Source organism: Penicillium nucicola (genome assembly GCF_028828085.1).
Source record: "Penicillium nucicola strain IBT 29836 chromosome Unknown utg000010l, whole genome shotgun sequence".
NCBI classification, from domain to species: Eukaryota; Fungi; Ascomycota; class Eurotiomycetes; order Eurotiales; family Aspergillaceae; genus Penicillium; species Penicillium nucicola.
Window position 1 is genome coordinate 817,840 of NW_026643134.1, and position 943,299 is coordinate 1,761,138.

The 943,299-nt window shown below is 49.3% G+C and overlaps 375 protein-coding genes across 375 annotated transcripts; 183 read left to right on the top strand and 192 right to left on the bottom strand.

Annotated features, from left to right (window-relative positions):
* Positions 1 to 5,733: 5,733 nt before the first annotated feature.
* Positions 5,734 to 7,479, top strand: N7511_008841 (GTP-binding protein Obg; the record flags this gene model as incomplete). Its single annotated transcript, XM_057131218.1, has 1 exon — positions 5,734 to 7,479. One exon carries the CDS (start codon positions 5,734 to 5,736, stop codon positions 7,477 to 7,479), a length of 1,746 nt encoding a protein of 581 aa, XP_056979206.1.
* Positions 7,480 to 7,676: 197 nt separating this feature from the next.
* Positions 7,677 to 9,313, bottom strand: N7511_008842 (uncharacterized protein; the record flags this gene model as incomplete). Its single annotated transcript, XM_057131219.1, has 5 exons — positions 7,677 to 8,093; positions 8,152 to 8,543; positions 8,601 to 8,792; positions 8,844 to 9,105; positions 9,158 to 9,313. 5 exons carry the CDS (start codon positions 9,311 to 9,313, stop codon positions 7,677 to 7,679), a joined length of 1,419 nt encoding a protein of 472 aa, XP_056979207.1.
* A 955-nt stretch (positions 9,314 to 10,268) lies between these two features.
* On the bottom strand, positions 10,269 to 12,042 carry N7511_008843 (NAD-dependent succinate-semialdehyde dehydrogenase; the record flags this gene model as incomplete). The annotated part of the gene is made up of 4 exons (XM_057131220.1): positions 10,269 to 10,392; positions 10,455 to 11,420; positions 11,494 to 11,863; positions 11,937 to 12,042. 4 exons carry the CDS (start codon positions 12,040 to 12,042, stop codon positions 10,269 to 10,271), a joined length of 1,566 nt encoding a protein of 521 aa, XP_056979208.1.
* A 443-nt stretch (positions 12,043 to 12,485) lies between these two features.
* N7511_008844 (putative flavin-containing amine oxidase) lies at positions 12,486 to 14,352 on the top strand (the record flags this gene model as incomplete). The annotated part of the gene is made up of 2 exons (XM_057131221.1): positions 12,486 to 13,226; positions 13,285 to 14,352. The coding sequence occupies 2 exons, from the start codon at positions 12,486 to 12,488 to the stop codon at positions 14,350 to 14,352; spliced, it is 1,809 nt and encodes a 602-aa protein (XP_056979209.1).
* A 504-nt stretch (positions 14,353 to 14,856) lies between these two features.
* On the top strand, positions 14,857 to 15,962 carry N7511_008845 (ketopantoate reductase family protein; the record flags this gene model as incomplete). Its single annotated transcript, XM_057131222.1, has 2 exons — positions 14,857 to 15,052; positions 15,121 to 15,962. 2 exons carry the CDS (start codon positions 14,857 to 14,859, stop codon positions 15,960 to 15,962), a joined length of 1,038 nt encoding a protein of 345 aa, XP_056979210.1.
* A 425-nt stretch (positions 15,963 to 16,387) lies between these two features.
* On the bottom strand, positions 16,388 to 17,919 carry N7511_008846 (alpha-hydroxy acid oxidase; the record flags this gene model as incomplete). The annotated part of the gene is made up of 7 exons (XM_057131223.1): positions 16,388 to 16,463; positions 16,524 to 16,600; positions 16,664 to 16,917; positions 16,991 to 17,065; positions 17,123 to 17,290; positions 17,344 to 17,681; positions 17,735 to 17,919. The coding sequence occupies 7 exons, from the start codon at positions 17,917 to 17,919 to the stop codon at positions 16,388 to 16,390; spliced, it is 1,173 nt and encodes a 390-aa protein (XP_056979211.1).
* Positions 17,920 to 18,640: 721 nt separating this feature from the next.
* On the bottom strand, positions 18,641 to 19,640 carry N7511_008847 (uncharacterized protein; the record flags this gene model as incomplete). The annotated part of the gene is made up of 3 exons (XM_057131224.1): positions 18,641 to 18,721; positions 18,789 to 19,305; positions 19,366 to 19,640. 3 exons carry the CDS (start codon positions 19,638 to 19,640, stop codon positions 18,641 to 18,643), a joined length of 873 nt encoding a protein of 290 aa, XP_056979212.1.
* A 452-nt stretch (positions 19,641 to 20,092) lies between these two features.
* On the top strand, positions 20,093 to 22,363 carry N7511_008848 (Zn(II)2Cys6 transcription factor; the record flags this gene model as incomplete). The annotated part of the gene is made up of 3 exons (XM_057131225.1): positions 20,093 to 20,348; positions 20,423 to 21,345; positions 21,398 to 22,363. The coding sequence occupies 3 exons, from the start codon at positions 20,093 to 20,095 to the stop codon at positions 22,361 to 22,363; spliced, it is 2,145 nt and encodes a 714-aa protein (XP_056979213.1).
* Positions 22,364 to 22,609: 246 nt separating this feature from the next.
* N7511_008849 (uncharacterized protein) lies at positions 22,610 to 23,159 on the bottom strand (the record flags this gene model as incomplete). Its single annotated transcript, XM_057131226.1, has 3 exons — positions 22,610 to 22,684; positions 22,772 to 22,924; positions 22,998 to 23,159. 3 exons carry the CDS (start codon positions 23,157 to 23,159, stop codon positions 22,610 to 22,612), a joined length of 390 nt encoding a protein of 129 aa, XP_056979214.1.
* Positions 23,160 to 24,869: 1,710 nt separating this feature from the next.
* On the top strand, positions 24,870 to 25,370 carry N7511_008850 (uncharacterized protein; the record flags this gene model as incomplete). The annotated part of the gene is made up of 2 exons (XM_057131227.1): positions 24,870 to 25,045; positions 25,103 to 25,370. The coding sequence occupies 2 exons, from the start codon at positions 24,870 to 24,872 to the stop codon at positions 25,368 to 25,370; spliced, it is 444 nt and encodes a 147-aa protein (XP_056979215.1).
* Positions 25,371 to 26,448: 1,078 nt separating this feature from the next.
* N7511_008851 (uncharacterized protein) lies at positions 26,449 to 27,440 on the bottom strand (the record flags this gene model as incomplete). Its single annotated transcript, XM_057131228.1, has 5 exons — positions 26,449 to 26,663; positions 26,722 to 26,979; positions 27,030 to 27,143; positions 27,193 to 27,329; positions 27,388 to 27,440. The coding sequence occupies 5 exons, from the start codon at positions 27,438 to 27,440 to the stop codon at positions 26,449 to 26,451; spliced, it is 777 nt and encodes a 258-aa protein (XP_056979216.1).
* Positions 27,441 to 27,831: 391 nt separating this feature from the next.
* Positions 27,832 to 31,845, top strand: N7511_008852 (uncharacterized protein; the record flags this gene model as incomplete). The annotated part of the gene is made up of 1 exon (XM_057131229.1): positions 27,832 to 31,845. The coding sequence occupies one exon, from the start codon at positions 27,832 to 27,834 to the stop codon at positions 31,843 to 31,845; it is 4,014 nt and encodes a 1,337-aa protein (XP_056979217.1).
* A 460-nt stretch (positions 31,846 to 32,305) lies between these two features.
* Positions 32,306 to 33,655, top strand: N7511_008853 (uncharacterized protein; the record flags this gene model as incomplete). Its single annotated transcript, XM_057131230.1, has 1 exon — positions 32,306 to 33,655. The coding sequence occupies one exon, from the start codon at positions 32,306 to 32,308 to the stop codon at positions 33,653 to 33,655; it is 1,350 nt and encodes a 449-aa protein (XP_056979218.1).
* Positions 33,656 to 35,473: 1,818 nt separating this feature from the next.
* Positions 35,474 to 37,072, top strand: N7511_008854 (putative JmjC domain protein; the record flags this gene model as incomplete). The annotated part of the gene is made up of 1 exon (XM_057131231.1): positions 35,474 to 37,072. The coding sequence occupies one exon, from the start codon at positions 35,474 to 35,476 to the stop codon at positions 37,070 to 37,072; it is 1,599 nt and encodes a 532-aa protein (XP_056979219.1).
* A 198-nt stretch (positions 37,073 to 37,270) lies between these two features.
* N7511_008855 (uncharacterized protein) lies at positions 37,271 to 38,853 on the bottom strand (the record flags this gene model as incomplete). The annotated part of the gene is made up of 3 exons (XM_057131232.1): positions 37,271 to 37,471; positions 37,546 to 38,009; positions 38,079 to 38,853. The coding sequence occupies 3 exons, from the start codon at positions 38,851 to 38,853 to the stop codon at positions 37,271 to 37,273; spliced, it is 1,440 nt and encodes a 479-aa protein (XP_056979220.1).
* A 285-nt stretch (positions 38,854 to 39,138) lies between these two features.
* N7511_008856 (cell division control 45 family protein) lies at positions 39,139 to 41,734 on the bottom strand (the record flags this gene model as incomplete). The annotated part of the gene is made up of 2 exons (XM_057131233.1): positions 39,139 to 40,938; positions 40,988 to 41,734. 2 exons carry the CDS (start codon positions 41,732 to 41,734, stop codon positions 39,139 to 39,141), a joined length of 2,547 nt encoding a protein of 848 aa, XP_056979221.1.
* A 1,049-nt stretch (positions 41,735 to 42,783) lies between these two features.
* Positions 42,784 to 43,983, bottom strand: N7511_008857 (GPI-anchored transamidase; the record flags this gene model as incomplete). The annotated part of the gene is made up of 1 exon (XM_057131234.1): positions 42,784 to 43,983. One exon carries the CDS (start codon positions 43,981 to 43,983, stop codon positions 42,784 to 42,786), a length of 1,200 nt encoding a protein of 399 aa, XP_056979222.1.
* Positions 43,984 to 44,386: 403 nt separating this feature from the next.
* Positions 44,387 to 45,218, top strand: N7511_008858 (DUF1014 domain protein; the record flags this gene model as incomplete). Its single annotated transcript, XM_057131235.1, has 3 exons — positions 44,387 to 44,443; positions 44,534 to 44,634; positions 44,705 to 45,218. The coding sequence occupies 3 exons, from the start codon at positions 44,387 to 44,389 to the stop codon at positions 45,216 to 45,218; spliced, it is 672 nt and encodes a 223-aa protein (XP_056979223.1).
* Positions 45,219 to 45,627: 409 nt separating this feature from the next.
* On the bottom strand, positions 45,628 to 46,780 carry pex7 (putative peroxisome biosynthesis protein (Peroxine-7); the record flags this gene model as incomplete). The annotated part of the gene is made up of 2 exons (XM_057131236.1): positions 45,628 to 46,528; positions 46,617 to 46,780. The coding sequence occupies 2 exons, from the start codon at positions 46,778 to 46,780 to the stop codon at positions 45,628 to 45,630; spliced, it is 1,065 nt and encodes a 354-aa protein (XP_056979224.1).
* Positions 46,781 to 47,357: 577 nt separating this feature from the next.
* Positions 47,358 to 48,831, bottom strand: N7511_008860 (uncharacterized protein; the record flags this gene model as incomplete). The annotated part of the gene is made up of 2 exons (XM_057131237.1): positions 47,358 to 48,651; positions 48,716 to 48,831. 2 exons carry the CDS (start codon positions 48,829 to 48,831, stop codon positions 47,358 to 47,360), a joined length of 1,410 nt encoding a protein of 469 aa, XP_056979225.1.
* A 534-nt stretch (positions 48,832 to 49,365) lies between these two features.
* N7511_008861 (GDP-Man:Man(1)GlcNAc(2)-PP-dolichol alpha-1,3-mannosyltransferase) lies at positions 49,366 to 50,852 on the top strand (the record flags this gene model as incomplete). The annotated part of the gene is made up of 2 exons (XM_057131238.1): positions 49,366 to 50,191; positions 50,245 to 50,852. 2 exons carry the CDS (start codon positions 49,366 to 49,368, stop codon positions 50,850 to 50,852), a joined length of 1,434 nt encoding a protein of 477 aa, XP_056979226.1.
* A 192-nt stretch (positions 50,853 to 51,044) lies between these two features.
* On the top strand, positions 51,045 to 53,058 carry N7511_008862 (uncharacterized protein; the record flags this gene model as incomplete). The annotated part of the gene is made up of 2 exons (XM_057131239.1): positions 51,045 to 52,844; positions 52,948 to 53,058. 2 exons carry the CDS (start codon positions 51,045 to 51,047, stop codon positions 53,056 to 53,058), a joined length of 1,911 nt encoding a protein of 636 aa, XP_056979227.1.
* A 535-nt stretch (positions 53,059 to 53,593) lies between these two features.
* Positions 53,594 to 55,625, bottom strand: N7511_008863 (MFS transporter; the record flags this gene model as incomplete). The annotated part of the gene is made up of 3 exons (XM_057131240.1): positions 53,594 to 54,268; positions 54,326 to 55,235; positions 55,345 to 55,625. 3 exons carry the CDS (start codon positions 55,623 to 55,625, stop codon positions 53,594 to 53,596), a joined length of 1,866 nt encoding a protein of 621 aa, XP_056979228.1.
* Positions 55,626 to 56,523: 898 nt separating this feature from the next.
* Positions 56,524 to 60,507, bottom strand: N7511_008864 (inositol polyphosphate kinase KCS1; the record flags this gene model as incomplete). The annotated part of the gene is made up of 3 exons (XM_057131241.1): positions 56,524 to 56,829; positions 56,886 to 58,413; positions 58,472 to 60,507. 3 exons carry the CDS (start codon positions 60,505 to 60,507, stop codon positions 56,524 to 56,526), a joined length of 3,870 nt encoding a protein of 1,289 aa, XP_056979229.1.
* Positions 60,508 to 62,235: 1,728 nt separating this feature from the next.
* N7511_008865 (DUF614 domain protein) lies at positions 62,236 to 63,616 on the top strand (the record flags this gene model as incomplete). The annotated part of the gene is made up of 2 exons (XM_057131242.1): positions 62,236 to 63,322; positions 63,381 to 63,616. 2 exons carry the CDS (start codon positions 62,236 to 62,238, stop codon positions 63,614 to 63,616), a joined length of 1,323 nt encoding a protein of 440 aa, XP_056979230.1.
* Positions 63,617 to 64,928: 1,312 nt separating this feature from the next.
* N7511_008866 (uncharacterized protein) lies at positions 64,929 to 66,271 on the top strand (the record flags this gene model as incomplete). Its single annotated transcript, XM_057131243.1, has 5 exons — positions 64,929 to 65,111; positions 65,161 to 65,197; positions 65,250 to 65,745; positions 65,804 to 65,874; positions 65,931 to 66,271. The coding sequence occupies 5 exons, from the start codon at positions 64,929 to 64,931 to the stop codon at positions 66,269 to 66,271; spliced, it is 1,128 nt and encodes a 375-aa protein (XP_056979231.1).
* A 687-nt stretch (positions 66,272 to 66,958) lies between these two features.
* On the top strand, positions 66,959 to 67,474 carry N7511_008867 (uncharacterized protein; the record flags this gene model as incomplete). The annotated part of the gene is made up of 1 exon (XM_057131244.1): positions 66,959 to 67,474. One exon carries the CDS (start codon positions 66,959 to 66,961, stop codon positions 67,472 to 67,474), a length of 516 nt encoding a protein of 171 aa, XP_056979232.1.
* Positions 67,475 to 67,911: 437 nt separating this feature from the next.
* On the top strand, positions 67,912 to 68,689 carry N7511_008868 (uncharacterized protein; the record flags this gene model as incomplete). The annotated part of the gene is made up of 4 exons (XM_057131245.1): positions 67,912 to 68,048; positions 68,130 to 68,330; positions 68,388 to 68,532; positions 68,585 to 68,689. The coding sequence occupies 4 exons, from the start codon at positions 67,912 to 67,914 to the stop codon at positions 68,687 to 68,689; spliced, it is 588 nt and encodes a 195-aa protein (XP_056979233.1).
* A 241-nt stretch (positions 68,690 to 68,930) lies between these two features.
* On the bottom strand, positions 68,931 to 69,828 carry N7511_008869 (RTA1 domain-containing protein; the record flags this gene model as incomplete). The annotated part of the gene is made up of 2 exons (XM_057131246.1): positions 68,931 to 69,601; positions 69,657 to 69,828. The coding sequence occupies 2 exons, from the start codon at positions 69,826 to 69,828 to the stop codon at positions 68,931 to 68,933; spliced, it is 843 nt and encodes a 280-aa protein (XP_056979234.1).
* A 536-nt stretch (positions 69,829 to 70,364) lies between these two features.
* Positions 70,365 to 72,605, bottom strand: N7511_008870 (putative ABC transporter; the record flags this gene model as incomplete). The annotated part of the gene is made up of 2 exons (XM_057131247.1): positions 70,365 to 71,839; positions 71,891 to 72,605. The coding sequence occupies 2 exons, from the start codon at positions 72,603 to 72,605 to the stop codon at positions 70,365 to 70,367; spliced, it is 2,190 nt and encodes a 729-aa protein (XP_056979235.1).
* A 796-nt stretch (positions 72,606 to 73,401) lies between these two features.
* Positions 73,402 to 75,288, top strand: N7511_008871 (CAIB/BAIF family enzyme; the record flags this gene model as incomplete). The annotated part of the gene is made up of 4 exons (XM_057131248.1): positions 73,402 to 73,768; positions 73,821 to 74,119; positions 74,172 to 74,672; positions 74,737 to 75,288. 4 exons carry the CDS (start codon positions 73,402 to 73,404, stop codon positions 75,286 to 75,288), a joined length of 1,719 nt encoding a protein of 572 aa, XP_056979236.1.
* A 1,017-nt stretch (positions 75,289 to 76,305) lies between these two features.
* On the top strand, positions 76,306 to 78,759 carry N7511_008872 (retropepsin-like aspartic protease; the record flags this gene model as incomplete). The annotated part of the gene is made up of 1 exon (XM_057131249.1): positions 76,306 to 78,759. One exon carries the CDS (start codon positions 76,306 to 76,308, stop codon positions 78,757 to 78,759), a length of 2,454 nt encoding a protein of 817 aa, XP_056979237.1.
* An 89-nt stretch (positions 78,760 to 78,848) lies between these two features.
* Positions 78,849 to 82,502, top strand: N7511_008873 (reverse transcriptase family protein; the record flags this gene model as incomplete). Its single annotated transcript, XM_057131250.1, has 1 exon — positions 78,849 to 82,502. The coding sequence occupies one exon, from the start codon at positions 78,849 to 78,851 to the stop codon at positions 82,500 to 82,502; it is 3,654 nt and encodes a 1,217-aa protein (XP_056979238.1).
* A 245-nt stretch (positions 82,503 to 82,747) lies between these two features.
* On the top strand, positions 82,748 to 85,222 carry N7511_008874 (uncharacterized protein; the record flags this gene model as incomplete). The annotated part of the gene is made up of 1 exon (XM_057131251.1): positions 82,748 to 85,222. The coding sequence occupies one exon, from the start codon at positions 82,748 to 82,750 to the stop codon at positions 85,220 to 85,222; it is 2,475 nt and encodes an 824-aa protein (XP_056979239.1).
* A 1,205-nt stretch (positions 85,223 to 86,427) lies between these two features.
* On the bottom strand, positions 86,428 to 87,547 carry N7511_008875 (uncharacterized protein; the record flags this gene model as incomplete). The annotated part of the gene is made up of 3 exons (XM_057131252.1): positions 86,428 to 86,883; positions 86,949 to 87,320; positions 87,341 to 87,547. The coding sequence occupies 3 exons, from the start codon at positions 87,545 to 87,547 to the stop codon at positions 86,428 to 86,430; spliced, it is 1,035 nt and encodes a 344-aa protein (XP_056979240.1).
* A 1,411-nt stretch (positions 87,548 to 88,958) lies between these two features.
* Positions 88,959 to 89,591, top strand: N7511_008876 (uncharacterized protein; the record flags this gene model as incomplete). The annotated part of the gene is made up of 1 exon (XM_057131253.1): positions 88,959 to 89,591. One exon carries the CDS (start codon positions 88,959 to 88,961, stop codon positions 89,589 to 89,591), a length of 633 nt encoding a protein of 210 aa, XP_056979241.1.
* Positions 89,592 to 91,333: 1,742 nt separating this feature from the next.
* N7511_008877 (non-ribosomal peptide synthetase) lies at positions 91,334 to 94,357 on the top strand (the record flags this gene model as incomplete). Its single annotated transcript, XM_057131254.1, has 1 exon — positions 91,334 to 94,357. One exon carries the CDS (start codon positions 91,334 to 91,336, stop codon positions 94,355 to 94,357), a length of 3,024 nt encoding a protein of 1,007 aa, XP_056979242.1.
* A 299-nt stretch (positions 94,358 to 94,656) lies between these two features.
* N7511_008878 (D-serine ammonia-lyase DSD1) lies at positions 94,657 to 96,116 on the bottom strand (the record flags this gene model as incomplete). Its single annotated transcript, XM_057131255.1, has 4 exons — positions 94,657 to 95,108; positions 95,193 to 95,682; positions 95,770 to 95,886; positions 95,946 to 96,116. The coding sequence occupies 4 exons, from the start codon at positions 96,114 to 96,116 to the stop codon at positions 94,657 to 94,659; spliced, it is 1,230 nt and encodes a 409-aa protein (XP_056979243.1).
* A 362-nt stretch (positions 96,117 to 96,478) lies between these two features.
* N7511_008879 (uncharacterized protein) lies at positions 96,479 to 97,498 on the bottom strand (the record flags this gene model as incomplete). The annotated part of the gene is made up of 3 exons (XM_057131256.1): positions 96,479 to 97,074; positions 97,130 to 97,373; positions 97,433 to 97,498. 3 exons carry the CDS (start codon positions 97,496 to 97,498, stop codon positions 96,479 to 96,481), a joined length of 906 nt encoding a protein of 301 aa, XP_056979244.1.
* An 869-nt stretch (positions 97,499 to 98,367) lies between these two features.
* Positions 98,368 to 100,156, top strand: N7511_008880 (T6SS phospholipase effector Tle1-like catalytic domain-containing protein; the record flags this gene model as incomplete). The annotated part of the gene is made up of 2 exons (XM_057131257.1): positions 98,368 to 98,466; positions 98,537 to 100,156. The coding sequence occupies 2 exons, from the start codon at positions 98,368 to 98,370 to the stop codon at positions 100,154 to 100,156; spliced, it is 1,719 nt and encodes a 572-aa protein (XP_056979245.1).
* A 278-nt stretch (positions 100,157 to 100,434) lies between these two features.
* Positions 100,435 to 102,453, bottom strand: N7511_008881 (AAA family ATPase CDC6; the record flags this gene model as incomplete). Its single annotated transcript, XM_057131258.1, has 3 exons — positions 100,435 to 102,059; positions 102,116 to 102,358; positions 102,408 to 102,453. The coding sequence occupies 3 exons, from the start codon at positions 102,451 to 102,453 to the stop codon at positions 100,435 to 100,437; spliced, it is 1,914 nt and encodes a 637-aa protein (XP_056979246.1).
* Positions 102,454 to 102,853: 400 nt separating this feature from the next.
* On the top strand, positions 102,854 to 104,458 carry N7511_008882 (DNA-protein crosslink repair co-factor UBX5; the record flags this gene model as incomplete). The annotated part of the gene is made up of 2 exons (XM_057131259.1): positions 102,854 to 103,328; positions 103,386 to 104,458. The coding sequence occupies 2 exons, from the start codon at positions 102,854 to 102,856 to the stop codon at positions 104,456 to 104,458; spliced, it is 1,548 nt and encodes a 515-aa protein (XP_056979247.1).
* A 1,199-nt stretch (positions 104,459 to 105,657) lies between these two features.
* On the top strand, positions 105,658 to 107,840 carry N7511_008883 (putative Ste20-like serine/threonine protein kinase; the record flags this gene model as incomplete). The annotated part of the gene is made up of 4 exons (XM_057131260.1): positions 105,658 to 105,709; positions 105,777 to 105,807; positions 105,876 to 106,192; positions 106,252 to 107,840. 4 exons carry the CDS (start codon positions 105,658 to 105,660, stop codon positions 107,838 to 107,840), a joined length of 1,989 nt encoding a protein of 662 aa, XP_056979248.1.
* A 1,693-nt stretch (positions 107,841 to 109,533) lies between these two features.
* Positions 109,534 to 112,255, bottom strand: N7511_008884 (putative C6 transcription factor; the record flags this gene model as incomplete). The annotated part of the gene is made up of 4 exons (XM_057131261.1): positions 109,534 to 110,335; positions 110,387 to 111,761; positions 111,810 to 111,868; positions 111,981 to 112,255. 4 exons carry the CDS (start codon positions 112,253 to 112,255, stop codon positions 109,534 to 109,536), a joined length of 2,511 nt encoding a protein of 836 aa, XP_056979249.1.
* A 685-nt stretch (positions 112,256 to 112,940) lies between these two features.
* N7511_008885 (L-rhamnonate dehydratase) lies at positions 112,941 to 114,332 on the top strand (the record flags this gene model as incomplete). The annotated part of the gene is made up of 3 exons (XM_057131262.1): positions 112,941 to 113,027; positions 113,088 to 113,310; positions 113,368 to 114,332. 3 exons carry the CDS (start codon positions 112,941 to 112,943, stop codon positions 114,330 to 114,332), a joined length of 1,275 nt encoding a protein of 424 aa, XP_056979250.1.
* A 454-nt stretch (positions 114,333 to 114,786) lies between these two features.
* On the top strand, positions 114,787 to 116,340 carry N7511_008886 (uncharacterized protein; the record flags this gene model as incomplete). The annotated part of the gene is made up of 2 exons (XM_057131263.1): positions 114,787 to 115,546; positions 115,634 to 116,340. The coding sequence occupies 2 exons, from the start codon at positions 114,787 to 114,789 to the stop codon at positions 116,338 to 116,340; spliced, it is 1,467 nt and encodes a 488-aa protein (XP_056979251.1).
* Positions 116,341 to 116,843: 503 nt separating this feature from the next.
* On the bottom strand, positions 116,844 to 117,236 carry N7511_008887 (uncharacterized protein; the record flags this gene model as incomplete). Its single annotated transcript, XM_057131264.1, has 1 exon — positions 116,844 to 117,236. One exon carries the CDS (start codon positions 117,234 to 117,236, stop codon positions 116,844 to 116,846), a length of 393 nt encoding a protein of 130 aa, XP_056979252.1.
* A 1,125-nt stretch (positions 117,237 to 118,361) lies between these two features.
* N7511_008888 (mercuric reductase) lies at positions 118,362 to 119,789 on the top strand (the record flags this gene model as incomplete). The annotated part of the gene is made up of 1 exon (XM_057131265.1): positions 118,362 to 119,789. One exon carries the CDS (start codon positions 118,362 to 118,364, stop codon positions 119,787 to 119,789), a length of 1,428 nt encoding a protein of 475 aa, XP_056979253.1.
* A 538-nt stretch (positions 119,790 to 120,327) lies between these two features.
* N7511_008889 (SDR family NAD(P)-dependent oxidoreductase) lies at positions 120,328 to 121,338 on the top strand (the record flags this gene model as incomplete). The annotated part of the gene is made up of 4 exons (XM_057131266.1): positions 120,328 to 120,396; positions 120,480 to 120,748; positions 120,814 to 121,231; positions 121,288 to 121,338. 4 exons carry the CDS (start codon positions 120,328 to 120,330, stop codon positions 121,336 to 121,338), a joined length of 807 nt encoding a protein of 268 aa, XP_056979254.1.
* Positions 121,339 to 121,414: 76 nt separating this feature from the next.
* N7511_008890 (uncharacterized protein) lies at positions 121,415 to 122,578 on the bottom strand (the record flags this gene model as incomplete). The annotated part of the gene is made up of 2 exons (XM_057131267.1): positions 121,415 to 121,851; positions 121,903 to 122,578. 2 exons carry the CDS (start codon positions 122,576 to 122,578, stop codon positions 121,415 to 121,417), a joined length of 1,113 nt encoding a protein of 370 aa, XP_056979255.1.
* A 1,125-nt stretch (positions 122,579 to 123,703) lies between these two features.
* Positions 123,704 to 126,484, bottom strand: N7511_008891 (GTPase-activating protein RGD2; the record flags this gene model as incomplete). Its single annotated transcript, XM_057131268.1, has 3 exons — positions 123,704 to 124,713; positions 124,762 to 126,196; positions 126,254 to 126,484. The coding sequence occupies 3 exons, from the start codon at positions 126,482 to 126,484 to the stop codon at positions 123,704 to 123,706; spliced, it is 2,676 nt and encodes an 891-aa protein (XP_056979256.1).
* A 918-nt stretch (positions 126,485 to 127,402) lies between these two features.
* N7511_008892 (amino acid permease GAP1) lies at positions 127,403 to 129,272 on the bottom strand (the record flags this gene model as incomplete). The annotated part of the gene is made up of 3 exons (XM_057131269.1): positions 127,403 to 128,465; positions 128,521 to 128,938; positions 128,999 to 129,272. The coding sequence occupies 3 exons, from the start codon at positions 129,270 to 129,272 to the stop codon at positions 127,403 to 127,405; spliced, it is 1,755 nt and encodes a 584-aa protein (XP_056979257.1).
* A 993-nt stretch (positions 129,273 to 130,265) lies between these two features.
* Positions 130,266 to 130,723, top strand: N7511_008893 (uncharacterized protein; the record flags this gene model as incomplete). Its single annotated transcript, XM_057131270.1, has 2 exons — positions 130,266 to 130,511; positions 130,553 to 130,723. The coding sequence occupies 2 exons, from the start codon at positions 130,266 to 130,268 to the stop codon at positions 130,721 to 130,723; spliced, it is 417 nt and encodes a 138-aa protein (XP_056979258.1).
* A 2,329-nt stretch (positions 130,724 to 133,052) lies between these two features.
* On the bottom strand, positions 133,053 to 133,718 carry N7511_008894 (RNA-binding protein LSM5; the record flags this gene model as incomplete). The annotated part of the gene is made up of 6 exons (XM_057131271.1): positions 133,053 to 133,091; positions 133,146 to 133,209; positions 133,407 to 133,434; positions 133,489 to 133,527; positions 133,585 to 133,641; positions 133,694 to 133,718. 6 exons carry the CDS (start codon positions 133,716 to 133,718, stop codon positions 133,053 to 133,055), a joined length of 252 nt encoding a protein of 83 aa, XP_056979259.1.
* An 895-nt stretch (positions 133,719 to 134,613) lies between these two features.
* N7511_008895 (3'-5' exonuclease) lies at positions 134,614 to 138,068 on the top strand (the record flags this gene model as incomplete). Its single annotated transcript, XM_057131272.1, has 2 exons — positions 134,614 to 137,815; positions 137,899 to 138,068. The coding sequence occupies 2 exons, from the start codon at positions 134,614 to 134,616 to the stop codon at positions 138,066 to 138,068; spliced, it is 3,372 nt and encodes a 1,123-aa protein (XP_056979260.1).
* A 479-nt stretch (positions 138,069 to 138,547) lies between these two features.
* Positions 138,548 to 139,675, bottom strand: pex10 (ubiquitin-protein ligase peroxin 10; the record flags this gene model as incomplete). Its single annotated transcript, XM_057131273.1, has 1 exon — positions 138,548 to 139,675. One exon carries the CDS (start codon positions 139,673 to 139,675, stop codon positions 138,548 to 138,550), a length of 1,128 nt encoding a protein of 375 aa, XP_056979261.1.
* A 718-nt stretch (positions 139,676 to 140,393) lies between these two features.
* N7511_008897 (EXS domain-containing protein) lies at positions 140,394 to 141,894 on the top strand (the record flags this gene model as incomplete). The annotated part of the gene is made up of 5 exons (XM_057131274.1): positions 140,394 to 140,478; positions 140,541 to 140,590; positions 140,668 to 141,353; positions 141,406 to 141,722; positions 141,821 to 141,894. 5 exons carry the CDS (start codon positions 140,394 to 140,396, stop codon positions 141,892 to 141,894), a joined length of 1,212 nt encoding a protein of 403 aa, XP_056979262.1.
* Positions 141,895 to 142,905: 1,011 nt separating this feature from the next.
* On the bottom strand, positions 142,906 to 145,074 carry N7511_008898 (aromatic amino acid ammonia-lyase; the record flags this gene model as incomplete). Its single annotated transcript, XM_057131275.1, has 2 exons — positions 142,906 to 144,850; positions 144,902 to 145,074. The coding sequence occupies 2 exons, from the start codon at positions 145,072 to 145,074 to the stop codon at positions 142,906 to 142,908; spliced, it is 2,118 nt and encodes a 705-aa protein (XP_056979263.1).
* Positions 145,075 to 146,555: 1,481 nt separating this feature from the next.
* Positions 146,556 to 148,231, bottom strand: N7511_008899 (putative cyclopropane-fatty-acyl-phospholipid synthase; the record flags this gene model as incomplete). The annotated part of the gene is made up of 3 exons (XM_057131276.1): positions 146,556 to 147,514; positions 147,578 to 148,064; positions 148,124 to 148,231. 3 exons carry the CDS (start codon positions 148,229 to 148,231, stop codon positions 146,556 to 146,558), a joined length of 1,554 nt encoding a protein of 517 aa, XP_056979264.1.
* Positions 148,232 to 148,895: 664 nt separating this feature from the next.
* Positions 148,896 to 150,213, bottom strand: N7511_008900 (uncharacterized protein; the record flags this gene model as incomplete). The annotated part of the gene is made up of 3 exons (XM_057131277.1): positions 148,896 to 149,659; positions 149,713 to 149,931; positions 149,994 to 150,213. The coding sequence occupies 3 exons, from the start codon at positions 150,211 to 150,213 to the stop codon at positions 148,896 to 148,898; spliced, it is 1,203 nt and encodes a 400-aa protein (XP_056979265.1).
* A 426-nt stretch (positions 150,214 to 150,639) lies between these two features.
* N7511_008901 (tropomyosin) lies at positions 150,640 to 151,328 on the top strand (the record flags this gene model as incomplete). Its single annotated transcript, XM_057131278.1, has 3 exons — positions 150,640 to 150,657; positions 150,809 to 151,113; positions 151,166 to 151,328. The coding sequence occupies 3 exons, from the start codon at positions 150,640 to 150,642 to the stop codon at positions 151,326 to 151,328; spliced, it is 486 nt and encodes a 161-aa protein (XP_056979266.1).
* Positions 151,329 to 151,617: 289 nt separating this feature from the next.
* Positions 151,618 to 152,319, bottom strand: N7511_008902 (rRNA-processing protein RRP17; the record flags this gene model as incomplete). Its single annotated transcript, XM_057131279.1, has 2 exons — positions 151,618 to 152,082; positions 152,134 to 152,319. The coding sequence occupies 2 exons, from the start codon at positions 152,317 to 152,319 to the stop codon at positions 151,618 to 151,620; spliced, it is 651 nt and encodes a 216-aa protein (XP_056979267.1).
* Positions 152,320 to 152,525: 206 nt separating this feature from the next.
* N7511_008903 (Ac45/VOA1 transmembrane domain-containing protein) lies at positions 152,526 to 153,621 on the top strand (the record flags this gene model as incomplete). Its single annotated transcript, XM_057131280.1, has 5 exons — positions 152,526 to 152,620; positions 152,675 to 152,973; positions 153,047 to 153,151; positions 153,200 to 153,430; positions 153,482 to 153,621. 5 exons carry the CDS (start codon positions 152,526 to 152,528, stop codon positions 153,619 to 153,621), a joined length of 870 nt encoding a protein of 289 aa, XP_056979268.1.
* A 586-nt stretch (positions 153,622 to 154,207) lies between these two features.
* N7511_008904 (uncharacterized protein) lies at positions 154,208 to 155,327 on the top strand (the record flags this gene model as incomplete). Its single annotated transcript, XM_057131281.1, is given in 2 exon segments — positions 154,208 to 154,943; positions 154,954 to 155,327. 2 exon segments carry the CDS (start codon positions 154,208 to 154,210, stop codon positions 155,325 to 155,327), a joined length of 1,110 nt encoding a protein of 369 aa, XP_056979269.1.
* Positions 155,328 to 156,009: 682 nt separating this feature from the next.
* On the bottom strand, positions 156,010 to 158,221 carry N7511_008905 (uncharacterized protein; the record flags this gene model as incomplete). Its single annotated transcript, XM_057131282.1, has 4 exons — positions 156,010 to 156,242; positions 156,303 to 157,211; positions 157,275 to 157,854; positions 157,910 to 158,221. 4 exons carry the CDS (start codon positions 158,219 to 158,221, stop codon positions 156,010 to 156,012), a joined length of 2,034 nt encoding a protein of 677 aa, XP_056979270.1.
* A 609-nt stretch (positions 158,222 to 158,830) lies between these two features.
* On the top strand, positions 158,831 to 160,774 carry N7511_008906 (Zn(II)2Cys6 transcription factor; the record flags this gene model as incomplete). Its single annotated transcript, XM_057131283.1, has 4 exons — positions 158,831 to 159,000; positions 159,048 to 159,851; positions 159,906 to 160,112; positions 160,165 to 160,774. The coding sequence occupies 4 exons, from the start codon at positions 158,831 to 158,833 to the stop codon at positions 160,772 to 160,774; spliced, it is 1,791 nt and encodes a 596-aa protein (XP_056979271.1).
* A 324-nt stretch (positions 160,775 to 161,098) lies between these two features.
* N7511_008907 (PEX28-32 family peroxisomal membrane protein) lies at positions 161,099 to 162,969 on the bottom strand (the record flags this gene model as incomplete). The annotated part of the gene is made up of 3 exons (XM_057131284.1): positions 161,099 to 161,653; positions 161,703 to 162,910; positions 162,957 to 162,969. 3 exons carry the CDS (start codon positions 162,967 to 162,969, stop codon positions 161,099 to 161,101), a joined length of 1,776 nt encoding a protein of 591 aa, XP_056979272.1.
* A 401-nt stretch (positions 162,970 to 163,370) lies between these two features.
* On the top strand, positions 163,371 to 163,834 carry N7511_008908 (import motor complex subunit PAM16; the record flags this gene model as incomplete). Its single annotated transcript, XM_057131285.1, has 2 exons — positions 163,371 to 163,373; positions 163,430 to 163,834. The coding sequence occupies 2 exons, from the start codon at positions 163,371 to 163,373 to the stop codon at positions 163,832 to 163,834; spliced, it is 408 nt and encodes a 135-aa protein (XP_056979273.1).
* Positions 163,835 to 164,586: 752 nt separating this feature from the next.
* On the top strand, positions 164,587 to 166,005 carry N7511_008909 (D-arabinose 1-dehydrogenase (NAD(P)(+)) ARA2; the record flags this gene model as incomplete). Its single annotated transcript, XM_057131286.1, has 1 exon — positions 164,587 to 166,005. The coding sequence occupies one exon, from the start codon at positions 164,587 to 164,589 to the stop codon at positions 166,003 to 166,005; it is 1,419 nt and encodes a 472-aa protein (XP_056979274.1).
* Positions 166,006 to 166,847: 842 nt separating this feature from the next.
* On the bottom strand, positions 166,848 to 169,068 carry N7511_008910 (putative topoisomerase family protein TRF4; the record flags this gene model as incomplete). The annotated part of the gene is made up of 2 exons (XM_057131287.1): positions 166,848 to 168,246; positions 168,299 to 169,068. The coding sequence occupies 2 exons, from the start codon at positions 169,066 to 169,068 to the stop codon at positions 166,848 to 166,850; spliced, it is 2,169 nt and encodes a 722-aa protein (XP_056979275.1).
* A 423-nt stretch (positions 169,069 to 169,491) lies between these two features.
* On the bottom strand, positions 169,492 to 170,559 carry N7511_008911 (uncharacterized protein; the record flags this gene model as incomplete). Its single annotated transcript, XM_057131288.1, has 1 exon — positions 169,492 to 170,559. The coding sequence occupies one exon, from the start codon at positions 170,557 to 170,559 to the stop codon at positions 169,492 to 169,494; it is 1,068 nt and encodes a 355-aa protein (XP_056979276.1).
* Positions 170,560 to 170,771: 212 nt separating this feature from the next.
* N7511_008912 (uncharacterized protein) lies at positions 170,772 to 171,075 on the top strand (the record flags this gene model as incomplete). Its single annotated transcript, XM_057131289.1, has 3 exons — positions 170,772 to 170,873; positions 170,909 to 170,970; positions 171,054 to 171,075. 3 exons carry the CDS (start codon positions 170,772 to 170,774, stop codon positions 171,073 to 171,075), a joined length of 186 nt encoding a protein of 61 aa, XP_056979277.1.
* Positions 171,076 to 174,351: 3,276 nt separating this feature from the next.
* Positions 174,352 to 176,236, bottom strand: N7511_008913 (uncharacterized protein; the record flags this gene model as incomplete). Its single annotated transcript, XM_057131290.1, has 3 exons — positions 174,352 to 175,004; positions 175,060 to 176,016; positions 176,140 to 176,236. 3 exons carry the CDS (start codon positions 176,234 to 176,236, stop codon positions 174,352 to 174,354), a joined length of 1,707 nt encoding a protein of 568 aa, XP_056979278.1.
* Positions 176,237 to 176,370: 134 nt separating this feature from the next.
* Positions 176,371 to 177,438, top strand: N7511_008914 (replication termination factor 2; the record flags this gene model as incomplete). The annotated part of the gene is made up of 3 exons (XM_057131291.1): positions 176,371 to 176,390; positions 176,448 to 176,934; positions 176,992 to 177,438. 3 exons carry the CDS (start codon positions 176,371 to 176,373, stop codon positions 177,436 to 177,438), a joined length of 954 nt encoding a protein of 317 aa, XP_056979279.1.
* A 264-nt stretch (positions 177,439 to 177,702) lies between these two features.
* N7511_008915 (mitochondrial 54S ribosomal mL50 protein) lies at positions 177,703 to 179,109 on the bottom strand (the record flags this gene model as incomplete). The annotated part of the gene is made up of 3 exons (XM_057131292.1): positions 177,703 to 178,164; positions 178,222 to 178,621; positions 178,715 to 179,109. The coding sequence occupies 3 exons, from the start codon at positions 179,107 to 179,109 to the stop codon at positions 177,703 to 177,705; spliced, it is 1,257 nt and encodes a 418-aa protein (XP_056979280.1).
* Positions 179,110 to 179,705: 596 nt separating this feature from the next.
* On the top strand, positions 179,706 to 180,899 carry N7511_008916 (uncharacterized protein; the record flags this gene model as incomplete). The annotated part of the gene is made up of 4 exons (XM_057131293.1): positions 179,706 to 180,245; positions 180,340 to 180,523; positions 180,587 to 180,700; positions 180,757 to 180,899. 4 exons carry the CDS (start codon positions 179,706 to 179,708, stop codon positions 180,897 to 180,899), a joined length of 981 nt encoding a protein of 326 aa, XP_056979281.1.
* Positions 180,900 to 181,063: 164 nt separating this feature from the next.
* Positions 181,064 to 182,305, bottom strand: N7511_008917 (uncharacterized protein; the record flags this gene model as incomplete). The annotated part of the gene is made up of 1 exon (XM_057131294.1): positions 181,064 to 182,305. The coding sequence occupies one exon, from the start codon at positions 182,303 to 182,305 to the stop codon at positions 181,064 to 181,066; it is 1,242 nt and encodes a 413-aa protein (XP_056979282.1).
* Positions 182,306 to 182,933: 628 nt separating this feature from the next.
* On the bottom strand, positions 182,934 to 183,870 carry N7511_008918 (uncharacterized protein; the record flags this gene model as incomplete). The annotated part of the gene is made up of 3 exons (XM_057131295.1): positions 182,934 to 183,434; positions 183,479 to 183,610; positions 183,763 to 183,870. 3 exons carry the CDS (start codon positions 183,868 to 183,870, stop codon positions 182,934 to 182,936), a joined length of 741 nt encoding a protein of 246 aa, XP_056979283.1.
* A 1,741-nt stretch (positions 183,871 to 185,611) lies between these two features.
* On the top strand, positions 185,612 to 185,849 carry N7511_008919 (uncharacterized protein; the record flags this gene model as incomplete). Its single annotated transcript, XM_057131296.1, has 2 exons — positions 185,612 to 185,807; positions 185,830 to 185,849. The coding sequence occupies 2 exons, from the start codon at positions 185,612 to 185,614 to the stop codon at positions 185,847 to 185,849; spliced, it is 216 nt and encodes a 71-aa protein (XP_056979284.1).
* A 6-nt stretch (positions 185,850 to 185,855) lies between these two features.
* Positions 185,856 to 187,115, top strand: N7511_008920 (3-deoxy-7-phosphoheptulonate synthase; the record flags this gene model as incomplete). Its single annotated transcript, XM_057131297.1, is given in 4 exon segments — positions 185,856 to 185,898; positions 185,968 to 186,023; positions 186,109 to 186,475; positions 186,487 to 187,115. 4 exon segments carry the CDS (start codon positions 185,856 to 185,858, stop codon positions 187,113 to 187,115), a joined length of 1,095 nt encoding a protein of 364 aa, XP_056979285.1.
* A 1,047-nt stretch (positions 187,116 to 188,162) lies between these two features.
* On the bottom strand, positions 188,163 to 189,072 carry N7511_008921 (cytochrome c oxidase assembly protein COX14; the record flags this gene model as incomplete). The annotated part of the gene is made up of 2 exons (XM_057131298.1): positions 188,163 to 188,635; positions 188,757 to 189,072. 2 exons carry the CDS (start codon positions 189,070 to 189,072, stop codon positions 188,163 to 188,165), a joined length of 789 nt encoding a protein of 262 aa, XP_056979286.1.
* Positions 189,073 to 189,437: 365 nt separating this feature from the next.
* Positions 189,438 to 190,380, top strand: N7511_008922 (DUF2458 domain-containing protein; the record flags this gene model as incomplete). Its single annotated transcript, XM_057131299.1, has 3 exons — positions 189,438 to 189,829; positions 189,959 to 190,001; positions 190,087 to 190,380. 3 exons carry the CDS (start codon positions 189,438 to 189,440, stop codon positions 190,378 to 190,380), a joined length of 729 nt encoding a protein of 242 aa, XP_056979287.1.
* Positions 190,381 to 192,190: 1,810 nt separating this feature from the next.
* N7511_008923 (C2H2 zinc finger protein) lies at positions 192,191 to 193,990 on the top strand (the record flags this gene model as incomplete). Its single annotated transcript, XM_057131300.1, has 1 exon — positions 192,191 to 193,990. The coding sequence occupies one exon, from the start codon at positions 192,191 to 192,193 to the stop codon at positions 193,988 to 193,990; it is 1,800 nt and encodes a 599-aa protein (XP_056979288.1).
* Positions 193,991 to 194,745: 755 nt separating this feature from the next.
* Positions 194,746 to 195,367, top strand: N7511_008924 (uncharacterized protein; the record flags this gene model as incomplete). The annotated part of the gene is made up of 4 exons (XM_057131301.1): positions 194,746 to 194,808; positions 194,872 to 194,961; positions 195,055 to 195,079; positions 195,171 to 195,367. 4 exons carry the CDS (start codon positions 194,746 to 194,748, stop codon positions 195,365 to 195,367), a joined length of 375 nt encoding a protein of 124 aa, XP_056979289.1.
* A 554-nt stretch (positions 195,368 to 195,921) lies between these two features.
* Positions 195,922 to 197,092, bottom strand: N7511_008925 (SRPBCC family protein; the record flags this gene model as incomplete). Its single annotated transcript, XM_057131302.1, has 2 exons — positions 195,922 to 196,514; positions 196,603 to 197,092. 2 exons carry the CDS (start codon positions 197,090 to 197,092, stop codon positions 195,922 to 195,924), a joined length of 1,083 nt encoding a protein of 360 aa, XP_056979290.1.
* Positions 197,093 to 197,908: 816 nt separating this feature from the next.
* On the bottom strand, positions 197,909 to 199,094 carry N7511_008926 (Stk19 family serine/threonine-protein kinase; the record flags this gene model as incomplete). Its single annotated transcript, XM_057131303.1, has 2 exons — positions 197,909 to 198,498; positions 198,548 to 199,094. 2 exons carry the CDS (start codon positions 199,092 to 199,094, stop codon positions 197,909 to 197,911), a joined length of 1,137 nt encoding a protein of 378 aa, XP_056979291.1.
* A 530-nt stretch (positions 199,095 to 199,624) lies between these two features.
* Positions 199,625 to 202,552, top strand: N7511_008927 (putative alpha,alpha-trehalose phosphate synthase subunit TPS3; the record flags this gene model as incomplete). The annotated part of the gene is made up of 3 exons (XM_057131304.1): positions 199,625 to 199,647; positions 199,701 to 202,420; positions 202,473 to 202,552. 3 exons carry the CDS (start codon positions 199,625 to 199,627, stop codon positions 202,550 to 202,552), a joined length of 2,823 nt encoding a protein of 940 aa, XP_056979292.1.
* Positions 202,553 to 204,663: 2,111 nt separating this feature from the next.
* N7511_008928 (uncharacterized protein) lies at positions 204,664 to 207,620 on the top strand (the record flags this gene model as incomplete). Its single annotated transcript, XM_057131305.1, has 5 exons — positions 204,664 to 204,886; positions 204,937 to 205,709; positions 205,772 to 206,781; positions 206,835 to 207,260; positions 207,329 to 207,620. The coding sequence occupies 5 exons, from the start codon at positions 204,664 to 204,666 to the stop codon at positions 207,618 to 207,620; spliced, it is 2,724 nt and encodes a 907-aa protein (XP_056979293.1).
* A 238-nt stretch (positions 207,621 to 207,858) lies between these two features.
* Positions 207,859 to 208,930, top strand: N7511_008929 (thioesterase family protein; the record flags this gene model as incomplete). Its single annotated transcript, XM_057131306.1, has 2 exons — positions 207,859 to 207,961; positions 208,032 to 208,930. The coding sequence occupies 2 exons, from the start codon at positions 207,859 to 207,861 to the stop codon at positions 208,928 to 208,930; spliced, it is 1,002 nt and encodes a 333-aa protein (XP_056979294.1).
* Positions 208,931 to 209,091: 161 nt separating this feature from the next.
* Positions 209,092 to 209,781, bottom strand: N7511_008930 (PaaI family thioesterase; the record flags this gene model as incomplete). Its single annotated transcript, XM_057131307.1, has 1 exon — positions 209,092 to 209,781. One exon carries the CDS (start codon positions 209,779 to 209,781, stop codon positions 209,092 to 209,094), a length of 690 nt encoding a protein of 229 aa, XP_056979295.1.
* A 768-nt stretch (positions 209,782 to 210,549) lies between these two features.
* On the top strand, positions 210,550 to 211,244 carry N7511_008931 (uncharacterized protein; the record flags this gene model as incomplete). Its single annotated transcript, XM_057131308.1, has 3 exons — positions 210,550 to 210,667; positions 210,719 to 210,795; positions 210,849 to 211,244. 3 exons carry the CDS (start codon positions 210,550 to 210,552, stop codon positions 211,242 to 211,244), a joined length of 591 nt encoding a protein of 196 aa, XP_056979296.1.
* A 425-nt stretch (positions 211,245 to 211,669) lies between these two features.
* Positions 211,670 to 213,125, top strand: N7511_008932 (PCI domain protein; the record flags this gene model as incomplete). The annotated part of the gene is made up of 2 exons (XM_057131309.1): positions 211,670 to 211,910; positions 212,017 to 213,125. 2 exons carry the CDS (start codon positions 211,670 to 211,672, stop codon positions 213,123 to 213,125), a joined length of 1,350 nt encoding a protein of 449 aa, XP_056979297.1.
* Positions 213,126 to 213,633: 508 nt separating this feature from the next.
* On the bottom strand, positions 213,634 to 214,268 carry ura6 (uridylate kinase ura6; the record flags this gene model as incomplete). The annotated part of the gene is made up of 2 exons (XM_057131310.1): positions 213,634 to 213,993; positions 214,041 to 214,268. 2 exons carry the CDS (start codon positions 214,266 to 214,268, stop codon positions 213,634 to 213,636), a joined length of 588 nt encoding a protein of 195 aa, XP_056979298.1.
* A 185-nt stretch (positions 214,269 to 214,453) lies between these two features.
* N7511_008934 (uncharacterized protein) lies at positions 214,454 to 214,702 on the bottom strand (the record flags this gene model as incomplete). The annotated part of the gene is made up of 1 exon (XM_057131311.1): positions 214,454 to 214,702. The coding sequence occupies one exon, from the start codon at positions 214,700 to 214,702 to the stop codon at positions 214,454 to 214,456; it is 249 nt and encodes an 82-aa protein (XP_056979299.1).
* Positions 214,703 to 215,746: 1,044 nt separating this feature from the next.
* N7511_008935 (uncharacterized protein) lies at positions 215,747 to 216,022 on the bottom strand (the record flags this gene model as incomplete). Its single annotated transcript, XM_057131312.1, has 1 exon — positions 215,747 to 216,022. The coding sequence occupies one exon, from the start codon at positions 216,020 to 216,022 to the stop codon at positions 215,747 to 215,749; it is 276 nt and encodes a 91-aa protein (XP_056979300.1).
* A 3,117-nt stretch (positions 216,023 to 219,139) lies between these two features.
* On the bottom strand, positions 219,140 to 220,046 carry N7511_008936 (uncharacterized protein; the record flags this gene model as incomplete). The annotated part of the gene is made up of 4 exons (XM_057131313.1): positions 219,140 to 219,334; positions 219,403 to 219,479; positions 219,536 to 219,626; positions 219,705 to 220,046. The coding sequence occupies 4 exons, from the start codon at positions 220,044 to 220,046 to the stop codon at positions 219,140 to 219,142; spliced, it is 705 nt and encodes a 234-aa protein (XP_056979301.1).
* An 839-nt stretch (positions 220,047 to 220,885) lies between these two features.
* On the bottom strand, positions 220,886 to 221,830 carry N7511_008937 (uncharacterized protein; the record flags this gene model as incomplete). The annotated part of the gene is made up of 5 exons (XM_057131314.1): positions 220,886 to 221,049; positions 221,100 to 221,534; positions 221,590 to 221,673; positions 221,723 to 221,741; positions 221,789 to 221,830. The coding sequence occupies 5 exons, from the start codon at positions 221,828 to 221,830 to the stop codon at positions 220,886 to 220,888; spliced, it is 744 nt and encodes a 247-aa protein (XP_056979302.1).
* Positions 221,831 to 222,372: 542 nt separating this feature from the next.
* On the top strand, positions 222,373 to 229,246 carry N7511_008938 (type I polyketide synthase; the record flags this gene model as incomplete). The annotated part of the gene is made up of 5 exons (XM_057131315.1): positions 222,373 to 223,073; positions 223,145 to 225,371; positions 225,424 to 227,991; positions 228,038 to 228,358; positions 228,419 to 229,246. 5 exons carry the CDS (start codon positions 222,373 to 222,375, stop codon positions 229,244 to 229,246), a joined length of 6,645 nt encoding a protein of 2,214 aa, XP_056979303.1.
* An 869-nt stretch (positions 229,247 to 230,115) lies between these two features.
* Positions 230,116 to 231,130, top strand: N7511_008939 (intradiol ring-cleavage dioxygenase; the record flags this gene model as incomplete). The annotated part of the gene is made up of 2 exons (XM_057131316.1): positions 230,116 to 230,734; positions 230,796 to 231,130. 2 exons carry the CDS (start codon positions 230,116 to 230,118, stop codon positions 231,128 to 231,130), a joined length of 954 nt encoding a protein of 317 aa, XP_056979304.1.
* Positions 231,131 to 232,459: 1,329 nt separating this feature from the next.
* On the bottom strand, positions 232,460 to 234,094 carry N7511_008940 (putative hexokinase; the record flags this gene model as incomplete). Its single annotated transcript, XM_057131317.1, has 1 exon — positions 232,460 to 234,094. One exon carries the CDS (start codon positions 234,092 to 234,094, stop codon positions 232,460 to 232,462), a length of 1,635 nt encoding a protein of 544 aa, XP_056979305.1.
* Positions 234,095 to 236,155: 2,061 nt separating this feature from the next.
* N7511_008941 (putative lipase) lies at positions 236,156 to 237,279 on the top strand (the record flags this gene model as incomplete). Its single annotated transcript, XM_057131318.1, has 4 exons — positions 236,156 to 236,356; positions 236,417 to 236,740; positions 236,857 to 237,028; positions 237,074 to 237,279. The coding sequence occupies 4 exons, from the start codon at positions 236,156 to 236,158 to the stop codon at positions 237,277 to 237,279; spliced, it is 903 nt and encodes a 300-aa protein (XP_056979306.1).
* Positions 237,280 to 238,142: 863 nt separating this feature from the next.
* N7511_008942 (uncharacterized protein) lies at positions 238,143 to 240,218 on the top strand (the record flags this gene model as incomplete). Its single annotated transcript, XM_057131319.1, has 3 exons — positions 238,143 to 238,226; positions 238,276 to 238,440; positions 238,494 to 240,218. The coding sequence occupies 3 exons, from the start codon at positions 238,143 to 238,145 to the stop codon at positions 240,216 to 240,218; spliced, it is 1,974 nt and encodes a 657-aa protein (XP_056979307.1).
* A 1,666-nt stretch (positions 240,219 to 241,884) lies between these two features.
* N7511_008943 (cytochrome b5 reductase family protein) lies at positions 241,885 to 242,918 on the bottom strand (the record flags this gene model as incomplete). Its single annotated transcript, XM_057131320.1, has 3 exons — positions 241,885 to 242,447; positions 242,509 to 242,586; positions 242,645 to 242,918. The coding sequence occupies 3 exons, from the start codon at positions 242,916 to 242,918 to the stop codon at positions 241,885 to 241,887; spliced, it is 915 nt and encodes a 304-aa protein (XP_056979308.1).
* Positions 242,919 to 243,403: 485 nt separating this feature from the next.
* N7511_008944 (uncharacterized protein) lies at positions 243,404 to 244,169 on the bottom strand (the record flags this gene model as incomplete). The annotated part of the gene is made up of 3 exons (XM_057131321.1): positions 243,404 to 243,510; positions 243,564 to 243,822; positions 243,885 to 244,169. The coding sequence occupies 3 exons, from the start codon at positions 244,167 to 244,169 to the stop codon at positions 243,404 to 243,406; spliced, it is 651 nt and encodes a 216-aa protein (XP_056979309.1).
* A 1,303-nt stretch (positions 244,170 to 245,472) lies between these two features.
* Positions 245,473 to 247,233, bottom strand: N7511_008945 (fungal specific transcription factor domain-containing protein; the record flags this gene model as incomplete). Its single annotated transcript, XM_057131322.1, has 2 exons — positions 245,473 to 247,080; positions 247,126 to 247,233. The coding sequence occupies 2 exons, from the start codon at positions 247,231 to 247,233 to the stop codon at positions 245,473 to 245,475; spliced, it is 1,716 nt and encodes a 571-aa protein (XP_056979310.1).
* A 3,471-nt stretch (positions 247,234 to 250,704) lies between these two features.
* Positions 250,705 to 252,274, top strand: N7511_008946 (uncharacterized protein; the record flags this gene model as incomplete). The annotated part of the gene is made up of 2 exons (XM_057131323.1): positions 250,705 to 251,190; positions 251,240 to 252,274. The coding sequence occupies 2 exons, from the start codon at positions 250,705 to 250,707 to the stop codon at positions 252,272 to 252,274; spliced, it is 1,521 nt and encodes a 506-aa protein (XP_056979311.1).
* Positions 252,275 to 253,007: 733 nt separating this feature from the next.
* N7511_008947 (condensin subunit BRN1) lies at positions 253,008 to 255,716 on the bottom strand (the record flags this gene model as incomplete). The annotated part of the gene is made up of 3 exons (XM_057131324.1): positions 253,008 to 254,975; positions 255,026 to 255,593; positions 255,643 to 255,716. 3 exons carry the CDS (start codon positions 255,714 to 255,716, stop codon positions 253,008 to 253,010), a joined length of 2,610 nt encoding a protein of 869 aa, XP_056979312.1.
* A 500-nt stretch (positions 255,717 to 256,216) lies between these two features.
* N7511_008948 (sodium/calcium exchanger protein) lies at positions 256,217 to 259,359 on the top strand (the record flags this gene model as incomplete). Its single annotated transcript, XM_057131325.1, has 2 exons — positions 256,217 to 256,420; positions 256,489 to 259,359. 2 exons carry the CDS (start codon positions 256,217 to 256,219, stop codon positions 259,357 to 259,359), a joined length of 3,075 nt encoding a protein of 1,024 aa, XP_056979313.1.
* Positions 259,360 to 259,903: 544 nt separating this feature from the next.
* pan1 (actin cytoskeleton-regulatory complex protein PAN1) lies at positions 259,904 to 264,482 on the bottom strand (the record flags this gene model as incomplete). Its single annotated transcript, XM_057131326.1, has 3 exons — positions 259,904 to 261,110; positions 261,163 to 263,800; positions 263,861 to 264,482. The coding sequence occupies 3 exons, from the start codon at positions 264,480 to 264,482 to the stop codon at positions 259,904 to 259,906; spliced, it is 4,467 nt and encodes a 1,488-aa protein (XP_056979314.1).
* A 437-nt stretch (positions 264,483 to 264,919) lies between these two features.
* On the bottom strand, positions 264,920 to 265,689 carry N7511_008950 (DNA-directed RNA polymerase II core subunit RPB11; the record flags this gene model as incomplete). The annotated part of the gene is made up of 4 exons (XM_057131327.1): positions 264,920 to 265,117; positions 265,175 to 265,284; positions 265,339 to 265,397; positions 265,538 to 265,689. The coding sequence occupies 4 exons, from the start codon at positions 265,687 to 265,689 to the stop codon at positions 264,920 to 264,922; spliced, it is 519 nt and encodes a 172-aa protein (XP_056979315.1).
* Positions 265,690 to 267,610: 1,921 nt separating this feature from the next.
* On the bottom strand, positions 267,611 to 270,600 carry N7511_008951 (uncharacterized protein; the record flags this gene model as incomplete). Its single annotated transcript, XM_057131328.1, has 2 exons — positions 267,611 to 269,857; positions 269,911 to 270,600. 2 exons carry the CDS (start codon positions 270,598 to 270,600, stop codon positions 267,611 to 267,613), a joined length of 2,937 nt encoding a protein of 978 aa, XP_056979316.1.
* Positions 270,601 to 271,908: 1,308 nt separating this feature from the next.
* On the bottom strand, positions 271,909 to 274,390 carry pmt4 (dolichyl-phosphate-mannose-protein mannosyltransferase; the record flags this gene model as incomplete). Its single annotated transcript, XM_057131329.1, has 3 exons — positions 271,909 to 272,369; positions 272,435 to 274,073; positions 274,163 to 274,390. 3 exons carry the CDS (start codon positions 274,388 to 274,390, stop codon positions 271,909 to 271,911), a joined length of 2,328 nt encoding a protein of 775 aa, XP_056979317.1.
* A 684-nt stretch (positions 274,391 to 275,074) lies between these two features.
* N7511_008953 (uncharacterized protein) lies at positions 275,075 to 276,016 on the bottom strand (the record flags this gene model as incomplete). The annotated part of the gene is made up of 1 exon (XM_057131330.1): positions 275,075 to 276,016. One exon carries the CDS (start codon positions 276,014 to 276,016, stop codon positions 275,075 to 275,077), a length of 942 nt encoding a protein of 313 aa, XP_056979318.1.
* Positions 276,017 to 276,451: 435 nt separating this feature from the next.
* N7511_008954 (uncharacterized protein) lies at positions 276,452 to 277,567 on the bottom strand (the record flags this gene model as incomplete). Its single annotated transcript, XM_057131331.1, has 1 exon — positions 276,452 to 277,567. One exon carries the CDS (start codon positions 277,565 to 277,567, stop codon positions 276,452 to 276,454), a length of 1,116 nt encoding a protein of 371 aa, XP_056979319.1.
* Positions 277,568 to 278,262: 695 nt separating this feature from the next.
* On the bottom strand, positions 278,263 to 279,660 carry N7511_008955 (uncharacterized protein; the record flags this gene model as incomplete). The annotated part of the gene is made up of 6 exons (XM_057131332.1): positions 278,263 to 278,630; positions 278,688 to 278,761; positions 278,822 to 279,201; positions 279,260 to 279,336; positions 279,398 to 279,434; positions 279,487 to 279,660. 6 exons carry the CDS (start codon positions 279,658 to 279,660, stop codon positions 278,263 to 278,265), a joined length of 1,110 nt encoding a protein of 369 aa, XP_056979320.1.
* Positions 279,661 to 280,974: 1,314 nt separating this feature from the next.
* N7511_008956 (uncharacterized protein) lies at positions 280,975 to 283,177 on the bottom strand (the record flags this gene model as incomplete). Its single annotated transcript, XM_057131333.1, has 3 exons — positions 280,975 to 282,099; positions 282,152 to 282,994; positions 283,052 to 283,177. The coding sequence occupies 3 exons, from the start codon at positions 283,175 to 283,177 to the stop codon at positions 280,975 to 280,977; spliced, it is 2,094 nt and encodes a 697-aa protein (XP_056979321.1).
* A 255-nt stretch (positions 283,178 to 283,432) lies between these two features.
* On the top strand, positions 283,433 to 283,887 carry N7511_008957 (ATP synthase subunit e; the record flags this gene model as incomplete). Its single annotated transcript, XM_057131334.1, has 3 exons — positions 283,433 to 283,456; positions 283,522 to 283,711; positions 283,814 to 283,887. 3 exons carry the CDS (start codon positions 283,433 to 283,435, stop codon positions 283,885 to 283,887), a joined length of 288 nt encoding a protein of 95 aa, XP_056979322.1.
* Positions 283,888 to 284,350: 463 nt separating this feature from the next.
* N7511_008958 (CSN8/PSMD8/EIF3K family protein) lies at positions 284,351 to 285,127 on the bottom strand (the record flags this gene model as incomplete). The annotated part of the gene is made up of 3 exons (XM_057131335.1): positions 284,351 to 284,619; positions 284,673 to 284,854; positions 284,913 to 285,127. The coding sequence occupies 3 exons, from the start codon at positions 285,125 to 285,127 to the stop codon at positions 284,351 to 284,353; spliced, it is 666 nt and encodes a 221-aa protein (XP_056979323.1).
* Positions 285,128 to 285,420: 293 nt separating this feature from the next.
* Positions 285,421 to 287,960, top strand: N7511_008959 (dolichyl-diphosphooligosaccharide--protein glycosyltransferase subunit STT3; the record flags this gene model as incomplete). Its single annotated transcript, XM_057131336.1, has 6 exons — positions 285,421 to 285,550; positions 285,601 to 285,624; positions 285,707 to 285,787; positions 285,863 to 286,456; positions 286,510 to 287,638; positions 287,690 to 287,960. 6 exons carry the CDS (start codon positions 285,421 to 285,423, stop codon positions 287,958 to 287,960), a joined length of 2,229 nt encoding a protein of 742 aa, XP_056979324.1.
* Positions 287,961 to 288,480: 520 nt separating this feature from the next.
* Positions 288,481 to 288,929, bottom strand: N7511_008960 (uncharacterized protein; the record flags this gene model as incomplete). The annotated part of the gene is made up of 3 exons (XM_057131337.1): positions 288,481 to 288,560; positions 288,740 to 288,864; positions 288,916 to 288,929. The coding sequence occupies 3 exons, from the start codon at positions 288,927 to 288,929 to the stop codon at positions 288,481 to 288,483; spliced, it is 219 nt and encodes a 72-aa protein (XP_056979325.1).
* Positions 288,930 to 289,418: 489 nt separating this feature from the next.
* Positions 289,419 to 292,076, top strand: N7511_008961 (RNA-processing protein PTA1; the record flags this gene model as incomplete). The annotated part of the gene is made up of 8 exons (XM_057131338.1): positions 289,419 to 289,750; positions 289,842 to 290,007; positions 290,062 to 290,192; positions 290,251 to 290,454; positions 290,504 to 290,852; positions 290,905 to 291,752; positions 291,804 to 291,874; positions 291,934 to 292,076. The coding sequence occupies 8 exons, from the start codon at positions 289,419 to 289,421 to the stop codon at positions 292,074 to 292,076; spliced, it is 2,244 nt and encodes a 747-aa protein (XP_056979326.1).
* A 1,100-nt stretch (positions 292,077 to 293,176) lies between these two features.
* N7511_008962 (uncharacterized protein) lies at positions 293,177 to 295,457 on the bottom strand (the record flags this gene model as incomplete). The annotated part of the gene is made up of 4 exons (XM_057131339.1): positions 293,177 to 293,884; positions 293,937 to 294,423; positions 294,471 to 294,540; positions 294,590 to 295,457. 4 exons carry the CDS (start codon positions 295,455 to 295,457, stop codon positions 293,177 to 293,179), a joined length of 2,133 nt encoding a protein of 710 aa, XP_056979327.1.
* A 1,367-nt stretch (positions 295,458 to 296,824) lies between these two features.
* nop12 (rRNA-processing protein NOP12) lies at positions 296,825 to 298,458 on the top strand (the record flags this gene model as incomplete). The annotated part of the gene is made up of 2 exons (XM_057131340.1): positions 296,825 to 296,941; positions 296,995 to 298,458. 2 exons carry the CDS (start codon positions 296,825 to 296,827, stop codon positions 298,456 to 298,458), a joined length of 1,581 nt encoding a protein of 526 aa, XP_056979328.1.
* Positions 298,459 to 299,031: 573 nt separating this feature from the next.
* Positions 299,032 to 299,990, top strand: N7511_008964 (uncharacterized protein; the record flags this gene model as incomplete). The annotated part of the gene is made up of 2 exons (XM_057131341.1): positions 299,032 to 299,382; positions 299,448 to 299,990. The coding sequence occupies 2 exons, from the start codon at positions 299,032 to 299,034 to the stop codon at positions 299,988 to 299,990; spliced, it is 894 nt and encodes a 297-aa protein (XP_056979329.1).
* A 765-nt stretch (positions 299,991 to 300,755) lies between these two features.
* On the top strand, positions 300,756 to 301,983 carry N7511_008965 (uncharacterized protein; the record flags this gene model as incomplete). Its single annotated transcript, XM_057131342.1, has 2 exons — positions 300,756 to 300,913; positions 300,966 to 301,983. 2 exons carry the CDS (start codon positions 300,756 to 300,758, stop codon positions 301,981 to 301,983), a joined length of 1,176 nt encoding a protein of 391 aa, XP_056979330.1.
* A 396-nt stretch (positions 301,984 to 302,379) lies between these two features.
* N7511_008966 (uncharacterized protein) lies at positions 302,380 to 303,557 on the bottom strand (the record flags this gene model as incomplete). The annotated part of the gene is made up of 3 exons (XM_057131343.1): positions 302,380 to 302,875; positions 302,936 to 303,234; positions 303,303 to 303,557. The coding sequence occupies 3 exons, from the start codon at positions 303,555 to 303,557 to the stop codon at positions 302,380 to 302,382; spliced, it is 1,050 nt and encodes a 349-aa protein (XP_056979331.1).
* A 1,845-nt stretch (positions 303,558 to 305,402) lies between these two features.
* N7511_008967 (GPI anchored serine-threonine rich family protein) lies at positions 305,403 to 306,110 on the bottom strand (the record flags this gene model as incomplete). Its single annotated transcript, XM_057131344.1, has 1 exon — positions 305,403 to 306,110. The coding sequence occupies one exon, from the start codon at positions 306,108 to 306,110 to the stop codon at positions 305,403 to 305,405; it is 708 nt and encodes a 235-aa protein (XP_056979332.1).
* Positions 306,111 to 306,843: 733 nt separating this feature from the next.
* Positions 306,844 to 308,782, bottom strand: N7511_008968 (CCCH zinc finger protein; the record flags this gene model as incomplete). The annotated part of the gene is made up of 2 exons (XM_057131345.1): positions 306,844 to 306,945; positions 307,034 to 308,782. The coding sequence occupies 2 exons, from the start codon at positions 308,780 to 308,782 to the stop codon at positions 306,844 to 306,846; spliced, it is 1,851 nt and encodes a 616-aa protein (XP_056979333.1).
* Positions 308,783 to 309,002: 220 nt separating this feature from the next.
* N7511_008969 (DNA-directed RNA polymerase III subunit RPC25) lies at positions 309,003 to 309,869 on the top strand (the record flags this gene model as incomplete). Its single annotated transcript, XM_057131346.1, has 7 exons — positions 309,003 to 309,014; positions 309,059 to 309,157; positions 309,210 to 309,306; positions 309,352 to 309,438; positions 309,487 to 309,550; positions 309,600 to 309,777; positions 309,825 to 309,869. 7 exons carry the CDS (start codon positions 309,003 to 309,005, stop codon positions 309,867 to 309,869), a joined length of 582 nt encoding a protein of 193 aa, XP_056979334.1.
* Positions 309,870 to 310,523: 654 nt separating this feature from the next.
* On the top strand, positions 310,524 to 311,892 carry N7511_008970 (cystathionine gamma-lyase CYS3; the record flags this gene model as incomplete). The annotated part of the gene is made up of 4 exons (XM_057131347.1): positions 310,524 to 310,628; positions 310,679 to 310,764; positions 310,816 to 311,260; positions 311,317 to 311,892. 4 exons carry the CDS (start codon positions 310,524 to 310,526, stop codon positions 311,890 to 311,892), a joined length of 1,212 nt encoding a protein of 403 aa, XP_056979335.1.
* A 498-nt stretch (positions 311,893 to 312,390) lies between these two features.
* N7511_008971 (protein-histidine N-methyltransferase) lies at positions 312,391 to 313,740 on the top strand (the record flags this gene model as incomplete). The annotated part of the gene is made up of 3 exons (XM_057131348.1): positions 312,391 to 312,540; positions 312,739 to 313,032; positions 313,102 to 313,740. 3 exons carry the CDS (start codon positions 312,391 to 312,393, stop codon positions 313,738 to 313,740), a joined length of 1,083 nt encoding a protein of 360 aa, XP_056979336.1.
* A 210-nt stretch (positions 313,741 to 313,950) lies between these two features.
* N7511_008972 (putative NADH-ubiquinone oxidoreductase 178 kDa subunit) lies at positions 313,951 to 314,613 on the bottom strand (the record flags this gene model as incomplete). The annotated part of the gene is made up of 3 exons (XM_057131349.1): positions 313,951 to 314,098; positions 314,158 to 314,402; positions 314,509 to 314,613. 3 exons carry the CDS (start codon positions 314,611 to 314,613, stop codon positions 313,951 to 313,953), a joined length of 498 nt encoding a protein of 165 aa, XP_056979337.1.
* A 1,250-nt stretch (positions 314,614 to 315,863) lies between these two features.
* Positions 315,864 to 319,690, top strand: N7511_008973 (uncharacterized protein; the record flags this gene model as incomplete). The annotated part of the gene is made up of 2 exons (XM_057131350.1): positions 315,864 to 318,511; positions 318,703 to 319,690. 2 exons carry the CDS (start codon positions 315,864 to 315,866, stop codon positions 319,688 to 319,690), a joined length of 3,636 nt encoding a protein of 1,211 aa, XP_056979338.1.
* A 1,295-nt stretch (positions 319,691 to 320,985) lies between these two features.
* N7511_008974 (lysophospholipid acyltransferase family protein) lies at positions 320,986 to 323,673 on the bottom strand (the record flags this gene model as incomplete). The annotated part of the gene is made up of 6 exons (XM_057131351.1): positions 320,986 to 321,145; positions 321,201 to 321,457; positions 321,503 to 322,490; positions 322,543 to 322,798; positions 322,849 to 323,067; positions 323,127 to 323,673. The coding sequence occupies 6 exons, from the start codon at positions 323,671 to 323,673 to the stop codon at positions 320,986 to 320,988; spliced, it is 2,427 nt and encodes an 808-aa protein (XP_056979339.1).
* A 272-nt stretch (positions 323,674 to 323,945) lies between these two features.
* Positions 323,946 to 325,127, top strand: N7511_008975 (pantoate--beta-alanine ligase PAN6; the record flags this gene model as incomplete). Its single annotated transcript, XM_057131352.1, has 2 exons — positions 323,946 to 323,982; positions 324,046 to 325,127. The coding sequence occupies 2 exons, from the start codon at positions 323,946 to 323,948 to the stop codon at positions 325,125 to 325,127; spliced, it is 1,119 nt and encodes a 372-aa protein (XP_056979340.1).
* Positions 325,128 to 325,561: 434 nt separating this feature from the next.
* dbp7 (putative ATP-dependent RNA helicase) lies at positions 325,562 to 327,817 on the top strand (the record flags this gene model as incomplete). The annotated part of the gene is made up of 1 exon (XM_057131353.1): positions 325,562 to 327,817. One exon carries the CDS (start codon positions 325,562 to 325,564, stop codon positions 327,815 to 327,817), a length of 2,256 nt encoding a protein of 751 aa, XP_056979341.1.
* Positions 327,818 to 327,889: 72 nt separating this feature from the next.
* On the bottom strand, positions 327,890 to 329,241 carry N7511_008977 (WD40 repeat domain-containing protein; the record flags this gene model as incomplete). Its single annotated transcript, XM_057131354.1, has 2 exons — positions 327,890 to 328,934; positions 328,991 to 329,241. The coding sequence occupies 2 exons, from the start codon at positions 329,239 to 329,241 to the stop codon at positions 327,890 to 327,892; spliced, it is 1,296 nt and encodes a 431-aa protein (XP_056979342.1).
* Positions 329,242 to 329,589: 348 nt separating this feature from the next.
* On the bottom strand, positions 329,590 to 331,766 carry N7511_008978 (Zn(II)2Cys6 transcription factor; the record flags this gene model as incomplete). Its single annotated transcript, XM_057131355.1, has 4 exons — positions 329,590 to 329,983; positions 330,042 to 330,206; positions 330,261 to 330,967; positions 331,017 to 331,766. The coding sequence occupies 4 exons, from the start codon at positions 331,764 to 331,766 to the stop codon at positions 329,590 to 329,592; spliced, it is 2,016 nt and encodes a 671-aa protein (XP_056979343.1).
* Positions 331,767 to 332,446: 680 nt separating this feature from the next.
* N7511_008979 (type 1 glutamine amidotransferase) lies at positions 332,447 to 333,407 on the top strand (the record flags this gene model as incomplete). Its single annotated transcript, XM_057131356.1, has 3 exons — positions 332,447 to 332,687; positions 332,763 to 332,989; positions 333,117 to 333,407. The coding sequence occupies 3 exons, from the start codon at positions 332,447 to 332,449 to the stop codon at positions 333,405 to 333,407; spliced, it is 759 nt and encodes a 252-aa protein (XP_056979344.1).
* A 506-nt stretch (positions 333,408 to 333,913) lies between these two features.
* N7511_008980 (uncharacterized protein) lies at positions 333,914 to 335,719 on the bottom strand (the record flags this gene model as incomplete). Its single annotated transcript, XM_057131357.1, has 5 exons — positions 333,914 to 334,054; positions 334,113 to 334,697; positions 334,750 to 335,162; positions 335,261 to 335,531; positions 335,558 to 335,719. Coding segments are annotated over 5 exons (1,572 nt in total), but the record flags the coding sequence as incomplete, so codon positions are not given.
* A 976-nt stretch (positions 335,720 to 336,695) lies between these two features.
* Positions 336,696 to 338,066, top strand: N7511_008981 (FAD-dependent oxidoreductase; the record flags this gene model as incomplete). Its single annotated transcript, XM_057131358.1, has 6 exons — positions 336,696 to 336,724; positions 336,775 to 336,912; positions 336,970 to 337,073; positions 337,125 to 337,228; positions 337,292 to 337,667; positions 337,723 to 338,066. The coding sequence occupies 6 exons, from the start codon at positions 336,696 to 336,698 to the stop codon at positions 338,064 to 338,066; spliced, it is 1,095 nt and encodes a 364-aa protein (XP_056979346.1).
* Positions 338,067 to 338,257: 191 nt separating this feature from the next.
* N7511_008982 (uncharacterized protein) lies at positions 338,258 to 338,996 on the top strand (the record flags this gene model as incomplete). Its single annotated transcript, XM_057131359.1, has 2 exons — positions 338,258 to 338,641; positions 338,775 to 338,996. The coding sequence occupies 2 exons, from the start codon at positions 338,258 to 338,260 to the stop codon at positions 338,994 to 338,996; spliced, it is 606 nt and encodes a 201-aa protein (XP_056979347.1).
* Positions 338,997 to 339,073: 77 nt separating this feature from the next.
* On the bottom strand, positions 339,074 to 340,981 carry N7511_008983 (putative MFS transporter; the record flags this gene model as incomplete). Its single annotated transcript, XM_057131360.1, has 8 exons — positions 339,074 to 339,118; positions 339,167 to 339,305; positions 339,378 to 339,808; positions 339,871 to 340,186; positions 340,245 to 340,446; positions 340,498 to 340,596; positions 340,647 to 340,734; positions 340,787 to 340,981. The coding sequence occupies 8 exons, from the start codon at positions 340,979 to 340,981 to the stop codon at positions 339,074 to 339,076; spliced, it is 1,515 nt and encodes a 504-aa protein (XP_056979348.1).
* A 1,220-nt stretch (positions 340,982 to 342,201) lies between these two features.
* On the bottom strand, positions 342,202 to 342,744 carry N7511_008984 (gamma-glutamylcyclotransferase family protein; the record flags this gene model as incomplete). Its single annotated transcript, XM_057131361.1, has 1 exon — positions 342,202 to 342,744. One exon carries the CDS (start codon positions 342,742 to 342,744, stop codon positions 342,202 to 342,204), a length of 543 nt encoding a protein of 180 aa, XP_056979349.1.
* Positions 342,745 to 343,562: 818 nt separating this feature from the next.
* Positions 343,563 to 344,734, bottom strand: N7511_008985 (TauD/TfdA dioxygenase family protein; the record flags this gene model as incomplete). The annotated part of the gene is made up of 2 exons (XM_057131362.1): positions 343,563 to 344,578; positions 344,632 to 344,734. The coding sequence occupies 2 exons, from the start codon at positions 344,732 to 344,734 to the stop codon at positions 343,563 to 343,565; spliced, it is 1,119 nt and encodes a 372-aa protein (XP_056979350.1).
* Positions 344,735 to 345,142: 408 nt separating this feature from the next.
* Positions 345,143 to 346,525, top strand: N7511_008986 (TauD/TfdA family dioxygenase; the record flags this gene model as incomplete). The annotated part of the gene is made up of 4 exons (XM_057131363.1): positions 345,143 to 345,550; positions 345,603 to 345,816; positions 345,872 to 346,080; positions 346,142 to 346,525. The coding sequence occupies 4 exons, from the start codon at positions 345,143 to 345,145 to the stop codon at positions 346,523 to 346,525; spliced, it is 1,215 nt and encodes a 404-aa protein (XP_056979351.1).
* A 78-nt stretch (positions 346,526 to 346,603) lies between these two features.
* On the bottom strand, positions 346,604 to 347,881 carry N7511_008987 (fungal specific transcription factor domain-containing protein; the record flags this gene model as incomplete). Its single annotated transcript, XM_057131364.1, has 1 exon — positions 346,604 to 347,881. One exon carries the CDS (start codon positions 347,879 to 347,881, stop codon positions 346,604 to 346,606), a length of 1,278 nt encoding a protein of 425 aa, XP_056979352.1.
* Positions 347,882 to 349,257: 1,376 nt separating this feature from the next.
* N7511_008988 (FAD-dependent oxidoreductase) lies at positions 349,258 to 350,476 on the bottom strand (the record flags this gene model as incomplete). Its single annotated transcript, XM_057131365.1, has 4 exons — positions 349,258 to 349,337; positions 349,402 to 349,701; positions 349,754 to 350,036; positions 350,105 to 350,476. 4 exons carry the CDS (start codon positions 350,474 to 350,476, stop codon positions 349,258 to 349,260), a joined length of 1,035 nt encoding a protein of 344 aa, XP_056979353.1.
* A 923-nt stretch (positions 350,477 to 351,399) lies between these two features.
* N7511_008989 (uncharacterized protein) lies at positions 351,400 to 352,763 on the bottom strand (the record flags this gene model as incomplete). The annotated part of the gene is made up of 6 exons (XM_057131366.1): positions 351,400 to 351,702; positions 351,756 to 352,055; positions 352,119 to 352,310; positions 352,378 to 352,445; positions 352,494 to 352,530; positions 352,587 to 352,763. The coding sequence occupies 6 exons, from the start codon at positions 352,761 to 352,763 to the stop codon at positions 351,400 to 351,402; spliced, it is 1,077 nt and encodes a 358-aa protein (XP_056979354.1).
* Positions 352,764 to 353,257: 494 nt separating this feature from the next.
* N7511_008990 (putative MFS transporter) lies at positions 353,258 to 354,950 on the top strand (the record flags this gene model as incomplete). Its single annotated transcript, XM_057131367.1, has 4 exons — positions 353,258 to 353,464; positions 353,542 to 353,650; positions 353,709 to 354,253; positions 354,324 to 354,950. The coding sequence occupies 4 exons, from the start codon at positions 353,258 to 353,260 to the stop codon at positions 354,948 to 354,950; spliced, it is 1,488 nt and encodes a 495-aa protein (XP_056979355.1).
* A 507-nt stretch (positions 354,951 to 355,457) lies between these two features.
* On the top strand, positions 355,458 to 356,621 carry N7511_008991 (alpha/beta hydrolase; the record flags this gene model as incomplete). Its single annotated transcript, XM_057131368.1, has 2 exons — positions 355,458 to 355,703; positions 355,755 to 356,621. The coding sequence occupies 2 exons, from the start codon at positions 355,458 to 355,460 to the stop codon at positions 356,619 to 356,621; spliced, it is 1,113 nt and encodes a 370-aa protein (XP_056979356.1).
* Positions 356,622 to 357,022: 401 nt separating this feature from the next.
* Positions 357,023 to 358,022, top strand: N7511_008992 (uncharacterized protein; the record flags this gene model as incomplete). Its single annotated transcript, XM_057131369.1, has 4 exons — positions 357,023 to 357,097; positions 357,145 to 357,210; positions 357,262 to 357,358; positions 357,412 to 358,022. The coding sequence occupies 4 exons, from the start codon at positions 357,023 to 357,025 to the stop codon at positions 358,020 to 358,022; spliced, it is 849 nt and encodes a 282-aa protein (XP_056979357.1).
* A 445-nt stretch (positions 358,023 to 358,467) lies between these two features.
* N7511_008993 (TauD/TfdA dioxygenase family protein) lies at positions 358,468 to 359,870 on the bottom strand (the record flags this gene model as incomplete). The annotated part of the gene is made up of 5 exons (XM_057131370.1): positions 358,468 to 358,818; positions 358,878 to 359,411; positions 359,471 to 359,652; positions 359,711 to 359,753; positions 359,808 to 359,870. 5 exons carry the CDS (start codon positions 359,868 to 359,870, stop codon positions 358,468 to 358,470), a joined length of 1,173 nt encoding a protein of 390 aa, XP_056979358.1.
* A 496-nt stretch (positions 359,871 to 360,366) lies between these two features.
* On the bottom strand, positions 360,367 to 361,212 carry N7511_008994 (alpha/beta fold hydrolase; the record flags this gene model as incomplete). Its single annotated transcript, XM_057131371.1, has 1 exon — positions 360,367 to 361,212. The coding sequence occupies one exon, from the start codon at positions 361,210 to 361,212 to the stop codon at positions 360,367 to 360,369; it is 846 nt and encodes a 281-aa protein (XP_056979359.1).
* A 296-nt stretch (positions 361,213 to 361,508) lies between these two features.
* Positions 361,509 to 362,913, top strand: N7511_008995 (TauD/TfdA dioxygenase family protein; the record flags this gene model as incomplete). The annotated part of the gene is made up of 4 exons (XM_057131372.1): positions 361,509 to 361,798; positions 361,859 to 362,629; positions 362,685 to 362,784; positions 362,836 to 362,913. 4 exons carry the CDS (start codon positions 361,509 to 361,511, stop codon positions 362,911 to 362,913), a joined length of 1,239 nt encoding a protein of 412 aa, XP_056979360.1.
* A 373-nt stretch (positions 362,914 to 363,286) lies between these two features.
* Positions 363,287 to 365,122, bottom strand: N7511_008996 (nucleobase cation symporter-1 family protein; the record flags this gene model as incomplete). Its single annotated transcript, XM_057131373.1, has 5 exons — positions 363,287 to 363,607; positions 363,670 to 363,920; positions 363,970 to 364,272; positions 364,322 to 364,634; positions 364,685 to 365,122. 5 exons carry the CDS (start codon positions 365,120 to 365,122, stop codon positions 363,287 to 363,289), a joined length of 1,626 nt encoding a protein of 541 aa, XP_056979361.1.
* A 1,540-nt stretch (positions 365,123 to 366,662) lies between these two features.
* N7511_008997 (fungal specific transcription factor domain-containing protein) lies at positions 366,663 to 367,635 on the top strand (the record flags this gene model as incomplete). The annotated part of the gene is made up of 3 exons (XM_057131374.1): positions 366,663 to 367,133; positions 367,189 to 367,360; positions 367,418 to 367,635. The coding sequence occupies 3 exons, from the start codon at positions 366,663 to 366,665 to the stop codon at positions 367,633 to 367,635; spliced, it is 861 nt and encodes a 286-aa protein (XP_056979362.1).
* Positions 367,636 to 368,040: 405 nt separating this feature from the next.
* Positions 368,041 to 368,802, top strand: N7511_008998 (uncharacterized protein; the record flags this gene model as incomplete). Its single annotated transcript, XM_057131375.1, has 3 exons — positions 368,041 to 368,361; positions 368,424 to 368,538; positions 368,594 to 368,802. 3 exons carry the CDS (start codon positions 368,041 to 368,043, stop codon positions 368,800 to 368,802), a joined length of 645 nt encoding a protein of 214 aa, XP_056979363.1.
* A 725-nt stretch (positions 368,803 to 369,527) lies between these two features.
* N7511_008999 (sulfurtransferase) lies at positions 369,528 to 370,472 on the top strand (the record flags this gene model as incomplete). The annotated part of the gene is made up of 2 exons (XM_057131376.1): positions 369,528 to 369,685; positions 369,737 to 370,472. The coding sequence occupies 2 exons, from the start codon at positions 369,528 to 369,530 to the stop codon at positions 370,470 to 370,472; spliced, it is 894 nt and encodes a 297-aa protein (XP_056979364.1).
* An 821-nt stretch (positions 370,473 to 371,293) lies between these two features.
* On the top strand, positions 371,294 to 373,117 carry N7511_009000 (uncharacterized protein; the record flags this gene model as incomplete). The annotated part of the gene is made up of 1 exon (XM_057131377.1): positions 371,294 to 373,117. The coding sequence occupies one exon, from the start codon at positions 371,294 to 371,296 to the stop codon at positions 373,115 to 373,117; it is 1,824 nt and encodes a 607-aa protein (XP_056979365.1).
* Positions 373,118 to 373,809: 692 nt separating this feature from the next.
* On the bottom strand, positions 373,810 to 375,186 carry N7511_009001 (PTH11-like integral membrane protein; the record flags this gene model as incomplete). The annotated part of the gene is made up of 5 exons (XM_057131378.1): positions 373,810 to 374,210; positions 374,264 to 374,331; positions 374,387 to 374,760; positions 374,839 to 374,906; positions 374,961 to 375,186. 5 exons carry the CDS (start codon positions 375,184 to 375,186, stop codon positions 373,810 to 373,812), a joined length of 1,137 nt encoding a protein of 378 aa, XP_056979366.1.
* Positions 375,187 to 378,923: 3,737 nt separating this feature from the next.
* sreA (siderophore transcription factor SreA) lies at positions 378,924 to 380,625 on the bottom strand (the record flags this gene model as incomplete). The annotated part of the gene is made up of 3 exons (XM_057131379.1): positions 378,924 to 379,729; positions 379,785 to 380,287; positions 380,345 to 380,625. 3 exons carry the CDS (start codon positions 380,623 to 380,625, stop codon positions 378,924 to 378,926), a joined length of 1,590 nt encoding a protein of 529 aa, XP_056979367.1.
* A 1,527-nt stretch (positions 380,626 to 382,152) lies between these two features.
* On the bottom strand, positions 382,153 to 382,726 carry N7511_009003 (TVP15 family protein; the record flags this gene model as incomplete). The annotated part of the gene is made up of 4 exons (XM_057131380.1): positions 382,153 to 382,325; positions 382,392 to 382,481; positions 382,532 to 382,647; positions 382,707 to 382,726. The coding sequence occupies 4 exons, from the start codon at positions 382,724 to 382,726 to the stop codon at positions 382,153 to 382,155; spliced, it is 399 nt and encodes a 132-aa protein (XP_056979368.1).
* Positions 382,727 to 384,375: 1,649 nt separating this feature from the next.
* On the top strand, positions 384,376 to 385,707 carry N7511_009004 (uncharacterized protein; the record flags this gene model as incomplete). Its single annotated transcript, XM_057131381.1, has 3 exons — positions 384,376 to 385,306; positions 385,364 to 385,617; positions 385,672 to 385,707. 3 exons carry the CDS (start codon positions 384,376 to 384,378, stop codon positions 385,705 to 385,707), a joined length of 1,221 nt encoding a protein of 406 aa, XP_056979369.1.
* A 446-nt stretch (positions 385,708 to 386,153) lies between these two features.
* Positions 386,154 to 387,776, bottom strand: N7511_009005 (uncharacterized protein; the record flags this gene model as incomplete). Its single annotated transcript, XM_057131382.1, has 2 exons — positions 386,154 to 387,320; positions 387,477 to 387,776. 2 exons carry the CDS (start codon positions 387,774 to 387,776, stop codon positions 386,154 to 386,156), a joined length of 1,467 nt encoding a protein of 488 aa, XP_056979370.1.
* A 680-nt stretch (positions 387,777 to 388,456) lies between these two features.
* Positions 388,457 to 389,620, top strand: N7511_009006 (SDR family oxidoreductase; the record flags this gene model as incomplete). The annotated part of the gene is made up of 5 exons (XM_057131383.1): positions 388,457 to 388,887; positions 388,952 to 389,261; positions 389,317 to 389,372; positions 389,422 to 389,530; positions 389,588 to 389,620. 5 exons carry the CDS (start codon positions 388,457 to 388,459, stop codon positions 389,618 to 389,620), a joined length of 939 nt encoding a protein of 312 aa, XP_056979371.1.
* A 257-nt stretch (positions 389,621 to 389,877) lies between these two features.
* Positions 389,878 to 390,696, bottom strand: N7511_009007 (uncharacterized protein; the record flags this gene model as incomplete). The annotated part of the gene is made up of 3 exons (XM_057131384.1): positions 389,878 to 390,295; positions 390,386 to 390,519; positions 390,580 to 390,696. The coding sequence occupies 3 exons, from the start codon at positions 390,694 to 390,696 to the stop codon at positions 389,878 to 389,880; spliced, it is 669 nt and encodes a 222-aa protein (XP_056979372.1).
* A 1,615-nt stretch (positions 390,697 to 392,311) lies between these two features.
* Positions 392,312 to 393,577, top strand: N7511_009008 (uncharacterized protein; the record flags this gene model as incomplete). The annotated part of the gene is made up of 2 exons (XM_057131385.1): positions 392,312 to 392,647; positions 392,720 to 393,577. The coding sequence occupies 2 exons, from the start codon at positions 392,312 to 392,314 to the stop codon at positions 393,575 to 393,577; spliced, it is 1,194 nt and encodes a 397-aa protein (XP_056979373.1).
* A 134-nt stretch (positions 393,578 to 393,711) lies between these two features.
* Positions 393,712 to 395,491, bottom strand: N7511_009009 (uncharacterized protein; the record flags this gene model as incomplete). Its single annotated transcript, XM_057131386.1, has 4 exons — positions 393,712 to 394,155; positions 394,211 to 394,985; positions 395,039 to 395,373; positions 395,432 to 395,491. The coding sequence occupies 4 exons, from the start codon at positions 395,489 to 395,491 to the stop codon at positions 393,712 to 393,714; spliced, it is 1,614 nt and encodes a 537-aa protein (XP_056979374.1).
* Positions 395,492 to 396,286: 795 nt separating this feature from the next.
* On the bottom strand, positions 396,287 to 397,985 carry N7511_009010 (fungal specific transcription factor domain-containing protein; the record flags this gene model as incomplete). Its single annotated transcript, XM_057131387.1, has 5 exons — positions 396,287 to 396,679; positions 396,743 to 397,037; positions 397,103 to 397,321; positions 397,391 to 397,526; positions 397,589 to 397,985. The coding sequence occupies 5 exons, from the start codon at positions 397,983 to 397,985 to the stop codon at positions 396,287 to 396,289; spliced, it is 1,440 nt and encodes a 479-aa protein (XP_056979375.1).
* A 1,130-nt stretch (positions 397,986 to 399,115) lies between these two features.
* On the bottom strand, positions 399,116 to 400,051 carry N7511_009011 (secondary metabolism biosynthetic enzyme; the record flags this gene model as incomplete). Its single annotated transcript, XM_057131388.1, has 1 exon — positions 399,116 to 400,051. The coding sequence occupies one exon, from the start codon at positions 400,049 to 400,051 to the stop codon at positions 399,116 to 399,118; it is 936 nt and encodes a 311-aa protein (XP_056979376.1).
* A 1,034-nt stretch (positions 400,052 to 401,085) lies between these two features.
* Positions 401,086 to 402,192, bottom strand: N7511_009012 (uncharacterized protein; the record flags this gene model as incomplete). The annotated part of the gene is made up of 1 exon (XM_057131389.1): positions 401,086 to 402,192. One exon carries the CDS (start codon positions 402,190 to 402,192, stop codon positions 401,086 to 401,088), a length of 1,107 nt encoding a protein of 368 aa, XP_056979377.1.
* Positions 402,193 to 403,670: 1,478 nt separating this feature from the next.
* N7511_009013 (uncharacterized protein) lies at positions 403,671 to 404,170 on the bottom strand (the record flags this gene model as incomplete). The annotated part of the gene is made up of 3 exons (XM_057131390.1): positions 403,671 to 403,737; positions 403,797 to 403,954; positions 404,009 to 404,170. The coding sequence occupies 3 exons, from the start codon at positions 404,168 to 404,170 to the stop codon at positions 403,671 to 403,673; spliced, it is 387 nt and encodes a 128-aa protein (XP_056979378.1).
* A 695-nt stretch (positions 404,171 to 404,865) lies between these two features.
* Positions 404,866 to 405,984, bottom strand: N7511_009014 (SMP-30/gluconolactonase/LRE family protein; the record flags this gene model as incomplete). Its single annotated transcript, XM_057131391.1, has 3 exons — positions 404,866 to 405,130; positions 405,201 to 405,333; positions 405,411 to 405,984. 3 exons carry the CDS (start codon positions 405,982 to 405,984, stop codon positions 404,866 to 404,868), a joined length of 972 nt encoding a protein of 323 aa, XP_056979379.1.
* Positions 405,985 to 406,384: 400 nt separating this feature from the next.
* Positions 406,385 to 407,545, top strand: N7511_009015 (SDR family NAD(P)-dependent oxidoreductase; the record flags this gene model as incomplete). The annotated part of the gene is made up of 4 exons (XM_057131392.1): positions 406,385 to 406,645; positions 406,845 to 407,314; positions 407,389 to 407,437; positions 407,495 to 407,545. 4 exons carry the CDS (start codon positions 406,385 to 406,387, stop codon positions 407,543 to 407,545), a joined length of 831 nt encoding a protein of 276 aa, XP_056979380.1.
* Positions 407,546 to 407,807: 262 nt separating this feature from the next.
* N7511_009016 (Gfo/Idh/MocA family protein) lies at positions 407,808 to 408,914 on the top strand (the record flags this gene model as incomplete). Its single annotated transcript, XM_057131393.1, has 1 exon — positions 407,808 to 408,914. The coding sequence occupies one exon, from the start codon at positions 407,808 to 407,810 to the stop codon at positions 408,912 to 408,914; it is 1,107 nt and encodes a 368-aa protein (XP_056979381.1).
* An 850-nt stretch (positions 408,915 to 409,764) lies between these two features.
* On the top strand, positions 409,765 to 411,861 carry N7511_009017 (uncharacterized protein; the record flags this gene model as incomplete). Its single annotated transcript, XM_057131394.1, has 3 exons — positions 409,765 to 410,403; positions 410,467 to 410,598; positions 410,662 to 411,861. The coding sequence occupies 3 exons, from the start codon at positions 409,765 to 409,767 to the stop codon at positions 411,859 to 411,861; spliced, it is 1,971 nt and encodes a 656-aa protein (XP_056979382.1).
* Positions 411,862 to 412,238: 377 nt separating this feature from the next.
* On the bottom strand, positions 412,239 to 413,323 carry N7511_009018 (uncharacterized protein; the record flags this gene model as incomplete). Its single annotated transcript, XM_057131395.1, has 4 exons — positions 412,239 to 412,517; positions 412,600 to 412,720; positions 412,771 to 413,190; positions 413,250 to 413,323. The coding sequence occupies 4 exons, from the start codon at positions 413,321 to 413,323 to the stop codon at positions 412,239 to 412,241; spliced, it is 894 nt and encodes a 297-aa protein (XP_056979383.1).
* A 585-nt stretch (positions 413,324 to 413,908) lies between these two features.
* On the top strand, positions 413,909 to 415,534 carry N7511_009019 (uncharacterized protein; the record flags this gene model as incomplete). The annotated part of the gene is made up of 4 exons (XM_057131396.1): positions 413,909 to 414,063; positions 414,123 to 414,491; positions 414,559 to 414,839; positions 414,897 to 415,534. The coding sequence occupies 4 exons, from the start codon at positions 413,909 to 413,911 to the stop codon at positions 415,532 to 415,534; spliced, it is 1,443 nt and encodes a 480-aa protein (XP_056979384.1).
* Positions 415,535 to 415,872: 338 nt separating this feature from the next.
* On the bottom strand, positions 415,873 to 417,284 carry N7511_009020 (glycoside hydrolase family 5 protein; the record flags this gene model as incomplete). Its single annotated transcript, XM_057131397.1, has 7 exons — positions 415,873 to 416,020; positions 416,091 to 416,165; positions 416,228 to 416,544; positions 416,607 to 416,658; positions 416,706 to 417,066; positions 417,142 to 417,156; positions 417,221 to 417,284. The coding sequence occupies 7 exons, from the start codon at positions 417,282 to 417,284 to the stop codon at positions 415,873 to 415,875; spliced, it is 1,032 nt and encodes a 343-aa protein (XP_056979385.1).
* Positions 417,285 to 419,525: 2,241 nt separating this feature from the next.
* N7511_009021 (alpha/beta hydrolase) lies at positions 419,526 to 420,601 on the bottom strand (the record flags this gene model as incomplete). The annotated part of the gene is made up of 2 exons (XM_057131398.1): positions 419,526 to 420,389; positions 420,437 to 420,601. Coding segments are annotated over 2 exons (1,029 nt in total), but the record flags the coding sequence as incomplete, so codon positions are not given.
* A 338-nt stretch (positions 420,602 to 420,939) lies between these two features.
* Positions 420,940 to 422,728, top strand: N7511_009022 (nucleobase cation symporter-1 family protein; the record flags this gene model as incomplete). The annotated part of the gene is made up of 2 exons (XM_057131399.1): positions 420,940 to 421,863; positions 421,934 to 422,728. 2 exons carry the CDS (start codon positions 420,940 to 420,942, stop codon positions 422,726 to 422,728), a joined length of 1,719 nt encoding a protein of 572 aa, XP_056979387.1.
* A 564-nt stretch (positions 422,729 to 423,292) lies between these two features.
* N7511_009023 (Heparinase II/III family protein) lies at positions 423,293 to 425,191 on the top strand (the record flags this gene model as incomplete). Its single annotated transcript, XM_057131400.1, has 1 exon — positions 423,293 to 425,191. The coding sequence occupies one exon, from the start codon at positions 423,293 to 423,295 to the stop codon at positions 425,189 to 425,191; it is 1,899 nt and encodes a 632-aa protein (XP_056979388.1).
* An 841-nt stretch (positions 425,192 to 426,032) lies between these two features.
* On the top strand, positions 426,033 to 427,728 carry N7511_009024 (purple acid phosphatase family protein; the record flags this gene model as incomplete). The annotated part of the gene is made up of 4 exons (XM_057131401.1): positions 426,033 to 426,585; positions 426,648 to 426,830; positions 426,893 to 427,234; positions 427,286 to 427,728. 4 exons carry the CDS (start codon positions 426,033 to 426,035, stop codon positions 427,726 to 427,728), a joined length of 1,521 nt encoding a protein of 506 aa, XP_056979389.1.
* Positions 427,729 to 428,500: 772 nt separating this feature from the next.
* Positions 428,501 to 428,854, bottom strand: N7511_009025 (NTF2-like protein; the record flags this gene model as incomplete). The annotated part of the gene is made up of 1 exon (XM_057131402.1): positions 428,501 to 428,854. The coding sequence occupies one exon, from the start codon at positions 428,852 to 428,854 to the stop codon at positions 428,501 to 428,503; it is 354 nt and encodes a 117-aa protein (XP_056979390.1).
* A 1,146-nt stretch (positions 428,855 to 430,000) lies between these two features.
* N7511_009026 (uncharacterized protein) lies at positions 430,001 to 430,363 on the bottom strand (the record flags this gene model as incomplete). Its single annotated transcript, XM_057131403.1, has 1 exon — positions 430,001 to 430,363. The coding sequence occupies one exon, from the start codon at positions 430,361 to 430,363 to the stop codon at positions 430,001 to 430,003; it is 363 nt and encodes a 120-aa protein (XP_056979391.1).
* A 1,460-nt stretch (positions 430,364 to 431,823) lies between these two features.
* N7511_009027 (DUF3431 domain-containing protein) lies at positions 431,824 to 432,871 on the bottom strand (the record flags this gene model as incomplete). The annotated part of the gene is made up of 3 exons (XM_057131404.1): positions 431,824 to 432,409; positions 432,461 to 432,698; positions 432,754 to 432,871. 3 exons carry the CDS (start codon positions 432,869 to 432,871, stop codon positions 431,824 to 431,826), a joined length of 942 nt encoding a protein of 313 aa, XP_056979392.1.
* A 2,797-nt stretch (positions 432,872 to 435,668) lies between these two features.
* Positions 435,669 to 436,653, bottom strand: N7511_009028 (C2H2-type zinc finger protein; the record flags this gene model as incomplete). The annotated part of the gene is made up of 2 exons (XM_057131405.1): positions 435,669 to 436,202; positions 436,264 to 436,653. 2 exons carry the CDS (start codon positions 436,651 to 436,653, stop codon positions 435,669 to 435,671), a joined length of 924 nt encoding a protein of 307 aa, XP_056979393.1.
* A 3,603-nt stretch (positions 436,654 to 440,256) lies between these two features.
* Positions 440,257 to 440,943, bottom strand: N7511_009029 (uncharacterized protein; the record flags this gene model as incomplete). The annotated part of the gene is made up of 1 exon (XM_057131406.1): positions 440,257 to 440,943. One exon carries the CDS (start codon positions 440,941 to 440,943, stop codon positions 440,257 to 440,259), a length of 687 nt encoding a protein of 228 aa, XP_056979394.1.
* A 908-nt stretch (positions 440,944 to 441,851) lies between these two features.
* Positions 441,852 to 443,714, bottom strand: N7511_009030 (uncharacterized protein; the record flags this gene model as incomplete). Its single annotated transcript, XM_057131407.1, has 2 exons — positions 441,852 to 442,400; positions 442,470 to 443,714. 2 exons carry the CDS (start codon positions 443,712 to 443,714, stop codon positions 441,852 to 441,854), a joined length of 1,794 nt encoding a protein of 597 aa, XP_056979395.1.
* A 3,465-nt stretch (positions 443,715 to 447,179) lies between these two features.
* Positions 447,180 to 448,093, bottom strand: N7511_009031 (uncharacterized protein; the record flags this gene model as incomplete). The annotated part of the gene is made up of 3 exons (XM_057131408.1): positions 447,180 to 447,351; positions 447,405 to 447,482; positions 447,534 to 448,093. The coding sequence occupies 3 exons, from the start codon at positions 448,091 to 448,093 to the stop codon at positions 447,180 to 447,182; spliced, it is 810 nt and encodes a 269-aa protein (XP_056979396.1).
* A 2,060-nt stretch (positions 448,094 to 450,153) lies between these two features.
* On the bottom strand, positions 450,154 to 450,598 carry N7511_009032 (uncharacterized protein; the record flags this gene model as incomplete). The annotated part of the gene is made up of 2 exons (XM_057131409.1): positions 450,154 to 450,247; positions 450,297 to 450,598. 2 exons carry the CDS (start codon positions 450,596 to 450,598, stop codon positions 450,154 to 450,156), a joined length of 396 nt encoding a protein of 131 aa, XP_056979397.1.
* A 451-nt stretch (positions 450,599 to 451,049) lies between these two features.
* N7511_009033 (fungal specific transcription factor domain-containing protein) lies at positions 451,050 to 451,863 on the bottom strand (the record flags this gene model as incomplete). The annotated part of the gene is made up of 2 exons (XM_057131410.1): positions 451,050 to 451,067; positions 451,090 to 451,863. 2 exons carry the CDS (start codon positions 451,861 to 451,863, stop codon positions 451,050 to 451,052), a joined length of 792 nt encoding a protein of 263 aa, XP_056979398.1.
* A 532-nt stretch (positions 451,864 to 452,395) lies between these two features.
* Positions 452,396 to 454,730, top strand: N7511_009034 (putative pentafunctional AROM polypeptide; the record flags this gene model as incomplete). Its single annotated transcript, XM_057131411.1, has 2 exons — positions 452,396 to 454,468; positions 454,524 to 454,730. 2 exons carry the CDS (start codon positions 452,396 to 452,398, stop codon positions 454,728 to 454,730), a joined length of 2,280 nt encoding a protein of 759 aa, XP_056979399.1.
* A 1,121-nt stretch (positions 454,731 to 455,851) lies between these two features.
* On the bottom strand, positions 455,852 to 456,100 carry N7511_009035 (uncharacterized protein; the record flags this gene model as incomplete). The annotated part of the gene is made up of 1 exon (XM_057131412.1): positions 455,852 to 456,100. The coding sequence occupies one exon, from the start codon at positions 456,098 to 456,100 to the stop codon at positions 455,852 to 455,854; it is 249 nt and encodes an 82-aa protein (XP_056979400.1).
* Positions 456,101 to 456,800: 700 nt separating this feature from the next.
* Positions 456,801 to 457,802, top strand: N7511_009036 (sugar phosphate isomerase/epimerase family protein; the record flags this gene model as incomplete). The annotated part of the gene is made up of 1 exon (XM_057131413.1): positions 456,801 to 457,802. The coding sequence occupies one exon, from the start codon at positions 456,801 to 456,803 to the stop codon at positions 457,800 to 457,802; it is 1,002 nt and encodes a 333-aa protein (XP_056979401.1).
* A 115-nt stretch (positions 457,803 to 457,917) lies between these two features.
* N7511_009037 (putative pathogenesis associated protein Pep2) lies at positions 457,918 to 458,673 on the bottom strand (the record flags this gene model as incomplete). Its single annotated transcript, XM_057131414.1, has 2 exons — positions 457,918 to 458,491; positions 458,546 to 458,673. 2 exons carry the CDS (start codon positions 458,671 to 458,673, stop codon positions 457,918 to 457,920), a joined length of 702 nt encoding a protein of 233 aa, XP_056979402.1.
* Positions 458,674 to 458,940: 267 nt separating this feature from the next.
* Positions 458,941 to 459,843, bottom strand: N7511_009038 (shikimate dehydrogenase family protein; the record flags this gene model as incomplete). The annotated part of the gene is made up of 1 exon (XM_057131415.1): positions 458,941 to 459,843. One exon carries the CDS (start codon positions 459,841 to 459,843, stop codon positions 458,941 to 458,943), a length of 903 nt encoding a protein of 300 aa, XP_056979403.1.
* A 239-nt stretch (positions 459,844 to 460,082) lies between these two features.
* On the top strand, positions 460,083 to 460,958 carry N7511_009039 (shikimate dehydrogenase family protein; the record flags this gene model as incomplete). The annotated part of the gene is made up of 1 exon (XM_057131416.1): positions 460,083 to 460,958. One exon carries the CDS (start codon positions 460,083 to 460,085, stop codon positions 460,956 to 460,958), a length of 876 nt encoding a protein of 291 aa, XP_056979404.1.
* Positions 460,959 to 462,835: 1,877 nt separating this feature from the next.
* On the top strand, positions 462,836 to 463,723 carry N7511_009040 (Ras family protein; the record flags this gene model as incomplete). The annotated part of the gene is made up of 4 exons (XM_057131417.1): positions 462,836 to 462,847; positions 462,900 to 463,014; positions 463,101 to 463,376; positions 463,485 to 463,723. The coding sequence occupies 4 exons, from the start codon at positions 462,836 to 462,838 to the stop codon at positions 463,721 to 463,723; spliced, it is 642 nt and encodes a 213-aa protein (XP_056979405.1).
* Positions 463,724 to 464,591: 868 nt separating this feature from the next.
* N7511_009041 (flavin adenine dinucleotide pyrophosphatase) lies at positions 464,592 to 465,778 on the bottom strand (the record flags this gene model as incomplete). Its single annotated transcript, XM_057131418.1, has 3 exons — positions 464,592 to 465,225; positions 465,363 to 465,529; positions 465,593 to 465,778. 3 exons carry the CDS (start codon positions 465,776 to 465,778, stop codon positions 464,592 to 464,594), a joined length of 987 nt encoding a protein of 328 aa, XP_056979406.1.
* A 224-nt stretch (positions 465,779 to 466,002) lies between these two features.
* On the top strand, positions 466,003 to 466,718 carry N7511_009042 (GMF family protein; the record flags this gene model as incomplete). Its single annotated transcript, XM_057131419.1, has 4 exons — positions 466,003 to 466,005; positions 466,084 to 466,183; positions 466,337 to 466,467; positions 466,527 to 466,718. 4 exons carry the CDS (start codon positions 466,003 to 466,005, stop codon positions 466,716 to 466,718), a joined length of 426 nt encoding a protein of 141 aa, XP_056979407.1.
* Positions 466,719 to 469,929: 3,211 nt separating this feature from the next.
* Positions 469,930 to 471,083, top strand: N7511_009043 (uncharacterized protein; the record flags this gene model as incomplete). Its single annotated transcript, XM_057131420.1, has 3 exons — positions 469,930 to 470,081; positions 470,146 to 470,928; positions 470,987 to 471,083. 3 exons carry the CDS (start codon positions 469,930 to 469,932, stop codon positions 471,081 to 471,083), a joined length of 1,032 nt encoding a protein of 343 aa, XP_056979408.1.
* A 1,801-nt stretch (positions 471,084 to 472,884) lies between these two features.
* Positions 472,885 to 473,076, bottom strand: N7511_009044 (uncharacterized protein; the record flags this gene model as incomplete). The annotated part of the gene is made up of 1 exon (XM_057131421.1): positions 472,885 to 473,076. The coding sequence occupies one exon, from the start codon at positions 473,074 to 473,076 to the stop codon at positions 472,885 to 472,887; it is 192 nt and encodes a 63-aa protein (XP_056979409.1).
* A 1,127-nt stretch (positions 473,077 to 474,203) lies between these two features.
* On the bottom strand, positions 474,204 to 475,347 carry N7511_009045 (putative oxidoreductase, 2OG-Fe(II) oxygenase family; the record flags this gene model as incomplete). The annotated part of the gene is made up of 2 exons (XM_057131422.1): positions 474,204 to 474,911; positions 474,964 to 475,347. The coding sequence occupies 2 exons, from the start codon at positions 475,345 to 475,347 to the stop codon at positions 474,204 to 474,206; spliced, it is 1,092 nt and encodes a 363-aa protein (XP_056979410.1).
* A 421-nt stretch (positions 475,348 to 475,768) lies between these two features.
* On the top strand, positions 475,769 to 476,537 carry N7511_009046 (RNase P/RNase MRP complex subunit; the record flags this gene model as incomplete). Its single annotated transcript, XM_057131423.1, has 2 exons — positions 475,769 to 476,300; positions 476,356 to 476,537. The coding sequence occupies 2 exons, from the start codon at positions 475,769 to 475,771 to the stop codon at positions 476,535 to 476,537; spliced, it is 714 nt and encodes a 237-aa protein (XP_056979411.1).
* A 478-nt stretch (positions 476,538 to 477,015) lies between these two features.
* N7511_009047 (tRNA splicing endonuclease subunit SEN34) lies at positions 477,016 to 477,972 on the bottom strand (the record flags this gene model as incomplete). The annotated part of the gene is made up of 1 exon (XM_057131424.1): positions 477,016 to 477,972. One exon carries the CDS (start codon positions 477,970 to 477,972, stop codon positions 477,016 to 477,018), a length of 957 nt encoding a protein of 318 aa, XP_056979412.1.
* A 487-nt stretch (positions 477,973 to 478,459) lies between these two features.
* N7511_009048 (uncharacterized protein) lies at positions 478,460 to 478,766 on the top strand (the record flags this gene model as incomplete). The annotated part of the gene is made up of 2 exons (XM_057131425.1): positions 478,460 to 478,517; positions 478,582 to 478,766. The coding sequence occupies 2 exons, from the start codon at positions 478,460 to 478,462 to the stop codon at positions 478,764 to 478,766; spliced, it is 243 nt and encodes an 80-aa protein (XP_056979413.1).
* Positions 478,767 to 478,787: 21 nt separating this feature from the next.
* Positions 478,788 to 480,004, bottom strand: N7511_009049 (elongator complex protein 4; the record flags this gene model as incomplete). Its single annotated transcript, XM_057131426.1, has 2 exons — positions 478,788 to 479,488; positions 479,542 to 480,004. The coding sequence occupies 2 exons, from the start codon at positions 480,002 to 480,004 to the stop codon at positions 478,788 to 478,790; spliced, it is 1,164 nt and encodes a 387-aa protein (XP_056979414.1).
* Positions 480,005 to 480,272: 268 nt separating this feature from the next.
* N7511_009050 (DNA-directed RNA polymerase core subunit RPB8) lies at positions 480,273 to 480,778 on the top strand (the record flags this gene model as incomplete). Its single annotated transcript, XM_057131427.1, has 2 exons — positions 480,273 to 480,598; positions 480,673 to 480,778. The coding sequence occupies 2 exons, from the start codon at positions 480,273 to 480,275 to the stop codon at positions 480,776 to 480,778; spliced, it is 432 nt and encodes a 143-aa protein (XP_056979415.1).
* Positions 480,779 to 481,379: 601 nt separating this feature from the next.
* N7511_009051 (thiamine pyrophosphokinase-related protein) lies at positions 481,380 to 482,392 on the bottom strand (the record flags this gene model as incomplete). Its single annotated transcript, XM_057131428.1, has 2 exons — positions 481,380 to 482,301; positions 482,352 to 482,392. The coding sequence occupies 2 exons, from the start codon at positions 482,390 to 482,392 to the stop codon at positions 481,380 to 481,382; spliced, it is 963 nt and encodes a 320-aa protein (XP_056979416.1).
* A 215-nt stretch (positions 482,393 to 482,607) lies between these two features.
* N7511_009052 (OPI10 family protein) lies at positions 482,608 to 483,309 on the top strand (the record flags this gene model as incomplete). Its single annotated transcript, XM_057131429.1, has 1 exon — positions 482,608 to 483,309. One exon carries the CDS (start codon positions 482,608 to 482,610, stop codon positions 483,307 to 483,309), a length of 702 nt encoding a protein of 233 aa, XP_056979417.1.
* A 413-nt stretch (positions 483,310 to 483,722) lies between these two features.
* Positions 483,723 to 486,242, bottom strand: N7511_009053 (MHYT domain-containing protein; the record flags this gene model as incomplete). The annotated part of the gene is made up of 3 exons (XM_057131430.1): positions 483,723 to 485,390; positions 485,443 to 486,007; positions 486,082 to 486,242. 3 exons carry the CDS (start codon positions 486,240 to 486,242, stop codon positions 483,723 to 483,725), a joined length of 2,394 nt encoding a protein of 797 aa, XP_056979418.1.
* A 3,161-nt stretch (positions 486,243 to 489,403) lies between these two features.
* On the bottom strand, positions 489,404 to 489,876 carry N7511_009054 (thioredoxin family protein; the record flags this gene model as incomplete). Its single annotated transcript, XM_057131431.1, has 2 exons — positions 489,404 to 489,701; positions 489,854 to 489,876. The coding sequence occupies 2 exons, from the start codon at positions 489,874 to 489,876 to the stop codon at positions 489,404 to 489,406; spliced, it is 321 nt and encodes a 106-aa protein (XP_056979419.1).
* A 981-nt stretch (positions 489,877 to 490,857) lies between these two features.
* On the bottom strand, positions 490,858 to 493,080 carry N7511_009055 (uncharacterized protein; the record flags this gene model as incomplete). The annotated part of the gene is made up of 1 exon (XM_057131432.1): positions 490,858 to 493,080. The coding sequence occupies one exon, from the start codon at positions 493,078 to 493,080 to the stop codon at positions 490,858 to 490,860; it is 2,223 nt and encodes a 740-aa protein (XP_056979420.1).
* Positions 493,081 to 499,984: 6,904 nt separating this feature from the next.
* On the bottom strand, positions 499,985 to 501,093 carry N7511_009056 (translation initiation factor eIF2B subunit alpha; the record flags this gene model as incomplete). Its single annotated transcript, XM_057131433.1, has 2 exons — positions 499,985 to 500,993; positions 501,044 to 501,093. 2 exons carry the CDS (start codon positions 501,091 to 501,093, stop codon positions 499,985 to 499,987), a joined length of 1,059 nt encoding a protein of 352 aa, XP_056979421.1.
* Positions 501,094 to 501,298: 205 nt separating this feature from the next.
* Positions 501,299 to 502,871, top strand: nuf2 (kinetochore-associated Ndc80 complex subunit NUF2; the record flags this gene model as incomplete). Its single annotated transcript, XM_057131434.1, has 4 exons — positions 501,299 to 501,418; positions 501,467 to 501,727; positions 501,789 to 502,703; positions 502,758 to 502,871. The coding sequence occupies 4 exons, from the start codon at positions 501,299 to 501,301 to the stop codon at positions 502,869 to 502,871; spliced, it is 1,410 nt and encodes a 469-aa protein (XP_056979422.1).
* A 133-nt stretch (positions 502,872 to 503,004) lies between these two features.
* On the bottom strand, positions 503,005 to 503,649 carry N7511_009058 (uncharacterized protein; the record flags this gene model as incomplete). Its single annotated transcript, XM_057131435.1, has 1 exon — positions 503,005 to 503,649. One exon carries the CDS (start codon positions 503,647 to 503,649, stop codon positions 503,005 to 503,007), a length of 645 nt encoding a protein of 214 aa, XP_056979423.1.
* A 281-nt stretch (positions 503,650 to 503,930) lies between these two features.
* N7511_009059 (AP-3 complex subunit beta) lies at positions 503,931 to 506,544 on the top strand (the record flags this gene model as incomplete). The annotated part of the gene is made up of 3 exons (XM_057131436.1): positions 503,931 to 503,943; positions 504,009 to 504,166; positions 504,226 to 506,544. The coding sequence occupies 3 exons, from the start codon at positions 503,931 to 503,933 to the stop codon at positions 506,542 to 506,544; spliced, it is 2,490 nt and encodes an 829-aa protein (XP_056979424.1).
* A 779-nt stretch (positions 506,545 to 507,323) lies between these two features.
* On the top strand, positions 507,324 to 508,664 carry N7511_009060 (uncharacterized protein; the record flags this gene model as incomplete). Its single annotated transcript, XM_057131437.1, has 1 exon — positions 507,324 to 508,664. The coding sequence occupies one exon, from the start codon at positions 507,324 to 507,326 to the stop codon at positions 508,662 to 508,664; it is 1,341 nt and encodes a 446-aa protein (XP_056979425.1).
* Positions 508,665 to 509,268: 604 nt separating this feature from the next.
* N7511_009061 (serine hydrolase domain-containing protein) lies at positions 509,269 to 510,414 on the top strand (the record flags this gene model as incomplete). The annotated part of the gene is made up of 1 exon (XM_057131438.1): positions 509,269 to 510,414. One exon carries the CDS (start codon positions 509,269 to 509,271, stop codon positions 510,412 to 510,414), a length of 1,146 nt encoding a protein of 381 aa, XP_056979426.1.
* Positions 510,415 to 511,189: 775 nt separating this feature from the next.
* N7511_009062 (uncharacterized protein) lies at positions 511,190 to 512,820 on the bottom strand (the record flags this gene model as incomplete). The annotated part of the gene is made up of 2 exons (XM_057131439.1): positions 511,190 to 511,580; positions 511,634 to 512,820. The coding sequence occupies 2 exons, from the start codon at positions 512,818 to 512,820 to the stop codon at positions 511,190 to 511,192; spliced, it is 1,578 nt and encodes a 525-aa protein (XP_056979427.1).
* A 554-nt stretch (positions 512,821 to 513,374) lies between these two features.
* On the top strand, positions 513,375 to 514,676 carry N7511_009063 (metal-dependent hydrolase family protein; the record flags this gene model as incomplete). Its single annotated transcript, XM_057131440.1, has 1 exon — positions 513,375 to 514,676. One exon carries the CDS (start codon positions 513,375 to 513,377, stop codon positions 514,674 to 514,676), a length of 1,302 nt encoding a protein of 433 aa, XP_056979428.1.
* A 667-nt stretch (positions 514,677 to 515,343) lies between these two features.
* N7511_009064 (serine/threonine-protein phosphatase) lies at positions 515,344 to 516,476 on the top strand (the record flags this gene model as incomplete). Its single annotated transcript, XM_057131441.1, has 3 exons — positions 515,344 to 515,359; positions 515,424 to 515,657; positions 515,764 to 516,476. The coding sequence occupies 3 exons, from the start codon at positions 515,344 to 515,346 to the stop codon at positions 516,474 to 516,476; spliced, it is 963 nt and encodes a 320-aa protein (XP_056979429.1).
* Positions 516,477 to 516,805: 329 nt separating this feature from the next.
* Positions 516,806 to 517,572, bottom strand: N7511_009065 (rho GDP-dissociation inhibitor; the record flags this gene model as incomplete). Its single annotated transcript, XM_057131442.1, has 3 exons — positions 516,806 to 516,936; positions 517,011 to 517,382; positions 517,479 to 517,572. The coding sequence occupies 3 exons, from the start codon at positions 517,570 to 517,572 to the stop codon at positions 516,806 to 516,808; spliced, it is 597 nt and encodes a 198-aa protein (XP_056979430.1).
* A 1,182-nt stretch (positions 517,573 to 518,754) lies between these two features.
* On the top strand, positions 518,755 to 520,391 carry N7511_009066 (KilA-N domain-containing protein; the record flags this gene model as incomplete). Its single annotated transcript, XM_057131443.1, has 5 exons — positions 518,755 to 518,815; positions 518,924 to 519,132; positions 519,186 to 519,348; positions 519,404 to 520,316; positions 520,367 to 520,391. 5 exons carry the CDS (start codon positions 518,755 to 518,757, stop codon positions 520,389 to 520,391), a joined length of 1,371 nt encoding a protein of 456 aa, XP_056979431.1.
* A 1,347-nt stretch (positions 520,392 to 521,738) lies between these two features.
* On the top strand, positions 521,739 to 523,483 carry N7511_009067 (cleavage polyadenylation factor subunit CLP1; the record flags this gene model as incomplete). Its single annotated transcript, XM_057131444.1, has 2 exons — positions 521,739 to 521,876; positions 521,936 to 523,483. 2 exons carry the CDS (start codon positions 521,739 to 521,741, stop codon positions 523,481 to 523,483), a joined length of 1,686 nt encoding a protein of 561 aa, XP_056979432.1.
* Positions 523,484 to 524,206: 723 nt separating this feature from the next.
* On the bottom strand, positions 524,207 to 526,513 carry N7511_009068 (uncharacterized protein; the record flags this gene model as incomplete). The annotated part of the gene is made up of 1 exon (XM_057131445.1): positions 524,207 to 526,513. The coding sequence occupies one exon, from the start codon at positions 526,511 to 526,513 to the stop codon at positions 524,207 to 524,209; it is 2,307 nt and encodes a 768-aa protein (XP_056979433.1).
* A 1,249-nt stretch (positions 526,514 to 527,762) lies between these two features.
* N7511_009069 (quinone oxidoreductase family protein) lies at positions 527,763 to 528,977 on the top strand (the record flags this gene model as incomplete). Its single annotated transcript, XM_057131446.1, has 3 exons — positions 527,763 to 528,637; positions 528,693 to 528,867; positions 528,930 to 528,977. The coding sequence occupies 3 exons, from the start codon at positions 527,763 to 527,765 to the stop codon at positions 528,975 to 528,977; spliced, it is 1,098 nt and encodes a 365-aa protein (XP_056979434.1).
* A 334-nt stretch (positions 528,978 to 529,311) lies between these two features.
* On the bottom strand, positions 529,312 to 531,842 carry N7511_009070 (uncharacterized protein; the record flags this gene model as incomplete). The annotated part of the gene is made up of 4 exons (XM_057131447.1): positions 529,312 to 530,893; positions 530,949 to 531,200; positions 531,324 to 531,409; positions 531,462 to 531,842. The coding sequence occupies 4 exons, from the start codon at positions 531,840 to 531,842 to the stop codon at positions 529,312 to 529,314; spliced, it is 2,301 nt and encodes a 766-aa protein (XP_056979435.1).
* A 752-nt stretch (positions 531,843 to 532,594) lies between these two features.
* N7511_009071 (inositol polyphosphate multikinase) lies at positions 532,595 to 534,078 on the top strand (the record flags this gene model as incomplete). The annotated part of the gene is made up of 2 exons (XM_057131448.1): positions 532,595 to 532,677; positions 532,854 to 534,078. 2 exons carry the CDS (start codon positions 532,595 to 532,597, stop codon positions 534,076 to 534,078), a joined length of 1,308 nt encoding a protein of 435 aa, XP_056979436.1.
* Positions 534,079 to 534,332: 254 nt separating this feature from the next.
* N7511_009072 (mitochondrial 37S ribosomal protein uS19m) lies at positions 534,333 to 534,913 on the top strand (the record flags this gene model as incomplete). The annotated part of the gene is made up of 4 exons (XM_057131449.1): positions 534,333 to 534,375; positions 534,452 to 534,467; positions 534,586 to 534,768; positions 534,871 to 534,913. The coding sequence occupies 4 exons, from the start codon at positions 534,333 to 534,335 to the stop codon at positions 534,911 to 534,913; spliced, it is 285 nt and encodes a 94-aa protein (XP_056979437.1).
* Positions 534,914 to 535,546: 633 nt separating this feature from the next.
* N7511_009073 (putative TFIID and and SAGA complex TAF10 subunit) lies at positions 535,547 to 536,507 on the bottom strand (the record flags this gene model as incomplete). Its single annotated transcript, XM_057131450.1, has 2 exons — positions 535,547 to 535,984; positions 536,244 to 536,507. The coding sequence occupies 2 exons, from the start codon at positions 536,505 to 536,507 to the stop codon at positions 535,547 to 535,549; spliced, it is 702 nt and encodes a 233-aa protein (XP_056979438.1).
* Positions 536,508 to 537,812: 1,305 nt separating this feature from the next.
* N7511_009074 (uncharacterized protein) lies at positions 537,813 to 540,554 on the bottom strand (the record flags this gene model as incomplete). The annotated part of the gene is made up of 4 exons (XM_057131451.1): positions 537,813 to 539,105; positions 539,156 to 539,809; positions 539,872 to 540,341; positions 540,467 to 540,554. 4 exons carry the CDS (start codon positions 540,552 to 540,554, stop codon positions 537,813 to 537,815), a joined length of 2,505 nt encoding a protein of 834 aa, XP_056979439.1.
* A 1,071-nt stretch (positions 540,555 to 541,625) lies between these two features.
* N7511_009075 (uncharacterized protein) lies at positions 541,626 to 543,344 on the top strand (the record flags this gene model as incomplete). Its single annotated transcript, XM_057131452.1, has 1 exon — positions 541,626 to 543,344. One exon carries the CDS (start codon positions 541,626 to 541,628, stop codon positions 543,342 to 543,344), a length of 1,719 nt encoding a protein of 572 aa, XP_056979440.1.
* Positions 543,345 to 543,549: 205 nt separating this feature from the next.
* On the top strand, positions 543,550 to 545,999 carry N7511_009076 (uncharacterized protein; the record flags this gene model as incomplete). Its single annotated transcript, XM_057131453.1, has 3 exons — positions 543,550 to 543,640; positions 543,787 to 545,452; positions 545,513 to 545,999. The coding sequence occupies 3 exons, from the start codon at positions 543,550 to 543,552 to the stop codon at positions 545,997 to 545,999; spliced, it is 2,244 nt and encodes a 747-aa protein (XP_056979441.1).
* Positions 546,000 to 546,774: 775 nt separating this feature from the next.
* Positions 546,775 to 548,829, top strand: N7511_009077 (putative serine/threonine protein kinase (Nrc-2); the record flags this gene model as incomplete). Its single annotated transcript, XM_057131454.1, has 4 exons — positions 546,775 to 547,636; positions 547,692 to 547,865; positions 547,918 to 548,043; positions 548,093 to 548,829. The coding sequence occupies 4 exons, from the start codon at positions 546,775 to 546,777 to the stop codon at positions 548,827 to 548,829; spliced, it is 1,899 nt and encodes a 632-aa protein (XP_056979442.1).
* A 751-nt stretch (positions 548,830 to 549,580) lies between these two features.
* N7511_009078 (fatty acid desaturase) lies at positions 549,581 to 551,340 on the bottom strand (the record flags this gene model as incomplete). Its single annotated transcript, XM_057131455.1, has 2 exons — positions 549,581 to 551,072; positions 551,147 to 551,340. The coding sequence occupies 2 exons, from the start codon at positions 551,338 to 551,340 to the stop codon at positions 549,581 to 549,583; spliced, it is 1,686 nt and encodes a 561-aa protein (XP_056979443.1).
* Positions 551,341 to 554,530: 3,190 nt separating this feature from the next.
* Positions 554,531 to 555,143, top strand: N7511_009079 (DASH complex subunit DAD3 family protein; the record flags this gene model as incomplete). Its single annotated transcript, XM_057131456.1, has 2 exons — positions 554,531 to 554,755; positions 554,892 to 555,143. The coding sequence occupies 2 exons, from the start codon at positions 554,531 to 554,533 to the stop codon at positions 555,141 to 555,143; spliced, it is 477 nt and encodes a 158-aa protein (XP_056979444.1).
* Positions 555,144 to 555,434: 291 nt separating this feature from the next.
* Positions 555,435 to 556,704, bottom strand: N7511_009080 (mitochondrial 37S ribosomal protein uS5m; the record flags this gene model as incomplete). Its single annotated transcript, XM_057131457.1, has 2 exons — positions 555,435 to 555,652; positions 555,705 to 556,704. The coding sequence occupies 2 exons, from the start codon at positions 556,702 to 556,704 to the stop codon at positions 555,435 to 555,437; spliced, it is 1,218 nt and encodes a 405-aa protein (XP_056979445.1).
* A 356-nt stretch (positions 556,705 to 557,060) lies between these two features.
* Positions 557,061 to 558,704, top strand: N7511_009081 (tRNA (uracil(54)-C(5))-methyltransferase; the record flags this gene model as incomplete). The annotated part of the gene is made up of 1 exon (XM_057131458.1): positions 557,061 to 558,704. One exon carries the CDS (start codon positions 557,061 to 557,063, stop codon positions 558,702 to 558,704), a length of 1,644 nt encoding a protein of 547 aa, XP_056979446.1.
* A 367-nt stretch (positions 558,705 to 559,071) lies between these two features.
* On the bottom strand, positions 559,072 to 560,587 carry N7511_009082 (actin-related protein 3; the record flags this gene model as incomplete). The annotated part of the gene is made up of 4 exons (XM_057131459.1): positions 559,072 to 559,971; positions 560,039 to 560,397; positions 560,468 to 560,490; positions 560,553 to 560,587. The coding sequence occupies 4 exons, from the start codon at positions 560,585 to 560,587 to the stop codon at positions 559,072 to 559,074; spliced, it is 1,317 nt and encodes a 438-aa protein (XP_056979447.1).
* An 849-nt stretch (positions 560,588 to 561,436) lies between these two features.
* N7511_009083 (threonine aspartase 1) lies at positions 561,437 to 563,045 on the top strand (the record flags this gene model as incomplete). Its single annotated transcript, XM_057131460.1, has 5 exons — positions 561,437 to 561,543; positions 561,602 to 561,801; positions 561,860 to 562,699; positions 562,780 to 562,889; positions 562,944 to 563,045. 5 exons carry the CDS (start codon positions 561,437 to 561,439, stop codon positions 563,043 to 563,045), a joined length of 1,359 nt encoding a protein of 452 aa, XP_056979448.1.
* A 1,028-nt stretch (positions 563,046 to 564,073) lies between these two features.
* Positions 564,074 to 565,277, bottom strand: N7511_009084 (TFIIH/NER complex subunit TFB4; the record flags this gene model as incomplete). Its single annotated transcript, XM_057131461.1, has 2 exons — positions 564,074 to 565,176; positions 565,232 to 565,277. The coding sequence occupies 2 exons, from the start codon at positions 565,275 to 565,277 to the stop codon at positions 564,074 to 564,076; spliced, it is 1,149 nt and encodes a 382-aa protein (XP_056979449.1).
* Positions 565,278 to 565,625: 348 nt separating this feature from the next.
* Positions 565,626 to 565,899, bottom strand: N7511_009085 (uncharacterized protein; the record flags this gene model as incomplete). The annotated part of the gene is made up of 2 exons (XM_057131462.1): positions 565,626 to 565,713; positions 565,775 to 565,899. 2 exons carry the CDS (start codon positions 565,897 to 565,899, stop codon positions 565,626 to 565,628), a joined length of 213 nt encoding a protein of 70 aa, XP_056979450.1.
* Positions 565,900 to 567,208: 1,309 nt separating this feature from the next.
* Positions 567,209 to 569,788, top strand: N7511_009086 (UNC45-central domain-containing protein; the record flags this gene model as incomplete). The annotated part of the gene is made up of 2 exons (XM_057131463.1): positions 567,209 to 567,289; positions 567,359 to 569,788. 2 exons carry the CDS (start codon positions 567,209 to 567,211, stop codon positions 569,786 to 569,788), a joined length of 2,511 nt encoding a protein of 836 aa, XP_056979451.1.
* Positions 569,789 to 571,239: 1,451 nt separating this feature from the next.
* N7511_009087 (glycerophosphocholine phosphodiesterase) lies at positions 571,240 to 574,998 on the top strand (the record flags this gene model as incomplete). The annotated part of the gene is made up of 5 exons (XM_057131464.1): positions 571,240 to 571,375; positions 571,468 to 572,487; positions 572,535 to 574,298; positions 574,358 to 574,758; positions 574,816 to 574,998. 5 exons carry the CDS (start codon positions 571,240 to 571,242, stop codon positions 574,996 to 574,998), a joined length of 3,504 nt encoding a protein of 1,167 aa, XP_056979452.1.
* Positions 574,999 to 575,470: 472 nt separating this feature from the next.
* Positions 575,471 to 576,743, bottom strand: N7511_009088 (TauD/TfdA dioxygenase family protein; the record flags this gene model as incomplete). Its single annotated transcript, XM_057131465.1, has 4 exons — positions 575,471 to 575,625; positions 575,693 to 576,067; positions 576,129 to 576,461; positions 576,515 to 576,743. The coding sequence occupies 4 exons, from the start codon at positions 576,741 to 576,743 to the stop codon at positions 575,471 to 575,473; spliced, it is 1,092 nt and encodes a 363-aa protein (XP_056979453.1).
* A 550-nt stretch (positions 576,744 to 577,293) lies between these two features.
* On the bottom strand, positions 577,294 to 579,307 carry N7511_009089 (putative MFS transporter; the record flags this gene model as incomplete). Its single annotated transcript, XM_057131466.1, has 7 exons — positions 577,294 to 577,508; positions 577,563 to 577,691; positions 577,745 to 578,181; positions 578,211 to 578,338; positions 578,389 to 578,562; positions 578,611 to 578,828; positions 578,890 to 579,307. 7 exons carry the CDS (start codon positions 579,305 to 579,307, stop codon positions 577,294 to 577,296), a joined length of 1,719 nt encoding a protein of 572 aa, XP_056979454.1.
* A 3,340-nt stretch (positions 579,308 to 582,647) lies between these two features.
* On the top strand, positions 582,648 to 583,727 carry N7511_009090 (uncharacterized protein; the record flags this gene model as incomplete). The annotated part of the gene is made up of 4 exons (XM_057131467.1): positions 582,648 to 582,866; positions 582,916 to 583,049; positions 583,106 to 583,580; positions 583,641 to 583,727. The coding sequence occupies 4 exons, from the start codon at positions 582,648 to 582,650 to the stop codon at positions 583,725 to 583,727; spliced, it is 915 nt and encodes a 304-aa protein (XP_056979455.1).
* A 1,290-nt stretch (positions 583,728 to 585,017) lies between these two features.
* Positions 585,018 to 587,015, bottom strand: N7511_009091 (putative GABA permease; the record flags this gene model as incomplete). The annotated part of the gene is made up of 8 exons (XM_057131468.1): positions 585,018 to 585,500; positions 585,564 to 585,893; positions 585,956 to 586,353; positions 586,409 to 586,491; positions 586,546 to 586,635; positions 586,688 to 586,711; positions 586,777 to 586,847; positions 586,896 to 587,015. The coding sequence occupies 8 exons, from the start codon at positions 587,013 to 587,015 to the stop codon at positions 585,018 to 585,020; spliced, it is 1,599 nt and encodes a 532-aa protein (XP_056979456.1).
* A 592-nt stretch (positions 587,016 to 587,607) lies between these two features.
* Positions 587,608 to 588,832, bottom strand: N7511_009092 (uncharacterized protein; the record flags this gene model as incomplete). The annotated part of the gene is made up of 4 exons (XM_057131469.1): positions 587,608 to 588,037; positions 588,098 to 588,240; positions 588,287 to 588,511; positions 588,569 to 588,832. The coding sequence occupies 4 exons, from the start codon at positions 588,830 to 588,832 to the stop codon at positions 587,608 to 587,610; spliced, it is 1,062 nt and encodes a 353-aa protein (XP_056979457.1).
* Positions 588,833 to 590,424: 1,592 nt separating this feature from the next.
* On the bottom strand, positions 590,425 to 591,452 carry N7511_009093 (lipase family protein; the record flags this gene model as incomplete). Its single annotated transcript, XM_057131470.1, has 2 exons — positions 590,425 to 591,314; positions 591,374 to 591,452. 2 exons carry the CDS (start codon positions 591,450 to 591,452, stop codon positions 590,425 to 590,427), a joined length of 969 nt encoding a protein of 322 aa, XP_056979458.1.
* A 1,057-nt stretch (positions 591,453 to 592,509) lies between these two features.
* N7511_009094 (protein arginine N-methyltransferase) lies at positions 592,510 to 595,237 on the bottom strand (the record flags this gene model as incomplete). The annotated part of the gene is made up of 4 exons (XM_057131471.1): positions 592,510 to 592,803; positions 592,865 to 594,390; positions 594,442 to 595,066; positions 595,121 to 595,237. The coding sequence occupies 4 exons, from the start codon at positions 595,235 to 595,237 to the stop codon at positions 592,510 to 592,512; spliced, it is 2,562 nt and encodes an 853-aa protein (XP_056979459.1).
* A 349-nt stretch (positions 595,238 to 595,586) lies between these two features.
* On the top strand, positions 595,587 to 597,976 carry N7511_009095 (DEAH-box ATP-dependent RNA helicase PRP43; the record flags this gene model as incomplete). The annotated part of the gene is made up of 3 exons (XM_057131472.1): positions 595,587 to 595,873; positions 595,930 to 597,796; positions 597,854 to 597,976. 3 exons carry the CDS (start codon positions 595,587 to 595,589, stop codon positions 597,974 to 597,976), a joined length of 2,277 nt encoding a protein of 758 aa, XP_056979460.1.
* A 641-nt stretch (positions 597,977 to 598,617) lies between these two features.
* On the bottom strand, positions 598,618 to 600,846 carry N7511_009096 (uncharacterized protein; the record flags this gene model as incomplete). Its single annotated transcript, XM_057131473.1, has 1 exon — positions 598,618 to 600,846. One exon carries the CDS (start codon positions 600,844 to 600,846, stop codon positions 598,618 to 598,620), a length of 2,229 nt encoding a protein of 742 aa, XP_056979461.1.
* Positions 600,847 to 601,138: 292 nt separating this feature from the next.
* N7511_009097 (nucleobindin SSP120) lies at positions 601,139 to 601,811 on the top strand (the record flags this gene model as incomplete). Its single annotated transcript, XM_057131474.1, has 2 exons — positions 601,139 to 601,262; positions 601,327 to 601,811. The coding sequence occupies 2 exons, from the start codon at positions 601,139 to 601,141 to the stop codon at positions 601,809 to 601,811; spliced, it is 609 nt and encodes a 202-aa protein (XP_056979462.1).
* A 1,087-nt stretch (positions 601,812 to 602,898) lies between these two features.
* N7511_009098 (phosphoinositide binding protein ATG18) lies at positions 602,899 to 604,353 on the bottom strand (the record flags this gene model as incomplete). The annotated part of the gene is made up of 4 exons (XM_057131475.1): positions 602,899 to 603,788; positions 603,842 to 604,001; positions 604,076 to 604,230; positions 604,302 to 604,353. The coding sequence occupies 4 exons, from the start codon at positions 604,351 to 604,353 to the stop codon at positions 602,899 to 602,901; spliced, it is 1,257 nt and encodes a 418-aa protein (XP_056979463.1).
* A 3,796-nt stretch (positions 604,354 to 608,149) lies between these two features.
* Positions 608,150 to 610,456, top strand: pps1 (tyrosine/serine/threonine protein phosphatase PPS1; the record flags this gene model as incomplete). Its single annotated transcript, XM_057131476.1, has 6 exons — positions 608,150 to 608,897; positions 608,945 to 609,031; positions 609,092 to 609,991; positions 610,046 to 610,166; positions 610,220 to 610,276; positions 610,330 to 610,456. The coding sequence occupies 6 exons, from the start codon at positions 608,150 to 608,152 to the stop codon at positions 610,454 to 610,456; spliced, it is 2,040 nt and encodes a 679-aa protein (XP_056979464.1).
* A 1,187-nt stretch (positions 610,457 to 611,643) lies between these two features.
* Positions 611,644 to 614,150, bottom strand: N7511_009100 (mismatch repair ATPase MLH1; the record flags this gene model as incomplete). The annotated part of the gene is made up of 4 exons (XM_057131477.1): positions 611,644 to 613,449; positions 613,499 to 613,765; positions 613,815 to 613,994; positions 614,049 to 614,150. The coding sequence occupies 4 exons, from the start codon at positions 614,148 to 614,150 to the stop codon at positions 611,644 to 611,646; spliced, it is 2,355 nt and encodes a 784-aa protein (XP_056979465.1).
* A 214-nt stretch (positions 614,151 to 614,364) lies between these two features.
* Positions 614,365 to 616,491, top strand: N7511_009101 (uncharacterized protein; the record flags this gene model as incomplete). The annotated part of the gene is made up of 3 exons (XM_057131478.1): positions 614,365 to 614,971; positions 615,036 to 615,287; positions 615,359 to 616,491. The coding sequence occupies 3 exons, from the start codon at positions 614,365 to 614,367 to the stop codon at positions 616,489 to 616,491; spliced, it is 1,992 nt and encodes a 663-aa protein (XP_056979466.1).
* A 398-nt stretch (positions 616,492 to 616,889) lies between these two features.
* Positions 616,890 to 619,882, top strand: N7511_009102 (proteasome regulatory particle base subunit RPN1; the record flags this gene model as incomplete). Its single annotated transcript, XM_057131479.1, has 5 exons — positions 616,890 to 617,034; positions 617,131 to 617,195; positions 617,262 to 617,426; positions 617,481 to 619,793; positions 619,856 to 619,882. The coding sequence occupies 5 exons, from the start codon at positions 616,890 to 616,892 to the stop codon at positions 619,880 to 619,882; spliced, it is 2,715 nt and encodes a 904-aa protein (XP_056979467.1).
* Positions 619,883 to 620,366: 484 nt separating this feature from the next.
* Positions 620,367 to 621,758, top strand: N7511_009103 (protein kinase RIO2; the record flags this gene model as incomplete). Its single annotated transcript, XM_057131480.1, has 3 exons — positions 620,367 to 620,429; positions 620,525 to 620,669; positions 620,731 to 621,758. 3 exons carry the CDS (start codon positions 620,367 to 620,369, stop codon positions 621,756 to 621,758), a joined length of 1,236 nt encoding a protein of 411 aa, XP_056979468.1.
* A 388-nt stretch (positions 621,759 to 622,146) lies between these two features.
* Positions 622,147 to 623,135, top strand: N7511_009104 (mitochondrial 54S ribosomal protein uL23m; the record flags this gene model as incomplete). Its single annotated transcript, XM_057131481.1, has 3 exons — positions 622,147 to 622,265; positions 622,407 to 622,694; positions 622,859 to 623,135. The coding sequence occupies 3 exons, from the start codon at positions 622,147 to 622,149 to the stop codon at positions 623,133 to 623,135; spliced, it is 684 nt and encodes a 227-aa protein (XP_056979469.1).
* A 413-nt stretch (positions 623,136 to 623,548) lies between these two features.
* On the bottom strand, positions 623,549 to 626,438 carry N7511_009105 (putative LON domain serine protease; the record flags this gene model as incomplete). Its single annotated transcript, XM_057131482.1, has 3 exons — positions 623,549 to 623,636; positions 623,688 to 625,923; positions 625,976 to 626,438. The coding sequence occupies 3 exons, from the start codon at positions 626,436 to 626,438 to the stop codon at positions 623,549 to 623,551; spliced, it is 2,787 nt and encodes a 928-aa protein (XP_056979470.1).
* A 556-nt stretch (positions 626,439 to 626,994) lies between these two features.
* Positions 626,995 to 628,076, top strand: N7511_009106 (uncharacterized protein; the record flags this gene model as incomplete). Its single annotated transcript, XM_057131483.1, has 2 exons — positions 626,995 to 627,253; positions 627,325 to 628,076. 2 exons carry the CDS (start codon positions 626,995 to 626,997, stop codon positions 628,074 to 628,076), a joined length of 1,011 nt encoding a protein of 336 aa, XP_056979471.1.
* A 185-nt stretch (positions 628,077 to 628,261) lies between these two features.
* N7511_009107 (IGBP1/TAP42 family protein) lies at positions 628,262 to 629,444 on the bottom strand (the record flags this gene model as incomplete). The annotated part of the gene is made up of 3 exons (XM_057131484.1): positions 628,262 to 628,837; positions 628,895 to 629,171; positions 629,233 to 629,444. 3 exons carry the CDS (start codon positions 629,442 to 629,444, stop codon positions 628,262 to 628,264), a joined length of 1,065 nt encoding a protein of 354 aa, XP_056979472.1.
* A 432-nt stretch (positions 629,445 to 629,876) lies between these two features.
* Positions 629,877 to 631,706, top strand: N7511_009108 (alkyl/aryl-sulfatase; the record flags this gene model as incomplete). The annotated part of the gene is made up of 1 exon (XM_057131485.1): positions 629,877 to 631,706. One exon carries the CDS (start codon positions 629,877 to 629,879, stop codon positions 631,704 to 631,706), a length of 1,830 nt encoding a protein of 609 aa, XP_056979473.1.
* A 1,495-nt stretch (positions 631,707 to 633,201) lies between these two features.
* Positions 633,202 to 633,798, top strand: N7511_009109 (Lignostilbene alpha-beta-dioxygenase; the record flags this gene model as incomplete). Its single annotated transcript, XM_057131486.1, is given in 3 exon segments — positions 633,202 to 633,309; positions 633,560 to 633,719; positions 633,734 to 633,798. Coding segments are annotated over 3 exon segments (333 nt in total), but the record flags the coding sequence as incomplete, so codon positions are not given.
* A 58-nt stretch (positions 633,799 to 633,856) lies between these two features.
* N7511_009110 (uncharacterized protein) lies at positions 633,857 to 634,056 on the top strand (the record flags this gene model as incomplete). Its single annotated transcript, XM_057131487.1, is given in 2 exon segments — positions 633,857 to 633,920; positions 633,938 to 634,056. The coding sequence occupies 2 exon segments, from the start codon at positions 633,857 to 633,859 to the stop codon at positions 634,054 to 634,056; spliced, it is 183 nt and encodes a 60-aa protein (XP_056979475.1).
* Positions 634,057 to 634,849: 793 nt separating this feature from the next.
* On the top strand, positions 634,850 to 640,083 carry N7511_009111 (uncharacterized protein; the record flags this gene model as incomplete). Its single annotated transcript, XM_057131488.1, has 15 exons — positions 634,850 to 634,956; positions 635,023 to 635,213; positions 635,269 to 635,638; positions 635,698 to 635,805; positions 635,854 to 636,529; positions 636,578 to 636,636; positions 636,687 to 636,756; positions 636,810 to 636,878; positions 636,928 to 637,110; positions 637,180 to 638,250; positions 638,313 to 638,713; positions 638,770 to 639,280; positions 639,331 to 639,519; positions 639,577 to 639,729; positions 639,787 to 640,083. The coding sequence occupies 15 exons, from the start codon at positions 634,850 to 634,852 to the stop codon at positions 640,081 to 640,083; spliced, it is 4,455 nt and encodes a 1,484-aa protein (XP_056979476.1).
* Positions 640,084 to 640,691: 608 nt separating this feature from the next.
* N7511_009112 (uncharacterized protein) lies at positions 640,692 to 653,839 on the top strand (the record flags this gene model as incomplete). The annotated part of the gene is made up of 3 exons (XM_057131489.1): positions 640,692 to 640,974; positions 641,025 to 653,320; positions 653,393 to 653,839. 3 exons carry the CDS (start codon positions 640,692 to 640,694, stop codon positions 653,837 to 653,839), a joined length of 13,026 nt encoding a protein of 4,341 aa, XP_056979477.1.
* A 488-nt stretch (positions 653,840 to 654,327) lies between these two features.
* N7511_009113 (survival factor 1 family protein) lies at positions 654,328 to 655,735 on the bottom strand (the record flags this gene model as incomplete). Its single annotated transcript, XM_057131490.1, has 5 exons — positions 654,328 to 654,426; positions 654,481 to 654,857; positions 654,922 to 655,346; positions 655,444 to 655,659; positions 655,716 to 655,735. 5 exons carry the CDS (start codon positions 655,733 to 655,735, stop codon positions 654,328 to 654,330), a joined length of 1,137 nt encoding a protein of 378 aa, XP_056979478.1.
* Positions 655,736 to 656,106: 371 nt separating this feature from the next.
* On the top strand, positions 656,107 to 656,619 carry N7511_009114 (mitochondrial 54S ribosomal protein uL11m; the record flags this gene model as incomplete). The annotated part of the gene is made up of 2 exons (XM_057131491.1): positions 656,107 to 656,235; positions 656,287 to 656,619. The coding sequence occupies 2 exons, from the start codon at positions 656,107 to 656,109 to the stop codon at positions 656,617 to 656,619; spliced, it is 462 nt and encodes a 153-aa protein (XP_056979479.1).
* A 465-nt stretch (positions 656,620 to 657,084) lies between these two features.
* On the top strand, positions 657,085 to 657,414 carry N7511_009115 (uncharacterized protein; the record flags this gene model as incomplete). Its single annotated transcript, XM_057131492.1, has 2 exons — positions 657,085 to 657,156; positions 657,226 to 657,414. 2 exons carry the CDS (start codon positions 657,085 to 657,087, stop codon positions 657,412 to 657,414), a joined length of 261 nt encoding a protein of 86 aa, XP_056979480.1.
* A 510-nt stretch (positions 657,415 to 657,924) lies between these two features.
* Positions 657,925 to 660,618, top strand: N7511_009116 (uncharacterized protein; the record flags this gene model as incomplete). Its single annotated transcript, XM_057131493.1, has 4 exons — positions 657,925 to 657,958; positions 658,024 to 658,334; positions 658,491 to 659,820; positions 659,876 to 660,618. The coding sequence occupies 4 exons, from the start codon at positions 657,925 to 657,927 to the stop codon at positions 660,616 to 660,618; spliced, it is 2,418 nt and encodes an 805-aa protein (XP_056979481.1).
* Positions 660,619 to 661,212: 594 nt separating this feature from the next.
* N7511_009117 (putative mitochondrial carrier protein (Pet8)) lies at positions 661,213 to 662,307 on the top strand (the record flags this gene model as incomplete). The annotated part of the gene is made up of 2 exons (XM_057131494.1): positions 661,213 to 661,272; positions 661,339 to 662,307. The coding sequence occupies 2 exons, from the start codon at positions 661,213 to 661,215 to the stop codon at positions 662,305 to 662,307; spliced, it is 1,029 nt and encodes a 342-aa protein (XP_056979482.1).
* Positions 662,308 to 663,153: 846 nt separating this feature from the next.
* On the top strand, positions 663,154 to 666,676 carry N7511_009118 (WD repeat protein; the record flags this gene model as incomplete). The annotated part of the gene is made up of 8 exons (XM_057131495.1): positions 663,154 to 663,190; positions 663,244 to 663,322; positions 663,438 to 664,668; positions 664,724 to 664,940; positions 665,016 to 665,971; positions 666,025 to 666,113; positions 666,180 to 666,378; positions 666,431 to 666,676. The coding sequence occupies 8 exons, from the start codon at positions 663,154 to 663,156 to the stop codon at positions 666,674 to 666,676; spliced, it is 3,054 nt and encodes a 1,017-aa protein (XP_056979483.1).
* A 653-nt stretch (positions 666,677 to 667,329) lies between these two features.
* N7511_009119 (tetratricopeptide repeat protein) lies at positions 667,330 to 669,180 on the bottom strand (the record flags this gene model as incomplete). Its single annotated transcript, XM_057131496.1, has 1 exon — positions 667,330 to 669,180. One exon carries the CDS (start codon positions 669,178 to 669,180, stop codon positions 667,330 to 667,332), a length of 1,851 nt encoding a protein of 616 aa, XP_056979484.1.
* Positions 669,181 to 670,532: 1,352 nt separating this feature from the next.
* N7511_009120 (uncharacterized protein) lies at positions 670,533 to 670,775 on the top strand (the record flags this gene model as incomplete). Its single annotated transcript, XM_057131497.1, has 1 exon — positions 670,533 to 670,775. The coding sequence occupies one exon, from the start codon at positions 670,533 to 670,535 to the stop codon at positions 670,773 to 670,775; it is 243 nt and encodes an 80-aa protein (XP_056979485.1).
* Positions 670,776 to 671,711: 936 nt separating this feature from the next.
* Positions 671,712 to 672,428, top strand: N7511_009121 (uncharacterized protein; the record flags this gene model as incomplete). Its single annotated transcript, XM_057131498.1, has 1 exon — positions 671,712 to 672,428. One exon carries the CDS (start codon positions 671,712 to 671,714, stop codon positions 672,426 to 672,428), a length of 717 nt encoding a protein of 238 aa, XP_056979486.1.
* Positions 672,429 to 673,062: 634 nt separating this feature from the next.
* On the top strand, positions 673,063 to 673,672 carry N7511_009122 (Zn(II)2Cys6 transcription factor domain-containing protein; the record flags this gene model as incomplete). The annotated part of the gene is made up of 4 exons (XM_057131499.1): positions 673,063 to 673,109; positions 673,168 to 673,213; positions 673,271 to 673,406; positions 673,455 to 673,672. The coding sequence occupies 4 exons, from the start codon at positions 673,063 to 673,065 to the stop codon at positions 673,670 to 673,672; spliced, it is 447 nt and encodes a 148-aa protein (XP_056979487.1).
* A 169-nt stretch (positions 673,673 to 673,841) lies between these two features.
* Positions 673,842 to 674,548, top strand: N7511_009123 (uncharacterized protein; the record flags this gene model as incomplete). The annotated part of the gene is made up of 2 exons (XM_057131500.1): positions 673,842 to 674,288; positions 674,525 to 674,548. The coding sequence occupies 2 exons, from the start codon at positions 673,842 to 673,844 to the stop codon at positions 674,546 to 674,548; spliced, it is 471 nt and encodes a 156-aa protein (XP_056979488.1).
* A 61-nt stretch (positions 674,549 to 674,609) lies between these two features.
* Positions 674,610 to 675,451, top strand: N7511_009124 (uncharacterized protein; the record flags this gene model as incomplete). The annotated part of the gene is made up of 2 exons (XM_057131501.1): positions 674,610 to 674,803; positions 674,854 to 675,451. The coding sequence occupies 2 exons, from the start codon at positions 674,610 to 674,612 to the stop codon at positions 675,449 to 675,451; spliced, it is 792 nt and encodes a 263-aa protein (XP_056979489.1).
* A 414-nt stretch (positions 675,452 to 675,865) lies between these two features.
* On the top strand, positions 675,866 to 678,029 carry N7511_009125 (tRNA lysidine(34) synthetase; the record flags this gene model as incomplete). Its single annotated transcript, XM_057131502.1, has 3 exons — positions 675,866 to 676,025; positions 676,085 to 676,261; positions 676,312 to 678,029. The coding sequence occupies 3 exons, from the start codon at positions 675,866 to 675,868 to the stop codon at positions 678,027 to 678,029; spliced, it is 2,055 nt and encodes a 684-aa protein (XP_056979490.1).
* A 330-nt stretch (positions 678,030 to 678,359) lies between these two features.
* On the bottom strand, positions 678,360 to 683,082 carry N7511_009126 (putative Rho guanyl nucleotide exchange factor; the record flags this gene model as incomplete). Its single annotated transcript, XM_057131503.1, has 2 exons — positions 678,360 to 678,920; positions 678,976 to 683,082. The coding sequence occupies 2 exons, from the start codon at positions 683,080 to 683,082 to the stop codon at positions 678,360 to 678,362; spliced, it is 4,668 nt and encodes a 1,555-aa protein (XP_056979491.1).
* Positions 683,083 to 684,241: 1,159 nt separating this feature from the next.
* Positions 684,242 to 689,290, top strand: N7511_009127 (uncharacterized protein; the record flags this gene model as incomplete). Its single annotated transcript, XM_057131504.1, has 6 exons — positions 684,242 to 687,435; positions 687,494 to 687,839; positions 687,896 to 688,281; positions 688,330 to 688,436; positions 688,493 to 688,875; positions 688,949 to 689,290. 6 exons carry the CDS (start codon positions 684,242 to 684,244, stop codon positions 689,288 to 689,290), a joined length of 4,758 nt encoding a protein of 1,585 aa, XP_056979492.1.
* Positions 689,291 to 690,143: 853 nt separating this feature from the next.
* On the bottom strand, positions 690,144 to 692,956 carry N7511_009128 (mRNA splicing protein SYF1; the record flags this gene model as incomplete). The annotated part of the gene is made up of 6 exons (XM_057131505.1): positions 692,806 to 692,956; positions 692,632 to 692,748; positions 692,516 to 692,569; positions 690,452 to 692,463; positions 690,232 to 690,398; positions 690,144 to 690,202 (listed from the first exon to the last, which is right to left on the bottom strand). Exons 1-6 carry the CDS (start codon positions 692,893 to 692,895, stop codon positions 690,144 to 690,146), a joined length of 2,499 nt encoding a protein of 832 aa, XP_056979493.1. The 5' UTR covers positions 692,896 to 692,956.
* A 193-nt stretch (positions 692,957 to 693,149) lies between these two features.
* On the top strand, positions 693,150 to 694,333 carry N7511_009129 (H(+)-transporting V1 sector ATPase subunit D; the record flags this gene model as incomplete). Its single annotated transcript, XM_057131506.1, has 8 exons — positions 693,150 to 693,164; positions 693,219 to 693,331; positions 693,394 to 693,404; positions 693,464 to 693,789; positions 693,842 to 693,890; positions 693,942 to 693,951; positions 694,010 to 694,050; positions 694,098 to 694,333. The coding sequence occupies 8 exons, from the start codon at positions 693,150 to 693,152 to the stop codon at positions 694,331 to 694,333; spliced, it is 801 nt and encodes a 266-aa protein (XP_056979494.1).
* A 293-nt stretch (positions 694,334 to 694,626) lies between these two features.
* Positions 694,627 to 695,574, bottom strand: N7511_009130 (U1A/U2B'/SNF family RNA-binding protein; the record flags this gene model as incomplete). Its single annotated transcript, XM_057131507.1, has 4 exons — positions 694,627 to 695,021; positions 695,090 to 695,396; positions 695,477 to 695,483; positions 695,534 to 695,574. The coding sequence occupies 4 exons, from the start codon at positions 695,572 to 695,574 to the stop codon at positions 694,627 to 694,629; spliced, it is 750 nt and encodes a 249-aa protein (XP_056979495.1).
* A 676-nt stretch (positions 695,575 to 696,250) lies between these two features.
* On the bottom strand, positions 696,251 to 697,137 carry N7511_009131 (uncharacterized protein; the record flags this gene model as incomplete). Its single annotated transcript, XM_057131508.1, has 3 exons — positions 696,251 to 696,727; positions 696,786 to 696,889; positions 696,951 to 697,137. 3 exons carry the CDS (start codon positions 697,135 to 697,137, stop codon positions 696,251 to 696,253), a joined length of 768 nt encoding a protein of 255 aa, XP_056979496.1.
* An 889-nt stretch (positions 697,138 to 698,026) lies between these two features.
* Positions 698,027 to 698,992, top strand: N7511_009132 (CE1 family esterase; the record flags this gene model as incomplete). Its single annotated transcript, XM_057131509.1, has 1 exon — positions 698,027 to 698,992. One exon carries the CDS (start codon positions 698,027 to 698,029, stop codon positions 698,990 to 698,992), a length of 966 nt encoding a protein of 321 aa, XP_056979497.1.
* A 585-nt stretch (positions 698,993 to 699,577) lies between these two features.
* Positions 699,578 to 703,487, bottom strand: N7511_009133 (tubulin-specific chaperone D; the record flags this gene model as incomplete). The annotated part of the gene is made up of 6 exons (XM_057131510.1): positions 699,578 to 699,715; positions 699,783 to 699,948; positions 700,012 to 700,356; positions 700,407 to 700,689; positions 700,745 to 703,247; positions 703,317 to 703,487. 6 exons carry the CDS (start codon positions 703,485 to 703,487, stop codon positions 699,578 to 699,580), a joined length of 3,606 nt encoding a protein of 1,201 aa, XP_056979498.1.
* Positions 703,488 to 703,721: 234 nt separating this feature from the next.
* N7511_009134 (MATE family efflux transporter) lies at positions 703,722 to 705,216 on the bottom strand (the record flags this gene model as incomplete). The annotated part of the gene is made up of 2 exons (XM_057131511.1): positions 703,722 to 704,531; positions 704,587 to 705,216. 2 exons carry the CDS (start codon positions 705,214 to 705,216, stop codon positions 703,722 to 703,724), a joined length of 1,440 nt encoding a protein of 479 aa, XP_056979499.1.
* A 394-nt stretch (positions 705,217 to 705,610) lies between these two features.
* On the bottom strand, positions 705,611 to 707,280 carry N7511_009135 (uncharacterized protein; the record flags this gene model as incomplete). The annotated part of the gene is made up of 2 exons (XM_057131512.1): positions 705,611 to 707,101; positions 707,206 to 707,280. 2 exons carry the CDS (start codon positions 707,278 to 707,280, stop codon positions 705,611 to 705,613), a joined length of 1,566 nt encoding a protein of 521 aa, XP_056979500.1.
* A 1,309-nt stretch (positions 707,281 to 708,589) lies between these two features.
* pkcA (protein kinase c) lies at positions 708,590 to 712,398 on the bottom strand (the record flags this gene model as incomplete). Its single annotated transcript, XM_057131513.1, has 10 exons — positions 708,590 to 708,651; positions 708,708 to 709,113; positions 709,168 to 709,369; positions 709,429 to 709,981; positions 710,040 to 710,166; positions 710,203 to 710,471; positions 710,530 to 710,925; positions 710,975 to 711,553; positions 711,616 to 711,885; positions 711,987 to 712,398. 10 exons carry the CDS (start codon positions 712,396 to 712,398, stop codon positions 708,590 to 708,592), a joined length of 3,276 nt encoding a protein of 1,091 aa, XP_056979501.1.
* Positions 712,399 to 714,475: 2,077 nt separating this feature from the next.
* On the top strand, positions 714,476 to 715,789 carry N7511_009137 (pyridoxal phosphate-dependent aminotransferase; the record flags this gene model as incomplete). Its single annotated transcript, XM_057131514.1, has 1 exon — positions 714,476 to 715,789. One exon carries the CDS (start codon positions 714,476 to 714,478, stop codon positions 715,787 to 715,789), a length of 1,314 nt encoding a protein of 437 aa, XP_056979502.1.
* A 258-nt stretch (positions 715,790 to 716,047) lies between these two features.
* Positions 716,048 to 717,448, bottom strand: N7511_009138 (serine/threonine-protein phosphatase; the record flags this gene model as incomplete). The annotated part of the gene is made up of 3 exons (XM_057131515.1): positions 716,048 to 716,050; positions 716,110 to 717,379; positions 717,432 to 717,448. 3 exons carry the CDS (start codon positions 717,446 to 717,448, stop codon positions 716,048 to 716,050), a joined length of 1,290 nt encoding a protein of 429 aa, XP_056979503.1.
* Positions 717,449 to 717,889: 441 nt separating this feature from the next.
* Positions 717,890 to 718,315, top strand: N7511_009139 (uncharacterized protein; the record flags this gene model as incomplete). Its single annotated transcript, XM_057131516.1, has 1 exon — positions 717,890 to 718,315. One exon carries the CDS (start codon positions 717,890 to 717,892, stop codon positions 718,313 to 718,315), a length of 426 nt encoding a protein of 141 aa, XP_056979504.1.
* An 879-nt stretch (positions 718,316 to 719,194) lies between these two features.
* On the top strand, positions 719,195 to 720,574 carry alg3 (dolichyl-P-Man:Man(5)GlcNAc(2)-PP-dolichol alpha-1,3-mannosyltransferase; the record flags this gene model as incomplete). Its single annotated transcript, XM_057131517.1, is given in 4 exon segments — positions 719,195 to 719,321; positions 719,390 to 719,751; positions 719,768 to 719,914; positions 719,978 to 720,574. 4 exon segments carry the CDS (start codon positions 719,195 to 719,197, stop codon positions 720,572 to 720,574), a joined length of 1,233 nt encoding a protein of 410 aa, XP_056979505.1.
* Positions 720,575 to 720,700: 126 nt separating this feature from the next.
* On the bottom strand, positions 720,701 to 721,181 carry N7511_009141 (putative eukaryotic translation initiation factor eIF1a-like protein; the record flags this gene model as incomplete). The annotated part of the gene is made up of 2 exons (XM_057131518.1): positions 720,701 to 720,806; positions 720,871 to 721,181. The coding sequence occupies 2 exons, from the start codon at positions 721,179 to 721,181 to the stop codon at positions 720,701 to 720,703; spliced, it is 417 nt and encodes a 138-aa protein (XP_056979506.1).
* Positions 721,182 to 721,584: 403 nt separating this feature from the next.
* On the top strand, positions 721,585 to 723,063 carry N7511_009142 (putative MFS efflux transporter; the record flags this gene model as incomplete). The annotated part of the gene is made up of 1 exon (XM_057131519.1): positions 721,585 to 723,063. One exon carries the CDS (start codon positions 721,585 to 721,587, stop codon positions 723,061 to 723,063), a length of 1,479 nt encoding a protein of 492 aa, XP_056979507.1.
* Positions 723,064 to 723,384: 321 nt separating this feature from the next.
* On the bottom strand, positions 723,385 to 726,249 carry N7511_009143 (putative C6 transcription factor (NirA); the record flags this gene model as incomplete). Its single annotated transcript, XM_057131520.1, has 5 exons — positions 723,385 to 724,588; positions 724,646 to 725,014; positions 725,061 to 726,009; positions 726,058 to 726,112; positions 726,172 to 726,249. The coding sequence occupies 5 exons, from the start codon at positions 726,247 to 726,249 to the stop codon at positions 723,385 to 723,387; spliced, it is 2,655 nt and encodes an 884-aa protein (XP_056979508.1).
* A 2,299-nt stretch (positions 726,250 to 728,548) lies between these two features.
* Positions 728,549 to 729,979, top strand: N7511_009144 (uncharacterized protein; the record flags this gene model as incomplete). Its single annotated transcript, XM_057131521.1, has 1 exon — positions 728,549 to 729,979. One exon carries the CDS (start codon positions 728,549 to 728,551, stop codon positions 729,977 to 729,979), a length of 1,431 nt encoding a protein of 476 aa, XP_056979509.1.
* Positions 729,980 to 732,096: 2,117 nt separating this feature from the next.
* Positions 732,097 to 733,663, bottom strand: N7511_009145 (aspartate aminotransferase; the record flags this gene model as incomplete). Its single annotated transcript, XM_057131522.1, has 6 exons — positions 732,097 to 732,253; positions 732,322 to 732,368; positions 732,424 to 732,505; positions 732,568 to 733,211; positions 733,272 to 733,334; positions 733,508 to 733,663. The coding sequence occupies 6 exons, from the start codon at positions 733,661 to 733,663 to the stop codon at positions 732,097 to 732,099; spliced, it is 1,149 nt and encodes a 382-aa protein (XP_056979510.1).
* Positions 733,664 to 735,587: 1,924 nt separating this feature from the next.
* Positions 735,588 to 738,867, bottom strand: N7511_009146 (DNA ligase (ATP) DNL4; the record flags this gene model as incomplete). The annotated part of the gene is made up of 5 exons (XM_057131523.1): positions 735,588 to 736,029; positions 736,259 to 736,391; positions 736,446 to 736,577; positions 736,631 to 738,741; positions 738,800 to 738,867. 5 exons carry the CDS (start codon positions 738,865 to 738,867, stop codon positions 735,588 to 735,590), a joined length of 2,886 nt encoding a protein of 961 aa, XP_056979511.1.
* A 290-nt stretch (positions 738,868 to 739,157) lies between these two features.
* On the bottom strand, positions 739,158 to 741,996 carry N7511_009147 (uncharacterized protein; the record flags this gene model as incomplete). The annotated part of the gene is made up of 2 exons (XM_057131524.1): positions 739,158 to 740,312; positions 740,674 to 741,996. 2 exons carry the CDS (start codon positions 741,994 to 741,996, stop codon positions 739,158 to 739,160), a joined length of 2,478 nt encoding a protein of 825 aa, XP_056979512.1.
* Positions 741,997 to 744,389: 2,393 nt separating this feature from the next.
* irs4 lies at positions 744,390 to 745,922 on the top strand (the record flags this gene model as incomplete). Its single annotated transcript, XM_057131525.1, has 1 exon — positions 744,390 to 745,922. One exon carries the CDS (start codon positions 744,390 to 744,392, stop codon positions 745,920 to 745,922), a length of 1,533 nt encoding a protein of 510 aa, XP_056979513.1.
* A 749-nt stretch (positions 745,923 to 746,671) lies between these two features.
* Positions 746,672 to 749,374, top strand: N7511_009149 (uncharacterized protein; the record flags this gene model as incomplete). Its single annotated transcript, XM_057131526.1, has 9 exons — positions 746,672 to 746,875; positions 746,968 to 747,121; positions 747,178 to 747,379; positions 747,432 to 747,999; positions 748,051 to 748,089; positions 748,139 to 748,207; positions 748,268 to 748,527; positions 748,584 to 749,260; positions 749,334 to 749,374. The coding sequence occupies 9 exons, from the start codon at positions 746,672 to 746,674 to the stop codon at positions 749,372 to 749,374; spliced, it is 2,214 nt and encodes a 737-aa protein (XP_056979514.1).
* Positions 749,375 to 749,906: 532 nt separating this feature from the next.
* Positions 749,907 to 752,616, bottom strand: N7511_009150 (uncharacterized protein; the record flags this gene model as incomplete). The annotated part of the gene is made up of 5 exons (XM_057131527.1): positions 749,907 to 750,165; positions 750,229 to 750,378; positions 750,439 to 750,518; positions 750,571 to 752,439; positions 752,500 to 752,616. The coding sequence occupies 5 exons, from the start codon at positions 752,614 to 752,616 to the stop codon at positions 749,907 to 749,909; spliced, it is 2,475 nt and encodes an 824-aa protein (XP_056979515.1).
* A 280-nt stretch (positions 752,617 to 752,896) lies between these two features.
* spb1 (rRNA methyltransferase spb1) lies at positions 752,897 to 755,509 on the top strand (the record flags this gene model as incomplete). The annotated part of the gene is made up of 5 exons (XM_057131528.1): positions 752,897 to 752,914; positions 752,967 to 753,116; positions 753,171 to 753,224; positions 753,274 to 754,900; positions 754,956 to 755,509. The coding sequence occupies 5 exons, from the start codon at positions 752,897 to 752,899 to the stop codon at positions 755,507 to 755,509; spliced, it is 2,403 nt and encodes an 800-aa protein (XP_056979516.1).
* Positions 755,510 to 755,844: 335 nt separating this feature from the next.
* On the top strand, positions 755,845 to 757,424 carry dot1 (histone methyltransferase DOT1; the record flags this gene model as incomplete). Its single annotated transcript, XM_057131529.1, has 2 exons — positions 755,845 to 756,398; positions 756,461 to 757,424. The coding sequence occupies 2 exons, from the start codon at positions 755,845 to 755,847 to the stop codon at positions 757,422 to 757,424; spliced, it is 1,518 nt and encodes a 505-aa protein (XP_056979517.1).
* A 307-nt stretch (positions 757,425 to 757,731) lies between these two features.
* Positions 757,732 to 758,494, bottom strand: N7511_009153 (ATG16 family protein; the record flags this gene model as incomplete). The annotated part of the gene is made up of 3 exons (XM_057131530.1): positions 757,732 to 757,890; positions 757,969 to 758,348; positions 758,410 to 758,494. 3 exons carry the CDS (start codon positions 758,492 to 758,494, stop codon positions 757,732 to 757,734), a joined length of 624 nt encoding a protein of 207 aa, XP_056979518.1.
* A 214-nt stretch (positions 758,495 to 758,708) lies between these two features.
* On the top strand, positions 758,709 to 759,700 carry rab7 (Rab family GTPase YPT7; the record flags this gene model as incomplete). Its single annotated transcript, XM_057131531.1, has 6 exons — positions 758,709 to 758,738; positions 758,827 to 758,880; positions 758,982 to 759,077; positions 759,137 to 759,316; positions 759,390 to 759,537; positions 759,591 to 759,700. The coding sequence occupies 6 exons, from the start codon at positions 758,709 to 758,711 to the stop codon at positions 759,698 to 759,700; spliced, it is 618 nt and encodes a 205-aa protein (XP_056979519.1).
* Positions 759,701 to 760,140: 440 nt separating this feature from the next.
* On the bottom strand, positions 760,141 to 760,389 carry N7511_009155 (uncharacterized protein; the record flags this gene model as incomplete). The annotated part of the gene is made up of 1 exon (XM_057131532.1): positions 760,141 to 760,389. The coding sequence occupies one exon, from the start codon at positions 760,387 to 760,389 to the stop codon at positions 760,141 to 760,143; it is 249 nt and encodes an 82-aa protein (XP_056979520.1).
* Positions 760,388 to 761,960, top strand: N7511_009156 (DMT family transporter; the record flags this gene model as incomplete). Its single annotated transcript, XM_057131533.1, has 6 exons — positions 760,388 to 760,510; positions 760,580 to 760,903; positions 760,959 to 760,964; positions 761,050 to 761,122; positions 761,184 to 761,599; positions 761,655 to 761,960. 6 exons carry the CDS (start codon positions 760,388 to 760,390, stop codon positions 761,958 to 761,960), a joined length of 1,248 nt encoding a protein of 415 aa, XP_056979521.1.
* A 1,854-nt stretch (positions 761,961 to 763,814) lies between these two features.
* On the bottom strand, positions 763,815 to 765,456 carry N7511_009157 (NAD(P)/FAD-dependent oxidoreductase; the record flags this gene model as incomplete). Its single annotated transcript, XM_057131534.1, has 7 exons — positions 763,815 to 764,001; positions 764,070 to 764,378; positions 764,431 to 764,537; positions 764,592 to 764,748; positions 764,799 to 764,908; positions 764,964 to 765,119; positions 765,175 to 765,456. 7 exons carry the CDS (start codon positions 765,454 to 765,456, stop codon positions 763,815 to 763,817), a joined length of 1,308 nt encoding a protein of 435 aa, XP_056979522.1.
* Positions 765,457 to 765,930: 474 nt separating this feature from the next.
* N7511_009158 (uncharacterized protein) lies at positions 765,931 to 767,889 on the top strand (the record flags this gene model as incomplete). Its single annotated transcript, XM_057131535.1, has 10 exons — positions 765,931 to 766,120; positions 766,177 to 766,254; positions 766,316 to 766,440; positions 766,496 to 766,659; positions 766,715 to 766,798; positions 766,851 to 767,027; positions 767,083 to 767,166; positions 767,228 to 767,511; positions 767,595 to 767,697; positions 767,754 to 767,889. The coding sequence occupies 10 exons, from the start codon at positions 765,931 to 765,933 to the stop codon at positions 767,887 to 767,889; spliced, it is 1,425 nt and encodes a 474-aa protein (XP_056979523.1).
* A 702-nt stretch (positions 767,890 to 768,591) lies between these two features.
* On the bottom strand, positions 768,592 to 769,788 carry N7511_009159 (PH domain-containing protein; the record flags this gene model as incomplete). The annotated part of the gene is made up of 1 exon (XM_057131536.1): positions 768,592 to 769,788. The coding sequence occupies one exon, from the start codon at positions 769,786 to 769,788 to the stop codon at positions 768,592 to 768,594; it is 1,197 nt and encodes a 398-aa protein (XP_056979524.1).
* Positions 769,789 to 771,321: 1,533 nt separating this feature from the next.
* N7511_009160 (glycosyltransferase family 15 protein) lies at positions 771,322 to 773,060 on the top strand (the record flags this gene model as incomplete). Its single annotated transcript, XM_057131537.1, has 5 exons — positions 771,322 to 771,596; positions 771,654 to 772,064; positions 772,117 to 772,203; positions 772,254 to 772,656; positions 772,719 to 773,060. The coding sequence occupies 5 exons, from the start codon at positions 771,322 to 771,324 to the stop codon at positions 773,058 to 773,060; spliced, it is 1,518 nt and encodes a 505-aa protein (XP_056979525.1).
* A 1,180-nt stretch (positions 773,061 to 774,240) lies between these two features.
* N7511_009161 (uncharacterized protein) lies at positions 774,241 to 777,663 on the top strand (the record flags this gene model as incomplete). The annotated part of the gene is made up of 3 exons (XM_057131538.1): positions 774,241 to 774,350; positions 774,423 to 775,523; positions 775,629 to 777,663. The coding sequence occupies 3 exons, from the start codon at positions 774,241 to 774,243 to the stop codon at positions 777,661 to 777,663; spliced, it is 3,246 nt and encodes a 1,081-aa protein (XP_056979526.1).
* A 667-nt stretch (positions 777,664 to 778,330) lies between these two features.
* N7511_009162 (uncharacterized protein) lies at positions 778,331 to 780,853 on the top strand (the record flags this gene model as incomplete). Its single annotated transcript, XM_057131539.1, has 1 exon — positions 778,331 to 780,853. The coding sequence occupies one exon, from the start codon at positions 778,331 to 778,333 to the stop codon at positions 780,851 to 780,853; it is 2,523 nt and encodes an 840-aa protein (XP_056979527.1).
* Positions 780,854 to 781,287: 434 nt separating this feature from the next.
* Positions 781,288 to 782,315, top strand: N7511_009163 (Ran GTPase-binding protein YRB1; the record flags this gene model as incomplete). The annotated part of the gene is made up of 4 exons (XM_057131540.1): positions 781,288 to 781,563; positions 781,748 to 782,009; positions 782,063 to 782,191; positions 782,242 to 782,315. 4 exons carry the CDS (start codon positions 781,288 to 781,290, stop codon positions 782,313 to 782,315), a joined length of 741 nt encoding a protein of 246 aa, XP_056979528.1.
* Positions 782,316 to 783,457: 1,142 nt separating this feature from the next.
* Positions 783,458 to 784,943, top strand: N7511_009164 (putative transcription initiation factor subunit (TAF30); the record flags this gene model as incomplete). Its single annotated transcript, XM_057131541.1, has 7 exons — positions 783,458 to 783,466; positions 783,621 to 783,661; positions 783,934 to 784,085; positions 784,216 to 784,358; positions 784,432 to 784,575; positions 784,638 to 784,758; positions 784,855 to 784,943. 7 exons carry the CDS (start codon positions 783,458 to 783,460, stop codon positions 784,941 to 784,943), a joined length of 699 nt encoding a protein of 232 aa, XP_056979529.1.
* Positions 784,944 to 786,059: 1,116 nt separating this feature from the next.
* N7511_009165 (phosducin family protein) lies at positions 786,060 to 787,077 on the bottom strand (the record flags this gene model as incomplete). The annotated part of the gene is made up of 3 exons (XM_057131542.1): positions 786,060 to 786,075; positions 786,129 to 786,358; positions 786,463 to 787,077. 3 exons carry the CDS (start codon positions 787,075 to 787,077, stop codon positions 786,060 to 786,062), a joined length of 861 nt encoding a protein of 286 aa, XP_056979530.1.
* A 437-nt stretch (positions 787,078 to 787,514) lies between these two features.
* Positions 787,515 to 788,065, bottom strand: N7511_009166 (uncharacterized protein; the record flags this gene model as incomplete). The annotated part of the gene is made up of 2 exons (XM_057131543.1): positions 787,515 to 787,895; positions 787,961 to 788,065. The coding sequence occupies 2 exons, from the start codon at positions 788,063 to 788,065 to the stop codon at positions 787,515 to 787,517; spliced, it is 486 nt and encodes a 161-aa protein (XP_056979531.1).
* Positions 788,066 to 789,370: 1,305 nt separating this feature from the next.
* On the bottom strand, positions 789,371 to 790,703 carry N7511_009167 (WD40 repeat domain-containing protein; the record flags this gene model as incomplete). Its single annotated transcript, XM_057131544.1, has 5 exons — positions 789,371 to 789,391; positions 789,449 to 789,568; positions 789,618 to 789,707; positions 789,776 to 790,488; positions 790,589 to 790,703. 5 exons carry the CDS (start codon positions 790,701 to 790,703, stop codon positions 789,371 to 789,373), a joined length of 1,059 nt encoding a protein of 352 aa, XP_056979532.1.
* A 4,159-nt stretch (positions 790,704 to 794,862) lies between these two features.
* Positions 794,863 to 796,740, top strand: samB (MYND-type zinc finger protein MUB1; the record flags this gene model as incomplete). The annotated part of the gene is made up of 1 exon (XM_057131545.1): positions 794,863 to 796,740. The coding sequence occupies one exon, from the start codon at positions 794,863 to 794,865 to the stop codon at positions 796,738 to 796,740; it is 1,878 nt and encodes a 625-aa protein (XP_056979533.1).
* A 705-nt stretch (positions 796,741 to 797,445) lies between these two features.
* Positions 797,446 to 798,816, bottom strand: N7511_009169 (uncharacterized protein; the record flags this gene model as incomplete). Its single annotated transcript, XM_057131546.1, has 6 exons — positions 797,446 to 798,078; positions 798,129 to 798,279; positions 798,336 to 798,352; positions 798,413 to 798,466; positions 798,540 to 798,599; positions 798,649 to 798,816. 6 exons carry the CDS (start codon positions 798,814 to 798,816, stop codon positions 797,446 to 797,448), a joined length of 1,083 nt encoding a protein of 360 aa, XP_056979534.1.
* A 1,024-nt stretch (positions 798,817 to 799,840) lies between these two features.
* On the bottom strand, positions 799,841 to 800,654 carry N7511_009170 (uncharacterized protein; the record flags this gene model as incomplete). The annotated part of the gene is made up of 2 exons (XM_057131547.1): positions 799,841 to 800,431; positions 800,502 to 800,654. 2 exons carry the CDS (start codon positions 800,652 to 800,654, stop codon positions 799,841 to 799,843), a joined length of 744 nt encoding a protein of 247 aa, XP_056979535.1.
* Positions 800,655 to 802,336: 1,682 nt separating this feature from the next.
* On the top strand, positions 802,337 to 804,872 carry N7511_009171 (MKT1 family protein; the record flags this gene model as incomplete). The annotated part of the gene is made up of 6 exons (XM_057131548.1): positions 802,337 to 802,343; positions 802,400 to 802,971; positions 803,027 to 803,956; positions 804,007 to 804,485; positions 804,538 to 804,730; positions 804,783 to 804,872. The coding sequence occupies 6 exons, from the start codon at positions 802,337 to 802,339 to the stop codon at positions 804,870 to 804,872; spliced, it is 2,271 nt and encodes a 756-aa protein (XP_056979536.1).
* A 404-nt stretch (positions 804,873 to 805,276) lies between these two features.
* Positions 805,277 to 806,464, top strand: N7511_009172 (protein disulfide isomerase family protein; the record flags this gene model as incomplete). Its single annotated transcript, XM_057131549.1, has 2 exons — positions 805,277 to 805,799; positions 805,890 to 806,464. The coding sequence occupies 2 exons, from the start codon at positions 805,277 to 805,279 to the stop codon at positions 806,462 to 806,464; spliced, it is 1,098 nt and encodes a 365-aa protein (XP_056979537.1).
* Positions 806,465 to 806,961: 497 nt separating this feature from the next.
* Positions 806,962 to 807,394, bottom strand: N7511_009173 (heat shock factor-binding 1 family protein; the record flags this gene model as incomplete). The annotated part of the gene is made up of 3 exons (XM_057131550.1): positions 806,962 to 807,047; positions 807,129 to 807,228; positions 807,287 to 807,394. Coding segments are annotated over 3 exons (294 nt in total), but the record flags the coding sequence as incomplete, so codon positions are not given.
* Positions 807,395 to 807,661: 267 nt separating this feature from the next.
* N7511_009174 (EBP2 family rRNA-processing protein) lies at positions 807,662 to 808,773 on the top strand (the record flags this gene model as incomplete). The annotated part of the gene is made up of 2 exons (XM_057131551.1): positions 807,662 to 808,421; positions 808,484 to 808,773. 2 exons carry the CDS (start codon positions 807,662 to 807,664, stop codon positions 808,771 to 808,773), a joined length of 1,050 nt encoding a protein of 349 aa, XP_056979539.1.
* A 316-nt stretch (positions 808,774 to 809,089) lies between these two features.
* On the bottom strand, positions 809,090 to 810,335 carry N7511_009175 (pseudouridine synthase PUS4; the record flags this gene model as incomplete). The annotated part of the gene is made up of 2 exons (XM_057131552.1): positions 809,090 to 810,240; positions 810,302 to 810,335. 2 exons carry the CDS (start codon positions 810,333 to 810,335, stop codon positions 809,090 to 809,092), a joined length of 1,185 nt encoding a protein of 394 aa, XP_056979540.1.
* Positions 810,336 to 811,131: 796 nt separating this feature from the next.
* On the top strand, positions 811,132 to 813,188 carry N7511_009176 (uncharacterized protein; the record flags this gene model as incomplete). The annotated part of the gene is made up of 4 exons (XM_057131553.1): positions 811,132 to 811,336; positions 811,412 to 811,671; positions 811,743 to 811,901; positions 811,953 to 813,188. The coding sequence occupies 4 exons, from the start codon at positions 811,132 to 811,134 to the stop codon at positions 813,186 to 813,188; spliced, it is 1,860 nt and encodes a 619-aa protein (XP_056979541.1).
* Positions 813,189 to 814,416: 1,228 nt separating this feature from the next.
* Positions 814,417 to 818,271, bottom strand: N7511_009177 (uncharacterized protein; the record flags this gene model as incomplete). Its single annotated transcript, XM_057131554.1, has 4 exons — positions 814,417 to 814,451; positions 814,504 to 817,896; positions 817,944 to 818,131; positions 818,198 to 818,271. The coding sequence occupies 4 exons, from the start codon at positions 818,269 to 818,271 to the stop codon at positions 814,417 to 814,419; spliced, it is 3,690 nt and encodes a 1,229-aa protein (XP_056979542.1).
* A 686-nt stretch (positions 818,272 to 818,957) lies between these two features.
* N7511_009178 (uncharacterized protein) lies at positions 818,958 to 822,918 on the top strand (the record flags this gene model as incomplete). Its single annotated transcript, XM_057131555.1, has 7 exons — positions 818,958 to 819,352; positions 819,407 to 819,506; positions 819,839 to 819,908; positions 819,998 to 820,131; positions 820,188 to 820,339; positions 820,516 to 821,074; positions 821,128 to 822,918. The coding sequence occupies 7 exons, from the start codon at positions 818,958 to 818,960 to the stop codon at positions 822,916 to 822,918; spliced, it is 3,201 nt and encodes a 1,066-aa protein (XP_056979543.1).
* Positions 822,919 to 823,694: 776 nt separating this feature from the next.
* Positions 823,695 to 824,894, top strand: N7511_009179 (uncharacterized protein; the record flags this gene model as incomplete). Its single annotated transcript, XM_057131556.1, has 1 exon — positions 823,695 to 824,894. The coding sequence occupies one exon, from the start codon at positions 823,695 to 823,697 to the stop codon at positions 824,892 to 824,894; it is 1,200 nt and encodes a 399-aa protein (XP_056979544.1).
* Positions 824,895 to 825,071: 177 nt separating this feature from the next.
* N7511_009180 (uncharacterized protein) lies at positions 825,072 to 825,530 on the bottom strand (the record flags this gene model as incomplete). Its single annotated transcript, XM_057131557.1, has 1 exon — positions 825,072 to 825,530. The coding sequence occupies one exon, from the start codon at positions 825,528 to 825,530 to the stop codon at positions 825,072 to 825,074; it is 459 nt and encodes a 152-aa protein (XP_056979545.1).
* A 1,128-nt stretch (positions 825,531 to 826,658) lies between these two features.
* Positions 826,659 to 827,829, bottom strand: N7511_009181 (uncharacterized protein; the record flags this gene model as incomplete). Its single annotated transcript, XM_057131558.1, has 2 exons — positions 826,659 to 827,179; positions 827,295 to 827,829. 2 exons carry the CDS (start codon positions 827,827 to 827,829, stop codon positions 826,659 to 826,661), a joined length of 1,056 nt encoding a protein of 351 aa, XP_056979546.1.
* Positions 827,830 to 828,369: 540 nt separating this feature from the next.
* Positions 828,370 to 830,726, top strand: N7511_009182 (Hsp70 family protein; the record flags this gene model as incomplete). The annotated part of the gene is made up of 8 exons (XM_057131559.1): positions 828,370 to 828,521; positions 828,583 to 829,195; positions 829,257 to 829,323; positions 829,379 to 829,649; positions 829,716 to 829,815; positions 829,872 to 829,981; positions 830,044 to 830,326; positions 830,388 to 830,726. 8 exons carry the CDS (start codon positions 828,370 to 828,372, stop codon positions 830,724 to 830,726), a joined length of 1,935 nt encoding a protein of 644 aa, XP_056979547.1.
* A 1,804-nt stretch (positions 830,727 to 832,530) lies between these two features.
* N7511_009183 (uncharacterized protein) lies at positions 832,531 to 833,945 on the bottom strand (the record flags this gene model as incomplete). Its single annotated transcript, XM_057131560.1, has 2 exons — positions 832,531 to 833,045; positions 833,105 to 833,945. Coding segments are annotated over 2 exons (1,356 nt in total), but the record flags the coding sequence as incomplete, so codon positions are not given.
* Positions 833,946 to 834,686: 741 nt separating this feature from the next.
* N7511_009184 (Hsp70 family protein) lies at positions 834,687 to 837,007 on the top strand (the record flags this gene model as incomplete). Its single annotated transcript, XM_057131561.1, has 8 exons — positions 834,687 to 834,832; positions 834,892 to 835,510; positions 835,587 to 835,653; positions 835,726 to 835,993; positions 836,046 to 836,148; positions 836,199 to 836,308; positions 836,372 to 836,600; positions 836,657 to 837,007. 8 exons carry the CDS (start codon positions 834,687 to 834,689, stop codon positions 837,005 to 837,007), a joined length of 1,893 nt encoding a protein of 630 aa, XP_056979549.1.
* A 336-nt stretch (positions 837,008 to 837,343) lies between these two features.
* On the bottom strand, positions 837,344 to 840,210 carry N7511_009185 (S8 family peptidase; the record flags this gene model as incomplete). The annotated part of the gene is made up of 3 exons (XM_057131562.1): positions 837,344 to 837,973; positions 838,034 to 838,352; positions 838,415 to 840,210. 3 exons carry the CDS (start codon positions 840,208 to 840,210, stop codon positions 837,344 to 837,346), a joined length of 2,745 nt encoding a protein of 914 aa, XP_056979550.1.
* Positions 840,211 to 840,537: 327 nt separating this feature from the next.
* On the top strand, positions 840,538 to 844,592 carry N7511_009186 (Peptidase S8/S53 subtilisin/kexin/sedolisin; the record flags this gene model as incomplete). The annotated part of the gene is made up of 4 exons (XM_057131563.1): positions 840,538 to 840,802; positions 840,991 to 841,198; positions 841,257 to 842,216; positions 842,270 to 844,592. The coding sequence occupies 4 exons, from the start codon at positions 840,538 to 840,540 to the stop codon at positions 844,590 to 844,592; spliced, it is 3,756 nt and encodes a 1,251-aa protein (XP_056979551.1).
* A 327-nt stretch (positions 844,593 to 844,919) lies between these two features.
* N7511_009187 (putative MFS alpha-glucoside transporter) lies at positions 844,920 to 846,712 on the bottom strand (the record flags this gene model as incomplete). The annotated part of the gene is made up of 2 exons (XM_057131564.1): positions 844,920 to 846,308; positions 846,386 to 846,712. The coding sequence occupies 2 exons, from the start codon at positions 846,710 to 846,712 to the stop codon at positions 844,920 to 844,922; spliced, it is 1,716 nt and encodes a 571-aa protein (XP_056979552.1).
* Positions 846,713 to 849,364: 2,652 nt separating this feature from the next.
* On the bottom strand, positions 849,365 to 851,037 carry fgaCat (catalase easC; the record flags this gene model as incomplete). Its single annotated transcript, XM_057131565.1, has 4 exons — positions 849,365 to 850,615; positions 850,674 to 850,853; positions 850,910 to 850,962; positions 851,016 to 851,037. 4 exons carry the CDS (start codon positions 851,035 to 851,037, stop codon positions 849,365 to 849,367), a joined length of 1,506 nt encoding a protein of 501 aa, XP_056979553.1.
* Positions 851,038 to 852,414: 1,377 nt separating this feature from the next.
* Positions 852,415 to 854,190, bottom strand: atg15 (triglyceride lipase ATG15; the record flags this gene model as incomplete). The annotated part of the gene is made up of 2 exons (XM_057131566.1): positions 852,415 to 853,965; positions 854,023 to 854,190. The coding sequence occupies 2 exons, from the start codon at positions 854,188 to 854,190 to the stop codon at positions 852,415 to 852,417; spliced, it is 1,719 nt and encodes a 572-aa protein (XP_056979554.1).
* A 301-nt stretch (positions 854,191 to 854,491) lies between these two features.
* N7511_009190 (VPS9 domain-containing protein) lies at positions 854,492 to 856,693 on the top strand (the record flags this gene model as incomplete). The annotated part of the gene is made up of 2 exons (XM_057131567.1): positions 854,492 to 854,778; positions 854,842 to 856,693. The coding sequence occupies 2 exons, from the start codon at positions 854,492 to 854,494 to the stop codon at positions 856,691 to 856,693; spliced, it is 2,139 nt and encodes a 712-aa protein (XP_056979555.1).
* Positions 856,694 to 857,145: 452 nt separating this feature from the next.
* Positions 857,146 to 858,792, bottom strand: N7511_009191 (uncharacterized protein; the record flags this gene model as incomplete). The annotated part of the gene is made up of 1 exon (XM_057131568.1): positions 857,146 to 858,792. The coding sequence occupies one exon, from the start codon at positions 858,790 to 858,792 to the stop codon at positions 857,146 to 857,148; it is 1,647 nt and encodes a 548-aa protein (XP_056979556.1).
* Positions 858,793 to 859,599: 807 nt separating this feature from the next.
* Positions 859,600 to 860,880, bottom strand: N7511_009192 (uncharacterized protein; the record flags this gene model as incomplete). The annotated part of the gene is made up of 1 exon (XM_057131569.1): positions 859,600 to 860,880. One exon carries the CDS (start codon positions 860,878 to 860,880, stop codon positions 859,600 to 859,602), a length of 1,281 nt encoding a protein of 426 aa, XP_056979557.1.
* Positions 860,881 to 861,548: 668 nt separating this feature from the next.
* On the top strand, positions 861,549 to 864,215 carry N7511_009193 (RING-H2 finger protein; the record flags this gene model as incomplete). The annotated part of the gene is made up of 3 exons (XM_057131570.1): positions 861,549 to 863,690; positions 863,750 to 864,025; positions 864,084 to 864,215. 3 exons carry the CDS (start codon positions 861,549 to 861,551, stop codon positions 864,213 to 864,215), a joined length of 2,550 nt encoding a protein of 849 aa, XP_056979558.1.
* Positions 864,216 to 864,981: 766 nt separating this feature from the next.
* On the top strand, positions 864,982 to 865,736 carry N7511_009194 (phosphoribosylglycinamide formyltransferase; the record flags this gene model as incomplete). Its single annotated transcript, XM_057131571.1, has 2 exons — positions 864,982 to 865,392; positions 865,479 to 865,736. 2 exons carry the CDS (start codon positions 864,982 to 864,984, stop codon positions 865,734 to 865,736), a joined length of 669 nt encoding a protein of 222 aa, XP_056979559.1.
* Positions 865,737 to 869,642: 3,906 nt separating this feature from the next.
* Positions 869,643 to 871,859, top strand: N7511_009195 (Zn(II)2Cys6 transcription factor; the record flags this gene model as incomplete). Its single annotated transcript, XM_057131572.1, has 4 exons — positions 869,643 to 870,552; positions 870,582 to 870,670; positions 870,737 to 871,533; positions 871,601 to 871,859. 4 exons carry the CDS (start codon positions 869,643 to 869,645, stop codon positions 871,857 to 871,859), a joined length of 2,055 nt encoding a protein of 684 aa, XP_056979560.1.
* A 911-nt stretch (positions 871,860 to 872,770) lies between these two features.
* Positions 872,771 to 876,307, bottom strand: N7511_009196 (ATP-dependent 3'-5' DNA helicase; the record flags this gene model as incomplete). Its single annotated transcript, XM_057131573.1, has 1 exon — positions 872,771 to 876,307. One exon carries the CDS (start codon positions 876,305 to 876,307, stop codon positions 872,771 to 872,773), a length of 3,537 nt encoding a protein of 1,178 aa, XP_056979561.1.
* Positions 876,308 to 876,543: 236 nt separating this feature from the next.
* N7511_009197 (DUF4246 domain-containing protein) lies at positions 876,544 to 878,480 on the bottom strand (the record flags this gene model as incomplete). Its single annotated transcript, XM_057131574.1, has 5 exons — positions 876,544 to 877,137; positions 877,193 to 878,128; positions 878,184 to 878,262; positions 878,317 to 878,372; positions 878,421 to 878,480. The coding sequence occupies 5 exons, from the start codon at positions 878,478 to 878,480 to the stop codon at positions 876,544 to 876,546; spliced, it is 1,725 nt and encodes a 574-aa protein (XP_056979562.1).
* A 761-nt stretch (positions 878,481 to 879,241) lies between these two features.
* Positions 879,242 to 883,117, bottom strand: N7511_009198 (uncharacterized protein; the record flags this gene model as incomplete). Its single annotated transcript, XM_057131575.1, has 5 exons — positions 879,242 to 879,570; positions 879,632 to 880,172; positions 880,233 to 882,299; positions 882,388 to 882,809; positions 883,078 to 883,117. The coding sequence occupies 5 exons, from the start codon at positions 883,115 to 883,117 to the stop codon at positions 879,242 to 879,244; spliced, it is 3,399 nt and encodes a 1,132-aa protein (XP_056979563.1).
* Positions 883,118 to 883,757: 640 nt separating this feature from the next.
* Positions 883,758 to 884,856, bottom strand: N7511_009199 (Yip1 domain protein; the record flags this gene model as incomplete). Its single annotated transcript, XM_057131576.1, has 4 exons — positions 883,758 to 884,007; positions 884,076 to 884,225; positions 884,291 to 884,699; positions 884,769 to 884,856. The coding sequence occupies 4 exons, from the start codon at positions 884,854 to 884,856 to the stop codon at positions 883,758 to 883,760; spliced, it is 897 nt and encodes a 298-aa protein (XP_056979564.1).
* A 303-nt stretch (positions 884,857 to 885,159) lies between these two features.
* On the bottom strand, positions 885,160 to 886,791 carry N7511_009200 (xenobiotic compound monooxygenase, DszA family; the record flags this gene model as incomplete). Its single annotated transcript, XM_057131577.1, has 4 exons — positions 885,160 to 886,087; positions 886,144 to 886,391; positions 886,444 to 886,632; positions 886,681 to 886,791. The coding sequence occupies 4 exons, from the start codon at positions 886,789 to 886,791 to the stop codon at positions 885,160 to 885,162; spliced, it is 1,476 nt and encodes a 491-aa protein (XP_056979565.1).
* A 1,773-nt stretch (positions 886,792 to 888,564) lies between these two features.
* On the top strand, positions 888,565 to 889,824 carry N7511_009201 (uncharacterized protein; the record flags this gene model as incomplete). Its single annotated transcript, XM_057131578.1, has 1 exon — positions 888,565 to 889,824. The coding sequence occupies one exon, from the start codon at positions 888,565 to 888,567 to the stop codon at positions 889,822 to 889,824; it is 1,260 nt and encodes a 419-aa protein (XP_056979566.1).
* Positions 889,825 to 889,928: 104 nt separating this feature from the next.
* N7511_009202 (uncharacterized protein) lies at positions 889,929 to 891,653 on the bottom strand (the record flags this gene model as incomplete). Its single annotated transcript, XM_057131579.1, has 5 exons — positions 889,929 to 890,046; positions 890,105 to 891,014; positions 891,069 to 891,102; positions 891,158 to 891,408; positions 891,467 to 891,653. Coding segments are annotated over 5 exons (1,500 nt in total), but the record flags the coding sequence as incomplete, so codon positions are not given.
* A 482-nt stretch (positions 891,654 to 892,135) lies between these two features.
* On the bottom strand, positions 892,136 to 894,803 carry N7511_009203 (pentatricopeptide repeat-containing protein; the record flags this gene model as incomplete). The annotated part of the gene is made up of 2 exons (XM_057131580.1): positions 892,136 to 893,926; positions 893,988 to 894,803. The coding sequence occupies 2 exons, from the start codon at positions 894,801 to 894,803 to the stop codon at positions 892,136 to 892,138; spliced, it is 2,607 nt and encodes an 868-aa protein (XP_056979568.1).
* A 2,990-nt stretch (positions 894,804 to 897,793) lies between these two features.
* On the bottom strand, positions 897,794 to 899,516 carry N7511_009204 (putative C2H2 transcription factor (Con7); the record flags this gene model as incomplete). The annotated part of the gene is made up of 4 exons (XM_057131581.1): positions 897,794 to 898,140; positions 898,432 to 898,612; positions 898,867 to 899,423; positions 899,480 to 899,516. 4 exons carry the CDS (start codon positions 899,514 to 899,516, stop codon positions 897,794 to 897,796), a joined length of 1,122 nt encoding a protein of 373 aa, XP_056979569.1.
* A 5,166-nt stretch (positions 899,517 to 904,682) lies between these two features.
* Positions 904,683 to 905,930, top strand: N7511_009205 (SGNH/GDSL hydrolase family protein; the record flags this gene model as incomplete). Its single annotated transcript, XM_057131582.1, has 4 exons — positions 904,683 to 904,795; positions 904,851 to 904,983; positions 905,049 to 905,188; positions 905,282 to 905,930. The coding sequence occupies 4 exons, from the start codon at positions 904,683 to 904,685 to the stop codon at positions 905,928 to 905,930; spliced, it is 1,035 nt and encodes a 344-aa protein (XP_056979570.1).
* Positions 905,931 to 906,257: 327 nt separating this feature from the next.
* Positions 906,258 to 908,864, bottom strand: N7511_009206 (DEAD-box ATP-dependent RNA helicase DBP2; the record flags this gene model as incomplete). The annotated part of the gene is made up of 6 exons (XM_057131583.1): positions 906,258 to 906,475; positions 906,534 to 906,662; positions 907,196 to 907,303; positions 907,357 to 908,325; positions 908,378 to 908,574; positions 908,821 to 908,864. The coding sequence occupies 6 exons, from the start codon at positions 908,862 to 908,864 to the stop codon at positions 906,258 to 906,260; spliced, it is 1,665 nt and encodes a 554-aa protein (XP_056979571.1).
* Positions 908,865 to 909,655: 791 nt separating this feature from the next.
* N7511_009207 (uncharacterized protein) lies at positions 909,656 to 911,719 on the bottom strand (the record flags this gene model as incomplete). Its single annotated transcript, XM_057131584.1, has 9 exons — positions 909,656 to 909,780; positions 909,839 to 910,054; positions 910,111 to 910,219; positions 910,268 to 910,333; positions 910,397 to 910,547; positions 910,605 to 911,149; positions 911,209 to 911,291; positions 911,344 to 911,525; positions 911,667 to 911,719. 9 exons carry the CDS (start codon positions 911,717 to 911,719, stop codon positions 909,656 to 909,658), a joined length of 1,530 nt encoding a protein of 509 aa, XP_056979572.1.
* A 1,047-nt stretch (positions 911,720 to 912,766) lies between these two features.
* N7511_009208 (uncharacterized protein) lies at positions 912,767 to 913,906 on the top strand (the record flags this gene model as incomplete). Its single annotated transcript, XM_057131585.1, has 1 exon — positions 912,767 to 913,906. The coding sequence occupies one exon, from the start codon at positions 912,767 to 912,769 to the stop codon at positions 913,904 to 913,906; it is 1,140 nt and encodes a 379-aa protein (XP_056979573.1).
* Positions 913,907 to 914,241: 335 nt separating this feature from the next.
* Positions 914,242 to 918,837, bottom strand: N7511_009209 (DNA-directed DNA polymerase alpha catalytic subunit POL1; the record flags this gene model as incomplete). The annotated part of the gene is made up of 5 exons (XM_057131586.1): positions 914,242 to 915,222; positions 915,276 to 916,016; positions 916,069 to 916,629; positions 916,678 to 918,396; positions 918,451 to 918,837. 5 exons carry the CDS (start codon positions 918,835 to 918,837, stop codon positions 914,242 to 914,244), a joined length of 4,389 nt encoding a protein of 1,462 aa, XP_056979574.1.
* Positions 918,838 to 924,256: 5,419 nt separating this feature from the next.
* Positions 924,257 to 925,273, bottom strand: N7511_009210 (40S ribosomal protein uS9). The gene is made up of 4 exons (XM_057131587.1): positions 925,175 to 925,273; positions 925,090 to 925,112; positions 924,815 to 924,886; positions 924,257 to 924,687 (listed from the first exon to the last, which is right to left on the bottom strand). Exons 1-4 carry the CDS (start codon positions 925,218 to 925,220, stop codon positions 924,397 to 924,399), a joined length of 432 nt encoding a protein of 143 aa, XP_056979575.1. The 5' UTR covers positions 925,221 to 925,273; the 3' UTR covers positions 924,257 to 924,396.
* A 321-nt stretch (positions 925,274 to 925,594) lies between these two features.
* Positions 925,595 to 926,324, top strand: N7511_009211 (mitochondrial 54S ribosomal protein uL13m; the record flags this gene model as incomplete). The annotated part of the gene is made up of 3 exons (XM_057131588.1): positions 925,595 to 925,615; positions 925,696 to 926,056; positions 926,194 to 926,324. 3 exons carry the CDS (start codon positions 925,595 to 925,597, stop codon positions 926,322 to 926,324), a joined length of 513 nt encoding a protein of 170 aa, XP_056979576.1.
* Positions 926,325 to 926,768: 444 nt separating this feature from the next.
* Positions 926,769 to 927,811, bottom strand: N7511_009212 (urate oxidase; the record flags this gene model as incomplete). Its single annotated transcript, XM_057131589.1, has 3 exons — positions 926,769 to 926,893; positions 926,967 to 927,613; positions 927,675 to 927,811. The coding sequence occupies 3 exons, from the start codon at positions 927,809 to 927,811 to the stop codon at positions 926,769 to 926,771; spliced, it is 909 nt and encodes a 302-aa protein (XP_056979577.1).
* A 3,277-nt stretch (positions 927,812 to 931,088) lies between these two features.
* Positions 931,089 to 932,330, top strand: N7511_009213 (agmatine deiminase family protein; the record flags this gene model as incomplete). Its single annotated transcript, XM_057131590.1, has 1 exon — positions 931,089 to 932,330. One exon carries the CDS (start codon positions 931,089 to 931,091, stop codon positions 932,328 to 932,330), a length of 1,242 nt encoding a protein of 413 aa, XP_056979578.1.
* Positions 932,331 to 932,846: 516 nt separating this feature from the next.
* Positions 932,847 to 933,452, bottom strand: N7511_009214 (uncharacterized protein; the record flags this gene model as incomplete). Its single annotated transcript, XM_057131591.1, has 1 exon — positions 932,847 to 933,452. The coding sequence occupies one exon, from the start codon at positions 933,450 to 933,452 to the stop codon at positions 932,847 to 932,849; it is 606 nt and encodes a 201-aa protein (XP_056979579.1).
* A 7,029-nt stretch (positions 933,453 to 940,481) lies between these two features.
* N7511_009215 (C2H2-type zinc finger protein) lies at positions 940,482 to 942,146 on the bottom strand (the record flags this gene model as incomplete). The annotated part of the gene is made up of 4 exons (XM_057131592.1): positions 940,482 to 940,507; positions 940,564 to 941,162; positions 941,207 to 941,330; positions 941,381 to 942,146. 4 exons carry the CDS (start codon positions 942,144 to 942,146, stop codon positions 940,482 to 940,484), a joined length of 1,515 nt encoding a protein of 504 aa, XP_056979580.1.
* Between the last annotated feature and the right edge of the window lie 1,153 nt (positions 942,147 to 943,299).

Sequence of the window (943,299 nt, forward strand, 5' to 3'; positions counted from 1 at the left end):
ACTGCAGCCAACCGAATTATCCATGTATGGTGTGTGTGGTGGGGGAATGGAATCCCTGCTTCTCCGATTTTCGCCAGTTTTGGGCGATGAGAGGAGGGGGCTTAGGGGGGAGGGTCAACAAAGAAAAGGTTATCCTGCCTGCATCAGTAGCCAGATAGAATGGTTTAATAGGGAGCGGTGTGTCTCTTGGCTGCATTATGTCCATTGTCTGCTGCTGCAGAGGCTTTGATATCTCGCCTCGATGACTCGGATCACGGGTTCCTGGCATCTCGTATACTACAAGTGCTGCAAGCCCTAGATATTTCTCAGGGCCTCCACAATTTATGCCTGCACCGTCGGTAGGTTGTCCGACCTCGATCGTCAAGGATTTTCGATGCCCCATTTCGATTCGGACTGGGGTTGCGTATGTAGCCCATATCGATATTCAAACCTCTGCGGTTTTTGTTGCCCAAGAACATCGCAAAAGACGGTGAAGCAATTTACAAGTCCACTCAAAACCTGGAACTTACAGCACCAAGTTGATGACTTCGTACTCGGGATCTTTCATCAACAAGAATGCTGTTGACTATTGGGCATCTGATTTTCCGAGGTTCGCCCGAGCCCTACAGCACAGCATCGTGGCATCATCCAAGAATGAAACTGGGGTTCCCTATGTCATGGTCGATCCAAGAGCGAGAGCGAGAAGCACATTCCTTGCGCTGCCCTTGATCTTTCCTTCATTCCGCAGTGAGCATAATATTGCATCACCCCCCAGATCATACACCTCAACACTTCCTAATCGAGAGCAGTACTGTATAGCAAGGGACGGCTCGGCTTCCTTGGATACCACCTTATTCGCATGTATCGTGGATGCAAATCCAGATCCCCCGCCCAGATCGCACATTTTCCCCACGATGACCGCCACAACAAAGATCGGGTTCAGCCACTCTACAGATCACTCATAGCGATACTTGGTAGGCCGATACACGATGATACACGGCTGAGGCCGTGTCTGGCGTTTGTCTAGAGCACTCGATCACCACTCTCCCATTTGGAATCACGCTAGCGGATCTTGTACCCTACAGCAGGCTCCATGATCGACGCAGGACAGCTGCCACACCACACTGTCGGGTTCACACGCCGCATGAATCCCCAATGGTTGGAAGTGTGGCGTTGCGGCTTCTTCCTCAAGCCGGAAGTCGAAAGAAAACAAGGCCGGATAATGATTCCTGGCTTATAGGATCTGTCCCTTTTAGGCCTATCCCCAATTCCAGACTAGAAGGTATCGGGCTAAGTTGCCAAAGGGGCTGAGCGCGCAGACTAGACCATTTGGGTCTGTGGACCGCCGTGATTGACGGGACGAAATCTCTGTCGTGATATATCATATTTCGGGGAGCTGACAATCTAGAGCGCGGGATTGAAAGAGACCGCGCGCCAGGAGACAAGAGTGAACAGGCATCAAGTGGGGGAGGAGAACAAGGGTTTGAAAAAAATACAAACCGCCCCTCGCCAGCTGACCCCATGTACGAAGCACAAAGGAGCTGTGATACAGTAGAAGCATGCAGATTGCAGATCATCCAGATTCCTTTGTTTTCAGGCGCAATGGATCACGATCTCGATTTGGATGGACATGCAGGTTCCCAATTCCCTCTTCAGCCATTTTCCAGCTGAAAGGTTCGGGTCCTTTCCCGCTATGCCAATAGGAAGCCACCATCGTCTCGTCCGTTTTGCGATGTGTACTTTTTTTGACTGGCGTAACTTCCCCTAGGCCTCCCCGATCGATCGAAATCAAAGAAGGTTGGAAGTTTATCGCACTGTCGAGCGTCACTGCAGTCCACTTTCCCCTCCTATTCCGATCTGGAACCTTGCGCTAAATTGGTGCGACAGTTTACAAGATACATGTACCTTGGTCTGTGTTGGTTCTGGATTGGGAACGATGGTATATCCACCCTGGCCTTTTGCCACCTTTCATCCGGAGGGCATTTGAAGGTGGGACCCGGTAGCTACATGGATGACATATTGTATACTGTACACCACGCACCAGCTCGGCCCCTGATGGGTCCAAGGCTGAGACTGGCCGTCTGCCTGTATGTCTATTGTAGAGTTCGGACTATCTGCATTGCTATCGAGTAGATTGCCGAGCTTGCCTCCTACTGTAAGTATTGTATTGGGTCCCGGGGAGATTCAAGTCCATGCATACCTAGATTTGACAGGTACTTTTGCTATGACAAGATCCTTTTTCTTGCATATCTTGTTTTCTCTCTAGTGTGTACCAGATAAACACGAATCCTGGGAGTCGGTCCGGCAGCTGTGCAGAATCTCCGCGGGCCAATCAGAAGACGGAATCGCCTCCCTCTTTGGCTCCCCCGCCAGGGGACCCGCGGAAACAGCAGCCCAGTTCCATGGTACTAAGTTAAGGATTACCACTACAGTAGGGAATTACCTAGTTCGGCTACCCAAAAAAAAAAAACACCGTAGGAATTACTGTACAGCAGTTACAGCCAACAGGAACGATCGCCCCAGTCCCCAGTGGCAAACGGAAAGTTATCCGGTGCCGCGGTGACGGGTGCAAAACAAAAGTTCCGCGAAGTGGACACGAATCAGATCTTGTCTTTGCAAGGATTTTCACACTATCGATTCCGCTTTTGGTCATGTGAGCCCCCCTGTCTCTCGGGGCTGTTCTTTGTTCCTGTGCCCTAGCCGACTTCCGACTTTGGGTCTCATAGACCTGTACGATTGCACAGGTACTTTTTTTTTCCCTTTTTTGCCTTGCTGATTCATTGATTCTGGGCTCTTCCGGCATGCTCAATGTGATTAACGGGAACTTCCCCTGCAGGGGTCTAGACAATGGTCTCGATCTGGTGGTCACGTGTGCAGTCTGGGTTTGGTCGAATCGCATACTTCCTTGCTATGGGCTAGATGTCTGTGCCTCCAGATGGGGAATTGACTTCAGCTTAGCAATGTCAATTGAAGCTTAGGAGCCTTTGACTTGTCAACTTATACTTTGCTTAGTCTTTACTTGGCCTACACCCGCTCGATTGGGTTCACTTGATGACCACCCTCCCTGCGAGTGGAATCTATGTCTGGACTTGAGGGAGTGACAGTAAACCAAAGTGGTCTTCAATGGCATTATGTAGATGGGAAGTATTGATAAAAGTAAATTCTAAGCTAGGCTGCTTCAGTTGTGCACAGCAGCTCAGCTCTACTGTACAGTACACCTCAGCCACCTCATCTAGAAAGACCATCGTATAGCGTAGCCACCTCAAGAAGCATGTCAGAACGCCACCCAGTAACCACTTAAGCACCAGGCTGAAAAGGCAGACAATATCCATTATGCAGTCTTGTCCATCCAGCGCAATGTTTCAGCTATCGATCGAAGACGAACGTCTAAAAAGTACCGCCACCGATTCTCGCCAGATACAACCTAGATGTTGAACATGCATGAACACCTCCAGTCGAACCAGCCAACAAAAGTACAGCAACGAGACCTCCCCTGGCATAGCACAGTACTTTTGCAAGCAGGGAAGCTAAAAAAATGATCGACCTCCTGACATGTGTGCACTAAATGTGACAGCGGATCACAGATTCCTGCCTGTGATGAGCCTGACATAAAAAGCAGGGGCAGCAAGCCAATCAACACAGTCAACAGAGCCTTGTATGATACATCCCCGATACGAGCTTCTACACGTCAATCACTGAGATGGAAAAACAAGGTTCGTTCAACAATCCCGTTCCTATCATGTTGTACAGGTTTAGCTTCCCTGTTCATATCTATTCCAAATCCTATCCCTGTATGACCCCCGGTCCAGGGTCATCATGCATTACAAAGCCTGGTTGTAGCTAGCTACGTGTCCTGTTCGTGTCGTACTCGATGCCACTTGAAGTACTCGTCGACTACGACTCTGGTGACAGGCTCTATGTCTGTGGCCTCCCTGTTCTATGTATCAGCTCGTCCTACGCGGGTGATCATTATCCTTTTGCTAGTTACCTCTTGCTCGAATTGAGATATGGTAGGCTTCGCTCAAGATACCGTGGCATCCTAGAATATGGGTCACCTCACTCTACTTGGAAGGAAGTAATAGATAGACATGGGTAGATACTCGACTGTGTCAAGTTACAGTTCAAAAGTGACATCTACTTGGTAGGTTGCTCGTCTTTATTCATATGCACTTACAACTGTTAGGGTAGGTAGTTCCATTGCTGCACGCTAATAAGCGAGTTGCCGTGTGTTAGATTCTTCAATCCAGTCCTTAAATATATTGGTGAATCCAGTCAAGTTGTAAATATTTCTGTTATATCCAATTAGATTGAAAGAATAATATCAGTTTGGACTGTACTTGCACTTTGATTGTGGAGATAGGGTGGAATTTGAAGATTAACTTGACTTAAGAAATCGCAAACATGTCCCAACTAAGGTTCTCGACACACATAAGTACCATTTTCACTCCTCGTTATCTGACGGGATAACTTTAGTGCAAATGAAATCAAGTGTATTATCTAGAAAACCCGCAAGCCGGCTTCCAAATTTTCTTGGTGTTGAGACAGGAGCAACGTAAAAATATATATTTGTGTATACATGTGTTTGCAGTTTGGTTATGAAGTTATGTAATTAGGCCCGCAGTGCTTTCATAACTGCTAAAATGGCTTTTATTTACAGTGTGAGTTTTTAGTCCCATTGAGGGAACAAGAGCTGCTGTTATCGATAGTTTGATGAAAATGGCATAGTCAAGACTGAGGAAATAAGATAGACAACGAAAGGCAATAAACCCGGAGGAGATAAGATTGTGAACGCATCTAATCTTTTAGTTTACGATAGCGTTAAATGCCTTGAAAGTGTCATCTTTGAGAACTTCATGTGGTACTGAGAATTCCAAGGTTGCAGCCGACCTCTCCATCTGATAGCATACACAATGAATCAAAAGAAAAATACCGGATAAATTGTTACCAAGCATTGTCATTCGAGCACCATATCTGAATAATGTAGCCGTTTGAGCAAACATCTACTGTACATCAAAGTCTAAACAGGCAAACGGAAGCACACCGTCTTTTTTATTGCTACGCGTGGACGACCCATAGCGCGCTTATAGCTAATGTATATCTAGTCCAGATCAAAACCAGCCAACTCCCTCGAAAAAGAGTCCGAGTTAGTTTATTGGTCCTTCTTTGACAGGGTAGCCCGGGAGTCACAACGGTGATGTGCAGACGGGACAAGGGTAGCTGTGGTAGCCCTACTGTACTGTACATTTATCATATGCTGATGCCCAACGGAGCTTGTACAGTGCATACTGTACTCAAAATTCCGAAAGTGAGTCATGGAGACGGTGACGAGAGCCGGGCAGGTGCAGTGACCGTATGCATTGGCCGTTTCTTTAGCAAACGTCGGCAGTATGAAACCGGTTTCTACCAAACGAAGATCATATGATTCTTGTTTGTATTTGCAGAAAGGGACATGCGGTCATATATAGAAAATTCAAAACCGGAAATGTAGATTGACCGCAACTTCACAAGTGTAAATCCGACGGGTGTCTATTATGCACCACATGTCACAGTATAACGGGCTTATCGCCATGTGACCTTATCGCTGAAGTCATAACTTCCAGCCAACTGAACTAATTTCCAAGGTTGGAACTCACTCCGACCTCAATTATCTGCAAATTGCTTTTCCTTGCTTGACCGGCATTAGATTGCGACAAATCTATTACAACCCGGCAGAGTTTCTCCGCAGAATGAGCGCGAGATAGCCAGTCTCACAACATGGCGCACTCACGAGCCTATTTTTCCCTGCCGGTGCGACCCTTCCTTTCACGCCAAGCACGTTGCAGTCGCATATTCCTACAATCTCCCAAAAATGCATTTACTGCACAATATCGCTTGCAAAGCACCAATACGGACACTGCCGAATCATCGCCTACCATTGATGTTGTGCCCGACGAACCATCATCAGACCTGTCGCATCTGAACCCCCCTCCGGAGGATTACTCGCGTTTCATTTTCCAGGACAAATGTCGAGTGACGATGCATGCCGGCTCTGGTGGTCATGGCTGTGTCGCATACCTCCGTGAGAAATATATTGAAGAAGGACCGCCTAATGGAGGCGACGGCGGTAGTGGAGGTGGTATCTATATACAGACTGTCGAGGGTTTAACCAGTTTGCACAAACTGGCTCGTCGAGGTGTCCTCAGAGCCAGCAGAGGTCGGAACGGACAAGGCAAAAGCAAAGGTGGAAAGCGAGGCGACGACATTCTCATTCAAGTACCCGTTGGAACGGTGGTTCGGGAAATCAGCCGACACGATCCAGTTGAGGACGCGTGGGCACGCATCAGAGAGGAAGAAGAGGCGGAACATATCGCCCAGGAGGAGCAGAAAATGTTTGGAAATCCCGATGAGCTTGAAGATCCAGAAGGTCCAGAATATGGTCTGCGAGAGACGGAGGACCCGGAATTCAACTCTATTCGGCATGACCGCTGGGTGCTTCATCCTTCCGCCAAACCCTCTGACTTTCTCATGGTGGAGTTTCCAAAATCATACCCGCGGAGACAGAATATAGCGGCGATGGAACCAAAGGCGCCGATCTGGCTAGACCTCTCGAAGCCCATGGATAAGCCTTTGCTTCTAGCCGCAGGGGGTGCTGGCGGATATGGTAACCCACACTTCTCGACGCGCACGATGGGACGACCCAAGTTTGCTTCTCGTGGTGAAGGTGGAATGACATTAGAACTCGACTTCGAACTCAAGTTGCTTGCAGATGTTGGACTAGTTGGAAAGCCCAACGCCGGCAAGAGTACACTACTCCGCTCACTGACCAACAGTCGGACGCGCATTGGAAATTGGGAGTTTACTACACTTTCTCCTCACATTGGAACCGTGATCACCGACGATATGAAGGGCCGTCCACTTGTCGCATCAAAGGAGCGTCGAACACACTTCACTATTGCGGACATTCCCGGCTTGGTTGAGGATGCCCATCTTGACAGAGGACTTGGTCTGGGATTCCTTCGTCATATTGACCGCGCTGGAATTCTGGCTTTTGTGGTTGATCTTAGCCATGGCGACCCTGTGGAAGAACTGAAAAAACTGTGGCACGAGCTTGGAGAGTACGAACGAGTGCGCGATATGGATCCGGATTCCGCTGGAGACAACAGCGTCATTGACTGGAACCCCTTCGGCAATGACGGTCCGGAGCCTCAAAAGAATCCTTTCCGGGAGCCCGGAAGTCAGCCGTTAAACACCAATCCTGATGGCACTCTGCCTCGCTTGATGATGACACCTCTTCACCTCAAGCCTTGGTTTGTCGTGGCCACCAAGGCGGACTTGGAAAATACCCAGGATCAATACCGAGCTCTTCAAGAATATCTGTCAGCCGTACAAGATGGATCGGTTGAGCACCCATCTGGTCATGAGAAGGCGTGGAAAGAAAAGCTTTGTGCTGTTCCTGTCAGTGCCAGACGAGGCGAGGGTGTCTCGCGCATTCCCAAGCTGGTGATGGAACTTCTGGAGTGAAGGCTCTGTATATCATATCCTGTAGTCATTCGTCTGCATGGAACCAATGTATTATAATAAGCATAAACATACTTCAATATCTGTAAAATATTACGATTTCTTAATTGATTTTTCCAAGCATATTGCTATTTCTCTGGTTTGAAATACCTGTAACCACCTAGTGCAGGATAGTTTTCAAATGAACATGATATTAACCATCAGGAATTAGAATTATCAGCACAAGTCCACGGCTTAGATCCCCCATCCTCCCTGAGGGAGTCAATAATACTCACAATGGAACCGTAAGTACCTGCCACGGTCATAAATGTTCCAATGATGATAATGAAGCCACTCCAACATGCCATGAAAGTCCACTTCCATGTACGGTCACCCCGAGGTCGCCAGTTATCATAAAACCACATACAGCCAGTAGGCTGATATGCCAGAAAAGCACCTAGAAGAGCGCCGATAAGTGAAACGAGACTATTGAAAAATGGAATACCGCTTGCAATGAGGTAGGCTATTATTGTTGAGGCAAAAGTGCAGGAGAGCCATGTAATCCAGTGAATAAAGGAGTTAGAGGCTAGATGGTCGGATCCTCGCAAGATGCGGACGAATACATATTTGCTCGGTAGCTGTAGGAGCGTATGTTAGTATCTAATGCGAAAGCCATAGGGTGTACCAAGAACTTACATGAATCACAATAGTCGTGGAAGCAATGAGACCAGGAAGGGCAATACCATATGAGATCCTCTTGATCAGTGGCCCAGCAGAGCCCAAAGCTGGTGAGGCAACATATGTTCCGCAGTAGTAGTATACCACGATACCAATAACCAAGTATATCACGGTAGAGCCAATTTGACTGACAATAAGGGACCGCGTGAATAGACGGGGGTCGCGCATCTCGGCGGCGATGGCAAAATAGGCTGGGGTGGCAGAGCATGCAAAAATAAGAGATGAGACTGCAGCAACACCCTCCGCAAAGGATGGGCTGTTGCTCAATTTGAAATCAGACGACCATGGGCCGTCTTGGGGTGCTGAGGCTGGTCGGTCTTGGATGCCAACACTGACTGTCACGACCAGGACTATGAGGTATCAGAATGAGTGGGAAGTATTGGGCAAGAATGACTGAAGAGACTGACTCGCGGCAAGAATGCAAACTAATCCAAGCCATGCTATCCAACTAATCTTGCCTAGCGTGCGTACACTAGCTAATAAAAATCCAATGACAGCCGCAATGGCAACGAATGCAGCAGTGCATGTTCCGTGGGCTGAAATTGCGTTCAGGCTGATTGAGATCCCGAGAATACCGGAACCCGCAACGAAGATCCAATCTTTAGGATGTTAGTACTTTGGGGATTGATCGGATATGTAGTATCACTCACAAAGACTGAATCCAATACCCAGGATTTCTCGCCCAACTCGACCAAACATTAGGCCACCTGCATCGTCAAGGCCGTAGACTTCCCGATGTTTCATCTTGAAAACGCCGACTATGTAGCTTGTCCAAGTAGCAATTCCTGCCACAATACAGAGCAAGATCGCACCGGGAATCATTCCCAAAGTGTTGAAGACGGAGGGTATAGAAAGGACACCCAGACCAATTTGGGTCTTCATCATCAGGGCAACGGTTCCCAGCCATCCCACCTAGAATACATGAGATGAACGACATAAAACGTCGTGGAAGAGCAAGACATACATTGCGATAATTAGGTCCCCCTTCAGTGACCTCCCCAAAAACGGCATCGTGAGTCGTATCTTGTCCTTTAATAACTTCTCCAATCTGCGACGAAGTATGAGTTATAGGGTCTGGTGCCTCGATATCGTCAGGGAATTTGTTTTGTTTTTCAGACATGGTAATGGATTGAAATAAAATTGAGCGTCTAGCAAAGTAGAACAGCACCAGGTCGTTCTAGCTTTCTATAACTATGATCGCCCCCACCCGGATGACACGAGGTCAAGTCTGAGTCTTTGATAGCAATCGGCATTAGGAATGAAAGCGTGCAAGATAAGAATGTACGCCCTTGTCAAAATATGACTTCACTATCGGCGATATTCCAAAAAGCCGGGGAAGAAACATAGTGGTAGCATTAGTTTGTCGCTATAGCCTGCCCCATAAGCTTCCAGTCATGACTGGAATACGGGTTATAGCCGAGATGCTTATCGGCAATCCAATTATGGGGTACGTATTATTATTTGGAATGGCAAAACATCCTATCTTAGTGGGGCTGGGTGAAGATCTGACATGGTCACCATTGTGGATCTTGGGATGTGTTGAGGCTTATCGTTTATAGTTCGGGCTAGAAGAGTAACAAGAGTAACCCAACGGGAAGGTCACCGCGTGGCCAATGGAAGATATATGTCCAAGGATCTGGAGACCCCGGAATTCTCTATACAGCGGAGTAATGGAATGTGGGGAGCATTGTTCTGTGCACAAATGTGTGATAGCTGCGATTTGAAATCCACACAAGCGCAGGTGTGCGGCAAAGTCGTGAATATACCACAAATTCTTCCTTGTAAAAAGAACGCTCGCCCTGGGACAATAACTAAACCTTATTCATAGTTTAGTACTCTACATATAAAACCTTATGTCTACTGGAGCTCTCTAGGTAATAGAAGACCCATCACAAGAAAATTCGACTCATTCTTCTTGATCTTGAAACAGATGAAAGCCATTTGGTCTATTATTGGAGTAGCAGATACAAGACACAATATTCAACTGCATTTAAATTGTGATCATTACATCACATTAGGGAAGAAGAATGAGACCAAATGAAGAAATTTATATTGAGTCTGTATGGTGCACAAGTCTATAATGAAGACTTGTGGACAACATGTACATTGCCAGTAACAACTGTCTTTGTCTGCAAGTAGTCATCGATTCCATATTTACTTCCTTCACGTCCCATACCAGAGTGCTTAATACCTCCGAAACTACACATGAAAGCAGGAAAATTAGTAACTGATCACAAAAGAGGAAGGCAAGTGGAACTTACGGACTGGCAGCGTCTGATACAGCGCCTGTGTTGATGGCTACCATTCCAAACTGCAACAGCTCTGATACGCGGTTCGCCCGAGTAACATCACGAGTAAAGATATAGGATGCTAATCCAACCTCACACTTATTGGAGTCCGAGATAACTTCGTCTTCAGTATCAAAAGAGAAGATGGGTGCCACTGGCCCAAAGATCTCCTCCTGAATAACCCGCATTTTAGTGTTCACATTTGTGATGATAGTTGGTTCGAAGAAGTTTGAGCCTATGAATGAATGTCCCGTTAGCTCATGAGCTTCAACGCCAATAGGCGTGGCATAGGAAACGAAAATACCTAGATCAGGTCTTCGACGACCTCCAATTGCAATCTGACCACCTTGCTGAACAGCATCCTCAACAAGACTGGCGACTCTGTCTGCAGCTGCAGGGGTCACCAGAGGACCATGTGTTGTCTTCTCATCAAACCCATCCCCCAGCCGGAATCGTCCGACAACATCCTTCAGTCGGCGGATGAACTCCGGATAAACGCTTTTCTGGACAAAGATCCGGTTGGAACAGACACAGGTCTGGCCTGAAGACTTGAACTTGCTGGCTACTGCCGCATTCACGGCCACCTCAAGGTCGGCATCTTCAAAGACAATGAACGGGGCGTTCCCGCCCAACTCTAAGCCTAGCTTCTTTAAGGTGCCACTAGACTGTTGCATAAGGAGTTTGCCGACTCTGGTAGAGCCGGTGAAGGATATCTTGCGAACAATGTTGGACGAGCATAGGGCTTGTCCGATCTCGGGCGTGTTTTCCAATGCACTCACGCTATTGATAACGCCGACAGGCACACCTGCCATCTCACCGAGGTGAATCAAGGCATTTGCAGTCAACGGGGTTTCACCGGCAGTCTTCACAACGACTGTGCATCCAGCCGCCAGGGCAGGACCGAGCTTTCTAGTAATCATAGCAGCAGGGAAGTTCCATCTGCATCGTGTAACATCAATGTTAGCAAGAGACGAATATCCTAGTCACAGCATTTTTACGGATCAATACGTACGGCGTAATAAGACCACAGACTCCAATAGGCTCTTTCAGCACCGAAACGCGGAACCCAGGCTGGCTGTGCGGAATCACATCACCATAAATTCGGGAAGCTTCTTCAGCAAACCATTCAAGAAAGCTTGCGGCAAAGAGAACCTCGCCTTCAGCATCGGCTTTAGCTTTGCCGTTTTCCAAGGTAATCAGGGTCGCTAGATCGTCCTTGTTCTCCATGACTAGCTCATACCACCGACGAAGAATACGACTTCGATTACGACCTGCGCGTGATCTCCACGCAGGAAGTGCTGCATTCGCAGCCCGAATTGCTTCCTCTGCATCTATCGTGGCGGACTCTGGGCATGAAGCGATGACATTTCCATTTGCTGGATCTAAAGGCGATTCTGTGCTTAGTTCTCGAAGCTCTGTTTGATCATTGAGGCCAAGGGGAATTCGAATACGTACCCGTCACCTTGAATTGTCTCCCAGATGCAGCATCTACCCATTGTCCATTGATATAGTTCTTATCAATGAACAAGGAAGGCTGCCTCAAGCGAGATGCGGTGGTCATTATCGGCGATGAGCTCAATGTCAATCGAATCGTAGATAAGACAGAAATCGTATGAATCTAGGACAGTTATAACGTATGGAAGGCATTTCCATATTTCATCTTTGGACTTTGACCTCGGTGATCATCCCGAGATTTAGGGCAACTCTCAGCGAACAAAGTAATTCACAGCGCAACATCCCCTCACTTCTCCACCCCACGATGGAAGCTCTTATTTTGTACAGAACGCGATAACAGCATTGCATGATCCAATAGCCTTGGTTGCTGCTATGGCAGGCCTTGGCGACTGTGCATAGTATGTACAATAGAGAAAGGAAGGCGGGGCCGCTCGAGATACAAAGGACTTGACTCAGTCCGAATATCTTTCCAACTTCCCTTCTTCAATCCCAAAGAGCCATCATCAATCGCGCTTTGAGCATTCTCTGTACAGCACCGTATCCTACAAGATGTCCAAGACTGTCACCACAGTCGATTTGTCAAACACCGCGAGCGCCTACTATGCCCCGGCGACTGTCGCACCAGCAGGCAAGCTTATTCATGTCGCCGGCCAACCAGGAAGTCTGAAGGATGGATCTATTCCGAGCGACTATGAGTCTCAGATTCATTTGGCTCTGCTCAACCTGCGAAAGATCATCGTTGCCGCAGGATCCTCTATCGAGAACATTGTCAAGCTGAATCTTTACATTGTGGACTATGATGCCGCGAACCGAAAGCATACACGCCATATTCAGCGCTTTTTAGGAGGTCATAGACCGGCAATTACCCTGATTCCAGTGCCACAGCTTGCGGTACCTTCGTGGCTCTTTGAAATCGATGCTGTGATTGCGCTCCCAGAACCCTCCCTCCCTCCCGTACTGTCCAATGTGAACCAGGCCGTGGACGTTGTCATCATTGGTGCCGGTCTGGCCGGTCTGACCGCCGCCCATGATATTCTGCGCAGCGGCCTGTCCTGCGTTATTCTCGAGGCGCGCGACCGTGTTGGTGGCAAGACGTGGAGTGCACCGCTCAATGGCGGCGGAACTATTGACCTTGGAGCTGCCTGGATCAACGATACAAATCAGAGCAAAGTGTACGCCCTTGCAAAGCGGTACGGGGTAGAGGTCATCGAGCAGAATACACAGGGAAACGCTGTTTTGGAAGATTTTGATGGCAAATGTACACCATTTGTCTATGGAGAACTTCCAAACGTAAGTACATCCCAGAGCTCAGTTTGTTGATGATCTAGTATCTGACCATGAGTGACAGTTCGATGAGACCACACGGCAACATCTGGCGCAAATTCGTGACATGTGTGAAGCTGATTGTCAGGCCCTTGATACATGGAGACCGGATGACAAGTCTCTCGATTCCCTCACCTTTGAGGCCTACTTGCGATCTCGGGGTGCCAGCGAAGTAGCGCTTGCAACCGCCATGGTCTGGACTCGGGCAATGCTGGGCCAGGACCCCCGCGACATCTCCGCTCTTTACTTCTTGAACTACTGCAAATCGGGAGGAGGTCTGTTGCAGATGAGATCTGACCGCAAGCATGGAGGTCAATACCTCCGTATTCGCCAAGGTACCCAGGCCTTTTCCCTCGGGTTGGCTTCTTCACTCCCCCAGGACATAGTGAAGCTGTCCGCCCCTGTGCATTCAGTAGTGCAGAGCGGCAACCAGTCAATCAAGGTGCAGGCAGGCGGTACAGTATATGCCGCCCGCAAGGTCATCACCACTGTTCCTAGCCCTGCTTTGAAGAATATTGCCTTCCACCCCAAATTGCCACCAGCGAAGCAGGTTTGGGCCGAGTCAACCACATATGGATACTATACCAAGGCCATGATGGAGTTCCGCTCTCCGTTCTGGGAAAAGAAGGGCTTCTGCGGTCTTGCGCAGTCATTCATTGGCCCTGCTAGCGTGGTCCGCGAGAGCTGTAGCCCCGAGGATCGGAAGTATGTCCTGACCTGCTTCATGTCTGGCGACCCCGGACGGGAATGGGCGGCACTCTCCACCCCTGAGCGCGAGCGCAGCCTTCTAGTGCAACTGGAGAAGCTTTTCGCAACAAGTGATCTGCAGCGGGAGTTTGTGCAAATGACAACCTACGAGTGGGTACATGATGAGTGGGCTGGCTTGGGCTGTCCCTGCACAGCACTGACTCCCGGCGTGATCGCTAACCTTGGTGGTGATGCTCTGCGTGAAAGCTGTGGAAACTTGCACTTTGCTGGCACGGAGACTGCGGGTGAGTGGAAGGGTTACATGGAGGGTGCTATTCGGAGTGGTGAGAGGGCTGCCGCTGAGGTTGTCAAGGGCTTGCAAGCTGGTATTACTGCACGTCTGTAAAATTCATCTAGCTCTACATATTTTGCTACCAAATTGTTTAATACAAGCATTGAAATGTTCATCCGACAGAAATGCCAGTTGCCAAATTTCCAAATGCCGAAACCTGGCGAATATATTCTAGTCTGGAACTTCATATCAGAGTGACATGATATATGATTCTTTCTTTATTTTGTAATTACTAACTTACATGTCATTCCAAGTGATCATCAAGCCTGAAAAGAGCGTAAGAAATTGACGATAATTGCCCCTCCATGTTTGACTGACCTACGGGGCATCTCATTGGCTCCGCTGTGGCTTTCCTTTCTCGAAATGCTCCATATTCTCGGCGGTTCGCCTTTCCCTCCGCTATCTACACTTCGCAATTTCAGGAATTCGATGCCGTAACTACGAGGGGAACCTTGCAGATAGCTTGGTCACCCTGCCTGTCCTTAAGTTAAAGGAGATACTCCATGTCAACTCTCGCCCAAGCTTTATTCTCACAACGGCATTTACTACATCGCAACGATGGCACAAAAGGCTCGCGTTTTGATCGTTGGCACTGGAGGTGTCGGCACCATGTCAGCCTATGCGTTGATGCAAGGTGGAAAGGCCGATGTCACCGCAGTGATGCGATCGAACTACGACGCTGCAGTGAAGAACGGAATCAGTATTGATTCCATCCAGTATGGACATGACATCAAAGGGTTCCGACCAACAAACAGTAAGTTCCTACTATTGTGCCTTCAGATTACATACCGAAGACCAAAAATATACTAATCAAATCTTTAGTCGTCAAGACTGTCCCCAACGTGGAAAAGGAAGGCATCCAACCCTTTGACTTCATCCTGGTCACAACCAAGAACGTCCCAGACGTGTCGCCAACAGTAGCAGACATAATCGAGCCAGCCGTGACACCAGGCAAGACAGTAATTGTGCTCTCACAAAATGGCCTCAACATCGAAAAGCCCATCATCCCGCGCTTCCCCGGCAACCCCATAATCAGCAGCGTATCCACCGTCGGCGCAACAGAGCGCGCACCCGCGGACATCTTCCACGACGACGATGACTCGCAAAAGATCGGCGCCTTCCAGAACCAACTGGTTCCCCAGAACATCGCCGAAGAAGCAGCGAAAAACTACATCAGCATCTACAACCCAGACGGAAAGCTAGACCTCGTCTACGACCCGGATGTCAAGCGCGCTCGCTGGCGTAAGCTTCTCTACAATGGCTCCTTCAATCCCATCGCCACAATCTTGCGCATGGATACTCGGCGCATGCGTATGAGCCAACATATTGTCGATGACCTGATTCTTCCAATTATGTTCGAGGTGCTTGCTGCTGCGCGTGCGTGTGGCGTGACCGAGCTGACGGATGATCTTCCTGGCAAGATTCTGCTCAATGATGATATGCAGTTTGAGTTTAAACCTTCAATGTGTCAGGATATTGAGAAGGGCAATCTGTTTGAGATGGAGAATATCGTTGGTGAGCCTTTGCGAGAGGGCGAGGCTCGGGGTGTTGCTATGCCTACTTTGAGGACTATCTATGGGCTTCTTAAGGGGTTGCAGCTTCAGGTCAAAGAGAGCAAAGGGCTGTGGGAGCCTAAGTTTAGGCCTGATAACCCTTACAAATAGAATTTTAGGCTTCGAAGCTGCAATAGACAATTGAAATATATTCCATGTCGGGTAAGAGGGTTCATCATTATGTTATCCGTAGAGTTTGATAAATTGGGATTCGTGGTGAACAATTGCGTCCTATATATAAATAAAAAAGCAGCATATAGGCATTGAGAGCGTATAGGTGATATTTGTCTATATTCTAAGAGTAGTTCTCCAAAAAGCTTGCTTGACGACACCTAAGACTTTCCTGCCTTCGTGTAAAACATTGTCTGCCTTGGTCAATTAAGTTGCGTCAAATCACACTAAGTACTAGTAAACACAATTGAAAAACAATGAGCTGAGTAGGGCACTCTTTTGGGGTAAATCATGTGTTCCAATTAAATGCATATGTTCCAACTAACGATCTATACAGCTAGCGACGCTAAGAAACAAGCACTATTTTACAATTTCAACAAGCGACCATCAGACTGCAAAAGAGAGATAGATTCTCTCTTGATCTCTGAGATGTTTCGGCAACTGCATCAATAATGTAAGTACAGAAAAAGCGAAGGCTTTAAGAGAAAAGTTCACACTTACCCAGCCAGCGCCATGCACGTTTTGAATTCATCATAAAGTAAGTTGAGAGCCAGCTCAACTCCCTTTTGGCCATCGTACTTCCAGATTAAATGTCAATAAAGAAAACTCGGTCATCACCATTTGAGAGGATATGAACTCACAGCCAAGCCCCAAATAGCCGGTCGTCCGGCAAGACAGAAATCGGCCCCGAGAGCCAAAGCTTTGAAGATATCAGTTCCGCGACGGATACCTCCATCAACGGCAATAGGAATCTTGCCCTTTGCGACAGGAACAACCTCGCGAAGAACATCAAGGGAAGAAGGCACGCTGTCCAGCTGGCGGCCACCGTGGTTTGAGATGATGATTCCATCAAAGCCGTGCTTGATTGCAAGTTCGGCATCGGCGGCTGTGTAGACTATAAGAAGAGAAAAGGAAAACAGTGTTAGCGTTTGAGACAGAAGTTGACTGGTTTACATGGGTTAACTCACTTCCCTTGCCCCAGATTTGCATCTTGGTGTGCTTGCGGAAGAATGGTATCATGTCGGGCCATTCAAGAGTGTCATCTATGAAACGTTAGTCAATGAAGTTTATTTGTTTCATCTCGCCAAAACAATACTTACCATAGGCCATCACATCATTACCATCCTCGAGGTTAGTGACATCAACCCCAGGGAAAAGATTAGGGTATTCCATGCCCTTGGGCACTGCAAAATTGTTGCGGAACTCATTCAGTCTGCGACCGAGATAGGGAACATCAAGAGTAACAAAGAGAGCCTTGAATCCAGCAGCTAAAAACATTGTTAGATGTATCGTCTCCGAGAAAAAGCGAAAGTGGGCTCACCTTCCGCGCGCTTGATCATCTGAATCATCGCAGCCTTATTCTTGAGCAGACTCATCTGCATCACATAGGGATTGCCAGAGCCATGCGCAATGACCTTTTCTAACTCGATGCAAGAATAGTTTGATAGTCCCATCAGAGTGTTGTGAGCAGCACACGCTTTGGAGGTGCCGACCTCGCCCTCGGGATGCGCCAATGTCTGCATGGCCGTTGGCGAGAATCCAAAGGGAAATTTAACCTTGGTGTCAAAGATGCGAGTGCTAGTATCAAGTCCTGAAATGTTTCGCAACACCCGAGGGCGGATCATGTATCGGTCGTATGCCGATTGGTTCAATCGCAATCTGTGATGAATCAGAAATATCGTAACGGTGATGGCCATGACGTGCAAGCATACGTGATCAGATCCATGGCGCCTTCATTGTAGTACTCTGGCACGTATATCAGTATAAATGCTCTGTGTGGGTTTTGAATCATGTTAAACTTACCGCGATAGGTCTTTTCTAATTTCTCGGAGCCTAGACGTTCAAGGTCCTTAATGCAGTAGACCTGCTGGTCAAGGGTTCTCTGGCGGTTAGCCATTGTGTATGGTCAAGTATCGATGTAGTAGAGAATGAGTCAAGGTCCGCAGAAGGGGAATCAACGGTTGTTGTATTATGGAGTTGTCGAAGTTGGGAATGGAATGTCCAAGTGGAGCCTGCGCTATAACCTTCCTATTCTCTCGGAACACTTGGCATTTCGTCTTTAGCTTCAGATTAGATTGTCATTACGAAATTCATGATTTGATGGCATTTTGAATCTCTATTTTCAACCCTGGAGGTGGGCTCAGACATTGTAAGCAGTCTTCTTATGAATTGGGTAGTGGCATTTTGAGATACGCGCTCGGGCGACTAATATTTACTTATCTTTTGCGACTGGGGCTAGGCTCTGGCTCAGAACCCCATACGAGAAGATCAAAAGGATGTAGAGGACGAGGCATTTTATTGAACATAATAGCAGGGTCTCCGATTGATATACAGCACTATATTTGACGAAGGAAAGTTCATGTAGAGAATAGCGAAACTGACACGAAGACAATTAGCTGAACGAGATGTTGAAAATATCCAAGAAGTCATCCCAGATGAAGGGACCTACATTTTAACTATTTTGCCGGACTTGAAATATTTGGTATTTCTTGTAAAGCAAAAATCATTCAATATACTATGGCTACGTCTTTAGCGAGTAAATACAACAAAAAGGAAACATAACAGCATAAACCCCGATTTCAAACCATCGATGGTCAATATGAAAAAAAAGAAATCTTTCAATTCCCCTTGCTCAACTCTCCATTTGACTTCCAGATCTCGTACTCGAAGTCAGGCTGGAATTCAGTATAGAGGGTTTCCTGCGCCACGCTGTTAGCAAGTCTTTCTCAATAAATATCAAGACCATCCCAGAGATCGATCACTTACAGGGTCAGCATTCACTCGTGCAGTAAACTCGGCTTCTTCTTCACCAACAAAATTCTTTGGGAGACCGGTGCTCTCCACCTTGATTTGAACTTCACACGAGCGTTCGGCAAGAGTGAACAAATAAGCAGCCTCGTCAACGGTTCCACCAGCAGTCAAAAGGCCATGGTTCTGGAGCATAATAACTCGCGCTTTGTCACCCATTGCCTGTGCAATTCGCTCTCCTTCTTCTGCCCCTAGGACAACACCGCCAAACGCCTTGTAAACGGCCTGCGTACCCCAAAAGTTGCACGTATCCTGGCTGATGATATCAAGCGGTCTGCCAAAGGTCGACCACGCCTTACCCGCTGGTGAATGGGTGTGACAGGCAGCATGAACATCCGGTCGTGCTCGATGTATCGCGCTATGAATCATAAATCCGGCGGCATTCACAGCCGTCTTGTTGCCGCCGATGACCTGGCCATCCTCATCAATGTGGACCATATCACTGGCCTTTAACATTCCGAAGTGTTTTCCCATTCTAAAATTTGGTCAGTCATTGAGCTAATATCAGCCTTAAGTATGAGGATCTGTAACGTACGGATTGATCCAAAATGTCGTTGGGTCAACTGGATCGCGCACGCTGATATGGCCACTCGTTCCCTCTGTAAAGCCTTTACGGGCAAACACACGGAAAGCGCCCGCCATATGCTCTAACTGCCATTGTCGCTTCTTGTAAGGGTCATCGATCTTTGGGATACCTGGGAACTCGTATCCACCTGTTGCGAGGGTGGCATGGGTGCCAGGTGTTTGTTCAGAGTTGGCTACAGTGGGCACAACAGACTGGACAACTTCAACGGTTTGAGTATTAGACATTCTGGGTGATTGATGATTCTCGAGTATCGGATGGTTTTTCTCGAATGTTGCTGGGCTCACTCAGTATCGATAATAACGGTTTGGAGTTATAACGAGTTAAAGCGACCGAGAAAACTCTCGAAGATGCTTTGCAGATACTTTGCGCGATATAATCAATTGAATCTTCCAATAACACCCTAAAACCGATGTTTGGCTCAGCTCAAGATGATTTCATCATCATCAACGAGTCAGTTGCCTACAGTTGTAAAACAGGCAAGTCTCCGCGCACTTGTATACTTCCGGCGCCACTTCACGATAACTGGGATCCACCGCCTCCGCTGAGAACTTCCCTCCCTGATTGCTGCTCTTTCCCTCATCACATTACAGTACTTTGAACTGCGATTCGCTACTTGTCTTTGCGCATCATATTTGGTCAACGTGCACAGTGGGAAGTGGGTAATGGTCGGAATCTCATGCCTCCGCAAAACCCAAGGCCAACGAGGAAGCGTACGAAGACATTTACGGGGTGTTGGACATGTCGGACGCGCAAGATCAAGTGCGATGAGTCCAAACCCTGCTGTCACCAGTGTTTTGAAAAGGGTCTGAGCTGTGAGGGCTATACTGCCCGCCTGCAATGGCTCACACCAGTCACCGGCAAGAACGTTCATCGTGCGGATGACGTACAGGCATTTTCGCATGGCCAAAACACAAGACGTCTCATGCCATTAGGTAAGTACTTCAATGTTTACGACAGAAGTGATTGCATTCGCAATGGAATTCCCCACTAATATCGAAGGAGTTAGAACCTATTCAATCAGTCTTGGGATGGAATCAGGTTGACGGGATCCTTCGCTACATTGATTCCTTGGAGTCTGTAGTTAATAACCGTAGCGAGGATGTTAGTGCCAACATCCAGAACTTTGGTGTCTTCAGTCTTCAACAAAACAGCTTATTGGACTCCGAACAAGTTCCCAGTCCTACGGCCAAGCCAACAAGGCGAACAGGTGAATATGAATTTGTGGGTGACCCAGAAGTGGTATCACTTGATTCTGCTGGTACAAACGATTATTCCGAAGCAGACATATCATGGAATCTATGCAACTCTACGAACCATGACCTCGCGCTGGAATTCCCCCAAGCTCACACTACGGTTGACCCGCTCCTGCAGGAGCTTCCAAAAGAGCTACCAAACCTTTCAAATCATACACTACAGCTACCACCTGTCGGCTTCGAGGAAATATATACACTGGCCGGGTTGAAATATGCAAACAATCCAATCAGACAGTTCACACCGCCAGCTCCATCGATACCCAACGGCTTGGATGATCTGGTAGTTCCCTCACAAGAGCGATTCTTGATGGGACACTACCGGAATAGGGTCGTGAATATATTTTGCGTAATCGACAATGTGAAGAGCCCGTGGAAGACCATTCACCTGCCCCGAGTTCTCCAGTGTGGTGGTGAGCTGAGCTTTGGAGGGACCACAACGCGAATTCGCAACGCATTGCGGAACTCTTTGCTGTCAATCAGTGCATTCTACTTCTCAAATGATCTTAGATCTAATCAACGCGTTGAAGAGGCAGAGAATTGGGGCACCATTGCTTCAAGATATCGTTGCGATGCGATCGGCCTTCTGAAATATGCCGTTGAGACCGATCTCTATGCCGATGAGAAGCCAAGATACAAGGAATTCCTCGCAACTATGCTCTCTATGATCACGATTAATGTATCTCATCACTTTCATATCAGACTTGACTGGGAACCACTTGCTAATTTAGTTCGTGCAGGTCATGTCAGGGGATACGAGAACCTGCAGTGTGCATTTGGATGGAGCAGAAAAGCTCATCACCCATATGGCCGCTCAAAAGTCTTCTTTTTCCAGAAAAGCCCAATCCCTTCATCGGATTTATCTTTATTTGCGAGTGATATACGAGAGCACGGCTATCAGGCGATATAACAGCTCAGGATCTCGCTTCGCCCCCTGGTTGGGATCAGCAAAGACCGTGGGGCCACAGCCAATACTCCCAAGCACCAATGCGTTTATCGAGGAGGAAGATACCCCCCTCTCAATGATGCCTATGGAATGCACCGCCCCAATCCAAACGCCGGTCTCCAAAATATCTGCTTATGAGTGTATATACGGTATCCCTGAGAACCTCCTGCTCTTACTCAAACAATCCATCGAAGTCATCGACGAAGTAAATCACCACCGTGAAAAAGGTGGAGGCTCCTTCATACCGGATTACTTGAACCAAATATGCGACGAGCTGGAGCAAGAGATCATGGATTGGCCCATTGAAGAGCGTCTACAACGATGCAAGGAGGCAAAAAACGGCATTAGCGCCAACATCATTTACCACCAAACTCGAGCCTTCCTCAATGCACTCATTATATACTTCTCCCAAAGTATAAGGCATCTAAGTCATCGCTACTTGAGACAATATGTGCAGAACATTCTCGAGAGCATCGAAGCAATTGAGCAGCTGAAGGCCGAGACAAAGATCCTAGCTGCACCACTCTTCTGGCCTGCCTTCATGGGTGCTACAGAGGCTTTCGAGGCACGACAGCAAGAGCGTTTCCGGCAGTGGTATGAGCGTGCTGAGATATATGGGATGGAGTGCGTGAGAACTGGGATTCAAGTCTTACACGAAGTTTGGAGACGTGGGCCCTCTAAAAGTCGGGATATACAGCCTAGTTGGTATAGGATCGTAGAACATACCGGGGATTGTCTGATGTTAACGTGAAAACGAATTGTATGAACCAAGATTAAGAATTGAATTTCTCGCCTTTTTCTGTCTTTCTAGATGACCTTCTTGTCTTTTGTCCGCGAGAAACACATGCCTGCTGTTCTTGTGTACTTAGTTTAACAGTATCATCGGATTTGGCCCAACTCCAAGCAGAAATGATTATTATCTTCTCTCGGTTTTTGACATGAGTATTTCAGTATTTCATTCAATTTGATAATCTAGGTCCTCGCAATCTAAGTATGTCTAAAGTGATGCAATAAGCTCGATCTCTACCTCGGCATCCAGAGGAAGCTTTGCAACAGAAACGCAGGTGCGGCACTATCAACCCGATTAGCAGATTCTCCAGAGGACCGCATTACGAGATGTCGCAGCACATCACCATGATAAAAATTGAAAATAACTTACAGGCTTGATATCATGGATAAAAACCTTCCCATAGCCCTTATTGACATTTGCGTAATGATCCATGCTCGAGAGAAAGATTGTAACCTTAACAACTTTGCTTAGATCACTACCGGCGGCTTTCAAGACCCCCTCGAGATTTTGAAGAGCCCGTACCTATTCGACGTTTTTGTCAGACTTCAAGGACGTACGTCTTGTTCGATCTCATCCGGAAGAATGACAAGCTTACAGTTCTGTCTGAGGCGTCACCAGAGACGAATGTACCGCTTTTGGGATCGATGCCCAGACTACCAGAGCAGTACACCATTCCATTGCTGATTATTCCTTGTGACATGAGAGGGCTTGGAGCTGGAGCATCCTGGCTCAGGACAACGACGTTGTTGGTGGCCATTATGGTGGAATTGACAAGAACGAAGATTGAAGAACGATGTTTAAGACTGCTTTTGGTATTTAGAAGGCTTAATGCTATCCTGTTGATTTAAGTTAGTCCATGCTGGAGTCTATCTGATGATGGTCGCCGTCTCTTCCGCTATGACGCTTCTCAGGCAAGAGACAGCGATGAAGAAGCAGAACTTGATAAGTGCAACATAATCTAACTTCGAGCCAATTTTACGTCTTTTGCTATCCCAGCATAATTATTTGTGATGATAGGAATTTGCGATCAGAGCCCCCCAGGAAATCGAAACTGATACATACTCCTCGGAATGAGTCTGGTCGAGAGATATGCCTGAACATTAGTAAATTTTGATAAGCATCTTTTGTATTTCAAAAAAAAAAATTGGTTTCTTCTATCATAGATTATCCATTCCTTATCCAAGTAATTTAGAAAATTGTGGTCATGAACTCCATCCTTAGCAGCGACTGATATTTCCCACGCAACGTAGCTTTTCACCAGATCAATCCACTAGGATCGTTACCACGCAACTAGGGAGAACTTCTAATAACAGAAGTAGTCATTTCTTTGGGAACGGTAAATCGAAAGAGGATCGCTACGTCTGGTCATCGGCGTATCATGATTCTGTACATGATCTTCGAACAGACGGATAGAAGACTCAAATTGGCCTCAACGGGAGTGAGACAAGAATTTGATTTTTTTGCCTGTTACAGTGAATGCTGGTATACTGTTCGGACGATTCATGTACTGGAAATGCGATTTTGAAGTCCGGTCAGATGGTCAAGTGGTGTGCCTGTGCTCGAATGATGCTGGAACCGAAAAGAGTCAACTGGTCAATTTGCCTGCGCAAAATGCTAAGATGCGAGCCCGCAAATCTTCTTGGCTATAGGGAATCTGCAAATGTCTCCACTACAGGACACTACTTTTTGAACCATTTCACAGTCGAAAGCGAGACTACGATCGGCAATACCCTCCAATCGTTCGTGTCTGAATGAAGGGCTTAGCTGCAGTGTGGCGCCCCTCCACCCAATTATTATTGCCAATGAACAGCTGGGGCTGATTGATTCACCTCGCTTGGGATTGCCAAAGCAAACTGCCAGTTCAGCCATGCAAGCTAGCAGACAAAAGATTGTTGGACTTCACATGTGTTGCGGACACTGTCATTAACGCGTTGATAGAAAAACCCAATTGAAATCATTGAAATTATCACCCCTTTTGGGACTTCATAGACAGTAGGTCTCTATATGTTGCTAACGTTAAGTATATAAGGGATATCATGCAATAAAGCTACATCCAGCACTTCCATTAAAGGTCCTTTCTTGCCATCCATTTATTACGCGCGAGCTCGGCCTTCCACTCCGGATTATCACAATTTTCTTTCGCTTCTTCCAACCAGCAATCCCAGTTCTTCGTCCCTGGGGCAATTTTGGCTCTTCTGAGCCATTCAATTTCCTTGGTTGCCTGGATCGCTTCCCACATCGCGAGGGTGAAGTTTTCGGTCATCTTGGGCTCGCCGACGATGTCGATATCATATCGATCCTCCATGTTCCAAGTATCACCCGGCTCAGTCAACAATGCCATAGCCCAGTAGGCAATGTTAAGAATGACATACGCAAGCCCGACAGCGATCTGCATCTTCCAGCCGCTGTTACTGAAGAAAATGATAGAGGCCATCAGAAGAATCGTACTGGTGCCCAAAAGAATCTGATGCACCACTCCCTTGAACACATAGTCGCAGACCTCGGTACCGCCGTAGATCTCGCGCGAGACAAATTCATCACACTCGACGAACACGAATGCGCCTGCCCGCGACCGGATGATGATATCTCCCCGAGGGATAACCGCAGCGTTGGATGTGCGAACGGCGAGTTTGGGCCTCCATTGTGAGGATAGACACGCAGTGCTGGTCGAGAGGGACATGGTTGCCAGGCCGATCAAAGCAACGGCATCGTGGTTGACGCCAGCCCAGACGAACAACGCAATTGTGATCAAGATCGAGGCCAGGGTCACAAGGTTCAATGGGCAAAACTTGTGCAATGGAATGCTGGCCATGATCGGTGCATTGGCCTTCTTCTTATTCTTTTCGCCATGCTCTTCTTCGTCTTTTTTCCCGGCATCCAGTTCGGCTTGCTTCTGATCGGCATCACGCTGGATCACGCCTTGTTTGTGTTTGATCTTAAAGTGTTGGAATTCGTAAGGTTGAAGTGAATCAATGCCATGGATTACTTCTGCGAAGAAGTTGAGCTCGTTGAAGTGAGTTCCTGAATGAACACCCAAGACGGTCACATCTTTCACGGCCGGTAATCGAACTGGTCGGTCGGTGTCGAGCATAGTCTCAGGGGCAGGCAGTAGACGAGGGAAGCCGCCAAATGGCGATGCTGTGATAGCTTGGGCATGCTTTTCGATTGAGGAGCCTCCGACCACGGCCAGCAAGCCAACAATATCGAAACTCCATGTGGGCTTGTCGGTGTCGACCGTGAGCGGAAACCAGCCCATGGTGTTTGTTTGTCCTTGAGAAATTTCGAAGGAGATATGAAAAGAAAATTCTACAACAACAGAGGAAAATTGACAATTCCTGCGCACCCCTACTAGTACTGTACTGCAGGCCCGACGGCCTGAGGGATTTCTACGTGCAGCGACCCACTTGGTGAAAGGAGATGATCCGCGGGGCGGGATTCAGAGAAGATTGTAGGCGAACTAATTGAAATTTGGCTGAAAAAGAACGCGAAATTCAGCCAGCCACTTTGACCGGGGAGAAAAAAAAGCAACATGGGACTTTGGCGACATGGACAACGGTAGCGTGCATACAGATGAGGAATAGCTCCCGTGATTGGCCCCGACTCGGTGTTAATGAAACACCATGGGTGTTCACTTTTTTTTTCTTTGAGTACGCCGCAGGGAGGGTCCATTCTGTTTGAGAACAGTCGTGAAGGAGCTGAAAACTAAGACCCATAAAACCCAAGTTGTCGGAAAGAAGGAAGATTTATACAATATGCACGTACGTACTGTACTCCATATCTATATGGATATCATAGGCATGGCTCGATCGGATAGGGCAAATCAAAGGTGGCTGGGAGATGATAAGCATCAAAATCTTTCCCCGAACACCCAGATTAAAAAGGTTTCAGTAATGTACTGTAGAAAGGCTGCCAATGAGTGTACATTTTCCCCACATTTCTTGCAAACACGTTGATCATGACGATTCTGAGATTTAGATACAGATGTAGTGTATCTTCACGGACCCACTGACACGGCAGAAGGTTCGCTATACTCCGAACCATCCGATCTAGATCTTTTCATTCGACAATGCCTGCCGCCCAGCGTCACTGCCGGAAGTCAAACCCTCAATATATCGCTTTGCCATATCGTCCATGCGGGACCCGGCGAGAAGAACTCCCAAGACATGGCCCACCAGCTGCCCCTGTGTGATGATGCCACAGCGGATCACATCGCTCATCAAGTCATAAATACTGTGCGGCTTTAATCCTCGCATAATGCGTTCTGTCAAGGTCAGACCTATTTTTTAAATGGGTCTGGTGGGTATCATGGGTGTACTAACTGCTCTGCGCCCAGCTGCAGGGCTTGGTGATTTCCACCTTGTAATAGCGAATCGAGGATTTGGGATAAGACACCTGCAATCCGACCGAGTGGCCTATACTGCGCACTGAAAAAACGCTCGTTTTGCGAAATTCAGCCACTGCGGGGTCATCTGTTGTGTTGGAGTCTGGAGCCTTTTCCTCTGGTTGGCTGCCTTGGCCGTTGGCGGTATTTGCTTCTTCGTTTGGAGGTTGAGAGTCATTCTCCAGGTCAGTGAGATCTGTTTTTCATGAGCACTTGCATCTTGCAGTCCCGTTGGGACACTCTCACTTTCTTCATTTTGGCCCAGTTTTCCCGATGGCTCCTGTGTGTTAGGGCTTGGCTCGGGTTGGCCCGCTTTCTTGGGCATATACTCCTTCAGTTCTTCAATGTCCAGTTTGTCCTCTGTATCAAAATTAGTTGTGAGCCAAGATTTGCGCGTCAGGAAACAAACTGTAGACAATGATTCCATGCTCAAATCGCGCATTGGCAGAGTAGGAAATCAGAAAGAATACGTCCACGAACCCGATCAGTCGGATTTTGCCGGCCCATTGCTCTCCATCGATGGAAATCTCCCATGGGTGAATATCACTGAGCTGTTAGAATGCCATAGATTGGATAGCTTGCGCCCATGGGATGGGAAGCGTACGTGTCACACTCCAAGGTGTTGTCGTGAATAGACCTGCCAAATGTCTCTAGCATTCGATGATAGGAAGCCATTGCGAAGAAAGGTGTTGTTGGACTGCTGAATATAGGGATCTTCAATAGTAATAAGTCAGGGACTATGAGAGTTTCAGCGAAAAAGCGAACGCAGTCGTCAGTCGGAAGAGGATCGTCATGCAGCTGAAATTACAGTGTCTTTGATCCGAGTTACCGGGCCCTCGAGGGCCTTTCAGCGGAGACCAAGCCTGCATAGTGATGGGTCGTGCATAGTGCACTGGACCCCCTTCAGCTGAAATAGTCAAGCCTTTTACGTGTACGTGCCGCGCACCCACTTTGCTCGGCTCACGTATACAACGTTGTGGTATCTTCCCCTCCGAGGCGGCTTCCTCTTTACAAGACCACGACTCGTCTTGTCCCCCGGACTTTGAAAATGAATGCTATCAAGTCCACCATTCTAGACAACCTCGCCACCAACCCGGTGGTGAAGGAGGTCATAGACATTGCCACATACTCCGGCGATCGCATGGAACGACTCAAAAACGTCGCATTGAATGACAATCAAAACCACAAGCTCCGCCACATTCTAAAGCATTTCCTCACCCCTAGCATTAAGCCGATTTTTGTCGATGATCATAATCCGACTTCACATCATGACGACAGGGTCCCCGATGACTGGTTGGCCATGGTCGAGCAAGACTTGAAGATGCCTTTCCGCATGTTCGATGTCGAGACCAGAAACATGGTCCCCACCTACAACCTCGGGATGAATGACCAGTACTGTATTGTTTCTCATAGCTGGAAAGGCTCTGAGATTGGCTATGGATACTTTGCCAATGCCCGAACATTGGATCCCAAGAAAGGGTCCCAGGCTGGTACCCAAGCCCAGGAGGGAAGGTCAAACTCGAACGATCTGAGCAATGTCATCAATAATTGCAGATCCGACATTGATCAGTTAGAAAAGAGTCTTGAGGCTGCGCTTGCAAATGTCATTCCCACAGATGATGGACAACGACCAGCAGATATTGAAATGCTTCTCCAATGGTTTATCGATGCTAGTGGTGCTGAGTATGCCCTTGGTGGAGCACAAAAGTCTCTCCATGATGCTACAGGAAACCTTTCGAGCGCCGAACGAGAGGCAGACTATTACAATGATCTATGGGCCAAACTCGATCAAGCCGATGATTTCGGGTCTCGTGCCCCGAAGACTGATGAAACGCCGGAAAAAGAATCCAAGTCATCGGAGGAGAATGAAGAGAGAAAGGAAAAGACAGAGGTCCACAAGGCAATTGATCTCCTGAGAAAAGACGCATCTGCCCAACACAAAAAGGCAGAAGAGAACTTCCAGGCCGCCTCAACAGCAAGAGAAAAAGCGAGCAGCACAATTAAGTTCTTTGACGACAACCGCGAACTATGCTACGGAATCGAGAAATTGATGACTTCTCTCCAACATATCCGATCCTCTCGCAAAATTGACAATTCAATCACCCAAGCCAAAAAGTTGTTTGATGAGCATTTCCCCAAAGGCGGAAAGCGATATGTCTGGCTCGATACTTGCTGTATCAACAAAGCAGATAGTTATGAATTGACCGAGTCCTTGGCTTTGATGGGTGACTGGTATGCCAATGCCGACTTTTGTCTGGTTCACCTGGACACCCCTCGGTCAGAGTCTTCGTGGATTGAAGAATGGAAACATTGGAAGACTGATTCTCACGAACCCATCGAAGTCAACATGAAGACTTTCGATACAATTGGCTCCGGGGCAGACGCGACCGAGAAAGCCAGGAACCAGGTGGAATGGGCAACGCGTGGATGGACGTTGCAAGAATTGGTTCTCAGCAAAGTCACCTACTATGTCAATTCGCACTGGGAGAATCTGGCCAGACCCATTGAGCACATTGGTCCCTTCTACCACCTTCGTCCCTTCATCCAACGCTATCGAAATCACCCATTTGTCCTCCAACTCAAATCTATTCCAGCTGAGCAAATTGAAACACTTGAGAAGCTGTTGGAGGGGGATGTCATTAAAGCGGAGATGCCTCAGGAGCAAAAGCTCTCTCTCATGCTTCAACTCCTATCATTCTCGCCGCCGAAACACCTAAAAGAGAAAATGGCGGAAGCCCAAATTGGAAAGGCAGTTCTGACAGCCAGTACCAAGCTGCCTACCCTACTGAAATCCTTGGCTGAAAGCAAGCAAGACGTTGATTTGTCCTGTCTTTCCAACCTCATGGATCAAGAACAAAATCTCAATGAAAGAATTGCCGTGTTCAATCATATGTTGACGAAGTTGGTTGATTTGACCGATGAGGCTATTCTTGAGGACCGGAAGGCTATTTCCAAGTTCAGCCAAGTCGAGAACATGACCAACTGGATCACTGGAGATGGCCTCTTGGATTCCTCTGCTAGTACATCCCTGGTAACGGCATCCTCACGACAAACCACGGTTCCGACTGATCAAGCGTACTCTTTGATGGGTATTCTTGGTGTGCGATTCCCTGCTTTTCCAGCAGAGGGTCTTCCCAAGGCCCTGTCCCGGCTGCTTGATGAGGTAGTTGTCTCATACAACGATGTTTCGGTCTTCAATTGGACTGGCAAGCACCACGGCAGTCCCCTGCACGGACGATCGCTGTATCCTGCAGCCATTGATGCGTTCCTGGATCCTGTGAAAAACGAAAAGCTGAAAGCCAAGGCAAAGACCAATCAGCAAATTATCAAGTTGTTCAGGGACCAGCGGGTGCGTCGGAGTGAAATTGCTACCAATGTCAACGCAATCGTTGCCGAGATTCTGAAAACTGTCAAGGAGATGCCGGATGGTCATCCGCTATTCAGTGATCTGGAGTACCTCGGGAGCAAGATCAAGCTCGCCGAGTTTGATAAACTTGAGCCCTGTATCGAGAACCTGAAAGAGGTTGCTGCGTACCTTCAGGAACAACTGGGAGATATCAAATCGGAAGATGAGACAGCGAAGAAGGCCAAAAATAGTGTGGATCAGACACCAGACAACAAGGTAAACCCAAGCAATGAGAAGCCCGGAAGATTTGGCTTTGGGCGAATGAATTCATTGCCCAAGTCAGTCAAGTCGTTTGAAATATCAAAGCTGCCCTTTGGGAAGAAAGCACCCGCTGTGCAGGAAATTGAAGCCGAAGCACCTTCCGAAGCCACCACGTCGGTAGACGATGACTCAATTTCAAAGGCAAAAAACCCATGCTCTGGATATAATCATGCCGAGGAACCTTTGGAAACATACATCCGACATGTACTTGATGTCCTTGATTATAATGCTGCATCATACGGAAAGCCAAGTCGTGCGTCTGAGGCACAAAAGAAGGGCAACTCCAACAACGATACAAAGCATCCAACCGGTCACATGGACGATTGGCAATCCTCAGACAAAAGAATGGTTTGCCCCAACCCAGTCACAGTGAGCACTGCCGGTATTCGAGGCATCTTTGATGTCCAAAGAATCATTGTCGATATGATTGAGCCACAGGTGCTTCGTTCACGAATCAAAAGTGCTGTCAGTGGCCAGTTCATCGATGGCTGGTGCACCATCAGCACTGGTTTTGCTGTGACCCTGGTTGCATTCTCCTGCGAACGTGACATGCTTAAGCAGCAACTTGATCTGGTGGAGGTCATCAAGCGGAACTTCGAAGAGAAGAAGAAGACCACTGATTCTGACCGCAAGGCTTCTGAAAATACGGACAGTGCAGCAACCACTAACAGTACGCAGAGTGCTGTACCAGTGGCCAATTCTGAAGGCAATTCTGAATCTCCATCGAAGTATACTTCTTTCCTGAGCCAAGTCAGCCCCGAAAAGAGCTACGAGCAAAGGAAGGTCTCCCGTATGATTTCATTTGTGCAGAAGCCCGATCTTCACAGTATTGCAGGTGAATGGGTTCTTGCGAGATTTACAGGTGTTCCCGGGGCCAGATGGTACCTCTGCCGGCTGGAACTTGGTGCTGGAAATGATTTCTATGGGCGGCGGATTCCCACAGATGCGTTCAGCTTTGAAGATGCCGCCCCGGAGCAAGGTCTAACCGAATACTGGCACCAGTTCACCCGTGAAAAGAAAGAACGCACCTGCGATACGCTTGAAATTGCTCTCTACGGAAAGAGGCAGATGACATCCGCCGGTGATGAAATGCAGAAGCTGGTGCATTCCTGGAAAAGCGAAAACCCCGATGCCGATAAGACTGCTCTTGAGCTGGCTATGGAGGTCACTCAAAATGCTTCTTGGGAAAAGATTGCCAACTTGGGCAAAGCGGCTGGATCGGTGGTGACTGGACTCGGCTCCGAGGCCTGGGCTGAATATCTTGACTCGCGCATCGAGAAGGGCGCTTTGAAGCGTGTCCCGGTGCCACTGCGTACTCCTGTGAAAGATCTCTCGCGGAACCGAAAGTTGTTACCTTCCATGTTCCACGCTGGGCGTGAGTTGCACATGTTCTGATTGCCAAGCAAGGACTTGGACGATGCCCATGAGTACACTAGTTAAATGAAGAGCTAATTGACATTCTTTCTGTAATATCTTATGGCCTAAGCGTTGCAGAACAATATATGAAGTGCGGGATGACCCACCCAAGGCACATGAATTCAGAGACAGCAATTAGGGCTAGAATTCTTGTCTTCGTAAAGCTCACGAATTCACATGTAAATCTCACTTGAGCACGGCGTGTATTTCTCAGCCAGCACATAAAGTCAAAGATCAGCTTTAGAAAACATCGGTCGCTTTTCGTTAGATCTCACGAAGATCGTGACCCACCAACGCGGGTATTTAACACCGCAGTGAGGCTGTTTACAGTTCTCTTCCATCTCTTTTCCATCTTTAGCTTGATTCATCGTCTGATCTTTCATACTCTCTGATACCAGCAAATAATTTAACATATTCAGTTGTCGCAAAACATCGCATAATGGACTCGCTCAATAATATGGGGCTGAGCGACTTCGCTCAAATGTCAGACCTGGATGCGACCGCTTTGTTTGGGGTAGCGTTTCAACCGGAGCTATCGCGTCTGCAAAATGCAAGTCCTACTGTGGAAACGACCAGTCAAACTCCGATCGGTCGTTTGGGACCGGGTGCAGATGAAACACCTTCGACAGTGCTCTATGGGGAAAACTTTGCAGAAGTGAATCGCACTCTGGTCAGTATGCTGGCGGTCAAATGGCTTCTCGCAGACGACTACTTAGTCTTCGCTGCCGGTCAAAAAGAGGCTATCAAGCTCAGCGAGAAATCATTCCGCCAGCTGCGAGACTTTTATATCCAGCGTTTGCCCACCAAGGACAGCCTCCATATGCTGTTGATTGCCATGGTGGTTGATGACATAGGAAAAGACCCCAATCTTGCCAAGGAGGTGGAACAAAAAACTGGCGAATCAGCTGGTGAAGACCATTCACAGCTGGTATTTCAGGCAGCCTCAGCCCGAATGGATCTTATTCCTGCGCTCAGCATGGTCTCAGCCCCTCTTCAGAGTGATATTCTCTGCTGTCTTCAGATTGGATCATCGCTGAACATCGCCCAAGTTGTACAAGGAGAGTGTCCTCCCGCCAGTCTTGATATTTTAAAACACCTACCTAGTGAAGGACGAGGTTTTACTTTGCGAGCTTTGGTCACTTTTCTTGATGTTGCTGGTGCGGGAGGTCATGCAGATACCCGGGGTTGTATTGTGATGACCGAACCCGTATTTCAAGGATACATCAAGGCAATGGAAGCTCTAGATGAATTTGCCAATGGCCAGACACCATCTGCACACGCATGCTACGAGCGCATCCTTCAATCCAGAGGGAGCAATCTCCAGAAACAAGGATTTACTCTCCCTTCTTTGGCTGATGAGGAGTGGGCACTCCTCCGACTGCTTTGCATGGGCCGAGTCACCACCAAAGACCAGGCTGAACAGTTCAAGCAGGCGTTGAACCAGCTTTCACCTTCAACCAAAGCTGACTTGGTGAATGGACTCAATGTGAATGGTATAGATGACGGAGTTGCAATCATCCCTTACTATGCACCTGGCCTCCTCATCAGTGCCCTCAAGAACGCTGCAGACCAGACTGATGACACAGTGATTCCGCTTCTACGTGCATTCATGCGTTTTCTTGCAAAGGTTTTCGACGGCTCTAGGCCGCAACCAGGAGCCACTGGCGGGATTGTTGAGCATGATCTTTCATTTGTGCAGAGTGTTATTAAGAGTGATGAATTTCAGAGAACCCCTGAGCTCTTGGATGAGGTCGTTCTCCCGTGGCTGGACCCGCAACGACACCAATGATCAGAATCAAGTGAAATTATTGCCTTCTTTCTAGAACAAGACATAAGACTACCTTGCTTGATATCAGCAACAGGAATGTAAGCAGGATTTCAGTGAACCCCTAGAAGTTATAGGACAAGTGTGTCTCAGCAGTCTCGTGGTGATGGATGACACGAGACAAGATAAGCCCTAAGCACCGCCCCATAACCGTGCAGCACAGCCTCCTTCTAATACAAGAGCATAGCCTTGCAAGATCCCTTTCCCTAGAATGAATATATCTTCATTCCTTCACATACAAAATTCTCATCATGTCGGTACCCCTTGGTTTCGATAATATAATCTTCATCCTGCGAAGCTGTCGTTCCGGGTTTCGATTCCTCGCCTCTCCGTTCAGACGAAGTGAGCAAAAGGAACCAGAGCAGAAGTGAAAATGCACTTGGGCTTTGTACCTCGATGTCAGATTACTTCAGCTTCCATTTCCAGGTCAGTCTCCTAAGTCAAATTGTTCTGAGATCACTCCCTAAAGAAATTGATAGATCGGTCAATAGATCATACCCAATTCCAAGCTTCGGGTAGATCACACGGAAATAGAGCACACGTGCGTTGAGAAAAAGGTCCGATTACTATACCTACGACCGTATTCGAATGGCTTCAATACCATCGAGGAATTTTGAGCTGAGCTGAAGGCAGCATAAATCCCCGTTGGTTGCTCACAAACTTGGAACTCTTACCCCCTCCTCCTTAAAGTCAGCGGTATGATCTCTTCACCCCATCTGGTGTTTGTGGTAGAATATCAGTCCCAAAGGCACCACTTCAAGGCTTCTGGGCGTGTTGCGGGCTCGACGTCCTCTGGAGTAAAGGAACGTGGTGTGTCACAAGAAGAATCGATTTCTTTTGAAAATCTTTGACTCTGACCGGACGACATCCGTCAGTTTATGAGGAACTTTTGACCAAAGCGTGTAGCCTAGAATAGAGACACCAGAGCCCGGGACATCAAATTGTTTCTAAGGACAGTCAATCGTCCATTGAAGGAAGTATCCCGTTCGCGTTGTCGAGCCTTTTCCAGTCCTGTAGCGACAGTCCCATTGTAGAATTCATGATTTCAGGGCATTCGAAATGCCAATTTGAATCGGTTGTCTGTTTTTGTATGAAATTGCGATGGTCATCATAGTTCGTTAAGCGCCCAATATCACCCGCAAGAATGAGATATTCTGTGCAAACTGGAATTTTGTAGGATGGATAATGCCGGTTAAACTCAAGGCTGAGGTCATAGAGGACCTGGCAGGACACAAAAGATCATACTTTCTGAAGCATTTTGTCGCTCTAAGATGCATTGAAGTGGTAGATGTATCAAAAGGAGGGAACGGAACATGCTGTAGTTCGGGAGTTCCTCAGTGAGCTATTGTTACCTGGACCATAGGCCTTCGCAAGTGGCTACAATTTGCAACAGAATACGCCTCGTGGTGCTCGATTTAAGATTTTACGCGTGTATATCACAATTGGAGTGGTCCATCGGAGGAGATATATATTTCAGAATCAACGGACTATGGATCGGGTATATATATTTATTTTTGGTCTTTGAGCCTTGATGCAGCGCTGTATGTCGACATATTCTAAAGATCCCAATTAATCATCAAATAGTATTCCCAGAGCGAAATCAATATTGGCGAAAATATGTAGTGAGTTGCAAAGCGAAAGGCCATGTTTGTGTCGGTGGCCCAAAAGGGGAGAAGTTGGGCAACTTTCATGCAAACACTTGCCAAATCCAAAGAAATGGAAGTGGACTCGACTTGATTTCGATGGCCATTGATTCCGAAACAGCTTTCCCATTTCTTCACAATGGGCCTTCTCTCCGTGCTCAGCGACGCGGTGTCCGCCATCGCCAAGCCAACCTCTGACGACCCCATTCTTGAATGTGGCGATGAGCTTCGCGAGCTCCTGCTCACGAACTTCGAAAAAGCAAAGCAGGCTGCCAACGCCAAACTACACGTTTTCCCATTCAAAAATGTGCAAGAGTGCTGGCGCCGGCTCTATACCGACGCGTCAATCATCCACGCCTGCGTCATCGCCGCCGGACTGACCTCCGCCAGCTCCGAGCCAAACTTCAACGTGGTGCTCCGGATACAGGAACTCGAAGATGCAGGCACAGAGCCCAGAGTCAGTCTCCATGCGCCATGGCTGTCTCAAGTCGTGGAAATCCTCGATAACGCGTTGATCATGACGGGGGCACCCCGCCGCGAACGGCTCATTGAGCTCCTACTGTCCACGCTGGAAGTCGCAACAGAAGCCCAAGATGCCGAAAATGACAGCGACGACAACATAGGACCTCAATCTAAGCGACGGAAGTTTTCGCCGCCTCTCTTCCCTCCAAATGCTCTCCCTAATCCCCACATCGAGTTCCCCATCCCGCGATTGTCGGCGCCCTCGTTTGACTCCATCGAACATCACATTGAGGATGTACGCACCCCGCTTATCATTACAAACGCGCTTGATCACTGGCCGGCATTGTCAACACGTCCTTGGGCTTCGCGTGACTACTGGTGGAAACGCACGCTCGCGGGTCGCAGACTTGTACCCGTTGAGGTGGGAAGGTCATACACAGACGAGGACTGGGGGCAGAAGATCATGCCGTTTAAGGAGTTTGTTGAAAATTACATCTGGCATGGGAAGATGACTCCGACAGGCGGGCAAGAAAACCAGGGCCATGGTGTAAACCAGAGCGGCGAAACGGGCTATATGGCGCAGCACGACTTGCTTGCTCAGATCCCTGCTCTGCGCAAAGACATCAGTATCCCTGACTATTGTTACATTACTCCCCCAGCCCCAACTCCTGGCACGCCGGTATATGAGAAGAGGGAGCTAAAGCGCAGGGAGGCCCAAGAATCGACATCGGAGAATCACGCTGAAAAATCGGGATCTCGACGAGGCTCACTAGCAAGCCAGCAAGAAAATGACCATTCAGATGGAGACTCATGCTCGGGTCTGCCCAGTGACCCGATCATCAACACATGGATTGGTCCCTCCTGGACTATCTCCCCTCTCCACCATGACCCCTACCACAATATCCTCACGCAGGTCGTGGGCACCAAATATATCCGCCTGTACTCGCCTCACACGCCTGCCTCTCAGATTCACCCACGCGGCGAAGAAACTGTCACTTCTGTCGATGAATCGGCGGACCCAGATCCGGAAACGGGGGCTCGTCCACTGACTACTAAGCTTATTGATATGTCAAATACCTCCAGGGTCGATCTGGCCTCTATTGAGCTTTCTCCCGCTGAATTCGAGCAGTGGGAAGAAATGTGGCCTGGGTTTATGGATGCGCCCTATGTCGAAACCGTCCTCCATGCAGGCGAGTGCCTCTACATTCCTGTTGGATGGTGGCATTATGTGCGTGGATTGAGGGCTGGAATTAGTGTTAGCTTCTGGTGGGGATGATCTCACCAAGAAATTACTTTGATATGCTATGGATGAACGAACGTATTGATTGAACGTCTTGAGCATGAACAGCATTTGTACCTTTTCCAATGATATCCCATATAATGAAACCTATGAAATAACACCACCTTCGGTATATTATGCAATAAGAATCATTCGTCGTTGGGTGTATGACATTGCTTCTAATTCATCAACCATCTAGCTCCATCCGGCTACCAAGTTACAGAGTGTCTCCTCGCCACCCACATTGCCAGGGAAGACAACATATGGCACACTGCGATGGCGACTGGTTTCCTCGTCACACCGCCATAGAGGTACGCCGGGTGCCGCTTGACCAACAATGGTAGCTCGCTTGATATTCAGCCCTTTAGTCGCAGCATCCGAAGATGTAATACCACCCTAAACAAAAGTCAGCACCCCATACATACCAAAGAAATTTCTTGAACCACAGTTAAAAGTAACCAAGAACATACCTTAGCAATGATAAACCTCGGCTGCACCTCGACACCTTGCAAAACACTAACAAGCGCCTCAGCAACAGCAGACCCAATCTTCAAAGAAGACAGCTCATCACCACCAGTAATAAGCTTCCGACTCGTCATAACGAGTGTATCCTTTCCAGCGCGCAAATTGGACTCCGTTTCTTGAATAACCCGCTGGACAGTCTGTGATGCAGTCGCAGGCGATGCAATCAGCTCGTCAACTTTCATCTCGATGGTTGCCAGCTCGCCCGTTACACCACGGCGGTCGATCAGTACTTTCAACTGGGCTGTGGTTTTAGGAACGTAGGATCCGGCAATGATCAATCCACCCGTTTGACGCGGTGAGGGGAGGTTCAGTTGCGCTGCGGTGATGGGCGCTTGCGAGCGGATTCCCAGTCTCGTAGAGACGAATGCCGCTCCGGTTCGATAGAGGAAGTGTTTGCCCTTGGACTCGGCTGCAAGATATTTCATCAGTTCTATTCCCTTTCTGTGATATGGAAGCGAAGCCACAATGTCAGACTTACCAAGCAGCAGCCCGGCAACAAAGACATGCATATCAGACTCAGCGGCAGCATTAACGATGATCACTCCACCACGAGGCGCATCGAGCAATTTCCCACAAACAGCCTGCGGGCCCCCTACTCGGATATCCTGAATCGTGATAGAACACAACTGCTCAGAACCAAACCTTCCGGGGGCTTTCTCCAGCACATAATCCCTCAAGTTGGAACTTTTATATCCAAACGTCGCATCCTTTGCAAACTGTGTCAACCCCGCCGGAACAAGATCTCCACCCTCCGCAACATAGTGCACATCATCAATGGTGTGTCTCCCACCCTGGAAAAAGAACGGCGCTAGGACGAGTGCATCGGCAGGCCCAAAGATCGACTGCGCTACGTCTGTCTCCAGTGGAAAATGACCTCGGAGAGTACTATCGCCGCGCAGCACGATATCGACCTTTTGGTTTGTAGCTTTGACGACTGAATTAACATTCGTGCAAATTGTTCGGATGAGGGTTTCTGCCTCGTTGGGTGGGAGAGCGCGTGAGTTTGTTAAAATGAAGAAGCCTGGTTTGGGGCTTTGGAATTCTTTTGTTAGCGTTTCGATGTCCCAGACTGTCAGAACTGAGATGTCGTGACAGGTTTGGGTTCCTGTCGGGTCGTCGTCGAGAACTACTAGTTTGTTTATTGGGGTAGTTGAGAGGATTTGGGTGATTTGGTCTTGTGTGTCAGTTGGATACTCGGCTGGGAGGTTGGCGAGGGTTGCTTCGCGGGGGAGGACTGGGTAATGGGGAGACATTATGATTGCGTGTTTTGGAATCGTGAAGTGTGGGATGTGAAGCAATTGAGGCTGTGGGAACAGTGTGGAGGAGAATTGGAGGAAGAATTAAGAATGCGGGGAGGGGAAGAAGTTCGGAGAGAATGCCGAATGCATAGATTGATGCGACTATGGAATATACCGTAGATCACAAACATTTCGTACACCATAAAACGCCGGAGACAGATGCAATGGCATACCGAGTTCACTGTCCCATATTTCCCCCCCAAAGACAGGTCGTAGACTGCGTAAATGATTGTTGGTGATTTAGCCCACCACACTGCGGAAACTCAGTGCCTCCAAGAAACCGCTGAGATCATCTTTTTGAACCTCGACAACGCAGTGTTCGAAGCTGTCAATGCGTACACGGGCATTGGTTTGCTGGACGACCTCTTGGAAGGCAATTCCGAATCGGTTGCGAAGGAGATGCTTCTTGCCACGCGGGTCTTCCTCATCCTCAGACTCAGACTCCGATGAGGATTCGGAATCTTCTGATTCTTCTTCTTCGGCATCGCTGCCGCCTTCTCTCTCGGCACGCTCAGCTGCGCGTTTAGCCCGTCGGTCTGCTTTCTCCTGCTGTTTCTTATCCCGTGCTTCCTTCTTCTTCTTTCGTTCGTCTTGACGTTTGGACAGAGCACCAAAGTCGACAACACCACCACCTCCTCCAGTGCCAACAACAACATAGAGATCGCGGTCTTCATCGAGGCCAGCGAGGACAAGAGGAGTCCCAGCTGCTCTCTTGCGACCGATCTTCACGGAATCACCACGTTCTTTCTCTTGGACCCGAATGGCCTCGGCAATCCACAAGGCTAGTTTCGTCAAGGCACCGGCATTGGTGAACAGCTTCACGTCAGGGCCATCTTTAACAACAGCAATACGGAATGCGTGAAGGTGGCGAATTTGATGTTTGGACAGCAGAGAGGTACCAGTACGAAGGATGGCACGGTGTAGGTGTTGGGCTAGGGGCAAAGACTCCAGGAGAAGTGTGGGCGACTCTGACGTTAATGAAAGAGCATCGTAAGCACCCCAGAATCGCGGAAGAAGGCTCTCCAAGTCCGATTCAGCTGCAGTGACGCCACCCTCCGAATTATTATTTCCACCCGCTCCAGGAAGGCGTCTGGAGTCCCAGGACGGTGAAACCTCGTGCGGTCCGACTTCTAGCATTGCACCCACAATGACGCCAACGTCTGTAGCTGAAAGGCAGGCCTTCCAGCCCCAGCAACGTACGAACCCCCAACCTTCTCTAGCACTGGCACTTCCGGTGCCCTCTGCGGGCACGAGACCATCTAAACCGTACATGGGAGCGTATTTGAGCAAACGTGATCGTAAGACACGCTTTAACTCCATATCCATGTGGGTATAATATTGGTGGCATTGGGTCAAACTGATGCCCATTTTAGCCAGGAGCTTGTGTAATCGCTTGCGACCATTCTCGGTCCAAACATGTAGTCGCGGAGCGAGATAAGGACTGTGTAGCATACTCTCATATAGTGACCAGTGCCGAACAAGCAGGAACCTAGGCTCCGGGGAAAGGCGAATTGATGTATCAGTTGGTGATCGGGCAGTTGTGGGGATGACGCCATTAATTTCTCCTCGAATATCGCGATCTCGTTCTAAAGGATCGGGAGGATTTAATCGATGCACTTCATCGCGAAGTATTTGGCGGATATGTTCACCACGCTGGCCACCCCAGCCCGCAGAACCTCCAGATTCTGATGTGTTGGAAATTCCCACTCCGGTCATTGTTCGACCGCTGAGTTCCAAGCTAGAAACACCGACAATTGCGAGCCATAGCAGGTCGTTATCATCTCGTCCGAGCTCGGATGCCAGCGAGTAAATCAGAGAGGAAATCGGTTCGGAATATGACGTTCCGGAAGAATAGTATTTTTGCAGAACCGAGTCATGTCTTCTCTTGAGATTAAGTAAACGTTTCTTCAAAGATCTTGCCGATGGTTGTTTTGTGTCTTCTGGTGACGGGGAATCGGTAGGAGTCGCAGATCGCGATGAGTTGGAAGAATTGAGACCAGTCTTTCTTCGACGGGACGGAGACGAAGTAATGGAAGATCCCTGTCGCAAGTTAGAAGATAATTGACCGATCGAGATCAATGTTGCATACCGAGTTGCTTCTCCTCCGTTGGTGGGGTGGTTCATCGCCATCGGAGTCTTCGTCGTCCTCACGACCAGACCACGATTTCCGCTTCTTGGACCCTTTGTGCGTATCGTCTTCAGCATCGTCGTCACTAGCGTCGTCGTCGTCCACATCGGGCATCTCTAACAACGCGTAATATGCCTCGCGTTCACTGCTGAGTTCCTCCTCGATGTCTCCATCGTCATACACGATAATGCCGCCATTTTTCGACGTGTAAGCAGGAGTGATGCAACCTTTGTCCACACCACGACCCCGCCGTCGCGCATTAGCATCGATTTCGGTCATTGCCTGGCCCATGCCAGCTTGTCCGCCGAACACGTTCCCCAGGTTCCACGGCCGTCGCGCGTCAAACACCCAGATCTCCACGCCGCCCATATCCTCCACTTCGTCATCGGGGTTGCTCAGCGCAAGGATCTCTCCTAAATCAACCAGACCCCCTACACCAAGACACACGACCACCCCTCCGCTACCACCATTGGTGGTTTGCATCGGCCGCACCAGCTCTTCCCCCGCGCGCGCCAAGTCGCCATAGCCAGCGACGGGTTGGATTTTGTGAGGGATATAGTCGCGTTTCAACAAAGCTGTAAGTATTCGACAGGCACAGAGCGCGTCTGGTTCCAGTGCCACGAGAATCAGGACCGGCGGAGAGAGTGGGTGGTGGGATCGGAGGAGTTGTAGGTAGAGGTGTGAGATGAGCTGCCGAGGGAGATACATGGCCAGCGTCAGGATATTCAGAGACTCATGCGACAGCTCATGAAGAAGAGCCTGTAAGAATAAACACGGCTTAGGGAGTTGTGGTGAATACTGGGAAGCCCTTGCAGCAAGACAATCTCATAGCGCCGGGGAAGCGGACAAGCGCGACGCGTCGGAGGCACGTGCCAGATTCCATACCTTCATCACCTCGACAAAGACGGAGTATTTGCTCCCTTTATGTCTGACTCCTTAACTCCTGAATTCTTGAATTCTGATTCTTGAGACTTGTCTGGGTATAGATCTACTGATTATCTGGGTGCCTGGTCGTGGAGGAAGCTCAACTTGACGCGTTTTGCACTCTATGCACGACATTGATCATATAGATCACTCTGACAACGATATGCACCTTGTATATTTCGAAGTTTGTTCTCAAGTAGTACTCAATTGTATGAGTATTGATACAGCTGTGACCTCTGAACCGGTGGGAACACCTGGCAAAGATTGAAGTTATTTGCAAGCCATCATCTCCCATTGGCTGTCGATTTCAAGGCTCATATATCCGTTTTGGGCACTAAAACCTACTTCATTAGGGTTCGACATCTTTCTTTACAAATATACTCCACCATAAGGTCTCATGAGCCTTCAAGGAAAATAATCACTCACACATACCTGCTCCCAAAGTAAAACAATCTTCCGCACAACCTCTACCGGCAAAGGCCCTTTCGAAACATCCTCCACATTCTGAACAATCTGTGTAATCTTACTCGCTCTCAAAATTCCACCATTCCCCTCTGTTTACATTCAATGATAGTAGATCCACCGAAGACAGGCCTGAGATCCTGAAGTTTCAAGCGGCTCGACCGTATCCTAAAGATCAGTGGTAGCAGCATGCATCTCCGGTTTGTCGTAGGCTGGTGTACTTGTCGATGCATGTGCATATTTTACTTTTACTTTTAAAGTTTGGATAATTGAAAAGACCACATTTGAAATTGAATAACCAAAAGAGAGTAACTCCTTGCGCCATTGATATGCTATACGCTCGAGGGCTATCTAAACCAAAGGATGATATATTAAACAGCGGAACGACCTAGAATGGAACCCGCTGCCCAGATTGCGGTGCATGCACCAAGGACAGAGAGACCAATCAGCTGTTTAGCCCAATTGCTGTCTTCGGCCATTTTGGTTGACCCAACAGTCTTCATGGGGGCCAAGTTCACGTGGGACAATGAAGGCATTTCTTCGGTGGTATTGTGAGCGGAATCGCCAACGATGGCAGAGTATTCCTCGTCACGCTTCTGCCATTTCTCGACCAGCCGCATAATCTCAGCTAGGTCCTCCTTGAGAGAGCCGGGCTCAGTAGCGTTGGCGTTCTCGACCTCGACATTCTGAACGTTGCCGAAGAAGTCAACCACAGTTCGGAGACGGCCCTCCTGTTCGCCACCTGGGAAAAGATCCCATCGGACGCCTGGCTGGGAGTGAATCTTCGATTCGTCATATGAATCGAATAGATCACCCAGGTTGAGCTTCGAGTTGGCGCTTGTGACTTGTGTCTCAAGGAATTCAAGGACGTAGTACGTCCAACGATCAATAACAGCAACACCCACGTCGTTGTCCGCATGATGGGAGTAGGAAGACTGATCAAGCTCGCTAGAGCCAGTGGCCACAATATTTGGCGAATAGAAATGGGTGTACATCGTGTTGGCCTGGCAAGTATCGATCATGAACAACAATTCGTGGTATCTCTTCTTCTCCCACATTTGTCCAAATGCGTCTGCCAGATCCCATGCACCGATCTCTTCAGCATCTTGGAATTTGAGGAATTGGTCGCCGCCGTGTCCGGTCATGTAAACTAGGACATTGCTACCAGCATCGGAGCCCAAACGCTTGCTACGTGAGACGTCCTCGTCAAGGCGATCGGTCAAGAGTCGAATGAAGTTCTCCACGGTCACTTCGTAGCCCCTGTAGTCCACCTCGATGTTATCTCCGTAGAGGTCGACTGCGCGGTCCGCGTTACTGTAGACGGTTCCCGGAAAGGCGTTTCGCGGGTTGCATGCCATGTCATCGGGCAGCATAAGAATTATTTGGGAGTCGGGAATGCCGAGGCGTTTGACAGTTCGGTATAATGAAAGGACGTTGGCGAGGTGGCGGTAATTGAACCAGAAGCGCGAGGTCGAAACTAGTACCGCCCAGTTGGAGGTGTGTTCAGCAACTGCCGAGCTGACCAGAAGGAGCAGAGCAAAGGTCTGCAAAAAGCGAAAGAGTAAAGCCATTGCGATAGATGGGCACTTAAATCATAGTAGGGAGAGGAGGAATAGAGCTCAAATCAATGGCTGAGTAGCGTAAGATCGGGAATGTAAGACGAATGATTAACGAAGGTCGCCCTTTATATCAGTCATAGGGCCTATGCGAAAGCCATAAGGATTTTGATGCTCAACTGAAAGTTGACAAGTTCGAGGTCCTGCATCTGAGATAGGAGATTACAAAGACGAACCCGGGGGTTTCTGCCTCAAGTTTCAGGCACCAGGAACATGTGCCTCTGCACGGACCAAGCATGTCGTCACCGCCTTCGCGGGCTCGGCATGGTGGGCTGGCGGATCGGATCATGTAGATGAGACCCATTCCATCTTTTTCTTTTCACATCTACGTCCATTCACTACTGTGAAAACTGCAAAAATGGGAGGCAAGAAAGCAGCTGGTGAAAACACCAAGAAGGCCGCCGGAAACGCTCGCGTATGTTTTTTTTTTTAAACCCCGCCCCCGCTATTATTGCCACAACCCTTGTGACAGCCCTGGAGGTGAAAAGATGCTGACGAGAAATAGAAAGCCGACGCGGCCGCATCTAAGAAGGCTGCTGAGGACCAGAAGCATTCCGCCGAGGAGGATAAGCAATGGTCCAAGGGATCTAAGAGCAACGCTAAGAAGTATGCGCAACCGAACTCCGGCGAAAATAACCCATTTGTGAGCAATTGGCTAACTTTGATATTTACACAGGGATGACGCCGATGCCAAGAAGGCCGAAGCTGCCCGCAAGAAGGCAGAGCGCGATGCTCTCTTGAAGGAGGAGGAAGCATCCCAGCCAGCGAAGGCCAAGGGAGCCAACGCTAAGACCGCAGTGAAGAAGAGCCGCGGCCTTGATCTCGCACAGTTTGATGACGCTCCTGCCGGCAGCAAGAGGGCATCTGACCTCAACGCAACCGGTATTGACAACGCCCTAGACGCCCTGTCTCTGTCCTCCAAGGATACCTCCAAGATCGACCGACACCCCGAGCGACGATTCAAGGCTGCGTATGCCGCATTTGAGGCTCGCCGCCTGCCAGAAATCGAAGAGGAAAACCCTGGTCTGCGTCGCAACCAGCGCATGGATCTTTGCCGGAAGGAATTCGAGAAGAGCGAGGAGAACCCCTTCAACCAGGTTCACGCTGCTGTCAATGCCTCCAAGGATGAGATTGCTCAGCTCAAGGAGAGCGAGCGCAAGAAGGTCGAGGGCAGACTTGGCTCGAAATAAACTGGTTTTTCATTGGACCACATGCATTCAGGCAACGAGCACCTGCGGCACTACTAGCAATAAAGCTTATTACTATGGATGCGGTCTGGCGGTTCAAGTCTTTTGCAACCAAATACCCATTATGGATGATGTCTTCAGAGCATCAACCTCAAAACTTTGACTGTATGATTTGGAAACGCAGCCGATTCGGGTCATGGTGTTTTGTTCCTACAAAAGGCTGGATCATTGAGCCTGACCACATATGAGCGCGATGCATCACTTCTGCGTCTTCATCTGAAGATGACTTTCACTCAGTTCTAGCATATAAACTTACGAAATCAGATGATTGATATGCACAGATTCTGCACCATCCTTAGACCTCAGTAAATAAACGTCTGGACCCTGCCAGATTGATATATTGGATATTCATCTATGACATCGCAGCCCGCACATCCCACACATAGAGACTTTCGTCCCAACCTACACTAGCACACCAGCCCTCATTTCCAAAGAGGCACCAATCAACACCCGTCACAAACTCAGTATGTCTACCCATGCGCCCCAATTCCACCCCAACCATAGGACCGCCCGGACCAGCGCGCATGAGATCCCCATCCCCAGCGGCACCAGTGTCAGATCTATCATTCCATACTCGACAAGTCATGTCATAACTAGCACTTAAAAGAACATTTGAAAGATGCGGCGACCAAGCCAGCTTCTTCACAGCATATTCATGCCCAAGCATAGTCGCCAGCGGGCCCTGTTGTGGGGCACGGATATCAAATGTCCGAATGGCGCGATCCACGCCAGCCGTAGCAAGCACTGTAGGCCGATACTTATTCCAGTCATGGGTAAGCGCCTCGGCAGGCGGGGCGGTACCACCAAGATGACCAGGGACTCCTGGTGCGGTAGGACCAGCGTGGATAGGGATTTGAGTGACGAGGTGGTTGGAGGCCGAGGCCGGGGTGCGGAGATCGAACACGCGCACGTAGGAGTCGGATGTCACGCATGAAATGAGGTCTGGGTTGTGGGGGCAGAAGGATGCAGAGTAGGTGCAGCTGTGGGTTGGGAGAGTGAGGAGGGACTGTGGACGATGCGGTGACCAAACTCGTACTGTGCCATCCCAACTACTTGAGCAAAATCGGTCTTTTGCGATAGGGTTCCAGTTTACACTGAATACTTCGCGCGCATGTTCTTTCCAGTTTGAGATTGGGAAGTCGTTCGCTGTGCAGTCGAATAGTTTGATGCTGCCGTCGCCTGATGCGGCAAGGACTTGGTTTTCATGTAGCTCGGACCAGGCGAGGTCGTAGAGGGAATCTTGTGTGGTAAACCTTTGAATCGCAATGAGTCAGTTCCGGTTCTCGTTGCCCGTGGAAAGATGCCCGGGTTGAGCGCAGGGTTTATGGGGATGTTCCGTACCATTTTAAAGGTTGAATTCCGTTAGCTGTGAGCTCTAAGATGTGAAGGCGGCCATTGCCAACAAGGCCGAAATTTGAGGAGCTTGCAACTGCCAGTCGATTGTCGAAGAACGGAGAGTACTTGACTGCGCAGCCGTTGTACCCTTGTGTGCGGTAGTGGAGCATGATGGCGCTGGTCCGACAATTCCGATCGCAGAGCAGATCAGAAAGAGCGGAGGGAAACAGGACCAGTCAGTCTAGTATGTCAAGACATGAAAGATGAAGTTGAGTTGAGCTCGCGGGATTGCGGGGATCGAAATGGACCGAGGTCCGTATTCAGGCATCTTCAGGCATACTTCACGTTCACGTCCACCTTTGTACTTTTATATGTTATTTGCTAGGGAACAATGGTGTCGATACTGATCAACTTCTGTTGTAGGCTGCCCCTCAAATGAATTCACATAGAGACAATTTTATGAGTATGTTGTGGCACTAAGTTGTCCAGTCGTCTGGATCTATCATCATAATTCGATTGAAGGAACTCGTGCTGACCCAGTCGAAGTCCAAGCCTAGCAAGCTCTCACTTAGCATGCCCGGCATTTTCTTTACTAAGTTATCACATATGAGCCACAGACTAGCAAAGACATCGGCTTGTCTCCCACTGAGATCTATGTTATAAGATAGCATTGTGCACTATCTGTAATGTAATAAACTGCGTATTAATACGGATATGTTGATTACATGAAGGGCCCAATGGGACATTTTATAGTTTCCACGTCCAATTCTTTCCTGCAGAGCCTTCAATCCTCACCCAAAATGTAGCAACACTCGCGCCAAACAAAAGTATGCCAGTAGTATAGGAAACTCTCAAGTAATTCGATGGATCCGAGAGAGCCGACTGCCCAGGCAGCAAAAGACTGGTTAGTGGTGTGCCCAACAAAGCACCTATACCTCGAATTAGGTACAATGCTCCATTGACCGACGTGAAGTTCTGCACGCCGAACAATTCAATCAAACTGGCAGGGAAAAGCGAAATATAGGCAGCTCCGAAGCTGCCGTATAGCACAGTAAACATAATAAACAATACCTCCGCTGCTGTAGTCGAGATGGCGCCACCAGCAAATGTCGAAGGCAACCAGAATGCAAATACAGCAATACTGCTGATGATAGTAGTCAGGAAGAGAACGTTAAGTCTTCCAAACTTGTCCGCGGCGTAACCGACAATAATGCGAGATACAAAGTTGGCCGCATTGCTGATTGTAATAAAGTTATCCGCCATGCTCACACTATATCCCAACGACCGGGCATACGCGGCATAGAAAAAAAGCGGCGTGGCGTATCCACTAGACTGCAGAAAACAGCCCAAGGCCTGTGAGACAAACTTCTTCGATCGAGCCACCTTCCAATCAACAAAGGGCGCATGAATCCAGCCAGTTTTCTTCGACAGGCCAGAAGTCTGCCCGGCAACCTTTTCCCCAAACCCGGGCTCCCAGCGCAAAGTACACCCTGCCAGCGGAACAAACAGCGCAACAAGACAGCCAGAGATACGCAAAGCATTCCGAAACCCAAGAGCAGACGTGATAGCCCTAAGAACAGGCGGCCAGATCATACCACCGCACGCAGACCCAGAAATGACCACCCCCATGGCCAATCCACGCCGTTTATCAAACCAAGTTGGCGCAACAGACATGGTGGGCACATATGCCATACACGTCCCTAGACCAACGAGCAGACCTTGCGTCAAGGCGAACTGCCACACATACTCGCTCAAACTAGCCAGAATGCAGCCAATGCCAAATACTAGACCACCGGCCATGATTACGGGCTGGGGGCCGTAGAGCTTCGCCCATGTCATAATGAAAGGCCCTCCCATGGACATCAAGGCCATTGATAATGTGCCGATTAGACTGATTATTGAGCTTGATGTTCCGCTGAATGGTGTGTTTGGCTCTTTGGCCATTTCTTCATAGATGGCTTGGTAGACGCCGTAAGAGAAGATTATTGCGCAGGTCATAAACATTGTTATGAATCCTGCAGCTACAACGAATACTTGGCGACTGAAAGGCATGTCAGCATATGTTTTGTTGATTCAAGAAATGTAGGTATACATCGGAGACCTACAGTTTCGCTGGTTTTGCATGGGTGCGAGTGTTGTTCTCTACTGGAGTTGCTTGCGCAGTGCCCTCGGGCTCAGCACTGACTTGGCTATTGCCATGAATCTTTTCGCCATCTGTCATTGCTGCAATATTTGGCAGCTTTGGGGGTAGAGAAAAGACGGCGTAGACTTTGCTTGGCGCAAGGGGGCGATCCAATTATCAAGCAGCAGGACGAATCACCGGCTTTCACGCCGATGCCGATGCAGCTTGTTTGACTCCACACTTGGTTATCTGATCAAAGGATCTCGAGGACGACTCATTGGCAATGTTGTAAGAGATACCAACAGGCCTTTTGAGATTTGTCGACTCCATGCTTGTCTGTCGGCATTTAGTATGCTCTCCGGCACAAGAAATATCCACCGGCAGTGGAGGTAGAAGTCGGATCCGACTGTACAGAGCTCACATCACTACAGCAGACGAGAACCTCATGCACAAGAGACCAGTCTGTTATTGAAAGATAGCAACAGCTGATAAATATAAGATTCAATGAAACATAAAAGATGAAGTAAATCCACCTGCCAGCTGCTGTTATTCGCATCACATGACGCGTACCCCACGTGTCTTTTTATCGCAACGCAAGCTCAAGCTCAAGCTTCAAGCTTCAAACAATTCACCATGGGCCTCCAGCGCGCCAATGTGACAATCATTCACCCAGACTTGGGTATCGGCGGCGCAGAACGGCTGATTATCGATGTTGCGCTAGCCCTCCAGAACCGAGGCCACCGAGTTACGATCTACACCTCCCACCGCGACAAAGCACACTGCTTCGACGAGGCACGCGATGGAACGCTGGATGTCCGCGTGCGGGGAAATACCGTCTTTCCCGCCCACATCTGCGGCCGACTTCACATCCTTATGGCTGCGTTACGCCAACTGCATCTTACTGTGTCGCTGTTAGGCGAGCTTGGAGTGAAGGGTGATCCGAAAGACGCAGAGGACGACCGAGACGACATCTTCATTGTGGACCAACTACCTGCCTGTGTACCTTTTCTGAAGTCATTCGGCCGTCCGCGCGCATCAAAACGCCAACGTATTTTATTCTACTGCCATTTCCCTGATCAATTGCTCGCGCGGCGGGATGAGGGCGGCTCGCTTCTTCGGCTGGCGAAGGTGCTTTACAGATTCCCATTCGATTGGTTTGAAGGATGGGCTATGAGCGCCTCTGATCGGGTCGTTGCAAACTCCAAGTTCTCTCGTGGGGTAGTACGGGATGTGTTTGGGTCTGATCGTCTGGGTGATGTTGAGGTGGTATACCCATGTGTCGATATGGACATGACGACCAAATTGTCAGAGAAGACAAAGGAAGATCCTTTATGGAATGGAAAGAAAATATTGCTCAGTATCAATCGCTTTGAGAGGAAGAAGGATATGGCATTAGCGATTCGTGCTTATAATGGACTTGGAGCCGAGAAGAGGAAAGGCACACGGTTGGTGATTGCTGGTGAGTTTCCTAGTACCTATATGGAGGTTTCTTTCTAACGTTCATCAACACAGGTGGTTACGACAATCGTGTTAATGAGAATGTTCAATATCACCAAGAGCTGGATAAGCTGGCAACCGGTCTCGGGTTGAAGACGGCTACTTCCAAGACAGTCGTCTCAGCTATTTCTATTCCAAACGAGATTGATGTCCTGTTCCTGCTTTCTGTTCCTGGTGCATTCAAAGATACCCTACTAGAACAGTCCAAGCTCCTTCTATACACTCCGATCAACGAGCACTTCGGCATTGTGCCTGTGGAAGCTATGAAGGTTGGTCTGCCAGTACTGGCATCTAACACTGGTGGTCCACTGGAGACGATTGTCGAGGGTGAAACGGGCTGGCTCCGTGATGCTCATGCAGATGATGAATGGACTGCTGTGATGGACAAGGTTCTCTATGGCTTGAGCCCCACAGATGTTGAGCGCATGGCTGCAGCAGGCAAGATCAGAGCTGAAAACCAGTTCTCTCTGAGTGCCATGGGTGACAGATTAGAAGAGGAGATTTCCATTATGCTTACTGGAGAGAGGCGGCCGTTTAATGGGTGGCAGCAGGTCTTTGCCATCCTGGCTCTGGTGGGCGCTCTCCTTGCAGTATTTGTTGCAATTGTTTTTCAGGCGATATAATATCTAGTTTGAAATATCTAGTTTCAAATCAATCATACCCCCTTTGCTTACAACATCTACTCTTTTATCCTTGGCGTTACCTATGCTTTCACATGTATAAGTGGTCACCTGACCTCGTGTTTCTTTCGCGGTGACGTCGCGTCCCCCTCATCTTCCTCTTTCTCACCGGCCCTGGTGGCATTAGGAGTCGCAATGCCTGAATATATTGACCTCTTATCATCCGATCCCCCTGCTCCTCCCGATCCGAAACAGCATGCGCAACCGCAACAGTCAGTCGAGCTCCCGTCGCGCCGTCCATCACACCAGCTCAACCCGATTTCCTCAGACCCATTCGACTCCTCACTGTTCAACTACGATATTACATTTGACAAGCCCGCCAAAAAGCGAAGAGTAAGCCAAGAGCCTGCATCATCTTTAGGTCAGAATACCAAAGGAAAAGAAGCGCGCGTTCCAACCTCTGTTGGAGACTCGTGGTTTGCCATCTCCGACGACGATTTCGACCTGCCGCCCTTGAACGCCGCGGGACAAAAGAAGCCAACAAAGTCACACATAGAGGAGTCAGATCCAATTGTTTTTACATCTCCTGCACCAGGCCCTTTGCCCAAGCCTTTGGCGTCACGCAAGCAAAATAAGTCAACTCACGATGTGTTTGACTTCGATAATGATGATGATTTTTTGAATTTGAACAAACCCCCTCCGTCGAGTTTAAGAGGGCGCAGTGATATCGAGGAATTCAGTGATCCGTTTGCTTTACCGGAATTTGTCGATCTATTGGATAAACCCGAACCGAAGAGTGCATCAAATTCTCTATTTTCTTCAACAACTGCTCGTCTTCTTGCTCAAATTGGCAATGATAAATCAAATGCAGCCCCTAGCACACGAGGGCTTAGGGGAAATGCTCAATCCCAGGCTACGGATATCTTCCTGGATGATATTGATGAGCCTATGGCTCCTCAAAAGCCAACGAAGAAGACCAGCAAGATTGATCCTGCGGATAAGGAAGCCAAGGCACGAGTACGGGAGGCGACCAAGTTACAGAAAGAGCGAGAAAAAGAGTTGGAGAAAGAGCGCAAACAGAAGCTCAAAGAGGACAAAGCAAAGGAGAAGCAACGGGCTGCTGATATCGCAAGTGTGAACAAACTCAAAGTAAACAAGAAGGACTCCACGCCGGAAATGATCATCGACATGGCAACTTCTCTTGAGGAGACCAGCGTTGGTACTCAAACTATCGAGTTCATGAAACGACTAGGCGTCCAGCAGACATTCTTTGCGAGTACAATTCCCAATGTTGTCAAATGGCGTCGCAAAATAAATGCCACATACAACCGAGTTGCACGACACTGGGAGCCTTGTCCGTCATTCATCCAAGAAGAAGACCATGTCCTGTGCCTCGTGCCGGCGCAAGATTTTATCAACATGATCACCTCAACATCAGAAGCTGAAGAAAGACAATCTTTAGAGCAACATGTGCTCCAAATCAAAGCAGCATACTCAACATGCAAACCAATTTATCTAATTGAAGGACTGACCGCGCTCATGCGCAAGAACCGTAACGCCCGAAACAGAGCCTTCCAGGCCGAAGTCTTACGCCAATACGCAGAAACAGCCGAGCCAGAGCCTGCTACGACTAATACTCGAGGCCGTTCACGAAAACAAAAGAAAACCACAGACATTGCAACCCTTGTCGACGACGAGACTATCGAAGACGCCCTCCTCCAATTACAAGTAACACACTCCTGCCTCATACACCACACAACAGCACCACCGGATTCAGCTGAATGGATCAAGAATTTTACCGAGCACATCTCGACCGTCCCGTACCGCCGAGAACGCCAGGAAGCAAATAATGCCGCATTCTGCATGGACGTCGGGCAGGTCAAGTCTGGTGTGGACAAGCATGACACATTCGTCAAGATGATGCAGGAGGTCAATCGTATTACTGCGCCGATGGCATATGGCATTGCGGGCCAGTATCCCTGCGTCACGGATTTGGTTCGTGGTATGCGTATGCATGGGAACATGACGTTGGAGGATATCAAGGCAGGTCCCCACAGTGTTTCATGTCTGGATTGGTATTCTAACTGTTCTTTTCTAGAAATCTGCCAACAAGAATGGCTCGTTGACCAATGCGCGCATTGGGCCCGCTGCTAGTAGACGTTTGTATAAAGTGTTCACAGGTTTGGACCCTACTTCGACAGATGTGTAGGGTTGGCTTTGGCTTTCAGACCTTTTGGGTTCATTTGGCTTTTCTTTTGTTGGGCTTGGCCTTTTCAGGAGATCTTTGGATATTGCATACCTTTGGCCCTGTAGCATTGTTTTGCCACTGACTTATACTCTTGTATCCATTGGACAAATCTCGAGAGTTTTGAAAAACATAAAACAGTTGCACTGCTTTGCGTCTCTCTGGGAAGATGAAATGCTCCTGACTTGATTAAGTGTCGTGGGTGGTCTAGTTCTTGTCATTTTCATTGGAACTTGGCGGATGCCGCGAAATTTCACAATACAGCAACTTACTCGATTTTTTGATTGGTCTATTGGGAGACAACTTGGTCACTGAAGAACAATGTAGGTGGTATAACCCGCTGAAGATCCAATGCATATAAAGACAACCATCAAGCGAAACAACCAAAGAACGACCTCTACCAAAAAATAGCCAACATCTAAAATAGATCGAACTAAAATCGAACCAAAATGCTCAGCCAACTCAAAATCAAATCTAGGAACCCAAACAATCAAATAGTCTAAACAACAACACCCCTCCTCTTCCAACCCCTCCAAGCAAGCAACCATGCCCCAAGCGCAATCCAAACACTGACCGTACACCCCACAGCCCAGAACCCATAACAGCGCCAGCCGTGGCACTGTCCATCCGGCAGACCACCACCAGCACCATGATCAACAGCACGCTGGTAAGCAGTCGAATAGACAACGCCCCAAAGCGCTGCGCCAGCAGCAGGCATCATGGCAACAATGCCCCAATTCGTAGCGAAGTTCTCGACGCCCCAGACAACGGATATGATGATTGGAGCTAGGGAGAAGGCACTGCCGTACCCGAAGCCTATTAGAGCCGTGGTTAGGTTGAAGAGGACTGGGTGGGAAAGGGGGAGGGGCGAGGCTAGGAGGAGGTAGCCTAGAGAGAGGAGGAGGGCAGAGGGGATGAGGAAGGTCATCCGGGAAAGAGTCAGGCCGTTTGTAGAAGAGGGCAAAGCCCCGTGTCTGTATCGGGCTTCTTCTGAGATTGGGGGGAAGAGATGGGTTGCTGGTGGTGCGAAGAGGTCTGACAGTGAGCCTGTGAGGAGTCGGGCAATTGTGGAGGTCAGGGCTATTGTTGTGACGTGTGTTGAAGGGGAGCCGGCCGGCGGGGAGGCGCCGGCTGGGTAGGATTGTGGTGTGAGAGTAGGGATAATTGTGCCCAACTATGTCATATCGCGTTAGTTGGTGGGTGGGCTTTCTGGTGACATCGGAAAACTTACATTGTTTATGTATGACTCTCCTGGTCCGGTAACCAGGAAGAAACCTGCAGCCAGCCACCACATCGTCTGGTCTTTGAGGAAGACTCTAGTCTCGTAATTAAGCAGCCAGTTCTTCTTCCGGCGCTCTTCCTCTTCGCGTTCCTTTTCCAGTCGTCTCTGCTCACGTTCTTCGTCGGAAAGAGCTTGGGAGTTCTCCTCGTCAAAGGCATCGGAGAATGTGCCATATTCAAGTGCAGTTCTGATGTCACCCCGAGGCTGGAAGAAATCACTTTCCTCCAACAATCCACTGCGCTCCAATTCCTCGACAGTCTCATCAATATACTGGTCGTCTTCTTCAACAATCTGCAAAGCAAAGGTACCGACAATACCAATACCAAGCAACAACAGCGCCAGGAAGACAAAGTATCGGAAGACATCCAGATCCCCATGTGTCCCATCGTCAAGCTTTTCATACAACAGATACGTCCCAACCTGACTCTGCCACATGCCACTCAGACCAAACGCAGCAATAGGAACAGCAAGCATAATGCCCTTGTGCTTTCCTCGGCCAAAGTTCTTAGCACAGGTCGCCACAGCAGCAAGATACATGCAGCTAGTCGCCATGCCAATGGCAATAAAGGCCACAATCATCACCCAGAACGGCAACCCAGACCCGCCGGCCTCAACAGGCGGACCACTCTTGTATGCATATCCAGCGAGGAGATATCCAAACCCGAAAACAACTCCAGAGAACAGAGATAAAGGCGAAGGACTGTATCGATCACATAGGTACCCGAACAACGGAACAGGCAGATACATGGCAACCTCAGCAGCGATGGAAACAGCATTGACCTGCAGCTGCGAGTAATGTAACCGAGTGAGCAGCAAATGGCCGTATAATGAGAAGGCAGTGATACTGCCAGCTCCGAGACTATACAATGCAACAATAGTCAAATGTCAGCGTTCAGCACTTGACCCAAAGGAATACGATGCACAGCGGAGAGAGAAAGAAAAAAAAAGACAGAGGGAGAGTCTCATACCAAGTAATAACCCCCCAAGCAAAACTAACAACCCTCACAACCTCGACATGCATCATTCTCCTATCACGCTCAACAATCCCGCCGACAACATCACTAAGAATCCCATCATCACTCCGCAGACCGATCCCATCATCGCCCGAACTCCGTGATCCAGCGCGTAATCGCACAGGACCAAGATCGGGACTTTGATGACCCGATTCTGGCTCGGCGTCTATGTCTTGTAGCAGGGGACGATTCGCGTCAAAGTCTCGCTTGTCGATGGCGTTGTTGGAACCTGGCATTGTTTTGTATCGGCGTTTTGTCTTCTTTCTCCGCACCTGGGCGCGGGGGCTGGGTGTGGTGCGGATTTGAGTCGGTTAGGGATCGATGAGGTTGTGATAAGGGGTGGGAGGTGGGAGATGTCAAATATTGGATGTATGCTATAGGCGGGGAGTACTGCAGGTGTACGACAGGGGTGGTCTCCCAGGGGTGACGGTTGAGAGCACGTATTAAGGCTGATGACTGGGATTTGAGCTTGAGCGGGGAGTCAGCTGGGTGGATCAGTGTGTTGTTCGTGCTACGTCATTGAGTGTCGGGTCCGATCATAGGATACTGTTCAGTCAGGGGGGTTTGGAATGTTGACTTGCTCGAACTGTAAGCTGTTGCAGCTTCGAGGTCTGAGTCAAGGCAGAGGAAGCTCCGACTCCGAGGTTCAGAGTCAAAGCGGAGAAAGTTGGAGTCATTCCACGTGACTACGCGGTTTATAGATCTATGCGGGGATAAAAGTAATCGGTTTCTAAAGGATGTACACCATGGCCTTGGATGCAAAGAAAGACGAAAAACAAAACACTTGGGACATTGGGGGTATTATCAATATCAATAAAACAAGACCGAGAAATGAAGTTGACAAAACTCAAGGGGAATAGCCACTGGGTATCCGAGAAGGGAAAACCGAAGCTCCAGGAAGAAAGGGCAAAAGATAAAATATCCCCAAGATCACGGGCATCCAAGTATTGACAGGTATCGTAGAAGCATCCGGGGGTCATTAGTCGTAGGTTTTGGCTGATCGGCGAGGTCAGGCACTGGTGCATAAATGTCGACGCTCCAAGTGTGGGAGCAAAAAATCGTCTCGTCCCCGAACGCCACGTGTCGGTAGTGGGCTGATATCACTGATGAGAGAGAAGAAAGAGGTTTCGAACGTTAGAAACTGACTTCGCCCGCGTCACTTTCCATCATCGTCTCGTCCCAATATTGGTCCGATGGAAGCTCGCGCACGGCTGGCTGAGATCCCAAAGCAATCGCTTCGCCTTCTCCTCGCTCGACGAATTCGTCTTGCGTGACCTCCTTCATGATTCGCTGGAAATACATTCGGAGAGTGCGAAGGCCACGCAGGTATCCACGATCAATATCGTGCGGGTTGTGAGGTGGACAAGGTGTATCTGATGGGAGTTTATCCTCGCCTGTGACGCAATTGGCGAAATCGACGATCTTCAGTTGAACGTCTGCCTTTTTGTGGCCGTCGTCAGACATACCGCGCTTCAGGAGCGATGGTTCTCCGTTACTACGCGGCGGCCCTTGCTGGGGGGTGATGGTTCTCCGTCATAAAGAATCAAGAGGCTGCTTGCGTAGAGACGGTAGGAGTCCAGCTGTCGGATCAAATGTTCCAGTAAAGCCAGCTTCTCCAGAATGACAGGGATCTTTTTGGCCACACTGGTATAACTGACGCCATCGTACAGGAAGCGGGTGAGTGCATCTTGAAATTCACGACCAGACTTCAAATCTCGTCCGAAGTACTTGTCTTCAAAGAGATATTCCTGCTTCTTGACATTCCACGCTTGCATGCCACAGAGTCGCACACCTAATTGTTGGGACGTGGTGGACTGGCATTTGCGTCTTTGGGACTTCTTTTTCTTCTCGTTTGCCTCGATACCATATTGTCGAGTACCCATTTTCAAGTCCAGCACACAAGGTTTGTTCATTCCCGCAGTCAGATCTTCGAGAAGAAGGAAGAACTGTACGCGGTCATCTTTTCTCATCTGTGCTTCTTTGGGGTTATTCGGTAACATGGTGGTAATATTGGTGATTGGCTGGGGATGCGACAGATCGGATGCTCTCGCTGCAGCTGCAGATTCGAGTGCCCGGCGTCCACTAGCCGAATCTCTTTTACGTTCTGGTGAAGCCAGACGTTTTGCAACCTGGGAGGGGTTGGAAGGCATGGAGGCATCGGCTTCCATGGAGAAAATATCGTCTTCTTTGTCACCACCATAACCATCGTCATCAAAAAAGACAAGTTCCCCGTCCTTACGAGAGTTGATGCTGCCACGCCTCTGAAGACCACTTCCGGAGTGCCGGCGTCTTACTTGATGATGAGTTCGGGACAATGAGCTTGCCCTGTTGGGCTCTTCTTCGGTTCGAACTTTCTCCAGACGATTTTTGTCAGCGTCCAGGGCCGTGGATGCGGAGGATGAGAGAGCAGGTCCCTCCATGGTGGGAGGAACAATGTCAATTGCTTCAGTCTTCAGCGCTTGGATAGCTCCCAGTATTGGTCGCTGAGTGCTAGGCATATGATCTTCAGACATATCTTCAAGTCGGTAGGGGAAGTCGCTACTGGCTCGAGGGAGGTGAAGATGACCACGAGCTTGGCGGCGATGGTGGTGGATAGCAGGAGGGCTGAACACCTCACGAAGAACCTGCTCTTGAAGCTTTCGGTTGACAGTGGTAGCGCCCCAAATCTTGGCTCTCTTGCTCAAAGATGATGGGTCAGACTCCACTGACATAGCCTCAAGACCGTCCATCGATCGAGCACGGCTCACTACTGAATCATCCGCCGTTCGTGGTCGTTGGGTTCGGGAGAACAAGTCGGCGGGAATGATGTGGCGATTGTTTTCGAGAATAACCTTGGGAATAACGCCTGTTACCTGTGACTGGCTGACAATTCGCTGTGGTTCCGCTGCCTCCTTGAGTTGAGAGCTTAGCACCGAAGACCCATTCGCTGGCATTGCATCCTGGAGTTTGTCTCCAGACGGGTTGACCAGATCCTTGGACTTCTTAGATGTCTTCGAGAACGTAACATTCAGTACGCCAATGTATCTATCGGGGATCAGTAAAAGCCATACAGACGGTGACTTGTGATGGAGATGTTACGTACTTTGGGAGAAACATCAACATATCAGGATGTCTCTGCTCAATGCGTTCATAAAACTCATTTTCTCGATTGTTAAGTTGCTTGCACACAGCGCGCCTGGAGAAGCGAAATACGGTTGTGTGCCCACCAACCTGATGCCGATAAGGCTTCAATTCCACGGCGCCTAGAGGCGCCTGAGGCTTGGTATTTTTCCGACGCAGAAGCCCAGAGCGTTGGGTTGGAGTCGCAGTGGGTGTATCCGCATCGTCGGTCAAACTTGATTCTTCTGGAACGGAAAGTGTACTGTCATCGGCTGATAATGCCTCTGATTCACTTATTGAATCATAGCTGCGCTCAGAGATCGTACTCAAGGGTTTCTCTGGCACATCATGGAGATCACCATGTAAGATCCTATTATCATGCTTAGATCGGAAGGCAATATCCACATGGCTGATTTCTTTTTCGGGGGAATCGCTACGGTCTGAGACTAACATCAGCTCATGGCCCTTTTCGGCCGATAGCTGAACCGGCTGTACATCATGACCCCGTTCCGGATATTGCTGCAGGTCATTAAGTTCTTCGGTCACTGTGCGCTCATGGGGGAAATAAACGGCAGACGAAATCTGCTCATTCTCTTCTTCCTCGGGCTCAAATCGCCCAGATTCACGCCCTTCCTCTTCGAAAGACGTTGAGGGAGACAATTCAACATGAGGCTGTTCTTGGAAATAGTCACGGCCGCGTTCTGAATATTGGGTTGGAATGCTTTTGGAGAAAGATGAGCCTCGGCCTCCACCAGGAGTAAGATGAAAGTTTCGGATTTCTTCTAAGAGGCTGCGCGGTAGCGCTGTTGGGCGACGCTTGTGTGGTTCATCGTCTTGGGCGCTCTGGGGGGTTGCGGAGGCAGAAGGAGGCTCGAACGCCGGACCATCGCCAAGCGCCGGAAGAGAAATACTTTTACGGAGCAAAGCTTCCTCTTCGCCTCGCGGATGTTCGTGTTCAATGTCCATCGCGTGATCTGCCACTTCTTCTGGCTCATCCTGCCGACCACGGTCCTCCCGTCGTTTCCGATCTGGCGATGTGGTGTTCTCTTTGAACAGACCCAAGTAGTGGCTGGACTTACGGCTGCGCACGTTAGAAGCCGGCTCCGCGTTCGTCAAATTGGCTTCAATTGAGTTATCAACTCGACCCCGGCGACCTCTGCTTGGACTCCGTTCAACACCCGCAGGAGAAGAAATCTCTTTTTGTGGGCTGTAGGATAAAAATTCCGGACTGACCTGGGAATTCTCGTTGTGAGGGGACAAGAGAGTCAACGAGTGAGAGGTATGAGATGCATCGTTAAGGGCAGATGGAAGCAAGATGCGTCCGGGGAACGTCCCCTGTGCACGACTGGTCTTCGTACCTGAATGATCCAAAGGCGCTTTGTCTCGCTCAGATCCACCCAAATGATCATGTGCGCCCGCCTCCGTCCCCGGTGTCTTCACCTGGTCGGTCGACGAGATGGACGAGCGAAGAAGAGATAACCGCGGGACATCGGAAGAGGAGAAGAGAGAGGAGGAGCGCAATGGGTATTGTCTGCGGACGTCAACTTCCATGTGGGAAGGGCCGGCGCTAGGACGGTGGGGAGAGACCTTGGAGAGTGTACTTGGCGACACGGAGGCATCATCGAGGCTGGGGATCAAATTGACCAGGCCATGATCCGCTTTTTGGGGAAGGAGTTGTGGGGTGTTTGCGCCGCTATCTGAGGGAAGGTAATGAGTAGCGAAGATACTGTCCCGTTCAGACAGTTGGGGACGGTACACAATATCGGGATGCGCAGTCGTCTCCACGGGTGTGGTCAGGGTCCTTTTTAGGGTGAAATGGGAGGGCTGCGACCACGAATGGGCCGCGGGAGATTCTGCCCGCGATGGCGACGGCGCCTCTTGAGACCCCTGGGACAAGTGCTGACCCTGCCGTGAGTGGTGACGTGGGCTGCGCTCTGAGCAATCATGTTGGGCAGGTGTAGCAGGTGTCACCAGGGGATAAGGCAAGGTATCATCGGGAACGGACGGCGAATTTGACATGGAGAGGACATTGGTCAAAGAATCGGGGATATGGAGAGCGGAGACCGGGGGGGGGGGGAGTAAAGTGGTTGGGCTTTTGGGGGGGAGAGAGGAGAAGATTGGGCTAGAAGGGACAATGCGCTGGGACAGCCGGAAGAGTTAGAACAGGAAATGTCAAATACCACAGGAGCACGTTCGGGGGGAGCGAGATCTTACAGGTTGGACCTTGACCGCAAATCGGAGAGGGTTGAGAGGAAGAGAGAGAGATAAAGAGAAGAAGCGGACTGATCGTCACCGCCCTGGATAGACTCAAAAAAAAGATGCGATGAAAGTGGATAAGTCAACGCCCTTTGGCCTTTTCTCTTTTCCAAGGTTTCACTCTCGAGTCATCGACTTGTTTTTATATTTCCCTCTGGTGCCTCTGGAATCCTGGTTGCATTGTTCTGCACGATGTCCGTAGGGAACTTGCATCTAATAGGCTTGGATTCATAGTTCCTGAGCTAACTTAGCTTAACTTACAGTGTAATAACCTAACTTGACTATCTCAAATCTCACTTCGCAATTGACTTCTCAAATCGACGATCTTGGATCCCGACAGAGTTCAAATCACATTGCTTGACCCCGTCGGATGATGTCTCCGTGGGGTCTGCCCATTCTCCTGTTACGGGGCAGAGCTTCCAAGGGAGGACAAGGTTTGATTGATACTTACACGGGTCTACCAATCACCGAGCTTGGATAGCTAGCGTGCAGTGTTGGTGGGTGTTGTTAGGATTCCCGATTTCTTCAAGGGGGAGAGGTAGATCCCTTCCAGCTGTTGGATCTACTGTCGTCTTGACAATTCCAGAGATCGGTGGAGTCTGGGGGCATTTTAAGCTAAACGCACTAAGAGTGAAACAGTTTCCTCTGCTCTAGCCTAGCCTTACGCCTCACGACCTATCTTAGCTTGGCTATTTAAGATCCCCCCTTAAGGACCTGTGGCTTGTGGCCTACCAAGTTGAGGCCCTCTCACGATACTCAATGTTGCTGCCTGCTTGGCTTGGTATCTAGATGTATCAAAGGTGTCCAATGTATCCAATGTGTCCTCTGTGATTCTTCCAATGTGTAACCAGAACAGGAGATGACAGGGATAACGTGACGGACAACAAAGGGAGTCAGGTGAGCCAGGGCATCAGGTGATTCCGGTCTGGCGATCAGAGATGGGAATCGCATCACAGCCTGGGACTTCTCGAGTTCTCCTGCCGCCAACTTCTAGTGTGATTGTGATGGGGGAAAAAAGGGATCGCCCAACGGGAGGCGCCGGGCGGGTCCCAGTCCAACCAGAGCGCCCTGTGATGTGAAGCTGATGCATTAGGGCCAACAGGTCCTGGTCTGAGAAACAGATGAGAGAGCTTGTAAGCCACTCAGATCACTGCATCCCCGCATAGCTCTGACTGGAGTACGCCCCATTCATCAGGCTCTTGTCACTTAAGCCACTTCAAGTTCTAGTGTACTGCCGGCTTCCTTCCACCATGCGCGTCTGTTCACATTCACAGACTTAAATGTCGCACTCGGTCGTTTAGCACCGCGCTTCCGCAAGGCCCGTTTCCCAAGCTTTTCTGTCGCATGTTCTCTATTCTTCTTCCACTGGATTTCTCTCACGTCTGTGAAGTATTTATTGAGCGACGTTGATAATCACAAATCCAACCAAATCGGGTGATATCCCATTTTCTCGGGCCATTCCACCATCGTACGAGTGTTCAAATCTACAGAATGAGTCGCTTAAACCTGGATACCTCGGCCGGGGGCAACTATAACCCACGATATTCGTTTATGGAAACACCAGTGGAGATGCACCTCTCTCCCGATCAACGGGATCTGAGATCTCCTCCCCAAATGCCAGAATTGAGAGAGTCCAATCCTGCTCAGCATATCGCGGAGGAGTCGAGACAGCGACAGCAATCCTATGCACCAAGTGAAAAGGAACAGCAACTACAAAACCAGGGAATCATGCCAGACTACGCCAACTGTCCACCACCAGAACAACACCCAGCACACTATGCGCCCTTCGCAAATGCATCTCAACAGCTATTACAAAGCTCTCCAGTGACATTGCCCTATACCAACCAAGCATATACATCCCAGCAGCATGTTATGCCTATGTCTCCAACGTACACCCATATGCACGAACAGCAGCCAAGCACCCAAATATCATCTCAGTCCTATGCAGGACAGCCATATAACAGCATACAGGAGTACCAACAAAATGCCACTCGTATGGCACCATATTCATACAACGCTCATGAACAGCAGCAACAAGGCACTCATACCCAACCCCAAACATATCAAACCGAACCGTACCAGATAAGTGAGCAACAAATTCGCGACCTCCAAATGTCACCCCAATATGCCTCATACACCAGCCCACCCAGCTCACCACCCCCCAACTCACCAGGCCCACTACCATTGAAAGTCAACCCAGACGCCCCCGTCCGAAGTGACACAATGATTGTTGGGCCAGACACCAATCCACTGCAATCACCAAAGCTGCCATCTTTCCCTCCTCCCACCAAGCAAGCCACAACCAATGCGCCCGTCGAAGATCTCAGCGAATACCACCAACCAGGCCAGATAACGCACCCAAACCAGGAGGTCCGCGGCGGAGGATGGAGTAACGGACTGTGCGAGTTCTCGAATTTCGGAATATGCTGTCTAGGACTGATCTGTCCCTGCATCCTCTACGGACGGACGCAGCATCGACTGACGATGAAATCGAGAAAGGAGGATCCGACCAACATGCTCGCTTATGAAACATGCAATGGATCGTGCACCGGCATGGGATTGCTGTGTGGGTGTCAATGTAAGTTCTATCGCCATTGGAAGGAAGAGATCGTCCGTGTTGCTGATATGTCTCGTAGGGTTAATGGCGACTGTCCAACACACCAGAATACGGAAGTCATATGGAATCCAGGGCGATATTGCGTCTGATTGTGTGCGCGCCACTTGCTGTACGTGTTGCACGTTGATCCAGGATGAGAAGGAGATCCTTAAGCGCGAAGGGCAGCGGGCTCGCGCTGCTAGGGAACGCGGGGCGACTTTGATGTCGCCTTACACTGCGCCCGGGCCGATGATGTATGGCACTCCTCCTAAGTAGCGATTGAATCTGTGTATATATTGCATGCATCGTGATATGATAGCGTCTACGGAGTGCTCCGTAGTCTGGAATTCGATTTGTCAAAATGTGGTATTTGCATTTGAAAGTTAAGGATTCTGTCATCGTTGTGTCTTAGAAGAGAGCTAGATATCAATCGGGAAGCCGGTATGTCATAGTAGTCTGATAGATCATTTGATTTTTTATTGGGGTTGCAGATTTATTGTGTGAGGCTAGTGAAATGTGATCTATCAGTTTGCCTGTAAAACTGGCAGGCTTCGGGACGATGTCGAGCTTGTTTAACCGAGGAACACGAGTTTAGACAGGGATACGGTAGGAGCATTGAGAGACAAACACTATCCTGTAGAGAGTTTCTTTCCGTCATGCCATTGTTCAGTTTGTAGTCCATACAATAGCACCCAGTACGCAGCAATTGAGTGGAGCGAGAGCGAGAACGACGGACCGGGGATATAAAGACGCAATAAAGCAACAACAGTGGGCCATTGAACCTTAGAATTTGGCATAGCATCAAACTTACCAGATTTGCCTCCTAACGTTAATTTGGAACACATCATATCAATGGCTTAGTCAAAACATTGAGATTCCAATCGCACGATCGCTTGATCGGACGAACCATACCATCGGGTCAATGCTGATCAGCTTCGATCTCACAACTAAACCCAAGACCAGGGTAATGGGTCTACAGCACGACAGTCCAGAAGTAACCTTTACCCTCCTCAAAGTTGATCGCTCTCCCCGCATGATTGCTGTCAAAATCGCCATGATATTATGCAAGGTTTGCATCCAGCGTGGGCGCAACATGTGTTTAGTACATGCACTGTAGGCAACTCCTGTTCCAAGTTTGTTATTGACGAGACGAGTCGTGTCACGACTGTGGCAAAGAGGGTGGAATCCGAGTGGCTGTTAGATGCGGAATTGTCATTTCCGAAAGTTTTGACGGTTTATTTCTCTGTTTATTATCCCGCTGAAGAGTTTGACTAGCTGGAGATCACAGACGTTGATCGTCCGCTAAGATGTAAGGATGGAATAGATCTATTACTTGCCTCGTTTGGGCCCCTGGCAACTAATCATGACAGCATCTCGTTGCAAGTAAAGTGGAATGCGTTACAATATTATCTCAAGCATTTAAGACGTGTCTTTTATCTCCTCTTTGCTTATTCATTTGCCTCCTGGGGCTTTCTGGCCATAAGTTATATATTGGATCGTGATTCTTTCCTTGCGCTATTACCAGCAGTTTCACAATTTCACAGTTTCAATTCCAAATTTGGGAACCGAGATTGACAGTATCGACAATATGGCAGATTCAGTGGCCCAGACAGAGCATGGCTATGACCATGATAATTTGCGCCATGTGGTGATTACTGCCACTTGTTTCGCCTTCATTTTGTCCACTACTGCTGTTGGGTTCCGCATAATTTCTCGGGGCCTCAATGGAAGTGGTCTCTTTGCTGATGATTGGCTGATCATCTTTGCATTGGTGAGTTGTTCTAGCTTTCCTTGTATGGCGATATCTGACCATTGTTTAGCTGTTCGAGTATGGATTAGCCGTAGCTGGCGTTGTGAGTAAGTTCACGCCTATAACGAAACAAAAAGAACATTTACTCATGAATTTCAGTGCTCTACAATGGACTCGGAACACATATTATCTATCTTAGTCCCGAACAAATTGTCACTTATCTCAAGGTGCGACAACATCCCATTCACAGCGAGATCAGTCATGGACTGACCAACCCAAAGACCCTATTTACAGGCTCTATCCTCTACACCGGCTGCATTGCATGCATCAAACTCTCCATTCTTATGCTATACCGACGTTTATTCCCTGTCAAGTCGATGAAATACGCTGTCAATATCGTGGGCATGGTTGTTATTCTATGGGCCGCCTGTGGTATTCTCGCCGGATGCTTCATTTGCATCCCAACCGAGAAGCTCTGGCATCCCATGATGCAAGGTGGCTGCATGAACCTGTCCAAGTTCTACTATGGACTTCAGATTCCCAACATCGCCACTGACGCTATCATCCTGATTATGCCCATGCACATTGTATGGAACCTTCCAATCTCCAAGGCACAGAAGGTCGGCCTGTCTGGTATTTTCGTCCTGGGATTTTTGTATGTCTTCCAGCCCTTTCCTGGCCTACTACTGTTCCACATATCCTAACCAACACAGAACCCTGATTTTCGACATCATCCGCCTAGTCGTCCTAGTCCAGCTATCCAAAAAAGGCACCGACGTCACATGTAGGCAACTGCCCTTCCAACATATATACATACGATCCCCTGCTGACCAAAGCCAGACGACCAAGTCCCAGCCAGCGTCTGGACATGCATTGAGCCGGCAGTCGGAATCGTTGCCGCCTGTCTCTCCAACATGCGACCCTTATTCAAGCTCATCCATACCAAGGTCTGGACCAAGCTATCTAGCCGATATGCCTCGAACACGAGCAGTACTAGCCAGTCTACGATGATGGACTCTGTCACTGGCCATGAGAAGAGTGGGTGGGCGCGTCAGACTCCTAGTCCTGATGCCAGGAAGCAGCTTTCTCCCAGTCCTAGCGGTGATTCGGTTGGCTCGCCTGTTCAGTCGCCAACTCGTTCACACGAGCAAGCGCCTGCTCGTGCTGAATCGGCTGTCTAGGTGATTTCGAATATTTAATTTCAAGCTGTCTAGCTTATTGTTCTTCTTTGTTCTTCGTTATACCAAATAGGGTGGTTTGTTGCTGCTGTTTTGGTTTGGGTTTTTACGTATTATATACTTTTCTCTTGTTATGCATGAGCTTGCGAGGAAGTTCTTTTTTCTCTTCTTTTGTCTATTGTTGATATCAGCTATCTTATCAAATACACAGTCGATACAACTGTAGCTCTGGCTGGTTCTTCAATGGCAGTCTTTGAAATATCTTTAGGATTGCATCAAATTTGAATATTCCATTTCACTATCTTAAGCTTGTCATACTCCTTTTATCCACTAGTCCTGGAGCCGGCAGGTCGAGATGGCTTAAGCTGACGCAGCTTTGTCGTGTCGCTGATCTAACGTTATATCTCGAACATGAGCAATTTTAGAAACCATCTAAAAGAAAAAGACATTGTGTTATTATTCAAAGGCACAAAGGATCAATAAGCACTCTTTATTGTGTTCTTTGTCCAACTCCTAAACCAAAGTCCCAAGTCAAGCCACAGTGGTTCTTGAGACGAAATATATATTTCGAAGAAGCCGGCCAGGTGAACTTTTGCTAGAAACCCCTCATTCTTCTACCGAACCAACCTCATACCGATAGTTCATGTATCCGGGAAAAAAAAAGAATTAGAACCCTCAAAACTGTCTACTATGATCACATACATCTGCAGCGTCACCAAACCTCAAGAAGAAATGCCCGCTCACCCGCAGAGTTCGCCTGTCAAGTATAAACTAGCCATGCCGTACATTGAACCAATCACCTGGATGACCTGGAAAGAGACCTACGAGGCCGAGTGTAAGCTTTTCAAACAAGAGCTGACCTTCTTGACGCGCATCTTGAGATATGACCCCAAACAGCTAGGAGTTGATCGCATCGAAGGCGTTTGCAGACGACTGGCGGCACCCTCCTTCCAGGTAGGTCGGGTTTTGGAAGCTACGATGGCTATGATTGAAGAGGACCAGGACTGCGAATATGTTCGACGGGCATCGTCTGGATGGTTCGTTGGCGCTGTTGAGGATTCGGAGATCGAGATTTACTGCTCTATTCTTGAGTACCGAATGGGTCAGATTGCAGAGAAACTTCGACGGGATTATTCTTTCGACTTAATTATAGCTGCGGAGTTGGAGGTGATGATTGTGGAATTTGAGGAGGACTTTGGTGTTTAATTCTTCACTGATAGATAGGTTGAACCAACTTTTGAACTAGTGATAAGTTGAAACTTATATTTAATAGTCCAGAGTGGTTGTTTCAATAAACATATTGGTTGCGTTCACGATCTCACTATATCACAGGCTGATCACCGATCTAGAGCGTGGCCGACAGATCTGCCAGGCTCAGATCCATGTGACTCACCTACACCACAAAGTCAACCAGGGTCTCCATGAGACTGTAGATCATCACAGGCGACGCACTTTGAAACCAAAATGAAATCCAATTGGACCCGACTGAGCGATCTCCTCCCCCTTTTGTAGCGCCAAGATAGTTAATCCGCGCCCTAAACTCACCACATGACGGGGATGTGCATTGACGATGGATTTGGAGCTTCTTTTAAGACTTTCTTCCCTCCATATTTATTTCTTCTCCCATTTCCGACTCTCTCAGAATGCGCGGTCTAGATGAAAGCACCGAAGTCCTCGTGCGCACTGGCCAGAAAGCCCAGGAGCAAGTGAAACATGCCTGGGATGGCTTTGTTAACTTTGCCGCGCGGGATAACGTCTTGGAGGTCGCGTTGGGTTTGATGTGAGTTAACGTACTCGATAAACCAACTGATTCAAAATGATGGTCTAGAAGGTCTTGCTAACATGCAGCTGTTACCCACAGCATCGCAAATGCATTCACCAAAGTGGTGACGTCGTTTGTATCCGATATGGTTTTACCGATCGTCTCTCTTCTTCCATTTCTGAACAGAAATATGGACCAGAAATTCGCGGTGCTTTCCAAAGGTCCTAATTTCAGCCATGAGATAGGGTACAATACCCTCCGCCAGGCGAGAGAGGATGGGGCGCTAGTTCTTGCCTATGGGTATGGCACCTTGAACCAGGGACAATCTTACCATTTAACTCTAACATTCTAATGTAGAGTGTTCATCGAGACACTTCTCAATTTCCTAGGTGTCAGTTTGACGCTGTATGCAGTGGGACATATATACATGTTCATCTTTCACAACAAGATCATTAAACCGACCGTTCGGTGTCCGTACTGCAAGCAATACATCAGTGAGCAGGTAAGTTTCTTAATTTGTACACCCTGCAATTCTATGATTGATATGTCATCAGGCAATTCGCTGCCGGCACTGTTCGACGTGGCAGGATGGAAGAGAAGATGAGCCCAAGAGCGACAGTAGTTCCGACCAATTATTGACCGTTCCATCAATATCATGATTGCCTTCTGTGGCACGATTTCTTGTGGAAAGTGAAGTAGACGATTGAGATAGAAAAGACTTTCATAAGTTCATGAATTTGAAAAGAAAACAAATGTATCCAACTCCCGTTCAGCAGAAGTCTAAACATGATGTAAGTTAAAACACGAACGCCATTGGTTGCACCAGTGAATTAAGCCAGGACGCAAAGAGAAATCAGAAAAGATAAGAATAAAACCCACGAACGCCAAACAACCACCAAATCAAGCTTTCAGGGGCACCGAATCAGAGGTAACCTCCTCCACATCGCCCCTGACCAAAAACGGCTGCAACTCACTGGGGTACCAAACCGCAAAACAAACCATAGCAATGAACATGGGCACAGCATCTAGGATATAAGTCGGCCACTCATGCCCAAGCAAATAGCCATCATTGCCAAGTCCATACTCAATGACCCTGAAAACCGAGCGAACCAGAATCATAGCACTGACGGCATAGAGACTGTACAAATGTTTCTTCCAAGGAACATGACCCTGCACAACAGCAGGCGTCGGACTCCGAGTGATGCGCCTCTCAAACACGATAGCAGTAACCAGGAACAGCACAAAAGTCGCAATCTGCAGGACCAATCCCGCCAGAATGATCCACTGGCCCATTTTGGCCAAGCCACTCTGAGCCATCATGCCGCCGCCACCGCCCTGGATGAAGAATGTGACTATGTCGCAGGTGACGAAGATCTTGGTCACGAGCGTGATCCGGATTGGGGAGTGCTTTTGGCCGTTCACGCTGTAGATGATACGCGCTAGGACCATGTAGACTGCGGCGGCGAAGAGGGTTGGCGCCAGGAGGACGAAGATGCTTTGGATGATGTAGGGCATTAGTTTGCCTGTTTTGTTGGTGCAGGCTGCCCGGGCGGCGTAGCCGATGAATTCGACTGTGGCAGTGGGTTAGTATAAGGTGGGATAGGATGGGATGGGGAGGGAACTCACATAGACCGCCAATTGCGAATGGAATCGTGAAGCGGACTTTGGTTTTGAACAGCTTCCAGAAATGGACTGCTGTGATGCCGAGGAAGAGGATCAGGAAGATCACGGAGGCTGCTATCGAGGGGACATAGTGCCAGACATAGTATCCGCTTCTCAACGGCTCCAGCTTGGCCATTTTTAGATGGGAGGATGGAAAAATGTGAGGGTGGAAAGATGTGAGGATGTGAGGATGAAAAGATCGAAGGATTGAAGGATCGAAGACTGAGAGTACTGAATAACCTTAGGCAAAGAAGGTAGTAGACTTGATATGCAGTTGGTCGTTTGCCAATGGATGGGTTGAAGTGAAGTTGAATTTAGAATCAAGAACTTCGAGGGTCCATACTTATAAATAAAGACAGGCTTCCAGGCACCTACAATTTAGCAGCACTGTACCTTGGTAAAACTCCGAAGGCGCAGTAGCTTCGGACTTTTAATAGTTTATACTGGATACGCGTATATCCAATGGGTACGGATACGGGTGGTCTGTGCATACGCGTATCAGTTCAAAATCTGCTTATCTGGAACGGGGATTTTAGTGCAATCGAAGCCTTGGCAATTGCAGACGGGGTAGATGAGATATGGAACCTGATCCAAATTTAGATATGTTGATTAGATGTACAAGAAATCTATAGCATAGCCATCTAGAGTACCAGACCGTATCCAAATGCCCTTCTAGACCGAAAAGTATTCATATTCAACCAAATCCTGTGCCGCGGGATCGTCAGTGGTGCGGCGGGCGACACGACGACTCGCATCCTTGAAGTCCATTCCGCCAGACCAAACAGTGTCCCATACGGATGGTTTCCTCAGCATACTGTTGGCACTGAGCATGCCGAAGCGGAAATCAAGGGGAGGTTGACCCGCACCAGGATCAGATGGCAACCGCAAGAAATGGCGAACACTATCGGGGATCTCTTCAGGCACATGGCTGATCACGAGCAAGGATTGCTCTTGCGTGAGACCGTTGAAACGGTAGATTGGCTTTGGGTTCCGTTGGACTGCTTGACGGGCCAGGCGAGGTCTCTCGCCATAGTCAAGGAAGCCGATGCACTTGTCACGCTGGGTAGACGACAGGCCTGAAAAGGCTTCGTCGAGAATGACAATGTCGGGTCTGTGGACAACGGCTCGGATGAAGAGCACGATACGTTGTTGTGCAGTGGTGAGTTCACCAAACCGAATGTCATCTGCATAGTCGCAATGATATTCAGGTGGGACATACTTTGCTTTCTTCAACCCCTGCTTAGAAGGTTTTGGGATGCTGGGAAACATCACGGTGCTGACATCTGGGATCTCACTTTTGGCAGCAGCAGGGTCAAGCTCAGCTTGGAAGTGTTTCAGGACTGCGTTAACATCTAGGTCGATTTCTGTGTTCAGCTTCGGTTTTGAGAGGAAGGTTTCAGCGAAAGCTGATTCCACCGCTTCGCGGACTGTCAATTGCCGAGGGAAAAGGGCATGAATTTCTGGGGATGAGTGACCAATGCGCGACTGCAATTCAAAGATTGAAATTCCAGGCTTGCCAGCCTCTGGAAGCCTAGATCGCCCGAAGAGCTTCACAGGCTGCGAATAAGTCTGCGGATGATCAGAGGTAATCATTGAGACCAATGTTGTCTTTCCGGATCCGTTGGCACCGAGAATGGCCCAGTGTTGTCCCCGACGCACTCGCCAGTGCAAGCCGTTGACTGTTTTGTTGTTCACTTCTTGCGACCAATTACCAAGTACTGATTTATCACCATACTGGACACGGACACCATCCATCTCTATGATGGGTTCTCCGCCGAGATAAGTCGCAGTCTCCCGTCCGTAAGGATGTTTTGTTCCACCTGTCAAGCTTTGAAGGAGATCTGTATCCAAGACACCACTTTCCATGTCGGTTTTCATTTTTTGAAAAGCAACATTTTGGTCGTGGGTGAACTTCATAGGCGCATGGGACTCTGAAAAGTGACTCCAAACATGAAGGGTTTTATCAACCTCCGACTTTGGACCTTGCAAGAGGGCTTGGTGGTGATTTCCTAGGATCACCGTATGCGTAATCCAGTCGGGAATCTTGTCTTGTGGGCGTAGAGCCAATATCAGGCGTGGCGACGATTTGTCTGCCAGGCTATGAAGCAGAACCGAAAGACTCCTAGCCGTTGCAGGATCCAATCCCACTGTTTCGTGTTAGAATACCCGAGAAATGAAGATTAATTATAGGTACTCACTAAATGGCTCGTCAAGGAGCAGCACCTCGGGTCTTCTCAGCAACGCTTTGGCAATTCGTGCTCGACGGGTTTGGCCATTGCTCAAATTCGCGACTGGCATGTCCATCAATTGGCTGAGATGTAGGCGGGAGCAGACCCTCTTGTAGATATCTTCCGAGGGAATCAGGCCAGCACTCTCACCCTCCATGGGGTTTGAAGAGGTCTCTCCCCGTAGGTACTGATCAACAGTCCAATCGGTGTCCTCCCGGTAGCTCTCATAGCGAGCACTGAGGTATGCACCACGGCTGCCGCCAAGGGATTCTTCGCCTTCCGCGTTGAAACCAATGTATCGGATCGCATTCGAAACGGATCGAAGGCGTGAGTCTTTGGCGGCGACCTTGCCTAGCAAAAGGTATGGATTTGAGCGCGCATTGGCCGGGAGACAGATGTGCTGACCACGGAGGATGTGCAGGAAGTCGGTCTTCTCGGAGGGTCCAATTACAGCCCAGTGCTGTAGGCTTTCGCCATCTTCTTTAGATGTGCGTTCGGAGGGCAATGTGAAGTTCAAGTTGGGGAAGAGAGGAGGATTAGACGACGGGTCTTCGACATCGGTCGGGTACCGCTTGTAGAAGGTACCATTGTCAATGCGAATGACTGGGTTCGCAGATGAAAATCGAATTGGGCGAAAAGCTGCTAGGCGCAGCACCCTTGGCCGCAGTGTTGTTCGTAGCACCATCGTCGGACGAACAATCAGAGATGACTCGGAGTTACGGCGATAACGTTGGACAGGCACGTGATCACTTCAGCTCTACTCCTGTACAGTGCTGACGTTGAAAGATATCCATGGAGTACACATAGGGTTGAAAGCAGAGAATACCTGGATAGAATTGTTTGCAAGAACATAGATGTCACCATAAGCTTGAGAGAGCTGAATGTACAACCAGCTACGATCTATACTTAGTCATGTGACCTGGTCTACTACTACCAGAGCCAGTATGACCTTGAAGATATCAATTGATTCCCTATTCTTGGATTATCAGACTACTTAGATCTGTACCTTTGTAACAGAACAGAACGCCGAATCTCATGAAAGCTCAACATATCCCAGGCGAAGTATTCCACGTGATCCATCGGATCTCAGCATCCGAAAATATGCTCCGAGCCGAGCGTCGTCGGATCTGCGTGGAGAAGTGTATGTTGCAAAATTGAGAATGAACTGATTGCTGTTGTGAATATTCTCACCACCGTGTACTTACAGTGCATTAAAATAAAATTCTCAGGCGTTGTGTCCTAGGTCAAATTTATACGTATCAAAATGAAGATATCAAACGCATTTCCGCCATAGTTGAGCCGACAGGCGGGTGTGGCGACCCGACGGCCAGGTCCCCGGAGACCCGAACATCGTCATATATAAAATACACTTCAGCATAACTTCCTCCTTCCGTTTGCTTCTACTAACTGACATCCTCTGAGCACGTTGATCACCAACCTCGGCTACAAAATCATACCTCATACATATCAGCATCAGAATCATGGCGGGCACCAGGTATTCCCCGGTCCTTGAGACCAGTCGCATCTTCTCCGATCTTTGTGACCAAGGCGAGCGCTTCGACTTGCCTCCAGAAGTGCTCGCGAACAAGGATCGCGTCTCTTTCTCTACCAGCCATAATGAAATCTACTTCCCAATTCCATTCAAAGAAACCGAGACGCTTGCCGCGCTGAAGGGTATCGAAGGTTCAGTGGCAGCTGCCATTGCGGATCTTCGCTTCGGTGCTGGATCGTCACCTCGCGGGGTTCAGGTCAGCCTTGAAGGTGCAACTGCCTTTGGCTGCCAAGCGTACATGGCCAAAGTGGCTGGTCTGTCCAAATTGGACCCCAATGTGAAGTCGAAGCTCAAGAGTGCGTATCAGACATTATTCTTCCGAAAAGGACTGTATTGACTGAAATGTAGACACCGATTTGCTCTCTGCGCAGTCTAATGGCTACCGCCGCATGTCAGCAAATCTCTACAAGACCAAGAACCCAGATGAGTTCTTCCATATTCATGGATCACTGGAGGCTACGACCACTTTGAACATGATTGGACTCGAGGGTGAGCGCCCAGATTTGACGGATTATGAAGAGATCATCAAGGTCATTGAGGAGAAGGTTACGAAATACACTGCCTCTGAGCTTGAGGTGATGAACAAGGAGAGACGCCAGGCTGGTGTAACTGCCTACAAACACGAAGACTTCATTAAGACACCCCATGTAAGCCAGACTTCATATGAAATCCGTTTTCAACGCATTAACGATCATACAGGGAAAACTCAATGTGCAAGAGCCCGCCTGGAAGGTCAGCCGTCTTCCCGGCAACCTGCCTCCGACTCCATTCCCAGCTGCCTCCAGCGAGAACAAGAAGATCCTCAAGGGCGTCAAAGTGCTGGAAATGTGCCGTATTATCGCAGGCCCCACTGTCACCCGCATCCTTGCTGAATACGGTGCGGATGTCTTGAAGATTACTAGCCCTAGTCTGTCAGATGTACCTTTCTTCCAGGTTGACGGCAACATGGGCAAGCATGCGGCAGACCTTGACCTGAAAACCGAGGCCGGACGCAAGGAGTTTGAGAAACTCTTAGACGATGTCGACGTCATCGTAGATGGTTACCGTCCCGGAGCTCTAGATAAGCTCGGATACGGTGCCGAAGCGATGGCAGCTTTGGCTGAGAAACGCGGCAAGGGCATCGTCTACGTGAACGAGAACTGCTTTGGATACGAAGGCGAGTGGGCAAACCGTGCTGGATGGCAGCAGATTGCCGACTGTGTAAGTGACCATAATCAATTCCTCCTCGCAGTACCAAACACAACAGTCTAACGCAACTTTACAGGTCACCGGTATCGCATGGGCACAGGGCAAGTTCATGGGTCTCTCCACCCCCGTCGTACCCCCCTTCCCAATCTCTGACTACGGCACTGGATGTATGGGCGCCATCGCCGCCCTAACGGGACTTTACCACCGCGCCAAGACTGGAGGTTCATACCACGGAAAGGCCTCCTTGATGCACTACGACCTTCTCCTCTTCGCCATGGGCCAGTATCCCGAAGACGTGCAAGAACAGTTGCGCTCAGTGCAGTCTGCTGATTTCTTCAAGTTGCGCCACTGTGATAGCGTTGACCGTATCTCGTCGACTGTGTTGAAAAGCATGCATGAGCGTTTCCCTTGGCTGTATCTGCCTGCTGGACCGGAGTCGGAGGGTCGCAAGCCTCTCACTGAGTTGTGGTCTTCTGCTGCTTATGGTGCTGATGTTGAGGTTGTGAAGCCTGTTGCTGTTATTAGAGGTGTGGACAATCAGTTTGTGCGATCTAGCCGTCCTAATGGCAGTGATAGTGTTGGTTGGGAGGAGTTTAATGTTGATGAGAGTGATGCTCGGAAGGCATAGTCGTCTTTCCATTCTGAGCTTTTCCCCCTGCTTCATTACGGTAATGCATTTTACCGTCACGGCTAGAATAAATATCAAACTTACGACCTCTACGTTCAACGCTATTCTCAGACAGTATCCCCAGCCTCTGATGATAGACACGTAAAGGTGTGGTGACATCCGGGGTATCATACTTGAATGAGAAGCCAGTTCGTGGGGTGGATATACTACTTACTGTAGTGGGGAAATCACGACACTTGTATGATTACTGCCTCAGGCAGTGATATCCTCGAGGACGGGTTATGGGCAACCTACGACTGTAGAGAAGGATAGACAGTTACAACAATGCCACTCATTTCCTGATTCAAGATTTATGATCATTATGCTCCTTGATATAGCATCTGATTATCCCTGATAGGCATCATCTGTCTAGAGCTCACAGACCTGACTTGTTGTTCGGTTTTCTTGCCACCATTTGTCGACCCGTCTGTTTTGACCAGACTGCCATCGAGCATCTCCCATTTCAAATTGGCGTCCCCGGGAAGGCTCACGATCGTAAGGTGTCTGACAACTGGCAGAGCCTACAGCAGCAGGAAAGTGGCGATAGCATTTGACCCTGAGAAGCAAGCGTGGAAGAGAGACAGGTCACATCTGTTCCTTGTGTTATCAGCTGAGTTGTTGGCAAAGGTAGCCTGAGTTGGGCTTGCTAACATGCAGGAAACACGGGAACTCACCCAGTTATATCGCGATCTGTTATCCAGCTCGTGCATTGGCAGTGCGGATTCGCTGCTGATGTTGCTACAGGCGAGACCGGCAGCGCTGCGTACGATGGCAGAGAAGAGATTTCCAGGCATTAGCTGGCTATGGCGTATGACCATGCAGCAAATGCTGACTCACGCTATCCTGAGTTATAAGTTAAAAGAAAGGAAGGAAGAATGCTCAAGAAGAGGAAGTGAAAAGGAAGCCCTTGACCAGCTCTATCGACAACCCCCGCTAGCATTGATTTCAGCCGAAAAACAGTCTCCGCTTTCACCAACAATGGACTTCGCCGAGGAGCGTGACCGCGGAAGGAGCCAAAATGAAGGACTAGCATCGTTCTCTGAGTATAGGGAGCCTGCTAGGGAGAGATCGGAGTCAGTTAGAACGACAGGCAGGCGTAGCGCTCTGCACCCTGAGCCGACAGCGCCAGTTCAGTCAGGTATAGCCGTTGCGCCAGTTGCGCAACTCGCGTCTATCCAGCAACAGCAGATGCCATATTTCTCCCCTCTGCCTACTCCAGGAACTCTGGGAGCGCCGTACTTTGACGGGTCTGACGCTACCCTGTTCCTGGAGAAGTTACAGGAGACATGTCGTCGCTGTGGGCTGCGCTCAGAGACTGAGATGCTAGAGATCTTGCCACAGTACTGTGACCGCATCACAAAGCTATGGGTTAAGAGACAAAGTCTGTGGGTCGCAAAGGATTGGGAAGGATTTAGAGAAGAGTTCTTAGAGCGATTCTATGAGACCGATGATGAACGCCTTCGATACACGAAGACGTATCTCCAATCTCTGGCCCAACAAACTCGGACAATGAAGGACGACATTCAGTCGTACTTGAGAGAGTTTGACGAAGTCTCGGACCGCGTTCTCCAGAATGGAGAGATTAGCGACAGCGAACGAGCGAACTTGTTGATCCAGGGACTGCCCCAGGTACTGAAAGAGAAGGTAGTACGACGCCACTCACGGCGACTACTACCGAGAGGAACGCTGATCAAGTATTCCGAAGCCTGGGGTTCGATCAGGCTCTGTGTCCGTGAGGAAGAAGATCTCCAGAGATACCTAGGCCAAGGAGGTGGTCGAGAAGGCAAAGAACGGTTAGATGGACACCAGCATCGTGTCACAGCTGAGAGTACACAGGGTCGAATTCACCATGATCAGAGCAAAGAAATCCGCGATATACGGTCGCAAATGGAAGCTCTCACTCTGAAACTGCAGGCTAGCCAAGACCTACGAAATGATTACCGGTATGAGCCTGATAGACGTACGCCGACAAACAACCTTGGAGTGAACCCGCCAATAAGCTGTTGGACGTGCGGAGGAGCTCATCTTTCGAGACCAGATAAATGCGAGGCACTCCGTGATATGCAAGGACGTGGCATCATGCATTATGACCAGATGAATCAAATGATACTAGGGACTGCGGACCAACCAGGGCCGCGCCTACGTGTTACGCCTGGAAGGTTGAATCGTGAGTATTTCCAAGAACAGTATGACCAGTGGAAGGGGTATACCACGGCAACGGCACCTTCTAGCAGGGTCACTGCTATAGCTTCGAATAGTGCTATCCCTATGTCATATTCAGCGCCGGTTCAATCTGTTGCGGCTACCCTCTTAGGTTCGGCGCCTGTGTGGGAAATTCTCGACGAGGACGATGAGGATCTAGCTGGACCAATAGGAAGTGTGAACGCGATTGAAGGACGCGCCGCGAAGCGGAGACGTGAACCTGATATCGCAAGGACTCGCAGTATTCACGCTGGAAGGTATCAGCCACAAGTTGAAGATGATGTTATGCAAGATGCTCAGCCTGAGGATTCCCAAACCCAGAGACAGGAAGATATATCTCAGGAACAAGTTGTTAGAAGAAGGGGGCCCGTGGACCCTGAAGTTGCAAGAAGAAAGTCACAATTATCCGACATCGTCATGCAAAAGATATGGAACACGGAAGTCACCCTCACCATTGGAGAACTTGCTGGCTCTGCCCCTAAGATCAGGATTGGCATGGGGAAAGGAGTTAGCATGGATGTTATCAATCAGCGGATCACAGACGTTCTCTCGCAAGCGCACACGCAGTCCAACTTTACAGGGGCATCTATGCCGGCAAAAGTCGAGAAACAGATCAATCAGCTTGCTAGCGATGTAGCAGACTATCACGCAGTCACTGGGAGCCCACTGCAATCCAGCACCCTGGCTTCTCACGTTAACTTCCAGGAAGTGCAGCTATCGGACTCGGCAGCCGGGCCCGTGTCCCGAGAATACTCCAGAGACTTGTTATTCGCCACGGTAGTGATCGGCAAAAGAGAGGTGCGAGCATGTATCGATACCGGGTCATCTGTTAACATTGTTCGACGAGAGATCGCGCAGTCCGTGCAGGCAAAGATGCGCCTGAGGCCAAGATTGAAGCTAGTGCCTGTTGATGGAGGAGAGTATGCGGTAGGCGCATGTGTGGAGAACCTGCCAATCAGCATCGGAGGAATCACGACAAGGACGCATACCATGGTTGGTGATGGATGCACGAATGATTTGCTGCTAGGGAGGATTTGGGCGAAGGACTCTCTACTGCAGACGTCCGAGAAAGGAGACGGCAGCGTCATCTGTACTATCTCTAGTCCAGACCGACGGACAAGCTATTCTTTCCTGGCGTACCATCCACGAGGGGGAGGCTCCTTTTATGAGGATCAGCTATGGCCGGGTGAAGCGAAGAGTGATGCTTTAAATGCTCAGGCAGATGTCTAAGTGGCATCGCAGCATCTGCCAAAGACCCGGATGCCAGACAGAGCTCATTTTCTGCACTGTCAGTAGCAGCAGGCGAGAAGCTGCTCAGGATGGTGGATAAGAAGAAGAGAGACGTCGCTGGTGGTTGTCAAGAAGAAGTTGTCCAGAGCGGACGAGCTGAGAGCGACGTTAGTTTAGAGAGGGGTGGTATTTCGGCCGAAAAACCGTCTCCCCAAAAACCTGAGGCACCTAACTGGGTTCCTACCCCGAACCATAAACATTACGCCGGCCATGCCTCACCTACCTACCCCGACATTGAATATAGGACGTCATTTGCAAGGACTGAGACGCGCCATGGACTGCCAAATAAGTGGCGAAGAAGATTACTGCCGCGACAAGGATCGCGCTGGGCAACCTTCAGACCAGATCTACGCGCGCTACACGCTGCACCTGTGAACACGCTATACAAACGAAAGGCAGATAAGGTTCAACCTGTGAGCTCGTCAGAGTCCGATGGCTCTATTCCTGCCGGGAACCCTGACTGGCAGAGGATTTGCCTGGAGAAATACCACACCCGGTACCGCGCAACTGACATCCAATCCGAGTTCGATGACCTACTGCATCCGCGAATTGCTACGATTGCGAGAGGTGCCCGACTGACCCCTGAGAGAGAAGCAACCATGCTTGTGGGAAACGGATTATTGCCGCGAGAGAAGCTGCTGCTACGCGAACTACTGTTTAAGAGGGAGGGAGTGCTGGCTTGGAGCTGGGACCATATGAGCCGGATTCGACCAGAGGTCATGCCTGCTCAGCGTATCAAGACCGTTCCCCATGAAGCATGGCAACATCCTGGGTTCAAGATTCCCCGCGCCCTAGGCCCTGTTATCATTGAGATGTTACGCGAGAGGCTAAAGAAGGGAGTCCTCGAACACTGCGACGGACCATACAGAAACCCCTGGTTCTTGGTCAAGAAGAAAGGTATCGGCAAATACCGACTGATCAATGCAGCAATGCTCATCAACAAGGTCACCAGAAGAGATGCAAACATGCCTCCGGACGTTGATGAATTTGCCGAGGAATTTGCCGGCATGGCGCTCTCTTCACTTGTTGACCTATACTCAGGGTATGACCAAATCACGCTAGCTGAGGAAGATAGAGATCTCACTGCCATTCAAACCCCGATTGGCCTCTTGCGGCAAACTACAATTCTACAAGGAGGCGCAAATTCTGTTGCGCAGTTTCAACGTGTGATATCATGGATCCTTCAATCTATCTTTGGCATAGTTGCTAAACCATTTCTTGATGATGTTGCTATCAATGGCCCACGAACAAAGTACGACGGTGAATTTGCCAGGCCAGGAATCCGCAAGTACGTCCTGGAGCACCTTCAAAATTTGGACAAAACGCTATATCTCCTAGAGCTTGCCGGAGCTGCTATTTCAGCCGAAAAGTCACAATTTGCTATGTCAGGCATTGAGGTCGTTGGGTGGGTCTGCGACTTCTCTGGCAGACACGCTGAAGAAAGCAAAGTTGCCAAGCTACTAGACTGGCCAACCCCTATTGACAAGGATGCACTACGATCATTCGTCGGACTAGCGGTCTACTTCCGTATTCTTATCGAAGAATTTCAGATCATCATGGAACCGCTCTACAGATGCCTCAGGAAGAACGTCACATTCGCATGGAAGGATGACCAGCAACAAGCGTTCGATAGAGTGAAAACTGAGCTATCCACGACTCCAACTATCCTGCCAATCGATTATACCAGCGATCCTCTTACAGTCATTGTCGCCGTTGATGCTTCTGGAAAGGGGTGGGGTGCTGTGCTGATGCAGGAAAGAAACGGTGTCCGAAAGCCGGCGAGATATGAGTCAGGAACGTGGTCTGAATCACAGCTTTCCTACGATTCGGGAAAACTGGAATGCCGCGCAGTCCTCATGGCACTGAAGAAGTTTCGCCACTGGCTATACGGCATCCACTTCATACTAGAAACCGACGCGAATACACTTGTGGCCCAATTGAATAGACCGGCTACTGATTTGCCTGGTGCATTGGTTACGAGGTGGATGGCTTGGATACGCCTGTTTGACTTTGATGTGAAGCACGTACCTGGACGGAGAAATAGCGCAGCAGACGGTTTATCGAGAAGGAGTCCCACGGCTAGCGAGCTAAGCGCCCAGCGGCGCGAGGTTGACGTTGATGACTTTATTGACGCGGAGATCTCTTACCTTAGGGCGAGCTGTCTACCAGCCCGAGCAGCTATGATATCCGATGACAACGCTGACGACGGAGAAGAAGACGATTTACCTGAGCAAGAAGCAACGTTGCTAAGACCTTTAGGAGATGGTTATTCAGCCGAATCACAGCAAATTGCGCGTTTCCTTATAACGCTACAACGGCCTCCTAAGATGTCAAGGTCTCAGTTTTACTACTTCCGAAGGAAATGCACAAAGTTCGTGGTCCAAGACAGTCATTTGTTCTATCGCTACAAAGGAAGAACAGAGATTCTCCGAAGAGTCCTTGACAACAAAGAAGACCAGCAACGAGCCCTAGAAGGGACGCATACTGAACTTGCCCACAAAGGACGCGAAGCCACTTACGCACTGCTCAAGCATCGGTACTACTGGCCACGTATGTATGAAGAAGCGGCTTCGTATGTTCGTACGTGTGTTGAGTGCCAGGCACGGGACCCTGTCAGACTTAGTGAGCCCGCGAATGTCACTACTCTTCTTCGCATGTTTGATAGATGGTACGTGGATACAACTCATATGCCAGCAGAAGATGGCGTCAAAATCGTCATTCAGGGAAGAGAGGCAGTCAGTGGATGGGTGGAAGCCAGGACCCTGGCTAGTGCAGATTCAGAGAGCGTTCAGTCATTTATCTTCGAAGATATCATTTGCCGGCATGGTTACCCGCGAGAGATTGTTATGGATGATGGTCCGGAGAACCGTGCCAAGACGCTAGCATTTCTCAAAGACAAAGGAGTCAAAAAGGTGACAATATCGGCCTACCACCCTGGCTCAAACGGACCCGTGGAGCGAGCGATGAGGACACTGAAAGATGCTCTCTCAAAAATGACGGGAGGTTACCCTTTTCAAAGACATGCACCTATCAACAGTTGGAGACCTCACTTTCATGCCGCGTTGATGGCGGATAGGGTTACAGTCAATGCCACAACAGGGCTCTCTCCATATTATTTCCTATACGGCATTCATGCAGTCCTACCAATAGAGCTGGAGATGCCCACGTGGAGCACACTGCCATGGGAAACTGTCCGTGACCGCTCTGACCTTATTGCCATGCGGACAAGACAGATCGAGCGCCGCGAGAAGGATATCGAAGAAGCCGTGCTACGCATGAATCGCCTTAAGGAGAACAATGCAAGTTACTTCGACGATCACCGCCGAACAAGACAAACCCCTCTGAAGAAGGATGACTACGTGCTCTTACATGATAGCCAGAGGTCTACGGACATGACATCTGTACAGAAACTCCGCTTCAGGTGGCTCGGACCTTATCTCATTGACTCAGTGAAAGGGAATGGGTCTTACTCGATTAGGGAACTCGATGGCACAGTGCTAAGCCATATCGGTGACAAAGGAGCAGATGCTATCAATGGTGATAGGCTGAAGAGGTTCTACCCTCGGGGAATCGGGGATCGTGATAATGATGATGGTGATGGCACAGCTCACGGAGAAGCTATACAGCAACCCCATCAGCTACGTACGCGTAGGCCTGTTGGAAGACCAAGGAAGAAGAGGTAGTGATATGGTAAATTTTCTTTACGTTTTGATGTCTTTTGATGCTATTTCGGGTTTTCTTTGTCTCCAAGTTGTAACCGCCGTACTCAGTTTCTCTCATGCGTTTGCGAGTCTTTCATTCGAAGTCCTTCATTCATTTCATTTCTACGAGTCATCTGTTTTTCAGCCGAAAAGTCATCTCTCCTTACCACCTATCTCCCTACCTCCCACTGTTCTTACCCTCTTCCCAAAACCCACGAGCCGCAACGATGAGCGAAGAACGGTTTCCCCAAGAACTGCAGCTGCAAGGACAGCAGATCGAGTCTATCGAGGACGCTCTCGAGATCCTACGCGGCTGTGACAAACCTGCAGCCTACCAGCTTGCTAGCCAGCTACTCGAGAAGCTAGAGAACTACCACGAACGCGTCGAGGACGCGATTAGCCGCCTTTACGGATATGTTGACGAGCAAGAGCTATGGAAAGGACAAGAGGACCACGCAGAGTTCAGGCGCAGATGGAAAGAAGCAAAGAGGGTCCAGGAACGACAGGCATCCACAGAGTCCTACACTGCAAGCATCAAGATGAAGGCCATCACTGCATGGGGAGAACAGAACGCGAATGCCTTCTTCGAACACCTTGGGTCCAGAACCATGGTCGAACTTGCCAGCAAGTTCGTGCGATCCTCTCTCAGCTACGAAGACCTCAGATTGTCTGTCAATAACGAGGTCGTGCTACGTCTGTCATCTTCAGGACGTGGCATTCGCACCACCAAAGAAGTGATCCAAGGAGACTTATCAAAGGCACTTACCCGCAAGAACACCCGGCCACTGATCATCGAGGATTTAAGAAGACTGGGACTGCAGCTTGACCAAGATGGATACTGCTGTGCCCATGGCATGGGAAACCCGTTGCCAGTTACAGACACGGGGGCAGCCGTACTACAAGAAGTCAGTGAGGAGATGGACATGGACGAAGAATCCGACTACCCTCAGGAAGATGTTGAGATAGAGCATGGGAGTGACGTCTCTTCAGCGCTCTCAGACGCACCCTCTTATCTTGAAGATCCCGATTTTGACGCCGACGCTGACACTGGTGATAATGATTCGCTGGCTACACGCCGTACCCGCGTTGTGGACTGCGGCTGCGCTATTGAGAGAGCTGCTATGAACAGAATACTAGCGCTGCCTAAGGACGCTACTGAGCGGCAAAAGCTGATAGCGCTAAGGAAGCTAGGCCGAGGCATCTTGTCCGAAACTGTCACTATTGTCACGGAGATTGAGATATGTGAGGACCATGCAAAGAGAGTGTTTGACCTCTTTGGAATGAGAAGCGCTAGCAAGAATCATGCGGCATTAGCATGGCGTGTTGACTTCATGATCAAGAACCTTAACGACTGGGATACTGTGATAGCAGAACACGGCGCCTGGTTTATTCAGCCGAAAAACCAGGTCCCTAGCACTGACACTTTGAGCTTTTACCGCTTTCATCATAAGACTAGACAGCCACTGATCGCGAACTTTGATAAGGATGTTCCTTGGCTATCATTTGAGAGTCTTTACCGACGTATGCAGCCGTCCCTTACCGACAATGGACAACTCCCTACCGACTTGTTTGACCGCATGAACCAACAAGGCACCGTCGTTATCCCGCAGCTCTTCGGATGGCTCAAAGAGGACTTCGACGGCCAGCACCCAGGTGGCATTCTTGCTATGGCAAATGAGGAGATAGACATGTATGACTACCACTATCAGCCACGCCCTCACCGACCACGCCTGGGGTGGTTACGCGATATGTGGTACAGTATCATTCAACAGGTCGTGAAACAAGACCCTGCCTACTACGCATGCTACGTTTTCCTACGACCTGATCACGCATGGCGTCTGATTTCTTACCCTTACTACGCCAAAAGCACTCTGCCAGGAGAACAGACCTTCTTTCGGCACATCGATGTGAACCTGAATGACTTGTCTCACTCTGGACGTGGGCGCGCCATTTTGCAAGGCAGCCTTTCGCTTACCGATGAAGATGAGAATAACTGCACCGAGTTACTCTGCGGCATGCACCCTCACGTACAAGAATGGTGGTCTGATGTTAGGCAGAGGCAGCAAACTGCTGATGGTCCTGTCAGCCGTATCGAACCATGGATGTGGACGCGTGACGATGTTGCCAAGTACCATACGGATTGGACGAAAGAGATCTGTCGCGCCGGAGATGTTAGGGTCAGCCTGCCTACGTTACCCCACGGTTCTACAGGACCTGCCACTAAGATACGCCGCACGATACTGCCATGGTTTGTCCGCATCAGAGAGGATCACTCAACTCTCGACGTTCCTGAGTCAAACACATGGGAAGAGCTTGCCGCCGCCCATAGAGACCTCATTCCTGCATCAAGAACTCCCTCGGGGTTTACTAGTCAGAAGTATGGGCGTATCCCGTACCCATTCCCTGCTGCAGTACGTTTCTGCCCAGGCAACCTGATCTCTCGCTGCTTGGTAGGAGGTTCTCGCTGGACCGAAGCTGGTGTTGCCGACGAGCTCGATACCTTGTTCGGAGAGAATGAGGATGCTGCCATTGAATACGTAAAGTCATGGAGATCCAAGGCACAGCACGAGTATGTCCGTCTATACCAGACAATGGTAGACAGTGAGAAACGCGCCTTCGGCAAAGACTCCTTCTTCAGGAGAAAAGAACTGGGTCTGTCAGTTGATCCTCCCCTACCGCTTGACCGCGAGGACATTGCTTGAGTTATCATGATGGCTTATTGACCAGGGGACGGTCAATTCATGAAGGGGGGTGGTATGTAGTGGGGAAATCACGACACTTGTATGATTACTGCCTCAGGCAGTGATATCCTCGAGGACGGGTTATGGGCAACCTACGACTGTAGAGAAGGATAGACAGTTACAACAATGCCACTCATTTCCTGATTCAAGATTTATGATCATTATGCTCCTTGATATAGCATCTGATTATCCCTGATAGGCATCATCTGTCTAGAGCTCACAGACCTGACTTGTTGTTCGGTTTTCTTGCCACCATTTGTCGACCCGTCTGTTTTGACCAGACTGCCATCGAGCATCTCCCATTTCATTACTTGTTTTCCTAATGCAGGAGATTCCTTAAATAGTACTACTCAATGCCGATCAGTGAGATGGATGGTGAGAAACTCTGAATGGAAGTCAAATCTCAACGCTAAGACTCTTTTTATTGAGGAAAAGGGTGCATCATGAGTGTAGAAAAAGCACATTGCCTTTGGAAGTCACATATTGAATGACGTCTAACTCTGTCGATCTACTTTTGTAGGATGGGAACTGTTTCCATGCACCGACCGATTGATAAACGCACATGATGACCGCATTGACCATGGTAACGCCGCTGTATCCAGATTTCAAGGCCACGGAACTTCCTTGTTTACTGGAGTAAGATAAATTTTTTATGGAACAGTTCCTTATCCTACTAACATAATGGCCTTGAGATTATTATAAGCCGTCATCACTATAATTTTCTACTTTATGGTCCGCTGAATACAAGCGGATCGGCCCGTGCGGGTACAGTGGTGTATCATTATTGTTGCTAAAACTGTATCCCTCGGGCGTTTCACGACCTTGGGTCGTATGCAGCCCCCTAGCTATTGTGCAATGTTCCCCGGGGTATGTACATTTGATAGATTCACGATCTCACAAAGTTTCGACAGTCAGTAATAATTCCTCAGAACCGTTCAGCAGCCGTACGGCTCGTCGCTCAGGCAAACACGATAACAGCTTTGACAATTTTCACCTCGGGTCTCCACGCTTTCCCATTCGGTTCACTGGTCCCATCTACACTCTCTGATTTATCTCTCAAAAAGGTAAACGTTGGTCGAAAAATGTATGAAACGCAGCCCATATTCTTGGTACTTAACAGATATTGTTGGAAACGTACTCAGCATTTGAAACCTAGCCGTCCGATATCACATAATAGGGTACTCGGCTGTATGCTTCCATGGGAACAGGAGCAGGTTCTGGGCATTGAGGAGGTTGATATATTGAGCCAATACACTCACCATGGCAAGTAAGTCCTCACGAGCCTCCGACTGATTGGTGTTTTTCTCAACATTGATTGTAATGAGATTGTTGATTTTGTGATGACTGTTACGGAGAAACTCAGTGCCCACATATCCCAGGAACTCGGCGGGCGCAGAGACGAGCTCTCTATAAAGGACAATCAGATGTTTGAGATCAAATTCAGGGTGCGTTGCTGCTATCTTGAGAAGGTTGTCAAAGACATAATAACCGAGAGTCCGAACCTCACTGTTAGCAAAGAGCATAGCAGCAAAGTAGGAGTCCTTCGATCCTGGTTTTGATGAAGCCCGGCCGCTATGTATGGCTTTGATATTGTCTGATATTCCGGACCAAGACTTCTCCATCTGACCAATGGTTTGAATGAGTTAGCCCTATTTATAGGATACCAAAGCAACGCATCAAGGCATACTTCTTCGTGAATCTCTTGAACGAGACTCTTTACCTCTTTTGTCGCCCCAGCGCGCTGAAGGCGAAGTGAAAGGCTTTCAGGACCAGGCTCAGGGCTTGAAGCATCCCAAAGTATGACTTCAATAGGTTCCTTTGTCTCAATCTGACTTTTCCAGACCTCTTCTCCAAGCCAGCGCAGTTTCGCTAGGTCCTCGGGGGCCACGTTCCCACAAGGAGCTGCAGGGTGATGCTCAGTCACGCGGCCATACTTGATAGCTAGATGCTGAAATTTCGAAAGAAACACGGTACCATCGGGCTCCTTGGCTCTATCAGGACACTTGAATTCAGGGTTTGTGTACTTTCCGAAATTAGGATCGAAGAAAGAATTAAATCGCTGAAGAAGGATGCACTCACAATCAAAGGCTCTGATGGAACAAGATGATATAGGTGATCGCCCGTAACCAAGGCATGCGTCTGGAGAGAGCGATAGGGAAGAGTATCCCAAAGAAGCTTCACTAATGCAGCATTCAATTCATTCATTCTGACTGTGACTGTCAGATTGAACTTGGGCCACTTGATTTTGAGTTCACGAAGTCGCTGGCTGTTATTGTGATGGTCCATTATGGGCGCATACGACGATGTTGAAAACTTTCAAGAGTAGATCTGGTATTATTCCTTGGCCTGAGCTTGTCCCAAACCGCGTCTTTTGTATTTTCCAGGTGGCAACCCCGTAGGCACATAGTGACGAAGGTTTCTGCAACGTCAATATCTGCTGATCTGGCACTTCTATGTGGCTGAACAGGCAACGAGCTTGATCTTGATCTAGCCATATAGGAAGTTTTCGTAGGCTGGCACCACGTCACCAAATCGTCAGAAATAGGTTTGCTTGCGTCGAAGATCGTTACACAGGGTTGGCAGTGGCGAAGGTGCAACCGAAATAGCTTAATGGAAGCGAGCGACACTCGGTAGGTCTGATGTTTTGCCAGCAACAATACAGGAAACTTTTGATCAAGTTTTGCCCTGATGAATAGACACATTACGTAGTGAAGGTTGCGGTCAACTCTTTAGGGACGAGCGGATGAGCGTAAGACTCAATCTGCGATCTTTAATTGCACCTTTACGAACCATAGTTGGGTTAGAGTAGAAGCATGTATATTTACGAACTTGGCGCTTTATTTTACGTAAATATGCTCTCACTGGTCTCCAGCAAATAATACATCCCTATATTGGCCGCGCAATATTGTAATGCAACAATACTAATCGTGTTCTGCAGGTTTTGAGGCCTGTCAAACAGGCCTTGACTTCGATTACGACACACACCAATCCATGAATAATGCAGTTGGCCTATTTGCCTCCGTCACATCGACCAAACCAAACGGCACCTCCCCCTCCATTGGTATGTCATGTCATATCATATATGCCTGACACGACATAACAAATATCTTTCAATCAACCATATTCCTACTTTCACGAACATTCAGTCAGTTGAATCAATCTACAAGTATCAGCTCCAGCATATTTTCTCTACCTCAAAGTAAACTGCTGTTACCTTTTTGAAATTCCAGCTATAGTATTGGGAACCTACTTGACCTATGAGTGAAAAGAAACCCGGTTAACATTCCATGCTACACACCATCGACATACTACCAATCGTAAAGCAAGCGCGGGCCTCTGTTGACCATGTTTAAGTGAAATGCGTCATGCAAATCCCTTCTTGTCGAACGTTCCTGGAGACCCCAGTTATCTGTAAAATACCATTTTGGGAGATTAATGACGTAAGATGAGATATGTGCTTCGCAAGCCATTACCTGGAAAAGTGCACAGACGAGAAATGCTGCGTAGTTGCCCAGGTGGGTGTATACGGCGTCCATGCGAAGGGTGTCTGCAGTTTCCGTTCTCCGGCCAGGTATATATTCGGTAGAACCCACACCAATTATGCCAGCTTCCTTTAAAGTCAAACTAAGAACATCAATCGAACTCATTTTTCGTTCTTCAATATATCTGCATTTCTACATATTGAGCACCAGTACTGATGGATACCAACTACGATGATCCATTCCGCAAAACTTGTCTGGTTCCGTATCCAAAACCCGACGACCTCCCACCGTTATTGCGCGAGAAACTAAGCATTCTGCCTTTCCGCCGCAATATCCTCCTGACCATTGCAAACTCGCATGGTCTCGCACCCCATTTGCTGAGTCTCATTGGTGCGTGCTTCGATGGCACCCAGCGCGGACTACCAACGCTTGACTGGCAACTGATCGTTTTACGCACTGCCACGGTCCTCAAAGCAAAATATGAATACGATGTGAACCTCCCAGTTGCTGAAGTCCACAATATGCCTCAAGAGAAAATCGACAATATAGATTGTTCTAGTGACTCTGTCCATCGCTCCGGCCAGGGCCCATGGACAGACCGCGACCGGATTTTGCTACGATTGGTTGATGAACAGTTAGCCACATATACCAACGAAGAGAACACAATTCAGGACGGTGTGAAGATACTTGGCGCCGATATGGTTGTCGAGGTGCTCATTGTCATCGGTGTTTATGGTCTATTAGCTCGGCTAATTAAAGGCCTGAGAGTGGATGATGACCCGGAGGTTCCAGATGTGAAAGAAAAGATCAAGAGCGCTATCACTGCTACGAGTAAGGCTGAGGTCTAACTTGCATTTCATCATATTTTGGTGACGGGCAACACTATCGTTGAGATATATAGAAAGCAGAAGAAACTAACGACATTCACTTGACATCAAAAGTTCATCATCAGAGTCCCATAATCAATACGTAAAGACTTAGGAAAATCTATTTTCGAGTATTGCTGTAGCTACTAAGGCCGTTTTGCCTATGCCCAAGGTTTTGCCTTTGCCTAAGGAGACTTGTTAAAAAAGTGAAATAGCACTGCCTCTAGCTGTATCAGAAGGTCTACTACTCTTCCTTGCGCAAGCTTCTACGGCAAGATTGGGGCGACGAAACACGTACACACAGCTATAGCCATATCCTTTTCTATGTTATTGTGGCAGTAGACCTAAGAGGTCGAGGCTATTGGGGACTACATATGATCATTCCTGGCGGGCGTAAGTCTGCTAATTCACTTTGAGCTCCACCCTAGTGTTGAATGGTAGCTTCTCGTTTAACTAAGCTCTATCGACCTTTCGAGAACTTGAATTCTGATATGATAAGATATTTACCTTCTTTTTCCATATGGGTTGCTTCAGCATTTTCTGGGCCTATTCTTTCCGGTTATCTTGCTTTCACCACCCCATTCACAATCAATTACACTATTCTTTCTTAGATTGGTCAGATATCTATCACGATTCAAAGATCTGAATAAAGCGTAGCGACACAAAGCATATTATAAATCTGCCAGGCCGACAGGTAACATGCAGTTTACAGAAATTTGAGGCAATTTGTCGGGCTGAACATACCGCTAGCACCGGTTATCCAGCCGGCACTCAATCCTAGTTACAGTATTTATGTGGTAATCAAATGGTTCTTTAAATTAATAACTGCCTCAAGGTTGGTTCCCTTAGTACTAGCGTATACCGGTATCCTGCATCCGGCATAATCCGTCAGCTTAAGGTATTCAGACCCGTTTCAAGTGTTCTTCGTTTTCTGATGTACCTTTGCAAGGTTATGATTCCCTTGTGGATTCTGACAGACTGGCTTGTTTATTCATCGTCCGCCCATTGCCCATTTTATTGTATTGCACGTCTGGACCGCATCATGAACATCAACCCTGGGGATCTCTTAACTGACACACTTCAACAAAAGCGGATTCAAGAAGACATGTCGAATAGTAGTCAATACGCCAATGCTCTCAGGTTGACGTTTCATTACAAATTGAAAAGTACCTTACGAAGTTTATAACGCAATACTGAGCATACATGTACCTACATGTACCTCCACGTGGTCATCACTCAACTCTTGTAGACACGTAGGATAGTTTAGAAACAAGAACCGAGGGGCATGTGCACAGATGAGCTTTCTTGAAAATCAAGGAACATGATGCTCATCGCACTTGAGAAACAAATCATGATGCAATGTATTTCTCTAAAATTCTGTCTGCATTTGCTTTGGGCCTCTGATTCGAAGGTATTGGATCAGATGTGATACTTATACTTGAGCCATGCAGCATAGTACACCAAAAGGAGTAAAAAGCTACGTAGGTATGACAGAAGGGACATGCGCTCGAGTCTGTTGCCCGTCTGCTATACCTCAGATAGTGTGTGTGAAATAATATTTAAAGAGGCCCAATCTCATTATACCGCAGACAAGTATCGCGACACCTTATCTACTATATCTTGAAGCTCCCTGCATTACACTTGCCATCTTGAGTTGTATCACTCCTCCATTTATCATACCAATCTCTTTCCAAATATTGTTGAAGATTGTCTCGCTAGCAAAGATGAACCGTTTGCTCACCGAAGTTGCTAGTCAGAATCCGAGTGCCCTGGCTATCGAAGATGGGCCACGTATCCTCACATACAATGATCTCTTGAAAAGAGCGGATGCCTTGGCACAAACAGTTCAGAAATATCCGCTTGAGCCCAATGAGGCAATTGCCGTGATCTTTGGTCCAAGTATCGAGATGGTCATTGCACAGGTTGCACTTCTTCGTCTAAATCTGACAAGTGTGCCTTTAAACCCCGGTTTGCCCAACCTTCGAATCAAGAAAATGCTTGGGGATATCAACGTCCGCTATGCAATCGGTTCGGCCGAAGTCGAGAATTTAGACCTGTCTATCATTCCGATGCCGACTGATGATTTGGAGTTCTGTCAAGAAGATTCATCATCATCTAAAATCATGCAGGACCCAAATCACAGCCATATCCTTTTCACCTCTGGATCAACTGGGAAGCCCAAGGCTGTCCATATTACCCCAGAAAGTCTGGTCAACCTTGCCACATCTACCAAAGTCACTCCCCTCAAAACAACCGACCGTGTTGCGTTGATCAACAATTCAGGGTTCGATATTTCTCTTTTCGAAGTCTGGGCATCCCTTCTTTCTGGTTCTACTATTGTCGTTGTACCAAGAGAGATTGTCATTGATCCTCTTGCCTTCCGTGATTTCATAGCCGAACGCCAATTGACCGTTATTTTCTTGACAACCTCGCTCTTTAACGCTACGGCTCTCGCTTGCCCTACGGCCTTTCAAGACGTACGTGAGGTACTGACGGCGGGTGAGGTCGCGAGTCCGTTGGCGATGCGTACGGCCTTGGAATCTGGAGGATCACCCGAGCGCCTATGGAATACTTATGGCCCCACCGAGACGACGAGCTTTTCAACACTTCAACTCGTAACTTTGAAAGAAGCGCAGCGCGAGAAGATTGGAATAGGTCAGCCTAGTGGAGACATTGTCTTTCTACTAGATGATAAGTTTGTCCCAATTACCACCAACAACACAGTTGGGGAAATATTCATCGGTGGACCAGGAACCTCGCCTGGTTATATCGGGCGGCCCGAGGAGACTGCTTCCCAGTTTCTAGATTTCACAGGGCATGATCTAGGCATCGATACTCCAGAGGCAGTGCGCCTCTACAAAACAGGCGATTTGGCACAGTGGCGAGACTATTCTACGAATACCTTGGATTTCATCGGACGAGTAGACCGACAGATCAAACAAGACGGATTTCGTGTCGAGTTGGAAGAGGTGGAAAAGATTCTGCTCACTAGCGGCTGGTTTACAAGATCTGTCGTGGAGCAACTACGAAGGAATGAGCAAACAGAGCCGTTCCTGGTTGCATATGTCACGAGTAGAGTGGCTGGAATTTCCAAGCAACGGGTTATGAGTTGGGCATCTGGTCGAATGCCACCCTATATGGTGCCGCGTGATATTGTGTTCTGTTCCAGCTTTCCTCTAACACAAAGCAACAAGGTGGACCTTAAAGCCCTTGAGAAGTCTTATTGGGAGTACTATGAAGATGCCCAAACAAAGACTGGGGCTGAAAATCAAGATTCAGAACTCATCGCCCTAGCTCGAGATCTTTGGTCATCTTTGCTGGGTGTACCGAGAATCAGCGATGAAGATGACTTTTTTACCCTCGGAGGTTCTTCGATCAAGTCAGCAACGTTGATCAGCAAATTGCGCTTGAACATGGGCAGAACTATTTCTATGCGGGCTCTCCACGAAAATCCTCGGTTTAGTGATTTCGTTGCCTACTTGAAAGAGTTCGCTGAAGGTACTGTGGCAACACACCAATCTGAGCGATGGAGAGAAGATTCGTACCTGGCAGACAATCTCACTATCATTCCCGGAGATGTCCCAGAATGGCTTTCGGAGAATGAAGGTCGCGTGTTTATGACTGGAGCTACTGGATTCGTCGGTATCAATTTTCTCACTCGACTTCTGGGTCATCCGGGCGTGAAAGAAGTTGTTTGCCTGGTGAGGGAAAGAAACAATATGACGCCCCGCCTTCGGATCGAACAAGTACTGAAGAAATATAATCTTTGGGACAGTACTTCTTCCAGCCTTTCAAAACTCACCGTGCTGAACGGGGACATCACCAAAGATAAACTTGGTCTGTTACAGGATGATTTCACCTGGCTTGTTGATTGGGCTAGCGTGGTCTTCCACCTTGGAGCGAAAGTCAATTTCTGTGAGCCCTACGAGGCCCATTTCGACGCCAACGTTCTGGGTACAAAGAATGTGCTCCAGGTTGCTACCAGTGGTCGACTGAAGTCGTTCCATTTCACTTCTAGTATCGACGCCTGGGGTCCCAATGGATTAATTCTTGGTACACGAAGATGCTTGGAAGACGATACACTTGAACCGAACCTGAAAGGTCTTCCATACGACATCGGGTATGCAGCGAGTAAATGGACATCCGAGCAAATGGTACGCCGTGCTCGAGACAGAGGCCTTCCCACAGCCATCTATCGGCCCGGTTTTACCACGGGGGATTCAAACACGGGCAGTGGAAACCCTGACGACTTTTTTGCTCGCTTGATGGTCGGATCGATCCAAATTGGTGCGTTTCCCCACTTGCCTAGACAGCGAATGGAATACGTGACTGTGGACTATGTCTGTAACGCAATGCTTCACATCGCTTCGGATAATACCAACCTGGGTCAATCATATAGCCTTGTTGCTCCTGACCCAGCTGACTCGGTCAACCTGGAGAAGACGGTCGATGTCATCAATGATGCTGGATATCCGGTCGAGAGAATCCCGTACTGGGACTGGGTTTGTCGACTCCAAGATCCCAAGAACCAGGACAACCCGCTCATGCCCTTGATGCCTCTTCTGCAAGAGAAGGTTTGGGGTGACTTGACCAGGTTTGAGACGAGTCGAGAAACACCTCACTATGATTCAACCAATGCGGTTGCCGCTCTGGCCGATGCTCCTGAGATTGTATACAGTCCCTTCAGCCCTGATCAACTGAACCGTTTCTTAGCATTCTGGGGAGCGAAGGGCTTCTACTCCGTTTGAACTTCAGTTATTGACCATGAAACTTGGTTGCTTTTTGATATTTGATTGCAAAAGGAAGTGAAAATGAAAGTACTCCGTGTGAGTGTTGGAGACTCGAGGTTGCGGGTACCCGATCAGGTACCCGAGGCGTGCTCAATATACTCTGAGATCAAAAAGCGGCAAGAGATGAGCACTAAAATGGAAATGGAAAAACGTCTCGAGTGCCAGGTATTATCCAGTATACTATATGAACCTTAGCCCACTGTCGAAGTTTTGTCAAAGTTCTATAAATCTATAAGATCCAGGAATCGCAAATGAAATCACCAGCCCTTCCACGGCACCCAAGTCTCCCTAACAATATCATCCTGATCAACAACGTAATACGCGAAATGCATAGCTGCAGTGATACAAGCATGCTGAATATAAAGCAAAACCTTATCACCAACCGTAAACGCGTTCTCGATCTTATCCTCTGCGGTCAATTTCAACCCAGCCTTTTCGACAAGTCTCCTCGTCTGCTCAGAGTCCGCCCAGCCAAGGATTCCATGCTCCTGTGCCATACGCACGACACTCCACTGGGGGCGATCCGTGACAACAGCAAACCCAGGGAACTCACTCGTCTCTTTCGACAGAGCGACTGTGCCGGCGTTGATAAGTGCTTCATTGCGTTCCGGGTACACGCTACAAACATCCGCTAGTATGCGGACTGCTTGTTGAGATGGCTCAACAAGAGAGGTTGCTACCTGCTGAAGATCATTCGTTGGATAGTTTCCTGTAAAACAGGGTTAGCTTGACTCTTCGTCGTCCACTTGCCCTGTCCTCTCAGGCGGTTCTACAAGAAACATGATTCACGTACCAGCATGCAGCTCCAAGTCCATCCCATCGGGCAAAGCCCCCTGCAGCCTGTGAACAACGTGCGCTGTAGGTGTTGATCCAACTGAAACGACAATTCTCCTTTGAGACTTCTCATCCAGTAAGAATCGAGCTGCGTTAACAACACCCTCCACTTCAGTCTGTAGCACAGCTGCGGCAGCATCCTCCGTGCGGCATGCATAGGAGTGACCGGCATGACAATAGAATCCATAAACAGAAGCCGCAGAAGAGGACTCGACACGCTGGATCAATTTCGGCAGAGACGGTGAATCATTCACCATTCCTGCGCGCTTAGAGCCAACATCGATCTTGATGAAGACCGGCCATACTACTGTGGACGAATATTTAGAGGCGAATGAGTCAAGGAGATCGATTTGCTGTTCGCTGTCGATCATCAGGATGATTTTGACAGTTTTGTTCAACTCTTCCAGATGGGGGAGGGCGCTGGCGGAAACTGGAAGGCCGTAGAGGCACTGGATAGTATTAGCATTTTGCCATTTTTGCGAGTCATATCAGATATATCAAATATCGGAAAGCTGGAAATGGTTTGTCTCAATCACCTCGTCTAGTTTGTCTTCCTTGACAAGATCCAATGCCCCCCGGATCTCGCTTAATGTCGAAGCGACTATCCGGCGGTGCTCGCCATCGCCGAGCATCATGCGCGTCACTTCAGTGCACTGTAAGCTCAATGGAATTAGCATACAGTGGTATCATTTCAATTAATATCTCAACGCACCTTGAGAGTCTTCACATGGGGCCGAAAGGAAATCCCGAGCCGTTTGACATCATCTAGTAGGATTCGAGTGTTCCGCTCTAGAACAGGCTTGCTGAGGATCAACGATGGAGTTGGAAGCTCCGAAACCGGGCGGCCAATGTATGAAGCGTGATTCTGTAGGGAATAGTCCATTGTGACAGGGATGTGTGGTGGAATGTACAGGGGTCGTCATTGCGCCTCGCGGGTTTATATCTGAAGCCGCTGTGGGGTTAACGTCGGGCGTGGGGGTATGGGGGTTTCTGCGGGGGCATGGGGGGATGGTTGCAATGGGATGTCAATGGGACGTCAATGGGATTGGCGTTTATGGCTCCAATTAGCAAATGCTGCTGGGAGTTGGGTTTGTTGCTTGGTTCATGTGCATAGCGTGGGATGGTGGTCTAAACTGGATGGACTCTGATGCAACTAGTTCGGGTTTCCGCGATAACTTGTAAGTTAAAATACAAAAGAAATATCAGACTAATTGCGTGTCTAGATGTCTAAATACCCTTTTTGAACTACACATTTTCTCCTCCTCCATACCAAAGACGACCTTTCCGAATGACAAGGCCTTGGCCCTTTCCAACAACCCATTCACCCTTTTCGGGTTGAGTGTCACCAGGCTGGGGCCAATACATGCTTTCTAATTTCTCGTTGATCTCGCCAATTTTATCGATTATCAGCTTCACGCGTGCATGATCAACTTGGCCAGCGACTTCGAATCCATCTTGAGTGATGAAACGCGCGATAGTCACATGCGCCGATGGAACAATATAGCGCGAAGCAACTGGAATCCCAGCGGCTCGAACCATGTCAAATACATCTCGACGAAGGTGATGATACGTATATTGATCATCATGTCCAGCCGATTGTTCTGCAGAAGGTTCGCCCGCAGCAGGTGCAAAGCTAAGCGCCATCGCGGAAGCATCGAAGCTCACCATCGGCTTCAAAAGACGTGACTGGTGCGCAAGTGGGTGTTCTGCAATCTGTGCCTGGGTAATTGTTGTGGAAGACTTGAGCGTTTTCACAAGATCATCAATCTGCGCCTCGGTTAAAGAATGGGCCACTTCCAGGACCGTTGTATGTAGATTTTCCCGGGGCATAAGCCAAAGCGCTGTCCAATCGCGTGAGTGAAATCCGGAGTATCGACAAATTTCGCTTCAACTTACTCGGAGCAACCTTCCTCAATTCCTCTTGAACGAACGAGATCATATCTTGGACGTGAGGAGGAGGCCGGGCCCAAATCACGAGGCAATTGCGCGGATCGAGGAATTCTTCCTCTTTCGCGGGTCCGTCGAGTTTCATGAGAATCTCATCCAGAGACCAGCCGGGGAAGTCTTCTGCTAGAATCTTCCCTCTCTGCTGTTCATTGCGATTTGTCCGGTGCTTTTCATACCGCGATTGCAATTGAGTCTTGGAAGGCAGAGATTAGATCTCGGCGCGCCTTCAATCCCTGAGATCAGGTCACTTACTGGATCATCATTTGACTCGGCAATCAAGACCTGAAAAGGGTTGTCTGCTGAAATGGGTAGAGACATTGTCAAATGTTGCAGTTGAAGATCTTTTCCGAGGGAGTTCCAAGTGTTCCTCATATAGTTTCTTTTGCCAAGGTACAACGTGACTCATGTTTCAAAACTTCCACCTTTCCCATGTTTTCCCCGGCTCTTTTCATTTCCTTTTGCGACTCTCGGGCAACTCTGGGGCTTCTCTCAATGTCTCCTTGCGCCTATTGGCTCGACCCGACCCTGAAGGGCGCGGTTCCTGTCCCGGGGCGCCACCATGATTTATAAGCCGAGGCACGGAAATGACAACCTTGGAAGACCACAGTGGTGCATGGGAAAAAGGTGAGGTTTTAAGCGAACAGCGTAGAAATCAAGTCTCGGAAGGTCAGTATTGCAAAACAAAAGCATCATGGCACTTTGCCTGGTTGACAAACCACTGTGGCGCGTATCATCTGCTGTGTCGTTTGTTCACTATTTTAGGTTAGAAGCGAAACTCAATAGTATAAAAAAGCAAAGCTCAAACAGTGGAACAAATCCTCAGATGGTAATTTTAACATGCTGACCGCAAAGAGAAACAAACAGCTACGACAAAGCTGCAGCACCTGCAGCATCCCTGAAAGTAGATGTAGACCAATGACATGCCATGATCAAGCCCATGTCTGCCGCGACAAATGCGAACTTGCAGCTTCTTGCAGCCACAGAGATCTGCAAGCCATAGACCTGTATAGACTCTGGCCCGTGTTGAACCGGTGAATTATGATTTGACCGCACCCTGTTATGGTTGTTACACCTCTATCGTTCGTCGTTATATCTAATGTTAAGTCGTTATTCTTTGCCTTCAGCCCTAGATCAACAACCCACGGCAATCTATTCTATCGTGATAAGATCCAATTAAAGTATTGAATATGAATATCCAGCCAAAACAATTCGTGCTGTGTTTCGATGGCACCGGTAACAAATTCGCTGGTGATGCATCCGACACGAATCTCGTCAAGATCTATCGCGTAAGTCCCCCCAATTGAATTCCACGGGCCATCTATCGCGATGAGCGATGTCTGATACTACTCAATCTAGATGCTGGACCGAAGCAAAAGCCACCAATACCACTACTACCAGCCTGGAATCGGGACCTACGTAACTAGCAACAACTTTGGTGGGAAAAGCAGGCTGGAACGCGTGAAATCCTCCTACAAAAAAGCGAAAGACGCAGCCTTAGGCTCCTCATTCGACGAACACGTGCTTGGGGGCTATAAATTTCTCATGCGATACTATGCGCCAGGCGACAAAATCTACTTCTTCGGGTTTAGTCGTGGGTCCTACACTGCACGGTTCCTCGCAGAAATGCTGGACTTTGTCGGTCTGCTACAACCAGGAAATGAAGAGATGATCCGATTTGCCTGGAAGACGTTTGCGAAGTGGCAGCAGCGGCGGGATACGACAGACCATGACCATGAAGAGCGACATCGATTGTTCATGTTTATGAAGGCATTTCGGGAGACGTTTAGTCGTCCTGTTGGACGGATCCAGTTTTTGGGTTTGTTTGATACGGTGAATAGTGTGCCTGTCTTTGAGAATGCTTGGATGGAGAGAAGTAAATTTCCTTATACGGCGCAAAGTTCGGCGAGGGTGATTCGGCATGCAGTTTCTATCGATGAGCGACGGGCCAAGTTCCGACAGGATCTTCTGTATGAAGTTCGGCCAAAGGGGTCTAAAGAGAAACATTCGCCTTCGCTTGGGTTGAGACGTCTTTTGTCTCGTCAGAATGAAGAGAGTGAGAAGGTCAATGTTCCTGAAATTGTGTTGGATAGGCCTGAAAATGAGAGGCAGACGGCGCAGATTCCAAGACGGGGGTCTTTAAGAGTTCTCAACGAAGGCCAGAGATATCGTGGACATAGCCATTCACCTAATAGGCGGGCTAGTGTCGAAGGGCCGAGGACTGGGAATTTACTCGGGGATGATGTTTCACAGAGAAGTGGTGTCTCCGGGCTGTCTCTTCGACCTTCACATCTCAATGTATCAAGCGACACAGGAGACGATGACGACGAACAAGATGTGGCAGAGGTATGGTTTCCAGGACAACATGGCGACGTTGGAGGTGGCTGGATCCTCAATCCAAAAGATCCCTGGCCACTCAGTCACATCCCACTTGTGTGGATGGTCAAGGAAGCCCAATTGGCAGGACTCGAGTTTGACCCCGAAAAGCTCGAACAATTCAACTGCCGCGACGAGGCAATCGAGTCACACCGATCTCTGGAAGATACCAAGCCGAATATATACCGCGATGCACTTCAGCAAACCATGGACCAGGGCATCGTACATGACACCCTCACATATGGCGGTGGTGTATCAGCATTATCAACCCTTTCATGGAGATTAATGGAATACTTGCCTTTCCGCAGAATGGACCTGCAGTCAGATGGATCCTGGAAGCCGATTCGTTGGCCTCTTCCTTGTGGCGAGGTGCGTGATATCCCGGAAGATGCTCAGATTCACATTTCTGCTATACATCGGATGGAAATTGATCCAAAATATCGACCTGGAAATCTTATTATCGGTGGAGGTGGAAGGGGTGTCAAGAGAGCCCCTCCAAGATATGGAATTGGAAACTGGCAAGTCTGCAAGAATGAGGGCGATTTGGTTAGACAAACCTATGTTCGAAAGATTGAGGATCTCTGTCAAGATGATCATCTATAGAAATTTGGCTGGGGAAAAGTGGAAATATATTATACAAGTCGTTTCTGATTCTTTTTATGTTTTCTAATCTGAGCCCAAGATCTTGACTTGGTTTTCGACAGGCTGAATGACAAAGGAAATCCGTGACCCAAAGACGCTAAGAATGAGATGAAATGCCGACTCCGCACATGCAAACTCCAAAAATGATAAAATAAGAACGAAATGCCAGCGTCGACTCCAAAGATGCAGTAGGGGGTAATAATAAATGGAACATGCATGCTGGAAAAAGGATGTGAAGATCAGATTCCCTCGCCGCGAAGCAGGCGTCGAAGGATTCCCTCGCCAGGTCCGACGATCTGACTCTCAATCTCCTGCTGAGAGACGAAGCAAACAAGACCTTGTTCGTCCAGAGCCTTGTGAGGTGTTGATGGCGCATGGCCAGACTTGGAAGGCGTCCGGCGAATATCTGTACCGCCAGCCACAGTTCCACCGCGGCCACGGCCCTGATACTCACCAACCAAACCCATCGTTTCCAAATTGCTTAGAACATCTTTGAACTCTGTGGCTGTCAAAGGGTGGAGAATATTATCATTGCGGCACAACGCGCAATATGTGTCGAAAGCTTGTTTCACCGTAGGTGCCGAAGATCGCGACTTGGAGGGCGTGCTTGGGACCTCAAATTGGCGGCGTTTCCGTTCAAGTGCAATCAAGGAACAGACTGCCGCTTTTTGCTGAAGATTTAGACTTTGAAGTCTTTGAACGGTACCTTGACCAAATGCCGCAGACGTAATTCGGGCAATGTGCGCAATACTGGCTCGGGGAGCCGTGATGACTGTGTAACTTGATATCGATGTTGGCTTCGAGCCAGCACCTCCTTTGACAGGCGAAGACAGATTGGAGTTCTCCGCCAGGATAGAAACATTCTCGGATTCCTTGGCTTGTTTCTCCAGCTTCTGCAAAGTCTCCTGTTCAATGACATCAATTGCTCGTTTGATAAGCTCAAAGGCTTTGCGCAAGTCACCCGTTTGCGAAGATACCTTCTTGGAGCAGAGCTGAATGGCGGCAGGCTGAACGAAAGGAACCAGCTTCGGGTCGGACTCTGTTCCCGGAGGAAGCAATGATCGAAGACGATTGGTCATGACATTAGCAATAGATGTTGCACTGTACGGCAAAAACGGTAGCAACCGGGGCTTCAGGTTCTTAGCCTTGAGTTGTGGGAGTGAGCGGTCGGTTAAATCCAGGGCGTTAGCGATGCCAATGAGCATCAGCTTGGAGTTTTTCAGTAGAGACCACTCGAATAGAGACTGCAACACTCCAGAATCGCCATTGAGTAGGTGATCAATCTCATCCAGAGTAACTAGGAACATATCATTGCCTTTCTTGGACGGAATGAACATGGACTTTAGACGATCCGCCTCGCTCTTCTTGAACACATCTGTATCCTCGCAGAAATCTTGGATGAGCTTACTATAGACATCCCGTGACATACGCATGCTTGCGCAGTTGACATGCGACACTCTGACTTCGGATAGGTCAAGGTCTGCGCATACTTCCTGAACCATAGCACTCTTTCCAGTCCCAGGAGGGCCACTGACGTAAAGACAGCCTCCATTGCGCGATAAGACCCCCTCTTTAATAAAGGTGACCAGTTTTTCTCTTTCTGTGTCTCGTCCAACTAAGCGGCCGGATGTAGCACCACGAGCGAATAGTTGTCGGGCTTGGGAGTACACGGTCTGCTGCGTGATCGTTGGAGTAGCGCTCTGTCGTGGAGTTGGAGGAAGATCCGCATGCCGGGGAGTACGTGGGGTTAAAGCCTTCGCGCCCACCTGAACCCGATGTCTGGGTGTGACTGGAGATTGTGGTAGGGCGTCCCTGAATCGGGACTTCGAGGGTGTCTTGAACTCGGCGGGCTTTGTAGGCTCTTCTGTTCATAAAAATCAGTCTCCAAAAATAATTACTATCCGAGAAGTATCAACGTACCGCCCACTGACTCTGGGACCTGCAGAAGTGTTTTAGCTTTGACCGGAGACCGCGGCTCGTCGTCGCGGAGGGTGTGCTTTGAAACATCCGAGACAATATTCTCCTTGCTGTCCTCTTGATTGGATTGATCAACGGTCTTCTTCACAGTCGACCTTGTCCGCCGTAACGATTGAGTAGGAGCCGGTTCTTGTCGGGATCGGGGGGCAATTGTCCGGCGCTTGCTTGCGGTACGCACTGGTAATCCTGTGGGGAGTTAGAGAGGGAAGGAAGGAGAGAAATGGAATGGTCTTACCTTCCGCATCGCCACGAGAGCGCTTTCCCAAGACAGTCCCAGCCATATCAATAAGCGAAGGAGCGATGAGGGAAGAAATGGCAGGATCCGAGATAGGAAGTGTAATTAATGTCTCGCGTCACGCGTCGCGCGTGCTACGGCGGGGCTTATCAACCACACGTGCACTCTTAGTCAGCCGCGTCACTGATTTCCCCGATTGACAGAGGTCAGCCTTACAATTTCTTTGATCTTGACTCCTTTCAGTCTTGCTTCTTTGTCTACTCTCGGGCTTGCAGGTTCTGCAAGTGGTGAATCTCAGGTTTGCATCATTTGCACTGCATCCACCATCCCCTCACACAATCTCTCGAAGTCTCCACAACACCCGCTAAGCTCTCTGATATCAGAGTCGCCTCATTCGACTTCTCTCTATCACCCTCTCTTTGGCAACATTTCTCTCGCAGCCAATAATGGATAACGACGTGGTAGCTCAGTTTACTGAGATCACCAGCTCCACGCCGGAGCTGGCCATACAGTATCTGCAGATCACTGAATTTCAAATCGAACAAGCGATGCAGCTCTATTTTGAGAACGGAGGTGCTCCTCTAACTGCTGAACCATCTCAACCTACCGCTCCAACCGGCTTCTCGAGTTCAGATCGGGAGGTGGTGAATATCGACTCCGACTCTGATGACGAAACCACATCCGCGAACCGAGTCCACCACCCCACTATGCCGGCCAGTGGAGGCACGTTTGACGATGACGAAGCGATGGCCCGACGCCTCCAACAAGAGATGTATGGTGGTGGTCAGGATAATGAAGAGGAAGTGAGGGCGCCGATGGCACGAACAACAGAGACATTGGTGGGGCCCGGTGCGGACTTTGACAGTGGTGAAGACATGCACACGGATATCCTTAGCCAACTACGAGCTCGTCAACGAGGTGGTAGGTAATTCTGGAGCCCTTGAACTATCACAAAGCTTTGACTGACAACTCTTTTAGGTCGCCCCGGTATCTTCAACCAGAGAGAATCCTCCTCAATATGGACCGGCGGGGAAGAAGCTCGTCGCGAAGAACTTTCTGTCGCCACCGGAGGTGCTTCGGAAGTCTCATCCAAGTCTAACATGCTTGCTGAAATGTATCGTCCTCCCTTTGAGATCATGTCGCGCCTTTCTTGGGACGTCGCGCGAGATGAAGGAAAGGAAAACCAGAAATGGTTAATCGTTAATGTTCAAGACGCCTCAGTCTTTGACTGCCAGGTTTTGAACCGCGATTTGTGGAAGGACAAAGGTGTGCAAGAGACCATCAAAGAGCATTTCATCTTCATTCAGTACTCGAAGGACGACCCTCGTGCATCTTCCTATCTCCAGTACTACTTCCAAGGAAGCGACGTCTCCGACAATTACCCCCACATTGCCATCGTGGACCCTCGAACCGGTGAACAGATGAAGGTCTGGTCTGGACCACCTCTGATGAAGCCCGCTGATTTTTTAATGCAACTTCACGAGTTCCTTGATCGGTACAGCTTGAACCACAATGTGCGCAACCCCGTGGCGAAGCGGAAGTCGGACAAGAAAGATAAGAATGTGGATGCAATGACCGAGGAGGAGATGATGGAGATGGCAATGAGAAACAGCCTGGGGGCAGCAGCTTCGGGTCAAACGGTCGAGGACCCTGATGATCTCACCCGAAGCACTGAAGATGTCAAGGGCAAGGCTCGAGCCACTGATGATGTGGATATGGATGATTCCGAGGAAGTTGCTGTTGGTGAAGCCTCTGCATTCTCAGCGATTCCTACCAACCAACCGCATGTTGAACCAGCCAATGACCCAGCTACCACTACACGTATTCAATTTCGCCATCCATCCGGCAGAGTCATTCGCCGGTTCGCAGTTTCAGACCCTGTCCAGCGCATTTACGAATGGCTCAAGGCGGAGCCACCTGTGGCGGACAAGGCCGGTGTGGAGTTTGAGCTGAACAACATGGGTAAAAACCTCATCGATCAGCTCAACATCAGCATTGCAGATGCAGGATTGAAGAACGGTACTGTTAATATCGGATATCTGGAAGAATAAACGTGATATCTTTGTCTTTCAGTCCCGTCATGCGTTGCCGCCTTTTCTTTGCTTCGGCCAGGCGTTGATGGGAATGATTTGGACCCCATGGGGTCTCAGTTTAGTTCCAAGGCTTCTTTCACATCACTGAGACGAACATACCGTCTGTGTGTCCTACTATTCTCAGCATGGGGCTTTTTTGAGAAAATAGAACTGCAAAGATGCATTGCAGTCAATGCCATGACTCATGATATTGAATTTGATTACTGTAAACTTCGCACGCTCGCAAACCTTGGCACCTTATCTCAATGCCGAAGAATGTCAATTTCTGCTAGGGTTTCCCCACGGCACGTGCCCTCGTCCTATGTAGACTGAGGGCAATTGCGTTAGGGCTCGACTACTAGTTTGACAAGACACACGTGCTCGTTTGGGGCTCGGTTTATGTACGGTTCTTAGGTGGAATATAGCAGCAAATTGTTTGTATGTCCATCGCAATAGGATCACAACAGATAGTCTTGTAATGTAGCCCAGTCCCGGGTTGAATAAGTTACCGCCAGGAGGCGGTCTGCCAACTTTCCTCCAATACCACTATACTGGGCTCGCTGTCTAGCTCTTTGTACATGAGTACGTTCAATATAAGGAAAGATCATGCCCATTTTGACGCTCAATTGGTAAGACATGAGCAAACGTCAGAACCTCCAAATATCAACAGAAGTGTGGAGTCGTAGTTCTCACCGCCTCGATAAGCGGCGGCAAAATGAACCCCCGCGTCGATAAACAAGGGCATCTTCAACGTCTGAGAACAGGTTAATCTCACGGTTGTCCTCCATAGTTCGATTTTCCTCAAATAAGTGAGATCGGCTAAAATTGCCTAAATTGAACGTATGCTAGGCACTTTCCCGACTCGTATTTGCCGCTGCCTGTCTTATCAACGCACCTGCGTCGCTTCACGTCCTCCAATCGCCATACTTCGGTTCCTCACCCTGCTCTCGCACCCTGCGACACTCTTTCGTCTTTTGAAATACTGCTGCTGGACTGGTAAAAGGTATGTATGTGAATATCAAAAGCTCATTCTGGATTCCACTTCATTTGTGGATCAACTGCTTGACTCCTCCCTTGACCACCCGGTGCCTGCTCACGAACTTGTCCTGCATGAACTGACTGCCCAGTGGAACGTATTCGGCATCTCACTCTCGTCTGTGACTGGGTCAACCGTCAAAATGCCGGGTCCCATTGATCCAGAGACGATTTACACCAAGCAGACATGCATCGGTATGTATCAGGCTCTCCGCGTTTCATATTGAAGCGGACGTATTCTAACCTCAACCGGCTCGCACAGGTGGCGGTAGCTTCGGAAAAGTCTACAAAGGGTCAGTTGCAACTCAGGATGTATCTTGCGGATTTGGGCAAATCATTGACTCAATTCCTCCACATGCAGTGTTGACCGGCGAACCGGAGAATCTGTTGCTATCAAGATCATCGATGTCGAAAATGCCGAGGATGAAGTTGATGATATCATCAAGGAAATCGCTATCCTATCGGAACTCAAGTCACCATATGTCACGAAATACCACGGCTCGTACCTGAAGGGTTCCAACTTGTGGATCATCATGGAGTTCTGCTCTGGTGGCAGCTGCTATGGCCTTCTGCGGCCCGGTGTCATTCATGAGGAGTATATCGCCATTATCTTGCGAGAACTTCTCCGTGGGCTGGACTATCTCCATACCGACCAAAAGCTGCACCGAGATATCAAAGGTATGAACCCTCAAACGGATTCAGTGAAGTCGTTCAATGGCTAACAGTCCTCGCTGCAGCCGCGAACGTTCTTCTGAGCGCAAGTGGCCAGGTCAAGCTGGCAGACTTCGGAGTTTCAGGCCAGCTTTCTGCCACTATGACCAAGAAGAACACCTTTGTAGGTACGCCTTTCTGGATGGCCCCCGAAGTCATCAAGCAGTCTGGGTATGACTACAAAGCCGATATCTGGTCATTGGGTATCACTGCAATCGAGCTTGCCTGTGGCGACCCTCCATATGCCGATATTCACCCTATGAAAGTGCTGTTCTTGATTCCCAAGAACCCACCTCCCACTTTGAATGGCAACTTCAGCAAGCCATTCAAGCAATTTGTTGAGCTGTGCCTACGACGGGATCCAAAAGAGAGACCCTCGGCGAAGGAGCTTCTTGAGCATCCGTTTGTAAAGCGTGCCAAGAGAACCACGTACTTGACAGAGTTGATTGAGCGCGCTGAGCGTTGGCAGGCCACTCGCCGTGGCCAGGGAGACGACGATGACGAGTATGAGTATGATGAGAGAGAACCAGACCACACTATGCAGGCTAGGTCTCAAGATGATGAAGATCTTTGGGACTTTGGAACTGTTCGTCCGGTAGGCAAAGCGAATGCTGTTCCTCTGCGGCCAATGAAAGACTCCGACCCGAACTTCCGGGCCAAAGAGACAGAGGACTGGGACCTGTGTGATGAATCGCCCAATCATGCGCCATCACCTCTTCAACCACGTCAACAAACCTCTCTAAATCCTCTTAACATCTCCCCTACCAAGACTCCTCTTCCTCCATCTGCGCCATCCTCTCCTCTGAAGCAATCTCCGACATATTCTCCGTTATCTCCTGTCAAGCCCAAGTCTCCGCTACCTCCAAAGCACAAAGACAGCTCTCCATTGAACGAGCAATACGCACAAGCCGTATTAAACTACGCAGGCAGTCGTGACACGACTGCATCTTCCAAGTCTACAATCCAAACTCAAGGCACTCCGACAAAACAATTGTCTAAGATTTCTCTGCAAGAATCTCGGACTCCATCCGCTCAACTCCCGCGCAAGCCAGCGCCTCTTTCACGTCCTGCCAACGATTCTTTTGCTCCTCAACCTCAATCTCCACGTACTCGTCAGTCCTCCGGTCTCCAGAGACAAGCGGAGCAACCACAAAACGTGAAGCAACCTTCAGCCCTCAAATCAAAACGAGCACCAACCAACATGAACGAGCGACCAATTCCTTCCACTCCTCCCACCCCAAATGACCGGCAGTCGACTCGTCCTCTCCCTGAGACCGAGGTCGATACCGCGTGCGGAGCAGTAGTTCTTCCAGCTCTCCGCGCCGCTATGGACCGCCGTCGTCGTCACCTCGTCGCACTTGAGCCAGGTCGCGAAGTGCCCGCCACACCAGCCGAGGAGAAAAACTTCGAACGAAGCGTCCGTATCCACCGAGGCATGGAATCAGTTGCTGAGGATATTGCGCGTGCTATCACCAACCTCCACCGCTGGGACATGGAGGACCCTATCGACATGGGTGGTGGCGTCAATGCTGTTCTTGATGCATTCCTTGAAGAGGTCCTGGTTCGCCTGCAGCCCACAGTATCTTCGTCCCCTTCGCCGGGATCCTCTTCCTAGTCCTGTTCAGTTTAAAACTTCAGCAGAGGGTACGGAGAATGATAGTGGGTTACTTATGATTCGATTTTGAGCATTATAATTGACCTTTCACCCACTATCATACTCTGTACCCTCTACTGTTGTTTCTGATGCATGTATTGATCACAATTTATTTTTATCCGCTGAAGTGAAGTTGCTACTTCTTATTGTTAGTTCTAACTATATCATTATCTTATTCTTATCTCTCCATTTCTTCATTTGCATCTTGCCTAGAGTAATGAACATCCTAGGAGACCTTTTCTCTGTGTTGTGTTCAATCATGTATGTGGTTGACACGACGCGTCTTAACATGTCATCTACGAGCCTACTGCATCTCAAAGGTTTGTTGCTGTAAACGATGCCATTTATCTTTGAGGCATAGACAGACAGAGACGCGTCTTATCGCGTAGCATGATGTTAGTGCAGATGTTTACTTTACACCTCATAGTTGCCACACTGCATGTCCATGCTCAAGACACCGGTAGCAGCTTGTTGTGGCATACACGTGTGGATTAATATAAAAAGTCCATGGTTAATTGCTTCTAGTACTGACACCTGGTAGCTACTGAGTCTCTGGGATCTATCTATCTCTTTTGCTACATGCGTATAACAAGCTTGACGTGCTTTAATCGAGGGAGCCAAATCAAATACAACCAAAGATAATCGAAAGGGCTTCCTCTTCACTGATACAGACCAGATTGCTATTTTCTGGCTTGCTGGTCTCAAAATACCGTTCTAACACATCGCTATGACTAGATCATGTAAAGTTGAGTTGACCACGAGATACCTTTTTGGTCATGTGAAACTGTGTTTTCATTTGCAATTGACTATCATGTTCCTCACAATAGACTGGCATACTCCTCTCTTCGTTCTCTACGCCTAAAAGTACGATAGAGCCACTCAGTCAGCCTAGAGTTAGTCTTCCAGTTGAGACAACTACTTAGCTAAACTAGGATTGGGGCGGAAGGAGGAGATGCCAGCTCGTCCCAATTAGGTTGTAATTGCGAAGGCCAAGCGAGGATTAACCTGCTTACGGGGCCGAAATGAACTTGGATCACACGATATGGTAATCGGAAGGTCGATCTATGCTGAAGTCAAAAGGATTGATTTGAATCTTGAGGAGGTATATATACATCTCCCGCCCAGTGGCGGGTATCCATAATGCGACCTGTAATTCCTTAGCTTATTCGGATATATTATAATCTTAATGACATTTTCTTGACACATAGGTTCTTTAAAATGGTAATGAAGGTCCCCAGTTAGGCTACAGACACCCACTTCCCGATCTGCGGATCTGTGGCGGTTGTGACGAGTATACCGAAGATCAGCCTTCATGTCAGTCCGGGAAGGACCTGCCACCGGAAGTCTCGATGGAGAGTGTCGAAGTCACATGGTTCCAGGCTCTTTTTTGCGCATGTATTCGGTACATCTTCGAGCTTCCTGCTTTGTTTGCTATATAAAGCCTAGCGAGATGACAGAGATGATGCGTAAAACATCTGAGCCTTCATTGACCAACGAGATTGAGTTTGGATAGCAGGATTCAGCATATAGAAACCATGGCTCTTACGTCGCTGAAGTTTGAACGATGGCGATTGATGCTCAAAAGACGAATCAACCAATCCTTCACATTGTTGTGGTGCATTGATCTCACGTAGACGGAGAACATAAAAGACTTTCAAGAAGGACGGAACAGCCAATCCGTCTCAGGTGTCGGAATAAGATAATTTGTGATATTGAATTCATTCATATTGCCATTCCCATCAACAACAGACCCATTCGGCTGTGCTGAACTGACATCCGTTAAACCGTGAATGGACATCGGATTCGAGACGTGATCCGAGATATCCAAGGCCGAAGCCTGCACCCCAGAATCAGGCACACGAGCAGGTGGAACCCGAGGAACATTGAAGAAGCCAAATACATCAAGGTATTCAAGTTCATTGGGTGCGAGATTGCGTGGCTGCATAGGCGGTTGATGAGACCGAGGTTGGCTTCCACTTTCGGCAGGTGATTCGCGCGGTTGGCGTGAGATCAGGAAGTCTAGATCGAAAGCACAGCGACGCATGTCTGCTAAAATCTTGACGGTTGATGGTGTTGAGCGTTCGCCGTCCAGGACGATCGACTGTTGGTATTCGTTGTATTCATCCAGCACGCGCTGGAGGATGTTGCTGTAGCGCTCTGCGACTTTCCAGTATTTACCCAGCTGGAAAAGGGTGTCAACGAAGAAAAGGATATCTGCGCTGACCGTATGAGCGATTGTTGAGCCGTGTACCAGGAGCAGACGGGCTGAGACCCAAAGGGTGAAGGCGAAAGGTGGGCCCATCTTATCTAGCATATTATGCTCCACGACAAAGCGTGTCACCGAGAGTATATTTTCGACCGCTAAAAGGCAGCGTTGGCTCGCACTATAGGAGGGTGTGAAAATTGGAGAGCGGGTTGTTGGGTAAGCTGCTGATGAGTGCAGACGAATTACAGCACTATGGTCCTGTTAGTGATTGTATTCACGGGATATAGCAGTCTTAACTCACGTTTGATATGTGGCATGCAGTTGCACCCAGTCACTGTGTAGAGCGCGCCCATTCTTGGGTCCGCTGAGAAGTCGAGATAAATTCTCATAGGTATATTCTGCCGGAAGGTTGAATTCCCATGAAGTAAGCTCGCTGTCAAGCTTGCGATAGGTTGCCTGCCATTCTTCAACATCTGATAGAGCTCCAATATCAACGGGACGTTTCAAAAACAGATGAATCCGTGACAGAATTCCCAAAATCTCCATATAAAGGCCGAAAGACCCAACATTTTCAGCATGGCTAAGATAGTCTGCTCTGTCACTGTTGTAATGAAACCACCGCGTCTCAACAGGCTGATTCTTCATAAAGAAATCATCTTTACAAGGGAGCTTCCGATCAATGTCTTTGTCATCGAGAGCAAAGTTGAATGCTGTTGCTAGGGTTGAATATCGGTCTAACAGATAGACCATCCAGAACAATCGACGTCTGCTCTCGTCTTCGATCCACGAATCTGGCTCTGACAAAGTGACAGCTCTGAGGGTATAAATAGAAGGGTACACAGGGTTGACGAGAGAAGATTTTGATTCCACGGCCAATCCCAATTGGACCACAGATCGGGTAATCAAGGCGAGCAGCTTCCACCCAGGTGGACCGTTGGAAGATCCAACCAGATCGAGGGCCAAGATAACAAGAGCTTGAAGGGCTCTGACAGATGAGTTCTCTAGGCCATATAGAAGGACCTTTTGCTTGGATGAGTCGTGGTAGCGCTTCCGATTCTGATCATTGAGTCTGGCATCTGAAGAGAACCGCAGTGTCGTGGCCACTATGGCATAGAGAACCATGCGGTCTGCCTCATCTAGTGGTGATGGTCCAAAGAAAGTATCCAATGTCGTCCGTCGGTGAAGAATGGGACACCATGAATTGATGTGCTCAAAGTAAAGATCCACCAAAGCATACAGCAAGTCATACGGCGGCAGATCAAGATCTGGATCAGCAAAAGATTGTTCCTGATTTGAGAATATATTGACTGGAACCTTCAGGGACGATTCATTCCCCGTGTAATCTTGCTGCGGATTAGAGCTTTGTAATAGTGCACTAACTGGTGCTGCATGGATGCCATTGTTCATGTGACTCTGCGCTGCATTCCTGACCGATGAATCAGACGGACTGGTGATAGACATATCTGCGCGTCGGGAAGGCAATGTCACTGCAGATCCAGGATCATTGAAGTATAAAGCGGTACGCGGACTGGGCACATGAGCCGCTGATGGCTCCGATGGAGAACTGTATGAAAGTGGACCGGTGTGGGGTAGCTCATGGCCCATTGGGTTCTGATTTTGCAGGATATGCATCTCAATGAGCCGAGCTTGCGATTGGATGATATTCTCCAACCGATCTGATGGACAAATTAGACATGAAGATGAATGTTTCTTGTCAGACCTACCCAGTCTTTGCTCCAACTCTTTTCCATATCCAGCCCGCAGGCCAGGCTTCTTTCGTTCTCTATATTCGCATAGCTGACCGTTGCGGGTACACCACCCACAGCTCGGCTGCACTCGATCTGCTCGTTCCATGTTAAATTCTGTCTACCTCATAAGGCCTAAGTCATTCCTACCGCATTTGACTTTTCGTTGCTTGCAAAGCTCGCATCTTCGTAGGGTTAGTCATATCAGACTGGGAATACAGAGGGCCATCCGGCCGAGGCGGGTCAGGAACGCACGAGACAGTTAGAGGACGTTTCCGTTTCAGAGCTCTAGCCCCAGATCCATTTCCGAGATGATCGTTATCGGAGTCGGCAGCAGAGGAATACTCAGCACTATCTCTGTCGGGATCACCGTAGTGCTGATTGGAGGACGGGGTCTCCTGAGCGGGAAGCGCAGGGTTCGGCATGTTGATTCAGCGAGAAGCGCCCGATCATGGACCGAGCATGATGCAACTGCGACGGTAAAATCTCCGAAACGGTCTAGGTGGACAAAGGGGGAGAATTGATAGACGCGGCAATCGTCCGACAGGAAGCCGAGGGAGAAAAGTGGGAGTTGCGCCTCAGGCAGAAACTGGGGCACCCCGCGTTTCTCCACTTCGGGGCTGTCTCGTGATTTCACGGGGTTTGGATATTCTTGACAGGCTTGGATAATGAGTTCAATACGGTGGTGAGTGTAGGTCCATATAGGGGAAGTGGTTCGGTATTGTAGTGGCTAGTCAATATGATGTCGAATGGGCTGTATCTAGTGAAGTCTAATTGGGGTTATGTCGCAGGTGAAGTATAAGTATAGACCGACTAACTATATCAAATCCTATAAACCACCTCAAAATCAGTCGCAGAATGAAACAATTTTCTCAGCCCTCCATTCACAGTGGCCCAAACAGTTGCCACATGTCAACATATGCAAATCCCCCGATGTCCACGCAGAAATTCTCCGTCTCGCCGCTCGGTACAATGCTCCCCGAGGTCTCGGGTGCCCCTCGGCGCGAGTCCGTTGAAATAGTCTGAGCTCCCCGCACATTATTTCTTCTTTTCTTTTCATCTTCAAGTTTACTCTGTTTTCTCGAGTCTTGCTTGTTCACATCTTATATCATGGCTTCAACAACGGAATTCCCCCGCATCAAAGAGGTTCGCACCTTCATCATCGATGGTGTCGGCTCCGGCGGTGACTACCATAATGTATGAACTGGCGGCTTTTCCCAATTAGATGGATGTGCACGATTCTAACTACCTGTTTAGGTCAAGGGAGGCCACTGGCTGGTCGACAGCAATATCTCCACTCCCATGACCAAGTGGGCACAGTTCCGAGGTTCGCGTACCTCGTGGGGTATCAATGTGCTGGGTTCCTTCTGTGTGGAAATTGAGGCCACTGATGGCACCAAGGGCTTCGCGACTGGTTTCGGTGGCCCTCCCGCCTGTTGGCTGACCCAGCAGCACTTCAACCGCTTCTTGATTGGTGCTGGTGCGTATCAAATGTTCAATCTCTAGATAACAAACGCTAATAGATTACATGCAACAGATCCCCGCGATACCAACGATCTCTTTGAGAAGATGTACCGTGCTTCCATGTTCTACGGCCGCAAGGGTCTGCCCGTCGCCGTGATTTCCGTCATCGACTTGGCCTTGTGGGATCTGCAGGGTAAGATCCGCAAGGAGCCCGTTTACAAGATGATTGGTGGTGCCACTCGCTCAAGACTGGACTTCTACTGCACCGGTCCCCAGCCTGGCTCAGCCAAGGCTGCTGGCTTCATTGGTGCCAAGGTTGCTTTGCCTCATGGTCCTGACGAAGGCACCGCTGGTTTACTCAAGAACGTCGAATACTTGAAGAAGCAGCGCGAAGCTGTTGGCCCTGATTTCCCTCTTCGTGTCGACTGCTACATGTCCTTGAATGTTCCTTACACAATCCAACTTGTTAAGCGCTGCGAGGCCATCGGCCTTGATATCGATTGGTGGGAAGAGTGTCTTTCCCCCGATGACTTCGACGGCCACGCTCTTCTCAAGCAGGCCCACCCTACTGTCAAGTTTACCACCGGCGAGCACGAGTACTCTCGCTATGGCTTCCGCAAGTTGGTCGAGGGTCGCAACCTTGACATCCTCCAGCCCGACGTCATGTGGGTTGGTGGTATGACCGAGCTGCTCAAGGTCTCCGCCATGGCTGCCGCTTACGATCTTCCCGTTGTGCCCCACGCCTCCGGCCCTTACTCCTACCACTTTGTTGTTTCTCAGTCCAACAGTCCTTTCCAGGAGTACCTGGCCAATTCTGCTGATGGTCACACTGTCGAGCCTGTCTTCGGTAATCTCTTCCTGAACGAGCCTATTCCCACCAAGGGCTACCTTGATGTCTCCATTCTGGATAAGCCTGGTTTCGGTCTGGAACTTAACCCGGCTGCTCCTTTGATTCCTGCGGCTGCTATTCTTACTCCTGCTCCTCAGAAGTCCCTGCGCGCTCCTGACAACGAGGAGGCCGCCAATGGCTCCGCTTAAATGTGTATGATGGCGTTTTGAACGAATCTTTTTCCTGTCACTGTTTATTTCATGTTTAAAGGCTATTTACCCAATACAAGAAAGTCATGTACATAAGACCAATTCATCCCTGATATCGAGATATTATGGATGCACCTTTTTACCTCTCCAAACATTAAACGGCATAGTGATCCAAGGTAATAGACAAATGTGCCTCGTGTTTAATTGTTTCGGTTTTGGCTTGATATCCTGAGAGCTCTTTCTGCCAATTTCGCCCACGAGAACGGGAATTTTCCAGTGGCAGAATTGTATTTTGCAGTAAAAGGAGTGTTGTGTCGCCAATACAGTATTACCCCATCAATACCGCATTGATCTCAGAAGCTGCCAGGTTAGGCTTAGCTCGTTAGCCTGCCCAGGTGATATCTTACTTCTTCAGACATCACCCGACGAAGACGAACTGTAAGCTTGCAGCACTATGGGCTTCTTGCTCCCATATGAATTGATAGATCATATAATAACATTTATCGATGAACCACAGGTGAGCAACAATTCTGGTGAACAAGATAAAGTTCGTCTGGCTCCATATGCCACTGTGAGCCGTCAGTGGCAAGCAGTCGTTGAAAGTCACACATTCTCAACAATCCGCCTTGAAACTCTCAAACGACTACATGATCTTGCTCAGGTGGCCCATAATGAGCGAAGAAGACATTATATCCAATTTATTGATCTGGTTGTCGATTTAGCGCCATACGATATTGAAGCGAGATACGAGTTTGAGACGGATGAAGACAAGCGGAATAACAATGCGAATTTTACGAAAACAATTCAGTTGTTGTTTAAGATTTTGTCGTCATGGTCACTCAATGAGTCTCAAGAAAGACCGGGAATCTTTCTCTCTATAGAGGCACACTCTCCCAGTGACCTCCGACGCAATAGCCCAGACAAGATCGAAAGAGTATCAGCAGCAAGTCTGATAAGGCGACCAGATCTCATAAATCGGAGGTTCCAGGAATCGTACCTGAAGCTCGACAAAGAAATTCTCAATGGTCCACAGATTACTGTCGTTGGTACCCTCGCTGTATACGGTCACTGCACTGCTGGGCCCTCGTACCGTCCCATAGAACCTGTTTCAACAGCAATGATTGCATCAAAGATATCACGGCTGCATGATGTGATCCTGAGGCTGAGTGACAATCACGAACAACATCCCTCTCTCAGGGAACGCAATCGGCTTGGTATGTCCCAGTACAGATCCCATTATGTTCACAATACGATCATTATATGGGAAGTGATTGACAGTCTAACAATATCTCAATTCTTAGACTTCGCTGCCGGATTTCATCACTGGCCTTCCACCATACGAGCACTCGATTTGAGCTTCGACTACGGAATTCCCGATAATCATGTTGCAATTCTCCCACAAGGAGGTCTAGAAGGAAACTTGGACCCCCTTCAAATCAACTCACGGGTCTTTTCCTCCCGGCTCACCCGGATTACTCTTAGCAAAATCACCATTGGAAAGGAGCTATTCTTGTCTCAGGTTGTGGATGCCGAAACTGAACCTTTGTGGCCGAACCTGATATCCTTTGAACTCAACTATGCAATTGCCTCACCATCTGGGGAATGGCTGTTTCAGCGCCACCCTGGAGACAGAAGACTTCTGGATAGTGATAATGAAGCGGACGAAGGTGGAGCGAGTCGCCCAGCCCATTTGGAGATCATCGAAGCTTGCGATTATGACACTCATTTCCGATACAAGCCAATACCGAAATTCTTCAATGAATTCTATATTGCCGCTGCTCGGGCGGCGATGCGAATGCCAAAATTGGGCCTTATGCATCTTGAGACTGGTGAATGGCCTGGTAGACACTACTTTAAATACGAAGTTCGAGACGTAGCCAAGGCCACTTGGGCTGATATCTTTTGCTTTCAGCCCAATGACAAAGTACTGGATCTTTGGCAACAAGTTGCTTTGCAGCATACGGGTAAGGCTCTGGAGACTGAGTTTTCAGAGTGCTCATCTGAGTAGTACTTTGACTTGACTATGAAGACACACTATTTCCTTATTCTTTTGTATAAAATGAACAAACCTAAAGGTCATATACTCCCTGTGCCGCGTTTCTAATCAATATCGATATCAGCTTCAGCCTTGGCGAAGCTAATATTTCTCCTTGACTTTAGAAATACCTCAAGATGAACTCAATTGCTAGAGGGACGAAAATGTGATGTTAAATAATATTCCTTTGCCGAAGAAGAGAAGAAAAACTAGCTCCAATTATAGCAGAAATAGACTTGACATAAAAATTCAAGTGACACATCCAATGTCAAACACGGCCAACCTAGACGATAGATTCGGTAATAATCTGCCGTTCATAATAGGCAAACCGATCATCCTAGGGTGGCCAGCAAAAACCAGGTCTATCGAGAGCGTTCAAGTTTCCCGGCTTAATGTATCCAGCACGACTTCCTGAAAAACAACAATATGCCTGTTTGACCTGAACCGGTCTCGCTTTTGCGAAATACACGGCCTGATCATGCCCGTTCAATATTTCTGCCAGGCATAGGCTCAGCAAGTGCTGCCCTCGACGGAGCCGCACCAAATTTACCAGCGAAATATTGCGTCTCGTGAGCCACCAGCTCCCCATCGAATTGCATAATGGAGATTGAATATGTTGGCTCTCCGTCGTAGGTTATGATGCATTCGCTCACCCATAGATGGCCGTCGCCTGAGATTCGTAGTACCGTAAAGTGTCGGTCAGCTGGGTGTCCCCCACGTTGCGCAGAGATGGTCGCACGGCCTTTGAAGCGCTCCCCTGATTGTGGGTAGTCGGGTATCGCATCTACGGCATAGATGGCGTGTTCGGCTTCAATGTTATTATCTTCCGATGCCTGCCAATGGTCTTCGATTGTTTTCTTTAGGTTCATTGTACTCTTGGTTTTGTTGAGAGGTATACACAATGGTTCGATTCATGTAGTCAGGTAAAAGGGAACTATTGTCGCTGGTTGAAGCAGATGATGGTCGGAATACGGTGAATGACATCACAACCCGAAAGTGAGTAAGGTGCATTACTTATAGACAGTCTTAGGCTTCCTTTTTAGATTTGATTTAAATAGATCGGACCCTCTGGTACAGAAATTTAAGCAACGTGTACAATGATGCGAAAATCCCCCACTGGACGAAAAAGCTGTCAGACTTGAGGATAGCATCCTTGATACAAAGAGTGAGCATCAAAGTCACACAGCTTATCATGGATACCTCGACAGAAGATCGCCATGAAGGGCCCTGGGCCCTGGGAGTATGAGTTGAAGAGGCGAATCTGACGTCTTCGGTCTTCATATTGCAGAACATGATCGTTTGACACAGTCAATAGAGACTAAATCTAGCACTAGAATGTTAATGAAGTTTAAATTGCTAATCTGATCAAATGACAACCTTGGAATTGTTAATGCTTACCAGTATCCGGTATTTCACTTGTCCGAGGTTGAAGATTGGTAGATAACGTGTGGGATGTCGTTCAAGGAAGAGTATAGAAGATGTTTACCAATACAAATCAATTCTAAGCCTAGTGGAGTCACATAAACTGGTTCTGGTATATTACATGTTGGGGGCCATTTGAGTGATCGCTTGGGGCCAGCACTAAATCGCGAGCTCAGATAAGTCAATTTGATGGGTAGAGCGACGAATGTCCTCGGAATAGGCAAATGGCAAAGTACATAAGTGCATATGGAGACTGCGTTTTAAATGGTCAGAACAGCGGATGGCTCGCTGAATATGAAACCGTGTTATTGCTGTCTCTAAAAAGCGTCATGACGTTTACCATACCCGAGTTCCACATTCCAGCCAATGACACCGGGACATTCATCATTGACTTGCCTTCTCGTTAAACAAATTTCTTTATTAATACCCAGCTCTTTCGTTGCAGAAATCACTTTGCCTCTATGGCTGATTCGTCCTGAGTTACTCGAATCTTACCGCCTCACATTTTTACCAGTTAGTCGTTGATGTTTCCTCGCAGGGCTGGGTTCAACCGGCTGAAGTACTATTGCAGCATGGCAACACTCTCAGAGTACGACGCCATAGTCATTGGCTCCGGTCAATCCGGGACGCCTCTGGCTGTCGCATTTGCGAAAGCGGGACAGAGAACAGCCCTGATTGAACGTAAAAACATCGGTGGAAGCTGTATCAATGAAGGCTGTACGCCTACAAAAACGTTAATTGCCTCAGGTCGCATCGCCTACCTAGTTCGCCGGGGACTCGATTATGGTATACAAACTGGTGAGCGCAGCGCCAGCGGGAATACAGCCTTGGTCGATATGATCAAGGTCCGCCAACGAAAACGCAATATCGTCGCTTCATTCCGCGGTGGCAGTGAGACTAAGATAGAAGATGCTGGTGTGGATCTTCTCAGAGGTGAAGCTACATTCGTGTGCGAGAAGACACTTGAGGTCAAAGATAGTGGCGGCAACGTAAGAACTATCCATGGTCAGAAGATATTCATCAATACGGGAGAACGACCAGCACCGCCACTCCTTGAAGGAATCCGCTCGGTTGATCAAAAACGAGTATTAGATTCCACATCAATTCAAGAGCTAGACGAGGTCCCTGGTCACCTTGTTGTGATTGGAGGAGGATACGTCGGGGTGGAATTCGCACAACTGTTTCGCAGACTTGGTGCACAGGTCACAGTAATCCAGCGTGGAACACAATTACTACCGCGCGAGGACAAAGAAATCTCTCATCTGCTCCAAGACATCTTTCGAGAGGACGGAGTTTCAGTACACTTGAACTCCGACAGTGTCAGAATTGTGCCATCGCATAACGGGTTCACTCTTGATCTACACACCAACAATGGTGATCAAACAGTCGAAGGAACGCACATTTTATTCGCTACTGGCCGCATTCCAAATACAGACCGGCTGAAGCCAGAAGCTGCCGGTATCGAAACTGACAAAAAAGGATATATTCAAACCGACGGGTACCTGCAGACTTCTTCCCCTTCGATCTTTGCCATGGGCGACGTGAAAGGACCTCCCGCGTTCACGCATATCTCATACGATGATTTCCGCATTCTTCGGTCTAACCTGCTTACATCGCCACCCACAAGGCTCTCTATCAAAGACCGCATTGTCCCCTACGTGGTCTTTACCGATCCTCAGCTAGCACACGTCGGTCTTCATGAGAAGGAAGCTCGGGTCAAATTCCCAAATAGGAAGATTCAAACTGCAAAAATGCCCATGGCATATGTGGCGCGTGCGTTAGAAACGGACGAGTCGAGAGGGATGATGAAGGCTGTCGTGGATGGTGACACGGGGTTGATTCTAGGATTTACTTGCTTGGGCGTCGAGGGTGGCGAAATCATGAGCACCGTGCAAATTGCGATGGTCGGAAATGTTCCTTATCAAAAGTTGCAAGATGCTGTCTTGGCCCATCCAACTCTAGCAGAGAGTCTGAACAACATTTGGGCATCTTTGGAGTGAATGGATTTGTGATTTTTACCAAATTAAGTCCTAGTCAGTATGAGATTGCCAGTCAACTTTTCGGCTATTCATCTACTGGTAGTATGTCACACTCTAGGGTGAACCTGACGTTGTTGAACGGACACACTGCATGGATTTGATCCCAAGTTGTTGCTGACAGTTGCTTGCTAACTTATTCTCAGGCGATGAGTAAGAAGTACTCTATGTGCAGTGTAGAGACAATTAGGGCTGATTGTATTGTCAACGCTATTTACTGTACGCAAACTAATACGGCGAAAAATACATAAAACACCTCCAAGTGCAAAATATCGATACGACAATGACCGACGTAGACCGCCCCAAGGCGGTAGCAACTCGGGGTCAGAAGCCCCTGGAAGACGTTGGCATGTGCCCCTCGTGGGGAACCCCACACTCGGGGTAACACCATCACGAATCCCCGAGATCTTATCGGAGAAATTCACATGGACACATCCCACCTTGGGTTTGAGAATTGAACTTCTTCAGTCTCACAATACCCAATACCAATCCCCCTTCCAAAATGCCTATTGCACAGTTACTAGTTGGCAAGGTCGCTGCCATCACCGGCGGTCTCACAGGAATCGGCAGAGTAAGAGTTCCCCGCATATCCAAATTGACAAAGAACACGTCTGTTCTTCGCAAACAGGCTTTACCTAACAAGCAACTCCGTAGGCAATCGCCCTTGATTATCTCCGCCACGGAGCCAATGTTTCAATCAGCCATCTCGGCGGTGCAAAGGAAGACACCCTCCTGGAAGCTCTCCGCAAGGATGTAAACGAGATCGAAGCCGGGGCCAGCGAGACCCGATTCCTCACAGTATCAGGTGATATTTCCCAGCCAGAGACGGGCCAGAATTTCGTCGCCAGGACAGTCGAGAAATTCGGCCGTCTCGACGTATTCGTGAGCAACGCCGGCGTGTGCCAATTTGCGGAATTCTTAGAGTAAGACCCATTGCAAATTCCGACCCTTATGCTTCTTTAACTTCTCTGTTCTAACGTGAATTCAGACTTGAGCCCTCCCTCCTGAACCACACAATCTCAACAAACCTCTCAGGTGCCTTCTACGCCACCCAAGCCGCGGCTCGCCAAATGGCACAAGTGCAGTCTCCATCGGGCGGCTCAATCATCGGTGTAAGCTCGATCTCCGCGCTGGTCGGCGGTGGCCAGCAGACTCACTACACGCCCACCAAGGCTGGTATATTGAGTCTGATGCAGTCATGTGCGGTGGCGCTAGGCAAGTATGGCATTCGTTGTAATGCGCTGTTGCCTGGTACAATTCGTACACAACTCAACGAGGAGGACATGAAGGATCCTGTTAAGCGGGCTTATATGGAAGGTCGGATTCCTCTTGGACGCCTTGGGCAGCCGCCTGATTTGGCTGGACCGGCTGTTTTCTTGGCTTGTGAGGAGTTGAGTAGCTATGTGGTGAGTTCCCCGTTTCCTCTAGTAGTGGCGGGATGGTTGCTGACTTTATATGATAGACTGGTGCGCAGTTATTAGTTGACGGTGGATTGTTCGTTAATCTGCAGTAAGATGAAGTTAGGTAGTTAGAGTCTATATATATTTCATTCGTACATACTTATTTCAACTAGCTCTTCCAAGATTGGGTTAAAAGGAAACACCTAAGCTTCCACACCCATAAGCATCCTCTGCAACCTTCATCCAAAGCCCTTGCTTTTCAACATCAGACAAACCCCTCCGCTCTATAATCTCTGCAACCACCCGCTTCCATCTCCCCCAAGAAACATCATTTCCACCACCACCAATATTACAAACCGGCCAGTCCGATCCAAACATCACACGCTCCACCCCAAAAGCATCAAACACAGCATCTGTCCAAGGCTGCACACGCTCAACAATAGCATCGAAATCAGGCTCCGACTCTCCGTCCAATGGTTCAATCTCAGAAAAAGCCCCTGACAGCTTCATATAAGTTTTCGGATGAGCCTGAGCCATCCTCAAAACAAGCTCATTCCACTCCAAAAACTCGGGATGAGAGCGGACCTCAGTAGACGACAAACGGAGGTTAGGCTTACACATATGGTCTAAACAAAAGTCAGCAAATGCACGAACGACCAAAGGGGCATAAAACATACTAATGATAATAGTCACAGCCTGCCCATCATCAACCCCATAAACCCTATCCATCATCTCAACCGCCTCCCTCAACTGCCCCAAGCCCCCAGACCTAGCATCAACCCCAAGATCAAACGTAAGCCCAACCCTACCGAGCCACCTCAAACTCGAGACAAACCCATCCTGAAGCATCGTACCCGCCGGCTTATCCTGCACAAGATACCTCACCCCCCGAATCTTCGCCCAAACCTCAGCCGTCCTCGTCCGTTCCTTGACCTGGGTCATGTACTTGGACAACACATCTTCCCCGCCAGGAATCGGTGCCCAGGGAATAATTCCCCAGACGAGATCCTTATCGGCTGGACTGTGTCCCTCGCCGGTGATTGGCTCGCCTAGCGCTATGCGCGTGAGGAGAGAGACTTCATCAAGGGCGTGGGTCCACCCGTGCGTTGGAGAGGAGGTCGGGGTTGATTCTGATGATTGGGTTTCTGTGATTGAGGAGAGACGGTCTGTTTCCAGGAATATGAATCCGCGCACTGCTGATTCATTGGCTTTTATGGCGGCTTTGTATTCGTCTATACTGTGCTGTGCGCCGAGGGGGTTGTTGTCGCTGTGCCAGGATAGGGTTTCCAAGTGTGTAGCTGGGAAGAGGTGGATGTGGGAGTCCAGGATGGGGAATTGGCTTGTTGGGCTCATTTTGAGCTTCTGGCTTTTGTTTTTGCTTTGGCGTGTGGCTTGGTGGTGGTTGGGTTGTCTGGCGTGGGGTATTAGTTCGTACTTTCTCGGGGTGATGTGCGGGGTCGAAGCTGACCGTAATAGAGCGTCGCTTTAGACGTCAAATATTTTGGAGAGTAATGAGCAGTGATTGTTAGTAGTGATCTTCGAACTGGAAGAGATGTTTCGTCGAGTGGAGGTTTGACATGATTGCTCGGTGGTTGTTGTCCCGAATCCGGGGATGGATAAACCCGTCCATTAATCCTCGCCCGGTTTGACATGGTGAATTGCCATTATCTTGAAGCAAATATGAATGATGTACAGCGATGTGTATATCTATTAAGTCTACCTCGGCTCTTCCAGATGAACAAATTCCACTATATATATTGTATTGTGTTCTGCGTCAAAGAGATACGATTATATACTTCAGCCTGATTAATTCAATCTCGACTCCAGGGTTTTCCTACGTTTCTCGAATATAAAAGGTGCCAAGGATTATCACTATAAAACACTTCCATCAACTATAAACTAAACCCAAAGCAATTCCATAGAAGAAAGAATTTCATATGCAGAGTCGAATCAGAGTATACATAAGTTACACCAAGTGCAGCCAAAGGCACAAGGGCAAGAAGAAGAAAGGAAATGCATAAGAACCATAAAGAAAAGAGATGTAGGCGAACAAAAAATCCAAATTCAGGCGGAAAACAATAAAAGAGACGTGAACAACCCCCCTAAACTGCGGGTAGTACAAGACAGATAGGGAGAAGGGTATGTAATGCATGCATGTCCTGAAAGAGACATAGAAGTAAAAGGTGAAGGGAAAGGTGAAAGAAAGCAGAAAGAAACAAACCAAGAAAAGAGAAAACAAGCAAAACAAGGTGGGATGAGATAAAGTCCCCCAAAGCAACTCCATGGGTCGTTTTGCCATCTCTCGGGTTCTGAGGAAGAGATCGGATTTATGTATGCAATGCAAATGTTGATCGTTCTCTTTCTCAGTCCGAGCCATGACAAATGGTCCCCGTTTTGATCTATACAAAAGAGTTTCCCAGCGTATTCCGTGATCCATCAGTCCTCCCCAGCAGATAACTAGAGGAAAGGCGTTACAATTTAATCATCCATAGGCTTATCCTCCAGAGTGACCCTGTTCGGCTCACTCTCGGCGATACTGCTGCGGTTGCTATCCGTTCCGCTAGCACCGACTGCCGAGCCGGTAGGGAAGCTGGATAAGCTTCCAAGACCAGGCTTGCGAGTGTAGCGACCACCAGCGGAGCGGGGAATGGAGTTGCGCTTATCGAATTCGGCGGATTGAGCAGCTGGAGTTGGGGTTGGGGTTGGGGAGCCGTCAGAGGCGGTGTCTAGGACTGGGGGCGGGCTTGGCGATTCTGACAAGCTACTCCTGCTGCCGGCAACTGAGTCTGGGGACTTGACCGAGGCTCCATTCGAGACTGGCTCTTCAATTTGGGTATTCACTGTTGGAATCGGGTGCTCCGAGGTTGTCGGGGATGCTGTCTTTGCAGGCACGTCCAGACCAGGACCGCGGGTGCTTCGGCGGTCTGAGGGGCTGTTGACGTTGATTGGGAATCGGCCTGTCTCTGATGCGCCGCTGGAACGGTCACGTCGGTGCCGTTGGCGGGCGGCGGGGCTAGTGGCTCGGCTGCGGTTGACAATAGCACGTTGGCGAGCCTCCATCGCTGCACGGCGGTTACTCTCGTCGGTGCTGATGGCGCGCGGACGGTTCGAGCTAGAGCTACCGAGGCCGAGGGCACTTGATTGGCGTTTCAGTTCGCCGAAAATGGCATCCTTGTGAGCGAACAGATCACGAATGAGGCGGTAGCTGTGGCGCTCATTCATAGTCAAAGCGTTCTCTACGCGAGGGCGCAGGATGCAAGAAGCAAAAGTCTGAGCCAGCGAAGTGATATATTCTTCGTCGGCAGAGGTCAAATCAATCAGGCGCGTGAAGTGAGTCATAATGGCATCAAGCGTAGCGATGTTGACGAGACGGAGTTGTCCAAGGGTGCTCTGCAGAACCTTAATTCGTCCGTCTTCCGTGGTCTCGTTAGCGGTAGTGGAGTAGATCGTTTTCACAATTTCGTAAACTTGAGAAGATACCAGGGAATCTACTGGGGTTAGTTGACGTTCAGCTCAAATATCAAGGGAAGACAAACCTGGCAATTCAAGCAGGTACAATCTCAGAACACTGGCAATGACGGGAATTTGGAATTGAGGTAGGACCTCCTTGTAGTCCGCCTTGCTGTTGTTCAATATAGCACGAAGCTTGTGGGTCTTGTCCAGGCCAACATCAGTCAGCCAGATCATCCGTCTGGCCTCGTCACCTTCTAGTTCGGGGTAACGGTTGTCGAGGTAGGTCAAAATGGTAGTGACGAGGATAGGGACACGCTTGCGATCAACGCGGGCTCTGGCCTCAAGATCGACACCGAAGTTTTGCTCCTCAACGGAACCATAGTAATTCTCGTATGCCTGGATCTTAGGCACAAATCCGCCAGTACGGTAATTCTCCAGCAGATATCTCAGGTCACCAAGGGGTTGAATGGTCTCCTGGTACAGCATCATATGGTCAACCGTGCTCTGCAGGTTGGGAATGACGTTGCTGATAGCGCCGGAGAAGTCCAGAACAACGGCCTTGATAGCCTTGAGACGGTCCAGCTCGCATTGCTCCATATACTTGAGTTGTTCGATGATCTCCTCCTCAAGTCGGCAGCGAATCTGGTCAAGTCTGCGCACGGCAACCTTGTACCGCTCATCAGCTTCGAGGGCTTCTCTGCGGAGCTTCTCCGAAGGTGTCTCGTTGGGATAAGGGTTGTTGAGGGGATTCCAGCCAGACAGCATCTCGGAAACAGACTGAATAGGCGATTCACTAACACTGCCATCTTCGCTGGATGCCATGGATGTAACACGCATAAGAGGCTTCTTCTTCTCGGGGATACCAGTAAGTTGGAAGACCTTGGGGCGCCATTGATAGTTCATCTTGGAACTGTTGGCAAAGACATTGCCCATGTTTCCAACCAGACGAAGCAGGCCATTATCCACCATATCCTGACCAATGCGCTCCACCTGAGCAAGGTTGTCGGCCTCCATATAGGTCTGGATGTATTGCGCGATATCGGCGCCAGTAGAAACATTCAAATAAGTTCCGATGATGGGAACCTTGGCCTCGCCAAGCTTGATATTATCGAGCATATGAGAGAGCAACTGCTTGATCTGGTCTGGCGAGAAAATGCGCTCGCCCAACTCAATAGGATCCTCATCGGGCTCATCTTCAGCCGGCAACACAATCTTGGGCGGAGGCTGGACCTTGGGACTTGTTTCGGGGTCCTGGAAGGCGAGTTTGTTCTCCTCCTCCAGATCCTCGACAACACGACACTTGTTGAAATAAGTACTGCGCAGTTTCCGCACCAAATCCGACTGTTTTGTGTGTTCCTTGATGCGCGACTGGAGAAGATCATGTGAATACTCAACACGCAAATCGTGCTGCTCGCTCCAACGTCGGAAAGGCGCAACAATCAGTTCGCGGATGTTGTTGGCGATCTTCTGGTGATTTTTTGAGGCCTCGACCATCTCGGTTCGGATTCCTTCGTATGCCTGAGGATCAAGTGAGGTCAGTCATAGTCTCCATCAAGTCCGCATATCCTAACCAACCTTTCTGACACTTGCACCGTCATCCTTGCCAAATCCCACAGCCGTGATTCGGTCCACGCTCGGGGCAATGTCTCCCATGCGGAGACCATACTGCTCCTCGGCATCAGCACGCATCGACGCAATGATCAAGATTTGCTTGTTCTCGATCACGCCCTGTTGCAGCTTCCCGTAGAGAACGCCCAGTCCCGACGCATAGTCGGGCGTCCAGAACGAGTCTCGGAAGCCTGGCATTGTGGTGGCTGGGTCGTTGCTTCAGTGTATCGATCGGAGACACTCAATCGGAGGAATCGGAGGGGCAGATATGAACAACGTGATGGCGAGTTCGTAGACGGGCGGCCGAGTGAGGACTATTGAAGGGCGGAATTGCGCGTCACTGCAGGCTGGTCGGGGAGATTACTGTTGGGCGGCCGCTGGAGCAGTCCCGATAATGCGATAGAACCGAGGCAGAAGCGAACCGGTCAAGAGGCAGACGAGGATAATCAGTGTGATTCTACGCTGAAGCGCGCATAGACTTGAGAAGGGAGACCGAGAAGCGAGACCGATGACGAAGCGAAGACAGATCACTCTGGAATGCACGGAGGGGAGGGGGAGCAGTTAAGCGCCTGGCGAAACAGGATCGGCACAAAAGAGAGACAAGCCGAGAGACGGCAACAGCGAAGCAAAGGAGAGACAAAAATGAAGATGGGAGATGATGGCGTATGGAGACGTTGAATGGTAATATTACCGTGAACCAGGCTGAGACCAACAAATTTCGATGCCTTGTCTCCACGTTTTTTATCCACATTGGACTATTTTTGGGTCTGCAAATTAGCACGTAAAAGGGGCACTCGGGGCGTATTCGGAATCTATTCTTATTCTTATTATGCTTCGTATTGGAGCATCTATATCGACATGGACGTCTACGGTATTTTACCTTCTCATCGACGGTGATATGCAGCTATTGGCATCTGTTGCCTGCTCTCCACATGCCAAGCCTCGACGCCTCAGGTTGCCAAGGTTTCCTACAGTCTACCATCGGCAAGAAAGAATGCTGAAATACAAAGTTGAAATGAATTATTTGGTATTCATAGATGGTATCATTATCCTCAAACAAGAATGAATGGTGAGGGTGCCACAAAACATGAGATGTACAGATCGGCCAAAAGCCGACTAGCAGAAGAACTTGTAAACCTTCTTCCACTTGGGCCATTGCTTCTGCTCAGCCCGCTCCTGCTCAACGAGATGCTGAAGATCCAGCTCCCGGCGACCAGTGACCAGATCAACCTCATGGGATCGGACAAACTTGGTCTTGTACCAGAACTTGTAAGGGAGGTAGCAAGCGATGACAACGGGAGCGGCTAGGTAGACCGAGAAGAAGTTGTAGACAAGTTCGCTGGTGGTCATCTCGGCGTAACCAACAGGGGCGAAGCCAACCCAGAACTGGGCGATCAACACCAAGACGTTGAAGCCGAGACCGATCCAGGAACCGATGACACCGGGCTGAGAGCGGAAGGCCAGCTCGTCCAGGCTGTGGCCCTGCTTCTTCCAGGCGCGACGGAAGAGAATGTGGGCACCGCAGACGGAGCCCCAGGTGAAGATGGAGGACAGACCGGAAATGGCCATCATCCAGCCAAAGGCGGTGGTCTGTTTGTCGGAAGCAGCGAGGAAGCAGAGCAGACCAATGGCTGAGGCAACGATAATGGCGGGGAGAGGACGACCCTGGCGGTCAATGTAGGCCAAGAACTTGGGGGCCTGGCCCTGCTCAGCGAGAGCAGCCAGAGTACGAGAAGATCCGTACACGGAGGAGTTACCGACGGACAACACAGCAATCATGATGACAACGTTCATAATGGATGGCAGAGCCTTGATACCGGCGTTCTCGATGGCGATGACGAAGGGAGAAGCGTGGGCATCGGCAGAGGAAGTTCCGCTGACAAGTCTGGGCTCATCATAGGGAACGAGCAGGCCGACAATGGTGAGGGAGACAACGTAGAACAAAGCAATACGCCAGAACACCTGTTTCACTGCGGTGGGGAGGGACTTGCGAGGGTTGGCAGTCTCAGCAGCGGCCAGACCGACCAACTCAGTACCAGCAAAGGCGAAGGCAGCGTTGACAAAGACACTGCAGAGACCCTTGAAACTGTTATGGAAAGCACCCGGGGTATACCAGTACTTGGCACCAATGTATCCACCCTCGGGGCCACCACCGCAGTTGATAATGATTCCGAGAATACTAAAAAAAGATCGTCAGTTTAAGTTTCCATGGGATGAAGCATTCAGGCACTCACATGAAGCCAAGCACAGCAACAACCTTGATGATAGAGAAGACAAATTCGGCTTCACCATATCCGCGGACTCCGAACATGTTGATCGAAACGATGAGTACCCAGAAGATGGCAACCCAAGCAGCGTTGGAAACACCAGGACTCCAGTAATCAACTGTAATAGAGGCAGCCACAATTTCCAACGGTAACACAATCAGCCATTGTAGCGCATAATTCCAACCCATAGCGAAACCCCACGCAGGGTCGACGAAACGAGTCGAGTAGGTGGCGAAAGAACCAGCAACAGGGAACAAGACGGCCATCTCACCAAGAGCATGAACCGTGCAGTAAAGCATCATTCCGATGAGAATGTAAGCAATCAAGACAGACGCAGGGCCACCGGCAGCCAAGACGGATCCGGAACCGACGAACAGACCAGTACCTGGAAAGAGTCAGTACCGTACACCAAATATGTTTGATCGATATCAAAAAAAAGGCTTACCAATCGAACCACCAATGGCAATCATCTGCAGATGACGACCCTTTAACCGACGCTGAAGAGGGGAGTGTGCTGTGTTCTGCGCGGCGGTCTCGATATCAAAGCCCGCACCATCGGAACCAGCATGGCCAGAGACGACATGGTTAGGGTCGCGCTTGAAACTATCCCACATGCGCTGTCCTAAACTAGCCTTGGTGGGTTCTGAGCTACCATAGGAAGGGGGAGCATCAGATCCAGTCTGTACTGTCTGAGGCTCCTCGAACTTCTTCTCGTCCATGGTGAAGGGGGTATAGACCGTTACTTCTCCGGGTGTAGGTGTAGGTGTGGGTGTGGGAGGTATATATAAGAGAGAGGCTTGCAAAGGGGATCGACAAGACCTCTTAGGCTTAGTTCAGACGAAGGTGAGGAGGCAGAGGCGCACGGGGAGGGGTGGAAATATATGGGGGAAGCGAGTATTTAAATGCAAACCAGACCTGATTAAGATCAACTGGTTACGTTCCTCTGAAAGTCATAGACAAATGGCTAATCTGCGCTTAGACTAAAGTAGACTTTTGCGCTAAATCCTCTTTCTTCTGTTCTGATGGCCTTGGCGTACTTGAACGGTGCCACCGACAATTAACGCTTATTTTATTGTTTTCTGGGATTTATTGGATTTACGGTTTGGGATTTATCTTATCATTTTGGCCTTTCTATAACAAATACCCGAACAGATAAGGAACACATGCCTTCGGTTTCAGAGTCCAGGCAAATCAGTACAGAAACAATCAAGGGAAGTGGGACCGCGCTACTTATCTCTGTGATTAAGACAGGGACGATCCTACTCTGGGGCTGGATTGCTGACTCGACCTACAGGATCATGTGCAAAGTGCCGTCGGACCAATGATCAAAGACGAATATGCCCTAATTTGACCAGTAATGCACCCTAATTACGGATTTCCAATCCTCGATTAGTCCAGAATCAGCAAAAAAGAAGACAAGAAAAAGAAAACAGAAATACAAGCTCAGATCTCGACTAACCCCATTCGTCCACCTCCGCACTTGATAGGTGATCATTACCCAATCTATTTTGCGGAGATAAGCCGTTGCCTCTTCGCCCTTTCTCTTGCTCTTCTCTCTTTCACTCTAGCTCTTCTCTCTTTCACTCTAGCTCAGTAAGACAGTGAGATGGGAGTCTTGGAGTAGTGGGCTGTTGTCCAGCAACACCCGGGGGGACATTCTAGAATCGTGGCTAATCTGACTGCGCCCAATGCTCATTCTTCAACACTTGTACATGTACGCCCAGGGCTTGCCCCCTTACCTATGGGAAGGCTTCCCGTCGGAATCCGTACCTGTGGCTCTCCATGCTGCGCTACGGGCACGAGATATGCGAGCCATGCCATATGGCTTGGGAGAAGGTTGCCCCACTGAGGCTGGTGTCGCCTGGATTGAGTTTCCCACGAGTCCCTCGGTTCAGCATCTTGGCCATGAGGCAAGGGGAGTCCACCTCGGTCGGCCTCGCCGTATGGACGGTGATAGTGTATGACTCGTTCTTATTCTGATCCTGATTCTATAGTACAGTATATGCCCTCTGCCTTTCGAGTCCTCGCTTCGGATGGCACCATCAATCCCTGCGCTTCGACATTCCCCCATGACCACATTCCATTCGCTGAGTTTCGGATGGCTCGTGGCGGTCTGCCACTAACATGCATGGAAGCACGGGAGAAGCACACCCTCCCGGCTCGCGACTAGCAGGTGTGTTGGCTTGTTGGCTTGCGGGGGAGAAGGGACCATCATGTGTTCAGGGCCGATGCGAGTGATGATTGGATGTGCGCGGGCGGTTTGAGCTACCTCCTCGTATCCCGGACACAGGGATTTCTCTTTTCCACTGCTGTGGTAGGTCCAAGATTATGCTCTCGCCTTGTTTGGGGTCCGCGAGTAGCCTTTAGACTCAGCCACGTCCAAGGGATCCCTGAGATGGGTCACATTCTGTGGCAAATCTCCAGATCGCAAGGCATGTACTGTACATGCTCCATGTACAGTATGAGAATGGAATGGGGCCAAAATCATGTTGTCCCCGTACAGTTCAGTTCAGCTGGGTCATGATCCCCACTTCCTTATCAGTAGCCATTCAATGAACCGTTGGATCTTTTCAGTCCTTCCTGTACATGTACCACTTATTCCCAGTTCAAAATTCCGATAGGAAGTTGACCGTATGAGACCCATATGGTCTATGCGCCGGAGAATATTGTATGCAAATAAGGGGGGGCGAAAATAAAACCACGCAATGTTCTCGGCCCTGAGATTCCCATTTAGGGTTGCGTGAGGGTGAACAGCCACCAAGGCGCTATTCCCCAGTTGATGGCGCGCAGCAGGGCCTGTCACTGGCGGAGCTTGCGCAACTGATAGCCACGGTAGCATCGGGTGCGGTGGGTTCGGCTGACCTTTGCCTCTGAAAGGGAACCAAGGCCGTCTTTGAAGCTTGGCCCGGGATGCCTAGTCCAGCTCTCTTCTCCCTATCACTCCCAGGGTCTAGCACCATCGATGGGAAGTGAAAGTTGAGTGGCTTCGATTACGTATTCTAGTTGTTGCAGATGTCAGGAGACTAGCGATCATGATCCTGATCCTGAATCATGATCGCGATCGAGACATTAGTTTTGGGGCTTTTCAAGCCGACACGATCCAACGCCCCTGGCACATGCTCATTTGTGCCTCGCGTCGCCACTTGCCGCGCCACGGACTCTGCCGCTCTTTTGCCCATTCTCGCTGGGCACTTTATTTCTGCAGTCTTAGCTTGGTCGGCTTGTTCGTAATTCCCGTTTAGAAGAGCCAAGTCGGAATCCCGTCTCACCCGGGCTGTTGGCATCTGTTACTCCCCTGAGCCTGAATTATACGAATGACTCTCTCTCTCTCCAGATGTCTCTCCTTCACTAGATGGAGTCGACCTTAACTCCATCAAAGTTCTATAAAATGCGGGGGTGACATTCTGTTAGGTAATGGTTTCCACTCCTCCCGTCCGGGGTAAAAGACGCTCATCTCTCTGAAAATCAGGGATCTTGGCCGTTAGACTGTCACTGGTCCCTTGATCGGCTTGGCGGCCTATCACACAGTAGTCTGTCTCAGGCCATTTGATTCGCAATACTTGGCATTGGTTGGAAGCTGTTGGCACCATTGTCACCGTCGGAGTCCCATATCCACCAAGAACGTTAACCGAGGTTTGCAGCAAAGAAATCAATGGGTGAGCTCTTGGTACAGAACGGATGCGGAGAATACTTTCACTAGCCTCCCCCGCGTTCGACTAACCATGCGAGATCGTGTGGCAACTTCGGAGGGTTCGTTACCCCAGTCCCGCAGACTCGGGTAGAAGCTCCGTTCTGGCGATCCACTGGGGTTGCGTTAGTTGCATTGGGGCTATCTACCTCCCTGTCTAGTCAATGACGGAACTACGGTGCTGTCAGTGGACTAGTGAGATATGAGATAAGGTTAGTGCAGATATCACAGCTATCATCCATCACTGCATGATAGCTCGATAGGATACACGACACGATAACAGAATACCAAGAACGAGCATTGACATCGTGTCAAGCCCTTCTCGTATAGTTGCTTGGAAGTGAGGGAATACTTGGAGAAATCCAAAATACCCGGCTCTAGACTGTCGATGGCGCGCATAGCCGTCGATAAGCTGGTTGTAGAGCGTGCTTACAGTTTCAGAGCTTATCTTGGCGTGGGAAGCTAGGCTGCAAAGTGCATGCATCGTTTCATTTCTCTCATTGGGTGGTCCCTGCATTTGAGCGAGGGATTTGCGCCTGTGGCGTATCATTTGTCAGAGGGGATGAAATGGTTCAATTGGAGATCTGGCGTTGTCATCGAGACTGGCCAGTCGATCTGTAGCCATAGGCATGATTGTTCGTAGCTGGGTCCCGTTGCTGGGGGCCAATGGCGGTCTACACAGGGTTGGAACAGGAAGAGCACATGTTTGCAGCAATTTATTCATTCAACAAAGTCTTCTTATCGTTGCTTTCGGTATCATTAATACGCAAGTGGTTTTCTGTTCATCATGGTGGGACGGGGTATCTTGGGCTTATGAGCTTGCCACGGGACCTTCACCGCCGGGAATCAACTGATAGATCTGTTAGTGACTCGTGTCTCTTACAAAGAGTGATGTCTGGCATACCATGCAGATGTTGTTGCCGTTCAGCAGGAGCTTGGGGAGCTTGATCTGGGCACCGGTGTAATCGCTGAGATAAGAGTTAGTATATAAAACAGAACGATACCCGCAAAATATCTGATCCATGTCTTTGTGGAGATCTTTGTCACAAGAATGAAAGGCTGCACAATTGATACGCCAGAGAGTGTCGACATTCCTGAGAGCTTGACCAGAACCACAGCTCGGGGAAGGGAAACGAAGTCGAAAGAACGCCAATAAAGAACTTACAATTCTGTCACATCTTCCATGACCATGTCTAGTTTCTGCTTAGCGTCTGATCATATATAACAATTCATGCAGGAATACTCACTGACGTAGTCATCGAATCCGAGAAGGGTTCCGGAGAATTCTTCATGGCGTTAGTATCACCCTCAACTGATGTTCGAGGGACCAGTTCGAGACTTACCCTTGTCGCCCTTCATGACAACCCATATCCGAGAGCCGACACACTTGTCAATGAGCTCTATCAAACGAGTTAGTGGGGTCGTGGATTTTCAGTATTATTGAGCACAAACCGAGAGGGAGGAGTTGAGAAGCCATAATTTTGAATAATTTGTGTAACTGATAGATTGTAAAGTGGTTCACAGTACTGATTGACTCCAAACTCCACGGTGTTGAAGTATTTCGCGTGGACAAGTTTGATATAGAAAAGGACGTGATCGTTTGCCGCTCGGCGGTGAGGTTGATCCGACACAACACTAGGCCAAATCTGGCTTAGTGAAAATCCCGAGGTTGATGCGCGGAGCTCCGACAACGAGCTGCTGAACTGCTTCACGACATTGGCTTCTTGTCGACTGCCTCTGTTCATCCACTACCACAGCTGCCAATTTTCCCCAACAGACCCTTCTTTGTCAATTCACTCTTGGGCTCTGGCCTGGTCCAGTATGCTTGTCAAGCAGCATGCCAACTCAGGCGAATCTTCTGGCAAGTCGGAACTCCCAGTCTGCAATCAAAAGTCTTAGTAGTCGGCTTGCCAGCTATATTTCTTGGGGTTCTCCGGGATGGAACCTTTGTACACTACGGTCAGTCCACTCAGCTATCTACTTTTCAGAGTCAAATGGCAATTCCTCTAACAGAACTACAGTAATGCCAGCTCGTGCACACGTTTGCTTTCGAACCCTCGATATGGAACCCCTCAAATTCTCCGCTTTCACAACCCCGGGCCGTTGAGATCATGCAAAGCACAGCAATTTTCTACAACCGTCCACCGACAGGGTGCGTGGGACGAAGAAGAGAAGGTCGATGTTAAGCCGCCTTCCAAAAAAAGCCTGTGCGCTTCGTTGGACTGAACAGGCAGCCGAATCGTGGACCCCCTACTCATCGCGATGTGGGTAGCGCGATTCGGGCGCAATACTATGCCAAACAAGAAGAAGTTGCGGCCAAGCAAAGACTACTTCATGCCAAAAGGATACGAGAAGCCTATCCATCGCTGAAGATGCGCTTTGAAAAACTTACTTCGATCGACTTCTACTATGATGTGCTTATAAAAGCGCAATATTCTGACTGGGATTTTGAACTTGAATGGAACGATCGCGAAACTGAACGGATGCAAGCTACGTTCAAGAGTGTTCAATCTGCCTTGACCTCTCCAATCGAAGAAGCAGTCCTTCGGGCCGAGGAACTCACCAATGAAATAGTCATTGAATGGCAAGCTTTGTCATTCTCAATGTCGACCCGCCTGGCCACCGAGGTCTCGCAGATCACAGGGGAACTTTTGCAAGCCGGAAATCTCACTCGAGCATATGCGGCTGCAATATATAGACTTAGACTCCGCGCGGTTCATCATGCTGTGAGTGAAGCAGAAAAAACAACTTCTTTTTTGGACCATGAGTTTTGTACCGTCGCCTTCGCTGAAACTCCTGATATGATCCGACAAATGGAAGAGCTTGGACGCGAACTTGAAAACTGGCAGCATGAGGTTCTAAAAATGGCTACTGTCCTTTTCACGCAACAATTAAACACGTCTGGATTATCGATCCTCGACATGAAAGACACAATTGAAAATGACTTTTTGCTTCCTCGGCAATCTGCAAGAAGACGAATCGATGAAATCACCTCTAGTATCAAAGAAACTCAGCAAAATTACGCACAGTTACAGGCGAAGGCCAGGACGATTTTGAATGACAGGTCTCACTTGATTTGTCAAGAGCTTTGTCGAGGGCCTAATCTTTCCCCCGAGACAATATCCAAGCTCAGCAAGCTTGGTCTTGCCATGCAACGTACTCGAACCTCCCTTTTAATCGCCATGCATCGACATCGTGCAGCCTGGCGAGCCATGGTCATGCAGCGTTACTCGGTTGGAAAGATTCGACTATGGGAGATGAGTGCCGTCGTATCGGGCTACGACGTGAGCAACGATGCCTTTAAAGAGCACATATTCGAAGCTTATGCTCTGGGTCCTCGGCATGGTGGAAAGCTTGGACAGAGCTTGGCAAAAAACTCACGCGGCATGGCTAAGGCTCTTCGTTCCAAATACAAGAACCTCCAAAAGAACAACACAGCTCGCAGCCCTCAGCACGATATTTACTTGCGACAGCTTGATGTAGTTTGGCCAATGGATCATCTTGAAGTCTTAGGCTGGCGGCTGATCACTGAAGCTTGGTACCTTTCACACACCCTGAACGGACTTTGCGGGTCATTGTGGGAATCTCTACCTAACAAAGGCCGGCGATTGTCGGCCAATGCAGTATATGAATGGTGTGTCAAGTTTCAATCTCATCGCGCAGATCTCAAAGCAGAGATGGACGAATTTTATCACATCAACTGGTTGCGCCTTCAATCAGAAAACAAATTGTACGCCCTGGGCGAAAATGTTTATTTGAGCGGTAGATTTGAAGCATTGAATCCAATAAGTCAAGACGAAAAACGTTTGACTGAATGGACTGAGCAATTCGCTCACATTTGCTCGGAGGCGTGGATTATGAGCTGTGGCCTGAATCAACCAGCCCAATTCTGGGAGGGTCTCTACGAGAAGCTAGAAGCTTGCAGGATAGCGGACAACGCTCTGAGGCAAGACCGCCTCCTGAATGCCCATGGTTCTGAAATTGCCCTCAAGAAACCAATTCTCAATACCCCACTACCTCGGACTGGCTCTTTCAAAACCACCATACGGGCCAACTTTGCTCCTCTGAAGGAAGTAAACAAGCTACACAAGAAACGAGGTGAAGGTGCCTCGGCCCCGGAGCCTCGTACACCTATGCTCAATGTGCAACCTGAAGCCAGGTCCAAACAAAACCAAACTCTTTCACGTCCACCTCAGCAGTTGCAGTTTAATACTCAAAGCGATGGCAAGCCCTGGTGGATGCGTTCGAGGAAATCAGAGTATGATTCAGCGGAGATGAAAGAAGCACGCACGATTGGGCCTGAACCCGTTGCGCTAGAATATGAGAATCCCCCAATTGCCTCGAGTAGAGACAAAGTCTCACGGCATTGGGGCATGGCTCAAAAGTTCCAAAAGATCTCCGGGTTGCAGAACGACGCAGATGTTCATCCACCCGAACAGACAAATCGTTTTACCAACCCAACCGGGAAAGCTCCCCTGGATGAAAAGAAATCTCAACCGCTCGCCGGACAGGATTTATGCCAGAATATATTCACTGGAAAAACTTATGCTTCGCCTTCAGTTGAGCCCAAAGGAGATGCCCCGTACCCTAGAGAGGTTCCTCTAGGCCAGGAAGGCACTCTAAGTGAAAAGGCATCAGCTGAGCCAAGCTCACCTGGTTCGATTCATGGACAGGAAACTCGCAAAGATGCAGTCTCTAAACACAGCACTTCGCGAAGCCGCATTCTCATGCAGGAAAGAGGACCACAATCCATTACAGATCGACGACTCCGAAGGCTAGAAAGAGCCATGTTTCGTAGAAGATATACCACCGACGCACGTTCTTACCAACCTGGTCTTCGGCACAATAGCAGCGACTGCAATGGCTCACTGCCTCAACAGCCACTTGAGCATGGCATTCCTGAACTTGTGCCCGCCGAGATCCATGAAACAGATTCAGTTGAGCAGGCGTCCATGGATGAAACTGTGTCAGAATCAGACATTGAGGTTGATGTCAATGACTCCGCGACGCCCAAATTCTGGAGCCACAGCTCAGAGTCAAGCCCGGTTGGCGAAAAGCTGATTGTGCATTACTGTCGTACTCTACAGAACACCGAGGAGACTGCCAAACATTTCCTCGGTAGCAAAGTTCTCGGTTTTGACATGGAGTGGAAATCTTCAGCGTCTGCATGGGACAGCATCCAGAACAATGTCTCCGTGATTCAAATTGCAAACGAGGAACGTATCGCTATTTTCCAGGTTGCGTCGTTCAAGCCCTCGCGTTCGTTGGAGGATCTTGTTTCCCCGACATTGAAACGCATCATTGAGTCTCCTGATATCACTAAAGTGGGTGTGTCGATCAAGGCAGACTGCACACGGCTACGAAAGTATCTCGGGGTTGATGCAAAGGCAACCTTTGAGCTGAGCCATCTCTTCAAGCTGGTCAAGTATAGCCAACAGAGCCCCAAACTGGTCAATAAGCGAGGCGTCAACCTCAGCGACCAGATGGAGGAGCATTTCGGTCTCCCTCTTGAAAAAAGCGAGGATGTTCGTTGTGGCGATTGGTCTCGGGCGTTGAGTTATCGCCAGGTTCAGTGTAAGTACTCCATTCCCTCAAACCCTACATGATCATTCTATTCCTAGCTTGACAAGTTCTAATTTGGACTTTTCTCGATTCAGATGCTGCAACTGATCCCTATGCTTGTGTTCGTCTCTACCACACCATGGAAAAGAAGAGGTTGGCTATGAACCCTATGCCACCTCGTCCTGCATTTGCTGAACTCAATAAACCCATCATTCTTCCTCTTGGGCAAGCTGTCAAGAGTCAGGAGGAGGAGGTTCAACTTTGAGTCTATTTCTAGATATATTTTTATCTTTTTTGTTATCTTCCCACTCTTTCGAAATGTTTCGAAGCACATACACTTCTTTCTGTTTATCCATCACTTTTTGTGCGTTGCCACTCTTGATAGCGTGCATCTGCTTCATTTGATATCCAATCTTGATATTTGGCTTTACCTGATTCCGCAACATCATTCAAATATCAGTAATTGGTATTAGAAAATGGCAATTGTGACAAGTACTGTGGGGATTTGTGGTTACTGTATGACTGTTGTTGAGGATGTGGCACTTCACGTTTATATCTCCCCGGAGTACTAGGCGAATGTGACACATCATAAGATATCAATTCATGAAACGGGTCAGAAGAAATGATTAAGAAGTGGGGTATATATTCATCAACGGTGTATAAACATCTATCGACTAAGCCGATATCTTCAAACTATGCATAAAAACCAAAAGAACGCTTCTTACCCATTCACTCAATACACAATTACCCTCTCAGAGGGAGAACCTTGGACAGCAAAACCTCCTGTCGACAGAGTGGACACTCGGGTTTCTCACGAACCCAGTCACGGACACAAATCCAGCAAAAGACGTGTCCACAGGTCGTCACACTAGGGTCCTTGAACTGTTCCAGACACAAAGTACACTTCCGCTGCTGGCCCTCTGGAATCCACGAGATAGCACTAGGATCTTCATCCAAATCATATAGGGGCACAGAGGCAGGAAGAAGAGGGATAGCCGATGGGTTCTGGATGGAAGAGATAAGCGCCCCGCCCTCTGGGCGAGACTCTTCACCCTCTGCGGATGCACCATCCTCTCCAGCCACACTAGCACCCAGCTTGCGAGCATGCAAGAATCCCTGCACTGCGATCTGAAGGACAAGCAGGACACCCAGGACTTCATACCCGATGCGCTGCTCGTTCTCATCGATCTTTTTTGTGAACACATAGCGCAACCTCCAGAGCCGTTTCGAGAGGTGATAATACGAGCCCGTAAAGTAGAAAGTCGCAATACTCAATGCGTAAATAGGTGACACAGATGTGATGGAGTCGAGATGTTCAAGAAGGTACTGCTGCATACGCAACTTGGTGAAAAACGGCTTTGGGGTGGGTGTAGTTGAGAAGGTAGGTTTATTCAGCAGGCCAGCCTGCTGCGCGGCCCGGAGCTGTGCCCGAGCAACATTGCGCTCGAGCTTGTTGCGAATCTTCTGTCGCAGAGCGGGTAAGATCCGCTGCAGTGTCCAGGGTACTAGGATGCTGCTGAGGATATATCCCACGCGTCTTCCGATAGATGGTAATTGGAGCGTGTCATCCTCTAGCTGGACCAGATCACAGTATTCCTCGCCAAGGGTTCGGTTGCCGATGGCGGTTGTTAGGGAGAAGTAGAGGAGCTCGGTGAGGTGCTTGATTGTGTCGGAGTAGGTGTGTGCGAAACGAGCGCCGCGTAGGGCTCGGACAATGCCTTGGGATTGATGGACTAGGCTGCTTGTGAGGAATGCATCCTTCTCGTGGGAGCGGATGACATCCGGGGATGTTGCGAACGGGTAGAAGTGGGAGGCCGAGGAGCTGAGGGCTGCGCTCGGGTTCAGAGCGATGTGCGAGTCGTCTTCGGCCATGATAGACGGTCAACGGATCGGTATTGGAATGTGACTGGGGATGCTATCTGTTTCGGGACATCTTCACCACGATGGACAATTCCCCGAGGGCCTGTCTGGGGTGGAGATGACTTTCCCCGGAGTCGGACATGCCTCGGCAGCCAGTCACCTGACAGGGCCGAAGAGGAAGGAGGTCACATGACATGACCTCACGTGGCTGTACGGTATTATTACGTGAGCCCCACCTGGACCTGGATTCTGCCGAATGCATCAAGTGGCTGATTTTATATTGGATCCCTCTCCCCTTTTCGTCTCCATACAAGGGTCTTCAGCTGGATAATTGTCCTCTGTCTTGTCTTAAATCTGTCTGATTGGTGACTGGTTGACAATTTCCGGGCTGCAAAGTGCTTACAATACAACTGGCACCCCTCCTGTGGATTATTCTGATTGGTACTGAATGTCGATCCAGCGCTAAAGATCTTCAAGTCTCCCCTGAGATGTGCTTCTAATTATACCGAATCCGACGCACTGTGGAGTTCCAGACCACCAGTGGACTCTTGTCTAGTCCACTCAGCGTGAATTGTTCTCGTTACCCTCTCCGCTTATTAAACTGCCCTGAAAGCGGCCTCACTGGCAAAAGTCTCAACCTCTGAACTCGCCCCTAGTCATTCGTTTATCCCCACGGGGTCTCTTCGTTGTTTCTTCCAGCTCTCGTCCTCTCTCTCTGATCAATGGAAATATGGGTCCTGATCAACACGCTCAACTGGATGCCTTTGGGTTGATTTTCCCATTGCCACTACGGATAGCTGCGCTTCTGGTTGCTGGTACGTTCTGGATCCTGCTTCTGGTTTGGAGAGTGGGAAGTCCGATACTAACAGAGGGGCAGGTTTCTGGGGATGGGGTCTCAACCTTCAGTATTTAGCAAAAGCGAATATTGTGAGTGACGTCGCTTGTTCTATCGGAATCCACCGGTGTTCCCAGATTTGTTCGAACTAACCACTCTCGATCTTCAGGATGTTCCTGCTCTCGTGAAGTATCCCGGCCGAACATCCTCCACCCAACGTCCACACCACACCGCGGTCTACCGCCTAGCGACATTCTTCACCATCCCCCTTGGCCTGTGGTGGGTTGTCTTCTGGCTCGCCACCCGCCGGTCCCCTGACCTGGTAGAGCGACTGGACTGGATCCCTCAGTCTGTTTTCATTATCCTCCTACTTATCCTTATCTGGCCCTTCAACCGCGTATCTCGCTCCGGCCGCATCCGATTCCTTCTTACTCTTAAGCGAGTCGCTATTGGTGGTCTGGCCGAGTCTCAAGATGGCAAGTTTGGTGATATTCTGCTGGCAGATGCCCTGACTAGCTACGCTCGCGTGCTGGGGGATCTCTACGTCAGCTTTTGCATGTTCTTCACCGACGGCCTCGCCGCAACCTCCAAACCCAACCGCGCCTGCGGCAGCGAAATCGTCGTGCCAATCATTATCGCCGTTCCCAGCTTGATTCGTCTCCGTCAGTGTTTGATCGAATATGTGCGTGCGCGCCGCACCACCAGCCGGAGGGAGACACAAAAGGGTAACCAGCACTTGGCCAACGCACTGAAGTACGCTACTGCGTTCCCTGTCATTTGGATGGCCTCGAAGATGCGCAACTATAACCCGTTGGACTTCCACGGATACAGCGAAATGAGCATGATGCGTCTTTTGTAAGAATCTTTCTCTCCTTCGTTTTATGTACTTCCTGCTGATGACCTGCAGGTTCATCGTGTCCTTTATCAATTCCGCATACTCCTTCTGGTGGGATGTTGTCAAGGATTGGGATATGACTCTCTTCTCCCCGGAGCGCCTGGACAACGACCACCCCTACGGACTCCGCCGATACCGTTACTTCTCATCCGACAAGTTATACCACTACGTCATTATTGCGGATCTCGCCCTTCGTTTCTCATGGCTCTGGCGCATCGTGCCAGGCTTCGGCTGGATCCCAGAAACTGAAGGTGGCCTATGGATCCTGATGTTCCTCGAAATTGCGCGCCGCTGGATGTGGGTGTTCTTCCGAACTGAAGCCGAATGGAGTATGTTTTCCCCCGTTGCTCCCTCCCTGCGCCGAACTTTTTCAGTCCAGCCACCCTTGTTTTTTTCTTCGAAGCATGACCACTGACATTTAGAACAGTTCGGAATACCCATGGCCCTGGTCCCGAAGACGTTCTCCTTGGCGAATACAACCACAAGTTCGACGCAGACTAAATTTGATATTCGCATTTGAACGCATCTTCAGGCGTTCGGGAACGAGAATGAGACACAGAACCCCCTTCCCCCTTTCTACCTACCACATCGGTTGATTTTCAAGACCATACGGAGCAGACGCTCTGTCTACCACCCGCATACCCCCACCCACCCAATGCTAGAGCAGCGATAGATGAGGCCTGGGTTTATCTTCTTTATTTTTTTGTGCGTGGAACTATTTCATCCAACGCCTTGTACGCCTATAGTTTTGATTTCATTTCAGAATCGTGTTCTTTTACACAACATGACTTTCAGTTTCTTTGGACTCTTTCGAGGTTGTGGTTTCACATTCAGCTCATGGATTCGGTGTTGAATTTTGGAATCCGCCTTTGTGGCAACCCCTATATGTTTCCTTTTTCTAGTCTGTCTACTGCCCTGATCGTTCTCCGTGTATCAAATATTTCTAGGATTGTTGAGTTTGACGTCTGCATCTACCCTTACCTGTTTTTGTCTCTTTTTTCTTACATATACCACATCTATCGGATCGAATTTCTTGTCTTACCCTTCTTTTCTTTGAATTTCTTCTTAATTTCTCCTTGAATTTCTTTTTGGGCCTTGACTGTCAGAAAGTCCGGTGGTGGCATGTACTATATAGACGTTTTGGGGTTGTAATGGTGACTGATCATTATGGTCAATCTTGAATAAGGCCTCTTATTTTGGGGCAGACGTGGTTCAAATCCGGAATATCATATTAATACATGACGATCGAGTTTATTCTCCAAAAACGAATAACTCTTCTTGGTAGTCGTTCCTTCACTGTGCGGTGGGCACTGGAAGTCTTAGATTTTGAGAATATGGTCTGGGGCGAGGATGAAAGGTATCAACAAAAACTCTGGATATGAACACCTTTGCCTTCGCTTAAAACCTGGAGTAAAAGGTCCCGAGGTGTTCACTCGATCCTACAGCTAATAAGCCTCCAGGTTTGATCAAAGTACGACACGACTCGAAACGCTCGTGCTATCTAACAACATTTTAGTTATGAACAACCCCATGGCATCTCAACAAAACTTCCATAAACCTCCCACTACGCAAAGCAGCATATATCTGAGCAATATTCGACCCAATAGTCTTCTTCCCAGAAGCCGGCTCGCCAGAGTCAAAGGTAGGGTGATCGATGACCCCACGGTGCATGGGGACAAGCAATGTCTCTCGAACAAACCCATAAAGGATCTTTGAAGAGGTACCAAGATATTCTTTCGTCGTGGTCTTGGTCAAGAATTGTTTCACTGTGGCTGTATAGGACTGAACCAGGACATCATCCATTTGCTTCATCCACTGGTGGGGACTGACCTTCAGGCCGTCCACACCACCGAGCTGCAGGATTTGTCCGAGTGATGAAGACACAGTGGTGGAGCTACGCTCGGGGAGATTCTGAGAACTCTTCTGTGCCCATTGGTCCATCAGGATATTCCACACACCCTTCTGCACGGGTTCAATCGATAGCTCCTGGTTCTCATGGCTGATCAACTCCTTTGTGATCCAGTCAACCTGTGGGCGGGCCGTATTGATGAATTCTAGATGCAATGCACGGAGATCAAGAGCTTGACAGACCACGTAGAGATATGTGGCAGTCATGAGAGAAAGTAGCTCGACGGTATCGCCCGCGTAGCGACTAGCGATGAAAGCCAGAGAGTTGAGACCCTGATTGTGCATCTCGGCACTTTGAACATAGTTGCTCACAGGGTGGGCGAGATATGCCAGCTCAGACATGTACGCAGCCATGTTTATGTCAATTCCCTTGAAGGCAAACGAGACGTCGGGGTCATCGAAACATAGGTTTGGCGGTAATCCATTGCTTAGCATGGGATTGATCAATTCAGAGCACTGAGCAAAGAGCATCTTTCCAAGCATCTGCATGGCAGACATGGTCTTTTCCATAGCTGATGTGACAGAGACAGCCTGGAAGTTTCCACCATGGTAGATTTCCTTGTTAGAGGGATCGACAATGGGGTTATCCGTTGTGGAATTGAGCTCGGTTTGCAATTGCTCAGTGGCCAATTTCATATCCTCTAGTTGGGGGCCAATCCACTGTGGTGCGGTGCGCCAGGCATACCGGTCTTGAGCGAGTTTGGCTTCTCCGCCAGGTCCTTCGTCAATTGCTAGCTTTGATCCTTCTAGATGGGCGAAGATGTTGGCAGCAGCCTCGCTCTGGCCGTTGTGAGGGCGAACTTCGGAAATAAAAGGATGGTAGTTGCGGCGGTTACCCATCATTGCTTCGGTTCCCATGGCTGTCAAGACTTGGGAAAGCAGGATCAGCTGGTTTGCCTCGAACATCACCAGACTGGCAGAGCCAGAGCTGAAGGCTGTTCCGTTTAGCAATCCTAGTCCTTCTTTAGGTCCAAAGGTGAAGCTTTTGAGTCCTGCTTCGTTCAATGCTTTGTTTGACGGAACTTTTTCATAACCGCTGGCCGTCGGACGCTGGATTAATATGTCAGGGTTTCCCTCTAGCGCACCAGCAATATATGCCAATGGCGTAAGGTCACCGGAAGCAGAGATGCTGCCACGAAGAGGGACAATTGGGGTCATATTCTTGGCCAAAAGGGCAATAATGGTCTCGATAACCTCAATCCGGACTGACGAGTGACCGCGCAAGAGGGAATTGCATCGAGTCAGCATTGCTGCGCGGACGGTAGATATTGGCATAATATGACTTTTCAAGTCATTTAGTGTTGTGTTTTCATGGCCAGACAATTGAATGCCCGGATAAGGGAATGCCACGGCGCTGTTGTGGTGCTGAATGAGGGCTTTTTGCAGAGTCTCATAGTCAGATGTGCGAGTGTTGGCACTGCCACCAAATCCCGTTGTGACCCCATAGACGGTATGGCCAGCCTTGAGCACTTGGGTCAAGAAGTCAATGCTCTGGTGGACGCGAGCTAGGACTTTCTGGTCATCTGTTAGAGACGGCTCGGCGTGGCACCTGTCGATGGTTGATTAACATGCTGACAGGGCGAGACATCCCATATATTACCTGGCGACTGCAAACACCGATTCAATGTCAAGAGACTGTCCATCAACGGTAATTTTCCCCTTTCCCTGGATTATCTTGTTGAAGTGCACCGAGCTGGAGAGAGTCATGTGTGTCAGCCCCCATGCCCGATCACTCAAGTACTTCTGCAGATCGTGTTCTGTCTTGTTGTACATTTCAATATCAAGATCGTCAAGATCAGACGAAAGTGAACATGTAATAATGAGCGGATGCTGATCTTTATGTCAGATCGATCGGACCAAAGGTGATGTAACGGCGGCCCGAACGTGGTCCCCGAGAGCATCTGAGCCCTAACTTCATAGATGTTGATATTCATCACGATCGCTACGCTCGACAGCTTCTAATCAACAAAGTCTCCATGCTTTCATGTAACTGGGTTTCCACTTATCTCGCTTCATGATTATACACTCCAACTTTGAAGGCATGTGATGCTGACAGCGAGATCCTGCAATTCGTGTGCCCAGGCCAAGGTTTCAACCCGGCATTCAGCCAATCAAATGCTGAAAGGAGGCTTGCCGACTTAGCTGGGCCTGCATAGAGTTCAACACTACTGTAATGATATGAAAGGAATCACAGTATTGACTAGCGGTGAGAAAATCCAGACTATGGATCCTTTGTTCGGACTGCTTGTCTCATGTCTCGTGTGATCGCACTACAACAAGGACGAACTCATGAAACTCTGCACGAAGGCTGTCCAGACATGACATATCCACGGTGCTGTTTTGGTTATCTTGAGAATAAGCGGCAATGGAAAGAAGGATCGAGATGGTGTGAAATGGAGTATCAAGACACTGAGAGATAGAGAGGCTCGGAGTACGATATCTTCTCTACGCGAGACATCAAAAGCGAGAGTGTCTGGTTCATGTATTGTTCTTTGCTTACATTGGCCTCTCTTTTTAGCCCGCTGTCTTGGTCTGTTTGTTGTTCTCTGCTCATTTTCAGCCTTCTTGGCTATAGATTGTGAAAGGGTATGGGGGCAATGGATCCCTTGTTTCATGCCACAATACGAGATACTAGCCCTGAATTGGTTGAACGAAAGTGCTAGCCCGTGTTAGTCGTTCTGGCGCCTGACATAAGAACCCGAACGAACATAATTACGGACTAGTGCCCGTCGTGATCTTCACACTTAAGCTTAATGGTCAGTTGTAGGATAGACTTGGAATACTAATAAGCACAACATGGATTTACAAAGCTCAATTATCCGAAATGAAAAAAAAAAAATTATATTCATTGACATCTAAAAAATAATAATCACCAAGACAGACCAGACTCGTTGACTTCGTGTAAATCTCTCGACTGGGCAAGATAGAAGAGAAAAAGACACATCCACAGATAAAGACCAAGGCGGACCAGCCAAATGGACTTGTAACATATCCGGGTCATGCTTTTCCTTCTACTTGCCTCGACAGCTTTTTGATTCTGACAATGACTCGCTCGCTTCTGCTTCTGCTTTCAACTTCGCATCCATATCGTCTCGCTCATAACATGCATGTCTTAGCTTTTTGCAATGTCCGCACATTCACTCATGAAGTACATCCATACATTACCACTGCTGTTTCAATAAAAGCATGCTAGATCAAAGTGATCTAGTAACTTTCAAAAAGCAGAACAGGGAATGTTGCAGAGTATCAGACCCTTACAGGTCCTTCTTGATGACGTGGGCCTTGGGGAGGGTACCAGCGCGGTCAATGGCAGTCTGGCGAGCGCCAGTGAGACCGAACTGGGTGGCAATTCCATCAACACGGTGGGTGGAGTTGATGTTCTTGACAAGGGTGAGCTGCCAGCAGGTGGCACCACCCTGGCGGGAGGTGATGGTGGAGGAAGCAAGGAAGTACTCCCAGATGCGGAACCAGCGCTTGCCGTACTTGGCCTCAACCTTGTCCTGGTTGCCCATCCAGTTCCGGTACCAGCGCCAGAGGGTGGCGGAGTAGTGCACACCAATGGTGTCGACGGCCTTGATCTCAAAGCCGGCACCCTCGAGACGGTCCACAACAAAACCGAGAGGAGTAGAAGCGTCGGCACCCGGGAAGACGTACTTGTTCATGAAGAGACCCCAGATGAGGTCCTCGTACTGCCAAGACTTGCGGAGACCGGCGATCTGGAGGAAGAAAGTACCGTTGTCATCGAGCATATCGTAGACCTGAGACAAGAAAGAAGAGAAGTGGCGGACACCGACGTGCTCGGCCATCTCGAGACAGGTGATCTGTTGGTATCCACCCTCAACACGGGGAGCATCACGGTAGTCGTTGCACAGAATGCGACTCTGGTCCTCCTCAATACCGGCCTTGCGGAGACCGTTGTTACCCCAAGCAGTTTGGTTACGACCAAGAGTGATACCAGTAACGTGAGCACCGTAGTGGACGGAAGCGTACTTGGCGAGGGTTCCCCAGCCACAGCCGAGATCGAGGACCTTGTCACCGGGCTTGACGCCAATCTTCTCACAGACAATAGCCAGCTTGTTATCCTGGAGCTCCTCAAGAGTCTCCTCCTTGTTGATATCGCTGATAACACCGGAGGTGTAGATCATGCGAGGACCGAGGAACCAAGCGTAGAAGTCATCGCCTCGGTCGTAGTGGTCACGGACCTGCTCCTCGTCTAAAAAAAAAAAAAAAAAGGGTCAGAATTGTTGCAATTAAACTCAAGCGGAAATAAGCTTACCCTGAGAACGAGTGTGCATAAGCATCTCGGGAATGAAGCCAAACAGGAAGTGCTTGAAGAGGCCGGTGGTGAACTTGAAGTTGGCCCAGTCGTGACGGTACTCGAGACACTCAAGGGCATCACCCTTAAAGTCAACCTCACCATTGAAGTACTTCTCGTAGAAGACCTCCATGGGGATCTTGCTCTTGCCGCGGTAAGTGGCACGGTCGTGCTCGCTGTGGAAGTTCAGGTAGTACTCGACAGGGCGGCCACAGTACTTGGCCTTCTCGGTCTTGCGGGGAGAAACGGAGGAAGAAACGGTCCAGAAGGCCATCAGAACGGGGATGGTGGTGAAGATAGCGAAGAAGATGGTGGTATAGAAACCTCCACCAACCTGACGGGCCAGCCACCAGGGCACCACGAGGACCAAGAAGATCATCAAGCCATTGGAGAAGCTGTCGCTACCGGGCGAATCGGCAGGAACGGGAGCATTCTTGATAGCTGGGTACTAAAGAGCAAACACAGCAAATTAGCTCCAGGTCATGCGGCATGGATAGCTGGACTTACCAAGGTGGTTGGCACACCGCAATCGAAGGCAGGCTTGGTCTGCTCGAGGGCAGCCGGAGTCTGAATAAACTCGAACTCCTCGGTGGAGTCCGGATGAATAGTCGTCATAGCTGGGCGTCAATTGAGAGGAGTGAGAAAAGAAAAGGAGAGGCCAGAGAGTAAATAAGAAGACGGGCAGTTCGGAGGGGGCGGTGTGGGCTAGACCAAGGTACCTGGAAGTACCTGATTGGTACCTGTTGTTCCGTGCGTGGATCTTTGAAGAGGTGGTACCGCTCAGGTACACAAAGTTAGTACGCTACTGCAGACACTGACGTACTGCTCAGCCTTTGTACTGTACATGCACTGTAGCTCTAAAGTCCAGCCAATTTGAGTTCTTTGGAATTGATCCTTCGATTTGTGCTATGGTGAAAGCTCTACCCTATGTCATTCCAGCCTATCTTCGGGCACGGGATTGGAGATCTGCAAGAGACTTTTGCTTTCCCTTCCCGAGCTCGACTTCCCCAATCAGATTCCACTTAATTCAGCCCCAATGATCAATTACATCATTTGACAGGAAAACGGCATTTACTTCTCAAGGTGGTACTGTCTACGTGGTCCCTGGGCTTTGGTGGATGATCAAGTGGATCTCGGGGGACTTCTGAAACAGAATGATCCGCGGTTCAAAACACATACAATGACATTCATTTCCAGACCCGTTGGCTGCACTCCAAGCTCCATACCGAAAGACGATAACATACAGTAGTAATATTGCATAATTTCTCCTCCAAAGTTCTTACAGAGTAAGCTGGAAGCTCTGGGCCTCCTCATCTTCCTCAAATGTGGGCAATAACTCGAGTTCCTGGGAAGCCTCCTCTGGGGTGTCAAAGCATCCAGCAGCTTTGCAGCGAGTCCACATATCCGAGTCCAGCGGAGGGGTACCGTACAGCTGCATATAGGTTTCAGGAGACAACGCCTCCGAGCTTGAGGTCTTTTGAGCTTCAGCATTCTTCTCTCGCAGGGTGGAGGAAACACTTCTGCCTTTGGAATATCCCAGAGTAGTGTTGGAATTGGCAGCAGCAGCAGTGTTGCGCATGGAAGAGGGATTGGTTGGGGTTCTGGTTTGTCTCTTAGGCATGAGCAGGGACGATCCCAGTCCTAACCGTGGCTTGGGAGTCGGGGCTAGCCGAGGAGTCGTAGCTAGCTGAGGTGCTGCAAGGGCTGCTGCTGCCTCGCGAGATCGAAGCGACGAGATATTCCGCGAGTGCCGGGTAGTCATGGGTGCCTTTGAGCGTGTGGATGGAGTTCGGGTTGTCTTTGTGGGCTCGTTATTGCCCGAGCTTTCGAAACCAACACTCTCAAGTTGCTTTAGGATCATCTCATCCACCATCTTGTCACACTTGGCTGAGTCCTCCTTGAATTTCCGTTGCTTCGCTGTCAGTCCATCACTGCCAATTTGCTGCTTTCCATACACACTCTCCAAGCCCAAGGCCCTGTTCTTGGGGCGAAATTGGGGGAAGTTTGTATCATATGTCACGTCATCTGGAAGATCCTGGAGATCTATATATTGTCAGAAGCGCCCTTCCATGCTCGAGGCTCTATTGGTGACCTACCTTTAGGCTTTGGGGGCATATATTCAATATCGGGGACATCGTTAATGGTAGAATCCTTGTGAACTTTAGGTTGAGCTTGGTGTACCACCGGAGACGCCTTCTTTTTCTGGGCGGTCGACTGTCGTCTGTTTGTCTTGATAGTACCAAACTGGCCCGGTGTTTGGTTATTTTTGGTTTTGAGATTGGTAGTTTTAGCACCTAGAGGAGCGCGGTTCTTCACTTTTACGTGCGCAATCAAGTCAGTCATAGTCCAATCCATGGCCGCAGTGAAAGTCTCGTACCCATCGGCGTAACGAACGCGTCCTTGCCCGGCTTTCCATTCTCTTTGGCCTTTCCCGTGCCTTTTCCAAATACGACGGTGTTGTTTTCATCGTTCAACGGTACCTTGAGGGTTCCTTTGCCTGGGGTCTTGGGTGCCAGCTGCTTCTGATTCAAGGGCTTGGCGGCCGCGGCGGTCTGGTGGGTGTTCACCAAGTTTTCTTGGTCTCGAAGGGCCAACATGGCGGCGAGCTGAAGCTGAAGAGGGTCATGCACTAGGCAGAGATAAGTCGCGTTCAGGTAGCGTGTAGAGTGGTCAAAACGCCTCCAGCAGTTCTAGATGCAAGTGTTGTCGAGTGGTTGCCCGTGGAGACGCGGCGATCCAGAGGCGGTGAGTGGCTGAACGTCGCAGTGGAGAAAACCAGAGCAGTTGGTACACAGTAAGTACCCAGTACTTGGGCAGTGGTGGAGCTTGGGCCTAACAGGGTGGTACTGTCTACTTGGCCAGTCAGCCATGATTCCTCCCCTTCTCTCCTCCCAAAACTCTCCCCAAGACAAGCATCACTCACCCCATCCTACACTCGCCCGGTTTCTCGCTGAGCGAAAGCCTGAACTGCTTTTACTTTCACAAATACATATTATCTCCCCCCTTTTTTCAATACCCTCAAAATGGACAAGATTAAGGAGGTATGTTGACACACCCCTGCTGGCGGGGTAGCTTGCAAATTGTCCGCCAAAACAACCCAACCCCTCACCGTGTGCATATCCGAAGATATTCATAGCCCGAAATTTCTGACACATTCTTGACTGGACATCCTGCTAATATGGTGGTATTCAGCGCATGGTCGCCCTCCGCGCCGAGGCCGATGAGGCTCACGAGCAGGTCGATGAGCTCAAGACCCGAGTGAAGACACTGGAGCAGGAGAACCTGTCCAAGGAACAAGAGATCACATCCCTCAACCACCGCAATCAGCTTCTCGAGGAAGAAGTTGAGAAGGCCGAGACTGCCCTGAAGGAGGCCAAGGATGCTGCCAGCCAGAGCCTCCAGCACGACACTCAGAACGAGGCCCTTCAGCGACGAGTGCAGCTCCTCGAGGAGGAGGCTGAGGAGAACGATAAGACTCTGCGTGAGACAAACGAGAAGTATGACCCCCCGTCGGCTCTATCACACATCGGTACTAACATGTGGGGTCAGGCTTCGCCAAACCGACATCAAGGCTGGTCACTACGAGCGGAAGGTGCAGGCACTCGAAGACCAACATGCCAAGCTCGAGGAAAGATACGAGGAGGCAATCAAGGAACACACCACTGTCAAGAAGGAGCTCGACGACCTCGCTGCTCAGATGGCCGACATCTAAGCTGGGTCAAGCTGAACATGTGTGCAGGGGCTTGGAAGACACTGGCTTGGATAAGACCTTCCTTTGCGTCCGGATTGTCTTCTTCATGTTGTAATTGTTTGTGTTACTCATTTCCTCGTGTTCGAGGGAAGTCTGTGCTTCGATAGCAATTCTTTTACCATGAATGGTGCATCGGTGTCTTTAACATTTCCTACAATTTCACTGCTGTTTGAACATAGCGATACCGGTGCTCCGTAAAATTCAGTAATAACCAATAGCTCCAAACCCATGAGTATATAGACATATGATATCATTTCTCCGATTCAGCTCCCCGGCGCGCCTTGGCCTTGGTCGACTTGACAGCGCGTTGCTTTCTTGCTGTTTGTCTGCGAATATCCTTGCTCTCGTAGCGGAAATTGCGCTTCTTCTTCCTGGCAATTCTTTCGCCTGCCTTTCGCTTTGGCTTCTTATCGTCCTCGGCTTCGGGAGCGGGATATTCTTTCTTCTCCTCAGTCTCCGAGTCCTCTCCCAACACGGCCTTCATCAAGCCTTCGCGGGACGCATCCATTTCCTCAACTGTGACTGTGGTGTATTTGTCTTCGTCAATATACTCGGCTTCGTAGTCGACCGCTGGCGGTTCTTCAATGCCGTCCCACGCCTCTTCGTCCTCATCTTCTGATTCGCTCTTTTCTCCAGCATTTTCTTTCATTTGCTTGAGCACTCTTGCGTGTTCCTCCATTGCCCTATTGAAGTCGGCTTTGCGATCCTCACGAAGCTAGAGACACATTAGTCGGGATTCAAGAGCAGATTCTGTAGACGAACGTACCTTTTTTCTGTCGTTCCTCTTCTCTTCTTTGTATCGCCTCTCGGCTGCCTGCTGTGCATTCTTTGCGCGCTGCAGCTTGCGCTTGTGAAATCCAGTCAACCATTCCTGGCGGTCTTCGGTGTTGAAATTGATCTCTTCCACTTTAGGTTGGGCGGGGAGCTTGCGTCGTTTTTGAGGAGGGCCCATTGTGAAGAGTGAATTAAGGTGGAAAAACTGAGCAAAAAAGTCCAGTCGTTCGTAGGTTGTTCAGTCAAAAATATTCGGCCAAGAAAAAAAAAGTTGCTGCGAAAGCTGAGGCGGGTCGGGGACTGTCGACCGCCTCCGAGGCCAAGTCGGACACCTCCCGTTGACGTTGGCAACATCACCGTCCACTCGACCCCATCCCCAGCACAATGCATCTGAGCAGGTTTGGGCTGGTTGCCCTCGGGGCTGCTGCTGTCAACGCTTTCCGTGATACCTCGCCTTTTTTCCTCGCCTCCACTTCGGAGTATGTTCCCAATGAACCTCTCCCGCTGCAACCAACTAATTGCTCGCCCTTTAGTGTCCTGGCGGACTCCGCATACATCCAGACTGGAGCTTCTCTCTTCGACTCCCTCTCATCCTCTCTCAGCACTTGCCCGTCGGATTACTATGTCGTTGTCTACCAACCGGGTGTGCATAGCACTGACTTCGCGTCGCGCAAGTCCGCGCCCCGCTTGGGTGCGAAGATGCTTGGCAAGGACAGCTCGATTCGGTCCATGATGAGCGTCAATGAGGTCGCTGGTCTGGTAGAACCTAAGCAGGTCAAGGGCCTTTTGGAGGAGAAGTGCAAGGCCCAGACTACCAGCATTGACGGTGCCTGTGAGTTACTTTGGTGGCCAACAATGGATAGGGCCAGTTCACTAAGAGCTTCAAAACTGACAATCACCTGTAGCTGGGTCATACCCCTCTTCTTTCAAGAGCGGACCTCGTATTATCGATGTCGAATTCCCCGTGCTCTCCCTCGGATCAGACCGTATGCAGCAGCTCTCTAGCTTCGGTATGTACTAGTTCCACTAAAGCCGTTGAGTGTTACTAACTTGCCCAGATGGTATTCTCTCCGACATTGTTGCTCAAATTCCCTCCTCGTCTAAGTATACTATTCTCTATCTTACCTCCCCGAGGGAGTTCCCCGAGACCGATTCCGTCATCTACGAGACCGAGGGAGACTCCTACCATGATGCCATCCACATGGACCTCAAGCGTGACTATTCATCACACGAGAGCTCGTCAGACAAGTCTACATCTCTCTTCGAGGAATATCAGTACTTCACTCCAGGTTCGTGCTTGCTGTCTGATCCAATTCATACACCTTACTAACCCTCGGTAGGCATCTTCATGGGTCTGATGGCTACCTTCATCTTCTTTGCGATCTTGTACATCGGTATCAATGCGCTCAGCGGTCTTCAGGTTCCCTATGCTGCATTCGAGAGGGATACCTCGGCTGCTGTGCAAAAGAAGGCGCAGTAATTGGTAGGAGTAGGTAACACATTTCCATTGCCATGTGCATTTGTGGTCAGGGGCAATTCTCTCGTATTTTCATGTATGATACATCATATTTCATTCCCAATCTGAAAGTTCGCTCGATGTAAATGCAGTCCTTGCTTGTTGGCGTCTGTAGTTCTTTTTTTGGCAACCGTCAGGTGACGGTCTCAGAGCCTGAGGCAGACTACTCCTTTAGCGTTGGCGTCGTTTGGTTTCTCCCCCAATTCTCGCTTACCAGTTCTCTCTCGACCAGCATTCCCAGACGCTCGTTGTCCTCACTAGAATAGCCGTCATTCGTTTGTGCTGGAAGCTTGTGAAGGGCTTTGTCTCATCTGGAAATCTTCTGACTGTGGGTCCTCACCCTGCAGATTGAGTACATTACAGCCTCAGCCAGGCCCAAGAGAGACGAATCGCAGTCGAGTTTGCAATCAGCTTCAGCAAGCCGAAATCCGCTCAGCATTCATTGATTCGATTCACGCAACACCTTCATCGCTGTCGAAGATCGACGGGCTACCCCGAGTGACCCGCACCCTGTGGAGAAACAGTTGATCAATTGTTTACGACCGTCACTATGCGAGTTCTACCGCGAGGGGCTGGGAGAGCCGAGCCGTCAATGCTCCTGCTGCTTCTCCTGATCTTTGCGATCGCCGCTCAAGTGGCTGCGGTGCCTGCAGACGATACATCGACGGATACTACCGATGCCGCTAGGACCACCGACGATCCCTCCACCACTGATAGCCAGACCACCGCTGCTACGACAACCAAGTCTTCATCTTCGTCCACTTCGACGTCAACCACGAAGGAAACCAGTACAACGACCTCTTCATCGTCGACTAGCACAACCATGGATACGACCACCACCTCCTCGTCTTCCTCCTCCACAACCTCTGACACAAGCACATCAACATCCTCCTCCTCCACAACAACAACATCATCATCATCATCAACAACAACAACATCGTCTTCCTCGACCACCACAGGTGCCGCGATCGTGACAGTGCCCCCAATAGCAAATGCGCCCTACATGCAAGAGAGTGCCGCGCCAGAGGGCACTGTATTCATCGCCGTCGGTGCCGCCCTAGGCCTAATCGGTCTGACCCTGCTCGCATGGCGCGCAATGATCGCATGGTCTGTGAACCGCTCAGTACGCCGCGCAGCCATAATCCACGCCTCTGAATCCAAGCGCCTTCTCCGCGGCAGCAGAAAGAAGCGCTCAGTCCCCTACACCGCTGCGCCAGCGGCAGACGTCTCCCTCGACAAACTCGGCGCTGCCACTCGGGCAAGCTACAAGTCCAACCGCGTTCCAAGTTCGAACAGCGGCCTCTTTTTTCTCCCCTACTGCTGGCGGTGGTGCCCATGGATCACATGCTAGTCTCAATGCGACAGGGAGCACAGGCAATCGCGGCTCGACTTACCTGCCCGCTGGGTACTATGCTGCTGCTGGTGGTTCCAACCCGGCTGTCGGCAGTGGCGAAGTGCCATACTCACCTACGGCTGGCCTGTCCTCGCCTTCATTGCCTCCTACCGGTGTCTACAATGATTCGCATGTCCAGCGTCACTCGCATGTGGGCGCTTCGACCAGTTCACTGAATCTCAACCAGGCGCCTCAGGGTCGTGCCCCTAGTGCGTACCTAGAGGACTTGTTCGAGAGCCATGTGCCCTCTCACAACTCGGGGTCTGATCGTCGGTGATAGCCTATCTAATATGCCGCTTTGATATGAAGGAATGAATCCGGCGAGTTCTGTTTTTCTTCGATCTATTTTTTGGGATCTTTTTTTTTCTTTGCCGATAAATATACTCATATGTCACTTTATTTTCCTTGTCTTTCTGTTGAAATTCTATTGGGCATCTTACATACAGTTGTATCATGACAAATTCCTATTAAAATAGCGAAACTTATACGATTTCATATAATCTTATGCGTATAGAATATCCTCGTTTCTTTCGTATGATCTTGCAGCATATAGAAGGTCTATGATACCTCGTTGGTCTTTCGATTTGATCTAAAAACGAAATGAGACTTCTGCATCACGATATATATTGAGGCCTGCTGAAGTCTATTTACCAAGTCAGAGTGATACCCAGTGAAATAAAATCTGTACTCGGCCTTCTTTTACACCCAACATGCTATAAGAAGCTCTATCAAACCTCAAAGGACTATTACTCTACGCTGGACAATAGATGCAGGGTTCAGATATACAAACCAGAAGACAGATCTCTTTACAGATTACATACGTGTGTAACTACCTTTCTCGAACTTGAACTAACAATATAGCATCAGATCACAAAAGAAGAAAATATATTGACTGATAGCATCACGCAAATGATAAAGTATAGGGTATCTACAAGAATCAGAAAGAAAACAAAAGCCCCCTACTCAATCCTCTTGTACAGCTTAGCTTTGCTAGATGTAGAAGGGCCAGAACAACAAGCAGCAGGCTTCTCTTCAGGGTGGAGGGAAGACTTGTTGAAGAGCTGAGAGGATTGCGGGACATCAAGGGCCGGGTTCTTCGTAAAGAATCCATCCGGCTTAAGCATGACGCTGATACGCTCCATTGGCATGACGGGGAAATCTTCAATGCGAGGATTATGGGTAAGACCGAAGGCTGGTTAATTTGTTAGTTATTGGTTATAATGGAGATCTTAGGTGATTGAGGGTTGCTTACTGTGCCATAAGACGACGTCCTCATTTTCGACATTATCCTTGCGCTGGACCCAGGTCTCGACGCCCTCTGCGCGACGACTCTGATTTGTGAACTCGCCTGCGGCATATAGTTCATCGTCCTGGTACTTTGTAACCCAGATCGGCTTGGTAGCGAACTCTGCGCGGCGGAAGCCGTGCGCGTTCTTGCTGACGAGCAGCATTTGGCTGGGGGCTGCCATGAGCTTGTACGCTACTGGCTTGTAGGTGATTGGGTTAGTGACGTTATCATTGCGGATCTTGAAGACACGGTGACGATCCACGCTTGTGTTTGCTGTGCCTGCGGTTTGCATCACGGTTTGCTCCGAGGTATAGCCTACAAGGTAGGGGTTCGTCTCATCCTCGGGCATAGGGACGCTGTCTTCATAGTAGATAGTGTTCTTGAATCCATCAATAGCAGGGTCGACGCGCAGCGAGAACATATGCTGATGGAATGGAGCCATAACTCCGGGGCCGACATTAGTTCCCCAAGGGACGGTCTGGCCGTTCTCGTTGTCGAAGGGAACGGTAGACAGGATGCCGGTGGCGCGGACTTCCAACTCCACATTAGCAGCCTGGTCGAAAATATAGTTGAAGATATATTCGTAGTTAGCCACGGTGCAGATCATCTGCAGGACCAACTGGCGATTGCGAACAACGGTAGCAGCACCAGATCGATAGTTGGTGTGCTTGTGCTGCAGACCGTTATCCTGTTCGTGCATGCAAACGACATTCTTCAACTGCAGCGGGTTACCCTTTGCGTCGTTACGATAACCATCGAAATACTTGATATGGCCTAGGCAATCGCAACCAAGAGCTAACTGGTTGGCGTTCATGCCGAAGCCAGTGTCACCGACATCAAATGCCTGCTTGCGATGGTACGGGGCACGGGGATCTATTTTCATGTTAGTCAAATTCGTTCAAAAGCCGGAACTAGGTTCTTTTTTCCACTACTTACCACCATAGGGAACTGTCATCTCTGAAACAGCCAAGCGATAGAACAAGTTCCGGTTGTCATATGTGACGTTATAGATAACCAAACCTTCACGGGCATTGAAACCAACTCTGAAGCGCCACTTCTGCCAGTAGACGGAATTGCCATCCACCGAGTATGAAGGTCCTTCAGGCTGTTGCACAATATAAGGCTTGAGATCTGTGCGAAGAGGCTCGTCCAATAAATCATGGGCGTATTGGACCGTCTTAACAGGCTTCCAAGGCTGGGTGGTGGTGATTTCGAAATCAGCTCCACCGGGGAGATAATCCATACGGATCAATTCATGAGTAAGTCCGTCGAATACGGGCGAGAACTTGCAAGGCAGAGAGTAGTGGTTGTTCTGGGGATGATCCGTTTCAACAATATACATGAAGCACTGGAATAGGCGTCGGTTCTCGGTATCGCTGTCCGTGCCATACATCCAAGGGTCGTTGCAGACGGTGACACCCGCAGGCAATTCTAGCTTCTCAATCTCGGCCAAAACGGCAGGGTGTCTCATGCACATTTCTTCAATGGCTGCAATTTCGTCGATATCAATTGGTCCCTGTAGAAGAAGATTGTCAGCCGGTCCCACCAGAATTGGAGTAGACTTCACTTACCTGAACCTCCTTTGGAAGTTCCTTGGCATAGACAATCGTGCGCTGATCGGCGTTCAGAATGGCCTTGTAGAATGCACCAGTGTCGAGACGGTGGAAGAGCACATAGAGGAGACGTGCTGGTGGTGTGGGCAGAGGCCGCCGTAGACGCTCGGCTTCAATGTATGCAATAACATCCTTCTTGATAGGTTCATTGACGTCGATACGTTTATAACGGAGTTCCACGCCCGGGAAGGTAGCCTCAAGAATGCGTACAGCAAGCTTGATCTCCTCGGGTGAGATAGGGTCGAATGGGTGAGGGCCGTGGGTCACCATGATGGGATTTGAAACAGAAGGTGAATGTGTCTCGGGGGGGGTCTTGGGGGACTAACACTTCACAGAGTAAGATAGAATATAGAAAGTGAATTTCCAGGAGGAGAAGTACAATGGGATTTTAAATATCTCGTCGCAAAGGGCCCCGGAGGCACCTTATCGCATTACCTAAGTCTCGCTCTGGCTGGACTTGCCTATTTGGGAAAGGATAAGAGTTGGAGAGGAGTGGGATGTCTTGGCCTGCGAGTATGGGGTAATTGTTCTGGTGGATATACAGTAATTGACGGTCAGTGATAGCCTCAGACCCTAGGCCAATCGCAACCGATATGAACAACACAAAGTTCAGCCTCGCCAATCTCGCAGCAAACAATCGTCAACAACGTGGGGAAACAATGGTCACATGACCCAGGGACCAAGACGATAGGGTCACGTGGCTATGGGGTATGGCGCAAAATTGGCCCGATGGGGTTTAGTGGCAGGTGTCTATCGATAACGATCAATGCTCCCCGAAGGTCCCGCGCATGCACTGACCGAATCTGTACAATATCTGCGATTCTAGAAGCATGCCGCTAACAGTCAGGGCTCCGTACTATCTGTGGAATCCTTGAGACGATGAGCGCACTCACCACTGATCTAGTGCAGCCTTCGTCCTCATTTGCCCCCAGTCAGCCGATATCTGCTCCGAAAAAGGGCAGAACACGGCAATCTGGCACGGCATGGACTCGTTCGGGATGTTTGACCTGCAAAAAACGACGCAAAGCTTGCGATAAGACGAAGCCGAGGTGCGTATCTAGTCTTTCTCTTGAATTTGGGTGACTAATTTGGTTAGTTGTAACAATTGTCTCAAGCAAGGCCGGACATGTGAGGGCTATGGCTCTATGTGGGTAGAGCCACTGGGCCCCTCGGCGAATGTATTCTCACAGAATGAATCACCAAAGCGTCGAAGGCTTAGTCCGTCATCGCCTCAATTGCCTTCGCCTGCACTGTCACCGTCATCAGATGTATGGCTTGAAACACATTCATCGCCTGGGACAGTAAATTCCTTGGCTTGGTCTACGCCATCATCAGCATCGCCGGGGTATCGGCTAACTGGAGTAAATGACCACTATATCCTGGATATAGAAGAGCAAAATCCGGACCAAGCTCCGAACGCCGTGGCAGTGATTCCTCGGCCTCAAGGAGTCATCAACCATCTCTCCACTCACGAAAGTCACTATCTCCAATATCATATGGAGCAAGCGTCTCGGCTATTAGCGAACCTAGAGAGTGGCGACAACCCTTTGCGTTCGTTGTTGATTCCAATGGCAATGTCATCTCCTCTGCTGATGAAAGCCGTTTGTGCCGTCTCCGCGCTGCACTTAGCAAACAGATCCCAAGGCTTTGGTGCACACACCGCTGCGGTAAACTATTATAGTGGAACTCTTAGTGGACTCCGATCAGTACTGGTCAAGTGTTCAACAGAGGTTTTCCCCGACGATGCCCTACTAGCAGTCGGTCTCCTCTGCAAATACGAGATCGTCCGCGGCAGCATCAAGCAGTGGGTTGTCCATCTTAATGCATTACAGCGCTTGATCGTCTCCCGTGGTGGCTTTGCTTCGATGGATCGAGCCGCAGCGGAATTTCTACGTGGACTGTATGTACTAGACGAACGTGCAAGCCAAACAGAGAAAATACTAAAAAGCTCTAGATTTGTCTACGCCTATAACATGGCCCAAATCAGTAATCAAAACTGCAATACGACTATTGACGTCACTGTAAATAGTGATATTGGCATCCCAAAATTGGATATCTACATCGGCTACACCGAGGAGATCCTCAAATTATGCGCACGCATCGCAGAGCTACCCTCTCTAAAAGATGACACCTTGGCTCTCCGCCTCAGTGTCGCAACTATGTAAGTTATGCTCTTTTAATCAACGCCAGAAAACATACTAACAGCATACCAGAAACGAGTCCCTCCTCACCTGGTCCCATACCTCAACCCCCTACATAATCCCCCAGGGCATATCGTCAGCAACCCTAACACGCCTCCAACTGGTAGCCGAATGTTTCCGTGATGCAGCTTTCGTTTACCTCCATTCAATAATGGAACGAATAGACAGAGACCATCTCAACACGCCTATCACCACACCCACCACCTCAGCCCCAAATAACCCCATTGATTCAGCATCCCTCGAATCCCTATCCCTCTCAGCACAGGACTGGCTCCCTCTGATCTCAACACCAAAATCCCTCGCCGTCCATCGCTGTCTCACCCGTGTGGAGGCCTTCCCATTAGATGACCACTGCGAGTATTCAGCTCTTACATTTCCGCTTTTCATTTCCGGCTGTGAGAGCGAGCACATCGAAGATCGAGAAGTCGTTCTTCGCTCATTGGGTAAATTGCAAGAAAATTTCGGTATCGGCAATGTCCGGCGTGCGAAGGATTTATTGGGGATTCTGTGGGCGAGACGAGATGCTGATCGTAATGTTGATGTTACCGGCACTGGAAACAGCTGGAAAGTGCATTGGTTGGATATTGTTGAGGAGCTAGGATGGGAGCTTATTCTTGCATAGATGGATTCTGGCCTTGCCATTCATCTTGCCCTTGTGTTTATACGATACTCTGATGTTTTGATATTGCATTCAAGTCGGGAGGATATATGTTTTTTATGTTTCATGTCTGATGTCTGCATAAGTGACACGAAATTCCAGATGTTATGGATAATTTCCAAGAACAATAAGGATATACAAATTCCGAAAGAAAGCAGGGAGGAGAGCAAAGTAAATGGAGTTGTTAAGGTTGACTAAGGGTTAGGTTGTATATGGCCCAAGACAGGGAGAAACGACAAGTGGATATTTCACGACAAAGAAAAGAAAAAACGCAAGCCAACGAAAAATTCAGCTCAATCCCATATTTAGGTCGTCACTGAGTCCCCATTCTCTCTCTGCTCGTTCTGTCCCATCCGCAGCCCGGGTTGACCACTTATCAAGATGGTCATGCGAATTGGCCATTTCCTTTTCACGGAGACTGGCACTGTCACTTGTTGCCACGCTTCCTTCGCGTTTATGATAATGAGAAGATTTGCGGGAGTTTTGGATGCTTATAGGGCGCGAGAGACCTGGGCCATCGCCACCGCCGGAGGGGTTTGAGCCTGAAGCTCGGCCGCTGTCAATGGAAGAAGCGGTTTGATCTTTCTCCTTTTCCTTGCCGCTACCAAACCAGCGCCGACGGGTCTTGGAGGCGGTAGATGGAGTAATGCTCTTGGTGTCAGCATCTTCGTCACACTCTTGTTGCTTCTCCTTTTCCAGAGCTTGAGTGAGTCCAGAAATTGTCTCCTCGGAGGTGTTTTCAGTGCCTGACGGTGATAACTCGGCTAATTCCGCGTCGCGGTACCACTTGCGTCGGCGAGTATAGCGGTCCCATCCATCTTGGCCGCGGCGACCATCGTTCCACTAGAGGAATTTTAGCATGCAAGTACAATACTGTGTAGGAAAAACGAACCTTGTTGTCATAGTAGATCCATCCCTCGCCGGTAGTACCCTTGGACTCGGACTTTGAATTGAAGAAGTCCGCCCCCTCGACACGCCAGTCACTACCCTCGACCCAACGCCATTTGGCGTCTCCTGTTTTCACATCCGGCAGTTCAAACGTATCTTTGGGAGGGACGGCGTTCATGTGCTCGTCCGTCCAAGGAGCGCGTTCCGATGGGAACAACGAGTAGGTCCATCCGATACCTAACCAGCGGCGCTGGTTCTCATAGACGACGAAAGTAAATCTTACAGTCGAATTATTTCCACGCCGCCGAGTAGAGATGTTCAAGCCTTGGCTTTGGCCTTCAGTCTGGACCTGGGCCTTTGGTGCACTGCTCGGGGTATCGGCCACTGAAAGCCCCGTGGCTGCGGCACAGATTCGACGGACGGCCCGTGACCGCCAGAGAACGACACGCGAGACTCTCGCGGGCCGAGAATGATAAGTTAAGACGATAGTGCCAACGGCCATGACGACGCGGCGGGTAGTAATTAAGTAAAACGGTGGGAGAGTCATGAGGATCCATATAGGAGTTACCAAGAGGATTCGAATGAAAAGGGCCGTCAGGGCAGGCTTAGTCGTCGCCGATGTAGGCGTACGCTGGGTTGATAGGAAATCAGTAAGGTCGAGCAGAGGCTCGAGGAGTATATTGCATCTGGTTGTGAAGATGCGGAGAGTTTCCACGATCTCATCCAAACTCTTTTGGTGTCGAGTTGAGTCTTGGGAAACCTTCCTCTGGTGCTTCTCGCCCGTTGAAATAGTTGACGACAAAGGCGAGTAGCGGCGGCCATACATGCCTAGGATCAGGGCAACCACAACCAGGATCGGTCCTGCCCAACGAATGATGGCATCACTGTAGAGCACTACCGTCCAGAAGGTGGCCACGAGCAGGAAGCTCTGCCAGGGATCTCCAGAGGTCCATGTCAACAGACCGGCGAGTTTATTGAGGGGAAGAAGGAATGGGTGGGAGTAGGCCAGAGCCCGAGTGATGGCCGGTGGTGTGGCCACCAGCAGGGGAGATTTGCGATGCACGATGACGCTAGAACGCTGTCGCGAGGTTAAGGCTGAGCCGGTGATAGTAGAAGGAGAGAAAGCAGCGACCGTCGGCGGTTGAGAATCCGACTGGCCTTGCTCCTGCGCATGCGATGGGGGTGCCATGGAATCTATCCACGGAAGATCGTCTATCTCGCATCAGAATCTGGAGAGGTTGAGAGCATGGAAACATACCTAGAGCTGCCATCCAATTATGGACACGTCATGGAGTGATAATCAGCTCATCCGGCGGACGAGAGGTTTTAAGGGAATGAGTTCATGGCTGTTCGGTCCAAGAAGATCTGCGGGGAGTAGTTGGACATGTGACTCTCGGTCAAAAGTTGAGTGTGAAAGTGTCGAAAATCAAATCGTAAAAAAAAAAAGGTTAGAAGATCAGTGTATTGCATGAGAATAAACAAATGTTCCTAACTCATATCCAAGTAAGATGTTTCCAATGTTTATGTGGTCTGTTGTGCCTGTCTACTCCCTCTGTATAGAGACGCCAAAAGCTCTCTTCCGACGCTAAAACCCGCAGCCGAAATTTTCCCCTTCTCTTCTCCCCTTCAACCTCCACATCCTGTCTACCACGGCATTTCATATCTTGTCGACATGGTGAGTCTTGCAATTCTCCAGTCGTGAATTTAGAAAACTAATCAAATTGTTCCTAGGCTCACCGTATCGTCTCCCAAGTCGTGGTAACCGGAGCCCGGGTCTTCGGCCGCGCCTTCGCCGAAGCCTACAAGCAAGCCCAGGCATCTGGCAAATACGCTGCTCAGAAAAAGGCATCTGGAGGCTCTCTCACCACCTCCAGCCTGACGATCGATGAAGCCTGCAAGATCCTGAACGTCAAGCCCCCCGCCGGTGGCGAACAAAGCCTCGAAGATATTATGTCCCGATTCAAGAAGCTCTTCGACCTGAACAACCCCGAAAAGGGCGGCAGCTTCTATCTGCAGAGCAAGATTCTGCGTGCACGCGAACGCTTGGAGATGGAGTTCCGTGAAGCCGAGCGCAAAGTCGCGCACGACAAGGAATTGAAGGAAGGCTGGAACCCCAAGGTCTACAAGGACAAATGAACAGGACATCGACTGCGTTTCATCCGCTTTATCAGCTCCGTCCACTCCCTACCCCCCTGGGAGTTTCCTCCCTTCTTGCGACAGAAGTCTTCGAATGACTTCGCTCTTTGATCTGCTCGTCTTTCTCGATTTGGCATAGCATGGCGTTTGGGTTACCGTTGGAGAAAGACGCTTGAGTTTCTAGACTGGGATCTTTCTCCTCCATCTTGAGGTCCAATCACCCGGGCATCATCTTTGGTCGGAAATGGAGTATACCTTCAGATCCGATCTCGACCTTGGGGTCTGTGTATATCAACTGTGTCTTCTATCCCCTTCTCCACTCTCCCCCGGAAAGGCTGTACAATAGCTATATACTTGCATTACATTGTTTAATGTCCTGAACTGTTGTGTTTTCGTACTTTTTATCGTCAGCACAGACTCGGCCTTTTTTTTTGCCACCGCCGTACAACACTTCCCGCCAATACAGAGAGGACTTCGTAGACAAAGAGACCATCAGAACCTCCACGAAAATAAGCTACTTATGCTCTCACTTTGGAGTCATCCAAGGCCACATCGGGTGGCCAACCCGATCTGGGAGGATCTCGATCCCCATGGCGCAATCCGGAGCGGAGACCGGGGCCCTGTTTTTTCCCACCTGAGAACGGCTTAGCCCCCAGATACCACTTAATCCCCGATTCCCCCGAGATATTTCAATTTCCAGTGCTAGATCTCAATCGACCTTGATCTCTCAGTAGCCGTCCGAGAAAACCGAAATGCGTCCCTCCACCCCGCTGTCGGCGGATCTACCGCCGCTGATAATGGGAACAGCAACTTTCAACTCCCAATACAACGCCGACCCGTACGCCCTCCCTACCACAGAACTAGTTCAGCGCGCATTGAGCAGCGGTGTCCGCGCCTTCGATACATCCCCATACTACGGCCCCGCCGAAGAACTGCTTGGCCGCGCACTCGCAACCGAAACCGTCCAACTCAACTTCCCCCGCCAGGCATACAAACTCCTCACAAAGGTCGGCCGCGTCGCAGGCGCATCGTTCGACTATTCCCCGCCATGGATCAGACACAGTGTGCGACGCAGTTTGCGCCGGCTTCACACAGACTATCTCGATGTTGTATACTGCCACGATGTGGAATTCGTCACCCCCGCCGAAGTCCTCATTGCGGTACAGGAGTTGCGCCGTCTCCGCGATGAAGAGAGTGTCCTCCGCTACGTTGGCATCTCCGGCTACCCGGTTGACACATTGAGCGACTTGGCCGAGATGATTCTACGAGAGACCGGCGAGCCATTGGACATCGTAATGTCGTATGCCAATTTCACATTGCAGAATACGAGATTGCAGTCGCGCGCATTGCCACGGCTGCTCGCTGCAGGAGTTGATGTCGTCCCCAATGCCTCGCCGCTGGGAATGGGTCTTCTCCGTCGTGACGGCGTGCCTATCGGTTCAATGGGCGATTTCCATCCTGCGCCAAATGGCCTGCGCGGTGCGATCCGCCATGCGGCGGAATGCGCCTCAACCCACAACGAGAAACTGGAGGTCGTTGCTATTCGATTCGCGCTGGAAGCGTGGCTTCGTGTTGGTGCGCGGGCTGGCGGTCTTGGGCCTCCACTTGCGCGCGCAGCAGATGCCGATCCTGGATTCTTATCTGTGGCTAATATCGGTACTGGGAAGAGGCTCGGTGTCAGTGTTATGGGCGTGAGCAATATTGCCGAGCTGGATGAGACCTTGCGTGTGTGGCATAGTATTGTTGATGGACTGGAGAATTGGACGGAGGATGATGATGGCTCGTATTTCAATGCTGAGTTGAAATCTACTGGCCCTTCGACCCCGAATTTGAATGTTCCCACCGGTGCTGTTTCTACCGCTGCGAATGCTAGCATTCTTACTCCGCAGGAGGGTCTCATTACTGACCGGGCTTGGTCTCATGCGCGTGGCGCTCACATCTTGCAACTCGCTCGGGACATTCGGGATGTCTTGGGTACTGAATGGGTTGATTATGTCTGGGATAGTCCGTCGCCGGACTTTGTGAACTCGGTGTCTGAGGAGCATGTTGCCCTTGTACAGAAGATTGTCGAGGAAGAAAGGGCAGGAAAGACGGATATATCCTCTTCTGATGGAGCTGGAAGGGATCCTATGCTGACCCCACCATTGGAAGCGGACAAGCAGCTTGCATAGCCTTGCTGTGCAGGAAAAGCTTCTTTTGTCCATATCGGAGATTGCACATAGACCGTATAATATAGCTTGACGTGAATGACACCCCTTATGCATGAGTCAATACTTTCACCTGGCCAGGTCGTCAGCCAAACCCCAACTCAGTCCCAGACCTGATACTCCAATCCTGGATCCTCTCTCAGAAACCGCATATAGCGCTCTCTGAATGAGAAGGAAGGCACGAAGCAGGGAAGGGGAAGGGGGTAAGCAAGAAAAGAGTAAACACCAACTCAGATGAACCTGCATGGCAGATCCATGATCGTATGGCGTGTTCCATTGAAGTTCACTAACAGCATCCCAAGCGGGGAATGCATTTTCTAGATGTTCGTGTAGGTCTTCTCCAAAAGTTGGCGACGAATCGGCTCGAAAGAACGGCACGCTTGTCTTGGGCGGGAAATGGTCATTGTCTGAAAGAATGATAGATCCAAAAACAACAGGGAAATCGATCGAGGAAACCGCGACCCAAAATGTTAGGGCTGGGGAGGAAAAGAAGTCGGAACCGAAGATAACCTAGAATGTAAGTGGATTTGTTGCTCTCTGGCACCATATGGGGCTCGAAGTAGAATCCCTATTTCCATTTGGCAGTTGTTTTCTCTGGAAGAGACAACATGCTGGTCGAAATCACAAAGAATATTTCCAATCCTCCCACAGCACCATTGCACCATTGCGCCACTACCATATGCTCGCTATTCATCCCCGGTCAATTCACCGAACCGATCGGAGCAAGGGGGTATCATGATACAGAAAAAGATAATCAAACAAAGCAGAAAAGCAAATGAAAGTCGTTGCCGGGGTCAGTCACAAGCTCACGCATCATCCCTCACCATCTTCCATGCCTCATCTGTCTCCTTTCGGCTTTTGAGTTCCCTGTCACGCTTCTCCAGGTCTGCCTCCATGTCCTCGTTGGTCTCGTACCCTGCAAGACGGCGAGCCTGTCGGGCACTTAGAGAGTTTGAAACCTTGCCCAAGTCTGGTCTCAACTTCTTCAACCGCGCAGCACGCTCCTTGCAGGCCGAACGCCTGGTGTCGTCCCTACGGGTCTTGCCCGGCTTTGTTTCTGCGGAGGCCTCATCTGAAGAGATATCTTCGGGCTCAGATCTGGTGCCCGCCGACTTTGCCTTTTCTTTCCGAGTTGACTGAGGAGGCAGAGGAGGGCCTGGTGGTGGACCGGGAGGCAGAGGAGGAGGAGAATAGGCTCGATCTTCCGGGTACGGGCCTGGTGGTGGTGGGGGAGGGGTCCTGTAGCGTGCGAATCTCGGCTCCATCATAAATACGTGGCGGAGCTGCTCACGCTGTTCAATGTATTCATCAAAGTTGGCTGCAATGATAGGTCCCAGGACGCTCGAGTTATGATCTTCATTAGATGCAAGCTGCTCCATGCGACGCTGCAGAGTGGTGTGGGCCTTGGAGAAAGTTCTGAGGATCAAGCCGATCTCCTTCGTACCCCCTGAGATATCGTTGTCTTGGTTGTTGGGATCCTCAATAGTAAGGCGATCGGGGTTTCCGAAGAAAGTCTTGTTGAAATATCCTGGAGGTTCCATGCGAATACCTTGAGTCTCATAGCGGAAGTGTTTTCCGTAAAAGTAAAAGAAATCCACAAGAAGACTTCCCAAGTTCGGTTGTGCGTGGCCCTGAGGGTAGTGTTGAAGAAGACTTGTAACTAAACAAGTGATAGAGAAACCTCCCAGTCCACCGGTCGGAACCTCATTCAAACCACGAATCAGCAAAAACTGCTTGATGACGGACAGAATGACCGGCATTGCAGGGAACTGGTCCTTCCACTTCTTGAAGGTCTCATTGGCAATCAAACCGCTGTCATTATCGAAAGACAAATCCACGCGGAGTCCAGTGAGCTTGTCGACCCATTTCAGAATTGGGACGCGAGCTCCAGCGATACATTCGATCGAGTTAGGAACTGCAAGATTGCTGCCTTTCACGAAAGCCGAAAATCCATAGATCTGTCCCTTTCTCTCTCCAAAGGTTCGAATTTTGTGGCGCGAGAAATTGCTGGAGAGGAGAACAAGATCGACATCTGCAGTGGGAAGGTAGAGCCCAGAAGCATAAGAGCCAAAGGCTTTCACCTGAACGTTGCTGTATCGCTGTCGGAAAGCAGTCTCAACTCGGTTGATAAGATCGGCCCTGACGATATTTTCAAAGTCCTGAGGCTTGGCCCAATGGTAAAAACTCATGATCTCGTTATGAAGTCTGGGCAAACGGTAAGCAATGCGAAAGAGAACAGAACAAGGATGATACTAACTGAGTGCCAATATGTAGTGACTGGGGATGATCGGCCATGTCAAGCCATGGGGTACCAGCCTCGTTTGGCAACGGTCGCCATTGATCGATGACAGAGCCATCGAAATTGAATCGGCTAGCAGGCTTGCCCGATTTTCTCGAGTAGCCTTTGATCTCATCGTCACGGGTTCGCTTGCGGCTGGTAATAGAAGAATCAAGACCTTCCATGGCCTTGGGTCCTCGTGGGGCATTCTCTGGCGCGTTGTCCTGTGTGTCCGGTTCGGTCTCATCCGCCATTCCGAAGGAGATAAAGTCCTGGTTGTCGGTGACGGCGTCGGACTTCTCGGACTTTGCCGAATTGTCAAGTCGCGCTTTGCGAATGAGCTTGACGAAGTCGATTTTGGGTGTTTTGCTTTCGTCTGGTGGGGGGAGCGCCGTGTAAGGATCAGGGTTGGACCACTTGGGGGCAGGTGGTAGGGACACAGGCAGCGTTGCGTCGCCGTTGGTGAGCCCATCAAAGCCCAGTGCTCGTTTCTTGCGCGGGCGTTCGTCGTCCTCGGAGTCGGATGTGTCCATGTCCACCTCCTCGCTATCGCTCAACGTTGCCAGAGATGCGAATTTCGGTTCTGATTTTGTTTCACCCTGCAACTGTTCCGGGGTGCTTTCCCTCTTGTTGGATAACAGCGGACGCTCCGCGGTAGGTGGCTTCGGCGCCCTGAAGGTGAACTCATGTCGCGGGTTTGGACGTGACCCACGGTAGTTAGAGCTTCCCCTAAACTGGAATGGAGGCATCTTAGACCCCTGCAGTACTCAAGAACAAAAAGGTGCGGAGTGAATGAAGCGAGCTTGCCCGCGCACTCGAAAAAAAATGGTTAACTACGATTCTGCCATATGTCGGTGAAGGCGGTGACGGGTCGTAGCTACTATACGCCTTGCGCTTCCTTGGTGGTTAGGCTGTGTACAGTCAAATCGAACTTGTATTTGTAAATAAGACCATCTGGTGTCTTTGCAATTGTCCAATCTATGTTCCTGTTGCCCTGTACTTCTACTTTTCATTGACATGTGTATAGATGATTGGTAATGACTATAACGCCCTGGGCGACATATCAGCATTGATGTTCAAAGTTTAGGGCATGCTTCAGCCGATTCGCTGTCTGGCTAACATGGTCACAGTGCCGGGTTCTTTCCCACTACCAGAGACCGCATCGTGTATGATCAATCGCTTCCTAATACCCTTTCGCTCCCGCCTGGATACAATCTGAGGCCTTCCTCTAGGAGATGCAACAAATCATGCTGCACTGCCAACTCCGCAAAACTGACCCGTCCTGTAGCCCACTCCAGCCAACCCTCAGCTCGTGCACCATTGGCTTGGAGCAAGCCAACACTCACATCGATCAATAAGGGACGCTCGTCACAATGCCAGAAGATCGTGGCACCGCAACAGCGGCAGAACTCCCTATATACACCAGGTGAGCTGTTATATTGTTGCATAGTACCTTGGTCAAATGCCAGTGGTGAACCATCAGTGTTGAAGATATTGGTCTTTGGTATAAACGACCACGTCTGTATAGGAAAGCCACTGCTAAGTCGGCAGGTGGTGCAGGTGCAAGTTCCGGCAAGATACTTGGTGTGTCCATCTTTCTCTCTGAGCCACCACTTGACATCATCTGGATTTGATGAAGAGCCAGAATGGTAGGGGACTAGGAGGTCTGCCCATGGTGAAGATGCTTGTGAAGATGATGCGTCTGGTGGAGTGATATAGAATTGAATTCCTCCGCAGAGACAGCGGGCTTGTAATATGGACTGCTCTGCTGGCTCAGTTGCCACGAGATCCTCTGTTTCCTGGCTTCTGTTTTGTGGGCTGTTTGATATGTCATATGCGCGAAGCCGACAGCTTGGGATATCAGACTGGGTTCCAGCAAGAAATGTACTCAGTCCGCCATCTCCAGTGTCACTTTCTTTCCAGTGCTCAATCCTCTGGACTTTAGGGCAGTCCTTTGCTGCTAATAGTCCCGAGGCAACGAAGAATTGATGATTGAGCTCGCTGTGCGCGAAGACATGAGCACCGCAGGTCTTACAGAAGAAGTAGCTCACGTCTTTGGAGTGGTATTTCTGCAGCCCATCTAGGGCAGGCTCATGTTGAAGGATGTAGTATGACGAAGAAAGCAGCCCAGTCACCGCCCGACAGCTGTTGCAATGACATAATTGGAGTTGAGTCTGATCTGTAGGATCCAGCTCAACTGCTACCGATATGCCTCCACACAAACAAGTGACAGGGGCCATTAGTAATTCACGAATCTTCGAGTCAGACGCTGAGAGTCATGTTTCAATCAGAAATATGTGCTCAAGCGGGGCTCAAGCTGTGAGCAGAGAAGGAGACTCCGGAAAGTCACGAGTATATAAGATCCCCCGTCCGACCCAACTTCTCTTCCCCTCTCCCACTCTCCACCACAACTACCACCACACTTTCGTCTACCTTTCCAACCACATTCAAAATGAGTAAGTTGCATTTTGGAGATGCTTCTCGTTCGCTGCGACTATGCGATCCTGGATCGGAGGAAATCACTCCGATTCCGAGATGGCGGGGTTATGGCGGGGTATTTTGAAGTGAAGTCACTAACCACAATAACAGGCGACCACGGATGCAGCTGCGGCTCCTCTTGCCAGTGCCCTGCCGGCGCTTGCAACTGCCCTGTACGTGACATCTTCACATCCCTTACTCTGATGGGAAACTGACCGAGTCGTGCTTTATAGAAGAAATAAGTCATCCCTCACAGGATGCAGCTTTCAGACACCTGAAATGCTCAAGAACCGGGACATGACCATGCGAGAAGGATATGATACCAGAGGATCGCCCGGATGGATTCGTGGGCAAGAAGTTTGGCATGTCACCACAAAGGATAGCTTTCGCCAGATCAATGATACGCGGTTGCTTGACCACTTTTATTCTTTGTATACAAGGACCTTGGGAGCATCAGGCCCAATAATCAGCCACTTAGGCTCAGTGGAGGTCAATCCTGGGAGCGCAACGGTTCCTCAGCAGCTTCGATATATGTCAATCGTAGATCTATCTCTCCCTCCATATCCTCACATCTTGTTCCAAGACCATCTCAAGCCCTGACAGGGGGGATGTCAGCCATATCCCGGAACAATGTCCGCATCTACTGTTCTGTAGCGTTACCGACATTCTCGATTCAAAACATTCAGGCATCAGTTTCAACCCAACCTCCCATCTCCACTCAAGGAATTCTTTCGGCTTTCGCGGCTGTCTTTTGCCGATGCGTCTTTTTTGTCCATCACCGAGATTATGGATCATCTCGAAGTCAAAACAAAACAAAAAGCGGGACCCGATGCTGCACGAGTCCGAGAAGAGTAGCATCGGATCGGAACCAACCTTGGAATGATGCAGGCGTCTGATATGCTCAGCTTCTACTAAGCTGCAGCCTCTCCACTTCTCGCTCTCTTTCAAATCCCTCTCAGCCGGAGGCCCGAACGTGCCAGGTTTCATGATTGTTATCTGATCTTGGATGACACTGCGGAATATACGGCCCCTTCTTGCTCAAGTGCGAGGGATACCGGACTGCATACTATGCTTTACAGTCTGCTCGATCAAGATACATATGATCCAATCTCTTCAACCGCCGATCTTCCTCACTTCAGCCTCTGGTACAACCCAATGCAGGTGCACAGCATTCCCGTACAGTACATCTCCGGAACCCGGACTCATCTTTCTCGTTTTGCAAATACACTTCGCAAGGAATCAAGGAAAAAAACATAAACAATTAACTCGCCTGGAAAGCGACCAAGGCTACCAATAAGGCCCGACAGCCCCCCTCCTCCAAGGTCCCCAGACCGCGCAAACAATCGCCTCCTCATAGGCTGCCACACCGAGAACACAACGCAGCACCGCTCCAGGCGCCGGAAAATACCTCTTGGCTCCTCCCCACCTGGTCTCTGATCTTTTCTTGTTTGGATGCTAGTCGTTATACCCGTTACAGAACCTCCGGTTATATGACCGTATACATAGTCCGAGGCCCGTCCCGAAACCGATGGAGCCAGCCAAGGAAGTGCAGATCTAAACGTGGTCGTGGTCATGGGCGTGCCATGATGCTAGATGATTTGTCCACGTACGAGAGAGCCTTGCACATATTGCGTGTGCTGTCTAGGACATGTATACAGTAGGGTATACTGTAGCACAATACACTGTAGCCTATGGTGTGGTGCTGCTCTGCGGTATACGAGCTCCATTATCATATGTTGCAACGTAAGGTTCCCACAACAGCTCTACAGCAAAGCAAACACTCTCTCCACTAGCCATGGCCACATCCAGCAAAGCGCACATGTACCTGGACCTGTTAACGCATGCAATGAAGGCCATCTCCACCGGTGAACCCTGCGGCGCGTCTCTTAGTCCCTGTCCATCCGGAAACAGACTGACCATGTATAATCATATCACGGCTATAGTGTTCAGTCGTTATAGGTCCAAGCACCAGTAAGTCCGGTCCACAGCCGAGAGAATTACTGTATACTGCTGTATACTGTAGCGTGGCATGTTCTAGTCCACGAATAAACAAGTTCTCCTATCAAGATCTACAACAGAAAAGGGTAATACTACGTCGCTCCGCAGACCAGAAAACAGATCGGAGAGCAAATCTCCGGTAACCTCCACCCCAAGATGAGCAAAGAGGGGGCAGCAAGCGTCTATTGGAAGTCCTGGTTGTCTGCATCATAAGCAAAGCCCGATAGGCTCTTTATTGGTGATCTTTGGGGTTGCCTGTAGTTCATTATCACGTTACTTGAAAGCAGTAGTAAGTACTGTAGTGAGTTGTAAGTAGTGAGTAGCAAGTAACAAGTAGCGGATAGCGCGTGAGAATGCAGTGGAGAGACTAGAGACTAGAGAGGGGCTTCAGAGTGGGATGCAGGACTTCATTTGACTCGACCACGCGATGGGGGGACGGGGCGCGTCGACTGCGTTACTGGTGTGCTCTGGTGTCTTCTGGTTGGTTTGGGACTGGATGGAGATGCATAATATGCCTCAATGTGGGCATACTGCTGGAGTGTTCCCTGGAGGACTATCTCCCCTGGTCATACAGGACTTGCAGGGAGGTATAAAGTCGGCTTTAGATCCGTTGCTTCTTGGGCTTTTTCCTTTTCTTTATCCAAGCGATCTGTTGATTCAACCCAAACTAAACAATATCTATCTATTCATCCTTTAAGGTCTATCCTTAATCATCTATCATCATGGGTCCCTGCTCCTGCAACTGCTGCTCCGGCGACTGCAACTCTTGCTCTTGCACTAGCTGCAAGGTATGACCCTCTCTCTCTCTTCTGGGATATACAATCATGGCTGCACCTGGTAGCACCGAAGACACTATAGGTGAAAGATATGCTAACTGCCCTTCCAGCACTAAGCCAGCCAACACGCCTTCATCACCGCCATCCTCCAATTCAACGACTCATACCAGACCCGGACTCCCACTGCTGTCGAACTAGCGGGCCGGTATCTTTCTTGACAAGCTGATAAGATGTCTCTTTTATGATCATGTTTGATTTGGTTGACTGTCAAGGCCTGGGGCCTTTTGGGTGGAGTGTTTGATTTAATAGGTTGATGTTCGACCTCGTGTTGTGTTTTTGTCGAGCCTAGTGCTTTATTGCTATATCTCTATACATATGCTGGTTATATCGTACCTTTGATCACTCGTATTCGAAGGCAGCTTTGTAAATTGTATTGCTGACGGGAATACGGATGGCTTCTGCTACCTTGTAACTATGATAGAAGCTTGGTTGCAGCCCCATCCGTTCTCTGTATTTGCTGACAGATGGTGAAAGCAGCCCTGGGAGGATGCTGAAATGCTTTATGAATTGGGGCTAATTTTATCTTGACGGGGTGCCTTGAGAATAATAAATGAATATCGCAAAATGTAGTGTACGTGCAACCTTGGTCAATACCCAAGTGGACTTTAGATGAATAGAGATGGGGAATCATGGATCGGCGCTTAAATTGCAATCGATTTCAACTGGTGAGATGCATATAGTAACAACCTCTCAGAGATAATGACGGATCTAGATCTGACTTCACAGCTCATCTTTCGACCGAGGTGCGCCGTTTGCTCCGTCTTCGCCGCCAACACAAACAGCCGGCGAGGTAACGCGCATGGAGTACACACATTTCTCATCCTCCGCCGTCTTCAAGATCTTGTTTTCCTCGCCACACTCCAAGATGACCTTGGTGGAGCGATTAGGTCCGTTCCAGCAGGACTGGCCACGGGTGTACTCGATCACGGTTTTCTCAACAGAGATCACCTCGCCGGCCTCGTTGATTTCCTCAACGCTGGTGGTTCCAACATGGGAGAATTTGCCCATGGCCACGGAGCTGCCTCCCTTTCTCTGGTTTTGCTTGGTCGATTGCAGGAAGCAGTGCTCGTATGTGTACTCGCCAGCATCCTGCGTGATGCAAACTCCCTTCAGTGCACGGAAGATAGAGGAAGGACCGTAGTCAGTCTCAAGGTCAGCACGCTGGTCGCGCAGCTTGTTTTTCAGAACGGTCACAGAGTCCTGTGCGGACTTGAGGGCATCGCGTGCTTGGGTAACGGCCTTGGATTCCGAAGAAGAGTCCTCATCGGTCTTGGCAACGATGCCGCTTTCTTCGAGGAAGCTCTTTGCTAAGATGACCTTGTCTTCAATGAAATTGACAAGCGAAGGTGGGAGATAAGCTGCCAACTTGTAAACTGTAGTTTTCCGTTAGCCAGAAGTGCTGCGTTGCAAAATACAAGAACAACTTACCAAGATCTGAGTTCTGGCAGCCATCTTCTTCATTCTCCCAGTGTTCCCAGTTAACACCGCTTTCCTCGCCATCCACCTTGGCAATCTCATCCAGGTCACGGTCCTGGGCACTGTTCACATCATTGATTACATCCTCCCGAGCAGCATAGTCCTCATAGCTGCGGACCGCACGTTTGACACCCTCGTCGTTGAAGTTTGGGTTGTATTCAACCTTGACCTTGGCCAGGATATCCTCGAGCTCCTTCACTCGCTCACGAGTCTCATCCCGCTGGCGACGCACATCCACGAGCGCATTACGCAGCTCGTCAACGCGGCCCTTGGCGAGATTAGCAAGGACATTGACCTTGCCCTTGCCTTTGCCACCTCCAGAACGGACGATCTTGCGCTCCTGTTCCTCGACGGTCTTCAAAGCAGCCTCAAGGCTCTCTTCCTTGACCTCGGCACCCTTGATCTCGGCTTCGAGCCCAACAATGTGATCCTGAATTTCCTGCTGCTGACGACCAGCATCGACGAGGAGGTCCTTCTTCTTTCGTAAAGCAGCAGTCATGGACTTTTGGCGCTGCTCTTCCTGCTTTCGCCATTGTTTGCCGATCTCTTTACAGCGGTCTTCGCACTTGGTTCCACCGACATGGGCCCATTCGTCGCTGCCATCGCAGCAGTTTTCATAGTCACAGATTCCATCATTGATTCGTTGGAAGGGAATGTAAGATGGCTTGTGGCCCTTGTTCTTGCAGTAGAATCCGGGAAGAGCGAGAGCGATATCCAGATCGCTGTTGCCAGGTCGGTCTGCAACTACCTGTGGAGAGTTGCGTGAAATATGTGCGCAGGCAGCTGTGCCAGGCTCATCACTTCCATCAGGGCAGTCACAAAAGTCATCATTGACGGCCGAGAAAGGGATTTGGATCGAAGGGTTCGAGATGCAAGTGAAGGTTGGCAAGTCCTGGTAGAATTTGGCAACTAAATTGCCCTCTGTCAGTACGATGCTTTAATAGAAAGAAGTGAAACAATTCGACATCATAGAACCCTCCGGCATCACCAGCTACTCGGAGGTGGAGATATAGTCAGGGTGCAAAAACCTACATTCCGGGCCTACACCACGAGGGCGGGCAGACTTATCACTAGCCTGGGCCGTTGAGGCAGTCGCAGCCAGCAACAAAAGCAACTCAGAGGACTTCATGCTTGAGGCATTGAGCTTTGTTTAGGGTGCGGAGAGAGCTTCTGGCCAGATGTTGATACCCGCCGATAATCGCTGAGTCAGCCCCGCTTTCTTTGCGCTTTATCGTGGCGAGACTCAACCTCAACTTGACCAAGATGGGTAACGACGGTGGAAGGTACGTTCTATATTCTTGGTCTACTGGATCATTGCATTTTATCTGACTCCTACACAGCATTCCAACCCGCCGCGAGCTCGTCCGCGAAGCAGCCCGTGCTCCGAGCACAGCGCAAGTAAAAGAAACCCAGCGCGAACAGCAAGAACACTCCTGGACAACCTGCCCACTGTCGCACAAGACCCTTTCTCGACCAATCGTTTCGGACTCGGTCGGAAACCTCTACAACAAAGACGCCATCCTTCAGTTTCTTCTGCCTGGTGATGATGGCGAGGGAATCAGCTCGAAGGCTGACTGCGAGGAGATCCTATGCGGGCGAGTAAAGTCACTCCGCGATGTTGTCGAGTTGAAGTTTGAAGTTGATACCGAGCGCACCGAGCACCCATCACACCGTGCCCATGCGCCTCGCGAGCGCGGCGAGGGCTGGATTTGCCCGATCACCGCGAAGCCATTGGGACCAGGTGTGAAATCCGTCTATCTAGTGCCGTGTGGGCATGTTTTTGCGGAGGAGGCTGTTCGACAGCTGAAGAGTGATAAGTGTTTGCAGGTAAGGAGTACTTTTGTTGTGCGGTACGAATATAACGACTGACATTTGCCTCTGCAGTGCAACGAATCCTATGCTGAAGAGAATATCATTCCCATTCTTACCACTAAAGAAGACGACAAGAAGCGTCTCATCGAGCGAGGCCACAAGCTAGCTGAACAATCTCTTACACATTCTCTTAAGAAAGCTCCCGGTTCGAAGAAGCGCAAGAAGAACACCACCGCCGAGGATACCTCGAACACCACTGGGGAAGCTTCGAAGCAGGCTTCTGACGTCAAAAGCCGGAGTAACACTTCAACACCAGTGCCTAGTGCCTCGGGAAATGGCATCAAGAATGCTGCTACTTCCTCTCTTACTGCACGTGTGCTGGCGGAGGAGAATGAGAGGAAGAAGCGCCGGAAGGGTAATGAGAATATCGACAGTCTCTTTTCCAAGAAGGACGGAGCCTCGAAAAATGGCGATTTTATGACCAGAGGGTTTTCAATTCCTTCTGCTGCGCCGAGGTAAACTCTCTTGGGAAAATGGAAGCTACTTTACGGAGTTTTGTCGGAGTATACAGGACAGGTCTTTCGATTTCTTTCATGGTTTACGGCCACTATGACCAAATTTGATATTCATCACATACCAGGATGAATTGTATATCTCTTAGCACAACTGGATTGATAAGATCAAGCAAAAACAAAATGCAAATTTAGTCAACAATTGTAATATACAGAAGGTTGTTAAGTAGAGACAAATGCCTCAAAACTACTTCAGGGTAAATGAACGCACTCAGTTCATCTGCAACTTCGCCTCCTGTGGCGCCTCTTCTGCGGCCGCCTTCGCAATCTCTATCTCCTGTGCCGCTTCTTCTGCGACCGCCTCTGCTGCTGCTGCTGCCTTGAGAGCCTTTATCTCCTGCTTCTTTTGCATCCTGATCCACTCCCGCCTCTTTCCAAGGGGGTGGGTGATCAGGCCATCCTCGTAAAGCGAAGCGATAATGAGCTTCTTACGACCAACATCTTCATCATTGTCATGGCGGGTCCGGCGCGAATCGTAGATCTTGACATTGCTCAGGCTTTCGGTGCCCGCCGCGGCAAGCTGCTCGTGGAGGCGCACGGGGGTCATCTTGATAGACTGCTTTGTCAATTCGTTGTAGGCGGAAATAACACTGCCGACAGTCGTAGTATTGCCAGAAGAGTAGATCGCGTCGGGGATACGCTGGCCGGTGAGTTGAGAAAGGCGATTGAGGAACTGCGAGATATAGTTAGTGATATTCAACGGCAAATGGAATCCAAGGGCCAAACGTACGGCAAACTTGAGCTTTGGGTCATTAAGAGGCAGAGATGACATGGTGTTCTCAATCTTCTTTCCGTTCTGCGGACGTTCCGAAATCTGATCATCTCTTATTTTGCCCCCATCCTGCGCTTGAATATAAGCGCTCGGTTCTTCGACATTTCGCTTGGCCAATCGCCCAAAATAGTTGATGAGGTCTTCTCGCACTAATTCCTTGGAGAATCGAACGCGATCACCCCATTCGGCAGACTCGCCCTCAATGCTGCAGTGTCTGCTAAGATCCTTGCCATGGCGGGTGGGATATTTGTGATAGCTCGTGGCGTACTTCATACCGATCAAGTTCATGACACTGAACTCAATGACAGCATGCTGAACAGCCTTTTCAAACGGTACTGGGGATTTTGTCTTATACCAACTATAGAAATCAAGAGCCAGGGTCAGTAAAGTTCGTCATAAGATTATACGGCGATGCGCGAGGCATGGCTTCCACAAGCGGTTTCAAACATACGGGCTAACTTTGTCGGCAACGGTCTGGCCATTGACACGCCATTCTTCATCCAAGGTGTAACCGACTCTAGGCATGCTCTTCCAGTCCATGCTCTCGATGTCTACTTCCTCGGCGATTTGTGGCTCCTCTTCTCTTTTGCCGGGAGAAAGCGTGGTAAGTTCAGCAGCGGAATCCTCCTGTGGCATAATCTGGCTTCCAGAATACGGGTCTTGGGGACCTGGGGGCTTGTCTGTGCCCCAAATCTGGCGCCGGGTGCGTTCAAGAAATCCGGGGGAGTCGGAGGCATTGCGGAGGAATTGCTGGTTGAGCGGCGAGATGCGTGGGTTGGCTCCAACTCTGCAGTTGGAGCAGACGTATTTTGCCTCCCGCAAAGGAAGGCGCATTGATTGCCTCATTGTGTGTGCGGGCGCAAACGATGTTTGATCAAACAGACTTGAGCTTGCACGGAGAAACAAATCTGAGAAAGTCAGGTCACGTGAAACTGGATTCCGATGCTTGGCATTTTCGGCTTCGACCTCCTAGGGGTTCAACCGGACATCACGTTAATACGTTCTGAGCTCTATTTGATCTTTCTTGTTCAGTTAATGATGCGGATTAATATTAAGTGGAAAGAATTTTCTTGATTGCCGAGCAGTTTAGCCTACATCATATTCTTACACCTACGGATATAACCCTCGAACTCAGCATCGAACCACTTTCTTCTAGTTCAATGTATATTCTAGACCGCGGAAACTACCAAGTTATACGACAGATGATAATTTCGTGCTAAGCAACTGGGCTGGTTCCAAGTTTGTTCGGGCATACCGGTAATAGGCGGACTTAGGAGTCATGTACCAGGACTGATGCATCTATATAAAGTTAACGACTTCCCGTGCCCGCTCGAACAAGATCTCTTGCAACTATCATCAAGCAAGCTTCACGACCAAACACTCATTGTGTATCTCCATCAACCTCAATATCAAGGCCCAGCTATCCAGCTATCTAGCCCACCATGCCAGCTCCGTACAACACAAACACAACAACAACCGAACTAGTCACCGACTACAAAGCCCTAATCAAAGACAAAGTCATCCTCACAACAGGCGTAACACCCGGTTCTCTAGGCGGAACATTCGTCCAATCTCTCGCAAACGCTGAACCAGCATATCTAATCCTAGCAGGCCGCAATACCGCCAAACTAGACCAATGCGTGAATGAGCTGCAAACCGCGAACCCAAACATGAAGACTCGCACTTTACAAATTGATCTGGGATCATTGAAAAGTGTTCGAGATGCGGCGGCACTGGTCAACAGTTGGACTGACATCCCTGCTATTGATGTCCTCGTCAACAACGCTGGCATCATGGCCACCGAGTATGGTCTTTCCGACGATGGAGTCGAGTCCCAGTTTGCGACTAATCATCTTGGTCCGTTCCTTTTCACAAACCTGATCATGCAGAAGATTTTGAAGTCGGAGACTCCGAGGGTTGTCATGGTTACTAGTGATGGACATCGGTTGAGTCCTATTCGGTTTGATGATCATAATTTTGATGTAAGTAGAGTTTTTGGTCCTTTTCCTTGTCGTTGAGAAAGACATATTGCTGCTAAGATCTGGACTAATATTTCTTCGTTCAATGTTCTTTTAGGGCGGCAGGACATACAACAAATGGGTAGCCTATGGCCAGGCTAAAACAGCCAACATGTTAATGGCACTTTCACTTTCCTTAAAGCTGGGCGTCAAGAAGAGTCTACTTGCGTTTAGTCTGCACCCTGGTGTCATCTTTACCAATCTAGGTAGCCATCTCGATTGGAGTGGTGATGTTGGACTGCGTTAGTATCTCTGGTTTCCATGACAGTTGTATAATGCTAACCATCTATACTTACATGGAGCAGAATCCATCGATAGACAGCTTGGTAATCGGGAGGGATGGGCTGACTTTAATCTCAAGACGCTGGAGCGTGGTGCTGCCACTCATGTCTATGCAGCCTTTGATCCTGTTCTCAAAGGTGTGTCTTGATAACGTGATGTTGGTCCCAAGGCTGTTGCTGACTTAAATCTGAAGCGAATAACGGCGCCTATCTTATTGACTGCCATGTCGCTGACCCGTTGGTTGATACCGTCAAGCCATGGGGTACTAACCATTTGGAGGCGGAGAGGTTATGGAAGCTGAGTGAAGAGTTGGTTGGTCAAGAGTTTGCTTACTAGTCACGGAAGCAACCTTCATGGGATATACAAAATGGAATGAGCCCGATTCAATTAAGAAGTAAAGCACTCCTTGTATCTGAACTGTAATTTATATACACATGCATCGCTGATATCATACGAAATAGAAACAAAAACAACTCATTTTATACGAAGCAAGCTTAAGCTTACTCGCGGACGAACATACCAGCCATACCCATACCGGTACCAATGCACATACTGATGACACCAACCTCCTGGCCACTGCGCTCCATCTCAGGCAGCAAAGTAGCCAGCTGGCGGGCACCGGTAGCACCAAGAGGGTGACCGATGGCGATAGCACCACCGTTGGGGTTGACCTTGGCCTGGTCAATGCCGAGCTTGCGGATGCTGTAGAGAGCCTGGGAAGCGAAAGCCTCGTTGATCTCCCAGACACCAACCTCGCCAACCTTGACATCAACAGACTGCAAGAGCTTGGGGATGGCAACGGCAGGGCCAACACCCATCTCATCGGGGGCACAGCCGGCAACGGCAGAGGCGACCCAGCGGGCCTTGATGGAGCCGGAGAGACCGAGCTCCTCGGCGGTGGAACGGCGCATCAGCAGCGCGGCGGCGGCACCGTCACTGACCTGGGAGCTGTTACCGGCGGTGGAAGCACCGTCGGCAGAGAAAGCGGGCTTGAGGGCGCTGACCTTCTCGAGAGTCAAGCCCTGGCGGATACCGTCGTCCTTGGAGATGGTGACCTCCTTGGCGGGGCCATCGGGGTGCTCGGCTTCGAAGGTCTTGGTGGTGACGGAGACGATCTCAGAGTCGAAGCGGCCGGCCTTCTGGGCGGCGGAAGCCTTGGCGTGGGACTCGACGGCGAAGGCGTCCTGGTCAGCGCGGGAGACGCCGTAGCGAGAGGCGACATTCTCGGAAGTGATGCCCATGGGCATGATGCAGTCGCGGGCGTCCTGGGAGTAGGACTCCTTCAGCTCGGGCCAGAGGACGGTGGGAATGGCGCGAGAGCCGTAGTTGCGTGTCATGGACTCCATACCACCACCGACACCGACGTTGATGGCGCCGGCGCGGATACCGTTGGCAATGTTTGTGATTGCGGCCAGACCGGAGGAGCACTGGCGGTTGATTGTGTTGAAGGGCACGGAGTGGGGGAATCCAGCGTGGATCTGGCCCATGCGGCCGGCTTTGGCGCCACCCAGCTCTTGCAGGACGGATCCGATCAGGACATCGTCGATCTGGGCAGGGTCGAGGTTGGGGTTGGCCTCCAAGGTGGCGCGGAGAACGCTGGCCAGGAGCTCCTCGGGGTAAGCGTCCTTGAAGCCACCCTTCTTAGCGCGGGTGACGGGTGTGCGCAGGGAAGAGAGTATGACAATGTCATTGGGCGACTTCTGGAGCACCTGGCGGAGACCTCTGGGAATTGGAGAAGCCATTGTGTATGTGCTCGGTAATAGCAGGTATTCCGGGATTTGGAGTGATTCTGGTCTCGGCGGTGTTAGTCGCAATGTCACTCCTAAGCGTCACGAAGACTTACCGATGATGTATATATGGGAAAGTGGAGAGAAAGACGAGCACTTGACCCCAGAAAGAATTCCGGGGCTCAAGAAATACTTATAGGAAAATGCCGGGCGGAATTCCGGGGTCGGAAGTGGTTTGCTCGTTCAGTCCCGTTCCAAAGGTCGCCCTGCATTGAAGATCGGCTAAGTGGTTTTCCGCTGTGGGGAGACCCCATTGGCCACCTTAGTTGCAATGTTATTTGCTCCAGGGCTCCGTTCATGGACATGTCAAGATGCTCGACAGTTGCAATCCTCTTGATCAGAGTTTACAAAGGGCAGAACTGCTTGAATACCCCAAGGTCCAAGGTCAATGTCCGATCACTACGTTTCTATCACCGTATTTCCGATCTTCCCGATCTTCCCGAAGTCGGATCGGCTGCCGAAAAACGAACAGCCGAACATTTGATCAATGGGTGTCATAGAGATATGGTTGAGATTTCCAACATATTCGACCTATTCAAACTATTGCAGAATGACAAACCCAGACTAGTCCATTTCCATCCCCTCAGTGCACAATAGCCCATTTGGCCAGACTCTCAGCCTCCTGGTTGTTCTCCTTGGGCACAAGCCAGAACTTGACCTCAACAACTCTCTCCAACACAACAATGCCAGCCTCCACCAGCTGAAACAAGTCAGCATTGGCAATAGTAACACCCTTGCAAGTCTTCCATCCAGCCTCCTTCCATTTAGGCAGCCATTCGGTGATGCCACGAACCAGGTATTCAGAATCAGTCTTGATAATGAAGGTCCGCAGAGGCGCCAGGTCTTTCCTACTGCTAGCCATCTTCAGTCGCTCATCCATAATGAAAGTCGCATTGCGCAGGGCCCGGAGGCAAGCAGTCAAGATGGCGGTCTGGTTTGTATGAGTTTTGCCGCTGATGGCATGAGAGACATTGTGCAAGTTATGGAGACCATAGTACAATCCGAAGGAGGAGCATGGCACGTTATTTGCCGTGATGCAGGCTCCATGGATTGAAAGTAGAAGGGTGTCCTCGCGGCCGGCGAACTGCTTGCAGGGGGGCATGCAGTTGTCGATGATGGGTAGGAAACACACATCCAGGTGCCGATCTCGACCTCAATATCTTTCAGACTGAATCGAGGTGGGTATTCTTTGTCGGTGACGAAGCGGCGGTCTGCCAGCTTCGACTGATCTGTCTGATCCTCCCCAGTCCTCGAGTTGGACTAGATGTCAGAATTAAAGATATGCACGGCGGAGTTGTGCCAGCAACCATCGCCCTGGGCAGTTTAGCTTGGTCAGCTTGAAGTACGAGAAACAGTCAAGCTTGTTTGGGATGAAAGATGCGGGGCACTGTAAGTCAGAGGTCAATATTTACCATCGAAGTATTAGTGGTCTGAGTGGCCTGAACAGCCTGAGCGGCTTGCGGCTTCTTTTTAGCCATCTTTCTCAGCTTTTGAGGACGGGGAATAATGTTCGTAGACATGATGAACCGGGACGCGGACGACGAGATGGGGGTGGGACGATGAAATTGAATTGTAGAGCCGAAGAAGATTATTGGGGTGATGATCATTCACGAAAATGAGAATCCCGTAGAGAGAATTGAGAGATCAGAAAGATTAGAGAGAATAAACCGAGTATAAGAAGAGAGTCGGACTGATGATCGAGGTTATTGGGGTGAGGATCACTCAAGAGAATGAGAAAAAGTTCGAGAGAACTAAGAGATCTGAGAAATCTGAGAGCCAGAGAGAATCAAATGAATATAAGAAGATCGTCCAATTGCTGATTCTCGAAGGAAACCTGAGCGAAAAATGCAGGCCCAAGTCTAAGAACGTCAAAGACAATGGGGTGAATATCAAACCCAAAAGCAAGAAAAAGATTCAGTGATCTACCATCTTATCTAGAGGTGATCCCATGGAAAGAGACCATAAGCTATCATGCATGTATTTTTATCTACGCAGCTGCATATTGGCTTAAAGCCATACTATCAGAGTTCTGTTCACTTCTATCATCGCTTTATATGTTTTACATTTAACGTTTGATGTTTGATATGTTTGAAAGTCGGATGCATGGGTGAAAGGCAAACAAAGAGCTATAGACTGCTTCCAATCAGAAAAACATAGGAAGCACTCCAGGCTATTGGTTCTTTTGAGTTTATTTTTATATTGAAAGGCTCTAGAAGACAACTTTGGGAGGCACTTCATTGGAAGAGCAACTTCCTTTTTGAAGGAGCTCGCATTTGTGGGTTGCGACAGCACAGGGGATTCATTAAGTTCGAATAATGTTGATGGAGAGGAAGTAGAATCTAGAGATGTCAGGTTCGATTAAGCAGAGCCCATGTCACTCTCCCTATCCGAATTACTATCACTGCCATCTTTATGGTTTCAGCTGTGAGCTGTCTGATTGAAGGAGCTTGACATTGGCTGGGCGCTGAAGCAACTGGTTCACGGGGGCCGGTGAAGCTGGGAAACGTTGAAAGACTTCCTTGGTTGGCATCGGTGAAGGAGTCTTTTGGTTTGTCGAAGATACAAGGCACATCTCGGAAACGGAACTGGTTGGGTATAAATGGCCGGTGGGCAGATCGCTGCATTGTAGATCATGCTCTCGCATCCCACCGTATCTTGGACAACCTGAAACCAACGTGACTTCTTTTTGATTCCAGACATTGTTGAGATGTAGAGCAGGGGTCATGATATGGAGCTGGTTCGGATCTTGTTCAAAGCGTACGCCAATCGGCAAACTCAGAGATCGATGACAAACCCCCACCATGCCTAATACGGGGGTGTTCACACTCATCACCATGAGATCTTTATTTCTCTTACGGTACAGGTCGACTCTGTTCTCTGTGGCGATAGTTTCTACCTCCTGTTTCCGGTCTCCGTGCCAATGACCCCAGAAGCGAAGTCACCTGTCCAGGGGATGTGACAGATGGATCCAGGGGCCCATTTCCAAGCGCCACTTTGAGTCATCGAACCTGTGTCAAGTCAGTTGACGTTACCAGGACCTCAAGAACACAGTCAACATGGAAAGTTTGTTGGGATCTCAACTCCGTGGACATACGATGCATGTGTGGTCATTTCAGATGCCCGGATTGGCTGTGCGACTAGATCTGACTCCAGACACAGCAGAGGACCATGTACATATTTGTCGGGAGAGAAAAGATGCCAGGCACTATTATTGGCTCAAAGATACAATGTAAAAAACCACTAGAATCACTATAGAGGTCAATGGAGCTGCAGGGGGCTACACAACACTACACAACACTACAAATAGGTCGATCGTCCAACCGGGAATCTTGGCCCACTTTTGCTTCTTATTTTTTGTTTCCTTCTCTTCTCCTCTCCCATCCTCGGCCCCAGTACTTTGTGAGTCACAGTTCTTGCATTGGTGCATTTAAAGACCGTGGATGCTTCCTGTTCAGCGGTACTGATCATTTATACCCCAGAATTGTTAGTCGTCACTTGAAACACAATGCCTCTCATCAACACCACAGAGGTCAACGAGGACACTCGTGGTATGTGGACACTCTCCTGGAACTTGCAATTGTCTGCAATTTCACTGTAATACTGATGCGTTCGGTTAGTCCTCGGATACGACCCATTGCTGTCGCCTCAATTCCTGCAGACTGAGATCCCCGCCGTGAGTCATTTTTTTTCCCGGCACCCCGCTCCCCGCGAAGTGGCCGCACTGTGAAGCGCAACGAACTGACAATTGCGTCAATTAGCCTGCCCGTGCGACCGAGGCTGTCCGCGCTGGTCGTAACCAGGCAGTGGAAATTATTGAGCAACGGGATGACCGTCTCTTGGTCGTCGTGGGACCCTGCTCCATCCACGACCCAGACACAGCCCTCGAGTATGCCCGCCGCTTGAAGGAACTTGCAACCAAGTTGGAGAAGGACATCTTCGTCATCATGCGCGCTTACCTGGAGAAGCCGCGCACAACAGTGGGCTGGAAGGGTCTGATCAACGACCCCGACATCGACGAGACCTTCAACATCAACAAAGGTCTCCGCGTGTCTCGTAAGCTGTACACCGACCTGACCAGCACCGGTCTCCCCATTGCCAGCGAGATGCTGGACACCATCTCCCCCAGTACCTGGCAGACTTGATCTCGCTGGGCGCGATCGGCGCCCGCACAACCGAGTCCCAGCTGCACCGCGAGCTGGCCTCCGGTCTGTCGTTCCCCATCGGATACAAGAACGGCACAGACGGCAACCTGACCGTGGCCGTGGATGCCATCGGCGCCGCCTCGCACCCCCACCGTTTCCTCGGTGTGACCAAGCAGGGTCTGGCCGCCATCACCAAGACCTCGGGCAACGAGCACGGCTTCGTGATCCTGCGTGGCGGCAACAAGGGCACCAACTATGACCGGGCCAGCATCAAGCTCGCCCGCGAGGCTCTCCGCTCCAAGAAGCAGCGCGAGGTCCTCATGGTCGACTGCTCCCACGGCAACTCCAACAAGAACCACCTCAACCAGCCCGTCGTGGCCAAGGAGGTCTCTGACCAGCTTCGCGAGGGCGAGACCGCTATCATCGGTGTCATGATCGAGTCCAACATCTACGAGGGTAACCAGAAGGTTCCCCCCGAGGGACCTTCCGGTCTCCACCGCGGTGTCAGCATCACCGATGCTTGCATCAACTGGGAGATGACCGTCGATGTTCTGGAGGATCTGGCCGATGGTGTGCGTGCCCGTCGTGCCGCCCGTAAAGCCGGTGCCAACGGCTCGCAATAAGCAAGTCGTCTCATGTCGTTTTCTTCCCCTGGACTAATTGCTTGTCTGGGGCTCCACCACGGTCCGTCGCTGCATTTCGTTGCATTGATGAGGCGGATCTGGCAAAAAAAAAATGTATGCCTCCGTTCGGTGCCTGTTGTTTTTCCCGGGATTTCAGCGGTTTCCTTTGTAATTTTCTTCTCCTGCCATGTGCTGTGATCATGTGTGAACGAGTCTTTGGTGCCCAGTCAAAATATGAGGGTTTTTGTTTCTGTGAACTTTTTTTTCCACCTTCATTAGTAGATGCATAAGGTCGACTGGCATAAGCCACTGTAAGATAGATAGGAAAAAGAATGAGTGATCAGAGGAAAAGAAAAATAACAGTTGAACGTCCAGGGCCGACAATATAAGAACGGGTTTTTCCCAGCTCCACTATGTGCATGGGCCAGGGGAAAGCGCTCTTCCGGCGCTTGGGGGGGGGTTTCCATTTGTGGGATTAGGGCGAATCTGAGTCAAAACGGAGTAATTTAGAGTATTGTATTATGTTATATAGTTCTTGGTGATTTCTGTAGCCTGTCTTGCCTTTACGGAGTCCATATACGGACAGTGGTTAGTTATACTGTATAGAAAGTTACTGACTTCGTGGATTGAATCTGGAGAGTAGAAATGAAAACGGATGGGAGCAGATCTATGTACTGTACACGATATACATTGAGGCCCGCCCATGCACTTCTTTCGAAGTATTAGGGAGGGTCATACTGACTAGGAACACAATCCAGAAGAGAAGCTGGGAAAGAAAATCAAACGCCGTAAACCCCCTGGGAAAGATGGAAGCAGGTCGCGAAGGTTGCGACTTGCCATGCAATAGAAAAGATTGTTGCGAATGGCGAGGAGTGAGGATAAGAGAAGGACAAGAACAGATGAATAGGGTGTGACAGTATGTGTTTGGCCGTTGATCGTGAGGTCAGATCAGATCAGCATCCGAGGACGGGCCATAGCTATCCACCCATCCAGTCTGCCCTCCCTCCCTTTCATATCGGTTGCTATAAGGCTGATGGTTACTCCCATCTACCGCCCTGTCAACCAGCTGATCCAGCCCTTTGTCTTGGCCTTCGCGGCTTCCTCCGCGTTCTCGGCCATCACATCCAACTGTCCGGGCAAGGGCACGCCAGTCTTCGCGGCGGCGGCATCAATAGCCTGCTTGGCCTGAACCGCCTCTGTGACACTGCTCTGAGACTGCTCAATTGATGCAGCGGCGGGAACAGCGCCGGAATCCTCCATGTTCAGCTTCTCGAAGAGGAAACGCTTAGCCTTGGCCCAGGGCTTCTGTGCCTTCTCCTCCGCTCGTTTCTGCTTCACAATCTCGCCAATGCTCTCCTTCTTCACAAGTTCCTGCTGCTCCTCGGTTGCGCTGCCGTTGGCGACGGCGAGTTGGGCCTGGTTGAGAGTCTCCAGTTCGCGCTCGATCCAGAGGGTGCGTTGACGACGGTTATACATTGTAAGTGAGATCATAGAGTAGACTGTAAGGACACCGCAGACACCTGTTCGAATCAATATCATCAGTATAAGGTCGGGGATCAATCGATGTTGTTGGTTGTCATCTCGGGTATGGCCTGATGCATTCGAGGCTTCAACGGAACAACTTCACAACAAGAAACATACCAGAAGCGACAATCAATGAGTAGACCATTCCCTTGTGAGCCTTGTTGGCAAATCTCCGGCCAGACTCAATCCACTGATCCGCACCAGTTCCGAGAGCCTGAGCCCTCTTCGCAGCCCGTGCCTGCGTGCGGAGTCGGTTCACCTTCTGCTTGGGTGTCTCCGGTTTTCCATCGGGGCCGAGATGTTGTGGTGATGGTGACTTGGAGTTAGCCTTGTTGTTCTCGCCGATATTCGCGGCCTGGAAACCGCCAGTCTTGGAGTTGGCGTAGGGCCCTGTGGCTGTGAACCGCGTTGCGTCGGCGGCGGATCGGGACATCGTTGCGCGTTTCCCGGGTTCGGTGGGAGGCCTGTTGATTGGAATGGAATCCAAAATCGTGCCTCTGACAACTTGGCCAGATGCAATTGATGGGTTTGTGGGGGTGGGCGTCTGGACGTTGGCGAAAACCGGGGATTTGCAGGTTGAAGGTAAATTTTCAGCACGGGAGATGCGCCAAGACATTCAACAGCCTTATCGACCTCCTTGGAGTTGTTTGGTTGTTCTCGACAAATCTTCGATATATTAGAGAAGACACGGATTGTTTACTTGCTGCTTGCTTTCCGCAGGTTTCTTCTCACCTTTAAATACTTTTACTCTGGGCCCTCTTCTCATCTTCAACCCTTGCCCAAGTGGCACCATACAATATGGCGGAGAATCTATACAATCCCGCCGACCTCAACTCGGTCCTCCGGACTCTGTCTAATCTAGCTCCTCAAGGCAGCTCTCAGGCTACATCACAGCCTCCTCACTCATCTAGCCCTGCTCCATTGCACCGCCCAGAACAGCCACGCCAGCCGCAACCTCGGCCTCCGCGGCCTTCCAATGGCCTTGCTGATCCGTCCAATATCACCACTTGGCCTGCTGCACTGCGACATGTCATGCGTACTGTGGGCCACAATGAAGAACTTCAACACCGCATCCGCGGAATGATTCGAAGCCAACATCACCATGAGCGCCAATGGTTCAGTGCTCGTGAGGCATTGATCAAACAGCAGCGAGGGCGCCCCGAGAAACAGAAAGAGCTAGATGCAGTTCTGTGAGTAACTTCCCTTCTCAATCTCTGGTCACTTCTCTGTCAGTCTTGGTCTGTTTTCATCATGTCTTACTTCTCTGCTGTCTGCTGTTTCTAACCATTTATGTCGGCTTGATTATTAATATGGAACAGTCGATCAATCGGTGCCCCAGTGGACACAAAAGAAGCAGCTACGGTACGTTTTACTTTCCCCTCTACTCGGCTTTTTCTCTCGTCATTTCTGTGCCATTCCATCCTTCGGGTGTTAATTAATAGATCAGGCCGAGCAAGACTTTGCTATTGAAATAGCAGCCTATGATGCCAAGGTCCACAGGGCTGCTTCCCAGATGAGCAATGCCCTTACGTCCGAACTGCGTGGTTTCGGAATACCTTTCTTCAAGATCCATCCGAATCTGATCCAGGACTCTTCGACTGAAGCAGGGACCTCTAACTCGGGTTCTACCAAAACCCAGGAATCAGATATCACGGGAGCTACGTCGCAGATCACGAAGTCCGAGCTTGAAGCGCTGCAACAGCGCATGTTAGATCTGCTGGAAGATCTGTGTAAGGAGTGATATCATCTCCTTGATTTCAGGCACGACAATTCATAAATTGTTTTCGACGCTCTGGTGTGCTTGCCCACGTCGATTTTCATAAGAGAAATTCTACCTGATGATCAGATACAGATTTCTCTTTCCTAGAAACACAGACCAATGCCCTTGAAACGAATCACGAAACTGGAAGAACCATTCATTGTATCGAAGCCCCCAGTGTTGAAAGATACCCATGCAATGATGCATACTTTATAGTCAAGTCATACCTGAATTTATCTAATAACCATTCAAGACTCGGATAACCTAATGTTGGATCATTGACTCCCGATGCTAAGATAGGCAGATGGAATGAACGGAGGATCATTCCGTTGTCGATGTGAACGGAGCATTTTGTCTTCTGGTAGACAAACCAACTCTGCAGTATAGTCCAATTCTGTGCTATCAAGTTCTAGCGTTTGTATACAGCCGACATATGTAAGACAAAAGGCCCTGCTGCTGGGTTCGTTCAAATTAAATTGAGCCACTCAAGAGAATTAAGATAAAGTTTCATGAAGAAATGGATGGATACAACCCCCGGGGCCCCGTCGTGAAGAGAATAGGCCCAAGCGCTGTGTATATATAGCCCCTAGGTGGCTGAAGGGCAAGAAAAGAGAGAATGGGTACATCTGCAAGCCCACTACCAGGGGCTAATCAGGGTACCAATCAAGCATCCGCATACTACTACTGTACTAGTAGATGGTACGCAGCATGGTAGGCAGTACTGTACAGTGGGTGATACATGGCATGCATACAGTAATCGTGGCTCAACAATATTGGCCAGGCAAGGAGGCGGAAATGAGAGCCGTCGACTGTAAGCTGAGCCATTCTGGTTGAACCAGTCAGATCTTCCCTATTTTTGGAGTGGAGGTGACAGAAAAGGAACCACTGGACACGGCGTGGCCCACCCTGGGTCGATCGCCCGTCAAGTGTACCTGAAACATGGCGCAGTCGAGAGGTTTCTGTATAACTTACTAGGCTGTATGTCTTCCATGTTCATGCGATGTGAGTACTGTATACTGTACTGTACTGTAGAGATATTCTGCACCGTTCTATCCCAGCAGGTGCCCCCTTGTCCCCACCTGATCTACTATTTACTGATCTACTGATTGATTGTACTCCTGCTCACTGTACTGGAGCCTATTCACAAGTGACATCACCTGAAGCTTCGGACATGTGGACATGTGGCAATGAAGAACCCCCAATACCGGTTTGGGCAATGACCTCATATTCCTTGTTTGGGCCTTTGTAGAATAGACAATCATGCAGACATAGAAAAGCGAGAAATGGCAGATGGGCCAGCAGAGAACAGAGACGAGGAAGAGGGAAAAGAAGAAGAAAAGTGTCAGCCGCACCTCGTGCCAGCCCCACAGCCACAGCGTTAGTCTACACAGCCTCAATCAGAAGTACCTGGTACTTGCCAATAGGTGGCAGTCACTGCCAAAAAGAAAGTCTCTGCTACTTGGATTCCTCAGGGTTCATTTTTCCCAGAGCCTCGACTTCCTCCTCTCTGGCCCAGTTCCCTCTGATCCTCTGGTTAGACAATCATTTCCCTCTTCCCCTTTCCTCTTCTCCTTTTGGCTTTTCCCATTCTATCCCTGTGATCTTTCCAAGTCCTGTGGATCTTCACTGTGAAGCTGAAACCACTCGTCAGCTTGCGCCACACTGAGAGACGCCCCACACGCCCTAGTCCTTCGTTGCCTTCCCCCCCCCCCAACCTCTGCTTTTACATCCTCAAATCCCCGATCTGGATGAACGTGAGTACCTCTGATCTTTTCTGCTCGACCTTCTTAACATGACTTTGGAAGTAGTTGCCCTAGCTCGTCCACCCTTCGAGGGCGCAAAACATTATTTCTCCATGGCGACGTTGATGTCGAATACCGAGCCTGTCGCCGTCTCCAATCTATCTGGAAACACCATCGCTAGAACTGAACCTCTTTCTTTATTCAAACCTCAAAAAACCGACAGTCTGAGCTCCATTGCCAGCGCTGGTCTTCACGTGTCGCGATCGAGAGACCAACTACCGCCAATGACAAGCCCATCAGCAGGACCGGCGGATCGGCCGGAGCATGACGAGGAAGCTGAACGGAACAGCTCACAAGTGGCGCGGGAGGCCTTGGGCGCCAGTGAAAAGTCGCCAGGCGCTCCAATTCACGAGTCCGCCGTTCATGCATCCCCAGAACAGATGCACGTCGACTCACACGCGACCGAATCACCATCTGACCCATACGGATCGAATGATCACCACCACAATTCTCTGATGCAATCCTCAACTGTCGCCAGCCCGGGTCCCATTGAAGAATCGACCTCGCAGGACGGAGATCGACGCCCGCGCGATGACACCGAGATCGACCACGATGGCAAAGCATTCTCTTATCCGATGCCTACAGGTAACATCAACGACCCGCGACGGGGATTGAGTCTGCCTAATGCTGGTTACAATCGCGGTAGTCCCCGCTCACCATCTGCGAAGAAACACCGCTGTCCGTATTGCTCGACAGAATTTACCCGGCAACATAATCTCAAGAGCCATTTGCTCACGCACAGTCAAGAAAAGCCATTCGTGTGTCAAACCTGCCAATCGCGATTCCGCAGATTACACGACTTGAAGCGCCATACCAAACTGCACACGGGCGAGCGACCCCACATCTGTCCCAAATGCGGGCGTCGGTTTGCTCGAGGCGACGCGCTGGCTCGACACAACAAAGGCCAGGGAGGATGCGCAGGCCGGCGCGCGAGTATGGGCAGTTTTGCAGATGATGAATACGGAGATGGCGGTGCTGGTCCGGATGATATGGACGGGCTGATGTATACAGCGGAGCCAGAGCGCATGGACGAGGAAGACGAGCGACGTCTGATGCCGAGTATTCGGAAGCACGAGGCAGAGAACGTAGCTCGATCTGATTCACTCCAGTCTCGTCAGTCGAACACATACCCGCCCATCGCAGCGAGCCGCCCCAGCCATCTCTTCCCACCCCCACCTAATCACGGTGGCTCAGGCGCGTCAACATCAACCTCGCAGGTTTCAAACATGACTTTCCCACCCGCAGGTCATTCTTCTAGCTCGACTATGTTCACTCCCAACAATATTAGTGACAGCCCCAAGCCACTGTCCCCGGGTGCGTTGTCATCGCAGCATGATCCTGCACCGCCACACCGCGCGCACTCGCCCAGTATGGGACAGTCCCTGCCACACCCGCAGTCTTCTTTTGGAAGAGGAAGCCAATCATCGAACCACGCGCCTTCACTTGGTCTACCATTACCCCAGCCTGGGGTGCCCCAGCTTCCCCCGCCGCCTGGCATGACCTCCCCCGATGCTAGATATGGCTTGCAAGCAGCAGCCAAGCACACACCCTCGCACAGCCACTCCAGTACCCACAGCATAACCGCGCTCAAGGGACCCGAGGGGCTTGAAGTCAATTCAACTGAGGCCACCCAGGTTGATAAACTCTGGTCGTACGTCCGAGGAATGCATGAAGAACTAAACGCCCTGCGTACTGAAGTTTCGACTCTGCGAGCACACATCGCCTCGTCCAACTTATCGGCACCTCCAGCCCCGATGGAAGTCAACCTGAACAACACCGGGCCGCGATAATTTGTCTACATGTGACTTTAATGTGTACGATATGGCCAGTCACCAGCGTGGTCTCTAGCCGCTATTTACTCTCCCTTTCTCTCCACTTTGTCGATATGTTCCACCCACCCAGGGGTGAACCTGATGCCTTCATGATCACCAAACCGACAGTTCCGGCTATGGGGTTATACATTCCCTTCTCCATTTTCTTTCCCCTATCATCTATCCCTTTTATATATTGGAGTCCACTCTGGAAGTCCTGCCGTTCTAGCCTACCTTTTTTTATACTCATTGGAGAGAGCCACGCAGTCTCCCCTTTCTTTTCTTTTCATCTTTTGATTTACCCCCGGAGTTCGGCGTGCCAAAATGGGCTGACTTCTCGATGGAATGGAGAATACTTTCCATTGGACCACCAAGAACCAGGACACCTTGTGTCTTGCGCGACTCTCTCCAAAATGGAGTTAAGTGGTTGCATTGAAATACTGTGCATGGATTACGCTGTGTTTGGAGTCTTATCTTTGCGCCATTTCCTAAGTAGTGATAATATATACCCTATATCCAAGACCAGTTACTAGTAATATTCCTCATGTCTTCTCAGAATGTCTTCAAGCTGCAAATTATGGTGGACCTCGGACATCTCCACCTCCACACGGCCCAAAATTCAGCCGAGGCAAGCCTTAATTAAGCTCTCCGCTTGTCCTACTACCACATTCCTCCATCCTATATTCCGGTATACCATATACCATATACCACATACCCCATACAGTCTCTTCACAATGGCCCCCTCCCTGCTCCAAGCATCCGCCGCATCCTTCGTTTTCCTTGCTCTCGGACATACGGTACTAACCCATCCAACCCCCTATCACTCACTCGCAGCAGCGTAATACTAACCCTATCACCAGATCAACGGCAAACAATGGACATCCGACCCCCGATTCAAGGCTATCGCAGGAACGAAGCCATGGGCTAGTGGAACCGTAGGATGGTATCAAGTGCGTTCATCTTCTAATGTTATAACGACGTCATCCGCGACAACTTATCCACTTCTGATAACGTGAAGTGAATCCACGCACTAACTTATACAGGGGAGTGCATTCTTCTTAGTAACTGGTACGTTCCATCCATCTCCTTTCTTATTTGAACCTCGTTGAATATAGATTGAACTCATCTCAAATCAAATTCCTGATCTGTCTTTGTTCAGGTTTGCTGCATTACCAATGGTCTCGCGACCCTACGGCCCTCCAAGACCCGATTAACAAGGCCATTGCTGGTATCGTTAATGTCTTGCTTTGGTCTAGCTCGGCTTGGTATGTTAAACATGGTATTAAGGATAATGCCTGGGCTGTGGGCTTGTCGGCTGTGTTGCAGGCTTGGGGGGTTGTTCAGGCTATTCTGTGATTGAATTGCGTGGGAACTTGTCTTGGACGTGATGATTCTGTTATGGAGGTCGGATCGCTTACGCTTACATCTTTTTGAACGTCGTGTTCACTAGATAGCATTTGTGATGATGAGACTCTCGGAATGGTAACAATAGCCTAGGCTGCCTAGTCAACAGACTGGATAATCGACGATATTTCAGATATTCGGCCGTGGGAACTGGTCGTCCTCACGAGTCACGTAAATGTCTCGACGAATCACGTAGCCAACTGGAGGGATCCCGGCCCATGTTGTCCCGAGCACGCTGGACGGTATATATGCGTATTTATTCTACGCTGAGGTCATTCTGACAGTGAGCTTCTCATGATTTTGGGCAATCGACTTGCACAGCCCTTACGATGCAGGAAATCAATGATAATGATTAAATTGGTATCGGCCTATCTGCCTGATACAAAGAATTCGGGGCTCATCCCCTGCATCGCCAAACCTGGCCGCATTCGCATGTTGATTCACAGTTAAGAATATGGTTTCGTCATGGTACAAAGCTTTCCGGGAGTATCATCTCAATCGGCACGCTAGGCCTCACCCTCCTCACGTCGGGAGACCAGCCGGCCTCGACGCTGGGCAACCCATCCGATGAACAGCCCAACATCGGCAACAACGGCCTTGGGCACGCCGCCGAGGATCCAGCTACGCTGCACCCAGCCAGGAATATCGCCCGCCGCATCCGAGGTTGTAGCCATCGTCCACTTAACGCGTCGGTCGGTCGAAACAGGAGCAGAGGTCGAAATCGAAGATAGAGTCTTCGTCTGACCAATATTATCACCTGCAGTAGAGGCCGAAGTAGACACGACAGAGCCAGATCGGTCACGAGGCAAAACGAGCAGCTCGACGCGCTCCACACTGGCGTAGTTGCCGAAAATCACGCCATGCGGGACGTTGCAATCGATCTTGGCGTAAAGAGTGATGAACTTATCACTGGGGAAATTATCGTTGAATTTCTGGTAGGGAACCTGAACGGTAACAAAGCCTTCAGTGGCCTGGCGTGTCTCTGGGTTCTGAGGGTCGCGCGCAGCGAGGCTCATAGTAGCTGCTGAGATGGTGAGCGACACGAATGCACGAGGCTGGATCAAGCCATCCGGCTTAAAGTGGTGAACAATCAGATTCACTAGTGCGAGCTGTGCAATTAGTTTCTGCCTGGATGTGTCAAGTCGAAGAGAGGAAGTGTAACACGAATCCGAACTTCATGCACTTACACTTAGCGTCAAAGTGGCTGTAGCGCGTGTCGCCAATCTCAAAGGGTTGGCCGAGATGCTCTTCCTCGCCATTGGTCCAGTCGAAGAGATTCACGACGCGAGTCACCGTAGGAGTATACTCCTGCTCATTGCGCGCATGGTCATGGTGCAAGCCATTCTGGAATTCCTGCCAGGTAGCGGAACCATTTCCGCAGTTGGAGTCAACATGTTCGCTCTCGCGGCAGACCCAGTACTCCTTCTGCGCGTTGGGCTCGCTGCGCAATGGAGTTCTCCAGCCCTGGCTCAGCTGGACCTTTGCATCAGAAGGAAAAGACTTGCGAAGTTTGGTTTCAGCCTTGAGCTCGGAGGGGAGACTGGCCAGGATCTCATGTGCCTCTTGAAGAACGTCACGGATTTGCTCCTGGATGGACGACACTGGGCGACATGGCACCAGATCGGGATGCCTAGGGAGACTAATGAGTGAATGAGGAGAAAGCTGAACCAGAGGCATGATTGGAAAGGATGAAGTTGGAGATGAGGTGGGGCGAAGGTGAGTGATGCAATGCTTGTATTTTATTTCGTCCGGGGCAAATCGCACGCGTTCAGACGCGTCTATTTCGAGGGCGCGTGTCTGTGGATGTTTGAAGGCAGGAATGATCTCAGGCCATCAGACAATTCCTAGAAGGGAAGGAGCCCTAAGAAGGAGCCTAGGTGAGCACCTTCACCCTGCACTATGAGTGATTACCAATCAAGATATTCAACACCACGGAGCACGAGGCTTTCTAGCCTTCAACGTTATAGTAGGACTGTATATCTTCATATGTCTAGTATCACACCTATTGTAGTGCATTGAACATATCTCCCTGTCTCCGTACCAGAACCCCCCAGCTTGGGTTGTAACGAATGGGATTTGACAGGACTTCTTATAATACTCTCACCATAATGCTTTGTGAGCTGGCAACCAATGTAGTCTTCATACTAGTCAGTGAAAGTTCATGTCGCCAATTCCCTCTTGTTTCTGACCTGGGTTGAGTTTGTGGTTGATTCTTGAATGCCTTGGAGGGGGCTATACCTCGACCTCCACAACGGCCAACTTGCATTCTCACACCTTCCCAGGCTTCAGTGGTGTCACTCCAAGCCGGTTCAATTTGCTTCAATATGAGCTTTGTTATTACTTCATAAGGTGGGATCCCGTTGGTTACCTGTGAAATCATGACTGCGTTCTCAACCGATTCATGTGAGGTCCAAAGTTTAAATAATGGGACCCATCTGGAAATGCCCATGGTAGATTACTGGCTCAATGGGTATCTTTAGTGGCTTCTCAATACTATAAACAGCGGATTCCAGGTCCTACACTGCCCGTCTCAAATAGCTCTACTAGCCCAGCACCGAGAGCTTCCTCTAAAGCCCATCGGAAGTGCATGCCATATAACTCCTTCCACTTCTTCGTCTTACCCGGCAGAATTCCAGCAAACTCACCACGAGCCCGCTTGGCAAGATGGAAGCTCTTTTCGGTTTCAACAGCTCCATCCCACCGGTCTTTCAGCAGACCCAGAGGAGCTTCCCCAGAAGCAGACCGCCGAAGCAAAGCGAGTAGGTGTGCGCGGCTCGACCCGAGTAAGCGAAGATAAGTGCCAGTATTAGGAAGAGATAGAAAAAGAGTTGCAGCACGCGCCTGTGCATCGGACTGGACAGGGCGCTCGGTCTTGTACTGAGTGGATTCTTTGCGACTTGCTGACGAAGCAGCTGAAGTTGGCAAATTGGGAAGAGAGGCAATACTCAGCGACCCCTGGGTGAATGAGGACGATGAAACAATGAAGCCAGCACGAAGCAAAGCCCTATATTCATCAGGTGTAAAGACCCCCTGCGAAATCGCTGAGGCGGTTCCCATGCGTTTAAGAATATCAAGGAATTTATCTGAAATCAGATTAATATGTGTTGTTCAGATTATTAGAATACAACTAACCTTTGATTGGGGCATCCAATAAAGGACTTCCCTGTACCAGCTTCTCCCAGTCCTCTGCTAACACCAGACAATCACCCAGTCCGGCTGCATCATTGCCACGACCGGGAATAATGAGTCGCCGAACTTGGCCTGACTGGACTAGTTCAACGATCTCTCTCTCCACTTGTGTTGGCGCATCCAGCAGAGTATGAACGTGGGCGACCGAGGCAAGCGGTGGTAATGATCGGCGCAAATTGAGTACCTCTGCAATCCGAGTACTATTCATGCCAGCTCGCTGTGGGAGCTCTTCGAATATACCATCGCGGATATATTGAATACCCTGTCGTACATTCTGCACCGGTGCAGTTTGTGAAATGTAATGCGACCCACCTAAGTCTGGAAGCGGATCATCCAAACTCAGATCGGCAGTTGACTTCAAGCTACTAGCTCCCCCGGATGAAGGTTTGCGGCGCGCATGAGCGGCAAAAGGCGAGGCACGAGGCCGAGGTGCAGAGGACTTTCGTTTCTTAACACCAGATACTGGAGCAGATGTGAGGCGTAAGGTCATGGCCGGGATGAACGAGGCAATTGGGGACTGATGGAAAGATATTACCTCATGTCAGGTGACTGTGTATGAGTTTCCGCCAATCACGGCCCAGCGGACATACTTCTGTACTGGTAATACCGTACGGGAATACCCGGCCCCGTATAAAGTGGGGGGAACTTGGTACGAGGCTGTAATCTGCAGTCATACTCCCATCGCTGAGGTGTTGAGATCTTCCTTGCTTCTGCAACTATTCCATAGAGTCCACTTCTCTCGTCGTTTTCTTGATATCAAATGTTCTGCCGTCTTGTGTGTGTGCTGTAAGGTAAGGGGAAACTTGCTTCTTCAGCCCACGCTATTCACATGACGTAGCCATGAGAAAACACATCGTGTAACTCTTTTTCACTCACTCTCTCGCTCGATTCCTCAATTGCTACACTCCTAAGCGGCCATTCGTTCTTTGCATTGCATTTGATTTCTCTATTCTTATCCAGAACCTTGCTCTTTGGTGTTCTAATCCCCGACCCTTCTCTCTGGGCTCGAGTCAAATCACCATGACCGTCTTCATTGCGTCTCTGTATGTGTCCCACCGCTAGTTCGCGACGTATGACTGACCTATCCATATTTTAGCTTCCTACCCTACACGGTGAACTTCCATGTCAATAATGGACGCCACCGATCACCCCCAATCGGCCCTCCATCCGCCAACCCCGCCATTGATGGAATCTCTCCCGTCCCTACTAATACCAATACCAATACCGCCGCGAGCTTGTTCGAAAAGAATGACCCCATAAAAAAGCCCGGGTTGACTCCTGGTGCCACCACGGATTATGAGCGCATCTTTGCTTCCAGCGTGGCTCAGGCGGAGGTAGCCAAGAGCGGGTATCCGTTTCCTGCGCCTGCTGAGTCTGAACCCCAGCTTCTGACAGAGAGCGAGGGGCATTCACCCGCATGGGGATCAACTACCTCCCTCATGCAGCCAAAGGCGAAGCCACTGGTGTCACCTTCGCCTTCTATCCTTAAACATCAAGATCCCCCTGTCGCCAAGGAACCTGTCTCGTCGCGCGCTCCAAATGCCCAGCCTACCCCTCCATCCGGACAGAGATGGACTCAGTTTGCGAACCGCAAAGTGTCATTTTCCAAGGCCGAATGGACAATCGAAACTGCTGAGCAGGGAAACGGTGGATTGCGAAATGCCGTACGTTCTGCAACAGATGCTGGATTTTTGGATCAGATGATGTGGGTAGGCACCCTGGGAATGCCAATCGATGCTTTGGCAAAGTACACTTGGAAGGATATTGTGGAAAAATTGGAGAATGAATATGGGTCCTTGACGGTTGGTGTGAGTGACGGTGACTTTGACGGCCACTACACACATTTCTGCAAAACTATTCTCTGGCCAGTGTTCCACTATCAGATTCCGGATAACCCAAAAAGCAAGGCTTATGAAGATCATTCTTGGATCTATTACGTCAAGCTCAACCAGGCGTTTGCGGATCGCATTGCGAAAGACTGGAAGCGCGGCGATTCAATCTGGGTTCAGGATTATCACTTACTACTCGTTCCAGCTATGCTTCGCAAGTTGTTGCCAGATGCACAGATCGGCTTCTTCTTGCACATTGCTTTCCCATCCTCAGAAGTTTTCAAGTGCTTGGCACCTCGCAAAGAACTTCTCGAGGGTATCCTGGGTGCCAACCTCATTGGTTTCCAGACGGATGAGTATTGCCGACACTTTTTGCAAACTTGCAGTCGAATCCTTTGCGTGGAAGCTACACCTGAAGGTATCCAGCTAGAAGACCGGTTTGTCAACGTGGGTACATTCCCTATTGGTATTGATCCAACCTCTTGGGACAAGCGTCGTCAAGCAACAGATGTTGAGCACTGGGTTGATGCAATCTCGGAACGCTATCAAGGAAAGCGTCTCATCGTTTCGCGTGATAAGATTGATTCTGTTCGAGGCATTCGCCAAAAGCTTCTCAGTTACGAACTTTTCCTGAATACATACCCGGAATGGGCAGATAAAGTTGTCTTGGTTCAAGTCGCAACTAGCACCACGGATCAACCTGACTTGGAGGCAACTCTCTCTGATATTGCCATGCGAATCAACTCCATGCACTCGACTCTCGCCCACCAACCCCTCGTTTTCCTCAAACAAGACCTGGCCTTCCCGCAATATCTTGCGTTGATCAGCGTGGCAGATGCTTTGATGATTACTAGTCTACGCGAGGGTATGAATTTGACCAGTCACGAATTTGTCTATTGCCAGGACGGTCGGTATGGCAACAAAGCGTATGGATCATTGATCCTTAGCGAGTTCACTGGAAGTGCATCTGTCTTTGGAAACCATGCTCTTTTGGTCAACCCTTGGGATTACCGCCAATGCTCTGAAGCAATTTACACAGCCTTGACTCGTGATGAACAAGAACGGAAGAAGGTCTGGGAGGGAATGTTCAGTGCAGTCTTGCAAAACTCCACTGCCAACTGGGTCAAGTCGTTCAATGAAACTCTTGCACGGGTCTGGCACGAGCAGTCGTCTCGGGAGATTATGGCTGTCCCTCGGCTATCTGTATCTCGACTTGCCGAACAGTATCGACAGTCGAAACGACGACTCATGGTCGTTGACTACGAAGGAACACTAGCTTCATGGGGATCCCCAGGGAGCATTATTCTGACCACGCCGCAGCGCGCCATCACCACTCTGACCGATTTGACCGAAGACCCTGCGAATGTGGTATACGTCATGAGTTCCCGCATGCCCGAAGAAATGGAACGTCTATTCCGACAGGTCAACAACCTGGGCCTCATCGCCGAGAATGGATGCTTTTTACGCGAGCCACAAGCTGATGTGTGGACGCATCTTGCAGACAAGGTGCACGTCAAAGCATGGAAGGAATCAGTATCCAACATTCTAGCTTACTTCCAGGCTCGTGTGGAAGGCAGCTGGATCGAAGAGCGCCACTGCTCTCTTGTCTTCCATCATGGATCCGCAGAAGACCGCCACATTGCTGCTCGCCTTGCTGCTGAGTGTGCAGGAAATATCAATGATGCATGTGCTAACCAAGGCGTGCATGCCATTTCCGTTGAGGGTGCTTTGATTGTGGAAACCACACATACCAACAAGGCATCTGCGGCAGCGTTAGTCTGGAAGTGGTTCCTTGAACACGATGAGAAAACCAAGCAAGCCGCAAAACCTGACTTCCTGCTGGTCATCGGTGACAACCGTGAGGACGAGCCTGTTTTCCGATGGGCCAACAAACTGCAGCGATCCAAGGCTGTCGAGTACGCTATGACAATTACATTGGGCTCGCGTAGCACTGAGGCAAAGGCGACTCTGACTCAAGGTGTGACTGGTAAGTTGTCACCTACATCTTCTGGTGTTATGATCTTTCTAACGATTCTTAGGTGTTCTTTCTTGTCTACAGCAATTGGCTGCCCCAGGCCCGGCAGATGGAACATCACTGCCCCTACGTCAAGTTACTTGATGACTCGCGCTGATCTTGAGGATGCTAAGACGCGAAGATGAATAAATGAAGATATCCAAAAGGACCGGAGTTTTGATTTTGTCTTTTGGAACCGTATATGCTGGCATCCCTCTTCGTTCGATACATTTCCTTTTATTTTTCCTTTTTTTTTTTTTTCTATCAATAACATGGTTCATAATTCAAGTTCAGGCTTTACACACATGCATCTCATGTATTCTTTATTTTGGCATCATCTGCACCGGTGCCAAGATATTAATTCCATCAGAATTAAATTATATGGTCAGCTTTCTCGCTGCCTTGCCATGATCTATCTGTTCCATTGGCCTCGGTATGCTAGACTTTCTGGATGAGGATTTCGGAGGATGTGATAGTGCGCTAGATTATATTCGCCCAATCATACAGAAGAACGTACTAAAAGATGAAAGAGAGGCGTCTGTACTGCTGCTGGCTGTCGAATCTTCCCGTGGGACGCTTCAAGAGCTTTGGGCTAGATATTTCATGAAAACAATGGCATTATTCTTCTCTTTCGAGTCTTTGTTTTCAAGAAAGGCCTTGGTAAGCTGAAATAGTGAGAAAAAGAACAAAGATATCTTTAACTCTATCAAGCCATAGTACCCGGTCAAGGAATTGGAGGCATGGCCCTGGTATAAGAGGAGCTGAACTTCAAGCCAAATCGAAATCACCATCAAAAACAAAGCATCTTCTGAGTATTTCATCTCAGAGCCACTCTCTATGATATTTCCTGCGTTTAATACATCAAAGTAGCAAAAATGGCATACACCCAATGCCCAATCCTTCCCCGTCACACTGTCACCAATCGATGCATTTCAAAGGGACACGTCGTTGAATGCCCATTGCACCCTGGAATGTATATCGCCCCCAGTTTAGCGAGCAGTAAATGCTCCAAGTGCCACTACAAGGCAAATATTGAAGAGAAGAAAAGCAAAGAGGAGAAAAAGAGGAATGAGAAGATGTGAAGGAGTGGAACAACTCAGTTTCTTCGATCCACATTCGTTTTGGATTCATCAATTTTTTTTACAGCACTTTCAAGTTTATTGCATACAGAATGTCAAAGCACTAACATAGTCCTATTTGATATCTTTGACGGACCTACTGTTTACCCTGGTCAGTTCATGGTCCTTATTTCCCTCTCCCCGAAATTACCAAAAAAAAAAAAAAATCGCCTTTCCATATGCATCTAGTTATTTCCTTATGAATGATATGTTTTCTTGAATGTCACTGCTTCTTATGTAACTTAAATACGGACCCTCCCGGTTGGTAACTCGGAGTTGACCTTGTAGCTTAGCGGCCTCCGTCTGCTGTAGCTCCCACTGAAAACGTAACTATAGAATGATGCTTTGTTATTGGATGTAATTTGAAGAGGTAAATAATGACAAACATCAGTAAGAGGACAATGAAAGAAAGTCATTTTAGTACAATCTTAGGTAAGGGGGAGGCAAATCTCAGAAAGTGCAGCAAAACAGCATCCAGGATGTGAAAACATACGCCCCGATTCAGCACCAAGAGATAATAGCCAATTCATACTCCGTTCATATCCACCTTATGTGCTCAAATGATCATTTCAAGAGACCCTCGTCAGCATTCAAGGGTTGTGGCACTCACCCACTTCCATAGTTCAGTCAAGCTAGCTGGTAACATGGTGCATAGGACCCAGAGTAAGGGTCTGGGACATACACTGCAGTCTCTCATTCGTCTCCTGTAGTGATCGGCCTGTATAGTACGTCACTAATGGGGATTGATCTTCACTGATGGACTTCGGAAACTTTATCCACATCGTATGAAGGAACGGTCCGTGTGGACTACCATGTTGTTTCAACAAATAGGAGAGGTAAAACACCAAAAACAAGGCCATTGGTAGGTTTATTGTGTGGCTGCAGACGATCGACGGGCACTATTAGCGATAGTCACAACCCCGATCTATACTCCACCCCGACTGACACCGAAAATCAAGGGACCGAGTCAGCATCAGACAGATAGACTATAAAACCCTCATGATATCCAAGTAATGTGCAGCAGTGCCACTCATTCACACTCATTAACACTCATTTTCTTTTCATCTAGTCATTTAGTCATTCATTCATTGAATCCTCATGCGGCTCAACGCCATCTTGGCCGTATCGGGCATAGCGGCAACCACATCTGCCATCGGCCTTCACAAGGCGGTGGACGGTCTGTTGCAAGTCACTCCTTCTTTTGCGGGCGATGATATATCGTTGCATCCTGGGTTAGATCCCTCCCACAACTCCAATGACTTGGATCATCTCGTTGCAGGCCTTGAAAAGGTCCTGTACTATAGCCAGGAAGGACATCGTCGTGAGTCACCCCAAACCCAATGATACTTCCGATTATTAACACTTTTCCAGCGGCTCTTCATGGTGCAAAGCATGCCTCCCTCGAGGCAAAGTTTGTCCGCAACACGGTCGTCTTAGATCAGTCCGATCATGTCAAGAGCATCACCTGTGATGAAAGCGACATGCACATCTGCTTCGACAACCCGCTTGCAATGGCGACAGTGGAAGCCTCCTGGCTGATCCAGGGTGGAATCAATCTGGTGACTTACCATGCAGGCTGCGGTGATGAAAGCTCGGGAAAGCGAAGCATCTTTCATGCTTCTCAGCCTTTGATCAATCTAGTGGACATGTGTATTGTGGTGTCTGTCACTGCTATCGAGGAGTCAGACGCCCTCGATTCAGGTGTCATGACATGGGGCACATACAGCGACCCAAAACAGAGAAAGAGATCACCAACCAAGGGTCATGTCCGTGTTACCAAGCCAACTCAGTCTTATAACAGAGGCCGGCCGGAATCTCCAGCAGAGCGCAATGTTACAGATCAATATGCTAGCAACGCCACTATGGATATTACACTGAACCCTTGGGCAATGGAGAACTTTTTCAACAACTCCAACCTCGATACAAGTCATATGGGTGAAGAGATTGACACTATGGACTTCATCGACATAGATGATCTTGAGGTCCCTGCCGCACGCACGAACATGACCCGGAGGTCCTCTACACGCCGCCGAGCAGAGCGAACCAAGAAAACCCAGACTGAGGTTTCAAGACGCACTTCATCTGAGCTCAGTCGACGAGACATATTCACTGATATTTGGAATGGACTTAAAGATCTAGGCCGGGTGAGTACCTTTCCATCTGAATGCTTATTCTAGAGCACATGCTAACAGCTTTGAATCTTAAGAGAATTGGAAATTTCTTCAAAAGTGCATTCGAATTCATCAAAAAGGTTGGCGACCAAATTATTGAACTTGCAGTCATCACCGCAAAGTTGATTCTGGTGCCGTTTGGTGTCCCATTCGATCACACATACCATAACGACATCAAAATTGACTCATACCTCAAGAGTGACTTTGGTCATACTCCACCTGAAATTTTTGGCATGAAGGACGGCTATACACTTGCTAGCTCTGACAACTATGACGATGATGATGCGTTCCATTGGACAGTTCAGTGCGCTAAATGTGGCATTCACGTCAATATTGACATTGATGGCCGGTTAGCATTTAGCATCAAAGACGGTATCACCGAAGGCAGTATCTCTTTTGTCAATAACGATCCTCTGACCCTGGATGCTCAGTTTGGAATCAGCGCCGACGGCACAAAGAGCAAGTCCAAGGAGAAGAAGAAGACCATCAAGCCAAAGAAGACCATTAAGCCAAAGAAGAGCAAGGACCTTAAGAGCATACCTTTTGGTGGTTTGGTCATTCCAGGTATTCTCACGCTTGGTCCTCAGGTGACCTTCGGCGTAGCAGTCAGTCTTGAGGCCGAGGGCAAAGTTGAAATCCTTGTTGGTGGAACCATTTCCGTTGGAGCAGGACACGCCATTGCCAGCTTGAAAGGTAAAAACGAAGTCAAAGGGTTTGAACCCGGGTTTGACCCAGTTTTCCGTGCCGAGGGTGAATTTTCGCTCACTGGTGACATTGGATTGCCTGTGGCGCTTGAGGTTGGGCTTACTGTTCTGGATGGGAAATTCAAGGAAACAGTTGGGCTCGTCAACACACCTTCTGTCTATGTCAAGGCAACTGCAAACTTGGAACTCGAGGCCCGCGATGACGATGAGGAGAGCACCTGTAAAAATGGTGTTCAATTACAGGTTGGTGCCAAAAACCGTATCCACGTTGCTGGATTCGACGTTTTCGAATATGAACTTGCAGACATACCAATCTTCGAAAAGGACCTAGGCTGTGTCAAGTAAGTTATATCCACTCTCGTTGGCTCCAAAATTCATCTAATGATCATTATAGTGTCGACGGCTTCAATGCCGGGACAGCGAAGTCAGCAGACGGACTTATCAAGAAGGTCACCAAGGAAACTGGCGACGCTGGGGCAGGAAAGCCTGGCATTACCGACGCTACTCGCACTTTCAAAAAGGTTGACGGCGCTCAAGGCTTCAGAATTCTCATGGCCGCCGACTCTGGCAGCATTGTGGTTTCTGGAACGAATGGTGGTCTCTACCTCGTTGACAAGAGCGCAGGTTATGATGTCAGCGCACCATGGGGCACTCTCGATACCAAAGCAAAGCCATTGACACTTGATGTCTTTGGGCGTGTTCTGGCATATAAGTTTCTCCCGGCTCCTAAAGATAGTGACTTTGTGAGCAGAAATGCTCCCCTTGTGGCCGACTTGATGGTCTCGGATCCACAGACCATTCCTGTGGGGTACAAAGCTACGTGAGTCACCGAAATCACTTACCTATGTTGAGTTCAGGAAATGAGATGGGCTGACAATTCAAAATCAGGGCGATGAAAGAGCTGGAATCATCCGATTCTAAGAAGACGTATGGCATACCCATGGTGTACGACAACGCTTTGCGCAAGATCACTAAGCCCATGTATTATCCCACGGCCTGCAAAACTCCTTTGGGAACAATGTTGATTGCGACTCGCGAGATTATCACTAAGGATGGACATGTCAAGTCGGTTTGGAGGCCAAGTCAAAATTTCGCAGAGCAGATGGACCGTGAGCTCATGAACCATTTCGGTCTTTACAGAAAAGAGTGTAGAACGATCCAGTTGATTGCTAGCAGCTAGATGGGACATTAATTCCAGCTCATATACCATCTATATTCTATCAAAATCACGTTAAGCCCTCCAAGCTCCAAGTCCTTTTATTCCGATTCACGCGAGGCCAATATAGTTGATGACTGATCCTCGGTCTGGGGAAAACCGAGCCGAGGTTCGATATATGGGGGGGACCTTAATAGCTTTCCTTCATTCTTCTTTCCCTTCACCCTTGAGATTTTAGAGATTTTAGACTTAGAACCTCAAAATGTCTACTCTCAACCGATCATTCGAAGAAGCCATTCAGGTAACACCCCAAGGCGCAAACAAATACAGCGCCAACCTCCGCCCAGAATGGTGCATAGGAACCGGTAAACCAACTCCCAATTCCCCATCCCACTCCCATACCTCATGAAATACACAGACTAACATAAAACCCAGTTCCCCACGGCGGCTACACAACAGCCGTAATTTACAATCTAGCAAAAACGCACTTTGCGCACGCCCATGCAAACAGATACAAAACAACACCCTCGCCAATCTCCCTGCAGCTTTCCTTCCTGCGCCGCACAGCAGCAGGACCAGCAACCTTTGAAGTGGAAGATGTCAAGCTAGGCCTACGCACCAGCACAATCCACATCAAACTCCTCCAAGAATCCGATAAGAAACCCGGCCAAATGGAGATCATGGTCGCGGGCTATATCACGCTCAGCCCGCCCGACACGGAAGTCGGAATCAGCGCTGGAACGGGGTGGAAGCCGTACCCTGTTCCGCCGGCTGGCTCGCGCGCCGATGGCTCTGTGGATTTGTCGGCGCTGGGATCTACCGGTCGTGACGGCGGGTGGATGAAGATGAATCCTCCTTTTGCGGAGTTCCGCAAAGCTGCTGCGCAGATTGAGTTGTTCGGGCCTGCTGAGAAACGGGTCGGTATGGGTGTTGATCAGTGGGCGCGGTTTAGGCCTGGTGGGGATGGGAATGGGCGTTGGACGGATGCTGCTGTTGCGTATCTCGTTGACATGTTTCCTATGGCGCTTGATGGGTTTGATCATATGTCTGCTGAGGCTGTGGCCCGTGAGGAGGGGGGAAAGGCTCCGGAAATGAAGGCGAAGTTTTGGTATCCCACTGTAACATTAAACGTGGACATGAAGAAGCATCTTCCTGCTGGGGGTGTGGAGTGGCTTTATAGTCGGGTTGTGACCAAGGTTGTTAGGGATGGACGGACGGATTTGGAGGTTACTGTTCTTGATGCTGATGGCGAGGTTGTTGCGTTGAGTACGCAGGTTGGCTTGGTGGTTAGTGCGAGTCGGAATGTTGGGACGAGGAAGTTCCAGAAGTTGTAGATATGTTCCATGTCGGAGGTTGATGTACATAGATTCTGTGAATAGTATAAAGAGTATATGGTAGTCTAACTTATATGTCCAAGTTGACGTATGTGCGGGCGGGCGATATCGTCGCTCATAAATGTACAACGACGAGAGATCCGAGTCCCAATTCTTCATTCTCATAGCTTCGAATCGGTCCTCACCCAAAAAGCCATGGCATCCGCCTTGACGAGCTTCCGCTTTGCCCACTCTAGGTGACCACCTGCACCCTCCTCATCCTCCTGCAAGGCCTGCGCTCGCACCCAGTACTTCTTTCCAACGCGCCCAACCACCCTCGCCTTGATCACCAACACCGCAGGTGTCACCACCCGTTTCTTATACCGCACATCCAACTGCGCGGTAAAGATCCGCCCCCGCGGATTCCCCTCAGGGCCCCCCTCGCTGGGCGCATTAGCATGAGCCGCAACCGCAAGGGACATCGCCTCGTCAATCAGGGTTGCGACGATCCCACCATGTACCGTTGACGGATGACCCGATAGCCCAGGGCTACTCAGGTCAAAGATCATGATGACATCGGCCGGGTTTACGCCGGGGGTGGGCTTTGCCGCGGCAGCGGCTTCTGCTTTGGTTGCGGGGAGCCACGCGGGGATGTCTGCTGGGACGGGTTCGATCTTGCGCCGTTGCAGGGTTAGACAGTGTGGGATTGTGGAATTTGTGTTGAGGGTTTGGGCAAAGTAGCCATCTTCACCGGTTGTCGGCTTTAAACGACGGGAATCGGTTTCTATTGGAGTGTAGTCGGTGGAGGAGATTAGGGAGTTGGCCCATGGGTGGGAGCGGAGATGAGCAATGGCCGGGCCAGGGTCAGCCATGGTTTTCTCTCTTTGTCTCTCTTTTGCTTTTCAATTCTTGGTGAGTTGTGTCGCGATTGGAAGAGCACCAAAAGCGAAGAGATCAGTTTAGTTCATCACAGTAGATGAACCTCGGCCCGGGGGTCCGAGAAGGGCAAGATAGTCAGTCACGTGCACGGTGCCTGGAAGCTTCAGCTGCATCTCTGATCATCGTCCTCCGTACTCCGCGTAGTTCATCTCTGCTGATCCCAGGGCAATTGCCGGTCCAATTACAGACCCGGGGACCCCTGGACCTGGATTTCCCCATGTATTGACCTCCTACTTCCAGATATGTCCCACGCAAGGGATTCCGGATCCGGAATTCGGCATGGGAATGCGAGATAAAACGGAATAAACAAGAGAAAGTGGTGTAAGCGACTTGTTTTGTACCACAGACTCTGCAGGTCTCCATTGGCAACGGCTTGATTCGCTCGGATAGGGGTCGGTAGGGGTCTGTTTAACCAGTTACGGCTTAGTTGGATGCAGCCAAGGACCCTGATTCATCTTGGACTGGTATCTGCTCCCTTTTGTTTCAATGATAACCAAGTTATACACTGTACCAAGGGCCCCGTGCTAGTTGGAAGGACGTTACCTTGGGTTCCTGCTATTTTAGCTGCTATTTTAGCAGGTCTTCCTTCTTCTTTCCCTTCCCCCCTCCCTTCCACCTGACTTTGCTTGACTCTGTTCTGTTCTACTCTGTTCTTCTTGACTCTCCTCTACTCTCTACTTAATTAATAATCCATATTCATCATGCGTTACTCCATCGCTTTCCTCTCCGCTCTGGCCACCTCGGTCTTGGCTGCCAACTCCACTGAATACACCTTCCCCGAGGGTTGGAACATTGGCCTGGTGGATGCCGACACTCGGAGTAAGTGGCATGACAATCATCATGGTGACCCAAGTTGCTAATACGTGACAGGCGGCTGGTGTACCGGACAGCGCAATGCCTGCCCTGAGATCTGCCAAACGGGCACTAAGCTCAACTCGTGCGACCCTGTATGTGAAACTGCCCGAGTATTGCGTGGGAACAGCAGACTGACTCTCAACAGACCACCCTGAAGTTCAGCTGTGTCTGCAGCGATGATTCGACACCCGATGTGTCTCCCTACATGCAGACCATCCCCTTCTACGTCTGCCAGAACAACTTCGGCCAGTGCATCACCACGCACGCCAATGACGCCGAAGGCCAGCGCGCCTGCAAGAAGGCCGCCTCCAGCTGTGGCTCCAAGAATGCTAGCGAGGTGTCCACCACTTCCTCTTCCTCAACCATGGCCGCGTCCACCACTCTGGCCACGGCCACAACCACTGACTCGTCGGCCTCGGAGACCTCATCCGTCGCAGCCGCGAGCACAACCACCAGCAACGCTGCTGCTGGTGACATGACCAAGATGTCCACTGGTGTCATGGCTGGTCTCATGTTCGTGGCCGCTCGCATGGTCCTGTAAGGATTGCAAATGCTCTCTTGATCCTGTGGTCGCATGTTGTCTTTGTTGTTGTTTTATGCTTTTATCTCATCGCGCTGCCATTTTGTCTTTTTCAAGACGCTCGATTCCCCTGTTCCAACTGCTCTTGACTCATGATGTTTCTCCGTCTATGAAACGTGGCGCCTGTCCTTCCTTTTGATATGTCGAGACGGAGTTTTGTGTGCGAAGATCTTTCGCCCCAGTATTTTTTATTTCAAAAGTAATAAACCCCATATTCTGCAGAGTGGTTAAGAAAAGTGAACAAAGAATCGTATTGTAGAAGTTGGTGTTCGTGTTTCGCCAAGACTTTTTGGCACACACTGAAATTTCTCAACTTATCGATTAGACTCCACCACCCAAGAACTTCACGTTCTCCCTCTCTCTCCTTACAACCACACATCCCCATCATGCCCGCCCCTACTACCACCCTCCTCATCGAGGGTTCCTTCACCGAGCTCGCCGACGAGTTCGCCCAGTACATCGACGCTCTCCGCAAAGAGGGTAGCCTTCAGTCCGAGATCGCCCCGCTCCTCGAGCCTCTCCGCCAGCAGGAACAGTCTGAGGCCGAAGCCGACCTCAAGCAGCGCGATGAGGTCCTCAAGAAGCTTGTTGCCTCTGCGACCGCTTTGAGCGCCGCCCCCGAAAAGGGTGAGTTGTGTTGAAGTCTGGACAAAGAAATCGATCTGCAATCGGACTTTCGCTCTTTTCTATGTCCATGGAGGGAGGGAGAAGAAAAAAAACTGACAACTAGCAGAGATCACCTCGTCTTACAACCTCCTGGTTCATCTTGTTCACCAGTCCTCCGATGCTGATGTGTTCCTCCCTCGCATTTGCACCTACCTCGCCAAGCCCATCACCACCTCGCCTCAGTTCGGTGCTTCGCTCGCCATCTCCATCCTCTCCACCATCTTCAACACTTTGTCCGCCACCGACGCCAGCCGTTACCACGTTCTTCTGGCCATTGTTGCCGTGATTCGCCAGTCCGGTTCGGGAATCGCCTTTGAGGCCCTCAAGCCCCAGCTCTCTTCGCAGCTCCCCACATGGCTCGCCTCGTGGGAGTTGGACTCCGACGACACCCGCAAGTTGCACATTGCTATCGCCGAGGCCTCGACCGCCGCCGGTGACGAGGAACTCTCCCAGTCCCACCTTATCCAGGCTCTGCAGACCATCGACGCTGCCAATGTGAGCAAGCCCGAGTCCCGCGACCTCGCTGTGCGCGCTCTCGCTACCGCTCTGCGTCGCCCCACTGTCTTCGACTTCGCTCCCCTCACTGCCACCGATGCCGTCCAGGCCCTGCGTTCCAGCGAGAGCAGCCTCTTCGAGCTGCTCGAGATCTTCACCTCGGACACCCTCGACGCCTACGAGACCTTCGTTTCTGCCACCCCGCTCTCCTCCATCTCTGGTGGTGTTCTTGCTGAGTACGCCGATGCTCTTCAGACCAAGATGCGTCTCCTCACTCTCACCACTCTGGCCGCCTCCGCCCCCTCGCGCTCGCTCCCCTACGCCTCCATCGCTTCCGCTCTGCGTGTTCCCGCTTCCGATGTCGAGATGTGGGTTATCGACACCATCCGTGCCGGTCTCGTTGAGGGCAAGCTCTCCCAGTTGAAGTCTGAGTTCCTCGTTCACCGTGCCACCTACCGTGTCTTTGGTGAGAAGCAATGGTCCGAGGTCCAGGGCCGCTTGATGGTGTGGCGCCGCTCCCTCGAGAACGTCCTCACTGTCATCCGCTCCGAGCGTGAGCGTTTCGCCCGTGAGGGTATCCAGTCCCCCGCCGACCAAGAAGCCGCCAAGGGTGACAAGAACCGCAACAGTGACCGCCGACGGAACCAGCCTACACGCGAGGTTGAGGTCTCTGCCGAGTAAATTTGATTCCCTGGATTCTGGATGCAACGGATGTTTTTTTTTTACGAATGAAAAAAGCTCACCGAACACAAAAATTCTCAGTTAATAGAGAGGAAATTTCGCGGCCTTTTTTTCCTCATGCATTTCCTTTTTGGCCAGTTTGGGGTTGGATATTCTGGCCTCCCTATTTTTGGGACCCTACGAGCCATGTCATGTCAGTCTTAAGTCTTGTTTATGTTTTCCGGAGGGATGACTTTTCTTTTGTTCTATTTTTTACTTTGGTATAAAGAATATCATACTTCTTTAGACTGTTCTGGTGTATGTATTCGACTATCAACCCATTGATATGTATCAATGCTATCAAATATCAAGGATTGTCCGCAGTCAAGTCCAAACACATGGTTCAATTCATCTATAATCTATTTCCAGCACGAACCCAAAATCAGACCACTCAGCAGATCAACATGAAACATCCCAGTCAACCCCTTCATCCTAACAAGACACAAATTATGTACAAGACACCAACCCCTTAACGAGGAGAGATACCACGAGCCTCAATTCCAGCCTTGACCTCCTGATAAACGGCGTCAACAGACTTATCCGCAGTAACAGTGACAACCTTATCCTTAGCCCGGAAATCGTCAACAACAGGCATAGAAGTCTCGACAAAAGTACGGAACCGCTTGCGAATAGACTCGGCATTATCGTCAGCCCGACCACTAGTCTCACCACGCTTCAGCAAGCGGGTCTCCATGACCGCCTCGGGACAATCAAGGAAAAGGACAAGCTCCGAGGGACAGACAGTCTCCTCGAAGAAAACGGCCTGGTCGAGCTTACGCGGGAAGCCATCGATCAGGAAACGGGCTTTCGTGCCGGGGGCGGGGGGTTGCTGGCGAGCGAAGCGGCCATTGCGTTGGAGAGCAATGCGACGGTTACTTCCATTGGCACGATCTTGCCTTCGCGGATGTATTCCTTGATCATCTCGCCATATTGGCTGCCTGAGCGGTCTTGTTCTTCGCGGAGGAGATCGCCGGCGGAGAGGTGGACGAAGCCGTAGGACTTGACTAGGTTGGCGGATTGGGTTCCTTTGCCGCTTCCTGGGCCGCCTAGGAAGAAGACGACTGTGACGTCGTTTGTGGAGAAGCGGGGGGTTGCGACGGTCATTTTGGCTGGTTGTGTTGGTGTGTTGGGTGGTGTACAGTATTAGGGGGAGGTGGAGTTGGAGAGGTCGAGGTGTTGTTTGTGGGGGGAGTTGTCGGTGTGGAGGGGCAGGATCTTGACACGGGTCGGAGTTTGGTGAGCTTTTTTGGATGAGGACCTCCGGTTTGGCTTGGAGGGTGCCTTACTGCTTAAAAGTCCTTGCGGCCTGGGGATTGGCCGGTGCGAGATTTGACGAGGAATACGTAGGCGCCGGAGCTAATTGCGAAGAGAGCAATGATTGGGATAACTGGGAAATTGGAGCGGGATTGAGGTGCGGGTGGTCGTGGCGATGGTCGGGGTGATGGTTTGGGGGCACTTGAGTAGAGGCGGTGGGATGTAGTTCGTACGCCTGAGATGATGGGCTTGGAGAATACTCCGGCGAGCTGACGGGAGAACATTGAGGCTGCGCTTGTGAGTGACGGTTTGGGAGAGGTGAAAAAGGGAGTTGGGTTGCCGAAACGGGATTAGCTGATATCTCTCGATGCGGCTGTTCGGCTTCGGTCATTTGGGGATTTCAAGGGCTTTGCTTCTGGATTTCTGCATAGATCAAGGAATCAGTTTCTCGTCACATTCTTTCTCTGCTGTTGTTTTGGGTAAATGCTGCGTGTGCATGATTCTGTGCCAGGTCCATCTGCATCAAGACTATGAAGATACCATTCTCGAACCGGGCTATAAGGCTTATGCCCGGAGTAGATATCGCTCATATGGTTACATAGTTGTTGTTTTTTTAATTTTTTTTATAGTAAGCATGAAAACTACTACTACTACTACTACTACTACTACTACTACTACTACCGATTACAATGAGCTTAGTTCCCCATTTGCGGCTATATAAGGGTTTGTCAATATCACCGTGCTAGGAAGATCAAAGCCACATGAAGCATCTGTGAACAGGTAATACTATGAATAACAGTCTCTCACTTGAAACATGTACTTACCAAGTCCGAAATACTTACTAAAAATGATGGCAAAAAGGGTACAGCGCTATAGAGAATCGCAATTGATATACCGACGATTTAATAATAGGACTCACATCCTGCAGTGATTCGACCTGTCTTGACTTGCCATTGCAAACTTTTGAAACCAGAAATTTTAGCGACCAAATTCTCACCAGGTCATATACCTTGTCAAGAATTTGCACCATAATGTCTTAATGATGAGCCGCTAGTAGATACCTATGAAGTGTGAAAGATAGATGACTATATCTCGCCGCCCTTATGTATCTAAGAGCTATACCGACGTACCTGAGTAGATCGACATTTCAACACATACAGAGGAGCCAGCATGCATACAGAGAGAAAGCTTTGTATGCCGAAGCCGTGAAACTAGTGTCAAATGTGGGTCGTCAAAGGCTTGTTACGACGTATTCAATATCAGAGTCCACGTATATAGTCGGGTAATGCTTCGAAACGTGGAATATCATGGATGAAGTAAGCGCTTATTTACTCACGAATAGTCTTGATCTTATCAAAGGCAAGGGCATAGGACGCTGGCAGCAGGAATGCCAGAGCTCCAGACATATGCAAAATGACCACAGCAATTGGCTTGACATAGGTTACAACAGGGACACCCAAGTGTTCAAGTACTATCATGCTAGCAAAAGCAATGACCAGTCTTTTGGTGGAGATCAAGACTTCTCTGCGTGCCCATTGGAAATCGTGTCGGCGCCGAAATACAGTAAGCAGGTGCAAATCGAGTAGCAGACGGCCCCCAAACATGATGGCAAGGAATTTCCATGGCTGTATCATGAGTTTTGGAGCGGTTACCACTTGTCGCAAGCCCCAATTGATGCAAGTTGCAGCTTGTACCACTGGTGAAGCAAACCAAACATACCGGGGGGTCCGCTTGGTCTCCATGAGGCCGAGAAGGTATACCTAACGATATTTCCAGTGAGCTTAGCCGCAAACATGCAACATCGGTTCTCTAGTAGGAGTAAGAGAAAGAGATACCCCACCTCCCCAGTGATATGAAGCAAGGGGCTCAACATCGACCATCGGATAGGGACTAGCTTTATAAGCCCAACACCAATAGCTCCACTGATAGCGGCGAGAAGCACATTTTGCGTCCAGGAAAGATCAAACAGACACAAGTTTGCACTGTAGTTCTTGAGGGAACTACGCGATGCCGCCATTCCCCGAGCGGGAATCTGCCTGTGAAGTCGATTGGTGAAGAAAATCGAGGATGTATAAATGACGCAACACAATAGACATGTAGCACATTGGGTCCAAAGCGTGCTATTCTGGAGGTCTTGCAGCAATAGTACTGCACCTGGAACGAGTGCAGCTAGTAGTGTCATACGCAGGCTAATGAAATAGTGAAATTGTTGGATCAGAGACCGGTTGAAGTTGATTACTATTGCAAAAGCATCGACACCAGCCATTAGTTGCAGAGCGAACCATATATCAAGACAAGTTAGAGCAGTGGGAGTTGGCTCATCGATGTTGCTGTTATTAGCAACGATGGCATGGGTCTCGTTGCCGAAAGTATTTGCAGAGTCGAGTTCTGGCCTCCATAGCTGGGTTTGTTTGAATAAGAGTGTTGTCCACATGAAAAAGGCAAGAAGACCTCCTAAGAGAAGAAGCCAAAACTTGAGCATGCAAGTATGGGTGACATTCCAGGACATTAACACGGTTGAAACAGCAAGATCAATAGCACCGCTATCCTTGGTCTCGCCCAATTTGTCTTCTTCTCTTTCTAGGCATTGTGGGTCACGAAAGTCTGCTAAATAAATGAAGAGTTAGATTCATTGTCTGTGTTGAGGAAGAATTGCAAGGTAAATAAAATCAGAAATACGTACTCGAGTGCCTGTTTTTCATTTCCACGACTTACTTAATACTTATCTTGAGATATACAAGCCTCTCAAACAGTATAACGATTTGAATCAGAAATACAGACAGTTCGCAGTCGAGTGGGTTTCGAATGGGGTCGATGTTACCCAGGTGTTTCTTAGATCAAGCAACTGTCACAGGGCTGACTGAATCTTGATTGAGAAACAACTCTTTCTGGAAGATAGCCCGCGGCAGAGACAAGAGCGATATATAGAGATCTTTTATATGTTCATGGGGCAAGATTTCGGGCAGAGGCAATATTTTGATAAATCGAGCCCCTTCAATATCCCGGTGCATCAGTATCACCATTGTGACTCGATTTTTGGAACGACTTGAGCCAGCTAGGTACTCGAAACTCCGAATAAAACTCCGATCGGACTTCGCCGAATATTCATACGCGAGTAAGTTGTTCTCAACTACAAGACTTGATTCATTGAGAATGTTGATCCGGTCTTGTCTGTAAGGCGTCATATACGTCACGAGGAGGATTGTTTGATATTCTCTATGCATATATCAAAATTAGAAACAATTTTTCTTTTGATATCAGCTTGGTATTGGTGACAAAAGCAGGTTTGGTTTCAATTTCAGTACAAATGAACTAGCTGGATTAGTCATTTTGAACATATCCTAGGATAAGACTGAAAATATCCGCAGGAGTAAGATAAATAGGTGGATTTCTCGTGTTATGGAGACAGTGCAGGGTAGAGTATTTGTCAAACTTGAATACTTGAGTCTGAACCTTACAATCCCGATAATCGTTTACAAATGAACTGTTCAACTGTATAAACCATGTTCGTGCATTCAAAAAATTGAGATTGGAGAGAAAATGGAACGCATTGGCCAGGAACTGGAAATTGAATGCTGAAGGCGTAAGTTTGTATTTTGAGCTTAGACGGAGTAGATTTGGTTCCGGTTGGATGAAACGGTCAAGGCTTGACTCATTTTTGGGGGTACTTCTCAGCCTTATTTACCAGGAGACAACGTAGATATTACAGGTTTAATTAGAACGCAAAAAAAGGTAATTGAATCATAGGTGATACAGATATCAGTACGTGGATTTCCGCATAATGGGGACCCCAGGTTCAAGTGGTTCGAATCGCGTATAATGTATGCCACAAATGAGAATTTAAAGATTTTGCACGAGGTTAGCGATCAGGAGAATGAATAATGATTACCCTGAAAGCCTTTGGGAAATAATTTTCAGGCCATTATTACAGTCCCCTAATTTACGGGTTGTAATCATCAAGAGCCACCATATCCCTCAGCCTAAGTGTGATTATTGATTTTATAGTAGTTTCTGATAATTGGGGTTCAAGATAAGTGATGCAGAGTAACGGCTCATGCAAATATGAGCCTCTTGGGGTTCATAACTGTGAGCTCGTGGATGGTTTTATTTCCAGGGATTTCATTGCCTTACGCATTCAATGTTGCAAATCAGCTGTTGGGCTCGGACGAGCGGCTGTACAACACCCTCAAGAGCGTATACCCACCATTAGTAATAATTTGTTGGAATTTCTTGGCCATTTGATATTAAAAAATGCATGTTTAGAGCTATTGTAGCTGATCATATCAATTATTTGCTATTCGTTTCATGATCAAAGCGACAAAGTTTTAACGGTTTATTCAACGTGAGAAGCCTGGGCGAAACGGTTCCTTAACACTGAACTGGGAAATATTTCCTTTTTCTCAGAATGATGAATACCTCAAAGAAAATCCGATTTAAAGAACTATAGGTCCACCAATTTCATTTCTCTACTCAAGCTTAATGATGGAAATCCGATAGCTGGGCGAGAAAACCGAATCCTGTAGCTTCCATCAACTTTTTAGCCTTGAATGAAGGGATTTCGAGCTTTCTAAATGCCAAAATGTACTGATGAGTATCTCTATCAATGTTGTTGGGGCAATCAGACTTATAGCATATTATTGTCAACTTTCTTAACGGTTCCATATGGCTTGCTTCTTGCTTCCTTGGCCTGCTGGGTGCCGTTTCCATCATCGAAAGAATCATCACGCTCTGAACGTTGCAAGTCGGTATTTGATGAAGTCCACCACATTTTGATTATATTTTTTGACATAGGTATGATGGGCGGCGTTTCCATCTGCTGGGTAGGGCGAGCAGCATTGTTCATCGCCATAATCGCAATAGCTATGTAGAGAGCTGCCGAATGGATCACACAATGCGGCATTCATACGAGGAGTCAGCTTTAAATATCCATGTTAGATTTGGCTTTTTTGTCGAGTTGAGAGAATTGTATCATGGCAATACTCACCCCTATACCGAGCGTACAATTCCCCGCATTCCAGGGCATTCCGGGCAGGTATGTTTCATCGCCATATGCAATGGCAGCTATGACTAAACCAACGATAAGCCTTTGCAAGTTCGAAACCGTCGTTATGTCTTACTTGACTCGTTGTAGCTTGGCTCAATGGGAGCGACGAAGAGAAACCCAACCTGGCTGGTTCCGCAAATGGCATCCATCATGACAATCGCGCCCTAGTTTAAGGTTAGTATACCGTGCGGTTGAGATTCCTTGAGAATGTCCATGTGTCATGGATTTGATTGTAAGCGCACCAGTGAATAGCCAACTACTACAAACTTAGTCTCAGGGCAGCTTTCGATATACTCCTCAATAAACTCTTGCATCAGAACTGCGCCATCGTGGACTGTGAGCCGCTTGGCATCATTGCTCAGCACATTCGCATGATCGTATGGTAAGCCAACAGTGGTTGAGCCCGGGATCTGCTGGAGAATCAGGTCTGAAAGTGTGCTCATCACGTTGAAATCGTCGCCGCCACCTTGGCCCCGCGCTATTATGGCGTGAACCCTCGCACATTCATCCGGCTGTTGCGCATAAGACTGTCTCAAGATCAGGCCAACAAATGCCCAGAATATTTGGGCAAGCACGCCTTGCATTTTGGGTCGAACGGCACAATTGAGATTGGAAGTGATTTGCGCAAACAAATGCCGCACCATTTGAGGTCCTTTGCTCGCCGGGTCTTATTCTTATTGCTTCCGCAGACTTGCAGTCGGTTGAAATATGTTGAGTTCTGATGAAGTTTGTTGAAGTCTGGGAAGAGTGTTTGCCTGCTGTCGCCCTTGGTCTATTAGCCGCTGTTCTCTACTAATGCCCCGATGTAACACCATCATCTCAGAAGCTGGCCAGGCCAGGCCACGGTCTCTTGAGTCGGAACATCATTGGGACCTGAGATCCTGGTGAGTCTTATCTAGAGGGCTGTTCTAGCAAGTAATGAAAGGTTTGGTGTTGGCATTTCGGGCAAAGTCACATGGGGTTGCCAGACCTAAATGAATGATCGGCGGTCTTGCAGATCCACTCAACTGCCACCCCATTGTTTTAGGCCTATCAGCTTGGATTCAATATTGGAGCTCTGTCTTGACGTAAAACGGCTGAGCTCTAGGCGCCGAAAGTTTCTGGACGGTAGTACACCCATGGGACCTACCAATGTGTTGGTAGGATCCACGATAGCAGGTTTCCCATTGCGACACGGGCATAGCCAGATTCTGCTGCTTGGGCCTGAAATCGCGACTTGTGAGTAACACACCATCGCAAAATTGAGCGAGACTCTGGAAATGGTATGATAACATTTGGATTGTTTATGAGTCGAAACCACACTATCTACCATATCGCCGTTGAAGAATCTGGAACCATCGGCTCCGACTTTTGTATATTCTACAGCGGTCTGTTCTGTCGCACACAGGGAGCTTGGTGCTTCCCGAGGTTTTCTCATTCTTTATCACGTTTCGTAGGCCCTATCAATCAAATCCCGGACCGCATTTCCCAACTCTGTGATCACTTTGCCAGACCGAGGGATGGTGTGGCCGCGTCCAGTATCAAACAGGGCCGCGCTATCTGGGTCACACACATTGAACAGTGCTAGCGCGCCGTATCGGTAAGGGTCTGTTTGAAGTTCAGCGGATAGTGTGCATGATAGCGAAGGGATAAATTACCATCGGCACCAACCACATGAAGTGTGGGCACATCCAGAATTAGGTCGCTCTCGTCTGCCAGGACCACCTCATCCTCAGGTGAAAGAGGAGGCCATCCAGTGATGAAGACTCCACACTTGATCTGACGGACACGGCCAGTTTCTTGTGCCTTTCTCTCTTCGTCCATGATGAGACTGGCAGCCATAGTAGCACCCTCACTATAGCCAATGACACCTGCAATATCAGGATTCTTCTCCAGAATATCGTAGAGATAGTCCATGACCTCCTGGTGGTTGTTCCATTGACCATCCCAGCCTTCACCCAAAGTTCTCATGGCATCTTCTGGGCTCTGACCATGCGGAGCCTTTCGAACGCGGGATATCATGGAATCCTCCGCGACTCCATTGTCTTCAAGCCACCTGAAATGCGGACCAATACCAAAATACTCCGCAAATCCTAGGAGTTTATAAGACTAGGGTGTTTCATTCCAAGCTGTGTTGTCAAAACGTACCTGCTGGGGGAATCACGGGGACGGGGCCCATGATGTAGTGGAATTCAGCAGAGCTGTCCATTGACATCTCCTTCTCAAGGGGAGCTAGCTTGACATGAGTCTTAATATTGTCGTCAATCTCGTGGGAATTTACCTAGCTGGATGCTAATGTTCTGCGAGAGTCAGTACAGGATATTTCACGATTCGATAGCCAACCTACATCAATATTGCCAATGGCACCATGGAAACAGAGGAACTTCATTGTGCAGAAATATTACAACAAGAATAATGTGACGGATAGAAAAGAAGGAAGAGGCCGAGCAATATAGGGTTGACCAAGAGTGCAGTTGGAAGATAAGTTACCGTCGGGCTGTACAGATGCCGTAAAGCCATGAAACCACGGGATTCCCACCGAACTTCATTTTGCGTCACCATCTTCTCCTGCAATCAGTTCAAGTCCCTTTTCTCTCCACAGGCGCATGTGAAAATGGCCTCGATTTTGGATGTGAGACACTCCAAACCACGGTCGAAGTTACGAATAACCACCGACCCAATGTTGACGGGGCGTCGTTATCAGTCTAGACGTGTGGGAAGGGCGATCCCTTCTTGTTCTCGCCAGCTCAAGGTCCTGAAATAAAGAGCTTCAGAGGAGCTGTACACCCCCATAAAACCACAAGACAATGAGACCGAGGCATTTATGCGCTATATAAGCCGGCATGACCAACCGGTTTCCCCGATGTCCATGCGACTTCAGGAGCTCATCTAGACTCATTTCAATTCTCACATTCTCTTATTATGACCAACATGAACGGTAATAATGGCTCTGAGTCTGCTCCTAACGGTGAAACGAGCACGCCGGAGCCCATTGCCATCATTGGGTATGCCTGCCGGCTTCCGGGGCAGGTCACGTCTCCCAGTGAACTGTGGGAATTATGTACCCGAGCTCGAAGTGGCTGGTCTCCCATCCCCAAAGATCGATTTTCTCTTGATGCATTTCATCATCCCAACCCGTCAAAAGTGGGCGCTTTCAACCCGGTGGGAGGCTACTTCCTAGATGAAGACATTGCGCGCTTCGATGCACCTTTCTTCAACGTCACCGTCCAAGAGGCGACGTCCATGGATCCTCAGCAGCGTCTACTGCTGGAGTGCTCATTTGAAGCTTTGGAAAGTGCTGGCATTCCCAAAGAACATCTTGCGCGCCGGAACGTGGGCGTCTTCGCGGGTGGAAATTTTGCCGATTACGAGCTTAACAACATGCGCGATATCGAAACCATTCCTATGCATCAAGCCACTGGCTGTGCTCCCTCCCTTCAATCTAATCGGATTTCATACTTCTTTGATCTATCAGGGCCCAGTATCACTGTGGACACAGCTTGTTCTTCATCCATTGTGGCGCTTCATTATGCAGTACAAAGTTTGCGAAGTGGAGAGTCAACGGAAGCCCTAGTTGCAGGATGCCGCCTGAATGTGGTTCCAGATCTTTTTGTTTCTATGTCCATGTCACAGTAAGTAGATCTATGCCCTCATGTTCTGCTTATTCTCTTGGTCGCATCTCTAATTTCTGGGTACTGCCTAGACTATTTAATGACGAGGGCAAAACTTACTCTTTCGATGAGAGAGCCACTTCTGGATTTGCACGTGGTGAAGGTGCTGGAGTCGTCATTCTCAAGCCTCTTGGAGCCGCAATGCGTGACCGCGACCCTATTCGAGCAGTCATTGCCAACTCTGGAATCAACCAAGATGGGCGAACAAAGGGTATCACATTGCCCAATGGTGAAGCCCAGGAAAATCTCATTCGACGCGTATACCAAGAGGCCAATTTGAATCCTGAAGAATGCGGCTTTGCGGAGATGCACGGTACCGGAACAAAGGCTGGCGATCCAATTGAAGCAGCAGCTATTCATGCAGCTCTCGGGAAGGGACGTACTCCGAGAAATCCTCTCTATATTGGATCTGTGAAATCCAATATTGGTCATTTGGAGGGAGCAAGTGGCATCGCTGCAATTATAAAGGGAGCCATGATGCTTGATCGAGGGCTAATACTTCCAAATGCCGAGTTTCGCAAGCCCAATCCTAACATTCCCATGGATGAATGGAACATGAAGGTCTTGACTACCACTCGACCTTGGCCTCCTCGGAAGAAGTATCTGAGTGTTTCTAATTATGGTTTTGGAGGTACAAATGCCCATGTTGTTCTTGAGAAAGCACCACTGGAATCTAAGGCACCAACCGAGGCAGTCGAGGATGTCGAGGTAGACCCTAAGCGCAAGCTCTTCCTGATATCTGCCAACGATAAAGAGTCTCTGCGGCATAGAATCAAAGACTTCGGGATTTACTTCGAACAGCATCCTGAAGTCTTTGAGAAAGCTCTCTTTGGCAATTTTGCTTACACTCTTGGCAATAAGATGTCCCATCTCTCCTACCGCGTGGCAGTCTCAGCGACCTCGCTGGATGAGCTTGGCATGCGCCTTGCTCAGCTGAAGATCAACCCATTCTTAGTCCTCGGTACTCCAATTCTGTCATTTGTATTCACTGGCCAAGGAGCTCAATGGGCACAGATGGGTATTCCTCTCATACATGAATATCCTGTCTTTGCATCTGCCATCGCAAGAGCCGATATATGTCTACGTGAACTCGGGGCGGAGTTCTCTCTATTCGAAGAGCTAGAGAAAGATACTGCCATATCCCAAATCAACTCTCCACATCTGAGCCAGCCGGCTTGCACAGTGCTTCAGATTGCACTTGTCAATCTCTTACAGTCTTGGGGTATCCGACCTTCTTCGGTGGTCGGCCACAGTTCTGGAGAAATCAGTGCTGCCTATGCCGCAGGAATATATGATTTGGAAGCGGCCGTGGCTCTTGCATATCGCCGAGGACAAATGACAACCCTGCTCAAGGCCAAATTCCCAACTTTGAAAGGTACCATGATTGCTATTGGTGCTAGTCGTGATGACATCCAGCCCATGTTGAAACCACTTCCTGGATACGCCACTATCGCTTGTGTCAATAGTCCCTCAAGCGTTACCGTCTCAGGAGATTTACCGGCAATTGAGAGCCTCGAGCAGATCTTGCAACACAAGCAGATCTTTAACCGACGACTGAAAATTGACGTCGCCTATCATTCTGATCATATGAAGAATGTAGCTGATGCATATCTTACTGCTATTCAAGATATCCAACCTTCTACATATGCTACAGCTGCATTCTACTCTTCGGTTTTCGGTCGTCTTGCAGAACCCTCAGAGCTCGGTCCAGCATACTGGGTCGCAAACCTGACATCGCCAGTGTTGTTCCCAGATGCTCTTTCCAAGATAGTGTCGGATGATGAGACACGGCCAAATCTTTTAGTCGAGATTGGTCCACACTCTGCCCTCAAGGGTCCTATAATGGATACCTTAAAGAGCCTGGGTCTCATCGCGTCAAAGATTGGATATACTTCCACAATTCTCCGTAACGTGGACGCAGCTGAGTCAATTCTCGATACCGCTTCGGATGCCTACGTGAGAGGTGTCAATCTCAATATGACTGAGCTCAACTTCCCCAAGACCGGTGCTGAGAATCGCTGGTTCTTGACCAATCTACCTCGCTACCCTTGGCAACATGGAACACGGTACTGGCATGATGCACGCATTCCCCAAAAGCATATTACGAGAGATCGTGCCAGAAACGATATTCTGGGTCTGTTGGCAAATTATTCCAATGACTTGGAGCCAACATGGCGCAACATCTTGCGTTTGGATGATATTCCTTGGCTACGGGATCACCGAATGCAGGGCATTCCCGTCTTCCCTCTGGCTGGCTATGTAAGTTGCTCGCTATCTATTGATAACGGCCATGCATACTAACAGAAAACAGCTGGTCATGGCCATTGAAGCTAGCCGTCGCGGTGCTGAGCAGCATGATATCCCATTTACTCACTTTGAACTTCGAGAAGTGATCGTTGGCGCTGCTCTTTGCCTCAGCGATGATACAGATGCAGAGCTTACTATTACACTTCGACCATACGCCGAAGGTACTCGTGGTTCATCTGATGTCTGGAGTGAATTCCGCGTGTGCTCCTGGAACTCAAAGAGAGCGTGGATCGAGCATTGCACTGGCCTTATTCGAACTTGTACCGCCCAGAAACCACATGCCGCAGCTATTGACAACTTTCCTCATGTCCAAACACGCTTTTTTGAGAATCAAATTTCTAAGGTGAAAGAATCAGCTGTGAACCACACTGATATACCTTACATGTACCAGGTTCTCAGTGATCTCGGTGCTGGCTACGGTCCCACCTTCCAGGATCTTGAAAATTGTTACGCCAGTTCTTGTTCTTCCTTCGCCGATTTGCTTGTGCCTGATACGCAAAGTGTCATGCCAAAGAATTATGAGTCTCCTCTGACTGTCCATCCGTCATTCCTAGATGGATTGCTCCATCTGGTTTGGCCTATCCTTGGACAGGGTCAGGATCGCATGGACTTGGACACTTTGTACATGCCAACAATGATCAAGCAGCTCAGTGTTAGTCGCAATCTTCCAACCACGGCTGGTGATTATGTCAAAGCCTACTGCAATGGAAGTCCCAGTTTGCCAAATCCTAAGCCGACTCATTTTGACTTGTTTGCAACCCATGAAGGCTCGTCAGAGCCTTTGATCACGATGGGAGGTCTCATCATGACTCCCCTCAGGGATGCCAACAATCATCGTGAAGAAGTTCGTAAAGTCTGCTACAGAATCGATTGGCATTCATTGGCTGAGATCGAAAATGTCAGAAATGAGACTCAAGAGTCTAATAGTGAGGCGGCTTCAAATGGCAGTAGTCATGTCAGTGGAGCAAAGGTCACCAACGGACACCTAGAGTCAACCCAGCCCCGGCATTTCAATGGCGATCCTATCAAGCGACGTGAGGTGTTTGTCAGTCATTTCGGGAAGTCCGATGGAACTGCCAATACACTGAGCAGTCTTCTGTCAGATAAACCTGGCTGGAAAGCTTCTGTGAAAACATTTGGCGAAACAAATTTCTCTGACAAACATCTTGTCCTACTTCAAATTGGAGCTAGCTCGCTCAGATACCTCACCGAAGATGTGTTCGAAGATCTGAAAAAGGCCCTGCTCAATGCTCGTTCCGTGCTTTGGGTCTACCGAGCGGATTTTCCAGATGCACAAATGACAGTTGGCTTGACTCGCACTCTACGCTCGGAGACTCTAGCCAATATAGCCACTCTTGGTATCGAGCCTGAAGACATCAAGAGCCCCGAATACCCTATTCTATCAGTTATTGATGCTCTGTGGCCCACTGACGGCACTAAGCCTGTCGCTGACTTTGAATTTAAGGCCAAGGGCTCAGAGCTGTTCGTTCAGCGTATTGTCGAAGACGATGCTGCCAATGCATTTGTCCACAATGAGACTCACGACATGCCAATCTCAACCCAGCTCTTCATCCAGCCTGGACGTCGATTCAAGATCCAAATTGGAAACCTGGGTGCACTCGACTCTCTCTACTTCGTGGACGATAACCTACCCCCCTTGGGGGAGAATCAGGTGGAGCTTGAAGTCAAAGCAACCGGTTTAAACTTCAAAGATATTGTCGTTACCATGGGCCAGCTTTCACAGCCTTACATGGGAATCGAATGCAGCGGCATCGTATCGAGCGTTGGCACAAATGTGAAGAATGTCAAGGTTGGCCAGAGAGTCATGGCGTTGCCTGAAGGTGCTTTCTCGACCTATGCACGATGCCCTGATACCAGCGTTGCAGAAATCCCGGACACTATGTCCTTTGAGGTCGCGGCTACAATTCCAGTCGTTTTTTGTACCGCATACTACTCGTTGTTTGACCTGGGTCAGCTGCAACCAGGCGAGCGTGTCCTGATCCATGCCGGCGCCGGTGGTGTTGGTCAAGCTTCAATCATGGTTGCTCAAATGATCGGTGCTGACATCTTCGTTACCGTCGGTAGTCTTGACAAGAAGCAATTCTTGATGACTCAATACGGAATCTCGGAGGACCGCATCTTTTACAGTCGAGACACATCCTTTGCTCGTGGTATTCGGAGAGCGACTGGCGAAGTAGGCGTGGACGTTGTCATTAACTCTCTCGCTGGTGATCTTCTTCGAGAAACTTGGGAATGTCTCGCGCCATTTGGTCGGTTTATCGAAATTGGCAAGGCCGACATCACAAAGAATACTCGGCTCGATATGCTTCCATTTGATAATAACGTCACGTTCGCCTCAGTTGATCTTACCAAGGTTGCCAAATTTAGGCCACAGCTGATAAAACGCCTCATGGATGACGCTTGTCGGCTGATGCGCGAGAACTCAGTCCATCCTATATTACCACTTTCCACCTATGCAATCTCAGATATTGAGAAGGCTTTCCGTACTCTGCAGACAGGTAAAAGTATGGGCAAGATTGTTGTTGTTCCTCGAGATGGCGATCTCGTCAAGGTAAGCAAATCGACCTTTCGGAGTATGATATGACTAACGAAGCTAGGCTATCGCACCAAAGACTAGTTCAACTCTTCTGCGCCCTGATGCATCGTATATCTTGATTGGTGGTACGGGTGGTCTAGGTAGAAGTATGGCCACGTGGATAGCCACTAAGGGCGCAAGGAATATTGTCCTTGTATCCCGCCGTGCAGCTATCAATGAGAGAGTGCAGGCTTTGATTGACAGTTTAGCTCCTTTGGGGGTGCAAATCATCGTCAAGGCTTGCGATGTCAGCAATCCAGAGTCTGTCGAGGCTCTCGTCAAGGAAGAGATGAAAGATCTTCCTCCGGTACGAGGTGTGATTCAGGGTGCGATGGTCTTGCGTGTAAGTTGACTATAACATTTAATAATCTCAGTCAATGTGCAGTCTCTGACACTACCCTAGGACATGCTTTTCGAGAACATGTCCCTGGACGACTTTACAGCCGTGACATCCAGCAAGGTCGAAGGATCATGGAATCTACACAACACCTTAATCGACACGCCCCTCGACTTTTTTATTGCTCTCTCATCCGTGGCTGGCATAGTCGGCAACCGTGGCCAGACAGCATACTCTGCAGCAAACGTCTTCCTAGACGGATTCATGGAGTATCGCCAATCCCTCGGTTTACCAGGAACATCAATTGACTTTGCCGCGGTCAGTGACGTCGGTTACCTAGCTGACAGTGACGTTCAGCGTCGCCAGGAAGTCCTGAAAAACATCGGCAGTCAGACCATCGACGAATCCGAGGTTCTGGCACTCGTTGCCGCCGCCTTGACAGGAGACTTGAACCAGTCCTGTGTCGGACAGTGCATTACCGGCCTGGCATTGGACTCCTTGGATAATAACTTTTGGATCCAGGACGCCAAGTTTAGCGTACTTTACGAAGCTGCTAAGGGCCAGCCCGGAAGCAGCTCTCAGCGAGATGGACCCTCTGTCCCGCTGCAAGTTACTTTACAGGCTACGTCGTCTAAGGAAGAGGCTTTGATTGTGTGCTATGAAGCGCTGGCCGCTAAATTAGCACAGGTCCTTGTCATCTCCTTGGAGGATATGGATCCTTCGATTACCGTGGCTTCATTGGGTCTTGATTCACTGGTAGCCATTGAGATTCGAAACTGGATTGCTCGGGAGGCCAATGCTAACATTCAAGTCCTGGAGCTCTTGTCCAGTGGGACTTTGATGGCCTTGGCAGAGATTATCCTGAACAAGTCTCAGGCTTATACCTCTTCTTAAGAGGTAGTTTTGGCGATATACGTGCCATCGAAGGGTAGATTTCCACGTGTTGTTTCTTTTCTCTAATCTTTAGTATACAGATTGTTTTTCAATAAACGGACTTTGCTATGTTGACCATTTTTGCTGTGCTTGAAAATGCCCTGCCATGATGCAATAATTCCGAACTCCACACGCGGAACCGGTTGGGGATCGATCCGGGGACTTCGGTAAACCACAGCGTGGACAAAGTAACATTACTGTAGACTGCACTGCCAAGAGGTGAGCCACGCAATAACTGATCTCAAAGATGTCTTCTCCCAATCACATTCGAAGTGAAACGCACCAACTCCATGCTTGAAGAGATCGGCGTCATCAGTCAGCGGCTGTAAAGTACCGAGACGGCCTCTGATTAGCCCTAACATGACCAGCCCAACACGCCGGTTAATCTTCGGATTGCCCCGGCATGCGTGTAAAGTACCTTTTCTAGGCGACAACTTGACTTCTCCTACTGCCAAGTCGGTCTATATCCGCCGCTATGGTATATCCGACCATCGCACCCAATGAGCTCGCCTCTGTTACGCTTCCAGGCTATATTATTTGATTATCTGGTTAATGATCGCCGCGGTGTTCACTAACGATCTTGAATTTGCTCCATAACCCCATAATTCTTGCAAGGTAAATCCTTCTTCACGATGAAACCATTGACTTGGAAGCACAGTCTAAAGCCTGCCAAGTCTCAATTCTCCAGTGGCTTACGCAAAAGAGGTACGACAAGATAGATATCTCAATCAAGAGGAGGATACACTCTCCAGGACTCTTTGTCACGTATAAAGTCCCCGTAAACCCCAAGCCAATCTAGTCCCAAGAAGCCCAAGGCCCTCCCAACAACAATGCACTTTACAAAGCTTCTCGCCGCAGCAGGCATTGCCACATTGGCAACAGCCCACCCAGGTCCTCACCACGAACCAAGCAAACGCGAAATCTCCCGCCGCAGCAACCTCTCAGCTCGCTGCGCAGATCACGTCGGCAACTACAACGCTAGACGCATCAAGCGCAACCTGCACAAGCGTTTCCCAGGCGCAACAACCAACACAACCTATCAAATTCAAACGGAGGGAAACTACTATAACGCCATCCAAAACGACACCTGCGTCCTGACACCCGAGGTCACAGAAGGACCATACATCTGGCCGCAGTCGCAGACCCTCCGTCAGGATATGACCGAGGACCAGCCCGGTGTCCCGCTCTGGCTTGATGTGGGCGTTCTGGACATGGAGACCTGTGAGCCACTGGAGGGTGTGCTGGTTGATTTCTGGCATTGCAATGCTACGGGTTCATACTCTAGTTTCACGGGACTGTCGCCCAACACTCCTTTTGAGGAGTTGCTGGACCAGCTGAATGTCACCGACATGGCGACTGCCGATTTGCATACTGACGACACGACTTTCTTGCGTGGAATGTGGCCTACTGATGAGCATGGCATGATGGAGATGAAGACTGTTTTCCCTGGTACGCTTTTCTTCCTTTTTGGGGTTCTATCTTGGGGTGGTTTCAATGTTAACAATCGCAGGTTTCTACATCCAACGCTCGATTCACATCCATGTGCAGGTTCACACGGACTGGACTATTCGCGGCAATGGTACTGTGGCTTATGGTAACACCGTCAGCACCGGTCAGGTCTACTTCGACGAGCCCTTGTCGGAGAAGATCATGGCTCTTGAGCCGTATGCCTCGCACACTCAGATCAACCGCACGACCAATGCTGCGGATAGTATCTTCGGTAGTAGTTTTGCCAATGGATATAACCCTGTTTTCTCTGTTGTTCCTGTCGATGGGAATGACGTTTCCAAGGGTATGATTGGGTATATCACTATTGGTGTTGACAAGACTGCTGTTGAGGAGTAGAATTGTGTTATTTGTTGAGACATACGCCTGGAATCAATGAGTAGGGTTTCTTTTTGATTGAGTGATTGAATTCCCAATTTTAGCATATATGAGTTGGTTAAACATATGTATCTGCGTTCCTAGAGGTAATATATATTCAGTTGAGAGATAGGCACCAAAATTGAGATGAGCGGATTTAACAAAATTGGGGAGTTTCTGCGTTTCATATAAATACTTAAGTCTATTGACAATGGAAAAATTGAAGTTTCAACCCGAAAATCATGACTTTGTAGTATAAAACAAAATCCTAGATACGGAAAATGAGCTAAACTGCTTGTTAATGTTGTTCTGGCTCATATTGCCATTGCTGTCCGCTTTCTTCAACAAATAGGCCGGCTGGCCCAATGGCAAGGCGCTTGACTACGAATCAAGAGATTGCAGGTTCGACCCCTGCGTCGGTCAATTTTTTTTACTTATAATTTTTTTAATTCTGTCTACCCTCGGGTTAATATCAGAACTCTTTTTTTGCCTGCCGTGTTGACTAGTTTAATTTATTTCCGCCGAATCCACTGGGTGTCAGACCGAGAAGAAGAAGAAGAAGAAGAAGAAGAAGAAGAAGAAGAAGAAGAAGAAGCAGGCAGCTACCTTGACTGGTTGTGCTGCCCTTTTATTACTAGACTCTGATCCCAGAGCTGGAAATACTATATGTCCAGGCTAGGGTGGGAGGACCTTACAGAACGTCGTGTGAGGAGCTAAGTTCGAAACAAGATGCAAAAGCTCGACCAAAAGTTTCCTAGTTCCGACGTTCTACAAAGAATCAATAGGTAGCCAGCTCTATCGATTATTCTATGGCTACACAATCTCAGCAAGGAAACAAATTAGCCGTAAAGATAGAGAGCCAATAGAAAAACCAGATATGCCACCATGAATTCACGAAACCAACGAGGCCGTCAAGAAGACAGGCCGAATAAACTAGATCAAACCGGACTCCGCCCAGCCGGACCCAAAAAGACAGGAGACAACATCGATGAACCCATATGAATTCCAAGAGCCAGAAAAACACCGCGCAAATGCTAGCGAGTCAAGTGCCGAGAAGAGCGCAAAAGTATAAGTTAAAATGAGGAACAAGTCAAATGCCCTCCAAAGACTCCCATCGGGATATGCCCATGCAGAGAAAGAGAAACGAAAGCCACCACGTATCATGCGCCGATGATTGAGAGCCATGGTTGAGAATAAGGAAAAAAAGGAGGAAAGGGAAATCACAACGAAAGGAAAAGCTCAAGATCTAGGCTTAAGATCTATGCTCAGCGTGCAAGTCATACATCAATCATATCAGTCTGATCAGCAGTCTTAGTGCTGAGATGACCTCTCAGCCACGGCCACAGCTACTGCAACCGCAGCGCCGATAATAGCACTCTCCGGCGCGGGGTTGAGGCGGATTGAGGCGCCGGTGCCCGGGTGAGATTCCTCGCTAAGCTGGTTGAGGTAGTCCTGGCAGGAGTCGCGGAAGCCGGGGTATTTGTTGATGACGGTGCCGTCGCACGCGATGGATAGGCTCTTGGGGTTATCCTCGCTTTCAATGACAGTGATTTCGGGTGTTTCCTTGTCCAGGGAGTCATGGATGGAGGTGGAGACGGGAAATTCGGCCTCGTTACGTAGACACCACATACTGTGGATGGCGGTTGCAAGATAGCCTGCTGCGCGGCGGGACACGGCTTGGCAGATGCGGCGGAGGAAGCGGAGGTCCTCGACAGAGGGGGTGTTGGGGAAGGTGTGTTGCTTTTGCAGGAGAACGGCGGAGGCGGAGAGAGAAGCGGAGGAGTCATCTTCGAGGAAGGCAACAATGCTGGTGTCGAAGGAGTACGGTTCGCGCATGGAGTGCGGTAGCTCGCCATTGAATAGCCGGGCAGTCTCGACAGCCTCGACGATGATCAGGCGAACAATCTCGCCCAGGTACCGGCCTGTGATCATGTATTCGAGTGGCTGGTAGTCGGGACGCAAGTGGGTGCGGTTCAACACGTCGTCCCACCGGGTCAAGGGCAACACACCTCCACCGAACATGCTCATCTCGGTGTTGATAATGACGTGTTTGGCATAGTCGAACCAGCCCTCTGGACGAGTTCCGAACTTGGACATGCCGATCTCGTGTACGGGGAAGTGGATCGCAACGTTGGTACCGGTACCCAGAATCAAAGACATGCGAGTCTTTGAATCGACGTAGGCACGTGAAAGAAGAGCCGCAGAGCCATCGTTCACAATAGCAGCGATCTCTACGTTCAGGTTGCGCTTGCGGCATGACTCGTTGATGAGACCACCTAGTTCCTGCCCTAGTGTGCCTTCGGAGCACTTGAAGCCCTTGCCCATGTGAATCACCAAACCACTGCTGTGGGACATCTGCTCGATAGGGAATGACCACGAGAGACCCATCGCCAATGGCACATCGCCACGACCGTACTGCGCACCCAGCTCCTTCAGAGTCGCATCAATTCTTTCGGCCATCCAGTCGAAAAATAGAGTGCCTTCGAGCATTTTCACCGCATTATCAATGTACGCCGAGGACTCTTTGAGAATGCGCACTTCCTCGTCCCGTCCATTCAGTTCGATCAACGCTACGCGGAATGTCGATCCGCCCACATCCAACGCCACAAAGAGACCTTTCTCCGAACCAGCGGGAAGCGCATGGTTGTACGATGGCAACATGCAACATGGACTTGTTTGTAGGCACTCGCGGAACTGCGCGCGGATTTTCTCTGACATGTCGAGCATATTGCGCGTGGACAGCGGTGTGGAGCAGAGGGATTCTACCTCTTCGGCGAAATGATCGAGCTCGCGGCGTCGCCAGTGGGCCCCGAGGAAGGGTCTCCGGCGTCTGTGGGACAAGCCGCGGAAGAGGGAGGGAAACAGCAGCATGCTTTCGAGGACGGAAACCACGTTATGGAAGAGCTCTTGCAACCGGTGCAGCACCTTCACCAGTGGAGCCGACATGATCGGGAGAGGAGGCGATGAGGCGGCGATTGGGAGGCGAAATCGAGGAGGAAAGATCGAGGACGTCCAGTATTACGTTCCTACCTGGAGAACATGGGGGGATAGGACCAAAGAGGAAATCACCACAGGTTATAAGGGTGGCGGGAGGGGAGTGTGTGTGTGTACGGCGGATGTGACACTCCCACTTGGAGTAGTGTTTGGGTGGGTTTGTTCGGGTGGGAGTGTAGCAGAGACAATAATCCCCACAGAGCGAAGAAGAGAAAGTGTCGAGGAAGTCAACCCAAGCATGGATCAACATTGGCCCATTCCAGTGCCCTTGCGGTGTCGCAATGTGTATGGTATTGTCATTTATTACATATCAACTCTCCCGATCCGCTGGATTTAACGGGATTAAGACCGCGTGAAGGATCAAAACAGATGAGTTGAATCTGAGTGTTGATATCTGACCTTTACTTTCCCTTTTTCCCATTCAAACCATCATCTCTGTAGTGGTGGTGGTCAATACATTCTGTATGGTACATACCCAATCACCCCCTTGAGTGCAACGGTGGTAGTCCAAGTTACCGTTACACTCGGAACTTCTCCTCTCTCTCTCTTCCCCTATAAGATCAATCTCTCTTGAAACTGCAGCACTGGATATTCTCCCCCTACTAACTTAATATTCTAACTTACATCGTTGACTTGGTCATGTACGGTGTGTTTGTGTGTGTGGACTGCATTGCGACCCTACTGCGGCAACCTCATTCCCATTCCAAGACCCTATGTCACTTCACATTCCATTCATGTTTCGCCTTTTTTGCCTCGCCTGTCCCAGACTAGCGTCATGGCACACCACGTGCCTATCTATAGATCTACACTGCCATGGAATCGGGGGAAATGTCAATTGCTGACTGCCTTGACCACACGGCCTCCGAGAGAATTATCCTCGAGAAAGACCAGGATCCCCCCCTCCCCGGCTAAATGACGGCTCCATGGGGACTGTCAATCTTCAATCCAAGTGGATCGATGAGACATCGACTCCCATCCCCTCCGGGGGGAACGTAACCCTTGATCCTACCGAGAGTCTGGGGCATTATGCAAGGATCGGAAGAAAATGATTTCACTTGAAATAGGAGGGATGCCCTGGAGACCTCGTAGTATGGAACTCAAAACATGCTCATATCTAAAAACTTGAACTTATCCCTTTGCACAGTGTGCAAGCTGTCCTTGCTTGGAGGTCAATCTAGGTTTGTCTGCGTTGGTTGAGGCTCTCTGCTCCACCAAGCGCCTTAACGATGTTCAGTTAGATCTTCTTGCTCTAGGGTTAGCATGGCGAAGATATCGTCACATCTCTGATGTCACTTCCAGGAATGAGACATTGGCCTTGGAAAATTTACGGTAGGACCCGAGTATAATAGGCATCATATGCGCTCTCCACCCGCGGGCTGAAGTGGGCACTGGGCAGATCTTGTACTTGTTGCATAAACTACTTAGACACGCTTCTGACCCGACAGGTTTATCTGCAACCTTCCAATGTTCCTTTCATGTTCGATGATACAAGTCGACTACAACGTAACGTGCTAGCATTCCTGTTTATCTTATCATCTCGCCCTGATCCTTCCCCCCACGCGACGATCTGCGGGGATGTTGCGGGGAGAAAGACCCTTGGATTAAAATACAGGTTGAGGCATGGACCTTGACGAGAGGACTCCTGGATCGGACGGGCCCAAATTCTCAATGTGCGTGTCAATTTACAAGGAATTGAGCCCATATTTGGGGCTAAGTCATGTAAATAATAGCTGTAACAATATCCCAGTAAGACAAGCAAATTAAAGATTGCACAGCTGCTTATTTGAGGTAAGAAGCACCAACAGGAGAGCTAGAATCAAGGTTGATATGATCTTGTTTGTAAGCCCCAAATGAGCAATATAGGAGGAATTGGGATATCCCCTGAAATGTTGATACCATAAAATTGACCCGGCATGACCCTCGCCAGGAAGAGTATACCTGTATACAGCTGCTACGCTTGGCTCTCCGCTCACCGCTGATCAATCCTCCGCCTTGGCAAAGACAAACCTCGACATGCTCTCCAGTGCCAACAACTCAGATCTACCGGAGAGTACAACAGCCGTCGAGAGTATCGCCTCGAACCCGGACCAGGTCGATAAACTCACCACCCCCGAATCTGCATTGTCAGCAACCCCAAGCATCATGTCGAATGTAGTTACAAGCATGAATGATGAAGCCAGGGGCATCACTGAAGCTGGTCTCGTGTCTTCGGATGTTATTTGATAGTTGGATCCCTCGACACCGGCTTACACTCACTTACCGACCAAAGATCAGCCCCAAACACCAAAATCTACCCAAAGGCTGCGGGCGATGATCCATGCACTATGCCAGAGGAGACATACACTCCACACAGCAATTCGCATCCCAGACTCATTCTTTTTCGGTCACGGGAGAACACCCGTGATCGTTGTGTCAGGCACGGGCATCCCAACCGGACTGACAGTTCACCTTAACTTCGCCAAGTTAGGCGACAGCATTTCCAACCACGCATTGTATATCAGACTCCCTCGGACATCACTGCCTGAGGTACAGGTCAACGACGATTATGTCGCTGATGCCATTGACTATCTCGCGACACTCTGCAGCGAACGCGTAACCGTACGATCAGGGTCATAAGACGCGCCTTAACATGAAATAGGCACGGAAATACTAGCCCTCAACGTGAGCAGCGGTGAGAGTCTTCATTGTTATAAGTACCCCCACACACCGCGCAGCGAGGACAGCGACCCAGCCTACGCTCCAGCGACGAAAGTGTCCTCAATTTTCAACAAGATCGACCCGTCAGGATCTGGATCGTATGCGTGTCTGCTATTCTGGGCGATGAGCACCGCGTCGACGTGACGAATGTTCATCTTCAGTTGGCCTGCGCCACGATCTCCGCTGGCGGTGTCTCTACCCACGAGGTTGTTTCGTGTAACCCCCTTGCGTGAGCCCTGGCCATTGACGCGATCTTGTATGACGAGCCTCCGGGGTTCTCCCGAATCAACCTGGCCCAGTTCGGTCAGCAGGTGCTGGCGACAGCGCTGGACCAGACAGATCTGTTTGAGACTCAGGTTTTGTTGTCGGTTGCCGTGGCGGAGCGCTTGACAAACCTCCTGCGCTTGGGGGAACCTCCTATCGTGGATTACGCGTCTTAGTGACATCCACTTTCTGGAACCGAAAAGGAAAAGTGGTTCGTGGGGTTAGACACATCATTGTCGAGCTTAAATCAGATCTGAGGCGAAGCCTCAGCTAACGTAGACTAATCCATGTTCCAAGCAAATAGGGCCTATTAAGTTGTTCTCTTACAAGACTTGTGAATATGTCGGCACGTCAAGGGTGGATCCGTTAAGACTTCAACTGCCGGCCTCGGAGTGGAATCACCGAAGTCAGATACACAAATTTCCCAAAATCACACAAATCACCAAAATCAACAAAAAAAAGAGAACCACAGAAAAGAACAGAAAAGCGGAAAAAGTTTTCCCTCAGCCGTGTCCATTGGATCTTTCATCTCCTGAAAATGATATTCTGTCCAGGTTCGGATAGAGTGCCAAGACTTCCCCCCTGGATGCTCCAGTTCTTTTCTCTGCTCATCACATCTGCATCGGCTGAAAGGCAAAGCCCAGGTCCCAACTGATTGGGGAAAATAAGCCCGACTCCGAGACGCGCAGGGGCAAAAGCCACGCCATCAGAGAGTCGTTCAGCCTTGAGCCCAAGCAGTGAATGGATCTCTCCAGACAGACTAGGGGATGTCAGATCCAACCAGAACCCAGACTGTGGAACCAATACTATACGGCAACAGAAGATACGAGAGGAGAGGAACTCTCCGCTGTGGACTCGTGTGCTTCTCCACTCGAAACGCCAAGAACTGTTACGTTGACGCTGGGCGCGGCCCTGTGTGTTTTCTTTCTATACCCTTTTTCTCTTAGCCGGTTCTTCTCCCCCCCCCCTTCATTCTTGCTTTTCTCGGTTTCTTCGCTTTTTGGAAGATCTTCCTTCCTATCCATTCCTTCAATTCAATATGCTTTGGGGTGCGCTATTACTCCTTCTCTCGAGTAATGTCGTTGCCGAGCGCCATGATGCGGACTTGATGTCCTTTGTGACGGTAGGGCTGAATACTGCCCTTTTTGACCGTGTTTCTGACATGTGTATAGCTCCCTGAGGTCCGAGCCTTAAAATGGGAGATCACTTACTATGACCGTGAGCGCATGGCCCCGGGCTACATTTTTGTTGCGCCATACGGTCAGATCTCTCCAGAACATCCCACACAAAAGTACCAACAGTACCAAGTCGGTCCTTATATCTACGATGACACCGGCGTATGTAGAGCCCAGGGCCCCAGTCAACATGCAACTGACGTTCCGCGCAACAGGTCTTGATCTGGGCTGGATCGCCCTTGTACGAGAACCAGAATACCTTTGATTTCAAGCCAGTACACAACATCGATAATGACCCGCACCTGTCGTTCATTGTGGGATGGGAATTCGACAATTCGAAGAAGGGCCATGGTGCGATCGTGAACAGCAAATATGAGGTGGAGAAGGAGGTCCAAGTCGTCAATGAGCTTCATGACTTCAACATGCACGAATTCAACATTTTAGACGGTGGAAAGACTGCCTTGGCCTGTACCTACCGCAACCAGGTGGTCAACATGGCTGATTTTGGTCGCCCCACGGAAGAGAGTTGGGTTGTAACTGGTGGATTTGTCGAGTTGGACGTGGAGACGAGTGAAGTGCTCGTCGAGTGGGACTCGTTCGACAAGATTGCCCTGCATGAGTCGAACATGTTCAATGCGTGGGATAACCCTGCCGGAGAGCCCGGTTGGGATTACGTGCATATCAACGCGGTTGACAAGAACGAGGCCGGTGACTATCTGATCTCCCTGCGCTTCACTAACACTATCTATTTGATTTCGGGTCAGGATGGAAACATCGTCTGGCGTCTGGGTGGATTGGAAAGTAACTTCGACCAAGACTTTACCTTCTCCAAGCAGCACGATGTCAAGTTCGTCTCATCGAACGGTACACACCACGTTATCTCACTCCTGAACAACGCCTCCGACGAACGGGGTCAGGATGAGAATGTTTCAGCCGCTTTGATTGTCGAGCTGGACACCACCGTCGTTCCCATGACTGCGAGGGTGGTCCGCCGTGTCAACCGCCCAGACAGCGGCCTCACCCGGCTCCGCGGCAGTGTGCGTATCCTCCCCAACGATAACATCTTTATTGGATGGAGTGAGCGTGGCTACTCCAGTGAGCACGCCCCGAATGGTGATCTCCTAATGACCGCCCGCTTCACTTCCGACCGGTACTCGACCTACCGCTCTTTCAAGGGCGAGTTCACCGGCCGTCCATCTGCTCCGCCCGATCTAGTGGGATCCGTCTACGGAACTGACGACGAGGACACAACAACCCTTCTCTACGTTAGCTGGAACGGTGCAACCGACGTCGTCAAATGGAATTTCTACGCGCAGGCCTACGACCGCGGCGAGCCCGTGTTCATCGGTTCTGTCAACAAGACCGACTTCGAGACCATGTTCATCGCCGACGGCTACATGGACTGGGTTTCTGCCCAGGCTATTGACGTCGATGGTAATGTCATGCACACATCCAAGACCATGCGCACCGAAATTCCCTCCAACTGGAAGAGTGCGGGCTGGGAAGGAAACGCTTCCGGACCTAGCCCCGACGACCCATCCATCATCGCCGCAGCAAACAAGGATCTGGACTCCGACAAAACTTCCGACAAAACCTCAGACAAAACCTCCGACGGCGATAGCACCATTGTCAGCGGTGATGAGTCCTCCGATCTAATCAACGACGGCACCTCGACCGACTCAAGCGGCTCCGGCAGCAAGAGCACGTCCCAATACGCCGATGCAAAAGAAGTTGCCAAAGCAGTATACACGGCCTACGACGTCATTCGCGGCGTCGGCAGCCTCCTAGTCTTCATCCTGGTATCTCTATCTCTCGGCGGTGTAGGCTACGCCATCTGGCGTGTCATTCGCGCTCGCCGCTCGCGCTCATACCAGCACGTCCCTTCCGAGGAGGGCCTTCCCACTGAATCGATTCACCTCACCTCCGCTCCCCGAGACTAAGCCGTTTCGCTGTTTCGTTTTCCATCCTGCATGACTAGCATTGCATATTGTGCCTGATTTCTGCATATAAATCTGCATGTACACCTGCATCTATATCTGCATGTGTATCATTTTGACCACCTTTCACTTTGCAACCTATATCCACTACGACATTGGGTTTACAATTTGGACATGAATTTACTATATACCACGTCTTTGGCCCGAGACAGAAAGAAAACCGATGACCGAAGAGTGAACAGAAGAAAAGAGAGGGATGGCTGAGCCCACTGGTATATATCAACCAGGTCATGATCGTTCCATGCATATCATACCCCCATTTGGCGTTTGTTTTTCTATTCTTGTTACTATCATATTTCCACATCGCCGGGCTGTGCTTGTGTGCGATCTTTGTTTGTTTCCTTTTTTTTTTTTGTCTATTTTGATGGGCTTTCAACTGGGGACTTGAACTACTTACACTCTGTTTCCGTTCTGTTCACATTTCTTGTGTAATATTATTTTTACGGGGTACCTGGACCCTGGGGGCTTATTTCGTTTACTTTCCGGAATCTATGTCTGCATATAATATGAATATATTTGCCACACTGTCGTTTCCGTTTTATGCTGGTATAAACTTCTGCTCAACGGTGTTCTACTGGATTTATCTGATTTCGGGACTGTGTTTCGTCTTTGCCTTACGCTTCCATCTCTGCAGATCTGTGGATAGACATGACGCACGAGGTATTGATTCTCGTTCGCGTTGTTGGATCCACTGCCCTTTCAAGCTTTGTGCTTTAGTTGACACGACGGTACTGTCTGAGGCTTGTTGTAGCTTGGCTTTCAAGCAAAGTAGATTCCTAATCACACATCTGGTATCAACGTTACATCAAACGTAGACCAGCTTTTACATGCCAGCGATTGTTTCGGTTCCTGTTCCCCTCTGGTTTTATGTCCTCTCCCACTCAAAAATGTCTCCTATCTGATCCTTCCGGTTATCCACATCGCTCACTATAGCATATGATCGTCACACCTCCCGTTTCGGAGCGGGGCCAATGGAGTCCGTAGCAGAATTGTGGAGTCGTGGTGGGAGCTAAGCATCAGACAGAGTGGGCGTTGTTCATTGCCATTAGGGATACATTCATGTGGATGGGTGTAATTCGTGTATAAGTGTGTTGATCTATCTCATGTTACTGTACAAGAGGGCCGAATCAAACAACATACAGGAATGGCTATTTTTGGAGTACGTGGCTCGGGTTGACGACTAGTTCGTCCTAACGGAAGGCCGCGTCATTATTGAAGCGGATACTTGGTGATCAATTTTGGAGTCTTGGCTGGTGGTTCCTAGAAGGCTTAGCATATTAAGTTAGGCTAACGTTAGTTTCTGTTTCTGATGTTAGACTGCGTGGGTCTCTGCTGGACAAGGTGAGAACACTGAGCTTGCTTCGGCTAAATTGTTAGGTCAAATGCCTGAGATGATTACCCTGTTCATTCTAAGATCCTACTAAGCATTGGTAATGATGAGAGTTTCATACTTTGACCTTAGACAATGTCTGTTGTCATGACCAGTCAAAACTTGAATTCGAAATCCTAAAAATAGAGCCTATGTATAGCAAATCAAACCACATACCTAGGGTACCGTATGAACGCACTGAACGCCTCCAATATACACGCCCGAACCAACACCAACACTCTAAAACCTAGAAACCTGATCCTTTCTCAACCCAAGCCTCACCAGAATCCCCTCCTTTCCCCACGACCCAGCCAAAGCCTCCTCCATCGCAGGAGGCCCACAAACAAAGACCCTGACATCCCCACCCGTAGTAATAACGTCTCTCAGAAGCTCCTCGGTAACATACCCCTTCCGAACCTCACCATTGCCATCCCCAGTGGAGATCCGCCCCGTAGGATGGCTAACCGTATACAGATACTCAAACCGATCCGGGAACCGCGTCCTAAACCCTTCCAACTCCTCCCGGAGAAGCAAATCCTGTTCGGTATTGACTCCAAACACAAGCTTGATCTTCGTCTTGTCTTCTGGGTTGTTGAGAATCCCCTGCACTAGCTGGTAGATGGGGGTTATCCCCGCTCCACCGGCTATAGCATAGATCTGGGGATATTTGTTCGGGGTCCAGGATTCGCCTTTGATCGCTGCTGCGAATGTAAGGGTATCACCTGGGACGAGAGAGTGGAGGTGGCTGCTTGCTTTGCCGTTTGGATATTTTTTAACCATCAGCTCGATATTGCCCTGTTGATCTGGTATTTCTGTTGTTAACCCTGTGTACTTGTTTGGGTGATGCGGTAGAACGAGACATACCCAGATCGCTGATGGGTGTGTATGGACGTAACACGGGGAACCATCGTCCGGCAGGGCGTGTGATTGTAAGGAGCGCCGCTACAGGGTGTTAGCAGATCCAACTTGGCCATGCGTATCTTTGCTGTGGTGTTCATACATGTCAGCGCCAATCCGCTTTGGGCGTTCTGGTCTGCAAACTCGAACACCAGCCGTTTCGTGTTATGGTTGACATCTTTTGCACTTTGGAGTCGGAGTGTCGTCAGACCAAATCCAGAGAAAACCTTTGGAGGTTCATTCGACTCTGCATGGCTGGTTGGTAGTATGAGCGATCGAGTGCAGTAGGCTCCTAAGCCGAGAACTACAAAAGCCGAGGCGGACTTGGTTGACAGGAATCTCGGAAGAAGGCGAGGTCTAGACATGACAGAAGACATGGAGTTGGAATTCAAGAAGGTCTTTTAAATCAAACTGCCATGCATTTAACTTATACGTGCAGGGCGATGAGGCGATGAAACTCCGCGAGGTAGACGCAAAACCCGTCGTCCAAAATCCGAGCGGATCGGCCAACAGATTCGGAGCTTCATTTTCAGCCGTTGACCGAATTGCCTGATGCTCGGTTTTTGTCAACGTCCGACCGGGTTTAGCGGTTTACTCTGGCACTTTGGGGTAAGTTTCTTTTATGTTGGTACTCAGGCTAATGGTAAGAATTGTCATTGTCTCGTTATGGGTATACCAGCAATATCGCGTTGGCCAAAATCGGTCGAAGTGAAAAATGAATCCATCCGACATGCTTGTGCTCATGGAAGTAAGGAAAAGAAGAGAAAAGAAAAAAAGGAGAGAAAAGAGAAGAGAAAACTCCGCGAAAAGCCCCTGCAGTGCGTCAATTCAGCCTTGACAAAGATCCCATCAAGCCCATTGTTCATTCTTTCTGCGGGATAGAATGAGCCTGCGGCACGAAACTCGCTTTGCCAGTCTTCTCGTTGTAGATGTTATATCCATAGTCGGCAGCATTGGGAGGAGTATACACTGAACAAGCATTTGTGAGCAACGAATACCAACCCGGGGAACCCAAAACTCACGATGAAGAGAAACAGCGACTTGATCACTGCTCGGGTTATAAACGCGATGCAAGCCGATGTCATCAGAGATATAGGCGACGTCGTTCATCACATGTCTCGAATCTGACTTGATTTCCAACGGTCCTGGGCAGTCGGACCCCTGATCAGGAATGTCATAGACGGTCTCTTGTAATGTACCCGCCAGGACCTTCATAATACAATGGGCATTGGCATGATCGTGGATGGGAGAGCCTTTCCCAGGGTTCCAGACGAGAAGGAGCTAGGATGAGATGTTAATTGCCGATGCGTGTGATGATCGTCTCTTCTGTTCTTCTCACTTACGATGTTCGCCTTGTGGTTGATGTTCTCGATTGCATTGCGGGTGTATGCTTTGCTAGGGTCGTTGTAAAAGTATCGAGCCCAGTCGTTCGGGTCTGAGATGTACTTCTTTGCTAGGGAGATGAGGTATTCGTTGTCCACGTCTGTGGAAGAAATACCACCACTCTCTCCGAGGTGGGATTTGATGTCTTGGACTAGATCTTCGAGATTATATTGCGGTGTGTAGTGCTTGTATCCCGGTGATAGACCCGTGCTTAAGGGTAGTGTAGGAATGACAGCGAATGACATGATGGTAGTAGATTGATTGAAGAAGAGTGGAGTGTGTGATGATGGCCGAAGACTGTGAGGTAAACAAGAGAAGTTATAAAGAGAACTACGGTCGAGACATGTTCTGAGACTGAGATCATGCTGCATATTCTCGCATTCCCCTGAATGCCCGTTTCAATCGCCGATTCATCCAACACCTTGCATTCCAGGGCCGCGGACCCATTTTCGTCTGGGCCAACGGTTCTCCAAAGCCTGACCGTTGGTCTTGTCGACGACGCTTTATTTGTGTATTTCTTTCAGGGTTGGCGTTGGCGTCTAGCGGTGGAGTTGGAGCTATGCATCCCCATGTTTACTGTGACGCTTGGCATGTCTCTTTTGGCCATCTTTGGACCATATTCTAGAGTTTTATTTTCAGAACGAGTGTGTTACTTGATTCTCAATTCGAGTTTATGGTTGAGACAGAGTTGCCAGACCAGACCAAACCACGTCTGAATCCAGGTGGTTTGCGCGTACGGGCCAATAACGCCATAGAAAGAATGATAACGCCATAAGTGTACCGCCAAAGTCCTCAAATCGAATTGCGAGGCGAATGTGCTGGTAATGCCATCACAGCTATCAAGGGCTTAGCTGGGGTTTGTATATGATATCTACACATCGGTCCAACTTAAACGGCAAACTATGAGGTAGACAACATGTGCTAAGATTCACCCTAACTCAACTCCGGTTACACCCGGATACTTAGCAAATTCAAAGTTCTACAGTACATGGAGGAATACTGGGTAACACCGCTCCCACATAGTGAAAGGGGTCTATCTCAAGTCCGAGGTGCACGAATGGTATAGATTGCTGATGGATTGGATGTATCCAATCAGAGTCTCGATATAACAAAACCCCAACCACACCGCAACAAAGACACATATCTGAACTGATAGATCGACGTGTCTGGACAATGCAAGTAGCGCCCAATGTCGTAGGACACAACAAAACATACGTACTACTGTACGTGTGCGCGTGAGGCTTCCGACTGGATCGCCGAGCGGGGAAGTTTATCTTGAGAGTGGCCAATCAGCGTCAATGATCGAATGCTCGGTCGGCGACTCAGACTCCCTCGTCGGCGACCGAACGAGTCTGCAAATCGGAGGTTCTGATAGATGTTTAGGCCCCTGCGATTACGTATTGGCAGCATTGATCCCGAGTCCCAAGATGCACTGGGTCGGCATGGCTACGTAGTCAGCTGCTGTTTACTTTGATTGTGAGGTCACTGATGTACATAGATCATATGAAGTGCAGGGACAGTGTCTAGCGCTGGTCCCAGGTATAACCGCTAATTGATATCAAAGTCAGGAATAGCACTGAAGAAGGAGGCATTGTAACAGGTAGGATCGATAAATGCGGAAGTGAACTCTGGCGGGGTGAAATCCTGTCCGTATGGGATGGCGGTGGCTGGGTTTGAGCTTGAGCTCGGTCGTTCCTGTACGTTAGGGGTTGAAACTGCGGGTGTGAATCGATGCAGAGGTTCGGCGTTCCATTTGGCCATGGAATCAGAGAGGATGTCAGATGCGGAGGATCGAAGGCCGTGGTAGACGGACTCGGCTAATTTCCAAGTTCGCTGGGTGCTTTTGAGGCACCCTAGGATGAGGGTGACTCGATTGCAATGGTGGTCAAAGCATTCCTCGGAATGGCTGGTCGAAGTGGCCAGCTGGATGAGTCCACAGAGGGCCAAGGCGGGAATGATGAAAGGAGTGTGTTTGGGGATATTTGGACAGACAGAGATGGAGTCGGAGATTCGTCTGGAGGCCTCGGTCGCTTTGATGCTGTGAACTAGGCGGGTAAATGTGGACGAGAGCTGACCTGAAAGCCCGGGCCAGAATCGCTCGTCAGGCTGGGATTGGGATAATACCGATGGAAAGTCACTGCGAGGGAGGTGTAGGAGCATGGCAGCATATGCGATTGTCAAGTGTGCTTGAAACATCATTTCATCGACGTTTCCATACGAATCAAGAATATCGAGCTTCTTGGGCGGAAGGTGGTTAATCCAGCTCACGAGTGCATTCTCGATGGCCTGAAGATGATCGCGGTGACTGTCTCGCAGTCGATTGAGGACAAGAACACGGCACAGAATGGTCGTGGCTTCAATCCGATAACTGAAAGATGAGAAGACTGGATCTTCTGCAGCAAGGATCCTCCGCTTGAACTCAATCATCATTCGTGGCTTCGTTACCTCACTTCCACTATTATATGCAGACTCCTCGCAGGGCAACCCCACCTCCGGCGAAACAGTGCTGCATCGAAGTGTCGTGGTCTTTAGAGAGACTGCCATGAAAATATCAGTCACATACAGTTCCCACCACGTCCTTCTCATGCTCTCTGCTTCGATGGATCTCTCCGAGATTGCCGATGAAGCGAATGACCATCGATTCATACCAAGCTCTAAAGCAATGTCAATAGCACTAGAGAAGGCTTCTTGTGCTTCCTGCCATTCATCACGAGCACAGAGAGCAATAGAATAGATCAGCCAAGCCTGGACCATGCAAGGTGATCGATCGGGGTTGATTTTCAGTTCGGCAATGACTTGGTCCTTGTGTTGCTGACTGGGGATAGATGCAACATAGTGAGAACCCACAAAGTTCACTGCCATCTGCAGAAAATGAGGGTAGTTCCGATCATTATACAACGAGCTGGGTACTAAGACTGGATGAGCGACATGGAAATTCTCGTAGTACAGTCGGGGTAGTCGCTCGTCGTAAAGAGGAGGTTTACTTGCAGGCTCGACCTGAGCGTGTACAGGAGAATTCCCCGTAATCATCACAGGCCATGGAGCTGGTTCGGTTGAAACATTCAGCACCGTTTGCCTGCCCGTCTGTGGCGTGTTCTCTGGGGTGGTCTGCACAGGGGTAATTGGCACAATGGAGACTGAAGGCTGATATCTGGCCTAAATCAAGATCAGAAAAAATATGCCAAGGATCGCCAAAAGCACTGACATTGGCTTGATTGTGTGGAATCGGAGGACGTTGATATGGTGTTTCATTTCGGGGTTTCTTGCGTCCGCCTCGACGAGACGGTAGATATTGACAGAGCAGCCCATTCTGGACACATCGCGAACACGATGGTTTGCTAGCATCACATTTTAGATGCTGCTTTCTACACTCGGTACAAGCAAGAGATGCAAGACCACTTAGCTTCGTTCTCGTTGTCATGTTCAAGATGATGCAAGGTAAAAGCTTCAAAGCCCGGGGTGGTTCGGCGTTTGCCGCCGGGCGGTCACTCAAGTCCCATTACATCACCTTTCTACCAAACATATCAACAGAAGTCACTGGTATGAATGAATTGCTTGATCTTGTTACATGAGATACCCGAAAGTATGATATGAAACTATTGTCATTAGTGTAATATAGGACATGGCGGACTAGGAAAGCAATCGGGCTACGGGCCAGGCGCCTCTGATAGGCGCCTAATGGCTCTCGATCGGGCGAAGAAACGGCCTGACCGTTGACCCCGTAACAGACAGGAGCTGGTTGCCTGGTACGTAGCAGATTGCTAGCAGACTCAGGTACACCCTGAGAGCATAGACCCTGCACCCGCAAAGATCGGGGTTTTGGTGAGTTACTAAGCGAGAACTGATGATTCATCCGATTCATTAGAAAGCCAAGAGTTTGATGCCATAGTAGAGGTTGAATTAGAGGTAAATTTTGATGTAAAAGTTGATGTAAATTCCAATACCCAAAAGCGCTTAAATCTAGATGCCGCTGGTGGATTAGTCAGATTTAAGTATGGCTTCAAGTTTCTAGATCAGCTTCCCTCATAATGGCTTCCACCGGTGACCGTCCTCGTCTGCCAGAAGTGAAAGCTACACTTGAAGCTGCCCGTGCGCGCGGAGCTGCATACCACTCTACGGAAGCGGTCATCTTTTGTTTTGAAAGTGACAACACCGGCGCGAAGGAAGATGCGCAAACGCTTGTCTGGTCCCTCAACGATGATGTCTTCGACATCCAGCCAACTACGGTGAAGCTGGAAGCAACCGATCAACTTCCTGGACTCACTCTCATGAAGACTATCAACGCCATTATCGAAAAAAATGAATCTACCCGGTCACCCACTACCGTCGCTTCTCATTCTTGCATACATCGGGCACGGTGTTCTTGATACCGCCAACGGCCTCTTGAAATTTGTTCATGGCTTCGGCCGGCAAAACATTCAATGACTGTATCTCCACAATAGTTACTTCAGCTCGAATTACCTCACCACCAATCTCGACATCCTGGGTATTCTGGACTGCTGCTACGCGGGAGCGACCCGCCAGAAGACCGAGCGGACATGCCAAGTCATTTCCGCATGTGGCCCAGACGAGACAACTTGGTCGCGATACGATGGTATTGCATCATTCACACGGCGGTTTTTCCGTGCAGCCAACAATCTCAGCAAGACTAAGAGGCCTTTTACTACGCAGTTACGCGTTGAAATAGTTGATACTTATGAATCAACCTCAGTGCTCTTTCTACTACGTATGCCTCATCCAACGTACTTACGGTTGTTCTCTACGGTGGAATTTTGCTTCATTGGAACGATTCGTGGTCCCTCCCTCGTTAACCTAGACAAGTACTTTTAAAGACTAATTTAGAATTGAATTCACTAAGACTAACGATCTATAGATGACCCTCCCCAGTCTATTCTTATTGCCAAAGAAACCCCTCGTCCTAGTTCTCAAAAGTGAGGATTCCTGTCATCCGTGGCTTAGGAGAGGCCAGAGAGTAAATAAGAAGACGGGCAGTCCGGAGTGGTGTGGGCTAGACCAATACCTTGCTAACCAACGCTTTACTTTCTAACAAACAACGGTTATACACTCACGTCTATGGTCCGCCAGTCTAGCAAAAAAACAAAAACAAAATAAAACTCTTTTTACCCACATTATCTTTTTCCTTATACCTCTCCACATTATCGGTCCTCTACGCATAGATCGTGTGACACGACGGGCTATTACCCTTGCCTAGCAGTTTCGGAATTATCGCAATGAATTAAGAAGAGTTCCCCTTACGGGGTCTCTAACACGATCGTAGTTAAACGAATTCGACTAAGGAGTCAGCAGTCGTATTACGGCCGTCCTTATAACTATTAAGACCACCACTAACTACGGCTGTTAAGGACCTAGTAACGGAGATATATCGAACCAAGATCTTTAGGCTCTGATTTGCCAACTCGATAGAAATGCTTCGTAGAATATAGCATACCTCAAGACCATGTGTACTGCAGAATTGCCTCGGTTAATTTACATGTCCGTAGAGGCAGCCACATCATTTCGCTTGGAAGAAGAGAAGGCACTTGGATCCCAATAGATCCCATGTAAGCCTATTTAGATATAATTAGGATACAGCTCGGCGAAGATGACATCCATTCCCTGCAGAGGTCACTATCAAATGATATACTTCCGGGACCAGGATAGCGCTGCAGAATGTGGCCAACCAGGACAAGCCCACTTGGCAAACCTAATTAGTTCCAAGGATAGATTGATTAATTCCAGGAGTTTCAGGTGGCTTGAAGGGGTTGTTTGGACTTCTTGTTGAGGATATTGGGGAGATATTGGGCCCTGTGGACTTAGATAATCACGAAGAGACCCCGACGGGCTACCCGTGGACTCTTATAACCGGGGCTACACGATTCCACATCACGCAGCATTCGATCATCGATTTCTTTCACCCATCGTCCAAATACTGGGATGAAGGTGAATATATGCGAGAGACTGCTTTATCACGGTGACCACCTCGCAGCGAACAGTTACGCACAGACCCCAGCCTCGCCTCTTTCTCGACCCGATTCAACGGTGCTTATTTAGGATGTGTGACTAGTTCAGTACTAGTAAGTCTCGCACTGGGGTTGGCAGGTATAATTATCCTTGACCTTTGACCCTGTCGCCTGCCGCTCCCAAACTCCAGCGGTTCTGCAGTTGGTCTGGTTGGCCAGACGATCGGCGGATTAGCGCCGGCCGGGGTGACGGAGGTGCATCGTGAGGAGCAAGCATGGCCATTGCAGCATCTCACTGGTCAGTCTCTCCACTGTGACAAGCTTGGCTGATCACCTTTGCCGGCCAGTCAGACTCTTCACTCAACGCCTCGAGGTACAGTGCACTTGCAGAGGCCTCGACTGGCTGTGCGTCTCCCAATCATGACCCTGGCCACTGCTGCTAATTCCCTCGCGGCGCTTACTCTGCGGAGTGACGAGAATCAATAGCCTGCATTTTCACCCCTCTCGGGCCATGCACTCAGCATTGATATTCAAGCCGCCCAGGGCTCTTGATTTCTGACCGTCTTCACTTTTTCCTTTCCTGACTCTCTGCTTTTGTATCGTGTACGCAGGCCTCGCACACGATATCGGTGATCTACTACAACTCTGATCTAGTTCAGCTGTTGTCCTACCCACTTGTGGCTTTGGAAATATTGGCTCGCCCACGAGTCTCTATATTCAAAGTAGTCAGCCTGTGAATTCCAACTAAAGAGCTGGTTCTCTTAGCCTAATTGTTCGAAGTTTGTTGATTGCCTCGGTTCGCCTGTTGATTATCGCTTCGATGTCAAACTTCGACAACAGTCACAACAATTCCCCCCAGACGTACGAGCCTGTCGTTCCTGTGGATCTCACCCGGGCTTCCTATCACAGCGCAATGGGTGCCCCGCCCCAACATACCGTCCAAGAGACTCGCAGCTCGTCTGAGACGAGTAATGCGTCGATCAAGAGTCCACGTACCGCTCGATTCGCCGAGGCCACATCTATCCACTCTCCCATCGAACGGACGGAAGCTGGTCGGTCACCCTTCGCTGATCCTCCCAAGTCCCAGGCGCAGGGTGGTGGTGTCGGTGATCTCGGCTTTGGCTATGTCGCGAACAACAACCTAGCTCAGCATGCAGATGACCAGGTTCCGATGTCGCCTTTCAGGCCTGATCTGAAGGTCCCCCAAACGGCCAAGTCACTGAACCCTCTCAGCCCAACCTTCCGCCAGGAGTATATGCTTGAGAAGCAAGAAAAGAAGGCTGAGGTTGAAAATGCCCGAGACCTGGTAAGAATGCCTTTGAAAGCAGTGACTACAATATACTCATCATTCCCAGAGAATCAAACTCCGCGTTCGTATCGCAAAGGTCTTCCTGCGATTCATCAATTTCGGCTGCAGTCTCATTGTACTGTCTCTATTAGCCGTGACATTGACCGTTTTCAACGCAACCAGGAGCCTGCCAACTCGTAACAGCCTCCCAGCCTGGGCAGAAGGGACGAACCCATGGGCTCAGTACCTCCTCTTGGGAATGTCCTGCGTTTCCCTCTTCGCCTGCTTAATTGTATTCTGGGCCTACCGCAAAGGTGGACACAAGCGCGCAGAGAAAGCAGCAATCTACTACACGAGTTTCTCGATCGCCTTCTTCGCCTTCAACTTGATCATGTGGGTTATCGGCGCTGCAATCTACCAACACTCAAAGGCAACAGGAAACAGCAAAGACATGTGGGGATGGTCCTGTGCACAGAACACCCGCGAAGAGCTCTACCACAACAGCGTCGACTACGCCCTCCTATGCCGTCTCCAGGACTGGGGCTTAGTCTGCGCCATCATCGAGGTCGTCATCGAACTCCTAGTGATAGTAATCTACGTCGTGGTCTTCTACCGCGTCTGGAGCAAGCGCAAGCTCATGAAATCCATGGACACTCGCGACAACGCCCGCTCAGATCTCTACCTCGCCCAATTGCGACTGCAATCAGCCCCGAACACCCCCGGCTTCGCAGGCTTCAGCTCTTACCCGCCCAAATCTCCCTTCTACGCCGCCGCCCCGGTTGATCCATACTCGGCCGCCGAGAAGGGCCAGGCTACCCAGACGCAGTACGCTTCGCCGGTCTCGCCTACACGCCCGACTGCGTCGTTCCAGCTGCAGGCACCGCCAATTCGTGTTCAGCAGGCCACACCCCAGACTGCACAGGGCGAGTTCTCGCCTCGTCTGTCGCATTCGCCGTCCCCGCCTCCTCCCCACCGGGCTCCTTCGCCGCCGCAGTCTCACTATGTCAATGCTCCTGGTGAGCAAACGTATGCTGCTGTGCCAATTCCTGGTGCTTATGGGAGTCCCATGGGCCCGACGTTCCCGGCTGCTGTACACAAATGAGTTTGAATGAATATACGCATATTTCTTTCCTTCATGCCATGCATTTTGCTGCTTGATTCAATCCTTTGAGATCGAGAAAAATATTCAAATCATGAAAAAAAAAAATTCGAAAAATCTGGAAAATACCTGTCATATGTGACCTGCTTCAAAATCAGATATATAGCTTCCTTGCTTTTTTCTTTTGTTCTCCTTATTGTGGAGTCTATAATGTACACCCTTGTGGCGTGTGGGAGTTTGGTGAAAGATACTGATACCTATTTGGACTTTCGTACAATTACACATACATATTTACATATTTTGCTATGCTTGATTTTCTATATAAAGTACAAGAATTCTTAAATAAATACTTGAGTGCACTGGGTTAGATATTATTTTTGCCCTAATTGACCTTCTTTGCCAACTCTTTCTCGTTCGTGTTCAGTGAACTTCACGTTGATCATAATCATTAAACAAAAGTGGACGTGCGTTAGAGAACTTATTACTATTGTTGTAGAAATTGAAGAACATTACATCTTAAATAGATTGAAAGAAGTGAATCATCAAATTGAAGGAATAGTAGACCCCGAAAAAAGACAAAGAGCGCCGCTCACTGCGAACAGGGAAAAGCAAACCAAAACGCCGCAAGGATCTACCATATCACACCGTTCTGTCCATCAATCGTGACCAACATGCATATCGTAGTGCTTCTATCCGAGCAAACTGTACATGACAACATGTGGGGAGGAGAGATACCTCACATTCCACCTTCTTCTAAAATAGCGTGTGTATCCCTAGAGACGAAGATCTCCTCTAGAGTAGCTGCATTGGCACCCATCTTGCTGAGATCACTCTCGAGAACGAGACCTTGTTCGTTGGCAAGATGAAGAAGGCAAATGAATCCGAATGAAGTACTAATATCCCGTAATGTCTCTGCGGGATAAACGGTCTTGAGAGAATTCATGATCTGCGTGAACCGTAAGCGCCCGGTATCTTTGCTTTCCACAGGCTCATCGGGGCTTTCAGCCTTTGGTGTTGCCGGCATAGGGACATCAGATTCGGTCTCAGCCTCGGTCTCGGGCTCGAGCGGGGCGTCGCTAGATACAGCGCCGGGTTGTGAAGCTGATGCGAAATCCACGGCGTCAACTAGACGTTCACCCATGCCCTTCCACATCTCCACCTTGAGACGGCGGACATCAACCTTCTTTGCAACACGTGCATACGCAACGTAATCCGGGCGTGCACGACGACCTCCCTGTGTGACGAGTTGTGAACCGTAGCCACCACCTGGTCGACCGGGGGTGGCGCCGACCATATTTAGTAGCGCACTAAGGCCAGTGGCACCACCTGCTTCGGCCGTTGCACCCGAGGTACCACCTGGTGGTGGTGAGAGCATCTCTCGAGCATCTGCGAACGGCAGGTTGTCATCGTCATCGTCGAGATCCATACCGTTAGGGAAAGCCAGTCCATCATCATCAGCAAAGAAGTTTGCATCATAGGCACCAGCAGCGCCATCTTCGCCAGCATTCTCCTCCGGCTTGTGATTTGCCCAGAATGCTTCGTCCATATCACCATTGCCTGATGTCAGGTCCTGGCGACGACGTTTTCCAAGAATCTTCTTCGAGCCCATCTTGGCCTTTGGCTTGAGGAACAATTGAAGTAGATTGCGTGAATTGAAGTGCTTGTCGTCTGGTAGCAGATTACGACCCTTTGTCTTCCATTGCGTCTTGGGTAATGAAATTGCGGAGTTGGAGCTAGCCGGGGTATAGATCAATTCAGCTATAGCAGGGTCGAGCGGTGCTGCGAAATCAATTTCGAAAGGTTCCTTTTCCTTGCGCTGTTTGGGTGCTGCGTTACTCGGCGCCGCGTGCTCTTTGATCCTGCGAATTTTCCAGTGCTCTGGGCCAGCCCAGTTCTTCTGTAGCGCATTGTCAAAGTAGCTCAAAATATTCTCGTGATCGCGATTATTAGGTTGGTGAGACATCGAGACGGCGTACGAATCCTCGTCACCCTCTTCACCCTCACCGTCGGCATTGTCTTGATCCATTCGGTGAAGTTTGAGCATGGGTTCTAGAGCAGCTTCACGAGCCCACACCTCTCCTCCGTCGCCGAATCCGGCGTCCTCGCTGAGATCAAAGCCAGCTAGAGTGCCATCGTCATCATCGAACCCGACGGCGTTGTCGTCGTCAAGCATGATTCCAGATGGATCATCAACCGGGACTCCGTCCTCATTGAGCTTGTCTTGTCGCCATTCTTCAGGAGCCTTGAGAAGAGGAAGATCCAGTGATCCACTGGGATCTCCCAAGTCTAGATTCTTGAGTGATGGACAAATATCTTGTTCTCCGAGGCGATCTAAGTCCGGGAAAAATTGGGTTGCTAGTGAGGCAAGGTCAATTTCTGTGTTGTTCTCAAAGGTCTCGCTTGCTGCTGGCTGCGGAGGTTTCGGCTGGTCCTCTGTCTCCTGCTCCTGCTCTGGGTCTGCAGACTCCTGGCGGTCATCATCGGCTGTCTTGGCATTGTCGTCCACAGCATCATCACTGCTGTCAAACACAATTCTCCCATGGCCATCAATGGCAAGGTGGTTCAAGAGCAGGCCCTTCGCACCTCCTTCATCGAAATCCGCTGATGCCTTCTTAAATAGCGGGTCCACGGCAAATTCGAGTTCAAACTTCTTCAGCTGCAGGGAGGCAAATGATGGTGCGAGGGTGGTCTCGTGAGAGCGTGTCTAAACCAAGTCAGCATAATATTATACTTCCAGTCTCATGATCAAAATACCTTCTTCCGGGACTTGCGAGGCTGACCGTCCTCGCCTTCTTCATCTTCTTCACCTTCTTCTCCCTCCTCCCCACGACTTCTCTTATCGCGGCTATCAGCCAATCCACTCAGAAGTTTTCCGGTCTCTGTCGCGACACTATCCACTCGGCTGGTATAGATCTTGACACACCCATCAAGAGTGCAACTGGCTTTTTGGAAGTTAACACCATCTCCTTCCTTAAGGAGGGACATGTCGTGAAAGTAGTCGATAAGCGCAAAGTTCCAGGAGTTGTTCGCATTAATCTTGTTGTCGGTGGCCATCTTCATCCACTCCTCAAAATTGGCCAAAATAGGCACTCGCTTCATCGGTGTCACTGCGCGACCATTGACATCACTCTCACGGGCCCGGTGACTAGACCCACGGGGCGTCGTGGGACTCTCGCTTCCCTCGCGGTTGTAGCTGGTGTATCGGCGGGGTGGCATAGGCGTCTTGACTGCTGCTTTGATCTGACTCATTTGGCGATCATGCAGCGCTTGGCGGGCCTCCTTGCGCGCGGCCTTCTCGCCCATGTCATCGTTGAGGGGTATCCTGATATGATCAGTTTACTGTCGGGATAAGCATCCGGGGGCTCACGTACTTGACTGGCGAGTTCTTGTGGGGGGTCGAGGTGCCGCCTGAGCGGCGATGTATCTTGTTCGCGACACGCGGCATGGTTGCGGTTGCCCCCTATAGGGGTATCGATAACGTCGAGGTGGAAAGATTGATGGAGAGGGGTTGAGGTCGACTCACAACAAATGGGGAAATCGGCAAAACAAACATACGGTTGGCCAGAGATACCAGTGGCGCATCTCATCACGTGTGTCTATCTATGCCTGATACTCAAGGCTAACTATGAAGCCTAATGTTCGATAGAAGGCAACTGGCTGTTCCTCTTGTACTCGTCATTCTTTCCCAATCCTGCTCTTGTACACCTAGACTCATCGCCATCCACTGCTGTATACAGTCATTCTGCATATATCTGTGGCTTGACGGTGCTGCGATAACGATCGGACTAAGCCGACTAAGCGCATTGGCCCACACCTGACATCACCGCGATCACCGTTCTCACCGTGCCTCAACTGTTCGGTTTTCTATAAGGTCTCCAATGTCGATAATTTTGATATAACTTGGTGTATACGTCCCTCCACGATGCTGCGGCGCTCCACGCCACAATGAATCAGCTGCCACCCTTTCTGCAGCTTGCCGTTCGCAAGAAACCTCGATACTCAACCCGACCATTCTACACCACGTTGCTTGTGTTCACAGTCCTAGGAACCGCAAGTCTGATATTTTCAGGAGCAAATAGACCAGGTCTTTTTGCTCAGTCGAGTTCCACAGCAGGGATAGATCTCCTCAGGCGAGGGGGCGAACCTGAGGTACTATTCCATCGAAACTACTTTCCTGTGTGATGGCGCCAAAGGCTAATGTTTTGTATGACTTATAGTGTCGCTCGGTTCGCAATGTGAAGGATCAATGTGCATTTGTCCGCGCCAACTGTCCCGATCACGAGGATGGATTGATCTCCTACCTCCAACTCTATTACTGCACACTGGCGGATGCGAAATCGGTGGCCTTCACTATTTTAATTCTCTGGCTCGCGCTTCTCTTCAGTACTATTGGAATCGCAGCAAGTGATTTCTTGTGTATCGATTTGAGCACATTGGCCAGTATTTTGGGATTGAGCGAGAGCCTGACGGGCGTGACCTTCCTCGCATTCGGCAACGGAAGTCCCGATGTGTTCTCTACGTTTGCCGCCATGCGGTCGAATAGCGGAAGCTTGGCAATTGGAGAGTTGATTGGGGCTGCGACGTTCATTACCTCGGTTGTCGCGGGCTCTATGGCTCTGGTTCGGCCGTTCAAAGTCGCGCGTAGAAGTTTTGTCCGCGATGTGGGCTACTTTGTGGTTGCCGTTACATTCAGCATGTTTTTGCTGGCTGATGGGAAACTTCATGTATGGGAGTCGGCTGCGATGGTATGCCTATACGTTTTCTACGTTTTCATGGTCGTGACCTGGCACTGGTATTTGGTTCGACAACGCCGAAAGAACGAGAGAGACATTGCAGCGCGAGCCCATTTCCACATACCCGAAAATCAAGAACTGGAAATTGAAGAGGCCGAGGAGGATGATCCCGGTGTGGCCTCTGAGTCACGGAGTCTACTTCGCGGGGCCTCGACGGAGGATTTTGATCTTTTGGAGCGTGCCGAGGCTGTTCCTCTTTGGAAGGAAGAGGATGACGAAGATGATGAAACTCGAAATCGGTATCTAGCTGAGATTCGCGACAACATGCACGTATATCGCCCCATGCGATCAAGACGCAACACGATCAATCCCATTCGCCCAAGTCTTGTCGGTGCATTGGAGTTTCAATCTGTGCTTAATGCACTCCAAAAATCAAGGAATACTCATCTCAACCCAACAATAAGTCTGAGCAGCTATTCAGATGATGGCGAGTCGGATTTCGATGCGCGCTCAGTAGCGTCCCATCCTCGTGTCAGTCGGCCATCCGCCAACGACCGCCTGTCACCTAATAGTGCTGCGGGTTCTTCTCGGGTTCGAGCCGTGTCCGCAAATGATGCCGACGGCTTGAAGCTGGATGCCAGTATCCTGGAGCATCGCCCAAAGCAAGGCCCTCTTCTAACCGTGAGTGGGCCCTCTTACGAAGATACTCCCGGGCAAAACGCGATGCAGGCTCGCCAGCTTCCTCGTATCGATACTGGGCTGGCATTGACAGAATCCCCTGTGAATTCTACACTTAACTCGCTGAGTCCAAGCCCGGTTGTTTCAGGTCCCGCGTCCCCAGATCTTCTCGCTCCCTCGGCTGCTTTTCAAGCTCCCAATTACCAAGCTACAGGAGCACATGAGCGTTCCCCAATGTCAGTATCCCCCGGTGGTGGCACCGCAAACAGTTATCACTCCGGCTATGGTTTAGAGAGCCCTTCAATGCCTTTCCCGTCCTTTACCGATTTCCCGACCACTACATCACGGCCCCCCAGCATTCGACTCCCCAATTCCGCAAGTCCTTTGGAACAGCTTCATGTCCAAGATGGGTATGATGAAATTGCTCATGTAGGCCTTTCTTTTCGAAAACTCTCAAGGAAATTTTGGCCTGACTCGATTCCCCCTCCCCAGCAGATTGGTTGTACACTCTTCCCGACCTTGGCAGGCTGGAAATCTAAGAATATCTGGGAGCGCCTTCTGGGCTTGATTGCAGCCCCCAGTGTTCTGCTACTTACCCTCACGGTCCCAGTGATTGAGCCTCAAGGTCCCGAGACTGTAGACCCAGACCCACTGCCCTCAGTGATCATTCAGGATGTTGGTGACGGGGAGAACCCTTCCCCGAGAGTGAGACTTCCTGCCGACAGTCCAATCCTTATTCCTATAGAACATCACCATGCAGGGTCTGTTTCGAATGCTCCAACACACCCTCACCGCAAATCCACACACGGACACATTGGCCGTCCACGGTGGGACTCGGAACTCCCAGCCGCACCACCGGCAGCCGCAGATTGTCCCGTCCAGGCAAAGGATTGGAATCGCTGGTTGATTGCAATCCAGCTCTACACCGGCCCCTTCTTCGCCGTCCTCATAGCTTGGACAACCGTGGACGAAGACCGCCGACTCCGAAACCTCATCCTCCCATCTCTAGTCTCCCTCCTCTTCTCCTCAGTCTGCCTAACAGCCCTGATCATAAGCACCCGTCGTCAAAATAACCCCCGACGCGCAAGTGGAGACGCCTCATTCCCCTTCCTCCAACAAGAAATCCAACCAAAACCCCACACCCTGCCAAACCAATGGCGTCCTTTCCTCTCCCTACTAGGCTTCCTAGTGGCAATCTCATGGATAGCAACAATAGCCACAGAAGTTGTCGCCCTCCTCAAAACAATCGGAGTCATCCTCAACATCTCAGACTCCCTCCTGGGTCTAACAATCTTCGCCGTCGGCAATTCCCTCGGCGACCTGGTCGCCGACATCACAGTCGCCAAACTCGGATACCCAGTCATGGCTCTGAGCGCTTGCTTCGGTGGACCAATGCTCAACATTCTCCTGGGCATCGGCCTGGGTGGTCTGTACATGACCATCAACAGCGGGAATGGCAGACATGACGAGACTGTCGGGTCCGTGAAGGTTCCTTATGATATTGCTATTTCCAAGGTTCTCGTGATCAGTGCCGCCTCGCTACTGGTCATACTTGTTGCTCTTTTGATTGTCGTTCCATTGAACAAGTGGAAGATGGATCGGAAGATTGGCTGGGGTCTTGTTGTTTTCTGGTGTGTCAGTACATTAGGCAATGTCATTGTAGAGCTTTTTGCTTGAGGTTGTTGTTCAAGATGGGTGGTTTTTGTCTGTTGTCTATACTGATGTTGATGCTGGTGGTTTCAGGTTTGGTGTTTTGTGATCACACACGGATTTCTGGCGTTTGGTTTTGCATTTTGAAACGCAATGTATAGTTCTTGCATGATGTTCATTACGGTGGTGATACGTTCGAGAAAGTACAGGGTAGTCTCTTTGTATGTAAGAAATCTACTATTGAGTAAATATGATATACGAAATGCTTTGTTTGTTGATCAATCTATATGATAGCTTATGGGAGCCTTGGAAATGTTATACACGACATAAGCAGGGATGAGACGCAATATGCGGTGCTGGTTACTACAAACTTTAAGCTGAAGCAGCTTCGGGAATATCACGATAGACAAAACTAATGATTATTCCAAGAAAAGTACAGAAAGACTAGCTACTCGCCATTATCAACGAACCTCATGTCAACCGTTTCCATCATTCAACGCATTGACATCCTTCTCCTCGTCGCTCATCTATACAGTATGTACTCTCAACGACCAACTCCCTCATCCCATCCTCACAGCACACGACCAGCCGACGAGCTTGTGCTGCGGTCGTTGACCTGGGTCTTCTTCAAGGACATACCCTGCTGAATGGAAGCGAGGAGGGCACCACGACCACCGTTACCGCCACCGCCAGCTGCAGAAGGGGCAGGGGGAGGGGGAATACCGGCTGCTGGAGGGGGTGGAGGGGGAGCAGCGGGGGCTGCTCCGCCAGGAGGCGGGGGAGGAGGGATCCCGGGGGCACCTGCGCCTGGGGGAGGGGGAGGAGGCGGAGGCGGGGGAGGAGCACCAGCTGACGGGGCAGGCGATGACGTATCATCGCTTGGGCTTGGGATGGCCGGGACAGGGGGCAAGGTTGCCGGAGGCGGGGGAGGGGGTGCGACAGGGCTGGCTTGCACCGGGGTGGCAGACTTGGAGGCAGACTTGTCTTCGTCCATGGCGCTCAGAGGACGCGGGGGTGCCATTGTGCCGAAGAGGATACTAGCAAGCTGTTTGGCACTGCCGCCGCCGGGACGGTCCTCGTCCTCATCATCAGAGGAATCGAACTCGGAACCGGCGTTGGACCAGTCGTCGTCATCCTCGGGGCGTGCGCGAGTCTTGCGTTCCAAGGGAGCTGCACCGTGGAAGGAAGGCTTGGTGGGCTCTTGCTGCTGTTGCATGGACATGCGGTGGAAGGGGTTCGTAGACTGAGCAGAGGCCGGCGGCGAGGTCACGGAGTCGGCGGAGGGCTGACCCATGTTCTTGAAGTAGGGGTTCTTTGACTCAGCATCGGGAGTAGCTGCAGGAAGAGCCCGGCTGCTTTCAGGGGAGCTGGCCTCGGGGGTGGCCACGTTCTCAGGTTCAAATGCCGCCGGGGGTTCGGGAATAGCGATAGTGGGCACTGGGGGAGGACCAGAGAGAACTTGGCTCTGCGCTGGGGTGCTGTGCTGGGGAGTGATATCGGCAGGGCCCTCATCGTCGGATGAGCTGTCGTCATCATCAAGACCTTCGAGCTCACGCTGCAACTGTCGCTCACGCTCCTTAGCTGCCTCGAGCTCCGCACGCTGGGCAGCAAGGCTGGCCTCCTGTTCCTTGGCCTGTCGGCTGGCTTCTTCCCTACGACGCTTCTCTTCCTGCTTCTTGATCTTGCCCTGGCGGACTTGTTCTTCAAGGGCCTGGAGGCGAGCAGCCTGGGCATCCTTTTCCTTCTGGAACTCCAATTCGCCTTGGTTGGCCTCGCTCCTGCAAAATTATTAGCTTCGTCTATGTTGATAATTCCTTAGATTGTACTCACTGGAGACGCTGAGTCTCAGCCTCCTGTGCCTCCTGTTCTTCCTTGATGGCCTGCTCACGAGCAGCCTGTTCCAGCTTAGCATCATCCGCCTTCTTAGCATCAGCCTGGCCGGCACTATCTGTGCGGGCCCGGCGAGTAGGGGGAGCTGGAGGTGGCTTCTTGCCTGCGGTCTTGGGAGCTGCGGCGCTGGAACCACCGCGTTCATCAGCAAGGCGACGCTGTCTCTCCTGCTCACGTTTTGCATCCTCTTCCTCGGCACGTCTGACACGGTCCTCGCGCTCCTTCTTCTCGCGCTCTTGACGTTGCACAAGAGTCTCACTGGAGTCATTCACCTTCAAGCCAGCGGCGGCCATGCGCTCAGCAATACGCTTCTGCGCACGCTCCCTGGCAGCGGCCACACGATCCTCGTGCGTGTTTCCTGGAAGGGAGCCCGAGGACTCAACAGACGTGGGCATAGAAGGTCGCACAGCAGGAGATTCAGCAGCTGGGGATGCGTGACTCTGCACTTCGGGGGAAGGCCTTGACCGCTCCTCCTTGCGAACATGAGCAGTGCGAGAGTTACGGCTCAAGTCATAGATGAAGTCGCGGGTAGTATCTTCAACACCCAATGCATCCTCCCAGCGACGCTTCTCGTGTTCACGGGTAGAGTTACTGCTCTGATCACGAAGGCTGTCTTCCAAGCTGCGGGCGAAGTCGCGCACACTCTCCTCTACATCACGAGTCATGGTGTCGTTGCGCTCCCGTTCGGCCTTCGCATTAGAGCTCTCAGCCTCGAGGCGACGAGCAGCCTGACCGTCGTCATCCTCCGAGGCAGGTGCAGGGCGTCCAGCAAGCTCGGCAGCCCGGGCTTGCATACGAGCGCGAGCACGAGCCTTGATTCGGTCCGCCTCAGTCACAGTACCACCAGGACCGGTTCCAATGATGGTCGAGGCACCACCGGGGTGGGCTTTGGCATCCTTGAGACGGAATAGCTCAAGCTTTGCGTCGGCAATCTCACGCTCAAGACGGCGCACATCAGATGCAACTTGAGGAACCTGATCCTCGTAGGACTGTAGCTGGCGACGGAGAGCCCTACGCTCGGCTCCACTGTCCAATTGTCGGAATGCGGCATTGGGGTGGGTGTCAAGGTCATCCTGCACGCGGCGAATACGGTCCATGAGGCTCTCTGCCTCACGACGATCCTGGCGGTCAAGGGCATCATCATCCTCGGCCCGGTTCTCGTCCTGGAAGTCAACAGCGTCAAGCATAATCTTGGTCTCGCGAATCTTCTTGTTCAACTGCTCCACGGAGTAATCCTCATCGGAAGTTCCTGAAGCGGCAGGTGATGGAGTACGAGCCTCATTAGCAACGCGACGGCGAGCACTGGAGCGGTAACCACCAGCGGCATCGTTATTTTTGAACATAGTAGCATCCTTACGAGAAGCGGGGGAGTTACTACCCCCACCGCGGAAGGAGTGATCCTTGAGATAGCTGACACCAGTCTTCTGCGGCTGGAGGAACGCCCCATTTGCCTTGCGGGCCTCGGCATCCTGGGAGAGAAGCGACTTTACTGTGCCAATAGACTCGTTCAAGTGTCTCGTAGAGGGGGGAACAAGTTCAGGAGGCAGGCGGCTGGGGACAGGGTATCCATTAAGAGCACGGTAGATCATGTGCATGGCCACAGCGAACTCATCCATGTTGAGGCGACCACGGTTATGCGGGTCAGCCAGAGTCCAGATACGCTCCAGGTCCTTGCGGTTCAGACCACTCTGGCCCATGATCTCAATGGCGGTCTCACCACTGACAAAGCCCTTGCGCAATCCATCCCATGCGCGGAAGAGATCATCGTAGATTTTCTTCTCTTCCTTAGTGATGGCCCAGGCGACCGTAGCATTACCTGAAAGAGCAGCTGCACTGAAGCCACCTTCACGGCCGGGCTGTGGCATCAGCTGCTGCTTCATGGCATCAATGTTCGGCAGACCCTGGGAAGGAGTGTTGATGAAGCCCCACTGGCCCGGCATACCAGTCGGTTGAGCGGTCAGCCCAGTAGGCTGGGCTGTCAGGCCCATTCCACCAGTCTGGGCCGGGCTCAGGTTGGAGCCGAAACCAGTAGGCATTGGTGGCATTGGAGGCCGCGGGCCAGTGTAACCAGTAGCCTGTGGATTGGCCATGAATCCGGTCTGTTGTGGCTGAAGGAATTGGGACTGATTCTGGCCAGGATATCCTGTAGGCTGGGGTTGCTGGATACCAGTCTGCTGGGGAAAGAAACCGGTGGGCTGCGCAGTCAGCTGCGACAAAAGCTGGGCATTATTCGGCTGTTGCGGCACGGGCTGTTGAACAATCGGGGGCGTCGAGTTGTTTTCCATAAGAGGAGCGTCGAAGTTGGGAACGTTCGTTCGCTGCTGGGGCCGCTCCGGCTGCGTATCCGGGACATCGAACGAGATGATATCCACCATACTAGAAACCTCATTCTTGACTACTTCGGGTAGGGAAGGAGGAAGTTCGCGTCCGGTGAGACGAATGTTGCACAGATACATCGCCAAAGCGAACTCGGGGAAAAACAACTGTCCGGACTTGGTGGAATCAGACAGGACCCAAATCTTAGAAAGGTCGGTACCAGTCAGCTTAGAGCGCATTAGAAGGTCTCTCGCCTTGTCGCCTGTTGTTACAAGTCAGTATAAGTCATCGCTATCCTATTTGGGATGCTTGATAAACCCACCATCCATTGTCTTGCTGTCACCAACGGCAGACTTGAAGAGCTGCTCAAACTTGGCCTGATCCTGGGCAGTAATAAAGGAGAGCCGAATACTAGGAATCTTAGATCCAGTCTTAGGCGGCACCTGGGGAGGCGCACCGGCACCAGCATCTTGGAAGGAGTTCGCGATCTCAGATGAGGTCTTAAAACGCTGCGGTATCTGGGGAACAGGAGGCGGCGCCTGCGCCTGGGTCTGAGGGGTGTATCCAGTGAATTGGGGCTGGAAGCTCTGGGGTTGCTGCTGTTGCGGTTGCTGTTGCTGCTGCGGCGCAGCACCAGGAAAGCCAGTATATTGGGGTTGAAGTTGGCCTCCAGGGAAGCCGGTCGCTTGAGGCTGGAGTTGTCCCGCGGGGAAGCCGGTGGCTTGGGGCTGTAGCTGCTGGTTACCGAATGGCGAGGGCTGTCCGGCGAATCCGGTGGGTTGAGGAGCAAAGCCAGTGGCTTGAGGCTGTTGAATTGAGGGCTGTTGTTGGCCTTGGGGGAATTGCGAGTAGGGTTGTTGTTGCTGCTGTTGTTGCATGAATGGTGCCTGGCCAGGACGGCCACTGGCACCACCCCCGAGGAAAGTATTCGACGAGGAAAACATTACCGGAACCACGCTTGCATTGAAAAAAACAGATGCAGAAGAACCAAGAAATTGATCAGAAGAAAGAACAAATGCAAAGATGGTACGGTGGAGTTGAATCTCAGGAGGATGCGAATGACGCTGTACTGGACGCGGAGGCACGCTAACCCAACCGGGTGATTAGTCAGAGGTCCCTGCAGGATATTTTTGGATCTACAACATTTGATGGAAGAAGCAATGAGCAGACATATTTCATTGGTATCATGGTAGACACATTGTGTCATTAAACGCATAGCCAGTCAAAGCGTGGCAAAAAAAAAAAGAACAGAAAAAGGGTCATCCATAGATCCCCAGATCGAAAACAAGAAATAAAAGGCCAAGCACTAATGATCGCTGCTCCATGCGCCGGATTTTCAGAACTCAGAAAAGAAAATGGATGAAGTGGGCTGAACGCCCACTTACTCGGCGGCGCCCTGCTGCTGCTGGTTGGCGGCGTTGGCCATCTTGCGAAGCTCAAACTCCTTGGTGAACTCGCGGGAGATAATGTTACAATCCTTGATCAGAGCATGGCAGGCATTGATAACAGCCTCGCGAGGAGTGATTTCCCCGTCGGTCTGAACACGCAACAAGAAGTTGGGGGTCAAAGGGTGAGGGACCTGTTATGTTAATGTTAGAGTTGCTCTTTTCAACGCTACATGGATCGGATTACGTACCTTGTAGGCGGCAAAGATGACATGGGGAGTCTTGAGCAGGCGAGTGCGCAGCATGTTGCCAAGGGTGTGATCCTCTTTGTGGAAAGTGAAAATCGCAGCCGAGGGAAGGCCTGGATAGAGTCAGTCGGGGTATCAAGTCTCAGTTCAATAAGACTCAGACTTACGGGTATCAACCTCGACATCGATCTTGTTCTCACCAGGAGCAAGCAAGATTGCCTCATAACTATGTTGTTTGTTAGTCATGGCCGTATGAGTGCAGAACCAGTGCGAAGCTGAAGTGCGTGGTGAAAGGGGGATCAGAAGGGAAGTGATGTAGAGAGACAATGGCCGTTAAAAGCATAATACAGAAAACATAAGACTGACACATCAGGGGCCTCATCGCCTGCCGACATAAGGGTACGCTGGTGACGCGGGGCAGGGGAGTTTCCGCGGCGACCATATCGCTCACGAGCAACTGCAAGTGTAGCATCAAATGAGGCAGGCTCCCCTTGGTCTTTTTTCTTCATGACCTTCATGGTTGCAATAAGGAAACGAGACGAGTTGGGGTACGGGTATGGAGAAGGGGAAATGTGAACATCAAGAGGCAGACATAGGAAAACAAATCCCCGGGGAAGACAGGCCCAGAAGGAAGGAACGATGCATTGTTGCATCCTTCCGAATCAGGAAGCTTCGAAGGTGACATATTTCAGGGCTGACCTGAAGTCATGCATCTTCGGGGGAAAGAAGTGAAGAAGACACCACACTCACCGATCTGGCGCGTTCATCTTGAATCTAAGAAGTCGTGTATATGCAAATTTGTGCAAGCTTGTCTCCAAAAGATGAAACAAATAAAGGCAATCAAAAGTCCAATTGGAAAAAGGCGTTCAATATACGTCTCCGGACCTCGCTGTCGTGAGAGGTAATTTGGAGGCTTTCGCTATTGATCAGCGAGCTTGAGCCGCTGTTTCGTGTACTTGCTAGTTTTGTGCAATATACCAAAAAAGCACTTCGTTGAGGCAGTTGTAGTGATGAACGGGATATTTCGTTGATATCCTCGGTTGCTTGCTTGATGAAAAGTAGCGGGAGCAGAACCAACGTGATATTGATCATGTGATTACTTGAATATCACGTGATGTGTGTCAACATTATGCCTGGTTGACAACATGTTCAATTTTCACTTTGTCTAATGGTATATGTACTCTGTATGGCAATCATTGTAGGTGTACATGCACATATAGACATATATTGGTAGTCATAATATATAATATATAATAAATCGTAACTATGTCGAGCTCAGTCATCTCCATACTGAGATTTATACCTCAGAGGAATAATAACCCCAACCGATTTTGGAACACTTTGAAATAACATTATGTGAGATACAAATACTAAACAACTGAGTTTTATTTGCCTTCTACATACGGACAGGTGAAACTTACTGGAACCAAGAGTGGCACCTCGTGTCTGGGTCCAATCTATAATTTACATCATCTGCCCATCAATGTAAACATGTCCTACAATATAAATATTGACCATGAAACAAAGCTGGAACTCGACAGGAACCCAAAACTAATTGAATCCAAACGAGAACATACAATACAACTTGCCCACTGATCGATGTACACAGTCTGTATATATTAAATGAGCATCCACCCACCAAAAACCAATTAATCTACACAACACAGACAAGCGTGGACCGTGGACCAAATCCCCAAAAAAGACAAAAAGCCGATATAACCGGCCCAAGGCCCGAAATGTATTAAAAGAGTCGAGCCAAGAAGACTCTACCCAGAGACGCTTGAAAAAAAGGCAAAATGGAGTAGACAGACATGAAAACAGAGGGCAAAATAAATACCCAGGAAGAAAAACACACAATATGGTAAGGAAGAAAATAAGAAGACAAGATCCTATAGAAAGGAATCAAAAGGAGAAAGGAACGCCTGGTCTCTTCCCACGCCGATGCCAGAAAGATGAAAATAGAGGAAAACAATCGATAGTCAAGTAAAACAGAAACGCAAAAAGAAACATATGTATCATGCTTGAGGATGCTGTATGCCGTATGTATATGCCGGATGCAGAGTGCCGACTTTTTCTTATTTGCAATGCAATGCACAGATCAATGATCAGGGAAATGATGCATGAAGGCAATATCAAACCAAGGCACTTTCAAACGGCAGAACAAGGACGTTAGGTTGATGATGTACCGTATGTGCGTGATGATTTCATGTCATGGAGGGAGAGTGAGAGTGAGAGAAGTAGGAGAGATTAAGAAAATAGGAAATGCAGAGGAGACATAGTATGAAAAGGGAGAGGAAGGGCAGCAAAAAAGGAAAGGCTATACAGCGTGATGTGGACAGGTATCTGTTCAGATGCAAATGTAGACAGGGTCTCGTGGTTGATAGGTTTTGAGGGGAGAGGAGGGAGGGGGTGATAGCAGGGTGGATAGAGAGCCTGGGTTTAGTGTACGGCACTCAATAGATCACCGAACCCAGAAGTCCCCCGCTTCAGCTTCCAGCTGCTCTTCTTCTTGTCGCGTTTCTTCATCATATCGGACCATGCCTCATCGTCATCCTCGTCGTCGGATCCAGCCTTGCCGTTACCAGATGGGCTGGTTCGTGAAACGGGCCGCACGGTAACCGTTGCGAGGGAAGATTTTGGCAGATTAGGCTGTGATTGCGATAGAGGCAGGGAGGGGTTTTGGTTTTCATCGCCCCAGGTTTTGCTCATGGAAGAGACAGCCGAGTTAGATTGTTCAGGCTGCATGACCGATACGGGACGGTAGCGAGATGCCATGCCGGCATTGCTACGCTCCGAAGGAGCAATGGAAGCTGCGTATCCAGTGTTAGGACGGAAGGGAGCACCAGATAGGTTTGGCATAGGGGAGCCAGTGCGGCGAGCAGAGACATTTGGGTCCAGCATGCTTAATGTGCGTTGATCGATGTGAGGAGGCACCGAGGGTGGCACGCCAAGAGCGGAGCCGGCGGGCATAGACATAGGTCTCATATTGGGGTTGATTCCGGTCATCGAAGGAGGACCCGTCATAGAAGGAGAACCCATGGGCATCCCAGGCATCCCAGGCATCCCAGGCATACCAGGCATCATCATTGGTGGCATAGGCATACCGCCCTGCATCATGGGTTGACCCTGTCCGCCTTGCATGTGCATCATTTGCTGCATCCATTGCATTTGCATGTGCATCATGTGGCCCATTTGCTGTGACAGCTGAATGGAGGCCTGTTCGCCGGCAGTGACGTTGTTTTGTTGCTGAGACATCATCGAGTATGGCCGCGGCACAGCACCCATCTCATGCATTGCCTGTGTGTTGGGACTTCCTCGGCGAATCGCCCGGGCCCGTTCCTCGTTTGCAATCACACCAACAAGACCTCCGGGAGGAGGCATTTGCATTTGATGAGAAGTAGACCCTCCATATACAGATCCCCCGCTGCCACCGCCTCCCATAGCCAATGATTCACGGTTGGGACCATTGTGAATGCCCGCACCAAAGTAGGGATCTTGCGGCAGGTTTCTAGCGAAAACAGGCAGACCCCGGTTGCCTTCACCTTGGGCTCCCGTCGTTGAGCTGGAACTCGAGATATACGGCGGCGCCATAGACGCACGAAGGTTGGGATTCGAGCTGGCATTGTTCAGACGAGTAGGCGGGCGATTGCGATGGGGGAATCCATGTGCTGCCAAGATTCCCAAGGGCACATCATCATCTTCCTCTTCGCTGCTCTTTCCGCTGGCAGACTTATCGCCCTGGGCGGAGAGACGACTCGGGAGCAAATTGGGCGTGCTGCTGCTACCTCCGCTCATCATTGGGTGCAGAGATTGCGCGGGTGCTTGTTGACCAGTAATCTTCATCATCTGCTGGCGGTAAACAGAGAGATGGGCCTCCTGCTTCCGTCGTTGTCGCTCCGTCTCACGTTGCTTCTCCACCTCGTCTTCCTCATCGTCGAAGTCGTCGTGATCGGACTCCTCGTCACTCTTAGTAGCATTGCTATTAGACCGTCGAAGCTCTTGCTGTTGGCGATAGTGCTCAAACTGAGACGGAGTCATCACCTTGTTACCAGGAGAAGTAGACTTGGGCATTCTTTCAGCAAATTGCACGGCCAATCGTGCATTATCCGCAATCGAGTTATCTATCCGGTCGTCATGTGCAGGTGTGCGATGGTACTGAAACATATTATCGGGTTCGGGACTCAAGTGCTGAGAATAAGCGACGCCCTTGCCCTTGTCCACAGCTGCGGTTCCACCGGAGCTGGGAGCATCGGCCCACTCTGCAGAGCCTTCCTTGCTCCACATGAGGGATTGCCGGACCATCTTGGCATCTTCATCATCAAAGGCACCAGATTCTCGCTGTGACGAGTAAAGACCACTCCTCCGCAACAACCCCCTGTCGGACTTTCCTCTACTCGGCCGATCCAGAGAACGATGGGCAGTGGTAGCCTCGGATGCGAAATTCGGCGATGGAGATGGTTTTCGCAAAGCGGTGACAGTGTCGAGGGTGGACTGGCTTTGGTTTTCTGAGTATGCATCCGAGTCGTGTAGCAGGCCCTGTTCAGATGGGCGGCTACGATGACCACGGTCCCAAGAGTAGGGAGGTGACTCGATAACCGGAGATCGGTCTGTATTAATTGTGTCGGGTGCGCCCGCTCTGCTGGAATGGAATCCGGGGAGGGTATGCGTCGGGGGTGACGTGGAGTACTGCGATACAATTAGAGATGCGCCTTGTCTCTGAGATGAATCATATGCTTTACCTTTCCCGGCTGCGGTGAGGGATCCCGCATGACACTCTTTCGAGAGCTCATATTGTCGAACATCTTATTGAAATCATCGCTGGAACCCAGAGTGAAGTTTGTGTCGGGCAGCTTAGGGGGCGTGGCCGTGCTGTCGGTGCTCCCAGTCACCGGGCGGGTTTTGGCGGCATCTGGGGTTCCCTGTCGAGGAACAACGGGCGCCGACGACTTTGAGAAGCGACCGCCAAAGGAAAAGGTCCTCCCAGCGGCACGCAGAGCACCCGAAAGCGGGGATGGATCGGGGATGTCATGGATCCTTGTATGCGGAGATTGGGTCTCGTCGGGCGGAGGGACCTCCGTAGAGGATGGCAGGGTGGACGATGAACTTAATCTGGTTGACGTCGAACTTTCGTAGTTGCCACTGTCACGTCTCCCAGTCAGTCGTTTCCTGAGGGAATCCATGGTCGAGGGGCGGTCATACCGATGTTTGTCCAGGGGTCGCTCCTCGGCAAACATGTTGTTCTCTTCCAGCATCCTGGGTACCGCATTGGCTTCGCTGAAGCGCTTGTTCAAGGACGCTCCGTCGGTCATGGCTCGTTGAGGACTGGGTCGCTCGAAAACTCGAAAGGAGGGTGGAGGGGTTTCCACGTCGTCCATAACATTCCCGGACGACTTTCGCCGGTTGAAGCTCTTGGGAAGTTTGATAGGCATGGCAGTGACCTAGAACGTCCCAGGTGTGTTATGATCCACCACTTATGGTTTCAAGGGTGCGCCGATCCTAGGGAGTGGCCTTTTTGGGGGGAAGAAGGGAAGTGGGAAGTCTGATGAGTCGGAAAACAAAGCAACCCGAATAAGCGATCAGTCAGGTACCTGAGGTAAACAGCCGCGAAGGGGGGAAAAACAGCAGAACACCCGAATTGACGATCAGGGGTGTGCTGAGGACAAGTCAGTCACAAGAGAGAAAGTTCTGGGAGAGTCACCTCACATTTGCTTAGCGGCTGATCTGACGCTCCGGAATCCACAGAGTGGATTTTGCTTTTTCGATCGGATCCCCAACTGGATAGGATTCCCGAATTCCAGGGCTGTGTAGTTGAAGACCTTGCAAAAACCAAAGACAAGAGCCACAATCCCCCAAGAGAGAGCAAAAAAAGCAACGAAAAGAAAAAAGCCCAGGTGAAACCAGCGGGATACAGTCGGTTTCACTTTCGCACTCTCAGATTTGCAAGTTCGAGAAAGAAAACTGGAGACCTGCGGGGAGTGGAGGTTCTACCCTTTGCCAAGAGGAATGTGATGGGAGAGAGGAATGAGAAGGGGCCAACGGTTGAGAAGAGAGAGTGATGATTTACTCCATTTTGGATCTTCAATGACTCTAGCCGGTTGTGGAATTGAATGTGAAACCTCTTTACTATACATAACTCATACACTCATACCCTCATACACTTAGGGGAGAGAGAGAAACCCTTTGTATAAGTTTAGTTACCTTACCTTACCTTTACTCTCTCTCTCGCCCTTCTATAAATAACCCATCTCCACCGAGGCGAATCGCTAAGAATGTCGACAGGAATTTTACAGTCGAGTCTAGACTACTGTATCCAATTAATCAATATATGTACGTGTGAGAAATAACTCAGCCATACAGCAATACCCATGTTGACACATGTCATTGGACATCACGTGAAAAGATGGGATCACCTGATCAATGGCCTGGTCTCGGAAAAGAGCGATAGAAGCACAGAGGGCTATTGTATGGAATTGGGCTCACAGACAATCGGAGGGGGTCCCGTACAACCGTCACACAACACTCGAAAGCTGATGGTGACGGAGGATGTACTACATGGGGAGAATCTGGAGATTTCAAACAGAGACATACATAGGAGTTGAAAAAAAGATAAGTTCACTTACACCGCCCGGGATCAATCCCAGGTCACATTGTCCCAACACCTTCCCACCTTCTATCTCGCGTTATAAGTGTATCTTACAAAGGGCCTGCAATGGCTTGCGTCACCAAACAGTGGAAGCTTATTTGGCAAAGTGCAGGTCGTAGTTCAGCCACTTGCGGGCGGTTACGCCAGCAACATCAAGGCCAGGGGTACCGTAGGTCAGCGGGGCGTAGAAGATGAAGCCCCAGATGGTGGCGGCCAGGATGACAAGGGTAGCGATCCAGCCCGCAACGAGCGACCGGCAGCCCATGCGCTCCTTGGCGGTGATGAAGCGGCGCAGGCTGCTGACCGATCGAGCCTTGGACTTGCCAGTGGGGTCATCGACCGGGGGAAGAGCAGTGCGGGGATCAAGCGGCTGCAGGTTGAAGATAAATTCAATCAGGGCACCACACACCATGGTGGAGGCCAAGTGGGAGGGCAGGTAGTGGTGCAAGAAGCGCTGACGGCCCATCAGCCAGAAGGGGAAGTAGTGGGCAGCCCAGCACAGGAACAAAAATCCGGTGCTGTTGTACAGACGCGAGCGAGTACCAGGACCCCAAACTAAAACACATGAGGTTAGTCAACGGTTACAAACGTCGATTTAGCTTTCTTTTGGTTGTACTTACTTTCTTCCAATGCATCCACACCCCGGCGGAGGGAGAGCTGGTCAGCACCGACAATACCGGCGAAAACTGCCAGAAGACTGCTAGCAATCCACCATCCGATGGGGTTACCCAGGAAGTAAATTTGACCACGGGTCTCATTCTTGGTCCAGAAGCTGACACCACGCAGCAGGAAGGGCCACTGGAATGGCTCGGTAGCATAGGGGTGGCTGCTGGTCAAGGCGTTGTTGTGGTGGAACATGGCACCCTGGAGCTCGAAGTACTTGCGAAGGAAGGGCAAAGTCTTCACCTTGCGCTCCTCTCGCACCAGACGGGGGCTATCCTCCTCCAGATTCTCGATGGTCTCGGCGTACCATGCGTTGCTGGACTGCAGGATGTTCTTGTTGCCGTTGATCTCGGCTTGCTTGTAACCCCATTCAGGCAACGGGGTGGTGTGTGTCCACAGGGCAACCCGAGTTGGGACGTGAACCAGCTTGAACAAGCTAGCAAGGGTACGGAACTCCTGGGCGGTCTTGCCGGACTCGATCTTAAGCTCGAACAAGGTGTCATTGTGACGGTCGCCATCAGCCTGTTCTTGAGGGACAGTGGTGAACTCCTGGTTGGTGGGGTAGAAAGGAGAGGCAACATCGTGGGTGAGGAGGTAGGACTCGGTGCCAACGTGACGGAGTTGGATAATATCGCCATTCCTGACACTGCGAGGCTCAGTCGACTCATAAGGCACAGCGGGGAGAATCTGCCACTGGTTGTTGGTATCGTTGTGGGGGTACCCAGTAACCTGCTGGCCCTGGCTGGAAATACGACCATCGTCATAGCGAAGAGGGTACTTATCCCAGTGGCTGTGGAGGAAGACCTTGGTGTCCTTGTGGCGCATGGTGATGGTGTCAAAGTACTGAATGCCAACGGACTGGGCAGTCATCTGATTGTCGCTGAGAGTCTCCTGGAACTCCGGGGTCATGAACTCGTCACCGGGACCGGAACGGTTGAGGATGGCGAAGTGGACCTGGAACCAAAACAGGTAGAACAAGAAGGGAATGACAACGAGACCAACAGCGCGAGCAACAAAGTGCTTGCCCCAGCTGATCATGTCGAGTGCGCCTTGCTGACGGTTGATATCCAAGAGGTTCCACAAGTCGATGAGGACAGCCGCACCAATAGTAACGAAAGTGAAGAAACCAACATATTTGGTAGAGATGACACAGCTCATGCAGAAGCCAGTCAACAAAAGCCACTTCCACCACTTACGACCAAAAGGCTGGTGACGCAGCTTGTAGAATCGAACGTAACAGAGGATGCTGAGAGCCATGGACAACACGAGAGTGGCATCCAAGAGAATCAGACGGTCTTCCGCAACGTGAGCATTGTCAAAGACCATCAAGCCAGCTGCCAGAACGCAAGCGGGCAAAGAGTATCCGGACTCCCACATAATGAGGAACACGACGGGAATGGTCAGGGCACCGAGGGTAGCAGGCATAGCACGCAGCCAGATATAAGGAACGTTGTTCTCGATGTACGAATCGCCAATGTTCTCGAAGAGGAAGTGTCCATCAAAGCCGATAAGCCAGCCCATGGCGGCAAAGAGCAGCTTTCCAAATGGCGGGTGGACATCGAAGAAGTAGGTGCGTTGCAGGTAGTATGAAGCGAACTAAAACAAAGATCAAAGTTAGATAAAATTGCCCCTAATTCGTGAAAACCCTGTTCGCGACAATCGCGTCGAAGCAATCGACTCCATACCTTTCCAAAGTGGACTTCATCGAAAACGACCTCGTTGGGGAAATCGATGCGGTAGAAGCGCGTAGCGAAAGCCAAAACAGTGAGAATAACTATGGCCAGCCAATAGTCCCATTCCGAACTTTTCTTGACCGGGGCCGCAGGAATCAAAGAGCCATCATCAGAGGGCAATGCCGTGTAAGCCTCCTTCTTTCCACCTCTCTTCCGCAGAGAGGGCGAAGGGGACGACATAGTTGGATGGATGAAAGAGAGCGACCGAGAAACTACCTATAGTCAAATAGACTTCGGGGGAGGAGTCAGTATGAGAAAGCAAGTAAAGCACAAAGAGAGAAGGAAGAAAAACATACTAGAATCACCAATAAAGCATGACCAACAATGACCTGTAAAGGAGGAAAAGGAGTAGAGGGGGCGAAGTTGTAGAACGTTGCGTGTCTTCTTTGCACAGGAGGGCGGTGGCCCATGCTCCACTTGTATACTTCATTGAAACACGCCCTACGTAAGCCTTGTTTGAGTATTTCATTGTCAGAGGATTTACCAATTACATATATTAGGGAATAACATAGAATTGGATCAGTTCGGTGAGTTTCGACCTAAATATTAGGTGCTGTTGATCTGCCGTAGATTTGTGGTGTCTCCTTTGACCACGGTTTCGGACTATTTGTCGGACTATTATTTGCATTCAATTGAACAAAAATGCAAGGTTCAAGACATGGATGTGTACCTTTGGGTCTACTATGCATAAATTTTTATTGTTGCATACTGTAGAACCCATTTCGGTCACACATCATAGACCCCAACGGGCAATAACAACATTGGAACACACATTGACTGCTGAATAGAGAGATACATTAAGGTCATATAGGAACCAGTCTAAACACACCAAGACACCACAGTAATACACCAAGGTCCCTGCTCCTAGACCTCCCGAATAACAAGCCACAGCCCCTTCCGAAAAGGCACCTCATCTTCAGTCTCCTTCTCTGTCGAACACTGATGCCTCGCATGCCTCCGCCTGCGCCCAAGATCTTCCTCTGGATCCTTGGCATCATTCCTTTTCTTCAATGCAGCATTAAACCTCGTCAACCGAGACTTTGAAGACCAAGGCAAGATATCAAACTCCAGCTCGGCAATCCAAGGACCCAATGTCTGGATACGTCGCTGGCTAACATCCACCTCCTGCTGTTGTTGCAGAGACCCATCATCGCCTGGGCTATTCGCACCAGCCACATTCTGAAGCTGCAGCAAAAGCGGCGCCTCACGATTAATCTTGCCCTGTGAATCCAGGATAGGGATACCAGCAAGATGGGCCAAAGCATCCAACTTGGCAATTTCAATCTTCAATCCTCGCGGACCGAAGATATCTCTATTGGCAGTCTTGATAGATGAATCTGTCCGGCTCTTTGAAACGCCTTGGCTACCCAGATTGGCGAGACCGCTGACTGCGGACCCGATCCAGTGCAGGGGAAATAGGATCGGGACGGAGTTTAGGATCCCGCCTGTTGCGTCTAGGACTTGCAGGGGTGGACTGCTTGAGATATCTTTGTTCAGTTGGTCGAGGAACGTGAGGAAGGAATCCTTGGGGAGGTTGTAGGACTTGAGGATTGGTGCGTAGGCGCGGATGAAGGGGGAGTCAAAGGAGGAGGTTATGGCGGGGATTGCGATTGGTCTTTTTGTTGATGCTGACCCTATGCTTGGTTGGGGAGTTGTAGTGACTGGGGTTGACGGTACATATTCTCGTTCTTGTTCTTGTTCTTGTTGAGTTGAGGGTCCTGGAGCTGTATATGCTGGCGGCATATCTGCTTCCTCTGAGGCCGGCCCCATGGCCTCAAATGGGTTCTGTTTCTTTTCGTCAGACATGGTGAGTTGGAGAGAAGTGAGAATGTATTTTGCGGACAATGTCCATCTTATATGGGGGCCAAATTTCTTCTATGGGGGCCAAATCAGCCTTCAGTTCTAAGGTGGGGGGACGGATAAGCTCAGCCTCAAATTTATCGGTGCCCTACGGTGGCTTAGAGATGAATTTGATTTCCTCACCAGAAAACAAGCATTGGCTTGCAAGGTTGTCAGAGTGGACACTATGCCTTATCGGGTATCCATTGCGAGATGTCGTCACCGCCCTACGGAGCTTGGAAGCATACAAATATCCAAAAACGTCTTGGTGGTTTCTCATGTTAAAAGCATCAAAAATTTCCCTGAAACTCCAAATGCACTCCAAATAATGCCAGCAAAATAGCTTCGCGAAATATGCATCTGAATCTCAAGATCATGGCTCATGGGTATCAAATCAACACCTCAATCATCATCCGAAACATTCAACAACTCCAGCTCGGTCGACACCAGGGCCTGGAATTCGGCACGGGGCATTCCCGTGGCCTTGGCCAGGCGAAACAAGCTCTTGATACTGGTGCCAATATGCTGCTTCACTCCAACCTCACACGTAGACCGGTTCTCGGCTTCTTGTTCCAGTCTGGCAACCGAGCTACCAGAGGAAATAGATGACGGGCGAGGGTGGTTCAGGGCTTGGGCAGCCTGATCAGTTGGAATATCAGCAGCAACGTACCCATTTGTACGTGGTGCATTCGAATCATCAGGCCCGTCAACCTGGCGACGAAGCAGGCTGGCCAGCATATCGCCATTGAGAGAAGACGGACCCACCTCGGTCTGTTCTTCCGTGGGGTCATGGCTATCCAAGGCGGGCTGCACGTCGCCGTATTGAGAGAAATACGTTTGTTCGGACAGACCTGACGGTCCCAATGATGAAGAGCCAGCCGCTGGTGCTGGGGTCTTGGATCCAGGCGTAGCATCATACTGAGCCCAATAATCGTCGTCGTCGTCTTCTTCCTCCTGGTGGCCATTATCCTTGAGATTTTCCTGTCCAGTAGCCCCATTCACACCATTTGTTTGAGTCAGAGAATCAGCCTCTCCAATGGATGAGGCCCAGGTATCCTCCTTATCAGCAGGTCCTTCCTGTGGCAGAAGCTCCGCAACCCGCCAGCCGGGGCCACCTCCCTCTTCGTCTGTTGGGCACCAAAGGTAGAACACAGTAATGCTGTATTCTGGCAAAGAGACCTGGGCCTGAAGAGTCTCATAATCGATCCGTTTGTATGTCACGGGCAACTCATCGGGCAGCTCGATCTCGCCCGATACGGGGTGCGGTTCAAAAGTAGCGCCGTCAATAATCATACGCAGGCGCTCCGCTTTGCCCACATCCCAGCAGAGAAGTTGCAGCCATGAGTCGGTGGAAGAAGTAGACAGTGAGCTCAGGACGTTGACTCGTTGGCGCAGAACCGGAGAGAGGAGCGGGAGAAGTGCTGGAGGCGCACGCGGGGACACGAAGGCTAGCGGGAGGCATGCGAGGAGAGGAGGGAGTAATGAGCGTGTCTCTGGGGGGGTAATTAGGTCGACCATGGTGACTATGAAGAAAGGAAATGCGGAGGTGGAGGAAACTGAGGGACAAGCTCCCAAAAATGACTAGGGCTCCATTCGCCCGAACGTGGGGCAAAACAGAGCAATCACCGGCACGCTTGAATTTCCATGGCTCTCAGGTCCCGTTTAGGGCTCGGTCTTTGGGTTTCGAGTCTTGGGTTTGGATGCAGTCAGCTTTGATCTAGATAATTTCACTCCAATTGGTCCTTTTTTCGTTCTGATTCGCGCTAGATGATCCAATCCCGAACACCTCAAACTTATTTTGAACGCTATGAAACACCTCTGGCGAAAATAGCTATCATTTCGGAGTTGAGAGAACGCCCAGTTGGTTTGGAAATATTTGAACATCGACTAGAAAGCGAAGAGAAAAATCCAAGCAAAAGAATGAACCGAAAAGAAGGAGCTGCGTAACTATCGCATGTGCCTGGATGCCAAGGCCCGGCCAACTCCAAATCATCAACGTTATCTTGCCTCAATCCCTGGCTTCCACTTGACAACATTGAGTCATAGTGGGATGGTGAATTGGGCTTTCTAGAATGTATCTATGAAGTATTCAAGCTTCAAATATCGAAATAAAACATAATTTTGAATTATATATTTTGGTCTCAGACTCGAAGAACACACTGCTAGACTATGCACTTACCATTATCCTTCTATAAACTTTTAACCTTAAACCGTTATGAAAACCGCACACCATTTTCAGCGATATCAATCTCCTTGTCGTCCACAAGAATTGACAACCGCAAATCCTCCAGGTCAGCCAACGAGGAAGGGGAAGACGAAGACCTAGTGGAATTTCCCTCCTCCCCATGAAGCTCCCTCCAATGAGCAATCTCCTGCCGACCTTGATCGTTCGGAAGATCCGAATAATACCAATACTCGTGATGGTCGCGCGGACCACGACACGGGCTATGGCGGGAAAGAGAGACCTGAACACGGCGCGGCATGAGTCTGGTAAACAGAGGCCAGATACTCATGAGACAAGCGGCAATGAGAGCGACCCCTCCTTCGATGACAGCCAAAACAGACCCTTTGATTGAGATCCCTATGTAGAAGATAATTAGTCCATCTGCTCTGCTTCTCATCCAGAAATGAGGCTTACATGTCGGGTCATGGATGGCTTCCGAGTAGTCGGCAAAGTATACAGTCATCCGGAGAATGCTGGCAATAGCACCGCTAAGAATAAGAGTCAGTATTACAGCGATTAGCCAAGTATCTTAATAGTGAGTAACTCACATTCCACTCAGCAGAAAAATACCCGTCAGTGCTATCTTCTGTCCTCGGGGCGCGTGTAGGTTCCAAACTGACGGGATAGGCAACACCAGAATCAGCACACCCGTCAAGGAATTTAACGGCGAGAGAACATGAAAGGCAAGTGGTCCATGAATACATGCCCCGTTGGTGATGCGCGTGGTTCCTAAAATGGTTGCGTACCGACATTCGAAGAAAGCGTTGATGAATGTTGTAAGTCCTACACTGAGGACCAAAGCACCGACTATATAGGCGCATACTTGAAATTTCCGAACCGTGAAAATGCGCACATAGAAGATGAGCAGGGCTAATTTGGCTGGGGTGGTGGTGAATGGGTAATCGAGAAGTTCAATAGCGAATATGCCCTTGATTTTAGATCAGCCATTTTTTCTATAGAACCTTGGCGTCTTGAAGCGTGCGTACTTTCAACGTGAACAGAGTTTTGTCGGGTAAGTGGGATACGAAAGCATAGTGATATCCCATTCCACCGATAGTCACCACTATGTGAAAGATGAGTTGTCTGTACCATCAGGCCTGTGATGGTAGATTGGCGGGACTCACACAGAATATAGATAGTTGATTTCGCTAGACTTGCAACCTGTTTACCACCCGATGAGCATTTGACTGGAATATAGGATGAATAAACTTACCAGAGAGAGTAAGACCAGATAGTCATCAATGCGAAGTTTCATCCGCTGCATACACCGAGTAACAAGCCGGGCTACAACGAAGAAGATTTGCAGGATAGCAATAGCAACAGCCGTGCCTATAATGGCATTACTGCCATACCTTTGCCGGTCCCCATCAACCCAGTCGTTGGCCATATTGCAACGATAACGGCCACATCAAACTCCCCATTGGCAAAAAAGACAAAGGAAAACGGTTGTAACGCTTTATAACCAGATAATATACACAGCGAAAGACAGAATATAAGACAGAAAATCCAACATTATAGGCAGGACTTGCAATATATCAAAGACCGATTCAAACATGTTCGGCCCAAAGCCCCAAAGCAGAGACAGAAGACGTATGTGGAACCCTACCACGAATGAGGGTATACACACCCTAACCTCTGAGAAGCGCAACCACAGATCGAAAGCCGAACAGCGCGTGGAGAGAAAGTCTATCAGCAATTGAGTTTCCATGCGCCATGGGTTGAAATCACAATCCCCCATTATATATGGCTCTCCTTTCAATATCCACCCGCCCCCAACGTGCCCAGAGGTAGCCCCCATTTCTTGACATCATGATCGTATTTTGTCTTCGGGGCCTTCGGGTTCGGGAAAGGTTCAACGAACTAGGTTACAATTGTCCACCTCGGGAACAAATACTCTGTTCGCTAAGGGTATGCTCGAATGCTATCCGAGGTAGCCCTTCCTCAGTCCTGGGTCCTGGGCTTGAGGCGAATCCGATCTCGCTACATCGGGAAGAATCATAATCCTCACAAGCCCCATTTCCATTTTCGGAACTCGGAGGCTTTTCATCGGGAAATCATGTGAAACCAACAGTCGATTGGAGGATCTTCGGCCAGACTCGTGCCTATCACCGCTACTCCAGGTCTTGACCATGAGTCTCGACCAACTTTAATTCGGTTTACGTAGTGGGTTTTTCCCATCGGGTTCGGATTCGGGAGATGACCGTTTCGATACACCGGATATCACATTGGTGGTGGATTTGGGAAAGGGCCAAAGTTTACAGTAGGTGGGATGAGGGTTCGTTGATTTATTGGCGACCTCGCGTGGTCGAGGCCTGTCGAGACCCTATTTCCTTGTATGATGTATGCTCTGATATTTGGAAATGCGATATCGATGAAAGCGACCAAAGCAAAGGAGATTCGCCTGAAGGATTTCATCTAGCCGTGCACTGGGAGCCGGGAGTTACTCATTGGGAACCACCATATACCACCCGCCACCAGTAACAAACCGAGTCTGAGTGGTTACAGCCAAAAGGCAAAGGGATCTTTCTTCATTGCTATTGGCGATGGAATTCATTACCGGTACATGCACAAAGTATATGGAAGAGAAGGGGGTATATGGCAAGACGGGGCACCCAAGAAAAAGGTGAACGGGGAAGGTCAGCCCGCGGAAGAAAACTACATCAACAATGGTTGGAAGACACAAGTCTTTGGCGTGGTAGAGTTAAGCCACCCGATCCTTGTTCTCCAATTTTCCTACCAACCGCTTCATATCTGTCCACTCCTCCGCGGGCACTTCTTCAGGCAGTCCACCCAGTCCCTTGCCAACCTCAAAGACCGTGATGACACCATCCAGGCCGCCAGTTGCAAGTCGGCGTCCTTCACGCTCTTCCCATGCGACCTTGTTCAGACTCTGGGATAGGATACCACCACGACCGCGGGATGGTGTAGTACGGACGGCGGGTACCTCAGTGTCCGAGGCAAGGTCCCATACTTCCACGTTGCCGGCGCCATCGACAAGGGAGAAGACGCCGGGTCGGTGTGGAGACCAGCGTGCATCGTAGACCACATCCTCGCGGTTGATCTCGAGGATGGGTGAGACCACCTGTGTTTGAGCGATACCGGATGTGACAGAGGCAGTGGTCGCTGGTGGCCGCACACGCCAGAGTCTGACACTCCAATCTAGACTGGAACTCAACATGAGATCTCCTAGATCGACTGGTCCACGGCCAGGGTGGAATGCGGTGGACATGATCGGCGCTGCATGTCCACGATAGGCCAGACGATGATCTGTGCCAGCCTTGGCTCCAGCTCGATCGTACCGGTGGCAGGGGTAGATACCTCCTTCTTCAGTGCCCACAATGAAGAATGTGGGATCGGAGTGAGGGAATGACATGGTGGTAGGGGCGAGATCCTCCGTCTTCGATGGGGGAGGTGTAGTCAGTTCCAGATATTCTTGCGGTTGGGAAAGCATATCGACAGTCCAACCACAGACCACACCGTCTGTTGAGGCAGTCATAATGTTGTGTGCATTCTGTGTACCAACAATTGAGATGCTGTAAACGGGATGGGTGTGTCCAGAGCCAGTCAGGGGGGTCTTTTGTACTGGTGCGCCTCCACCAGCGCGAGAGGAGCGAGTGTCCCACAGGAGGACCTGTCCAGAGTAAGAACCACCAACAATAAGGTTCGGATGGTAGGGAGAAAACTTTGCGGTGAGAATATCAGAGGTAGAATGGAACACGTATTCCGGGCGAGACTGTAGGTGCTGGTTCCAGACCTGGACAAGCCCATCTGGTTCGTGAGGAGCGGAAGGATTTTTGGTGTATGATGCAAGTAGTAATTCCGGGAACTTGAAACGGTCAGTACACAAAACATGTATCAATATCGAAGGCAGTGCTCACCTTAGGAGAGAAACTCAGATCACTGATCATACGCTTCTTACTCCAACGTTCGTCCCAGAACTGGCATACTTCTCGAATTCCTCTCCGTTTCTTGCCAGTCTCTTCGTCTTCTTGCAAATCTCCGTCAGTTCCGCCAAGCTCGTAATCTGCCAGTACATCGTAGTCCTCGTCTAAAGCTCGCTCGATGACCTTCGAAGAACGTTCCACAAAGTCCAAGAAGTCGTCCGACGATGTGACAGCCTTCAATTCGTCGTCGTCGAGTGTGCGCAGAGGGTATCTTAATTGTGAAGATTGCGCATCTGTCTTCTCATTATTCTCTGTCTGGCTAGTAGCCTGCAATTCTTCTTCGATTTCCTTGCGAAGCTTCTGTCGGATTTCTTCGTCACGTTCCCGGTCCCGTCGACTAAGACGCTTGCTCGACCGGCTGGTACCAGGGGCCTCTTCATTATCTGAAGCAACAGATTCGTCAGGAGTCTCAACTTGAAGATCCAATCCATCTGTTTGTACTGCTTTACTGTAGGTGACGACCTCTGGTTTGTGTTTGCGTTCGGGTTCGAGTTCAGGGGGTTGCGGGGCTTCTGTTGCGGAGGAAGTGTATGGCCCCTCGCCGATTGTTTGGACAGCAATGGACTGAGATTGTGGACGCGATGAAGAAGCATATGCGTCGGTGTTCTCTCCACTCAGTTGACTGGCGCTGAGCACGGAGGTTGGCCGACTTCCTCTGCGCGACTGGCTATCCGCGCCATGGCTCAGAGAGGCGGATGCTGGGCGATCCACCAGACGAGAAATCAAGTCATCAAGCTCGTGTCTGTTATCGGTGCGACTAAACGCTGGCGAGATAATCTGCTATTATGATTAGCTTCATTTGAGCTCCATAGGCAGTTCACATGCTGCATTTACCTCCGAAGCATCACCAACACTAGTTCGGGATGTGAACTCCTTCTGGCGAAGCTCACGCTGCCTCTTCAGCTCAGCAAGCTTCGCCTTTTTGGCAAGGATCTCATCCTTACGCTGCTGCATTGACATCTTGAACAACCATGAAGAAATTAGACCAGACGTGTCGTTCGTACAAGTGTAGTAGGCGCGGTTTATTTACCCGGGATGACTAAGGGTTGAACGGGCGGCTTCGGAAAAACCTCGCGCAGGGACTGAAGATTGAACCTCGCCCCAGACCATTACGGAGACACCTTGCCATTGTCGGTTGACACCTGTGAAACGGACCTTCGGTATCTTGCGATCTTAATTCCTTCTTTATTCCCGTCCTCCGAATTTATCACAAAAATGGCTAGCACTCAGGGTGTCAATGTGAGTATCAGCTAAGGGTGACCCTCTCCGCGAACCGGCTGTTGACCACGTCTTCGCATTCACAGGTCCTCCGTTACTCGGCTCTCGTTGCCGGTCTAGTTTATGGTGTCTACCACCAGTCCTCCCTCAACTCGATCACCAAGCGCACAGAGATTGAGCACGAGTACGCTCGCAAGGAGCGCCTGATTGAGCAGGCCAAGGCCGAGTACAAGAAGAAGACCCAGCCCCAGGAGACCAAGACACAGCCCACCGGACGTACGTTACAACTCCCTATTAACACGGCCTGACTCGATGCGAAACGATCCGAAGCAGCCGTCTACCCACCACCTCCCCAGCGCTAACCAACTCCTTCTCTAGTCATCACGAATTTCGAGGACCCCAAGTTCGACCTGGAGGCATTCTTGCAGGCCAAGGCTACGGGATCGCAGTAAATGCGATGGATAGGAGAGTGGAGGAATGATACGCAATGATCTATTTGCGGGAATCGCACTTCTCCCAGGGTATTAGACGCGATTTGCTCAAGTCCGCTCCATATTTCTGTACGATTGTTTGGGTTTAATCTGCCCCCGAGCTGTGGCATTGCGAGCGAAAGATGGAATGATTTTGTTTCTCATTTTTAGACGTTTTATCTGGGTCCTGTACATACCCTGGGCTGTCGTGCGCCTGTACACTACAGTTGGACCATAAGCAAGAGCAAAAGATCGTGTTATGCATTCCGGCGTTCATTCTTATATGCCCCAGACCGATTCAAGTTCTGGCGTTCCTTTCTCCTCGCACTTGTATTATCTGGACGGGATATGTAGCCATCTAGCCATGTAGCAATCCAGCCATGTAGTCTTCTCTGGACGGGGAATCGAAGATAACTAGCAATGTCTCGAGGGACCTTTGACAAATTCAACTTCCGCTCTTTCCAAGCATTTTCATTGCATCGTGAATGCTGTTCGAGGATTGCTTCTCCGTGGGCAATACAACGATAGCTTTGGGGTGTAGCAACTTTGTCTCCGGGTCCCACGTCCATCCACACTTCGTAAACTTGGCTATTATATTGGGATCCTCCTGCTTGGCAGACAGTTCATCGAGACCGAGATATTTTGCTGCTGTCGACAGCCTTATCGCTTCGTAGGATGTGCTCACGGAGATCAAGGTTTTGTCTTGGTAGAAGCCTAACAACAATTTCAGTGACTACTGACCAAGTTTGGTAGGCTTGAATACATACTTTCATATCTGAGTACTAGTGGCTGGAGCACCTCCGGCCATGGACATTGTCTGAGGATTTGATAGACCTGGTCAACTTGCGTTTGCCATACCGCTCGTAGTAAGGTCAAGCAGTTTTGCAGAGAAGGATCTTGGTGTAGGAGAGATACAGGAATTCGTTTTGTTAAGGCTCGAGCTTCCGGCCTGTGGTACAAGCCTTGTCAGTGGTTGATATTCAATAGGATAGCCCTTGACGACTTACACTTGATCGGTGAGGAGATGGACGAGAAAGAAGCTGGAATAAAACGTGCTCAATAGTGTTTGATCACCACCACCAGTTTCAGGACTGCCGTTGCCTGCAGACATAAGACATGCTTCATGTTCGTATTGCGATAAGGCTTCGAAGAGCTGTGACGGTGGAGCGTTGGAGCTTATGAGCCCTGCAAGCTGCTCCAGAGTCAGCGGAGGCAGCTCCATCTGTGACATGAAAGACAATGAAGTGTAGATGGTTCTATTTTCTGAGATCAGATACCGCGTTAATGTTGAGAGTCGTGAGAGAAGAGATCCAACAGTCATAGTATTGCGGGGAGCAATCGGAGGTGGCGCCTCTCGCCGGTGCCAAGACCCTCAGAAGTGACCACCTTGTCGTAGCTCTCGCTCTTCCCATCTACACCTACGGCCCTCACCATTGGCACTCCAGCCCAATCCACTCCTTGTTTTCATGTTTGAAGTTTGATTTCTGATTCTGGACTTTGCTCCTTTTGGCCATTATGGCCCAGTCTTCGCTTGATGTTCTGCTGAAAGGCAGCTCCGGCCGAAACACGCGCGGTCTATTGCGGGTTATCATTCTCTGTACTATTGCAGCCGCCGCGGTGGCTAGTCGATTGTTCAGTGTTATCAGTACGTGTCAATTGAGACCCTGGATAACTACTGTACTAACTTGTTTGCAGGATTTGAGAGTATCATCCACGAATGTACGATTCTACGTTGCATTAGGCACAATCACCTCGGCCTTCCCCAGACCCCTCGAACATGATATTAATACAATTCTTCTAGTCGATCCGTGGTTCAACTTCCGAGCAACAAAATATTTGATTGAAAATGGCTTCTATAGCTTCTGGGATTGGTTTGATGACCGTAAGCATCCCTTACCCGCGATTGCGCGTCCTCCGAAGGTGGTATACTCGAGGTGCTGATGGAATATTTGAATAGGAACATGGCATCCTCTGGGTCGTGTCACTGGTGGCACATTGTACCCTGGCTTGATGGTGACTAGCGGCGTGATCTACCACATCCTTCGTTTCCTCACTATCCCCGTCGACATTCGCAATGTCTGTGTCTTGCTTGCCCCAGGCTTCTCTGGGTTAACTGCTCTGGCCATGTACTTCCTGACCTGTGAGATGTCTACCTCGCCCTCCGCTGGTCTTCTTGCCGCGGCCTTCATGGGTATTACACCGGGTTACATTTCGCGATCCGTCGCAGGAAGTTATGACAACGAGGCTATTGCCATCTTCCTGCTGGTATTCACATTCTTCCTCTGGATCAAGGCTGTCAAGAATGGATCCATCATGTGGGGAGCTTTGACTGCCTTGTTCTATGGATACATGGTCTCCGCTTGGGGTGGATACGTTTTCATCACGAACTTGATTCCTCTCCATGTCTTCGTCCTTATCTGCATGGGACGATACAGCACCCGTGTGTATATCAGTTATACCACTTGGTATGCTCTGGGAACACTGGGCAGCATGCAGATTCCATTCGTTGGATTCTTGCCTATTCGCAACAGTGACCACATGTCTGCCCTTGGTAAGATCTTGGAGCTGCTTCCTTCCTCATACATTGTACTGACCATTCAATAGGCATATTTGGCCTGCTCCAATTGGTGGCGTTTGCTGAATTCGTTCGGGCATACCTGCCTGGCAAGCAGTTCCAGAAGCTTTTGACTGCTATGGTTCTCCTCACCATTGGCATCGCCTTCAGCGGTCTCATCTTGCTCTCGGTGACTGGGGTCATCGCCCCCTGGAGTGGCCGTTTCTATTCCCTCTGGGACACCGGCTACGCCAAGGTGCACATTCCCATCATTGCTTCCGTTTCTGAGCACCAGCCTACTGCCTGGCCAGCCTTCTTCTTTGACCTGAACTTCCTTATCTGGCTCTTCCCCGCCGGTGTGTTCATGTGTTTCCAGAAGCTCAAGGACGAGCATGTATTCGTGGTCATCTACTCCGTCCTCGCCAGTTACTTCGCTGGTGTTATGGTCCGTCTCATGCTGACTTTGACTCCCATTGTCTGTGTTGCGGCTGCCCTCGCCTTGTCGGCCATTCTTGACAACTTCCTGGTTGCCTCCTCTCCCACTCCAGAGTCCAAGGCTAAGGCCGCTGCTGAAGACTCCACGTCTCTTCGATCGACTCGCAACCCCGTTGTTGGCATCTACTCGTACTTCTCTAAGTCTGTCGTGACATGTTCGGTAACCCTCTACTTGCTTCTATTTGTCGCACACTGCACTTGGGTCACCTCTAACGCCTATTCTTCCCCCTCTGTGGTCCTGGCTAGCAAGCTTCCCGATGGAAGTCAATTCATCATTGACGACTACCGTGAGGCGTACTACTGGTTGCGCCAGAATACCCCTGACAATGCCAAGATCATGTCCTGGTGGGATTACGGATACCAGATTGGCGGTATGGCTGATCGTCCTACTCTTGTTGACAACAACACCTGGAACAACACCCACATCGCGACTGTTGGCAAGGCCATGAGCTCGCGTGAGGAGGTCAGCTACCCCATCTTGCGTCAACATGATGTCGACTACGTCTTGGTTGTGTTTGGTGGTTTGTTGGGTTACTCAGGCGATGATCTGAACAAGTTCCTTTGGATGGTTCGGATTGCTGAGGGTATCTGGCCCGATGAGGTGAAGGAGCGTGACTTCTTCACTGCCCGTGGCGAGTATCGTGTGGACGAGGAGGCCACTCCTGCCATGAAGAACAGCTTGATGTAAGTGGCCTACTCTCGTATGATTTGAAAACTTTACTGACCCAAGAACAGGTACAAGATGTCTTACCACAACTTCCAGAACCTCTTCCCTCCTGGTCAGGCAATGGACCGGGTTCGCGGCACTAAGCTGCCCAAGGAGACCCCTCAGCTCAACACGCTGGAGGAGGCCTTCACCAGTGAGAACTGGATTGTGCGTCTCTACAAGGTCAAGGACCTGGACAACCTTGGCCGTGACCACAGCAACGCTGTTGCCTTTGACAAGGGCCTCAAGCGTAAGCGTGCCACCAAGAAGAAGGGTCCTCGCGTTTTGCGAACCGAGTAGAGCATTATTTCTAGATTCATTTTGCATTTTTGCTGGCTGTTATAACTACATAGCAAGCCGTTGTACTGTGTTTCCAAAACTTACCAATACATACTCTTGGTCCAAATTCCTGCCAGTAGATCAGTACCTGCGCATATGCTTCTCGCTTTCATCTGAATATCTGGTCACAAAGTTACAGCGCTGAAGTATAGATCAAGTCTAAGATGGCAGTATAGCGGACCCAGTGGGGCTACACAAGATGGATAATCCGAGGCTCATCCTTCAATATTCCGCATATTCCAATACAATTCAATTCATTCTGTACATTGCAGCATAAATGCTGAGATAACCGCAACCGCTAAACTTGCAGATCTGAAAAACAAGGTCTTCCGAAGACTCCAAAACCCCAATTTGCACCGTTGTTCCTTGGTCACAGTAGGATATTCAAATACGCTGTGCGGGTATATGGTACACACGGAGCATATCAAAAAGCTCAACCGTGTCAACCCAGTATTGACTACCAGGGGGCTTGTGATATGCTTCACTTCTTCTCCGCGGGAGCATCGGGGACTTTGACGTCGGAGAATTCTTCTTGACCGACAGCCTTGATAGTGTAGGAGTCTATTTGTATTGAGTTATGGTTAGCCAATTGGTCCTGTTGGTTTGGGTTGGGCATGGGTGGGTTGCTAAGCAGGCAGGCGGTGGTGGTGGCATGATCCTCTGTGTTGAAGACAAAGGACTGCTTTACTCCAGACATTGGAGTCGCGGAAAGAGGACGCTGGGGTTCATTGTATACTCACAGACTGCAATTGTGAATGCGAACAGTCCAAAGCCGGTGAGGGCGTTCTTGAAGAGATAGGGCCGGCGGGCACGCAGAAGGGCGGCGCCCGCGCGGTAGTCCTTGCCGTAGTAGGTAGAGTTGAAGCTGAGATGATGTTAGCAAGAGTAAGCCGTCCATTTGAGGGTTCACACATACATTCCGGTAGCCATGTTGAGGAGATGCAGACGGAGAAGTCGGAGACCAGAAAGTTGAGGCTTTGGCGGAGGAAAAGTCTTGGCATCTGAGGCTCCGACAAGAGAGCGAGACACGACTGGGATGTTATTTCAATACGGTTGAAGAATAGTTGATAAATGGGAATCATCCCGTCAATCGAGTTTCAAGCCCAATTCCAATATCAATTGAATCTTCTGTCGTGACTATTGAAATGCGCGTGTAAAGCCATACAATACATCGGAGTCTTTGGCGATCCTCGCCCTTTCACATCTCACTTTGGTCGCAACCTTACCCTCACATCTCTCGACACTCTCTACCACCACACCCTCTCTCAACACTATCGTTACTCATTCATCCAACCCGCATTCTTTCGCACACTAGTCGGGGCGCGTTCGAACTGCGAGACCGACGTTCTTCGAAAACACGCTCCCTCCGTCTCGGTCTCGACCGTGTCGCATACCTGACATCCACCCAGCAAAGCCATAATGGCTCAACCCGCCGACGCCGACCAGGTCACTCAGCTCAATGCTGCCCGTAATCTCGTCCTCGGAGACGCTGCCTTCTATCCTCAGATCGTAAACGGCATCCTCCCCATCGTTGGAGCTAAAACCCGACTGGAGCTACGAAGATGGGGTGCAGACTTCTTAGCCGAAACATTTGCTAGTCCGGTACTTGCTGTAGCTCAGAAGGAGCAGCTTGCCCCCAATGTCCTACAGACAATCCGAGAAATCCTAGAGCTCCCGGAGAAAGACACTGCGGTGCTGCAGAGCTTAGTGCAAACCTCCGCTAGCTTGTATCCGCTTGTATTCAGACATATGTATGTTGAACCATTTTATCTGCTTCAGGGCTGCGCGGAAGCGCGCTTGAATTCCGAAATGGCCATCATGCTAACGATATCTCAATGGCAGTGTGAACCATCCTAATGACAGCGAAACATGGGAGACTATGAATGCTATCAAACAGGTCATCTTCCGCCAAATGGACTCCTTCCCATGTCCCGTCAGAATCTGCTGCGCAAAGTTCCTACAGCGCGTAGTTCAAGTCCAGACCCCAGGATTGATCTCAGACCCTAGGGTATGTTCATCGATCTTCACAGGCTTTTCATACTGGTTACTGACTATATTCTAGCGACCGGAACAAAATGAGACTTCCCTGGCTATTGTGCCTCGTAACCATGCCCTTCTATCAATCCCAAATCTGGAAGCCGAGTCATCGGGTCTACTTGACCGACTGCTTGGTGTTTTCCAAGAAGAGATCAGGTATGATAACCGGATGGTAATTCCCTTGGATGCCAATATCAGCGCTAACTCCAATCAGCGATGCTCTCCTTGTGAATGCTACGTTGAATTGCCTCGCACCTCTCATCCGAACTCGTCAGTCTATCGCCAATAAGATTGTGAACGCCGTTCTGGAATTTTACCCTTCCACACACGTTCGCCCTCCTTTTACCCCAACTGTTCGCGTCAGCGTTAAGTCCATGGAGAGGACTGCACGAGCTTTGCTTATCAATATCTTGAAAAGGTATTGTATTCTTCCGACTGAGGCACATGGGTAATATTAACATAATTAGAAACCCTAATCACCCCATGGCTGGTAAAATGCAAATGTACATCGAGCGCCTCATGCAATCACGTCTTGAGGCTCCTGATGATGCTTCTCGAAAGCGCGGGCTCCCCAATGAGCCTACTGATGGACTCGATAATGCAAAGCGGGCACGACTTAATGCTTTGACTCCCCCCATGCTCAAAATTCCACCGATGGCACCAGGGCCCGCAAGCTTTGATAAACTTTTCACCTTAACTGAAGACATCGGATTGTCCTCTTTCGACGTGAAGCAGCTTCCATTCGATTTAGTTCTTAAAATCGTCGTGCCCCTCTTGACCCAAGTCCACGACACGACACTCACGCAGGCTACTGAGGTAAGTAACACTACAAGGATGATATATTGACTACTCACTCACATTACACCAGGCCATTCGTACGCGGTTGCAGACAATTACCAAGGAGCAAAACATACAGCGACAGCAACAGCAGCAAGCAGCAGCGACAGCAGATGATGACGATGATTATGAACCCGAATATCAACCCATGGATGCGGCGTCAACCGTCTCCGAGGAAGCTAGTGCTGTCGCAGCAGAGGTCGCAGATTTCCAGCCAGACCTCGTATCCTTGGGTCCATTCGTTCTACCTCAGCCACCCCCCTTGACCGAAGAAGAGGCTGGAGAAATCGGCCGCAGTGCCGTTGCACGTGTATTTGGCATGTTGAATGCCGCCGAGACATCCCCTGCATCCACCAAGAACCAGAGCCAGCAGACGCTCGGTTTCTCCCGGTTAGCAGGAAGCACCTTTGACAGGGACGCATGGTCTGTTCTCCTTTCTCGTCTGGCCACTCGCGCTCCTGCTGGCCTAGAGGAAGATAACCAGAACAAAACAGACTCTACTGGACGCAAGCAAACCACCATTGCTGATTCTATCCGCGAGACGCTGTATCGTTACATCCTGGAGGATTTCCGGGGACGACTCAACATTGCTATTATTTGGCTTAACGAAGAGTGGTATAATGACCGGATCAAAATGAGAAGTGTTGCCAGCCAGCGTGATGCATCCGAGGAAGATGCCCAGCCGACTGTTCCTTTGCACTATGATACTTGGGTTGTTCGCCTTCTCGATGGTTTCCTGGCTTATCTTGATTCTCGGGATATCAAGGTTCTGGTCCGCTTCCTCAGTGAAGTCCCCGAGATCACCATTCCTATCACCCAGCGGGTAGCCAGTTTGGCCAAGGATCCCGAGCGTGTCAATCTTTGCGTTCAAGCTTTGATGTGAGTTCTAGTGTCACTGCCATCAAGACCCCATTACTGACTCTCATTCAGGTACTTGGTCATGTTCCGACCCCCCGCACGAGAGATGTGCCTGAACACGATAGAGGATGTCTACCAGACTTGTAAGTTGCCATTCCATTCAATTCATATTAGAACGGCCCACCTAACGTGACATCAACAGACGAGGAATCCCAACCTGCCGCTAGGAAGGTCCTTACCAAGTGGCGCCCAGAAAGTGCAGTACTAGCAAATGCAAATGGCGCCGAGGAGTCATCGGCTGCACCCTCGCAGCCTGAGGCACAGGCTACCCCAGCTGCCCAATAATTCACTTGTTGGTTGATGATGCGAGATGTTACAGTCTTCAATATGGAGAGCTAGGTGGAAAGCAACTTCAATTCGTTCACATATGCTCGCTCCTATCTTCGGCCATGTATCTTGGCCAGTGTTTTATTATGCCATTTCCCATTAAACATGTTAATATAGCGAATCATCTGTATTTCTTAGCTTGCTTTGGGCTCTCTAGTTTCGATAAAGGCTTGGTTGTCTCTTTCACTTGCATGCCGAGTAAATTCGATGGCCTTGTTTGGCCCCTAAGATATGAATGGCTGCTTTGCTTGTTGCACGGATAACATTACATCTTACAGAAGTATTGATATTACTATAAATGTTTGAAAGTTGGCAATATGAAGGCTCGATGGCATCTCACCAATAATTCGAACACAAATCCGATAGTATGATATCCCGCTCTTTGGATGGTAGAATATGCTGAAGATGGAAATGGGAGCGGATTTGAAAACTAAGGGCAACAGGGATACAAGGACAAATTGTGATGTACTTCTAAGTTCCTCGGGCGAATCAATTATATAAAGAACCAAATGCAAGAAGAGACATTTGAAGATTTGTGATAATCAAATACAATCGTGGTATTTACACTAACAAGCACAACACCAAGAAGAAGTGTAAGACACGGAAGAGAAAAGAAGAAACTCCAATGCAAGAGATATCCTAACCCTCTACCCAAGAGACCAGAAACCAGGAACAAAAAATAAGAAAAATCCATACCCCATACACCACATGTGATAGAACCATAAAACACCTCGAAACCAGATTACGTTCCATTCAGATATATGCCAAGAATCCAAGGTAAGAAATTGATGGCTGAAGGTTCTCACATATGAACGCTGCTGAGATTCGAAAATAAGAGATTCGGTGTTCCATCCATGCAAGCACAAAGTTAAGTCGCCTTTCTTTCAGGCTGGAGAGAAAGGCAGTTGAGGTACAATTGTGAGTGGGGCAATGAGAGAGCTAAAATAGACACAAGGTTGATCACAGAAAAGGAGAAGAGGGAGATGCAGAGGCGTGGAGAGATTGGTTGGGTATTAAGGGGAGTTGGCAGTTCAATCGTGATAAGTCAGGGACAAGAGTTAACGGGCTGGCATGTGATTTGAGCCAGAGCCAGTTGAGATCCCTGGCTGATGGAGACGGTAGTGCACCGTATCGACGGGTTTAGAAAGAGATGGGGAGGGATCCCGTTTGAGGCCGGCTGGGTGGAACAAGGTTTGTCGTGCAGGAGGCGGAGAGAAGATGTGATTGTGGATGGGGACGTCGGTAGTAGGAGAGCGGTGCTCGAGAGTGTGAGGAAGGTGTGGTTGTGATTTGCGTACGTCCAATGGCGAAGAACTTAATGAGCGGAATCCAGATTTGTGATGGTCCCCATCATAATCAGGGTTACGGAAGGGTCCTTGTGTTTGATGCCTCGAGTCTTGCTCCATGCCATAGGGGGTGTTGTTGGCAGATGAGTTGGCCGCAGAGGCGTTCTCGGGGATAGTTGATGCGGATCCATTCGGCGCATTGATGTCTACCACTCGCTTCTGAGCCGCTGGAGTGGTATATGACGATGGTTGCGGATGCTCGAAAGTATGCCCTTGAGGTCGATGTTGCTGTAAGTGATGTTGATGTTGATGATGTTGTTGCTGCTGATGAATCGGATGTTGCGGGTTTGCCCAGGGTGTCTGCTCTAGGAATGCTTCTTCGGCGGCGCGGAAGGCATGCGTAGACATGGCGGACATGGTCGTCCGTGGAGGCATTGCAGATGAATGCCTTGGTGCTGAGGCACGAGACTCGATGGTTATCTGCATCATGTTAGTAATTGAACAGTGGATTTGGAAGATACAAGCTACTTACCCCCATCTTTTCAAGATCATCATCAAGTTCCGAAGGGCGTGCGCCCAATAAGCTTGGAGCAGCGGGGAAGCCAACATACTTCGCAACACCAGCCATGATTGAAACTTCCTGGTTGTATGCGGACTGGTGTGCGATCTGCTGCGAACGACGAGTAGGGAAGGCGATGATGTGATGCGGGCTGAGCTCATCGGTCTTGAAGCGATCATGCTGAATGGCATAGAACTGCTTGCTGATGTCACTCGAATGCTTCTCACGCACATCTCGGACTCTTTGGAAGTATGTGCTGTGTGCCTGAGCTCGTTCTGCCAAACCCTTGTTGAGCAACGACTTCATGCGGTATTTATACAAGTTTTGCTCGTATTTGATCTTGGCGTCCCGGTAACGTTGCACACATTCGATCTGGCGCAGATACTCGGGATGCGTCGGATTCGGACCAGTCAACATCTCCAGTTCGCGGTTGAGTTTGGATATCCGTTCATCATAAATCCTGCGCTTGTTAACATCCACGTATCAGAAATGGGACTGGCGTCTTACTTGTCACGTAATGCCGCAAATTCTTTTTCTAACGTTGCCAGAGAATCCATAGCAGACATCTTTTTGACAGCTGTCCATGCGTTAGTAATCATGTTGCCTAAGACTCGTGGAGAACATACATTCTTCTTCAGCCCGAACTGTTGCTTCTGCGTCGTCAGGTTCATCGCCTCGTTCCGTAGGTTCTTCGTCTTCCCCGAGAAGCTCATCAACACCGTCCCCTGGAATGGCATCGGCACCGCCAGTCTCCGTCTCTTCGTCTGCATCTTGGGCCCGTCTTCCTTTCCGCTTACCCTTTTTACTCTTCTTGCCTTTCATAGGCGGGGCTGGGAGATCCAGCTCGGGAGCATCATCGGCCGGTGTGTCATCATCGTTGATCGCCATGGGATCTTCGAGTGGCTCGGGGGAGAGGGGGGTATCGTCATCGATCGCGTCGCTCAAATCGCTCTTTATGGAGCTTCGGCGCTTCTTCGTGGGCTCGTCGTCACCCAGCTCGGTGCCGGTTTCATCACCGGCCTCGATGCGTTTGCGCTTCTTGCCAATGCTTCCAGGAAGATCAACGTCACCAAGGTCGGGAATATCACTGCCCAATCCATTGTTTTTGGAAGGACGTCGCTTGCTAGGTGAGTCCTCGAGCGCTTCGTCGTCGACATCGTCAAGTGTCGTAGATTGGTGGAGCTTGCTCGGACTAGGCCCTGCGCTGCCGGCACTAAGCACAATGTCGCGCTTTCGGATGTTGTGGGGAGAATCCTCGATGCGCTCGGTCTCCGCTTCCGAGTCGTTCTCCATTGGCTTGTCTGATTTGATGTGGTCTTCGAAGTCCGATGGCTCATTCTCCGAGACATCGTCGATCTCACTCAAACTACTTGAACGTCCATCATCGTCCATGAGGGGGTCATCGAGAAAGGGATGCCGATCTCCGTTGGTCATGGAGTCTGCTCCCGTTGACGGACCAACGGAGGCCTGTTCTCTGCTCTCGGCCACCTCCATTGAAAAGATTGTAAGGGGTATAGCTGGCGCAAGCACAGTATGGACTGGAGAGAGGAAGGTTGGAAGGTATTGGCACAAGAGTTGTCCTCGGCGAGGTTGAGAATCGCCGCTGGCGTGAGGGGAGGAAGGTTGGTCACCGATCCACCAGATAGTGCTGGGATGGACAATCTGAAGAAATCAAGGACTGGATTAGCTCAATTGCCATGTCAACTCCGCAAAGTCAGTGGAAAACAGTGTTGGTGGGCAAAAGTGGTGGGTGGGTGCGAAAGATAGGTCAGCGCCTCCAGAAGGCGGTGGTGCGGAGATTGATCATCGGACGCCCCCAGAGTCGGAAACAATCGCCCAGCGTAGGAACTGGAGCCCGCGCAAAGCGAATGTACCGACAAAACTGACTCCAGGGGCAAGAAAAGGTCTTATTTCCTCGCAAATATGACCAGATGAAAGTCTGCCATTGATGTAATCCTCAAGCGACGTACCGTTTCAACAATGCGCCGGAACCGACGCCGGTGATGAGCACAGCTGCTCGCGACCGAGCACTATTCTCAAAATCACCGCGTTCCTGCGATGAGAGAGGTAACTTTAATACCAGCTCACGCGTACCGCCACTTTTATAGGTTGTGAAAGCTTTCGATTCGACGAATCCTGAGCAGACGGACTCTGGAGGGCGAGGGGAGGTCGGCTAGGAGGACAAGACGAGGGTACCGAGTCGCAGAAGGACGGACGGCATGAAGGTGTGGTGTGGGATCTTGACCAGGACCAAAGCAATGATCAGGGATGGTAAAGCAGAATAAAAGAGGGGGTTTCAGCAGCGAAAAGCAGCAGATCGCTGTGATGGGGTGCAGCAACAGAAGCGAGTGACGGGGTTCTGCCGCGTTCCGGCGAGGGCGAGCCTCACCGCCCGAAGGAAAAAAAAGCAGGTCACGTGAAGTGGTATCTGACGTAGATCCATAGCGGTTAGAAGAGAAGGATGAATATCTATCTAGTCAATAAATGAGACAGATCGTTTGATCAGACTGGAAGAAGAATAGACAGGACAAAAAAAATAGAGTGATTTGATGTGTATTGATCTATCAAAGTTCAATCATAACATTTACCCTCCGACTAACTTATTGACCAGCTGCTCTGTACATCACAGATAATATGTGCCAAACAACGCATGCAGAGAGGATCTTTATGCACCTCTATTGAATTTAGCCAATTTCCAATTTATCCCGTTTATCCCCATTTGTAGTTGATGTTCACACCGACTCTATACATGTCATGTGATAAGCAGCTTCCCGCGCCAAGACCCGATAAGCAGAAAAAAAAGTCGATAGAGATCGACTCCACGTCTCCTTTGATATCATCAATTCCACCAAGAATCAAAAATGGGAAAGAAGTCAAAGTCCCAGTCCAAGACGGACGACAAGCCCAAGGCTGCTGCTCTCCCTTTCGGAGGTGCGGCTGCTCTGGACCCAACATTGTCCTCGCTCTTCGCGCAAAGTGTATGTTGATATCGGTGACTTCAATGGCAGAATATTTGTCTAACAACCTTTAGGCTGGACCTGTGCAAGCCCCTACAGTGAAGTACACTGAGCCTTACCAGAAAGTGAAGAAGACCGAAGAGGATGCCGAGGAAGACGATCTATCCGCCGCATCGGATGATGAAGACATGGATGATGCCCCGGAGGAGAGCGATTCCGAGTCCGCAGAGGAGCAGCCTACAGATACCCAGAACCGAAAGCGCAAGCGAGGTGCTGCCGGAGAAGATCTCGAGGAGACATACATGCGTCGCATCGCAAAGGAGGAGGAGAAGGATGAAGAGAAGAGGAAATCCGAATATGCCAAGCGCCAAAAGCAGACAGGGACCCAGTCCGAATCAGAGGATGCCGAAGAAGCTGAAAGTGCCGACTCCGACAAGGAATCAGGATCCGAGGACAGCGATGAGGAGGAAGACAGTGGTCCCGCCCCCGTGCACGAAAGCTTGGCTGGTCCCACTCCTTCCAGCGAGGTTGAGAAGTCTAACCGTACTGTTTTCTTGGGCAATGTTTCCACTCAGGCTATCAAGTCCAAGACTGCTAAGAAGACCCTACTCCGTCATCTGGCTTCCTTCTGCTCATCGCTCCCCGAATCCAGTGGCCCTCACAAGGTCGAGTCGATTCGTTTCCGCTCCGTTGCTTTTGCCAGCGGTGGTGGTATCCCCAAGCGTGCTTCTTTCGCCAAACGTGAGATTCTCGACGAAACTACCCCTAGTACCAACGCCTATGCGGTCTATTCCACACTTCAAGCCGCACGCAAGGCCCCTGCTGCCCTGAATGGCTCAATTGTTCTGGACCGCCACCTGCGGGTTGACAGTCTTGCGCACCCCGCTGAGATTGACAACAAGCGCTGCGTTTTCGTTGGTAATCTTTCATTCATTGACAGCGAGACCCCCGAGGAAGATGAAAAGACCGGCAAGAAGAAGAAGGCTCGCGCACCCGCTGATATCGAGGAAGGTCTCTGGCGCGTATTTAACACCTACATCGGAGGCAAGGACAAGAAAACCCTCAAGAAAAACGTTGAGTTCGTGCGTGTCATTCGCGATAGCACCACCCGTGTTGGCAAGGGTTTCGCGTATGTTCAGTTCTTCGATGGCAACACTGTCGAGGAGGCGCTTGTGCTGAATGAGAAGAACTTCCCACCCATGCTTCCTCGTAAGCTCCGCGTGACCCGCGCCCGCAAGATGGCTAAGAAGCGCGAGTCCTCTGCCCCTGGTGCGAAGAACTCTCGTGCCGACGAGGTCAAGAAGACGCTGCAGGGACGTGCTGGCAAGCTACTGGGCCGTGCTGGTGCTGCCAAGGTCAATGCCGAGGCAAACAGCACCATTTCTGGTAACTCATTTGTGTTCGAGGGTCATCGTGCTCTCGAGGGATCATCGACCCTCAAGATGAAGGGCAAGAGCCGTGGCTCCAAGGCCAAGAAGAATAACCGAAGCATGAAGCGGGCTGCGGCATACAAGGCTTCTGGTGGCAGAAGAAACTAAAAGTAGGGAGGACTCTGTATCTTTATGGCGTTTTAAAGGGCATTTGAATATATCTAACAAAATTCGAGAGCACTGCATATCCTACGAGTTCACGTTTGATACATTTTAATACCGCCTATTTAGACCTGACGTCATGTCAACAATGTAGTCGATCATCAACTCAACTCCTCAACTTTCCCCGTAACATACTTGAATCCGAGCAGCTTCACATCCTTGATTGATTTATTCTCATCTACTTCACAATTCTGAGCCCACTTTACATTCAACCGCACTTTACATGTATGCGGGGAGAACTGAGAGCCAGACATACACTCACTCTCTCTCACAAACACACACTCACACCCTATTTCACGCCCAAGACACAACAAGGAGTAACCGGGTGGTACAAAGCAAAAAAAAACATTTCAGGCAGCCAGGCCGTATCTAAGCGGTGTATCTACAGTACTTCGGGACTCGGAGTTTACAGTGGCGTTGTAGCCTGAACAACCTCAGACCAATATACATACCACTTTTTCCTGGTTTCACCGAAGCGTGAATCATAACCAAGTCTATTCACACGGTCCAAAAGCCACAATGCTACCTTTTCATCTTCGTCGCGGACGACTGGGACGCAACCGTATGCCACCAGATCTTCCAAACAACCCGACCAACAACTCCGATCCTGGAGAAGCTCCAACTGAAGATCAACCAGAGACAGAACCAGAGCCAGAACAGTTCTATCCAAGTCTATGGGATGTCCTCAAAGTCCGATATCTACTACAATGGAAGATATCAAACGGTCTCCCAGAGGAACTCATCGACATGATCGTCGATGCAGCCGAGTACTGGCCCTCAATAGAACACAAGATGCAAGATAAGAAGACCATCCAGAAAGACTGTGATCAAACCTTGCTCAAGACAGTGCCACTCTGCTACGATCGAAATGTACGTTTCCACCCGCGCCAATTGAACCACCTTGTATACTAACCACTATTCTCCAACCCCACCAGAGCCTAGGAAAAGACGAACCTCCAAAGCCTCTTCCTCACCGTGGTGCCCATCCATGCCGCAAAATAATATTCAAGCTTTCATCTCGTGACCAAGGCAACGGTAGACGCCGCGAAAACATGTACCAATATTCATGGACATGGTTCGACACGGAGGTCATCAAGGCCGCACATGAGCAACAGATGTACATCAACGGTGAAGAGCAGGAGATTCTCGACAATGAGCGTGGTCAGGAGCGGAAACACTATACCGAGGCTGATGCGTTGCTTCTTCCGCGCGGCAATAAGTTGCAGGTCAATGGTGCTCATGTTGGGGAGATGCAGCATGTTGAGATTGTGTGGGATACTCAGGATGCAATATTGCCCGAGTCGACAGAGGCCGATTATATTGAAAGGGATCTTGGACGGGGAAGGCTTACACTGGATGGACGGGGCGTGCGGGAGTTGGAGGTTGGGGATTCTCTGGCTCTTTGGGCGAGGGCTCGGTTTCCGGGATGGTCTAATCATGTTGAGAAAGCTGCTGTCCGAGTTTTCTGGGCAGTTTGAGATGTATGATGTATATATCACTATTTTGTTCCAAGACCATGACCTTCGTTCGCAGTAGTTCACTTTCTTGATATTGGGGCCTGAGTCCTCAGGCCCCAGTGAGCACGCAATTGCGCCAAGACCATCCGATCCCCAAACCGTCGCAGTATAAGACCAAATGGCGCCCTCGAGTTGCTGGGATTCTTGTTTCCTCTTGTTTTCATCTGCTTGACCGATATCCATGTTGGTGACTATGTCACTCTTGCTAACCCTCACATCCCTGGACTCATCACCGCTACTTCAACCCCGGATACCCTGACACGGCACATGGAACGACCCAGCCGACAGCCCGACAAGGCCAGTGGGGCCAGGATGTCTCGACTATGGCTCTCGGCCGGTTAAGCCCAGTGTTAACCTTGGACTACATTGGACTGCAATGACGGAGTAACTAACAGTACACTTTCGAGCTGCGCAATGCTATGGGGTCATTGTTTATTGGCGACCTTGGACTGGACAACAAAAGGGATGATTTCCATCTGAGCGACGACCCGACTGGACATCAGTTGCGTTATCTGCACCGCCGATGATGATCGCGAACACTGACGCATTCTTTGCGGAAAGGCCGTTCTTGGCTGGTTCACCCTTCCCCCCTCATCGCCGATTGAGTCGGCGATACATTTCAGTCGCCGATCCATATTTCTATTTAGATCCAATGAACAACTGTTTACTCATTTCACTATCTTGCCTTTCTTTTGCTCTCCAATCTCTGATCTCTCATTACTCAACATGACTTCTCGAAAATGCGCTGCCGTGGTGGTCGGAGCTGGCCCGGCCGGCGTCGCTGTTGTCGGCAACTTGCTGGAACGCCAACTAGGCACAATCGCATGGATCGATCCATACTTTGAAGCCGGCAGAGTCAACAAGAACTATCGCGAGGTCCCTAGGTTGGTACCAGACAACACACATCGCCATAGAGGATACTGACAAGCCCACCAGCAACACCAAGGTATCCCTATTTCAAGCCTACGCAACAGCAACAACGCCATTCCAAAAGGCCATCGAGAACACAAGCCACCCAAATGCCTTCACAGCCCTAGCAAAGCTAGACCAGGACAAGACCTGTCATCTCCACTACGCAGCCGACATGGTTCGCGGCCTAACAGATGGCCTGCAGAAAATGGACGACGTATACGCCTGTCGCGGCTTCGTCTCGGCAGCAAATCTCAGCGAAAGATCCGGCACCGCAACCTGGACCATCCGCATCACACAAAAAGACAACCCATCAGACCTGCAAATCGAGACTGCCCGCCTGATCCTCTGCACAGGCTCCCACCCAACGACAGTGCCCCTCCCAATCCAGGACCCATCTCTCCAACGCCTGGATCTGGACCTCGTGCTGAAACCCAGCGCTCTGGCCAAACACCTCCGCGCTGATATCCCCGTAACAACAGCCGTTGTCGGTGCTTCACACAGTGCCATCCTGGCCCTCCTCAACCTAATCAACCTAAACAATACCTCCCACCCTAATCTGCGCGTCAAATGGTTCACGCGTCACCCGCTCCGCTATGCGGAATACAAAGACGGGTGGATCCTCCGTGATAACACGGGGTTAAAGGGGATGGCTGCTGAGTTTGCGCGCTCCCAACTCGAAGACGATAAGTTGGCAACCTCTCCGGCCGGCAAGGTCGTTACCAAGATCGACTGTGGCGGTGGCCGTGAGGCCGAGGCGGAGATGTATCAGCGCCATATGCCGGGCTGTGATTATGTTGTCCAGGCTGTGGGATATACGCGTGATCCATTGCCACAGTTGAAGAAGGAGGGTGCCCCGCTTGCGATTGAGTTTGATCATGGCAATGGTCGCTTCCATCAGAATGGTGGTGCTGATGTGCCGGGGCTGTTTGGGGCTGGTATTGCTTTCCCTGAGAGGGTTGTTGATCCGCTTGGGAATGTGGAGTATGCCGTTGGGTTCTTTAAGTTTATGAAGTTCTTGAAGAGGGTTGTGCCAACGTGGTGATCTTGACTATTACTTTGTCGTACCCGTCTGTGTTTCTTGATGGACTATTCAGCGTCTGGTATTAATATCCGTGGGGTTGGTGGCGTTTTTAGGGTCTTTTGATTTTAGCTGCTGTGCAGTCTATTGAAATTATTCTATATCTTACTGCCCTCGTAATCTATACTTTTAGACTATATTAGGAGATGTAAAACAGTTTAGTCCCTGCAGGGAATAAATGACAGGCACAAATGGTATCCAAATTGATCGTAGTCCAAGTCAATTCGTGGTAACATGCAAAGAAACCACACCCTATCACCCTACGAATATAATCATAAACATAATCATCAATATACCAAGAAACCATCCATACCCCAGTCCGGATCCAGCCCAGCTTAACCCCAAATCCCATCAATTCAATTACAACTCCCAAACCAACCCCAAAACAACGACAACCCCCATCCCCCCCAATGGCTTCAACCCCCCAGCCGCATTATCAGCAGTCTGCGTCGCGAAAGAATCCCCCGTCTCCGTCGCCGTAGCCCGATACTCACTCTGACTAGCAACAGCCTTGCTATCATACCCGGTAGCCGAGACCGTGTAAGTAGTACTCGACTGACTCCAAGTAAGAACCGTTCCACTGGGCGGGGCAGTAATAGTCCCGCCAACATTCCTCAGCGTCGAGGTGCCGTTATCCGGGAAATCGCCAGGCCGGTAGAACTTGTCTGTATCACTGAACCCGAGATCCCTGCAGGAGTCTGTGTTCATGCGAGAGCAGCTCGATGAAGACCAGGCCCAGTTCCAGTTCGGGAGGGAGTTGTATAGGTTTTCATTTTCGGAGTCGTTGGGGAAGAAGATTGGCCAGAGGTCTGCGCCTGCTAGGGTTGGTTTGGTGTGTGGGCAGATTTCGTATGCTCTGGTTTTTTGTTAGTTTTGGGAGGGGTTAGGGTTGGGTGGTGGTGGTGGTGCAACATACGCAGAGATACTAGCGCTTGCACCGCAACAAGCACAGTCCGATGCCCGGCCTGCGATGTCAAGTCCATTGCTCAGGTTTGATAGATCGGTTACATCGGATGAAAGGCGGTCGGTGACGTTTCGCATGCACTGTGTCTGCTCGTTACGCGAAGAGAGCGTCGTTTGCAGGACTTTGCCCAGATCGCAGGAACAGCGGTTCGGTGCGTTGGCCGGGGCTGGCCAGAATGGGATTGGCTCAGAGGCGCTGGGGCAGATTGCGAAGTATTGTTGGACGAAGAGTTGGTATTCGCAAGAGTAGACCTGGATCATATTAGCTGAGGGTCTCTTTTTTCGGATAGGTGTGGATGGGAGATGGGGTGGTGTTATACCTGGTTCCAGCACGTCTCAGCCATACAATTGATATACTTCTGATGAGAAGTACATCCGCAATCAACGATACAATTGCCATTCCCGCCGCAATCGCGAATGCACGAACTCCATTTGCTCGAGACGTCCGAGTTGCACTTTTTATATTCGGATGAGGAGGCACAGGCACTGTCTGTGATATTGGTTTGGGCATTGGCTAGGCCTGTGAGGGCCGCGAGGGCCACAGCTGATGCGACGAGGAAGCTGGTGGATGGCATGGTGGGGATCTTAGACCGATCACAGCACGATATAGTATGTATAGAGAAGAATCTATAACTAGCTTTACGGTTAGATTTTAGCTCGGGGTGGGATTCATCAGCCTCTTTATACCTCCCCTTGACACCGATACCAATCGAACCAAGTCCAAGTAAGTGCAGACAAATGTATCAAAGACCCTAATGCAATAGAATTTTCACCATACAGTCCTCTGTCCAGTAGTGTGAACTCGGAAGCCCGGCCCAACCCTGTAGCCAAGCAAGCCAGTCGATCATTACGAACAGAGCTGTCATGGCTAGCAAGTAAACTTTGGGCCATTGAAGTCACAGAGAAGGCCCCAGTTTCTGCATATCTCACATGCAGACATAGTCTGTCATATTTTTCCTATGTGCATTTTGGTTCTTCGGGGTCTTTGTCAAGGGCTGAGATACCCTTGGGCGATGTATCAGACAACCTGTGAGAACCCATGCCTTCTGATTCGGTGATTCCATTTTCACTGAGGCTATGGGGTGCGTTGCATAGTGTGCTGCAAGATGCCAGGGCGCCCTTGCTCTGACACGAGCGAACTCCGATCCTCGCCCTTGCGTGAGATGGGGATGGAAGATGGGAGTGGTGGGCTAATATGGGGTTCGGGGATATTTGTGAGGTCATGTACTGTCTTGGGATGTTTCTGTCGCAATACTTGATGGTATTGCGGTTTGTGCGGTGTAGACATGCAATGTGTGTCTATGTACGAGTAACTGGGGTTGGACGTTAGGGGGTTGAGTAGTGTGGATGCCTAGACTTGGTGCTCGTATTCTCATGAATTGAACCCTGAAACCCTACCAAAGACATGAGGGTCAGTCTAGATGAAAACATTGCAAGGTTGAAATGATATGCCTGAAAAAACATCAGAATCAAGTGGGATTTGGATTTCATCGACGAAAGTCATGTGGTGAGTCACAGGGTCTTGGATAACCCTAGACAGGAGACTGTGTTCCAGAGCTACGTGAATGTTGTACGTGAACTTGTAAGATACTCTCCGAATTCACACCGTCTAAGATGGAATAAGATAAAACAAGGTAGAATCCAAGCTAAGCCAGATGACTCCACTTGTCTATCTGAAGAAATCAAAGGGATATGACGCCCAGCCGTTGAACTCCACACCCGGCTGATCTTCATTTACAACGGGATATCTTGGATACTTACCAGATTAGCCCCTTACTGGGAAGAGGCTATTGGCCTCTCCTTGTTGCAACAGACAGTGAGAAGAATCAATGCTACCACGTATCGCACTAAGCAGCGGAAGCCCCGGATAGCCGAACGCCATACACCTTAATGTGCTGTCCGGAAAAGAGAAAAAAAGAGAGTGGACAGGACGATCCCACTGATTATCTCCGAGTCCCGCAGTCGCTCGCTTGTCGATCAGAGGGGAAAAACGCTCTGTCCTCGGCAGTTAAATTCAAGGATGTCCAATGACTCCAAAACGCGGGAAATAAAGTACATTTTAATTGTACGAATGAAAAAGGGGGCTGAATGAGGCAGAGAGAAAAAAAATTATTCGTAGATTCAGGGGATATTCCAAAAGTTATCGTAAAGAAACACGCTTAGCCGAAGCATAAACATAAATGCGAAAAAAAGAGAAAAATAATAGTCACAATAAATGACAAGCCCAAACCCGACCAGTCACCGGCAGCGGTATTTTGTACAATGTGCCAATGATCGCCAAGAGTAAGGTCAAGGGTAAAAAAAATATAGGAGAACTGCTCTGTTTCAGATACAGCGACCAAGAAGGAAAAAAAAGAAAAATATCAATAATGGCAGCAGAATGCGCCGAGATCAGGTCATGGACATGGAAATGAATCAATTTACAGCATGACAATGGCACCGGCGACGACGGCCAGGAGACCACCAGAGACGCGGTTGGCGACACCGGCGTTGGTGGTAGGCACAGCGGACTCGGTGGCCGAGGCGGAGGAGCTAGCAGCGGAGCTGGCGCTGGTGGAGGAGGCAGTGCTAGAGCTGGCGCTGGAGCTGGAAGAGTCGGTGGTTGAAGCGGAGGTGCTGGCAGCCGAGCTGGAGGTGGCCATGGTGGTCTGGGAGCTGGTGGAGGCGGAGCTGGATGAGTCGGTGGTCATGGTGGTGGTCGGGGTGGCGGAGCTGGTGGACTCAGACGAGGTGCTGGTGGTCTTGCTGGCGGTGGAAGTAGAGACAGAGACGGTGGAACCCTCGACAGTGAAGCGAGGCAGGAAGTTGTAGTCGGCGCTATCCTCATCGGAGATGATCTCGATGGTGTAGTCGGGCTGGGCAGCCAGGTTGGCGGGGACGTCCCAGGTGTAGCTGCCGTCGTTGTCGAGGTTGGAGGCGATGACAGTGCCGGAGTTGGCAGTGGTCACGGCGCCCCATTGCAGGCGCAGAGTGACGGTGCCGCTGGTGGATGGGGTCCAGGTCAAAGTGGTGGCCTCGCCGACCTTGAAGGTGTAGCCAGTGACGGGGATGTTGAACGAGTTGGACTTGCTAGAAGCAGAGGCAATGGCGGCCAGAGCGGCGACAGCGAAGGAAGTGAAGAAACGCATCTTGTTCTATAGTTTCAAATGTAAAGACGGTATTAAAAAGATATGCAGAGATATAGTGAAATATATGTGCAGAGACAGAAAGAGAGAGAGAGAGAGAGAGAGATGCAGAACGAGAGAGATTTCTAAGCCTCAAAAGAAGGAAAGGCGACACTTAAGGCAAATGGGATAAAGAGCCGAAAATGAAAGGCGAGGTTAGTGCTATAAGAGAGCCCATGGTTTGTTAGCTGGAGACTAAGGGACTTCCAATGCCCGAACGAGACAAGAAAACAAATAGCGTCTCATGCAAGGCACAGCGATTGGTTGGCAACACAGCTACTCTCGTGGGCGACCCACGAGCTTTTGCCTGTCTATGGCCAGTCTGTGGCCATTAACGGCTTCGATTTCCTCGCTTGGCAGGGAATCTCCTGCGTTGACTGGTGCAAGTCTCCACCGTCGGCCTACTTCGGCTACAATTCCTCTTTACTTCGCGCTAAAAGACGCCCCAAGATTTGGAAAGGTCCGTCCGAATTTCCGACATAGCACTAATTTTAGCTGAGCGCCCTGTCACTTTTATGATTGGGCGAATACGAGAACTGGAAAATCACAGACTTGGGGGCGAACAACCCCGGGAATCGCGGAGTTTGTGAACGGAATTGGACCTGCAGGGCCACGCGACTCATATTCGGCTAATCATACAACTTCCAAATTAGACCAATCCCCCCCGACTTCTCTCAGGTTCGGTCCTTGCGTATGTTCATTGCTGGGTATTGGGAGGCGCAAGCAGATGGTTTTGTCCAAGCCAGGAGATCACTTCCATAGCTCGGTGGTCTTCGTCGTGTTTTTGTTGGTCCAGAAGCTATACCCATGTTAGAACGGTTAAAACATTGCTATCAAATCCAGAACAGAAACAGTCCAGAAAAGAAAAAAAAAAAGTATATACTCACGGCTTGGTATAGTCCCTTGCGTCCTTTCTCTTTCTTCTCAGCCCTGGGTTTCGGCCCTCTTTCGGGTGTCTCATGAAGGAATTTGCATTGGTCGCCGCGGTTACATTGCCCGGTGCGCGCAAAGTACCGGCAAGTGGTTTTCTTCCCTTCACGGGGCGGCGGCGCCACTTTCTCGGGGCCAGTGCGACGTGAGCTTACCTGCTCGGGGGCTGAGTCGCTGTCGGATTCTGAATCCGAACCAGCTTCCGAACCACTCGAGGAGGTCCAGTCACTGCCTGAAATGTCCATATCCATGCCATCGCTGTCGCCGGCGCCAGCGCCATCTGGAGGATTTCCACTTTGGATGATTGGATCCGAAACTTCGGCATCCACTGGCGCGTGCGCCCGCGATGGAGACTCTGAAATTGTAGGCTCATTTGGAGGCTCATTTGGAGGCAACTCATCCGGCCCCGCTTGAATGTCCACTGAACCCTCCTGAGCCGCCGAACTCAAGCTCAGAGCCTCCTTTTGAAGCGCTTCAAACCGGACACGAGCTGCTTCAGCCTCAGCAATTGCTCTGGCGATCCGCTTTTGCTCTCGATCTAGATTGCGCTGGATCTTGTCAGCCCTACGCTGATTGTCCGCCTTATTAGCCGACTCGGTATTATTCTCGCTAGGCTTGCGATCGGCGTTTCGCTTTGCCTGCTGTTCATTGGACTTTTGTTGACGGGCAGCTTCACGGGTCGCCTTCGCCTCGTCCGCAACCTTTTGCTTTTCATCCACCCGAGCCTTGGTCGGAAATTTCTTCTTCCGCTCTGCAATCCAAGCGGCAATATCCGATGGCGTTTGTAGCGTAGCTGTCTGACCTCTGTAAGAAAATTGAATGGGTGCGGCGTCCGGTTCCCCTGGTGCTAGCTTGGATTCCTCGTCTACTTCCTCGTCGTCCTCACTGGATTCATGCTCCTCAGTCTTGGGGGTCAATCCCAGCTGGTTGTGCTTCCGCTTTCTCTTCTTCTGTTTGCGATTATTCCCATTCGCGTCTGCCGCTGGTGGTGGCTTCGACGGCAGAGGGTTGCCAAAACTGGGGACGGCGGGCGCTGCCGGGGTTCGAGGTGCGGTGTGTTTGCTGAATGCGGAGGAGTGATCACGCTTATGGGTCTGTTTTGGCTTGGGGCCGTTGTGTCCATTATGTCCGTTGTGTACGTGGGGAGGGCGTGGGCCTCGTGGCTGGGGTTGAGCTGGCATATACTGCGCAGCGCTCGGCACTTCAGCACCCCAGCCCATCATTGCTGGGTTAGTTGGAGCGCCGTGGGGAGGTGTTGGCAGACCGGTCATATATGTTGGAGTCGGAGGATAGGACTGAGGCATGTTCGGCGAGTTGTAGGGCAGTTGCTGGTAGGACCCTGGTGTCTGCGAATATTGTGGTGGATATGCGGGCTGGTTTTGAGGATTTTGGAAGCCTTGCGATTGCCCAGGATATGGTGGGGGAGGCATATATTGTGGTGCAGGAACAGACGGAGCTGGATAGGCGTAGTTGGATGGATAGTTGTAGCCCGGATTAGGATATGGTGGTCGTCCTCCTTCTTGATAATGTCCTCCCCGGCCTCGGTTTCCTTGTCCTTGTCCTCGGCCACGGCCTCGATGACCTCCCCGTCCCCAGTTCTGCCCATGTTGTTGTCCATGCCCATGCTGTCCCTGTGGGTAGGCAGGTTGGGCTGCCGCCGGTGGTGGCGGAGGAGGGGGTGGAAATGAAAACCCCTGAGCGCCCATGATGAAAGTCTGAAGACCTTCCAGAGGTCCCGGCGCAATCTGAAAATGCGCGTGGAAATAAAATAAAGTCGAGAGAAGTTGCGATGGAAGCTTTTGAAGGCGGTCACGTGGTTCCCCACTGAATGTCAAAAGCTTTTTGCTCAGAGTACAACGTCAAGGAAGATCTTCACCTGGATATCCACCTGAGCAGCGTTGATCCTGTGATCTTGGGGCCTTCATTATGTTCATCCTCGTGAGTCTAGCGCCTACAATTCAAACGGTGGCTAACGGCGGCAGACTACTATCTCGGACTTGATCCAGATATCACCTGAGGACTTCTCTAAATTCAGTGCTGTGGCTATCGAAGATAACATCAATGAGAAATATGCCAACAAGGTGTGTGCTCTTCTGCTGTCTCCATATACCGGCAGCTGCTCATGTTGACTAGGTAATCCAAAAAATCGGTCTCTGCATCAGCTTCTATGACCTCTTGGAGTCCTCCGATGGCCTGATTGGCCATGGGACTGGCCTGGTCAACGTGAATGGTGAGTAACGCTATACAGTCTTCAGATTGTCACTAACCAGGCTAGTCAAATTCCGGATGATCGTTTTCCGGCCCTTCAAAGGCGAGATTATGCTAGGCAAGATTGCCAGTGGCACAGAACACGGCATTAAGAGTATGTTCCAGTATTCACACCAGAAGCTCACGACTAATGTATGGATAGTTGGTCTGGAATTCTTCAACGATATCCTTATCCCACCCCAGATGCTTATGGAAAAGTCCCGATTGTGAGCATCTTCTCACTTGTGGAATGACAGCATACTGACCCTCTGATAGTGACTATGCAGAGCAAGTTTGGATCTGGGAAAACGAAGATGGCTCAGAGTTCTTCTTTGATGTGGGAGAAGTCGTCCGGTTCCGTATTGAATCAGAAGAGTGGCACGACCAGATCCCCAATGCGCCAGACCTTGGCGATGAAACTCCTACAGAGAGACGGCCTCCCTATTCCATTATTGTTGGTTTCCTTTTCTGCATGTCTATTGCTTTGCTGACCGCTTCTAGGGCTCGATGCAAATGGGTGGAACCGGGCCTATTACCTGGTGGTAAAGTTGCCGGATGTTATATAGACGGTGTGTCTATGGCGTTGAGCCATACAATTTCTTTAGTCAGATCAGATACCCATAATGCCATGAAGTTCAGTGTAAACCGTGTGCTTTGAAATCAAGACCAATGCGGAAGTCAAGTCGTGCAGCGGATGTCGCAAATCGTCCGGGGTAAAGGATACTGTACTTGTATGCAAACAGTACATAGCCCATGTCCTACCGAGTAAATATCACTAGTCTAACATAGAGAAGCATCTCACTTATACCCCGAGAACCCAAGAGGTGATACTGTGATACTGCGATATAGAGCTACTCTCCGACGGTCCGACTCTCTCCGACTCTCCGACCGTTCGGCGTAAAACCCCATTCTCCGACCAAATAGCGGCGACCGGTGGAGCTCCGAGTCAGCCGTTGTCCAGTCGCAGTAGCGCGATCGATCTTGTCTTCAAGTAAGAGAATCCATGTTTTCGTGGTTTTTCAGTTAATTTTTCAGGGACGATTTCTGTTCTGTTCGAAACTTTCAAAGCGAAGCTCGTCATCTTCGCCCTTGATTAGCAATCAACGCATCCGGAGACTATCATCCACGGATTACTACAAAAGACTTTCTGACCCGCCACCTTTGTCCTTTACGTTTCTCTCAATTGCAATCACATTCACAATGGGCTCCATGGATAACGGACACTCGACTAACCGCCAATTCGGCACTCTCGCGGTGCACGCTGGTGCGCCTCACGACCCTGTCACTGGCGCTGTCATTGCCCCCGTAAGTCCATCGATACAGCCTCACAAAGAAAGTGTACTGATCAGTCCCAGATCTCTCTGTCGACCACCTATGCTCAGACTAGTGTTGGTAACCCCGTTGGTGCCTACGAGTACACTCGCAGTTCCAACCCCAACCGGTAAGTTTTGCCAAGTTCCGAGGTCCAGCACACCGACTAATGCAGCAATAGTGACAACTTTGAGGAAGCCATTGCGGCCCTCGAGCACGCCAAGTATGCTCTTGCTTTCTCCTCGGGCTCCGCTACCACTGCGGTAGTCCTCCAGTCCCTGGCCGCTGGCTCGCACATCGTCTCTGTTTCTGATGTGTACGGTGGCACTCACCGGTACTTCACCAAGGTTGCCTCCGCGCAAGGTGTGGAGGTCTCTTTCTCGCCTTGCGTTGAGAAAGACGTCGAGCGTTTGATCCGCCCCGAGACTAAGCTTATCTGGATTGAGACCCCCTCCAACCCTACCCTTGGTCTGGTCGATATCCGATTCATCGCCGACATTGCCCACCAGCATGGTATCCTCGTTGTCGTTGACAACACCTTTATGAGTCCTTATGTCCAAAACCCCTTGGACCACGGAGCCGACATTGTCGTTCACTCCGTGACCAAGTACATCAACGGCCACTCGGTATGCAACTCCACCTGATTCCATTCATTGCTGTAACAAAACTAACCAAAATCCAGGATGTCTGCATGGGTGTTGCCGCATTCAGCTCAGAGAGCCTCAAGGAGCGCCTCGGCTTCCTTCAGAACGCCATCGGCGCCATCCCCTCACCATTCGACTGCTGGCTCGCCCACCGCGGTCTGAAGACCCTGCACCTGCGCGCCCGCGAGGCCTCCAAGAACGCCACCGTGGTCGCAAAGGCGCTTGAAGCCTCTCCCCACGTTATCTCCGTCAACTACCCGGGTATTGACTCCCACCCGCAGCGCAAGATCGCCGTTAAGCAGCACCGTGAAGGTATGGGTGGTGGCATGCTCAGCTTCCGCATCAAGGGCGGCCAGAAGGCTGCGCACCTTTTCTGCCAGTACACTCAGATCTTCACTCTCGCGGAGAGTCTTGGAGGTGTTGAGAGCTTGTGTGAGGTTCCCGCTGCCATGACCCACGCTGGTATCCCGAAGGAACAGCGTGAGAGTGCTGGCGTTTTCGACGACCTTGTTCGCATGAGCTGTGGTATTGAGGACTCTGCTGATTTGCACGCTGATGTGCTCAAGGCTTTGGACTTGGCTGTTGCTGCTGCCGAGAAGAATGGCAGCTCTTAATTTGTGGAGCTTTTGGCTTGCTTTTAAAAGAATCTAGACTTGCATGTAGACTTGCATTGGTACTGGTTACTTGGATATGAATAATGAGAATACATCCCCTTTTGCATTATATGACTGTCTGATTTCCCAGTACATCGTAGTCAAATGTACCATTTTATATGAACTATACGGATACATAATTGATACATTTGCTTCAGAGCTTTGTTATTCGTCACCAGAATTCATGATGGAATTGTTCAGGTTGCGGGCAGACAGGCTTAGTCATCACCTCACCCACTGCAATTTTTTGTATGGAAATCGAGTCACGACGCCGATATTACTTCCAATTCCTCGTGGATTGTTTCCTTTTATAACTCTCTTAAACTCAGAGTTTGCATTAAGCCAGGACCGTGTCTGGGTGTCCTGCTATCTTCAATATCTGAAGCTGCCCACAACAGCGAGTACAACCTTCTGCACAGTGTTCTCTGATATACAGAGACAGCATTTAATTGCACCAACATGGCCTTCAGCTTTGGGTTCTCGGGGGATGACATCGACATGGATGATTCAGAAATCAGAAATGATATCTGCCCTGTCTCCTCTCAACAGAATGTCGGCAACTCTCTTCCCGAGCTGGTGAAAGCGAGTAAACACGATATGAACGAATGGGTAAGTGGATAGTCCCTAGCTATGCCCGGTTTATGTACCATATAAACATGTATTCATACCTTGGGGTGTCAATTCATGTGAATGCAACCCTCAAACGGGTCCATACGAAGTCGCGAGATACCCCTCCAAGAGGATATGTCAAATGACATCTAGAGACGTCAAACGTCTTGAAAGAAACAAATTTAACAAAGACTCTAGCTCTCATCTCTCCCGTCTCAAATTTCATTCAACAAACTCAAAATCGGCAATGCACCCGTCGTCATTGCCCGTCGAGAAATCTTTGATATCCGCACGCAGCTCATGGCCGAAGACAGCGCGGGCCATGATAACGAAGAGCTAATTGCCGGCATAGAGAAAGGCGATATCAAGCCTAATTTCTATGAAGGTGGGTTCAAGACGTGGGAATGCGCGTTGGATCTGGCGAAGCTCTCCCTTGATGAGGATATTCTCAATGGTTCCTCCGATGAATTGCAAGATAGTCATATCATTGAGGTTGGTTTCTTTCATCCCCGAAAGACTTCAAGGCACAGATTACTGACTGGTGATATATACGGGCAATAGCTTGGCACAGGCACAGCAGTTCCATCATTGACACTGTTCGCCCGCATTCTCAATGGCACAGAAACCACAGACAAGAAGCACTTCACATTTGCAGATTACAACTCTGACGTTTTGCGCCTTGTCACATTGCCTAATCTTCTTCTGACATGGCAGAATAGCCGTTCCCAAACGGCTGTCTCGAGCACTTCTTCTACTGCTCCAGACCAGGAAGAGGAGCTAGACATCACACCAGAATTGATCGAAGAGTTCAAAACTGATCTTGTGAACCGTGGCATATCTGTTGATTTAATTTCCGGTGCTTGGTCTCCTGAGTTTGTCGATCTGGTCTTTGAGTCTGGCAATACTCCCCGCAGAACGTTGGTTCTTGCTAGTGAGACAATTTACTCGCCTGCTTCGTTGAGTGCATTCTCCGAGACTCTTTTGGCACTTTTGTGTCGGGCGAACACTGCTTCGACGAGGAGTCGTGCTCTTGTTGCGGCGAAGAAGGTTTACTTCGGTGTTGGTGGTGGCGTGGATGAGTTCCTTGCTGTGCTTGGTAATGTCTGTGGAAGTAAACTGGATGTTCAGCAGAAGTTGAATGTTCATTCCGAGGGAGTGGGGAGGGTTGTTCTGGAGGTTGTGCCGTCTACTACGACCTGAAGAGAGACAGTATAGCTCGTTCATAAAATCAAATACCCAAATTACATCACCATCATCATGTATCTGCCTCCGAGGTGTAGTTCAAATAAAAGAAAATCCAATTATCAAGTGCTGGATTGAACGTTAAGTCCCAACCTATATGTACATGTTTTTCCCTCCACACATGTCTATCACAGACAAGCAAACAAAAAACAGAGAAATATCTCCCATCTAATCATAGAGAGACTTGCCATCCTTCATCCGCACAACCCGAGCTTCCTCAATTTCCTGGTTCTTGCGCTCGTAGTGAGCAACAACGTGGCTGAGGTCGACCCGCGAACCGGCGGCAAGGTTGTACGGTGAGCCGGTGTTCATCATACTGCAAGAAAATGTCAGCGATAGCTCAAGAAAGCATCCCTCAATCCACCAGGTACATACTCAGGCTGCTTCAACTCATAAGCCTCACGGGGACCCTGACTCTGAAGCAAGTGGCGGTCCTCAGCAGCCTTCTCCATCATAGCAGTGTGAATAGCATTGCGCTGCTCAAAAGTCTCCTGCGAGGGAGTCCACTTCTCAATGAGGCCGGAGATCCAGGATGGGGCGCCGGATTCCTGGTTGGACTTGGAAACGCGGTAGAGGAGGTAGGCAGCGGCAATGGAGCCAGCGGTAACATAGAGACTGCGCTGTAGAGGGTGAATGCAATGGTTAGCGCTGTCTGTTTCTATGTCTGTGGCAATTGAGCCTCGCTCTCCAGGTTCGAGTCTGGTCGCGGTCGGTGGGGGAGCTTACGCCGAAGCCTTCGTTCACGGGCTCGTGGGCGGCGTGTGAGCCCCAGCGGCGCTGGGTGCGCAGCAGTTGCCGCGTCGTGGTTGCAGATCGTCTGGCAGCGAACATGTTGTGGAGGAGGACAATTGGTGGTGGTCGATGACCCTTTGGGAACCGATGATAGGGCGAGGTGGAAAGCGAAAGTCGACTGCACGTGACTTACTGTTTTGGGGCTAGGGCGAATCAGGTGCACTTTCATACTTCACTTCATCTTTCATTGGTTTTGTGAGAGATCATATGTTGGTGCTCGTCTTCATTTCCAGATAGTACATGTATACTCATATCTTGCATGGTGTGGAATCCTGGATCGGTTTCCACATCTCATGTCTATCTCAATTCTATGTTACTTCTTCATTCTCATAATCTTACTCTCATATTCTCATGCTGTGTCTCCTCCTTGTTCCAAAGCTGACTGTTAGAGAAACAATTCGGAATCCAACTGCAGTCGGACTTTCAAGTCCTAGTCAATCTGGTGTTCCGAGAATAATATTGTTTTGATCGGCATGGAAACTGGATGGACTCGGTGCTCGAAACCTCATCTGGTAATTGTGCTGTGTTGTCTGATCTACAGAATGCCTCATCTTCCTCCCAAGATATACTAATCGGGCGACATACAGGCATGTATCGCTCACTCATGCAAATCATATCTCGAATGAACATGTCCAACGATATTCGCTCACCCCCCACATCGCCTTACTGAATCTTAGCCCGAACCCACTTGATGCCCAATGTCATGGCGCACCCCAACTGGTTCTCGCTTCGGTTCAGAATGGAATTTTAGTGCGCTTAGGATCTTCTGCATATTTGAATATCGGAATATTGGAATATTCTGGTATTCCTGCGATTCTTTGTGCCCTTTCGTTTCTTTGCCCTTTGATTGCTGGGTACAAGGTTCGGTCCGCGCCTTTGTGCCAACGTTCGGGTGCTAATTTTTAAGTCTAGATATTTTTTTTTGTTTCTTGTCTATTTCTGTGCGTTGCAGCGTTCAAGAATAGAATTCTGGTTTCGCCTCATATCTGTTATTGTGGTTCATCCGTGTCCACGCTTTAGTTCCAAATCACTGCCCGATCAGCATCCGTTGCATCCCCCGGCCACTTGGCTTGCGCTATTAATTATTCCGGGGAATCTCACATCCTCTCCCAACTATAGACCTTTGGGCTATATCTTGAGGTATCGCCAGGGCTGGTTGCAAACGTACAGTCACCCCATGAAACATCTGACTATTGCTCATGCTCGATTTAGCCCTTTGATCCCATTGGTAACACGTCTCTCACGTCTCCCTTTTTCAAGGAATCTTGGGCACGCATCACTCATCCGCGATGGTCGCGAGTAAGAAGAATAAGGCCAAAGAAAAGGCCAAAGCCAATACGAAGAAGGTTAAGAAGGGACAGAGCCCTGATGTCGCAGAATCAACTACAAACACTCCAACTCCTGGCAGCCCTGAACTTCCGGCGCAGGAGACTGAACAAAGCCTTGAGCCCATTGTTGCCTATTCTCCTGAGATTAAGACACCTCTACCGGTGTCAGCGTACGAGGTTTTTGACGACGACGACGACGACGAGCCAGCTGACTCTGACCCTATCACAAGTCAACGATCCCCTGTCATTGAATCTGCTGCTCCAGTCGAGTCAGACCCTGTTCCAACTGAAGAGTCTCTTGTGACCGACCAGCAGAGACCAGCTACTCCAGACCCTGTCTCTAACCGTCAATCTCCTGTGACTGCGACTGTGCCGTTGGCTACCGACCCTGTCGCAGATCAACCTTCTCCTCAGGTCGAGGCTGACAAGACTGACGAGAGTGTGCTGCCCTCAGACGAAACAGTGTTTTCCCAGCCTATCGTCCACAACACAGAGCCCAATGACCAAGAGCCCTTGGATGATCCAAGTAAGCAAGAAGTTGAGGCATCTGAGCCACTAGTATCAGCAGCGCCAGCTGGTCCATTCACTCCCGTTGCGGCCAGTGTTCCATTGCCATCGCCGTCTTTAACAGAAGCACGGTTTATGTCAAGTCCCTCCCAGGATAACTACTTATATCAACCTGCACCATCCGCGTATTCCCCCTACGCTGCACCAATTCCATACTCTTCGCCCGTTCCATACGCTTCTTCAATCCCATACCCTTCCCCGGTACCATACAACCCTCAAGCGGGCTACGGTTCACCGGCGCAATACGTTTCCCAAGTACCCTACACTGCCTCCCCCGTGCCTTATCGATCTCCTGTACCCTATCTTGGGTCTCCTTACACCGGGTCTGCATACGCTGGCTCTGCATACGCTGGATCTGTATACGCCGGCTCCGCATACGCTGGTTCTGCATACGCTGCTTCCCCATACGCCGGAACTCCGTACGCCGGATCACCAGCAGCGTACGCCTCTCCGGTGCCCTACACTGCTTCACCTGTACCTAAAGTCAGCAGTCCCCTTGCACGTTCTCACTACCCCTATAAATCACCCAACATGTCTCCAACCGCAACACCACCTCCCCCATCTGCACCGGTGGCTCCTCCCGCCCCCGCTTCTGCAGCTGGATCTGCCGCCCCAAGCCGCTCGGCTTCTGTCAATTCACCTGTGATGAGCTCTGCTGGAGCCATTCCTCCATATGGACAATACTCTCCTCACTATGCTCATGACCCCCACTACATGCAGCGAAGCTATAGCATTCCAGACCCATCTTACGCGGCCTCATACCAGGCCCTCCAGAATCTGTCAATGGCTGGCCACCCTGGTGAGAATGGAGCCTTGTCTCCACCAGACAGCGATAGTGAGAATATTGAGCTTCTTCAACGAATCCAGTCTGCCATTCCAGACATCAACCGCCTTCTGCATGGTTTCCGTAATACCCATAGCAAGTTGTCAAACCGAGAGGCGGAGATGAAACAGATTGGAAATCAGCACGAGCAGGCGTTGATGCACAAGGAGTACTACATTGAAGCCTTACAGTCTCAAATGAAGAAGACTGCAAACGAAAGCGCCGAAGATACTTCCAGGCTCAAGAACACAGTCAATGAGCTACGATTGGAACTCGGAAATCTGCAAGAGAAGCAGAGAGACCTCGAGGATGGCTTGGCTGTTCACCAGAAGTCCAACGAGGAACTTACCCAAGCTAAGGTCCAGCTCGAGGGACAAATCGAGCAGTTGAACGCCAACATTGCAGAGGCGAAAGAGACCCACGATAAAGAGCTGGAGGTTCAGAAAGAAGAAAAAGAAAAGGCCCTTGTATCACAAAAGCAGGAGCTTACCGAGCTCTTCGAAGAAATCAAGAGCGAGGATGAGAAGACCGCAGCGGAGAATCTTGAGACCCGTGAGCGAGAGCTTTGCAACGAGCTTGAAGCCGCCAAGGGCGAATGGGAGAAGGAGAAATCAAACATGCAAGAGTCTTTTGAAGCCCAGCGCACCGAGCTGGAAGCGACCAAGACTGAACTTTCGTCCAAGATTGCGGACTTGGAGTCCAAGGAGACCGAATTGGAAAGCCAACTGAGTGCACTCGCATCGACACGTGAAGAATTGGCAGCCAAACTAGCCGAACTCGAAGTTTCACGAAAGGAAATTGAAGAATTGCACCAAAAACACGCCACAGATTCTGATGGACTTCGCGAAGGCCATGCAGGTGAATTGGAAGATCTCAAAAAATCCCACGACGACCAGGTCGCCGCAGCTGCCAAGGAACTCGATAAGAAGATTGCTGTGCTTGAAACCCTCTTCCAGGAGAAGGAGCAGCTTTGGACCGAGCAGCGTACCGCCCTTGAGAAGCAACTTGCTGAGAAGAATGGCGAGCTCTCCAGTGCCGAGCGAGAGAAGGAGAGAATGGAAGGAGATGGTATCATCAAGGAGCAGCACCTTCAGCGTGCCGTGAGTGAGATGAAATCGACCATCGATCATTTAGACCGAGACTGCGACAGGCTCAGGAAGACACTCCTCAGTCTTGGAGAGGCCACCGATCTTAAGAGCACCAAAGGCGATCAATTCTTGTGAGTGAGCCTTGAAAACCCATACTTTTCTTTCGGTATCTTTTGATTCTGTTTTACGTCGCTCTTTTTACATTTCTTTTGTTTGAACTGCATCTTGCATCAGCGCAACGGCGAACGAACATACATTCTCTTATAGATTTCATGTTGATAACGATAAATGGACACGATCTAATAAACATCTTCACCTCTAGTTTGGACTGTTTCAACGAACTCTCGCAACTTATCTACAACCTATCCAAAGAACACTTCGCCTACCTCCCAATCGACCCACCAAAAGACATTCTCTCCAAGATTCCCTCCGAAATTCCACCGTTCCTCGATAACACCCCAGCCTCGCGCGAGCTACGCTGCGCCTACATCCAGCACGTAGTATCCAAAACCATAACCTACAGAGTCTTCCAACCCTTCCTCTTCACCCTGGGCCGCCGCTACGACAAAGCAGACACCTTCTTCCAAATGCTATCAATGGACATCCGCCGTAAATCCGTCCGCCGCGAAGCATTCTGGCGTCAACAAACCCTCAAAGCAGCCTACACAACCTCGGACGCCAAACAATCCATCAACGTTGCCGCAGCAGTCATAGTCGACGAAATCATCGACCACATCAAACACTTCGCGGACCCCAAACACCTGGACTCCCTCGTCACAGGCGTCCGCAAAATCGTCAAACTAGCCGCCGAAACATGGCGCCACGCCCGCGTCGAACGTGAACTCGTCCTAGCAACCTTCCCCGCCCCAGACGCAGACACCATCCCCAACGAAGGATGGTTCGAATACGGAGCAAACTGCGAGCATACCCATCCGCAGGGTGGTGAACCAACACGCCATATTGTGCTGCGCACATTCCCGCGTATTGTGCGCGAGGCTGCCCATGAGGATTTTGCTAATGACCAGGAGCGTGCTAGCTCTTGCATTTACTCGGAGGGTGTGGTGCTGTATTCGGATTCGCCGGTTATTATGGCGCGGTTGCAGGAGTTTGCGAAGAAGAAGACCACCGACACTGTTGTCTCTGATGATAGCATGACTGTTCATCCCAAGACGCCTAGGCCCTCCAGGGAGGATCTAGTTGCTGCTGCTATGGAGAAGTTGACGCCGGTTGCTAGTTCGCAGCCTCGTGTTGCGACTATTCGATCAGCTCCTACAAGTCCTGGTCTGAAGGGGCAGGCTGTGAGAGGTTGATTTTGGGGATTCGAAATGATGGTGCTTTAGCATTTAGTTCTCTTGTTTGTTTTTGACCTCTTTTCCTTTTTTTTATATATTGGTACCCTTCTCTATCTTGTGTTGTTGAATGTGTTGGTTACGATTGATATGCGTTTCAGCGGATTTGAACTCAATGTCTCTTTTTTTCTTTTGTGTGATGTCCTATACTCCTGTTTCAAAAATTCATTCTTGTTTGACTTGCCACAGCTTGAGGTTCTCAGCGTAAATATCACAGGGTCATTAATACGGTGAGTTGAGTTCGTGGATAACTCGCATGAGGGGCGAAAGTGGTAACTGGAGTTAACCTCATAAAATTAAACTTGGCCTAGACCTCAACAATAATAAAAAAGTATCAAGCGTGTCTTCATGCGGAAACTTGGCCCCATAGCGCGATACCCAGTAGACCAGATCGGTTGTACCGTCATCTCTAACAACAGCACACACAGAACCTCTTAACTCTTCCAATCCAGAACATGTCATTAAATATGTTCTCTGTGAAGGACTTCACCTCCTAGAGTATAACAACATCTAAAAGAAGGTTAGTTAAATTCCATATTATACTCGAGTTTTACTCAAAAAAGACATTAAAAGACCGGTTAAGAGTAGCCAAAAGGAGTAGCTAAATGAATAGCTAAAAGAATAGCCAAAAATAATGTTTACTCAAAGAAAACGCTTATCGCTGACCTAAATCGTAGTCTAGCTATAAGAGAAAACGCTAATTTACAAAGAAATTTGATACTAGAGCACCTTTTCTAGAAAAGAGTTCTTTGAATCACCTAGACTAGACTATACAAATGTTTCCCTACGCTGGATCCTTTTAGCGGAGATCAAAACTCTTCGTACTAGAATCGCTCTTCGAGAGTGGAATGGGCTCTATGTACAGCCACCGAGAGTATTTGACGGTTGCATATAGCGGACATAGAAAGACCGTACGCTTTAACGTTAACATGTCGTCAATCTTAGGCTTATATCACTGCTGTCGGGTTCCGTCTTGTTAATTCATAACTCAAATTTATGGTTGCTTGGCAGAAGTATGGCGAAGCAGGAGTAGTTAAGTCTGAAATGACTTAACGTTGTATTGAAATACAACGTACAAGTTACCAGCGCAAAGGCAAATTATTTACAAAATGCATATATGGAAAATTGACGCCAAGCATGAAAGCAGGGTATAAACAGAACAAGGCAAGGCATCTTCCGAGTGAATGCAAATAAGCAGAAGGGAAATAAGTGCTAGTTAGCAGCCTGTACATGGTGCATGAGCGGGTATCAAAGGATTAGAGCTTGGCGTCTGTGGCAATTGCCTTGCGGCGCATTTGGCGCGAGGAAACATCGGCTGGAGCCGGTGCGGCAGCACTCAAGAATAGTTGACGTCCGACAAGATCGGACATGGTCAGAACGCGAGAGGAAACTGTTGCACCGTCCCGGCGATTTTTTCTAGGCAAAGTTAGTGACTGTCTCGCAAGGAGGTAACGTTTAGGAGGAGATTTACCCTTCACGACGAGACTGAGCAATTAGTTCAGTGAAATCCCATAATCGCCCACCGTCCATGACTTTGCCGGTGTTGGGATCCCGGTGTGGAGCCCATTCCGGTGCGAGTCTTAGAGACGGACCGGTCCGTGATTCTTTGTTCTTCGAAACGAGAATGATGCCTTCCTCTTCGAATCGTTGATAGGAGTTCTTCAGAGTCTCCTTGTTGACAGCTTCAAAGTAAGAAAGATCTCCTTGGTGATATAATGTTTTTCCAAGCTGTAATCGTTAGAATAAACTCTTTTGGCAAAGGACACAACTTACAATCTGTGCACTGTCCTGTGCCTTCTTCGAATCAATCCAGATCTCTTTGGGGCTATCCAGAGGCGGTGTCAATCCAAGGAGTGACACTGCACCCAGCCAAGAGGCCTCAATGAAAGGCCAGATCAGGAAACAGTAGAAGTCATAGTTCTCACGACCGCAGAGTCGTTCAGCCTCACTCAGCTCCAGATAGAGCGGAGTACTCGAATCATCTCGGGTGATCTTGATTACATCGTCCTTCTCCAAATCACGCAATGTCTTGTCAAAGTTGGCAGCGAGACCCTCAGGCGGGAAAATAAATTCGCCACGGAAAAGCTGCGAAAGGAACGAGACTTGGGTTTTCAAAGCCTCGTAAGTGATTCTCTGATTAGCAGGCCCACCGCCTTGCTTGATTTTCGTGTACATTGCCACAGAGACCAGCGCCTCGGCGATAAAGAGATGGATAAGCATGTTGCGATAGAAGGACAGCTGAAAGCGATCTACCGCATAATAGGTGGGTTCGACCAGTCCAGAGATTACACCGACAAGTTTGGGACCCAGAACATCCAGAGCGCGATCGACGACCATAGCTGTCGGGGACCGATAGAAATGAGCAACCCTGCCACCTTTGGCCCGGACCCGCTCGCAAAGCCAGTCCAGTCTCCGTACCAATTCGCCTTTTCCGACGCCACGGCCGCGTAAAGTTAATAGGACAGTTCCTACCAAAGCGGTTGGCATCATGACGGAGACATCGTTAATCTCAGATAAAACCCGATAGCCAAAGGTTCGAAGGATACGGCCACGGTCCGCGTAGCTGAGTGTGTTATTGATGTTAGTGCTAGGCAAGTCAAGGCGCGTAAGCTGTTGACCAATGAATTCTCTAAGACTCCAAGGCTCATGGAACCGGACATCGACTCGGCCAAGCTTAAGAGACAAGACAGAGGATGAGGAGAGCAGATCGGCCAAGTTTTCCTTCGCCTTTGGTTGGCCGAGCAGCTCACTAATGTATGACCTAGAACTATTGTCAGCGATATTGAGTCCAATTTATCAGTGGGCCAACATACTCCGTCTCAATGACCTTGTCGTATTGTGTACTGACAGGACAAATGATCGTATCTTCGACTCGACCTGACAGTAAGCTGTCCATGATGAAACTTAAAATTCCAAACTTGGGTGAAAGCAGCTTTCCAGTTCTAGAACGACCACCTTCAATAAAGCACTCAAAGTTGAATCCTTGTTGAAGAAGAGTATCGATGTAAGCCTGCACAACAGTATTGTACAATGGATCATTTCCAAAGCTTCGACGGATCCACATAGCGCCTATAAGAGTCAGCAAAGGCCTACAGTCAAGATCACTACACTGAACTGACCGGCATGTTGTAAGAAAGGACCGAGTAGAGGAATATTCAGATTGTCCCCTGCGACCACAACTGGCAAAGCAATTCCAAGGCGGTAACATATAAGTTGCAATGAAACATAGTCCACATGCGACTTGTGGCAGGGCAGAAATACAATTGATTGTTTCTTCTTTGCGGCAGCATCGGCCACCGATCTTAAACGCAACACCTCCTCACTGGACACATGAATGCCTATAGATTTGACTTAGTATTCCATCGACAGGTCATTAGACACAACGCAAGTAACTCACCCTGATGGTAAGCGCGCGTCAGCAGTTGGGTGCACATGTAATAAGCACCCCGAATGAACTTCTTGCTTTCCATCTTGCAGATCATGTCGTCCATCATCGTATCCACGACTTCTCGCAGATTCCCTTCGAGCTCAGTTCGCCGGCGGGCACGTTTGTCGTCGAGTGTGGCACCATCCTTGATTGCCAGCAATCCTTCCTTCTCCTCTACCGTAAGCCGACGGTTCGCTAGCTCGGTAACCTTGTTCTGTAGCAGCGGACTGCCCAAAATCGATGTCTTCATCTTTTCGGAGAATCCAGAATAGAAGATCGGTTGGCCGATAGCATCGTCATATGCACGCCACCCTGTTCCAGACATGTACAGACTCACTTCACGGAGGAAATCGAAGGGATTCTCACGGAATCGCGCCATGTGGCGCACCAGATTGCGCTCGGTGATTTGATCATCTTGAGTTTCAGGACCTCCCGTGAATCCTGAGGGATGAATGGTTAACTGGCTCTTGGTGATCTCCAAGTCGGGCGCCGAATGGTCATCGGCTTTAGGGGGCATCTTGTACGGGGTAACGGGGTATAACGCGGGGGAGAGGTGGGGGTCAAATCATCGAAATGCCAACTCCATTGAGAAACAGAGAAAGGAGAGAAGCAGAAGAGAAGCAGAAGTGAATGTCATTAAAAAGCGGAGATCTGGTGGAGGCCATAGCTAAGCTTCCCCCGGATGTCTCATTCCCATGCCGAGGCAGGTCACGTGTATGCCAATTGCCTCATGGGCCATCTTCATGGGCCATTCTCGATTGCAGCGCAGAGAACGCCCTTCCCTCCAAGATGTCTCGGCTGGTCAATGGCGTGAGATCCTTCTCATGTATGTGTCTGATAGCTTAATTGCTAGCTCCATATAAGCTTACCTTCTTTCTCCCGCCACTAGCGACAGCTTCATCTCTCCTTGCCGATGCAACTGCAGCTTCGCAGACTGTCCGCCAACCATCTTCATTTCAAGTATTCCGCGATGTCCCCTCAATCCGTGGCCTGCGACGCCAGTTGCTCAAAAAGGACCGCACCGTGGGCTTCGTTCCCACCATGGGCGCTCTTCACGAGGGCCACCTCTCATTGATTCGGCAAGCGGCGCGCGAAAACACCGACATTTTTGTGAGCATCTATGTCAATCCCACACAATTTGGAGTGACGGAAGACTTGTCAAGTTACCCCCGTACCTGGGATACCGACGTGGAGAAATTGGAGAAACTGAATGAGGAACTGGAACGTCTGGGAGAAAACAGTGCTAGCGCGGGACGTATCACAGCAATCTTCGCCCCGACATCCAAGGTGGTCTATCCCGGCCTGCCTCCTTCGTCCGAGATCGATGGACATGGCTCGTTTGTTACGATTACTCCGCTCTCCACAAAATTGGAGGGTGGCTCTCGTCCAGTGTTCTTCCGCGGCGTCGCAACTGTCTGCATGAAGCTTTTCAACATCACAACTCCCGACCGTGTCTATTTCGGCCAGAAGGATGTGCAACAGACAGTGGTCATCAAGCGGATGGTGGAAGATTTCCACGTCGGAACTGAGGTGCGCATTATCGAAACCACCCGTGAATCTGATGGACTGGCATTAAGCTCACGGAATGTGTATCTGGGAGACCGGAGACGCTCTGTGGGACTCACTGTCTACAAGTCTCTCAAGGCTGCAGAAGATGCCTATATGGCCGGCAAGACTAGCCGTGCGGATATCCTGGGCGCCGCGAACAGTGTGGCAGATTCTGTTCTCTCCCAGCAGCAAGGTCTCTCAACATCCGAGAGAGCACTCTATGAGGTTGATTACATTTCTCTTGCGGATCCCGATAGCCTCGACGAGCTAGACATTGTCGACCCAGCGAAGGGAGCCGTGTTGAGCACTGCATTCAAAATGGCACCTTTGGAAGAATCCAAGCCCAATGAGGACTGCGGATTGGGCGATGGCAAGGTTCCAGTGCGCTTGATCGACAACATCATTCTGCATCCCCGTGCTTGATCCATATTGAACCTCTACTCATTATGTAGCATAGCGCAGGCAGGCCCTCCCTAACATAGACTCATAAAAGAGCAGGCCTTACCTTACATAGAACCAACGAAGCTCGCACGACGCTTCGAGTGGGATATCTATTAACTTCTAAGACCTATTAACTCCCATGACCGTGTACTGCTATGGTTAAAATTGTTTTATATGATAGCCAGGTATGACGCCTTTAAGAATGGCCTAGTAATGCGCTACATACGAATAAAATAAAGTGCATGAATCCAGTCTTGAAGCCTTGCAGCAACAGAGTATAGAAAGTAGGGCAGATCCTGAGGCGGAGAAAATTTGCTGGAGCCGCGAAAGGCTTGGCGTGGAAAAAAAGTCTCAGCGTCAACCGCCGTAACCAAACCCTCCAACTTCCCCCATTTCCAAGGGAACTATCTTTCAAAATGGCTGACGATGGAATGCTTATGAACTTCAGCATTGCTGACACTGTCATCCAGCCCGAGGCAAAGTTCAAAGGTGGAACATGGCGAGACAGATTGGTAGCCAAGAAGCGTTCGGCGCATCGAGGCTCGGAGAAGGACCCCAAAGACGCAGCTGCACGCAATGCAGCATCCAAGAACCCTAATCAAATTCAACTCGGTCCACGGCCTGCAAAGCGCCAAAGAACCGAAGACTCTTCTCATTCATCTCATCGCCCCGGCGGCGATCGACGCCAGACCCCGCGAGACCCCCGTCATTTTGTTTCTTCGCTTTTCACTAGCAACCCCGAACCGCGAAATGCTGAGGAACCAAAGACAGAGGGCGAGGTGGAAGAAGCGAAGCCGACCAATGCCCCGATGATCGACGGATTAGATACTTTCACAAACCTGGGATTGTCGCCCAATCTTGCGGCGCATTTGCTCACAAAGCTGGAGCTCAAGGCGCCGACGGCTATTCAAAGTAGTTCTATTGGGCAATTGCTGAAGGAAGAAAGCGACGCATTTATCCAAGCCGAGACAGGTTCCGGTAAGACACTGGCTTATCTGCTCCCGCTCGTGCAACGAATTATGGATCTCTCAAAGGCCACGAAAGAACATAATGACAACCAAGTCCACCGTGACAGTGGTTTGTTTGCCATCATATTGGCACCCACTCGTGAATTGTGCAAGCAGATCTCTGTCGTGTTGGAGAACATTCTCCGCTGCGCAAACTGGCTCGTTTGCGGTACCGTCATTGGTGGAGAAAAGAAGAAGTCGGAAAAGGCTCGCTTAAGGAAAGGATTGAACATCCTCGTTGCGACTCCCGGTCGTTTGGCTGATCATCTCGACAACACAGAAGCTCTGGACGTCAGCAACGTGCGTTGGTTGGTGCTGGATGAGGGTGATCGCTTGATGGACATGGGTTTCGAGGAGGAATTACAGGGAATTGTGAAAAAGCTCGATGCCAGACAACGACCGAGTCGTGTTCCTGGTGTGCCTACGCGCCGAACTACGATCTTGTGTTCGGCTACATTGAAGATGAATGTGCAGAAGCTCGGAGAAATCAGTTTGAAGGATGCGGTACACATCAAGGCCGACCCGACAGATGAGGATGAGAATGCGCCGAAGGAGGATGAGGACTCATTCCGCGTTCCGGCCCAATTAAAACAGTCATACGCGATTGTTGCACCTAAGCTACGTCTTGTCGCCTTAACAGCCTACTTGAAGAGGACATTTATCCGGAAGGGATCAGTCATGAAGGCAATCGTTTTTATGTCTTGCGCTGACTCCGTTGACTTCCACTTCGAGCTATTTTCACGAAACCAAGACCGCGAACAACAAAAGAAAGATGAAGAGGAGGGAGATGAGGAAAAGCCCGACGAAAAAGAAGAATTATCACCCCACGGAACTATCGCCCCCGGAAGAGCGTTCTCCAACCCAGGAAACCCGGTTCTCCTGCATCGTTTGCACGGATCTCTCCCCCAGAATGTTCGAACTGCCACACTTGGATCTTTCTCCCGCAGCACTGAGGCCTGTGTCATGATCTGTACTGATGTGGCCGCTCGTGGTCTTGATCTTCCTAACGTGGACTTGGTCGTCGAATACGACCCCGCCTTCAGTTCAGATGACCACACTCATCGCATTGGTCGTACTGCCCGTGTCGGACGTGATGGTCGCGCCCTCATCTTCCTGCAGCCTGGATGCGAAGAGAACTATGTTGAAATTCTCAAGCGCGGCTACCGCGATGGCGGCAAAGCTCTCACTCGCACTGATGCGAATGAAATTCTTAAGCGCGGCTTCGGAAGCAACGACTCCAGAAAGAAGAACTGGGAGGAGAAGACTACCGATTGGCAAATGGATGTAGAGCGCTGGGCTCTCGAGAACCCGCAGTATCTTGAAATGGCCCGTCGCGCCTATCAATCTCATGTTCGCGCATATGCCACCCACATCGCTACTGAGCGGAGTATGTTCAACATCAAAGAACTCCATCTGGGTCATCTCGCAAAGAGTTTCGCTCTGCGTGACCGGCCAGGCAAGATCAACGTTCCTGGTCTGCGACCTGGACAGGAAGACACCAAGAAGGACTTCAAGGCGGCGCGCAACGGCGTCGCAGGTACCAAGAGGAAGGTTGGTGCCGACGACAAGGCTCCAGGTACGACGGATCTGGATGATGCAGCTCGCAAGATGAGAGCCAAGATGAGGGAGAATATGGCTGGAGCCAGCGAGTTCAACTTGGCTTGATCTGTTTCTGACATCTCATTTGTCTAAAAAAAAAGCATGGTCACATGGTTGTTTATAGCATTAGCATTTATCTCAGTAAATATCCCATAATGAAATCTTCCCGTCTTTGGAACCTGCCGCCAACCAATGAGTCTGCTGGACTTTTCGATTCCGTTGTTGCTGTACACTGGCGAGAGAGTACTCGCGCGCAAAGACTTCTGTTTCGCTCGTAGTTGGGGACTGCTGTGCGGCAGAATTGGCAGATGAAGGCGTTCCAATCCCACCAAATGCCACAGCATAGCATCCATCTTGATGCCATTTCAGCACAGCGAGCTCTTTCATTGTCTTCCCGGAGTACACTCGTACCCTACTGTCCCACCCAGCAGTAGCAAACACTTTCCCATCAGACCGAATGCGCAGGCCCTGCTGACCCGAGTGTCTGGTATTAACAACTTTCAGGGGCGATTCCTCCTTGTAGCCAGCAGTAGGGATATAGCCAGCAGAAGCGAGACTCGGAATGGGATGTTTGACAATCAAGGCATCAGCAGAGGAAGAAACAAAATGGGTATGACAGGCAGCGACATCAAGCGAAAGAACGGGCTGGGTATGGGGACGAGCAGCATAAAGCCTCTCCCATTTCAAAGGGTAGTTTCTGATATGCTCAATCTCAAAACTGGCCGCTTTTAACGCCCCGCGATGAGCGTATACCATCACCTGGCCATCCTCGTACGCCGAAACCACGAAGAGATCCCCAACTGGGGTCACGAAGATATTGACAGCCATCAGCATTCCAGTCTTTGTCGATGATTCAGATGGAATGGTGCTAATTCGGCGCTCGGATGGCAGGTGGAAGATATCGACACCGCCGGAGTCCAAGGCATTGGGAACTGCGAAAAGCGTATTTTTTGGCTTCTCCGAAGCTGGCGATGGAGAAACAGAAAGGCCATCGTCATTGGTGAATTTCATAGAAAACGCGCAGAAATTGAGCGCGTTCACGGGCATGGAGTGGAGCAGCCATGGCTGAGTCTTGCTTCCCTCCTCGATGGGATCAGCCATGTCGACTGGAAGCGTCTTGTCTAGGAATTCTTCATCTTCTAATCGGATCTTCCAGACGCAGAGCTTGTGGTCGCGGCCATGTCTGTTATAGATTGTTAATACGGACGAGGTGCTGGGTTGGAATAGTGGTCATCTCACGTGTAGATCTCGGTCACGCCTGAGTCAAAATTGAATCCTTTTAGTTCTAGCACGGCACCTGCGTGCGCTTTCCATACTGCTGTTGGGCGTTTGGTGACTAGGTCCCAGATCACGATCCAGCCGTTGGCGTCGCCGGATGCTAGGCGTAGGTTCTGGTTGAAGATGTGTAGTGCGTGTATTGGTGCGCCATGCCCACGCAAGATGTAGATCGGAGTGGCCGGAGACTGTGTCTGGGTTGTACTGCTTTCCATCTTGACTTTTTGGGTGTTGATGTTGATATCTATGAGCTGCTGCTTTGTGGCTACGGGAATTGCCTGTTCACACCGCCATCCATGTGTGCCAACCTGGAAAATTGGTAGATGCGATGGTTTGTTCATAGATCATCCTTTTATGACTAAATTGGGCTATTATACCAAGATATGGTTTTTTTTTTTTTCATTTAGCCACAGTTCGACTAACAGCTTCTTAGGTTGGGGCGTTGTCAATGTTGATATAGTCCACCAGGAATTACATCGGCATTAAGAGAAAATATATTCATATGCTGTGGACCACAGGGAGTAAAACGAGAGACGAGTCATTATTCATAAAGTGTAAGATCATCAGATCAGATAACCACCATAGTGATACTGGTCCAGTGCATGGTGATGGTGAGGTGGAACATAGTATCCCTGGTAGGGATGATTCTCCATCGAAAAGTCCCCAGTTGTGACGAGGGGGTTTTCAAGAGCAAAAGAAGAGCCCGAAGATTCCGCAATTGATAGTGATGGATCGAGCTCATAGTAGTGGTTGTGCATTTGGGCTGGAGTCACCGTATGCGGGTGAGCATCGACCCAGCTCCAAATCCGCCTTAGCTCATTCTTGACTGATTCAACGTTGGAACTTGACCTCTCAGCGATAGCATCGAAGATCCCTAGTACTTCTTCTTGGGCTGATCGTGTCTCTAGAAATTCCGCAGCAATTGCAAGACAGCGTAGTGAGAGATCTGTAAGGCTTCTAGTACAAGAGTTAGTCTGAATAAGATATGAATCTTAAAATGAGAAGTTGAACGAACATATGTTTAATACATGCGACAAGGCCGCATATTTCGTGCGCGTGAACTCTTTGCATATCACGCATATCTCCGTCGAATTGTGACTGGATAGGGTTTGACTTGGATAGCAAGATTCGGGTTGTATGAAAGAACAATCGAGCAACAATGGCAGATTTTTTAGTAATCCTGGGTTCAAAAATTAGCATACGGATTCGATTGATTCAAGGAGCGGGAACCTACAGAATCCCCGGAAACGCGGAGTTGGAGTCTGTCTGCCAGGGCTGCAGGTACCCAAGAGGTGCCATCGACCTAGGCGTCGATTTCTCCCAATTATCACACCAGCCGTTGTAAAGATCCCATTCCTGATATCGATCGTTGAGCTGAGTAGCCCCAGTTGAGTCGTTGCTCAACCTTTGGGAATGGAACGATGCCTGGAAAATCACAACTTTTGCACAAATATAGAAGATACGATGAAACCATAAATCATCGTTGTTCCCATTGGAGGCATGATAATGGTTGGTATCCATGTTGATCGCCCAACTGTTTGGATCCCAGGACAGGCTCCAGTTATGTCGTACGCAATTGAGTATCTCTGTACCAATACTGATTCGGAAACATGCTCCACCGAGGCCTGGAGTCTTCGAAGTCCAGCCACATTCTCGAATCAAAGCTCGCGAGCCGGCAATATGAGCTCTGCGATGCGAAGATGGCGGTGACATTGTTTCAAAGAAGCCAAGGACCAGAGCCACCACCGCACATAGAACGGAGTCACGGCTAGAATCATGAACTGAGTTTAACAGATCCTGGGTGGCCTCGTCGTAGAGTTGCATAGCCCTCTCATCGCCGCGAGAGGAATCTACGAGAGACAGATGTCTAGCACCACATGCTGAGAGTGCCCTGAGCAGCATGGGTTCATCGAGCGCGTAGCACGGAAGAATATGAGTGAACTAGACGTCATTAGAAAATCATCCACATGATTCTTCAAGGGAGACAAACATGGTTCATTTCATCCATCGCATCCATTCTGGGCCCAACATGTTCAACAAAAGCACAAAATAGAAGCATTTGCTCAGGATCCGTGATGAGGGAATGACTGCCCTCACCCTTTGCCAGCTTCCGCGCAAAGTTAGATATTCCATGCGGTAGGAGTTCATCTCCCGAGACCAGCTGAGGCTGTTGCCAGACATCGGTCCCAAAATTAGTATTACCTGTATGAGGAACGTCAAAGTCTAACGAATCAAACGATTGAGCCACAGATTGGAAAAGATTCGTCAAATCATCAGGTCCCATAGCCTCGAAGCTATGATGTAAAAGTCTTACCTCTTCAGCAGGACTTTCCGGCTGAACAGGTGGGTATCTTTCGAAACCGCCTACATATTCCGACGCGATCAGGCGGGAATCATCGCGAAACGTCACTTTCGCGCCATGAGGCCGAGCGACAATATGCGGAGGCGCCACATTTTGAATATCAATAAAGTTCAGACGAACACCACGGCGACAGACGCGGTTCGACTTGCGACAGTTATGACACCGTCCCAAGGCCTCGTCGCACTTCAAATGTCGTTGGCGACAAGTAAGACATCCGGTGCGCACTCTCTTCGCTTTGGTGTCTGCAATGCCTGTGGACTTCTTCCGGCGTGGACGGGGCGTACTTTGCGAGTCGCTCGCCTGACTTTTTGGAGTCGATATACTCGAGTCAGCTGTAGGCGATCGCACCTGTGCTTTTGTAACTGTCCGCAGATTCATTTTGGTGTAGTTGCGATGCGCGCGACTTTCGATCTGAGCTCTGGTCCCGACCTGTCTCTAGTCTCCGGCACCGACTGGGGTCCGACCCGAAACAGGATTTCCAAATACACAAACTGAGCTTGTAAAATTCACTCGACTGGCCATGTTCGATATTGGCGCTGGTTGGAGTCGCGTGTGGGGAACAATCGAGAGGAATGCGATCGTCGCAGCTTGCGATCCCAGGGCTTGGAATTCGAGGGCCAATAGGGAAGGATTTGGCAGATTGATCGGGGATCTTCGAATACTGTCTCCGAAACAAACCCCCAGAGCAAAAGTCTTACTAGCCGATGCCCGAAGATGTGTGTCGCGGGGAAGTGGATTTCCAGTCCGAAGAGAAAAAAAGGCCGGCCCGCTTTGCCAAGATCCTCGACTGTGTTGATGCTTGACTACTGTAAGGCCATGATATCCAGGTTGATATGCAGAGTGTCGGAGAAACAAAAAGTCATTGTTTGAGACTGAGACTTACAATGACTCTACTGTATATTATGCCTAGAAAACCATCTGGATTGATCTCCAGGGCTTCAATATTTTAACGTTAACTAACCTATAGATCTCCGCTTTGTCATCGATAAAGAGTCGGGGTTGGAAGTGGCCCAGACCATCTTTTCTACCTCTACACTATATAAGTTAATCCCTAAACCATGCATCCACCCCTTCGCATCGCCGTACTAGAATGCGACACCCCCCTCGACCCCATCAACCGCCAGTATAACGGGTATGGTGGGGTATTCCGCACCCTCCTCACAACAAGCGCAAAAGCCTTGAACCAACCCGAGAAACTCAACCCGGAGACTGGGTTAGAAATCACAGCATGGGACATAGTGAACGGCAATAAATATCCCGACCTAGAAGACGTCGACGCGGTCCTCCTAACAGGCTCAAGTGCGGAATGACTCAAATACCCCCAATGCGATAACCTCAAGCTTTTGTATACTAACAGCAATTGCACCGGAACAGAACACAATTCCTTTGAAGATATTCCATGGATGAACCACCTGGTTCAATTCACGCAAAAGGTTCTTGCCCAAGATCGAGTGCGACTCCTCGGCATCTGCTTCGGACACCAGATCGTTGGTCGCGCGCTAGGCACCAAGGTAGGACGAAGTGATGCAGGCTGGGAAATCGCCGTGTGCGATATAGACCTGACGGCCGAAGGGAGGAAACTGTTTGGGCGGGACAAGATCGTAAGTGTCCTCTCTCCGTGTGACGTCTGGTCACAACATGCGTCCCCGAGACATGCTATAGTACTGGATGTTCCACTGGCAATAACCTAAGGAAAGCTAAGCTAACGCAAGGCGATCAAATGAACAGTGCATCCAGCAAATGCATCAGGATGTCGTTTTTGAATACCCCCCGAATGTCATTGCGCTAGGTTCATCCCCGCGCTGTGCTGTGCAGGGCATGTATGCCCCGCGCCGTTTTATTACTGTCCAGGGTCATCCTGAATTCACAGGGGATATCGTTACAACTATTGTTGGGAGCCGGGCTGAGAGTGGAGTTTTCAAGCCGGATCAGGCTGAGGATGCCTTGAGTAGGGTTCATCATCAACACGATGGGGTTGATATTGGTGCTGTCTTCTTGAAGTTCCTACTTGAGGATTGAGGATTATTCATAAAGACACGGGCGCTGTACTACCTTCGGTACTCGACTTTGATTTGGTTTCGATAGAGGTATCATATAGATCTAGTCTTTTGTACATTACCAAGCGAGCATTATGTGATGGCCAATGGAAATGAGACTGTAGTACTTTCATTGAAAACTAGTATATAATAAAAGAAGCCAAGTAGCAATCGGTATCATTGTCATAAGTGCATGTCGTGTTCTATCGAGGGAGTAATGCACCAGGCACCCTCATGCAAATTCATGCCAGAAAGCAAAATATCAAGGAACGCCCTGTTCCTAAGCCAAGGAGGCCACTTCACCCCGTAGGGAAGAGATGCAAAAATCAAAAGCTGCCAGCAAAAGACAAGCAAAAAGTGGCACAAACGCTCCATCCATCCACGAACGCCATTTCCATGCATGTTTGAGTCGCTAAAATGCAAGGTCGGACCGGAGTCAAGCAACAGATAAGCAAGGCAGGCAACAAACAAATATAATCAGGTTCAAAGTCAGAGAGGTCGCGGGACGGAAAGTCGGCCGCTGCGACGTGGGTTCGCCTTTCCGTCTGAGTCTGATGGCTCCGGGGTTGTGTTACCCGGGATTGAGGAGAGGGGGTCTGTGTTTGGACCGTTTTCTGTTTCGGATTTCATCTATGGAGTGTGAGTTGAAGAGAACAGCGTTGAGGAAGACGTGGGGATAATTACTCACGCGAAGATTCAAAGAGACAAGTTCGTTTTGATCGTCTCTGAATGATATTCCAACCCCGAGTGTTAGGTTGGAAACGATGCGCCTCTTGGGTCGCGTTCGACGAGCTGGACGTGGATCTTCCGAGTCGTCGCTGTCTTCTGCGGATCGCTTGCTTCCTGTGCTGAACGGGGAAGAGGACCGTGATGCCTGTAAGCTTGGCTTAATGGGAAGCCCTGGAGCAGCCTTTTTGTCGAATGGCACATCGGTCTTTTCATCCAGCAAGGCAGCAAATGCGCGGTCAATGTCACCGCGACATTTTTGAAGTATATCGACGATGGTCTCGCGGTCATAGCGGCCACCAAAGCACTCTTGAATGGATGTGATATCCCACGGAGGATGAATGTCCACTGCCAAATCATCATCAACAATGTGAGCAGGATCTATAGGACCATTGTCCTCAATAATGAGTGAGTCTTTGCGGTCTTCAAGTTTCCTATCTACTTCTGGCTTGATCTTGTCGCTGGTTAGCGGAGCGCCGTTTGCATCGGCGAGAAGCCCTTGATGTTGGCCATTGAGTCTCCGCACAGACGAGTAATGTTTGAAGTCCTGGGATTGTTAACTTATGGCCCCAAGGCAACAAGAAGAGCATGACACGTACATGGAACGCGACATGGAGTACATCCCGGGGTTGATCGGGAAGAGCATTCACATCTCGAAACACCTGAACTCCATCCATGGTGTAGACATTCAGATCCACCTGAAAGACCTGGCAAAATGCCTGGAGATGCTCCGAGCTAGCCCACTCGCCATTCTTCCGAGTGGTTGCAATCATATCCTCGAACCGACGCTCCTTGTCCTCGAGAGACGGGGATGAGACATTGGCAGAACGCGTGGCATACGCGGATGCAGCTGCACGTTTAGGCCGACGGCGTTCTCCACCCTCTGCCACGACAAACTGCATGAAGTATGTTTTGTTGTTGGCCATGTGCGTGGCCAGGCACTGGCGAATCTCGTCGGCATGGTAGGTGTTGGCGTACAATTGATCGGAGAGGGAATAATAGAGGCAATTGCCTATTGTTTGACGCGTCAGAAAAGACCAAGATGGATTTGACAGCTTGCGAAGCGCGTTTTGAAGCTCCCGCAAGTAAGCACCAGCGTGACTAGCTTACCATCTCCCTCGGTAGGTAGGGCAAACAGGCCCCGTTCCTTTAAGCAGGGCATTTCCAAGCTTGCATGGTCCATGTTATTCTGTTTTTTGGCGGACAGCTCAGCCTGAGCCTGCTGGACCTGCAGCGGGTCGGCCGTCTGGGGAAGCTCCTCTTTCAGATGTTCATGACCCGCGAGTATGGGCACGATTCTGCCACCGTGATCGAGGTGAGACATATTGAAGGTACTTGACTGCGCGTCGGCATTGATCAATTCAGGAAGAGAGAAATAAGACTAAATCTAAGAAAAATAAATCAAACCCGCAGAGGTGAATCGGGCGCCCTGCGGGTGGTATGAAAAAGGAAATTCCACCAATTCTCGCAGATTTCAGTGCCGATCGAGGCGGTGAATGCTGGTGGGCGGTGATTGGCTGCACGTGAGAAGTTGCCCACTATGACATCGGCGACTTTGGCTTTCGACTCAACTCGTTAGGGTTTCAATTGTTTGTGAGAACCGATGTTCTACTTCTTTTGTTCTTGGTGACTGTCCACCTCCCCTGGTCGCTTGCTGGAAGGGTCAGGGTTAAGCCAAGTGGGCGAGGAGTCAGATTGTGATGGATACACGGACTATAGTGGAGTCTGGAGGGTTGGATGGAGAAACGCGGGACTTTACGGAGTCTCCTTGCTGGGCCCAGATTTGATACATGCATTGATTGAACTGAATCAAGAGCAGGGGCTCAATGAGGCGTCAATAGATCCAGAGTCATTTTACAGTGCAGTAGAAAGAGGAGGGTACCCGGAACTGATTTGCATGCATCCATTGTTCATGTTCCTATTGGACAGAACCGCTGTCCTATAAAGCTTGTCCAAAAGCCTCGAGTTGTAAGATTGACCCGAGCCAAGGTGACATTGCAGGCAAATAGAGAATATATTAAGAGTCTTACCTGAGAACCATTGAGTGTGTAAACATAGTAAAAAAGAATAGCAACCTTGGAAACGAAACAGGTATATTTTCTTTGTATCCACCTCCACTCGAAAACTTAGCTTGTTTGTCTTTTCACGACATTTGATTGGCCACATCCGAAACGAAATTGCAATAGAATTGGAGGCCTGAGCCTCGGTTCAGTCTGGGGCATTGGCCCCCGGCTGATGGCTGATTCAAGTCGACCTAGAGGCTCTACGTTCGAATTGCGGTTCGAGCGAATTATCTTTATGTGTCTCTTCAACAAGTTGTATTCTGTTGCATGCCTGGTTCGTTTTAGTTCCGGTCATCTTCCTAGGAGGTACATGATAGCATAGAAATGTCAAGTGTGAAGCGGACAAAACTCCACGTCTTATCAAAGGTACCTGATAACGCCCCCTCACTCCCCGCTTCGGCGACCTTAAAGACGGACTTTCTTCTAACTTTCCGAATGTCTTTCCGATATATGAGCAACCGGGAAATTGAGATCTATACATAATGGCGACAAACAACATCGTGGTTCTGGGGTAATATCCATCACCTGTACAGGCAAGCCTGGGACTGACGTGTCGATCAGGGCTGGTGTGTCTGGCCTGACAACCGCATATCTACTATCTCAAGACCCTTCAAACAAGGTCACTGTGCTAGCAAAGCATATGCCCGGAGACTATGACATCGAATATGCATCTCCATGGGCGGGTGCCAATTACATGCCGTATGAGATCCACCTCATCGTGAATACGATCACCTGACTGACATCCCTCTTACCCAGGATGGGAGCAAAAGAGAGTAACCACGCAGCATGGGAGCGTGCCACCTGGCCTGTATTGAAATCAATTACGGAGAAGTATCCGGAGGCTGGCATCCATTTCCGAAGTATGTTATTCAAACCCCGAAGAGCGGATTCTACCCATCTAACATCCCCAGCCGCTCTGATCTATAATCGCAAGAAAGACCCTACAGACAATCCCGCTGCGTTCTTCTCGGACTTGGTGGAGCCCAATCCGTGGTACAAGGATGTCGTGCCAGACGTAAGAGATGCGCTTTTTCAACAGACAAGATCATAGAAAGCACAGACTAACTTCACTCTCTAGTTTAAACCCATTCCATCTGATCAGCTAGCACCTGACATGGACAATGCGCAAGAATTCACATCTGTCTGCATCAACCCACCAGTCTACTTAGCCTGGCTAGTCGGCCAATCTGTGAAGAATGGCGCCGTGTTCAAGCGCGCTAATTTCAAGCATATTGTTCATGCAGCCAACGCCCATCATACTGGCCAGAAGGCCGATGTCGTGATCAACTGCACTGGTCTATCATCCAAGTTCCTTGGCGGTGTCCTCGACGAGAAACTGTATCCAGCTCGCGGCCAGGTTGTCGTCGTTCGCAACGATCCAGGGCCAATGGTCGCCGTCTCCAAGACCGATGATGCGCCAGATGAAGCCACTTATTTGATGACTCGAGCCGTAGGTAAGTATAGAACAGTTCTTCACAGTCCTTTTAATTATCGACTTACCATGTTTAGGTGGTGGTACCGTCCTCGGCGGATCTTACCAAAAGCACAATTGGGATGCGACGCCCGATCTAAGTCTTGCAAATCGTATCATGACTCGTGCTATTGCAATCGCTCCAAGCCTCGTGGAGAAAGGAAAAGGAGTTGAAGGACTGGATATTATTCGACATGGTGTTGGTTTGCGCCCTCTAAGAGAAGGTGGTCCTCGCATTGAGAAAGAGAAGATCGACGGCGTCTCAGTTGTTCACAATTACGGCCACGGTGGCTTTGGCTACCAGGCTTCATTTGGTTGTGCAAATACCGCTGTATCTTTGATTCAGGAGGTTTTGCGCGAAAAGTCACGGGCCAAGCTCTAGGTTAGCGTTTGACGGCTCCTCTTACTGGAAAAGACATTTACAGTGCCTTGCATGGTGGTTGCTAGAATTCATCAAATGATAGAACATAGCAATACAAAGTATATCCGTCTGCATATGACATTGTGACGTCAACTTCTTCTCCTATTTCATACCTATCATAGCTACGAGGTCCATCAAACATCAAGCAAACAATGTCTCAAGAAGCATCTCAAAAGGTAAACCATGTCTTGAGTAATTTCGGTCGATCCCCCCTCCACAATACATCACTTTCCGCCTCGCTAGATGCCGCCCCAGGCATAGTTCTAGCAATGACGATAGACGCCCTCATCAAAGCACGATCAATCTCGCACGAACTGACACAACGAACAATCAAAAAGCTTATTAAAGCCGGATATCACGATATCAACATCTTGAAAAACAGCTCATGGGAAGATCGAGTTTCTGTCCTGGCAAATGGGGGATACAGTCGGCATCGCGAACAATGTGCCACGAACCTTGGGGGCTGGCAAAGCCTGTTTCGGATAAATATGGTCAGTTTGTGTTCATCCTCAGGCTTAGCAATAACTTATATTAGCGTAATATTATGTGAGGACTTTACTGACGTGGCTCCAGATGGAGATCTTAACAATCTTCTCTACAAAGCCTGTTTTAATAAAGACGAAGCTGGAATTTTGATGAAAGAAATTAAGGGAATGGGCGATCTTGCAGTGGAGGTTTTTTTTCAATAACGTGGAATCTGTTTGGCCGTGTATCGCCCCTTTTATCGATTCGCGGAGTTTGAAGACTGCTGTTGATGTTGGTATCGGGGAGGACTTGCCTTACATATACTCGGTTTTGAAGGAGGACCCGGCGCGGATGAGTTGGTTTGCCAATGGGCTCTCGGAAGTTAGATTGGAGAAGAAGCAGGACCTCATTTCAGACGTCATGTAAAATGGGTTTCAAGCTTGGATAATTTGGATTTCAGTAGGATTTGCAACTTGAAATAAAAAATGAACATATATTTGAGTTTATAAAACGTATCTAAAGCCTTTGTTCTCGATCTCGGTTTTGTCCTAACACAAGTTAGCTTAAGCAGTCGATCTCTGTATGACAGAACTTACCAGCATTCCATTTTCAACACCCTCCGCTTCAACTTCCTCACCATTAATCGCCTCTCTATCACGGCGCTTATTCTCCAGGTACATGTAAATGTACAGTGCAATGATAGCTGCCAACTTGACAGCATATCCAGCAAGCATCCTAATCACGACAATCAGTAAGTGCAATCCAACCCAAACGGGAACATAAAGTGAAGATAAAAGAGATACATACGCAATGTAAGCACTGTGATACCCCGGAGCCTCACTAGACTTGAAAGTCTGCGGCCCGATGATATTTCCAACGCAATAACCGGTAAACAGCAAAGCAGATGTAACCTGCTTCTTTGTATATCCAGCAATGTTAGAGCTGACAATAGTCAAACTCATACTAAAGCCCAGGCCTTGGAAATAGCACAGCCAAAGCGCAACAAGACGACCCCACTTGTTGGAATTGGGAAGAGTGACAAGTAATGCCGAGCCAATGATGCAAACCGCACAGGCAAAGATCATGCATGCAAACCGTGAGTGGAATTTACCGTCGAACTTGGTTGCGATATAGCCACCGAGAAGGAGAGTGATGAACTGGACGGCACCGCCGGGGATTTGGAGGTATTGCGTTCCAAGGGTATCGAATCCAAATGTTCCAACGATGATGGAAGTAAACTGTTTTGTCGGTTTGTAAGTCCAAAGAAAGAGAAAAGAAATATCAGAGAAGCGAGACATACACTTGTCAACGCCGAATTCGGAATTTGCGCTCCAATTGCCATCACAAACAACAGCCACGTCTTTGGGTCTTCCGCCGCCTGTCGAACCTGATACCACTTGAATTGCTGATTCTTCACACCCTGTCGGTTGATCGCAACACGCTCCACAGCAATGGCTTTCTCGCGTTCACTCAGGAACTTGGCAGTCGATGGCAGATCCGGAAGGAAGATGAGAGCACCGACTCCGACTGCGATAGAGAATGCGCCGAAGATGAGGAAAACGTACATCCATCTTGGAAGTCCGGTTGTGATATGTCCAACGGCATATCCAATCAAGCTATGTGTCCAATGTCAGATATTTATCATTTATACCTCGACTGAATTCGACAACTTACCCGCCAAACATCGTTGCAATACCGTTGGTACAGTACCATGCCTCGAGTCGCAGAGGCTGCTCCTCAGATGTATACCACATTCCCATCATCAGAACAAATCCAGGACTGACGACTGCTTCTACTGCTCCGAGAAGGAAGCGGTTGATGGCAATTCCGGCGAAATTATGGCAGGCTGGTGTTGTCATGAGAAGACCTCCCCATACTAGATCTTGTTAAAACCAGGAGTACTATGGGTTGTTTTGGTAGATCATACCTAGTGTGGTCCCAGCCAAGAACTTGCCAACGGGCAGCTTTTGCAGAGCTAACCCTGCAGGCCATTGCGCAATGAGATATCCGAAATAAAAGATGGAACCTATTTATATGAGCCTTGTTGATTATCTGTTCTGGACGTTTGAGACATACTGAGCCAAGAATATTGTTGTCCTTTCAGATGAGTGCCTGTCTTTAGGCCATATACGGACGCAAAGTTGATACTGTTCTTGTCGAGATACTGCGAGGGTCAACATCGACCAATGGGCACCACAAACGAGAAGAGATCTTACCTGAAGCATGTAAATCAAAAATAGGAGCGGGATCAGTCGCAAGTCAATCTTTCGAAGAACGCGTTTGGCTTCTTCTGGCGTATACTCCAGTCCCTGGTTCTGTTTGTAGAATGCATAACTCTCATCTTTCTCCGAAGAGCTTGCCGTGGAGAGGGGTGGCGACAAAGTGGCCTCGGCCTCTTTTGCTGAAGACATTGAGAAAGTGTTTAACTGTTAGACTCGAAGAACACGCAGGGATTTTATAAAAATCCAACTCTCATACGCTCACGGTCCACGTGGAGAATTGCATAATACAAGCTACGGTCCCACATTTCCAGACCTTGATGTCTCATGCAGCGATATCAGATCTATAGGGTGAGTTTGTGTCCATGTGGCTTTCAAACTCCCAGCTCTGAGTTTAAGAACTAGTATTCACCAGAGATACAAGATACACTTCATATCGGTTGTTCATATGCTTGTACTTGTCTGTTATATGCCTGAGGCGATTCAGTTCACACGGAAAGGTGGAGAAATCACGACATCACCGCAGCAATTGCGCGTTGGTCGTTTTGCGCAAATCGCAGCCACTGAACTTGCTGGCTTGGTCGGACATTATCCGGTGCCCCTGAAACAGCCTGTTTCTCTCGGCCTATGGAATTTTCTCTGAGCTCATCCAAAATATCATTTGGTGGCTTCGTTACCCTAATGCGATTTTGGAGGGTTTTCTCGGCGATCACCAATGTAGCTTGCCGGGTGGGGCTTTCCTATCTTAGCTGCCGCCGCTTTATCGAGGGCGCTCAGAGTCAGGCTCACTGAGTAAATTTCAGTCCGGGCTCAGACTCAGTGATTGTGATTGGGTGCTCACTGATCGCTCACTGATTACTCAGACTGATCAGAGCCATCCATGGATCTATTAAGCACTCAGTCCAGACCCAAAGGAGCACTTTGCCCTATAATATTGTCTATTTTGCGATTACTTTTCGATAGCCTTCACTTCTCACCATGCCTCGATTTATTAAGGTGCGCGATCTTCTAGTCTCGTTCCCCTCTCAAAAAATAATGCACTAAAACACGATGACGCAAATTTGGAAGGCACCGAGCTCATCTATAACAGGGCGACGTAGGAGTAAAGTGTTGGGTCATCCTAAATTACTGAGTTATAAATTAGAACTATCTCCCATGAGCTGAGACCTATGCGAGAGCTGACAGTGTCAGAGCAAGAGATGCTTAAGGTGAAAGAGAGTGAAGGTGACCGAAAGAACGTTGTTATGAAGAAACTACGTAGTATGTAGCTTAGCACGAGGTCTCAAAGCAACATTTTTTGAAGCAAAACGTCTCAATGCAAATTTCGAATTCTTAAGTAAACATCCTGTTCGTGTATAGGCCCAGCACCGACGTAAAGCATCGAATAACCAACCTGGACATTTCTGTAATTCTCAGTCCAATTCACGTAGCTGTCTGTCCTTCCCCCACTGCTTCAGGTCAAAAGTACCCTCCTGAAGCTCATCCTGTCGACCATTCCACATGAAAGAAACTCCCTCGATGGTTTTCTCGGTGCTACCTTCATTATTCAGAACGTTAATCAAGCAAGCTTGAAGATGATATTTATCCGTTTCGTAGGCGGCAAGTCGATCAAGTTGCGTCGGCGATAAGAGGCCACACACCATTCCATCAACTGGATGAAGTGGTTTATCATCGAGGAGAGCAGGGTATGGGCCCCAAAGTTTGATTTCGTAACCAATAATCCTAGCAGGGCGCATCATAGGTGGTGGCTTTGACAATCCTAAGACTTTGCATAATGTATCTGTATCCATTAATGTCCCGTAGAAGAAGCAATATTCGTCTCGGATAGGGTCTTGAGGCCAGAAATTCTCGGCAGAATTGTCAGATGAGGGCAACAACGATGGCCTTGGCGGGTCTGCTGAGGCGTTGGCGCGAATGAATTTGCGGACCATAGGGGACGGCCGGGTGTTGCGCATTAAGTCAATGTAGATCTCGACAGGGCGAGGATCAAGGAAAGCGAATGATGATGATAGTGCTTTGGCTAGGGAGGGAAACGAAGGAGATTGGTGGGGGGTTGCTATACATGTACATGTACGCGTGTAATGTATATACATACCTTGGGACCCCCATCCGCAGCCTAACTCGTAAGATTACATCATCCAAGTACAGTCCCGAGGTCCCGGGTGAGACAGTATGGGAAACCGACCAATCAGAAGAAGTAGAAGATGGGATGATGGGATGAATAGTAGGACAGGACCTGTGAATAGAGTCATGAATGCAAGGAGCGATATCAGATTGATAGAAATCACATGACTACAGGACTCGATTTCCCGAGGTGCTCCGAAAATTGTATTATGTCATCAGATTATATTATATAAGCAGATTCTTGGTGCCTGCCCGGCCATTCTTGGTGCCTGCGTATACTCACCCCTCAGTGAGCGATCCTGATGATTATGTAATATTCAGGGGCGTGCTCAGTCCTACTCAGTGAGCAAAAAGCGGCAAGGCCTGAGCACTAAAGCGGAAAGGGAAAGCCAAGAAGTGGCAGAGGGAATCAAGTACATAGGATGAACTACTACCAAGAAATCAACTTCCATCATGACATATAGACCGAGAGATGAGATGACACTAAAATAGCCCTGTGGCTGAATCTTGAAGAAAAAGGAATCAACCTTTAGGAACAAAATCTCAGATCTTGATTAGGTAATAATCCTAAATCGACCTTCCCAGATTTGATTGGCTGAAACAGAGGTACAGAGGATCCACAGACATATGTTGATGCTATTTGATTGAACTATGCTTCATCCGGTCCCAAAGGGGGCCGACTAGCTGCCATATTACACTGTCTAAACACCCGTACTTCATCCTCCTCAAAAGACCCAACAATGGAATGCATAACACCATGGTTATTGAAAAGCACCAGATCCCCCTCTTCCCAATCATGAGTATACAAATAGCAAGGGTCAATAGCCCGTCGTTGCAGCTTGTAGAGTCGCTCGCGGATATCGACCAGGCTATCAAGCACCTCCCCAGTTTCCAGATGGATCTTCCGCACGCACGTTGGGTAAACCATCATGGCAAGTTTCCCTGTAACAGGATTCTTCCAAGTCATAGGGTAAATCTTGACCTTGGAGGTTTCAAATGGAGGCAGCTCATCCTCTGCGAGTTCCAGTCCTTCTGAGACAATACCCAGACCATTAGAGCGGGACTTGGCTTTGCTCATCCAGATGTATGGGTGAGGTGCGTATTCCACTTTGCTTGTGCGGACGAAGTGCTTTTCTTCCTCAGACAACATATCGTACAGTCGGTATCCACTGAAGAAGGCTGTTGTGCCTAAAGGAACATCGAGTGTGGTATCTGTACCATCATCGTATCGACAGGTTTGGCGACGGCCCCGAGGAACCTGGACGGCTAGTAGTGTGGTCACGAGCGGAGGGTCCAGATTGTACATGGCTGAATCGATGTGCCAGCGATAGAAGTGTGTAAAGTCATGATCTTCTTCTGGTGAGATGGGATCCTTATGAAATGTCTTGTGGTGTGGGTGTCTCAGGCGAATGTCCTTTAATCCTTCGTATTCTTTAACATGACCACTACCAATGACTTGGACCTGGGGCTGATGAGGAATTGTGGTCAGATCAGCGTGAAGAACGCTGCGCTTATCGATCGATTTGCCATGGCTGTAGATGCCAGCGGATGGGTCGAACCGTCGAGTGAGTTCGTATTGAGCCTGAGGGGAGAGCCCTGCCTGGCCCTTGAGCACCACAACTTGATTTTCATACAAAGTGCGACGGAGGAAATCGAAGTCCTCATCTTGAAAATATTAGTATTGAGAAAGATGATGAGCTGAACAGAAAGTATCATACCCGTCATTGTTTCAACATTGAAGCCAGTGAGTTCTGCACCAAAGTCTACCCGGGAGTCCTCGGACTTGTTGACGGGCTTAGAGCAAAGTGTCATGGTGGCCATTATGTAGATAGTAGCAGTAGATAGATTTGAAACTTCATGAAGAACCGTAAAGATGAGAGCCAATCCATGCAATATATAGTCCAGGTATACAGATCGCCATTGGCCAATCATATTGGCGCGGGTAAGATTTAGTGACTCGCCCGCACCAGAAGATAGGCCCCCCGGATTCACTGTAATACGTAAATGATAATTTGACGAATCCGATCCATAATACAAGTGAGACTTACGCAATGCATCGGATGCATAAGGATATTCTTATCGAGTATGGTGGTGGAAAGAGATGGACTCGCCCGCCCTGCGCGCGTTCTCAATTTATACTTAAGAGGAGGCACTTGCAAACATTGGAAACGACAAACTTATATTCATTTCTGAAAGCAAATCATCCTCTAAGAGACTTCATCCACAGTTATGCCCGAGTCAACGGCCCTCGCTTTCAACCTCCTGCCGGATGAGGTCAGGCAATCTTCCGCCATAGGCGCAGAAGTTCAACTACCCCCCGGAATGCCCATGCTGGACCTCGATCGTCTCACAGAAAAGGACAAAGAGGTTCTCCAAGAAGCGCTGTTCAGAAACCAAGTCATAGTCATCAGGGGACAAAAAGGCATCGACCCAACTGTCCTGCCGAAACTCGCCAAAGTGTTCGACCCAAACGCATCTGATATTCACTCTGCGGGAGAGAAGGCTGTCAGTGATCCAAAGAATATCTTGTCAGCATACAAAGCCGGCAGAATTCCAAGAGCTCCTCAAGTTGGAATTATTGGATCGGGCAAGTTCCAAGACTATGAAGGTCTGGACGAGTTAGAGGTCGTGCATCTTGTATTAGTCCCCCTTCAATTATAGATGTCCAATCAACTGACCAACTCGCCAGGATCACACTTTATTCCATGAGAGCCCTCTTACACAAGAAGAACTAGATGATGGGTATACTCGTCCATACAGATGGCACATGGATACACCTTTCTACGAACGGCTTCCAGGAGAAGTTACCATCTTGCACTCGATTCAGATCCCAAATGTTCCGGATCAGAAAATCAAGTTCCCCGACGGAAAGGAGAAGACTATCGGTGCTGGAGCGACAGCATGTAAGTATATCTAAGCAATCAGTGGTCAAGATATGCTCTCTGACGGGATGTATAGTTTTCTCCGGAGCTCGTGCCTTTTCTCTTTTGACACCGGAAGAGCAAGAGTTTGCGCTCAACACCACAGTCACATATGCTCCCCAGGCATACGAATACATTCGCCAATGTAAAGCCTCCCACGACGGTCTTACTATTCCGACCATGGGGAAGGAAGTTGCCGTGGAGAAATTGTCGGAGTGGGATTGGGATAAAGTTGCTGAGCATCCAGTGAGTGTTACTTCGATCGTGACGGCCATTGCATAACAGTCAACTGACTATATTTCGATAGATGGTCTGGCGAAACCCAATGAACCCCGACCGGCCTTTCCTCCAGGTCCATGGTTGCTGTGTTTACAAGCTCACGACCAGAAACCCTACCACCGGAGAGATCTCGGTTATGGATGACGTGGAGACGGTTCGAAAGACGGTGTATAACATGCAAAAGAAGATTTACGCTGCTGAAAATATCTATGCCCACAAGTGGCAAGAAGGAGATGTAGTTATCTTCCACAATCGTGGTGTCATGCACAGCATTACAGGCCAACTGGCAAAGTACAAGGAAGAGGAGGATAAGAAACGGATGTTGTGGCAGTGTACTATGACGAGTACTACTCCCCCTAAGCCATTCCGTGAATACAAGGGCGTGAACGATACGGGATACGTGAGGGTATGAATTGAGGATAGAACACAAGAATGACTCAATAGGAAGAATTCAATCGGATTTCAAACATGAACATGGTATATATTTGCTTCACAGCTGAAGCGGGTCCTGCAGAGAGTAAAATGTCTCGTTGAACCAGGCATCGAAATCGATATCCTCTGCAGTTCCCCAGGTTGGTCTCATCTCATCAAAGTGTGCACCAATCACGTCCTGAGGATCAACACTTGGAATTGTGCCAGGAGATGCCTCGGTGCTGGGCGATCCCAGGTGTAGCCGACTGAACGTAGAAAATTTGGCCAAAATCTGACCAAAATCCATCATTTTAGAACTTGTGCCGCCAGTATTTATCTCAGAGCCCGCGGTAAAGATTGCATCGATTAAAGCGACACCGCGTTGAGCGAGAACATCAAGATCCCGCGAAGCAAGGCGCGCTCGAGCTGAAAGAATGGCCTCTTTGTAACTTTGCGCACTCGCACTGAATGCACTCTCGGCGATGGCATTGACTTCGAAGCACATTATGACTGCGGCTGTAATTGCGAACGCGGTGTGAGTCCAGATCGAAATATCCTCTTCCCGCACGATGGTCTCGTGTTCACGTAATATAGTCATCGCTGCTGCGACCGAGGTACGCCTTGTGTAGCTATAGGTTGGATCGTGGAAAGAGCGGAACAGGAACGGTCGATGAATCATGATAATCTTTTCTGCTGCTGTAATTGCCAAGCTTCGTCGGGCAATGCTCAGCCATGGGATTTGCTCTTCTTTCTCTTTGTCAGGACGCAAAAGGAATGGCGGTATATCTTTAACCACGGCTCTCATTTTTTGGTCCACTTGCAGAATATGTTGGTATTGCTCTCGATGGGGCTTCCGGCTTTTCATTGGACCCAGTCCATCCACAAGACCAGGCATCAGCTCTGCTAGATTCACTAGGACGCGGACGTAAGTGCTTGTAGTAGGTGTGCTGATTGGCATATCCATCAAGTCATAGTCCTCTGCGTTCATAGGGCGACCTGTCGAGAAGTGCATTGGGGAGATGCTGTACGTGTCGGTAAAGGGGATGGCGAAATGGTCTTGGATGATCATCTGACACCACACCCTTTTTCCAACTTCGCGCTCGACTCTCTCATCCCAGTCATCCTTATTTTGTATAGGCTTTGTCGAGTGGTCCTGAATTTTATGGACACCAAGGCACTCGGCGATGCGCACTGCAGCATTGAAGAGAGTCGCATTTAGTTGACTTAACCCGAGGTTATGAGCAACTTCTGTTGATATAACAATGGCCTGCACTGAGTATATTGAGAGGTTGCTGAGGAATTTGTTGTCGTACAGAGTTTGCACCATGGCAGAAAATAGTTGCTGCGCAGATTGCATACTGTGCAGGTCAACGTCAACCAAATCTCTCGCTTTGGGGCTATCCTGAATCGAACTGACGGTAGAGCTCAATACAGAGTAGTAAAGAGCTAACCAGAGGGGATCTTCGTATTTTCCTGTTTCCCAGAACAACTCACATTGTTCGAGGAATGTCGGGCCGTGGAAGCAATCATGATGCCAGGCCACATGACAGATATGGAACTTGATCAGTTTCTGAGCATCTCTTATTCTGGGAAGAGTTGCATTTAGTCCCACAGTAAATCCATCACCTTGAGATGATGAATTAATAGATACTAGCGGTAGGCCATTTTTGCGATATTGACACGCGCAGTTTCTGTGAGGAAAGCACCCAGCGGAGTTTCGGCCCCATGCAAGATGCTCGATGGCTGTTAAAAGGGATGAATCAACTTGATTTGAGGCAGATTCGATCGAGGCGGGCGGTAATTTCTCAGGCACACGCTCTTCGGTCAATGTTATCTCCTGCCGTGTCGAGTCTATATTAGACGCCTCAGAGGGGGGAATGTCCTGGCCAGTCTGCAGCCGGGATATCCTGTTTCGCACTTTCTGCGCCACATGGGTGATTCCCGATAAGGAAGAAGAGTCCAAATCCGCTAAAATCGAACCCAGAAACTCGATCTCCGAAGCATGCTGCACAGCGTTGCGCCGAAGCTGGACAACTTCTATTGAACAGTTAAGATTCAGCCGTTTACACCTTGTGCAAGGAATTTGTTTGTCACATTTGCGCTTGCGCTTCGTGCACTCTGTAACGTGTCAGTCCACCGCCCGACTCGAAGCAAGGATTTGGCTGTTACCTCTGCAGGCTTGCGGTTGACGCTGCGAAATACGGACGGAAGACGCCTTGTCTGATGAGACACTCATCGCCTGAAGAGCTGGAGCACAGCCAGCCAATTATCCCATGCCTGTGTTTCCCGCTGATGGAAGAAGAGGAGTGGGAAGTGGAAAAAGACGGAGGTTGCCGGGGCTTGGCGCACTAACGTCGATCTCGACCTTGTCCATTTTGTCCATAGATGCGCGAGGCGTTATGTTTCCTTTTTATTTAATTCGAGCTTCTATCAAATAGTTCGTTCTCATTTGTCCTCTAGCTATTCTAGAATCTTCCATGCTTTTGGTCATGTGCCGACTATCTCCACTCTCGTGCTGCGACCAGGGGGCTCCCTTGCACGATCTTGGAAAACTCATGTGCATCCAAACAGGCTTGTCTGGAATTGCGTACACTGGGCTCTGAACGTGCAAAGACATCGTTTTCATAGGCGGCAAGGGAGGAGGTCAAGGTGTCTTGATCAAATGAGCTGGTCATCGGGAAGAATCAGAGTCAGTATACGCCCATAGGGCCATGGTTCAGGAACGATATGACCTCACCTTGTCTGTCTCATGTCAACATGCTTAACGAGATCCAAAACATCAACGATCGCATTGTTGGCGCCTTCTCCGCGGTCTGGTCAAAATCAGTATCATGAGATCGCCAGATCAGCTCAAACGGATGACGACAAGTCACTTACACATTGTCATGGTATGTGCTGAATCACCCATCAAAACTGCCCGAGGATGAGCATACACTCGTCCTGGTTCAAATATCCAGTCCTCAATTCGGAGGGGGCGCACTTCTACGTCATCTGGAAGATTATGAACCAGCGACCGGAACGGTTCAGACCAGCTCTCAGTCAGACTTTTCATCAGTGCAATGCGCCCTATATTATCGCCTGGAACTGCTATCTGCTTTGAATCCGCATAGGAGACGATCACCTGACAGTGATAGTGGTCCTTGCTACTGGTCTCGAAGTTGCCAGGGGTATCCAAAACTACAAAATTAGTTATCTGGCCAGTCTGTTACGGAGGACTCGTTAGACCTACAGCTGAAAAAGAGAAACACATCTGAGACAGGATGCGAGCCTTGGAAAATGTAGGGATCGATAGATTCGGCGCCACCCAGCTGTTCTGCAGTGTAGAGTGTTGATGCACCGAGGATTTGCACAGGCAATGGGTTCATCTTCATTTCAGGATACAGAATCTCACGCGTACGTGATCTTGAGCCATCGCAGGCAACGAGTAGTCGTCCAACGCACGAAGCGCCATCGCCGAACTGAGCTGTGATTGTATCTGCGGAGGATTCGATGTTTTGTAGATTTTTATTCCACTAAGCGTGTTGAATCAGCGCCAGTTGGAAGTCGAAAATGCCAGACTTTCAAGACAGCTGTGACTTACCTCAACATCGATACCAGTTGTCAATAGCTGGCGTAAACGAACACGACTGACCCGAATACGCTCAGCTGCGGGTACATCATACAAAGAAGCTCCAGACTCGAGATCGAAAAATTGGAAACGACCAGTGTCCCCACGAGCAGAGGCCTTTTTGTTAACAAAGGTCTCTGGGAATCGCTCAACCAAATGCTCCGGTAACAGTTCGCGCAAGGCAGGAAGTGACCAGTGCAGTGTCAATCCCCATCCACCACTGCGGGCGTCGATCGCGGAGTCCCGATCGAAGATCCTAAATGGAACATCATGTCGCTGGAGATACTGGGCCAAGACAAGACCACTGATACCCGCCCCGATGATAAGAACAGGGTGATCGGCCATGGTCAAGGTGCGGTTGTTCCAGAGGTACAGTAGATACACAAATGTGCCGGCTTGGACTCCTTAATTTTTCACAGCAAGCACTGCAATATCGCTTGTAACCTGACCCCTGTAGGCAAACCGACTGCAAGTTGCTCCTTCAAGCAATCATGCCACCCATGTAAACCTTACCACTATAAACCTGCGAATAGGAGATGCAGGATTTTGGAGACGGGTTGCAATTTACAGTACAGTACTGTATGCCGAATCCTTCGATATGGAGCCTATGCTAGCCAGAGGAGGAGCCCTACATTAGTGTACATTGGATTTGACACGGGACACCCGCTCAAACTGACACTAAGCGTGAGTGTATATTGTCGATCCACATTTAGCTTCACATTTACCTAAGTCTGCCGCCTTAGTTCGGGAGAATCAGGGCTCACCGAGACGGTGCTAGGCGGACTCCGGTGAAACAGCGCTGCCTGGCAGGGGGGTTGATTGGCAAGCTGTGGGGGACAAAAAGATTAACCTTGTCATCCCTAGCGAATCCGGTGCGCGATATTGATGGCGGCAGGTCCACTACCCGGGATCTTCTGGTGGATCTCGGTCCGTTAGGGCATTGATCGGAGGTCTAGCTTAAACTGTACAGCAGACCCCGTCTTCAAATGAAACTTAACGGAGCAGGATCTTGCCGGAAACTTACGAACATGCTAGATCTAGTATATCCACCCTTTGGTTCAATTGCTAGAGCGCTAGGAAACTCCCATAAGGGATGGTACCGGGTTGCCAAAACGAACGCCACCACGCGCAAGGGATGGGGACTAGCAGAACACATCCTTGTTAGAGGTGAGAAGCCAATATCTTAGCACCCCAGCTAGTCTCACACTCTGATAATAATATAATGTACATGAATTAAATGGCGCAATGCTTTTCCCACGGTGGATCTCTCAGGCCCCTTTCGTCGACCTGTTTTCCAATGAGACACTGTATTCCACGGTCATTTCAATACCTCCGTGGTCTCGATCCTGGCTTGACAAGATCAGCTCCTCGCTTGGGGTCCGTTTGGGAGGAGCTGGGCCAGACACGTTTGACTGCAGCTGAGAGCGCCCGTCTTTCGACCAGTTTTCCATTGCATAACTTCTGCCTCGGCTGTCATAATAGTTTCCCTTGGTTCTCCCGCTACTAGATCGGAAATCTCGCACAAAGCCCTTGAGCAGAGGTGCTAAGTAGGGAGCGCAAGTGACAATATTCTAAGGATCGTTAGCCCTAAGGTTTCCGCCACCTGTTTCACTTCCTGACTTACTCCCACGTTGAATTCAATTGTGCCCCACAACACCAGCATTGTCGAGTTACCGTCTCCAAACGCCACGCGTTGGATTTGTGTAAGTCGCAGGATGGAGCAGATTGTTGTAAATAGACCGAGGAGGAAAAGACACACCACACCTGCCTTTTGCGCAGTCTTGATGTTCAGGCCGAGAAGGAGTGGGATTGGTAACAGAATAATCAGGACATCGAAAATGATGGTGAAGATTGCGAGACCGTAGAATGTCGCCCCGACTGGAAGGCAGGTGCCCTCAACGTGATTGTTCCATGCTCGTCGAACCTATGAGACCAGAAATATCGTCAGGTTCGTATCACACTGTGGGAGGTACAAGGATTGTGTTACCGGTCTGCAATTGAAGATTAGGACAAGGGCCCCAGCAATATGCCCCAGCGTACAGAGAGCGATCACAATCCAAATAATAATTCGATAAGTGTGCTTGGAGGTTCCAGAGATTAGGCGTAGATAGCTAAGACAAAGCGAAGCCTTGAAGCCTGCAATACCGATTTGGTAAAAAGGTCGCCCTGCGTAGTTGATCTGTTGATCCGGATATTAGCCTGGCTTTTCTTCCCATTCGTAGGTCACATCGTTCAACGGTTCGCACCTTGCTGTAGGTTGGGAAATCCAGCTTAGGTCGATCCCTCAGTGGCAACCCGAGGCCATATCGACTTTCTATGGTCATGAGAATAGGTTGATCCAGGACGGGTGATTATGGCTCACGAGAAATGCACAGCGCGCTATAGATGATACTAAATATCTAGTTGGGAGTAAGTACGGCACTCGCTGGAACTTGTCTGGGAAAGATACACTCACCATACTCCCAGCCATCACCCAGTCCGCCGCAGCCAGTCGACCTGACTGAGCCCGAACATAAAGTCGCAAGGAGACGGTCACCACCATCAGCATGGTCAAACTTAAACATACTCCCAGGATCAGACGGTACTGCGATGAGGCCTCGACTTCGGGGGTGGCATTATAAACCCAACCCATAGTTGCGTGTAAAATGCATCAAAGAGGTAAAGAGATGAAGAACATACCGTTCAGGTAGGACGCCACACACATATGACCTGTTACTACACAGTTCTCATGAAATCCTGCTGCAGGACTTTTCCACTTTTCCACTTTCCTCATTGGTTCTAGATCCGATAACACTCTGCATCCCTTCATAACTCAATCCTGCCTTGGCCCCCATGCAATACAATTTATTTCCCCCACCCGGTGCTGCGTTGGGAAACTAGACTCGGCCGTCGACCGGTTAATATGATTTGATGATATCTCGTGCCATGCGTGTATTGCATTCTCGGCCCCGCCACAGTTTCAATGCTATTGACTTGGTCGTTTTAGCTCATTTGGTCGAACTCCGAGTATTTCCATCTTGCCCCTGTTAAACCCTCGCTGCCGTCCGGGGTTTCTTTTCTTTTCTTTTTTTCTCTTGACTAATTCGATTTTTGTGTTGATTTCATTCCCCCTTTTTCCCGATCGCCATGAGCGAGAAACAACCTGAGACATCACCACACTTGGTGGGTGCAAATGGACTCGACGATGCTGTGGTGTATCTAGACGGCCATGCAGGTGGGACAGACAGCCCACCAGTTGATCTGCAGGCGCTCCGCCGAAAGATCGATCGCCGGTTGATGCCATACATGTTTTGTTGCTATGTTTTACAGTTCCTTGACAAGGTGATGCTGAACGTATGTCACTCTCTGACTTGAATATTTTGCGCAAACTTGTCTTTTTCTCTCGCTTAACATGAGTTTCATCTGCATAGTATGCCGCCGTGATGGGAATTAAGAAAGATTTGAAGCTTGTTGGTAACGACTTTTCCAATACTGCGACTTGGTTTTTTATCGCCTATTTGATCGCTGAAGTTCCCAACGGTAACAAAACCCCTCTTATTCCATCTTATGAATAAAATTTGCTAATACAAATATCAAGTGTATTGTTTACAAAAAGCGCCCCCAGCGAAATGGCTGGGAGGAAATGTGTTCCTCTGGGGAGTCGCAGCAGCGGCTTCATCTGGAGCACAGAGCTACCAAGGTCTCCTGGTCGCACGAATCTTTTTAGGAATCTTTGAAGCCACCGTCGGTCCTTCGTTGATGTTAATCAGCAGTCAATACTACACTCGAAGCGAGCAAGCCCCTCGATTCACCGTGTGGTACATGGGGCTTGGTGTTGCCCAGATTCTCGGTGGTCTCATCTCCTTTGGCTTCCAGCATGTACACCATGCATCAATGGAAAGCTGGCGCATCATGTTCCTCGTTCTAGGACTTGTCACGTCTGTAGTTGGTGCTCTCACCTTTTTCTTCATCCCGGATACACCAATCAAAGCTAGTTGGTTGTCTGAGAGTGAGAAGATTGCTCTCTTGGAACATGTTAGCGAGAACCAGACCGGCGTATGGAGCACCAAGTTGAATTTAAGTCAAATTTGGGAGGCTGTTGGTGATGTCCAGCTCTGGCTCTTGACAATCACAACAATTCTGGTATGGCTCACATTCCATCCCTTGCTGCCTATCTATCACATCATCCAGCTAACACAGCCTGTGATCACAGATTTCCGTCTCCAGTGGTGTGGTCACCACGTATTCATCGACGTTGATTGCCGGATTTGGTTTCACAGGACCCATCTCGGCCCTCCTGAATACACCTGGCGGCATCGTCAGCATCTTCTTTACCCTACTGGTCGGATTTGGAATTCGTCAGACCTCACACCGCTGGGCATGGAACGTACTATGTACAATCCCTGGAATCATCGGCGGAGGTCTATTGTCCTTCCTTCCAAAGACCAACAAAGCCGGTGTCCTGATAGGTATCTACCTGGTCAACGCCATTGTCGCCACGCTGCCAATCCTGTACCAGTGGACAATGGCCAACTGTGCTGGACACACCAAGCGTGCATTTGCGAGCGCACTTGTCGCTGGGTCTTTCTCCGTTGGTAATATCATTGGACCGCAGACATTCCAGGCCCATGACGCGCCGGAATACCGCCCTGCTAAGATTTCTGTCCTCGCAACGCAAGCTGCCGCCGCTGTGCTGTCTGTTGTTTTGTTCCTCTACTATAAGTGGTCGAACCGTCGCAAGGATGAGACTATGGGACAAGTCGATGAGACATTGATCGATGAGACGAAGTGGGCTGGGCTCACTGATAAGCAGAACCCTTCATTCCGCTATGTCTACTAGATATCAAAGGTAGTCATGCACTGTTGGGGCTTCATGATTTGAAGGTGTACATGAAAATTGGTTTTATCTCACTGGCTGATCTCTGCAAATATATTTTGGGGTGAGAAATACAATGTAATTTAGAAGGATGAGACATAAGTTCATATCACTCCACGCGTCGAAACGCTGCAGCAAGTTGTATCAAGTTTCTACCAAGACTTGTAAGCTAAAAAGCCACGAGAGATATCATGTACAACATTTATTTTCCAGGAATCACTGCATATACAAGAGAGTCCAATGCAGTATACAATCGTTCTCCACTTGCCGCTTCTGCAGGGCGCAGGTGGCGTACAAAGGGGCTGGGGCTTGACTATGAACTTGGCATACGCACTGGACCCTGAGTCCCCCAATGAGGAGAACATTCGATGCCGATCGAGGAATAAATTTGAAATCACTGAGAAATTTTCAAATTTGAACTTCACAGCATAAAATCACCTTTCGTCGCTTAAATTAGGTCGTCCTGTCAATATGCATGTCAAAACAGGGCTCTTATGGGGTGCCTGGGCAAGTGCTACTGCTTCAGCCTGGCCCGGTGACTCCAGTGAGGCATCAGCCCAGAGATCGTACATGTATGTTGGAGGACACTATGCTCTCAATGGTGTTGGCCAGCATGTCTTCGCCGATCAGATGTACGTGGAAAAACTGACACCGGCTGAGGGCTCGACCAAGCCGTATCCAATTGTCTTCATCCACGGACAAGCTCAAACAGGAACCGTATGTGTATTATCGAAAAAAACTCTTATACAGTGGCTAACTTTGATATAGAATTGGCTCAACAAACCGGACGGAGGAGAAGGCTGGGCCTCTTATTTCCTCTCCAAAGGGTATGAGTGCTATATCATCGACCAAACCTTTCGTGGCCGCAGCGCCTGGTTCCCCGACAATGGAAGGATGAGCACCTACAGTGCCGAGACTTTGCAGCAGCGCTTTACCGCACCAGAGTTGTATGGCCTGTGGCCACAGACTTCTCTGCACACCCAATGGAATGGGACGGGCGTGATGGGCGACCCCATTTTCGACGCTTACTATTCTTCAACGGTCGAGTTCCTCAGTTCAACAACCGACCAGCAGTCTACCGTCCAAACTGCCGGCGCTGCTCTGCTCGACATGATTGGGTCTCCAGTCATCCTTCTCTCCCATTCTCAGGGTGGATTCATGCCCTGGCTCATTGCAGATGTACGCCCAAAACTCGTCCACTCCATCGTTTCCATTGAACCCAGCGGCCCTCCCTTCCAAGATGCAGTCTTCAGCAACTCCTCTACGCGCCTCTACGGGCTCACCGATATTCCTCTGACGTACTCACCCGATTTGACGGATCCGCTCGACTTCGTGAAACAGGTCATCCCGTCCAACTCGTCATTGTACTCCGACTGTGTGATCCAGGCCGAGTCCCCTGCTCCGAGACAGCTCGTTAATTTGGTCCATGTGCCCGTGCTGGTCGTGACAACTGAGTCGTCTTATCATGCGCCGTATGACTGGTGTACAGTCAAATTCCTCAAGCAGGCAGGTGTCCCAGCACAACATCTTCAGCTGGCGGATATCGGTATCCATGGAAATGGTCATATGGTGTTCCTGGAAAAGAATAGCTTACAAGTTGCCTCGGTTCTGCAGCAGTGGATGGAGAGGACGTAGTCTGTGAGATCTCAGAAAGGTTATATATTTGGTCAGTAAACCTCCATTAGGAAATCTGCGCTCCCTGTTAGAAGAGAAAATATTGTGAACTTCATATCACAGTAACCAAGACTATGCTGGTAGTTTGATTAATAAAATATAAAGGCTAATTCATATTGTTGTTCTCTGGTAGGCTTTCAAAAAGGTATGCGCGCAACTGGTTCTCTGGTGGTGACAATCGCGATTGTTTACATTGTCCGGTAACAACTCTAACTTTCCACCATTGTTTACTCCCTCCCGTATCTCATTCAACATTTAGTATTGTGATCAAGAAATATTTCATCGCGATATCCTCCACTGCTGACCTTTTGCTTTCTTCTCGCAACCACAGTCCCCAATTGTATCAGCTGTCAACACTCACCATGCTGTGGATATATCTCATTGCGGCGTTGATTCAGCTGTGCTGGGTCACTCTCGGTCTCTCTGAGTCTACTGTTGTATGTTTACTACCACGGCTCGTGATTCCAACCGCTAACCATAACAGACCATTCCTTGGGTAGGAGACGGCCCCGATTACTTCCAGGGCTATGGCGCCAAAGTCCTTGGCTCAGTGAGTATCTTCTCTGCTCTTCAAGAGTCCCGTTTCTCACGATGAACACAGCACGGTGACACCACTTCCTATGCAATCAACTGCCTTGCCGCAGAAACAACCTGTCAGTCGTTCTCGCCTGATCTGACTGTTGTTGCTGGACCTCTTAGTAAGTGACTATGCTGCCCTGTGAGATAGCTCAGCCACTAAAATACTGTTCAGCATACGAGGTGATTGGGAGCGGTGCTGCATTTGACATCAAGTCGGATTGCACATTCATCGGTGATCCCTCGCCCACTCTCGCAACCTGTGTCCAAACCATCTCATACCACAAGACACCGGTTGTCACTACATCCTCGATTACTGTCACTGGAACCATGAATCAGATGACAGGAATCTACCCTGCGATGTTATGCATGACTGAGACTGGAGATTCTACCACAACCAATCAACCAGCCAAGACCGAAGTACCCGTGTCGACCAAGCCACCAGTTTCGACTACGACTTCCAGCCTTGCTACAACCAGCACAGTCAACGGTCAATCAACTGTTGCTGAGACCGAAGCCCAAATCTCGACAGCGACTGAAACCCAGATCCTCCGCCGCCCTGGAAATTCCACCATTTATTCGAACGGCACGGAGACAGTGACAGTGTCCGTTTTTGTCACCGAGAGGCCCGCAGCTGTTACTTGCAAGTGTGACTGTGAATATCCCCAGGTTAACCAGACAGTGATTTCGAAGGTCAATCCCAACGGCGGTAATAATATCACGGCAAAGAAAATAGGTCTAACGCTACTGGGTGCAATTCTCACCATTGTTGCATTTTGCATCTAAGAAACTTTCTGTAATGAAATAAGAGACACCTCGATATTCAAATCAGTCTGTGAAAAATTTTGTGTGATCTTCACGAGAAGGAGACAAGAAGGGGTCAATGGTGATGAGGTGCCGGATGTTCACGAATCGACAAATAGTCAGAGAGAGTTATTCTCTAGTTGAAAAAAGCTAAAAAAAAGGTTGACCCCATGAACTATGTCCAGACATTAATCTCGTAGTCATTTGAAGAATCCTTTGTACTCTTTTGTACTACCTATAAGTCAGGCAAGCAAATATTCGAATGGATACCCTAAAGGAGTGGCCTTCTGACATTAGGTTTGAATCATTCAAAGACAATTTCTACGTCTTCCAAGTCAATCTTGATGGTCTGAAATGTGAGAAGTGGCACATTTGTGCTGTTCGAAGTGTAATTAACTCTGCAACACTTGCTTGTGGTAAAAGACCTTTAAGCCTTCAATGGAATTGGCACGGGACCCCTCGGACCAATGCTGCCACTGATATTTGCCTGGTGCATTGATCTCGGCCCCATACTTATGGGGTAGTCAACAGCCGAGTGAAAGAGCCCATAATTATCCCAAATAGCCATGTCGCCCTCTTCAACTGGAGCCAACAGAACGTACTCGGGCGTTAGGATACGATTTTGAATATCCAAAAGAAACTTCCTGACTTTCGCGACATCGTCTATAACATGAGGTTTCTCGTCTTGGGACTTACGCAGATAGAGCTTTTGAGCGCACATGCCATGCACCTGGAACGCCTTCTCACCCGTCAACGGATTAACCCAGACCAAAGGGTACTGTGTTCTGAGTTTAGCAAACGTTGTACCAGAATCGGACTACAATGTGGATTGGATACCTTTTTGACAGCACTCGGATCATAATCTCCCAGCTCTTCCATCGTCAGACATTTACCCCCTTCTGCCAAACCTAGGCCATTGGAATTTCCCTTGCTGGCCCCGACCCACTTGTATGGATATGGTGCATATTCGACCCAACTGTGGTCGGCCAGAGCTTGTTCTTCGGGAGAAAGCATTTCGTACAGCTGCGAAGTGCTGAAGTATGCAGTCTGGCCAGGTGGTGACTTTAGGGATCGGCCCGACCCGTCGGCCCACTCAACGGTAACGTTGGGCCCTTTGGGAAGGGTAATGCAACGCAGAGTCGTGAACCATGCGGGATCTTTTCCATAGAGTGGAGCATCGATATGCCAGCGCTGGAAACGTGTAATGCCGTTTTCGAAGTCTTCCATTGATGGCGGAGTAGCATGGAAATCATTACTGAGTCCACGGTCAATCGTGTGGTTTTCAATCCCAAAGTGATTTTCTCCTTGAAAGCCCTTGCCAATGAGGCGCACATTCTCCGCTCCAGGGATTCCGACGACCTCTCGTCCTTGCTGGATTGGTCCAAGTCAGAACGCCATGATCTGTAGACTTTTCAAGAAGGGTCACTTACGGCGAGAAGTCCTCCCTTCTCACGGAACGTCTTCAGATCACCGTGACTATGGCCATCGCGTGCATTTGGATCGAGACGGGTCACCAGTTCCCATTGCTTTTTCGGATCTAGATTGTGCTGAGCTTTTACAACAATGACCTTGTGACGCCAAACAGCGGCCTTGAGACGATCGACATCTTCATCTGCACATCGGGTTAGAATGACTGTTATATTATTGTTCTCTTGAAGATGAAGACCCACCTGATATATTGTTCAGATCCACACCGGTCACTCGAGCTCCAAACTGTCAAATTGTTAACTTGAATAACTCTTTCCAGGCATTGAATACGTTACTTACATTGAACTTCTGCTCCGGAGTTCGCTCGATTGGAGTCACAGTAAAAGAGGTAGATTCAATCATTGCGCAGACTTGGATCCGTTATTGACTTGAATACCCGAGAATCGAGGATGATATTTATTTGATCAATACACCCCGCGGGCCCATTTCCCCGGAGTCTGAGGGGATGCTTATCTGTCACATTGTATTTGATTGGGCTGTCCTATCTGCTGTGCTCGGCCGAGGGCGGCCGCGGTCGGATGGAGGTTCTGCAGATACCCATGGGTATCGTAGAAATTTCTGGGACCTGTAGACCTGTAAGAATTCACCACGTAATCTCTGTTCTTTGACGCAGATCAATAATGATTTAGATTACTCCATGAATGGGACTGGATCGTGGTTCAAACCAAGGTATCGGGAACATTCAGATCGGACGATGTTGCAACGGCCGGTTACGGTAGCCACAATACCAAGTGAAACTGCTTTGAGTAACATGATTTGATTTTCAAGCAATGGCTTAATACTGGACAATAGGGATTCGGAAGTTATATCAATTTTAACCCGAAGAAGACAAATGGAATTAAGTACATCTATTCTGAAGCGCTTGAATTGCTTCCACGGAACCCGCCAGGTCCTGTAGAAGCATCTGATGTCCAACACCCCCAAGAACCTTGACTGAGGCATTGTCACCAATGAGCTCTTTCAATTCTAATGATCTTTCAACGGGTGAGATAATGTCCCCACTTCCGGCTAACAACAAAGTTGGCGCATCAATGGAGCTATAATCGGGATCAGAATGATTTAAATCCGCAACTGCTTCACATGCCCTGGCATATGCCTCAGCGTCGCAGCTGCCAACAGCGTCTCGGACAGACTGTCGAATCTCAGAAGCTACCGAGCCCTGAGGTGGGAAGTTGGACCTTGCAGCCATCTCCGCAGCAGCTTGAATACCCTTCTTGCGTGTCTCCGCGGCCATGTCTAGCATTCTTTCTCTCGCAGCTGGAATATGGGCGATTGACCGTCCAGCGCCGAGCAAGACAACCAGTTGAGTTTGTGATGGATGTTTGGAGGCGTAGTGCATTGAGACGATGGCTCCGAGGCTGTGGCCGATGAGGGTAATCTTGGCTCCTGTTGTATTCGTAGGAGTGCTTTGCAAATATTTCACGAGATGTTCCAAGTCATTGACATATCGTGTGATTGAGAGAACAACTTCAGGCGAAGATAAAGCGGTTTGACCAAATCCTTCAAAGTCTACACAGACTAGACGGTTCAGTTGAGGCGAAAGAAAAGGTAATAGAGAGTCGAACGTCTTAGTCGATCCCCCTAGTCCATGAAGAAAAATGATCAGCGGTCCTGATTCATTGCCAGATTGCGCATAGTGAACATTGGTGCCATTGGGCGTTTGAAGGTAGAATGAAGTGTGCATTTTGGCGGCTCTAATGTTGAAATCCAAGTTCGTCTTTCTGTTGATTTGTACCAAGCTGCTTATTGAACGGGTCATCTTAAAACTCCCAATAAATAAAATGCCCGCGGAACCAAATTGTTAACCCTATCAACGGATCCGACCGCGGCCGAAGTGAGTCGCACATCTATACCCGCGATCCGGCCGACGATATGCGCATCACGCTCAATTGAATCCTTTATGACATGCCTTGATATGATAAATAAGTCATTTATATGAGTTTGTCCTGGAATTCGGAGTATCATTCAATCACAGCCACCATGGTGTTTGCTGTTTCCACCACCGCCACCGAAGGCGAGGCCCCCAAGATCCTGACTGTTCGCGAAGTTTATCAGCCTCCATCAGCAAGTCGGACCAATGGACGTGTTATACCAATCAAGCATGCAAATAAGGTAGACTTCGGAGCTGAGATCTACGGAATTGATCTCAACAACTTTACCTCGGCCGATTTCGAGCTCATCTCTGGTGCTCTCCACCGACACAAGTTGCTTGTGTTCAAAAAGCAGCCGCAGATGCTGACACCTCAACAGCAATATCGCTTGACTTCATGGTATGCTATCGAAGTAAATATCCTTCTCTTAACAATTGCTGATAATCTCTTATTCAATAGCTTCGATCCGGACGAGAAAACTGGAGGTTTCGCCCACGGTGCCGATCCAGTCCTCCTCTCCGAGAAAGGAGTCACGATATATGGTCTCCCCAATCGGCCAGCCATTAACTCTCAGCCCCAAGTTCACATTCTGGGGCGTGGTGAAGTCCCCAAAGACCACTTTGATTTCCCACCAGGATTCAAAGTGAAGGGTATTGACCACGTCAACTTTCATCTTCCTCCACACACCCCACAGGAGGAAAGAGATGCAGGATCCAGCCGTTTCTATCAGTGGCACTGGGATGGATCTCTTTACAAGATTCCCCCGCCGCGTGTAGGTTGTCTCCTGGCTGTGCGCACTCCCAAAGGCCCCGATGTCACCGTTCACTGGGGCGATGGAACGGGAAGAACGATGGACATTGCACCGGGTGCAACTGCCATGGTTGCTGGATCAAGAGCACTGCAAATCTTGGATCCGGAGTTGCGTGAGATGGTTCTTAACAGCCGGATCGAGTACGCACCACACGCGTTCCAATGGATGTCAACGGCGCGCAGCACTCGGCTTGGTCATCTCATTGAAACAGAGGGTCTCGAGATGCCACTAGACAAGCTTTCGCCTTGGACGGAGGACAATATCTGTATCTATCCTATGGTCTGGACTAATCCAGTAACCGGAGAGAAGTCGTTGCAGGTTCATGGTCAGGGTGCATTCAAATTGTATCTGAAAAGCAAAGTCGACGGTGAAGAAACCATCGTAACCGATCTGAAGGAAGTTCGCGCTTTTATGAACAAGTATGCTCATACAGTTCTTTTTTTTCTCCATTGTGATTAACTAACTCGGTTGCAGAATTATGAGTCCAGTTTTGTCACCAGAAAATATTTACGCTCATCCTCACGAGGAACAAGATGTCATCCTCTGGTACAACCGGGCCTTATGGCATAGTATTGTGAGATTTCAAACATCTGAATTGACCCATGTAAATTCTAACAAGTCACAGACCGAGTTCCCAGAATCTTATGGACCGCGCATTATGCATCAGTGCAACATTGCAGCATCGGATCATCCATCAATGTAGGGTATAGGATATTTTCTTTGAACGAAGACAGAATTCAGATACATACAGAATGATATATTTTCGTACATATTTTCCATTTTATGATGTACAAGGAGCTTCCTACGATGGGAGCGGTTAATCTTCAAATACAAGCTTCCATTGGATGTTGACTTTCCAAATTTCCAATGAACTCAAGTTATGAAATCAACTTTCTTACCTGTTATGTTGGTGCGTTTGAAAATCTCCCATTTTCTTGTTTCATTACAGTCCGGATATGTTGGGTTCAGTCTCAAGTCAACTAGGGCAATTTTGGGAATCAATGAACGAGAAAGAAAAATCATTCTATCTTATGTATGTTAATGATGATTGACAAGAGATATTGAGCTTTCCCGCATTACATCTTTGGTGAAGTGAATGATCGCTTTAGATCTCCTGCACTCACATCCGCCTCCACATCCGAATCCATCGCATTCAAACGAGAAACAACGCCTGGAACCACAGCAGGCACCAGTGTTTCTCTATTAGGCCAGAAATGATTCAATACAAAGTAGAGAACCAATGAAAGACAAAACCCATAAAGATAGTTGATCGCATATAGATGCTGCAGACCCGTATCGATTTTCACATTATCTGGTGTTACGGCGTGTGCCAGACCTGGGAGAAGGGGCACGATGACCACCAGATTACAGACAAGAGCACGCCAATTTGTTCCATACTAAAGTTTAGACAAGAAGTTAGCCATAATCTATGATCGGAGTTTGAACAGAAAGCAAATACCTTATAGTAGTATATTCCCTTGGGATCAAACAGGGCTGGCACGTCGTATTTACGATGCTTGATAAGCCAGTAATCACAGCATAGAATGCCCGCAATGGGCGCCATGAAGATAGCATATGCACCCATAAAGCTGAGGAATGTTTTTCCGCTCTTGATCACAATCCATGGACATAGTGCCCACCCGCCTAGGAGAATGCACATGATCATTCCGCGCTTGATGTTGATCCATTTGGGACACATGGTAACCACATCTAGGAACGTGTTAGCCTGGCCTCATACCGCCGATGCAATAGTACTGACCATTGGCAAATGATACGCAGTTTGCTGAGACATTATTACAAATTTGAGCAAGTAACCATAATGTCCCACAGAAAAAGGCCGCGGCTCTGCCACCAGGAGTCCCTTGCCATTGAGCAATAATTTCTAAAGGGCTCCATAGAATGGTGCCATATAGCTGTTGGGATGCACCGGCGGCTATAATACCAAAAAGACCAGTAATAACCTTGAACAGAGGGATCATCGGTAGTTGCCATACCGGACTGCCGGGCTTCTTGCTGAAGCGAGAGAAATCCGAAATATTGACCGCAAGTGTTGAAAAGCCACCTAAAATGAGTAAGACTCTGCTCCCGATTGATATTCAACATTTTCTTACCTGTGATCGAGGTCATATTCATAAGCCACAACCATGCACGCTCAGAGCCATGAACACTAGGTGGCTGCTTGAATATAACATCGCCGCCCCCCGCCTTCACAGAGATCCAGATCACCATAGCCAATGCCATGGGTGGCACGAGCATGGATTTGAATATGAACATATACTGGAGCTTATGAGTAGGAATGAAGAGGAATGGCGTTTGAATGACATGGTATACCACGTAGGAAACCATGCCTTGCGTTGTGATAGCCGCTGACTTGGGTAGATGATTAGGAAGATTGGTGTAACTGGGCCATATAGCTGTGATCATCTAATTGAGTGTCAGCTTGGATGTGTCAACAGTTCTGAGAGTATACTCACTGCAGTCACGCATTGCCCTCCATACGAGCTCTGGATGCCGAACCAAAACAGGGCCAAGATCGCACGCGAGGCTACACAAAAGTAGCCAAAGTATGTGCCATAGCTGGCACGGATAGCGACAGGAAATGCAATGTGCAGATCGGCCCCCACGGCTCCATTGAGAACTGTTGGGATGGCATTACACAGGGCTGCGACCAAAGTCAAAGTTACCGTGTCCGTGGCTGACAGACCTGATGCATATGCTGAACTAGCCGCAGACCATGTTGAGACGGTGACTAGATCTGAAAGCCAGTATTGTGTGAAGGTCCAGCCCGTCCAAGTCCACTTCTCTGGCGGGACTGGGTCTTGATCGGCGTTACTCCACACATGCGGTGGAGCTATACTGCTTTCTTGCTTGGGCAATGCCCAGTCCTTGCGATGGGTACGCAGACGCATCATTGTTGACAATATTTTGATACCGTGGGCAACATGGGTCTTTTGAGGGTTTAGAGAAATGATAAGGGAAAGCCGTACGCACCTCCTTGATAGCGCAACTTGGAGGTGACACAAAGCGACAAATAGCCCTGCAAGATGAAATCACTCGTGTTCACGCGTTCTCAGCCAGGTTTCTCCCCGCATTCCTGTATAAATTGGCCTATAAGGCGTCGATCGCGTTGCATATGGCTTATCTACTATCACGGGTTTAAACCTAGCGTCGGCCGAGATGATAGCGCGTATAAAGCCAAGAGTCCAACCCGTGTTTCACCCGTGGGATCACTTTTTTCACTATGAATTCGGCGAGAAGAAAGCGCTTGGCATGTGCAGAGTGTACACGTCGGAAGATCAAGTGCGATAAGGTGTTGCCGTGTCGCAATTGCCGTCATAGGTGGGTGTTGAGTCCCTTGCTTGGCCAGCTCAGCTTCTTACGCCGATCTTCAGAGGCAGTTCCTGTTATCGCACCCCGCAACCTTTGTCCCGTCCTCGAATCACTGCCGATTCTCCACGCATTTCCTCTGGAATTCATTCGATAGAGCGTTCAGAGACTCTCGCCGCCTGTTTAAATGAATTGCTGAGAGCCCGAGAAGGCCGCAGTCCAAACCCGAATGATAGTGCAGTTTCATTATCGGCAAGAGAAACTCCATCGACACGGATTGCCTCGGAACTAGGCGACACTAGTCCCGGCCGCGAGACAACTGAGGTCGAAGACGCTGCGACAATATTGGAGTTCCTGGCATGGGGCCGCAGGAAAGTACCTGGTTTTGATAGTCTAGCAGGCGATCAAAATGGAGTTCAGGGGCAGTCTCCTGGAGATATATCCCAAGCTGGAGGACCTGGCGACCATCCTCAGTTGCGCTTGACCGATGATCAGTCTTCACTCCCGGTGCTACAGCTCTTACTTCCCGAGCCGGCAATTTTACTTCGAATGATTAAGTATCACTGCGACTGTCTCTTATGGTACCATGCATCTTTTCATCGACGCAAGTTTCAAGACGAAATTGAAAACTTCTTGAAATGGCATCATGGCCGTATTGATACCAATCAGATCGATCTTCAATGGGTAGCACTTCTCTTTGCTGTCCTAGCCGGCAGCATGACATGTGCGCCTCGCTCAACCGCTGTTTCATGGGGATTTGAGGACCCAGAACGCGCAACGCTGGCGCACCGATATTTCAAGGCGGCATTAGTATGTCTCAATATTGCGGACTACACTGCTCGCCATTCTTTATGCGGGATACAGTGTATTACAACAATGACCATAAGCGCCCACTTACTCGGTCATTCCAATAGTCATTCCGTCAAACTAGCTTCCGCAGTGCGAATTGCTCAAAGTCTGGGAATGCATCGACTTGGTTCTGAAACTGATGACAATACATCAAACAGAGCACGAAGAGAGATCGGCCGACGCCTCTGGGCAGAGCTTTGTATCCAGGATTGGTTTTCGATACCTTTCTCCGAAAGTTATCTCATTCATCGCAGAGACTTCAATACAAGCAAGCATATGAATTGCATGGATGACGATGATGCGAGCCCCGTTACTAATGATGTGCCTACCCCTGTGACTTACCATCGTTTTCTTTATGACATCGCAACTCTGATGCCCCAGCTTCAGGACGACATATCTGCCTCGCACACCCTTTATGCCAAATACGAGCATGTGATTCAATATGACAAGAAAATGCGTTTGCTCGTTAGCAAAGATGTCCCCTCCTGCCTTCGTAACACGACTGCCGACCCTTCCTGGCCTCGGTACATACCATGGGCACGGCATTGTCTGACAATCAGCTCCGCACACAAAATCATCATGATTCACCGCAAATTTCTCTGGTCCAGTTTTACTAATTCCGCATTTAATTTCACTCGCAAGACATGTATTGCCGCGGCGAAAACCATTATCCGAGAACAGAAACAACTGGCCAAAGAGGACGGACCGACACTGTGGATTTATCACGCATTTAGTGTTGCGGCCAGTGTGGGTCCTTCCCGATCGGTGCCTGTAGAGCCGTACCGGCTAATCTTCGCTCCAGATCATACTTTGCTTGGATCTATTCTTTGATCCACTCCCTGGCGCTGACCAACGGGATAATCGAGCGCTTGCCACCGCCACAATTGACATTCTATCCCAGAGTGATACAAGTATGATTGCTGCTCGGGGGGTCAAGATACTGCGGCTGTTGCTCCAGCTGGAACAGGATCGTGGTAAATTATCGTCTTCGTGGGATATTCGCAGTCTGGTTCGGACTTTTTGTGATCTAGAGGCGCCCGTGGGCCGTGCGAATCACTGGCAACCAACTGAGAATATGCCTCACCCTGAGGCCCACACGCCGCTGCCATCGATGGAACTGCCGAACTTCTCACCACGGGAGGCTCATGCAGAGGACATGTACGGCAATTTTCATCTGCCTAACTCGCGATTTGGGGTGCATGATTCTCTAGAGGATATTCTACTACTTGCTCAGATTGGGGGATCATGACCTCTGCCTAATTGATAGATCTCCGTCCAAGTATGAATTAGATCTCCAAAGGATAGAATCAGGGTTCAATCAGATCTGATAACTGCCGGGCACCGGCACTAATTCCGCGCTAACATGCTTGGTCACGGATTCCTAATGTTGCTGAATAACCAGGGGGTTCCGCTTACCAACTCGGCTTTATCTAGCGCCGTACATCCGCGGGTCTCTGATTGGCCAGGAAGATGGCGTTATATCCGCCATGGCGGGACAGTGAGAAATCAAAAGATGAAAATAGAAATTGGAGGGACAATCGGGCAATCAGCAGGTGCCTGTCCACTATGTGAGGTCCAATCTATAAAACCCCCCGCTGCCAGGGGTCTCACTCTTTTTCTAATTCAATTTCAACCTCTACAAATCACCTTCACAATGAGCTTCAAGAACGCCGCCACTACCACTCTCCTTGAGTTGGTCAAGTCCCGCCGTACCTTCTACGGTCTCAAGGCCGAGAGCCCTATCTCCGATGCCGCCATTGAGACCATCGTCAAGGACTCCGTTCTCCACGTCCCCAGCTCCTTCAACACCCAGACCTCCCGTGTCGTTCTCCTGCTGAAGGAGGAGCACCAGAAGGTCTGGGACATCGCCATCCAGGCTATGGAGGGCCTTGTCGCTGCCGGCCACGTGCCCAAGGAGCAGTTCGAGACCGCCACCCTCCCCAAGCTGAACGCTTTCCGCGCTGCTTACGGAACCGTAAGTGGCATGATCGAAAACGGATCTTTGTCAAGACACCGGATGCTAATTGCGATCTCTAGGTTCTGTTCTTCGTGGACTACGAGTCTCTCGCTCCCATCAAGGAGAAGTTCGCCATCTACGCTGACAAGTTCGACCCCTTCGCCCTGGAGTCCAACGCCATGTCCCAGTACCTCGGTATGTACCTCCCGTCTGACTAGAACCTGGCAAACACAAATCTAACAACCACCAGTCTGGCTCGCTCTTGAGTCCGAGGGCTTCGGCGCCAACCTCCAGCACTACAGCCCCCTGATTGACGAGCAGATCACCAAGACCTGGTCTCTGCCCGCCTCCTGGAAGCTCGATGCCCAGCTCGTCTTCGGTGTTCCCACCTCCGAGGCCGGCGAGAAGACCTTCGCTCCCGTTGAGGACCGCTTCAAGGTTTTCGGCCAGTCCGCTTAAATCATTTCACATAAAGTATATACATAGATGCATTTGAAAAAGCACAGCGTTACGAATGAAACACCTTTGATGATCAATGCTTTCTTCTGGATTTGAGAAATTGTGTGTCAGCAGGTACAGTAGAGCTCGAAAATGGTAGAAGCATGGATCTGCAAGGAGAGGATCTGCCGAGCATGACGTCGCAGGTATGCATGGCGATCTTCATCACCGAGGCTTGATCCCGCTCAGGGTCACAAAAGGCGGCTGCGGTGATCACCCGAAGATCCATGCAAAGCACGTTGAGATTGAAATGATGACTGCACATCCACTCCGTACTGTAATGTACACTTGCACATAGAGCCGTGTATCTGCTGAAACGGACCACCCTGTTAACGTAGTCAATCTCTATCCATCCAAGGTCGATTTTCATTGCTAGATGGTGTTTTGCACTTCATTCTCCAGTGGCATTTTAGGCTATTCTCCGTTGTGAACTGGAACTAGGTGGTGATACACGCACGATCTGGTCATTTGTTGATCAAAGTTTCGGCATTGCGGTGTGGCAGAATGAGTTTTGGCCCGATGGCGGTCGTGGACCAAACCGTTCAACACACCAAACCCGTCAAAACCCCTCGAGACGAGCAGCATCACCGGGATTGGGTAGTTTTCTTCTGTTTGTCTGTGGTTTCGCTCTTATATCTCAATAAAGATTGTTGTATGTCATCGGCATTGCTACTCGAACCCCTACAATGCAGTCCACTACCAAATTCCCGTCGCTGTTGATTTCTCCAAATGAGCTACACCACGCATTGTCGAATGATACGCACGATGCACGTGTTATTCCTGTGGCTGCTGGAAGAGAATCGGCACTTTCACTGTTTGAATCTAAACATATACCAGGCTCTGTGTGAGTGGTTCGCCCCGATTAGAAGACCCCTTAAATCTAACAACCATGAAGCTTCTTCGACATGGATTCAATTAAAGATAAGGAATCCGAATATCTTATGATGCTGCCTACGTCCACTCAGTTCGCAGAGTATATGACCAAGCTCAATATTCGCCCCGATGATGTGCTCGTTATCTACGATGCTTTTGAAACTGGACTATATTCGTCGCCGAGAGTCGCATGGATGTGTCGCCATTTCGGGCACCAGGAAGTTTACGTGTTAAATAACTTCCCCCGTTATGTCGAGCAGGGATTTTCTTGCTCCACCGGAACACTATCGACATCAATTTCTACACCTCGAGCGAAATACCCCGAGCAGCGGGTGTTACACCCAGACAATGTCATTTATTTCAATGAAATGCGTGATTTAATTGATCTTTCGGGGGAAAGGGAAAACATACAAATCCTCGATTCCCGGCCTAGTTCCCAATTCTCTGGCACGGCTGCTATCGAGGGTACTGTACTGCCAGTTGGACATGTGCCGTTTGCTATCAACGTGCCCTTGTCATCCATTTTGGGGCCCGACAAACGCATACTGCCGCCGGTCGAGATGAAGGCTGTTCTTTTCGATGCTGGCGTGAAAGATGGCATGCCGGCTGTGTTATATTGCAACTCCGGTGTCACTGCAGCAGCACTTGACTTGGCCCTGTGCATTAGCGGATTGCGGGTTGAAACCAGGCTATATGATGGAAGTTGGAGTGAGTGGGTGAAAAGAGCAGATAAACAGGGCATGACTGTGACAAATTGATATTTATTGTATTTAAGAGAAACCCACATCTGGTATAGTGTAGTAGGGCATTTCTCTAACAATTATAGATTAGCAATGCAACGAATGAATGAAACGAAACTCTTACAAAGCTCACTACGCGTCGAGAAAGCTGTTCCAAATACATGATGCCCATTATATGCCCGGAAATCGGGTCCCGAGACGAGCACAGAAAGCCGTGCATCCGATTGGACGTGAACATCGTGGATCAAGTTGATAGCTGTGAAAATCCTTTTAACCGAGTCAATCCCTGTCGATCGGAGGGTAGTTTGGGCAGTATAGCTATGTGATGCTTCGTACTTCATTCTCCAGTGGCATTCCACCACGCATCTCACTTATGAATAGATCCACTGTCTCACTAGCCTTGCAATGATTGTCTCCCCTTCTGATGAATCTATCTCCGTCATCAAAAAAACAAAAACAAGTACTAAAAATATGCCGGGGTCAAGCGTGATGGAAGCTATGTATCCCTAGATCAAAGTGTCATCCTTGGTCGGGCAGGAATCGTCCGCTGGACATAACTGTCGCGCAGTAAAATCAGATCGTCGGTCTCACAGCTCAGCACAGTACAGTACGCGCAAGCTTCCGCAAGGGATTTGGATCAATAATAGCTATGAGGTGCGCACGTCGATGTAAAGTATAGCAGTGAAGCGGATAAATGTCGACCTTATTTTCGTGGCGCTCCACTCCACCCACAATAGCCAAATTTCGCCACGGGCTCTCATATTTCAGGTGAGATTTCCCTACTTTTCTTCTTTCCTCAACTCCCTTGCCATCAATTGTGTCCTTGACAGCTTCACACCATGTCGAGTGAGCAACCTGCGGGCGCAGAGCGTCCACTGGACTCTGCCCCCCACACTGGACCCAATCAACATGTAGATCCAACTCAAGAGCATCAAGATGCAGAATCAGCACCTGACTCCGGTCGGTCTTCCATGTCCTATACAAGGGCATACTCGACGCCAGCGACCGGGGCACAAACCCCTGATCCTTTAATGGGAACAGCCATTGTCGACAACGTCGCCTTGCAAAATCTATCATTCAAGAAGATGGGCCAGGACCCAGATGCGCCCTACATCGTCGACACCAAGAGCCCCCAAGTCATCAACCGAAGAGCTTCAATCTCGGGATCCCGCAGTCGGGACGATGTCGCCGACGAAGCGGCCCCGATCCGAAGCAGGCAAGGCATCCCATCCGAGATCCCGAACTTCACGGCAGAGCTCATCCTCGTTTTCGTCTGCTCAGCGGGCCTAATGTTATTCTCATTCTTGCTTGGGGACATGCTAGCTCCCCAAGAACAAATCAAACAAGCCCTCGGTATCACGAATACCCAGCTCCCATGGGTGGTCGGCGCTTTCAACGTTGCGAACGGCCTGTCGGTTATCATCTCCGGCTCGCTAACTGACCTCGCACCGCCAAAACTGTTAATGGTCGGAGCGTTCGCATGGCTCGCCGTGTGGAATATCATTGGTGCATTCACCCTGCACCCATCCCGCTATGTTCTATTCTTCGTTATGCGGGCCATGCAGGGCTTGGCAATCGGCGTCTTGGTTTCTGGAAGTATGAGCATCCTCGGACGCGTCTATTCGCCAGGCATCCGCAAGAACCGCGTCTTCTCCGCGATGGCAGCATGTGCGCCATTTGGCTTCTCCCTCGGTGCCATCCAAGGCGGTGCTCTATACCAACACCTACCCTGGATCTTCGGCTCAAACGCCATCATCTGCGCTCTGCTCTGTGTGGCAGCATGGTTCAGCATCCCACCGTTGCGACCTGTCGCTGACGTCGCCGGAGCAGAAGCACCAACGCTCCGCCAATTCGACTACCTAGGTGGTTTCTGCGCCGCTGGCGGATGCGTCTGTCTCCTCTTCGGACTGACCCAAGGCCCCGTCGCCTCGTGGCAGCCATACACCTACGTCCTGATCATCGTCAGTCTATTTCTATTCATTGGTCTATTCTTCGCCGAGCGCCGCGCAGTCAGACCCTTGATTCCAAACCGCCTGTGGAAAACACCAGGCTTCACCCCATTGATGATAGCCTACTTCCTAGGTTTCGGTTCCTTCTTCGGCTGCTGGCAATTCTACGCCATCCAATTCTGGCTCCGAATCCAACATGCGACCCCCATCGCCGTGGCCCTCTACCACATCCCGAACGCCCTAGTCGGCGTCCTGGCAACATGGATCGTCAGTCGAATTCTCCACCTCGTCCCGGGCCATTACATCTACGCCGTATCAATGTTTGCCTTCACGCTCGGCCCGGCTTTCTTTATTCCGCAGACTGCAAACACCATCTACTGGGCTCTTTCTTTCCCGGGCATTGCGCTTGTCACATTCGGTCCAGATCTTGCTTTTGCAGCCGCGTCGATTTTCATCACGAGTAGTGTGGCCCGTTCTTATCAGGGCAGTGCGGGTGCCTTGCTGGTTACGAATCAGAATCTTTCCTCCGCTATTATGACTAGTGTTGCTGATGCTATTGGCACGCGTGTTGACCGGGGTCCATCTGGTGAGATTGGGCTTAAGGGGTTGCATGCTATTTGGTGGTTTGCGCTTGCGGCGCAGCTGCTTGCTGCTCTCGTTACGATTGTTTGGGTTCGGATTCCTAAGGAGGAAGAGAAAGAGCACGTTACTTGATTTTGCTTTTGTCTCTCTCTCATAAATTATAGAATATTTAGATTTGGGCATGAGGGATTTGGTCTAGACTGGCGATTGTCGCTGGAAATTACGATTCATGATCGCTGTTTATTTTACCGATTCATATGCTTTGTTCTATAACTCAAGACCTATATCGAGATGATCATATACCGCAGATTATGTCTGTAATTTCACACGGAATTATTAGCTAGCAAGTGGAACTATCCTGCCAGCAGGCATATACATGAATTTCCATGCCCTGTAGAAAATCAATCGCATCACAAAGGTTGTTCATTCCGGGGCTTGAAGAGGCAGTTATCCAGAGGTGACATCGCCAGCATTGAGAGAAAAGTTTGGAAGAAGCAAGTGAATTAATTTTTGGATAATCATTTTAAAGTGGTCATACTTTAAAAATATTGTTTGATCTTGATCCGTTATGATCAAGTAAGAAATAGTGTGAATGATATAGAAATATGTAAAAAAGCGACAGAAATGTCAGTAGTCCACCCAATCCAGAGAGTATCCCCCAATCCCAAGCCATAACAAAACCAGAACAGAAAATGAAAATAAAGATAAAGAGAAATCAAAGTAAGCCGTCGCCATGCAGTCATCACAAACAGTCGCTCGTATGCTGGACTGAGATAACAATAATGTACATAAAGAAGTGAAAAGAAACAATAGTAAAGGGGTCATCAAACATCCTGGACCAGACGTCGCTCACTGGTATTATCATGTTTAGTCAACTCATGATCCTGCTTGGTTGACTCTTGCATGATGCTCATCTCGGTAGTAACCTCAATACCACCGAGAGAGCTATGACTCATGCGGTCACCAGGCTTGACATTGATGGAATACATATCGTAGTCCTTGTCGAGGTTCTGGCTGAAAAGCTCTGTGTGGCGAGCCTGGCTGCGTGTTGTGGTCATGTTTGTGACGGTTGGTCTGTTGTTGGTTGTGTAGCGGTTGTGGCTGTTTGTGGAGAGGAGCTTGGGGAAGATGCGGCTGATGATAGGTCGGAGGAAGGGGAGACAGGAGCAGATGATCGCGACGTTGCATTCTGCTGCTGTCCAGTAGGCAGCGGCGACGTTACTGTCTGTTTTGTTTGTTAGCTTGGATTTGAGGGGTTGGGGAGTTGATGTTGCGTACAGGAGGTATCGGTGCTCTTTGCGACCTCGCGAAGACTTGATAAACGGAGAATACTGGTAATCACAACACTGGACCATATAGGTTAGTACAAACGTCTGTCATTGGAGGATTTGGGACCCATACAGAATACCCATGGCAAAGACACCCATGAGAGCCAGCTTTTGTGTGCGGGGCAGTTGGAGCTTGGAAAGGAGTGGCATAGGCAGCAGAAGCAACGAGATATCTGTTGCGATATTCATTGAAGCATTGAAGAACCAGACGGTCTCGAAAGTCAGACATGTGCCTGGGATATCATGGTTCCAGAATTTGGCGACTGGCACACAGTTCACAAAGCCACTGATGATGGCCCATGTTGAGTATGTGGCCACGATTGCCATCATGATGTAGCATGCTAAGCGGAACGATCGACCAGGGAAGATGCGTAGATATTGGAAAAGAATGGAGAACTTGGTGAACGCCAAGCTGGCATTGTAAAATGGGATAGCAGCCCACAGGCACTGGGATCACTCTGTCAGAACACATTCAAAAATGGAAGTAGACATTGTTCACGGAATTGAAAGATATACTGCACGTACCTTGAGTTGCTGTTGTAGCACATGTCTTGAAAGCAGATCGGAGTGGATTCCCATGCCGTAGTGATATTCTGAAATCCATGTTAGTGACAATCTCTTAGGTTTAGAATCAGACTTGAACGAACGAGCAGCAACAAGACCTAGATAGACTAGAGCAGACACCAGGGAAATCAAGATAGCCCAGTCTTCACGGCCAGTGATTTTCATCAAACCAAGTCGTGCATAAAACCGCATAGCAACAATCACAGTGGAAATGGCAGTCAGTACCGCTGTCACCACCAATGCACGTTGGCCCTGAGAATGGCCAGTTTCCCCATCGCGGGCAATCAGATGGAGTAGAGAGTCTTCCATGGCGTGTGTTGATGTGTTGAATTAAAGAGCGTAGTAGTGGGAAAGTTGGAAAGAGCGTGGGGTGAAAAGGGTCAACCGGTCATGCCCAAAGAATAGGCTGCACGGGGATTCTCAGTCGATCTCGATCACTGCATGGATCAAGCCTAGCCTTGAAGTCGAGTTTCACTCTGGTGAATCTGATACCAGAGAAGAAGGAGTCCTTCCCGGGACAGCGAGCGGGGACAGGCTCTTTTGAATTCAGTCCAAATGTCGATCAATGGGTTCTCAGACTGCGGAGAACAATTCTATGCATGAGGTGAGAGAGCATTGCTCTTTCGCTTGCTTAGAGCCCCCACAATACGTGAATAGTCTGCTCAATAGTGCAGCTCAAAACAGCGATCCCAGGTGCCGGACCAGGTTGTCGGGAAGACTTGGCCTATTCTGAAGACGGGTTAGACGCACGCCATGGGACCCTCCAATGAACATGAACTGTCTGCAGAGAAACATCAATGGAACCCCATTAGCGTGAATTAGGTCTCCCTGGTCTCCACTGCGTTGTCGAGGAATGGAGCCCCGAGAGGCGCTTTTCCGGCAACTTCGTTGGAGGGGCGTAAGAACAAGGATAGGATTTACATGTGGCTGCCGAATGTGCCATGGAGATCCCCGAGCTGGACTTTACAATTGCCCTGTTGGGTATGGGGGCACGAACGAACGGGCCTCTATTCAAAGAATTGACCCACCAGGAGTGGGACTTGATGCCGCGTTGCCAACGTACTCCTTGTCCAGGGGAATAGTGTGCAGATATGCACATGGATCAGGGTTCTGTTATTGATGTTGCATGAACTTTGAAACATTGGAACTTGGAAGGTTGTTCTCCGCTTACTCCGCAACGGAGTTCATGGGGTATTGAATGCAGTATGCAGCTTCAGCACAGGATGTTTTCGGTTTTACCAATGCACCCACGGCCAATCCCCGAACATGATGGATCTTAACATGACTCACGACAGACATTTCTGCCCGAGACAGGTGAGACACGATCGACACAGGACCTTGACGGTCAACTTGACAGAAAACTGTAGGTATATCACTTCCTATTCGGGTTAGGGCATGGACATGAAAACCCCTGACAGCAAATACTCCAATTGCTCTTCCACCCCAATTTGACTACTGTACAATTCGATATGGGGAACAATTGTCTTTGGGTATTCCCTCTGACAACTGATACAAACTAACCCCCAACTACAGCCAAGCCACGGTGATCATTTCCCTCCCCCGGAATATGATGCAAACACTAAATGCGCCCCTGTCAAGGCGCTCCGCAATAATCGCCACTATTCAATAATTCACTAGAAAATCTCCACCTCTCCACCTGGGAGTCCAAAGCCACATGCTTGCATGACCATGCGATGCTTTTCCGTGGGCGCATTCAGCGCACGGGGCTACAAAACTGTGGGTGTTCCTAACTGCTATTGCAACGCTAGGCACTGTTGACCTCCACGGTTCGCGTCACTCCAAGATCTACCGATGGTGTTCGTTAGATTGGATTGGAGCTGCCTTGTCTGTCCTGAATCTCTCGGCGAGGCATTCGTCGCTGTGATCGCCAAACTACTTTAGTCATGGTTTCTTGTATGTCACATTAGGGATCATAGCGGGGTGGGATCTTGGGCAACTTGTGACGCCACCTGCTGCTAGATGGTCAATAATGGGACGCTACCCCGGATCAGGATCGGGTTTAATAAGTTGGGGAATAGCTAAATTAGATTAACATCTCAGATTTGTCAAGATTCAGCCCCAGTGCGATCTTAATTGTTTTTCTCTTGATGGGGTCCTTGAGCTTGGCTTGGCTTTCGGTAGTTGTGCATTACAATAGAGTGTCTGGGTGGGACTTCACATGCACATGCCGGGTATTGTTCGATTTTGGCCCCCAAATCGAGAACAGGCTCAGAATCAATAGATCGGCTATTGGCTACATTAGCTCCATTTGTTTAACACTGTAGGCTGCATCGAGCATTTGTCAATGTGGCGTATACATTTCTCAAATTTCAGACGTGGAAAGATGGTGCAATACAGTAGTCAAGTCATGTCTTTGAAATTTCTTACTGAGCCAAGTCGGCAAGTTGCATGCTAACTTTGGAGAATTAAAGTACTGTAATCTCACAATCAGAATTTCAAAACAGATCAAATGTTGCTTATTTATCTATAAGCTCCTGGAAAGGCCTTGAAATGTAGCAACATGTCCAATATAATTGAGTTTAACGGATCTAATTCTTGAACTAGCTTTCTATCTTCTAGCTTTCTATCTTCGAGAACATCATGTAGCCAAAGAGAACACATCGGCTTCGAATTACTAACGTGGATTATATGATTATGGAAATATTTAAATTCAATATGTCCATTATTCCAAAGGAATATGTTTAATCGAGAATTAACCCAGGAGCTCGATATATTTTATTCCGAGACAGCCAGCCTTCGTCCCATCCCCACTTACAATCGTCCAAATTAGCGTGAACGACGGTTTGTCGAGAATGAAAGACACAAGAATGTATCGTAAGGTAGATCTAGATCTCTCCACCAACACCATCTATGTCAAATTTCATTCGGTGCTACTCCGAACGCAAAGTGGGTTACCTGGTGACAGATCGGTCAAGATCACTAGCTAGCCAGATATTCCGGGGAAGGTCCTAACCGAATTTTATTGAGAATAAATACCGGTCATTTGGAACGTCACCTCAACGTGTGGTACAATCGCGCAGGATTCTAGTTTGTGGTACGTTCTTCTTAGATGGCTTCGTTTCCTGAAAAATTGGGAGCCAAGGCTACTGGTACTGGCCATAGCGATACTTAAGTGCTTCAGCCTGGAATAAAGTTGATCGGTAACTTTCCATCTAATAATGTTATGGAGTGGAACAATGGAATAAAATGGGACAGATAATCTCTCGGGGGGAAGGAGGCTGAAAGGCTTGGCGGTACAATAGCGCTGGCTACCGCATGCAATTCTTAAATCCACACTACTGTACTGTACAGTACAATACGTATAGGCAGACCGGGTTAAGAAAAAGTCATGAGAATAAACACACTACTGTATAAGAAAAGGGTATAATCAAACCAACTCCTGTCTCCAGGTATTGCAGCTAAAGAGTTTGAACCCTGATTTGCGGATACCTGCATGCCAAGCCGAGTGGGTGCGTTGGCCCCAGTTTTGATTAGAATCAGGGTTAGATCTTGGCACTGCGTCAACTTCTTTTCAAGGTTACGAGAAGGGAGGTAGAAAGTGAATAATGTTGGATTTGACCAATTTGCTAGGAAAAGAGGAGAATGGGGAGATCGGAAATTGAGGGCTGTTCGCCCGATCCTTGAGATAGGTCACATTCTGGTGTATCACAATCTGGGTATGCGAGGACTGAAAAAAGAGATTCTCGATCCCACAGAGATGGTAAGCGAATGCTGCAGGGAACTGGGATACCCTCTCGGGATGAATCGAAAAGAAATACAGAGACTAAAATCATATTTTTCCAAAAAAAAAAACCAATAAAAAAAACATCAAAGGTAAAAGAATAGCGATTCTTCAGAATAGAATACATTTCAAGAACCACACTTTTGCCAATAATAACACAGCCAGGAAAGATTCCTAGCAAAGTAAGTGGTATCTTAGTGCGCCATTTATCTCTCAAGAACACCAGTGCAAATAAGAATTAAAGAAAGAACATTATCCGGTTCACATTATTTTCGTCACTGCTTTTTGGCAGACGTTGAAAGAGTTACCGCCTCATTGCGGCCAACTCACGCTCCTTGGCTCGGAGTGCCTCGCGCATGTTCTCGGCTTCGCGTTCTAGTCTGGCACGGCGATCGACCGAGTCACCGAGAGACGCAATGCCAGGTAAGGGCTGTGGAGTATGGGGTGAGGGGGATACAGAGTGGTGGAGAGGTTGAGATCTGTTCAGGTTGGGATCGGAACGGGCTTCGCTGCGAGGGTTGGGTTGGTTCAGGATGGATGAGATAGAGCTGAGTCGGCCGGGTGGGGTTGGGTTGGCCGAGGACATGATCGGAGGCAACTGGTTGGATCCTGCCTCCAGAGTGTTCGGACCTGGCAGGGCTTCTGCAGCGGTCTCTGCCAAGGTGCGCTTTTTGGGAAGAGTGAGGGAATTTGGGGATGCCGATCGTCGACCGTATGACACGGGGGAATGACCCAAGCGTTCTACTCCCAATGGCATGGGTAGACCATGAGTGAGATGACCGCCATGAAGAGGAACGGAGGAGACATTGTAGCCGGTGAAATCGACCGGTGGCGGCGCGAATGGCATAGGCCGCGGTGCATCTTCAATTTTGCTAGGCATCATGTGGTAGTGATCCATGGGCTCGCTGCTCATGTATCGGTAATGATCATCGTGGCCATGGGCCAACGCAGCGGGTGAGGCTTCTGGAGATGCAGACGAGCCATTTGATGACTGAGTAGCAGCGGTAGGAGACTGGTCTCGAAGGGCGGGAACAACACGTTTGCGACGTTTGATTATAGACTTTTTCATATTCGTAGGTCGGTAGCATCCGTGGAGCTTATAGTACAATCCTGTATTTCTGTCAGTACAATAGACCCATAAAGGACATGAGCAGTGGAGGCTAACCGCAGGCGTTGCAAATGGGATGACCTTGTTCGTCACGTCGCCAAAGAGGAGTCACAGTCGTCCCACAATTTTGGCAAGCAACCAAGGTATTATTTCCGTCGGTGGGAGCAGGAGCCTTTACTGGTGGCTCTTCTTTCGGTACAGGTTCGGGCTCATTTGCTGGAGCACGTCCCCACGAGGATTGGATTGCGGTAGTTCCTCGGGGTGCGGACTTGTAGATGCGATTGTTGTATGCGGGACACCCGTCGCATCCCTCTGCACCACCGGTACCATTACAGCTTCCACCTCCAGGACAGGAACCCTTGCATCCGCCTTCAGAGTGTGCCGAGCCGTCGGCATGAGTATGGGTGGGAGGGGCCGGCTTTTCGCCCTCGGGCTGTATGCGATTTCGTTTCGTAGGTCGGGCGACGTTGCGAGCCTTGAGATATAGACCACAGGCATTACAGATCATTGCTCCTGTCGGCGACCGACGCCAAAGTGGGGTGCTTTTTGTACCGCAATTGCTGAAAGATTGGGTCAGCCCACCAATCACCGTATCGATGAAATCAATTACAACTCACCTGCACGAATGTCCAACGAAAATGACGCCTTTTTGCCCGCTTGGTGATGTTTTCTCGATGGGAATATCATTGTGTCCCCATCGATCTGATCCAGGCGGACCGGACTCCTGAGCCATCGAATCTTCTCTGTAGTGGTCTGCCATATGTTCACGACCGGCCTGCGCTGAGGAGATCAACTGTTGAGCAGCATCCAAGTCCTCCGCCGACGGTTGTCGCATTGGAACATCCTGGTTCCGAGGCAAAGAGTGAAGCGTCTCCATTTGCGGAATAGACGCTAACATTACCACCAGCGATTGGGGCCTAGGATCCTTCGAGCGTTTGAGTATTGGAGACAGCGGGGTCGAGAAGTGAGACAGGGGGAGCCGAGGGGGGTAGAGAATATCGTAAAAAGAATATGAGGGCGATGTCGCACCACAGTCAAAAGCACAATACACCGTATCACTCTAAAACCAAATGTCGGTCAAGCTGACGATTGGAGATAGGCAAGTCAGTCCAGCAGGAAGGGCTGCAGCCACGATGCTGCAGGCCGGGGGGTGCGCGCGGTCAACGACTCGGTTTCGAGTCGGGGGGTAGGGTCAAGATTGGCGTTTCAGAGTACTGAGGTGATCGTTCAAGATGAGTCCACAAACTACCGATGTGTAAAGTGGCGACCCAACGGTCTGGGACGATCAGGTGATACTGATTGCGACAGCTGACAGCGCAGAAGGACAGACTAAGCGATCGTGGGGAGACGGGCTCGTTTGGGGACAGCGGCCGACACAAAAGCACGAACGGCAAGGCCAGGATTGGTTGACAGACTAGGGAGCTGCAAGATGGTGATCACTCCGCGTTCGGAAGGGGCCAAGTGGGCACGGCGAGGTAGGAGTCAGAGAAGGGGGAAGTGAGACGAGAAGAAGAAGCTGTAAAAGGGGGAAAGTAATAAGGTGAGTACAAGGACAATAGCGAAGTCGAGGGGGAAACGAAGATGGCAGGCAAAGATGGGAAGAGAACAAAGAGGAATGCGATGCTTATCGCCAAAAGGGATTTGGGGTTATCGATCTAGGGGCGATCGACGGCATATCAATCTATCACTCTAAACTGCCGGCTTCTGACTGACCAGTTTCCTTTTGCTTTTTTCGGCTTGAGTACTGTTCTGAAATCTCTTCAACATGCATGTCTTAATCCCCCAGATACTATCAGACTCCACTTTTGCTATGAAGATTATGGAAATTCAGCACGAAAGTGGGAATTTCACTTTCCGAACTGAGGCTTCTGTGGATTTTGCTAGGCAATCGAATATGTACGCCCGCTGATTGGCCACATCGGGCTGACTAACCCGGTCAGCAACAATCTCGGCCTTCTAATTCGCCACTCGGCGCTCGCTGGCTCCGAAGCGATATGACCACGTTGTACTTTTTACGTCTGGATTCCTTTTTAGGGCCGTTAAAGCCGAAAAGTGCACCATAATATAAGAAAATAAAAGCTAGCTCTCGGGCTCACCGGATCTCGGACTAGTTCATAAATGCCCATATCCAATTGCAAAATATAGTACAGGCCGCTCAAGACTTCCAGCTGGCACGGATTTTCTGGGAGACCCAGCCAAATCATCCATGCTTCTTCCCCTCTCGCCCCTGAGTCCTGGTCTCATAATATAATCAGAGTCCGCGATCAAGATCAGACCCTGAGATCTCCAGATTGTTCCAATGGGGTCGCGCACACCGCATGCCGTATTGCGAATGATAATTGGAGATCTGTCATGTTGCCAAGGCCATGCGCCCCACTGGGCGTCGTGACAGGCAGCGGTCATCGCCACCTACGCAGGCGGCAATCTAGACCTGCTCAGCACCCCAGCCCTGGTCAGACTCGCGCATGTTGGAGGGAGGCTCAATGGAGGGGATGAACTCGAGAGCGACGTATCCGACACCGATCAAGCCGATCAGGGAGCCGGCGATAATGCGCAGGACGTTGTCATGCAGCAGGATGGAACCAATGAAGATGTAGACTGTGGGTGACAGCGATTAGCTGCGGTCACGACATGATGTTTGACGCCGGGGAATCGATCACTTACAAACACCACGGCCCAGGAAGGAGAAGAGGAAGGACGCATAGCGGTAGGCGTGGTCCGGAACGTTAGGGAGGAACTCGAGACCAGCAACAACTGCAAACACATTAGCAACTCACTGGTATGTGGGGTATCGCAGCACATACCAAGACCAAAGAGGATGGCATAGATGCCTAGAATGATGGAGCTCCATGATGCGGGGAAGAAGTTGCTGATACCTCCCAGCACCATGAACACGCCCACGGCGATGTTGACAAGACGGCTGCAGCTGGTCAGTACTGTGGTTTGCGCCGAAAATGCATGCGCAGAGCTTCAACATACAAAATGTTCGTGAAATCCATTGTGATGGCTTTATGGTATGTGTTTTTCAGATGAAAGGGATCTTCGGGGTCTCGTGGTCGTGAATCGATAGCGCGGGTCGCGAGTCGCTAGGCAGCTGCACAAATCAGAGTAGGGACAATGGGTCTCGAATAGCTAAATATGGTCTTCAATAGTCCTCAGTTAGCTCCTAATCTATCTGAAGATGGCCTTCAATTTGCAGAGTGGAGTGGGAATAACGGCATGTACAGAACGGCATGTACGCCGTCGGGAGTTGGCCAAGCCCCATCGAGGTGGCTGGGTAAATAAAGGGGAACACACACCTGTGGGATCCGTTGAAACAACAAACAGCTGATGAGAATGACAAAAGCGGGTTTGATAGAGGTCAGATTGTAAATGAAAGTGAACAGGGGCGAAGTGGAAAGGCGTTCACTGCTTCGTTGTCGCAAGCAGCGGGTCGCCAAGCCCGTCATCGCTGAGTAAGCCATGATTTGGACGAGACAGCGCGGCCGCTGTTAATCACGTGACAAGCCACGGGCCAGTGCGAGCGCTAGGCCAGATGAGGGATAGTGGTTCGACACATAGGGCTATAGATACGAACCACGAGTCTAATATGGCCATGTATAAGTTCACAACAGTAGATTTTCAATCTGGGTGAGTTGTGATAGGGAGTGTGAGGGTCTGGTGAACAAATTTCTAGGGTTGAACCCTAGTTCATGGCTAAAGGTATAGTGAGTATCAACCCGAACATAGGATGCATATATATCTTAGTGGCTTGTGTTAAAGCATAAGCTCGGAATTTGGCAGCTCGGCTTAACATACCTACGGAAACTCCGCAAACTGCCCAGGTGTCTCTGGAATTCCACATGCAGGTAGATGTAAATATTTTGACATCCATTTATTGTCGCCGCGAGTTGCGGACACTGTTTCAAGCAACCTGCACGTAAGTTTGACTGAAAATCTTACCTGGTGTACTATCATTGGTCGGCTCCTCCGGTTGATGATTGATAGATCATGTAGATGCCTGCATAAGTTCTCACTTCATGCATAGTGATCTGCAAATGATGATAATCCAATTGATTATCAATGTCCGCGTGATGTTGCAATATCCCCTAAGCATCTTGAAGAGGACAAAAGAACTATCCAGAAGCAAGGATTCTCATAAGCTGAGGTAACTGTAATCTGAATACAGTTTTGATCTGCTCGGGTTCAGGGCTCAGTGGGAGGATATCCTTGTCTCTTGACTGCGTTATCCCCCTTACATCTTCAGCTCCAGGTTGTTGTTTTTCTTTCTAACCCCCACTTTGACCGATCCCCCGCTTCTAGGAAGTGAGGCGCCTGTGAAGTTCATGTTCTTTGCGCCTGTCTTGTCCTTCTTGCTCATTAAACTATGGAGGATACTATATGCTCACTTCCAGAGCCATGGCTCTTCAGTTTACGGTCTTCAAAACACTTTATCGGGTTCGCTGTGTTTGTAACAACGTTCGCTGATGGATTCCTCTACGGAATAGTGAGTTTCATTACTTAGCATTCTCAAAGATACCATCTAATGCGACCGGAGGGAAATTAGGTAGTAGCAGTTCTTCCATTTTCTTTGCACATTCGCTTTGGAGTTCCAGAAACCGACGTGCCATTCTGGACATCAACATCGCTGATCGTGTTTGGTCTAGCAATGACACTTGGGGCACCTATAGCTGGTTGGATTGTCGGGAAATGCGAAAGAAGCCAGATCCCATTCCTCGCCGGGCTTTCTTGCGCATTTGGGTCAACCCTTGTCTTCATGTTTGGATGGACTTCGTGGATGATCATCGTGGCAAGAATCTTCCAGGGTCTATCGGCTGGCGTGGTTTACACAGCTGGCTTGACGCTGCTGGTTAACACGATCGAGTCGCACGAACTGGGTCCTTGGATTGGCTTTGGGCTATCCGGTATGAACTTCGGCGTGCTTGTCTCACCTACGCTCGGGGGAATCGTTTATGAGAAGGCAGGATTCTATCCTGTCTTCATTATGAGTCTTGCAGTGGTCGCCATTAACTTGATTTTTATCTTGCTCATTATTGATAAAAAGGCGGCCGCCAAGTATCACGATTATGCTAGCGAGACGAGGCCCTCTTCATCCAATGGAAGCTCACCGAGGAGCGCAGTTGCAAATGGCAAGCGGCGACTATCGCGAGTGGAAGATGGAGATGCCACAGTGACAACTGCACTCCTCACTCACTGCAGAGAGTCACCCGAGCCTTTTGCTACGGAATCTACATGGTGGACTGTTGTTGGAGGCTTTCTCAGTAGCTCCCGCATTCTCGCTGCACTATATGCTTCTCTGATTAATGTTGTATTGGTGAGTGCTATGGACGCTGTGCTGCCCATCTTCGTCAAGGAAACATTTCGTTGGCTATCTGGAGCTACAGGGGCAATATTCCTCAACCTGACTATTCCATCTCTCATCGGTCCATTCATTGGGATGCTATCTGATAGGTACGGCGTCAGGCTGGTCTCTGCAATTGGTTTTGTAATTGCTGGAATAGCAACTATTCTCCTGGCTTTTATTAGACACAACACTGCTTTAAATCATGTTATGGCGTGTATACTACTTCTATTCGTTGGTAAGTTTCCACTGAGTCACTTTTTAGTTCCTTCTGATGCACTAATATGATGAGCAGGCATTGGACTCAACACTTCTCTCACACCATTAGCCACAGAGATACCACGAATTGTGAAGGATCTCCAAGAGGAACGCCCTGATATCTATGGACACAAAAGTGCAATTGCCGAGGGATATATGCTTCTCGATGCGGTGTTCGGTGCTGGCACTGTCCTTGGGCCATTGCTTTCCAGGTTTGCATACGATTATGTGGGATGGACCGGGTGCAACGTTATGTTGGGGATGCTGAGCTTCTCTGCTATAGTGCCGATAGTAAGTGGAAACCAGTTCCTACAGTCTTTTGTGGTATTTACTGACAATTGGAAGGCATTATATCTCGAGCCACACCTAGGGACATCATAACCATACTACAAGGTGATCTATCATACATGTGACCTTGTGTCATATGCCAGCTACTCAAAGATATCCGACGCCTACCAATAATAAGAGATCTAGAGATCGGAAGGCTGCAGAGTATGCTAGATATTTCAGGTTAAAGCAAAATGCAGCTTAATCGATTGATCTGCAGTCCCTTATCAATCGAACTTGAACAGCTATGCTACTTATCATCAGGGAGAAAAATAGACTTGGTCAGGTGGTGTTGTTCCATAAACTACACAGAAAAATTAAAATACACAACAGAACTCCCAAAATTTGTGTAAAAGTCTCGAGGCTAAAAAGATAAAAATAAGGAAAGACATTAGTCATTGAATCAAGAGGATTAAACCAAGAGATCTGTAGCTTTTGAGCTCATAATTCCCATGAAAAGGTGAGTATCGACGAATTATGTCAACATGGTGAGAGAAGCATTATTTCCATGGCCATCTGGCCACATGACTCCAAGCCTTCCACCTTCTCTTGATCATGCCTTTGAGCCGCTTATCCGCTGAAAGCTCACTGAATACCGGATCCGGGAACGAGAAGTACTCTCCGCAAGTGCCAAATAGCGGTGCGGTGGTGCGGCGTCGATGCTTGCGGTTTGCCTTAGGCTGAGTCTGTGGAATATGCGAAGGTGTAGTACCGGAGACCCCACTTGCGTTGGAGCCAAGAGCAGGCTGAGGACTAACAGGATCGGCGAGGCTGGAATCGTCCCTCGAAACTGTATCGATTGTTCGTAGATTGGATAACTTTGGAGCCCAAGTCTTTCTGCGTGGAATCTCGAATATGCTCTGAGAAGCAGCAGCCTCTTCAATAACCCTGTTCCAGCTCAAACAAGATTGGAGTGCATCAGTAGCCAAGAAGCCATTCGCAACAGCGAGAGTGGATGATCGATAGAGTTGCGTAGTCCCCGTATCTTCTATGATACTGCCAGTATCCTCTTTATTGTCCCTCATCCAACTGCCATGCACTGAGTACATTTTGAACGCGCGACCATGGCAGGCCTGCTCAAGCTGGGAGCCACGCATTTTCAAAATTGGGTCGTCGCCCGACTCGAGAAGAAGGCCCACAGGGTCAAGGAATGTCGCTGTGCGGTTCATGATGGATTGGACTCGGTAACGGTCACGAACCGGGAGAATTTTGGGCCCAGCCTGAATACAAGCAAAGGAAACTGCGGGCGGAGTTGCGCTTCGCTCATAGACTGGATTGCACAACCAATTGTAGTGGTGAATGGAGTCATCATAGCCAGTAGCCCTCCACCGCGACATGAAAATCGCCTCGGCGCTTTCATCCATCCCTACCAAGCCCCATTGTGGGATCGTGATTCCGTTTGAGGCCTCTAGAAATGTTCTAGTTGAAGAAGCTGGAACACACGACTCTTTAACGTCACATGTCCGTGAATCTGTACTGAGGGTACTGCTGAGTTTGATTGACTGCCTAGTGAGAGAGGAATCACTGGCGATGTGAGGTGAAAGTGCAAATTCCGATTCCACAGAGTTGGAAGCCTCCGGGATAGGCGCTAGTGGTGTACCCCTGGTGGGCATTTGCCGGGGGGTAAGACGGAAGAGAGCCCGGGTATAAGCCTCGAGTAAGGTAGCCTGTTCAGAACTTGGCATTAGTCTATACCTATGGTTTGAACATGGACTGGGACATGATGTGATAGTAGATGGATGAGAGCGAGGTGAAATTTTGAAGACCTCTTTGGGGAAGTTGTCACCCCAATGAGAAATGCCGCAAAAGTGCGGAACACTTACCTTTTGTGAGTGGAAGGCGAAATGATTGTCGATGTTCCCTGCCGATTCAGAGGAATTTGGGAGCTGAGGATGCTTGAAATCGTCAACCTGGGTGTGAACATTCACAGATAGGCTTTTGGGAGAGCAGGAGATCAAATCTCTAAGAGCGATCTCCTCCTCGACGTCTTCAGCCCAATCAAATGATTCGAGCTGGAAGAAGTTTGGCAAATTCATATTGTGTGGTTCACGGCTATCCTGGAAATCTTGATAGCCCTGGGGTGGAATAGAACCAATAGGACGTGAGGGTATGGAGGTTGTCATGTTTATGACGGAAAGGATGATAGAGGATGAATTATCAAGAAAGAAAGATTTCAAGAGGTGATCAACCGAAATTCACCTGGTTGCTGTGGGCACTAGCTAAAATTAACCCTGGAAAGCAAACCTCTTCGAGTGAGACCTCTCGAAATTTTATGAAATTTATAACGAAAAGATAAAGACTCGAATGCGTGTTGAAATGGGCTCCTATATAGCGGCAGACACGATGCCTACTTAATGCCAGGTCACCAACCTTTCTTTGAATTAATAGCTATCAACCATCGAAGGAAGATGACAATGGTATTCATGACATCTTTGTCTCATTGCTCCAGGGTAATGAGTCAAGCAGCAGTTGATCAAGAATAATGTCCTTTGTAAATCGCACCAAAAGCTCACGGTCTGAATCCTGTCTTATCAAAGAACAAAACACCTTCTTTGTATCCATCCAAATCACCTACATTCACTTCGACCACAAAGAAACCAAAGCAAAATATAACGCGTATCTACAACGATGGCAGTGTAGTTCGGTAGTCCGGACTTGTGATTCTCCGAAGACTTCGAGTGGCTTCGGCTTTCACGCCGAAGGCTTATGTCATCCCGATATGACGCCGATTCCCCGCAGCAGCTCGTGATAGTCTGATTTCTTTTCTTTTCTGTCCATTTCTGTGTTGTGAATAGAGTAATTCATGCACCGTTTACGAACTTGTTTTAGATCAATTGGACAGCTCCACCGAATCTCGCCTCACCTCACAGCCTCATTTCTCCCCGCATCCCCCTTTGCGTTTACAGTCCAACCAAACTCCATCCGAACAATGGCCTCCGCAATGGCAAAGCGCCTCGAAGGCAAGACAATTGTCATCACTGGTGCCTCTTCCGGTATCGGAAAGAGTACTGCTCAGGAATTCGCTCGCTCGTCACCCAAGAACCTTAAGCTCATTTTGACGGCTCGGCGCATCGACTCGCTGAAGGAGGTTGCCGCGGAGATTCAGAAGGAGGTTGGCGATGGCGTCAAAGTTCTTCCTGTTAAGCTTGATGTCAGCAACCCGGAGGAGATCAACAACTTTGTTCCCTCCTTGCCAGAGGAGTTCAAAGAGATTGACGTTCTTGTCAACAATGCGTGAGTCATAGATACCAAACGACGAATGCATCCCCTCGAGGCATTTCTAATGTGTTTTGTCTAGTGGTCTTGTCAAGGGTGTTGCCCAGGCAGGTGATATCGTCGCCGAGGATCTAAAGGTCATGTTCGACACTAACGTCACCGGCCTGATCAACATGACCCAGGCAGTCCTGCCCATCTTCAAGAAGCGCGACGAGGGAGGTCGCGGTGATATTATTAACATCGGCAGCATTGCTGGCCGTGAGCCCTACTCCGGTGGTAGCATCTACTGTGCAACCAAGGCAGCTGTTCGCTCTTTCACTGATGCGATGAGAAAAGAGCTCATTGCCACAAGAATTCGTGTCATTGAGATTGATCCTGGTCAGGTTGAGACCGTATGTCTATTGAAATACATTTCAATGCGATTGCACAGGCTAATGGTAATTACAGGAGTTTTCCGTTGTCCGATTCTATGGAGACAAGTCCAAGGCCGATGCAGTTTACAAGTAAGTCAGCTGCTTAAATGCAACAGAGAATAGTACTTACAAATGGTAGGGGAGTTGAGCCATTGACAGGTGACGATATTGCCGAGGTCGTTGTATTTGCTGCCAGTCGTCGCGAGAACGTCGTCATTGCCGATACCCTAGTCTTCCCTAGCCACCAGGTGAGCTTTGCATATCATATCAAGCTATTCCGCGAGCCCTAACTAACTTTTACCTAGGCTGCCGCTGGTGTCATGCACCGCAAGTCATGAAATGTTTCCATAAATACACTATATAGATGTTAAGTTATATGGAGGTTTCGTTAGCGTTCATCTAATCAAGTTACACGTTGCGCATTCTGCGTTGTCAATTAGAAAGCCTACAGATGGCTGAGGGCTTTCCCTTTTAAATTGAGCTTGACGCAGTACTCTTTGGTAAAACGTACTCAGATGTGAGACAGAGTATTAACAAGGCAGATAGGCGTACATTTATACCACATATTGAAACATTATATAAAACCCGCAGTTGCCTAGAGAGCAGCAACAGCAATGGCGGCAGCAACACCGCCAACAGCGGCCCAGCGAGCATTGCCGGTCATCATTGGCAAAGCCGCATTAGGCGACGAAGTTTGGGTACCAGTGGCCGTAGCACTGCCGCTCTCATTGGTAGAGGATCCAGTAGAAGTGCCAGTAGAAGTTCCAGTGGAAGCGGAAGTGGTCAGACCAGAGGCGCCAGTGGAAGAAGCAGTGGAAGCAGTAACCGAAGCACCAGTAGTAGCAGAGCTACCTGCGGTACCGGTAGCAGTGATGCTGACTGGCAAAAGAGCACCGCCAGGAATTTCGGAAAGAGGTGCACCAGTGTTCAAAGCCGAGGAAACACCGCTCTCGACCATAGATCCAGAGCAAGTCACGCTGGTGGCATCGTACTTGCAGCGCTCATCGAGGGTACTGTGATAGGAAGGGATCGTCAGCTATACTGCGCTGCATACAATATGCGATTGTGGGGAAACTGTGCGGATCTATTTGTGGGCCACTTACATTCCAGCCATGCCGTAGCTGATCTGGGCAGTCGAGGATCCCTGAATGACGGTCACACCACCGGGTGGGACACCACAGTCGTCGGAGTCTTCGCCGGCGGCGCATTGGACAAGGTAGGTGGTCATCTTGGCGCTCTATTTCGAGGGTTAGTGTCTGGTCGCGTGTTTTCGATTGGGGAGTGATTTGGAGCGTACAGATCCGATAACGCTGCCGACAAGATCTTGCTGGTCGAATCCAGGCAGGAAAAGAGTGACAGTATCAGCGGCGACGGCGGTGGCGCCGACCAGGAGAGCGAGAGAAGCGATGTGCATGGTGAAGTATATTAATTAAAGAACGTCAAGCGAGCGACAGAAGTTGGTGGGTATATAGCAAGGAAAGACGAAAATGAAGAAGATGGAGAACTTATTGAGTGGAATAGGGCCAGCGGTCCCTATTAAAAACAAAGGATGACTTCCTTGTCGGATTGGAAACTTGGCCAGCCCAGTCCAGTCGCAGTCTAAAGCAAATTTAGACATCTGCCGCAAACGGGACCTTCCTATTGGTCAATCTTTCTGATCAAGTAGACTAAAAGGCTACAGTCCAGCCATTCTGGGACTAGCCTATACACTAGCGCCGGCCATAAGCCTCAGGCTAATCCTGATTAGGCATATCATGCCCCTTGAAGGGCCAAATCTTTCGCCTCAGCCTCTTCAACCCCTAAAATTGGACTCTGTCCGGGGTTTGATTCGGTTATGTCCGGTGGGTCGATCATTCACAACTTACAAGTAAAGTGGGATCCGATTGTTGCATTCGTTGGAGAACAGCTGGACCCTGGTAATCCGCGGAATTTCCACCTGACCTATCATTTCTTCACCTAAAAATCTTGTCCTCACGGATGGTGTCTACCGGAGTGGTAAGTGCCGAAATCGGTACCATCTGATCAGTTCCAAACTTCGTGCCGGACATCCCGATTCTCAGTTCGATGCTGTTCAATCTGATCCCTTGCTGCCTTATTTACAAGATGTGGGCCTTTCTAGCTTTTTAGCCGCCAGGGTCGGAAACATAAGAACTCCCCCAGGAAATGATCTGCAATATTCTACTCTTGAACCATATCTGATTACGGAGATTCTCTGTCTCTATTGTTGCTTGCTCGTTTAGAAAAATAAATCTTTCCCTTTTGAACAGACTCGCCTACTGTCTATGGCTTTCTACTTCCTTTTGTCTTTTTCCTAGAAACTCTTATGCAAAACAAAATCGACCAGTTTATCCAGCAATATCTGTTCATACTCAGTGTTAGTAAGAGACTTTGAACTGCAATATTCATAAGCTGGACAACCATTGCGCCCAAGGCAATGTCTACATTCCTATTTAGACCCTGACTTTCCCAAGCCACGTGAAAAGTGGCTCAATTTGCACCCACAAGCCCGGAAAATAAAGCCCTCCAGGGTCCGGTCTGCATGCATACCCGATAAGCCCGCGGGGTGGTTGGCTGAACCTAATATGCCAAGCTTCAAATAGAGTAATGGTAAGCGATCAGATAGTGCCGTTCGCCCACCTGCCGTTCGGTCCCTATGCAAGATCGTGGAGGCAGGTCACCGTCGTGGCAGGCGATGCAGGTGAACAAGGTTGATTGGAAAGCTCTGTCGTGCAATATCCACGGGGTGATCTGATTTGATCCGGATCGAGGTTGCAGGTGTCTAAAGAAGGTCTGCCTCGCAATTTGGGCTCACATTTGGTATCGCGTCTTTCAGAGCTCTTGGCAAGGCTCACTTTGAGCTTGGCGTGCTTTCATATAAGAGCTACTGTTTCTTTTATCTTGAAATGTCTACATACTCATGAGTCTTGCTGGTCTTCCTCGATTGCCTTACGATATAAGCACTCTGCTCACAATACGAGACAGGCATTTGGTCTATCAAAACCATTATTTCAAGAGATTACTCCGCCGAGATGTCAGAACGGATCGACACAAACAATAAAATCTACAAGCTCGCCGCCTCCCCCTTCATCCTGGAAAGAAATGGGGATTATGATGACGCTATAAAGATGTATAAATCCGCAGTCGAAATTCTAGGAGAGGCGACAAAGACATTCAAGAAAGGAAATGTCCGCAAAGTGAACCGCAAGATGTTTGAGCGCCAAGTTCAGGTTCATCACGAGCGTCTAGCCTACTTGGAAGGTCTGAAAAAGAAAGGGAGCTATGAAGGTATAATCCTGCCTCCAACGATCTTGGATGCTATGGAAGAGGTCGAAAGAGATAGCGAGAAAAGTTGGACATTGACTCAAGTATGGAATTAAACTTAGACAATCCAAACTTCAATATGTTAATCAGTATAACCGCGACTAACTACCCTCTAGATCCGCAAAGATCTCCACGCTTTCCGTGGAGAAGGCCCCAACATAACGAATGCAGATCCCAGCACCGCTGGAATACATATTCAACCCTTCTTGAATACCGACCCATCTGCAAGGCCATTCTTCTCGTTAACACTACAACCCTCAGCACCAGGAATAACATACCGCATAACTCATTCGTCAGAACTAGTTGACCTCGGCCTCCGCTCGCACTGGTTCTTCGTCAAAGACTCAACAAACACACACGTTCTCTACGCCCTTCAATGTCTCTGGAGCAACGAAGTGCCAATTGTAGAAACAGTACTGCGGCGCGCCGGCGAGTTCCTACCCCAAATCGGCGCAACAAGTGTCCAAATTCGCAAGCAGAAGGGTGGCTCATTTCGGATGGAAACACGCACAATCCCGGATATGGGCGCTATAACTGAAATTCCAGATGGCGAAATGCAGCGGAAAGACTGGTCACCTCGCCGCTTTGAATATGGGGGTCGCAACTTCGTGTGGAAGAGTGGGGGTGTGGATGGGAAGAAGGGGGATGGAGGCATGTTTGGATCTTTTGGATTTACCTGGGAGTCTTTGTATGAGACGAAGAGAGTTTGGGCTAAGGAAGGGAGTCGGACGGGGAAGATGGAGGATGAGACTGTTGGTCCGAGGCTTTGTTGGGGGGAGAAGAAAGGGGGGAATGGGGCCGATCATAGTATTCATATGGTTGGTGGGCTGGATTTGTATTTTCGGGAGCATTTGCTCGCTGTACAATTGTCTAGGCTGGCAAGAGTCAGCTATCCGCCTGCTAAAGATACTACTGGCATTGAGATTGCTGCTGCTGGAGTTGGATGGTTGTCTATTGTTGCTTCTTTAGCTTGAGGCAGTTGAAGAGGAAGTCACACCCAGCTATGTTCGTTTGTTGGCTTTCATTGAATTTGCAAAATACTCGAAATAGTTAAGATTGCAGGAATAATGAATCAATATAAGAAAGTCCACGTCCACTTGGATATGGACTAAGTATGTTTGACATTGAATAGGAAACTTTCTCTCTGCCTCGATGCAATTCGTTCTGTGAGCTCTCGCCATTTTTTGGTATAATTAGACTCCAGCTCTCTGACACCAAACTCATCGCCTTCCTCGCCAGAAAACCGAATTTCGAATAGCCTGGAAAGCTTGTCCTCGAGCGTTGCATAGTCTGGTTTCCATTGAGGAAACCAACGCTTGTCCTCGCCAGTCTTGAGTGTTACTTTTTTCAGATGTGATGCGAGGTCTCTCTGATGACGAAAACTTTCATAAACCGACGCTGCAGTGACTTCGTCCAGTGGCGGCCTCCATTGGCTTGATCCTGGCTTAGTTCGTGGCTGGCCTTTCAAATGTAAAAGTCCAGAGGCCACATGAATGGAGATACTGCTCAAATTCGTGAATCCTTTTGCTAGAGCGGAGATAACATCCTCAGGCTGGAACCAAAAAGTTAGCTGACGCTCAGAAACATCGGTTCAATGAAATTCTTACCCAGCCGTTGTCCCAAGAAACATCAATCTCCAAGCTTTGCAACTCACCGCATTCCTGGCCTAACAACTGAATATCTTCCCCTGAATGATTCTTTCTTTCTTTATCAGGTTCTTCTATCTTATGAAGACGGAGATACTTCAGGGAGTGGTGATGAGCAACGGCAGTCATCCGTGGCAAATGACCTGTTACTTCCAGCTTTTGAAGCGTGTCAAATGATAGCAAAATCTGATTCAGCTCCAAACATTCGCCGTTAGCTGCGGCTTCCGTTCCAAAGATACTAAGCTCCTCTAGCAAAAGCGGAGATCCATTGATGGCTTCCAGAAATCCTCTGTTCTCTGTGAGATGAAGTGATCTCAAACTTTGCCACGGAAGTTTTGTCCTCCAACTGAGTATTTCGTCTACATGGACATAGTATCCACCTAGTGAAAGACTTTCCAGGGGAGGAAACCGCTCATGTTGGAGCAACTTCAATGGTACAATCAGTAATGGGGTTCGGGGCCCGGGCATGCACCCTCCATACCGGCGTTGCACCGAAATGGACAAGTTCCGAAGGTTTGGAAAGGCTAGAAAGAGCTCACGAGGGGCGATGGTCTTTGGCGATTCTCCACGTCTAGCAAAGTCCAAGTGAATGCCAATTTTTAAAGCCTGCACCGAAGACACCTGACAGTCGACTCTAGTGTATCCAGCTTCAGACAATAAATGAAGTTTGGGTGAGTTGCTGTGGTGACCAACTGCTTCAAGAAATGTATCTGTGAGCGGCATTGCTTGCTTCAAGCTACGAAGATTCCCATTAGTACAAATTAGCCATATTAGAACCTGCCAACTTACTAGATGTTTTGGATATTTGGCATTAATTTCAGCAAGCGAATAAAGTCATCCAGTCTTTTTAACTTTTCTGTTGGGTCTTGATTCTTTTTCGGGGGCTCAAGTGTCAAGTCGCGCACCCAAGCTCGGACATGAGTTTTTCTCTGGTCCATGAGATGACTATAAAGACCGAGAGGGGCAGCATCCTGATGGCCACTGTCAGAGCTGGTATCGCATATGACGCTTTCACTCCCTCTCAACTCGCGCAAAATCACTGAGCGATACAACACAGGCAGGCCCAAAGTACGGAATGACCTCGACACGGCACAGACGTTAAAAATATCATCTTGAGTGAGCAACTAGACAAGTTAGTTTCAGGGTGCTTCAAATTAATTCATATTCGTGATGAATACACACTTGTCTAAAGATGAGATACCAAACCTCGTTGCTGAGGCTTGGCAGGCTCTTTTGGTCCATTTTTGAGTTCAACCTAGAGGATAGAATGTGAACATCGAAAGTCGAAAATTTCAATTTTTCTGGGAGGAAAAAAGAGGAATGAGAAAAATGTCCACAGTGTACTTGAGAACCGTCCCCGACCGTCTCTTATATGCTGTAGGGTTAAAGGGAGGGAGGGAGCTTAGATTTATCCAGGCCCCCAAAGAGCGGAATTCTGAGGGCCGGTTATGCCTCCTCCAATCAAAACTGCTGCCTGGGGTTCAAGCATGGCTGATTGGATCGTTGTGGGGGCAAAGACGGGTTAAATAGGAGGCTGAAAGACCAAGGTAGTCAACGTGACATGGAGGAAATGGGCTGACGAGGCAGGATAAGCAATAGCTAGCGTAGTGACTCACTTATGATTTCAAGACAACTGATTGGCATAGACAGAGATTAGGTGCATGGAGAGATCAATGTGTCGCTATATCCTACGCGGCGGGGCAAGCATACACGTAGCGCTTGCCTCCTAGTTCATAAATTTGCATATTATTATGCTAGTTAAGTGAGTAATATTGCAAAAAGACTGATTATACTTTGTCTGTCCGGAGCTGTATGTGAATTATTGTGACCATTTGCACATTCACTTGAGCGCAAAGTACCTCCCTGCAAACACGTAAAATACTATCTGCGGGGATTCTCAAATTGACTTATTCTATGGGGAATACGATATTGATGGTTCTTTCGTAAACAAGGATGCATGATCGATTTTAAGGTCTACCTTGCGCTGTGACAATCCAATTTTTTCACTGTCAAATGTCAAACCAGTCTTAGGTTTCGCTATGTGAAGCTGAAAAGAGAGTCTTGAGCCCACTGGATATTATCAAACCATGTCATGAAGTCAGGGTTACCCTGTGAGTCACACTCATCGAGCCAGCTCTCGGGCAGATCAAAGTCTGAACTCAATGTAGCAGTTTCAGAGGATATAGTGGAGTGGATTTTTTCAAGCACCCAACGAATATATGTTGCACCTTGTTGTACGATCTCATAATTTCCTTGGTACGGCTGTACCTGAAACGTCAGATGAGAAACATATGAACCGAGCTTTTTAATGATAAGCGTGCGAACGTTTGCAGAAAATGGTGCTAGAGAAGGAAACGATGTTCCAGAGCTGTGATCGGAGAGTAGTTTCGACGTTAGGATGCCTGCGGCTGGAAGACCGACGTAGCATAACTGGAAAAAAGATCAGGGTTAGGAATCATGAATAATAGCTGTCGGAAAATCAGCATCTCTTACATCCCACGAAATCCCCACCGCTGATTTATCAGATCTTGACTTCACGGCAATGGTAGTGTCCACCAGCGTAGTGATAAGCTCAAGGGAGCTTTCAATGAGACCTTGAGACGCTGTCCCAACACGTTTTAATAGGATTCGGTGGAGCAAAAACTCCTGGTAGGTGAATTCTATATGTGCGAATGCGCGGCCTTCGTCTCGGGAGGAGATGTAAACACCCGCAGCAGCTTGCTCGGGAGACCACTGCATGAATAAAGGAAGATCACTTTGTATCTGTCGAGATTCTTGAATCAGTTTTCTGTTCACATGTTTAAGTTAGCTCCTGCTGTTACGATAACACGAGATTCAGAGATAGACACGAACTCGACTCTGGATGGTATATCCCTTGTATCAGGGCTTAAAGATAATTCAAGGATACTTTCTCGTAATAGACACGCCAGAAGTGCGACACGAAGTTTGGCGGCAACAGTTAGTTTGCCTTCAGTATTCCATCCGTTAGCGTCCATCTTGGGAAATGTTCTGTCTCCGTCCCTTCGGGGTCGGACCAATTCATCGTATGAGATATCAAGAGGAAGGGGGAGACTGCAGTATCTAGAGCATATGCGCGGGGGACGCCCTAGAAAAGTCACCAAGTCCTTATCTATCCCATACGCATAGGCCATGACCCGTTTTCGTAGTTCAGCTAGGAAGAATGGAATGCTTTGGTCCACATGTTCTCCTGACTGATGTAAGCCAAATCCGTAAATGACAGTGGAGATATCTCCAAGCTTTTGCCAGACTCGGTAGTCTATAGAATCTTTAGCCAGATCCTGTCTAAGTTGATGATAAACAGTAGAGATAATAATTTACCAGTGTAGCCAAACATTATAGCTAGAAGAGAAATTTGCTGGGTCGTCAGCCAGCAAAGAGCATCACTGACTGTTCCGGTGGCGTTACAAAACTGCCAGCAGGTTTCACTGACGGTGACAGCAACGCTTCTCAATTGACTTTTTTCGAGCTTCCATGGATTTCGATGTGTGAAGATTGGGTCATCGTCACGAACATGAAATAATGAGGACCCTAACAGCACAAAGAGAAGCCCAATTGTGTCCCATCTTGCCGCTGTTGAATCGAAATAGTGCGACAAATCCATTGTTGAAGTTGTTCGAACCTCCTCTGAAGTGTTGGCAAATATTTGACGCGATAACCCAAGCAAAGAGCCATGCGTATCATTATCCTGACAGCCACGCACAGAGGAATCGTACATTTGCTCAATAGATTGACACAAGGCGCGAGTAAGGGGGGACCCCATATCCAACCTGGGGCTATCTTGTCTTTTGATTCAATGATCTCCGAGAACCAACGGATTTTTTGTAAATGTGATAAGATCTGAGCTCCTAGCATTACTTGATTTGAATCGGTAGACGGACATGCAGTAGGTACTGCCGAGTCTAGTAGGCCGCCCGGTGCCTCGACAAGCAGGCTATCTTCATATTCACTGAATATGTCTTTGGGAGAGACTAAGCCGAGGACGCCCGGCTTTAAGCTTCGCTTCTCCTTGGCAGTCCATGGCTCGATTTGCTGGTCGTAGATCAAGTTCTCCTCTGTGGTTGGTGAACTCGACGGGCCCGACGCAGGCGTTCTGGAGATTGTCTGTTCGACACGGAACACAAGTTGGTTGTCTGCTCGTTGCCTCTTTGGCTTGCGCGAGATCGCCTTAGTGGCCCGGGGTTGAGTCAATGGAGCAGGATGATAAAAGCAGCGTTCGGCCCGCCCGAGGCACCGACCACAGACGGGACTTTGATGGTCGCATCGCAATTTGGACTTGCGACACGGCTCACAAGAGGAAAGTTGTCCGTTCCGACGAGGTGTTGCCATAGCTTTGAGAATATTTTATATTTTCACCAAAGAACAAAAAGTCTTGGGAATATTTGGGGGATTTCGAAGGTCAAAAGTGCTACATCGGAGTTCACTGGGGCGGAGCTCGACTTCACCTTTCCTAATGAGGGAATCTCCGTCTGGAACTCCGAGTGGATGACAGCGTTTTATATCAGAGATGATTATTTAGAGCTGATTTAGAACTGAGGAACTATATGAGCTCATCATGCGATTGAAGGGAGAAAGTCAGAGCTGGATTCTAATTTATTGCGACTTCTAGGCTGACTTTGCAGTGTACACGTGGAAACGGGGGTATGTTTTGGAGATTAACGAAGTTCACTAGAGAAGACAAGACACTGCTATGTCCCAGGAAGCTACAATAAAAAAGAAGAAAAGAGACAAATTTCCCAGCAAAAGAAGTGAGTGAATATTTGCAAAATTGTTAAATACAAATGGTCCGAAACGTGAGACTTTCTCTCATTATTTGCTCTCGGGTGACAATCACGACATTGAATCATGCTAAGTAAAGCACTCTGCGGCTCTCCCAGCTGTGACTCTCATCAATTCCCCAAATCCATTGGCATAACCAAGCTCAAGCTTTTTATACCGGTCGCCGCCTGGTCCAAATGACCATGCTAGCGCTGCTGCCGGGCGAGCATCATAACTTGGGCAAACATCCAAAAACTCTCTCAGTGGACCATCATCGATTTTGACCTGGTCGGGAACCAGATTCAGTGCATAAAATGCAACTCGAGGAATTGTGGCCTCAGGATACCGCAAGGTAACAGTAAACAGATATCCGTGTGGATTCATATATTTCTGCATATCTTCGAATTCAGCCTCACTTAGGGGCGAAGAAGCGGCGAGGCCTGTCAATCGAGTGGCGTGCTCTCTGAATAAGGCCCCCGGAACCATAAAGTAAATATTTAAAGTGCTCTTATGGTAATCAACAGACACAAACCATACCATGTTGAGGTTGAGATTCTGAAAAGTCGGCAGATGCGATCTTAGACTAAATGATATTCCTGGCACCATTAGGAGCTCAGCGACAGGTCGAGGAGTCATGAAATGTAGCCAGGTTTTCGCCAGTCCCGCATTTGCGTCGAAATCGCACCATTGTTGGTGCTCACTTCCATAAACAGCACACCATATTTCAAGAGGGACTATCATTGTATGATTGGAGTCCAGAAGATTGGCTTTTTTTGCCATGGAAATAGTGTCCGCATTTTTATCAATGAACAACCGATAATTCAGGGCATCTCTGGGCCGATCTGTTGTACGGAAAATGATGACTTCGTCGAGGAAGAAATCCTGGAAGGTATCTAAGACAATAGCAACTGAGGACTCGGAGTAAGAGGCATTGATGGCCTTTGCTGTCTTTTTGATATCGTCCAGAAACCGAGACCGGGAGTAACCAGGAGGAGCAGTTGTAACAGAAGTCACTGTGGAAGTCATCTTGCCAGTCTGAATCAAATCAGCACATACTCGATCTTCTAATCGGTGTGCGGACCATTTTCCTTTCTTATATGTTCGAGAAACTAGTAATTGTGACGTGTCACAAATGTTGAATACCCTCTTGCTGACGACCGGAACCCAGTCCTCCACCTCTAACCAATTCAAAAAAGGTGTGGTATTCATTCGAGTTATCGACAGTTAGAGTTGCCGATCAGCAGTGAAAATCCAGATTGATATACCACGGACATGCAGCACCTCAATATTGAGTTATACTGACTCTTAATAGTTTTACATTTACCATACTTGAAATGATTCGGAATGATTCAAAAAGGAGTGCAATAAACGCGAGCCATAATTTTTTGAAGTCGTGCATAGACTTGTCCAATCGTCGGCTGTGGTATCCTCGTCGCTTCACCGTCTTTTCTTGATTCAACATTTGTTACCCTACCCATTTTGAACACCAATTACTCAACATGATACCCGCTTGAGGTCTATTTCCCATGTCACACCACTGTAGCACATAGGAAAAAAGAAAGACCGAAACGATAAACAAATCTTGCGAATCAAATGACAACTTTGAAGTATTGTAACTTCGTATCACATAAGCCCTGGCCTTTGGATATTTTCCAAGGCTTAACTGGAGTCAACTTAAGGGTCTGCATGATGAGTAGTCCTGTTGAGGAATCTTCTATGTTGTTTATGACAGGGCTGAATGGCAGCTAATTGGAGATTTGGATGAGACGTCTCGGATTTGATCTCACCTGACCCCGCACAGCCTTCAAGCGATCTTTCTATCATCAAGCAAGGAGTCGACCCACCGGTGGAAGGTTTTGCAGTTGTGATTAGATCTCTATGGAACTAGCAGAAGGTCTGGTGAGCAAGCATGTCATATTCACGTCGTGAGATTCGTGCTACGGATAGATAAGAAGATTAATGTAGCTGTTTCCAAAAAAATGACGCGATGATCAAACTAATTTCTTTCGCTTGTATATCCCCATCATGTTTATCTCAGTCAATAACTCAGTGCCTCGGATTCAGTATCTCCACATGCTTCGGCATGCCGGACACGTAGGAGTTCTGGCTGTTTCTAACCATTGCTCGATACATCGGCTGTGAAAGTTGACTCCACAACGTGCCATACACCAAGCCAGCCCATCGTCTTCGTTACCATGCACATGCTCAGTTCTCTGCTCATTATATCCATGATCAGTACCGCTTTGATCACCGCTGCTGTGGTCCTCGTTGTCAATGTGCTCGCTTTCTTCATGCACGTCCACATCCTGCTGTGTACGAATTAAATCACACAAGCATATCCCACATTCTCCTTCGATGTTTCGTCGTGTTGTTCGTGATGCTTGATCCTGGGTATCATGAGATCTGGGCCTGCCGGAGTCCCGAACTACAGTTGTTGACGTTGCTATTGTCGGAGTGAAAGGAGAAACAGTCCTTGTTTGATGACTGGATTGTACTCGCGTTGATCGAGAAACAGTGCTTGTGGAACGATTTGATGATTCAGTTGTCTGCCTTGTGGTCGTTCTATCAACAAGATTCACCGGCGAAGTGCTTCTGCGCAACACGGTTCCCGAGATGTTGGAATTGACGACTGCATTTGCGTCTCTCCTCTCATTATAGGTAAGAGGGGTTGTAATGGTTGACAAGTAGTTTTGAGCAACCTCGAGACGTCTGATCTCTTTCATGGCTCGGAGTGTTTGTTGGAGTACTGCGATTTCCGCCTCTATTCTGGATTCAGCGGTCTCGGTGTCGACATCTCGCGATGACCTCCTTGTGCGTTGGGGAGATGGACTAGATGGAACCTGGGAATCTAAATATTCGGAAACCTGTCTTTTCCAACGACGGCTGAGATCTGAAGATTGATTTTGATGGAACCTGGTGCATAGGACACGAGGAGCCAAATCATCTAACAGTGCATCGATGCTGCGACCCGCTCGAAGATCTTTGGTGCCGTCGTTAAGAAGTACCCTGGCTATTCTGCGACCGTGTGCATTTGTGCGAGAGTGACAACGACGACCTTGTGAATGGGCGTAGCCAGCACACCATGGCTCTTCCTCTGGTTCGAGTTTAATAATCTCGGACAGATGGGCCAGGGTTGCATTTGGAGCATGAGAATATTGAGAAGGCATTTTGAGAATTATTTAGGGATACAGAAAGACGGCTTGAAGTTTCTGTTGAGTTTGAAACCCGATTTCTGCGTGGCTTCATAGTCACTTAAGTACACATTGTTGTCGCTGGAAGCTGTAAATAGCACGGAGCCCTGCAAGTATCCTAGCAGGTTTGAGGATACTGCTCTGCCACAGTAGAGTGGCGCAGCGCTCAGAATAGAAACCAAAAAGCACCATTAAAGGAGTGATGCCTAAGGATTTAGTATACCAATGAGGGTTACAAGGCCCAGGTGCTAGACAGGGGAGATGGCGTCTTCAAGGCTGTGTTGTGTTGGGAGTCCAAGAAAAGAGGGGTAATCAGTACCCCTGCTGGTTCTCGGCGGCTTTCGATAGGTTTTCGTTCAAGATAGATATGAAGCATGGGACTTTTGCTACCACTTGGCAAGGATTCGCTGCTAATCTCTAGTTTCGTGGATGCCGACGTATCGGGGAGCTGAACCCAAAAAAACCAAACCAAACTCGAAGGGGCAATTGACAGGTCCGCCGTTAACATTGTGAAAGTTTTCTAAGCTGTCTGACTAGGACAATTGAAAGGAATACCCTCAACTCTCTTTTTCCGACCTTATAGCACAAAATGACGTACATATTGTCCTTGGATGGTCCCCGTCTCGTAGGTTCTAGCCTATCTTGTATTCATTGACCACTTTGAGGACAAAACAGGGCGCGAAGCTACTCAGGGATTAATATGGAGTCTCGTTGACCGATTGTTGTTCTCTTCGAAATAAAAGCAAGATTTGGAGACAAGGTCCTGTCGAGGTACCGAGGCTGCGCTAGTATCAACCCGGATCTATATTTGCTTCGCGAGCTTTTGCTTCGACAATTTGTCTCCGCCGCTTCTAGAGAAGCGGACAGCCTCCGATGAGGATTGATTGACTTTAAATGACAAGTCGACCAAGAACCTATAAAGCTCATGGGTTCATCGCCATCATGGAGAAGAACAAGAAGAAATCCTGACATTGGATTTGTCTGTGTTCTATCCGTTCTTATTTTCTTTCTAGCCCTGGCGTCTGCTACAGGATTCCAATGTTCCTGATTTCGTGGTCGCCCAGTTCGCTTTCGTGGCGGAAGCATGCGTTCCTGACTCTCCTTCATGTCTCTCTACTGACGCCTTTCCTTTTCCGTTTGTCCATCTGCCGCCATCTCAGTGCCCGTTCGGCTCCCTGTCAGTCCTGGGTGTCAAGGCAGATCCAATGCGTGTCGTACTCGGAAACTACGTTCAAAGTCGCCTCTTAACCTTCTCTTTCCGCTATTTCGATCCCGAAGTATAAATTGGCACTATCGATCGTGTCAGATTACAGTTGAATACGCGACACTAGTTGACTAGCAAATCGATGAATTAAGAAAAGTATAGAAATTTTGGCAGACAAGAAGCACCAAGCTGTAATTGGAATTACACATTGCGCGGTTGCTAAAGCATCTATTAGGCTCTCAAGGTCCAGTTACAAGACAGCGACACATTCAATCTCCACATCAGTATTCAGCGGCAATGTTTTCACGGCCACACACCTAACAGCTGCTGTCAGTATTGTTATTGTAGCAGTGTTTGGTTAAGGGTTTCAACATACGTCCGTGAAGGCTTGATATCACCCCAATAAAGTGTGTAGACCGAATTCATCTCCGCGAAATCATCCATGTTAGACAGGAAAACATTAACCTTGACGACCTTTGTTATGTCTGACCCAGCGGCCTCCAGAATATGCGATATATTCTTTATGCATTGATGCTAGTACCAAGAGACTGTCAGTCTTATCCAGTTTAAAAGGGAACATAAACTAACGGTATGCACTTTGATATCTCCGTTCACGATTTCGCCTGTTTTCGCGTCCATGGGCACACACCCAGAGCTGTAGACAAAGCCGTTGGCAACAATGGCCTGCGAATAAATCCCGGGGAGAGGAGGTGGCGCATTATCGGTTAGAATCGCAGTTTTTGAGGGCATATTGAAGGTGTATTTTCAATTTTTGTGCACTTATCATATGCCTTGCTGTCCAGAGACTTTATGCTTATATACTACCATCAAGCACTGTAAGCAATCTCAGATCTTCTTCCTTGACGAGCATTAATTCTTCTGTGTCAAGTCTACCCACGTATGTGTTAGGTTCCACACTTTGGACTGTCGGACTAGTTTCATCCCACTCAAGTCGTGGGGCACCGCGGTGGGATGATTACGGATATGGTGCAATCAATCATTGCTGGTCTGATCGTGATTTTGCATGATCTTGCAAGGATACAGCATTAATTTCTCGCGATGAATGGCGGCGTGCTGCAGGAGAGAAGGAGAGGATGACGGTGGCACTTTCCATAAACTTCTTTGGGACCTCGAGTTTGAGGGTTTGAAACGAATAATTCAGTCCTTCATAGCCACGAATTTCTGATTATCGCGCAAGTCATGCGAGAATATCTGAGAAATAAAAACAATTAACATGCAGAAGTAAATTTTCTTGTTATTGTGTTGAAATTACTATCTGCTGATGTTCGTCCCAGATAGACGCGCGGAATATATCGTTCTCTCTAGGTCTATTTCCATGTGCCAGGTTTCCCAAGCCAGTGTTATTGTAAATTTAACTGTAGTAACATCTTACACTTGTAGAAGTGGTAGTATTAACTCAACGCAAAGTATCATTTCTGTTGCAACTAGCCTGCGAATTCATATTTCGGATACCCCCGAGCATCGCGAGGATGATATTTGAACATATGCCCACCCTCATCATTAGGCTCTGGATTGGCAGACCGATCTTTCCCACTGGCCATGAAGATAATATCGTGATTTACTCCTCCCCACGTGGTGCAGGCCGGGTTCTTGGCCGTCACCACGATATCTTTCAGGTGCTTGCCTTCCGGACTAAAAACCATAATTCGGTGGGATGCGAAGACCGCAATCCAGAGATTTCCCTCGGAACTATCAAAAGTCAACATCCGAATTACGCTGAAGTTGGCTTGAAAGAAAAGAAATAAATTGGGATTCTTACTCAACCACCATTCCATCTGGCTCCCCGTACGACGAGCGTCTATCGACAAGAAGCCGTTTGTTTGAGATATTGCCAGTTTCTAGGTCAAAGTCGAAGGCGAAGACCATCATCGCAACCGAGTCATTGAAGTACACTGCCACTGTCAGCTAAGAATTCCGCTATTCTCTCCTACCACCAACCTTGGAAAGTAGAAAAAAGCAAGGCACTTACTAATGGTATTGTCTGGACTCCATGCAAGCCCATTCCCGCAAACCACTCCCTCAGGAATCATCAGATGCAAGCTACCGTCCGGATCATACCTCCACAGCCGGCCTTTCGGAGTTCCATAGCTACCGGGAAGTTGGTTAGGTCCGAATGCCATCGCCCGCTTATCAATCTCAGCCAGCCAAAACCGGCCCTTTGCATCGATGCCGCCGTCATTGAAGCGGAGCTCATCCCGTTGATCAGTGGGGATAATTTCTTTCACGACCTCTATTTTCCCCGTCGCCTCGTCCAAGAAACATACACCCTGGTAGTAGGCGGCAATGTAACTGCCGGGTCGGTTTTTGCGGAAGAATGCGACTGTCACGCTGTCTTCAAGGGGAAGGACACGCGCGTCTCCAACGGCATCGCCAGTATGAGGGTCTACCTTGAGGATTTGAAGCTCTGCAGGCTCAGAGAGGCAGTCTACCCAATGCAGAGTTGAATCGCTGGCTCGATAGATTGGGCCTTCGCCAAGGACCATGGGCTTGGGGCAGTAATACCAGGGCTTTCCGCCATCGATCGATTCAAGTGGCCCGTCCATTTTGTCTATCTTGATTTTAGAAACGCAAAAGAATTCCGGACGTGGCTTATCTAGTGATATTTTGTATTTCAGCTTCCCCCCTGTGGTTACCGGGCGAAGGCCTTTGGGTCGTCAATATGCCACATATCCCACGCCTCGTATGGGATTGTGAGAGACCCACGAATTATTCGTGCAACTCGCAGATACGACCCCCCACTTATCTCGGCAAAATCCATCAAATCAGTCAAGAATTGAATTGATTACAAGGGGGTAAATGGCTACCCCGCGGGCTTTAGGGGCCAATGTTAATCAATTGCCGGCGCCACATCCTATAGATACCACGGCAAGAAAAGAACCCCTCATCTGAAGAGAAGCTTAAGCTGCTTTCCGAATTCCCATTCAAACATAATTACACATCGCCATGTCAAAAATATTTTTTATCACGGGGGCGGGAAGTGGCATCGGACGAGTGTTAGCACGCGAGCTCCTCCTGAAGGATTACCGGGTATTCTTGACCGATTACAATAATGATTTCCTCCAAGATACTTGCACGGCGCATCTTCCTTCCGTCATTCCCAGCGACAAGCACAAGAATTTTCAATGGGCACAGATGAACGTTTGCGATATCGCGCAAGTCAGCGAGGCAATTGCACTGTGCGTTCAGGCCTTTGGTGGCATCGATGTCCTAGTCAATAGTCTGCCTTCCATTTTCATATCCTCTATCAATCACAATCTTGAACCTGAATATTGAGGAGCATTTACTAACCAGTGCTGGGTGTTCTTGGATACAGATGCAGGGATCAATGTATGCACGCATTTGAGTTTCTCTTGAAATCCCTATCTTTAAAAATCAACATTTGCAGAATGCTAAAATAATACAGAGCCAGTATATGCGCGCAGGGATCAAAATGGATCAAGTTCCCACGTCCGATTTCGAAAAGATCCTCTCGGTCAACCTAGTCGGCACTTATCGCGTCTCTCAGAATGCTATCCCACATCTCGAAAGGTCCCCAGGTGGTGGTGTCATAATCAACATGTCCAGCTGTCGATCAACGCAACAGAGCAAGCACGGCGAAGCCTATGCAGCCTCCAAGGCCGGAATTGAAGGGCTCAGCATGGCAATGGCCGTGAGCTTAGGACCGAAGGTTCGAGTGCATGTGGTGAGTCCCGGCATGGTGGACGTGCGGTGCGAGCGGAACGAGAATCTGTTACCAGATCTGCAAACAATTCGAGGGGACCTGGATCGAGATTTTCAGAGTGAGTATGCGCCGGCTTGGGGTTCGGGGAAAAGTGATGCTTTGAGTGAGGCGCATCCCGTGAAAAGAATTGGGAGGGGAGAGGATATTGCGCGGTACGTGATATTCTCACTTCTAATCGGGCAGAATGTAGATAGTGTGTGAGCTGACTTCCTGGCCTTGTTCGTAGCTGGGTGGAATTTCTGGCTGTTTTGGAAGGTGGATTTACAACTGGGGGAGTACGTATCCAGATATTTTTTCATGAACGATGAATTCGTTGTACTGACTAAATACAGACCTACTTGGTGGACGGAGGATATTCGAAAGTTCTTTCATATCCTAGCTAGTGGTAAGAAGAGGATAATATATCATAGAATCTGACCGTGTCTACTTCAGTTATGGGAGGCTAGCAACTGCTTGTAGTGACGAACATTAGCAATGTTACTTTTGCATCCTATTTTGGCCCCAATCTCGACATTACCTTACGTGGAGGAGAGTGGGGGGCAAGTGGGATGCGTAGTTACAAGTATATAAAGATCCTCAGTTTCCAACACCCTCTCCCCATCCGATCAAGTAAAATCTAATCACTGGCGAAATTTCTTACACATCATGCCAGAAGTCAAAGTCATCCTGCTGGGCACAAGCCATCCACACATCTTCCACCGCTATAAATATCTCCAGCAAGCCACTAATATCACCCTCCTTGGCTACTACGACATCGACGTGGAGGTCGCAGAACGCATGCAAGAACACGCAGGATGCTCACGGTACAGCAACCTAGACATGCTTCTGGCGCTTCCGTACGATGTAGCCTTGATTCACGGCCGCGATTGCGACAATACAAACTACATCCGGCTGGCTCTGGACAGCGGAGCAAGGGGAATATTCCTCGAAAAGCCTGGCGTCGCCCAGCCGTCGGAATTCTACCCGCTCGCGGCAGAGATTCGCCAACGTGGAAGCACAGTCATCTTCGAAGTTGGCTGGGAGCTACATTACCTTGAAACTGTGACATTTGCACGACGCATTATCCAGGAATCGCTGCTAGGGACGATCACCATGGCTCGGTTCCACGGTGGATGTCCGGGGGGCGCGGGAGCTGAACCGTGGCAATCGGATCCACGGAATCTCGGTGGCTTCTTCTATAGTCTTGGGGGACACGTCGTGGAAATTGTGGTTGATCTTTTCGGTTTGCCAACGCAAGTCGTGAGTTCAATTAGAAAGCTGCCTGCACAGCCACCGCACCGGGGCTTCTCGTGGGTGCCGGGCCTATTCGACCAGCGGGAATTGAATCCGTGCCATGCCATTGGGACGCTGGTGCATGAGGACATTGCATCGGCGATTCTGGAATATGAGAATTTCAATGTACATTTAGATTTCACAGCATGGGAGGGGAGTCGGTATTTGAAAGATTGGACTGTGGAGATCTACGGCGTAAAAGGGTCTTTACGATTGAATGTTGACGGTCCAACGAGTTGTCTGCTACTGAAGGAGAAGCAGGAAGGCTGGGAATCAGGTAGAAATGATCTTTTCTCCGAAGGAGAAGTGAGTTTGGCGGCTGCATTTGAGAAGCAGATGAATTGCTTCTTTCGAAGAGTTGAGGGTGTCCAAATGGACGGGGAAGGTTGCGATGAGGCCATGGCGCTGAAGTTGCTACAGCTCTACAATGCTTTGTATGAGTCTGCTCGGAGTCGACAGTGGGTATCAATGGAGGGATGATATAACTATAACTTTGTGCTGAATAACACATTACACATTAATCTACCTCGGTATTGTGAGCCTTAGTATGGTTCCCTCGCATTTCCTTTCCTTTCATCTCTCAGCGTGGCAGATGTGATGCTTACAAGCAAATTGAGAGGAGACTTTACCTCTGAAGCAAGCTTTGATTCTCTTATCTCTACAATCTGTCTACTCTCGAACATTTGTCTTGTATATTGGGTGGGATCTCGTTTTATCGGTGCCTTTTGCCAAGAGAGCACTTGTGGTACATTAGGGAGCACATTGATTGGATGGCCTTGTGGCTAAAAATCCCTGCAAAGCATAGACATCGCTTAGAAGCTTGAGAACTTTGAACTAATCAGACTTATCTATTTATCCCTGTTCTAGCCGAGATAGTGGCGTAAAAAGAGGGGGAACCTCCTGCACTCCGCGTAACTTAGTGAGCTGCATCCTAATGAACGGTCAAACCTCAGATCACGCATGTTCCAGATACGAGGCAACATACCCCATGGATAGTCCACGGACGCGAACCCGGCGATCCTTCAGTTGCAAGGAGCCAGGGTGTGGGCGGTCGTTTCTCCGCCAGGAGCATCTGCAACGGCACCGTCTCAATCGTAAGGAAAATCAGTATCTCAAAACTTATCCATAGCACTCATCTGGTGTAGACCAACCCGCAGAGATCTTCTCTTGCGACATTTGTCCGAAGTCATTTGTCCGACAGGATTTATATCGTCGACATAAATCGCGCCATGCGAAGGGCATGTTTTTTCGAAACACCGGGGGTGTCGTTTGTCCGATGCCTGCCGTCTCTTCCTCATCAGACGCGGCTCATTTCCCTCATTCGCACGTAATGCAGGTACAGAGTTCTTGTGGAGGCCTGCCTGAAGACACTCTCGCTCCAGAAAAGAGCGGCGTGTCATCCCAAAATAAAGACAATGAACTGAATTCCTCCTTCTGGTCCGGGTGTGCTTTGGAGGTGCCCAGTGTTCAAGATGGTCTCGATTGGTTCTTTGGCGAACCTCTGCAGGGCATCAGTGAGCTGGTTGATTCTTCAATGCCAGCACAATTTGACCCCGATCTATCTTTTCCTCTCCAACCTCTTGCGCAATGTAACTCAGACACCCGAGGCATAATGCACTGTGCAGAAGAAGCGGAGAATATCAATCTACTCCTGGATGCCAACACAGACCAAGAGAGCGACTGGAATATTGCCCTGTCTGGTATCCAGGTCTCTCTCAGCCAGCTCGATATACAAGTCTTGCAGTCACCGTTCTTTGAGGTTGGAAACCTGAAGATGTTTTACGATCTTTACTTCCAGCACTACCATCCACAATTCCCCATTATTCACCAGGCGACGCTCTCAGTGAGGACCTGTCATCCGCTCCTGCTAATTGCGATTCTGGATCTAGGCTCGACATTGGTGACAGATGAGACGCTCTTTGATCTTGGACAGCAAGTACATCAATCTCTGCGACTGGTCATTCTCAATGTATGCTTCTAATCTCTGCTCTCCTCTGCTTATTCTATTTTGAACTAAGGCTGGCCTTAATAGAGTGGAATCTTTGAGTGCCCCATTGCTCTTTGGTGTCTTCAAGCCCTGCTTCTGGTCCAGGCTTATGGAAAAATGATATCTTCACGGAAGAATTATGAGATGGCCCATATCTTCCACGGGACTATTCTTACGGTATATTATTCCTCTGTGCCCCCATCCATGCAGCTGAGTTAATCAATGCTCGATGTTGAAAAGATGATGAAAAGAGGAAGCGTCTACCTCACAGCTTCCACTTCACAACCGCCAGAGCCAAATGAGTCTCCTCAATTAAGCTGGCACCGCTGGATCAATGAAGAATGTTGGCGTCGAACCGCTTGTTTCGCATTTGTGATGGATGCCCAGCATGCCTGTGTATTCGGGCACTCTCCCGTCCTCTCAGTGGTTGACATGCGAATCACACTTCCCTGTCTTGAATCTCTATGGGTTTGTAGCTCGGCGGAAACATGGCAAGAACTGAATCGAGTTGAAAAGCCTGCTTCACTTTTCTTGCCAACCCTCAAATCCCTACTCCGAGAGAATGTACTTCCACCGCACTGTAGCGAATATGCGCGGTTCGTGCTCTTGCACGGGCTGATGAGCTTGCAGACACATCTTCAGGCCGGTTCGCGGTTCACACTCGGAATCGATATGGAGAGACTAGATTCCCATGCCAACACCCGTCACCCCAGCAGTAGTAGCAGTAGCAGCACTCCCGTCTGGGCAAACACAATCGATACAGCCTTCAACACCTGGTCCACTTTTCTCTTCTCTCTCCAGCCATCGCTATGTCTCGAAGCGGCCCGTCCGATTTATCGCATTGCCCAAATTACCCTGCATGTCAGTGTCATCGATATCCACACCCTAGCCATGGACCCAGCTTTCCAGTCTGGTCCTTCCCTTCCCCATGGGGATCTTGCGCTCTCTCTCGCCAACACCAATGTCAACAATATGACAGCGAGTAAGGCCCTTACACGCCTACAACGCTGGGTCCACACCGAGTCCGCCCGCAGCGCCTGCCGCTATGCGCTCCTCTTGATCCAGGAAACCATGTTTAACGGCAAGCACTATTTAGCTCGTGAGGACAATGTTGCTCCCAGGCCGTGGTGCTTGTACATCGCCGTGTTGACGCTCTGGGTCTACGGTGTGCTCACCGAGGGCCCAGCTCCTGCCTCGGATGGGGATACCGTAAACTCGGCCGAGGAATACATGATTCGAATGACTCGCGCAATGCAGGAGGCCAACTCAGCAAAACCAATTATCCGTGGTGCGAACCGGATTGTTGGCCTGATTCGCGCTGTGAGGGATGCGTTGGTATGGTGTCGGTGGGAGTTATTACAAGAGGCTCATCTAGTGCTAAGGCGGCTTGGTGGTGAGATTGTGCTTGATGCTGGGGGTGATAGGAAGACTCTTATTTGAACAATGACTAGAGCTTGTGAGATTGCAGCCTTGGAAGTCCAATTTGAGCATATTTGATTGAAACCTTCGATGTGTAAAACCCTGCATGAGAACCGATGCGCAGTTCGTACAGGAGAACGAAGAAGGACAGAAAATCTTAGCTACCGGAGACGTGAGCTTCATCTCACCCCTTAGCAAGATATTGTGCTGTCTGCCATTGAAATAACCTGCTTCACATGGAGGCAGCCCCCAGGGGCAATTGAAAAGGGCTCAACGACCTTTCCCCTTTCCACACAAACAAAATTAATATCTTCTTTTACTGCCGTATCTGCCGTATATTCATCCACATGAGGCGCCCACAGAACTGTCTCAGACGCGTTGTCAGCTTCTAGATATATCTATGCGCTGCCGGTGGAAGGCCCAGGTGAAACATGATGATTCCACTCACCAAGATCGGGCAAGTTGTACGCCGTAATACTGAATTGGGGGATTAAACCTTTCACCTTGTTCTTCACAAGCACATTCACAGTATCAATCTGCTTTAGTGTCCAGACCTGGTCTATAAATCCCGGAATGTTGAAGGAAACCGCATTATCAGTGTAGACGGGTCTAGCAGAATTCGAGTCAAGCATAATCCTAGCGTCATTCAAACCATATATATTCATCGAGCCCGGGTTCTAATGGATGCAGCGGGCATTAGTGAGCACTGCCTTTACTCTTTCATAGGGAGATATTGATGGCCAAACATTGATAGCTTACCGAGACTGACAAATAATTGTGAAACAGTATTTTCGCACGCATATCATTGTGGAAGTCTTCTCTTGTATTTTGATTTCGGACACAGAGATCTAGGGATAACTCGTCTTCTTTGAGCATTATTCTGATCAAATCAGCTTCTATTCAAGCATAAAGTATCATCTTCTCACATACCTGTACAGTATATCCCAGTCTCCTGACTCTTTTAGCCAGGAACCTCCTAGATCAGCAGGTACATTGAGAGGGGAAAGTCTAAGTAATGCCTGAGGAAGACCGTCTTGATAGATTTTAGCTTTTTGCTCTTCAGTATTCAGCAAGTCGTAGTAGCTTTTGGTGTCATCTGGTGTGATCAGGTCCCAAACACAGTCTTTTGCGAAGCCGTGATGAGGAACACTCTCCATGTGTCGAATCATATCCTGTTGATCACCAATTGCCATAATTCTACTGTCTTCGACATTTCCAAATGTCGGGAAAATCACGGGAATCCCCCCGTATAACCTATTGCCATCACTAGCAGCCTGCGACCGATCCGAATCTAGCCAGAGAACTTCATTGTTGCTCGCAGTCTTAAGTGAAAGAACAGTAGCACCAAGCCTGTAAGGTAATCCAAAATTAACACCAGGAATGAAATTAGGGTCCTTAATTCAGCTAACCTTGAAATAGTGGCACTCGAACCACACGGATGCTCGAGATAAATTGTGTCTCTAGCGTCCTCCTTTCTGTTCATTATGCGGTGAAAGCTTATGGTTGCAATATTGGGTGCCTATCTCCGGACAGACAGCCGACAATGATCAATTTGGCGAGAAGAAGAAAGAGGAACTTAACTGAGCTACAGAAGGAATACGTACTACACTCAAGCTAGAAGGGACTAACTCACTTCCCCGCTTCTCATCACTTTTCTGTGCATTCAATTGATCAAAGGAGCCAGCACTAGCGAGTACAACACCACGTCAGGAGATGTATCCCACGGAACTGTCACCGGGTCTTGGCCATGTCTCTAAACTCGTAAGGCAGAATTCCCTATCGCAAAGTATACAACGCATGATTATACGCATCCCATATAGCCAAAGTCTAATAGCTCAGTTTGGCTGCTAGATGGACCTCGGATGCACCTAAGCCTAGAAAGATAAGCTATCAGACACTCGACCCGCTCCCCCAACCCCATCCCGTTTTTTACGCGGGATCTACTAAGGAACCTTATCTCGCTTCGAGAGCTCAATGCCGGATATAAGGGACTCCAGATCTCCGCATTTTCGTTGGCAGCACTATCTCTCCACCAAACATTTCCAAGCAGCTCCACTTTGATTCCAAAATGGTTCGCGAAGCTGGAAAAGACAAAGAATTGTCTCCATCTATCGAGGAGGATCCCGTCATGGGCGAAACCGAAATAATATCGCAGAAGATTTGCTTCAGTCGCTACAACTCTCCATTTTGGCAGATTGTGGTTGTCAGCTTTGTTGCATTTGGGTGAGTATCCCGTCCCACATACGTATGAGAAATCATGTCAAAACTGACGCGGATATAAGATGTCCTGGAATGTACAATGCGCTCTCAGGAATTGGGGGAGGTGGCCAGTTAGATACAACGACCCAAGCGAAAGGCCATATTGCCCTGGCATCTGTTAGCGCAGCTGGAAACATCTTCGTCGCGCCCATCGTGAACAATATTCTAGGACCGAAATGGACAATCTTCATTGGAGGCCTGCCTTACGTTCTTTATGCGGGATCTTTATTGGCCTACACTCATACCGGCAGCCAGGGTTTTGTGATCGGTGCCAGTGGAATTCTAGGGATTGGGGCTTCACTGCTCTGGATCGCCCAGGGATCGATTATGACCGGCTACCCACTGCCACAGCAGCAGGGAAGAATGATTGGCATTTTTTGGATTATTTTCAAGTAAGTTTTGAGACCATTTTTTGAGAGGACTCTATTAGAAGAACATCCCTCTAATACAAGGTTACAGTCTAGGTGGCTTTATTGGTTCAATGATTTCGTTCGGCTTGAACTTCAACTCTAAGTCTGGAACGGTGTCCGATTCCACATACATCGCATTTATGTGCATCATGGCTGCCGGTTGTTGCTGTGGTCTTGCTCTGCTTAAGCCATACAATGTGATTAGAGAGGATCACTCGCGCGCCGCTGTGGCCAAAAAGCCCAGCGTTAAGGGTGAATTTGTTGGCTTATTGAAAGTCTTGAAAGATTGGAGAGTGATATCGCTTATTCCCTTCTGGATGGCAGCAAACTGTGAGTTCCAAAACCTATTTTTCATGTTTTGCTTGATGCCTTTCTCACACAATCCAGATGCCTACAACTACCAGCAAAATACCTTCAATGCTAAACTCTTCAACATCCGGACCCGCAGTTTCAACGGGGGCATGTACTGGCTTGCACAGATGGTCTCAAGTTACATTTTCGGCCTGTTCTTGGACAACAAATACATGAACCGCCGTCAACGTGGTATCTGGGGGTTCGTGATCACCGCTGTTATCTCTATGGCTGTCTGGGCTGGAGGATTAGGAGCGCAGCTCAAACGTGCTCCTAATAGCGATTATTACGCCCTGAGGGAGATGGATCTACTTGACTCAGGAGCAAAATACGCTGGCCCGTTCCTTTTATACTTCTTCTACGGAAGTTTTGACGCCATTTGGCAAACTTTAGTTTATTGGACCATTGGCTACCTGTCGCATGAATCACCTGAGCAGGCCGCACGGTACGTGGGGGCTTTCAAATGTGCGGAAGCGGTGGGCAGTGCTATCGCGTCCAAAGTGAACTCGACCAACACAAATTACAACATAGAGTTCGCCATCGACTGGGCCTTTGTTGTCTTCGCACTTGTGTGGGTGATTCCGTTCGCGTGGTCGATTCAAGATGTTCCGCCACACGCAGGGCAAGAAACCGCCTATGTGAAGGATGATACTAGTGGAGATCAGGCAATCTGAGAACCTGCTGGATCTTCAAGAAATTATCTTTGCTGGTCCTTTACAATTAATTTGAATCTCCGATATGGACCCTGATATAAGTCAATTCCGGTACTATACCAAGTCTTAGTCAACCACCATTGATTTAAGTTAAGTTTTTATGAAGTTATGTGACTCTTTCAAGCTTACGAATCAAATTAAATAAAGAGAAACAACTTTGCGTAAAATAATATTGAAGAAGGCGATTGCAATCGAACGTGTGTCAACTGTAGGTAGTCAAGCTTCAAGATATCAAATGACCAGGTTGAACTGTTTTCACACAGCTCAATTGAAAACCCACTGGCAGCTACCAAAAAGGTTCAAAACTTTCCAGCCACGCAGTTTGACAGGATTCCCGTGTCTGTCCAGACTCCATTTGCATACGTAGGAGTCAAGGAAAGAGCATAGCTAGTGTCGAACGACCCAGCTGCCCATCCGATCCATCCAAGATAAACATCAGCATTCGAGCTATTAAGTAGAAGATATGCCATTAGATATACCGATGATGAATGGTTGCTTTAGGTTGATCGGGACTTACTTCATCCAGTCCAACTCAGCACAAAGATCTGTATAGCAAGAAGCAGTGCTTCCGCCGCCAGTTTCTGTCAGGAAACTGAAATCCGCGCCATTAGTACTTATTATGAATGTTTATCAGTTAACCTGGGTGTGACATACGCTTGTCTTCCATTATTGCGCAACCAAGTTGCAAGCGTGTTGAGGTTACCGACTCCGTTGGTTGAACACGTAGTGCTCGTACCGCTTCCGTCCGAATCCAGATACTGATGAACATCAAAGATCAGGTTGGTAGTACTGCCATCGGGATTTTTCACGGAGCTAAGAGCCGAAGCAGAGCCGTCTGAGATAAAGCCGCCAACAGATGTATAGCTGGTACCCGGAAGCAAAATCATTTGGGACGATGCACCGGCGTTGCGGATGGATGTGACGGCCTCTTGAGCGCTAGTTGCCCATCCCGTAATATCAAGGTCATGAGGCTGCGGAATCATAACATGTTAGAGCTACCGGTCCCTTTGCTTTCTCGCTCCTTTCTGCTCACCTCATTCATCACCCCGAATATAACCTTGGATGTTGAGGCATATTTTGCTGCCCTAGATCAATGTCAGATAAGCTTTAAAATAGAAGGATAGCGTCTTACAGCTGCCACCATACGCTGGCTAGTTGGTCACTAGTCACCGCACCACTCGACTGGCCTACAATCTGATTATTCCAACGGGCATAGTTATGAATGTCGACGACACAATAAGATCCTGTATTCAAGCAAGCCTGCACCAGCTGATTGTAGATGCCAAAGTTGTTTGCATCAAGTGTGCCTCCAAGGTTGTTGTTCACCAAATATTGCCAGCAAACGGGAAGACGATATACGTTAAGCCCATACTTGCTGGTAAAATGGGCCATCTGTCCTGCCCCATCAGCTCCTCCTTGAGAAGCCAGCGGCGGCGTCACCTCGGAGGCAGTGTATACTCCTTGTGTATTTCCGCAGCCAAAGTCAAATCCAGCTATAGCACATAATACAGCGTCAGATATCCCCTTTCAAAGAGAAAACTTCCCGAACTGGATCTGGGAAGACCTACCGATATTCACACCAGCTATATTCAATGATAATTAGACGCAGGCCTGGTTATCAATTATCATGGAATGGGGGAAACATACCTAACCAGACACTGGCCATGGCCCCCTGGGCTAGAAATGCAAGTACAAAAGGTTTGACAAACATGGTAGCTAACAATGCCTGTGTTTGCTTCTCTTAAGTGAATTGGCGAGCTTGAAGAAGAAAAATGTTTTGAATTCTTAGTCTGTATGTTGAACTTATATATACACATCTTTGAACCCTTTGATTTAATAAGTTCCAAGTAAAAGGGGGAAACTATCAAGTTGGCCTTTCATGGAGGTCGGCCCAACCTGCCACGGAGAAACTCTCCTCTCCATCTTAGAACAATTTCTTCGACCTCATTTTAATATCAAGCTGTAATTTTCGCTGTATATTCAAATTTGATAATTTGTAACTTCCAGGGTCGGTGAGTCCCGATGTTGTTTCTGCTAACCTACACACAGCAAACGTGGTCTCACCAGTTTCTCTTCAATTGCGAGTGATATACATTAATGTGAATTCTTCAGGTGGTGTCAAACTTTCATAGGAAACGAGCGAATATATTGAATCTAGTCTACTGGGGATTTCAGTAGTGCACTTGGAATTATATTTGGCAGAATACCAGGGGCCAATAGATCTATTCACGAGCATTATTTACCATACATCTTGAGAATCCTTGGTCAAATACTTAAGATAGTTAAGCGTGTGGGGACTTTTGGTACAAGCCACTGCCAACAGCTACCTGGCCAGACGCTTGTATCGGAAAACTGGCCTCAATTGATGTTGTACGATCCGCTACCGTTCAACATGTAGACCACCAAAAGCTAGTTGCTGTGACTTGTCTTTGCGCTTTAGTTGATAATTGTGATCACACTCCTAATTCAAGGCGGAATGCCGTTCTACACCGGGTTAGGCTTGAAAAGAAGACAGCTTTTCTTGTTCATGAGGTTACATTTAGTGCCCAAGAGACCGGAGATAGACGGCATTGTTCTAATCCCCGCTCTTCTCGGGATACACTCCGCATTCTGCACTGTCTCTACTATTGTTGCAATCAATTGAGTGGATTCAAACTAAGCTTTTGGCTTTTGCTGCATATGCCGCTTTAGACATTGACTGTGCGTCATGGTGCCTGGCGCCTGGGGTCAGATGTCCTTCCCATCAAGCAAGACACCCATCTGTCTTGGAACTGAATAGGATGGGGAGCTTTGATAACATGGAAAGGGATTTTATCTGAATACTGTGTCACCTTCAACATAAGTATGCAAATACGACCTGGCTCAGAGAAGCCTGGTTGAAAACTGCCGAATCCCAATTATGGCAATCTCCACAACCCCTGCATGAAGAATAGTCTTTCTAGCGGCATTGCCTGAAACTATAAACCAAGATACTTGCGCATTCGCCGAAATTGCATGGATTAGAAATTGCTCACTAGCCTGAATCAGTTCGTAGTCTATAGCGATTCAAATTCTTGATGTACGGTTTGACTTTATAAGATTATGTCATGCCTAAGTAAGTCGAGTTTTCTTTGATCTACAACATTCAGTACCAGTGTACCGACTGACCGATGCCGCATTGGGGATCCGCCGGTATTCGATGCTACCATGTGGAAGCGGGCCGGGAAGTCAAACGCCTCAAAAGTCTCGGACCTTTCAGGCACAATACGTGTTATGTTGTCAGTCCAAAGAGGAAAATCCGTTTCAAATTCATGGTCCCCTTTTGAGTACAGTTTCGATGTAATTTTCACCCTCGATGGGGTAAAAAAGCCGATCGAGTATACCCCCTCTCTTAGTTTTCCCTCTGGTTTATAGTTGAGAAAAGTAATATTGTATTAGGATTTCAGTATTTCTTCAAACACACCCCGGGCCGACCAATACCGGTAAGAGGTTTGTTTGTTAGTGGGTCAGACGCGATTCTGCACCTACAGTATGCTCAAGTGGCGGGCACCGGTGGTCCAATCGCCCAAGGCCCAGTCAGTCGTCGCATTTTGCGGAGCAGACAAACAATTCATCGATAAGTCGAGGCTGAATAGCTGTGGCCAAGTTAGAGAAATTGTGGGGGACGGTAGCCAGCCCCTTGACTGAAATACATTCCGATCCCCCATTCAACCCCGGCAGTCGTTTTGAAGCAGGTCCAAAAGTTATTACAGAAGTGATATAAAAGATAGAGCTCAGGTATACAACCTATTTGCAGTAGAAGGTGTCATATCTGAATATTTTAAAACAGGAAAATACGAACACGTCCAAAAAGCCGAACTAAAAGGTGGGAATAAGGCCGATACAAAGTGGAATTTTTTTCCAGTACGAAAGGCAACGGAAGCCGATTGGTGGGAAGATGTCCTCTTCTATGAAACTGGCCATTAACTTACTGAAGAGCGGCCGATAGTCGTTCACCAACGAAGCTGACCGCCTCCTTGCCCTTCGGCAGCACAGCATCCATAACGATGAAAGGATGCGGAACGCCTTCCACGACCTTCACTTCAACTGCGACGCCCGCCTCCTCCATCTTCTTCGCATACTCTTCGCCCTCCCACCTCAAAACATCCAGGCCAGCCACGACAACCAAGGCTGACGGCAGCTTCGCAAATGTATCGGCAGTTGCCAGCAGTGGCGAGGCATCTGGTGATTTCCAATCAACCTCGTTCGGAAGATAGTGACGTCGATACCACAACATCTTATCAACGGGAAGGGCGGCTGTGTGCTCATATGATTTATATGTTGTGCTCGACTCGACGGTCGCCGTGTTGTCCATGACAGGGACAACTAGGACCTGGAACCGAAAGCCGGGGTGCTTCGCAAACGCCTCGTGAGTCAGGGCCTTCTGGGTCATAACAGCAGCCAAATTTCCTCCTGCACTTGATCCGCCGATGGTAAGCTTGTTCATATCAAAGCCCAGCTCCAAGCGTGAGCCAGCCACGCCGGTGACCGCCCACAGCACCGCTTCCCAGGCATCGTGGACTGCTGCAGGGAAGGGGTTCTCGGGTGCCAGACGGTAGTCGGTGGTTATGACCACACAGTTGGCTTGAGTGCATACGTTCGTGCAAAGACTGTTTTCTGAGTCGATGTTGCCCAGTACCCAGCCGCCGCCGTGATACCACAGAAAGACAGGCCACCCAGTCGCAGGCGCAGTTCCAGGCGGAACAAATACCCTGACTGGTACATCCGGCCCGGAGGATTCTTTGCGAACAATTTGGATATCCACAGTCTTGCCCACGGGTACGGGATCAGTGCCTCCCTAAAATTGTGAGCCTGGGTAATGTATTCATGGACGAAAAGTCTTACTGGAATGAGTCTACCTCCAACCCGGGAGTTGGAAACGGGCTGATAATGCACTTGAGGGGCGTTCAGAAGATGCTGGTTATAGAACTTAACATAAGCCCCATCAAGCAGATCCTTGATGGAATCATGCAAGGGATACGGAGGTTGAGGATAAATTTGTGAGGTCATGTTGGATGTTGTTGCTTGGGATGATAACCACAATGTACCACTATAGGATTAACTTATCATGTCGCAGCTAATCATTGTGGGCTTTATCTATGCTTAAATGACTTTCATCGATAACGTATTTGCCGGCGTTGCGTGGGATGGCGCTGACAGTACACTTCTGCGCCATCCCACGTCCGGGGCGGGTTATCACCAGTCAACCACGCTAACCAAGCCATGCACAACCCGGACACGATAACAAAATAGTTATTTTGCATGATATCTGGGTATAGTTCCGTGAGAAGCAGCCCAACAGCACAAAAATCCTATCCTCAAGCTGAAACCCTTGTCGGCGAACAAGTATGCCTGCCTTCGAGACTCGAATGAAAAGGTTCCGGCGGGCGTTCAGCTCATTCCGTGCATTTCACAACGCTATCTATCTCGAAAGCTCTTCTTCTTTCTTGGTCAACGAAGATCTTCTTCCGTCACCGCCGGGCCGTCAGACTTGGAACACCTGGAGCTTCGTCGCCTTCTGGTGGAGCGAGTCATGGAACGTTTCGACGTGGAGTATTGGATCCTCCCTCATAACCGTCGGCGCGTCCATTCGGGATGCCCTCCTGGTTGTGTTCTTTGCTAATCTACTCTCGGCCACTATCATGGTTCTCAATGGTTATGCAGCATCTCGGTACCACATTGGCTATCCTGTGTTATCTCGGGCCAGCTTCGGTATCTACGGACACTATTTTGTCATTATTCTTCGTTCCATTCTAGGAATAATATGGGGCGGAGTTCAGCTGTACTTTCAGGGCCAGTTCATCAGCATTTGCCTTAGATGCATCTTCCCGAGCTGGGAGACAATCCACAACAACATCCCCGCTGACCAACACATTACAACACAGACAATGGTTGGCTTTTTTCTCGCTTTCTTGTTTACGATTCCATTCTTGTTCGTACATACTTCGCGTATACAGCATTTGTTCACTGTCAAATCCACCGTCCTCCCCCTGGCCGGATTGGGCATTGTCATCTGGGCCACCAAGAGCAACGGGGGGGTCGGCTCAGACTCTCTATATTCACAAGCAAAGTCAGCCAAAACATCAACCTCAGCCTTTGCTTGGGCCATCGTGTCGCAGTTTAACGCGGTCATGGGATCCAACTCGGCTCTCCTCGTAACCATTCCGGATATTGCTCGTTATTCCAAAACCCGCAGCGCGCAGACATGGGGTCAACTAATTGCTCTTCCTATCGGACAAACCCTCTGTGCATCCTTCGGAGTTATCAGTACGGTCTGTGTCTACCCAACTAAACTCCTTGTAACGGGAGGAACAGTTCGACTGACTTATGTGCGAATAATAGTCCGCGGTGCTAAACATGTACGGTAAGTCATACTGGAACCCATACGACCTTCTTAATGGCATACTTGACAACGGATATACCTCGACCGCCCGCGCTGGTGTCTTCTTCGCTGCCGCTAGCTTCGCTTTTGCCACCCTGGGCACTTCGATCGCCTGTAATTTTATTCCATTTGCTGCGGATGTTACCTGCTTGCTTCCAAAGTACTTGAATATTGTTAGGGGTCAGTTTGTTTGTCTTATAATTGCATTTGCAATTGTCCCATGGAGGATCGTTGCCACGGCAAATGGCTTCCTCAACTTCCTCAACGGTTACTCCATCTTTCAGGGACCGATCGTGGCCATCATGGCTGTGGACTATTTTATCCTACGCAGGGGTAATTTAACAATCACTGAACTTTTCACGAGATCTTCGTCAGGTCTATACTACTATTTCCACGGATTCAACATCCGAGCTCATGTTGCCTTCGTCATCGGATTTCTCCTACCATTACCTGGATTTATTGACAGTTTTGGGGATGCTACACTTTCTGAAGCATCCTCAAGACTATATTCTCTTGGCTGGGAGTTAAGCTTTGTTATCGGAGGCGTTGCATACCTTGTTCTTGGTCTCATCTGGCCCGTTTCGGGAAATGAGTATTCATTTGGCTTTGAACGGGCACCAATACATCACCTTTTTGTTGGCCCAAATGTCGTGTTGGGGGAGGATATTGAAAGTACCAGCCACAGGCGGGAGGAAGAGGGAGAGAAGCTTGGCAGGTTTAATCTTACACAGGATTCTGATGGCAGTCCGTTCTAATCTCGGCGGTTTGTTACAGGAAATTTGTCTGAAAGCATCGTTCTCTGCTATTCTTGAATGAATGAATACGTATTTTCCAAAACGCCATTATAATATCGAAAAAATATCATCCCGATTAGTTTCATGATGAATTTGAGATGCCTGGGTTATATATCACCAGCTATCCTTGTGCTTCACTTGCCACAGTACGTAGACTTTGGCCTCAAATTTGGCAGTATGCAACTGCATCAACACTTTCCTCCTAAAATATATACTCTCAAAATTTACGCACTTGAGAAGATGACAGAGGATTTTCATGGTGTTCCTTGCTGTATGCTGACAATGGAATAAATGACATACGTGGGGAGTAGGAAATAAGCTCAGCGCACCTCAGTCAACGAGCCTCGGACCTCACTCGTGGGATGCGCGGGAGGAAGTTCGCTGCGTGGGAAAGCGGGATACCAAGTGAACTCAGCCACAATATTCCAGCTGCCAGGATAAAAAGAACCTTCAAAGACCTACTTGCATGGGTCTGGTTTGAATAAGAATCATTGATTGGCTCACATCATGTATTGGTCTCTCATCATGACAGCCCTGTGGGTGGCTCCGCTGTTGTCCTCTGCGGTGGCTGTCGACCTCAGTAACTTAGCCGCGCATCCCCGTCTTATGATGACACCCGATCGAGTGTCCGACGTTCTGAAGATGAACCAAACCGATAGCTATTATCGAGAGATTCTGCGAGGACTCAAAGCTAGCGCCGACTCAAGCATCAAGACGCCGATAACACTGTCTTCAGCAACGTCATGGTCAAGCAATATTAGACTCGAGATTGCAACTGTCTCGGGGATGTATCTTTTGACGAATGACACAGAATATGCGGATTATGTTATTGAAGGCATCCTGCTACTGTCTAATCTTTCCGACTGGGACCCTTCCAACTTTTTGTATACAGCCGATATATGCATGACGATTGCGATTGGATATGACTGGGTATATGACCGAATGTCGGAGGCACAGTTAGAAATCGTCGAAAAGGCACTCATGGAGAAAGGGATGGTGGCCTCTATGAACACTTCTCTCAGCACTTGGGGCTCACACACCAACAATTGGGCTCAAGTCTGCCCCACAGGGCTGATAATGGCCAGTCTAGCCATTGGGGATAAGTACGAGGCTTTGGCAGAAGAAGTCATTGAATACTCGTTCGAGAGGTTGAAGGTTTCTTTGGAAGGCTATGCTCCAGATGGTGGCTGGTATGAGGGTTACAATTATGGAACATACGCCAATATGTTCCTTGCTATGTTGACATTATCTTTGAGCACCTCTTTAAATGATGACTTGGGGATTTCCGCTCTTCCAGGAATCAGCGACATTGGCTCATGGTTGACCTATGGTTACGGTCAAGTGGGAGGCTTTAGCTGGGGAGATGGTGCCTGGATATTCACTAATGCGAATGTCCTTTGGTGCACTGGCTACTGGGCAAGACTGTTTGGCAAGCCTGCGTGGTTACAGGGGATGCTATCCCATTTCACTGTGCCAGAAGTTGTCAACTACCAGGCCTACTTCTTTTATGATTCTGCTGATACGAGTACTGACAGCCTCGCAGAACTCTCCCTAGGCTATCAATGGGAGAACGTTGCTGGTGTGACTTACCGTGAATCATGGTCCGATAATACGACTTGGTTCTTTGGTTTGATGGGCGGATTTAATGGCCGCTCTCACGGCCATTTGGACGCTGGGTCTTTTGTGGTAGATTTCAAGCAGTACCGATGGGCTGAACTACTGGGATCCGATAGTTACTCACTGTCTGGGTACTTCACTGGAGCCCAGCGCTGGTCATACTATCGTTGCCGAACCGAAGGGGCGAACACTCTGAGCATTTCAACTGAAGACCAAGTCCCGCTTCAACTGGCCAACCAGATTCCTTCTTCGAATAACTCACTACTCCGGGCTGGAAGCTTTGGGAATTCCACTTATTTCGGTGTCGTCAATCTCACAGAAGCATACCAAAACGTGACAACAAGTGTTATGCGTGGAGTTGCCTTGCTCTCTGATTCACAGTTCCTGGTCCGCGATGAGATAAGATCTAGTTGGGCAGTTGACATTGTGGCAAATTGGCACACAACAGCCGATGTGGTCATTTCTACCGACACGAGGACGGCATCTTTGACACAAGGCGATGTCACCATGATAGCTACAGTCCTGTCACCCGATGACGCCTTTTTCGTGCTGATTAGCACAAATCCCTGTTCTGCCTACAGTGGCTGTAAAGAAATGACCAATGATGGCATCTATAATCTCGCGGTGCGTCTTTCGGATAAGACGACGGCAGCCAATATCTCGGTCAGTCTCACAGAGACTGGACACTCAGTTCAGTCGTTTGACGTGCCACTCTCCTCATGGTCCTCGCTGTGTGTTGAGGACTGCTCGCAACTTGACAATATTGGAAATCCTTCCTGGCTGGAGAATGCGGAAGAATACTTTTGAAATAATATCAAGTGGAGAGCATGACCGTGTTGAGACCAAGTCAATGTATATCGGGAGGCCATGTTCGAGTTGTCTTTTGTCACTTAATATTACTCATTTTCTTGAGACTATGTACACTGGCGTTGGATCGAGTTTAGCCAGACTCACTTTCTTCATTGACTTATTGCTTAAGTATTTAAATACGGCAGGGTTACGCCGCGCCCCCTGAAGTTTGGCTGAATAGCACACCAGGCACATCATGTGGTGAGAAACTTCCAATCTTTAATGTAGATCGATTATTTCTGGCCTAAGAATGTCTTGACCTGGTAAAACATCGGAAGCAATAATTTACTGCTAATCTTTAGTGACTACTCTTTTGACATTGTTCATAGAAATTCGAGGTGCACTTGTCTCTGACTGTGACCTCAATGGTGGAGCCGACCGCAAATTTACAATTTTCATCCAGGGGTTGCAACCAACAACATTCTAGATGCATTCCATCCATCAACACGTTGTAGGTATGATTGGTTCTGGGCCATGTCGGGATCGGATTCATTAGGGCTAAGACCGTGCTTGACCCACCACGTGCTGAGCAGCCTAAAGCTTGACGGGGCTTGACTGGTAAAACCATTACCATCATTGGACAGACCTTCAAGAATTTCCAGGTTTTATGCATTAGTTGAAGCTAAGGTCCCTGGTCCCGCCCTCGTAAACGGATAAATGTGAAATTCCAGCAATCTTGGAAGTCGAAACTTTGATTGACATTAGGCAGACTCGAAATGAAATACCTGGCCGAAGGTATATAAGCCTACGAGATGAAGATTCGAGTTTATACTTCACGACTCTCATCAGATCTTTCAACATGGAAGGCGGATGGTCAAAGTCAATTCTGGTGGCTATCGCTGCATTTGCCTCGACCTCAATTGCTTCCCCCGCTGAGGTCAAATGTACTCATGACACTGTCCCGATGCAGGCTCACCTTGCCTATTCAGGAGATCGTGGCATGACTGTTAGCTGGAACACTTACTCAAGGCTGCACCACCCATATGTTCGCTACGGCCGTCATCCTAATGCTCTTTGGCAGTGGGCCGAATCGGACGTTTCGGTCACGTATCCCACATCAACTACCTACAACAACCATGTCAAGATCACTGATCTCGAGCCAAACACTATGTATTATTATCAAGTGCAGTGTGGAAACTCTAGTCAGATCTATACCATGAAGACAGCTCGCGTTCCTGGCGACAAGTCCCCCTTCACCATCGCAGTTGGCGGCGATATGGGGTTGATGGGCCCCGAGGGACTTACCACCACTACTGGTCCCAACGGGGGCAACGCACCCTTAGGTCCCAACGACAACAATACAATCCAGTCTCTGCAATCCATGAAGTCGGAATGGGAGTTCTATTGGCATCGTGAGCAGTCTTCTGGAATATTGCAACCTCAGGTTAATCATACTGATCATATTACTTGGTAGCTGGCGACATTGCCTACGCTGATTACTGGCTGAAAGAGGAAGCCCAAGGCTTTCTTCCTAATTTTACAGTCAGCGATGGTCCAGCTCTCTATGAGTCCCTGTTGAACCAGTACTACGATGAAATGACTGCCTTGACTGCCGATAGGCCCTACATGGTTGGACCTGGTAACCACGACTCAAATTGTACGCATTGACAAGACCTTGAACCTTACAAGCCATTTTCGTCAATTCTAATTGATTTATAGGTGACAATGGCGGTACAACAGCAAATGGCGTCTCTTACAACGTCAGCATTTGTCCTATGGGCCAAACAAACTTTACTGGGTTCCGCAACCATTATCGCATGCCCAGCGATGTGTCGGGGGGTGTCGGGAACTTCTGGTACTCCTTTGACCATGGCATGACACATTTCATTCAATTGAACACCGAGACTGATATCGGCCATGGATTCGTTGGCCCTGACGAGCCCGGGTCCTCGGAAGGTATGAACTCTGGGCCGTTCGGATCTTACCCAAACGAGCAGATCGATTGGCTTAAAAAGGATCTGGAGAGTGTGGACCGTGAGAAAACACCTTGGGTCATTGCTGGTAAGCAAATTCGCTCCTTTTAAGGAGAACACAAAATAACTCATCTTTCAGCTGTGCATCGCCCTTGGTATGTGAGTGCCAAGAACAGCAGTTCCACCGTCTGTACCGAGTGCAAAGATGTGTTCGAGCCTCTTCTCGTTAAGCACAACGTTGACCTCGTAATTCAAGCCCACACTCACTTTTACGAGCGCAACCAGCCTTTGAACGATTATGTCATTGACCCTGCCGGTCTTGATAATCCCACATCACCGTGGTACATTACGACTGCCGCCCCTGGTCACTACGATGGATTGGATAACTATCTTTCACCTTTGAAGCCTTATGCTGTATACGCTGAGGATACTGCCTACGGCTGGAGCAAGATCACATTCCACAACTGTACTCACATGACTCATGACTTCGTGTCTAGCAGCAACAATACCATTCTGGACACTGCCACCTTGTTCAAGGATCGCAAGTGTATATCAGAACAGAAGGATCATGGCTGGTTCTGAGTGCGTGGATGTTCATCTCACCTTTGACATAATGGTCCTGCCACTATGTTCTAGCTTCCCTTGTTTTTCTAAGAAGAGAAAAACAGAATATTTCATATTCGCTTTCAGACAAGGCTAGATAGCATTGATAGCTAATGGATTTGTACGGTAGCAAGACTTCTAATAGATTTTTATCTCGCTGTGCTCTCACATTGACATAAGTTTCAATTATCATTCTTGCAATTTGACTGGGTCACTACCTGGCAGTCTTGAATTGAAGGTCCTTTCGATTCATTCAAATACCAACAGTTATGTAATGTAATTTAAAGAAGAAAAGAAAGCCGATTACAGAAGGTATTGGCCATTTAACTGACCTTCTTGACAAATGAATCTTAATTTTGTTAATATGAATTGAAAATACAAACTAGAATCTTTGCAGGTACCGTTGCGCAGTGATTGCTCCTGTCTGAAATGCCGTTTCGGCTACTAAGAAATCCCATCTATTTATGCACGTCAAACTCTATGATGAAACATGCAAGTAGATCAAATACAATTGGCAAGGCACCTGGGCTATGAAGAAAAAACAATCATAACTGGCCAAACAGTGGAAACAAAGTACACCAACGGCTAACTTGTCCATCGAGCTGAAAGTACTTTGCAATACCACCCACCACCTTGAGGTAACTTCGACCATGACACCATCGAGTTCTCTTCACGTCCAGGTCCTCCGATCTCTCTCCCATGCTCAAAGTAATCTGGAAACGCATAAAGTGGCTTCAAGAGAACACTTCAACTACTCGTTTGAGGTCCGCACTTTCACAAAATTTCCTGTTTCAAATAACAGACTAGGCTTAATAGCCGCAATCTTCCATTGACCGTTGACTTTCACATAGTGTTGCTCCATGTAGAACTTTCCGTCACTTGTTTCCGAAACTTTCTTTGAAAGCCTCCCTTGGTCACGCTTTGCGTTTCCATGACTTGCCACCTGCTGCCACTCTACCACAATGTCTGACTGAGATACCGACTTGAAGTAAGGTTGACCGAGCAAATGCTGCGTCAGGAGGGCCTCATTTCCCAAATTGGAGGGAGAGAGGAACTTTTCAATAAACGCATCAGTGCTGTAATCTTCTTTGCCAATAGCTGGCATGATAAGAGAGTAGTCTGCTTGCACCAAGGGTGCAAGCACAGCACGTAGACGAGTCGCGTCCTAAAATGCATGTACGTTAGCCGGGATTCCGTCTCCTTGGAAAAACAATCATATTTTCTGGTCGTATCCATCAGCAAATGTTCTGGCTGTCTGGACAATTGCAAGGTAGTCTCCGAAAGAGAGATCTTCCGGGATGTAAACTTGGTATGCCATCTGAAGGGGGAAATTGTAGCAGAAGTTTGTCTAAGTCTTAATGAACTCACTTGCCATTATTAAGAAAGACGACACTTCCTACATCGGATATGTGTATTATATCATACTGATGTTGCATTTTGGATGCGCTAAAGAACGCGTGAAGATCCCATGTGGACAACACGCGACTCGGGAATGTGCCGGCCCCGGGGTCGATGTAAATTCTCGGCATGTGGTCCACATTGGGACTGCGGACATCGATGTGTCATTCTTTTACTTGATTCAAGTGAAACTGTGCTAATTTCGAGGCATAATCTCAACGTTATATCACATCTGCCAGTAAGGTGTATTGTATTGACTAGGATCATGTCTTTGTTGGAGAAATCTTGCGTCGTTCTTTGGACGGACTTGGTTAGCGTAAAGCATTTCTGGGTGGCCGAAGAACGCTAGGTCGGTAAGGAAAATCGCAATAGAAATTATCGTACGCTTGTTGTACGTCGGGAAAGTCGAGCTTTACAGCCAAGTCAGTCTTACAGACAGCATGAACCAAGACGGATTGCGTAGACCAAGATAATTGACGAATCGCATTGATAAAATGTTTTTCTAGAACTAACAGAAAGGAAGATTGGCAGCGAGTTTGAGTACTGCTCGGGTCTAGATTCTTGTTCGCATACTGTGGAGGATTGAACGATTTCCATCGTTCGTTCTCGGAACGAATGTCCAATTTGAGTGCTGTTGGTGCAGTTTTAAACAGTGACGAATATTCCTCGGGCGCATTGAATGGTCTCTTCAAGATGGTATGGCCCCACTGATGGTGTTGTATAAAATATGTGTGCAAATTGTTCAAAGAATATAGGAAGATGAAACATGAAGTGGCACGAAAGTTGAGTTGATGATCTAGCTGCTGGAATGTTAGCAATTTATCCGATTTTCTTAGATACTCGTAAAGCTAACTTACTGTGCGGTTGAATCAGCTTCCCCGGTATTGTAAATCTTCCACGAGCGAATGTACGGAACCACGATATCAGGATTCATGCAGGTGTTGTTTAAGAAGGCCTTTCTCGGGCCTTCGCAATGCTCGTGTAGAAAGCCCCAGATCTCCACATCATCTTCACCAAAACTCGCAGCATACGAGTAGGCCCTCTGGGCCTCGTCAAAACTGATGCAAGTCATTTCGCCATGTCCCTCTGAGGTGAAGAATATTTGGCCATTTTGAGGTGCATCTCCACAGCTTAGCCCATCCCAAGCATCGAAAACCCACCAAGAAGATGTTGCGGTCGCGACGGTCACAAAGAGGGAAACCCCGGCGAGTCGCATGCTGAGAAAATAATGACACTTCCAACACCGCTGGGGAAATTGGATAGTAGATCGATTGAATTCTTTATATGCGCACGGGTATCGCTGGTTGAACCCGCATTAGGAAATGGGGACCACAATCTGATGGGTGGCCACGGTGAACGACCCAATCTTGATACGAAGGTAGCATCCCATGTTCATGGGCATCCTTTTCTGATATCTGCTTTTCACGAATGGGGAGCCAGAAGCTTAGATTATTTGCTTAGACAGCATTGATCAAGACCAGAGTCCAGGCTGAATGAAGACTAAGCCTTTCAGCAATTTAAACCTAATTATCCCAGGGCATGTGTGCATAGAAACTGTATTTTCAGTGGTCAGGTACAATAATTCATTATCTAGGTCCGACGTTTGCGGATATTGCGTTGTCGAACGGTCACAGTGGTGGACCCCCCCCTTTGGGGTTCGCTTTCGCTGCGGGAGACCGAGTCCCGGGAGGCGTTACCGATGTAACGAGGGCTCAGGAACCAACCAGGTCGAATCACCGAAAAAGGTTTTCTATCATTCTATACGAAAGATCGAAGTGTTATTAGCTCCTCAACCAGGAATCCCCTCAGAAATGACCAGAACGATCTTAAGGCGCGCCTGCATGATAACAACTCGTCAATACTGTTTGTTCTCAATACTCCTACTTCAGGATTTGTTGAATTTCCAGATCTTCACTAGGTGGGATTTTGAGCCATTCGGTTCTTTAAACGTTCTTAACGATTACAACATAGAACTTCGCCGAATTCATAAAAAGTCTTACTGCAGGGGACATGGTTACGTTCAATATGTTCCTCCATATAGATTTGCGTCTCGAGCAAAATTATTGTTGGGACCTCGAGACCAAGTCACAGGACGAATTTCTGCGAAACCCCATTCATCGAGGAACTGGCCTGAATCTCTTCTCAAAATGGATACGAGCAAACAACCATCACCCATCGGGCCCAGGTTACTATCTTTGAAATCAGACCACTCAGCCGTATTTTTTGGGCGGAGAATTAGAAGCTGTCGGATGGGATTCAGGAAGGAAGATACATTGCAACAAGTAGTTCATCCTACTTTGCATAGTGCTTCTCTCCTGTGTCGCTGTGTACTGTAGTTTAAGGGCAGTCATGGGTTCTCTTCTCGATATCTTTCAAGTAAAGGGTCAGGATGAGAGAGTCGGGATACATCATCAATTTAATACAATTTTCTTGGCTAAGATGAATTATTCTCCGTATACATGCTGCTATGGAAAGAAATTAAATCATGAATAGATTTGCCAAAGATGGCGATAATGAACGTTGGCTGCTCAGGTGATAGGCGTGAGGGTTTCGTAGTTTGTCAGTGGATTTGGGCCACACCATCCATACAAATCACAGCGACATTGTGCTTCCGTAGCACAACTTTGATGGAAGCAAGGTCAGAGTTCATCGTTTCTGGTTAGTGGATAGAAAGACTTACTGCACAGCAGGCATACCAAAGATCATATGCCACAGCTTCTCAATCAGCCACCCGAGACCATAATTATCCGTTATATCCGTTCCGCCAATCCAATTCATGATGCGGATATAGTCCTCCAAGGGTCTTTCCTGAATTCGTTCGCGGCTGACAGCGAATTGAGCACAGCACTGATGGCCGATGTCGTCCGGAGTTTCACTGGGAGGGATTCTCAGAAGCTCCCATAGGATTTGAGGAAGCTGATCAACCAAGTACTGATAGTCCTCGTCAATCTCTACAGGGAAAGCCTGGAACATCGTGCTTGGACACCCGGGCCGGCTCGCGCATCTCAAGTTTACGTAGCCATTGATGCTCACTGGCTCGTAGCGAAGATTGACGAGCACATCACGAGTCCTTGGCCCTGCAATATCATTATGCCAATGTTCTTCCCGACCGTGAATGAAGATCGTATAAGGTGCGAGGCGATAATAGTTGTCGATGATATAGGTAAGGTAAGCACTTGCTTCGTGGCCTCGTCTGGAGTAAGGTGTGAGGTAATCTTCACTGGGTACCTCATTCAAAGAATATAGATATGGGATACATTGGCTGTTCGAAATGTGTTAGCAATTGCAGAAGAGGAGTGAGATGGCACAGTACTATTCGTCACAGAAATCCTGGATCCAGTCGGTGTTCTCAGATCCCGCCGCCGCAGCCACGATGGTCACATCCTCAGCACTTTGATGCAATGGCACGTATTGCTCTATTGGGCTATCAGGCTCCTGATAGAATGTGGTTTCTTCAACCTCATCCGTGGATTGTTCATCTTCTGCATCATCCGTGGTGGCTTCTGTAAGTTTGCTCGGGAGAATTTCGACATTCTGTTCTTCCGACGTGCCTTTGAAATAGAGTGGTGAGTAGTTAGAACATTGTGAGAGTTAACATAAGCATACCTTCGAATTCAAGACTGTCGGCTTGAAACTGCGCAGCTTGGAGCATCACTGCCTTGGTCACCCTCTCCGTCCGACCTGGCGTATAGTAGCGAACTGCCAGAAAGGTGATCAGCGCCATCAGAAGCAATATAATCCTTTTTGGGCTGTGCCCTGTCTTGAGAACGCCCATAATAGGCTAATAAGGGAATTTCGTCCTGGATATGACACAAATAAAGCACCTGCGGTCCTCGACGCAGGCATTTTCGAGTGGCGGAGGGAGACCATTCGAGTGATAAAGACATATAGGACTCTTCATCTCATTGCGTGAATGAACGCTTTCGGTATTCTCATTGTAAATTGTTATCTGTAGAACAGTCTGGATGTCTCTTTCTCCACTGGAATGTTTTTGGCCAAGTTGGATGAAAGCGGATAATGTAACGTGGCGAGGGGTTTTGAGATAAGAGTCGACACTTATCTTGTGGAATGGACTACATATCTGTATTTTGTTTATGGCAATTTCCGACGAGTCAATTCCAACTTGTACGGAAACTTCCAAGAGCATGATCATGACTGGCCCGTCAAGTGTGGCTCATAGTTACAGCTCCGGCAACGTTGCCCTCGAACATCGGGCGCTGTTCAGTTATTCCAATATTCTTAAAACGTTCCTCTTCGCGTTATCTCTAAATTTGCTCTCAAAAATTAACAATGGAGCTGCGTGCGAAATAAAAAATATGCACGCATCTCAAGTGTCAGGAGGTAGGACAATGGCCAGTTCCGTTTTCGGCCCGTGCCGATGTTTGGCCGGGAAGCACAGGGGCCGATCAGGAGCCCTATGAAGGTCACCCCTTCATTCTCCGCAAACTGGTTTATTTCATTCACATTCATAACCCACGAGTCTTCTTTTGTCCCATGCCGAAAGCCAAACCACATACTTCACTGGCTGAGTATCTCGCAAATGCTTTGGAACATTCAAGCTGCTGGTCACCTTTGTGGTTATTCCTGAACCAGACCAATATCGATTTCGATTTTACTCCCAGTGTTCGTATATGTTCTCCTTGATTGGAATCACACTGTGCGCATGCTCTTGTGTTAGTTCTACGCTTACCATTGGGTGATCAGGTAGACGGGGAAGTTTTCTGATGATAAAGAGTTTTAGGCAAAAGTTCAATGCGAAAAAAAATGAATAATTCGAAAGAAATCATGAAGAGCCTCTCAGAAGTATCATAAGAAACAAAAGGGCTTCTTCGGATGCGCAGTGCATCGTCAGCGCCTTGTGGAGGCCAAGTGGGTAGTGATCTCTAGATCAGATCTGGCAAGGCAGTCGCAACCTCCATTCCATGGGTGAACATTCCCAGACGGCCGCCCAAATTTCTTTCACAGGAAGATTTAGGTGTGCAGATATGGCTTTCACTGTGTCAAAGCGAATCAACAAGTCAGAAGCGTATTCTTTTATCAGTGGCAACATTTCCTTATGTTTTTTCAACGCCTGTAGATTCACCTTGTAAGTTATACAATCAAGGCCTCGGGTTCATGCTCCAGGAAATATTCCATTCTGTGGAATGTCAAATCGGGTATTTGAGCCAATTCGTCTGTGAACAGCAGCTCTGTCTCGTGATCATCTATGATCGAAGTTAGAAATATTACACTTGCTGCAAGAATACCAAATTCCTTGTATATATGTTGGATCTTCAGAAAGACTTCACGCATAGCGGCATTTTTGAAGCAAAAAGGTCGATTATCACCATCTCATAGAGGATGACATCTCAAAACAACGTTGGAAAGCATTGCAAAAGCTCAATCGCTATAACACAACTTTCACAGTACTCAAATATGAAGGCTAGGTGAGCTAGTGAGCATTGTGTGATCAAAGCCGCAGCGTCTTCGGCGTTCTTAGTAACTATCAGATCTTAATTCGACGTATCCGCAGGATCTCTAGCGCAGCTGCTGTTGAAGAACTCTCGGCGCTGATATAAAGTGATAGTAAAACGTGGGGCTAGATGGAAAGGTAGGTCAGAGCACACAATTGAAGTCCCGTTTCCTCCAGGAATGAGGACAAAAAAGGACCCTTGCCATGAGTCTCCTAGTGAAGGACTGTGCCATCAATCGCGAATATTTTAGAACCATCAGAACCGACTACCCCCAAATACTGCGCGGAGGCTGAACAAGCATGTTTAATGCGTATTTTTTGATCATTGGGCATGATCATTATGGCATAAGTCATCAGCACGGGCTAAGGCTCGATCACCCGGGTGCACAGCGTGATGATGCCGTGGACCTTGGATCCCGACACGCCCAGGGGCTTCAAAGCCAGCAAGGAATGGAGACGGTTCTCCAGCTGCGCTACAGCCGACGATAACGTCCAGCGTGATATGTGCTAGAAACGGCTCAAAGCAACGAAAATTCTGAGTCGATCCTGAGTGTTGTTTCACCGCAATTGCACGGGGCGGTTCTACTGCAGTCCATTGCCCAGAGAACACTTGGTGGTCAAAGGACGGGGAAAGAAAGAAGCTTTGGAAAGCTACTAAGAGGTTGAAATGCGTCTGCTCATTCCTCCAGGATATAAAATAGCTTCACTTATATCAGAATATCGCAACTCTCTTCACATTCTAGCATGAGTGCATTCACTGTTGGTTTTATGGCCTCGGGTTCTTAGTGTGAGCGAGATAGTCGGGTCGTAGCCCTAGCTAGGACGATATCACTTTGGCATAACGCCCTCCAGAAACTAGTGCGAGTTAGGCAGCTTATCTTCATCTGTTTCATACCGAGGATGAGATTGCCTGGGTCATCTATATGTTGGTCTCAGTTAAACAAAACCAAGCCATTGTTGTGATTGTGGCCACTCCGTAAGATCTATTTCAAAGGCTAAGCACTCGAATAAAGTGGATAATAGCCACTTTTCACTGATGATAAAACTCCCTGCGTCTTAGTCAACCCTGTCAACCATGACCAAATGAGGAGGCGATTAGAAGTCTCCGCCCCATGATAGTGCCAGCCAACTGCTGCTGAACTCGCTGAACCCGCTCAAACCTAATGAAACCGCAAGACTCGCTTTCAAAATGATTAAAAAGCCCCGCGAGGGAAACAAACTGCTTCACACAGTTCGCTCTCTTATTAGGACAGTGGTAACCTTTTTGTTGATGAACCGGGGAATTTGCATGCTGGTTGAGAGAGTTGGGTGAGTTGAACTCTCTATGACACAAGTAGCATTCCCAGGCCTGGCCGTTGTAGGCACGATTAGTCGCGGAGTACTGCCCCTGCTGTTCCTTGTGCCATTCAATCTGCTTGTTGGTAATGATACCATGTGTGTCGCTTTGTCGCACCATGCGCAATATTGTATCGTGGTTCATGCTAGGAGCGTTTGGGCAAGAACCTTGTTCCAGGTGGTGAAAGACACCGCTGGCGGTTACGAAACTGCCTTTGCAGAAAGGACAGGCTGCTGTAGTTCCGCGGTGGGTCTTTGAATTCAGATGCTAACAGAAACCGCCAGAATTAGGTTTGCCTTTCACAGTGTTTTAATTAGTCATAACATACCGCACGAAGATTGCTTTCATTCTGGAAGTGGCGATCACACGGTTTGCAATAGTTCCGGTAATGGTTGAGCATATCCATGTGCTTCTCTGCGGCACCCGGATTGTGAAATTTCTCAGGACATTTCTGGCATTGAAACCGAGGTTTCCAGTGGCCGACGGCGTTCATATGCTGAATGGAAGCATTCTCACTGCGAAACTCGCGGTCACAAGACTGGCATGGAAAGACCGGAGCCCAGTGGTCCAGGGTGTTCATATGCTGGCGGCATGCACTGTGAGACCGGAAAACTCGTGAACAAGTCTCACACTCGATCCAATGACCGCATTGGGTCATGTGATGATCACATTCATCTCGATAAAAGAACTGATGATCACAGGTCAGGCACTCGTGCATTTTGGGTTGACGACCCTGGCAATTGACGTGAGTTCCAACTAGCTTTCGAGATAGAGCGTTGGAATTAATTAGAGAAACTGAGACACCTGAAGGGAAGCCGATGGATACTGGCGGAAGGAAAGAAGCTAGATATCGAGGTGTTGGTGAGGGTGATGTTGCTAGAGGGGCATTGGTGATCTACGAAAGCTTATCATCATGTGATAGCTGTTGAGAACTATGGCGGCAGACGTGATCCATGTCAGAATGAGACATGTCAAAACTGCCGCTGTGATTCATCGCTTGAGGAATCTAATCAGGACTAGGTTGAGGGAAATATTTCTGCTTTATCAAGGGGTTCTCACACTGGTGAGAATCTCCAAACTTAAACAACTCGGTAATTGATTCAAAGATTATCTTTCTTGTACCTTCTTTCAGTCATCAATATCCCCTCATTACATCAATTTTGAATAAGTTTTTTGTTGGCTGTGTCAATATATGTGAACTGAGAAACCACATCACTCTCTTTACTTACTTTTCCTTACCTTTACTGGGTTTTTTCTCACGTATTCTTGATTTTTAGTTTCTCTGGAACCCTCGCTATATATCACCTTAACAAGACCTGCAATTAGTTTATACAGCTAAAAGGAAAGGACTTAGCATAATCACGAAATTTTGGGGGGACCGTATAGTGGACCGCAAAGGTCTATAGGGTACCGTGGTGAGGTCCTCACTATCAATAATTGATAATCAACTCAATTCAACATGAATATCAGCGTAATTTATCTCGAATCAGAAGATAACCAAAGAACATGGATATGAAAGAGCATACGTATATAAGGAGGTTAACAAAATAAGATTGACACAGTAGATCCAAGTACCGTTCGATAAAAGACTGTAACCCAAGGGAGGCATGATCAGATATTGACTATGCTAAATGTGAACTCTCAACACGTACATATCAACTAGACATGGAGAACAATTGGTATTTATTCCACATTATGTTCCGAGCTCCGATGAGCACACCAAAGCAAAAACAGCGGGAGGGATTGACGAGGCTGAGAGGCGGACTGAAACGCGGAGATGAAGTGGAGACATCGGAGACGCGGAAGCCCGAACGCCGAGGGATATTATTTTCTTTAGAACGGGTTTTGCTTAAATTATTGATGATTTCTATATTGCATTGATTATATGTGACAGAAAGCCTGTGAAATCCTTAGTTGATTTGCCACCTGCGTTTAACCCCGCTTTGTGTACGACTGTCAACACTTTTCCCACTTTAAAAAGGCATTGAAGGATCATTGAAGAGGAAAATAGCTATGACGGGGGAAGATCGAACAATCAGGAAAGGTACCAAAAGTTGCACAGAATGTGAGTGACCGTATTCATTTCTTTTCACTTGCATATTTCGCTGTTAGATTAACAGAAGTAGGCAGACGTCGAAAAATCCGGTGCATTCAAAGCTTTGAAAATGCACAAACATGTCGTCGGTGTGAAGAACAGGGTTTAGAATGTATTGCCCAAACGCATACTAAAGGCTCGACAAGGACCCAAAGACTTTCTTCGAAGCAACGAGTCGCTCAACTTGAATCGAAAGTGTTAAGTTTGACCGAGACTGTTCGCCAGATGCAACATAAACTCAATTTTCAAGCAACACAGAACGAGGATGTTGATTTCGAGCAAATATTCGAAGATCATAGCTGTGGCCTCTCCATTTCGGAGCATTCTATTGCTGAGCAACCGTTTCACTTGCGATTACTGTTTCAAAATGACTGGCTCAGCGTGGAAGGTCCCTCAGAAAGCCGGGCCATGCAAGGTCATAGCTTTACTAACACTGCACATCTACTCGCGATCGCAAGAAGGTCGCTACAGGTGCTTATTCCTTCGAAAGATGAAATATCAAAAATGAGCGATGCAGCTTCCGAATGGCTTACTATGCTCCAGTCATTTTTCCCACTACCGTGCGGCACGACTTGTGGAGAAGAGATTGTTGCGGGCTATGAAGAGATGCATACTCCAAATATTGATCCCATTAAGCTAGCTTCTTGGATGATTACTGTTGCCATGATAACCGAGCAACTTTCACCAGAAAATGTGAGCATGAACGTTCGACTTAATGAACGGCAGCCACAAATTTCGCTTTCGAAAGCCATATCCGCAGCGGTGGAGAATAGAATCTTGGCCTTCGATGCTTTGACGGGCTCAATAGAAGGACTTTCGCTCTTGATGCAATTTATCAGGCTGTAAGAATCTCATCTTCCGTGACTTTACTGATCATATTAGCTGACCGATGTTAGGGAAATGGGCCGAGGCAATATCCATAAAGCATGGTTAAAACTACGACACGCTATTGCGATTGCAGAGTTGATGGGACTTCAGAACCTGATTCCAGTAATCCAAATCAGTTCCGGCACCAGGGCTACGGATGAAGACGCCATGAGCAAATTGCGGCTATGGGAATTAATATGTGCTGCAGACAGATTGTTGGGAATGATTCTCAATATTTCGCCAATAACAGGTCGTCACCAACAATTGACCAACCATTCCATATCCATCAATGGCATCGTGCAAACCCGGGTGTATCTCTGTCGTCTGACAGATATAGCGAACAAGATCCAAGATCTCGATTTGATCAGCAAATCAAATGTATCTGGAACGGAGAGCTATGAATTTGCTTTGGGGCTTTCTGGGGAGCTGAAAGCACTTGCCTCTCAAACCCCAGAAGATTGGTGGTCAGGGGGTGTGCACGGCGCAAATAATGTTCAACCTGATCATATAGTGCAGTTTTTGCATTATTACGTCGCCATGAGAATCCACCTACCTCTCAGTCTACGACAAGGCCCATGCGGCGAGAACTTGTTCCATTGTTTGGCTTGTGTAGCCGCGTGTGAGTCGATGGTCCAACGATATCAGTTATTGAGACAAACGCTCCCTCCTGGTCTATTTCTTTCTGAAATGTTGGACATCCAGGCGTTCTCCGCTGCGGTCACTCTTCTTCTCATATCTCATATGTCTTCCCTCTGCTCGTTGGAAGTCGGCATCGACAAAATCAGGATGAAAAATGAGGTTGGACAAGTGATGAAGCTTCTTCAGGACAAATCTGACTGTTCTTCTGGATCCTGCACTGCCTATAACGGGTTTACCACGCTTCGTTCCCTCGACGATCTACTTTGTAGAAGGGGAAATGGCCATGATGTATGCCAATTAGCCTTTAATGTCCCACTTCTCGGGAAATTGGAGGTCAAACGTAACGAGAAGACTTTTCAAGCGGATGATTTTTGGTCTCCGGAATTTCTGTCAGCTCTTGGACTTTTCAATACAAGAGAGCAGCAGATCTTTCAGCCAGACCCAGATCCTTACATGTCTCTAGAGCCTTTCGTTGATCTGCAAAATATATGATTGTCCGAATTTGGAACCTCATATTTGGCTTGGTACCTATATTGAAACGAAGGTAATATTATTCAGGCACTTTAGATACCAAGTGAACTACTATGTAGACCACCTTGCGCCGGGTAGGCTATAATCGTCTTCATGTTTTATCGAGCTTGGTTACAAGGATAAAGAGAAATCAAGATTGCTCAAAAGAGGTTTTTAGGATTGTATGCCAATGTATGAGCGCAAAGGCGTTCACTGTGCTGAAATCGCCTCAAACGCCTGCTTGGACCAGTTGCTAAACTCCACTAGCAGATGCTGACGATGACACTCAACGACGTCTTCTCCAGCCCCGGTAGGGAAATATATCGCCAAATCAACGTCAAATCCTTGACTGTCCTCATGGTCCCTGAACTGGTGGTATAGCTCCATAATCTGAGAACCATCTTCGAGATAGCCTCGACCAGTCATCTTCGTAGTGAAGGTCGGCTCATCCTGAACAAAATCGGCAGCTTCCACATCAAAAGCCAGCGTAAACAAGGTTGGCTTTTCACCAAGTGTCTCCAACACAGTCATTGATTTAGAGCCTTGCGAAGGGCGAACAACCCAATGCTCGGGGTGAGCGGCAAGCTTCTCAGGCTCAGGAAGCATGCCACCTTCTGCGGGAATGAACCATTGAATAAAATCCTTTGAAAGGACTCCTCGTACAGAAAGAGCGATGCGAGCTGGTGCCCATTCTCCGTTCGATCTGAGACATGCTTGTTTCCACCATTCGGTACTAGCTGCCGTTTCCTCACGAAGAAGCTCGATCAGGCCGTCTTCGCCTAGCAAGCGCCGAATCAGCATCATTGATCGCCGCGCAAATTCCGCCTCAAGGTCTTTGGTGGCACGGGTGCTGGTAGGCCCTTTCAGGACGTCGATGGCGAAGGGGTTCGAAGCCATGTTGTTAAGTAGTCAGAGAAAGTTGAAAAGAAGATGGATTTTGAGATCGACTTTGTGGTTTGTCGGAGAGGGAGTCAAATATGCAATCTAGGGGATCCCTTCTTATTTAAGTAGTTCTGTTTTGGGGACGGCATTTGTTGTTGCGATCGGCACCTTTCGGCACGGTCGTGTTTCTGTCCGCGGACGAACGAAATAGTGAAAGTCCACGCACATTGGATACATAGGCTCCCAAGTAATGACACTGATTCAATGGAGAAATTCCTGAGCAAACCCACTATGTGGATTTGATTTAGTTAATTATACCCCCCGTGTATCATACCTGTGGTCGTGGTATAGAGATATCGGGGCTTGTTAATTGCGGTCTTCAAATACGGGCACTGGCTATATTGCTCAGGATGATTTTTCGTATTGACCCTACACCCTGGACAATAGTCAACTTATCTGTGGGCTACAAGGCGAGACACGATAGACTAGGCCCTGGGAGTAGACGAAGTCCCCATCGCCATGGACCAAACCTCGTCTTGGGCCTGATGCGTCACCAGCTGAGTATGAATCGACGCACGCAAGAAGATAAATCAAAGGAGTATTGTTCATTCGATTTTTACTAATCATTTACTTATTGGAATGGATGGTAGGATCATCTTATTGGAATTTTTAAGAAAGAAGTCGACCCCTTGTATGATAATACATTTTTATTATATTGGGAACGAACAGGTGAAGAGGCTATGTGCCACTATCTACTTGTTTTCCATTTTCAATTATGACGTGAGATATATATATTGTTTTAATATATCAATTTTATTGTGTATATAATGAACGTCATGATTTATCTTGTTCCCTCAGCAATAATGCCCAAAATATTCATATCTGGGATATCCGTTTGACTGGCCTGATCGCAGATTGTCGACTTACGGCCTACCTCCGGCAATGACCGGAAGTATAAGGCACGAATCATATTTACCTCCCGTGTGGATGTGGTGCTGGCCCACATTCTCATCTTCAGATTCTTCGGGCTTCATCACTGCGGCCGAAGGCGCACTCAAAAAATGGCCTCCGATGCGAAGCAACAGCCCTTCTCCAGCTGCGAAAACCATGCCCGTGGGCCACAGAGTAATATCTAATGGAACAATAGTTCCCGGGGTGATCTTTTCCTCTCGATCGTGTCGATAGAAGACCTCCTGTCCGTCCGAACTTGATCGTGTCGGGTCACGGGAGACAGACGAAGACGCTCTCAGGAATCCTTGAGGGCCGTAGAGCTTGGATGTCTCAGCATCGGGGATGTCGCTTGCTGGTATCGGGCACGGGAAGTTGACGCCTTCTAGCAAGGTGCCAGTTTCATCAATCTTACGGAGTTGGATAACAACATCCATATCATCTCTTTGCTCGCAGGACATCCACAGACGGGCCTTGGCATATCCGGCAATCTCAGTGTAGTCATCAAATTTCAGCACAAATTCCTGCTCGCTGTTGTTAGTTTGTCGAGCCAGGAAGATATCAAATAAGCAAATAACGGTCTAGTAACGTACAGAGGTAGACGCCGCAAGGCCATGTCCGTCGTGGTAAACGGAGGATTCGCGGTCCCGAGGAGTCAGACTCATTGACTTGGTGGCGGCATCAAGAAAGTAACTTTGCAACCTTTGTCGGCGAAGTGGGAACTCGGTTTCTGGTCTTTCTACAATGTTCGGAACAGTTCCGAATCCATGAAGAGACAAGCGCAAAGAAGGCGTATCTGTTTCCCAGCCATTCATAATTCCTTTGCAGTAACGATCATAGAAGCGCTGCAGATCATCGTTCGAGTTGCGCTCGTACATTTCATACCACTCGAAGGTTGCATGAACGCGCATCCATTTCTTCGTTGAACCAGCGCGACGATATGTATCGAAGGATCCGTAGACATGGAAAGGGTTGGAAAAAGACCCCAACAAATACATCGGGACATTAATTTTCTCAACTTCATCATTCTTCCCGGCCCAGTATTCGTCAAAAAGAGGATGTGTTTTCACCATTTGTGTCATATCCTCAACTTCGTGGTTGCCAGCGACACCCCATTGGTATTTCGACACGAAGGTGTTATGCATCGCAAAGCCGCCACGACGGAGAAGTTGGCGATAGATGTCCGTAAATCCTTCCCAGGGAGCGAGTGCCTTCAAAGCTGGGTGGGACTGTCTGGAGGCATAGTTGACTTGGGCTTTTGCCAGGTACGAATTGCCGCCCATACAGACAGAGCCATTGCACCATGGCTGCTTCGACAAGTAGTCGATAGTGTCATAGATATCCTCCGCTTCTTGATCACCCCAAAAGAAGAACGATCCATCTGAAAATTGAGTGCCGCGGGCGTCAACATTCACGACCGCATAACCCCGTTTACACCAATCTGCGGGGTCCAGGCCTTCGAATGTCTCGTATCCGGATGTCCAGTCTTTGGGGACCCCGGAGCGATGCCAAGCGATATCGATGCTAATGCTAGACTTTCCATAGGGACTCCAACAGATCACTGCGGGAACTTTGGCTTCATCCGAAGAAGCTGGGCGGTAGATGTCGGCATACACGTGAAGTCCATCTCGAAGAGGGATCGCTGTATCGCGGTCAACAACGGAGTCGACCAGCATTTGCTTCCGCCCATTTTCTTTGGCATGGCCCTTTGGCAGGAAAATGCTCTTTGGGTCGAATTTGACATTGAATGGTTTGTACCTCGGGTGTGCATGAACGGGGATAGGCTTGACAAAATTCAGATCAGGGAACTGAGCCTTGATATTCTGGGTGGTAGTCATCGTGGAAAGAGGTGTTCTTTACTGTAATATGGGATACCATTGCTGTCAATATTATTCCTTTTATGTCATGACACAAAGTCCACGGACGAGAATGACCTCCACACGATCTTCAGATCTGCAGCGGGGAACATGTTGGTCCGCGGACGAAAGAATGTCCACGGACGAGAACAGCTTGGGAGAAACTCTGCGCTGGAAACTTGAATCATCTGAAATCATTCGTTATTGAACTTCGCTAGTCAAGAATATGAGAGAGTGAGTAATCCTACTCAACTCTTCTGGCCTATTCCAGTAACTTGAGAAGGAAGATGCATTTCTAAAGCCCATCTCGGTTGGCCCTCTTGCTGAGAAGTGCAACACCAACCCTGCCACGAAGCGATTGGCCCTTTCCGACATCCTCATAGGTAGTCAAAATGGTTATTTGTGGTTTAGGATTCTTTTCAATTGCCATATATTATAACAAGATCGTATTTTCACCAGGGTCAAGCAGTTTGAGAACCCTCGGGCCCACCACCCTTGCGAGCTTAGACTAAGATGGTCTATCCAAACTCACTGATCCTATCCCACATCACCTTGGGCTGACAAGTATTCCTTGAACGTGGAAGATACTCTTCCTTGTCTGCCTTCACAACAGCTAATTCTTGACTATCAGCCCTTTAACAGTTGATTTTACAAATTCCACCTAATATTTGAGCTAAAGACTGGCTCTCATACAATTGTCTGCCTTACGCAGTTACGAGATGCTTGTACACGCGTCGTTAAACGACACTCTGTCTTTCGTTCCACCCCCACCAATGCACTTTCATGGGATAGCCAACGACATCGGCTGGTCCTGCCAGATCCTGCATTTGTATGGATCGAGCTTCATTGCCGCTCAAAGGAGATCGCACTCCGCTCTCTGAACCATTTCGCTCTCTTACCTTCGATGGAAGAACCTTTTGAAGTGGCAGTAAGCAAATCCGTCGATGAACATGTTTTCTGTCGAGTCGACGCAAATCGTGCGATTATCGACCATGCTTCGTTTGCCATAGTCTTGCGTGATCTACAGGACGCATATAGCGACGCCAATTTTGACGGCCCAGTACCCTCATATGATGCATTTGTGGGAACGCTCTGGAGCAGCCGTTTGGTATGCTAGTGTGGATGCTGCAGAGGGCAGCTGCTATCTCCCCAGCCCACGCAAAGTAGACCTCAGCGGAAACTTACAGTGGGGTAGGTTGTGATTAGATTGATACTGTTCTGATGGCTGGATGAGATATTAATTGAATATGTCCGAACGTGCCTTTGGCTGAGGTCTCTTTTCACTTCTCACTTGAGTTAACTTTTATCGCGAGGCCACCATTGCTGGTAAATCAATATCTTAATAAAATGACATCAAAAAGACATTTCACATCTCTTGATAATGTGGGCTAAGTACTTGTTGTCAATACTCACGGAAATTCATCTTGTGTGGGGCAGAGCCTGGTTAGATGCACTAGCTTACCCCAAGTTTGGCCAACTGGGCGTTCTCTTCTTCTCAATTTTCTTTGAACCGAACAAAACTATAATCAACTATCTTTATTCTTGCTTAATGAAATGAAGAAGGAAAACCCCAGAGAGCAGAAACGGAAAAATAACCTCTCAATTCTCTGTACTTTCTCTCTATCGTCATTTTTCTGCTGCAGCTTTTAGGAAATCTCCAACCCGACTCTTAGGAGTATTTACATCGACCGCCCGGCCAAGGAGGAACACAGTAATATTCAAGTGTTCACAAAGCATTGCAGCACGAAATGCATTTCCATAAAATCCGCCGGAGGCATTCACATCAGCCCTCTGGTCAAGGAGTAGCTTAGCAATATCTAAATTCCGCACTACGTAGGTAGATACGAAGACCCTCCTTGCGTAATTATATAGAGCGAGTAAAAGATCCATAAGTAATAGGACTAACGATTCGGGAGAAAATTATATAGGGTCGGGGATAGCGACTCGGTAGGTATGAGAGCGAGGGAAAGTCGCCGAGATATGATGATTCGTACGCGTGATAGGGGCTGGTGGAGCTGAAGCGCTCGGTGATCCGGGTCAATAGCAAAATGTGCCTCATCTGCGAGGTGCAGGAGAAAGGAAGGCGAAAAAGAAATCGGGGCAGTTGGATGGAGGAGAGAAGAGCAGGGGATTATATAGAGCCAACGCGCATTCTCACAAAATCTCCGGCTTATATTGTCAAAAATCTGACATAACTGCATCCAATATCCGATATGGTGTAATTCGGGGGGACAGCGGAAAGACCACGGTTGCGCGTGGTGTTGTGGGGGACAATCGTGGTGTTTCCGTATAGGCGTTTTCTTACATCTACTAATTAGGACTAGCTCCATATATCCAACTGGGTTTAGCACGTGGTTGTCCCGATCTTGCTACATATCTACGTATTAAAAGCCCGGCGGGTCTATCATAGGCCATAATTCATTCCCAAGTTAAACTCAGAACTAACATAAGTCACCTCTCCCCGATCTCCTCGTCAGTGATAACCGGACGACGTCAAGCGCGCTTCATAAAATACGATTCGTTGGCCCACTTCTGCCATGGACAGGATTCACTACTTCTGTCAAAAATGTCTACGATACACAGCAGTGGAGTAACCGGGTGATTCAGATCAGCATCCAAGCCAGAAATCTCACCAATGAGAAAGTTTTCGTCGGAGATGAGGCCGGGGTTTATGCTCGATTCCAGCAAGCTGCTGGACAGGTCCTTGGTGCAGTATTCGAGGCTCAATCAATCAATATAGCACTAGGGGACTTCAAGTCCACTGGACTTGCATACAGCAAGACCCCCGACGTGGTCATGCTCTCTTTACCCGATCTGCAAAACGCCAATGCGCAGCAACTAAGAGTTGTCGGCGAAGTCAAGGTACCGTGGTTGATGGAGCATCGACTTGACTTGTGTGCTACAAATTCAACTTTGTTGCGAGAGGTCTTGCGCAACCTATTTCATACATGTTAGACCTTGGTTGTGTGTATGGCTTCATCACCAATTACCGCCAGACCATATTCTTACGACAAAGTCAGGTCGGATCAACTTGGAGAATTGAGCATTCCCCCGTGATCAAATCATCCGTCAGATATGCGCCTCTAGACCCCGAAAATCAGTCTACCGGACCCGTGTTGTCCTTCAATCAATGTTTTCTGTATCTTGCTACCATTGCTGAAGCCCAGGGGCCGATTTCCAATCCCACTCCTCGCAGTCAATGGATCAGACGGCGTTAATCATAGTGTGCTGCCCAAATACTTTCGTGTATAGCAAATACAGTCATGCAAGCAAGAACCTGAGACAATGAAGACAGACTTCAATAAATTGCAAGTAACATCTGACATAGTACGCCTTTATTGCACCTGCAGCAATCCCTTGGTTCATATTTTTCTACTAAGCCAGCCAGGAAGGAACAAGATGGCGGATCATACTTCACACTGTATCCCGCTGTGGTTGTTTCCATATTCACCACGTCCAGCCGTTGACATCTTCGATCCAATCCGCCGTTTCGGGTGGTGTTCCTTCCCAGTCGAATCGGCTATCGGAGGGTTGGATGAGTCCGTATTGGAAGTAGTTAATATCACCCCACTGTTGAGGTTCGTCAAACGGAGATGCGAGTTTGAAACCGCAGATGTGCCTAGAGATAGTTAGATTATAATATTCCACATGGATAATCTCGCATAGACACACATTTGACCACTAGACTTGTCATAAATGATCTTCGATGGACCAGCCATGCATGGCATGTAACCGCATAGTAAATACCTTCTGCTCTCTGTTAGCTCAATGTTTTTTGCTGTGGTCACTAGATAATCATACGTATAGACTTGGCGAAACTGATCGCGGATGGCCTGGCGATCGGCAAAGGGGAGCCTCCAGAATTCGGTCAAATTAAGAGACTCGCCGGCGACTTTTTCCCATAGAATGTATGTGATATATCCCCCGGGAACACCCTCGTCGTGGTCTTGCTGGCGCTGTTGATAGCCTAGTAGTCGAGGAACAACGTCACAGTCTAGCTTTATGAATGTCCGGAAAGCGATCAGTTCTGGATGGTCAGGAGGGGTGTCGACGGCCTGGCTAGCCCGTACGGCGGCCTTCTTCGTTTCAGTTCCAGCTATAGGAACTTGTTGGTAAATGCGTAAAAATGCGCGCCTGTTGTCGTCTACCTCACTGGCAGGTCGGCATAGGAACTTCCCGGTGGTGTCTGAGGGTCCGAGCTCCGCGGTGATGTCTTCCTTTGTCAGGCGATTCGACTCTTCCCCGAGCTTCTCAAGTATTATCCATTTCTGGGCGGGGAAGTTGAACGGTGGTTCCGCAACGGCATCAAACGTGACCTGTGTTCCTTCAAGATTGGTGAGATATTCCATTGGTGAATCCATGGCAGGTAGCTTGGAGATGGGGACAAAGGGTAAAAGAAATGTGAGGGTAGAAGAGTAACGTGATAGTGATCGCATGTTGACCAAGAAAGTTTGCTTTCTCCGGTTCTGCGGCAGAATTTCTCTCCTATATCAACCTTTTTTCTTTCAGCGATGTGTACTGTTTGTTTGACGGTTTCTAGTGTCTCGTTCGAGCCCTCCACCCTCTACTGTAATCTCCTCGACTACGGATATTTCCAACCAACCTCCTACGGAAGCCAGTTTTATGCCTTCTCGACTATCCCTCCGGCCACCAAGCAGCCCAGTATAACAACTAGCCACTGCAGCATGACCTGTCCCGAGGCCAATGGTCAAATCTATGTCAGCCTATACGGTATCTCTAATATCTTTCTATCGAGTCAGCCGCTTACAAGATAACCAGACTTTCTACATGTGCTATATAATGCGCCACTACACGCCTTATCTCAACATCGAGTCGGTTTCAACCCTTGAAAACTGCATAGATCTCTGCTATGCCTCCGCTTCATGCAGTAGTGTCGTCTTTGACCAGACCGAGAACACATGTTACCTTAGCAGCAATGACAACCCGCCAACTTACAAAGCTAGCCGCTTTGCCAGCACGCACTCTGTCGGTTGCTCTAGAGCTTATGAAGGAGGGCAGTCCCACCCCGGTCTTCCTCAGTTTGAAACGACACAAATGCCATCAGCCAAGGTTGATAAGGCCCTTACTCGACCTTTACATCCCCAAGGCAGGTTTAGAGCCCCGCTATATAAAGGCGATTGTCCATAAATGGCGCAGGGTGGATACATCGCTGCCCTTAGGCCACTTGACCTGTCCAACAAGATCCAGCCGAGTGATGATGAGATAGTTCAAGTGCTGAAGGGAATGACAGCCTGAACGCAGATCGGACCTTACTCTTCACTTCCAGGGCCCAGGACAGAAGACGGAACGCGCAGGACGGACGAACACGGAGACAAACGGGCCGCCCATCATCTCCAGTCCACGCGACGCTATTGCTACAGGAGTAAACCATGTTTCCTCATCCGTCTATCTCGTCCCCTATACCAATCAATCGTGAAGCCAACGAGGATTTCGGTCACAGAGCGCATTTGGTGACAGGGGTCGGGACTGCGTAGATCCCCGGGATTTGGACGGCCGCGTTCCCGAGATCATACCACAATGATGCTGCTATTCCTAGAGAACTGCAAGTCTGCGCATCATCGCCCAATGTCATCATCACTAGATTGATTGAGCTCTGCTCGCCAGTCGTTCCCATCAGTCCTTCCTTGAATCCCGAAATGATGCGAACGCTATCAGACCAGGCTAGATGCACGGAAGGTCAACGATTGGCTAGCCGATGGGCGTGTGAGGCGACGGATCCACAGGTCGGCACAGCAGACCAAGGGCGAAATTGCCTCATGTCGATTGTAATGTTGGGAGCTGAGAGAATGGGGCCAGATGAGCGAAAGCAGCGCAGTTTGCAGTTGAGGGGTCGAGCAAGGGACACCAGGGGGTACGGAGTTCGGCGATCCGGATCAATAGCAGAAATGCCTCATCAGCAGAGCACTGACGAAGACGGGCGAGCTGAGAAGCGGGCGGGCGAAAAATAAATAGAAGTCAGCTGGGGCGATGGAGGGGTCTTTATAGAACCACGCGCGGGCACGCACAGGGACCGTCAGCGCTAAACCAGAAGGATCAGAACTAAATCAGGTTAATTCTTCATTAACGGTCCGATATGGTGTAGTGGCTAACATCGTCGTCTCTCACACGACAGCCGGGGGGTTCGATTCCCCCTATCGGAGTTCTTTTTTACATTTTCTTTTTCGTCTTGTTTTCTTTCTGTCTTTTTGCTGGTACTTGTTTTTATCAGTCCCTCCCTCTGTATTATCAGTGGCAATCTTTTTTTTGTTTTGGCCATCCGATACCCGCCAACTTTGTATTTCAGCAACGAGGCACAGTTCGCGACCTAAGTGTATTTAGGTTGATACTTTATTGCACTGAATTGCTCCTTTTATATAATTACTCCCATGACACAAGTCATCGTGCTCGTCGGTTTTCCAATTCAACTTTCGGGTAGTTGTTGAAGTTGTTCCAAAAAGTCTGTATCCATATCATCGGCACAGAAGCCCAAATTTTGGGCAAAGGCCGACTCCTGTCTAGAGAAAAATGAGCATATAAATCATTGTTCCAGGCGGATTCAAATACCTGTTTACAGGAACCGAAGTCACCATTTCCTCAAACAGTGCATCAAATCCATCTCCTTCTGGATATCTAGCACCTGGTGCTTCTGTCGAAGTAAGAGAAGGGTCAGTCACATGGACCGAAAGAGAAGAAGCCGGCGCTTGAGACTGTATGCTCTGCAGGCCTGCTGAGAACGGTTGGACAAGGTTTTCAAGAACAATATTTGGTGACATTCCCTGTGATGTGAGTGTTGAACCCTGGGAAATCGAGGTTTTGTTTTTCAAATTTTGGGCAGAGAGCAAGATTTCGAGGGCTGCTGTCTGCATGCTTGATATATAGGGCGCAAACTGGTTTTCAATCATTCTTCTTTCGACGCTCTCAGGCTCGGGAAATATATTGGCCAAGCATCCCTGGCATTGTAGCGCAAAACAGCTGAGTAGTGGCGACGTATTTGATGGTCCACTCATTTCAATGTACAACTTTAATAGTCGGAGCGTTGATCGTAAATGCGCCTCAATCTGGATCCTCCCGCTCAGTTCAACCATTGTATTTCGGCGGAGGAGGGTCAGCATCAAAAATTCGAGCACAAGATGCAGCATGAGGACCGGGGGGTGGCGTTCTCTGAACTATTATTATATGGATGCCTTTCCACACATTGCTTCTGCTTAGCTTGTATGTTGACTGATAGATCGTTCCATTCCTCGGGTGGTATGTTGATAGGTAAATATAATATTCGCGTCAGAAACACCATGAGGTGATTGATATCATTGAAGATGCTCAATGACCGAAGGGGTCCTTTGTGAGTGTTTCGGCGTACATCTCCTGGTCCTTGTTGGAATGATGGCCAGACATTCCATTCCTCCATGCTCTCTTCTTGTACCGGGCCCTCTTGTTTTTGTTCTTCCAAAGACAAAGAAGGAGACTTTCGCAGAAGGGCACATAGAATGTTGTCGAGAAAATTACATCCATGAAAAGTATGGCAGTACCGGCTTTGTTTGAGACTTGCAGGCAATGTCTGCAACATTCTAGAAGCCAGGCCAACCAGCCTCCATGCATGTGAGATATCTCCTATCTTCAAGCGACAGAGAACTAGAATAATCAAAGCTTGAACGTGGCCCAGTCTCAAGCCTGAGGATTCCACCATGATTCGAGAATGGATCGATTGTTCGATCAGTACAATGTTTGGCTTCGTGGTACCGCCATCATTCTCCATGCATGATTGATATGCCACAATTGCCCAGATAACCAGTCGTGATCCATTATCTTGACCTTCTGGCGAGGATTCAGTGTGTACTACCCGGAATAGATCATGCTGTTCTAGAATCGGAAGCCAGCAATGCGTATAGGTAAAGTATGCCTGTAGCATTTCGAATGTATTCACTGGAAGCGACGAGTCAACGATTTCGATTGGTCGCAGCTCCATTCCTGGCGTAGGCTGCTGTAGAGTATCATCCAGTCTCGAGCTTGTAGCCATGGTACCAGCTGGAATCGTGTCTGATCTATTCGTCGTTTCAATCGTGTCCCACTCGGACTCATCTGGGACAATTATCATTGAGTCTTCTTCGAAATTCTGATCAAGAAGCTTGGGCATTTCTTTGGCTAGTCGAGACTTTCGCCATATTTTTGCAGGATCAGTTGCAAAAAAGTGGCTATTGGTTCGTGATCTAGACAAAATATCATAAATTGCATCCTCGCTGTTTGGAACATGCTGAATGATAAGTCCGAGTATTGTCTCCAGACTCCGCACATATCCAGGCGGTAGCCCTCTTCTCCCACCGCCGTTTTGATAGGTGCACGTTCGACCAGCGCCCCGGCAGATCGAGCAACTCGGCTGTTCGCCATCACATTTGGACTTTCGTCGACGACATTGATCACAGGCCCGGCAGATCCGCTGCCGTTTGGAGGGCCGAGGGTCGGACATCTGTCATTCCATGCACTCCAGGGTCTCGCAATTGATGATGTTATTAACCAAGGAATGATGTTCGGGTTACATTACATCACGTGAGCGGATAACATTTAGCCGTTCAATCCGCGGTAAATGCACAAGATCTCATTCGACAGTTGATATTCTTTGAAAATCCTCATAACAGGGCTTCTTCTTTTTTGATATCTCTTCATTGGAGATGGGACCAACATCGTTAGCAGTAGCTCCAGTAGCACCTGATTCTCATGAACAACCTATCAGCCGGAGATACAACGCCGATGCAACCATCTTGCTGATTGGTTTTGTCGGAGCAGGAAAGAAAACGCTGGGGCTTATGGCCTCTGTCGCTCTTCGACGAAAGTTCATCGATTTTGGGGCATTCTTCCACAGCAAGATTCAATCTTCTCCTCAGGAGTTCATCGCCACCTATGGGTATGCCCGCTATCGCGAGTTAGAAACGGAACTATCTCAGGACCTTCTGTCAAAACATCAAAATGGCTGTGTGATAGTTGGTCTGGGGGCTACGGCAAGTGCCTCTCAGAAACAATTGTTAAAGTCCTTCACACAACGTCATCCCGTGATATATATAAGGAGAGAACAGGCATTTCTTTGCCAATTTATCGAGGCAGACCCAGAGAAATTCGACCGTGTGCTGAGAATTGGAAATGCTTTTTTTGAAGAATGTTCCAATTTCGACTTCTTCAATACCACTCAATCATCCAGTAAACAAACTGAGGGTCAGCCCCATGCACCTCTAAAACTGAAAGAGATTGAACGTGTCTTCACCACGTTTTTACATCGCATATTCGGAAATCTCCCAAAACAGCTCCTCTCTGTCAATGCTTTCTCTGCAACACATACATATGCCCTAATGATGTCTCTTGGTCAATTGGATCAATCTGACTTTAAATTGGAGGTTTTGGACAGTGGAATCGATGCAATAAATCTTACACTCAAAGAAGAGGATCTCAATGAAGGAGGTGTGGCAAGACTTTCACGGCACATAACAACTCTCAGGATGCAGACACGAGTCCCTATTATTCTCGATATCAGACCAAACTCACAAAACGACCCTTCGGAGTTTCCTGCCGTTGTGGAAATAGCACTGCGCATGGCCCCGGAAGCTCTCACCTGCCATCTTGTGGGCAATATGGACTGTTTGCGACATATTCGATCGACAAAGGGCCTGACGATATTGATTGCTGTGTGTAATCAATCTGAGCCTGTTGGATCGACTCAGTCATCGCCCGATATTCATATTCTCCATCAACAGGTCAAGGAACTGGAATTTGAAGCTATCCGCTTCATTGGTAAAACAGGTTCTTCGGAAAACACACTTTCATGTGCCGTATTTCGTCAGAATATGATGAATTCTCTGGGAATTTCAGTGACCGCATACAATGAGAGCACAACAGGACGGGCATCCATATTGTTGAATCCCACACTGTCTCCTGTTTCTGTTACCCCCTGTTGTGGAAACCCATGTCTTCCACTAATGGAGACACAACAGGCTCTCCAGAACTTTTCCTTAATCTTGAAAAGTTCATTTACTATCGTCGGACAAGACGTCACCAAAAGCCTGTCACCGGCGATGCATCAAGCAGCTTATACCGCATGTGGATTGCCGCATGAGTACACAGCTGAAAGCATCGAGAGCTTTCAAAAAATTCCGCAAATGCTATCTTTCGCTTCGTCTGATAGCCCGTTTACTGGGGTAGCAATATCGCTGCCATTCAAGACAGAGGTTTTATCCTGTCTCGACGAAATCAATCCAGACGCAAGGGATATAAACGCGGTGAACACCGTGGTACTAGAGCATAAATACCAGTCCAATGGACATACACAGTATTTCTGGCGAGGGTATAACACGGACTTTATCGGAATCAAGGACTGCATATATGGCCATCTATCTCCAGCAAACGCTATCCGTGATGGCAGCACCGCTCTGATCATTGGAGCTGGTGGAATGGCTCACGCAGCTGTCTACGCGTGCTATCAGCTAGGAGTCCGGCAAATTTTTATTTTTAACAGAACCCTCTCGAACTCACAGAAGCTTGCCGACTACTACAATCACTGGGCAAGATCCAAAGGCGATAGCGCTCTTCAAGTGGATGTATTTCAGTCGATTAAGGATCCCTGGCCAACACAAGCTCGCCTACCGAAAATTGTTGTATCATGCATCCCTAGCCAAGATGTCGACAGCCAATTGCCAATTGATTTCCAAATTTCCGACAAGTGGCTTGAGAGTCGAACGGGAGGTGTCTTCGTTGAGGTATGATCTAACTAGGCGACAACAGATGAAGCCCATAACTAATAATATCTTCAAGGTTGCATATGGTCCACTAAAAACGTCACTGATGGAGCAGATGCTGCCGCTGTCAAAATCAGGATGGATTGTCGTCGACGGACTGAAAGTCCTTGTCAAACAAGGTATTGCGCAGTACGAGTTGTTCACCAAAAGGCCAGCCCCTGTCCATGTGATGCGGCGAGTGGTGGAAGAAGAGGCTAGCAGACGAGGTTATTTCCATGCATAGCTTAACTATTGCTCTACGGTAATTGTTAGAGTTCGTGTGAGTAGCTCGATCTCCACCTTGCTTCAAACAGCATGCCACAATCTCTATGCAAAACGGGAAACGCATCTTCATGCAGCGTAAATCTACCGGTAAACCACGATATGACACTCAATTTTAACTGAGATCATACTATAACCAAATATTAAGTCGTGAATGTCGTAGAAAGGAGCGAAGCAATGGCTTGCTGGATTTTGAACCCCGACCATAATTTGTGGAAAACTTGAATTGTCTCATTGTGAGAATTCTTAAACAGATTTTGGCGTCTTATGCTCGAAATGCTCTTCCCGTGGGTCTGGTGTAATGTCGTACTGATTCAGCGATCTTTTCAGATAATCAGATGGGGTATCACTGTGAGCGAGCTTAAGAAGAAAGAGCTCGTTTTCAAGCTCTTGCACTCGTGATTGAAGAGCTAATATATCCCGCTCCCCTAGTTGATATTGTCGCATAAGACTTAGATGCCGCTGTTTCATTCTTTCGTACATTTCGAGCAAACTTTGGTGTTGCTGCACCTGACCTGGCTTGTAGAGGGTATGCTGCCTGTGTCCGGTGCTCATAACTGCATGCTAGGAGTAACGTCAACACTTCGATCTACTATTAGACTCGGAGTATCTGTACCTTTTTGGCTTTTTTCGTCTCAGGGTTTGATTCTTGTGTTGGACTCATATCACTTTCTCAGCCGAGAAAGAGACGAGGCCTACGACTTGGAGGCCGAGGTTTGCTGGAATCAAGGCTTCGTTTGGGAGGACCTTTTTAGAAGTGGCAAGCTAACTTGAATCTGTCTCTAGGATTCTAAGTTCGCACAGAATTCCGTATTTAAGCCAAATATACCTGAAAAAAAAGTGGAAGTAGTTCCCGCAATAGCCGAACTTGAGTAAGGTTTGACAGGAAATTGGTCCGCGCCGGAAGGGATCTAAGTCTTGAGACATCTTTTAAAATAGCTCTCGAAGGTTTTTCCGGTGAGACTTTTGACCTATTAATTACCCCAACCGATGCATGTCCCGTATTCCCAGCTGGCACCAGGGCCGAACAACAGAGGATAGTCAAATCATTCGTTGACCGTAGCAACGAGATTGACCTGTCGATCATGGGCCCTTGTTACTCGTGTCATTGCCAGCTCCACTGCCGTGGGTAAGGAGGGAACGAACAGTGATGGCACTTTTCAATTTATGCGTAGTATATTGGCCTGCTGCATCCCAACCTATCACAGTCTCTTGGGCGGCCAAAGCAGCAATCAGGAATGAGATATTCTGCTCAAGTTGGACAATTTGACGCTCAACCAATTGAAGGGCGGCGATGGACATCAGAAGATTTGTCATGGATGCAATTGCCATAATGGACTTTGTCGTGGGCGACTCTCCGGTCTTCTTGATATCATTATTCCTAGGTCCTTGGGCAAAATGAAAGCTTCTACAATTGTTTGTGGCGGCCAGTACAGCGCCAGATAAAACACTATTCCTCACGGCAGTCATACATACTAAATGAAAGAAATCGATTAATTCGCGCAAGATGCAGAATATGTGAGATTTCCCCCGGGAAGGCGGATATTGCGGAAATACTCTGAAGACTCATTTTAAAGTGGAATCGGATTACTCTACCTAAGGACATGCTGTTGAAATATGCATACATATCGAGGTAGAATGTTTGTATGTGACTTTTGAGTTAATAGCCGTTGTAGCACGCCGTACTCTTTTTCAAGCCTGCATAGCGAACACCGCGTGTCCAACCATGAAAGCCATGGGAGAATGAAAACCCGCCTCAGAATGAATGACTCATTAAGGGTGGTCTAGCTCCAGTATTAAAATCACTTTACGATATTAGTTCGTTTAATTAGCCGTTAAGCTTTGAATGTTCGCAGCATCGGCCATGAATTCCGGGGTAGGCTAAATCATTACCCAGCCCCGCAACTTGGGGTATAAATCAAACTCCTGGTATAACTATTCGTCCAACTCTGCGACAACAATCAAGAATCCTAGATTTGGTTATTTTGACAGTTCTTCGTTGCCAGCAATTATGACTTACCAACCCGCCATCATGAGCGTCTCGCTAGGGCGTGCGTGGCTTCACGACTTCGATTATAAGATGAACCAAGCCTCAAAAGCAGGCTTCAAAGGAATAGAAATCTTCTACGAAGACCTCGAATACATTGCACGAGGATTTTTATGCAATGACTCTCCAGTCCCAGATCAACTGCTCCAAGCAGCAGATCATATCCACAAAGTCTGTCAGACCGAAGGTCTCGAAATCATCGGCCTCCAGCCATTTCTTTTCTACGAAGGCCTCAAAGACCGAGAGCAACATGCTCGACTGATTCAAAAGATGGAATTCTGGCTCCAACTCGTCAAGCGTTTAGGCACAACTACCATCCAAATCCCGGCCAATTTTCTTCCGGCAGAACAACTCACCGACGATTTCGATATCATCGCCGCCGACTTGAGAGAGGTTGCGGATATGGGAGCTGCCGAATCCCCAGTTGTTCGGTTCGCGTATGAGAATCTGTGCTGGAGTACACATGTTGATACATGGGAAAAACTGTGGGATGTCGTGAAGCGCGTCGACCGACCTAATTTTGGAATGTGTCTTGACACGTTCAATATCGCCGGAAGAGTGTGGGCTGATCCCGCCTCGCCAACTGGCAAGACTGCCAATGCTGATGCAGATCTGAAAGCCTCGCTTGAAAGGATGGTAGCTGAGGTTGATACCTCCAAGGTCTTTTACATTCAGGTTGTTGACGCGGAGAGAATGGAGTCGCCACTGGTTGCGGGCCATCCTTACCACGTGGAAGGTCAGCCTGCAAGAATGAACTGGTCTCGGAACGCCAGGTGTTATATGTATGAGGAGGACCGTGGAGCGTATCTCCCAGTCGAGGAGATTGCCAAGACGCTTGTCTTTGGTCTGGGGTATAAGGGATGGATTTCAATGGAATTGTTCTCCCGGACTATGGCATACGAGGGCAAGACTGTGCCGGATGATCATGCGAACAGAGGTATCGCGTCCTGGAAGAAATTGGAAGAAAGACTCCAGCTCAATCAATGAAGATCATGATCTTACTACCACGTGAGATTCTTCGACATCGAGTTTGATCAATGCATGGAAATTATACAACTTATATAAAACAATCAAACATATTCCAAGACTTGAATTTACTATTTTAAACATCGATTTCCTTGCCATCCAGCCAATCCTTAGCCAGCAGATACAATAAATCATGCTTCTCCCCGCAAGCAGTACCAACATGTCTCTTGTGCCCCGGCATATCTCTCAACACAGCGACCCCCATAGTCAGCTCCTGGCAATAAGCCAAGCACTTATATCCAGCAGGATAAGAGTTAAGTTTCTCCAGATCAATATGGGGGAACTGGTTCGGAATAACAGGTAACAGCTTATCCTTCTCATACCAATGCCGAACAAACCGCGCACCCCAGCGTCCATCGATCTTCTCAAAAAAGAAACAGAACCGACAATCAGCCTCTGCATCGACTTCGAACCCGTCGATTATGAATCGCTGCGTAATGGTCGCTTTCATCTTTGTGACGGCGCGAGTTGCGTCCGGCGTGATGTCTGTTGTCACACCGTGGCATCGGTGCATAATGAAGGCTCCTTTATCCATGCCACCTTTCGATGCTTCCATAAATTCTTTGTATGAGACCCTTCCGGACCATGTCGTGTAGACATAGGCTCCGGGGTGAAAGATTGATTCGAAGTTCTCCCATTCACATGCATCACTAGAAGTGTGGTCAGTAATCGGTCTAGGCTCGTCTGTTGAGTATCATATTTACCGGTAGCAAGGCCAGCCTTCGGCTAACTCGCGGAGTTTCGCGCGCTCTAGGACGAGGTCATCTGGGCCATTGTTGCGGATGGCGTTTTCGGGCCAGGTACCCTTGGGCAATGAATGCAAGTCAGGCATTGTGATATTCTGAGGAGCCGACTTAGTGTGTTAGTTTCTATGACAGTTGCTCGCCGAAAGCATGTCTTTATATCCATCACGGGTAACCGTCTTCGGTTCAATCCATTGCCGCCTTTGCCCCCCGTGCGGAGAAGTGGGGGAAAGCGTCACGATCATTTGGAAGCCCTCGGGTCGAACAGCGTAGAACTTGGGAGATCTACTCTAGAGAAGAACATGGCTCGTATGAGTCAAAAAACCCAAGTTAGAACTATACGATAGAAACATATTCTAGAAATTAATCCCCTTGCTCTCCTCGGCTGCCTGGAGCAAAACCTCCCAAGCCCCCTTCTGATCCAATTTCTGCAAACACTCGTCCCCAGCCCACAAACGCCATTGTTCATGAATCTGGTAGCCAATGATATGTGTTCCTTCCACACATGGCCAGCTCAAAGTCTCGCCCAATTTTATCATTCTGGTCCGCCTGGGCTTGAAGCACATATCCAATAACACTCCCTTGTCAGGACGCGACAGGAAAGACTTAAGCATGGCCGCAACCTCAATTTCAGTCTCGGTTTGGGGCTCAAAATCGGGTACTGTGCCAATAACATAGTACGGACTGGCCAGTCCCTCAGCTTGCTGCTGGCTCTTTACATGAACGATGTTGGGAGGATTCGGTAGCTTTCGTGAATCTTGGATGAGATTGACCACCTCCTGGTCATCACGATTCAGGACATAAATATCGTGGCAATGCAAGTGCTCTGAGAGAGCATAGATAGCAGCACGACTCGCACCTCCAGCTCCTACAATCAGACCAGGGGCAGGCGAGGTTGCCGACGGTCTTCTGCTCTCATCGCCCTTTTCAAGGAGACAGCCCTTGACTCCTCGCCAGTCGGTGTTTGTGCCACAGAGGAGGCGCTGACTACCTTGCTTGTAGTAGATGTTGTTGCATGCGCCAATGATGTCTGCCAAATCATCCCGCTCGTCAAGATGCTTCATAATCGAGTTCTTGTATGGCATCGTCACTACCAGTCCGGCCGTAGTCGGAGCTTTTGCGAGCTTGAGAACATCCTCAATTGTAGGACACTCCGTAGAGTAGAATTTCCAGGGAAGGCCAAGGGAGGCTGCGATATAGTTGTGCATGCTGTAGGCGATAGAGTGCGTAACACCCACTCCCACGAGATGGAGAGTCATTTCTTGAGATTGAGGAAAGTCCTGGTTGAATAATTGTAAGAGAAAAGTACAATCGCATTGCATTCTATTCCGTGGCGATGGTTCTATACTATGTCCCCACATCGTCTAAATTCATAGCCGATGGATCTGCACCCATACTTCGAGATGACGAGGGCCTACTGAGGCGGATAAATTTTATAAAATGAGGCTTGGAGCGTTTCAAAATAGCAAAATATTCTGATTTATTCATATCAATCAACATGGCCTCAAGAAATGACTCCCCCAGAAACTTCCACATCTTTGGCAAGGGAATATCATTCAGTATTTCGCCTACAATCCACAATGCCGCATTCCAACATTATGGCCTTCCATTTAACTACACGATTCGCGAATCTGACAACATCGACGGAGTGGCCGGCTTGATAAAAGATCATGCCTTTGGTGGATCAAGCGTTACCATGCCACACAAGCTCCAAGTCCACAAGTTCTGTGATGAACTGACCGAGACAGCTCAACTGATTGGCGCTATCAACACGCTCATTGTTAAAGGCGAGGGCAACCAGCGTACCATTATCGGTGACAACACAGATTGGTCTGGTCTGTACAGTATCATCACTGCCCACTCCGCAAAAATCCAACAACCACCCAAAGTCGGACTTGTCATTGGCGCCGGTGGTGCATCAAGGGCTGCCCTGTACGCAATGTACAAAGCGGGAGTGGAAGATATCTACCTTGTGAACCGCACTTTGTCAACTGCCGAGAAAGTGAGGGATGACTTTGGCCATGTGTTCAAAATAAATGTTTTGTCGGGTCTTTCGGATCTGCCACAGAAACCAGATGTTGTTGTTGGCACTGTTCCTGCAGATACCACTACTGAAGATCAGTTTGCGTCGTTGTTTGGGAAGCAAGGTCTTTGTATTGATATGGCTTATAAGCCGAGACAGACGCCTCTTCTTACTGTGGCTCAAAGACACCATGGCTGGGATACTGTTTCAGGTGTTGAAGTGCTTCTTGCTCAGGCTTTTGATCAGTTTGTGCTGTGGACCGGACTGCAGCCCCCAAAAGACGTGATGACGGAGGCTGTTCTGGCTTTGGATCGACATGAGCCTGCGAAGGCTACAGGGGGGATGCTTTGAGATATCCTAATTTGTTCCTCTTGTCCCATTATATCTGGTGATCTTGTATACCGTGCTTCGAAAGAATTTTAGGAACGGATATCAAGTGGGAGAATGATGAGCTTAGGGTACCAGACACTATCGCTGAGATTATGATCCAAATATTTATATTCACATGGGGATAGAGGCCTCTAGAACAGTGGCTGAAACATCAATGTAGTATGTAGCTAATGCTTGGTAACATGACTTGGGCTGGACGGAAGGTATTGACAAGGAATAAGGATTGGTTTCAGAATACTTCACACAAGTGACTGAGAATACTATCCCTCACTCTATTTGGCATCGCATATGTCTTACCACCTTTCACCCCCGTAGTTGTTGGGTTTCTAGTCACTCTTAAATTACCTTGCACTATCACATACGATATTACTGGCCACACCTGGCTTGGGCGCTAACTTAGCGAGGCGCCGGTCCAAGTGTGACCACTTTTTTGTTCTCGGGTTACATGTACATAGTGTGTTGGAAATCCCATTCCAGCTGTTTTCTTTTCTGTGTAAAGCAGCTAGTCATGAATGCTGGAAATACTTACTCATTGATATGTCATTAGCTAACTAGGCTCTACAGCATGCACTTATATTTATTTCTCCGCTTGATGGAAAGCTGTTATGATACACTTGGTTCAATTTAATACATAGAATAAAATCCCCGATTGCATTCTATGGAGTCTAGAATCCCTAAGCGACTGCCCGAGCATGAGTTTACCTGGACTATAGTAAACTTTGCCGTGCGGCTCGCTACCATCCCACCACAGCCACCAAACGCCTCCCAAACACAGTTCGTCGTGTTACCTACCGGAAGGCGACACCTGCATGACAGCCAAAGCCATCAATCACATACTGTTTGGTATATGTCTGACCAATCATCTTTCTGCACCCTGTTATAAATCCAACGGGATATACCCAGAGCCCTGCAGCCTTGCTGATCAGGTGTCTAGCTTATCTTCGGGTGGAAATTAGCATCTCGACTAACGACATTGTAATTTCGACGATTGGGCTTCGAGAAGACTTCCTATAATTAGTTTCAATTGTGTGGGAATTGAGTTCCCTAGGAAAGACAAAGCCCTAAGTTGAGACTTTCAGTCAAGACAGATGTGAACCATCACAACGCCAAATGACGTTTGTCGAACCTAACAGACTGAAGTATAACTATAACTATAACTCAAAAGGAGGGGTGAATTCCAGGCGACCGCTAAGCCCTTCCAATGTGACCCTACACATGGCTTAGTGGGGTTTGCAGACAAACTTAGGGTCCATGCCTTTGGCTTCAGAGTCTCAAATCCTGGATTTGAGCGAAAACGATGCATCGAATTTCCCGATTTCCGACATGCAGCAGTTACGTGACTGTCGCAGGTCTTGGGAGTGAAAATTCAGAAGATCGGCGGGTCTTTTTTCAGATGCTAGTTCTTAGTGTGATGGAGACAAGCCCAAGTGGGCACCTAAACATGTGTGTAGAACTGAATTGTCTGTGGACGTGTCCAATCACCCTCCCCAAGGGGGCCTATTTCCGATACTGCCATGAGCTGCGTAAAGCTGAAGGTCGCAAACATAAGGAGAAAGGAAGGCCCTATAAGATAGCATCGCAGAAGAGCAGAAAACCAGACACGAACACAACATATAGAATAGGGGAAAGCAATCTAAGGCAATCTGCGTAAATTGAAGAGATAAATACCTTACCCAATCAACTCTCCCCACCATCTCCTGAATTCCCCTTCGCCCCCTTCCTCTTCTTCTTTTTCCCCAGAACTTCTTTTTTCTCCACCGACTGTTTTCTTCCTACCCTTTTGTGGATCCCGGAACTTGGATCCTCATCCCTTTTTCCTCCTACACTCATCCCCCATAATGGCCTCAAAGGTGAGTTCTCGCGGTTCCAAGGATGAGGAGCAACATTGACCAAGCTCTACAGTTCCTACGAGAATACAAGCTGGTGGTGGTCGGCGGCGGTGGCGTCGGAAAGTCTTGCCTGACCATTCAACTCATCCAGAGCCACTTTGTGGACGAGTACGACCCAACAATTGAAGGTGAGCTCCAACACTGCGCAGATCGCATCCCTGGTATCCTGGGGAAACCCGCCATGAAGCGGCGCTGATTCGGACCGTGTCCACAGATTCCTATCGCAAGCAGTGCGTTATTGACGATGAGGTCGCTTTGTTGGATGTCCTGGATACAGCTGGCCAGGAGGAATACTCGGCAATGCGGGAACAGTACATGCGGACCGGTGAAGGATTCCTGCTGATTTACTCCATTACGTCGCGCCAATCCTTTGAAGAAATCATGACCTTCCAACAGCAGATCCTGCGCGTCAAGGACAAGGACTACTTCCCCATCATCGTTGTTGCCAACAAGTGCGATTTGGAAAAGGAGCGCGTAGTCTCCGAGCAGGGTATGTTTTCTCCCATCACACCACTCCCATTCTCAACCCCAGCCCCCCCTATTATTCCATCGCCCCCCCCCCCCTAGAATTTCCATAGCTAACGATCGCGTCCAACAGAGGGCGAAGCGCTCGCCAACCAGTTCGGCTGCAAGTTCATCGAAACCTCCGCCAAGTCCCGTATCAACGTCGAGAACGCCTTCTACGACCTTGTCCGTGAAATCCGCCGCTACAACAAGGAAATGTCCTCGTACCCCTCGGGCTCCGGCGCGTTCGGCGCCCGCGCACCAGAGGGCAAGATGGATGTCAGCGAGCCCGGCGAGAGCGCCGGCTGCTGCTCCAAGTGCGTGGTCATGTAAAAAAAGAACAACCCGAAAACGTCGAATCCGTGAATGTCCTTGAGCCGCGAGAAAGAACCCGAAGTACCCGACCACGCAGCGCGCACGATTGTCGGAGAGTTACCACACTGAGAATGCATCGATTAAACATAAGGGAAGAGACTTACTTCTTCTTCCTTTGGAAAGTTGGAATCTGATTACAATGGCGCCTAATTCGCATTTGCATCTGCATTTGCAACCCCCCTTTACACCCCTCTGCCATTCAGAATACATACGCCATGAAAGAACACATACTCAGCACGACTACTTCCGGCAGAAAGCAACCGTCAAACGCATAACCTTGGGGAGAAGAAAAGGCGAAACAAGCCAGAGAAAACACAGAATTGAAGTGGCCTGTTGAATTGTGTCGGTTGTTATTTTCGTGGTTCTTTCGGACGAGGCTCACATTCACGTTGAAGACCCTGACGCCAACCTCGTCTCACGAAACATTTTGATTCCCCTTTTTGTTGTCCGAATTGCGCCCTTATCTCTTTTATCCATTGTTTCAAGTCTTGCGAAAGATCCTTGGTGTTTTTTATCTATCTCTTATTATCTTTGTCGGTCCCGGGATACGAGACGACACGGCTGTCAATATATGTTATTTCACGGCAAGGGGATTCCTTGCTCTTCATTACTATGGCGCGTGTCTTGTTTGAGAATCTATAGATGGCGTATCTCTCGGTGTGGAGAGATCTATGCCATCTATCATAGTGCAATCTATCCGATCTGTATCTGCCGGCAATGTTTTGATATAGCATTCTAACAGTTCTTGGGTCTAGTATAAACATTGTCATCTACTACGAGAAAATACGCAATTCACCCGGAGCCAACAGATAAAGAGACAATGGGCCTATTGACTGTAGACGTGCTCTGAGTCGGAAGGAGGGTCAAGCTCATCTTCCTTGGAAACAAGCTTACCCTGAACACCCTTCTCGACCTCTGCGATCAAAGACTCGATGAGGGGCTTATCAGCCCCAACAAGGGTAACAGTATTCCGCTTCTTTCCCCAACGAGGATAGCTACCAACCTTGACACCCTTCGGCTCAACCTTAGCAGCAAGCTCCGTCAAAAACGGTGCAACAGCGCTCTCAGGCAATGGCGTACTAATCAAGCACCTGAAAGTACCTTTACCCTCAGGATCCGTAAGACGGGGAACAAGACTAGGCTTCAGATTCTCAAGAAGACGCTCAAAGAGACGCGGTACTCCGGGGAGGATGTGCACGTTGCCGTTCACAACGGCGATGGGAACCCACATGTCATCCGCAACGAAGACTGCTTGTTCCTCGGCCGGGATCTTGGGGTCGAAGGGGAGCTCGACCATGCGCAGCTTGGCGTTTAAGCCTGGCGAGGGTGTTTCCCAGTCGAAGTTTGGTTGCATGGGGTGTGGCTTGGAGAGGCGCTTCATGCGCTCAAAGGCGGGCTGGTGGAGTTGCAGCTTGAGGTTGAAGGCTTTGGCGATTGCGGAATATGTGATGTCGTCATGTCTGTGGATTTGAATAGAAGAATTAGCTGGATGTTGGGTATTGTTGGTTGCATTAGGCGGTCTCCGGTCTCGGGACTAGGGACAGGAATAGAGGGCAGTCAAGCGACTGAGACTGGGAGTGGATTGGGGTGTACGGACGTGGGCCCAATGCCTCCGCTTGTAACGACGAAGTCGTAGCGAGAGCTCATGCGCTGCACGGCTTCCATGATATCTTCCTCGTCATCTGGGATGACTTCGACTCGCTTCAGCTGCATGCCGAGGGAAAAGCAGAACTTGGCTAGGAACGAGGAGTTGGTGTCGACGGTCTGCCAAAGGGGATATGTTAGACAGTGTATCCTCTAATGGTCTCTCAATGGGACGTTACTCACCTTTCCACCGAGGACCTCATCGCCGATAATGAGGCATGCAGCCGTGTGGATGGTCTTCGCGCGTGATGTCATCGCGAACGGAGCTCGGGGAGGGGTCAGGGACGGGGTTGAGAGGATTGTGGAGGGATGAGAGGAAGCGAATGGACGTGAGAAGTGGCGTGTGAGGAGGTTCAGTCGGCTGAGCATTGAGGTATTTATACCAGAAGGTTGGAGTGTTGGAGATGTTGGAAGGAGATCAGGTGGGGGAATCTCCGCCCGCATTGCGCATTTCGCATTTCCTTCTCGCTACACTCCATCGCCATTTCACTGGTAACAACTGTTGTTGAGATTACTGTGCGCACATCTCTACGCTTCTCATAAAGAACTTATTTGGTTTCTTTTTCGCCCTGTGCTGTCATATATTGTCCACAATGGTGAGAGTCATGCCATGTTGATGTGTCCACGTCAGCGCCGCTCGCGTGCCTCTGTGATAGATCGCTGATAATCTCTAGTCTGATTCACGGTTATATTCATTCTCTCCGGAGACGAAGGAGAAGCTGCGCAAGTTTCGCCTAGGAACATCGCGAGCGAAGGATGCGCAAGCTATCATCTGTACGAGCCCCTAGCTTTGCATTTTCTGACAGATCTCGCGCATCTGAAGAAAATACCAGCCTTGTCTCCAATGACTGCATAAAGAACTTGAATAATATCTGTACAAGATCTGCAGGTACCCTGATTCGTATGCTAACAAGCGGCACCGTGCAGATATCATCGACAACAAGACTCAAGAGATCCGGCCACAAGACGATGAGATCTACTCCAAGATGGAGGATCTAGCCGACGACCTCCCGGAGTCCTCACCACGATTCGTTCTTCTCAGCTACCCCATGACAACCGTGAGCTGTCCAAAATAGCCTATGAGATTGCGATATACTGAAACAACCTCCCCTCACAGAAAGATGGACGCCCCTCCGTCCCTTACGTCCTGCTCTACTGGCTCCCTGAGAACTGCAATCCGATGCAACGGATGTCATACGCCAACGCAGTGGAGCTGATGCGCACCAGCGCACAAGTCAACCGGGTGATCGAGGTCGAATCCGACGAGGACATCGTCAGCATCCAGTCCAAGCTGACAGGGTCGGACTAAGCCGGCCAACAGGTTTCAAGGAAAGGTACAGTGCATGGGCAGAGTCTTTCCGATGATAGATCGGGTAGACCCGACATGTACCCCCGGACACGGGCATCTGGGACTTTTGTATAGAGGGCGTTTACCAGCCTGACTGGATTTCTCCTGTTAAACCTTGTGAATATCGCCCACGCACCCACATATACATCATATGTGGGCGTCGAATGATAACTCTTTGCTTTTCAGTCTTGCTTGGATTGAATGGGATTGTTGGAATTGGGGCTGGCGTCGATCCCACATTCCCTGATATTGGCATTTGTGATCTGTCATGTCGATGATTTGCAACGGTGTCCGGCGCCTTCAGCTAGCGGTAGATCTTGTCAGTCTGTACCAGTTAAACACAGCCCTCGCCTAGGCAAGAGGTCTGTCTCCAGTCGGTGATGCCGAGTTTGTCTCTCAGCTGGAGACTATTAAACTGGCACGGTTGAATGAATGACTGTATCAGTCCCTGACTGTTCTGTTCCAATCATCCACGCATACTCTCCTTCATTTGATACGATCTCTCCTGCTTAATCCTGATCGTGGCCTACCACTGGTGGACAACAAGGCACATCTACCTACGCAATCCGATCCAATCTTTAGCCAGGTAATCAGCTAGCAGCATAGTCCCATTCCACCGTGCAACCATTGCCAGCCCAGTCAATCAATGACGATCATCTCAGCCTACATGCTTCAGGTTCAAGTCTACACCGTAGGAGACGAAATCCAGCCCTATCAGAGGCGACACCTCCGCATAAATATTGACTACACATTATCCTCCCAAGCGAATGTGGACTGTAATAGAAACAATTGATTGGCCTAGACAGAAATGATCGCCGACCACAGTATGGATCAGCTCTTGACCCCTCGTTCGCAAACAGGACATATCAGTTACTCGCCAAGCTTCCTACTTCGAAGAACGAGAGCGAGCGGGAAAGGTCCACATGGTACGTCAATCTCAGGTGCAGGTCACTCCTGATTTGATATTTTTACCCTTTGTGTTCACGATCTACTGTATCTGTGGGCGCATATCTCTTGGATACACACCTACATGTAAGTGAGGAATTCGGCGCCTAGGTGGGTAAGTTGCTCGTACTCGGATGCACAGGTTCTACTGTAGTTCTGGATCTGACCAAGTCGGAGAGGAACAAAGAACTCAGCTCGGCAATGCAGGCATTACCAGCAGAGTGGTTCAAAGGGGGCGAAGGCTTGCAGTCCGTGTGTTGCTTTACCGCTGTGCCGGGACTAGGGGGCGCAGTGATTGCACTTGGAATGCTGGGAGACTTCTATACTGAACATAAAACGAGTGGTTTTTGGAGGTGTGAGAAATGTCGACCCTCCATTGGTGGCCCTAATTGGGAGTGTACTGTGCACCTACATAGGTGGGCAGTTGACTGTTTTTCACCCACTTCACCTATTTCACCCATTTCACCTACTGTAAAGTAAAGCCTTTCACCTAGATTCCCACACTCTTGCATCTACTCCCACATGATGCATGCAGGCGGCACGGCTGTACAGGAAGACAGGGAAACTCGCGTCTGGAAAAGGCAAGAGTCAAGACGATCGCAACTATAGATCGATCAGAGTGGGAACACTAGAAATCTCTAGATGAGACCAAAAGCAAAGAGTACTTTAGGTAAAATCCAAGACAAATTCCATCGGATCTAACATTTCCCCCTAAACCAAGACGCGGTCAATCAGCATCGAGCATTAGGGCTCCACCGAGATGACAAGGGGAAGCCCAGACCAAGAAACACATTTCTTAGTACGAACCACTCTAATTTCCAGGGGAATGGTTCAGCTTATATCATGTGGGCTCTGACATTAATTGTGTCCGTGTTTCACCCTTTTCTTGTTGGCGTATCTCCTGCATGGACCACTACAGTATGCAACATACATGACTGTATTGTACAAGTGACGGTTTTCCCCAATCTGACAGGTGAAGAAAGTCATCGGCAAGCCTGTTTTCGGTCCAGTTCCTTCAGCACGTAGTGGAACCGTTGAGCAACAAGCAATAAAAAGCGATGTTCAACCCTGGACTTGTTAGCTTGCAGTAGTGTCCCAATGCGCTAAACTCACCGTGCCGATTGTTACTCTTTTCATCGCGAACAGACGAACGGGGTGATTTGCGCTTCCAATTTCCCATGCATGACTCGTCACGGTCGGCAAGATGCCCGTGATAGGCCGGTATAGATTGACCAGGCTTCTCGGCAGATCTTGATCTGGTCTTTGCTTTTCTTCAATGACCCGACGGTGTGGTATACGTCCATCGATACTGCCAATAGTCCGGTCAGCGCGGCTTGTTCTTGGTCCTATGGGATTGAATACGATAATCAGTACGCCGTCAATAAGAATTGAATGATTCCCCATGGTCCACCTGTCACTGTCAACGACCAAGCGTTCTAAGCCCCAAGGGTTTACGATCTGCTCAGTGATCCAAATCCCGGTCGTAGCCTCTCCTGATCGACACTCTGCCCAGGTGTCAGCGAAACACCGGTGTCGCCCCTAGAAATCGACAATCTTGCTCGATTCTCCGATTGCTTAAATCCCACCTCCACTGTTGGATTATGGACTGTTACTTTACTATTTTGAGTATTTTAGAAAGGTGACCGGAATAGTGTCAACACGAGGAGGGGGGGGTACGTATAACCCTAGTGCAGGGCCACACCACTCTCCTAGAATTATTTATAGGAATATGTAGCTGGTACAGAGGTGCATGGGCGGTTGTGCTGAACCAAGGTCAATGGCCAAGTCCGAGATACGCGGAGTACAGTATTGTCAGTACACTGTACAGTTTGAGGCCAAAGCCACCCAAGCCCAGGTGGAGAGAGCCCGGGGTCCACCAGGCTGCATCTGCTTCTTTTTCTCTTTTTTCTTTAATTTTTTTTTATATATTTATGTTGGAATATCTCCGCCTTTTACACTTTCTATACAATACCTGTAATCTAACTATATTCTTATTCCTCGGATCTTCTTTTTTATAATGGTCGCTCCCCCGAGGGCCTTCTCTGCTTTTCGGGAATCCCAGCTCTCTGGTACACTTCGCACCCACATACTTATATCCACATACTTCTCCTTCTCTCTGAACAATTTTACTATCTAAATGGAATGAAGTGTTCGACCCGACACTTTGGACTGATCAACGCAGCATTCGCCATCACATTCCTACGCCACGTTGCATAAATCGAAAGCTATGTCTTCTCAAGACACCGGTCGCCCAAGCGAAGACAGGTCCGAAGGCTTTTCCAAGTACTTCAGGCGCATGAAGACTGTCTTACGCCCTCGATCGGTTTCAAAACCTCAATCTCTGGACGCATTTGATGTCGCAACAACAGCTCGAGTAACGTATGATATACTTGACGAGCATTCTTCAATAACCCATAGCATAAACTAACACAATCCACTATAGCACACCAGTACCAACACCCATATTAGATCAGATACAACAGACCACTGTACAAGAGCAGCCCATTATCATCGACTACAAAGCCATGCAACGTGAAAAGACTCGCGCCCTTTTCTCCAAGTACAATCTGAGCTTTGAACTCACTGGCGAGAGTTCCCCCACCGATTATCAATTTGCACGAGTATCCAAGCCGATTCGCATGCGTGTGCGCCGCACCTGTCACCGCTGCGAAATGACTTTCGGCCCTGACAAGGTCTGCGTCAATTGCCAGCACCTGCGATGCAAGAAATGTCCCCGTTTCCCTCCGATTCAAACCCGAGATGAAGAGTCATCTGTTTCTACTTTCAGACTCCACGAACTTCGTGCAAAGCAGCAAGGCATGCTTCACCTCACGTCACATCTGAAGCTCAGCGGCAACCCAGCTTCTCCATTATCAAGATCCTCCAGCAGCGGAGGACCCGACTTTGTGCACAAAACTGTACGCCAGCGAGTCAGACGAGACTGCCATCTATGCGGGACAATGTTTGCCAAAGGCACGAAGCAATGCACCAGTTGTCGCCATACTCGCTGCAAGATCTGTCCAAGACAGCCTGCCAAGCTCGATAAATACCCAGATGGGTATCCGGGGGACGCTGAACCACCAAAAGTTGCGCCAGACCGCACGTTCAAGAGGCCCCGTCAACGAGTGCATTATATCTGCCATGTCTGCACGACTTCTTACTATCAGGATTCTCGACTATGTGTGAAGTGCGGTCAGACGAAATGTGATGAAACGATACGAGTTCCGTATGTATAACTCCTTTTTTACTTGGCTTTGGCTTGCGCTAACCAATTCCCATAACAGACCCAGGAAGATCGAGCATGGACCCGATCCAGGTGTTATTCGGAGTCTTGAAGAGAAGCTGGCTACTATGGTAATCTCTGCAAACCAAATTACTTGATCAAGCATATCCCTTTACTTTATGCAAGACAGCCTATTTTCCACATGGTTTATATTCCAGCTCGTTGAATCCACTTGATCTATCACGATTGTTATATCCCATTGTTTTCTTCGGACCAAAGAAACAAGATATCCAGCCATACAAATGACATTGACAAACTCAAATGAGATTTACCCCTCCCCCAACCCGCCAGCCCGCAACTAAATTACACCGTTTGCTGGTCAGTTCCGCTATACCCGATCATACGACATGACCAAAACGCCCAATGTATGCATCTTGATTTCACATTCGCCCGAGGCAAAAAAAAAAAAGACATGACCTGCCCAATTTCAACCCACAAGACACACTGTCAGAAGATGAAACCCGGCGTCAATTCCAAATAAAGTAGCCTTCAGGTCCACATCAGCCCGGCGCGAAAATAGACTCTATGGCTCCCGGTCCCCTGGGACTGTCAGTGAAGGCGGGATATGAATGTGGATACTATTCTCGAACAACTCTCGAGTCTAGGCATGGAAAAGTGATCCATATTGACGTATTCGGCGCCATTTGCTGTGTTTCTCTAGGACTTGAAACTCGGGATATGCTCATCGGCTTAATAGTCACAGTGCTCCACGTTGCAACGTCTCTCTTTCGAGAGTTGTACCTCGGATGTTGTCCGGTTTGGATATTTATAATATAGAGAGGCTATTCGACATTGTGGGGTTATTCCCACTCAGTCTTCACGTATCAAATATAGTATGATGTTCTAGTCCATCGCTCCACTCCCAAATGCATCTATATATACATTCTTCGCTGATCGCACTGTCGTCGGTGGAATACCCTTGTGGCACAGCGCCACTGAAGTGTATCCCGACGGAGGCGCTTCCGGGTACACATTCACGCCAGAGAAATAAGGTGCAAAGCAGATGCTTCGGCCGAAGAATAAAATACAGCCTCCTTTTGAGGGGCATGGATTATGGAACATCACGACTCAGAAAAGTGGGATGGCAAACCCCGTCTGGTTCCGTTTGGACGGACCGAGCCGTTTGCTGTGGGTTGGACCCAGAGTATCTGCCTGGTATTGGTATTGGGTACTTTTTTTTTTGCTATTGATCTGCGTAGTGTATGCACAAGGGAATATCTACAGGGATTGTATCGGCTGCGTTGTTCGACTTTGGGCTTGATAAGATGGGCTTAGTATCTGGAATAACTTAGAATAATACGGTATTCGACGGCGCATAAGCTGCCCCAAATTAACTCTGCTGATTGGCTCGGCGGAAACACCCAGGCTGCTGGGAATCTCGATTTGAAATACAGTTTAGCTCCGACACTGTTGCCTGTTGCAGTATAGATCGGAGGCCTGAGAGGACTGGACTTCCGGGAATGCGACGGTTCTCGTATTTCTTTGAGCTTCTCGTTTCCCCCATATATCTAGTCCAGTTGAAAACGTGTCGGCTCCGATGTCTACTAACTATTCACTTGGGACAATGGAGTTGTACGGTAACAGACTGTGACCTGTTTCTCCACTGAATACACTAACCAAATCCAGTCAACCCCCCCCTGTCAAGAATTGAGAGAATTATTTTCTTGACTCGCGTTTCCAGTAACCGAAGTCAACTACTGCAATGATACCCTGAGTCCACAACCGAGACCGAAGCAAGGGTGTCATAACAGAGCCGGAGTGTCGGGTCACAGGGGGTTGACCTTGTCCACCATCGTCATCGTGCAGACCTGTCAGTGTCAGTGTCAAAAGTACCGAGACTTGCCGCCCTACTGTAAAAGGTCTCGTTGTGTACATGTACATGCACCCCGTAAGTTAACGTTAGACCAGTCCTTCGGAGGCGGAGTAACAACCCGGTCCCGGAATGACTGGAAGCTTGGTGACATCCGTTTGGTCGACGGGGAGGTGGAGAGCTTGTCGCTCATACCCGCTGTCACCCTGATGGCCTTGGTATTTAATATTGGCTGGGCTGGGTGGGCTGGGAGGACAATTCAGTTGAGACAGGGATTCCATCGTGGGTCGTAACGGCTATCTAGCCAAATCGAGAGCACATCGGGATTACATTGCGTTCCAGTAAGGGCGGGAATGTACTGTACACGCTGGCTGGTTTGTAAAAGTCTACCTGTCGCAAGATGTGGAGCTATTGGAGGAAAAACTCCAAGCCCAGGCCTTCTGGCCTTCTGGCCTTCTGGTCTTGCCGTAGTTGCAGTAGCTGTCAGTTACATGTAGATCGTGCATGACCGATCGACTAGGATCTAGGAGCATGTCACAATCTGTTTAGGTTGTGAGTTAGCGCTTTGCTTTAATGCTTTTGATTTACCTACCCTCTTGGCTCTTGGCACGTCAACCCAGGATATTCTTGGACCTGGAGGTGTGCTGCGTTGCGCGATAGTTGTCCCAAGGGCATTGGGCATCTTGTTTGACCGCATGTTCAAGCGACATATGACAAGTGAGATAGGAGATAGGGGTCGATCCCAGTCTGGAAGCCCTCCCGGGTCTCCCCACTCAGCACAGCCTGTCTTTACCACGGTGGCGGGTCTCACAATCGAGGTTGTCGAGTTTTGCTTCAGATGACAACTGCCGGTTCGCAGGATGTAATTTCCTTGTTCTCGTTAAGGTTTCTTTGCTTACGGAGGGGCTGATTTAGAGTAGGCTCTCTGCCGGGTTATAGCCGGTTCGTAGTGTTGGCTTCTGAGGTGTGGATTCGATGGTATTCACTAGTCCACCCCCTTGGCCTTCGTGCAACTAGCTGTCAGATTGTTGAAGCCCTGGCTCTCATTGGGTGAGAAGAGAAATCCCGTAGTCTGGTCTCCGGGGCTGAAGTGAATTGGGGTAGAGTCCGATGGTGAAATCGATAGTGCTATCACCAGAGGTTGCGTTTCTGACGAAGTCAAGGGGCCTCAGGCGTTTCATTTCGGGATTTGAAAGCTCTGAGTCTTCTGTTTGGCAATTCAAAGGTCTCGGTGAATTAGGTCTGTACCTGCTGGGGTCTCAGCTGATGGATACAGCCAAGTTCCATTTTGATGACAATACAAGGAGTGCCCGAAGAGATCGTTCTTGTATCAAAAGCATGTATACTCGGAAGTAATTACAGTTCCTAAATTAGGAACCTGTCACTTCTCTGGATAATATAATTTTGACTAAACCTTGATCCTCATGCTAATCTGCTCCGTCCCGGCAGACTTCTCGTAATCAATATCATCAACAAGATCAACCCTCCTCCCCAGAGCCCGCCGAATAATCCAATCTTTACTATTAATCTCTTCCTCGATCTGGCCGTCCTCCATTTCGGGGATTTGCTTAGACCCCTCCAGCCGACGCAGCATCACACTATCCTCGGGTCTTGCAAAGTACACCAGACTATACCTCGTCGACTCAGCCTGGAGACCAGGCGGTGCCACAACCCGGTGAATGTTCGAGCGGAACAAGCCATTCGTGAACTTGACCATTGCATCCCCAAGATTTACAATCGCATGCCCAGGAAGTGGTCTCACATAGACCCATGCAGCGTCCGTGCCGGGTGGTAGGACTTGCAGACCGCCGAGTCGATTGAAAAGCACCGTCACGCTGCCAAAGTCGGTGTGTTGGCCCAACGCAGTGCGTCGGTCATCTGCTGGCTGTGGGGGTGCTTTCACGAAACGGACCTGGTCCCCACTTACTGCTTGTCGTCTGTGTAGATTGGGTAAAGTGCCTTTCGGTAGGGAGAGCTGGTCGTTGAGAATGTCGAGGATTAGGGCTACTATCGCATGTGACCTCTGCATAAACGATCCCAGCTCCGCTCGACTATCTTGCAGAACGCCTGGCGCAGGTAAAGGATCACTGACTCCCAGTATATCATCTTTTGAGACCTAGTAGTGTCGAGATTAGTGTGCTATAGAGCAAAAAAAGGTCCCCACCTACATTGTAGAACTCATTCCGGTCTAGATTCCCATGTTTGTCGACTACCGCCACACCCTGCGCTTTATATCCAAAGTAGGAGTTCTGTCCGCTAAAGTCATACTTCTTCTTGTCCTCGAGACTCAGCTCGAAAAGGTTCTCTCCGAGTTTGAATAGAGTATCTGCGTAACCGAGGAGCGAGGATCCTTGTTCTGAATCTGACAGATCGAGGTAAAAGAAACCTATATCGGTTGATGCTTGGAACAGGTTCGCATGCTCTGCAGGGTCACCAGCTAGTAGCTTCCCTAGCGATAGCCGAAGAAGAGGTGCCGTGGCGACATCATCTGGGAAGGGTGGGATATTCGGGAAGTTATTGATGCTATTTTTCAGGTCAACTTGAGTCTGCATATTTGTTAAATCGGCTTCAGTGATATTCAATTTGAGATTTGTAAGATTTGGTATCGGCTTCAATTCTCGAGCGCTTTGTCCTTCTTGATTCCAGATATATATCTACCAACTACATGCGGGGAAGACCAAAGAGCCGAGGGATGATCAAGCCTGTAATAAACGTCGGAAATAAATCAAACCCCGACAATGATATAGCCTCTTCCATAGTCAATAGTAAGTCAAATTTAGCCCGAACAAAAATTATTGATGACTCGAGTAGTTTTATAGATGGTTATCTCTTATCGGGAAGTGACATCAAACAATTTTTCTCCAACTCCAACAGCAAACCTCCAACCACCACGACAAAAGGCCCAAATCTTCAACATCCACTCTTAGCACCCTCACCAATATCAAGACTGGCTGTGAAGGTCAAGCCTCCAGAATGACCGACTCCCCAACCCCAAAAACACACATTGCGCAAACCCTTCTGTCGCGCGCCCACTCCCCAGAAAGCACAGCAACACAATTTACCGAAAAAATAAAACAAAGACCCCTTTACCTCCGCCCGACAGAATCAACAGCAACAGATAACCGCAGCCGGCGCCGCCTGCACCGCCTCCGCAAAAAAGAATACTTCCTCAAACACCAGAAGCCGCGCCCGCTATCGGCGCGCGAGAAGCGCGAATCCGGCCAACACGATCTGCCCAAGGATGAATGCAAGTACGCGATTTTCAAGGGTCTGCATGGGCTCTGGGTGGGGTATATGCATGAAATTCTGGACCTGAAGCCTGGCGCGCATGGCGGGCCTGTTTCTGCGCTTGTGCACGGCAGTAAGCTTGTTAGTGCTGATTACCACGGGGCCGAGGTTGAGGTTGTGAGAAGTTCTTGTGCTGGGAGGGTTGGGGTTAAGGGGATTGTGGTGAGGGACACGAAGTTTACTTTCGTGCTTGTTACTGAGGGGGATGAGATGAAGAGTGAGTTTATATTCGTATCAAGTATGGTGAGAGGGAATACTGACGAGTGCTCTAGCTATTCCGAAAGAGCAGACGATTTTCAAATTCACGGTCCCTTTGCCGGTATCTTCAATGGGTGAGTCTGCTGCTGATGAGGCAAAGCCATTGGTCTTTGAGTTGCATGGAAGCCAGTTCGAGAATCGGTCGGTGGATCGTGCCAATAAGAAGTTCAAGTGGAGGAATATCGATTATCTTTGAGGTTTTGAGTCTGGTTGACTTAGTTTTGAAGCGCTACTTTTACAAATGCTACGGCATGAATGAAATGATGACAGCAAAATATTATGGGTGGAATGAACATTCCATGAATTGTGTTGCAAGAAGCTGTATGAGTACAAGCTTGTATGCTATCTGTAGGATATGCCAACATAAAGACGAGTCGCCTGTACGTTTTCATTTGATCCATGCTCAAGTCGCCTAGCGACGAACCAAGGATTCTTGATATCTTGGTGTGCACCAAGAAGTGTCGACCAAGGTGAGTCGATAATACAGTAAACTCCATTCCGGCAAGTCTCGTGAGATCTTGCATCGGTTTCGGGGCATGGGGTGCATTAGGCATGCATGAGAACCCAGCACTTTGAGTAAGCTGGTTGGCTACGTGAGCCATGTCATATCGTAGCCATGAGCTAGATAGGAAGTAAGGAATGAACGACTTGTCAAAGCCTCCGACCATCTGCCCTCACATGCCAGCCCATTCAAGACTGAAAGTCCGGACACTGTCCACCCGATCAGCCTCCGACTCAACATCGTCAAGAGTCTTCTCTGCTCCACCGATCAAGAAGCCCTTCTTCACACCAGTGCCCAATCTGCCACCGACAATGAGGTCCATCAAGTCGATGTTCTGGTCCCAGTCATACGACACCACTAGGAAATGCGAGTGGAAGCGCAGCGGGTCACCAGGGTAGGCAGTGTACTGGCATCCGAAGCGCAAGCCAGGGGATAAGAAGTAGCCACGGGAGTGTAGGTGGGCGAAGAGAGGGTAGGAAGGCGGCACAGCGGGAGCTGGGAGGTGGCTCGACGACGGGGGCACGGAGAGCGGTGGGTACGAAGTCGCAGGCGTGATGCCCATTGCATTCTGAGAGGGGGTTGGTGTGTTCGAGGTATCCTTGGATGGCGTGGAAGGATCCTCGGCGGCGAAGAGGTCGACAACGGCCGCATCATCCTTCTTAGGTGGCGTGGAGGGGCCATTCTCAGATGCCTGCGCGGCGGCAGCAGCAGCAGCAGCCTTAACCTTAGGGTTCGCGTTCTTGTCGTTTAGTCTGTGCTTCAGCGCCTGCTCCTTCTGCTGCTCTTTGCGATCGGCGTGGAGACGCGAGGCATGCAGACCCTGGGCTTGAAGGTCGCGTAGATACCGTCTGCGATCTTCTTCTAAGAGTGTGTTCATGCTGTCGTGCGCCTTGGTTTCGTCTACGATGCAAGCTACACCCTTGTCCACTAATAGCCGGGCCTCTTCGGGCATCAACTCCAACGGCAGACCCAGGAAGACATTTTGCTGAGGGATTTGTGGGAGTGTCCCGATCAGCACGCCACATATGTTATGCTCGCGGCGTAGGTATGTGACTGCGTCAATTGAGAACAACAGGTATCTACCGGATACATAGGAGATCGGGATTGGAAGGTCTGGTTGGGAAGCCATTTTGATTTTTGATTGAGATGATTGATTGATGGTTTTTCATGGATTCTGTGGCATAAATTGTTAGCTTGTGTTCATGATACAAGTTTGCAGATGCCAAATGTGTATTGGGTTCGCGAATCATTTATAAGTACGTTTCTCAGTCACAAGTGCTCTTTGAGATATTCAAAGAGCTTCAGGGGATTGACAGATTTGTATTTTGCATAATCATGCGAAGGGAGGTGGTGAAAGGGTTGTGAGCTTACCATTAGAAATAAAATGAGAGTGTCGAGAACATCATAGACTTGGATTTGACCAGCAAAGCCGAGTTGCAGAGAAGAAAAGAACGAGAAAAAGAAAAAGCGGAAGAAAAGGAAAAGCTCAGCTTCCACGCTTGTCCTCTTCAGGACTAGCGGCCTTGGCAAGCGAACTGCCAACTCGAGGTCTATCAATGTTGACTTGGATTCATTGGCATTATATTCGACTTGTATTCGACTCTGTACAACTAGTCATGGGGTTCCTGCTGGTGCTCTTCCTGGTCTTCTTTGCGCCACTGCTACTGTTCGTCGGTGAGTGCTGCTTATACCCTACCGACCCAAAGCTTCCTAGGTATAGGCGACTAACTCCAACCAGCATGGCTTGCAGCTTCATCTTGTCTCGGTAACCGCCTTCGATCCCGCGAAGCCGGACTAGATGCCTATGGCTCGAGCTATCTTCGAACCATGGCCAACTCTGGGCCCGCCATGTCGGAGCAGATCGAGATGGACGATATGCTAGCAGAACCAGGAATCCGTCGCCATTTCGAGGAAGACGATTGATTGGGAACAGTACAAGTTGTCTCAAAACTCGAGGTCTGACTTCTTTGGCATACCACCAGCAGCCGATGCATCCTGCGCTTCGGTGTCTCCTTCAGCCGGCGGCAGACTGAACGGTTTGATCTCAAATCGCCGACGACTCAGAATAAACGCCCAGTCTTGTCCAACATTCTGATCACTTCCACCGCCACGTTCGTGTAGCACTGGGAGTCTATGTGTCTTGAGCATACCCTGTGGGGGTTCTTCTTGAGATGTCGCCGCTCCCGAAGTAGCCGTGGCATCTGCAGAATGGGGAAAGGGACAAAGCTCAATGACACCGTCGCTCAGCAATTCAATCCAGCGAACCAGACCCGACGACCGAGGGAATAGAGAAAGAGGAAATGTTATCATCGCAGTGACACGAGTGGTGTATGCGCTCATCAAGGCCTTGAGGGCGTGGAAGAACTGGAGTACATGCTCGGATTGGCATGCGTTGGGCGGGTACATTGTGGGGTTGAGTAGAGACGGAATAACAATGCGGTGGATCGTGTTCGTGGGACTGGAGGAGATTGCTGCCTGGAGACTTTTCAGGATAGGGAGGAATGGCGATTCTTTGGTGGGAGCGATCGGGATGAAGGTCATGTTCGTGATAGACGGGTGGGTGAGACGTTTTGTGAGGTCAAAGGCGTGGCAAAAAGCGGGTGCCTCTTTCGCAGCTGGATCCTGGACTCCCGGAGTAGCAGGGGCTATTGCCATTAGCATAATGAAGCTCGAAGCAATCTTCTATCTCAATGCTCACCGTCGCGTGAACCAGCGACACCTGCGCCAAACTCGCCCAATCGCTCGTAACGCCATGCAATTTTCATGCGATCATCCTTGCGTCTGTCAGACCTCTTCTCATCGAGAGACTCGGCTGAGCCGATCAGACCAGGCAAGCTACGACCCCATTGCTCTGGCACTCCCACCACATGGATCTTCTGTTCTTGAATGATGCCCTCCGCCGCATAGTATCGGAGTAATGCGCCAGCGAAATCGGTGGTTCCATTTTCTTCAACAAGCAAAAGTTTGCCCATAGGAAGTCCTGCATGTCCTGCAAGCAGATTGTCTAGAGACCGGGTGCCTGTCGAGGTTGTTGGCCGACCATCGTCTGGGGAGGGGCGGATGCCAGGCGTCTCTGGCGTAGCTGGCTGTTGTGCGGCATTGGGAGCAGCTGAGCGGTCGACACCAGGGGATAGCCCGATATTCCTCTTGCGAAACGACATCGCGCAGAATTTGAGAAACAATGAAATCCAAAGTCAAGCTGTAGTTCAAACTCCCCTCGTTATCGGCGGGGACCAAAGCGGCAGAAAAAAAAGCTTCCATTCTCCGATCTCCTCTCCGCTCCGCCTCCAACTCTTCTCTTCACCACCTCGCGATCCCACCATTGCAGCCTTACAAGCCTATCTAAACGACCGCGTCATAATCTGCACATCAGCTGCAATCCCAAATCGCTTTCAATAGGCCAACAATTCAGCAATCGCACTCGCAAACATGTCCGACCCGCTCCTCTTCGAAGATACCTTCACGATCACCGCGATCAACGCTCAGAAGTACGACCGGGTATCCCGTCTCACCTGTACCTCCAACGATGCTTCCCTGACCTTCACTTTGGATGTGAACTCTGAGCTGTACCCATGCGCCGTCGGCGAGTCGCTGTCTCTCGCTCTCGCCTCGACTCTTTCTCTGGACGGCAAAGAGAACACTCGCGCTAGCTGGAGGGAAGTCAGCCTGGGCGATGCGACCCTGGCTGATGACTACGACTATGTTTGCCACGGCAAGGTCTACCGTTTCGAGGAGGGTGCCACCAAGGATACCATGTGAGTCTTTGTCTGGCTTTTCTTCAAGCCGGGATTCTTGATTGAAGAGAAACAAAACTGACTCAATTCTGCAGGGCTGTCTTTGTGTCGTTTGGTGGACTTTTGCTCTACCTTGAGGGCCCCTACAAGAAGCTTGCTCCTCTCCGAATCGATCACGTTTACTTGCTCCTAAAGAAATAAGTTAACGGTTCTTGGGATCATCACTTTGGTAAAGACTTTGGCATGGGATGAATTTGGCTTCGCTCTAACTTCTGGGCTATGGCCAGGAAACAAAAGTCTGTGTATTCAAGGGGAGATGTTCATGTTCTTATCGGGTGCAGCGCAGGCGTTTTTTGCATTTTGATTTGATTATACCAATAGATCATCATCGAACTAAACATGATCTTCATGAAATTGATGATAGGAATCTTGACCTTTGCTGGAATCTTTTAACATTCATTATAGACTATGAGGTAATCAACAACAGAGCCGACCGCTCTTACATGCAATTGAGGCTTAACATCGTCCGCGGTGTCTTCAATGTGTTCCTAGCTTTTCTTCCAAAGTCTAGCTTGAAAAAGAATCGGCCCAGCGGGTCATGTTCAAGGCTCAAGAAAACAAAGGAAGTTACTTGATCAGATTGATATCTTGAAGTTACAACAGCACTGCTCATTCACCATTCACGAGGAATGTAGGAGATTGGAAAATGCAAATTTTGACATGAGTCAAAGTCGATCAGAAATGAATATTTTCATATGCAATATGTACTGTATCAAAATCCCCCAAGCAGGGAAATTCCACCTCAACAATGCGAAGCAGTAGGATATTCCAAACGACGATGCAACCTAGCAACAATCTGCAAGAAATCCGGTTCATTCTCAGCGGTCAGATAACCATGCCGAATAAAGAAATCAATCATGATATTAGCACAATTAGGCTTGAACTCGCCGCGGGCAAGCGCCTCTTGAACCTCCGGAATAGAAAGCAACCTGAACTCCTCCACCTCATTATCACCCGGCTTCGGAATAGTCGACGAATCAAGCTTCAAATCATAAACATACTCAACCTCCGGCTGAATCAGACCCGTTTCACCGCCAGCACGCGCATCCCGCACATGCGAGTATGTCACACATCCTCTGGAAACGGTGGCAGCTCGGACGACCGCTTCAGGGAGGGAGGCTTCCTCCATTGCTTCGCGGACGATGCATTCGAAGGGCTTCTCGTCTGTGCACATACCACCCGCGACGGTGTTGTCGAGCAGACTCGGGTAGGTCTGCTTCGTCTTTGAGCGGCGGGGGATCCAGATCTTGAGACCGTCGGCGTCTTCCACGTAGCAGGTCATGTGGGCGCCGTAGGAGACGATGCCGAAAAGCGGGGATGCGCTCCGTTCCATGTCCAGGATGAATTCCCCGCCGGGGCCGTAGACGGGATACTGTTCGTTGCGCCATCCGCGGAGCACTTCGAATTTGTCTTGTCGGACTGCTTCGGCGATGCTGTCTGCCACGAGCTTGCTGCGGTGTGCGGGGTCGGCGTCTGCTGGTGCTACTAGGGTCACGGTGCGGGCGGTTGAGTCGATTGACCAGCAGTTTTCTGACCAGGGGAATTGGTCAACGACTGCATTGAGGATGTAGCCGAGGGTTGCATTGTAGCCGGTGACTTTGAAGGCGTGGTAGTTGGTTAGATTGGCTGTGTATGCGGCGCGGTCATCTTCATAGTAGGGGAAGCTAGCTCGGAGTTAGATAGGTATGAGGTTGAATGAAGAAGGTATCCATACTTGTCGCATTCGCCGACCAACTCCAAGTTTGATTTGCCCATGATGCTTAAACGGTGCACTATTCTTGTTGTCCAGCGAAGTCCAAAGCCAAACCAAACCCTTATCGGCGCGATAAGGGCCCCTCTTATGTCACTTCGAAAATCAGGTCAGCTTGGAGCTTCCTTTTCTCTTCACAGCTCCGAATAGCTCTCTACAGAAGGCCCCGACACTCCTCCTCCAACCCCCGACTCCCGCGACACGCATATCTCAGTGCACCATGTTCTCAGTCGTGATCCCCGGCCGACCATGTCTAACAGACATAGTCGCAGTAGACAGCCAACCCAACGGCCAAGCAACCAAATTCGCCTTTACAATTCCATTGAGTCCCACATTCAGCGAACTAGTCGTCTTCCTTCTGCCAGGAACAATCCTGCCACCAAACACAGGCGCAGCCATCTACGCCCAACTCCCAGACCCGACAACAGGCCAACCAACCGACTTCCGCTTCATCGGCGCACTAGCAAATGAAAAGCCCTCGGGCATATTCACCGTCCGACCACCCAACCCGGCGCGCACAGAAGCCGAGCAAGAAGACGACATGCTCGACGAAGGTGGGAACAACGGCCCCAGTGCTGGCGTCTTGACACTCGGCATCTCGATCGAAGAGGTGCAGGTGATTGCGCCACAGCTTGCTGCGCTTGAGGCGGAGATTATGTCTGCCGGCTCCGGGTCTGGGTCCGGCTCGACGGCCCTGGTGATGCAGGGGTCTGGATCTGCGCAAAGGCAGATCTCGACCAAGGTGCTTGCGCAGCGGATTATTGGGAGTGCGTTTAACTTCCTGGCTAGTTTTGCGGAGTCGGATAAGGGTCAGGATGTTGTGCCGCTGAAGAGTTTCCGGGATTGGTGGACTAAGTTTGAGCGAAGGATCGAAGTCGATCCTACTTTCTTGGAGAGGCAGGATCCTAACTCTAATTCTTGAGTTGAGATTGGGGTTGGGAACTGAGGGTTAGGGCAGGGTGTGGTGTATATTTTGCATTTAGGATCGAGCGACTGTCCTTTCGGTGTAGATATGTTTTGATACGTGTGACGATATGATGCTTTTCCTATAAATTTTGGTGTTCTGTATACAAAAATCGAAAGTGACAAAACATATTGAGCTTATCCAAGCCTAATATATTCGTACGGTTGTTCATCCAGGTATTGCTATATTCATGAGCTGTTCATTATGTACCCATCCAAAGCAATATATATACAAATCAAAAGTCAAAGCGCCTATGACCCAAGTGAATAACAGCAGACCAAAACCTATAAAGCAACCCAAACAACCAAATCCCGACCCAGTCCCAATCCAACCATATGCTCACATAGCCCATAAACAACAAAAACCCAAAATCACATAGAAACCCGATGATGCTGATGCAACGAAGAATCAGGCCTCACTCGAAGCCCCGGCGCATAGCACAGACTGTACAGCTCATCGACGTAGGTCAACGGCGTAGTAGGCAGCTCGCCAGCAGCAACGATAGTCTTAGCTTCACTACACAGCGCATTACTAGTCTCATGAAGACGAGTAATGTCCACGCGCACCTCCTTGTGAACGGTGATGTCGCCCAACGCGGTAGCAGCAGGCTCAACGAGCGATTCCGTCGAGGTCATGGAATGAGAATGGCCGGTGCGATGGGGCCAGAGCTTGGAGATGGCCATGCGGGCTGACGAGGCGATGTCAGATTCTGTGGATGAGGAACCTGAGCGGACATCTGTGCAGAAGAGTTCTTGGCCTAGTTCGCGCGCGAACCCTTCTGTGTCGGCTATGCTGTCGTTGACTTGCTGTTGTACGCGGAAGAGGCGCAGCGGGGTGAAGATGTAGTCTGGGTTGGGGACTTGGGTGTCTAGGGTGCCGACGACGCAGAAGGTGATGAGTGTGCAGTTTGATTGCGGGAAGGATTCTTTGGAGGTTGAGGCTGAGGATGGGCGGGTGCGACAGGGTGCTGTGAGAGGGCGGGCGGATAGTTGGGCAGCGGAGCGCATATCCTCTGGAAGGGATTTGGAGAGAGAGGAGATGGACTTGGAGAGGTGGTTGCGGAATTCGGAAAGGTTGGGGAAGGTTTGAGAGGCTGCTGGGGAGGATAGGTAGCGGAGGCAGGTGGTCATTGACCAGCCTTCCATGTGTGTGAGGAGCTCGAGGTGTTGGACTTGGAGGTTCTTTATTGGGAGAGTGGAAGATGGGAGAGGGTTGCCGATTCCCTTTACTGTCAGGATTTCGAAGTGGTCGTGAATTGAGGGTCGCATAACATAGGAGATCAAGTGGACGCCTTCTTCGAAGCCGCGGCTTGAGCTGGCATAGTCGCGCATGTCGCGGAGAGCGCTGGTTAGATTGGCTTCGGGGACGTGGATGCGGCGGGAGATGGTTGAGGTGACATGTTCGATGGTTGCGAATCGGAAGCCTTGCGAGGCGAGTCTTGCTGCTTCGTTCTTCTGCAGTTGGCGGACTGTGAACATCAACTGGCCTTTGCCAGTGCGGAGAGATGACCGGCCCATAGCTTTGGAGATGCGAGAGACTGGGATGGCAGTGGAGAGGACATCGTCGTAAAGCGTGCCCAGATCCTGTAGAGGCTGTCGGAGTTCCTCTGACAGCTCTTGAGCCGTGACACAGAAGAGTTGCTTGAACAAAGTGTCAAAGTCAGTCTGCAACTCGGTCTCTTTATCCATGAACACGCCTCGAGAGAGCATATGTTGCTGAATGGCACGTCCCTCCGAATCCAGACGGTTTCGCATGAACGGAACAAGATCCTTGATGACAGGCCAATTGCGAGTAGCCCTAAACGCCCACAAGAAGGTAGGGTGAGTACGAGTGAGATCGTCGTCCTTGAAAGTCCGACCAATGTAATGATCGACGATCTTGCGCGTTGGGAAAAGAGCCTGGGGCGTAACCATGACTCGGCCATTGGGATCGAAATAGGCACAAGCGAGAACAAGCTGATGGGCACGAGTAGTCGACTTTCTGCGGTTTCTACCGGCGACAATCGCACAAGCAGACAAGATCACACAAGCAACACAGGCCTAATCGCCGTTAGCACACACTCGACCCAAGGGAGAACTTATCAGCACATACCAACACAGCACAGATAATCACCACCTGACTCCTAGACAGCTGCTGTCCATTGGTGATCTTCTGATTATGATCGCGATAGATTGTACCAACGGCAGCCGTCCAATGCATGCCAGAGACAGCACCGGCCAGCAGACAAGCACACAGCCCACGCCTCCACCAACTATCAGTCCAAGATGCCCTCCACCGGAAAAAGATTCCCAGCGCAGTAGTACTGGAGAAGATAGCGATGATGGCTGATCCGACCACATTGGCTGGGTGGTATGAGCAGCGATAATTAGAAATACCCAGTTGACCGACATAGTGCATCCCACAGACAGAACTGCCAGTCAGCAGTCCTCCTACCAGAATGCGAATATATCCCGCCTTTTCCTCGACGCCGACGGCATAAAAGGCAAATAATAGCACTGCAACCGGGAGTGCGAATGAGGTTCCCGTGAAGGCGACGTTGTATAGGATCTGGATATTTCCTTCGCCGTTGCCGAGCACGATGGCGCGGTTGCCGATGAAATGCATACACCAGATTCCTATGCCGCCCATGGTGATGGATGATGTCAAGAGGAGGTACCTTTTTTTGGATGTGAGTATGTAAACAGGAAATCGTTTGGCGGCTACTGAATAGAGTCATGGATGTCTACGAACCAGTTGTATAGACCGGATCTTGATGTCCGCCGGTGGAGAAGCTCCAGTGTAGTTGCGCATCCCATGGCGCTGATCACATATGACAGGATGATATACCCAGCCAGATATGACACGCGCACGGTGGCTTCCCCGCCAGACTCATGGTGGGTTGCGTTCGACATTTTTATAGAACTGAAGGAAGGAAAGAAAGTCGAGAGATGATAGCCCTACTCGAGGATTGGCATTGGGTGGGGACGAAGATGTCAGAGATCGGCGTGATAGACACTCGAGGAGCGGGGTATATAGATGCGATCAAGTTGGCGACATGGAGGAAAGAATCAATAGAGAGGAAGTATATATAAGAGAGAGAGAGTGTGTGTGTGAAATATGGAGAGAGAGAGAGAGGGAGAGAAATAGTATCCCAAGAGCAAGTAATCCAAGCTAGAGGTAGGGATTAAAAAGCAGCCAGACGTCAGCATCTTATAAGAACCAAACGACTGGATCACTCCACAAGCGTCTCAACTCGCATCTGCTGGCTCTGGAGCCAGCAGAATCCTCCGACCACAAGCCTCGTGAATGGAGTCGACGTATACGACCTGCATATGGGCGCCCCTCTATCTAGGCGATGTTAGCTCCAGGGCCACGCTCCGCGTGGCCGTATCGAGGCTACTACCAGAAAGTCAATGAGGTGCTGAAAAAAGTTTCGGATTAATCAATCTGATCCAGCAGCGTGGACGATGGGATGGCTTGGAGGGGATCCATTTGCTCAGCTGGTGGAGTTTCGAAGCGAGCAAGTCCATGCAAAGACGCCATTCGCGAGATCTAGATCGGATCGGGCTGAGCGGGAACTATGGCCGTGCACTGACTAACCGGCTTCATTTCATCGTGACCGTGGAAACTACTTTCCTCTTCCAGGGTCATATCACAGATTACTATCTTTGCTAGATTAACTTGGTCCTGGGATCGCTTGCTGAATGACTATCCCACTCTCGGTCCCTCCGAATCCCACACTGGCATCATGTAAATGTGTGATCAAATCAATCTACATCTGCCCTAACTCAGCTGCGCCAGTCCAGCCCCACCAAGAGAAAGGAAATGGGGTCAACGTCTGTGGATAAAAGGAATGTGGATGAGACCTCTCTCTCTCTCTTCATCCCACAATCATATATGAAAACTGTCCGGGTTCAATTGTGAAGGACGAACCGTTCATCCGGGTATGCAAGTCCAAGCAATCCGGCGATGCATCACATCGCCAGAAATGGAACACGAACACCCCCCCCAAACAGGTTATCCTAACAGGGAATATGACTGGACAACAAACAAACCAGTTCATGGCAAATAATAGATTAATTTAAATTTGAAGTCCAGGATCACGACCATGACCCTGCCGCTAATCTAATACTATCTAGCACTAAGTCAGACTAGACAGGGGGGAGGGAAGGGACACTATGGCCAGGCACAGGCATCACAGGGCAGGGGTAGCACAACTAGAGTAGCATCCCGGATAGAAAGCAACAGAAGACTGTACAATGGACAGCCAGGTCGAAGAGTCATTGGACCTCCCTAGCTGAGTTAGTGAGAAAAATCCTCGAAAGGCAAGACCCATCCACAATTGTTCGGCAGGCAGAAGAGTGGAATCGATCTCTCACGCTAGTTCCGGGGCGTTGTCTGCTCCGATGCGCTTTTTCCCTTTTTGGGATGTTCCCGCTTTGAGGGATATCGCGCCACAGCAATTTCTCGAAATGAAGTGCATATTCATATACTCTAGAGTATAACAAAACATAAACCATTGCTAGTCTATCAGTGCCAGTCCCAGAACTAGTCCTAGAACCAGTTAGATTCAGGACTATGACCGTGAAGACAGCAATATAGCCTGATTACTGTACCGTAGTCTAATCTCGGCACACACCGAATCCACCACAGCCCACAGCCCACAATCACCCCGAATCGAAGCGTCGGCTAGATCAAACACCGTCCACCCCCAGCAGCATGTGACTTGATCATTTGTTGCCACCCGCAGAAAGCTCGCGATTGCGTTCGACAGGTATGCAGGGCCTGCAGAGCCTTTGTGCATGTCCCAGGACCATGGAAAAAAAAATGTGGCAATTGAAACCTACTGTACGGAGTACTGTACAAGCAAACTGCATGCACACTGTACAGTACAGCACAGTCCAGTCCAGAGGCCAATCCTGCATTTTTGCAATCCTACAAGCATGCAGTTCGCGCACCGCAAATAACTTACTGTAGGCTTCCGAGTCCGCATGCAGAAAGCTGCATGTGAGATATCACCCCGATAAGAGAACCCACTAGAGTGCACGAAGAATAGAACTGTATTTCACTTCACGTTCACCTGGCCAATCCCTTACAGTACTGGCATGGGCTGTCAACCGCATGGCGATTGCGTAGGTGGGGTCCAGTGCGTGAGATAGGTAGAACGGTACTGTATGCTGTAGGTAGTCCGGAACGGCGGTCCCGGTGAGAGGGTATCTGGGTCATTGTTTGCTCTTCGTATATGTAGGCATTGTGGCTTTTGTGATGCTTGGAAGGTTTGTATGCATCACTTTCTAGAGGGTTTTGTTTATGAGTCGTGTAGTTGACGTGCGCCTTGGAGTTTATTCTTGGGGTGGTGGTGGTGGTGGTGGTGGTAGGGCTAGGCTGGCTTGGGTGGATGTGTTGTGTCTGGTTTACTGTACTGGAGGAGAATGCGCTATTTACTGGGTCGAGGTTGATATGAGGTGTGGAGGGTTGTGTCCGTGTACTAGGTTGTTTGGGGTGGACTTCGTATTATATTAGGTTACTGGGTCTGGGGCTGACTACAGTAAAAGGTCAAGCTGAATGGTTCGCTATAGTGCGCATAGGCAAATGACTCTTTGCTCTTTTGTGGTATGAGTCTCATACAGTGCTTGAGCTCGGAGATGTGCGCTGTGTGGTATGGCTGCGGGGAATTTCGATGCAAACTGATGCAGGTCAGACCGGTTGATCGGCTGCATGCATGCTGCAAGATAGTACTTTGTGCAAGTGCTAACAGCAGGTTCGAGAAGGCTGTATGAGACCTTTTCCGGTTACTAGAATGTCGATCACACCCTGATTCAAGGTCATCCACGTTGTGATTTGATCGTATACCCTACACATGAGGCCTTTACTGTAGATAATGTGCTGCGATGCAATGCGACACACCACGCGACATCATAGACCAATGCAGCTACACCACCGCTACAACAAAGCACGAGAAATGACCCGTGGCCAGCAATGAAACTGAAGATATTCAAAAAGGGTATTCAGAATTTCTCAACGAAAAAGCCCCCTAAATAGGCAACAAAACAATAAATCATGTCAAGCACATTTAGGCAAGAACAGCTTGCAAACCAGCCTGGATAGCAGGAGGGTTAGCACCCTTGACTTCCTGAACACGCTTGCCGTTGTTGTAGAAGTGGAAAGTGGGCATGGCGGAGACACCGTTGTCGGCAGCGACGTCGGAAAGCTCGTCAACGTCGACCTTGTAGAACTCGACGTTGGTGTTGGCCTCGCTCAGCTTCTCGAGGAGAGGGGAGACGGCCTTGCAGGGACCGCACCATGTGGCGAAGAAGTCGACGATGACGGGGCCTTGAGCGTCAGTGACCTTGGTCTTGTACTCGGCGGCACTATTATCGGGTCTGTTAGTCTTTGATTTTGATTTGAGTTGATTTTGGCTGTGTTTGTGTTTCGAGCCCACTGAAGCGAAGTTGGGGGTGGTTTATGATTTGTTCTGCTCGTGCAAAAGCGAGCTCGCCGGGGTCGGGAGTGTGCAACTCACGTTGTGATCTTAGTAACACCCATTTTGAGAGAGGAAGGCGTGAAGCGAGTAATCGGGGTGGTAGAGAATGAACGGTGAGGACGAAGAGTCTTGAGTAGAGGAGAGAAGCGGGACATGGACTGTTTAAAATTAAGTAAGAGGGGCACTTTCGGAGGGGCTCTGAGCTTTTATAGGGCCATGACGTTCGGCGAGAACGGCTTATGTAAGACTGAATAATGGAGAAGACTCTGGAGGTGTCGGAGCCATCGGGGGTCGGGGATTGGACATTGGGTGATAGGGAGGCAAAGGTAGCCAATGGATAGCAACCGTAGAAGGAGTCAAGGACTTACTGTAGTCATCGTGATAATTTGTCAGGTTGCTGGGGTGGAAGAATGTCCAGATGCCGATGTTCCAGTTCTCGACAGGGGTGGATGACGTGATCGTGCTTACAAAATGGACGGTGCCTGGACTAACGTGAACAGTCTATGTCGAGTACTGGATTTAACGAGCAGAATCACAATGATTTTGATATGTCAGGATCTTTAAAAAACTATAAATGGATTGATTATATGATAAGATTTAGATGGCGTCATGTGGCAAAATGTATTCGTCTATACTTCGGTGAAAACATCATGCTCAGTCATAACGAAAGAAACAAATAGAGCAAAGCCAGCAGTTTATGTGCAAGATAATATATCAGAATGCAAAGCAAAGCGACAGAAACAACAAACAGGGGGCGAAGGGGGTATCAACAAAATCGAAAGACACTTAGCAGTCAGACCAAGCAATAATAATGTAATACAGGGCAGCGATATCAGAAATCGTACAAATGGCCATCCGGGCAACTTCAATCACATATGGGTCTGACAAAGGAAAGTGACAAAGGAAAGATGTTTTAAGGAATGACAATTTAGTCGGGTTCACAAGTCAAGAGGTTGACGGATGAATGAGTGACAATGGGCGGGTTTGGACGTTGGACCCTGTGGAGGTGGAAGAAGAGGGAAGATGGCGTGGATTGTCCCACGCTACTCTGCATATCCAATCTCAGCTTTGGCACTGGGGATTCTTTGCAGATTGGTAGGAGGTGCCTCTTCCATGGTATAATCTTGTTCCGTCGAGATGGGAGAAGGACAAGGTATGCCTCGGAGCATTCCCTGCGTAGACTTGGGCCGGATAACAGGATTCACAAGAACGGGGCGACGGCCAACTTCGTTATGCCAAGTCTCAGCAAGATTGCTGGCCTCGGGTGTTGCCTCGTTCGGATACTCTGTGTCACCCAGGACATTGCTGCTGGGACGGCGAGATTCGTCAATGGAATCGAGGTCATCCTCCGGGTCATCCTCCTCCGTGGGCCCAAAGGAGTTCAAGTTGGTCCGGACAGGACTGCTGGGTTTCTGGGACATCCGTTTGAAGAATTGACCTGACATCCAAGATCCCTCGGAATCAATAGAGGCGAGAGACTGTGAAAGAGGCACATTGTCGGACTCGGCATCAAAGCTTTCCGCAGTCCATGACCGGTGGTGGCGTCGCTTTGGGTTTTGAATGTCCACGGCGGCGCTAGGCGCAGGACCTCGTAACACCGTCTCCTCATTTTCGATAGACTCCGACACTTCGGGAATGTCTGGTGACTGGAGACGTGAGTCGGGTGGTGACAGGGGCTCGTCCCCAAAGTGTTCGGTGAACTTGGATTGAGAACGCTTGATAGGGTTGGTAGGAACGAGTAGCCTCGGGGGAATGATCGAGGGCGGAGGGGGTGATGATTGTGTCTGAATTTTGTAGAAGGATTCATGAGAAGCGTTGGATACTTCTGGGGATGTGTCGTGGAAGCGTTCTTTGTATCGTCGTTTGATACGGGAAGAACCCCGTCGGAATAGGGAGGTGATGGTATTCCCCCGGCGACCGCTCGTGTCAGAGAGCCGGCGTTCTGAGTCGACCCCCTTGGAGATATCCGATGTAGAGCCGGCTCCAAAGGTTTGTGAGTGGCTTGGGCTGCTGAGCCCTTGGCGGAGAGAGGAGTGAGAAGGCGAAAGAGTAGTGCGGGACATGGTAATGTCGTGCGACGGGGCAAAGCTGGGGCGCTGAACCAGCCTATGTTCCCGCACGGAACTATCATCGATGGTGCCGATAATTCGCGAGTCCAGCGAGTCGCGTCCAGTGCGTATGCTGGCTCTGGAAGCTCCCCGTAACCAGGACCCGGTCTCTGCCACAGGCGGTTCGACTGATGGGTCCTCGCGGATATCCTCCTGCATTTCTTCCGGAATCACCTCGTGGGTCGGCTGGGATTCGACGGCAGATGGCTGGGTGAGTTCAGGCTCCGGTTGTGATGTCTCGGGTTGCGTTTCCGGCTCCGAGGCTTTCTGTTCGTCAGCTGCTTGTTGCGCATCGGCTCTCTCCTGCAGCTTCCGCCTCAGCTTCTCCTGGTCGTCCAGCTGCTTTTTCTCCCGGCGACGGCGGTCTCGATCCAGTAATTCGCGGAGAGCACCGGCATCTAAAGAATCCGCGAGTTCGTTGACGCGTCGTTTCGAGTAGTATAGATCCTCCTCCGACATCGTCATCGCTTTCAGACGCTCGCTATCCTGTCGACGGGAGGCCGGCGGGTTACTACTTCGAGCGGTCTGCAGACGCGGTGCTTCCACATAGCGAACAACGGGGCGAGGCGTCAGAGCGGCAAAGGCATTGACCTTGTACGTGTAAGGGTCGGACATGTCAGACGTGGACGAGGTCGCGGAATCTCGGATGGAGAGGCTGATGTCAGACATGAACCGGTCGGCACGCCTTCCGTTTGCCTTTTGCCGGCGATGTTCCAGCCCATAGTCGGCGGAATGGTGGGGGATATCGATCGGGATAGACGACATCATGCGAATCTCCCGTTCCCGCATGATTTCCTGGGCCTTGCGCTTGCTCAGCCTGCGGCGCAGTTTATTCGGGCCATTTTGACTCGGTTTGCGCTTGAGTAAGGAGGCGGATCGTGAGGGTGGACGTTCGCGCGACGTGGTCGTGTGATCGGCGAGGGAGGCAGGGCGGTCCAGGGATGAGATAGGTCGGTTCGCCTGCACGAGCGCAGAGCTGCGTCGGCTGTCTGCGGCATCACCCGCGGGTGTGCGGTTGCTCGGGCGTTTGGCATGACGAGAAGGTTTGCGGCCTAATGTCGGTTCTTCAGCAAACGTCGCCTGGAGGTCTGCGGCTTCGGCACCATCTACTTGGATGGTATGCCGCTTGTTCTTGCGGCCAAAGGGCCATATCGCCATGACGAGCCAAATGATCAGTGGCTATCCAGGTCAGATCGGTTGGAACTCATGGAGAGTAAGCGGAGAGGTGTAGAGTGGACTAAGAGGGCCATGGGAAGAAAGAAGGGGAAAGTGGAAGTAAAGAAGGAAAGGAAAGAAAACAAAAGGCACACAGAGACAAAGGGCGAGAGGCTTGGCATAAGAATCACCAGCGAAATCCAAACCAAACCAAACGGAAATTCGAGTGACACGGGTACCTGGTACCTGAACCTCTTTCGTCCAATGTTGATCCTGTATTTCTGACTCGGACTGTCTAGATTCCTCGTTTATTGGAAATTGGCAGCTGTGGGGGATATCCACTTAGTGACGAAGTGCAGAGGGCAAAAAAAAAGGTCAGACTTCTATTCCCCTACTTGGCTGTCCTTCCAGTCCTGAGGGTCGATGATATATGATCCTGTATCCTCACTTGCATCCCCTAACCGATGCCTATTAGTCTCCCCTAACGCATCGGGGGACAATATTTGCATTTGCTGCTTCACGTCTACACGGGAAGCCAAGCCACCGTTTACGCCCGGTGGAACCCAACCGAGGTGGTCCAGCCTGTCTAAACAACAGAATAGAGACGATCTTGCGCTCTGAAGACACTGGACAGTGTACTTGGGTCATCTGAGATGGCAAACTCTGCCCATCCGACTATTGAGCTAGACTCGTTCTTAGGAGCAGGGTCTAGGGCCTAATAGGTAATGATGAGGACTGTGTGGATGGATCGGCGAAATTCGCCGAGTCCATTAGTTTATTAGCCCGAGGTGGAGTTGTGTTTTTTTTTTTATTTCTCTTCAATATCATTGTACTCAATTATTGCCATGTTAGGCGAAGTGGTCTGCTCAGATAAGAGAGATCTAGATTCCTCCTTACTGGGGGTTTCATCCCTGGTCCGAATCAACAGGTCTCAGGTCTCTCGTGACTGCCTCAGCCTTAAGCAATGCCAGTCAAGAAACGGACACTGGTGACTAGTATTTCACCCCCAATTTGACGTGCAATCTAGCGTGACAACGGAGGCCCAACTGAGAACCGGCGGATTCCGAGGTCGTAGGGAAAAAACCCCACGTAAGGAGCCAACTGCCAGATCAATAATGTCGACTCACCCTGTCCAGTACAAGGGAAAGCCAACTCCCTCACCGCACAATGTCTGATCTATTTTGGTCTTGGGGTCCTTGGAAGGGGGCAAGTCCATTGAAAATTCGCCACGAAGGCGACTGATCATAACCAATGACCATTCCATACACACAGCTGGTAATTGGCCTAAACAAAGAGAATACTGTAAAACCAAAAAAAAAGAAGCAGCCAACACCAGACCGCCCCCGAGATAAAACGCCCCTACCCGATCTCAACCAAACGCCAATCTCCAGCCCAAAAAGACAAATAACAAACCAGCACAACCCCCCTCTGACAGCTCATTCCGGCTATCCGCTTCCATGCCAGGTGTCCCTCGACAAATGGCCACCACAATATAATATAACTGATACCCCCGAGCGATACATACGTGTATAGTATCAAACCAACCCAATCCAGTCCAATTGCATTGCATTGCATTCCATTCCAACCGTTTTTTTTTTGCCCCCCTCCCCACACATGAGAAGGAGATCCGACTCAATGGCTCTCCCTCTTCCGAAGCCGATTAGGCTCCCTTTCCAAAACACTATATCGGCACCTCGTCCGTCGACTCAGTAATCGCCGAATCGACCACGAGCCCGGACTAAAACTGCGTGTATCGGACTTGGCCTCGGATCCGACCCCAGATCCTGACCCATCCCCGAATCCTGGAGATGGATGCTGGGAGTCGGTGTGAGTGTGAGGGTGGGTGTGGGTGTCAGGCTGGGGTTGAAGATTGGTAGGCAACTGTCGGGCATCCATCGTCTCAGACTGTGGAGTTGAATCTTGTGTAGAGTTTGTGAGGTCGGATTCGGAAGGATGCGGTGATCGGATGTTGGCTTTGCCTCTGGCGTATGTGGCTGTCGACACTGCAAGTTCAAGGTATGTTTTCAGATGATTTCATTTTCTCGAAGTATCGGGTTTGGGCTTGTTTGGAAGCGGGGTTGGGAACTTGTGGGGCGGTTGGAACTGGACGGGACTTGTACTGGGTACAGAGGTCGGCTTGTACTGGGATTCTGCTCTTCAAGGAATATCTCTTCCCTTTTGGAAGGGTCTTGGTCTACATTGTAAGCCGCATGGTTGGCTACATCTGACATCCGGTAATTTCCAGGTGGCTGAGAGGTTATTTGGCGTCAAGTGATCGAGTGATGATGCAGGTGACCTTCGACAGCTGTAGGTGTGCATGTTGAGGACCGGGGGTTTTTTTTGGTAGGATGGGAATATGGTGCTCCCAAACTATATTTCAAACTGGTAGTCCAATGTGGTATATTCACATTAAGTTAGTTGTTGTATTGTCGCGTGCCGGTCAACCTTTGCCATGTTGATCATTGCCAATAATGTATCTTCACTGACTATTTGCCCAAGTCTCTATTGCCAGGCATGTGAATATAACATGAATTCTTCTGCCTTCTACTACGTCATGCTTATTCGGATTGTTATAGCATGTCGTGAATGAGTCAGACTGCCATCTTCTTTGAACCATGTAGATCTATATCAAGTCAAGGCAGCCGAAGAGACCGGTGAGCGAACTCTACTTTGAATATCTGAGTATACTCCACTAGTAGGGCAGCAAAGTTACTCGCTACTGAAAAGCGTAAACTGCCCTGTGATGTGAACAAAGTTTCATAGTTCGATACGATGGACAATGTGGTGCCTTCATGTTAGCCGACCCGAACCTGAGATCCACGTCTTTTCTTTCTTTGAAGAAACTCCAAATTCCTCCCAGGACAGATCATTCAGCACCACTGTTGCATTTAATATATCCAAAGACCTGAGCCCAGTCGTTCGGTTACAGACACTCGATCCATCACATTATCCCAAACTAGGTCTCTGCGTATCAACGAAAACTCCTGAAGAAACACGGATCGTCAGAATGAAGACCCCAAGGCGGTCTAGCTCAGCACCAAAGAGCCTGGACTATCTCGCGTAGCCTCAGATTCGTCCCCACTCATCCACATCCAAATCTGCGCTAACTTTTCTTGCTCGTGTGGAATCAGACATGCACGACTCAGGAAAGACCTGCAAAGAAGACCGGGTCCAGCCGAACTTGTACGCGATCAGCAATGTGCGAAGATCAGTCGAACAAACAGATCTGCTCTTCTCATACTCCGTATTCTCGCCGTAGGTACTGTATGCTGGCATCTTAACATGCGGTGAAGTCAAGAAGACAGCTGCACTCCACAATGTGGATCATAACAGCAACTCTACATGTACACCTCCTTCATGCTGTATACTGCCCAAAGTACATTACTCCCTTGAATGTGACCACTTCATAGATTAACAAGCAGTGGCGATATAAATCTGACGCGAGACAACTATTTATATGTATGCCCCAGCTGCATCGTGGTTCTGAAAGACACAACCCGACACTTTGTACAGACCAAGTTCAGCGATACTGGGACATGTAGAGCGTGCGAATTCAATTTCCAGTCTGGATACCTAGTAAGCACATAACACGTAGTGAGAAATCACGGCTAACAAAAAGTAGATAGACACAAGCGCCAGAGAGGACCTCACATTACATCGAGATATGATTAGGCGGGAATTGTTTTATGGGATGAGCCAAAGCACGGGATCCCACTCCGATCCTATGCGTACGGCAGTAGATGACGTGGTCGCGACTGTGAGGAGGATGCTGTATGAGGATAGGCATGCGATACGTGCAGAGCTACGGCATGAATCTCAACTGTCAAGGCAGGCGGCAAGCGAGTAACGGGGAATTAGGGCTCGATTCCGGAGAGGGAGCCTGAGGACCGGTTACCATATCCAAGGAAGGCAACAGGCGCGAAAATTACCCAATCCCGATATGGGGAGGTAGTGACAATAGATACTGATCCGGGGCTCTTTTGGGTCTCGTAATTGGAATGAGAACAATTCAAATCCCTTAACAAGGAACAATTGCAGAGCCCGTCTGGTGCCAGCAGTACCGGTAATTCCAGCTCCAATAGCGTATATTAAAGTCGTTGCAGTTAAAATGCTTGTAGTAGAACCTTGGATCTGGCCGGCCGGTCCGCCTCACCGCGAGTACTGATTACAGGGAAGACTGGAAAGCAATGGTAAGCAATCCTGACTTTTGCTATACCGTTTTCAGTAGACAAACATTCTCGATGGCGCCTTGGAGCCCGATAGTCATTCCTGATCAAAGAAACCGGATAGATCCAACTTTGCCACTGCTTCTTGGATCAGAACATCTAATATAAAGATCTGGCTCTCAAAGCGCCACGTGGTCGGGCTATAAATCTCTTCCCTGCATCGAAAGAACCTATCACTTATGTCTGTCGCTATCGTCAGGACTCGTATTACAGTAACTGTGCATTGTCTTCTCGGACGTTTGGTCTGGTGGGAGATCATCTTCGGGGGAATTTATGATTTCTGTTCTTGTAGATGGTCGACGCAAAGGAGGTTAGCTAAGGACACGGTGCCTGTTAACAAGGCATTTGAAGGTATCGACCATCAGTGATCAGCTAGCTTATGCGACTTTGGATGGAACAACTGACATCTGTGCATTAGATTTAAGAAAGTCGATCTCGGTCATATTAGGTCTTATAGTGGAATCTCGACCGTATGAGCTTTGCTTGAATTAGGCTTCTTGGGTGCCCTTCCACGGCCCGTAGCGAACCGTGGTTGCACAAAAGAGCGATACTTCTTCACTTCAAGATAGAAGAACTGGATGGTTCATATTGACAATCACCAATATTTACTGTTCTTCAGCTAGATACTGCATGACCTCAACTTTTCGAACCGAATATGAGAACCGAATATGAAAACCGAATATGAGCGAAAACCCTAATATCTTCTCAACTCGCTTCGAATCAGACCCTAATTGGTGGAAACCCTTGATGCCCAAACACATATCAGACGATCAATCACTCGAACAGGGACATCGGCCATATTACCCAAAGGTAAACCCCAGCGCAATTGTGGTCCAGTGCAGAGTAGTAAGGGCCAATATCGTCCTAACCCCGCATCTCTGCAGTCCGATAATCCGACTTGCACTCTAAATGGACGGAAGACAAATCTTCTCGCATTCGTATTGGATGGAACAATACGGAAGAAAACGTGGGAAGCACAAAAGAAAATTCAAATCTAGAATGTGTCAAGTGTCGGTCTGGTCGGGTTTAAAATCATCTGATAGTAGGAATACGAAAGATAATCACTTTTTTGTTCTTTATCCCCATCCTATTGTCCTTCTTCTCTGTTCTTCTGTCTGTTGATAGATAGACTGGTATTGTTTGATTTCTTAAATCCCCAACGTCTTCCTCATCCCCGAAGCAAAAGGTCCGGTCATTTATTGGAACCTCAGACTCTTCGTGTGTTGTCTCAGCACACTATATTAGGCCGATCACGATACATTCCCATTACAACTAAAATCCCCACGTCGTCGCTGTCTCTTTTTGACTGGGATAACCATCCAACCATGGCTGCCTTGTGGATATTTGTCGCGCTAGGCTACTTGCTGTTGTATGCCTTCGCCACGATGCAAGCCCAGGAATGGCATCTTCTCGCCTCAAACCGAATTGGAAAATGATCCTGTTGACACTATATCAGCCGTGGATCTATTTGCGAACTCCTTTGCCTCGGGGTTGCAATCAGAATGTGCATAATTACAAATTCGACCCCGGCAACATCAACGTCAACGGCGACACTACCCAGACAGCAAAAATCTTGCTATCTTGCCAAGCACTTTCTACATCAGCCGGGATGATGGTGCCCTCGCCTTTTTACTTGCGATCCGAATGAAGCCAACATTGGCTCCCGTCTCTCGTTACGTCGGCTAGTCGGCCGACATATAACTTATGTGGTTCCTTACCACATACGTTTCTGTCTCAACCAGTTTCTCCTCTTGGCTTGAAGATGCCAGAAGGAACAATCACTGTGTTGAATTTCTAGGTGGCAATTTGGAGAAAGGACAGACATCCTTGTAGCAGTCGTCACCCGCCTGCTATGAGTGCGAATATGCCATTACCGCAGCCATAAAGGCTGGAAGACATGTCGCATTCTATAACCCCAGGAATCTGCCATGATCAATGGTATATAGCCTAGACATTCCCAAGCTAGAATTGAAATTTCTCAGATAGCAATCTATATACATTTTTGGACCATCAAACTCCCACTATAACATAATGCTCTGATTGTCTGCTAGACCGCATCTGTATATTGATCTCGATCAATTTCGTTTGACTCGTAAGGGTAGGATTTGTATGAACTATCGTTCAGAGCTATCATTTCTTACTCCTCCACATTCAAGTAAATTGGGTACTATGCGTGGGATGCACCACGCTTTCACTGTGCCTTGGCATAGATCGAGTGAGTCCAGAAACAAGTTTACGTTACTTAGTAAACCGTAACTAATCTAGTTTTTTTTTTGTTTATCCCGAGTGACCACTACAAGGAAGGGTAATCTAGAATCTGCAATAGAGGTGAGTGAATACGCAGGACCATGAAATACGAGGACGGACACTATCCGAAAGCCACAGAGCGAGTATACCGGCTGGGTTGTCTGTGTCCTGCTTTGACCTCTTTCTACGCCTTCTCCCCCATTCACGCGAGCCTCCATATGATCATCCGACTAAATAGAGACAGGGATATGAGGTCTATATGGCATAAGCCGAATAGGGGAGTCCCCAGTCTTGTTCGAAAGTGATTTCTACCTTTACCCAGGTTTGAACAAGCGCTACATCAAGTCATTCTCCATAATGTCATCTAAAACTCTACCAATCGGCATCAAAGGTGGATACAGGCTATCATGTAACATAAGATTGCTTTTTTTTTTTCAAAACCAAATCTTGATCAACTCTTCGCTGACGGCACTAGGTGTCAGCACACCACTGTCCGTGATCAGCGCCGAGATCAAATGGGGCGGAGTGAAGTCAACCGAGGCGGACAGAGGTAGTTCGATGGGCCGGTCCTCATTCGTAGTTGCCTCCGAAGTCTGCTGTGTGCTCTCTGCAATGTCCTCCTCGGACTTGAAGTCAAGCACGTGCTGCTCGATGGGTAGATCATACTGTCCAAGAGGATACAAACGCACAAACTTGTGGCTCTCTGCAACCACATAGAAAGGCTTGCCAATAGCCTTGGCCAGGAGACCAATCTGATATGTTCCCATACGAGAAACGATACCTCCGTTCTCCACCACACCCTCAGCACCAACAATGACCATGTCAGCCTTGCCGAGCGAATAAGCAACTGCCGACTCGGGGATTGTCGAGACCGGAACACCCTTTTCTCTCAAAGCGCGCACTGTCTCCATACCCTCGGGCTCCTCGGATGAATCGCAAGAAGCCGTGGCAGTTGACGACAGGACATAGATAACGCGGAACCGCACAGCAGAAGGACCGCCTTCTTCATCTGCCGCCTTTTGCAATAGCGCTGAGACAGCTCGGGAGCCGCCATTTGTGAGGATAGTGCTGCCGTCGCGAATAAAACCTCGGCCGAAGTCTGCGATCTTGTGTCGGCTTTCTTTTGCGCGGCGAATGAAGAGTCGTCCGTTTGAGAGAAGATGTGTGCGAATGGCCTTGAAATCGCCAGCTGGGCCTAGCTGTCCAGGTCTTTGTAATGTGGTGATCAAGTATCTTTGGAAAAGATCGGTTCCGGCGGAGAGACCGATTGGGTTCGGAATGGATTTCTTCAGGTGGGCGGTGGACTTTTCCAACAGATCGAGCGTTTCTGATATCGTTGAGGAGGCGGATTGTGTGAGGAGAAGGACCAGAGCTTCAATGGCTGCGATAGGCATGGTAAGGTCGGGATCGGAGCACAGGAGCTCATTGTAAGTTGCGACAATGCTAAGCGATGGTCAGGTCAGGCAACTTCGGGGAGAGCGAAAATAACTTACTCGAAGGGTTTGGCACCGACCGCAGTCGTGCCTTCTGTGGTAGTCGCCATTTTACTTGAGTAGGTAGAGGATGCGAATAAAGAAAGCGACATGAAAGAAAGAGTCATGAATTTGTGTTTGATCTGTTTGCTTCTACCCCTCCACTGACGCTAACCTCGATCGGGCGGTGAGGCTTCTCCAAGTAAACAACCCAAACCACAACACTTGCCCACCCCGTTTGAGAACCCCCTTGCCTTGTCAGGCTTTTAAGCAATCATGTCGCGGAACTCGATGGCGGCTGGCTACAACAACCGCATGAGTCAACAATTGCACGGCAACCAGCAACATGGCCGAGGTCGCAAGAAGGAAGATGAAAATGACGCCCTCATGCGCCTAGTGAGTTTGAGTTTGCTCTTCACCACCCCTCATGCTAATGCCAGATAGCCCGACAAAGAAATCGCAGGATGTATCAACGATATCGGTATCCCGTTTACCCTCGCCGACCTGGCCAAACCAAATGCGCAGCAGATTCAGATGGTGTTCGAGTGGTTTGCCGAGCTCCTCATGAACACAACTCGAGAGACCGTGGAGCCAGCCATGCATGCAGCCGCAGAAGACCTTTGTGGTGACTACCCTGATATTGTTCCCAATGATACTCGCAATCTTATGGGATTCTTTATTATGCTACGGAAGCTATTGGCAGAGGTAATTGCATGGGCTTAATCGCGCGCATAAGATACTCAGCTGACCATGGTGAACCCAAAAGTGCGGCGTCAATGATTTTACTTTCACAGATCTCACGAAACCGACGCATGAGCGACTCGTCAAGATCTTCTCATACTTGATCAACTTTGTTCGATTCCGCGAATCGCAAACACCCGTGATTGACGAGCACTTCAACAAGACCGAAAAGACAAAATCGCGCATCGATGAACTTCTCGCAGAGAATCAGGAAATGGACTTACGACTCAACGAGATGCGACAAGACCTTCAATCCAACGAGGCGCATGTGCGTGAGAAGGTTGCCAGAAACGATGAGCTTAAGGCACGGCTATTGGAATTGGGTCGAGAGCAGTCGAGAGTTGCAGAGACACTGGACCGTGTCAAAACAGATCGGGCCCGACGGCAACAACAGTTGGAAGAGAAGACGGAAAGGACTGTCCGTACGCGACAAGAAGCCGAAAAGTTACGACCTTATGTACTCGAGTCTCCGGCTACTCTCCAGTCGTCACTGGCCGAGCTATCTGAGCATCTGATGCGAGAGAAGGCTTCAATCGATGCGATGGAAAAACGTGCTCGGGCACTTCAGACCTCATCAGACACATTTACTGTGGTCTCCAACGACGTTCAGGGTTGTGTCAAATTGCTGGATGAGATTTCAGTAGAATTGCAGAAGGAGGACGAGGAGGAGAATCGCGCTGCCAGAACTACTGAAGCTATCTCTGACAGGGGCAACAGCGTCCGTGAAGTTGAACAGACCGAGAAACTGTTGCAACGTCAACTGGCTCGTTGGGTCGAGCGCATTGAGGCACTTCAGAAGAATGCACAGGAGAAGGCAGAAATTGCCCAGGCACGTATGGAAGAACTTCGCAATGTACAGAAGCAGCTTCGTGAAGAGCGTGCAGATAAGCAACGCGATATGGAGCGGAGGCGTATTCGCATCGAGCAGACAGAGAAGAAGGTAAAGTTGATCTTTCACCTTTTGAGGAGATTCTAAGTACTAACACTCATCCAGATGGTCGATCTGAAAGAAAACATTGAGAGCGAGGTCCAAGGGGCCCACGATCAGTACCTGAAGTTGGAGTCGCATATCAAGCTCTACATGACGGAGATGGAGAAATCTCTATAAGATATCGGCTTTCATTTGTGTACGCAACAGGAGTTCAGCGGTCGGCTCTAGGATACCCGGACGGTTCAGATTCATTTTAAGGAGTTTCTTTGCGGTACAATATCATCCCTGATTTCAGTAACCAACCTTTGGTTCAATATTCTTGGTCAAACTCGAACCAGCGCGAAGCAACCCGCTTCACGGTAACCCCTCGACCACTCATAGTGCTTTCGTCGTCACGCATCCGAACGGAGCCATTCAATAGAGGGACGTTCAGGTCCCATAGCTTCCTTCCCCAGTGAGCACTTGTGAGATCCAGAGGATTTACACACTCGTAGAGTCGAAGGTCTAGCCTTGCCCTGGAAGCAGCCTCGACCGCCGCGGCAAGTGTTCTCGACAGCCCTTGTGCCGATAACTCCGTAGTCGTAACATGCAAAGCTATCATATTTAGGACAACAAGGAGGCGTCGCCCACTGGAGCACTGTGTATCCTCTACAGTAGCTCCGTCAGCAGCTGTCAAAACCGCAAGGTATGCTCGAAGACTTTCAAGGGTCGGACAGAACGCCAGCCTGATCTTGCTGCACCTTGCAAGCAATCCGATGGTTTTCGTAAGCAAATCATGGCTCGCTGTTGCATGTGGATCTGCGCGTTGAAGACGAATAGCGGCCGTCAGCTGCACAAGGAACTCAGCCTTGGTCGCGCAGACAATCAGATGCGCGTCTGAGTTGGCCTCGAGGAGTTGCTGTAGCAGATCGGGCACGAAGTCGCAATGAGCGACCCTTGGAGGTGAACCCATCATTTCAAGCATGCTATAACCCCTAATTGTATCACCCCTCTGATATCATCGAGCCTAGATTGCTCATATTAACGCCGGTGCACGATATTTTCGCTGGAGCAAGTCATGGTGTAGAAATCGAGGATGGAGGAAAGTTGCAGATGAAGGCGGGCAGCACATCATCCTTCACTTCCGCGGAGCAGCTCCGCCTCTCCTCCCCTCATCTCCGCCCATTCCTGATTAACCCCACGCCCTTGGACTGGGCACTCGTTGGGAAGATGGAAACAATCTCTAGAATATCCTCAATGCTGGAGACAGGTATCTCACCGTTTCAAGATGCTGTTTTGACTGTTGCTGACCGTGGGACGTCACTGTGTGAACAGCCCGAGAGCTCACCTTAGAGGCCGCCCAGTCCGCTGCTATCAATCGAAGCTCGAAAATAGATTCCTCGTCGCGGACTTACAGTGTCGCTCATATCAAGAAGCTGCTTGACAGTCGTCACGAGCGGGAGGTGCTAGATGGAATGCGGAGGGTCATCTCGGTATGGGGATTCTGATGGACCATACGAATTGCAATCGCTGACCAAATTCGCTGCAACAGTTGATGTACCGCTCCGAGCCATCCCTTACCTTTTTCTCTGCGGTTGTCAAAAATGTCGCCAGTGCCAACCTTGAAGTCAAGAAGTTGGTCTACATCTATCTGGTCCACCATGCGGAGGCTGAACCGGATCTGGCACTGCTCTCTATCAACGCGATCCAGAAATCGTTGACTGACTCCAACCCCCAGGTCCGGACTATGGCGCTTCGGACTATGTCAGGCATCAGGGTTCCAGTGATCAGCCAAATTGTTTCGCTGGCTATCAAGAGAGGATGTGGAGATATGAGTCCACATGTGCGCAAGGCGGCTGCTTTAGCTATTCCCAAGTGCTATCGTCTGGATCCAAATACTTTACCGCAATTGGTGGGATACTTGTCGACACTTTTGGGGGATTCTCAGTACTTTGTGGTTGGATCCGCAGTCGCCGCATTCTTGGATTTGTGCCCGGATGAGATCGACTTGATTCACAAGAACTATCGCAGCTTGGTCAAGAAACTGGTTGACATGGACGAGTGGGGTCAGCTTGCTACTTTGCGCTTATTGACCTTCTATGCGCGAAAGTGTTTCCCTCATCGAACTCAAATGGTCAAGCCCTCGGCACCTCAGTCATTCTATGATGACGAGAAACAACAGGATGGTCAGAATGATGGCGAGGAATATGAAGTATCGGTTGTGGATCCCGATCTGGAGCTTCTACTACGGGCTTGTAAGAATCTTCTTCAGAGCCGGAACTCTGCTGTCATCGTCAGCGTTGTCCGCTGTTTCCTTTATCTTGCTCCCTCCGAATATCTTGAGTCGGCTATTGGTCCCCTTGTGGCCCTTCTACGTAGTCCGCAGGACATGCAGCTCATCGCTCTATACAACATTGTTGCCGTTGCGTTGAGGACTCCTAAGCCGTTCGCTCGATACACTGCCCACTTCCTTATTCATGCCAATGACCCACCCCACATATGGCGCCTCAAATTGGAAGTGCTGACCATTCTGTTTCCCCACTGTGGGAAGCACTGGAAAGGCGTCGTTATCAGCGAGCTGGAGCATTTCTCTAAGGGTACGGATCCAGACCTGGTGCGAGAGAGTGTACGGGCCATTGGCCGCTGCGCACAAGCAGATACAGGCACATCCGGCATGTGTTTGCGAATCTTACTCGGCCAGATCTCCAGTTTGGATGGAAACCTTGTGTCAGAGTCGTTGACTGTCATTCGCCACCTGATCCAACAAGATCCTGCCTCGCATAAAAACACTGTTCTTCAACTCGTCAAGCACCTCGGCTCTACCACTCACCCAGATGCACGAGCCACTATCATTTGGCTAGTTGGGGAGTTCGCTGGTGTTGATCCCGAAAACAACATTGCACCTGACGTCCTCCGCGTACTAATCAAGGGTTTCGCGGATGAAACTGAAATGGTCAAGCAGCAAATTGTTCTCCTCGGTGCAAAAGTGTACCTTCATCATCTCTTACAAAACCCAACAAAAGAACAGCCCGAACAAACCCCCTCCACCACAGTACCTGAGATATCCGTTACCCAGCAAGAGTTCCATAACGAGTGGAATGATAATAGCACCAAAGAGTCGCCAAATGCTGATCAACCGCAAGAAGAAGAACAAATACCAAAAGCGGACGAACCAGAAGCAAAGGAGGAGGAAGAAGACCGTATCACCCTACTCTGGCGCTATATACTACTTCTCGCCCGCTACGACACATCGTACGACCTCCGCGATCGTGCTCGTCTTTACAAAAGTCTCTTAGAAACACCCTCTTCTACCCAGCTCGCCAATCTTCTTCTTTTAGCGCCAAAGCCGGTCCCTCACGCCCCTAGCCCATCCGAAACCCGAAAGGACTTGCTCATCGGCTCTGCCACACTAGTAGTTGGCACCGATGCCGGTCACCATGGCCTTCGCGGCTACACACCCCTACCGGACTGGGTTGAGCTCGGCCAAGAGCCAGACCCAAGTCTCCGCGTTGAGGATATAAAGCCAGATACATCATCTACCCAGGCTTCTCTCTCCGCTGGCGCCCGTCTCGATAAAGCCCTGAAAGAACATCAGGGTACTGTTGCGCCAGCCCGGAATAGGAATGGTATTCCTATGGCTGCTGATCCCGCTGGGAAGAAGACGCTAGATCAGTGGTTACAGGAAGAGTCCGAGGAAGAAACTGAGACAGAATCTGAGACGGACTCGGAGGGCGAGACGGATTCCGAGGAAGAGTCCGGCTCCGAGGAAGATGAGTCCGACGAGGATGAAGAAGAAGAAGACGATTCCGAAGAAGAAACAGATTCTGAAAGCGAGGCTGTTCATAAAGAGTCTCGACAATTGCTTGGATGATCTATGCCAGTCTAGGATATGTCTCAATTTTACGGAGTAGCTTGGCCAGTTAAGGCTATCATATAGAAATTCGGATCTATTGAATGAGACTTACGAGATAATCGTCATCAAAACGAGGTGAATATACAAGAAGCTGACCTGAAACACGTACGTGCAGATAATTGAGAGCAGATGTTCTTGATAGAAGATGCATACTGTTCATCTAAATCTCTGAGGGCCGCTTTTTCGTGACCTATGCTTAACATTTTTCTTCCAATTCTTGGACTTGTACTAAAACCCGTTTTATTTGGATATAAAATATACAGATATATAAGGAGAGTCTCCTTAAATAACTTTACGCTAGAGGACTTAACTAATTACGATCGCCCTGACACCAGCGCAAGCGAGGTGACTATTTTAGCTCTGCATAATTAAGATTTGCACAACCTCCTAAGCGATCTTGATTCAATTTTTGGGCGCAATTCCGTCTTCATCCGCGGCTTTTATTCGTTCTAGTGAAATGTTTCCGAAAGTGCAGAAGACCAATATATTGCAGAAGACGCCTAATTCATGGAAATCTCCGCATGTAACGGTATAAACTTGCTTTCACACATGACAGAGATTCGGCAATGCATCGGTTTGAGCAATAAAGCAGGATTGGCGCAATTGCAACAGCCAAAGACATCATTTCTATCGCTTCCTCAAATATAAATAGGGTCCAGTTGATAGAGGTAACTACCAGGCACTGTTGAAATCGAGTCGACTTCGAACATACGACCCCTTGTCTGACATTGCCCATTATGAAAGTTCCTTCACTACCTCGATGTCTAAGCATCGTCGCCACCATCGCTGCCATCACAGGCAGTGCCAGCGCGACTACTGGCAATGGTGGAAACCCGCTGGCCACACAAGATCAGCGAGAACTGGATGCTCTAGCAATTGAGATCAATGAAGACAACGGCTTCGTGGTCTTAAAGGCGGAAGCCAAAGCGGCATACAAAACAGCCCATGGATCTCCTCTGAGCGACGAAGCTTCCTCAAGCCTCGATGCAGCCATTGACGAATTGGCATTCAGCGCCATTCAAAAGGCCGTCAACACAGATGTGTACCATCCCAAGGTCTACTGGTATGATTCTGCTCCACGGAATTGGTTCGGTCTTGACGTTCCTGGTGGCCGATATTCCTACGATAACCCAGACTGTATCTACCGCACCATTCCAATCAGCAGTAGTCTCAGTTATATTGTGACAGGCTACCGTCATACACCGGGACCGGCGGACGTGACCTTCTCGCTCATTAGCGACCCGAACTCCCAAAATACCGTGGCAAGCCTCGCTGGAAGCGACCTGGTGGTCAACGGCGATGGCTCATATACCATCACAATCAATAGCTCGTCTGTTGACGGCACAGCGAATCATATTCAATCTACGTCCTCTGCCAAACAACTCTTGATCCGTAACAATCTTGGAGATTGGGTCACCGAGAAGCCAGACAGCCTCTCCGTTACCCTTGTCGACGATAACTCAAGTCACGCCAACATCACCACTGCAGCCATCGTTTTGTCAGCATGGGGTAACCTACAAGAGTCCGTTGTAGACTACGGGGTAGGCGCGCTTGGCCTCAAGACATATATCAACCCGGTCAACACGTTCTCAACCCCCAGTCAGTCAAGTACCCTCGGCACACTGACCAGCCAGGCGAGCTCATTCGGCCATTTCAATCTGAGCACCGACGAGGCCCTGGTTGCTACGCTGACCACAGGCCCGTCAAGTTACTTCGTCTTCCCGGTGACAAATCCCTGGTCAATAACCCTTGATCCGGGGACCAGCCAAGACAGTCTCAATAACGTGCAGGCTGTCGCAAACGCTAATGGAACGTACACTTTCGTCGTAGCTTTGACGGATCCCGGTGTCTACAACTGGGTCAATACTACCGGGCTCCATGAGGGTACGATCATGGTGCGATGGCAGGGTCTGCCCACTTCTTCGTCAACCAACACTGTCACTATTGACTCCCAGGTGGTCCCGCTCGCTGAGCTCGCTTCTGTTCTGCCTATTGGAACGCGCTATGTTACTTCGAAAGAGCGCGCATCGCAACTTTCCCAACGTACTGCTGGATTTTCGCAGCGGATAGAGACATAGGACTGTTGGGAAGACGTGAACATCGATCTAATTCGAGGCTGTCACTGCTGTATTTAGCCAGATCGATGATATTGATAGTGATATTGATGTTTGAAAGAGAGATGAGACTGTTCTCAAACAGCCTGTTCGTTACTTTGACGGATTCTGTAGTTACTGGGCAAGCTGAATCTTTCTAACTTATGTTCTCTACTCCTGCTTGTATCTTGTTAATCAGAATACTCTTCCGAAGTTAGGGCCACCTCCACCTCAACCCTGGAGGCGCCACCTGGGCACCCTCGGGAACCTCCAGACACCTCCAAACACCTCCAAAGTATGTCATAGACTCCGTTTTAAAGCCCACCTGGGCACTGGAAATCATCTTATGTGGTTTAAAATTATTAAACCGGTCCAATGGAAAGAAATCGAGAAAGATGGAATTTTGGGGGATTATTTGCGCTGAATAATAGCTGATCTGATTCACCGGTCCGTTGCTGTATTTAGGGAACATATAATAAGCTCTTAGGAGAAGTAAGTCCACTTGACACATTCATCATTTTTGAAGAAAACATAGCAAGGCTTCTTTCACTTTCCACATCGATTGAGAAACACGCTGCTTCACCACAAAATGGCAAAGGTTTCCGGATATTGCGACGGAAAGTTCAATTCGGTCCGCCAGCTGCTAGAGGCTACTTTGGCTACTGGTGATGATTTGGGCGCATCACTTTGCGTGAAGTACCATGGGGAGACTGTCCTCGACCTTTGGGGTGGTTATGCCGATGAAGAAAAGTCGACGGAGTGGACTCGCGACACTCTTGCACCCGTGTGGTCCAGTTCAAAGCTTGTCACCAACCTTGCTGCGCTTATGCTAGTGGACCGAGGCTTGCTCGACTTGGATGCAAATGTCTCATTGTACTGGCCAGAGTTTGCTGCCAACGGCAAGGGCAGCATCAAGGTGCGCCACATATTAAGCCATACCGCAGGGCTTTCCGGCTGGGACAGTCCTACCACGATGTCAGATCTCTATGACCATGACAAGTCAACGGCAAGGCTGGCAGAGCAAAAGCCCTGGTGGGAGCCCGGCACAGCTTCTGGATACCACGCTATATCGCAAGGTCATGTTGTGACCGAGCTTGTTCGCAGAGTCACCGGCACAACCTTGAAAGAGTTTATCAACAATGAGATTGCTGGTCCTCTAGGTGCCGACTTTCAGCTTGGTGCCCTTGAGAAGGATTGGCCGCGCATTTCAAAAATAGTCCCACCGCCGGCACTTCCATTTTCGGCCCCGGATGACGGCAGTGTAGCTAGCAGGACTTTGAAATCGTCTCCTATTCAAGCGACAGACTCTTACACAGAGGGGTTCCGAAACGCAGAGCTGGGTGCTTCAAATGGCTTTGGAAACGCCCGCTCGCTAAATACCATTCTCTCCCTCATACTTACCAACGGAGAGGTGAATGGCAAACGGTACTTGTCGCCAGCAACCATTGACCGTATCTTTGAGGAACAATCAATGGGCGTCGATCTAGTTGTTGGGATTCCCCTCCGCAACGGAATTGGCTATGGTCTTGCTTGGTCTGAAACTGCGCGTTGGATTCCCGATGGAAAGGTTTGCTTCTGGGGAGGATGGGGAGGATCAATCACGATCGTGGATTTAACTCGCGGCCTGACCATTTCATACGTGATGAATAAGATGGGAACATGTGTGATTGGAACGGACCGTACTGAGGCCTACGTCAAAGCAATCTACTCGGCGGTCGCCCAAGATTGCTCCTGATATGTAACTAAGAACCGAAGAATGTGCAGGTTGCAAATCATTATTAGACACAATCGTTGTATATTATATACCAGGATAACATTGTGAGCCATGGAGGGAAGGCTTCATCACAAAGATGCCATTGTGATCGGCTGGGAATTGCTGCGCAGTTTGGTATGCTTGACGGTCACCAGCAGAGCATCCGAGCAAAAAGATGAATTCTGGGCTCGACCATAATATGCGCGAGCAATTTCCTTTGACTTGGTTGCTATCAGGTGGTTGTCCAACCAGGCAATGTTTTTTCCAGCCTTCTACTTTGAATTTGCTGTCAGAAGTGATCAGGTAGGAAACATCAAGGCTGGGATCAATGCCGACTGTTCTTAATGGTGTGAAATGCCCACATTTGATATGGCTGACACAAAGCCGAACACTTACGCCCACTCCGAATGTTGAACCGAACCCAAGCGTGAACTAATATAACCGGTAATGGTTCAATATGAATAAGACCCCCGGAGTCGACACTTCCCGCGCCCAGCGAGACTTGGTCATACGTAGCTAGGCGGGTCCAATGCCCTGGAGATATTGAAGGTCTGAAGATTAGCAGAGTTGGAGACCTCGTGGAGACTGAAGAGTTGGAGACATGGAGGCGTGGAGACTGGAGACCTGAAGAAAGGGAGACAAGACTGTGGGGATTGAGGAAAAGGTAGTATTTCTTTCCAGGGCTGATCGTTTAACCCCATTGCAAATAAATTAACGTTGATATTATGAAGACAACATGTATGACTTCATCAGTAGATCACAAAGCCCCATCCTTAAGCGGGAGTCCGTCGGGCACCCACGTCTTGAATTCCCTGCAGGGTAAGCCTGCTTCAAACATTGCATCAACCTCGAGTGTTGTACGGTCTTTCATCTCGGGGACGATCAACCAGGTCACGACAAATGTGAACAGACACAAGCCAGCGTAGACAAAGCCAGTCTTTCCCTTGAGATCTCCGGCGTCTGTGTTGTAAATATAAGGTAGAACAAGATTAAAAACAACATTTGACAACATATAGCATAAAACCCCAATACCCTGAGTTTTGGCTCGGAGGCGGAGAGAGGATGTTTCTCCTGAGACTGCATACGAGGCAGGCCATGCTCCCAGTCCGCAAACCACCACCACTGCCATCATACAAGCAGCAGTGTACCTATTAAGCACAAGAATTAGAGAATAACCATGACTTTAGGAGGAATAACATACCAAACGACAATATTGCCCGACCAGCAACCTGCAATGCCCATGCTCAGCCAGATGAGAGTGGTTACAGACAAAGTGCTTAGCATCAAGCGACGTCTTCCAACACGACTCATAAGCCAAACGCCAACTGCATTCGCAATAAGACCCAGGACGATGCCCAAGATGAGCACAATGAGGCTGAGGCTCGATCCCATGCCAACGACCTGCATGAAGTAACTGGCACTAGCCAATAGAGGTACGCCGAAGAAACTAGGGATCATATAGGAAAACGCCACGATCATCGTCCTGCGCCGGTTTTTGCCCTTGAAGCAATCAACATAATCCAGTTCCTGTGATATTTGCGTATCGTGGGTGATAGACAAACGCATCTGGGCAAGAATTCGCGAGACATCAACTCTATCAGTATGTAACCACGTCAAGGCACGGTGAGCAGCATCATAATTGCCCTTCCGGATCAAATACGACGGACTCTCGGGTAGAATGCACACCAGCATAAAGGGCAAAATAGTGGTAATCCACTGCGTTCCAAAAGGAATGAGATAAGCCGCTTCCGACACTTTCTTCTCACAGCCATAGATGACAGCGGCACCGAGCAGTTCTCCGAGCAACATGAAAGTCGGGGAAAGCGCCATCGCCGAGCCTCGTAGGCTGGCTGGAACGGTTTCAGAAAGATAAGTCTGAGCTCCAGCCATGGCACCCCCAACTCCCCAGCCCTGTACTGTCCTACCGACGAGGAAAGCACCGCGACGAGAGTTCATCTCGCTGGGTAGGTTGGAGCAGAACGCGATGGCAATTCCAGCTGCGCAGACTACGCAGCTTAGTCCTAGGGACCAACGACGGCCGATGCGATCTTGGAGCCAGCCGGCATTGACTGCACCGACCATTGATCCCACGGGTCCAATGGCGCTCCATACCGACAGCCACGTTGCTGGGATGATGTATGAGCCGTGGTATAGCTCACCAAATTCTTTCTTGAAGTATGGAACTGCGGTGATGGTGCCGAGGATAACGGTATCATAGCCGGTCAGGAGGAATGCCAATGCAAGGCCGAATGCGCACGCGACAATCTTGGGGTAAAGACGAACTGCCTGGAGCAGAGGCAAATTGTCGGATGAATATTGGTCGGTAGAGGTGACATTGGTATGAGATCTCTCTATCTCCTGGTCCCATTCAGGCTCCAGGTGAGCCATTGTGATATGAAGTATCCTTCAGGAGAGAGCAAAGTCGTAAACAGAGTCTGCATACTTATATCGATTCGGCTACTTTGGACAAATCATCCTCTCCAGAGATAGGACCCCGGAATATTGGGGCAATGCAGCAGAAGATATTCTCTTCCACCAATCCCACGACATAGATTATGCCCCATTCCGTCTCGGCTTCCCGTCTGCTGTCAAGAACGCGGGGGAGAAACTCCCCAGAACGCCAAGCATCGGCTAGAGAGCCTCACTGCCGAAGCAGCCAATCGCCTCTCGTGCCTCGGGGGGTTTCCGTCTTCTGATTGGCTGTTTCGGCTAGATAGGATCCACTGACAGTGTATAGAGATCTTTGTTTTTGACGTTAGTGCTGGTCGGTATCAAAACGCCATGCACTGGCTTACAAGAACCGGGCTGCCCGGAGATACAGGAATTTGTCACTTTGCTTTTTTCTTTTGCAGTCTTATTCGATATCCTGGTTGCCTGACTCATCCTGGCTCTGATTTCTCTGCAACAACCCTCAACTACAATACAGTTAGTTACTACAGAAAATGGACATTTCTCGGGTCATCAAGCCCTGGAAGCTCAACTCTCAGAGGACTCTGGTCTTTATGAATGCAACTATCATCGACCCAGTTCAGGGCGAGTTGATCCCACATGCCACAGTCCGAATCTCGGATGGGAAAATCACCCAGATCGTCACCGACGGCTCAACGACAGCCACAGAAGACGTTTCAGAAGAAAGCATCATTGATCTAAGTGGAAAGTACTTGTGCCCTGGCTTGATCGACTGCCATGTTCACATCGCCGTGGTTCCAGGCGAAGCCGATCTCCGTGCCTACAAGGACATGACCGAGCGCATCAGTCTTCTTCGGCAGCCACTCGTCCTCAAATCCATGTTAGAGCGTGGCTTTACCTCAATCCGAGACTGCGGCGGCGCAAGTCTAGCAGTGAAGGAAGCGGTTGAGGACGGTGTTTTCCCCGGTCCTCGACTGTTCATCGCCGGCTATGCCCTCTCCCAGACAGGCGGACATGGTGATATGCGCGGCTCTCACGATGCCCAGCTATGCTGTGGAGGCTCGCTGTCCGGAATTAGTAGGATTGTCGATGGCCCAGCAGAGTGCTATAAGTATGCCCGCGAGGAGCTGCGCCAGGGAGCCGACTTTATCAAAATCATGGGAGGTGGAGGTGTCGCCAGTCCCACAGACCGCATTGAGCATGTTCAGTTCTCAGACGAGGAGATCAAGGCCATTGTCACGGTCGCACGCAATGCAGGTACATATGTCACGAGTCACAGCTATACACCGCAAGCAATTCAACAGGCTATCAAGCTTGGCGTGCGCGGTATTGAGCATGGAAACCTCATTGATCTTGAAACCGCAAAGATGATGGCTGAGTTGGATGTCTTCTTGACACCTACGCTTATTGCACATGTCATGTCTAAGCAATTGAACTTTCTGCCTCCCGATGGCGCTGCTAAGAACGACGAGGTCCTCGAGAAAGGACTTCGCGCCATGAAAATGGCGGTTGAAGCCGGTGTGACTGTTTGTTTCGGTAGTGATCTTCTCGGTCCGATGCATTTTGCTCAGAGCAAGGAGTTCTCGGTCCGTAGTAAGGTCCTGACGCCTTTGCAGATTCTGCGAAGTGCGACTGTCAATGCTGCTCGTTTAATTATGCAGGAGGATCGACTTGGTCAGATTCGGGAGGGATTTGCTGCTGATCTGGTGATTTTGAATGAGAACCCGTTAGATGATATTACTGTTTTGGATAAGGTTGAGGAGCACATGATGGGTGTGATCAAGGATGGGAGAGTATATACTTCGCGGTGGGAGGCTCTTAAGGTAGATGCTTGAAATTGAGGGAAATTTTTGTGTTTCTGGGGGTTTTTTTTGATATGGTTCCCCCAGTATATTTCTTCTTTACCTCTCCTACTGGTCGCAATTTTATTTTGATGTGCTGTCCTGTAGCCCAGCTGGACATATAAGTTATGTTGTAACGCAGCGTAGCGCAAGCCGCCAATATTTGCTGGAGGTTGTTGTTTGCGATAAGCCAAGGACCCGATCCATGGAGTACCCCCTTGCATCAATGGAAATTGACTCTCCTAAATACCACCAATCACCGCGAGCTGTCTCAAACAGATATACAACCTCAAAAACCAGGCAAATGTCTGCCAGAGCGGTGTGGCCCCAATGGGTCTAGCGCCTAAACCCATCCCGCAGTTCGTCATAATCGTACTTGGATCTTCAACTCCAGCACTCTTCCCTCACTGGAACGAGGATCGGTTTGACGGCCAGGATGCTTGTGAACCTTACATAGCAACAACCTCATCGATCTCGCATTTGCTCCTCACCCACCATCTCTCACCCTCATTTGGATTTGCAGTGATTTATAGCGATCTCATTGTTTGAGATAGCAGGGCCAGCCTCAGAACACACTCATTTTTTGTGATTTGGAATCTACCTCACGGAGAAAGGGGCGCATTTTCTTGTTGCCAACGGCGTTGTCTCTACAGCCCTCACAATGCCCGGGTTACCGAGTACGTTGATGATCCTAGACTTTGAGTTCGCGCTGGGCTGTTGTATTGACCTGTTGGCTCGCAGCTAGTGTCGATCTTGATGAGTGTATTTCCCGCCTGTACCGAAAAGAACTGCTCGCCGAATCGGTCATCGAAGCCATATGCCTCAAAGCCAAGGAACTTTTGATGAAGGAGAGCAATGTGGTCCACATCGCTGCTCCGGTCACCGTGGTCGGTGATATTCACGGCCAATTCTTCGACATGATCGAGATCTTCAAGATTGGAGGATTCTGTCCGGATACAAATTACCTATTCCTTGGTTAGTTCAGCCTGAGCATGGGGCTGGAAGAGGAAAGAGCCTGTGGGCGGAACCTCTCCGGCCCACACTTCTTGGCGTGGGTCGCTGTTAACACGAGTCTATACAGGCGATTATGTCGACCGCGGTCTGTTCAGTGTCGAGACCATCTCCCTGCTGGTTTGCCTCAAACTACGATATCCCTCTCGAGTCCACCTCATTCGCGGCAATCACGAATCCCGCGGAGTCACCCAGTCTTACGGCTTCTACACCGAATGCGCACGTAAGTACGGCAACGCCAATGTGTGGCACTACTTCACCGATATGTTCGACTTTTTGACACTCAGTGTCGTGATCAACGACGAGATATTTTGTGTACACGGCGGTCTTTCTCCCTCTATTCACTCCATCGATCAAATCAAAATTATCGACCGATTCCGCGAGATTCCACACGAAGGCCCTATGGCTGATCTTGTCTGGTCTGATCCAGATACAGAGCGTGATGAGTTTTCGCTCTCCCCGCGCGGTGCTGGATATACCTTCGGTGCACAGGTTGTTCGTAAGTTCCTGGAGGTCAACAGCATGTCGCACATCTTACGTGCCCACCAGCTCTGCCAAGAAGGCTATCAGGTTCTTTACGATGACAAATTGAGTACGGTCTGGAGTGCTCCAAACTACTGCTACCGTTGTGGCAATCTGGCGAGTGTTCTCGAAGTGAGTGACTCCGGCGAGCGTTACTTCAATATATTTGACGCCGCGCCTGAGAACGATATTCATCGGAATGAACAGCAGGCCCAGCAGACCAAGGACGGCCCAAGTCCAATTGTTGACTACTTTCTGTGATACCCATTGGTTTATGTTAATGTTTTGTTTGACTATACGATTTCTTTTTCTCATTTCCCATTCCTTTTGTCCCTTTTCCCCCACTGGCACTAGACAGGAGTTCTGGATAAAGTTGTGTATTCGCCAACAGCGAGTTTTGCAGGTTGGCATCTGGACTGAACATATTTCACGCCGAGGATCTCAGCATGGCGCATAAAACAATAGAACCGGGTGCAAAGCATTTGGCCCGGCAATGGAAACTCTAACAAAGTTTTGTCAAAGAAACAAGATCAACGCTTTGAAAACAAACAAGCCGCTCAGGAATTTAAGATAGCTCTCTCAGTCGACATTTACCAGTCCTTGGCAATGTCAAAGGACCACTCGAACTGCAAGTGAGTGTGGGCATCATCATCGATGAACTTGGAGACAGCGTTGTAGTGACCACGGGCAATCATGCCAGAGGGGGCCTCCTCCTCGTTGACTGCAAGGTGGGGAAAAAAAATCAGCCCAAGTCCCGACATAGTATTTCACAGATAAGATCAATCAGAAACTTACACTCCTTCTCATAAATAGGCTTAGCAGTAGTGCTGGGCGCATAGCTACCCAACATCTCCTCATCCTTACTAACACGGATACCCTTCCGCTTGACAACCTGCAGGTACTTGAGACCACTCAGGACCTCATGGTGAACCTGGAAGCTAGCCTTGATATGGAACTTGGCGCCTTCCTTGATGGTGAAAGGCTTGTCCTTGAGGCTGTCGACCGAGCCGGGAGTGGAGAGGTCGATCACGACGTCGGACCGGCCCTCGACCTTCAGTGCCAGGGACTTGATGATGCACTTGCGGGGGTCGTTGGCTTCGTGGATGGGGTCGCCGCCGTTGAGGCCGAGCGAGGCTTTCCAGCGGTTCATGGCTTCATCGTCCTTGTCTAGTGCGGGGAATGGGATGTTAGTTGGGAAGGTGCCAAGATATGGATATCGCATGTCATAGCCAATGCTAGCTATAGAATAGCATGACTACCTACCGAGCTGGTTGTACTCGTCGATGGTCTTCTTCTCGCCGACCTTGAAACCCTCAGTCTGGGTGGCGGCGAGGTCGTCGTCGTGGTGGTCGACCATTGTTTACAGAAGGCGGGGCACGGAACCACGGTATTGTAGTCCGGGGAAGATGAGATCAAGGGGTCCAAAGATGGATGGACAAAGGAAGCAAAAAGAGAATTGGGGGGATTGGGGATTGGGGATTGAAGAAAAAGGGGAAAAGAGAGACAGATTTTCAGAGAAACTAGAGACCAAGCGTCTCTGATGTTTGGTGGGGGTGGAAAGGCGGTGGGAGAGGGGGGCGAGGCTATTCGGATTTCGGTGCAGATTGCAGATGCGTCGGGGGTCCTGCAAGGTTATATTGACATTTGATCTGCTCTACTGGATGCAGCCTATCTACTGATCTGGGTCTGGTTATAAGTCGCGATTTCTGGCGGTTTTGTAAATCCCTTGAGACAATCTAGGCCCCGGTTTTGGGTATCCTGTGGGGTTCAGGAGTATCTGCCCACGTTGTCTTAATATGCGACCTGCGTCCGCATAAGGAAGTCCGGTGGATTGACCCGAGACATCTGCAGATAGCCTGGAATCATGGAAAGGACAGACTATGGCTAATCCAGCGTGTCGCAGGACGGTATGTGTGTCCTCCATATCAGCACGGAGTAAACATCAGGTCTCAGTTCCAGATTTTGGGATGTACGCGTCGACGCCTTGTTTCAGAAAACGCCATTGGTGGATTGACTGAGTTAGAATATAACACCACTCTCGGGGACTCGAGCTTCAGTGGCAACCGGGTCCAGTGAACCCAAGTCAACCCAAATGAACGCAAGTAAAGAGTCGATTCGAAGCCAAACAAAGAAAGAATGTCAGGTCACGGGGCCAAATAGTTCAATAGATTACTGCTGGGGAGATCAAATACCGTATAATCAGGTCATTGGCCAATCAGAGCCGGCCAATACACCATCTGACACACCCTATACCGGACCTTACCGGAACGAGTTAAGCTCAGAACGGACTCAACTCCCGTCGCGACTTCTCTTCCTCTCCCCTGTCTTTTATCTTTTGATCTTGGCTCTCTTTTTTTCCGTTATCAATTGGGATTTTTTTTCTTTGGCGCGCTTCTCCTTTGAGCTTTGATCAAATAAGAAGGTCGCGATTTTAATTCTCGCTTGACGCGCTTGATACGTGGCCGCCGTTGGCGCATCTTTCCCTCTTTCATTCAGTCACCACGAGATCCCCATCTTCCATCACCCCATATACCTCAAGATGTCGCGAACTCTGCCCAAGAAGTTTAACCCGCTTATCCTCACGGAAGTGGCTCCCTCTTGTAAGTTATACTCTGGCGCGTATCGCGCCAGCGCATGCATTTTGGTTGCTCACGTCGGGTTCCGTCGAGTCTGTCCGAGACATCATCGCTAATCGTTTCTTGTTTCAGATGAGGAGCTTCTTGCGCGCCGTCGTTTGGGAAAGACGCACCTCTCCGTTCGACCTACTCAGATTGGTACTTCGAATGCCACCAAGCCCGAGAACCTGGGCGTCTTCGAATACGCTCACCTTCGCGCTCCGCTGCCCAAGGATCTGAAGGGCTCTGAGATTTTCCCATCCCACACCTCTCAGCAGCACCCCGAGACCTACTTTTTGATGGTGAGCGCATCCTCGATTTGGGATAGAAACACCGCTAACTGGCCTGGTTACAGCGTCGCAGCAAGGACGGATTTGTCAGTGCCACTGGAATGTTTAAGATCGCGTTCCCATGGGCCAAGGCCGACGAGGAGAAGGTCGAGCGCGACTACTTGAAAGCTCGCGAATACACCAGCGAGGAGGAAGTCGCTGGCAACGTGTGGATCTCTCCCATGTTTGGTAGGTCATTCCGAAATGCCTTTTCGACACCGCAAGTTCTGACTCAGTCACCCAGCTCTTGAGCTCTCCAAGGAATACAAGATGTACGATTGGGTCCGCGCCCTTCTGGACCCTACCGATATTGTTCAGAGTCCATCCAGCGCAAAGAAACAGATCACTCCCCCGCCCAAATTCGAAATTCCAGATGACGAACCTGAAATGCCCCAGCGCCGTCGCGGTCGCTCCGCCTCTCCTAGTAAGCAGTCACCTCGCAAGTCTCGCACCACTCGTGTTGGCAAGGATATTTTGGGAACTCCTTCTACGAACGCTGCCAACGCTAGCCTTCACTCTGCTCTTGAGATCACCGCATCTGGTATGGACACTGAAGCGGTCCCTGAACTAGCACCCGCGCAAGGCGAGACACAAGTCAAGTCTACTGGATCCCCATCGAAGAAGTCAAGGAGCAAGAAGATCGCCATCCCCGAGGAGCCCGAGGAAGAGGTCAAGGAGGAGAAGGAAGTGACCAAGGAAGAGAAGAAAGAAAAGAAGAAGGAGGAGAAGAAGGCTGAGAAGAAGGCCGAAAAGAAAATTGAGAAGAAGAGCGAGCAGAATGATGAGGTCAAGGACAAGGAAGAGGAGGCAATTCCTTCAGTGGAAGTCGATGCCCCGGAAGTGAAGACCACTGAGACCACCGTCACCCTTGACATGCCCATCAGCCTTCCCGACGTCCCGTCCGCTGCTGAGACGGAAGCAATGATCGCCCAGGCTAAGGGAATGGTTGAAGAGGCCATTAAAGCCCAAGCTAGTGGTGCTGTCGAGCCAGAGTCCGTCAAAGTGACAAAGAAGCGCAAGCCCGAGGAAGATGACGAGGAAACCTCGGCCGAGTCCACTCAGCGGGCCAAGAAAGCCAAGGTCCTTGAAAACAAGCTCCGGGAGGAGCGGGTTCGCAACCGCTCTATCTTCGGTGTTTCTGTGGCCTTCGCTCTTGCGTAAGTCAACTCGCCCTTCGAAACATGAGTCGTTACTAACCTGATTATAGTGCTTCAATTCCCTACTTCCTTTAAGCATCATCAATGTTTGCCCTCTGGCCAGTCTGAACAAACCCTTCATCCCCTCTCCCTTGTCGCATGCGACCTTCAGCCTTCCCCCATTTCTTTTCTTACCCAATTCCCCTTGACATTATGATAAATATATTCCTCGCCGGCGACCTTCAGTGTACTGTACCCGTCATTTGACACTTTCTCTAATATCTTGCCTCTCTACCCCATTCCTTTCAAGACTTGGTTATGGTTATCGTGCGGAAGACCTCCCATTTACCCTCCTATCCCCTCACACAAGACCTCTCTTGCCCACTGTCACTCGCCTTTGGGCAACTACCCTTGCGTAGTTGAGAACGATTTCGCTTAATGACAGTGATTTTTGAATGCTTTTTTCGTATTATTAATTTACATTACTGTCAATGCCCAGGTGTAGAAGAGAACTGGGTGAGTAATAGCAGGGCGTATTGAACACAACCCGAATACACGCGATCTAACTTCGTAACAATGCAATAAGATTAGATTAACATACGTGTGGTTGAGTGTACAACAAGTGCAACTTGGCTTCGGCAAACGCAAGATGTGAGTCAGAAACGAAGACCGTGACGTGAGATATGACCACGTCAACATCACATGACGCATGCATCTCACGAGTATTGAGTCATTGGCTGGACAGCATTTACTTCAGCAAGATGACAGACAGTCCATGACAGGGATTCGCATCCAAGAATCATACACAGGACTTGGTAGTGCTTCATATCGAGGACGTACGCGATATAAGATGAACGTAAAGTAAACTCCACAGAGGTTAATGATCTTCTTCTCCAAACGCTCGAACAAGCCGAGACAGTCGATGAAAAAGGATTTGCATCAATCGAGAGCAGTGTAAGCTCGATGACACAGTGCAACGAGACATGCGCAAGCACAGAGGCCAAGTTGCTGGATCCAAAGAAAGAGTAATCAAAGTTTTCCCATAAAGGGAAATATCAGTGATCAAACTGATAAGAACAGATACTACACTGGATCTAAGCCGTATTGGCAAAGAGAGCTGAAGAAGAAAGAAAAACTAGGAAAGCTGGGGGGAGCAGAGAGAATATATAGATCGAGCTGGTGCAAACGGGACAAACGTCACACGTGCCCCGCAGTCTGCGACCGCCATCAGCCCCAAAGGCCCGTGCGCAATAGTTTCCTTACCGCCTTTCTTCTGTAATCATAATCAGGCAGAATGTAGCGCACGGGCCCTTTGAGCTGATGGCGGTAACGTACCCGTGCAAGCAATGCAAATAATCATATCGCCAGAGCTCCTGATTCTTTTGTATTCATTGCTCTCCAATCTCTCAATTCTTCGATTTCTTGCTTGGGTTTTCCGCTGTGATGTCTCTACCAGGCCTCGAGTTGACACAGCCGTCGGAGGAGCGACAGCAAATTACTGCTCCTCCGTCGCAGATTAACCTGAATGCGCGCTGCGAGTGGCGCTTCGAGGTCGCATTTGGGCATATCATTAGGGTCAAGGTATGTGTGATATAGCAGAACGTTGAAATATCATTTGGATGGAGCTGACCAAACGTCAGATCTTGCATGGAACCGCCGAGCTTTTCGGCACAGAGCTCGCCGAGTCGCAAACCTACACCTTCTCCGGCACAAAAGCCGCGATCTTCACCTGGCACGGCTGTGCCCTTGAAGTCAGCGCCGGTGCAACAACGTCCACGACCTCTGATGGCGTCACACCAACAATGGGCCACGGGGCCGGCGGGTGCCAGAGCGAATATACCGCAGAAGAAACGCCCATGATGGAATACGCCAATGTCCACTTTGCGCTGGAGACAATGCGAGAGGAGGCCCAGTCCATTGGCAAAGACGGCCCGCGTGTTCTCCTCCTTGGCCCCGAAAACGCAGGCAAGACCAGTGTGGCAAAGATCCTCACGGCGTACGCGACCAAGATCGGTCGCCAGCCACTGGTGGTCAATCTCGATCCGACGGAGGGGATGCTTGGTGTCCCTGGTACTCTCACTGCAACTGCATTTCGCACAATCCTCGATGTTGAAGATGGCTGGGGAAGTAGTCCTATGTCTGGTCCCAGTCCTGTACCTGTGAAGCTCCCACTCGTGTACAGCTACCCGATGCAAAACCCGCTCGATGGCGAAGGTGCCGTCTACCGACCCATAGTTTCACGCCTTGCTCTATCTGTCACGGCACGGATGGCTGAAGATGAAGATGCACGCGAAACAGGAATCATTGTCGACACACCTGGAGTCCTGGGCTCGGATAAGCCTGGTAGCATGGAGCTGATCCACCATATCATCACAGAGTTTGCCATCGACACAATCCTCGTTCTAGGCTCGGAGAGACTGTACAGCACTGTCGCCAAGCAGTATGATAACAAGCCCAGCTCCAGCGCGACAGCTGCTGCTTTTGACGAGCATATTACCGTTGTCAAGTTGACTAAATCCGGTGGCTGTGCTGACCGTGACGCTGCCTTCCGTAAGGCTACGCGCGAGTCCCAGATTCGTACCTATTTCTTCGGCAACAATATTCCTTCCTCTACTTCTGCATCGACAGCACTCTCTCTTTCTGCTTCTTCCTCGTCGGCTGTGACTCTCTCCCCACACGCACAACTTCTCGACTTCAACTCTCTCCCAGTGTACAATTACACCGTGACCTCAGTCGACGATGAGGATGAAGACGACTATGACCCCTCTCAGCTCTCAATGGACTCCTTTCTCCCTGGCGGTGGTGCTGAGGATTACCAAGAAACAAAGCAAGACCCTGACCGCGCTGCACCGCTACCAGGCGTCGTGGGCTCATTCTCTGAACCTGTTGGTGGCCCGAATGATCTCAGCGCCGCCCAGAATAGTGGCAGCAACGTTCCATTGAAAAAGGTCCTACCACCTGCTCCCTCTGCTCTCGCCAATACACTCCTTGCCATCACCCATGCTTCTACCACCGCATCCCCTGCTGCAGTCCGCGACGCTAGCATAATGGGCTTTCTGTATGTCGCCGATGTCAACGCTGAAAAGGGAACTATTCGAGTTCTTGCGCCTGTTGGCGGAAGAATGCCCCCACGAGCTATCATTTGGGCGAAGCGTTGGCCGGGTGAGTTGGTTGGTTTAGTCGGTTAGGAGACTTGTCTTCTCTTGGTGTTTCCTTTTTCACATACTTTCGATTCCTACGCGGCTCTAGCATTGCATATCATGTTCGGATCTGGAGTTGCGGCGATATAGTCCATTTAACGAGTCACGCTGTGCCTTACGACCCCATAGTCTTGCATTTCATTACTTAGCAATGCACCTACTATCATTCTATGGAGTTTTGATTTCCTTTCTTGTAGTTTGCACCTCAAATAGTTCAGAAGCCTTCAACGTCACAGTCCTTCGCGATTCATCTGTTACGCTGAATGACCAGAAGCCGAGGCACTTGACTTTCCATCTCAGATATAACACGCAAGAACGGCGCGTCTTCACCAAGTATGTCTTGTTCTTGGAAAGATGATAGAGATGAAGAAAATAGCTCTCAATTACAAAGAAATTAGCCTAAAATATGATGAAAAAAAAAGAGCGGATTCAATTCCAAGCTACAACTATGATAAGCAGACACCAGCCAAACCATATCCAAATGACTTTTTCCCAGACCAAACCCTCAGTGTACAAGAATGTTGAAACGTCATAGCAAAACGAACCCCCCCCCCCCCCAATTGTACAGCCCAACACTCCCAGTATACATGCCATGAATATCCGATACATGCTTCGACCCTTCCAAATACCCGAAGAGAAAAGAAAAAAGAAAAGAAATCCCGAAAGAAGGACAGCCCGAAAGAAAGTAAAGTAAGCCCCCAAACAATATCATCACTCCCACCTTTTCCACTCATCAACAGCTTTCCTCAATTCAACATCGCAGTCATACCCCTTCGACTGTGCCTCCAAGAGCTCCTGTCTCCGATCCCGGAACCGCCTCTCAGCCTCAACCCGTCTCAGGACAGCAGACTTCAGCATCTCAAAGTCACTAGTAGCAACCGCCTCACGAAACTTGGCCCGCATACGCATAGAATAAAGCTGACAGCTAGCCTCCTGCTTCACGCCAGTTCCATCGCCAGGCAAAGCACGCCTGGTAGGCGGGATCGAGCGCGCAATCGGACGCTGATGTCTTGCGAACGGCCACACAACCTCATCGAAACAGTCTTCGCAGATGCACAGCTCTGGCAGGGTTGGGAGGTAGTGCCATTTCGTAACGATCTGTCTGTCGAGACGGCAGTCACGGAGGGCAGTCTTGCGTCGGGCGTAGGAAAGGAACTCGTGCAAGTCTGGACGGGGCCGGGAAGGGTTTGCTTCTGCGCGCTCGACAGCGTCGTCGAGGAGGTCGATGAATTTCATGAAACGCGGGCTGGTGGTTTGGAAGTCGCAGATTCGTTCGCGGACGTCTGTGTCTGGTTCGAGGGTTTCGCGGTGCGCTGGCATTAGGATGCGGATGTTGCGTGCGCAGCTGCTGCAGACGTGGAATCCGGGGAGGTAGTCTTTGATCCTGGGGTCGTAGATTCGGTGCCAGTGTTGCTCGATGGCGGTGCGGCTTGGGCAGGGTCTTGTGCCGGGTGGTGGGCGAGTCATTTGATAGAGGAGCTCAAGACTGTCGTGGCCTCGTTTGATCATTTGGTGCCAGGCTAGTCGGGTCCAGGGACTTGAGAATGAGCAGCGGGTTGGACGAGATGGAATCTTTGCTTGGCTGGGGATGAAGAAGTTGCTGTAGCGTGAGTGTGCGATTTGGCTCATGCATGAAGGGCAGATGTCGAGGTGGTCCAAGCCTTTGAGGGTGTACCAATCGTCATGTCCTGTTGCAAGGACGGATCGAGGACATGCCGTGATACACAGACCGTTGGGGTTGCTTCTTTGTCCAAATTGAGTGAGTGCCTTCTCGGGGTTGGCTTGTACTGTCAAAGCTTGAGTCGACACTGGCTTTGTGGCCTCGAGTTCAGCACGCAGCACACGTGGGGAATGACGGGACTCAGAAGATGACCGAGGATTCTGCGTCGTCACCGAAGTTGCACGGGGGCGCGAAGGAAGAGCCGTACCAGGCTGACTTTCTTGGGTCTCCGGTCGTTGAGGCGATCTGGCAGGCGAATGCGATGCGGAGACAGTGGCTCGAGGCACCAACGATGCATTGGGAGGTCTGAGAATCACAGCTGGAGTGACAACTTCGTGGTCTGATAGTGCACCCCGGTCCCGCTGTTCTTCTCGTTGACGCAGCTTTTCCTCGATACGTTCTGCTAGAGTAGGCCCGGAGATGACTTTCTCCGCTGGGACGATGGGAATCGGAGCTACAGGCGCCTGAGAAGTTCGTGAGACTCTGCGCGTGGTGGCAGAATCAGACAGATACCCGGAAGTTGGCTCGCGCCGAATGCGCTCTGGCGTAGGCCTGGAGTGAGGTCCGGCCCGAGCACTGTTTGACCTAGCCAACGATGATCTGGCGGGTTGAATGTAAGCTATCTCGTGCACAGGGGCCGGGGCACGAGAGCGATCCGGCGCAATCGGTGCGGGTGCAGCATGAGAAACAACCTGCACTGGCACATCATGTCGGCTGTAGCTGCCTTCGCGTGCATGGGAATGAGGGCGAGTCTCGCGCTGGGAGCTGATTTCACGAACAGGATTTTGCTGAGCTTGATGCAATGCAGCTTGTACTGGCAGCTCGGGCCTGGGCGCGTTTTCCCATGCATGAGAATGCGGACGGGAATCTCGCTGGGCCCTTGGCTCACGAGTCGGGCGTTGATTCACCTGAGGCCGGGCTGGTGGTGCTCGCGCTTGGCTGACTGCAGGTGGCGCACGCTTTGGCTGCTCATCAGACTCAAACCTGACAGTGTTCCGTATGACAGGCTCTTGCGCTGGTGGCGTTTTCAGTCCTGTACTCTCGTCGGAAGAGACATTGACAAGGCTCGGCACACTTGGAACACTACCAGGAGAGGCTAATGGAAGGGGGATATCAGCGAAATCTATGATCGGATACTGGTCGACGGCGCCTCTTTGCTTGACACCCTCGACTCCCGGCTTCTCTCCAATTTTGGAGATGCCTCCTTTTTCTCGAAGAAGCGCTGGGATTTCTTCCTCGACGCAGGGCGCTGGAGGCCAGTGGGAACGCCCATATCGAGAAACTCGAGAAGGACGCATTGTGAGGACTGAATTTGATCACAAACAAAATGTTTGGTGTATACTTGTTTTGGGATACTATCCTGGTGGAATGAGGTTTCGAAGAGAAGCGTGGTGAGCAGCTTGGTTCATAGTATTAAGACGATAGACTTCGAAAAGTGAAAGTGAAAGAGCAGGGCGAAGAACAATGATGCAGAGGTATGAAAGAGAAGAGAAATTTTCGCACACGAGAAGACAAAGGATCAACTTTTAAATTGTGTGCGCGCCCCGGGCCTACAAGGATATATAAACATTGGCTGATTATATCGGGCATCATCCTGGCGGCGCAAACTCTGATAGGCCAGTTTAGTGATTGGGCGAGAGCGCAAAGACCAGGAATAGCTTCAGGCTGAAGCGTAATCACGAGCAAGATTCCAATATTGACTGAACAAAACGGCTGAGTGGCCAGAGTCCGCACAAAGAAGTGGCTATGCCCCGTGGATCATTGGGCACGAAGTGGACCTGCCGGCTACTGCCGTTGCGTTTCACTTTATTTAGACTCGTTGGGCAACAAATAGAATTTTGCGAACCCACATGTTCTCGAGGGGAGATCGATGATCAAAGACTTGCATCTCCAGTGTATGGCGGGGAACTCGTCTTGGGATTGAGTCGGCGCCAGCTGAGGCGAAGAGTGTTCCAACATCAACCATGCGCGTGATGCAGAGAACCTCCTGGCGCGGCAGGGCAACACATGCCGGAGGTATGAGACATGGCAGAGCCCACACTCATAGGGGTTGAATAGTTCGCCTGTCACTTTTGCATGGATTATCAAGGCCGAAGCGCCAATGCGGAGGTAGATCTGACAGTCAAAGGTCAAGCCACTAGGCATTCCGTGCATGGCCCCTCATTGAGGGGTCAAATCTGTTGGATGTCATCCTGACGATTGACTTAGTCTGCTGTTTTGTTAGGCGCCTGTTTGTTGCCTGTCTCGTGTTGTCTGTGGTCTATACATGTTCCGACGGGCCGACGGATACGTCATTGAATGCGACACCCCGCGGCCATTGAGACAAATGTCGAGTCCAGACATTGAGCCTACAGAGTGGTAGAGTAGCAGTAAACAGAAGACAATATTACTGTAATCGTGAATAACATGAAAGTCGCATGAATCAAAACAGAAGCAAAAGGAAGGAAGAAAACAGAAGCACGCAACAATTCCGTGCGGGGAGAGATGACAAATGGAGCTCAGCTCCCACTTGAATCGTCACTCGGCTTTCGCAACTGACTGTAGGACATGTTTCGCTCTCTTCTACGCAGTTCTCGGCTCTCTCTTCTACGCAATCACATTGCTCCCGTCACTTCCGTCACTCCCTTCACTCCCTTCACTCCAATTCGCACCATGTCCGTACCAACAACAATGAAGGCCGTAGTGGTCGAGCAGACCGGCGGCCCTGAAGTTCTCCAATTCAGAACCGCACACCCTGTGCCAACCCCTCAGGCAGGCCAGCTACTCGTGCGCAACAACATCTCGGGTGTGAACTACATCGACACCTACTTCCGGACGGGTCTCTACCCTTCGCCCAAGCCCGAGGTTCTGGGCCGAGAGGGCGCCGGTGTTGTGGCCGCTGTGGGACCTGATACCTCTGGGTTCCAGGTTGGTGATCGTGTTGCTTGGCTCGCTACCCAGGGCTATGCTGAGTACACTGCGGTGTCTGCTGCCAAGACGGTGAAGATCCCCGAGGGCATCAGTGATGAGGACGTGATGGCATCGTTCTTGAGTGGATTGACCGTTCTTGCCTTTGCAAAGGAGACATACCCTGTCCAAAAGGGTGATTGGGTCCTGCTCCATGCTGCTGCTGGTGGTGCTGGCTTTTTGATGACCCAGATTTTGAAGACCATGGGTGCCAACGTCATCGGCACTGCTGGTGGTGCAGAGAAATGCGCCCTGGTGAAGAGCCTCGGGGCTGATGTGGTCATTGATTATCGCAGTGAAGAGGGTCAAGATTGGGTAAAATTGGTCAAGGAGGCGACTGGTGGCCGTGGCGTTGATGTAGTCTACGACTCTGTTGGCAAGGATACCTGGGAGGGTAGCTTGGAGGCTGTCAAGCGCAAGGGTACTATTGTCTGGTTCGGTAATGCCAGCGGACCTGTGCCACCTCTTCCTCTTCCGTATGATTTCTTCGTTCCATTTGCTCGGGGCCGATGATGCTAATAAGATTGACAGTAAACTCTCCCCCAAGTGTGTTAAGGTTGCCAGACCAACACTCTTTGGCTACATCGAGACCCGCGAAGAGTTCGAGTACTACACCAATGAGCTGTTCACTTTGTTGAAGTCTGGTCAGCTGAAGACCAAGATCCATAAGATCTACCCTCTGGAGGATATTGCTCAGGTTCACAAGGTACTTAAGCCGGCTTCTCGCTGTTCAATTGTAGCCACTGCTAACCACTATCTGCTTCATAGGATCTCGAGGGACGGAAGACAATGGGCAAGCCTCTTCTGCGGCCTTGAATTACCATGTAAATGAAACATTATTAGCCGATATATTGGAAACAGATATAAAAACACCAGCTTTCCTTTTTTCGCCTCTTCTTTTCTGGTCTCCAATATAGTGTTTAAACGGCCTACATTAATGTTGTGTGCCCAGGTATGATGCCGTCTCCCCAGCTCTCCAGGGATTGCAGAGCAGGACCTTTCATTACACTTTTTATCTCGACGTTGAAACAGTAGGGTTCAAATTTATTCATTTTGGATCTTAGCTATGTCCCCGGCTTCCATAGTGCAGCACCTCAAGGGCTCTCTGCCTCAGTATTGGACCATCATCCACCTCTCAGATCTGGCCATGCTACTCTATGTTATTAGCTCCATCCACTTGCATGCTTCTCTCAAGATCATTCTTAGAAGTCTTCTCGTTTGGAGGCTCCGTTTGGACAGATCCCTGCGATTTCATCATTTGAAATTTCTCGTTTTTCAGGTGAGACTTTGCAAAAGACAGCCATCTGGAAAACGAGCCCATTTCCTTCCCGGTGAGGGACTCGGCTTCCTCCTTCATTTCAGCGTCCATTCGCTTGATAAATTGTTCTAGCGAACAGAGATTTGCATTCACCTGGTCAAAGTTTTCCTCCTTCTTGCTGGAGGAAAAGCATTCCTTGACTATTGTTTTCTTTTCAGGGCAATGCTCGGAGGGTGTCCTGGTAGGCTTCCACTCCTTCATGAGGCCATACCACTCCTCACCACCCCACCACTGCTCGGGCGTCCACCATTCCTTGGGCTTGATCTGGCCAGTATCGTCCCCCTGGGTGATTCCACCTTTCTCAGAGATGTTCTTCACGATTATCTCGTCCTCATTCTTCTTCTGTCCATCGTATTGTGGAAATATGATACCCATCTCATCCTCTGCCCGAACACCAGGCTGGGGAACAACATCGTACTCAAAGCCTAGCTTAGTGTCGGCGGGAATGGGCTTCCATTTACCGAATGCTGCATCGTAGTCTGCACCCGGAGTCACGTCTTTCAGCAAGGCTCGAGCTTGTTCACGATCGGAAAGCTTGGGCCCAGCAAGTTGTTCCATTGCTTTCCTATGCTCGGCTCTCATAATGATCCATTTGTCAGTGGGCTCCTTGGTCTTTGGGCCCTTGTAGTCAATCATAAGATCATTTGCAAGGAAGACGTAGAAGCTAGGCAGGCAAACCATGATCTCATCAAAGAAGTGTATGCCACAGTTGAGCTCGAAGACTTTGGTAAGAGCTTTCATGCCCAGGAAGCAGTGTGCAAGCAAGTCTCCTTCCACTAAAAAGTCAAACTCGTAGCTAGGAGCTTCACCACGTTTCCACTTCTCCTCTTCAAGCTTCGAAAGATTGAATTCGCCTTTTGCAGGATCACGGAACTCCTTTGCTCGAACCACGCCGACAGGTGTGAGATTGGGAGCCATGTCCTTGTAGAAAGCTACAGTGAGGGGGTTTGGCTGTTCAATAGAGATGATCTCAAAGCCATCGATATCCTCAACCTGCTTGACCTTAAATTGCTCTGTTTCGGCAAGCTCTTTAAACCTGATGGCGCGCGCATCCGGTCCCACCGCGGCTATAGCGTACTTCAGGACCCATCGAGCACTCTCCTGTGTCATTCTGTTCTGTTCCGCGAAGGTTTCCCATATCTCCGGATCGTCGATATCGTCGAAGTAGTTCCCACCGAAGAGCATGGAACAGGCCTTATTGAAGTCTCCCGGGCCGTTTTGTACGACTTGGCGTGCTTTCCATAACTCCTTTGCAGCTAAATCACAGGTGTTTCTGGCCTTCTCAATGTCGTCTCGGTACTCGGGGCAGACGTCATGGTAGAGGAGGAAAGTGAGGAAGTTCTTGATTGTGCCGGTCACCACCATGATTTCACCCTCATCGTCGGGACTGAAGTAGTCCAGGTAGTAGCCTCCACTGCAGCAGAGTTAGCGTTTCGCATAGCGACGTCGTTTTACAAATTCTAACTCACAGATAACCCTTGAGCACCGTATCGAAAGCGATGTTCCCCTCAGTAGCCCATTCCGGCGAGACGACGGTATAGTTGCGAGCTTCCATACCTTCTTCCTTGGTCATTTCTTTTAGCTCTTGTGGAGACACACCTTGGCCGTACTTTTGGTTGATGTTCACACCCCCGTACTGCAGGTACTTGAGGAATAGATGACGCCGGCGTGGCTCAAGGCGGCGTTTAAATAAAAAACGCTTGATGGCCTCATCATATCGCCTAAATACCATGTTAGTAACCGGCTTCTTTTTTGTCGCCGAATGAACTTTACATATGAAACGGAAGATCGCTGCGGGTAAATTTAGTAAAAGTTGATAATTTGCGACCAAGATGTATACTCACGGGTCATAGATCTTCTTGATCTCCTGGGATTCATCGGGTGTGAGCGGTGCATCGGCGAAGAAGGGTTCGAAGCCTGTTGGTGCGCCCTGTCGACCTTTTAGCTGCTGTATTTAGCAGGATCCCGACGAGGAGACATACCAGGCCTCTCTTTGTCTTGGGTCGTCTTTTCTTCTTCTTTGTCTTGGTCACATCAATGTCCAGTTCCATGTGAGCAAGAGCCCTTTCTTCATCTGGGTTAGGCTTGACTCCATATGGAAGGCTCTCAATGTCCGAGATCTCATCAGTAACCTCGGTGGTCTGGTGGGTTTCCAACTCTTCAGTGCCGCTCCGACTATCAGGCTTGTTATCCTGGATGGGCTGAGCCAGTGAATTTCCAAGGACCGATTCTGAAGCTCGCTTGACTGCATGTATCTGAGCCACATCATCTAGAACGACATTACCGTTCTCGTCAACAAGGTCTGGCAAACTCCCGGCATGCACGATGCCCGTTTTGTCTGGCTCTTCGCGAGAATTCTCCATCATGGTACGGTGATCAGCGGAAGACTGTTCAGTGTCAATAGTATCTGATATCTCTTGGTGTGACTGTGGTTCAGGTGCTTGTATCTGTACAAGGTTAGAAGACCTGTTTGTGAGTCCAGCACCACATAAGTAGTCACGGGAAATGCCGGTTTTACTGACCTCGCCGGCGCTTGTGTCCCTGTTACAGGCGTCTTGTGATGAGAAAATGAAAGAAATTTGAGAAGATCCCTCAGGTTTAGGTCTGAAAGGTAACGTGGTGGGTTTGACAAAGTCCATGTTTGGTTCCCTTGAGGTTTACACTGAAGCCGTAAAGAAGATCGAGGAAAGTGCGAAGAAATACTAGGAAGTATTCATCAATCGAAATATCAGCTAGAGTAGCCCGGGGTAAGTGAGTTCTCAGAAGATCCAAGGTCTGAGTTGGCTGTTTGGCCAGTTTCTGGTTAGATGAAGCAATTATGGTCAAACACCCAAAATAAAAGAATATAGTTATTCAAGAGCATTACTGTGAGATCTACATCATCTAGAAACTTGGCTGATCTCTCATGCATCAAAGAAGCCCTGGAGTGATCTCAGCGAAGAAGTGATCCGACATAGATCGGGCTGATAAAGCGGAGATGACATCCCGCGTCAGCTTCTGACCTTTCAACACCTCCCAGGCTCTCCGTTGATTTCCGGTTGGGATCTTGTGCTTTCTGTTTTGCGGAAACTTCTGGAATGCTGTCAGATTCAGCCCTCGCTTTTGCATTTCCAACATGCCAGCCAAACCTGAGACTCGAAAGACACCACAACTAGGAAGCGATGACCTGATACCGTTTGACCATGTCGCTGCAGGACAGTAAGTGATATTCTGACCTGGAGGTATTTCCGTCGAGATCTGCCCTGATCGGCCTGGCCACGCGACATTCTGAAATTTCAGCGCATCTGGTCGCGCGGGGTTTCGTCTCCGCAAGTGACGTTATTTTTTTTTGGGCCGCGAGACGTCCATGCTGACAACTTTCTTCTGTCTGCTAGTGATGGTGTCCGCTGCACACTTTCAGGCGCTCTGATTGCGAAGCCATGCACAAAACAAGAAGTCGACTTCTATGAGTCGAGCACCCTCCACCCTGCATTCCAGGAGTTCATGCCCCTCTACATTGGTTCGCTCTCATCCGCTGAACAACAACAACCGTTGGCCATTGCTGCTGCTCGAGATTCCGGTGCCCTTTTCTTGCCCCAGTCCGGCGATGCTGTCGTTGAATCGCCAACACCGAGCGAGGCGCAGGCGCACATAGCCCCGGCTCAACAAATCCCCCCAGGCCCCACCAAGGAGGACGCAGCATGGACTCCTTCCGGTGGCAAGAAGCTAGATACTGGACTTTCCATCGTGCTGGAGAATGTGGCTTGTGGGTTTCGTCGGCCCAACGTGCTCGACGTGAAGCTCGGTGCGCGACTGTGGGCAGACGATGCTCCGCCAGCCAAGCGCAGCAAGCTCGACGCGGTATCCAAAGAGACTACGAGCTCCAGTTTAGGCTTTCGCATTGCTGGCATGAAGATTTGGACTGGGGAGAACGGCGAGACTGACGAGGGCGAACGAACAAATCCTTACGCTACGAAATACGAGGGTGCAGAGGGCGAAAAAGGCGAAGTCATTGAGAAAGACGGCTATCGACGATACGACAAATGGTATGGCCGCTCTTTCAACGCGGATAATGTCAAGCAAGGGTTCGAGACATTTCTTGCTGGTGCGAAAGCCGGCACGGTGGACCGGTCACAGATGGTTGCTCGGCGCCTAACGGAAGAATTGAAGAATGTTCAGGAGGTGCTTGAATCTGAAGAGAGTCGAATGTACTCGGCGAGTGTATTGGTAGTGTATGAAGGAGATCCAGAGGCGATGGAGGTCGCAATTGAAGAAGAACAGAAGGTTCCAGAACGCCGTTCGCAGGAAGAAGAAGAAGAGGAAGATGATGATGATGATGACCAGGAGTTTGAAATTTCTGAAGAGTCAATGCAACTGGTTGATGTCCAGCTCGGCGATGGAATGCCTCAACAGGCTATCAACATCAGCATTGATCCACAGACCATGCCCATGCCTATGTCAACCCTGGACGATGAGGACGAGGAAGATACCCCCAAGGTCCATGACCTACGTGTGATCGACTTTGCACATGCAACTTGGACCCCTGGACAAGGTCCAGATGAAAATATGCTCATGGGAATCCGCAGTCTGATTACCATCTTCGAGGGAATGGCAGAGTGATGCGCATAACATATCTCAACGGTTGCGGGCAACCTTGATTTCAACATTGTTCAATTTCATAGTCTGATTATTTCCCATTAGCGGGACCATATTTACATCTCATTAGCCAGTTTACTGCATTTGATCTCTCTCAACTTTGCAACTCTGTTGAAGTCGCGGATATAGAAAGTGCTGACATAAGCTCACCGCCGAGACGGTGACTTTTCGATCTTCAACTTCGTGGAAATCTAAGCTACGGAAAACCTCAAGCCAAAATGTTTCCCACACGCGCCCTGTTAGGCCGATCGGTCTGGAAAGGTGAGTCTCTTCCGAAGTCAAAGATCAATAACATCCGCCAAAATCACAAGAAACAGCCCGCTAACGCTTCCACCAGGCCCAAACCTCGTCCCGTACGTGACATCCAATCCACACCCAATGCGAACAACCTCCTACCTAGCATTGACACCAATCATGCGGTCCAAACAATTGACTCCAAGAACCAAAAGCTAACCCAATAATCATCAACAGTATCGCTCTCCCGCGCACTCTCCCCCCTCCCCCAAACACACCCCCAATCCGCACCACGAAACGCGCAGCGACTATCCTCCCAAACTTCGTCGGTCTGCGCTTTGCCGTCCACAATGGCAAGACATATGTTGAGGTCCAGGTGACAGAGGAGATGGTCGGTCGCAAGCTTGGAGAATATGTTGCGTATGTATCCCCCATTCCAAACCCATACCAGACTCGCGGATTGTTCCACCGTCTGGAAGTGATGTGAATGATGTTGACTGATATCCTTTTTCCTGGTTTTAGTACCCGCAAGCGTTTCACATACAAGCAGTCCAAGAACAAATAGGCGGTCTGTTTGGTGCTTGGGGCAGATGCGATGCCCATGTCCTCTTTTTTGCATTCGGATGGGTGGGACTGTACCGGCAGAGCTGTGTTGCATTCTTTTTCCTTTTATTTCGCCATACCATGTACAGTATATATTGTTCGATTACATGTGGAATTAGCTTCACTTGGGACGGAGTTCACCAGTGGTTTTCTATATGATGTCGGTTGTAGATCTTCCTCCGTGTAAGCCCTAGGAGTCTGCTGCTCAAGTTACAGTTTCTGAGGCTCAATTAGATGTGATACTACATTGGGAAAGGTACAGAGTCATTGTGGCATTTCATGATGGGATTCCACTAAGCTCAGATTGGCACGGGATAAAACCACGCAGCAGAAATAGTATCAACAAGCGCCGCAAGGATAAGAACAAGAAAATAAAGAAAACTCCATTCTTCAATGTCAACCCAACCACCATCCAGACCAGGAGAATGCAGTCATGATCCCAGGGTCTCACAGGACCATTCAACGCCTTGCGCCATACCCTCTCGAGGGGGGAAAATAAACAAGAAAAAAAAAAAAAGCACCAGCATATATCGCCTCTTAAAGCACAAACGAGATCCCCACCAAGTAGTCCAGGCACAAAATACATGTACCCCGTCTACCGATAGAACTCGCCCCGCTTGACACTGACCCCATACTCGGAAACCGCCATACCAAGATCCTCCATCGTGAGCACCGTGCGGCCCTGCCCAGAACCACCAGACCCACCACCACCAAAGCCAGGCCGTTGAATACCAAGATGGGTATTAGCCTTGCCACCCTTCCCGCTGTCGCCGCCGGGTGCGGGTGCGCCTGCACCGGCTGGGGCGCCCAGGCCTGATGCAGCAGCAAGACTGCCGATGGGGTTGTTGGCGGAGGAGCTGTTTGAGGCGCGAATGCGTGCGAATTGGTAGCTGTCGGCCGCGATGTCCGAGACAAACTTTTGCGCTGCTAGTGCGAGCAGGCGCGCTAGGTGGGGTGGGGTTTGGCCTGGTCCTGTGCCTGGAGGGGGAAGACCGGCTAGGGTGAGATAGTGGGCTGTTACTGCGTCAGGGATCTGGAGGCGGGTTGATTAGCATGCTGTAGATTGTCTTGGCTGATCTCACTGGTGTTTCTGTCTTATGTCTCGAATCCAGATGCCATGTCTCATGGCTGATAGCTCAGAGCTCATATCTCATCCGAGGAGCTCAGGTGAGAGACGGCTCAGATCGTTTGAGCTAGATCGGAGATTTGGATAGGTCGATCGAGGCGACTCTCCCATGATCTCATTCATTTGGGAAGAAAGGGATTCAAGCATCATGTTGGGATAAACTCACGATGGGAGCATAATCGTCCATCTTGCTCAGGAACTCGCGCAGGCTCGTTTCCTTCTTGGAGGGCTGCGGTGCTGGCGCCATCGGATCGATACCGGGTGCGGCAGAATCATCAGCATTGGCGCCGGGCTGGGGCTCAGTATTCATGTCGACGTCTTGCTCGATTGATGCGTCGAGATCAGGGTCTGGTTTGATATTGTCGGTGACAGGAGCTGGGGTGAGATGCTCTGACCCAGAGGGAGGTTGTGGTGTCTGAGAGTCGGCCATTCTGGGCAATTTGGCGTTCCCCTGCTATATCATTTGTTTGTGAGACTGCAGGTGAACTATCAGACCCAATCACTGCGTTGGGAGTCCCTGGTCACACGCGTGCACGGCCCACTTGGTAGTCCCGAGTCACATGATGGGACTGACTCGCATTACATAACCGAATGAAGATGAGGCTGTGATGAAAGAGCGTTTCGATCAGAAGCATACAGTACACTGTTGCCGTTTGGAATACATGTAGCTGAGAGTAGACTAAGTTGCAAGGCCAACTGAATCCATGAAGAGTACATTTAACACCTACGTTGCTCTGCAGGGCTGTTGAGCTCTACACCTACTGCAAGAGGCCAATCGTAACGGAAAGCTGAAGATATGAGAGTGGGCTCTCTGTCTGACTCAGAGGAATCTGAGGGACACAGGTCAAGGAGACAGAAAGACAGAGGGCGGTCTACTGGGTCTGGTGAATAGTCTAAATTCCCATCGTTCTCTCAGATGCCCTCCAGCAAGCATGCTACGTTTCAGAAAGCCATTACTACAACCCGACAGTCTATTGTTGACCTACCTGGTCGGATGATTATGCCAACCAGTAGCCCAATTTACTGGGTGATCTGGTTGTCGAAAGCTACCAGTATGCTGACATCGATGGCAGCGAGTGTGAAGAGCATCATTATTTGTCTGCTACCCAGGTATTGACAAGTCAATCTCCAACAAAAAGATGCCCTCACCAAGCCGACCCGAGGTTTGTATCAGCCTAGCAAATTTCAAAGGCGGTTCTCACAACTAAGAGCTGCTAAACTCTTATGAAGTACATAAAGTTAACTAGAAAAGGCAAAGGCTGGAAATTAATGGCTTTGATTGGGTGGAGGAAAAGTACGTAAGCACCTGGCGGGGGCGAGCACTTCGACCCCAGAACTCTATGGATCCAGTCACATGATCAGCCCACCGCCACATGGCAGAATCCCCAGGCTTTATCACGTGATATCGTCAAGCCAGGCCCTAACCTAGTATATTATAAGTTCGGGTGTCTACCATCTCTCTTTTCCTTACTTTTTTTGCATTCCTCGGTTTTCAATCGGACAAATTTGATTCCTATTGAATGTCGCTATGTAATCGTACAGCAATCGTCACTCCTGCGCAATGTGCAATCCCATGATCAAACAAATGGTTCCCGAAGGAACAAATCCCACAATCCATTCCATGACTCCGAAAGCAAAGGGCAAATCCAGTACTCAGACAGCGAAAGAGGTAAAAAGCTAATGAACAAGAAACAAATGGCAAATGGCAAGATGGTGAAAGGCAAAGCGAGAGCAGCTACTGGCCAAGCTGCATGTGTGGATCAAGGTGGTCTGAGGTAGGCTGATGTTGACCGTACTGGTTGCCATGGACCTCCTGACTGAGAGTCTGCATCAGGTTTTGCTCGGCCGTTTGATCAAACACAGACTGGCTGTTTGCATCTGGTGGGAGGCTAGGAGAGGCAGACATCTCATGGCCGGAGACAGGGGTCCCATGAGCTCCGGCAAGAGCCATCATGCCCTTAATACCCTCAACATGGGCCTTGTCTTCCTCGCCCTGCTTCTTTTGTCGCTCACGAGCTTCGCGCTTGGCGGCCTGGGCGGGGGCACGGGTCTTGAGTTCACCAGTAACAAATTTCAAGTAGTAAGGAACCTCGATCCCACTTTTGAGAAAGAAAAGCTTCAAGTTACGAGCCTTATCCTTGAGCTGAACCTGATTGCGGTCCTTCAAGGCTTCACTGATAGTTCCACCGGGACCAAACATCGCAAGGATCTGACTCCAGTGGGGACCTTTAACACGGTCCAAACCAGCCATCAAGGCATTCTCTTCTTCGGTGGTCCATGGTCTGCGTTGACTAGGAAGGCCAGACTTGCGGCTGGTTGGCGAGGATTTGGCGGATGCAGCCATTCGAGCACGTTCGTAAAGAACTTGGGTGGGTTGTGACTGCGAGTAATGAGGGATCCCGGGCATATAGCCATGGTTGGAAGACATGCCGTTTGCTCTAGCCTGCATGGCTTGGGCCGCGTTTGGATTGTACTGCTGGAAGTTCGCCTGCAGGGGACTTTGTTGGAAGGTCAGCGGCGAGGCTTGCTGCGTCTGATACCCGCCAGGTGGCGTAGGGCTGTGATGATATTGCTGGTGTGTAGGCTGCGGTGGCTGGGCAGCTGTGTAACCTTGGAGGTATTGATGCTCAGGTTGGCTCTGCGGCGGTGGCGGTTGCTGTTGTTGCTGTGGTTGAGGCTGATGGGGCATAGGAGATGGGCTAGCCTGAGATTGGGACTGTGGTGGCAGAGGTTGGTGCTGCTGTTGCGGTGGTGGTGGTTGTTGTTGGTGTTGTTGTTGTGGTTGCTGTTGTTGCTGTGCTTGCGACTGCGACTGAGATTGCTGTTGGGACCGTCGAAGGCCATGGCCCTGAAGGGCAATCTGCGCAGCTCGGGCAGCGCGCGCCACAAGATCACCATGCATGTTTCGGTCGACCGGGACTTCAACTTGTTGATTAAGCGCAAATTGGCCCTGATGGGTGGTGTTAGGTGATTCATGCGCATCGCCATTCGAGCTGGAGGGTTGTCTTCCTTTGATGGGCTTTTTCCCCTATATTGCATTAGTCAAATGTCCAAGCGAGAAGAAAGCGAAATACATACTTGTTGAGTATTGATGGCATCAAAGTTCTTTGAAATGTAGGAGCTCAGGTCCCGCAGGAAATCTTCCCAGTGGTACTTATCGGGCAAGGCACCCAACGCTTCCTCGTTGTTAATGTCACTGAGAAGGATATCACGGCGAGAGGTAAGACGATTCACAAAGTCAGTCTCGGAAGGCGCAAGCTGCCGAGTGCCAGGACGTCTCGCCAATAACCGCTGCTCCATGTCATCGGGGAAAATTGAATAGAGAAGCTCGGTACGGGTGTGGGCTTTGTTATTCATTGCGGCAATGAAGGCCTGTGTCTTCAGCTCGAGGTACAAAGCACCTTGGACCTTCAGCAAGCGACCACCTTCCGGTACAAAGACATCTAAGAAATGCTCGTTCAGTTCGGCGAACCCAATTTCCTGGGAGCCGAAAATGCTAGAAACAAAGGAAGCTAGGTTGGCCTTGCGAATGACGTCAATCTGGGAAGGGTCTGTAATTTCAAGATCCGTGGGCTGAAGAAACGAGTGCTTGACGGTATACACTCGCTTCGTGTGATCGAACAAGGAACGCATTGTGGCATATGCCTGGCCGTTCTCGGAATCCGGCTCGGAGACCATGGCAGTGAGGTCCTGGTAGGTGTTCTTGGAAAGAAAGGATAGGATTTGTGTAGACTATAAAAGCAAATGGTAAGCAAGGGCATGATACTCATCAATTTGATGTCGGCTGTACTGACAAGGTTGTCCAGAATTGGGAGAGATTGAATCTTCAAGTGGGAGTTGGCCTTGAGGAAAGCGAAGCCTCTGGCGCCGGGGAACTCATTGGACGACGGGATCTCCTGTGGGCCCATGGCAACAGTATTCTCTTGACGCTCGGTATGGTCCATGATCTCTGAAATTATCGAAGCGACGTCGGGGTTTATTTCACCGTTACCGTCTTGGGTCGCCGCAGCGCCGTTGGAGGTATCACGGGGACCGGGGTCGGGAACAGTATGGTCGGTTTGCTCAACAGTGTCGACAATCCCCTCTCCAAGCGCCGATGCGAGCTCTTCTTCAATCTTGTGACCAGGACCATGTTGGTCGGCCATCAGGATATTGTCACCAGGTAGCGAAAGTTCGCCGTCGGGACCAGCGTCCGTACGGCGCTTTTTGGCAGCCGGGGGTGTGCCATGCTCCTCATCTTCAAGAATATGAGGGGGTTTTTGGTCTGTAAGATAATTGCAAATCAAGATTAGTATTCAATGCATCGAGATTGGTTGGCGCATGTGGTAGCTATAGGCGGATGGCCGAGGCTAACGAGGCACGGGACAATCGGAATAACAGAAAGCATACCAAGGTCGCCTTCTTCTGAAGGGAAGGGTGGGAAAGCTGGTGTATCCTGGCCATCAAAGGATGGCCGGGCGCCTCGAGTTTCAACCATGGGGAAAGACAGCTTGAAGTCGGGGTAGCAACTTCCGAGAGCAGAAATGAGGGCTTAGGGGTAGGGCGCGTTTGTAGGGCTTTCGAAGGTTAGAAAGGAAAGGATTTTATGCCGGGCGGTGAGTGTGAGAAGAAAGGATTCGGTGAAAGGTGTGGCGGTGAGAATGTGGCGTGGAAGAGAGATGTGGCGGTGATCAGAACGGTGTGGGCTGGCAGTAAAGGCGCTCCCGCTGTTTGCACTGTTTGCAAACGCCTTGATACTTCGAATCCTAGGATATTTAAGTCATTACTTAAAACGTGGACTTACATACAGGTTTGCACTCCTTCAACTGAAACAGATGATTATTGTCTATTTACATTCTTTGGTGAGATACACATAGTAAGTACATCATCAGTTTCTTCCCCTAGAGATCTCAATATATATAGTGTGATTGGCCAGGTCGTGTTTGTGCAACAGCACAATACATACCCTAACGCTGCCGATAACGCTATTAGGCTGCCTCTAAATTTCCTTGAATATGAGATGGACTGAGTTCATAAGACAATGATACTAATGATGAGGAAATTCCCAGCTTTTGACCGCAATTTTTTATTATGTTGTCTTGAATCGCATCTACAGACAAGTTGTGCGCGTCATAGATCCCTAGCTCTAAAATGCGTGCAACCTTAGCCTCAACAGCTTTAGTGGGCGTTACTCTCAACCTTACCTGAGCTGTCTACTTGGCAGCATGAAACCAAGGTTCGCTCCTCTTACTTCTACATTGGTTGGCTAGTTCGGAGTCCATTTTCATTCAAGAATGTCATCTAATCCAACCTTGGCACGTCAAAATCGATGTCTACCCGAGAAAGCCGAAACTCTACACAGTTTTATGCTTGAGATTTGGGAATAACGTTCCAAAAACGGGCTGTCCCATCGTTTGGTCGTATAGTTTCCTGGTATTCCTGTGGCTCTAAACTTTCACCCCTGGTCTAGCCCGGGGTCCGTTTTCTTTATTACATAGTGGCCCCTCAGTACCTCTGGAAGTCTGTAGTTTATTCCAGCTCAACTAAATCGCTGTCAAAGTTCATAGCCATGTTGAGCAAGGGCTTTTCCATCGCCCTGCTTGTCTTGCAGGGACTATCAACGGCTGCTGCTCAAAGCTATGGACCCGAAAAAGTATGGGGAGTCTTCACATTCACCATCTTTGGAGACAGCACACCCGAAGTCTTATCTAACTCTCGAACCCTGACCACATATGGAGCCAGTGAACTGGCAGCCGCAGCAGCGGCCTTTCGATATCGATATATATCGACAGCTGGCAGTGATGCCTCCGAGAGTGGCATTCAGAATATTTCGCCAAGCATTCTGGACTCGAAAGACGTGAGAGTGCTTTCGACGGCAGAACAGTACGTTGCTGCTTCCGCTCAGGCTTTTATGCAGGGTCTCTATCCTCCTGTCGACATGAACACAACCGACGCCCAACTGGCAAATGGCTCGTATGCACAAGCGCCCGTTCATGGATATCAGTATCCTTTAATTATCCCACTTGGAAAATCAGATCCTGCATCTTTCTATGTTGGAGGACAAGCAGATTGTGAAATGCATGAGGCCGCCGAAGGGGAATATCGTGACAGCGAGGAAGTGGACCTCATCATTCGCGACACTGAAACCTTCTATGTGGACCTTTGGCATACAGCCTTGGCTGGTGTCTTCGCCAATGAAGACTCATCGACGTATACAAACGCCGTGCCTATCGCGGATTACATCGATTACGAGCTTGTGCACAATGAGTCTTTCTCGCAAGCGATTCACGACGCTGACATTCTCCGTGCTCGCGCACTGGCCGATAAGTTCTTATACGACACAAACAGTCAGCAGGATTCGTCACATGGGTCTATCATCAGAAACATCAGCCCCATTGCGGGTAGAACGTTAGCAACGAGCATCTTGGAGTCCTTCGATATCAACATCCAGATGGGTGGCTCTCAGGAGAAGATGACTTTGCTCTTTGGTGGTGACGAGCCTGCGATAGCCCTGTCATCGTTGTTAGGGCTTGCAAGCGAACACCAACCGAACTTCTTCTCTCGTCTTGTGCGGGGTGGCTCGTTCGTCTTTGAGCTGTATAGCTTTGGGGAAGATGAAGAGTATCCCACGTATCCAGCTTCTGACAACCTTTATGTGCGATTTCTGCTCCACAATGGGACGGATGCTACCACGCAGTTCCAGCCATATCCTATGTTCGGATATAGTCCGAGTCACTCCTATATTCGATATAGTGAGTTCCGCACTGAACTGGAAACGTTCGCTCTGTCTTCCATCCAGGAATGGTGTATGATGTGCAACTCGAACGCTATCTTTTGTACAGGAGTGATGGACGCCGAAAAGTCCAAGCCAGAGAAGAAAAAAACGATGGCGCCGGCAGTGGCTGGGGTTATTGGAGCCGTTGTAGCCCTGGCTATTGTTGGGTTTGTCACAGCTATTGGCTTCCTGCTGTGTGGCATTCGCAAGCGTCGAGAGAGCAGATCGAGTTTGGGCGGGTTCAAAGGAACGGACAAGATGGCCAGTGACACGGATGTGGTATTTCGTAGCCCTACGTGGGGCAATTCCAAAACCCAGAACTCGACTCAGGATATCTCTGCTGGAATTGTCATTCAGGGAAATGAACGGCTTGGAAGCTGGGAGATGGGCCAGCAAGGAAAAGAGGTTGATCATATCGAGCGAGATGGCGCTGTCACATCCCCATTTGATGACCCCGATGAGGACTGCGGATTGCACAGTCTTCAACCGGCGAGGGTGAGGGAAAGTGTGTAGAGTAGTTCAAGTGCAAGTGAAAATGTCTTTGTCAGTTCCAACCACGTGCCTCCAGTAAAGTCCGAAAGTTGCTTTTCGAAGGGAAAGTTGCAAGACCCCGTGTCTGCATCGCTCTTTCTTCACTCTCTGCCCCTGCACTTTCATACCCGATTCTGTTTTTGTTTCTTTTGTATCATTCCCTTTCAACCCATTCCTATTGCACATCATGCCCAAGATGAGGTATTCAGTGCCGGCTTTGTTGGCGCTGCGCCTCAATGAAGATGTACCCTGCAAGTGGACCAGCGAAGCAACGCATTGTGAGTCTCCGATATTCCCGTGCCTGAGCCTGAGATAAAGCATGTTGGCCTGTCTTTCTCAGAGCATGTGCCCTGCTTCTGGATCATGGAAGACTCTGGATTGTCCCGAAACAAGTAGTTAAAAGACCCAAGCTGACCGTGAATAGGCAAATCCAAGCCAGGTCTCTCGGAAAATCGCCCGAATCGTTCAAACAATGATGCAGCAAACGTGCTAACAAAAAGCAGCGCGAAATTGAAAGCCAAACTCCGATCTCGTGCAGCTCAGGGCAGCAAGAACAAGCCATCAGTGCTGTCAAATCCATCCTTGACCACCACCGACACAGGATTTGCACAGTTTCTTCAAAAGCATAGCTCTCCCACGCACCAGCGAGTCACGGCTGGAGGCAAGATCGTGCCAATGATGCCACCGACTCCCCGCCTGGAAGGTGGCTCACCCGTCTTGAAAGTTTTCATGAGTGAGGATCCTTCTGTTGTTGGGCGTGTTTTTCTTGACGACAGACTGGTGGCCGATAATTCGACAGATGGACCCTATGAAAGTTTTCCTGAGTTTATAAACATCGCTTCTTTCGATGAGGGGGAAATTCGTTTCCACCCCGTGACACCTCAGTCGCTCGAGCCCATGCGTGAAGTTGAGCCTGCACGTCGCCATCCACGTTTCCCCATCCGGGTTCGACGCACTCATTTTACGGAGGATGTGCCGCTTCGACAGGCCCCCGATACCCCAGCGTTTGTCCCAGACCCAGAGCAAGCTCCTTCCGTTCAAATTGGGTATAGCGGTAGCTCCGCGTCCCAGTTTGAGTGGTACGATGAAGGGCGCGCTGAAAGATGGTTCACATGGGGTTATGAAATCCAGAAAGAAGAAGCTGCGATGCAGGCAGCTATGATCCAGATCAGACATCTGGATATTTGGGCGGGGGTAGACTTCTATCGTCGGTATGTCCGTTGTGCGTGGAGCTGCAACATAAGATACTTCCAAGAGGCGGAAGTACGACTGCGACACAAATTGAGTCTCCATGAAGAGTGGCTGGCTGACGTCAATGAGGCTATAGCGTTAGACCCATGGTCCAGACCACAAGGGAGATCTCTGTATTATCGAATTTACAACACCAATGAGCGAGCGAGGATGTTGACCTCTCTCGAAGAGCTTGAAGGGATCCAGGGCACTCGAGGCGGACTGAACGAGTTTGGGCTCACAACCTATGAAAACATTGCCAGCACCTTTGGTTCCTATTCAGCTGTTCAGGACGACTCCAATGTGACAGTCGGCAGCCGAGAAGATGCGCTCACAACCGATGGGGTAAACGATGTTTTAGTTCGGAGCCACGCGAGGGCCAGTGGACCAGTCCGTATCATAGATCCCCATACTGGTTGCCCCATCGATTTGATAGGACTATCACAGAATCCCAAGAACAGAGCGGCCAAGAAAAATGGTCAAGCACATGGCGTTGCTGATAAAAGTATCGGTGTGAAGGCCGGTCCCTCAATTGCGGCTGAAAGCGAGGACACGTCTCTTGAGATCGCCCAATCCCCAGAGCACGTTGTCAAAGAGTTAACTGACCGTGTTGATGATGCGCTCTTGGTTGAGCATGATCAGCTCCCATCATGGATCCCACAAGAGATGTTAGATGATCTTCGTTCAGTGAGAAAGAAGGGATTCAGCAAGACGGTGCCCCGGAACTTTGGCCGTCCTCGCTATGGCCCGGGATTGCAGACTATCACGGAGGTTGATTCGGAATCCTTTTCTCACGACGATAATGAGCATGCTCCTGGTTTACTCGCCGGCCGTACCGTTTCCAGCCCTATGATCAAAAGGTAAGCGTTGCTGTTCCAACCATAACGTTTCAACGAGACTAATTGTGAGCGCGGTAACAGCAAACGTGAGGACCATGATGTATCTGTGATCAATGAGATACTCAGTGAAAGGAACGTGGAATCTGGACGAAACAAGGTCAAGGCGGGGCGAGAGAACATGGATCCAGAGACCAAACAGTCCGACGACGACCATAGCCATATTCAGGATCGTGAGATCGCAGGGTCGTCCATCGAAGGTTCCAGACCCAGTCAACACCTCCGTACTCAGTCTAGCAGCGGTCCAGCTGTCATTCACGCCAACACCCACAATACTGATCTGCAATTCGACTTGGAGGACCTGGAGTGCTCCTGCACTTCGGAAATGCCTCTACTCTCGAACCCAAGCCCTTCCCCCACGAGTAGGCCCCGCCTACCTCACCAGAGAAGTGACCCCACCGTGCTCTCGTCCCTTTCGACCAATCTTCATGCCCCCCACACTACACCCGCAATTGTCTTGACCGACATGACCAATGTGTACGGCTCCTTTGCAAAGCGTCAAGGGACTTGAAACTTTGACTGATTGTCATCGATTGTCATCGATTGTCACTGATTACCACTGTCTCTATTTGAAAGAACAAAAACCCCCCAAATACCAAAAACAGGACTTGTAATGTCAGATAACTTAACTATTTTTAATCGATACTCATATCACGTGACATGACACGGACCCTAACCTCGGAGGCGTAGGAAATGGCGTTCCAAAGTCGCCACCAAATACTGTAGTCGGGCCATTTTCTGCCTGTACGGAGTAAACCCAGTGCGCATTTTTCTTCGTACCTGTCTAAATCCTAGTCTTGCTTGGTTTCTTTCTCTCTCTGTCCCTCTCTCTTTTCTCGGTTTTTGGATTCTTCAACAACCAGTCAGAGCCAGTCAAGTCGACACATTCCCAGTTGTCCAGGTGTTTCTACTTCTCGGCGCATGACTAAGCGTGCCTCCGCGTCCTTCTCCACTCCAATTCCTCCTGGACTCGTTTTTTCCTGATCTCTCAGTTCGTGTCCCTTTTGTGATTGTCAGTCTGTGAGATGCAGACTGTTCTGTGATTGCTGTTTTCGTGATCCGTGTCTTGACATATCTGGGTGGCCTTCGTTGCGAGACCCTGGCTTCTTTATTACCAATTCCCCCTCCCCGCGGTCCTATCCCCAGCCGGTACTTGGCACTTGGGAAACACCATAACCTCCGTTCTTTTAGCCGCCTCCTTCGTTTGCGCAGCGTTTCATTCGCCTCATCTAATCATCATCTAAGACTACTGCCATCTCGAATTCCATCGCGGTGATCCACTCAATATGACGCAGCTCTTCGCCTCCAGCCCGTCGTCGGCGGTGACGAGCAATAACGAGAAACGTGGGATTTCCGGCCTCTCCCTTCCCTCCCGAAAACACTCCAATGAATCCAGTCACCTTCCGACGAGAATCAAGAACTTTTTCCGCATCAACACCTCAAGCAGCAACTCCTCACCTGGGACCCGCTCTGGAAGCAACGAACCCGAACGAGATCGGGACAGCCATGGCAGTTCCTCCAAGAACGAGAAGTCTGCCTTCAGACAATCGCGATTCATGCCTACCATCGGTCGCAATCGCTCGACCACCGTGGCGAGTGAGGGCAACCCGCTCGACGATAGCATGTCGCCTACCGCGTCTGCCAACCCATATTTCGCGCACCAGGGCCAGCCCGCATTAAGGCACCGTAATGACGGGTCTGTTCCCTCTTCGCCGCCCGACACCCCTGAGTTGCAGGTCACTGGGGTCTCTGCGGTGGAGCAAGCTACGACCGCAAACAAGGAGGAACTAGCTCGCAAGTTGCGTCGTGTGGCGTCCGCTCCGAATGCCCAGGGCCTCTTTTTAAGCGGTCAGAATGGGGAGCGTCCTCAAACGGCTGAGATGGGCAAGGAGCCTTTGGCGGAACAGGCCGGTCCTGGTGGATCCGTCGGTCTGGCCGGTTCAGATAAGGATCTTGTTCTGGCTGTGCCCACAATCGGTGTCGATAACGCTTCTTTCCGTCGGACATATAGTTCCAACTCGATCAAGGTTCGAAATGTGGAGGTCGGTCCTGCTAGCTTTGATAAGATCAAATTGATTGGAAAGGGCGATGTTGGCAAAGTTTATCTCGTGCGTGAGAAGAAGTCCAGTCGTCTCTATGCCATGAAGGGTAAGCTCGGTCTATCCTTGGAAATGCTCGAGGTTTCATGCTGACTTGAAAATAGTATTGAGCAAGAAGGAAATGATCAAGCGCAACAAGATCAAGCGTGCTTTGGCCGAACAGGAGATCCTGGCTACCAGCAACCATCCCTTCATTGTCACCCTTTACCATTCTTTCCAGTCTGAAGATTATCTCTATCTTTGCATGGAGTACTGCAGTGGTGGCGAGTTCTTTAGAAGTAGGTCAGCTTCGATCATGGCTTGTGAATCTTTCACTAACCTTATTTCCAGCCCTCCAAACTCGCCCTGGTAAGAGTATCACCGAGGATGCCGCTCGATTTTACGCCGCAGAAGTTATTGCTGCGCTAGAGTATCTTCATCTTATGGGTTTCATCTACCGCGACTTGAAGCCAGAGAGTATGTATCTTGTCATATCACGAATAAAGCCCTGCTAACTTGCTTCTAGACATCCTGCTTCACCAATCTGGCCATATCATGCTTTCGGATTTCGATCTTTCGAAACAGTCGGGTCCTGGGGGAGCCCCGACTATGATTCCGGCACGCAGTGGTGGCGGAAATTCCACCACAGCTTTGCCTACTATTGACACCAAGTCGTGCATCGCTGACTTCCGCACAAACTCATTCGTTGGAACAGAAGAATACATTGCCCCCGAGGTTATTAAGGGATGCGGGCACACCAGTGCTGTGGATTGGTGGACATTGGGCATCTTGATTTATGAGATGCTTTTTGGTACCACTCCATTCAAGGGCAAGAACCGAAATGCCACATTCGCCAGTATCCTTCGAGACGAGGTGAACTTCCCGGAACACTCCGGCGTGCAGCCGACGTCACACCTGTGCAAGTCTTTGATCCGCAAACTACTGATCAAGGATGAAACCAAGCGTCTTGGAGCCCGCGCTGGTGCGTCAGATGTCAAGACCCACCCGTTCTTCCGACAGACACAATGGGCTCTCATTCGCCACATGAAGCCGCCCATGATTCCCCATCAGGGTCGTGTCGGCACAGACACCGTGAACTTCCGCAATGTTAAGGAGAGTGCCAGCGTGGATATTGGCGGCACAGACTCCACCAAGATGGCGGGCGTCCCGATGGACTCGGGTTTGGCAACACCGAACGGCGAGCTCAACGATCCCTTCGAGGAATTCAACAGTGTCACCCTTCACCACGAGGGCGACATGTAATCACCTAAGATTCTGTTTATCTTTTGATTTCTGGCTTGTTTCTTTTATCCGATGTACAAGGGAAACAGCCGTATCTGCATCGTCTCGCTGACGACCCATGATGCATTAACGACTGTATTTAGATGCTTCTTTGTTTTTCTCTTCCATTGCAATCCTCGTTGGGTGTATGGAGCGTTTCGGGGTTTTTTTGGGCGAATCTAACCATGCTCTTTGTCTCTATTTTTCTCTTCTTTATCTCATCTTTATGCTTTCTGATACTCTTTCACTTTGCATCTCTCACTCTCTTGCCCAGGACCTCGGACCACTTGATCGATTGTCAATACGGGTACTACCTGGCAAAAGTTTCTCGGCATTTACAAAGCCTTCCCCTGCTGGCGCCATGGTTCCTGAGGTCCTTTTTGTCTCTGCGTGTTCCTTTGAAGATTGTGACATACATTTGCTATACTTTGTTGCAGCGGACGGCGTTATGGACTATTTCCTTTTTTTCGGTTCACGCTTTCAGCGTGGCACTTGTACGGATCAACTGAAGTTTTTTTGATTTTCAATCCCAATCCTATGAGGTACATGGATCATTATTTTCTCCGCCCCAAGTTAATTGTAACGTTACGGTGACCGTCACGTCCCGGTGTATAACAGGCCGTGGATCAATTTGGTTTTGTCCCTTCCAGGTTGTAAGGAAATTGTTTTTCAATTTGAGATACTACTCCAACGTGAGACGAGATATGTAACGATTTCAATCCTAAGAATCTATTCAATGCGAATGATGGTGATCAGCAAAAACACCATGTTCTGCAGCAGCCTTGCGACACTCCTCCAGCATCCTAGCCTGCTTAGCAACATCCCCCAAACGACCAATAACCTCCTTGTTACCGTCATAGAAAGTGAAAACAGCATAAGGAATCTCGACCTCAGCACAAAACTCCTTCACAAACTCCTGAGTCCTGCGCAAATTATGCCTAGGAATCCTAGGATACAAGTGATGGATGGCCTGGAACTGCAACCCACCATGGAACCAATCCAACCAAGTAGGACAATCGACATCCATAGTCGTCCTGAGCATCTTCTGCGGGAAAGACTCAAGCGGACCCAAGTCCGCCGTCGACATAGCATAATGTGAAAGCGTGATCTGCACATGCAACGGCGCAGTCACCATGTGCGAAATAAGCACAAACACAACCCGACTCCACCAAGTAGGAATACTGCACCAGACAATGCCGTACCCAAACCAACTCCAGAAAAACAGCTGGCCGGCCAGTTCGAACCAGCGATGCCACCACCCAGCACCGTGCTTCGGGCCTAGACCGCAGATGATGTGTTCCCAGCTCAGGAAGTAGAGGTTGAAGCGACCAAAGAGGAGAATCGGGTAGTACATGTAATGCTGGTATTTGACGGTGATCTTGGCAACGGCATCAAACTCCATAATGCGGTCGTAGTAAGTACTGCGCAGGGAGCCAAAGAAGCGATGCGAAAGCGCGAAGAAGGGCATGAGCTCGATATCGGGGTCGTGCTCTGGCGCATTCGTCACGATGTGGTGCACGTTATGGCTTCGCTTCCACCAGCCCAGACTCAAGCCGCCTAGGAAGTCGGCAATGATCATTCCGATTACCGTGTCGACTTGGTAGTTGTGTGTTATGCCCATGTGACCGGCATCATGGGCGGAAAATACAAGCTGGTGCCAGAAACAGCCGAGGAAGAAGGCTGAGAGGCAAAACCAGGATTTGAATAGGAAGAAGAGGAATAGACTGAAGAATATGGTGTAGCGGGTGATTTCGATTGCGTAGGCTGCATAGTTGCAGTTGTAGAGGCCGGCGGCGCGAATGCGCTCGTTTAGTTGCCGGTATTTCTGGGTGATGTTTTCTTGGTGCTTTGCGTCTAAGGCTGGGTATTTACTTAGATCAAGGTCGATTTCTTTCTGTGTTCTGGCGTCCATCACGTAGCTTCGTGCTTGGTCTTCCTTTGCTGGAGGTGGGATTGCGCTGATGGCCGAGGAGATGGTTGAGACTGATAGCCTGCGGGTCAGACCGAAGGAGTAATCTGCTGCTTCGAAGATTGGAGATGGGGGGGCAGAGCTCTCTTCACTTGAGACATCGGAGTTGAGGGAATAATCTGTTTCGTTGGCGTCTGTTTCGCTGTAGGGGCGGAAATGTCCGCCTTGAATTGGAGGAGAGAAATTGGTCCATCTTCCTTCGATGCGGCCAATTTGGAATTTGTTCATGCGTTGACGAGTTTCCTGTGAGTGTAGACTTTGTGAACATGGTTAATATAATGGATCTTTCTTTATAATGAGGAGCTATTGTGCAGATGTTTGGAGACTCACGCATTCACTTCGTCGGTGGCATCTTTGCCTATCATATGCCTGATGGCCATATCGCCTCCTGGGTGAAATTTGATCCAGGAATCTAGTCGGAGAACTTTCCCATCGACTATGATAATCAGTTTCTCTTCGGCAATCATGCCTTCGACTTCACGTCGAGACAAGACTTTGTCTCTGGCCTTCTCTCGGGTGACCATGTTTGCGAGCAGTCTGTAGAGAGATGAAGCAGGAGCGGGTTTGATTGAGAACAAAAGTGAAAAAGACTTTGGAGCAGACTAAAGGGGACTTGTATTCAAGTGAGTTCAAGACAATTGGGTTAGAAACTCCTTTTACGGGACATTTTACGGGACATTTTACGGGACAATTCATCTATTCTTCCACCTAAATCTAGCCCCACCTTGCCAGATATACTGCTCCTCTAGGGGACACAAAGGGGGCAGTGTCAAGCGGTCCAAGGACGTTGTATCCCACGGGGGAGTGGACTACGGATATTGTGGAGAGAGGACAAATATGGCGTTGGTGGCGGTCGTACGCGTATCAAGAACATGGACAGGCACCACACTCGCTGATATGTCGAGCTAAAACAAGCTTAAACTTTGGTAGCCCCTGTCGGAAATTGACAGATCGCTAAAACTAAACCTTTCCCCCTATCCATGTGGCTCGTTTGCTCCACTAGGGGACTGGACGTTTCTGAAAGATGCATAGATTCCACCGAGAACATTCTACTCTGCCGATCCCACACACAACATCGTATTGAGAAATCTCAAATATGTCTCCTAAATTTCGTCCAAAGAAACCTCCTACCCCTACTGTACTTTTCTATTTCCAAGTGGCAACTCCGTCGTATTCGCATGGCCGGTGTACACGATTAAAAGCCTTGGCACGTGCCCACAGCAACCCTAGGAAACAACGTCAGGCACGGGACACAGACCATAGCGCCCACCTAATAAGACTAAGATGAACTGCGAGGAGGCAAATCTGTATCTGTCGCCCCTCTGCTGCCGCTTGAGCCCCGCTGAAATGATAGGCTAAACTGTGCTACGTGGTACTCCGTACTTAGTTACGTACGAGATCCTCTATCTCAGGGCAAAGTCGCCACTTGTTCGATTTTCCACGTCCCCTGATTTTGTTCCAGGGTTCAATCATCTCCCCACGCTTTGCGGCAAAATTGGTTTCACGGTTCATGTCAAAGAGTCTGCCAATCAATGCTGAGACAGTGGACTACTGTAGTTTGTCGCCTCCAATTCCCTGTTCATTTGATACGTCTTGGAATATTCAAGAGATTCGTTTTGGCGATAAGTCCCGATTTTTGTTGCTGCCTGTAGACTATTCAAGGTGGATCAGCTATTCTAGGAAGGCTAAGTAGCTAGCAGCCATTCTAGCGGGTGCGACAAGGGCGAAAGTGTCCACGTGTTCCAGATGAAGTACATCTCAACATTTCTGCGCTAGCAAATCTATTGTTAGTGGCGGCTATTTTACCTAAAGCCTTCGTAGTCGTATTTCATGTTTCAAATTGGTCTTTCTAAAGCGATGGTCTGAGCTAAAGACGTATTCTGACTACTGTATATTTCGAAATAAGTAGCCCTAGGCCTTGTGCTCATCGCTGGCATGTGAATATAGCGCCAAGTTCGACCCTCTGTGGAACACATTTTTCTGAAGTTACGAATACGGCTTTTTCCCTCAATTTTCTTAGAATCAAGTGAATCGATGCCTTTGACTGTCTCAGGTATGGTATCATGTCTTTGATTTCAAGACCTCTGATTTGAGGCCTTGGACACGTTCAAGAAACTGTCCTGGTAGCCCCTTTGCTTAGAATGGGTTGAAAGCATGCTGCCAATCGTGGGATACTTTGAATGAGCGCCCGAGTGAATATACTTGTTCTCATTGTTGCCCAAAGTCAAATTATAGGTCGCAGCAAGCAAAAAAATGAACCTTCTCTCTTTTAAGTATTCGAGTGTCAAATTGTGATTCAAATCATGCGGGATTTCGTTTACCCCAGTTGAATCTATCGCCACACAATTGCTTCAATGTGACTTCAGGAGTACAGCACGCTGGGCTCGTTTGGGCCTCATGTTGACGAGGCATGGACGGTCTTGAAAGGTCTAGCAACATCAAGCATGTCTGAAAAGACTTCAATAATCACAACTCTGTGATCGAAGTTTACAGTACTGGTTAGCTAAGATCTACAGTACTCGTTAACGTTAGCTAAGACTGGACTATTGACGATCTGCATGCATTGCGGAACGCAGTGCGGTTTGGACTGTACTATACATACTGTAGGTAACTGCAATAACCATCATTTCTAATCTGAGCATGTTGACTTAAAGCATGATTCTGAATCATGGCTATTCCTTAGGCAAATATAGCTACGCAGACCCCTTCTTAATCTGATATCGTGTGTGGTTATCCATGCCGAGAAAGCTCCTAAGGCGGCGACAGAATTGCTTTTTAAATTTTCGAAGGCCATGTAATTGTTTCTGTGTGGCAGACAGTCATATGGACCAATCGATTCATATAATATGTACATGCACCTGCAAGGGGTCCAGGGGCATACTATAGTTCCAATCATGGGTCGAGATTGTCAATAGGGGATAGTCTGGTAAAATCTATATCTCTTACCCGAAGGAGCAATTTTCAAGTAGATTACTCTCTACATGTAGGGCGGAGACTTTGATCATTGTACGTGGAGTATATGATGATTGGAAACATGAGTTTTCTCATTTCCTGGTCTTGATTAAGAGTTTCCCGACAAATGATCGAGCACTGTTCCATAGTCACAGCGGATCCCAACGAGACGAACACGTGTAAGACATGTCGTCGATCGACATTGGCAGCATAGATCATATCGGCCTACTGTAAGTTAATTGATGAAAGGAATAGTTATCCATGTCCAGTATGTGCCGGTCAGCATGAGCTAAATATTATAGGGTTCTCTGAAAAGTACTGCAAAGGTGATGATGGAGGAAGAGGCCCAGCGTAAATATCAAGTGAAAAGGGCCAACCCAGCCTGGATATTGGGAAACAACATTACAGTGATTTCCCAGCTTGGGTCTAGCAATCTTCTTTAATGCAAACCTGTAGGCAATATCCGCAGCTTCGTATTATAACCAGTCGTGGAGAAATATATACACCCAACATTTCCATTATCCTCTGTCATTCTTAGTTTGACGTACCTTTTTATGTCGAAATCCGAGAGAGATGACATACTGTCAGTCAAAGTCCAAAAGAGCTCCGAGAGAAAATGGCAGAAGCATAGAAAAAACACAGATGAAGTTGCTCGGGGTCGGAAACGGGCAGACGCGTCCCGAGCCCGAGAAAACCAAAGCTCACGACTTTGGACACTGCCTCCAGTTGTTTTCCTAACAGCATTCTAAGAGCAACTTCACCATGTCCGCCTTTGCACCCGAAGACCCCGATGCTCACGACTCCTACATGGAGGCTGACCCCGCGACCTCCACCACTCCGATCCCCCAGTCAATGGACGCCGACACAGACACCTCGCACGGCCGAGGCCACTCAAGCAATCCTCTCTTGGGCGACAATCCCCTCGTGTCAGATCTAGAGCAAGAAGTGCTGGATGAATATGCTCGATTGGTGCGCAATGTGAATCAGGTACACGAAGTTCTCTGTCCCCTCTACGGGCGTCAAAGATCTGCCCCGAGCCGTTCAAGATCGCTCAATGGCAGTGATCTAGTGGACTTGATCTATCTCAGACAACCCGACATATGCTAATTTTAAATTTGCATAGCTCTCCGATAAACTCGCCGACCTGGCTGGTTCCCCCGCGTCCATGCCACTGGATGGCCTCCGTCTTCTCGAGCGCAAGACTGCCACTGTTTGCACTTTGCTGAAGGCCAGTGTGTACAGCATTGTTCTTCAACAGCAGATCTGGAATGAAAACGAAGAGCAGCAGCAACAGCAGAACGAGGACCAACATTTCCAGGACCAAGATTATCAATATGGGGGTTATGGCGGGGAGGGGGATATGACGTTCCAATAGGTATGCGAGATGATTAGTCGCTTTATGATCCTTTGACTCGCGTTTCAACTTATACCCGGGGCGTTGTTTATTTCGAGTCCGCTTCTCATGGATGGTGTTATGGAGAGAGAGAGAGAGAGAGTCTGATTGAATTTATGCAGAGAATAACTCGATACATTGGAGAATTGATGACCCTTTCATGTTTGATAACCACTTATACAAGTACAATGCAAAAGACACTAGAAGAAGAGGAGAAAAAGCGAAACATTATATACACGCTGGTACGAAACACCAAGCCAAGGCCAGAAGACCCTAAACCTTGCCAGCGTAGTACACCTTGCGCACATCGACAATCTTCTTGCCGAGTGCGTGAGCAACCTGCTCGGGGTTACGCTGGCTCATAATGGCCTCGTAGGCGGCCTTGACCGTGTTCATGGGGTTTCTTGAGCGACCAACACGGGCCGAGAGATCGTGAATGCCACTGGCACGGCACATCTCCCAAATGAGATATTGGACACGAAGACCGAAGCCTAGGATAGGTTAGATAAATATTCTACCAAGAGAGACTGTAGATAAACATACCAGGGGGACGGTGCATAAGCTGCAACTCTGTAGCTCCGACCTTGCCCTTAACGTCACCGTAAATGGTGCGGTTCTCGTAACGGGGAATAGGCTGCATGTTGCGGATGGCACGGTATTGCGACTGAATCACAGCATCGGAAGCTTCGTCGGACTTGGCCTCACCGATACCCAACAGGCCATTTGAATTGCCGGCAATGGACAGACGGTACGCGCGACGAACCTTTCCTAGACGGGTCTGGTTTGTGACGCTGTGTGAAACAAGGGTCTTAGTGCGGAGACCCTTAACCTGCTGCTCAGTGTAGCCAGTCTTCAGAAGGAGACTCTTCAGAGCGTCTGTCATTTCCTCGGCAGCGGCTGACCGCTCCTTCACGCCCGACTCAGCGGCAGTCTTGCGTCCTTCCACACGTGGTTCGTCGATGGTCTCGCCAGGCCCGAAAAGGTCTGGAACAAGTGCACTGTGCGGGTTCAGCTCGCTCTCCTCCTTGCCACGAGTAACGCGAAGTTCGTTGGCGAATTTCACGAAGCTTGAACCTGTTGCATGATCATCACTGGGTAGCTCAACGAAGTAGCGGCCCCAGTCCTGCTCGAAGTCCTCGTCGGTCTTCAGCGTGAATTTGTAGTCCGAGTTGGACTCCGGGGCGCGTTGGTGTCGGTCGATACCGGGTTCAATCACGGAGAAGTCGTCGACGTACTTGAACCTCATTGGATCGGTTCGTTCATTGAGCTGCTCTGTCAGGTCCTTCGGGTCGATAGCCGCCTCGCCGGCGTTGATAGCGGCCATCTGCGCCTTGGAGTACTCCTTGGAAAGCTTGGCCTTCTGCTCTGCCGTGTAGTCTTTGGGTTGACCGATCTGAGGTGCTTTCACATTGGGGAATTTCGGCGTCCGGTTCGAGAGGGAGGCGGGAGTAGGATGAAATTGCCGACGAGGGACTCGCGTGCCCGGGGTGGCAGCACGAGTGAAGTTACAGAAAAGGCATTGGGCGGGCCGTGTTAGACTCATGATGGCGATGCAATGGGCCAGCAGCAAGCTGGTTCAAAGCTCCGAGAGAAACAAACGCAAACTGCGGAGACAATTGGGCGAAGACCAAAGCAGTCGGAGATGAAGGTCTGAATTTCTCTCCTGCGGGCGGTCAGTCATCAACCAATCAGACCGCCCATAGATGAGTTTCTAATAATTTTCCCATTTGGTGATTTTCGTCCAGAAATTATTTTGCTTTCACTTCACACCTTTACATGTTTGCTTTACGCTTGTCTGCGCGGCGAATTACTTCCTCCTGGCTATCTCAAGTCTCTCAAATACGACCGATTTCCGATTTCCACGTTCCACGCCCAGCCCATGCTCCAATTCCCGCAATAATGCAGAACACTCCCAGGAAACACTTCGCCGGCAAGCAGCGCAAGAAGGCGAAGGTTGAGAAGAGCAAGAGCAGTGGTCATGACGAGGTCCTTCTCGCCGACATCAACAACCTCATCAAGCGCAATCAGTCTGAGGATGAATCCAGTGGCGACGATGCGCCCCAAGCTATTCCCGAGAAATTCACTGAGATTGATGTGAAGATTCTCGAGCTTTCTTCGACTGGTGATGGTCTGGCACTTTCAGAGAACGGAAAATACGTCTATGTTGTTCCATTCACAGTCCCCGGTGACCTCGTGCGGGTCAAGTTAATCAGGCATCACGAGGCGTTGTCATACAGCTTGACTGATTTCGTGAAAGTGATTGAACCAGGCCCTCAGAGAAACGATGCAGGCATTAATTGCAAATACTTTGGAGAATGTTCTGGCTGTCAGCTCCAGATGATGTCTTATGAGGATCAGCTTGCCCACAAGCGGCGCATCGTGGAGAAGGCCTATGCCAACTTCTCTGGACTGATCCCAGAGCTTGTGCCCACAATTGGAGAGACATTCGCGTCGCCCTTGCAATTTGGATACCGTACTAAGCTTACACCGCATTTCGAAAATGGCGGCGGCCGCAAAGCTAAGAAGCCTGACGAAGAGGCAGAGGTCAAGGTCCCACCCATTGGATTCACATACAAGAACCGTCGCCTGGACATGGATATAGAAGATTGCCCTCTCGGAACAGACATTGTTCGACGTGGTCTAATCAGCGAGCGTAAGCGAGTCGCAGAGAATATCCGTTCTTACAAGAGAGGAGCCACTCTTCTGATGCGAGAGTCAACCACACGAGTCCCTAAGGAATCGACAACTGCCACCAACTGCGAAACGCCCAAGGCCAGCCCGATTGTCCCCACGCCAGGAGCAGACACAGGCGAGGTGATCCGCATCGAGCACGAGAACTATATCGAAGAGAAGCGCTGTATCACTGACAACAACGCTACAATGGTCGAGTATGTCGATGACTTCATCCTCAGCAACAAAGCCGGCGCCTTCTTCCAAAACAACAACTCAATCCTATCCGGCTTCACAGAGTTCATTCGCTCCCAAGCCATGCCCGCCGGCAACGACAAAGATCCACGCCCAATCAAGTACCTCCTGGACGCTTATTCCGGCTCTGGTCTATTTACCATCACCCTCTCCCCTCTTTTCAAATCCAGTCTCGGTGTCGACGTAGCAGGCGACTCTATCAACTCAGCACGCGAGAACGCCCGCGCAAACGAGCTCCCCAACACCGGCTTCGCTGCTGCTGATGCCGCCGTTCTCTTCAAGGATGTTCCCTACCCCGCCGATCAGACTTTACTCGTCATTGACCCGCCTCGTAAGGGTTGCTCGGAAGACTTTTTGCGCCAGATGCTTGATTTCAAGCCCCGTCGTGTTGTCTACGTCAGTTGCAATGTTCACACCCAGGCTCGTGATGTGGCTGTTATGGTTCAGGGCGACGAGAAGAAGAATGTTCGCTATGAGATTGAGAGTATTCGTGGCTTTGACTTTTTCCCTCAGACTGGTCATGTTGAAGGTGTTGCTATTTTGAACCGCACTGAGTTCCCTCAGGCTGAGACTGTCCCTGAGGTGGAGACTACTCAGACGGAAAATGCTCAAGTATGAAAAGTTATTTACCTGGCGTGGACACACTTCATAAAAGTCTGATCTTGCATACCCTCTGGCGTTTTGGGGGACAAACACCAAAAGCATGATGGCGATGGTGGATATGTATGCTGTTTTAATATATTTTCTTACACTTCAATACATTTAAAAATATTAAAGAGGAATATCACTCTTCTATGTTCACATTGTCGTCCAATAAAAGAAAGCCGATAACCTCGACGCCGAAGCCATTTGGATAGAGGAAAATAGATAGAGGGCCACCGGAGAATTGAAAAAAAGGGAAAGAAAATGAACTACCAACTATGAACATAAGGCTGAGCTACATTGACTGATAAGCATCTAATGATAAGATCGACTCCTTTTCCCCCTACGAGCTTCCTGGGCCACCGAGCAGTGCGAACCTCCGCACGATGCTGGGACCAATCTCGTCGTACTCTGCCTTGGTGTGGCAGTAGCTCCGGAACTCAGGTGTCTGGCCCAGCAGACTACCTCCGAACCAGGGACCGTGGCGCTGGCGCTTATGCGTAACAACGGCGACGTCGAGGCCACCGCTGCGGGCGCCGCCGCTGCGAGCCTCAGAGGCGCGAATTCGTGCATCCACTAGATGGCGGATATCACGCTGTAGACGACGCCCAAAGTCCTTGTACAGAGTGGAACCACCAGACAAGACAATGTTCTTGTAAAGACCTCTCCGGACATCAATGGGCGAGGATTGGATGACACCGTCAACGACATTAGGGAGCGGGGTGAGGAAGTCGGACGAGTAGATTTCGGGATTGAAGAAGATTTCCGGCGCGAGGAAACGTTCGTAGCCAATGTCGATATTGACACTGCGTCCGTTGGGGGCAGTGACGGTGTGTTTCAGGAAGCGGTCTGGCTCGCGGTCGTAGCGGGCAAATTCCTTGACGATATCGGGGCTCACATAACAGTACTCCTCCTTGACTTTTTCTGCTGTCTTCAAGCTGCTGTCTGGCTCGCCACGGTCACGCAGCAAGCTCTGCACGAAGTATGTAATGTCTCGACCAGCAACAGGGATACTCTTGATCGATGATCCGATGACGTAGCCTTCAGCGACAGGGATAACGTGGGTGACACCATCACCGGAGTCGATGACAGTTCCAGTAAGGGACCGGTCTGTGACCTTCGAGGATGTCCATGAGGCAGCAAGAGCCAGAACGGCTTGAACGGCGATGTAAAGACCGGCGCAGTTAAACGACTCGAACATGATCTCGGCGGTGTTTTCACGGTTCTCGGGAGGGTTCAGAGGCTATAATGAATAACAGTCAGTTCTGCCAACATATAGCGCTGGAAATTATCAGGTGTTTTCGCCTTACAGGTTCGGTGAGCAGGAAGTAGTGGTCCTCGGGCTCGACTCGCAAGTACTTGAAGATCGAGTTTGACCAGAAGCGTTCCATGTGGTCCCAGTTCTCAATCTGTCCATGGCGAATAGGGTAGTTGACACCATATCCTGGGCCAGCACCAGCAGCAAGAGCTTCATCACCAATAAAGAAATCCAAGTCCTCCGTGCCACGCTTCGCAGACAGGTTGGAGCTAGCCCCACTTCCACTACCTAGGAACGAGGGCTTATTCGCGACTGGTGGACGGGCACCGGAGCTTCCAGCACTTCCAGCACCGGCCTTGGTGGCAATTGCGGTGGGAAACACGAACGAGGGGGAATCGTTACCGGCGAAACCTGCAAGAGTGGAGGGACCGTGTCAGCCTAATCCATGATCGCGAGTTCTCCAAACCCCGAGAATACATACCAAGCTTGGAGTAGCCAGTACCGCTAAGAACGTATCAGGTCAGCATTCATAATTATCAATAAGGCATTTGCAGCTATCAACATACTTGTCCATGACAACGGCTGGTGTTTGGTTCGCCATGGCGGGTGGTTGGGGAGGGGGTCGGGTCTGTAAACAATTGATCCGCGGTAAGGGGGTCAGGAAATCCCCGGAAACGATCAATCAAGAAAGAGGGAACGATACAACTCCCAATTGTTGGCAATAAGCTGATTTGGAGACACCAAGAGGACAGGCAGACAAGGCGGGGGGAGAGGATGGAGGTCCGGAGGTCCAGGATTACCTAACCCAACCTGGGTCACGTCGACATCATGTGCCCTCAAACTTATCTGATCTACAAAATATCCAAAGAAGCAACAACCATCCAAGAGATCAATATGGAAGGCACTTCTGGAGCAATGCATCTCTGGCTCATTTCATGTTTTGATTGTTGATTCTGTCACTCCCCTAAGCAAGTCGCTTTTTATTATTCCCATCCTTATGTGCCTATTTGTGGTGCAGAGCCTATTTTTTCGTATTGTTCGTTGTCCACGTACATTTCCTAATTGGGGTTCATCACTCTCGTCGCTCTTTTCAAGTGCACTTCCTAAGTCTGCCATAGCCTTAGAAAATTGGTTTCCAGTGGTCTTATGACTCGAAAACACTGAAGTGTCTTGCCCACTTGCCCATTTCCACGGGTTGAACAATTTGAAAGTGACAGTCTGAGAGGTGGTCAAATTGCGCTTGGTTTTTTTTTCCATCCCACCCAAGAACTTGTTTGTCATTGTCGCGCTCTCGTCGAGTTCACTTGACCTATTCAACGCGCAACCTTCTCGACCTCGTGGCGCTTCGGACGCTCTCACACCGTATCCTGATATCTTGAATCAGTTTCCCAATCTCTCTGAGATTCATCTCAAGAGTTACAGCCAACACGTTCCAACAAACCTGTTCAACATGGAGGCACTTCCAACTGAAGATGGCACTTGCGCCATCTTTGTCCATGCCGGGGCTGGCTTCCACAGCTTCGAGAACGAACACAAGCATCTGAAGGCTTGTGAGGTGTACGTATCATTGACACATCTTCATCTGGGTATCCCGTCTAACTATAGAGATGATTAGTGCTCTCAATGCTGGCATGTCGTTTTTGAAGAGCGGTGGTACGGCTGTCGATGCTGTCGAAGTAGCTCTAATCATGCTCGAAGACGACCCAATCACCAATGCTGGATACGGAAGCAACTTGAACCATGAAGGTATAGTTGAGGGCGATGCGTCGATTGTCGACCATCGAGGTAGAAGTGGGGCTGCCGGCGCCGTGCCCAGTAAGTTGATGTGTTTGATCAAGTCTAATAGCCAGCGATTTTTAACATGGGTACCTAGACGTGAAGAATCCTATCTCTCTTGCCCGAAAGATCTATGACCAGTCCAACAAGAACGTCGGCATCTCGAGAGTGCCTCCTAACTTCGTCGTCGGAGAAGGCGCCAGAGACTTTGCGTGGGAGAATGGTATTCCCGTCGTCCCAAACGAGGAAATGGTTCACTCTAGCGCAGGGGGGCGTTGGAAACAATGGAAAGAGGACGTTGAAGAGTATGAGCGTGAAAACAGCTGCCAGACAGCTGCCCCCTGGCTTCACCGACCTTCCCTGTCGGTACAGGATCGCCTTGATCAGCTGAGAGAACGTGGAAGACTCGCTGCACAGAGTCGTCAGAGGGCCGAGGAGGAGATTTCTGACTTGGGCCAACCTCATTCGCAAGAACATACCACCGAAACCAAGACTGCCTCGTCCTTGTCGTCTCGAGATGGTAGCCCCGACATGGAGACCGATACTGAAAGTAATACTGACACCAAGCGCAGCAACAGTGACAAAGATGATCACGATATGATCACAGACACAGTTGGTGCCATTGCCATTGACAAATGGGGAAACATTGCCGCGGGATCATCTTCTGGTGGCATTGGCATGAAACACCGAGGCCGAGTAGGACCTGCGGCTCTTATTGGCATCGGCACTCACGTTGTCCCAGCAGAAGCGTCTGATCCAGACAAGACCACTGTTGCATGCGTCACATCCGGAACTGGAGAGCTTATTGCCTCGGCTTTCGTGGCTTTCAACCTCTCACAGCGCATCTATTTCGGTCAGAAGAAGTGCGCGAATGGTAACTTTGAGCATGCTACGGATCAAGTAGCCATCTCTGAGATGTTCAGGAATGAATTCACCCGTACGTATCTACACGTTTGACTTCCCCTGTATTGGTTGATATATGGTTAGCGCGGAAACTAACACGTTTACTACAAATAGGTTATCCTGCCGTCGCAGACAGCTTCATTGCTGGCTCTCTCGGAGCATTGATCGTAAGAAAAGATGCCCATGGCATCGAGCTCTTCTTCGCCCATAACACCGAGTCTTTTGTAAGACAATGTTTCTTCCGAATTGTGTGATTAGTCTCTAATTTTATCCTATAGGTCATCGGCTCTATGGATAGTAAACGAGATAGGCCTGTGTGTGTGATGTCCCGCGGCCCCAAAGGAGGCGTCTTGCAGGGCGGTTCTCGCGTTCGCTGCTAAAGCCGACTCAAACTGACCCAGATGGCCTTTGCCCCAATTGCTCGTTACTGCTTCGTTTAGTCTTTTGCTGCGTTCAAGATACCCAGGCTGCCGCAAAGTTCCAGGCCCTACTGCATCGCCAGCGCTTTTTGTGCATTGCGACAAGGTCGAGCCTCACATCAGTATCACTTCTGCGCATCCAGTGGACTGTTCCAAGCCCATCCCCCACTTTTTGAGACCGGGCATCGATAATATGACCAGAGCACTTTCTCACGAATAAGCCCCGTTGTTCTCCCTGTCTCCTTATGCATTCTTATTGCTAGCAATCAAGGAATTATCAACCTTTCCTCTGTCGTAGCTGATACTGTAAGATTCATAGGGCTGCCTAAACAATATTAAAAGGACGACCAAGCCGAACATTTGGACCCTAGTAGCTTTCGCTAGACCTGATCAGGCCAGCTGCAGCAATGGTATTTCAAACAAATTAACGTTCACCGGCACAGATACATTCTCAACGAGATGCCAAGTTTGGTGATGCATGTGTCGACGTACATTAAAAGGTAGCGCCAAAATGCACGTTTGACACTAATTAAGTTAACGTACACATCAAACTTTCTTGCGCAGGCTGCATTACACGGCGAGACGCCCATTACATGTACAGTTTACATTACAAAGTTACGGTAGGCACTCAGGCTGTATTCAAAAGTAGACAGACAACAAGACCCTAGCTGCTTCGGGCCTAATACTTGCCAAATATTCCATGCACCTTTACCGATTAATGCAGTTGGAAGAAACTTACACAGATGGTATACAGTAGTCGGGCCTAGCGAATGTCACTAGGTTCAATGCTGGACTTGAGCGTACTTTTTATGATGCCCCTATTCTAATGCTCAGATTGATGCATATTTGCGTCGAGAATTTCAGATAGAAATTGTTTGGTATTTCATAGCACTGTTAAAATATTTAAAGTCCCTCTTCTATTACGAAGAAGGCAGAGGGAAAAGCGCTAAATTTGAACCAGAGAGAAAAAAAAACATCGAAAGCAAGCATCAAAAGCCAGGCGTAGGCGTAGGCGTCGAAATAGGCGTGCCAGCCCCAGAAGCCTCATTGACACGCTTCTTCTTCTTCTTTTTCCTTGGTAGTAAAGCAGGCCTGGCATGATAATCCCCAACATCCAAATGCGTCCCACAAGTCATGCAGTCACCTCCAGGAGGCGGCTCACAGAAAATGCTAAGACAGATGGAACACACGAAGCCGACATCCACAACCTTTCGATGACAGAAGCATGCAGCGCGAAAATCAACATCCACCCGGGTCGGTAGAACGAGATGCCTGCGGGAGCGCTGATCAGGCAGGAAAGCCATCATAAGATACTGCAGAAGTCCCCTCGGCTCGGAAAGAGCCATGTAAACACCCTTAGTAGCATCTGATGCCTGCTGCAGGAATACCGCATCACCGCTAAGCTTGCATACATCGATGGGGATGTGTAGCCGCTGACAAGCAAAGATACTGTTCATAACGGGGATATATTGATGTGCGGAATCGGAAGACCCGCTGACTGACACGATCAAGATCCGACTCTGCAGACGTTCGTCTTCGTTTGACGCGGAGTATCTGTTCGGGGCGGTGGCTCCTCCGCCGCCGCCACCGCCGCCGCCACCTCCTTCAGCTGCTGCGTCTTCCAGGTCTGCGCCTCCGTGTTCCTCGGCCCAGGCAATTGTGCGTCTGTTGATATTGCTCAATGCGAGGGTCAGGGCGCCTGCTAGCATTGTTGACATGTTATTGCGGAGGTCGTCGCCTGTGGTGGAGTCTATTAAGTCCTTGAGATTGCGCGTAATCTGTTCTTCAACTATGCGGAAGGGGCGGTATTTATTTGTTTGTGGGGTTGTTGTGTTGCCGTTCATTTGGACGTCGCCGTCTTGGTCGGCGTCAGCCCGATGATTTAGTGCATTGTGAGACGGGTATAGCCACGCGGCTTTTTGGCTGTGTGAGGCTACTACTGCGACTTCGTTTGCGTAGTTGCAGGCCAGATGGGCGTTTATGAAGACTAGGATGTTGGCGACTGCTTTGGAGAGTGGGAGGGAGTTTTCGAGGAGGGCCCAGGCGTGAGGGTTTGTGTCGATGATCACTGTGAGGAGGGATGGAGACAGGTCTGCAGTATAACTTGGGTTAGTTTGATTCCTGTCGCTGAAGATGAGGCTACGAACCAGTGGCTCCCAGTTCGTAATGCTCTGAGGCATCGACGGAATTCATTGTGAAAGGCGATCAGTCGAGGCTGCTTGTCATGCCGAGGGGTGCGCTGGAGAGATAGCAGGCTGCCTTGAATTGAGGTCTGATTGCGCTGCTTAATGACCCATTTTCAATACTAGCGAATTTCGCAATTTGAGCTCGAGTAGTTGCCGATGAAGTTGGAGAACCACGAATTAAGCTTGTGATAAGCCAGTCACGGGGTGATAACAACTATAGCTTCTACTGTACTCCACCTGGGCACCTATTTACGGGCTTGACTCCCTGTACATCTTTATTATATTGAGATCTGAGCTTGGGGATTTAGAAAGATAGACTCATGCTGTGGCTTGTTTCTTATGCTTTTGTCTTTTGTCACTTATCGTCGTGATAGTACCCAACACAGCTGATAAATGTCGGTGACCATGCATGTTCCCGTACTACTCCGAACGAAAAGATCATTCTGTACTGGAGTTCTCGAATCTTGCTACAAGTCAGGCTTTTTGTAACTCAAGATCTCTCACTGGTCCTGCAGATTCATCAAAGCAACGCTATCTCCACTCCCTTTCCAAGAAAGAAAGCATTTTGAACCACCGCTAACCTTAATCCTCTCAACTCGAGGCGGCATTGCAATGCGCCACGCAAGCATTAACCTAGCCACGTTCCAAGCCACGCTCCCGAAGGTAATATTGTTCAAGTCGAAGGGCTGTGGATTTATGCCTTGTCGTGCCTTTCTTTGAAGTTATGTGGTGTATAATTTCCATCGTGACGGAAGATAGGAGAGAACATTCCCTCGGATGATAATATACAAGCTCCCTTTTCGGACGTCAAGTCATCGGGGTCTCACCACATGAACACCGTGTCGTAATCAGCATAGCTACGATAGGGCCGCGGGGATTCGGTTGACGTGGAGAAAGGAGGCCGGTGGGTCGATATTCAGACTATGGGGGAATTGGGGCGTGGCTCTGACGCATCAGCGAGAGTCCTGATAGAGTTGAGATATCGCTGAGCCTGCGACTAACTATAATTAGAATACTGCTAGAGTGCTGAGAAGCCCTGAAGTCATGATTGGAGAGAACAGGTGGTGTCGGTGGAAAGTGATACTGGATATGAGACGCGGAGATAACTAGTCCTGGAACTTGGCGCTTTTACTTTTGAGAAATTGATTACCCCTCCGCTTTACGTCCAACTTATTCTGACAACCTGGGCCATGAGTATACTGTGATATGTGACGGGTCTCATCTGAAGCAATTCTGGAAACCGTTCGGAGCCGGACGCCAATCGGAGGAAGTGGCTAGTGATTGAATCTACTCAGCAGTTATGAGCATCTTTTGTTGAGGTCGACTCCAGGAGGACAACAGTCTTGGCATCTCCCTTGAACGCGCCAAGGTACTACTATTGTATTTCCTAGTGGGCTTCGGCAGTAGATCAATGGATAGTCCACTTTACTGCACATCGGTGTTGGCGGAAGAGGGTCCGTTTCCTGCAAATGAGCCGAACTCCACGCCTCCAGGTTTGCAGGTTGACAGGTTGGCAGGTTGGCAGGTTGGCAGGCCTCCAGGCCTCCAATGTTCCAACGTCCCAAGAGAACCTGTAGCACAAGTCAGAGTCGCAGAGTGTATAACGCTGAAAGGAGTGTGCTTATCCGAAACGTGACGGATCTCGTCGCTGTGGTTGGTCTTATCAGACCGATTGATAATGGTCGTGAATGAGATGGCGTAAGACTAAAGCAAAGAAAAGTAATGTGCTGTGGGGAAGAGTAGCTATGCGCGGCAATCCGAAAAAAAATATAACCCTGGGATCTCTGCTTGCCTTTCTTACTCTTTCCGCGTCCTTATCGCTTCTTTCTCCGCTCCCCCCAAAAAAAGCTTCCCAGGTTCCCACTTCCGCTTTACATGACCCTCTGAACACCACACACCAGGAGTAATTTTCTTTGCTACTCCTTTTCGCGTCTTGCAATGGTCCACGCAACAGGAGAAGAACGCGCTGTGAACCTAGCCCAAGAGGCTGTCGAGTTGGTCGATGCGGGCCACCGCGAGGTACGTGATCCCACTATTCCCCCACCCCCAGATTGAACAAGGAGGGCTGATTGCAATCCCCCATGCTAGGCTGCCTCACGCAATCTCCGAGAAGCACTGTCCCTGGCCCCCGAGAACCCTCAAGTCAAAGCGGCCTTTTTGAAAGTTCAGCATGAAGGCAAAGACGGCCACCAGTTGCTGGACCTTTGCCGCCGATACGCCACCCAGAACGACGAGAATGCTGGCAAGGAAGCCGCAGCGTACCTGCGAACAGATGGTCTGAAGTCCCCGGAAAACGTTGGATTGGAATCCTTGAAACTGTTGCTCGCACAGCGACCGCCCTCTTTATCCACGACGCAGGATGAGATCATTTCCGGGCTGGTGCGACAGAATGCCAGTGTTCGACAATATTTCTCAGCACAGCTTCAGATCTCCGTGACTGCGTTTTTCGATGACATTTATGACCGAGGCGATGGAGCTGCGGTCTGTCTGGACACGGTGGTGCTGGATCCTAGTGTGTGGCCATCCGAGGATGCGCGCACCCACTGCGAGAGCGAATTGTTTCAATTGTTCATTGCCAAGCTGATGGAGTCGGGCCATGATCTTGATGGTCGCTCCTTGAAGGGAATCACAAGACTACTCGCGGTCGATGCTGACCAACTCCAACATCTGATTGATGATGAAGGATTTGAGGTTATTCTTTCTTCTTTGGATTATCGCTTGCCCTTGGAAGTGCGGAGCCAGGCGACTCTAGCCGTTGCCAAATATCTCGAAGTTGCCAAGGAGGCTGGCGGGAAGCAATTCTCGGCATTGATCATGTCCATTCTTGGAAAGGGCCGCATTGATGATTTGATTGTTGCTTTCTCTGCAACAGCAGCCACCTTCCCCGTGGCACCTGTCGCAGCTGCCAGTCTCTTTTTGTCTGAAGAGTTCATGGAATCCCTGGCTCCATTGGCATCCCGAGACGCCAAAAGCAAGAAGGTCGAGGTCCCTGTACTCGAGTTGCTCAATGCAGCATGTATCAACCGGCCGTGCCGTGAACTGGTATCCAAGAGATTTGGAGAATGGCTGTCTCATGTTTTGACCAACGGGAGCGATGAATGCTCCGAGTTGGCAGCGGTGGCTCTGGCGAAAATCCGGGCATCTGAGCCTGATCAACCTTCGGCTGGCAACGGTAAGGTCTTGGAGGAAGATAGCGAGTTTGAGCTCGTTCACCGATTCAAGGGACTGATGTCTGCACAAAAGGTCGAGAACAATTCACACGCCGTTGAGGGACTAGCTTATGCATCGGTGAAACCGGCCGTCAAAGAACAACTTGCCAAGGACTCTACTTTTCTACGAAACCTCATTGCGACACTGAAACATAACACTGGAGATTCATCTGTTCTATATGGTGGGTTGATGGTTTTCTTGAACCTCACATCCTTTCTTCCCAATCTATCTGAAGAGCAAAAGAATATGTCCCAGCTGAAGGACTATGCGGATGCGTCCAAGGGAAAGCCTAGCACAGCCCCAGACAGTCGGGATGAAGACGAGGCCGTATTGGCGCGATGTGCCACTGTCATTGATGCAGGCATCATGACTTTGCTGGTAGAGTGTGGTCGAATTGCGCTACCTTCCACCAATGAACTCACAGCCAAAATCCTGCTGGGATTGACAAGGCATACCAAGTCTCGTGGTGCACTCGCTCAGCAAGGTGCAGTCAAGCTTCTCCTCGGTCTCGCGGCACCAAAACATAGTAGCGCTGGGCCCGTCAGAAACGACACGACACGCATCGCCTCCCATGCGCTGGCTCGCATCCTTATCTCTGTTGATCCAGCACATGTTTTCCCATCATCTGGGTTCCCCCAAGTTACATCTGCCGTTCGTCCATTACTATCTCTTCTCTCATCATCCGAGTCTCCATCATTTTCTGCCGACCAACCTCGTGATTTACTTCCTATCTTCGAGAGTCTGCTCGCTCTGACAAACCTTGCTTCATACCCACATGATGACTCTGCCCCCGAACTCACCGTGCGCGAAGGTTGGTCTGCCATTGAGGATCTGCTTTTGTCTGGCAATCCTCGAGTTCAACGAGCCGCATGCGAACTGGTCTGCAACCTGATGACCTGCGAGTCCGGTGTCATCAAATTCGCCGATGGCTCCAAGGCAGCGGCTCAGCGCCTTCACATTCTGCTGGCCCTGACTGATGCCGACGACTTCCCTACCCGGCGAGCCGCCGGTGGAGCGCTTGCCATGTTGACAGACTTTGATGCCGCGATGGCCGCCGTTTTGGAGCGGCCACGCGGCGTGGACTTGTTACTCGGGCTATGCCAGGAAGACGACGATGCCCTTGTTCACCGGGGTGTCGTTTGCATCCGCAATCTCACCTGCCTCGCAACAGGTGACATCGGCACCCGCGCCAAAGCCGCCGTGAAAGCCGCGGGAGGGATTGAAATTCTCACCGCATGTCTCAAAAAGACGTCGAACCAAGCCGTGCTACAGGCCGGGGTGGAGGCACTGAAACCCTTGATTCAATAGTGGGCAAATCGTATCCACTTACGTTCTACACCAAGTCATCTTCGTTGGCTTTGACCTCCGAGCACCTTCGACGTTCCCTTTGCATGCTTTGAGGCGGACCGGTTGGTCCTCAGGAGTTATCTCTTTGCCTTTTTTTTTTTTTTGCTTCTTTTTCGTTCTTATCATGTTTGAGATGACCTATTCTATGAGCACAGTAACGGTCTTAGCGATTGCTTTTTTTAAGGGCCAGATCAGGCTGGAATTCGGCGCACAAGTATGCTAGGGGTGGCATATGGCTTTCGATAGAATTTATGAATGTATGGTTATACCGCATGCTTTGGACACCTGACCGTAGTGACAGCAGGGGTTCTCCATTCCTTCAACACCCCCACCAATAGCCTCTCCCGTATCCCGTACGTCGCCTGTGGATGAGAGTTCGTGGCGTCGTGGGTCACGGGGTTTTTGGACTCGCAGATCCCAGTTCTTCCTCATGCACCCCGAGCTTTGTTTGTTTATTCCGGGCGTGCTTCAGGTCACGAGATTGCCTCTTACCCATTTGGGCTCTTTGCACCTTTGACATGGTTACTAAGCATTCCACGTGCCAGCCCTGGAGCTACTGTATGTGAACTTGAAGGTACCTGTTGATCGAATCTTGATAGGCATACAGTGACGTGATCTGAAGAGAAACTATCGTAGACTTCTAAACCTCAGAAGAAAGAGTTGGCAGAATCTCGAGATCTGAACTATAACTTATGACGTTGAGCTCTCTAGAGCCCATGGACAGTACTATCGAAAGCGTTGCATATCAGACATGACCTCTCACGGGACAAAGATAGGGGGTAAAAAGTACGATTCTTAATTTATAAGCTCTCGGTAGAAGAGACAAATAGAGCAAGGATATAAAAGGACTCAACGACCCTGGAACCGTGGAGAGGGTCTGCGCGGATCGACAAATCATCATCAGCCCGCTACGCACACCTTCACCTTCGACCTTCGGCTTGGCTTCTTTCCGCCCTCTCACATCACTTTGGTGGCCCACGCTCCTTGGCTTCCTCTTTTTTTTAAACCTCTCGCCTCTGTTCAATCTCCATTTAGGTACGCAGTCTGCGAATATCTTCTCACCGCAAGTCCACTAATCCCCACCCTCCCAGACAGGTACAGTCAGGTGCACCTTGGAGCTTTGCCTCTTTCCCTTCCTCACTTCCCGTCTCCCTTCTTTCATACTCTGACACACCTCTCAAATGGCGTGGTTGATTCCCTCTCTTCCTTGCGTTCGCCCGCTCACCTGATCACTTCCCACGAACTCAGGTTGATCTTCCCCGCGAATACCCTCCGATTGAATACCGTCGGAGGAATTGGAATTGCAATTCGAATCTTGCACATACAGAGACAGCACGGTGAAAACCGGAAGCAGCAGGAACAAACGTTTATTGGATTTCAGCTTTTGATTTGACGTGCAACAAACCGCCAACATGAAGTTCGGCCGCAATCTGTCTCAATTTACCGTTCCCGAGTGGAGTGCCTCTTACATCAAATACAAGGCCTTGAAGAAGCTTATCAAGTCTGCTGCTGAGCAGATCAAGGCAGGCCAGGATGCGGATTTGGCCGGTAAGCTCTAGCACTCTTTTGCCTTGGATTTGGATTCCAGTCTTTTGGTCGTGAACAGTCCTTCTAATCAACACCGGTCGTTGGTATCATAGGCTTCTTCTACTCTCTCGACCGAAATGTCGAAGATGTCGATTATTTCTACAACAAGAAGTATGCGGAGTTTGCGCGCCGCTTGAAGCTCCTCGAAGAGCGGTATGGCTACTCTTTGGAAGGTCGCCACCCGCTGGAACCCGAGGATCGTCATGATCTCCGCGAGGCGCTTCTGGATCTGCGGTATCATTTCCGCCGCCTTCAATGGTATGGTGAAGTCAATCGCCGTGGGTTTGTTAAGATTACCAAGAAACTCGACAAGAAGCTTGGCGCGCAGGCCCAGAAGCGGTACCTGGAGACCAAGGTCGATCCAGCTCCGTTTGCTTCTAATTCGCGTGTCTTCCAGTCACAGGACCGTATTAATTCTTGGATGGCTATTATTACCGAGCAGTCTAAGGCTGATGAGAAGAAAGCCGATGATGCGAGCTCCACTCATTCGTCTCTGTCTCTGAAGCGTGGCGCAACTCGGCCTTATCTCAACTTGCCTGCTAGTATATTGACTGCGGTTGATGATGCGCTCCGCAAAGATGATACTCCTGTGTTGCTTGAGTTGCTGGAGACTTTGAAGGTCTCTGCTGACGAGGCCGGTGAATCTGTCTACTCTAGAGTTCTCAAGACTCTCATTCAGCGCTCGATTCTTCACCGTTCCCAGGCTTGCTTGGCTACGCTAGTAACCCGAGTGGAGACTCTGGAAGAGGATGATGATATCAACCGCCGTAACTGTCTCCATCGTCTGGTTATCTCGATCGGACGTGACCAACCAACTAGCGACTCTGAGCCTGCGGCATCGATGGTCCTCAACTTCCCGCCGGAGACCACCCGTTACATTACACCTGCTGCTCCTCCTACCCTGCAACCACCTCGCGCCGTGGTCAAGGAGGAACACATGCCTCAACAGCTGGGTCGCGATGATTCTGCCGTTGCACTCCTTCAATTCCTGCTCGATAGTTTGCGCCCAGACCAGCGCGAGTCTTTAATGGCCAAGGACATTTCTGGACGCACCCCCTGCACTACGCGGCCCAGTATGGATTTAAGGTGGTCTGCGAAGTGATCATGGAACACCTCAGAGAATGGGGCATGTTTGACGTCAGCGATGGCATTGACGGCCCCTTGTGGCAGGATGACGATGGCTGGGCGCCTCTCCATCTGAGTGTTGTTGGTGGTCACCCCAAGACGACCAAATGTCTCTTGGACGCCGAGAACCAGGGTGACACTCCAGAAGTGGGCAATATCAGAAAGCAAGTTTCCAAGTCTAGCGCCGTCTTGGCGCTTGCAACCAAGGCCAACTTCATTGATATCGTGCACCTCTTGGTGGATGCTGGTGTGGATATCAATTACCAGGATGAGCAAGGAGAAACTGCATTGCATGTCGCTGCCCGATTTGGCCATGATGAGTGTGCGAAGATCCTGCTTGATGGTACTGAGCACCAAAAGGGCGACACGGAGCTGACTGAGAAGACATACGGCTGGACTCCATTGTTTATCGCCTGTGTTGATGGGTGTCTGAGCGTGGCTCAGCTTTTGGTTGCTGCTGGCGCTGATCTGGAACGTTTCGATTCATCTGGTTGGACCGCAAAGGAACACGCTGCTCTGCGAGGTCACCTCGATATTGCCCAGTGTCTGGCCGAGGTCAGCCCCGGCCCTCCTGCTATTGAGCCAGATCTTTCATCATCTACTCCAAATCTCACTGGCTCCGAGTCCTCTTCGCCCCCAACTCAGTCGTCTCTTACTGACCGCCGCTCGAATGCGCCTGGTCCCACCTCCGGGAGTTCTGGCCTACGCAATACTGAACCTATTAAAACATTTGGACATCGGTATCTCACCGATGAGACCATGATCCTGGTTAGCTTAGGGACCATGGATATGCGTAAGCCTCTCGAGACGGTCAGCCTTGACCGCATCCCGATGGAGAATGCCCACGCTACCCAACTTGATACGTCATTGTCGATGGTTATCACAGCTAGCGGTGCCCATGGCGAGCCAGAGGTCATTGACCTGCCTGTGCAAGACAACATCTCAACTGAGCCCATCGTCTTCCACACCACCGATCCCAGCAAGGTTCGTCTTCTCTTCGACCTTGTTCCCACCTATGCTGGATCAAAGGAGAAGGTTGTTGGCCGTGGTGTAGCTCTGCTTTCCAGCATTAGGCCTACCGTCGGATCCCACCGCATCAATCTCAAGGGTGATTCTACCGTTCCCATTGTTGCTGCGAACACTTTGGAGGTGATTGGCTCTGTGACATTCAACTTTCTCATCATCACCCCTTTCAAGCACCCCAACATGTCTATCACCGGCAACCAGACCTACTGGCGCTCGATGAGTTCGACAATGGTCATTGGCCACCGTGGGCTGGGTAAGAACATGGCTAGCCGCAATTCCTTACAGTTGGGCGAGAACACCATTCAGTCGTTCATCGCTGCGGCCAATCTGGGTGCCTCATACGTCGAGTTCGACGTGCAGCTCACAAAAGACCATGTCCCTGTCATCTATCACGATTTCCTCGTTAGCGAAACGGGTATTGACGCGCCTGTCCACACTCTGACATTAGATCAGTTCCTCGAGTTGGGCAAGGGTCGTCACCGAAATGTCCTGCCTGGACCAGTGCATATCAATGGCGAAATTATTGACATCAGTCCCCGCCAGCGCTCAATGTCAGTCGGCGGCTCAGAGTACAACCCCGCCGAATTGACCGAAAAGATCAAACATACCCGTGATTTCAAGAAGAAGGGTTTCAAGGGCAATACCCGCGGCGAGCACATCCAAGCCCCCTTCGCGACGCTCGAAGAACTCTTCAAGAAGATTCCCAAGCCCGTCGGCTTCAACATTGAACTTAGTGAGTTAAAGCAGCCTCCAAAGAACAGCTACCCTTGTCGATCTAACCATGGTCGCTAGAATACCCCATGCTCCATGAGAGCGAGGAGGAAGAAATGGACACCTACGCCGTTGAACTAAATTCCTTCGTCGACACTATCCTGACAAAGGTCTATGATCTCGGCGGTGGTCGCGACATGCTATTTTCCAGTTTCAACCCGGATATTTGTCTACTTCTGTCTTTCAAGCAGCCTTCCATCCCCGTCCTCTTCTTGACAGATGCAGGCGCTTCCCCGGTTGGCGATATCCGCGCTAGCAGCTTACAGGAAGCCGTTCGCTTCGCTTCCCGCTGGAACCTCCTTGGTATCGTCAGCCAGGCGCAGCCATTGGTCCTCTGCCCGCGACTAGTTCGCATCGTCAAGGAGTCCGGTCTTGTATGTGTCTCCTACGGAGCGCTGAACAATGACGGTGAAAACGTCGACGTAAGTCCTTTCTTCATTACTTTCACAGCCAAATCAATCCACTCACCCAGCAAATAGTACCAAGTAGCCGAAGGCATCGACGCCGTCATTGTCGACTCCGTCCTTGGAATCACAAACGGTCTCATCCAACGCCAAAACAAGGTCGACCGTACCCCGGGCCCGTCGCCGAACCCATCGGCTCTCAGTGACACTGCCGCCGGTGCAGTCAAAGTTCCCGTCAACGGAACCACGATTCTTTAAGTGCATATTATCTTATATATCTACTGTCTTGTCTCTCATTGTGACATAGCTCTGCATCTTATGTTTATAGTTTGCATTGGGCTAAAGCCAGCTTCAACAGCTATCAATATGAGTTTCGTAAAATGCATTTAGACCACGGTTTCCTGTGGCAAGAGATTCATTTTATGTCGAGCTTTGTATATACGTTCATGCGAAAATAATTGTATAGTCTGGCTCGACTAGGGCAAAGGTATACATGTGATTATATAGGTACTGTCACGTGTGAAAAATAGTCGTATAGCCCCGCACGCCTCCAAACATCCTTATTTTCAGCGGCTGAATTTCGGTCATATCCTTGTTGAAAGCGTCGATTTATTTTTGTGTTGTATATCGTGTGTATTGACACTCCAGGAAAGAGATAGTCGCGAAAAGAAGAATATTCTTAGACATTGAGATAGCACTGGGTAAACTATAAAACTCGGGGTATACCAGTCTATTCATCCTTTGCCAAAGCTTCCCGTCGTCCAATACTCTGGGGATCAAAATAAGGTCGCTCACCAAGGCCAACAGCACGATGTCCGGTGCGAGGACCAAGGTTATCATAATCCCAAGTAGCAGCGTGATAGACGGAACGATTATCCCAAATAGCTATACGACAATCAGATACGAACCCCCAATAACAATCGAAATAGAAGAACAGAGACGGGAAACATACCAAGATCATTAGGGTTCTGCCAGCGATTACGAACCTGCAAATCATGGTTCTCGACAATAAGAGTCACGAACCAATCCAGCAGATGGCGACTTTCCTCTTCCGACAGCCCATTCACCTTCTGGACGTGCACGCCAACCGCGAAAACACTCTTCCAGCCCGTGACCGGGTTCGTGCGGATCACAGGGTGCACCGCGCTCAGCTCCTCTCCGACATTCTCGGGGGCGCCACGGGGGCCGGGGTGCACGTTGAAGGCGTGTTCTTTGGCGATTGCATTGAACCCTGGCTGGGCGTATGTTGCTGTCAGACCCTCGAGGAATTTCTGATACGGCTCCGAGAGGCGGTCGTAGACTTCGTAGCCGGATGCCCACAGGGTATCTGGATGATGGGTTAGTGTTCACGGGATATCTAACGAGCGTCGGGGATATTCATAACCTACCACCGCCCGTCTTGGGCAATTCGGTCAGTCGCAACAACGTATAGTCACTGGGAATAGGCTCGAAGGTGATATCACTGTGCCATTCCTTGCGGCCGGTCTGCTTGCGGTCTCTGCGGAAGTTGGTATACAATTTCTTGCGCTCTGTGGAGCTGATCACGCTGATTTCGTCGTCCTTGACGCTGTGATCACGACCTGAGTTGACGATGGGGTGAATGTGTAATCCGGATGTGCTTGGCTTGCCTGAGAGCTCGCCCAGACGCTGGACCAGTTCCTTTTGCAGGTCGTCGTCGAGGTCGTTTTGCTTGCGGAAGAAGACGACGCCTCGCTGCGAGACTGGGAGGTTGTCTTAGTTTTGGTTCGCACCCGCTGTAGATACTGCGACTTACTGGTAATGGCAAGATCACGGAGCAGCTCGTCGGAGTTGGGAGCGCGGAGGAAGTCTTTCAAGTTGGCATTGGGGAATTCGCGTCCAATGACGGGAGTCACATCGAATGATTCGAAGGCGTCGAGGACTCCGGTTGGCTTCAAGGGCTCGCGGGCGAGGCCTTTCAATGTAATCTTCTCATCGATGGTGGGGACTACCGGGGTGGTAGTTTCGACTGTTGCGGATGCCATGATTCAAGAAATAAAGATGCTTTGAATTGGAGGTATACAAGTGCAATCAGCACCTTTTATAGCAGTTGGATGCCGCATAGCCGTATAGTTCGGTTCATAGTAACCCCGCAGATCGGGAAGTTGCTCATTTTATGCGGAATCACGTCTTTTCTTATCGGGGATTTTGCGCTTGTTTTTTGGTTTTGGCTGGATATTCGCCATCTGTCGCCGCCATCGTGTCACTTCCCCTCGTATTTCATGAGGCAATTGACATGGGGGGGTTGCGTGAGTGACTCGGCTGTCGCTAATGCTCGTGGCTCATTTGCTGCCTTGGCTGTCTCACTTTGTGCAGCAGATAATCTATTGAACATTATACGTTACTTGAAATGATTCATCATGTAAATGATTCACCTAATACTCTAATAGCTTGGTAACTATCCGAATGGCCCTTGACAAACTCGCTCTAGATCACTCGATCGAGCTCAACTACGCAACCACCGAGAAAAACAGACAAAACCAGGCGGGATATGTTCACATGGAAATTATCCCAGTTGACGTCCACGCATCGCGCTCAATGGGCAAATCGGAAGTCAAGTCGCTTATTACCCTCCTGCTTAGTGGTGGCCAAGTAATGAGCCTTCTCTTGGTCGGTCAAAGCGTTCCACTTCTTGTCACGACTGGAATTGCGCCAGACATAGTAGACTTTCGTCAATAGATAGATGAAAATGTTGGATACGACCAGTCCGACCAGGACCCGGTTTCCTCTCCGATACCGGGGTGCATCGTCTGGGTCAAGTTAGGATACAGGGTAACATGGGCAAAGTGAAGGGGAAGACCAACCAGCGCGATAGATGTTTGAGGCGATGATTCCCGAAGATTGTACACACATGTTATACATGGCTGCGGAGACGGTGCGAGATCGGACGGCGTTGGAGTTTCGAGAATTCCAACCCACTTGGATGGCGTGTGCTGGGAATTGGGTTAGAAATTGGGCGATATGAGAGAGTAGGAAGATGATTTACCGTTTGGGTAAGCCAGTAGAAGTGTCATCACAACCCAAACAGTCCATTTATTGACGTTGGTGATGTCCACAACATATAGATACACCAAGAATGGGAGTGCCCAGATTTGACCGAGCATGGACACCAAAGTCAATTGTTTCGTGATCTCAGAGACATAGGTCAAGATTAAAATGAAGATGATGGAGAGGAATTCCGTGGGGATGGTTAGAAGGTTGGTGACAAACGTGTTAAAACCGAGGCCTTTGAGCGTGAGAGTAAGATACTGCTTGGCTGTGGTCATTGGAGTTCCAAAGGTAAGCCCAATGATGTATAAAGGCCACAGATCGTAATCGCAAAGACTCTTCCAAAGCAACTTGGGCGTGATGGGCTCGCGATTATGCATAGTGCCTTTACTTGGATCGTCGCGAATCACACGATTGACGATGATAGTCTCCTCTCTGTTACTAATGTTAGCAGAAGATCATACGGATTCAGGCTTCTGACTTGCCGCTCTGTAAACCAGCCGGACTTTCCTCGAGCCCAGTTTGCAGTTTGACAAGGACCAGGCGGCATCAGGACATATGCAGCGAGACCAAAGATCAGAGTCAAAAGGCCCTGATACTGGCGTTAGTGGCATCAACAATGGATCAAATATGCATGCTCACCTCGAGCAAGAAAAGCCAGCGCCATCCCGATTGGCCCTCCACGCCACGAAGGTGCAAGAGACCAAATGCCAGAAATCCAGCCAGAATGTCTGCGATATTCATGGCAGTCCAAAAGAAGCCCAGTCGGAGAGACAGCTCGTGGTGTTTGTAAAAGTACGACAGATAGAGGATGACCTGTCTTCATATGAGTGTGATTCATATCCAAAACGAAGGTTGGCTTACATCGGGGATGAATCCTCCTTGCAAGATTCCAAGAAGAGCACGGCACACCAGGAAAGAAGTTCTGCCATTTAGTGCGTACTGTCCCATCGCAACAGCAGACCAGAGAACCATCTGGCTAGGAATCCATCTATCAGGTCCTACCCATTTGCTGACAAGCTGGGAAGGCAGCTCAGCGCAGAGAAACGAGAGTTTGAACACAGTATTTCCAAGATTGTAATCTGCACGAGAAAACCAATTAGTGTCAGAGTTCCTCTTCTCAAAACCTTCATCGTTGCTCACCATTGGTGTTCATATGCAACTCAGGAAGCATGTTATCAGTCAACGCCTGTTGAAGATTGGAACGATCCAATTCCAAAGCCATAAACATCAGACACGTCCAGATCATAATTCGTACATCTATCTTGCGGATCAGCTTGTATTCCTCGCCCCATGTCCATCGTGCAGACGGGTCGAATCGATGCAGGTTCTCCCAGTCGGCGCGGGGCTGGTATTCCTTCGCAGTATCGGGGTCGTCAAACACGGAGGGCTGGGTCGCAACGGCTTCAGAATCATAGCCTTTGCCTCGTTGAAACCAGAAGCGACGCTCTTCATTTGGTTCGCCCAGGGGCGCAATGTCGAGGCTCGAGGAATCGGTCCCGTCCAACACGGACGAGACATATTCCCGGGGGCCTTTTTTCGGGGAATATACGGTCGCCATGTTGATAATTCGGGGGAGAATTAAGGCCAAATCCGGACTTTGGCTCAGCGCTGGGATTCTCCTGGATTAGGCGCACATCCTGTCTCTTTATACTTCAGCAGTATCATCGGGCTATCTTGGACTCCTATCTCAGCCAGCAGCTTGGCACACTTGCATCATCTTGCCAGGAATTGAGTGATGTTTATGAGATTGTGGTCTGGTGAGGGGTGAATGCCAAGGTGCGAATGGCATCTTGGTGGCTAAAGATCACATCATTATCAGTTGGACCCTTGGACTTGTCAGTATTCAGTGTGATGGGCTGGGTGCTTCTTGCCGACCGGAACCGGTTGTATGGGTTTGCTTCTGATCAGGGTTTTCCTTTGTCGAGTGTAGAGGTATATACTGTTTGATCGCCTAGGCTTAGGTCGGGTAAATAGTGACCACCGCTGACGGAGATACAGAACATATCATTCTCTTATCATCAAGCCTTCGTTTATACATCTGAACGAGAAACCAGAGAAAACCATGGGCAGTTGAGCCAAATTCTTTAAAGCAGGTGCATCCGACACAACATTGCTATCCTCCAGAAGTTAGGTAGGACTACTATGTAGATCATTTTTGCAGTTTACAGTCAGTTCTGGCTATTTGTCTGCTTCGTGTGCAAAATTCCAATGTTTCCTGCTTTGCTAGAGAAAGTCGAAGCCGAGTTATTACAAGATGGTTAAGAAGACCAGAGCGCCACGATATAAATGGATTCTAGTCTGCTATGTATCCGGTATGAGAATGAGACAGCTTAGCCCTACCTTTAAAGTGATTTTCTGGGTGCTCCACTCACTTATAGTATACGTGCTAGATCATTGTCTAATTAAGGTGTCAGGGCTCAAATATAGAGCTGGCTCGAGCTCGAGGTCTTGAAACCTTCTCACATGACCACTCAGCCCTACAAACCTGAAACGTCCCGCAAGGCAGATTGGTGAATAAATAGACATGGAGAGTTAAAAAAAGAACCGACCCTTGATCAAATCGTGTGGCTTGAAATCCGGCCCCAAAAATTGTGTTTAGCGTCCCATATAGGGAAACGTAAATATAACAGCCCCATATTGGGAGGATTCACCAGTGAGCGTGCGTTCCAAACGGCAAGATTTCTCATCCCGTTAGCGGGAACCATAGATTCCGGTTTCAAGTATCCCAACATCGGTAAGCTCTTATTATGCAAAGCACAAGGGTTCAATAGTAAAACTCCGCTAGAGGCCGGCCGTGTGGGGAACCAACACAACTCCATCACAGTAGAGAGATTAAGCGGACCAAGCTCTTTAAAACGCGGTTATTACTCCACTTGATACTTACGCTATGACCAGTGAAGTTGATATTTCACCCTCCTCAAGCTCTGCAGTACATTTACGCCATGAGCGAAACCCTGCGGATGTGGGGGAAGATCAAATTGACCACCCAGGTTAGAAGCTTGCTGTGACAATTGCAATTTGGCATAGCCTTGATTCTGAAGTCAATGTCAAATTCTTCAAGATTCGCATCGAAAAAAAGTGGGCCCAAGTGTTCGGGGGTTTATTTTGGTACGTGTAGACCCTGTCAATGTAGTAGACCGATGGCTGAGCCACCTCCAGGAAAACGGTAAGGCTGTTTATCTAGATGTGAAACTTGATGCCATGAGATCGTGGTTAATGTTTGGAGAGGACTATTTTTAGCATTATGGGAAATTCAGCCGCTAGCGTGTTTCAAGTGGTGCATAATCTGCCTGAATCAGGACCGAAGGAGTGCATTCCCGGCATTAATCCTCACAAATCGGGCATAGTCACGGCCAAACTATGATCATGACAATGGACCCATAATTGTTCCACATTGGTCCCGGCGTAAATCTTCGAAATAAGGGGAGTGGAGGCCCGGTGCGGCTGCCAAAGCGTACAATGGCGTCTGTCAGAACGGAAAATTGCATATGATTGCCGGTGGCCGATCAGTAGCCGGAATTTCCATGGCTGGCACCCAAATCCCTTTGCTCCATTAATATCTAAATTTAATGCATCGGCATGGATCAACGGTCCATTTGGCCCCCATGAAGGGCACGACCGATGTACTGTAACACCAGATCCGTAACTCGTGGGGCGATCAGTCTGACGGCACCTAGGGCTAAAGCCCGTGAGCCTGACCTGAAGCTGAGGAGAGCAATAGTCTTGGTTTCAGCATCAGGAACATTTTTCTGAGCAAGGACCAAAAGATAACGAATAATAATGGATAATGTTTTCTGTTTGCCCGCAAAACCGAAAATTACTGGACTAACAGTAGGCCTAAGCTCGGACAGTGGAGACGCGACTTAGGGCACAGAGTACCCCCTATTTGCCTTCGCGTATATGCAACTGGGACAGCAAGTGGGCCTCACCCAGGTGTGTAGAGCCTCTAGGGGTTCCTGAGTGCTCAAGACCTGCGGTAGATCACCCACTTTGAACCATTCCGCCATTGATCGGCCTCTCGGAAGCGATTTGGACGCCGCGTCCCTTTTAGACGGCGTAAACCCAACAGCTGGTTGAGCCAATGAGATGAGAGGGGGTGGAAAGTGTTGGTGTTCAAAGCTCAGCCCTCATTATTCCGTGTTGGTAACAGTTGCGACACTAACGTTAGTTGTACAGGGTTGTCCTTCAACCCGCTACCAAAGCAAAAATAACTCCACAGCCTCGCGCAGCGATACAGACTCCCACTCTGAATATAGCAATGACAAGCTCCGTCTTAATGGGGCCGTGTTTGATCTTCATGAAATTGGATCGCCCCACTGCCAAACTGAACTTGGTCTAAACCAAATGGTATACCTCGTTTTGAGGTTCTCAGTATAGGGAAATGAGGCCTGGGTGAAAGATGAAGACTCACCCCGCAACCCAGTACTTTCAATTTTGTGACAAGTAGGCCCAGTGGGCAAGAAAAGAGGAGACCAATGAGAATACACGATATGCAGTCTAGTCGAGTCTGAGGCTCTGGTCACCCATGAGCAAGGGGACGATCCCCATCTTCAACACTAAAATTCACCGGCAGTTGTCCTAACCTGATGCGACAATGTGGGCTGAAAATCATAATCACCAGGAAATCCGCCATTCCGTTTCAGGCGCTCTTCTATTGACTGTTTTGTAATAGTTCGCTTTAGAATGATTTATCATTTGGGGTCGATTTGGCCCGTGGGTCTTCTTTTTAACGGGTCCCTCCGAGCATTAGCCCCAGCCTATTTTCTTCTTGTCATAAAGTCTGCTTCCTTCGTCCTTCTTCAGACTCAATATCCTCATCATTATACAACTGATTTCTGACTTTCATCTCCTTCCGGAAGACTCGAGCCCCACGGCCGGTATACTTCGATATTTACAACATGTCTTCCCTCACCAACCCTTATGACGCACCTTTGACTTCCTACACCTATCGGCCTTTCGATATTTCTCAGACCCTAAGTGATGATACCCAGAACGCCGGGTTATATACAAGCACACCAACAAAGTCGCGTTCGCCCTCTTTGTCGAACTCCAACCGCGTTAGCAAAGCCCTGAAAGGCAAAAGAGTGCACATGTGCGAGCACCCTGGATGCCCAAAGGTGAATACTCTAAGCAGTGTCGATAAATATTTGTACTAACTCAGCTCAGGTCTTTACCAGAGCCGAACATCGGAGACGCCATGAGCTCAGCCACCAATCGAGGAAACAATATACTTGCGCCTATCCCGGGTGTGGAAAGGCGTTCCACCGTTCGGACTACTTAAACCAACATATGTCGCGACAGTGAGCATGCATTCCGGTATTCAATGATAGAACTAGCAAGCTAATGAAAGTAGCAGCTCATCCATGTCGCCTAACCTTGGAAAATCGGTCGCAAAAGGCAACAGATCTCGCTCAACGAGTATCCAGGAGATGCAGTCACAACCAATTCATTCGCCTCCAATGCCTTTCCAACTTGAGCCAAACGACTATTCTCAAACATGGGGAAGCATGGATTCGTCAATGACTTATGCCCAGTACTCACCGAGTCAGAGTCAGCGCAACTCTCCGGTATCGTTTGACAGGCATTCGTCTCCCGATTCATACACAAATGAAAGATTCAGCTCCCCTATGTCGAACGAGTCATACAACGACACTCCCATTCAATATCCCGCCTCGGGCCTTCCTGTCGAGCTGGTCTCTAGCATCGACAATTACCTTCGCAGCATTCTCAAGCCCGAGGTTTTTGCTTCTTCTCATCCTCAAATGGACCATAGCATGTGGAACGCAGAGAGTATTGAGATGGATCCAGTTTTGACTAAGCCGGAGAATCCTGTGAGTCAAACCCATACTTATTTTGGACCTGAGAATTCGTATACTGATATCTTCTTTCAGGAATTTTCCTTGTATTCTTGGCCTCCCGTGCACAGTCTATCATACGATCACGCACTCATGGATCATCATCACTCTACTTGTCACTGAGATTATGCTTTGTACCCCTGTCAGTCGCTGCCTTTTGTTGCATTTTAGCGTGTTTTAGATACCTATACCTTCGTTTCTCGCGCTCTTCTCAATATTGTTTGCCTTCTTGGATGTTTTTATTTATTTATTTGCTTTTTCTTCTGCCTCTGTCATTATACCACGGCGGGAGCTGATCTTAGACAGCTTCTTGTGCCATGAGTGCTTTGCACGTTGTGCAACATGTTGTCCACTATGCGAACCTATTCTCTATGACCATTCTACTGCAAGTTTCATACAATCCGTTAGAGAATAGACCATGTTTTACGAAAAAACTTTGCAGCAACTTTAAATGAGTAATCGAGGAAAGTTCCTGGCTTAAAATTAGGCTGGTCATACCTCAGGGCATCGGAATCGTGTATCTCAAACCGATTGATTTGTATAGATTCGCATCGGCACAGTCACTAGGTGTGCTGCAATGTGATTATGATTCAAGTTGACATCTTGGTTTGACTAATTGATCTATTCTTTTTGTCGCTGTAAGATCTTTGGTGTGGTCGAGTTACCGTACACACAGTTGTTCAATGTCTGAGACCTGGTGTCACAGGTGGGTAACGTTTAAGTTATATAGGGATGATCAGATTAATGATAGGCAAAGGATTAGCTATATTTAGGCAGCTCTGTAGATCGCTGTAGTATAATGACAGCTCAGGAGCCCTAAAATTTAAGCTTCTACCTTAATTCTCACTGCTCGGTCAACGTCCGAAAGATGATCCGCATTGGACACAGATGGCGTTACGCACCGACATTTTTCTCCTTTTGACTTTTCAGATGCTCTGTTTCATTTGAAATGCCCAGAAGAGTCATACATATAATGTGATCTCCCACATTTCTGGTGACGCGCTCATTGTAATTCTTTATGGGTCCACAGGTGCTAGTGCTTTATTTGATTCAGCATCCAGGTCCCAATAAGTCTTTTGTCGAAGGATATGAAATAAAGACCGTAAGTTGCTGACAGGCTTATGAAGTATTGAACAATGACGAAACCAATTCTCGCAGTGGTAATACTGTTAATTCTATTTGAGCCCTAACTTGTTCTTATTTTACCATTCTTTGAAACCTTTGCCTATTCTTAAGCGTCTCGTACAAATCAATGATTTTCTCGAATCTAGGGTTCAGAGGGGAGGAAGAGCGTTGTTGAAATGTAATATGTTTTATATGTAACAAAATATGACTGCGAACATCGTCGCTTCAAAGGGTTCTAAATTATGTACACGCCTTGCCCATGAGATATTAACACTCAGCATTAACCTTTTACAAAACACTTTCCATAACAGGTCCGCTATATACCTTTCGTGCACGAACAAAGTAGTACACAAGGCTGAGGAGAATAGTTCCTACCGTTCCAACCACACTGAAGTTCATGGTCTGGACATTCACCACCCAGCTTGTTGGCCAGAAGGTAAAGAACACAGCAATGGTCATATAGATCAAAGCCCACACGTTAATCAGAATGCCCCAGATACCGCGAATATGGAACGGACCCCAAACAAGCTTTGCGCCCGCGGTGTTGACGACAGCCGAGTCGCTGCTGCGCTTGGAGCTGATACCCCCAGTACAACGGCGCCAGAGAAGAAGACTGCCGACAACCATATAGGACAAGTAAAGTCCCGAGATCGACATGGAGCATAGATCATTGAAAGCGACTGGGGAACCGATGTTGATAAGGGCCAAGAGGCAAGCGACCACGGATGTCAGAACGACAGAGTACAATGGTACGGCTGATTTTTCGGTGACCTGCCATTGTTAGCTTAAGGGGCACCAGAATCGAAGAGGATTTTGGGTGGCATAAATACATACCTGACTCCACATTCTCCAACCAGGAACACCTCGGTCGCGAGCAAATGACCAGAACTGGCGGGATGTAGACGCTAGCATGCCAACTGAGGTAGTCGCGCCCATGGTGGTCACGATGGAAGCCATGACAGCAGTACCAGCTGTAGAGCCTGTAGCTTGTTGGAAAATGGCCATGAAGGGCCATCCCGTAGGTGACTCGAGGGCTGCTTCAATATCACCCATACAGAAGAGCATGGCAATCAGCATGCCGAATCCCATGGATCCGTTGATCAGGATACTGAGCATGATTGAGCGCGGGACTGCGACTGCGGCATTCGTGATTTCCTCGGACATCTGGAGAAACGAAGAGGTTAGCCCGACTGCTATCGCCGTCTATCAGAGATGGAGAAACACACATGAACGGCGGCATCACCACCTGCAAATGCAAATATACAACCGACGGTTCCAACAAAGAAGGAAAGCCCCTGAGTTGGGAACCCTCCTAAATTAAGGAACTCAGTGAAAACCTCCTTGGCGCTGCCATGGTCAGCCATGTAGGTCAGGGGGATGAGAATTGCAAAGAAGCCCAGAATATGAAGGACCAGAATCATTCCTTCGAAACGGGGAAGGACTTTGCCCCCGACGCTGTTGATGCCGACAGAGAATACAACGACAGCCCAGTATAGAAGAGTTCCATGCCAATTCTTAGGGATGTAGTCACTATTTGTCAATGCGATCAAGCCTTGAATCAAGGTACCGACCAGATAACAAGAGGTTGCGAAAGTTGCTTGCCATCCAATGACCGTGAGCCAGCCTGCGATTCATGTTAGGATCCAGTGACAGTCATGCTCTTTCAACATCCAACTAACCCGTCAAGTAGCTCATTAGTTTCATCCAAGATGGAGGTGCTAGCATTGAACACCAGTGATACTGGCCTCCAGATGTCGGGGCCCTATGGAGAGTTAGTTGCCAATCTATGCCAAAGGAAGATAATTGCGTCGCATACATTGAGACCAACTCAGACAGAATCACAAAAGTCGCTGCGACACCTGCCCACACAAAAAGAAATCCATATACGGCACCAGCTGGGCCACCACTTTGTAAATGTCGTTAGTCCTGGGCTACCGATAGTCGCGATCCGGTCTTACTTCTGATATGCTTGCAAAAATAGCCTATTGAGTAGAGATTAGCTCACATTCAATGTATGGAAAATTTTCTGAGAGTCAGCATCACTCACACGACAATTCCTTCCCAGGTAATCAGAATTGTGCAACTGAATCCAAGCATAGACATCAGTCCAAAGTTACGCTGTTCAGTTAGTTCTCATCGCAACCCAAATTCTCAACGGGATCCTACCTTGAGGACAGGACGCTTTCCCATCCGTGCCAAATTGGCATCGTCCAGCTCCTTGCTGGTTGGAGGATCGATCTCCTGCATACCAGAGGCCGACATTTGCTTCGAGTACTGAGACGGCATCCTTAGATCGAGAATGCCAGGGTCAAACAGAGGGGGGGAAAAAGCAAAGATAAGTCACAAGCCCAAGACTTCCAATGCAGGGAAAAAAGAATTTAAAATTGCAACATGCTCGCATGTGGTGGGCATCTTCATGCGCTGTCCACATGGCCAGGGGGCATGAAGAAGGCTAGCAAGGGCAAGATGTCACTAAATTGATTGGTTTCACGGAGGATGCAACATAAGGCATAGGGATGGCTAGAAGTGGAACGCCCAGAAGAAATTGCATATAGAGTGTTCGAGCATAGACCAATTATGATATAGAAGTTCGGGGGGAAACCGACTTTCGCTCTCGAAAGTTCAAGAGGACGACGCTAATTATGCACGCTAGATCCTTCGTTACAACTAGCGTATATGCACTACATGAAATCCCTACCTTACAATTGCATGATATTTGCCCTGCGTATTATATTTTTGCAATATGTTTGGGAGATTATGATTTGTGGAAATCTTTTTACTGAAATTTATGTAATGAACAGAGGACCGGGGAGTTTAACCCGTGTCTGATAATCTTTAGTTCGCATTATAGAGTAGATTGGTCCGTGTTTTTGATTCATTACCGAAGTCCTTCGGTTACAGTCCAGGTCCGGGTCTCGATAATAATGTTAGACTGGCTAGACTGGCTTTCGGCATCATCATCCGGTGCCGATGTGACTAGGGTCTCGTGGGCTCCTTCGCGAGGAATCGAGACGAGCTCGTGGGTCTCGCTTCGAGTGTCTTGAGTCCGGCGGGTTCCTTTCATCGTAGTCATGCCGTATGTTTTGTGCTTACTGCCATAGCCGTAGGAGCTCGACATTTCAAGACTCATCCCCGATGACCGAAGGTTGTCCAGGAAAGGCTTGAATTGTGGGGAGCACGCCGTGACTATACTCAATCCTTGGGCCATTTGTGTAGAGACTGCAACTGTCCAGGTCTCGAATGAAGGGTCTTCCGATGAGAATGACTTGCTGGCGTAGACAAGTTGGCAAATAATCGCAACAATGACACTGTTCGGGTCAACACATTGTTAGCGATGCTCATCGAAAACAATAGCCTTGAAAACATACATAATTCGAATGAAAAACACACTGAACAGACCAGCCTTTCTGCTGAAATCTGTCTGGATTCGAATGATGACCAGTAACGCTTGAGCAATGATTCCAGCCTCGGATAGGATGTTTGTGATACCCAGATAGTTCCACCACGCGCTCTGCTATTGTTAGTACTTGTTTGAGAAGCAGTACATGAACACATACCCGATCAAAGCAACTTCCATGTATATAGTCCCAAGTACGCGGTAGATGACACTGGAACGAAGACGTTATAATGCCAGTGACGGCCCAGAGTCCAATCAATATTCCCAGCACAAGAGCGAAGCGACGATCCAAGGACGCTGGAGTCAAATTGCGAATGAAGACTAGTAGCGACAGCTTAGAGCAACATATGCTGGCAACGAATAGAATGATCGCCGCGAACTCGGACTAAGATCGTTTCTTTCATTAGGATTTCTCAAACAGAGATCATATTAGAGCTCTTACCTTCATCATATTTTCTACCTTGATCTCAGCCAGCAACTTGTAGTGCTGGCCGAGACCATTCGCAGTCGCCATAGACACCGCTATAGACTCCGCGATGCAAAAGATGATCGATGCTGCGGCAAGTCCATCATCGAGGGTAAATTTGCGAAAGAAGAAGTATTTCGTCCCAAGTCGAGTCGCAACGCTCAAAATGGCCGTCACTAGCATAAACCAGGTCAAGACATTGACCGCGGGGGTCCAGGTATTCTTCAAGTCAGGATGCATCACGCTCGTAGGTTGAATCAGGTAGCCAAGGACGCCGTGCGCTGTTATCGCATATTGTATGAGGCTCTGAACATCATTCAAATCGGAGTCCAGTGGTTCCAGGAAGGGGACAGAAATTATTCTGGATCGCAGGAGTGAACACCATGTTCTAGGGAACGAATTGGCTTTCGCAGGCCAGGCGCCACATCACCATGCATGCTATCACCAATCACAAGGGATGCAACCTCAGAACCCATAAGAAATTGTCAGGCCAGAATATTACTGTTTGTGCTTTAGTGGCTATCCACTTTTTGACCAGGGTGTTCGTTGATTGAATTTGTGAAACGGGGCCATACTTCTGTACCATCTTTTGGGGGCCATTTAATCCCTGCTCGAACATGAAAATGGCTTGGATCATTTCCCCCCCCCCCCCAACTCAAAATGAAAGAACCTCTTCAATGTTCTAGGGGCTTTACATGATACCCTGGTCATATTCATTCACAACATTATTGCTGGCAATTGGTAAAGTCAACTTAATTTGGGATACCTACGTTCGCCAGCGTGATTTCGAGTCTTGGCCAATTACAGTCTACACTAGGGGCGATTGCTTTTAATATACTGTCAACCAAATCGATTCAGCGTAAGGTTTACATCGTGTTCCTACTAGTTCGAATTGGTTATCTTACTTTCCTAGGTGCAGCTACAATTCTTTCCGCGCAAGACGCCTTGAAACATGTTAAAAACTCAGTAGCACGATTAACTTATCCGAATTAGGCACGGCTTATTTCAAATTATATGAATCTAATTATGCGTTCGGGATAAAAGGTTATCATTTCTTCTTCGAGACGACTAGCTAAGCGAGGGATCTGGATATTGCTGGCCCCTTCGTCTTTACGAGAACGCTATTTTACCGGTGAATCTACTGTACTACCAGTACGGCTAATTCATGAAATAAAGAGCATATGTCTCTGCGACAGAAGTTTTTCCTCGCGTCCTCCATGACTGTCTGCGGTCCGCGGGTTATTGTTTCCTTCCGGTTAGATCAGGTGCTCATCTGGAGCCCTAGTCCTTCTTTAACTTCTCTCCTATTTTCGGTGTCCCTGTTTCTATGTGCTCGTTGAAATCAAGTATTAAGTATCTATCAATAATCCGATTTTCTATTAAATGATCCGCCGTTTTCACCCCAGTTGCTTTCCTAAGTGTTGACTTACCTCATGGACTAGACCAAGACAGATCCTTAGTCACAGAAGATAATCAAGTAGAAATTTATTCATTTGTATCGCAAGTTACGCATTAAAGTACTAATCGGAGATAATAGCGGCATTGGTGTGGTTTAGCATAATTAGAAATAACGTTTTTATAGACTGCATGGAAAAAAAGAGGTTTGTAAGGTAAAAGAGTCTAACAATCACAGGATAACAAAGTTTGAATGGCCGGCATATATATATTTGACTCTATCGGAAAGCCCTATAAAGTTAAAGTGGAAAGCAATAACTGAGAGGCATCATGTGTATATATACAAGAAAATGAGGTCGATCACATGCTTCCTCTATAAGAACATGATAGTAAGTTATATCAAATAACGTTATGAAGCGATCAACTCATGACCTAAATTAGCGCTTGAATGGCACATCGGTATTCAAGCAACCGTCAGTCTTCTCAAAATACCAGTGGTGGGCATGGAAGTCCGAGATCAATGGCACACCAGTTCCAGCGTTTCCACCCAAGCTAAGTATACCATCAACAACACTGATGTCAGAGGCGGCAACAGGCGTGTTATCACCAGATGTAATCCAATATTCCGGGCTGACATGGGCGTAGCCCATGGCAATCAGAGGCAGCTTGGCAATAGGGTCATTCTGGTGAGTGAACCTATAGTTGTTGTTTTGCGCAGTGATAAACTTCGCCAGAGCTGGGTTGGCGACACGGGGCGAGGCAAAGGCGTACAACTTGGCTGACTCGTGACCCTTGGTACGGAGATCGGCGGCGGCGAGAGTTGCAACGGCGGCACCGAGACTGTGGCCCACAATCACCAATTCGTAGTCCTGGTTCTGGGATAGCGTATCTTCGAGCTGCGCGGTGATGTCATCACGGACGTTCGTCCAGGAACTCCAGAAGCCCAGTTCGGCGAAGCATCCGCTGCAGAGACCGGGGTCGATATAGGGAAATGAAGCGTCGGCAAACCAGTTACGGACAGAATAAGAGCCACGGAAAGCGAGAACCACGGCCTTGTTGGTGTCGTCTACTGCGATATAGCCTGCTGTGTCGGTGGCGGTGGAGCTAGAGGCAGGTATATGAGCATTGATACTTTGCTTGAAAGTGGGATTGACATACTTGGAAAAATCGTAGATAATCGTAGCACCGGCTGCTTCAACATCAGGGCAGTTTCCTGTCGAACAGCTGACCTTGGTGCCGACTTGGGCAGTATAATCAATCTGACAGTATGATGCTGCAGCATACTGTACCCAGAACTTGAATTGGTTCAGTTCATCGGAGGGAACATCTGCTTATGTATGAGGAATGCGATCATCACGCATAATGCAAGGGATAGTCGGGACATACCACGAGTGTGCACAGCACTTGGGAAGGCATGGCCCAAAGCAGCCACAGCGGACAAGACAGTCAACGAAGAGAAACGCATGGTGAGTTGAATTCAATGCTTGGAAAGGAATCAAAAAGCAGAGCATGGCTCTGTGAAAATATTCTCTTTATAGTCTTGTACTTTGACGCAACCAGCGGACTCATACAATTCCTGCACGGAATTTACTCTAATCCCACGGAACTACATCGCTTGTCTTCAAAAAGAAGAACGGAGGAAATACGCCATTCGACCTCGCGGACGATGATCTTTGGAGTTTCGCAGCACGTCAGCGATATTGGTGCAAACCGTTAGGGTCCGATTGATAAATTGTGGATGCCAGTTCAGCTGGACCTCGGCTTCCCGGGGATACTCCCAAACCAGACTATGATTTGCAGATCATAGCTTGAATTTAGCCTGCAGGAGATGCCGACGATGAACCGTCTGATCCACCGGATCGAGCTTGGCGATCGGTAAACCATGGTCACCCGTGGCGTGGGTCGGTTGGTTTACTCTTTTCGGGCGAATGCTCCGTTGATACTGCATCAGATGAGGTGAGACATCCATGAAGATCGCAGGATGCTTTCATGTGCTTTCGAAGTGGAGTGCAAGGAAGAGAGGGTTGACTTGGTATTGAGTGTTAAGTTCTGCTAACCTCGGGAACCACGCGACTCGGAATCTTGAAAAGTCTTTACCGTGCTTGTTAGGGCTGTCTGAAGTTTCGGGATCTTCTTTTTACTAAAGATCTGTCTGGCTGTATATAAAGATGTGCGTCTCGTGAGTCTGGCCTCTGGGTCAAATCAACATGCATGATGCTGAGTATGGCAGCATTGCCTTCTTGACCATGTATACCTCAGCCCTAGATCGTTCAAGACACATCCCAAGGTTGAAAACGTGCCCATGATCAAGGATTGAGCATCACTACCTGGTTGATACATTGAGAGTTAACCAACCCCCTTTACCGCAATGGAATAATGAGCTTTCCGCCCCTACGTAGTATATGGTTGGAAACTCTTTTCGAAATGGCCATTTGTTCCCCGATTGTTTATACGCAGATAGCACCGGCCGAACGAAAACGAAGAGTCTGATCAGACTTCCTTGCTCTTTTTTACTCGTAATTTCACATTAAGCACCCATCCTTGATGCTCGAGTGCAAGTCACTAATTCCAACTCTCACGCGGCGATAGCCAGGTCGGGAGTTTGGCTTTCCGGCGTTGTCCTTGAGCTTGAGGTTATCGACGCTGGGAGAACCGGTTCGCGAGTTGCCCGCGACAGGGGTGGCCTTGGCAGAAGATGCCAATGTGCGCTCGAGTGCATATACCTCGACCATCCATTCATACCAGACTTTACGGTCATCGGTTTGGCGGTACATGGTAACGACAATCTCGCCATTCTCGGGAACATTGAGAGGAGTCTGCGCAGAAGTATTAGTATGAAATCTAGGCACCCAACACGGAGTGGATCTTGAAACTCACCTTCAAGGGGAAATAAATAGGGAACCAACTGATCATGTTTGCGCTCTTGGCATCCATGGTCACGGGATTGGTAGAAAGCTCCACATCGCCGTAAAGGACTGTCTCAAAGTAACCGGCCAAACCATGGCATGCACCACGATTCTGGGCAGGGAAAGAGAGGCGGGTCTGACGCACATTGTGTGCATTTGAAATGGTGGACTGCATGGGGGACTGGGGAGGAATGTGAAGGTTCGGGTGGGAGAAAGACCAGGCGGTCTGCACATTCGGAGTAGGGAATTCGGTGGTGGTGAATGATGCCGATGGGGTAGACGCCCGATTTCCATTGTTGCTGTTCGAGCTTTCGCCATTAGAAGGCAGATCCGTGGTGGATAGGAAATCAATAGCGTGGAGCATCACAACATATGGTGTCTCCGGAGCCGCTGGGTTGGAAACAGTCTGGTGCACAACATCTGCGTGCAGTTTAGGAGCGGAAACCGGGGTAAAGTGAGCAGAGTATGAGGCTGGAATGGAAATTCCATGAGTTGGGTTGATGAGATCATTGACGCCGTCCAGACATTCGGGTGAAAGCTCATTGTCAGCGAAAGATCCAAGCAGTTCGGATACAATTATGTCCACATGGCTGTGTTTCATGCCCGGTTCCTTGGGTTCAGAGGTCCGGCCCGGGTCGTTTGATCCCTTTTTCGGGGTGTAGAGCAAATTGTCCTCGATTCCCAAGGTATCTCCGACGGGCTCCTGAGTGCCCTTAGGCTGCGGTCGGGGAACAAGAGGGCCCTTCCAACTGCGCATATCGGACTGAACAAGGGTGACTTTGTTATCCCAAATTGTTTCGTTGTGGCGCTGCAGCAACACGAATGCATTCTGGTTCTTCTCCACGGCCCACATGTCAATTTCCACACCAGCTGCCGCACTAGCTTTAAGTGCTCTAGTGACCAGAGGTCCTCGGCCAGCACCCACAACAGCGACAACTACCTTGCCATCTGGGTGGGAGGTGGGCTTCTTCTGGTCTGCCCAGTCTTTCAATGCCTTGGTGATAGCCTTTTCGTACCACTCATATTTGATAGGATCTTTTTCAAATACTTCATAGGTGATGCTTTCCAGGTTGACAGTCAAGGGTTGCAAAGGTGCCTGCAAATAGTCTTGATAACCAACACCGAATCTTTCGATGGCAGTGCGTGGGGGCTGGCGTTGCTGGAGGTTCCGAATATACGACAAATGGGGGGTTGGGTCGTTGTGCTTCTTGTTCGCCTGCGACAGACTCGGGTAATCCGATCCAGAAAGTCGAGACTGGTTAGAGCTATCGATGCCTTCAAGTCCTGGAATAGGGCCAACACCACACAGGAGAATCCAAGGCGCAGTTCGAAGGCGCATCATCTTTGCAATCAACGCCTGGTGTGATTTTGCCAGAACTGGGTATCCCTTTTGGTTCTTCAGGAATGAAGAAGAGTCGATTGTGAGCAAGTGCACAGGTTCCGAATGCCACCGTGACTGCACATATAGAGATGGCAGCTGTTTCGGCATTGCGAGAGCTAGGTTTCTCGTGAGCTTTGTTCCTATATGGTGATATCACTGCTACTTACCAACAAAAAGTCTTGTATGATACTTGCAAGTCTTTCGGATTGCGTCCCACGCGTCCCAGGTTCCAAACGAATCCGCCTTAGGCGAGGCACCCTCATCGGGCTCTAAATATTCTGCCCTGGCAAGAGGTGCCAGATCGCCCATAGTATCAATCTCGGCTTCTGGGTTGTCAACCATCTGCAGCCAGATATGGAATTGAATGTAGGGTCCGAGGGCCAATGCATCTTGGACGGCCCGCGCGTAGTAGATTACTCCCTCGGAATGCAAGGCGCCATGGTGCAGCTTTGGTCCGGCAATCACAAGATATCCAATTCCGCAGAATGCAGCGTACGCAACCTCCAGCATGAGAACTTGGCGAGATAAGTCAGCGATTAATGGATCTGGCGAGCAGAGATCAATCCAGCTGCTGGTGATACCAACAAGTTGGCTGGTTGCATCGTTGGGGGTCAGGTAAGAGTCTGCTTTGGAAAGTGGCGGAACAACCAGAGGCCGAGTGTTCTGGGTCGTACCCATTGTCCCAATAGAATCGTAAGATGGGGACTGCAAGGTGGACAGGTAATTGGAAAGCAGACCCAATACACGAGAATGGAAATGCGAGGTAGTGATCGGGACAGTCATCATATCATACTACAGCATATCAAGTTAGTATCAAAAAGAAATGAGACTGAACATAGAACCGACGTTGCTCTCATGCACCTGCTGGATCACTTCCGGGGTCACGGAGATCAGCCTGTTGGGCTCATGATGACCAACGCAGAACGTTGGTCCTGGATCTTCCGAGGGATTATAGTTCTCCATGCTGATCGAGACGTCTGGCGCAGTGGTGGAGGAATGGTTTTAAACTAGGGATGGTGTAGCTGACTAGAAGCTCTTGACAAGCAATTTGTCAACTGCTCGGCTTGAAGATAGTCAGTACTCGCTGGCTCTATACCCAAATCTGCCTAGCCAGAGAAGCTCAGTCAGGAACAAGAGATCAACAAGCCAAAGATTATCGATCCCTGTGTGGAGCGCAGCAGAATATCTAAGGCGGTGAGTCTGATAGGCAGCTGTGGCGCTCGCCCGACCTTCCTATCGGATATTTTTTTCTTCGCTATCTCAGGTCTTCCACCCGCCGAGTTTGCTCTTCAACACTCTTCGGCTTTTCACAATGACCATGACTGATAACCGCTCAGACTCTGAAGGTGGCTCCCGGGCCAAGCGCCAGAAGATGGACGCCAGCGACCCAAAGAACAACCCTTACCTGGCTCACATGTACGAGAACGATGACTCGAGCAAAAATTCGTCCATCGCGAAGTTCAAGCGCCACCAGACGACTGCCGCCATGGCAAAGAAGGCCGAGGACGGTGAGATCAACCCTTTCAGTGGTCGTCCTTACTCCAGCAAATACTTCTCGATCTTGAAGACTCGTCGCGATCTACCAGTCCATACGCAGCGGTGAGTGACTCCAAATATCCAGTCTGTGACTAGGTATACTGATCCACAGTTTTCAGTGATGAGTTCCTGCAACTCTACCAGCAATCGCAAATCCTGGTCTTCGTTGGTGAGACCGGTTCCGGAAAGACCACTCAGATCCCCCAGTTCGTCCTGTTCGATGACCTTCCCCAGACCCAAGGCAAGATGGTCGCTTGTACGCAGCCCCGTCGAGTCGCTGCTATGTCCGTCGCACAACGTGTCGCAGCCGAGATGGATGTCAAGTTGGGTGAGGAAGTTGGTTACAGTATCCGTTTCGAGGATATGACTGGCCCCAAGACCATCATGAAGTACATGACTGATGGTATGCTGCTTCGTGAGGCCATGAACGACCACAATTTGTCGCGCTACAGCACAATCATGCTTGACGAGGCTCACGAAAGAACCATGGCCACCGATATTTTGATGGGTCTTCTGAAGGAAGTTGTGGGTCGTCGCCCCGACTTGAAAATCATTATCATGTCCGCCACTCTGGATGCGCAAAAGTTCCAGCGCTACTTCATGGACGCCCCTCTTCTCGCTGTTCCCGGTCGTACCCACCCCGTCGAGATCTTCTACACCCCCGAGCCGGAGCAAGACTACGTTGAGGCTGCCGTTCGGACCGTGCTGCAGATCCACGCCACCGAGGGAGAGGGAGATATTCTTCTGTTCCTGACCGGTGAGGAAGAGATTGAGGATGCTTCGCGCAAGATTGCGATGGAAGGAGACGAGATGGTTAGAGAGGCCGATGCCGGTCCTATCAAGGTCTACCCGCTGTACGGTAGTCTTCCTCCTCACATGCAGCAGCGCATCTTCGACCCTGCTCCCGCTCCTCGTCGCCCCGGCGGCCGACCTGGCCGTAAGGTCATTGTTTCCACCAACATTGCTGAAACATCCCTGACCATCGATGGTATCGTGTACGTGGTGGACCCCGGTTTCTCCAAGCAGAAGATCTACAACCCTCGCATTCGTGTCGAGTCACTCTTGGTTTCTCCCATTTCCAAGGCCTCTGCCCAACAGCGTGCTGGTCGTGCTGGTCGTACTCGTCCCGGAAAGTGCTTCCGTCTCTACACCGAGGGCGCATTCAAGAAGGAGTTGATTGAATCCACATACCCCGAAATTCTCCGGTCAAACTTGTCATCCACAGTTCTTGAGCTGAAGAAGCTCGGCATTGACGATCTTGTCCACTTCGATTTGATGGACCCCCCTGCCCCAGAGACTCTGATGAGAGCTTTGGAGGAGTTGAACTACCTTGCCTGTCTCGATGACGATGGAAACCTGACTCAGCTTGGCCGCCTGGCATCCGAGTTCCCTCTCGACCCAGCGCTTGCCGTTATGCTGATCAGCTCTCCTGAGTTCTACTGCTCTAATGAAATTCTCTCCATCACAGCCCTCCTGTCTGTGCCCCAGGTCTTTGTGCGCCCCGCTGCTCAACGCAAGCGTGCCGACGAGATGAAGAACCTCTTTGCCCACCCCGACGGAGACCACCTCACCATGTTGAACGTCTACCACGCCTACCGCGGCGAAGAGGCTCAGTCGAATCCTAAGCAGTGGTGCCACGACCACTTCCTCTCGCTGCGATCCCTTCAGTCTGCTGATAACGTACGCTCTCAACTGCTTCGTATCATGGAGCGTGAGGATCTCGAGATGATCTCCACGCCGTTCGAGGACAAGAAGTACTACGAGAACATTCGTCGCGCTCTCTGTGCCGGTTTCTTCATGCAGGTCGCCAAGAAGGACACCGGTGGCAAGAGCCAGTACCTCACCATCAAGGACAACCAGAACGTCCTCCTGCACCCGTCCACTGTCCTGGCTCATGAGGCTGAGTGGGTTCTTTACAACGAGTTCGTCCTCACAACAAAGAACTATATCCGTACCGTGACTGCGGTTAAGCCTGAGTGGCTCTTAGTAAGATCTGCAACCATTTCATTAAAAGACGAGACTTTACTAACTATCTGTGTCTAGGACATCGCCCCTACATACTACGATATTAACAGTTTCCCAAAGGGCGACATCCGCTCCGCCCTCACCCGGGCCTCCGAACGCCTTATTCGCAAGGAGAAGATGCGCACCGAAAAGCGTCGCTAGAATGTTTTCCTAAACTCTCAGCCTAAATCACGAAGCTTTCTTTTTGCGTCATTCTGCTTCCCTCATGATGCCAATGCATTGAATAAAACGCCTTTTTTTCTTGTTTCTCCACACGCTCTGGTGGTTTTCTCATTTTTCCTTGCGGTGTTTTCCGCGAGACCTTTCAATGGTCTTTCTAGATCTGCAATTCTGTACAAATAGAACGCCACACATTCCGAGATCCTAATATCATCGCGGCCATGGGTCTATTTACAATGTTATAACGCTTTAAACAAATTCCCTAACGTCCTCAAAACAAGGGCACATAAATTTAATGCATTATTTGTCTTAAAAAGTTAGCCCTTTTAAGGGGACAGAGATAATTCATGGCCTCTCTTGTACTAAACATGCTACAGAGCCCAGCGCCGATAACAAAATGGAAATGAATAAGATATCTATCCAGTGCTCTAGAATTTCAAGTGTATGCACCGCGTCTCGGCGATGTATGTGAGGGAAAAATTGATGAGTGTTTCCCACCGTACTCCTAGGGCTCTATTCAAAACAAGGGTAATCATGTAATATACAAAGTTCTCGCTGGACCAGTTCCAAGTTCAGTTCCTGGCTGGAAGTCCATGTCTTCCAACGCTTCAAAAAAGGGCTATTTACGCCTCGGATGAAGTAGGCGTTGTGAAGTCTGGAACACCCGTTTTTGATGCTTTGGAAGCGCGTTTGTTTTGCCTCGTCTTGTGTTTGGGGGGTATTTGAGGAGACAAGGTAGAAATCGATCTGTCAAGCATGATAGAGCCGGCGCTTCTAGTGAACTTATGATTTATGGAAAAGTTTCTCGGTGGCGAGATGATGGGTGGGGTGGTCTCGGTTGGGGCAGGGTCCGATGTTTCACGCGTCGTGTTGGGAGAAGGATTGTCAGTTGTAGGAGGGTCGGAATTGTGGTGTTTGCGGAGTTCAAAAACGAGCTCGCGGAGTTGTGCAACCTCGGTTTTCAGGGTAGAAATATCTTCAGCATGCGTGTTGTCGACAGACTTGGAATTCTTTGCTCGTCCATGGCCAAGAGCAGCAAACATGGCACTGTCTGCGTGCTGGTCGGCCATTCTGACCTTTCTGTGGGCGAAGGTGTTCTCTGAAGGGATTTCGAGGTCGCTCAAATATTCACCAAAGGTGTTGCCGAAGTCGTAACACTTTTGCCACACAGGACGATGAATATTCTCTTTCGGTGTTGAATTGGCAGCCGTAGACCACCGCTTGGGATCATCTTGGACGAACGGTGCCATGTCGGCCTGTCGTGTTAGGAGTTTGGGGTCGAATCCACTGTGAATTGCAGCCTTGATCAATTCATTTGATACATCAAGTCGATCACATGAATCACAAAGGCCCACCATCCTTCCTATTAATCGCTCAACAGAATCAATGCGATGATCTGTTGATGAAACGAGGTAGGTCACGGCTCTTTTCAAAACATTGGCGCCCTTCTCCCAGTCTCCGCGGATACTGTAGAAGCGGAGGTATGTGAAAAGAGTCTCCCAACTATCAAAGAAACCTCCACTCCGTGCAGCCTGGAGCCAAGCATCGGCTCGCTCGGGTTGGTCAAAGCGTAAAGCAGCGCCGATTAAGCTTGCATAGATGACAGGATTTGTACTATTCAACGAAGGAACAATGATGTCTAGTCCATTGACCTTTCGGTGTTTGTAATAGCCTCTGCTTCCCAAGTTCACAGAATACCCTTCTCCTCCCAGCATCTTCAAGAACAAATCAAAGTCCTTGAGATTCTTCGACTTTTTGAAGAAAGATATGATCGTAATCACAAGGGAAGGGTTGATGTAGAATCGGTTTGGTAGTAATGTTCGCAAAAGCAACTCGACCAAGTCGTTTTGACGGGTCCGTGTGAATGCCATGATCATGAGCCGGAAAGCTGTCGGCCGTTCTGGGTCTGTCGAACTCAGGATGTTATTAGATAGCCGTAAAATCAATTCTTGAAGCGACATCTCCTGACTCGTGTAAGAGTTGATATCGTTGGTTAGCTCAGCGTCAAGGATCTCGCGCTCTCTCTGCATTTCGCCCAATTGGCTTGCAGCATAGTCCTTTGTAATATCGCTGAAAGCGGCGTTCCGTTGTGTCTTCAATGTGATCATGCGGTGTCGAATGGTGTTTAATTCCTCAAGGAGCTGGGAAACATCAACTTGCGGAGTCTCGAAATCTGCCGCATAGTTCATCGAGACGCCAGAATAGCGGTGGGCAATAGCAGGCCGTAGTAGCATTCGAATAGCGAATTGCCTCAATGCAAGCTTTTGTATGGCCTTGAGGCGGAGATCGTCTTCGAGAACCCAGTTAGGCAACGTCTCCTGTGCAACAAAGATCTCACTCTCGTCTGTCCCGTCGTCATGGTTTTGCTCTTCCAAGGCAGCTGAATTATCCAACATGCGAGCGTTCACAGCATTTAACCGCCTTCGCTCGGTATGGAAAGATCTCAAAGATTGATTCATGCCCGGCGGGGATGGAATCCCCGACGGGAATCGTCCAACAGGGCCTAACCCCCTCGTCTGCATTAACCGATTGAGCCCTCGGTTCTCTCTTCCTGACTGTAACGAAGCTAATATCCGTTGCTCCTCATCGACCAATTCGCTCACTTCCGCCTTGACCGCGGCAATCTTTTCGTCCCAGTCATGTCGACGTCGATCTTTCACGCTTGCATCGGCAAGGGCGGCGGCGGCGAAAATGCTCGTGTATAATGCGGTGACAGAGTTACCAAGTCGAAGCTTCCGCTTGCTGGCAGCGGTAGCCGATCTTGAAGTAACACCATTGGCGGTGGTACTCAAACACCCGACGCAGCGGCAGGACGACTGCTTCGAGACAGCGCGGGACCACAAACCCTGCATTCTCAGGGCATCGCTCGTAGACAATGATCGAGGCAAGTTTGCTTAATATGAATGAATTGGACTCCTCTCGGAGCCCGGTCGGCAGCAGGAGGTATATGGCGATGAACAGGGAAACATGCGATGCGGAAATAATCGTGCAATCCGCAAATATCGGGATCTGGTGCAAACACTGCAAACAAGCTAAGACCCCCCGGCTGCGACTGAACACCGTTGAATGTTAGTAGTTAATCTAATCCCGTGCCTTTTTCTTGTTTTTCTTTCTTGTTGTTCGAAATCCCCTTTCTCGCATACAATGATGCATAAGCTGCTTGGTTTTGCCGCCGGGCTACTCGCCTTGAGCTCCGCTGCCAAAGCCCATGGCTCGCATTCAGAAGACAAAGCTCCCTCCGATGATTGGGCCACGAGACACATGATGGGTAAGACAATTTTGTTTCTATGATCGCGGATGTTGCATCGGTATTCTGACGTGGCCTTCTGTAGAGGAACATCACATCGAAGGCTTCGACGCCCCCTCGTTCTTCATCGTGCATGACTACGATTCATCGGGTTTCTGGACACATGACGAAGTCCGCAAGACATATGGTATTGACGACGAATCCAATTCCGATAAGAGTGAAGCCCGGAAGCAAGAGGCTGTCCAAGCAGTGTTTGATATCTTCGATCCTGCGAACACCGGGTTCATTACCAAGGAGGACTGGCTGCAGGGCATCGCCGCTGGTAAACGCTTGCCCGATGTCGGATTTGGCCCTGGGCACCATGGTGATATGGAATATGAATATGAGATTCACCACTTCGAGAAGTTCCACGGCGATGATACTACAGAGGAGGACTTGATCCACCCTCAGGACATTGAGCATTTCCGCAGGCACGACGAGGAAGAAGATGCTGCTCTTCGCTTGGAGAAGCTGGAGGCCATGCAGATTATCTTGAACAATATTCCCCAGAAGTTCCGACGGAACTTCTAGGGTCAGATCACTTTTTTGTTGAAGTATATATACACGTTTACATACGGATTGAACGACTTGATTTTCGGGATAAAGCTGCTGTTGAGTCTACTTGATCTTTTGAGAGGTTGTCTCAGAGCCAAAAGTGATACACTGCGTAGTTAGAAATGTCTCGACATACTAGGTAACAAAGGATTACCTATGATGTTTCCCTGGAACTGTCCATAAAAGGGACTTGGGAGCAAGAAGACTTTCAACAGGTTCAGTTCCTCTCTAGAAATGCGACGTGCACTCACAGGAAACTCAAGAGCTCAAATGTTGTTCCATTCTTTTGATCTCAGCGGGTAGCCGAAAAAAAGCGAGCAGGTCAAAAGATATATTTTTGAGTATACATATGTTCCGGTTTCGGTAAGTTTTATCTGAAACAGCTTTCATCAGCTGGATCTGTCGACGTTGATCTCACAGGCATTATCTGAGTTTTCTGTTGCTCATGCTTGACAAGAGCTCAGAACAGGATTGGAGAGCCTCGATAACACGAGGGAGCTTTGCCATAATGCTTCCGATGCAAGAGGGCTGCCCTTCCCCTCCATATTGACTGTCATATTCTCGGCGTAAATTCCACAAGGCTACATTTACACGGTTATATGTGATCAAGGCTGACCTTCATGAGTCCCAGAACCACGAAAATTCCTGTGCAAAGTCTAAAGGGGACATCAAATGGTATTTGGCATCGAGATCAGATACAAGAGCTATGACATCAAATTGACCAACCTGCCAACGATGACGAAGACCCGCCAAGAGAAACAGTGTAGGAAATTCGGAACTCGTGATAAAAAAACGCCGAAGTAGAGTAGTGAGACGCTAAAGCTCAGAAAAGAGGGAAATAAAGAGTCGAGATAGACCGAGCTCAGTACCGGAGCAGTCAACGCCCATGCCAAACAAAGGAAATGGTGGAGGAAATGCCCCAGATCAATGACAGAGACATTCTTTGATCTCGTCCGAAGGGAAAGGTTCTGGATAAATCGAAAGGATCACACTCAGTAATCAGCGACGTATCCTAACCTGTCATTTGAATCAACAACCCTGTAACAAAAGATGAGCACAAAAATCAATCGAATGACATATCCATATCCACGTACGAATATTGCTTCGTCAAAGTTCCCTCTCCACCCTTGGATAAATCGATGTTGAAGACGTAAAAGTTGCCATCACTAGTCACAACCATGACCTGGGGAGTGTTGCTACTCATGGCAACAACACTCCTGATTGGCCCAGAGGTTGCAGCTCCAGAAGGACTCTGGTTCGCACGGGGTATCTTGATCCAAGCGAAATCGCGTGCTGGCTCCCACATCTCACTAACGCCCTTGGGTAGATATCCGCCCATTCTAGCTGCGACTGCGCCACCAACATTTTGAGACGTTCGACGAAGTATCCCCATCAAGGTACCATTGTGCTTCCGGGATGCATCAGAGCCAGCATCCCCTATCTCATCATCGTCTGGAGAATACCCATAGGGGGGTGAAGAATGGTCCCGAGCCGGCGGGGAGTGTGATCGAGAACCATCTGATGATGGTCCTTGCTGGGTCAGCTTGAATATGTGGACGGTGTCGGTGGATGATGAGACACATAATAGAGTGGAGGTGGTGTTGAAAGACATGCTATAGATTCGCGATGGCATGGAGCCTCGTCGGAATTGATATAACTTGTGGCCATCCGGAACAGAGAACACGCGGATGATGGTCCCCTTGTCAGAAGCAGTGGCGAGCAACGTCCCGTCGCTATTCAGCGCAATAAGTGCGAGAGGAGAACGATGCGCCTCAATGACGTTGATAGCTTCTAGCTTGACTGCATCGAAAATGAGGACGTCGCCCGTTGTGGGAGCGATATGAGTTGTCCCAGGCGGAGCATGTGCTGGCGGGTTTGTAGTAGCATGTGCCTTCTGTGGAAGAGGGTAGGCCATGTAGCAATTTTCCGATGATGGCGCAAGGGCGCAAATGGCTGTTAAATGTCAGTAAGCTAGGAACAGAAAAATAAATCGATAAGTTTCTTACCGTTGGGATTTGGCGATGTATCGATGGTTGACAAAAGCTTCATGGTCTGAATATCATAAAGATAGATTTGATCCTCAAGGACGATAACCAGTCGTTTCCGGTTCAATTTCACTGCTAAGACTGTGGTTGGAAATGTCAACTCGCAGATTGTGCATTGCCGCTGTCGATGGTCAGTCCACGGTCTATCAACATGCCATCATCACAGGCTACTATATCGGAGCCGTATCAGCATACCTTGGTATTTTGAATCTGCAAGCGTCTCGGAGACAATATTAGAGCCACAAGAGAAGTCGAGAACAACATCTCAATCACGGCAATATTACCCTCTTTGGCTTCATAGCTCTTCGCAAATGGTTCAGTAGTGAAGATCTGAAAGCCCTTTGATGTTGCTACAACTGCGGTCAGCGACAATCCCCAGTGTAAACAGTTTAGGCGCAGTCCGCCCCGGAAAAAGACTTACCCACAGCTAGGTAGCTGTAGTCCTGATTAAAGGTCACGAAATTCATGGCCATCTTGATCAGAAGCCCGGAGGTTGGTGGAGGTCAATACGATACAGGCAATCTTCGGAGTGGTTGGAGATACCCCGCTTAGGGCGAGGTTGAATGATGGGCGCTGAACCAGCAACTCTTTGCCCGTCACTAGCTCCGTAACATCTCTCGGGATGGGAAATAAAGGAAATGATTCGCAGATGAGGCGGTGAAGGGTGAATCTGATATCCGCGAAGTCCTGGACAAGGTCGCAAGCGAGAGGTTTGCGCTTGGGCCACACCTTGATTGTCCACCGCCTACGCGCTTCCAAGGTTATCACCTGGGAGACTTCGACGGTGACTTCACTTCACTCTGAGCAGGAGGTATGTTGATCCGCAAGGCAATGTGAAATAGGAATACTAACCTTTTGTCATCTCCAGGCAAACAAGTGACTCTTAGTTAGCTGCTCCAACCATGTGACGTAGATAAGCCACTGCGATCACCTGGGCAGGCTTCCATCTTTCGATCTTCTATCGCGGCACTATAACCACGATCGACCACTATAACACCAGATATCAGGGATTTGGCTGGCTGCAAGCTCAACCCGAGATACCGAAACCAGCGCAAGACCTCCAGAGCCTCAAATCTGCCCACCAGGTTCCTCGCCTCGGCGCAACTAGTGAGCAGTGGATGGCGCGTATCTTAGTCGCGGGTCTAGAAAACCGGTGCACCCCAAGGGAACTGTCTGTTGTCAAAACAGTCCCACTGAAAGGTTTCCCTGGGAGAGAGCTCAGTGGAATGGTAGGCCCTGGTGGTACAAACCCCGATAACCTCATTGATTGGGATGGGATCTGCAGGACAGTCATCTTTTGAAGACCACTCTGACCACCACGCTAAACGAAGCAGGAATGAAACTCACAATCACTCAAAAGCTTTCAAGGGTGGATGACCATGAATGATCTCTGCGTTGCCTACTTAGACTTAACGATCGAGCGGGATGTGTGACGCAGCCTTTTCGGTGCTGGTTTCGCCCGATGCCATATATCAGGTGCATTGCAGTTCGTAAAAGTGGCCCATCTCATCAACGAGGCATCCCCCCAGTTCTCATTGTAATCTCTGGTGGCCTATTTGTGATGACCAATTCTTTGCTATATCCATGGATGCTTAGCACTTCAAAGAACCATGCCTAGATCCCGGACATTGCACGCCCAAATGCTGCATCGCAGTCACTGACAACATGCATAGCTCCCCAACCGGCGGTAAAAAGGCCGATGGGAAACCCTATCTACTGTATAGTACCGTAGAAATTTGCACACTGCAGTGGAAATAAAGCAAAGAGGCCCTATCAATACCCTATCGCTTACCCTGTACCTAAGTTCTACCTAGGTACACGTATGCCCGAGCACCCAACAACCAGCACGCAGGAACACCCAAAGCAGTTCCGACCAGGGTTCCCAGTCACAGGTATCATTAGCTACGTGTCAACATCGAAATTCCATTTCCAAGGTTATTCTCGAAGGGTTTGATATCGGACCATGTACCAAGAGGGAAATCCCTCGGCGAAAACAAGGTACGGTAGCTACCCGCCTTACACGACATCGTGGCCCAGGATTTGCGATTTGCCGAGGGTGGCCTGATAGGGACGTTGTTCCATATTGGCCTGGTGGAGGGTTTAGCCAGGTGGTTTCAGGTTGATAGGTGATTTTCGGTGCGGAGCTGGTATGGATCATACTATACAGTATAGTAAGTTTGAATCGAATGAACCAGAGCAGGTAGTTGCAACCACCAGGCAGCTCAACTCGGCCTCCCATTCAGCTCTCCAGACTACTGTTTAAGCTGTTGACTGAACCGGGTGCAGACATTCAAAGTGCTCTGTGGCTGACAAGATATATGCACAGCAAGCTGCACATCTGTGGATTACCATGTGGCACCACTAGGGCATGAGCAAGGAGGTGGCAAAAATGCGAAGAGACAAGGCCTGATACCAGGTGACAGCCATCACGTCTAGCAAGCGTCGAGATCAGTGCTTGCGCGCAAGGCCGATCATTCTGTCTCCGCCCGATGATGTGCAGTTCCTGCGCGTTCCGGCTGGAGGAGTTCCACCTGGGCGCTTTCCGGCAGGTTTGGAGTTCCACTATATGGCCTAACGCCAACAGAAACGGAGGAGAATTGAGACGGAGAAGAACACATGCCGAGGCTCAGTAATATGGTTGACTCGATCGTGTACGCATGGCGTTATGCCACTGCCGTGTAGGTAGTGCTTCTAATTCTCATACTGGGTCCGGTGCATCCCGCTAGTCTTATCCGCTCGTCATACACACACACACATTAGACAGACAAAATGGACTAGTGGGCGTTGTAGAGTAGCCAAGACGTTTGTCGACGGCAAGGGTCAACTTATGCCGAGATGTCTGTGAGAGATGACCTATAAGGGACCGTCCTGTAAGGGATCGAGGTAAGATCAGCGGAACCCGATTGCGCCTGACACCTTGTCGGTTCAAAAACTATGTATTGGCTAGCCAATGACAGCTGCAGGGGATTGAAATTGCTAACAATACGCGAAAGATAGTGGTGCGACCTCCCACGGTATCCTTCACGGTACATCGGGTTGTTTTAGGCAACGGTCGGCTCCTGCTCTGTTGTTTGGGCTCTTGGGCCGACTTATCATTTGGATTTGATCTTCCAATCTACCGTAGGGAGTGGAGGAGTGGTCCTGGAGGTCTCTGTTTAGGGCCTGTTGACCGGTTTAGGCGTTGTTTACGATTGGGCTTGGGATGTATATGCCGTTTGGATCCTCACTCCACCAGGAGTGGAGCGCAGTGGCGATCCGGGGTTAGTTCCCTGTGGCATCCTTTGTTCTGGCTGTACTTTTGTCTCTTTGATGATCTCGGCCATGAAACAGGGAATGCATTGGAGAGTTCAACGATATGTTGCGATGACGAGTAGGATGGGATGTATCTCACGAGGTCCAGAGATCCTGGTCTCCAAGCCAGCCTCTATCCTGACCAAGTATGATGTATCTTTGTTCTGGAAATTGACTTTTGGGCTTTCCATGGACACGAGATGCTGGCTCCATCTCCGGCTGGTAGGGGCTTCCTGTCCGAGGCGGGGTTTGGATATACTCATATCTTTGGACTTAAGTGTATTAGCGGCGTCCAGGATGTGAGTGGGGGGGGGGGAATACTGTGTGGTAGTCTTAGGCCTGAAACCCCCTCCCCCACACGCACAGACTGGACTGGACCAAGTCGGATATCAAGGAATCTCAGCGTCATCCAAGTACATAGTGTACGATGATTGGATGTGCCGAACGAGTGTTGCTCATGGATAGACCAATAGAGTTTTTCTTACTGGGTGACCGGGGGGGAAAGGGGTGGAAAGTGGTCAGAATCCCTGTGGGTATCTTCTCCTATTGACGTTCAGATTGAAGTGGAGAGAGACGAGCGGAACTGGGGGAGAATGACGATAACCTTGGGAAGTGATGATGATGAGAGTAATTAGAGGATATACATGTACGCATATTGGCATTGTTCAGTGTGATTTGTTCCGTGCGATCTTGTCATACTTATCTCCCTTTTCTGTCAATTGTTTCTCATTCTTCTTCCTCCCCCCCCCTTGCGCCTCTTGTATGTTGTTCCCCCCCTCCTCCTTCTTTTTTATCTCTTCTCATCTTCCTCTCCGTCGGAAACTAACAACTGTGCCAGTGATCATCCTGTTTGATCCACTTCCACAAACTCCCCCGAAAAGTCCCCGGCGTTAAAACGATGTGATAGCTGTTAACGCTACCCAACCCGTGTTGATTATCTATATTGTCTATTGTCTTCTTTGTTGAAACTTCGTCCTGATGGCGACTGTGCTGGTCCAGCAGCATCAGCTGCACCATTCGACCCCTCCCCCTTCTCCCCTCCCAGCAGCGTTGACGGTCAACCGCCGGCCAAGTCCTGTTCCCAACAAACATATACCAGTATGCCCGACGGGTCCAACTCCATCGACCCCTTCTCAACCACCATCGCTGGTGGTTCGGTCTGATCAGCCGTCATCATTATTGTATCCCCCAGATGAACGACTCCGCATTGGACGGGCTCCCTCTCCCGCTGTTTATGCGATCGAGGCATCCAAACTCGCCGCAGCAATAGATCACCAGGCGTCGCAACCGTTGCCCGATCCATCGCAGATGTTCCCTTGGCTCCATGGCCTTCATCCAGACAACCATCTACAAATAGGCTTCTTCCAAAGTCGCAAACGTCACTCACGCCGATCACCGAAATGCTGGCGGGGCTTGACGGTGGTCAAACTCGGGGGCGATCTATCGAAATCGCGTATCAAAGGCGCGGTCAGCCCGAACGAGGTGATCGCACCGTCCGCCCGGTTCTTGATGGCCGATCCACAGGAGGGATTCTCCGTGCGCAACTTCCATATCCAGACGGCCAAGCTGGCTGCCATGTCCGATATTGTCGTGTATGCCGAAGATGACAGCAGCCAGGCGGCCCTTGTGGCGCTGGCAGATCAGTTTGCAACAGCGCAGCATGCCTGGAGATTGAAGATGGATCCGTTGCAAGAGCGACCCCCGTACAACACTTTTATTGTTGCCAGTGAGTCCAGATCTGTGTAAATATGAGTATCCAGCTGACATGCCCAGCTCCATTTGGGGAACTAGAGAAAGAACACCCAGAGATCATTGCGGTCGATTCGAAAGGTCAATTTACGGACCAAACTATAGACTTTGGTGAGTTAGGAAATATGTCACCCAAAAAAACCTCGTTTTAATCTTCTGACAAATATGAAGGTCAATGGGAACGACGCGAAATGTGTACCATGTCTCGCGCGTCGGAGATCTCAGCCAATGTCTGGTTGGGATCTACCCCGGAATTCATGCAACTGTCCGGGGCGCCACTGCCCAAAGATGAAACCTATGATCTGTTAATCGAAGCAACCGACCAAGCCAACATTCCCGGTCCTCGTTATCTAGCCAAGCTTGACAGACAGCTTGAGACTGGTCCTCAGCGCATGGAGTTCCCATCATCCGGATCTCTGGTCCTCCCCTCAGGCAACACCCGTGAGGTCGAAGATATCGTCAACACCATCCGATGGATCTATTATCTCGCGCACCCAGAAACCCCAGCAGGTGAGCATGACATTGACAACGACGTCGCAATGGCCAGCTCGAGCGGGAAACATCGCAAGGTTTTGATTCACTGTGGAGATGGATACACCGAAACCACCTTATTGGCAGTGGCATACTTCATGTTCGCAGAAGGCGTGCCCGCACACGAAGCGTGGCTAAGACTTCATTGCGATAAGAAAAGAAACTTCTTCGCCTACCCAACCGATGTTGCATTCCTATCTCATATCCAGGGGCGCCTCTTGCAGGAAAGCCCAGTGGCTCAGGCTCAGGCCAAAGACGTCGCAGGAACTTGGGATCCGAATTGGTTCCATAACATGGACGGCTCTTTCCCTAGCCGCATCTTGCCATATCTCTACCTTGGGAATTTGACTCACGCCAACAACCCCGAGCTTCTTTGGGAGCTTGGTATCAGGCGTGTGCTCAGTATCGGAGAGACTGTCAATTGGTCTGATGAGGATCGTGCCACCTGGGGGCCCGATAATTTGATGTACATTGACAATGTGCAGGACAATGGCATTGATCCATTATGTCAGGAGTATGATCGCTGCTTGGATTTTATCGGTACGATTTGCAGATGTTCTCCTACCTTTGTCCATTCACTGACCCCATTCATAGAAAAAAGCAAGCGTGAAGGTACAGCTACATTGGTTCACTGTCGAGTTGGCGTTTCAAGATCTGCCAGTATCTGCATTGCTGAGGTTATGGCCTGCAAAAAGCTTTCTTTCCCTAGGGCCTAGTCAGTTTTCACCCCCGATGTTCTCAACGAGTGACCATGCTAATGCTTTCCAGCTGCTATGTTCGAGCCAGAAGACTGAATGTCATCATCCAACCTCACCTCCGCTTTGTGTAAGAAAGTCCCCTGTGCCTTGCGATATGTCCCATCTGACCAGGACGTACAGCTACGAACTTCTCCAATGGGAAGAACACCAAATGAAAAAACGAAACGAGCGCGTGAAGCGAGAACTCGAATGGCAAACTGTCACCCGTGAAATCGCCCTTCTTAACAAACCCTATTCTAGGAGCTAAATGCCCTCAAATCTCGAAGTTTGAAGCTGGTTCTCGGCTTCTCTTACCCCAGGTTCAACGCAATCACCAACCTGACCTACTCTAATTTCTCTGGTTGTCTTTCGAGTGGCAACATGACTTAATGAATTTTTAACGACCACACGAACACGGAAATACTTTCAGAATGAATCTTGGCGCAAGGCGTTTTGAAGATTTGAAGGAAGTGAGAATGAATTGCAATGCCCATATTTGAATATTGCAACGCGTCAATCTCATCTCTGATGGCAACGATATTTTGTTTTGTTTTTGTTTCTTTCAGCCACCTTTGACCTTGTTGTTTTATCATTTACGTCTGTTTTATCATTATTTCCCCACACCCTGTCATTGATTTCTTTCTTTACCTGCCGGCCTCAGTCAAGCTTACGCTTCCTCTTCCATATCATTGCCCAGCATTTTCATCCATGATTTGCCCCTTGAAAGAGTATTATTCCTCACATCGTCATGCAAGTCTGCAATTTTATAACGCGGCTCATAAGATGGTTGTCCAGTTTACTCCCAAGATTAGCACATTTATTTGACATGATATGTCTTTGCACCTTGTACCCTGTCTTCTTTCATTTCACTTCAACTTATTCATACTTTTTCAACTTTTGCTCTCAGTCCGGTTACCAAGGATCTTGATGTATGCCTTATCTAGGATTTGGAACTGATATAGTGTCGTCAAAAGCAAGGCGATCGCAGGCGTCTCTGCTTCTTCTAATTCTATCTGTTGCCTTCCAGCTTATACTTGACCGTCTGTCTGTCTTTCCCAGCCATGATTACTGAAAAGTTTTCATATTCTCCTGTATCCATCCGTGTTCCTTAGGTTCTTCTTCAGATCAGTGAACCACTTCAGTTATGCCATCAAAGCCCAATCCCAATACAAAGTCGCCTGAAAATAAGCCTACAAGCACAAGGCCAGACCAGTCGACCCTCAGAAACTCGTTAATTTAGTCATAGAAACACAGACCCTGGGGACATCAGGAGCAGGTACACGCAGCTGCATATTTACTCCGCACGCGTAAAGTTAAAACTAAAAAAAAAAAAAAACATACCAAGTTATACAATGCACTGCAATGTAACAGCCTAACCTGGCCAAACTACCCACTCTTCCCCTCCCCCTCAACCCAACCCAACTAAACGTAACCTAACCACCCAAGCACCAAGGCTCAACAGCGCTCAAACACCCGATACAGCCCCTTCAAATCCGCAACCTCAACAACACCACGCAACAACCGTGAAGTGGCAACAAGACGAGCCCGCACAGCAGGGAAAAGAACATACTCCAACATGCGAAGGATCTGCGCCCTCCGCGCCCTCACAAACGCCTCCGCATCAAGCTCGGACGAGGATGCATCGGCTACAACCGGCTCGGTCATGGAGTCGGCTTGCGCAGGCGCAAATGCAGGCGAAGGCCCAGACCCAGACGCTGATACATCCATAGCTGCATCTGCATCTGCATCTGCAGACACCGACGTCGACGCCGACGCATGCCCCGCAACAACGGGAAGTTGTTCGGGCGTATAGAACGCAGCGAGCTCACGCAGAAAAGACCGGAAACACCCCTCCTCGCTGCTCCAGTCGACGTATGGACCGAGACGGAGGAGGAAGCGTGGTAGCTTTGAGAGCGCGGGCACATACCCCTTCAGCAGGAGGGGGATGGTGAGGAGGTGGCCGTCAGGACTGATCTGCATGGCGAAATACTCGTTTAGCATTTCGCGGCGTTGAATGAGTGTGCGGGCGATCATGTCTGGTGCATTTGCGAAGATTGTGTCTGCTTCTTTCTGATTTGAAGCTTGGGGGGTGAGTTCTTGCTTTTCTTCTTCGGCGGCGATTTTGAGAAGGTCTGTTAGCTTTGGTGCTGGGTCTAGTTTTATTGTGCCGAAGTTGCCGAAGTCTGTCAGGCCGATTTGGTAGAACAGTTCGTTGCTTGTTAGGCCGTAGTCTATTAGGTAGAGTTTGACGCCGGATTGGATTGCTGCTAGGCGGCGTTGTTCGTCGACGAGTCCGACGTAAGTGTGTGTTGCAAACATTTCTGTTAGGGTGTTGTGCATCTCGGCGCGGACTTTTGCTCGTAGGGCTTTTATTGAGGATAGGGCTATGCGTAGGGGTTGGCGGTCTGTCGTTGTATATTGGAGACCTTCTTCTAGCAGGGAGGTTGTTTGATTGTCGGTTTCTGGGGCGTTAGGGTTGTATCCATCTTGCGGTGAGGGTGCTAGCATTGCTGTTATTTTACGGACTTTGGAGTCTGTTCGGATGAGATTGTTTTCGTAGGGCTTTTTGGTTGTCGCTGGTGTTTTGGGAGTTGCTCCTCTTGGATCTGCTCCCTCTTTAGGATCATTGCTTTCATCCTGTAGGGATTGAATCGTTGGCACGGTAGGAAGAAGAGTTTGGGTCAAGAATGTGCGGCTCGAGTCCACCTCTGCGAGCTTGGATCGAATTTCAGTGCAGACAAGTTCGATGATTTCGTCTTCGTTTAAGAAGTTGACCTCGCGCTTTGTGGGATGTACATTGACATCGACTCGGTTGGGTTCGATCTCGAGGTCAAGGTAGACGAAAGGGTGGCCACCCTTGGGTAAGAATGCCGAATAGGTCTGCTCGACTGCACGCTTGAAAGTCGTTGATTCGACTGCACGATGATTGATGAAGAGTAAAATCACTGTCTTCTTGACATGATAGTTGGCATTGGTGGCAAGCCCAGATGACTGGAAGCCAAACTTCTTATCTTCGCAATTGAAATCAACGAGCTCATTTGCGACAGCACTGCCGTGGATTTGGCGGATCCGGTCGACGGTGCTAGCGCTGGCTGGTGTCGAAATACTTACGCCAGAGTCGCCATGTTTACGGCATGAGAAAGCAACCCCGTGGCAGTGAACTGCATATCGGCCAACAACATCAAGGATTTTGGCATACTCTTCGCTTGCTGATCGGAAGGCTCTGCGTCGAGTAGGGACATTGTAGAACAGATCCTCAACCTTGGTCAAAGGTCAACTTTGAGACATAGACAACGGCTTATGGACTTACGGTGATCTGCGTTCCTCCTCTTCCAGCTGTCGCCTTGGGTGCAGCATTCTGACCCGGCTTGGCTGGAATCAGCTTTCCATCTCCGTAATGCGCTCGCCACGCACAGCTGGAACCTGCCGTCTTCGTCGTGACTGTGAGATGTGCAATATGGCTGATGCTGGCCAATGCTTCACCCCGGAACCCGTAAGTTCCGATAGAGGAGAGATCTTCAAACTCTTTGAGTTTGGATGTAGTGAATCTCTCACAGAGAATAGGAAGATCATCTCGCTGCAATTTGTCAGAATTGTCGAATTTGTTATTGGGCTTCTCGACTCACATCAATGCCATGTCCGTTATCGGTAATTTGTAGTAGCTTGAGGCCTCCGTCCTTGACTAGAACTTCAATGGAGGTAGAGCCAGCATCAACTGCGTTTTCAATCAACTCCTTTAACGCGTGCATTGGCGCGACGATAATCTCCCCGGCCGCAATTTTGTTCACGACATCAGGATCGAGAGCCTGCAGGCGATATCAATATCTGCTCTATAGACGGAATTGAACGTGTTTCCTTACCTTGATCTTCTTTGGCCTGGGCGGCTCTTGAGTACTAGTCTCCTCAGCCGCACGCTTAGTACCACGCTGTTCGATGGACTCTGTGTCCATCTGGTCCTGCATCGCGAAATCTGAGATCTCCAGAGGGGAGTGCAGAGTGATGGTTGAGGCGCGTTGGATGCTCAAGATCCGATAAGGCGATAAGGCGATAAGGCTCTGATATCATCGTGTTGGACCGCGCCTTCTTGACCGATTGTCATCTTAACATTCTTTCATTGCTCATATGTCCTAAACACCTTGTTTCAGCTCCAACGGGGCTTGCACCTTGACGCATATCATGGCCCCCACAAAGATGCCCCTTCGTGCGGACGAAGAGATGGGCAAGAAGGACGACGATCACCGTCCCCCAGGCGAAGCGCGCTTTCTGCCTCTACGACATCGAAACATTACCAGACCTCGTCGCATCCTATTTGCCTTACTTGGCATATTCCTGTTCTATGAGTTCTTCAAGCACATGCCAACGGATCTGGCACCAGCTGTTGATCGATACAACCCCTCGATTGCCAAGTTGCGACAGGAGACACTTGCGCAGTTGTCTGCCTCAGAGCACCAACGCCCCGCCCCCAAGACGGAACCTGAGTCAAAAGAGAAAGTACTGGACCCCGAGGGTAAGTGTGTATTTTATGAGGGGGATGTCAAGTTCTACGAGCTGGCACAATCCCTCCCGCGTACGAAGTACCCGAAAGATACAGCCAGCAGAGTAGTCATATTTGCCGCATCCAGTCTACGCAGCGTGTCTGATATGTTACCTCTTGCGTGTAAAATGGCAGCTCAGCGACTGAACTACGTCCATTTTGTTCTAATGGGCAAGGAAGATGTCTCAATACGAGGAATCAAACAGGTTAATGGGATCAGCGATAGCGAATGCCCAATTGTATGGCATGGTATGTTTTTTTATTTGGTACCTCATGTTTAGCAACCATGGCTAATCGCATTGCACATGAACAGATGGGCGGCCAGACCACGCGCTTCAGTCTAGCGGAATTCGAATGGAACAATCCGTTATGGGGGGCTTACAACTTCTCCAGGCGTACATCCGTCCGGAAGTGATAATTACACAAGGCAAGAGCTTGGAAGATGACTTCTTCTTGAACGGCGTGGAGGCCCATTCTCGTGGTAGTGGCATTCCACATGTCGGTCTAACGTCCGCAGCAAAGGATCTTCTGTGGATAGCTTTCCTGGATTCCACAGCTCTTCGATGTAAGAAGATCTCATTACATACATAGTACTCTGTCTGGCTCTGAATTCGATACTAATATCATTTCTTATAGCATGGAATGATCTACAGATTGAAATGGTTGTTCATGCACCCTCTCAGTCATCGGGGTCTGTGATCAGACTTCTGCAGTCATTGGATGCAGCCGACTATCTCGGAGCAGCGCCCAGACTGACAGTTGAGCTTCCTTCGCTGGTGGACCCGCCGTTGCTCCAGTTCCTCCAGAATCTGGACGGGCTGACCCAGCTTGCAGATCATATCAGTCTGCGGCGACGCATTCAGCCGCATTCTATGGACCCTGTAGAGTCTTCTCTGCGCACAGTGGAATCTTTCTACCCACGAGATCCAAATGTCACCCATTTGCTCATGCTATCACCGCAGACAGAGCTAGCACCGTCATTTTACCACTACCTAAAGTACGCTGCGTTGAACTACAAACAGTCTGCCCATGCCAAGCGCGTCTTTTCTAAGATGATTGGAATCTCACTGGAGTTGCCGTCTTCCAAACCCACTACTGGCAGGGCGTCATTCGCTCCCCCAGTCATGAGCGGTATAAACCAAGATCAGCTCCTCCCGTCTTTTCTCTGGCAAGCCCCAAACAGCAACGCGGCTCTGTACTTTGGCGATGCATGGGCCGAGTTCCACACATTCTTGTCTAACCGTCTTTCTACGCCGCAATCTGCAAAGGCCTCTCATAAAAAGTTGATATCGGACAAATACCCCGCCTTCATGGAACATCTCCTTGAAATGATTCGTGCAAAGGGGTATTATCTTCTCTATCCCTCGTTCCCGGGAACCAAGACAGCTGCGATTGCAACAGTGCACAATGAGCTATACCAGCCACCAGAAGAATTTGCTCATACTGCAGGTCTCTCCAACTCCGATGACGAGAATATTCAGGATATCAATGATCCAACACAACCGCTTTCAGGTGGATTTGTCGCTGGTTTGCGGTCTGTTGAGAAGCCCTTGAACCATGCGTCGACCATCATGCCTCTTCTTGACCTGTTTTCCTCCGGTCTTCCAGATCTTGATGTCCTGCCTCTGCTTGCATATGATGGAGAACAGATAACGACTGCTACGTACAACAAGCAGACAGAAGAATACGCGCAGCAGTTCCGGATTCACTACGGTGGATGTACCGAGAACACTGATTCTTCAGTGGAGTTGTTTTGCGTTGGAGATTGATCTCGGGGGTGCACCCTCAGCAGGACATACGCAGCCATTTGATGGAAATTTGTAACATATCAAACGAAACAAGAAGATTTGTAAAAAATCAAAATTGTAATCAGTTCTTCATAAATTGCACCCATTCCAGATATTTTAACGTCTCAAACAGAGAGAAAGCTGTGGAATTGCCCCAAAACAATGACGAGGGGCTTGGCGCTTAGATAATCCGGAGCTCGGTCTGGTGCAGCTCTCTGCTCTCCATCCATCACCAGCTTACAATCCAACTTGTGTTACTTGTTACTTGCAGAATTCCATCTACTTCTGCTTCGTAGCCTTTCAAGTGGCCTTTCGTTTGATTCCAACTCCCGTCCTACTATTTCAATTTCCCCCAACTTGGTCGCCAGCAACCTACAAGAATGGCGAACGAGGGCGAACGGCCAACCTCCGCCGACAAGGGCAAGGGCAAGGTTGATGATGTTCGCGAGCCTAACAGCAAGAGTGCCGAAAATGGCGAGAAAGCGCCAGTAGACGGAAAGAAGAAGGACGAAGAATCTCCAGATGGTATGTTGCGATAATAGTCCCAATGATCAAGGACCCAGATTCTGTGAAAGATCCATGCTAGCACTAGGATCACATGCTGACTATTCTCTCTTGTAGAGGAGCTCAGCGAAGAGGATCAGCAACTGAAGAGTGAACTCGAGATGCTCGTTGAGCGGTTAAAGGTATGACTGTTCTTCTCTTGGTCCGCAAAGCAATGACGTTAATCATCTTTTTTTCGCATACAATAGGAGACAGATACCTCGCTTTATGGACCTGCATTGGACGCGATTAAGAACTTCATCAAGACCTCCACATCATCTATGACAGCTGTCCCGAAGCCTCTCAAATTCCTCCGACCGCACTACGATGACCTGGCAGGGCTATACGAGAATTGGGTCGCGGGCCCCGTGAAGGTTGGTCCTATTACCGACCTGCTGGGATTATTTATCTAATCATCTCATAAATAGAACTCGTTGGCCGATATGCTGTCCGTCCTCGGAATGACCTACGGAGACGAGGAGAAGTTGGAAACCATCAAGTACCGTCTCTTGGCCAAGTCGGAGGACCTTGGCTCCTGGGGTCACGAATATGTCCGTCATCTCGCACTGGAAATCGGACAAGAATATCAGAACCGTTTGAACTCAGAGAACGATACCCAAGATCTAGTGGACCTTGCATTGTCACTGGTACCGTACTTCTTGAGTCACAACGCCGAGGCCGATGCGGTCGATCTCATGAGCGAGTTGGAGATCATCGAAGATATCCCTCAATTCGTTGACGAGAACACATACGCTCGTGTCTGCTTGTACATGGTCAGCATGGTTAACCTGCTCACTTACCCTGAAGACCAGCAATTCCTCCGAACCGCCCACGAAATCTACGTCCGCTACAACAAGCTCTCCCAAGCAATCGTGCTCGCCATCCGCTTGAACGACACCGAACTCATTAAGAGCGATATCAACGCCACCTCCGATAAGGCTTTGAAGAAGCAAATGGCTTTCCTCGTCGCCCGCCAGCAGATTTGGCTTGACCTCCCGGCTGAAGATGAGGAGGGAGAGGCTCTCGCCGACTGTCTCAACAATACCTCTATCCCCAGACACTTCAAGTCTCTTGCTAAGGAACTTAACATTCTGGAACCTAAGATGCCTGAGGATATCTACAAGACACATCTGGAAAGCAGCCGCGGAGCAGGCCTCACCAATCTCGATTCCGCACGACACAATCTCGCCAGTGCATTCGTCAACTCATTTGCCAATGCCGGCTTTGGTAATGATAAGATGATGCTCGTGGAAGGAGACAAGGGCCCCTGGGTGTGGAAGACCAAGGAAGACGGTATGCTTTCCACGACCGCTTCTTTGGGTATGCTGCTGCATCGTGATGTTGAGGACGGCTTGGATAAGATCGACAAATTCACCTACGCTACGGAAGACCAGGTCAAGGCTGGTGCTTTGCTCGCTATTGGTATTTTGAACTCGGGTGTCCGACTTGACTCCGACCCTGCTCTTGCTCTCTTGAGTGACCCTGAAAACCTTGAGTCAAAGAGCACGCCAATGAAGGTCGCCTCCATTATGGGTCTTGGTCTGGCATATGCGGGCTCTAACAAGGAGGAGCTTCTCGAGGTTCTTCTTCCCATCGTGGAAGATGCCTCACTGGACATGCAGCTGTCCGCCATGGCAGCTGTCTCGTTAGGCTTGATCTTTGTTGGCTCTTCAAACCACCAGGTCAGTGAGGCAATTGCCACCACTTTGATGGACGAGGAGCGTCAGAAGCAGCTGAAGGACAAGTGGACGAGGTTCATGGCTCTTGGTCTGGCACTTCTGTACTTTGGTCGTCAGGAGGAGGTTGATGTCATCCTTGACATCCTCAAGGCCGTTGACCACCCCATGGCCAAGCCCACTTCGGTACTTGCCTCGGTGTGCGCCTGGGCGGGTACCGGCACCGTGCTGAAGCTCCAAGAGCTTCTCCACATCTGTAATGATATCATCGAGGAGAAGGAGGAGAACAAGGGTGATGAACTTGTCCAGTCCTACGCCGTTCTCGGTCTATCGCTCATCGCTATGGGCGAGGATGTCGGACAGGACATGATTCTCCGTCAGTTCGGTCACCTCATGCACTATGGCTCCAGCAACATCCGTCGTGCCGTTCCCCTCGCAATGGGTTTGATCAGTCCTAGCAACCCACAGATGAAGGTTTACGACACACTGTCCCGATACAGTCACGATAACGACAACGATGTTGCCATCAACGCCATCTTCGCCATGGGTCTTTGCGGTGCTGGTACCAACAACGCCCGTCTTGCGCAGCTCCTACGGCAATTGGCCAGCTACTACCACCGCGACCAGAACTCACTGTTTATGGTTCGTATCGCCCAGGGTCTCCTGCACATGGGCAAGGGTACCATGACCCTCAACCCCTTCCACACCGACCGCCAGGTCCTCTCTCGCGTCTCGGCAGCCGGTTTACTCACCGTGCTTGTATCACTCATTGATGCGAAGCAATTCATCCTCGGTGACCACCACTACCTCCTCTACTTCCTCATTACCGCCATGTTCCCCCGCTTCCTTATTACCCTTGACGAGGACCTCCAGCCCCTCACTGTCAACGTCCGTGTTGGCCAGGCTGTGGACGTGGTCGGCCAGGCAGGTCGTCCAAAGACTATCACCGGATGGCAGACTCAGAGCACACCTGTGCTGTTGTCTCACGGTGAGAGAGCCGAGCTGGAGGATGAGCAATACATCGCTCTGAGCAGCACTCTCGAAGGCTTGGTTATTCTGCGCAAGGTAAGTTTCCACTGTCGTTCATCAGCGCCATTACTCTCCAGCAATACTAACTTATCATCTAGAACCCGGACTGGGAAAGCCCTGAATAAACCAAACTAGATATCTCCCGATGTGCAATGAATTTCTCGCAGCCAGCGAGTCTCGTATAGTGATCGGGTTATCAAAGGACCTAATGTATTCAGAACAATGAGGAATAGCATGGATTTGTTTTACAGTTGTACTGGTTTGGCGGTTTGGACTACTACAAATATTCTGACTATGGTAGACAGGCTACGTACCAATACCTAGAGACCTGGGCTTGATATAGTTTGATATAACTATTTATTCTTAAAGTCCAAGTCGCAAAAACCCCAGTAACATACTCGTTTTCATGACAATCATCGCATGAAGCCATACAACACGCGGAGCTATCAAGGTTCTCATCCCAGATAGGAAATAGGGCTTAGGGCTTGGCTCTTATCAACTTTTTTCCTCCGCCGCATCGCAGCTGTTTGACCTGCCCTAAGTTGAAGTCCACGAATCAGTTTCTGGAAATCAAAAGAAAAGAAAAAGTGTTTCTACTTCCTCGCAACCATGAAACTCGACCCCAAGGCCATTCGCTACCTCACCTCCGAGGATTTCAAAGTTCTTGCCGCGGTACTTATCGGCCCCTCCTCCATTGAGTACCCCGCGATGTCTATCTTCATAGACGACGCGCATATGTTCTGTGCTAATGCGAAATATGCTACTAGGTTGAAGCCGGAAGTCGTAACCATGAAGTCGTTCCTACCCCGTTGATCTCACAGCTGTCGGGCCTCCGAGGTGGCAGCGGCGTGAACCGCGCAATCTCGAACCTTGCAAAGACAAACTTGATCGCTAAAGTGAAGAATGCCAAATGTATGGCTCATCCGCCTATATCCTTACTGCCGTCAATTCTAACTCAGATATCGTATTTCAGATGACGGATATCGCCTTGCATACGGAGGATTGGATTATCTCGCATTGAACGCGCATCAGAAGCAAAAGGTCGTCTACTCAGTCGGCAACCAAGTCGGAGTTGGAAAGGAATCAGATATTATTGTGGTGGCCCAGAGCAGTGGAGCGCAACGCATTCTTAAGATTCACCGTCTCGGTCGTATCTCGTTCCGAACCGTCAAGACGAACCGCGACTACCTACGACACCGACACTCAAGCTCATGGATGTATATGTCGAGATTGGCCGCCATGAAGGAATTTGCTTTCATGAAGGCACTGCGCGAGAACGGATTCTCAGTCCCCGAACCTATCGCCCAGAACCGACACACTATCGTTATGAGTTTGATTGATGCTTTCCCGCTGCGCCAGATTTCCAGAGTGCCCGAACCTGCTGCGCTATACTCTGAGTTGATGGATATCATCTTGGAGCTTGCCCGGTTTGGCCTGATTCACGGTGATTTCAACGAGTTCAACATTCTTATCAAGGAAGTGCAAGATCCTAGTGCCAAGGGAAAGGCACCTGCCACCGAGGAAGAGGAAGATGAGAATATCCGGCTGGTCCCGGTTCTGATTGATTTCCCGCAGATGGTTTCCGTTGACCATGTCAACGCAGAGATGTACTTTGACCGTGATGTGGAATGTATCAAGCGTTACTTCAAGCGCAAGTTCCACTTTGTCAGTGACATCCCAGGCCCTTCTTTTGCCGATGCTAGAAAGAAGCTCGCCAAGAACCCTGGTAAGCGTCTGGATGTTGAAGTTGAAGCCTCCGGATTCTCGCGCAAGATGGCCCGTGAGCTCGAAGCGTATATGAAGGACGTGGGAGCCACTGGTGATGGGGAAGGCCGTGACAATGGAGACGAGGATGAAGACGAGTCAGGATCCGAAGAGGAGGAGGAGGAAGAAGAAGAAGAAGAAGATGATGATACTCGCGAGAAGCAAGATTTGGGAGATGTGGACGAGAGTACTAAAAGGTTAGAAGAACTTCGAGTCTCGGGAACATCGGAGCAGTAAAGGGAAAATGCCCGGATTTTTAATGACCCTTTACGATGAATCAAGCATGTAATATAGGTTTTGAACTTTCCTATTGACGTTAAATGAATGTCTGGCATCTCTATGCGATTGTTTTGGGCGACCATTGTGGGCCACCCGATCTTTTTACATTAAATGGCCTGGCAAAGAAATGCCAGGATAAACTAGATTGTTTTTCTATCGATCTAAATCAAACTCTTCATACTCAAAACTGAACATCTCTTTGAGCTTGTTGATCCAGGTGGTTTACCATCCCAACTAGGAAGGTGGACACCTTTATACTCTATGCTCACGTGACCCGTGCGGACCGACGCAGTTTTGATGTGCAGTCCGGAGACACCTCCAACGACAATCGCTCAACCCCAACACGATGGTGCGCTTAAGCAATCTCAAACAAACGCTCAAGAGCAAGCTTGTGCCAAATCTCCTTAAGGAGCAGGCCGGCCCCGTGAGAAATGGCCATCCCCAAAAGGGCAAGCCAGTCTACCTGTACGTCCTCCCAAAATCTCCAACATGACCCATATCGATACCGGAATACCCCAAACAAGCCCGAAACACTCAGAACTGTCAATTGAACACGGCCACTTCTAGCTGATCAAAAACATCTGGTTAACAACTTCTTCCACACAGTCCCCAATTCCGCATCGCTCTCATCCGCACCCCCAAGCTCTCCCCTTACTACGCTCAATTCCGCGTCCCCCTCGCCTTCAACAAGTTCGATCTCCGCGACTATCTTCAGAACCTCTATGGCGTTCAGGTCCACGGTATCCGCAGCTACGTGCAGCAACAACCCATTACACGTATCACCCGCGATGGAAAGGGTTACGGCCCATGGCGCCGGCCCAAGTCGCAGAAGCGCATGACTGTTGAGTTGCAGCAGCCTTTCATGTGGCCCGAGGAGCCTAAGGAGTTTACCGCGTACGTTGCAGCCCCTGCTTTTTATTTTATTTTCCCTTTTTCTTGTTTTCTTTTTTGCCGGCCCTGGCATTTATTGTCTGCGGAGAGACCCTGTGCAGTGAATGCCTGCTGAAAGTGTAACGCGAGTCCGTTGAGAATCATATACTAACGAAATCTACATGCAGATGGGAGAAGGAAGGCTGGGAAACTGCCGAGAAATGGCAAATCGACCAACAAGACAAGGACCAACCCAAGCCAAACAAGGGCCAAGAGCCCGACGACGAACTGCGCAAGGCTTACGCTGATCAGGCCAAGGCCCTCCTCAAGGACGGTTCGAAGTGGCAGCCGACCTGGAAGAAACTGGGCTTGGACAAGGTCGAGAAGACTGGCGAGTTCCTTAAAAGGACTTCGTTGCCGGAGTGGTATACCACGCACCGGAAGACCCGCGGAAGCAGGCGTTAGATGGGTTTGTTGGATTTAATTGTTTTCTCTGCATTATTCTCCATCAGTCTTGTGGGGACATTGGAGTTTTTCTCTTGTGGTCTGGCCTTGGTTATTTTGGCTGGGTCTTTGTATTATACTCGGGTAGATTGTATACATTTTGACTGTGGTGTCTTATCTGTCTGTCGTGTGCTCTGGTACACTTTCATTTTTTAAGAGAAGATGGTTACAGGGTCCAGAGTATAGTGGAGATGTAATGTTTGGAATGAAATATAGACAGAAATAATCCCCGAGAGGCATTGGCGCAAAAGAAGCCGATTAGGTACATCGCTGTGGCTGTGGGGCCAGTATCACGCTATGCAAAATGAAGGTATAGAAGATCGGATATGCTAGACAAAAAGAAAGACACGTGCTGAACTGATGGAGATCACGATCTACAGTCGGCTCTCAAGCAAGTTCATATGGTGCTGGCCGGGCCATTGGGCATCAGGCCAGATGGTGCGCAGTCCCTCCCAAATGTGCCTGTAATCAATTGTTAGAAGATGACATATAGCAGAGAACATGGTGGCTTACTTGACGTAGATGATCTCTAGCCCGTCTTTTACTTCTTGTGGAACTTCCTTGACGTCCTTGCGGTTGTGATCTGGCAGCAACACGGTCTTGACGCCGGCACGGTGAGCACCAATCAGTTTCTCCTTGATACCGCCGACAGGCATGACCCGACCACGCAGAGAGATCTCGCCGGTCATGGCGATCTGTGGCGGAACGGGCTTGTTGGTGAACAGTGAGATCAATGCAACGGTGTGGGCCAAACCAGCGGAAGGTCCATCCTTGGGGATGGCACCTGAAGGGCAATGTACGTGCAAGCTGCGGCTCTTCATTATATCCTCATTGGGGTCGTGGGTGAGACCCAGCTCGAAAGAGTGTGCCTTGACCCACGTCAGAGCTACCTCAACGGACTCCTTGAGCACGTCCCCAAGCTTGCCAGTCAGCTGGACGCGTCCGCTACCAGGCATGTCAGCCACCTCGATGAAGAGGATACTGCCTTGACCGCCAGTGGAGTAAGCGACGAGTCCAGTGACGACACCGGGACGGCCGTGTTTTTCGGCAATTTCTTCTTCGAAACGTTCAATTCCTAAGATTTCCTCTAGGTCATCAGGTGAAACGACAGGGTTGTAATCGTTTACGCGGTCGGAATCGTTGGCATCGGCATATTGAACGGCCTTGTGACGACAGATTGAACCCAGTTCTCGCTCCAAGTTGCGGACTCCGGATTCGCGAGTGTATGCAGTGATAGTCTTATCAATTACCTCATCAGACATGCTGACCTGGCCGTCCGTGAGACCATTTGAACGAATCTGCTTGGGAATCAGGTGCTGCTTGGCGATGTGCCTCTTTTCTACAGTGGTGTAACCGGACAGGGAAATTGTCTCCATGCGATCCAGAAGAGGTGCAGGGATGGTCTCCAGGGAGTTGGCCGTGGCAAGGAAGAGAACCTTACTCAAGTCAATGGGGATATTGATGTAGTGATCCGTGAAAGTATGGTTCTGCTCGGGGTCCAAGACCTCCAGCATGGCAGCAGACGGGTCGCCTTGGAAGTTGGAGCCGCCGACCTTATCGATTTCATCAAGTAGGATGACAGGGTTAGCAACACCGACCTTCTTCAGGCCGTTTACAACCAAGCCAGGCATGGCTGCAACGTACGTGCGTCGGTGGCCACGAATCTCGGCCTCGTCTCGGACACCGCCGAGGGAGATACGGTGGAACTTGCGACCAAGAGAGGCAGCAACAGATCGTGCAAGACTGGTCTTACCGGTTCCCGGAGGCCCAACCAGGAGCAAGATGGGGGACTTGTCAGTCATGCGCTTGGACTTGAGAATTTGAAGGCGGGCCTCGAGAGTAGCCCGATCAGACTCGGACAGCAAAGGAACGTCTTTCTCAAGATCACCAATAGTTGATGCATCCAGATCTCGAGAGAGTCCTGAGATCTCGCGCTCAACATCCTGGTTGGTAGACTGCTTGAGCCGCAACACAGCTAGGTATTCAAGCAACCTCTTCTTGATACGCTCGAGGCCGTAATGGTCTTCATCGAGCTGTTTCCTGGCTCGCTTCAATGTGTCAGGGCCAAGTTGATCCTCTGTCACCTTGGTCCATGGAATCTCAGATAGATTCTCCAGGTAGGTCCGGCATACACCGTACTCTGCGTTGGCAGGGTTCATCTTCCGCAGACGCTTTAATTCCTTGTCGGCAATCTTTCGAGCTTCAGGGCTGAGCTCTGCGTCGTTCAACTTCTGCTGCAACTCGTCAATCTCATTGGGTTCCTTGTCTTCATCGTTGCCACGGGCGCCTGCTGGTCCAGGGGGTGTGAGACCAGAGAGCCCGGACATCGCTCGCTTCGCAAGCATTTCACGCTCACGGGGATCAATCTGGCTGATATCCATGCCTGAGGATGGGAATGAGGTCGAGCTAACTGAGGTTACTCTGACACTGCTCTTGATATGCTGGGCTTGCCTGGTGAGAATCCCAACAACTCTCTCCAGGCGTTCTCTCACATCCAGAGATGAAAGGATGCGTAGCTTCTCCTCAAAGCTTGCATCGGAAACATCTGCCATGAAATCCGCCAGCTTCCCAGCCTGTGTCAATTCCGTCTTTGATATGTAGAGTTCAAACTTCCGAGCAACAAGCGGTGAGAGACGGGACGAAGCAGCCGACAGCAACGAGGATAGACGTAAGAGGGTGAGAAGCTCTCTAGAGAGTTGTCTCAATTGTTGGAACAGATCGGCGACTTCCGCGTCCCCTTGGCCCGAGTCTAATGAGAGTAAGATTAACCGTATCGCCTTAGCCGTTTGTGACACACTTACTGCTTTCATCATGAAGCAGAACATCTGCTTCAAAGTATGGCCGGTCTCGGATCACTCTCTTAATTGAGAATCGTTGTGACCCCTGGACAAGCAGAAAGGGTTCGGAATAAGCCCGGCGCTGAACTCCGATGACCTTGCCAACCACACCGCATCGGAAGAGATCTTCCTTTCTCGCCTGACCTGCATCAATAGAATCATATTCCTCCTTTCGTTCCGAATCAGAATCCTCGCTGTCAAGGAGCTGCTGTCCATCCCGGCTCAAGAACGGGGAGCTCAGCGGAACGCATCCAAAGGTGATGCTATTGGCATCTCGTTTCGATGGCTTGTCCACCAATGAGGACAGGAGGTTGGCAAGATCGGGGCGGTTGGAGACAGGAATGCGGAGAGTGACGCCGGGCAACAGGACCGAGCCCTTGGCGAGGGGAACGAGGGGAAGTTTGATGGTTCTTGAGTTGGATCCCATCTTGTACCGAGATGGATTGGACAAAGACGGGAAGTTCCAGTACGTCGAGATGTAGGGGCGATGAGAGAGAAGAGGAAGAAGAAGAGAAAAAATAGGAAGAAAGAAGAGAAAGTGGAGATGTGGGGGAGAGGGTTATAAAGAGGAGGAGGTTCCAGAAGCGCGCAAAGGGCCAAGTCCGGGGCAGATAAGAGGAGAGTCGCATGTCTCCCAGTCTCCACGTCCCGGGGCCGAGGTTGTATACGTCAGTCTGCAGATCCAGATCTGATTTCAGAAAACGGGTCTGATTTGACTTGGATTAAGGTCATTGATTGTGAAGGGCTATCTCTATCTCATTATCGGACTCAATTCGGCCTGATTATCTTGCATGGCATTGCAGTGTTCCCATTGCCTGATATTCACGTGTGTCCCGTGATCGGAGATCCTCTCGGAGCCCACTTTTGCCTCCCGCGACATTTCCTCGGTTGTTGCATCCCAGCAATATCGCATCTCGTTTCATTTGCCTTGCTGCTGTCGTACTTTGTTTATTGTCCGCGTGATACCATTCCTACCCCTCACAATGACTGCCCCCGCCCCCAAGACCTTCACCATCGGCACCCGCCAATCTAAACTGGCCCTGTTCCAAACAGATTTAGTTCTCGAGGCACTGAAGAAGGCGTTCCCCCAACATGAATATAAGATCCTCTCTAAGGAGACCGCCGGTGATCTGAACACCACCATTGCGCTGAAAGACTTCACCAGCAAGAACTTGTGGACAGAAGAATTGGAAGAATTGATGATTGGCGGGGCAGTCGATCTTATTGTCCACTCGCTGAAAGGTAAGATGGTCTGAGGACAGAAATGGTCCGATGTCAATTTTCATAAATCCTCACGTTGCTGAAATTCCCAGATGTCCCCACTCTCCTCCCCTCCACCTGCAAGCTGGGCCCGACCATGGCCCGCGAAGATAGCAGGGACGTTCTAGTCGTGAAGCGCGGCCTACCATATAAGAGCCTATCCGAGATCCCCGCTGGCTCAGTCGTGGGAACATCCTCCATCCGTCGCACAGCTCAATTGGCCCGCAAATACCCCCACCTCAAGGTCCAGGATGTCCGTGGAAACATCGGCACCCGGTTGTCAAAGCTGGACGCGGAGGATAGTCCCTACACCTGTATCATTCTGGCTGCTGCTGGTTTGCTGCGACTTGATCTGTCGGATCGCATTACACAATACCTAGACTCCAAGAGCAGTGGTATGCTCTATGCCGTCGGACAGGGTGCGTTGGGAATTGAAATTCGCCAGGATGATACCGTCCTCGGGGAAATGTTGGACAAGATCTGTCATTGGGAGACTACCTACTCTGTTCTGGCCGAGCGAAGTCTGTTACGCACTCTTGAGGGTGGTTGCAGTGCCCCCCTGGGAGTTGAATCTGAATGGGTTGAGGTTTCTGGATCCAAGAAGCTGCGTATGCACTCTGTTGTTGTCAGTGTGGACGGTAAGGAGTGTGCGGAAGTGAAGATCGACGGCGATGTCGACTCCGTTGAAAGTGCCGAGGCCTTTGGTGTCACTGTGGCCCAGGCCTTGGTCGCTGACGGCGCTGGAGCCATTCTCGAGGCTATTCAGGAGAACAAGAACAAGCAGAATGTCTCAGCTTCGACTTGAATGTTTAGAAAAACTCGAAATGTAACTAGGCAGATACCCTGAAAATGAAATTAGCGAGTTTTCTAGTCTCGTAAATGACTGCCAGTGGACTTCTGTGCTATTAACGGTCTACACCCAGGAGAGGTTTACAATATCCGCTCAGAATACGGTCTGTCGTAGATTTTGATTCATAATAGTTACTTCAGTTAACCCCGATTCAACGTGTTACCAGCTCCCTTGGGATTGGCCTCGGTATATTCATCCCAATACCTAGCCTTCATAGTCTCCTGGTCGGCAATGGTATGATCATCCTCGTCAACTTCTGGCTTAATACCGGATGCCTCTCCGCCTCCTTCAATAACATTTCCTCTTCTATGTTCCTCATCAAGATACTCCTCAATTGTCATAGTAGGAAGGTTATGGCCAGAACGGAAGACACCTTTCTGCATTTCCGAGCGCCGACCCAGCAACGTAAAAGGCTGCATGGGCTTTCCTTTATTGTTCAGAATAGGTCCGCCTCTGCCTTTTCCTAGCAAGGAGGACATTGAGGGATCCAAACGCTCTGAATAATTCAACCCACCAATATTGCTCCGCTGTCGTGGGTCGTCGGCTTGGGGTGGAGCAGGCGGGGCATTGCGCATGGCTGACAGTATCGACAATTCTTGAATCAGCAGGTCTAACGCTTGGAATGTCTGGTGTGTGTAAAGCTGGACCTCGGCGAGGTAAAGGGATCGGGTGTCGTCGTCTTCACTTTGCAGTCGCGCTTCGTTGCGAGCGAGGTACTTTCAACGGAGGTTAGCAAGATACTTGAGTCGCAGAGCCCAACTTGAAGAACCAACCTCCAATTTTTGTTTCAGTTCTTTCTCCTCCCTGAACCGTGTGACTTTAATCTCCCGTCGAGCTGCGGCATCGTTGGCCGGAGCCAGAGTCCATGATGACGGGTTGGCCATGTATTGCTCAAAGAGCTTTTTATCTCCGCCAGCGAGTAATTCGTATTCATCTAAGCGTCCGAGGAATTTTTCATATTGTTCCAATGCACGTTTCAAAGAGGCTTCACGGTCCGAGGTGGCAGCTCGCTGCACAAGTTCGGCAAGGAAGTATTCCAGTGACATGTACCTGAACATCAATATCAGTCAAATGAACTCGATTTACTCCATTTCTGCCTCGTAAAACATACTGAATGTCATTGGTTGACACATCTTCAAGTGACTCGTTAGAGCTGAACAAGGACAGCATGCTAATTTGGCGCTGGCATTCTTGGAATTTGGCGATCGTCGCGTTCACGTCGTCTCGATAAGCTTCGGTATTGGTGTCTCCCCGCGATCCTAATTTGTCTTTCTGTTCCTTAGCTGATGCAAATAGAGCCCGCAGACTCTGTGGCTCCTCCATCTTTCCAAATATGCAGGAGTTGGTAGTTGGGCAGTGTCGTGTCCCCGCGATCTGAGTTTTGGGGGGGCTGATAAGAGATAACCTTATCGATAAAACCCAGCTCGGAGTATAGGCACTGGCAGTCTTGTCACATTTTGAACATGAGGACCCGAGAAAATGAGACCTAAAGCTAACGTTCCAAAGGCTCCGCTGGGTTAAATAGTCCACGTTGCTCCCCCTTGCAGAAATGCAGTAACTGTGGATTGAGTTGCCCGAAAAATGTTACCGTTTTCTGCCGATATCACGGAGTCGAACAACCTACCATTAATTAGTGCACCCGTCATAGACTTCTGCAACACGAGCCATCATCTAATATATATTGGAGACCCCGGAAAATGTTGAAGTCAAGACGAACCGATATTCAAAGATTCAAACCAGTCTTCGGATGCCACTATGGACCCTCTACTTGACCACAAGCAAGCATTTCAAGATGCAGATCGCGGATTTATAGATCGCCTTGATCCCTGCATCGTCAAAGACAGTCAAGGGCAAACTGTTTGGGACAATGAGGCTTACAGCTTCTTAGACAACACGCCTATTCCAGAGACAGCAAACTGGAAACTATGGTGCCAGGCCCAACTTGTTGCGAAGCAAGGGCTTTACAAAGTGGTCGACGGCATATACCAAGTTCGAGGACTCGATCTCTCAAATATCACATTCATTGAAGGAAAAAGCGGTATTCTCATTATTGATTGTCTCACTTCCACCGAGTGTGCTAAGGCCGCGCTTGATCTCTACCACAAAAATCGTGGCAAGAAGCCTGTAGTGGGCATGATTTACACCCACACACACGTCGATCATTTTGGCGGAGCGGAGGGAGTAGTTTCACAAAGTGAAGCTACCAGGATACCCATAATTGCTCCTCAAGGGTTCCTTGAGCATGCCGTCTCCGAAAACATTTTTGCCGGGAATGCCATGGCTCGCAGAGCAGGATACATGTACGGATATGAGTTGGCAAAGGGTCCCAAAGGACAGATCAGTTGTGGGTTGGGATCAACCGTCTCCTCGGGAACGATATCGATGATCCCTCCAAACCTTGATATCACTCATACCGGACAGGTGGAAACGATTGATGGAATAGAACTGTTCTTCCAGGTCACGCCGGGTACTGAGGCACCCGCGGAGATGAATATTTATCTCCCTCAATTCCGAACCCTGTGTATGGCAGAAAATGCGACACAATGCCTGCATAACATCGCAACGCTCCGGGGTGCGGCTGTTCGTGATGCTCTCGCTTGGTCTTCCTATTTGGATGAGTCGATCATGCTGTTTGCGGAGAAGACAGACACCATCTTTGCATTGCATCAATGGCCAACATGGGGCAACGAAAGGATATTGAATTATCTCATCGAGCAAAGGGACCTATATGCATACATACATGATCAGACTGTGCGGTTGATGAATCAGGGGCTTACTGGCATTGAAATAGCTGAGGACTTTTCTCTTCCGCCCAAGCTGCAGGCCGTTTGGCATGTACAAGGATTTTACGGGACGCTCGTTCACAATGTTAAGGCAGTCTATCAGCGTTATATGACTTGGTTTGATGGAAACCCAGCACATCTATGGGAGCACCCCCCAGTCCCATCTGCCAAACGTTACGTGTCTTGTATGGGTGGCGAAGAAGAAGTTTTGAGGAAAGCTGAGAGTTATGTCGAGGCAGGCGACCTACGTTTTGCGGCAACCTTACTCAATCACCTCGTTTTTGCCAATCCAGAAAACAACGATGGGAAAGAATTGTTGGCTTCGACGTATGAAAAGCTTGGGTTCGGATCTGAGAATGGCCCTTGGCGCAACTTTTACCTGACCGGTGCCAACGAGCTGCGCGGCCAAAGGATGTCCAAGAATGTACTTTCGGACCAGTCAAACATGTTGAAGGCACTGTCACTTGAACAGCTTTTCGCTTCCACAGCGGTGAGATTGGATGGTCCTCAGGCCCAGGCGCATAACTTCACAATCGACCTATACTTGACCGATCTAAAAGAGGGATGTCGTCTTATCCTCAGCAATGGTGCTTTGATCCATCGTACTGGTCTGAAGCAAGAGGAGATGCGGAACAGCCCGTCCAACTACTCATGTGCCATGACACATTCACAATTGCTCTTGTTCTTGACCACCGGGAAAGTTGAACAAGTTGAAACTGAAACAGGAGACCGTTCTTACTTGCAGAAACTTTGGTCTTTGCTATCGAAGTTTCAGGGAGATTTCAACATTGTCTTACCATGAGTTGAGGCTTCCAGAAGTACCCTTGGTGGTAACGAGGAGCCAGGTAGTTGCTGATCGTAGGTATTCCTGCACAACCAAACAAGTATCAAACTAATTGGAAATAGTGTATCTGCTTAAGGTGTGTAATACTCCTGGAATATATTTTATGTTTTGTACATGGCATCCACGGGTTTTACCCAGATTCCATTGTGAAGGGAAATGGCAATCCATTCGCCGGGACGATGCTTGAATCTACTGTACTTCCTATAAAATCTCAATATATGCGGAACATGACGTTTCTTACGAAAATATGAGTCTTGTATAGCCCAGATAGGAAAGACTTCCCGGTAGACGTGAGCCTGTTGATATAGCGCATATTCGCCTGGCAAGGATTCACGCGGTGTACAGCGCTCCGTTTGAGTCTCGAATCAAAATTCTAAGATATGGCGAGAACATCAGGCCTCCCTTTTAGGCAGGTTGTTCTCAGTCCTTTGGCACATTTAAAAATACTGAATTCTCGAATCATCAACTACTGGCGGCTGAAGTTTTCATGTCTACCGTGAGGCGCTTGTAGCTAGGAGGCTTGTCAATAGTTTCTGTGAAAGGTTGTTGGCGCACCCGTTGCACCCTTCGCAGGATTTACCCCATAAGTGTGGAGTTAGCTGAGAACAAGCGGAGAGACACTGTGAATCCCGTAAGCCCCGAATTTGATGTGCTTCCAAGGGTTTCCGATGGTCTGGGTTGGCATCAGAGCGATGTTCACAATTATATCCCTGACCAAGGAAGAATGGCCAAGCGGAGCCTCGTATACCAACAGGAGTCTTCGCCCCCTTAAACTCGATCTTGAGCCTCTAGCAGTTACCAAATATGTCTTCCTCATGGTTCTAAATATTAAGCTAGTTTCTTATCCTGCGAAGCAAATGCCAGAGTGTTCCGTAAAGCAGAAAAAAGTGTATCAGACATCGAAGCGCTCTAATCTTGTTCCCAAGACTTGCACAGACGTTCAAAGATGCTGAAATCGCCAGTATTTGAAGTTCATTCATTGAGCATGATGCAGTTCAAATATCAGAGGCCATCCTATCGAGTATGGAAAAACCTTGGAATGGACATCTCTTCACCAGTTGACGGTTTAGGGCTCTTGACTAAGCGGAACTGCCATTCCCTCATCCCCGGGGCCCCGGATTCTACTTGTCTTCAATATCTCATGTCGGCGAGTTAAGCCATACCCTCGGAGGCCCGAATACGATGTGCTTTGGGGATATCAGATGAGGTTGTAGATAGTCGCATACTAAGCATCTCATACTTCGTACAATAGAACCCTCTTTGCTGTTCTCGTGTCCTATAAAAGATTCGCTGTGGGGAACTTTGAACCGTGGACCTCAAACTGAGCTTTCTTCTACTCTCCTTCTCTTCAAACTCATAATTTTAGCCTGCAGCGCACAAAGGCTTGCAGTCACCGAAAATTGGGTAAGTACCAAGTCAGCCCTTAGCTATATCAGCCTCGCATTACTAAGTGCTTCCGAAATGGATCATTATCCCTCTCATTCCTCATCTCTGTGATATCGAGAGATTGAAACAGCGTGGTGAATGCTGGCAATGGAGCTCAGAACGCCGTTCTATATTGGTGTGATTCCACGACGTGACGCGACGCTCGACGATGGAAACGTTCGCTTTCCCATTAAACCACAATCAGATACATTCTCAGTCCTGGACAACATTCCGACAACCAAACAAAGTGGTTTCACTACTAGAGCTCATTTCCGGGCCATACTGCCAATGCATTCAAAAAAAAAGGATATGGTGAAAATGATTTCGATCTTGGTTTAGGTGACAAAATCGTTTTTTCCCCCTGGTGGCCAGATTCCGAGCGATAGGCTCCCGATCCCACTGAAATCCACATCAAACTGTTAAGGTTCAAGATTGATCCTTTGTCCAGTGTTTTGGAGCTTCAAGAGCCTCAGGTAATCCATGATAGCAACACAGAGTTTTATCGTATCGATGATCGTGTTGGGACACAAACCTCCGTCACTGCTTGTTTGTCCTCATAGATCCTACTCTTGGAACCACATTTTCAGAAATTGCACCACAACTAGGCGGTGACCATCCTCTGTAAAATTCTCTCACTCATTTAGATCTGAGAACAGAACAGATGAAGATTTACTGTCCCGGAGATGTCCATACGGTACAAGAACCTGCATTTATTCCTAGCAGCTAAGCTGCTGATGAGGGAGATTGGTATCTGTTGGCATTAGTCAATAAATATGTAACCATGTCAAGCGAGTTTCATCTTTTGAATTTCAAAACCTTTCGAAAGGCCCAGGCTGTCATTTCACTACCGTTCAGGCTTCGACAAGGCCTGCATGAAAATTAGGTAGATTATCGGGAGTCAGACTCCAGCCAGACTTAAACCATGTCTATTTTGATGAAGTATAAATGGATATTGGAATTTCCTCAATAATTTTGCCAATGCTCCTTCTCTTAAAGGAGAAAAACGAGTACTAATTAAGTAAACTGATTGGATATCTTAGAGGGAGCCTACAGAGTGCTAGGTTACATGCTACTAACCCCAAGCTTCTGAGCAATTACAGCCCGAGGCACCTGGATATGAGTTAAAAAGGGAAAACAAAAGACTTAGTAAATGGGAAGCGAAATCAAAGTTAGAATAGAAACTTAAGCAGCTCGCTCCTTAGACAATTTTGAAAATAGTCCATACTTTATTAGGGGCATTGTATACGATGTTAGCACCCCAACCGTAGATGTCTACTCTGGTGTTTGTCTAGCAATCAATATTTGTGGTCTATTTATATACATTTGGTGTTTTTATTTATCTTATGCTTATTTTAATCATTTTCTTTGTCGTTGCGTCAAACGGTTGTCCGAAGTATCAGTTTGGCCTCCGAACGCGTATCCGAAGTGTGAGGTTCCTTGACCTTACTTTCCCATCATTATATTTTAAATCATGAGCTTTGCCACATCTTCGAACTAAAGGTATTCTTAGTTCATGTTTGTGCTTCAAAATAAACATTTCACTGAGACCACTGAAGCGAGATCAGAACTCAAACGCCGTAAATACGCTGCACCTCAAACGCTGTCTTTCTCCCGCTTTCTTTTATATTTTCTCAACAAACACTTGCTTCTCTCGACATTCAAAGCAACCATCAATCATGAAACTTGAAAATCAAGAGGATACCGCCTCCTCTGACGAGGAAGCGGTACCTCGTATCACAGGCGCGGCACAAAAACGTGCTCAAAGCGCCATGTTTTCGACCCTGTACGTGATAATCTCTGCGAGATGAATATTGGCTGTTTATTTATCTCTCAGCTGACTTTGTGAAAGCCTCGCCCAGCATGCGCTGGATGATTTAGTGATCACAAAAGAGCGGCCCCAAATCATCTCAGACGCCGAGCTTTCTACTTCACGACTATTGGCCAAGCAAGACGGAGGAGTAGCGCTTGACCCTCGTGAATATCAAATTGAGCTCTTTGAACGAGCAAAGGCTCAAAATACGATTGCAGTTTTGGATACTGGTTTGACCCCTTGCTTGAACGTGTATCTTATAGATTGGCTAACCAATATTTTCAGGCTCAGGAAAAACTCTCGTTGCAGTGCTTTTGCTGAAACACATTATCCAAAAAGAGCTGGTGGACCGTGGGGCTGGGGCACAGCATCGAGTATCTTTCTTTCTGGTTGATAGCGTCACTCTGGTATTCCAACAATCGGGTGTCCTCCGCAACAACCTAAACCAGAAGGTTGCCCACTTCTTTGGCGGGTTGGGGGCGGATTTGTGGGACAGGGCGACCTGGAAAAAGCATCTAGAGACCTATATGGTCATAGTTTGCACGGCGGAGATTCTCAATCAGGCTCTACTGAACGGGCACGTCAGGATGGATCAAATCAATCTCCTGATCTTTGACGAAGCTCATCATGCCAAAAAGGAGCATCCTTACGCCAGGTATCTGTTTTGCTTATTTCTTTTTTTCACATCAGCGATATTTACTTGAACTTGTATAGAATTATCCGCGAGGCATACCTGGGTATGGAAGTCGAAAAACGCCCACGAATTCTCGGAATGACAGCCTCTCCGGTGGATGCTAAATGCAACATTGCAGAGGCAGCGATGTAAGAACAGTGGATATTAACACAGAATACCTGACTTACGTTCTATAGGAAGCTTGAGACGCTTCTGGACAGCCGGATCGCAACCACCGCAGACCTCTCACTCCTGCGACACTTTGTGAGTCGACCCAAGGAAGAGGTATGGGCTTACGAGACACTAGGCACGCCTTTTGAAACGGAACTACATGGTACACTCAAAGCTAAGTATGGACATATTACAATTCTGGGCCATTTCTTCCAAATTGCATTACATGCAAGCTCCGAGCTTGGAGGCTGGTGTGCTGATCAAGTATGGCCTCTGGCGCTGGCAATCGAAATGCTTCCCAAGATTGAAGGTCAGATCGCAAAGAACGTCGATGTTGACTTTGAAAATTCAGCAAAAGTCTCCAAAGAGATCAAGGAGATCCAAAACGCCAATGAATTTGTCATAAATTATTTGTCAAATCATTCCGATGGACCGCGAGACCTCAGCTCGAAAGTTCAACTACTTCTGAAGAAGTTAGAAGAGCAATTCAAACAATCACCCGATACAAAGTGCATTGTGTTTGTGAAGCGACGCAACACGGCCAAGATCTTGTCACAGCTTTGCAAAAGATTGCAAATTCCGAATCTGTGTACTGACGTCCTGGTCGGTGTTCGAAAGGGAGATACGGTGGGCATGAACTCTACGTATCGTACCCAGTTCCTTACTTTGATCAAATTCCGACAGGGAGTGTTGAACTGTTTGGTGAGTTACGATACAAACAGGACCCAAGACACCTGCTGAAGTCACCAGTTCGCAACATCAGTCGCCGAAGAAGGCCTCGATATCCCGGATTGCAACCTAGTCGTAAGGTTCGGTTTGCTACTATTTTCATTTAAATTCCTGAGTTAATAAATGAAAGATTTGATCTGTACGACACCGTCATTCAATATGTCCAAAGCCGTGGACGGGCCAGACACAGTGATTCGATCGTTGGTCCTTGAGATTTCTCTGTCTGTTCAGTGCATACTGACTTTATTTGCAGTATGCAACCATGATCGAAGCTGGAAACGAGAATCATGAGAGCAAGCAGCAAGAGGTTCGAAAGGCAGAGGTAGATGTGATTCTCACGATATAGGGCTAAACTGACATCAAAACAACAGGCTCTCATGAGAACCTTTTGCAATGTGCTTCCGAAAGATCGACTGCTGAAGGGAGCCGAACATGATCTGGACGAGGTCCTCCGAGAAGCCCACCTCAACAGAACATACACTATAAACGAAACCGGGGCTAAGCTGACATATCGCCATGCGATCGATGTTCTGGGTCGATTTGCCAGCTCATTGGTGAGTGGAAGATAAATCATAGCACATTAATGACTATACGACATTGAACTAACAGCTGCAAACTAAAAGCAATATGAGAAAGATCTGTCGGCCCAGGCTACGTATATTGTTGCAACACAGAATGAAAAGTTCAGTTGCGAGGTAATTCTTCCAGAGAAGTCTCCCATTCGAGGAGTGTTGGGTAATCTCGAGAACAAGAAATCCCTAGCTAAACAGGCGGCCGCATTTGACCTATGTCTGTTGCTCCGAAGAAATCACTTGTTGGATGACCACTTCAACTCTGTCTACCACAAGCGTCTACCGGCCATGCGAAATGCAAAGTTGGCTCTCACAGCCAATAAGACAGACCAGTATGCCATGCGTACCAAGCCATCGATCTGGGCCAGAAACCGAGGCACAGTCCAAAAATGTCTTTTCGCAAAATTGATTAGCCTTGATCCCTCAACGCCGCTCACACGGGAGCATAGAAGCATTTTGTTGCTGACACGGGAGCCACTTCCTTCCATACCAGAATTTCCAGTCTTCTTAGAACACAGTATTGAAACCGCAGTCAGATTGAGCGGCACTGAAAACTCGCTCAACGTTACCCCTGCGGAAATAGATCTCCTAACAGCCTTTACGCTTTCGATTTTTCACGATTTGTTTCACAAGACCTATACTCGAGAGTCACAGCTGCTGCCTTACTGGATAGCCCCGGCTCGAGAGAAATTCCAAGCGACAAATTCCTTCAGTGTCTTTGACGCTATCGACTGGGAGGCTCTGAATTACACTGATGACAATCAAAACCTTCTGTGGTCCCCGGACATGAAGTCGGAATCTCTGTTGAATAGGCTCCTTTACGATGACTGGAATGGAAAGTATCGGTACTTCCCAATTTCCATTGATGAAACATTGATCCCTACAGATCCTGTCCCTTCATATGTTCCAGCTCGAAAGTGGTCAAAAGACATCATGAATTGGACATTGAGTTTGAGCAAGAATTCACGGCCCAAGTTTTTTGAACGCTGTATCTGGGATCAGCCTGTCTTGCAGGCAGAGATAGTCTGTCTCCGAAGAAACCTCCTAGACAAGGCAAGCGAGGAGGAGAGATCTGTCAACACCAAGGCCTTTATTTGTCCTCAACCGTTGTGCATTTCTGCGGTAAGTCATCTCCACTGCAATGAAATACTTTTTTAGCCACTGACAATGAAGATATATGACAGATTTCATTGCCTGTGGCCGCAACATGCTTTGCGTTTCCCGCAATTATTAGTCGGATTGAGTCCTACTTAATTGTTCAAGAAGCATGCGAGATGCTAGGTCTTGATATTAAGTCTGAGTATGCATTGGAAGCTTTCACCAAAGACTCTGACAATACAGAAGAGCACAGAGGTCTGCAACTTCAAATTCAGCGAGGAATGGGAAAAAATTACGAGCGTCTTGAGCTGCTAGGTGATTCGGTTCTCAAGATGGCCACGTCGATCTCACTTTTCGCTCAAAATCCCGATGACAATGAATACGACTATCACGTCAACAGAATGTGTCTCATCTGCAACAAGAATCTATTTGCCACTGCAGCCCAACTGAATTTATACGAATGGATACGTAGTCGGGGTTTCTCTCGGTATGTTATCGCAGTCTTCATTTGAAATGAATCGTATAAGTAACACTTGATTATAGGAACATGTGGTACCCACCAGGACTTGTCCTTGAATATGGACGAGATCATTCCAAATTCGTCAAAAGTGAAGGAAGACATGCTTTATCAGAGAAGACCATAGCAGATGTCTGCGAGGCATTGATAGGAGCTTCTTTGCTTTCAGGGAGCAACGAGAATCGTTTCGACATGTCTATCAAGGCCGTCACATTATTTGTTAATCACTCGAGCCACACGGCGACAATGTGGAAGGACTACATTGAAGCTTACAAACTTCCATCATATCAGATTTCCAGGCCAGATGCAGTCGACCTTGACCTCGCTCGGCAGATCGAGAGGTTGGGTTACACATTCAAATACCCCCGTCTTCTGCGGTCTGCCTTTACGCATCCATCGATTCCATCTTCGTGGGCAAGAGTTCCCTGTTACCAGCGACTTGAGTTCCTAGGTGATGCACTGTTTGATTTGGTATGCGTGGAATACTTGTTCCATCGCTTTCCAACTCGTGATCCGCAATGGTTGACTGAGCACAAGGTTTGCTAGGCTTGACTTCCATTTGGTTGACTGTAACTAATGTTTACTAGATGGCAATGGTTTCGAACAAGTTCCTGGGAGCCTTGGCCGTGAAGCTAAATCTTCATCCACATCTTCAACACGCCAGTGCGCCTTTACTCTCTCAAATCACGAGATATGCGGAGGCGCTTCAAGTTGCGGATAGTGAGAGCGGTGGAGAAATGGATTATTGGATTTCGGCTCCGGATTCTCCAAAAGTAGTGTATCTCGCGCATATGAGACTCATGGCATGCAAAGCTAACCGAGTTAATCTATAGGCTCTTCCCGATATGGTCGAGGCCTACGTTGGGGCTATATTCGTTGATTCTGGGTTTGACTTGACAGTAGTTGAGAAATTCTTCCAAACGCACGTCCTGCCCTTCTTTGGCAATATGTCCATCTATGATACATTTGCAAACAGGCACCCAACGGTAACTGTCTCTCAAGCTAATTCCAACCCGGTTTTTGGTACTGACATACGCTTCTAGACTTACCTTCATAATAGAATTGCACAGGAATTCCGATGTAATGACTATTGTTTGAAGTCTGGAGAAATTCCAGGCGTGGATGGAGAACCTCCTACCATTCTCGCCATAGTCATGGTACATGGAGAACCTGTGGCAAAAGCTGTTGCAACGTCTAGTCGATATGCCAAAATCAAAGCCAGCTCTAGGGCCTTAGAGACTCTTGAGTCCATGACGCGCACTGATTTCCAGGCCAGGTACGATTGTGCTTGCCACGATGATGAGACAGCACAAGCTGTGGAAATTGGGACTGCGGTATGAGGACCAGATTATGATTTCCGGGATCAGACTGGAACAGAGAATGGGCTTTCAATCCTATTTTCATTCCAAACATAGCCTTTTTGTAGCTAAACGTAAGGTTGTAGTCTGGCCAAGAGTTGGGCAATATATATCTTGAAGGGTCTATCTGTCCTTCAACTATATGCCCATAATCACCTACACATACGGTTGGAGCTCACTTAAATCAAAAGCTCAAGGAGTCCATATTCTAGAATTGAGAGATATAGAAGAGGCTCAAGTCTTTACTTGGAACGGTTCAGGGACCAGAGCCATGGACGGCACTTGGTCGTGTCACGCTAAGCCCAATAGGGACTAGCGGACATCCCCTGAAGTAGAGCAAACACGCCGCGTATCTTTATCTCGCATCTCAACAGACAGTACACAACGGCAGAGGGGACTTTCGATCTTTGCTTCTTCATTCTTGTTATTAATCTAGATTTCTTCCTTCCTTTCTGCTTTTGCTGTGTTTCTCTTACCCCATTTGGCGACCCGATTATCGACGCGATCTTCGCCAACATTTCCGAACAAATCCGCACTCCTCTCCCCCCAACCATCAATGAGCACATTGCTGTCATAATACTCTTGTGAATATGGAGGTCGCCACACCAGGCGTACCAAATGGCGTCTCAACGCCTGAGACGGCAGCTATGGTGGATTCCGGTGCGGTCATTCAGTACCTGACGGAGGTGCTCCAGGTAACACTGGGAGCTCAGAAGTCCGAGTTGGAAAGCGCTGGGAGCTTGCTCTCGGAATCTAGATACAACGAGACGGTACAACGCTGCACGCGATTCGCTTCGGAGTCGCAAGTCGCACTCTATGTACAAAAGGACATTGTTGCGGCGGAGGAAGTTAATGGCGACGCGGAGAACCAGGGTAAGTGCCTTCCAAGTGTGCAGCCATTGATAGTACTCTGACAGTCGAAGAAACAACTGTGCAATACCTCTACAGCATTTCCTCCGAGATCTCATCCGCTTCCACCACCGTCGCCTCGGTGGCTATAATCAAGCGGCCCGCTCCTATTGACCCGACTCTTCCGATGGCGTCGCAAGTCCAGGTCATGAACCTGCCTGGTCTCGCTTCGCTTAACAATACCCCGACCCAGCAGGGAAACGCCATGTCGCCCTACCAGATCCTGCACCTGCTGCTACACCACGGTCTTAGTCCCTACTTCGAAGCTTACACCCGCAGCCAAGAGACGGCCGTTGGAACGAAATCGAAGACGGACACAGAGGCGAAGACGGGAATTCCAGGAACCAAGAAGAAGTTTGCGGATTTGGAGCTTGGTTTGATGCACTTGCAGCAGAATGTGGAGATCCCAGCTTTGAGCCTGCCACTTCACGAAGTTGTACAGGGTGCCCTTAAGGAAGCAGAGACACGCGGAATCAAGGCATCTGTGGAACTGATTCCCTCGACGGTTCTGGAGAGCAGTGCATTCACAAACAGCATCCAAAATGTGGTAAACGGCTGGATTCGGTCGATCCAGACCATCACCAAGATGTCCCGCGATCCGAACAGCGAGTCAGCTTCCCCGGAAGTCAACTTTTGGTTGTCGATGGAAACTGCTCTGGAGGGTATCGATGCTCAGTTGCAAAGCGACGGCGTGCGGTTGACTATGGACATTCTTCGTCACGCGAAACGGTACCAACCTACTCTCAGTTTCCGGGCGGACACTGGGCTGAAAGATGCCACCGACTTGGTCCAGAAGTACAACCAGTTGATGCGAGACTTCCCTCTCGACGAGCTTCTTTCTGCGACCTCGTTGCAAAAGGTTCAGGAGTCTTTGAACTTGATCTTCACTCACCTGAACAAGAAGTTAAAGATTTGCCCCTACCCGATCAAGCGAGCTCTGTCCCTCGTCGAGGCCATTTCCGGAGATCTTGACAAGAAAATGCATGAACTTATCAAAGGAAACACTATCTTGCAATTGGACTACCGCGAGTTCCGGTCATTGATGAAGGTGACGCAAGCGATCTGGCGTACCTGGGACGAAAACCTCAAGGAATTCACCAATGTCGCCCGTGAATCGACAAGACGTCGTAACGAAAAATTCATTCCTATCAAGATCAACGCCAGGCACGACAAGACCCGTGAGCGACTCAAGTATGTTGACACCTTCCGAGTCAACCATGAACAGCTCCAGAAAACCATCATCAATGTTCTTGGCCCAAAGAGTTCTTCGTCCGCTGATGTTGGGGCTGTTGAAGGTGACGGAGCTGTCATCGTGGAGGAGATTGGCGATGTCGACGCCGTAGAGGAAGTTGCGCATGCCTATGCTGCTCTCCAAAGCGTTGATGTGCTTGATGTCACAACCGAAGGGTCTCTAGAATGGGAGCGCCAGGAAATTGCGTACAGCGAGCGTACCTCTCGAGTGGAAAACTCCATCATTGCCCGTTTGCGTGACCGTCTCGCTACAGCTAAGAACGCCAATGAGATGTTCCGTGTTTTCTCCAAGTTCAATGCACTCCTTGTTCGCCCCAAGATTCGTGGTGCCATCGGCGAGTATCAAACACAGTTGATCGATAATGTCAAGCGAGATATCAGTGCTCTTCACGAGCGTTTCAAGCAACAATACGGTCATTCGGAAGCTCATGCCATGGCACAGCTTCGCGACCTTCCGCCTGTGTCCGGTGCTATTATCTGGACACGTCAAATCGAACGACAGCTTGATGGGTATATGCGCAAAGTGGAAAACGTTCTTGGTGAAGACTGGCATCTGCACACCGAGGGACAAAAGCTGCAGGCCGAGAGCAACCTCTTCCGCAAAAAGCTCGACACACGACCAGTATTTGAATCGTGGCTGTGGGATGTTCAGCGACGCCACATCACGATATCTGGACGACTCTTTAGTGTTGTTCGCAATCGTGCAGCAGGAAATACGTTTGAATTGACAGTCAATTTTGATGCACAGATCATCGCCCTTTTCAAGGAGGTCCGCAACCTAATTTGGCTCAACTTCCAAGTTCCTCATGCCGTCAGTAACATCTCCAAGGAGGCCAAGCGTGTCTATCCTTATGCTATTAGTTTGATGGAGAGTGTCCGGACTCTGCTTCAGACTAACCGCACAATCGCCTCTATGTCAGATGTTGCCATCCTGCTCAACGGCTACATGAACGACTCACAGGCAATGGTTGCCAAGGGTATTCCTCTCCGGTGGGAGTCGTTTGTACACTCATACGAACTGCACGTCAAGCAATCAGCATTGGCAAACGGTGCCACCGATACTTCAATGCCTAGCCGCACCGAAAGTAAGCATGTTCAATTTGTGCGCGAGTTTGCTGGCTCGGCATCTGTGCTTCAGTCAAAGACTGCCGTGCTTTCGGCTATCAACGAGAACATCCAGAAATCCATCCACGAACTGAAGACTTGCGCATACGATGCCGCTGCCTTCAAGCAACGTCTGGACACTATTCAGGTCGCTGTTGATAAGCTCAACCTTGAGAACTATGTGAACCTTGGGTACTGGGTTGCTGAACTCAATGGAAAGATCGAAGCTATTCTGCGGGAGCGTCTTCTTCGCGCCGTGCGTGAATGGATTGGCGCCTTCCACGAGAGCAAGATTGAATCCTCTAGCACCACAGTTGCAGCGACGGCCGATGCTGAAACCATGGCCTACAATATTCAATTCCCCAACCTGTTCCATGAGATTTCCATGAAGAACCAAGTCCTTCACCTGGATCCCCCACTGCAGTTTGCACGAGCCAGCTGGTTCTCTCACTTTGACACCTGGCTCGGTGTGATTTGCAACCTGGAGAAGATTAAGCCGTCGCGTTACCAGATCTCCATTGGAGTACAAAAGAACGTCCGTCTATCTGACGTTTGCTTCGCCAACCTTCCCCAGCATTGCACAGATGAGCTCAACAAAGTTTACGGTGTCGTGGAGAGCAGACTCAAGGAAGTATCAGAGTATGTCGACAAGTGGCTGCAGTTCCAGTCACTTTGGGATTTACGCTCCGAGCAAGTCTACGACATTCTGGGCGATGATCTGTCTCAATGGCTCCAACTGCTCCAGGAGATTAGAAAGAGCCGTGCCACTTTCGACACCTCTGAGGTTGGACGCTCCTTTGGCAACATCCGAATCGACTACGAGCAGGTACAGACTAAGGTCAATGCCAAGTACGACCAGTGGCAGCATGAAATCCTTCTCAAGTTCGGTGCCAAACTTGGCGGCCGCATGAGAGAGGTCCACTCCGAAATTGCTGCTGCACGTCGTGACTTGGAAGGCCAGACCCTAGAAGCCTCTTCGACAGCGCACGCTGTTTCCTTCATCACCATTGTTCAACAGTGCAAGCGCAAGACTCGCGTCTGGGAGCCTGAGGTTGATTTGTTCCGTCAAGGTCAGACTACACTCTCCCGACAGCGTTACCAATTCCCCAGTGACTGGCTTCACGTTGAGAACGTCGATGGCGAGTGGGCGGCTCTCAACGAGCTGCTCACTCGCAAGAGTAAGATTGTGCATGATCAGACTGAAGGCCTGCGTGCAAAAATCACCGCTGAAGACCGAGTTATCGGTGACAAGATCGCTGAGGTTATTTCCCAGTGGAACGATGAGAAGCCTGTCTCTGGAACCATTCCTCCCGAGGAAGCATCACAGACCCTGAAGACTTTCCAATCTCGCCTTGAAGCCCTCCAGTCAGAGTTTGAGATGGTTTCCAAGGCCAAGGAAGCCCTCGACCTGCCTGCTAGTGCCGAGTCCTCTTTGCCACCAATCCTCGAAGAGGTCCAGGACTTTACCTCTGTTTGGGGTGCGCTGTCGACCATTTGGCAGAATCTTAACGACCTTCGCGACGGACTGTGGACCAGTGTGCAGCCTAGGAAGCTCCGCCAAGCTCTGGACAACTTAATCAAGTTGACCAAGGAGATGCCCAGTCGTATGAGACAGTATGCCGCCTTTGAGCATATCCAGAATGTTCTTCGCGGACTGCTGAAGGTCAACATTCTTTTGTCTGACATGAAATCTGAGGCTGTGAAGGAACGTCACTGGCAGAAGATTTATAAGACTCTCAAGCCCGGAAAGCGCTTCTCTCTCGTCTCATTGACCCTCGGTGATGTTTGGGACTTGCAGCTCACGACAAGCGAAGCTGTTATCCGCAGCATCATCGCACAAGCCCAGGGTGAGATGGCATTGGAGGAGTTCCTCAAGTCTGTTCGTGAGACTTGGCAAAACTACTCTCTTGACTTGGTAAACTACCAGAACAAGTGCCGTCTCATTCGAGGCTTTGACGATTTGTTCGCCAAATGCAGTGAGAACCTCAACTCTCTTCAGGCCATGCGTCACTCCCCATACTATAAAGAATTCGAGGAGGAAGCTACTTCTTGGGAAGACAAATTGAACCGCGTTCACGTTCTGTTTGACGTATGGATTGATGTTCAGCGCCAATGGGTCTACCTCGAAGGTGTCTTCACCGGCAACGCCGATATCAAGCATCTTCTCCCTCTGGAGTCGAGCCGTTTCCAAAACATCAACTCTGAATTCTTTGCCGTCATGAAGAAGGTGTATAAGTCGTCTTTTGTTCTGGATGTGCTTGCCATTACTGGTGTCCAAAAATCTCTGGAGAGATTGGCTGAATTGCTCAACAAGATCCAGAAGGCCCTTGGTGAATACCTGGAGCGCGAGCGTGTTTCCTTCCCTCGCTTCTACTTCGTTGGTGACGAGGATCTGTTGGAGATTATCGGTAACAGCAATGACATCTTCCGCGTTGCCAAGCACTTCAAGAAGATGTTCGCTGGTTTGTCAGGCCTTGTGATGGATGACGATAACAACATCATTGGATTCACCTCCAAGGAAGGCGAAGAGGTTCGCCTTAAGAAGGAAGTCAACCTTGTCAAGACCCCCAGAATCAACGACTGGCTTTCTGCGCTAGAAAACAACATGAAATTCACTCTGGCAGAGCTTCTTGCCGAGGCTGTGGAGCAGTTTGATACTCTCTATAATGCCTCTGAGGTTGACCGAACTGCCTTCAGTGACTTCCTGGCCAACTACCCTGCCCAGATTGTGGTTCTGGCCAGTCAAGTTGTCTGGACCAACTCTGTGCAGAAAGCCTTGGAGGATGGCGGTGCTAATCTCCCGACGCTATACGATGCCGAAGTTCGAATTCTGGAACTTCTTGCCGCCACTGTACTTGGTGAACTTGACACCATTACCCGCAAGAAGTGTGAGCATATGATCACAGAGTTCGTTCACCAACGTGACTGTATCTCGAAGCTCGTCAATCTCAACGCGTCAACACCCACACACCATCTATGGCTCCTTCAGATGCGTTATGTTTATCAGGCCGAGGGTGACTTCCTGCAGCGCTTGAATGTACACATGGCCAACGCGAAGCTCAACTATGGATTCGAGTACTTGGGTGTCCCAGAGCGTCTTGTGCGGACTCCCCTAACAGACCGTTGTTTCCTCACCCTCACTCAAGCTCTGTGTCAGCGACTTGGTGGTTCTCCATACGGTCCCGCTGGTACTGGTAAGACAGAGTCCGTCAAAGCGCTTGGTCTGCAACTTGGTCGTTTCACTCTTGTTTTCTGTTGTGACGACACGTTCGACTTCCAAGCCATGGGTCGTATTTTCCTCGGTATCTGTCAAGTTGGTGCATGGGGTTGTTTCGATGAGTTCAACCGTCTGGAGGAACGCATCCTCTCGGCTGTTTCTCAGCAGATTCAGAACATCCAAATTGGTCTGAAGAACGGCGGAGACGAAAGCAAGTCCCAGATTGAGCTTGTTGGTAGACGCCTTGCTGTGAATGCCAACACTGGTATCTTCATCACAATGAATCCTGGGTATGCTGGTCGTTCCAACTTGCCGGACAATTTGAAGAAGTTGTTCCGCAGCGTTGCTATGTCGAAACCAGACAAGGAACTTATTGCAGAAGTCATGCTGTTCTCCCAGGGTTTCAAGCAAGCCAAGCCCTTGTCTAAACAGACTGTTCCCTTCTTCGACCACTGTGCCTCGCGTCTCACCAAACAAGCCCACTACGACTTTGGTCTTCGTGCATTGAAGAGTGTGCTTGTTTCCTCTGGTGGTCTCAAACGTACTCGTCTTGCGAATGCCTCAGGAGAGCTGGGCCCTGATGATGTGATCGAGCCTCAAATCATTGTTCAGAGTCTGCGTGAGACCATTGCCCCCAAGCTGGTTCAAGAGGATGTTGAAACAATGCTGGATATTCAGGTAGAGGACTTCCCTGGCGTGGATTACGTGCCTGCGAACTTTGAGAAGCTCACCCAGGCCATTCGGGATATTGCCCATGAGCAGCATTTCGTTGACAGCGACATGTGGATCACCAAGGCCTTGCAGCTTTACCAGATCCAAACTATTCACCACGGTGTTATGATGGTCGGAAAATCTGGGTCTGGTAAATCAGCGGCCTGGAAGATCCTCCTGCAAGCCATGCAGCGCATTGAAGGCGTTGAAGGTGTTTCTCATATCATTGATTCCAAGGTCATGTCCAAGGAGGCTTTGTATGGTAACCTCGACAGCACTACCCGTGAATGGACGGACGGTCTTTTCACTGGCATTCTGAGAAAGATTGTCGACAACCTTCGAGGCGAGGACAGCAAACGTCACTGGATCGTATTCGACGGTGATGTTGACCCTGAATGGGTTGAGAACTTGAACAGTGTTCTCGATGACAACAAATTGTTGACTCTGCCTAATGGAGAACGTCTCAACTTACCTTCAAATGTCCGCATCATGTTCGAAGTTGAGAGCCTGAAGTATGCTACCCTTGCCACTGTCAGTCGTTGCGGTATGGTTTGGTTCAACGAGGATACTGTCACCCCTAATATGATGATCGCCAACTATGTCGAGAGTCTCAGAACCAAGACATTCGAGGATCTGGACGAAGACAGTGCTCCTGCTGGAACAGCCGCTGTCCGCACTCAGGATGCCCAAGACACAGTTGCAACTATTCTCAAGCAGTTCTTGGAGGCCGACGATCTTGTCCTCAAGGCTCTCGAGGAAGCCAAGAAGTATAACCATATCATGGAGTTCACTGACATCCGTGCCCTCAACACCCTCTTCAGTTTGTTGAACAAGGCCTGCCGTAATGTTCTCGAGTACAATGTCCAGCATGTCGACTTCCCTCTGGACCCTGAGCAGATTGAGTCGTACATTTCCAAAAAGCTTCTCTTGACGCTGGTTTGGTCTTTGACTGGTGATTGTCCTCTGAATGACCGCAAGGCTTTCGGCCAGTATGTGTCTGGAATGTCTACAATTGATCTGCCACCTGACGGAGAGTCATCTCTCATTGATTATGATGTTACTCTCCCCAAGTCCGACTGGTCAAGCTGGCAGTCGCAGGTGCCATCGATTGACATCAACACACACTCCGTCACCCAAACGGACGTGATCATTCCTACCGTGGATACAATCCGTCATGAAGATGTGCTATACTCATGGCTCGCCGAGCACAAACCTTTACTGCTCTGTGGTCCTCCTGGATCTGGTAAGACCATGACACTGTTCGCCGCGCTCAGGAAGTTGCCCAACATGGAAGTTGTTGGCCTCAACTTCTCTAGCGCCACCACCCCCGATCTTTTGATCAAGACTTTCGAGCAATACTGCGAGTACAAGAAAACACTCAATGGTGTGGTGATGTCTCCTAACCAGATTGGCCGCTGGCTCGTCATTTTCTGTGACGAGATTAACCTTCCCGCCCCCGATCGCTACGGTACACAGCGTGCCATCTCTTTCCTGCGCCAGCTTGTTGAGCAAAATGGATTCTGGAGAACCTCCGACAAGAGCTGGGTCAGCCTGGAACGGATTCAATTCGTTGGCGCTTGTAACCCTCCCACAGATGCTGGTCGTACCCCCATGGCCGAGAGATTCCTGCGTCACGCACCTCTCATCATGGTCGACTATCCTGGTGAGATCTCTCTCAATCAAATCTATGGTACTTTCAACTCGGCCGTGCTTAAGATTCTCCCCTTGCTGCGTGGATACTCCGAGGCACTCACCAAGGCTATGGTACAATTCTATCTCGAATCCCAGACTCGATTCACACCCCAGATCCAACCTCACTATGTCTACTCGCCCCGTGAACTCACCCGATGGGTTCGTGGTCTATATGAGGCAATTAAGCCTTTGGAAACCCTGTCTATTGAAGGCTTGGTTCGCATTTGGGCACACGAAGCCTTGCGTCTGTTCCAGGACAGACTGGTGGCCGAAGATGAGAGGGCTTGGACGGCAGATGCTGTTCGACGTATCGCCTTGGAACATTTCCCTACGATTGATGATCAAGAAGCACTCAAGGGACCTATCCTATTCTCCAACTGGCTGTCTAAGAATTACGTGCCAGTGGAACAGGAGAAATTGCGGGACTTTGTCAAGGCCCGCCTGAAGACCTTCTGTGAGGAAGAGGTGGATGTTCCGCTTGTGCTGTTCAACGATGTGCTTGAGCATGCACTCCGCATTGATCGAGTATTCCGTCAACCCCAGGGTCATTTGATCCTGATCGGTGTGAGCGGTAGTGGAAAGACAACCCTGTCGCGCTTTGTCGCCTGGATGAACGGTCTGAAGGTGTTCCAAATCAAGGTCCACGGAAAGTACTCTTCTGAAGACTTTGATGATGATCTGAGAAGTGTCCTTCGCAGGGCCGGATGCAAGGGCGAGAAGATTTGTTTCATTATGGACGAGTCAAATGTTCTCGACTCTGGTTTCCTTGAACGCATGAACACTCTGCTTGCCAACGCTGAGGTTCCGGGTTTGTTCGAAGGCGATGAATTCTCTTCCCTGATGACCGCCTGTAAAGAAGGTGCCCAGCGTCAAGGTCTTTTACTCGACTCACAAGAAGAGCTCTACAAGTGGTTCACCCAGCAGATTGTCAAGAACCTGCACGTGGTGTTCACTATGAACCCACCGGAGGAGGGTCTGTCTTCCAAGGCCGCCACTAGTCCCGCCTTGTTCAACCGTTGCGTGCTGAACTGGATGGGAGACTGGTCTGATCAAGCCCTGTTCCAGGTTGGCTCTGAGCTCACACAGTCAGTCGATCTGGACAAACCCAACTTTGTCGCGCTTGATAGTATCCCTGTGGCATACAGAGAATTATCACTGCCGGCTACGCACAGAGACGCTGTCATCAACTCTATGGTGTATATCCACCACTCCTTGCACAGATTCAACGGACGCCTGCAAAAGCAACAAGGTCGGGCAACTTTCCTCACTCCTCGCCATTACCTAGACTTTGTTGCACAGTACGTGAACCTGTTCAACGAGAAACGTGAAGATTTGGAGGAACAACAGCGTCATTTGAATGTTGGACTCGAGAAGCTCCGTGACACTGTCGACAAGGTTAGCGATCTTCGGGTCAGTCTGGCCCAGAAGAAGACACAATTGGAGAAGAAGGATACGGAGGCGAACGAGAAATTGCAACGCATGGTTGCTGATCAACAAGAAGCCGAACAGCGGAAGCAAGCTTCGCTAGAGGTGCAGCAAGCACTAGAGATACAAGAAAAGGAAGTGGCTACCCGGAAGGAAGTTGTCTTGAACGACTTGGCTCAAGCTGAACCCGCGGTGCTGGAAGCCCAGCAGAGTGTCAGCAACATTAAGCGTCAACAGCTCACTGAAGTTCGAGGTATGGCTTCACCTCCCGGTGGTGTCCGACTTTCCCTGGAAGCTGTTTGTGTCCTCCTTGGACACAGAGTCGACAGCTGGAAGGCCATCCAAGGTATTGTCCGCCGTGATGATTTCATTGCCAGCATCGTGAACTACGACAGCAAGGTTTCAATGACGCGCAATCTCCGCATAAAGATGCAAAATGAGTTCTTCTCCAAGGAGGACTTCACATATGAGCGAGTCAACCGTGCCAGTAAGGCCTGTGGTCCCTTGGTCCAATGGGTCACAGCTCAAGTCGCCTACTCTGAAATCCTCGACCGCGTTGGTCCTCTTCGTGCAGAGGTCGAACAACTCGAGGATCAGGCACTGCAAACTAAGGCTGAAGCCCAAGCTATCGTTAACACCATCGACAGCCTCGAATCCAGTATTGCTACCTACAAGGCTGAGTATGCTGCTCTCATTAGTGAGACCCAGGCGATCAAGACTGAGATGTCCCGGGTCCAGTTCAAGGTCGACCGCAGTGTTCGTCTGCTGGACAGCTTGGCCTCCGAGCGAGAGCGTTGGGAGGATGGCAGCAAGTCTTTTGAGACTCAAATCAACACTCTCGTTGGTGATGTCCTCATTGCTGCCGCGTTCCTTGCATACGCTGGTCTCTACGATCAGCAGTTCCGTCGGGCAATGATCGACGACTGGGTTCATCAACTTGCGGCCTCTGGCATTACCTTCAAGCCTCACAATCCCATCACCGAATATCTGTCCAATGCAGACGAGCGCCTGACTTGGCAAGATCACTCTCTCCCTGTCGATGACCTCTGCACGGAGAACGCCATCATCTTGAAAAAGTTCAACAGATATCCCCTTATCGTCGACCCATCGGGCCGTATCACGGAGTTCCTACAAAAGGAGAGCAAGGATCGCAAGCTCACTGTCACAAGTTTCTTAGATGATTCCTTTGTCAAGCAATTAGAGAGCGCCTTGCGTTTCGGTAACCCTATTCTCATCCAGGATGCCGAGCACCTGGATCCTATTCTCAACCACGTTCTCAACAAAGAATATCAAAAGACTGGTGGCCGCGTCCTGATTCAATTGGGCAGACAAGAGATCGATTTCTCGCCTTCCTTCAAACTGTTCCTCTCGACCCGTGATCCTTCGGCATCATTCCCTCCTGATATTTGCAGTCGTACCACATTTGTCAACTTCACAGTTACGCAGAGCAGCTTACAGACACAATCGCTCAACGACGTTCTGAAGTTCGAGCGACCCGATGTCGATGAACGCCGTAACAATCTTGTCAAGATGCAAGGAGAGTTCAAGGTCCACCTGAGACAACTCGAGAAACGCCTCTTGCAAGCCCTCAACGAATCCCGTGGAAACATTCTTGATGACGATAATGTCATTGAGACCCTCGAGACTCTCAAGAAGGAGGCTGCCGATATCTCTAAGAAGATGACCGAAACTGAAGGTGTTATGTCCGAAGTGGATAGTGTCACGCAAAAGTACAGCATCATTGCTCGCTCATGCAGTGCTGTCTTTGCCGTTCTCGAGCAGCTTCACCACATAAATCCTTTCTACCAGTTTTCTTTGCAATACTTTGTCGACATCTTCAACTCCGTTCTCTACCAGAACAAGCGACTTGCGCAGGAGAAGGACCATTCTGCTCGCGTTCAGATCATCATCAAGGATCTGTTCATCATGGCTTACCAGAGAACATCGCTAGGCCTGGTTCAGAAGGATCGGATCACTCTCGCTATTCTCCTTGCTCAAGCTACTCCCTTCCCAATGGACAGAACCATCCTCGACCGTGTTCTGGACGAGACAGTTGAAGGCATGGATCTGTCCACTTCCGTTGACGCCCGGGACCATGTACTCGCCAAGCTATCCAACATGTCACTCTTCAAAGAACAGCTTGCCAATGTCACCCAAGAGCAATGGGATCGATTCTTCGCTGAAGAACTTGCCGAGAATGTCGTTCCAGTCTTGTGGGACGAGAGCATCTCGCAACTTGACCAGCTTCTTCGCTCCCTACTCCTCGTCAAGCTTTGCCGCATGGACAGATTCGTCCCAACGGCCGAGCGTTTCATTGAAACCGTATTCGGCCGTGAGCTATTTGAGGGCAGCAGTGACCTCAAGGACGTAGTCGACCAAGTCACCGCAACCAGACCAATCGCCCTAAGCTCAAGCCCCGGCTTCGACGCCAGTTACAAGGTCGACGCTCTAGTCGAGCGCACCCACGCCACCTGCGCCAACATCGCTATGGGATCCAACGAGGGTCTCGAAAGTGCTGACAAGGCCATCAGCAACGCAGCCGCTGCCGGTAACTGGGTTCTAGTCAAGAACGTCCACCTGGCGCCTTCTTGGCTCCAGAGTCTCGAGAAGCGACTGGACTCTCTGAAGCCTCACAAGGAATTCCGCCTATTCCTGTCTATGGAGTCCAGCCCTAAGATCCCAGTCAACTTGATCCGTGCCTCACGTGTACTCATGTACGAGCAGCCCGCTGGAGTCCGCGCCAACATGAAGGATTCACTCTCCTCTTTGAACGTGAGAGCCAGCAAAGCCCCCGTTGAAAAGGCCCGTGTCTACCTCTTGCTCTGCTTCCTGCACGCTGTGGTTCAAGAGAGACTCCGCTACGCCCCCAGCCTCGGCTGGAAGGGCTTCTGGGAGTTCAACGACAGCGACGTAAGTACCACCCCGAAACCCGCATCTACGCACAAAAGAAAACCAGGCAAGCAATACTAACAAACCCCATAGTACGAATGTTCCGCCTACATAATCGACCACTGGGTCGACACGGTAGCCCAAGGCCGCTCAAACGTAGCACCGCAAAAGATCCCATGGGAAATGATCCGCACACTCATTACGGAGATGTATGGCGGCAAGATCGACGACGCAGGCGACTACCAGCAACTCGAGAACCTAGTCACAAGCTTCCTGACACCCGCGGCCTTCGAAGACGATTATAAGCTTGTCTCAGGCGTTGAAAATGATGATTTGCTCACCTTGCCTAGCACGACTAGCATGCGTGACTTCATTGCTTGGGTTAATGGCTTGCCGGAGCGCGAACCGCCTACTTACCTGGGTCTTCCTGCTAATGCGGAGAAGTTGTTGCTTGTTGGCCATGGACAGAAGATGATCTCTGATCTTTCCAGGGTTACTACCCTTCTTGACGAGGGGGAGCAGTTGATGGTTGATAATTAGGGGTAAAGAGGTGTGTGGTGGTGCTTCTTTTCCTGTTGAATGCTGTGTTGTACTACTGGCTGGTCAACAGCTGCTAGAAGCTATTTTTGTTTTCTTGATTTGATTCGAATTGAATCGCCTGTATTTTTTACATGTATGTCGTTCTTTGTACATTTTCTTTCTTTGTGAAGACCGGGAGGTCCATCTGCACAATCCATCTGTACTTTACGTCCACTTCTTTCAATATGTATTATTCACCCTTCTACAGTCGCAAACAGGCTGGAGAGACCCAATGCTGTAACATACAGGCCAGCGATCAGAATATTCAGAATATGGTCAATAGCATTAGGTATCCTGTATACAGTCTGTGGATTATCTGGTCCGCGCAAGGAGAAACAGCAGAGCCGAATCCCGGGACATAAATGTAGCATCACGAAATCATCAACAATGAACGCCAACAAGATCTCGCGGGAAGATCATGTCCTATGTACGCGATTTAAACCTGGCCTCTACGAGATGAAGGTCGACTCGGAGAACATGGTTCCCTCCTCGGTGATCTCCTCGTCGCCGAGCTTCAGCTTCAACGAGAGCTTCTCCTGGGGGGAATACTGCATAAAAATGTTAGATCTGAATGTTATGGGGACAAGGGGCGCAATGCATACCTGGAAGATGTAAGGCCGGGTACCGGCAACACTGCCAGCAATGCTTTTGATAAAGCCGGGGACCTCGGCCATGACGTCGATCCGGTCAAGGCGAGCACCGAGAGAGCCGTTGACTTCGGCTGTGAACTCCTTGTCATCGGTTGTCTTGCCGCTCCACTCCCACTTGATGGCCTTGGGCGCGGGCCAATCACTGCCCTCGTCCTGGCCGATCTCGGTGTGAGTAGCGGCGTTGGTGGTGCCGGCGTAGACGACCTTGCCGTCCTTCACGATACCTCCGACATTGACCTTGGTGGAGCCGTAAGAGGGAGGGGTGGTGTACTCCATCATGATAGCGGAGTAAGTGGGGGTCTGGAAGTTGATGAAGTTCCAGCGGGCAGCTGCATTTTTGTTAGCGGATGAGCTTCGGATAGCTCGGACTTGATCAGATTTCACGCTTCTTACCTGCGTGATGAGGCTTCATGCCCTGCAAAGCCATGATGAACACACCACGACCGGTCAGGTCGTAGGTCTGCTCCTTGGTGGCGATGTTACCCTCGACGGAACAGCGAGGCCAGAAGGCATGTCGCATCGATCCCCAGGGGTTCTTAGGGTCAGTTCCGAAGTATGAAGTGCCGTCCTTGCCAACGGCGAAACCAGGTGCAGCCTGGGTGAACTTGATGTCCACGATGCTGCCTTCGTTGACGGTGGACTTGATGTGGTAGGTGTTGGCCTCCTCGTTCAGGGTGACGGCCAGGTTATCAGCACCGAATGAGAGCATGTTCTCGTCAAACATGAAGTTGTGGACCGGGTCGGAGAACCACTTGTTGTCACCCTTTCCACTGACGTCGAAAATCTTCACGTTGAACTGGGCGGTGGTGTGGATTCCACTATAATCCCGATTATACAGTCAGCTGCTGCAAAGTCTAGCTTTTTCATGCGGTGAATATCGACACGATATCCAGCACTAGCTCGGAGGGTCCTTACACAATGTTGCTGTAGATCACCTGGACGAAGACGAGTGTGCCGTTGTCTGCCATGATGTAGAAAGTCTGGGTCTCGACATTGGTGTAGGAGTATGCGCGCCAGCGCAAAAGATCCTTGTTCACCTCAGTATAGGGAGTAGTCTCCGTCTGCTGCGCAACCGACTGGATGGCCTCGGGGCCATAGATAGGCTCCTCGGTGCCCACCACGGCGGAGAGACTGCCCGCATGGATCCGGTCAGTAACCACAGCACAGAAGGGTCGAACGGAACGTACGTCGACTTGAGCCAGTTCATGATAAAAAAGATTCGATGATTTGATAGAAGATCACAGGAAAGGAAAAGAAAAAAGGGAGGTGAAGGAGAGATCGACGCGGGGCCCGGGAGTCTAGTTTGGAACTGGGAACGAGCAGATCCGATCCGCAATACTGTAGACTGAGACCGAAAGCAACCAGATCAAGACGAAAAGCCAAGACAGAAAAAGTCGGGAGAATGCAAAAGTCAGAAATACCAAACTCGAGCACTCGACGAAAAAGAAAAGTCCAGCTCCAAACAGAGAGAGAGCATCATGACGTTGGGTTCAGCTCGCTTGCCGCCCCGGCCAATCACCTGCCGTCCCCTTCCAGAAAATCTTCCTCTTGCAAACCACCAGCAAACCACACCACATCATGGCTCGCACCGCATTGGCCAAGGAGCAGTTCGTCAAGCTCATCGTCGGAGCCGGTCAGGCCAGTCCCAGTCCGCCGGTCGGTCCGGCCCTGGGTAGTAAGGGTGTCAAGTCCATGGACTTTTGCAAGGTGAATCACGGCTCTCCTCATGCCATCTCCCAACCATACTGACCAGGGCAGGAATTCAACGCCCGCACTGCTCACATCAACACGGGCGTCCCCATCCCCGCGCGTGTCACCGTCCGCCCCGACCGATCCTTCACCTTCGACCTCCGCACCCCGACCACCACCTATCTCCTGCTCAACGCCGCCAATGTCGAGCCCCGGAAGAACTGCATTCGTGGCGCCATGAACCCCGGCCACGAGATCTGTGGCAAGATTTCCCTCAAGCATGTCTACGAGATTGCCAAGATCAAGCAGACCGAGACCCGGTTATCGGGCCTGTCGCTGGAGGGACTGTGCAAGAGTGTCATGTCCCAGGCCAAGTCTATTGGCATCCAGGTTTCTCCCTGAGCGATTCCCGGGGGATGGGAATTTTGAATGTATAATTACCGGCGACCATTGCCCTGTCTGCGGTCGCGCTTTCGGGGGCCTACTTGTTTTGATTTCCATCTCTGATATCTGATATCTGATATCTTTGGGCGTTTTGATTTTTGGGACAGGGGGAAATGAACCCGCCTGCTGTACGATACCGATTCATATTTGTTTTTTCAGGTTGCAAGTCATAGCGATTAGCAATTCAAGGAGCATTTTCCATGCAACCAGACAGCTATCATACCGCCGTCCTTATTGTCTGCTACCATCTTGGGGGTTAATCTGACTTACGTGGGGCACTGACAGTCAGATTGCAGGTCAGCTGTATCTGTCCGACCAAGCGGCTAATCCCCGGCATGGATGATCTGGTCCAGAGTAGTCCCGAGACGCGGTGCGACCCAAGGCCTCACACCAGGCTGACCACTCCGCAGGGGCACATTCCCCATGGAGGAGCGGAGATCTTGGCCGGGTCATACAGTTCAGGGCTTGGCGAGAATGAAGGCCCAGGCACTCACAGTATGAAACCCCCAGAGTTGGCCGTGTTGGAAAATCCCCCAAACACCCAAAACACCAAAAGTAAACTAGCCCCATTCAGGCAAAATTCCAGATCGCAAATGCACCGAAGCAGCAATGGCTTGCAGCGCCAATCGAACCCTGTTCGCGGAGTCACCGGGAAGTCGGCACGTGGATGCGGACGGGACTGTCGACATCATCGAGTTGGGCCAGTCTCCGCCCTGTTCCGGGGAAGAGGAGGGACTGTGGAAGAATGAGTAGAAGGAAGATGAGAAGACCAGAAATACACAGAACCGTAGATTCCCATCCCAGTCACCAGAAACCACAGCAGTTCGTAGCCAGTCACTACCAAACACAAGGCTGACAATTCCCGGACTTGGAGGGCACCTGGGCCATTCCCCCCCCACTCTCTCTCCCCTCTCTTGTTTGCTCTGGAAGTTCTGCTTCTACTTCTGTTTCTATTTCTGCTCTGGCTCTGCTTCTCTTTCTACCTTGACCTTCCAAGTGCTGGCTTTTCACATCTCCGTGCTTCTCCTCTCATCGTCTTCCTCTTGCGGCTCTTATCGGATTCGGCGAAAAGTTGACTTCACCGGAAGAGATTTGCCTCGCCTCACACGTAATCGATCTGCCCCCCCCCCCCCATCGTCCACGTCGGCTTCAATCGTCGGTTTTTCGGCTTGGTCACGATCGCTAGTCGTTGCGCGACTCTGATTGATTCCAGTCGTTCCATCCTGAGGGGCATGTGTTCCGCGTTTTGAGTTGGTGCAGACGATGACGTCTGAGATGACTTCCAACGCTCACTCAGGTATGTCTTGGCTGATAATGATGCTCCGTGGAATTTCCTCGCTGATCGCATTCCTTCGGCCACAGAATTCCAAACTACTGAGAGCCCCGCCAAGATGTCCGGCCAAGCTCCGGAACCCGGTGACGCCGATGCCAAGTCGAGAGCTCAGCCCAGCCAGGTCCGCTTCTCCTCCATCACCGAGGAGATTGAACCATCGCAGACCCTTTCCCCGGAACCGGAACCGCAGAACTCGCAGCCACCCAAGCAGCAGACAGACGAGGAAGCGTTACGGTCGCTGGCGATGAGTTTGCAGAGCTCCCACCTGCAGAGCTCGCAGCTTCAGGAGGCTCGCTTACGGAACTTCTCGTTCGACCCCATGTCTCTTCCATCCTCAAGGGTATGTAAACTCTAGTTCTGAATCACCGTGGAAGATTCTTCCATGGACTTCAATTGCCCCATGCTCCAAAGTGAGACGGACAGCCACTAAACTGTTTCGGGGGTGTCCCTTGCACTGTGGAGTAGTCGTCATGCTAACTCGGGGTATCTACATTAGGTCGTCTCGCGCGAGTCGAGCGATCGCAGTGGGCATGGAACCAGCGCTTTTGCCTCGCCACATGCATCTCCCCCCGTTTCCGCCGTACAATCACCTCCTCTCACGCCAGCTGCGACTCATTCCCGCGAGGGCAGAGCGGAGGGCTCCTCCCTCAAAGCTCAGAGCCGGCCTCATGTGCAAACCGAGTTCACCCCAGATGCATCACCCCCGGTCACTTCAGCTGATAGGCACGATATCCCCCGATCCTCATCCTCCAGACCCTCTTCTACCGATCAGTTGCCCAACAGAACCAGCGAGGCCTCTGATCGCAGCTCTCATATCATGCAGCTCCCCAAACATCGTGCACAGTTCTTCATCGGAAATGAAAATAGCTCGCAAGAAGAAAGCCCGCCCGCTACGCCGAGAGAGTCTCTGACTCCGCCTGGGGCGATGACCCCAGTAGGGGAACCGAATGACCCGTATGCACGCCACAAACGCCCACCTCAGTCGAAAAACCTCGCTACGCTGGATCCTCGATTCATTTTTAGCAGTCGGGATGCGAAGCGATCATTCCGCCCGGGGACTCCTCGATCTGCTAGTGCCAGTGACCTCAGCAAGCCCGGTGACAAACGAAGCATATTTGGTGGCAAGAAGGACCAAATTGAAAAGCACCAAAGTGGTCATCACCACCATGGCTCTATGTCTGAACTGAAACGATTCTTCAAGCTGGGCCACCGTAGCAAGCGCAGTGAATCTCCAACATCAATGCCTAAGAAGTCGAGCCGGGGATCTGGAAAGAACACCCCATATCAAATGGCTCCCGATAATGTTCCCTTTGCCGATGACCATGGACTGAACTCCAAATACGGCAAGATGGGTAGGGTACTTGGGTCTGGTGCTGGTGGCTCTGTCCGCCTACTGAAGCGGAACAGCGATGGCGTCACCTTCGCCGTGAAGCAATTCCGAGACCGTCACAACTGGGAGACATTGAAGGAATACTCCAAGAAGGTCACCGCTGAATTCTGTATCGGTTCTACTCTGCATCATGGCAATATAATCGAGACTCTGGATATTATTCAGGAAGGGACGCACTGGTATGAGGTGATGGAATTTGCTCCATTCGATCTCTTTGCCATTGTCATGACTGGAAAGATGGGCAAAGAGGAGATTGCCTGCTCTTTCAAACAGATCCTGAGCGGCGTGACTTACTTGCATGGTATGGGTCTCGCTCATCGGGATCTGAAGCTGGATAATGTCGTGGTCAATGACCACGGTATCATGAAGCTTATTGACTTTGGAAGTGCCGTTGTCTTCCGTTATCCCTTCGAGAACGACATCGTTCCCGCTTCAGGTATGTATCCATTCTTTCCTCGCCCCCAAATTATCACTTTTGACCCCCGAACTAGGCATTGTCGGCTCGGATCCATACCTTGCTCCCGAGGTGTACGATGAGAAGAAATATGACCCCCGCCCTACAGATGTTTGGTCGCTGGCGATCATATTCTGTTGCATGACCCTACGCCGCTTCCCTTGGAAGCAACCACGCACCACGGATAACTCCTACAAGTTGTTTGTTTCCAGTCCGACTCCAGGTACTCCGGTTCCCGAGTCGAACCCTAACCGTCGGCCCAAGTCGACACCTGACCTACCATCGCAGGGTCATGAGAAACGTATCGGCGACCGTTCAAGTGATTCCGACACCGCCAAACCCAAGGATCAGTCCGCCGCAGCGCAAAACGGAAACGGTTCCGGAAACGATGGTGATCGTTCGCCCGATACTGCTCAAAAGCAGACCAGTCAGACTAGCACTACCAACAACCGACCCACTCGCACAACGAGCAAAGAGGCACCACCCGTTCAACCGCCCTCCCAGGCCTCTGGTCAACGTCAGGAAGTCATCAAAGGACCATGGCGCCTTCTCCGCATCTTGCCGCGGGAAAGCAGGTATATCATTGGCCGCATGTTGAAGACCAACCCCAACCAGCGAGCCACGTTAGACGAGGTCATGAGTGATGACTGGGTCAGAGAGATCCATACATGCCATCAGGACGAATCTGGCGAAATCCACAACGACCCCAGCCATACTCATGTCTTGGAGCCTCCGTCGCAGAGTCCCGCGGTGGCCAGCAAAGGCGCCAAGGCTAAATAATACATACCCCTTGCTTTGTACGACTTCCGTGGCCCTAATTCCCGACTTTTTAAATATGGGATGGCCTTTTTTGTTGGTTTTTTATCCCCGCGTTCTGATTCCCTGTTGAATACTGTAGATGATATTTGCTTCTTCGCTCACTCCCCATGCTTCTTCTCTGAGTCAATATCCCTCAAATGTATTCCCTGTCATTCTATCACGCTCCCTTTTTCTCTCTTATCGCCTGGGTCTCTGCTGATAGGTCCCTGCTTTACTTCGGCATGCGGACGGTGTGTCGACAGGATTTGTGGGAGCACTATTTCGACTGATGCTCTAGATACCTTTCTTTTTTCTTTCTTATATTCTGAGGGGGTAGATACATTTAAATTCGAACATATATATGTATATATCTTTTCCCATCTTCTGTAGATTCTAGTCTGACGTAGCGAACTTCGGCGATATCGGAATGGCCTGACCGCGGAGCAAAACTAAACTGCCGGAGCTCTCAGCTACTCCGCATTGCGCTTTGGGGGTCTCGCATTGATAACTTCACCTCCGGCTCTTTCCCTCTCTTTTCTCTTCCACGCATTTTTCTCTCTTTCTCTCTCTCCGTTCATGGCCCAACAACTGGAAGGGGAGCCATTGGTCTCCTCCCTGTGGACAAGATCCCTCATCGTACGCAACCTTCCTCTCAATCCTAACCTCCAAAATCGACCAAATCACTAACGTCGCAAAATAAAGTCCGGCGCAATCGCAGGCCTAACAGTCGACTGCTCTCTCTACCCCCTGGACACAATTAAAACACGCCTCCAAAAAGCACGCGACCCGCTCGCCCCAGCAGCAGCTCGCCTCTCCCTCCGCCAAACCGTCCGTGGCATCTACGCAGGTCTCCCCTCCGTCCTCTTCGGCTCCGCCCCCTCCGCAGCCTCCTTCTTCATCGTCTACGATGGCGTTAAGCGCACTCTCCTCCCACCCCCAGGCTCAACCGAACCTCAATCCCGATCCCACATCATCCTCACACACTCGCTCGCTTCCTCTCTGGGCGAGATTGCCGCTTGCGCCGTCCGCGTGCCGACAGAGGTCATCAAACAGCGAGCCCAGGCCGGTCTCTTCGGCGGTTCCAGTCTAGCTGCTCTCAAGGATATCCTCTCTCTCCGCCATGCCGCACCAGTCCCAGTTTCCGCCCCAGGCTCCGCCTCCAGCAGCCCTGCGCCAGCATCTACCGCCAAGCGTGGCTACAGCCAAGTCCTGCGCGAACTCTACCGCGGCGCAGGAATCACCATTGCGCGCGAAATCCCCTTCACGGTCCTTCAATTCACCATGTGGGAATCAATGAAGGAAGCCTACGCAACGCGCTACCTGCGCCCGGCTAGCTCAGATTCTCCTATCTCCGAACGGCAAATCCCCGCTTCAACCAGTGCCATGTTTGGTAGTGTGGCTGGAGCAATTGCGGCTGCGTTGACGACTCCGTTGGATGTGATCAAGACGCGAGTTATGCTTGCGCGGCGAGGAGATGGTGCTGGTGCGCCGGTCCGAGTCAAGGAAATTGTTCGGGGGATTGCGAATGAGGGACCTGGTGCTTTCTGGCGGGGAATTACTCCCCGTGTGACTTGGATTGGTATTGGTGGTGCTATTTTCTTGGGCAGTTATCAATATGCTTGGAATACACTTGAGGGCAGGAGAGAGGGGAAGAGGGAGGAGGCGATTTAAGGTGGTAGTTGTTGTATATTAAGTGTTATATATGGTTGGACAAAGAGTATAGATAGACTAGATCGGGTGCATATTGGGGGGATTTGTATGTTATTTCTATCATTCACAAAACCGTGATCTACGCTCTTAACAGCCAAGAAGAACCAACGCAGCCTGTCCCCCTATTATCTGGCCACCAATACTCCAGCGAACGTCTGTCTCCAAGACTGAGACCAGTCAAACCATTGGTTAGGTGCCTGCGTCTATTTCGTGCTTATGCTTATGCGTGTGGCTTGGGGCTTAGCGCGGATCTCGGTCTATTTCCGTAGATAGCCGACTTGGGAGTCTGTATTCATCAGCAATGGCATATGGCATTTAGATGAGCTATGGAAGTGCATGAGGAGCTGGTGGGAGACAGTTGCTAATGTTGTTGTTCTAGCGTTGTTTATGTGTTATGGTGATGGGGTACAGTGAACGCCTGGGGAAGTCCAAGAGAGTGTCTCTAGTAAGCCAAGTGTCAGGACCTGAGATAGACAGGACATGGATGTTTGCAAAAGAATAGAAACTCCATTCGCATAGAGCGAGGATTTAATACGAGTATAAACATCAGCCGAGAGCCCCTGGCGCCTCCAACTCTGGTTAAATTCCCCCTCATTTCCACCTTCTGGTTCTTGGTCTTTTGTTGTTCACAGGCCTCGGCTTTTCTTTGCTTCTTTGCTTTCTTTGCTGACTTTGCTTTCTAATTCTTGACATTTCTCGTTGACTGTGACGTCGACGTCTCCCCCGCCAGAACGATCGACCCTCGACGGCAGATAAGCTCCGCAATTTCATCTCCGCAATTGGCTTCACTCCTGCAACGCCGCATGTATGGCACGCAAACTAAGCCACCAGAGAGTCACCTATGGTAATGCCGATGCCAGCATCCCACCAGATCACATACTAACGGTGATTTCCTAGTACTCCCTCTCCCGGATGCCCCAGGCGGGCATCGGCTGGGGGTCAATGGCCTGACCGTTGACCGTCAGAACTCCATCTTGTAAGTGCCTCTCTCATGCTATCAGGATCCAGGATCGAGATCCCACAGTCGTTCCCACAGGATGCCTACCAGCACGTGGGTTGCACGGGTTCTAACATGACGTCTCACTTCTCAGGTACTCCGCGGGCCGCGACGGCGTCATCTGCTCGTGGGATCTCGATTTCCCCTGCCCTCCCTCGTTTGCGCCGGACCCTGCGACCTCGAGCCGGAAGCCCGGCCTGACGGGCTTCAAGACGCAGGTGCAGGCTCACAGCCACTGGATCAACGATATCGTCTTGGCGGAGGATAACTCCGCGCTCGTTTCCGCTTCGTCCGACACAACCGTACGACTCTGGCGCCCGCACTCTGAATCCACCGATGTCCCCGAGCGCATCGGTAAACATACTGATTATGTTAAGGCCCTGGCGAGCCCTGGTGGTCATGCCACTTGGGTCGCATCCGGTGGCTTGGATCATAAACTCTATCTATGGGATTTGAATGGCTGCGGAGAAATACTGAATATTGATGCTGGCGGCGATGATGCTACCGAGAAGGGCTCTGTCTACGCTCTTGGGGCTGTGTCGTCGGTTCTTGCTAGTGGTGGTCCGGAGAATGTCGTCCGGGTCTGGGATCCTAGGTCTGGCAAGTTGGTCACCAAGTTTGTTGGACATACGGATAACATCCGTGATATTATGGTCAATCAATCCGGTGATACGATCATGACCGCTTCGTCGGATCAAACGATTAAGATTTGGTCCCTTACAGCGGGACGATGCATGAATACCCTGACCATGCACAACGACAGCGTATGGTCTCTCTACTCCGACCACCCCGATCTCTCAGTATTCTACTCCAGCGACCGGTCCGGCTTGGTGGCCAAGACTGATACTCGGGGCTCTCCCGATCCCGAGCAAGGCACCTGTGTCGCGGCACTACAAGAACATGAAGGTGTTGTCAAGGTCGTTGCAGCGGGCGACTACATCTGGACTGCAACTCCCAAATCGAGCATCAATCGCTGGAGAGATGTTGATACGACACTTGATATCGAGCCACCGCCTGATCCTGCCCCTACTATTGAATCCACTGCGGAGCCTGCCAAAAAGGCCGAAGATGGTCCCAAGAGAATTCCATTCAATGCTGCTCTTCAACTATCGGCTACGTCAACACTTCTAAGTAGCTCGACTCCTAATGGAAGTACCCCAGAGCCAAATTTGGAGGCGGTTGATCTAAGAAACCCGGTTCATTCGCTACCAGAGGAAACAATCGAGGGCCAGCATGGTTTAATCAAGTGTCTTATGCTGAACGACCGCATGCATACACTCACTCAGGATTCTGCTGGAGAAGTTGTGCTTTGGGATCTGTTAAAGGTAAAATCAAAGCTGTTGAGCTGTTCAATCGCATTCATCAACTTACATGATATAGTGTGTTCCAATCAAGGAATTCGGCAAACGTCATATTGATGATGTTGCCTCAGAAGTCAACACCACTGATAGTATTGCACATTGGTGTGCAATCGATGTACGCACTGGTCGACTATCGGTCATCCTGGAACCCAATCGTTGCTTTGATGCAGAGGTCTATGCCGATTGCGCCGACTTGGCGCCATCAGATATAACCGAGTTTAGAGATGATCAGCGAAGTAAGTCATGTTCTCAATGTTGTGTTTTCTCTTCTTACTGCCAGTCATCAATTTGCGTTTACTGACCAATTGCAGTCAATCTTGGTAAATGGATCTTGCGCTGGCTCTTTGCTCCGGTGGTGGATGAGGAAATACGCAGAGATAACGAATATCGTCAAGCTGCTATTGCCAAGGCAGAAGAGATTGTTCGTCAGAACACTGTAAGCTCGTCAGTTCCGGCAGATGATATCCCGCGGAGCGCTGGCATCCCCATTTCTAACCCCCATCCGACATGGAACTTGCGCTCTGGCCCAGATTACCCTGCCAGTCCCAGTACCGGGTTCGGCATCAATTCTGGCACACCAACGTCAAACTACTTGAGCACTTCCATGCAGAGCAATTCTCCATTCCCCATGTTTGAACCAGATACGCCTGAACCTATGGCACCCACACAGTCACATCTCGATGGCGGGCCATCCTCCTTCTCGGATCGGAGTGATTACTTCTCAAATAGACCCACGCTGCTGACCGAAACTTCTGTTATGTCACCATTGCAGTCGGAGGGCGGCGCCTCCAATACGGGTGTACCTCAGTCTCCTGCAGAACCTGATAAAGAAGAGCGCAAGAAGGGCGGATCTCTCTTTTCGAAGAAATTTCGAATGGACTTCCCCAAGAAGTTGACTCGCAATTCTACTGATACAAAGCCTCAGATTCTTGAAGAGAAGGCCGAAGAGTCGGAGATATCCTCTGTCAAGGAGGAGAAGGTGTATGAGCCCAATCTCTGCGGAGTGGTTGATCGGATCCGTCATGATTATGAGGAGCACCTGTCTACAAATTCGAACCTCGATTTAGAGACCGCTATTACGCCCAGTCTCGAGAATGAAACACCTCGGTTGGATATTCCTCCTCGCGTGGCGGTCTTCATTCAAGAGGAAACCGGCGATACTGCAGTTGCTTCAGATCTCTATCGTGGCAGCGTGGACCGCATCGGCGAGGATCTCGAAAGACTCAAGAAATCAATCCCCCATTGGCTTGGTGAACTTCTTCTCAAGGTGAGTTTATTTGCCATGCAGCCGTATGGTACTTTGCTAATGATAAATCGCAGAATCAAATTCCCTTCAAGGAACAAGTCAAGATTGCATTCGTGTTGAAACCATTTGACGATTCCGTCCCACCAGTCGTCAAGCCAGAGCCGTATGTTTTGAGCCGTCTCTATCTCGTATCAAGTTCACCCCATGGAGCTAACACCGCCACTTACAGGCCTGCCATGAATGGCGCACCACCCCCAAGCAACTTAAATCCCAACGCCAACGGCTCCCGATTAAATGCGAACCGCATGCTCCGCACCAAGAAGGTTCTCGCTTACGTTGCTGAACGCATCGATCCTGCCAATCCGGATGACCCCGAGGAGTCCCTCATGCCACCGGAGGAGTATCTCGAGCTTTACTGCCAAAAGACGGTAGGTCCTTTTGCTCTTCATATTGCAAGCTTACATACTAACAATAGTGCAGCTCTGTCCCCCAAACATGACCCTAGCGACAATCCGCACATGCCTATGGCGCACCTCAGGAGACATGATCCTTTACTACAAAGCAAACGGCAAGAAAAAGATCCACCCACCCCGCTCTCTATTAGGTCTGGACGACAACCCAACACCAGTAGCCGAGCTCAACGGCACAAACGGCGACCACGCACCCCCGGGCAGCATCCACTCAGTGACGAACTCGGGCTCCATCGCCGGCTCCGTTGCGACCTAGTGAGAAAGAGTGCTAATTCTGGGACACTGGGATTCCCCTGGTGGTTCTTCTCGCGGCATTTCTTTTTGTCTGTCTGTTTTAAAAGGTACATTTGGTCTATGGTCTAGGCTAGTCAATTATGGATATGGATATCTCCGGTACATATGGGGGAGATCTTCGCTCAGTTAAGGATTTGGATTTGGTTTGAATTTAGCTTCGGCTTTGCTTTCTTTTTGTGTCTTGTCTCTTCGAATGCACTTTTGACTTCTGTTTGTTTTGTTTTTTTTTTGTTTTCTTCTTGTTGGTATTGTTAGCGCATCTGGTAGTGCTTCTGCCTCTGGCTTGGCTTTTGCTTTGAGCCTTTGCTTTATGCCTTGCAGCTTGCATTTGTATGTAAACTCGAGATACCTTTTCAATGTATGTGCTGGCTTTTCTTTATTTGTGGTTTGCCATGTTATGTTGTTTAAGTTGTAATGAAACTAGTCCTGTTGAACCTGGATGGTTTTCAAAGGTCTACCAGGAGGTGGTTGTTGTTGACTAAATCTTTGACGTTAACGTTAGTGAAAGCTAATAGCCAACAGGTCAAAAGAGTATATTTAAATCACCGCTAATATAATTGAGTTCAATAGAAGACAAAACATGCTTAACCGGAACCAAATATTTACAACGCAAGTTCATTGACAACACCCTTTCCCGACAGGCGTCTCAAAGGTATCCAACCGACAGAAACAAGACGAAGTCACCGGAACATCAGCAACAGCAGCCGCAATCGCCAACTGCGGCTGAATGACACTCGCTTCATCCGTCTTCCCAAGACGCACCAAACACTCATGATACCCCTGCAAAGCCCACACATTATTCGGATGCCTTCGCGCCCGGATGAGCGTACTATCCAGACCCAGATCCGCCCGATAAACCGCAGCCGCATCCTCCACATGCCCCTGCTCCAGTAAAAGCGCAGCATAAGCATGTCGGGTAGGCTGCATCCAGCTCCAGGGCTCACTATAGCCCAACCCATCATCAAGCTCAATGGAACGCCGCAGGGCCTCGAACGCTTCCTCGTAGTTCCCGCGACGGTATTCAATTTCCCCGTCCAGCATTTCCGACGCCACCCCCAGAATCTCAATGCATTTGTTCGGCCAGTCCAGACGCGTGTCTGGAACTCGTCCCCGCGCGGCTCGGTATAATTCGCGCTGATGCTCTGCCTCTGGGACTCGGCCAGTCGCCGCGTATGCCACGCCCTTGGCATAGTGCGTGATGGCTATTGTCATGCAATAGATTTCCGGATCCGTCGGGATTTGCATGTGGATGATCTCTTCCCACATGCCGAACCGAATCATGACGTGGGCGCGCACAGACATGAACACTTCAATGTAGTCGGACATTGCGGAGAGCAGTTTATACGGGAGGGTGGCTTCCATGCGGTCCACGGCGTCAAACGCAGCCTGCTTCTGGCCGGCGAACATGGCGGCGTAGATGAGGGAGTGGTACGTGTGGAGCCGGTATACGGAGTAGAAGTTGAAGGGGCCTTCGATAGAGAGCCATTTTTCATCGGAGATGGCCGCACGCTGGTTGGCTCGCACTGCGCTGCGGTAGTCGCCAACCAGGACGTCCAGATGAGAGGGCATGTGCTGGATGTGGCCGGCGTCTGGGACGAGATCACGGAGGTAGTCGGCGGGTCTCAGGCCGAGTTCTGGGAATGGGGACATCTCCACGAGATGGATGTACATGTGTAGCAGGCCCGGGTGCTTCAGGGCATCTTTCTGATCGAGGGCCTTTTCGAGCACCCTTTTTGCCTCCATGGTGCGTGTTCCCGGGTTCGGTTGGCCGGTCACCAGGTCCCACAGCTTCCAGGGCGTAAGGCTGATCATGGCATCGGCGTACAGCGTGGCCACGTCCAGATCATCGGGGAAGCGTTCATATGCTTCCTGCATGGCATCCGCATAGGCGACATTCTGGGCTGTTAATTGGTCCATATTGGCCGGGTGGTCACTCTGATAGCGAGCGGCGATGGCTTTGGCCAGAGCCTGCTCCACCGGGGATGCATTGGCCGCAAGCTGTTTTGCCCTGGATGCCGCTCGGTATGTGTTTTCCACGACGGATTTCAACTCATTGCCGAGGAAATCCCAGGGTTGATTGTAGTTGGGGCCCAGGGAGTAGGCCAGTCCCCAGTAGGCCATCATACAAGTCTCGTCATGCACGAGGGCCTGCTTGAAACACGCAGCGGACTCCTTGTGATTGAAGGAATATGCCCAAGTCAGGCCACGGTCAAACCAGATCTGGGCCGCCGGGCTGACGGTGGTGATGGACCTTTTGAACGATCCCAGGTTGTAGGGGTAGTCGTCCATGGCGGCCATCCTGATCCTATAGTGCGGCGAGGTGGCGAGAAGGGGATGAAGAGTGAAGTTGGCATTAAGCGGGGTTGCACACGAGGCTCTTCCGCCCGTGAATGAACCCAACGGATTTGGGCGGCCTTGAAGCTCGCCGTTCCATTTTCTCTTGTGCGAAGATGCGTACTTTTGCATCGTGAGGCCCTGCGAACCCTTGCCAGGATTGTCGGTGGATCCCATCGAGCTGCTCTGCCACCAGGTCTGATTTGTGGATTTTGAAGGGGGAAGTTGCAGATGCGATAGGGCACGATTCAGACCATTCTTCTCCTCAAAGAAGTTGAAGTTATACGAAGCCCTGAAGTTCCTATTTTCCCCGCGGGATCATGCCACCCATGCACCCACTTTTTTGGGCACTAACGTGAACGGAGATGGGGGCAGCTTTCTATACAATATCCCTGGTGCATTGCTACCGGTCATCGCTGGGAGGGTTTCACACGTGTAGAGGGTTCTGTGAGTCCGCGTGTTTCTTGTCTAGCAGCAACGTGCCTCCAGAATGGTGCTGCGGTACACGGGTCGGAGCAGCGCACCATGGCACCATACCAGAGAATCAAGGATGGTCTAGATTAGAGAAAATAAGGTCGAAACAAAGAAGCGAGGGCTTCTCCAATGATACGACCTGGCGGTACGAGCCATGTAAGATGAGAGAGGCCCGTGGAATATGAGCTGATTAGAATCCCTTGGGAAAGCTGGAAGGATTCTACAGGGAGCAGATTAGGGCTCCGTTTACTCAGGTATCTCTGGCGTGCACTGCTAAATCTTCTCTTTACATGACTCGAGGCAACTCAGCCCCCGTGGAATGGCCCCATTATCTTCCCATAGGCACTTTCACCTTGAACAGGAGCCCGACGGAGATTCTCATTATGCCAGGGGCTTAGAATAGACAGTCGCCAATGACAGATGCTTCACTCCCTATCACAGTATATGGTTGCCTGAAAAGCCATGGAAAAAGTACTGTACAAAGAAAGACAGAGAGACAAAGAACTCCGCGGATCAGTATACAGAGGGGCCAAAAAAATGAATCAACCTGTAAAAAGCAAATATGCCCGCTGACCGTACTATCCACTGTACAGCACGGTGCTGTCTCTCCAACCAGTGCACCCCTAAACCAATAGTAAGATGAACATTACCGAGACCCTCTTTGTCCCAAATTCCAGGACCTGCAGCGGGTGGATAGAAACAGTCGAAATAAAAGTCAAATATGTGACAAGTCTGCACATGGTGACGATATTCCTATTCGAGTATCCGTTTCGTGCATTGCAGATCCCAAGGCTGAGACCTACGAGCTAAGCCTTCCAATCGAGCAGGCAAACGGCTCCGCCCGAAGAATGCAGCGTCGATCTTCTCATGGTTTCTGCTCTGCTGTACTATATCACTCTCCTCCCAGGTGATTCATCCTTCTCCTTCATCCATCCCTTGGCCCCCACATCTCCCTTGACTCGTTGCAACACGCCGCGTCCTGAAACGAACCATTACCAATCAACAGCACCATGGCATCCTATTTCGAGACGTTCATGCAGGGATGCAGCAAAATCATCGAAGATCGTTTCCAAGAAGCCCCGTTCCAAACGTTCGTGCTGCTGGCTTGCACATACATGCTCTCGATTCCGGCCGTGCTTGTCCTCATACTTCGTTACTGGCCTTCGTCTCAACCCGATACTGCTAGACCTCGTCTGAAATGCCGCTCCTGCGGAAGCACCGATATTGCCGAAGGGTCCAACGTGGAGAGGTGAAGAGCGAGAGACTGGGATTGGGGGGAAACGCCACATGGCACTAGGGCACGGCTGATCACCCGCTGATCACCGGCTTGGCCAAGAAACAGGAATTCGTCTTGTCAGCTTCACATCGGGCACAGCCTAGTTTTGTTTTGACCGCTTAACGGGTGTTTCTATTGGTCGTTATGTGCATGATTAATGTAGCTCCCTTGGGTCGAATAGAGGCTAAGCTTATTCTAGAATGTATGTACCTGAATCAGTACGTGATGCTTATACTCTGGCTGCATGACTGCAGAACACTCTTTATGCCTCATGCAACTATGCCCCTGGTGTTTGTTGTAAGTGAGGGATAGGCTTGCTCAACGCCAGTGAGTATATAGCAGAAAGAGGAAGTTGGTATAGATGGTGATTGTAATTGGTCTCCTTCATTTCTTGGCTTGCATTCCTGAGTAGGCCATCTGTATACCTCCCGTAGTATGCTACGGTGAAGCACTTTTGAAGCTGTAGCTGTATCAAGACCACAATCCTCTTTTGGTAATACCATTCCCCAAATTGCGCTCAGCTGAGCATCGCCCGCCGAAAAGGGCGTAAACATGGACACGGATTTTGACTAGCCAATATTCTACCGTCCAATACCACGAGGCAACCTGACTCGTAGACCCGAGATCCGAAGATACTAAGCCCTGAATAGCATCGCGTCTAACCTTCCTGCATGAATGTAACACCAGGCATACTCCATTCGGATGAAGAGATCGTCACAAAGATACTCGCGCGTAGGAATTTCCTATTTGGTAAAGATAGAATCCTCAACAAATACAATCCTATTGACAGACAGGAAGTATAAATACCCCGAGAAACCCACGGCAAAAAGAACCATTCAACAGCTCAAGCAATCATCCAGATCTCAAAGCCAAAGCCAAAGCCAAAGCCAACCAAGCACCATCAACAGCCAAGATGTTCACTTCGACAATCTTCACCGGCCTAATTCTGGGCCTAGCCCAAGTCCCAAGCAGCTTCGCGCTGCCAGCAGCTGAAGCCACCCAAAATGACTTCACCATCAGCCATGTCGCATCAGACTACTTCCCGCACTCGAAGAGCGACCTCAGCGCCTTCGATGTGGACGTCCGCTACGTGGGCTATACGCCCGCAACGCAAGCCTGGCTGACATCCCTGGATCCGCACAGCGGCTCCAGCGATGAAGACAAGGCACGCATGCTCACCGAAGCAGCCTATGCAAAGCCCTACGATGACAATGACACCGACATGGCAAGTGACGTACAGGCCATGCTCGCCCGCATCGCCGGTAACAGCACCACCACCAGCAGTAGCATCCAGAAGCGATCTACCTTCTCGACCAGTGCTGCGCATGCCGTTGTCTGGACAGCATGCGGCGCTTTCTTTTCTTGTGTCTCTGGTCAGACTTGCACCTTCAGCGAGGATATTCAGAAGGCCCCGCGCAGCCACTGTGAGTCGCATGGTGGGTCTAACTGCTGCATCAGTTGGTCGAACTATAACGTTCGTGCTGGATTCTTTTCTACTACTTGGACCACTTGCAATGAGGAGGTTGCGGCTGAGGGGAAGACTAGTGCTTCCTGTGAGGGCTATGGCAGCAGTGATCAGGGGGTGATGTCTGTCTTAGCAACCGGGCTAGTGGTTGTACTTAGGGTTTAGTTGGTGATTCTGATATTTGAGGGAGATGGTGGATTTGCTATCGAGGAGAGGGCAGAGAAGGAAGACTTAGGTTGATATTGGGTTTGTTGGAGGATTTGGCTTAATTTTTTTTTTCTTTGTCTGAAGTGCAGGGTTGTTACAAGGAAAGGGTGATCAGTTGGAACTAGCTGGGTATACTTGTCAAGCTGTACTTTGGTCCTGTAGTATCAAATTGAAATTGTTGCCCTTTTCGAAGCTGTGCCATCTTCCAGTAACAGCAAAGTTTAATTACTATATCTTCAGATGCTCATCGGACTATGTCTCGTATGCAACACCCATGAATAGAGCAAAATGTTTACTCTGAGATCAATCCCCGACGACGAATATCTGCCAATGATATGGGAGTTCGGCGTTTGATATGCCGATCAATCGCCGAATAGGAAATTCCCACTTTCGACTACGCCACTCATACTGGACTTAGAACACAAGATGGGCTTTTGCAATCCATGAAATTGACATTCAGGAACTGAGTCATTCTTCTTGTCCAGCGGACTTATAACACCAGGCTATATACACGTCACGTGCATGGTGGCGTTGCATAGAGCGCCCACCTCAACTTGTGGATTATATCCTCCTAAATAATCAAATAATCAGTATGCCACGAGCTGCTAAGCCCCCTGTAAAGGCTGCTTGCCTTCCATGGTGAGGAATACAACAATTGCTAGTTATGAGTTGCCTCACAAGCTAATATTGCTGTCAGTCGATCTTCGAAGACCCGTTGCGATGGTCATCAACCCTGTCTTGTTGTATGTACGAGCAAACATGTTTCAATTCCTCATTCATTAATCTTAATTTACTGCTAGTGCACAGGCAAAAAAAGAGATTGCTATTATCAGCCCAGTCGACGGGGGGGTCCTCGAAGGGGTGTTCGATATGAAGAGGCACTGCGCAACTCGAACGCATCAAATACGTCAATCTCTGATGTAACTGAAGAGTTTGGTAAATTGACCCTCTGAACCCGGAAGTTCTTTCTCTAACTTTGCCCAGAGCCTTTCTTGGATAACATGATCGGCCTGGTAACGCCATTTGCCGGTATCCACAACTTGGATCTATCGCCAGAGGCTCTGTCCGTCGGAGATGGAGCTCAACAGATCTGGGGCCAGCTAACACCCCACGCGGACAGCTTGTTAGACTCAGCCACTCAATCCGGGGCTGAATTACCAATGATGCGCGCTTATCATTCCGAAGCAGACATGTATGTATGAAACCAGACAGCATTCAAAGTAGAGCTGAGAACTGACTGACTGCGCAGTATAAATGCTTACTACCTGTATCTTCATTCATATCTTCCATTACTGCCACCCGCTGTGGTATCACAGTATGAAGACCGATCAACGGTGATCCGACCTGTTGGGGGAGGTGTCGCAGGCAAAAATGTCACAAATGCCATATTGGCCAGAGTCATCCCTCGCCCTAGCATTATCCGCCCTTATGGCTCTCATACCTGTTGCTGAAGATCAACTACCAACAACCGATATGAGTCTCGCACTGAGGCGGTCGTACGCTCAGCTCTTCGCTCAGACAGCGTTAGCTGCCGCAGATAAAGAGATCGACGATCTATCTCCTGGTTTGGGTGCCATACCAGAAACACAGTCGTGTCAAGTGCGAAGCTCGTTACATCCACGGCTGCCCGCTCAATTGGAACCGATTCTGGCTCTTGTCGTTCTTGGCGTCTATGAGTATATCCAACGGGGCAATATTTCCAGAATTCGAGCTCGGGTCAACCAGGCTATCACGACGGCCATGGATATATCTCTTCACAGCCTCGATGACACAGTAACGGAATTTTCCGAGGCACAGAGACGAACTTGGTGGATTACCGTATGTTGATCTTGTTCCTAAGTGAGTGGGCTGCTTCTAATGATTCTTTAGTCATGGTCAACTTATCTATCGTCAAATATCAACCTTGCGGTAAGAATTCGATTCAGTGCTCCAAGCTACTGAGCTCAACTGACCATAGTGGTAGCCCCCAATCGTTTCTTTTCAGGACCCGCGAATTACGACCCCGTATCCTACATTTGATGTCTATTTACAGGTACTGTCCTTATTATTTTCAGAGTATCCCATTGATCACTCACTGATTGCATGAAGCCATGGCCCATATTTATGAAAATACAAGAAGCTCTCTTCGAAGCCAACAAAATGATGCAGAATATCGAACGTGTGGATGAAACGACCGACATTACCGACTTCAGCGGTCGAATACAGCGATTGGACGCCAAGATTGTATCTCTGATGACCGAGGCAGACCGTCACCTATTGGCCACGTTTGACGAGACACCCGAAGCATCTGTGGCTCAAACAATGTGGATGATCAGCCGTCTGTTCATCCATACGTGAGTGATCCCTTCTTTCTTCAAATATGTACACCAGCTTACATTTATAGTGCTCGTGTACGGCTTCATCGATTCCGAGCCTTCATGGATATCCCACTCTTTCTAGACAAATACTGCGATCTCACATCAATCAACAGCCACGGCTTCTCGCCTAATATGTGCACACCGAAATGGGCAACAGACAGTGAAAATCCCTTTCCCTTCACGGAACAAGAATCTTCAAGCATTTGTCTTAAGTCTTCAATTGCGATAGCCTCGATATTCCGCTCTCTTCCGTCTCCGCTTAACCTTGACAGACAAGCCACGGGCGGACATGATTCATCATTTGGGTCTGTCAAGTATCCAAGGATTATTCCTTTCTTTGCATGCTCAGCTATGCAGGGCTGTTATGCTCTTCTTATGTTATTGCACCGGCTTCGCGCCTGTATGGCAACGGATCGGCTTGCGACGTGTTATCATCTTCTTAATAGACCGAGTCCTGCGTCAGAAATTTCCGATCTTGAAAGGCTGACTGAGGAGTTGCGGCATGGTGTGGAAATACTGGTAAGATCTATGAAGTCGGCTTTGATTTTTGAAGGCGTTGGAGGTATGGGACGTGAGATTGAGGGTGCTTATTTGGCTGCGTTTCCGGATTGTCCTGGGATATAAAACACATCTCTAGCTGATATAATAATTGACTCAATCTTCAGATCACTGCATTTTTCAATGAAAATCCTGGAATAAGTTGCTGCTTCGCATACTAGGTTTTCCCGGAGTTATATATATCTCTCTACGTCGACGCCATAGCAGGAAAATATAAGTCACTGTACTGGGGTTCTTCTAAACATCTTTTCTTCTTTCTACGCCGACTTTATAAGCCACCAATCCATGTTATCTAACAGACTATTGATCAGTCGTGACGCTACTTGCCCAGGCTATGCTCGCGCAAGGCCGGTCTCGGTCGCGGGAAAATCAATTTCCCGGGCCGACGATATAATTCACCTACACGCGACACGAGTTACAGCTTGATAGACATGTATTGCCATTGAAAAAAAAAAGCTCTTTTCCAGGGAGAGAGTAGATATGGCATCAGGTAACATATCAATATCGCCGTTTCTGTTCCAGCGATGCTTTCAGCAAGCATGGTCTGGGTCGCGACGGGTTCGCCTCAAGCCGGGAAATGTCGACTATAAGAAAGGAGCCGTTGATGACAAAGATGTTCTGCAGCTTCCACGAAGAATTGGTGAGCCCCTGGAATGCAAAACTCTCATTCAGTTGTACATTGCTGATGTGGAATTATAGGAATCGCTGTCAGCGGTGGCGCTGATTCCATGGCTCTAGCGTACCTGTGTAAACAGCTGGAGCAATCACCTGAGATATCTGGAGCAATTTCCGTGACCGCATTTGTAGTTGATCATCGTGCTCGCCCAGAAAGTACCGATGAAGCCCAAAAAGTGGCTGGTTGGCTTCGTGATATGGGTACAATTTCATGTCTTCCTTTGCGCAACACCAGCTGATTCTTCTCTCAGATATCAAAACCCATATCTTAAGCCTGGACTGGTCTAAGTACACTACTGGCAAGAACCAGAAAGCCTCCAAATCAGAGGCATCTATTCCTATGCCGTCTGCTTTTGAGACTCATGCCCGACGACTCCGGTTCCAAGCCCTTGGCTCAGCCTGCCAGAGATTCCGTATTGGAACACTTCTTTTAGGTCATCATCAAGACGATAACGTCGAGACCACAATCTGGCGGCTTTCCTCAGGTGCAAGAGGACTGGGTCTTGGCGGCATTCCTGAAGTGGCTCGAATCCCAGAATGCCATGGTCTTTATGGGGTTTCTGAGAGTGGGTCAATTCTTTCAATGCCTTTCAAACCCGAAGATATCCCTGAAACCAAGATACGTTTTATTGGGCGAAGTCAAGGAACGATTTCATTCCCCGATAAAAGCCCTAAATCGAACTCTGAAAGCCCTAAGTCAGAGTACAACAACACTGCATCATATATCAGCCCTACAACTTCATACATCGCAAGCGGCGGTATATTCCTCTGTCGCCCTCTCCTCTCCTTCCCAAAGACCAGTCTGGTTGAAACATGCCGCAAGAACCGAGTTCCATACGTCTCAGACCCTACAAACTTCGATCCAACTCTCACCCCCCGCAACGCCATCCGCAGCCTCGTATCATCCAACTCTCTACCTCGAGCCCTCCAATCCCAATCTATCCTCTCCCTAATCCGCTCCAGCCAAGACCTCCTCGAAGACTCAAAAGAACTCTCCAACTCCCTCCTCTTATCCCAATGCCGATTACTGGATTTCAACCCCGGGGCCGGATCAGCAGTAATCCAATTCCTAACCCCAAGTCTCGAATCCATCGACCCCCAAATCGCTTCCCTATCACCATTCCAAACCAGACAAATTCAAACTCTCGTCCTGCGCCGCATCACGGAGCTGGTCTCTCCATTCCCAGATAATCATTTCGCACTGCGAAGCTACGAACCAATGGTTTCCCGCATTTTCCCTGACACAGAAGTCCCTCAAGCGACGGCCACAACTTCCACTCCCAATGATGGCGAACCCAAGAAACAAGCCTTTACCTTGGGCGGTGTCCTCTTCCAACCGCTCACCAACGAAGAAAACCACAATATATGGCTACTGTCCCGCCAACCCTTCATGAAAGGTCGGGATCCAGTCAAACGGCTCTACGTCCCGCCACGGGGCGAATTCACACCATGGAGCTTATGGGATAATCGATACTGGCTGCGATTTAGTCTCGAGCCTAGTCATTCAACGGCAGACATCCGGGGATTGAGAAAATCGCCAAATCTTGACATTTGTCTGCGACCATTCCAACAAAGTGATATACAACGGATGCGTAAAGCCGCTGAAGGGACGGGGCCGAAGAGCGAACGCGTTGTTGATGCGACGGAATTGAAATTCTGGGAACAAACGCGTGCATTACTGGCAAATCAAGTACCGGCTTCGATGCGCTTTACGCTTCCTCTTTTGGGGAAGGTGGAGGGTGGATCTAAAGGGTATTCGTTGGACCAGATGGATTTCCAGCCTTTGGCCCTACCTACCCTAGATCGTCGGTTGCAGAACCATGCAGCGGAATATGACTCTCGCAAGGAAGTGGAATTGTTGCATTGTGGAAAGCACTGGAAATTGAAATGGCAATGGATGTACAAAAGGATTGACACAGAGGCGCTACGCCTGATGGGCTGGCCCCTTGAAGACACCGAAGACGCTTAGTGTACACTTACATAACAACGACAGTTAGACAAACAAAAAGCAAGCCCTGTAATAACTTGATCTCCTGAGCTATGCATGTATTATCAAAGGCCATCTGTGCGGATAGGCTAGTATGGGGGTGACAAGAATTTGAATGAATACAGATAAGAAAGAATCATGGATATGATATGCAAATGAAGGTGTTTTGTAAGGAAAGGAACTGAAAGGAAGGTTTGTGGAGTATCAAAATACAAGGTGAAAGGAAAGAATAAATATGATAGGGTTTGATAAGTGCATGTGTTGTGGAAAGGAATGAGGGAAAGGAATGGAAAACCTTCGTCATGAACACGGTCATTGATCACTGGCCTTGACCAGAGCAGTAGCGGCTTGCTGGGCACGAAGACCTCCAACTTCTCGTCTCAATCTGAAGTTTTCCTTCTTCACCCGGTTGATCTCATCTAGAGCACTCGCCAGCTGGGATTTCAAGGAGTCCTCGCCGTTTCCTGAGCGGACGTCTTTGGCAATCTTGCTGAGTTCTGTATTGAATCGATCGTAAAGTGCTTCGTTCTCGGCGCTGGCTTCGCGGTAAAGCTCGTCGAGTTTCTTCACGCGTCGCTCGCTGAGGATCAATGACGACTCCAGATCTCTCTCAAGCGCAGATGTGCGACCATTGTACTCTCCGCTTAGCATATCAAATCGGGATTCCAGGGTGCGCATGCGAGCTTCAAGCGCCGCACGGTTATCAATAGAGGCACAGCTGTTTGTACGCTCCATACTGAAATCCAAGTTGAGCTGTGTTGTTGGTGCAAACGAGAAAGATCTGAGCTCGTCGCCAAGTGCTGTGAGCTCATCTTTAAAGCCTGATTGAGAGGATGATTGGTCCTTCTTCTCCTGCTGCACACGATCGCGTAGCTATACCGGTGTTAGTGGAATGGAATTATTAGATAGCGAAAGCCAAAAAACGAACCTTTTGTGGACTCTGCATCCGCGGTTTCGGCTTCTGCGAAGAAGATGAAGACTGTGGCCGTCTACTATCCGAGCCGTTGGTTGAAGGTCGCTCTCGAAGGCCCGGCGTCCGTTGGGGTATACCAGACGCACGAGATCGCCTGTTTTCGTCGGCAGGTGATTCCGAAACACTACCTCGGGACTTGGATGTTCGCTCTGTGTAGGGTGACTTAGGATCAATGTTTTCCTTCCGGCTGGGTGTAGTAGGTCGATTGGGCGACATTCTGCGAATGGGCGATCCTAATCGCACTGGTGACCCAGCTTTTGCCGGTGACTTTCCACGCGCAGGCGATGTTGGAATATAGCTGCTCTGTGGTCTGGGCTGCCTGGTGGGGGTAACAATTTCTCCACGAGAGCGGCTAGAAGGCGTCACCGGGCGAAGTTGCTGAGTGGGAGACACGTTGGATGATTCCGAGGATGCTGTATTTGGTCTGAGGTCTGAAAGTGAGCTGTGGCGCTTCCTGCGAACTCTCGGCACACCATCATCGGAGATTCCTCGGACAGAGGACAAAGACGGGGGCTTTTCATAGCCAGTGCCGGGTCTTGAGATAGTTTCTTCGGATGCAAAACCGTAGGGGCGATCACGGGATGTAGGACGAAGGAATCCCAGCCGAGCGTCCACGTCGGTCGACTTGGAACGGATCAAGGAACCCTTGGGGGTATTGGGCTCGGAACCCGCTGGGCTTTGTTTCTTGCTCAATGTGCGTAGAATCGAAGCAACCTTGCCTTCTCCTTCATTCTTCTCGACCTTTTCACTCTTCTCGCCCTTCTCACTCTTTGAGCTGTCCTTGTGCAAGAAGCCAAATCGTTTACGGAAAGAAGAGGAATTAGAGCCAACGGACCCAGTATTGCCGTGCGAATTTTTCGATTGATTGACCGTCAGGGTTCCTTCCACTGAAGTCCCACCGGGGATAAAGTCTTCGAAGAGATTGTCAAAGTCATCGACCAATCGATCCAAAAGAGAAACGTGGTTGATAGGATCTCCGTCTTCGGTGATTACCTCGGCAAATGCCATAGTCAGAGCCCCACGATCCCCGTCGTTACCTGATGCATCGAGTAGCTCAGCAAGCAAACGAATGATTGCAGCAAGCGCGCGTCTATTTTGGGGGCTCATTTCGGAAAGAAATCTGTGAAACTGGTCGTTAAAGTCGCGTGGGATCATGCTGTCGAATTGGTCCTGGACCCATGTCAAAGACGAGGAGCTCAAAACAGGGCCCATACTTCTTTTCCATGCGTTTGCCAGGAAAGTCTCAAACGCAACAAACAATGTATCGACGGGCACTTCAGCGGCAGCCTGGATTCTGCTTGGGTCTTCCAGCAAAATGTTGTATAGCTCATTGACTGGTGCCCGGTCGGCATTATCTCTAGCACGAAGCATTCGGCCCAGGATATTTCCACTTCTAGATTGCAGAGAAAGAACATAAGCGGCAAAGGTTTGTTCCAGTGAGCTGAACTGGGCATCTAGTCCCCGAGAATCAGAAGAACCAACAACCGAGATTTGATTGGTGCTTTCGTCTTTTTCCTTCTCTTTCTCCTTGTCCTTCTCTTTGCCAGGAATCGAGGAAGGTAATGTGTTTGATCGTGACAATTGGCCTCTTGGTGGAAGCATTTTCGGAAATTCGCCAGTCAAGGTTGCTGAACTGGGTCCTTTCAGTGTTGGAACATTATCACGACTACCTCCCAAGAGATTGGAAATGAGCTTGGTTGGCGACGGTGGACGGAATCCTCGAGAAGATTTGACTTGTGTGACCAAGCAGCTGGCAATATACCGAAGGGTTTCGAAATTGGAATGAATCAGTGGCTCCGTTAATACCGGATTTCGAGGGCTGTGTAATGGCGACAAAAGGTATTGAAGGCGACGTGAGAGAGTGGGAACAAAAGTATCTACCGTGATCAGATCGGTCGATCCAGAGCCAATCACAGTCTCGATGTCCAATCTATACTGGTCGCCATTCGGAGGAGAGATCGATATGACGACCTCCAGATTAGTGCTTTTCAAGATTTGAGCACAGACAGCCCTGGTTGTATCGAACACAACTCGTATTTGAGAAGAGTAATCCTGGCCGAGCGTAGGACTTTGACCATCCTCACACACACAGGCCAGAATCCCGACATTGCTAGCCAAACTAGTGGGGCTCCTTAGCGACCACTTTCCACCTTCTCGTTCGCTTTCCGGAAATCGACCTTCAATCTTCGCTTTTGAAATCTCTTCTATCAAGCGATTGGCTTTTCCTTCATACATGGCTGTCAACTCCAGCGCAAGTAGGTCTGATGGTGTGTTGATATCGGCTGGTTTGGTCTTGGTTGCAAATGGCAAAACAAACAAAATACGACCGCATGTGGATTGCATACATCGAAACTTGTGAAATTCCAACACTTTAACCACCTGAAGTTCGGATTGGGGTAGAGACAAGGAGTTATCACCGGTTGGTGAGGCTGCATTGTCAATGTCAGCCAACAAGGCACGTGCTGTGGCTCTGCTTTCAGCAGGCTTTGCCAGAAGAACAAGGCAGTTCTTATAAAGAAGCATAATCCCTGCACTAGGTCCAGGTGCCTGACTATCCAGGGCGTATGGAGGAGTTATTTCGTTGAAATCGACTGCCGTGATCAAGCGACCTTCGGGGAAAGTTTTGACCGGCCATCCATTCAAAAGCTCTCTCAGACGCTCTAGGCCTTGCGCATGGCTGGAAGGAGAGTCGTTATCCAATGCACAGATATCCTTCACGATGTCTCGCGCTTTCAACAGAGTTCGCACAGCAGGATGTACCAAGGGCAAGCTGCCTGTCATGGTATCGATAAGGAGACTGTACCGGGGAAGTCGTTGAACGGGCTCCATCAGTAAAGAACGCAATCTTTGCTCCCCGGTTTCATATACTCTCCTTGAAAAGCTTGAATTCTTGTCCTTCATGAAAGAATTCAAAATCTGAGTGAAACCGGTGTGCGCGCGCATGTACTCTTTGTATGGATCGGAAAATCGGGGAAGCCATTCGAGTAGAGCCTTGGCAAATGCCACAGCTCCAAGGGCATCTCTGGTCTCCCTTGATCGTCCTCGTGTTGGAGGAAGCTCCGTGTCCTGGCCAATATCTGTAATGGCTTCTTTCTCTGTTTCATCGAGTACTTGTCGAATAACATCAAGGAAGCCAAGGTTCACATTCAAAATTTCGTTCAGGCATGGTGGGAACAATTCCGCCAAAGCTTCTTCAGAAGGACTGGTGCTTGATGGGCGTCTCTCATGAGCCTTTTGCCGGAATTCATCCGCAACTTCATGAACAAGAGAATACAGCTTGGCAACGTATCGTTCCTCGGTATCAACAAGTTCACACATAGTCAGACGTAGAGCTTCTTTCTGACTTCTGGCAAAGGTCCGCGATTTGCTGACATTGGTGGGTTGAGAGGGCGCTCGCTTCAATCGAGATGTTGGCAAGAACATCGGATCCCCCAATGCCTCAATGAGTGGTGTGTATGGTCCGTACTGTGGGTCCTGGGTAGCATCCATATCAGATCCCGCGCTCTCGCGTCGCTTGGATGGCTGTATAGAATCTGCAGGAAGCACAACATCGATATCGATCCATGGAACTTTACGTTCTTGATATGCGCTGCGAATATCTCGAATGATCTCCAACGGGTCATCCACTCTGACCATCCGGTTGGCCAAATCTGCGGCGTGCATCTCGTCAAACATCTTTGGGGGCCTTACAGTCCGTCCCGCACGAGCCACTCCGGTCAGTCGATTTTTGACGGGCTCCGACAGCTCGGCAAAGTATCTCAACATGCTGACAGCCAATCCACGACACACTTCGTCACCTTGTTTGTCGCGGGGTAGGTGTTTCACCGCCGCATATACGGGAGCAGCAGGGGAGACTGTAATTCTCGGGTAACTCTGAAAGCCGGCTGGGGTGAAGATATGGGCTTGAATGCGCGAGCTGCTGACAGTCGCATTGGCGGTCGAGACGGCACCGTATAACACGAGTATGGACGATAAACATGAGTCGACGACATGATAAAGGCTAAGTTGTTCGAGAGGCAAATCTGCAAAGGTAGGACTCGAGGGAGGTGCGATCGTCGCCATGGTGAGAGATTCACGTGTGAACGTGCAAGTGCAAGCTGAGAAGGCGCTATGCGCGATAAACAAATGGAATGCGCCGATGGGCGTAGCAGGCGCGACGTAACGAGTAACGAATAACGAGTAGCGAGTAGCGAGTAGCGATAGAAAGGCAGTACAGTGGCGTCAAGGTGTTAACGAGAGGATTTGTTTTCGGGCCAAGGGAGTGACAGTTCGCGATATAGGATTATCCTATGATTGATGCGCTCGTGATCGCGCTCCCCTCCATGGAAGCTGAGGGATAGGGAAGTCACCAGTCAATTCATGAGAACTGACAGGTCAAGCAAGGAAAGAAAAGGGAAGGTGGGAGGCCAAACAGAGATAGTGAGATTGAGGGGAGTTTGTTTTGGCGGGGAGAGAAGCGGTGGGTTGATATCACGATAGCCCGATTGCGGGTATTAGCGCCCTGCTAAGAGAATGTGGTGGAGCTGAGATTTTCTAGATTTCCTTTTGGGCTTGGGCTTCATCGTTGTTTTTATTGTTGCTGTTGTTGTTACTGTCCGGCCAACGCTGGCAGTGTTATCCCCAACCGCCGCAAGGAGTGTGACCAGTCACATCTCGAGCACATGGGTTTCATCACTTGCACTCTTATTTGCTTCTTTCGTTTCCGATACACGAGCTTAATTCTTGCACGTTCCATAGAAGGAGGATGTTCTAGGTCATACACACACAATGCAATTATACCTTGGACAGGTTGGATAGAGCGATTTGAAACATAATCTCCGATTTCAAATTGATCTTTGTTTACTCGGAAAATATATCGATCCAGAGGCAGAAGATACACGGCGATCTGAATCGTGCACCGTACAACAAGAGAACATCTTGCAAAAAGTCTACTAGACACAGCCTCAGATAAGGAGGCTCAATCGGCCCAACTATAGAACTCCCGTTATCGTGTCGTGTCAACAAGGTGAATCCCATCCATGGATGCAGGCCAATACCGGAGAATACCAGGTTACCCTCAGTGGGACCATGCTTGGCCAATGAAAATGCTAGAATGCATACAGTATAGTATGTACGGTAACTTGCCCCTGGTGTAGGCGGTGAGCAGGCGGGGAAGACGCTAACCTCGAACAGGCAAGCAGCAGTATGATGAGAGACCAGCTGTTTTGTTCCGACCTCCAACATGGTGTCCCCATCTCTTGTGATGCAAGATCCCACCATGGATTCGAACCTTTCCATTGCCATCGACCCGGTGGCTTTGGTGACCACTGAATGTATCACCGTCACCTCGTCCATGCGCAAGCATGCCCGCTGGGCTCACTCCTCCGTCTCCGCCATCTTGGGCGGTAATGGAGCCTCTCGAGTCTATGAACGGGATACCTCTGCTCCCCCGAGCCCTCGCAGAAGCACCCAATCGGCCCCCAATGATGACGATCATGCGTTGGCCAATCGGTGGGGCCTTCGAGGCAAGAAAGGGAAGAGCATGCAGGATAACCCGTTAATATCAGCATTCACCCGGTTACGGAGCGATCTGAAAGGATGCAAAGATATCCGAACCTTTGATACCCCGGCGCTCCTTCATCCATTCTTACAAGTTGTCCGCTCCTCTTCGACCTCCGCCGCAATTACCTCCCTCGCCTTGGTCGCCATCACCAAGTTCTTCTCCTACAACATTATCAATCCAGACTCCCCTCGACTCTCCATGGCGATGCAACTACTGTCCGCCGCGATTACACACTGTCGATTTGAAGCGAGCGACTCCTCAGCGGACGAGATTGTCCTCTTGCGGATCCTCAAGTTGATGGAAGGCGTGCTTTCCCGACCTGAGGGCGAGCTTTTGGGCGACGAAAGTGTCTGTGAGATGATGGAGACCGGATTGAGTATGTGCTGTCAAGGTCGTTTGTCAGAGGTGCTTCGGAGATCTGCTGAAATGGCAATGGTGAAAATGTGCCAAGTGATCTTCATGCGGCTGTCGCATCTTGATCAAGGTATGCCCGCAGGACCGGACCCATTTGCGGGCGAAGACACCAAAACGGACCCACTATCTCGCCTCAAGATGGACCCATCTGTCAATGGGGATACTGTCACATCCCAGCACCTATCCGCCATCAGCGCAGACACAGCGGCAGTCGACAGACCCAGCACAAGTCGCGAAGGATCGCCAGAGCAGGGAAGCAACAACGGGGCTGCGGCTGCACCACCAAGCCCGCATGATGATCCCGAAGTCGAAGTTCAACCGTACTCCCTGCCTTCAATAAGAGAACTGTTCCGTGTGCTGATTGATCTGTTGGATCCCCACAACCGGCAACACACTGATGCAATGAGAGTGATGGCGCTTCGAATTATTGATGTTGCCTTGGAGGTAGCCGGGCCCTCAATTGCTCGGCACCCCAGTCTGGCCGTTTTGGCCAGAGATGATCTGTGTCGATACCTCTTCCAATTGGTCAGGTCTGAACAGATCGCCATTCTCACAAGTTCCTTGCGCGTTGCTGGTACATTGCTGTCTACCTGCAGACCCGTATTGAAACTACAGCAAGAGCTTTACATTTCATACCTTGTGGCATGTCTTCACCCTCGTGTGGAGATCCCTCGCGAACCTGGGATTGACCCCTCCCTGTATGAAGGTATTCCGCAATCACCAAAACTCGTCAAGCAACCGGCATCACAGGCGAACAGTGGCAGATCTACACCCGTTCCCGTCAGGGACCGACAAAAGCTGGGACTGGAAGGTGGCTCCAGAAGGCCTGAAGCCCGAGAAGCCATGGTAGAAAGTATTGGCGTTTTGTCTCGGATACCTAGCTTCATGGTTGAATTGTTTGTCAACTACGACTGCGAAGTGGACCGAGCCGATTTGTGCGAGGACATGATCGGATTACTTTCTCGGAATGCTTTCCCAGACTCTGCAACTTGGAGCACCACAAACGTACCTCCGCTGTGCCTGGATGCTCTCTTGGGCTATGTGCAGTTCATTCACGACCGATTAGATGAAGAACCAGTCCAAGGGGACTACCCACCGAAAGAGCGCCTGAAGAGTCAACGCCAGACCAAGAAGGTCATTATCAAGGGCGCCCAAATTTTCAATGAAGAACCCAAGAAGGGAATTGCCTTCCTTGCCAGTCATGGTGTTATCAAGGACCCCAAGAACCCAATATTGGTCGCGCGCTTCCTGAAGGGAACCTCACGGTTGTCCAAGAAGGTCCTCGGAGAGTACATCTCCAAGCGTGACAACGAGGAGATTTTGGGTGCTTTCGTGGATCTTCTTGACTTTGCGGGACGCAATGCGGTAGAGGCACTTCGGGAGCTTCTCAGTTCGTTCCGTCTTCCCGGCGAGTCGCCACTTATCGAACGAATCGTCACGATTTTTGCAGAGCACTACATGGAAAAAGTGAAACCCGATGGTATTGCCGATAAGGATGCACTTTACATCTTGACCTACGCCATCATCATGCTGAACACAGATCTCTACAACCCTAATGTCAAGTCACAAAACCGCATGACCTTCACCAGTTTCGCCAGGAACCTACGAGGTGTTAACGGCGGTGGAGATTTTACAGAGGAATTCTTACAGGAGATCTATGATTCCATCAAGAATAACGAGATTATCCTGCCCGACGAGCACGAAAACAAGCATGCGTTTGATTATGCTTGGAAGGAATTGTTGCTGAAATCATCATCTACCGGCGAGACGATAACTGGCGAGACCAACGTGTTCGACGCCGAAATGTTCGAAGCTACGTGGAAACCAGTGATTGCGACTCTTTCATATGTGTTCATGTCTGCCTCGGACGATGCCGTGTATTCACGCGTTGTCAATGGGTTCGATCAGTGTGCCCAGATCGCTGCTCGATATGGTCTCACTGAGGCCTTCGACCGCATTGTGTTCTCACTCGCATCGATCAGCACTCTGGCAACTGCTAAGCCTCCAAGCACAGCCCTCAACACCGAGGTCCAGGTAGGCCAAAAGAGTGTGATGGTCAGCGAGCTTGCCGTCAAGTTTGGCAGGGATTTCAGAGCTCAATTGGCAACAGTGGTACTTTTCCGAGTCCTGTCGGGCAACGAGGTTGCTGTCAAAGAAGGATGGGAACAAGTTATTCGCATCTTGAGCAATTTGTTTATCAACTCACTCACCCCGCCCTTCGATGCTGAACTCACATCCGAACTTGACATTTCACCAATCCCCTTGCAGCCTCCATCACAGGTGGTTGACCGGGATGGACGCAGCCACGATTCGGGACTTCTCTCGGCATTCACATCTTATCTTTCAAGCTATGCAGCAGATGACCCTCCAGAGCCTTCAGACGAAGAACTTGACAACACGCTGTGCACTGTGGATTGTGTGACGGCGTGCTCGATACCCGAAATTCTCTCGAATCTCAAGTGAGTAGAACCGGTTTTGCTACTAATAATGTGTTCATTATACTAACCGAGCTTGAAGATCTCTCCCTCTTTCTTCATTGGAGGTACTTATGGAGGCTTTGCTATCTCAGCTACCAGAGGAAAATGCACCGGCAGTTATTGTCGTGAAGCCGGAACGCCCATCGCCTACATCAAGAATGTTAAGCAACAGAGCGGACCCTAACTCGCCTAAATATGACCCCTCGATGATCTTTGCCTTGGAGTTAGCCACCGTGCTCGCTCTTCGTGATGACAAGACTCTGGAGGTTCTTGGTGAAAACCTAGCCACGACCCTCCAAACACTGGTGCGCGATGCAAAGAACCTTCACCCACTAACGGTGTCCCGCGTTGTTTCTTATCTTCTCAACCTTCTGCGACTGAGCCATGTAAGTACTGCCTAGAAATTGTCAGCTCGGTCTTTTTCTGACTGACCATTGTCCAGGATCAACATTTCATGCGAGTCCCTGTCGTGCTTCATGCCATCTCTGGATTCGACCAGGATATCCTCGAGACTGTTGCGACTCCAACCGTGAAGGGTCTAACAAGGTGTATTAGCCACACCGGTCTCCTCCGAAATGAAATCACAATCTCCCCCGACTTCTGGTCAATCCTGCAACGCCTCCACCAGCATGAGGCGGTCGCCCCTCTCGTTTTTGATCTTCTCCAAAGCATTATTGAGTCAATGCCTGACATTGTCACTGCTGACAACTACGAGTTCGTAGTCAGCCTGGCAAACGACTTTGTCAGTGCTGGCCGTGTGGGATCCATCGAGGAGCGACACAGAGATGCCCAAGCACGCCGCAACAAGGGCACGAAATCCAAGTCAAGGTATGTCATAGCTTCATGCTCTATCGTTTCTTATGCTTACTTGCGCAGTGAAAACCAAGTTGTTACCCGGGGTGTTAGGGCAATCGGCCTGATCTACCACTTGACCGGCCGGGTACCAGCCCTGATCAAGCAATCCCATCTCGAGGAAACGGAAGGTAAATATGAGCTTCTGGGACGTGCTTGGAATGAACTAACATGAAAAAAATAATAGCTTGGGCTGCCTACTGGTCTCCCATTTTCCAGTCACTAACCAGCCAATGTATCAACCCATGTCGCGATATCCGTCACCATGCTATCTCCACGCTACAGAGGTCTCTTCTATCAGCCGAGCTGATTTCGAGCGATGACAATGAGTGGGCTGGTATCTTCGATGAAGTTTTGTTCCCGTTGGTGTTGCTTCTCCTGAAGCCAGAGGTCTACCACTCTGATCCCGTCGGCATGAGTGAGACCCGATTCCAGGCTGCAACTCTAGTCTGCAAGATCTTCCTACGCTTCCTTGATCAACTTCCCAACAGGACAGGCATGCTTCCTCTCTGGCTCAAGATTCTGGACATCCTCGATCGCATGATGAACAGTGGTCAAGGCGATAGTCTAGTAAGTCTACTTGTATCCTATGTTCCTCTTATTTCTTCACGGCTGATCTAACATGTTTTATTCAACTTCACAGGAAGAAGCAGTTCCCGAAAGCTTGAAAAATATCCTCCTTGTCATGGCCGATGGAGGCTACCTAGTCTCGCCATCGCAAGACCCAAGCAAGGAGGAAATCTGGGTGGAGACCCGTAAGCGCCTAGGCCGCTTCCTGCCAGACCTTTTCGTTGAGGTGTTCCCTGAAGCTTCGTTGGAAGCTGAAAAGTCTCGACCGGGCTCTGTCGTCGCTTCTCCAGTCCAGCCAAAAGAGACAGAAAAGAAATCCGAGGATACACCCCCTCAAGAAACGGGAGAAGAAAAGGATACTGCTCCCGCAGAGGACCAGGCTGCTTCCGAGGAAATTCAGGGGAATACTCCATGATCGGCATGCCATTCAGTCTTCATGCCGAATTCCACGGCCCTCTTCTTCGGTCATAATGTTTGTCTTCTCTTCTCGGTTGTCTTTGCATTTACATCTAGAATAGCGTTGGGTTCTACGCTGTACTGTGCCTTTTCCATTACCTAGTCTCATTTCCTTACCTTATCTCCCATGTAAATATAGCTTCAATTTGATCATGGCGTTGTGTTCCAAAAGACAACCTATCACTCACATCACTGATGAATTCACTACCATGTAGGCATCCTCCCTCAACTTGATCGAAGTAAGACTAGAAGGTAACTTGAACCCGTGACCCGAGGTTCTGCTTAGTTCCAACATACGTACACACGATTACTAGGTCGCAACCAGAAAGGATATCCCTCCAAGCGATCGGTAATGCTGAATAGAAGCTCCTCGTACATTGGCCGATGGCAGACAAGAGGTGATACAAAAAGTATCAATCCATCGAGCAACTAATACACACGTACACATACAGCTAAAACAGAGCGCCACATCAAATCAGGTATCCCAAGAAAAATAGAAGGCAGGCAAATAGCAATGTGAACGCGGCGAAAGCCTTTCGTTCAAGTTCATAAACAGAAAGAGGAGGAAAAAAAATCATGATTTGGAATGCAGTGGGTTGGTTGGACCAGGGAAAAGCGAAATGACAAATAAGACATTCCATCGCAAATGATACTTGTACTAGAAGTGAAGTAGGATAGCAGGAGTATACATGTCGACAGATGAAACACAAAAAGATGTTAGATCAAGGAGCGAAAGATGAATATGATGAAGAGAAGTGATAACAGTTTGCTTTCCCGTGAGAAAGATGGATTGTATAAAGCCTTTTACTTCTCTATTCCTCGTCCATGTCGAGATCGATGGCGTCGGGGTTGGCCGTGGCCGCAGCAGGTGCTTTGTCGGCCGGAGGAGGGGGCGGTTACCACCCTCCGGACCGCTGCTGGCGGCAACGAAGCCGACAGGGGCACGAGCTTGGCGTTCCAGCTCGGCCATAGCATCTGCGCGATCTTGGCTTTCTTCGCCCTGTTCGCCGTCTTGCGGCTGTTGGCTTCTGGCAATTGCTTGGGACGCAATAAAGTTGACATCAGTACTGCGGGGGTGGTTAGCAAAGAATGCAATCGTACATATGGAATGAATACATACTTGTATTGAGCCTGAACACTTCTCTTGATGCGAAGCATCTCCTTGAAAGTATCCTCGTTTCCGTGCTGAACTTCAAAGGCCTCCCACTTCTGCCAGAAGGGAGCGTTTGTCCGGGGGTCGCAGAATTGGGATGCATGGCCATAAATAGCGCGGGCACGGTCGATCTCGCCAAGTCGTCGCTCCATCTCAGCAAACTTGAGACACATTTCCTTTGCCTCCTGGTCAGGCAAAGCGGCAATGGCGCGCTCGTAGATAGGTCGTGCGGATGTGAGACCAAAGTTTGAGGCCGACTTTGTGATGTAGAATTCGAACATCTCGAACTGATCCTCGTCGGAGACTGCCCGAGTTGCGCGCTCGTAGATGCGCATGGCGTGTCTGGCAAGACCACGCTCTTCTTCCAAGTTTCCGTACATCAGGTAAAGAGACTTGGCGAACTTTGGTGGGCAGTCTTCCAAAGCTTGTTCGAATAAATCTCGGAGGCGCTCGATTCCAATGTTGCGGTCCACAGCCTTGGTCAAGTACATGTTCCACAGCTCAAAGGCAACTGGATACATGAAAAGGTCCAATCCACGCTCGTATACCTTGAAGGAGTCCTCGAAGTACTTGTTTTCCTCCAGAAGGTTGGCATAGTTGACGACTGTTTGGGGTGTCGCGATGCGAAGCTCAAAGATCCGCTCGTAGACCTTTTTGGTTTCATCCAAGGAGGAAACACTCTCAACAAGATCGACATAGAAACTCCAGAGTTTCCAACTCTTGTGGATTCTTTGCTGTGGAGACAAGTTCTCGTCAAAGTAGTCCACTGTAGACTTTTTGGGTGCCTGCGTCGCCTTTGCCATGATGCTAACTGCCTTGTCGAAGTTCTCGGCGCGGAGCTCCATTTCAGCCCATTCGCACCAAGTCTCGGCCAGCTCGGCCACAGACTTGAAAGGAACCTTAACAGCCTTGTCGAAAATAACTCTTGCGGTTTCCAAGTCTCCGCCATTCTCATAAAGCTTAGCGTAATTAACCCAAAGCTCAGAGAACTTTCCATGAGCTTTCTTGGGACTAATAGCTGCAATAGCATTTGTGTAGGTCTGAACGGCTTCTTCCTTGTTATCGCCCCAAAGTGCCACTCTCTTCTCCCATTCAATGACGTTATGAGGGTTCTGTCGTAAGAGCACATCATTCACCAGGAACGGTCTGCGATCCATCAATTGCTCGAAACGCATCATGCGGAGGTCGAGATCAAAGTCGGCATCTTCGTCGAGTTTACCCTTTTCAGACCGAACAGCAGCACTTTCCATCAAGTTGCCGATGATAGACTCTTCAAATTCCACGTAAGAGTCAAAAATAAGAGTGAAATCACGGACTGTCATGACGGTTGTGATTCCCTCCTCGAAGACATCCCGTGCCTTTTCGAAATTGCCCTTGGTGATCCAATATGTGGCAAGACCGGCCCAAAGCTTGCCTCTCTGGTCTGCAAAGCGTTCAACGCCACTCCGAAGAATGGCATCGACATCAATTCCGACCTGCGGGCCAGTTTCAATCTTCTTGGCTTTGGAAACAAGCAAGTCGACCATCTCTGTCCATAGCTGGAATGGACTCTTGCCATTCTTGGACTGGAATCGCGGGTTGTCGAGGATCTCCATGAACTTTTTCACGGCTTCCGTGTATTCGCCCATTTCGACGAGCAGTTCAATGTATTCTTCGGCATTCTCTGGGTGGATTTGCATGTACCGCGCAAAGATTTTGACTGCAGTTTGGCCAGAAGCCGATCGAGCAAAGCCCTTGTAGAGCCTCCAAATTCGGTTGTGCTGGGTGACTGGCAGAGCGCGCAGCGAGCGGTCGAAGGTTCGCCTAGTCTGGGTGACGAGAGGTTGTTGAAGTAGGAATGAGAGGTACATTTCCCAGATGCGCGGCATCTTGTTGAGCAGGATCAAAGCTCTTTCGAAGAGGGCATTGACCTTCTGGTATTCGGCTCGGTATACCGTAGGGTTGCGCCCCTTCAAGTGCTTCGTGCGGAACTCCAGATACTATCAAAGTCAATAATTCGTGCCCAAAAAGTGTGAGTAATATCGGGCTCACCATTTTCCAGAGCTTGTATGAGCGCGGTAATTGCTTGCAAGCACGCTCCATGACCTGAGAAAGCATTTTTATTAGTATGGACTATCGTAGGATGATCGTGGGAAGTGGTGACGTACAAATGCTTGCTCATAAAGCGTGCCATTTTGCTGCTTGAATTCGATGTAGGCGAGCCATGGCTTGACGCTGCCGGCGTCGCGAAGCAAATCTTGTTCGTAAACGATATCTTGGTCGGTCTGCTCAAGAAATGTGGGTCAGCCTCAAGTTTAAAAAGTCCAATGGGTCAGAATTACAATCAAATAGAGGTCTGGTCGGGCCGCAGACGGTCGGTCCATTTCTGCGTGCTGCCGGTGCGATCTCGGGGGCAAGAGAGTCCCTGGCATTGCGCCACTCAGTTGAGCGGGATCCAATTACACGGTCAACGTGTCAGCATGGAGGTAGGGCACATAAAGAGGAGGCTGTTTGCTTTGCGCGTCTGGGTAGAAAACCGTTGACGGATGTAGTCGTATGCTGGTCACGTGGGTGTCTGTATCAGGCGGGCGGTGGAGCTCTTTATCGGCGTCATATCAAGGTGGCCGCATTACGCCAGCTGAACAACAAAGGTCTCTATTGTGCTTTTGTGTTGAGAGTTACAGTCATGTCGGGTGCCGTAGTAAGTCTATGTGAGACTGGTGTCCTCCAATCACCCTATCTGACAGATTTCTAGGGCCGTGAGGCCGTATTCCCGACTCGCCAGTCCCTGGGGTTGATGAAGAGCAAGCTGAAAGGGGCTGAGATTGGACACAGTTTGCTGAAGAGAAAGAGTGAAGCTTTAACAAAGTACTGCCTGTCCATTTCCCCTGTCTATTTGGCTGTATGCTGACTCTCGATCTCTATAACAGACGTTTCCGAGGTATGCTGTACCGACACATTCCCGTTCCCCCGCCTTACATAGTCGCTAATCCTCGACAGAAATCACACGCCGTATCGATGAGGCCAAGCAAAAGATGGGCAGGGTCATGCAAATTGCTGCCTTCTCCCTCGCTGAAGTGAGCTACGCCGTTGGAGGCGATATCGGATACCAGATCCAGGAGTCCGCCAAGCAGGCCCGATTCCGCGTGCGAGCCAAGCACGAGAACGTCTCTGGTGTCTTCCTGCCGCAATTTGAGAGTTATACGCAGGAGGGTGTCAATGATTTTGGTCTGACCGGTCTAGGCAAGGGTGGACAGCAGATCCAACGCTGCCGGGAGACCTATGCGCGAGCTGTGGAGACATTGGTGGAACTGGCAAGTTTGCAGGTATGGATTAGACTAAGCTACGGATTGGAATATTGCTCACCGATTACGACAGACTGCTTTCTTGATTCTGGATGAGGTTATCAAGGTTGTCAACCGACGAGGTAAGTTATATGCAACCATTGTGCCTCATAGAAACTAACCTTTGCCTATAGTAAATGCGATGTAAGATGATTTTTTGATATTGAAGATGAACTATCATCCTGATACTAATATATCACAGCGAGCATGTTATTATCCCCCGAACTGAGAACACCATCAAATGTTTGTATCGATTCCTCCGCTTGGATATCACTGGCTAACTTCCCAAGACATTAACTCTGAGCTCGATGAGTTGGACCGTGAGGAATTCTACCGTCTCAAGAAGGTGTCGAACAAGAAGCAGAGAGACGTCGCTGCAGCAGATGCCGAGATCCTCGCAGCTCGTGAAAAGGCAGCGGCACAGCAAGCAGAAAACCCAGAACAAAAGTCCATCCTAACCCAAGTAGATGAGGCAGAGCCGACAGACGTTCTAGGAGAGCAGGAAGACAACGATGTCATTTTCTAGGCCCTGGGCTGCGTTTCATTGTGCTTCTTACAGATACTCTTTACTCGTCAGCTTTTTTGTCTTTCAGCAGTGACATGTACCACTTCGTGCCTATATCTTAGCCCATGGCTTCCTACGTTTTTTTTACTTAGGAAGTATTCAATTTCATGTGATACACAACCTTGATGCATTGCGATAGCAAGAGAGCCAGGCTAATTCTCTCTGTATTCCTACCACACATGTTGAAGACGAGACCTTCCAAACGCCAAAAAGAACGAGACAGGGATATTTTGTAGGATGCAACACGCCAACGACTACTGGCGCTGGTAAGTGACGCGAATCGGCTTGCCCTGTTCGCCCATGGGCATACCAGATGTAGCCTCCTTCGCGGTAATTGCTCCAGTCTCGTCCTGGTACTCGACGAAAGCGATTCCCTTTCGGCCAGGCACCATTCTGACTTCCTGGAATCCTTCGAACCGACCAAAGATAGCAGATAGGCCCTCCTCGCTCGCCTCGTCGGGCAACTCCCGCAAGAACAGAATCTTGTTGGGTGGTAGGTACTCGTCCGGAACGACTGCGGTTGTAGCACCAGAAGTCGGCTTGAGACCGGCTCCCTTGGTTGTCTTGGCTGGGCGTGCGGATTCGGCTGGGGCGGCAGGACGCTTGAGTTTCTTCTGCGCTTCGAGTGCTTCTTGGGCTTGCTTGCGCTCTGTGTATATTTGTCATTAGCATCTCCCTGGACATTCCATTCTGGTCGGGCAAATCCGGCTGACGCACCTTTCTCGGCCATGCGCCTCCGCTTGTGAGCCTCTAGCTCGTCGGCGCCGCCTTCGCGCTGGACCGTCGCATCACTTCTTGTCTTAGCGTAGTCCAGGACCATGGGCTTATCGAAAATATCGAAGCCATTGATTTCCTCAATAGCACGGGTAGCAGAGTCGACGTTGTCAAAGACGACAAAGGCCTGGCCCTTGGCCTTGAGATTCCTCTTTGCGATGATCTCTAGAATGGTGCCATATTCTGAGAAAATCTCCTCCAGAGCGACTTTCATTTGCTCCAGTTTGATTGTTTCATCGAGATTCTTGACCTAGTGGGTTTGCAGCTGTCGTTAGTGAGTGCTCAAGCGGGATCGGAATGCTGATAGCAGGGGAGGAACAGGATGCGCACGTATACTCTGGGAGATTGGTTAGCATAGACTTCGGTAGATGGTGAAGAAATACTCACGTGGAATTGGCAGGAATGCCAGCTGCAGAGACGGCTGCCATGGTTGCGACAGTTGGAGCTCTGGGGGGCAGCGAGACTGAGCTTCGGCGTGAGTGAAGGCGGCGAGATGAGGGAGAGGGGAAGTTTTGGGTTATGAAGCCCTTGTGGGCCGCATAATACATGAACTAGCATCATTGGTCTAGTGGTAGAATTCGTCGTTGCCATCGACGAGGCCCGTGTTCGATTCACGGATGATGCACATCTTTTTTGCTCTTTTCTCATCTTTCTTTTTCTTTCATTCTTTCATTTGTCTTTTTATCTTGTTATGCTCCTAATTGGTTGGCAATCTAAAGAATTGAACAGTTGATGCATCGCTAATTGTCAAGCTTTTGCATTATCTCCTTCTATCCTACACTCTGTCCGAACTACACCGCGAGGATTGGTGGTCCTCGTTGCCCTCAAACGCTTCAAGTGGTGGTTGTTTCATCGCACCCTCAGCACTTTTTGATCGAGAATGCCGGTGTGAATGCTGGAGTGAATGCTGGAGTGAATGCCGGAGTGACTTCATTGAGGACTGAGCTTGTATTTCACTCGCAGAAGAACGATGGATAAGAGGGCGAATGGATGGTAGGCAGGAAGCAATTATAGCGACAGACGCTTCAGTAAGACTCCAGATCAGTGCAGTCGAGATAGTATCCAGCAAATCGCGGTATCCGTTTGAGCTCCCTGGATAATGATTCAGTTATTCCGTTCTTTTTGCGGGCTAATGCGAGACAAACCATAGGTGAAGTATAACAACACAATCATTCGCGTGATGCCAATAGCAGTCGACAACGATCCTAGTAAGAACACCAAAAGCACACTGATCTTCTTGGAAATGGTGAGTTGCAGCTGCCAAACCAGTGGCACAGGGAACAACAGGAGCACTAGATCTGTGACCACGTCCGCAATGGCATAGCCAGACCATGATATCTCAGCTTGGACACAGTGTCGCCGATGCGACCAGGCAAGATATTGCAGACTCCAATTTCGAACATGGCACTGGAGAGCGGAGGTAATAAGAAATGATATCGCTAATAGTGCACATATGGCGATCATAGTAAGTGAGGCGATATTGAATGTCACACCACGGAAGATTCGCCTATATGCCAATAACACGCTGATTTTGATGACGCCAAATGCAACCTTCTCAACGATGCTATAGCCGAGAACAATCTGATTTGAGTTGATCAGTATCCATTGGCAACTCACAGCCTCGGCGTTGAAAACATACCTGTTCAGCAATCTCATCCCGAGGTCCTCGCATGATAGTATTGTGATGAGGCGCATCAGGACTCGCTGGCTCCGAATGGGCCCCCAAAGCCCCCAGGGCAGCACCTATGATATTGTTATTCACTCGGTCGCTATCGGATCAAAGGCCGGGCCAGTTCGGGCTTACCGGAGATATTGGTGATGCCTAAGCCCCATACCAGCACCACCGAAACTAGAACCATCCAGTCATCCTCCTTGAGAGAGACGCCAAGCTTGCGCCTTGAATAGAACCGTGATCCTACAGCAAGTGAGGCGAGGGTGGGAAGAAGTACACCCACAGCTATCACACTATGGGGGTGAAGGTCAAGTAGCATGGCGGGACAGTAGTTGCATGATAAGTTTACGGCCAAGCAGAGAGGGTTATCTTTTATTCACTGAAGATATAAGCGCCCGGCTATTCAAAATGCCAATTTCGACTTGCGAAGATCACCCGCTTTATCCAACGTCAGCATGTCGGATCTGTGCTTCTCACATGGAACCATGCGTAAATGCAGCATGCCGGGCCATTGGGGGCCGTTCTCGGCCCGTGTGGTACATGTAGATCCTTGAAGCGTGCATTTGCCAGAAACCGGTTTGTTGAGGAGCATGTTTGAGAGCATGGAGGTAGGCATAAGTCATTGTATCATTTATTATAGTCTAGTTAAGGTTGTGCCCCCAAGTAGTTTAAAAGTTGACCAAATAAGTTACCTACTGTAGAGAACATTGAGCGCAGATATTAGGGAGAAAATAAGCCGCGCGAGATAAGCCATGGCGAGTGTCTTAGCGTGTGTGTGGCATTAACTTCAACTACTACAGTAGTATACCGTACAGTGCATACAGGGGCACACCGCGTGGGTCGCACCTACAGTAGTTAGCCCCCTTCAGCATTACTGTAAAGTCTTTGCAGGCGATCAGCAAGGCGCGGCTCACATTTCACTCAAAAATAGCGAATCATTGAGCTTCTGCATGTCAAATGCCAAGAGACTTAAAGGGGATGGTGTGTGTATCCAGCCCCCATCAAGGGGGCCACTAATGTCTTGGACTTGCAGGTTAGGGCCAATGTTCCCGATTGGGCAACACGTCCAAAAAGTGCAGATCTCGCCAATCGGTTCCCCAAAATAATGGGGCTCTGTTCTGAGACTTGGAACTAAAAATGTTCATATAAATCAGCCGACACCCCCCCCCCCCCCCCCCCCTGCACGTTTTGTCACACCAACCATCACGATGCAGATCGCATTCCTCTTGTCCCTTACAGCCCTTGCAGGCATCAGCACCGCTCAATCGGCAGGCTGCAGCAAAGATATACCCTCCAAATTCCCAACCCCGGGATCGAGCACGAGTCTCAAGCTCCCAGGCTCCGACCGCCAATACAGGTTATACATCCCAACCAGCTATGACAAAAACACCCCAACGCCGCTCTATTTCTCCTTCCATGGCGCCAGCCGAGACATGCTGGAAGAGGAAGAGCTCTCGCAATTCTCCAACCCAGAGTTCAACCCCGACGGAATTGCCATCTACCCAGATAGCAAGAATGGATACTGGCTCTCCAACCCCAGTGCCGACACATCACGTCCCAACGATCTGGACTTCACCAACGATCTCCTAGATCACATGGAAGAGAAACTCTGCATCGACACAAACAGAGTTTACTCAGCAGGCAAATCCAACGGCGGTGGGTTCACCGGCGTAATCGCTTGCAATGCCACCGTCGGAAGCCGATTCGCCGCTTTTGCCGCTGTCAGTGGTGCATGGTACGACACTGACGATATTGAAGGCGTGGGGCCTTGCGCGCCTGCAAAGCGCGCCGAGGGATATCCTTTCCTTGAGTTCCATGGCACGACAGATACCACGGCGCCCATTGACGGGAATACAAAGAAGACTCCCAAGTTGCCTGTCATTGATATTCTGCAAGGCTGGGCTGGTCGAAATGGATGCGGTGCGAAGGCCCAATGGGCGAGGAATGAGACTGTGTTTGAAAGCCCGCTTGTCAAGCATGCTTCTTGGGATTGTGGTGGCAAGAAGGGTATTGTGCAGCATTATCGGGAGGGTCAGAATGGTCATTGTTGGCCTAGTACTGTTACTAATGATGACTATAAGCGTCTGGCCAGTCAGTGTCCTCTTGGGAAGTATGTCTTCAATGCCACGGAGTACATTTTCGACTTCTTTGCTGACTACCGTCTGGATGCGTGAGTTCTATCTCATCACCACGACGGGGTCGGTAAGCACTTGTTGTTCTCGGTATTGACTGCAAGGACATATAATTTGTGAACAAAAGACGGCTGTTTATAATGGATCAAGAATATATCCTGAATATAGATGTATTGAGATATCGATGCAAAGGAGAGTCATGAATTCAAGCTAGGAGTATGCTTTTCACGTACGGATAAAATTATAAGTAATATCTCCATGCGAATGCACATAGTTGATTGATTAATATCAAGCGTCCTTTCTATGCAACTATACACTTCTCTTGTTGAGGTATAAGTCCGAACCCAATAAGTGGAGTTGCTTCTTGATTGAATGGTCAAGTCTTCGGTTTTAATACCTTTGGACCCCTTCTAATATTATTGTTACGGAAATCACGGCTCGTCATTGCGGGCCGTTCCTTAACCAGACTGAGGCGACTGTGCGGCTGAAATTAATCAGTGATCAAGGGCAAGTACTCAATAGCCCCCGTGTATGATTATGCAATTTAAATTGAACTTAAGGGAACGGTATTTGGCTTTGTAACAAGATTATGACCCAATATCCAATGGCATTACTTATTTCTTTATTTTAATTTAATTGAGCAAGAATAGCCCGCAGACTCTCAACCTGCGGCTTTAATTCCTTTGGCGGAGCAGACCAGTCCTCGAACTTGGTAATTTCAGTGTCTGTCACAACAAACAGATACTCCGCAGCACTGGACCGAATCTGAAGAAGCCGGTACATTAGTATCAAGGATCAAAAAGAAAAGAAAAAAAGGAGGGAGTGTAAATACCCTTGGAAAAGGATGCAGGAGCAGCCCCGTCATTTTCTTCAGAACATCAGCTCGCAGAGAATCGATTCTTGTTAATGTAGCATATACTTTGACGGCCGCTTCCAATCGAGCCATATTGGCCGATCTGAGATGTGATTTTTGGATAAGGATGAAGAGTTTGCGGAAACTGCGTTGGAAGTTGCATGTTAGAGAATAATTAAGCATAAGTAACACGAAGTGAAGAACGGACCTTGGATCTGTGCCTTCAGGGATGGCAGGGATATAGCTATCAATCAAGAAAGCGACAAATTCCACAGCAGGGATGGCAAAGCGATCATCTTGGAGATTGTCACTCAACACTGTAGACATATCATGGAGGAAAGTCATCAAAATTTCCAGTCGCCGTACTTCTGACTGATTGTCCAGAAACTGCGACAATGCTAACCGAGATGCTCGGACAAGACCTTCCGCGCCTGATATAGTAGATGTAGCAAATCCCTGCAACAGGGGAAGACGAATCCAGTCAATGCTTTGCAAGGTTAGCAGCTGGGCAAAGTACTCCTGTGATGAGACGTGACTGAAGTGTTCAAATTTCCTGTATCCAATTAGTGGAAATTTCAAAACATCATAGGACCAAAACTTTACATTTCCAATGGGGGAAGATCCACAGCTGACTCCCAGAATTCTTGGAGACAAAGCCACGCATGGAGCCTGACCTTGTCTAACTTCTCCGATGCAAGACGGCATAGATTGCCGACTAGATTTTGGACTAAGGGTGAGCGTAATGCGGATCCTGATTCTCTTTTCAAAAGTATGGCCGCTGCTTGGATTGCTTCCACTCGGATAAGAGATCCAATATCACCTCTTCGGTCAGTGGTGTAGTCATTTAAGAATCCGAGGAAGCTGGCTGAAACTGTATCAGTCGTACCTGAGGTATTGTTAGCTCTAACAGTAAATGTTCAGATCAGAGCGAGATAACCTACCCATGTATGGCAGAATACTGGTAGCCAGGCATTTAACAGCAGCCACTCGTTTTTCAATGAGTTCCTCTTTCCCGGTGTAGCGAAGAATTTCAGTGACAATATTTTCTTGGAGATCGGTTTGTCCTTCTAGCTGCTTGAAGACCGCACCGAGAGCCAAAATTTGACCCCGACCAGTTGGCAGTCGCCATGAGTTATGAAGATGAGAGAACCAAATCCGGACAGTTTCTTCTTGCTTCGATGTCGATAGAAGAGGGAAAAGTTGCGATAACGCAGTTGAAGACGTTTCGATTGAAGTATCATCGCTTCGGGATGCACACACGGACAGAATTTGGAGTGTGCGATCGAGAAGCGCCTCAGAGGGACGTATCAGACTGATCGTAGTTGTAGATCGAGAAAGCGAGGAGATCAAGCATGATGATGCCTCTGCTGTTAATTCCGGGCGTGAAGTCTGGAATGTCAAGTCATCGTCTGTAGGTCCTGACGAAGAACCGAAAATCTCCCAGACCTTGGCCACTCGAGAGGATACCTCCCTAGCTTCTTCGGTATCTCTTGTCTCCACTGAACCCTCCCAATGAGCAGTGAATGCATCAACTGTAGCCGCGATCGACAACAGACATCCGTGTCGTGATTCCACGTCACTGCGAGAAGTACCAGCGAACCTTTGCAGCAAACGATCTAGAACTAACTGCATAGTCTTGTATAGCTCCTGAGTACTCAGTGTTCCAATAGACTTTGCAGCATGTCTTCTAGACTCGGCGTCTGGTGAGCCAATACCCCTCCAGCCCACCAAAGCATCCAGCAGGGGACTCCAGTAAATCTGATCTAGAGATGCCGTTGCTTTAGCCACATCAATCATAGCACGAGAACGACGGGCAACAGCATGGTAATCAACCACCTGCACAAGTGGAATGCCTTCGGCGATGGTATTAGGATGACGACCAATCAACTCCTGCAAAGCAGCTGAAGAACCACGACGTATATTCCCGGATGGATCGACACAAGCTGCACAGACAAGTTCCACGGCTAATTTCTGCAGAACATCGACTTCCTTCTGGCCGGATGGCGATGCCACTACTTGGGACTGAAGTGCCAGCAGCTCGGGCGTGGTATACTTCCGGGACAAAGCCCAGACACCGAAGCAGGCAGCATCTCGTACTCCCGTGCCCACAGAACTGCCGGTGGACGATCTCTGTTCGAAGCATAATCCGGATACAAGGGACTGGAGAACTTCCGGAAGTTGATGGATTGGAGGTGCGCGGCGGAAGAGCAAATGTGATAGTGTGAGGATCAGTCCTTGCCATCGCTGAGCATCGACAGCACTTAGATTGCACTTGAGGGTGTGTGCCCCAATCTTCCGAGCTTCAGAGGGCACAATTAGAGAACCATCATCTTTCTCATATAGGATGTTTTCTCCAAGCGACCCAACGACCGCCTCAATGACTTCAGTTCCCATTTCTGCGTCCAATTTCAAGGTGATAATACTGAGTGCTTTGCTCGCCGCAAATCGCACGGGAGTGTCTTTATCAGCCAGCGAGACCAGAAAATGATCGATCGAATCTTCCAAAATAGTAGACAGGTTATCATCCGAGATGCGGCCATCGCCACGCTCACTCAAAGACAAAGCCATGACCGTGAAATTGCGAAGAATCTTAACCACAATCTTCCTAGCTGAAGCTGAAGCTTGAATGGTTGCAGATACTGCAGACTGCCCTTGAGATACGCTGAGAGTCTGCTGGAAAATATAATTGATCAAAGGAGCAAGATCATCCACATGTCCTGATGCACCCAGACGGGCAATGAACGTGAGAACACCAATGCAACCATAGACAGAAGGCGACTCAGCCTCCTCCGAGGGCCGAATAGCAGCAAAAGCCCAGTTCGTCAGGCCAATGAGGACCCCAAGAGCTTGCATATCTCCACGTAAAGCAAACCGAGCCAAAAGCGCCGTGGCAGCTTCTCTTTCTTTACCAGATGCACTGATATAATGCAATGACAACGAAAGAAGAGACCTCGCAATCATAGGCGCCTCAACAGGCAGCCAATTTAAGCCCTGTAAATTGTCATATGGCACAGGGATATCGTCAGAAGATAACGAAGAAAGATCAAACGGAGCAAGCAGCAGATGCGAAAGCCAAACCAGCATCACGTAGCGCTCTTCCCACATCAACCGCAGCCGCTCGGAGTCAACCATATCCTCAATGTTTAACGCTTGCACAGAATCCCATTGAATGAAGGCTCGCAACATCGATTCAAGGTACTTAGGTTCGTTGTTTAGAAACCGGCTGATGACTTTGACACCGCGGACTTTGCAGAACGTGTACAAGAGTCTGCAAATAGCTCTCGGAAGAGGATAAAGAGCTCCAATCTGAGACTGACGCGGTGAAGCCGTACCATACTGGCTGCGGTGCTTGATCAGATATGCCAGAAAAGCGTCCACTAAAGGGGATAGCAGCTTCTGCAAGTGTGGATCTAGGAGTTGGGGCCATTCTTGGAATGGTTCAAGCTGTGGGAAGTATCAACATATGCAATCCAGGGAATAATCGAGGGTTGTTTTGTGGTTGGGGCATCTTACGAGGCTGACAAGTTTCTCGGTCTTTGTTACCTGTGCCCATTTGCGTGGGGTGCGGAGGGGTGTGCCATTTTGTGATCTCCACAATAGCGAAGGGAGTTTTGCTGAGAACTCGGCCACTAAGTCGCCGGATGCGCGTTGCAGCTTTACATCTCGATCCTCGGCGGCATCCATCGTGGGCGATTGAGTGATGCAGTGTTCTTGAAGAGCGCGTGTTGGGAATAGCGTCAACGGCGGGCCGGGTCATGTGACAGGTCCATTACAGTATACGAACAGCACAGCTCAGGGAGAAACAAGACAATTGAAATGGTTGATTGTATTACACATTCTGTTGCGAGATACTTTTGATTGGGAGACTCAGTGCTATATCATCATGATTGTATACCTTACGCCCATGCTCGGTACTATTTATTCATCTTCCATACGCTCCACCGCTTCTCTCGATGCCTTGGCCCAGTCAGCCATCTTCCAGAAGTAAAAGCCCTCGATCGCGACAATGATAGATTGTCCAATCAAGATTCCACACCAGAGGCCAAAAATGCTCCAGTTCAACCAAAATGCGAAAACGATGCCCAATGGCAACCCCACGAGGTAATAGATTGAGAGCTGCACGTAGCTGCCCAAATCAGGCCGCCCAACAGCTCGCAGCAAGCTATTGAGTGAGGTAGCCACGGCATCAGGAATCTGAAGAACGGCACCCAATGGAAGCAAAAAGTAGATCAAATGCCAGACTTCGCCAATGTCGCTGAACAGGCCAGGGATCACACCCCGGAGAGCAAGGACAATGACCATATTCATTAAGCCAGCACCAAGACCAGTGAAGACCAAAACTGTAGCTGCTCTTGTTGCACGGTCGATAAGGCCTGCTCCTACAAGATACGCGATGTGCGTTCCACCAGCGATGGCAATGGAAAAGGAGACTTGGAATGCGAAGTCGGATAGAGTAGAGATAGCAGCTTGGGCAGCAAGCTCAGTTTCTCCGAGGTGAGACGAGATGAGAGTCATGAACTCCCAAGCGAGAACCTCGGCTTCGATCATCAACCAACTCGGGATGGCGAGGTTCAACATTGGACCCCAGCCGCGCCAGACTTCGACAGAGATAGGGTGCCAGCACTCTGAGCCTCTAATGAAGATGACGTAGAGTGCTAGGAAGACTGGAAGAAGACTATTAGCAATGGCGACCGAGATTGGAGCACCGATGAAGCCCCATTGTAACTTCTGCGGAGGAACAGTCAGTAAATGAAGCAGATGAGTGATATATCGCACCACATACCCAGACAAACAGCCAGCCCATAAAGATGTTAAGCGTAGAGCAAACTAAAAGGACCACCAAACTAGCACCGAATAAACCCTGCGCCTGGAAGAATCGCTTTCCAGACTCAAAGCAGGCATACCCAGGAGCTCCGAAGATAGCGATTTTGAGGTACAATCCCGCGAGAACAGCAGTTTCATGAGATTCAACTGGGAGAACCAGCATGAACAGGCGATCGGCATTGTACCATATGACCCCGATTGGGACGATGAGAACGAGCATGAAGAGTGTTAAGCGTTGAACATGTAGGCCGACCATTTTCAGATTTCCCGAACCATATGCCTGCGGGCATAAAGTATCGAGGCATGTTGCAAGGCCTTGGAACACGAAGTATCCAGTGATTTGGGCGGTCATGTTAGCCAAGCTCACGGCCCCGATTTCCCGTTTCCCCAGATGGCCCACCATGAAAATGCTGGACCCGGTCAATGCATGTTGAAGCAGGAGTGCGACCATCAACGGAGCTGTGTATCGCGAGATAATCTTCAATTCTTGTTGCCATCCTGCCTTTTTTGTCCTGTTGGCTGCTTCAGGGTCGACATCGCGCAACAACGGGGACGATTCGGTGGTCCCATGTTGGTTTTCCGAGATCATCATGAAAGAGTTTTTAGGGTGCGGACTTTCCTTTCCGTTCAACGCAATATATTCTCTTTGACCCCAGATGATGGCTCATTGAGAGTTCTTGAAAAAGAACGAAGAAGTGAAAAACAGGTTCTCATCTGCATAAGAAAAAGAACTGAATTAACAAATCAGTCCTTGCAGTCGGTCGTGGAAACCACTGCCCCATAGCAGCATGCTCCACTGCCGTGCAGCTCCGGTAAACCTATCATCCACAGCAAAAATCTACACTTGCGCACGCCATCCAAGCGCCCGTTAAACACGCTCGATGGCGAAATTTCCAAAAATTATTGACCAAGAGTACAATTTCTTGATGTTCAGATGCAGTTCAAGAAGTCGAGTCCCCGGGGTTCCTCTGAAACCACAGAACTTATTGGTCGTTGTCCGAGAAGTATCCAGAATCACCATTGGGACCAGGAGCATGCGCTACCCATGCAGATTTGTAGTTTTCAGCGAGCTTGACCATGGTATCCCTGATGTGTCTAATGAGAATTGCAAGAAACATGGCACCCCAGACATCGCGATTCATGTCTGAAAGATCCATGTACATGAGAAGGTTGATTCCCGAAGAGGAGCTGTCGCCCGGTGGCTTAGTTCCTTTATCTGCAGACGGTGGATTGGCATCTGGAGGCTGAGGAGTGGTGTCAAGCGTGACCACAGAAACAATAGGTCCGGTTACGAAGAAGCCTACCAGGGCTGGCCAGTAGCTGTCGGTAGCGGGAGAGAGCAGGATATGATTCTTGAACTCGGTTGCTCGGCTCTGCAATCTCTTATAGAACTTGGTGATGGCTTCCTGGGAGTCCTCTTTCTCCGTTTTGGTGTAAATTACGTGCATGGGGATATTGTCGGGCGCGATTGAAAGCCCCGCGTCGATTACTGCCCAGCGGAGATATTTCTCGATTGTTCTCTTGATAAAGGGCTCAGACGGAGAACGGAGAACATTACAAAAGTCTCTCACGTGGCCGCAAACTTGCAAGAGTTCTTGGAAAGCTCGGATTGCATAGAACTCAGAGCTCTTGTGAGCCCCAAGGACAAAATCGCCTTCTTTGAGTTTGTTTCTGTGGTTTTCTGCGTCCTCATCATCATCTGCAGCAAAGAACAACTTTTCCGGTAAGGTCATAAAATCCTTTTGCCAATGACGAGGAATCGAGGCCTTCTTGGAACAGGCGTGAAGCCGAGCGGCAAGCGCTTGTTCCTGTGGCCCTAAGTCAGGATTGATGGGCAGATCTTCCGGCTCAAGTTGACGCTTTCCTCTTCTCCTAGGTTGTATGTCCAAGAGTTGATTGCGTTCGTACTTTGGAACAAAGAAAATGTCATCCTCACTATCATGTTCGGTGTATTCTGTGTCCGAGGCCTTCTTCCTCCTTTTGTTATTCTTGCGTCGAGGGTTGGGATCCTTGAACGAAGGGTCCAGAGGATTCTTCTTCCCACGCTTGGGGGTTGGTGATGGCGGCGGATCCTCCTCACTTGAGGCAGGAGAAGAGGATTCACTCGGATTGAAGTTACTAATATCCGAATCACTGAGGTCTGCTTCAGTATCGCCACCAGCCTCGACATCGGGGTCTTTAGTTCGCTTGCGCTTGTTGATGATATCTGAGAAATCGAGTTGCTTGACATGTGCGACTGGTTTCTCAGGCTCCAAGTCATCGTCGGACGGTGGGTCTGGTTTCTGGATAGACTCAGCTGGCGACTCAGGCTTCGCTTCGTGGTCGGATAGCGACTTTAATTCCTCGATTTTCACCGCTGCTGAGTCGGGCTTCACCTCGTCTTCGACAACCGAGTCCTGCTTCTGAACTTGCTCAGTTTGTGATTCATGTATCGTATTTTCGACTGGCGAGACCGAGTTCTGACTCGAAGTATCCTGATAGAAAAACGAGTAAGTTGAGCGTAAATGAAACAAGAAAGAAGACAGGCAAGAGAAATAGAAGCGAAAGAACCATGATTGAATGTAATTATCAGACTTACCAGATTCTCTTCACCATTACTCTTAGCAATGATTAATGGCTCGTTTGCCACGGGGGCGGAGCTTTCCTGCCCCATGAGATGATGAGTTTGAGATGTATAAAGAATGCGATGAGAAACTGCAGCTACTTCCGGTAAGCTTGTCTATGGAAGAAAATGGAAAGAAGAAAATGAAGAAAAAGGAAGGGAAGAGAAAGGAGAAGAAGAGAGAGGACGAGGGACAATAAGCAGGAAAAAGCGGAATAATAGGAACAGGCACGTCAAAAGGCGTATCATGAAAGGTCCGAAATATAGGATCAACCCAGTCAATAAGAGTCGAGATCTCCCACAAGAAGTGTCTGATATCAGGCTCGTAAGTTCAAGTATCAACTCAGCACGGAGGAGATCCAAATTCCTAGCTGTCAGGAAAGTCGATGGGATCGTTGTTTCGGTCTGGGCGTGCACAACGTTCTTTGTTGTTCGAAGACGGGGTTTGTTTGTTGACCGAGGGTGGACTTTCTTTGTTGCTCGGAGGTACAGTATCAAGGGGACTCGAGGCTCGCGGGCATCAGCAAAGAAGGTACCTGAGTCGTGATGCCACGAAGGCTTTGACAAAAGAAGTCTATTTTGGGAACAAAGAATGAAGATTGAGGGCCGTCCAGTGGAAATGAGAAGGTGTAGAAGAAGACGGAGAGGAGAAGAAGGAGACGGGGAAGAACTTGGAAGGCATCGAGAAACAGTAAGCCAACGAGAGATCGGAGGGTAAAGGAAGGACCCTAAATTACTTTCCTGTCTGGGAGCAGGTGAAAACTGCAACTTAACTACATAAAACACATCGCAGTTAGAATGGATATCGTATTTGCAACTCCATAGGTGCGGCCATTAGAACACAAGACGCATAAAGCGTAGCTCCAGGTCCTACGCCATCTTCATAGATCTTCAAACGTCGTCATTTCTCATACTCTCATACTTGGACTATAACTCCCCCTTAAGTCCACAACCCCCTCCTTTTTGGACATTTGACTGTCCGACATAAAATAGAGTCATAAACCCGACCAGTCGGAAAAGAAACACATTGGAACTGAAAAGAACTCGACAGCAAAGAAAAGAAAGAATAGAGCAAGCAATTTAGATAGGCATGAAAAGGAAACTGACAAAGCAAGCAACCTAGAGGTTTCATTAACCATGGTATCCGAACAAAGCATATCAAGCGGACAGGCGTTCACACCGGCACTTAATACGAAACTGCAATTGGGTATGTTGGAGCAATTTGAAGAGAAAGAAGTGCTGGGAAGGGCGGGTGACCCGCGGCGCCCTGAAGAAACCGGCCGTCTCGGCATTAAACCCCTCCTTTAACGTATCTTCACAGGGATCCAAGTGAATATTCATCATTGTGGTCTTGGCCAGATTAGGCGAAGTCGGCAGTGTAGGAGAAGCCGCGGAATTCTTCCTGCATGGCTTGAGAAAGCACTAAATGAAACAGTCAGCTAGGGCTCAGATGTAGACGAAAGGGGATAAAATCTTACCAGATTGCACAGGGGTCAAGACGGGAGTCACACTGGTGAACTCCTGGTCGAAGTTGCTGGTATCAGTGGGGCTGCTAATTGTGGGGATGAAAGGCGGAGGGACCCGCTTGTGGTAGATATCATCCCAGTTGATGTTGCGGAAGAAGGCGTGGGACATGACTTCCTGGGCATCGGTGGGACCAGAACCGAGACGCAACTCGGGCTCGCGAGTCAACAGCTTCTGCAGGATTGATACGGAGTCGCGGGGCATGTGGATGGGGTAGAGAGGCTCATCAGCGAGAATGGCATCGTAGATCTCATCTTCATCTTCACCACGGAAAGGAGATTGCTGCAAGAGCATCTGATAGATAAGAACACCAAATGCCCACCAATCGACAGCCCGTCCATACTTCTTGTCCAGTAGAATCTAGAAAGCGTCAATAAATCGGGTCTCAAAGAGAGTTACTTTGAAAATGCTTACCTCGGGACCCATGAATTCAGGTGTACCACAGAAGGTGCTGGTCGTGCAACCGTACCACATGTTCTCCTTGCAGAGACCATAATCAGCAATCTTAATATGACCATCAAGGGTCAGAAGAATGTTGTCGAGCTTCAAATCACGGTAAATGACACCATTCTCATGGAAGTACTTGAGCGCCAAACAGACTTCGGCGGCATAGAATCTGGGATATTTGAGTCAGCAAATTTCGAATTTTCAAGCTCATACCCGGGAATGACATACTGTGCTCTCTTGAGACCGAATTGGCCACGTTGAATGTGCAGCATAAGATCACCACCACTGATGTACTCCATGACGAAGTAGACACGAGTTTCAGTCTGGAAACAAGCGTGCAAGTTGAGGAGGAATGGGTGACGTTCCTTGTTTGCAATTAGGAACACACGTTTCTCGGACTTAGTGCTCTCCACTTCATCGTTTTCAATGATGAACTCCTTCTTCAGGACCTTGATGGCGTACAGCTTGCGGCTGCTCTTGGTTTCAGCCAGCATGACCTTTCCGAAGTTACCCTTTCCGAGAACAGCAAGGAAATTGAAATGATCCAATCCAATACGAGCCTTGGCCTGTGTCAGGGCAGCATCATCCTTAGCAGGCGGTGCAACTTGTTGGGGCATCTGTTGCTGCATGGGCTGTGGCGGCGGTGCCATCGGATAAGGTTGAGCCTTTTGCATAGCCTGAGGCGGGGGCTGCTGCGGGAAGTTGGCATAAGCAGATGGATCATAGTGGGCATGCTGGGGCTGCTGAGGTGCTTGAGGTGGCATTGGACGGTTCATTTCAGCTATAATCCAAATATTAGTACCATAGTTCCAACCCCGAAAAAGATAGGTAATGCATACTCGGGGTTTGCTGGGGGCTACGCATGCCAGTAGCGGCGGCGGCGGCAGCGGCGGCGGCGGAAGGTCCCGTAGGGGATTTCGGAGGCAACTGTTGGCGCTGTGCGGCCTGTGCAGAAGCTGTTGGTGACTGTGGTGTCATGAAGGAGTTAGTGGCTGCGCTTACCGCTTCGGCGGAGGGTTGTCTGGGAATAGCCCCGTAGGGGCCTTCCATCGGTTTTTGGGGGTAGGAGAGGGCAGCATTGTCTTGAGGGGGCTGCGGCGGACCGCTTGGTCGAAGGGTGCGATTGCTTAGACCGGAACTGACAGAGGCAGACTTGTTGTGATTCTTGGCGCGAATCAATGTCTCGAGAATTTGGTTGGCCGCTTCCATCGACATGCCACAGAAATCGGGTACAAGGTGAGTGCAGTGAGCGTGACATGTAAGGTCGCACTCTATATGAGAAATATTAATATTTAACAAGCCAATGATGAATCCTCGTAGAGTGCTTACCAGAGCATCGCTTTGCATTCTTACGACCAAATGGCAGCAAGTAACCACAGTGGCAACACCAGTTGGCGGAGATGTTGGAGAAACCTTCGAAACGATGGGGGATGCGGTGGTTGATTTTCTCTTCGTCCGGGTCGGTCTCGTAGTTGGCCTTGCTAATACACTTGGTGACAACCTTGGAGTAGCACTTCTTGTGACAGGTGTACTTGCAATCTGCACATTGCATGCCGGCAGCGTACTTGAGGAATTCTCCACAAAGCGCACAGCGCATGATGTTGTAGAATTGCTGCGTAACGAATTTGTGACCTTGCTTTTCGTGAACCTCTTCTTTCTTTTGACGCACGGCACCTTGACGGTTGAGACCAATGTCGAAGGGACGGCGGTCCTTCAATTGTTTAGCTGTCCAAAATTAGTATATAAAAGACTCGGCGGATAAAACTCGTCTCACCGAAGCTCATCTGCAGCTGAATCCGTCCAACGGGTTCCAGAGCAAACCACGCATCGATCGTCACAGTTGGAGGCACATTCGAAACCTCTCCGCCGTGGTGGCCACCTTGACCAGAGGTACCTGGCCGTGCAGAGCCGGGGGCTTGGGAAGCTCCCTGGGGAGAGCCAGGGTGGTCATTGCGAGGTGATCCACCATCAGCCATCTTATCGGCGGATACCCAACCAGCTGTGTTGAGTTCGGTCTCAATCTTCTTACGACGCATCTCCTCTGCGATATCAGAAATTCGAATCCAAATCATACCGATGGGGGTCGGGCGGTCTCCCGACTTGTCGTAAACGGTCAATTCAATCTCGTTGGCCTTGTCGATATCCATGGAGAATGCCTCGTCCAGCCATCTATCGTTTCGTGTCGCTTTTGTCTTACCCTTGACGGTGTCTTCGACCTTGACGACCACATATGTCTCCGGACCTCGGGAGAATCGAGAGCTAGCGGCATGATCAACATCCTTGACTGCGGTGATGCGCATCGTCAGTAGACCGGTCAGAGGCTTGCGCATGTTCGGGACGCTTAAACTCTCGTCTGTGCCACTAGTTAGTACCTCGGAACCAACAACATTTCCAAGCTTGTAGTGTCTTGCATACCATCGGGCGAATCGGCGGTAGGATCAATATCAACGTGAAGATCCTCATAGCGCTTCAAAGCTTGCTTTAATAGCTGGATCTTTTGGTTGCTCTCAATGCGACGGCCCTCGGCATCGGCGCGACTCTTTCGGTCACCTTCGTCCTGGTACAAGCGCACCATCTTCTCAATACCGGCCTTGTATTGTTTCTCGACACTCAGCTTGAACTCCAGTTGGGACAACATGAGTTGAATCTTCGGCCCGAGGTATGCAGTGTCATATTTGATAAGATCTGAGACATCGTTATTCATGTCAGCATTCCAATCAATTTTAAGCTTAACGCAACATTTTTGAGGGGTCCCAGTTTATATCTCGGAACATAACCTGACGCACCTAGCTTCGTGTAGTTTGGCCTGGCCTTTGGGATCGGAGCGTAAGGTCGGGGGTCAGCGAATGGAGCGCCGGACGGCATCGACCCAGCGCCACCCTGAGCATAGTTGCGGCCATCACCATAGTCGCCTTCGCCAGCGTATCCGGAGGAGTCCTTTGGTGGGGGCGCCGGACCCCCATGCGGGTGACGCTGGCCAGGTGAGCCAGCCTCCTGCTGCATGTGACGAATCTGCAGCTCTCTCATTTTCTCCTCCAAATAAGCGATATTCTTGCGGCCATCGCGGATGTTGGCGTCGACTCTCTGCTGTACGAGGGGGTTGTCGGTCGACTGCCGCATGTTACTGGCAGCAGTGATGAGGGCCTTCTCCCGCTCGATCTTGTGGGCGACCGAGGCGATCAGCTCGTCCCCGTCCATGATGGCTGAGGATGTAGAGCGAGGTCGAGAATGGGTGTTGTGGGTTGGGAGAGGGATTCGCGGGGCTGTTGTTGACAAGGGGCGCAACGGGCACGGGTAATGCCACTTCGGAAAATGTGAGACAATCTGCCCGCAATGATCGCCCACTTCACCTGCACCAGGTTGGGAAGGGTTTCTAGGGCTTTCGAAAAGAGATCAAGTAAGGTGACAGAGAAGAGTTTATCCGCATCCCCCATTTCAGACCATTTCCAAGGAGTCCAGCCCACAGTCGGTCAACCGTGGCGAAAAGTGTATTACAGTTGACAGCTCCGGGCACGTGAAGGCCTCTTTTGTCTGATCTTTCACTGCAGCGGTCTGGGTTTGACTTGCTTCATGTCTCTGACGGTCCCTGACAAGAGATCTTATTTGTGTGGTTGCACTTATTGCCCGGGTTCTACTGTACAGACTGGGCACCCGATCAGCCATCGCCCATACATCAGTCACCGCTTCACACTATCAATCAATCCAATGACGATTGTCCTATCTAACCCCCCTTACCGCATACATGATGAGGGGCATTTCCCTGATCAGTTTAGGTCTTGAATTTAGCTGGGCATTCTTCTGTCTTTTTGCCGGAACCACCGACTCATTGATGTCACTTGTCTCATATCTCGGGTGCACTTCAAACAGCCAGCTTTCAGGTTAATTTTCAGATGAGTTCTTTTTTCACCTTTCAATGGGGCACAAAGTCTTTTGTCAGATCCTGCTTTCATGATGAGACCAACTAGTTTGAATTTAGCCCCCGGTCATCAGTAGTATCGAGCCCGGTATAAGAGGTAGGGCGCTGGAGTGAGCCCACTCCAGAGGTCCAGATTTCCCAATTTCCAGATCAATACCATGTGCCAATGTCAATTCGATATCAACACACGACTATTGGACTGGCCATCAGAGGTGAATCTCGGATGCAAGCCCCAATTCGGGTGGGACTGTAGATCAGGGATCACGGATCTCCATAGGGCTGGGAGGTGACTTGTGGAAGATACTTGGGTCTTGGAATGTTTCATGGTGTTTGCTTGTCACAGATAGTCCACTGTCTCCTGAATCATTTGCACCATACCTTGCATTATTCCCGATGAATAGCCTCATATCAAGAACAAGGTGGTGAGCAAGTAAAACAAGTAGCAGCTGCACACTCGCAGTCCCTCTGGTACCGAATTCACGCTAATCCAGATTAGTATCATGCTCTTAGGATTTCGTTTCCATCTAGCTTACAGTCTGACATCTGTCCTACCCAATCTCATACCGTATTGCCTCCCGCTTAATAAGATATGGCATTGGGAGTGCCCTTGTTCAAGCCATGCGTACCTCAGCAGTCATATGATTCAATTTCCGTGGTTCTTATTTCATGGTGACCGACAGAATAGCATCACATTCGGGACAGAACATCGGGATTGTTAATGCAGATTTGCTGAACTCATATTAGAGAAAAGAGATAGTAGTGCCATCTTAAAGCATCCTATGACCGTTTTGAGATAGACCTATCCAGACTTTCAACCCAGGAAGCAGAGGCCTGGAGATTCTACACTGTACTGTATAGATAAGGCGGTGGTCCAATCACATGCAGCCGTAGAGGGTCTTGGAACATCCTTCCTGCTCGGATTGTATAGAGAAATCATGGTGTCGGAAATTAGCCTGACAGATTGAGACAAGAATCTGGTCTCTACTAGCGATCTCAGGCTATGACTTGAAAGTTGAGGAAGCCAACATGTCAAGGCCCCAATAATTGGTTGACGGGTAATTTACCAGTTTAGGACTTCCACAAGACTACAGCCGTGGATCGCATCACCGAGCATAATCCAAAAGCTTCTCGAGTAATAGCACTGAGTGATCAGCTCTTTTCAACACGAATATCGATCTCCAGAATTCCACCTTGGCTGGGAATAGCCGAATGGGACAGGTATATAACTTGCAAATCGAAATGACATAGTAACTCCGGAAAGTCTATGACTCCTCCATGCCCCTTGTCTTGTCTTGTCTTATTCTACCTGAATCCCACTCTTTGGCTTTTATATTAAATTCCCCTTTCAATAACAACAATATGGCACATTCAATGGACACTGTCGTGTCTCGTCGGGCACATGAGGCATCTATAGCTGTGTCCAAGAACCTCATGTGGGACGTGCTTAGCAATCCATGGTGTCCATCAACGAACCCAGATGGATATGTCAACGTTGGAGTGGCAGAGAATTCCCTCATGCACGATCAGCTGTTGGGTTTCATCAATAAGAAGCTCGACCTTCCCGCTAAATACCTCACATACAACGACGGAGGATCAGGGTCAGTGAGACTCAAGCGAGCACTATCGCAGTTCCTCAATCGATATTTACATCCCGCAATACCCCTAGATTCCAAACATATAATAGTGACGAACGGGGTCTCTTCCGCAATCGAACATGTCTCTTGGGCATTCACAGACCCCGGCGAAGGAATCCTTCTAGGCAGACCGTTCTATGGAACGTTCATACCAGATATGTCCTTGCGACCCGGCGCAGTGGTCATTCCTGTCAACTTTGGAGACTGTGATCCGTTCAGCATGGAGGCAGTTGACAGGTACGAGGAAGCTCTGTTGGACTTCCAACGGACAACAAACCAGAAAGTCAAAGCACTGATGCTTTGCCATCCTCACAACCCTCTTGGGCGTTGTTATTCCCAAAACGTGATCATCAAAATGATGCATCTCTGCCAACGGCACAACATGCATCTCATCAGCGATGAGATATACGCTCTCTCAGTCTGGGAGAATACCGTAGATGAGCAAGAGCATCCACCCGTCGAATTTCATTCGACTCTGTCGATCAAGTTAAACGGGGTCATTGACCCGCGGCTTGTTCACGTACTATGGGGCATGAGCAAGGACTTCGGTGCAAATGGACTTCGAGTTGGGGTCATCATATCGCAGTCCAATAATGTCTTCCATGAAGCGTTGAAAGGGATCTCGCTGTATTCCTACGCATCTGGAGTCTCTGACTACTTGGCCTCACTTGTGCTGGAAGATGTGAAATTTGTTGATGAATATTTACATCAGAATCGGGAGAAGCTATCGAATTCTTACACGTGTGCAGTTCAGTATATCAGAAAGCATGATATTGAATATGCACAAGGCTGCAACGCAGCGTTCTTTCTATGGGTCAACTTAGGAAAGAAGTACAGCCAGCTGCACCCCGAGCAGAATACTGAAGACATCAGTGACAAAGTCATGCAAGTCTTGTTGAGGGAAAAAGTGTTTTTGGCCAGCGGTGATTTGTTCGGATCGGAGCAGCCTGGATGGTTTAGGATTGTCTTCTCCCAGCCGCGGGATTATTTGATGGAGGCTTTACGGAGGATCACAGATGCGCTTGCGCTTGAAGATTAGAGAGGACTCTCTGATACTCCATAACCCAGCCTCTTCGGTTTCTTAATCCAATGATTCTGGGTCGCGCAGTACATATGTTCAGCTCGTTTGGATATTTATGTTGAAGGTGCAACAAGACCGAAAATGAAGTGTGATGAAGTGCGAGTATAGAAATATTCATAGATGATCATTAATTATCATCACGTACCAACACCAGGACGCAAAATGCAACTTCCAAAAGAACCCTATAAAACGAAAAAACGAGTGCATTCGGTGGTATCACTAGACAATATCAGTAAATGGAGCCAAACAGTAGAAAAGAAAAGACAGAAGCTACTTACCAAGAAATAATCAGCGACGGGTTTCTTTGCAGGCATGCCCCTGGTATCCTGGGCCGCAGCTTCAAACACACGGTACCTCCTTCCGGGGCTGACCACTGTATTCTGCACAGCCAGTCCATTGCTCCGGCCATATTCACCGTTACTGCGAGCAACAGTCCCGCCACCACTAGCGTCCTCGCCCAGTTCAAGGATAGCAGCAACGTTACCGCACCGGTAGCAGTAGTTCGGTGCAGACCAAACAGTGACAATACCACCATCAAACATCTCTTTATAACCCTCCATAACAAGTTGGTGGGCACGCGCAACGAGAGAGAGTCCATTGAGGTGGTTGAATTGTTTAACGATATCACCACCAAAGAGGAAACCAGCACCACGAGGACTCAAACCCCACCCCTCGATCTCATCCGGATCAGACCAGAGAAGATCACACATGGCACCTTCATGCGGCACCTCTTGCTTGCGGTCGATCAGTCGAATCTTGTCGACGGAGTCGATGAGCGGTGATAATCCACCGTGCACGCAAAGCACCGCACCAGTCTGACTGGTTGTGGCACTTCCATTTACATCGCTACTTGCACCTGTCCCTGGTGCACCGGTTCGTGATGGCGCGCCAGCCTGACCCGGGGCGGCAGAAATATCGCGTGGCGGGGAGATATTTCGGGAATCTGTAGATGCATCTGAGGAGGAACGCTGACGAGGGCGGTAAGTACTCCCGGTCACTTCGCCTCTAGAGTTGAGTACTTCTGTTTCTAACTCGCTGTCGTCGATGGACATTGAGGATTGTGGGATGTTAGAGGAGGTGGGTTCAAGCTCGGAGCTCGCGCCGAGGACGATAGCGCCGAGGGCCAGATAATCGAAGACCTCGCAGCAGTAGCGCCAGACGTTGGCGCTGCCGTATTTGCGGATGCATTCGTCGTAGAAGCCGTATACGGTTGTGATTTGGCGCGACTCGTGGTTGCCGCGGATGAGAGTCATGCGGTCGGGGTATCGGACTTTCAGGCAAAGGAGTAACAGGAAGGATTCAAGGGAATAAAAGCCTCGATCGACGAAATCGCCCATGAATAGATAGTTTGTATCGGGGACGTCGCCGCCGACGCGGAATAGTTCCATCAGGTCGTGGAACTGGCCGTGGATGTCGCCGCAGATGGTGACGGGAGCGTCGACAGAAACGACATTGCCTTCTTCTATCAGGAGCTCGCGCGCTTTGTAGCACAATTCGCGAACTTGGCTTTCGGGGATCAGGCGGCAGGCCCGCAGCTGCTCGATCGCCCTGTCAGACACGATTAGTGGGATCAACGACGGGACACGGGGGAGAGGCGTACCGGTCCAGGTCGCTCATCTTTTTAAGGGTGGAGGGGCGAAGGAGCGGAGGAGCGGAGCTTAGGAGGGGAGGTAGAATGGGTATCAAGAATCAAAACCCCCTCGCAAAACAAGAAGTTCAAATGGGCTCAATCGGAGCTTGCAAGATGCATCGTCGCGCGCAGAGAAGAGCCTTGAGGCGGAACATCCAATCACGCGGGCCCCAGATAAGATTAGATGTCCGCGCTGTCTCTTTCTCTTCTTCTAGTCTCACCACCGCCATTGACTCTCTTGTCTGCTGGTCAATCGAGGCAATTCCACTCTGATATCCAATTGTCTTCCTATTGACCTCGTTTGCTACTCGATTGTCCCTATATCCTGAGGTCCTCCGATGGCCTAAAAAATTTCCAACCGGCCACGCCCACCTCACCTTCAATTCCCCTCGATAGTCGTCATAGACACCCCTTCTACCTCCTACACAATGCCTCCTCATCTTCATCCCAAATCTCGGTCGACTATGGGCCTGTTCGCCGGCACCCTGCTTGCATCCCTCGTGGTGGTTGGCGTGCCGCACGTCTTCCCCTGTCCGGCCCCACGACGCACCTTTGCCGACTCAGAAATGACTATCACAGCCGACGGGCAACAAGTACCACGCATCAGACGGAGAAGGCGGAAGGAGATTGAGATGGACCCCGAAGCCGGTCGTCCGGCTCTTCCGACACCAGCTGGTCCGGTGGACGAGGAGGTCTCGACGTTCCTCCAGATGCAAGAAGAGGCCGAGACCCTCTCACATATCAATCGGGAATGTCCTGTGCCCAAGCCGAAGGGTGTGCTGGGTCAATTGCTTGGATTCCGCGATGTCCAAGCGAATGTTCAGCCCAGCAGCATGTCGGAGGGAGATCGATAATTGCTCAGCACGCTCCCTGACTTTTGCATCTTGTTTCTTACCTTGTTTAATGATACCATGGACTGTAACAATACGCATCGATTGGATTGGATTGGATTGATGGGCGCTGGAGGAAAGACCATGCTCGAGGTCCCGAGCTAGACCTACTTGCCGTCACAAAAGTCTCCCTACACCACCTCTCGACAGCTCAAAGGCCGGTTTTCGACCTTATTTGTCTCAACAATTTTACACATACAGAGATATTTTCTAAAATGTTTTATTAAACGTATCAAAAAATACTGTTTGACTGGGTAAGGCGAATCGGGAACGGGGAAGAGCTGCAGCAGGACTGCTTCCGTAGCTCCAGGGACAGCTACTGTAGATGGGTCGTCGATTCCACTGCTTTAGAGTCACATCACAAGCACTAGTATCATTTCCCAGGGATGGCCCCAAATTCTCGTCTTCCTTGCCCATACTCTTCTTGGACTTGGCGACATGCGTGATATAGTGCTTAAACGCGTGGAAACCACTCAGTGTTTGCTCGGTGTATTCTTTCAGGGCTTTGTGCGCCTCTTCTCTGCTTTCATACGTTTAGTATGCAGCACTCGCATTGATACTTGTAGGAGCAGGGAGGGTTGAAACTTAGACACTCGGGGTACATGATTTCCGTAGGGACTACTAGCAGACTCAAGTACTCTAAGTGAGCTGCTACCTATGTATTCTCTCCAGTGAGCCGTATAAAACAATTCCCACATTGAAAATAGATAGGAATGCATCCCAAGTGACTTACTACCAAAGTGTTTTTCCACAGTATAATACTACAATGCCCAAGAGGAGTACGTACGTATACTAGCGGACCAACTCCGGCCACCTTGAACATTCCCCTGTCAACATCTCGCCATGGCGTTAACAGCCAAAAACTTCGCCTACGACGTGCTCACCAACCCAAGACATACAAGATGGATAGCACCACTCCTAGTTCTCGGCGACGCATTCCTCTGCGCCCTCATCATCTGGAAGATCGCATGTAAGACCGCGTCCAGCCGTCGCGTCCATTGCAAAGCACAATTTGGCTAACCACAACCCTGCCGCCAGATACTGAGATCGATTGGACCACATATATGCAACAGATCTCACTATACATCTCCGGCGAACGCGATTACACCTTAATCAAAGGCTCGACAGGCCCGCTCGTCTACCCCGCCGCCCACGTATACATCTACACCCTCCTCTTCCACCTCACAGATGGAGGTCGCGATATTCTGCTCGGCCAAGCGCTGTTTGCTGTGCTGTATTTGGCGACCTTGATTGTCGTCGTTGCTTGCTACAGGCAGACCGGAGCACCCCCATATCTCTTCCCGCTGCTTGCGCTGTCAAAACGGCTTCATAGTATCTTCGTCTTGCGCATGTTCAATGATGGGGCTGCTACGTTTGCTATGTGGGTTGCTATTTACCCTGTGTCTGCGACGCAAGTGGACGGCTGGGATTGCGGTGTGGTCTTTCGGCGTGGCCATCAAAATGACACTTGTATTGTTTGTGCCGGCCATCGCGATTCTTACTCTTCTCAGCTTGGGGCTGGCGCGCAGTATTTCGCTCGGAGTTATGGCGGTGCTGATTCAGGTTGGTTCTGCCTTAACGATATCTATTGGCCACGGAAACATTGACTAACATGGAGAATTATAGGGCCTCCTCGCCGTCCCCTTCCTACAAACCAACGCTACAAGCTACCTCTCTCGGGCATTTGAGCTCTCCCGGCAGTTCTTGTTCAAATGGACAGTCAATTGGCGCTTCATAGGCGAAGAAACCTTCCTCTCAAGGGAATTCTCATTGGGTCTGATCGTACTGCATATATCCTTGCTGGCTATCTTCGTCGGAACATGGCTGAAACCATCTGGCGTGAATATGTTCCGTTTCCTTAGGGATACTCTCCGAGGACGCCAACAGACAGTTGCCCTGTCCAAACCATTCATTATGACCGTGATGTTGAGCTCACTGGCCATCGGTTTGGTTTGCGCCAGGTCCTTGCATTATCAATTCTTTGCGTATCTCGCTTGGGCCACTCCGTTCCTTCTCTGGCGCGCAGGTCTGCATCCCATTTTGATATATATCGTGTGGGCACTGCAAGAATGGGCGTGGAACGTTTTCCCCAGCACCAACGCAAGCTCGGCTGTGGTGGTCTTGTCGCTTGCAATTCAGGTCTTGGGCGTATATTTCAATGGGTCAGGCGAGGCAGAAGTAAAGAGTGACAAGCGTGGCCGCAGTAAGGCACAAGTCCAATGAAGAAAAGTTTCGGCCCCGGTTCATAACCGCGGCGTACATATTTTAGACCCCGTCCTGGTAGCCCGAAACCCCAATTGTAGCTGAGCCTTCGACACAATCAGCGCCTTGCGACGGATATCACGTCGCTCATTCTGACTCATCCGAAGAAGAAGGCATTTGACCAACACGGGATTCTTCCTCGTCGGAGTCCGCAGCGGCGACAACTGCGGGCTGTTTCACGAATTCCTTGGGCCTAGTCCACCAATTAGCACATTGAGTCCTGACGTATCCCTGTAAAAGGCTACTGCAAAACATACCAGAAAGGAGCCTTTCTCCAAGCCTTCTCATCCCTAACCACATTGACGATCTCCCCACGGATTTTGTTATCCCGTTCCTCCTGTCCCTTAGTATCGACAACGACATAGGAGCCACGCTTGATCCAGATCGTGGAACGGAAACGTGCGGGCAACTCGACGAGTGCCTGGCTCTTGTCTGTGCGTTCGATCAGATAGATGTTGTTTCCGGTGGCTTTGAGTGCGCGCACGATCTGTTGGGTGTCGGAGAGAGAGTCGGGAGGTGTGAGGGTTTCCTCAGCTGTTGCCAGCATCTTTCTGCGTGGAGGACCCATTTTGCCAAAACAATTGTGAGTATTAGAGGCAAATGGTTTGTGTGTTGCGGAGGGAAGGAATTTCGGGAATTTGGCGGATTTTGAGCTTATCGGCGGGGAGGGGCGGTATCAGCAACTATACAGACTACAAGGTCCTTTTCCCATGCTTTTTCCATGCGTGGACTGGCTTTTGAATGGCAATACTGACCACATTGAAAAGACAGGTTCATTCCCCAACTTCAATGTGAAGACGGGATATGGTTTCCACAGGCTCGAGGCCTGATTAGGAAGTCCACCCTGGAGCATGCAAGAGCTAAGCCCAAATAGAGAGCCCCTACGGATTCCGCAGGACGAACCATTTTCTTCCTTTATTGCTTCTTCACTGCTTTCTTTACTGCTCTTGGTCTGATAAATGTCCTCCACAATGGCGACCTCGAGTTTCAACGCATTTCTTGAGATCGAGAGCACATCTCGAATCACCAGTCCGCCACCAGCAGTTCGCAGCAACAAGCAAAGCACCACGCCCCAGTCCGACTACGAGCTGAAAGACATTCGGCCAGTCAAGACCGCATCCTATCAAACTGACAATGGGACGCGTCTCCCCTCACCTACTCCAAGCGAACTGGAACAACACATCGCACCCAACATCCAACCAAACCCAACAGAATGGGCCCCAGACCGGACAGCAAGCACCTGGAAAACCAAATGGCGACTCCTAAGCGTTTGCCTCATGAGTCTAGGAAATGGCATGAACGATAGCGCCCCAGGAGCCCTAATCCCCTACATCGAAAAACACTACTCAATCGGATACGCAATTGTCTCCCTAATCTTCGTAACAAACGCCTTCGGCTTCATCCTAGCAGCGCCATTCACGCACTCCATTGAAGCCAAATTCGGTCGCGCCAAGAGCTACGCTCTAGCCCTGGCATTGCAAATCGCGGGCTATATCGTGATCGTCTGCGAACCGCCCTTCCCCGTCGTGGTGGCTTGTTTCTTCTTCCTGGGATTCGGGATGGCACTGAGCCTCGCCTTGAGCAATGTTTACTGTGCCAACCTGGCTGATGCAACGACTGCGCTGGGCTTCTTCACGGGCTCTTATGGTATTGGCGGTATTGTTGCGCCGTTATTTGCTACTGCGATGGTTTCGGCAGGAATTCGGTGGTCGGTCTTCTATGCCATTACATTGGCTGTGGCGGCTGTCAATCTGCTATTTGCCATGTGGGCATTCTGGAAATTCGAAGATGACGCCTCGGCCGAAGCGCAGATGGCCCTGCGTGCTGGTAATATCACTTCTTCGGAAACAGAGCCTCTATCCCGAACAGCGGTACTGAAGAAATCTCTGCGCAACCGTACAACCCTCCTGGGCGCGCTTTTCATATTCGCCTATCAAGGCGCTGAAGTCTCCGTCTCGGGCTGGGTTGTCTCGTTTCTAATCAGCTACCGAAACGGCGATCCCACACGGGTCGGGTATGTCAGTTCGGGATTCTGGGCGGGCATCACAGCAGGCCGATTCCTACTGACACATCCGGCCTCGAAGCTTGGCGAGAAGATTGCTGTTGTGGGCATGATAGCTGGAGCTGTGGCGTTCCAGCTGCTTACATGGCTGATTCCGAATGTTATTGGTGAGGCTGTCTCCGTTGCTGTTCTTGGTTTGTTGCTTGGCGCGGTTTATCCTTGTGCGACTTCTGTCTTCACAAAGCTCATTCCGAGGAATATGCATATGTCTAGTTTGAGCTTTGTTAGTGCGCTTGGGAGCAGTGGTGGTGCTGTTTCGCCTTTCTTTACCGGTATCCTTGCCCAGAATGTTGGTACTATGGTTCTGCACCCGATTTGCATCGGCCTTTATGGGGTTATGGCTATGAGTTGGCTACTTTTGCCGAAGGTTGTAAAGAGGACTGAGTGATTGGTGGTGTTTACTGAATATGGATATGACTTTCTCGTGGTTGGAGGACGTGAGGGCTCAACATTTCCTCTGCGCCGATATATATCAACACTTCAATGTGAATTTCAATAAAATGTTGTGGAGGTTTATACTCAAAGTCATAAAGTATCTGTGCTCAAGGTTTCAATTCTAATTCATCAAGACATGCGATATACATGTACAAAAATGTACAACGACGCCAAAATAAAATAACCCTCTCGTAACTGGTGGTATCACAAAACAACATCAAAATGACCAAAAATAACGTCAAAATATGAAACCGAAAATAGAAAGTCCTAAGAATCACGTCCACCGATCCTCAAACTGAGGAGTCCCACACTCAACCGGAGACCCAACAGTGGATATGCCAATCGAAACTCCGGGCTGCTGCTGCTCAGACATAATACCAGCTACCGGGGCAACATTCCCATTCTGATAACGCGTCTGACCAGACTGTGCCAGACCCTGAACGCGAGGTCGGCCCTGAAGCTGACCAGGCGAATTCCACGCGCCACCCCACCCATCCATATTCATACCATCATAAACAGCCGCATTTCTAGACCACCAATCCTGACTCTCTTCCACTAGATTTTCCGTGCCATCATATCCAGACACGGGCGATGCAGTGGATGTGGGTGTATGGTTCTGCGTTGGCATCTGTGTACCGACACCATCGTACCAGGTCTGATGTGGAGATGACGGGGATGGGGCGTTGACTGTCATGGCGGGAAATTGGTATGTGACCGATGGACGGAGATATGTCGGCTCTGGGGGAGCAAATTCTGGTCTTTGGGATTGTGCTAGAGAGGGATGTGCTGCCATTGGTGGGAACGACAGTGGGACTGAAGGGGTTGAGGCGTATTGCGGATTCAAAGATGCCGGACCGACCACGTTGACCGGGGTTGTGTTTGTGTTTGTGTTTGCGTTTGTGGTTTTAGGGAGAGGCGATAGATCCGAGTTATGTCGGGGTTGAGATTGGGGTGGCCCGGGTGTGAATCTGCTCGGGCTTGTGGCGGGTTGGAAGGTTGTTGATGTTGCCATTGGGGAGGAGGCGTCTGATGCAGACGGTGATGTTGCTTGGTCCCAGGAGCCCCAGGAGCCCCATTTTGCATGGGTCCGTTCCAATATCAAGGTTGCTTCTGCTGGGAGGGTTACTTGCCATTTGCTGGCAGATATGTCGAGGATGCGGAGTGTGCGTCTTGCGCAAAGCCAGCCCGCGGCCATTTCTTCCAGGTTCTTTAGGCCGTGGATTACGTCTCTCTGGGCGTTTTTATCAGGGAGATTGAGGATGTGGATTGTGCATGCTGTGTGTGCGATATAGACTGCGATGTTGCAGATTTGTTTGAGGCCGTAGCTGCGTTTGTAGATGCGCATGAGCTTGGATATGGCTGCAGCGGCTTGTGTGCATATTTTGCGAGGTGAGACATGGGATGGAAGGGGTGTGTTGGCCTTGGTATACTTCAAGAAGGGACGGTATAGGTGAATGAGGAGGAGTTGATAGAACATGCTAAACAAGGGTTAGTGAGATGGTATGGGTTATTCGTGGACTGTTATGGAAACTTACTGCATGACAAGGACCTGTGGAAGTTGTCCTTCTCTTGGTTCCAGTTCTTTGGGTAGTTCCTTTTTCCACGCCTCAAGTCGAGTATGGACGTCGCTCAATTTCTTCAATTCCGACTGCTTGGGCTGGAACTTCTCCAGCTCAGCTGGATGGTAGAATAGTACCAATAGATCACCGCTGATCTCACACAGCTTAGATATCTGCAGCGCCACAGCTCTAGTCCTTGATGCCTGCATGTGCTCGGGACTCACACCAGAGTCAGTATACGGCGACCAGAGTTCTGTTTCTTCTCGCGGCAAGACATCAAATTTGGGCACATTTGTAGTGGCAGAAGTCAATTGAGGTTGACGACCAAGGTAATTTGACCAGCATCTTCTGAGTATTAGCTTGTGTTGAGACTTTGAAGGAAGAAACCCACTTGTCGATTAGATAGCATCCCCAAAAGGTGATACGACGAGCATCAATTTCTTCGTCACTCAGGTTGTGTGATCCGAGATTTTTTGAGTCGAGGTTCAGCCCAAGATCAAAAGCCATGCGGAAACTGAGGCCACTATAGACCCATCCTTTTCCTTCACGGCCACATCCTGCTTCTCGTACGGACATCAGTGCAAAGGCTTGGACGGTACAGAGCTTTGCATTCTCATGCTCATCATTTTCCAAAACTAGCCTCTTGGCTTCTTTGAAGAAATTGTTTCCTGCTGTTGTCAAGTTCTGTGGATCGTCAAAAGCACCTTGCCATGAGCTGAAATGACAACCGAGGGCCAGCATAGCATTGACTAGCAATGCAGAACAGTATGGACTAGACACACCACGAATATAATCGCGGTAGAACAAATCCTTCGAAAGAAGCGTAAAGAATGGGTAGTGCCATGTGAAGTACATCGTCATTAAATGACTGATGAGCGAGTCATCGTTGGTAACTTCTGTCCATCGGCTGACGGTGTGTACTTGATTCACTTGGTGAGAATTCGAGATTGACTCGTGCAGCTCGGAGGGTAAAAATATGAGGTTGGAGGTACCGCCGATGAATTTGCGAGAACCATCAAGCATCAGCTCGCTCATTTTACCTGCGAGCTCGGATTCAAACTGGTCGATCTCAGCGCCATTCTCGATCTCCTCACTTGCTGGCTCTCTTGTTGGTCGGGGTGCAGATAAAAGCCCCTTTTCTTGAGCAACCACTGAGTTCGCTACTTCTTCTAGGTCATCGCAAGATCGAATCTGGCGGACCAGATCGAAAGCATCTGCTTCATCATAGTTGAGGAGTGCCTGGATCAAGGTGTGAAGAGTGGTATTTTTAGTTCGCAGGGTGTCAGTATCTTTCTTGTATACACCCTTGCGACGGTGGTCTGAGTTGGGATCATATACACCTATCAACTGTTAGGGTCGGCGGTGATTCCTGTCCGGAAAATACATACAAGGCGTATGATAGACCGAGGAACAAGCTGCACAACTGGGCAGGTTCCCATCACACTGCACATAGACATAGTTAGAAATGTGGCGTCGAACCAGAATCCAAATCAAAGGATTACCTTGGATTTTCTCCTGCGACAAGCAACACACGCAGTGCTGACGCACCGTCTTTTCGACGGTTGAGCCCGTTCGCTCATCTTGACAGATAGGTTGATAGGCGCGTCTGGATTGAATTGTAGATGGATATTTCTCCGCGGGATTACATCGCATGCTTAGCCTCTTGTCTGGCAATTACTAGTCCACTTTTCGACATGCATGCTACATCCATTTTCCGAGGTTCATGCCCGTGAGTCAGACATCACAATTGTCCCGATGCAATGAAATGATCCTGGAAAGAGGTTAGTCCATGGCCCCTAGGAAATGAAGAATGTATCTATAGAGACAGGCGACAAGATGAGCGTGCTTGGCATGGGGAAGGTCGCACCTATGATCTACACAGGCCGGTTGGCAATGAGGATTGAATCAACCCCACGATCTTGACCCGCAGTGGAGGCGGGGGGAGGGGGGTGAGATGTATGATCAGATTCAGAGCTTTGGCAGTGAGGAGTTTGAGATGCACAGGAATTGATTGGATGCAAGCAACAAGGCAAGATGCTATCGCGGGCCTCTGGATGGCTGTTCAGCTGTGATGCGGGCACTCGATAAGATGCCTTAGTCATCTCACGTGCCATCAGCTTTACATATGTAGCTTCGGTGAACATAGTATATAATATTGTACGGAGTCTATAGTCACAATCAATTGAATACTAATTCATCACTATTGTAGCGGTAGAGATATAACCAAGAGATATGGATTGGATATCTTTTCCGGATTTACCCTTGCGGAGACAGGGTTACAATGAAGCGTACAGTAAATACAGCAACTTCACGTGACTTTGCTCCTGACTCCACCGCACAACTGAATCTGTCAGTTCACCGCAATTGTCTTCGCTTATGGCGGTGACCTGAAAAGGTCCAGCCTCTCGAGTTTTTTTCTTTGCTTTTTTTTGGGGCGTTTGGCATTTGTTTTTCAGTCCAGAAGATCTACTTTACCGTCCAGTATTGTTTTGATCTGTGAGATTGGCTGTCAAACAAGTATTTTTTTGCGGAATTTTGTGGGTCTGATCTATAGTTTGTTATTCTTTATTTTCCAGTATAGTTGATGGTTATTGTAGGAATGTCCGTACTGACTTACAATCCAGGAGCCTTATAGTAAGCCCAATGGTCTTGTGTGTTATTTTCCTTCCTAGTTAGGCTGCAATTTCAGCCAAAACGCCACGAGATTATAGTGAGAAAAATATAGTGAGGATAGGGGTTCACCGCACACTCGCTAAGGCCCACTTGGCCACGTCTCAACTTACTCTTTTGGTTATCTGCAGCCACCCGCATCTCATTTATAATCAAAATCACCGGGGGAAGGGAGTCCGTTGGTGTTCCTGACGATCTATCAATATGACAGGTGTATCCGTTACCTTTCTCATACTTCAAAGATAAGGGCAAATAGGCCTGTGGTAGAGGTATACTATTGAAACTAAAATCCAACGAAGAAAATTCTCCCATTTCCTGGGGAGAACGGTGTGCATCTGCCGGCACCGCACTAACAGTAACCTTAAAGGGCCCACCCGAGTTCAACACACGATCGCGGCTAAGTGTATAGGTGCAGGACAAGTGTACATGGATATATGTAAGATGTAATGAGTCATATCTGAATGGCTTACTTCTATGTATTGGATTCCATGGGAAGAAGGATCGAGACGTGTCCGAAACATTGATAAAAATAGGCACTGCGCAGTCTCGAACAACAAAGCACAAAACCGCGCGGAAGAGAAAAAAAACAAGAGAATCCCACAGTGTTCCGGACTCCACCGGCGGAATGTTCCATGAGTAATGGGAATTGTATACGGTGAACCGTACCGGAACACGGCATTGTCGTCCTGTCCAATCATTTTAGCGGTAATTTGGTAAAATACGGTCATCCGACACCCCCGTGATTTTTACCTGCCCAATACGGCCTGGCTGGGATCACCCTTACCCGCCCTTATCTGCTCCCCCAGGCCCTATTTCCTTCCTCTCTGAATATCTACCTCGACAATCCCCTTCTTGACTCTCTTCCCACATCCCTCTTCTCTACTTCTTCTCACCCTCAGCAACTCTTTTCTATCGCCTGACACTCCGCTTGATCCTTCGTTCTTATCTGCCTATCAGCTTATCAGGTCGCGTGCGTCCCTGCATACCCTTGTCTCACGGCTGCCCATCCGCTTTGCATCACTCTCCTCGGGCCAACCCAACCTACCTTCGGATTGGCTACCGGTCTCCCGTCTGATACTGTGACGGGAGATTATTCAATCCCATCATTTCTTCCTCCATCCATGTATCTCGCCCAGACACTCGACCAGAGTGCCTCATCCGGCCAAGGCCTCGACTACGACTGTGCAGTTCGGGTGATATCGCTATAAAATGATGGTCCCTAGAGCCTTTATGTTCACCTCGGCACCGCCGCAGAAGCCCCTTCAATCTGGCATGAGGCCATATCCTTCGTCGGAGTTCCCCGGTCATCGCCCCGCCACGAAGACCGAGACTCACAGACAATCAAGCACCAACCCGGTGGTAATTCCGCCAAAACGAGGCTCACGGATCATGTCAGCACATCAAAGCAGTCGGTCTCGAACTCCTTCGAAAACATCCGAAGTTTCTCGTCGATCGTCATCCAGCTCATCTAATGAACGCCACATACCTACGTCATTCACTTCGATGCTAGATGCGACGGCCATCCCCGTACCACGACGAAACTGGTCTACTCGCAGGCCAAGGAAACTACCTCGCAGCAATCATGTCGAGGACTTCAACCGGATGCTGAGGGAAAACGTCCGATCCAAAGATCACTTCCTCGATGGAGGTAGCAACTCCCCTCTGGACATTCTCCTCAGCCCGCCTGATGAAGAGGACAAACTTCTGGGCAACGAGTCTGAACAAGAAAGTCCGTTGTCGCTCAGATCGATATCAAGCGATTCGATGCCCTCTCTAGAACATGGCCTCGCATCGCCGTGCAGTATACATCTGCCACCCACCCCGGGCAGCCAGAAAAGCCCACTGGAAAGGCGCCAGCTTCGTTACTCCCACTCTGAAGAGTGCGGCTTGGACCATCCTCTCCTTGAAACAGATCTTGATGACTGTGAAGTTATTGAACTCAAAGACGAGAATGAGCCCGTCACTCCCGACTCGACTCCCACGAAGCGATCTGCCTCGTTCGGGACTTTCCCACGTCTGGGCTCTACATTTAAGTCCAATTTGACAGCATCTTTACGGGCCATTAAATCCGCTGCACACTCAGTCTCGACATTTGCCACACCCTCGGTTCAGCCAGAAGACTTCCTTACTCGGTCTCTTTTCAGTATTACTCCAGAGTTGACCGATGACCGCCGCCCACTTCCCATGCAGGAAACACCGTCACCAGCATTGCGAAGATACCTCAACCCAACCCCGATGTCTCCGGCTGAGATGTATGTTTATCACGATCACCCTCATCAAACACCTGAGGCTGCCGGCGCGTGCCCTGTCTCCATCCAAATGCAGACATACCGCCGAACCGGCGGCCGCAGCCATCGCCGTAACAATTTCCACATTGCGAGCCGTGATAAACGTTTCACTTTTGACCCAGAAGTCCCCCCAATGTCACGCCAGCGTGAACCTCGGGAAAACAGTGATTTCCTCCGTGTGGTTGTTCTGGAAATGAACATGCGTCGCTGCGGCAAACTCCGCGATGACATCCCTACTCGGGCTCGCGTCTGGCTTCCAGCGCGAAAAACCAACAATCGTCTGTCAGGTCAATACGACGATGGCGACGACAATGAGACTGTGCCCTCCCGTTGGGTGGGTGTCTCAGCTTAGACCTACCGGACATTGACCCTAGCGCAGAGCGCAGGAGTCCGCTTTGGGCCACTTCACCGCACATATCCCTCCCCTTTTCTTTCCTTTTCATGATTCTCTACAAGCGTGGCGTTGGACCTGGATGAGTGTGTCCTGGTCGACACATTTCTTTTTCTCTTTGTTACATACCCCCTCCATCTATTTTCTTTGACCATTGATCACCTGATCCCCTTGACATAAAAATCTAAAACAAATATTAAAACCATTCAAATTTATACCTTCCAGTATAGCCTTTCGTCCGTAGAATAAGCTAGGTTTAGCAGAAATCTAATTCGACACTCTATCTGTGTCATGATATCATCGTACAGACATGAGATCACCTCGCGTGGCTTTATGAGCCTATGATCTTTAAAGTTAAAGTACATTCCATGATCACGGGGCTCATATCCATGCCCTTTGTCCAGTGCACGCCCTTGAATAAAGAGCACATGAACCGGTCGCATTCGTACAGACATGCCCCTCCGCAACCAGTCCTAAACAGTCGATTTATACATACAGAGTAGGCAAACTCTGTCCAGTCTTTTTGCCTCAATACAATACAGCCGAGAATTACATGAGGTTTTCGGCCGGATATATCAACCTACCATACTCCCTTGGTAATACAATGGTCGGTCACGGGCTAGGCGTTGCGAACCGTGGGTTGTCGCTGTGGGGGATGATGGACTTTATAGATCGCGGTCGATATTTACATATGACCGGATAATGCCTGGCACTCGACAAGTTCCACTTCCTTTTTAGTGCTCATATCTTGTCTTTTTTTAATCTTAGAGTAGCATGCTGGTGCCCCTTGTCGCACCCATTGATCAGTGTTTAGCCGACCTGTGATCACGCAGCAATAGTTATCCGGTAACTGGAGCTGTGCCGTGAACGAAGGAAGGTTCACATCTGATTCTGGTCTATTAAAATGCTAAGAATGACATGTTATATGTAGAATCAGAGGTGAAATTTGATGTAAAATATGAAACTCAAAAAGCGCTCAAAGTTGACTACTCTATTGGCATTTTATCATAGGGCTTTGGGCGGTCTTCACATAAGTTAGTATCAGACATCATGCACATAGAGCTCATCACTGAATAATATTTTTCTAAGAGCCGCTGCCCTCATTAAAGTGGCAGCCTAAATAGGAAAATCCGATACATATGCATATTAATTTAAAAATGTAAGATTGAATGTTGAGGCTAATAACGGTAAGTTCATACATATTGATAGACCCGGAATACGTCGGACATGTACTCAGAAAATTTCCGCAATCGTATGATCCCCCTTTTCTGCCCGAGAAAGACAAATATTTGATATTAAAACCAGGCTCATAGAAAATGGCTTGTTGGGTCTAGTACATCCATGTGTTGTGTTGTGGGATGCTCACCCCGCTAATCCCCGCGACACCAACGCTATCACCTCGGGCCCAGGCTGCTCCATAGTCTATACAGGGGCCTATCGCGCGCTAGTATTGAAGTATTGCTGCCCAGCCTGAGCCCAGGCTGATGGCGGGGGTGTCGCGGGGATTTCCGGTAGAGCTAGTTTATCCCCGGTGGAAGCATTATCTCCGGAGGTAGTGAGTGGCTAAGCCGACTCGTCGTTAGACTCGGAGAGAGTCGATGCAGTGAAAGAGAGAAGAGAAGAACTCTGTTATATTAACATAGGCGTAAATATACTTAGTTTAGGATGGTGTAACTGGTTATAAACAAACTACTCTATAACCTTTATTCCTTCTTTGACATTATCCAATACCAAAAACCGTAGACAAATATAACAAATTAGCTACTACAGTAGCAAATAACAAACAGAGCCTCAAGAACCTGAAAATAGTCCCGCGGCTTCCTCCACAAAGCTTATGATTGAGCCGCATGTGTTACCAACATGCCGTATATACCACAACCAAACTTCCTTGCCTTTCCAACAAATGCTACTGCCTACAGTACAACGGAGCCAGTCCACCCGAACAATGAATCTAACGACGCAAACGAAAAATTAGACAGCCTAGCCCACTGTTATCAAGAACAGCCACTACCGTTCTTGAGACCGTCTCCTAAATTGCCAGTCCGCGTAGCTTCAAATGAGCTTAGTCAAATGAGATTTCACTGCTGCCCTATGACCACTTTGGCGATACATTGCACCACATACTCGATGTTCGTCTCGGTCAGTCCAGATATGGTAATTCGCCCATTTGGCACCATGTAAATATGATGCTGCTCTTGTAGAGCCTTACACTGCACCGGAGTCAGTGGCAGAAAGCTAGACAATCAAAGTCAGTCTCTATCACAGGAACACTTCGTCAAGTACCACCATATGATCCAACCTACCTAAAAAGACCGCTTCCGCTTTCAATGACACTCCAATTTCCAGGGATCTTAGTTCTCGTTAAGTTGCATGTATCTTACTCGATAATCAACATTCAGACTTACCTTGTAAACATCCACGAGCAAGTGACGGAATTCTTTCCGAAGAGACTGCAGCCTTGATCGAATACTAGCCAATTCATTGCGCCTGTCCGCGAATAAGTTTCCTTTATTTCATTTGTTGAACAAGATAAGCATCAAGTGACTCACCAGGAGAGCTCCTGTGCAGGATCTGACAAGACTAGATTAACTAGTCGAGAGCCATAAGCCGGAGAAGAGGAAAATTCCCAACGAATCAGACACCTCAATTGATCATGCACCGGAGCAACTTCATGCTCAGATGCACATACGACATGGAGAGCTCCAGTTCTCTCCCCGTACAATCCAAAGTTCTTTGAAAAAGACTGACAAACAAACATTTCGAATCCTTGTTCAGCAAAGTAGCGAATTCCGTATGCGTCTTCATCAATACCCTTACCCATCCCCTGATAGGCAATATCAAAGAGCGGCAGGATATCATGCTCTACCAACTCTTTGGCTAAGATATGCCACTGCTCTTTGCTGAAGTCTGCAGCAGTAGGGCTATGGCAACAAGCTTGAAGAATGAATACACTTCCCGGCTCAGATGTGCGAATAGCATCCAAGACAGACTCGAAATCAACTTGGCCACTTGCGGAATTGTAATAGTTGTAAGTCATGCTCTCCAGGCCGACGAGTCTGCACATTGGTTCATAGTTGCCCCATGTTGGGGTCCCTATATAGACATGTCGCTTTTTGTCTGGAAGGCAGTGTTTGAGGAACATAAGTGCAATATGGATTGAGCCCGTGCCAGAGATGGTTTGGACAGAAGCAACCTATGTTTCTCGGTCAGGTGAAAAGTTCTTCCAAAGCATGGGTCTGCACATCTAGATTACTTTCTTGTCTCCGAGTACTGGTGCACTTTGACCGAAAATCACTTGCGCGGCATTCTCGAGGAACTGTAGGTTCCCCGTGGTTACCTCGTACTTGATTAACAATTTCGATGTTAGCCACCATTGTGCAAGGCGATTTGGATTTTTTTTCTCACGTCATGATCAGGATTCAAGGTATTCAGGGTCGATTTTGCCTTCAACAGTCAATAATCACTTTCTAGATCGTTTGTTCCACTCACCTTTTTCAAAACCTCCAATTCGTTATACTCTCCGTTTTGGTTGCGGTAGACACCAACACCAAGATCCACCGATTTAGGGCTCTTGTCCGCATCTGCCATCACTTTGATGTGATACATGATATCGACAGGGCCTTTCTGGATATCTTTGAAAGCCATGCTGATATCGCAGTGAGTCAAGTCAAACGAAGTTATCGAAGTTATATTTCTGCACGAAGTGTTTCAAATTCCACGCATATGGAAAAGCTCAAAAGGCCGACAGAGAAAACATTAATAGCTATTTCGAGCACAACCTGGCAGATATTGCGACTTCTCGGGTCATTGATCAGGTTCCCTGCAGTGTGCATCGGACTTGTATCAGAAGGCCGAGCCCCCGGAACCCCCTCTGATATTCAACTCGGCTGCGGCGATCTGAACCCGAATACATTTAGCGTCAGAACCAGCGTCTGTATGAGCTATTCTCTTTCTCAGGTGAATTAGAGGGCTTCTATCAGTCTGTCTAATGTTTCAAGGCTTAATTCTTACTGTGGAAGGGGCTAATTATAGGTACTTGGCTGGTATTTGTGGGCGCTTGAATAGATGGAAACTACAGTTTCACCTGTAAGCTAGTCCAGCGACGTATGTATGACTTTTCATGTCTTACATCACTCGGTAAACGGAAACGTTCCCGCATTACAAGTGTACCAAGTGTTACCGCATTAGTGTATTTCGGCTTGAGGCCCCTCCTGCCGAGAGAAGCTCTGATAGAGAATCGTTCTCTGAAATCTTTAGAATGAAGATAGCCTGCATTTGTGCCTTGGAAATGCGACGCAACCTTTGGCGTTGAGGAGCAGAAGAGGTTGAAAGGGCCTAGAGCATGCCATACTTACCCATTAAACTGTGAGGCTTCACATCATCCTATTCTTTCAATTTGAATCCTCAATTTCAAGAAAATGATATATAAATTCAAGTATTCACGACACAGAAACGATCACTTTGAAGGATAGCGAGAAGTTTACCCTGTTAGCTGGACAGGATGATAGATACACTTTGCTTTATAGTAAAAATGAAGGTTGATGAAGGCCAGTAGAAGCATTTGTTCGGGATGCCTGGATCGACAAAAGCTCGATAGAAAATGTTATGCGAGTTTTGGCTTTAGAGCATCTGCTCGTATTACAGATATCAGGCAAAGGCCATGAGTTGAATGCAGTGCTTAAAATGCGCATCTGAATACATGAGTAGGCTCGTATACGTGTGCCAAAATCTGTATCCACCGAAGTCTCACACGGCGTATGTCTTTTAAGCTTTTATTCAGGACTCTCTTGAAAATTGTCGAAGCTCCGACACAAAGCGAGAGCCTTCCAATAGTTATTTATGGGATGACATCTTCAATGCTTATTTAGCCTGACAGAAAGAGAGCCAAAGTTGCGTGGAGAATGAGACCCCGTTTATCAAATGGCCAACTAAGGAATCTTATGAGCAGTCAATGCTTAGACATCTCCTTCGTAGATTGGGGCTTACAAGGCAAATATAGGAGATAACCCTCTGGCCGCAATGCATGATAAGGGTAGTGTGATATCGCACATATGTAAGATAGCACGAGTCAATTTCAGTGAATAAAACATTTGTAATGAAAAGGTTCCAAGTTATCAGGGCATATCAGTATTTGATCTTTTGGGGGAGATTTGCGTGATCACCACATAATGTTACAGCAGTGTATACATGTCCTGTATGCAGGTGGGCGTAACAGCTTATCCATACACGAAAACCGTCGGCGATCAGTTATCTCTTGATGGATAAAGCCTACTTTGACTCTACAGTACGTGATTGCCAGGCGATCTATCAGATTAGATTACTTATCGGGTCCGTTATCACTTATCGGGCTTTATTCATGCCAGTGTGATATGATGGACATCCTCCTATCACCACGTATCACCTCTTATCACCTCAAAATACCCGTGGACCCGCGGACGAAGATCTCATGGATCATCATGATATCTCTGCCACGTATCTTATCACAAGACTTGGAATCCTATGTCAATCAGCCATGTTAGAAAAATGACCCTTGAGTAAACCCCCAGAGATAAAGAATGGGATGTGGCGGTCAGAACTTACTGTCTTCATCCAGCAAAGTCCCGTTCTTCCAACACTCCTCAACCCACTCAACACTAACAATATGCGGTAGTTTTCTGTCCAAATTCTCAGACAGAGATTTCCGTAGAGATGGGATGTCAGCTGGCACGGAAGTCTTTGTATCGACCACAACATGTGTGATGTGCGAGTCGTCTAAAGAAGGGGCACTTTTTGCGCCTGCGAATCGGGCCGTGTTCTGAGCGAGCTGGAGACGGAGCTTTGCACTGGTTACAGGTCCATCATCGTTGGTTTCATTCGAGTGGGCGTAGAATAAAAAGGTGAGATCTTGGAAGAGCCAGCCGCACGGTGCTGTGTAGCCTGCATTCACTTTGTCTTGGATTTGGGATTTGATCCTTCGTATGCTGGCTTGGTCAAGAGGGCTGTTGGTTTCGTTCTGGTTCTTGCTCATCTGGCTGAAGATCTGCATGAATGAAATGTCATTAATCAAGAGCCTCACAAGTTTCTGGGAGGTAATACCTCTTTCAGTTCATCCACAGTTGTATCGCGAGCATAGCTGTCCCCGTATTTGTCCACGTTCGCTGCGATTTCTTCCTCGTTGTCCATTGTATGGAACATATGTCTATTGAGCTTGTCAATATTCGGCAACTTTATGTTTCAAGGGAGGGGGCTTTTGATGCATACCTGGGTTCACATGGCAGAAGGAAGTCGGGCAATCCTGCATCCTTTTCGTTTTGCTTGACACAATCGAGAAGCCAAGATGGTCGAATGATGTTTTGATCTCCACTCTTCTGCAGCGAAGCTACTTTAACCGTTCCTATGAAGGGCATGTCAGTCGGTATTTGCTGGCTCTAATTTGCTGACGGCTCACTTCGCTCGGCAACACAGATCATATCCTCTGCGGCTATCTTGGCCTGGTAAATATTGCCTCCATTGGCTTTCACCAGGTGTTCCAGTTGGGGCTTCGACTTCTTTTCTGGAACGGTCGACTCACTCATGATGACTAGATGACATGTTAGCATGATACAACTAGACCAAAGCCAACAAGGCACGTACAAATGTTGAGTCCATCAAATACATGCCCAGACGGACCAAGGTCCTGCAAGTTAACTTCCTTATCATATCCCGCAACCGTCATAGGTTTCTTAGTAGTTCTCTTCACTCGCTTCTTCCGAGAATTATCTACAGAAAACTCTTTCTCTTTGTGCTCCTGCTCTGCGTTAGACTTCAGATCAAGGAAGCCCTGAACGGAAAGGGCACTCTTCCAATCCTTATCCTTGCGCAGTCTTTTAAAGCGAGGGAAACGCAATGTTAATCCCATGCGAAATGTCGGACTCACTGCCACTGATGCAGCTTTCACACACAGCACAACCGAGTCAGAAGGCTTGATCCACATATCTGGGCGTTCGATTTGGGCATCTCCACCGGCCAATTCGATATACTCGACCGGAGGCTTCTTCACATCCCACTCTTTCCACTTGCCATCCGTGTGGTGTCGAACTTCTTGATAGTCAGCTGCGGTGAATCCACCACCTACTTTGCAGAAAGACCAGCATTTCATAGATTCAGCTTCTGATCCACGAGCAGTTTCCTCAGCTCGTAAACCACAGAGGAAACTGGATAGGGCGCCTCCTCGATGACCTGAACCGTAGTATCCGCCAATCACAACCACATCGAGTGACTCGCCAAATTCAGTCATGTATTCTGGCTTTACCTTCATCCAGTCGTCATGGCGTTCGTTCAGGCGATAGGGAGAGCGAGGGTTCTTCAGAACGAGACCCTCTGATGCTTCGGCAACAACGGTTCGCAACGCTGTTTCAATCTCTGCGGTTGTGGTCGCTTCTTGATAGGGATGAATCTCAAACCGACGATGGACAGATCGAACAGTCTTCTGCAATGCATTGCGTCGATCGCGAAGGGTGTATTTCGTTAGATCTCGCCCGTTGAGATGTAGGATATCAAAGATGCGGAACACCGGCCGTGGGCCGTTGGAGAAGGGGTTGCGCTGTTCTGCCAGTGCCGCAGTTTTGAGGGTGCCGAACGGGACGATGGCATCCTGTTCGGGATTCCAAGTGATCATCTCACCGTCAAGAATGATACTTTGCACCCCATCGGCAAAAGCATCCTTAAGATGCCTCGTTAAAGCACTATTGTCATCGTGGACACCATGCCCGTAAAGATACGTGTAATCTTTGGCTTTGCGAGACCAAAATCCGAACCTTCGGCCTCCCTCCAACGCGTCGTCGGGCGTCATGTGGAGTTGCATCCGTTCTCCATCCAACTTCTCTTCAATCCAAAAGACATCATCATCCTCTGTAGGCTTCATTCGACTGATCATCTTCTCAAAGGAATGCATCTGAAACTGTGCCAGCTGAGGCTGGAAGCATTGCATAACAGCAATGCCACGTTCCTCCCCCTCAAGCCGAATATTAGGATCGTGAAGCTCCCAGCAAACTCGCCGCAGACTACTCGAGATACTGTACAGATTTTCCGCGTCGGGATGCCAAACATTGAACATAGTCCGTTCCGTAGCACCAACCTTCATCTGCCGAAGAATAATTCGAATAAGCCACAAAAGCTCCTCGGGGTTCATGCGAAGGTAGAACTCCTTCATAATAGGTAGCTGCTCGTCTTCTTTTGACGCAGCCGAAAGCTTATCCAGCTTCTCATTCACCTCATCAATAGTCATATCACCCGGATCAGTCCGCATAGGTCGCTTTGAGAGCACATCATAACAACGCCCGGCAAAGTCTCCTGCCATATGTGCTGTGGCGCCTTGACCAGGCAGCTTCCAATTCATAAGATTATAGCCATCTTCCGATTCTTTGGTGATCTTCATGATTTTGACGAGCATCTTTCCGATGATCTTTTCTTTAAGTCCGTACATTGGTCGGTCGCGATCCTTGTCGGGGAGAATTAGGCGAAGAGCTGGATAAATATCGTCGCCGACGTCATTGCGCCACCGTGAAATGAAGCGCTCGATCACATCGCGCCGGCGCTCGTATGGGTTCAGTCCCGCGGCGCTTTTACCGTGTGGGCCAAATTTCCGACGAGCGGGGGCCGGGCCTGTTGGTTTCTTCTTTATTTCACTCAGTGGGTTGAAGAGATTTAAGTAGAGATCATGGAATGGAAGAGTTGGGCCTCGATTGTGAGGTCTATTGGGGTACCTGGCGCATTCACCGGGTTAGTGGGCTGAGATAGATAAGTTGTTATCTGATAACTCACTTTTCATCTAGATCTTCTACTTGATCTGGTCGATGGGGATCAGAGCCCATAATCTCATCAGAATCCATATTTAGAGAAAGCAAAGAAACATGGGAAGTTGGGAAATTGGAGAGTTGGAGAAGTTCCCCGGATGTTTTTAGGCTGCAGCCGATAAGAGATAAGCACAGAGCCCCATGGATGTATAACAGGACGCCAGGAGCACCAGACAGACTATTCTACAGAAAGACGTACGCAGATGTCTATTACTCATAATATAATTGAACATTGACAGCCAATCAAGTATCGTGTAATGAGGGTATATTGCAGAAAGTCACAAAGAAACAGCTAATATACATGGACAAAAGCCATCAAAAAAAGATTAAACATGCTCAGCCTCCTGTCGACGACTCTGCTCCCAAGAAGAATGATAGGAACTCAATTCAGCAAGCCTCGTCAAAATAGCGACAAACCTTTTGGAGACACTCCAAGCCGTCAACCCGGAAAGAATCTCACACCCAACACGCAAAACCCGCTCAGGACCCTCGACTCCACAAATATCCCCAACACCTGTAACATTGCCACGCATAGCATGACCCTCTCTCACAAATAACTGCACAAGTTCATCATCACACGGCCGATCCAGATGGATGAAACTAGGCTCATGAAGCGGCTCAGGGCGCGGGGCCTGCGAATGGGGACTTGACTCGTGGGATGTCTGCGCATGACAAGAGCCATATGCCCACAGAGTCAAAACGGCAATGAAGGCCGCGAGCGGCTCGTGGAAAGCATTCGTCGAATAGCGACGGACGTGCCAGAGTGTTACACCAGCGTGAATGATCGATAACCGAGCTTTATACTGATCATGTTTCATCCAGCGCCAGATGTACTGCCACTCGAGTGACTGATGGCGTTTGCTGTAGCGAAGTTTCTCGGTAGCAAGGGATATGGCTAAGGTGCGCATTTCGCGGAATGGGGCTAGGAGGAAGAGGCGGGCTGAGTGGAGGTGTAGGACAGTTGCGTGTTCGAGACCTGCTGCTTTTGCTATTGTGCTGTTGGCCGTCCAGTGGAGAATGTCGAGACAGTCGCAGGCGCTATTTCGCCATTTGGAGTAGGAGGGAATTCCTGGTAGCCAGACTGAGCCAGTTGGAATGGCGGTTTCGCGGGATTGCTTTTTGGCAGTTGGGTTCCAGAATGAGAGGGGCCGCCGGAAATAGTCGCCTACCTCCCACATTCTGTGATATAGGGCGTGAATAAGGAGGATGTGGCTGAATTCTCCAATTCCTGAGACTAGGCGCTTTTCAATATAGAGGATGTGGACGGCTTCGTAGAGAGATTCATTCACTGGAGATGTTAGATTATGCTTGGCTGTAGAGTCTGGGCTGAAGGTACCGGTTGATTGTTCCCATAGTTGCTTCCAGGTTTCCGCGGATATTGCTTGCCATATCTTTTCCTGGGCTGGTAAGGTGGCTTGTCCATCATCTAGAGACAGGAGGGGTCGATCGTCAAGATAGTAGGCGAGTGTGCAATCCACAAGCTAGATTGTGTCAGTGAAAGGCTATAATTCCTTCATGTGAGATCTTACCCATATGCAGTATCCAGTCCGCCTCCTAACTTCATCTTGGACCCAATTCATCCAAGCTACCTCTTGTGATGCACTGCTGAAGTTGACTGGATTCTGTTCCAAAAGCCTATCTCGTTTCATGAGTGTGACTAGTTCACCAAATGCGCCCAAAGCTGATAATTTGTCTCGCTCGTTCCGACTGTGGAGAAGTCCAATACAATTGAAAAGCATAGCTTGCAAAAGATCGAGTGAAACCAGCCCGTCGCGATTCTTTTCTTTCTGTGACATGAAATGATCAGTAACGCGAAGAATGAATTGGTCTTTTTCTGCCTACCTCGACATAAATACCCCGTCTGATTAATTCATGGAAACCGCTTGCACATTGATCCATCTCAGAGATGTGTGAAACATGGCAGCCGACTGCTACTATTGACAACGTCAAAAGCCAGTGACATATGTTAGGATTGAAAGTCGGAAGATGTAAGATCGGATAAACAGCCTGGAAGGAATCAAAGAAGAATGCAATGAACCAATTGCATTCGTCGACAGTAGGAAATCCATCCGACTCGAAAGTGTCAAACAGCGGATTTTCGTTACGACAGAGTAAGATGAAATTTCGATATATCTCATCATACGTAGACGGCTCAATCCTCTTGGCAAAATGTGCCACCTCTTCTGAAACCTGATCTGTTCTGATCTCGGCAATGACTGGGAAACTGAATCGATGTTCGCTGTCTTCTAAGAGCAGCTTTCTTCCATTGTCGGTTGGCTCGACAGAAGAGCTTGACCAAGGCGTGTGCTTCTTTCTATACTTCGGTAGTCTAGCTCCGGCGCCATCGACGTAGTAGTCCGCTGATCGCTTGGCAGAGTCTACCGACTCGTTGTGGGGAGAAGTCTCACTCATGGGATGAGAATATTGATTGGGGCTTTCCATGTTACTTCCCATGGAAACATGCACAGAAGGGGACTGAGACACATTTCCTGGGCGCAAAGGACTAATTTGTCCAGCGCTGACCATCGGGGGCTGCCATACTGCTCCAGAGAAATAGGTCCCCTGGCCGAGTGATGGAGCGTATTGTGATGAAACACTAGCAGTTTGTGGCTGGTCTGGTGGACCGGGAATCAATTCATTGGGCAACCAGTTGAGGGTAGAAAGCATGGACTGATCGAAAAGCGCAGGGTCAAACTCCAGTGAAACTTCGGGGTTATTTGCCATGGCCATATTAATGTCAACTGCCTCGGTGGTCATTTCTGCTTCCAGGCCTCTCATTTCAGGGTTCAAGTTGGTAGGATGATTGACCAAGAATCCCTTTGGAATGCCAGAACTCGACAGTTCTCCATATGTCTGACCTGGATCTCCGTTCGGGTATGCATCCATCGGATGTTGTGTTGTAGATGATTCTTGCGATGCATTTTGTAGATAGAAACGAGAGCCCGAGGCAACTGTGATGGTATTTGGGGGGTTTGGCGCTATTTCTTTTGGGTGGTCAGTGGCGGTAGTAGGGAATGTGTTGATTGAGGGCTTCGATGAAAGCTGTTCATGAAGGGGATTGATCGAAAACTGGTTCATGTGGGAAGAAGGGTTCAACTTTGGATGTGCAGACCCAGGGTTGTCGTGGTTGGTTGCCTCAGCGTCTTGTATATCCGATTCTTTCATGGCTTTCGCTTTGGATCGCCTTTGGGTCGGATATTGGCATTCAAGTGTGCGCGTGTCACACCTTTTACAAGGCATGCCACCGCTACATCGAACTCGTGCGGTGGCGCAACTAAAGCATGCTCGGAAGGTTTTGACGGTGATTCTGTGAGCGCGATCTTTCCCGCCTTCGCTTCCTGGTGTATGGTGGCTGAGTTCGTGTCGGTGAAGTGTGTCGCTATAATCTTAGATGTAAGTTCGGCTCAAGTCCAGATCAATAGAAGTCTCATACGTCCTAGAAAAGTGCCGGCCGCACTGGGCACACTCAAACGGTTTCTCCTTGGTGTGACTGCGCAAGTGTCGTTTCAAATGCTCCGGTCGGCGAAAAGTGCTGCTACAGATGGAGCATTGAATGTGGCCTGATCCCAGATCCTCTCGATCTTGATCATCTGGCGGTTCAACGCTGATCTCCCGTCCAATTGGACTGGTATCTTTACCGGAGAGCATGGCTCCAATTCTTCAAAAGAATAACATTCCCAGGCAATTCGCAGGTTGCAGGAGAGGGGGAAAGTCTTGACAGATGCGGAGAACCCTGACTCGAGGGTCACGAGTGGTGATTGGCGATTGGCTTCGATTTAATCGCGAATGCCCCGGCCTCGGTTAATTTAATCTGGGGGAAGAAGTGGAGCGAGATCGCTGAAATTATTGGTAGAGAATGATGGACAGTACAGGAACGATCAGCATTTATCCTGATTCGATTTGACTGTTTTATAAAAAGTCGTAGCCATAGTCATGAGAATAAGTGATAGGGGAGAGATGGACCGGGGACGTTGGACATGGGACGTTGACAACGTGTGAAGAATTCACATAAGAAGAAGCTGAATAGGTTCTTAAGATATAGTGGTTATGATCAAGTCCTAGCAAGAAGACTAATCACTAGACAAAAGAATTCCCCCGGCCTAGTGCCAGAGATTCCTAACAACTGCTTGTCTGGGTAAGAACCTTGGAACAGCGAGTGGCCTTACGTAACCTCCACACACACGTGTTACACGTGACCTGCCTTCTTCTCCAACGTCACGTGTGTAGTTCTCACACCCAACTTGCTGATTTAAAATATCCATGCATTGCTTTTGCATATTGTATCCACATATATCGTGTCCCAGAACGGACGCGCATTTGAAGGGCAAATCCTGCCTAAGTACCTAGGTAGATATACTACACTGTACAGTAGGTAGGTACTGTCTAGCGCCCATCTAGGTAACTAACAGACGCTCTCTACTGAACATCTGACGAAAGACCCTTCACACCCGTGGACCTTTCCCTCGCATATACCGCCCTACGAGCAGTGCTGCTATAGCATATATAGGTATACGTCCACACAGTGGGGTGACACCACGAGCAAGAAGGACATATTAAAGCCCATGACCACGGATAATTAGCGCTGGGCTCTCCGGGGTACGCTTCGAGTGCGGCTTAACGTGTCCACGGGCGTCAAAATCCCAAGGAAAAGCTTTTCGGCGCACACGTACTGAGAGACTTTTCGCAGCGATATACGAATGTCAGTTCATCGGACAAACGCACGCGGGCCGGCGGTGCAATCTATTTCCCGTGATGTTAATAAGCGATATTGACGATAAAGAATAGTGTCCCTATGATAGGATAGTGGAGAAGAGCGATTGATGATCCTAAATCCCGGGGTAACGGTCAGGTGGTGTACGTACGTGGTCTCGCGGGTCCATGCACGTGGATCCTCAGGGTCAGTGAACTTAGTCAGCACATCGGCGCTTGTCGCTTATCGCGGAGTGTCAGAACTGACGCGAATATTATCGGATGCCCTTATTCCCTTACGCCTACGTCCCCACGTACGGCGAACCACTTTAGTTATTGAACCATTGTGCAAGGCGTCCTAGACTTGTTTTCTCACGTCATGATAGGGATTTAACGTATTCAGGGTCAATTTTGCCCTCCAGAGTGAATAACCACTTTTTAGCTCGTTACTTTGAACCTCAAATACAGTGCTTAAAATGCGCATCTATGAGAGCGTTGCGTTGTTAGTGCTTATCCAGTATGTCTGCTCTTACAGCGGTCGTGAGAGTCATTCGAAAGAAGCATTCCCGCCCCTACATCGTACCGTACGTAGGCCTCGCATCTAGTACTTAGAAAGAATTTCCGACGCTAAGCCAGAAACAGAACGAAGCGCGAATAGAGCACGAGACTAATATAAGACGAACTTTTCCCCGACTAAAGAGATTGATACGATATAGCGCGTATCCCCAACGCACGCGTTAAGCGTACCCGCGACCGCGAAACAAAGGAGTATTATGTGTAGTGGCGCACGGGCTCCACAACCTAACCACATCATATCAACATCAGCATAGTCAGGACTGTATATGCCCAGTTGCGGAGACTTGAGATCCATGAATGGCGCTTCCGCTTCTTCCGTGAACCAGCGGGACATGTCCCGCAATGACGCCGCACGACAAGGCGCCACCTTGGCCTTCCGGAACTCCAGGGATCCATCACCCATGAAGAACAAACCATCAGCCGCGCTCGCTGCGGCCCTTGCAAGCAGAGTGGATAATCATGAGCTGGTACGCCAGCCGACTGGATCAGACACCGGCCCCGAAGTGGGCTCTGTCAAGGACAAGATCGGGAGATTGACAGCACGACCGCTGTCCCCTCCGGGCATGCGAGGCCGACCTTCAGCCTCATCTCTCTCACCAGCTCCTGAGCAAGTTGCGGCCCGACTCGCCGCATCAAGGTCCCCTGCGCGGAACCCCAGTGCGCCACCACCAGTATCTCCGATGTCAGCTGCCAGGCTGGGCGCGTTGCGGAGCGCAAGCAGGATGCAAACATCCAACCCAGAGCCAGAAAAGCGGGAGTTGCGGTCACCAACTCCTCTTCGTCCGCTCCCTCGGAGACGCAGCTCTTTGGATCGCATGATGCAGGATGAATTGGAATCCGAACATGATGTGCCAAGCTACGAACGCCCTCCATCTCAACAATCCAGGATAACCATAGATTGTCCTGATATCCGCATCGCAAGCCCTATACCATCTGTTGGGCCGCGACATTCTTCCGTGCCACCAAAAGAAGCAAACCCAAGACTTCCACCACGGCTACCTCCGTCACGAGGGTCTGTTAGAAGCCATGCAGCTCCCCCCACGCCCCTGCGACCTTCCACCCCAGGTGCTATCTCAACATCAGGGTTATCCTACAATTCTAGTACATCAAGTTTAAGAAACGAATCTAGCGGAATGAGCGAGGAAGCACTTTCTAATGCCATTGTCGCATCCTCCCTCGCATCATCACGCGCATCTCCGGCAATCAAGGTTCCCCCACCGTTGCCTCCCCAGCGACGGAGGGCACGGTCCATTCTACATCTCGCACACTCGCCTAGGAGTGATCTATCCAGGACCCCGAGTCCCCCGAAGGGCATGCCACAGACACTCCGCGGCATGCCGAAAAATTCCGAAGGCGATCATCGAAAACACAGAAATCCCCTGAACAAGCATCCGCACAAGCACCACGAAGGCGATCGTAAGCGTTGGCGACGTGAAGTGACGGAAAAGGAACGCAAACGGTATGAAGGTGTTTGGGCCTCGAATAAAGGGCTCCTCATCCCCAGCATCAAGGATCAGGTCCCCGGCCCATGTGGGGACGGCAGTTGGCCCCCGAATTCCTCGGATATGGTGGTCAACCTCGTTGTCCGCGAGATCTGGTCCCGCAGTCGGCTTCCAAACAGGCTTCTGGAGCAAGTGTGGGATCTCGTGGATCACCAACACATGGGGTTACTCGTTCGAGAAGAATTCGTGGTCGGTATGTGGTTGATCGATCAACAATTGAAGGGACACAAACTGCCCGTGAAGGTGCCCGACAGTATTTGGGATAGTGTGCGTCATGTCGCGGGCATTAAACTCCCCCTTGGAAAGGGCAAGGCCCATGCTTGAAATCTGTACATGCACTTCCGAATTGAAAAATGCACCCCTTCTGTATGGAATATTACGCCAAGGGTAATAGGAACGGGGATCCACTCTCGAATTTGATATTCGCATATCCGACATTACACCGAATTCGTATGGTCGGAAGCCATCGCCGACTGGTGCCTCGATCCCCTTCGAGCTCTCTTCATCCACCCATCAAAAAAGAAAATTGGATCGCTACATCATCGTACTCTAGCGCGCACGTGACCCGTAAAATTACATGGCTGGAGTGTGCCTAGCTCGTACGGCCTCGTACATTTTCGTACATTCTCGTACTTTGTTGTGCTTTTACTATGAGTAATCTTGGTACGGGGGTTACCACTCCCTTATCCCTTGACCACTGTACGCCGTGTAATTTCCGAAGAATCGAAGAAACACAAGGACATATTATTCCCACAATTCCACAATTCCACAATTCCACAAATTCCCTACATCGCTATCGATGTCCAAGAGCGGTATGCATGCGTTGACAAATCTCCAATTCGGGGTGGACTCTGCTTAGGTACAGAAAAGCAAATCCCGAAACCTCCACGGCTCGGGATTTGTGATGATCACCGCAAAACTCTCTATATCACTCTCCTTCAGACTCATCTTTGACTCTATTTTCGAATCTAATATTTGAGCCGCAAAATGCGCCTCAACTGAATGTCAATTGATGTATTCTTCGGAGACCCGTTTGAAGATTTCGGAGATTTTGGAGATCCATAGTTAGGACCATGGCCGACAGCTTCACCGAGTATAATGGGCACGCCTCCACGGCGCGGCCGGTTCGCAAGAAGTTCGCCAAACCGCCTGTGAAGGTAGCTTGTTTGACTTGGTGCGCAAATCCCGGACTCTTTTATTATGGGGTATCCCCGCTAATCTCTTCTAGTCGAGGGTCGAGAACACGATGTGGCGGCCAGATGCCCTCCTGTTCGAATGTACGTCTGATCCATGGGGTCTTTTTTAGGCTTTGTGTCTTGGGTTTGGTGTTGCTACTAGGGATTGGACTAATGGTTGATCTGCTTTCTAGTGTGTTACTAAAAATCTTCCATGCTCATATCTTCCAAGCAAGAGAGGCGGTCCACGAAAAAAGAAGGAAAAGACTTCCAACTCCCCCGAAAAAGAGCCTAGGCAGGATGATGCGCAATATGTCACTATGCCTTCGCCTCCGGAGTTTGAAGATGGTATGTGCTAACTCTGGAGAGATCCACGCTCTACCAAGTCACTAACGAGAGCTCAGTACCAGAGATGTTCAATCAAATCGATGACCTCTCCCTACCAGGAGCAGGGTTGCGACACCTTGATTTTCAATCTGAAATGCCATCTCTGTTCCAGGGTTTTTTCACCGGCGACGGGCAATCACATATGCAAGTGCCATCGATGCCGCCATCCATGACCAGCTCTCAATCCTTTGTAAGAACCTATGGAAGTGAGCCGGAGATGTTAGTCCTTCTTCTACGTCAGACTCGAAAATTTTCTTATACATGCCACCAGATTAAACGCCTACTACGATTTCATTCACAACTATTTCCCGATTCTACCACCACGAGTATCACCACCATGTCGAGATCGACCCTTGAACATCCCTGTTCCAGGCTCTACTACCTCTGAACCGACGATGATGTATCGGCCCCGATCACCATTAAGTCTTGCCATCTCTGCAATTCTGGCATTGATCCCGCATCCGAGTGACCTCGAACCATCGTCCACAACATCTGTTATTCAACGCCGAGCCTACGCGCACAGTTTCGCCCAGCTTGCAAATTCAACTATCGAGGCCGAGTGTGATCTCGACTTATCAGCAACGGATCCCGGTCAAGCATTATCTGCAACGAGGCCATTCGTTGGACGGGAACGGTTCCATTGTAGGACGCCTGTTGATCTTGAGAGTCTTCTTGCCTTGTTGATTCTTTCTGTTTATGAATATGCGCAACGGGGTAATCTGCTCAAGATGAGATATCGAGCTGGTCAGGCTTTGGCTATCGCTTTGGATAAGTCACTTCATGCGCAGATGGGGAATGATGAGTTCTCAGAGGCTAGACGGAGAGCTTGGTGGTTGACGGTTTGTTCTCCTGACTCTTGGGTCTTGAATAGTATCTGACTTATTTTGTAGTATTACTGTGTTATGCAAGGATCTATTGTGAGCACGACGGTGAGTACACTCAGTCTATTACTTGTGAATCTGAAGCTCATGAAAACAGATGCCTGCCATTGTCATTAATGATCCCCAGTTCACGACACCATACCCGTCGTTCTCATCTGATACCGAGGTACGTTTTCACAACTTGACTCTGGCCACAATTTGGATTTGCTGACTGTTATTCCTTCAGGGTTGGTCAATTCTGATACAGGCCCAACAAGTCTTAGTATCAGCGACTCAGTTCATCGGAGACCTCAACAAGTGCGTTTCCTCGCAGTCAGGCATGTACTATATGTTCGAACGCATGCAACAGCTAGACGCATGGACGACCTCTGTAATTACCCAAGCAGAGCTACTCCCAATTATGCCCCAATCCTCAGATTTTGGTGACCACAACGAATCCATCACAGCCCAAAGTATTCGCGCAATAGCCCGAATCAAATTAGCCAGGTAGATACTCACCCCGGCACCCTCCCAAAGAAACATCTGACCAACACCACTTCCAGCGCGCAAATCAAAACGCATCGCTTCCGAGCCTTCTCCGACATTCCAATATTCATAAAAAGACACTGCGACCTCACAGCCGCGAACGCAGTCGTAAACCCACCAACGGCCTCGGACAAACCAACTCACTCCAACATAGCGTCGGGAATAAACCACGTAACTTGCTCGTGCAGCAGTCTAGACACATTCCGACGAGCCGCCTCATCAGAATATATGACACCTTCCGACTCATCAACAACATCCTCCGAAATGCCCCCAGAACTCTCCAGCATGTCCAACCCCTATGTACCCCAATACTCGCAGTATCCCTTCGCCTCCGGCTTCCCCTACAGCACGCAACAATCCGCCAAAATATGCCTACAGGCGTCCCTCGTTATCTCGCGCATGTTCCAGAGTCTGCCTATCCCGCAGCCGCTTTCTGATAATCATATTCAGAGTCAGCAGCGGGGGTCTCTGCCGCGCACTATGCCTTCTTTCGCGTGTTGTCTTATGCAGAGTAGCTATGCTATGTTCATGATCTTCTATAAGGCTCGTGTGGCGAAGCAATTCGATGCTGATGGTGAACGAGGCGGGGACTCTACTGGTCAACTCATTGAGGAGTTGAGGCAAGGGTTGCAGAGGATTCTTGCTGCCGTCTCGAATTATTCGATTGCTTTCGAGGCGATGGATGGGATGAGAGGTGAGTTTATTCTGATTTCTTCTGATTTCTTCTGCTTTTTTGCTGATGTATCGGCTTGCTAATTTTCTCCTAGATGAAATCGAAGGTGCATATAAAACGGCGTTCCCTGCATGATCTGTTCGATCTCGTCTTGTCTTTTTCATCTCTCCTTTTTTCATTTTCATTTTTTTGGGTATATCCAAGCCTACTTTTTGCATATTCATGATCCCCTCCCTCTTACGACTTATATCTCCACTATTCTTTTCTTATATATCTGGACAGGGAAGGCTTCGGCGTTTGTGATATTGGCCACTTTTATTCCAGTCCGCAACTTGCATCGATAGTTATTCTATACGTACACGAAATCAGTTCCTATCATATATAAACATCGAAAGAAAGCAAATCTTAAAGAGGTACCGACAGCTTTCTACGGCCCGTCAATTATAGACCTCTGCATACCATAAGCTATCAAAAGCTTAAATTTTATATCGGCCGCGTTACCACCTACTAGTTCCTCTTTTCAAAATTTGCTGCTTTCTTATTTTTATACTTCCTAAACCGGATGTCTCCCGAGTACTAAAAAGAAAAGACATGTATTTCCATTCTAACAAAAAGCTAACCAGAAAATATCAACTGGATGATATCGATAGTGTGGCCGGTCACAAATCTACAGTTTAGACCGGATCCCCTCAAGTCGGAACTTGACGTCTTTCAAAACCTTACTCGAAGGTTTCCACTCATCAAATTGCCGAAGTAATTCCATCGTCTCCTCGTGTAGTTCGCGGCGCACGTATTCTTCTTCTAGAAGACCGCGCATAGCAAAGGGGAGGATGTATGGATTTGGGGTTATGGAGCCGCTGGCTCTTTTAATGCTTATTGTTGAATCTGGGACAGAGGATGTCTCTAGGGCGAATTCGATGGCCATGCTAGTTGGACGATCTCGTTAGTCACTAAACAAAGGTTATTTTGGGGGTCGGTGGGTTGCATACGAATACACAGCTTCGTCGTCGTATAGGCGTGAATGGCCTTCTCCGGTGTAGAGACTGCCCGCTAGTGGAGAGCTTAGCTCGCGAATTAAACCGTGGTCTGAAATACCCAAGTTTCGGAGTTTGAGGGCGAAACCAACTAGGTGGGAGAGGCTGTTATTCATGATTAGCATTTTGGTCAGGATTGAAAAGATGGAGGCGAGTGTTGCTTACAAACTTGGGGCATGGACGCGGCCATCTACGAACACGGCGCGATAAACATAAGGATGCGCTAGGGGTGAGAAGAGAGATGACTGGTAACCTGTCAGAATAAAGGTATATTATAGATGCTAGGAATAAACGTACCTCAAGGGAAACAAGTTGATCGTCAATACTGCCAATGTAAGAAATGCGGACACCAAAGTCGAGAGCACATTTGAGAGCTGCCTCGTACTCTTTCGAGACTTTGCTGAAAGGAAGTGCAAATTCGAAAAGTTCTCCAGCTGAGCCGCTGATCCAGCGTGATCTGTAATCGGGGAAGGGACCGAGGTTTACACCAGCCATGGCGCAAATCCCGACTCTTTTAGCGTCAAGGCAGCCAAACTGGATCAGTTTCGCAACCAGCATGATCGCCACAGGAACTCCCTGACTGTGGCAAGCAACCATGATGAAATCTGCTTTGCGAATTTCTTCCATCCAGTTCAGGAGCAACTTCCAAAGTAGATCTACCCGATCCGTGATGCGACCTTCTCCTTCCAAGGCGATTTTTTCAATATTGCAGGAATAGCCGTGGCTTTCTGTGTATTTGCGAATGGCATCTGCCGCCATATTGGAGAAACGAATTGACGTGCCTGTCGGTTGTCCGAGTACACTCCGAATAAAAGGAGCTGGGAAATATCCATGAACACCAATGGCCAGGGCGCGTTTGACATGCAGCGGGTCCTTTACTCTGCTGACATGTTTGAGCTCTGGTCCTTTTCCATAATGGAGGAATCGACCTAGGCTCTGCAAAATGGAAGGTGACTCCTCGAATGAGTATGTTTCTTCGAACCGTGGTAATACCTGATTAGGAAGGATTTTCTGTAATTGCTTTGAAGCAGTGGTATCGGCTGGTCGAGGCTCCACGGGTGGTGAGGGTATGGAAGTGATCTCCATTGCAGACACAGATCCATCTTTAGCACGTTTGTCTTTAGGGGGCTTGACTTTGATGCTGCCTTTTTGAGTGATCTTCACATTTGTTTCCGGCTCTGGCTCAAGCGAGGTTGGCTTGGACGGGGCTTGTGGTTCAATCGATGCTTCAACCGCTTCGCCTTGTTGCGGTTTATCCGAGTGTCCGTCCTTTGTCGGATCTTTGGACCAGAATGACCAGCCAGATGATTTCGTACTTCCAACCGGGTTCTGTGCTCCTTCAATAAGCTCTCTTGCCTCAGTCGGGGGATCCTTTGGTGTCATATCGATGTCGGCAGTCTCGGTGGTTTCAGGATTCTTTGCGGGAACAGTGGATTCTGAAACTGATGGCTCTTCCTGCTTGCTGGGCGCGTTAGAACCGTACCACATCTGAAGCCAGGATCGCTTCTGCGCCGCCGGTGTAACTTCTACAACATCCGCCGTCTGTTCAGGTTCAGTATCTGTTCGTTCCTCTCCAGCTGTGGTGTCCTTCACAGGAGATTGATCTTCTGTCCCTTCTGCCTCAGATTCGGCCGCAGCTTCTGTAGGCCCTGTCGGCTCTGTTGCAATCGCGACCCCAGGAGATGTACTGGGTTGACCATATATCCACGAGAGCCAGCTACCAGTATACTGTTCGGGAGCCTCTGCATGTCCTGCATGCAATGTGCTGGGATCGGGGTTAGGGGTAGCCTCCCGCTCCTTAGGGGGTTCCTCCGGCGGCTTAGTATCGTTTTCGCCGGACGCTTCTTTGTCAGGTGTCACTGTTCCTGAAGCACTGGGTTCTCCTGTAGTCTCGAGATTTAGAGTGGAAGCTGAACCATCGGATGCAATGTTGACGCGAGTTGTAGTAGCATCAGCGGGGAGAGATCTGGCTGAGGCACCCGTTTTTCTTGTAAGCTGAAGGGAAGGATGTCGAGTTTTAGCAGGAGTATCGAGGAAGGAGGTCGATGAGGCTGTGATGCTCGAAGCTACATTTCTCGCCGCCGAGATGCTCTCACGGGCAACCTCGGTAACTGGGGCTGCTTTGGAGACTCTGGCAACGGAAGACCAAGACCCAGGATACCAGCTCTATCATATTATCCATATTAGAGGGGTATCAAAATTCGGCCAGATAATCTCAATACGCACTGCATTATGCCCTCTCGACTGGGAGTCAGAACGATCTCGAACATCACTAGGCGCTGGAGTCGGCGAGTCCTCGCCGGAGGGGCTGGGCTTGACTCTCTTGCGAGATCCCTTCGTCATGGAGGTAGAGGTACAAACATCAGTAGAGCTATGCAATCAGTGAGCGAGCACGTTAACGCCACGAGAGAGTGCCTGAATGATATCACGTCACATGTTTGGCACCGCTTTTCGGCCTCAGGCCACAAACTGGTGAATCTGGAACCGGTCCGAAGGCGGTCAGTGATAAGTATTGCCATTTTTTTTTTCTCGGATCCTCGAAGGAAAGGTATACATTCGCTCTTTTCTTTAGTCATTCAACCCCGACGTTTTTCTGGTCTGAATAGATCAGTTCTCCGTCAAAATGGCGATTCAAAAGAAGGTCAGTCCTATTTTTCTCGACTCAGTTCGCTTCATGTACTGACTATCTACAGCATGGAAAAGGTCGTTTGGATAAGTGGTATCGGCTTGCCAAAGAGAAGGGTTACCGTGCCCGTGCTGCTTTCAAGTTGATTCAATTGAACCAGAAGTATGGTTTCCTTGAGAAGAGCAGAGTTTGTATCGATCTTTGCGCTGCGCCCGGTGTAAGTGCCATCAATCGTCCTCCATGAAAAGTTGCATATCTGACTTATCCGCAGTCTTGGTGTCAAGTCGCCGCAGAGTACATGCCCGCCCAGAGTCTGATTATCGGTGTCGATCTCTCTCCCTATCAAGCCAATTCCCCGAGCCATTACTTTCCAGAGCGATATCACAACGGAAAAGTGTCGCGCAACGATCAAGTCCCACATTAAACACTGGAAGGCAGATATCGTTCTTCACGATGGCGCTCCCAACGTCGGTGCTGCCTGGGTACAGGATGCTTTCTCCCAGGCCGAGCTGGTTCTGGAGTCCCTGAGACTGGCCACCGATTTCCTGGCCGAGGGCGGAAGCTTTGTCACCAAGGTCTTCCGTTCCAAGGATTACAACCCCCTGCTCTGGGTTTTCAAGCAGCTGTTCACTTCCGTCGAGGCCACCAAGCCTCCTTCATCCCGAAATGTCTCTGCCGAAATTTTCGTTGTCTGCCGCGGATACAAGGCCCCCAAGCGCATCGATCCCAAGTTCCTCGATCCTAAGCACGTCTTTGCTGAACTTTCTGCCCCTACTCCCAACTACGAGGCAAAGGTCTTCAACCCAGAAAAGAAGAAGCGTAAGCGTGAAGGTTATGAGGAAGGTGACTACACCCAGCACAAGGAGCTCCCTGTCACCGAGTTCATCAACACAACGGATCCCATCTCTATTTTGGGTGGTTACAACAAGCTCAGTTTCCAACAACCTCCCGGTGGAGATCTTGCTATGTCTACTTTGGAACGTCTGGAGGAGACCACGGAAGAAATTCGGACTTGCTGCGAGGATCTGAAGGTTCTCGGTAAGAAGGAATTCCGCAACTTGCTGAGATGGCGTATCAAGGTTCGCGAGAAGTTCGGTCTCGTTGTCAAGAAGAAGGCTCAGGAGGGAGAGGTGGAGGAAGTCGCTGAAGTCGCCCCCATGGACGAAGAGTTGGCCATTCAAGAGGATCTCATCCGTATGCGCGAGCAGGAGACTACCAAGGGCAAGAAACAGAGACGCAAGGAGAACGAGAAGAAGCGCAAGGAGATTGTTCGTTTGCAGATGAACATGACCACGCCTATGGAAATTGGTATGGAGCAGCCTGGAATGGGAGGTGAAGACGCAACTTTCTCTATTAAGCGTGTCGACCGCGAGGGTGCCAGAGACAAGGTTTTCAATGCTCGTGACCTTCAGCCTGAAAGTGAAAGCGAGGAGGAAGAAGAGGAAGATGAGGACACCGATGATGAAGGTGATCGTCTTGAGCGTGATCTTGATACCATGTATGAAAAATACCAAGAGCGCAAGGAGGACAAGGACTCAAAATTGCGTGCCAAGAAGAACCGCAAAGAATACGAGAAGGACGAGTGGGATGGATTCTCTGACGAGAACAAGGAAGAGGAGCAGGAACAGGAACAGGAAGACTCAGACTCAGACGAAGAGATGGTCGAGTCGAAGCCAGAACCCCGTCCTGAGAACCTCTCAAACAATGCTTCCTTGTTCTTTGATCAAGATATTTTCCAAGACCTAGGGGTTGAAGAAGACGACGAGGAAGAGGAGCAAGAAGAAGAACAGGAAGAGAAGCAAGAAGAGGACGAAAGCGATAACATTTTCGAAATGGACGATGACTCGGACGTGGAAGAGAAGGCTCCTGCGTCCAAGCAGAAGAACAAGAAAGACTCCAAGAAGAACGCCAAGAAGGACTCAGAATGGGAGGATGAGTCCGACCAGGGCGAGAGCGAGCCCGTTGACCTTGGAGATCCGAAGAACGCTAAAGGCCAGCTGGGTAAGTTGTCATCGATAAGCAAATCATTTGATTTCACCACTAACATTGTCTACAGATATCGACATTATTACTGCCGAGGCCATGGCTCTTGCCCAGGCAATGGCTACCGGTGAGAAGAAGTCGACCGACATCATCGACGATGGTTTCAACCGATTCTCTTTCCGTGACGTTGACGGTCTGCCTGAGTGGTTCATTGACGACGAGGGCCAGCACAGCAAGATGGTCCGTCCCACTACGAAGGCTGCTGCCGCCGCCATCAGAGAAAAGATGCGTGCCATCAACGCTCGTCCCATCAAGAAGGTCATGGAAGCTCAGGGCCGTAAGAAGTACAAGGCTGCTCAGCGATTGGAGAAGCTGCGCAAGAAGTCTGCAATTCTGGCAGACGACGAGGCTCTCAGCGAACGTGACAAGGCCGGTGCCATTGCCAAGATTATGAGCAAGGCTGGCAAGAAGAAGCCCAAGCAGGAGGTCAAGCTTGTTGTCGCCAAGGGAGCCAACCGTGGTATCTCTGGTCGTCCCAAGGGTGTCAAGGGCAAGTACAAGATTGTCGATGCCCGTATGAAGAAGGATATTCGTGCAGAGAAGAGATTGGCAAAGAAGAAGAAATAGAGGGTGTGTCTATAGTTGAATTCAGTTTACATAGCAAAAGTCAAATCATTGTGATACCCCAGGGTTCATGCTTCTCACTAAGCACGCTTTCCCTCCTTTCTGTCAGCAATATCCAAGACCGTGTAGATCAAGTCGAGTGCAGTCAAGTATAAGAAGTGAAGTGGTGTCAAGGTACGAGCTAGACCGCCAAGACACCCGGGGATCGCGTGGTTTCCCCGAGTGGCGCCTTAATCGATAAGCCTCTCATTTTCTTTCTTCTCCCACCCCTCTATCCTCACTCCTTTACATTCCCTCCCTTGCATTTTTTTACCTTGTTTATATTCTGCATATCCCTCATGGGATTTTTTGATCATCTTCAAAAAGGAGGGGCCGGAGCCTTCTCTCTGCAGCCCAAAAAAGCGCAAATTCGCAAAGTTGTACAGACTCGACCTGCTGCCCCTGCACCTACACGACCAGCAACACAGACCCCGGATTCTCGATCGCCCCGAGTCCCTTCCTCGTCAGAGCGGAGCCGAAAGGCGCAGACCCTGAAAGCCCGATCCGTTTCAAGCGATGCAGATGCACGCTCATCCAAACGAAGTACCCCCTCGCGCATTCGCAAGAGACCTACACCGGAACAACGGCTCTCGAGTGACGATGACGCGAGTGATAGTGATGCATCCTTTGAAGTGCGAAAGCGTGCAAGGACGAGCGCCAGTGCCGAGCCGGACCCGGAGCGGCGGCTTCGGTCAGTGAAGGCATTCTCGGACGAGGGATCTCGACCTTTTAAGATGGTGCATGCTGCAGACATCTCGGCCGAAAAGGCCGGAAAGTTCAAGCCGGCGTTTGGCGCTGAAGGCAAGCCGAAACAAATTCTTCTGCAATACCCCAGTGCTTCGCAGCAGGAGAGGTATGTGACTTCAACGAGCCCTTCAGTTCGAATGTACAGACATGCTGACTTTGATGTATTAGATTCGATTCGGTAGTTCCTCGAGACAATGACGAATTCCGGCCCATTGACGACATAGTACAGGTCATCGAGACCGTTTCCGACAATTACGTTCCAGCTGAAGAGGCGGACGAGTTCAACGACGAGACAACTGGTATCAAGCGAAGACTACGCCGGGCCCTCGCTGTCACATCGGAGACCCAATTCCGGGAGGCCGTTGATGATTACAACAAGGCGATTCGGCGACTGAGAGTCAACGGCAGTATTGCCAAGCATTTAGACACAACAGAACGCATCACTTTATCATGGGTGGAGCGAATCTTGACTCAAATTTACGCGCGTACGGTATCACCTCGGGTTGACTCGCTTCGACAATACGAGAACGGCACGGACAATGTCTATGGAGAGCTCCTCCCCCGCTTCATCAGCACGATTTTCAAGGAAACTAAGCTCAAGTCAGGCCAAGTGTTTGTTGACCTTGGATCTGGTGTGGGCAATGTCGTCCTTCAAGCGGCTCTTGAAATAGGGTGCGAGAGCTGGGGCTGTGAGATGATGTCAAACGCTTGTGATTTGGCAGAGTTGCAGCAATCCGAGTTCAAAGCGCGATGCCGTCTTTGGGGAATTTTGCCAGGCAAGACACATCTTGTGCGGGGCGATTTTCTAGAGCAAGAGAGCATTATCAGCGTCTTGAAGCGAGCTGATGTTGTGCTTATCAACAACCAAGCGTTCACACCTCAACTGAACAACGAACTCATTAACCACTTTTTGGATATGAAGGAAGGCTGCAAGATCGTGTCACTCAAGTCATTCGTCCCAGCAGGCCACAAGATCCAATCTCGCAACCTCAACTCTCCTATCAATCTCCTTCAGGTTCAGCAGAAGAATTATTGGTCGAACAACGTTAGCTGGACCGACGTTGGCGGTACATATTTCATTGCCACCAAGGATAGTTCTCGACTCAAGTCTTTCATGGACAGCACATTATAAATAGCGATGGCATGGTCGGTCACTTTGAATTGGCAAGTACATTGTTTTTGGCATACTGTACAGTACATGTCTATGGATATACCTTTTTTTCGTTTTTGTTGGTCTCATGTATGATATCTTACCTTCGAATGTATAGACTTCAATTACAATTGACATCTCAGTCACGTAGATAATTTCACGATTCCACATCTTAAGCAAACGCTATGCAATCTACCTGGTCCAGCCAAGTCAAAAGCACCGTTCTTCATGTATAGTTCGCCACGAGGGACGTCCGATTATCCTGTCGCTCACCAAGTGCATAAAACAATTAAGAAAATTTCGACGCCTTATTCATGGCGTCAGCTTCTTGGCCCATTCTCGCCATCCAACGATCAACCAGATCCTGATTTTCCTTTTGAAGGCGAGTTGACCGATCCTCAGACATGTTGAGTTGAAGATTCAAGGTTGCCATCTCATCTTGGAAATCCTGACGAGGCAGACCACATTAGTATATGCATCACTCGAGGTCTTAGATGACTTTGATCATAATGGAAGAACTACTCACCTCTAAAAGCTTGGCTTTCCCTTTCAGTTCGGCATCTCTGTCTTTCAAACGAAGCTGTATGTGCACCTTCTCGCTTTCTAAACTGCTGATGCGTCTATCATCCAACTTGGCTTTCTTTTGGAGCTTCTCTAACTCTGTGTTCGCTCGGTTCAAGCGGTCTTGTAAGTCATAGCGGGATCGCTGTGCCTCAGACAGCTCAGCACGAGCTGTATTGAGAAGATCAGTCGGGGTGGAGGCTGATTCAGCAGCCTGTAATTTTTTAGATGGTACTAGCAGTGGAGCTGGAATGCTTTGAGAATCGCTCTGTCTAGGGGTTGAGCTGGCGCTCGTAGCAGCAGCTACAGCGTGCAGGTTGCTGGTGCGATCTGCAAGCCGAGTATCTAGATCAGTCAGAGGTGATGTCAGTTGAAATCACTTGTCAAAACCACTCGGAAGACAAACAGGCATCGTAGAGAGAAGCATTAGCTTTCTCTCTCTGATCTCGAACTGTCAGGGCAGCCAAGTACTCATCTCTCCAGTGGGCCATGAGTATGTGATGGGAGTGGAGTGATGAGATGCGGTGCTATCGTTATCAATTGTCCACCGCCCGATCGACCGCCCGTCATCGAATTCGGCTGCAACCCAACTCCAACTCTCCTCACTTTTCCCCCCAGCAGAGATTAATACGTCTTTGCTCGATATTGGAACTTTCCCCTGCTTTTTGACTGTTCTCTGACTGGTCTCTTGGCCGATCCTTTGCCATGGCATCACGAAAGAAGGTCCTCCTGAAGGTACAGCTTCCCGCAACTACCCCATGTGCCGGTCCTTAAATTCAATGAAATCGAAATATCTTACTGACTTGGCGCTTTTGTGTTACAGGTTATCATCCTCGGAGACAGCGGTGTCGGAAAGACAAGTTTGATGAACCAATATGTCCGTTCAGCCTCGCCCCCCTCCCCCAACGCTCGGCAGCTGTGCCGTAGTCGGTCGCCAATTCCTATTAGTGCTAACATACAATTTTCTGGGATGAATAGGTCAACAAGAAGTTCAGCGGAAGCTACAAGGCTACTATCGGAGCCGATTTTCTGACCAAGGAAGTTCTCGTCGATGACCGGCTCGTCACAATGCAGGTGAGGCTTGGAGACACCCCGATCGCCACATGGGGACTATTACTGACGGGGGGTACTAGATTTGGGACACTGCAGGTCAAGAACGATTCCAGTCACTGGGTGTCGCCTTCTACCGAGGAGCTGACTGCTGCGTCCTTGTCTACGACGTGAACAACTCCAAGAGTTTCGAGGCACTGGATAGTTGGCGGGACGAGTTCCTGATCCAAGCCAGCCCCAGAGATCCCGAGAGCTTCCCATTTGTAAGTTGACATTCTTGCATTCTGCCTTGCGAGGCAAGAATGATATGGCTGGTTCTATGCTAATCATGTGCAGGTGGTCATCGGCAACAAAATCGATGTGGAGGAGAACAAGCGCATGATCTCCTCAAAACGGGCTATGACGTTCTGCCAGTCCAAGGGTAACATCCCTTACTTCGAGACTAGTGCCAAGGAAGCTGTCAACGTGGAACAGGCGTTCGAGGGTAAGTGGACAACCCAGCCCATAAGTGATTTAGTTCATACTAACTATGTCAAGTCATCGCACGCAGTGCTCTCGCCCAGGAAGAGGCCGAGGAGTTCAGTGGTGAGTTCAGTGACCCGATCAACATTCACCTGGACAACGATCGCGATGGCTGTGCCTGTTGATATACCCTTCCCATTCTCTTGATGTTCCAGCGACCCTTTTCTTTTGTGTTTCTGTACTGTCGTCACATTGGTCTCCGGTTTTCTGTCTGTAGAGGAAACTATGGATTTACTTTTGGAAGTTGCCTTTCCCCAGCTTGTAGATATTTCAAGGCTCCAGAGTTTCAAGAAACTTGCCTCCTCAGTCTATTGAATACTTGGCTTCTGAATTTCACTAGGTGTTCAAGTTCTTCTCAGACCTTTGTGGTCTAGATAGTCAACCCGAGCCATGCGACAAAGTGCCTGAAATGGATCAAAATAGTATAGAATTCAAACCAAAGCATATATTCAATATCGCGTGGTAGCCTCGAAAAGTGATCTTTATAACGCGTTTGATATTTCAGAGTACTGTGCTGTATGCCTGAGAACGCGGTGGATGTTCCTGGCATTTTGCCCCAGGACCCTTATCGGAAAGGCTTGGCGTCAACCCCCGTCTTCGCTCTCGGCAGGTCCCTGGTCACGTTCGTTCTGCTCCAGATCACTCGATGCGCCGATGCTCGTGTGCCGCCTGACTCCTGATAGACATCACAAGACGCAGTCCTAGCAATTGCGACATCGGCGGTACCGGCGACACCCATCCCGACATCCAAAACATCGTGACAGCGCAGCACAATCTTCACTGCTTCACCCGCCCAACGAACCACTTCGAACATGGCGCCTGTCACCTCAGATGGCCCTGGTGCACGGGTATTCGGGATACCGCGGCGGACACTGGGAATAATCCTGCTGTTGGTAGTCGTTGTCCTGTGGACAACGTCGAATTTCCTCGGAAGCGTATGCGCACCCCAATCTCGAACCAAAATGTTGCGAACAGTAGACTGACTTGATATTGACCGACCTCAGACGATTTTCGCCGATAGAACATATCCGAAACCATTCTTCGTGACTTATACAAATACCTCTATGTTCATGCTGCCCCTCTTTATAATCCTCATCCGACGGACATGGGGTCTCTGGCGGCAAGGCAGACTTTCGCAGATTACCTCGTTCAAGAGCTTGCTGCGACACTTGGACTCGCATGACCCCAAGGCTGAGGAGGAGAGTATACTGCGTGGCGACTCGGACGAGGAAGGTGCGCAGCTGAGACGTCCTAGTCACGATGCTTCGAATGCCAAGTTAGGATTAAAGGCTACGGCTAAATTGAGCGTTCAATTTTGTATGCTTTGGGTAAGACTTTGAACACTGCATGTCAATATGTGATCCGGTTGCTAACTTGTTATAGTTTGTTGTATGTTGCACACCCTATGTTTTGGTTGATGCTGTATGAGCTGGGTTCGGACAGGACTGGGCTAACCCGTGAATTTCGGTTATAGGCGAACTACTTTGCTATGGCGTGTCTTCAGTTCACGACCGTAGGCAGCACAACTATCTTGACTTCTACAAGTGGTAAGAATATTTATCTTGAACATTCTCAGCGTGCTTATGGATCATACTTACACGCTTCCAGGTGTTTGGACTCTGATTTTCGGTGCTGTGATTGGTGTTGAGAAATTCACTGCTCGCAAATTCTTGGGTGTCATTGCTTCATTGATCGGCATTATCCTGATTTCGCGCGTAGACCTCACCAAGGACGACGCAGGCGCAGCCACAGACGGCAGTGAGGGTTCATTCCCACACAAATCATCTGGAGAAATTGCCCTGGGTGACGCCATGGCTGCTTTCAGTGCCATCATGTATGGCCTTTACACCATCGTGATGAAGAAGCAAGTTGGTGACGAGTCCAAGGTAGACATGTCACTATTCTTCGGACTAGTAGGATTCTTCAACGTTGTCCTTCTTTGGCCTGGTTTCTTCATTTTCCACTGGACTGGAATGGAGCCTTTTGCCTTCCCAGAGACGAGCCGAGTCTGGACGATTATTCTGGTATGTTTCTAACCTCCCGTGTCATTCACTTCCACCGACCTAATTTGAATCTTAGTCCAATTCCCTTGCGTCTTTCATCTCGGACATTTTCTGGGCATATGCCATGCTTCTGACCACACCGCTCATCGTGACTGTCGGTCTCAGTCTGACCATCCCGCTTTCTTTGGTTGGACAGATCGTCCTACAGGGACAATATGCCGGTGCGCTATACTGGGTCGGAGCGGCTATAGTTTTCCTGTCATTTTTGGTTGTCAATCATGAGAGCAAGACGCAGGATGATCTTGCTAATTCCACTGGAGCAGGCGGGCCCTCTTCCGGTGAATACAACAGCATCCCTGTCGAGGAAGAGGAGATGCGTTAACGGCGGCATGTAAAACATTTGTCTTTCTGTCTCGTTCGTTGCCTGTTTTTATAACGGCTTTGCCATATTACTTTCTGTTTTCCCATATCTTGCTATCTGGTTCCTTGAGGGTCTTTTTTCGGCTTTTCTATCTAGAGTGGAATAGATTTCACAATACTCTTTATAGTATTAGTGTCATAGAGAAAAGTACGCGCGGAGCGCGGCCTACCACCTGTCCACGGGGTGCCGCTTTTTGAAAAAACGATCCAGTAGTGGAGGTACTATAAAGAGGAGGATTTGACGACTATGAGTTTATCGTATTTCAAACCGACTACTTTGACGAACAACACTGGTACTATACATAATGGGCGTCCAATTGCTAATATCAAGAAAGAAATGACATGACTATAATAGATCTGGTCGCGTCATGGTGTATGGCAAGACTATGCGGTCGAGTCATACGGAAGTTGTTCTCGCGCTTCAAATGTAGCCCGACTTTGCGCGATACCAAGGTTGGATCTCTGCTGTTTCTAGATCTGGGCGGTTTCCTCTCTTTCACCATGGTGTTACGGGGCTTTTTTGATACTGCTTTTCTATAAGAATTGACTGGGTCCCATGATGAAAATGCATCTCATTCACATTCCTATATACTATAAGGAGTATCTAACCTCTCAAGCAATGAATGCCAACACCATTGCCCTTTCTAGTAGAAAACCGGGGCCTTCCAGTCTGGGGCTTGAGCGAGCCTCTAAATATGAATTGATCAAGTCATCACTAACAGGTGTTGCTCTATTGTACTTAGTGATATGAGATATCAAATATAATAACCAGAGGCATTTACGCAAGTGTATGAAAAAAGCCACTTTAAAGTATTTTCGTACGTTGTGCGCCGAGGGGAGGTTTGTTACGTATTCGGGAATGTGCAGCTAGATAGGCACTCAATGCCACCACTCTTCTCTATGGATGTTTCTAAAAAGGAATCGCCGCATACGTGTCCAGCACGAAAAGAGAATATTGCAGATCCAAACAGTCTAAACAGTCTCAGATTATCATTCTCTGTGGCGGAGAGAGCATCATATCTCCTTAGGAATATAGAGAGACGAATCCTGTCAACGTCGATGATGTAGTATGTGCATGAGAGTAACACAAAAAACCACGCCCAGACCACTGGTCCAAATATAAATACATATTCTGCCTCCCTTTTGTCTCTTTCAGATTTCCTCTAATTATACTCGCTTCTATCAGAACATCCATCAATAACCCGAACTTCTGATTTGAGCTCAACGCTCAAGCCGTGAAACAATGAATGGAAGAAAGGTATGTGTATATAAATGATTGTCTGATATCAAATCTAGTCCTTCTACTAATGCAATCTCAAGAGAATATCTTATACCATCAAGGAGGACCAAGATTATGAAATGAAATCCACCAGATGCAAAGAGTGCGTTGAAAATCACCAGGGAGCTCCCTTTGATTAACGGGAATAATTAGGATCGTGAATAAAGATACTGGAGCTGAGAGTTGGACCTCCACTGATTCATTTCCTCCGATTTGGGTTCCTCCGTGAGTACAGGCCTACTTTTTGAAGTCTTCTCTAATGTGTGCTAGATTCCTCACTATGGAGGCAATAGAAAGGCTCAAGGCGCTGAATGGTATTGTAGTGAACGAGTTGAAGTAAACTCAAAGATTCAGAAGACTTCCGACACAGAGAGCTAGTAGAACCATAGTTTTGACCGTTCAGAAATGATATTTCAGTTTTTTTAAGATATGTTGCCAGAGGCCTGCATCTTTCTGGCCTCGTCGCTCTTCTTCTTATGATGTGAGGTTATTATACAACAGTAGAAAATTGCAAATGCTAGCCCACACCAAGCTACATCAGATTCTAGCATCATGTTTCCATCCCGGCATATCAGCAAGATCCTTTGCAGGTGCACCACGTATGGACTTAAGCGCATCACCACCGGGTCTCCATCTCCAAGCATAAGTCATTTCCTCCGATAAAGATCCTTCAATCAACTCCACAACATGCTTCCCAATATTTGGCAATACCTTGAAGGAATGGCTGTTACACAAGTCAGCAAGATTCTCACTTGTGGCAAGGCATTGTTCTCAATCTCCCACTTTACTTACCCACTGTCACCCGTAGCCAAGATAAAGTTCTTCCACTTGGGATGTTCACAAATCAAAAGATTAGCATCGGCAGTATCCGTGCACCAGCACATAGCCCGATTGAAAAGCTCTTTATCCTTGAACTGGGGCAAGAACCTGGCGATCGCTTTTCGAATGGTCTCCTCAGATGCGTCGGGGTATGTATCTGTAGGATGCTTGGCGTGTGATCGAGGAACGGAGATCTTCTTGGGAGAAGTAGCACCGTAGGGCTGGTGTTGCTTGAAGCGAGAGAAGCCGGGGAACTCATCGCAGACTTTGATCACTCCATACCTGTTGATGGGAACTTAGTATGTTAAATTGGAGTCGAGCTTGGGGTACTGACTCGTTGGGCTCGAAGAAGAATCCATATTCCCCATCATATACTACAGGTGCGTTCTTATGTTGGGCTGCTTCCTCGGGTGTGAGCTGGATGTGGGCGTAGACCCATGCCTGGGATGAATTTTAGTATGAAGTTGGGCTTGTTGCACTCGGTTTGCAGCTTACCTTGGAAACACACTGATCTTCTAGATCCACCAATGTCGAGCTCCATGCACCAGCAGCGAGAACAACCTTGTCGGCGTAGTATTTAGTTCCGTCGATGGTTTCAACGCCAATGCATGTCGTTTCATCTGCGAACAAAGGCTGCTTGAAGGTTCCAGCACTAGAATGAATCAGTAACAATTGATCACTCGAACCTGTTGAGCTTCATACCCGCCAAATCCGAAATTGACCCTTTGGTCTTTAAGAAAATGACCTATAGCATTGATGGCCTTGGCTGCAGCAAGCCAGCCTCCATCGCTGCAGAACAAGCCTTGCCACCCCTGCCCGAAAATTGGTCAGCTACTATTAATATAGTGTCAGCTCGTAAAACGGTACCTTGACTTGTTCCGGCGTGAAGAATGGTGCCTTTTCCATGATTTCATCTTCGTTTAGCCAAGTATTTGTCTTCTCAAGCCCAATATTGACATCAATGAGAGACTGGAGAGTCTTTTGAAGACCCTCAATTCCCTCTCTTGACGAAGAACAATCAATCTGACTTCGTGTCAGTAGTGAAGGGAATTGAGAAGCAATTAATAAAATGACTCACCATTCCAACCTTGTGAAAGAAAGGTTTAAACAACTCATCGTTCGTCCACATGTCAAGAGCCTCTAACGAAAGCTGCAAGTCAGGCTTATTGCGCAATCGAATGCCCATGATCTTATTCAGATCATGGCCTGCCGATTGGGGGGACGGAATTGGATATACATCCAACACGGTAATGTTCGAAGGGATATAACCGGAGCGTATGAGGTGAAGGGCAGTTGACGATCCAATTGTGCCACCACCCCCGACGACAATAATCTTTGTGTTTGCTCGCGAAGAATTCATGCTGTAATTTGACTTTGGGCGAATGGGGGGATGAAAGGGGGAAAGCTACCGGGTGAGGTATAAGGGGACCACGAATACAAGTGATAAAGCCAAGTGATAACGCTATGTAGAACCGTACGATCCGATATCTTGACTCAGAGAATCCCTTTCACATCGCAAGTGGAGCAATAATTGGTGCGAATTCTTACCGGATGTTGCGAAGCGGAGGCTAGCGTATTCGGTCGTTTGGACCTTCCATAGCCCCGCGAAATCGAGAACGCGGGGGACAGAGTCAACTTATCAGAACAGTAGAGAGACAATAACACAGGATAGAGATAAGCTTAGCGTGGACCTTCCATCGACTGACCAGTGAATCAGGGAAAATGAGGAGAGAGGAGATCATAGCAGATAAGCGTCTGTAAATAGGTATAAATAACCCAATGCGACCCATATCTACAGTAGCTTGCCCAAGTTGTGCAGTGATATCAAGCTATTATGGCTAATTCCAAGGCTATAATCCCTAATGAGTCCCTTCCCTCGGACACCGATGTCGGAGATGTCGACATGGTGCAATATAGAGCGACCGTCCCACGATGGAAACGAGTATGGCAACATAGTTTGACGCAGATGATGCTGTTGAGCATGCAGGCGTTTTGTGGGCCTGCTATGTCTGATGCAATCACTGGTGGGTGCCGGACACCAACTCAGTCCCATAGAGTCTGCCCTAATTGATCATTCTAGGCCTGGGTGGTGGTGGTCTTGCCACTCCGCATATATCAAACATTGCAACCGCCATTACATACGGTCTGCTTGCAATTGGTGGGTACAATGTAGAAAACCTAGCAGGAAAAGGCGCAGTGTACTAACATGACTCACTCAGTTTGCTTCTTTGGCGGCCCTTTGGTCAACAAGATCGGGGTGAAATGGGCCCTTGTGCTTGGGTCCATGTCATTCCCCATTGAGGGATCTTCATACTACTGCAATAGCAAATTTGGAAATCAATGGGTGCGTCCTTCAACCTGGTCAATGTCGACGGTTTCTGACCTAACATATCTCCCAGTATCTCATTTTCAGCGGCGCTACCAGTGGGATTGGAACTGCCTGTTGGTATGTTGCTGAAGCTGGAGCAATCATGACTCTGGCGCCATCTCGATCTCGGGGAAAGTATCTGGCCCTGTGGATTGTCTCGCGTAACCTTGGCCAGTTGGTTGGGGGTGCCATCAAGTGAGTCCTTTTATCCTCCCAGACATGATGATGTGGCTCACAATGATACTTCAAGCCTCTCAAAGAATCATGAAAAAGGCGTTGATGGCGGAGTGTCTCCAGATACATATCTCGCCTTTGTGATCATTGAATCATTAGCGTATGTCGATTTGAACCGAGAACAAGACGAAAGCTATGCTAATATCATTCAGCCTTCCATTTGCACTGTTAATTGCCCCCTTTGAACGCGTCGTCCGATCAGACGGGACGAGAATCGTCACTGCCGAGACTCTTTCCACCAAGCAGGAATTGAAGCGAATTTCGAAGACAATGACCTCAAAACTCATTCTTCTCTCTGCCCTCTGGGCTCTATGGTCATTTTTCTACTCGTACAAAACATCCGCATCCAGCGACTGGGAAGAAACCGACTAACATCACTGACAGAGGCACATGGTCCACCTACCTGGGAACCTATTTCTCTGTACGCTCGCGCGCCCTCTCATCTCTGATCTCTCCATTCTTCTGCATGTAAGTCATATATCCCCCGAGCCAATTGATCGTGCAACAATATCTAACACAAATCCACTAGAATCGGCTGCTTCGGCCTAGGCTTCATCCTGGACATGAAAAGCCTCAGCCAGCGCCGCCGCGCCCAAATAGGCCTCTACATCGTGGTTATCCTAAATGTCGGCGTATACATCTGGTCCATTATTATGCAGACCAAATTCGAGCGCCATGACCCCGGCCATATCGATTGGGAGGACGGGCTGTACGCCTCGTCGTTCTTGCCTTACTTCTTCATCCAAACGACTGGTCCTTTGTCGCAGTCTTATATGTACTGGCTTATATCTTCCTTTGCGACTGATGCCCAGGGTGAGTCTTTCTGTCCCGTTTTCTCCGTGGATGAGGCTCGGGTCTTGTGTTGCTGGAGGCTGATTTGATGGTTTTCATATTAGAAAATGTCCGGAATGGAGCTGCGTTTAGGTGTATCGAGGCTATTGGTCAGGCCATTGCCTATGGGATGAATACTCAGACCACGACTGACCCTCTTGTTGGATTGTATGTCTTTCACTCTATATCATTGTGGGAGAAAGTGACTTGGCTGACTTTTTTAGCTGTGTGACTTTTGCTTTACTTGGTTTTGCTTTGGTTCCTATGATCATGCTGGTGAATACTACCCCTGATCGTATTCCTGCTGATGTTGTTGCGGAGCAGCAGGATGCGGCCTTGGAAAAGAGGGTTGATGTATAGTCCGGCTGAGTGCAATATTCGAGGCCTGTTGCTTGGTTTGCATCAAACCCATACGAAGTCTGTATCACAGGTCCTGTGCAAGTTACTTTAATCGCCATCCTATTCCTAGTTTGATTATTGAAATGGCTGTAAAATGGATCAATTCCGGTTCCTAATTTTGAGTCAAGGCGAGACACTATGGTTTCATTTTGTTTCATTTTCAAATCAATTGTAATCGTGGTTCCAAATTAATCAATATACTGGAGACAACATGGTACAGCAGACTAAGTGTTCCACGTAAATAAATATGTTGATATAGAAATCAAAGACAGAAAGAGATCATGCCAGGTTTGACAGGGAGACATGGGAGACATGGACAAAGATGTGCGGCCTCAGGAAATGGAACAAATGAGAATAATGAAAAGTTCAAGAAGAGAATGAAGTAAAAAATAAGAAGCTGGACAGCCTCATGGAAGAAATGAAAATTCCAACTTGGCCACTCGAACTGTGGTCAAAATATAAACGCCGATCCGCTCCTCGAAGACTCCAAAGCTCCTCGCTATCTCCACCTGAGACGAGGAGTAGGCGGGATCCAATCACCAACCTGGGTATAATAAAAGAAAGACGGCAAAAGAAAGAAAGGAAGAGAAATCGCTGAGAGATGTGAGAGGATGAAGCGAGAGAAAGGCAGGAGAATGTACCATGGAAAAAGCTCTACAATGATTACAGGGAGCTTCCCAAGGCCGGATCCAATTTCCGACGAGCAGCAAGAATACTCTTCAAAGAACCTAACCAGAGCGCGAGGGATTCTTCATCCGGCGCGCAAAGCCGATAGGTCTTTTCCTCGGCGATGATCTGCATGCAGAACGTCTTCGATCTTGACAGAGGGTTCACCTCGGCCGCATCGAAAACCTGTGCCATGGGAATGATCTTCAGCGCAGAATACTCTGCGTCATCCTTGTAAAAGGCCAAACTTTTCGGACGCAACACAACCCACAGTCGCTTCCACTGGCGCACGGTCCCTTGGATACGTAGCCCCTGCAGGTACCCCTGACAGGCGACGCGCTCGGGATCCCTGAGAATGCTCATATCGGATGGTTTGGTTGTGTCGCGAGGAAGAGGTGATAGCTTGTCCTCTGGTGCGGAAAGGGAAAGCGAGTGAATCGATGGCATGGATCGTAGATGGCTATTGCGCGTTGGCGGAGAACCGTCGGAGAACTCTGAGAAAGAGGCTTCATTGCCGTTGCCCTCATTACCCGAGTAATCCTGGATGTAAGGGAGGCTCGGAGCATGACTGCGTGATGACCGGGTATAGCGTGGCTCAGGGGAGCTGGCGCGGCCGGCGAGATCGAAGTCGGAGTGGTCGGTTGTCTCGTCCACCAGCTGCTTATGGATGGCCGGAGGGGCGTGACGGTTGGTCAAGGCTAGAAACGCTTGCTCATCCTCGTTTCCAGGGGTCTCGGCGCGAATGCGTTGGATCCAGTCCTCGGAATCGCGTTGTGTCGGCGCTTCGAAGCGGTAGTTGGTGGCCGGGGTGAAGACTCCAAAGACGTGTTTCCGGGTTGAGCGCGCTGACTTGACGGGAGTGACCGCAGTCACTTCGGAGAGGGGGATTGAGACTCGAAGGCGGGTGGTTTCTTCATCTTTGTAGACGGATAGGAGATTCGGTCGGAGGACGAGGTATGCTGATTTCCAAGAGGCGCGGAAGACGTGTTTGTGTTTGACTCGGCGCTGGACCCTGCCTGTCTTCACGACCCGATCAAACTCGAAGCTCCCATTCTCATTGACTGGTGAAAAAGGATCCAAATTTCCCCTGGCGCGAGCCCCCGCGAGAAGGTGAGATGAGGGGCCCGACTCCGGGACCTTGATGATCGGAGTTCTCCCCGCAGGGATTGAGGGCCTCGTCAGCACCGTATTCATGGTGCAAGGTAGGTTGGAGAAGAGAAGTCCAGCAGGTCAGAAAAGGGGGGGATACTTTTCCATGAACAGCGTCATGCGGAGAGAGGGATGACGGAGTCTTGGCCCGAACCAAGCCTTTTGGGTCAGGGTCTGATCTACAAGTCCTTTCTTCTGCATTAACTTATTTGGCGAGATTCACCATTTACTTATACAGTTGACCTCCCTAGAGTCCCCGGTAATTTTCAATTGGCTCCGAGTTCCCACGCACACGACCCCTGTCATGGAGTGTAGAGTGCATCAGAAAAGCGTTGATCGCTCACTCGGCAGTCCAGACTGGCCTCGAACGTCGGAAATTAAAAATTACCAAATACTAGTGAAATTAGCAGGACCGCAAGTACCCAGTACCTGCACGGACACCCTTGCAGTATTGCCCATGCAGGTTCTAGGTACCTGTGCTTGATCTACAGCCTTGGTATCAAGAGGCCACTTGGTAAGAAAACAACGGTCCCTGTTCACTAAAAGGCCAACGGTTGTGTTTTTCGGCCAAGTCAACGACCAAAATTTGAAGCGGATCGACATACGGTGCACTTCCGTGTAATACAGGAGTTGTGTACTGTGTGATCCAAGGCTGTATGGTCTGGGGAAATCTTATCCTCGATAGAATGTGAGAGGCTATGCTGGGTACAGACAGTATACAGTCAGTATTCGGTTGCCCATGTCCTCCTGGCCCCGGTGAATTTATCGTGTAGGGCAGACGAGGTGGATCAAGTGGATTCTACATGGGGTTCAGACACAGTTGCACACAGCAGTACACAAACACAAGCTTATTCTGGATGGGATCCAAATCGCACTTTTAGAGGTGGTGATGGTTTCCCCTATAATGTGACCATGACACTTAGGGTTTGGACAATAGAGCGCCACCCAGTACTACAGTGACGATGCATGAGAAATGGAAGTATTTATGCTAAATTGACACCATCATCCTCATCTTAAATCTCCTAAACCCCCAAGGGAAGAAAAATAGGAATAGATTACCATACCATACTCCAGTCAACGCCACCACGCACTACCCAGGGGCAAAAAGACCGTCTCAGGGTGACGGCCACGCTTGCGCCTCCCTGGTCTTGGCAAAGTTCCAACCCATCCCCATCTCCCCGACTCTCTCCCATCTTTCCCTTCCCCCCCCATCCATCGTTGATGTCAACCCCTTTTCTGTGTACCCTGTTCACAGTTGTTTGCGTTGCTCCCAGCGCTCTCCCCATTTGTTTACGGGACTGAGAAAGTTGGGGGAGGAAAGGAGGCATTCCTCCGGCCACTCGTTTTGCTGTCATTTTCTCCATTTTCTGTCGAGATCACGATCCTGTCTACGGATCGTCCCGTGATCCAAAACGGCCCGACTTCGATCTCGCCGTCTACTCGATTTCCAAGAGACGTTACCCCTTGTCTCTTGACCCCGACACGATTTCGCCACAATCTCCTTAACGGCCCGCGTGCTGTCGCTTGGGTCTGATAGCTCACCTTCTACCTCTCTGGGGTCTTCCCACAATCGCACCCATGAGTTTCATTCAACGAATCACGAAACGGCTGCCGAGCGCGCCGAGTCTGCCGTTGGAAGACGCCTCTCATGAGAAAGGCCGTCTCCACCATCCCAGATTCGCTTTCTTCCGGCGGCGGATTCGCCTGAAGGGCAACTCCTCTATTTCTATACCCCTGGGCTTTGTTTTACTATTTCCATGTCTTGTAATTGTTCTTATTCTGCTTCTTTTCGTCCGTCATCCTTCGTCTCCCGGGGGGATTTTAATTCCAGCAGGCACTCCGCCTTCTATTCGGTTCGTCTCTCTCCGTCTATGATCGCTTGGGCGGTGGCTAACTTACCGGTGGTGCAGAAAAATCAGCGAAAAACACGATAAAGTATTCGCGACGGGCTGTATGCCTATCGACCCTCCTGAAATCGAGAAGGCCCCTCGTGCCAACGCCGCATTTGTCGTCCTTGCCCGAAATAAGGAGTTGGATGGTGTCATTCAATCCCTCAAGTCGATTGAGCGACACTTCAACCGCTGGTGGCACTACCCCTATGTCTTCCTGAACGACGGTGACTTTGATGATGATTTCATTGCCACGGTCAAGAACTATACCAGCGCACCCGTGGAATTCGGTAAGATCGATAACAGCATGTGGGGATTCCCTGACTGGGTGGACCACGAGGTCGCCAAGGAGGGTATTCGGAAGCAAGGTGATGCTGCTATCATGTACGGTGGCATGGAAAGTTATCACCACATGTGCCGATTCTACTCGGGGTCAGTATCTGATGAGTCCAAAATTCAAGCGACGACGCTAACACCATGACAGACACTTCTACAAGCACCCTCTCCTGATGAAGTATGAGTGGTACTGGCGGTTGGAGCCCGAGATCAAGTACTTCTGTGACATCACCTAGTAAGATACCTACGCGACGTGATTCTTGCCATTTGCTTACCTACAATCAGTGATCCCTTCCTCGAGATGGCAAAGGCCAACAAGACCTACGGTTTCACTATTGCAGTGAAGGAACTCCGAGAGACCGTCCCGAACATCTTCCGATACGCCGCTGCCTACAAGCGCAAGAACAACCTCAAGTCCAAGGGTCTGTGGGAGATGTTCTTGGAACCCCAGCCCGAAACTCCTCCCGAAGAGAAGCAACAGGATAAGCTTCCCGATGAGATTCTCCAAACCGACCCCGGTGACAACAATCTGAAGGATGTGGACCCAGAGGCCATGGAAGGCGAGAGCTACAACATGTGCCACTTCTGGAGTAACTTTGAGATTGCTCGCCTGGATTGGTTCCGCAGCAAGGAATACGAGGACTTCTTTACCATGATGGATAGGAGTGGTGGATTCTGGAACGAACGGGTAGGTCTTTCTTTTCTTCTTCCTTTTTGAACACGTGGTGAAGTCGATACTAATTATCTCAGTGGGGTGATGCGCCCATCCACTCTCTCGCCGCCGGCGCCCTTCTTGCGCCTAGTGATATTCACTATTTCCGTGACTTTGGTTACCGCCACACCACCATCCAGCATTGCCCAGCCAACGCCCCCGCCCGTCAATTGCCCCGTATCCCCTACCTCGAGAAGACAACAGACGATGAAAAGAAACGCATCGAAGAGGACGAATACTGGGCCGCTCCTGACCAGGTCAAGGAGAATGGTGTCGGCTGCCGATGCCGCTGTGACACTGACATTGTTGATGTCGAAGGCAAGCAGGGCAGTTGTCTCAATGAATGGGTTGATGTGGCTGGCGGCTGGGCTTCACCATAGATGAATCCCATGCTTTGATGCTCAGTGCTCACCGCATTTTACGTCTCCTTTCCCTGTCTGTTTAGTGGGCTATGAGCATCACTTGGGTTCGCCCTCGGGAGTTTAATGCTGGAGCCTGCATGTTATGCTGGCCATGGGGTTTCCTTTTTTGGGTGGCGTTCAATGGATCTGACGGCTTTTTCATTCGGAAGATGGCATGGCATATCCATCATCCCTGTTGACATATTCATTTAACATGCTGGGCCACCGCGGTCAGCTGCGTGATTTATCTGTGGGTCGTGGAAAGAATGTGACTTTTCGCCGTGGAGGACTGGTGTCTTTGGGTACTCCAAATATCAGACATGGTTTTGCCATGATTTTGTTTCGGGTTCCATTGGCTCCATTGGTCTGCGGCGTTCTTCTGCTATTCTTCCGGCAAATTGTCTTCCTTCTGTTTTCTCAGAATTAGTACAATTTTGTCATCCGGTTTACCCAACACAGCATCATCGCGGTGGTAAGAGACAACTGGTTTGGAGGCAGAAACTGAAAGCAGCTTCCGTCTATATCGACATCCTGTCTCTTAAGCAACCTTTGGTTTTACCAACCACCTCTCGAGCCTTCCCCTTTCCCCCATCCCATATGCAGTTTCTGTGGTTGTCTTCCAGCATGCATTTATGAAATGTACATACCTTTTCCCCTTTCGTCTTCCGTGGCCTTCATCCTCGGATTGTTCTCTCGCATTGTCTCCTCCCTTCCCCCCAAACCTCGCAAATACCAGATCGAGCATGGTTGTCTATAGAGTATGGAATAATCACCCGGTGAATTACGTGAAGAATGATATCAGTATAATGCAGTTTGTTTCTTCGGTTTTTGACTATGTGATTTTGTAAACGGCCCAGGCCTTGGGCATCCGTAGATAGCTACTCGAGATCAATCATCAGTCTAGCATCAGAAAACCTGAAGAGTCCACTTGAAGACCAGCTCCTCGCGTCCAGGACAACCAGATACACTTTGGTTGTATTATCAACGTTCGGTTGATGTTTCCACGCAAGCGCAACAACTTTGTTATTTAGGGACAGAGGAAGAAAGATGTCGAGTGTCAGCATTGCGTTAGCCTTAGCCTCGAGACCACCCCCGCCCTCATCTGTTATTCATCCCAACTTGCTTTTTCACTTCTGTAGATGCATGTTTGGCATCGAGGATGAGTTTCGGCTTTGGCGTGGGAGACTTCCTTGCAGTGATCAAACTTGCCAGCAAGGTTCGAAAGAATCTCATCGACGCCCCAGTTCAATTCCAAGCCATCTCTGACGAGTAAGAGACATCCTTGGCCACAGCCCTGCAGCTCCCTGAATCTTCTAGATTTCGGAATTAATATGATAACAGAGTGAGAAATTTATCAATTCTACTTCAAGATGTGGACATTGATCTGTCCAGAACAGATCTCACCAGCACGCAACAAACCAAATTGCAAGGGATTGTGAAAAGCTCTCATGATGTGCTGATCGATCTTGAGACGATTATCAGTCGCTACAAACACCTAGATACCATCGATGGTACGAAAAGAAGCGCGGCAAAACGGGTATGGGGACGTCTTACTTGGGAGCCCAGTGAGATCCAAGAGCTCCGCAGTCGCATCAGCAGTAATATTGGCCTTTTGAACCTATTCAACATCCGAGCTACGCAGAAAGATCTGGCGAATTTAGTCCAACACCAAGATGACCAGACCCGCCAAACAATTTTGGCTTGGCTTTCTCCCCTCAATTATGCCACTCAGCAGAGCGACTATATTGCCCGACGCCAACTGGGAACTGGCCAATGGCTATTGGCATCTCCTGAGTTCTCATCCTGGATCTCCGGTTCAAAGCGTATCTTATTCTGTCCAGGTATACCTGGAGCCGGAAAGACCATATTGGCGTCCACTGTGATTGAGGAGCTTCTAGAACGATACGGAACGGACAGCAATATTGCAATAGCCTACATTTATTGTAACTTTCAGCGCCGAGAACAACAGACCGCTGTCAATCTCTTGATCAACATTTTGAAACAAGTTGCTCAAGGCCGTGATGATTTGCCAACCGAAATACGGACTATGTATACTCGACATCGGTTCAAAGGCACAAGAGCATCAGTGGATGAGGTCTTGACAGCATTACGCTCAGTGTGCAAGCCTAGCCTGACTTCCCGCTTTTATCTTGTTATCGACGCTTTGGATGAGTGTTCGATTTCCGACGGTTCTCGGACGACTTTTCTCGACGGCATCCTCAGCCTTCGCGACTGCAATCTGAACCTGTTGGTCACGTCCCGGTTCATTCCTGAAATCAGCGAGACTTTCAAGAATGATCCCACCCTCGAAATTCGTGCCACCAAGGAGGATGTCATATGGTTTCTAAAAAGCAATCTTGCGTCTCTTCCCTTCTTTGTCAGGCGAGATCCTGGTCTACAAGATGAAATATTAACTGGAATTGCCAAAAATATAGATGGAATGTGAGTCAGCTCTTATTAACAAGCACGACAGATACTTTCCATGGATTTAAGTGACAGCCCTTCTGATCAACTTCATAGGTTCCTTCTCGCCGAGCTTCTTCTTAGATCTTTGGTTGGGAAACGGTCGCCTAAGGCAATTCGAGCTTCACTGAAAGGTATCTCATCTGGTGCTCAAACTTATGACACTTCATACGATGCTGCAATGCAGAGGATAAAGGCGCAACTACCAGATCAGACCGAGCTGGCACTACAGGTGCTCTTGTGGGTGACTTGCTCCAAACGACAACTTACTACAGCCGAGCTTCGGATTGCACTTGCTGTTGAGATTGAGGAATCCGAGTTTGACAGAGACAACATGCCCGATATCATGGATGTGGTTTCTGTATGTGCGGGCCTCGTTACGGTTGACGAGAACAGCGACATCATTCGGTTGGCCCACTATACAACTCAAGAATATTTTGAACGACACCAGTCGACATGGTTTCCAACAGCCCATCTTGACATTGGAACCATCTGCCTGAAGTACTTGTCGATATTTGACGCCGAAGACATACTCGCCTGTTCAAGTGTCCATGATCTTGAAAGGACTGTTGATAAAGATTCATTCTGCGGTTACGCAGGCACCTATTGGGGCCACCATATACGAGAAAGCTCACCAGCCAATACTGGGGACGTCAACGAGCGACTGATCTTCGCCTTACTCGAAAATCAATCAAGACTGGATGCTTGTGTTCGCATTCTTGTCGCAAAAGAGATTGATTTCTTTTCGGACTTGCTTCATGGAGACATCGTGCACCATGTTCAAATCCCGCCCCTGTGTCTCGCAGCATGGTTTGGATTGACTCTTATTGCCCAGGGCCTGATAGAACAGGGCTGCCCCGTTGATACCGTCGACTGTTTTCAACAAACCCCATTGTTCTACGCAGTCAGCCAGGGATTTTCCGACTTAACACTACTCCTGCTCGATCGTGGAGACGATCCCAAGGGCACTACCGGCGAAAATCAAGTATCTCTGCTTTCATCAGCAGCTATATACAACCAAGTACACATCGCGGAGCTACTTCTCAGCCGTGGCAGTGAGATCAACTCCCACCATTGCATAACCGGCGAAACGCCACTTCACTTTGCATTGTCTCGCGGGCTTGACACGACAGTCCGCTTCTTAGTGGAAAAAGGAGCCGATATAGAGTCCAAGACTTGCTATGACCGGACTCCCCTGATAGAAGCTACTAGATTTGGTCGCAAGGCCGTCGTCCAACTGTTTCTTGATATGCATGTGGATCCAAATTCCAAGGACAACACAGGACTAACCGCATTGTCAATTGCTTTTCAGGCCGGAAACACTGAAATAGCTCAGCTGTTGCGAGATCATGGAGCAGACCCCCATACTCCAGATAATGCAGGACAGACGCCATTGATCTATGCATCTCAGCGTGGCCTTGAAAATAGCATCAACATGCTGCTCAGTTGGGCATCCAATCTGGAACACAGGGATCATCGCGGACGCACCCCATTGTTGACTGCAGTATCTGCTGGTCATGAGTCTGTTGTTCGAGCCTTGAGTCAAAATGGTGCTAATTTCAATTCTGTTGATACGTTTGGGCGAGGAGTCTTATTTATGGCAGCTTGCGAAGGACACGATACAATGTTGGCACTGTTTTTATCAAGAGTTGACCCAAATCAACGGGATCGATATGGACGTACCGCATTACATGCTGCAGCCACACTTGGTCATCCCAGAGCCTGTCGCGTTTTATTGAATGTACCTGGTCTCGACTGCAATGTTGAGGACAATTTTGGCCGTTCTGCCATGTTCGATGCTATGCTACAGGACAGGCATGATGTTGTGGAAGTGTTGCAGGAATTTTCGGTGACTTCGGCCGATCCCGCCTTTGTCAAAACGTCAATTAGGCAGCCGGAGGCAGTCTTCGTGAGATCTTGCGATGTCTGCCTTGTTCTGTTGACTAGAGCCGAGGCTTTCTACTCATGTCATTCCTGTCATGGAGGGGATTTCCACATATGTTTCGTATGCTATCAAGTTGGGGCTCGCTGCCTCAATGATACCCATCGGGTGTTTGAGCGTCGTCGGAAGTCCAATATCGGCCATGTGTTGATCACTCCACGTATACTCCCATTTTAAGGTAGAGTGGGGCTGGTGGAGTCTACCCGCAATATATCTTGTCGCATGGAAATCGTGGGAGGTGCCTTTACCATTATCTATGTTGTATATGCTATATTCTGTGGTCTATATACTGTATATGATATGCTATATGTGCTGGGTCAAACAAAGAGCCACAGCAAGACCCCCGATGTATGTGGTGCACAAGGCAAACGGGGTGGTACCGGTACTTCCCCTCAAGCCGCAACCACCATAACTACCCTGGTACCCAGTACAACCCCGCCATGACTGTTCGCCGGGTCATCCACTCTTATCGCGACCCCTCTCATCGGCCCTGATCAACTCTCACTTTCATTTTGCTCCATCCTGACTTCCTATTCTTTTGGAACCCCTACTTCAATATCACCATCCGAGAATCCCCCTTCACGTCGCTGCCTGAGTCAGACACGCACCTGACCATCGGGAAACTCCCCGCAGACCCACTTGCTTATCACTCGATTGGGCTCTGGGACTCTATTCAGTATCTGCCAGCCTTTCCTTCTGTGTGATTTTGTGCCTCTACCTTCTAACTCTGCTATTCTTGACCTCGTCTTTGATCTCTCCAACTTGAGAGAGGCCCCTTCCCTAAGCTCCTGTTCTCGCCCACTTGCCCGCTTGCCCGCTCTATGAAGTTGCCTACTACGCAGATATGACTGACACTCCAGAGTCGTCACCTCGACGACGCCTCACCAGTGCCCAGATTGCTTCTCACCTGCAATATCCGACCTTCCCCCCGTTGACTGCCTCGGTGGAGGAGTGGGTGATTCGCTCACGACCGACCAACATGACGTCAGATCAAGCTTCCGATCATCCGCCAATTTCCTTGAGTGATAGTTGGGCTACTCTGAGTGTGTCTGATATACACTCGGAGGATGGCAGCCACTCCGAGCAGACCGATGTATGCTCCCTCATTGACCAGACCACCCCCGACGATGTCGCAAGTCTTGATGAACGCTACAGTAGCAGCGAGGCCGAGGTGCAGGATGAAGACAACCAGGAAGATGATGGGATAATGGGAGATGAGATTCCGTGCAGTGCCTCGGTTTCCCAGCAGTTACCAACTCTTTTTCCCTTCAGAAGGAGCACGATTGATGACAGCACCACAACCACCAAGCCCACCTTTGCAAATCCCAGTGACTCGATCGAGTTCGTGGAGCCTGAGAAGTGGCCCGAGATCGAGAGAGTGGAGCTCAAGCATACCATCCGCATTTTTGATGGAGCTGCAGCCGAGGAGTTGAAGAGCCGGTTGCCATTTAACTCCACCGATTCCATCCTCATGGCCACTGTCCAGCAGACGATGACCAAGCAAGGCCTCGACCTGGACAAGCCCTTCCGCGTGCTCTACATCGGGCAGCCCGAGTTCCGACACATCATTCTTGATAAGATCGGCGACGTTCTAGTATCAAGCTCATGTTCCGGCTCGGAGACCAGCTCTGCTGAGTCGTCCCGATATCACGTTGTGCCAACTTCGTTTGGTGCAGGGGCGGTTCCAAACTTTGCCGAGCTCCTTCCGATCCACGTTCAGCTCGTGGTCGATGAGTGTGTGGAAGCCACCGCCGATCCTAGTGCGGACCGACCTAATTCCCTGAGCCTGAAGTTCAAGAACCGCCCGGTGTGCACTTCAACATGGAATGGCTCGGATTACCGGGTATCGTCTGTGTCAGATTGGACTCTCCCAGATGTAGCAATTATCTTTGTCTCAGGTCGCGATGATTCAAAGGCTATCAATACCCAGTATCTTGCTCACGCCTTCCTGGAACGCCATGGAATCCCGGCAATGATGATTTCAGAAGAGCCATTGTGGAACATGGCTGGAGAAACGATCCCTCTTAATCACAACAGTCTTCACACTTGCTTGGAATCTCGTCACCCTGATTCAGGAGAAACGGCAGTCCTTCGACGATATCCAATCGATTTGAAGACTTTCGAAAGTATCACACCCGGGCAACTCAACCGAAACCTGGCATCCCTGGTTAGCCTTTACCCGAAGAAGGCACATAAATCCACTGCTGAAACTTTTAACTCGTCCTCGGCCCAATTCTTTGCCGGTGACGAGAAGTATATTGAGAGCTGGCTACCAACTTCCTATGCCACCCGGGTTCGTGAATGGGCCCCAACACTACGTTTGGTCGTTTTGACTCTCATTTCGGCCATTGCTCTCTCGATCGGATACGCCGTTGTGAAAGTGATGATTGTTTTCTTGGCGCAGTGCATTGCTGGATCGGCTCTTTCTAATGCGTTCCCTCCCGTGGCATCTCAAACGTCCTCTTCATCTGCCCTATCTCTCGGTAAAGATGATCAAGTCTCACTCCCGATACAATCGGCATCTTCTGTGCATATGATGCATGTTCCTCCTGTCGGTGTCTCAATTTCCAATGAGCTCACTTCTCTTTCAGCCTTGGGCTTAGCAAATCGTGATGAATTCGAGATCCAGGCCGTGGGAGACTGCCACATCATTATCAAACCACCTTCCAGACTTGCAACTGCCAAGAAACAGCCTCGCTTTAATGTGAGTGTCCAAAGACAAAGCAAATATCTGCCATATGAGATATCTCAATTGTTTGAGGGGGTCTACATGCTTAAGCTGGACCGAGAGGATGCCTACGGGTTAATCGACGTGACGATTACAGCCCAGTCCAAATCCCCAAATAACCAGACCGTGGCTGTTGACTTTGGAACACCATGGTTGAAGATTGCAAGCTGGAGGCGCGCGGCACAAGCAATTTCTGCACAGTTTACAAAGGACCTGCAGCTGGCTCAGACTGGTCTGACTGAGGTATACGGTCGATTCTCCACTGATTTGCAGGTGGTCGTGGGTGACGTTGTGAAGCGAACACATATCTTACGCCGTGACGCTGAGAATTCAAGCCGGGATAGCCTCAGTCTACGCAATAACGTCCTGTCAAGGTCAAAGCAGATTTCAGAGGTCTTCACCCGCAACGCCCTTCAGCGATTCCGAACTGCTTCCTCTGTGCTACAACTTCGCTCCAGTCATGTCAACAGGGAGGCTAAACAGATTGTTCATGATGCATGGAGTCGCATTGGAGAGTCAGCTGCCAAAGTCGACCTCCGCAGCATGATGGATCGGGTGCGCAATGCTCGCAAATGCGAAACGCTGGATCGGGCCCAGTCGCGTGCACGACATGTTCTGGGCCTTGACCCAGGCAACTAAGGGGATGGATCCTCTCTCGCTAGAAATGATGAACGATATTTGTTTTTGTTTTGTATTTGCTTTATTAGGCTATGGCGGATGGGTTTGTTACGGCGATCAGGTTTGGTGGGGTAACAGGACTGGGAATCGGATCACGCGAGACTTCCAAGCGCAATACTATGCTTTATGCTTTATTTACGTAGTCTCACTGAAATCTATCATAGAAATACATGTCTCATTCATGCTTTGATCCGCATTGCCCTATACCAAACCATGGGCAAAGGCGGTGGCCGTTCTGCCTGACACCCAAACTATTAATTTTTCCCCCCTCATCGCCGCTCTGATCAACAAACACTCCCAAGCTTTTCCGAAATTCCACATTTACCTCCGTGGAACTCATTCGTCCCGTTCCTCTTTCATCTCTTTAATCGAATTTCTGGAACCTATCCGGCATCATGTCTGACGTTGCTGAGACCAAGCCCGACCCCACCACCGCCGCTCCTGAGGACCAGAAGCCCGAGACCACTACCGGCGAGGGTGAGAAGTCTGTTACCGAGTCTGCTACTGAGACCGCCAAGGAGGCTGTCGAAACTGCCAAGGATGCCGCTGTGAAGACTTCTGACAGCGTCTTCTCCATGTTCGGTGGCGGCCCCAAGAAGGAGAAGAAGGAGGAGACCGACGATGCCAATGAGCCCTCCGGCTCTTCCAAGGCCAAGAAGGCCGATGACGAGGTGAGTGGGATATATCTGAGATACTGGTGATATGGCTGCGTTATTGCTCAACGCGTACACGATGGGAGCGGGGTTTCTATGCCCCTTTCCCCAGATAGTGGGGTCGCCGCAGCCACTCTATATTCAACCAGTGGTGCTTATTTTCTTGCCGCGCTTATGCTAATATGGATGTTTCTTTTTGCAGGAGGAGACCGTCGAGGAGTCCCCTGACGTCCACTTCGAGCCCGTGATCCACCTGACCGAGAAGGTCGAGACCAAGACCAACGAGGAGCTTGAGGAGCAGGCCTTCAAGATGCGCGCCAAGCTCTTCAAGTTCGACAGCGAGTCCAAGGAGTGGAAGGAGCGTGGTACCGGTGACGTCCGTCTGCTCAAGCACAAGGAGAACCAGAAGACCCGTCTCGTCATGCGCCGTGATAAGACCTTGAAGGTCTGCGCCAACCACTACAGTGAGTTTATCTGGAAATGGACATTTTAGGGTTGCAGCTAACACATGTATTAGTCGTCCCCGACATGAAGCTCAGCGCCAACGTCGGCAGTGACCGCAGCTGGGTCTGGAACGCCGCCGCCGATGTCTCCGAGGGTGAGCCCGAGGCCCAGACCCTCGCCATCCGTTTCGCCAACAGCGAGAGTGAGTTAACCGCCTCGAATTTAAGATGAACCATTCTAACTCCGTTGTAGACGCCAACGCCTTCAAGGAGGCCTTCGAGAAGGCCCAGCAGGAGAACGAGAAGCTCTTTGCCGCCCAGGAGTAAATAGCTCCCTTTCTCATTACTGATTTCTCGAGAAAGTGTAGCGATACACAATCATTCTGCACTAGGCATTCATGACCTTTGTCTGTATGCAACGTCCAGGAGCTTGCTCTCGAAAAAAACAACCTCCCCATTATCGTCCCCCTTTCAAACCTGTTCCACCCCCAATCCCCCTACCCCTTTCAATTCCATTCCAATAAACCCTTATCCCCAACGACGCGACGAGGCGAGGCAGCAGTTATGAAGATGCGCCTCGCATGCTATCGTGAGCCATGCAGTCTACGAAATGGAGGGCAGTTCTCTGACGTTGGTGGTTCGCAGTTTGGCAGTAGATAGACATCTCCCCATCGAATATACACCCTGCACATCACCATACCCTGATATAAGTAATTTACTTCCAGTTTGCCCTTGCGCCATGATCAAATATAGTTCCATGAATGTGCAAGCAGTCCCTTGTACACGTGTAGGAGAGTGCAGGATCCCTATACCTTGTGGCAGAATCGAACTGCTCTAGTCTGAGTCCCGATCCAGCTTTGCCAATGAGGTTGAGATCTGGATCACCAGCTTCCCTCTCTCATTCATGGACTGGATACTATCCCATAGATCAGAATGCAGCCGATGGCATAACAGATGGTGATATAGCACACTTCAGAGCACCATATAGCCTTCTACCGGATATAAACGTCTACTGCTGCGTCCCGCAAGGAATGAAAAGATCCATGTTCGGATAAATCAGATCAAGAATGACGATAATACTGTATATTTCGATATTCATAAATCATATATCCTACAATCGAGATGGAGCGAACATACTGTAATCGTCCACTGGAGTGAATAAGGTCGAGTCCATCGAAATGGGGAGACAAACATCGACCCTCGCCGACTTCACCTACGCATTTCCCCTCCAACCTGCAACAACCACCACAAACCCATTGGCGTCCATATACTAGAGCCACCGCCTACTTGACTCTGAGACGTTCCTTCTGCCTTACTTTGCACACCCACAATATTTGCTCCGGCATTTGCGCGTGGCGACTTAACCCGCGCAAACTGTTCTCCGACGGTTACGTCCTTTTTGACATCTTTCACCTGAAGATCTAGACTAGAATCTGAAAGCTCAGTCGCTTTCAATTTGACTTTTCAAAATGCCTGACGTAAGTCATCCTCTCCTTCCCTCTGCGAAGTGACTTCAAGACGACTGTGGGATCATCATCACGAGCTCTGCCCGCGGACTCAACACCGTTGCCTCTGAGAACTCCCCAGTCTGGCTCAATCAAGCTCTAGCTAATTCATGTATCGACGCCTTAGGTCAAGCGCACCGTCCGTCTCATCACTGAGCAACACATCATGTACGTGCCCTCCCAGAGGGTCCCCTCCCTTCCTGTCCCGACCACGCGCGCCTACCCTCACTTCGCACACTCTGAGCTTTTTGAGAATCTGCCCATGGGCCTCTGAGCACGGGAGTAACAAGAAAGCAATGCGCGCATTGGCGAGCACTACAGTCTTCCTGCCCGTTACCCGTCACCCGTCTTCCTTCGCCACAGCCTCCACCTCCCGGGCACCAACATACACAAAGCATCTAGCTGAAGCACAAGCTAACATGGACCTCCCCTCGCAATAGTGACAAGCCATCGGAAGTCGAAGGTTTCCCGCAGCGTTCGTGGCACATTGAGGTCTGGCTCGTCAACGACAAAGGCGAGCTGGTTCCGGCCAATGTCTTCGACAAGGTGACCTTCCACCTGCACCCAAGTTTCGGCGAGCGCGCAACGCAGAGTACGTTTGAATTCCACCCGACTAGCTTCGCCGTGGGCTGTTCTTTATCTACGATACCCACCGGCGCAGCAGTCTCTCGACATGCGCCTACAGGATCATGTACTGACAAGGTCACTTTTGATTTCAATAGCTTTCAGAAACCCTCCTTTCCGTATTGCTGAGGAGGGATGGGGTGAATTCGATATGTCCATCGAGCTCACCGCTGACAAGTCTTATACCATTGGACATGACTTGAACTTCGCCCAGAACCGCTACGAATCCAAGCACGTCATTGTGAGTTTCATATTAGATGGGGGGTATACCATTGGAATTATTGCAATCTGACCGGTGACTGTTTTGGATATAGACCTTCAAGAACCCCAAGCCGCCTTTGATGGCCGCTCTCCGTGAGTCGGGACCTGTCCCCGGCGACGAGAACGGAGTCAAGTCGAAGCGTCCTCTTGCTGGCGAAGAAAGCGCCAAGAAGAAGCGCAGCCGCACGGAAAAGAATGTAAGTTTACTTTGATTGGAGGGTGGACTGCAGTTGGCTGTGAGACTAACTTGGTTCACCAGGTCGATATGGACAAGCTTGCCGAAGGTCTCCAGAAGCTTAACGAGGATGATCTTCTGCAGGTTGTGCAAATGGTGCATGACCACAAGGCTGCGGACTCATACACAAAGAACGACGTGGAGCGTAAGTGAATTCCCGTGAAGTTGAGACGAATAGTCGCCTCTTATCCGTCTACTTTCTAAATGACCCATCACTCACAACTTCTTTTCTCTTTCGCAGTCGGAGAATTCCATGTCGACCTCTATACACTGCCAGACGCACTGATCAAAATGCTCTGGGATTTCACAGCGGAGCGCGGTGCCCTCTAAGGGGTTAACGCAGAGACAAGAGAAACAGAAGAACGGCACGTAGAGCAGGAGTGACGAATGAAATATTCGCTTCTCCTGTTTCTTCTACCGACACCCTTCTTTCTCTGTCTCACTTTCTCTGCTGTGTCTGCACGACACGATATGTCCCGTCCTGCCTTTTATTAGTTCGCATGCTTCTCTTACTATCCTTTCCTGTTCTTCTTTTTCCTTTCGTTTTCTTGTCTTATGACACACCCCGGGGAGTTAGCGGACCGTCGAAGGAAATTGGATGGCTCTCTTTTTTCTTTTTTCTTTCTGCTTCTTGCCTCTGCTTGGGCATTCTGCTGCTTGCTGGATAGGATGGATCTGATACCAATCTTGATAACACTTGATTTTCGCTGGGTTGTTTTGTAGGAAGTTTACGGCTTTTTGTATGTCTGTAGAATTGGGGGGAAGGCGGGAATATACAGTAATTTGCTCCTTTAGAATCGATAGGCAATATGAAAGTAAGTAATGACCTCTGTATCCTTGATTCTCTGGCCATGCTAGCTGGCGAGTAGTCCATGTAGAGCGAGTCGTATGAATTTTACAGAACAAGTCGCCGAAAGACCAGGATAACAGGATCAAAAAAGAGCTTCGTTTCAGAATGACAAGCAGGGATATCTAAAAGAAACAATCGGTCGAGTCCAGCCCCGAGCAATAACAAAATAACAGTAAACATAAAAGTATCAGACAAGGAAAGAAGAGAAAGCAGATGCAGCCACGTCCCATGTCCAATGCGACAAAATAGTATCCAGACCATCGGCCAACCGAGTCCACCCCTTCTATTGATCAACGCCGACATCAAGACCCACGTTTCTTGGTTGTTTTTATCTGCAGCTAGTGCAGATAGTGTCCATCACGAATTGAGAGAGAGAGAGAGAGAGAGAGAGAGAGAGAGAGAGGATAAGGGGAGAGGAAAGAAAAGGGAGAAGGAGAGGAAGGGGTGAAAAAGAGAGCGAGTAAAAGGAGATGAGATGATGAAGAAGAAAAAAAAAAAGAAAGACAGGCCATGCAAAGAAGACCCCCGGACAGCCATGACGCCTTGCTACCACCCAGTCAAACCGTGGTGGCTGAAATAACGAGAAGAAAGAGAGATCAAAGGACGCGGTTGCTAGGACAGGTCAGTATGAGAACAATGAACATGAAAGACGAAGAGGAACATACAGCTTGAGGAGATCTTCGAGGCTATCAGCACTGCAGCTCCGACCACGCGGGATGCTGCGCAGGACATCGACAATGGTAGCGAAGACGTCGCCACCGCGGTAGGCCAGGATGGCAGGGGCCTTGATGTGATCCATCTCAGCGATATCCTGGTGCAACTTGACGAAGCGGGTGGTGGGTTGTCTGCGGGCAATAGTGACCAGACATTCTTCGACGATGGCGCTGTCGTCAGACTAAACAAACCCAGTTAGCATCCATAGTGCAGGCCCAGTCGACGTCCAAACGTGACAGATCCCCCAATCATAAACTTGAAGAGAAAAACAGTTCATCCACATACCTGATGATCATAAATGCACACCACAACCACCGTCTCCGAAGTCACCTTCTCAATGGCATCCAAATACCCCACGGCATCGACATTCTCAACCGACCCGTACCGCCGCCCCCGAGGACTCAGCCGACGATGACCGCGGCCCTGCAGCTCCTGCATCCGCGACTGCCTCCACTTCCTTAAAAACCGAGCCTCATCATCATCCTCACTAGCCGAGCCCGACTCGGCATGCGGCGAGTCCTCGCGTGTCTTGGCCCCGAATGAAGGCCCATGGCCATCAAAGCCGGCCGCATTCAGCAGCGTGCGACGGAAGGACTTCTTCCGCGCCCGCTCAAAGGCCTGCGCATCGGCAATGACACCCTTGGGCCCGGTGTTGGCGTCGTAGACTGTATTCGGGACTTGGTAGTTGGCCCGGGACGAGACCATGTTGTCGTCGGAAAAATCTTCCTCGTCGGAGGAGTCGTGGGTGGTGCGGCTGCGGAGGTTCTTGCGCGTGCTTGTGCCTTGATCAGAGTAGTGGCCTTCGTCTGAGTCGGAGACGGAATGGTGGTCTTCAGGGTGTGTGGCGAAACGGGAATGGTTGCTGTTCACCAGCTGGTTGAATTCGTCCTGGGCCGACATGGTGGCGGGGTATGGGGGATTTAAAGCTAACTCTGCGGTCTGCAGTCTGTAGTCTGTGGTCTGCGGTCTGAGGTCTGAGGTCTGTTCTGGAGCAATGCAAGTGTGAAGGTTCCCCTGAAACGGAGTTGGGGCTGTGGTAGGCAGAGATCGTCATGAAACGGGCAGCCCCTTTTTCCGTTTCAGACTTCCCGAACAGCCGAACGTCTCGATGGGAGATGATATGGTGACGGTGTATATTTAGAAGGCCTTTCGTGGGAGATACACGGCTACTCTGGTCTAGTCCTCCAAGTGACTCGTCTTCATGCTCCCTCAATATACACAGGAGTAGTATACAGTACAGTAGTCGATCCCTACGGTCTTCATCCCCCAATCATACCTGCAAGCCTCACGTTTCATCACTACACCCCCAGCGGCAACAAGCCGAACCTATACGTCGATCACATCTCGTACTCAACGTACAAGCGCCAATCAACCCCAATGCAGCAAACGGTCGCATATCTCAGGCAGAGGACCTCGCGTGCCGGCACGGCACATGTCCGAAATAGCAGTGCAAACGCATGACGCAGATCGATATTCTCCACGTCCACGTCCCCTTCTAGAATAGGGTAGATGGGTACGGCACGGCAAGTGTCCGAGGCTAATGGGCGACCGACAACCGTATGCGCCGGCGGTGATGCTGTTTCGAGGAGACGCCGTTTCGGCCCCCATTTCGGACTATCGATGCTGATCGTAGGTGGGGCTGCTTGGTTATTCGGCTGGCCCTTTATGGCATTGCGGATTGGAGGGTGATTTGGTGCAGATGAGTGGATAGAACGTTGCTAGGTGGTTAGGGTTAGGTGGTCGTTCGAGAGTGTCGGACGGGGCGTTCGTATACTTCGCTTACGAGGGGGTTCGTTGCAGGCTCGACAGGGTCAATTGTCGCGTGGACTGCTTCGATTCCTGGTTTGTCTCGGTTTCCACTTCTATTAATACTAAGATTAATGCTCATATGGCGGTCTCGGACGGGTCTTTCAGGATTCGGGATATCATGGTCTCCTTGCCTCGACGTGGTCATGGAGACTCTGACGTGTCTTGTTTCATGTTCCAGTCCGAGTCAGCGTACCATTTAAAGGTCATTTGTCCTCGATAGGGGAGGGATTGGAGGTTGGCAGGGAAAGGTGGTATGTCTCTCACACTAGGAGGCTGCGGTTGCGAGCTCACGTTGGATTGTCTCCTGGGGGTGATCCATGGTCACTGTGGTTTCTCTATTTATGAGACGGAGCGGTGGGTTTCAACTGTTGCCGGTCTGCTGGCAGGTTTGGCATTGTTCATGGTGGACGCCTCTACTTCTAACTGCCCCTGACCGTGTACATGTGAAGTGTGTCGACGTGGACAGTGATACCTCGCAGAGAGACTGGGCCTCACATAGCTGACATCCAAGACAGAAACACATACACAGACCACTCTTTCGCTGGTCATCTCTACGACTGTACCGAACCAAAGTCAAGACCGTGTATGCATGCCCTATCTCTGATGCTCACGCCACGCTCGCAACCCAAAGTCAGGCAAAACCATGCTGCATGCCACCATGTCCCGTCGGAGCAGGAAAGAAGCAGAAAAAAAAGTGAACTAATGGAGATTGGAGCTGCTTGAACCATAAAAAATATCCGACACCGACGAATCCCAGAGACAAGAGATTCCAACGCAAGAGACAGTAAGTACAGCAGAACTCGTTCTTTAGGAGACAAAACAGAGGTTAAAAAGGGGGGGAAATGAATAAGGTTAATAGAGAAATGGGAAAGGAGAAGGGAAGGGAATCGACACAGGTAAATCCGCGAGAAATGGCCAAAATCCAGCAACCAGGTCCTCCTTTGCCTTCGCCAAGAGAATACATGCCGAGACCGATGAGGCAAACCCAGAACAAGAAGAGAATAAAAAGGTGAACTGAAGGGGGGATAAAAGAAATTCAAGAAAAGAAGGGGAAAATGGCATCGCGAGGTCGAGAAATGGAACAGGCCACGGAAGCATCAGACACCATCTCACTGTACAACCGGCAACCCAGCTCGCGCTCTCGTCATATCCAAACAAATATTGTATCATCGCTATCGTTTGTTCGCCCGGGACAGCTTTTCCCAAGGCGCCTCCACCTCTTCCGTATCGCAACCGATGTCTGCGCCGAGTGTGTGGGTGTTCCGAGTGATTCCCCGGTTGATTATTATCATATGGCGAGATTCGAGCCATCGAATCAAGTAAAAAGTCGAAGAATAGCATTGCAGAATGATCGACACGGGGTATCTTGCGTTTTGTTTTTGGTTTACCAGGCCCAAACCTTGAGCTGTAGAGAGAAGAGTCGTTAGTAGATATCCCTATAAAATGGCAAAATGGAACTTACGAGAGAATCCCAAGATCCGGTGCAAAGACTGATGCCGTCGTTGCTGACGCCGAGGCAGCTCACGCGGTTGTCGTGGCCACTCAGGGAACCAACCTTGTCACCTCGCAGAACATCCCATACCTATATCATGATTAACGAGATCCGGTGAATATTTTTGAGCACAACATACCTTGCACTCGAAGTCGTCGTATCCTGCGAAGAGTAATCGACCAGAGACGGAGAAGGCAACAGAGGTGATACCGCACAGGACTTGATCGCTCTGTAAAAAAACCCCCAACAAATTAGTTGTCATCCAATTGAATCCAATTCGTATCACCAAATTCTTACCTGGTAGATGTTAAGCTCGCGGTCGGCACGGATATCGAACAGGCGGCAAGAAGTGTCATCAGAACCGGTACCAAAGGCATTACCGTCGGGGAAGAACTGAATAGCGTTGATGTCGGACTCGTGACCAGCGAAAGTCTGAACAGCCTTGCCGGTACGGATATCCCACAGTTTAGCGAAAGCATCACAAGCACCGGAAACAAAGATGTTCTGGTTCGTCGGGTTGATACTGATGGACATCACATCACCGAGGTGGTCGGCAAACTCAGTCACCTTGGATCCGGTCTCAATATCCCACAGCATACAGGTCATGTCTCCCGATGAAGTTATGATGCGGCGGTCGTTGATGAAGCGACAGCAGGAGAGGTATCCCGAGTGTCCGGACAGCTCGCGCGCGACACGGGTTGGGCCTTCGCGTGAGGACAGGTTGTAAATAGAACAGATATTGTCGAGACCACCGCAGGCCACGTAGTTGCCGCTCGGGGCATAGGCACAGGTCATGACCCAGGAGGAGCGGAGGGGAATCGCATGGACCTTGTTTGTGGTGTAGGCGTCCCAGATGATGAGCTTTCCATCCTGCGAGGCGGAGACGAGGTGACGGCGGTCGGTAGACCAGTGCATGGCGTAAATCTTAGCGAGATGGCCCTTCAATGTCCGTCGGGGCTTCATGCCAATTCGTGGTAGGGCATCGGTCTGGTCCTGCGCGACTTGGCGGACTGCAACGGGGGGGTAAGAAGGTCAGTCATGATAAATCAATCTTGCGACGTTCCGACTCCCTGTCTCATCTTGTATTCGACAGTATATAGGGGGACATACGGGAGCTGTCGGCCAACTCATCCTTTCTGCGCTTGATCTTGTCCTTCAAGCCCTCGGCTTCGCGCCTGGCCGCGGTGATCTTGGCCTGCATTTGTTCGCCGCTCATATCGGCCATTTTATCGGTTCGCCCAGGGAGTACAATTAGAAGTGAAGCCGAGAGGAGGGGGAAAGAAAAAGAGAAAGAGAGAGAAGAGCCTCAGGCTTGGATCATAATACGGGGGGGGGGGAAGAATGGGAGAGGAACAGGGGGTGAGAGGGAGAGGAGGCGTATTACCGGCTAGTGGTAATCGATGACATCGGTACCATTTATAAGCCTACTTTTTACTGCCAAAATGGAATTAAATAAGTGCCTTCAGTTATTGACATTGATCTCTCTATTCGACTATTCTATTTTACCTGGTCTTCGAATGCTGTTCTTTGTTGCAAGTGGCACCTTGGACCAATACCGTACACTGCCAATACGGCGTACGCCAAAGTCAAAGTCGTAACATCCAGTAATTTTAACTTACACCAAACCCAGGGCGTTTCTTTATATCACTCCATGCTGACAATTACCAGGGTATGGGCCTAAGGGACGTTAATGTACGGAGATACTGCATTGTATTAGGGGCTCAGGGGTGGACGCCACTCCGGAAAAAACCACAAACCAATGAGACTGATACTTCTGAACAGGAAATTGTGGGATCGACTTTGGTGCTAAGGTCACTAGTTCCGACGACTCAGACATTGTAAGCCTTTTTCATGTACTTAACCGCCGCGGCTCTCTCTCTCGCGGCTATCACTTCTTTTTTTCTCTCTTCTCCCTTACATTGACGGTTGAACTTTTCATTCTTTTTTCAAGCGGAGATTGGGCTAAGTCCGGGAGGACAGTATAAGTTAGTGCATATACTAAGTGAGTGGGACTAGTAAACCAGTGACAAGTCTGAATAGGCTGAGGATTCTTATGCAGAAGATAAATACGGGCGTATCGTAAGCGCATTTCATCGAATTTGGGTTTTTGCAGTCTCCACCACGCCGAATCTCGGCTTGAATTGCTCCTGAACGAGACTGTGTACACTTCCTCTATATATCCACCACACACCTTACAATATCCAATATTTCGTATCTCATACACACAATTGAAAAAGAAGAACTGCTCGGTACAGGTCTCCGCTTCATACGACTGCCGCCAAGATCCCCGCTCTGGATTCTGGATCTACATGGACCCCCCCCCCTCTCATGCAAATCCTCATTTGCAGACACACAGAAGAGAGACAGTATAGGAGACGTCGGAGTCATGAATGCACTTCAGTATCTTGAACTCGGAGATAATCTCACTTGCTAGAACCCATTGGACCAGAATACCGCTGACCGGCCGGTCCAACATGGATCTGGCGGTAAGTACAGTCATGATCCAAACCCTCGGTCCAGAGAAGTGCAGCCCGTTCAGTCCGGGGCTGCAAGGCAGCTGTCAGACTACGATCATCGCAAGATCAATGGTTTTCTCCAACCCCGGAGAATCGAAGCCCTTGGTAATCTCGGACGTCAAGAGGGATATTACCACCAATGGCATTGCAAGTGTCAGATCCTGGTCCTTGCTGTAGAAGTAAGAAAAGTAAAAAGAAAAAACCACGATATCGGAAGACAAGAGATTGCCTTTCTATCTGCGATACTATATCCACGCTGTCGGTCTCAGGGGATCCAGCCCCTGTGTGCCAGGATTAGTTATAGTTTGTGTGATATGACCTCGAGTCCCAGGCTGAATTTTCTGACTGAATACCCCGATTCCAGTAGGACCTTGTGGATATTCTCGCAGTGTCACAGTCGGCCGGGCTACTGTTCTTGGCTGACGATGACCACACTGGAGTCTGTTGCACGTCTGAATCATGTCTTCGAGCCTCTCGCCTGATGTGCTTTGGATCATGCACCAATCTCATACATCTTGCATAAGCCCGTGCTTGCAGTCGATCTTCTCTAAGGTTCGAGGCATCCTTGGTTACTCGGGTGGCTCGCGATCAGGTCTTGATGTAGGACGAATAGACATGTTTTAAAGAGCATGTCCCAGCAGCGAGGTACAGAGTTCTGTACACAAAATTAATGTACGCATTGAGCTATTATACGGATCTCCTGTGGCGTGGCCAACACAATTGTCGATGCATGTGTGGAGTAGTAACCTCTTGTACGGGATATACGATATTGAAAGGCTAGAAAATACGCCACTTAAGCTCCCTTGGCAACATGTCCAGGTGATAGCAAAAAGTCAATCCAATAGATTCAGGTCAACGAATAATGGTTGATCCCGCAGAAATTATATTGCACTAAAATTTTTGTTTTGGCATACATGATTGCTGCCCCTGCTATAGCAAATTATTGCTTATAGCTTGATCCATTTTTACACTGAAGTTACAGCAGATTACGATATACCGAAAATATGCCGAGGGGGGCCCCTTTTCCAAAGGGAATTATGATATACATAAGTGGACCTCGCCGCACAGTTCACACAAAGCCCATTGTCGCGATCGAAGTCCAAATTCAATAACAAGCCGAGAACTAGCCGTTACCGATCCTGAAGGCTGAGAACGGAGCTCAGCACAAGATAAGATGGGGACCGTTAATGTAGAAGCAAGCTAGGGGAAATCAGCGTTGGACTAGAACTGCTGATCTTCTAGAAAAGGGGCCTTGTCCAGCACCACCAGAATGACCACTTGCACCACCACTGCTATGTCCTTTCTCACCAACCCTATACTCCAGAGTCTCAAACAAACACTGCAAAAGGCGGAAATGGCCCGGCAGTTCGCAGGTGTTCTAATCTTAGCCCGTCTGTGCGTCTTTGCAAGCGCGTATGAACCCTGTCGGAGATGTGATAGAGGCCCTTGGGCCAATGTTATTTGGTCTGCGGGGATCTCGGGCTGATCTGACGCCTCTCTGTGTTGCTAAGTTTAATTCCCTCAAAATAAACATCCCTGCAAGGCTGATAAAACAGTGTCAAGGGAGTATCAGAGTATGTTTGGCACACTGGTCACTCCACGGGATATTGCCAGGGGGAAGGAAGGTCCAAGCTATTCCACAGTTGTGTCTCTTGTGCCTAGGCTGTTCACTATTGGACAAAGACATCTTCTGCTACACTCCTATTCTCGATATGTAGTCATATCTCATACTTTGGGAACTGATATGCGAAGATTGTAGCATGCAGCATACATGCAGATACTGTACCTCCGATCCCTTGATCTCGTGCTCCGGGGCATTTTCGATGTTTGGAGGATAAAATTTAGATGTCACACAACTCATTTCTCTTGACGATCCCTTGAAAGATGAGGCTTGACCGGCTTTCGAGTGTGGGGGAACGTCCGGTCAGGAGAAATGGCCGAAGCTATTGGAATAGTTCACACGAGTCATTGGTGGATAGGTGCTGGTCACTGCTGTAGATCTACAGTGGCCTCCGCTCGTGCCGAATGGGGCCCGTCATAATGAATCAGGCGGCCTCATATTCGATGATCGCTAAGTCAGAAAGTATTTGGTGAAAACCAAGGATAAAACATCCTGTGACAAGGGAACAATTATGCCAGCTGGTATGTTAAGGGATGTGTAATTTTCATAGGGTGGCAACCGGGTACTCAAATCATTTCAGAAAGAGTACAGAGTCAAGAGAAGAGAATAGAAGCCAACAGTAGTCAATAAGAGTCAGACATTATAAATGCGAGAGAGCAAGCAAACAAGACCAAAATAGCATAACCAACTAGCCAAATAGTCACAGAGCAAAGAGCAAAGTAGCGTAGGTCAGTGGCGGGTATATCGTAATATTAAGGAGGCACCTGACGCTCTCCGCTTTCGCCTTCTTGAAACCTCTTCTTCCCATTCCCCTCCCCCCATCACCATCCCCATCTTTATCGCAAACCCCTGGTCGATTCAGTTCTTCATCTGCATTCTGTCCTTGTTTTCATTTGTCTTTCATTAAGACCCCTTGGGTCTGGCCCTGTCCTCGAAATCCCCCTTCTGGGAGTCACCGAATTTTATCGCCAGCGAACCCCGTCGGTGATCGAATATACCGTTGCCTTTGGAGTGCCTGATGTCTTTGGTTTAACCTTTGATTCAATCAGCGAGGAATCCCTACAACAGTCTGTGGGTATCATCCCATTTGGTTAGGGGGCTGAAAGAAAACCAATCCCACTTCGGACACCCGTCAAGGTCCTCGCCCTTTTGCATCTCTTCGCCCCTGGACGCTATCACGCAACCGTCGGCTTCACTTCATATAGCACCTTAGATTTTCGCAGCGTTTCTTTCGCCCGTCATTCATCATGCGGGAAGTCAACTTCAGCATTCCCAATGTGAACAAGGCCTCGGTCAACATTACCACAACCCTCTACGACCGACGTGCCCTTGATTGCACATCAACTCTACCACTTATCAACTCTCTCAACCACCTTGCCTACCTCACAACCTCTTCCGCTCGGATTCGAGATATCCTCACTGTCGATGGCGGCATCGAGCGACTCGTGTGCATCCTGAAGGAGGGCCGGAGTAAAGATTTGATGGAGATGTGGAAATGGAGTCTCGCTTTCCAGTGTGTCGTTAACATTGGCGTGCGTGGCTCCGAGGGTGTCCGGACCCGAGTCGTGGAAGCCGATATGGTTCCGGTCATCGCCACTATTCTCAGCAATTACATCAAAGTGGTGGACAAGGTTCGATCCCGCAATGTGCCATCTGCCGATACCGAGGATAAGCAAAGCGAGGAGTCGTCCAAAGATGCAAAAGCCAGAGTCCACACAGAGACCTCTTCTCGGTCAACCCGTTCCAGTCGTTCCACGCCAGCCTCCGCGGATACACAGATCGAGTCACATTCCCAGGCGGTGCCATATCACCCCCGCCGACAAGCCCCTCCTCCGAGTATCGAGATTCCCCAGCCGTTCTATCAGGATAGCCAGCCTACCGACTCCGATGCCATGGATGTCACGGCTTCTCCTCCACGCGCGCCCATGACCTCGCCCCCCGAACGCAGTACCTTTGGCCAGGAAGCCCACAACCCCGGACGGTTCCCGCGGGCTGGTCATAGCCTACGGTCGATGCAACCTCTTGCCACCGCCGTTCCCACTATGGATACCACGGATGGATTTGGGCTGCGCCCAGTACGGGACGCTGAACGTCTTCCAAGTATGCTCCCTGGTCTCCAGACTGGAATCGTTTCACAACCCGACTCCCCAACCACACCCAGTGGCCCCCTTCACGCACAACCCCGCAACCTGCAAATAGCTGCCGCCAGACAACGCCCTTCAATCCGTCAACAGATGTCGGCATCCGGTGAATCGGATGACGCCAATGGCGAGGATACTACCATGGGAGAAGATAGCACCATGGGACAAACTGCTGAGCCCATCGTCGGACTTCCCAATCGGATGGAACTTGACGATGCCGATGAGACTGAGACAACCATGATTGATGATATGTCCACTACCCACGACTTGACAGTGACCGACCCCTCCGAGGAAGGTGGCCAGGAAGTGGAGACATTTAACATCGCACATCGTTCTGTGGACGGCAGCATCATTAATAACGAAACCACCCAGGCTAATGGTGGATTGGGTCTTTCTCCTGCGCAAGCCACAAACAACCCTAATTCTCCTACTCTCACACCAAGCCCTTACGCCCTATACCTCCGTGACCGAAGTGCTCCCGCAACCCAAGGAGTGCTGACAAGTATGCCTCGTGACGAGGACGTCCTGATGTCCTTGCAGCTTTTGGCCTACGTTTCCAAGTACTGCAACCTCCGTGACTATTTCCAGTCTTCGCATCTGGTGCCGAAGTTGAAGATTGATCGTGAACTTCATCTTCTGGATGAGAATTCCGATCTTGCTGAACCGATCGAGGTTGATGAGGAGGAAGAGGAGTACTTGCTCCCCGATGACCTCAACATCTTCCCCCTGGTGGAGAAGTACACTGTTCGACATCACTCCAAGGACATGCAGTACTGGGCGTGTGTAGTCATGAGAAATCTCTGCCGCAAGGACGAAGCGAGAGGAGGCATTCGGCAGTGCGCCTACTATAAGTGTGGCAAGTGGGAGGTATTCCAGCGTCAGTTTGCCAAGTGCCGCCGCTGCCGTCGCACCAAGTACTGCAGCAAAGACTGCCAGAAATCAGCATGGTTTTACCACCGGCACTGGTGCCACACAACCCCCTGATACGACCCAATGACTCGAAGGAGTTTCATTCTGATTTCCATACATACTGGCTCGCATAGCGTCATATTCATCACACGCCTCCCTTATTTTGTTTCCAAGTCTCACGTCTCCCCTGCGCATGGCATTTCAAAATCTGGCGGCGTTTCCGATTCGACCCGAAGATACCTCTTTACATGTTGTCTGGCATTATTTTCTTTCTTATTCCCATTCTCGCACAGCTTGCCTTGCATCATGGTTTCATTGACGTGAGGTCCTCATCTGCGAGCCATCCTTTTCATTGCCTATACCATTTTCTTTCAAATCATCATGACTGTACATCTCATTTTTGCGCTGGGGATTCTTCCCTCTGCTTTTTGTCCTCTCGGGGGCTATCACGTTTTCGCTCATAACTAATTGTGTGCTGTCACGAGTTTCTTATCTGTCAGTAGATGGGCAGCATTCCGACCCCTTCAGCCGCATCCCGGCCTTTGGAAGCATTTCAATCTGGTGCGCATCTCATCTATGATTCTGATTTATGTCTGGAAGTTACTTCTGTTTGTGTATTTGCACTTTGCCACAACGGCACCGGCGTTCCATAATCCATCTCAATTTCAATCATTCACCTGCAGTCTACTTGACATTCAAGAAGTAGTGACTAGTATCTGCAAAGCATGACATATACCCCCTACTAACCATTTCCACACGACAATCTCATCATATAGTATCTCATTCGTCCTTTTTGAACCCATAGGTAGCCTCCAACCTCGACATCAGGTGCTCATGAGCAGTCAAAGGTCTCTTTCCGTCCTCGAGACTCCCAGCACCACCCCCAAACCCAACAACGCCCTCCCCAATGCCTCCACTCCTCTCCCGATGCAAAGAGACCACCTCCCCAGGGACAGGAACCAACTCGGTGGAATCAACAGGATGACAAAAGTAAACCAAAGTATACCGATCCCTCGCGTTATCACCCTGCTGCTCAGATAGCGGGAACACGACACGATGCACAGTCGATTTGAGCAACCCATCCGTCCAATAACTCAACAAATCACCAATATTAACCAAGATCGGCGGGAACGGATACTCCTCTCCGTCTTTGGTTCGCCCATTACCCGGGATAATGGGAACAGGTGCCCAAGTCTTTTCCGGAGTAAGGATTTCTAGTCCTGGTTGGCCGGGTCGTTGGAAGAGAAGCGTTATACTGCCGTAATCGGAGTGTGCGCCTGCTCGCACGTCCTTTTCGTGGCTGTAAGTCTTGGTAGACTCGCTTTTAAGGCTTGGGTACATCAGGTAGCGGAGGATGCTTCCTGTTGAGCCTGTGGTTGGGTCGTGGCGGGTTGTGAAGAAGTCGGGCGTTATCTGAGGGTTGGGTTAGTCTGCGCTTGTCTATAGAGGTTGGGGCTGCATACTTCCAATCCCAAGGCAAGTAGAGTCAATATCCGAGTGCAGGTCTTGTTGCATAACCCGGCGAAGGCGTTGATCTCGCTTTCGTGTGGTTTCAGTACAGGTGGGAGTGGTTGCTGGGCCTTGCCGTCTTTGAAGTCGCCGAAGTTCATGGCTCTAATTCATCGAGTTTGTGGTTAGTAGATGTAAGGTTTCTGTTGCTTTCTACCTACTCTTTGAAGTCGCCTGTCTGTTGTCTCAATCAGCATCGTGCAGATATACTCTATGGAGTCGGCCAGAGATCACTTACCCGTTGATGCTCAGGATCCAGTGTTTCGGTATGCATGCCTGACCAACCGCGGTTCTAGTAATTCATGGATGTTAGCCTTTGTCTGAATGCCATATACATGCATGTTGTATGCGATGCTATATCACACATTTTGCTCAATCCGACATGTTTCCTTCTCCGATGCGGGAGAGGCAAAGAACTTCTTTGACTATATAGACAGTTAGAGACCATATATCCCTGCTCATCGATGAACCGACCAATCCAAACCCATGATCCACATCCTCGGCAGTAAAGTCAGTGCCCTTGCTGTTGACATACAAGAAGCCATACTTGGCAGCGGCATCCAGCATGGCCTTCCCCACGGCAGGGTCATGGGGATTGGAGATGTCAATGACAGGGAGCTCGATTGGGATTGATTCGGCCATTTTGATGGGTGCTAGAGAACCAAGTGCAGTATGGCGTCTGGTGTGAATATATATACCCTGTTGCAAAGCCACCCCAAACAATTGAATATGACTAACGTTAATTGTGATAGATAGTAGATAGAGAATACTGCCACACTTCACCGCAATGTCGGCTTACACCGACATTGCGGAGAACGCCTAATAAGAGGTTATAGATATACTAAGGGTTTCCCCAGGATCCCTCCTGTTCCTATTGAGAATGAGTGTTAGTATAATATAAATACTATTTCCTCCCCTCTTGGGAGTTATTTCTTTTTTTACTTAATCGATATGTCGTCCCAGGGTATAACGTGATTCACACTGAAGCTGCGCGCACACCCAACTTAATCATGTAAAATGAATTTTTCTCAACCAAAACGCTACCAAGTTAACTAAACTAGATACAAGATCCAGTAGGACATGACGTTATATTGTGACCCTAAATTCCACAATCTACATATCTCTACAATACCGTCGTACATGGCTGTAAAGATGCTCAATCCTAGTTTACGTTATTAGATCCTAGCACTAAAGTTATGCCCCCGCTATCATATTAAGGTAGAGGTTTCTAGAATAATAATACTTTAATAAGAAGCTATTTGCCTTATATATTTACCTTTTTTGGCTTCTTTTTCGCGCTTTTAGCGCGTCAATAGCTTATTTCCTTCTCGAAGATAGCTACTAACTACATTATTATATAATAGCCTTTCTAACCCTAATTTGTTGTACTCCGTAGAATTTGGCGGACTTAGGGGGCTTTTTGATCACTACCTTAACAATGCTTCCATTAAGATGGTCGTTCTTGGCCGAATCCACCCGTCCGCAGAGCGTCAGAAAGGCCGAAAATGATGTTCAGGACATTGAGGTTCTCTTGGATTGGCTGGCTCGAAACAATCTTCATTTTGATTTTGAAGGTTGCACGGAAAAACTGAGGCAGGATCTGCTCTCCGGGGTTCGCAAGTTATATTAAATGCACACTACAATTCGCCCTTTGCTTGAGACCACGTTAGAAGCGGAGTATTTTGCGCTCATCAACAACTGTATAGCTGCTCAATACATTGACAGTCGCGAACGACAGATTCAGCAATACGCAGGTAATCTTTTCCATCAGCGCCCCAATCCCAAGTTTCATCTCCTTCACTGCATCTCCCACTCTTTTCTGAAAATATTCTTCGCTCTCGTTATCGTTGTATTCCACCTCTTTGGTGTTTAGCGGCTTGTCGCGCAAAATATAAAAGGATATAAAAGAGAGTAGATCATCCTTTACTCGAAGCCTGATGCTATCTCCAATCCGGTGATTTAGGAGGTGACGGATCAACGATACCATATATATTTGAGGCTTAGGCGTCAAGATCCTTGGTATGCAATCAAAGGTAGATGTGACTTCGACAGTGTCTTGGAGCGTAAGACCGACCAATGACAGTGGATAGAGGTATACTGGACTGCTCTCATCTAGCTTGTGAATGATGCCAGCTCGCTCCCATTGTCCGAATCTGTCAGTGACCCTTGTGGATGGGGTAACACAGAGAAATCCATGGTCTGATAGAATTTGCGATGAAAGTGAGAGCAGTGCATCGGGGACTGCCCATTCAACAAGCTAGGAGTTAGAAGTTAGTAGTTCCCAAAAACTAGAGAGCCGAGTACCAGAAAAGCCGTTTGCTGCTTACGAGAAGAACCACAGGGTCTCCAAAACGCCACTGTATCTGCTGCCCGTACTCCACCGCCGGGATATTCTGATCGGCTAGAGCTTTCGCAGCAACCCTCACAGTAGGCGCATGAGGTTGTAGTGTTGGTGTCTCTTTCTGGGGTAGTGGTTCCATCTTTCGATCACGTAAATTCAATATAGCTCGAATAGTAGGATTCTTTAGTAAAGTGTGGTGGTTCTTTGGACGTCGGGGTATAGTGATAGTGGAGATGACAAAATGATTCATGGATCCATCCATGGATGTACGTACCAGTATGTGTTTTCATCTCAAGGCGGAACCTTGGAAACGGCTTCGGGTGTTTGTACATGACCAGGACCATGAACATCCTGTTCAAAGTCACAATGTCAGAAGGGAAATAATGACAACGAAGGATATACAATTGAGGATCTTCTTGAATATAGATTCTTACAAATACGGGTTACTATAAATATAACGGATTTTAGGTTATTAGGGTAGAGATCATTGAAAATAATAGTCAAGAAGGAAAGTAATTGAGAATCTACGAGAGATAAGGAGAATAAACTTAGAATCAGAGAATTGTAGTTTCAATTGATGATCTTTTTAGCTAGAGAATCCTGCTATTTCAAGTCATTTATTCATTTCTCTTCTTATCAATACACTCGGAGTATTCCGTTACATTTATATATATCCGTCAAATTATTTTCTTAGGCACGACAGACGTTTTTCAAAGTCTTCTATGATTTCTTACTATTCTTAACTTCTCTTTAGAATTATTAGTTCACACATACATACCGTTGCAAAAGTCTCTTTACAATACCACTTTTCGCCAGCTTAAAGGCCGGTTTTCAGCACCAATTATCTCAACAATTTTAGATGAATAGATGTACTTTAAAAATCAAGAACTCTGGCGTAATTGGCCAAAAATTAAGTAAGCCATTTAAGAATTATATCTTTCTATATAAAATTGCTGAGACAGGAGGAGTCGGAAATTGGCCTTTAAGCTGGCGAAAGTGGTAGTGTAGGGAGATATTTGCAACGGTATGTATTTTCTTCGAAGATGTTTCTTTTTGCATATTTGCTTAGGTTATAGTCTGTATAGAATTCTTCTATATAGTGTTTGCATATATTATTTTTCTATTCAAACTTGGTTTCCAGTCCTTAAGTTATACCAAGATGTACTTGTACTTGCAACTTTGTTTAGTTATCAGTTTTCCTTTTATAAGTTATTTTTATGTGTTTATTCTTATTCATATTCGTATTCTTTTATTATCTTTGTAGAGTTTGGGTTAAAAGCCCTTAATTTAGGGTCCAAGTGCTTAATATTGATAGTCTCTTCACTGGCTCGGCTGTATTAGTTTCTATTTTCTAAAGGCGAGATCTGACTAATTGATAAACCTAGATGTTATGATCTTCACGTAATTGCGTTGTGAAAGACGTTCTCCAAGGTTGGATAATGCCAGTAGGTTATAGTAATCATACAAGTAGCGGCTCTAGGATGACTTCATGGTTATGCGCTCACATAGGATACAAAAATCTAGCTCATTTCACTCAGAATCCAGCTAAAGAAGATGTTAAAACCTGGGAAGTTTCCCTCTAACTTATACTACTGTGGTAGAAGGGAATGTGATACAGGCAAAAAAACAGGCCAACTCCGCCTTCTTCCCCCCTCCTCCCCATACCTTTCCTCCAACCTCAACCACCACAGCTTTTGTCGCATTTTCGAGCTTTTGATCTGCGCTCTAGACCCTGTCAAATATATCGCTACACATCGCCTGTCTTTCCCCTCAGGCTCTGCTGCCCGGCGGCCCTTCTTTTAGCGCGTGACAGCTCCAAACATGCCGAGTACCCAACCATGAGCTCCACTGCAATCGCATCAACTAACCTCGAATCTTAACTAGTCCGTCCCTTTGATGAATGGGCTGTGTCCCGCGCGCAGTCCCTCCCCCTGTCAGCTTTGAAGGGCGCTGTTGTTGGAATCGATGCGTCACACTACATCAACCAACACCTTATCAACCAGTCCACCCGCGAAGCCCTCCTGGGCGCCCTCGGCGGCTTCCCTTTCGCCCTGAGAACCAATATCGAGAAGGAGTTACAGAATTTCAAGAACCTCGGCGTCGCCTGCATCTTTGTGTTCAATGGCCTTGAATTTGGCAAGAAGGAACAGCGCCCCCAGCCCACATCGTCGCGGTCTTTCGAACAAGCTTGGGATCTGTATGACCAACAGCAAGCCGACCAGGTCGTCGATGCCTTCAGCAGTGCTGGTATGATATCCCTTTATTCGTTCCCGTGTTCCATCGACAGCCTTGCGTTCTTTCCCCTCCACTGGACCCGACGAAGCATCCCAACAGCTGCTGACCCAGAGCAACCATCAGGAACCCCACCCCCGGAGACCCTCTTCAAGTTCCTGCAACGGATCTTGACCCAAAATGGTGTCGAATTCATGGTCGCACCCTACAGCGCGGCGGCTCAGGTGAGAAGACGTTGTGTCATGGCCGGGATGAGAACTGACCAATGTATCCGAACAGCTATCTTACCTTGCTCGCGGTCCCAACCCCGTTGTTGATGCAGTGTACGCTCCATCTGAAGCTCTTCTATTTGACCTTGACAAGCTAGTCACCCGCATTGATACCGAGCCTGCGCAATTCTTCTGGATCACGAAACAAACCTGCCAAGAAGAGCTGGGTCGCCTCACAAATGAACAGTTCCTAGACTTTTGCTTACTACTGGGATCTCCCTTCCTGCGTCATTTCCCGCTTTTCGAAAATCCCGCCTATCCCGGCAAGAGCCCCAACGTTCGCGATGCTTTGCCAATGTTCAACCAAGCCGGCCGGAGTGCCTTGGCACTATGCGCCCAGTTCGACGATGAACGTAGCACTCCCGAAACCCAATATGGCGATCGCTACAAGCGTGCATACATGATTGTGAAGCATCATGTTTACATGGATGTGGATGGTCGAGTCGGACCCATGGAACCAGAGAACATTTCTTCCGACATGCATGAACTCATCGGACAGCGACTTCCCGAAGAGCTGTACTTCTATCTATCCAAGGGCATTATTAGCGCCGATGTGCCAAATTTCCTCACATCTGGTGAGGTGCGGGCCTCGCTTCCGCTAGGCACGGAAGACACCGAGATCTACCGCTCGCTCGTGGGTGATATTCTGACACCCATCCGGACCCAGTATATCTGTCTGCTAGCGAATTCACTTCACCGGTTCTATCAAACTAAAGTGATTGCAATCCATCCATGGTTCGACGAGAACTCGGATCGAAAGATCAACCTCAAGGGCATTCCGTCGGTCAAGGATACCATTCAGTCTTGGAAGATCCAGGGTGCGACAGCCCCTGAGAGTGTCAAAAAGCTTCAGGGTCCTCGCGGGTCTTTCAAATTTGCTGTTCAAAGCTTGAAGGAACCTGAGTTTGTGTCAAAGTCTTTTGCTACTAAAGAGTCACCAGTATGTTATCTAAAAGTTTGACACCGATCAATTGCTAATCAAGACCAAAGAGCCTTTCCTCGCAGGAGGATATCTTATCTAATGTTATGTGGCGTTTCTTGCAGCTACGCGGATATATTGATGAGAAGCACAATCTCACTACGTGGGGTAAGAGTCTGGAGCAGGCATTGTCTGCCGTGGATCCTGCAGACAACCTTGAGGAGGCAATCTTCATCGTTTTCGAGATGCTCCGCCTGGATCTTCTCAACACAAAGCCCTGGTTCTCACAAGTCTCTGGCGGTCCCATGCGGGGATCAGAAGAGGATAAGACGTTCAACATGCTGGTCTCCCGTGTTGCATGTGTTGGAAAGCTGCAGCACAAGAGCATTGGATACTCTGGACCTCTAAGCCGTCAACTTCTTTGCTACCGCTCTTTGATTTCAGAGGTGCGCGCTGCCCTTAGAAATCTGGTCGAGGTGGTTTTGACTGGCATGCTACTCGGTGGCGATGCTAATCGGGATCGTAACGACTGGAACGAGATGGCTATCAAGTATGTACCTCCAACTTCCAATCCTGGATTTTATTCTAACATACCTGTTCAGACTTCCCTTCATTGATGATAACGACTGTGGACTTGGAATTGCAGTCCGAACTTACCTGGACGATCTTCCGTTGCAAGCAAACCCAACCTCGTCCGAGGCTCGTGCCGATGTGAAGGCGAAGGGCAAGGAGTGGTTCCAACACAGCGAGAGCTTCACTGGAAACTTGGACCTGGCTTTCAAGCTATGGGATGCGGTAAGTACTGATCGGAGGTTCACTGTCGGCCACCTACTGATCTTTGATACAGGTCTACAAGGGAGCACACAACGCAGGCAAGGATTTCGCGGATGTGAAGTTCTGGGACGACGCCAACCAGTGGCTCTCAGAGAGACGATGATCCGAACAAGACCAAACAGCTACAACAACTACCTACGGTGATCCCGGGCACGGCTCGCAGCTGGGAGTCACGTCAGTAATTCGCTTGAGCTCTCTGGGACGCGGTATCGGCAATTCTCCAGTGTATTACTATCCAGTAACAGACTAAAAAAAACCAAGAAAATATGAGAAATCCGATACTACCCAGACATTTATATTGGCCGAGGTGGTATTGTTTGTAGACCCAAAGTCATCGACTCGAAGTATGAAGTCGAAGTATGAACGCAAAGTACGATGATCTGCGGGTGGAGACACCAAGTGGCCTCTTCGGTATTGTTTTGTCAGCCAAACGTCAACTTCAAGGATTCCTCCAATTCTTAAGTAACTCCTCCACAACCCCCCCCCCCCCCCCCAATTACATACAAAATGGCACGCCTGAGCTTCCTGCTCGTCGGTGCCCTCACAGCCCTCAGCGGCTTCGCCAATGCCAGCTCTGCCGTCAAAGACCTCATCCCCAGCAACTTCGATGATGTCGTTCTGAAGTCCGGAAAGCCCGCTCTCGTGGAGTTCTTCGCTCCCTGGTGTGGCCACTGCAAGACCCTCGCCCCAGTCTACGAAGAGCTTGCCCAGACCTTCGCTTCCGTCCAGGACAAGGTCACCGTCGCCAAGGTCGACGCCGATGCCGAGCGCTCTCTGGGCAAGCGCTTCGGTGTCCAGGGCTTCCCCACCCTGAAGTGGTTCGATGGAAAGAGCGACAAGCCCGAGGAGTACAAGGGTGGCCGTGACCTTGAGTCTCTGTCCGCTTTCATCACCGAGAAGACTGGCATTAAGCCTCGTGGCGCCCAGAAGGAGCCTAGCAAGGTTGAGATGCTCAATGACGCTACTTTCAAGACTACTATCGGCGGAGATAAGGATGTCCTGGTTGCCTTCACTGCGCCGTGGTGTGGACGTGAGTTATCCATTCATCTGTCCATTTTCAGATCTAGTTCGGTCTGATTTGATTCTATTGTTCATTCGCTAACCGTCTCGATCCCTATAGACTGCAAGACCCTTGCACCCACCTGGGAGACCCTCGCCAACGATTTCGCCCTCGAGTCCAACGTCGTCGTCGCAAAGGTCGATGCCGAAGCTGAGAATGCTCGCGCTCTGGCTAAGGAGCAAGGCGTGACCGGATACCCAACCATCAAGTTCTTCCCCAAGGGCTCCACCGAGCCCGAGGCCTACTCCGGCGCCCGCTCCGAGCAAGCCCTCGTCAAGTTCTTGAACGAGAAGGCCGGCACTCACCGCGCCGTCGGAGGTGGTCTGGATGCTCTGGCCGGCACCATCGCCGTCTTGGACAAGATTATCGCCGAAGATGTCGCCGCCGGCAAGCTCGACAAGATCGCCGCTGATGTCAAGAAGGCTGCCAAGGGCCTGCAGGACAAGTACGCCGAGTACTATGTCAAGGCTGCCGAGAAGCTGAGCAAGAACGAGGAGTACGCCGCCAAGGAGCTTACTCGTCTCCAGAAGATCCTGGCTAAGGGTGGTTCCGCCCCCGAGAAGCTTGATGATATCCTTTCCCGCAGCAACATTCTCCGTCGCTTTATTGGCGAGGATAACCACGATGAGCTTTGAACGATTCGATGTTTTGTTCGATTTGGGATTTCTTGGCTGGAAAATTCATTGTAAAGCCTGAATGCCCGTCATGATGGATTTAGCCTAAGAAAATATTGACTTGTTGCTGTATACTGTATGAAATGAGAAATCAAACATTAACTCGAGGCCGTTCGTTTATGAGTGCTTCTATATTATACACATTTCTATAAGCCATGTGAATGGAATACCTATCTATTAATTAACGAAATAGATAGTTTTCTTCTGTACGAAACCGTCCTTGTTCAATTGTAGGGTATCTATGAAATTGAATCGTAAAGCATAAGAAAAAGCCGGATAATAGCCATGCTCACGTCGAAACCAAGAATCAAAAACAGAAAGCAGTATGCTATGAATGTGATACGGTTTCCAAATTGGAACCTGGTAAAAAGTATGCGCAGTGCTCGTCGCTTTGCCGCTATCTAACGCCATAGGAAGCAGACAAAACGGGCTGGAGTATGAGCAAGTATCGAGTATGCTTATTTGGTTGGAGTTGCGGTGGCAGAATCGGAAGACGCGGTCAAAGATGCCTCAAGTTCGTCCAGACGTTTCGTCATGTCGTCCACTGTAGATCGTCTCTGGTTAGTTGTTGTCGCAAATGGAGGTATGAAGGAGGGTGTGAACGGTGTGAATAGTAGAGACGTACGCTTTCCAAACATTTCTGTGGAGACATTCTCAAACTTGCTTTGCAGCTGATCTAGCAATTCATCAACGGCCGCTGTAAGCTGGCCTTGTGCATCGGAGTTCTGCATGATCACTTATTTAGCAAGGCGAACATTTGATGTAATTCCGGAGGTTACGTACCGGTTGAGACAGAAGAGACTCGCCCTCTGGTGCTGGTGACAGCTTCTCTGGGGAGGGGGACTTGGGATCTTCAGCCATTGTAGAATATGTACAACCAGAATAGACTGCCTAAGAGGCAAGTAGAGATGATGCCGTTGACAGGGCGATACAGAGCGGATCCGATAAGCCACCGGATCAATAGTATATCCGGTATATTACCACATATGGACTAGGCGGGTCTTATCGGTAGCGCTAACCTAGATAGGCCTGGCGCGATTTTAAAAAAATCCCGTGGACTCTGATGCGGGTTTGATACCGAGTCGTTTTCCTCTCTTGTCAATTCCTTTCACATCCCCCAAATACCATTTTCTTTTTGTTTCTTTACAAGAAGTCAAAATGGTCAAGCGCAGCAAGCTCATGCAGGCCCTTGACGCCCACAAGGGTCGGGACTACGAGGCCGAGAAGCAGAAGAAAATGATCAAGACCGCCGAGAAGAGGAAGGCTGGCAAGAAGGCTGCTGCTGCCCCTGAGGTCAATGTTTCCGAGGAGAAGGAAGAGAAGGAAGAGGCTCAGAGCTCCGCGGCCGAGGAAGAGGAAGAGGAGGAAGAAGCCGACGAGGATGAGGAAATGGAAGACGAGGAAGCCGAAGAAGACATCCCACTCTCCGACCTCGAAGACGACGAGCGTGAAGACGTCGTCCCTCACCAACGCCTGACAATCAACAACACCGCCGCCATCAAATCTTCCCTCAAGCGCATCTCCTTCATCTCCGCCCAGACCCCATTCTCGGAGCACAACTCGCTAGTGTCGCAAGAGCCCATTGAAATCGAAGATCCCAATGACGATCTGAGCCGTGAGTTGGCCTTCTACAAGGTCTGCCAGGCTGCCGCTACCAGCGCCCGTGGCCTGCTCAAGAAGGAGGGTATTCCCTTCACACGGCCTGGCGATTACTTCGCCGAGATGGTCAAGGACGACGAGCACATGGGCTTGATCAAGAAGAAGCTGTACGAGGAGGCTGCCGGCAAGAAGGCCGCTGCCGAGGCTCGTCGCCAGCGCGATCTCAAGAAGTTCGGCAAGCAGGTTCAGAACGCCAAGCTGCAGCAGAGAGCCAAGGAGAAGCGCGAGATGTTGGACAAGATCAATACCCTCAAGAAGAGTACGTCCTTTCCTTTACATAACCTATACATCAGTCCCATTTGCTAACCTACTTCCTTACAGAGCGCAAGGCTGACAGCTCTGCCCCTACCGATGACGCCAACGACATGTTCGACGTTGCCATTGACGAGGTTGCCAAGACTGAGAAGCGTGGCAATGGCGAGGGCGGCACTCGCAGCCAGAAGCGCCAGAAGAAGGATTCCAAGTTTGGATTCGGTGGCAAGAAGCGCCATGCTAAGAGCGGTGACGCTACTTCCAGCGGTGATCTATCCAACTTCTCTGCTAAGAAGATGAAGGGTGGTGCTAAGCGCCCTGGTAAGAGCAAGAGACATGCTGCCAAGGGTCGCAACTAAGGCTTTTGTTAACTGCATTTGTACTTGCATCCTGTAATTATTTCTTTTTCTCTGGGTCTGGATAACCAAAAAAATGGCAATTTTGAATTATTATCTCCATATCGTGTAAGAGCAGCTTTGGAAGGACTGTTTGCCTTTTCCTGCTCTGTTGATATCAAGAAATGAACTTCTTGTGTTCGATCTTCATGCGTGGCAGCGTGGCAGCACAACCACCAAGTTTCAATTTTGACAGACAATTCAAGTCATTGCAAAATAGTAGTATAGATAACAATTATATGTACATGATCTTTATTACTTTTCTAGGCTCTGCCTCGGTCTATTGCTGAGCGGCTTCAGCCTCGGCGGCAGTGGCTCTCTTCTCTTCCCACTCTCCCAAGAATTTGGCGACCTTGGGGCCCCAGACTTCCTCACCAGCCTCGAGGTCCTTGTACTCCAGAACCTTCTCGGAGTCAAGCTCATAGTCACCCTGGCGGCTCCGGATCAACTCGCTCATGTACGCAGAGCTGCCGACAGCTTTGCCAAGGTCGTGTGCCAGCGAGCGAACATAGAATCCCGAAGTGACGGTCATCTTAATCTTCACAGCCGGAGTCTGTGTCTTCGTCTGCTCTGCAGAAGCTGCAGGAGTCTCTGTGGCCGCAGGCTCAGTAGCGGCCTCGGACGGAGCGGGCACCGCCTCGGTCTCAGACACCTTTTGCTTCTTGCTAGCCTCGGCGCTGTCCTCCTTCACCTCATCCGCAGGAGGTGGCGACTTGCGCTTGGTGGAAGATGAAGCTTCAGCCTCTTGGCCAGCAACCTCGGCCTCGGCCGATGGAGCAGTAGGTTCCGCAGCATCCTTATCAAGAAGCTTCTCGGCAACGATCTTCTCGTCGCCGGTCATCTCCAGCTCAGGGACCTTGAACTCATGCGTACCAGGCTCATACCACTCCACAATCTCCATTTCCAAAACCTCAACAGGGCGATGCTTAATCTCGATGGGCGGCATCTTACCCTCACGCGCATACTCATAGAGCTTCTTGCCATCAACCCGCAGCGCCGAGAAAATTGGCGGCTGCTGCATAATCTTGCCACGGAATTGGGCAAGCGCCTTGTCCACGGCTTCACGAGTGACATGTTCGTGAGGAGCGCGACGAACAATCTTTCCCAGGCGATCGTAGGTATCCGTCTCAGCTCCGAACCCAACCACTGTCTCATAGCTCTTTGTACAAGCCAGGAAGTCCTGCAGCGACTTCGTACCCTTGCCAATGCCGGTGATGAGCACGCCCGTCGCGAGCGGGTCTAAGGTTCCGCCGTGGCCGATCTTGACATCTAGGCGCTGATGGCGGCGGCGTTTGCGCTGGAATTGGCTTTCGCGGTCGCGGCGTTCACGCTCTGACTTTAACCATGGCTGGAATGTTTTCGAGGGGTTGAAGTGTTTTTGGAGGGTGCGGATCACGTCGGCCGAGGTGACGCCTTGTGGCTTATGGACGGCTTGAAGGCTGTTAGATGTTTCTGGGTTCTTCAAGGGGGAGATTAAGGCATTGGAGCTTACCAAAGACGCCTTCGAGAATCTTCTCTCCGGACATTGTGGTGCGGAATAGTCGGAAACCTGGTGGAAATGGCATCTGGGAGGTTTGTGGTTCCAAGGTGGAAAAGATATTTTGGTTGATCTGGACCCGCCTTGGCGTATCAGAGCACCTCCCAATCTTTATACATGGAGATGGACCAAGTTGGCTGGGTGAAATATGCTTAGTTGCGCATATGTTAACCCAATTCTTTGAGCCTCGCCATATGGGGAGCTACAATGCTTGATTTCTGTCTCGCCAAATTCGACATACACGCCAGTATCCAATCAGAAATACAGTTATTGAACACAACAGAGGGATTCTGTCTCGACCATGAGTGACCATACGCTACATAATGATCCTCTAGCCAATCCTCAACAGACGCCACACTAGAAGTCTCGGGAACTAAGCTGTAACGGAGAGCAGACACAAGAGCAAGCTTCGATTCCGGTCAAGTCGTCCAGAAGAGAAAACAAGGGGTGTATGACATATGCCTACTCAAGGCTTCTCGACAAGTAGCATTCATCCCAGTTTCGAACCTGTAGAGAAAGTTGAAGGTGATAACTTTTTGGCTTTGAGGTTGGACTCGACCTTCGATCATCCCTGACACGTGATCATTGCCTGAGGTTCCAGGCAGAAAAGGTATGTAATTAATCGCGGTAAGTCGTGTATGAGTAATACCGCGATGACCTCGACTGTTGACAGCCTGGAGATTCCCCTCTAAGGTCTCTCTGCTCCAGCCCATTTACTCGGTTCTTTCAATTCAACTCTTCTACACCACCTCTCCCTGAATGATCCTCGCGATGCCGATTCCACCATGACCTCCCGCGAAGAAGCCGTCCTACTTCCCATCGATCCCTCCATCACCGATGAGAATGATTGGTGGGAATTCAGCCTTACCGATGTGAAGGTCATGAAACCGGGGAAGATGCTCTATGCGAACCTGCTGGATGCCACTGAGCAAAATCCAGTGCAAGTGATCGGTGTCCTGGAGCAGGTCCCCAAGAACCAGACACATTTGGGTGTGTATTGTTGAGTTACAAGGCGTTATATACGCGACTATATATCAGATGGCTGACCAGTCACTTTCTCATTAGTGCACAAGGACAACGAGCTTCCGAAACGCATGATTGTCGACGATGTTACACACTATGCCTACGGCCAAACCGAAGATAAAAGCATCCAGCTTTGGGTTGCTGGTAAGGCGGGATGGTACGACATCAGTTTGCCTGCCAGAGGCTACGTGCCTACCTACAATCGCATGGTCCAGGCCATTGACATGCTTTATTTTCTGGTTGATAAACATCAGCAAGGAAAGAAACAGATCAATCCATCCTTTCGAAGTCTCTGCGAACAGGTAAGCCCACCCTGCGTCTCAGTATGGCGATCTTGTGAATGCACAGCTGTCTAATATTAAGTTGTTGATAGTATGTCTACCACTCACATGGCGGATGCGAAGATCGTCAACAATCTGCTGAGGTTTTCTCAACACACGGCCCCTTCTTGCTGCGCTGTATGATCCAAGGCGACGGGGATCTGGACTGGCAAACTACCAATGTCTTTGTTCACCTGCGGCGCCAATTTCATGTAAGCGCAAATCTTGAGAAGGAGCTTACAGAGATACTGACATGAGCCAAGGATGAATATAAGCAGCTTATGGAGGAGCTCTTCCCTTCATCTGACAACGAAGAGGATACATCCATGGATGAACCGGAAGTATCAACTCCACGACACTACCCCGCTGCAATCTCAAAGTCGCAAGCCGATGCCGTTTATCGACTGCTCAAAGTGCTTAGAGAAGAAGGTCACTTGGCAAAGCGTCGACTGCATCTCGACCTTCTGACAGAAAGCCTGGCTTCACGATTTGATCTCAGTCACGATGACGCTGAAAAGATCATTGCCATCAGAGCATCTGCTGTCCTGGAAATGATGGACGAAGAAGATACGCCTGGCTTCAAGTGGTCGCGCTATGTTATTCACCGCGAACTCACAAACGCAGCCACGAAATCCGCCCCTCTACCACAAAAACTCTTGATACCTCTGAACTCGGTAGAGGAATCCAGCGATGACGAAGGCTATGGCCGAACCCAAAAATCCGTGCTACGTCCCAAAATCAACTCATTCTCTAATAAAGTTACTGGCAAGCGGAACCGCAATGCCTCCACGAACCAAGAACCTATCGAATTCAATGATGAAGATGATGAAGACGAGATGGATGAAGATACAGTCGAAACACCCAGCAAAACCCGTGGTCATGAATTGATCAGGGATCCCTTCTCCGCCTCAAGACCTCGAACCCGTTCATTCCTATCGGCCTCCAGCAGCGTCGGTTCCAGCTCTCTCATGAAGAGCCTATTTAAAGACAACATACCGAAATCATCCACAGCTACTTCAACACTCACCGCGAGGTCAACACCAAACTCAGAATCAATCTCACACCCAATCCCCACCCCAGCGCCCTCGCAATTGCTCGATGCATCTGGTGACGAATCGGAACTTGATACATGGGTGTGTCGCATGCCCGGATGCGAGAAAGCGATCACAAACAGCAACAGAGAAGAACGCAAGAAAATCATCGGCGATCATGCTGGCGACCACGAATGGGAAATGCAGATGAAGGTGGAACTAATGGAGACGGAGAAACGAATGCATTCCGCTTTCCCAGTCAGCAATCTCATGCAATATGTTGTCGACCAGCATGTTGAGCAGATGCGAACTGCATTCCCTGAGCTGTATTCTGCGCCTCAGCACGATAGCCACGAGAACGGAGTAGATGGGGCCCTGGACGCGCTCTCTGAAAATGGAGATTCCACGCCTGAAAGTCAGGATTCGGAAGACGAGGAGATTGAAGATCTTGTGAATGGCAATTCTTGAATTGATCACTGCTCTTGACTGAATCTATGATCGATATGTGCCACGAAGCCCATTGGAGAAATGGGATTATGATTTCACGAACATGAAGGGAATGTCACCGCACAAATGAAGGCATCTCCTATACCCACACTCCTCCCTCCTCTCTTACCCTTCCTATCCTGACGGACGTGCACCACCTCTCAATCACCACATACAAACATCATCAAAACGCCCCCCATAGATCTAACCCAAGCAAACCTTGCACACACTCCCAACACTCATATCCTCTTCACATGAATGGTATACCAAAGGCGCTAGGATCCAGAACAGGGATGGATCAGGTAAACGGCGCTCTACAGAATAACGATGAATATTGCTTGAAATGGATATGAACAGGGACCAGCTTCACACAAAGCAATGCTGGGTATTGCTCTTTGCTACAGAAGTCTAGTTGCTAGCTATCTATACCTCTGCAAATTCATCTTCGAATGGGAATTCAATCCCTTCACTTCTTTTCTCTCTTTCTATGTTTATACTCCCTCTGGTAGATAGGGTTACGAATATCCATGAACAACCTCAAGGTATGAATGGACTACACGACCTGTCCGAGGTCCATATGCAAAAGCAGAGAGAAAGAGAACCAGACGATTGAACAGCATGAAAGCTCAGGTGAAAATCACAATTGAACATTGACTAAAGGATAAAAAGTCTAGATGGGTGAAGAAGGGAAGGGAAGGGTAAAAAAGAATAATGACAAGAAAAGAAGCACATCAACACCAACACTCAAAATGTCAAGGCCACAGACCACAGAGAGTGTGTATGCAAGGACGATAGACAACCACAGAGTTAGAAAAGAAGATTTAAAAAAAAATCGAGGAAGATTTCACGTCTGGCTGTACACGACGGAAATTAGATCGGGGGGTTCAGGAAGAGAAGTTGTTTTTTTCACTCGGAGGGGTATACCAAGAACACATGCCACATACATCACACCACGTAGAGGACAAGCAGAGGAAGAAAAGGAGATAAAGGTACAGGGGAGAGAGAGAGAGATTGAAGAGATAGGAAACAGATGGTTGAAGGAGGGACAGAGACAGAGAGAGACGGCAAATGTAGATCCGAGACTTCTTATGCGGAGGTTTGAAAAGGGCGTAGAAAAGCGAGCAGGGTTGCTCGGAACGAAGTGGTGGAAAATGAAGCGAAAATTATCAGTGTCAGGATTCCTGTCCAGTTACCGATAGAGTTGGTTGGTTTATTGCTGGTGGGCGCTGTGGGCGTCGATGAGGGCTGAAGTCTGTTAATTTCTTGTTGAAGGTTGACATGGGATGGGGTTACTTACTTTGCAAAGTAGATGCTTGTCCTTGGCGAGATTCACAAGCACACTGGAGCGTATTCCCGTCCAGGAAGTCGAGCAGGATGCTGTTGGGCAGTTCCTGCATATCTTCGTCGGGTAGACAAGGTCTCCGGAACTCGGTGAGATGGTAGCGTTTGGTCATATTGCGGGTGGCGGCGTCGTTGGTACCGGGAGTGAGAACGACGAATCCATTCTCGTCAATGCGCATGACTCGTCGCTTCCAAAGGAGAGTGTCTGGGAACTGGACATTGACTTCGCCGATATCGATGGGCTCGGCAGTAGGAGACGCGGGGGATTTCGGGGTCTCACTTTTTCCAAATGAAGGAACGTACTCTTCTTCTTTGACTGGTGAGCTTAGGGCACCAATGATGCTACGACGAGAAGTGGATGTGATGGAGGACATACGTCGCATGAGGCGCGAAGCGCGAGATGCTTTCTTGTCTTCAGAGGTAGGGGATGCAGATTGGGCAGCTTCGCTAGTCCTCGGTCGAGATGACAAAGAGAGTCGGCTTCCGGGGCGAGACGAAGGTGGACGACCAGACCCCGTCGATGACATTGACATGCTTCGGTCCTCAAGACGAGAGGCCGAAGTGATTGACGCCGTAGATGACACAGGCTCATCGGCCATCTCGTGCTCAACGGTCAGTGGACTGGCGTGGAGGCCGAGAACATCAGACTCCGAAGGCTCGACTCCGGAAGAGCCTGGGGATATGTCTGAGTCACGTACAATACGGGCCGTCACGGAGACTGAGTTTGCGCGGCGCATGGCATCAATAGACATCCGACGAGAGTCGTGGCGGCTCACGCTTGGGGGGCGGCTAAAGTCTTGTGGCTGAGCGGCGTGCATAGTTGATGATGAAAGGACATCGGTTCCGCTGGGCAACGAGATAGAGGCGCGCTTGCGAAGGTTCTCAAAAGATGAGGCAGCCGACGGTCCAGACACGGTCGGACTCGAGCCCATGGGAGTGCCCTCCCGACTTGAAAACTTTTCTAGAGCTTTGATACGACTCGAGATTCCGGAGGAGACATTGATCTTCTTGGCCATGAGTACCGGCGTAGGAGGGCCATTCTCACTATAAGAGCTAGAAACCGATCTTCCTACTGCCAGCGCGTGCATGGCGGAGGGGGACGCGACAGAGTATGGGCTCGAGACAGCACGAGAGCTCCGCCAACCATGGTCACCACCGTGAGGGGATTTGACAGAAACCGGTCTAGCCTCCTGAACAGTGGCTGATGTTAGCTCTTCCATGAAGGAATCGTCAGAAAGGAGGTTGTCGTCGTCGGAGTATTCTAGGGTGGGGACTTGAATAGGCTCCAAGTGGGCCCGCCGCCTCTGGTCCAAAGGAAGAAACTCGGTCTTCTGGACAGGGGGATACTCAGGGGCAACTTCGTCTACCGGACTAGGCTCGACAGAGACAGAAACAGGCGCGACCGGAAGCTCGTTGGCGACTTCAGGAGGGGTGATAGAGGGAGTGTCAGGAACAGGAACAGATTCCACAGGAGGCTCAGATGTGTCCAGTGAATCTGCCACGGGTGGAATAGAAAATTGGAAATGGGATGGAGGGTCCTCAGATTCCGGTTCTGGGACTTCGGAGGATTCATTTTGAAGTGGGACGTCGACAGTGCTAGGTGGGGCAAGATCAGGGATTGCGGAGTCCTCAAGGCGCGTTTCAGCTTCAGGGGGTGTCTGCGGTGTTGCGGCCTGAACACTCTCAACGAGAGTAGTAATGGGCTCAGAAGCCATAGTATCGGGATCAGACGCGACAGGCGAAGCTGAGATAGCCTCAGGCTCGGTCACAGGAACATCAGCGGTCGGTTCTGATTGACACTGCTCTGTTTCAGAACTGACGACAGACTCCTCCTGGGAATTAGAGTCCGATATAGGCTCCGCGGCTGCTTCGGGAGAAGGTTCCACAGCTTCTAGAACAGAATCGGGAGAAGCCTCAACAGACTCAGCCGTGGGCCCAGAGGTAGATTCGGGTGTCATTTCAGGGACAAGCTCGGTAACAGTCTCCTGAACGGCCTCAACTGGGTCAGTAGTTGGCGCGATAATTGACTCAATAGTTGGCTCAATAGTCGTCGGCTCAGGGGTAGACTCGGGAGTCGATTCAGGAACCGGTTCAGGGACAGGCTCGGGAACCAATGGGGTTTCTTTCGTGAGAGTCTCAGGTTGATCTTGTTGAACCGTTTCGATCCCCGGCCTTTCAAATTCAAGCGGAAGAGCTTCCGCGAGATTCTCCTTGTTCTCCTCTAGTGGCTGAATCTCTTTCACGGGCTTCTTTCCCTCAGAATCTTGCTGCTTCTTCTTGATCTCTTCAGCCCGCTTGGCCATGTTCTTCTTTCTCTGTTGCAAGGCTTTCATCAACCGTTCTTTCTCAGGAGTCAATCCCGACGAAGTAGACAATGCCCCTAGAGACTTGGCACCCGGAGATAGCTGAGGTCTGGAGATAGGAATTGACGGAGGCGGAACAAGCAGAGGCGGGACTGGTGGTACACGACTAGTAGGTTTAATAACGAATGTGCTTCCCTGAGATCGAGGGCGAGGGGCATCAGGGTTCGGCTTCCGTACGGACGAAGAGCGCATATTTGTAGGCAACGATGCGACAGGCCTCTGGTCTGCATTCCTAGTGCTGCCTGCTGTGCGAGGTCTTCCATTGCTGTCAACAGACGGCCGGGGTCCTAATTTGACCTTTGGGGTGAATCCAGCGGCGCGTTCCAAGTCGCGAAGGGAAGGACGTGCGGATTGAGTCGACATGCGTGCCTCCTCTGACGGACGGGGAAATTCATCGAGAATGTTGCGGTATCGAGAACTAGTGCGTTCGAGGTCGCTTGACTTGGGGGATTGTGCTGCCGAGGAGGATTCGCTTGGGCTTCCGTGAGGTTCGCTGGGAGTTCTGTGAGATGGAGCTCTTGAACTTGCCCGCGATGGCGGGAGCATCGTCTCATTGGGGGTTCTTTGAGACGGAGCTCTCGAGCTTGCTCGCGATGGTGCGGCAATTGGTTCCTCAACGATTCTATCGCTATCCGGTGACATCGCTTGTAGTTCCGGTGGTGTTTCTTCAGGAGGTGGGACTATAGTGGCTTCAGATTGGATGCTCTCTGATCGTTGATGGTTCGCCATCGGAGCTCTCTGAGGAGTCTGCATCGGCCGCGGGGCCTCATCCTTATTGCCAGATTCCTCTGCATCTTCGGTGATTTCCATCAGCCGACGACGGCGGAGGGAACTGGACGAGGAGGTGATTGAGGTCGAAGCGGTGTGGAGGAGACATGCGGACGACAGGGCGCTTTCGGTGAGTTCGGAGGCTTTGGATAAAGGAAGCACGGTGTCGTTTGGGGTAAACTTGTCGGTGACGGAAGTGAATTGGACATTGCTTCGAGCTAGGAGACGTTAGACCAATGCAGATGCGACATGACTGAGTGCGTACCTAGGATCAGGCGCGATAGCCCCTCTGGCATATAGCGGATGATCACCTTCCTGCGTCGATATTGGAGGAAGCCGTAGAGCGGCGAGCATTCCTCGTAGTTCTCGATCGCATTTCGAATCTCAGGCACCCCGCCTGTTCCTCGTTCGAGCAGGGTCACCTCGTCTCTGGCCACATAATGCAACAGAAACCTGAAACACAGGGGGTCAACAACCGTCTCACGAAACACTTTCCACTTCCTATAGGGGTTCACTCACCACCCGCCCGCATCGGTCAGGGCGCCTTGGTAGGCTTCCACGACCGCGGCGGTATCAAGCCCATTCAACGACATGGCGTGGGCCGCATGGAGAAGGATAGGCGCAAAGCCGAAGGGAGAAGTAACGGAGAAGAAGTTCTGGGCCGGAGAAGTGTGAATGGGGCGGATCGGATCTCTAGATCGCGATGTGCCCAATCAAGGTCAGCCTGGCAGTTGGAGAGCGTCGAGAGAATCTGCATTGATAGTCGAACCTCGAACCTCTCTCGGATCTCAGGGGTGGGCTTTAGCTCCACATTGGCGTTTATCCCAATTTAACTCTCCATCCTGAAACACGGCTTTCGTACTCTTTATAGCCCCATTTACTACACACATTGCACACATTGCATCCTGTGGAATGTGAGCCTTCAGTCCTGGGAGGTATTTTGGTGGTACTCCAAAACCTGAAAACGCAGGATACTCGAGGATTGGAATACTTCGGCACTTAAATAGCTGAGGTTGGACACGCGTAGGGGGAGACCAGAAGAGGCCGATGAAGGGATCTGCATACTCTGCATATTCTCGATAGCCTCGGGTCCATTGTTTCAACCCTGAGAGAAGTGAAGTTCAAATTCTCTATCACGGGCATCACTTATCGATATGGAAGTCAGTGATCAACCGCTGGACTCCGCCTACGGAGTCCCCCGAAGGCGGGGATCCCAAGAGTTTCTACTTAACCATTGCAATTCCCCAACGCCCGACGGAATGTCTTCCTACACATCAAAATGACCGACCTTCCCCCACCATCGACGATCACCAGCCTACCCCAGGAGGCTCAGCTCCGGGTTCTGGACACTCTGTTCGAGCCCTCACCAGAGCTCCACCAACTGATGATCCCCGTGCTCGCCCAGAGCTTCACCACTTACCCAGCGTTGATCGATGCAGTGGGGGCTCGCATGTCTGCGTTGTCGGCGCAGAATTCCCCGACAGACCGAAACGTGCTCTTTGGCATTCTGGGCTCGCATCCCCGACTGGGCCGCGCGCCGGCCAACCCGGAACATCTGAGTGAGCTCAGCAAGAAAGAACAGGCCCAATTGAACACGGGCGCAGAGGAACAAGCCGAGAAATTGATTGCGCTCAATGCTGAATACGAGGACAGGTTCCCTGGGTTGCGCTTTGTGTAAGTTTGCTTATCGTGTGCTGTGTGGTATGGTCGGGTCTGAATAGTATCCAGCACATTCGTCAACGGCCGAAGCCGGGACGTGATTATGGTGGAGATGCGTCAGCGCATTGATCGCGGTGATGCTGAGCGCGAGATTGAAGAGACGATTCAGGTAAGTTGGGGACTCTAGTGGTTCCGAGGTGTTCGATACTGACTCGGCAGGGAATGTGCGACATCGCGAAAGACCGCGCAAGAAAATTGCAGGCGCGCATTTAAGTGATGCCAGGGAGCTGTACCTACTATACACACCATAGACTCTATTTATATCAAAATCAGATCACAGTGGAGAGAGAGAAAGCCTTGGCCAATTCTTAGATCTTATCAAGCACAAAGGGTCTGACTCCACCGGGGGCTTGATGTCATATCCATCCGGTGTTTGCCGCTCTGCCGCTTTTTCCCTTCACATCCCATCAATGCATTTGTAAATATCTTTTCCATGCGCAGATGGACACAGATCATCCTGCCCTGCCAATAAGTCCAGAGGACAGGCCGCCCCGAGCCGCGACATTCCCAGGTGCGTTGCGATTGCAACCCGGAGCCTATCACGAGCGCATGCGAAAACAAGGAATTACGAGTTACCAATGAACATGCTGACCAGTTCAGGCTCGGCCCCATCAGAGGTTGCATCGGGCTCCAGCCATCAAGATGCGCGCTCTGGCAAACGACCACCGGCGAGTCGAGAGAATGCCTTACACGAGACCAAGACCGAATCAAGTGCTATAGATCCGCTCTCGCAGGTAGGTCTATACGGGGGTCATGTGCTTGTCAGAGCTGACGTGAGGGCCGTGCTCAGCATATCATCCAACGTACAAATACGCAGAAATCCATTCCCTTGAAATTGCTGGGGAAAGCCTCATATGAAGCTGAAGCTGTGGGTTCCGAATACACCCTGCCGGACAGTTCGGCGCGCGAGTCATCCCCAACCAAGCTTCCCAAGGAGAAGAAGTGAGTTTCACCTGTCCAGTCGGCATGTCACTCTGGCGCCTTCGTGTCTCTCGGCGCATGCAGGATTCTTTGCCATCACCCGCATAAGTCCGCTTTGGAATATTTCCCCCCACCAGGATCTGTGCGGTCATACAAATATACCAGCAACTGACCCATTCCGTGTTACCACCCCACAGAAAAGGCGTCTCTTTCCTCAGCCGAATTATCGGAAACAAAAAGAAGGAACATTACCACGAGCCAGAAGATGAAATTTCAGAACCAGAGACGAGCCGCATGTCCGTCGACACTTCTCATCCAATCGGATATATAGCTCGGCATCCTGGTCCTGCAAAGTACATCAAGGTGCGCGCACATCACAAGAAAGACAAGACATTCAACCGTGTTTTCTTGGCCCAGGAACTCGAGGGCGGTGGCGCACCGCCGAAAGTCGCAGAAAGGCGGATATCCATATCGTCCGCTTTACCGAAGTATGGGGCTCATACCGGACGGGCCATCTGGGCGCTGGTCTTCTCCAAGGACGGAAAGTATTTGGCTGCTGCGGGTCAGGACCGCAAGGTAAGAGTCTGGGCCGTCATCTCTACGCCGGAGGAGCGAGAGGACGCGAACGGAGAGGAAGAGCAAACACCTGTCGATGCGCAGGATACTCCTAAACTGAAAGCGCCTGTGGTTCAGCCAACGCCAATTCAGGTGTACGAGGGTCACAATGGGAGTATCTTGGATCTGAGTTGGAGTAAAGTATGGTGCACGTTAAAATTTGATTGGGAAGACCCTACTAATTGATATGTCAGAACAACTTCCTCCTGTCTTCGTCCATGGATAAGACAGTGCGATTATGGCACATCTCTCGACCGGAATGCCTCTGCTGTTTCCAACACAGCGATTTTGTAACCTCGATACAGTTTCACCCCCGTGATGACCGGTTCTTCCTTGCTGGGTCACTCGACACGAAACTACGTCTCTGGAGTATTCCCGACAAAAGTGTCGCCTTTGTAACCGCGGGTCCCGATATGATCACCGCAGTGGCATTTACGCCAGACGGAAAATACTCCATCGCAGGATGCCTCAATGGTATGCTCAACATCTACTGCACAGAAGGTCTGAAGATATCATCTCAAATCCCCGTTCGATCGGCTCGTGGCAGAAATGCCAAGGGCAGTAAAATTACCGGCATTGATACGATGACTGTCACCGAGGGCGATAATCGAGGCGAAACGAAGCTCCTGGTCACTAGCAACGACTCCCGCATTCGATTGTACGATTTCAACACCCGAACTTTGGAAGCCAAATTCCGTGGCAACGAGAACTCCTGCAGTCAGATCCGAGCCACTTTTACAGACGATGGCAAGCATATCATTTGTGGAAGTGAAGATCGCCGTGCATATGTATGGCCCATTGGTCCAGTGGAGGGAGATTCCGAGAAACGAGCTGTAGAGGTCTTCGAGACACACTCTGCAATGGTGACAGCCGCCATCTCCGCGCCTGTTCAAACAAAGCAAGCTTTAGCTTTATCTGAAGATCCAATCTACGACATCTGCAACCCACCGCCAGTAGCTCTACTGGGCCCCGAATCAACAGAACAAGCAAAGCAAAACGGACTCGGTCACAAACGCTCAGCATCCGCACCACGTCTATCAATAGTCAGCAAAATGGCCCAAGAATCCCCCTCCTACCTGGCCCGCTCCAAACATCCAGACGGAAATATAATCGTCATAGCCGACTATTCAGGCAAGATCAAGATCCTCCGACAAGACTGTGCCTACCACAAACGCCGCTTCGAAAACTGGGACGCGAATTCCAACATCTCGCGTCGCATCCTTCGCCGCTCGAACTCCGGCCGCCGCAGCGTAGCCTCCTCAGTCGGCAAAGAATCCTCCCATAAAACACCCTCGGAGCGAATCATTTCCTGGCGTAACTCAGTCGCCCGCCAAGGCCGCTCCAGCACAGAAATATCGCGCTCCGGTCTCCGAACCAGAAGCCCATCCCCACAACATCGCAACGCAACATTCCGCCTGTCAAACTCCAGACCTTCAAGCTTAGGCCCGCACGAATCCCTCCACGCAGCCACGCAATCCCCACCACCCTCGCCACGCCGGTCCAGGCTACACAGCAGACGCACAAGCGAAGACGCAAGTCGAACCAAACACACCCGCGCCCAAAGCAACGGCAATCGGCCCGCCAATGGGAACGGAAACCCCATCGGAACTGACAACGGCAAATCCCCACCCCTGGAAAGAATCCCCTCCACATCAGCCGACCTACTCGCAAGCGGAAAAGCAAAAGACAATCCGCTTTGGCTGCAAGGCGATCACAGCTACGCGTACTGGAACAAGATCACGCACGATGCAATGGCGATGCGCTCGCGCCATTCGAATGATCTGCTTAGTCCCGAAACTGCTCGTGACCGCAGGTTGAGTACTGCTGGGAGTGTTCTCAGTAGTGAGTATGCTTCTTCGGGAGGAAACGAGGATGATGATGTGCTTCAGTGTGAGAACTGTCGCTGTACTAGCTTTCGGAGTGTTAAGGGACGGGATGGGAAGCAGAAGCTTATTTGTTCGCAATGTCATCGGCCTGTCAATTAGATTGATTTGATTGGCAACTTGGCGTTTGCTCTTGGGTTTGGTCTTCGGGCTGGATTTGGCTCTGGGGATGTTGTATGATCTGTTTTCTTTGGACATTTGTTTCCATTCTGTGTACATTTATGTGATTTATGTCTTGGGAATGTGTATAGTATAAGATGCGACGAGAATATGAGATGTATATGAAAATATTAAAATATTTATTTGGGTTGGCGTGAATATTGTTGGTAAATAAACCTGACAGGAATTATGATAGACCATACCCTAAGATACAAAAGTACTATTAGCATCCATGAAGGCAGCGTTAATCTCATTTAAAAATGGAACTATCTCGCCAACATGCTCATTCAGTCATTGTTGGTACCATGGCAGTTTGCATAGTTGTCTTTCTCGGCCTTCAGACTACCAAGCATTCCTCGGGCAACGTAACCAATCCCAGCTTTCTTAACTGCAGAAACCTGATTACCGACAGGCAGTCTGTATAGCGCAAAATTTAGGCAAGGAAGAATGCCAAGTTGCGGAGAACCAAGCCGAACAAGGCGTTGAAGATAGATGACATCATTCCACTGTCATCTCAAAGCTTGACGAAGTCGAGATCTGGGGTTCGCGTGCACTTCCAACCGGAGTAGATGACGTCTATTACCGTTGCAAGCGGGCCAAGTATGTTACCTGATTTCGATGAGGCTCGACTTCTATAAGAGTCACCTCAATTACTGTTCTACACTTGACATTTATAGGACACTTTATCTCCACCTTATTTTCCCCCTTATATTCTCAAAATGCTCGGACGAACTTCAGGGCCTGCAGCAAGGTCTGCCAGACAGCAATTGCGAGGCAAGGCTCGCTTGATCAACTCTCGCTTTCAATCCACGACTTCCAATGCAGCTTCTAGCGGTACCAATTCCGCGTTGATCGGCGGTCTTGCTGGTGGAGGTGTCGCATTCATTGCGGGTTACAGCTGGTACCACTTCTCCGGCATCAAGACAGTCGTCAACACCAGCAAGCAGACACAAGCCTACATCGACCAGGCCAAGCAGACCATTGCCCAGAAGACACCGGAGCCAAACGAGGCATTCAACTGGCTAAGGGATACGAGCAAAAGCTATGCTGTTTTCATCCCTGGCGCGCGCGGCTACATCGACACCGCATTTGACGACCTCGACACCATCAGAAACGACCACGGGAAGGAATTCGACGAGGTGGTGAAAAATGCATATACCGAGTTGAGCGACCTCTCTAAGAAAGAAGGATTGAACATGGACTCGGCATTCAAGGCAATGAGCGTGCTGCAGAAGCACTTGAAGCAGCTGTATGATATTGCCGGCGACGCGGCGGAGAATGTCCTCGACAATCACCCGCAAATTAAGGACAAAATCGGGGGTAGCTTTGGCCAGCTAAAGGAGCTTGGTGATGCTTATGGGCCGCAAGCCAAGGAGGAGGTCAATCGGACCTGGCAACAAATCTCTAGCATTGTGCAGCGCGGCGCAAGTACCGAGTCCATCGAAGAGATCAAGAAGTTGATCCAAGAGAAGAAGACAAAGCTTGAAAAGCTAGGGGATGAGACATGGCAGAAGGGGTTTGAAGAAGCCCAGCAATACCTTGATAAGAGCCCCAAGCTCAAGAAACTGGTTGAAGAAAATGCGGACACCTTGAAAAAGGGAAATTCGCAAGATCTATGGGCTCTCGTTAAGGACAGCGCTTCTTCAGGGAAGATAGATGATGCAGAGAAATATATCAAGGAGAAGGTTGGTCAAGCAAAGGAAAGCGGCTTCGGTGACCTGGACAAGTGGTTGAATATGGTGCCTGGTGGTTCCAATGTCATTCCTCAGTTGCAGTCACTACAGACTATCGCGCAAAATAAGGGAAGCGAGGCAGAAACTGTGTTGAAAGAGACCGTTGAGGAACTGCAGACTGTGCTGAAGAAGCGAAAGGAGCAGGTGGAGAAGCTTGCAAAGGAAGGAAAAGAAGAAAGCAAATAAGCTTGTTTTATATAACCCCCGATAGTCATAACTTATGTGGTATAGTCATATGTATGCTCCATTTATGCAACAAAATCTTGAATAACGAAGCTTTTCATGAACCCAAGGTGTTTAATGCGTCATTCAATATCATCAAACCACGAGCCCCCGATCGAAACAGATGTATACAAACTAGGATTATTTCAATTTAGGCATGGCTATATTGAGCATTTCATCCCCTTCCACAACACTGGTCGTCTCCCAGTCTTGCTCTTCCAAATCGAACTGCTCACCATCCGAAATGTCAATCAAATCACCCGATATCCCCTGGGAATCAACTCCTAGCATGGCGCCTTTGATATAGTCTTCATCTCTTGTCACACCATTCGTCCTCTTATTGACTTTGATCTTTCTGACTCGATAGGCGAGAACGAAATCACCGCTTTCCTTCCAGCTGACCTCCTGCGACTTTGATCTTCCAATATCGAGCTCTGGTCCACCACCCAAAGGAACAGTCCCTCCGCTCCAAATCGTTCCGTCCACCTCAACACCAAGCTGAGCACCGACTCCACGTTCCCGGCGTGTCACGGCAGTCTTTGCCCCTCTGACGATCTTGAGTCCAGTGATGATATAAAGAGGCTTGCGATATCGCGACATCTCCAGCCACCGCTTGGTAATTGGAGAAGCTATACAATCTTCCTGTATATAGGAAGAACTGGGAACAAACTGTGTTGTTTCCAGAGAATCAAAAGTAAAGCCTTGATGGTCACTTGATTAGGACACAGAAAAAGATCAGCTCAGTCATCCTGCGTTGCCTGGCAATATGTATTCCCAAGAGAGGGAGACATGTACTTGCAGAGAAGCCCATGGGAATCAAGATGGACAATACCTTGATTCAAGATTAATACCAGTATCGACCCCAAGTCCCAGAATGGACAGGAACTTCGTCACAATGGCAACCTTTCCATGTCGATCAATCGTGGAAGAAGTTTCGAAGCTTGATTTGGTCACCGAGAACACTTCTGATTCATCTGGGGCGGCGGTATGTAGAGATCTCTCGGGGCTTGTTAGGGATGTGATGACATTTCCTAGTCTGATAGGGCCATCGGGCGGTGGCGGGTAATCCCAGCTCGGGGTGTAGAAAAAGTATTGCTTGCGGTTTGCCATCGGAGACTTGAACTTGGACAATTGAGCAACGTTCGAGATGTTGCTTATAAGAGGGGCTATTTTGACACAGCCACAGATACCCCACCTGTAATCCAAGCCTTTTGAACACGTACATGGAGGAATGGAGACTAAGACTATTCATACTCGGTTCAGAAGAGTACGGCATAGCTTTGGGTACTGCCATTTATGCCTATAGACACAAGATAATGTCTGCCGGGGGTTAAGCGTTATACGTTGTGATAGATATATAGCCTATCAATCAGGGGAGGTCAGACTAGTCTAATAATATTTAGAGCAGAGGAGAGTTTATCCAGTCATATAAATACTGATTCTTATCATATTTAGGGAGGTAGCGGGCCGGGTGTGTCTGCAGGTGCCTCAATTTGGGATATTTATGGATGCTACTAGCATCAGGCCTGCAATACTCCTCTACTGTAGACTTCGGTCTCCGCGGCTACAGCTTTTGAACTAGTCGATTTGCATGGAAAGAACCAGTGGGATAAGTGGTTCACATAAAAAGCTATGTGCACCAAACAAATGTGCGCAGTAGTGCGTTTCACATGCTCAAAATAGACCCAACGCTATTCGTGAAGTCTCTGACAAGAGTTCGATATGATCTCATAGTATCCTTTGTATTCTGGAAGAGAAGTTTTGGAGAAGACCAGGTTCCTTAGGTCGGTCCTTTGGAGCGACACAAGAGACCTTGATCGGGACGAGTAAGTCCTCTTTCTCAAAGTCGCCGGATCGGCCCCTCCTCCTGAGTCCTGGACAAATGACAAGGCTAATGGGCAGAACATCAGCATTCGGCGCCTCTCCATCCGCAAGCTGCATCTTTTGGGCATCGAAATCTACTTCGGGCCCGGGAAAGTCCCACTCGAACTGGGCGAGCTGTTGACAGAGCTCTTCATCCAGTGCGACTGCTTCATTCAAGATCTCGCGAATAGCAATCATCAAGCCTCCTCGTGTCGAGGTGCGGTATGTTTTGATTGCGCCATGGACTTCGCTCACCAACGTCTCCAATCTCCTCTCACGGTTGGCTCTTGACGGCGGTCCGTTGCGCTTCTGTGACTCGCGGATCAACTTGGTCGTCGTAGCAGACCACTTTTGGAAGCTCTGAATATCGGCTGTCGACTGGAAACCTAGAAGTCGTCTCAAAGTTAGCGTGCGCCGCATTTGACTTGGAATAGGCCCCCCTTGGGTGATTACTTTGTTTCATAAGTCTGTATACTTTGCTCATGCACGTGCCGACATTACCCGCCCACCAGAACTCGTTGAAGATATCGTTCACCATGATTTTCCACAGGAATGCTTCCATAATACCTGGCCGCCAGTCAGGAAATTCCAGATAGCTTTCGAGGTCCATATCGCTTCGTATGTTGGATTTCGTGTAGCTACTCAGCATGGAATCCAACTTAATTCTTCCACCCGAGACGACCCCTGCGTAGTGATGGAGGCTGAAGTTCCAGATCTTTACCCGTAGACCCTCCACCTCCTGTATCAAATAGCTATCATCCAGCTGGGGAAATCCTTGGTCTTGAGATTTGAGCTTGGTCAATTCCGTCGCGAGCGCCTGATATCTAGCCTTGTAGACATCACGTTGCTGCGTTCGTTTGTGCAAGACCCGCTCGAGATCTTGACAATGAGTTTCAAGCTCCTGAGACTGGCCTGTCGCAAGAAGCGCTAGCTGGACTGGATCCTCCTGTTTCTCTGTGCCTTGAGATGCGGTCGTTGACGGGTCTTCCTGAGTCGGCACCCTCTCGTTAATTAGAGGGTTATCTTTGGCATCCATTGCTGTTAGATTGGCTCTGAATAACGCAGTCAAGAATATTGTCCACTGGGAATTAGGGCTAGAGGTGGAAGGAAGCGCGCCCATCGCATGTAACCCCACAAGCAGATGGCCGTCTAATGGATGGGAAAACCAACCAATAGTCTTACTTCCTAGGGATCCGAGCATCCCAATGACTCGAATAACGCCAGGAAAAAGAGTAGCGACAAGGACATGACTCACAACTGAGAAACAGGCAACCAGACATGCAGGTGGTGCATCTGGGATCACTGAGGCTGACAACTACTGTCGTGGTTGGTTGAAACGGTAAGATACGCAGCTTTGCAAAAACTCCAACATGTTAGAAACCGCGGTTTCAGAACGGTTATTTACGACGACTTGCCGCCAACTTGTAAGATTGTCACGGGGAAAACTCCTCGACCTTTGGAAAAGGGTTTATATCTTTGACTGTACGTGGTCAAGAAACCTTCTCCCGTCAAAACGGTGAAATTCGAATATTCTCCCTCAGAACTGTTCAAGTAATACATCAAACTTGACGGCAAAATGCGAGTTGATAAAGACGTGAATAAAAGAGACGCGCATGATAGCTACTGGGGCCACGATGACAGCGATTCGGACTTTGATCCATCGATGGAAGGACTAAACCTCACGGAAAAGGACGAGGTGTTGGTTGTAGGGATCGACTTCGGAACCACGTAGGTCCCTATCCTCGATCCTATCTACACAAGACTGACCATGTCTACTGGGGCTCTCTAGGTTTTCCGGCGTCGCATACGCAACCGCGAGTGAGTTTCTCAAAGGAACCATCAGCACCATTAGCGAATGGCCAGGCTGCGGTGCAGACGAAGGCAAAGCCCCGACTGAAATCGATTATGATAATGGGATCACCTCGTGGGGCTATGACATTCATCCAGATGCAGACCCGGTCCGTTGGTTCAAGCTTCTTCTTTTGAAAAACGAGGATCTTCAGGATGATGTGAAGTCCTCCGAGTTCTTCCTTCTTGCCAAGGAAAAGGTCAGGATGGAGGGCTTGCAGCCGCTTGATCTAGTGGCTGACTATCTACGGCTGCTATGGGCGCATACCATGAAGATGATTGAAAAGTCCCGGGGAGACCAATTCCTGCCCGCCCTCAGGTTTCACATTGTGATTTCTGTGCCTGCAATCTGGAAAGGATACGCGAGACAAAGTATGGAAGAGGCAGCGAAAATGGCAGGGCTTTTGGCTCCTCGGGAAATCGGCAAGACAAGGCTAAGCTTTGTCTTGGAACCTGAAGCGGCTGGAATGGCGACACTTGCTGAGCCAGAGCACAAGGAGTTGGTCCAAGCTGGTAACGTCTGGCTCATATTGGATGCTGGAGGTGGAACGGTGGTAAGTGTCGACGCACATGGCATTGTATCAGAAGATGCTAGAGCTGATATAACCTTCTCAGGATCTCATCAGCTACAAAATTGCATCGACTTCTCCTATCACGATGGATGAGGCCGTTGAGGGGACAGGTGAGCTTTTGGGGTCTCTTGTATATTGAATCCGAACAAGTCTGACATACACTAGGAGCCCTATGTGGTGCAGTATTAATTGATAACGCCTTCCAGGGGCTATGTAGGAACCGTCTAGGTAGACGCTGGACACTTCTCAGTGCGATTGGAGTAAAAGAGATTATGAAGGACAAATGGGAGAGAACGTACAAGCGCCAGTTTATCCCAAAACCAGACTCAAAGGAGGAATACGTCGTCCCCATCCCCGCCGAGGCTTTTGTGAATACCGGGCAAGACGATTTATCCCAGCTTCCGCATATCAAGAAGGCTCGGATATACTTCCGACAGTGAGATTCACCGAACCAAGTTCACTCCAGGCCTCTAATACTTTAAGTGACTAATTCTTCGAGCAGATCCGATATAATGAAGGCATTCACGGAGTCATTCAACAAAATTGACGAATTGGTGAAGGAGCAAATGGGAAAGATCAAAGAGAAGGGTCTTAAACTCAAGGTATGCCGGCCGAGGCAAATCGCCATAATCAGGACATGGAAACTTATTATGTTTAGGGAATCATTCTCGTTGGTGGCCTAGGGTCGAGTCCTTATCTTTATCAACATCTGAAAGATCAACATACCAAGGCCGGACTGACAATCATCCAATCCTTGGGAACGAAACCGTAAGTGAACAGAAAATGCACCATAGTATGCATCACGAGTTCGCCTCTGACAGATTCTCTAGACGGACAGCAATATGTCGCGGGGCAGTCTACAAAGGTTTTGCGGAAGACCAACTTATGGGCACAGAGGGTGACGATGATGACGAGAGCTCAATGAGGATGAAAACTCCCTACATCCCGGCGCCCATTCAGGTGACATCAACTATTGCTCGCTACAGTCTCGGAACAGTATACTACACGTTGTTCGATCCCCTCAAACACAGTCGGTCCGATCCAGACTACGAATGGTCTGCCGATGAAGGCGATTATGTGATAAATAATCAAATGACCTGGTATATCCGCAAGGTACGAAAGCATCCGCACTAGGAGATGAAACAATAGTCAACTCACACCCGCATTGCAATAGGGAGAAAACATGTCCAAACTCGACCCTGTGCGACATCCCTGGTCTCGTTACGTGAAAAGGAACCATAGGGGGAGTTTAAACGATGGGCTTTACCAGTGCGCCAGCAGTGACCCTCCGCAGCGAATGAACGATACCGTGAAGCTTTTGTGTGACCTGAAGTGGACGCCCGATGTTGAAATATCCAGTCTAAAGGATTTTACTAGTGCGGATGGAAATCGAAGACTCAAGGTGCTTGAATACGACATAGAGATGGTCCCTTCTGGCGCCTCTATGGACTTTACGTTCTACGTCAATCATCGCAAGCAGGCGTCCCACAACGTCAAAGCCGAATATGATTAGAGGACTCAATCCTCAGAGGGAGTGACCCAGAGGCTGTTTAATCTACGAGCACAATGTGACTTGGCTTTGAATTTGCGAACCATATAGTTACTTCCCGCGTAACATAGATTATCGTAGGACTCCCAGGGCTGGAAATGTCTATTGTCTACATAAACCTTGGAACAGTCATGTATCTTTTAATGCTTTCAATAAATCTTCAATAACATATGAACTCACGCAGCTGTCGCTGTGGGCAACCCGACGCCCACTACAAAGCCAGACGAGTGTGATAGATTCCCCCTGCTAGTAAATTACAGTAAACAGTCACGAATTTGCAAATACGAAGGGCTAGCACGATACTTGGATCTGTAATATAACTCTTACACATGTCGCACCTTTTCTTGGCGTGCGTCTTGGCCCACAGGTCATCTTTTTACCCGGGTAAGCAAGCCTCCATGCGCCAAGTCTAAGGAGAAGGCTATGGGCGTGTCAACATCGCAGATCAGTGGACTGCAGCCTCTAATATACTGTACCTTCTCAATTATTTTACAACACTTGCGACCTATGCATGAATATCACATTTAGCGTATCCCGTAATGTACGTACCAGTCAAGATCACGATGTCCAGTCAAGATCACGATGTCCAGTCAAGATCACGATGTCCAGTCAAGATCACGATGTCCAGTCAAGATCACGACTACCCCTGAGTTGATCTTAGGATTATGACTGCCGCCGGGTTGATCTTAGGATCAACACAAGGCTATTTAGATGAATACTAGCCATCATGTACTAATAGTAGATTATCATGATTTCTATTGAAGAGAAAGCTGAAATTGACCTTAACTCTTTGCGGTACTCATTCCTACGATTGCAGATGATCTACGCCTACTATAACATACGGTTCATTACCACCTACGACGAATAAACCCCGATCAAACAAAACCGTGGCGCACTTCCATTTAAGAATCTTGAGCCCTACTTTATCAAGACTGTTTACTTTATTAGCTCTTCTACGGAAACCGTCAAGGTCCTCTTTTAAAGGTATTCTTCGTGTTTCCGTGAAAAAGCTAATAAATTTGACGATCTCAACGAAAGGCTCAAGGTTCTTAAATGAAAGTGCGCCACGTTTTTGTTTGATCGGGGTTCATCCGTCGTAGGTGGTAATGAAGCGTAGGTATGATAAGTTATGGTAGGCGTAGATAATCCGCGATCGTAGGAATTAGGTTTCGGAGAGAGTTAAGAAGGCCAATCTCGGCTTTCTCTTCGATATGAATTATGATACTCTACTATTACTACTATATAATAGCTTGTATCTATCTAAATAGCCTTGTTTTGATCCTAAGAATAACTTGGGATAATCGTGATCTTGACTGGTACGTAGGTTACGGATACGCTAAACGTGATGTTCATGTATGGGACGTAGGCGTTGTAAAAAGATTGAGGGAATATAGCATACAGTAATATTATAGTCACCGAAGAGGTCTGACCCATCCTTGTCGCCAATGGCGAATAAGAAAATGGTCCCCGGGCATTGGTGCGTTGTACTTCGTAAGCGGCTATGTTTCCGACCTCAAGGGGAAGTGTATGGACACCCTTGCATTATAAGAGCGCTTCCCTCGGAAACGGTGCAATTACTTTATTGGGATTCCTACGCATCTGTACTTGGATCAAAACGGTATTATTAGTGTTAAGTAATAATTGAATGGTGAGCAGTTGTTTTAGAGCGTATGAATCTGTGACTGGTAATATTTAATTGAACATCTGGAAAGTCCTAGAACGTTCACTTTGTACGCCTTTTCCCGAAGGTCTCAGATATATACTGACGGAGGGCAGAGCCACTACTCTGAGACTGTGGCCTATAACTAATTTCCACCTCCATCTTGACATGAACTTCATTTATCAGAAAGTCATCGCCGGAGGATGTGCCTTGTTTCATGAGAGCAGGAGCCAAGAACAGCTGGACTTCTCGAGTAATCCCCTTTTGACTGTTGTGTCCTGATGTGTCCATGATGGCTTCGTCAAATTCACAAGGAATATCACTGGGAAGGCGCCAGGTCCACCGTGCCACTTGCTGGCTGAGCACTTGGTCGAGCGCCAGACTTTCCTGTAGAAGTCTCGACAGTGGGCCGGCCAGCTCTCGGGGGCTGCACGACACTATGGGGTTGAGGCAGCTAACAAGAACCTCTATCTTCTTGGAGAGAAATCCCCGATGACTGTCGTGCGTCTCTTCCGTACTCCTATCCATTTTCTCAAGAACCAAGCTGACGGTATGAGCCCTCCACATATTCCGCTTGCGTTCTACCTCTTCTTTCAACTCAGATGGCTTCCTGGCCGATGGCTCTTGAGCCGTGTTAGCTCTGAAGGTAGAGGCTTCAGTCTTGGAATAGTGTGTAAAATACCTATCAAGTCGCATAGTGATCGCATGCCTTGTCCCACGTCTCCTGGCGCCCATCTAAATTTTCGGAAAACCTCCTCATAAAGGAAAGCCCACAGAAAAGCGCGGATAATGGATGAACGAGATGAAGCAGAATCCAAATATTGGTCTAGAATGCTTATAGGCACTTGAAGGTATTCCTCGAGGAGAGAGTATGAGGCGGGGGAAATCTGAACGACGCCCTCTTTGGTTTCGGCAAATCTCAAGGCAAAGTTGCGAATATCCACGCGGAGGCGTTTCGCTCGCGCCGTGATTTCAGAGTCTTCGAGTTGATGGTAAATTTGCTGGTGCTTCGCTGCGCTATTCATGGCGCGGTTGGCGTCCTGCAACAGGCGATGCCAGTGACTCGCGTCCCTCTGCTTCAGCTGCAAGGTGCGATTCGTTTGACCATGATGCCGGACTTCTTCGTCTAGCTTATTTTCAGCCTGCGAACACTTTTTACCCCATTCAAGTGCCTCGTCGTTCAGCCTCTGGTTGGTAGCTGAGAGTTGGCTTGTTTTGGCGCGCTCAGCAGTCAGTTCTTGTTGTAGCTGCAGATATTGGGATTTCAGGTTGTCCATTTCGCTGGGAACACTACTACTCAGAGCCGAAAGAGGTGCTTTCTCCTGACTTGGATGCTCCGGTAGACCTGAACTTGATTCCCTAGCCTGTTGCGAAAGAGTTGAGACAAACGATGGATCCGGGCTCCCGCGGATGCTGCTCCTTATTTCGAAATCTTGAATATCTTCATTGGTGGCCAACAGGACTGTATCGGTTCCCTTTGTGGCTCCAGGACTCCGGTGTATGATTGTTGGTTGCTGTTGCATTTTAAGTATGACTTCTGCGTCAAGAAAAGATAAAGCCGTTATGATGAAGTTATTCGACTCTTGAGTGTTGACCACAATGCACGGAACCAGACAGTGTCACTGTAAAGAGGGATATTTCTGCCCAGATGTTGCCTTTGTACCCTGTCTGATCTTTTTCGTCTTTCCAGATGAAATACCACGTCATGACAGTATAGATTAAGGCTAGTAATTTTCATACCGTCAGGCAATATGTGAGGTGAGAGGTTAGGCTGCGCACTTGAGCCGCGTGACGTGGCTCGTAAGATTGATAGGAATCCCACATCGTAGCACATCAGCGTATGCATTCAGCCCAGTGCACCGAGCTCGTTTCAAAAGATGGCGTGTGAGATCGCCGCACCGCTGTTGCCTCGCCCGAATGCCCCAAAAGGTATAGCTTGGCCCAATCCGTGGCACGCTGAGCGATCGCAGTCATCATGAATGTGATGGAAATTGCATGCGCCATGAGCTCGGAGCGCGTGGATAGCGGTTGTCGTGGTTGGGAATTGAGCAGGCGTTTCCCCCGCAGGTGCAGGTAGAAGTTAGTTTCCAGTAGCTTAGCTTCACTCTTTCTTTCTTCCTCTCTCGATCTCCTAGGGCTTCTTGATCAGAAACTCACAGAGCTCAGACGTGCTGCCGAATCAGCGAACAATATCGACAGCCTTTGATGTCCTTGTCATACCTCTACCTGAAATTGAACCATATACTTCAAGACCGCAGACCAAGATGCCGAAGGTTGACGCCGACGGCTACTTGAGAAAAACCTCGGAAATTCCCAAAAATCGATTGGCATCTTTCTTTGGTAGACTGGACAAGTCGAAGCAGGCTAACCTGCACAATTGTTTGATCATTGGGATCGATTTCGGAACTACGTCGGTCTCTCCAAACTTGAGGTGGAAGTTCCAATGCTGATAACCTGTGCTGAGAGCAGATTCTCTGGTGTCTCGTGGATAACATTGGCCGACTTTAAACAAGAAAACATCAACATCATCACGCAATGGCCTGGGATGCGCGGTGACCATGCTAAAGTGCCCACGAAGCTTTACTACGAGTATGGACCCCAAACCGACACCCCGTTATGGGGCTTTGAGATTCCGAACGAAATAGAAGCGCTTGAGTGGTTCAAGCTTCTTCTGCTGCGAGAAGATGACATGTGGAATGAGCTTCGAGATTCGGTGCATATTGGCCGGGCCAAGATGCTACTGCGCGAGAGCGAGAAGACGGCTGAGGATTGCATTGCAGATTACCTACGGGCAATTTGGCAACATACACTCAAGACCATTCTCAAGGCTCGTCCCAGCTATCTCATTGAGTCTCTCGAGTTCCATGTGGTTCTGACCGTGCCCGCGATTTGGAAAGATTATGCCCGCAGTGCCATGACAGAAGCCGCCAGGAAGGCCGGCATTTTTGATCATCGTCCCGCCGGTCCAACCTCTCTAACTTTTGCTCCCGAGCCCGAGGCAGCCGGATTGGCTGCACTGATTGACCGTGAGAGACATACTAAGCCAGATGATGTGTTTGTGATTTGCGATGCTGGAGGTGGCACCGTGGTAAGTGAACACCCGAGTCCGTGGTGAATGTGTTCTCCAAAATAATTCCAACTGACTGCCTTTGTCGGAAAATCAGGATGTCATAACATATACAGTTGGACACCAGCAGCCACTGCAATTGCACGAGTCAGTCGAGGGTGACGGTGAGTCAATGAGTTCATCTCTGTTTTGACAAAAAACGATAGGTTTGCTAACGGCATGCTGACAATGTGCAGGCCGTGTGTGTGGTGGCATTTTCATCGATGAGGACTTTATAGCACAATGCAGGAATCGCATTGGCCGACGGTGGTCCGGCTTCAGCTCGGCGGATCAAAAAGCCATCTTAACAAATGAATGGGAATACTCTATCAAGCCTCACTTTGGAGAGGCAAATGACTGGGATACATATCCAGTGTCGATTATGCAAGGCCCATTAACAGCCGCAGAGTTGAATGACACTTCCCGCAAGCCTCATATTAAGAATGGCTGTATCTACTTTTCTGGGTAGGTCTCTGCATTCAATGAACTCATCATACTTCACTAAGCAGAACTCTAGCTCCGATATTCGTGATGCGTTTCACAAGAGAGCTGTGCCTGGCCTCTCTAGTCTGGTAGATAGCCAGCTAACCAAAGCCCAAAGCAAAGGGCTACATGTGACGGTAAGTAGGACTTTGTGCTGTTATTTTCAGAATGCTTATGCTCTATCAAGGGAATTGTTCTTGTGGGTGGTCTTGGCTCGAGTCCCCATATATATCGATATCTCGAGGCCAAGTATTCCAGCCAAGGAATCGAAGTCTGCCAGTTTAATGCCCTCAGAAGGTAAGCCCCATTGCCGTTATATTTATTTACGGATATGGAGGGATCTAACATCTCATTCAAAAGTCGTACTGCTATCTGTCGAGGCGCTATCCTAAAGGGACTCATGGATGCTCCCATAACTGCACATGTGCCTAATGCTCCTGCGATATTGTCGAGAGTTTCGAGAACAAGCCTCGGTCTCAGTTTCAGCACAATTTTCAAAAAAGGAGTCCATGACAAGGGAGAGAAATACTGGTGTGAATACGAGGGTGTCTACAAGGTACGGGGTGTGATGGACTGGTACATTACCAAGGTATGCTCCGTTTGATGTTTCCTTTCATAATCTTGCATTCTGACCATTATCACTAGGGGAAAGATGTGACAAAATCACATCCAATCCGAGAAAACTACTTTAAAATCTTCATCGATGAGAGGGAATTCCCACCGCCCGCCTTCACACTGACGGTTTACACGAGTGAAGCTGAAACGCCACCTTTTCTATCGAGTGATGTTAGCGTGGCGGAGCATTCCACTATTCAGTTTGATCTCAGTGGCTATAAATACGATGATCTTGAAGACTTCAAGGGGCCCACGGGCCAGAGGGGCAAGATCTTTAATTACACCATTGAGATGGTGCCGTCAGGAGCTTCCACGGAGTTTTCAATTTATTTCCAAGGCAAGAAGCTGGGATCGGATTATGTCTCGATCATGGTGGACTAGCGGGTCTACTCTAGTTTGGCGTTTGAGTGTTGTTATTTTGACGACTGAGCTCGCCTGGGTTGGATTCTGGTCAGTTCTCTATAGACGGGGGGACAAACAGTCCGTTCATATATGTCACTTGATCGAGATGCAGACATATTTGCACCAAAACGGAGAAAGGAAGCCAAGTCTTGCCATATATTATCATGTCTGCTTAGTCTATGCACTGCTTCATTGAAATGATATGACCAGAGCCAGTCATACGGCTCCGCAAGTCATGTTTAAAATCGTCGACAAAAGTAAAAAGATATCATAGTAACCTTGGTGATGAACAAATAATTCGTAATATGGTATCTTCTAGGCATGGTCAAGTATATCACGCAGAGTCTCGTCAATGAAGTGTCGTTGCTTCCCAAAAAGATTGCTTGGGTGTTGGCTCAAAGAGAAATAATGATAGTCATCTCTTGGTATAGAAGATGCAGTCTTCTCCGCGATTCTTCGAAAGACAGCTTCCATTTTAGCCTTTCGCTTCACTTTCTGTGCATGCTCAGGCAAATACAACCTGACATACTGTATCAAAAATGCAGTAATGCCTGCCGCTATAGCTGTCGCGAAAGATGTACCAGACTTTTGCTTGACTGGCAGGGCCGTAACCGGAGAGCAGAGATGGACCGGCCAGGCGGAAGTGACTGCCTCACCAATCGTCCCGATATTGATGGCATCTGCACGGGCAGTTGGGCTGAAAGGCGACCGATTTCCGTTGGAATCGGTGGAGTGAATGCATATAACCTTTTCTTCGCCTGCAGGGTATGCTCGGTCGTTGTTTCCACCGTTGTTTGAAGCGGCAGCAAGTAGTAGTACATTTTCGAAGTGTGCCCTATCAATCGCATTTTCCAACTCATTGTATCCAACAATATTCCGAGTAGGGAAACCAAATGACATGGTGATTATATCAACCTTCCACTCATTAACCGCATAATTTATTGCCTGTGTCAAGTTAAATTAGAGTCCTGGAAATTTAGACGCATACTCTTTGTAAGATCTCACCTTCGCGATCGTTTGAGGGCTAGACGGTCTTGTATCGCAAATTTTGGCGATGTATATCTCAGCATCTGGCGCATATTTTAATAGCAGCGCTGCAATAAATGTACCGTGTCCAGTGCGGTCATTGGCTTTTCCATTAGAACTTTCGTCGGTCCAGTCGTATCTATCTTTGATCTGGTCGACGCATGCATCGATATCAGGATGTTTCTCGTCAATACCGGTATCAAGAATCGCAATTTTGACGGGGCTTTTGGGAGGGCTTTGGATGAACTTTTCATAAACTTCCATGTACTTCACTTCCCATATTTTGTAATTCTGACATCTGCGTTCCAAACAAATGTTAGAAGCCCGGATTGGGGTGGTAAGAGGTTCATTTATACGCACGCTTCCGTAGTGTGACTATCCGCAATGCTGTCGTCGTCGAAGAATTCCAGACTATTTTTGTCGGCATTGGGATAGGAATCCGACCGTTGGATGCTTTCAGGTTGCGAATTTGAAGATTCTTTGTGCTGGCTTTGAATCACTTGACCCCAGCCATCAAAATCCAGATTTTGGGCGAATTGGTCGAGGTCATCTCGCGAGATATAACTAAACCCTTGGAAGAGCTCATCCTCTAGTGGTTGCACTACCTCCTCATATATAAGTTTTCGGATAGTATCGTCGTCCAGCCGGATTGCGTCCTCATTTTCCCAAACACTTGGGTCCAGACATTTCTCTACTGCATAGTAGAATTGAGAATTTTGAGGAATCTCAGCCTTGAAATTCTGAAACACTGTATCCGCATCTGTGAATTTCATACGATCAGCGGGATATACCCCCGATTGCTGAGCCAATGTTTCAAAAGGTGTTGCTAGGAACATCTCCATCAACATGACGCCTAAAGAGACAAGAGCTGGACACTGGTGAACGAGAACATCGTCGGGATCTATGTCCTCCAGATCTTCTTCATCCGTGCTAAACTCTCCCGGCCCACCGGCTAAAGACGAGGAGACATCAGGCCTAGCATCCAAGGAAGCTTGGATAAAAGGTTTCAAAGGAATTCTTGCGGTGTTTGTCCTGAAGAAATACACATTTGAAGGGCCCCAGCTGGGAGAAAGCCACGCAGTGCCATGCAGATGAAGGAGGGCATAACTAAGCAGTACTGCCAGGATTCGCTTTGTTTTATCCGTAAATGATCGAGACCGAGACTGCATGAATTCTTCGAGAGAGACGGGTGGTGTGTCAACTGCAAAGCAACACTTTTTGGATATCAATTTGAGAAGTCGGCCCTGACCATCGACTTTTAACTCAAGACGACGGTCAGATGGCCGGCTCTTGCGTATCGGTGGACATAACTGCGTCACTTTCATTTGTCTGGAATGCTTTTGTCGTTTTGGTTCTGTGATTTCTGTCTCCGTGACAAATTGAACTATTTTGTCTCTTTGTTTCTCGTCAATCCATACATGAGCCTCGTGCCACTCTTCTTCCATCGATATGAACATTTCAAAGTCACGTTTTGAGCAGGCATCCATTGTTATGCCCGGTGGTTTTCTATATGTACCAACGTGAAGCCTCATCCCGAAGTCATGCACGGGACGGCATTCACAGTCCTTTGACTCCAGAAGAGCGTTGAAGAGAGATTGAGCTGCATCCCACACATCGTCCGAAGGATTCTTTCTCTTTCGCCTCCGAGACTCAGGTCGATTATGGGACAAATTTGAAGGGCTCTCGGGGTATTTGACAGTGATTATGTTGTACCACTGCTCTAGATACTCAAGAAATTCAGCATGTGGTTGGAGGTCGAAGAATGCGTGAATGAAGGCCAGTTTTGCCTCGGTATCATGAGTCTTAATTTCTTGCCATAGCTTGCTTATCTTCAGTAGGCGGGCGTATCGGCGAGCGGGAGATTGGTCTGAAGCCTTTCCAGGTGGAATGATGAGACCCTTGATCCTGATTTCAAGATACGTCAACAAATCCACAACATGCTGGTTGTGTTCTTCCACAAAAGATTCTATGCGACATAAAAGTTCGCGAATCAGGATACACTGGGCCCATAAATGCGTGTACCAGTGCTCTCGAGGCGCTGCCTCTGAGCGTTTCAGGAGCTCGGCGGCTTCTCGCAATATCGCGACTGTTTCCTGCAGTAAGGAGAAACTCATGCTACCGTTCCACGGCTGGGAAATGGACGGGGCCAGAGTCATCGTTGAGACTCGAACGTGTGAACTGGCTTGATGCAGAAGAATCCCAAATGCCCACTGCAGAAAAGGAGAAGAGGGTGAGGCTAAGGCTGAGGCTGAAGCAGCTCGTGATTGGTTGGGCTGGACTGTCAGCGCCAGTCTGCTCCAGGGTTATCCCACTTTGCATGTCTTATCATTCATCGTCTGTTTCACTTGACACTTCTCGTCCTTCTTACCGTACAGGATTTGATCGAGAGGACAAGGTGGACGGCGTCTTTTGGAAAATTGGGGGCCAAACCCCGCGTTGGGTTCGGTTGAAGAGAGACCACTCCTAGTCTCGACCCTGATATAATGGCCTCGCAAACCTCGAGTATTGTGGAGCTCGCAGAACAATGCTTCTCGACCTTGCGACTATGCTACCAACTATCAGCGTCCATTCCACCGCGAGAGTTTTCGCTCCTGGAGAACCAAAATGCAAGATTCTCGATCTGGACTTCAAACAACGCTGTTTTCGGCCCAATTCGTGCTTCACTTGATCACCGGCTTAGAGAGGCACCGGAAGTTGCAGAGGTTGTGAAAGGTCTACTGGAGGCGCTCAATGATCATTTGCAAAGTTGTAAGGTACACACCCTGGTTGCCACGTTGACATATACTGATGGTCCAAAGGCCTAAGTTGTTTCAAATCCCTGGTTCAAGATTCTTCCTTGATGACTAGAGACAGTGCTGGTCATGACCACAGTCATTTTCTCCAGAGATCATCTTCGACAGAATTGACAAGACAAAACGTGGATGATGATAAACTAGACATTGGTGTACATGAATTGCACCAGGAGCGGCACATTCTCGAATCTAACATTCAAGCGGCATCAACCAACCCACCAAATGCGGCGAACATTAAATCCTTGCATAAGTTACCACTAATAAGTGGTCATCTTCAGAAAGTTCCACTTTCCAGCTCTGGTTGTATGACTTGTCGTCGCCGCGAGGAGAATTGCGACGAAACAAAGCCTAGGTGATTTTCTAGCGGGGTGATAGAGAATCATTATTCAACATCACTGACTTGTTTGCAGCTGCTTGAATTGTTCTACCGGCGGGTTCGTCTGCGAGGGATATAAGATTGAGCGACAAGGAGCTTCCAAAGTCAATAGCCCTGTTCCAACCTCCGAAAGGCTTGAAAAATATGCTGTCGCTGCCGGCAAAGAGATAGAACTTCTCAATAAGCTGTCTAATACGGTTCGAAAAGCTGGCCAGGAGTTATCAAATCGGAAAGCTGTCGATTTATATATCATTCAAGATGATGAAGGTAACAATGTTGAGCCGTTCCTCAAAACATTATTTGCCAAATACATCCAGGACAAATTTCCCGGAACCACAGAAGGTATAGTAGATCGCCTTGCTACTACAGCTTTGATTCGTCGGAAACGAATTCTATACCGACGTACTCGGTACGGTCAAAACCCGGTCAAAATTCACAAACCCAGACCACAGCCAATACATCAGGCGCCACAAGGTGACCAAGCACATGTATCTTCCTCTCACAAAGGGAATATCGAGAGTAGCAACCCAAGCCATCCCAAGGACCTTGCGCAAAGCATTGTCGAGACCGCTCAGACTTCTCAGACAAAGATCAGTGCGACGACTCTAACTCCGAGTCAATTCAAAAGAATATCAGTCCAGTCAGTTGTTTCAGAAACCAGGACCGTTGTTTTGGAACAGCACGAAGAGATAGTGTTTCCACCTTGTCCCATCGGGAATCTGAACAAAAGATACAAAGAGATACAGGCATCACACAATGAATCCTACAAGGGCTTTTTGTTGCAACTCTACGAACGTCTCCATAATTTGGAGACACCACGGCCTATCGAGACTTCATCGGCATACCAAACAGAAGCAAGGAATGCCAAAGAGAGACTTGAACTGACTATAGCTACAGACTGGGAGCAATTTCTGCGCTCTTTGCCGGAAGTGATCTGTCCATATTGTTTCCAAGCTCTTCCTGCAAGTGAAATGGCCACCGTTGAAAAATGGCGGTAGGTATCCCCAGAACCGCAACCCATCGATTGGCACTAATAACGCTGTTTAGTTCGCATGTAAGAAAAGACCTCGATCCATATGTTTGCCTATTTGAAGAATGTGAAGCCCCAGAAGCGCTTTTCAGCAACAGCAATGATTGGCTTGAACACATGAGAGGACACAATTTACGCTGGCAATGCAACGCCAAGTCACACGGTCTGCAACGTTTTGCCTCGAGAGATTATTATCTTGCCCACATGAAGGAGACACATCCAAGATCATATACTGAGTCACAACTTGATATCCTCGCTGATAGAAGTGCTCGCAAAACAAAACTGGTTTTTGAATCATGCCCACTATGTGGGAAATCAGACGAAAGTGATGACAGTCTTGTCGCCCATATTGTTGGTCATTTGAGATTGCTTGCTGTGAAATCTCTTCCTTCATACCAGTCGAAGCATGATGTCGATCAGCCTTCGGACACCTCCGACCCCAGTCATGGGAAAATCATCTCAACTTCTGAGGGTGAAAGTGCTAGCTCTGATCGAATGAGCATTACGTTCATCTTGGGCAGCGAAGAAAGAGATTCGTCATCGGACTTGGAAATGAATGATTCCAACTTTTTCGCTGATGAATCGGAGTTCGATGGAATTTCGAATGATCACCGCTGGCAATTTGAATGGGGATTCATCCTGAATCCTGCTCAACCAGACGATTTTGCTTTTGATCCGGTAATACAGAACATGCTAGCTTACTGTGCTGCTCCTTCGTTGGAGAGTCGCGAGGATGATACACAAGCATACTTCTTGCCTCCAGCAGAAGACGGTACTAATGAAATGGCCTCGCCATCCATAAGTCCGTCTTTAAGGTGGATCAATTGCATGAGGAGGTTTTCCACAATCGTGCACGAAATCCTGGTCGACAAAACTTCCAGATCGAATCACATGAGCCCCGGCGTGGCCATTCTTGGCGATAATTGTGAATGGGAAAGTGAAGACTCTTTTTTGGGAGCCAAAATCTCCCACAAGAAAAATTTCAGTCTACACAATTTCGAAACCAGCTTTGAGGCTAAGGTCTCTAGTAACAGAATTAAAGTTGCCCAAGCAATATCTTTGATATGTCCGAATGCACATTTCCTCATGGCCGGATTGAGTTCGAAATATGATCCCAGCAAGGGCATGATTCTCTGCACAGCAGAAAGTGTATCAAGGGCACTGAAATGGATAATATCCCTCGGGCCCGCGATTATCTGTTTGCCGGAAGCAATTGAGCGCCCAGTGTCCAGGAACGAAGCAAAGGAACTCAGCGATGCCCTCAATGAAGCTTTACAAGCGGGCATTTTCATATTTTGCTCTGCTAGAACCCCGCTGTTATACAGCAGTACTAACCTTGTATCGGCAAACTATCCAGAGTGTTTCAATATTGGTCCTATCGAAGATTTCAACTTCCCGCAACCGATGCAGAGCTTTGATAACATTGACTTTCTGTTCCCTGGAGCTTGGGACAATTACCCGCTCATGGGAACGCATCCATTATTGACTCCCTCCGCAAGCTTTGAGCCATCGATTGCAACAGCTTATGCTACTGGCTTAGCAGCGTTGATTATAACCTGTAGAACCTTTTTCCGTTCTGATCCCACTGATATGGGGGTTTTTGAGTTGCCTCAGCGTCGCCTTACGCACCAGGATTTGAAAAATATTTTCCAGGGTATCGGAGCTACCACAAAAAGTGACAAGTGGATGAAAGTCTGGGGTTTCTTCGACGATGTTTCTGCGGAGTGTGAGCGAAGTTCAAGACATTTGTGGTCTACAATTTTGACCGAGATGTACAAAAGAATCAATGCCATGCGCTTGGGAGAGGATGATGACATGACCCTTTACAGATGGGATGTTCTTGATGATATTTCATCGCGGTATAATCCTACAAGGCCATATCTTCTCGAGCCTAGAACCTCAGGGGATGAGATCGATACAGGCCTACTTGAACAACAATCATTCCTAGTTGCCCGTGAAGATGAAAATCGTTCCGAGGGGCGATATTACCTCGAGCCACTTCCACAAGATCTCGACATACATCACGCTTCTCCCACTTCTTCAACAGGTGCGATAATTGGCGATGAGGCTGTCAGTCGGGATGTGCTTTCATGGCTATCGAACCCCGAATATCCGTTTAATATTTCCAGGGAATGGGTCCCTAGCCCTTCTCGTGATTTACACCGCTCTGATGGGATAGATTCGTTGCTGTTCCTATCTGGTACAAGAGATGATGATCATGAAATTGATGAGCGTCATGGGAATCAGAGTACTAGTGCCAAGGAAGAAACAGACTCTTCTAGCTCAGACTCTGATGCCAGAACTCTGATGGGATTAAATAAAAAGAGAAGAACGCATTGAACTCTTTTTGCCTGCTTTGATGTTATGCAAACAAGACTTTTTTTGGACTAGGTGTGGTGTATATAGTTGTGTCAGAATATGGAGTCGAGCTAGCTTCGAGTAGAAGAGATTTGATATCTTGGAAGTAATCATAGAATCAAAAGGATGAGCAGTTCATATGAACAGACACATCAATACAGATAGATCAAAATAGTAAATGACAATTATATAAAATTAAAACTATTTACCGTAGAAGTGTAGGCTATATACATGCAAGAGCGCCCAGGCATCAATCTACAGCCCTCAAGCGAGACTCAAAATTATTCGTATCACATAAGACACATCTCATCATATGGCAGGGCCATTTTTCTCCAAGGAACTGGGATCCGCGCGATTATTCTTCGCAGTGCGGTAATTTTCGATGACGTGACCCTCGATAGTCTCATCGAAGACATCAACCTGGGTAGTGGCGAACTTACGAGCACTGACACCTCGCTCGAAGAGCAAATCCAGCTCGGCAAAGGTGCGGCCGCGTGGCTCCGGGACGCGGAAGTAAGTGTATATAATACAGAGGAAGCAGATTCCGCCCCAGAAGAAGCCGGCGTAGTTGCCCCAGTCCCAGGCGCTGGGGTTGAGCATGTAGGGTGTGAGGACGCCGCAGACGATGGCGACGATGTTGTATAGGTTGCGTCCTAGGACGACTGTTTTGATTTGCAGGCGGCGGGTGGAGAGTTCTGCGACGAGGGAGTAACAGACTGTTCCAACGGTGAGTTGGTAGAATAGGGCCCAGACTAGCATCATGGAGCCGGTTGCTAGGGAGCCTTGGTTTTTGTGATCTTCGGGGACTAGGCCAAGGAATCCCATGACTAGGAGCATTGTACAGAGGCCGCAGAGGCCGTAGAGACACAGGGTTCGACGGCCGATGCCGAGGGTCATGAGGAACCAGGCGCCGAAGACGCCGACCATGTTGATGCCGTATTGTCCCATGGCGAAGGCGTAGGAGTTGCTGGAGCTCAAGCCGGCCTGTTCTAGGAAGTAGGTCGAGTAGTTGGAAAAGGAGTTGCCACTGAGGTTTTGAATGGCCCAGACCATGCAGACGATTTCTGTGCGACGAAGATCGGTACCCCGGAAACAGTCGAGGTAACTGGCACCCTTGGTGATTTTAGCCTCGAGAGCGGTCGTGTGCACCATCATGGCAACAGTCTCTTCGGGATCGAAATCCGTATCTATACTCTTGCTGGTCAATCGCTCGAGCGATCGCTTCGCATCTTCTGTCCGCCCTTTGCGAACCAGCCACCACGGGGACTCGGGCGCAAGCCAAATACCAATGAAAAGAGGCAGAGGCCACATCCACTGAAGTCCATAGGGAATCCGGTAGGCCCATTCGTCATTTCGGTTCAACATGCCCTTGATGACACCAATGCCAATAAGCTGGCCAAGACCCCAGCAGAAATTGACATATGTCGTCAAATATCCACGCAGAGCCACGGGACAAACCTCCGAAGCATATGTGATGGTCAAAGTCTGGAAGACACCCCAAGGAATACCACACAGAATCTCCGCTGCAAGCAGGGACTGTACATTCTGAGCCGTGAAGAAAATAGCCGTCCAAGCGCTCACCAGGATGAGACAGGCCATAATAGTGTACCGATAACCAAATCGCTCGGACGCCCAGCCATTGATGAACAGCCCAATGATTTCACCACAGTAAGCACCGTTGCTCAGACCTGCTTGCCACTATATGACGAGAGAATTGTCAGTTTTCATCGTTCTTCCACCGCCGCACAATTGAAGTCTGGAAGTGATCGACATACCGATGCGGAAACTTGGTATGTACCATCGGCCAGCATCTGGCCATACTTGCGATTGAATTGAGGAAAGGCGTAAAAGTTATTGACCAAACTGATGTCGTAACCCTCCATGGCAATGCAAGTCGAGATGAGCACGCTCCACATCACAGCCTTCGGGTACAATTTGATACCCTGCAGCAAAGTCATGGACTGCTCCTTATTTGTCGCGGCCTTGGCATTCTCGATCACTTTCTCCATGGACGCATTGGAGGGTGGTGACGAGTTGGGGTATTTGTAGTCTGGGGGCGCTTCCACGGGGGTGATGGCATCCTGTGCCTTAGGGTCGGCCATGGTGAATTGGCGGAGGGGGAGCACCGAGAAAGATATATCAAAGAAACGCAATGGACGCTTGAGGGTGAAAGAGAGTCTTGGAGGCGAAGGTGTCGAGGCAGGGTTGCAAGTCGAGTGGATCGTTCGGAAGGTCAGGGGAGAAAAAAATCAGAGTACCCACAGCGCAGGAAACATCGCACACGGCCAAAATTTCCCTCTTGACTCCGGGAATTGACGAGAGAAAAAAGGGACTAGCAGACTGACAAAGAGAGGCCAAAGAGTAATTGGCGGGGAAAGTCCAGAGTCCAGCAAATTTTCGCGGGATGAGAAGCTTGGCGCCGGATGGGGCAATGGGGTCAGTGACATTGGCCCAATTGGTCTGCGGCTTTTTACTTTTGGCTGTGTCTGTTCTTGGTGAGGGTTCGAGGTGAGATGCTAGCTGCTAATGGTCAAGCCCTGGTCTAGATGTGTTCCGATCTGCAGTCACTTCCCCCGCGTGGCCGGTTCTCCCCCTTGCAGCCGACTTTGATATCAGATCTTGATCAAGGCCTTTGATATGTCATCTATAGCGTCTATGGTATTGACGGTATAGCATCGATAGCAAAATATACAAATTCATGCCATAATCCCAGCAGTATAAAAGTATAAAATAAACATTCGCAGCCTCGGAAGGTTTGTGAAAACTCAAAAGCCAAACTCGTTGCCTGGGGGCCTGAAAAACAAGGCCACATTTCATAACGTGGTCGGCAAGCGAGTGGGCCATGTAAGCGAGTGGGCCACCCAACCACTTTTTCTACACTTTTATCGATATATCTCAACCATAACGCTATTATATTGATTAATCTCTTCTTAGACAGGCATTCTTCTTGTGCCCTATCTCGCTACATTTACCACATTTAGGTGGGCGCCGCATAACCGGTGCTTGCGTAGCCTGCGCCAGCGCTACCCTCGGTCCTGTTCTTGGCTGAAAGAACTGATTGTGAGCTTCCTCTAGCTCTAATGCTTCTTGTACTGATAAACCGTCATCGTGGGCTATCCATCTATTCACACGAGCGCGCTTTTGCCTTTGTGTAGCGTTGGCGGCACGTAGTTGCTTGTTTTCTTCCTCGAGAAGTATACCGTTCTGCATTGCGACTTGGCAGCCTTTAATAAGCTGGTTTAGCGCTGCCTGTGAAGGCGAGGGTGGGCTATTTGAGCGTTGCTTAAGGAACTCTTTGATCGAGGATGCTTGCTTTAGAAGCTCGTTAACGTTCGCGGGTGTATGTGGGTAAAATGCGCTTGTGTCACTGCCACGGCTGGAAGGTGGCGTCGGCGTCCGAAGTTGAATATTGAGCTTTGATAGCACTTCTTGAGGATCGAATGGTACTAATCCTGCTGCTTGAAAGCTATTCTTGATTGTGTCTGTTTTAAATGCGTTGACACGAGCTTGTGGATATGCTAGGAGGAAGTTAAGCTTGTCGATATGGTTGATCCCGAGCCGTATTTTGTTACCGACTAAGGTACCGTACGATTGCTTCAAAACCGCGAAACATCCGATATCAAGAGGCTGTAAAAGATGCGATGAATGCGCTGGCATACAGATTGGTATAATATCGTGATCCGCGCAAAGTTGATCGAATTCTGGCGTAAGATGGCTTCCGTGTCCGTCGAGGACTAAGAGTCGATATTTTCCATGCGTACGACTATTTGTCGACGGAATAAATTGCTTTTGAAGCCAGCGAAGGCCGATCTTATCGGACGTCCACCCGTTCGCACTAACTTCGATACGCCAGTCGCGTGGAAGGTCTTTAAACCACGCTTGATTGTATTGCTTACCCTTAAAAATAAGGGTCGGTGGAAGCGCCCACCCCGAAGCGTTAACTGACTCGATTGCAGTTACCCACTCACGGTTTCCTGGCTGTAAAACTGATCTCCGACCGTAGTATTCTGATCGGGTAATCACTTTTTGATTCGCACAAAGGCCCATTGCGAAGCCAGTCTCGTCAAAGTTATAGATATCGTCCGAAAGGATACCGTATTGCTGAATCGTGGCTTGCACAGTGTTGAACCACTCTTGAATAATCTTTGGATCCTCTTGCTGTGCCCGCTGGTAGTCGTATCGTCGTGAAAGGCGAGAACAAAGCTCTGGATGGCGTTGGGTGAAGTTATATACCCATTTTTCGCCGACGGTTTGGATGGGGGTAGAACCACGCTTCGCGAGTAGGATATTCGCCATTTCTCGTACGTGAGCTTGTGTAGGGGCTGCTCCACGTAGATCTAGCGATAGTATCCGCTGCTGAAGTAGTTCCTCTTCAATTTGTGTCATTTTATGACAATTTGCGCGAGATTCAGCGCGGTTTGTAGTTCCGCGTAGTCGACGCGTGAGCGTAGTGCGGGGGACCTGAAATTGGTCTGCGGCCTGCCTAATAGTGCTAATCTCTTTACTCTTGATAGCCTGTATAGCAAGTAGGATACGGCCTTCTTGCTGAACGGAATTTTGGCTCGATCTGACGCGAATTGGAGGCATGGTGGTTGATAGAAAACAGATAGATAGACCGGGATGCGAAAAAGTGGTTGGGTGGCCCACTCGCTTACATGGCCCACTCGCTTGCCGACCACGTTAAGTCATGATATTGGTATCTAGATGCACATGAGAACACAATGAGAGATGAAATCGCAGATCGACCCCATCTTCTAAAGACGGGCAGGAGGGGCCCCAGACACATGGGCCTCAGTAGCAGACTGAATGCGAGCACCAAGATCAGCATTGACGCGACGGAACATATCATAGGTAGCCTTGCGCACGCGTTCATGAGCACCACACAGGTGACCAGAGATGTTACCAACAAAGTTCTCCTGCTGGCCGGGGGTACGGCCAAGAACCTGCCACAGACCATTGGCCTGGACGTAGTCCTCCGAGGTCACGGGGTACTGCTCAGCAACAACAGCGCCGGTCCACTTCTCGTGTTCCTGGCTGGCCTTAACGGGCTTGTAGGCAATCGGGCGGAAGGTAGAGGGGTAGTTAGGGTTAGCACCGTAGTTACCATTAACATTCATGGGACCGTCACGGTGAGTTGGGTTGAAGGCTTTCAGGGGGCAGTTGACGGGGATCTGCTCGTAGTTGCCTCCCAAGCGGTGGCGGTGGGTGTCCGGGTAGGAGAAGAGGCGGGACTGGAGGACTGGGTCGGCGGAGGGTTCGGCGCCGGGGACCATGTGGGAGGGAGAGAAGGCTGCCTGTTCAATTTCCGCGAAGTAGTTCTCTGGGTTTTTGTTCAGCGTGAAGCGACCAAAGCGGCGCAGAGGCACTTCGCTGTGTGGCCAGACCTTTGTCAGGTCGAAGACGTTCCAGCGGAACTTCTCTGCTTGCTCGGGGCTGAGAACTTGCACATAACAGGTCCAGGAGGGATTCTCGCCGCGCTGAATTGCCTCGAAGAGATCCTGGGTGTGCCAGTCGGGGTTCTCGGCGGAGAGCTGAGTGGCCTCGTCGTTGGTGAAGGTCTTGTTTCCCTGGTCAGTCTTACAATGGATCTGAACATAGTTAAAGGTTCCGTCGGGCTTGATCCACTTGTAGGTGTGGCCAGAGTATCCGTTCATGTGGCGGTATGAGTACGGAGTGCCGCGGTCACTAAACAGGTGCATGACCTGGTGGACGGCCTCGTGGTGGGTGGACAGGTAGTCCCAGAACATAGTGGCATCCTTGAGGTTGGTCTGGGGGTTGCGCTTCTGGGTATGGATGAAGATTGGGAACTTGGCAGGATCCCGTAGGAAGAACACCGGGGTATTGTTGAACACCCAGTCCCAGTTGCCCTCCTCGGTATAGAACTTGATGGCGAAACCGCGAGGATCACGGGCACTATCGGGGGATCCCTTCTCACCACCGACGGTTGAGAAACGAGTCAGCATCTTGGTCTTCTTGCCGACACCCTTCAGCATATCAATTGTGGTCTATGTAACGGATTAGCCCAATATCCATCCTCAATATCATAGTCGGTACGGTACATACGATGTCACTGATATCGTCGGTAACTTCGAACTCGCCGTAGGCACCGGCACCCTTGGCATGAACCACGCGCTCGGGGATGCGTTCGCGGTCAAAGTGTGCCAGGAGATCAATCAAGTGGAAATCCTGAAGCAGCAAAGGGCCATTGGGCCCAATGCGCTGAGCAGCCTGCGGGTCCATAACCTATACCCATATGTATTCTTAGATCGCGTCAGGTTGGAGAGATGTGTGAAGCATACCGGACAGCCATTTGAGGCTGTGTAGACCGGAGTCTCATTGTAGCGGTAGGTTTCTATGAGAACACCAAGTTAGCTCGAGCTGGTAGAGGCAGCGACACCAACTTACTAGGCTCGGTATCTTGACCCATCTTGGCAATTCGTCTTGCAATCTATGGAAAAAGAAAAAATGGGAGCTCTGAGGGTATTGCGGGGCTTTATATACGTCCTCAGCCAACGCCAAACACCGAGAAAAAAAAACCAATGAAGCAATTGGACCCACTGGCGGTTTTGATATGGAATCATCAGCTACTGATTGGCTGATTGGATCTGCAGAGCGGTTGTTCTTTGAGACCACCGCTTATGTTTATCTCCATGTCATTATAAGGTAGCATCTAAGTTTGATCTATAGTCGGCATCTGGCCCGACGTACCCTATACTCATGCCATATGCATCGGTCGGCTACCCGAGAATATTTTGTAAAACCAGGTCTCAAGAAATAGGAGAGGAATGAACCTGGATTCCGAAGTGGATTTAAGCTAGACCGAAGTGGAAAAGAGCTCAATCGTGCGTTTGATATCCGTTTCAGGCAGGCCATTCCTGTTCGTGTTCGGACGGGCACATTTAGGAAGTCGACAGCGGAAACGGCCACTGAGTCCTGCTGAGGCTCTGTTTTGCCTTTTCGGTATAAAGAGAAGCTCCTCAACCTGGAGACTATTTACGTCAATGTTTTGCTACACATTTTTTCCAAATGGCAAGTTATAAGTTTGGTAGGTTTCCCCTTTCTCCCGTATTTCACCTCTAGCCCCACCTTATTCGTAGAACTAGGAATCAGGTCAGAATATGCCAAAGTCTCAATTGACCTCTCACAAATTCATTTCTCTCTTGTATGTCGTGTGGTTCCCACCAGTAAGTTACGGGACGACCCGATCGGAGATTACATCGAAATTCATTTGGCCTTTGTCATTATGAATGACAATCCTCCAGGGCTCCTATAGTCTTGACTTCGAGGAATGTATTGACAAATCTAGCAGTAATAGCAGTAATACTCCAGTAACCAAAATGCCTCCATTGGAATTTCTTCGGATAGGGTTCTCGTACATGAGCTGGTAAATCCAAACATGTTCTAGCAAACAATCGTAATGACCTTGAATAGGGGAAACAGACGGAGGGGTCCCCCACCTGGTAACGCCAGTAGCACCGTGCCCGCTTGGAGCTGAGAGGAGCAGAAAGAAGAAACAGAAAACAGATTGCTCGTTCGCATGTTGGTCGTATATCTTGGCTTGTATATAGAAGGAAGTGCAAAATCGATGGCAAAAGCAAACAAGTAAATCACAGAATATGGGAGGGTATATCAACCGCCCGCGGATTTTCAGTCCATCAGGTCAGTTGGAGCAAATTGAACAAACGACATACTATGAAGGCATGCATGGAGGTGAGAGGGCGGGGACAGCGACATTGTCGCTCCGTGCGCATGTTGTGATGGCCACTCTAGTGGTCCATATCAGTCTTATAATAAAAAAGGTCGGCTATGTGGGAACCGAAATGGATGTAGTGGTCGTTGGCAGGGTGGTGGTAGGATCATTGCACCCGAACCACCCAGGAGTTTTGCAAGTAGTAGTTGTTGCGGTTACTGTGGGTAACGTTGTCGTAACGGTAGGCGCCGGGGTTGCGGTTGTGGTAGTTGCAGGATCATTACACCCGAACCAACCAGGGGTTTTGCACGTTGTGGTTGTAGCTGTATTTGTCGGAGAAGTCGTGGTGGTGGTAGTAGTGGTAGTAGTGCTTTCGTCTAAGCATCCCCACCACCCAGGGGTCTTACACGTCGAGGTCCTGGTATAGGAAGTTGTTGTTGAGGTTGTGGTAGTGGTAGTGATCTCCGAGCCATTGCTTCGGAAGAACTTCCAGAGTTCGCAATCAAAGCATTCCTCGTCTTCGACACATTTCGGGACAGTGTCATATTTAAGGATAACATCAGATATCACATTTTCGATCTTGTGAGTGCCCAGCCCAACACGCCATCCCTTGTCTGCAACGGTATCATATGTGCATATTTGTCCGCTATGGCAAACCGACTCCATCGCGTAACCGCCCCATGTGCAGATCGAGTTGATTCCGTTACAAGTGCCCATGTATATCGGATCTGCAGTGTGCCCAAAGTGATAGGCACCGGTATGTCGTCGTGTTTGCGGGAGTCTTGGATCGTACCCAGGCGGACTTGGGAGACCAAGCCGGGCTGCCGGCAAAGCTTCTGGGATAGCCTCAAAAGTAACTACGGGCAATCCAAACGTTAGCCCGACCAAGCTGGTCATTGCTCCGCCCAAGGAATGGCCTGTCATCCAAATATTCGAATCCGGGTAAAGCTCGGTGACATTGGAGTAGAGCTCAATTGCAGCCTTATAGTAACGGTTTTCATCGTTCATAGACTCAACAATGCAAGTCAAATTTGCTGTGAATGTAGCAGTTTGACAATCACAGGCTTGTCTCCACAGGTAAGAGCCTCCTTGCCCGCAGCAGCAGCTGAAAAATAGATTGTCGTTGACTTTGTCGTTGGTGGTTGTACCCGCGCCATCAAAAAGGGCCGGCGAAGTACCCTTCAGCGAAATAACGACAGTGCTGTTGGTTTGATCTGAATAGATATGCCCTCTAAGTCCATCTTTTTGCCAACCAAAGCTCCCCGAGTAGTTGAATTGCCCGTGTATAGAGTGCCACTGCCCCGTCCCGGGTTCCTGAATATAGTCATTTGCGGTCATCTGAGCGAATGTCAAGACCGTCTTCTTGTCTGTGATATCTGGCCCTTGCAGGGTGTCCATGACCCACTCATCTGCAGACAAGGCGGCTACAGAGCCAGAAGACCGCGCAGTGGCCAAATGCTCCTCGATCACCGAGAGTCGTCGATCGGCCAGTCGTTGTATTGTAAGAGGGCTCGAAGAGGCAAGCAGAGATGACTCCGACGCAATGTATTCGGTTTCATCGCCATCCTCCGATACAGCCCGAAGCCGAGTGTCGGCATTGACATCGAGTCTTACATGGAGATCGGGTTGATCATAGGTACCGCGATGAAAGATGTGTCGCAAAGACTATGAGTGTAAGTACAATCCAAATGACACGGCTTTTGTTGGGGTGGCGTAACTCACAAACTCATGCGTCTCAGGTGTACCTCCAGATCCCAACGGTACCTGTGGCGGGATGATAGGAGCTTGTAGAGGTGGATGAACCGAGGCAGAGGTTGCAGTTGACAGTACTGCAGCTGAAAACAGAAGGCTCTGGACACTCAGCCCAAGCCATGAGCGCTTTCGAGACATGATGGATGATCAAGGAAACTTGTAGACTTGGAGTCAAGGGACTATCGGGTTATCGGTCACCTTATCAAGTGACGCAGTGCGGAGACAGCACGTGACTTGTACCGTGACGCGATCCCCGTGATATTGTCAGCTTGGTTGGAACTTCCAATGAGATATCTTCTAGATTCTGTGGAATTATCCGATTCTTCTCTTCCAAGGCAGAAGCCTTGATTGTACATGTAACAGGGGGGGCAGCTCAGGTGATCGACACAAGCCTAATCAGCTGAACGGAGCGGAGACACGCAACTAGTGCCTACCCAAAATGTCTGGCCCCTCTGATAGTGGCTCTGGGCCCTCACTCTCACAATTCACCAGAATGGAGAGCCCAGTGAAATCTTCTCCCACTTTGACGGAGCAAGAGGACCCAAGAACTTCTCTATCGACTAATAATAAGGAGCAAGAGAAAGGTCCTGATGTGTTCGATCGACGGGGCTCTGCGGACTCGAGCACTGCCGGTGATGGGCAAGCAGACGAAGGGTTTGTGCTTTCACGGAGCTTGCAAGATCCTCAAGAGGAGCTGCCGATTGAATTGATCAGCTTGGCAGATCGGTAAGTTTGGTCAGTTGAGTTCTCAAGCTTCAGCGTTGTATCTGACAAGCTTTTTTGGGCTAGGTTCGTCAACTCCTTGAGTGCCAAAGTCCACAATTCGCCTCCTACGATCGATAAGATTTCCGAACTTTTTCAGGTATTCTACAGTCGTGCGGAGTCTCACATAGCCACTCATATTTCCGCCCTCATATCTCGCATCAACCGAGACCTGTCACCTCAGGTCCCCACAAAACCCCCGCGGGGAAGTGCGCTGTCAAAACTGAGCAGCAAACGCTCCCAGGATGATGTCAGACCGGCAGCGTCAGGTCGCCAAATGATGACTGCATCAGAAGTAGCTGAAAAGCGAAAGGCTCGTAGGGTTCTGGAAAACAAACGAGGCGCCTTGGAAGAAGCTGCCGAACGAAGAGTTTGCGAGATCGTATATGACAAGCTCTGGAGACATAAGAGTACATTGGATGATGTTCGAGACGAAAAGCTGCGATCTAAGACCGCAGCTCTGCTGCTGGTCGGCATTAACTTGAAAGATCTCGGAATCGACCTGGATTTTGATTTAATCGATGAGCAGAAGCAGGATGAGGCAAATGAGTTCCTTGCCCAGGCTAGAGATTGTCTTGCAAAGATGAACGACTACAAGTATCCTCTTGGAAAGCTTCAGCAGCTTGCCGCAGCTCATAAGGCCATCGTCGATGCCCTTACTAAACTTTTGCCATCTTCCTCTTCTGCAGATGAGATCCTACCGACGCTCATTTATTCACTCGTCACTTGCCCACCAGAAGGAATTAACATAGTCAGCAACCTTGTCTTCATTCAGAGGTTCAGATCTTCGAGTAAAATTGATGGAGAAACTGCTTACTGCTTGACCAATCTCGAGGCAGCAATTAGTTTCCTCGAAAACGTTGATCTTTCAACATTGCGAGCCGATGAGCTTCAGGATGGGCCTGTCAAGACTCCGAGTACGACAACGACGCCATCATCTGAACATGCTGATCCTTTCCGGCCACCCAGAGAAGTTACAACTTCTTCGATCACGACCGTGTCAGCTTCACCGGAGCTGTCAAAGCCAGAAAACAAGGAACCGATCTCTTCAACGTTACCAAAGCCGCGGCCTTCCCCGACACCACAACAACGCCGCCTGAGCAACCTTTTCCAGCCTCCATCCAAGGTATTAGGTGCCGCGAATGACGCTGTTCGCACCACTGCCGACCAAGGCTTGAAGAACATTGGCGCCACTTTGGATAGCAGCTTTAACTTCCTGTTTGGCCGTCTCAAGGAAATGCAATCCGGACCGCAAGGAACGGGCACAGAGTTACCAAAAACCTTGGCTGAAGCTCGCCGTCTAGTCACTATGCCGCCTGTTTCCGCCGAGAACCAAGACTTGACTCAGGACGAGATTGCAGCGATCAACTCCGTATCCATAGATGATAGCACACCCCCACGCAGCAGTTCACGTCTCACCGGACTTTCCAGTGGGGGTCCTGCCTCTCGTGATCGAAGTGCAGACAGCACCAGGACCCAAACGAGCAGCAAGAAGTCCATCGCCACATCAATTCGAGAAGAACTTGCATCAAACTCTGCCATCAGTCCTACTCCCCTCGAATCAATGCGGAATTTCGGTAACACCCTCAACCCTTTGAACCACATTCCAGGCATGATGAAAAATTTTGGCCGCGCACCTGAGACTCCTGGTGCCCGATCCGTTTCACCATCCGGGCTTGACCGATTCAAACCATCACCTGCCTCGGTTGACAGCACCAGCGTTGCAGTCAGCCCTCTCCCCACTCCGTCACTGAAAGTGGATCCTCCGATCCAACGCTTCCTTGAGACACAGGATGCGAGCGATCTTCGAGTTGGAGATGTGGTCGTTTTGCTAGAAGACTATAAAAGACTAGCAGCTGCTCTATCCAAACCAGCCTAGTCTCGATTACACCTCCATAACTTAATCACAACATTTGTGGGCTTCCGTCTAGCATTTCATACGGATTTCATTGAGATAAACCTCTCGCGCGAAACATTCTTGCATCACGCCCTACGGCGTTACTCCAGACATCTTAGTTTCTATGTCAGCTGGGCGAATAAAGGTTTAGACTGCTTCTTTTTGCGAGTAAGCTATGCATTCTTGATACATTATACATCATTTTAGCAGAGATCAACCTTTCCCAATAATATAAGATTACAAGTTTTGATATTTCTCTTGTAAGAGCTCATCAAACATTGAAACATAAAATTCGAATGGCATCAAGGGGGGTATTAAACATGAATAGAGACTAAGTCAAGGCCAAGTTCCACGATGGATAATTTGGGGATAGAACATATTCCTCTCGCAGTTATGATAAGCATATGGAGATAGAAAGAACCGAAAATCATAACTCATTGGCTGCGTCCGCGCAAAACCTCTGCACCTCCACTTCTCATCTCAGTCAATTTGTTCGTCAGGTCTGAGGTCTGAGCCTCGACTTCGTCATTGCGGCGCTTGACTTCCGCTTCGAAGACTGCCGCTGTGCGGCGACGAGCACGGCGAAGGTTCTTCATTTCAGATAGCAGGTGGGTAAATTGATCTATCATCTGGTCGCCACAGTCTTCCCATTCATCAGTGGACATGTGGGATAGATATGTCTGGCGCTCTTGTTCGTTCAGGCCGAGCAAGTGGGAGACGGCATTTTTGGGAAATTGGGTATCGGGGATATAGGTTGATCTGGGGGGCAAAGGAGGTGATTGAACTGGGGGAGGAGGAGGAGGGGTTGGGATTCTTTCAAAGGGCTCAGCCTGGAGCTCAGAGAAGGACTTCTGGTACAGCAGGTCTGGAGGGTAGTCTGCTTCAAGTTCTCGCTTTTTGGAATGAATGACTGTGTTGCGACGGGGACGTGTAGAAGTACGCGTTGGTTCGTGGGTTGACTCATGTGCTGACTCGTGCGTGGGTTCGTGTGTAGAACTATTGATGGTTGAGGCATTGGTATAGAAGGGGTCTTGCATTGTTTCGTCGGCATCAAGGTCCGTCAGACTGGTCATATCGAAGACGTTGTGTGAATGGTCACTTTCTCGTCTTCCATTGGCACGAATGGTGTGCTCCATGCCATCATCACTGCCGCTACCGTCAATGTCACTGTCGGTTTGGAAGCCCGTTATGCTGAGTGTCCGACCAAGTTCTGGTGGGGGGTGACCGTTTTGGCGAGTGGGTGATCTATCAAGCTTTTGGTCCAGTTGCTCAAGCAGAGAAGGCTTTGGTGGACTGAATCGGCTCCTGGGTGTGGCAGATCCGTTGGGTGGAAGAACAACCTTCTTAGCCCCGGTAGGAGGGAGCATTTGGCCCAACTTTCGTGGCTTGACCTGAGGTTTGGGCTGAGGCTGCGACCGCTCGGGGTCAGAGTCCACATTGACATGCTGCCGTGAAGAAGTTCTCTTTTTGCTTTGAGACCAGAAATTTTCCAAGCGTTTGCTCAGCGGCTGCTCTGTGGTACGCGGCTTGTGCGGCGGTTGCCAGCCGGCTGCTCCTTCATCAATCTTCTCGTCATCTCCGGCATCGGAAGTCAGTGGACTATCAAAGCCCACCAGATCATCAGAGTCAAAGCCCATCGTTTTCATGGCTTGGTCGCCCAGACCGTCATACCAGTTAGACCCGTAGGCATGTCGAACAGGCCGGGGCTGGTATGTAGGCTGTGGGTCAGGATTGGTGTAAGCAGCATTTGTACTTGATGCTGCTTGAGATTTGTTTTCATCAAATCCAGCAACACTGGTTCCGGCGATGGTTGAATCATCAATCGCCTCGACATCAGTATCAAAGACATCACGCTGCACCGCATGCGCGGGAACGGTGCGGGGCTGGTTCGGGAATTGAGAGGCTCCAGGAAATTCCAGAGGATTATTTCTGCCATTGATAATTGCATGGCTTGGATGGACTAGAGTGGGAGGCACATCGACTCTGGGCTGTTCTGGACGCTGGCGCGACTGGGCCGCAACTTTGTCGGGGGCGCGAGGCTGCCCAGCTTCTCTAGAGAGAACATAGTCACCCACCCCCATGTTTTGTAAGAGAATCAACTGAACGTGGGGTTAATCAGGAAGAGGAGCTTTTGTAACCCAAGGTTGAAAATGTGACGGACTGTGTCTTCTTTGAGCATCTGGGCAAACGCGACATTGCCGCGAGGTCACGTGTTCGATTTCAACTTGAGGTCGGGCTTGTCTGGAGTGATAGTTTCTATTTACTGCTAGTGTTGATCTAGATGTATATTTCACGTTATTATGACGGGAGATCTGCTGGGATCATCGGCTTAAATGTCTTTCCCCCCCTATATCAAGAGCCCTTCTACGGCGTTCAATAATTTATCTACCATGTTTTCATAGTATACCACCGATGTTTCAACAATTAAACAAACTAAAATTAGGTACCTTAAAGTGAGAAAGGATATCTGCAAAGAGGAATGGCTTGAGAGAGCCCAAGTAAGGCAGAAATTGTGTATCAAACAGTATGTTGGCTTCTGATGGGTTCGTAGATAGGATATTCAACTTGTTCAAAAATAATTTATCATTAAGTCATAACACATGACTTAACTATACAAACTCATCACCCCATTTACTGTAATTTAAGTATACGGAATATACCTCAAAACTGTGAGACGAGGAAGTTCGTGCGTGCTAGTATACATATAGTACAGGAGGCAGAATGACTTTGAGCTGATGGCACTAACAGACTGCCATATATGATACCAAGATGATACCGTTTGGATTAAACAAAAAAAAAAAAAACAAGATATTCTTCGGGTATAGTGGTGTAACATCAAAACTCCAAGCAGCGTTACAGCATCCATCTCATCACATACGTATCTTCACTTAAACAGAAACCCCATCGTCGATATGAAGGCTTTCCAAATTATAAGCAACACTTCTTCCCCGTCTCTTCGCCTTTTCGAGAAACTCAATCGACTTCTGGACTTCTGCTGCCTTTCTCTCAGTTGCAACCCTGTGTGCGCGTCTCGCTTCAAGAGAACCCGGAGCCTCGTCCAAAAGCATCTGATCGGGATCTTCATTCTCTTCCTCGACTGGTATTGCTAATGCAGACACAAACAAGTCACCAATCCAGAGTGATACCATTCCTCTGAGCTCCAACAATTCAGGAGAGTCGGAGAATGGAGGAGAGCTAAGAATCTGATCCATTCGTGCAGCGATCTGCTGAGCCTGCTCCAACTCTAGTAGCCTGACCTTTGAAATAGCAGCAGCGATCTTGTTGTTAGGCGTCTGACCATGTTGAAGTTCAGAGTCTTGATCTTCGTCCTCTGAAGATGCATCAGATTCGTCTTGGCGGATAGAAAAATCTTTTCTTGCAGTTTTGCTTTCTTCCTGGCTGACGTACACCCAAAGCCCGAACATCGCAGGGTAGAAGTGTAAAGAAGATATGGAGTGTGGTGATGATTTCAAGTATGGATGATTGAGAATGAGCCTTTCATAGTATTCTTTGGCCTCCACAAAGCCATTAGTGGTAGACCTCAAGGGTGTGGCGACCGTGGCATCGGTCTTCCTAGCACCAGGACTAGGCGGCACTTCATGTTGATCTCGTCGCAGCAAGATTTCAGCGCCTAATCCCCACCTCGTTTCGTTACGAACATCCATTCGAAATCCTCTGTATTCTTCGCGAAGAATCAGGCCCCATGCCCTTCCAGCTCGGGTATAGTCTCCCTGGAGCATACATCGGTGTAAGATTGTTGTCAATACACCTAAATGCTGAAAGCGAATATTGCCTTCCTGGGCCGATTGAGGGGGATAAATTGGAGGTGATAGATTCGCCAAGGCTCTGAGATGACCTGAGGCTTTCACCGTTGTGACAGGTTCATCCTTAACCGGTTGATGTGGGAAATTCCCTCCTGGCAACTCGGCGTGGAAGGGGAAACCAGCAATTCGGTATTGATGGGATTCATTTGGCGTCAATACCAGCGGTGGTCCTGTAGACTCAAGTTCCGTACCCGATGCGAAATCAGACTCTGCGCCATCAAGCTCATCTTCACTCCACTTTGCACTGCGTTTCTGGCGATCATATTGAGAGACGCGCGAGCCGGATGGCTGGAGCCATGGCGGTAAGGGTAGAGAAAAGACCGAAGCCGAAGGCGCAGACGCCATCAGCCATGCGTGAAGACTTTCTATAGAGACTCAGAAATGGAATGTCGCATTGGTCAGTGGAAGACGACGGAAGTGAAGAAAGTGGTGACTAAGTGACCCGAACAAAGTAGGCAAACATTACTTATCGTCTATCAAGCCATTCAACTCTCCCTCCTTTTTATCTTCCATTGCCCCCTCTTCCTTACCTTCTTACCTTCGTACTTTCTTACTTTCTTGTGTTCTGCTCTCTTACCCCCTGGTGGCTCCCGAGATACGCTCGGCGGTTATATCTCTCGGTACCTAGGCTTGTCAGACAGTTTCAGGCTCATAGTCGCAGTGGCTCGTATCAGGCGTATCAGGAAGTGAAATTGTCTCACGCATTATCTAGTTGCAGGCGAATCAACTCGTGTCAACTGCCTATCAGATTCCCAATCCTTTGTCCCAACCGTTCTGCACATACATACAGACTCACTCGATCCATCCCGCGTACCATCCGTCTCCGCACCGGACCCAGACAACACGTCAAATATTCCGCTGATATCGCCGAAATTGTGGTGTTATTACTTTCATCGTCTTCACATCACCTTAACGCATTTACGACAGCCTTTGTTACCTATATGGTTTTCTGATGGCAGTGCACGGCTTTTGACACCCCCTCTGCCTGAATCTGCTCTCACAACCCGTTTACTATGGGACAGTCCTCTTCTACACAACGTGAACCTCCCGATACCAGATATACGGAACGTTCATCACCTTTCTCGATAGAACGTGGCTTGAACACGAGGGATGAAGACATGAACCATAGGCAAGCGGATGAACACAATGGAGAGGGCGGCTTCTCGCAGCGTGTTGAGATGGACACGGATCGGAGTGATCAGGATACACACGATATGACGAATGAGGGACAAGAGACATGGCACCAACCTACACGATTCTCTGGCGGCTTTTCGCAACCCATGCGCAGTATCGAAGAAGAGGATGACCCAGAGTTCGAACTACCATCGCGTGAAATACGCACTGCGGCTTTTGCTCGAATGGCAGCTCGGAGGCAATCCACAATGTCAAGATTAGGATCTAGGTTGCTTCCCAATTCAGTCATCCGCGGTCTTCTTAACAGTCAAGAAGAAACCCCAGCCGAGGGCCATGCACACCGACATGGGCTAGTTTCTAGACCCATCCCAAGGTCGGAGACAACCAATACAAGTGGTCGCTTCAGTCCTTTCACGTCTCTTAGCTCAAGAGGGATTACTCGACGTCGCTCCAATCGAGGGCCTTATTTTATTCCATCTCGCGCGGGATCCTCCGGGCCGCCAGATACCTCCGGGAACCCGCCATATCTTGATCCCGCCGATTCTGTTCCTGAGCCTACGAGAGCCTCCTGGCGTCGTAGTGTTCGATTGGGCCGTGTCAGAAATTCGATATCCTCCCCCATCTCTCACATGTTTGGTCAACCGCACTCCAACTTGCCGGATAACGCAAACCCACCACGTCGTATGTCGGATCCGTCATTCGATGAGAGAGCGATGGATACTCGGTTGGACTTCGGCGAGTCACCTCATGAACTTGACTCCGTGGAAGCAGCCATTCATCCAGGGGATCCGTTAGCCGCCAGCCCGCCTCCTGGCCTCCAGAATCCTGCATTGATGCGCAGATTACCTGCTATTCTACGAGCGAGACAATCTAGAAACATGAGACGGGAGGAGCAAACTCCTTTGTCCAGGGTTCTCCAGCTCGCTGCAGCGGCCATCGCTGCTCAGCTGTCTGGAACCGCTGGTCCTGCATTGCCCAACATACAGGCGCTAGGAAATGATGGCATAGATGGCTCTTTGGAGACATTTATCCAAAGTTTGCAGCACGTGACATCTGCTCAAGCTCAGCCAACTGCGGGAGGAGAAGGACCAGGCGGTTCTACGAATGAAGAACCCTCGCCTCCCGTCAATTTCTTGCGTGTTTTCCGTTTCGCCAATGCAGATTCCCCAGCAGGTCCGGTTGCCCCTGAACAAAACGCGAACGGCAATGGCGATCGCGGCACTCAGACTCCCGAGGGAATGGACGTTGACGAGCCCGCTGAAGGCGAAGGACGGACCGTTACCCTTGTTGTTGTGGGCGTTAGATCGGTCCCAGCAGGGAACGGAAACACGGAGCATCAAGGCCCTCCACCTCCAGGTCCTGGTTCCGGTTTGGAAACTCTGCTTGGTCTACCATTCTTACCACCCAATGTGATTCCTCGGCCACAAGATGCCATGGTTGATCAGGCGCAACGGGGAGAACCACGGTTCAGATTGCCAATTCCCCGTCACCCGGGCCACGCAGGACTACATCCCCCAACTGGGGCTCCTGTCTCATCTCGACCGGCGGGGCACAGCATTTCCAGAAGGTCCTCTGATACCGGGCCCCGTGCTGCCTTCCCTTCCTTCATCCCTCCTACGTTCTCGGACAGTCCTCCAGGACCCCACCCTCCGCCATCTACTCCAGCTGATCAAGGTCTGCCTGCTGTGTCCTCGGGTACTTCTACACCAAGTCGCAGACCGTCTTCTGCCTCGGCAATTGCTCCAGATATTCTGCCCCATCTACACGAGGGACAGGCAATACGGCCAAGACCAGGCTCCACGGAAGAGCCCTCGACATTCAATCATGCTCATCAGCGACGCCGAAGCGATTCTGAGTTTGCTCGTCATCGGGCACTAGGTTCTGGTGCTGTCCGACGCAATGGCATGGTTGAGCCTGACCAGCCCCCACCAAGCGGAGGTCGTAGTTGGCTGATCTATGTTGTTGGAACCAATCTGGCCGAAAATCATCCGGCTTTGACCACTCCAAGCCTTTTCACTGATGTAAACCCCCCCCCCCCCCTTTATTGCTTGCGAGTTCATTGACTAATGGCTTTGAACAGAATCCTACATACGAGGACATGATCCTACTCTCGTCACTGTTGGGTCCAGCTAAACCCCCTGTTGCCTCTGAGGCCGATGTAAACTCCGCAGGCGGATTATTCCGTCTTGTTGAGTACGGCGGTTCCTTGGTTGCAGAAGCCCTGGATGGCGCTGGCGCCATTCAAATATCAGACGGAGAGCGTTGCTTGATCTGTCTGAGTGACTACGAAGTAGCGGAAGAGGTCCGAGAACTGAATAAATGCAAGCATGTCTTCCACAAGGACTGCATCGACCAGGTTTGTTACCCTGCCCCGTTTACTTTGGTCTTTACGGTTGAGCTAATTTCGCTTCTAGTGGTTGACTACCGGGCGTAACTCTTGTCCCCTTTGCCGTGGTCAAGGTGTGAATGAAGGCTCCAGCAATGAAAACTCAGCTCCCGGTCCTACTCCAGCTCCAGCTCCTACTCCAGATGGCACAGCTGTCTAATCCTCTCCACTCTTCGGCATGGCCATACATGCTGTATGGACTGCTCAAATTTGAGCTTTGAACTCTTCTCTTTTCAGCTTTAGCATGAAGCGTCTGTTTAGATTAATGATCTTGTTTATGGATATCCCCTTTGCTGTTCTTTTGCGCATTGTTCGTGGGTGTTTCTTTTATCTGTCTCTTTTTTATGCCTCTTATGTCGGTTTATTTTCTTCGGGCCTCGAGGATGATGACTTGGAATTTCAAATTCGAGCCTTACCGCGCTGTTTTACATTGCTTGTCTTCTTGGTCTCTTGGGGAGTGTCCAGTGTATTCTGGCATGGCTCACCTGTCCATGACGCATCATTGATTGGCTTTGTCCATTGTTTGATATGTTTCAAGCGTTGGGGACGTTCTTGTTGATTCACAAAGGGTATGAAATCAAATATTCATCTTCAGTTCCTCTTCTCTCCTGTAGTCTTCGTAGCCCTCACATCTACAGTCGATATCTACAGTTCCCGCTCCGCTGCTCCGCGGACTGCCCCGCGGCTGACTCAGCCATTCCAAAAAACTTCAGCTCAACAGCTCCCCGCCTACGACCCGACTTAATAACTTATATTCTCTGGATTCTCTGGTAAAATTGAGGCCTCATTGCTTGCTGCGAAACCCAATTGACCCTAAGGCGGCCGCAAAAGATCAACTTTATAGTCGACAAACCTCCACTCCGTCCAAGCAACCGCGGGGCTTCCTACTTCCACAAAATCGACCACAAACTCGAAACTCACTCACCATGTCCTCCCCCATCCGCGTCACAGTCCTCATCTCCGGAAACGGATCCAACCTACAAGCAGTGATCGACAAAGTGGCCGCCGGCCAGCTCAACGCAACAATCGTCCGTGTAATCTCCAACCGCAAGGACGCATTCGGTCTCGAGCGCGCGCGCAAAGCAAACATTCCTACGCAATACCACAACCTTGTCAAGTACAAGAAGCAGCACCCTGCAACGACGGAGGGCGTGCAGGCTGCCCGTGTAGAATATGATGCTGAGCTGGCGAGGCTGATCCTTGCTGACTCGCCTGAGCTGGTGGTATGTCTCGGCTTCATGCATATTTTGTCACCGCAGTTCTTGGAGCCGTTGGAGGCTGCTGAAACTCGGATCATTAACTTGCACCCTGCACTGCCGGGAGCTTTCAATGGTGTTGTAAGTCATGATATTCTTTTTTTCCTCCTGAAGGTTGTGTGTTGCCAGTCGGGACCACTTGCTGATTGTTTCTTTCTTTGATTTAGAATGCGATTGACCGCGCTCATGCTGCGTGGTTGGAGGGCAAGATTGACAAGACTGGCGTCATGATCCACGATGTCATCTCTGAGGTGGATATGGGCCAGCCAATCCTCGTGCGGGAGATTCCTTTCCGTAAAGGTCAGGATGAGGACCTGAAGACCTTTGAGACTCGAGTCCATGAGACCGAGTGGGAGGTTGTCCTCGAAGGAGTGGACTTGGTGCTCAAGCAATTGGCCCAGAAACAAAACGGTTCTAGTGCATGAATACCCCTGTGTCTATGACACTTCAATGCTGGATACCGGACGAAGGGACTCTCGATCTGCATTCCGCCAACCCGTGATCGACTTACTGGTGGGGGGCTAAAAACCCCCAATGTGCAAATCTCACCGTCTGATTATTGACGATTTATGACTAAATATATCTCATGTATTGCAGAAAAGATAAAGAGACCATTGACAATACATCACATGGACCTGCAGTTCACGCTGAGCTCGGGATGCGGGCCATTTTGAGGCAAAGTCAGACAGTACATCGCCACAAACAGCCGAGGGACGGGCAAGCACATCGCTGTTCATGCCGAGACAGCCGGAGGGTCCAGAACAGTAAATTGCGTGGTCTCAGGATAATTAGAGCGGAAATGAGACAAAGGGTCAAAAGATCAGGCACCAAATGGGTCACCATGCAGAACTCATTAGGATCGCTGGATAATCTACAGGGATGTGAAATTGCAACCACCTCACCGGTCACTTTCTTATCACATGTTCACATGCCAGTGTGGATAGAGCTACGAATGGCTCTACGTAAGTGACTTCAAACTAACCTGTCTTTGAATAGTTGCAGTATGAGAACAACCAGTCTGACTGCGTGTCCTACCGCATGCCGGGCAATCATTCGGAGCCACGCGACACCCATTAACGTGTCCGAGTAACGCCCCCCCCTGGTCTAGGGCCTGAAAATGCATAGACTGGCGCCAGTAATATCTCCAGCATGAAAGATATACGATGCAGCAAGAGGCTGGAACCCCAAAAGGGAAAAGAGAGAACAGAAAAAGGGGAGGGGGAGGGGGAACTACGACACAGCATATGCAGTGCAACACACCGATGAACGAAGGTGGGCAAGCAGAAGCGCTGCAACCCTGGCTCTCGACGTTGGGCCTATGATCGTGGCGCCAACGGGGTGACAGATTAAACCCGACTTCCCAATACTTGGGTCACTCATGCCCACCATACCTATTTTGGGTATAAGTATGTTGCTTGGGTCTGTTTTGGCCCCCGGTCTCACTGGCGTTAACTCAATTAAATGGTCCATTAAGGGGATCGGCCGATGTCATATCCCCTTCTGGTCGGATCTACCGGCGTACGTGGGGTTTGGATTCTTCATTGTGGGCTCTTGTTTTATGAAAATATGACAATGGTGTACGGACCATTGAAATAATGTCAAACGGTCTTTGAAGCTCGTTGTATACGATCTTGCGAGACCAAGGTTGGGCGTTACAGACCGTTGTGGTTATACTTGAAGCTAACTAGATAGGGCTTTAGTACTATTACTGCATCAATAGTCGCCCCAAGATGATATAAGACATCTATTATAGGAACCGGATAATCAGTCTCAACGCTGGTAGTCCCATAAGGACAATTTGACCCGTGCCGTTGACCAATTGAGGGCTCGTGGGATCACGGGCCGAGATGTACACACCACACTTTACCCAGAAACAAATCCAAGAGACCAATTGATAGATATTGAATTTCATATCAGGAACAAGGAACTACAGTACTAGGACTGAGGGGCAGCAGATCCTTGCATTGAGACCCCTTTCATGCACACATTTCGCAAATCAGAGCTCTCAATGATCACCAGCCTGCAGAATCGCACTGGCTGTTGGTCTCGAATGGGTTTGGTAGACAGCCCCGACTGGAGCCTTTTTGCCCTCCCGGCCCACTGAACTAGTTGCAACGTCTAGGCCAGTGGCGATACCAAATGACCTCAAGAGACCTACAGTACAGTAGCGCAGAGGAGACAACTCGGGAGCCTCAGAAGGACCTTGCTCAGGCAAGCCACAGGGCCCACAGTCTGTTAAGGCGCTAACAACTGCTTAGCCCGGATTATCTCTCTCCCACATGGAGAACATGCACGGCCCAGGAAATATAGTTGTGCAGTTTTACATGTGTTCGGAGTTTTGAAACCTTGAACCTCGTGCCTGGAGGACGGTGGGTGTAATTTCCGCTCCCCGTGTGCCCCCTGTTATTTTATTAATTTTTTTTTTGCCTGCTAAAATTGCATGTCGATTGAATGATTGATCATGGCCATTTGGATACCGGACCTAACAACTATATCAAGGTAATTGAGCCGAAAATGGAGTCGATCCAAGGCTTGGGGGATTTTAGTGCATCTCTTTTTGATCTACTGTATTAGGCCCACCATCCTCTGTCAACCCATCGTCGATCAGGAACAATGCCGGTACTAAAACTCGGACGAATATCTCTCCCCGCGAATCACAATGGGTTCTAAATATTGCCTCTTTTGCGTCATTTTTCAAGACCAGCGCATCGATAGTACAGAAGTGAAAGAGGAGGAGAACAATAACCCCTCTCTCCACCCTACAGTAAGCAGGCGGCCATGAATCATCACTGTAGTAAGTAACATACTGCAGTGCAGACTATTGTACAGTATCGTTTCTCTCGGCTTGAGGGCCAGGTTCCCACAATCACCCTTAGCCGCCTCCACTCAAGACCGATCTCCGTCAAAAGAACGTTTTCGGCATTTTTCATCTGTGATGGCGCCCTGCGAGGTTTCAGAATTGCCGAGAACAGATATACTAGCGGGACAGTCCGTTCAAACGCTATTATTCATGCTCCGAGCTCGCATCAGTCGGGGTTTAGCTATTAATTATCGCCGACATGTTTGGCCCACCCGGGAGTCGACAAATAACGGTGAAAAAAAAAGCCAAGCTCCAGAGAAAATTCTGACATCTCCATTCTGGTTATTGAGATTTTGCGGATCCATCGAGTACAGGACACGAGGGGGGGGGGGAAGAGAAAAAGCAAACATCAAAAGCAGCAGACGCGAATACGAAATGGATCCAAGGTTAAATAGGAAGCTATACAGCTATTCCAATGGATCTACTATTCAGGAAAGCGCTCGGGGAGACCGGGAGAGATCCATTGACATGCGCTATGATCTGGATTCGCTCCAGCATTGCGTCCTGCATGGAGCCGGCCAAGCCCTAATTCCGGATATTGCTTGGATTCCCACATCCCTGTGGCTTGGGGATCGTCCCTGTACCCCCTTTTTCTGGTTTCTTTCTGGTTTTCTCTTCTCTTTTTTTCTGTACAGTAATCTTCGAGTGCCGAGGTTGATCCGAGGTGATCTCCAGTTATTGCTTGATATATGTCCTGACTAAAAATACCACAATCGCTGATCGTCAAGGGGCAACCCGGCACATACGCCAAGACTGGCGAATAGGGGGGATATAGTGTCATTCTGGACTTTTGCTAGATCCGTTTGGTGTACTTCGGCATTTCAGAGCTAGCTTGAAATATTGAAAGGATAATTTATTCCCTGCGCCTAATCGGTATGTCCCCCGTACGGACGAGTGAGAGCTCTCTCCAGACTCCGCTTGACTCCGCCGGACCCAAGTCCTGTACACAAATCATGGAGTTTAGCCGGACAAGAGCTTTCCTGGATCAGCCCATAGACATCCTAGTCTTGTCCAGGAAGTCCAGGCATGACTCGCAGGTATTACTCGTATTGGATACGGAGTCGGGTCGCAGATCAGGATCGTCTTACAACGCTTAGGCTTCTGATTTTGACCGGAGGCTGGGCCGGCACCAAAATAGAATGCTGATGGAAGTCCCCAGAGACTCGGGGTATGGTTGTATGGCGATTTCATAGCGGGTTTACAGCGTTTAATAGCGATTTATAGCGATTTATAGCGATTTATAGCGATTGACAGCGAATTTATAGCTGCCGATTTCTTTTAATCTCCGCACGTCCCGGGATCCAATAGTTTGGGCCCTACTTCCACCCCACCATTTCGTCTCTCTCTCTTTCCATGCTTCCTTCATCTATTTCCACTGATCACTGATTGGGTGATGATGCGAACATACATGTGCCGTTGAACTTTTGGGATCTCTGTGGGGAGTTCGGGCCGCATTCTATCTATATATACCATGACGAACTCATATCAGTCCCAGGCCCTGACGGGTTTCCTCGATTCAATGCAGCAAGACACTGCCTCGGCTTATTCCCTGTTTGGCCCAACCTCATATCCTGAGAGTGTGGCATTTTGGCACGATCCTTCCGCTCCGACAATGGCTGTGGCCCCTTCGTACACTTCCCAGAAAGCATCCCTGCTCAGCCCACTCGACCAGAAGAAACACAAGCGCACGCGAAGCGGCTGCTTCACGTGTCGCGCACGCCGGATCAAATGCGACGAGACCCGTCCGCTCTGTGAACGGTGTCGAAAAGGCTCGCGCGAATGTATCTATCCCTCCCCAGCCTCGTCATCCTCGTCATCCAAGGGTAGCGTGCGGACTACAGGCAAGCCGCGGGCAGGTCGTCCCCCATCACAAGGAAGCGACTCGTCTGGAAGATACGAGATCGAGTCTATCAGCCCACTGGACCCCATCATCGACGAAGAGGAGGAGCCCGACAGTGCCGCATCTGAATCGCGACCGTCACCACCCGCAACCACAAGGCCGGACTTGCATAAGAGCCAAAGCTCGCAGTCCCTCCGAAGGCGCAGTATCAAACACGCGGATGTCCCGTCGTTCATCAAAGAACAGAGTAGTTCACCGTCAACTGAGTCGTCGCGCTTTGAGTCGATGAGCGTGCGCTCAGGTAGCATTGGACATTCCACAGCTGAAATGATCAGCAATGCGCGCCTTCCAGACGATCTGCGATTTTATTTAAATTTCCACTTGGAGTTCTTGACTACGCCTCATTTTTTCTTGAGGCAGAGTTGCTTCCGCTTCATTCAACACAATCTGATTGAGTTTGCGTTGCAGTATGAGCCTCTTCTCTATGCCCTGGTGGGCTTCTCGGCCTACCATCATACCTTGCAGAGCCCCGGGGGAAACTGTATACCTTTTTGAAATATTACAATAAAGCCTTGATTCTGCTTCGGAAATCCCTGGGCTCGGGGGAAGAACACAGCGAGGCGACACTGTGCACTGTTCTTGTCCTGACAACCTTCGAGGTACTTGATTTGTTCATTTTGTCCCCGAGATGTTTTGCTAACCATTTTTTTTTTTGATTATCACAGGAGTACATCGGCGACTGGATGAATTTAATCGACCACCACCGAGCGGCACATGCATTGATGCTAGAACTATTGACACCGGAGTCCGCCAACATGAATGAGCTACATACAAACATCTTCTTATGGTATGCCCGCTTCGACGTGGTCGTTGGGATCCTGGCCGGCACTGAAACAGTGCTGAGTCGAGATTGGTATATCTTAAAGGAGCAATACGACTCGGACCAAGCCGCCATCTACCCTGACGACCCATCAAAACAACTTGCCCTTGTGGCATCGATCAACAGACGCTTCGGTCTTGACATGGCCTCACTGTATGCCAAACTGTCCCGCGGCATGATCTCGATGGAACAGTTCGCTGCACAAAATGACCAGCTGGGTCTGATGATAGAGCACGCCAAAGCGATACTGCATACATTTGACGACTATGGATATAAAGTGCAGGAATTCCCGCACCAGCTTCCCCTGACCGAAGATGACGTTACGGATCCATACGTTCCTGGAGGTCTGCACCGGGGCCCCTTGTGGGACTTCAACTATGCCTGGATTGACATCCTCTCTACCGAGACGATGTACCGATACCAGGCTATGCTGGTCTTGGGCCAAAATCAATTGCCAGATCTCCAAGAATTAGCCGAAGAGCAGTGCCGCTTGATCGAGACGATGGACCGTTGGCCACACAAGGAGAACGGGTATTGCATCATGTTCAAGAACAGCATTGGAATTGCCAGCATGTTCCTTCCAAAGGAGCACAAATATCAAATGTGGTCGCGGCGGAAGATGGCGTTGATGGAGCAAAATGGGTACGTTACAACTGTTTCTGAAGATCTCTCGCCTAGAACAATGTTGACCGTGAACTGCTTTGAACAGATACATCATGGCCCCTCGATTCCGAACCGCTCTCGCTACCATTTGGCAAGCACCCGACCTCGAACATTGGTGGCTTCCAAACGAGGAAGGATACACAGATATCATTCGCGAAATTCGTGCTTTGACTGCCGAACGTTTGAGCCAGCCTAGGGATGAGCTCCGTGAAAATGTTCGTGACATGAAGTATATGTTCCGGGGAATGAATTTGGACGGCCGTGAAGATGAAAGCCCTTCCAGTTCAAAGAGCAATCATGCATGAGTGACGTATGAAGCTGTTGACTGCCTCGTCTGGCTCAAGCAAATTTGCTTCCGGTATCAAGTTCCATACCTTGGAAGACTTAGGTTCTTTTCCGACAGATTTGACCCCCCAGAGACCTTTTGTTTGACACAAGCGTTACCTTGAGCTCTGCCATGAACACCCAGCACACCAAATACCCCCATCTCTTCGCGCTTGTCATCAATTCCCCTTCATCGCCGATTCTCTTGATGAAACCCTTCTTCCCACAGCGTCGTCCCCTTTATAATATATCATACAACCCTACCCTTGTCACCACTCTACATACCCCCTGCCTACTATGCCATCATTGTTCGATTCTCTCCGCCCCGAAAACAATTTTCTCGGTCATGACTTGATGTACATCTATTATACCCAACTTCTTCTAATCATTGACTGATACATTTCTATTACATCATTTCCTTTTCTACCTTTTCTGTCTTACATTGTGGGAGTATTCAAGGGACCTTCTGTATTTTGTCTCTTTTCAGGAAGTCCCGGGTGAATAGTGATACACGGAAATACTACTATAGACCGTCTTCTAGCTCGAGCAGCCGCACTTACAGTGGTCTCGGCTGTAGAGCGAATTAGTGAATCATCAAAAGCGAGTCATGTCAGAACAACTCATGCCTACATTGCAAGTTTATACAACATGCCACAACTTCTACCATGTCAATATCTCCAAAATATTCAGGTGGCAATGAAGCACACCCAATATGGGCGAAGAAGAAGCGAAACAAGAGAGCCCAAGTTAAGGCACAAGGATAATATCAATTGGGGACATTTTCCTCGCGCACTTCGTACATACACGTCGTCTCATACTTGACCAGATTATGAACAGACATATGATCACAATTGTCTGCGAAAGGAGCTAGAATACAAGAAGAGACCTCGATTCATTTCTCCTCAACACGACACCCAACCTTCCACGGCACATCCTCGGCCCTAACAACAGTTTCCAACCCACCAGCCAACTCCCTAGACCTCCCAACCCCAAACTCCTCCCCATCGACATCCTCTCCCCAAGGCAAAGCATCAACATCAACCTCCCACCCAAGCAAACATCTCAAGACAACTTCAGCCCCAGCCTTACTCATAACGACATTCATATCTTTACACCTCTCATCACAGCAACATTCCACACAGCCCTGCGGCGAAAGACAAGAACAAGCCTCGATCCGCGCAACCGCCCGCCGAAGAAGCAACCCAATAAACTCGAACGCCTTACTAGCAATTCCAGATCCACACGATCCACCCTTGGCATCATAAAAGGTAAGACGAGCAGGCCTCTGCCGCGAAGGCGGCTGTAATTTCTTTTCAAATTCATCTGGCACGTTCGCGCGACGGAGTGATTTACCCAGTTCTTTCTTTGCGACTTTGCATTCTGTGCGGACGTCGCCCGGCGATGAAACGACGAAGGAGGGGAGGAGGGAGAGGACAGCATGTTCCGCGGCGTGGATTGCCGCCGCGACATTCAATCTGTGAGATTGGAGGACATCAATTGCGCGCGTTGGAACGTCAAGCCACATGCCTTTGGTGAGGATGTCGATGGGTGGGTTGTCGACAGCCACGGCATCGAGGACACGGCCCCGCTTGTCGATTTTGAAGAAGCCATAGACGACAGCGTGGATTTGGATGGCGCCGAAGAATGCGCGCGACGATGATGGGTCTGTGCCAACGGCGCGCATTGCTTCTGTTTCTATTGGGTCGATGTCTGTGTAGTCTCGCTGCATTGTGCTCCAGTCGACGTTTACGCGGACCACGCGTGCAAAGCGACTGTCTAGGTTCAGCTCTTTGACTAGGTAGGTTTGGCCTTGGTGGAGGAAGATGCCTCCTTCGTAGATTGTGAAGAAGGCGCGCGAGGCTTCGACTTCTTCTAGGACGATGTTGCGGTTGTTGGTTGTGTCTATTACTGCGAAATGTTGGTCCTCTGTGTCGCGGATTGAGACACAGCGGGAGGGCTGGGGGCGGAAACGTTCGTTGCAGTGGTAGAAGCCCATTGAGTCTTTTACCAGTCGAGTTGGGGCGAGGGCGAGGAGTTGATGGCCGAAGTAGCAACTGTCATCTTCTGGGCGGATGGGCATCTCAAAGGCTGCGCATTGGACGTGGCCTTCCAGAATGAGTTCGTTGGACAGGTCGATTTGCAGTTCGCAATTTGGCTTTGTGAAGATCTCGTCTGGGTTTTGCATATAGTGCTGGTCAGTCGGGTACCGATCTCCGATTAGCACTGAAAGTGAATCCTTGTTACGTCTTCCAGCTCGGCCACTTTGCTGGCGTAAATTGGAGATGGAAAAAGGGAACCCCATGGTGATGACTGCATCCAGTGATCCAATATCAACACCCAGTTCCAGAGCGCTGGTTGCCACAATTCCCATCAGTCTTCCCTCGAACATTTCCTTCTCGATTTGGCGTCGATCTTGAGGACTGTACCCGCCTCGATAGCCCATCACAAGCTTTCCCACCTCTGTGCGTTCGAGGGTATCAAATTCTGCTCGCACGGCCTTTAAAAGGACTTCGCAAAGCTGTCTGATGCGACAAAATGCAATCACTCTCACGCCCCTGAGAATCAGTTGACAAAAGAGCCTTGCCGTCTCAGACACAGTATCACCGCGTCCAGACGTTGGGTCTTGTGGGTCTTTGAACGGAGTGTTCCAGCAGATGAACTCCTTGCGACCAGAAGGAGAACCGTCAAAGTCTATCAATTTCACATCCTGCACTCCAAAGATAGATTTCATGTGGTCTTCGGGATTTGCAACAGTAGCAGAGCAAGATATGAACTTAACATGACGATTACCTACAGCAGCGCAAATCCGGCGTAGCCGCCGCATAACAAACGCGACATGGGATCCAAACAAACCATTGTAAACGTGAAGCTCATCGACAACGACAAACTTGAGATTCTTGAGGAAAGTCCGCCAGGCACTTTCTTGTGGTAAGATCGTGATGTGTAGCATGTCAGGATTAGTGAAAATGATTCGTGCCTCATCACGGATCAAGTTTCGACTTGACATAGGCGTATCTCCGTCGAATGTTTCCACCATCGTATGCTGTAACCCGTTCATATACTGTAGGAGATCCATCATGCTGCGTCGTTGATCTTGTGCTAGAGCCTTGGTGGGGAATATGTACATTCCTCTGCTTTCAGCGTCCTTTTCCAGCTCGTGAAGCATGGGAACCTGATAGATAAGGGATTTGCCCGAGCTTGTTGAGGTCGATACAATGACATTGTGGCCTTCGTAAAGGTGGTTTATTGCCTCTGCTTGGTGAGAGTACAGTTGGGTAATGCCTCTTGTATTGTAGAGGGCATTGACCATGTCTTGCGAGAGCTGAAATGTCAAATCTCCAAAGACAGGAGACTGGGCTTCGAACACTCGATGACCTTCGGGCACAATTTGTGCGTGATACCATTGCATCTGCCGAATTTCCGCGATGATTTCCTCGATGGATTTGCGCTCTTTTGGAATTGTTGCTGGTGCTTTAGCTACAACCGCAGGTGTATTTGAGCCGCTGTCTGGAGGTGTGGGCAGAAACAGATCCTTCTCTCTTTCAAGAGACTCAACAGGGTCTGTGTTATCATCCTCACATTGAACCAGGAAGTTGTTAAGCGCATCCGAGAATTTGGCGTTGCGCTTCTCAATCAGACCTAGCATCTGCTTTTGGCTGTAGACGGGCATTTTCAAATCCTCGTCTTTCATGCGGCGCGAAGGCTTAGTAGGCTCCCCGGTCTTCGGATGGCGCACTTCTCGCTTTAGGTCACCGTCGACGAATTCAAACAATAGCACATGTCTGGTGCCATCCGACCCGTAAACATCACCATCGGTGTCTTCGGCTGCGGCCATGTCTGCCGAGGTTGCTAAACTCGATCGTTTGTGTAAACCATATTGAGCTATTTCCTGATCACCCGCAGTCATTACTTCGAGTTTTGTTTCGTCCACGTACTCGAACCTGACGGCTTGAGGGACGAAAACCTTGACTCGCGCAACATCCTCGATTGTGAGTTCCCGTCCTTGGCCGAGTTGAGATTGTACTGCCTTCTTTATGTTGTCGAAAGTTGTTGCAAAGTGTTTGCGCGTGCAACAAAATGTATATACGAGATTCAAGGCACGGTGGATATGTGAGATTCGCTTGAAGGCATCTGGCAGTGGCCTGGATGGGGTTCGTTTTGACAACTTCGATGCAGGCTGGGAAGCCGATTTCTTCCCCTTGGTTGGCTTTTTGGTAGCTGTTTGCTTGGAGTATTCGGTTTCCTCTGCATTGGTCCCTGGCTTGCTAATACTCGTAGGCGTTCGGAGAGCAGGATCTAGGAGAGCAGGGTCTAAGGGTGACGCGTCGGAGGTTAAGGATGCGGCAGACTCTGGTTGATTGCTTGACTCATTGCTTCGTTTCCGTTTCAGTGTTGATACCGGGGTTTGGTTTGACGTGGATCCTGCCATGTCGAGGCTCCATTGTGCTTTGTGTTGACTGTGACGTCGTCGCCGGCCGCAAAATGGCCACGCGTGGTCACGTGGAGCAATATTACCCGAAGGGGAATATAGATGCGAAAAGGGCCTTGGAAGTATACGATTGAAGTGCAAGGCAGAACTAGGCTACAGACTTTACTTTCTATGGAGACTTCGGTGGAAAGAAATTGAATAATAAATTAAGAAATATCGAGGTATGATGGCTCCACTCAATGCTCGCAAAGTGAGAACGAACCACTTTCAAACGAATTGTTCTGATCCCGAGTTTGGACGCTTCTCTCTTTCATAAGTTCAAGTCGGTACTGTTTTGCCTCGTCCATAGTCATATAGTTCTTGGGCAAGTCTTTGCGGACCATATACTGAAGCTCCACTGGAAGCTTAGACAACGCCCCATCAACGACCTTTTCTCTCTCAACGCCCCAATCCTCACGTTGCGGTGGAACATTAGCAGACGAGATGATCCGAATATGAGGGTCAACCAAGAACAGTGCGAGGATCTTCCGGTGACCAGGCCTGGATCTGTCTGCCAGTGAAAACGGTGAGACCCGATGTTGAACGACATTAGGGAAGGTAAGGAGACGGCCTTCCTTGCACACAACCCCTCCAAGCTCTTGCGTTAGGTCTTTGATATTTGTACCGTTGCCTGCGAATCCATAAACCTGTTGGAGGAATTCGTGCCGTTCTTGTTCGTAACTTATTTCCTCCATGGGCTCCTCACTCCCGCGTCCGCGGAAACAGAGCGTGCTTTCGGTGATGTTTTCGCAGTCATAATAGTAGATGGCCGTTGCACAGATGTGTTCGTTCTAGTCAAAGTTATCAGCGTGTGCTATCCATCATATGAACTGAAAGATTACTCACTAACTGCCCCTCAATATGCCAGCTTCCTCCTTCGTATTCAGGATCCTCGGGGGTGAGTTCGATATTTGCCAGCTTCACCATGACTTGAAGTCCACTTTCTCGAAATTCGCTTCGAAGATCAGTCCAATTGCCTGGCTCCTGGTAGTCCGGAGCCTTGAATCTCCCATATGGCTCCGGCTGTTTGATCGGCTGTGCAGCGTCCCATTCATCGCATTTTTCCCAGTATTCATTTTCATTGTCGAAGTCTTTCTCAACGGGTCTGGGATCCTTGTGCTCACAGTCATCAAGATACTCAACCGTATCATAAGGTATTCTTTGACCAACGTCATAGGATGGTGATGTCAAGCTTTTATTCCAAAGGGGAATGGCTCGCGCAATAATTTTCTCGACAACTTCATACAATGCTTGATGCTCTACGGGATGAGCATTGCTGATGTATGAAGTTATCCGACACTCGTCATATTCAAGTAGTGCAACGTCACAAGGAAGCCATTGGAACTTGCCACTGTAGCCTGCCGGAGGGTTTTCGTTCTGAGCAGATAGTAGTTCGCCCTGACCCACATTGCTCAAACAATCCTCCAGGCCGATTGTCTTGTCACGTAGGATGTGCGTGTGACCATAAACAACAGGAAAGAGTGACTGATGCACGAGATCAACCACCTTGTTGTTGGTTCCAGGATGATAATCCTTTTGCTCCTCTGGGACAGCTTCGAATGGAGCCACGGCGTCTTTCAACAGTCGTTTCAGATCTTCAGGTATCGCAGTATCCGATTTTATCACGCCAATATCGAAAACAAAAGTGAGTCCTTCGTTTTGGAGGACCTCGGCTTTCCATTGGAGCTCCTTGATAACCCAATCCATCATGATTTCGGTCACGTCCTGACCACCCTGGGACACTTCTTGTCGCCATTTGTTGGTAATCTCCTCGTTATACACCTAACAGCATACACTGAGTCATATTTCAGCGGGGACAACAGATGGAGAATCTTACCTTGTGGTCCCATTCAGGCTTATCCGTGATGGTATTCATAAGACGCATCATCAAAATCTCTCGATAGACATAGATTATCCTACCATGTTCATATGAGCAATTTAGCATCATCAATCATAGGGTATTGGCATACCAGGCCTCTTGATCTAGAGCTGTAGGAAAGAGAGGGTTTTCATGTTCCCATGCGGGCTGTCTGAGTTAGCCTGTAGTACACTGTTGACTTTCAAGCAGACTCACCTTATAGCCCGGTGGGAGGGTAAACTCGGGGAGACGAGAAAGAAGCTGCTCTGAAGGCATTGCTGTGATACCCAAATTTGAACAGGGGAAGATTTGAGGCTTTTATACATTTGGGGGCCAGGCACGGTAGGCAGAAGACTTGGCGTTGGACCCCCAAAATCGGAGCCGAGTCAAGATTTGAGAAAATCGACCTGAATGTGGATGATAAATAAGGAGCATTCACACAGATGCCTGGGCAATGCTGCCTAGAATAGAGTCCTTTCAATAATGGAAGTCTCTGCTACTGTATAGTACATGCAAACCCCATAGAGTAGCTAGCCCCTACAAGGCCGTGCTAATCAGCGATTGACGGCAGGAAATAGTTATTTAGGGGCGACAAACTGCCGTAGATATCAAGTGGAATCTAAGTATCATGTCGAGACGGCTTTTAGGTGATGATTAACTAAGACTAAAGTGAGGATTCGGTAACAAGATTGGATCTGACTACAGCAATCACTTCTACGCATTGATGTGGTGCTCAGCCTATAACAGCCATCAAGCTTCGTCATGAGTTTTCTTTTTTCTTTACGCGCTGGCCGGGTTGGCTTACAGATTTAGTTCTTGCTTCAGCTGGCAAGTAGCGCCGACATGATGATTACGATACTACTTTGCTCAACAAGTGACTCGAACATGGTTAATTTTTGGATGCTAATCATACAAAAATAGTAGTGGGCACTTAGGCCTCCTCCAGGAGGCCCTTCAGGGTGGCGAAGAGCTCGTTCGCCGTGCTCTCGCTGTTTAACTAAAAGGATATTAGCATTTCAGATTCAATGAAAAAGTGATCAAAAAGTAAGAAGGGGAAGACTCACTTGAAGGAGCACATTGGCTACCTTCCCATCTTCCTGGCTAGCCAGGAAGATGCGGCGACCAGCAGGGGCCCCACCCTGCTGGTCACCGAAGTGCATGCCCTTGAAGACAGCACTGTTCAACATGACGCGCAGGGCGCCATCTGCACGCATAATCATGCGCGCGGTCCGCTTTCCGTCCGGACCAGACTTGACATTGACCTTAAAGGTCCCGACGCCACGCTCCTTCCACTGCTTGTTCTCGAAGCAGTAGAGTTTGCCCTTGTTGGCAAACACGGTCTCCTCGTCCTCCTCGCCGGTTTCAACTGCGTATTAAAGTTAGTCAAACTCTCGATTTCAAGTAAGGTTTAAAAGATGAAAACATACCAGGCTGCTCGACGAACCGCTCGTCGGTCTTCTCGGCCTCGAAGGCGTCATTTCCATTTCCCTCGTTGTCCTGCTCGTTTTCGCTGTCCTCATTGTCGGACTGCGCGGCACCAAGTGGCTGTGACATGCCCTTGGTGCCGAAGGAAGAGGTGACGTTGGGGGAGGCGAAACTTGTCAGTGCACTGGGTCTCGCGGTAGCCGGAAAGGCGCTGGTGAATGCAGAGAAGCCGGTCGAGGTGGTTGGGTTTCCAAATACGGAGGTACCCGCAGTGAGGTTTCCGAACGGAGAGTCGTCGGAGCCGGCGAAAGCAGACAAAGAAGATGATGCAAATGCAGAAGTGGAGGCCGGCTTCATGCTATGGGAAGCGTTGGGGGGGATGGCCGATTGCTTTGCAGTTGCGGATGAGGTTGTAAAGGGTGAAGCAGCGGAGGCTGATGTCATCGAGGACCCGAATACAGAGGTGGAGGTGGTCGAGGATTTGAATGCCGAGGTGAAAGGCGAATCGGTAGAGGTATTGCCGAAAGCACTCGAAGAGAAGGTCTATCAAAAGGTACTCTGTTAGCAAAGATCATTTCGGAGCAAACCAGAAAGCAAAGTCACCTGATTCATCTTGGGCTTGCGTTCGTCCAGATTGTTTGCGTCCGGTGGGACTGTCTTAGTCTCGATGGATTCCGTGGGAGCAGTGAGGTTTTCGGTTTCCTGGGTGAAGATTGGGTTATTAATGGGTCCAAAACCGAAATGATCAGTGTAAGTGGTGGGCTCCGGGATTCTGGGTAGATGGGAACTGGGCAAAATATGTCCATGCGAAGGTATTTCGTCTGAGACGGGAGTGAGGGATGAAATATTCATTGCATCCTCGATAGCAGATGTGGGAATGTGGCATGAGGTATCCATTGCATCCTCGTCAGAGGTGGAAATGTGGGATGCGATATCGTCCTTCATGGTATTCTCATCAGCGATGGAAACGAAGCATGACGTATCCATTGCATCCTCGTCAGATGTGGAAATGTGGGATGGGATATCGTCCTTCATGGTATCCTCGTCAGGCATCGAGATGTGAGATGCAGGGGCAGCAGAATATCTCGCGCGATGACCATATCTTGCGTGGATACGAGAATCCGGGGTCGACACAAGGCGCCCGCGAAGAATGGACGGAGAAGTCGACGACTCTGAGCCATTGGATTGGTCAGACAATCCGGGACATTCGGGCTTTTCGAACGACAAGTTGATGTCAAATGGTACTTTCACTGGGATTTGTGCGTGTCCTTCAATCGATACTGTGATAGTAGCCTCGCAGTGTACTGTCTTGTGGTAGACTGGGGCGCCAGATACGAGATCCCAGCGGTCATTGGGTGTCTCAGGAATATTCAAGGTTTCAGACGGGGTGCTGATGCTGACATTGATTGTAGGTTGACATTCTTCGACCCAAACTTTAGTAAGAACATCCTTGTCGGGGCCATCCACTTGTCCTTGCTCCACGTTGTGATTGTGGAGATTGATCATGCTGACAGGGTCAGGACAGATATTGGTGTCATCCTCGATTTTGCAGGGTCCAGCTTCATCGAAAATTGTCTCGGGCTCGGTCTTCTCCGGAGCCCTAGGGACAGGGGCCTTGTTGGAGACTTTGTATGGATTGTTATGCGAGGACCAGTCTCTGAAGTGCTTGGGGTCTTTCTCAATACTCTCGACAATGGTCTCCGTGGGACGCGGATCATGGTTGTGGGACTTGATTTGTGCGAGGGTTGGAGTAAGGTCGGCGTCGCCTTCAAGCTTGACGATCACATTATCATCCGGAGTTGCTTCTAGCTCGTTCCTCTCCAGAACGGTCGCCTCGGGAAGAGGGGCACCGACGGGGGACTCGAGTTGCGCGATGTTTGGATAATAGTGGACATCACCCTCAATCTTGACGATCACATTATCGTCGGAGGTTGTCTCTAGCTCAGCCCGCTCCAGATCGGTGTCCCCAGGACAAGGGACACAGGCGGGGGACTCGAATTGCGCGAGATTTGGATCACAGTCGATATCGCCCTCAATCTTGACGATCACAGAATCATCGGGGGTTGTCTCTAGCTCAGCCCGCTCCAGGTCGGTGTCCTCAGGAAGAGGGACAGAGGCGGGGGGGCCGAGTTGTGCGGGACTTGATGAATCTTCGTAGTCAGGAAGAGGAGAGAGCGAGGACAGAGGTCGCGGAAGAGAAGGAGAATCCAGGTCGTTTGAACCAGGCGTGGTGTAACGGGGGGATCCAGGAAAAATGGTAGTTGGCTGGAACTGCGCAAGGTTTGGAGTAACGTCGGCGTCGCCCTCAAGCTTGACGATCACAGAATCGTCGGGAGTTGTCTCTAGCTCGATGCTCTCCCTAACGGTCTCCTCAGGGAGAGGGGCAAAGATGGCGGACTCAGGTTGCGCGATAAATGTGGAATAGCCGTTGTCACTCTCAGGCTCAATATTCACAGACTCGTCGGAAGTTGTCTCTAGCTCAGCCCGCTCCAGATCGGTGTCCTCAAGAAGAGGGACAGAGACGGGGGGCGCGAGCTGTGCGGGACTTGGGGAATCTTCGTAGTCAGGAAGAGGGGAGAGCGAGGACAGAGGTCGCAGAATATCAGGAGAATCCGGGTCGTTTGAACCAGGGGTGGTGTAACGGGGGGATCCAGGGGAAATGGTAGTTGGCTCGTGGGCCCGAAGAGGGGGGGGTAGAAGCAGTAGAACGCATGGGGTTTGGGACGTCCTCGTGATCAGGGAGAGGCGATTCACTCACAGGCAGAATAGAACCGGCGGTTGCGGTCTCGGTCTCGGGCTGTTCAGCTCCGGACGAAGTGTTTGAGGTGGAAGGCTGAGCTCCTGAGGATTTCACGGGGGTGCATTCACGGGATCGCTTTTTGGGGGGGGCATCGGCTTCGGAGGTTGTGTCATTGTCAGACTCGTCATGCGAGCGCTTCTTAAGTGAGTAGGAATCACGGGATCGCGAGGATGTTACGGGGGTCGACTCTCTGGATCGCTTCTTGGGGGGGGCGTCAGCCTCGGAAGCTGCATCATTGTCAGACTCGCCATGCGAGCGCTTGTTGTTAGCCTTCATATTGATTGAGGCGTCGAGGTTTGTGTCTTGGAGTTGCTGTCGAACGGGGCGTTCGCCTCCGTTGTGGTCAGAGTAGCTGGGAGAAGACGGATTGCCGTCGGTCACTAGAGAAATGCAGATGTCAGATCACATGTTCGAAGTCCACACAAATGGACTTCAGAAGGCTGGCGAGCAGATAGTAGGGGGTTAAGGAGGTTAGAGTCGCAGGAAATGAGGAACATCGCAGAAGCGAAGACCATTATCCAATTACTCACGATTGGGTTGCATGTTGCCTGTTGTGGTCCCTGGAGCTTGGAGACTGTCAGCAGGAGTGTTCAAGATTGCGGGGGGAAAGCAGGGAGGCTCGAGTTCAAGTGCTAGGCTGTCACTTACCGATAGGCGCGGGGTCCTGCTCAACGGGAGCAGGAGCCATGGCGCAGCGTCCTTGGGGGAGGACAACCTCGTTGTGAGATTGCAGATAAGTGAGTGGTTAACAGAAACTGAGTGAGGGGGGAACAGAAATGCTGCTAGATCAGAGCAGAAACAAGAAATGGGACTGTAAGAGAGATGATGAGAAGAAGAAGAGAAAGATGGGGAAGAGAAGAAGAGAAGAAGGGAAGAAGGAAGAGAGAAGGAAGGTTAACTTCTCCGTACCCGATGTCCTGGGTTGACCGCCGGGTGCGGGGCCAAACACTGAGCCAATTTCACCAGCTAATTTCACCAGCTAGTTTAAGCTGCTAATTTAACCAAGCAATTTTAAAATCCTATTGACAATCAAACGTGAATTCAATCAGAGCATTTCATTGGTCCAATGCGATTGAAGGATATACTGGTACCCCGGAGCTATTTACCCCGCCAATTTCCTAAGGTTTTAAAGTCTTTATTGGCAATCAAACATGAATAGACAATAGCAATTCATTGGTCTAAATGCGATTGAAGGATATACCGGTACCCCCGGGCTATTCAGATACAATGACTCGCTATTGAGGCCATTGGATGCGCCGAGGCTCGCCGCGCATGACATGGCGCATTGCCTCAACCTTACCGAGGCGCAATACCACGACAATAAAACTTTAACTGATGAAGCAGAGACACCCAATCGAGATGTAGAAGACGAATAGTGGGTACACCGCGATACCGACACGGTTTCGAACCACCCCCGAGCCTCCCAAGATGCTCACTCCAGCGGCCAATGACCATGCCACCAATACTAGATACACTGGTATGCGCGCAATAGTAGGTAGTCCGACTGCACTGAGCATCGCCGCAATGACCAGGGGGAAGAGCGTGTAACCGATGATACATATGGACTGGAAAAAGGAACTAGAAAGCAAGTCGCAATGTCAGTATATCGCACTCGAATGAGGGAAGGGAAGTCGAATCCCACGTACATCTTGCCACCAAGCAGCTTGATCTGGAGGGTGACAGCCGCCTCTCCGATCCAAACAATGCAGAATACACCCGAGAATACCAATGAAGACTGATCGCCCTTGGCAACAGACAAGAACAGACTCAGAACCAAGCAGAAAATGAGTGGCCCCCTATAAGGTAGAAGCAGACGTTAGCCTCTCTTCGCCCAGAGTCAGAGTTTCAATGTGGAACGTACCAGAGATCCCAATCGCGCAGTCCATCGCTCATGCCACCCTGCAGGACCACGTCGGCATCCGGCCAGCGTCCAACGAGTCCTCGAATGTTACGACCGAACCCTGATGCCTCGCCTCTCTCGGCATCACTCATCCCACCACCTCCACGCTGCATGATGCCTCCGAGTAGGTACTTCGGCCAAAGCACCTGGCGCATCTTCTCCCACACGGCGACCAAGTCGCGCGACAGTGTCTCCCACACGCTCTCGTCAATAGTGTTTTGTGTCGCGCGACGGTCTTCACCACCGATTGAAGAGGTCAGGTAGTTTCCGTACCCAGATGCATTGCCTCTGTTGCCCGAGTCGGATTGGATGTTGCCTCGCAGAGGGGCCGTGTCGGAGGTATCGCGCAGAGGGTCGTCGGCTTCGATGGCTGCAACCACACTGGATTAGAACTTGGTACAGGTGCAGGGAGCAGTGCCCAGGCAAGATCTGTACTCACCGTCATCGGCTTCGATCAGGTCGTCGCCCAGGAGGGAATCATCATCATGGGGGTTGTCATAGGGGTGGCCTTGGTGTGCAGTAGCCATGTTGTGTATTGGTGATTCGAGAGAGCGCAAGGGTATCACTTGTCATCAATGACTTAGCACCTTCGGGTAGATATGGACGTAGAAGTTGGAGTGTATCGGGAGTATGAAAGCGAGTTGGTCGAGCTGTCCCGGAAAGGCTAGAGTGGCATTACGTACCGCCCGGCACGGGATGTTTACTCACGTTTCACCTCTCCCAGCTCCAGTGCTTGACTCATGCATTCATTGGCTTTCTTTGATTGTTATTGCATAAGGCATATAATGAATCTAGATACAGAGCCGAGATCCACTCAATGTCTGATATTACTAATTGTCTTCAGAGCCCTCAACATAAGGCTCATCTTCTTGATAAACATCATACTTATACTTGCTTCCAATATGATCAGCACGGAGCTCTTTCTGGCCTTTACCAAATACCCTCTCACGGGCTGTAAGTGATGGCTCCGAGGGATCTGGAAGCTCAGGATACAGACCACGCCGCCTCAACTCCGGAATGAGCAAGTCCACCACATCCTCAAAGGTGCCCGGCGTAGTGACATAGGCGACGTTGAACCCGTCGAGGTCCGATTCTCGGATCCAGCGCTCCATCTCATCAGCAACAGTGGCTGGACTTCCAATAGCTACCGGACCAAGACCACCGATTGCAGCCTTCTCGGCAACGACACGTGGAGTCCAGCGTGGGACATCTTTGCTAGTCTTGAGCAACGAGTCCAGTAGACTGGTTACTTTGCCAGCTTCCAAGGAGTCTGCAGCCGTAAGGTCCTGGTCCAGTGGGATCTTGGAGATATCAATGCCCGTCCATCCACTGAAAAGAACCAGGCCGCCAACCACGGAAGCGTACTTCTTCAGCTCCTCGTATTTAGCCTGTGCCTCCTCGTCAGTCTCACCCACGATTGGCGTGAAGGTCCCGAAGAATTTGATGGACTGTGGGTCCCGACCTCGCTCAGCAGCCAGCTTGCGAATGTGGGCGATCTTTGGTCGCAGCACCTCTGGCGAATGGGCAGAGACAAAGATAGCCTCGGCGTGAGTCGCGGCAAAATCAGATCCTGCAGGCGAGGTTCCTGCTTGGAAGAGGAATGGCGTCCTCTGAGGTGACGGGTCGACAATGTGTCGCGTGCTTAACGAGAAGTATTTCCCCTTGTGGTTGATCTGACGGACCTTGTCGGGGTCGATGTATGAATCTGCCTCGGGGTTCGGTGACAGCGCATCAGAGGCCCAGGAGCTCTCCCACAGTCTAGGTAATTCACGTCAGCGCTTGTGTCTCTATTCAAGACGAAGCAAGTCATTCACTTGTAGAGTACCCTCAGATACTCGTCCGCTTGGCGGTATCGTTCATCATGCTCAATTGGGCTATCCACTCCAATGGCTTTAAAGGCTGCCTTCTTGTACGAAGTCACAATATTCCAACCAAGTCGACCATTGGTGAGATGATCCAACGTAGAAAAGCGCTTAGCCAGCAGGAAAGGCTGTTCGAAGGAAGTTGAGGCCGTGATGCCAAATGCGAGGTTCTTGGTCACCGCAGCCATTGCGGAGATGGGCTTTCCCAACAAGTCAGATCTTGATCAGTCGGATTGGGTTGTTGACACTCACAATAGTCGGATCTGTCACTGGCCATTGGGCAGCTCGGCGAATACACTCGTCCAGTTTGCCCTCGTAGGTATCATGGCCGCCGGTTGTATCTGCCAGGAACAAAGCGTTGATTCCTCCGCGCTCCAGAAGCTTCGCGAGCTCTACCCAGTATCCGAGCGTTCGTTTAGTCGCAGACTTGTCCTTGGGGTTCTGGGAACTGTTAGCCTGGTGGCGTTCACATTCAATTGAAAGACTCACCCTCCACTGTCCAGGGGACAAATGTCCCACGGTCGACATGTCAAACGCATTCAGCAAGATATGCTTCTTTTCCGAGCCATTCTGGCTTGTCGATACGCTGGAGTCTCCCATAGCTGCTGAGTTATAGTCAAGTTGCTGTTTGCAGAGCAGATTACACTACTCATTGAGTGTCTATAAAATCCATCGCATCTTTCTCGGACTCCAGCTCGGAAGTATTGCCCGCATATTTGTTCATCGGATAGATATCTCACGCCATCGGACGGCGAAAGTCCGAGTTGCGAGATTTGGGCAAGTCATGCCCAGGTGGACTATGCATCTCCACCACTTGCGTATCTTAGTGTATCCAAGGACGAAAGCTCTTGCTGGCATCGGATAGTTATTATGAGTCTAAAATTGCGGGTTGACGCATTTCATCGGCTATCAGATTGCGTGACTACATTTGGAGCGGGGATCATTAAACTCGTATATTTATATTGCAGCCACTAGAGATATCATTCGTTATCTGACGTATTCATAGGCTGATTTGTTGGATTTTTTTTTTAAATGTTATGATGTGCTATGATACTATGGTAAACTATATATTCTAGCCTCAAGCATGCAGGGGTCTCACGCAGCAATCTACGTTACATGCATCTATCAATCCACCCTGTTTTCAATAACACAATGTCCATACATCAGAAGAGCGTTTCTCAGAAAAAGAATGAAATACGAGATATAAACATACAAACCCTATGCCCTAGCAGTCATCCAAAAATAGACTAGCGCACCTCAATACTATTGACTCAAGCGGCTCTCAGCTCTTAGCGGAGATGCACTCAATAATCTGCCCTTCTCTGTCCATATCAGGCCTCAGACCTGCACTAAGTTGGTTCAAATATGTTCAAATGGCTATACAGACATTCGGAGTTGCCAGTTCTCTTGGTTGGGGAAGGTGGCTCTGGCAAAACCACTTTCCTGTCCCAACTTATACATAATCAAGCAGTGTATGCAATCCCCACCATGGGGCATTATCTTACGCCTATCAAATATAAAAGACGCGCATTCTCAATTTGGGATACTGGGAGTAGGTTTTTCATCCATCACCCTGGTTGGAAAACCAGTCGAGACTCGAGCTGAGCATATGTTATGCAGTGGGATGTTTTCGGTACTCGAATTGGTTACAATACTTTTATACCCCCGAGACATGCGTGTTGTTCTTTCATGACTGTACCTGGAATGAAGAGATGACAGAGCTTAATATCGACCTACTTTCTCGTATTGGCACGGAAATGCTTGATCTTGGTTATAGGAGTATCTGGGTACTTTTCAACAAGCAGGACTCTCGGCCCGGGCAAGATATTGAATACTTGTGGAAACTATATACCGAGAAATTGAGGGCCATCTTTAACGATCCAGTCAACTGCAAAGTCATATATCATCCTCTGAGTACCAAAACCGGGGAAGGTATCACGGTGGTGATGGACGATCTGCTTGCTTTTATGACTGGCACAGAAACGAGAAAACTTCGAGAACCATATCCCCGGCACGGCCATGGAATATCTCAAAAGCAACAAGCATCACAGCAGGCACCAAAGGAAACAGATCTCAAAGCCCAAATCGAAGAAGAAGGGAGCAAAGACATGATAGACGCTCAGCAATTCTGGCGAACTTTTCTGAATGCAGATTTGCTAGAATGGGACCATCGCAGTCACCTCAAGTCTGGCTATATCATCGTTTTGGAGTCTTTCAAGAAAGGAGATAACATATTTGACATGGCGGAGACTTTTCTTGGACATCTGAGGCGACTCAAAGAGATGAAACCAGACAGTTTTCGAAACACAGAACATCGGTAAGAATAAGAACTGATGCCATGGTGATTCAAACGACTGACAACCTCAAAGGACGATGACAATCTTCTGGCTTGTGCAATTGCAACAAGCTATCGTGAAATACAAGGTCCACACCAACGAAGGTCAATTCCCTTCCTGGGATGATTTTCAGCATGTCCTCCTCGACACACCAGCTTTGATGAACACCAGCCTCTGGACGCAATACTACACCAAAGGGCATATGTTCTCGACATCAGCACGGCAGTCATGGGTACTTCCTGATCGGCAGCCTCTGCCTGGACTGTCAAGCCCGACTCAGGGATCTCTTTCCATGCAGTCAAATGACCCCGACCGACTCCTTCGATACGCTTTTGAAGTTGTCCAGCACACCCTCAAGACAGCCTCTCGCCGAGGTCACATCGTAAAGGAAGCGCTTGATTCGGTACAAGCGACGACAATACGCCTTCGAAGGACAAACTCTTCCATTCCACCATATTCAGAGACCCAAGTCTACTTCTGGATTCAAGTCGTCCACGCTGCTATCCAATCATTCGAGGCAGCGACTGAAGACTCACCGAATGAAAATTCGATACTCGACATCCCTGCGTCACGACTTAGCTCTGCTAGTTTCAGCGCCCTTTTCAACACAAATTCATCTCTTTGGAGACAGTACTACTCCGAAAAGATCTGGAATGGTATTGCTGCACGCATGGAGTTTGTTTTGCCAGATCTCAAGCCGCTGCCCAGCGTCATCAATCCTTCGTCTAGATCACATGAGCAATCTGCTCTTTTCAAGCAGATGGAGAGTGCTTTACTGCGACACGGCCCCGAGCTACCAACTGTTGAATATCTTTCTTTGCGGGCTACCTGGATTATTCGAGGTGCAGATGAATTGGCTGCATCGTCAGTGGCAGATTCTCCTCGGATTTCGAGTCATTCGCATTTGCTACTGTACTTATACAGAAAGCTACTTCTCGAATCTCAAGGGAAAACGCTAAGAGATATTGCTCTGGATCAGGTGGAGGGAATATCAGGACCCTCGGTGAACTCGATCACACACAAGACATTCTGGGTCCAGGTATTTTTGACGGCAATATCTCGTGTGGGGTGTTGGCAAGAGACCAGCCAGGACCAGTCACCAAAAGTCGTAACCTTTGAAGCACTTGTCCGACGAAATCTTCAACTTGTCTTTGAAGACCTGCCAGGCTTATATTACACGCGCGAAATTTGGTCTAGTCACGAGGCATCCGAGGTTATGATTGCGCCAGACAGAAGAAACATGCCTGGGATGCACTGTGCGGATTCTCATGAGCTGGACAACTTATTCTTTTTCTAGTATGCATTCGCTACAGTCACTATATACATGCTCGTCTAAGCCACGCTGCCCTTCATGTTCTACTTGCCCGTATCATGATAATCAAACTCAACTGCAGTTATCATTTACACGGATTGATCAACCTTCCCTTGTACAATTTCATGCTGAGTACCAGACTCGAGGCCAGTCGAAGTACCGGCGCCATCAGAGTCAGAAATACTCTCTCGGCTCGACTTGTTTTTCCTAGATATACCGAGGTCAGATAGTGCTCGAACAAAGATCAAGTCGGCTAAAGACTTACTCTTCCCGTGATATGAAGTATTGAATGCCATGCGCAAGCCCAATCAAACAAATCGCATTAGCAAGAACAAACGAGTAACCCTTGGTGAATCGCGGACCCTCGACGGTCTTAAAGACAAGCAAAGGCGTCCAGGCGGTCGTAGACTGAGCTACCGTATTGACCACGATAAGAGTCAAAGCGCGCTCAGTAGGTGAATACCGCAGCTGGCTATTGATCCATCCATAGAGAACACTAGACATAGCAACAGCCGAGTAAGTTGTCAAGAAAGCAAACCAAAGGGCCGAGTCTGGGACATCCCATATCACAAGAATCACAAGGCCCAGGATATTCCAGAGATGGGACACGGTAATGGCCCATGCAGGGCCGAGGTACAGATCGGACGAGAAACACACGAAGAGTGTATAGAATATACCCAGCGCAGGAGATATAGCAGCCAGCTCATTCAGACGACTGGTCGAGTATTTCCCGAGACTCTTGAGCCAAAGTTGATATCCACCGGCACTGGTGTTGATACATGCATTCCAGAAGAAAATATCCAGCAATAGCATGGCCCAGAATTTCCAGTTCCGACCGACCTTGAAGACAGTGTCCCAAGAGAGAGAGCTTTCTTCGGTTTTGTGAGAGGCGCGTTCGAGGCGGGCTTTGGCGAGTTGGACGTCTTCGTCTTTCAGTACGAATCTGTTCGGCTTGTCTGGCGAGCCTGGCAGGATGAAATATCCGAGGATCGCAACGGGGATGGTGATGATGGCGCAGATGATGTACATCCATCTCCATCCTGCTAGTCCGTTCACACCGTCCAGGCTGCTTGAAGCACCAGCTTGAATGAGACTGGCTGTCAAAGTACCAAATGTGAGACCGACATAGAAACAGCCTCCTCGTCGAGCAATTTCGTCGCCTCGATACCATGAGCCTATAGCACGTTAATCAGAAGGGCCTGTTCTGAGCAGTCGAACAATATGCTCACCGAAGATATAGTGCATGCCTGGAAAGAAACCCGCCTGGTGCAGATCAGCAAACAATGCACTTCCCCTTCAACGGAAGCATCAGACATACCTCAAACCATCCCACCAGAAACCGATACGCAGCTAATTCCGCATAAGAGTTGGCGCGATACTGCACCAACGTAAAGATGCCCCAAGCAACATCCATGAACGGAATTATCCAAGACATAGGAAGCCTGGTGAACAAGAACGCAAAAGGAAGCTGGCCGACCACTGCCCCAATGGTATACATAGTCTGCAGCTGCACGAGTTCATTCCCATGCAGACCCAGGTCGTCTTTGAGACCAGAGACATAGGCATTATCTGTCATTCTATCGGTCAGCCATCGACGAATGATGCTCATATTGAAACAGATTCTTACTGATATTAGCTTGATCAATATACTTGGTCCAATACGCCAGAAAGGCATAAGGAACAATTAACAGATCTAGTTTGAGGATGAGCTTCCTCTCCTCTTTTGTGTCTTGATCTGTAAACCATCGGATGTGATACCATTTCCGCTGTTGTTTGGGTATGGCCATCTTTCTGGATTCTGATCTGATAGAGAGCTATCACTGCCATTGCGATCTGGTCCTAGTTTTATCTTTGGCTTCGGCCATCGGCCGAGACACATTTGACTTCCAAGATGCAAGATGTCACTGAAGACGGCAATTGCGTGCTTTAGCGTGTTTTCTACTATTGCGACACAGGAGCTGCAGATGAGATATCGCCAAGTCGAGGGGTTGCGGAGGGTTTGACCTATCGTGAAAGCTACGTTTGCGATAGAGTAAACATGTCATCTAGGATTGCGCGGCCGTGGAGTGAGTGTCTAGGCCCGGTTATAAACTAACAAAACATTGAATATAAAATAAAAAGGCTCAAACGTTGAAATAGTCTTCTTTTGTATATAAAGTAGAGAATGTACCGGTGGTATTATGTACAAATGCATATGCAACGCCGTCTATATCCCAAAAGTATGATGTACAGGCATTATACAAACGGTCCTTCATGAGGTCCGTAATAGGCAAAGACAAGAATGCTCAAGTCAGCTCTAGTCCTTCTGGAGGACAGATTCGTCCGAATGCTTCGCCTTCCCCTCCACCTGCTGAGAGGAATCTTCACCAAGATTCTTGTTCCAAAATTCCTTCCGGGCATCTAATTGGAATTTCTTGATGCGCTCACTACCGAGTCTCTTCTGCTCCGGTGTCGGGTAGACAGTCTTGCTTCTGAAGGTCTGAATGACAGCCTTGTCAGAATACTTCTTCAGCATATTCGACTCTGCCATCAGGGTCTTGCGCTCGGCCTTTGACACGAAAGCCTTATACTCGTCCTTGAGAGTATCGTCAATGATCAAACGAATGTGCGACATGATCTTGACAGCGGCGGCACCGCTGACGTGGTCTTTTTGGTTTTGAATAGCACTCCAGCGACTGTTTTTCGAGGGACCACCGAGCTCCATGGCCTCATGGAGCTGGGTGATATGGGGTCGCAGGGTAGCGAGGGCTACTAGGCGCAGCTTGGCTTGGATCTTACGGCCAATATCTTGCAGTCTGCTTTTGCTGGAGGCATCTTCCATATTGAGGCCGCGCAGGTGCAGGAGGAAGGAGGGTTGGTTTGAAAGGATCTGGATCATTTCTAGATAACCCTCGAGGACTCGGATATCCGGAAGGATCAACGCTTTTTCCATCAAGGACATCAGCTCGTTTGCGTGTAAGAAAACTGCGTGGTTGCGACGGTCACGACGGCAGATACTGAGGGCGACGTGGAATGCTTTTCCGTTTGCCACACCAGAAGGAATCATCTGATCCCGTAAGGCTGCGACACCGACTTTGCTGGAGCGGGAAATGCGGAGAAGGCGGAAGTATTGAAGGTAGGTCACGCTATCAGGTTCGATAAGATATTTGGGGTCTTGAATGGTCAAAAGTTTCCAATAATTGATACCAGCGTCAGTGCCGTGGGTTATGGTGAAGCAGGCATTAAGAAGAAGAGTGAGTTCCTTGCTGTCTGGCTTGAGGAATGAAAGCTCTGGTGAGTCTGGGACCACAGGCTTGAAGAGGCCTTCGAAAGATTCTTCCACTTCTGGTTCTTCTTCCTCTAATTCCTCTGGTTGATCTTCGGCGAATGGTTGGGGCTCTTCGTCCGCCTCTGTTTCTCTTATGATTTGGTTATTTTCATCCACAAATGGAACATCGTCCATGCTCTCCTCTCGGACTGCATGGGATTTTTCAAGTGATTGGGTTTCTTCGCGAGTGATCCTGGGACGGGATGAACTCTCAGACTCGACAGGGCGCTTTTGCAGGATGGGAATGCCCATGGTTTGCTTATATAGCTCCATGACATTGTAACAGTCAAGGTCACTTGCTCCATCCAGCAGCAAGCTAGCCATGGCATTCGTGACAGAATTGTCAAGCTCCAAGGCTTGGTTCGTCCACCGATAAACAATATCGGCCCAAATCCGCTTTCCTTCGGTCACAGCCTGGGTCTTCCGCTCGAGAATCTTATCAATCTGCTCGGGAGACATTTTCTGAATATCTTTGCGAGCTGCGAATTGAACGGCACCCAAGATAATAGTATAGGTAGTCGCGTCTGGGGCACCTGGTCCCTCCTCTGGTAGGTCACCGGCAATTTTCCACAAACGATCCATATCATTGTGTCTTTGGCAGACCGTAAGCATGGCGTTGGTATGAATAATGCTCTGATTGACGCCAGAGTTCGGGGAGGAGATTGAACGGTAGACAGCGGCAGCAGTCTTAACGAGACTTGGTGATTCTGTCGCTGAACTGAATCCCTTCAACATGATCGTATATGTCGATGGAATTGGTTTTCTGCCACGTTTCTTCATCTAAGAGAGGTATATCCATTAGCAGGTAGTTTCCAGACTAGCAAAATAACAAGAAACTCACATCATTGTAAAACTTGAATGCAGCTTGCGGGTGATTTTGATCCATACAATATTGGAGCAGAGTATTCCAAGCAACTTGACACCTCATACCCATCTTGGTTCCAGTACGGATCAGCGCCGCCGCCAGGGCGGGATCACCAGCGTGCAGGATACGGGACACTCGCTCCGCAAAGTCGCGGGGATCAGACAACCATCTCAGCTCCTCCATAACGACCTTGTTGGGAACTTTGAGTGATTTGATAATCGAAGAGGCAGGCTCTTTGGGGGCATCGCCCTTGGGAATCTCAGCCTCAGCCTTAGCTTCGACCTCAGCCTCAGCCTGAGGACCTTGATCTTGCGAGGGATCATTTCCAGACGCCTCAGTGGCAGTATTCTCGGCTTCAGAAGACCACTGTGTAGCAGCCGCCTGGTCTAGGGCCTCACTTTCAGCGATGTCACCATCAACATCAACATCAGCCTCATGTCGGCCACCGATCGTTTCCTTGCCAGATGCAATAGCCATCAACAAGTCCCGATCCCTCTTTGAGGATAAATCATCATTGAAGGTCTTCCGGCTTCCCCTCCCTTTGTTATTCATCGATTTCGGTTCATCCTTCTCGAAACGGCCTGGGCCTGGGCGCGAGCTTTTGCGATAGGAGTCGTTTCGACCGGAGGAGCGTTCGGTGGCTGAGTGGTAGAGTCGGGAACTAGAAGCGAGCCATGGCTGTGTCTGCTGAAGTCGCAAAGCCCCTACCACAGAAGCACGGTGCTGCTGCGCGGTGAGAAGTTTGCTGCGCAAAGCTCTGTTCACGAGTGACCCCGGAAACCGGAATGTCATGGCCGGATATCAGTGCTTTCTGAGCCAGTGTCGGGTTTGAATGCTGAAATAAAACGCAGAAGAAATCACAGCAGATCAGATCAACGAAAGAGACAGACAAAAAGAGACAAAAAGGATATTATGTCCACATTGCGCGTTCGAGATACAATCTCGAAACAATTTCGCAGATTGTAACTAGACGCTAGTCCAGAGTAGGCTAGCTCAGTGTCCCTCAATATTCAGGCATTAATAGTTCCTGCTGCCTGAGGTGTCACCCTAGCCCAGATCGATCTTCTTGACACCTCAGGCGCCAGATCCGACTAAACTGCAACTAGTTTAGTTCCCTTCCAAACCCTTGTTCCCGGCGGGCCTAGACGGGAACGCTAGAGCACAATTCCAGAGTCTCAAACCCTGCGTTAAGTACTTTACTAGTTCCCGGATCTAGATCTGCATTCTCCGTACAGAACCGTGGACGGGCCTTTCCGTACGAACTATACAAACAAGCCTTTTTTCCACCTTGGCTAGATTGTCTCGTCCATATCGTAATTTTTGGACATGATATTTCTCGTATGCCTTCAGCCATAGGTTTCAGACGATCCCTACTTGCAGCCCAGTTAATGAATTGGGACAGAGGTGTCTCATACAGCCCATGCTGCCTCTCTCGAGGACGATTTTATGGCTCTGACCTAAAGTTATATCCCGACATACAAAGATCCATCAGTCCTTCACCTACATCTACATCAAAAACACATCCCAACATCCATGCAGAACACCCTCTCTAGTCCCAGTCCCATAAGCACACCCCAAGTCACAGAAACCAAAGCCAAGTAGAAAAAACATATCAAATGCACCACACTCAAGTACTATACCAAGTCAAGTAACACACAAGTACATGCACGCCAAACCCCGACTAACCCAAACAAGCCACCCCATCCCAAAGCCAGCAGCCAGCAGCCAGCACACAGTACAGTAAGCAGCAACCAAATCACAAAAGAGAAAAAAGAAAAGAAAAAAAAACGCCCCTCAGCCCAACTCCGAACCCCCAACTAAAAACTAGCGCCACGATGATATCGGTGGCTGACACTGACGGGACCCTAACTTCCTTCAGCCACGTGGAGATAGGATGTACATGTACGGACGTACTCCGTATAGTACAGTAAGATGCTAGTGACGAGCCACTAGCCCCGAGTCTCCTAGTCCCGAATTCCAGTTCCTCCTGGCTCTGAAACTAGTCTCTAGTCACTTGCCTAGTCACGCTTGTTAACTTCCTTAGTGTACCGTACTCCCAATACTGGACTATACTGTACTAGCTCGCGCCTCCCCGCTCCAACTTAAAATTGTACACAGTAGGTATGGATACGGGTACAGAGTAAGCAGCGCGATACAGGGTACACTGCGCAGGCACAGGTACAGATCAGGCACATGTACATGTACATGTACATCCTGCACGACAGATGACCGACGTCTAGCGCTGTTTCTTAGGCGTGGTTATAGTTCTGCTCAGGTACCCGTTCATAGTGCATGTACAGTACGCCTGCATGTACATGTAACCAAAGCTAAGCATTGACCTGGTGCAGCGGTGCGTGGTAAGTGCACATTGGTTGGTCTACAGTAACGTTGACTTAAACGTTATAACTTATCGGACTTGTCCTCCCTAGGCCGTATCTGCCACTTACAGCAGATGGGATGCTCGTGCTGCGGCGATGCAGTGGAGTCAGGTAACTTATTTGAGTTAGGATCTGATCCGTGGTTTTTGTGTTTGTGCGTGTGTGCGTGGCTCAATCCTAATTTGGGCTAGGCGTGGCTTGTCTCGGCTTTTTGGGTCAGGGACCGAGTTCCGAGTTTTTAGTGGGAGGGGAGGAAGGCTTGGATCTCTTGGTTCGTTCACTCTTGCTGTGGTTTTCTATTGATTTGGAACTAATTTTGAGTCCTGTTTCCACTTTGAGGTGGGTGCCTTGTGTTGTCCTGGTGGGAGTGGGATCTGTTATGTACAAAGCAGTAAAAGGGCAATGACAGCTGATATTCGAGCACATTACAGTGAAGCCGTGGACCAGATCAAGGAAACTGTAAATAGCAAATAGAAAGATTGACCAGAGAAAAAGGAGTCTGGGTTAAATGATACACAAAAAAAAAAAATCAAAGCCAGATATTGAAAATAGTCCGTGTAGCATAATGTACGTTAAGCGGGGAGAAAGGAAAAGAATGTAAACAGGAAAAGCACACACACGGAGATACAGAGAGGAGAGGAGAGGAGAACCAGTGCATGGGCAAAGGTAAGACATCAGATAGGGAAAAGAGACCAGAGAGAAAAAGGAAACAACATGAGACTAAAACAAAGAACCCCCATGAAACCCATTTTGGGAGAATGCTAATCAGTATGACAGATGCAAAAGAATCCACCGCCCACCATTCCTTGAAGGCACGATCCTGGTCAGTGAGCTGAAGAGAGATATGAGTAAAAGACACAAAGAAGCGCACATCCCTTCGATATTCATCATCGAATCTGAAAACAAGATAGGAGACAGAGCGAGAAAAAAAAAGGAAGAAGGGAGCACATCTTCTCAACTCGCGAAGCAAACTCTAAAAGAGCAGGTAGAATCACAGGTACAGAACAAAGCCGGAAAAGCCACTCTTTAACGGATAATAGGCCTCAAGAGGTTGGTATCATTGCAGTAAATTGGGAGCGGAGGTTGGAGGGGATCGGAATCCAGGACGAGGACATTAGTCAAGGACAGGGGATATCGTGATTAGAAAGGGAAAAAAAAAGCACAGAGCACGGAGCAAAGAAAACAGAAAACAAAAACAGAAAAACAGAAAACGGCAATGCAGTTCCGTCCGTCCAGAGCGTGGTTGATGGATATTTGATTATTGGAGGATTATTGCGGATAACTGACGGATGTGGTCTCTGGAAGCCGTAGCCGGGTTTGAGATCAGCGGACGGGACAAGGTCGAGCGAGGATGACCTTGTCTTAAGCAGGTCCAGAGGGTCGATCCTGGAGGTGATGGCGACATTACTCACGTTGCGGGTACACTGGTCCGCTCTGGTAGGGAGAGTGAGGGTAGTTGGGAGGGTAGCCCATCTGTCCGTTCTGGTAGACCATGCCCCCACCAGGGGGAGCGCCGTACTGGCCTGGGACCTGACTGTCCGCAGGCTGGTAGCCGATAGGAGGGAGTTGAGGACGAACACCACTGCCATAGGCAGGTGGCTGGCCATGGGAAGGATCCGAAGGGTTCGGGGCCTCGACCTGGTTGGCCTGGGCAGCTTGGGCGGCGGCGCGCTCACGCTCCTCAACGGCCTTGCGCTGAGCCTCCTCTTCCTTCTTGCGAGCCTTCCATTCCTTGCGGATCTCCTTGAATTCTAAAAAGAGACAGGATGGTCAGCAGTGTTGAGATGATACGTGACGTAGACATAGCGTTGGACAAAGATCGGGACTAGTGGATGACAGGTACTAGGGCCGCCGGAAAGGGATAGAGACAAGCTTAACCTCACGCCGTCGGCCACGCTACTGCGGGCCCCGCGACGTCTAGTGTAACTCACTAGTGCCCACGCGGCCGGCGCTAACCCGATCCAGCCATTTGCGACAAAAGATCGAAGATCTTCATCGCATCGACCACACCACTCATCCAGCAAAGGAAATCAGGAGCTTACCTTCAGGAGTGCGCTTCGCGCCGTGGGACTGCATCGTCACGTGTGCATTCAAGTGGTTCAGAGTGCCATAAGCCTTCTCACAGCCCTGCCATCCGCACTTGTACATGCGCTCGATTTCCTCGTAGCGACGACGAGGACGCTTGTGCTGCTGCGCACCCGGAATTGGGACGAAAGAGTAGACCTAGAGAACAGAGAATCCAGAGTCAGTCTTGGTTCAATCGCAAAAGATTCAAAACCAAACCCCAATCGCCAGATGCGCGATTGGGGCGACAAGCGCTGCTTTTGGCGATCCCTGGGATGGCGACGTGCAATCACAAGAGAAACTGCCCCGAGTCGAGTCCAGAGGTTCTCCGAAGACAACAATGAAAAGGAACACAATGCGGAGCCTTGAGAAAACCAGCATCCCCCCTTCTCCAGGAATCATCAAAAACATACCTGTCCAGGGCGCGGCCCTGCAGTGGCGGCAACAGGGGATGTAGAACCAACCGTTGTAGCGGGTGAAGCATACGGACCGGGCAATCCGTGATGTTGCTGTCCGTAGCTGTGCGGCCAGTCCGGGCGCGCGTACATCTGGTGCGGCGGCGGCGCGTGGCCCTGGTACTGAGCCATCTCGTGCCCCTGAGGTTGGTAGGGAGAATAGGGAGGAGGATAGGTGGGGCTGTTGGCCGGAAGAGAAGGATCTATAGGAACGGGCGCGTCAGATTTATGGATCGGACTGCGCGGGCCCGTAGGCAGGTTGAACGGACTTGTTGCTTGAGCCATACCTGCCGCGCCACCGGGTTGAGAGTTGGGAGCGTAGGATTGGGGTGGGCGGTGGAGGTAGTCCTGGTGGTAGGCCGGGGAGCGGGCGGTGGGTGGAGGGTTCAGACCGTAGTCCGACTGAGGGGTGTTGGACGACGAAATGTTAGGTCGCACTTCAGGTTGTGGCGTGTAGGCTGGGCGGACCTCGGGCTGCGGGGTGTAGTGAGCACTGGCAGCAGCCGAAGTTTGATCTGCAATTCTCTTAGGGTGCGTGCTCGTCGGTCTCTATCTGATCTCGAATGCGAACCTGGCTGTGCGTACTCGGAAGCGGGCCGGGTGTCCATATAAGAGATTCACACGCGCAACGAACAGGCTGAATCTAAGGATATGTTCCGCGTTCTGTGTGGAGACGCGTCGACATAACAATCAGTTCGAGTTCGGGGAAATTGACGAGTCGGACAGACACGTTTCAAGCAAGGGACGGAAGACTGGGTTGCCACGTTTGAAATCGTGGCTGAGAACGTACCTGGGGGGGTGGAAGAGTAGCGCAGAGGGAAGTTGTATCTTTAAAAAAAAAAAGAAAAAAAGAGTGTAAAGTTGGAAGTTCAAGATGCTTAATCTTAGTTCGCTTTTAGGATGCCTTGCAGGTGGCGGTAAGCACGAGGCACCGGGAAAACAGACTAGTGTATATAGAAAGGAAAAAAAAGTTCAGTCGCGACTTGGGAGCGACCTAAAAGGTGAGACGATTAGGAGAATGGGATCCGAGGTGGTGGAGACCCCCGGTGGAGTAGGTAATTTTGGTTATCGAGTGAAATATTACCTGTTTTTTTTATTATTCCTTTTTTTTTACTTTTTTTACTTTTTTACATCTTGATATTAGGGGGGGAAAGACAGAGAGAGGAGAAACGCAAGAAAAAGCCAGAAATATGCAGAATTATACATCCTAACTGGGTTTCGATCTCGGACCATTCGCTATTTCCAGAGACTGCCCCCTTTCCCCCTCCTCCTGACCGGCTAAGCTTTCCCATGTGTGATAACAACTGGGCACCTTTTTGGGGTCCTTTTTTTATTTGAATTTGGTTTTTTCTTTGAGAGGGGAAAAAAAAAAAAGCGGAACCAAGGGGAGGAGAAAAAAAAAACTGTAGCCCCCGAATTCTTTCCCCCTTTCCTGAAGAGTCAAAAGTGACACCATCAGGATATACATGGTGGTTGATATAGACATCAAATGCCCTCTAGGTTCTCTTCCTTAGTCTACCCGCGAGAGAACCTAGCGTACGTGGGTACCAAGATGTCAGAGAGGGGGAGCCAGGGGGAGCGAAAAAGAGGGAAGACTAGGGCAAAAGGGGGTGTAGCGCAGGTCGGGGGGGGGGAAAGACCTCGGGAGGAGGCTAGTGTGGAAATGCCACCAATGGGAAGCCGAGAAAATGATCCAAAGTGGATGAAGTGGGGAATGGAGAAGCTCGGTGGTTGGGCCTGACCTGATTGGGCCTAGTGGCAAAGTTAGAGGTTCAAAGCCGCGGTTGTAGCCGGTAGCTTGGACCAAGTTGAGAGGATACAGTACAGGTGGTGATGGACAGTAGCTGGAGCTGGAGCGGACGGAGAACTATTAGAGAGCTCAAGAGCAGACAGACGCCAGATGAACATCAAATCCCAGGCGTCATGGCCATCCACAAGCACCGATCGGGTCAAGTCTGATGCCCATCGGGCCTTCGATCGGAGATACAATTATAGCCCCCATGCCAAGGGCAGAATAGGGGGCATCTCCCCAGCGGGATTTCCGTGGAACTAGTTTCACCCATTGATTGGTCACCCATCTCCTGATCACATCGCCTTGCGAGCGGAGACTCGGCGGCTCTCCGGTGTATTAGATACCACTGGGAATAAATGGTGAACAATGGCCTCTGATAGGGAGAACACGGAAAAGCGAGACTCCTCTCCTCGGAGTTGTCACTGTCTCTGGGACTCTAGCGTGATTGGCGCCGCCATTTCACCCCGCAGGCGGAACCGGTTCCTCCACTGCCGGTGAGGAAAACTAGCCTCAACGGACATGTACTGTGCTCAATTGACATCTGACATAGCTATAACGTCAACATGATTCCATGTCACAAGTACAGTACCGGTCCAATATGCAGGACCGTCGAATCCAGGCGAAAGCACCGACAGTAGATACTGGAAACACGGTCGGCAACCCAGACATACCGTACGGAGTACTAAACTCGAGTTATCTCTTCACAATCACAGTGGAGAGGCGGCGGACTCCGCCCAACGGAGGACGGGTTATCCGATGTCGAGGATATCAAATTCATATTGCGCGCCAATCATTGGATACGGCAGCCGCTCGGTATCTGGCCCTTCTGAGAGTCGACATTGGAAGATGGACGGTCCCCAGTTTTCAGGTTGCATTGTCAGCTCCGCTAGAGTGCAGGTGCAGGTGCAGGTGTACATATACAGTCACTTAGCGTGTCATATGTTCAAGTGTCGATCGAATTAGAGCTTTGTGAGCTTGGCTATCCTTTGGCTTCGTACTTCTCGTATTCTTATTCCGGGACCTACCTATATTCTGTTATTCTGTTTTCATTTCTGTTTCATGGCGTCCACTGCAGGCAGGATATAGGCAGGATATGGGCCGGGGTGGAGAAAGTGAGAGATTAAAAGTGAAGGCGTTCCTGTTGCACGTGGGCCCATGCAATAGATATCGCGACTAAACCGCGTGACTAAAGGCCGGTTTCCACCTTTGCCCACCTTTGCCCACCTTTCAACCCGAGTCGGCTATTCTCCGGTCCATTCCAGCTCTGATTTCTCTTCCGGTTTCTCTGGCGGGTAACTCTTTTAGTTGGCGATCGGAATCCAGCTGTCACTCTTAGAACACCGAACTTATCTCTCCAGTTACTGGACTGAAGGAGGGGCCCTCCTAACCATGGAGTCCCCCCCCCCCCCCCTCCCTTCCCTTCTCCCCCCGGTATCTGACTCAAGCACTCTCGAGACAATTCTTCCCATATAGCGCTAACCCCGGTAGGTGCAGTAGCGCATTGAGGCCCCACGACTTGCCGAGTGCTCACACCATTTCCCATCTCCACCTATGGCCAGTGCGGTACCGGAGGAGGCTACGCCGCACACAGTAAGTCTCACCCGCTAATTCTTCGGCAGATCGCGTTACCTTGATCCCCCAGATGATGATCCCTCGGCCGTTGTTTTATTCGGGTGTGGGATATAAGAAAATCCGAGCAATCTCGGTTAGAGCAGAGATGTTACATCCATACCGGTACAGGGTATTGGTATCGGTGGAGCGCCAATGGAGGCGACTGAATCATGCAGGGATCTAACTTTGTCGAACAGGGGTCTAAGCATTGCCAACTCAAACCCTTGAATACTCCGATTCGGACTTGGGACTGATATTAATTTGACACTTCCATGTTACTGTACAGTACATGTAAGTTATGGGGGGTCCCCCATTCCGGGATTGAAGATGTACTGGGTTGACTCCGTGGCCCAGTGTCGATGCAGCATCCTATGGATAGGGGATCAATGACCTCTGTACCCGGCGGATAGGAGGATGAGGAGCCCAACTCTGAAAAAAAAATCCCCGAGCCCAATTTGCCGAGCAGAGTCACATTTTCCATGCATCTTCTTCGTCTGCTCTAGGCTCTCGAGAAAGAGGAAGGGGGCCTGAACCCAGGTGAACCCAAACGTGCATTTCCTAGGGGAACGTTGTCTGCTCTTAGCGTATGGCGGGTGTCCCTCCCGTTGGCCGCGGCACGGAACAATTCTCGTGTATTATTCTTTTTGGGGAGTCTGGTTTATTGAGTTTTTTTCGGTTCGATGGGGATCTGGGCCATAGCGTCCCTGTCCCGTTCTTTGCTTTGCTCCGACGTGCATCGTCGGATGTCACGTCTTTATTGGTCTGGGTATGGCGTCTTCAGGGCGTCGGGGGCGCTTATGCAGATTACGGGAATTGAATCCTCGACGCCATTAGACGCTAGGCCTGTGCTGGCAGTCTCTTACTGCGTGTCGCTGTCTTGGGTTGTTTTGTCGTCGTTCGGGGTTAGTCGTATTTTTGGGGGCTGAGGCGACTTGGGGTACTTGGGACGTGATGCATGCACCTGCACGGTGCTGTTGATTGCTATCGGGCCGGACGCATGCATTTTATATGCACTTTCATTTGATATTCTACAGTAGCCTGGAGGGACTAGTTTTGGCGGGTTGGTTGGTACCGATAGCCCGGTGAGAACGCTGTCTCTCCGTCGTCCTCAAATCACGTAGGAGATAATTTAGACACGTGGCCCTTTTTAATTGTGCTGGATGATAATGCAGAGCTCGTGGAGATTTCTGTTTTCAATTTGAGAGATTGAAGTTGGAAAAAAAAAAGTACCTGATGTTACTATATAGTAGGTGCAGAGAGATAGGTGCAGAAATATATCCAAGCGCGTACACCATCTAACTCCCTAATGGTTAACCTTTCACTGACTTCCAATTAACCTCAGAATTAGCCTCTACCGGCTCCTAGAGTTTGTCACACCTTGTAACACTAATCCAAACCCACTGATAGCCTCATAGTGGGCCAAGTAAGCCCAAAGCTTGACGTTAGGCGAAGCACGAGCAACGATCTGGTTGCAAATCAGGACCCTAGGGAGATAGCTCGCGGGACTAAGGAAGAGCATTGACATCGGATGATAGATCACACTTAGGTCCAATCTGGTAAGGTCTATAAGGCTGGTAAAACATTGCTACCTAACATCTCGCCCCACCTCCAATACATGCTTCCGCTATGTTTTTGATCCATAGTGAGGTATTCTCAAAACTAACGCACCTCAACGATCATGACAGGATGTTAAGCAAGATTTATAATACTCAAGTTATGGTATTCGACATTGGCAATGTGACTTGGCGCAAGTACGTTGTTGAGACATGCCAGGTCTTTTTTTATTGTTGGCTTGCCAGGAACATCCAAGGCCCACAGTGAGACATTGAAGTAGAAAGAAAGAGTCTGACTTTGCCTTCATTCCCCTGCTTTTATATGATGGACTGCGGGTACAGTCAAGTGCCTTTCTGTTCTGCAACTGGGTACATGTAGTCCAAGAGCTGCGCAAGTGAGTACAAGCTCTGCCTCGTAATATGCCAGACCTTGTTACCACTTAGCTCTACAAATTCTAGAGCCTCATACCAGATGCCTGTTTCTGAGGGACCCTTGACACCAAGTAGTCTCAAAGTGACGCCCTGGGCATCTTCCACTAATTAGCCAACGAAAACAGCATGGGCCTAAACCCCATCCGAAACCCTCTTTTCCCAAAGATTTTCTCCTCCAACATCTAGACTAATCAAAGAACGCGACAAACAAATAACCGACGGAAAAATTGACTCCGTCAAACCTGGTGAGTTACCCCGGAGAACCGAGTGATTGCGGGGTTAACGTAGGTAGAGATCTATAAGTTATATCATGCCTAGCAAGAAAACGCCTACACCAACTGTGACCATCTAATTAACCTTCAATTCCCGCCATCCTGATCACCAGCATGCTGCATTTAGCTACATATGCCTTAGCGGCAGTCTCGAGTATCCCACTCGCCCAGGCCAGCCCTCTATCAAAACCGACATCTAAATTCGACTGGTCATCTACCAAGGCCGTGTAAGTACGAGAGAAAGCTTCGCAAGAGAACCGAAGATCTAACCCAGAATTGCAGAATTGCATTTGGTGATTCCTACACCTATGTCCAGGGAACGCAGGGCCGCCAAAACTTTAGTTTTATTGGAGATCAATTCAACCTGGCCTATGATACGCAAACTCTACTTTCCAACAAGATAGTGCAAAACCAGGTAAATGGGCCATGTTACCCCGATTCATGTGCAATCGACGAACAAGACTAAGCCATGATGTATAGACCGGCACCGCAGAAGGCGGACCCAACTGGATCGAATATCTCACAGACTGCGGCGTCAAAGAAGGCCTAACCTCCCCCCAAAGCTGTAAGAAGCAACTCTGGGATTTTGCATTTGCAGGAGCCGACATCTCAACCAAATAGTATGTGCAGTATCTTTACATATCAGAACAAACCCCCAAGCAACAGAGAACTACCAACCAAAGCCTAAATAAACACTAACAATTAACAAACAGCACACCCCTACACCACAACTACACCGTCTCTCTCGAAAACCAAATAACTCAATTCACACAGTACGGCCATGCAGCGCTGCAGAAAAACAAACAAACCCGCAACCCAGCGACAACCCTAGTCGCCATCTGGATAGGAATCAACGACATCAACGACAGCGCCAAATACACCGTCGCCTCGTTCGAGGAATTCTACCAAACACTCATGACAACGCTCTTCGCCTCGGTCGAGTCGCTCTACGAGCTCGGGTACAGGAAATACCTCTTTATGAATCTACCGCCGTTAGACCGAACGCCGGGCAACCAAGCAAAGAACAATCCGAGCCCGAATGCGACGCAGGTTGCGTGGTATAATGAGGCGTTGGAGGAACAGGCGGGGGCGTTTGGAAGCGGGCATGAGAATGTCGAAGTGAGGGTTTTTGATGCTCATTCTAGATTGGCGGGGATGCTTGATGAGCCTGCGAGATATGGAATTGTGAATACGACGGGGTTTTGTGCTGGATATGACCAGCCGGATATTGGGAGCGAGTATATGAAGTATGGCTGTCCTGTGCCGTTGGAGGAGTACTTTTGGTTTAATACAGGGCATTTGACTAGTCATACGCATCATGTGTTGGCTGGGGAGTTGGAGGAGTGGTTGGAGAAGAGTTAGGATTCAGATGAGACAAGATATTACAGTTACGATGGAAACTTGGATAAGGATTCAAGAATATCATTATTGCAGCGGAATTCTGATTCAGAAACTCCTGCAAGTTTTGTGAAATGAACTTTTAATCAACATGTATGTTTTGTCGCAAGGTACCCCAAGCCTTAGTGATAAAGCTGACGTCCAAGCTATGCCAGGCTCCCGAGCCTGGAACCGATAAAACAAAGTAAAACTGTCTATGACATCGAAAAACGCCGCCCGAACCGAATTACGCAGGGAATCGAAGAAAAAAGAGTCTACCGGGACAATACAAGCTCATCAGCAGCGAGGCATCTACCAGCGACGGTTGCCGCCGAGGTTACCGGCATTGGAGCCAGTGTAGCCACCACCACCGCCGCCGCGACCACGGCCACCCCAGCCTCCACGGCCACGGCCACCCCAGCGACCACCGCCGCCACCACCGCCGTAGCGGACCATCTCAGCGAGACGGGGATCAATCTGCTGCTTAGCCTCAGTGAGAATGGTGACCAAGTCACGAGCCTGCTTAGAGTCTGCGAGAAAAGTTAGTAATCGAACCCGAGGCTAAGACATCAAGTCAAGTGAACTTACTGTCAGTCGTGAAGAAAGTGATGGCGGTACCAGTGGCACCGGCACGACCAGTACGACCGATACGGTGAACGTAGTCCTCCGAGTTGTTGGGGTAGTCATAGTTCAGCACGTGAGTAATGTCGCGCACATCTTTTTAAGAGAGAGGGTTCGTTAGCAAACACAGAACATTAGTGGGATTTTAGATGAGGATGGCCATAAAGGACCCTTTCTCAGTCGTGCAGGACTTGATGCGTCACTGCTCTCTTCATGGGCCTCCTTGGGATATCCTAAAGGAAGCGAGTCCATGGGAAGATGGTGTATAATCGTGGTCCTAGAGTAACCTTGGAAATGCAGCCTTCAACAGTTCAAGAAACAGCGTTGAGGTGTGGAAAAAACTTCGACTCTCCTACAAGTCTGTCACACAAGAGATGGAGAATCAAAGTCAGGCCTGAAATGCCTGCTGCTGTGCTGCACTGTGAGTCCAAGGCCCTCCTGGTATAAGAACCAGTTAGGATGACCAGATATGCCTGGACAAGGCGTTTACACCGAACTAATTCGAGAGCGTTGAGCACCGTGCCATTGTCATCACACAATTTGGAACACGGGTGAGTTTTCTCAAGGGCCCCAAGGGGGTAGAAACAGGGGGAGGGGGAAAAGGATGGGGGGATGTAATTTGTTCATACCGATACCACGGGAAGCCACGTCAGTGGCCACCATGATGGGGGTCTTGCCCTGCTTGAATTCGTTCAGGACCCAATCACGCTCGTTCTGCTGCTTGTCACCGTGGATGGCTAGGGATATAATTAGTACTGGAAGAATGCACAGGTTGCGCAGAAAGACTTACAAAGCGCGGGCCATCCGTCCTGGCGAAGGAAACGAGTAATCTCATCAGCGATACGCTTGGTACCAGTGAAGATGAGACACTTGTTGGCGCGGTTCTCCATGATCTTCTCAAGGTGCTTGATCATCTTGTCACGCTTCTCGAAGTCGGAAACGACCTCAACAATTTGGGTGATGCGGTGGTTAGCGGAGAGGTCCAGGGAACCAACGTTAACCTGAATGTAGTCGTTCAGGAAGTCAGAGGCCAACTGGCGGACCTCCTTGGGCCAGGTAGCGGACCACATGCAAGTCTGACGGTCAGGGCGAATCTGGCCGATGATCTTGCGAATTTGGGGCTCGAAACCCATGTCAAGCATGCGATCAGCCTCGTCGAGAACGAGGTAAGTCACACGGCGGAGGTTGGTACGGCCAGCCTCGAGCATATCGATGAGACGACCGGGGGTGGCAATGCAGACCTCAACACCGCGGGAGAGGTCACGAATCTGAGGACCCTTGGGAACACCACCGTAAACACAGGTGTTGCGAATGCGAGAGGACTTTCCAAATTTGGTGATTTCGGCCTGAATCTGGACAGCCAATTCACGAGTGGGGGCAAGAACGAGGACGATGGGACCGTCACCGGGGGCAAGGAGGGGCTGGGCGTTGATGTGCACAATGGCGGGAAGACAGTAGCTCAGAGTCTTGCCGGAACCAGTCTCGGCAATACCGACAACATCACGACCGGTAAGGGCCATGGGCCAGCCCTGGGACTGGATAGCAGTTGGCTTGTCAAAGCCCTGGGCCTTGACCTCAGAGATGACGTACTGGGGGAAACCAGCCTCGTCGAAAGTCTCAACGGGACGGGGAATGTCGGTACCATGGACAGCCATGTTCTTCTCCTTGCGGAAAGCTTGGACGTCTTCTTCAGAGCGCTCGGTAACATCGGGGTGTTCCTTGTAGAAAGACTTCTCGAACTTGGGGAGAGAGCTCAGGTCTGAAAAGTTAGCAATGGACTAAACGAAAGTGAGAACGAAGTGAGAGCTTACCCCAGTCCTGTGTCTTCAAGCCAGCGCCGAGGTTGGACATGCGGTCACCACCGGCACCGCCGCCGAAACCACCGCCGCCGCCGCCGTAACCACCACCACCACCACCGCCGCCGTAGCCACCTCCGCGGCCACCACCACCGCCGCCACCGTAACCACCACCGCCGCCGCCGGAGTAGCCATTGTCACCTCCGCGAGAGCTGTGAAATGAGTCAGTAAGGTTGTTCTCGCCTTCGTTTGAATGTCATGTAGTGCCTATTGTGCATAGGATTCAACCCGGACAGCCGGGACCACAAGATGGCCAGTAACAGGAACACTCAAGTTCGACTCTCAAAGCCGCCAGTTGCAAGGTTTGGTTCAAAGCCAAATCGCTTGTCCACAGCTCAAAGAATATGGAAAGAGTATATGAAGAAACAAGCCCATAACAGTCTGATGGAAAAACTTACCGGTAGGAGTTATCGCGCGAGTAGCCGCCACCACCGTACGACATGATGAGATCTCTGAGGATGGACTGTTTGAAGTAAAGAAAGAAGAAGTTGATCTCAAAAAAGAAGATCAAGTTCGCAAGGGGAAGAGGATGAAGAAAAAGAAGGATGGAGGAGAAAAGAAACTGCCAGGGGAGAAGGCGCGAGAAAAGTTGTTATCGGCGACGAAAGGGGCCTAGCGTGCTTGCTTTTTTTTCCATTTTTTTTGCGCCTGCCATTTCACGTGACAGGTCTGGATCGGGCCCTGACCGCCTGCCAAATCGGGACTGATAATTACCTCAGAAGAATTTGATTGGCTGTGTATTGGCGGCCGATTGGTGCGGTGAAATACGGTAGAATCATCCATGGATTGGAAGGGGGCAAAGAGGCAAAATTCGAGATGGCAAATAGGATCGTAAAGTAAGATTTGGAGTATTTCTGGTCGATTGCCGACAAGATTTACATACAAGATGACATGGCTAAAAGTGAAGGGTGTACAGCAGGATAATATGCAAAGTTCTACCAGTCGAGCGGATAACGTAGATAAAAAACCGGGATAAGACGCGTTCGGAAGCCTTTAAGAAGCCGTGGGGAAGCTTGGTGGAAGCGGATGGGAAGATCACGATTTCAAGACCCCAACAAGACATAGTGGCGAACTGACCTTGTAGGCAAACGAAACACGTAGTGTAAATAATCACTGTCGAACAACATTTGAACCTGAGAAGAAGCAGCACTCTGTGCTGGCAGACTCACCAAATCGTAACAGGTAAAACTGAAATCCAGGTTGCAGCCTCAGATAAAAGTATACATTGTCTATCTACTCTTTACCTCCAAGACCCATGTTCCAGAATTGAATCTCTAACTCTGTAGCCCGGATGAAGATCTGGATGAGCTCTTCCATGCGACTAGGTGACACTAGTTTCATATGCTCCTCCAGTAGTGCTAGAAAATAAAAAATGATTTAGCCAAGCCGTCACTCTCCAGTCATAATTCAACTTACCAGAACCCAATCGTACAGCCTCAGTGTAGTCCTCGGCTACGTAGTTTTCAATCCATTTCCAGTACTGATTACCATCTCGGATGGTGCCTTCTTCTGTGTAGAGTCTCCGTGCAATAGCACCATATCCGATTAAACAGGGCGCGAGTGCCATCTGGAGGGCTAACCAGTCCTCGGATTGACCGACATCAAGAATGTAGCGGCTGTAAGCAGTGCAGGCTATTGTTGCAAGAGTTAATTGTCTGACATGAATAAAAGGGGAAAAGAAAGTTTACCAATGGTTTCAGGGTGACTTTCCATCTCCTGCTTTGATAGGCCGAAGGAGGCACAGTAATCGATGTGCAAGGCCATTTCCCGCTGGATATGGAGGACAATTTGGGCAGACTGGTAACCAAATTAGACTGAGACCACAAGATGTGCTGAATTACATACCGCTGCTATTGAGTCCATGGTCTTGGCTTTGTATGAGGCCAGTGCATTACTGCGGGCAAATTGAACCTGCAGAGTGGAGCTTGATTAACAACGGGACTCTTCAAAAGCGTATACATAGTGCGATCTTACCAGGTAAAGATAATCCTGGACAAGGTATGCCTTGAACCGCTCGATAGGTAGGGTACCCTGACCCAGGCCCTCCACAAATTCGTGAAGAGTAAATTTCTCCCATACTTGTTGTACATCAGGGCGATCAAGGATGTACTCAAGGAACCGGCCACTAGATGATTAGCTTGTCAGAATCTAGTATCAATCGTTGAAAATGGCAGTCACATACGGTGCAAATGGCATAGTATAAACAGAGTGGAAATGGTTAATCGGACCACTTCCTTTACCCAGGTCAGTGCTGGTTTTGATACCAACCTCCACAAAACGAACAGCACTGCGAACAGCTCGGATCATGTCCTTTCCTGACGCTAGGTTTGCAGCGATGGCCGATGCAAGTGAGCAACCTGTGCCATGTGTGTTTTTGGAGATCAAGAACTCGGTCTCAAACAAGGTGGCTGTGGTTCCATCAAAGAGAATATCAACGACAATAGACGCCTCCTTTGGGTCTCGAGAGATCTTCTTATCTTTGGTGAGAGGAAGATGTCCACCCTTGAGAAGGACTGCTTTAGGACCCAAAAGGCAGATCTTCTTGGCGAGCTCAATCAGCTCCCCTAGATCTGTTGGCTCGGGGATTTCCATACCTGCATCCTTCAATAGGAACAGGGCTTCGGGAATGTTTGGGGTTAAAATTGTTGTCAAGGGAAGCAGCTTTGTGCGCAACTCTTTGATGGCTTTCTCTGGCAGCAGTTGTGACCCACTGGTAGAAATCATGACCTATCAATCGTGGTCAGTCTACCCCGACGTGAGATTTGGAACAAAACATTCAAGCATACCGGATCGAGAACAATGATCGGGACTCTATGTGTCTGTAATGTTTGCGCGATGACACCAATTGTCTCCGCAGATGAAAGCATGCCTAGCCAAGTCATCAGGGTTGCTTTATAAAGTATGATTTCAGCTTGACTTACCCAATTTCACAACATCAGCACCAACATCTTCTAGGCCAGCATTGATCTGCTTCCTGACAAATTCCGAGGGGACGACGAAAATATCTTGCACACCTAGAGTGTTTTGTGCAGTCAACCCAGTTGTGGCAGTGAGCGCATATACCCCATGAGCTGCAAGTACCCTTTGGTCTGCTTCGAGGCCACTATACGACGTTAGATATATCTTCTAGAACGCAAAAAAAGATGGAGTACAAGATCAATCAGCGGGTTGGGGTGACATAATGGGAGACTTTTTTTCTCCCCTCCCCCTTTGGAGACTTTGCGAGGGTAAAGGGTAAACCTACGCGCCACCAGAGCTGTCCGATCCAGCAATGACCAGAACCCGATTGACCGACATGATGCAAGTAACCAATCAAAGAAGAGGGAGAAGTTACAGAGAGAGAGGTGAAGCACGTTGGGGTGGGGGTGGAAGAATTGCCGATAAGATAAGGGATATCTACACACAGTTAAGCCGAGCTTTTTGCCTAGCCCAGCTGTAGTAACAAAAAATAAGGAGGAGAACTGAGTATTGATCAGAAATGGCAGTGCTCCTAATCAATCATGGGCCAAAAAATCATACTGAGCTCAAGGCCTCAACAGACTGCCGTATGTATGGAATCTGAGCCGATGACTTATAAATTAACGGATTTAGTGGCATGAAACCCTAAAGGATTAGCTACCGTTTAGGAACTCGACGTGAAAGCGGCTATGTAGCCTAAAAGCCCGAAGGAGAGAAGGAAGGAAACTTGTTGTATTCCTTCGAGGCGGCGGCCATAACCTGAGGCTATACGGAAAATCGCATGGATGGAAGTACGGACTTTACGGAAAGAAGAAAAGAATTCAGACGAAAGTTGATCAAATCCTTGCTATTCCTATAAGTTACAGCTCTTGTCACTGATTGCCATTTTTCATAAGATGCCTGGCAATATTCATTCATTCGTTACCCAAGCACTTGTCTAAATGAAAAGCTACGTACATCAACGTCGATACCCTCTCCTCCTCGTCGTAACTCTCCTTTCCTCTCCTCCTCTACGCGACTCTCCTTTTCTCGACTCTTCAGTCCATTTCTTCTACTTTGACCAGCCACTTGCTCGTATTGTCTCTTCTGTCAACTTTACTTCGGGCCTCCCTAAACTTTGATCGTTCGACTTTGAATTCACCCACGGTACGTTGTCCTTTCCCCTACAACAAGGTTCTAAGCTAATGACCAGAAGTTTGTCGGCCACATACGAAATGACTCAACACCTAAAGGGCTGACTCTTACATACTCAGCAAACTGAGTGATTTCTCCCTTCCAAGCAGTTCTTCTGTCGCCATAACAACTTCACACCCTTCCATCCCAAGCAGTTCTTCCGCCGTCACACCAGCTTTGCACTCTTCCATATCAAGCAGTTCTTCTGTCGCCATGCAAACTACACACTCTTCCCTCCCAAGCTGCTCTTCAGCTGCCATAACAACTCCACTCCCTTTTCTCAAAAAACAACTTCAACGAGTTGCCAATGCCCGTCCAAATTCTTATGCCCGAAAGCTAGCCATTCTTGTCCACTGGGAAGAGGACGAGAGCAACGCTAAGGAGGATATCAACACGATGGAAGCTATCATGAAAACCTTTGGTATTCAGTCCATCGTGCATACACTTCGTCAAAAAGGGCCGGCCACTATATGGAACTTGCTCTCTCGGATCCAAAAGATGCTCGGGGAATGCCACGCAACCGACGAAAATTGTCTGTTCGTTTTCTATTACGCCGGCCACGGGTCCATCGAAGAAGGCAGCCTGCATTTTGCTCCGATTGAAGGAGTCTCCAGCCAATCTTCGGTGGAGTGGTCACGGGTTTCTGCTACTTTGTCTGATGAGCACTTGACGAAGATCGACGTGTTTACGGTGTTGGACTGTTGTTTTTCTGGTTTAGCCACGAGAAGCAGCTCCCGGCGGGTGTGTCATATCATAGCAGCGTGCGGCTACAATGAGAGTACCACTGCACGAGGCTGGTCTATCTCATTCACCCAAAGAATTTTCCGGGCGGTGCAGCACCTCCGTTCAGCTACACATACAACCACAGCAGAGCTTTTCGCCGAAATACAACGACAAAAACCAAAGCTTGCCCCTAATGCCGTGTTTAAGACCCTTGGCGGCGGCGCTCAGCCCATCAAGCTTCTGTTCAGCCCCGCCGGTTCACAGTCGCTATCCTCATCGCCATCGAGAATTCCGCGCTTGGCAGCAAGTAAGAATGTGCTAGTCAAGTTAACTATGAAGGGAGATGGTCACCATGCGTTTTCTACATTTAAAGAAGCAATTACTGGACTTCCAGACGTCCTCTCAGTGGACGTATTGGATGCTTACGACACCGACCATTCATTTTTTGTGCTATTAAAAATGACTTGGGAGTGTCTGTGTTACTGGTCTACAGTGCTTGATGTGGAACTGGTAGGAGTGATCCACGGACCGTCATTAGTTCACAGAGAACTCGCCGAGATCCCTACCCGCGGCAGAAATGAAAACCGCAAGGAAAATCGGCAAGCTACCGGACAAGAGAAAACCGAATAGTATTTTTACGATTTCATTTGTTACGAAACCATTAGCTCAACTTGTTACGAAATCATGAGCTTAACTAGTCAGACATACTAGAACTTAGCTCAGTAGGCCCCAATGAAGCCTTAATTTGATATAGCTATAGTAAATACGACTTATTATAACTAGGTGAAATTCAAAGGGATATCTTCACATAGTCAAGCCGAGCTCTTTGCCCAGCCCAGCTGTGGTAAAAAAAAATAGCGAGGAGAACTGAGTATTGAAACAGAGAAAAAGTGAATTATGCGAATTTGTCGTAATGCTTGCCCAAACCCCATTCCTATTTACATCCTAATCATAAGTGAAGCATTTTATTGTAACATGAAGCGGAAGAGACCATCCATCTCAACCCATTGCCGTCCACACTTCTTCAAGTAGCTGTCGACCACACCCTTGATCGTACCGAATCGAATCCGATTGAACTCCACTAGAGCGGCAATGCTGTCTTTCTTCTCTCCTGTCTCCTTCTCCGCCACACTCTTAGCTTTGTCGACATCCCAAAGACCTGCAAAGTAGAGGAGCTGGTTGTAGATCTCTTTCTCCGAGTACTCATAAGTCATGCGGCCTAGACAGCCTTCCGCGCGACCACGAGGACCGAGACAGCGATGTCCATACACGCTGATCTGGCGTGTGCGGTTCCCACACGATGAATCATCGCATGCTAACCACCCTTCGTAGTATCGTGAGGTTTGTTCTCGGATCTGGTGCTCGAGCTGAGCGACAATGGTCAATACTGAAAAGGGTTTTTGGCAGCTCTGGTTGGGGCAAACAATCCCCTGTGAGGTGCACATATGCGATGAAGCTGCCAGACCCTCAAATACAGACTGTTCTTTGCAAACCCGACATTTCAAGTTGAGTCGTGTAGAATCGGCAAAACGGACGGAGTCTGGAATTTGAGATTCCAGTGGGAAGATCTCGGCATTTTGCTGGTTGTTCGAACTGGAGCTGTGTATCTGGTACTTGCGAGTATCAAGACCTAAACATTCAGCGAGGCGGACGGCATCGGTTCCAGGAATTGGGGCGCAGAGACGCTCAATAGGAGGGAAGATCTGCTTGAGGATGTAGAACTCGACGTCTGGCTTGAGGCCCGAGTCTGCCTTCAGCACATCCTGCGGGCTATATGATCGCTTAGCAGGTGGCAGAGACGAGGTTTCCGAGTTTCCGTTGGTCACAATGTATGATATGACGTCGTTGGGCCGAACATTCTTGCCACGGGCAATGTCGCGAAGGGCGACCTGGGCTGGAGGCATACTCTCCTTGTTAGGGTACTCCTGGGGACGCTTCGAAAGTTTCTGTTTAAGAGGTTAGCAAAGTGAGCTAGGGAATCATGGGTTTCATCACGAACCGTGTAGATCACGTATTTCTGGACAGGAATGGTGTACTCTTTCATTCTGTCCGCAAGGTCGCGCAGGTACTCGTGAACCTTATTGAGGACAACTTCCTGATCCTCACCAGACAATATCTCATTCAGAAGCTTCGATGAAACCTCCTTCGAAAGGGCGCAGTATTCACGTCGCTTCATATCAAGGCCCTTGACTTCAAGTTTTTCGACATACTTGCCATCTACCTCAGTCAAGTTGACAGCAGCGTACTTCTTCTTGGCGTGGAGCAGAAGACGACGGAAAACATTATCGACGTCGATCTCCAGTAGGCGGTAGCGCTCGTTGACTGATTTCTTGAATTCGTCTCCAACCTTGAGAGCATCACTCATATTGTCCATGTTGGTGTTGATCATGACTGAATCGGTGTCACCGTAAATGACTCGCAATTGCTGACTTTCGGCTAATTCTTTGGTGTTCCTCAGAATCTCACGCCCCTTGAAAGTGGTGAGCATAGCTAGCGGGCGAGCATAGAAGCGACTCTGCGTGTATCCCAAGCATCCGTACATGGAGTTTGCAGTCAGCTTAAATGCCATCTGTTTTGTGTCCCATAAAGCCAATTGATCAGGTGTGGCTCGCTTGTCTTTCATCAATTTCTTCACTTCGCGTCGACGACCGACCAAAGTTGCGATCAGACGTGGTAGCACACCTTGGTCCTGGTCCGAAGAGGGAACATCGGGTACTTTTTCTTCATTTTCATTTTCGGCCTGTTTGTTGGGTTAGCGTGAATGAAACGAGATGAGGACGGGTCAAGCTTACCGAGGCTGTTCTGTCCACTGTAGTGAAACAAATGTTGTACTCTTGGATGATACTGGGATACAGACTGTTGAAATCCATGACCAAAACGAATTTGTCATAGAGACCCTTTTCGGGCTCAAATACTAGACCACCCTTGAATTTGTCTTTCTTTTTCTTGTCGACTGCCTCGTCCTCCTCGCCATCCTGCATCATCTTCTCCTCTGCCTTCTGGAGACGGGAAGAATACTTGTCGGGGCAAATGTACTTGTTCCGATGGAACTCATGGAGCAAGATGTACTCATTTCTTTCTGCGCGGGTACCGCTAAGTGTTCGTGCCCATGAGTTACCAGCGATGTTGGTCAGGACCTTTGTGAGCGGCAGCATTTGAAGACGCAGAACCAGTGCCGCAATAAAGTATGTATCTGTATCACAATGATTGACAAAATTCATAAGGCCTTCTTTCGTGGTTGCCCAAGTCTTCAATGCTGCCTCAGTATCCAATTCTTGTCGGACGTTGCCTTGACCCAGATAGAGTTGACACATTTCAGTTAGACTCCACGATTGGCATTTCGTCATGAGGGACTGTCTCATGTTAGTGGTTTCATCGAATCAGTAGAAGAGAGCTATTACCTTGCCCATATCGTTGGCTATGTCACACATCAATCTTCCGGCAATCAACTGCCTCTCCGCAAAGAAGTTTCCGCCCTTGTTGAAGTTCTTAGGCCAATCTCCACGTCTGAGTCGACCAATACGGTGCCAACCTGGTGTTTTCTTCTCGCGCATTCGGCTTAGCAGAATACCCAAGTCAACATCCTGGAGCTGATGACCCATGATAACGTCGGGATCCATCTTCTCAAACAAGGCTAGGAACTTACTGAGCAAGAACTGCTCGGACTTTTCCATAATCACCGTGCCGCGTTGTTGCCGCGCTTCAGCTTCGAAGTGCATTGGATACGAACTACCAGCAGGCCGCATAACAGTGAATGTCTTACAGGGAAGTTTTTCTGGGGCAGTAGTATCAGTGAGAGAGATGTCCTCGTACACTCTGGCACTCGCCACCAGAATCTCCTGTTTGTTCTCTTTGACATTGAGCTGCGTACGGAAAGCGAGACTCATGAATGTCAAAGGCGGGGTGTCCATATTCTCGGAATCTGGAACGGGGCTGATGAGTGCTGGCTTGGTAGCCTGGCATTCAAACTTGCACCACGACGCATTGGTGACTGCGGAAAAGTCGGCCTCCTCAATTTTGAGCCAGCACGGGCCCATGATATTCTTCCAGAGAACAAATTGTTCAAAAAGGGAGGTGTTGGTACCGAAGACGTTGGAAAATGTTTCACCTTTGGTTTCCATCGGCAATGCAGTTTTGTCGTAAGGGTAAAGTAATTTCAGGTACTGAGCCTCCTTTGGAACACCAGGCATTTCAAATGCGTACTTTCGCGTGCATTCTTTGATCTTATGCATGCCGACTTTGAGCTTGGACATCATTTCGTCGACTTCAGTATAGACGTCTTGCATATCAACCTCCTCTTCTGTCGCGCGTCCATGCTTATGTCTATGTTCCCGAGGAAGAAAGTAAAGTTTTCGCAGGATATTGTCGACCTTGACAAAAGCACTGGTGTAAGATCCATTCTGCTTATTCTTCACCTTTCCAAAAAGGCACAGACTTCCGTTGACTTCAGTGTAGTCCAGCCAGAAGATGCGCAGGCTACCATCCTCTTCCACGACGTCTTGGGCACGCAATTTTCCGAAGGAACGCATTTCTGGGGCTGGGCTGCTGAGCACATTCAACTTGCTTCGCACGTCATTCCAAGAAGGATCCATAACTTGCGGCATAGACTTGACCGGAGATGAACTAGCCGGCTCCGCGATAACTTCGTTTTTGATCTTTGGGGGTGGCCGGCTTGCAGTCATATTGATGGTTTCTGTCTTGACGCCGGAGTCACCTGTGACTTCTGCGACGTCCATGAGGTCGATATCATCATCTTCGGGCTGTTCGGCCTTAACTGGCACAATGTTCCTGCGCTCTACTGCCTTGGTAATTGGTGATGAGGGTAGAATATCACTCATAGGAACATCGTCGTCGTCTAGCATCGGGAGCTGCCCGTCATCGAGGTCATCGGAGTGTAGTGTCTGGCCCTTTATTGGTGAACTTGGCATGTCGTTTTCGTCTCGTGGATGAGCCTTCTCCCGGCGACGCTTTTCGGACAAGGGTGGGGATAGAACGCGAACTTTGCGACGAGCCTCTGATTTCACAATGCTTCGAGTGGGGGCTTTGTTCGATATGACGTTGGTGTCAACCTCTCCAAGTAGATCGGCCATAAATGCATCGTCCTCGGCAGTGGCAACAGGCTAAATGTACTGTCAGGACAAGTGTTCTGCAGTCAAAGTGGAACGCGTACTCACCTTAGGCTTGGGTGCGGAAGAAGCACCCTGTCCACTGTTGAAATACCTGGATATGCCATTGTTCATTTTTTCCTTTCTCTGTTGCTCCTCCTCACGCTTTCGCTTAGCGGCTTTGCCTCGTGCCGGTAATTCTTCGCTCTCATCGCTGGCATAGTCCACTGTTTGTTCATTCCAGACTTCGCGGCCATCATCTGCATATCCAGCACCATTATCGTCGACGACAAAATCATCCTGGTCGAGGCGGTTACGGATGACCTTTTTGTATCCATCATCATCGACTTCATCGTAAATGTCGCCCTGGTCTTCGATTTCGTAGGTTGAAATTCGTTTTTTTCCTGAGGCACGAAGGGCCCTCAGCTCAGCTAGCCTGTCCTGGGCGGAAGGCATTTTTCTAGAGTTGTGGTCGACTGCCCATCTATCAAATTCGGGAGACAGAAATATGGATGGGGATCACAATCCTTGCGGGGAAAGGGAGAACGAAAGGAAAGTCGCGCTTCGGGCGCGTGCACGCGTTCTATCGCGTCCTCGCCCGACCTGTAATTGCATTATGTCAGCAAATTAATCCCTCAGGTTGCGAGCTGTAATTGCTCTTGTGGCCTCAGGCATACACTGGTGCCTGAGGGATCCGCAACGGGGTATTATTTATCCGGGAAACAAATCGGACCTCGGATTAACTTTGATCCGAATTACAAGCCCTAACAACTTCGACCTTACAATAAACCAATACAAGTACGGGCCCTTCTAACCAGTTTTACTGGGGTGCATGCTCTTTAGAGTAGTTGATGTGCTTGTTATAGTACATACACGTGCAGGTATACCAAGCATGTCCTCCCCTTTGGTACCGGGTAGACACATGAAGTCGCCTACCGCATCATATCTGGGAAATGATAACATGGGAGGAAAAGAAGCACGAAAATTTGAAAAGAAAAAACAAGCTACAGTTCTACACGGCTAAGGCTGTAGCTTTTTCTTGTCTATGGCACATGGTTGTAATTTCAAGTTTTCAGTGGCTTGTTGGATAGTGTCAATTCCTACTACCATGCATCAAGGTTGCATCATTCAAGGTATACCTAGATACACAAAAGAACAGGTACATTGAAATAGTCACAGAGTATCTCCATGGAGGTTCCAAAGCTTTATGTCAGTTGAACAGTCACCAGGCCGATTTTCTCATTATGATCAAGAACCATCAACTCACAAGTTGAGCAAGCAATCCCCGTAGTGCCAAAACACATTTCGTATGCTCTCAACTTGTATACAGCACTACGTCTTCAGCTTTTAGGACCTCAATTCAATCTCAATCGTTCAATATAGACTGGCTCACTGTAGATACATTTGTTGACACTTCTCAGCCAAGTAGATCGTATGAATGTGATTGTTGGGCGTTAATCCGTTATACCCAAAAATAAAGTCCACGTTGTCATTTGATAATCTGATGTTGACTCGGCTTTGTCGTGGGATTCGGTCTATCCTCGACCTCTTGCGATGATTCATCTTCCCACGAGTCCGCCAATCTCCAGTCCACTTATTTTTCTCACCTCGTCAATTATTTGCTCCTTTCAAGACATACTCTGATGTGACACATATCACTTGCACATATTCCAGGTTTCACGCCAATACAACCACCCCATAACCACGAATTCGAGGTTCTCGAAGCGATTGACTCGCCAACCACTTTTCATCTCGAAGTCTTACATGTCTAGGGCATGGGATGAAAAGACTAAGTGCTCACCTGTTCTTTGACAGCCACCTTGTATCCCGTTGCCTTACTGACACCCTAGAAGGCTAGTTTCAAAGCTCCTTTCCCGATAATGCGTCCTTGGCGCACTCCAAATACAACCAACTCAGCCGACTGAATCGACTGAATCAAGTCGAATATCGCAATTGCCAAGAACAATAAGCTTCTCAATAACACTCAACTACCTCTTGGCTCTGGGTTATAGGATTGTGGAACAAATGCTGAGTTGTTGAGAGACCATGAATCTTATACCCGACCGGGCGAGGGCTGCCACTCTGGTTAAAACACCTTGGGAACAGCTAAGCGGCTAACTTCTGGAATATTACCTCTAGATTTGACTGCTTTTTACCAGTATGAAACCCCTCCAAACACTTCTCAGACCCGATATACACTCGCCCTGTGCTGGACAGCCAATCTCGTGTTGCTGGATCAGGTTCTTCTGTTCTTCTGATACACTTCATTGCAGTTGGTTCTATTCAAAAACACCGAGTCTTGAGTTTAATTATAGTTTCGCAATGCGGGGATACGAAATTGGCAAGCCTCTCATGATTGTGGTTGATCCAATGTCGCTCCAGATGCGGCGCATTTCTTGAGTCGATGGCAGGTTCTCAAAGGGTTTGAAGTCTGCAATCAATTTTTAAACACACCCATTTCTATGCTCATATACTGACACTTTGTATCGCATAGATTGCATGTCTATCTGCCGCCAGATTTGTCTCGACATGACTACCACCGGGGTACAACAATACGCTTTAGTCCACCGCACCGATGATAACTGGCCCAAATTGATGATAACCCGTTATTTATACATTTTTCATTGAATGCCTGATACTTCTCTTCAGATTCATGAGTATGAGCCAGCGTTATGCCAAAATCCATCATCTGGGGCGACGCCATTACATACAGTTAAGTGATTTTCTTACTTTCCAAGCCCAGTTACGCTCCCCGCATCTAAAAATACAGGGAATGATGATTGTGATACTACAACCGAGCAGACCCTTTAAAGGTTATGCACTGTTGAAATTCACGCTGTGGATCTGAGCTCCCACTATCTGACCCTTACATCCTACTATCTAATCCGAATACAGAGACGATGGATACCAATTGTTCTTCTAGGGCGATGCCGTTATATATAGCTAAGTGATTTTTCTATCTTTCCAAGCCCATTTACACTCTCCATCCAAATATACGGGGAAATAGAAGAATACATTTTTTCTTTTCTTTAATGATGATTGTGATACTACACCCGAGCAGACCTTATAAAGGTTATGCACTGTTGAAGTCCACGCTGTGATTCTGAATTCCCACTATCTGATCCAAATACAGTGAGGAGAAACACTAAATGTCCTTCTGTGGCTTTATGCAGACATATTGGAATACTCTGGCTTGCTTTCTACTCCAGTCTTCAAAGTTTACCGTGAGTGGCACTGCCACGAATCGTCGAAACGTCTCTCCTTTTCTATATTCCGTTACACTACAGTGGTCTGGCAACTTACATGACAACCCCAGAACAGGGATATCTTTTTTTGAGATCAGACTAAGACCGAATTTCTCTGGTAACATGGTATGGGATCTTGTTCAATAAACTGACTCAATTATCTGAAACACTTGAACGATCACGAATGTGTCATTTGCATTGAGACAACATTACCGAAATTTCTCTCTCAAGCATAGGCTTTTATTTGACACGCTGTTATATCATGAAAACAACACTACACTCGATGCATTTTATGGTACGTATTGCAGCATTTACACATTGCCCTTCTGAACTTTAATGATGATAAACGCTACCATGATGACGCTACAATGATGTGGCCTTGGCCAATGAATAACTCATAGCGACAGATGTCTGGTTTATTTGCATTGTGGTTCCCAAGCCTTGCTGAATTTGTCGATGCTAAACTAACTTCTCTTGATATTTTTAAGTCTTTCTCTTTGGCAGCCTCATGGCATGACAGCATATTCATTGCTCCTCACGGTAAGTTGACTGAGTTAAATGTCTTGCCTTGAAGCTTTCATTATCAATTTTGCTCATCCTTTTTAGGAGCAGAGGACTACCTCTGTCATTGCTTACACACATTATCTGACCCATTGACTTTCTCATGCCCAAGCGTCCCTCAATATTCATTTTCGGGATAGAGTACTAACATTGTTAGAAATATGTTTCATATACCCCTAAGTGGTTAAAGCACACCTCGGTCATTTGAAAGTTTACAGGCTATCATGAAAACGAAACAACAAGAATTCCAAGGTATTTCCATCAATTGACACACACACACACACACATCTATGACCTTAATTCCAATAATGAGCCTTTTTTTTCGCCTTCAGGGGCTGAGGACGACCTCTTCTCGCTGCTGACAAAACATGTCTGATTTACTTACAATCCAATGCCCAAGCCCTTCTAAATATTGAACTTGTGGATGGAATACTGACATTGTTCAATTAATTTCCAAATTTCCTCTGCAGGCTATCACGAATACAATACAACATGAATTTCAAGGCACTTCTATTCATATACAAACATCAAGACCTTGAAGCTTTGATGGTGGTCCGAATCCACGTCCTATGGCCTTTCTGGGCTGATTTTCTGAGATACGAGGATGAATGATTCTGATGGTCTCCATAATTCATCGTACAACACAACGGGCCAAAATGGTCACAGAATCTCTGCATGCAAAACTTGGAGGAAAATCCAAGCTTGGCAGTGGGCGTGAGATAAGCGTTTCCCGCATTTTTGACTGCAGGTAATTGATCTCTATAACGATGAAAATACTTCGATGATTGTTAACTCGAAGCATTGCAGGTTTCCCCTCAGCCGTCATCGAGAAATGCCATCGAGAGCTCTCACTTCTCTTAAGAACTGCAGAGAGTGTCTGGTCTCGATAGGCCTCCCCCATATAATCAATATGAAGAAATTTGGAACAACTGAGTCAGAGAACAGGACCAATGAAAGCCTCATGTGCCAGAATCGTCCCTGTTTTTCCACGATGTACGGGAATGCGAAAATGTATAAAACAGGAGGAAGCCTCAGGCTAAGACTCGAAGCAATCCTGCTGAATTTCATCGGCCACACTTTAAAACATAGATTTGTGAATCATGCAACTGTACTTTTTCCATATTTGAAGTTGGGCTGATAGGTCTACAAACTCTTAAGCTCCTAGTAACGTTGACGTTCTAACGTTGCATGAGTTAGTCTCATGTTGTCATAATACAGTATTTCACAACATAAGCATTTACAAAGCAAGAAGCCAAATAAATTAAGTAAGCAACAAACAGATTCTGCTGAATTTGACTGATGATATGATGGAACCCCCTGTCAAATGTATATTTTAACTCAGCCTGTACCCAGGATGATGGACTGTGCCATGCTTCAATCTATACCATGGAGCTAGCATTCCATTCTAACATCCTTCAAGACACATTTCTTAGTGCTACAGAGTAAACAGGAATCTAGCATGTGCATATCAAAGTTGACAAGAAGCATGAACAAGTTAGGGCTCAAATCTATTTTGCCGGTTTTGACCGGTGATCGATTTTATCACGATCTTGGCACGGCGGTGTAGACATGCTGCAATGCCAGTGATTCAGTGCAACCCCACGAACAAGCAGTTCAAAAATATCCCATGGCTTTTCACTTGAGCTCCAGTAACATTGTATGTATGTAATAATAAAAACTGGCTGGGTAGTTAGCTGCTTACATGATACCTCTAGATCCTGCATGCCGAAAACCGTGAGAGGGGAGAAATTAGAGGTTAGTAGCCTGAAAGAATTGTCCAAACGCCGCAATTAAACTAGTTCGGTGCCAAAAATAACAAGGAAGATTGAACAAGATAAAACCCAGTATCATTGAGTAGATTTTCCTGGCTATGCTAGGTATTTTTTCCAGCCGTGCAGGACAGCGCCAGTGAAAAACATAGGATATCCATCCTCAACAGAAACCGGCACAGCAACCAGAGGCCATGTTTCCCAAAGACCTCCAGCCCGGTTCTCGGATCTCATGTACGAGCGGTCATATCGAACAGAAACCGCTCAGTACACATTCCCCCGGGATCCTCCCAATCCCATACACCAGTCCACCAAAGAAGTCATGGAAATGAGTCGTGAGAGAAAAAAAGACATAAGACAGACACGATCCCATTTCCTCCCGTTTGTAAACTTTTCTTTTCCCTTTCGCCGCGTAATAAGGTATAAGAAAGAAGAAAAATTTAACGGTAAGACTTCTGGTAACGGGAGCGGGCACCGCGACCACCGAACTTCTTGGGCTCGGCACGACGGTTGTCGGCAACCAGGAGTGTGCGGTCGTACTGAGCAAGAGCCTGCTTGAGCTGGTTCTTGGAGTGCTCATCGACGTACTTCTGGTAGTAGGCGACAATGGACTTGGCGATGGCCTGACGGATGGCGTAGACCTGGGAGGTGTGACCACCACCGGTGACACGGACACGGATGTCGACACCAGCGAACTTGTCAACGCCGACGATCAGGAGGGGCTCGTAGACCTAAATTTCGAAGAGTCAGTTTTTTGAACTGCGTTGAACGTGTGCCCGTTGCCATTTGTCGGGTTGCGAGTGAATCCCTTTTTTGGGGACCCAGGCGGACGGGTATCGGCGGAGCGATTGTGCGTACCTTGAAGCGGAGGATCTCAGGCTGGACCAGAGAGAGGGGCTGGCCGTTGACCTTGACGAGGCCCTTGCCTTGCTGTAAAAACACTCAGCATGTTGTCCAATTCATTCGTGTGTAAACCCCCATGTTCGCGCAATCCGTTGTTCGTAGACCCTTCCGAAAATTCCATATCGACCTTCCAATTCTTTTTTTCTTCCACAATAGCCTTCCATAATTTCTTCCAGGTTTTCCGAAACAACGTTTTGACATCGAGAATGGGGGTAGAGGCGTCTTCATACCTTGCAGTGGGCGACAGCGGTGGCTATTGAAAATTGAAGGTCAGCGCACAGATTCAAGACCTGGCATCGGAAAATTATAGCTTACCCGTCTTCTTCTTGCCGAAGCATTGCACACTCGGGACGGAAGCCATGGTGGATGAAATGGCCCTTGTTGTCGACGGGGAGGGGAGTGTGTTGTCGTGGGAGATGGAAAAAGAGATCACTTGAATTCCCATACACACTGATTTGCCCTTCGGTGCGGGTTTCGCTTAGTGTGCGGCCGCTAGTGCCCAATTGGGTTTAGCCCTGCACGAGACTTAGGGCTTGGTCACATGACCCGGAGAACTTCGTCGGGGGAACAACAGTACCGCGAGAGGCCGATCAGATTAAGCGTTGAATCTCGGCCAGACTTGGGTGTTGGGTCTATCTTGTTACTTTGATCCGAAAACGGCTATCTGGTTCCATTACTTGTTCTACTTTTGCCTATCCCCACCCCCTCTACTGCGCTCTCCGTCATCCCATCAAGATGTCGCAACTTGTCGGCAAGGTAAATAGCTTCAATGCGGAGTCTGCCGGACCCTCCGCAATCACTATCAACGGATCCAATTCTAACAATTGATACTCCAGACGCGTCTTGCTTATTCGCGTACATGGCACTATGTCGACGCTGGCACGGATGAACGCTCCCTGGGCCGCCTCGCCTCGTCCATCGCCCTCGTCCTGATGGGCAAGAACAAGCCCATCTACGATCCCTCGACAGACTGTGGTGACTACGTTGTAGTTGCCGGATGCCACGACCTCAAGACGACAGGAAAGAAACGTTTCCAGAAGAAGTACTACACTCACACGACACGACCGGGTAGCTTGAAGAGCATGACGATGGACCAGATGTTTGCTAAATGGGGAGGTGGTGAAGTGCTGCGCCGGGCTGTGAAGGGCATGCTGCCCAAGAACCGTTTGCAGGACTCTCGTTTGGCTCGTCTGAAGAGTGAGTGCCGCGCCCCCCCCCCCCCCTGATGAATAGCGGAGATGTCCAATTGCCCTCGAATGAGGAGGACAATCTCCCTCTATATCTACTCCATCTCGATCCCTTTGTGATGACTATAAACTAACACCTCCCTGCAGCTTTCGAAGGTCTCGCCCACCCCTACAAGGAGAACATTGTCAAGTTCGGCAACAAGTCAACCATGATCGGCGCCATGCCCGAAGTGCAAGAAGCCTTCAAGGCCGCCAAGTCTACCGAGCCCACCGCATAGAGCATATATACCTCTCCTTCTCCTGTTACCATTATCGTCATTTTACAACGCGACCTCAACCGGGTCCGCGCGTGTCTGTATTCTATTCTGCGATGTTATGATCCAACCGCAAAAGCGCATGGGTTCGGAGTCAACCTGGGATATTGCTTTTGATTTACCATCTACTCTACCGTTGGCTTGGCCTCGGACTTTTCTATTCATCTTCTCCAGCCTGCGGTTTCCTTGAATTGAAATGTACTTTTAGCACATACAATACTACATACTAAATCAATTATCATGGGAAACAACTTGCAAGCGAAAGTAAAGTGACTTTGTGATGTCCTAGATTGGATTTGAGATAGGGAGGCGATATCCCAGAGGTATCAGAGCATAAGATATATGTACAGGAGAGAATATAACAAAATCGTGTCGGAGCTCGCCGACAGCCTAACCCACATCTAGCATTCAAAGCTTGGCCTTCTGGCCAGCGCGGGCAATAGTGCACTTGATAAGACCATTGGGGTTGGACTGAGGAGCATAAACCTCGGCGTCCTTGCCAGTGTTCTTGAGGCCCTTGTGCCAAGACAGATCTATAAGCGCCACGATTAGTCCAGAACTCGCAAGGCTGAAGGCAGCAGAAAAGAAAGCAGTCCGAGAACTTACCAATTTCAAAGTAGTGCTTGTTAGGCAGCGAATACTCAACAGTGTCAAGCAAAGGCGCAACAGCAAGAATCTGCTCGCCCATCTTGTACATGGTGGCCTGGACACTGGCGCTGACATCCTCAGCAAAAGTCTTGAGGGTGATCTTGCGCGCAGCCTCGTAAGCAGCATTGAATTTGCCCACGTCGGCCTTGACCTCGGCCACGTTGGCGAACTGGCGCCACTGCCAGTTGGCAGCGACGTCGGTGCTGAGAATACGGTCCCAGGTCTCCTTGAGAGTGGTGTACTCGTCCCGCAGGAAACCCCAGAACTGGGAGCCCGTGCTCTTCAGCACAGTCAGGCCCTTGATCGCGGAGTTAATGGCGATACCCTTGCCCTCGACAACATCGACCTGCACATCGCGGGTCTCGGCGCCGGGCTGAATGAAGGAGTGGGGGTGCGGCTTGCCGTCGACGTCCATGCGCTCCCAGCGGTGGGTGATGATGTTGACATGCGCGGCGTGGATGTGGCTGTATTTCTCAATAAAGTGTGATCCGAGAATCGAACCGAACAGTTCGGGGGGTGTGACGGGGTTCTGGCGGGCTGTGATGTAGATGGTGTTCTTGATCGAGTCGGTTGCGACGATCACGCTGTTATCGGCCTTGGTATAGCTAGAGATAGGGTTAGTGGGTGTTGGATCAGCTTGAGCATGGTATGAATGGTATCACTGACGAGGTCTCAATGTCGCCCTCGAGCAGAACGCAGACAGTCATCTCCACGACTGTCTGAATGCCGGTCTTCGCATCACGCTCGACCTTCAACACGCGGACATTGTCCTTGCCGTAACGGGCGGGTCCCAATGCGCTCATTTTGAGATAAGAGTAGGATAGAGAGGATAGAAAGGATTTGTGAATCTGAATGCACAGCTGAGAGAGAGGAAAAAAAGAGGGTGAGTCCAGCAGATAAGCGTATTTAAATGCCATCGCCATCGGGCACCTCCGATGGCCGCGGATGGCCGCCTCTCTCCACTCCCGATCTTATCAACTTCTCTCTCGTATGGCCTGACTGCCTCGCATTCGGTGTCTGCTCTTCAAATCCCTCCAATGACCTGTTCAATTTGATCTAAACCAAGAAAAGAAAAGCACAGGTTTCCTCCCCAGACTCTCGGCCCAGCCCGAACCTCTCGAGATCGACCGTGAAGCCATCAACATTCCAGGCCCGGTCTCCGAACTTCCGACGCCCGAATAAAAACAGTCAAGCGTACTCCTCATTTTCTCCTCTAGAACGGAGGTCCATATCAAAACCCGTCAGAGTCTCTACTCTCTACCGGGATCTCAAATCACCTTACGATCTACGTGAACGCACACTCTCCACTTCCGTTCGGCGACCTCCACTACGGGTAGAGCCAACGCGGAGAGCTGCGATATGGTAGACTGAATTAACAACTTACCCTTTGGTTATTGCGCATAGTCATGTCGTTGTTAGACAGTGTAGGATAGTCATAATTCACTCTTTACTATTCGCTGATTGAATCGGTGTGGTTTTATTAACTTTATTGTTGATGTTCGTTGTGTCTTTGGTAGAAGTAACTAATTCAGCTCTACTGATCCGTATATATATCCATGGGAGTATACATTTGGTTGAATTCTATAGATCGTGACCAACAGGTTTCTAGAAATTGTATTTGGGAATTCTATCACTTGAAGTGACAAAGTCACTGTAGGACATCCTATCTTTGAAGAACTAACTAGACTACGGCTTTGGGAACTGGTCAAGGACAAGACGAACGAGATTGAGATGTCCTGGAGATCTGCACGTAGTTTATGGGTCGTTGGATTCGACAGAGCAAAGCACGTGGAATCGAAGATCAACCAGCAGGACAAACCCAATAAGATGGACAAGGGTTATAGAGACCATAAGGTTTTGCGACTGGGGGAGGCACTCAGGGTTCTACATTGAGGCTCGGCTGATGGTTGTTTTCTTTGTTGGACAAAAAGCATGTAGCTTGGCTTGGATCCCTGGGATATGCTACTTGACCTGAGCTGGGCAATGTTGTCTTTGTTGATCCCCCACCGCGAAAACTTTTGTTCTGTTTCGTTTTGGTCCTCGCTTTTTGATCTCACTAGACCATATGGGACCCATCAGTATCGAGGACGGGCCATGGGGGGAATCGTCGACCAAGATTGTTGAAACTGCGTTCGTCGACAACGTTCATCGTGGGCGCTGTCTGGATGTCGACTTTCACGGTATGTGACTTGCTCAGACTTCTCAATCCATGACTAGACTGATTTGGAGACGAAGGAAATCCTGCTATATGCCATGGTAAGTGCGGATTTCTTCCTCTGAAAAGAATGAAGGCCATAATTCATGTTCAACAGATCATCCCCGTAATGCCGACAGCCCTCGTAACCCGAGCCGGAATCGAGTATAGCCACCGTAAGTTCAGACCCAAATCAACAAATTGCTGTCCATCTCATACTCACACCATACAGGAGAGTACTGGGTCAGCGTACTCCTCATGTGCGAACCGGGGACATTCCTCATTTTTTGTCCATTATTCGGATACCTAGTGGATCGCGGGCGCACTCGACGACTGCCATTCATCGGAGCACTTGTCTTGTTATTTGGTTGTATCCTGATGCTGCAACTGGCCTGTTCCGTGGCTGGGTTTGTAGTAGCACGTGTAGCCCAGGGGATCTCAGGTGCATTAGTAGTAGTTGCCTCTTTCGCCTTGATCGGGGATACCGTGCAGCAGGATCGACTGGGCCAAACAGTTGAATATCTTGGTTCTGCCATTGCGTTGGGGTTCTTGCTGGGCCCATTCCTTGGGGGCATTATTTATGCTGTCAGCGGGGACAATGCTGTTCTTTTGTTTGCATATCCGATTATTGCCATTGATATGATTTTGCGATTGGCATTAATTGAGAAGAAAGTCGCTGCTTGCTGGACTGAGTCGAATGGGAACTTCGAGTCGGATTTAAATGTCGAACAGCACATGCCTGTTGCAATGCTGTATGAGCCAGTGATTGCTCCCAGGGGGAGACGTTAGGTTCTTTTACAGATACTCAAGCAGCGCCGAGTATTAATTTCTTCAGCAGCATTACTTGTCCAAGGACTATTGCTCTCTGCTTTTGATGCGGTAGGTTGCGGATAAGGCGTGTATCAAGATCATTTGCTGATCACCACAGGCACTTCCCATGTTTGTGGAGATGAAACTTGGCTGGAACACCCTTGGTATGGGACTGGTCTTCCTCCCAATGGCAATTTGAGCATTTTTTGAACCCCTGTTTGGTGAGGGCCTTGTTGATCTCACGGAGACAATCACTGATACTGTCACCAGGCTCCATCACCGACCGATTTGGTGCGCGTTTTGTGTCCTTTGACTGCTTCGTTGCACTTTCGCCCACCCTGATATGTCTCCGATTTGTTGAGGGGAGCTCCATCGGGCAGATTGTGCTGCTCGTGTTACTAGTGTTTTTCACGGGAATCTTCATTCACGCCTGCACACCAGCCATGTACGTCGAGACCCAGCTAGCTCTTACTATCATGGAAACTCAGCATCACTGCATGCTGGGATTGAACGGTGCTGTGGCACAAGGATTCGGGCTGCAGAGTATGTGCCAATTTGCGGGTGTGTTTTTCGGACCGCTCTGGGGTGGGTTCGTGGAGTATCGATGGGGGTGGAGCGCGATGACAGGAACATTGAGAGTGTTGGTAGCTCTGACTGCCATTCCAATGTTGTGGTTGGGAGACGAAGAGAGAATGAAAGCCAAGTGAGGCTCCTTGGAGGCTCCTTGGAGGCACCTCGGTTGGACTATCCCAATCAGGCAACTCATCGGCAGTCATCCATTGCCCGTTTTGGGTTCTCGACTTGTTGACTTCATCGGTCTTCTCTTGATTTTAACCACATTCGTTGTCTACTGTCTGCTCTACATAAATACCGAGTCGGACTCTGCTCAGGTCCCTGTCTCTTCAATGTCTCTTCAGTTACTACGACGCGCTCCAAAGCTAGCGACCGTAAGTACTCCGGTGATATCATTGATATGCATGTGATCTGACTCTATCAAGAACTCGCGACTATCACTCCAACACTCCAAAGCTTCGTTTCTCAACTCCAGCCTCTTCAAACACACCACCGCAATTGCAATGGCTCCCACCAACAAAACCTGGCATATCCAACGACGAGCCAAAACCCAAGCAGCAAGCCAACAATACACATGCCCAGCAGAAACAACACCCCACCTAGCAACGCTGCTTAGCTTCCCATCGCGCCGCTCCCTCCTCCCAGAACTCCACACAAAAACAAGCAACGAAATCATAAACCTAGCAAAAACAATCGCAACCTTCGAGCCAGTGCGCCTGCACGTCCGCCCAGAAGACCAAGCACATGCGCAGTCTCTCCTCTCCTCGATCCAGCCCTCAGAATCCACCCTCCCACACCCAATAACTCTAATCCAAGCACCAACAAACCACGTCTGGATCCGCGACACAGGCCCCGTTTACGTGCGAGGCGTCCACGACAACGCGCGCTACGCAGTCGACTTCCAATTCTGCGAATGGGGCCACAAAACCGGTGAACGGATCTACGGCAGCAGCGCCTCACCCGCCGCAGCACTGGCGCTGGAACAGACACCCGCGTACGCAGACTGGCCTGTCATGGACGACGCAGCCATAGCCGAGAACACGGATTTCGCTCGGGCAGTGCTGGACCTAGAGAATGAGGCGGTAGCTGCACGGTCTGCGCACGCGAGTCCGGAGCCAGTGACCCGTGTTTCAACGCATATCCGGCTTGAAGGTGGTGGCATTGAGATTGATGGTGAGGGGACATTCATGGCGACTGAGAGTAGTATTCTTGGTGCGCCGCGGAATCCGGGATTGGAGCGGGAAGAGATCGAAGCGGAGTTGGGTCGGCTGCTGGGTGTTACCAAGTTTATTTGGTTCCCCGGGCGTGTTGGGCTGGATGTTACTGATGTGCATATTGATGCCGAGGCGAGGTTCGTGCGGCCTGGTGTTGTTGTTGTCTGTCGACCACATGAGAGTGCGGAGAGGGTTCACTGGGATGTTTATGAAGAGATTCGGGGGGTGTTGAAGGATTCTGTTGATGCGCGTGGACGGAAGATTGAGGTTCATGATGTGGTTGAGCCTGATCCTAAGTTTGTGAAGGGCGATTTGCCTGGGGAGGAGGCTGCACCGGCGGCTTCGTATGTTAACTTTTATTTTGCAAATGGGGGTTTGGTCATGCCTGCGTTTGGGGATCCGGTTGCCGACCAGAATGCGTTCGAGTTGATGAAGAGTCTTGTTCCTGAAAGGGTTGTTAAGCAGGTTGCTGTTAATGCTTTGCCTAGGACTGGGGGTGTCTTGCATTGTGTTACGCAGCAGGTTCTGTGATTTTAGTCGATTATCGAATTCAACGTTGGATGATTTGATGATGTTTATTGCTTTAACTAGCCAGATACGCTAGCAAGGTATGCGTATAGATCACTTAGTAAATTCAAGTAGAACGTGATATTGATAGTTTCCTTGATCTGATATCGGAATCCATGCACTTTTGGTCAGGCTTTGCGGTGCAGGCAAAAAGAGAGGAGAGAAAGTAAAGAGGTAACAAAATCGCCGATCATAAGTCATGTAAGAAATCGTGTAAATGTATGTCTTTTTGGGGCTTCCTTTGAACCAGCAAAGCCAATAGAAGAAAAAACCCATTCCCCAGCCCTCCATAAATCAAGAGTGAGAAAAACGCCGTCCCGGTGACGCCCGGTAAATGCCATAGGCCACACGAATGAACCAAAACAGAAAACACAAGCATGAAGTTCGTAAGCATCAGTGCGACCAATATGATCGTGGTCCAAAAGGCAGCTTCGTATCGAGGGAGATACATAAGCAGAAGAAGAAGCGACCACAGTCTCATCACAGACTCAACTGGTCGATGCTGCCAACCCGTCCACTTCCTCCAAGCCGCCCGCCACCCTTGGTCACCATCCCAAGACGATAGAACCGCTCTTCACCAGCCGGGGTCCGGCCCCCAATATACCACTTCTCGGGCCCTATAGCATCGCGGAACCCGCCGGAGCCACTGGAACTGTCACTGCCGCGACGCTGACGATCAGCTGGAGCCCGGTTGATCGGGATGGGGGTTGAGGAAGCCGGAGTCGGTGGTGACGAAGGGAATGAGGTATCCGCCTGGGCAGTCGAGTGGTGATAGTGGTGGGCCGGGGCCGGGGCGGGTCCTTGCACGGGCCCCGCTGTGCCCGCTGATGTGGAGGATGAAGTGTGGGTGTGGTGGTTATGGTGCGAGTGGTGAGAAGCTGGGCCCGACCCTGAGCCACCGGACGATGAGCCAGCTTGCGCTGAGTTGGCTGCTTTTGTGGCGATGGCGCGGGCGCTCTGGGAGATTTGAGCGCTGGAGAGAGAGGAGGTGCCGCCGCTGCCCACGGGCTGGGAGGCTGCTTTGTAGGTTGACTGGGCGCGGAAGGCGGCCAGGAAGTTGGCTAGGAATGGACGGTTGGTTGACATGATCTGTCGGCGTGAACGGAGAAACTGGAAGATCCAGAGATGAAAGTGAGAAATGGAGGTCTTGAAGTGGAGAAGCGGTTCCCGTCCACCTTGGAAGTTCCCGAACCCGTAGGCGCTCCAATCACAGTCGTTGTATTATGGCCATGACGTCGCAATGGGAGTTTTCGGAGCCTTTTTTTGGGATCTTGGGATCTGGGGATCTGATCTATTGGACTTTCTTTGTCTTGTGTGTCGTGGAAAGGTTTGGATAGCTTTTATACAAAGGACTCTATTGTGGTGTTTATAGTCTTTAGTTCTCTATAGAATGCTGCAGGAGCCTAGGCACATGCGACAATCAGTGCCACATTGGAATGCTTATTGCCATCTTATCGGAACCCTCATGAACGGGTATTTGGAGATGCAGATATCCAGAGCTTCACCAGTACTCCCCCTCACATAGACATGGTCCTCCATCAAGTCCAATAGCTCCAGATACCCTCCAGACAAGGAATACCTCGGAGGCACGGCTAAGACCGGGCACATGATCTCTTGGCCTCCGGACACAAGGATGAAAAGCGACCCTGAAAGATCCGTAGCACCCGTGAAGCCCGTTGCAGCCATAGTCATCCTTGGCACTTATGCAGTGCTGCCATTCTCTTATTTGGCCATCCAATACTATGGTGTATTCCCTTGCCTCGGTTGTTCGGTTCCCCAAGAAGCTCTAGTAATGCCGTTCGTAGTATAGTCGAGAGTTGTGTCGTCTTCCTTTCGTTGTAGTTCGTTCCTTGGGAATAAATCTTAGTATAGATATGCTCAACCCGATGCCATTTGTCCATTTCCCATAGACAGATGTTCCATTCATCTCACCTTGCTCGTCTCACTCCGGCCCAATGTTCATCCAATCATTGATGGTTGTCCGATGTCTTTTGGAGAAGATGCAGTGGCTTTGGAAGTTTCAGTCCCTCCGTAGCTCTAATCTGATCATCTTTGCAGACAGACGTGCCATTTCCCTGTTGTATTTTCACACACCCCGTTTCAACGTGTGCCACTGTTTTCCGTCCGTTTTTCTCGGTTCTCCTCTCGTTCGTGAGGCTTCGTCGGGAACAGGGCGGTCCGGGATCTGGAAAGAGTATATCGTAGCGTATGGTCAGCGTCGTAGCTCGCCCAGAAGACAGGCGAGAGTCTCACTGGAGGTCCGGCTCGTGAGCTCGTCAACCGTAGAAGTCCTTGATCCTGCTGTTGTAATGTCCTGTCAGCAATCAGGCCGATCAAGGGTCTCTCTGGACTTGGAGAATGGGTTCTATCAGACTGCTCGGTCTCGCCTCGTGAGCTCACGGGTGATCTCTGCACTGTGAAGATGCAGCCGTGCTCCTGGTGGAGGTCGTGGACCTTGTGAGTCACCAAGGAGAAGTTGTTTTCATAACACAGAAAATGTTCGCTCGGTCTAGCAGTAGGTTTTAATTTCTTGGTCCTTGCTAGCACACCCGTTCGCCTGTAGTATTCAAGCTCGTCAATGGATTCTTGACCCTAAGTCGCCTTCTGGTCTGGTTATTGGGTACTTGAGCCCATGCTCAATTCTCAATGGCTCATGCTTCGGGCTCTTGGTCTCTAGTCCGTAAGAAAAGCTGATCCCATTACAAGTCCATCTTAACAGATAGACCTCGACGTAGTACGATATCCTGTCTTGTAGAAATCGTCTCTGTGTCTCCCCCAGGTCTGTTTAAGGTAGATAATGGCACCATATGGCCCCAGAGGACTGCTCGTAGACAGTCTTCACGTGCTGGAGACCCAACACCCAGGAATCTGGATTAAATGTGACTAAATAACAGGCCATGGCCCCCCAGAATGAAGCTATTCCCGTACACCAGATCCCCACTCCAGCGAGTCTCCACGCAGAAACAGACTCCCAGGACTAGATACGTGCTGGTCACCGGCATTATGACCCCTAAAGCACATTCCCATGTAGCAGACAGTGATTTGTACCCCAGAGAAGATCTCCTGGCCACAGGAGCCATTGCAAAGCGGTCGTAAGCATAGTCAAAGCCAAGCAGGCTGTCTAGTTCGTAGACCCGTATGCGTAGCTCTAGTCTACCGCTTGATTCTCGCTCATTGGAGTGATGTACGACCCCCTCTGTCGCCATTCATGTCCACTCTCCAGGATAATCCTGGCGCTTCTGGGCTGTGATGACCCTGAGACGCTTGTATGGCCTCCAAGTCGTAGAGTATCCTACTGTAGCTCAAATCGTAGCTCTGGACTTGCTGAATACTGTAATGTAGCTCCTTCAATCCCATACGAGCGTGGTGGCTTCATATCGGAGTGGCTGTTGTGCGGCATCCAGGCGCTGGACCCGGGATCCTGTACGGCCTCAACATCGTGGAGTGTCTACTGTGGCTCAAATCGTAGCTCTAGACTTGCTGAATACCGTAATAGAGCTCCCTTGACTCCATACAAGTGCGGTGGTCTTATATTGGAGTGGCTGTTGTGCGGCATCCAGGCGCTGGCCCCGAAATCCTTTACGGCCTCAACATCGTGGAGTATTATACTGTAGCTCAAAATGTAGCTCTAGACTAGCTGGATACAGTGATATACTTTATTTGATGGGATCTGATGGCTGTGGCTAGATATGGGGATGAGAACAATGGCCTCCAAAGACCTCATTTTGCGGCGTTCAGGCGCTGTTCCCAGGCACTTCATGCACTGGTGGCTCCTGGAGGGCCTCAGCATCGTGGAGTGACCAAATGTAGCTCAAATCGTAGCTCAAGGCTAGCCAAATATTGTCAAGTACTTTTCATTGCAATCTGAAGCAATTTGAGCGTGCTGTGGGCATATGCAGGGCCCTTGCAATCACAACACAGGCCCTCCTTGGCGAAACCCATCTCCTGGGCCAAACTCATCGCTTCAAGGTTCAGAAAAAGCACCATATATTCAAACAAGTCTTATAAATCTATTTTTGAAGATTTTAAGGCTCTACTGGATCTACAAAAGTTTTGGGGGACCCTTGAAGTCTCGGCATCCGTGCAGAACGTGCCAATCCTCGGCAGATCAACACGCCATGCGGGTGCGGCCCGTCACGCCTCCGTCTCTGATTGGTCGACCCCGGAGTTTGCATTGGCTCCAGCCAATCATATTCGAGGATTTATCTATATATACCCTTCTCCTCTTCCTTTCTCTCTCATTTCTTCTTTCTTTCTTCATATCTCTCATTCTTCTGGTGTTTCCCTTCTGAAGGACCCTCCTGGCCAGGGGGTCCCGAGGTCGGGTCTCATCCCCACATCCTGACTTCATCCAACCTTGCATCATCTCTCATGGTTGTCCACCATCCATGATCTATATTGTCTATGTTTGTTTCTTCTTTCTTTACCCTTTACCTTCATGACCCTTCATGTCACTTGACCTTCATGCCCTTTCATGTCACTTGACCTTCATGACCCTTCACCTTCATGACCCTTCACCTTCATGACCCTTCACCTTCATGACCCTTCACCTTCATGACCCTTCACCTTCATGACCCTTCACCTTCATGACCCTTCACCTTCATGACCCTTCACCTTCATGACCCTTCACCTTCATGACCCTTCACCTTCATGACCCTTCACCTTCATGACCCTTCACCTTCATGACCCTTCACCTTCATGACCCTTCACCTTCATGACCCTTCACCTTCATGACCCTTCACCTTCATGACCCTTCACCTTCATGACCCTTCACCTTCATGACTAACATGTCTTGCTATAGATACACACATCAATTGGATCAACCTTCCATACATGTCATACCTTCTGACATCCATCAACCTTCCACACATGTCATACCTCCTGACATACATCAACTCTTATCTCATGCCTTGCCTTTTGCCTTGCCTTCCAGATCAACAACCTTCGACGGTACAACGGGATATGAATATGAGTCCTCGCTTCTTGTAGCGAGTGGGATACCTGGATATGAATTGACGGGAGAAATCGACGACCGACGACCGACGACCGACGACCGACGACCGACGAACATCGAGAATTGACGGTGCAACGGGATATGAATATAAGAGCCCCCGTTTCTTGTAACGAGTGGGATACGTGGATGAGTTGACGGGCATCAACAATCGATGGTACAAAGGGATATTAAGTGTCCCCGCTTCTTGTAGCGTGTGGAGTTCGTGAATCGACGGGTATTAAGAATCGACGACCGACGAACATCGGGAATTGACGGTACAACGGGATATGAAAATGAGTCCTCGTTTCTTGTAGCGAGTGGGATACATGGATATGAATCGACGGGCACACTCGACACTGGAATCGACAGGCATTGGCACTCGGCATTCAACACTGGCACATTCTCCATCTCTCATGGCCTTCATCTCTCATGGCCTCCATCTCTCATGGCCTCCATCTCTCATGGCCTCCATCTCTCATGGCCTCCATCTCTCATGGCCTCCATCTTCTGTGACCTCCATCTTCTGTGGCCTCCATCTTCTGTGGCCTCCATCTTCTGTGTTCTTCATTTGTTGTGGCCTTCATCTTTCATGGTCAACTTTCTTGACATCCAACGTCCATATCCTCCAACCTTCGTGACCTCCTCGACCTCCATGTCTACTTCCATCGTCCTTCATGACCAACATGTCCACCACGTCTGACATCTGTCATGCCCTTCATGACCAACATGTCCACTTCTTCTGACATCTGTCATGCCCTTCATGACCAACATGTCCACTTCTTCTGACATCTGTCATGCCTTTCATGACCATGTCCTTCAAGGCTTACTATCTTGCCTCATGTGTCAACATTATATGACATCCATCTGACCAACTACTATCCACGGTCCACCCTTCAGGCTCCTGGCTTGCCCCGTCACTCATCAACTCTACCGTGACACATCATTTGACACCACGGTCTTCGGTCTTAGGTCCTCTCATTCTGCCCCCATGTATCCCCTACGTTGTCTAGTTTTGATCGTTTCGTCACCTCCATGAGACATGCTATTTCCATGTATTAGATGAAATAAATGGTCCATCTTCAAGTCTACTTCCTCCAACCTTCTTCAGTCATTGTAGTTTCTATTGCATTGTATTGTAACATGCCACAACCTATAAGATGTAATATAAGTCTCAACACTATATGGAAAGAGGTTCTGGACACTTGGATAGTCTTCTCCATAGTACTTGAGATTGTTTGTTGTGTATGCAGCCTGCATGATTGTCTGTGCTAGTATAGTACCCGTGGACTGCAGTACTACATCTCTCACATACTCCCTTCGAGCTAAACCTTCACGAGACAAATCTTTTTCTCTCTACGGCTGTCTGTATCTCTGTTTCGCCTTCGTCGGCCTTACTCTTGTTCCTGATCATATCCGTACCCAGCTGCTTGCCTCATGCTCTTCTATAGACAAGCCCATTCTCTCTCAATACCAAACACCAGAGCAAAATGATACACACAGTCAAGACCTTGTAGACTACACTGCTCTTAACTCCGCTCATGACGATGCATCCTCTCAACAGGCCTCCTACCAATCACCCTGTAAGACAACATCCACGGCCCATACGCTCCTTCTTGTCTTTTTACCTACTGCACTCGACCACGCACAGATACCCAAGTTTCCACCCACGCAATTCCAAATTCCAAGTAACAGAATAAGATGAAGCAAGATACATTTTGCATTCTCTGCGTCTGCAAAGTCCTGGCTAAATTACAAGACACGAGTGAGCCTATGATCCATGCCTCCCCCTCTTTCTGCTGGGTACAGGCGACTATACAGTAGGTTGACAAGGGCCTAATGAAAGTCTCCTCTGCGTACTTCTAAGTGATTAAGAAAACTTGACCCCTTGAGGGAGGTGATGGTCACGGTGACTTCACTGTGGACACGTCCACTCTTCGATTCTATATCTCGAGGCAGAAAAAAAAGGTACCCTGTAATGCAGGTTCAGCTGCAACTACGAGTAACCTGTGATTGTGACGCACTCGAACAAACATCCTGCATCTACTGTCTACTCATCTACACCCAAAAGACATGTGAAAGATTATAAGAAAGTCTATTTCCAACAGCTTCTCCCAAAAGCATAATCAAATATAAACAGAAAGGGAAACACGTAAATCACACGATGTGATGTTAGCCCAAAGCAGACCGACAATTCACATAGCACATAGACTGTAAACCGCGCCTTGGATCGATTTTACTAACACAGGAGAGAAAGAAAAGAAAGGCCAAGCGATGCACATGCACATGCACATGCACAGCCCAGACCTCCAAAAAGATGCACCAGGTAAAAATTGCAAAGAAAAGTAATAAAACCGACAACAGCCATCCCATAAGAAAAGTAAAGATAAAAGAAAAACGTAAAGAGTAAAGAAAAGAGCTTTTTTCTTCTTTCTGATGATCGAACACTCGCGCAAAAAGATGAATAGAACAAATCACATGCCCATGTCTATAGTATGAAGACGCCGGAACAAACCACCCACTATACCGCTCAACAGGGTTTCCCCTCCTCCCATAAACACGAGCACAAACACGAACTCCAATGGGCAATGGAATCATGGAGATGGGGAGGAGGGGAGGGTTGAGAGTAAGTGTAAAGAGTAACAACAACCAAGGATCGCAAATCAAGTCCCACTTAATATATGACATAAGGGTGTAAAGTAAGGAGAAAGAGATGCAGGAGAGACACAACCCACGCCTGATGGGAACAGAATTGAATCGAATGTAGAATGGATAAAGAAAATAAAAATGAGGTGAGGGCCATCAAGGACCACGATACAAAAAAAACAAAACCGGACGGATACGGACGCCGGGGCACGGAACGCCGCTGCGAGCTTCAAGAATGGAAGGGTCGGGTGTCGAGGGCGGTTCGGATCAGAGGACTGTCGTTGCGGAATTGAGGATAGAGAATCGCGACCTGTGAATTTACACCAGCAGAAAGTGGTGGGATGGACGGTTTGGTTGAGAGGGTGGAGAGCAGAAGTCCTACCCCCGGCGCTGCGGAAGAAGAGTGGATTTTTCTCTTGATTCGTCAGACGCTTTTTCAATCTCCTATCTCATCTTGCTTTCTGATCGAATTCACTTGTCTACTGTCTCGCGGGCTGCACGGTACCTGGTATTGTTTAATATGCGAATTGGTAAAGAGAATGAGAGGGACAATTGACTAACCGTCACCACCCATGGTGGTCGAGGCAAGGTACAGACCGTTCATGCCGCCCTCGGGGGCAGTGGTGGCAGGGTAGTACTTGCGGTCGTGGTCGACGGGAGCGTGGATGGACTCTTGGCCCGCGGCCATGGAGTGGGGGAAAACGGGGTTGATGTAACCATCTGAGGCGCCATGCTGAAACATCGAATTCCAGTCAACACCGGCGGGATGTGAAGGGGGACCGGGCATCACCGGCTTGTGGTCAGGATGGACCAGGGGCTTTACCTGTTCAAGTGGACGATCAACCGTCAGCTGCTGGCCATGGGCATCTACACCGTGGTGCATGAGATACGGATTTTGCTTGGGCGCAGCCATCCACGAGGCTCGCGCTTGCGCCTGGCCAGCGGAGAACGCGTCGTCACCGGGACCACGGTTCATGCCGTTGACAGACTGCATCGTGAAGCCAAGCGGCTGCTGATCCGTGTAGGCGGGACGGCCAGCGGCCATTCCATTGCCATTCACGGCCCCATCGAAATGCGCACCCATGACACCATTGGAGTGGGGGACAGTATTACTGACTTCATCCTGGAGCGGCTTCGGGGGTTGGCCGCGGCAGCCGCAGCTGCTTGCTGCTGAGACCGCTTCAGATGGGCCTGGGGGTGCGACAGGTGAGTGGCACCAGTCGGGTTACCCCGACGAATCGAGCACTTTTGGAAGTGACGCTTCAAGATGTCACTACGAGAGAAGGTGTCCTTGCAAAGAACACACATGTAGGGGCGATCACCGGTGTCTGTGACGCGTTAGCCAATGTCAATTCACTCCTCAATTTCCTCAACTCACGTCTCAGGAGATGACGCTTCAGGTGCTTCGCGTGGAGGTAAGTCTTGTTACAGTGCGGGCAGGGGAATTTTCCATCGGCGTCCTTGGCGGGGATGGTGGTGCTCTTCGCGGTGCCATTGACACCGTTGGCCACGGGAGTCGCGCGGCCAGGGACACTGGGCAAGATGCCACGACGGCCCTGGGAGCCTACGACCTGTGTGCGAGGCTGTTCCTTAGCGTAGGGGGAGCCGTTCCCGCCATTCACGTCAGGTGTCATTCCCCAACCCTTACCATCGGAATAGCTGAAAGCACCGGAGGGGAGACCATTGAAATCGGGGCGGCGGTCGCGTGGGGGAGCCGGGGCAATCGGCTGAGGGTAGCTCTGAGCGGTGGATGCGGGCGGGAGGACGCTCGGGGGAGGTGGGGGGTACTGCTGATGCGCCTGTGTTTGAGGATTAGGAAGATTCAACATAGACGACGGCGGAAGGCTACCGACAGTCGAGTGCGGCATCATAGGGGCCGTCGAGGCCCCATAGACATCGTGAGTTGAAGCGGGATACCGCGACAGATCCGGGCGGTACGGCTGGCCCATGTAATGGTGCGGTGCGGGCGACTGAGGGTGATGCGGCTGCAGAGGAGGCAGAGTGTGCGGCTGCGAGACCGGGTACTGCGGCTGCATCGAGTATTGTGGCATGTGCATGCTCGAGATGGGAGTCGAAGACATGGGCGTGGAGCCTGGAGGCAAGCTGGTGGAGGGAGGACGGGAAGGGTGCGATCTGGGATCCATTGTATGTAGAGAAAAAAAGAGAGAGAGAGAGAGAGATCGAGGGAATAAGTTGTTGTTCACGGTAACTGAATCATCGAACTCTGAAAACTGCAATCTCGATTTTTTTTTTCCCTTGAAGCGCAGCTCCTTGTTTGACGAAATTTTCCCCGGAGGCGAAACGACTTCACAGATCACAGATCACGAGGAAAGGGTAATTCTGAAACTCGGGACTCCACAGGATGAAGAAGAGAGAATAAGAGAAGAGAATGCTTAATTGAAGAAGATGTCCCCACGGCAAAGAAGTGTGATTTATCCGCACGTTGTCAGCGTCGATGGTTCTGTATCCACCGAAGAAGCGGGCGTGTAAGTGGGTCTGCAGGAAAAAACAACTAGTCCGAGATCTGCTTCGCGTCAATCGGGTTGAACGGACAGGAAAAGAGATATGAGCCAGAAAGAAAGAGAATGCGAACGAGGATGAGTCTCAGGTTTGAAGAATTGAAGAATTGAGAATTGGGGGGAAAGAGAATTCTCAGGCGGAAGACCGGGTAATAAAAAAAAAAAAGAGAACGAAAAAGACGAAAAAAGACGATCGTTCCTCGGGGAGGCAAGAGGCGAAGAGCCAAATATTGAGACCGTACGGTATTACGAAAATTACATGGTTGCCGTTTTGGGAATGGCCGATCGCGGTACTCGCAAGCAGTAACGTTATGCGTTGATATTCATAGGACATGGACATTATTTGGGCTCCTGGGCTCTATTGGGATCTGTGATTGGCTTTGAGGTCGAGTTCCATTTCGCGTTCAATTCCGACTTTTTACTGTTATGCTGGTCGAAACAGGACCCCAATCTCACCTCGTACGTCTATCCTGCCCCCCCTCCCCCTCCATAATGGAGTACAGGACCATGAACGTAGATCTACTGGAGCTCCAGGTGGATTACCTCGTCTTTGTTGACGGCTCCGCAGTGGCTGGGCCCCGCAAGGTGTGAGATCTGAGATATAGACAGCTGAAGAGATAACCAGGCATGTCTAGATCATCTGCATTGATCTCCCCAGCACGTCATTCCGCGGTCCGAGAGATCCTCGAGAGGCCTGAACAAAGGCTCCGGAATAGGACGTTATGCATTGCTGCAGTTTCTCTTGCATGCATCACTCTCAAGAGGGGGTCCTCAGACC

Excerpts from the sequence above, each read along its gene's own strand:
- N7511_009210 (XM_057131587.1), bottom strand. The coding sequence starts at position 925,220 with ATGGCTTCCGTCCCGAGTGTGCAATGCTTCGGCAAGAAGAAGACGG. Across the intron at positions 925,113-925,174 it reads CTTCGGCAAGAAGAAGACGG|CCACCGCTGTCGCCCACTGC; the intron begins GTAAGCTATAAT and ends AATTTTCAATAG. Across the intron at positions 924,887-925,089 it reads CCGCTGTCGCCCACTGCAAG|CAAGGCAAGGGCCTCGTCAA; the intron begins GTATGAAGACGC and ends GTGTTTTTACAG.